General features: G+C 38.0%; 1 protein-coding gene across 1 annotated transcript; it reads right to left on the reverse strand.

Annotated features, from left to right (window-relative positions):
- Positions 1 to 405: 405 nt before the first annotated feature.
- ROBO2 (roundabout guidance receptor 2) lies at positions 406 to 476,100 on the reverse strand (the record flags this gene model as incomplete). Its single annotated transcript, XM_082489007.1, has 30 exons — positions 406 to 695; positions 5,225 to 5,485; positions 12,613 to 12,783; positions 17,379 to 17,561; positions 28,336 to 28,556; positions 31,818 to 32,078; positions 39,654 to 39,810; positions 44,176 to 44,301; positions 44,679 to 44,960; positions 49,259 to 49,386; positions 50,957 to 50,999; positions 59,484 to 59,510; positions 61,635 to 61,817; positions 67,811 to 67,982; positions 70,760 to 70,884; positions 76,623 to 76,854; positions 83,261 to 83,382; positions 87,789 to 87,955; positions 89,690 to 89,855; positions 90,552 to 90,633; positions 94,209 to 94,414; positions 100,795 to 100,966; positions 105,589 to 105,713; positions 120,744 to 120,755; positions 124,068 to 124,195; positions 138,540 to 138,678; positions 148,620 to 148,740; positions 150,368 to 150,525; positions 426,002 to 426,328; positions 476,046 to 476,100. The coding sequence occupies 30 exons, from the start codon at positions 476,098 to 476,100 to the stop codon at positions 406 to 408; spliced, it is 4,842 nt and encodes a 1,613-aa protein (XP_082345133.1).
- Positions 476,101 to 1,153,433: the final 677,333 nt, after the last annotated feature.

Genomic DNA, 1,153,433 nt, shown 5'->3' on the forward strand with positions numbered 1-1,153,433 from the left:
CAGAGTTGAAAAAAGAGGACCCCCAATCTAAGGTCAAAAAGAGCAGAATGCTGCTCATCAAGCAACCGCAAGTTGAGGAGAAGGCATCACAAGCTTGCCACCATACCCCAAAAATTCAGCACCTTTCTCATTCACTCCTCTGAGAAAAACTGTCAATGGCCTTTCCAAGACAACCACACTACACTTTGCCAAGAAAATTCAGAACTATGAGAATTTCTTCCCAATTTTCCTAGTGTTTCGCTAGCATTACACACTGAAAGAAGTACTGTGCAGGTAAAATTGGCATGGCTTACACAGATTTGACCTGGTCCAAACCAAAGAACAGAATTTCATTGGTTTGTCATCACAGGCAAAACACCTCAGAAAGCAAAAAGATCTGGGTAAAATTTAAGCTGATTATCACACTCAACTTCCTCCTCTCTTCACAACAGATTTAGAATTTTTCTCTTTTTTTTCTATTTGAGATTTTGAACTATAGCTAGAGATAAACTTACATAATTCACCAGTAAACTGTCCTTGACTGTTTAATCCCACATAGCCTACATCAAGAAGGTCACTGGCATTGCGTTGGTGACCTCCTCGCAAGACTTCACCTTTTCTAGGTCCGGTTGATCCTTTAGAAGAAGCTGTTCCTGAAGAGCTGTGGCCGCCAGGGGATGGGAAGTTGGGTTTACTATATGGTACGAGTGCCTCTTCTAGAAAAGCAAAACAAAACAAAGCAAAATAAATACCAAATAAATTCCTATAAATAGGAATAAACAACCTATTCTTGCATGGACACCGTATTCATTCCTGCCCTCAGATATCTGTCTTTTGTCTTGCTATATAGCATGGCAATTTTACCTAAGAAAATACACAATTCAGTGTTGTATCCCACAGAAAAAGAAACAAACGCGAATTTAATGTTGCTTTCATGTACACTCATAAGTTAGTTTGTATTAATTCTAAAACGTATAGATTCATTATGAAGTAATAGATCATGAATCATACATACGTTAATAAAAGTAGATGCATATACAATTTCCAAAACAATGCAGCTATGATTAGATTTTTGCTGCAAGCCTACATGAATGTGCTTTTTCCTTTTCTTTAGCTTAAATTATGGCAACGTTACCTCAATCAATTTAGATAAAGAACTACAATATCAGCTAATTTAATTAGCTTCCAGCAGCTCGGTAATTTCTAACAATGCAAAGCACACTGAAGATTTTTTTAACTGGTTGTGAATTACGTTGGAAAATATTGTGTTATACATAATGTTAGTAGTCGTAATATTTGGGGTGAGCAAATCTTCCTGCAGCTTGTTTCGTGTTCCATTATGAGCAAAAGGCTTACTTTTGCTCACTTGGCCTCTTCCTTTGTGAAGACCTGAAATAATGAACTGCTTGCTAGAGCAGGAGTAATCCCCAATAAAGCACAGGACTGCATGTCTTCATACAGCATGCAGTAAAACAAGACATCACATCCGATTAGAGTTTTCAGGAGATATCGTTGTAATAATCCTAGCCTGAGAAGCAAAACAGCAGCACTGATTTAACACTGAAATAGAAGCGCTATTTTTTTTTTTTTTGTGGTGTATGATCCACTTTTGCTGTCTCTGAAGCTGAAGAAAGAGACTTTGCTAAATATAGTTGATTCAAGAAAGAATATGAGTATATATACTTAACCTTAAACACAGGAATTGCCGCTTCTGAAATCAGTGGGATATCTCCCGCTTGAACCTTACATTTCTAAAAGTGAACCTGGGCTGAAAGTTGTTTGCTTTTTGGGTTTTATTTATTTTGCCTTTCCCATTGTTTTCACTTTTAAACAATCTGATGAGGAGAAACAGACTTTCTTTGACAGAGGGCAGGAACACAGAAGGAAAAGTAGGTGGGGATGGTTGGAAAGAAAGAGGAGATAAAAGCGCTTTTATTCACAATCTTGAATCCTTTGCAAAGGCTGCAGCAGAGGCACAATTAACTTCGGGAAATGCTAAATGAGAACCAATTTGTGGAAGAAATCCAGGATTTCATTCTTTGTGCCTACTGCCACAAGTGAGTAGGACACTGGAATTCCCCATGTGATCTGCTATTGAACAGAACCCATTTGTAAGGTAAATCTGTTGAAGAAGGGGGCAGGCAGCTGACTCCTTTCTCTGCCAAAGTATCTCCCTCTGGTCCTGCCCGAGGGACCAGAATATTTGCGCTGCAGGAGGTAAGGGCATTATCAGTGTTTTGTGCTATGACCGTGTGCTGTCCTTGCTGAAATATAAAGAAATGCTTAAAAGACATAGTAAAATGGCATTTAACAGCCACAGCCTCCTAAATTATGTTACCTGTTCTTTATATATCAAGCCCTAACAATAGAATCGGATGCAAACCTGGTTTCCAAAGGCTGGCTAAAATATGGAACAGCTTGCATTAAGGCAGCAATAAAGCAAGCAGCATAAATCAGTTTAGCAGAAAGCTGGATACATTTTTAAAGGATGGAAAGAAGTCACTAGCATTGCAAAAGAGTTTGAAGATGACATATATGGTCAATTGATTTGTTTTTCTAGTTTGCGGACTCAGGATAAGGCCTCCTTCGGGTTCAATGAAATATTGAGAAAAAACGACCATGAATAAATATAAAGTGCATTATCATTATAGAGCATATGGTGTGTTAAATTATCTGTGGTCTCCTCAGAAATAAATGCAATCCATAAAATAAGCAATTGTGACATAAAATAAAGGCTAAGTTTTTCACAACATTCTAGCACACGAAAAGTAGTTGTCTCAAGTCCTTAGAATGGGCTCACATTGATTAAACACTCAAAACAGTGCCCCATGCCCCAGCCCTGCAAAGAATATGGGGAGGCTTTGCTGACGCCTTTCTCTTTGAAATACTGAGCCTTTAAGTTGAAGATATAATTCTAGCCCCTGTGAAATCAGAATACATGTGTGTAACGATGTTTCTATACCCCATAAGATAACCAAAAGGCAGGCTTTTAATGTTATCAAAAGTATTGTAACTTGATCTAGCACTACTTTCTTTAGAGGGGTAGCTGAGAATATCATATTTGATGTGCTGTAACTGCAGTTCTACAACGAAGCCATTGGCAGAGACTCGGTGGTCTTGTTTATACTGAAAGCAACCAGTGGAAACATGGTTCCCAGAATTAGGTATTTTTATTCTATTCAACTTCAAACCAAAGGTCTTTCTTTTAAAATTTCACTCACAGCTTGGTAATGTCTGAATGAAGCCCCTGAAGCTGCAAAATAGCTATTTTCTGGAAGCTGATAGCTACTAATAACTTCTTTTGGAAACATATTGAAACCTGGACAGAATAGATTTCCAGAGAGCTTTGTCATTAGTAAGTGAAAAGGGAAGAAACACAATTAATACTATTAAAACCCCCACATTTAGTAATACAAACAAGCATCACACATAAGAGTAGCCTTTTTTAAATCTACCAGAGAAAAGAATACAGAGCAAGCAAGCTGTCATGCAAGAAGCTTGGATGAGAAGACAGACAGACAGATATGAAGCTCTGGCCCACCTTGTGCACAAACTTTATGAACCCCTCCCACCAGGGTAAAACTTTAATATCTCCTAGAGGAGTCCTTTGTCATGCATAAAGGATACGCCATTGCTCTGACCGTCCTGATTTTGACAAGAACAAGCTACCTGTAATCACTCCAGCCCTAAAGTCAATGCTCATGTAGGGCACCAGAACGGTCAAGATCAAGTTATTTTTATTTAAGGACAGATAAATGCTAGTCCTGCAGGATAGGTATTTTACTACTCTATACCCTCTGTATCACAAAATAACTGACAACTTCTATTTGTACACTTATGGGGCAGAGGAAAAGGAGGGGAGTTCTTGCTAACCAGGTGAGAAAAGCATCCTTAATAATAATTTACAAAGAATGAGATGTATAAAGTATATTTGGGCTGTTTTCTATGTGTTTGTACATCGTGTACATTGTAATTAAAATGGCCATTTCACCAAGTAGCATGAATTTCACACACTATGTTTAAACTGCAACTTCACATCACCATTTCACAACATGAAGCACTACTCACTTGTTTATGCAGCTGAAAGATTAGGGGGTTTTAATAGTACCATTATTGCTATATTTTAAAATATAGATTGTATTTAAAATACTTGCATTTTAAATATGAGTAGCAATATTTCCTGGGAGGACTTCATTCAGTAAATCCTGGCCCCATGACAGGTTTGCCTGCATACTACTAATTTTTTTTTTTAGAATGTCATTGATATTAGTGTGCTAGATTAAGGAGCATTAATAGTAGAATGAAATCAAGAAAAAGATGGATAATACGAGTACCTCTAGTGTTACTGTGGGAGCTATGTATAGACTTGAAGAAACAGTATAGCCCTACAGAAAGCTCCACATACAATGTAAATTTTTTTTAAAAAAATCTTCTTAATTGTCCTCTTATATCACTTTAATCAGCACTGGGATAACACGTGATTAGTGCGTTAAAGAAAATACCCTAGGTATGGGAACCTGAAACAAAGCAGCTTTGATTTGAGGTCACGCTGAGAGAAGGAATCTGCAAATGTTGTAGAACTACAACTCCAGCTCAGCATCACCTCCTGCACACGTTTTTACAGACTTGAAATCCATTTAGGAGATAAAGTCAGCACTCAGCCATGAGCAGGTCCCCTCTAAAGGTGAAAACCTGTGCTGTCATCTTGCTGGGCCTGAGAGATGAATGTTACTTTGTCATATCCTGGAATAAGGAGAAGACAGTGTTTTAAATACAGCTGGAAGGAATGCTAGCAGCTCAGAAGGATCAGCCTCCTTGCAGACATGCAAAAACAACTGCTGCGAATTTAGATGCAGGCTGAAAGAACTAGAGAACATGGCCCTATATGCATAAATACATACATCTAACGGAAAATACTCTACAAATCTGTTTCTCCCTCCCTGCCTGCCAGAAACTGCTCCTGTTTTTTCCACCGCTATGGCTGACAACATTATTAATTGCCAGAACACTGTAAAGAATGCACCGAGTCAGGTGCTAACGAGATTTCATTGTTGCGGGAGGGAAAATACTTGGATGGCAAGCTCTCATTTCACTCTGCCTTTCCTTCTTTTCCAGCCTGACCCTCACCGGTGCTGGCACGGAGGGGCACGAGGCGATCTGAGCCTCCTGCCAGACGCAGAAACCCTCAGCTGAGAAGTGGCAAGAAGCCGTCTGCGTTGCCTCGGCTGGTGCAGCACACACACACCTGATCCGAAGGCTTGTTTGTGTTGGGCTTTCCTGAAATCCTCTTGGCGGTCTGTAGAGCTTATCCACTCCTGGGTTTGTCGCTGCCACTCTAGTGACGTCCTAGCTTGCCGGTCCAGGGAGCTCTTTGTTTCATCTACGTTCGGTGCATGCTGCCTCTCAAGAGAGCTTCCTTTCCTCTCTGCCGAGCCTCCGCGCTGGCCGGGGACTATTTGCTGCCTTAAACCCTGACCAGGGGGTGGGTCGGGTGGTGGTGGAAGATCTAAAAAATGTGAATAAGATTTAGATGAACTAATTTTTTAATTGAAACAGAAGGTCTATTTGATGCTGAAAAGAAAAGTCCCCTGCAAATGGCATGAACCACTTCATTTGCTGATTTGAAAAGGAGGAAATCTCATGTTAATCAGAAACGTGTTTTTCCCTTCCACTAGTTTTTTACTTAGGTTACTGCGTTGTTAGCTCTTTCTAACTTCCATAAAAATCAATAGACTCTGAGCCCTGACTTACGTTTCTAAGCATGGGATTTTTTTTCTGTGGGGTATACTCCATCTGGCTCTTTCAGTAACAACAAGCAATTAAAAAGGCTATGAAAAACTGATCTGTTCCAGTTGACAGAGTAATTTCCCCCCATCATATTGGGGCTTGCTTCATCATCCCTCATTTTTGGGCTTCCCTTGCAGATTGCGGCTTAAACTCAAAATCTGAATACACAACTTTATCAAAATGCATGGAGAAATCTGGGAGAAAAATTATTCACAATACCTATTGTCATTGAAAAAGCACCAACACATCAGTGAAACATGCATGGTTAAATGAAACCACCAAAGAACGGGTGAGCTTTTTATCCAAGCACTATTTGAAAGTCAGCCAAGAGCTAGAGTTTTCACAGACAGGACGATGTCCACTCTTAAGTTTAGCAGTCATGTAAACATAACCAATCAAAATACATTTTCAGCTGAACGCTATAAGACGCTTGCCTGGTCTCTAACAACTCCTGTCCTCTTCAAGTTTTTCACTTGGACTACTAAGATGCTTGTAGGATTGAAGATCAAGCTTCTAATCACATTCGTGGAGGGAAAAGTACATTGTCCCAAGGTCATTATGGAGTCTGGATAATTATAATTCTAAATGTAATATTTTCATGTAAACCATATGATAGACCTATAATAGTCCAGAAAAACCTCAGATTACTTAAAAAAAAAAAAATCAGAAAAAGGAAACATCTTTAGTACTGTAATGACAACTCTCACATATCAGGTGCCCATTTTATATGTAGAATACTTGTTGATATTTCTGGTTTTGGCAATGTATAGTCCAAATAAATCTGTGCAGCCCCACCAACTTCACTAAACCTATGTAAGTTTACACTAGATATTGGTCTGTCCTGCTTTCTAGTCTTTTGTATCTTACAGTGTTGTGAAGATTTATCAGGGAATTGAACTTGGCTCAGTAACAGACATAGAAAATCAAACCTCTGCTCTGCCTGCAGGAAAGTCTGATGTTTATAACTCTAGTGAAACTAAAATTCACTTTATAAATTGATGAGGAAGCCTTTGGAAGGAATTAATTTTGAACTCTAATCTGGCTTTAGATAATGTTACGCATATTTTTTTTCATGTCCTTGCTATTAGAGCTGATACTTATACCTCATATATGGGACAGAAATGCTTCCAAAGTTGCTGAGATGTCATTTCAGTAAGCAATGTCTCTTACAGATAAATGAGGATGTGTGGGTTATTTGTGTCTACAAGGGAACAAAGTTGTATCTGATGTTGCTCCCATACCTTTGTTCATAGCTGAAGTGCTATACCCCAGATTAAGATATCTATCTTCTGGCTGGAACAGCCTTATAATAATCTGTCAGTGAGCTTGGTGTATGCTTTATGTTCGGCACTAATTTATTTGAGACATTTTTAGTTATGAATATAGATGTGACCTTTTATGACAATGACTATACTTGAGTTACTGTAGGTGGAAGTGGGAGGGTATGGGAGCTTGCCAATGTTAAAATTGCTTTATAGTGTTGGCTTCCAAAACGGCATTTCTTATAATTGATTTTATTGCGATCATAACCAGTTAATGTACAGAACCACAACACCGGCATCTGCTTATGCAATCTGAAATAGAGATTACTGAAGTTGTGATTTATAAGCACTTTATGGAGATGCGTTGAATCCAATAAACATAGTCATAACATGACATCTGACAATGCAATTTTCCAAGATAAAATATTTACCGTTGAATATAAACAAATATTTTAAGTAGTATATAAAAAAAAGTTACAATTATTGCAGTATTAAACTTCTTAACTTACAGTATCCTTCTTCAGAAATTGCCATATAATAGTTGTTATTAATTAGATACTGAGATGGAAAGGTTTGTACTTAAACCATACTGCACGTTCTAGAGCTAGCTGCAACTCCTGGAATTACTGTAGACTTATGCTGCTTATCTACTGTTAATCTGATTCTTGCTTTTATTCATATGTAAAATGTGCATAATAATTTCCTGATACATAGAAGTGAAATGAAAAACCATATTTGTAAAGTTCTTTGGGTGTTTCAGACCTGTGGTAAAGTTGACATGAAAAATAAATTTTATCTTCTGATGAAGCTTCATGCAATTCTAGAAGAATTACAAGTACTACGGAATTAATACAAGCTGGCTCCAGCCTGAGTGCAGACTTACTGAACTGTGTTAGATATGTCTGAGAAGATCCATAAGAATGGTTACTAATTCCAGCCAACCATCACTCGACTAAACCGTTTGCTTTTTCACCTTCTCACTCAGGTTGACTGTCACAGTAACATCTACCTTTCCTTTTAAACAAAAGAAGCTGGAAGAAAGCTTCATTTGGAAATGTGGCTTTTTATTTGCTCCGCAACTTAGATTCTATAGTGCAAACCTTCTGCTTTAGGTAAATAACTAAATATGCCCTATTATCTTGCCTGTGCATCTATAAAGATGCCACTTATTTGGAGTCACAAGCTTCCTGCTCCAACGGCACAGAGAACAGCGATGCCTCTCCTCTCCTCTCCCTTCCCAGGCAAACATGTCGATGTGTGACTGTGTACGTGTCTCCACGCACACTTGCGAATAGGCACATACATGATGGATAAAGGTTGGTATTTCAACTGCTAGTAAGGGTGTAACAGAGATCAGAGGAGTTAGTAGTCTCAGTCCCTAGCAGGCAGATTTATTACCAGATAGAGGCAAGCCAACTCACTCCAACATGTCAATCACTATGCGAAGTTTTGAATTGAGAAATTTAGGGACTTCAGCAGGATTTTCAATGAGGATACCCAGAGTGGTGTCACTGATTATCACTGTGCTTCCATCTAAACGACATTTGTCTTCCAGGTGCCAGGTAAAACAACTGAAAATCCACATTGAGCTAGTAACTTACTAGGCCAGTGGGACGTCATCCAGGCTACCACTTGCATCCTCTAATGGCAGGATTATCAAACCTGCAAGGCGATTTATAAGTGCATTGGTGGGGATGTGACAGTCTTATTGATTTAGTAATGGAGGGACTGAGATTGAGAAGCTGTAGGACATTAGAGTGACTCATAAGAGGCAGACAGATGTTCAGCCTGGGATTACTCCAGCCCTCCTTTAGAAGGCAGAGCATTGGCCAAATGATTCAGGCACCAGTCAAGCTTTGGCACAGCCTCTCATTATTAACTGGAAAAAGCAGCGAGTCACAGAACCAACAAGTATAAGGACATCCCTTTCTATCTGTGCCAGTGATCACCTGGGGGTGATAATTACTGAGAAATTTAATAAGCTTCTGAACCGCTTTCTAGTATCAGAAGGTAAGCATCTTCTCTGCAGTGATCTACATCAGCAAAAATTGATTTGTAATACACGATAACAAGTCAGTGGCAAAGCTAATAGAAATCATAAGTTCCAGTTCTCCTTTTTAACCTCCAACCATATTTCCCTTCTGCCTCCTCTTTGGGTTTTTGAAAAATCAACTAAGGAAGAGCTTTTAATGCCAGTCATGCAGTCACCATGCCACCACCTCTATAACAGATTCCACTGTTTTGCAATTTGTGAATACTTTGTTTTCAAGAAAACAAATTATTCCTTGAGCACTAGAGCTAAAAACCTCCTATTTGTTCCTTACGGTGGTTTGTGAGGTCAGAATGAAGGTTTTTCATCATCTGACTTATTCATACGGTATCCTTCCTCTGTGGAGCTGCTGTTGTCTCCACGGCCTTTTAGAATGGGGAATTTAAAAAAAAAGAAAAAGAAAAACTTGTACAGGAAGATAAATTTGAAGATTCAATCTAGAGCCAGTCTTTAGAGGATTCTGACCTGGGAGTGAAGAAAATGAAGCAGCAGGCTTTAGCAGGATTTGTGTGGATTGCTGTCAAAAGTGAGCACGAAGTTGTCTCCTTATATGCTTACAAACTCTGGGATCTGTGTGCTATGTGTTAAATATTACAGTTTCTTAGGTCTTTTGCACCATCCGACAAGCAGGAAGTGCTCAGAAATGTGCTCATATGTACTGGAAAGGGCAGAGAAAGGCTGGAGCTTACTTGGTCAACAAAAATTTAAAATGGCAGATATCTAGTATGTGATGAGACTTAAACACAGGATGCAAGGACTCATCCAGCTTGGGAATTTGAAGACGACTGACAAACCATCTATGGTCTCATATGATGAACCCAAGAGGAAGCAGTTGTAAGGGAATGGATTAGACACATCTCAAAACCAGGAGAAAAATGTATAGTTATTCTTCCCGCTTAAATCAGGAGAGCAAAGGACTGGCCTGAATTAGGGCTCAGAATTGCTGGATCTATCCCTGGTTCTCCTACTTGCTTTTTCTAACTGTAGCTTAAGCATGGTGGAATTGTCTCTCTTTGTAAAGTTCATTGCAATATTCCACACTAAGCATCCAGTTACCATTTTTAATTTTTGAATACCAGAGGTTCCTAAATTCAGTTTCTTTACATACACACAGGTGGCAGTAGCAATCTTTAGCTTCCTTAATTGACAAATGTTCTTTTGCAAATTTAGCTATGACTCAGACTTGCTGTCTTTAATGACTCAGATTCAGCAAGAGTTCAAGTGGAAAAACTGTACAATTTGTGTTTGTTTGTTCCTGTGGTAAGAGAGGATAGGAAAGGATCCTCTGTTACTCCAGGATATTGCAAATTTTTGGAACATGTAGTAAGCACTTTAACTAAGTTTATAACAGACAAATGTTAAGCTAACAGTGTCCAAAAGCTGTTATGGTTACTGCTTGTGTCTGAGAGGTGGACTGTTGAAGGAAATGGTATATCATTGGTATTCTGACTCCAATATATGAAAGAAACTCCAATAAGTTTAGTATTTGATAAAGAATAAATAAAAGACAATAAGAGATTCCTCTTTTTAAAAAAAAAATCTTAAAATCTGATCTCTTTCATTAATTTAAAACTACACCAGATTTTATGAAGAAGTCACTCCCTGAGAAGTCACGCTTCCAGCTGTCTCATGACCTGAACTGGATTCCTATTCATCTGCTGGTACCCACATTATCGTTAAACATTTTTATACCAATAGTACCGAAAAGCTGAAGGATGAAGGTACCACCATACTGAGTGCAGTACAAAATCCCATGTACACAGAATTTGTGGCCCAAAAGGCTCATAGTTTGGGGTGACAGGATATGCCATGCAGAAGGGTTGACTTAACATATGCACAGAAAGAGTATTGCCAGTGCCACAGGCAACACCTGCAATTTCCAGTTACTATTCTCATATTTAATGGATCTAGCAGGGAGGCCTCTGGAATATATCCAGAAGGGGAAGGCATTAATGTTTAAACCAATTCAGATACATATGAGGGGAGTCTAAGCTACTTTAAGCTGTTTCCCCAAATAATATGGTAGTGAGGATGATCCATGGAGCATGAGACGTAGTGAAGATGGCGAAGACTTTCATTTCTGCAATTTGCTCTCCACCTTTGTGATCTGGCAAACAAGGAATTTGTCAGAGATACTACAAAATTGTATCTGTACACCTGACAACATGACTGAGAGGAGAGCTCTGGTGGTTTTAGTGGCCACAGTCCACCTTGCAAGCTGTTAATATATATTATACATGTACCTAGAGTAATAAATAGCACATTATAAATAAACCAAACTAAATATTCTCCCTATCAAATCTATTTATTATGTTACCTGTCCAAAGAAGATAATGAAGGGAGTAGGGCTTGAAGATCCTTAAGAGTCCCTTCCAACTCAAGATATTCTATGATTCTATGATTCTCAGGTAATTTTTACTACAATAAGGAGGATCTGTATACTGAAATCTAAAGTCAATTTTTTTTTTTTTATTATTTTTACACCTTCCCTGGCATATTTTGCTGGAAGATTTGTCAGGGTGTACTTGAGATTAGGATATAGACTCACTGGCATCACACCCACTCCTGTGGTCCAGACAGTGTTCTGAGAGACACTGAGGCAGGTGGGACAGTGTAGCTCTCAGAATTGCCCTGCTTTGAACACTGAAAAGGAGGTCAGCATGAGGAAAGGGATCACGTCTCCATCTGATATCCTTAGTGGTTCCTTTTAATGCTGTTTTTCCATTTGACTGCTTCTCCCCTCTGATCATTTCAACACTTACAGGGGCCAGCCCAGAGATCAGAAGAAATGAGGGGGAGGTAGCCAGGCAGCCAACTTCCTATGCAGTTGTCCTCAAAGAGTAACAGGCAGCAATTGTGTCTTTTCCCAAACTCAAGAGGGGGCAGCCAAAGATAATGGAAGACTGAGCTGATCTTAGTCATTAGAAGAGTAGAACAGACATGCCTGAAATTTCCAGATGTGAAGCTGTGGTCAGAGAGAATTAGAGATGTCAAAGAGGGAAACAAAGTCACTGAGGTCAGGGGATGTCAGGAATGAAACATCATGGACAAGACGTGAGGCAGAATCATGAGAAAAGCGTGGCACATATTGCTACAGCTGTTGGGTGGCTGTCAAAAACAGCATAAACCAAACAGAGCATTGTGGCTCTACACTTCTACTTGGGAATTCGCGGCATACTGTTACTGCTGGTGGTGACTACTTTCATTTAATGTAAAATTAACCACGGTCATTTTTTAATGTGAACCCATGTGAACACAGCCATTTTTGGGTAAGATTTATATCGAGATCTGAGAAAACCTATGAGATGCTAATATGTTCAGACCTGAAGTGAAGAAAGGCTCCTTGAAGAGTCACTTAGCTGAGCTCCACACTGCTAGCGTTGCAATATCGCTCACGTGACAACCTGGGGGCCCCACTTCACCAAACAAATAATTCAGTGTAACATATATTCCTTAAAAGATTGCTTTATGTTCTCCCACTCGGCACACCTGCTTGTTGCAGGTTTTCATCAGGGACTTCACCACAGCACTTACCGTCTGTTATTCCCTCCCTACGATGAGGCAAGGGAGGTTGGTCCAACCGTCCTCCCTTGTGTTTTTTAGTGGGCCTCGGCCTCTGACTCTGATTGACAGCTGCACTGGTGTTGCTGTCAGTAGAAAAAGGACTGCTCGGCCGAGGTCTCTGAGAGGAAGGGTATGCTTTGCCTAAAAAAAAGAGAAACCAGATGAAAAATTGTTATTGCCTTGAAATGGGCTGTTCTATTAATGTCTGTTCCAAAACATTAAATCTGGTCTAATTCTCAGAGGCAAGCAAGTGTCCCCTCGAGGTACCCACTGATGACAACTGCTTTAAGACACACCACAACAAGCGAAGTGAGAAACTTGGCATTCTTTTGTCTTTAACTTTTGTAATTAAAATCATTCCATCTGTTGTGATAAAACTACTGTATGCCATGTAACTCCTACCTGCTCTGTGTGCTGAACAGATGTGTCATAACAACTCCTCAGCCTTGAGCAGGGAAGGAAAACAGTTCTGCAATCATATCAAATTTATCTCCTTCTGCCTTCCACCTTCATGTTTGCCGAGCCAGATTCTCATTTTAGGGGCTCCCATATGCACTGTATATCTGGAGTAACTCCAGTGAGATAAACATAACTGATTTTGCAAGCAATGTAGCAGTGTATGTTTATATACTTAAGGGCTCTCTTTTCTCAAGAAATAAAAACAGGTGTATATTTAAATACTAAATTTTTCTGTTAATTTTCAGTATTTTTATATGTTAAAAAATAATGTATTCTGACTGAATTTATTCCTCCAATGTTTAGTTTCCATATAGACTAATCAAGCTACGTGTTTTCTCTTAAAAAGAAACATCTTTGATGCCGTTCTATGGAGCAGGTCATTAAAAGCATCACTGCAGGAACTGCAGGAGCACAGTGTATTTACTACATTCACTTCCTCTTATTTTGATATTTTTATTCAGGTAACTTAACTAAGCTTAATGTTTAATAATAACTGATGAAAACTAAAGTTCACCATCTTTTACTTTCTTTTGTTCCTCTCCGTATGTCATTCTTGCCAAGTGTCTTGGGGATGTCAACACTTTAATTTGTTTCGAACTGGTACTTAAAATTCTTACTTGTTTTAATTCTATTTGCAGTGGAAGATGTATAAGCCAGTCAGAACTTCTGCTCTTTCAGTACTACTGTAGACACAAATGGTGTAAGAGTTGATGGAAAGTGGCAAAATAGCTGTTTGTTATTTTTTCTGGTCAACTGACCCCAAGCTAGTAAGGAGCTTTTTTATCTTCTGGTTAACTTAGAACAGGGCCTGCCCTGCTGTGAGTTATGGTTCCTAGTAAAACCTTTCAACGGATGCGCTTAGTTCCAACGTGCCGTCACGTACAATCTGATCTAGATAAGCCTAATCAGGAGTAATATGCTGCCTGCTACACTGTTGAAATATTCTTAGTGCAAAGAGGGCAAAGTGAAAAAAAAGGAGCCATAATCTCTCTAACATGGTGTTTCACATTAATACATACATGTTAGAATAACATCTCAGTATTTGGCTTCAGAGATTTCGTGACTGTCTCAGGCCTGATCTTCTACCTTCTGACTGATGTGCACCTTGAGGAGGACACTGCTGTTCGTCAGGCTTGTCTCCCAGCCGCATATCACTGCCAGCTTTTGAAGGTTACCACGTTTGAACCCCTCATGTGGACATTCCCTAACTCTCCTCTACCAAAATAAGCCCAATTAAACTTAAATGGTATGAAAAGTATGCCTTTGCTACCTGGCTCGTTTTAACTGAAATGGGTTACAGAACGCCCACCCAAGCCGCTAATTCTGGAGCTGGGAGAAAGCAGCAATAAGTGTTTGGGAGAAGGCTGGAAACATTAACCTCTATGGCTGGCACAGCTGCAGCCAGACAAAGACAAGTGATCAAGTCCTTGTTTCATAGATAAGGATAAAACAGCAGACGAACACAGACAAAATATTAAAATTTCATCTAAAAAAAATAAAGAAAAGCCCAAACCACTAATGCAAAGAAATTCAGATATGAGCCTGAAATTCCATCCTAGCTCACAGTACATTGCACAGATGTTTTGCAAAAATAAACTCGCAACATGCAAGTGCAACTAGTGAGTGAGGACAAAGATTCTTCACACTTATTCTCTTGACTAAAGAAATGTGATTATTCATTCAGAATGTTGGATTGAAAAAGAAATAGACACCAAACATTCTCTCTTTTACCCCTCCATGAAAATGAGGGAAAATAAATAGCACTGACCTAAATCAGACATGGGGCAAACAAAAATGATGTGCAGGCTCCCAAAACACATTTTTCAATGCACCTAATAACTGATTACAGCATCTTGTATTTGTATGCAGCCCTTCCAGTAAGAACTGCTGAGCAGTGTCAGAGTCTCAGCAGTAGATTTAGTGTGTGTAAGTGGAGACAAGGATGAATCCGCTAACCCTTGATTTAATTTCCCAAGGGTCTTAAAAAGGAAAACCATCTGAACTTCATGGCAAATCACACGATGGCTTCTGGAAACTGGAATCAGAGAGTCTGACAGGAGAGACACCTTGCGCCTGGATTTACCAGTGCCTCTTATGCTTGGCAATCAAACACTCCCACGTGAAGCTACCAAGTTGGCTTTCTCCTTTCCTATCAGTGAGAATATTTCACAGCTGTTCTCATGGGGTGAAAATAACTGTCCAGACTGCAAAGGAGTAAAGAGTCAGGACCTTCAGACTCCCTCCAGAGCAATGAACAGAAATATCACTGTTGCTTCTCTGCTACAAGACACCATTTTGGACGGTGTGGGGTTTGCCGTGGTACAGCAGGTCTGTAATAGACATGTCTGATTGATCCCGCTACCCTGGGAGGTATCATACCGTTACGAAACTGTGGGAAGCACTGGGGAGTTATTTCCATTTGCTGAGGGTTTTGAGAGGAAAAGAGGGGAGGGCTGTTTGTTTACATGTGGGGTTTATTTTGTTTCCATTTTGCCTGCTGGATCATTAAGAGAGTAAGAAGGTAATAATCATAAAGTCTCTACTTGGATACTTTGTTTCATCCTAATCTCTAATAGTCTGGCATGACCTAATTAAGCAAGGAAGATATAACTGACAAAAGGGCTCTCATCCTTTCCTTGTATTTTCAATTTATATAGCTACAATAAGAAATTATATTTATTTTAAAGTGTTTATGTATTTGTGTGTCCATTTATTTTTGTTATGTGTGTGTTTTGTGGTGGAAAGTCTACTTCTCAAGGGCCTGATACAAGCAATATTAACTTTGGGTGAATCTTTGCATTAGCTTTTACTAAGGCCAAGAACAACACAAAAAAAAAGGTTGAGAAGGATTTTCTCCTTTCATACAAGACTGTTGAAGAGACTCTTCAAGCAAAACAGTACATTTTAAATTATAGTTTGGCCAAATGTGCCCATAGTAGATGAGTGAAGGTCTACAGCAGTTTTTCTTTTGTTTCGCTTTGTTTTTTTCAAATGATGAGACAGATTTACTCAGTCAATATTTCACTAGTGTTAGAAGAAAGTGAGGGTTTTAACCACACTTAATGGTGAAATATCTGTCTTTTAAGGATGATTAAGTCTGACCAAAGCCAATGGCAAAAGTCCCAGCGATTTGAGAAAAGCTGCATCTGTTTACCCTGTAGTTTGTTGGTGACAGGGCTTTGTCATCGATTCGTTTCTTCATTCCTAATGTGCCTAAATGGCAATGTTTGCCATGAAGTCATTGCATGCAGAAAGCGTGCAGTTATCAGCCCTAACATGTGGAGATATTTCTCATAAATGCACACTGTTTTACTGAAGGATAGACTTCATACCAGGCTAATAGTAAAAAATTTTAAATGATAGGAACATTATGGGACCTGTGGGCAAGAATCAGCTGAGAAAGCATAACAAAAACACGACCCAAGTTCATACCTTTCTATTAGATTTGTGGTTTAAATAACTAGTTATTTTTGCTATTCTGATAAGACTAAGTAAATGTAAATACACTCTTTTTTCCAGAATATTTAAAAATAATTTTTACTTATCTTTTTTTGCTAGAAATAAAACATATAGAGCTTTAAAAATATGAACTAAATTATGTTTACTTTTCATTAATTCATTTTAGAAGATTGGCTGTTTTCAAAAGCAATAGTCACTTTACCTTGGTTACATTTAACTTGGCAGATTCAGTTGGCATAATTAAAATTAAATTTTATCAAAATATATTAACTTATTAAGTATTTTTAAAATCAGCTATTAATAAGGCTTTTAAACAGTTTATATTGTCAACAATAAAAGCACAACAATTCACCCCATGCTTAGAAAACTCCACAGAAAAATACACTTTTGCAAGAAGAGATGCAACAGAAGAGCAGGGATGGAGATAGCAGCTTAAACATGTTCATCACTGGAAATGTGAATGATTGTGGGGAGATTTTGCAAAACACGAAATCATCAAAGACTGCATGGCAGAATTAGTGATCTCTTCACCGAAATATTAAACAGAGAGTATGTCAGTAAATCTATAGCAGAGTCAGCACAGAGGGAAACTGCAGCAGATTGAAGGTGTAGATTAAAAGCTTGTGCTATTCACTACTTCAAATCACTACAAATGAAACACAATGCAAGCTTTCATTTAAAATATACCGATAAAAATATCTCCATCCACCTTATTCCATGCATGTTAGACAAGTGTGAGACGCAGGTTCACTGAAAAGAAAAGGAGAATAGGCAGAGACACCCTTCATGCAGAAAGCATCAACTTTGAGTCTACAAACCTGTTCTTGTCAGGCTGGTTCCATCCAGCCTAAAACCAGCTTTATCTGCTGCTGCAACCAGTGCTTGTGCAAAACTGCCGCTGGTAAAGATCGAGTCATCTGAGGAGCTACCTACACTAGATCTATGACTAGAAAAGTTACGGTCCTCATCAGACGCAGAACCCCATCCATTTACCATTGAACCTAAAAACAAATGTAGGGGTCTAGTGAGTTGTGCACATTTGATATTTTTTGACCATCTAAAGCTTAAAGACCCACTTAACATGTCCTTTCACAACAGGAAACACAAAGTTTATCTGGCAGAGCTTGGTATAAAAGAGCATGATCAAAGCTAAGTGGGATCTCATTCATAGCTTGCTCCATGTTGTTTTGATCCTGTAAACAAAATGATACATATTGTCTATAAATGTGAAGGCTCCACAATAAATTCTTTCGAAAGTTAATAGATTTTCCCTGGGATTGAAATGAATGTGGTTTGGGGTTTTTTTACTTGACTTCTTATAAATCAATATCTAGTTTGATATTTGCAAAAAGAAGTCTTAATTTAGGACAGCCATATCTCATTAGACATGGCTGAAGTCAGACATGGGCTTCAAGAGCTATCCTGAACGAGACTGACGTTATGTCATTTTCTCAATCAAAACCTTAAAATAGATGAGCAATTTTAATGGCCTGAAGAAAGCCGACCTAAAGTAGTTCATTCTACTGGATTAAATTACTTTTTTAAAAGGTTAGATATAATGAACATTCAAGAGCAGAGCAAATACATACTCAAATTTAATACTGAGTCAGTCACTAAGCCAATGCTGGCCTCATGGTACCTTCTAGCTGTGGATTACCACCACTGCAGGAGAGGAAAGTGATAATAACATCATAAAAATGCAGTCAGAAAACCAGATACGAGGAAAAGCACATGAAAGAAATATAGAAATCTTGACATAACTAAAACATAAAGAGCAAAATAGTGAAAGAAGGATTCATCTTATTTATTCTTTTCATATTTTCTTTTATTTTTTCTGATGCATGAAGCATCAATCAGCTAACCAATGTGGCAGTACAATACATTTTCAAAAGCTATCCCTCAGTTCAGATTTTTTTCATGGTACTGAAATTCGGTTTCTTCTGCGGCACAGATGGAGTTGGTGTTCTGTACTTCTAAAAATCATGGGTAAATATCACAGGGTAATTCTACACTGTGCAGTGGCGCAGGAGGCAAAGGAAACTCGGCTAGCACCAAGTACCTAGCTTTGCTCCAGGAACAGGGCAGCCACGCTAATTAGTTACCAAGTCCAGCTGAGGAGCAGAGCTACCAGCCCGCTTTTGGGACCTGAGCTGCTGCATGGCATCTCATGGTGCTGTGTAGACGTACTGTATTGCTCTGAGATAGCGCAGACACCTATCTTAAAATCCTTGAAACCTGCTTTTTAAAAAGTCTCATGCAAATGTTGGAAAAAAAGCCCAGTGAACACATGAGAATCTGCAGAGAACTGATTTTCACAGATATGAAGACACATGTGGAGAGATACATCATGGCCCTCACTTAACTATTCAATTAGCACAGCTGAATTCATGTAAATGTAAGCAAGATATGGAGCAGTGTAAGTCATGTTCTTCAAAGCCTTTTTAAAATCCATGTCCAAGAAAGTATTATTGTGTTTAAAATTATTAACTAGTAAACCAATAATGACCTACTTATTGGTACCAAATTGATGAGCTAATTAACTAACAGTGCTGTCAAATAAAAATAAGTCATGAGTACAATAAATGAATACTGGAATTTAGTCAGTAGCGTGCTGCACCACAAAGCCCAAGAACAATAGATTATTTTGTGATGCTGCAATGACCAAATCTTTTAAAGTCAGCAAAGTGGCAGGCTATAATAACGAACGTCCATGCACTCCTAAGATACAAGAAAAGAAACCGAAGAGGTCTATGGAGGTCTGACAGGCAGAAAGCGTGTTAAGTGCAACAGAGAGTGACAGAGTTTGATTCTGCTTGCCAAGAGCACACGAAAAATTGTTATTTACCAAACAGACTCGACCTGATGCAGACAGATATAAGGAAGCCTAGATAACAGCAAGGGAAGGCTAAAACTGAATTTCCTCTGAGAAGACAGTTTCTGAACTAACAATCAAAGTGCGATAGGACATCATAGAGATTGGAGAGTAAAAAGGCTCAGCAACAGTTATTGATGATGTTTGAAAAGAGATACTACAGATAAGACACTTCAGGAAGATGTAAGAAAATGAAACGCTATAGCTGAGGATATTTTCAAACAATCACTTATTGACATATTCTGCAAAATATGTATGCACAAGCTGAAACATAAAAATATAACTAGACCTACAGATATCAAAAGGATGACACTCGGGTACTAAAAATTTAACATGTATCTTGTTAGTTTCAGGGCCCGAGGGTTTTGTATGATAAATTCTACTCTCTACACAGAGACATGTAAAAACATGTACTGGTACAGAATACGTACGGTTTTCAGTATCATAGGCACGAGACTATGGATGTTTTAAAGGAACTTGGGTTTGAATTTCCACTTGCTCACATTGCTCTGTCTGTTTGCTAACCAGTCACTCAGCTGTTACACAACATCTAATACACAAGGTAACTCGGATGGGATGATTTCAGGCTATGTCTAGGAACGGTTGCTATTTTTCATCTGCTTTTTGAAGGGTTGGATTGAAGTTCATCCAGTCTAAAAAAATAAACCATGTTCTAAGTATGAAATACACTAAAAATCTGCAAAAGCCCATAATGGTCTCTGCCATGTGTGTGCACACACCTATCATTCTACACACTCATAGACATGACAGGTTTTCCTAAAAATAGCTAAAATGTAATTATCGATAGAGTTGTCAGACTGCCAATTTTTCGGGCTAACCCTATAGGAAAGCCCTGTTCTGTCACTCCTCTGCATTCCCATGGACAGGAAGTATTAGCAAGGCTACGAACCAGCCTCATGCAGTTCAACAAGGCCAAGCGCAAGGTCCTACATCTGGGTCGGGGCAATCCCAAGCACAAATACAGGCTCGTCGGGGAATGGCTGGAGAGCAGCCCTGAGGAGAAGGACCTGGGGGTGCTGGTTGACGAGAAGCTCAACATGAGCCAGCAGTGTGTGACTGCAGCCCAGAAGGCCAACCGTATCCTGGGCTGCACCAGAAGAAGTGTGGCCAGCAGGGCAAAGGAGGTGATTCTGCCCCTCTAACTCCACTCTCATGAGACCCCACCTGGAGTACTGCATCCAGCTCTGGAGTCCCCAACATAAGAAGGGGCTGTTCAGCCTGGAGAAGAGAAGGCTCCGGGGAGATCTTATTGCGGCTTTCCAGTACCTAAAGGGAGCCTACAGGAGAGCTGGGGAAGGACTTTTTACTAGGGCATGTAGCGATAGGACGAGAGGGAATGGCTTTAAACTGGAAGAGGGCAGGTTCAGATTGAACATTAGGAAGAAGTTTTTCACTTTGAGGGTGGTAAGGCACTGGAACAGGTTGCCCAGAGCGGTTGTTGAGGCCCCATCCCTGGAGGTGTTCAAGGCCAGGCTGGACGTGGCCTTGGGCAACCTGGTCTAGTGGGAGGTGTCCCTGCCTATGGCAGGGGGGTTGGAACTCAATGATCTTCAAGGTCCTAAACCATTCTATGATTCTATGATTCTATGATTCTATGAACAATGCACTCTGCCCGTGGATTGCTTCCCTTTCCCCTCTCCTTCAGCAGCTGTGTTAGGATACACATCCTGTCAGGCTGAAGCATAGCTCAATTCTTGTAGGGATGTGAGCTTTACTGGGATGTCAACACAGTTTACAATTAAAGCAAACAATGACCCCACCTGGAGTACTGCATCCAACTCTGGGGCCCCCAACATAAGAAGGATATGGACTTGTTGGAATGAGTCCAGAGGAGGGCCACAAAGATGATCAGAGGGCTGGAGCACCTCTCCTATGAGGACAAGCTGAGAGAGTTGGGGTTGTTCAGCCTAGAGAAGAGAAAGCTGTAGGGAGACCTTACTGTGTCCTTTCAATATGGAAAGAAGGCTTACAAGAAAGATGGTGAAAGACTTTTTACCAAGAACTGTGGTGACAGGACAAGGGGCAACGGTTTTAAATTGAAAGTGGGTAGGTTTAGATTGGATATATGGAAAAAATTTTTTACAATGATGGTGATAAGACACTGGAACAGCTTGCCCAGAGAAGTTGTGCATATTCCTTCATTGAAAGTGTTCAGAGTGAGGTTGGACAGGGCTCTGAGCAACCTGGTCTAGTGAAAGATGTCCCTGCCCAAGGCAGGGGGTGTGGATTAGATGATCTTTAAAGGTCCCTTCCAACTCAAACCATTCTATGATTCAATGACTCCATGATAGTTCTGGTTGCTGGAAGCAGAGGCAAAAGTCTTTGTAACTGCTGAAGTCAGCAAGCCACCATGAGACATATACAACACCCACAGCTGTATGTGGCCAGCTAGCTAAAGATGAAGCCTCTACATTATTTCTACTGGTTCCTGAGCTATTCAGTTTCCCTTCACAAACAATTTTTTCCCCACCAAAACTTGCAGCAGTAAAACTCCAGCTTGCTTTGTCCTCCATAGGTGTGGACATTGCCCAGTAGGCACGGGAGTGCTGGAGCCCACCTGGGCACCTCAGGCCACCACACAGCTGCGTTAACATAGCACACATGGTGACTGCTTGTTTAAAGGCATCCGCCAGCCTCTTGTTTTCCAAATCAGACGTACATCTGTTTCTCTCTGAATAAAGGCAGAATAAGAAATGCTGATGTCCCTTTCAGATCAACTATGCATTTTGAAATGGAATGAAACAGGCTTTTAGTGTCTCCTTTACACGCAGCTCACTATGTGTTTTCCAAGAGCACATTTGAGTTTTTACGCTTTCTGGCAACTGTAAATTTTACTCCTGCTGACAGCAGCAGTAAATGCTTTATGCAGAACGAAATCAACTCTGTGAAAAGTTGAACTCTGTTTTCTTGCTCCATAAAATATCTCTCGGTGCTAATGCAAACAGAAAGCTTTGCTCTCAGGGAGAGGTGAGGGGAATAGAGGTGCTAGCTTCTTGTAGACTTCGTGCTACTGCTTTTAGTGGCATTTTGCAGGCAATAAAAATGCTATTTTTCTTTGTAAAGTGTACTCTTGCTTTACTTTAAAAAAAACCCTAATGCACTTGTGAAGTAAAACCTGCTTACAACAACCCTAACACTTTTGAAAATTCCATTAGACACTTTTCTGTAGGTACCAAACTCAATGTGCATGCTTAAAGTTAACAAATGATGTAACTGAAATTTGTATGTGTATGCTTACGTGCTTTCCTTCACAAGATCATTAAGCACACGCTAATATTAAGCCACTGCTTCTCTGCAAGTTTTTTGGTGGAACAAGGCCTGACTGCTTAGGATGAAGCCACTGGGGACTGATGTAACTTCAGCTGAAACCAGTTACAGAATTCCTTTAGCCTTTGTACAGAAGAAAGACATTATGCTCTTTCGGATATATCTGGCTACTGTCATGATTACAAAGAAATAATGTCCACTGATTTTGGTGGAAATGATGGAATAAAAGGGGCGATAGTCATTGGACTGTTAATATAAGAAAGAATAATAGAAGGAGTGAATGCAGAATATAAATACGATCACATTTAAAAATTAGACCTGGTCTTATACTTTACATTATACTTCACCATAAATGCCCAAATATTTAAATGTATACACCTGAAATAAACCCTTAATTTTTTAAAAAAGGAGGTAAAAATCAAACGTACATATTTGGCACTTCACAGGTCCAACCATAATTAATGCCCTTCATAAACATATAATGAAAAATGAATTTATGTCACTTAGCCAAATTTATTTGTGTTTGCATTTTCAATCTTTCTAGATTTTTTGGTTTCCATATTGCTGAAAGGCACAAAAATTTCTCAAATTTATTCAAGCTGTTAGAAAAGAAATGCACACAGAACATTAAGTAGTTGCTCAAATGTTGCTGAGCAGTAAAATACTATGATAAAGTGGCATCTTGCTGTGTCTCTATTACTTCTTCAGCACTAAAATTAATTTATGATCAGTCATCAATTCATTTACATGTCATTTTATGCTAAATCCATCGTTGCTGATGAATGCATATCCCTAGATCCATTAAGCTAGAGTAAAGTCTGTGCTTTATAATATGACCCTGCTAATTGTTGCATTACCATTTTTATGAGATACAAAAAGTAGCAGTTTCTTATTTTCTGAGCACACATTTAATCCATGAAACACATTCTTCCTATTAAACGCAATCTGTCTAACTGCTTATAAAATATAATATTTTGCAATAGGTAACCCTAAACAAATCCATATAAATATTGAACTCTGCCATGGTAAAATATGGCTCATCAAAACGATTTTGTGTAATTTTCAAGAATTATTCTATTTGTGCCCAGACACAATGAATGAACAACTTTTACCATACCGACAGTGATCAGTGATTCTTTTAATCAAGACTAAAACATGCCAAATAAGGGATTTTCTTCCTTGCTGAGCTATACAACCCATGGAGAGCTTTATAATTTCAGACTGATATAATTTTGTTGAAAACAACAACAACAAAATCTTATCTAATTGCAGTGTCGCTATTTACAAGAATATCTTTCTACTTATATCAGTTTGTATCAGTTAGGTAGAAAAGGGCTTGTTATAATTTCCGTGCTAGTTAATGGGTTTATCTCTCCCCTCAGTTGAAATGCACCAGGACAGAAGCTCTCACTACTGGCTTCACTGGTGGCGCTGGGGGTGAAGAAGACAAGGAAGGGGCAAAACCTACCCCCAAACCATAATACTTTGATCTGACAAAACCTAGTGCTGTCGTTAGTGATTTCAGTGAGAAGCAAATTAATTTCTTATAGTCATCATATCCAATTAATTAAATCTATTAAAGTAAAATAACATAACAGACTCTTTGTGGCTATTCATGCCATAACTTTGTACAGCAATTCATTATAAAGGCAAACATTAAACATAAGCAAAAGAAAAAACATATTTCAATGTGTCTCTGAAAGCAAAAATAACCCTAAATAGTTGTGAATTAAAAGTCAAGTCAGCAGAAGTTTTCCTGCTGCTTTTCCATTTTCTTCTTCTTCTTCTTTTTTTTTTTTTTTTTTTTTAATCAGAATCAGTAACTACATATCCTAACAAACCATGCTGGGAACAAAGCAAAACTTTGGCTTTAATTTCATATTCTGTCCCACAAACGTTCAAACCTAAACCTCCCTCCTTGAGTTTTCTTTGCAATATCTGGAAAATATTAAGATATAGTTACTGTGCACTCCTCCTTTCTTTTACTTTATTATACATGTCAACATTATGTCTCTGCCACCTGCAAAGAGAAAAGCTTAATATCGCAGATTAAATCCTTGTCTGAATCTTCAGTTAGCTGTAACTAAAACTGAAAGGCCTGGAAGACAACCTGACTTTTAAACAGTTTAAAGGAGCAACATTGTGGTTTCAGAGGAACTTAGCAGTTGGAGCTCAGCTCACACAGCACCAGTTTTTCCCCTCAGAGAATCCCACATTTGGCATTGGATGAAAACCTCGGTCTCAGTTCAGCCATGAAGAACAAAGTACCATTTCACTCCGAGAGTGGGCATCTTCAAGTCATCACTGAGGCACACTAACAGTACAGGTGAGGAAACTCGCCCTGCTCACCATACAGCAACTCTATTTGGAGGAAGCCTGAACCGAGGGATCACGGAATCACGGAGTTTTCAGAGTTGGAAGGGGCCTCTAGAGATCATCTAGTCCAACTCCCCTGCCAAAGCAGGATTGCCCAGAGCACATTACTCAGGACTGCATCCAGGTGGGTCTTGAAAATCTCCAGGGAAGGGGACTCCACAACCTCCCTGGGCAGCCTGTGCCAGTGCTCTGTCACCCTCACCGTAAAGAAGTTTTTCCGTGTATTTGAACGGAACTTCCTGTGTTCTAACTTGTGCCCATTGCCCCTCGTCCTGTTACTTGGAACCATTGAAAAGAGCCTGGCTCCATCCTCCTTCAAGCCACCCTTTAGATACTTGTACGCCATAATAAGGTCTCCCCTCAGCCTTCTCTTCTCCAGGCTAAAGAGTCCCAGCTCTCTCAGCCTCTCCTCATAAGGCAGATGCTCCAGTCCCTCAGTCATCTTAGTTGCCCTTCGCTGGACTTGCTCCAGCAGTTCCCTGTCCCTCTTGAACTGGGGAGCCCAAAACTGGACACAGTATTCCAGTTGTGGCCTCACCAGTGCCGAGTAGAGGGGGAGAATGACCTCCCTCGACTTACTGGCCACACTCTTCCCTATGCAGCCCAGGATGTCAATTTAGATTTCTCACAAACACTGAACTCACAGCGTGCGCTTCAAAATGGACAGAAATTTTGTTTCATCTGGGTCAGCTGTTCTCATTTGCTTCCATTTTTAATATAGTGTTTCGAGAAGTAAAAATGTGGTATATTAATTCCTAGGAAAATGCTGGTTTAAGTCACAACAAGCCTGTGGAAAGAAGTAGCTTATATAGTCTCAGTGTAGGAAAGAACAATTTGGCTGTTCTACAGTTTTCTAAAAGCAATCAAATTAAAGAATGGGAAACAGCTTAGAAGCAATGAATGCACTTTGTTACATACCCTCCTTAACACCAGTAAACATAGCCTGGAAGAGTTAACAGAAATAGATACAGAAAAATTAAAATCCTGTTTTGAAACAATTCACCCAGTATAATAAGCAATTTCCTTTCACCCCTAGAAAAAAAACAAGCCCAAAGCAAGCCCTCAGAAAATCGAGATTTTACCCATATAGTAACTGAGGAAAACAGAGTAGTTTTGTTATTCGGAGAGTTTGCCACTTTACAGATCATTTACACTAACACTCTGGCTGTATTTTTGTAAGGCTAAAGATGTAAGAACATCTAAGTGTTGGTTATGTGCTATAGGGGCAGTCTGTCATTTTGCTTCCCTTCCAACTGCACGTTCCCTTCCTGCAGTGCTGGCAAACACCTTGCCATGCGGTGAACCAGATCAAGGAATGGATCCAGATAGTAATTTAACAAGAAAAAGGAAAAGAAAAACCTTCATTTTCAGCTGGATGAGATCACATCAAGATAGTGGTGGAAGTGAGTGAGAGTGCATTTGGATCACCTTAAGTACACTCCCAGTCTAGATTACCAGGTTCTGCCCAATTTCTTCCAAAAAAATACACCAGGAAGTTTTTAACACTCCAATAGTTAAACATTTAACACTCCAATATTTAAACAGCATTTAAAACTATTAGAACAAGCTTGAATGTTATTCATAAAAGGAGAAATTGTAATAAGCACAAAAGTCTATGAATTGGAGCCGAAATGCAGCTATTCCTTACTTTGCGCTAGGTAGGGTGATCCAAAATATTAGGTGAAAATGCAAATGTGAAAAACATCCGTTTTCTGATTTACAGTTATATCAACATTGACATATTAATACATACCAAATGGAAAATATACAGCCACCTGATTTGTTTATTTATTTATTTATTACCAGTGCAAAACCCTTACTGCATTCCTAATGGAAAAGCTTCTGACCCATTAGTGAGATATGCAAAAATATGCAGAATTATAGCCTGAAGGGGATTACACTAGAAATTCAAGCGAAGTGACTTAACGTACGCATGCACTAATAAGTTAACCTTCTCAATTCAGGGATTTAAACTTTAACTCTATGGCCTTCAGTTGGATCCGGATTTCAAATCGCAGCAGCAGAGATATACAATTCTTAAATCTTAATTAGATTGGCAAGCAGTCTGGCCCTAGGGTGAAAGAAAACCTGGAAAGTGGGATTAAGCTACACACTACTTAATTCAACAAGGGAAAAAGAAGAAAATTATAGGTATTGATGCTCCATCACTGTCAAATTCCTGCAGTGTTTTCAGAATAGCAATGTTTAAGTAAGGGTGCAAAATCTTTGGAATTGCAAAGGTCCAGGAAAAAGAGATAAAATTCAGCAGCACTATGGTAGTAAATTGTTCTGAGTGAGTAACCCTTAAAGTACGACTAACAATCAGTGTTCTTCCACTGCGATCAAAGACTGAAGAAACACCCACCAGCTTTTATGAACTATGGACACTATGTACGTTTGGGTCTCCAATAAAGCTGTACATTACAGATAGAGCATGGTATATAGAGGCCCAAGTTTAACCTAAAGGGAAATATGCTGATGCCTTCCAAAAGTTCATTATGTCCATATAAAATCTGTCTTTTTCAAAAAATGTCTTTCACAGCCTACATATCGTCAACAGCAATTGCCTTCATTCGGATTCTGTGCATGCCATTCTAGGTCCCCTTTGATGATCCCTGTTGTAACTTTCCGAGGCATGCAAAGGACAAGAAGCCGTGAAGGAAGGATTGTCAGAATAATTAAATGTTTTCACTGAAAAGGAACAATTACTACATTCAGCAATAAAAAGTAGGCTCAAAAAACACATTTTCCTACATAACTGTTGTATTTATTCTACAAATAAATGTTGTGCTGATCTAACTACACTTATTCTGAAGTCTTTTAACTTCCCTGTGTTCATCTGTGAAAGCATTTACCCAGCAAAATATCTAAAAGTTCTTTAAGATAACATTTTTATGCTGCTCCGATTTATGAAATATATATTCCTAAGCCAAGGTCTTCCCCCTCCTTTTTATGTAACTGGCTTGCTTCTCCAGTAGAGTGAACTTTTCATGAAAGCTAGGATATAATTGAGTTTTCTTTCAAGTCTTTAAAGCTTTTTAAAATTCATGAATTTTCTTATCATTTTGCAGCAAAGCAAAGTATTTTCAAATCCTTCTTTAACTTTAGAGTTTAATATTAACACATTTTAAATTTTACAGAAATAGAGTGGAATAAATTTTCACTTAGAAAGTGTTGGATTGATGATGTACTTTACTGTTAGGAACAAGTTGGTGTCACTGTTAACTGTGTTTGGTTACCTGTCACAGAGCTGTCTAGATTGTCCATACTGGAGCCTGGAGTATGCTCTAGACCTCTTAGCGGCCTACTGATTTCTACGGTTTCTTCTTCAATATCATCTTCATCTTCATCATCATCATCATCTGGAACATCTGTTTCCAAATCTGAAATAAGGTTTCCAGATACATATCCTAGGGGCGGAACTGGAGCCTGAGGAGGTTGTGTATTACTTTGGATGTGCCTACACAAACAAACAGGAAAACGTCATCAGGATGGATGAGACTTTGTACCCCATGGTCAATAGAAGATAAGCCTTTCAATAAGTCCTGAAGTAGATTTACAAAATATGCTTTTTAGGTCAAACTCAAGAAAAGTCAGTTCAATTATTCACCATAGCTTCTAACACCACAGTCCCTGTGCACTTTCCAGTCTTAAACATAGTTCCCCTCCTGAAAGATGGGGAAGGTCAAGATTGTCCTACAGATGCGGAACAATGTACTCAGAGGCTACATAAATCAGGTATGAAGTCCATGGAAAAGCACAGTTCCGAATCCCGACTTTGCATAGAAGTGTCTCACCCAATATTCCACCTTGCAAATCACACAGTGAGACTAAATTAAATTTCACTCCTTCTGCTTAAACAGACTCGGTGCCCTTAAGTAGAACTCACCCTAAAGAGGAGGAAATAGCCAGCAGGACAGAAGAAATTTTCAAGTCCAATGCACCTATTATCAGCAAGGCTTTTTTATTTTGCATTATTCCGAGTAGTTTAATTGATTTAATTGCAGCAGTATTAGGGCATGCATGTGTGAAATTGCTGCATGCAGCAATCACAACTTAAAAAAAGAAAACAAAGATATAGAACACCCACAGGATAGCTAAATGGCCAAAGGCAAGCATGGGACTTGGAGTTTCATTTGCATGATCTCTGAGAGGCTGGAGAGGAAAAGAGCAACCATCAGCTTTCAATGCAGCATTCTCCACAGCACTACAGATACACAGCAAGCTGTGCCAGGGGACCCAGGCATGACTGGCCTTGGCATGAGAGCATGTACCATGCTTGAAATTGCTAACTTAGACACGTGGGAATCCTTGGGAGGCTGTTCGTGAGGTGCCATGACCTGATTCGAAGCGGCAGCGCTCTGGACGGGATCCAAGATTCTACTGGTCTCTTGCTTGGACATCAGCAAAACAGAAAAAATTACAACCTGTTTGGTTTCCTAGCTCTAATATATTTTCGATTAAAACTTTGCACTGTATTATTGCCTACACTTGATAAGTGCAGTAATTCACTTCATTCAGACAGCTTTTTATTTTTCATAATGTAAATCTATCGGATCAGAGAATGTCACGGTAAATGTACCACTGGAATCTCCCTCCACCTTTGTAGGTTTTAAATTATTGCTTATTCTGAAGCTTATTTGCAGAGCGAATGCTTCTCTTCTGATATACAACCCCCTTCTGATTAGTAGTTCTTGAATACTTTTCTGTCTGGACACCGGGTTCTTAGCTATGCAGTGTTCAGAACACTGCACTAAAGGGCACTACAATCTAACTAACCCTCAATAAACAGTGTGATTAGCTCCCAGTCAAGCAAAATATTTAAGTATATGCTTAACGTTAAGCATGTGATAGAACAATTGAAGTCAATTTCTCATGTACTTGTAGTTAAGCATATACTTAAGTGATTTGCTGGATCAAGGCCATAATGACTATGTACTTTTCCAGTAATCTCTAATGTGCTCTTTCTTAAATTTCTAGTTGGCTGGTCTCTGTATTTCTCTTCTGCTACTCCTACAGTAACCTATCAGCTGACAGGTCTCATCTTGTTGTTTTGTTTTGCCCCCCTCTACACAGGGGAGACAGGTTAACCTGGTGAAAACAAAACTAAGACCTCTTCCTTCTCACTTGAGACAATGGAGGACTTTCCACTGACTTCGAACAGCATTTGCCGAACAACATGATGTGTATCCAGCCAAACATTATCAAAGCATTACACAATTTTATATCACAGCTACTGCAAACATAATTTATATTTGCAACCCTTAGTATTTACCCCAATACCTGCTATAAGGTCCTAGTATGAAAATACCATTTATTTCCTCTGTATTTTTTTCAGAGTTTCATGCTCAATTACTGTGACCTTACACAAGAGCAACGTTAAAATCTGTATATTCCTAAGCACTTTGTGAAAGTCTCTAATCAATTTCCATTTCTTCAAAAAGGGAGCAAGACCTTTCCTGTCAGCTGCGAGAGGCTTCGCTACAGAGTCCTACCATGTTATCCGCTCCCAGCCCGGCCCCCGTGGTTTGTAGGGTGTAGAAAGGGTAACAGCTGCAAAATGCAGCAGCGTCTGACTGCACAGACAGGGTATGCATCTGTGTGCTGGCTCAGAAGTCGGCTACCTTCAATAGGCCAGGTCTAGCTGCTGCCTGGGATTTGGGTCTGTCCCACAGGCAGGCTGGGGTTTGTGCTTGGCAGCGTGGCGGCTGCAGCGGGACCAAAGTACCCTGTTGATAGAGTGCAGATTGCAGACAAGCCTCCAGGCTTCGATGGTGTCCAGGGAAAACAGCTGGCTTTGATTTGGCACCGCCTGCCTACCTGCCTGATCTATTTATGGTAGCTCAAGCTGAATAACTTTGTGGCTTTATTTACCGGCGAAGAAAGGCTGCTCCTCCGCTGGCAGCGCGCCACGCGGTAACTAGCTCTGCTCCTCTCCTCCGAGATTCACAGGCTTTGTCTGGATAGAAAAGTTGTAAAAGGACAACTGCCGCTCAGGGAACATCCGGAAAGCAACTGACCTTCACCGTATCCCCAGCCTGGTGCGGTTGACAAGTTCTTTTTCAGTCCCCGAAGAGATTGCTTCTGTTTGTTTTGCAGGGGAAATGTTACTGTGGTATTTGCTTGCTCTTCCTTTAAATAGGCATAAAGCACTCTAAACCGCTAGATCCACTTTGTACATTTTAACAACTTCCTTCCTGCTATTTCTGGGGTTTTCCCTATGAATCAGAAATTTTCATGGGATTTCAAACTACAGTCAGAGATGCAAATACCTCGTTCTCCCGTGTAAAAGCTGCTACATTGCTATTTCAGGTGGCTAGCATTATTTTTAATCAGGAATTCAGAACCTCATTATTTTAAAATCCTAAAAAAATTGGATCTTTTGCTAGCCTGAAAAGAGAGTGCTCTGAACTGTATAAAAGTTGTCAGTAGATGGGTGTTAACTACTTAGATGAATATATGTAAAACTCCAGAGGAATATTATTTTCAAGTGGTTTTAGCCAAGATTTAACATATTACCAAGCATTATGGTTTAAAAAACACCTACGAATTTTTAAAGCTTTCACACTGTGATACCGTTTTGCTATTTCTTCTTCCATTTTACTGTTTTGGAAACATTACTGAAATGCTGTTGAACACGCTTGATATTTATGTCATCAAGGAATAAATTATTATTATGCTTTCATTTCCCAGACCACAGATGCCCCCTTCAAACATTTACCATGTCTGCTTTGCTATATCAAACTGGTAAGCCCTAGTTAATTCATCAAGGTGGGCTTGAAGCATTGGTTGCATCTCCTCTCGTGGAGAAGGTGTGAGGGTTGCAGTAGACTGTTGTCCAAAGGAGATCGCAGGTGATGAAGCTACTCCTCGGACAGGAGGTGTAGGAACACGATCATCATCTTCTTCAAGTTCATCCTCCATGCCCTGATGTAGGTAGGTCTGAACTGGCAAAGGCGGACACCAACCATCACTGTCGTATCTAAAATAAAAACCAAGTAAACAATATACATCAAATTTCATCTCTGCCGTGCAGTAGAGGGTAGACAAGACTTCTGCTACAGTTTGAACCCTTGCCTGCAGCGTGAGCTTTATTGAAATTAGGGTCATAATTGCTTAAATTCTCCTTACTGAGTCTGTTTAATTTTTCCCACAACAGCTAAGCAACTTGAACGAGATGTGCAACAAAAAAATTACTGATCCATTATCACATTTGTTAATGGTGACTAGATAATGTTACACCACAATCAACAACAAAAATGAACTAACTCACTTCCTGGATCATTAACCTAGGAGAATGCGTTGAAGATTGGCCCACACATGAAAATAGTATCATTCTTAAAAGGCAGAGCAAGATTTACATAGTTACACTTACGCACTTCCTTACTCCCATCCTCCCCTTTATTTGTCTATAAATTTACTATTTGTTTTTATTTCATAGCTTAAATAAAAGTCTACACTTTCCACATAAATTCTGGTCTTTTCACGCTGTGTATAGGCATCTACTATGACGTGTAATACATTCATGTTGCGGCAGCAATGACCCTAAGCATATGCTACGTCACAGCACCAGCTGTTAAGATACATTAGCACACATGTTGACAGCTCTGCCAGCACCTCACCTCCTAACCCATCTTTACTGGGTCTTACCTAGACAGTGCTCAATTTCTGAACACTTTCAACACACCTGCCCAAAGTAAATTAAAAGTAACTACTACCAATGTTCTTCAGGACCAAATTCTTCTATCTTCATATATAAGAGATGTTCTGATAGGTTTTTGGGGTTCAATTTTTAGTCGTATACCAAAGATGGAACACCTCTCTTCTGAAGAAAGACTGAGGGAATTGGGTCTCTTTAGTCTGGAAAAAAGACGGTTGAGGGGGGACCTGATCAATGCTTATAAATACTTAAAGGGTGGGTGCCAGGAGGACGGGGCCAGGCTCTTTTCGGTGGTGCCCAGTGACACGACAAGAGGTAACGGGCACAAACTTGAGTATAGGAAGTTCTACCTAAACATGAGGAGGAACTTCTTTACCTTGAGGGTGGCAGAGCACTGGAACAGGCTGCCCAGGGAGGTGGTGGAGTCTCCATCCCTGGAGACATTCAAAACTCGCCTGGACGCGTTCCTGTGCAACCTGCTCTAAGGTGGCCCTGCTCTGGCAGGGGGGTTGGACTACATGATCTCCAGAGGTCCCTTCCAACCCTATGATTCTATGATTGATTCTATGATTCTATGATTCTATGTAAGAGGTGATGCTACATCTGATCATGGTTAGAAACAGAAGCTTTATATTCTATTACCACGTCTTATGCAAGCTTTGCCAGCAATTCAATCCGTTTCTGTTTCTGTTTCTGTTCTCATCACAGCGCCTTTCAATTCAGTGTTGTATTACAGTATCATCCCAGGACCCTGTCCCCTAGAGACACCATCACTCAAGACACACAGGCCCTAGTGACTGTGGTCATTCCCTGTGCATTATCTCCCCAGCATAATTCCTTAATCTGAACACAGCCTCAGTTGTGCACAGCTCTGCTGGTGATCACACTACTCAAATCTCAACACTGTCTACTCTTCCCATCTTCAAAACATCCAGTCAGCCTGCAGTCCCTTGAGCATCTGCACGTATTTCTTCTTAACTCCCAATGTATTCCAAAATACCTCAGGATAGACAGCTCTTTTCAAAAGGCAACCAGACAACCAAAAGCTCTCACAGCTCCTTCACTGTCAAACCACCTGACACTCTAAAGGCCATTCCCCAAGCATTATCTAAGTCACTTTATCTTCTTTCCACCTTCAAGGACTGCTGACAAGGTACACTTCTTTTTTTTTTTCTGCAATGCAGGCAGGCAATGCTTTGCGTTATACAGTTAATTTATCAAACCAGTTTAAAAATACTCCTTTAAGTCTTCTGATTTGGAAGGATGGAATTATCAATTTTCCCAGAGAAAAATGAATCACTGCCAATTTTCTCAAGTGTGAAGCTGAGTTACAAAAAGGCTGGGAACCCTGAGACAGAAAAGATTCAAAACCTGTATTATGAACAGAACATTTACTTTAAGCAAAACCCAAAGATTTCTCAAATTAACTCAACTACTTTTTCCTTATTCAAAAGTCTGTAGCCTGTGTTTGAAAGTACAGATTCAGAATAGCTAAAACAACCTGACTTAATCACCCAAAACTCTGTGGAAGACTTATCTTGTAGTTAAAGCTGGTATCACTTTAAATCTATATCTAGATGTAATCATATATAGATACACAAACATACGTACGTGTACAAAGGTGCAAATAAATGCTGCATCTTAACACTTGTCATTTAGGAGTTTTTGAGTGATTGAACATTACCATTTTCATAACACAGAGATTTAAGAAAATGTTATATGATACCTATTCAATTCCTTAGGAGACAATTAAGATATGACTAGCTCTAACTCATCTTTCCTTGCAATATTCATTCATGACATTGCCACCCAAGGTTGAAGGGACCATCCTAACTCATGCTGCTAAAAATGTACAGTGTAACAGCTCTGTCACTTGCTCTTACTCTCTCAATCTCATGCTTTGGTATAATGGCTTCTTATTTAAAAGGGACAGGGCAGAAAGATACTCTCTAGTGACTTTTCAGTAATGCATAAATGAGCTTTGGATGTGCTCGCCTTTTGACCCTACTTGCTTCAAATCCCCAAATGTTCAGCTGGATAGTAAAAAGATTTCTTAGTAAAAAGAATTCTTAGTTAAAAGGTTCCGCACAAGTACCGTATCTTTACCTAGATTTTGTTTGAAATGGAAAGGAGCCTAAGCCTGAAGTTCAGGATGTTGAGATTCAAGATTTCAGGTACAAGAACTTTTGTCGTCATAATGTAAGATGACCAAAAAGCTAGTTCTAACCTGCATTTTAAAAAAAATTGCAAGAAAAAGCTAGCAGACCTAACAGACTACATAGTAACTACACCTCATATAAACAATACAGTTATTGAAACTTCCAGAACCAGCATAGTGAATACTGGTCACATCCACATTCTTTTTGGTTTTCTGAGTAAATACAACTTGGTGAAAATGCAACCTTTTTCAAGTCATTCTTATTAAAATCTAAGCATCTTCACTTCACTAGGGACCTCTGATTGTAATTTCATGATAATTAAGTCCCTAATAAGTTCTCTTTAACAAACATGACTGTCTATGTTTCTAATAATTTTTATTCTATTCTCAGCACTTTTATTCTATAGTAATCTTTTGATATTAAAAAGCTTGGTTCATTACAGTGATAGATTTTTTTCTTCAAAATAAAAAATAGAGGTGATAGATAAGGGGTACATTCTATAACAATTCTGTTTCATTACATACATTTTTGCAACAAAGAAAGCTTGCCTCTCTAGGCCTTGCCAGAAAGTATATTTTGATGTAAAACCTATTATCTTTTTTACTTTTTCTAAAGACAGAAAATGACTATCAAATATATTGACATCCAGCAGCTGATATGCCATTTTAAGGTGTAATCAATAGTAAGAAACAAAAAGAATCAATGATATCAATACTAAGACTGCCTTTACTGAGGTTGGCTCAAGATCATGCATATTATCTGTGAAAAAATATAAGTAGATGACAATGAATAAATAATAAGCATTTCCTTATTGTCAAATTTATTAGATAAAAACAAAGCAAAAGCACCTTCTCTGAAAAGGGTGGGAAAGGGAACATGCTTGATTGGGAGCTACTACACGAAAAGAGAAACTTCAAAGACTCTGAGGTATATACAAGAGAAAATTAAGGACGACAAAAGGAACAAGCACAGAGTTTGTAGAAGACCACAAAAACTGGGAAAGTTTCACAGAAAAGAGCTTGCTAGGAAAACAACAGACTTTACGCATAGGTCAAATAGGAATTTAAGATATGCCAAAAGCTACCACTATATTATATAAAATGTCTGCTTGGATGCTACGTGACTTTTTTTCCACTTGCTGCTACTGTGGATTTTATTTTACAATTTATAAGCCAATAGGCCACTAGTGTTAATTTCTAGTAAGCAAAATCAGGTGTCAAAATTGTTTAGTTTATTTAGGAAACGCATGCCAATGAAAATCACACTTGAATTCAAGAGTTACAGGAAGACATGCACAGAAAAATAAGTTTCTGTTTAGATGCCAACTTCCTTGTTCTATTGCTCTAAATGTTAACCTTTCATATCACACTATAAAAATTTTATTGAAGTCTTCAATTTTTCTGACTGGAAGTTCATTTTTCAATTATAATTCACAATATAATTACATCTGCATGTAATTAATTCTAAAATTAAAACACATTGAACCTGTCATACGTAGTATACATCAAAGCAAATTAAGAAAAACAAAACCATTTAAAAAAATTTCTTGCTTTTTTTTTTTACCCAATGTGTCAATATTAAAGGCAACATAAGGATTGCAGTCTATGATTCATTCCATTTTAGCATGTTGAAAACCACAGAAACAAGATCAACCCCTGAATAATGAACAACCATTAGTATCGGGTACATCCTCAGGAAGTATGGGCATCACAGATTCATTGGGTTCAGCAAAGTTGGTTGCAAATTACTGTAGCTCAAGACTGATACTCTAATCTTCAGATTTTTTTGTGTTTGGTAAAACGCACATTAGAAGGTCTTGTTACAACCACTACTAATGAGATATCACAAAAACCAGAGAAGAGTAATTCAGAAGATAATCAGAGGAAAAACTAAGTCTGAACTGTTGGGAACCTGGAAGGCTGGTGATTACCTTACCCTTAACTAACCAGTGCGGTCTTTGTGACCAATATAATTCCTTGCAGCTAAATAACAGATACTTTATGCAACTGAGGAGTCAAACCCTGTGTCATAAGGGATTTCTCTAGAAAAAAACTTTTATGCTATTTAATTGTACTGAAAGAAAATCCAAGTTGTTTTGCTTCTATACCATAGTTACTTTAATGAAATGGCTGCACATTATACGGATATAAACTGATAAAGACAAATACTATATGGCAAAACCATCTTGAATTTACAGAATCACAGAATCACAGAATTTCAGAGTTGGAAGGGACCTCTAGAGATCATCTAGTCCAACTCCCCTGCTAAAGCAGGATTGCCCAGAGCACATTACTCAGGACTGCATCCAGGCGGGTCTTGAAAATCTCCAGGGAAGGGGACTCCACAACCTCCCTGGGCAGCCTGTGCCAGTGCTCTGGCACCCTCACCGTAAAGAACTGTTTCCGTGTATTTGAACGGAACTTCCTGTGTTCTAACTTGTGCCCATTGCCCCTCGTCCTGTCACTGGGAACCATTGAAAAGAGCCTGGCTCCATCCTCCTTCAAGCCACCCTTTAGATACTTGTACGCCATAATAAGGTCTCCCCTCAGCCTTCTCTTCTCCAGGCTAAAGAGTCCCAGCTCTCTCAGCCTTTCCTCATAAGGGAGATGCTCCTAGTTGCCCTTCGCTGGACTCGCTCCAGCAGTTCCCTGTCCCTCTTGAACTGGGGAGCCCAAAACTGGACACAGTATTCCAGTTGTGGCCTCACCAGTGCAGAGTAGAGGGGGAGAATGACCTCCCTCGACCTACTGGCCACACTCTTCCCTATGCAGCCCAGGATTCCATTGGCCTTTTCGGCAACAAGGGCACATTGCTGGGCCATGGATAATTTACTGTCTACCACCACCCCCAGATCTTTCTCCTCCAAGCTACTTCCCAGCAGGTCCGCCCCTAACCTATACTGGTGCCTAGCATTCTTCCTCCCCAGGTGCAGGACCTTGTACTTGCTTTTGTTGAACCTCATTAGGTTCTTCTCGGCCCAGCTCTCCAGCCTGTCCAGGTCACGCTGGACAGCAGCACGGCCCTCTGGGGTGTCAGCCACCCCACCCAGTTTGGTATCATCAGCAAACTTGCTGAGGATACACTCTGACCCCTCATCCGGGTCATTAATGAATATATTAAACAAAATTGGATCGAGTATTGACCCCTGGAGGACACCACTGGTTACAGGCCTCCAACTAGACTCTGTGCCGCTGATCACAACCCTCTGAGTTCTGTCCCACAGCCAACTCTCAATCCACCTCGCTGTCACCTCATGTAGCCCATACTTCCTCAGCTTCCTAATGAGGATGTCATGGGAGACAGTGTCAAAAGCCTTGCTAAAGTCAAGGTAGATGACATCCACGACTCTCCCCTCATCCAGCCAACCAGTTATAACATCATAGAAAGCTATCAGATTGGTCAAGCATGATTTACCTTTGGTAAATCCATGTTGACCACTTCCAATAACTTCCTGTTCCTCAACGTGTTTGGAGATGACATCCAGAATGAGTTGCTCCATTACCTTCCCAGGGATAGAGGTGAGACTAATTTTTTATTTTAACTTTTTATAACAGACTACAGAACACAATGATTATATGCACTTTCTGCCTTGAGATTTAAACAACACTTACAATCACTAAGGTTATTCATTTTCCTTATATTTTTTTCGAAATTCTAGCTCTAATACAGAGTGAACGGACCTTCATTTTAAAAGGAACTCCACTAACTTACACAGTTAGTTATTATTCATTTTAAGAGCTGAAGGACTTGGTATAAACTCAAATACTAATATTTAATTCTTCTAATTTTCATTACAAAAGTAGTGATGATTGATTCATGCTTACAGCAGAGATAACACTTGAAATATCTTTATTCAGTAAAGGTATTACAACGATTTTTAAAATATATGTTTTATCCTTAGGAAATATTGATTAATCCTTGTATTTGAACAGACAGAAATTTGTCCCTGACAGAACAATGATTCTCAAAGGCTCCAACAAAGTTTACCACGGTAAACTATTTTTCTATTTTCCTCCAGAGTTTGATAACCTGGTATTTCATGTAATTTCACTTTATAAAAAGCATTCTATAATTGTTGTCTGTGCAGGAAATGTCTCTTCCTCTCATTTAGTGCTTTTTGTGTGATTTTGTGTCCTTGAGAACAAGTTTAAGCTATCCAAAAAAGTGTAAGGTTCCAGAAACTCAAGAGTTATTTAAATAATAAAAAAACAACAGGCCTATAAATAGCATGCCTTCCTCAACTGTGAAATTTCTTCTAAAAGCAGATGAGAAGATTATTATCCACTGGCTGATCTTCTAAAATTTATCCAGTTTAGTGTGGGGGTTTTGTTCTGTTGGCTATAATATTTTTAAACATCAAACTACCGAAAAAATACAAGGAGCCAGATTATGTCATCCTTACTCACTCTGAGTCCCATCATCTGCAAGCAGTTCCAACAGAATTCAATTAAGCTAAACGTGAAGCGAGATATTTCTCAGCATGAGTAAGCAGAGAAGCCCTACATGATGATGAAGCAAGGTCACTTTTATTTCCATCTTCAGTCTCTATCAAGAGAAACTATTCAAACATTCCTCCTCCATAGCCTTGAATAAATCTATAGGAAAAGGCGCTGTCTCTTTTTCCTTTTTTTAACCAAAAGAGAGTAATATTGTCACTTTAGTAAAATTAAAAAAAAAAAAAAGCCTAATTTCTGCAAACCACAGATTTTTCTTCAAAAGAAAAAGAAAAAAAAATTACCCTGCTTCTTGCTGATCCACCCCATAGTGTTCCAGCTCTGTGCCTGGAAGTGGCTGCACGGGAGGGGGTGGGAGGGGAACACTGGCCCAGTTTGAACCATTATTTTTCTGGGGCTTGGCAGTATTTTTGTTTTTCTTCTTCTTCCCTCCTTTGCCACCTGCAAATCCAGAAAGAAAAATAAAATGTTAGAGATATAATGTGGGGAAAAAAGCTAGCTATTTACATTTCTTTGAAAGAATTCTGATTCCAGATGGCATGCCCCCAAACAGAAGACGTATTTATATCTCAGCCGAATCAGCATCAACGTGCTAATGCTGGTACAAGGTTATAAATAATAATAGAATGGAATGGAAAAATATTCTGAAGAATTGCTGAAAATCACTTCTTTTAAAAACTGCATACATTTGCACTACAGTAGTGCACAACCAAGGAAAGACATGTTTTGCTGTATCAGAAATATATTTATTGGTTTATTCATGTCTGCTTTATGACTACTTGAATTCACTGTTAGATAAAAATATAATAGACCGTAGCAAATTATTTCAACTGTCAGAATCCAATGTACTTATAACACCATTTTGCATAATCTCTTTCTGTGGAAAACACAGAGGTTAAGGACACAATCTGAAAAAAAGTGTCATTAGACTCAATATCTTTCCCCCAGAATGACAAATGTAAGTTGTCAAAGCAAAAAGACATAAGGTTTGGCTGATAGGAATTTACTAAGTTCCATTTTTTTAAAACCTCAGGAAGTCATCTGTAATGTTTTAGGACTGTGTGTTTCACAGAATTCAAATATCTCGTGCCACTATGGAGAAGAGTTTCTATTTCTGATGTGCAACTCTAATGGAGGAGACTAGTAGAAACGAGGTGAGCAATGCATTTTGCTTAACCTCTCTTCCCTTTTCTTATCATCCTTGTACCCACTTCTCCAGTTGAAACACTTCCATTTGTGGGAAAGCGATCTAACAGAAAAAGCTCTCTTCCCACTTGTTTAGCTTCTTTTATTTTGCCCTGACTCTTTTTCGTGTCAGGAATTCATTAAGAGGAAGAATGGCACAAGATTTCAAATCCCTTGACTGCTTGGAGACCCATCTATTTATTGCCATTTTGTTGTGCCTTTCAAACTCTCTGGACTGGTTGGTGGAAGAAAGGTTCATCATATGCTTTTTCAGTGGGGTACCCAGATGGCAGTCATCCCTTGCCTGGTGCAGAAAGCACAGTGTAATCCATCTTAACCACTGATGTCTCTTGCTGATTTATAAGGATCAGCCAAAAAAACCCCACATGAAAAGTTCTCGTCAGTAATGAATCAAAAAACCCTCAAATGACTTGCAAAGCAGGGGGGCACGGCATGCACTGGAAGCTAGCACCTTCTTTGCCGTGGCTCTAGCTTTAGGCATAGAGACATCCAGAAGGAGGTCCAATTCTAGCAATAAAGACAAGTACATGTCACGGGACTTTTCATCTGAGAGACAGGGCCTTTCTTCTGTTATGTCCAAATGTCAGCTGGACCAAAATAGGACCAAATAGAGAGGGAAGAAGCAAGGTGATTCTGTGATTCAGAAGTAGCCAAGACTTCTCCTTTCACCTCCTGTTGTGGCTGCTAGAGACAGGCAACAAGTCCGGCAAGGTTCCTAATAAGCCTGGCTGGCAGCAACGCTGGGAACAAGACTTTGCTTTCCACTACTCAATTTCAGACCAGAGCTCTTCCTTCCTTGTCTTGGAGTATTTATAGTAAGTCCAGCCAAGATCCTGTCACTCACTATGTTTGAACTAAGCTGATATTCCACCTATTAGGATGCAAGACAGGCTCTTCCCTCCTTTTGTAGCCTGGCAGAGAGAAGCTTTCTTGAAAAGGGAAAGAGCATTTTGATCAACAAAAAAGAAACCCCAGTGATGGTGGCATGAACCTTCTGGAGCGAAAACGAAGCTTTCAAAGCACAGGTATGGCAGAAAGCAGAGTTAGAAATAGGGCCACAGAACAGTAATGTTAATTTTAATTTGTGAGACATGGGGAAATTTTTGAAAAGTCAGGAGGAGTAGGAGCCAACAAGAGCTAAGGCAGGAGGGGCTGCTTTGGGAGGAAAGCACATGTGTAAGAGAGTGTGTGTGTGTGTGTTGCAGAGGTATTTAAACTAGGAATACTCAGAGAAGAGAAATGCAGAGAAGAACTTCAGCTTAGAGATTAGTTGAGGTGGAAAGGAAGACTTTGGAAGTGTAGCATGCTGGTAATCTTAGGAGACTGGTAAAATGGAGGTTGGATGCGTGGGGTGCTAGTACGGAGGCACTTGGATTTGAGGGGTTTTGGAGAGAAAGGTCAAAGATAATGGAGCTATTAGAAAGAGTGAAGCAGAGAGCTGAGGAACTGTTCAGATAAAGAAATAAAAGAAAGGAACTCCATCGTCATTACTGGTAGGGAAAGCAGCCTACACTGTACAGTTGGGTAGGAGATTTCTCTTCTGTCCCCATGGGCAGAGTTACTCCACTGTCAGACTAGTGGAACAGACACCTAATACATAATGCCTGATGTGTGTTTGAAAACTGTTGCACCGAAGCCTTGTTTCCCCATAGCAATGATGCTTGAAGTGTCAATGTCTCCCTGCACTGAAATTCAATTATATTGTTTAAATCTCTAGATGAATCAGGTCCTGTAAAAAGAATTTGCCAGTCAGGCTGATGATCGTATCACTGACATAAGCTGGGAGCTGTGCAAACAACAGCCACAAAATTTCCCTGTCTCACAAAGCAGTTGAGTTTTTAGCTATTTTCCATTCCACAGTGGGACAGGATTTCTCATGATATTCATTTGAGAGAGACAGAAACTTAGTCAGAATAATAAGTAGTACTTAAAGTACTAGCCAAGCAAGTGAGAGCAGAAGTCCCTGCTCACCCTGATGGGGACTAGGTAATCAAAGCTGGTCTCTGACTCCAGTGATGTTCTAATTACCAGACTATTTGAAGGTCTCCCCCAGTTTCTCATGTATTACAGACATAATTAGCCTGTATTAAAGACATAATTAGTGGGCAAGGGAGAACAAAATACTGACTTTGCAGTCCAATAGTCTGACACTCATCTGAGCATCGGGGCATACAGGTGTGAACTGCTTTGATCACAACAGGAGTGCCCTGGCCATAGAAAGACTATCTAACCTGAAGTTTCCATGTGTCGTCAGAAATTTTACTTCAAACTGAGAAACACTACACCAAATATGTTTGACTTGAAATACTCGTTCAAAGTCCAGCTTTTGATCAACTGACTTTTTCCAATGAAACTTCGTATTTTCTGAGAAAGTTCTTAGGCAGTTGTAGCTGTCAACACATCTAAAGTGTGACACTGCCCTCTGATAACTGGCACATATGTACCTCAGCATATCAATTTCTACATTTTCATGCAGCCAGAGGAACAAGCCGATTTTCTAAGCTACTTGCCAATACATCTCACATACAAGGAACAAGAACCTTTCCTGAAGTAGCGTACGAACTTAGCTCCCAGATACCTCTCTGTCAATGCCATAAGCCTATTTTTTTACCTCACTCAAATCAGCTAATACTCCCATTGAGAACACAAGACTTGCAAACGCATCTGGCAATTTGAGCTATGGGCCAATGATTATAGGCTTCTAATCTCAACATTCAGTTTGAATAGTCATTTAAATTGACATAAAGCCATTTCTAGGGATGATCTGCTACTGTTATGATTGCTCCAACTTATAGCGGAAATTCAGAAAGCTACGGATATAGTATGAAGTTGAAATTGAAGTCCCTTCAGATCTCTCATAGGTCAGTTAAGTGAAATAGCAGACTTTCATTTTAATTGCTGGCTTTTCAGTTTTTGTCTTGAAAAAAATAATGACATAGTTATACATAACATAAGCAACAAGTAAGCAAAATTAAAGAAACCAAGAAAAAGGTGTGCTTAAATATAATACACAACCACACGTACTACAATCATTTTCATCCAATGAAAATGCATCATGTTTCCAATATGACATGCAGCACACACATAAAATTTACATTCTCTTTGTATGCAGACTTGGCACAATTTTTGAAGCCCCAGTCATCTTGCAGGGCCCTACATTTTTTTCTGAGCTGTTTCACTGAAAAACAGCATTTAGAAACAGCTTGTGGGAGTGGGGAATCTGTTAACAACTCAACAAAAATGTTAATCTCCTCGTGAAGTTCAGTGTGGGGAAAGCTATAAACTGAGGATTGATGCGGAAATATATGTGCTCCGTGAACTGCGCTGTCAGGGAAAGCATGTGACCAAGGCAAGGTTGGCAATTGCGCCAGCAGGTGCTGGTTGGGAGGCTTCTCCGGTTATCTCCCAAGAGGTTTCGCAAAAGGCATTTTGGGGTTGTTTTTTTTAGTAGAGGCCGACGTGAGGCTGTTCGCTGACCTTCCAGCGGGCAGGCACCCTCCTGCCTATCCGCAAAGCGCACCGGGGAGGTTCTCCGCCTCCCTGGCGAGCTGCTCACCGACACCCCTCCGTCCCTCACCCACCCACGGCGGTGGAACCAACCTGAGAGGCTGCCACTCCTTTCGGAGCTGTTGTGGGAGCTGGTGGTGCTGAAATCCTGTGACTGGTTGTGTGGCAATCTATTAGCCAATCCCTCAGCCACGCGGTAGTCAGGGATGTAAAGCAAGGCTAAGGGTTAAAGGGCAAAGGTCACAGTGGCATCGTGTGATTAGTTGACAGCACAAGCACATGCAACACATGCAGTTAGCAAGTCAACGGCTGATGTGGTGGGGCAGCAACTGTTAGTGTATTATTTTTTTTAAATGTATACCTGTCCTAGCCTAATGGAAGGCAGATGGCTTGGTGATTAGCACAGGACACCAAGGATTAAAAGCACAGAACAATATATGTTGTGACTGTGCGAGGTTGAGCACGCATGCAAGGTCTGTAGGCATTAGTTACGGTAAATATGAACAGAGGCTCACCTACTAAAAAGATTTTTCTAATTCATGCAGAGATGATACAGTACAAAGCCGAGGGCTCTGGAAAATAAAAGCTGTAATTACCATTGTTGCCTTTGCCTTGGTCTGGGAGAGAGTAACCAAATCCCATCAGGTCATTTTTTTGCTGAATTGAGCTTTTCCACTGAGGATCAGGTAAGTCGACAGCCAACTCATGGATGCTGTTGGAATGCAGTATCTGGGTGGTGGCATATGGCGTGGCTTGCGTTATTTGGCTGGAACTGTTGTAACTAGTCTTCGTGGTGAAGTCAATGCTGCTGTAAATGGCTCCATCAGAAAGCATAGTAGCGGTTTTATCTCCTTGCCCTGGCACTGGTGGCAGCACATCTGCGGTGAACACAGGGGAATGAAACAAGTCATTGATGCACAGGAAGCCTGAAAGTATCAAGGTTTAAGATGAAAAATAAATGTGTCATTTTGCACGTTTGCATTTCAGCTGAGACAGGTCCACGAGCCAACGAAGGGAAGATGATGTACAACCATCGCCAAGCTATCAGCATCTGTGACAGGCCTACCACTTGTCCTTCACGTCTCACTGCTTAAAACCATCTTTTTTTTTTTCCCATACCTTCAACTGTGAAAGTGCAGTTTGGAATATTTCTGTACTGAAGAATGTTTTCAATTGTTCACTCTATGTCAGAACCAATGAAACTGTCTGGGCTTCAGGGAAATGATGAAAGGAGTGAATCTACAAATCACAGAGGAAACTTTCCCAGCAAATATGTAGCAAAATTCTTAAATGGATGCCAAAGCTCACAAAGTAGTTTTTTAAGGGCATCGCCTTGACTTCCTTGAAGTTTTACACATTAGCTTATCTAATTTTTTTTGACATTAACTAGTACATTTCTCCTTTTCAACAACAACAACAACAACAAAAAAAACCCCAAAAACAAAAACCAAACTGATAAAAGCAAGTTGTTCCCGATAGGTGAAAGAGAATCTGTTATGCTGAAGGGATTTAAGTGATCAGTCTCTTAAAATGGCAAAGCAGTGTTGATAATGGAAAACAACTTGTTCCAGTACTCCAGTATATTTACCTGAAAAACAGTACAGCATATTTAACTAAATATCTGTTGACTTTTCTACATCTTTTGAATCCTATCACACACTGCAGTTTGTACCTTTAATCAGTTGGATTGGCAATCTCTCTCCTTACTAAACATTGCAGTGACCTTTGCTGGTGGAATACTAGATTTAAAAGCTGAGACTACTGAAGTGTGAAGAATCTAATGATGACTGGCGTGATGTCCCAATGAGAACCACAGCTCACCAGATAACCCTCTTCCTGGTCTCTCAGAGGTCAATATATTAAATGGTACTATTTTTATAATTTATTTTTACTCTGAAAAATTTAATCCATTCTGGAATTTACTTACTAGAAAAATGCATCATTTGTATACTATTTCTTTATATAGCCGGATGGCAGATATGGATTCCAACTGTTAGATCATACTTGAGATGATGCATACTCCTATAGTGAGGATGTTCAGATCCCATTCTAGGTATCACAGACGTTTTTATATACCTCAAGCCCCAAGGAGAAAAGATGATTCTTGCACCTAGACAAGGGTTTAGGCTCAGTTCCAGTCTCAGACATAGGTTTTGTGCAATCTCAGGGAATACAGTTCTACTCTCACTGCCTCAAGACTTTTCCAGCAATGAGATAAGGTACCATGGCCTCCTCCCACTGTTTGGGTTGTTTGGGGTTTTTTTTGTTTGGTTTGGTTTAGGTTTTTTTTTTCCTGGGATGAGCATTTAGACCACAGAACTATCTTCTACTGCAATTGTGTGCAACAGTGCACATTTTAATAGGGACCCTAATAACATCTGCAGTCTCAGGGCAACAACAAAATATTAACAATAAATATGACAATAACAAGGGCTCGGTAGAGAAACTGCAGAAACAGAGATTAAATCGGGTCTATCAGTATCATCTGGTTTTGCAGACAACAACAACAGCAAAACGGGCACAATCAAGTATTTAAAATGTCTTAATTTCATTAACTAATATCTGCAGATAAATTATAAGTGCAAAAAAAATACAATTAATGCAAACTACAGGTCATATTTCAAAATTACTATCTATCTGCACATATCCAATGTGCTTTCTAGGGGCAGTACACAATCATAAAAGCATCTACGTGCAAATACAGTATGAAATGTGAGAGACAAGCGGAGTCCTATCTTTCTTGCATTTCATCCACAATAACAAGATATTTCCTTTCCACAATTGGTTTCATCAACATATAATGGATTGAAGTTCAGTAAATAAATGCTGTTGTTGATGTATAAAATGAAGTAAGTCCCACTCAATCTATCTGTGTGGGATTTGCAGACTCATGGAAGTAAAAACTAGCAAAACGCTCACCTCTCAAGTACTCAGACATACATATCTTTTAGAACACGTTTCTGGCAAATGAAGAAGTATCATCTCTATACAGCCATTTTAAAATGGAGAACTATACATTGCACACACTTGAAAGGAAAGTTGCATAGCTTCCCACCAGCCAAGAATTTTCCGTCACTCTTACTAATAAGCTAGGGTTCTCCAGACATTCTAGGAATTTTCAGTTCAACCACAGATTACTTTTTTGACCTCAATGAGATGTATACACTGAGCACTCAAAGAGCCATTAAAGTGCCGTTTTAAAAAGTGCCATAATCACCTAGCAAAAATCAATTGTGATTTTCCCACCAAGTTGTCATAGCAAAAAAAACACACTGTACACTTCAGACCAAAGATGAATACACATTTCCCACTGGACACTTTCCCAAAAACTCTCCAAACTCCAACTTGTTTTGTAACTCCTGAGATAAATGAAATAGTGCTGAAGTACTGCCTAAGGGAGACTCTTTCTTGCTTCCTTGTGACATGCAGTACCATTTTGTGGCCTTATGTGATTCCAAACCTAATCTGTGCTTCCCACTCACAGCCTTGCTCTCAAACGCCTATCTAGGACATAACATGGATTTCACTCTTGAAGGCAATGTTAGAACTGCCTGCCTCAGGTTCTGAGTTTCCACAGAGACTGATTGCCACCTTAGTGTTTTCAAAATTCTTACAGACCTTTTATATTATCACAGACCTTTTAACCAGTAAAAGAGGCCTAAGTTCTATCTATACAGTTAATTCATGTTAAAAGACGTCTGACTTCTAATCCATTGCAGAAGCAACCAAACTCAACTGCTGAAACAGAAAAGGATAAGTGGTCCCAAAACAGCCAGAATAAAAGTGTGAGCTCAACTGTAAAGATCATGGGTGGAATTAAGATGCTGAAATTCCAAATATAACTGTTGCATCTCTTGGACAAATTTGGACCTATGCTTCATCCACATTGAAGCCAAAAGCTTTAAAACAGGGTTTCAATTTCAGTCATATAGAGCAAATACTAAAAGAGTAATTTTTCTGTATTATGTGAGCTTATGGAAAGATGGAAAAGTACTGAAGGGTTTTATTTTCAAGATATTCACAACAAAGAAGCTAGTAGATATTCAGTTGCCTTCTAAATATTATCAACATTTTTGTTTACTTTATAATAATTTTGTAAGACAAGAGCTTTACAACATTTTTATATGGAAAATAAATCTAGAGTGTCTTGTTGCAATTTGAAGTCACAGTAGTCAAACCGCAGGCAAGAAGTTTTGCATGGGAACATATAACTGATGTGAGGGATGGTTTTCAGGAGCACGTTCTGATACAGTTCAAAACTGAATTCCTTTCACATTTATCAGTTTGATGGTTTTATAAATTTTTTGCATTTTAATTTATTTTTGATAGATAAAGTTGTCTTGATTTTTATTTACTTATTTATGTCTTAAAAATATTTATATAGTCATTTACGTTAGGAAGTCTTGTTCTGAGCACCACTATGCAGAACTAGCTGTGTTATAACATCACAGAAACCAAAGAAGTAACAGAGGGATGTGAATATTACTACGACTTTTTAAAATCCCAATCGTACATCTGGAAATTCCCATTTGAATAAAACATTTGAAAGAAAATAACCTCTCTAAAGATTCATCACCATAATTATAAATCATTACCTCATGTCCCCAAAGGGCCTCCCTCAATTCAACATGGAAATAAAACCCTAAAAAAAATTAAATATGTCCTTTTTATTTATTCCTTCCTCCAATAAGAGGTAATTTTTCTGAAGACCTTTGAGGACTTCCTCATGGATTAGGGTTGAGATTGAGAGCAGTGCCTCAGCAGGAAGAGGATGGGAACAATGTTTTTCTGTCCTCCTTCTGCTGAAGGAACATCCTTCCTGCATCCTCTGAGTTCTCTGTTCTTACGGACATCCTCTATCCCTGGCTACTTTGCCCTGCACAGCAGATTGCTCATCTCCACACGAAAGGGAATGAGCTTGAGCAATACATTTCCTCTTGAGATGATAAGCAGACCCTGTCTCACCACTATGGGGTAAATTACAAACTGGACCTACATTTTAAAGAAGTAGAAAGAGACAAAGCAAAATGAACATTTGAAAGTCAATTTTAAATCAAATCTTGAGTCAAACATAGAAAGAACTATAATGATAAAACATTACACGGTGTTTATCACAGCTGTTAACTAACAGAAGCCTATTGTATACTATATGGTGACTTAATAAAATGAAACCTACCTCCACGACCGAAATTGCCAAGATCATTGGGTCCACTAGTGCTGTTGTTTACGGGCAGACTTGTGGCAGGCCAAGAGTCTGCAAGCCAAGGATAACTGGGGTCACTTGCATTCAACAGACCTGGTCGACTGAAGCAGAATAAGAAAAAAAAAAGATATGCATACAAATATATATATATGTACACAAAATTAAAATATCTCTGAGACAACTAGTGATTGAAGAGACCATGCCACTGTTCTCTTAACACCGTAGGTAACAAACAGTTTAGGAGACTTTAATTTATTTCAAATTAAAATTGTGTAGCCTTTGATGATTTAAAGACCTTGAGCAGTTAATTAAGGATATATACAAATCAACTTTGTCAGTAGAAGTGGGTCTAGGCATTCATCGTGATTCTGCCAGAATCCAAATGAACTCCGTTGTCTGTGTGAAACAGGGGTTAGGCAGGACCATCATGGGATCCTACACCAGGGCTGCATGATAAATTACCACCTCAAGGGAGCCATCACTCAAACTGATTGCTCCATATCAGCCATTTCCAGGACTTTGGGCTACTATTTCTTCCTTCCCTTGCATCCCAAATGTACGCCTGTCATCTACAGGCTGGTAACTCTTTCTCTGAGCACTCCTGGATGGTTTAGAGGCAAACAGGTTTGAGTAGGATTAATGGAAAGTCCACAGCTATCTTTATCTGCCACTACTGCATGGCTTTTATATCCCTCTAATTCCCAGCTTTGAGAGCAGTATTAAACAGCGAGTATGTTGAAAGAGAAGGTACACTCGGGCCATCAGGCACTGTGTCTCTCTCACCCCAGCATAAACAGCCAGAAATTTAGCAAGGCAGGTGGATTGCGTGCATTTGTATTTACCAGGGAAAACAAATCATTTCCTGCAGACACCCCCTTCCCCCAAACAAAAACAAAAAAACCCCATCCACAGTTCTGTAGCTTTTCTAGGTTATTAATGCACTCATGAAGTTGGAGCAACATCTCCGATCATTGTATGTTATAGACCCCTGCCTGGTACAATCCCTAAGAGAAACATCGGTTTCTATGGAAACGGCAATAAGAAGACCCATCCGCTTTCTTGCCACATCTACTCGCTCTCATTAGGCCTAATCTCTCTTTGCTAAAATATTGATTAAATGGGAGATTGGAAGTTATTACCAGGGCCTAATTACAATCTCCATATTGGCAAAGGGAAAATAGATGAGGATATATGGGTCCGTTATCAGCTTTTATCAATTTCAATTGAGTAGCCAAAGTTGTGGAATCCAGTCCTATCAATCTACAGCCTATTCATCATCCATGAATCATTTATTTCGTGATCGATTAAGTGTAATTGTTCACTCACAGCAATTTAGGGGGAGCCAATAAGGAGTCTTAAACAACAGCAACTTCATTTGCTAATGTCTAATTAATGCAATAAACATCCCGGTAACAAATGAACACATTCTTTGTGATATTTACTACTCATTTCTTCCAGGGCATCTGGGAGATATGAAACATCTGGGCTTGATTCCTCCAAAGTGCACAACAGATAGGTCATTAAACCTTGTGGTAAACTACTTAACTCCTCCTAGCATTGTCAATCTTCCAAATGATCGGTTATTACCCAAGTGCATCACCTATAGCATTTTTCAGATCCCTAATTTTAAAAATAAACAGGACGGAAAGACCTTTATACAAAGAAACATACCTTCCATTGCTCATTAGTCCTCCATCTCCTCTTTGGAAAGTGACTGTGTTTTGGTTGGAAAAACAAAACAAACAAACACACACACACACACGCACACACATATAAGACAGGGAAAAATCAATTAGTAATAATTAATAGTAACAATTCAAAGTGCTCAGTGTCTGAGATCGGAGCCTCTTGGCATCGTCACATAATAAAGTACAGAAAATATGAGAAAAAGATCAAACATGTTAGGGTTACAAGTTGTTTAGGATTTCACTGCACCTTATTGACTAACATCAATTTGCTCTGTAGCTTGCAAGGCAAACCAGCCGCCTGGGTAAAAGGCCTGAATTTACCACAGGCCCCTTCATACGACTTTGCGTTGCAAGGCTGTGCCGGTGATGAAATTGTTTTCTTGGTGTGCTTTTGCTTCAGTACGAAATGACATTGCACCCGTGAGTTAGTAACATCATGTTGTAAGGCAGTAATATAATGTCACCACACAAATATGCCATTTCCCAGGACAAATGCAAAGAGGTGGCAGCTCTATTAGAGCTGAAGGGTTGAAAAAAAAGCTTACAGCTGTACTGTTTCCATTAAACGTACAGTATAAGAACCAGCACCCACACATAAATGCATACACGTCAGCATCGCTGGGAAGAAAAAGCGTTTCCAGTCTTGCCATGGGGGATGCCAAGGATATGTTCAGAGGGAGACAGTTGTTTTTATGGCCCCATTCATGGGTATTTGACAAAAAACAGCCTATCCCTTATCTGTCTTACTATCAGGACTACATCTCAGGGCAATATAGGTAAACCCACATTACTGGTGAGATGCTAATTGACAACATTTGATGCTCCTTTTTGAAGCACTGGCAAACCTTTTGAATCAAGGCCAAGAAACGACTCTGATTCTCAGTGGCAATATCCCATTATTTATTGTCAGGCATAGATAAGGCAGACTGTTAAATTGTATCAACGTCCTGGACACCTGCATCCTTACAGGCCTCTGACAAGATGCGGGTTCGAAATTCAGAGAGGAATGGAAGAATCTGTGACCAGCTTAATTTAAAATAGACCTTGGTTTGGATACTATTTACCTCTGCAAGAGAGACATTCCCATCATTAAATTATAGCTGCCAGAGTATTTGCAAGATTTTCCAAATATTAGTCCGAACTACACTAATTCAAGATTAGGTTTTCTATTATACACCATTCTCATCAGACAAAATTACTACACCCAATAGAAATTCTGCGATCATTAAAAAAATTAGCAATGACATAAATCTACTGGGAAAATACTTCTGATACCGTCTAGAATCCTTGTCACTTTATTAACTCCTGGGATAATTTCACAGTCTACGTTCAGCAAAGGGAACAAAACTGGCCCCTCTGGAAGCCCTATGGAAGAGTGCTTGGGTAGGGTGATTAATTACCCTTCACTGCAGAACAGAGTAATATCAATATTAGAAAATCACTGCAGTCATATGTCACATCAAAATGGTTAATAGCTGAATTTTGAAAGGATGTAATCAAACCAATTAATGAAAAGAAAATCAAAATGCAAGTATGGGAAGTATTAAATAAAAGTGCTTTGAGAAACAAGACGTGTTAAAACATTGCAGCTAATTAATTTTAGAGTTGATGCTACTTTCATTCACATTGTTTCTAACAACTGTCAAATGACTGTATCACTCGTTGCTTAAAAGTGAACAATCTGAAGTGCTGTGGATATCATGTGTGAATATGCAAAGAGGTGGGTACTGTCTGGCTGTGTTTCAAAGTATGTTGGCCAAAAGTACATTAGATGCTATTTCCTTTCTCCTCCTCCCCTTCAAATATAATACTCCATTTTTTCAACTTTCTGCATTTGTCAAAGAGACAAGAAATAAGGAAAATGAGAAACAAAGACACACTCGGTAACAACCCTTATAAATAAAGTTTACAGATTTAAGGGAATTCCACTAAAACATATTTTCTGAAAACTTTTAGGGATTAATGCTCTTGTTTAGACTATCGTCTGCCAGAAATAATTTTAAAGCAATATTGTCACCACTTTTATAGCATATACAGGTGTGGGAGATTTTAACTGTGCATGTCATATGGGAAAAAAAAAAAAATCAATACTTGTGGTCTTCAAAATATTTATATCCCTTGTCTATCTTTATAAAGCAAAGCTAAAACAGGGGAGCTAGTAGGAGATTGCAGGAATGCTTGCCAGACACATTTTATTTTCCGTGTAGTGAGGCATGGAGAAAACTCCAAGGCATGCTGTGAGAAACATATCAAGAAGACACGACATCGAAACCTCTTTGCTAGAGCCATAATTCCTGCAGATTTGCTGTGGCATATGAGCTTGTCGCAAGAGACAGGTATCACAGCATTTACTTCTGTCTGTGTATCCTGGTGGTAGTAACCGTTTCCTGTTTTTTTCCTGCATTAAATAATCTTACACCCTCCCAATAAAAACACTGGTTTTAGAAGAAAGGTGTCCTGGTTTGAGGTAAAACAGAACCTATCTTGTTCAGTAACTTCGCTTCTTAGCTGGGCCTCTTCTAACTACTGAAATTAACTGCATATTGTGCAGCTTAGTTTATTAAAAAAGAACTTGCCTTGCAGTGACATTGTTTTTCTGGGGAAGTCTGTGCCTGGCTTATGTGGTGGGTACAGAACTGGGAAGGAATACAGGTTCTTTCTTTTACCCTCCACCCTGTATACCAATGCACAGATGGTTACAATTTTCGTGAGAAAATAAACAAGCATTTTAGTTACTGTTCTTGGTGGAAAAGGTTCCAGAATATCAACTAGGCTATCCAAAATTCCTCTTGAATTGTGGCCATGTCATCAGGATGTTACAGAAAAAAAAAAAAATTTATATTCCTGATGCCATCCATAAATGGGCTACCTGAAGCTGGGTAGAGAAGGTGCCTTTCTTCTAGCATCAATATTGTGAAAGGAAAGACAGTTAACAACAGAAGATATGGTCAGGCTGCCAACACAAGCACTATGTTTATCATTTCTGCTGTACGTTTTGTCAGCATTTTTGCCTGCAGTTTGATTTCTGCAATTACAAAACAAGCCTAAACGCCTGAATAGGAGCATAGTTAATGCAATGCAGGCTTGTAGATGTCACTGTAAAAATAAAACACACAGACAGCTGGCTTTATTCATCCTGTCTCCACTTCAAAAAGAAGCAGAGCAATTTCAAGGGGCAATGTAAGAGGAGGAAGGGAAGGATGTCCCTATCACTGCCCCACCCATCTCCCTTGCTTTTTATCACCGAGGAAGCAAAAAACCTCTTTCAGCACTCTTTGCATCTGATATATGTTCTTAGAAAGGCTGAAGACCTGCAGGGATGAGATTGGTTTTCAAAGGAAGATGAAAAAAATAACCTCTGCATAGAAAGGTTTTGAAGGAATCCCCACCAGTTTACACTTCAAGGACTGCAAAAATGCAGAAATATAATCCAAAGTGCATTTTAAATGCATAAATATTTAAGGAAATGATATTGTATATATTTGTATGAAGAACAGCATATGTTAAGCAGCTTTTCAAATGCTTTTTATTAAATATATAAGGAGGTACCCAAACCATTTACTAATATTATCTGACAAGGTTAAACTTAATCTTCATGCCTGCTAGAATTGGAAAAATATGAATGTATAGTAAGCTGACATTCTGAGGCAAGAAAGCTTTAAAAAGCTTTAGAAAGCTTTCTGTATGCCTATCTCTAGTAGGCCACATTTTCCTACCGCAAATGAAAACTTTAAAGTTGCTAGCCAAGTCTCATTCCTTTTTCTGATAAGCTGTTCCTCAAATAGGAATGGAGATTAATCCTCTTTTAATAAGCATTAACTCAGAACAGATAATCAGCATATAAAAATTCCATCAAATCTTCTGTCTACCTTTGGATGATTCTGTCAAATAATTTATCCTCATTTAACAGTGTCAGGAGTTGCACATAAAACGTGTGGCATTCCATAATTCTCTACCTATTTTTAATTTGGTTTTGTTTACTCAGTTTCATAAAATCTTTAATCCCAAGGAGCACTAGTGACTAAATAAGCTTACCTACTCATAAGTGAAAATACGTATTTACTTTCTTTGCATGACTGATGGCCTAGACACTTGAAAACATCTGAGTATTCAAGTGAGTGGGTACTGGCACAACAATGAGTTTGAGGGCACAGGAAAGATAAGCAGATAAAAGAAATTTCTCTTATTTGTACAAATGGATCCCATGCTTTTGTTTTATGAGTCCTTATACCAAAATGTGAAGAGAGAATAGCAACTTCCAGTGAAAAATAAATTCTGTTCTGCCACTGTAATACAGGAATGAAACCATTCATCTATTGTATGAGAAGTGGTCAGATATCTCTTTTGTGCCATCTATCTTTTCTTGCATCATGTAGAAACCTATAATGTGTTTTTATATCGAGGCAATCTGAGTAAAGCATAACCATAAAAATCCCCCCTAAAACAGCAGTACTTTAGCTTTTACAGAAACTCACAAAATTAAGACCAATACATCCTTTACATCACAGAACAGATGACTGAAAAGGGGTAACATTTGTATTTAGTGTCTCTGTGCCGGATTTGGGTTTGCTGATAGTATGCATGGTCCCGAAAACATATACTTCTTGTACAGCCGCAGATGATGACACTACTACTTACCAGTAGTAATCTAAGAAATAGAGTCAAAAATCATATGCTTTGTAGTACTGATATTACTGAGAATCAATGCCTGGTGAGTCATGATGGGGGAAAGGGAAGTGGAGGAATAGTGATGTACAGATTTATGGCTCAGTAACTGTTGGAGTCAGTTCAACTGAAAATAAGTAAAAAGATTTAGCTATGATTTTCAATGTCACTTTATTTGTGACCGTCTGAGCAATCGATCAGTGCTTATGAAAATGTTCACAAAGACAGAAAGCTTAATGAATGTAATTCAATCAATTATTCTTCTCTGGCACAAATCTTTACCAATTGCGTGACATTTGCTGTTTGCTCTTCTCCTACACAGAGTGTTACAGTAGTTTAGTCATACAGCAGAAATTATACCTCTTAGGAGACTAATAACAGAATACAAATAACAAATAGTCCCACTGAATGACCCATAATCTGAAAATGACCCAAAAGAACATTTTTAGCAAGTAATTATATAACTGCAGGATCCAGACTTTTAAATAACTATTTTTAGTGTTTTAAGTTCTACGCATAAGCCAACAGAACTGAAGAAAAACAAAACAAAAAACATTTACATCAGAAATAACTGAAAAAAATCGGGTTTTGTTTTACGTCTGAAATACAGTAAGTGTATGAATGTTCCACTAATACATTAAATTCTCTTTATTACACAGACAAATCTGCATGTTCTGCCGCTTTCTGGAGGAAGAACTTAAAGCAGATTGAAAAAAAGTGTGCACTTTCTAAAATCTGAGTATATTAGGATAAATTAATCCTTAGTAAAATTTTATTGACAGCTGTCTCTGATGCAATTCTGAAAGCTACATACCACTGTCTAAATATTTAGGTCTGAAACCAAACTGTTTATGAATCATAACTTTGAAGGGAACAACATAAAGTTGTGAGTGTCATCAAACCTCCATAAGCATAGATATGTTTGTCTAAATTATATTACCAATGGCAAATTCAAATATTAGAGAACTAATGATGTTTCTTGGGGAACTCTGGGTGTAAAGATAAAAAAAAAACAACCATGGAATATGTTCTTTCATAAGAAGAACATTTTTTTTTTAAATTAATTATATTTTTTTTGGACTTGGCTACTGGATGACTGAGGTTAGAGCTGCCTCCAGAAATGATTACAGGCCAGGAAACAGAATTCTGTTGTGCCGTTATAGTTCTATAAAGTCCATCACATGTCAAAACTGTTTTTAAAAAAGCAAATTTTTGGCAGTGCCTCTGATATGAGCCTACAATGTGCCCTCACAGCCCAGAAAGCCAACTGTATCCTGGGCTGCATCAGAAGAAACGCAGTCAGCAGGTCAAGGGAGATGATTCTGCCGCTCTACTCCGCTCTGGTGAGACCCCACCTGGAGTACTGCATCCAGCTCTGGGGCCCTCAGCACAGGAAAGACATGGACCTGTTGGAGCGGGTCCAGAGGAGGGCTACAAAAATGATCAGAGGGCTAGAGCACCTCTCCTATGAGGACAGACTGAGAGAGTAGGGGTTGTTCAGCCTGAGGAAGAGAAGGCTCCAGGGTGACCTCATAGCATCCTTCCAGTACTTAAAGGGGGCCTACAGGAAAGACAGAGACAAACTTTTTAGCAGGGCCTGTTGTGATAGGACAAGGCGTAATAGTTTTAAACTAAAAATAGGAAGATTTAGACTAGATATAAGGAAGAAATTTTTTACAATGAGGGTGGTGAAACACTGGAACAGGTTTCCCAGAGGGGTGGTAGATGACCTATCCCTGGAAACATTCAAGGTCAGGCTGGACGGGGGTCTGAGCAACCTGATCTAGTTGAAGAGGTCTCTGCTTATTGCAGGGGTGCTGGACTACATGACCTTTAAAAGTCCCTTCCAACCCAAACCATTCTGTGATTCTATCATTCTATATCCTAGTTGCCCAGCGCACGTGGTTCGACTGCACTGAATCATGCACAATCACTGTGGCTCCAGCAACAACCCTGTGTCATGCCAATGTATGCTACAAAGACAATGGGAAAAGACTCGCCGCAGTTACAGGCAGCTGACAGTGGCATGATCATAGGAACCAAAAGCAAAGATGCACTATTTCATTTTGGAAAAAAAACTATGTTGTGTCTCAAAGAAAAGCAAGTAAAGCATTTAGGGTAGGATGTGTTGGGCCACAACTTACACTAACTTGAACAAACCTGCCCGGAAACCAGAGGAGCAATTCCGGAGCCCCCAGAGCTTCTCCACAAGGATGCTTCTCTCTCACAATGTCACAGGGCCCTGGGGCAGACACCACCACCTTCGCTCATCTGCCTCGACAGTCATCTGCTCTTTCCTGCTAAGCTAAACACTCTCATGGTTTAACCTCAGCTAGCAACTAAGACAATGCAGCCGTTCACTCATTCCCAAGCCCCCAGTAGGACAGGAAAAAGAGGGAGAAAAAGGAAAAAAAAGAAACCCTCATAGGTTGAGATAAAGACAGCTTAATAGAACAGTAACAGTAGAGAAAATAATAATAATGATGGCAAAAACATATACCAAGAGTGATGCAATACAATTGCTCACCACCCGCTGACCGATTGCCCAGCATGTCCTGAGCAGTGATCACAGATTCCTGCCCCCCAGCCATCCCCCATTTATATACTGAGCATGACATCTATGGTATGGAATATTCCCTTGGTTAGCTTGTCCTGTCTATGCTCCCTCTCAGCTTCTGTGGGAAACTGAAAAAGCCCTTGATTTAATATAAGCATTACTTAGCAATAACTAAACCGATATTTTTTTATCAACATTTTTCTCATACTAAATCCAAAATACAGCAGCTACTAGGATAAAATTAACCCTATCCCAACTGAAACCAGGACAACACTCAAGCTGTGGCTGAAGATAAGCAAGAGCGAGAAAGCAGCCAGCTGAGGATGAGGACCAGTTCAGCAATGCAGTAGGAAGACCGGCCTCTATCACATGGATGGCAGAGGGGACGGAAGAAGAGACAGATTTGGTAAAGTGCAACTGAGGGGCCAAGCTACATGCAAAAAACTGTACAGACTTCTGCTGGAAAATGCTGAGATTTATTAGCCTTTTACACTTTAACATTGAAGTATAATTATTTTTGTGTTTTTCTTGAGCTTCGGTATGAGAGCAGAAGCTAATCATTTGTATTAATTATTAATATTAATTATATATTCTATATTTCCTGGCTATCCGTATGTTGAATAAGCTGTTTGCAACCTGCTGTTTTAGCCACACTTCGTTTATTCTTCACATATCTTTAATCACGCTTACAATAATGGTCTACTGTATGCTATGCTTATTAAAGATATGAAAACTAGGATATCAGTTTTGAATTGAGTAGGCAGAAAAAAAGCAAATGCTTCAGTTTCAAAAACACTATAAAGGCAACACATGCATAGGTTAATCACTAGATTGCTTGAAGGTCTGAACACCTCACGCTAAGGCCAAATGCATATGCAACTAACAGCTAAAGTGGAAGGAAGTTCCATTTTCTCCAGTTCGATCTTCAAAAACGTTCAAGATATTTTTAAGCTTTAAAATAAAAATTCAGTTATATACACCTAATGCTTGTTTATGTTAAGTTAGTTCAAGCATCTTGTCCTGCAAATTACTCTCAAAACTGCATTATTTCGAGGAAGTAAGAAGTATGCAGAATTATAATGACAGAGACATTAATGGTGGTAGATTTTACGTTCCCCTGGAATCATTAGGAGAATGAATGCTACATTTTTATCACAGATAGGCAGCAGAAGTATTTCTCCTTGTATTTGGTTTTCATTCTGCATATCTCAGATGTTCATAAACACTTAGATAGCTAATGTTTGCAATGACGTGTTGGTGAGGTAAGAGACAGACTAATGGACAGTACCTGCAGGGGTGAAGGTGAAGGACTGAACTGCAAAACAAGAAAGCAAACACATTGTGAGTTACACACCCTGGTAACAAGCGTTAATTGCAGGGCACGAGTTCCTTCTGGAATTTACTCGGTTGTGGTTGAATAGCATAAGCAGGACATAACAGTTGAGCTTAAAGCACTAACCAGCCAGCAGCCAAAGAGAAATGATGGTTGGAAAGATGAGCAGTGAATTCTGACGTTTGAAGACTTTCTGTGTGGACATGCTGTTCTCCAAAATGTAAATATTAGGATGAATTTTGAAGCATGATCTGTTATGAACTTTTTTTGCTGAAAGCATACATTATTTTGTAATTCTGTTGATGGGAATTCTGTGCCATAATGCAATGTTCACATCACACTTAGATGCAGCAAACATCATGAAAAGGAATGAGTTGCAGGAGACACACTGTTTATAATTACTATTATAATTATTCACAGCTATGCATTTTAAGGTATAAAAGACTTCACTCTTATTGTCCCCCTCCCCAACATGCCAACTCACATACAGGGCTAATAATTCTGCTTTTAAAAAAAACAGAGTAGTCTTAGTTTGTATCCAAATTTTATGTATAGGACTGTTTCCTAAGAGGCATAATGGTACAGCTGTCTCTTAATATGAAAAATCTTGGGATCTAGACTGATATTTCATATAAACACATGTGTAGGTGTGTGTGTGATATATTAGTTTCTCAATCAACACCATTCCACCCCTCAGAGAGTAAAAGTCAATGCTGTTAAAAGAAAGAAAAAAAGCATCTCGGCAAAGAGCATAACCTATGAATGATACAGGCCATGTGGTGATGCAAAGTGAGGTTCCACAGAAAGCGAGTCAGTCCAAGAGCCACTGAAAGGGTCTTTCCTCCCTCTGCTTCCACTGCTCGTCTGATTTCTTCTTGGGCTGCCTCGTTCCACGAAGCCAGTGGAAAACTAATCCAGCAGGAAGGATTGAAAAACAACACAGAACAGTTTCTTTCTGGTTTAGTCAGCCCAGTCGGGACACTGAGGAGTCTGATAATGGCTAACACCAAGGTGAGGAGGCACAGTAGGAATGTTTGGCTGTGAGTAGGGACTGAATGTTGGTTTTTCAGGAAGTCATTAGAGATGCTCAGCCGCTTAGGGAACCTGTGTCCTCGGGTTCGCATGTGATAACTTGTAAATGGAAGAGCACTGGGGTAACTTTAGTGTGATAAAATGTCAACATTAAATATGCTGTGTCCTCAACTGTGCAAGTCTTGCTGAAAAAGGAAATGTTTTCTTTTTTAAAATGTTAATAAGCACTACTAGAGAACCTACGCCACTATCTGAAGAACGGCTTTTTTGTGTTAAATTAGGCTTCAGAGTGACCCATTATGTGGTAATTCACCCGACTTCCTAAAAACCCATAAGAATCCTGAAGCATGGAATAATACACAAAACAAACAGGTTGGGGGAGGAAGAAAATATTTTCTTTTGGAAAATGTATTTATTTTTCCAAATGTATTTTTCAAAAACTAATTTGTAACTGGAGCAACATATTCGGTGCAAGAGGGATCACACTGTGAGGGTATTCCAAGGCATTCTTCCTCCAAGAAAAAACTTTTTATGGTTTCTGCCATTAATAAATTTTGACCACGCTTCTCTGTCTAATACACCACTCTTTTCCTCCAGCTATAGGTATGGAGTCACTGATTAAGTACCTCTGTTCATTTCCCATGCACATGGCTTCAAAGACGTGGAAATGCATGAGAATGAAGAAGGAAAAGACCAAATACTCTTTCAAACCCTCCTTGTAAGGGTCTAGTCTAATTCACATTTGAGTACATAAGTGGGGCTGGACTGCTAACAGAGTGCCTTCTGAGCAAGGAGCAAGAGGTACAATTAATCCTCTTTATTCTTTTTTTATGCTAGATGTGCTGGAGATGTAAAAATAAAGACTGTCTTATGATAATGATGGAATGCGGTACCGAGCAATGCATTTAAGCTTCTCATACACCAGCATTTTCACAGCATACAATTTAAAACAAGCATACAAAATTCACCCAGGCCACCTTTACTGTAAGTTCAACGTGTTTTTTAAGTAGGTTTAACAGCACCTGTTCTCTTCATGATAGAATCTGATGAGGTGGTAATAAACAGTGTTCTTACCAGCATAATTGCTGAGCCCCTTCCTCTTCTTTCTGCGCCAGTACAGCCAGATGCTGAAACCCATCAGAATTACCCAACATGCACCACCGATGCCAGCTATAAAGGCAGGCTGTTTGACAACATCAGTGATTTGCTCAGTTATGCTGTTGTTATTTTCAGTGATGACAACTTCGTTACGACCTCCTGCACAAAAGAAATTTGACAGAACATTGTTATTATGGATTCTGTAGTATAAACAGGAACCAAATACTGCAAACGAAAATTAAAAAAACACAGTAATGCAACTCAAAAGAATTGTCCACGGTAGGAGAGCTTTAATGAGTACCAATGCATACCTGAAAACCAATGTTTCTAGAAAGTAAATCCATAATCCATTGTGATTTTGCAAACATACATATATTTGAAAAGATAGCTCTATAGCACTCTCCCAAGTAATCTAACAGATGACAGACCAGAGCCTTTTTTTTAACAGTATATGCTTGTTGGTTTGTTTTTACATAATTATAGACAGAATACAATGATGAGAAAATGGATCATAGGAAACCAATAAAAAAAAAAATAAAAATAAAGCAATCAAGAAATAGCTTTTTCCAAATGAGAATCCAAATATAAAATATGCTAAAACATCAAAAGACCGTTCCTTCTCTCATTGTTGTCAGCATGCCAACAATTCTTACTTAACTCAAGCTCATCTCTTTTTGCAGCATGCTAGAGTTTCCAAATTTAAAATAAAAAATAAAACATACATATTTTCAACTGGGGCAAAGATGCATTTTCCAGGAATTATTTAATAGGGAAAACAATCCATACAAAAACCTAAATGCACCAGTTTGACACAAAGTAGAAAATCCAGCAGTTAACTGTAAGCTCTAAACAATCACAGCAACAGATGTTATCTTTTTCACCTAGAATAGGCATGAAAAAGGCTTAACATCAACCTGTACAAAATAGTTATGATGTGGAATACCAATTAAAGTGACATGCATCAAAAATTACTATATAGGATCCTAAATTGTGTATATTACATTAGAAAACTGTAAATTTCATTGGATGTTCCCATTGTTTTTTTTTTCTCCCTCTTTCTCTAAAAGGAAACTTTTCTAAAAGGAAAACCTTCGTGTCTGGCTTGAAAACCAATGCTTATAGAAAATGTGAATGGGAATTCAGTAACTGCTAAAGCATATAGTTCTAGGGCCAGCACTTTTCTACTTCAAACCTTCCCTTGTCAAAAAAGGTTAGTTTTAAAACTAGGAAACACGGAACATATTTTTCTGCAAAGAGTATGTATATCAATTATATGTACATTTGATATAAACTGCCCACATCTGCAGTTTCAAAAATGGTGAAAGAATTATCCATCATTTCTGGTAAAAGCATTTATATAGCTCCATACTTGAAATGTTTATGCAGTATTACCAGACTCCTGTATGTATGCTGCAAGAGTAGCTACTCTACGGAGACACAAAAGATGCAAATACTATGATTCTCAATTATGAGAGTGCACACGCGTAAAGGTACCAGAATATGGCAATAAAACACTGCAATGGTCGTTCAGAGGAAATTATTAAAAGTATTGTAGCATTACGCCTTGCTGTGAACATGTACATATTCCTTTTCTATAATTCAGCAATGGTTAAATTTACCGCTCACTTCTTTCAACAGAAGCGCCCTTGTGTCAGCACACCGGCTTCAGCCTAAAGCAAACAAACACATTGTTGGCAAAAGCAGATGCGAGAAGTCTGACACTTCCAGTTTTATTTCCACGGACACCTCCTTGCTTGAGACCCAGAGTTTACGCCACTCAAGCTGGGGATGAGGATCCCTGCCAGAGGGCCGGTCGGGCTGAGGGTGCCTGCTCTGCCCAGGCTGCCCGCCTGCCGCGGGGACCGGCGCTGCCCCGGCCGAGACGCAGCTTCAGGCCCTAAACGGTGTTCAGAGCCGGACTGAGTCGCTCAGGAAGAAATGCGATGCACTGTATTACATTGCTATCACACTGTTAATGATCTTGGTGACTTTATTAAGCTTTCTCTCTTTCAGCACCATGTCAATATTTAGTAATGATGACCGTCTGCTTTTGCAAACAGACTGCTGAAACCAAGCTTGGCTTGCTTTCAGTAGTTCTGTGCAAGAAACAAAACAGGCTTCCCGCAAACAAAGTAGGTCCCACAGAAGGATGCTGACAGACTACACTGGCTAATGTATAAAAAGGCAATACACCAGCACTGGTATCATGTTCCAGTCTGTACTGGCCATGCTGGTAAGCTTTACTAGCGGCCAGGCCTGCTAGCTGCAGCCGTCCTTTCCTATTTTGTCTTGCCGCTACCAAAGGCCCAATGATTTCCAGTCCTGATGCAGTAAGCGAGAATAAAAGTCAGTGAGCACCTGTGACAAGGAAACGAAGGGAGGCAGCGGTGACTCCTTCGTCGGATTTCCCCCTTTTTCTGCCCATGGGACTAATCCATAGGTGCACCCCAGTGCTGAAAGAGGAAGTGCCAAGAGTAAAACTAATAGAAAGAGGCACTCTACAGCATGTCCGTCCAGGCACACAATTGATTTCCTAGCAGAAACGAGCATGGGAACTGATGTTGCTCTAATTGCCATTAACTTTCAGTTAATTTCTGTGCCCTTTGGAGAAGAGGTAAAAGCAGCAGGACAGTAAGGAAGCAGGTAACGTCAGCGCTGCTTCGAAGGCTGCTGTGGAGAAAAGCGGGCAGGGAAGCGCTTCAGAGACACCGGCTTCGGGAGCAGACGCTCCTGGACTCAAGAAAAGAACAACTGCTTCCCACTAAAGCCTCCAAAAAGTCTGAAGATGCTGTTTTCTTCTCTAAGGTCAGAAACCAGTCTTTTGAGAAAGGAGAATGCAAGAGCAAACTGCAGCGAGCTTGGGGAGAGCTTTCAGTGGACCTTATGCTCTCCTTCTTTTCTAGGGGAAGGTGAAATCTGTCTCCAAATTACCTTCTAAAGTTTGCAGTCTGGCTGTTTGCTCTTACCCTTCAGTGCCTAGGAATTACAACTGCAAAAGTAATAATTCATTCACATTTAAAAATAACACATGCTTTGTGAATTCGATGACTGAAAAATAAATGGGTACAGATGAATGTTACTCACTGATGTTTGATAAAATTAATATAATCATTAGGGTTTGGGGAAACAAATGGCATTAATTTTGTATTTCTTTATATAATATTTAAGCAGAAGTAATAAATACGTCATCCAAGGTACCAGTGTACTATTTCATATACTGCAGGTGTTTCTGTAACAATGCTGTCAGTTCAACTAATTAGAACATAGACAAGGCAAGTGTGCGACCTGTAACGCTCCATTGTTCCTGAAGACAAAAACATAATGAAATATAATGTCTTCCTCCCATTGGAGAGTAATGAAGAACAAAACTAATTTGTCGGACCAAAAATTAATTAGACTCATCAGATTCGATTGTACCTATTACTGTGAAAGTTTGCAGCTGTTCCTCATATTATTATGCCAATGATGGAATGTAAGAGTGAACAGGCTAACTGATGAAGAGAAATAGTAGTTATACCATTAACCAACATTGTCGTTATCTCCAATTTTATTTCTGGTTTTCCAGGTGAAATTTTTTAGCATATCAAAAGTGATCATAAAAATGTTATTCTTGATTCTCTTTGAGTCTTCCATAAATTTTTTCAATGTCCCGCTTGAAGTATAAGGACAGGTTTCCTGTAACAGTGACACGATTTCTAGCTAAAAAAAAAAAATAAATTACTTCCTATCACTCCACTTTCTTATGGTTTTACTTTCTGGATTGTCACAGGTCTGTTATCTAGAATTGGTCTGAGAAGTCAATAGTTGATTATACACCATGAAAATCAGTTCTTTTCAGAAAAAAAAAACTTCTTCTTAGAAGAACATATCCTATACTTAAGAATAACAACTTCTTTCTTTTTGTACACTGGACTCTGTGTCAGAGTGTTTTCATGACAATGAAAGTCATACTGTTTAGCAACATGGCTTAACTCTTCTGCATCACTGACCTGCTCTCTCCATAATTCAGCATTTCTGCTATCGTTCATTCTGTTTGCAAGCTGTTAAATAGTATAGCTAAGCACCAGGCCATATAGGAATCCATTATAACACAATCATTCAATAATGTTTTCCCATTCATGATGATGTTTTGAGTTTTATTCATGAGCTCATTTTTAATCCATGTAACTATTTGTTTTAAATTTACCTAAAAAATTAATTTTCTTATTTTACGTTCTTGATTATCAGTCAAACATTGACTGGTACCAACTCAAATTTTCCAGAAATGACATCATTTAAACATTATTACCTTTATCAAGCAAATTTATAGTCTGAGAAATAACTGCCAGCACTTGATAAACAATACACAAATGGAGCCTAAAGAAAAGGGAGATACAGACCGTACAAGTAATAACCACATCCAGCTCTGGGTTCCCAAAAGGGAAAACAGAAATGAGAACAGAAACACAACCCAAACAGAAAAGACTCTCCTCTACTTTTCATGCAAAGGACTCTTAAATTTGCCAAGATGCCACCAGACAGACTTGTTGAAGCAGACATTCTGGGATTATTTAAGGGAAAAATAAATATCGCTGTAAGTTTAATGATGCAAAATTTAGTCTCTGCATGCCAAATAGCTTTTTTCTTTCTTTTGTACTTTATTTGCATCCTAACATCCCTTTCCTCTTTCCTGCAACAATACAGATCTCTGTATATTTAATTCTTGATTATACTAGTCATTTTTGTAAGGAAAAAGTCAGGATGAAGGACTGTACCCGGATGTGGGCTTGAGCATTCTGGGACTCATCCAGCAAAGCCCTTTGGTGCAAGTTTAACTCACAACACATTAAGTAACACAAGGCTACTCACACGCTTAAAATACAACAAACTTAAATGTTTTGCTGGAACAAACCCAGTGTGTTTAGTGACTAGCTAGACGGACTCCCTAGTGAAATAAGAAAAAGAAGTCCTGCTCAAAGTGAAGGCAATGACAAACTAGTCTCACAACATCACTCATTTACACAGAGGGCCACAATTCAGGCCTGTTAGATGGCAGGTTTCTTACATTTTCAAAAATCAATTTCTCCCTTTCAGTTCTAGAAAACTTTTTTCCACTTTGGTGTTTCTGTGGCTGCCTTCTTCTAAAACCAGTGCTATCTTCACCTCCACTCTTACATTTCCTTCTCCGGTGACAATATATTCAAAGCTGATGTACCCCAATTTCTCTTTTGATGCACAGGGAACCTGAATATCATTCGACATTTAAGCAATGGTTAGGGGATGGATGTTTCTAAAGGTCTACACATAACAGAATAGTCCATGTTTGTTTGGGACATTGTGTTGACAACATTTTCTAGAAAAAAATATTTAATAACAACGAAACACAAAGAAACAAATGCCCGCTTAAGTAATAACTAAATTAGTTCATATAGCTGCAATAGAATTCCTGTATTACTCACTCAAAAGAGGTACTACTCTGAACAGTGTAATTCAGTTTTGCTAAATGCGGTTGCTTCTCCTATTCTTACCTTTTCCATATTGTTCTTGCTTTTATATTTTATACTTGAGAAGAATTTCAGAAGAAACAGAAACTGTGTTTCCCTCAGGTCAGGAAATTAATTCAGCATGGAAACCACTAATAAGAAACAGTCATTTCAAAGGCAGGGATGATAATACTACCTTTGCTCTGCATTTGGACTAGAGGCCACTTATTCTTTGACAGAGGAAACTTGTCTACTTGGGATACCTGAGAAGCACTGACTTCAAATGTTCGGAAAAACAACTGTAAATAGTGCCTTAGGCACCAACGGTATGAGTAAGGCAATATTACAGTCATCCGAACAGGAGGAAAAGGGAGCTCGAGTTAGTTCCATAAATCCATCAACCTGCAGAAGTGGCAAACTCATAACAAAACATATTAAATCAGTTTCACTAGATTATCTGCGTTTTCTCATATGTGTCGGGAACATATTTCCCTCCATTGGCTGCAAGAACTCTACACAAAGAGAAGACACGATGTCAGCAGGCAGCGGGACGTTAAAAGCTAACTAACTAGCTCTAGTCATATCTCCTCTTTTGCTCCATGGATTTTTATGCTTCCAGAAGTGATTTATGAAAGCATTTCTGAAAGCCAAAACAGGCAAAACAAAACAACAAAACAGACAATCACTTACCAATTATTATGGGTTGTGGCTCACTTTTTACTCCCACACCTGCACTGGTGCTTGCAGCAACTTCCACGCGGTACTGAATACCTGGATATAGGCCACCTATTACTACAGACCGAATGGCTGCATCTACTGTTTTGTTGATATGAAATCGAGTCTCATTACCTAGGCACCAGATCTGGGACAAAAGTTGATGTGTTAAAAAATACGAAATTCTTCATACTCACAAACAATTGTGCAAAGATATGACATATCAAGGTATTGCATGACAATAATTTATTTTGGACTTCTTAACAATGTTACTGCCCAGGAGTAGCTGGAATCGGAATGATTTAGCTCAGTAAAATAGCCCAGATTAGCATAGGATCAAGCCAGCTGCAAAGACTGCTTGCAAATACTTCTCTGGACTCTGGCTCTTCATGGAGTGCAAATTCTGTGGGTATGCTTCTTAGAAGCACAGACCAGAATTGTCCAAGTGAAAAAGAGGCATTATACATTAATTGAAATCTTGTTCAGTAATATCATTACCACCAAACCTTTACTAAAAAACCCTCACATTTCTTTCATTGTTAATTTCCCACTGAATAGCAAAAGGACACCGAATAATTCAAGCACAGGTTGAAACACTACTTAAAGTATTAAAGAAGAAACAATTTTGAAAATTCTTTTCGACTTCCTTTCACTGCACAACAGGGATATGTGAAATTTCTGAAATGGAAGAAGTATAAACTCACTTTTTAATGCTGCTTTTGTGATTACTTACATTGTTCAGGAATCCAGATATCAGTTCCTGACTCAATTACTCTCGAATTAAACAGAAAAAACACTCTATAATCTCAATTGGCATTTTGTGATGAGAACAGTCTATGATTTCATTTTTCCATAGTCTTTTCCCAAGAAGTTTCAAAACTAAGACATTTTAGGGATTCTTCTTCAGTTATTGTTATCTGCATATACTGGTTCTGTATTATTAAAGAAAGCATTTACTACCACTCAAGAAAATCACTGCCTAAAGATATCACGTGTACACTACATAATTATAATAGCAGAAGAAAGCACCTTTGGTAGAATCAGTATCAGCAACCAACTGATGTGTCTAAGCAACAGCAATGCTCTCTTTACCCCTATTCTTGACCCTGCTCAGTGTTTCATCCCACCTTATTTTTTTTTCTGTGAAACACTGAGGAAGATTTGCAGGGCAAAAGAAACCCTTGTTCTCCTATGCTCAAATAGAACTTATTTGCAGGCCAGAATGCATCAGGGTGAGAAACTATTGCATTCATTCTTTCACTTCTTGTCTGTCCTGGTCTTAGGTTACAGCAGCTATGAGATGCCTCTAATTAAAGACATTTAATTCACAAATGAATTTACGGGCACTCTGATGCTTGAAGTGGAATCAACCGATCCACATTCAATTTTTTAGAAAATGTACTGTGAAGCCTCAGCAGTCACTTTATACTCAAGGAAGTACAGACTCTGCACTACATTCACTGTAGCCAGCTCACTAACCAGGCAGCCACCTAATCTAACACAGAGGGGATGTAATAGGTAGTGACTCCAGCTGTTTTTATAAACAGCCTAGAGGTCTGAGCACTCACCTGGAACACGGCTTTTATTAACCATCAGCCCACTTTGTTTCATATCTACATATTTTGTGGTTTAGGAGTATGCTTTACTTATTTGTCTATAAGCCCTTGACGGTTAATATTGACTTATACTGGAGTCAGTATCAAGATTAATTAAGCCAAAAGATAATTATTAATTGATATGAAAATGAGATCAATAAAATACTGGGATTAATAAATCTTGATATTGACTAAAAGCAAAACAAAAGAAGCGCTATGCTAAACATAAATATTGTGAGCATTTACTGCATCCCTCTGACCAAGCAATAAGGTGGAAGAGGTTGAACCAACAGTTGATTTAAAAGTCAAGTGCTTTCTCCCTTCTTGATGCTGTGTTCCCTGAAGATACAGCAGGGAAAAAAAAAAAATCATATCTTTTTGTGTGAAACAAGCTGCATCCACCACTTCCACCCTTTGTGGGACTGTCAAGAAAGCTGTTCTGCTCTATTTCAGTTCAAAATTTCACACTAACTATACAAACCAGCCACAAGAAAGTTATTTAACAAACAGTGTGTCCCATTGTCACAAGCCTGTGACAATGCTGAACCTTGCCTGATCATTTTCTCCATAGTACTCCACCCCAATGTCACACTGCACTTTTTCCACGTTTTGAAAATATACTTGTGCAAAAGTGAGCTTAGTGGGGAATTATAGACTACAACAAAATTTAAGATGATATATAAAGAGTGGATACTTTGAGCCATCATAGCAACAAAGAAGGAAAAATACAACCAATGCAGGCAACTCTCATATAACAAACTCTGAATATAGTAGTGGTGTTCAACCTGTTCCTCGGAGCGAACAACCTAGCACTTTAAGTTGTGAATCTTGACAAAGATAGTACTTGGAAGAAGTCTCGTATTCTCCCAGAGCTACGGTCCTTGACTTTGACCTTGAAGTGTTAGGATTAGCATTTTTGCAGGGGAAAGAAGAGGTATTTTTCCTGCCAGCTTTTCTGCGACATTGAAGGCACTGTAAGACAGGGAATTCACTGCCTGTCTTGAGAGTGCAGAAGCCCTTAACAAAAAAAAAACCACCTTCTTCTCATTCCACAGCAGGGAAAAGCAAGAAAGAGAAGCACTGTAAACTAGCTGGCACTTACAGCTCTCTTCCAGATCTAGTTCATGGTATTTTTACTTTTAATATAACAGCAGAACTGCTTAAAAAAAAAAAAAAAAATCTATAAGCACTCGGTCCTCTTTCTCCATATAATTACATGGGCGGCTGTAAATACTGTCAGAATCTAAATCCATAAGCAACACTATTGTACTGTAATTCAAGCAGGCTGTTTCCTTAAACACACAACCCTCCCATTACACATCATTTCTACCTTATACTCCTGGATGACTCCATTTTGGTGATCTGGAGGGGGAGGATCCCAGGAGATGCTGATGCTCGTGCTGTTGTGGTTTCCAACTGTCAGGACAGTAACAGACTGCGGAGGGGCACTTGGAGCTACACCAAGGAGAGAGAACAAACAGAAGCGAGACATTAATCCATTTGCTAGAGCACGAGTTTTGCTGAAACAGTGTAAGAGGAAGCAGACAATATATAAAGTTCACAATCCCTGCAGGCCTAGGTATGCACATTTTGTTAGGCACCGGCAATTTTGAAAAATGCTTTCCTGAAGAGAAGCATAGCACTGAATGACAATGTGGAATTTGTGGCAATGAAGAATCAATACAAATCACTCCTCATTTATTTATATTTAGCATTTCTTAAGTTTGCATTGGAATTATTCTCACGCTTGCATTTGTTTTCCATAATATGCATGGATAGCTATGGATATAGTAACTAAGTTATAATGCGAGGCTGCTTCACCTGGCCCAAAAAGTATTTTGATTCTTCTTTTCCCATGTGGTCTCATAATAATGTGAGCAATGGACGTTTAAGGATCATTTTTGGTTTCCTATTTGTTCTCCAGGAAGATATTAATTAACAGGTTTAAACAGAAAGCCTTGCAATTGCCAGGTAGAGAAGGGTTAAACTGTTCAGGGGTTTACATCTAATGCCAGCGAATAGGGTAGGTGCTAAGTTAGGTCGGAAATACACTTATGTCCTCTTTTGCCTAGGCAAATTGCTTTCTCTGCAGAGTCCTGTTCAGTTCAACCATTCACAGCTGTTTGGCTGGTCACTGCATACCAAGGCCATATCTACAAGACAATTGCTTGCCAGCCCTGCTACGTTGGCTAGAAGTGTGAAAAAAAAATAATAATCATCGCTGCTAGTGATCAGAGCTATGCTGGCAAAGCCCCTCTTGCAGCTACACCAGCAGCAGAGTGTCTTTGTTGGCTCAGGACATGTTGTTTGGGAAGCGGTGTAGCAGCTCCACTACAGAAAAGTCCCCTCTGTGAGCATCTGCTGCATCTCCACGCGGGGGCTCTCCCACCATAGCTATAGCTGCCACGGCAGAGGGCTGTGGCATATGCCCCCCCTCAGCCACTTCAAACTTCTTTTGAGCCCCCCTCTCCTCTCCCTTACTTCTAAGCGAGTGTTGAAACACCACCACAGTGGCAAGTGAAGTCACCAGTCGAGTGTATTATATTAAGGTATAGTCCCTGGGGAAAGAAATTATTGATAACAGCTGCACTGAACTGGTCCTAGGATCCATCCAGTCCATTTATCCCGGTCCATCTATCCTGTCTTCAACAAAACTAATAGAAAGAAAGTGTGAACTAATAAAGCGAGCATATAGTGATACCTCCCCAGGACAATTCTCCAATTCGCTGATGCCTGTTGGTTAGACACTTTCTATTCCAGGGTGATGTCTTTGTGCTTAATAACTCCCGATGGAATTTTTCTTCCATGTATTTGTCATCATCTTTAATATGATCTTAAAACATTTAACATAAAATATGGAAACGTTTTGAAGACTTATAGTAGAACCTAAAATATTTATCACTCTCCCCCTGCCCCAATTTCAAATCTAGATAGTCTTCTGGGTTTGGGCATCTCACGTTGTATGTCATGGCTCCTTGACTGCAGCCCCCTGGTCTAGAGTGTTCCTACCCAGAGAGGACTCCTTCACTGCTGAGCTTTATGGCAACAGCACTCTAGTCTTATCTTTAACTGCATATCCCTGACTGCATGAACATTTTTTGGACCAAGTTTCTCGGAAAAGTGAAGAGCCACTGGCACCTTTGTATTAAAGTCTGGCAGATTTAACACAACTAAACACAGCCACAGATATCAGGAGTATTCACGTTTCCTGAGTCAATTCAGATTTCCTTATTGTTCCCTGTGGGCTCTTTGAGACTGGCTATGTTCCTGCTTCAGATGCTCCTCAGCACTTGACCTGGCACAGGCTCAAGGAGCTGAGCTCAAATCCTTACCCTGATAAACCTGAAGAGTTGGAGTAGCCTGTTGCAGGAATCACACAACTTAAGACTAGGGTATCAGAGGCGGGGACAAAGTATCATACAAGATTACACCAGAATAAAATATTTTAGAGTGAGAATGACACATATATTAGTGTCCTGTGAGGGTGCACTTTTCAACAACTATATTTTCTGATGCTGGTTCAGCTGAAAAGCAAACAGTGCTCGGTGGTGTCCTTGTGACCTTGAATGACGCAGAGAAACCGTGTACTGGAGGGGAGAAATGGAGCTGTATTGTGGACACTGACTCTTAGCCAACTCAAGTGAAGCCCAGAAAGGTGGCCTTGGGCTACTCCTTGCAATTGTGCAAAGCATAAAATTGGTGAGGTGAATAGTTGCATTGTGTATTTTATGGCAAGTGAAATAATTTGCCACCCAGTAAAAAAATTAGCATTTTAAAAGTCTTCAGGTTATTCAGTAACAACAAAACCATGAATAAATGTATGTGTGCAATATTAACTAGAACAACATTTTACATGAAAATAATAATCATAAAAATGGCAAAGCTTAACACTGTATAACTCATTTTTGGTTTTAACTACAATGGAACAACTTGCTGAAATGTAGTTACTTTTACCCTCAAACACAAAGGGCATTCAGAAATATAATTTCTTATATACACATACCTGGAAACACAGAGAGAGAGAGAAAGGAGAGTAAATGATAAAGAAATGTAAAATTAATGCCACACTCTAACATTTAAAGAAAAACATACTATATTCATTTGTCTTTGCATTTAAACTGCATGAATATTCTAGTTAATATTCTACCAGTGTGTCTCTCTCTTCATTTATTTTTTTTTTAGGATATATGGTAAGTTTGAAGCAAAATTAAAATTGCAGCTGATGAATGCAGCTGAAAGTATAATTTTAAGAGCTGAAGTAAGGCAAGAAGGAATTGACAGACAGCAGCTGATAAAAACTAAGGAGACTTCCATTACCGACTGTGATATTTTTGTGGTGACAAACAATAAGCAGAACAAATAGTACTCCACAAAGTTATTCTGAAAGAGATTTAAAACAGTGGATGTAACTGAAAAAAGAATCGTCTATCTTTAAAGCAAGTGTGAAAGAAATAGTGAAAATTATAAAATAAAATATTTTATTTAGCTCGTTTTCGTATGTGTATATACATATATGTATATAACTGGTTTGCTTCCTCTCTCTGATAACATCACTCTGTAAGCTGGCACCATGATATAAATTAAGCCACTCGTCTGACACTGCTGCAGTTATTAAATAGACCACATTGAAAAATAACATTTTTAAAACCGTTTTCTCATTTCCCTTGCTGCTGGCTTGTGGAGAACACCTTGCCTGCTTCTTGACAGGTCAATTATTCCAGTGCTCAGCTTCTTCTTACAGATATGAAAGAACCCAAATCGCTGCTCATCTTTTCCAGACGCAGCCAAACAGAATTCCATTTGTTACCTTCACAAGGCCAAAGAGGCAGGAGATGGATGGATACTGAACTGTGACAAATGTCTGATCTAGAGGAAAAGTCTAACTGCAGCAAAATTGATTTTTGGAGGTAGGCCTCAGAAGTAACATTGCATGTAAAATTCAATCCAGTGGAAAGCTGCCACTGCCTTTTGGTCGTACTTTGCCTTTACCAGGGCTGTTCATTTTGATGTCGCAAAAAACTTCTGACGCACGTATCACTCTTCCAAATTATTTTCTAAAAATAGCATACCTGACATTTTTTAAAAGTCAAGTCTAAAAAAGCTCATTTTCTAAATGGAATCACAGGCGACACAGCAAGTGGGATACCTTTAAATAGACTGCCATCATTCTTCATTGGATGAGAAGCAAACCACTGTCATTAAACATTTAGTTGATGTTATTTTTGAAATATAGGAACACCAATATAATTAGAAAGATAATGTGAGGAACTGAAGGAATTATCTGTAGAACAGCATCTACTGAATATCTTAATTTTCTCACAGAAGTACCTAACTTTCTCACGTGAGCAAGACGAAGAATTATTTACAGGGGCTGACATTTGTCTGGTGATAATACTACGCGTTATATGCTGATGTTTTTTTTTGAGAGAGACACTTGTAAACAGACTCCTTGAAGGTTATATTAATCTACAAAGCAGATCCTAGGCTCTGAGTTATACATATCTGTAGGCAAGAAAAGTTTTTTAAATCTTCACTATGTGGAAAGTTATTTCACATGAACAAAGTGGCCTTTAAAGTAGGAAATTACCTGACAGGCTCTGCTGGGAGATGAGCTTTATAAAAGAAAATGTCATTCCTCAAGTATTTTATAGAAATAGACAGGAGGTACAAAATCTTCTCTCTTTTTCACTAGTTCTTAATTTACCTTTAGCAAGAGCCAGTTAGATGAACTAAATAAACAACAAAAATCAATTGAAATGGGACAAGAAAAAAAAATCTGTTAGTGAGGGGGAAAATCCTACATTTTAACTCTAGAAAAGCAATTTCACCTGTAGAAAGATTTTTCAATTTTCTTTTTTTTAAAAAAAAAGCTTTGTTCAGACTGCTGCAAAGATATTCTTTACAGATTGATTTAGGCTTTATAGTCTGAACAAAGAAAAGGGAACTATAAAGTCCCAAATTCTAAACCAGACTTGAACAATGCCTTCCTACGTGCTCTTCTACGTGTTGTAGGACACTGAATTTCCTCATCTATAAAGTAGGGATGGCAACCAAGTTATCTTCAGGATTACTTACTGGCTGAGCAGTAATCATAACAGATCAAAGAGAAAAGTGAGTAATAAGTAAGTCTATTCTAGAATTAAAAAGTACTTGGCAATCAGCGCTAAATTAAACCTCGAGAGACTACTGTAAAATATTAAGATGCATCTTCAATAGGAAGAAAAGAGTCCACTCAAAACCCATGGAAGCCAGAAGAACGTTTTGAAACTTCACCAGTATTTCTTTCCCCTTCTTTGAAAGAAACCAATGAAACAGAGAGAAGATGAACCTTTGTTGTTATGATCACCCTTCTGCTCTCACAGGAGGGATTCTCCGGGCCAAGGTTGCAATAAATAAGTAGAAAGATAGGTTTCTTGTTCACTTCTAAGAGAAAAAGATAGAAATTACTTATAACTCACCTCACTCCGTTTACTTTTCAATAAAAAAGCGGTCCGGATGGCATATGTTTTAGCAAAACTATGTATCACGCTACATGCTATAGACAGAAACGCTGGAAATTTCAGTAGTGTAAACTGTTTACTACATCTGCATCCTGCATGTTTCACATAGGCTTGAAAGGTACTTAAGGAAACTCTCCAAAGGACTAAATAGGGCAGTTTCCTGAATGGTGTGCTAACAGAAACAATAAAACCGCACGCCCTTGAGCCTGGAGTTCCTTCAGACTAGTTAAATATCTGTCCTTCGCTAGTCTCCATTTCCCAAACAAACTGTTCATCTACATTATCACCCATTCAGACAGACATGCTTAAGATCAAACACTCATCTGCAAAAGGTTTCATTTATTAGCATCATTTTCAAATGCAGAGCAAGGCCTTTTATTGCAGCAAGACTGATTACAAAAGAACGGCTGCTGTGCAGATTTTTTGGAAGACCCAAAGCCATTTGCACCCTGGAAGGACTTATCAGCTCAGAAGAATATAGAACTGGCCCAGTGCTTTCTTCTGGAGTACTTACAGCACAAACCTGAATATTATTTTGAATTCCAATGCCAACCCTATACCTCGCAAACAGAAATCATGTGGAAGAAATAGAGCTGAATATATGTAAACACACAATAATCAAAATAGTCACTCTTGATTTCACCTCCAGTACTAAGTATGGAAGGCTGTTGCTCTACTGACTATTTTACTAACCTTCCTCCGTAGTACGAGCAGACTTTGATTCACTGTCCATTCCTTGGAATTCATTGAAATAAGGGCGAACTTTAATTTCATAAGTGACCCCCTTTTTCAAGCTGACGAGAACAGCACTGCGCTCAGTTGGGACTTTGACCTCCAAATTCTGCCATACGGCTGGAGAAGGTAGGCCAGATGTTTGGCGATACATTACTCGGTAGCCCTGAATAAACTGGGACTGGCGGTCAACCTAGAAATGGCATTAAATAATATGTCAATACATATATTAAAGTAACCAAACCATATAAAAAGAAAATAAAACATTTGCCTAGAATACTTTTGTCCTTATGAAAAAGAGAAAAGTAACAGCTGTTTATGCTACTGAATTTAAAAATTAAACTGCCTTCTCATTAGTCACTGTTGATTAATTGTCTAAGAGCATTTTTCTAACATTACCTGTTAAAGAACATTTCTTTCTATTTTATTTTCTCCAGCTGTTTATATCATGAGTAATACCACCTTGAATCATAAAACAAGCCTCCACCCCTGCAACAAATCATGAAAAGAGAACTTTGGCATAATGCTTACTGCATGTAAACTTTTTAAGCACATCTTGGCTACTGATGTGCTGAAACAGGAGAAGAAAAGAAAAACAAATTCTTTTCAGAAAAGGACAAGTCTTTGAAGATGCCCTACATGCTTTCAGTTAGTCCGTTACTTGGCTCACGGCTTGTCTTTTCATGAGATGCTCAGGCAAGTAAAATAAACATAAGACAGATGCAGAGAAAACAACTTCCAAGGACATGTGCTGTTTCTTGCTTTCACAGTCTAAGCAGTCTCTTTGCATCCTAGGGTTGTGATGCTCCCAGGCCATCAGATGGAGACGGAATGTCGGTTTTGGTTTATATTTTACATGTTGCTAGGCATGCACAATTCAAGATTGGACCATACGTAGAAGTTCAACAATTCTAACTTATCATAGTTATAAATAGGATTTTTATTTGAAGGAAAAAAAATGTGTTTGATCTTGGAGAGGTTGCATGCATTTTTTCTCTTAGGGGGAAGAAAGGCAGGAAACAATGATTCGAGCTATTATCACAGAATCACAGAATTTTCAGAGTTGGAAGGGACCTCTAGAGATCATCTAGTCCAACTCCCATTATGATGTTTGCATGAATTTTGCCTGAAAAAAACAGTCAAAACAATTTGATGGATAAAACCAAACCAAACCCAGCTGCTTCTGTAGCCATGGAATAAAGAGCCAAAGAAAGTGCAGCACAAACAACAAGACTATACAACTAGCTGTTTGGTAAATTTCTGGGTTATAATTAAGATTCAACAAGTAGGATTTCTTTCTTGTTCTTGACAATTTGGTAGCTCAAAGATATTTCAGAATTAGAGATACATTTGTTTGACTTCTCTTAAGAATAAGTGAATTTAAGGCTGAAAACACAAACCAGGGTCGATTACGCTTCTCTTATAATCTTGTTACAGTTTATTGAGGCATTCAGAGGGGACGCAGATTCTTAGACATTAAAAAGCAGGGCAAGCAAGAAGAAAGCTTTATTTATGAGAGCAAAGCAGAAATGTCTTTCATCAAAACTGTCAGTGCTAAAAACCTTGCAACATATGTTACAACAACATTAAGCTTGCATTTTATAAACTTCTCTACATTCACTTTAAGTGAATTTATGCACTGAAAGAGGGATATAACTCACAATAATAGCTTGTTAATACCGAAAGAATCAAGCTGTGTTTTTAAGAAGAACATTAAGCAGCTGTTTCCAGATGAAGGGAGTCTGTAAATCAGGGTAAATTGTTTTTATCCATGTTTGACTTTCATTAATTAAATGTTTTACGGACATAAAGACTTTATGAACCTCATGTTTACTAAAAAAATTCAGCAAGAATAACACTTTCATGCACTTTGTAATACAGATTCTCAACCTAAATTACAATATAAGGCTATGATGTTTAATAGTCAAACACTGAGTTTGATTCCTGCCTAACTTCTGAGTTAGAAGCTGCACTGAAAGATGGTATAACTTTCCTAGAACTTTCCATTGTGTCTTTGCTGCGCTTTTAAGCTCTACTGACTGCTGCCTAGTGGAGAACATCTTAAAATTCAGAATTGATTCGGCTGAACAGTAATGTTGCGTTGCTACAAAATGGTATGGAAACCGTTTTGTACAGCATGGCACAAACACAAACGCACCCACCAACTCACTAAGAAGAACCGGACCCCTGTAGCATACTATTTTTGAGTCACTCACATTTTCGTATCTAGTCACATACAGGTAACACATACAGATTATTCATATACCTCTTTTTCTCCTAGCCTTTAAAGTTCCTAACCTAAAAGACTAAACAATACTAGGAATATGAAAAAAAACACAACACAGTAGTACAAGGCTGTTGGGTATATGGCATAAACTAGCTTGATTTGGGGCTCACGCAAGTTTCATAGAGCTTTCATTTAGAGGTTTGGTCACAACAGAGCTGTGATCTGCCCAAATTTCAGATTATTGACAGTGATTCCTGCTTTCTATAAACACCCAGTTGCATTCGATATCAAGGAGAGAATAAGCAGCTATCTCTCACGCCCACTTAAAGCTAGTCTGAATGAACTTTCATATGGTCAAAATGTTAGGAAACCACTCAGAGGACACTTCACTTATTGAGAAAGGTGATTTTTTGTTTTGTTTGGAGTTTCCTGAATAGTAAAAAATTACTCTTGGATAGTTACATGGATTAACCAGATATATTTGTGAGGTATAGGACAGGTATATTTCCCATGTACATATATACACATATATGCGTGTACCTGTATATATATACACATATACATACATATGTGCATATCTCTAGATATACATGCACGCAGAGTCTTTTATATAATACAAAGCCTGCGACTTCAACATTTACTTTGTTTGTTATGTGGTAACTATGTGTCACTCCAACAGCAGGCCACTAAAAATATTCTTAGCATTAAAGAACTGTATTCAGCTGTGCTAAGCATCAAAAAACTCTATAAGTTTGGTACATATTCACACATAGGCAGAGTCGCAGAAACATGCACTGTGATTTGATGAAAGAATGTAATCATTTCTAGGTATTCTCCTTTCTCTCCTTTTTTTTTTTTTTTTTTTGTAAATGGTTGACACTTCTTCATACAAAGTACTTAGCATTATTACAAAGATTGCAGGAACTCTCTGCACTGAATACTGGGATCAGAGAATATTTCTAGTCTTCCTATGACGCTCTTAACTACTCTTGAATTTGTACAAGCAGCAGTGACATCCACTCAAAAGAGCTGCAACAGTTGCCGATCTAAACACACACTTTCTCCCTCAAAATAAGATGGAAGAAAATGCAGATGCTCCTTTAAAAGAAAGAAGAGAGCAATTACCGGGTAGGTTCTGTTCAGCACTGACCTAATGCTTTAAGGCGACCTACAAGCATAATTGGTCCTGCGTGCTCCTTCTCACCCTCTTTTACGATGAATACATAGGGTGGGAGGTATCTGCAAAACTGACAACAGCTCTCCAGTTCTGCAGAACAGGAAACTCATTTTCCCTGGGTGTTCAAATCTGCACATACCGCAGCTGAACACGAGACAGGTTCAATGGGTGTTAGATCATTTGGTTAGGCTATTAGGTTGTTAAAAAGATGGCAAGAAATTCATAATGCAGCTTATGCTGCAAATATAAGCTCCTTTCAGGCAAACCTGCTAATCCACACCCTAAAACCACTTTGCAATATGCTCTTTAGTATGTAAATTTCAACCCCAAAATATCCCTAAGTAATACTCTGCTCTCATATATACCCACAGCAATTCTCCATCTGGGCAGAACACCTTGCACACTGTGCTGAACTCACTACTACAGACTCACAGTAACCTCTTGAAATTCAAACAGCACTAGCATTTATCTATCCTACGGGAACAAGACAAAAGGTGATGATGATACACTGGAAGACTGTCTAAAGAACTTGACTTTTGAAGCTTCCAATGAAGTACATTCATTTAAAATGAATGTCAAATTAAAAGGCAGAAGTAAATAAATTACCCTTGTGCTTGGTAGCCTCTTAGAAGGCAGTCAGGATTTCAGACCAACAATTATTTTGCCATATTAAAGAACTGATTTTTATTCCTGCTTGTGCCACAGGGCTCCCTTACAATGTTAGGAAACTTTTCACATTTGGCCACTAATGAAACTCTCAGTTTAATGCCCAGTAGAAGTGCTGAACTAGTTGAGGTCAGCTAAAAAAGTGCTTGGAGTACACCATAAGCTGTTGCAATGTAAAATGTTTTGATAAATTAAAAATAAATCAGGCCCGAGGTTTAAAATTAGCCATTTCATAACCGAGGGCATATCTGATTCTGTAAGTCTCATCAGCAGTCTCTGCCGCTCACCTCTCTATGTGTAAAGTTAGGATAATGACACATTTTTATCATTGTGATGTTAAATTCAGTATTATTTGTGAAGCACCCAAATGTTACGGTTGAGAGCATGACAGATAAGTAAGCATGTGAGACAAACTAATAATTTTTTATTCAATGCAAGGTTTCAATGGTATGAATTTAATAAGACCTGGCACCACACAGTGAATAAAGATGAAAAGAAATGTTGAATAGCTCCATGAAGAAGAGATCCTGTATGTGACCAGATAATTACAGCAACACTTCAATACTTATGCACAAGAGGAGTAAATTTAAGTGACAGTGAAAACCTAACTTCTGACATTCCTCTTCTTTTTTTTAACTCTGACTTTGTAAGCCTGAACTTCTTTTAAAACAGACAAAATGTATGTGTGTATTTTAAATGCGTAACACAGTAGCAGAGAACTATTTCTGAAATTTTAAACTCAATTTTGAAACAAAAGAGAAAGTAAAACCAAAACAATCTCACACAGAAGGGAGAAATTGGTGTTAATTTGCTGGGAGTCGGGATGCCAAAAACTCTACTCAAGTAAGTTCCTTGGCAGTCACTCTTTGAATTGCAGAAAGTCAACACAAAGAGTCTTACAACTCTCATGGCACTTCTGTACTTTTGTATGATAGCTACACTACCTAACCATTTTATATTAGTGGTGTGGACTTTATCCTCTGGATAGAGTGGCTTTTTTCCTAGAGACTATGGTTAATTAATTGGTTTTGTTCTGGTTGCTGTAAAGTTTCTAATTAGCTGTTCCAGAGATCTTTTTTTCGTGTCTGTCTTCCCTCGGGCAATTCTAAAAAGTCTCTACAGAGGCCTGTATGCTTGTCAGGCGGCAGAGAGTCACAGCTTTGAGGGATCTTCCCGATAAGCTGATATCCATAGCATCCCTAATAATTTACTTTTACCTTACCATATTTTCTTCACTCATTACTTGTTCAGTAGGAGCACCAAGAGACTCCTTTATATATATGTGTGTGTGTATATGGGGGTGTGTGTATATGTATATGCACACACTCCCCCACATAAATACATATATTTTTCATTATAATATAATGACATTGGCTACATTATATAAAACTGAATTCTGTTTATACTGGGGATTCCTTCTGTAGTATACGCTAAAGCAAGCACAACCCTATGAAACTGTATTTCTGACAGCTGTAACACCCAAGAAAGGACCACGGAAATCTGTCAGAACGAGGATGGTGCATAAGCCCCCGTAAACATGGCTGAGTTGTGCAAAACCAACAGTAATCCTTATAATACACAATCTATCACCACACTTCTTACCTCCTGTTGTATAATCCCCTGTACACATTAACCTCTTAGCAATATTACATGTAGAAGAAATGCCGTGAATACCCCTTTAGCAGAGTTCATCCTATATAATGCAACTGTTTCAGTGACTTGCAGTGCAGTACTGTTTCTCTCACTCTCCCACCCATGGCTCTCCTTCTTCTGGGGCAGATACCCCAAGAGCAAAGCACCCTCTTCTGGTGTGCAGCTCCCTGGGAACTCTCTCCTTCTATGGTTACAAATCCTTTCCTTCAAGCCTCAGGAAGGGAAACGTAGCATTTTGTAAGCCTAACACTATATCAGAAATTCTACCCGGCAGTTTGACCCCTCAAATAGAAATGCTGTTAAGTACTGCCAAGAAGATTTTGGTCTTCTATAATGAAAGGATATCCACTGATTATGGGTAAGGCTTCTGCTAGAAAACCAGATGCTACACAGCGGATCAGGCATCAGCACCGCAGGCTTCTGACTTCACTACAAGTGCCCTATAGGAAAACTATTTTTGCATTTTAGGCTCATCAAATAATAGGGTATTGTCAGAGGTCCCTATGCCTTGAAGTAGAAACTGCTTTTTCATACAGCAATTTCGTGTTGATATTTAACTTTGATTATTTTTTGACATTCACAGTAATGAGTCCACAGAACAATTATCCTTTAGATTATGATGTCAAGCATATTCATTTTTATAATATTTTTCTAGTCAGACAGCTAGCTCACTTTGAGCTGAACACTGAACCTGCCTATCTTGAAAGAGAAAATAAAAAGACCATTTCATTACCACATGTATATGCCTGTATACTGCTAGTTTATCAGAGCACTCGCATTGGGGTCAAGACGGAAGCTTTTCAGGGTAGTAAAAAACTGCAGGGATAAATAGGAAAAATTAAAGTACTGTTAAGGTAATAATAACAGAAGCCTTACCGTCCAGGTGACTTGAACCGTAGTGGGTGTCAGCACAACAGGATTATGCAGTCGTACAATGACATCTCCCAGTTCTTTCTGGACTTGCCTGTGATCCACACCTTGTGCTGGTGGGCTGATATCTGTCAGGACAAGCACACAGATGAAAGTGTTATTTTAATGAGAAGAGCTATATATGGCTTCAATAAGAATTAGCGAATAGCTTAACGATCTGATTTAAACACCCTTTACAGTACTGGTTTTTAACAATAAAAATAATAGAGTACTAAGGTTTGAATATGAACTCCAAAGCATATCAAGTAATGCAAACAAACCATTCACCTTTAGCTTCTTAGGAAATAATCAAATATAAAGATTTTTAAATGAGCATTCAGTCTCGATGGCAAAGTTTTCTCAGATCTGGTAAGTGATGAGAGAGACACAATATTCACTAGTTCCAAAATACTCAGATAATAATAATGTTGCCCAGATGCCTGGAACCAAATTGGTTAGTATAATTGAAGAAAATGAACAGGATTTGGTTTTTTTTTTATTTTCTTAGAGCATACATGACATAAGGTCATTATATGTTTTCAAACTTTCACTAAGCTTCCCCTCCCCACATACCATACACAAGAAACCAAACATTAAAAATAGCATTTTCTTCTGCAAAGCAATTTTTCCCTTTACAGATATAGATAATGAAATCTAGGGCAAACACAAAAAAAGAATTCGTCTATAAAGCCAAACTGTTTCTGTTCCAATAAAAAGCCAGCAAAAACACTCTACCACAAAAATTTTCTCTTCAAGATTATGTCAAAGATTCCTTCAAAGTGTGTGAAGAAATTATTTCTTCTGGTCAAAATCTGAAGGAATTTGATCACTTAATATACATCTATGGAAAACTGCGACTCCATCTCCAGCATCATATGTGGCCCTAGTACCTAGTCCTTAGGGATCCCATTTGGGTTATGCTATTGTGTTAAACTGAATGAAGCTATATTACCTTTGCTAAATAGGAACTGAAAATACAAAATGTTTCAGAAAATGGAGAAGGAGGTGTGCAATGTGTCTTTTTAGTGATAGTTGCTTAAAATCATCATTTTCTGTTACATTGTGCCAAAAGGAGAATGTTGGGCTACAACTATCACCTAGCTGATACATGACGGTAACACATCCCTTCCCTCCAACTTAGACAGAAATGAAGGTACTTTCTAGCAGCCAGTGACATCTGGATCCCTTCAATGAATCCTTCAAGGGTTTTACAACACCGTTCTCGGTCAACAGTTACAGACACCCTTACTATATCAGTTGTCTATGTGGATTGCACAACGCCTGATAGAAATACACATACTGATTATTTCTGCTGGAATTTGCTTGTAATTTTTCCAGAAGAGGGGATTTGGAACAGAAGCACAAATTACATTCAAACAGGCCTCATACATTATGGTCATGCCGGTCTAGGCATCTGTGAATCCTGCTTGGTTTTGCCATGGTATTCTCTAGCCAGACATTTTCCCTTTTTGGATCAACACCATGTCCTTGTGAAGAGAATACATACATGAAAGGTTTTTTTCCCCCCTCTAATTGTCATAGGTATGGGAGTATGCAGCATGTGATTTCTTTCTATCTTCTAAATATTATTAGGAAGAAATAATAGTGCTTTTAAAAATGAAACGTTTCAATATAACAACAGAGTTTGAACCACATGCCTCCAGATTTTGAAAGACAGTAGTTTTCAATCATCAATATCTCAGCTTCATAATTCTGGATTGTTATGGGTTCTGAGGCAGCAATAAACAATCTTGCCACAGGCTTCTACTGATATTCAAATGAAAATGGCTCCATGGACCTCCAAGGGCAATATAATCCACATACAGATGTCAGTGAAGGAGCTTGTCCAGCAAATTATGCCTATTCAAAGTGACCAAAAAACAGAGATATAATAAAATACCTCTGTAAGGCAGCAACTCAGACTGGTTTATGGGAGGATAATTTACACTGCTGTCCACAAAAAGATATGATCCTTGGTACAAAATACCTACAGCTACCCATGGCTACATTTTAGGTTAAGTTATCCTGTGGTATATGACCAACAAAGTACCTATATTCCCTCAGGAGAAAAGACATATCTACATATTATGTTTGTATGAACTGCATTTCATCATTTTAATGGGACACAGGTCCAGAAGGAAGGGAATAATACGGGCTAGTAACAATAAGAAATGAGTATCAAGATGCATATGTAGAATTCTTTTTTCTGTTACGTACACTTGGAAGCGTGCATATGTGATGCTCGCAGTGCAATGTCTTGTAATGTCCTTTTCACATTACTAGGAGACTTGGTGGAAAAGCAGTTGATCTATCTATAAGGGTGTCATCAAGTACTGGAATAATAAAACCATGACTCAAGCAAAACTGGTTCAAGAAGCTATATTCTGATTACAACTAAGAGGTCTCTAAAAAATAAATTGGTTATATATTTTCTCTAACCTCTCTTTAAACAGCTTCCACTGGACTTACTATTAGTTGCTAGTAATTTAAATTCCAATGAGAGGATTATATATAGTTTCTTTGAAGCGTTTTTTAGTATATGGTTTGGTCTATTAATAATCAGAACAAGAAATCAACTCCTTACTTAGAGTAATTACTGATTTCTCTGTCTTTATTTGATGTAAGTCATATAAGGTAAACCTTTTGCAAGTGCCCGATTGTCTACTCCTAGTCCACTGGTGAAAACATGTATAAAATCTTATTACTAGTATTTGCTATACTTAACACCAGGAAATTAAATGCTCAGCCGTTAAAGCTACCACAGACACCTGTTGCAAATTAACATCGTATAGCACTGTTACAGCTGCTTTTTAATTCCTCCATGGCCACTGTGAATAGGCTTTCTACCGTGTGTCAGCTTCTTCTGTGAGCCTGAATTGAATTCAGGCATAATTAGAAATCACATCAAAACATTATGTTAATTTTCAATTGATTTTATGATTTAATTCTATTAAACTGCAGGCTTGCAAAGAAGCTATAAATCCTGTACATGTCTCAGTGTGCTTGACTGCTAAACAGCTTCTGGAAATGGAAGCTGCAACACATGCTGTAGCTAATTAAAAGACATGTTTTTACTGAAATCAAATTGCTTGTCAGTATGTCAGATAAAAAGTCTATACTTGACACTCAAATGCCAAACAAAGTTGTTTTTTTTAACTAGGTGATAAGTTATGCAGACTGGCGCAATGAAAAGCATGAGTCACCCTATAATATTGGGAGAGTAAGAAAGAGAAGAAAACTTGTGATATTCTGTGGCTAATCAAGCCATGAAATTCCTGCCCAACTCACTCCTTCAGCTTTTCAGAAAGCAACTCTGTTTCTCCTTTTACAGCAATGATTACTATTTTGAGGGGATAATTATTAAGGACAGCTTTATTCAGAAATAGACTGGGATGAAAGAGGCTGGATACAATGGTTATGGGATAAAGGAATACCACCCTACTCTTCATTCTCTCTTTCCATCTAGGACCAGCAAAGGACCCAAACCCCTTACGCATGCTGGAGGCTGACACAGCATGCACTCTCCACATTCACTTCTGTAACTTCCATAAACAGAGGCAGAAGATCTCATTTTAAATGAACTGTGAGAGGAGCTCTTACTTTGGACTTTTAATGATAATTAAAAAAATTTAGTAAATCCTGTATTCCAACCTGTTGAACACAGAACTACACTCTTGAATGAAGTATTCAAGCAATACTTTGTCAAAGCCAAAAAAATCTGTGCTGTGAAGAGAAATTTGTTTCTGGCAGTTATATGTGGTTAGAGCTTGATGTACAGTGAATAGAATTCAATGGTCAATTCAATAGCAATGGAGGATCACAGCTATCACTTATATCACCACCACCTTACCCTATGAGGGATTTCGTTTCAGCCTTCCCTCTTGGTTTATGCAATGGGTCAATATAAAAAATTCAGAAATCTAGATATATAAACTGAAGACCCATATTTTCCTCAGAATAACTTTAAAATATTCTTAGCATGCAGATACCTTAATTTACATGAATTCTCTGTCTAGATGTTGGATCAGATTAATCAATACAGGTATTTTGTGCAATTCTTTTGATTAAATCTAATGACAAACACCATGTTTGTCTGTCATAAGAACTTGTTATATACTACTATAATAATAGAGAAGAAGTAAGGACATGGAGAGCAAAGATACTGAGGAGAGCAGGATATTCACAGCACTTTTCTGAAAAGCTTGGGTAGCTCACATTACTTTCAATAGAAACCAGGCATCAAGGAGCACACCAAGACTAAGTGAACGGCAAACCTAAAGGTCTACAATGTACAAAGGATTAAAGAGCTAACCTATCTCTCCTAAGCTCCAGATTGATACAGCGAACATTGGATTGTTTTTTGTCTTTATTGGTTAAGCTCAATTCATGATTCCTTCAGTGCTAAAACCAAATGGCCAAACTGCCCTGTGGGTCAGCTCTCAGTTCTTTCTTTCTAATTTAGTTTAAGCACATAAGCCTTAATAATTACTATTACCTTGTGTTCGGACAGGATCTGACATAGGGCTGGGATCACTCAGACCTTGTGAATTGATAGCTCTCACCATAAACAGGTAGATTGTATTGGGACGCAGTCCTCTCACAGTGTAGAGAGTGGTCTTCACATGGTTAGCCACCGTTTGCCAACTATTGCTCACAGATTGACTGCAATGACAAGAGGGTTGAAGATTATAGACTAATACAAGAGAAAAATAAATAAGTAAAAGGACCTACTTTTGTAACCCTATATCAGGTCTAAGTACAGGAAAAAGTAGTAAAAGCAGAGTAAAAATAAAAATATTTATTTCAGTTACCTCATCAAGATGAGATAAAAAAAACAACCAACCAAAACAAAACAGAGCTGTCAAAAGTATTTCTCTTTGCAACAGAAGCAAAAGCTTTTGTTATCTCTCTGAAATAAATACCTGCAAAAGGAAAGTGTGGAAAGCTATAAAGTAAATTTGAATCATAAGTAGGCCATTCTTGAACATAAAAGAAAAGAAAATCCCGTTCAAAGAATAATTTTCTATACTGCTAAGTAAATTGTGTCAATAAATTGTCATTGGAAGAAAAGTATTCTCTTTGAACTAAATTCATACTCAAAGTTACAAAAAACCTGAAAACATGCTTGTAAATGAAAGAAAGCATATGAATATTTTTTCTGTCACTACATTTTCCATTGGACGTTATTATAATTAGATTACAATCCACTGTATGAAGAGATTTCAAGTGTGATTGTTAAAACAGCTTTTAATGAAAATGCCTGGCTTTTTTAGAAGTTATTGAAGGGATGCCATTAAAGCTTATCTAGGGTGAAATATCACAAAATTTTAAAGAGAAAATTTTGGTTTATTGTGCTTTGTTGTATAGCATTGATAAAAAGAATCTTTTCATATATTAAAAGGAAAAAGAAAATGGAAGACCACGAGTTTCATGTTGTGCCAATTGTTTGATTCATGTAATGCATAAAAGATAAGTTCCAGAACAAAATCAACAATCTGCACCTATGGTAATGTTCTTTGCATATCAGCATAGCAGGATGAAGCATTATCACTATAATTTCTTAAATTGGCATGCATATGATTTTGACAAATTCTTGCATGAATTTTAATTAAAAGATGAACTAAATTATTTGTCATTTGGTGAACATCTTGATTAAGGAAAACATTTAAGAATGTGCACATTTTTAAGCTGAAGCGTGTATTACTGATACAGATGAGAGATGGCCCATGCTTAACCAAACTTGCTGAATTGGAGCCCAGGAGTTCTTTCATACCATTTCGTACCACACGTATTAATTGCTGCTGTGTGGAAGGGAGCAGCTGGATTCTCTTCAGCCTCAGGCTGCAGGATGAAATCCTAAATTATCAACATTAGCCTTTTCAGTTAAAAGTTTTAATTTATCTAAATCAGTAAAAAATAGAAATTTAAAGTGCTTTGACTTTTTCATAGGTGCTGCTTTAACAAAAACAGGAATTAAAGTATGCAGAGAGGCTTCAGGATTACCCATTTATTTTCGTATTATTTGTACTATGATAGTCAAGATAACACCGGCCCAAATGATTTGACCTGCAGCATTCCCACAGGAGACCCTCACTGATCATCAATGCTAAGGGAGAAGCAGCAAACAATGACTGCATTGTCTTGTTATATTCCTGTTAACCTGAAGAAATAGTTAGATGCTCCTCTAATTAATCACTTAAGAAAAAAGTGATAAATTAAAAAAGAATCAATTTAAAAATAAGAATCAATGCCTGCCATAGCAGCTGAGTTTTTTAATGAACTTCTAATGATACGTGTAGAGTCCAAAAGAACACCACAATACCAATAGAACAGCTGGTACCACCATTTAAGCAAAATTATAAGGGAAGGAGATTAAAAGTGGAATAATTCACATACCTAAAAGCCTCAATGATATATGCACTAGCTGGTAGGCTTCCAGGGGTCCCTGGTTGCCAGGACAGTGTGACACTGTTCTTAGTAACATCAGTGACCTGAGGTTTGGATGGTGGCCCAGGGAGGTCATTCACATCGTAATTTTTACTGACTGTTGCTCCACCAGATTCTGTGAGGGGCAAATACAAAACAATTACTTTTTATCCTTGATTGTATAAATTCAATCAAAGTAGAATGTTAAGATGAAAAATGTGCCAAACATCTGCAAAATCAGCATAACCAATGTTCTTAATCCGTAAAGAACTAAGTCAACAATTGTATTGCCGTATTTTTGGATGAAGAGATATCATTCTTTAGGTACATACTGAAAGACAAAACCTGCAAACTCAAAAGGTTACATATAAATATATTAAAAAAAAAGAAAAGAAAGAATAACAAAAAAGACCAGCTTTGCTGAAATTTACATAACATACCAAAACCTTAGTTATTAGAAGGCTGAGAAGGTTCCTATATCCAGATCAACTCCAGTACTCATAGAGAGTACATTGGACTTTGATAGGTTTGCGTAAAAGTTTTCTTGCTCAAGCAATTACTGGATGAAACCACAGTTTATTAATACTCCTGTTTAGAATAGTTATAGCGTATCGCTGTCACTGGGACAAATGCAAATTGTTGCGATGTCAATGGGCATTTAAAGATAATAACAATGAAATGCAAGGCGTGTGAAGGAACCCAGCCTTCCCACCTAAAACTTCTCCATCTCAATCCCAGAATTTCTAGAATGGATTATTTGACTCAGACTGCTCTAATATAGTCTATACTTTCATTTTTGCCAACTGAAAACCAGCCCCTGGATGTCGCTTACCTGTCACCTCCAGCACAGCACTCCAAGATGTCTCCCCACTGGAACTTGTAGCAACACAAGTATAAGTCCCAGTATCGGACAGCTAGACATAAAAAACAGTTAGGGGCAGTTTTAATAACCTTTTAGAATCAGCTGACAGAGTTTACTCTAATTTTCTTTTTCTAAATATTTCTTGGTAAGAAGGACTTAGCCTACATTTTATACCAGACTAGAGGGCACCAGACATTTTCAAACAATCATTTAATGGTGGCTTACTTTTAGAGAATTATAATAAGATTACTTGCTTCTAATACTTTTCTAATTCTAATTTTCATACTGTTAATGGTACCAGTACAGCATGTAAATTCTACAGAAGGGATGTTTTAGACAGTGTCAATCTTTGTGTTGGTTACAACAAATGCAGGTGAAATCAGGTAATAATACAACAACAATTAACTTCTTAGATGATAAAAATCTCACCATTCACTATCCCACTTTACAAAGCGCAAAATATACAGAGGAGCTCTCCTACCACTATGTATAAAGTATGGTAATCTGGAGATGGAAACAGAAGATGGAGAGTGCTGACTCTAGTGATAAAAGAGAAGAATTATATTCCCCATCAGATGACTTGACGGAAATAGGACTGCATCCAAGAAGCTTTATTGGACTTTAAGCAATTGTAATGGGTGTTCTGCTAAATGCAGATTGGCACTATAGCAAAAGTGCTTACACCCGACTTTTCAAGAAGAATGTCAAGGCACATAAGTGAGATGCTCTTTAGATTACTTGTTGACATATAATTTAATAGATTTTTAACTTTGTCATGTTTGAATTTTGTTGGTATTTTCTTCAGATACACTGGGACTGCAGTGTACCGTTCTTAGGGACAGGAAGCAACTGATTAATGCCAGTTCAGTAGTCCGAATGAGCATGACTTGCATTTTAGGAGGTGCTTTTGCTGTGAAATATGAGCAAAAATTAAACCTCCCCTGACAATGCCTCAGAGGCTCAAAAATATAGACGTACTGCTAATGAAATAAGAAAGACTTGAAAGGAGGCATTTTCCAGAGGAGAGCACCTTATTGCATTCTGGAGTAGTGTTCTATTTTACTTCTTCCCAGATTTTATTAAATATATAATTTTCATTATGTCATAATGGAGAATTCTTCTCAAGGCTACGGTTCTCAACTTCATTTGTGTACTACCATGACTGATGGTGTATGGCACACTCAATGAAGTATGTGGTATACACAACAGAGTAACTTGCAGAAGGCAAACTCAACATATAAAGCAAGCTGGAGATATGCTGCCTCTTGCAAGTTATGGTGAATTATCTAACTTCCAGATTGTGGATGGATTAGATACAGACATAGCGTATTGATAATTCAATTATTTATACTTTTTTTTTTGTGCTATAGAAAGAAAACCAGGGGAGGTGAATGGAAAATCATTGTTATTCAGTAAAATAAACAGTTTTCTTCCTTAGTTAATGCAGGTGTCTAAATCCAGCGTGGTACACTTCTACGGAGCAGAAGGGAGATTTCCATCAGTGTTGACCTGTCTGAAAGGGTATGCATGTGAGTTTTTGATTGTCTTCCTCAGAGCAACTGGGAAGATTAGCTCATGAGAAAAATCTCTAGGTTCCTGCGTACAACTGCTGCCCACGGTTCACTCTGACTGCTGCAGACTCCTGAATAATTTGATTTACACACAGAAAGAGAGTTGCATAGCAGAAGAGGATGGTCTCGAAGGTTTAAACAGTAGTGGCTTACCTTTACCCATATCTTGAAATCTTTTATGATTGCAATAGTGATTATTATTTGTGAGGGGAGGAGAAGGTTGAGGACATATGGGTGATAAATATGAATTTGTTTGAACTTGGGTCTGTAACTGTACTTGGATATATCTCATGGCCATTTTTTGCTTAGGAAGTGTTGCTAGTCCTTGCTCAGGTAGACTTGAGAAAAAAGTTAAACATTCCAGATTTAAATCCATATTTAATTCATAAAAATTGCAAGGTGTGGGAGAAATCTGGTTTTTATGGTTCTCTGTGTTTTTTGTTCTTAAATGTGAGTCAAGCAGTGCACATTACTGCAATCGAGGGGTTTATAAAAAATGTCTTTCTGAGCCTTTAAGGAAAATTGGTTACTAGTGAATGAGCCACTTAAGGATCAATAAAAGCTTCATGTCTTTCAAAACCACACTCACTACTAATACTGTTTTCTTCTCCCCTTGCAAGCAATTTTTTTTCCTTTCGTTTACAGACCTTTTGCCTCTAACAGCGAGATTAATGCGCTGGCACGATTCAGAACCAACTTCATTGTTTGCATAGCTGCATGCAGACAGGTATCCCAGGAGCTTCTGCCTCATGGACACTCCACAGAAGCCCTTCGTCAATGCCTGAAAGTTTGTTTGAAATCACTAAGCTTCCACCTTTAATTGCTGCTTTCTAACACTACTGGGGAATCTTGACTATTCAAGCGCACCCTTTAATCCAGCTCTACAGGAAAAATGCATTAACCTTCATGGCCTAAACCTGCCTTCAGCCCAGGGAGGAAGGATAAATTGTTTACTCAAGGAAAGCTAGCATAAATTTTTTAATAAATTCCATTTTGTTCCAAGGAAGTTAACAATTCACCTACGATCAGTGATGAGATGGTATCAGGAAACAAAACTGCACTTTATGTCTTGTCCTTGGTAGCTATGTTTTGGATGGCAAAGCTAAGTGCAGAAATTGCTGCTGATTAATTTAAATGGTTTCTGAAATTGTCTTTAAGTTCTTGACAAATAATTACATTAACCTTACTATTTTTCTGTATACATGCTTGTCCACACACACACAAACAACTGTGCATTTTTATTTCAAACAGGGAAAAAGTTAAAAACCCAAACAAAGATTAGTAACTCAATGTTTATCAACAAAATCTGATATTATTCTATTTGGAATATTATAAGATTTCTTTGTACTCTTAAGATATCGTATTATCTCATATGTCAAACTGTAAATATTACGATAGACATTCCGTTATGAATAGAAATCCATCTGCATATGACCACATGTACGTTACAGTATTAGATGTCTTCTCCCATTCACAGCCTTATGGAACATCTCCAGCAAGCGTAACATTGGAATAAATCAGCCAGCTCAAGACTGCCAAGACTCATTGATGGAGAAGGTGCATGGCCAAACCCTGATGAACTCCAAAATCACTCGCTAGCACAATAGCTCCTTGAAAAATTATGATCAGGTGTTGAAAATGAACTGCGCTAAGTTTTAGCAGAGACAACAGGCCAGTGGCTTCACGGTATGACCGACTTAGAAGATAAGGAAGGCCTGTTCTTTTACATGTCTATCTATACCCAACTCCTGTGTTTTATTGCAACGTATGTAAAATTTTACATATCAAATCTGTTTTTTAGGGAATTCTAATAGAAATATCTCATGCTAGTTTGGCTCTCCTTTTTGTGTCTGTCTTCCCCCCTCCCCCCTTCCCTATACAATGTCAAAGAATGAAATAAGATGTGGACTTGGTGAGAATTTCATAGCAAAAAGGACAATTAAGTTAATATTGAAGACAACAGACAGCAAGACAGTAGAGCTGCTTGAGACACACACCGACAGCTCAACGTTAGCCATGTACCACCTGTAGCACTTGTTTTGTTACCGCTACTCACTCGCAGGGTTTTAATCTGAAGCGTCCCCTGATCCTGTATGGATGTTCGAGGGTCTCTGCCCAGGAAGGTGAATCCTTCTTTTAACCAGCTGATGACAGGAAGGGGGTCACCGGTTGCCTTGCACTTCAGCAAAGCTGTCCCATCCACTGCCAGCGTCTGATTGACCGGCCCCTGGAGGATGATGGGTGGAGGCCTATCTGTCAAGACTAAACAGTGACACACGTGTTGGCATCCACACCTTTAATGATCCTCTGCTGCAGTTAGCCCTTTCTTTGACACAGTACCAATTTTAACAGACAAGTTTAAGTTAGCCTCTAAAAGGCTAAAAACATGGGTTTGGAAGACCCACAGATACTTGTTAACAATTAACTGGTATATTTGTAAAGCATTTTTGTAAGAATTTTATTTCACCACTGCGAGATAACATCTAGATATAAAAAAATTATGTTAGCAAAGATCACCAGACTCATTTGATTAAGACAGGATGAAAATTAAGGCCTTGATACAGAAAAGAACTGAGGTATATCTCTTATTTCTTCCAATTTAGGAAAGTACTTAAAGCACATGTTTAATGTCACATTAAGATGTGCTTAATTGCTTACCTGATTTAGTGCCTAAACCAAAAATCTGTTAAAGTTCAAAGTGAAACCCCATAGCCATTCTAGCATGCGTACCAACCACATCCCCTATTCACGCTCGACTTGCAAGTTTTCAGCGACAAAAATATCAAACAATAATACAAAACATTTTCATAATCTCAGTGATCTAAATGACTGTACCATGCTTCCCAGTGGAGAAAAATTCAAACTCAATCAAGCCATTTAACAGCTTACTTATCAAATCATTTCATCACCTTTTAAAGCCGTGAGCTCTCTTAATTTTTTCCCCCTAATAATTTACATTTGCATGCTTGAAATACTGCTTAAAGGAGTCCATAACCAGTGGGCGAACGCATGGCTGCGTATAAACCTCATTCCGTGACTAGTGGAATATCTTGAAGTTGAGGTAAAATGCTCATGTTCACTCTTCTTGAAAGACCAATTTTTCAGAAATAATTCTGCTGTTGAACCTTTTCTCTGAGCCATCTGTTAAGCAGCAAAATATAACTCTTTGTTTCAAAAGAATGTGTTTATATGAAATGAATGTGAAATATTTGAATATAAACAAGGCTATGACTTCCATATAAAATCAGTATAACAGAACTGAGAATTCATTTTTATATATTTACCTGCTGCACTGCTGCTGTTTTAAATCTTTGAACAACTGAACAATTACCTGATTGGTATCAAATACTGTAACAGGCAGGATTAGCTCCTAAACCAGTGTAAGTTAGCCTGCCTCCACTAATGCCAATTAAGTTTGACTCATTTATTCTAGCTGAGAAGCTGGTTCATTATAGTCCATGCACAACACCTGACCAACAATGTAGTGAAAATAAATTATTGTGAAGCAATGTGGTTTCTGTTGTATATGAGCTATTTGAGATGCAAACCTCTGGAACCTTCAACAGATCCAAAGCACCTTCATTACGTAATTTAATAAATTAAAAATATTAGGGAGATGTTACTGGTACATTTTATACTTAAAATAATTGTTTCTGAAACGGTAATGTTGCAAAAATACTAAGTACCTTCTTTTGTTAACAATATACACAAAGGATAGAATCGTTAGTAGCACCTTGGAGTATGAATTCATCACATTTATTGAAATTGAAACTGAAAATAAAAAGCCAATACAGGTTATTTATTAACAACAGAATGTGAAAATTATTTTGGAAATTCTGAAATTTCACCCACTGAATGCAGAGATAGGACAGAAAACACTATATTACAAGAAAAGAGAAAATGTATTGCATTTTCACCTTGATATGATTTTTTTTTTATCTTAATAAGGTTCGTTTTGACCACACAGTTCAGCTATGTGGTGAAATAAAAATTGATCTCAGCTCGTATGTACTGTCAGCACACCTGCAGCATGAGTATATTGAAATGAAAACAGCTGTGTAAGATTTCGTTTAGATTTAATGTAAAACAACAAATCCCAGTTTTCTAGGTAGCTAAAACTTAAGGAAAAATAGTTACTTAATGTGCTAACTATTCCATTGCAGTTTTTTGTTGCATCTAATTGCCTTTCTTATGTGTGGCAATGTAGGTATTTTCAAAACCTACTGCATTACAGATATTGTTCTTTGGCACGTCATTAGTTTTTTTACAGCCCAAATGAGGAGCTCATAATCCTTTAAATAGCTCTGATCAATAGTGTAATTGAAAGTCTCCTGGCCAGAAGGAATCTTCATTTTCAAGGGTGTTATGGGTGAAAGACCACTACAGGTTTCCATGACACTAAGGCTAAAGGTTAAATGAACACTTAGGGTTTCCACTGATCTGTGAACGACTGTATTGTCTTCACAAGTACGACTTGTAAATCTTCTCTAAAACGTGTATATGTGTTTGTATTCCTACTACACAGGTCTCCAGTACAAGGATTCAAAACTTGGTTAGGGGTTGAAAAAGATGTACCAGAAGAATTCTGAGGAACAGAGAGACAATGAAAAATATCCACAAAAAGGGGGGTTTGTTAGCTTGTTTTACAACATTTTATTTTTTTATTTAAATTTTATGTTGTTTTCTCCTAGCAGGAAATGTTTATATCCGTTCCACAGGAACATTCTGTGTGGCTAAAATATATTTGCATAGTAAAAGAGAAGTTGATTTCAAAATTAATTTAATTTTTAAAAATGGTTTTGAAACTATTCATCAGTAACCTATATTCACGTATTCGGGTAACTGAAAAATTATCAGAGTCCTTTTGTGATAAAATGCAGCCTAAATTTTGAGCAGAGTATCAGAAAAGAACAAATTATATTCATTAATGAACTGTTTATTCACTACAAATGCAACTTGGATCAACAGAAATCATGTTTAAATTTAGGTGGGATTTGGTCAAATTACAACAGGAAATTAAAACAAGAGAACGACAAAATGAAGTCTTTACTTTGGCACTTCCAAAATCAACATTTCAAAAGTTTTCCTTGTAAATTAATGGGGAAATCAGACACAAGTCACGAAATTCTCATGATGAACACTAACGTGATAGGGCAGGGTGCTCTCCTGAGAGGTGGAAAAGCAGAGACCAGCCCTTCCTCTCGCTTTTTTGAGGAAGTGCTTCACAGGAGGCTGTGAAGTTCTGAATTTCTCCTGTTTGAAACTATCACACTCACTATAAAACATGTAATATACATTTCATCAGGGACAGGAATCACTGGCCAGATTTGCAGATGAGTAAACTGTGAGTGACACTAAATTCTTCCAGGAGGATTTGAGAGAGACATATCCCAGAATATTCAATAGACTTATAGTCAAAAAATAGCAGAGGAGTTTGGAAAAATGCCTTAAGTGTCTATTCCAAATCAGTGGAGAGGGAACTATTGAGGTATGCTGCCAACTCCTTCTCTCTCTTTTTCTTTTTCCTTTTTTTTTATTTTTGGACAACTGTTCTGATTTCTCCTTATAGGTCCAGCTTTCATTCAAAAGCCCAGAAACGTGATCTTTTTAATTAATTGAATACCCTAAACCATTTCATTCTTATGTTGGCATCCACCAGGGGAGGTTAAGCTTGCTCCTCCATTCCAATACTCATCCTAAACTCCAGCTGCTGGGTAAATTAGCATTGGTAGGCTGATCCTACAGTTGAGCATGCAGCGGTCAAAATTTTTATTAATAAATATAATGATGACTAGATTAGGAGAAACTGAGATCTTCTCAAAAATACTCTGTGCTTGATGGATAAATTTATGGAATAAATTACTAATTGTAAACTGTTCTTTTTATCTTGAGCACAGACATAGATGGAAGCATTTGGTTTATTTGCATGAGCTGTCATTTTGAGACTGTGAGCCGCATATTCACTTCTTGAGTTTGAAAGGATTGCTAAGATTGTCTCAATTTTTAAAATGATTTTGCTTTTCCAGATGTGCGTTAGACAGTGGATTGTATGATAGCCTTTCAAGAAAATACAAGATTTGAATTTCAAATACACTGAAGGCTCTTAGCACAGTCCATAATCAGCAAAATTATCACTCAACTCAGCACATTTCATCACAGCTAGTAATCTCTTCTCATGTGAACACTTGAGTTAAAAATATTTCCAGTAAAGACTTGTAAGTGCAAAAATGTAACAACTGAAACACTGCTATATATGGTATAATTAAGCACTTGTTTTTCTGCACATGACATATGTTTTCATTCTGTATTGGAACTTCAATTGGATCTAAATTACTCTGGATCAAACAAAAATGTGTTCAAAATGAAAAAGATGGCTCGCCACTATTATTAAATCATTAACCAAACAGAAAAATTCTGGGCTATGAAGTAAAACTGAAATCACCAGCCAAAAATTAGAACACTAATGCTTAAGTATATAGCTAGCATGCACAGTGTTTATCTTTTATTATATTTTTAAAACCATTAAATTAGATTTCCCTGCTGATAAAAATCATTAGCTTCCATAACTCCTGCTCAGCATCAACCAAAACAGATTATTTAGACATTTATGGTTAACTTCCTCACTGAAAGCAATTAAAAAAATATCTGTGGTCTAATGGTACATTTATTTATATAATCTCAGTTCCACAATATTGTTCTGGCACTTTTCTTCTGACCTCACCTGCCCTTTGACTCAAGGATGAAGTGCTATTTCTATAAAGCAACCTTGTATTATTCCATAATGATCGTGCTGACAGTGGGTTCTGGAAAGTGTTTGAAGATCGCAGGCTTTGCATTCCTTGAGCAGCAGAGCCACCAGCTAATGCTTTCTGTAGCAATGTGGAATGCACACTGCCTTTAATCAGAATTAATTGTAGCTGAGTTTGCATTTTTAGCAGGGACGTCTTTGTAAGCTTTCTGTTGGCTTGTTAAATAAACTAACAAAAATTCCAAAGAGGTCATTAGGATTTATTATTTTCCCCCTCCCCCGCCAAGAAATAGACAAAGATGGACCACAGGCCTTGTCTGTCAAAAGGAAGAATTTCTCATCACTAATATCCTTGAACCTGATTTGATCCTTTCGGCCCCTGTTGCAGTAAATCTGTACAGCATCAGCAGGTGCAACCATTAACAGCTCAATGTCCTCTTAGCCAATGTTTGTGTGTTCTATTTATTCCAATCACAGTCATGGCACTGAATCAGGCAGCGCTATGGACAGATATTAAAAAATACTGCCTTTCCATTAATTTTAAATGACCTTTTAATCTACATTTAAATTTGAATTGAATGAAAATGCATCATTTTGTCAGAGACCACGGACTTAAAGAGACTGCAGAGCGAAGGTTAGCCTTTAGTCTCCAGAAACTACTTTACAGAAGAGCAATGTGCTTGTAAAGACGCAGGGATAAGGCAGAAATTATCTCCCCTTGTCATAAAAATATAGACAGCTTTTGGAAAACAAAGAAAAGGCATCAAATTAATGCTCAGACCTCTATAACATGAGCCTGAACCTCTCTACCTGTCACTTGTGATGAATACGTTCTTGTGAAAAGCCAGATTATTCAGAATTAGACATCTTTTCAAACTTTCACGATGCAGGCAGGTCTCTAAGGGAACAGTAAAAGTAGACCTCTGCATATAACAACAGTTTTAATGGCAAAAATTCATCAAAGTCTGTCAGGAGATATTTAATGAGTCAGTTAAGATAAAGAATAATGATGTCAGGGAACGCCAGAATCTCCCAGCATAAGAGGAATTCTGCTGTTTTCTTAACTAACATTAAAGAATGCACACTGCCTTCTACCCACAATGGGATGGAGAGGGATATCAACAGGATTCCTGACGTATGAAAAGGATTCATGTTTGCAGATGGACTGAGGTAAACTTCAAGGCAGGATAACTTTCAAATCCAAAATTTTGAAATGGAAAACATCAAGACAGATCACATAGTGCTTTTCTTTTCCTTTCCTGAAAACCCTACCCACGTATTTACATGTCTCTCTTCACATCTAACCCAACTGAGAAACTCTTAGAACACAGCTCTGAGGTAAGGAAATATCTTGGTGCCTTATTGCCACAGGGACTAAAGGGCTACATGTTGTAGCTGTTCTAAACCAACAGTCCTTCAGGAAGTTCAAGACAACTGTGTTGATTTAATTGAGCTAAGGACACATCCCCAAACTAGCCGCCTAAGATAATAGTGAAGACTGGGACTGAGGTGGGAATTGAGCCTGATTTTTCTGCACCCCAGTTCACTGCTTTAATCACAAACCTATTAATTCTTCACAACATTTTTTGCAGTCCTATCTTAGCTCTAGTGAACCGAGAAGCTTGCTTTTTCATCAGCCCTATTCTAAGCCAGTTTGTACCTTGTTTGGATTACTGAGGAGCCTCCAGAAAGCAAGCAAAAGGCAAACTAGACTTCAATGCCTTATTGATACCACAGTGAATTGCACAGAGACCCCTTTTTCATTGTATTGTCTGTGGAAAATGTATTTTCTGTCTGTTTACTTGTACGAATTATGTGATCTCGTATGCCTTTATTTACACTGCTTTTAAAAAACTTTTGACAGGAAAAAACAATAGGAATTTCCATAGCTCACCATCAGTAACCTCCAGCTGAGCTTTGGCTAAAATGCTTCCAGCAACCGTCAGTGCTTGACAAATGTAGTAGCCGGCATCAGACCGCTGAATGTTGGTAATAGTGAGGTCTCCGGTTGGCGACACTGAATACCTGCTGCTGGGTTGGAGAGGTTGGTTTGGGAAGAGTAGATTCTGCAAAGACAGTTCATCTCGCGTCAGTTCAAAACACAAAAGCACCACTTTTGCTTCAGCTAGAGAGACAATGATTTTTAACTAGAAGTACTATGTATAAACTAGAAGAAAGAGTAAGCATGGTTATGACCTTATGAACACATAGAGCTAGCTTTCCCTGCCTTGGGCAACTTGCAGTTTAAATTAGAAACAGCTCTTTGACAGCACACAGTGGTGTATTCTGGCTGGGGGTCCAGGCGAGGAGAAATTTTCCAACAATCGCACTTGAGTGATTTGTATTTGTGACACATTCATCTTCATTCTGAATGTAATTGAAATAATATACTTAGTTGGCTGTCAAACCAGGAGGATGCAATACTACAGTAAACATTAGAAAACTAGCAGAAAGAATTGAATCCTGGAGACTTGAGGGAGCACAGCACTATTGTTTGACTGTGAATATGTTCTGGGCAAAGGAGAAAGTAAGAGTATGGCACAGAAGGAAAGCTGGGAGGAAGATAGAAATAGGTCATAAAGTAGGAGAAGCTGGCAGAGCACGAGATCTTAAAGGAGAAGTAAGAGGAAATTAAAACTGAGATATACCAAAGGAGAAAAGCAGCATGGAGCTTGAGGGTGAAGCGAAAGGGAATAAATCTGATGCGGAAAACATCAGAGAGAAAAAATAATTTCATGTAGGATAAGACATCAGTTAGCACAAACCAGGAAGATTAGCTTTTGCCTTTGGGCTGGATTGGAGAAAAGAGAGATGCCAATAAGAATAACTGGAATGGATGTAGCAGTCATTGCATATGATGAAGGACTGAACGAATCAATAATACAGAAAAGGACAGAAAAGCTTTTAGTGGTGAGGGCTGTGTTTTCAAGGAAAAAGTTATACCGTCTGGCACAGCTCTTGAAGTGAATAAAAAGAACAGGAAAAGGGAGGCAATGTAAACAGAAAGATCAGCAGCGTTGCCCAATGAGACAGAAAGGGGAACTGATTAAACAATAATTAAACAACAGTAATTCCAGTCTGGCTTTTATGTCAACTCAACAAGCCTCTCTGAAAAATACAATTGTTTGCATCAGGAATATTCCAACACACTGTTACCATGCTGTGATAAACTTTCAGTCATTACGGCAGCTCTGTGTAGCTCTGCTGTGCTTTCTAATGATGACTCCCCACTAACTTCTAAGCTCGTCTGTATGGGCTAAAAAGAAAATCTAAAAGTATAGAGTAGGGTATTAAATGAATTTTCTGTAGGTCTGCTTCTTCTGCAGTAGACCTTAATGGTTCACAGAAAATTATTTGGAACTGACAAGCAACAAACTTGGATTTTAAAAAATTCTGCTTCGAAGTGAAACTCACACCTTTATCTCTCTGGTTTTGGCAATAAAAGGAGAGAGATATGCTTTAAATAAGATCCGACGCTCCCAAGTATTGTTCTAATTGTATTAACCTCCTAGGCTACTTGTCACCCTAGGGTGAGCCTTTCCCCTTATCCCCTTTCAATGTCAATGTTCAAGAAATTTTTCACAGCAAATTTTTCCTCAAAAATCAATATGCACCCAGTAAACATGTCAGATCCAATAAGAAAAAAAGTGTGAAAATTCTGAAACAATTTCAGGCTACAGGGCTAAGTGGGTCTTGAAAAAATGCCCTGTTTTCTGAATCGCCTTGAAACTTTCAAAATAGACTCTGCCTAACACAGATAGCTACTCAATAAGTGTATTACCAAAACTCCAGTAGATTTTATGAGAAAACCGAGAATTTTTATGTGGCTGAGCTTGATTCCATTTATCACTCATTATGCAAAGTGTAAAAAGAAACACAATGTCAAAGACAGTGCAAGGATCAAGAGCCTAATTCTTAAGAGGGAAAAGATCCAGAATGTTCTTCATCACTGCATTAGAAAGGGGAGTCTACCCTTCTTTTTCTCTTCATCATGAGCTTATGTATTCTTCAGAGGTACCAGATCCCAGTGAATATTCCACACTTCAAGAGGAGCTCATCAGGCTCATGACTCCTTCCTTCAAAGACCAGATAACTATGAATTATAACTTGTCCTATATTACAGTACAACCCCTTCTTAAATGTTTTTACAATTTCACTGGTTTTAATTAGCTGTTGGGTGTCTCATCTGGGCACAATGGTGGCATGCTGGGTTGCAAACAGGGGGACCAGACTCATCCCTGATGTAATACCACTGAATCTATGTCAAGGAAGAATTTAATTTCAAGAGTCTAAAGGTTACACATGACCTGCCCTGCTGCATTTCATTGACGGGCGGCTGTTAGGCTCTGGGGAAAAGGCTACCGAGTACAAAGGACCAGCTGTTTATGCACAAGTCGGCACAAAAAATGACTCGGGAGGGAACAGCTCCCCTCCTGTCCAGCTGGTTGTGCTCAGAAATACAGGATCGAGAAATGGTTTCACAATGAAAGATGACCTGCAATTACCAGAGTGGGCTAACATGACTGCATAACATTACTCTGAACGCTAACAGTAGTGCCGCTAACAGTTCCTCAAGTAATAGCAGAAGCAAGCATTGCAAAGCCAAGAAACAACTTATAGCTGGGCACACAAAGGTGAAAAAAGTCATATATGTTCAGTGGACAATGCCTAATTTGACCAAAATACCATCCTTCAGATTTGTACGATGATATACAGTATGTGGAAACTCACCTGTTCTATGGTGTCTCATTGCAAAATCCAGCAACTGGTATATTGAGACGGTACCACTAACCCGTGTTACTTCACTGATGCTCAATTAAGATGAACATGAGGGTGTAGTGAATCACATTGAGCTATGTTTCAAGGTTTGATTATAAACCATGTAAGTATCAATTTTTATGTTGCATTTATTTGCCAAAAAGGACCGTTCTAACCCTCAGGGATCTGGTTCTCAATATGGTAATTAATTTTCCAGGTTTGTAATTAAACAGCTTCAACACGGTACAATCAGTAGGTAATAACTTTCAATTAAAGACGCAAGATGCATTTTCACCTTAAAATGTTTTTACCCTTGAAGTGATACCAATGGAAGAGGATAAAATAGAGTATTAACACTTTTCAATTACGCTAAATGACTTTAATCCTGCAAATGATGTCCTACTTTAATTAGAAGCTCTTCTCTTTATTACAGCATGATGGATGTCCACTTTATTAGATTCAAGTGTGACACTATAAGCTCACTTTACATAAACATTACCATGTTATTAAAATGCTCTACAAGGAAGGGTTTTGAAATGTTTGAAGCACATCAGTACTTCCTACTTTAATTTCAATATGCTATTCTACTTTCCCCTCGGAACAATTTTCACCTTAGTGAGATTTACAATGCTGTGCTTTTCTAGGACGTGATCCATGGAGGCTAGATCTAAAGTTCTCCGAATAATACGCTGAAAGAATCACACTGAAGACTAAGCTTACTGTCGTACAACCTTACACTTATGAAGGAGTAGTATTGTATCTTTGTAAGCCACAAATGCAACGTAGCACAAAATGCTGTGAGTCTTGATCCTGTTATTCTGGACCAGTTATCTGACCTCGTGAGAAGGTGAAGCAGAAGCAGGTGGGGCAGAGCCGGACATCTTTGGTTCAGTTCTTATTAAACTGACCAGGTACACAAAATGCTTCTGGATTAGACAAAAGGCACACCTACACTGCACAGCTCAGTGCAGATACTTCAGTTAACTCACATATAGCTGTATGGGAAAAAGTAGCACAGGGCTCTGAAAAGACTCATTTAGCCAATGGAGAAGGGCACACACTACAGATGCACGGGCAGACGTAGCCATGACAGGCTTCATCAGGGAGCTGCCAAAGGCACTGTCCTTGGGCATCCATTTGCCCCTTTTAATCTCTTCTCAGGCGCAAAAAAGAATATGGCATGCAGTTTACAGTGTTCAAATTTAACATACTAACACGAACTGCATGTTGCAAGTGAGAAGGCCTGACTTCTGCTGTAACGTAGTGCCAATACAGCAACAGCAGTAAAAAAATGTTATGGCATGAGTTTCAAATATTAAGCTATAGAAGTTAGTATTGGCTGATGGCAACATTGACTGCTACATCAGAAATTTTGTTTTCAGGAAATGACAGTAAGGATCAAGGAAATATTTCCAAAATCCAAGAAATTTCCTGAGACAATGTTACTGAAGAAAGCATCTCCATGTTCAAAACCTATGTCTGTATGCACTATGAGAATATGCCAATGCAAATCAGCTTGCTAGATATATATCTGCTTGATCATGTCTAGACAGGTTGTGAACTGTAATTACTGCACTGATTAGTTAAAAATTGAGTCATACCTTTTTATCTACTATGTTTGTCCCACCCACCTGTTTGTTGGGGGCTTCAGCATGAAAAGTCTTTAAGATATATACTGTTGCTTTCTATACGTTTATACAGCGCATAGCACAAGTTTCACCAACTTAAATGGCCTTCGAGTTCTTCACAAGAGTAATATTTTAAAAAAACAGCAATAAAATTGTTGGTAGAGAATAGTGATAGTTTAAAAGACAAATTCCTGTGCAAGATTAAAAGAATCTGTGCAAGGTAATATAAATAATATTCCTAGAAATTGAACATATAACTATTTAGAAAGGCTTGAAAGGTTTATCGGGTACTTATAACTTACCTGGCTTCCTTCTTTTTGCCAGAAAACAGCTGGTTGGGGATTTCCTTTAGTCTCACAAGGAAAAGTCACTGTTCGACCCTGGGCTACAATCTGGTCTCGTGGTCTCACCACAAACTGTGGGGGAGCTACAATGTAAGAAAAAACGTGGTGTAAATATAGGATATTTTGCAAGGAGGAGATGATAAATATTAAAGGAAAGAGACAACATTATGGAGATTTGTTTTATGCCAGAGGACATAACACCAGAAACATTAATTAGTATAGACAGAACTAATATATAAACAAAAACAGTAACAGCAACAAAAAGAGCAGCAGTATCAGTATGATATCCCCAGTTGTAAAAAAAAAAAGAAAAAAAAAAAAAAGAAAAGAAAGAAACATTACAACCATACATGCTGGAGCAAATTCTGATGACAATAAATGCTAAGGAGCAGCAGTCAGGTGTTTATGATGTCGGCTCTGGATGTATTCTACCTTTTGTCTGGGCAAATATCAGCACTCTCATATCCTCTACGCAGAGCTTCTTGTTGTGCTGCAGCTATTGTGTATTGCAAGGTATGAATTAGGATATACAAACTGCCTTTTTCAATCTGCCCATCTAGACTTTTAAAAACAATTGAGGAAGGAGAGGAAGGTCTGGATGACAGCAGGACAGAAGAGCTTCTTCACTTCTCTTAGGGGTAGTGTAGTCAAGAATGGAGTGGAAAGGAGTACTTGCTGTAAAAGAACGGTTGCTACAACGCAAACTTGGGACATCCAGATTTCAGCTTGTGTAAAGATAAGAAAGACGCAAGAGTTGAAGAATTGGTGGGCAGCAGTGAGTGGAGAGTAAGAAGGAATAGGTATTCCAGGAGATCAGGAAGAGATAAGGAAAAGAGAAAAGGAGAAAGTGGAGTTAAAACAAGAACAACCAGGACTGACTACCTTTTCAAGTAGATAGCATTAACATAGGGGACCAGGAAGCACAGTCAGAAGAGAACAATTTCTAGAAGAGAGTTGTAGTTTTACTTGTTTGGGGGTATTGATGGATAAGAGTGAATGTTTAGTAGGAATAAGGAGAGAGAGAAAAGGTGTTAACGTGCAGAAGGAAAGTGGGGAAGAAGCAGTGTTGGAGGATTTGAGGGAAAAATCTTGACATCAGCAACTACGTTGAGCATGATGTGATAAAGTAAATTGACTTTTCTATGCATGACATGCAAACCTTCCAGTCTTAGTTCAACATTGGAATTCACTGGAATTGGATTTATACTGTTTGGCGTATCTTAAAAACGTAAGCAGTGTCTCCAAATATTCTCATCAAAAGACTAGCTAACTTTGGGGCAGGCTGAAGAAGAGGACAAAATAATAATAATAATAAAAAACCCCCACATTAATTTTCTTCTGTTCCACTATTGGTTTGGTCGTTGTGGAAAGGGATGGTTTAGGAACACTAAGCTTTCAGGTAAACAGAATTTAAGTGTTTTAGAAAACCATATTTTCACCATTATAATTACAAACTATTTAATTAGGCACGAAGAGCAATCAAGACCCAGCTTCCGATTACACCTGCTGACAGCAACGACGCAAATCTGCTAACTACATAGAAATATATGCAGATCTGATTTTTTTGAAATACACTTTACAGTTATCTCATGAGGTACTTCCTAAGGCTTTATAGATCAGAAGGAGTCTAAAGAGCACCAGCTGAACAGCACCGGTCTAATGTATTCTTAAAACAAGGACTGCAAAGCACTTCATAAACATGAACCACCATCAATTTAGAAGGCAGAGGGTGGGGACAACACGAGGAGTCTTCCTTCTGCCTCACACTCTCCGCACAGGTTTTGGCCTTTCTAAAGAGAGAGGTGTCCACCTCTTCCCCAGGCCTCAGCAGGTGTTAGTCTTCTGAAAGGGCAGGGACAAAGGGCTAGGTGCGCTGCTGCTGCCCCTTTCTACCCATATGTTTTGAGGTTTCTATAAAAGCATAGGTGTTGCTACACATACTCTAGGATCTGAACTCATCCTGTACTATTCCTAAAGTGCTGGACTGTACAAGTTACTTGTTTTTTCCCTCCCCTTGTTTTACAAAGCGTATCGGTACACAATCCCTACAGGTGTCATAAAGCAGTAATGTGGTAATGAGCGCATGTGTTTGTTCATTCAATCATATGGGGAGGGAAAGAGAGAAAGACCTTTACGTTGTGATTTAGAAACCTCCATTCCTATAGGCACAGCTTACACTAAGGAATCTCTACAGTTCTGACCACTCACTTAATAAAGGTCACTGAATTAGTTCAGTGTTTGCTGCTCAGCCATAGAAGTTCATTGCTCGGGATATTAATATAGAATCAATAGCAACCTCAGCCAGAAGGGAGGGCAGAAAACCTCTAACCTCTTCAGGTGTTATATCTGCATTTGACAGGAACTGTGCATGAGTCCTATGTCTATGTTGCATAATGGGTGGCCTCAAGACCATAATCTTTCTATCACGACGTTAAAAACCTGGTGTCAGGAGACCATCCCATAGATCATACCTAAGCATGATCAATGCCTAAGATCACTTCGTAGGCATGCTTGGTACACTGGGGGTATGTTATGCAGACAGCGCTCTGAGATAACTCAGCAGAAGGAAGAAGGGCATGGCATTTCCATGAGCCTATCTTTCAAATCACATAACCAAAAAAATGCAAGGTAGGTAAGTTTAAGTGTTCATCTGAAACATTCTCACACACACAAGGCTGTACTGTAAGTCAATAATTCAAAGCTCTGAGCAGATGTAATAAAACTGAACTTGTTGCTGTAGCAGACTTACCAAGGACCAAATTAAGGTAAACTGGTAGTCAAAGAACAATGAGAGATAAACATCCTAGTTTCTACCTAGTTTCTAGATTTTGAACTACTCCTAAACTTGAACATCTCTCACTTTCCTAAGAGCAGAAAACTGATCCTTTTTTTTTGTTAAGAAGCAGGAATTAAGACTGTTGCTCAGTCCAGATAATCCAAATGACGTGGATTGATCCTGTTGCTCTGTTCTCGCCGTGACACACACCAAGTCTTCTCCAGCATTTGCCATACTAGGTGAACAGAAGATCCATGGCCTCATAGCTACTAGTTAGACTCTCTACAGACTCCAGTAAACCATGATATATAGTTATGCAAGGATAGTCTTTCTAGCTTTTCTCTGCAGCCATAATTACTAGAAATTCACCATAAAAATAAATAAATTAATCAGAACTTTTTATTTAAATATAATCTCTTGATCTCAGAAGGACCTGACTTTTATCGGTCACTGCATTAAGTACAGCATAAAAACAATTCCTTCAGCCAAACTATTTAATATAATAATTTTAAAGAAGATGATAAACATCATTTTGGAAAAATAAAACCTTTTATGTGTTTTTTTCAATTCATTCAAATACAGGGTTCTAGAATGCAGGAAAACCCCATTTTGTTGCAGTTTGTTGTCATATTCAGCTGTATCTCTGTTTATAGACAGCCTCTGATAAAAATGACCTTGTTTAAAGCATTTAAACAATGTTTTCACCATGTGAGTTTTATCTATCAATTTCCAGTTGAATAATACAAATTGACAACTGAAAGTAACAGTTAATAATTGCAGGAGTAATTCTTGGTCAAGTATAACTACCAAAGCAGTAAGACTGCCATTATCCTCACAAAACGTAAACGACCCTGCTCAGAGACAGCAAGGCTTCTTTGACAGAATAAGCACTTGGGCTCTTCAATTTTCCTAAAATTAGAGCTCATTATCTTCATATATAGATGCTGTTTATAAAGATAGATAAACGTTATTACTCCCATTTTGCAGAAAGGTTAACTGAGATCATGAGTTCCTCAAAGCACAGCTTCACTGGAATACTGGACAAAACCTAATTCAAGCCATTATTGCTTCTCTCGAAGCAGGTCAATTTTTAAAACATTCTGAAAAGGTACTGTCAGAGAAATAACAGCAGGTTTTATATGCTTCAGCTGTTAAAGTTATGTGGTACTTTAATGCTTAATTCAAGCTAAGCATTAAGGTCATTAGAAGAATCTCTTGAAAAAACTGTTATGAAGCAGCAAACTGAGTGTTGTGCCTATCAAACTATTACCCTTTATGGTTTCAGACGTAACATTAACTGGATTGGAATAAAGAGAGTGGAAAAACTCTTGCTTAATTGACATTTGAAAGTCAAAGACAATGGCGTTAAAAGGAAATATATTGCTTGGATTCCAGGGGACTAGACAAAAATATGAAAAAAGAACAATTAAGACCACAGACCTAGTATACTTCTATTGAAACTTTTCTTTTCTTTTCTTTTCTTTTCTTTTCTTTTCTTTTCTTTTCTTTTCTTTTCTTTTCTTTTCTTTTCTTTTCTTTTCTTTTCTTTTCTTTTCTTTTCTTTTCTTTTCTTTTCTTTTCTTTTCTTTTCTTTTCTTTTTTTTTTTTTTTTTTGAGAAATTTAAATAGTACACAGTAAATTAGATTTGATTTCTGGCAAATTATGCTTTGATACTGCATTCAGCAAGCACTGGCTTCAATCAATGTCACACTAAAGCTCTGTTATGCTAATAGCCGCTTGTGAGGCTGAGCGGGATGATATGGAAATCAGATGGTTGAACATGAATAGAAAGCATAGGCCATGTACGAGAGGGCTTTGAGATGAGGGGATGGGGGGACCCTAAGGTTAATCACATCATGTTCAGAACTGTTTTTACAGCACAGAACAGTATTCTACTGCAAGAATTAAAATGAAGATAGAAAAGCTTGAGCAGTAGTGAGCATTAGTAATGTTGTTCAAAATGGGAAGAGTGCATTCTGTTGCACTCTTTCTAGATGTCATTTTATGCATGACTGAATGGATCTTTCATTCTATTAATAAATGTATGTGAAGGTAGCCTCTGCTCAAGCGTTAGAGAGTTTTAGGAAAAAAAAAAAAAGAAGAAACGAATACTACAAATTATTTCAAAGGAATTTCTCAACTCTTCTCCAACCTTAGTAGTCAGCAGAATCTCTAATCTGATATGATGGATTGCATACATTTCTTTCCCAGTAGTGTTACTGAATACTAAAGGTTACGCTGAGTCACCAGGAGCTGATAAAGCTGCTGCTGTAGAGAGGCTTGACTGAGACAGTGAGTTCATCCCTCCTAGGTGAACTCTGGTCACCTGATAAAAAATGTGGCAGAAAACTCAGACAGGAAGGCAAAAATTACCACAGGAAAATGTGAATTTATAGCAAAAAGTACATTGATCCCATATCAAGTACTAGCAACATTTTCTTACAGTGGCAGTTTTCTAAGCTGATCTTGTGATTTGTGGTTCACATTGAATTCAGCAATGCAAAGGGAATTTTATTATCAGGACTTGCTCACAGCACCTCCCTTGGCCCACGTGCTCTGGAGTGCATACATTATATTGCTATGATTTTAATTAAAAGTAGATACTGTAGCAAGTTTTAGTCCAGTATTGCTACCACAAGCAGAAATGGAATTGTAACCACAGCAACTTGTATCAGTGGGATTTTTGTTGTTGTTGTTTGGGTTTTTTCTAAACATCCTCAATTACCTAAGGCTGCCACTATGAGACCAAACTCATTTTACATAATCCAAACAATTTCCAGATAATGAAAACTTTAGTAATCTTTTAATTACATGTACTTAGATAAAATGTCCTCACATACCATGGCATATGAGACTTTATTCAAAGCTCATTGAAGTTGGTAGAAATTCTCCTATTGGCTTATGTAGTCTTTGGATTAGACCCATTGAAAAAATAGTATATTACAGGAAAAGACTGACAGCAACAAATATTAATGGGCTTAAATTACAGATTTGACAACCTTTAATTGCAACTAATTTCAGTTGATAGCCAACTGCAAATGAAATTCATCATGAAGATTACTTAGGCAAGCTAAAGTGATAAAGATGAGTGCTTCATTTTAAACTGGAATTGTTTATTATCCATAAATATATTTCTGGGTCTGGTTCAAAGGGCGCAAGGGGAAAGATGCTGACTTGTAAGTGTTCTAAGCAAAGCTCAGATGATGCTCACTGGTAGGGGAAAAATCTTTGAAGAACAAGCAGAAACACACTGGCTGTTAAAACACCAAGATTCTTTAAGACTCAGCTCTGATTTTTGCAGGGAAAATACAGCAGACTAACCTAATGTTCCCATCTGTAGTCTTTTTCAGTGTTGTACATTTCCAGCAATAAATTAGTTTCACATTAATCCTTTGAACAATCAAAGTTACACCTGGTACAATATTCAGTAGCTCTGCCTGGAAGAAAGTCAGTTAGGGTGATAAGATAATGGTGCCTTTCCCAAATTGTCTTCTGACTTCTGGAACCCCATCAACATCACAATCTTCTTTTGCAAAGCCCTCAAAGACTTGAAACTGGATGTCTCAATGCTCGTCTCAAACCCTTACCACAGTGACAATATTCACGTGGCCACTTCAGCTGGTCTTCGATACTTGTTGACACTTAGGAGACCAAACTCAGTTCTAATCTTAGCAAATACAGATCAATACTTGTCTCTAAGACGTTTACACAGAGGATAGCAGAAACCCCCAGAGCTCCAGCTGAAGTATTACGTATTTTGAAAAGAGAGGTAACCCTTGACATCATCTATGGAATACGTCTACTTATTTGTTGGATTGCTTTGCTTGTTCCAGACACTGGCTTAGGCAACAGTTGAAGGCAGTACAGGGATTCTTGAAAGAAAATAATAAGTCCCCACCTTTGTGTGTCATTACTTAAGTTTGTCTAGAAGGTCTGGTAGATATTGAGCTTTTGGATGCTTTTGTGATACAAATGTAAAAAAAATCTGTAAGACCCTACTTACATACCTTGCTGAAGCAACATTTACCCTTTGCATGGCATGAGCTGCAAAAAAGTGCAGATATGAAAGTCTAGGAATTTTGAAAGATGGTTTGCAAGGATACTATTGCTGATGGAGCAAATAGAGAAAAACAGAAAATATTTCCAGTCTCAAACACCAGAAACCTGGGCTGAGTCGTCAGTTCTCAAAAGTTCAGATCTTAATCAGTACCGAAAGTGATGTGTGGTTCTTATGACACAAGGTTATTAGTGGACTATTAGCTATGACTAATGATAAATCAAGGGTGTAGCCTCTGACACAGGAACCATTACAGAAGCCTGAGAGGATGACAACTTAGGCCTATTACTAATTCAGGTATTTCTTACCAGGGATAAACCAATGGAAGTTTAGGATGGTTATTTTCTTTAAAATAAAAAGACTTCTCAATCTTATGATGTGCTCCAGTGATTAGGTGTATTCACAGACTGGGAAAGAAGTAACTTTTTAGCATGCTGGTTACGATTGACTTCCCTTGGAAATGAGTTTCCTTTTTTTCTCTCCCATGAATATCATGTTAGCATAGGACTCTATAACTATTCCCTAGTCTGTGTGAATGCAGCCGGACTTTGAAATAAGTGCATAGATGCCATTTTGTGGACTTTTTGTTTTTTCTTCAACTACGTTCTCTTCCTCTTTCGTTTAGGGTATTGTCTTTCTTCCATCATTTCTTCTTCAGGTGGATGGTTCTGTCAATAAAAATGAGGAATGGGTACACTGTGGGGATTACAAGTGATTCATGAAGCTGCTCACTTGACCTGTGATACTATTTTAAAATGACACAGGTGGAGGTGGCAAAGCAGGTACCTGGTTTAGATTCTTCTGAAAAGCAGCTTCCCATTACCTAGGGGAGTTTGTATAATCCGTAGCTCAGATTCCATCTTTAACATTGACACTGCGTCAAAATTAATTCTCATATGTCGTGCACCAATAGACCAAATATACAAAATTAGAAGCACAGGGGGCAAGCGGAGAGAACTTTTAGCAGGCTGAATGAAAGGATGCACTGGGTGAGAGGTATCAGGCTACAATGGGGCAGCGGTAGAAAGCAGGGGGAAGTGAGGTCTCAGCAAGATTATTACCAGGACCAGTTCTGGTATAAGTGTCCTTCACACTGCTCCTGTCTCACTGAAAGTGAGAAATTCCTTTTGTTTTCTTTTGGTTTGTTTGCTGTTTTCAGATGAGCCATGTAAAAACACAACAGTGTGAAAAGATCATACTTCAATAATTTGAGAATGCTAAACCTTCCTTCATACCTGGACTAATTGTTCTAATCTTCAATTTAAATTCAGGTTCTGAATTTCACATATAACAACAATTTTATCCTTCAGTTGTTTCTGAAACACTGAAGCAGATAATCTCTGAAAGCGTGGAAGCATAAGTATTTTTTTTCTTTCTTTGCAAGAGGTGAAAGAAGTCTAAAGAATCAATAAATAAAAAACACTAACTGTCCTACATATATTGACACATAAAATCTCTCTTTTATCCCTGGATGACCTAAAAGAAAGAAGTGGGATGAATCTGCATGGTGGAAAAAAGAGATGTGAGATAAACAATAATGAAAAAGCAGGTTTGGTTTATATATAAAGTTTCCCTGCTGATTTCAATTAACATAGCTGACAAATCTACATTTATCATTTTTATAACAAAAGTTGAAGCAAAAAAAAAAAAATTACTACCAAGGATTTGTTCTTCCTTCTTACTTAGGACTAATGACAATAAAACAAAATTATGAGAATAATTATTAAAAAATCCAAATGTCTCCTAAATAGTAGAAAACAAACTACTACTACTACTACTACTACTACTTCATTTTAAACTGGAATTGTTTGTTATACATAATTATATTTCTGGGTCTGGTTCAAAGGGGGCAAGGAGAAAGATGCTGACTTGTAAATGTTCTAAGCAAAGCTCAGATGATGCTCACCGGTAGGGGAAAAATCTTTGAAGAACAAGCAGAAACACACTGGCTGTTAAAACACCAAGATTCTTTAAGACACAGCTCTGTTTCTAGCAGGGAAATACAGCAGACTAACCTAATATTCCCATCTGCAGTCTTTTTCAGTCTACTTTGCCCCCCCGACCTTCATTTCCAGTGTTCTGAGTTCATCAGCAGCATCTTTCCTGACCGCCTTGTCCTCTTTGTTTTACATTTAAACATTAAGCTTAAATATCTGGTCTGAATTCCATCTCAGCATTAGACTGTAGCTTGTTGTTCTTTAATCATACATCTCTATTTTATTATAACTTGTCCAATCATCTAAGTGACCCCTGCACCTTACAGATGCTCCTGGAAAACCGCTTCTAGAAAACCCCTTCTAGAAAGTCCTTCACTTAGTTTTGATACATACAAAGGGAAGTAGCACTGACTCTGTCTGTCCAATCAGTTACATTACTCAGGACTTTCTCGACTCCAGACAATGATGTTCAAAGTTTTTTTCCCAAGTTTCTGAGATTCAGGATACACTTTTTGCTCAGATCAGATAGAAAAGATGTGCTTTCCTAAAATCTTAACACTTTAGCCCACTTAATGTAAACTGTACCATCAGGGGATGGCTGGTGCTACTATACCTTCTGTGAGTTTAGCAAATGAAACAAATTATGCCAACAAAAAGATATGTAATCTGCCATGATTCCTTTTGTCATGGGAAATAGCAGGAGGGTTTGCTGGTAATGTGTTTAAAAAAGAAAAGCATACCCCTCGCTGATATAGTAAGATTTCATCAAAACAACAAGTGTAATCTGGTTATCCCCTTCAAAAAAAAAAAAAAAAAAAGAACTCACATGCTGAAGAGAAGACCTAAGGAGATGATGAGAAGAGTAAAAAGCCTAGATAGGCTAATAGGCTACATCTATAGTGAGAAAGATGATAGGTTCCTGGTTTACCCTTGAGATTAAAAAAGGCTGAGAGGAGATATTCGGCTCAATATAGGCCACTGTAATGTGAAGAGAGAACAAGGAGTGAGGAAGAAAAAAGACTATTTATGCTGACTGACAATGCTAGCGTTCAAGGAATGGGGCATACCATCATTTTGTTGTTAAATAATACTGAGATCATATCCAAACTCTAATATGGCTAGCAGCAATTGAGCAAAGAATGTAAAGGGAAAAGCAAATGGATTAATGTATTGATTTCCACAGTCCTCTTAAAGGAAAAGTAAGTGATTTCTCCTTTTAGAAAAAGGAAGGGAAAAGTTTGGGGGAAACAACACATCAAAAGACTTTTTCATACACTAATCTTCAAAGACTTATGGAGAGACTCAGAAGCCACTGAAGTAAGAAAACAATTCCCACTGATTCGAGTATGCTTCAGGAAAGTTAAAAGATTTACACATTAAACTTCTTAAGACTTTCCCAAGCTAGAGTTCAGTGATATAAATAAAAAAAAAAAAAAAGAAAAAAAGGAGGAACTCGATCACTTCCTGCACTTGCTGTAACTGGGTTTTCCCGAAGAGAAACAGTATGAGTACTGGCACATACTTGGTACTGTAGTGGAATGAGCCAGGACGTCACAGTATGCCTTGCTAAAACTTCAAAACTGCCATCTTTCACACTTATCATTGAAGAAGAATCCTCTATCAGATCTTCTGTGCTTCTGTTCTGGTCAGTATTTGGCATATCCAGGAAGACCTGGAGCAGCTGGAAATGAAGCTGAGTTTCATGGACCAGTGCTTAGATGCTTGGTAGTTAATGTCCACTTGCAGAGCCATTCTGGTCTATATATTGCAAATGTTGTATTTCTATTATATCTGAAGTCATTATAGGATTCAAGTGTAAGTTGTGGAGTTTTGCCGAAGTAGAAATGCTAAGGACTTTAGGATTTTTAGACTGGTCTTTAAAAGGCTGAGAAATGTCAGAACCAATCAGCTCTATATTTTAATTTCTTACTGGTATACAAAGAAATCTGAATTTTTTCTGTGGCAACCTTTTCTCTTTAATCTAAAGAGCTTGCCTATTTTTAAATAAGAACAATGCAGTATTCTTTCTCCTAAGGAAGAAACCTATCCCCAAAGCCTAACGTCCACTGGTGTTCCTACTCTATTCTGAAAATTTCTATAGGTGGTAGCAGCAGGCAGACAGGAAACATACCACACTGATATAGATTTGAGCTTTCTTCCACTGAAAGATGGCATCGTAGTGCCAAGCATGATCTCATCCCTTCCGTCACATACCCATCGCCATTACTGATATTGCATAAATCCTCAGTGTCACAAGTGAAGGTGATATTTTCACAAATATACTAAAAATAAAAGCATTCATGCTATATAGACTTTCCCTCCAAGAGTCAGAATGAAGAATAATAGAGAGAGATCTTTCTCACTTACCAATCTGAACCATTTGAACAATATAATTTCAAGCCACAACACCTAATACAACTTTGTTTAAAATACAGCCCTTTCTATTTTGTTTCATGCTGCACCACTCTTAATAGATCGTTAAGTCATGCCAGGCTGATTTATGACATGAAAACTTCCCAGAGCAGAGTGAAATGCAGCATACAGTTACATTGCACTTAAATGTGAATAGAATGTATGTAATTAATCTGTGATTTGGAAAATTCTTGGAATTTGGAAAAGTCTTATCTGTTTCCCTCTTCTCCAACATGGTAGGGAAGTGAAGTTTTTGAAACTTGGTTGGTTTCCCCCTTATTTAACTCCAAATACTTAATTTCTATCCAGGTGACAAAAGTATCTAGCTATTTGCTGCATGTCACTTCTTTCTGGGAAGTCATAGCATATGACAAAAAATAAGTAAACTCGACTTACTGCAAGACAACTGAAATGCAAAGAACTGTATTTTCTCTTGGGCATAGTTGAAATCAATCTGAAAACTAAGTACTTTGTCATCTGAATGACTTTTTCGACGATTAGTAAAAAGGTAACTGAAACATCAGACAAATCATCCTAGATCTTCTATTTGAACTTTAGGTCCTCTGTCTCAAAGCAGTGTAGCAAATGCTTTCGAAAAGAGGGTCACTGTTGCTTTCAGTGGGACTACATGAAACTTTTGGGCTCCTCCCAACTTTTGTGCTTCTTTTAACAGCTATTCTCCTGCCCAACTGCCATAAGAAATACAGCAGAGTGTCAAAGTGAGAAAATACTAACTTGCTCATCTGGAAAATCCATCTAATGAGTGAAATAAAACCAGAAATGGTCTAAATAGGGATAAATATCTTGTTTCCTAAACCCATCTGTTGTAAATCCTGTCAGAAATCTTTTCAAAAGGTTATAAATAAGAGAACATCTATTTTAGAAATGGGCAACACATGTATTCCTAGCAGCAGATCCAAACATGATGAGCAATCTGGCATAGAGCTGTTAAATTCACCAGCTGCCATCCACCTTGGGCAGAACCATACCTCATTTTTTCTATGTATTATATACCATATGTTAATAAGTGCTTGAACCTAACATGGTTATTGGCAATCCCACTCCTGAATTTTCCACTCAAGCTGAAATTTTAATAAAAATATCACAACTAACAGAATATAAATACTTGAAACGGGCAAAAACTGAATAGAAAATGAAAATGATTCAGTTTGCAACAAGAACTGGAATCTGGAACATTAAAAAACCATTCCTGTATTCTTCAGTGACAAGGCATTGAAAGAAAATGGTTTGGTCTTGTTTAAAACACAATAGAAACAAAGTAAGTCTGCTTTGAATTGGAGGTAGTGATAAAAGGTAGAGGTACGTAGATAATTCTCAGGTGTCATGAAAGCATATAAACTTTTAAACTGCTCACCTGCAGTTTAACATACATATAAATATACTTCTGTTAAAATGTCATCCTCCTAGAGAACTGTGAGCTTAAGAACATTAAGTAGTGTTTCCTTTAGCTTCCTTTCTGTAAAGAGAGGTATTTTTGCTCTGCATTCCAGTTAACTTCCTGGACAAAAAAGTACTACAAGATCTGACTCACTCCGTTCTTGTCAAATGAGAATTTTACCAGAAGATTGTTTGGGCTTCCTGGTGGGGAACTGGTGGTGGAGAGGGAAGTTACTTTGTTTTTCTTTGCTGGGCTTTAAATTTTCAAAAAACAGGAGAGGTAGCCGCCTACTTTGCCTACTCTTGACTGAAACAAGAGATATGAACTGTAGAAATCAGTTTCATTTAAGGTCCTTAAGCAAAAAAAAAAAAAAAAGGCATACACTATCATAAGGACAACATTGACTTTTCTACAGGTACAGGATCAGATGAAAATGATCTGCTTATATACAGCAATCACTACATACACACTTGTACGGGAGTTCTGTATGTTAAATATCTTTGGGGTTGGACTTATTTACTTGAACAATCTTTTCACAATTTACAAAAATAATTACTAAATTAAATAATTTTATAAAGACCATATGACCACATAATAATTACTTTGAAGTCAACCATTCTAATTTATGTTTTCTGAATAAGTGATGTAAAAAGAATTTTCTTTGTACCAGATGTTCACTTGTAATAAAATAGCGTAGGCAGGGAATATGACAAATTGACCACAGCACGGTCACACAAGGGGATCATATACCTGGGCACAAAGTAACTTGAGACCAAGAGCTTCGGTATAAGCTTTGGAAATAGAATCACGGATGACTCAACAACCTGAAAAGTCTTACAAATAATCAGCGGTCTAAAATGAAACACCACCAACACTGCTGAAACCTACCATTTTCTTGTGAATCACCAGTCACTTATTTTATGTGGCTTTCACAGAGCCTGAAACAATCTCTACTTTGTGATTGTTTTCTTGCCTTTCTTAAAGAGTGAGCAAAGTGAGAAAAATATCTAGAAGCAAAATACTTTAAATCTTGTAGCATTTTCTCAGTGAATGAAGAAGATTTCATTATTAGCCATAAACACCCCCCTCAACATGAGAGATTTACATTAGAAGCATACTAAATTCATACTATATTTTCTAAGCAAAGGAAAAATTTCTTATGAGTTTACTCCAGTTTTACAGTTACAACTCCTGGGAATTAATTTCTTGAGAACTAGCATAATGCCAAAGTAATATAGACTGGGGTTTAAAACTTGCTATCAAAATCCCAAATAGAGAACAGTGAATTTCCATTCCGTACAGGGAATTCTCCAGGTATGGATCAGCCACATCATGCCTGCGGAGGTATTTGTCTCGGCTCTACGTATGCCCGTTCAAGCAAGTGAATAAGCATGGGATCACCTCAGTACTGGATACAGAGGCCTAACCTGGATTTTGTCTTTAAATTATTTCAACCTCTCTTCCTCCAACTCGTAACAGTGAAGAGCTAAGACAAGTTCAAACTCACAAACTTTAGTTAAATGCATATCTAACATAAATTTGGACTACATAAAGACAGACCAAACCCCTCAGCAATCTCTGTAAAACCCAGTACATGCTTTTGACACTAATCCAAAAAATCAGAGTAACCGTATTATTATTCTAAAAGATGCACCTGAACATAAGCTACAAAAATCAGAGGAGTAGTGCAACTGATTAAAGTATTTAGAAAATCCATATAGGCACAGAGTAAACATCCGTGAATGAAAATTAAATAATGTTTGGGACATTTCTGAACACCAAAAGTTAATTTCAGCTACCAACAGTTGCAATTTTCCCATTATGCTCAGTTAGATTTTTATAAATTTTCAGAAGTAATTTCAAAGGTATAAGAAGGAATCAAATTTTCGATGTGGAAATTCAAAATCCAGAGGTTGTCTTCCTCTGGACTTGTTATTCAAAACAGTCTGCATCCTATACAGTGCATTCCAAAATGCACTCCAAGATGACCCAAGGGCAGAAATCAGTGAAGGACTTTCTTAACAAGCACGGAAATCTACTCCGTCCCCTCTTCAAGTTCAGGACTACTTAATTTCAAAACTCTTTGAAAGATACAAGAAAGACGGGACATGCAAAGCCTTTGCTTTTACTGCTATGCAATAAAAGCATAATGAGCTGATCGTTTAGGGCCTGATAGAAGCTCACCGAAGTCAATACAATCCTTTCTGTTGATTTCAATGGCTTTTATACCAGGCCCTTAAATAGACTGTTAAAAACGTCTGAATGACTGATTTTGGCTCAGTATCACCACACCCACCCCGTTCCGCTGATTGGTATTTGTTGGTGGTTTGGCAAATGCACTTATACATGACACAGCAGAAAAGACGAAGTTCAGAAATAGCATTTTGTCAGTCAAAATCACTTGCCTGCTGTTAGACAGTTAAAACTATTAAGCACTGGCTGCCAATTTCAGCCAGTCAAATGCTGTTGCAAATGAAAGATGAAGCATTGCATGAAGCCATGCTAAAATGGATAGAAGGATGGTTACTTACCAACGGGGCGAGCTGTTGACATTACAATGGTGTAGTGAGAACATAAAAAAGAAATTAAAAAAAGAAAAGAATATCTGTCAGAATGCATGACGTGTAATGTTACCTTCCACTATGGATACTACCATGATTGCTAACCCCTCAAATGACAGCCTAAATAAAATGTTTACTGTTGTTACTGTTTAGTTACGTGCCACTATTATCACATTAACTTGAGCACAGCATCTGAACAAGCTGACTGGAATCATTCTCTGAGAAACATTTTTATTATCGTCACATGCCATCATCAAGTATCATTGTTAATGCCTGATAAAAGAAAAATTGCATTACATTAGCACAAACTTTTAGATCCTGTTGAACACATCCATTTAAGCCGCAGACTGCCAAACGTCACGCCGGTAGATGCAAGGCGTTTGCTTTCCAAGTCAAATACCAATTGAATTTTAAGCCCGGTCAGTCAGTACAGCAATAAGGGCTTCAGAAAGCCCAGGATGGTTTTCCTCATTCAGCAACGGGCATGAAAGCTTACGGCACACTGCTTTTTCCTCACTGACAGTGCTGATGAAAATATAACAAAGAGGCTGAAATGGCCACAGGGATTTCAACCCCGAACCTCCCAAATTACTGCTTAGATAACTTCTACTTCCTAAAAAAAATGCTGCTGAATGATCGACAGGTTAATACTGTTTCAGGTTGATATCAAGACTGAAAGCTGCTGCTGCAACAAGTGATTTCTTGATTATAGCAACAGCCCTTCATTATACTTGTGCTGGGGAAGAGGTCTGTCAGTCCCTCTGTTAATAAAATATAGACATCCCTTTTCAGAAGAGCTGAAAAGTTGGATGTGAAATTGACTCCAGGTTGCATCTGGGTAGGCCAAATTTCCATTTTTTTGTCAGTAGAAATAGTTACACATTTCTGAGCAACAGCACTTTTTTTTTTTTTTTTTTTTTTTAAAGAAGTTAACCAGCTCTGTAAGCTTATGTGCAGGCTAGGGTCAAATGCAAGATATGCAGATCCAGAGGCAACACAGTATTCAAGGAGCTTCTTAGTTCTCAGCCTTTCTGTGGCTTTATCCTTACTTTGGCATACCCACTTCAGTTAACTATTTCAAGCCTGCTGCCCTTTCTCACCCATCACCTATTTGAAGCCCTTCTGTCTTCTGGTATTATGGACATATTCCTTCTTCTGCAGAGAGAGAAGGAATAAGAGTGACATGCACCCTTCCAAGAGAGGGCATGAAGGCTGAGCCACAGAATTCAAATTCTGTTATTGTTTGTGACAAGGTTACACAAGCTCCCTGACTGCATCCTCATCCCTTGCTTTGGGAATATGGAGCCATGAAGGAGGGAGCTAAGGATAATGCTGCTTTTGCCAGGTTTGCAGCTGTAACTGCACGACACTTGCAAGGACCAAGGCACCCTCAAAGTAAAATTTGAAGTGTTACATGTTTTTGTTCCTCTACATGATGGGTGGTTATGGTCAAAGTAGTTTCAGACAAAACTGGCAAAAGGTTAAGAATTCAGAACTAAGGCTTCCTTTAATTAAAAGGACCATTATTCATGGGCCCTTACAAGTCAACAGGCATTTGCCCAGCCCTTTGTTTTCAGAAAATTCCGAGTAATAACCTTCTCCACTGAATTTCTTGGCTTCTCTCATTTTCTGTCATATCCTGTACATTTAATATGCTTATAATATTGTGGTTTCCTTTGTGTTGGTTAAACACTATGTATTTGACTATAAATGACAAACCCAGGGGGGGGGAAATGCCCAAGATAATGAAAACCTGCTTTTACTGTAGGAAAATCGATTAAATTATATATTTCCTCAGGTTTTTTTCACCTTAATTTTATCAGGTTCAAGCTTCAGTGGGTTCAAAGGATTTTTTGTTTGGTTCTAGCTATTGTTTATATCACAAGTCTGGGTAGCAAATCTAAAAGGCTTGCTCCAGTAATGTATACACAGTTCTAGGAGTGTTTAAAGGCTATCGAATTGGTTGCCAGATTTATTGGATACCGCGATTCTGCCTGTGACAAAGGAAGAGAGCGAGTGTATCTCTGGGAGTTCGCTGTAGTGACTATTTTTCTCACGTTGCAAAATGGAAGAACGGTCTCTTACACAAGCATGTAGCAGGTAAACCTATTTCTTCAGCTTAAAACAGGAAGAGTTGCATTATCACTTATTGTCTAAAGCGAACACTGAGGTAATACTTCAGCAGATGGATTATCACAATACTCTCTTTCCTTTGTTATATACTAACGTCTCCCCCCCTACAAAGCCACTTGGTGCTTTTTTTTTTCCCTTTGAATTCAGCAAATTAAACTGAACTGTGTCCATGCATTAAATGGATGGAAATGGAAGCTGGCCTCTTGGGTCAGTTGACCCCAGTTCTAATAAAGCAATCCATTGAGACTTTGAACATTTGATTTAATGTGTATGAAAAGAGAAGAACAGATAAAGCTAAAAATGTTTTTATTAACCTTTCACAGCTCTACTGAAAACCGTCAGCATGCACCACTAAACTGTGAAATAGTGTCTGCATGATATCCATTGTGCCAAATTGCTCCTTATCTTTCGGAATGAAGTAATAACTATTATATTCTATTTACTCATATGGAAATATTAGCCTAAAAACTTTTTCTCTCCCCATAATCTTTAGCATGTCTATATCTACTGCCATGAAAGACATTTTGGCAACTCATTATTCTACTGGCCTTAAACACATCAAACAGCAGCACATAAACACTGAGTGGATACTAGAGACTAAGAGTATTGTAGGAAAGAACATGTTAGTCTTTACCTTGTAATAATTACAAAATTTAATTAGGATTTTCTTTTTCCTTTGGCTGGGGTTTATCTTTCAGATAAAGAGTAATGGTAGAGAGTTTAATTATGGCAGAGCTAATCGTGTAGTAATACTATCTGCATTATGTTTGGCATTAATAAACACAGTTACTTACTACACTCCTTATACTTATTAGAGAAAGGAATGTGAATAATAGTCTAAACTGACGGCTCGCATATTAAAGTCTACGTCCACAGTTAGGCAGTGCTTCCTTATGCACATATACGCATCTGTTCCTCAATAAAAAAACATTGGAAGAGCTTTTTAACTGCAGGGAGAGCATGTCCGACTGAAGTTAATTAAAATTTTGCCTGACATATCAACAGGGCCAGGAATTCGCCTTTGTTGTAAATCAGTGGCAGCACCCCCAATTGCAAAGGGTATGTGAAATCCAAACAATGCCAGGTAAGGATGTGGCCTGTTTTGTTAGGAAGCAGTTTATCTGCACAGGACACAGTCCCTCCCTCTATGGGAACACTCACCTCGCACAGTGAGGGTAGCAGAGGCTTCCACTTTTCCAACTCGATTCTCAGCAATGCATGTGTAGGTTCCTTCATCTGTGCTCATGGCCTTCTTAATGCGCAAAGTGTAGTCATCTTTGATGTCATACCTGCGTTACAGAAAAAGAATGAAAACTCTTTCTGTAGACACCAGAACTGAACAAAAACTCTCACCTGGAATATGCCAGTCTGAATCTATCTTGGAGCCAACTTTGGAAGATAAATTATTATCTAGCATTAGATAATTCTACCAAGCATTAATCTTCATGACATTTTTATTGCACTCTGCATTAGTTAGAAACTTTACATAAAATTAGTATTGCTATGTTCGCTCAGTATTAGGGCTTTATTAATAATATCATTCACTTTGTCCTTGATCTAGAGCAGTAAGATAAAATTAAGCTATCAGACATCAGTTATCAATACATGACAGCTCAGGTTTATCACGCCTTTAACTATGTGAGCTACACATTTTACCTTTTGCTGATTTGGAAATTTCCCTTTATATAGAGTTTTTTTCAACAGCAGCAGCCCCTTAGGGGAAACATGAGCATGTTGGTAGGATCTGACACTAGACGATTGCAAACAATAAAAAATATATTTAAGCTCAGGAAGGTGACATTTATTGAAGAGGCACATTAAAGAAGATTTATCAATTTCACAGAAATACCGCAAAATGATTCATTAAAGGTGGACAATAAGATTTTCTCTTTCTTAAAAGAAATTAGAAACAATTCAGTTATGCTTGGTCTGTTTCCTTTTTTCTACTGTTGCAATAATTCTAAAGCTATGAGGATGTATAAAACTTGAAATAATGCAAAGTACTTCAGCATTCAGTGAACATTCGTTCTCAAGGCATTTAGAGTGCTTACAGCTAGAAAAGTATTTTCATTTAAATTGTTATTATCCTGCAGAAGTCATGCTTAGCAAACTATTTTAGGCTCTGATCCAAAGCTCATTAAAGTCAACAGGGGACTTTATCTTGTATGAAATGTCTTTGGTTCCCAAACAAGGAAAACCCTGGTTCTCAGTATGGATACTTTACTCTTGAAGTACTCTCTTTTACAATTTTCTAGAGCTAACAAGCCCATGATACCTTAAGTCACCTTGAATCTAGAGTTAGCTTCCAACTCTCATGTATCAGACAGCGAAATAGGAACACAAAACTTAAGAAAGATCAAGACTTCAGGAGACATCAATACTCTTTCTCACTGTATACACACTTATGACATAACTTCAGAAAAACTTGTTTACCTTCTTTTTGTTATACAGTAAAGACCTTGTAAACTTGTTCAGCAAACACACAGAAATCATATGGAAGAGCATCCTTAAATGTTTGATGAATAAGAATGTAATGCAATTAGTTACAGGAATGTTGTGAGACTCTATGAGTATGCCATATGCAGTTGAGGCACATTCTTGACTGCTCACAAATTATGTCATTTTGCATGCTGTGCTGCACTAGTCAATGGCAAACAGAAATCACTGTTTTCATAAGAGCGAAAAGGCAAATTGTCTCCCTTTAAAACTGCAATAATATGACAAAAGTATCCCACAACGATGGAGCGGTTATTTGTCTTTGGTGACCACAGAGATGCAGACAAGAGAAAACGCTTATTTTCTTGACATGAGGCCAGCCCTAGGGAACTAAAAATATAAAGTTGTAGTCAGCTCCTGTAAGATGAGAAAACTAAGATGAGTTGTAATATAAATGTGAGTTCGATAGAAGAATCCTAGTTGCCACCTTTACGCTGGGCAACTATTAACCATTTATTTAATTGTTTGCTTGCTTGCTTGCTTTCTCCCCAGACAAATAACAACCCTGTGGTTGACTTACCGCTGCCGAGATAAAAAACAGACAGGCAGCAGGAGCGTATGTGACAGAGTGGCTGCTTGAACTGGGACGCAGGCAGCCTGGGACGGGGCCCTCCGGCCTGCTCTGGGCTGCAGCTGACTCGCTCTTCTTCATCTCACCGATGCGCTGGTGCCGGCATGCCAGCCAGCTGCCTTGGAGGCTTCGGCAGTCTTTATGCTCGCAGCTGCCAATCATGCAAATTGTGCAAAGGCTGCTGGGGGAACGAGCCAGCTGCACGGCATGCCAGGACGCAGCGCAGGGGTACAGCCACCGTCTCCCACTTGGGTCGTGAAACGGAGGGTGGCGTAAACATATCACTGTCATGGCCCAGTTATCAATTACTTCAAGGAGAGGTCTGGCTCTCCCGGTCTGCTTCTCCAACAGGGCCATACTGGATTTTTGGACCACCCTGACAGAACGGGCCACCTAGCAATTAGATTCATACATAGATGGACCCAAGAGACTTTATAACCATCTGCTGTCCTGTAGTATTGATACACTGCCCCTCAGTCATCTGTTCCAGCCACGTTGTCCCCAGAAGTCACCACGGTTCAGTGAAGAGCTTTGACTGATGAAGCAGGCAGGAAGGAAGAGGGAAGAAAACTGGCTTTTAGCCTGAGCCACAGCAGCACAAGGAGCTTGTGCGAGAAAGGGACCGTGAAGTAACAAGGAGTGAAGCCTCAATATGTTTTCAGTTCCTCAAGCATCCTCCTGCTCAGTCTCAAATGGTGTCTTGTCTCATCTCCGTCCCAGAGCCTCATATTCCCATAGCAAGATTTTTCCACCTGAGTTTCTGGAGAAATCGACTCTCACCTGGATTAGAGCTACGGAACACTTGAGAATCAGGATCAGGGCCTCTCTAACTGCTAATACCAATCACAGAGAGAGGTCTTCATACTCCTGAATTGACGATGCAACGGTGGAAAACCAGTGTGTACTGGTTAAGTTGGTGCACTAGGAAGGCAACGCCTTCAAAATATGTGCAGTGTCAAGAAACACCTTCTGACATATTGCCCAAATATCGCTGACTCCTAGCCAATTAATGCCAACATTCAGCTTAAAACAGGGCGTCAGACATCAGTTTTACATGTTTATGGCCATCTAATTGATTTTAAGTACTTCTCTTTGTGAAACATTTGGAGGTGTTTTCCAAAGGTTAAACCTTTCAGTTCAACTTAGACTTCAGCCATCAGACTGAGCTGGGAGAGGTCTTTAAAACAGCTAGTCAGCCCCTGCCTAGATATAAACCAGCCACTTTTGGGCAACATGTTACATAATTTCTGTTCTACAAGTAATAGAGCAGGTCTGCCTTTAATTAAATGAGAAGGAAGGGGGGGTGCGGGGGCAGGGGACTGGAAAGGAAGAAAGAAACAGAGAAACAACAAGCAGATGAGAAAACACTGCTGGTGAGGAAATTCTAATAGAAATTGGGTGATTTTGAGTGAAATCTGGCAGTCTCTGGCACATATGAATGCATTCATTGTTGCTAGTTTTGATTAATGACAGTTGTACAATAGTGTGCTGACAGTCACTGCCATACAGACACAATTTTTTTTGATATGAAACACTGCTGAAAATGCAACCCAATCAGATTTGGCCCCTGAACAACATGTGCTATCATCACTGTACCGTGAATTGAGATTGATTGGTAACCAGCTGTGACAAAGTGGGAAAAAGAGCCTTGTCTTTTTCAAGAAAAGAAAAGAAGAAAAATAAAAAACTGGATTGTGTCAAACCCATTACCATCTGCTCAACCAAATAACAAATAAAACAAAACACATTAACTGTTTTTAAGTATCACAAATTAATGTGCTGAGGTTGGATTCATGCATTGGCTTAAGCATCTAAGAATAATCTTGAATTCAACTGTTTTTGTCACAGTTATATTTTTTTCTCCCACATTCAAAAGTTAATCTGTCCATACTCAGCCACAAAACTTCCACGGTTATCAAATTAAAAAAAAGGCAAAAAGAATTTACTGAACTTGAAGAGATTTAGCAATATGCTTTTTTTTGCATTTGATATACATTTTATTGAGTGCTTCACAGAGCCCCTAGATTTCCAGATTTTCAAAAATGTGCATGCAGCTGTGCATAAAAATATATGCACCTCTTTGTCTTGCACAGGTAGCAAAACTGTGTCTGCAGCTGGAGTCATTACATTCCTAGATATCCAGGTAGGCCTAACTGGTAATACAAGGATGCACTTGCTTCAGCAATGTAGTTTAAAGTTCTAAGGATGCATTACTAAATTCAACAAATCCAACTCAAAAAGTCGTATTTCTTGGTAAAGGGAGTTTGTAAGAGAACAAGTCACGTAGTAACTGTTGTGAACTGATGCCACTGGCCTCAAAAAATTTACATCCATTTATACCAGGCACCTATTTTCTTCTAAAATATTACCGTAAATAAATATATATGTATATAATAGAATCTTCTAATGTAGGCTTTGCAGGCTTTCCTGTTTTTTTTTAGAGATGGCACAAAAATGACTTTGCTCTATTTTCTTTTGCCTGTTTGCCAGGCTATTTTGCAAAACACGCACAAAGCTTCAAGATTACTCACAACATCAATGATTAGGAAGCCCAAATAGAGAGATGCTACTGGCCAAAACCAGAGTAAACAGGAGGTAGTTAAGGAGGCTTAAGCTTCTGTCTCCACTTCTCTTTTGTGGTGCTGGCACTTCAGCTCCCAGCATAGTGCCACAGCTTTTTACTGGCTCTTCGACTCTCTGTGCCAGATGGAGGGAGCCAGAGAGAAGCTGCAGTGAGATAGGAAGCGTGAGCTCGTTACCTGCTTCAGCCCTGTGTGATCCAGAAGCGGAACAGAAAGCCTCCACTCCCATCAGTGATGCAGCCACCCCTACTGCCAGCTCCCTTACAAGAAATGTTCTTTTTTCACTTCCATCCCGTGCATTGGTAAGTGCAAGAAGAAAGAAGCACAAACCTATGTGAGCGACAGCTTTCTGAGGGAAAGATAAAGGAGTTTCAGGTTTTCTTTCCCTAGCAAAACCTCAATCAGCGACAGCGAGAGCATGAATATGTATATTTGCGTGCACTGGTCTCAAATTACTCTGCTGTACCCCTGAAATCAAGGCTGCTTGTTGCTGGGTGGCTCTAAGAGCCGGTTATGATAAATTGAGCTACCAGGGAGCTATCCCCAAGGTGCTGACAGGATGGCTGCCACTCACGTCTACGTGTCCAGATTCCTATTTATTCTTTGGCTACGCCTTTCATGCCAGAGAAAGGTATAAGGCAATGTGACATTACCTTGAATTTCTTTGTGTGAGACATATACGCAAGCAGTCATATAGAATGGTGCACTGGCCTCATTTCAACAAAGCAGAAAAAGAGCTAAGTGATACAGGTTACTATTCACTATTTTGTTTTTCTTAAAATACACTGACAGCAGGTTCTGCTTCAGTCCAAAATCTTTTACAGGTTGCGATCAGCAGATTAATTGTGATTTCTTATAGTGAACACTCTCATTTGCAAAAAAATAAAACACAAACTCACATTGCACTGTGCCTTAAACCAAGGCATTCAACAAAAAGGCCTAAATCTCATAAAAGATGTATACAACAGTCACAGTCATCGGGCCAACATTGTGAGACCATACCTATGTCCAAGGAAATGGTGTTTTTGAACTTCTCTGGAAGCATCACACTATGCAGTACTACTCTTACATACAAACACACGTGTGTGACTGCACATAACCAGTACCTCAGAAAATCAGTAGCCATGCTCTCAGGAGAGAACCAAGAAAGAAAATGAGACTGCTTTTTTATTCTCTTTCAAATAATTTGGAAACGAACAAAAGATAAAAACAAAACACATGTTTGGGAATCAGTGACCCAGTAAACTCTATCTAAATTGATGCAGGCTCCATCTTTTACCTCTACATCTCTGTTTGCACAGAGAAGTACTCATAGGGAATTACCACATGATAATTACCCAAAATGGGCTGCTGATTTGATTTTAGTTCCAGACAGAGCTCCACATTTCAAAAACTGGAACGTCGGTGGAAGTATGAGCTAAGAGACCATGTAATGACTTGGCATGGAGACCTATCCTCCTCTCACCAGAAGTAGTCCTTTCCCTCACAGATGAGACACATTTGTCAGGCACTTGGGGAGATTTGTATTATTAATGCCTATGTCATAAATTCACCCATCAGAAAAGCACCCTTGATTCCCAGGGTTATCTGCTCAGCACATGCCACTGAAATCAATTTTAAGGAAAAGAAAAATACTGGGTTTGTTCATTTCTGTTTTTAAAAAATTGAAATGATACTTCAAGGACTGGAACACAGTAAGAAGATCTGAGCCCAGACTGGCATCTTGCACTCACTAAATATGGCTTGATGCATTTTTTGTTAACATGAGCACACAGATTATGGGTAGTTTGAAATAAACAGAATCTGTGTTGGCCTGTCTATTATTATTTGCCTTAAGCATGATGAAAGATTATGATAAACTTGTCAGAGAACTAACTGAAATATTTTCTAATCTGTATTTTGAATCAGTAACCAACCTTGAAGTGGTAATTAAAGATGAAGTAATGCTAATGTTTTAATGAAAGTGCCTTCAACATTACAGTTGAGCCAGAAGTCATCTTATTAAAAAGTACATTTTGCTAATGTTAAGAAATTCTCAACATAGGACTTACCTATGGGAGCTGGAAAGTAGTTCTTAGGGTTAAAAATTTAACCTTGCAGTGTTTTCACTCACTGGTTTTGTTTGTTTGTTTGTTTGTTTGTTTGTTTGTTTTTAACTGTGTGAGATGACAACTTTTGTATCCTCTGCAGGGATGGAATGAGTTAAAGCAGAAGAAATCCCTGCAGGACAGCCATTCCAGCAGCATCAAGGATGCTTGTGGTCAGAGCTCTTGAATCTTACTCCCACTTGAACATAACTACCAGCTTCCCTCTCCCTGCTTTCCCGAGGGATTTACAGAAAAAAAATGCATGCATAGTTAACTATCTTTACTTTTTCATTCTATAATTTTAACTGTCAATAAACTAATAATAGTGAGCTTAAACTGTTTGATATCCTTACACTTTTCAAGAAAGCAGGCTACTTCAATATTCTGAAACTTACAAATGCAATGTATAAACTATGTGATTACTAATCTTTTAGTCAGTATACTCTGCTTTTCTGATACTAAAGAAAGATTCAAGCACTAGAATGAGTATTCTGAGTGAAATTCTACATTAATTTTTCTCGGGTCTCCTTCCTGCAAGACCATTTATTTACCGCAGTCTTCTGTGAGTGGAAAACTCAGAGAAATCCATGTTTGAGGCTACTGCTACTGGCTCTAAATTTTGTTTCAGAACTCCGCTAGCGACTTCATTAATTCTCTGAAATTAAACAATTTTAGGATGTTGAATAGGAGAGAATAAAAATAACACATTCTTTTGTCACAATCCTATCTCGAGTGCACTGCCAGTGATCACTTCGTAGATCACCAATGGTTCACATAACATAAAGAGAAAACATGTAGGCAGGACTGCTTGTTGACACAATTCCTTTATGGTTGCTGTCCATGGAGTTGTAAAGCTATTTTCCCAACCTTGACCCTTATGTAAGCAACCGGAGACTGTTTTCATGCATCCCCAAACAGACCGCCTGAAACAATAGCTCTTCTTCAGCTCTGTGGTGAGAACCGACACTTAACATGAAGCCAATTTAAATGTCAATGCTATTAACTGTTTCTCTGCTGATCAGTCTAGCAGAGCCATGCATCTAACACTTTTGCTCACAGCATTTAATATTTCATACAAATTGAATGGCAGATAACTACTGGGTTAGACTATAGACCTCTGGGGTAACTGCGGGACGATGCATTTACAGGACTTTACTCAATGCTATGCCTTGGGGGATTTAAAATGTCAAAAAATACTCTAATTTACACTTTCACTTGGTCATGTGTTCCTCAGAAAACTGTAAGGAAAATTTTTCCACTTACAAAACAGGAAGGGATCACTGACAGGCAAAATATCAATCAGAGAAGAGGGATACTCAGCCAAAAGAACTACAGGAAGGAGTGCCCCACCAGCACTGGGCTATATCACCTTGATGCTATGTACACAAAAATAAACTGATCCCTGTCTCCTTTTTACCCCTTATCACCTCTCTATCTCTAAATGATATCTCTGGCTTTACAGGAGAAGTTGCCTTAAATGATTCAATGTAACAGCTAAAAAGACGCTTACATTGCACTCTGCTGAAATCTGCCTGTGTTCAGTTCGGCTACTTGGACTCTCTGCAAGTTGCCCTGCAGCTTGCCCTGTGCCAGCCACGTGCTGCATTAAACCCAAAATAACAGCATCCTCTGCAAAACGCTTCTTCTCCCTCCAGAAGTAGGTAAGAATACAAATAGCATATTAAACCTCTGTCTTTCACTGTCGCCTTTTGACAAGCTATTAAGAACATCCAATCTTCTCCCCTATGCTCCTCATAAAGGGACTTAATCTATCTTTGATGCTTTAGCTTAGGGAACAAAAGATGGGCATGCAAATCATACTGGATCTAACCAGAGGTGATGAATAGTACATTTGATACAGCTAATATGAAAAACATCCTTTTTCCCTGACCCTTTATTTAAAACCATTAATTGTTATTAATTGCAACAGAAATTTGCTGATGTAACCAAAGATTATATCCATTACACTACTAAAACATACTCTTTACTCTAATTAATTTTCAATACACATTAGACTGCATTTTGTTACAATCTGCACAGAGATTAACTCGACCAAAGCACACAGCGCTGTAGTGTTATTAAGTCATATTTCATTGAAAGGTCATTCTCCCCTTGGTTGTATCTAGAGGAGGCTGTAGTTAAATACCTCACTACCCCATCCCTAGAATATAAATAGAATTATGTAGCACCGTGTTTATTCTTAAAAATTACTGTCTCTCTGACTTACAGGGCTTTATCATGTGATCATGGAGAAATACAAATGCAGAACATCTCTAGCTATCAGGCCCTTACTGGATCGCCTCTTAAAAAAATCTAACTTTTCTGAGTTTATTGGGATAAGGTTTGCTGTCAGTTACATTTAAATCCCTTTCAAAGTTTTGAACCTTGAAGACAGTAAGATATTTTTAAAATTTCATCATTTACCCTTAGTTTTGAGCTCACAAGAAGCCATGGAGGAAAGCACAAAAATTATAGTACTTACTGAAAATGCACAGCTATCAGAAATGTGACAGACAGTATTTCTGCCCAGGCTATGTGCATGCAATTAATTTTCAGGTACACAGAGTCCAGTTTTAAAAACATAGCAAGACTAACATCTACACAGACTTTTGTTGTTGGAGCTAACACATAACTTCTTCTAAGTTAAGGCTATGCATTAAGGATGCATTTTCCCAAATAATTTTTAATGAATATTCCCAATCTTTAGTAAATAAGAAATCTTACTGTGCTGTTTATGATTTTCACTGCTGTGTCACTGATCTGTTTCATTTAATAACCTACAGTCTCTTAACACTTAGCAATATACTCTGTGTCAACTACGCACCATTTTTGTTTCGAAGCATCACTCTTGGTTTTTCTGCCTACACTCCCATTGCGTGGGTGGCACGTAAAACAAATACCTCTTCCTGCTGCTGCGGTTGCCACTTTTCATCTCTAGTACAATATTCATCTAATCAGACAGTGCCTGTAAACGCAACTTACAAGAGCAGGTTGTAATTTCATGAAAGATGTATTTACTGAGCTAAACCAGCTGTTCTGGGCTGGAATGCAAAAAAGAGGCCCATGTGATTGCTACTCAGTCATTTTTAAGGCAACTGAAAAATACATTTGCTGAGCTAACCTCACTCTTCCAAAGAGCTGGCACTGCTAGCCTCTTCTGTGTAAAAGGTTTAAACAGTTATTATAGTGTGTCATAAATTTTAACTTGTAATTGAAAATCTCTTCACTTCCTTAAAAAAAAAAAAAATCTGTATTACTCGCTATGTAATTACAGACTCTGCAGCTGCTCTCTTCGGCTTCGCTAAAAAATTTGAAGACATGAAACACTGCATAAACCTTATTCAAATTTTATTAAATTGCCAGTCATAGATATGCCACTCTCCTATTGGAGGCTCTCAAAAAATATCACTTTCTTCCTGTTACCAGGGGTAAAAAGCAGATGAATCAAAAGTTGATCCAGGCCATATTGAGTTCCTTACAACACAGGAGACCATCAGCTCCGTAGCAGGAAAGTATAATCTCTATTTCTGCCAAGCAGAGATCAAAGGGAAAGCCACCTGAACGTGTGGCTGGAAAAAGACTTCAATGTATAAAGACAATTTTTGTTTAATTTCCATAGGTCCTGGTCATTATGCGTGGCCACAATTGTCTGAGCCACTTTAGTACAATTTTTGTGCCATTTCCTCGTGTCACTTACGATGAAAAGAAATTCTGTTCGTGAAATAGTGAACCTAGTATTTCAGCCAAAGGCATAGGAGTGGTGACCCCACAATATCCTGTTCACGTCCAGTAGTTTGATATGAGTCATACTTGATTAACTATTCCCCAGCCTTTGTGTACTGTGGAAGCTACAGTGTGATGATGAATTTTTAGAGCAGTTAAAATAAAATACACACCATGCGCCTCTACCCTTGATTCACAATGCATTTCAGTCTTGGGTCACTGACTCAAAATGGACAGTTTGTGGAAAACAGCTTTACACCCCAGACTTCACATTGTTCTTTGTTTCTCCCTGTTGGTGCAGTATCAACATTTTTAATAGCAAGTTATCAATTTGGTGGGATTGGCTTAAGCTCTAAAAAGAATGTTTGAGTCTGAAGAATTAAATTAATTCATTATCATAAAAATGAAAAAGAACTATGAAAACAGTTAGCACACATAAGTCACAACACTGTTTTCACCTGGTCCTTCCTGTTGCTTTCCTAATTCCTGCCCAGCCATACACAGAAGAGCTCCATGATTTATACCACAGTCTCTGAAATCTCATGTCAGGTCTAGAGGTTGTGGGACAAGTAACTGCCTTTCACTGCTAGTGAGATCTATTTTTCTATTTTGAAAACTTCCACTATAAGAACCACTTAAAGATTTTAAATTCAAAATATATGCTATCACAGCTGTCTTGGATCACCAATTCAAAATAGCTACAGTTTGGAATGAAGTCTTGCACCCTTAGAATAAACTTATGTGTATCTGCTCTCAGTTTTAAAGCATGGTGGTTCATAAATTTCTGGGTAATTACATAGACAATTCAACAAAATGGCCAAATTAATTTTTTTTAAATAGTCATCTTTTCAAAAATAATAATTTCTTTAGAAGTTGGTTTTTTTTTTCCTTATTCAATCCAATTGCAACTGGAGATGCTTAGAGTTCACCAGGGACCTTTATAATTAAAACTCTAACAGCCTGAAATTATTTTCCAGTTATTACTCAACACACCAATCGGTACAGCAATACTGTTTATATTTGTCACTAGAAATTACTGTGATTACTTTTCTCTTTGCTTTCACATGTGTCACTAAAAAAGCTAAAAGGAAGTAGGATGGAAAAACAGAGAAGGATTTCTGAAAGACCATGGATCCAGTATCACTGATTCTGGCATTCACCAAGAGCATATTCCAGAAACAAAATGAACAAAATGTCAGTTTATCCCACTTTGCTATCACAGAACTAGACACTTTCGAAAGCTGAACTAACAATAGAGACATTTAAAAATTTGCAGTAATTGTTGAAACAGGTACCTATTATAATTGTCTCGTAATCTAGGGATGAAGACAAAAAGAAATTATTGAAAAAACAAAAACAGACAGATGTGCAAAGAACATTGTTAGCTGTAGAAACAGGAAATTGGTATTGAAAGCTGTAAGACAAATAGCTGCAAATATCTGCTCAGAAGAAGGATTTATGTATGTAGGAAGAATAACAAAGGGAATTCCTTGAGGGTTTCATATTTCACTGTAGAAGTTAAAATGCTTAAAATACAGCAGTTCAGATGCTGAAAGCTAATTTTGGTTTACCTCAAAAAAGAAAAAAAAAATCTCCCACCTCATCAAGGAAGAAACACTTAGAAATTCTCTTAGTTTATAAAATTGCTATAGTATTGTTTTCTCATCCATCAATTAATTCAGACCATACCTGGGCAAATTTCTTTGTTTGCATTAAAAAATCAGAAAAAACAATAGCTTTTCTTTCAGATCTTCCAAGTGTATCCTCCTTGATTAAGCATCATGCAGCATAGTTTGGAAATTTACTCTTTTTGGACAGTGAACACTCTGCTCACATATCTTGCCACACAAATGATACATTTTAGAAAAGAAAATATACAGTCCTGATCACCAGAGGTATTTGCTTTTGAAGTGCAGATGCTGGACTCTACTAGATGACCACAACCCATGTGGTTCAGGTGGTGGTAATCTACTACATGAGCAGGGACAGCAGTAGTCCTCTATCACCTGAGGTGGTCTCCTGCGTGATATTCTGCAACCTTGCCCCTTCTTTACCAACTCCTCTGATGTTCTGGGAAGCAGACATAAACGAAGACATACCCCCTCATTCTGTTTTAAGATGCCAAAACACAATTAATGAAATGTTAAATAGCAGTGTAAAACCACTGCAAAACATTGTGAGTAGTTTCTGAGTCTGAAGTTGACTATAACCAGAATGTATCTGATGAACCTTCTCTTCTCTTAGTTAAAAGCCCAGTGAAAACTCTTCCTGTGCTTCCTGTTACATTTCCTATTCCTTTGAAATACATCATGAACAAACAGAAAAAATACCTCAAAGCACGTAGTACTGTTTTTCACAGTAAGATATAACAGAAAAAGAAGGAATATAGTCATTAAAAAAACATAATAGAAGTGCAACCTAAGCAAAGGCTGGTTCATAATCTATTACTCCTGCTTATGAGACTTAGAAGCAGACATGGTTTAAAACAACAGAAGTAGCACAACAGCAAGAATAAATCACAGAAGCACAATGTATTTACTATGGACTACTCTACAATACACAGTTGAATAACAAGGAAAGAGAAAAATTCATCCTGCCATCCAAAAGTCTGCTCTTCAAAATAATATTTTATGTACTACATGCATACACATCAATCAATATAATTAGCAAAAAAGCTATGTCATTTTACTTTTTTTTAAATTGCAAGGAAATTAATGTTAAAATGTTTTTTCTAGATTATGTATCATTATATTAATATATTTAACTGAAGAATTGTAAGACATCTCACAGAGTTGAGGATGTGGAAACTAAAACAGGTGTTCTCTAATTTGACTTTTGGGTTTTTGTTAAAGATTTAGAAATTGAGAAACAAAAGATATTAACCCAAGATGTAAACATGACTAAGTGTTGTATGACTCAGGAATTTTACCATCGCTTTTCATGAAAGTGCATGCAACACTAAATGCCATATTTTTAGCAAGTAGATGAAGACTGCCAAATGTCTTACCACATTTTTCACCTTCTTGGGTTGAAGAGGTAAAGCACGCTGTGATAAAGAAAGCAGACAACAATGTCTAACTTGTTTTAGTTAGGCCCAGTCTAGTAGTGTGCTCATGGCACACTTAATATACACTGACACAAACTAGCCAAAAACACCATTGCAGCTGCTCTTTTTTTAAGATCATGATTAGAGGAGCAGAAATAACACTGGCAGCCAGCCTACGTAAGTCCAGTGTTTAAAGCACCTGCTTGAAGAACAGAAGATTTAGATTTTTTTTTTTTTTTCTCCTTCCTTCAAATTCCAATCAACTGTGGTGGGGAAAAAAAAAAGGCACTATTCATGTCTCCTGTTGAAATTAACAGCACTGTGCAAAAGCGAATCAGGACTCACGGGACCAGAAGGATTGGTTGGGTTGTGGAGACTTGGGTTCTCCTTCCTGTTCCCAGATCTATTTCTGTGTTAAGATTTTTTAATCCAATAACGATTCAGCATCAAAACTAGAAAGAGTTCCAGAAAGCAAACTGTTTGATTAGCTGAAAGGAGCCAAGCTAATTTAATGTCCTTTTGTAGGACAGATTCTCATCCCCTGCTCACTCTGGAACTTTCTCCGCATTTGTTCCAGACTAAACAAATTTTTCTTGAACACAGGGGGCCTATTCCAGATTTCAACTTCTGCTAGTTTGGTTTTTTGTTTCCTCAAGAGGAAGGTTTCTCTCCGAGACTTAACAGACATGAGCCAAGGAACCAGCAAAGCCCACCACAGCGCTCCGCTTCTAATTCATCCTGCTCGTGCAACGGAGAGGATCTGTAACTGTCCAGCCAAGTTTTCTCCCTTTTGATATCAGCATGTTATTATGGATGCTACTATCACTAGTACATTCCTAAAGCATCTTCACTTTCTTTAGCAAATTCGGTGAATACCCATGTGCTCACAATACTTACGCGTCACTTTCCTTCCCTCCACAGGAATCTGTTACCTGGACAATTCAACACAGACTGGGTTTCCTGGCTCAGCTGACTCTGGAACAGGTTTTGTAGTGCCAAAGACCAGCAATATGAGAAATAAATCTCGGCCATAACGTCAAATAACAAACTGTAAGTAATAGGGAGTGATTCCAGCATTACTCAACAATTGAGATTTGAAAGTTTGGGGAACGTGAATGTTGCTCTCACCTTCCTCTCGGCAAGTCTGCATCATCTTTCTTCCACCGGACTGTGGGTGTGGGATCCCCCTGCACCTGGCACCGGAAATCCACAGCCTCCTCCTCCAGCACCACTTGGTTAATCGGTCGCCTGAGAAACGTGGGCCGTTCTTGAAAGAGAGATTAAAATTCCTTAGTGAGTCAGAGGGCTGAAATGAACACTTTTGACTTTTCAGCATCTTTTTGTTTACTGATTCACAGAACGAAGAAAGGAGGCTGAGCTCCACAAATTCAGACAAGTGGAACTGATGATGTGCACAAAGAGCCCAGAAGATGACTGCCGGGCGGGAGAGGCAGGGGCTGTCGCATCCGGCCCTCACGCAAGAGCTGAGTGCCACCAGAAAGAACCTGTGCTAGCACCGACTGCCCACCTGCCCTACCAGTGGAGAGGTCTCCAAGACCGTGCCCTTCCGTGTGAACTTTTTGACTCTGCACCACTGTATGCACAGACCACGGTCTAAAAGCTCCTGCCTGTTCTAGCTATATATGGGCTGCCAATGGAGATAGCCTGCCTTTGGCAATAATCAATATCTTGATGCTTTGGAGGAAAATGTAAACTCCATGTTATGCATCCCAGGCAATTGTGGACTATCGCACAGGGGGTCAGAGCTTCTCTGATCCCCATCGCTAACTTCACCATGGAAAACTAAATTAAGGTCTGAATAATAAGTTCTGTTTATCCTTGTTATGTTAGCCTGCATGGCTACAAATATTATTAATCATCATAATGTTGTACAGGCCTGCTTAAAATCCAGATGCAGAGCCACAATCTGATCTCAGTTATACTGGTACAAACTCAAAGTACCGGTAATTTCATCTGAAAGGATGTCACTGGGGTTAGTTTCCAAGTTGCCTTTGGATTGCATAAATTTTGTTGGGTCCTCTCCTAGCCATAATAACTTTCATTGTTATAGATTATTTATGCTAGAGTCAAACCATTATAAGGCTGGGTTTATATGAAGCAATATTTCCACCCAAGACAGGGATTTATTATAAAGACATTTAAAACTGGTTACACACTGTTTCACCTTTCTTTCTTAGAAAGTTGAAGGGTATGATGTCACTTAAAAAAATTATTCAAAATTCACACAGACATAAGCAATACCAGACTCTGACTCAGGCAGTTTGTGTTGATAACTACAGAGCTGAGTTTATGGGTTGGCTATCCATGTTATATCCAAATAATTAAAAAAAAAAAAAAACAACACAAAAAAACACCACCAAACCAAATAAAACATTAAAAGAACATTAATACGGCTGCAAAATCAAGCACGCAGCACCTCAGTGCCAGAACTAAGACTGTCTGCATGCCCTTTAATCACTTCCTTTCTGTTTATGCCTTACGGGACTGGTTGCAATTATATGATCACATACTATTTTTTCCCAAAACGTCTCCAGATCGTTGGTATTCATTTAACGAGCAGGTGTTTAATATTTTACTTTAGCTGTACTGTTTAGTGGGTGGCCTCCTGTCATACTACTAAAACTTCACTTCAAAGGCAGAATTATTAATTTCCTCATGACCTCCATTACACCTATCTTAATGCTTCATAAACAATTCACTTATATTCATAGCTTCTCTCTGAGGTGCGATGGAGATCTAAGAAAGCAAGGCAAAAAATATCTGCTAAATATTGATGCTCATCCTGAGACACAAAACTGGTGGGTTGGGGTTTTTTTGAGAATTTAGCATTAATTTTGTGTGTTCAAAGCTCAGCTTCCATTGAATTTAGTTGCAGCTTATAAAATGTTCACCACTTTTACAAATCAGAATATTAAGACAGAAATTAAGGAACACCAAACTACCTGTTAACAATTATGCAAATGAGTGACAGCATCACATAGGAATTCCATGATACTAGCAGGGGGACCTATTGGCAGGGAAAACCATATTTTGTCAGCAGAAGAATATACATGCTTAAGAATCTATAGCGCTTTTCCAGATGCTAGAGATAAAAACATGTCTAAAGGGCAGAGATTCTTCTCCCCATTTCTCCCAAGCTATTGCTTTTCTCCCATTCCTAGTCCTGCCAGGGATTTGCAGGTTCCAGCAGCATTTGGGCAAGTAAATTCAGTTCTAGTCTCTCTCTGCAAGTTGAAATCTCAGTCTTTATTCACAGACACAGTTTCAAGTCTGTGTACAAGCCATATATAACCTTCACTACAGCTCGTTGTCCTGAGTGTGCTTCATCAGACATTTTCTTCCCAGTGCATGTAGTCTCCTGACCTTTTCCAATCTCCAGCTAGATTTACTCCCACCCTCACCTATGTGTCTTTGCCAGCCTGTGACAGTGCCTCAAGTCCCTCTCCGTTCCAGCCACTGGCTGTGCCAGCTCTTTCCAGCTGCTGACTGCTTTCTTAGCTGATCTGTCACCTCCTAGCTCAGAATATTGCATTTCACAGCTGGAACCCAGCAAGTTCACAAGTCCAGTCTCCCTTCGAACTATCGATGGCTCTCACTTCTTCATACCTAACAGCAAACTGACTATTCTCCACTGGGTGTTTGAACCACAGTTGAACTGGAGCTTCTTTTCTCTGTGCCACCCAGATACAACCCATCCACAAGATTAACACAAGAAAAATCGGTTGAAGTAACCAAGTATCATCCCAGAAGAGTGACAGCAGCAGGAGTGCAGCTCAGTTGCAGGAAAATGCTGGGCAGACCTGCATTCTACCTGGTGTCTTTGGTGTATGAATTGACGATTTTTTTTTTTTTTTTTTAAAGAGGTGCATAATTTGCTAAATTTAGTGAAAAATTTTTGGATGAGAAAAAGATTACAGCTCTGGCATAGTGTAGCTGTTTCCCACCAAATCTTAGGTCCCTGTTATTCAATACAAGGGACCTGCACTTCTCAGGACAAAAAGCTTCCTCCATTCTTCTCCTTCAAATCCTTCCCCATTTCCCTCCAGTTATGCTTGTCACCTCCAAACTGCAGGAACTTCAACATTCTTAGAGAAGAATGAATTATTTTGACAATTTAAAAAATAAAATAAATCAGTTTTCCAAGCAGACATGGAAAATTTTGGATAAAGCCTTTTATTTTTACAAACTTTTTAAAACTGGACAAAGTAACAGAAGCATTAGTTGTTAAACTTAATGCTAAGCAACGCACTTGGCTTGTCTTGTGGATCTAGGAGAGAATATCTTAATGAAAGTTTCTGTAAATTTGCAACAGTATCTTATTCACAACTTCTCTCCTAAGAAGAGCTCAGACTAACCCCTGCTCTGAGCTCATACACAATACAATCTACATTTTGGTATTTGTTTTTCAAGGAATGATCCTAAATCAGGAAATTTAGATCCAGATCAGCATCCTCATAGGTGATTTAGAGACCCTCATTCATCCACATTGAATTTAAATAACTCTGCATGTGCCTATATGTTGGCTTGGTCTGCATTCAAAACTTATTTTAGACCATGGTTATAAAAGCTGTGTGTAAACAGCTAAGAAACTAACAGATACATATTTATGAAATTGCTACTTCTGGCTGTAAATGCTTCTATACAGGAGATGAGACAATAAATTCCTATCACATTTTGAGGACAACCCAGCTGATAGGACAGTAAATGGCCCAAAGGTCATTAGGTAAATCACTTGATTCCACATCAAGGCAATTTGGGAGTATACATACATGTTTGTTTCAGATCAGCTTCTCAAACTGTGTATTTTCCAAAACAGTTAACAATTTGCTAGAAAATAAACCGCTATGTAAGTACACATCCCAGTTAGCAAGGACATGCAAATACCAATAACGGCTATTTCTGGTTTTCCATCATCTCTGCATTTTCCACAGCGTGAATCAGGAAAGAACAAGTTCTCTCTCATGTTGTTTCCTGCATTTGTATCACTCAGACAACCCCTTGAATATGTCCAATAGCTAATTATACAGCTATAAAGTGATCAGAGTGAATGCCATTGCCAATGCAATTAACATTCTTTATGTGAGATTAACTGGATTTGAGTCACCTGTATAACTTGCTTACAATGTTAATCTCTCAGGAGACAGAGCGCTGCTTGCCCAAGCATGCTAAATAAAGCCAGGTCAAATTGAGTTTTGGAGCTAAACATGAGAAACAACCTTTTTATTTTATCTTTTTTAATATGGATTGCCCATAAATAGAGCCTTCTGGTATAATTAAACATTGTTACTCTGTCAACACCATTCAGAACACAATATATTTGAGAAACAACAAGAAAGGGTAATAAATTAAAATCATAGATATATATAAAATTTTTAATATGGCTATTTTATAAGCTTTCACTGAGTAAATAAAGTACCCACTTCCCAGGCTTTCTCTGATGAATATTAAAAATCTTTGAAGAGAACTATAAAATAGGTCATGGTTATATGTCATATCAACCAGTCGTGCTATTACTAGGGTGACCTTTATAACTTCAGAATAAACTTTGCTTGCAGTTATAAAAGGGGATTGTTAATGCAATCTGGACACACACCTACAATCTGTTGCAGCGCTTGAGATAAGTGCTGCAAGAAAACCTACAGAACTGATCCTAACCAGAAACATCGGAAAATCCTTTCCTTGCTTTGGGTGCTGACACAAGTTAACCCGAGAACTCAATTTTTCCTCTATTTAACAATTGGTCTGTGGAGCACAGTCTGTTAGAGAGACTCAGATGACCTTCAGATGTATTATTGCCCTTTCTCTGTTCCTCAAAAAGTTAGACAGCCATATATGGGACCTCAATCTAATTTAAATGATCCTAACCACCTTAATATGTTTTCTCTGCTGAGGCAACTGCTAGAGTGAAGGATTTGATGGTCCCCATAATGTAGAGGCTCAATCTGATTTAGAACTGTTTTCTCTGTCTTTGCTGGAGAGAAGGCATCAATTTTTTAAAATGTTTTTCTTTCTAGAAAGAAGTATTAAAACAGAAATTAAAAGGCTTTGGGGAGGGATTTAACAGCAAATAGTTTAAAAATAAAAGCTTTTTTCACTTTAGCATTCTGATGTAAATGAAAAAAAGAAACATTAGATGGTTAGGAGTAAGTTTCAATTCAGTATGCTGTCAGTAGCGTACGTATGTCATTAATGGCAATGCGATAAAGTAAAGCTCTCTGCCAAAAGATGAAGATGTGGAAGAAGACAGGATATTAGGATCACACTAAATTTACCTATGTTGGCCAAATAAATGAAAATACAATTACAAAAGCAGATGTTTTAATATTTAACAACATTCTTCTACTGCCTCTTCTTAGGCACCTTTTCATTTTGCATTTGAGAAATAAGCACTTGTGTAGGCATTGCAAACTTCTACACTCTAAATAGTACCCAAGACGCGATGAGCTTGCACAGTAAAGGCACAGAGCACTGTTAAGAGTCACGTGCAAATAAAGTAGAGTGTTAATCAATTGTTAGTGGTTTCCTCCTTTTATATACATCTGCAACCCTGTTAATTTCAGTTTTTACTGAGCATTAGGTATGGACTTTGGAGAACAAATCAGACCTTTTTTTCACAGCAGTATCATTATTCTATTACAACTTGTCAGTATCTGTGGATAATAAATATTGCAAAGCCAAACTGGCTGTTTGCAAACTGCCGCAAGTATGCTGCAAGTGTGAAATACAAGGATTTGAAGAAAAACAGGAGGAGCTTTGCTCTGAAGGACGAAATACACACTGCCAATTTCTCTGTCTTGAACTGTGAATGTATACCTGGTTTTTGTAGATGTTCCATGTGTGTGGGAAAGCTTCTGGGACTAATTTCCAGGATACAATGGGACAAGACCCTCTGCTAAGGCCTTCCACATCGTCAGAGCTCAGGAAAATAAAATGGGGCACAACATCTTCATTAAGGGATTTTTTGATTTTTTTCCTCTAAGATCATGCCATCGTAGTACGCTCTTTCTGGAACTATGGTATTTCTTTCAGCCTGACAAAGTCTAGAGAACATCTAACACAAATACTTCTTCAAGCATCAGACAAAAAAATACCTCTTCATCCCACGGGACCTTATTAGCTGAAAAAAGGTTCAGGTACCAAAGCTAAAATCAAAGATTAACCCCAAACAATCTTTAATATGTCTGAATTGACATATCTTTTAAGATATTTTTGTACTGTTCTTAGTTATGCTTTATAGTCTTTTGAGGCTCTTCTAAATATATCTTTTTCCACTACTTGGTGCCAGCCTCTTGAAGTTGATATATTAAGGCTTTCATTGATTTCACTGAGCTTCAGAATCAATATACAAGATATACCTTTGTACATTCTCTTCAAACGTACCATTTTAAGTCCAAAGGAACAAAAAGGAGTCTGAAATAGTTAAAACAACTTGAAAACTTATCTGAGAACAGTGCAGTAGTATGACAAAATGATAAAAGGTTAACTTAAACAGTAATTCTTACTTTATTTAATTTCTGGCTCCATATTATGTATTTACAAACAAATTGGAATGAAACCGTTTCTGTTTTGCATCTCACTTTCAGTCTGTTCAGCCAAAGGCTATGAGCCCAAACACAAGCAAAATAGCCTGATTTGCATCACTTATGAATTTGCCCTTTAGAATAATGCATCCATAATAACGAAGTACCATGCTGCCTCTTTTTGTGAACGTTAGGATTGATGGATAAGTTATTAACTTCCTTTAAAGGCCAACTTAGAGCCTGTGACAGACCCTGCCTTCTTGCTTTACTCCAAGATTACACCTTGGAGCCTCATAAAGGCAAAAACTAGCAGTAGGGCTTGAAAGAGAAGACGAGCAAAATGTAATGCATCGTTGCCACTATTCAAAACACAGGAAGAATTGGGAGGAGCTCCGCTTATGTAATCACTTCGCTTTATGATATTTTACTGTGAAACTTTGGCAATTCTCTGCTAGTAGAAAAATCATGACTTGGGAAGAAAAGAAACACAATCTGCGCCAACACTAACAGTATGCTGTTGAAAACTAGGTTTCTTATACAGGCAGGGTTGAAAAAAAAGTTCGCTGTTTTGTGAAAGTTCTACATGTATTATCCACAACTATCTCTTAGGAAAGGTTATTGAAAGAGTACCCAGCCAAGTGGATACACTGTGCATATGGGAAACTTCCATTTTCTCCTCCTACTCCTTTCCGAGGTTCTTATTGTCCATTTTATGTTATTTTTTTTTTAAACTCAGGAAAGTTGTAATCTTTTAGGCTAGGTTTCCATGCTGTTCCCCTTGGGCCACCAGTTACCACCACACTGACTCAGTTTTTCCAGAGGCAATGCCTCAGGCTAAATTTACTGTACAGGGAGCCAGAGATCTGTCACATACAGAAATTAACTTCAGGTATTACAGAAAAACTTGCAAAGCCAAAAGTAACAAGTGGCTGATTTCTGGAAAGGTTTGAAAACTAGTATGAAACAGTTCCTTTTCCTACAGAGTAGTGTGTTTAGTAAGGCCCCATTCACACTATGGAAAGGGTTTGGGGGGTTGTTATTTGGAAAAGGAACAGAGACATTAATAATCAGCTAATTAATACACACTCCAGAATCAGCACCAGCTGTAGGATTGCCAGCCACTTTATTAAATTCTTTAAGTCTCTTAGCTAAGATATCTTCGTTTTAGTTATAAAGCCCATTTTCAAATACGGTCAAAACAGTTGAAGTTGGGCACATGAATAATATATAAGTGTTATGATATTTTTAGCATATTTTTCCTCAACATTTGCACTATTCCCATGTTTCCTCAAACCCGTGAGTCCTATTAGAGGACGGCTGTGGACTTAACAGATAACTTGCGGTTCTGCCTGTGTTCAGTAAAGTCAATCTGAACGTGCACAGCCAATCTGATGTTTCCCAGAGTTGCTGGATTTATTGGATTTATTGTGTATGCTTAGACTGATTGGACTGTCCAGTAGACACATTGCTTCCTGGAAATATCATGGATAATGCTCTCCAGTGCACTGTGCACCCACCCACGCACTGGTGCCTGGAGTCCAGGAACAGAATACAACTGTTCTGCTGGTGGAAGGCAAAGTCAAGCCACCTTCTTTCGTATGGGGCGGACCAGGACTAACTTGGACACGTCTATACAGTGAGACCAATACACACATAGAGCTTCAGGGCCAGGTGGCAGCCAGGAAACGGACACAGGATAGTCGAATCGTCTTGACAAACAGCAGATCATAACCTGAGCGCCTCCTTCCTGCATGCTATTCTTGTACAGCAAAAAAGGAAGATTGGAAGGGAATACCTAGACAGAAGGGGAATTTTAGATACGAAGATAGCCCGATAGGAAAGGGAATTTAAATAAAATTTTCTTTAGGTAGTCTAACACAATTATGAAGAATTAAGATGTCTAATTTAATTTATTGATGATCTTTTCCAGTATTCACAAAATAGGCTTAGGTTGTATTCTATGAGTTGATTGCTATGATTAAATCCTGTAAAAAAATCAGAATATTGTAGTTTGCTATGTATTATTTTACATACCAAGACAAACCTAATACTTTTCATAGCTCTGCAGGATATGAAATTACATGCATATTTCTGTTTTTATTCCTAGCTCAATGCTTTTTAACAAATTATTTTCTTAAGGATTTCTTAAGGCTTTGTAGTTTAGGACTGCAATCTGCTTGCTATCCACAGGGAGTATTACCAGAGATTATCAGTACTTAAACCGATGAAGAAGATATGTCATGTCTCTTTTACATCTGTATAAAGGCACAACTTCAACAGATTGACATAATAATTTTATAGAGATCCTTTCTGTGCTTTTTTTCAAAATATACTACTTCTGTCTTTAAGTCATATGTTTCCATGAATTCACAACAAAGTGGAGTAGAAGCCTTTACAGTCTTGTAATGTTGGAAAGCAGCAAGACCTCAGTCACTCCCAGATCTTGTCTAGCAGAAACTTTTCTATGCCTTCTGTGAATTCCATAATATGCTTTTTTTTTAAAAGTGGACAAACAAATATTGAATTGCACATACACGCAAAGACAGATGGCAATACGTGTGACTGGGTTTTACAGTGTACCATATTAAGCAGAAGGTGAAAAAATTAGAAGCATCTGCTTCAGAAAGGACCTTAGGATTTCCATGAAAAGTCTTACTGAAATTACAAGCAGTCTTGGTTGGAATTTTGGTATTGTGTCAAGGATATCAAAGAGGTGTAGCAGGAGGGAATATTAACACTATTTCTCTTTCTTTTTTGTATGCATGTATGTGTTTTTTATTTAGCGATGAGGATTATTTTCCTTATTGATTTTCTTTTGTTTGTTCAAGACCTCTTGACTAATTCCTAGAAAACCATAGCTAATGGTAAATAGAAATGTCACGACTGCAAGATGTACCACAGCAGGATTTTGTGGCTATCTGCCTTACCCAGTTGTTAGCAGGATGGATCCAGCTCTAGGTTCTGTATTCTATTCTTCCTCTAGACCCTAACCAAAGGGCAAATGTTCTTAACTTCTTGCCTTGCCCATCAGGTCTGGGAAGATCTTTCACACAGGGAACCTATTAATTTTTGATTCATTCAGCAGCACCAAAAACCTAAATGATGCCCTGGCTTACAAGATGAAAAGCTGTTTCATGCCCTTTAAAAAACAAATGACAAAAGTATCTCTATATATTCAAAAAGTTGATCTTGGGATTTTCTCCAACGACTTTTTACTGACCAATTGAGCTCTTTTGTGCTCTCCTACAAAGGTTTGATTTCACAACCCCACAGGAATAAGGAATTATTTAAATAGGCAATGCTGGTCCAAACCTCTGTTAAGCAGGCATTGTCAACTGTATTAGAAGTACCTTAATTACATTTGGCAATTTTGTGAGGGAAAGCATTATGTCCTGCATTACCATCTCTGAGCGTATGCATATCACTAAGGACCTCCAATTAGACTGAAACTATGCACTTAGAAGGAAAATGTTGAGCCATCACAGCTCCATAATTATAAATTGCAGCCTTTGAAACCTGGTCTTCTCCAGAAACTGTGAAATGAAGCTTAAGCAGTACTATTGTGTTTTGTTAACCTTGTTTTGTCTTCTATTTTGATGAGTCACCCAGGCCAATTCAGTTTATGACATTTGTAGTGAAAAGGAAACAAAAGCTTGAGTCGCTTTACCAAAGACAGTCAGCTCTGCCGGATCGCTGTCTCGCTCCCCCACTATATTTGTTCCAACACAAGTGTACATGCCGGCATCACTTTTTCTTGTATTGGAGATCATCAGCTTCCCACCACGTATCTGTTTCAAAACAAGGAATATATTTTTAACTTCAGATAAACAAAACATAACAGAAAAAAGCTACCTTCTCAGGCAGTAAGTTCCACAATTAAGGAATTTAAAAGTTTTGTTTGTAAATACATGTATAGCTTTAAAAATATAATCCTATGTACTTAAAAATCTTTAACTGTTCTAGAACATATTTTATCCTACTGACTGATTTTAACTGCATTTCAGCTTTTTTCTTTGGTTTTCATTAGATGCTTTACATTTCAAAGATTACATGTCTTGCTGCCTCCTTGGCAATGCAGAGTGCTTGTATTTCTTGCATGATGATATGTAAAGCACTCTTGACATTTCTCTCAAGAAAAAGGCAATTTTACTTAGTTTTATTTAGTTCATTTTATTTTGTTGCGTCTGAACAGTTTCCTTGTTCACTGATTAAGACAGATTTTCTCTTTTACTTGATGCAAACAGACTGAATCCAGCCCAAACTGAGATTTCACCTGACTCCCACGTGACAACATTTTCTTGGCTACAAAGGGTGCTTATAGAGTGGAAGGGCAGAGTAGTTGCAAGAAGCTTGTGAAGTCACAGACAATGTTAAAAGTTACACTAATGGGATGCTTCAGAATAAGCTAGGAATATAGCCAAAGAAACTTGAGAGTCAGGGAATGATAACCAGTTCCTTGCCACTCTTCCTTCCTCTACCCTTGAGTAGACCCTAGCAGAGACAGCCTGGCCCACAAATAGCAACTATTTAGGTTGTTTAGCTTGAAATACCTCCACAGGCATCCAAAGCAACAAACAAGCTTCTTGATAGTAGTTCCATATTGAATAAGGTCAGCACTGAATGAGTTACTTATTGTCACATACAACATAAAACTTTATTGAAGGAATATTAATAGTGACAAGCTAAACATTTAAAAAGTAGGAATGAAATATGTTGCTGCACCCTTAATTTATCCCATTTGCTTGCACATACCATGGTATAATTTCTAATCACTTGATAAGGTAGGTATTTCTGCTGGATCCTTTTTAATTCAGTACATGGAATGAACTGTCACAGAATTCATCTGATGTTACTCATTTACTCAATATGCAGTCATATTTAGGAACAATCATTCTTTGAAGTCTAACTTCAGCCTTCATTTAGAATACACATCCCAATTACTCCACTAAATACGTTACCAATATCATCCTAAACTGTTGTTTTTTTCCCCACAGAGCATTTGTGTACCTCCTAGATATGACTGATTATATCTTTAAAACACCTCTCTGATATAAAGTCTGATATTCTCATTTCACCGAACCAAGATCTAGAAAAGGTAAGGCCAAACCTGTCAAAGATATCCCCTGAGTCCCCCACCTAACAGAGCACCTTACATGACCAAATCTACAGCTCTAATGGACCTCCGTTACACTGGTTATACAAATCAAGCCTCAAGAAGTTCAAGTTGGAGACCCAAATCAGAAGGAATAAAGAACCTTCCCCTCCTCATTTGGGAAAGCTCAGAGAGGCAAACTGTCAGGAGTAATGACGAGTCTCTACAGGAAAGGCTATAAAGCTCTAAAGTTCTGCTGCACTCAGTTGCAGGGCTTCAGTGCAGGCCCTGTGTCTGTAGACAACCACCTGAGTTATACTCACACTGATCCGCTCTTCCCTGTCATCAATACGGACTTTATCTTTCTTCCAGTAGATGGTAGGCTCAGGGTGTCCACGTGGCGGCTGGCACTCCAATATGGCAGGCTCTCCAGCTGCCACCACAACATCTGTAGGGTTTTGGCGGAAGTCATCCCGTAGCACTAATGCAATAAATGAGGGAAAGAAGAAAAAAATTACAAGAAGTAATTGGTGGTGGGGAAATATATGCAGATACATATAATATTAAACAAACAAACAAACAAGTCTCAACCATTATCAGGTGATGACTTTGTATCTTATATTTACTACAAAAGATCTCATAAAAGTAGTCGGTGAGGTGTGACTTTTTGTCCGATGAAGGCAGATTTCACATATATGGGTTTTTTTTCCTTGTTTTTCTCCAGGTAAGAATTCTGTTCTGCATTTAAATTAGAAAGACCTGTAGCACCATTACTCTTTTTAACCTTGACAGGGTCTCCTCTCATCCTTGCAAAAGTAGCATTGCAGGTTTGGTGTTGAGTTCTTTTCATAACACAAAACAACATGCTAAATATCTCTCTTGCCTGGATGTCCAACTTCAGCATAAGCTACGTAAAGAAGTGACACAACTGATACCGAATTGCAGAGTTACACCCTGATTAAGGGTATTGTTATTACTACTGTTATTACTGTTATCACTAAATACATGCCAAAGCGATCACCAGTTCTGAAAGGTGTCAGAGAAATCAAGTTGACGGTAGTGTGTTTCCAGCATATTTATTTCTTCCTTTTATTTTTTTAGTTTTAATATTTCTGCAACTTTGACCAATGCTGTCCCATGACATTGAAAGTAAAGAGCATTTAGATCTCCAAGTTGTTTGAGAACTAAATTAGGCAACGCAGGCCAGCTTCTTATGTAAATCAAGCTTCTATAAAGAAAGATTAGGTCCAACTAGCTGGCTTCAGTGTGTTAAAACGAAATCCACTTCATCGTTATTCTTCCATGTGTGTCCTAGTCTCTAGGTTAATTGACATTCTTATAAACATAAAACTGAAAATAGCTCTAGATGAGCTACTGACACAGAATTTAGGGCATTTCCTCTCCTTGAATTTCAGCTACGTATGGCTTTCATTACAGTTTTAAAACAGTTCTCACCCTTAATAGAGCCAGGGCCCTCTGAGAAATTAGAAAACACTGTATCCTAGTGAAGGGGCAAGTCAGGAAGAGTTCAGCAGAAATTGCTCAGTCTCATTTCATAAGCAGAGATAATTTACTGCTTTCAATGTTAATAAAATGTGCCCCGTTTTAACATTTGGAACTGAATACTTTTCTGTTCTGTAATAAGCCAGAAGAAAATATGATTAATATATACAAGAATTGGTCTCTGAATGGGCTGAGGTGAGCAGGCTGTACATATGTGGCACTCAAAACGACATATGAGGTAACTTTTATTGTTCCCCATTTTGGGATACCCAGGTAGATCCCAGAGGAAGAAGGGAATTAATTGAAATTTAATTCCTTTTCTAATACAAAAAAGAGTGATTATTTAGGTCTTGCTATTGAAGCATAAAATAAAAGTGACAGGACGCAGTTGGCAAAGAATGCAGCTCTGACAAGAACCCATAGTCTTCTTAGGTGACACACCCAACTGATTTTTTCCAACAGTTAACAAAAGACTCAACCTCAAAATATTTCTGATTAATACAAATTACTCGTATACTTTTGATTCACAATAATAAAATTGACAAAAATGGAATATATAGAGCTTCAAGATCAAATGGAAGAAATAACTTACGCAGTGCATAATACAGAAACAGTATGCTGAAGATCATGTCCTACAGACTATTTGGCATTACAACATTTTGCAAAGCCAAGAAAGCTAATACCGTAGCAATTTCAGGGAAAGAACCAGAAAAAAAGTCTTACAAAATCACCTATTTTGGGAAGCATCTTTCTGTGTGTCTGTGATCACTATCACACACAGGAAGAAAAAATACTTCTAGGCAATGCTATGCCCTCTTTCATATAACTGGCAAATGGATAAATGCCAAGTACTTCCATTATTATTACAAAAAAAATAAATATTAATTTTTATTGGCTTGATTCTTTTTACAATTACAGAACTTCAGTGCAAATCCATTAGTGGAAAATCCCCAGAAAATCAGCAGATCCCACAACATAATGACTTTATACTCCTGACTCTTAACTCCTGGCAACAATATTAAGGAAAGCATTTTCCCTTAACATTTCACACTGCTATATGAAGCTGACAAATACAGTTTCTTGTGGTGATACACAGCAAATTACATTAACTTTGTCTGAATCATCCCAGCAACTGTGTAAGGTTCCAATCAGTCACAGAATATGAGGCTAAGAGGTGATTTGATTTTATCACATTCCTTTACCCAAGCCTTACTGCAAATCTGGCTTGAATGGAAGACAAAATTGATGCTACGGGGCTTACTTAATCTTGCTCTGTACCTCAACACATATGCGAATCTTGAATAGATATATCTCACCATTTCCATCTAAAGCGTTCTGTGTTTTGGAGGAAAACAAAAAACGGTCAGAGAAAAATGAAATAGGGAAAAAATAAAGCAGGGACAGAAAGACAAAGATAAGGGGAAAATGTGTGGAATATAAACTAAAGAGAGAAAACTCGGAGAGGAAAAGGGAGAACGCTGTAAGTTTAGGCAGAGTGAAAACAAAAAGCCAGGTAAAGAAAGGAAAACAGTAAGAACAAAAGCAGAGAGAAAAACAAGGTAAACAGCAGAGGGCACGGGCTGTCATTCCTGTGATTCAGTGCTGTAAATGCAATATAACAACACTACAAAGCACAGCCATCCCACCACATCCAAACATCACCCTGAGAGAAGGAGCAGGGCAGAGGAAGGGCGCGTGCAGAGGAGAGCGGAGCATGAGCTGGTGAGCTCAGCTGCCCCACTCCAGCGGCACAGAAAGCCACAGAAGAAAGGAGCATCAACTGGAAGTCAAGTTCACACTTATTAGCACAGTAAATGGAAAAGTTGCAGCACAGCTTAGTGCATTCACCATATCTAATGGCACAATCATCTGTGAAAACTGAAAAATGTTTGAGAGCTGCAGTTTTCTGCAATATTTGAGCAATATTTCTGCAATATTTGAGCAGAATATTCCTCAGCCAATTATCCACAATTGCTGAGTACTTCCAAATAACTATTAGTGTGCCTGAGCAGATCACCCTCTCCACAAACTGGAAAGAGGCTTTTGCTCACTTGAGAAGCCAGCCCTCCTCAGGGCCCTCTTGGCAGGGCACAAACACTAGCATTTTAAAAATTCAACACAAGCGGTGAAGCATTGCCGTCAGGCAACTTGTCCTGTGTTCTTATTTTGCTTTATTCCAATTTTAACATATGTTATGTAGCTACTTTTCTGCTTGCATGGGCGTTGCCCTACATTTAACATGGGATGCCAAAGAGAAAGGTCGCCGGCATCCTGTCCTGCCTGCCCACGCCGGGAGCGCAGTGCGGCTGGTCTCCTCGGGAGCAGGTTCCCAGTGGTGACAGCGATGCAGGGAGGAGCAGGAGATGCTCCTATCTACCAGCCCCACAGCAGCACAAACATCCTCACGTTTCGAGAGGCAAAGCCTCGGAAAGGCAAAAGCTTCTGGATGGCTACAACTCACTGTCTGGAAAGGCAGCCGGGGAGCAGAGAGCTGGGAAGAACAGCTAAATTGTACACTCAGCCTACAATGGTGCTGAGGACAAAAGTTAATTAAAGTTTGATTGGCGTCCTCGTAGCTTGAACAAGCGGATGCTGCTCAAACAAGATAGATGTCTGCAAGCTGTCATGTCGGTCTTTAAGGCTTGCAAAGTCCTGTACGGCCATTTACAGGTACCTGCGAGCATAATCACGGAAAGCAAGCCCATGTCACAAGGGCAGCGCCGAGGCAAACGCTGGCAGGACATGCACCTGCCAGAGCGAGGGAGAAAGAGGGAAAAAGGAGTCCCCGCTACCAAGGCAACCACTCACCAGCACCTGCCAGCTTAGGCCCAAATCCAGGCCTCGGTCAAACTGACGCTCATAAACTCAGGGAATTACATGGAAACCAAATTAATTTCCTCAACCCAGGCTCCAGCAATTTGTTTAAAGGAAGCGGAGATAAAGCCATGACGTTTATGGGGTAGGAGGGAAGGTGGCAGGGTCAAAATTATTCCAGGCTAGATATCCATGCCTTAATCCTGCTTTCCACTACAAGAGCTTTCAGGCCCTTAGAAAGAAAACATTTTTATAGGATTTACATTTACATGATGATTACAAATAACCATCTGTCTGCTTCCACTTTTTCAATCTGGTCCATGTCCCACGAGCCCCCAGCCTGTGGTCAGAGCAGCTAAGCTGGAAGGAAGAAGTGGATGCCCGTCAGGAGGCTTTGGGATAATTGCATTCTTCTCCCACCAGCGCTCGGCTCGCCACCTCCTCCCCCCGGCACACACGGGGAACATCTGAGATTATCAGGGATGGGAGGGAGGGAAAGAGTATCTTTTTTGCCTTTTTCAATGAATGATAATGTCTTAAAACACAGCTACATCTGTCGTGTTGACTAGAGGGTATAAAGAGATATCGAGTAAATATTAATGTGCTTCTGTAACTGGAGTCCTGGTAGTTTATCTTCCCCCTCCTATTCTGTTTTGTGCTTATCTCAGGATAATATTATTTTCATATAAAGATTTTACATGGCCACATAGGTGGCAGGTTGGTCACCTGCCATATGCAGGTAGGTCTCCTGCCACATGCAGGTAGGTCTCCCCTGATCCAAGGCGCTGCCCCACAGGCGTTTTCCTAAATCCTCCTCTCCACCACTGCTTTCGTGCTTCTCTCCTCTGACACACACTGATATGCACAATCAACATGAATTATTATGTCAAATAACTGCCCAGATGTCATGCAGTGGATAGATTAAAGGATTATTATACTTTAGGTAGTGTATAGTGCAGGGGGATATTTTAGAACTTGGCTAATGCGTATGATCTACTGAAATGGTCCCCGAGCAAGCCAGCACTACCTGCTGAAACGAGGTGACAGAAAAAAAATAAAGGGTCACTGACAAACTTCCCCGTGAAGAATAATAATACACTTTGTTTGAGGATGCTGCTGCCCTACCTCTTTGTTTCAGCAACTGCCTCTGTCACATTTTGTAAGGAAAATTTAAGAAAAAAAAATCATAACCTAGGCAATAGTCCTAAGCAAGACCCCCAGAGAGTTCTGGAGCTCCCTCTCCATGTGCACTGCCTGGGAAAAGCTGCCACCTTTTTTTAAAAAAAAAAAAGATGATAAGGAACGATACATTTTTTTCCTCCTGTTCTTTTTCCCATCCTTCACCTATCTCCTCATACAAATATTGCTTAAGAGACACGAATGCTAGCTAATTTACCATGTCTCAAAATGTTCAGGCTTGACTTTACAATGAGGCGCCAAACCCACGAGATTCATTTTCAGAGGTGTTAGGGTATTTTCAGAGAGTCCAGTAGCTTCAACAACTTTTGATTAGGAGGTTTCCTAGAAATCAAAGTGAGGAAGAGATGAGTAGGGAGATAGCTTCATCAGGAAACAAGGAGAACCTTCTTCCTTGTAGATTCGGCAACTTTCTTAGGCTTCATCCCTTTTCCTCACTCGGTCTGAAGTCAGTAACCTACTCAGTAGTTACAGTTAAAGGTAGCTAGCTCTTTATTGTCAGGCCCAAGCAAAGACCAAAATGTGGAAAAAAAACACTCCATTCTGACACATCCTCTAAAACTTCTAACAGCTCATACATACAGATACAGACCTTTATAGAATTTGGACTTTGTAATGAACGTTAATGTGTAACCGTGAAAGTGGAGACCCTTGCTTCTAAACACGGAACCTATTAAACCAGGTGCACAGAGAATTAGTGTTAGAAATCAGGTGCATGAACAGAGACTGACAAGTAAGTAGACAATTCCAAATGGAGTCAGTGGGAGATAGGTTTTTTTTTTCTTTCTCTAAGTTTCAGTCTGAGGTGTGCACCAACTAGCTGATGGCACAAATGTCAGCAAAGAGGATAGGCTTTTTCCATTTTTATTTATAGCAGCCTTACAGTACTTAAAGGGGCCTACAGGAAAGATGGGGAGGGACTCTTTATCAGGCAGTATAGCAATAGCATGAGGGGTAACAGATTTAAATGGAAAGAGAGTAGATTTAGATTAGATATTAGGAAGAAATTCTTTACTGTGAGGGTGGTGAGACACTGGGATATGTTGATCAGGGAAGTTGTGGATGCCCCATCCCTAGAGGTGATCAAGGCTAGGTTGTATGGGGCTTTGAACAACCTGGTCTAGTGGAAGGTGTCTCTGCCCATGGCAGGGGGGTTGGATCTAGATGACCTTTAAGGTCTCTTCCAAGCCAAACCATTGTATGATTCTATGATTTACAGCACAGACTGCAAGAGTCAGACTTTGAAATCTTTCTTCAACAGTTAACCCAATTAAGGACACTGCCAACCTATTTTGCTTTTTACACAATTGCATAGGTATACAAGTGATAGTTATCGCAGACATTAGCTTATGATTTGTTTCTGAGTTTTTAAAGGCTGTTATTTGTGCTGAATTAAGCATATGCAATACAGCCTGAATACACTTACAGTGATTCATTGTGATCACTTGAATGCAATCTGACATCTCCATAATTTTTTCTGAAAGATTTTACTTGACTACTAGGTAGCATGAAGAGTGGAGATTTTTCTAATTTGGAACATAACATATTTATTTTTAAGGTTCCTGATTGAAAACAAAGTTCTATCACCTGTCTTCATTGCAATGAAGCCCCAATAACCTTCTCTCTTTTTTAAAGTCCTGCCTCCTTCCACGAACAAATTCTGAATGCTGTAGTTAACAGTCAGCAATCTCACTACCCATCTGCTCTAAATCTTCAAAAGCATCACTGTGTTTTGACATTCAAGGAAGGCAAAGGGAAGCAATAAGCATAACCAAGTATTCTTTATGAATGCAAATATCCTGAAGACCACATTTAAGTGATTTTAGAAATCTAAAGCTATACAACATAATATGTTGAAAAATTTTCTCTAGGATACAGAGCAGATTTCTTTTTTCTTATTCTTAAAGCATAATCAGTCTTGATGAATGCACTGCACAGATTGCTAATGCTAACAAGAGATATGTTACCAAGAGTTTTATTTCATTGAAACTAAAAACCCTATTATTTGCTTAAAAGTATAAAGACATTCTAGAAGAACTAGTACCACAATTGCAGACAAAGAACTTTGAAAAATTTGCATGGCCTGTTCTAAGTCTTGAGATTTAACAAGGATCAGACATTTAGCAGTTTACTAGAGTAGTTATTTAATGATCCTTTAAACTCAGGTCTGATGTTAGCTTTTACATGCTTTTCACATTAATGGACTACATATTCAGAAAATCATGGGCAAGTAATTTATTTTTTTCCCAACTAATGTGAATATCAGATGTGGAACCTAGCAAACTTCAAAAAACCACCACATCACAACTGAAATAGTGTACTTTTACTGTCACTTGTATGCCAGCATGTCTTATTTGCAGAAAGAATATGGGACTAGTTTCACCAAAAGCACTAGAGGACTCTTCAAATCACATCAACTATGCTTCTCTCCCAGCAATGCAGTAGGAAAGATCATTTTTGGTAAAAGAGGCAATCCTCCAGAATACCTCATTAGGCTATTGTCAGAAGAAGGATAGACTGGACTAGACAGACCTTTTCTCTCCTGCAGTACAGCCATTCTTAGGTTCTAATAAGCAAAATTTACAAAAAAACCCAAACCCAAACACATCTCAGACTTAAAGGAGGTAGAAATATATAACCAATTTTCAAAAGCAACGGCATCCAAAGAAACTCAAATGTTACTGTTAGACATACAAACAAAATTCAGGTGGGAGCTTTCCATCGAATGCTTCAGAAAAGCACACAAAAACTGCACGGTACATACAGAGTACAGCACAGAGATTCCCCAGAAAGTACAGATTTAATTAGTAAGTTCAGAAACCACAGTATAATAGCATGCAGGTTTGCTGTTGTGAGTACAAAAGCAGTGCTGCCAGGTACCTGCAGCACTACACTCAACCTAATGAATGCTACCCAGAGTTTGACACAGCACTGAGCGATTGTATTTTTTCTGTTACCAGACTGAAGTTAGTTCTCCTGCAACCACTTTAGCTGCTTAGTTCCCCTGGGCTTCCAGTTCAAGCCCAGCCAAAACACCTAAAATGTACATGTGCCCTCAGTAAAACAAAGGAATAAGAACAGATGAGAATCACGAAAACTAATACAAATGAATGAATATTTCTTGTACAAGAAATATAGAATGTTATATGCTTCATTTAACCACTATAATACAGACTGCACTATCCGAGCTCCACTGAAGTGTGAATAGCCTCTAATAAACTTCTTGTGTACACATGCACAACACATACACAACAGCTGGGATGCTTTCCCATCTTGGCAGGGGGTCACTGCCACATTACTGCTATACTTTAGCCACATTAGGCAAAGCATCAAACAAAATAGGCTGTTGCCCAACATAGGAATTCTCTTCCTTCCATCTCCCTGACCTCTGTGCCTAACTCTGGTCTCTATCAAGCTTTATCTGTTAATTATAAGCTAAAACTCAGCTATTCCATTTTTTGTGAGGAGGATTTTTTATTTTTTTTTGTCAGGGCTTTTGTGTTGCTACCTTCAGAAATCAGGATTGAAACCAAGATATTTGAGCAGACATAGCAAGGCGCATATTTCTTGATAAGCTTTCATAACTTTGTTGCAAGGGGACTGTGCAGCCGCACTTCATCTGATATGGAGCGTGAGATGCATCCACAGCTGGTACGCAGAACCAGTGGGAGCCGTCTGCTGCTTCTTGAATACCTCACTTCCCATCCTGCAAACTGTCCTCATGTCAATAGGCCGTTTTGGGGTGCTTGCCAGGTGCCGTTTAAACAGGCCTGCTTGATAGGCCTGGCTGGTCTCATGTCCTCTGTCCCATAAATGGGCATGTCATTGCACACAGGCTCAGCAGTGGCATTTCCTGCTGGACCTGACCCCAGTGCGACTTCTTTTATCGCTAACCTTCTGAAGGGCTCAACTGTTTTCATTTTTTGGGGAATTTGTCCCAGCAAACTGACACTGGAAACGCATAAAATATGTTTGCACGGCTGTCACTGAGACAGGCCCAGTCAGAGAAGTTGTGGATGCCCTGTCACTAGAGGTGTTCAAGGCCAGGCTGGATGGGGCATTGAGCATCCTGGTCTAGTGGAAGGTATCCCTGCCCATGGCATGGAGTTTGGAACTAAATGATCTTTAAGGTCCTTTCCAACCCAAACTATTCTATGATGCTATGATTTGAAGCTAGTGGAAAACAAGAGCCATGTGAAGGAAGAACTGTGTATACAGGGAGTGGGACAGCAGAAGGCTACAAGTCACCAGTATATGTGCTCACCACTCCAGCCATATTTGGCATCCCCTCTACAAGAATTTACAGCAAAACCACACCCCCCAAAACTCCTCTACTGTGGGAAACCTTGGCTGGTCCGAGGGATCAGAACGCGAGTTTAACATTGACCTTCAGCAGATATCCATGTACCCTTGAAGAGACTGGGGAGTCCTGAGAAGAGCTAAGTAAAAGATAAGGGTTGGCAAACATCCTGGCTTTGACCAGAGCATGAACAGCACGTGATCAACAATTGTATTAGCTGGCTGGCATGTGATGTGAGAGCGTATTGGGCAAAAGTAGAATGCTAGAATATATGCATAGATAAGCACCCGGGAAAAAGAATATAAAAAAGCACTGCTTGTTAAAGAAATTGGACTGCTGCAAGTTGATGTTCAGTGTCGTGTCCGTCCCAACAACAACACTCTACCACTTATGATTGCATATTATTTTAATTAAATATTATTTTAATATTATTATTATTTAATATTATTTTAACACTCTACAATAAATTAAAAAAGCATGGATGCATGGTCCAGATGTTCATTAAAACTCTAACTCCATCTTCTCTAAGGACAGTAATTATATTTTTTTCCTCCAGTGTTCAAGGGTTGGATTTTTTTGAAGTTTCATCATTGAATTCTTCCTTCATAAAAGGCACCTTTCAAATTTGACAACTGACCAAAAATGTTAGATGACATTTTTTCTGGATTATCTTAAGCAATGCAAAATAATTTATCTGTCACTTATCATCATATCATTCCGCAAAATGAAATTAAGTTTCCAGAGGTCTAAAGAAATGAAGGAGCAATGTGATAGGTGGCCAAGAAGGCCAACAGCATCCTGGCCTGTATCAGGAATAGTGCGGTGAGCAGGACTAGGGAAGTGATCTTTCCCCTGTACTCAGCACTGGTGAGGCCCCACCTGGAGTATTGTGTTCAGTTTTGGGCACCCTACTACAAGAAACCCATTGAGGTGCTGAAGCATGTCCAGAGAAGGGCAACAAAGCTGGTGAGGGGTCTGGAGAACAAGTCTTATGAGGAGCGGCTGAGGGAACTGGGGTCGTTTAGCCTGGAGAAAAGGAGGCTGAGGGGAGACCTTCTCGCTCTCTACAGCTACCTGAAAGGAGGTTGTAGAGAGGTGGGGGTTGACCTCTTCTTACTAGTAACAAGCAATAGGACAAGAGGAAATGACCTTAAGTAACACCAGGGGAGCTTTAGGAGGGATATTAGGAAATATAAAAAACCCTCTACAGAAAGGGTTGTTAAGCATTGGAACAGGCTGCCCAGGGAAGTGGTGGAGTGACCATCCCTGGAGGTATTTAAAAGACAGGTAAACATGGTGCTGAGGGACATGGTTTCGCAGTGGGTTTTGGCAGTGTTAGCTTATTGGTTCGACTTGATGATTCTAAAGGTCCCTTCCAACCTAGGCAATTCTATCATTCTATGTAAACCCTGTATTAAATGCTCTTAAGAGAGAGTCATTCGAGTTCTGTCAACATGCTAACAACTGGGAAATGATCCACAAACAACTAGATAGCTTTGTACAATCTACATATGGAAAAGAAGCCTCAGATTTGTGATTTTATGCAAAACAAAGAAAAGAACAGTGTAATTTGCAGGAAATCTTTTGCATTTTTGATCTATTCAAATAGTATAATGAACTACTTCTATACAATATGAAATATAACTCTCCCACCCATTTTCAAAAGAGAAAAAGTATATGAGTTCACATTGCCCTCATTATTATTCACTACATCATTCAAGAGGAAAGAAAAAAATTAAAGAAGCAGGAGCAAAGACCAACTGTAACAGCCTGAAGCAACAATTCTGAAAGGGGAGCTTTAGTACCCAGAGGGAGACCAGAACCTGGGTGTCCAGCTCCACCCTCCAGTCACACTATATTGTGCCTGAGACTCAAAATGACCTTCAGCTGAGTGGTTACAGCAGCTCCCAGGCATACTGTTGAAAATGTAGTAGCATAATATTTTGAATTGCAGTAAAGGTGAAACAATCCCTTTTTTTTAACTAATACCACTTTCCCAAAGTGCTATTTCATGTATAACAAATTTTGCAGAATAGAAAAACAAACAGTACAATAAAACTAGAAGAACAAATTAAATCCTCCACATGCCACACATCCTTCTAAACCTTTGGTGCTGAATATTCCTCTTGCAGTTCAGTACAAGAGAAAATCAGGGTAACTAGGCATCTGCTGAAGCCTTTAAAATAAGAGAAAACTGGCAAACACCACAACTCAAATCATTGTTTACCTCAGACTATAGAGAAGAAACAATCTGAGATGTGCCTGTAAAACAGCCTTTAACAGGTGTGCTACTCAACAGCTGGAGCAGCCCTTCAGATGAAGGGCTCGCATTCCTTTTAGGTGTCTGAAAGCCCTCTGTTAATCTCACAAGTAGAACATAAAATCATTTTTACAATCTTTCCTCTTCCTTTGGCTTTTTGTACATAAACTACTAGTGTAACAAAGAATCTATTCCAACAGAGGCACATTTAGTAACTAAATATTGAAATAGGTATTATTTGAAACAGGAACCTCCCAGCACATTTAAGCCATTCATTTCACGCCTTCTTAGTATGGAGTTTAACTGCTCACATAGTACCTGTGTCTGTAACTCCCACAAAAGATTTAATTTGTGTACATTTATATAGTTACTGTCATTCTTCAATTGCATTACAAAACAAGAGGCTATACCGACAAGATAAAGTATTCAAGCACCATATGACAAAGTATAATATTGAAATAGGCAGATTAGATTATTAGACTAGACAGGTTTGGATGAGGGGAATTTTTAGCCTGCCACAGTATTCACCTGGGATAGATTTCAGGCCAAGTAGTATAAACATTTTTTTCCATGCCAATTAGAGACAAAAAAAAAAAAAAAAAAAAAAAAAAAGAGAGAGAGAGAGAGAATCTCCTGTTTGGAGGATTTTTAACCCAGATCACTCAACTGACCCAGTTCACAGCCCGGATCCATAAGCAACTGAGAGAAAGACAAGCTATTACAAGCGGAGGAAATAAGTGGCCAGGAGAGAATAGTACTACTTAAACCAGATTTTCCACCAAGGAAAATGTATTGTTAAACTATGCATTATACTTCCCTATATTTAGAATAAGGAATATATAAAATACAATAGCTCATATAACCACTGCATGCTGTGGGATTTCTCTGAGACCAGGAGAACTGGAAACATTCTCTAGTTTGCTTGTGCAGCTTCAATTAAGGCAAATTGAATTAAAGTCTCCCTTGAGGAGGACCTCTGTAGCTCTGCTTCTCCTTTTCTGAACAATTCCATATGTAGGTGCAGAACATTTTCCATTTCTCTCTGAAGACTTCCACATGCCTGACTGTGCTGCCACATTCATACAAAGAGGTGAGCTTCTGGAGGAGAAAACATGGGCCTCTAAACAATGCTCAGCCAATAGTTGGTACAGGTTTGATTTTTACAATTTAATTCTGTTCATCGGGGCTTCCTTTCTTACTTAGCAACAGATGGATCAGCTGGAAACAACTCAGAAAAGATGGAAACACTTCTGCTGCTGAACAAATGGAAGTTTAGTACAATGTGGCTCGTAATTACACATTCAGTGGCACTTTGCTTTCTTCCTGTCATATCCAGAATGTATTACCTGCTTAATAGCTCTTCTTTGCATTTCCTTTTGAGCACCTTCAATCCAAGGTGCTAATTAGACTTCCTGTTCGAATGCCACCATCACCCTGACTTCTGTTGTAAGGAATCATCCTTCCAGGATAGGTCTGCAGGTTCACCTTAGCATTTTGAAGCTCAGCAATCAGAATTGCCACTCTAAGCGCACACCTTTGGGTCTGGCACATGCAGGGTTGATGGAACTCCAACAGGTCTAAGTGCCGACCGCAGCTCATGACTTTCCTCTCTCAAACAGACATTTGCTAGAATGCTCTTTCCCTCACACCAGTGGGGTACTGGAGATCAACTCCATTTTAGTGAAACTCATGAAAGCTTTAAATCCCCCCGAGGCTTTCCTCACTCCACTAAAAGGCTGTGACATCAACAAAATGCATATTTTTCTTAAAAAAACAGCAGGTCAGAGGGCTATCTATACTAATTCAGTGCAACTAATACTTTGCTTAAGATTTCAAAATTTGTTTCGTGTTCTTTTCTAACCAGACATCTCAGGGCACCGAGCTACAGCCCTCTATACTTTTTCAAATGGTTAAACAGAAATGCCAACATTGGCAGATGCAAAGCAGTAAATCCAATGTGCAACTGAACTTAATGAGCATGAGCAGTTTAACTCCGCATTGTGAAGGGCCTGAACATCTGAATGTACATCTGAACGTACAGTGCAGCCAACATAGAACTGTTGTGTGCACAGAGTATGGGAAGTTACCTGCAATTTCTGGACATTCAGGAGCCTTGACTGCAGACATTCAACAGCTCACTGTTAGAGTGGGCATGTTAACGGTCCTGGCAGTTTGGACTCAATCTTTATCAGTCCTTTTATTATTTTTTTTATATTAAAAATAATAAATCCGAGACATTTATTCATAACCTGCCTTCAGATCCTACTAGCAATGGTAAATCCACTAAACTTTGCTTTCGCTGTCCATGATGTTTATAAAAATTGTAGGTGGAATTACAAACCAGCAATACAAAGCTTGGTATTTTTTCTCTTCAGATGTAATAATGAGCTGGATAAGAACAAAGTTGACCCAGGGATTTCAATACAGAAACTTTCATTGGAAATCCAAGCAGTAGTGTGCAAACCCATGTTTTTATGTCAATATAATAATGGCATTTCTACACCTATTAATAAGTATAGATCTACTGCTGGATTCTTGGTTGATAGGACATCATAAAATGAATTATATTTCTTCTTAAACTATATAATTAACTCTTAATGAACCCTTCCCTTTTCCCAGTAAATTCAATTTTGTCTAATCCTTGGGTTTATGGTAATGTTGAGCTCATTAAAATGTTACTTAAAACTCATTAAAATGCACACTGAGAGGTAACAGCTTCATTACAGTAATATGTTGTAAAAGAAAAAAGAATGCTTTATTATCATTTAATTGTTTCCAAAACTGAATACATTTGCATAATGATGAGGTTCACAGGATATTTTCAGTAGTACTCAATAATTAAGCACTTCAGTAATTAAAAATGCATTTTCTAAAAATAATTTTATGTTATTGCTTACTCCCTGTTGGTTTTTTTTTCAATTGGGAGAAGTGTTCATGTAGATATAGTTTACAGAATTGAGAAACAGTGATACCTGCATTGACATAAAAAGATATAACAGTCTAAGTTAGCCCTTGGCAAATTTCTGTTTCAAAAGAATAAGTTAAAATTGTCACCAATATATTTTACAAGTCAGATTTTCCAACAAAGTCATATAATATTTCTCCAATCATTTTTTCAACACCAGGAACAGCCAGGAATTATGCAGGGGCCTTTCAAGTGCAAAGCCTTACTATAATTTATCATTTATTGTTACTATACACTCGCACATGATAGAACACCTGAGCAGAGGTCACGTGGGACCTAGACGTGGCTTTAGAGGACGTCAGAGTAACTGTGAATCTGCCCTAACTCATGCTCTAAGGCAAAAGGACTTCCCTTGCACAGTCCTGCTAACTGCATGCTATCATCTTGCGTTTCACTGCCGGCACAAGGATGACAGTACCAATAATAAAATTCTGACCAAGTATGTGCATCAGCAGTAGGATTTCTCTGCAGTATCATGGGGGATAGTATTACAGTTAGGTATGTGATTACTAGAGTTATACTTAACATATAAACCTGATCACATTTATTTTAAAGCTTTCTATTGGAATAAATTGCTGTGCTGGTTTAGAGAAATTCAATGTGAAAGTTAAAAGTCCAGTCTTGTTTTCAATATATCGCCTCACAGTAGCAAGTAAAACTATATCAACAAAGCAGTCAAAAACTAGATATAAAAGTTACAACTTCTCAGTAACCTCAGCACTACAAGTGTCTATTGTCCATTATTTGCCATATGACATTAGTGTGGAAGAGATTTTGTTAATTTTCATTTTAACTGCCAAAAAAAGGTTACTAGAAAAACTGACATACCTTCCCAGGGTATGCAGCCTAGACTCTTAGATGGGAAAAATACAGCTTTGAAGCCTTGAGTCATTCAAGGAACTGTCTAATGTGATAGCATTTAAGATTCCTTGGAGTATTAATTTAATACCAATCAATGCTCTTTTCTATGGCTTTCAAATATTATTTCCACTTCTATAAGATAGATACTCTTTTTTTAAAATACATGCATCACAATGCACCCAATATGGATTTTTCCAACTTGTGAAAGCTGACTAGCATGCCAAAGAGATAATTAAACTTAAATATGGACGCAGCAGGTTAGACATGTCAGTGTAAGCGGAACAGCAGAGGAAAGTGGTCCGTGCTCTTTCAACGTCTATACCATTAGTAGGGAATAACGGACTAGAACAAAGATAATCTAAAAAAAAAAAGTACTAACCAGATTTCACATTTGCAGCAGCTGTTGAGTGAATCAACAATTGTTGCCTTCCCAAACAAGCAAAAAAATCCACTTATATGTAATAGCACAGCATTCTTGTGGTAGCTGGATGGTACAAAATGAAATCAAGTTATCAGGTTTACCATAGTTTTCCTGGGTGAGTCTGGACAATTAACTGATCTCAGTTCCCAGGTGTAAATGGACAATCAGACTTCTTTGCTCACTTTTTTGATTATTTAAATAAAACAGTCTTCATAGATTTTTTACAATCTCCTCTATGTGCTTTGAAAAGTGGCACAGTGGTCCAAATCACAATTCTATAATGCACATCCTAACAAAATTTATAAAAATAAATCCAGGACAGTTACTCAGTGAGGCATCAGTATGCAGACTAAAAATTGTTATTTAATACAATAAGTCAGGTCATATTTCTAAATTTGCTTTTGGTATTCCTTTAACAAATCAAGCCCTTCTGATGGAGATGCATATTGCTGTTTCTACACTAATTTACATGTCATGTTCTCAGTTATTTCAAAAGAAAACAAATACTGTGTCTTTTTAGCCAAGTAAACAATCTCTCTTTTTATCTTTATTGCACACACCAGCAGATAAGTTAAGTCATTTCTCTCAAACACTCAGCAAGATGGCTGGAAATAAATTATTCTGAAAATAAATAACTGGCATAATAAGTATTAATGTTGAAAACCCCCTCCATTGTATTTCCTTGTATTGACTAAGTAAAATTAAATGAGATACCATAAATATAAAATAGAAGATAGATGGTACACTGAGAAAAAAAAAGTAATTACCTATTATATTTACTAGTTTTTCCCTACATAAGCACTGTATAAATTGAAGAACCAGCAACAAAGGCCTGTAAAAAAAGTAAAAAAAAAAAAGGTATTAAAGTCTCAGTTTTCAATTGCTATATATGGGAGGGATGACTGGTCTATTAAGTCCAATTTTTAGCAGAAATATGTAAGCACAACTAATATTAGTGCAAAACTTGTGAAATCACAGCTGTGCAGAAACACTTCTATGATGTTAATTTTATGAACACATAAGCAAACAAAATTAGTACCATTTTAATTCAGAGCTGATAGAATGATTTTAAAAAGAGAAACAGAGAAATGGTGATTTCTTGCTGCCTGAGTCATTTTGTTCACTGCATCCCCCTGCTGCTGCGGGGGGAGAGAAGCCGTAGTGAGATGAGATACGCTCACCAGCAGGATAGGATGGGAGCTTTAACACAAGTGATGTGCTGCTGTGAACTGAAAATGCTTGAAGAATTTAAACTAACCATTTCAGATTATTTTTTTAACTTGTAGCCAAATAACTCCCGGATACAAGCGGTGTTCTGTACTCTCTTGTAGTATAATATGATGGTCATTTCAAAATGCCTCAAATCTTTTCCTGTTAAAACACCGTATAATGCATTCTTACATAGTGCCTCCCTGCTGAGGCTATACTACATGTTGCTGTTTCCAAATGGATGATGGCTTTTAGCCTAATGAATTTATTTCTCAAAAGGACACCTGAATACCTTGTGGGTGATATAAGGAAAACGGACGACTTGAAAAGGGATTTGGGGGTTTTGTTTTCATTTTTACACCATGTCAAAACTAAAGACACTTGAGTGATGCAACTTTCATGCCAGGGAAGAACACTTATTCAAAAACAAATGGAAGTCTTTCCATTGCCTGCTTGGAACAAATCTCAATCATAATGATGGTTGCTAGAGCAGAAATACATATCCTGACTCAGTTTAAGACTCGGGCCTTTACTCAAAGCAAAACCTTGGAAGAGGAAAGTGGAACTGTATGCTCCCATATCCCATTGGAAAAATCTGTAAAATACTAATAAAGAAATCACACACAGCAGAAAGAAATGAAAAGCAAACAAACAAAAAAAACCAACCTAAACCCCAAAGCAGCAGAAAGAATCACAAGCTGGATCTCTTGCTATGAAAAACAAAATTATTTTTATGTTTCTCTTTTCCTAATACTTCTGTGCGATAGTTGTAAAATTATATTAATCAGTGAGCAACAAAACTTGCCCTTGGATTTTATTTCAAAACACATGCAAAAATATGAATGGTGTTTTGAAGCTTTTTAGTTATTACAGCTTATATGTACCTTACTCTATACTTTACATTTCTTTTATGAAACACCTATTCTTGCACTTTAGGAATTAACTCCCAGAGGTATTTAGCACTGCCACTGAAAACACATATACTGAAGGCCACACAGCAGCTTCTCTGGTGTACTTCCCAGCAGCATACTGTTTCATAGCCGCTAGAAGCTTATATATAAACACAGGGACAATTACATCACATTCTACTCAAATCTTTAAATACCTTTATATTCCTGAATATTTATAAACTCTCAAGTTTCCCAAGCTGCACAGTATTAAAAATTTCTATAAAAGATAGAGTGTCCTCAACTCAGCCCAAATCATGACAAGAGGGGCTGTTTGTGATCAGAGTATGCTCTGAAAAAACGGGTGCCCAAGACTTCCTTTTACTTATGAAACACTAATCTGATTTCTACTTTCTTTAGCATCTGTCAAGATTTCTTTTGTTGAGATTTGTAGTTATTGCTTCTTTCAGACTTTGTAAAATGGCATATCTGTCAGAGATTTGTTTTAAAAATAGGGAAGGGAAGGAAAGAGAAAGGAATGAACACCAAACAAAGGAGAAAGCTAGTCTGGGTATTTTTACCATTTCTTATTTAAAATACTAAAAATTACCTGTTCAAGCTCCCCATCCTCCACCCCCTAATGAGAGTTGTTAGTAAAAAGAAGCAGTCCAGCCCACCCCCTGACATCTTTAATTGACTTCATAGCGAGTGTTATCAAGAACTACTCAAGCAGTGCTAATGGTGCCTGCAGATTGCTCACACATGGCATGGCTGGCATTCCTTGGACCCTAAAAGGGCTAATAGGAGAGTGTAATCTCCACTCAGCATGGGAGCAAAGACCACGAGTGATCTGGAAAACAACAAGTAATTAGAAAGTATTCTCCCTCAGATGGAAGGGAGGTAGAAAATGAAGATAAAGCTGGTACCCAACCAAGGACTCTCCTAACTCCACTATTATGGGACTTCTAGCATAACATGCTGATATTTCAAAGACTGACATTCAATAATTAAAGGAATAAGTCTGTCACCTAGAAATGTGGACTTCTAATTTTTATCTGTGATTGAATACTTCACAGAGATATACAGTGGGGGTCACAGAGAAAGGTAGCTTTTAAGATTTTTTCTATCAGCATTTCTCTAATAACTTCAGTAAGACACCTGAACATCATCATATTTGTGACTAACTCATTATTACGGCTTATCAGAGAATCACAGAATGGTCAGGGTTGGAAGGGTCCACTGGAGATCATCTAGTCCAACCTCCCTGCTAGAACAGGGTCACCTACAGCAGGTTGCACAGGATGGCGACCAGGCGGGCTTTGAATGTCTCCAGTGTGGGAACCTCCACAACCTCTCTGGGCAGCCTGTGCCAGTGCTCTGCCACCCTTAAAGTAAAGAAGTTCCTCCTCAAATATATGTACCTTATTCCATATTTTACATTTCTTTTATGAAACACCTGTTCTTACACTTTAGGAGTTAACTCCCAGTGGTATTCAAAAAACATTTTAGATTTCCGAAGTTCAGCAACTGTGGTTGGTAAACTGTGTAAAATGTTTTCATACTTAAGACTCTGGAACACTTCACAAACTCTGAACAAGCTTCACTGACTCCTGGGAAGAAAGAAGAAATACATAAGTGTTGCTTCACTCCTTCCTAAAATGAAATGTTTCAAATTGTGTTTAAAGGCATGCAGAAATACTACTTGAGAGTCTTGAATAAGTAATGCGATGATGTTAATACATATTGCAATGGGAAATTTGATGGTTAGCGTAAAAAAAATACTGCACAATTTGAAGCCTTGTAGGGAAATAAAGACCAAGTCGGCAGAGGCCCATGCAGTTACCATGAGGAAGGGAGTGATGCAGCCATGAAGATGCTGCAACACTGTGCGACGCAAAGCTTGCAAAGTAGCCCTGAGGAATGCTACAAAGCAGCCAGGCTACATATCCCCTATCCTTTCCTGCTCTGGTAAAGTCCACCCTTCCTACCATACAGAAATGGTACCTACCTATAGCAACAATGCATAAGCAGTAACAGAATTAGGGGGGCAGGAGGAGTGCTTGTGCTCTCTGCACAATGCAGCAGTGCTGATCAGAGGGAGTATCTTGACTGCAGAGAAGAGAAATGTCTTTACATTAATTTTCACTAGGGAGAGTGACAGGCATATTTTTACCCCATAGGTATTCCTAAAATATATTTAATAACTAAAATATTTTTAAAACAACATTTTAAAAGTATTTTCAAGAAAGATTAGAAAAAACAGAAAATCAGCTGTGATTTCAACTTGATTGCCCCACTGTGATGATAGTGATTCGCGAGCGTTAGAGAGTGCATCTAAATAAAAAGGCGGGAGGGGTGCTGTCACAGATATCTATCTATCTATAAATTTAGAAAAGAAAAAAAAGCAACATAATGTTACCCTTTAAGAAAAAGAAACTAAAGATATTGTGGGCATTTAGCTGTAGAGTAGCTGATAGCATCCAATTAAGATCAGAACAATGAAGTATTTATACAATATACATTGAAAAAGCTGGACCTCCCTGAATAGATAATACTGCCTCTGTCGTATTTGAATTGTTGAACACTGTTAAAGAAACAGGGAGAATGGGGGGAGGTTTGGTAGATATAACTTACTTGGTTTGACAAAAACCTGTGATAAGATCCTTGACAAGAAACTATTAAGGAAAATAAATAACCATAGGGTAAGAGGTAAATCCTTGTTGTGGATTAAAAAATAGCTAAGTGATAGGAAACAAAGAGTGGTAATTAAAGGCTGCTTCTCGAAGTAGAGAGAAGTTAAGAGTTGGCTACCTCAGGGACCTGAAACAGGACAGGTGTTCAATACATATATTAATGGGTTCAAAGCTGAAATACACTGAAAGTAAAGGAAAAGCAGTGAACAACACAAAACTATTTTCCAAAGAATAAGTACGGCTGAGATATACCACAAGGATCCATTCAAATTGGGATACCGATACTGAAACAGCAGATAACATTTAATTTTATACGAGGATGAAGGTATATACATTTGGAGGGGTTATTGAAGGTCATCTCTGTGCTCCAAATAGTTCTGGAATAACAATCTAACTGGAGATAAAGGGGTGAAAAAGTCAGGAAAGATAAAAGCAACGAGGTTGCAGAAATACAGCAATATGACTTGCAGTTAATTTAGATTATTTCTGAACTCCAAAATAGTATTTTACAGTTGACATCCAAACTTTCAATTGTTTTTTCTGTTCAAATACTTGTGCATTGTCTCAGCCGAATCACTATACTAAAATAAGCAGAACTTTTCACAGGATTTTATTTTCAGTAAATACAGTTCAACCAGCTGTGTTCGTCCTTTCCTCTAGCAGTGCCAAAAGTACCATACAATTATCAACATCTGTTAGAAGTGCTTTTCAAATTTGATTCCAAAACCATGTACTTCTGCCTCCTGCCTTGAATTCAAATATGAAAAGAATAAAGCACAGCGCAAACAAAGAATCTATCCTATACCAGCTGCAATTACAGGGCACAGCTACAGAGATGCTTTAAGAACTAAGGGTAATACATCCCCATGCATTCACCCTCGCCTAATCTAGCTGGTCCAGTCAACTGCACAATCATCACGAACGGCGTGAGTTTTAGTACTCAGTAGCAAGTCTGAACTATTTGTCAGGAGTCCTGGGAGAGTTTACATCATGTTGCTACTATGAACTAAAGCCTTTGTGATGCAGACATAACCAAAGTGGACAGCTGGACCGAGACTGATTGTTTAAAAATTAGTGCAGACAGCTAATGAAGTTACAGTACCAAATGTACAGAACACATCCAACTAGCAATGGTAATAACTTGTTTGATTCACATTTCAATTTCATGGCTACTTGGAGTGATGACCAATGCTTAAAATAATGAGATTTTTATCTACCCCTCTCCCAAAATACATTACTGTCTCCATATTAAATAGTAAGTCATGAAAACAACGGTACTACTGTTCTTTAAACCATAACACATGAATAATTTCTCCACTGCACCTTGTTATAGTCATTCAAGTAATCTTGACAGTACACCTACACATCCAGTAATCTTAAACGAAGAGTTTGGAAAGACTGAGAAGAGGGTGGAGTTGAGGTGGGCGCACTGATCAGATATGGTAATGCAAGGGGGAAAGAATACTGCTTGCCTAAAGGACCCAAGGAAGTTACCTAAAAAACCCCAGAGCTCCTCCTAAAGCAAGACTGCCAATGCCTTCCAGGTGCCTCCCTTCACAAGGAACGCTGAAGTAAGATTCAGTTTAAACAATATGCAAAAAGTTTTTGTTTTTTTTTAGTTCTTTCACAAATTCCCCTCCAGAAATTAAACACCCAGTTATATATGTTTCAATGAATTCTGCAATTCTCTGTTTAGGTTACCCTAAATTTCTCTGGTATTCCTCTGGTAGCATAGTGCTCACATACGTTCTACTTTCCCACTGCCCCTTTTGCATGTATGCCTGATGATAGAACTCCGTGCTCCAACCTGAATTGCAGTCTAACCTTACAATCTTCTTCCCTCTATAAAATCTGTGTACCCCAAATTCCAGAAAAGTGGGCCACCCTATCATCAACTTGCATCCTAGGCCAGTACCCGCTTGCCTGCACCAAACTCATCGGGTTTCCCCAGGAGGTCAAACTGGGGCTGCGCTCCTCCAGCCATCTCCACTTGCTGTTGCCTATGGATGAGGGTGGAAGCGCTGCAGAAAAGGCAGCCACAGGGTAGAGATCCAGGTTTGGGCATACCTGATCCTTGTACTGCATCACCAAGGGGTGAGAGTGGATGCTATATTGTTCATGCAGATACCACAAAGCAGAAGGAAAACAGAGAGAGAATGGGGTGAGAAGAGAAGCAAAGGAGACAAAGATAGACTCCTCAACAGGCTATGTTCTTCAACCTTTTTTGAAAAAGATGATTTAATGAGCAAGTTACTATGTGAAAGTAGAGAAACCCAATGCTGTTTTTGTCGAGGTTCACATCTAAACACAGCGTGAATAGTATTTGCAGCACTGGGATGATGTGGTTACACAAGAATGAAGTATCAGCATGTGTGTTTTTACAAAATATTTTTAATTAGCTTAACACATCACCTTCTTAGTATTTTTTTCTAACTATTTTAAATAGTATTGTAATAAAATATTTTAATACCTTTTTTTTCTTGTATGATTTAGCAAATGCTGTTTTCCTGGTTACCAATGGAGCTTGAAATCGGTCTTTTTGCTTCCTACTATTTAACTGTTTCAATTGAATTAATGGCTCTGTGGGTATTATTTGTTAATTTTATATTCTTCCTGGTCACTTTAAAGAAACACATAAATGAGTTGTTTGTTTTCTTTCACTAGAAAAATATAAAAGAGTAACACACTTTATTTTAATTCAGTATTTAGACAGGAATGACCTGTATCCGCCATGGAAAAATGACGAGTGGTCAAGAATAGAGCCCTTGCCATTTTGAGTCTTATTCTTATTTCACATGGGCATTTGACCATAGACTACAGACTGTCTCTTGTACTAAGTGAGAATTATATTATTTCTCCATATTTAGTATAAGCATTCAAATATCATAATATCCACTTTGCCCTTGAAGAAATCTCCAGGGAAAAGAGGAATAACATTAAATGAAAGGATAAAAAGCTGTTGTAGATTTTTGGGGTAAGAAAGAAGTGTTTTGACACTTAACAAAACTTGAAATAAAGAGAAAACCCCCCTCAGATCTGCTTTACATCAACATTTAGATTTTTTAATCTACATGTTATGACCCATTTAATTAAACACTCTGCTGGAATCAAATATTTTTTGTACAATAAGCCGGAATTGTGAAATTCACTGTGAGAGGCATTCAGTCTCTACTTTTGAGAAGTCATAAAAAGTAAAAAGGAGTTTGTTAAAAAAAAATTTAAAACTGCAAACCAATTAATTTTAGCATTTTATTCCAAGCATCTTGCAATTACTTGAAAGATTTTAAGCCTGCCTAAACAGGTTGTCTCAGGTGCTTTGTATTAAGCAGCTGAGTCAGCAATTGCCATGCTCACAAAATATGACAGTACAATTGATTACTGCCCTTTTTTTTTCCGCCTCCCACATAACTGTTTTCCTTTGAAGTCAGAGGCCAAGAGATAAAACATCTGTTATGCTCCAAAGCACTCTTTTTAACTGGGGGGGTTTCCCCATGGCCAAGGAAACAGTGGCTTAATTACTATTTTGTTCCTAATAATTATAAAATTGTTAAATAGATGCTGTAAGTTTAGAAAAAGCTTTTCAGCACATAGAGCTATGAGGAAGTACGTTGGATTTATTCACTTTTGTGCTCATTTTGCAGGAGTGTTGAGCTAAAACCTAGCTGTGTGCAACCAACCAAACATACTGATGTATCTGTTGATGGTTATCACTGGAAAGTGTTGTCCTGTAATGAAGATAATGTGTAGTAGACTAACAACACTTTATTTACTGGGAAAGGCACAATTTTTTCATCTTATTAAAGTGAAATGCAATAGTATTGTACTGAAAGCAGAGGAGCAACCCTTTGTAAAATGGGTACAAGTGCAAAGGAGAATGGGGGCAGGAGCTTTGTGTGTGTGCTTTGTTCTGTTATGTAGTACTACAATACTACTCAGGAACGTTCTGCATATTAAGCCACATGTGATGTGAATTCTGTTGTTAATGGAAAAAATGTGTAATCTGCATAAGAGAACTTGAAAACCTGTCTTCTCTAGTCATCAGTGCACCTGAAAAGTGAACATTAGAGACACAAAACAAATGCAAAGTAAAAAAAAAATAATAATAAATTACTGCTTGACTGAACACATCCAGAGAAAAATTAAAAATTTATTCTTTGCCAACTGGCACCCCACTGAGGGATTTGAGATGCTTGAATTTTCTCCATCTGTACAAAAGATGCTCCCCTGCCCCCGTATCGCAACTCCTGATACACTGAGCCTGTAGGTGTATGGGTATCTTATATTCAGACCTGCCAGCCTCTTGAAAGAAACTTGAGAAAGTTACCTATTAAGTAAATATGGATTTTCCTTCTTTTACTTTCTTTCCTTCTTTCTCCCTTTTTCTCAGTGTTCAGTTCCCCCTACAGATTCTAGGTAGGGTGGAAGCCCTGTGCAAACTGCTACCATGCTCCCTTCATTACATCACCTCACCTTCTAACTTGGAAACAGCTGGCTGGATCTGGAGACACCTAATCGGGTCAAGAAACACTCTGGTAGGGAGTGTTCAACTACCCACTTTGACAGCTGTTATATTCCCTTGCGATTTAGACAAAGAAGAGCAAGAAAATGCAGCAACAGAAAATGATCAAAAGTGGGAGTGAGGAAGGTGAGAGCTGAAAGAAGAGTAGGTAAGTCCAGTAGCTATGCAAGTGCATGGCCCGTAGATGACTGACTCTTTTTAAATAGGAAGGCTGTGTTTGTAGAAGGGGCAAACTACTTGTGAATTATTTGATGTCGGATAAAAGGTATATCAAATGTACATCAGAACCTCTACAACTGCTAGGCCGGAGACCAGCCTTCTTATCCACAAAAATTATAATATCTATAACTAAAGGCATTTTCTTGCTTAAAAGAGAGCTATATCATCATTCCATTTTTCCTCTGAGTAGTACATTTCCTACTACTACAGCAATTTCAGCTTCTTTACGGGATCTTAAGTTTGTGCTTTTTGAGTGTACTCACTAACATACATCAGTACACCTAAATTTACCATGTATAGATCTTTATCTACTATGGAAAACTCATAAGGACTTGAAAATTAAAAAAAAAAAAAAAGAAAAATTTTGGAAACACATATTGTAAGATCCTTTCAACAGTGAAGAACTGCCTTTCATCCAGTTATGTTTTCCTAAAGTTCAACAGTCTTTTTCACCTTTCAAGCACCTAAATCTTTTGCAAGATTATTATTTTTCCCCCACTCCTCTTCTTCCTTCCCAGTTCTTTAATATATATGTTAAACATTGCTGGAACTAGTATGCAACTCAAGGCAATTCATTTTTAATCTCGTCATCGTGATGAAAAATAATTCCTTATTTCTAATCTTAGTTTTGGTTCTTTTTCCTAGTTTATACGCCAGGACAGTATTTTGTCTTTCATCCCAAGACTATATGCATATTTTAAAATCCTACCTCAAAATGGTTTTAAATTTTGCCCTGCCACTCAATAGCAGATTAGAGAGGCAGGGCTCTCCTCAAGAGAAGTCACGACTACCTGTCATTTACCCATGCTTGTTTGGGCATTATGTTCTCTTTCAGTTACTATTTAATTTGCTTTGTTAGTACTGAGTTAAAGACCACTGTTCCCCAAGATTTTTCCAATAATGGTGTTACTGACAGTCACAGTACCTCGCATTTTGTTCTAAACACAGTAACCTTTGTCCCAAAGGGCCTGCCAGAACATACCCCAGATCTCCCAGGGTATGGCAGCATTTCAGAGAGGTTGTCTGCTCTCCAAGTTCTGACACTTAACCCTTTTTCTCCTCAACTCTCACCTTAATATCCCTCTTGTAGGTTGCACCTGAAATCTGTTCCTGGATGTAAACTAGAAGTGCTGGCACATATATATATATATATATATATATATGGTGAATCACTCAGAAACTATAATCACATGATAATTATAAAGCACTTATCTTTTAATAAGTTTAATGAGAGTCATACTAGTCAACCTCCACCTAATATTTAAGTAATATAGGTAGTAAACAGATAAGGGTTTAATCCATAACTGAATCAGTAACATATCCAACGTGGCAGGCATAAGATAACCACTGCGTTTGCTTCATTTTCATTACTATAGGGGAAAAATATTGGCATATAAAATAGCTTCCACTGAAAATAAGCTCTTTAAATTAAAGTACTCCTTTGAGACTTGCTGTTTAAACTATCTATTGCGCATCCACAAGGAGGAGTTGAAAAGGGAAATCTAGAATTGCAGCAAACTGCTAGCTAGACAATAACACTATGGCAGATAAGCCCCTCCAGATTTTGTGTTGCTCTGAGACATGAACAGATTTAGCAGACACTGTAGCAGCTATCATTGCAAAGCAGTCTTTTATAGGATGATGTTAAAGAAGAATAAACCCAAAAGAGCTTAAGAGAGCTTAACAAAAATATTGAAAATATTGAAAGAGGAGTGATTTTCTTCAACTGGAAAATAAAAAAACAAACAACTCTACTAGCAAAAACAACCAAGAAAATTAAATTTGATGGTTTCAAAAAACACTGATCAGAAGCAAAACAAGAAGACAGAGCTGTGACAGTAGTCATTATGTAAGGGGGGGGAGACTCATTTTATGAAAATTACTGCATGCATAAGAAAATAAGTGATGAGAAGCATCTAGATTTTTTTTTGGTTCTGTTATTTTCAATTTCGAGGCAAATTGCGAAGTTTTCTTTGTTAAAACATATTCAGTTTAAATACAAAAAGGAAAGCTCTTTCTGGTCCTCCAACTATTTCATATATGGCTGTTTGACCTTAGGTTATTAGAAATGCTGCCCCTAACTTCAACAGGTACTAAATGCCTTCCTTTTATAGAATTAGAAGTTTATGGTCTAAGTCATCCTCATCTTGACCACTGAAGGCAAAGATTCAGCTACTCTAATAGTTAACACCAACCGTTAGCGGGTGATGATGTGCCTCCTTCATTCTAAAGTGCAAAGAAATTTGTAAAATATAAGCATAGATTAAACAATTAATCAGCATCATGTTCAACAAAACTTTTTTCCTTTCATCTTTACGCTATGAACTTAAATAAACATACACACCTTCAGGGGTGGCAGCCGAAAGAATAACCTGAGTGTGGCCTCACACAGGCAATGTGAAGGCAGAAGTGCTCCCTGGCCCCACCACGTTCCCCGCTGTGTTAGCAAGAGGGTAGCCAGCAGGTCGAAGGAAGTGATCCTTTCCCCTCTCTTTGGCACTGGTGGGGCTGCAGCTTGAGCACTGTCTCAGATTCTGGGCTGCCCAGTACTTGCACAGACAGAGATGTACTGGAATGAGCCCAGCAAAGGTCACTGACCTGGTGAGAGGACAGAGCCCAGGAGACAGGAGACAGGAGTAGAGGCTGAGGGAGCGGGGCTTCTTCACCCTGGAGAAGAGAGGGCTCAGGGGAGATGGAGACCTCGTTGCTGTCTATATCTGTCTAACCAGAGGATACAGAAAAGACAGAGCTGGACTCTTCTTGGAGGTATATGGCAATAGGACAAGAGGCAAGAGATGCAAGAAATTATGCTAAGCTACGATGAAAAAATTCTGCCGATGAGAACGGTCAAACACAAGTTGCCCAGAGAGTCTGTGTGATCTCCATCTTTGGAGGACTTCAAGATTCAGCTAGACATGTGCCTGAGCAACCTGAGCTATTTAGACCTGCTTTGAGCAGGGGGTTGGAATAGAGAGTTCTGAAGGTCCCCTCCAGCCTCAGTTATGCTGTGATTCTCTGTTGGAAGAACTGACTTATACGAGGACAGACAAATCAGAATAACCACTTTTGATGAACTTCTACGAGAATATATGTGATAATAACCCATGGATACTTCAAAGGAATAAGCACCCTGGGTAGACACTGACATCCCATAGAGTGTTTAAAACAAGAAGAGAACAACCATAGGAAAATGTATGCAGAAGAGCAAGGCCAGCCCAAACACTTCCAGTCATTAACACAGCGGTGTCCTCACTGAACACGGAAGGAATTGATCCTTCTGCTCTTTACTTTGGAAGTGTAAGCCAAGCACTATACTTCTCCTGCCTTAGTGCACCCAACAAACACGTCAGGATTTCTTTTGTTTGAATAGTTATGAAGCAGCCAACTCTACAGCAGGTAAAATGAGGAGGAGGAGGAAAGGAAGGACTGATTAAAAAAGAAGTTTCCTGTGTTTAACTGGGAAATCCGCTTAAACGGGATGTCTCCCAGGGAACTAATTTAAACCCGATGATACTTAATAGCTATGATTGGTGCTTAGTAAGTAGGGTAATTATGTTTAATGGGGATGCCTTAAGGCAATTGAGTGGCACTTAAGTCTTTTGTATGTCTCAATCTCATGGTACTTCTCTCCATTTTCTCCTCTAACAGCTTTCTGACCCTCTGTAACAGCTATAAATGTAGAAAATGTATACATCACCACCTGTTTCTATGAGTTTGTCCCTTCTGTGCTAAATACAGGGTCACCATACAAGGCATACATTTCTTGCCTCCTCTGCTCCCGTCACTGCATGAGCCACAGTACCTAGCCAAAATATTGGCTTCTCTTATCATTATAGGCTTATCTAATAACATGAGGCTTGATACTGCCACACTGAAACTAATGGAAGCTTTCCAGAAGGAGAATCAGATTCAAGCTGAGTTTTGCTCAACCCCTTGTAGCAATGCTGTGCTCTGCAGTAGGACTTCCTTTCAGTGAAATGGAACAGGAATATTTTATATTTCTTTTAAAAATTCTTCAAAGATGTAATGAGGATGTGAAGTTTGTGGACAGTTTTCTCCAGGATTTAAATTAACTATAGTTTTTGCTTTATTATATGAGGTGGTCTTCAAGACTCAAGTTGGAATGTTGTGTTTATTATAATACAAAATCTATGACTGTGCCTGTAAAAAAAAGAGATGAAAAAAGCTACTAAAACTAGGACCTGTATTGGGGGGAGGAAGTTATAGGTTGGCCATAAATAAGTTTATGTTGCAGATTAGAAAGCCCCTAACTATTAGAGCTATCAGATCCTGAAATGACTTTCTAACAAGCACAGTGGAGGAATAAAACAGATTTTCAGATGAAGCTCGCTCAATAACTTTGCGAAAGAGATGATATAATGTCATGTCCAGAATAGCTGGAGAATAGATTTATTGATCCAGAATGTGGGTCTCAATTCTATTTTCCTAAAATCATTTTCAATTCAAGAGTGAAGCCATCAGAGAAAGCAAAATAAAGCATCTTTAATTCAGCTTACCGTTGCCACTGCCTCAAGGAACCTGACTGCATCCTTTTAATACTAAAAGAGATAGCTAGATTACGAGCAGTCTCACTTTTCTTGTCTGAGAGTCTAGCTAGTCAGTGGGTTACAAATATTCACCCTTTTTTTCACAGCAATAACTTTATATAAACAAATTGAAAGGTTGAAAGCTAAGGACATGGATGCTGTATTAAACACTTGCAATCACAGGGTATAAGCATTTGAAATTTAATACAACAAAAAGATTGCAAGGCTGTTAGTGTTAAAAGGTACCAGCAAGGTGGTTTTATAAGGCTTCTCACCGAGCTGTGATAGAGATTTAATTAAACCACAATTTTAATAAAAGATACAGACTTAACATTAAGGAGAAATTAAAAAGAATACATACATATTTCATGATTTTCAATGTATCTTTGCCAGATGGCTAAAATACCCATTTTCCCACTTCAAACCTGAATTGTAGAAAGGTCAGTTCCCAACTGGGGGTACAATTACCTTTTATAAATCCATTTGCAGACCATACCCTGAACCTACACAGACAAACTTCCCAGTCAATACATTATTTTTCTTATTATATGTGTTTTAGGAATTATAACATATGCATATTTCTTATCACACTTGTCTCTCTAAAACACATAAGAGCCTACAAACATAATCTGTTACTGTCTTCAGTTCTTATTGATTACAACACTCCTAAGGGCTAGATTTTATAAGGTTCTCTCAGCTTCCCGGTGTCCTGTGCTTTAGAATCAAATGTCCTTTTGGCAAAGTCATTATGCTTTTAAAGTATCATTAAAAAACAAGAATTATATTCTGAAATATTTGAAATTCCACAGTCACCAATTTTTAGAATATTTAATATGAACAGTGCATTAAATAGTTATATTTCATCCTGAAACCGCAAAAGACTACTTTAGCAGTAGTCTGTTCACACAGCTCCTATGGAAATTAGTATAGGTTTGTGCAAAGGAAATCACTCATAAGATGAGACTTCTCATATCGGATTGTTAGATTTACCCTTTAGCAATATTCAAAAGTAAATAGATTAAATCAAAATGCAGTCCCTTTTTGGTTAGGGATTGGTAAAACTGGTTACTATTCCTGTTGGCTAATAAAATTAACAAGTTACATTAACATTGATATCATTATCAGTGTCCTTTTCACAGTGAAGCACAAGTATTTCAACCATTTCACATCTCTGAGTTCACTCTTACTGCTTTTCTATATAAGCAAAGTAGACTCACTGAAAGATTAAATCATTTGTCGATGGTTGCACAACGTGTGAGTGGCAGATCCATCCTCAGAGCCTGAGACCCACCTTCTCATTCTACCAACTCTACTCTTTTCCTCTAGTATGCTTCAAATGTACCAAGCAGTCAGAATCCTCAGCTTTTAGTCATGTTCAGAAACACTTTCCTCGCACGCAGTACCATGATTTCAATGGAAATAAGGAGTGAAAAACTAGTTAATGTGATCGTGGTTCTATAAAGCCCTAAGTTAAAATCAAAGTTCAGAATGTTAAAGAAAAGATATATTTAAGACATTCTCTACTGAGGCACCTGTACGATAATTTTTTCCTTTTACTGTTATACCCTTTGTTTCTGTGCTTGTAACTCTTCTGCGTCACAGGTTAGATTAAAAAATAAATAAAATGTGAATGATGGGAGAAATTTAGCTGAGCAGAAATATAACAAATTTTAAGCATAAGACATTGTTTCTGTGTTTGGGGTTTAGTGTTTTCTTTTTTGTTTTTTAAAGATTTTAAGTTTGGATGCACACATACAGTTCATTAGTAATGACTCTACAGGAGACTATAGTAGCAGTTGCTTGAAGCGGATAATGCAGAGGGAAATGGTATCAGACAGAACTGGATTTGGATGCTGCTTCCTGCACCCTCTGTTGTTAAAAAAAGCATCGGCTCTCCAGAAGAAATGAAAAAGCACATCTAAAGCTTCCCAGAAGTGTCTATGCATTTAAAAAATGGCGTGCTCTCAAAAACGTTCAAAACATGATGAAAACATTGATGACAACTGTAAATAAACATGAAATCACCGATATGAAGACACTTTCCTTAAAACCATAAAGTATTAGATATCATTTTGGGGAAGAGTTATGTGTGTAAATACTGGCTGTTTCCTTCTCTAATGCACTCTAATTTATGTTGTGTTAACCTATGAGAGGGATGAGATTAGAAAAGAAAAACATTCACGAAATTCGGTGCAACTCTTTTCTTCACTTAAGTCAGAGGTAAACCATGTTACACTGATTGACTCTCAGACTCTGCTGTGAGCTAAGGATACTCAACAACGGGTTAGTCACAGGTTCTGCTGAGTGACAGTTTAATCTGTTTTGGAGGCAAACTAGTTTGTATGTGTCACAATATCTGCCCCGTTTCTTGGCCAATGTCCTCCAAAATATAAACTATAATATGGGCAAGAATATGCCGTAAAGAGACAAAATTAGATCTACCATCGACTAAAACTGTGTCCCCCACAATCTCCTTCAAAACAAGAGGAGTGCTACTGCATAAGAAAGAAATCAATTCCCTAAATATAAAGGAACATCCTCAATTACTGCAAAGAGCTAGAGTTTACCAAACAACATTACATGTGTTCTTATTTGGATTTTTTCTGGTACCTTCAGCTACACTGCAATCAAATGGGGATGGATAAAAAGTGATACAAACATATCCAAAGCAAAAAAAAACATGTGATGAGCTCCTGACGTACAGGCAGCGAACTGGTGTGTGCTAACAGGCAGCAACGAATATTTTTAAAGCGTACATAATGAGGCCCCCACTAATAGCCTGGTCACTAGTGACAACAGTAAAGCACCTCACATAGTTGTTTTTGTTAAATGGGTGCCCTGCCTATTACAAATCAAACACAACTGAGAGAACCAGCTCTGAAACAGATGTGACTTAAACAGCCTTGTTCTTTAAGGTGGAAAATCCGTGTTCAGTGCAGTAAATACAGCTTTGTGCACAAAGACTCAATACAGCCAGACCCGAAAAAAATAGCAAAGCGATCCAGGAAAATAAATGACATCTGACTGGCTTGTTTACACATCCTCATTTCCCCAAACCATTTTGCTTCATTTACTACACTTTGTCACTATGCGAGTGTTTGGGGGATTTCAAATGGACTCATTCTGTTCTAACAGATGTCAAAGAAGAGGTACATTGGTTTTAATGTCTATTTGGGGACATATGGGAATAGTTTTTTTCCCTGTATAAAAAGTCTGCAGCAGTCATCCAGCAGGACCTGTCTCCATTCTTTCCCATATTTATATCCTCCTAAATTTCCTCAAAATTATCGAGTCACTGTCGTTTACTAATGCACTACCACCCATGTATTATTTTCTGAAAGCACTTCATTGTTGTAATACCAGTCAGATTACAAGACTGAATCTGCCACAACTTTACAACCACTACAACTCTGGCCAAAAAGTGCCATTTGTCAACAGCAACCAATTCTGTTTCTGAGTTAAAACAAATAAAAACCCAAAACTAATACTCATATGCACATATACACATATATATGACTTTCTGTGTGAAACAACACCAAGAAAAGCTCAGCTACAAATGGAAGTCATTGCTATAGCTCACCAAAAAGTTAAAACTTTTAGAAGTTGAAACTAATATGGCATTTTGGGGAGAAATTCTTAAATGCATTAGTAAATAACATATTCCACAGCTACAGAAACACATTACATTTCATGTACATCACATGTTCTTAAGAAGCTGTCACTTGCATTTTTTTCCAAAGAAATGTGAAAAATGGTTAAATTTCTAGGCCATAAGCTAAAATTTTCCTTAGTGATAAGAATAGAAATCACAATAAATGTTATATGCACATGGAGTGCATGTAAGAGATGAATTTGTCTTCAGTTTAGGCTATTCCTGTGAGCCAGTATATATTAGTCCCTCCCTGGCAACCTTTTACTAGAAAGAGCATAAGCCATCAAAACATGCAGTCTGCCAGTTGTGTGTCACCACATAATGGTTTTTTCTTTTTTGGCTTTAACTCTCGCTTTCTTTTTTCTTCCCAAGAGATTCCTTGGCACTAAATGCTACTGAGAAATAGCTAGCGGCCTACTGCCAGGCACACACAAACACACAAAATCAATATAAGTTTTTCTCACAATTAGCAAATAATTCAGTGATCTCTTTTTGGTCTTCAGAAAGAGAGGCAACGATATCTTTCAGTTCAAGCAAAGATCCTTTAGATCTACTTTAATAAAAAGCTTATCTCACCAACTTGCCAAATCAAGACACACCTCCAAAGAAGACAATACTTTGGGGTAACTGAGTCACAGACCTGATTAGTCTAAGTTATACTCAGTAATTCTATAACCTATGTAGATGTTATGCTCTTCAGATGTCATCCTCATCTGTCCTGATCCTGCAGGTTTTACCTACTTCTTGGCAGTGTAATATCAAGGGAGAATAAAACAATAGTGCCCGGTTACTTCGGATCATGAAGGAAAGGGAGAAGCCCAGCCTGCGGCCTTCAGCAAGCCATTAACTGGAGCAGTATCTTCTGCTGTGTTCCCTGTGTCTTACTTGCATGCACCAAATCTTTCCAATATTTCAGTGGCTGCATGCAGAAATGAAAACGGGCAAGACTGAGTGAAGGCAATCATCTTAGGCTGCTCAGCATGTAAGATTATCCAACAAGCAAGTTCTGTGGGGCTCCTCTGAATATGAGGATGAAAGTACCAATTGCTTACTAGTGACCCTTGGAAAGAAGCAGGCACGATTATTCAGAACATTTAAGGTGAATAGGGATTCAGTATCCTGAAGAAGGGTATAGAACACTGTGTTTCCTTAAAACCTTTTTTAACATAGCTCTTAAGTTCTAAGCATCATTATTGAGCTGCAGTGGGGAGGAGGAGGAAGGTTGAATTCCAGGCCATACTTCTTTCTTCGTAACACTGCCTGAGAATTATGGCAGTGGCATAAAATGCTACATTTCCCTTGAACGCTACCATTTCATCTTCAGAATTTGTTATGCAATTCATATTTGTACTCTACTTCTCTTTTCTTTTATAACAAATTATTCCATGCCTTTTTATGATCTGGTAGGAAGTCAAGGTTGAATCAAAGCCATTGTGACTGCCAAAGTGCATGTATAAAATTATACCACTAAGCGTTAACCTTGCTTTGTAGGTTCACTTATACTTTTCAATTAAAAGCTATCTTCAGTATTGAAGCAAAGTACTTTATAGTTTTTCAGTTAAAAGTCACCTTTAGTATTTAGGCAAAACCACTTTTATGGTAATTCACACTTGCATTCTCAAAAAACTCTTCTGCCTAAAATGGCTCTACAGCGACCTTGTTTCATGCAAAGTTTTAAAAGAACACAGAAGAATTAGTAAGTGACATTTTACTTGTATTTACTTAGTCCATTTAGTAAATGCAGGAAAAGTTAAAAATCAATACATTAAAAAAACCTCCCATCTCCCCAAGGAAATTATATGAATATTGTATGTGTGTGCATGTGTGCCTGTGTGTGAGTATATACCTGGGTGTATCTGTACATTTTTAAAACCAAATTCAGTAATTACATGGCATTACTTTTTGTCTCTCTCAAAATGCCAGCTAAGCCGTCAGGAACTGCCTCTATTTCATTTGAAGGCTAAAATCACACGTTGATTGTTACAGCTACATTTGCAAAATAAATATTCTCTTAACTATTCAAAAAACCTGTTGAAATTGGAAACACAAATCTCTGTGCTCCAACTTTGTCCAGAAGCCTCAAACCGTGAGGATAAATGAGCTTCTCCTGAGCTTCTGCAAAATAAACCTTGAAATGCTCAGTCATAAACAGGAAAAACTCTAAAGACCTGTATGCCCCAAAGATTTATGCACATGTTTAACTATACTCATTGTCAGTAATCCCACTGAAGTCAATAGGAATACTCACAGTGCATAAAGCTACATACACACATAAGACTTCAGCCTCGGGGGCTGATATTTCAATAGTTACTTTGCTTGAGTAATACCCTGAGGATCTGGCTCTGTAAAGGCTGTCCAATTCTTTCACTGGTTCTCAATGACTTCTCTAGAGAATAGTTACCAGTCACAACTCTGTTCTGTGGGAAAACCACTGGCCTACCTCTTTCTTTTTTTCTTTTTTTTTTTTTTTTTTTTTCCTGTAATACTTTCACTGATGTAACACTGGTTTCAGTTAAATTAACATCCTGAATTACTCCTTAAAACAGCTTACCAACAAGCCTTAGTACACAGAAGCAAGCAACGCTAGATGATGGAGAAGAGAAACAGTGAAAATGATTAGGCAGGAAAACAAGATACTGTGTGTCTAATACAATATGGGATTTTCATTTACAGAGTAATAGGGATGGTATTAAGACTAAATCACCACAGTGTCAGAATGTGCATAGTGATGATAAAAGATTATATGCTTTATACGTGACTGATGATGACACATTTAGAAAATATCTGGAAGGGAAAAGACAAAGTAATGTCTCACGCAACTTATGAAACTGCAACATTTACAACATGTCACCCTCAAATTAGTGTACAACAGGAAAAAAATGACCCCTTCAGTATCAATGCCCCCAGCTCTTCTGTTACGATGGCCTTGACAAGAAACCCATTTATTTTCCTCAGAGAAATTGTTCCAAGGTGGTTGTTAGGCGCAGTAGAGGCCTGACTCTTTAGACCTGGGCTGGATTAGACTGCCCCGATAAGATAAAGCAGAGAACAACGTTGCATGTTTGTCTCAATCGCACTTTGGAAAGGTTATGTATCTTCTCTGGGAGAGGCGTTCGTAATTTAATTTGCATTGTAGGGATTTTGAATCCCAAGACTGTGGCAGAAGTTAGAAATTATGCCAAGATTGATAACGTTTTCTTAATACTGTACTGGGAGTCTCTCATAGGAAGGGCAACCTAATTAAAAAGTTATAACAAAACAAACATTTTAATACAAGTCACATCATACACTAATTCTCCATGCAGAAATAAGCTTAGCTGCCACTTGGTTTCCAGAAAAGAGACCTATTTCAACTTTATCCTGGAAACATAATTTGGAAGAGATTCACCTATACCAACTGCTGTTTTTCTTTAAATAACTAAACAAATAGAGACATATAACTCTTTAAACAAAATAATTTTACGTCACACACAGTAATTTTACTCACAACTCAGTAATTAACTTACAATAGTAGCTTTTTTTAAAGACGACTTTCTGCAAAAGGAGGCTTAGTTTTTTGATCCATAAAATTATATAAGCCAGGAGCTTAGAGAACAGGAGTTTAGAAGTAATCAAGTAAATCCATACTCACAACATGTCCAAACAAATGTTTGAATCCTTTGTACTGTTGATTAGCACTTTTTAAACTCACCTCAACTAAAGGAGAAGTAGGAGCTAACTTTTAGGTAACAAGCTGGGAAAATCTTTTGAGTAACACTATTTTGTCTTATGCAAGACATAATACAGTCCAGGTCTGTACGTAAAAATGTCATACTAGATTAGTAGCCCATCTGCTGCAGTTGCTTTTTATATTGGTACAAAATTAAGTATAAAGTATAGCTGTCCTCCCTGTCTGGGAATATGCTGAACTAGACAAATACATTGCATTGATTGTACTACTCCCACTGAAGTTGCACAAATTTATTTGTGCCAACAGACTTGCACTTGAGAGAGAAGGGAACAACAGTACTAGAGGATCTCAGTAGCAGGTGAAAAGGCCAACTTGTGGATCAGTCTCCTTTCCCAAGACACCTGTGACATATCAAAGCCCTTTATCACATATTGCCATCTAACACAGTCAGCAGCTTTGGGAGGAAGATAAAGTTCCTAGGCAGTTACAGTGATAAGAACAGCCCCGTCTGCTGAAATTCTAGAAAGAAAGTTAATTGCTTGTTAATGATTTACAAGATTTGTCTAATTTGTCATTATTAAAGTAAATGGTTGTCAGCCAGTTGTAAATAGTGTAAGGTATTCTTCTTCATTTACACATAATGGATGTATGGGACCAGGTTCCTAAATGTCTTTTTCGACTCAAATCACTTGAGAACATTCTCTGAGGGAAGAGCGGCAATAGCCAGAGTAATGCCATGAGAATATTGGTCTTTTTTTGGTAACATGTATCATATTAGCTGATAAATTTCATCAGGATAAAATGAGGGCTTGGGAATTTGCTCACCAGCATCTTCCCCACAGTTTCAGCAGGACATTGTTTGGGATTAACTGCTCCCACACTCTCTAATTTCCAGCCTTTAAAAGAACAATTAATTCTGCAGATTTCTGTGCATAGACTGGGATCCTTCTCTCCCTCTTTAGGGTAGAGTACATCTTCTCAATCTGAGCATCTAGTCTCAAAAAGTAAACTTAATACTATGAAAATTTTTCTACCTCTTTGTCAAATTTAACTGAAATGATGAGGATCAGAGACCAAAAAGGTCAGTAGGCAGACACGCACATTGACTAACACTGATCACACAAGTCTCATTTCCATAAGAAACCAGTATCAAAACACTCACCTAATATATATATATATATTTAATACAGTGGCCTGCTATGAAAAGATACTGAATATGCCAAAGACACTGACTTCAGTAAGAACATTACCTCATTTTAGGTACAAAGGGACACATTTAGTAATTCTGAAGAGTATCAAGATGAATATATCTGTAATGTTAACAATTATCAATAAGAAAACCCTCCCAGCAAAGACTGAAATTCTTTGGAAAGATGTTCTGTTTCCTGAAGCCAGCAAGAGTTGGCCTTAACCCACTCACATTTTACATATGTAGGTAACTTCTTAGGGAAATTTGGCATTTTAAATTTGGGTCCTCAAAAACTCTCAGACACCTTCACTGTGGCACAGAAGTCCAAGACCTACAGAAACATCAGTGTGGCATAAGGCTCAAAGCTGTATCAGAGCATGTTCACCACTAGTCCACGTTCATCCAACATGTATCTGTTAGCGCCTCCAGTGCATATTCACAGTGAAGTCAAGTGCCTGTTCTTTCTCTTACAGTCTTGGAAATTTGCCGTGAATCTTAAAGGCAAAAACTCCAGAATAATTGTTTTTACCTCACAGGAAGAGATACAAGTATTATTTTAAAGAAATGTCTGTTATTTTATACGTGAGAGATCAGATTCCTTGAGTCCTCCATCAGAAACAATATCCAAAAAATGCACTTTTATTTTTGTGCTATTTAGTCAACTTGATCTTGCTCTCAGTGGATTAAAACCTGAAAGTTAGTAAGGCTTCCTGTGAAATGAGTGAAACCATCAACAACTATGAAAAGCAGTGATTTTTAGGAGGGTCAGCAACTTGCAAAACGGAATTTAGTTAATATTGTCGTTCATGACTGTAACAAAATGAAAGAGGTAATTACAAATGAAAACACAGAAATTTTGACTGTGATGTTTTAAATCAAAATCTTCTTAATGTTGATGAAAACTTCCCAGTAACTTGAAATACTGAACACTTAATGTTCCATAGTTTCATTAATCATTTAACTCAGTATGTGTAAATCCAAACCCCTAGGGAGACAGATTTTGAAATGATCGTTTCAGACAGTGTGTACCTCTAATAAATGCATTATTTGGGATATTTCCAACATGGTTAATAAGGTAATGTTCATAAAAGAGAAAAATGAATGGATATTTCTGGCCTACCTTATATGCTTGGACGAATTGTGCATACAAATGACAAAGGATTAATCATAGCAAAAAATTGAAATTCACTGTTTATTCCAAAGACAAATAGAGAACATCAGTAAAACAAAGAATAGGCACTATGCCTGACTTTGCATAGGCAGTGAACTTCAAAATTGACCAACAGTCAAAGGAGTGATTTCAGCATCTTTACCTCCTTTTTTGAAAAATTCTGCAGGATTTTGAAAGAATAAGAACTGATTTTCCAAATATGACTAGGCTGAAAACCACAAAACAAAACTAACAGCTCTTTGAAGAACTCACGCATTGTTTCCATATCCATTTCTTTAAGGCAGAGGTAGGATACATTCCAGGAACAGGAATTTTTGCCATAAATATGTGCATTGTATTAAGTAATTTTTAATTCAGTTAGATTGTCACTGTTGCTATCTAGTACTGTCCCAGAAAACATTTTCTGTAAAAACTTAAACATTCCCTTTACATTGTCTTGACAGATCGCATCTGACTGTCTTAAAGACCTGAAGTCCCCAAGGTATTCTATTGTGAATAATTCATATTATAGCCAATTTTATTCTTAAAAGCAGTGGTACTAAATGCTGGTGTAGCACATCTTCCATAAAAAGTATCTTGTCCCAGAAGACAAAAAAGGGGGATTGAGATAAAAGGTGCAGATATTGTTTCCCTTGCTGCAAAGCCGCTCTCAACCAAACCAGCTTATACGCTTTCAAGAGATACAGTGACTATGCATCTATAAGTCTAAACTGTGCTAAATCTGATCCCTTAGAGGGGAGGCTAAAGTGGCGGTGTGGTGAATTGTTCCTCTGTGATTATGTTAGAAGAACATGTACCCTCAACCTCTCATCACCCAGTGTTAGACACTTAGCTACAAAATGTGGTAAAACCTAAGGAAATCAGAGCATTGATGTAAAAATGTGGATTAGAAAGCTCTGGAAGCAATTTTTTTTGAATGGCACCTATTCAGCAGGTCTTAAAACAAGGCAGCAGTGCAGATTAAACATTAATTTTGGGGATTAAGCCCTAAATTATAATACTTGTGTGAAACAGACATCCCCCTCATCGTAAAAGTTAAATTTCTAAAGCAGAATGAGGAAGGATTTAGAAGGCATGAAAGCTGTAAAGGATTAATCATATTAGAGTAGTGTTCCTCCTTACTTAAAATATAAAGCCCTTCGTCTCTGAGGACATCAAGGACACGAGAAATACGTGAATGAATAACACACTGTGGTACAAGTACACTCCAGTGCTGCTGTTGAATTAAAAACCAGCCTGTACCTACTTACTTTTTCAATGTGGAAAGCTGAAATGTAACAGAACCAGAATCTCTGTGCACGGTAAAACCAGCAATTATAACCATCAAAATAAGGGGCTGAAGTTTTTAAAGGATTAAGAATTTCTGAATATTTGAATTTTAAAATGTTCTAATATGTTGGACAAAAACTAACATCTCTCAGAAGTGTAGCTTTCACTTTTCACAAACGCATAGAGCTGTAAGCAGTTTATTATTTCGGTCTTGTAAGACTCCTTGCAGTCAGCAAGTTACTGAGTACACATTGAATCCTCCTTAACTCTTAAATGGATAGCAGCTAAAGCTAATTGTAAAATAGAATATATTATGCCTATCTTACAAGATAAAACCTGTTACTGGTGGATTCCTTTACAAATACCAATCAGGTCTACTTTATGATATGTTCATTTCATTGTTTCCAATAATCTGGGACACCCTGTTCTTTTACTGACCTTTGGTGACCCCCTCTCATTCTTCTGGTCTATACTGCACATCTACATTGATCTGTAGACAAAGCACTGTCAGATAGAATCAATACATCATTCCTTCAGCAACAAGACTGGCTTTTGCTCAGTTTACTTTCATTTTTTTAACAGATCAATAGTGCTAAACTGATGTATTGTAAATTGGGGTGTAATTAGTACCTGTCTGCAGGCCCGTTAACAAGCTGCTAAAATATTATGCAGACTTTTTTAGTTAAACAGAAGACTTCAAATGCTCTTCAGTTGTGAGTAGGTTTTAATTTAAAGACATTCAGGGGACAATAGACTCCATAAAAAACATGCCCCCAATGGTTACATAGAAAGTTTTCACTGTGTATTGATAATGAAAACATACAGTGATTAAAATGAAACACACGATAAAATGAAATCATCAAACCTGAATGTCACCAATGAATACAGCTCAAACCCTCCTCTCCTTCAATTTAGGTGAAGATGATAATTTTGAGTAACACCTAATTTTATGCTAAGATTTTGTATATGGTTAAGACCGTATAATAACTAAAATAAGCTTCCGAAGACATCGCCACTTAGCAGTTATCAATCAGATGCGTTTGAAACCATCCACTGCAAAATTTTAACTGCAATACACTAATTCGAACTTGGCCAACATAAAATTAAGATGATCTAACACTACAGTAATTTATAGCAGAGCAGACCTGCTAAAATCTATCAGCACCACTACATTGCAGACATAGAAGCTGATGAGAAGTAGTATTTGTGTGTTTTTAAGAAAGAACAACAGAAAAGCAACAAAACCTACATTTCTTTTTTTCTGGACTATTACTTTTTCAGATCAAGTTCCTCACTGAAAGCAGAGAATCAGCACAACCACAAACCCTTTGCCACTCATCATGCACAACAGCTCTCAGTTATGAGCATTGAGTCCAAAACTTTTATGCCTGTTGTTCATTAATGGACGTTATTGTCACAGAACTCTTATTCAGGCAAAACCTGCTCTGAGTTCAATGAGACAGACTTCTGTTTGGGTATGGGCATTATTCTCTGCTTCTTCCTCTCTCCTACCCTGACTTGTCTCCTTTTCTGTATTTCTCACTCTCACTTGGTCGAAGCTATTCTGCTGACTGCTTCCCTGGTGTCAACATCACCTGAAACCTTTAATTTCCTTAGCTGTGACTATGTTACTGCTCCACGCTGTTCTTTCCCAGGTTCCTTTTCATAAGCCCGTGGACTTGCTCTCCAGAAACTACTGGTTTGAGGATCCTGGCTTGAGATGCTTTATGGAGAGAGGCCAGGCTCAGCAGGTCCACAGGAACAGACCCACTCAAACATATGTTCAGTCCCCAGAAGAAGAAATGCGCCCCACTATTGAAATTCACAAGCAAACTTATATATATTCTATCGTAGTGTGAGTGCACTGCTGACCCAAGAGATGCCTTAAACGGATTGTCTTTGTCCTTTCCTACCACCCGTCATTATGAACTCATCTTTAAGTATCACATTAATTCAGGTCCCAAGCCCACGATGTTTACTCAAGTCCAGGAAAGGCTGCATAAGAGGCATAGGGAATATAGTAAAATGCTAATCCATGAGTCATGTAATTATATCAGACTCTCTGCTCACATTGAAAATAATAACTCTTTAATAACTGTTGAGGAAGGAAGAAAAACATAAGCTTCATGTTATTAAAAAGAAGTGCCCGCTTGAGCCTGAAGACAACCTGAACAGAGAGGATAAAAGTCCTGGAGAAAAAAAAAAAAATCATAAGTAGAACAGTGACTCCACGTTTGGTTTTTTTTTTTCCCTTTTAATAAAACGTTATACAGTGAAGGGAAGAGCCACAAAAAAAAAAAAAAAAAAAAAAAAAAAGGTTGCCTCTTCCACCAGTTAAAGGATGTACATAAGAGAGAGAGTTGTGCACTGATTTTTCATCTAGATTTAATTACACAAACTCAGAGCGAACAACATCTTACTTCATGAGTATTCCTACTAGCTTTCAAAGAAACCAGCCGTGTGGCAAGGCTATACGCGGTGGAACAAGGGTATCCAGTTCCCGGGTAGGAAGTAACAGATGTCTGAAGGTGAGCAGTGAGCAGCGGCGTGGCTGCGGGTCCCGCTGTGCTGCATGCTGCTCTGAATAGCATATGCTGCTCTCACGCAGATGGCGAGGGCCAGCAGCCTCGGGAGTGGCAGAGCTGCAAATCACCGTCCCTCCACGGGGCCTCGGGGCCTGTGACAGGGCCCACACCTGGACATTTGCAGAAGTTAGCTCCCATACCCGAAACAGCTCAACTGCACTGGCCCTGAGAGGCAGGTGATCATCAGGAGTGAGGACAACACTCTTACCACCACAGCTATGCCAGTTTTGCAATTTCAAGCAACTTGTTCAAAATTCACCTATGCCTCTTTAGCAAGAATGGTTCTGGCTCAGACCTCCCGATGCTCTCTCATCAAGGGCCTTGGAGACCTCACCCCTGAGGGTGGAAGAATGCTCAAGCTCCGTTACTCTATAAGGAGCTGCATGATTTTGTTTTGGGGCTGTTCTTTACTGAGAGATTTTTGTGGAGGACAAGAGCATGCAGTCCCACTGTAATTTCAAATAATCTTGTCCGTGCAAGCGCCAGGGGGAGATCGTGAAAGCAAGATGATACTTAGAGAGAGTAAGAAAAAGATCAGCAGAACCAATGCAAGCACGTTTGAGTTAAGAACATTGTTCTAACAAGCAATCTGAAAATTGTAAGTATCCTGCCAAGTCTTTTCCATTCTGGAACCTTATAAATTTGAGGTTACCTTTATATGTTTCAACGCATTCCTATGTCTTAAAAATTAATTAAAAAATCTCCTCTACAGTGTGATTAAAATATATGGGGTTTACAAATTCTTATTTTTCACAGCATTGGCAAAAAATGACACATTTCTCAGTGTTACTCTTCCCTTTTCTTTTGGTTACAGACAGTCCATGCACCACAACAATAGATCAAATACAGACAACCTGCTTTTTATCATTCAGTGTTATGCTTTGAAAGTTCCATGCATCAGTGGAAATGACCCCATTGATTTTATCTCTCATCTTTTAGTTGGGGGAGGGGAAAAAAAAAAAAAAAAAACAAAAGAGATAAGACTCTAAAACTGTATGCATCTGTGCATGAAAAAATGTACCTGGACCTCAAGAGATAAACAGATTTTTTTTTTATTTTGTATCTCTGTCCAGAAGCACTCTTATCTCTTTGCACAATATTCTGAAACACATTTTCCTTTTCTTCTAACTACTTCCTGTCACAAATTGCAAAAGATTATTTTATGTTTTGATTTTTACTTCAATTTATATTTGGAAATAATAGACATGAAATAAGATCCTTAAACATCCCATGTGTGAAATACTCTTGGTTTCATTTAATCCTACTTGGGTACTACTTTTCATGCTGCCAGAAAACTTGAAAGACACCGAACCAGATGCCTTTGGAAGTGGTTCATTTTTAATTCTCCCCTGTGAAAATGACAATGTATGTAGGAGCACGTACCTGCATGTACATGTGAAGTCCTAGATTTAAAGAAAGGCAGGCAGCACAGTACAGCAATTCTTCTGTTTTATTCTAAATCCTAAAAGTATTACCCTCTGAATGTAAGAATGTTTATTCCTTGTACAATCCCATTTTTTCTGCTCCTCTCTCTGTGTCTAATCAACATTCTGCTTCACTTGTCAACATCCAGGACTATAACATAAGCCTCCAAAGCTTCTAGCTACAGAGAAAGAAAATCTGAACTGCATATGCTACTTTATGCATTAAATACATGCACTTCCACAGTGCAGTTCTCCTACGAAGCACTATTAACTCTAATCCAGTCAAACGCATCATGTATTTTTAGCAAAATACAAAGCCAAGGCCCCATCAGTGCTTGCTGTTCTCTGATACTGATCGCATCCTTCCCTGCCTTTATCTCTCACCCTGTTCACTTGGTAGGGACCATGCCATGCCCATGGGGCGGCTCTGCATGGAGCAAGAAGCTCCAGGAGGAATATGGTCTAAGACAAGGGCAGCTACACCAACCCTCTGCCTCACATCGGTGTTTGGCAGCTAACATGCACAGCGGTACCTGTCTGAGCAACTAACACACTCTTTCCAGTCTTCCTCCTCTCTTTGAATTTCCTCTGTGTTTCCCTCCCTGTATTTAATGCCATTTAGTCCAGAATAGTTGGGTGCAGTTGTGGTACAGAGCTGCCTAAATAATCACAAGGTGGTTTTGGCCAACCGCAGGCAATAAAAGACACAACAAATAATCCAATTTGCTTTAGAGAGTATTTGAGGGCAGATTCTGCATCTTCTCTGTCCTCAACAGGGATCAGCATATAGTCCTTGTCCTTGGTTCAATAAAGGACATGGGTTAACTGAGCACATGTACGTATGCAATTTTGTCTTCACTAGTCCTCCTTTTATTACATTTATTCCCATTGGAGTCACCTCTAATATTACCAAACTCTGAAAAGATTCAAGCGTCTGCCCGTTAAAAACAAATGTAAAAAGAAATTAAAAAAAAAAAAACAAACAAAAACCAAACACAAAAGGAAACACCAATAAATGCTTCCTTCTTAAACCTTTCAGATTAGATTTTCCACCTTTATGTTCTAGTCTCTGTTACTAAAGGAGACTGTATGGATCTTCCAATGTGACCACGCATAATAAACATTCTTGAGAAATATAAGGCACAAACAACAAAAAGAATAGTTTAAGCAACTCATATTTTTTTTACTATTTTAAAAACTACCTAAAGGAGTTAAAGGTGCTAAAAAGTTCTGCTGTCTGCCTAAAGGCTGATCACTGGGATTGATATGTTTGGGTTTGTTAAATAGAGAAAGCAAAATAATTTCTTTTGCCTATTGAAGTTATGAATTTGGTGCAGTACAGATGTACTCAGGAACAGGGTTTCATGTTATGTGTTAAAACTGAAAACTTAAACAGATACAAGCTGGCTGGTTGATTCAGGTGAAATGAGTCAACAGAACACCAGATGCAGAGACTGCAAGTGTGACAGTTGGGGAGCAAATGTTTTATGGATCCAAAAACCTGCTGTGCTTTTTTGTCTATTCTTCTTTTTGCCAGTACTCACCATCCAGCTTTTATCTGCAGGAAACGTCCATGGTTTCAGCCTTAGGTAGCTGCTTTCCCTTGCAAGCAGCCAACCGTCAACAAGCAACATTTCCTCCTGCTGTGAAGATGCTACATGCAACATATTTCATGCCTGCCAGCAACGGGGTTTCATTAATCAGCCTGTAGGAGGTGCTGAAATAAGCCCGAACAGACAGAAAAGGAGAAGGCTAGCAGAAGCCTGAACAGGAGATTCAGAGTAATCCAAGGTCCTCTCTCCAGAAAGTAATCTCAGTAATTTGGGGTTAACACATGAGTTAAAGCCCAAATACCTTGGCGTTATTTCCAGGTTTAGACCTCAAATGAAGTTTCTACCAACTCTGCTCAGACCTATGCCTTGCTTCTAAAAACGCCTTCTCCCCTAAAAGCAATTTCTGATGTTCGGTAGAGGCTATTCAGGACCAGAGGTGACCCCGAAGAGATACTCTAGAATTATTATTAAAAAACAAATCATCATGAATTGCTGCCAAAAATGATGAGCTACTTAGTAACTAAAAAGGACGTAACTGCAGGTATTGCAAAAAAAGCAAGCTTTCTGTAATATGGTTGAGACATATTGGTTGAAATATTAACCTGTTTTAGCGCTCGTCTGCGATGACTGTTTCTTCCCAGGATAGGCAGGATCTGAACAGGCTGCATTACCTTCACATACCTACATTAGCAGTACAACTTAATCACTTCACCTCTACTGCATTTTGCTTGGGTTTATGTACTGAAGTCAGGTAGAACTTTGCTCCAGCATCCAAGAACACTCTGGGCTTGTTTCAGCTGCATAATTCCCAAAGCAATCCTTCTCCCACGCAGTGACACTGATAACTTCTGCCTGTGCTACTACATAAACCAGGGCCAAGAAATATTCCCAAGCGCTGGAAACTAACAGTCTGTACTGCTACATTTTTTGAACGGTTCACAAATTTCTGCTGTCTGCTGTCTACAGTAGCTCAACCTAGACTTCTAATTCTTTAAGACATCTATTTGGTTTTTATTTGAATAAAACGGAACGGGCTTGCTCAAATCTAAATCTTTCTCAGAAACCTAACATTAAAAACCCCCTACATTCATGCATTCATTCACTTTTCCTCTCAAATTTGTGATTCTGGTGTATTCAAAGTCTTTCATGCCAATTATTTTTTAAAGCACCACTTTAAGATACATGCACTTCACCAAGTTAACATACCCATCCTCACTGAAGGATTAAAAAGCAGAAATAAATATAATAAACCTACTTCTTATGTCTTCCATTTTTAAGGTTAAGTAGCACATGATTTATTTCATATATTAGCAGAAATTATGAGTGACAGCAAAGTCAAAACCTTAATTAGAGAGAATATAAACCTAAGATTCTGATATCAGCAATAACTCAGCATAGCTTAATTACACTCCTTTTTTATATTTTCATCAGGCATTAATAAAAGCTTTGTCATAGTACAGCTACATATAGGGCCCTAAAAATTAAAGATGTATCTTCACATAATCAAGATTGTAAAAGATATTGAAAAAGAAACAGGAAGATAAGCTGCTTCAGATATTACCATCGTTTCATTTTGTTTAGTAATAGACATGAAGGAAATACTGTAATTGGCTGCATCTGGAAAAATAATTTCACAGTCCACCCAGATTCACATACTGGCACGGGCATTTCACAGGAGCACTGTGAGCCATTTTTTCATTAACAATACCAAACAACTTTGAGATCCTCCAATACCCGGTAAAGTATAAAATATTTTATCTTTTTGTACATTACAAGAGGAAACGGGTAAACTGTGAATGAGAAGCTGTTAGCTTGTTTCTGCCAGCTCACCTGCTGATTGGGCACTGGAAAGATTTATTTACTGGTGCTTCAGGATGCATATTACTAAAATAAAAAAAAAGACACTAACTTCTTGAAAAGTGTTTGGAGAGTCACTGCTTGGAAATGAATATATTCTCATACAGCACCTTCATAATACAAATGGAAGGAATACCTTGTTAAAGAAATAGACAGACTTTGGTCAGAATGTCATCTGCCTACTAACCTGCTGTTACTTTTATTTTGAAAATTTAACTTTCTTGCTTATTTTTTTAAAGACAGGTTAAAATATTCTTAAATGGATTTCCTAATGTACAAGGCAGCTGGCTGGCTTGAAACAGATCACATTTTCTCTGTATAACAATTGCTAATAATGAATAATCCTCTCCTTTGCTTCCCACAGCTCATCTTTCTAGGGGGTTTATTTTGCTGAAGGCTTGTGGTGAGAAAGAGGTGGAGCAGTCACGGCGTGGAATAATAAAGGCAACACGCAGCAAATTTCTGACTAATTGAGTGATATCTCCACAGGAGCATTGGCTATACAAGAGAAATACTTGAACAGAAGAACGAACAAGATACAGATGCATTTTCCTTCAAATTCACAATAATAAAAATACCTCTTTACTACCACTTAGTTGCCAGACGTAATTTCATTTACCCATGTTCTATGTGAAACTGTTATTTCTGACACTAAATAAAGGGCAACCTAAAGTGGCCATAAAAAGCAGAAAGAAAAGCTGGTTTGGCTGCAATAAGGAAGCGTGCTATCTGTTCACAAAAAACCATCCACCGTAATAACATTAACACCCACAAGTCATTCGGGTAATGTGACCCCTCCAAGAATTACACGTAGGCTCTGACTTGGATGACCAATTCTAGAAAAGAGAGCCCACCTCCCTGCCTCTTCTTATTCATACTGTGGCACCTCCTGGGATCATCACAAAAGTGGTGACTACATCAGTGTCTTTAGAAAAAGTTTGCGCACACTTGTGTTCCAGTAACAAGACAGAGACTACTTGTTGAAGGCTTCATTTTGTAACAAACTTGATGCTGAATTGGATTTAAGCAGATTACCTGGAAGTGAAAGACTACTTGAGTAACGTGCTTTCTCCTTAACTTGCTTTTGATATTACAAGTAATTTTTATCACAAATACTACAGCCAAGCTTAGGAGCAACTCTACTTAAGAAAAAGCTGTGATTCACCTGACATGTCCTTCTCTAACACTTGTTCCCATTGCTATTAATTTCTGACTTACTCCATGTGTATTCAATGATAATGACAAAAAAGAAGGTCTTTTATTCTGGAAGCACTGCAAGAACTTCCTATTTGAATATGTATGCGCACAGTGAGGCCAACATAGAATTTCCCACAGAAACAGATGCCTTTTTTTGTGATTAGTTATGTTGCTGTAGTATCCGTTCATACTTTTACACTTTCACTTTTACACAATAAAGCCTTTTTGTACTTGATCTCTCAACATTTAATATTAAGTACTCCACAGTTCCGCACTGGCATCAGAGACCTTAGAGATTATACAAAATAGGAAACAGTATTACAGCTCTGTGCCAGCAAGCTAAGTAGTTGGCACCTTTAAACACACAGTGTAAAGTATATTTGGCCTGGAGTTCAGATCTTTTGGGAATGAATAGCTACAGCAAGCAGACATAGCCTAGGCTGTACTAAAAAAAAAAAAAAAAAAGTACACTGTTCTTTGTGTAGCTACTGAGATATTACTAGCATGACTGCTAGCTTACTAGCATCAAACATACAGACTAAATAAATAACAAAATCACCTGTCCAACAACTACTGTGGCATTACAAGCAAATAAAAATAATGGATATCACCAGTAGACTAAAAAAAAAAAAATAAAATAATGCCATCATGCTAATATGAATGCCTCCCTGAAGAACAAATCTCACTGTAAGGGTAAAGACTCAAAGCCAATATTTTCACACATAGATATCACAAGCAAAGAGGACTCAAAGTATAAACAGAGACACTTCTAGACCTCACATTTTCTTAATATGCGCTTTAAAACTCAGTAATTTTTTTTCATGGGTTATTCCAAAAACCCCAACTACCGTAATGATGTGCATTCCTGCACCAAAGCATTAACCTTAGTTACGGGATGCTTCAGCTGATTAGCTGCCAATAATAACAGAATGCAAAGAATAATGCTGTAAGAACAATTTAAAGAATTAGAATATAATCAATCAGCTTTGAAGATGATGAAGAACGCAAGTTGAAAATGCTTAAATCTAGGAAAGTTTTACCAAGTATAACTTGATCCACTGTTTCATATTTAACCAGGAAAGTACCTCCAGCAACTGCCTGTGGCAGTGAAATACTACAAAATTAATTTCAGGCTACCAGGTGGAACTGCTACATACTGAAGTTGAGTCTGTTCCTTTTTGTGCCTAAACTTCGCCTGACACAATGAATCTGAATTATGATTTATTCTTCTAACACTTTCCCACACCGCACTAATGAAACGCGTCCCAAGCCTCATGTATGTAATATTAACAAAACACTAAAACATTTGGAGCTGTAAAGTGGGAAACAGTCTGGATCAATGCAAGTGCATGAACATTTTCAGATGCCACTTGAAAGTATTAACGATGCGCAGTCATTTGCTGATGATACGTCGATTCCTTCTCCAACGAAAATTACTGGCCATAAATCAGGCAAACATTTACAGGAATCTGCAAATGAAACAGCTAAATCCATGATGACAGGGAGCCTCATAAAAGCAGCCCATTTATTCCCTCTGAGCACTCATCCCCACCAGAGGGATCAATAGCAAACCTCATACAATATACTTCTAAATGTCATGCTGCAAATCCTCTTTGCATTTATGCAGAAGGAAAGGACTCTCCTCCAGTTTTAGAAGCTGAAATCAAGTAAAAAGCGTATTAAATGTTTAAAAAACAATAAATCTGCTCAGAACCTTTTATTCTTAGGCCTGTGACTTTAATACTCCTTCTTCTAAACTGTAAAGACACTCAGAAAGATAAAAATTCCAACTTGAAAAACAAAATGGATGACAAGGAACTGACGAAATTTATCCATCTACTCTCTGGCACTTAAAAAAACCCCACTAGTTAGGGAGGAGATACTGAATTGAAGACTGACAGTCTCAGTTTCCCTGGCTTCTGAAAACCGAGGAAGAAAGTATTAAAGGACCAACCAAACAAGCTGCTAATACAGAGTCAAAGAGGGGCAGCTCTTCGATTTGTTAAAGGCACTATCACACACTTGAAACTGTACGGCAGAGTTGATGCTCTTGGAAAAGCAGGGATGAATGACCAAAGTGCATTCATCAACATCTAAGTCAGTTTTAGAATTAGAGCAGACAAATACATGTCAACTGAAGGCAAAAATACCCTTCCATAAATTTTGAATATTACATTTTGACTACTTCTTCCCATTCTTTTTTATTTTTATTTTTTTCTTTGGGATTTGCATGGAACCAAGCCTACTGAAGACGACTCTAGTACAGCAGCACAGGGACCTACATTCTCCCCCAATATAAGACACAACTCAGAAACACCGTCCCAGTTTACTACACTGGGGAAGTAAAAAAGAAACAAGGGTCATTGCTTGACAGTGTATTCATACTAAATTGCAGCTAATTAGAAAACCTAAGTCATTTTATCTGACACATGACTCAAGATTGTACAGCTAGGCTAAAAATTTAAAAGCTTAATAAAATGCCTTCTGGGATAAATACTTACTTTAGTATCGGTTTAAAATAAATCTGCTGTATTTTTATGTTAAAAGGGTGAGCCTTTCTGTGTAGTTAGACATATCTAATGAGCAGTTAAACCCGTTCTTTCAATAATGAAATTGTCTCTAGCATCAGAAATATTCCTCATGCAAATGGAATACGCATCCTGAAGGACAGAGATCACCATAACTCAGCAAGGCCTCTCTACTGCTTCACAGAGGCCAAACTGCTCCTGAGGAAAAACACCCCTATGTTGTTCTGAAGCAGCTCTTCCGGGTGCTATCATACATTTTCTAATTTAGATCACACTGGCACGTCTGTGCATGAACTCATCTTCTAAGGGTGTGCATCCCTCTCCTGTGTTGACAAAAGTAAAGCAAAAAAAAAAAAAAAAAAAAAAAAAAAAAAAGGAGCTTCACACAAGCGGTTGGAAACAAGTGCAGAGTACAAATTTAATCCCCGTAATCCCTTGTCAATTACAAGGAACGTCCTAGCGTAAAGTTGTATCAATAGTGCAGTTTTCAAACCCACAGGAAAATAAACGAAGCCATCCTTTCTCTCTTTCCACTTGGAGCGTATTCACTGTAGCTCCCTTAAAGGATTAGGAACACTGTCTGTAATAAACACAGGCATCAATTTTTAAAATCTGTTCTGAAAATGGCAACATTTCACAAGCTGTGAAAATGCTTTGGTTTAGGGCATGGCCTGAGAGGCAATAGGCCAGCAGGATAGCGCTGGGATTAGCCCTAATTACCTCATGTTTCACCTTAATTAACTACTGATACAGAAGGTAAACTCTGCAGGATCTGTGGCGAGACCTTAGGCCAGTAGGCAAGATATCTAAGCCGTCATTGTTTACACATGATAATCTCTCTTTTGAATTTGCTTTAATTGCTCAAAAAGATTAGCTGAAGGATATGCATTACATATTGATTAGCAATGCTAACTAGATACTATATAATTTTCATGTGTGCTCCACACATGCAGTCTAACAGATTTAGAGGCACATTCTTTATTAGCCGATTGTCAAAGGATCAACATTTAACTTTGGTTATGACAACATCAATCATGAAGAAGAAGAAAAAAAACCCAGCCTTTGGTAACATGAATGGAGGCAGAAAAATACAGAAAAGGATCTTCGCTCTGTTCTAGTGGACACCATTGTGCTCCTCCATTGTGAGGGGTAATCCTCTCCCGCATAGCATCCCTGCTTAGAGCACGAGCAAATTGGGAGCAGAGGGGGAGCAGCAATAAAGCAGACAGAATATAATATATATTTTAAAAATAGATCACAAGGTTGTCTTGTTTCTTGTCCCATACACTCTTCATTATTCAGACTCTGCTTTCTTTTTCTGTTTTATCAGTTCTCATCTGCTCTTGGCAGGCCTTGAAGATTACTGGATCATCAGATTTTCTACAAATCTAAGCACAGGCTGATTACAGAATCTGTATAAAATATAACAGTCAAACCAAGGCAAAAAGTTCTCTGCCATGTGCTACTTCTCTGTCTACTGGCAGAGAAACCGTTTAAAAATATGCCTTTTCAGTTGTTCAGTGCTTTATTAATAAAAGCAAAACAAAATATGAGCTTTCAAAGCTCCTCTGACCTGAAACACATTTGAAAAATTAGGAATATATTTCCTTAGGAAGGTAACCTTGATTTAATGTAACACATAAACTGATCAAAACAAAACTTGGCAACAAATTATAGTGCAGCATAAAGGATTAGGATCTTTATGTCAAAACCCTGGAATCTTAAATCAAATGCATCCACTGAGGTCTTAACTCAGCTTTAAAGTTCAAGACCTGAGATTTTATCTGTACTGCAAGTGTCAATTAAATTTATGAAATAAAGTTGTTAGTGTAAGAGTTTTACTGTAACCTTCAGGACAGAAGGGCATAAAATAAAATTCGTTTCTGTGGAACTACTTGTGCCATGGCCTTTTTTTCTACACAGCATTTTACAATATTTGCATCCTTAACTAACCTCCAGGGTTGCCCTACCTTCTTAAGAGACACCCCAGAGAGTTTTCCTAATTCCTTAATGTGCTTTTTTTATTTGCAGCTTCATTTAAGGCTTACAATGGCAAGGAAATGTACTCTGCCTGTTTGAAAAAGCTCACAGACCACTTGCTACTCATTGGAGGCGGCTGAAGAGTTGAGAACTTTCCCTGGGATCTCACTTTCTTTGCACGGATGAAAAGCTGCCATTCAGGGCAGGGCAGTGTAATTTCACTCGTGACTGGTGCCTATTCCAGATCACCGCTTCATTTCACTTGTGGTGTCGTCTCATCCTCTGAGCAAAAAATTTGTAACTGCTTACTTGACTGATAAGGTTTTGGAAAACATTTAAATAAAAAATTGAATACATAACAGAAGTTTGTCAAAGGGTGTTTGACAAATCACCTCACTTCGCAGAAGGCTAATATTGAGATAAAGGCTGCAAACAGTAGCTTTTACTTTTTTTGTGTTAAAAATATGCCTAAGCTGTAACTGCTCTGAGTGGCTTTCAGGACTCTGGACACATTTGTGTTTGCTGGTCAGAGACAACGGTGCAAGGAAAAATAAAAAAAAAAGCTGAATCTATTCACATAGGGTTTTCTACTGTAATTGATGTTATAATAAAACCATAAAAAAGTCTGATCCTTAACAAAATTAATATTGCAAGGCATGCAGTGAATGGGAAAAAAAAAGTCCTACTTTTTTATTGTAAATTAACACAGTGGAAGATTTTGCTTTCCCCAAATGACAACCTCAAGATGTTTTCAATCTATATGTTAAAAGTTCCATACATATCTCTATAAAACACCACATTTTTCCTATGTGATTTCGTCTGTTTGTTCATGTGTTAAAAAATGCAAAGCATTCTGTTTATCTGAATCCAGGTATCTTATTTTGTATAAAAGGGCTGAAGGGCTGTAATTTTATCATATATATTTATGCATAGCCTAATGAGGCCTTTATGATGGTCTGCTCTTTGAATATTTATTACTAGACTAATTATTGAGCTTAACTATAATCCTGCGTGCTTTTAACGCATTAAAAACCCATTTGAAAATGTTAAAGCCAAGTTTCATCAGCAAGTAGGGAAAAGTAAACACCTTTTCAACTAAAACAACCTTTTTTTTTTTGGTAAATAGATCTTGACAGTGAACTGATTAGTTACATACCTATAAGGTGAAACCCTGCCTTCATTGGCTTTAGAGAAGTCGGGCTTTCTTCCAGCGACCTATATAGCTGGGTTATTTATCTTCTTAGAGAATATTTGGCCTGCAGTTATCTGATATCAAGCTGTGATCTCATCAGCTCTCACACACTCAGCAGGGAGGGGCTAAGAAAATACTTCAATGTGAAATCTCTCAAAGCACCCTCGGGGCACCACAGCTATGGAAGGCGGTGTTTTAGTGGCTGAATATTTTCCTTTGGCAGTAATAGTGACCCAGTGCCCCACAATGATGCCCATATGCCACTGGAGGGTCATTTATACAAATGAAAGACAAACTAACGATCTCACTATGAGGATTTGGAGAAATTAAGTACATCCTAAATTGAATGTCCTTTCATTTTTTGTGTTCTTGCAGAGATTTGAGGTAACTGCTTTGGAAGAAATCTCTTTGCAGTTCTAATCTTTTCTAAGACAAGCAGACCTGTACATTTTGTGGGTCAACTACTGTTTGCAAAAGGTGATATTTGTAAGAAAATAAAACACTTGATAATTCAGCGTATGCATATACCAAGTCAAAGAGCACATGTTAGAAATGCAATTGTATTTTCTGATAGACCACAGGAGTTTTTTATCATTATTTTTCCTTCTTTTCCCAAAATCACTGCTTTGCTATTTAAATGAAAATATTTTAACAGAGGGGAAGAACCCCCCCCCCCAACTATTTAAAATGCTGTTTTACTAAAATCTGCCTGGCTGACTGTTTTACAAAAAGCTGACTGATAAGCTGCCTGTGTAGGTTTCTTGGTCACCTGGAAACAAGTGGAACATTTGTAAAATATCTACTGGTTCTCAATGGAACATTTTTAATGAATCCAGGATCTTCAAGTAGCACAATGACATTTGGAAAGGATCAGCTCTGAGTTAAAAAACAAAATAAGGAAATTCACAAAGGAAAAAAGTGATTTTCATTAACCAAAGGATAGAAATTCACCTTTAAGTACGAAACTAGGAATGCCTTTGGCAAAATGAATTAGATTCTCTACGCTGTACAGTTAGTGACACAGATGTGTACATTAATAGACCCCAAGAAAATAACACCTGACTCTTACCAGGATACGCGGGAAGAAATGGTCAGAACCAAAATACCAAATTGCACTAGCAAATTAAATCAAGCCATTTAAAATCTGGAGGCTTTTATAAGCCCCTAGTGAATTCAAATTAAGGTTTTATGGTCTCTTTTATTCCTACTGAAGTCAACGGCAGAACTCAACAAGGCACCTTTATTGTGCCTTTCAGCTTTTGGTGTTCTGGTCTCACTTCGAATGATGCCCCTTTGCTAGTCAGCGACAAAATAAGGAGAAAATAAACAAAAGATTGGAAATAGCAGTAACACACAGTTTTCTCTCCAGATGCTGTATTGGAACTTTTTCCTAAAATGTGCTGGTTTTGTACAAATAACATTTTCTGGAGGACCTGCGTGAAAATAACATTGGCAAGACGGGACAAATACTGTGCATTTTGTTACTTTGTGTTCAGTCTTTGCAAATGTTCTTACTTTGCCGGTGTCTCAGCTTGTAAGAAAACCAGAATCTGTATCTCAGTTCAAAACACAAATTACTTCTCCATGCACTATTAGGCTTGTTCCTACATCAGATTAAGTTTACACGATGCACCGTTGCAAATACATTTTCTCTGTGCCAATGAGTGGTCCAAGGCATCTAAGCACAGACTTTTCATCACCTCATTGGCCGCAGGCATGCCCACAGGGCTCTCCTCTCCTACAGCAATAGCTGGAGCAGAAGTGGGAGTTGGTCCAAGGAAATATTCAGATAGTGGGAAAACACTAACTATGGACTCATATAACCAGGCTGAATTATTTTGGCCAGTTCTTCCTTCTTTACATGAAATTAGATTTAGGAAAGTCAGGTCTTGGGTTTCCACTTCTGTGGGTCGGAGATGTAACATTTAAGTAAGTCCTATCTCCACAAACAACTTCATGTTTACTGAAATTATGTTTTCCTGGCTGTTAACTGATGCAAAACGTGCAGTGCTGATATTATCAACAATTTGAATGTGCATGCAGTAATGGAATTTTGGAAATCGGATAGGATTTGCAGCACACAATATCCAGCCAATATTCAAATTTCACTGTTATGTATATCGGATAAGCAAAAAGGAGATGTATGACCTCAAATTGCTTTCTGGAATAAAAATCCCATAATGTTACTGACAGGGTAATATTACTACCACTATACATATTCAAATAGGTGAAACAAGAGAAATCATGGAAATCAAATTCTGTTGATCAATTTTAAACCACAGAACACAAAACTTAAATAACAGCTAAAAACACACCAGGACCTTCTAAAAACCAAAAAAAAAAGTAAACAGAATTTCTTTTATATTGGTAAACAAAAGGGCTTGCTTACTGATCGCATCAATTTGGTGACTGGGTTAAGAACTAATACAACCACTTTGCTCTTACTTCAATTGCTAGAAATACTTTGTAAAACATACTCTTTCTAGTGCCTGTATTATTACACAAGTTATTTTAAATGCTTCTTCATTAAAAACTTTACTTATTCAACAAGAAGATTCTTATATTTAACAGCAAATCCTAAGGGAAACCACAGAAATCACAAACTCTTTCAAAATTTGGCTTGGTCACTTATAATAGAAGAAATAATACAATCAATGAATGACTCCTAGAAAAGCAAAGAAAAAATATTCAGTTTTAATAGTGAACAACATACTGCAGGGGAAATAATCTAAAATAAATAGGCATAAGGGGTTGAAAAACTATCTAAACTGCATTAATACACAAAAAGTGTATTAATACACAACACACTATTAATACACAACACAGTTTTTGTTACACTAGGATGTGCCAAGTGGCAAAGCCAGATGGTTATAAATCCTCTCCATACTGCTGTGCTGGGGCATCACTAACAAACTTACCTTATTTTTAGAACAATTTTTCAGAAAAACAAACAAACAAACAAACAAACAAACAAAAAACCCACCCGTACTGATAAACTTGGTAAGTAAGACAAAGATTATTTGGGCCTGTTAAAGAGTTTTAAAAAGATTTTTAAAACCCGATTTAGAAGCCACAAATACAAATAAAACTCTAAATATATGCTATAAACGTAAAGCTCATCTGCTCATTATAAAACACATTCAAATAGCAATTACCTTTATTATAACATAACTAAGAGCTACAGGGAAACAAAAAGGAAATAAAATAAAAAAAGTCTTAAGAAGAGGAAAGACCACTGATCAAAATTGCTGACAGGAAGATACATTAGAGCAGTCTCTCAAGGGATGTAGTAGAAACCCAGGCCCTGCAACTTTTAAGAGCAGAACGGACAAATCACTAGAAAATATACAAAAGGGAACAATCCTTCACAGGTAATGAGAGCGGAGGAAACCAACAGAGGTTTTTTTTTCCTTCTGCCCTTACTTCCTACCATTGATTCCATACCACTTAGTGTTGTCCCCAGGAATTGATCTGAATCATTGTTTAATTAGGAATGCTGGAGAGGGGGTGGGGGGAGATATCAAAAAGATTACAGTTATGCAGAAGTGCTTATCTGCCCAGGGATTAGCCGGGTTTTTCATCTGTGGTAAGCTTTTACTTGCATATCTCTCCACAGAGACAATATTTTTATCTTTGGTCAATGCTCTCTTTCTCAAGATCAATACAGGTCAGATACCCATGAGTTTATGAGAGCTATCGGTTTCTGACGCAAATACTCATGAGCTATTGCTGACTCACGTGAGAGGGAATGGGCAGATTCAGCTGTGAAATAGCTGCTCGGCCTCTCACAGGGCCTCCTGATACAGCGTCCCAACAGACCTACCAAAGCTCAGCGGAGACAGCTAAGGCTGAGAAGACTTTAGATTAACAACACATTAAACTTTTAGATAACAAGTCTACATTCCTTTTTGGCAGCTCTGATATAGACAGTCCTATAAAGCCATAGTAGGTGGCAAGTCAAAGACTTCACGCTACATAGACATGTAACTCCAGAGTCCAAAATTGCCTCAAGAGGGTATTGGCAGGCTTTGCCAGTAATTAGCTAAGAAACACACGTGAACAGAATAAATCTGAAGCCCAAAAACCAGAGAACAGATGATGTTTGATAACAGCAGCAAGAAACTTAGGCTTGCTGGAGTTTAAAATGCTGTCTTCATCTGCTCTTCACAAAGAAACTTTAGCTTTTCTTCAGTGACAGTCTAATCAAAGCAAATTCAAATTTCTGTCAGCTCAAATACTCTCTGCTGCAGTGCAGTCTTTTCAAAATTGCTCTTAAGGTTCATTCAGAAGCTTCAGATCATGAACAAGGCCGTGGACAAAACCTGCTAAAAAATGGTAAGGACCTACTGCACCTACAGGTGAACTGCATTATCATCTTATTTGCTTCTGGGATGGATGCCAGGATAATTGTAAAATAATTTAAGGCCGGCATCATTTATAGAATGTTTCCATAGATATTTTCATTTGGGAACTAGACAACTTTTTTGTTTGAGGAGTTAAACAAGATATTTCTTCTTCCAAAATGTCTAATAAAATTATCCTGCAGAAAGTATACACAAATACTTTCTTCTTAGCTATCTATGGCTATTATATCAACCCCAAAATGACTGAGTTCTAATTTGTGTATTGCTGAACAGAATATAATCCAAGTATCATTGAACAGAATACAATCTATGTCATTAACATTGATGTTATGTAAAAAGTATAACACAAAAAAACCCATGGAGCTGTTCTTAAACTCTATGCAAATAACAGTTATGATTTTTCCTGATTACAATTTCTAGACTGCGTTTAGGTGAAAATGATTGACACAAACTTGTTTCTTGTTATCATCACTTTAAAGCCTGATGGTTGAGATCTGCCATCTTTATGTTGAACTGAGTACTGCTCATAGAACAGAGAAGAAAATTGTCATCCTTTCGCTCCCACAGCATTACAACATGGCTTTTACCAGAAAAGCGCTTCCATTTTCTTTGGCTGCCTCACAACATAAAATGAAGTTGGCAAGATGAAGACAAATGGTCCAATAGCCTACTGCTGATTGGGTAAAGTATTTTGTATATGTTGGAAAATTCAGGACATCCATCCTAATTGGCGGTGGACAGAACACTTTAGCAACTGTGACTGTGCAAGACAGCAATCTATCCATCGTGGGGTCAAAGGGTGAGGTCAACAGGATAGGATGGTGATGTTATTATCTGACATATGGGTTATCTTCTATAAACTCTGTCTATAAGACATATGACATGTGGTGAACTCTGAGCTAGATATTAAAATCAGGAGCTCAACATGCTGAGCGGGTTGAACTAGCGAGCAAAGAGTTACTTATAGCATAATTAAGTCCATGTGTGGTAAAATAATTGATGTGAACACAGTAATAGAGATGGAATTAGTAACACCAGAATCAAGGTTTGATACCATTATAAATAAAGGGGGCAGACAACAGACAAAAATAAATAAAAAAAATATTACAAATTAACAGAACTTTTCATATATATGTAAACTTCCCCTTTAATAAAAAGTTCATTAAAATCATAGTACAGAAACACAGACCTGAGTAATTTTGGTATCCTTTGGAATTTCTAAATGACATTATCCTAAAACCCCTTTCAGGTGCACTACAATTAAAGAATTGCTGGTATAAATCTGAAAACACTAATTCACACTTCTTGGTTCTAAGCTCCTCAGTTATGTACAGCTCAGAAAAGGTACTGTGGTGTAAAAAAATGTTTAAGAAAGGTTGAATCATTTTAAGAGCCATTCACATGGGAATGTAACTACACAGCAATGAAGAAACACATGTAACTACCTACAAACACAGAGAGGAAAAAAAAACATACGTATAGGAACAGAATATGCTTTGTCACTTTGGGTGAAAGATTCTTTATATTAATCAAATAATTGATTTAAAAATAAAATTTTACTAGTACCATTCTTATGGCCAAGAATGATTTACAGTTACTGCAGTGGAGATTCAGATTTAAGAACTATTACTAAAATAATTCTGAACATTCTGTTTATTTGAGTTACACAAGAAAGCCCCCTTTACTAAGCAGAGCTTCACTGTCAATGTGAGCATTCCAAAATCTTGAAACTTGTGCCAAAATCACAAAATTTGCTTGAAAATTGCAAAATTGGACATTATATATAAAAGTTCCAGACATCATATATAAAAGTTCCGTACATGACCATCCCTGGAAGCGTTCAAGGCCAGGCTGGATGGGGCTTTGAGCAACCGGTCTAGTGGGAGGTGTCCCTGCCCATGGCAAGGGGGGAGGAACTAGATGATCTGTAGGGTGCCTTCCAACCTAAACCATTCTATGATTCTATGACACAGATGGGAATTTATAAAACGCTGTACGCTTCTGAATTCACATTTTCTAGCTTTTCTTCACAGTTATGAGTATTTGGATCTTTGTTTCTTTGTTTTTAAAGACTTAGCATTAAAGAATAAAAGGAGGTCAAGCTGCTTTAAAGGCACTAAATTCATTACACTGGTACCCGCCCTAAAAGACAAACATAAAACTACAGTAGCCAGTAAAGAGATGAAAAAGATATTTACATAAAGGCAAAGGCTATCATAAATACTTTTTCTTCAAAGATTTGGGGGAAATAATCAGAAAAATCATCTATTTCTTCATAATAGCAATAATTTTCAGAGTATTTCTGTAATGTTGTTAATAATTTGATTATAGATATTTGGCTAACTTGCTACCATGCTATTTGTTGCATTCAAAATGAAAGGATGAGTGTGAAATATCTGCAGCTGGAGAAAAATCTCATCTGAAAACTTGGAAAAAACTTTTTTGGAACAAACCTGGAATTGCAGTAACTTTGCTCTCAGTAGATTGCTCCTGCATGTAGAAGCTATCTTAACTTCTCAGTTTCTCCAACTGCTGAAGAGATTCTTCAGTTTTCCCTGATCTTACTGCTAATGTTTCACAGAGCAGACACAGCTTCATACTTGCTTCCTCTGTATAAAGTGAACAGCGCTATCCTTAATTAATGAAACAAAAATATTTAATTTTCCTTCCACCTATATTATAAAAATGCTGCCACTTGGCTTTCAAAGGTATGAAATATATAATTAACAAATTAAAAATCCTAACACTTTGTGCAGCAACACACATTTTCAGTTCAGTCTATGATGGTAAAAACAGTTTTTACCATCTGTACAAAATGCCATTGTAGTTATTTCCCACAAGTCACGTCTCAAATGACAAAAAAGGATAGTTGATGGCAAGAGGTCTATAGCAAATTTTCCCTTACTGGTGACAAAGGCTAAGGGTAGGGCTGTCACGGTCTGATTTCTTATTGTAAGATCTGGAGAAGGATGCCTGTTCCTCCAACCCTCCTGTCTCAACAACTCATCACACACAGCCCGTTCCCCGGGGGCTACGGCAGCATCTGGCACTTCTGCTCTCTGGTGGCAGCTGCAATCATTTTCAGGATAATCTCCTAAAGGCGGCATCTTTATTCAGCTACAGATGTCTTCATCTTACATCCTGTTGGATTCCTCAGGCCTAACATTGCCTCTGCATTCTGGTTTTATCCCTTTGGGTTAGTTTTTCAGTCATACCCTTATTTGAAAGGTACTAACAAGCATTCAAAAGATGCTGGGGAAGAATTTTTCTCATGGACATTCACCTGTTGGTTTCCAGTTTCTTTTCAATGATACAAATAAAGCCTTGAAAAACTATCTAAAGATCCGATGTGTAAGTGGACTTCCAAGTAGAAAGCAATAGCAGAAATTTTCTGTTTTACAGAGTTCTCTCTCTTGTTTGTTTTCTACTTGCCAAAACAATTTAATTGGTTTCTCTGTCTTCTCTCTTGATACAGTTATTACTTTGTTCTGCACAGAGTCAGACAGATTATTTACGAGGAATCCCAGTGGCAGGAAAGGAGACTATTTCATATTTCATATAGTTATACCTAGATTAACATAAATCATTTTTTCAAAAGTTACTTTTTTCTGATCTCTTCCATGTGCACTGCTGTAGATCCAGTCTTGCATATTTAGAGGTGACTGGGGAGGAAATCATACATCAAAACTACCTTTCCAAGGGACACGAATACAATAATCTCATAATCCAGAAAACATTGGTGCCTGCATGAAGGCCTGTTGTAGCATGCAAAAAACTAAAAAGACTTTGTAGATCTTCAACATCTTAAATGAAAACAGATATTACCTGTTTCAAACTAGGTGCCTTACAATGGAGTTAACGTACTGAAAAACACCAAAATTACTATATTTGGCAAAGGAATCCATGTGTCAAGATGGAAGAATAACAGGTATTTTGTTTTGGCTAAGAAATGGCATCATGGCTGGAAGTTGGTGTGGTTTTTTTTCTTTTTTCTTAGATATCATCTTAAAAGGATCTGTTACAGGTACATATTCTGAATTCTTTTGCTGATGGTTTCCCTACCATAAAACTGCTTTTTATACCATCTTGTTCTCAGCCTAAACATACACTCTTCACAAGAAATCCTTCTCCTTTCTTTGTTGGTAACTGGCAGTTCAAAACCAATCAATTTTCTTCCAAACAATGTATGTTTCAATTTCATTAAATTGATTTCATCTTGTTAAAGTAAAATTTGGGCTCAATTTAAAAGTCCACGCTAAGTGATATTCAGGTTTTGTTATTAAAAACAAATATCAGTTCTACAAGTATTATTTCTTAATTTGTTTTAAAAAGGACATCTGATGTTATCATGATGCTTTCTTTGTGATAGAGATACCTTTTGAAGATTCTTGTTTATTATTATTATTATTTTTGGTTAGAACCTTCATCCGTCACCCTTCTTTAACTGACATTTTTACCCCGTTATTATCCCTAATATATTCCACTGAGGGTTTTCTCTCACTGCAAAGAGGGGGAGGAGATCAGCCAAAGGCATACCCCCAACAACTACTGCCTTCTAAGCCTGCTCACTAGTCAGAAGTGGGTCAAATGGTCCTCACATGAAAGCATCTAACAAGGTCCCGAAGGAGGCTTCCCTTTAGTGGCAGCAGTGAAAAACACTATTTCTCTTCAGAGAAGATGGATACCATCTTCCTGTGCACAACTGAGGTACTGATACTTGCCACTTTGAACTTGTTATATTCATGGATGCTTTCTGAAATGCTTAAATCATTTGGGGAATTAAGTCCCTGAGATTAGGGACTTAGTGCAGTCGAAAAGGATCTGTTCAGAGGCTAAAAATTCTGAAAACAATGGAGTAAAGCTCAGAAGTTTGGCACTGATTCCCAGAAAAGCATCAAGGAAAGCTTCAAATTACATATTTTAAGTTAATAAATCGTTGGGTTTTTTAAACACCTTCTACGTGGTTGCTGAAGTTTATCTACCCCCCCCCCCCCCCCAGCTTCCTCTTCTTTTAAAGCTACTTTAGCTTGGATTCAGATCTCATAGAAGAGACTTCTTATGGTAATACAACATGAGGGAGTCTGAGGTGAAGCAAAACTAAACTGATAAAAGATAAAGGAGTAAAACAAATTATTTGACTCCTGTAGGATGGATGGATGCCAATTTTTAGTAATTAGGGTCACATGTAAAGAACAAGGAGGATCAGATCAATTAAAGAAATAAACTGTGACAAAATTGCATCAAACCGCTGATCTGCAGCTGAGCCAGAGGCTTTAGTGAAAAGAGTCCTTCACACAAAAGGGAAAATCTGACACTAATCATAGGATAAACCTCACATACACATCTGCATTAACACAGCACACAAGCACTGCATTATCTTACGGACTTTTATGTTCTAGAACACTCCCAGGTTCACTTATTAGCTATACGACTTCTTAGTCTCAGTAGTAAAGCTTTCTGCACCACAGGCCTACTTTCATCAGTCGCGCAGACAGTCACATAAATTGGGTGGACTTAAATAAGCGATAACCTTGGTTTTGAATAATTTTTTCAAACTGCTCTGTTTTCACTTATTTTTGTCATCACAGAATTATAGCTTTCAAATATATGTTTGCATATAAGAAAATGCAAAAACCTAAAAGAAAAGGTCATAAGAAAAAAAGAGAGATGCCTCACCCCCCACCCCCCTCCTGACCTTAAATCCCATGAAATGAATGTTTAGCTCAAGGATTTGCTGTTCATCTCGGTGCCCCTCAAGCCTGAGGCAGGATTAGGCCAGACTCATGTTTGAACAACTGGAGAAAATCAATGGATTTCACCTTATTAATAATTAAAAGACTAATTCAGACTTTCAAGTGATTAAAACTGTGTGCAAAATGTATGAATTATTGTAACTGGAAAAGCACATGTGCAAAAGGTGCTCTGAAACAAGCAACATACTAAAGGAAAAGAGTAATTTTCAGGGTATACTGTAGTAGCTAGAGGAGAAACAAACCATTTAGCACAGTGCTAATTAGGTATTTACATGTACCTAAACAATACTTTACATGAACTTTAATGGAAACCTTAACTGATTCCTAGGTGATGTTACAACATGCAGGGTAATTGAAAGCTGAATCACATTCTCTCAACAGCCTGTCTGTTGATAGCCTATCCTGTCATTAAATAGACCAAGGAAAGCATAAGAGAGGAAAATTACAATTTGCTGGACTAATGGAAATCTTTTAATAATAGTAGCCATCAGATAAGTGTTGAAGCAACTACTCCTTCTTCTCCCCCTATGCGCAGGAGCAGCAATAGCCAATGCTTCTACCCCGTAAGAATTTTGCCTATTCAGACACTATGAGAACATAGCAGGATGTGTCACGACAACTGAAAGCTATGTCGAAAATTTAAGAAAGCCATTCAATTTCACCGATGAAATATATAGCTGCCCTACTTGCTGTCTCAGTAAGCAAGCTACGGAACTACAACATTGAAAGTTCAAATATCCCGGTCTGATTTACTTTTTATTTCATTTACACCTTGCCTGTATCATCTTTACGTGGCTATCTATGAAAGGGACTTCTGCTATGCCCTTTAGTTTGGCCGCCTTTATATCGCAGGACAAGAAAAAACCTCCTATACTGCATAGACTTACAAATGTTACTTAAAATGTTTCAGCCATTGAAGCATTCAAAGTGTGTGTTACAGAGAGGCAGCAGAAGGCTTGAGTATACGTGGGTATTTCAAAAGCCAGTACACTTATTAGTTGAAACGTACCTTGATGAGCCCATGAAAGCAAGCCAACGTTCACACTGTCAAGAGAACCAGAAAGTTCCCTTTTGTTGAGGAAAAATTCCTTTTAAACACCAAGCATGAGAACAAACACAAACACAGCACTGAGAGGTTTCTTTGTACCCTTTCAGAATACATTTTTATTGTGCATCATGCACACAACTGTAATGCAACATGCGGAAGGAACAGCAGACAAAAAGTGAGAAGTGTGGGCTTCATAGATATATTTGTGTATACTCTATAAATAGAACACGCACATATTTATGTAAGTAAATCAACGACGTACAAAAGCTGGAACTGTTACCACAATTCACCTTACAAATGGTACGCCTGCTCCGCAGGATCAAACTATGCTTTCTCACAAAGTTTCCATGCAGTCGAGCTTTGGGCCGTACATCTAGCCCATATAAATCACCGTCATATATGAAGTCAAACGATCCCCTCAAGCAAGCTGCCAAAAGGAGGACAAACGTTTCATGGAGCAGGAAGCGCTTTTCCAAGTTTTGCACTCGAGCCCTCTCCCTGTGCTAGCCCAACTGGCAGTTTGTCTGCCTGTGTCTCATTAGATCGGGATGTTTGAGCAGCTGCTTGAAAAGTTTTTAGAAACACAATTTTGGCTTGATAAAACCCATATCTACTTCCCTTGTCAGCGTCCCACATTGCTCTGAACAAAATCTGTACTCGCAGCACTGAGGTCAGGTTTAGCACTTCTGCTCTTTTTCACCAGAAAGCGCTTGTCACTCGTCTTTCTGGCAAGAGTTAACGAGCCACTCCTGCCATAATGAATCAGCAGGAATCAGTAAGCATCTCCACAGAGAAGTGTAACACTTGCTAACAAGACAGATCTACAGAAGAAACCTTTGCCCTGCTATACAGTGGATTTTTTATTTATTATTCCAATTTAATTTGGAGTGCACAGATGAAATGGGAAGACTTAAGAGTCTTTATATCCCTCAGGAAAAACTAGGCCTTTTTTCTTCCTCTTGTACACATCACTACTGTATTTTTAGCTGTACTATATCACATTAAAAAAAAAAAAAACAACATATAGGGATTCATGTATTTGAATGAAAGCTAAATTAAAGGCATAGCAACTTCTTGTCACAAGATTCTGCCTTTCTCCTTTTTCCTGCCAGCTCCAATAGCATTTTCCAAATCACTTCTCAGTATGCATCCTACCTACTTCTCCTGCCTCCCCCAAAGTATTACCATCTTGCCCATAATTACCCATCTGGAATTATAAAAACAATTGTGGTATAGGGAAAATTCTATCAAAGCGACAGTCAAGTGAAATTAAAGTTGGCAATTCACACAATACATGTAGAAATTACATCTGAGATGCTATAAAACTGCTCACTTGACAAAAAAAGGAAAATTGGAAAATTAGTATGAAGGAAATGAAACGCATCACTGAGGGATTTGACAGTGAGAAAGCCCAAGTTAATGACAAATGCAGACGAGATCATCGGGTAGTGGACTTTAAACCCTGCAAGGCATAATTCTGCCAATAGCTAACTCTTGTGCAGCTTTCTAAATGTGGCACTATCAACCGACAATGCAATTCCATTGTTTTAATGCTGACCTAAAACTGCTAAATCCTCCTTCCATTTAAGAGTTACTTTTCAGGAATTTTACTCCTTCACGAAGATTTTTACAGTTTCCATTTGGTATACTGAGAGTTTTTTTCTGATTTACTGTCAATTTACTGTAAAAGGCTGGCTGTAAAAGGACATAAACTGAAGAGCTGTGATAACGTCCCAGCTCAAACTGGAATTCGGCATTTACGCTCAACACAGTAAGAAAGATTACCCACTGACAAGCATCTTCCACAAAACTGAAAGAAACCCAGCTTTCCTCCTGCAGTTTCACAAAATAGCCCTATTTCTTCCTTATAATATATAAGACATAGGGAAAACCTGTGCTGGAGAAGTTACGTTGTTGTTTTGAATTGGTTTATCCTATTGCTGTTTTCACCAGCTGGCTATCAGAAAATAATATAATTTAGGAAATAAAATGAACGTTCAGCACATAAAAAGAGCTGCAGAATGATTACGTTTGATCTTTACAAGCATTAAAAATATTTAAGTAGTGGAAGCTAATTCCAGTACTGAAAGGGTGTCCAAACATACAGTAGGCCATTATAAACAGCAGAAACCTCACCCTACTGAATTAAATAACTGAACTTCCACTGACTCCAACAGGGTTGGATTTCATCCACAGTAAGTTAACAGTATTTTTATTCCTTTAACCTTCCACGTTTAAAGGGGCTCTACCTACCCCTGAAGTGTAAGACAAAGATAGCATAAATATTTAACAATGTTTTAACACTATTTAATTATAGTTATCTCTTTTCTGTTCTGTGTCTTTCTTATTGTGCTTTAAGTTTATGGATTTACCTGAACAGCCCTGGCCCTGATTTTGCTTTGGCTTTGCTCTCGTTTGCTTCAGTGTAAATCAGGATTGATTCTACTGAAGAACACAACTTTTGTTCATACTTGGTAGGCTTGTGAATAACAGTTACTGCTTGAACAGTATTTAGTGCAAAAGGACCGTATCATATGATTATTTGTCCTTTTCCAGAGAGCGTTACTTAGCGGCAAAACCCCTCATCTGACAAAATCTGCTACTCAGCAGATTTCCAAAAGTACACCAGCAAACAGTTGCGTGCTCCTCAGAGGTTTCCTGCTGAATGCTGGGTCATATTCAACGCGTTTATGCCTTGTTTTTAACAGCAAGTACAGTGTTATCCCGGTGAAGCGTCAGCAACGAGGCTCACATGAACAAGAAACTAACCTATCTGAGAAACGATGGGAATCAATCCAGGGAATATTGGGACAACTTAACTACATTGTCCCAAAAAATCTTTCAGAAAGGGAGCTGAGCAGGCCAAAACTGCAAAAGCTTCATGTATAGATACAATCAGATTTCAGATCGCTTACATACCATATGGACGCAGCATGCTACAAAGGCGGTAAGAGAAGCATCCAAAACACATCAAGAAGAAGCTGGCAGGGCCCAGGGCAAGGCCAGCCCCCCTCAGTTCCCCCCCGAGCTGGGCCAGGGCTGCAGGTGCCTGTCCCTGCCATGCCACAGCAGCCCTGAGCCTGCTGCCCACACGGGCCCTGGCATGGCAGAAGGAAAGGGGTGAGTGGGTGGAAGCAGAAGATGAAAGAGGTGGAAACCTTCGTTTTTCTCTTTGCAAATTTGGGCTTGCTCGTACAACCAGACCTCACGCCAAAAGGCAGTAAGCCTGCCAATCTGCCGCGCCTGAAGCTTAAAAGGATTTTGGAAATGCTCTGGAATATGCAATTCTGACCACTTAAGGCTATCCTGACACTGAAGTATCAAATATCTACACTTCAGTTCAACAGCTACACAGCTTGTGCAACAACTGCCACCTCCCTCCCGTTCCTGCTCTCATTTTGCTACCGCATTTGTGCCAGAGCAGTAGTTTGTGGGCCCACACCGTGATGCAGCTCAGGCAACCTAATGTACCAAGTCTCCTCTTGTGTCCTTCCTAAAAAATATGCTGAGTGACTGCTCGGTGGAACTGAACCGTGTTTCACAGTGTGAGGCCATGAACACGTCTGCCAGCACACCTGAGGGAGCCACTGTGCCACAGCCTGGCAAGAAACGATGGATGCAGCAATATTTTCTGAGGGTACTGGTGCCAAACATGGAAACTTGCTCATAATTACAGGCTGTCTAGCATAGCCTTTCCATATTTCATGATCAACCGCCTTTGTCATAGCTCTTTCTCTAGTACCACCTCCCCAAACTGTAATTTGCCTGCCTTTCCAGAAGTCAAATCTCCGTTCTCTAGTCCTACAGTTAGAGACTGTAATCATCTCTTTCTTATGCTCCGGTCTCCCGCACTCTTTTATTTGCTATGTTTTATTCTCCTTCTTAGTTTTAAATGAAATAAACAGAACAATTACGTTAGTGCACAGAAGCTATGTCATGCTTTAGCACTGTGTAACAATCAAGCAACTTACTGGTTGCTCAACTTACAGCTCATGAGGGAACGCTTGAAATTCATGTTGCAGAAAAGGATTCTTAAAAGCAAAAACCTTTCAGTAATTACATTCAAAGGTGAGATGTAAAAAAAAAAAAAAGCATCAGCATTACTGTAAAGATTTGAAGTTCACTATATTCTCTTTGGCCAGGAGGTTTATGCTATTGAGCTGTGCCGCTTTGTTACACCACAGAATCGTAGAATCATAGAATTAGTGAGGCTGGAAGGGACCTTTAAGATCATCAAGTCCAGCCATTAACCTTCCCTGACAAAAACACCACCACTTCTAAACCATGTCCCTAAGCACCTCATCTACCCTTTTCTTAAACACCTCCAGGGATGGTGAATCCACCACCTCTCTGGGCAGCCTATTCCAATGTTTAATAACCCTTTCAGTGAAAAAATGCTTCCTAATATCCAATCTAAACCTGCCCTGACATAACTTGAACCCGTTTCCTCTTGTCCTATCACTTGTCACCAGGGAGAAGAGGTCAGCTCCCATCTCTCTAAAACCTCCTTTCAGGTAGTTGTAGAGGGTGATAAGGTCTCCCCTCAGCCTCCTCTTCTCCAGGCTAAACAACCCCAGATCCCTCAGTCGTTCCTCAAAATGGTGTTCCTCTCCACGGAAATCTTTAGTAAAAGGCGAAAGATTTATACGATCTGAAGAGAAACCAAACTAGTCAGTCATGATTTCTGACTTGTCTGCTCCCAGGTTTGAAGCCTGGTTCCACCGAAGAAAATGGAACAAGTCCTGTCTTAAACGTGACCATGTTTTGTCTTCAGGCATGGTAACAGGGCAGAGCTGTCAGGTGCACTAATCAGCGGTCCCGTTAGTCTGAATCCTGCACTGCAACAACTCCAGACAAGTTGAGGAAAAGGTTAAGGCAGGTGGGTTTAAAAGAAGTTATCTAAATGCAAAAATGGGGAAATAGGAGTTTCGGAAAGATGGTCCTTATGTAAAGTGGCTGTGCAGCTGCCTTCCCTCTGATGCTATCTCAGTGCATTAACTACAAGCACATTTTCTTCAGTTTTTTCTTTAAAAAGACTTCCCTTTAAGTAGTCGCAGGTCCAAGCTTGTGATTATCTAGCTGTGGGTGTTGTATATGCTGTAGTACTTGCCTCAAGGGAATGACAAATGTCAGTAAGATGCAAAAAATAGACCCAGTGTGAAATCAAAGGAATACAGGAAGTTTAGAAGGCATCATTTAAGAGCTCCTCACGCAGAGTTGCTCAACTGAAAACAGCTATGCAATATACCTCAGAAGATCTAAGTGAGACACAAGAGACTGAAAATCTGATAATGGCTTTAAGGGCTGGCAGGGCATCCTGAAATACTTTAAAACCTCCTATAGATTCCATGGAAACAGGAAATGTAAGGACACCGTCTTAAGTATTTTAAATGTCTGATTTATGAAGAATTCAGGAGAAAACACCGGTGTCTTGTTAGGGTAAAAAAATTACCCTGTGATCTCAAAGTCTTTGAGTTGAAGGGAAAAAAAGGGCATCAAAAGACCAGGGTTTATCACACTTGCCATTTGGGACTGTGCTAATCAGCAGAGGGAAACAGAAGCACATTCATCTTTGCACAGACTCGCCACTGAAATAATCTCTGCAACACCCACTGCTCTGATAAAAAGGACACTTTAGCCTAACACAGCTTTAAGGCCAAGCAGTACATGAAAACAAAGCATGGTTATTTCTGTTACTTCTTTGGTTTCCCCAAAATCCCCATCTGCTGTTTTCTTTATCATTTTTTTTCTTTCAACTCGTCTCCTTTGTGTTCCTTTATTTTTTCAGTTCCTCAGTTTTATGCATTACTGAAACCATTTTCCCTTACTTTTCCTTACTTTCCTCTTTACTTCTGCAGCTCTGATCACCAAAACGATACCTCTTCCTCCTCTAAAAGAATACAAATCCAAACATCTCAGGACTATGACATATACGATTAGCTTTTTTCCCCAAAATAAAATACTCAAGAAAAATATAACTATGTCTTACAGCCTCAATTTCACGACAGATTCAAGGACACAGACTCAAATCAGGACTTTGGCAGTTCACGCCCACTGAAAATCTAACCTCAGAAATTATTTTAGGAGCCTGAATATTATGATAAAATGGTACAGAATCTGGAGAAGTCCCCGAAAAGGAGGGGGAAAAAAAAGCCAAGCTTGGTAAGAAAACTTCTCACAAGGGGAATGCAAAACAGAGAACATATGTATTTCATCTCATTTAGACAACAAAGCCTACTATCATTTTCTTTGGCATAACCAGAATGCAAACTTTGCCATTCACTTCTGCCCTATCATGACCCACTCAATTTACATCCATGTATGTAATAAAATGGTACGCTTTTTTTTGCTTTATCCGTCTGAAGTTGCTGTCCACAATCCCAGAAGATAAGCACAGATATAATTTTTATTTCAAACAATATCAAGAAATTCAAAATAAAAGTTGATTTTTGCGTATTAGTGACAAAAAAAGTCAACAAAAATTTAAAGTAAATTGGCAAAAAAATCGTTGGGAAGCATTGTGAAAAATGAATTTCCGCAGCTGTTCTACCTAGGGATATGCCTTTTCCAATTTGGAAATACAGAATACTGCCTCTCAATTGCTTCAGAAAGCATTTAACCATTTTGGTTGTTTCATTTTTATAGAGTATTATCTATGAAGAGATTATCTTAGCCTAACTCTTTGGGTATGGAAGAATTAGCAAGAACCTTTTGTGCAAACTCATGACATCCTTATTTGGAAATTGTATACAGAAAGCAAAATGCTGCCCATTTTACCCAAACTGGACACCTGACTCCCATGAGCAGCACAGTATGGCTGATAAAATCTAACCTTCCCACATCAATTCCCCTCCTCCAGTTTCTCACCATAAAATCCTACCTGAAACAGAACATGAAAACTGTGTCAAACTGGTTTTCATTATGTTTCTTGTCCTATTTAGTAGACCTAAAGGTCAGCAACAAACATTTTTGGAACCAAATTCCTGCTAACCAGGAAGGTAAGGTGAACTATAAAATCCTACATTAAATACTGCAAAGTTTTGGTGAAACGCAAAATAAGTGCTGTTATTTGGTCTCAACTGTTCTATTCATTTTAAGTCAAGTCATCTTTGCAATTATCCAGGAGTTTCAAATTATTTAGAATCCTTTATTTTTTTCTTTCTTTTTTTTTTTTTTTAAAAAGAAGGTGCGCTAGACAAGGTAATAGAAATGCTATCACACAGACCTAAGATGACCACATTTTTCACCTTGTTGAACCACTTCAGGTATCTTGGGGATCTTAAAGTAGTAAAAATGAAGGTAGTATAGCTAACAAATGAACTGAAGAGACCGCATATATTACTTTTCAATATGCTTCTGTGGCCCATGGCAGTGTCACTTATCCACAGGTGACCTATCCAGGACCTATTTGTGTACGACATGTACTGGCACCTACAGAGGCAGTGCAGGTAACTGCAGGATTCTCTGATCACACAGAGCTACCAGGGATTCAAGGCAAGGGGCACAGTTATTTCTGCACGCGTACCCCACGAGCGGGGAAATGCCATAGAGCAGACAGGACAGGTCATGTTATTACAGTCCATCCTTTCATCCAGAGATAAGTATGTTCAATTCATGTCAGCTGCCACCCCTGGAAATTAATCGGGAACTGAAAAAATAGTCTCTGTCCTAAAGTTAATTATCCCTATACCCATTTCATTATATGCTGCGTGGCCTTAACAACCACCCTCAGCTAGGATAGCTGAACCCGGAAAAAACGGCTAGCATTCCTGTAGAAAACTTCATCGGGTCCTAAGCAGCTTGTTAACACATTTCAACCAAGAATCGCGAGCAAGCGGAGCTGGCGGGCAGCAGCAGCCAGGTGAATTGTTGACTATCCCGCGGGGAGCTGACGCAGATGGGAGCACAGGCTGCCCTGTTTACGGCTGCAGTCAGAGGTGGCCAGTGGCACACTGACAAAACTGGGTTAAACAGGGTGCTGATCTGATCTGTTCTGACAGGGACTGCGGTCTTAAGATAAAGCGTTAAAGGAACAGCATCAAATCCAAATTGCCCCCCAAATACATAGTCAGTCTTTTTAAAAGCAATAGGAGGAGTAATTATCCAAAAAACCCAACTCTAAGCATATCAAAACTCATCACCACCAAAACCAGTATAAGTGCCTAAAATAAAATTTTTGATTTAAAATTATTATTGCTTTGTAAATATGACTTTTTTAACTCCTATTCAAAATAAACTGTATTTGATAGTGGCAAAATTTTAACAACTCAAGAGTATCACTCTACAATTTTAAAAAGCATATTATGCTGCTGCTGTTTTTGGTCCTGCCTAGTTTGGTTTAGTACCTGACAGCGTGCTCTGCGACCCATCTCACTAAATAAGTGAATAAATACTTAACGCTTGCATTTTTGTTGCCAAATTATGGCAACGTGAGTGGGAAAAGGCTAGTGAGAGAAGCATGACGTGTTAAAAGTGAAATCTCTTTGTTTCTGTTTTGAAGAAGGATATGCAAACATGATTCATACATCTTGCTTCTGCTACAGTAACTCAATATCCTCTGCTTGGTTAAATAACAGACACTTGGCACATACAAAATTGATATTCTTGCCAAGAACTGAAATTTGCAGCAACTCTGAGCTCTGTTGAAACCCCACTGTTGATACTTAAGTTGTACACAGCACTCCACCAGGATCAGCTGCAACATGTTAAATGAGTATTCAGCATCAGAATGACTATTTAAATCTCTCTCCATCTCTGAAACAGTCATACTAAAGCTGAAAAGAAGGCTTTTGAAAAGATCTTCAGGAGAACAGAAGGTTCTTTATGCATTGTACTGCATTACAAAACACCGTAAAGGTATGCAGAAATGCCAGAACCCATGCAAGTTCAGAAAATTTGTCTAATAGTGACATCAACATAAAATCAATCCTTGTGTGTTGCTCCAGAATAAGGTAAAATGTCAGAGGTGCTACAAGTATGTCTTAAAATAAAAATAAACAAAACGGTTGTCTTCTACTTTTCAATCAACCTAACTCAGCGTACGTAAAATATATGAAGAATGTCTAGACATCTAACCCCATTTCTATCAAGTTGTTACAGGCTTCCAAAGAACTGGCAGTAGTTTCTTCCTGAGTGCGACCAGAATCTGATTTCTGAATTTGTATTACCCTTTAAGGAGGGGGAAAACAGGCCTCCACGTAACCAATTCAGTGCTCATATACTTCCTCGTTCTTGTTTAGCTTCAACAGATCTGACAGAAATGACTTTAAGATCCCTTTTTACATATCTATTCACTGTGAATAAATACATCTGTAGCCTCATCCCATTCAAACATACTGTCAGCTTAAAGCTTCATCCTCCCCACAGAGCTAAGTCCCTGCATATATACAGCAATTCACTATTTCTATACTTTGTACTTCTTTATAGTTAGATTTGTACTTCTTTTTAGCTAGAAGTTGTTTAGGACTGCATGTATGCACTGACCAGGTTATGCTGCATGTAATAGTGATGTACTGCCTATTGCCCACTTTGAGGCAGACCCAGCATTGCCTTTACTTTGAATTATGGAACTATCCACATGAAGACAAAAGGAAGCTTAACATACCGTTTGGGACAGCCACTAGTTGGAAAGGGACACCCACTATAATTTTTCCTCTTGTCCTGATTATAACATTTTATGATCTAACCTAGGATGCCATTAGTCTTTTTTTAGGATAAATGATGATTAAGGATGCTGGAGGACAACCTAGGAAGCCAATGCTGCTCTGGTTTCTCAGCTACTTGTTCCCCAACTAGATTAAGAATAGTTGTGTCTTGGAGCACCTCTAGTTAAAAGAATTAACATTTCCTGTGATATCTTTTCTTTATTAAAATGGACTGGTTTAGTTAGAATGCATTAGTATTCCTTTGAATTCATATACCTACAACTTAAGTCATCTGTCTAAGACCTAGTATCTTCAGTGGAAGAACAGTGAAGGACTTGCATTTGTAACTTACAAAAACGGAAATCACAAGTTAGCTTTTACTTTGCTACTACTTCTTCTTTGCAACTACTAGTAAAAGAATAAGGCTGGCATACAATCCACTAAAATATGGGTGTCCAGTACCATTTTAGATGCCTGAGGGTATCTAAGACATCTGCATAGGGCTGGCAGATATGATTTAAGGGAAACCCACTCCTAGGTAGGTGGACGTTGTGGAAGAGGTGAATATGTGATGGCTTCTAAAATAGTACTACTAATAAATAATAGCCTTTGCTGAGGCAACTAAATCCTGCTGCTAAAGTCAGCTGATGGGATTCGGTGCAAAATATAGACAGCTAAAAGTTGAGGTCAGCATGTGAGATCGGTGTCTAAGCTCCCATGATAGTCAACAGAGATCTAGTCAATAGAGTCAAAGGGGTCTAGAAAGATTCAGTAAACCAGCCAGCAGATGTTTCCCTCCTGCAAACTCTGCTGAGGCACGTAGAAAACAAGGAGGTGATTGGTGACAGGCAGCATGGCTTCACCAAGGGTAAGTCATGCCTGACAAATTTGGTGGCCTTCTACGAAGGGTTTACAGTGGCAGTGGACAAGGGAAGAGCAACTGATGTCATCTGCTTGAATTTGTGCAAAGTGTTTGACATTGTCCCACATGATATCCTGGTCTCTAAATTGAAGAGAGATGGATTCAACAAATGGACCACTTGGTGGATAAAGAACTGGCTGGACGGTTGCACTCGAAGAGTTGCAGTTAACGGCTCGATGTCCAAGTGGAGAGCAGTGACGAGTGGTGTTCCTCAGGGGTTGGAACTGGGGCCTGTACTGTTCAACATCTTTGTCGGTGACATGGACAGTGGGATCGAGTGCACCCTCAGCAAGTTTGTCGATGATACCAAGCTGTTTGGCGAGGTAGACATGCTGGAGGGGAGGGATGCCATCCAGAGGGACCTGGACAGGCTGGAGAGGTGGGCCCAAGCCAACCTCATGCAGTTCAACAAGGCCAAGTGCAAGGTCCTACATCTGGGTCGGGGCAATCGCAAGCACAAGTACAGGCTCGGCGGGGAATGGCTGGAGAGCAGCCCTGAGGAGAAGGACCTGGGGGTGCTGATTGACGAGAAGCTCAACATGAGCCAGCAGTGTGCGATTGCAGCCCAGAAGGCCAACTGTATCCTGGGCTGCATCTGAAGTGTGGCCAGCAGGTCAAAGGAGGTGATTCTGTCCCTCTACTCCACTCTTGTGAGACCCCACCTGGAGTACGGCATCCAGCTCTGGAGTCCCCAACATAAGAAGGACATGGACCTGCTAGAGAGTGTCCAGAGGAGAGCCATGAGGATGATCTGAGGGCTGGAGCACCTCTCCTATGAGGAGAGGCTGAAAGAGTTGGGGCTGTTCAGCCTGGAGAAGAGAAGGCTCTGGGGAGATCTTATTGTGGCCTTCCAGTACCTAAAGGGGGCCTACAGGAGAGCTGGGGAAGGACTTTTTACTAGGGCATGTAGTGATAGGACGAGGGGGAATGGCTTTAAACTGGAAGAGGGCAGGTTCAGATTGAACATTAGGAAGAAGTTTTTCACTTTAAGGGTGGTAAGGCACTGGAACAGGTTCCCAGAGGGGTTGTTGAGGCCCCGTCCCTGGAGGTGTTCAAGGCCAGGCTGGACGTGGCCTTGGGCAACCTGGTCTAGTAGGAGGTGTCCCTGCCTATGGCTGGGAGGTTGGAACTTGATGATCTTCAAGGTCCTTTCCAACCTAAACCATTCTATGATTCTCTGTCTGCTTTAAGATGTTTCCTTGGCTCCATTGGCATTATTGACTGTAAAGGGAATTTAGATACATAGCTCATCTTAATCTGAGCCTCCCCCAATGGTATCTCTGCATAGACACCATGCACGTGCATTAGAAAGCCATAAGCAAGCCTTCAACTTGATTAAATATATACTTTCTCTCCTCATTGTGAAATTGATAAGGACATCATCATTATACAGGCAGAAGCTATTGCAAATGGCAGTATTAGCTGTTCTGAAGCTCTGTCTGCTTCCAGCTCTGAGTGCGGAGGCTCTGTCTGGTATGCACTGACCCCTTCTGGAGACGGCGCCTTGCTAATGCCCTGAAGGAGTTCAGCTGGCCAGAGGTGAATCAGGTCACCTTTGCTTCCTCCCTGGCTGTCAATTTTTCCCTGCAGTGACACTGCTCGAAGCTATAATTTCTGCAGCTTACTCCATCAAAACACACATCTCTGAGATGCTCCCTTTCTCCAGATGTGGCTGGACAGTAAGGATGCAATTCATTTGCAAAATATCCTTTACACTTCCCTGCAATTTTGATCTTAAAGCTGTCAACAAATAAAGTAACTGTCGCTGTTTAATACCTATTAAACTATAGCTTTAATCAAGAATTCTGTAACCTAATGATAAGGTTCCATAATGGTGATATCCCAAATGATTATTATTTCTGTTGCAAGAGAAGCAGTTTCTAGAATATAAAAGTGTAAAATGAAGGGTTAAAGAAAAATAGTTTGTGCATGTTTATATGCAAAACCAAAAAAGGAATAAAAATGGTAAAAGAGCATTGGAAAGGTCTAATTAAGAAAGTTTGCTGTGTTCAATTCTTGCCTCTTATAATTAAGACAAATCTGTGGATATTTTTTCCCCTCAGTGAAAAAGTTCTAGGTTTATTACACCATGCTCTTTAATACTGCACTACGCCAATGAAATGCCACATCTGACTCATCATTTAGACACTGTACAATAAATATATACAATTACTGCAAAAAAATCTCCATTGCATTTTAGCATCAAGGAGGTGTGACAAAGTCTCTCTTAATTCAGTCAGTCATGTATGCGGTACATATTCAGTACACTAACGAAAACTTACAGAGCTTTCACCCCCTTTAAAGTAAATTTCTTTGTCAGCTGAACTATAGAAAATCTAGCGAGACACCTTGCCTGACTTCTAATCTTTGAGGAAAAATAAGCCCAGACCTTCTTCCGCACCACCTCTTCCCCTTCCTTTCTCAGAGTATTAACACAAATTAGAAATCCTCTAAGATTTTATTTTTTTTAGAAGGGATCTTTCCTTCATGGGATAAAAAAATATCCACTTAGCTGGCTAAAGGAAAAGAAAATTGTAGCTGAAGAGTCCTTAAAGCAAAGTCTACAATCTGGGAGAGAAGGAAGTAGCAAAATAATAAGCTGCTCTCTTCCATTTGTAAATTTTAAATTAATTTACGAAAAGCACACTTGTGCATTTAGGATTATTGATTAAATGTTGTACCTTGTCTTCATCATCTCTAAGCCCTAAGGCAGGCAGGCTCAGAAACAAAGGCTGGTCACATATACTATCCAGGGTTGAAAAAGAAGTAGTTAAGGAGGGCTTGATTCTTTACCACCATTGTGATGTTAACAAGCATTTTCAACTGTGAAAAACTACTGCAAAATGGTTATAGGGTGCCATTGTCTTTTTCTTATGCATTTCATTAATCTGAAGCAGAAGAGAATCCAAACTCAAGTAAAGAATATAACTATTTTAGAGCAGCACCCCAGCAATGGAACCAAGTACCCTAAAGGAAAACAAATTATGGCTACTGTCCTTACAGCAATGATTAAATCAGACCAGGAACTGGTTAAAGTCTATGTATTTTGCTTTAAAGACTTCATCCCTGCTTTTCTTTCTATCTCCATATGTCTGCTTCAGTTTATATTCTTAACTTATTCATAATCAATTTCAGTAAAAAGCCTTCACTGAAGCAATGACAGAATCAGAAGCACTTAACTGACGAGACCATGATTTTGCAATTCTCACAAGTATGTCCTTAGCTAAGATTGCCTTAAGCAACCGGCCTCAGGGAAACTGACCTACAAGCATACATTTTAGTTGAGTTTAATGAGATTTGGACGAGGCTCCAAAAATAAGGAGCGTCATTCAGACGTATTTGTAATCCTTGAGAGATGGCGATAATACATTTCAGTAATTCCCCAGCCAATACACCTTCTAAAATGTTTACAGAGGAAGGTGCTCCAATTGTAGAATATTGTCCTAGTAACCTCACCTTAAAAATGCACGACACTAAAAACTCATGCCAGTTATTTCTAACCACATTTCAGAAAAGAAAGAAAATTAGAAAGGAAATGGATGGAAGTAAAGGGAAAAGACCGCAAAACACAAAATAGCATGAGTTGAGGATAAATGTATTACATTTGTGTCAAAACTTAACAATTATTTTCACATTTTAGAATTGGAATATGTCCTTTGCAAGACATTTTACGCAATGCGGGCAAAGCCAGGAAGAACATGTGCCTAGTAAATAGACTGCAGCCTTAATGTCCTTTCTATGTTCTTGACGTCACCCCCCAGGATTCCTGCTTTTCTGTCAACGTGGGAGGCAAAAATTTGTGTGTATCTATTGGAAATAGTTTGGGTACACAAAGAAGAAGCACAACTGGAGCATTACTGTCTGACATTCATATGACCCTTTAACACGTGTACATGCAAGTAGTATACTACTACACATTAATGATTTAATAGTCTCATTAACAAAATGTCGGGGAGGAAAAATCATGGTTAACACATACAACAAGGCTTTTCTGTGTTGCAAGCTGTTCACTAGATTATCATTCAGCTTTACAGATAAGAAACATTTCTCCCTCTCCTTCCCCGCTCTCAGAAAAATCCTGCAGAGATACATACATACACAGAAATACACAGATGATATAGCGCAAATAACTGTCAAGCACTGGTGAACCCTGGTACTCCGATGGTTAACTGGAATGGAGCATTCCTTTGAGACGATAAAAGGAATAAAGTTCTGGAAGCCAGAGGTAATATTTCAGCCTCAGATTTTATTAGACACAGTTTCGTTCCTAAGCATAGCGTGTCCCATAGAGCTAGAGAAATTACTATCTCTGGTTCTCAAAGACTGGAATCCTTCATCTCTCTCATAATCCCTCAGTAAGAAACAGAAAATCACTTTCAACATCTCCATAACACCTTTAATTTTTCATGTTGAATGTTCTTTTTATTGCTCGTCTAAGAAAGGTGCCAAAGTCTCAGTTATTACTTATTAGTCCATACCAGTTTATTACTTCTTTTAAAATACGGTGCTTCCATTCTCCAACTGTTTGCTTTACACGCTGCCATATATATCAGCGCACCACTCTTTTTTTTTCAAAAAAGGTTGGGAGAAGGAAAGAGGTTCATGCCACAGGTCCAAGAGCCTATATATGCACCTAATTTGGTGTGATCAAATTGAATGCAAATGTCAAGTCCCCCTTCTAAAAATCAGTGAGACGAAAACATGCATTTTAATGACTGATTACATTCTCAGTAACTTCTACAGATGGCGAAAGATAAGAAATTTTTAATGGGAAAAATATTGAGGTAAAATAGAAGGAAGATATTAATAGAAGCGTTCGATTCTCACAGAATAGAAAAAAATGTAAAAGCTAATAATTTTATTTACAGAAAAATAATAACTAAAAAATATATTATTTTATCAAATAACACATTCCAAAGAAGTCGCCCATAGTGCTAGGGCTACCAGACAGCTGGATCCACATCAGGAAGTTCAGAAGCCCAGTTTTCCCTGCATTTTAAACAGTTCAGGGCAGGGCAAGAAAAATAATTAATTCAGCTGCAAAATGACACATAGCAGACACGACCAAGGCAGAACTACATTGTTCTGCCATGCTACAGCCTCTGTTGCTGAGCGCTATTATGCCTAGAAATGTAACAAAGAACATACCTCAACATGTTATCACCTTTCTCACTATTATTTAAATGCAAAAGAACATCCCAAAGCTGAAACAATGATTTTTTGAGTTTTTTTTTTTGAGGTTTCCAAGTCTAAATCTATTATCTTGGTATGCTTATGAATGCATTAAGTAACCAGTGTAAGTAACCACCTCCATACCAAAGTGACTTTCACCAAAGAAATCAAACGGCTTATTCTTCAGGTGTCTACAAAGGGTCTATAAAAAAAAAAAGTATGGACAGCTTCTTGCATATAGTCATTTGCTAATTACATGCCCATTTTATACACGGAAAAAAATATTTCAGGGAAAAGGTAATCTTCTAAAGAATTTACCACCAATTTACCACCAGTACATGCTGCAATGATCATACTACATGTTTCAAGAGCGCTTCCAATTGTTTGGTTGAAAAATATACATCTTTCATTAGGCGGCAGGCACAAACTCATTTCCTGCTATTTCTGTTTTCTGACTTTCTGAAACAGCCTTTGTCGTTTAAGTCTCTTTATACCCTACTTTGATCACAATATAACCGTTCTCAAAAACGTGACATGCAAATGCATTTCTTTTTCAAGTTCACATTCTGAGTTAGTCAAAACTTTCCAGATTTTTTTTTGTTCCCCATTTATTTTCTTTAAACAAAATCACAGAATCACAGAATTTTCAGAGTTGGAAGGGACCTCTAGAGATCATCTAGTCCCACTCCCCTGCTAAAGCAGGATTGCCCAGAGCACATTACTCAGGACTGCATCCAGGCAGGTCTTGAAAATCTCCAGGGAAGGGGACTCCACAACCCCCCTGGGCAGCCTGTGCCAGTGCTCTGTCACCCTCACCGTAAAGAAGTGTTTCCGTGTATTTGAACGGAACTTCCTGTGTTCTAACTTGTGCCCATTGCCCCTCGTCCTGTTACTGGGAACCATTGAAAAGAGCCTGGCTCCATCCTCCTTCAACCCACCCTTTAGATACTTGTACGCCATAATAAGGTCTCCCCTCAGCCTTCTCTTCTCCAGGCTAAAGAGTCCCAGCTCTCTCAGCCTTTCCTCATAAGGGAGGTGCTCCAATCCCTCAGTCATCTTAGTTGCCCTTCGCTGGACTCGCTCCAGCAGTTCCCTGTCCCTCTTGAACTAGGGAGCCCAAAACTGGACACAGTATTCCAGTTGTGGCCTCACCAGTGCCGAGTAGAGGGGGAGAATGACCTCCCTTGACCTACTGGCCACACTCTTCCCTATGCAGCCCAGGATTCCATTGGCCTTTTCGGCAACAAGGGCACATTGCTGGGTCATGGATAATTTACTGTCTACCACGACCCCCAGATCCTTCTCCTCAGAACTACTTCCCAGCAGGTCCGCCCCTAACCTATACTGGTGCCTAGCATTCTTCCTCCCCAGGTGCAGGACCTTGTACTTGCTTTTGTTGAACCTCATTAGGTTCTTCTCTGCCCAGCTCTCCAGCCTGTCCAGGTCACGCTGGATGGCAGCACGGCCCTCTGGGGTGTCAGCCACCCCACCCAGTTTGGTATCATCAGCAAACTTGCTGAGGATACGCTCTGTCCCCTCATCCAGGTCATTAATGAATATATTAAACAAAATTGGACCGAGTATTGACCGCTGGGGGACACCACTGGTTGCAGGCCTCCAACTAGACTCTGTGCCGCTGATCACAACCCTCTGAGTTCTGTCCCGCAGCCAACTCTCAATCCACCTCACTGTCACCTCATCTAGCCCATACTTCCTCAGCTTCCTAATGAGGATGTCATGGGAGACAGTGTCAAAAGCCTTGCTAAAGTCAAGGTAGATGACATCCATGACTCTCCCCTCATCCAGCCAACCAGTTATAACATCATAGAAAGCTATCAGATTGGTCAAGCACGATCTACCCTTGGTAAATCCATGTTGACCACTTCCAATAACTTCCTGTTCCTCAACATGTTTGGAGATGACATCCAGAATGAGTCGCTCCAATACCTTCCCAGGGACAGAGGTGAGACTAACTGGTCTGTAGTTCCCTGGGTCCTCCTTCTTGCCTTTTTTGAAGATCGGAATGATGTCAGCCTTCCTCCTGTCCTCAGGCACCTCTCCTGTTCTCCATGACCGTTCAAAGACGATGGAGAGTGGTCTAGCAATAACATCCGCCAGCTCTCTCAGCACTCTCGGATGCATGCCATCAGGGCCCATGGACTTATGAATGTCCAGCTTGGCCAAGTGGTCTCTGACCCGGTCCTCCTCAACTGAGGAAAAATCTTCCTCTCTCCAGAAATTCCCCTTTGCCTGCAGAGTATGGGATTCATGAGGGACAGCTTTAGCAGTGAAGACTGAAGAAAAGAAGGCATTCAGTAACTCTGCCTTCTCTTGAAATGGAAGTTTCAAACATAGAACAGACTGAAATTCAGATTCTGTTTATACATTTTGAGACGCCCTAGTGTTGCTTGTCACTTAGTATTGTTTTACTATGTAGATGCTCCAATATTTTCCTAAATTTCATCTCACATAATATCAAGAAAATAATTTCTTTTAAAATAAAGTATTTCAGAAAAGTCACCTTTCCATGTGACAATTTTAACCAGATATTTAAGCCCACTATAACAGCTTATGTTTAATATAGTCTCTGAGCTTTAATTCATTTGCTTTTAAAAACATGCACTGTTCAAAAGAAAGAGAGTGAAAAGCAATACAGAGACGGTACAACAACAGCAACAACATCTGCATCTTCAAGCCTATTTTAGATAAACCTAAGTTAGAAGCTTAGTTTTAATGGCACTGAGCTGCTTTACATTGATGGCCTGCTGTTACTGATCCTGAGAGCATAATGAAGAGCATTAAGTGTTTAAATATAGATGTCAATAAAATACACGACAAAAAATGGCAGATAGTGGGAGTTTGCAGAGATGTACTATGCTGATATAAGTTGTAATAGACCATTAATGAGAAACGGACTAGGTTTTCTAACCCTGATAGGAGAGATTGATCAAAATAGTTCATAAAACCTCCCAATTTCTGATAAAGGACTTTTCTAAGTGAAGACATTATAGCCCAGAGGACTTGGCTGTGAATTTACAACACACTAGTGACTCTACACGGACTCCATGACTGCACAGGCTACACTCAGGCTGGTCAAATCAAGTAAGCTTCCTCATGCCACATGTCATGTGTTCAAAACAGCATGAGGGTGAGACGTAGATATTGCTGTGGGTTACTTGGAACACTACAAATGCCCCTATGGCTTATTGCAAACCAGTATTTCCTTAATTAGAAATTGAAGTCTTTACAGCACTTTTGGTAGCTCTTTCCTGTGATGAACACAAATGTGCACACCAACATTATTGGAGGGAAGTGGTTGGAAAGTGTCTTTATATAGGTGCACACGTGCATCAAAACCTGGAGATCGATCCATTAATCCATATTGCTTCTACTAGTGCTCTAATTTTCCAGGCAAAACTGATGACTAGGAAGCGCTGATTCAGACAAATCCCTCATATTAAACACTGTCTCAGTATCATGACTTCTCACCTGAAGACAGGAAATGTTCTTTACTGTCTTCACAAGGTACAACATTGCCCAGACTTTTTCAAATCTGATGGTTATCATTCAAAAGGATTATTACCTGTTCCTCACTAAATTTTCATGGTGTTAATCATGTGTGGCTCTGGAAAGAAACAGCATTTAAGACTGCTGCAGGAAGCCAATGCGTTTCAATGCGCTTTTTATTATTTTTTTAATATTTTAAATTATTTTAATAATATTTTTTAATTTTTTGTTACCTTATTTATTAAGACTACAGTTACCAAGCAGCAAGCAGCCAGTCTGCTAGGGAGTAAGCTATCTAAATTGCTATTCGGAAGACAAAATAAAATGATGTGTGCAGAAAAGAAAAGAGAGGGAGGACTCAGCTGTAAGGTAAAACCAACAGGTGAGCGCTTGGTATTCAATGCTACATGATTCTTAATGTTTCAGTGTCTCTCTGCAACACATTCCTGACATAAAGTATACTACGCTTTGCAACTAAAGCAAACATACATATGTGCCCACATCTATACGCATATACACACATATAAATAAAAGTAGTGAATCACAGAAATTCCAATGCCTAAGACCATATCCAGTAGAACTTTAAGCCACAGGAAAAAAGAGGAATAACCAGAAAGAAATGGTATCTCAGCTGATGTTTAATGACACAGGAATCAAAAACCAGCACCTGACTACTATTAGCTCACAAGTTCTGCTCCACCTACAAAGTTGTTACGGGATTGAACGGCTGGGCTATGAGGTGAGCTAGAATGCACTATGAGGAGAAAGATGGAAATTCTCAGACTGCTACTCAGACTGTAGTAGTAATAGTAATAATAATAATAGATCCTTTAATTTGTGCTGCATACTGAATGGAAGGAAACAATTAGGAGGAGTATAGAAGTTAAAAATGTTTGCGTGAAAAGATTCATGTCAGTAAACATTTTGAACACTTCCCCAGGTTACTTCAGTAAATTTCAACTGGCTTCACAAATTCTCTCCAGACGTGATCAGTCCTAACTTCATGTCTGACTTGCCTTCTCTGACTGTTCAAACCCATTTTCCAAGACAAAGAGAAACAGTCCTCTTGTGACATTGGAATGATAAAAAAATCTATTCAGACCCTGCCTAATTTATGAATTCTACATTTTTCTCCCCAAGTTTCCTGTTGTCTCCTTTTTATTATTTTCTCAGAATGAGAAATGATCTCCACAATGAACCAATAATAGTTTTTTTTTTCCAAGTATCTGTTCCGTTGCAACTTCCCTTTTGAACAAATTACTTATTTCAACACTGTTTTATGCACACTTCTGAAGCATAAGCCTCATTTTTCTTTGCCCAACCATTCTTCACGATCCTACATTTTCAGCAAAAAGCACCCCAGATCTTAAAAATGATTCCAAGATGTATAAAGATAAAAGTAATTTCCTATTCTTGCTAACAGTTCCTCTAGTTATATGGCTAATTTGTTGTGTTGATAGAAATTGTACACACTTTTGGAAAGTACGTTAGTATACACTCACTGAGCATTTTGAACACTGATGGAAGTCATTGATTTCTCCTGTAATATTCATATCACCATATATCTCTTTTCAATCTTGGCGTAAAAAGCTGTGTCATCTTCTTGCACAAAACCTGCTAAAAGTTGGTCTGACCCCTTTCTACTCTGTAATGTGTAGTCTTTCAGAATTACTAGACCCAAAAGAAAGATCACATCAATTCCCTCTCTCTCTATTAACCCACCTAGTTCAGCAAACCTCATGTTGAGGGTGAAACTGTGTAACTCAAGAGCTGTAATGTGCACTGCATTCTAGAAGATGAGAAAATGCCAAAAAAACCCCCAAACCCAGAGACGCCTCTCTATTAGCTCTTTGGATCAAAGCACATATTTTTCTAATTCAAATTTTTGCTAGTATACATTCAGTATGTAGAAAAAAAGATATTCAGAAGTACATAAAAAAGTTGTTTTCTACAGTTGCCTACTTTCCTTTTTCAATAGCCTCCAGAAGTACAATACCCTAGATGATATTGGTGAACATAACGTAAATGGAAAGTTACTGGAAACTTAATGCAAAAAACCTGAAGGGTGGAAAACAGTCTGGTTTTGTTTGCTAAGTGGCCTCACACTATGCTTTTGATCCAGGTGTTGTGGGAATGGAACTGACACATACTACACTTCCAAAATTTTAATGATGCCCAGAGCTTTCATTTTCTTTTACACTCTGACAATGGGAAACATGGCCTCCTTATGTACGACATAAAATCCAATAAAGAAGCCAGCTGTTCTTTCCCTGGTGAACCCTGCAACTCTAGGCTGAAGTACAGTAGTGTCAGGTTTTTCGAGAAAAAAAATGGTGAGCAATTGTACTGTTCCGGGACAAGTACAATTCACTCAACTCTTCTTTCTTCCTGTATGCATATATCATATACACTGAAAGAAGTTGCACATCTGACTGGAATAAACCAGCAAAATAATCTATCTGCTTAACAGCTATCAGGTTTCATATAGTTTCTTGGCTTTCCTTGTCAAAGTATTCTAAAGTATATCCTTTCCGTCCTAACATCTGTCATAAGCGTCTATTGTAATAATACAAACTGACATATCTGTTCTGCCAAATGCTGGCTACCTAGTGAAAACAGGCAAAGCAAGTATTATGCAATAAGCGTGCTAATTGAGAGACCCTAGCAACATCACAGGCCAAATTTCGCTCTTGGCAACAACAACAAACACTGATATTTTTGAGATCCCAGTCTCAAGACTGGGATTGTTCAACAAGAGGATTGTTTGGTTTTCCCTTCTTTCTCCTTGCTGTAGCCTAAAAAAATTCAAGAGGTCGTTACAATACTTGTATCATACAGCATTATATTGCAGCTGGTTGTGTGCAGCTGCAGAAATGCTGCTCAGAGTCATGTTGCTGTAACGGCCATCATGGGGAGACATCTACGCTCCATGTTTGGAGAACATACAAATGAGGGAACCGCAGAGCTACTGCTCCTTTATTTCAATTGCAGTCCTTCATCTCAGCTACGAAGGGGCAGTAACAGCAAAATAATGTTAAAGAAACACAGTTTTAACCATCAGTTAAACTCAGGTGTAACTAAGCATTCACGTGCTCTTCTTGCTGGTCACCCTTCCAGTGCTACCAGGGTCCTCTCCTGATCCTTCTTGCCTGGACACAGTGAGCTCCTACATGGCAATGCTAGGACACAGCCTGGGCTTGAGGGTGTGGATGTCAGTGCAAATTCAGGTTCAAAGGCCAACTTAAATGTACAGATAGCCCCAGCACTCTTTCCCAGCCTCTACAAGGGCCAAAACACAACTACACAAATACACGGAAAGTCCATATTTGCAAAAAAAGCTTTCCCAGATTGATAGGTGACATAACACTAAATATGATAGCTTAAAATCTTCCATTGGTTCTTGTATGAAGTACAGGTTGTTTTTTGTTTTGGTTTGGTTTTGTTTTGTTTTTTATATATATCGTCATTCTGCTATACATGCAGGAAAGGCTACCTCAAGGGCTGCCTGGATATGGAGGAATCTTAGTAAGTATATATGACCTCAGGAAGACCATTTTGCTATTATCTATATTGTCACATTTAACCTATAAAGTAATAGTCAATAGGACTGTAACTAAGGTATCCAACTGACACTTACCCACTGGATAGAGTGATTTCAGAAAACAGTTTTTCACATTTGTATACTTTGCTTTGATGCCCTTTCTCAATCATGTTCATCATCAAGAGCATCCTAGCTCAATATATATAAACATCACTGATAACAGAAAAATCCTGTAATTTAGTGGCTGAAGAGAGGGTTTCTTTTCTTATCCTCTTCCTTTCCATTCCTTGAGTATGGAATATACCCTCAAAGAATCCCTCTTTCACTGTAACCCTTTCTTCAGGTTTAACCATGAAGATTAAATAAATGCTACACTGCAATTATTTGAGCAGGTGCTAAATTGATCCCGACACCAAGGCCAAAATATGGCAAGGCATATTTTCCCTGGGAAAAGGAAGAATTAGGCTGATTCCACCTTTATCAATCCAGTCTGCTGTTTGCTAGGCTCAATATGAAACAAGTCTTCACTGCTGTTTTGGAAATTCATTTAAATTCTTTTACATTCTAAATTTTAAATAAATATGTTGCAGCAAAAGTACTGTAGTAATTTGGTATTATTCACTTACCTATTGCAGTTATAGCAAAGCCAAGCCGTTTGCACAGCAGTTCAGATATCCATGTGAGGAATCCATCACCACATTGAAAGGACATGAAAGAAAAGGAAGAAAGAAAGAAAAAAATAAGCTATCTTGCTTGTTTCCGGAAACAAAAAAGCATTAAAACAAACCTATAAATAACAATCAATGTTACATTCTGTCATGAACATGGAATATATTAATTTAAGCAGGTAACTTCTACTGTTCCTTTTTTTCTTTCCTGTTACCATTCATTACAGCAAGACAGTTGTAAGAGTAGCTGTTAAAAGAAAATGGTGAATAGTACTTACATTATACATAAATAAAAATTGAACCATCCTGTTATGTTTGATAGCATGCTACACTGAAACAGTTTCACAGCATTTTTGTAAATGACTTGAATGCACTCTTTATCTGAATATCAGCAGGCAGAAGGCCAAGACAGAAATTATGCAATGAGAAGGAAATTGAACAATTCAGATATGTTTATGGAAAGCTCACAAATCAGGGCATCTCATTTGGCACCAAATAAAGCTGTTATTCGTGATGTGCAGCTACAAAAAGGAAAGCTGTTCTCTGGTATAAAGTGTAGCCATAGTAGTACGAGTGAAAAGAAATGGTTTCTCAATAGAAGAAATAAAGGGCAACATTGCCATAAAAAGATGATCATGTATATTCAGCTGAAATCAAATCACCAAGAAACTATACTGGCACACCTTTTCCTTTAACACCACATTTTCGATATAATATAATGATCCCAAGCAACAAACTTCATCTCTAAGTCATCCTTTTCTGTGCCTACATAAATATTGTAGTTCCACATTGAACCTGGAAAGGACACAGATTTGGAAAGAACACCTCTTCAGAAGTGTTTCTACGATCATTAGCTGGGCTGCTAGGAAGCTATAGTGACTACACCAATTTCCATACTTGGATTCTGATCTCTTCCAAGATGTGGACAGCTCTGTAGATTTATCAAATTAGATTTCCTCTCATAGACAAACATGCTAAAAAGCTGTTTTATACAATGGAGCTGCCGTTAGAAAACCCAAATCTTGACTGAGCCTTGGCATTCATCAAAGAGCTGACTTTGCCAGAGTCACGCCGAGCCTATATATGAAAGAGAAAACACTTGTTTTAAGCCATTCTGCCTATAAGCGATTTTAAAAAGATCGCAACACCACCATTAAATAAACCTTTTTGATTTATTCATACAAGTCAAAATTTATTCACAAGATTGGAGGAACATATAAATCTTCAAATAGTGGAAAGCGAGATGAGTTTATTCTGCATGTAAATATGGACCTTAAACCAGCACCTGTGATAAGAAGTTACTTCACTTCTCAAAGATTCCTTTTACATGATAGTGTTTTAGCTCCTTTGCAGCTTATGTATTTCAAACACTCAGCCTACCCAGAAGCCTCTAAGCGTAGATGCATGGTAATCTTTTTTGGTGGGTCACACAGATATAGGCCACTTCAATTCATTTAATTGGGAAAATCAAGGGACAGCCCTTGTATTCATATTGTTGCATTGTTTGTGTTCAGCTCAGTCTTTACTAACATGGGCAATGCAAAGAGAAGTCATTATTAATTGAAATGTGCTTTGCTTTTCCGTGCCTATTAATGTGCCAAATATGAGCATACAACCTTGAAGCTGGGGAGGAGGGTCAACCTTATCCAAAAGGGTCAAGAAAAGAATTTCCTTCACTAATCTCACAATTCAGGGATAGTACTGAAGTAAAAACGTGAAAATGTTATATTCTACCTGTTTTATGGATTGTGGATTTTTCTATCCTATTCTAATCTATGCATGCCACGATTCATCAATGCATATGCTCAGCTGCTTCACAAAAATGAAAAATTGCTATGATAAAGTGCTGATGATCACAAAAAAAAGTTCTAAGAAACTTCCTTTTCTTAAAAAGAAAATAAATGAGACAACAAAAGATGCTTTCATAAGCTCCCATTTCTTTGAAAAACAGAAAGAGAAAAAGACAACTTTACCTATACCCCTTCTATTTACAATGACATAAATAGGAAAACACTGGCATTACATAACAAAAAACAAACAAAACAATTTAATAAGAAAACACTAATCTCCCACAAAAAGTCTTAACACTTACTGTTCCCTATCTCCTATTTTTGATATCACTTAAAAACAATAAAATAAATGAACATTTTCCCTAGAATCCTTTGGCAGTATTTTTTCCTCTCCCCACAATATTCACAAATAGCTCAAAAAGCACCATCTTTTGTGGACTTTTGATTTTCTTGGCAGTCACAGGCCAGTTCCTCAATTTCTGTAAAAAAGACACAGCTCAGCTGCAGTCAGTAGTGAGTCTTCAGCCCCCCTTGAGTCACGTACATGACACTGGAACTGTTTGTTACGAAAATTATTCTGCCTATCACAGCCCAGATATTCAGAAAAATGTGGGTGCTTTCCTGAGGACTGGAAGATATATGAAACTGCCAGCTTACTGGCTATTGTATACACATTTAAAGTACAATCAAGGGCATTCATTTCCAGAGAACACTGTATTTGTACATCCATTTCTCTGATAACCTGAATCATAACTCAGTGAGCATTAAGTAGCAAGGAGAGATGCATAGAGGAACCAGTGGTGCTGTCATTTTTTGCAGGCAGAAATTACATTATCTTCTTTATTTTTGGACAGAAAATTAGTGTCTTAAACATTTTTGGAAGTTTATCTGCTTTAAAGGGGGTCATGCAGAGGTCTCTACTGTTCTCTTTCATATTCTCGTGACAGTTGACTGAACCCTTGATCTCTGACCTGGATAGAAATTAACCCTTCACTGTCCACCATCCAAGCTGAGACATTAATATTCCTAATAATGAGAGGTTATTAAAATCTTAAAAGTTCAGTGGAGCATTTCAAGGGCAGTGGAATTAGACTTCAGCAAATACCTACAGATTTATTGCATAATGCAGACCATTTGATTTGTTGGGATATATGCTCCAAGGCAAGGACTCAGTCAGCCTTTGCTGGCATGGAAACAGCCACTCAACTAATTTAACTTGATTTGCAGTACAAGAGAGGTAAAAATCCTTGTTTTGGTCACATGCAGCTATAAATTACTCCTCTTCCCCCCTTTCCACTCTCCCCCTCAACTTTGCAGTGGAAGGAATATTATTTGTGAAGCAAATTAAAAACGTTTAGGGAGAATGACAGCTTATCAAATGGTGCATCACACTTTGTTGCTGATGTTGTATTTCACACAGGAACTGTGCTGTTGGTGGAGGCAAAACTACTGAGCGTGCCAGTGATACACCTGCACTGGGAACTAACAGCTGTGGTGCTCCGAGTGCTATGCCAGGTACAGGGATACACGGAAGAAAGGAGTAGTCGAGGTTCCTAATTCACTAGATTCTCCTCAAAGTCACTGCGTCACTTTGTGCGCCTTACGCACTTTAGCCTAAAATTTCTGGAACAGTCTTTCCTCCAGCCCATCACTGGCCAGCTTTTCTATTGCACTTAACTGAAATTCCCAGGCAGGTCAACAGTAACATGTCTACTTATATATTTTCCGTGCAGTCCCATGCTGATTCAAGTCATTCCATTGACAGAGCAGCATCAGCACTTGAGATTTCTACCAGGAAAGGTTCCCTGCCTCTGTCTGACCTAATCAGGGTCAATAAGGTTTGGGAATAAAAGGATTATCAGAAACAAGAGGAATTATACACAGAGAACAAATTGGGACCAGGGTGGAAATACAACGAAAATAAACTAAAACTAAAATGAAAATCTTCATGCAGGGAGAAAAGTTAGATAATAGCAAAAATGCAAATGGTGCAGGATTCTCTAGAACATGAAGCTATGAGACCAGAAGGATCAGCAAGTCTGTTTCTGGAGGGAACCAGCAAAATTTTTGCAATTATTATGTTGAGGTCTTATCATCCTGCCAACTTAAACAAAAGTGGAGCAATAAACTATAACAAACCATGCCAAATTGCCACTTTTGGTTAACACTTACTGAAAAGGGGTTTGGTGCAGTACCCTATCTTCCAATGAGAAAACTCGTTATTCTTACAGAGTTTGGAAATCCGGAAATGCAGATGACGCGATACATGAAGTCTACGACTGCTGCTATTTTTATTGGCTGCTTAGTTTGTCTGAAGATGCTGACAAAATTCGTTGGCAGGTTCCCTTTAAAATATGTTAGTATCACATAAATGATACTGCATCCCAGTGCAACGTAAAAAGCAATAAAAATGTTTTCTTTCTTTCTTTCCTTTCTTACACGTTTCTGGCTCTCATAGGCAAATTAAACATGTGCCTGTTTCTTTTAAAGCTATTACTCTACATTCAGTTATGATGTGGAGGCTATGCTAACACTCTTCACAACTATCTCCTCAGTAATGCATTTCTGATGTCACACATTAATTACGTGCTTTTACTTTCTGTATCTAACTGAAACCCCAGCTCCCCATCTCACTGCCATAGGCTGCTGGTCTGCAACAGAGCTGTTTCCAAAATATCAGACTTAATGAAAGATCTCTCTCATCACTCTCACTAGGATGGAAATGCGGCCAGTATATCCACTGACAGTCTCTATAGCCTTGGCAAGATTTTCTGGTTTAACAGCTGCACTAAAGGTAAAGAGGAAAGTAATGCCTCCTCTGCGCTGACTGCTGCCGTTTTTCTTCAAATGGCACCAGGGCACTGTCGAGCAAAGAGCACCTCCTGAATAAGAGCACAAACCCAGTGGCAGCTGCCAGCTACTGATGCCCTGTCACGACACTGAACGTTATCAGGGGGTTGCAGCCACACATGCAGAATAAACAAGACAAACTATTAACTATTAACACTTACTGTAAGGCTGATTGAAGAAAATTTGCAATGCAATACTCAGTTTGTCCTGTCAATTCTAACCAATTCATCACCTATTAAGTTGGAAAAACAAAGGCGGAAGAGTACCAGAATTCGTGAAACCATTAATTCCAGCAGTAAGTTTACTGTGGCTGATTCAGTGAGCCATTGGCTTTGGCTAAGGTAGATTAGAATGTTTCTGAAAGAAAACATCATTACTAGTATGAGTACACTATTCTTCTTTAAATCACTTTATGATTTAATGGAGGATTTTTTTTTTTTTTTTTTTTTTTATGCAGACTGGATATTCGTGGTTTAGACAGCAGAAAATTAACACTTGTCTGATTAATAACAACACATACCTAGTAACCGTGAAGGTTACCAGAGGTGCTTTTTTGATATCTATTTGTAACCTTTATTAACACAAATAGATTTTGACCAAGTACTCAATAGCTTTATTGAATGGTTTCTGCATTAATCTCACTTCTGGTGATCAAGTGTCACTGTCTGTGTCAGACACAGCTGGAAAGTACTCCTCCAGTGGTTGGCTATTGCCACCATCAATTCCATTGATTCAAACAATTTTTGTTTCATCCTCTTCCTTTTCTGGCCATCACAAAGAAAAAGAAATTTCTTTGGAATGGATACTGTTAAACCCACTATAATATAAGCACAGGTGGGAGGCAACTCTGAAGTTGCAGTCAAGTAACACAATACAAGAGTTTTAAAAGATCAGTCTGTCCAAATAGTCTTTAAACTTACCACACAATGTAGCAGGTGTGAGATGAATCAAAAGTGATTTCAGAGTTTATTTACATAGTATCTGTGAGAATATTTGCTGTACTTCTCTTAAAACTGTATCTATATATAATTTAATATTCTCAGACTAGGCTGAGAATGCCCGAGCACCCCTCCAAAGCAGCTGGGATTCTTGTTCCTTAAACAAGCAAACAAGCCAAGTTCAAGATCTTTGTCTCTACTCTCCAGGCATTCACTAACCTGAGGGTTGAGTACATCTAAGATTACTTGGAGCTCCAAGTTGAAGACCAATGTAAAACTGCACACATGACACTGGGCGATTTTCTAACGCACATATATATATAGGTAATTTGGAAAGATTCAGATATCTAAAGATCAGAAAGAAAATAAAATAAGGTCTATCAAAAGGGATAAAAAAATCATAAAACTAAAAAATGAAAATAAATAAAACCAGTAATAAAATAATATTTTATTTCTTAAAATTAACTTCTTGTGTTAGTTTACTACTGGTTTATTGTCACATAGCTAACATTATTCTCCTTAAGAAAAGTGTTTTTCTTCTTACCTTCAGGGAGAATAATATACAGTAGCCCTTTACTTCCGTTTGCTGGAACAGGCTTATAACTTAGAGGGCATATAAACCGCATTCAGGAAAATACCCTAGTTTTATTGTTCTTTGTTCTACGAACTGTGTGTGTCCTCAAAATGTCATCAGCGATAAAGTGTAAAAGGCATCACATCAAGTCATTAAAAGACACTCCCTAAGGCAAGGGACCACAAACTGAAATTGCCTACTACCTTATTGACACACTTGGCCCACCTAGGTACGGTAACTTCACAGCTTCTTTATTAAATATATATTTCCATGTGTATTTAATTACTGGCCAGTTGAGAACAACAGGGGAAAATTATGTTTATTTAATCATTCGGTTAGATTTTCCAGCGCTGAGTGAGCACCCTTGAAATATGATTGGCGGGCTGCTCCCGCCGAAGCCCCCAGGGCCGTTCCCCTGTCACTTCTGCCGGCAAGGACTGGTGTGACGGCCCACGCCGCTCGCTTTTGACAATGAACGACAGTGACCCACTCTCAGGGCGTACCTGACTTGGTCCTTTCTCCTTTCTTTCAAAGAGATTGCATGCTAACTACTGGGTAAAACCAGTAACCTCTACGCTGCGTTAAAGCAGTTAAGAAAACGAATTCATTACCTAACTAAAAAACACTAGGCCAACAAAGGACAGCTTCTAAACAATATCTAAAATCTGCTCCTGCTTCCTCTGGAGTAAACTAGAATAAGATCCATCAGAAACAACAGTGTTACAGAGGGCTGCAAAAACAATGTTGAGTAGGTAAAAAATACAATACTCAAAAGGAAACAATGGCATTAAAAGTAAGTTGTCTTTATAAAAATTCTCATTGTAAAAGTGTCTAATAGTTTCTTTTTTTTTTTTTTTTTTTTTTTTTTTTTAGAATATGTTTATATCTCAAAACCAAACAAACCCAACTGTAAATAGGAACTTCAGGTTACCCAGTGAATTGTCAAGTGATTATGGAGTAGATGGTTTTCAATGTTAAGCAAATTTGCTGCACCAAGGCAACAAGCTACAGTTCTGGGTATGGGAATATCATATTGCACTGCTATTTCCTAACACAACCCCATATATAAAAGCCACTGCGGTCTCAGGGCTCAACATAGCCTCTGATCCGAAGCAAGTAATATCTTTCATTTTGATACTTCAAATGCACACATCAATGTTCCACAGGACGATGTACTTGCTACTGGTAACTCCATCAATCTGCGATTTGATGTTACTTGATGAAGCACTGGTTGTTTTGTAATTGTGTTTATATTACATTGCTATTTTCATTTTTCTGAAGCCTTTGGACACTAATCACCAAGTTATAACACGTGAACTGCAATGCTGAAAAATATTTCTACGCTTCCAAAGATGGCACGTCTTAGTATATTATGCCTTTCTTCATTGCTATTGTTTTTTAACGTATATGCTTAACTAATCCACTTAATGTTTATGTTTAACTTGTCCACTACGACTTGGCCAAAAATCAAAAAAGGTAGATTAAGTACAGATCACAAGACACAAGGATGACATTTGGAAGGTCATCTTTGCAAAGATTTCAGTAGCAAGATCACCGGCCACTGTAAATTCTCTTTCCTGCAGTCAGTGCAAGTAAACCTGGTGATACACATCAGTTGATATCCTAATCCTAGAAATTTACTTTTTGAGTCCAATGAGGAGAGGAAGACTGCCTTTATCTGATTCTTTACAAAAGCAGTATCTCTTTTCTTTCTGTCTAACATATTTTACTAAGAAGTTCCCAAGTACAGGTTTGGGATAATGTTACCGACCAACTAAATCCATCAAAAAGGAGAAATTATCACAGAGTTCTGGTTGTGTTCAAAAATGTTCTTGAAATGAAACAGACAAATGAAACGGGATAGCAATTCAAAACACCAAAAAAACCCAAACCCAAACCCCGACCAAATAAAGAAAACCCAGCACAGCACAAACCAAAATATTCAGAAAGAAGAACATTTCCAATTAATTTAGTCCCATGTCATTTGTGTGAATTATCTAGGAATTAAAATACATACATAGGCATTGTCACCCTAGTGCCGGACAATTTCATAATCCTTATTTATAAAATAGTTGTCTAAACTAAAAAATCTCTAATCTAAAAAATCTGATTATTGCCATTTTACTAGGATAGCAAGATATAAAATGAAACTGCTCATGCTCACAGTTTAACCATGGATCATCCTTCCTCCCTCAACTATCTTTTATTTGAAATTAATGTTTAGATCACCCATATGTGAATGTGCATAAGTTAGACAGACTTTTCAATTTGACTGTTTCTCTGGCAGGTTTTTTTGATCTTTGTAATTCACTGCTTGTAGTGTGTATTTACTTATACAAGTCACACAGTATCTTTTAGGGTCTCTAGTTGAAAGGGTTTCCAAATCCAAAAGTTTTCCTCTATGAATGTTTCCTTTAGGAGCAGCTGTGCAAATATACACACGCATGAATATTTTCAACATTTTTTTCTTGCCCTTGATATTTTGGGACTATTCTTTTTTCATCATTACATCCAAGTTAACAGTAGAAGAGCAAAGCGTCTGTCAAACTTTCACCTCCCGAACCACCCACAGAGCTACCTGTCATCTCATATACCAGCCAGAAACAGCAAGATATTTGCAGCTTCCAGAGAAAATTTAGGTTTAGATATTCTGGAGAGATCTGTCAGGTCCTGTTTTATCGGAGGATGATTCTTAAGTAAAACCATCAGAAATAACCTGGTTTAGGGGATTAAATTCCCCGTTTAACTTAGTCCTGCAAAAGCAAATGATATAACTTTTGTTGACTTCAGCGCAGTCAGGGTTTGAGAATTAAGGGACTTGTGTAAAACCTTCCAAGTGATGTCATCCAAAAGGAGAGAAGGGAGATAACAGCACAAGGCACCCTACGTCAGCCCTTCAATAATACAATAAACAGAGCATGGCACGCCTAGCACGGATAGAGAACAGAGAGGTTTCCTCATGATCAGCATCACAGAAATTGAAATCTAGCACACCAGTGTGACATTGGAGAAAACATTATTTCTGCCTAAAGCAAAAGAAAAATTGTTGAAGAACATTTTATGCAGGTGAAAATATGGTTTACGTAATCCTGCCAAGGTCACTAATGCGCAGGCTGTTTTACTGCTGAACTGCTACCACGAAAGTTTAAGCTGCCCAAGGGCTTCAACTACTTATGCAGTTATTAAAAGATTTCAAAGAAATATGAAGAAAAACAGCAGTACAACATGACAGTCTGTACCGTTCACTACTCCTCTTCTACAGATTTCTCCTTCCCCATTTAGGATATGCACAGCATGTGGTATTGTCCCTGACGTGTTTCCATGAATGTGCCCTAATATCCTGGAGGGAAATGAAAGAGCCCTATCATACTGCTTTTTCATTCAAATTAGAGAAAATTCTGTACACTGACTGATCAGAATAGTGTCCTTAATATGTAGAGCAATGAACTGGCTGCCGGTGAAGGCAGGATTCCTGATTTCATGGACCAATGGTCTAATCTACTAAGGCAAATTCTTCTTCCTACATATGACAACTGTGAGCTTTAGCCATAACATTCAAAACAATGAGATCATGAAAATTCATTTTTGAGAGACAGATGGATGATATCCATTATTAATGGAGCCCCAAACAGAACCTTTCCCTAAACAATGCATGTAGAGCCTTTATCAAGATCTGTCAGACAAGAAACTTGACACAACAAAAATTATAATAAAAAGTTCAGTTTTACAAGGGTAGATATTACAGGTAAATGCATGTAATATTACATTCCACTTATTGGTAAAAATTCAATGAGCAGTTACCTAATGGTATTCAATAGATTCAACTAATTAAACTCCCGCAACTGTAGCTCTCTTTTCATACATCATATTAAAAAAAATTGTGGCGATGGAAGAGAGAAGTTCCTTCCTTTCTATTTCATAAATATGTCTGTCCAAACAAAATGCCAATTAAGAAATCTAAGGAGGTGATATAACCACATCTCAATACAGACACCTAAACAAAATGCTTGTCTTCCAGAAGTTCCCTTATAACCAGTGGAAAAAGAGAGATGCTGGGAGAGGCTGGTTCAGAACAGCAGCCCACCTTCTGTGTTCTACAATATTCTGGAAAAATATGTTGAAGGCCTAAAGTTGGCTTATTTCAACAGATGGTACTTCATCAGAGGGCAACATAAAATTCTTAAAAACAAAAGAAACACAACCACTCTGCCCTCTCTGCCCCCAATCAAATTGATTTTGTTCACGTATCCTATGGGATGAAGAACAGTATTAGATTCCTCCTACAAAGTGAAGGGTTCTCAACTTGGAGATAGGAGTGTAATTTTCCTAGATGCATTATGTGAAAACTAGTGACACTGATCTCTGTCTCATCTTCTTGTAGTCTCAAAATGATAAAACAACCTGATAGGAGATTTATGACTTCAATCCTCAAGCTGAGACAAATGAGAATGATTCTGTCTCTCAAGAAAATAACACAATCAGTATTCCTGACTTTCTTCCTTCCTGGAGTATCTGGACTACATGAAGAGATAAAATATTGGCAAGAAAAAGAAGCTTTTGTAAGGTAACCTTATTTTCCCTTAGACTTTGGAAGTATTCTTGCTGGTTGAAGATGAAGAGTCCATGTGTATGGGATTAATTCCTTGCAGACACTGAAATCAGCATGGCTAGGCCAAGAATAGACAATTTTTAGACAGTCTCATAACTGATTACCAAAAAAAAAGTAAGTACATTAGTATTTTGGTATTAAAACAAGTATGACTTTTCAAAGGCCAAGGGTAAAAATGAAAGTCATACGTGCAGTTACATGTCCAGACAATTACTGCCCTCCTCTTTTGTCTGCCCATTCCCCTCGGTCCTGCCAGTATTTCCTCTCCTGCTCCATGCACCTATTTATCTGACCTGTGATAATCTCGCTGACAAATTCCAATGTGTGTTAACTTAATGTCTCTTTAAAATGGTGACCATCGTCAGTCAAACTTGGAAAGTCCTGGATAGTTCCAACAGACAAATAATCCCATTCTGTAATGGTTCTACAATATACCAAAGATAGGGAACTGGTATTGATTTTTAAGTGAAAAAGAGGGAACTGGTTTAAACCAGCCATTCCCTCATCCCTTCCTCACAACTAGTTCAGCCATGTAATAGGAATTACTATCAGTGTTACGTGATAAGAGCTCCAGCAAAGGTACTTCCCCTTTTCAAAGGATCCTTTTCCTTCTCTTAGTCGATATTCCTGCCTCCCACATATCTTTCAAAACCACGGAATACAGAGATTTTTACTGAGTCAGAGCTGACTTCGAGTTCAGCCAAAATTGTCAGGAATAACAAACATTTCCTATGCCTGAATCTTGAAAAGCCAGGTTTGCCAAAGTGGCTACAACTGCTCTGCTGCTTCTAGCTTCTCATGTCACTGGAAAAAAAAGAAAGTCTGGCCCCAGTTCTGCTTCTCCCCTTTCCTGTTGCAAAATGAGCTTGGTATCAGTTAAGTCTCAACGTCTCTTTCCCTGCTTGGCAAAATTTCACTTTCCATAGGTGACAGAAGATTGGAGCCATGTCTGTTCTTGGGTATGATCTCCAGGAAAACAGGTCCAGTATATCAGCCCCAGATTCAAAATCAAGTGTCACTATTATATTTAGTTATAACTGCAGGTGGTACGAATTGGCAAGTTATGCTTTGGACGAGCAGTACACTTAACACATGACTGGAACCCCTTCAATTAGTATACAAGATTCGTTTTACTCAGGCAGATCAAAGCCTGTTCACTTTCAGTTATGCAACTTTTAAAGCTAATCCCTCGGTTTTCTTTTGTTGGTGATCGACAGCAAAATGTAGCAGAATTTGCCTCATCACTAATGGTAAATGTGTTAGTTTTTCTGTTGTAAAAAGGTTGAGGTAGGTGGCACTTGGCCAAGATGTTTACAGTTTCCCACGTGCCAGTTGTCCCAGACTCAGCAACCACCTCTCTGCTGTAAGGCTGGGGACTGAGCTGAGCTAACACAACATATGAACGCTCACCAACTGGATATGTGCCAAGGATCTCTCCAATTGCTTCGAACTTTAGCTTGTAATTTCTCCCCAATCCAAATTTGGCACAGTAAAGTAGTTCTCGTTAGAGACTATGTAGAGATGAAGTTTCAGATTTCAATCACAAATATTTTTGCCATAACAGAATAATTTAAATATATATAGATATATATTTATCGCAACGGTTGTGTTTTTATTCAGAACTGAAAAACCTGGATGTGTTGAAAAAAGCTAATAGCATCACCTTGTTTCCCCTTTCACAGTTATATGCCACCTTAGTCTATGTCATGTCCCCGCTAGAAAGAACTGCAGTAGAACAGGAATAGATCTGTAGAATAAAAGGCTTGGCACCAAGAACCAAATATCCACACTGTACATTATTTATGGTAGAGCCATTTTAAACCAGACCTAGTCTGCTCCCATACTTTGAATGTCCACAGGCTGCTGGAACACATTAGAGTTTCTCCTGAAACACGTATTTTCATTTAATTCCTTCTGAAAGGAGCGTAGCTCCCATGCCCCAACATGTAACAGGAGCCAAAGGACAGTAACAGGGGATAATCACAAGATTCACTTTTGAAGAACAGCACACTCCTGATCTACAGTAAAATGCTGAAGTAGAGGCACCTTTTCATTCCTCCTAAGGTTTTGCCCCAGATGATAGACTGACTTTCTGCACCCGACTCAGAATAAAAGCAACCAGGTAAGATTTCTGAATACCAGCTTAAGACCTTGTTTCTACCAGTGTTTACAAGGTAAGACCGCATTCAGATGAAAGAAAAAGCAGAGAAATCGGTACACAAAGGACTTAAAAAATGTGGGAAATGAACTCATTAAAATTAAAGAGTAATAGTGATATTATAAGAGATTTTGAGAAGATCAGAAGGAAGCATTCATTGCCTTTTAAGACTGAACTCCACAGACCGCAGATTTTGGTTCACATATATGTAGCAAAGTATGTCATATTCCCAAACATTTTATTTCTGAGCCTGTCCTCCACAGTGAACAGTAGAGGACAGCAATCACATCCCTTTCGACTGTAGCCTCATGGCTAGGACATGACCATTGTCATTGGATCAGTTGCAGAGATGTGGCAAAAAATGCCCTTTCCAATAATTCAAAGGTGAAATGAAAAAAATCACATAGTTTAATATCTACAGGGGTTGGAGAGCTTAAAGTTCCCCTTAAATAATGGTTATAACACATTTGAGGAAAGGAATTTAAAGATAAACAAATAACAACTGCTATAACCTCAACTGAAAATACTTTACTGGAAAAAGCTGTCAACATTACGACATTCTTAATTCCAGCTGCACTTACAAGGCCTCAGATTCAAAATCTTGGCTACCATTCTAACGTTACTTGGAAAAAGTGCAAAGTATTAAACATGAGGCCAGGCAGTGGGGCTTGAAGAGCATGATACTGTCTAACCAAAGCATTATATTGCTGAAAGTGAAGCAATCCTATTTCCCGTGCTTTGCATATTATTACCCTTCCTCCACAGGTCATCACTCAATGCATCACCGCTTCCATTAGAAACATCTTTGCTCTGATTTCTAATGTAGAAATATTCATTTTATCGCACAGTTTGAAGAATTCTAAACTGTTCAATTCCATGCGGTATGACTGCTAAAACGTACTTAAAAATGCAGTTCTTAAACAAAACAATTTCTAATGGGGTCTCATAAACAAAACCAGTAAGCGGTGTGCCTAACGCATCACATGGGAGATGCTGCAGGAATTAGCTTGTGTTGAGTTAGTTCATGTCCCCAAAGAGCTGTGTTTGAGCTTTTTGAAGCTGCTCACTCAGAGGGATTATCTCATTCAATCTGCTTTAATCGCAACTAAACGCTTTCAATTGGTATATACTGGGACAGAATTAGAGAATCAGAAGCTCCCCAAATCCATGTGATGGGCTTAGGGCAGGAGGATAGAAAAGAAAAAAAGGAACACCGTAGAGGTTAAAAAAATCTCTTTTCTGATACTCCACAATTGAAGCTTACAAGTCTGATTCACTGTACGGTAACGGAGTTACACCAGAATAAACCTAAGAAAATGACGTGGGACAGAAGTAAAACAACTGATACAGCTTTTGGGGTTGGAATGTAGTACGCTTCATAAATATTCACAGTGAGCCTACCAGCCCACTATTATCTCCCTACTTCGAAAGCCTCCTCTCGACACAATTTTTTCAAGAAGGCCATTAGTGAAGATAGGTGTAATTGCGATATGTACAATATAAGATGAGAACGTTACTATTACCAAATTTGCCAAATAAAAGTTCAGTGGGAACACAACGGAAACTGCAACGCAGTATTTTCCTAGAAAACCTGCTGGGCAATAACAGCAGCAGTTATACTAGGATATGAAAAGATAGAATCATACACATGGATTTCAGAGCGAAGGCACAAGATGGGCTACAGGTACGTATTCCACCCTTGTACGTGTGTGCACGCACACCATTCAGTTGTCAATTTTCTCCCTATTGAGGGGTTCAGCAATTTGATTTCTAGTTTATTGCTGTCAATAGATTCATACTTTACTCATGATTTAGAGCTATCAAATAATTTTATGCTGACATCAGTTGCCTCCCTGACAGCTCTAAAATATGAAATAACAAGCAGTTGGTGTCAGCACTCTTAAATCAAGCCCAAGGGCCCCCATGGCACCATACCATGGCAGCTTGTTACCGCTGAGCAAATGTCAGTCCAGTCAATGTGTGTAGGAGGTTGTCAACTCTCCGGTTGCATCTGCCCTAATAACTAGTCCCCTATAAGGTGAAATGCAGGAAGGTACCATCGTATTGCCTGAAACCTAAGGTGACAGAGGCTAGAACAGATAACATTGCTTTCCAAGTTCAAAGAACGGTTACCAGTTTGAAAGACTGGGCTCTATAGCTCTGCCTTAGAGACGTTATAATTCTTCTGCTGCTTTTTCCAGGAAGCGCAGAGAATACACAGTCATTAACATGCAGGGATACATTATTTTTTAATCCTCACTTTCTATATTCCAGTGTTAACAGCACGCTACTTTTAACGGTGCAATCTAGCCAGGGGCGTAGCTAGCAATTTGGAAAGTATACACACACATTGGCCTCCCTGTTGGTCCCCTGCCCTCACCATACCCATAATCTCCCAAGGTAGACATACCATTATACATATCCCCATCACTAGCACAGCAGGTGCTATTAGACAGGGGATCTAGCAGCATGTTCATAAAAGGCCTGGCAAAGAACAAAAAAAAAAATTGCCCGCCATGAAATTAAAATTGTATGCTGTGGTGTACAGAGCACATGCCTGCTTCCACTTGAATAACTTTTGAAACATCTTGCAACACAAAACAAATCAGAAAATCTACCAAAGAAAAAAGGAGGCAGATCTGAGTTCAGCCAGCTACAGTAAAATTTCATTTTCCAATCTTTTTAGTACACGAAGCAAGACCTTAAGACCCTAAGAATTATAATGGATGTTTCCTTTTATTTAGTTTGAAAGAAAGGGTTATAGCTGCAGCAGAAGGCAGGATTTTCTCCACAGTTATGTATATGGAAATATATATCGTAATCTTATTTTAAATACAGTCAGTAACACTTTAAGATTAAGTCCCGAGGTTATACAAAGCAAGAAGACGACAAATAGAGATCACCGTATTTTCTGGTAGGCACCTGCAATTAAGTATTTGCAATTCATTCACGTTCTTTCACATAGTTTATTTACATGCAATATTCATTATAATGAATATATTATTATCCACTGTAGTACTCTATACCGATTAAAATAGTTTTGATTTAGGAGATCGCCCCCTAAAAATGAAAGAGAACACAAAAGCAGACTTTATTTCCCAACTAAGGAAAGAGAACACCAAGACAGGTGGAGTGCTGACCCTGAAACTACAGAACTACTCCCATTTTTCCAGGGTCCCCTCCAGGACACACTGCAGCTCGTGATTAGAGTTAATCCAATAATATTCCGTAAGCAACGGAGAACGTGCAAGCTGTACCTTTTCACACAGTGAATTTCACAAATATACAAGCAAATCCAGTTCAGGCTTCCCCTTGTAGGAGTCCAGCGCTGATGGGCAGCTAAGGAGGAGAGGGATCAAAGGGAGAATGCTTTGAAGGCAAAACGCACATAGGTTTGAAGAGGCAATTAATCTTTGCAAAGACACAGAGAAGAGGAGGAAAATGCCTGTCACTTCAGCAAGACTGGAGACAATACAGTACCCTCCATATTACTTTTTTATTTTAAATAAAGAAAAGGAAACCTGGCCTTTAGTACCAGGCAGGCTAGAGAGAAAGAAATGCTTTTAGGTTTAAAATTACAAATGGCACAAGCATTTGTGACATCTTATCCTGTTTCCCCATTACATTCCTGATACGTCCGAGTGTTTCTTCCAGCATATATTTGAATTTACAAGAATATTAGGGGGTGCCATTCTCATGCTTAGTCTTGGGATTTTGTGCTCTTTACAATTTCTTAAGAAAATCTCACACATCATGACTGACTGAAAAAGCTGAAGTTTTACCTTACCAATCGGGAGACAGAAAAAGGACACAAACAATAAAGCTTAATGTCTCTTCTGTTTCTTCCTTGCTTCCCATCAACTTGACAATTTTTTTCCCCTCATTTTCTTCCTTTCTCCCCAGCTGAAAGCTTCTCGGAGTTTTGCTTTTCTTCTTCAAGGCAAAACACTATTTTTCTGCAGCTTAGATGACAGTGACATGCCTTTCCCACTTGTACAGGACAAATATGGAGGATATATTGATCATAAAATTGGGAGAATATTGCTGCAAGTAATCTTGGCTCTTTAGAGGCCGGAATTAAAATACCACTTTTCTCCATCAGAGCATGTCTAATTACAAATAACTCGAGAAAAGCAGCTGAAGAATGCTTTGGCTCAACTGTAACATGCTTTTCTACAAAGACGTGTCGTTAGGCTCCAATATTCTCAATGCATTACCTTTCACAAGAAGGAAAAAGAGAAATCCAATTGTAAAAAAATAGAAACATAATTGATTCCTATTTGACAAAGAGAAGCAGGAGAGTTTATTCTTACAAGTATTCTGTGAAGTGCTGCATAAGTAACTACTGCAATTTGTGTCTCTCCAGGGGCAAATGCATGGGAATCCAACATCACATTGAAATAAGAGGAAAGAAGGCAAGAGAGAGACAGAGACGGAGCGAGAAACAGTGTCCCAGAGCAATTCTGTTCCTCTACCATCTGTCACAATCACTGCCATTCCCAAAAGACTGGTTTAGAAAGGCCACTACAACTAATGAGCACTGGAGAAAGGTGGAATCCTGAATCAAGCTACATATAAACATCAAGAAGCCAAATAAAACGAGCAAAGCTCTTAATAAACCCTCAATACAGCAGGACAAAAGTCCAACAATATTGGTCCCAGTGGTAGCTTGTTGGAGCTCATACTAAACCCTTGAGAAATGCACCTGTAGTTAAGGAGAACTGGGGTTCAATTAGTTTTACTATTTTTTTTTTTATTTTACCCTTTTTTTTTTTATTTTGCTGAGCGAAGTATGCTATACACTGTAACACTGAAAAAATAAACCACAGCATAGCAACAGAAATTAGACACTTCTATGCCTGCAATAATAATTTATCTAGTCAATATTCTAAGATGACCTTTTTTTTAATAGAAACTTCATCATTTATGACTTCAGAACATAAACTCATGGATTTCTTTTTTCCCTGCTTGTGAGAGGAAAAGCAACAAATATCAGGTAGCTGGTTTGCTCTGTTTGAGATTATATTAAGAAAAAATGAAATGCTATTTTAGGACCACTATCAAAAGGTTATGAAAATTAGCACCATAATCAAAACAGAACATGATGCTTCAATCTTAATATGGGGAGACTTGGTTGAGCTGCAAATCGTGCAGAAGAATCTTGCCTGAGACCTCTCTGTTCTCTTTCAGAAAATGAATGACTTTTTGCAATCACTAACATCTGTAACTATGAAAACCTGATCTAAAGCCCACTAAATGTGACAGAAAGACCTGAACTGACTTTGTATTATCCAGGAATGATGGTCTTGTTATCCTGCACTCTCAGGTTGGAAGGAACTTTAAATGATTGTGATATTTTTGATCTCAAGCACTGCAACTCAGGCTTGTTTTTCTAGTGCGCTTGTCCACAGCATTGAGACTAAATTATTCCAACAAACTCCTGAGGAAACTCATTTACCTCATTCAGACCTTCCTATCAAAGAGAGGCTTTCAAAAAACAGCCACAACGCACAGCCAGCAAAGCCCCAAGAAGGAAGCTGCAACTGTCTGAAAACAAACCATCGTCATTCAAGAAAAGCTCAGAATTCCAGTAAGAGCAGGTTTGTGGACACAAGCAGATGCCTTGGGACTTCTCTGCTGGTATCAACTGCACATGAAAAGTCATTAAGATACTATCGTGGTGGACCACAGTTTGAAGTCAACAGATGGTCAGCAGAAAATTAAAGATTCAAAAGAAATGGAAAGGAGAAAGGAAAGTTTGCATTTTAAATACTGACAGAAGGCTCGAGCCAATTTAATTTCAAAGCTGTATCTTTCTCTGCTTATAGTTCCATATGGCTGTATAATGTCTAATGGAAGTGTATGGCAGTTACTCTCCTGTAAAGCGTTCGTTCTCTGAACCCTCCTCCTCCTCAAGTGGCTCCTATCTTATTCCAAGTCAGCAACTCACACTCAGCAATGCCACTCTGACTGGCATTAACTTAAGCTCAGGGTCAAAAAAGAAGCGTGCTTCACGGTGCACAGGGAAACCCTGCAGGAATGCCAGAACTCAGCAAGCTTCTGACAGCCGAAAAAGCGAGAAACTCAACAGGATCAGTGTGTATGAGCCACAGAAATAGGGACAGGAGGAGACAGGAGGCAGGCTGTATGGGACCAGCCACCACCCCTCTCCCCTCCCGTGCTTCCTAGGGTCTGTAAATCCCCAAGAGAATCCCGCTATGAAAGGTTGCCTTGGGAAACTGAGGTTGTAGCTTTGGTAATGCAGTGCTTCCCACAACAATTTTAGTTGGAAACCAGCAGAACAGTAAATACTACACCTAGCAAACAACTAGATTTATAAATACCATACATATCATATATATACGTATGCATATTAACCTGTTTACACTTATGTGTATATGTACACTTAAAAACATCTTTAACAACAGAAATTATTATTAGTATTATTATATTTGGAATAACAATAGATATTGAAGCAATTTTAAGGACCTGGAAAATTTTATCATTTAGAAAATGATCCCACATAAAACATACTGGCATTTAAGAGTTTCTTATTGATTGTTTTTTTAAAAATCATCTTTCACGCTAAGTAACCTGTAATATCTCTTTTGCTTAGATGAAGAGATGTATTTCATAAAATGCATCAATTTAAAGCACCACTCCACTTCTATTCTTTATGTTTTTCAAGTGAATTTTAATTCCTGAAGAAGAAACCAAGATTTTATACTAACAAACACAGGGTATGGCATAAACAGCCACAGAGAAGCTTCTCCCTTCTATCTCTCCCAGTTTTCTATTCCAAAAAGCTTACTGCTTAAATGTCATTACCCTAATGACTATTGTGAGGTGAGATGCTCTGTATCCTGTGTCAGATTCACATTTCTGCAAAGGCCTCAGATAAACACATAGACTTAAAATCAGAATTAAGTTCTGACATAGTTACAAATGTATGCAGGCAGTGGACGATAAACTCATGCCTTAAGTTCTGATAGAAGACATAAATATAAATGTCTATATACCTTCTAATACATTTTCAAACAATGTTGGTTTCCAAACTACAATATATAAAATAAGCATGCAAGTAGATTCAGACCTGTATGTTGTCCAATAAAAGTTCATTAAATTCACTCATAAAATTCCTTGGCAACTAAGTGAATGTACCCCAGGGAATAAACTCAATAAACAGTCTAACCTATCAGATGACCACTTTACTCAAAAAACGTGCAGTTTCTTTACATGAACACTTGTTTTTGTAATTCTGGAATGATTTGGCTCACGATACCTGGCCTCTGCAATTTACTTAGCAAGAGACCAATTGGTATGTCGGTACATTTTGGTACTCAAATAAAATTGGCCATCTCAGACTGCTATCATGACGCCATGTTCCAAAAGTATCTCAGCAGAAGCAACATCTACACTATACTTGCAAATGTCTGAAAATTTAAAATTACTTCTTTGTTAAACACAGTCCTTATAATTTAATGAATAATAGTAATAAAATAATACTATTATTTCAGTAATATCTATTTAATTATATCAATAATAACAAGAATCTGAACACTGATATTGCTTAAAATTAAACTTCTTTGTCCACAAAAGAGACATAATACACGTGGCAATTGTGCTGTCCTTCCCTGACTTAGAAAAGATCACTTTGTTGTTATCTTTAGAATTGTCTTAACATATATAATGGTTGCTTACTTAACACTACCTTCTTCTCTTTTGAACTTCAAGCATTTTGGCCAGCTAACACATATAAAATTCACAGTACTGTTTAAGGAAACCTTATATTCTTCCACTGAAGCTCTATACATAGAAATTGCAGACGGTTATTTAAATTGACAAGTACTTCTCAGCATACTGAAACAAAGATCTACTTTTGTCCAGTAATAAGTAGTTGTGGACTTCAGGTATTATGATCCTACGCTAGTCACTTTTTCAACTTAAAAAGTTTTCCACCTCACCCTTCTGCTTCAGTAAATAGGACTATCATCCAAACAGAAAAAAAATTCTTTCTTTCCTTTTGGTTTCATGGGCAAAGGATGGGATGTGCTTCTTGTGAAGAAATATTACAGACTCTCTCATGTAGTGTCAAACCATCAGTGACAAACGCCTTCTTCAAGGGCAGTATTTGACATGCTCTCTGTTCACAGAAAAGAGTTTCCATACTGGCTGACTTACAATAAGTCTGTTTCAACATAGACTTATGGTTCATGCATAAACTAAGCATGGGCGTTGATCTTTACGATTCTTCCTTACATCAATGGCCCTTTTAGTTCTCAACCCTGTCCACAACAAACTGTGACAGACAGATCAGGGAGTCAATTAATCCTGCCTCTCTGCTCTCCTTTGTCAAAATCTATGAAAAACACACATAAAAACCTGCTTATTCTATATCTAATAAATCTTGCTAACCTAGAATAGCTGATGTTCAAAAAGGGAAACCAGTGCAATGCTTTCTTATCAAGGGGAATCATTATTTTATATACAACTGAGATCTGTGTATCGTTCTTTGATTCCTAGCATGGAATTAAATTCTGCAGGTCTTTCTACTACGGTTGCCTAGCAGTAATTGCTTACTCAAGGAGTAACCATGAGAGAATATATGGTGTCTAAACAAAACATGGTGATTTAGTTACAAAAGAAGCTCCGCTTTCTATTCCTGCTCGAGCTCCATCAGATTCACCACCTAGCACCTTAATGACCAATTGTACTTCTTCCTTTATAACTCATCTGTCAACACAGCCTCAGAGATGTCACATACATCATAACTTCTGAATTTCTGGCTGAGAATGCTTGGATGAGCTCTCCTATCAAACCGGCCTGTGCTGCGGCTTTTTTCTGGCAACCTGCTGAGACATGGGCAAGCACTTCATCATTATAAACAGTGAAGTATTTCACTACTGCTTTCCTGTCCAGCGGGCAGAAAAGCTAGGAGGAGGACACAGAGAGAAGCCTGCAGTGCTGTGCAGACCTACAATCTTGCTGTCTAACTGTTCTCTGTACCCTTCAGCTGACACGATTTAGAACTGGTTAACGAAGTTTCATGAGCTAAAGCTCGGTTGACTATATCTCTTGCCGCATATAGTTTAAAGGCATATTTTGAAAGATCAGCATCCAAAAAGAAGCTTGTAAAATCTAAAAAGGCACCTGTTTTATTTTTGCCCAAAGCTGAATTTTCATCTAAAAGAGTTTATGCAGTACGACTGCTTAATTCTGCCCTTATAATACACAACACCTGCGCGTACAGTGAGAAACCATGCCCATTTTGCAGATATAGTTTAGGTGGTCAAGTATTATGGCTCGGCTTTCTATGAATTTTATCTTCTTTCAGCTAAAGGAAGCCAGAGTTTTTTATAGCTTTCCTTCACCCTGCTGTTTCTCTTTGCCAGTAAGGTCTATTTAAAAACCCCTTGTTGCATATAACAGAAGGAACAGAACCCTGTAACAGAACCCGTCACTCGGCTGTGCCAAAAGCTGGATTTTTTCTTCCACTTTCTTTATCAATTCAAGCACAAGCTGTACTTTACATAAGTGTTTCCTTGGGCCCATTATAGACAAATTTGATATTTTGCTATCTTGTGCTACTTTTGACACGAGAAAAAGAGTTCAAAGAAAGTACTTCATAAGTTTGACATTTTTTTCAAATGTACACATGAATAATTTATAATTAGAGCATCTTTTTATATTTACTGGTTTAGGTAGTGATTTATTAAAATATATTTAAGAGACATATGAATACCATTAGGTTGCATCGTGGGACCTAATTTCTTTAGCTAGAAAACATGAAGTGATAACATCAATGCACTGCCTACAAACAACAAATGAGGTAATTATGAGAGCTTACTGGAACTTTCCAAAAGCAACTCAGCCAAGATCGCCATAAGATTTGAAGCCCCCCGCATGCACTCGCAAAATCTAGGGTAGAAAAAGAGACCCACATGGAGAGCTATGTAAGGCAACTGAAATCTGATGGGCTTAGCGGCTGTGAAACTCAGATTCTACTGTTATTATCTGCTTGGTTCCAGAGATGAGTTTACTGCTATGCCGAAAAAGTTAACTGTTCTTATGATCTTACAGTTTGAGAGGCAAAAAAAACCCAAACCAAATGAACCAAACAGACTGTGTACATTCTGATTGTGATGATTTCTCCTGTTTTGGTGTATTTCACACTCTCTGCCTAGTAATGCAGCACTACCACTCCTGCATTCCTCTGAATTTATTGTCTTTGTAAAGCCCTACATGCTGGACTTAAGCATTTAGGGGGAAATGTTGAGTGCAAGTAACAGCCGAATCACAGCAACTTAAATTATTGTTGATCCGCTGACAGTTTTTAACTGTCTCCTCTATCATTCTGCCATATGCAACGGAAAATATGTTACCTCCTCACTTCTTCGAAACTTCCAAGCTTTTTTGGTGAGCTCTAACTTGATAAAGAAACATAAAAACCAGCATGGAGACAGGTACAGAGGCAGGAAAAGGAAAAAACAACAAATGAGGCGCTGAAGTTTTAGAAGTAGAAGAAAAGATCAGTAAGAAGGGGTATAAAAGCTAAGATATTGTTTTCTAAGTTAGTTTGGCACCCATTTCTCCCCCTTAAAAGGACCTAAGACACCATGGTCAGATGTTCAAGGTCAGGATCTAGGTTAGAGATGCACAACACACAGGTACTGAAAGTAAAAACGGGAAGATCGAAGTGTTTCATATTAGGGGTGACAAAACGTCAGTGAATGTACTGGCAAAGAAGGCTAACATGGTAAAATGGCAGTCATCTTTTCTGACAGCCTGGAAGTGAAAATATGAGCTTTAAGTAGGGGAGGAGACTAGAACACGAGAAGTATATGACTTAACTTGTCCATTTGTTCTCTTTATCCCAGTAGGTGTATTTCCAGTTCCTCCAGGCTAATTACTCTCTCCATTTTGGCATTACACACTGTTAATCAGTTATCAGATCCCTCTTAGTTATCATTTCATCAAACTTTTCATATTTAACATAAACATTCTTAGTAATCTAGACCCTTTAGTCCTTTAATTTGTGCTATTCTTAGCTGAACCCTTTCCAATAGTCATTAACTTTCTGGAATTAAACAAAGTTTTCCATCGATAGTCTCTCTAAAGCCAAAATTTTTTCTCTGGACCATTGTGAAATGTTTCCTGTACATCTATAACCAAACAACCCATCAGGCTTCCACACTAAAGTTAATATGGATACCCTCTAGTCCTTTCTCATGTTTACAGTTCCAAACAAACTTTAAAACCTAAGCTGAACTAAAACCTGCATACAAAAATGCCAACAGAAGTTCCATATTGGTATTTACCTCTCTACCCGATAGTCTCAGTTCAGAAGACAATACATTGACTTCTAATTAATATTTCTTCAAGTTCCATTTGAGAGCTGAAAATCATCCTTGTATTTTTCTTTTTCTTATATCACCATTCATGACAAGAGGTTTCCTAAACCAGTTGAGATTCCTTGGTACAGCTGTGGGATTTCCATTCTGCCCAAAGGGACTGCAATAAAGTAATTAATGCAGTTCAGCTTCCCATTGGGGACACCTAAATATAGGTGTCTAAATGCCAGTGGCAACACATGAGGTAGGTGCCTAAGCTCTAATTACAAGGCAATGAAGGGGTGGTCAAGAAAATCTGTGTCATCAGGAGAATGACGGGACAGACCTAGTAGCTTTCTGAGCCCAGTAACTGCGCTCACCATGTCTTCACTGTTTAAAACGGCCACTTAGACACCTAGCTCACCCATTGCCACCTACAGTTAGACACCTAAAGGTATGGGTCCAAAATCTAGAGCTTCATCCTAAACCAACGATGGGACTTGGTTCCCTGGTTATATGAGGCATTTCGAGAGGACAGGGCTGGCGGAAAAAAGAGAGTCGGCAACAGACACTTGTGCTGCTAAAGCAGCAACTGGAGAACAACATCTCAAATGTCACTAGATGCTTATATTTAGGTAACTGAATCCCAGTCTATGTGTCTTTTCAGAGATGGAGAAATGCACTAAGGTATAATGTAGCCCTATAGTAGGAGGCTGTGGATATATCCACAAAACTCATTACACACTCATCACCTACGTAGATGCCTAATCCCATTTAAATCACAGAGATTATTTAAAGCACCTAAAACTCTCAAAAAATCTAACCTATCCTCATCTGTCTTGCTGCTTATAGGTGTTCTTGAGACACGAGAATTGCTTTTTTTTTTTTTTTTTTGAAGGCAACGTATAAACAAAAGCATTTTAATGAACTGGTTTACTGCACTGACCATTAAACATAGTTCTGTGGTACTACAGAAACCAGGGACCTGAGCTGATGGGGCAAGAAGTCACAGTAACGATCCTCACCACAGAAACTGGCATGGTGGACATTCATGATGAGGAGTAAAATGTTAATCTCATCTGGAGCTGGTGGATGGAATCAGGGTCTGACCACAGTTTGTTTTTTTATTTTTCTTTAAATTTCCATAAAAGAACACGTTATTGATGTAAAAATAAATAAATAAATAAACCCAGTGAGTCAGCAGAGATCAATAACTATAAGCAAGCATGAAAGCAGATTTCAAAAAGAATAGAAACTGATTGCAGTAATTGCTGTCTTACAAGTAACAGTTCAAAGCAGCCCTGCAAGAAAGGACCTTCCCCAGCTATAACTTATCATCTCCCCAATATCTTCCACTGTCCTCCCAGTCTCCTTCCCCCTAGCACAAGGCAATTCCTAATGGCAAACAAACTTGGAGAAACAAAGTTGTAAATGTCTGGAAAGTTGTACACAGAATGTACAGATACCATAATAATGCTGTTCTTTGACTTTATACAAATAAATCTCTACAACCAGAATACACAAACAGTAAAGTTTGGTTTTATTTGCAGAAGCATGTGCTAAGCAAAAATGCCAAGTAATGAATGCTACCAGTCGTCATAGAAAAATCTATCCCTTGAAGCTATTGACCATACAGAGTCCCCTAACTGTACCATTTCTGAAGTCTATTCCAGCTAAAAGGGGTTGACAGATCCAATTAAAAACAAAGGGAAACCTGACAAACAAATTCCTCATTGTTTCTGTTGCAGCAGTACCCAAGGGTTTCAATTGGGATCAGACTCCAGCATCATGCAACAAACTGCTACAATCCAGTTAGATTAGGTGTTCACGTAAAAGGACAAACTACAGAAAACAGAAAACAAACGTTTTTCAAAAAATGTAATAAATTGCCTCTGTCTGTTGCATCTTTGCCTATATCTAAGTACTTGAACCAGAGTGCTCTCTCACTACTGCTCTACTTTGGATTATGACCACCTCACTGAAAAACTGAAAAGGTTCCCTCTTCCCCCCAAACCTAAATACATAGTAGAAAACTATCAGATGGCTGCCAATTCAGTGAAACTATCTAAAATGCAACAAGGTCCATCACACCATATCCTTGTTCTTATTCTTGTTATTTCTCCTTTCAGTGGAATTACACACAAAGGTTACCCCAAGAGGGCTCAGCGAGTCTCTGCACAGAGTCTGCATCACCACCACTGACACAATCCTGCTCTCTCCCTTAGCCTGGGAGAACAATTTGGTCTTTCTCCCAAGTTTATTTGGGAATACGTAGGAAACATAAATTATCAACCCATTTTCTTTTATACTAAGTTTACATAAATGACTTTTTTTTTCTATCAATAAGCAAGTTCTCATTAAACACGGTTCCCCTGTAAAAAAAATGTGAGTTTTCCTCACTTCAAACCATTATGAAGTATTTTTATAAGCCAGGTGGGTTTTGCTGTGTTCCTTTCCCAGAGAAAAATTCGTAAGAGATCTTTTTGCCTTCTGACAATATTTAATTTGTTTATTCAGTGCTTTCCCTTGAAACAACAAGATGCTTAACAATACAGTTTGAGAAATACATTCATTTATAAGTTGGTAAATCTAAACAACACTAAAAGTTCATCCTTCTGAAAAGTATTTCCCCTTATGCTTCGGACATAATGCCTGCCTTGGAGTCACATGGGGGCCCTGTGTTGTTAAAGATAGTTATAACCTGCATAATTCCTAATGGTTCAGCAGAAAGCTGAGGATCAGGACTCCTGGGTTCCTTTTCAAGCTCTGCCACAAAACACAATTGGCGGGGTTTCCCACTTTGTCTTGCTATCCCAGTTTGTAAAGCTGAGATCTTATTCACAAGTTGACAAAGTTCATGTGGTGATGTTTACAACGTGCTTTGAAATACTCAGACAAAAAGTGCTGTACAAGTGCAAAAATATCATTATTATTCGACTAGTTTTGTCCTCTGTGCCCAAGCAAAATGAAGCAGGCAATTTGTATCTTGCAAGCAATCTTTTAAATAAGTTTCCATGTTTATGCCACTTGAATTCAACATCAATGGAGCAGGATAAAATAGAGCACTTAGCTCATTCCTGTGGTCCCAATTTATTTTCATCTTGCTGTTTTTTGTTTTCATATCAAATCTAACACGAATGAAGTACATGGATTTTTCCAGCTGACTGACACTCTGTATAATGTAAAACATTTTGTTCAGAAAGAAAACATACTTGTCTCCAGAGGTCTGAAATAATATTTTAAAAATCTGAAACATATTTTGCACAAGTTTTGTAGAAAAAAATGGTGATGGGAAAGATCAATTTTTACTCTTTCTTAAGCTACTTCTATGGGCAATTTGGAGATCTTTCTTGTTTCTCTCAAGATTGCTTCCTTTCTAACTTAGGCACTTTGCCCACTGCAACATGAAGATTCTCAAACTTCCAGTGACAGATGAAGATAACAGATGTACTGATTTTGGACCAATTCAGCGCTGCTTTTCATGCAGAGATTCAGCGGTAAGCTTTTTCAAATGTTTTAATTTAATCTTGATACATATGTACCTGTGTGAATATAGAGTATTAAATTTAGCGGTTTAGGACTAAGACAAAAGAAAAAAAAATCTGCATTATCTGAACATCAAAGACTAAAACCTACTACCCCAAACTCCAGTGAATGCCATCATTCTTTACAAGCTCCAATGTACTGCTATACTTGGAGTCAGCTAAAGACAAGAAGTTAGCAATATTAGATTTTACAGATTTATACGAATTCCGATTCACTGTAAGAATGGGGGTGATTTGTACATGTGGAAAGCAAGTCTGGAAAAATCTTTACTATTTTAGAGAAGCTTAAATAGGATGCCTCAGAAGGAGAAAGGAGAAAAAGAAAAGACGGTTTCCTTTTAAATATCCAGACCACACAAATCAGCTTTTGCTCCATGTTGCAATGGATTCTAGGTGGGTAAAAAACTGAAGTAAGGATGCACTGTAATTTAGCAATTCTGCTGGAAGCCATAAAGTAAGTAGGTACAAACCAGCCAGTACTTAATAAGTTTCAATTTTAATTCTGATTGGGAAGCAAAATATGATACCAGGGTAGCTAGTACTGAAGCAACTGCTTAAAATTGATACCTGGCTATAAAATACAACTAAACACACACCCCAACAGAGGTCCCTGTTAAGCTAGGAAGAAATACCTAGGGATATAAAATGAAAAAAACATTTTTTTCTCAGTTTGCTTTAAAGATCAGTTACAATAAAACCTTAATATAATTTACTAAACTACAGACAAGTGTATCTAAGTTCCCGAATCTATTTAAAGAGCCCTACTGCTTTACAGTGTATAGGGAAAGCATATATTGCTTTTAAAACATATCACTTTAATTTCACAGTAATTAAGGATATGTGCCCTTTTCAACATACAGCACACAAATACAGTCAGTCCAAAAGACAAGTCTTCAAATTCTCAATACCTGACTTACATGCAATATTTATCACACCGTTATGTGATGAGAGGAGATAAATTTTCTAATAGAAACAAAGTGAAAATGTTTTTTTTCCAATTTGAGTGCCATAAAACACTTATTAAAGATAAAAGCAGGTTATTTGGCTATACTGGACTCCGCAAGATGCAGTATGTGCAAGAGAATGAAATAGAAATTTCAGTGATAGAAAATCATCCTCTTTCTCTCTTGATAGTATAATAACCTTTTAAATCATGTTTGACATTTGTAAGTTGAGTGAGCTGGCAGCCCTGTAAAATCTATGTGGTAATATATGTGGTAAACCCTTTCTGGAGCAGTAATCTCATTGCTTTGTCTAATGGCTCTCACTTCATGTGGACTACTTGTCCCCAAGAGACTTATTTGACTCTGCCTTTCTTGAGCCACTGGTTGCTAATGTTCCTTATTACCAAGAAAGCAGGAAAGTGCCCGAAGGCAACGACTACTCTGCTAGTGGTACAACCACCAGCGACCTTCTGCTGAGGCCTTTTTTCCTCCCCTTCTTCCTAAAAAAAACCCATAAAATATGCACATGCGTTATAAAAGGATTGCTTTGTGTCTCAAGGAAAAAAAAGGGAAGGGAAAAGAAAAAAAACAATATGACAGTGCTCTTTACGCTGCTCCAGTTGCTAATCTGACAAGCTCCATCTGGTAGGCAGACCTTTTATCTTCTCATCACCCTAAATCTCCGAAGGAAAGTGGACACTAGTGGCATATGTGCATTGTTGGTTACTATGCTTAATGAGGTACACAATTTATAGGACTAACTGGAGAAACATTATTTAAACTTGGATAAGGAAGGAGTGCGAGGGCAAAAGGCAGGCACTGCATATTTTTTCCCTCTTTTATCAGTTGTTCACCTGGACAAATACTGTATCATAAGCAAGACCAAACTGTATTATAAATCCTCATTTAATTCATACATCTATACCTGAATTACCTAACGAGATTACAGCAGATTTACCTAAATGTTTTCTTGGCAGTGACCCAACTATCTACCTTATATAGCTATTTCATACATTTATTTATTGTTCTGTGCCGTGAACTATGGAGGCTTTTTTTTGTTTTTAACTTTAAGCTTGCAGCCTAAAGATACAAACCATTTCCTATATTGAATGGCATCACAAGAAAGTTGTAAGATATACTGCTGTAAAATTTGTGATGTACTCAAGGTTAGATGGTTATATTACTATCGACCAAGATAGCATTTCAATTCAATTCAAATAAGGTTTCCTTCATTTGGGGCAAGTCTACCAGGTAGGTGTTAAATACATATGCTCCTGGCTGACTCACGTATTCTGCAGATACTGTGTGATATCTTTCAGTTTTGGTCTTTTGATATCTAAAAGAAATTTCTTTCAAACCATCAATATTTCTTTTTTGTATGTACCAATATGTATCTGACTGAAATAGTAAAGTCAATTTTCTATATAAAATTGTTATCGCAACTGGCTGAACATTTCCTGTGTGCCACAGTCTTATACTTTACAGGTGCTTGAGTTAAAGCATACCTGAATGTTTTTGACCAGGCCCACTTATTCCCCCCAAACCGTATATATTTTAAGAGCCAAATCACAACATTTTTGAAGCTCTTCCTTTTTAACTGGTATAAAACAGGGTATCAAAACACAATTACGCTTTCAAAACACCATGTGTCCTAATCTCCAGCAAATGTACATTGTTTACCTCATAACACAGAAAGGAATTTCCATTTTCAAAAAGTGTTTGCACCTGCCCAACACTGAGATCTTGCTCCAGTCTGCTATGTGAGTTGGATGTGGCAACGAGGTGGTGACCACACCAGGTGTCCAGCAAACCTGGAGAGGAGACTTCCTTTCAGTTCTAATAAGCTAAAGAAGTTTTAACTTCAAGAATATTTCTCACTACAGTAATGCTGATTTTGCATGACTTCTGTCCTTCCATGAACACCCCATATCCCTCCTACGATGTATGTTACATTCATTGTCAATTAAGCCAATGAATATCATAAAATTAACCTTCCTAATTGCAAGGACAGTATTGTTTCTCCACTAGTAAGCAGTAATGTCCTGTGCACATACACTTGGGGGAAGTCCAGCAGGATCCCAAGCCATATACAATCCCTGGATGGATTACACTGGATGGCTCTCTAAAAATGCAAAGTCCATACTGTAAATCAGTTCCTACAGTTCTTGCGGCAGCAAAGTCCGCAGCAGCCTCCCAAGGCGGCTGGTGAGCCCTCTCCTCCCAGAGCTCTCAGACTTTCTGCCTCTGTGTCCTGCTTCATCAAAAGCTGTGGAAACCTCCTCTCTTTGCAGTCATGGACTGAAAGAAAAAAAGAAGCTTTAATGGCTCATTAAAGACAGAAGGAACAGGATTCTTAGTACTATGCTTGTCATTCCCTTCTTAATACAACCTCCCCCTTTCCTTTTTGTTTAATTTTCTTCTCCTTTACATTTCCTCCTACCTTACATTTAGCTCTGCTGCTCTTTCTTTTTGTGTTGCTCTCTTATTTTCCTCTGCTTATCCTTTCCCTAAGCTCCATCTTCTACCTTGCAGTCTCCTTTCTCTCTATGCTTACTCTCTCCTTTCTCTGCTGCCTCTTGTACATAGGTTATTCTTGAAGTCTCTGCACCATTGTAGCTTCTCATTTATTTCATTATTTTAAATCTCTGTTGTCATTTGTGCTGTTTTCCCTCAAATACTCAGTATTTTTCATTTTCTTACATTTCGTTTCCTCTGCAGATAGTTCTATGTAATTCCCAAATTATCTGGTGTTGATAATTTTTCATGCAAAGCACCTAGTATCAGTTTCCCAGAAAAAAGGAGTTGGATGGTGATGCCAATGCCACATCCAGGGTAGGGAAACAACTAATAGATAACAGGCATTGCTCAGATTCTTTTCCCCCAGAAGTTACGGAGAATCTGGAAAGATGATCCAAAAGTGTAAAGGATATTTCCCAAAGTGCTTCAAGGCTCACGAAAAGACCACAAAATCTGGTAATACAGCTAGCATAGTACAAACATATAATGCCAGGCAAAGTCCATCTTCTTTCTCTGAAAGCTTTAATATTTTAAGCTACTGCTGGTGTTAAAAGATTTCATTTTTCCAAGAGAGAGTTGCTGATGTTCCTGCTCCCAGAGACTCTGGGAATGTGCTGCCATTGCCTCCTTCCTCCAAACATCAGCCCACCAAGTTAAGACTCCAGAAACACAGACTGCCCTAAGTTTGAGCCTGGATTCTGAAACGTGTACGAGCTCTCTGCTGCAAACTGTGAGCCTTGACAATGCCTGTCACAAGGCCCTCAAGGCTTCTAGGCTCCTACTCTTGTTCAGCCACAGAAGCTGCTGGCTTGTTAATACACAAGCTAGCAGTGCAGCAGGGATACCTCAGGGCCACGGACACAGTGATTCGTGTTCCTCAGCAGACCCCAGGCAAAATGGCAGGAAACTAGGCCAGAATCTCACGCGTGTTGCAGTGCAAGTTTCTTGAAATCCAAATGCTTATGCATTTCCTGAAGAAAAACTGTTCTGCCAGAATATTGCCAACTAACTCTTCCTTGCAATTCAAGGAGAGAAGTCAGAGAGAAGGTGGCAGAGGAAAGAAAGTGTCATCACTTGCATTTTACATCGTCCCTGCTTCCTCTATTACTTTGTCAGGATAGCAGAGGCATTAAAGAATTCCTTTCCCTCCCTCCCTAATTACATAGGCAATAAACTACTTGGGGTTTCGTATGCCAAAAATATTGCACTCTGAATGATCCACGACCCTTCCCACCGTAGTTGTTTCAAAGGAAAACATCGTCATACTCAGGTTGTTTCTCATACATTATTCATAATACTGGCCTTTGCCAGAGACCTGGCACTTAGCAACTGAACAAAAAGTAAAATAAAGATAGGTAACTTCCACCTTGACATATTTGTCTCTAATGCAAACATGAATAATGAAGAAAGGCAATACGTGCGGCAAATAAGATCCTAATATAATGGGCCTTTTGTTCTCTGTCAGAACCATTCAATATCTTTTGCCTTTGCAGGAACTCAAATGAAAATGTGTTTTCAAGACCTAATGTATTCAATTTGATACTGGTCATAAAACTGCCAAACTATATGTCATGACCAACAGGCAGTGCATTACCCTGCTTGGGAAACGCTTCACACATCCGAGAGCTTCTGCCCCTGGACATCAGCACAATGCGGTAATTATCCCCCACCTGACTGTATCATGACTGAGTGATGCCACCTGTCCTCCCTTGGTTTCCGGCCACAGCCAACACTGCACTGCATTCCACCAAACTCTTGAAGGGAAAAAAAATCCCTCGTAAAATATTTACCAAAACTCACTTCTATTTTATTAACTGTATAAAAACGTAACACTTGCAAATAAATTATTTAAACTTTGTCCTTCTACCTGCCCTGTTCATTCATCTCGTTTTCATCTCCCAAGCATTGTAAGCTGTCTGCTTCTAGACCTTTACAAGATGTAAAAGTGTTATGTCGCCAGGGATTTGTTAGAGAAGAGCCTGTGCACCGTCTGACCATAGGCACAGTGCTTGTGGGGACACTTTACGACTTGCAAGGTCCCCACTCCAAACTGGAAGCAACAAGCCCTGAAACAGGAAAGTCAGTTTCTTTGTGGCTTATTTGAGGCAAAGCATTTAGTTTAACAGCACTTTTCTTCTAGACTGAAGAGGAGATTGGAAGGTCTGTGACTTGGAAAGCTTGCTTAGCACACCTAGCTATAAACAACTCCTCATCTACCCAATCATATACTTGCTTACAGTCTGATCACTACAATTTGTCTTTGTAGACAGAAATGCAGCAAATTATTATGGGCACGAACAAGTTCAAGACTATTCTCTTTTATCCCTCCTATGCATTTACTACTGTTTTTTTCACAGGAACTCCTGTGGAATTTCAGTCTTCCTTATACTGTGTGCAAGAAGATAGGATCACATCTGTGTTTGAATGCATTTTGTACAAATTCTACTGGAGCTAGCAATTCCTCAGCTGATTATTCACAGAGGCCATCAGGCCCGTGGCTGTCACACGGTCAAACAAGGAAAACAGCACAACAGGAATGTTAATTAGTATAGCATAAGCACAGTCATAATGAACTCTAATTGCTTGTCAGTGGCAGTTGCCATAAGGCGTAAGATCTACACCAGTTCTTGCACCTGTGGCTGTGGCTACAGGTACATCCAAAGCTAAACATGGGGCTTGATTAGCGTTTATTAATATTATCAGTTTATCAAGCAAGCATCACATACATTTGTATGTGTTATCTTTATGATTTAGTGTTCTTACGTTTCTGAGCATCACTTTAAAAAATCTTCACAATTCTCCTGGTTTTGCTGCCATTTGAACCATCTCCCACAATACTGAGAAACAATTTCATGCTTGACTAGATTTTTAGTCACATATTTGATCTCAGTATTATAAGAAAAGAATCAGCAAGAAAAACAAACTGAAAGGGGTTTTATGCACTAAAAGACAACTGAATTCAACAGAAGCTTATGGTTTGTCACAAAATGTAGCCACCAAACCCGAAAATATTAACAGTACTTTTAGTCTCATTCTGATAAACTGTTGAAATGACAGTACCTTCCCCCAAAACTTAAGTTCTTGCAAGCAAGCCTTTGAAATAAATGCAAAATAAAAAGATCACACATTACTTAAGCAGATTCCATTACATTTATGAGATCACTCAGACTCTCTTCTAAACAGTGAATATAAATTACGCTGATTAACATCACAGTCTGAGGTGATCTGAGGAGGAAAATGGATTATGATCTGCAAAGGATGAACAGAGACATCAAAGCACTTAGTTACCACATCTGAACTGCACTCATCTTTTAGAATGACACTCCAAAGTGCTGACAGGATCGTGAAATCTGGGCAAGTTGCTATCTGAAAGACTGCAAATCCCTCTTTCTCAAGAGGAAAATAACACACTTTGTGCCTTCCAACCTCTCCAATCACGTCTGCAACACAAAGAGGTTTTGTTGTTGTTTAGAATCTCAGATTTCCTCTAACTGCATAGAGGCATGCTTTAATTTGTATTATCATTTCACATACAAAGAATCAGGGGAAAAGAGAAGTGCTATCCTATTTAGAGATAGTTATTTCACCAAATTCTGTGTATCTCAGGTATTTAAAAGACACGCATCATCTTTACATCTACTTTGTCATATACTGAATAATACTAATGAAACCTAGCCAAATGCAAATGACAAATTTCACCCATTATAAAACCAATCAACTACCCAGTGATTACATCTCAATCACTTTTCATATAAAGGAAGAAGGAAAAGCAGTAATAGTTCACTAAAGCTTACTTTATCTTCTTGGGCTTAGGAGAAGGATGCAAAACAGTAAGGGAGATTGTAGCTTATGGAGAGTTGTAAAGTGTAAAATGGCAAATATCTACCATTAAAGTAGAAACACAATCTTGTAGTACAGTTAGCACACCACCTAGTATCCCAGAAGGTATGAGCAGTTCATGCAAGAAAAAAGGAATCACTTCTGAGGGTACAGTTATGTCACAGGCTGATGTGGCCGGGGTATGCCTAAACACCAGGTACTCTTTGTTGTAACTCTACAGTCCTACAGTCCTGCTAGTGTGTCGGGGACAAGAATGCCTCTGAACAGCGACGTCTTACAAACAGTTCTGTGTTTAATAAACGGAATGGTTTTCAATTTTTCTTTTTAATTTGTAGATGCCTTCATTTCCTTTTCCAGTGAAGGTGCAAACCTGTGCTTAGCAAATGTTAACCTAATGAAAGTAACTAGCTTTTTTTTCCCTGCATTTAAAGATCTCTTTGAGCTATTAAAGTTTTCTTCCTTGTTTCATTTTCCCCTCTCCCCTTCCAACCACAGTGATAAAAGCCAACCAAAAAAAAAAAGAGAACATTTTCTCTGACACTTTCTACACTGTTAAGTATTTGATATATGCTGTCAGGTTTTCGTGCACTATTTCTTCTTCTCTGGTATTCATATCTTTGATATTGCAAAAAAACCAAAAACAAAAACAAAAAAACCAACCCAGAATTGCTCAAATACTCATCACTGAAGACTTCAGTAAATATTTAGTCTATTATGCTTAGAGTTCTGGGTACGAAGGTCAAATGAAACCACTTGGAAGGACACAGTGAAATCATACATTTTAAAATTTGAAGAACTCAAATCTGACACAACACGGCTGTATTTCCATTTTCCTCATCTTCTTTGAATCTTTGTCTTTCATTTTTCTTTCTTCCTAAAGAGAGAAAGTGATTCAGTCTGTAGGCTAAATTGCCCTGCTATCCACAGACACATCAATCCTTTTACATCTGAATCTTCTTTACCAAAGTGGAAATCTAGATGAGCATACCACTACCTGATAGCAAATCAGAAAGACTGATTGATGTTCTTAATGCATCTCACACTAAGTATTAATAAAGATTTAAATGTAAGAGCTGTTCTTTTCATGTCCCTTCTCCACTGTTTTCTCCTCCTTTGATTTCCATTTTCAATGTTCCAAGCACCTGCCCAGAAAATGTTTTAAATCAAAATGACCATAATCAGGGTTTTCTCTAATTTCCTTTTCATTTTTTTGTTCTTTTTACTCTACGTAGATAATTTTCACTATTTTTCACATTCAGATATTTTTCACAATGAAGAAATAAGCTTACTTCTACTTTTAACCTAAGTTCATTAACTCTCCCTCTCCAAGGAAAGGACTTTATGAAGCAATCAAGATCTAATCAAGCTGCAGAATTAGAAATCATTTTTTGAAAGTAAGAATGTGCATCTCTGTTCTTCTCTTAGAAGAACTCACCTAGCAGGCACTGTAACATGGTACCAAAATAGATTTAAAAATTAGCAGGGTTTATAATGATTTTAGGAAACGAAGATGATGGAGCTGGAATTTGCACTGCAAGTCAGTCCAAAAGTAACTTAACAGCAAGTGTCTGATATAATCCATGATTAGCCATGGAAAGAAGTTTTGATGAGTCAATCTACTTTAGAAGAAAAAGAATGTGTAGCAACATCAACACTCAAAAGAGGGGAAACGTTACTATTTTTCCTCTGCTATGTCCTCAATACCTGATATTCAGTTCTGAACAATAACATCTCCTCCACTTCATACAAATAATAATACTTTGGTAGTTGGAATGACTGGACATAGGATGTCAAACACAACCCTGCAGTAAGGTTACTTCAGATCAAGACTTCTGTTTCCTGGGCCCCCTGATAAGTAAGATTGTATTAATCATAAAGCCACTTATTGTGGCACGAATTTCCATCCTTTCTGTTAAAAAGTGAATAAAAAATAAGATTTTTGTAAAGATTAGATGATTAGATTAGATCTGTATCTAATGTAATCTAATGATTAGATACAGATTTTTGTAAAATTGTAAAAAAGTATTATGTTAGCTATGCTGATACAGCATCCTGCCAGTCTAGTCAAGAGAACTAATTCTGCACCTCCACGAGCCCCCAGCCCCACACAGCCAAATTAAAAAAACACTAAGACTCCCTTCCTGCCCTCAGTTATTAGACACACATGAAACATAAGGAGTTATAAATCTTCTTATGACACGATGATTGTTTCAAATCTACTGCAGTCACTCCTTATGAAAATGTCATCTCTGAATCCCACTCCCAAAGACAAGGATATGTTTTTAAAAGTATGTGGAATACAAGAAAAAAAGAGCAGTGACATTTTTGTAAATTGTATGCTTTGATTGTCAATAACTTAGAAAGCAGTTTATTTTTAAAACAAACATTCTCAAAATCTTTGATGGCATATTCATCAATCCATCTGCTTCACTGTAAATTCTTTGAAGTGCAGGTGGCTTGTAACGTCACGTTACAGCAATTAATGAAGTTTTTCAATCGCTCTTGCTCTTTCACGCTCTGTTGAATGGTGAAAAGGGGTTATCATCTTTAATTTCCCATCCAAACAGTATACACAATTAGATATTTTCATATATTTTCATATTTCTTTCGATACATACACGCATTACATGTTTTAATATACAGCTACTGAATGCAATCCAACTACCTTTTAGAGTGATCGGGATGACAGGTCAAAAAAACAGAAGATGAAAATGGAAATGCTGCTGTGCTCCAGAAATAAAAATTGAATAAACGAATAAGAAAAAAAAAACATGACCCTAACTATATAACAGATAAACTACGAAACTCAGTAAGTTCCTGAAATAAGCCTTATGTTTCACGCTGTTCTATAATAAGCTAGCTATTGGATACGTGTTTGACTCTTCTCTCCCAGCTGGAATTAGACCTGCCTAACTCTTTCTTGCAGGCTTTATGGAACTAATAAGTATTCTCCAACAGCTCAAATGACAGATATTTCTCAAAGAGCAGGTTCAGAGCTCTGCCTGATACAGTAATGGTCCTAGAAGGCAGCATCCCAAAAACTGTGAAACATTCATGGCTGTGCCTACATGAGTAATTCTATACATTCATCCAGACAGTATTTGATCGGTGGGTTTGTTTTTTTTTTTTTTTTTAAATACATGCTGGAGCATCTTATTGCAATCAAAAGTATTTTTTATAACGCGAAGGAGAGGCCAAGAATAACAGAACAGTTTTAGAATCTTCTGAATGCCTGCCTTTGTACTCTGAGCAGATTTAAGACAATTCAATGAGTAGTCCACAGTGAAACTATTGTCTTTGATTTGGTGGTGGGGAGAGGAAGGATGAAGGGGATGAAAAGAATAGCATCCCTGCATTCTTCCCACTGTCAATTCCACAGCAACTCCTCTTTAAAAATAACTGGAAATCCCTGGGTGGTCTTGCGGAAAGCAAGCAAATGGGAACACGCTCTTTAGTATGACAGTTGTGCAAACCAAATTCTAGACGGATGGACTTTAAGTCTCTAAATTACAAAGAATAAACCTGCTGTTCATGGTTGTCTCATAACGCCAGCACATTTTAAGTTTTACATTTTTTTTTCCACTGCTTTAGTCTTTTGGTTCTTGTGTTTTCCTAACCTCTACTGTTTTTTCAACTATGACTGGATACAGATGACGACTTCCATGCACAAAAGTACACTGTCTAAACACATCCTCAGTCCAAATTGGTATAACATAAATGACAAATACAGTGCACTGAAATAAGTAAAGGTATTCTCAAATGTGGTACTATTTGTTCTGCGAGAGAGCTTTGAATATTCTGCCATCCTTTGTTACACATTCATGGATGAAAACCTGACACTCCTTTTGCTAAGTAAGTACTATGAAATGACTCTACAAGCTAACTTGAAAGTGGCCATGCTCTTCCTGTCCCAGATTTAACTTCACTACATCAAGAGAGGATGACTGACAGTCATGTCTCAACATCTACATCAATCTACCTTGCATGCAAGAATCCCTCAGCAGAACCTGTTACTCTGTTTACACTTGGCCAGGTATATTGGAACCTTATTTGGTGGTTCTTTTTTGAGCCTGGATTCTTTTTTCTCCCAGATAACTGTGGGAATACAACTGCTATACCTTCAGGCAAATCTGTGGTAAGACACTGAAGGACTACCAGTTCTCCAGCAATGTCTGTTGCTTCAGTGGCTCCATACACTGGATTAAAACAGAATCCAGACAAACTAACAGCTGCATTTACTCACAAAATCCAGGCTTATCGCTACCTTTAAGCCCTTGCCAGGAAACTTCCTTGTCTGGATGGAGATTGGGGCTACTGCACTCCCACTAGCTACAGCGAGCTCCAGGACTCCTGCCCTCGTGGATACCATGCAATCAATCGCACTCCATGCTCTTGACCTTTCCTGGACTCTCAGGGCTCCTTGGTTCATGCAGTCTCTTCTTGTGCTATCTTTAAGTACAATGAAGGCACTAACAAGGACACTTGCTGCCCTCGCCAAATTTACGGTTACATTGTGGAAGACAGCAGTCAAAAACTGAACCATTCCTCTATTAATACAGCTCCTCTGTAACATGCTCATTTGCAGTTAGGAGTCCATAGGAAATAAGAAGGTATTGTATGTTGTGTGCCCAGAAAATGAAAAGCTTAAATATGTTTAGCATGTACCAGTTGGAGGATGTGCTGCTTCCCCGACCCAATGTTGCTGTATATTAAACTCCCTATTTCATTCTTTGGTTTGTTTTACAGTTCAGGAATAAAAACCCGTTCTACTGAAACAGGTTTTTTTCCTTTTAATTTCCTTTTTCCTTCACCTCTCTTTGAGGTTACTCTCAGGGCAAAATCCTTACCCCTCTGATTTCAGGCAGAATTATAGAGCAAGTTTTGAAATCAGGAACAGTGTATTATATATGGAGTGACATTGCTGATTAGTCCTACTGCAAAAAAAATTATGCCATAACATATCTGGCCACAGAAACTACTCCTGTTAAACCATCACACAACTCAATAGACACCACTTCTGGGTATTTCTGTCAGAGCCCAAACCAAAATCAGTGCTTCTCTGAAACCTCTTGGTAGCTTTCCAAGTAGTCCCAAAGGATCTAACTTCATTTTTATAAGCCTAGATAGCTGTGTGGATGGGCTTATGGGTTTCTTTTTTTTTTAATCCAATTTTATCTCCTTTTTTTCAATTGCAGGGCTTTGTTGTGTATTTTAGCTTGTTCCACTATACATGTTTTTCTTTACCAAGCAATTGCAGAAGATATTCTGACAGTATGAGAAGCGAGTATGCATAAAAATGGCTATACCAAATAAATAAACGAATCAAAAAACATCTAGAAAAGCAATGCAATTAATTTTTGCAACATTTTGACCAACATTGCAGGGGTTTATTTATTTGTTTTTTTTTTTTAAAGAATTTAAATTAAAACATTTAATGATTGTGAAATTTCAGAACAATATTTGCTCTGTATGTTAAAACTTAAAACAAGAAGTAAACTTCTATTTCTTCAAAACTACGATGAAAAAATATTTCCAAGCCTTTTTTTTTTTTTTTTTTTTTGTGTGTGTGTGTGTGTTGAAATTCCATACCTCAGAAATTCATCCACATACAAGAAAGATCTGTGGTTTGATCTTTGGGTTTTATACATACTCTCTAAACAATCCAACATGAGGGTGGAATTTACTAGACCTGGGCAGAACTGGCCACTTTGCTACCACCTATCTAGAAGTTAGAGTAACAAAAAAATTTTTACGTCTTTTATCTTAGAGAACAAAATACTTCACAGGATGCCAAAAGTGGATGAAAGCCAATCTTTAACTTTTTTCATTCGATGTTATTTATATTTTGGTATACTCTATGCTCTTTACACTATGCAAGGCCTTAACTCTGAAGGAATATTTTGCAAATAAATTCAATAGCACAATGCACCTGATAAATTACATTAGAAATAGAGAAACACCTCGAGTTTTTATGCATCAAATTATAGACTTCCAAAGGCAGTCACAATCCTTTCCAAACTGAACACATCAACTCTATTTCTTGAGTTTCTCTACCCACTGCTAACACTGATCAACTTCTTAAATGAAAGAAAGCAAGAATCTCAACCATCAATCACTACACATTTCTAATATTTATAGAAAACCACTTGAGGCTTCTCTCTTCTTTGGCTGACCTCTTCACATTTTTTCACCTTCAGTAACAAAAGTCTGCACTGGAAGTCAGAAGATCCAATTCTGCAGCTAACTGCTGCTAGAAGGCTGTATGGGATTTTTTAAAAAAATGATGCAACAAAATGCAGTTCTATATTATAGTTATTTTTCATGCATACTGACTGTTTCCTTTGCACACTGGTATTTTCAGGATTAGAAACTGATCATACATTTGCAGCAGGAATTGTCACACCTTCACAGGCTATAGGTCAACACACCTCTGCAACCATAAAAAGTGCCAAAATTGTCATGGCTTTGCATTAGGTAATCTGCATACACCCCCAAAAAATAATTCCAATAGACTAGAAAAAGGTGTATTTCTTCTTAGAAGTCCGAAAAGAGCATGCTGTTTAACATCGAATCAAATCCAGTGCTGTTTAACATCTTTGTTGGCGACATGGACAATGGGATTGAGTGCACCCTCAGCAAGTTTGCCAACAACACCAAGCTGTCTGACGCGGTCAACACACTGGAAGGAAGGGATGCCATTCAGAGGGACCTGGACAGTCTCGAGAACTGGGCCTGTGTGAACCTCATAGAGTTAAATAAGGCCAGGTGCAAGGTGCTGCACATGGGTCAGGGCAATCCCAAGCACAAATACAGGCTGGGTGGAGAATGGATTAAGGGCAGCTCTGAGGAGAAGGACTTCGGGGTCTTAGTCAATGAGAAGCTCAACATGAGCTGGTAACGTGCACTCGCAGCCCAGAAAGCCAACAATATCCTGGGCTGAATCAAAGGACATGTGGCCAGCAGGTCGAGGGAGGTGATTCTGCCCCTCTGCTTCACTCTTGTGAGACCCCACCTGCAGTACTGCATCCAGCTCTGGAGCTCCCAACATAAGAAGGACGTGGATCTGTTGGAACAAGTCCAGAGGAGGGCTACAAAGATGATCAGAGGGCTGGAGGTCCTCTCCTGTGAAGGCAGGCTGAGACAGTTGGTGTTCTTCAGCCTGGAGGAAAGGCAGCTCCGGGGAGACCTTATTGTGGCCTTCCAGTACCTAAAGGGGGCCTACAGGAAAGATGAGGAGGGACTCTTTACCAGGGAGTGTAGCGATAGAACGAGGCGTAATAGTTTTAAACTGAAAGAGGATAGATTTAGATTAGATATTAGGAAGAAATTCTTTACTGTGAGGGTGGTGAGACACTGGAACAGGTTGCCCAGAGAAACTATGGATGCCCCATCCCTGGACGCGCTCAAGACCAGGCTGGATGGGGGTTTGAGTAACCTGGTCTAGTGGAAAGTGTCCCTGCCTATGGTAGGGGGTTTGGAACTCGATGATCTTTAACGTGCCTTCCAATCTAAACCATTCTATGATTCTATGCTCCATCACAAATGCACAGAAATATTCTCATGAGCAAGAGAAAGTAGGTATTGCACTCTATTTGACTTTCTTTCCCAAATATGTCTATTTAGTTCCAGGACCGGACTTTATTCACTAGGTCCTTCACCCTAACAATTCATCTTCTCAGAGGCCATGAAACACACTGCCTCATTCAGCCTCAACATATCCATGACCTCTTTATTGCCCCGGCTTCCTATCAGGAACCATCACACCAACAGCTAGATTTGTCAAGCTCAAAAAACTTGGTGAAGATCACTTGACAATGATAAAACACGTAACATTCTTTTCAGACTGTTGCATATTCCTATGTGTCTGAAAAGGGAATAAGCAGAGTGTTATTAAACTGGTTTTGACTACTGGCGGTTATTCACAAAAATGAAAGCTTCACTGGTTTGGTCTCCATTGAAATCTTGCACTTTAAGCAGGTAAGAAGCTCTGCCACTTATTCCTTACTACATTTCAAGGAAGTTTAAAATATATTCTTATTCTATAGACTTAACAAGGTCTTTCCAAACACAAAATTCAATCAGCTCTATCAATAAGGTGATCAAAACAATTAAGTAGCCTTAGTAAGTTTACATTATTCATAAAATGGCTGTATACCTCAGTTCAACAGTTTGCATAGTTTGCCTAGCTTAGCATAAAAATGTTTTTATCTCTTCATTATAAACACTTTCTAAGATGCATATGCTAGAGTCTGGGAAAACACAGACAGATGCTTTGAAAGTAATTACTGTCTCCAAAATAAAATATTCTACTGTCAAAAAATAAAATATTTTCAGGGAAAAAAATTAAAATGTAACTTCTCAAAGAATCCTAAGGCATACATTTATTCTATATGAAATTGCACGTTTGCCATCTTCGCCGCAAGAGGTATTATCACACTGGCACTCATGAAACAGAAGAGAATTTATTTGGAAAGAGGGAAAAGATTTTACAGTTATATGCACTATAAAATTGGCTCACATTAAGGAATAATGTGACTACCATTAAAAATTTGCCATTTACCAAGTGTTATGACATAATTGATATTCATGATACCATGCTATTTCTCTTTTCTTAGCATAGCAGATGATATATTTGATGTAATTGGGCAGTGACGTTACTGAAGAGCAACCACTATAACCTGCTTTACTTAGAATAAGGTACCACTTGCAATTTTTGGAGAAGAAATGATAAACTGGGTGCACAGCTTTGGGAACCTGTTATTAAACAGCACATTCAGGGAAAGAATGTTGTAATTTGGAAAGAGAGTCATAAAGGAATATGCAGAACTACAATGCCACAATAGGTATGTAATTTGATTTTAAATTCATACGACTGGTGAAAGATTCAGAATCAATGCTGCTCTTAGACTCAGATGCCCTCCTTCCTTTCCCTAATGCTACTTTTCTCTTTCAGTCCTTTCCAGGAAGCCTGCTTTAATTTAGTTCCTTTGATTCAGGCCTGCAAAGGGATCTTCACGAGCCTCTTGAATGGACCGATGCTGTGATGGTTAGTGAATCAATTGTCGTTTTCTGATTCTGCTTTCTCAGCTGAACCAGCATCTAAAGCGGCTGCTTTTCACCATCTTTTTCCTCTGTCAAGCTGTTTTAGCTTCCTTCTGAGATGCTAAAGTGTTTCTCATTTCCACTAGTTCAGTACAATTTCAGACACAGTCCCATAGTTTTCTTTGTTCACCAAAGATCAATTAGATGGCTGAGTTACAAGAATAATGGACTTCCAGGAATTAACCATTTACATAATTTACACTTTTGGTTAATTATAAAGTCTTAAACGTCAAGTGGCAGTCAGGTGTTTACAACATCAATGGCACGTACACACTTGAGCACAACGTTGAGGGAATACCTCCTAAGCTACAAATGAGACATGAGACTAAGCTGCTTAATTTTGAGGGACAATTTTGCAGGGGTTGATTTCTGAGTACTCTTTGCAAAGTGCTTTTTTTTTTTTTTTTGTGAGGAAGGACAATTTTTTGCTTTTACTAGTAATCCTGTTGGTTAGTACAACCATTTCTATATCAATATAAAAATAATGTACGGTTCCCTTTGGATTATCCTAGATGCAAATAATAATTTTTTTCAGCACCGCAGAAAAAAAAAAACAAAAACAGAATGTCCGTCTTAGAACCCATTTAGAAATAAATATCTTCAGCTAAAATAAAAACTTTACTTTTAGGGCTACACTAACATGGTAATTATAAAATTGTGGCTTAACTTCTCAACAACTCCCACGTAAAATCCAGTTGAGACACGGAAAAAAGAGTGATTCTATGCAGCATGATAGTCAGCTCATTTTAAATGTAAATGAAATCAGAAATACCCACAGAGAAGTTTATTCTTCTGAGATTTCCAACTTAATCTCAGAACTAAATGGTTTTGGATATGTGCTCAGGTAAGCAAACAGACTTGGAAACTGATGAATGAGTATCTTAGAACTTTTTTTCTTTTTGGTAAACTAAGAAGGATTGTTTTAAATGCAGCAAGCAAATTGTCACCAGTGAAACAACTTCTCTGAATCACTTTACTATGCACAAACTGCATGGCTCTTAATTTATGGATTAAGAAAGCTTTAATCTCTCATTAAATGCAGCCTATCTACTGCTTACATAGAGAAGGCGGACAATTGAGTTTCTCTATTCCTAATTCTTTTTTAAGGTGTTTCCCCCCCCCCTTGAAAAACAGGCAGGTGAATTTCTTTGTGCCTCAATTTACCCATATGTAGAAAGGGAGTTTATATAACAAATCTGGAAATACACTCCTTTGTTCATTTCAAAAGAGAGAACACACAGAAACTCAACATCATTTCAGCACCTTAAAGCATAACTTTCATAGCTTCCTCAAGGTCACTTAAAGCATGATATCCAGAACGGCCCCATCTTCTACCAGCCAAGCCATCAGGCAAACAGCACCACTGGTAAAGGAAAGATCTGTTTCATTTTATTGTGAGGTTGTATGTTGCCTCTAGCTATCACTTTCAAACGGTTTTACAGGTCACTCTTTTGAGGTCTTGAAATCACAGCAAAATAAAAATAATTGCAGAACCACAACTGAAACCTTCAAGTCTTTTCCCAAAGCACAGATCTTCTGGATACCAACCCAAAAGAAACATTAAACAGTTTTTCTACTTTTTCTTCCATCATTTCTACACATTAAAAAAAGATTATATAATGTTCTTTGTTATCATGACACTTTATTCCTCTGAAGAAAAATTGGTAATATTCTGAAGGAGGAAAAAAAAAAATTGTCAACAGTTGGCCTTACTTTTCCTCCCCCCAGCAAAAAAAAATTATTTAGAAGTATTTAGACTATAGCGTAACTTGATAATACAGAACAGTTTGCAGAAATGGAACATTTTCTTTTAGTGTAAAATCACAGTCGCCTACTCCTTCTCCTATATCTGTGCTATGATTAACCAAATAAAGGCTTAAAATTAAATATTCCCTTAAGATATCTGCAGGGAAATGTATGAGTTCACTAAATGAGAAAAAAAGAAAGAACTGAAGCCCAGAACTACAGACTAAGAAAGGTCACAGAAAATAATACTGCGGCATTGCATTACGTTACCTAATAAAGGCATTCAGAAGGCAAAAAAAGGTCCCCAAAACCTGGGCAGAAGATTGCATGAATATATTCATTCTATGAAGAAACAATGAGAAACTGTACTGGGAAAGTAATGGGGAAAACAACATTTTTGCTATGACATTATCCTATATTCCTGAGCTTCCACTACTCGATATAGAAACCACCCACATCCATGAAACAGCTTTTGACATATAGATAATGAATTCTCTATTCTGCCATCCTATTGTGTTGGTTTCCACTATTTATTAAATTCATCAGCTTTTCATGGGAACACTAAAATCAGACCAACACAGAAAATGGGAAGATAATGGGTGGATTTCTGTGGCAAACAAACTGTCTAAGAATAGCACATCAAGCAATGATTTAATCACGCAGCGCACCTTTGTTTGCTTTACACAACTCGGCTGTTCCCTTAATTCTTCAGCTGCTTCTTATAAATACTCTTCTGGGTAATGCCTGACATTAATTTCTATCTAGGGATAAGGCTCTGTTTTGAAACTGGCACACAAACAAATACACATAGGACACTTCTTTTATACTTCACCCAAGAAAAATATACTGGGACCTGACTTAATCATGAAGGAAAACAAATTTCTCCTTATTTATACTGCGACAAGCATCACAGTATTGATGAGCATAGCAGTAGCTGGTTTATGTGTTTTCAGTATTTTAAGCAAAAAGCTAGCTGCAGTGCAGGTTAAAGTATATGCAGCACCAAAAAACAACTTGGCAGAACCTTCTCAGTCCCCCTGAGCTTCTCTTATTCCACTGAGATTGCTCTGACTGTTGTAAATAAAACTGCAGATTAAAATCTCTGCACTAATCAGTAAGAAAGGAACTCTGAAATCAGAGAAAGAGATGACGATGAGACTCAGTCATACTCCTCTTGAAATAAATGGCAAGCAGGATCAGGCTGTGTGTACTGATTCTGTGATTCTACTGAATTAAAATAAAGCCTATACACAAAAGGATTAAGAAAAAAAACCCCAACCCATAGTTAGCGCACTAGCAGTGGTCATATTGCTGTCTTCCTGACATCCACCCCCATTAAGTGCACTTAAAAGCTCATGAGTCAGCAACTACAAAGCACAGGTGATGGCACTGGTAATTTGTCTATATACGTGAAGACAATTTCTTTTTCCGAAAGAAATCATGAGGTATCATTACTGGAGTTAGAATAAACCCAAACAACCCTTATCACCTCTTCAGTAAATGAAGTAAACACTTGGTTTTCTTAGCTTTCATTAGCAATACAGAAGTCTTATTTTCATTATGTGTATCTCAAGTGTACTAAATTGTATGACTAAAATTTCATGGAGGCAGAGAAAATACAATACGATAAAGTGCTTCAGGTTATAATGGTAAAAGACTCTGATTTATTTGATATTACTTAGCTATTCTGCCTGTATCATAAACAAAGATTATGGTATAATAAATTAATCTTGAAGGAAGTAGCTGAAATTTACTATGTGTGTCTTTAGAGCCTTTGGTCACAATGGAAATGCATCTGAAATATATTGAGACATAAGCTGTCCTTTTTGTTATTTATGTGTGTCAACTTTCTTTTCAACACCAATTCAATTACTGTTTCTTCAGGATAAAAGCTTGCTGCGAATAAACTATAATGGGAGATGAAAAAGAACAAAAATAAATCATAGTTCTGTAAGACAGATCTTTCTGCTATTCTTGACGTAGCACTTTTAGTAAAAAACCATTTTCATACAAAAAAATTCTACTCTGACTGAACAAGTCCCTAAACAAAAGGGCCTGGTGCAGCCTTTGATTTTATGATGTGATTTCTACAGCTCTAAAATCTGTTCACAAGGTCCCTTTCCCTTAAAACTCCTACAATTTGATGATAGCTACATCAGGTTTTAGTACGATTCCAAGGGTATCAATGAAATTACTCTAAATGTAAAATGGCATAACTGACAATTTGCTTATTTGGCTGGACGATTATTTGTTTTTCAATTGTTCCGCTGATGTGGTTGTAGAAGTGGTTTAAGCTGCAGGACAGAACAGTTTGACCTATTCTCCTTATCTTTTCCAAAGACAAAAAAAACCAAAGAAAACACAGAACTGTCAAGTGAAGTTTTTTATCCCACCAGGTAACAATAAATTTTTACTTGTATCAGACTTACCACGTTTCAAGAAATTCCTAGTAAAAAACTTAATTTCTAGACTTACTATGTTGGAATTATGCAAGGATTTTTTGTTCACTTCTATGTCTGGTGAGGAGATGGGAGCGAGTCAATGGGTTACAACAGATAAGATAATCAACCTATTTCAGATGAAAAACTCAAGCGTGCCAAAGAGCAGCAAATCACTCAGGATTATATAGCATACCGTGGCATAAGTAGGAAGAGAATTCAGAATTCCCAGTGCCCACTTGGTACAAACTTCAAATCTTTTTTTTTTTTTTTTTTTTTAAACTCCCTCAGATGAGTACAAGTGGCACAATTTCAGACTGCCGTCCAAACCATTGGTGTGTATCGATTCAAACGCTGCTGGAAAAGCTGTGCAGTAGCTATTGAAAACTGCACCACCTTGAACTGGAATTCATTTCATCTTTTTCCTTCTCTTAAATTCCATTCACCTGGGAAGAGCATGCAATAAAAATACCTATTTTAAATAAAACTTCCAACACTAAAAAAGTGAGTAAAGCCACACTAATTTTCAACAAGTATTTCTAACGCCTAACTCAAGGCTCGCTCAGAAAACCAAATAGAAGTTAATAGAAACATGATTGGCAGAAAAGATAATCTGTTACTGTCTCTCAAAACCCCCAAACTCATCAAGGACGGTGCATTTCACTACATGTAGTAGAGCAGTGACAATATACAAACTGACACCTGGAACCGAAGACAGTAATGAATTTCATCAGTGTGCCCACTCACTAACACAATTTATTTTGGGAACCTTTCTACAACTTCTTTTATGACCAGCGGGAACAAATGCCTTTCTCTGCCTGCTAATATTACACATTGGCCAGTTCCAAACGTTTTGTTGACACTGACATTTTTCATAAATACTACTGTAAGGTGATAGGTGATCTATCTGCATAATACTGGAACACTTTCCTACAGTTTTGTCCAGTTTGTTTGAGCTGGAAAACACTAAATAAGTTCCTTATATTGTTCTCCTGTTGTTCTCCCCTTATATTATTGTAACCTGTTTGTGTATTTCGGATGGGACTCTCAGGAGCGTGACTGATTTGAGTGGCTAAGGCTAAGGCAACACAGCCTACTCAATCTCAACAAAGGTGGTCACCACAGAAACATTAACTGGGCGCAGCAGGCAATCGCACCTGGGTACCCGAGTGGAAATGCAGATCGAATTCTGACCGAAGCCATATAAAATGAACACTAAATTATGGCCTAGCCCGACTCATTCAGAACATATACTGAAACCCATACACAGATCTTCCGTGGGGACTAATGTATGTAGGAAATTTGAAAAATGTTGTTTTCAACTGCTTCTGGTATTCTAGGCAATAGCAAAGACCTTTGCCCTTGTAAATCCCACTGCCATCGATGTTTTCAATATCATCACTTTAATTGTGAAATAATAACCTCAGGAGGGAATGCTTTTCACTGGCTTCTGGTTACACAGAATACTTCAAGCCTGAAGACTTGTAATAAAATGATGGTGCAGAGCCTAGCATACAGAAAAAGGATCTATGTGAATAAAACCGTCAAACCTAGGGGCCTCAATGCAGATGACGGAAAACAAAAATGTGCATGATAAACGCACGTGCTTTGTGTTGAAATAACCTCACTTCCTGGCTACATCACAAACTGCTAAAGAAGCTGTTTTAAGAGAAGTAGTTATGAATTTATTCATTTACATCAGCTTGCCCTGAGCTGACTTTTTTTCATACCATAATAAGTAGTTCAGATTCACTGAAGAACTCTAAATTGCTCTGATTCTTTTCCCGTTTTCTACCTCCAAAGAATCACGCACAAAAGAAAAGCATCACTTGTACACAGATTTAAACTACAGAATGATGACTACCTAAGTGAATTAAAGTTTTCATACCTTTTCTAAGCATAAAAATATATAAAAAATGAACCGAGCACTGCCACAGAGCTTATTCACACAACACCCCATTATTAATCGGGGCTTTGCCAGTATAAACTTGAGAGAATTAGAACAAGCTTCTTGCATGAAACAACTACACAAGGTTTTACCAGTGTAAAAAAAATAGTGTCCCTTTACTTACAAATGCCTCAGCTCTCTCTGGGTAAAGTCACGACCTTGAAGTCGATGCTAAAACTCCTACTGACTTCCACTCAGCTAAACCGTCACCTTGCATTACTTTGTGGTGAAAAGAGAATAGTCATTATCTACCTGGAAAGGTTTTCTTCCTCTGCTTTCTGAACTTACTGAAAAGTTTCAGCCTGTCTAGTTTCAAGTCAACATTTTAAAGTTGAATCCCTGTGACTACATTAGCTAGGTGTATTGGGGTTACTTCTTAATATTTAAAAAGCTGTATCATTACTAATCTTACAGACTGTACCACTGCGTTTTGTTTTGTGTAGCTTGCTCTGCTGCTTATAGAAAAAAAACCTTAATGGCAACAAGCAACTTTCGCACAGGACTGCTTTGTTATATAGCAGCCTACAGCTCCCTACCGCAGGCACCAATGCAGAACCCCACTTGCCAGCCTAGCTGAGGAGCAACTTGCAGCATCGTACAGTTTAAGGAATAAAAGACAGTATATGGGAGGGGAAAAAAAAACCAAAAAAACCAGCTGTAATTTTACTGCATATGAATACATTCATTGTTCTTAAGAAAGGGATTTGTATGAGAGAAAAATGTTGATAGATAATTTTAATAGATTATGGAAAGATTGTCTACTGGGATAACTGTCTGTCAAATCTCTATGCAACTGATGACATATGCCTAGGTCATGAAGAATTTACTATTAACCCTATTAGAATATAAAAAGAGTAGCAGACAAGACAGCAAATTAGAAACATTGGGTACTCCACTGTGTTTCACTAGTGATACTTTAGAAATGCAACTCAACAGTAATGTACATTTAGGGCATAGCTCTCAATAACACCACATACACATTATGAAAGTTTGAGACTGCTCCAAGTGCATTTGGATTATGCAGACAATGACAAGCCTGCAGGCGTTCGTATTTTATGACATCTTGGTCTTTGATAACTAGCTAGGTCATGCAATATTTATTTCAATGAGTGTGAAATATTCAATGCAAAATTATGTGTTCTTTTGTATGTAAAGGGTTAAGTTATAGCCTTCGTGGGCCATTAGTTGGAGATTTATTGGGGGAGTTTGTAAGCCTATAGTTCAATATGTGGTGATTGAACAAGGACCATAGGTGCAGAGACAGAGAGAGGAAGAGAACTCAGTCAAATGATGCCTCTAGGGCTTTGCAACATATGGCCCATCAGTCAAGGGTCAAGCCCCCTCACAAATTGCATGCACTTTACATAGCCATCTGCATCAATAAATTACTAGTCTTCTGTAGCACAAGCACTAATGCATGAGCTAAAGGGACCACCCCACTTACAAATAAAGTGCTGCTTTATTATTATTATCATTATCACCATTATTATTATTGTTCACTTCTTCCACACACACTGACCTGGTCCTTTCCACAATGGGATTTTGTTTCAGACAGACGTACTAAAAAACACACCTCAACTTGTTCTGTCTGCCTTATTTCCTTCCTATGCAAATACACCTCCTACCTGGTACCACGGATGAGGTGCATCAAGTCGGAAGTTGAAAATATGTGAATTTCAGGAGTGGGCTTATTTTTCAACTGTGCATTTTTACAGATGCTCAGTCCACAATCCTATATTGATGGCTAACAATGTTGGAACTACCGACTGAGAAGGAATGTTTTGCTGAAGAGCAGACCCTGACCATTCTAACTTTCACACTTCCACATACACCACGGGTCAAATCTGTATGTTAGATGACAACAGCAACATCAGTAGACTTTTGGGTGTGACCAGCTGTACAGAACATCTTAGTTTGAATCATCAAAATCTTCCCTTTGTTGCTGTAATGCTATTTTCTCAACTACCTACAGGTCAAAGATAATTAAAAGTACCTATCTAACAGTCTTAAGACAGACTATAGATAAACCTTACAGTACATGATGTCCCTCTTCAGACTTACTAAGTTGTTTCAGCTTTTGTGAGTTATACTGGATCAAAATTTAGTCTGCATTTGCATTTTTATATTTTCAGATAATTTTATTTCATATTAGTACAAAGAGATGGATTGCAGCACTGAACACAGAGGTATTAACTTTTACATCTTTTCATCTAACCACGTTATATAAAGAAAGCTTTTAATAACTCCTGCTTTGTGAACTATGTAAGTCACTATTTTCAGCCAGATTCTCAGTAAGCAGCTTTCTATAGGACAAAATGTTGACCAGGATACCGAGTATTAATCACCACACTATACCAAGAAGAATGCTAAAGGCTGAACCCAGAAAATAACCTCTGTGGGCAGTTTGAGACTATACTAAACCAACACCAAGGATAAGCAAAACACTTAACTTTCCTACAGTAAATTCTAATCAAAAAGAAAATGAAATTACTTCAACCATTAACCAAATGAAGTAGAAAATCAAATACTTTACAATACGTCTACTCAAAGGCTGCACTTCCAAAAGTCCTCCTGCTGCAAGCATTTTTTCTCTTTCCTTTGCTCCAGTTCCTGCCCTGAATGGAGAATACAATGTAAAAGTAGGTGCACTATCCTAACAAAGTGGTTTTCGGCACTCTTTGATTTATTGACGTCTAACTTTTCCCCCTGAAATGGATCTGCAGACCCCTCCTTAGCAAATATGCACCTATCGAGAACAGATTTAACTTTCTTAGTTTCCTTAAAAGTCATGTAATCACTGGTTCAATGCTGCTGTTATGCTGTATACAGTCTTCAAAGAACAAGCAATATAATCTGTATGTTAACTTTAACTGCACAAATGTGACAACGCCCCACATAATAAAATAATGGGAAGGCATTTATTTAACCCTTTCCTAGTTAAAACAGACAATACATGTCTGTGAATTGACAGATGTGTATAAAAAAAAAAAGAGAATCAAGTGTTATCATCAATTCAAATACACTTTTTTTCCTGCAAAATATTTAAGTTTTCTGGGATACACAGCATTTCTAAAATAGAGATAAACCAGTGAGGGGATGATGAGGAGCCAGGAAGTAGACCTTTGAGCTTGCAGTGCTTCCGAGCTCCCAGATGACAGGCTCATTTATCTTTGTGGGAGACTCACCATGTTGAAAGAGTTGATAACGTCTTGCAAGGTCCAACCATAAACCCATACAGAACTGCAAATTACCACCAGTATGGGGAAGACAATATGAGAGAAGTGAAGTGATGAGCAAGATGCAGGATACTATATGACATAGGCCTGGATACGAAAACCAGCATTTTGTTGAAGAACAATGCAGAGAACGAGTCACACACTAACCAGCTGAAGCATCCAGATTTGGACGTCTCTTTTTGTTAGGAATATGGATGTAAATCCTAGTTTCTTAATGCCTCTATCTATATAGATGGAAACATATACATGTGCCTGCACATTCACAAAGAATGCTTTCTGGATGATACTACATTCTCCACGGGATCCTGCCCTTGAGTCCCGAACACAGGTACTATAGAAGGCTGAAGCAGTCATGAATAGGTCATCTATTTGCTGTCATTCTTGCTAGTGCGAGATTTGTTTCCATGACAGAGCTGTCGTATGCATTACAAGTTAATGAATGTAACCATAATAGTTTTTCAAGATACATATTCTTCCAGCTAGAGACAGACTGTACAAAATTGAAGTAGTGAAAATTACCACATATGCAGCCTCAAGGCGTTATATTTCAGTAGGGCTGAGATGAAGCCAGTCAAAGAAATGCTATTTTACTGGATAACAGTAAACTCTTTGCAAATCTTACTCGTAGAGAAGATGAAGTCTGAAGTGTGTTCCTTGGCATCAGAACAACCTAAAGGAGCTGCTACAGTTCATAGGGTTTCCTATAGATGAGGTAATATGTACTTGTACTTACTACTTTTTTTCTTTGTGGTTGCCAAGTTCCAAAAAGAAGTATTTTCATGGTTTCTGCTTAAGCTACACTGCTGTAGAGGTTAAACAAGTCTGATGATCCACTTCCCTTTACTCATTATTTGAGAAAAGAGACAGCTTTGTGACGGTGTACTTCTTTCTTCTGTCAAGGATGTTTTTTCAAAAAGAACACTTTCCAAGTGTTTCAAAGATTTTAAAAAGTCTTTTGAAATCTGAAATGCAAAGATTTCAGGGAAAATCTTTGTCATTAGGACTCGGGTGCCTTTTTATACATCAGACTTTCCATTTCTTGTTACAGGAAATGATAAAGTCATTCCGATGTAGAGAAGAGAGACAGGAAAGGAAGTCTCTTTACAGTAGTCTCCTAACCATGACCCAGACAGACTTTGTCTAAGGACAGGAGGGTACTTCAACTTGCAGCCTTTGCCCTCTCTTGTGAGCGTGAAGATAGTTTCAGATATTTTAATTGTACTTTCCGTCTGTCAGTAGGATCTGAACTGAATTATTGGCTCAGCTCACACTTCAAAAAATACATTCAAAAGTTTTTAACTGAAGTTTTGCCTCATGCTTTACTGGATCTCTTAGAGGATTCCCAGTTTCTTCCTTAATCTAGCCTGTTTTCACATCATCTTAGGAAATGAGCATGCCCTGACTAGACACGAAGATCTTGAATACTACGCTGAAGTACATATGACAACCAACATTGTTCCATTGGAAGGAATATCAGATTGATATAAAGCCAATAAGCAGAGAAATGTTAAAAAAAAAAAAAAAAAAAGTACTAAAAGGTGACGGAGAAAATGAAATAAATAAAACCAATCACCCAGAAGGAAAAAAAGTGTGTTGATGCCCTGCTTTTTAATTTTTTGTTTCCATGTGGAAGGAGAGGGTTGTCTGGGTTGAGCCCCTAGCAGCCACCTGTCCACATCCCAAACCCCACCAATACAGCTGCCACTAATTGGCACCCTCGGCAGTCCCAGCACACAAGTTGCGGATTGAAGGGCTTGCTGAGTTTGCAAAATGAACTGACCTCTTTTTCACCCCCAGGAAGTGTCCTGCAGGTCAGGGTGGAAGCAGGGTGTGGAGAGGCTTGCTCAGCTGCTCCCTCTGTCATTACAAAGCACAGTCGCCTTCGTCCCCATCTCTGCGAAAGGTGGCTTTTGCCTCTTGTCACTGGGATTCAGTGCAGGATCCGAGTATGACCCATGCTGCTACTCACTGCCAGCTTTGGCATCTTTTTTATAGTGCAGCATAAAGTTTACCAGAGGGCCTTGATCTGGATAGCTCACCGATACATAACTTTGTATTACCTTACATTATACAGGCAGTTTTCCAGTGCTTTAAGAGAGCTCTCCTCTGAGAAAAGTTCTCAATCGCTTTTAATACTCAAATTGGTCCAACACTCCCAATTACGTATTTTCTTGACAGAGAACACTTGCACTATAACACTGAATTTTTGGACATTTTACAATTCCATGTCATAGAAGCCTATTTAATTTTGAAGCAATATATCTACATTACAGCCACATTCCCCAGCGCAGTGGAGGAAAATAGAAAGCTACTAAACCCACAGAAAATCCTAATTTACATTTGTTGTTTCTGCGTTTTTTTTGTACAACCTTATTGATGAACAAACTGATGAGTATTTCTTTTTATTATATTAGAAGAATGTTTTTAAACACTACTTTTTATTAACAAGCCGGTATACCTTTATTCTTTTGATCAAACACTTGGTGCTAAGGAAAGAGGGCCACATGCTCTGGGAAAAGCTACAGAGATACTATCAAATCATGAAGAGATAAAATAATACAATTATGTGAAGTGCTTTGAGACAAGAGGATGGTGATTTTATTTCTGACCCATAAATGATCTTCAGAACAAAAAATCTACAGCAGATCATGTTTATGTAATATTTAACACACCCAGTGGCCCTCCTGAATTTCAAGACCAACTGTTCTGTTTCTTTCAAATGATGCATAAATGGAGTTAAATCGCTCTCATTTAAGAGTGATTCAACACAAATGGCATCAAGGATGACAAGGGACTAGCATAAACGGTTTGACCCAGCAAACATCCCATGGGCTGTTCTGCTGTCCAGCAAAGTCAGAAGTGAAGACAGATAAGACACAATAAAAGAAAATGTCCAAATATCCAGATGGCACAGCTGTAAAAATACATTCCCGACACCAGCACCTGGATTTTGCAGCCACCAGCTGCCGCTCCACATGTGTCTGTAAGTGCTGGCTCTGGAACGGTCAGAGGCAGAGGTCAAACAGAAGTCCCTTTGCCACTCAAAAGTTAAGCCAAAGTTAAGCGCGGAGTAACAGATTTCCATGCAGAAAGTGCTGTCCGATTTATTAACCTACTCGCTTGCAAACCCAAGAGCCTATTTTGCAGATTAAGATCATTCCCAAGAGCAAGTACCATTAAAAAAAAAAAAAATAGACTTATAGTTTTTTATGTGCTTTCAAAGCAGGAATTCACATCCTCTAGCTTCTTAAATAAATGACAATATTGTACTGGTTTTGCCTGCTAATACCCAGGCATCTACCAGCAAGTAAGCTAGCGATCCCTTTTCCATCTGAAAAAAAACTACCTTATTCCAAGTCTTGCGACTTTCATCGAAGTGACAAAGGAAAATGTGAGGAAGAGAGGAAAGATCACATATGACACAGCTGAACAGGTGACAGGCTGCACCAGAGCACTGCTTAACAGCAGAACTGTGGTAGAAATAGCCAAAAAGGAGTAAACCAAAGATTTAGTCTTTTTGGAATGAGCAAACTTCCTGTTTTTTTAAATGTAAAAACACACGCACGATTCATATATCTAGGTGTACATTTCTACCTGCTATGCATAAAAGATAGCAGCAAATTTATCAGACAAAATATGTGCAGTTGTAAATCAGGCTCATTCTTTTCAAAGAAAGGAAATACTGGGACAACCTCAACATTGACTGAGTTCAGAATATTTTCAGTTTTACCTCACTACCTCCAGTTTTCCTCACAGTTATATTCCAAAATTTACTGGCATCTTTCCTTATGTATGAAAAATGGACCGAATGAGGTAACAGAAAACAGAAGGAAAATACACAGATGTTTATAATCTGACAGATATTACAGATAACGGTTTCAAAATTCTTTACAGAACAACAGAAAAACGCTGATTCAATCATTAGATCATGTTCCTTATTTGAAATTACACTAGCGCTGCAAGAGGAAATAATTGTAAATTAAATTTAACTTCAATTTGACACTTTGCGTTATTATAGTGTTGCTGCAGAGGAATTTTGCCTAAAAAAATAAAAATAAGTCGCACAACAGAAATTAAAAATTCAGCAGGGACCACAGCTGTTACTAGGAAAGTTCAGACTCCTGGAGATTTCAGTCTACTCTCACTACGTTACTACTTTTTTTGTGTGTGTGTGATTGAAGCTATGTCTACTGAAACTACATCCCGTTTCGAAATCAAACTGAAAAAGAAATTTGAAGACCACGTCAACTGGAGTCAGCAGATAGACTTCAAAAGGTTGGTGTCCTGTTGGCAGACTGAAATATCAGCAGCTTCCAGCAGATCCTCTCATTCTAGTACAATCACTTTTACAACATTCAGGAAATTGGATGAATACTTTAGTGGATCCTATCTTCTCGGTTGACTACATTTACCCCTTCTTGTGATATACACATTATTACTCTCCAGTCCTGGGCAATTATGGGATAAATTTAATTTGTTGAAAATCCAATGTGACCTTTAAGAAAGAGAAGAATCAGAAGCTCCAGGCAGGTTTGGGTTCTGAAACTGGACAACTTAGAGAGGCAAGCAAACCTTCTTATACAGAAGAGGAGAAGACCTCTTACTTTTTAGTATCCCTTTTAGTCTCTTAAACTCTCAGTTTTATAAAAACTCAGTAAAGATTTTTTCCTTTGGGGGACAAGAATCCCTAGTTGACTGATGTATTTATTAGTTGCTTACGAATTTTAGTAACATCAGGATATTACATAAGTGGCCCTATATTAAATATAATAAACTTTTTGAGTTTTTTTTATTGGCATATGTAAATCATTGTCATGTCAGAAAAACAGTTAATAATTGGCTTAAGCCAGAAACAGTTCTTAATTAGGAGTTGCAGAAAATGGTACTTTTAAAAAGGGCAGAATAGTTTTTGAATTCTACCCAGAAACATAAAAATCAATAATCATGTGGCAGAACTTCTTCACAGGACAGTGATTTCATATGGCATATGGTATCAAAGAGACAATTTTACTAAATTGTATACATATTCACCATATCTACGAGTTGTTCATCTTTATGCATTTATAAGGGTATAATGACAAGCTAGCATAACTAAGGTAGTAGCACTATTCTTCCTGACAGCATTAGGAATTTAATGGGAAAGGCAGCAAGACAATAACACTTTAGTTTTTATGAAAACCTCTCTGTGATTTTTTAATCCTAACTTCAGTTCTAGTTTAGAATACACTCCCAGAAGTTGTTAAATCAACACCTATTCATGGGTAAAAAGGCCATGTACGCATTAGAGGTGCTATCCCTTATATCAATTGCATCTCTCAGTCCACAGAGTCTAACCTGGAAAAATTTCCTGTGTAGAGAAGTGAATGTTGAGGCATCAGTGTAACTTTAGCTTCTCTGCTGCAAATGATGAGAAGATGCTACTTTATGTCAACATCTTCTGTGGTCATGCTGTTAGGAGAGGGCTGTAACCTAACAACTTCTTTCATCTTAAAACCCAATCAGTTTATCTTGTCAAATATTTGCCTGTTCAGACCCTTTTCCTTTGTTTCCCACCCCTTCATTGAAAGAGAAAGTTTGTAGTTTGATTTATAAGATCAATAGAGTTACACAACTGGAATTAAGAAACAAAAGCAGTAAATGGAACTGGGGGGGAGGAGAAAAGGAGAAAAGGATGCACGTCACTAGAATTGTTATCCCTAAAAAAAATAAAACTTTCAGCACTTGGGGAAAAGAAAAGCTAGTTGTTGGGCAGCAGTGTCTGATACATGCATCTGGTTATTCAGCCTGCTTCACCTAGAGAGAAACCTCATTTCAATAAGAACATTACAATTTTTTACACGCTTTCTTAGCATCTAAACCAGTCTTTATTTATTCAGTGCACTGAATTTATTCAGTACTACTGAAGATTCACTGAGTAGCTTAGTAATCTCTGCTAATAAACCTCTATCCTTTTGCATCCTACAGGGAAAAAGAAGAGAATCAGAAAGAACTTACGCATCGAAGCAAAACACTGGTGCTTTTTGAGTAACTCAATATACACAAGACAGTTCTTTCCACATTGTCCAAACACAATCTAACATTTATCTAGATGCTTCCAACTCCAAATGCTCTGGATGCTTCATCCCACAAATTGTAGGAGCAACCATGCCGAGCTTTAAAGCCTACATCTTTTCCTTGCCATGCTGACAAAATCTTTCTTGTGTAATTCCTCTACTTCATGCAAGCTGTTTCCACTATGAAGCAGAGAGCTGCATAGGGAATTCTTCTGGAACCTGCTTCTCCACAAGCATTTAAGGGCATTCTTCCCCTTCTCCTGTAATCCCTTTACAATGGTATGCATACCTTTGGAATAAAGCAGGACTTTTTTCTGCTTCTCTTCCTACCTATTTGTACCCTATGATACCATTATAATGGCCTGCCAAGTAAGGGATACAAAACTCGAGCAACAGAGATAATGGTTTGTTGATTTTGTGTTACACAAACACTAGGTTTTAAGCTTCCCACAAGATTTCTTTAGAAGTTCAAGATCATAAGAGAAACACGGTTAGAAGGGGAAGGAAGCATCTTTCACTTCAACAGCTGAAAATGCTGGAAAAACAGACACACACATGATCCTGACCCGATGAAAACCATTAAAAACCCCTTAATTTATTTTATATGCTTATACTATAATGACTGCAACACCATTGCTTCAACTATTAATATCATAAAATCGTTAGTTCTTGCATTAACCTGCTAATGTCCACAGAAGGTTTTCTGCTAACTCAGATCTGCTTTCTTCTGATCAAAGGAAAATGTATTTCCTCTCCCATTTCTCTGGCCCTTTCTTCTGCTCAGAATCCCTGTTCTTTTGAAGATCTGGCCTCAGCCAGCTGCTGGTGCTGTATACTTACAGAGAAAACAAGCAGGGGGAGGAAAAAAGGGGGACTGGGGAGAGCTGAAGATATCTCCTTTACAATTTTTCCCTTCAGTAAAGTAATTTTCTTCTTGCCCCTAATTCCAATTGCAGAACACTAGGGATGCACCTAATCTGCCTTTCTGTTGCTAAAAGTATGAAATGATTACAAAAGTGCAATTTTGTTAAAAAGGCTTAGGGTGTCCAGAACTAACTACTTCTTTCACAAGGAAGGAGGGGAAAAAAAAAAAAAAAAAAAAGGACAGAAATCATTCCATCAGCAGAGGTGGGTTTTTTCTTCACTTTAAATGAAAGAGCCAGGCAAACAAGACATAGTCTGTGTCATGGTTTGTCACTCATGACCAGCAGCTGGTGATTAAAAAACCTTATGGCTTTAAACCTGCTTCCCTGTAAAGAAGAATGACAACAGTCATCCCAATGTGCTGCAAACCTGAAACAATCAGGCAGAGCCTTGGGAGGTGGGTGAGTAAATGAACATGCAATAGCTGAAAAGGAACATTTGGAAAAAAAAAAAAACCAAAACAACCCACAACAAAAAACTGAACAAAAAATTCCCCGACCCATACCTCAGGTTTGCTTAGGCTTTATACTAATATTTAAATTAAGACTCCTGTTGTGATGGTCATCTATTATTTTGCTGGTTTTCACGTTGCTTCTGACAGACTCCCGTTTAAGCCTCACAGCTCTTTCCTTATGTGGGAAAACAAGCGAGAAACAAAAAGCAAGCAACAAAACCACCTCCACGAGTCTCCAGCCATGGGCTAATTTGCTCTTAGACAAGAAAGAGAGTGTCTCTCAGGGCTGAGCAGCACAACCATCTGCTCAGGTTGTGAGTGACGAGCTAACCCAGCTCAGCAGCAGGCAGCCATACGGTTATTTAACTCTGCCTTGACCACCAGCAGGAGGTCCAGCACACCACAAAGGTTCAAAGGTAACAGGAGGACTAACACCTGGACGAGGCAGTCAGCTGGAAACATTTCCACTTGAGAAGGGCAGAAAAAGGAGGGTTTGGAAACTAGATACCTCTGAAGGAGGAAACTGCATTTGAGCAAGCCCCTTCTGCCTTACCCCATCTCCCAGCTGTACAGTGTTTTTCCTTTGGCCCACATTCACTTCAGAGAGCGAGGGAGCCATGCCACAGAGGGAGAAGGGAGATCATATAGCAACCAGGGGCAGATCAAGCGGATGCTTATCAGGGGTCCCCAATTAGAAAAGCTGCTTGAAGACCTGACCCAAATGACCTCTGTCGGATACGTCAGCGAGCAGGTACACATCAAGGTGAAGAACACACATGGTGCTTGGCTGCTATGAAAATGCTCCCAAAACAGACCTTTCTCAAAAGGTCACACACTTACTTCTTCCATGACTCCCATTAAATGAGCATTGTTTTTTCCATCTGTTACTAGTGTATGCCTCCCAAGCCAGGGGTAGGCTATTGTCAAGTTCTACAGCAAATGATTTGCTGAGCCAAATACACTTGTAAGTATTCACATTACTAAACCAGACGATGAAGAAATACTCCTCTGTCACAGAAGGAAGGAGCAACACTACAGAATGTCAAAGAATTAATCCACTTCCCCCCCGAAAGGCCAACAAAGCTGTCTAAAAACTACTTTTAAATTTTCTGTGAAAATGTTAACAATATTTATAGTTTGTTTTAAATAATAAACCTCTCTGACCACAGCAAAAACCCTCACCGTAAAGAAGTTTTTCCGTGTATTTGAACGGAACTTCCTGTGTTCTAACTTGTGCCCATTACCCCTCGTCCTGTCACTGGGAACCACTGAAAAGAGCCTGGCTCCATCCTCCTTCAACCCACCCTTTAGATACTTGTATGCCATAATAAGGTCTCCTCTCAGCCTTCTCTTCTCCAGGCTAAAGAGTCCCAGCTCTCTCAGCCTTTCCTCATAAGGGAGACGCTCCAAGCCCTTAATCATCTTAGTTGCCCTTCGCTGGACTCGCTCCAGCAGTTCCCTGTCCCTCTTGAACTGGGGAGCCCAAAACTGGACACAGTATTCCAGTTGTGGCCTCACCAGTGCAGAGTAGAGGGGGAGAATGACCTCCCTCGACCTACTGGCCACACTCTTCCCTATGCAGCCCAGGATTCCATTGGCCTTTTTGGCAACAAGGGCACATTGCTGGGCCATGGATAATTTACTGTCTACCACAACCCCCAATGAGATGAGTTAAAAAAATTAGTCATACTTTAAACAGAATGTTTGTCATCCAAAATTAACTGACTAGATGAAATGGTTAATGAAATCATGGCCAGAGACAATAATGGGTAACTTACCTGGTTTACATTAAGCTGTTCTTAAGCATTTTGATGATCAACAGCATAATGCTATGCAATCTGCCTGAAGTGTTTTCTCAATCCACAAAAAAGTGCAGTTGTTCCTTCAGCTGCTCTACTTACGTATCATATCCCAGTCATCTGGGGTGATACCGTCATATTCCATGATACATCAAATCTGGCCTTAGTAGGCTTCATGCTGTATCTGCGATGCTCTGTATACAATTCTTTAACTACAGGTTGGAGGAAGCATCATCTCTTCTAGTTAGCTGCATAAACTTGGCACAAACTCCTTATCATGTTGTCATGGTTTAGGCTCTAATAAATTCACTAGAATTTATGCTCAGCCTTGATTCAATCAAATAAGCACTGCAAAATAATCTATCTTAACAGAGATTAATATTAATGAACACTGAACCATAACCCCACTTACCATGTTTTATTAAGCCTTTACTACTCTTTCTACCAAGACTACCAACAGAAGTGCCATCACCTGCCAGGGTGCACTTACAGGGCATTGAAAAGCTATGGCAAGATTACTTCTTCCTTTCAGGTCACCTGAAAGTCATTCTGAACTGGAAAAGGATACATGCAGATCTGACACAGCTAAGAACAGGAAGAGATGCTAGATTAAACGCCAAACTTAATTAAACGATGCTGCTTCCTAAGGAATTTGTGTTAATTTCTTAGACAGGATTTTTTTTTTCCTAATGGTAAACTAATGAGAAATAAAGTTAAACAAGATGAATGAACATTACAAAAAATATTGAAAGAGAAGACTTCTAATTTATATCAATATCAGGCACCCATGAAATCTCCAGGTCAGGCAATACCCTTCCCTTTGGGAAGGTTTTGTGTGGCTTTGTTGATTGTTGGGGTTTTTTTGTTTGTTTGTTAGTTTGTTGTGTTTTTGTTTTTGTTTTTAATGTTTGCTTAAGTTGTAGCATTTCCACTATTACTGTATGTTAGTCACTCTTCCGGTGAACATTTAGGGAATGCCACAGTCAGACTGCACCTCACGAAGGCTGCCAGTCCCGCTGCCATCCAGCCACTGAGGTGCATTTGCTTATTACTTTGAAGAGCTAGTAATCATCACATAGACATAGATCTTTAGAGATTTAAGCTAACTGAGTCAGTGTGTTAATTATATGCTAAGGGAGTACACGCAAGAAATGGAAAGTAGTAGTTTATTGCTTTCCCAAGTTTCTCAGGTAATTAGAGCAGCTTCTGGAGATATGTGGCACTGTACCAGAATCTATCACCACAATAGGCTTCACTGTAAAATGCACAGAATTAATTTTTTAATGAAAATCCTCCACTGAGTGTCAGAGCCAAATTCACCTGATAAATGTCACTGAGCAACGTCATTACTGGCTCATCAACACAGGGTCTTTAAAGCAGATGGTAGAGCAATGCATCTTCAGCGCTACAGCCTGTTAATATCAGCCACCTCCCATAAAAAAAATTAAAATTGGCCCCCTGTCAGTCAAACATGACAGTACTTTGGATTTCTCCCTCATGATATTCTTTAGCCTTGAGGCAGATATGACAGGCGCCTTATTAAATTCCAAAAATAAAATGTAGCACAAGAAGGCAGTGCATTCCAATGAGACAGCAGACTTGTTAAAATGCAACATGCATAAAACTTACTTCATTTCATTTTAGCTATCATCAGTTTCATCTTTTAAAAAACCCAAATAGCAACTTTAGAAATGTGGTGTTTGTTGTATATAAATTAAAACAACATGTCATGCCTTATATTTCAAAGTTGTTAAAAGACTTTATAGACGTTGCAGATATTCTGGTTATTTTTATGAAAATAAAAGCTGGGATTTCTATTCACTGTTTTATGTTCAGTGCTTGTGTTGCATTATTATTGATCCCAATCTGCACAGAAAGCATGGAAGCTAACTATCCTGTTATACAAGAGCATCACTAAGCCAGGAAGGTTTTTGTACAAGCGTGGGGACTGGTCTATACCTATCATGTTCTCCAACTATATAAAACAGGAAAACAAAGTTAATCTCATTTAAAAATCTTCCTAGTTGAATGGAAAGACTGTTGAGAAAGCACAGTTAAAGCACTCACAGGTAAAGACACAATTTAATATTTTACTTTTAAATTTGACTGCACCCCGTAATATATACATTCTGGGATATGGGTTAGGATTATCAAGGCATATTAAGGCAGCTTCCACTGAGCCACACTAAAATTTTGACCTGCAAATCACATAGGTTGCTTTAAAATTTCCTAATACAAGGTGGAATCCTGGGTGCTGTAAAATCAAACAGATTTTGCTTCCAAGGTGAACAAAATCAGAATTTTCCTTCTAGTCTTACATATACACCTCTTAAATAACACATGAGAGTATAAGGATTGCTCCTACCATCAGGCAGGTACAAGGTATACTGCCTGAATGCTCATAAGACACATATGAGCAGTGGGACAATTCCACCAGAAATTTTGCATGTTTTCAAGTTGCTCAAGTCATGCATTTGTTGAAACGTTTGTAGGATTCAGGCTGAAGCTGTATATAGCTGGGCCCTCCTCACTTGGGAGATTTTGTTTCCTTCCCAGGGCTTATTAAAGGTTACTACATTCCTCTGCAAATATCCAGAGAAAGCTCATACATGCCTAACTAAACCTCCTGCACCATTGCTTTCTGTATCCCAATATGCCACGTCTTTCAAACTCAAAACAAGGCATGATATTCATGCCAAAGTCACACCTTGCTTCTTGCTTCAAAACTGTGGACAAACAAATGCCTCTAGTGAACACGGTCTCTGTTCTAGCTTGTGCCATGCTTGATTTTTAAAGTCAAGTGAGGTTTAGTTGGTCATGAACTTACTGAAAAGAGACTCACTATTCATTCCCAGGCTTTTGTATGTATTGTACAAACAGCTTCTTTATGTCTGCAACACGCTACACCCCCTTTTTCAGCTGCTTTGCCTCCTAGACATTAACTTCTATGGCTTTGCAAAATACATGCCAAAAATCTTCTTTCACTTCTGAAATAAAATGGGACTGATTTAAAACAAATGCTTTCATTTTGACAACACATTTGCACAAACAAACTGTGTCAATGTTGATGTGGCAATAACAGAGCAAGACAACCGAGTTCTGCACTTCTCAGGAACTGCCCCCAAAATGTCAGCGATCGCAACTCTTGCCAACAGGCTCTGAAAATGAAACAGCAATGGGTTCATCTTGTTCAGTGCAAATCCTTTATGTCTGCTCTCCATGTACAGTAGTTGGTTTCCAATGCTGACTGTACCCTCATCTGAATCCTATTTTAGAAACTGTAACCGAAGTGTTACATGATGCATAGAATGACATTTTCTATTGCCAAAAGCATGCTCTAGAAGCAAAACAGAGCAGGAGGAGAGGGAAAGGGAATCTATTCCCACAAGGCCTAAATGTTGTTATCTCTAACTGCCAAACACATGACATCTTGCTGCCACTTCAAAGCATTTCTTTAGTTCCTTGTATAATGTTACTTTTATTTTTTCCTGAAGCAAATGCCAGTTCTTCCAAATTCTACTTAACCTGTGTATGTTTAACATCCTGCTATTGGCTGTGCCAATAGCAAACCATAAGGCAATATACTTCATCATATTTATATTTATATATATATATATATATACACACACATCTCATAGAATCACAGAAAATTCCTGTTACAAGGCCTTCTGGAGGTGACCTGGTGAGACCCTCTTCTCAAAGCAGGGATAACTTCAAAGTAGGAGTCATTTTGCTCGTGATCTTTTCCAGATGGGTTTTGACTGCTCCAGGAATGGAGATTCCACCACCCCTCTGGGCATCAGTGCCCATGCCACAAATCACCACTCTTACCGTGAAGGATTTTTTCCCTTATCTAGCTGAAGCGTTCCTTGCCACAACCTGTGGCCGTTGCCTCCAGCCCTTTTGCTGCACACCTCAAAGGAGAGTGGGACTGCTTTCTCTGCAGTCATCTACCAGGCAGTCAAAGACAACAATTAGATTCCCCCTTAGTCTTCTCCTCTTGAGGATGAGCAGCAGTGGGTAATAATTATCTCCCTCAGCCTGCTAACTATACTCTTGCTCTGTAGCCTTAGTCTTCACTGAAACAGGAGCCCAGCATGAGTATATACACACACACTCATAAGGCAAAAGTGTTGAGAGGATCAAAAAAGAACTTAAATGAAAAGGCTCATGTTTAATATATTAAGTAAAAAAACCCTACAAATTACTCCACGGTATACGACAGGGCTTTGTAAAATATCTGTGTTAATCATAAGCTCTCCTGGTAATAAAGGAAGGTAGCTTAGCGGTATGTGAAGCTTTTAGATTAATACATCTTTACTTAAACACATATAGTCAAAAACCTGCATTCATATCAGAGCAAATAGGCCATCGAAATGTATAGTCTCTTCCCAACACTACTTTTGCTTGGCTATTAACATTTGTATTAGAGCCAAAAGAACCCTTAGATGAAAATTAGGTAATACCGTTCATTTTTTTCCATATGCAAACATGAATGATACCACAGTTGTCTGATGAGGCTAAACAGTAGTTTGAAGGACTTACTCAACTGATCAGGCTGAAGGATCATCTGCAATGAATTTGGGAGATCTGACCGATCTAAAATGCTCTGTTTTGTTGGTATCTAGTACTGTAAGCTGAAAAGTCACCTATAGTTGCTTTGCAACTATAGCAAGTCTCCCAATACCAAGGCACAATGACTTGTCATTTGGGATCCATAATAATAGAGTTGTCCTCCAGGAAATCATTCGTATTCCTTTGTACTCCATAAATCTTTTGAGCTGTCCCTTGAACAAGTCCTCTGCAATTCTGTTTTGCCTTCAAAACACTTTGGTTTTCAGTAACTTTAAAGATTTTTGTTTGCCTCTCAGCATTAAAGTACCTGGTTTTAATTAGCTGTCACACCAGCATTGTCTTTGCATGCTTTTATGCACTCACATCATACTACATATAACCTTTCTTTTTTTTTTTTTAAACATAGATAATGATAAGTGGGATGGATTTGTCTAATGGGAAAAAAGAAAGGCACAAGTCTGACACAAATTGTCACAGAAATCATTTGACATTCACCCTTTGCAGACGAAAAGGACAAAAGCTACGTAATCCTGTACGTGTGAGTACAAGCAAAAGAACATTTTAAATGTAAAGATATATCATTACTGAGGGAGTGAAATACTAATGAGATGCTGTAACTTCAGTGTGAAACTAGCACTACCAAAAGCTGTTAAACCTCTGACTGAACTCAAAACTGCAATTATCATCATCTTGGACAGACAGACATGTGAGCTGAGTGATCATGCCAGGAAGAGTTTCTCATTTCCTTTTTCTCCTCAATTGGCTAAAATATTTTAAAATAACACACAAGCTGCATGTAACATTTGCTGACTTGTTATTTCTAAAATATAAGGAAAATCCTGTCATAGAACCTGATGTCTTAGATCTCTGTAGGTGGGACCATATCATTCATACCCACGTTCATGCCCACCAGGTAGAGGATACAGAAATCCCCGTTTCATAAAGAGAGCCACAGAGAATTTATCCCTAATTTATGTCAAAGCTAAGAACTGAAATTAGACCTCTTGAAAATACTCCAGTATCTTAACCTCAAGATCTTTATTCTTCTCCAAATGGATTCTCCAGCTATTAAACATTCCAGCAGCTAACTGGATTACCACATCAGCAATCAATCACATTTATAGGGTATTAAATTTACTTGGAAACTTGATGGCTGACTTCAATCTAGAGGGACAAGATCAAATTAAAATTCCTACTACATTGTGTGGAGCAGTGTATTTTGTTTTTTGTAGGAAGAAATTGGTAAATTGCATTTGATTTCTTGTTTTGACATGTTACTTGGCATATTAATAAACTAGGAACATTATGCTGCTTAAAGTCATGATCTCATTTTCTCAAATTTATCTTGAAGCACTTTTTGAGAAGGAAATAGGAGAGATTCTTGTTCACTTACTAATTTTGATGCTTGGTTTTTTTCTTACTCGAGTGGAATTTACTACAATAATTCACCAGACTGAAACCACTATGAGTGGTTCCCCAAAAATACAACAATTACCATTCCTATTTCTTATTCCAATTTGTAATCTGAAACGCCACCATGAGTTAATGTTGCAGTTCAGTTTCATAACTGACAAGGGTTACATGTAATCAACTACAAACTTGTTTAAGAAGAGGGGGCCAATATTTCAACTGCACATCAAAACCAAATACGAATAAGCAATGAGAAATGAAGCAGGCCATAATGGGGAGCCACCAGCGTTTGGAAAATCAGGCTTCTGAATTGAACAACGTGATATTTGATAGCTGCTCACTGAATTTCAACCACTGGCAAGACTGAGTCCCGTGCCCACAGAGCTTCCAGGAGTAAAGGTGAGTGCTGCCCTGACCTCCAGAAAAACTGCTGTAGTAGATTCAAGGCACCACTGGAGCATCCCTTCCAACCTTCCACTATCATCCACCCAGATTTCTGGGTCCCTGAGAAAATGTTGTGCCCTTATAGAAGACTCTCCAGCCAAGTGATCTTGGACCTTGGACATGTTCCCACTGAATGTATCACTCCCTATCAACTGACCAGTGATAATCACCAGTTACTGAAGACATTATCATTATAAAAGACTATATGAAAACAGCAGCTATACTAAACCTAGTACAAAGACTACCTTTCAAGAGTAGGATTTAGGTACCTAAGCAGCTTCTACTAACAATGCTAAGTTTTAGCACACCATAAAATACTTCCATTTTCACTAGAGGACAAAACGAAGATTTCACCCATGAGGAACTGCTGCAGGTGTTTCTGATGAATCAACTAGCTTTTTCCTGTTGTTGTGAAGGAAGCAGCATGCAAATAGGTAAAATTTTCAACCATGGAAAAAATATATAAGGTCTAAGAGGGTTAAATCTTCAAACAGGCCATTGTACCTTGCCCGAGACAGAAAGGGTAGGACAACATGAGTAAATGGACGATGCACAAGTGAACATCCACAGACCCTTTTTCCTGAAATGGTCAAAACACTGCAGGGATACAAACTGAAGAATCTGTGAGCCTATTAAAAGTTGTAGCCTATGCTTCCACTCACCAGTTTTTGCTGGTGAGCACAGAAATCAGCAGGGCCCTCGGCTGCACTCTCATCAACCCCAGAGGGCACAAGAAGCTCTCAGTCCTTGTGACACCTCTATCATCAGGCAAAGTTTTCCATTGTACTGAAAATACAAGGGGTAGAAAATCTCCTTGCACCTTTCAGCTACCATTCCCAGCCCTGGATAAGGACATGCTATAGCCCTTCCTTATCTGTCCACTATTAAATATTGATATAATTTTACATGTAACATGTGTCCCGGTGTAAACTAGTAAAATATACACATTAAAAAAATGTTTCTAACAATGTTGATGTGTATAATATACTAATTTAAAAATAAAAACAAACAAACAACCTAACAGCTTTAAAATATCCCCACCCTCTTAAATAGCATTCATCACACAGTAAGTCAGGAGCACCCGAACTAATCTGAAACCACAGAAGTGCAGTGTCCACCTGTAATCACACAACATTATCTCCTTGTTTCCCAGGAGTGCTTTATGTCATATAAAATACTTGTAAAATCCTCATTATGAGCTTTGAGAAAATACTAGCATTATATCAGTATGTGTTCCTTTAATGTTACAGACCAAACATTCTATTTGTTTCATGAAATACAGAAGTTGATGCTTTCACCAATCTTAGTTTCACCAAGTTTAATCAATCAATGACATAAGTCTTATAGAACAAAACTGTAAGAAGTGTGTTGCTTTATTGCTGTTTTTTTCTTTAATTCTAAAACAAACATGGATATACTTATTGAATGGATACAATGGCATTTTTCAACTACCAAACCCAGAAAAAAAATTCAGTATTTTATTTAATAATTTACAACAAGGTCTCATAAAATATAAGCTTCTGTCTCCAAAGATATGTAACCTGTGCTGTTAAAATGTCTGAACAAGACTTTAACAAGATGAAACGGCTAAGAACTGGGATGACTGAGTTGCTTATACCAATGCTGGTATCACACATCTAATGATTTGGATAGCCTGTTTAAACCATTCTCTGTTTAAAGCCCTACACTTTACATGGTATGCTCAGTGTTGATATGAATTGAATCTTTACCATATTAGGTGCAAATTGTCCACTGACTCGGCATCTTTTGAAATAAATTCACTACATTTAATCTCAGGAAGGATGTTTCCTGGGCAAAGCACTCAAGTGGGTCACTATAAAAACTGGAGAGAGAGAGATAAAGATAAAAAGATAGCAAATAATATAATTTCAAATATAATATTAAAACCACACATATTCTGTCTGTTTCCATGTCACATAATCTCATATTCTTCTTGGAAGAAACATGTTTTTCACTCTATGTATGTGCATTGTTGATTTCAAGCAATGCTCTTAAGAAAAAAGAAGAAAACGCTTCCTATATATTCAGTCCAACTGACTCACCTACTATACGCCTTTTGGTCACGCACATATTATGTTATTGTGCCGTAACTGTTAAGAGCAAGAAGGATCTCACCGCCAGCAAACTAATATAAGGGGTCCTTTTCTATATTACCACTTAGATATCAGACTGCTTTCTACCAGGGTCCTAATTTCACTTCATTTTATCATAAGCAACCCCAGGGGTTCCTGAGATGGTAACACTAACGGAGCCCCTGAGGGTAGAAAGGGAACAAGAGGGTCAGGTTTGATTTCAGCTGGCAACATTAGCTGTTGCTTCCCAATGAATTCTGACATGGGACCCAAATGAAGGATGAATGCTTTTCAAAGTAAGCACAGAGAAAGCAATATTAAATATTTAATTTCCGGAGGCAAAGGGCGAAGTCCCAGAGCTCTAGGGAAGCTAACGGACCTCAAGCTAGATAAGCTGATTTTAAGTAGTAAATACCCATGCAGAGTCTACAGCAAACTCAAAAGTTTTATTACGGGAGCAAAAAAGATACTTTACTAAGAAATTCTATCCATGTACAGATATTTGAGATTATGTGAAATTAACAAATATGAAAATCAGCCCAAATTCTCCACTGGCAGAGTCCTCCTTTAGTCTCTCAAATCAGGGTGGATTAACAGTTAGCACTAAGCTTACAGGAGTAATTTCAGCACACTCTGGAGCATTATGATATTGCTTTTCTTTCAAATAGGAGTAAAGCTTTTACATCTACTTCACAATTTTAAAAAAACTAGAGACAGCCAATTGGTTGTATTCAAAAGCCTCCACAGAAATAGCGAAAAGAGAACTTCAGTTCTCTGTCAGTGAATTTCCCTCAGGATCGGTGGTGGTTCCCCTGTTTTTCTCCTGTTTAACGTGCACACACACGCACAGATCTTTATTTTCCCCTTTTTGTTATCAAATAAATAGCTTTGCTAGTGTGGTGACAACACCACCACCCATCAGAGGTTCGATTAAACAGAAACTTGTGATGTGTTTTGCAGAGGGCCTAACACCCGCTATTACCTGTGGAATTTTGACTCAGATTTGAACAGTTTTGTCGGGTCACGTCTCTGAATGAAATGGGAGGTTCAGACTATCTGTATGGGTGAGTTGACAGTGAATGGGAGGCAAGCTGTGCAACGCAAGAGGGCTAGTAGAGACTCTCCCATGAGAAGCACAGTAGAAATTCTGAGAAGAATAAAACAAAACTTTGTTTAGATGCACTTTCCACAAACAAAATTGTAAGAGCAAACTGAATACTTCCAGCCAATGATACATTTTCACCTCACCCCTACTTCCCGCTTTTCCTTAAAAAACATCTGGATGAAAACTTGATTCAGAGACAGCACTGCAGAGCTCAAGGGTAAGAAAAGGCTTCAGACTCTTCTTGCCTCCGCTGCCTTCATGGGCCTGAGTGCCTGGCCAGGCTTGCCCAGAGGAGCCAGCACAGCTGAGAAAGTGCCTCACTACCTCCAGATTAATCATGTGTGATATTCAGAAAGCCAAGGCAGATGCTACTTTTATCCAGCTGAGGATTGCTGAGGTAACCGTTATTTATCATGTTTTGATATTTATACTTTATCCAATAATTATTTTCCTGCTATGACAGGAGCTAACTTATCATTTTCCATATGGCCAGAAAGGTATTAGACCTTCGCTAATTATAGATAAAGCTATATTAATGGCTACTGAGCAACAACATCATCTGTGATGCTGAACAGCAGCCTATAAGGCATGAAGCCTTCCCTCCCACAGCAGGTGGATAAAGCGCAGCTTTCAATAAACAAGTTTACGTGCACTACAATACTGAAACTTCTTTATAGAGAATGAGAATGCTCATGTTCCTGGTTCACAGAGCTGATATTATTTGTTTATTTTATGCCTATAAAAGCTTGTATGTTTGTCCCCTGTCACATTAGGCAGGCTACTAAAATTTATTGCCGCTTTACAAAACTTTCTTCTATCCTAGACCACCGCAGCTAGACCAGCACTTCTATGTATTCTTATAACAACAGAGACAATGTTACAGCTCACTCATAACATCAATCCCTGATCATCATTTGCATCAGAAGAAGAAATACTAAAGCACAAATATTAAGACGACTGCAGACCCTTTGGTACGTACACAAAAGAGATATGCAGCTTCTGAGAGAGAATAAGTCTGTCTGCATAAGCCTTAACACGAGACTTTTTCAGTCTTTTTTCACCTCTCTCCATTTCTTCCTTGCAGGCTCTGTCCTATGATCACACTCCTTACTGTCAGAGTTCAGACAGGTATTTCTCCACAGCCCACTCCTTAGCAGGCCTGAAGACACAGTGTTGTGCAAGACGAGACCCTTGTCTCCTCCAGGAACCCCACACACCAACGACCCGTGTGCTTGCCCGGCTACTGGAACTGAGGGGAAGGGCTGCATGATGGGAACGACTGGAATTTACAGGCATTTGTTTTAAAGCATCCTTGGACAACAGCTGCTTGGTAGAGTGGAAATTGATTGCACTGCCAATAAGATGATCCAGCTTCTGAAACTAACTGGTTTGTCAAATAACTGGCAAAATGCAATGCAACTAGCATGCTCCTATACTGATGCCCACTCTGCCAGATACAGTAGCTATCATTAAGGTCTTCAGCCAAATAAAAAGGAGCGTGTCAATAAAGGAAAATAATTTTTATCATTTATTCTTTGTGCTGCAGACTGCTCCCACCAAGCACTGTTCAGAGTTACTCTGTGTGCCACACGGGCTGTGGCACTAGCTAACAACTGATTAAAAACTCTAAACTGTGTTATATTCTGGAAATTGCTCTGGAATTTACTTGATGTTTACCTCGCCAAAAGATTTTAAATATTCTCCACACTGGGATTTGGGAAATTATTATTTCAGGATTTTTACCTACTACCTGCAACACACTTCAAGATTTTCTTGACAGCAACTGTAACTCAGGCAAACAGGACTTACAAGTTCGGTGTCACATGAGTGGTGAATGGCCATGTCTTCTTCCGTGTGCCTGGATCAATGTGCCCGAGAAGGAGAGCTCTGAGTAGTTGGGCTTACTGGGTGGGTGCACATATAGGAGTGGGAGAGAGGAAGAGATACAGCTTTTCTCCAAATTGAGCCTGTCTTACGGGTCACCGGCTGATTGGCAGAGGAGCCAGGTCAGCTCTTCCGACACAGAGAAACCATCAAGGCAAAAATTAGTTCCGCAAAGCCTAATTATTTCCCCAAAGCATAATCCCAACTGCCGCTGCTAGGTCTGGCTTTATCATCTGTAAAGCAGGGGTATCATCTGAACGGCCCGTTTGTCTTCGCTCACCTCTGACTTTCAATCATTAGGCCTAAAGAAGCTTCACCGGCTCCCACGCAGTCACATCAGTGTACGATTTTTTTCTTATTTAGAACAATACAAAATGAGTTTTCTCTTCCAAGGATTGGGAATGAACAGGGGTCCCAGAACTACTAAACATTTTTCATTATTAAATTCTTCTCTAGCTGTTATGTTTGAGCTCAAATATAATACCAAATTTACAGAGAGAATTTTATATGGTATACTGCAGCAATAATCGTTCTTCTCTCCCTCTTTCAAAACATTTTCCACGAGAGTTTCAAACTTACACAGTTTTAATGATATTTTCTATTCAGAATTATTTTAATTAAACTTGAATTTTTTTAAGTGCTCATACATAATGTAACGGGGTATAGATTTCTGGGCACCTTTGTGTAACGGAGACCCCACAGTTCTATGGCACTCAAAGCCCCTGTAGTAAAATGAAGCACCAAATATTCACCAGTAACTGATCACATGCAAGCTGCAACGCAACTGAGCACAAGTTGGATAATTGCACATGAATGAGATGTTCATAAAATAGATACTGATGCGCTCCCTCCTTCCCACCAGTACTCTATCCTAACATCTCCCCAGATGTGTACATTTATTCCACTACAGCAGCAAATATACATCCAGATTGCATCCCATTTAGCTGCAATGAAAGCAGCTTCACTGCTGAAGATGATGGTTTGCATAATTTCAATATATGTACAGTAATACAGAAAAATCCAGCTGTGTCTTTGGGCGTTCCTGGTTGTTCCATGTCAAAAACTGCAGGGCCTGACAGGTCACTTCAGGATTTAAGCTAGAAAGTGAGTTTCTCATTGCACCAAAACTCCTGCTTCTTTTCATTTTGTTCACTGGACACGCATAGTTTGGATAACCACAGCCTTGCTCAAGTATTGACCTAAAACAATCCATAGAAATGTATAAGCCTGCTCTATGATGATCTTTATGCTTTTCTTTTTCCATGATTAGTTCTTCCTCTTCTGCCTACGACTGTATTTTTCTACCCAAGAAATACGTTACCTCAAATTTATATGCGGTAGGGAAAAGAAAGTAGCATTCAAGTATTTAAAAAGTCTGTTAGGATTTGCCTCAAGAAGAGTCATATAAACATAAACTAATATAAAATTCATATACCCCAATATGCACCTTTCAGCTTTGTATAGACCCATGCATCCAATTCTATCTCTAATATCCTTTTAATATAATTTCCCTCTCTGCCTTCGGCAAGGCCTATAGCATTCACCTTTGTCCTCAGAGAAATCTAGGTTAACATTACATTTGTGTAGCAGGTTCTACATTTTTTATTTTATTGGAAAAGCAGTCTAGCATGAAAGAGTGAAGGCACAACCTTAGAATTACCTGAACCAGTGGAGAGAGATACTTCCAATCACCAAGGGAAAATCACTTAATACAGTTCAGTCCTCTTATGAGACAATCTATTTGCCAGACAAAGCAATTATTTCATTTGGATAGCCCCCACATCGCACTGTGAACCTAGAGGCTAAAGTGAGGTTTAATATTTACACAGTATTTTGAGTATCAGGTAGTAACTAACCTACCAAAATCTGTCATAACTTTATTTTTTCTTATAAGGAAAACCAATGTATAAATGTATAACACACAACATTTAAATTATTTTTTAAAATCATGCTGTAAATTTATCATTTTCCATAGAATGAAGCCTTTGGTAGACTGTTATATTCCTCTTTACGTAAATTTCTCCCAATCCTAAGAAAATACAGCAAAACTCTTTTTACCTCTAGATGCACAGCCAGTGTTTATCTATACTTCAAATGGAAGGTCAGCCATAATGGTACTTGTGGAATTGTATTTTTCTTGAAAAGGACAACATCTAAAGTCATATACGTTTCTTTTTGGTTTAGAAACAAACACTACCGCATTTATGCTTCAACTGATCATTTCAGAGTACTGAAGGGCTAAATTTCTTCAGGGATGAGAAATAAATCAGTCTTCACGCTAGCTCAGGCCTATGTCCCTTGTGGGCGTAACAAAAACGCTTAGGTAATTCTCACTGGTTTCTGCAAACATCCTACATGTCAACCTGAATTACACACACACTTTCAGAACAACAAATTTAGGCAAACTCTAAAGGCTGAAAGGGCTGTTCACGCATTTCTGGAAACTCTGCTACGAACACCAGACACCATAAAACCTTATGCAAGATGCTCACTACCTGCTTTCCAAGTCACAAAAGATTATCATCTATTGCTTGTGCACCTTCACCTAATGTTTTATAAACATACAACCGCAGTGCAACCTTGCACTGGGAGCTACCGCAGATCAGTGTTGACAGAAAAAGCGGCACTGTTCTAAACCCATCTGCTTCCAGTACAAACAGCTGCTTGTTATGGATTTATACACTTAAGTGCTTGTGTGTGTACGCGCGTGCAGTGAGGTGTTCATTCAAAGAACCAAGTTAACAGACAAAGGAAGCAACTACAGTTTATAAGGATGACAAAAGGACTAAATACCAGCCTCAGTATTTATAATGTATGAAAGAAAACAGATTAGAACTTCTTTAAAACTCTCCAACTCTGCCGATGCATTGCTCGGCCTGTTTCCTGTAGAACCTCTCATATCATTTTGGTATATTGGAAACACAGAAGTAACTACAAATGTAAGTAAAACTGAAATGAAAGTGGTAGCTTCAGCTCCCTTTGAATTTATTCCATAAAAATTAATTAGCTGAATTTGAAGTAAGCAAATCCCAGTAAAGATAGTATTAGTCCCAGCAGAGGAATGCTCTAGAGGAACAGAACTCCACTGCGTCCCTTGGCAGTCTCAGTGCCAGCAGGGGAGTACCAGGACGCAAGCCTGCTGCACGTGAATTCGGTACATAGGCGCATCCCGGTCACCTAATGCCACAGCAGCTCTGTGCAGGCAGTCCCTGGCGAGAACTGAGACCTTCTGCACTACCCGGGGGAAAGGAAGGAAGAGGCTCTCAGATGCCAGAGTCGGTGCCAAGCTGCAAGCATGGGCGCAGCCTTCATTTCCAGCTCATCAAGAACAGAGAGCCTGTTTGATTGCACCCCACCTCGCCTCCTTCACAAGGAAAAGTGGAGGAAGAGGCTTCAGGGGGAGGGGGGGAGCACTTGAGATGCACCCCAGTATGATCTCAGCATACAGCTGGGAGGCAGGAAGATTTTGAACCTCAGGATAAAGACTGTGGATCTTCTGCCGCAAGGGCTGGCAGGTGTTGTTTTACAGGACCAGCCAATGCACTCAGACTGAAACACTTTCTCTAAGCAGCTTTTTCAAAAATTTAGCAACGAGTATTATATGTTTATATATGTGTGTGTGTGTGTATACATGCACAAGTATACGTACATACAGATGCTAATTTTCAGTTCAAAATGAACTTCACTTTTACAGTGCAGTGGTACTGCTTTCTTCTTGTCATTATGGGCTTATAAATGCAAGTGTTGACCCAATCTTACCTTTAGTATGGTGAACATCGTACTATAATAATGAAATGAGCACAACATAAAGACTTATCTGGATATTACAATCCTAGCTGTATACACTTAGCCTGCAATGAGCGATTGAATTTAAATGTTTATAGCTTTCCAAACACTATTATGCGCTTGCAAATGTTAATTCAGTTTCAATGAAAGAGTCAATTTTTTTTTTAACAATATAGAATGCATTTTAATACACTATTACACACAATAGGCCGACAGTGAATGGACTCATAATTGATTTAGAAGCACGTTCTACCACCCTGCTACCTCTATCTCTTTAGTAAATCATTTTTTAATCGGGCTAGTCTAAGCTGACCCATACAGAGCTTTATTTAATTTATTATGGAATTTATATATAAGGTTGACTGGTAATGCATGGCTACAGCCGCATTAAACAAATTGTACAGTGAATAACAAAGAGGAAAAAGAGAACAAGAATTCAAATAGCCTAAGCATATTGCTGAGGTTAAGACAGGTTCTAAATGAGCAATGTTATTCAAATGCTTCAGAATGGGAAAGAGGAAAAGGGCTCTGACACCATTATGGTTTGTACAAAAAAAATGGCCGGGTTTGAATCAATTATTAAAGGAGAGATAAGGGAGAGAAAAATCTCACCAAATGCATTAGTTGGCTCTTATTCCTCCTAATGTAAAGGAGGATAATAATAATAAACCAAGAAAGATAGGCTGAATAATTACTCCAAAGTTTTTCTGCGTGCCTAAGAAACTTACCGAAAATATTAACAAGGACAAGGGACTGAATCAATGCTACAATGAGAGTTTTCCCGTTACCTAGTAAGTGTAGGATAAAGCCTAGCAAAGATTCAGAATAGGGACTACCAATCTATAGTGAGTATGTCATAAATTATTTGCAGTATATTTTAACTGAAGATGTTTAAATATGCATACATATTTGTAATACACTTGCATGCACACATACATATATGCATACTAACACACATACACTATTTTCCCCAATTTAAAAAAAAAAAAAAAGAAAAAAGAAAAAATCTGCAATTTTTTCCTTGGAGGAGATGAGGAGCATTTGTTTGGGCATCATTCAGCTTGTGCATGACCTCCTACTGAATGGGGGGGGCTGTCACTGCCATTGTTGCCACATCCACAAGGACAGGGGAAAGTGCACGCATGGAAGCTCACTGCTCACATGGTGAGGTTCAGCAAGAAAAAACAGGCTGGTGTATCTCCATAGCTAAATACAGTTCTCTTCCTGAGATATTTGTACACACACACTAAATTTGCAAACTCCTGGTGTAAAAGCAATACCTACAATTTTTATTCTACTTTTTTCCAGATATGTAAAAACATTGCATTGAAGACTATATGAAAATAAACACAGAATATAGACAAAAGACATATAGACTTTTGACATTAAGTGCACCTGCTCTGCAAGCTAGATAGCTCAAAAGATCTGTAATAGGATGGGAGCCTTTCCCCAGTGACCACTGGCTTGAAACCACCTCCAGGTCATTATCGAGTTGCCATCATTCACAACTGGTTTGGTAGTCAACTCAAAATGAGCTGGTACTCTCAAGCCCAAGGTCCACATCATAAATTGGCAGCCTTGATAGAGTCTCGGCAGGGAGGTCAAGGATTGAATGGGCACGGAGACTCATCTCTAAAGATGATCTCTCTAGGTCAGAGTTCAGACATATCTGTAAGAGAAGCATACCCTGCCACTGTCTCCTGCTGTACAACTTCTGCAGAAAAATACAGGAATTCATCTTCAAGTGCTGTCACAATCCAGCACCTTTCACAAGGATTAAGTGCCTATTAAAAAAATACATTTATCAGCAGGAAGACAAGCCTGTACCCTTTAAATCACACCTGTCATTATAGCAATACTTCCCATTGTAAAGTTAAGAATAAACAAAAAACAACAGAAAGAGTATAGTCAATCTTATTTCAGCCTTAGAAAACTAAATTGCAAAGCTTAATCACAATTCTAATTTTACAGATCCTGCAAGGGTTCTCCTTCCAATAATTACAGCAGAGAAATCCATAAACATATCAAGACTAGGCAAAGCCAATTCTGCTAACTCAAAATACTCACAGAGATGGCAAATAAGTGATTTCAGAAGACCTTTCAGAAACCACTTTCCACTTTAGCTTGTCCACAAGAAAAAAAAAAATGGATCAAATCAAAAGACATTATTCATTTTATTTGACACAGGCTGTAATTTCCACTGAAAGGAGTATGTTAACATGGCAGGTAAACTGCCACAGCCCGACTGTAAACCCAGAGCCTTTTTTTGCATGAAATTCAAATTGTGTGCAATGCCATCCCAAGAGGCTTCTGTTCCATGGGAGTCCAGCAGCAATTCAATCACTAAACTGCTTTAGCTGGCTGACCGAGGATTATCTCGGAGCACGGCACAGCTGGCAGTGCTCGCCACTTGCCACACGCTTGCAGACCCTCGTGGCTGAGAAGAAAGTACGTAAGTGAAGTGCTGCTCTGAGTATCGCTGTCAAAATGATCTCCAGGGCCCTCTGAAGGCAGAGTGATGCTAAGTCTGCTTCCTCCAACACCAGAAGGCAAAGTACATCTATAGAGACTTCAGCCTCTTACAGCCCTCCAGACTGAAGGTCAGGAGGGGGTCCAGGTACTTCCTTCATGGTATGCTTTGCACAAGCTGCACAGAAAGGGCTGTAGCTTGCCAAGTTACCTTATTACATTCTCTTATCCCTAAGCCCAAGATTGCATTGTAAAAGATTAACGTCATATCCCGTTTAGGGCCAAATAAATAAGTTGCATGAATAAATGAAGCTACCTACTACAAATGTTACATCCTCTATAATCGTCACACTCCCAAAGATTAGAATATATAAAACATACAACATGGACAATGTAGTTGGGAGTATAAACAGACTTCTCCAGTCCTCTCCAATATGCAAAAGAGAAGGTCAGCGATATATTACACTTGATGCTATTTTGACAGGGTGGATTACTTAAACAACAGTTCATGCATATTTAAATAGAAATAACAGAATTGTCCGGGATCTGCAGCTTTAAGTGCCCAAAACACCAGATGTCTGCAGTGCAATGGACCTTCATTTTCAGAAAAAGAAAATAAATTGGGACTCAACTGACTTATCAATGAGATCAGTGCCAATTCTACAATAGATTACGTTTTGAGCATAGTACGCTTGAGTTCTGCAACACCCGGATAGATAAAGAATGAAAAAAAAAAAAAAAAACCAAACCAAAATTAAACAAGAGCAAAATCAGTGACAACAGCAAAATAATGCTGATGAACTACATTACGGAAATAGATGAACAATCCACATTAGCTTTTGCTTTAATAAACCTTCTCAAAAACACACAAACCAACCCTAAGCCACATACAATTGGTGTGCAGAAAGAGAAAACCCTAAGACCAAGGGTCTCAGCAAAAAGGACAAAATACAGACACCAACTGTATAATCCAAATCACGTGAATCCCTCCACACCTAATCCAATATCCTGTGTAACTCCCTCCTCCCCCTTTGTCACCAAGAATGTTAGAACAGAGAAGCAGATCCCGGCAGCCCCTGATAGCCTTCTCCAGCTCACAGAGAAATTCAATGAATGTTTCTACAGAATCTGCAGGAACAACTTACTACTACTGCGGCAACAGCTTGGAGGCATCCATCAAGGATCAAGATCCCTCATGCAAGAGACTACACACATGCATAAAACATAAAGCTCACTCTGGCTCCAATCTCTTTACATTTACTCAGCTATGACATCTTGAAGATACATGAATATCTCTAAAGAGTGTAACCCTTAACAGTATCCGTGGTAGCAAAATGACGATAGAAGGTGTGCTATTTGGAGGCCAGAGATAGCGAAAAGTCCAGCAGTCCAGAGTGAAGGAACCTTTGACAAACACACCTTTCATTTTGTGTATAGCAGTTCAGCATTTTATAATGGGGTGGCAGTAGATATAAAAGCAGAAAAAAAACCATGGGAAGCAAGTGAAACTCCTCAAAGCGTAACTTAAAAGTATTTGTCCTTGCTCCCTTTCCTGGCAAGCCAGAAGCATAGGTAGGCTGTTGCTCTGAATGTTACTCGAGACATTTATTAACCGAAACATGTTAAGAACTTCCTCATCACTCAAGTTGCAGAGTTATTTATACTTCAACCGGATTATGCCCCTTAGCCATTTAAAATAAAAATGCTGCTGTTTAAACAAGTATTCTCATTATAGATGTAATAAAACTCTGGAGCATTATTGAAAGTTATGCAATAATTTGTCTCTTAGGAAAGATGAATGGCTAAGTTGGGTGCCCAGGACTTAAAATTCATTAATGTCTTAATAGTGAAACAGATATTAATCTCTCTTCATTAGCTCACCAAAATTAGCCAAGGCAAGTTAGAAAATGTTCTGAGACATTATTTGATTTCAAATGAATATGCCTGAAGTATTACTCTTCCAAGAAGCTATTATAAACAACAGGGAAAGGGGAAAATCATTTGAAAAATTACTTTGACATTGTCCTTTAATCATGCATTGTATTCAGGAAAATTATTCTAATACATCTCTTACATTAATAAATGGTTGCAGTATATAAATAGCATACACTCCTGAATACCGTGCAGAAAATCTGATGATACAATGCATTATACAAGAACTAAATTATATTTAAAAGAACATGATGATGGAGTGAGATGCTTTTAAAACATAATGTATTTAAAGAAAAACAAACCCCCCATAGGGTTAGGGGATTCTCTATAGTAAGTTAAAATACTATCCCATGTAAGCGATAATTATGTTAAAAATATCTCTAAACTATCATTTTATTACTGTTTATTAATTCAAATGTTTTTTCTGCTGATTCAACTTTCATTGTGATGTCTGAAGGGAACAGAAATGAAAATTTTAGTCCCTTTTCAAAATTATAAACATATTCTGAAGAAAAACAGTGCAAAATTTGGAAAAGTTTGAAGTTGCACACTATTATCAAACAACCAATTGAACTAATTGTATTTTTGTATGTACTAAAAGAATACAGAATTGTTCTACATTAAACAAAATTTAGGATTTTATGGCCACTAAATAATCCTCATTCTTTCCCTTTATTAGACTGTATGAGATTAAACAAAAGTTTGTCTTCTAGTGCCTGGATTGCAAAGAGATGGGAATTTTAGGCAACGGAGAGTCAGCTTCCATTGGTATTTGGGAACTGAAGAAATTCTAACTTCTCTTCTTCATGTGAAATGTAAAAATAATCATTAGAAGTCAACAGTGTGCACACCAGATACTGCTTACACAATTGTTATCAATTAGGAATTGCTTGCAGGACATTGACCAGAACAACAAAATAGTATAATTTATTTCTTTTCTTGACTTGCTACTGCATGGTTTCTCAGTTCTCCAGTTTTAATTCAAAACTAATTATTTCATTATCTAGCTACTGTATCAGGCACTAATCACAAACTTTCAAGTCTGAAGAGGAAGACTCAAGTGACTGTCCCAAACCGAAAGCTGAAGCTAACTGCTGCAAGATGATATTACTATCTTGAAGCATTACATCTTGACAACTTTGCTACCAATCTTTAGGAGTTTCAGGTTTGGAAAAATTGATTTGCCTTCTGATCCTCCTTTACAAGTATAGCTGAGATTTCCTTTCAATGCTGTTACAAACTTACATACAGTGCTAAAAATATGCACTGGCAAATATGGCAGGTGCTTATTCCTAAATATAACAATAATTCCAGATGACTGAAGATACTGACACAGGGCAGGGCACAAAGCAGTGAGGCCCGCACCATTCACAAGTGAACGTAAGATTGATTGTTCATTTAAACCCAAATTATAAGTAGCTTCAGCCCATTAATATTAATTAGGTCAAGACTAATAGGCTCTCATGAGTGGACTCTTTAGCAGGTCAGAGACAATGAAAAGGTGGTAAACAATCTACCATATCCTGAAGTTTGCAGGCACACGGCACATGTCTCTACCCCTGTAACTGTACGCCTCACTCAAAGTCAGATTACCAAAAACTGGTCAGACTATTTGACTACTCAGATATGAGAAAGACCGAAATCCTATTTTAAATAAAATAGTTTTTAAAATTGCTTGAAATTCCAGACAGAGAGAAGCGTCAGTGCATCTGAGAACGTCAGCCTGGGGGCGTCGCGGCAGGAGGAAGCGGGGAGCATAGGTGTGGCCTTTCCAGCTTCTCCTGCTAAGTGCCCCCTCAAAGGAAAAAAGGGCACTCACCTCACTCTTCACATGGATTTATTTCATTCATTGCTTGGCCTGTCATCCGTTACCACGTTAGATGTTCCCTGGGCAGTACAGCTTGTTTCGTGGACACGCATCCAATTAAGGAGTACACTTATTGCACAAAGATCAAGTTCAATTTTTTTCTAATTGGATAGCAACACATTCTGATCAACAGGAAACAGATTTCTTTCACTGCAAATTTAAAGACCAGTCGTACAAACAAACATGAACTTTATTTGTAAACAAATATCTTGACACAAGTATGCAAAAATATTGCTGTGCATTAAAAATCATTTTATTACCGGTTTATTCTCATGAGCGGAGAGAATGTAAATGTCTCAATTATTTTCATCACATAACAGTATTTGGAAAAGCACTCTGCATTCATATTTTTTTTTTCTTATTTGTATTGCTCACAAAGGACAATACAGGCTCCCTCCATGGACTAAATTTCTATTCTTGTGCTATGTTATGAAACTCTTCCTGTTGCTACTATTAAACTCAAAACTGTGCAGAAGGACTGCCCAAGACATCCCTACCACTTAAGTTCCACTTGAAATTTCAAAATAGCGTTCAAGTGGAACGAAAGTACAACAGAAGCCAAGGGTGGGCTTTTTACAGAGAGATCGATTTCAACCATTGGCAAGAATAACACGATTTCATCTTTAAGAGTATGACTTATATTGGGAATCTTTTTTATTATTAATTTACCAGTGATTTTGATTGTTTTTACTTCAGGACCTGCTATTCTCCTCTTTTTCTCAGGGGGTATAATTTTCCAGAATTACTGATCATCTGCCTTTTGCAAACCAATACTTTAGAGGTACCTCAATTCAGACATGCAAAAATCAAGATTCCTCCAAAAGATCAGACAATTCTGAAAACTTTGGCTGCATGTTTTTACTTCAAGCTGATTTTTATTTTTTCATAATGCATCAATTCAGCCTGGATACTTAAAGTAAGAGTAGCCGCAAAAGAAGGATATTTCCTGTTAAAAAAAAAAAAAAAAATCGTCTGGTCCAAGAAAGAACAGTCATAAGCCTAGTAACACAGAAAAAAGAAAAAAAAAATTAAACTTGTATTTAAAATGCATATATAGCTGGTGAAGGAACCATTTTATTTTATTATTATCTATACACAATTGACTAAATTCCACCTTTTACCCTGCAACGCTACTTGCCTTCCTTCAAGTTACCTATCAATGCTTGGCACAGCTCAAGGCCAGGAAGGATATGAAGGTGCAGGTGTTGGTCCTCAGGCTCATGGGCACAAACTGAATTCCTCCCTGGAATATAGTACGTTTGAGCCAGCTGAATAATACAGAGAGGCATAAAAATTTTGAACATCTAATCTCTAGTTGAAGGGGAGGGAGCAGGGAGAACAACACAAAGACTAAACATGTAGAACTTGCAAGACGCTGAGGCGCTCTGTTTCCTTAGAGCTTCTGAGTAAGCATGGTTGCTACTCAAAACTGCGATATAAGAACAATAGCTCAAAAATGGCAGCATGGAGAAGTCTTTTAACAAGCTGGTGGGAAGCTGTATCGCCCTTCCACCTCAGGGGTCTGTGTGCCAAAGATAGCAGGACTCCTTAGTTCTACACCTGCAAAATGTACTGTTTGTCACACAGCCTGAACGTACCACTGCCACCCATATTTTCTTTCTCAGTGTGACTATCTCAACAAAATTTCCTCTATAACACCGACATTTTGGCTCCAGCAGCCATGCTATACGCATACCAAAAAGCTGTAAGTGTGTATTGACCTTTCATTCTTTACAGCCATGTCAAGACACACATAAACTTTACAAGATGCATGGCCTTGGGCCTACATCCAGATATCCAGTGTTATGGTCATATAAAGACACAGCTGGAAAGAGCAGCTTTAACACAACCAATATCTACCTACTGAACAACTAAAAATATAATTAAAACATCTGTTATGACAGAATGTTTGCTGACACAATGGAAAATTATTATATCCTATCACTCACTGCATTCCATCACCAGCTTTTGCTGTTCTACTGCAAACACGCCAGAATAGATTAAAACACGACAAATTTGCATGACATATTAACATGTTACGCACAAATGGGACTTCTCAAAATCCAAGCATCAGCATGTGGATGATACAGGGGACAAAAGGTAATTTTTTTTTTTTTCCTGTTTCTTCAGTGCCAAGTTGCCTAGGTCCCTGAAAAGCAACTTTCTGAGGAAATCTGTTCCAAATACCATATAATATGATGTATGTGTACAGCCAGGAGGAAATCTGCCATTTCCTCTAGAGTCACTATCTCTAACACAGCCACAGAGCATCTCTCCGTCTACACCCCACAGACAGGAAAAATGCTTCCTCTAATCATGCAGATTATGAAGCTGGTTTAAGACCACATGAGGCAACAACTGCTGGCACGAGGTCCTGGCACATCCCCACCTTCGTGACCACCGCTCTGACTAATTAAGCTACCTAGATGTTACGCTTTCTCCTCTGGAAGATACTTTCAGCTGGACGCTGTGGCTGATGTGTTGTCAATACATCGCAACACTCGCAACTGGGCTAAAGTCTGCTTATGCAAAAGGAATGGGGGGAAAAAAAAAACACCTTACGCAAAGGAATGAAAGTTGTGGTTCCAGCAGGCAAAAAAAAACATCACAAAACCTACACCCTTGCTCTACTATGGGAAAAACAGTTATTTTCTTCACCACAAAATATTGATGTTTTAGAAGAAAAGAATGCAAAAGAACAGCACTTAAAGGATGACTTCAGGGGCTGTTCTCACATCCTTTTCTGCCAATGTCTGTGTGGGCCAAAAGACGCAATTGTGACCAGCCTGCACCCCACTATACAGCTCAAGTTTTCTGATTCTAGCAGTACTAGACGGCATCGCAGTTCTCTAAGATATCGCAGTCAAATTAAGTCAGTCTAGCAAAGATCTAAACTGTTCAAGCTAAGGCAGCTCATTTTCCCTCAGACAGATTAGCACATGGTGGCAGAATCAGTTCCAGCAGGAGATCCAAGCTAACGGAGATCTCTTGAGGAGATACCACAGAGCAGGTGGGGCAATCTGCAGCAGGAAAGAACGCGTGAGCGAAGCCCCCAGAGCCTGCCACAACCTCTAAGTGTCACTGGGGTGCTGCGAAATCACAGCTCGCTCCTCAACAAAAGAATGGTTCACCAACATCACAGAACCAGACACAATCGCTTTATACAAGCATGCAAGAGTATCCTCGGTGTTTGTACAACCTTCGTTAATCCACGCAAAACAAATAACGAGTGGAGAATACTACAGAGGGCCTATGGAGAACCTCGTGTGTGCCCCAGAACTGGAAAGGAGGCACAGAAAGCTAAGACTTGCTTAAAGAGGTTATAATGCATCACATCAAGTCACATTTAACCCAACTTAACTTGCAAATTTAATCTAAACATGCTCCAAAACAACCACAGCGTTAAAAACTAAAGAGCTGTGGCACTGCAGTCATCACTTCTTTACTGTTTCAAGCAGCAACACATACAAAGTGACTCAATACAGGCTCCAGAACAGCAAAATATTTGAGCGCATACTTAACTTCAAGTACATCAGAGTGTAATTTGACCTCGTATTTTCTCTGCCCCCTATGCCAGTTTACAAAGTTCTCATTACACCTTCTCTCAGCAATGTCCTCCTGTCACTCCTGCTGCAGCTTCCTGGGTCTCCCAGCTTTGCCAGTGGAACTGTTTGGGCTCATGACGAAGCTGTGCTCTGAACCGCTGAAATAATCCAGTAAAAAAGTAATCAACCAACCAAGCTCCACACTACGCTATTTTAGCCATCATCAGCAGGGGCTTTTTAAAGCAGCTTTACCACTGAGGAAACAATACAGTCTCTATATACAATGAATGCAGCTGCCAGCCTACAAAATGTCAACATCTTCTTAGGGGAAGTGTCTTGTTTGTTTTGGTTTGGTTGGGGTTTGTTTTGTTTTTTTTTTTTTTTTTTTCTTAGGGGCCATGCTAGACTGGGACCACAGCATAGTATCTCACCCATTTTATTATAAGCATACCACTCACTCTAAAATTAGCCTTGAAGTATTTGTTGTCACAGGGTCACAGATATTTTGATAAAGTTCCCTTTCATCATATACATAGCCAATCACCCTTTGCATATGTAATGCAGGGCAGCCAAAAACTGACACAAGCATGATGACAGACCAGTTTTGAGACTCTCTTATTTATAACTCCCTAAAGCCTGAGTCCTTTAAGAAAAGCTTAGCTCTGCTTATCTGATGGACCAGCGTCTGCAGACTTTGTTAGGTGACTGAGCTCATTCCTTCCCAACCAGCAACTGAAGTTAACTTTTAATACATGCAGTGTGCTCCTGAACACTCAACAAAAGATCATTTCATTACATTATATACTAATGTAAGTGTGAAAGGAATATTACGCATCTGTTATTTTGTAGTGCTTTTTTGTATTAAAACGCTGTGAAGAAAGGTTATCTCCATTTTTAGAAGGGAAATCTTTCCTCAGAGTATTTTTTTTAAGAACATTAAGGGCAAATACACATTAACAAGGATTTTCCCCTCTCCTGCCCCTTATAAACTCTCCTGAAGGTTCACTAGAAAATATGCGACAAACCATCCAGTACACTACTTCTGCTGTAGTAAGATGGATATGTAATCAACAGAAGCAAATTGGCATAAACAACTATAAGGTAGAAGTGCTGTATACTCAGAAAATGCATTTATTCCAGTTCACTATATGCAGTCAAAACTAGAGGGAAAATCCAGATGATCAGTAATTTCGCACTTGGCTGACTTCTCTCCTCTTTGATATTATTTGTAAAATTTTTCCTTGGCTTCTGAATGTGTGAGTAAAGTAATATTTCATTCATTTACTGGTGGGTAGGAGAAATTAAAATAGCTCACTTTATTGAAGATGCTGAATAGACAAGAAATACATATACCATTCTCCGAATTAAATTACCAAGATGTCATAAACTATGTTAAAAGATACTCAACCATCTGCAATGCTAAAACAATATAAACAAGAAGCAAAACCTAAGAGGGTGGTTTAAGAAACCCAGCAGTGTAGAACATGAATATTCTTTGTTCTGGATTAACAGTATCTGGGTTTGACAGAGGAAAATGAAATAAAATGCTAGGAAATCTGTGAAACTCTTTATCAGGATACTTGTTATGCAGACAACAAATATTTCCATGAAAGGTGTGTCTGGGATTCTGAAAAGAAATGTATCGCTGAAATCAACAATCTAACAGCCAAATATTCTAACCTTTTTTATTCAAATGTAGGGTTCCCTGAACGGCCATGACACAAAACGAAATGATCCAAAGAAGTACAGAAAAACTTGCTTTTACTTTTAAAAATGTGAATAGTCCCATAAGTAATTGAATTATGTTGCGTTTTCCTTGGTAAAAACCATAATTGCAGTAAAGCCCTCATGGAGGGCGTTTTCACCCTATACAGCTTCAGATCTGTGAAGACTGTCACAGCAGCAGCACGGGTAAAGGCACCGAAACTTCTGGATTAGCAGAAAAAGTTTGCAGCCTAAATGAGTTCAGTGGGAGCTGGTTTTCTAAGTCCATCTTATCCTTTCAAAAACCTGACCCTTAGGCTGCATCTATATTCACGTTTAGAGCAGTAGTGCATTTGTGAAGCAAATTCCCTGACTGCTCCTCCCCAGCATGCACTGATTCCAGTCACAAAGCAGGTTTGGTGCTCCCCAATTAGCTTGCTTTCAATGAGATTGTGGCTAAGAAAGCCTGCAGCAGGGAATTTCCTCTCACCCCTCAGCTCCAATCGACAGCTGTCCCAGTTTTTGAGGAAACCAGCCTTGGGTTTTGTTTTGCTTTGTGTTGGTGGGGTTTTTTTTTTGGGGGGGGAATGGGACTTTTTGTTGTTTGGAGTTTTTTTAGTAGAGCACTTCATCAATGCATTATGCCTAAATGAATGGCCAAGACTGGCACTCTCAGCAATTCTTCCCAACATAAAGTGGTTACTCCTGTAGCATAAACAGCTTTCTAAGAAAACACGACCTGGAAGCTGAACTTGCTCACAAGGGGACTAAATCAACACTCAAAATGAGCAATAGCTTCACATTCTGAAAAGTTGCCACTATGCATCATTTGCACATCTTGTAATAAAAGCAAAGTAGAACACTGCTCGATGTATTTAGAAACCTTTTACTGTGGTCAAAGCATTTAGCAACAGGAGAGCTATATGAGATCCCAATTAAACATGCTGATTTTCTCCGATACGAACTCTCGGTAGAAGAACCCTAGAAAGCAATCCCAGGAGGGGTGCCCCCCGCCCCCGCCAGCAGTGCACACTCTTGGAGAGCCCCCTGCCAACAATGGATACATTCTTGAAAAAAGGCTCTTTTCCAGCAGTGTTAAATTCCTCCAAGGGGGAACCTCTAGCGATGTGAACTTTTAGAAGAGGGACATGCTCAGTAGAAGTGCAGAAGAAAAACCAGGGGGGGAAATCTCACCGCTTTGTAATAGGGACAAGCTGCTTACAAACATACTAACTCTGTAATTTCTCTAATTTCTGTAAAATCTGCAATTTCACTTGAGGCTACGATTTACACAGATCTTCAGCCTTTACTTCTCAGCTGGACTTATTCCATACAAACAAATTATAACAATTCAAAGACAAACACTGAATAAGGCATCATGCCGGGCGTATGTGTTACTTTCAAACAAAAGAAATGAAGCCTTTGGATAAATAGATAAATAAGTAGCTAAACAGAAAGAAAGACAGGCAGATGATTTCGATAGGCAGACAAAGATCTCTGCAGAGAGAATTCTTTTCTCTCTGTAGCACAATCATTTAGCCTGATGTTGACTTGACAGGACGGGTGTTACATTATGGTTCCAAATTCACCCCTCTTTTTGGCTTTTTTATTGCAAAACAACCAGAAGAAAATGGCAAAAAGAGACAGAAGGATTTCTCATAACAGCGTTTGACTCCGTAATAGCTATAATAACCCGACATGCTGTCAAAGGAAACCCTTGCATTCCTGTACAAAGCCACGCAGTGCCTGAAGGGATCTGCCCACGTGTCTGCCGCTTTCCTATTAGTGCCCTAGAGCAATCCAAGCAAGCTGCCAGCAAAGGCTCTAACTATATTTGATTAGTTTCAGGCCTTCATTTTTAGCGAGTCATCACCCTCTTAACGGCAGATGATGCCCTCTAGTTGGAATCAATGTGAGTGACCAGCTCACAATAGGCCGGATTAATGATGAAAAATGTGTAGTCAGCCTGGAGGGCTTTGGACATTTATCACCCACTGGGTCTGCCGAGCGGTGGGCTGCCCCCTGACTCATCAGGACAACACCCACCCTGCCTTAAAGAGCGGGCGCCAGCACTGCGGTCCTGGCTTAGACGAGCCTCGGGTGAGAGAGGAGGCCAGAGCACAACGCGCTTACGGCATTCGTATCGTGCGGTTAAACACAGTCTGAAACGTCTCTCCTTCTTATCACCTATCTTGCAGACGATGTACAGCAACTACAGGGAATCCTTCCAACCACAAACTGCTCCTATGTAAAGTCTCAGTTGGAAAGTGGAGAGTTTCTTATTCAGATAGAAAACCCAGACAATAAACTGTGTGCAAAACTGTGCTGCAAAATTTCTCTTTGCTAATTCATCCAAGGGAAGCAACTTTTTGACAGGCGAGTGAAATCTCATTACAATTTCATCAACATAATGAAAGGTGGGCAAGTAGATTTTGTGTCTGCTTCATAAATATTCATGTCAATTTTACATACCAGAGGAGTAGCATCTCATTAAAATAACGGAATCTGCATCATACCTTATCAACATCTTTCTCTAAACTTCTGATGTTACCACGGGCTGTTTATGGCACGCAACAGCATAACTCCCATGAAAACAGAGGTGCATGCTGAAGCTCCGGTCACCACGTGAACGCTGCCTCAAAAGTTATCCTTTCAGTTGTCATACAAAGGGCAGTGAGATTTATGAACATAGTAGGCACAAACCGTAGAGGTGCTGGCAAAACATGTGCATTTTCAAAAACACAGCATCACAGGGAAACGAAACACTGCCAAAATATATACATCAGAAGCTTCAGCTAGAGACCCAATTAGGAAGAGTAACCATATGCTGAACTTTAAAAGATTAAATCATAGACCTGAAATTAGGCAGGGGGTGGATGGGAAATGTTATGGTATGTAAAACCAGACTTAACCATGTGGTTAAATGCCTTCCTGTCAAGGCCTGATACCTCTCTATCCATTCTGGATCGATTTATTTTCACAATCTTCAGAGAATGTTCTGTCAAAAAAAAAAAAGGAATTAACAAAATGGACTTGTTAGCACAACTAACAAGCTTTTTCAAGGCTCATCTCATTTTTACAAGGAAATGATGGCTCCATCCTCCATTAAGAAAATGTAAGTGCAACCATATGGGATTTCTTTGAAAATTCATAACTTTAAGGGAACACACAGCCTGGGGAAAACAAAGCATCCTTGTAAGGAACTTAGCATTCATTCAGTTTTCAGTGTTTGACAGGAAAACAAATTACTATCTCAGTCGACTTTTTAATAAAAATAAGGTATATTTAAAAATGATACAAAAGCCTGCACATTAAATATGAAATGTCTGTAATCTTGCTTTCCCTTGCAATCAAATCTGATGAAGTGCTTTCGTTTGGCAAATGTCCTAAAGATCCTAGAAACACAGTCATTATGTTTTGAACATTTCAAGAAGATCTCTTCATATTTAATGAAGTTATTTTCTCTGCTACTACGAGAGATACAGTAAATTCCTAAATCCCAAATTAAGGTTCAAGTTGCTAATCATGCTTATTTTAAAAAAGTGACTTGCGAGATTAGTAACATGATTAAATTACAAAAGAGCTCGTTCAACCTAACAACATAAAAATCTTTAATAGCTACCTTAAACCTCCTCTGCTATTCACAGCAGTGTTTCTCATGACAGCCATTCTAAATGCAAAAATGAGAGAGGCATGCCCATTGTTTTGGTTTAAATTGCAGCCTTACCTCATGCCAAACAAGGAGCAACATCCCCCCGCGCTGCAATGGGATCAGACCTGGGATCAGATCAGGCTCATTTCAACAATCGCTCTCTGTAGGCCTCCCCTTCCAGGACAGCCACACATTGACATGCAAATACAAGAAGGGTCTTGTGTGGTACCTCTGCACCACGGAAAACACAAGCTGTGTTGAAACACTTTGGTAGATTCTATACGATAGAAAATAATGCCTTACAAACTGTTACATCATCTCCAATCCAACAGTCCTGGTAACTTGTCCTTTTTGTTTAGCTCACTGCATGTTTTAAATGAAGAATAATCGTCTTCAAAATTAGTGCAGCCATCAATTCTGCATGGACTATCTAACCTAAAATATTTTAAAATTATTATTTCTTAAAAAGGAAAACAATAAATTTGCTGAAAAATCAAATGGATCATCTGAAATTTTCTCTCCTCTGTCCATTTCTGGTAGTGTTCCATTCATACCATAAAATTCGTTCTCAAAGAAATCTTACACAATGCACTTTGCTAACTTTGCTAAATATTTTGTTCAATTTGTTGCTAAGGTCACTAGCATCACCTCCATTTAAGCAAAGATCTTAGTCATTTCCACAGCTGTGCTTTAAATCGTCACCTTTCAAAAAGGGAAATGTCTTTTATAACTTTTACTGTCTCTGTTTAGCACATTTTACCAGTCACTCTTACCGAAAGAAATTTAAAGATCCACTGTAATACCTATTATCAGGAATAAGAATTCTTAAAAAACATGTTTTCTGTTTGTTTCAAAAGCTCAGTATCAAAGTCTCACGGACAGAATTTTGAAGGTTGCTGAGGTGCTCTCTTTTTGTTGGTTAGCTTTAAAAGGAACTGGTCATTGCTTGGATCTCCCAAGATCCATCCAAGTACACAGAATTGTCAGAAACGCATAAAAGTCATGTGTTTCCACAACCAAGTTTTATAAATTTTTCTTATTCCTTATTTCAGTTTTCTTGGTCCACATTTTCTTTTTTTTTTTTTTTTTTAATGCCATGTGATTACTCTGTATTCACAAATAACTAATATTAAAAAAATCACAAAGCACTGATAATCCTTGATTTTGCTGAGGACAAGATCACAACGGGGAGATGGCAGTAGTGGGGCTGTGTATTAGCCTTTCGTCTCTGGAGGCCAACGTTCATGTCTATCCGAGGTCATGAGTTAAGAGATTTGTGATCTCGCCTTAATCCCTAGTGGACATTTAGCCACATCATGAACCAACTATGTAATTAGCGATTTCCGCCAAAGTTGAGACGCAGGACTGAAACATGGTAGTTTACAAGTCAGGGCTAAGGTGCATGAGCTGAACCATTTTGCAGTAGTTTATATGCTTTTTCATTGAACATGCTTTTTATGCTTATTACACACTTTTGTCTGGAAAGACACAAATAATATGCTTCCTCAACAAAAACATCTTGCATACGTGTGAAATTGTATTACAACTTTATTACTTGTCCAGAAATCAATATGGTAAAGTTGCATTGCAAACGCTCTCATTTTTTGGAACTCATTCTTTTTTTTTTTTTTTCCCCAAGTACTGTTGGTTAAAATTGTGGCACTACCAAAATTAATAAAGGTAGCATCTTCCTTCAGTGTACATTTTGCAGTAAAAGAGAAATAATATGGTTGTTTTTTTTTTTTTTAATAGCAAAACATGAAGTTGCACGCACAATGCTGAAGAAAGGGCATTTGCAGCTGAAAAGCACAATTTTGCTTTGTGGCAAAGTACAATGGTCCCGATCCAAACCTGCTTTTTTATTTTGGCTGTTACAATTTACACTGATTAAGCTTATTCCCCTGTAAACTTGCTTATTTCTTCCTAACAAAAGAATGCTTTTGTCAGCATTCTCATTCCCTGGTCAAATGGTAACAAGTTTGGGTGGGTTTTTTCTCCAGTAAAACTCCAAGTGTATTAGGGGTTAGCAGCACTATGTAAAGGGCAACCTTAATTAACATAACTACACCAGGAAAGTGCTAAGTTAAGTCTGGAATCTAAAATGAAAAGCATCAAGGCTTTGGATTTATCAGCTCTGGTGAAAGAACACTGGGGAAGAGTCCTGGGAAAGCAAGAACACGGTTATGCAGTTTCTCTTCACAAACAGACTTCTGAACACGCTGGCAGAGCCTCAGCCTGTGACATGACCGGACTCAGCCAACTAAGAGATGCACGAAGGCCAGGAGGGGCAGAATCTGAGCACACTAGGCAGTTCTGTCAAGGGACCTGAAAATGAGTTGTGGCCACAGAAATAGATACTAGATGCTGAGAGACCAGAGGAGCAATATGGAAAGGCCTATGCTTTTTCAAGGATGAAAAATATTGTTTTCTCTGATAACAAAAAGGAAAAAAATAAATCTTATCTGGGTTAGCACATGGGAGCGTGAATCCAGATATGTCCCACATTATTGCTTTCGTTCCAATTCCTTCTTTTCCCCAGTTTTTTTCCTTCATACATATTCTAATTATGAAGGTTACAATGTTATGAACGGTGTCAAGTTGACATGCACAAAAAAGAACTCTGCTTCCTAGAAAGGAGTGCTGAAGGTTAACTAATGATTGTAACTCTGGCATAAAAATGAAATTTATTCCTCGTCTCACCCACACCTACCAATGCGGTAAGGGAAAAGGACTGTAGTTATGCATCTCTATAAAGAACACATCCTTAGCTTCCATCTTAAAATGGGTTACTTATTCAGAGTTCTACTTTATTTTTTTTTCCTGCCCTTCAGAAAGGGACTGAAACATTTCTGTAATTACCTTTACCCTGGAGCAGGCAAAGAAAAGCTGTCCTCATTCACAATAAGAGCTAACTTTTCCAGGAGATCAATATATCTGAGGAAGGAAGCACTACCTTTTTTGACAATAAATACCATACTCCTCCGGGCAGGAGCACCTTACAGCTTTTGGATACTTTGCAGGAGGCTGGATATTCCAGAAATGGTGGCAAAATAAAATTATTTGCTTGTTGTGACTCTCTTTTTTTTCCTCCTCAGCTCACCCCTGCAGCACAGTGTCTACATAACTGCCGGAAACCGACATGACCATTTCTGGGGAAAAGCAGGTATCTTCTTCTCTGTACCCCTTTTCCATCATTCCTTCCGATAGGTTTCAGGCACGTCTGGCAATAACGCTCTTTCACTCTATTCAGATTTGTGCCCCTTGTGGATGGCCTTGTGTGCTATTGTAAATGTAGCAGTGTATAACTGCTGCACACTGAGTAGAAATTATGACAGTCTGTCTGAGAAGTAGATAGAATTCTTCCCCCTCAGCCCCCCCAGATGAATTGTGAGATAAAAGCTTAAAGAAAGAAAGAAAAAAAAAAAAAGGCTAGTAGGTCAGGTTTTGTGTACTTTGCTTTTAGAATGATTATCCTTGTCTTAAGAAATTTCTGGTTGAATAAACTACAAATCACAGCTCTTTAAGGGAAGCACTGTATGGCTGGGTAGTCACACTCCTTAACATGTAACTTCACCTGCTGCAAATGAAACATAAAGTAGCTTTCAGAGCTGTACAATGACATACTCCGATTTCTAGGATACTTCATTCCATTTTAAATTTATCATAAAAGTGCATCTGTGTTAAATTACTAAACTGCATTTATACCACTTCTCTAGAAACGTGTCAAGTATTTTCTAGAATGTAAATGAAAGATTACAGTTTAGAGCTCCTTTATGCAAGTTCTGTATTACATGGTCTGACTTTGTTACAAAACTGTTTTGGAGAGATTCATGGAATCACAGAATGGTTTGTGAGGAACTGTCAGCAAAATGGACAAATCAATTATAACTTCAAACCCATATTCTTATATTCATAATACCGGGAGTCACCAGTCCTTGAAAACATGTTGTGCTTACTTGGAATACATTTGAACTATTAATTCTAGCTATTTTATTACAAACAAGTAAGTAAATCAAGAAATGCAGAAGCAAAATCCTTAAAAATTCACACAGAAGAATTTTGCATTTTCTTATGACAGTTACTGGCTTTCTGAAACAATTTGCACATCCAGGAAGAAATAATAGTGACAAGCAGCCCTGAAGCCTTGTAGTAAGAGAAGGAAACAGCCTGTGAGCAACCTCCTTCTGTGTATACGGTCACTTGATCTCATAGCAAAGATCATGGAATTACTTGCAGCAACAGTAATACTGGTACCTCTTTTTGCTGCTGGTCTGTGGGATCTAAAAAAATAACATTTTGTTACAAGAAAGAGAGCAACAAAATAGAGAAAATGCCTACAGCAAAGAAGGATTTCTAAAACCACAAAAAGTACAAAATGCAAAGCCCAAGGCTTGCCATACAGCCACACCTCCCTTTCCACAGCTCCTCAAAGAACTAGTAACATGAATTGTGTGGGCAGGATTATTTTATTATTTTTTTTACTATACTGTTGATAAGACCAATTATGTGAAAAGCCCTCTTGCAACAGGACCCCGTGTCTGCCAGGGCTTTGAATGCACTGTCTGCATTTATTATTTTTTTTCTTACCAGAAAGCTCCACGAAAATGCCAAGAGAGCTGATAAAAATTACCTGCTACCGGAACAGGTAATTTTTAAAAAGCAGCAAAAACTTGATGACTGAGTAAGGAGGCTAGACATAAAAGAAGGTTTCCAACAGTGTCCCCTATCAACTGCGCCTTAAAAAGCAGGTCATTTTCTTTAGGTTTGCCCTGCATCCACGGCTCAATGGCTGCCTCAGTTGCAGTAAAGTCTACACCTAGCAGTAGGGCAAACCCTGCTTAGACAGCCTTTTGCTGTCCATTCCAGAGATCTGGCCTCATGCCAGCTCCCAGCCTGAGCTCCTGCCCTTTCAATCACTGCCTTTGTGCTGCTCATCAGGCACTGGACATCCTTCTCCCCAAGTCCCCTCAGACCTCCTCCTGCAGCTTGTTTTTGGGAAGGAGCAACAGCCCCTTATCTATAAAGCTGCCATGCAGGCAAGAGCAGAGGAGCCAGGACAAAGCAAATGAGGAACCTTCCTCCACACCGCTCACTCACCAACTACTAAAACTGGTCCTGTCTGTCACAGCTTGCTTTGGAAGGCTTTAGATTTTAATGTGGTCATTGGCCAAAGTGCCATTGGATTGATCACCAGCACCAAAAACCTCCCTGGAGGGAGTGCACATGGAGTCTGAGCGCAAGGTCACACTCTGTGAGGGCAGCAGCTCCAGACCACGCGCTCGAGTGCCTGAAAATGTGGCAGTGTTGGCAAGAGACATGTCCTGGCAGCTGAGTGTTGGAGATGCAGTTGCTGCCAGCTACATTATGTTCAGTCAGGTGCCTCCACCTGCACTACTTTAGTAGGGGAAAATAAGGGAATTGGGGAAAATAAAAGTAAGAACACTTATGGCTAAGTTGTCTTTTGAGAAGACTACGTGTCCTGGATTGGAAAGTGTGAAAGATCTTTTTCACCAAAGGAGGAAGATTTAAATCACATCAGGTGCAAGGGACCCAACACAACTAAATGTGAAATCCAAGGTCTGCTGAAGTCACTGGCAACAAATCCTACACACTTCAGTGGGGCCAAAATTTTGCCTAGAGACAAAAATTAATAATATAAAAAGTGATAATAATAACAAATAATAATAATAATAATAACAATAGTAATAATAATAATAAAGTTTAAAGTAAATATTCTTGGCTTTTTATGGTTAAAGCTAAGAAAAACAACCAGCAATATTCAAAGAGCATAGAGCAACAGCTGTTCAGTACTTCCATCTAATCTGATATCTTGAACATTCAGACAGCTAAATGTTTTTTTTCTTCTTCTTCTTTTTCTTTCCCTTTTCAACTGAAGTCTCCAAAGATATGATAGTCAGATAAAGAGTTAAAAAGCTCACCTGGACACACTTAAATCACTTTGAACAAAATTTGTTTGGACTTGACTGAAGTGATTACACGTAAATTAACCTAAATCTACATGAGAACTGTGCCTGCAAAGGGTCCGCATTGAGATGCACAAGTTTAAATCAAAATCACTGAAAAATTTTGTGGGTAGACAAGGTTATACAGCTTGGACACACAAGAATTTATGACAAAGGTATATGTTATACTACTTTAGCAGGTGTTCTTACCATTAAGTACGATTTTAAACTTTTGCAACAGCGAAGTAATTTACATTGATTTAACTTTAGATAGTCTGATATCTTCTTATACTGAAAAGGCTTTAAAATATCTACAATGGGTCTCACATTTTTCGAGGAGCATGTTTTGGGGACTTGGATTACATTCTGTAATTCCAACATGTCCTTTTGCATATAAAAGAAAATTATATCACACATTAAGGATTAGGGAAAGTCAGAAGTGTGTTTCCAATACCAGTGGCTCTACCTGCACATTTTCAGTCCCATAGTCGAGCTCAAGGAGGAAATAAAAATTGGGCACAGTTTTGATGATTAATCTTCAGTTGGCTTTTGGTCTTCCCAGTAGACTATAAAAGAATGCAGTTATAATATACAGTTTCAATTTTAGTCCTTTGTGCAATCATTACAGCTACAAACAATTGCCATGCCAGAGGTTTTGCTATTTGAACTGTGTACTTAATTGTTAATTAAAGAAAAGACTATTAAAATTGTAAATGCAAAGTCACTCCATCTGCAGGCTCACTTCATAACAATAAGTGTCTGCAGTATAGGGACTTCCAGGTGCACTTTTTCCGGGTGAACTAGCTAGTTGACTTTCTCAGTACAAAAAGCACCATTTTGTGCAATTTAAAAGTCTACATTCGTAGATCATATTCTCAAACAGATTTTAAACAGTTAATGTGCTTTGTATTCATCAGAATATATGCAATACTACCTTTGTGCATTGTAAACAAAACAAATCATTATATAAACCTCTTTATTAAAGCAGGGCCCTGGAGGCATTAAGAAAATAGAATTATTTGAAATATTGTACAACCACACATTTCCAGTTTTATGATTTAGTACTGTAACCAACATTATAAGCATCTCCGAGAGCATTTTTATACTCTTTCACATTAAAATTTCCACAATACATTCATACTGGAGATGATGACAACACAGGTAATTTTTCCCACTCTGTATCAAAAGGCTTCACTGGTGAACAAAACGCAACAGTTCAGTATTTGTTGATATTTCAAATCAATACACTATAAAATCTGATGGATATTGAAACAAATATGCCATCTGGTATGAATTAGGCAAACTCATCACCAAAAAAATACTACAGGGTAGATACAGGACAAGAAGAAACTAGTATCTCCAGCAAACATGCTTCTTCTACACTTAAGTAGCTTTAAAGTGCAGATTGATGGCTGCTTTTTGAGGTTTGGGGGATTTTTTGAAGTCCTTTAAGGAAATGAAAATTCTCACAATTTCCAGTCTACAAAACACTGAAAGAAAGCTAAATTGCTTGCTGATTTTAGATTTTGCAAAGTAGGCTGATGTAAGCTGTGCAGAGAGAAAAAAAATCACACTTAACAATTAATGCCATTGTCTCTTGAGATGCAGGTGTGTTGTCCAGTAATATGGATGCCTCTAGAGTAATTATTCTTTACACCCATCTTCAAAAACAGTATCCTAATTACCTACAGGCATTCTAGGCACAGAGTTGTTTAGAAAGATTTAATACAGTTCACTATCACAAGGTTGCAAAAATTAGCCCTGCAGAACAGCAGTTATCTTTCTATCATGAGTAAAGCTATGGGTGTAAAAGATTAAAAGAAAATTGACAGCACCTTGGCTAGAGATTGATACTAGTAGCCACCTTTATGGTAAGTAGATTTCAAAGTTTGTTTTATATGAATTGGAAATTTTAGCAAGGTTTCTTACTCTGCAATTACCCGTAGAAGCTAACTAATCCTACTAATCTTTATTTATGTGACACATCACAAAAAACTCTCTCAACGCTTCAGAGGTACTGACTGACAGGGAAGAGGAGAAAGGGAGGAAAGCGCGAAGGCTGCACTTTCTGGTACCACTGTCAATCCAGTCCAGTCTGCAAGTTTCTAGTTTTGCAGCCCAAGGGGCATGAACGCTGATGTGCATCCTTTCCCTTAACCACAGCACAGCTGCATCCAGCCCGGTGTCACCTGAGTTCTTCCCTCAGCTGTGGTTTTCCTCGTGGCCGTCACCTTGGGAGGACAGACGAGTTTTGCCAAAGGAAATACTGCTGCACAGCCATTGTATTGTGGCTGGTTCTGCTCAGCTCCTGTTGCTAGAGCCGCCCTGCCCTGGGCTTTGATCTCAGATCTCACAGGTTTGAGCAAGACCATGCCTCCCCTGTTTGGATGGGAGTTCTCCAAGGAAAACACAGGTGCACCAGGAAGCGGTTTGATGATTCAAAGCAGACACAATTCCCTCCCAGGGACAGATCCAAAGCCCATTAAAACCAGGTAATTTCTTTCCCTCATGAACTTCAATACAGACTGAATCAGAGACAATGTGGTATTCAGTCTACACCTCAGGGCTGGAGTGAGGCAGCACTAAATTTCTAGGAGCCCTGGTTATTTAATACCTCATGGCATTTATTCTCAGGATCCAAACAAAATTCGAATTTACCTAATTACATTCTTCCCACCTAAATAATCTTCTATAGATTCAATTTATTAAGCACACATGTTTACTTCCTGTACAGGTGCTATTACAGAGTTATCTTTCACCTTGAAGGTAGCTATATGTCTGTGGCAAGTAAATTTTAGTGACTAGTATTTCATAAAATAAATGTTGGTAAAAAAGCATACACTACAATAATAAAACTGTCTACTTATAAATTTCTTACCTGGTATATATCATTATTTACCAACCAGGCCTTCAGATGAACTAGCAGGTTTTACTTAGGGTGCGTATCCCTCGATAAGTATATATTTGTCGAAACACAAGCAGGTGCACAACTTAAATGTGAAAGACAGTTGAAGTTTCTTCCAGAAAAAAGCAGGATGCCAACCAGAGCACGCTATGGCAATGTGGTGAGGGTACTAACTTTTAACCCAAAAGCACAGACAATTTCTTTGAAACTCCCAGGAAAATCATTAAAAACATAAAACAGCAAAACCAGAAAATGCCAGAAGCAGCATAAGGACGCTAAGTTTAAAATGTTTGTGACAAAAACTGAACTGCAATCCACTACGAGAAAAACCAGGAAGCTTTCCTGCAGTACTTCTTTTTCCTATAGGCCCTACCAAGATACAGTTGATCAACTGTGCATGTAATTAATGATTAACCATTCAATTAAGTCTTATTGTAAGCATCACCTGCTGTAAAGTACACAAAAATGACCCATTTGATAAAATTAAAGATCTTATACCAGAAAAGTACAAGCCAGAAGAAATACCTTCATCGAAACTGATGGTTTAGTCTGTGACTTTTGAGCCTCTAGAAAATACAGTGGTCCATCACACATCACTTATGTTGGCAGTGGCATGAAAAGGTTAACAAAGACCAGTCATCCCTGCCCACCCTTTGTGGCACTTTATCAGGCGACAATGCCAATCTTGGATGGTACTACAGCAAATGTTCCCTTACTTTCCTCCAGACCACAGACAGAGGCTTCCGAATACACCTTTATGTATCATTTACTCACGCTGAAACGTGGTGTCACATCTCTTCCCACACACTCTCATATTATCATTCATTACAGCAGTCTAGGCCTGGAAGCCTGCCACTAAATTCAGTACCATATTACATGCACCCAGCAGAGATTTCAGTGAAGTCCACCTCAACTGCTTTCAGGACTTTTGTACGTACATGTTTACAGAGGATGATCAGAGCAGGACGAAGTTTCCCTCATGCAGGACAAAATCCGGGGAGACATACTGTTTTGAATCTTCCCTTAAATCTATTTTGATAAATTATTCAGTGCTCAAGTACTGTTCTGGCTTAATTAATTTAATTAAATCATTATACTGAGCAGCTATAAGAGCCTGAATACATCTGCATGAGTTTAATAGCCCCCACACTAGCTTAGGGATATTCTGTTTTGAGGAAAACATTACCCTCCATCAAAATGGAGAACAGTATCACTGTTAATCTCCCCAGCAGCATGGCAGTGCTATTTTAGTCCATGGCTTCTCTGGTGTATCGCTGTGCATAGGGCCTCTCTTAATTAGAGCTAGCCGTCAAGAGAAATAAGCTCATACAACCCACCCACCAAGCTACCGGCACATTAGCGATGATACCCAAACTTAGATGAGCCTCTACATTAAATGGCAAAATTAAATGCACTTTCTCCCAGAAAACCCATCTCTGGATGGGCTTTGTAAGGACCAGGTTGGAGGTTATACTAGCTCATGCAAATGGACACACAGAGATACAGGTAATTTAAAAACAAACAAACAAACAGTGTTCTTGCCTTCACGTAAGGAAATATTCCCAGAAGCAGACAAAATAAAACACGCGTGTATTTCCTTAAATTAGTTTCCTTTCTTGTTCCCATGTAACTTTCCTTTTCCTACATCGGTGTCTCCAGAATAGTTCAGGATTTTTGTTCTCAGGTTTCCGGACTTTAAAATTTGTCCTTTCCAAGTTCTCCATCTCTGGCGAGCGTTCCTAGGCTTAAAACCTAAACAAGTCTTCTACTTTGAAATCACGTCATATTGTTCTTCATATTCTGCCCTACCCAGAGCTTCTGGGAGCCTCTCCCAGTTTACACATCTCTTCCAAAGTAACTCTGAAAAGCCCATGTTAGTCACAATTCACCCAAAACATGAAAATAAACACCATGCTTCATGAAACATGACTGTTGCTGTGTTTGAATGGTTTCAGCGTATACAAAAACTACAAACCAAAGGCTCTCATGTTACACAAATGTTTTTTCTTTTTTCAACTTTTAGATAACTACAGGAACAATCATTAAGAAGTTATGCCGATGAACTGGACAGAGGATGACTGTTTTCCCATGCTGAAAGGGCTTGTGCATTTTTAAAAGGCAGACAAAGGCTATCAGCAGAGTTATAAGAGGGGTGAGAAAATTGATCTCCTCATGAACATCCCCACTGAGAGGGTAGGGTGATTTAAGCCTGAACAGCACCCCCAGAATGTCTATATAATATTACAAATATTTTCAAGTCCAGATTGCCTTTAGCTAAAGCAGTATCAAACATAAAGGTTTTCCTTAAGCCTGGAGCCCAACTGCGAAACTGGCCCAACCTTCCACCACCTTGCTGCCAGGGTGACAGGAATCTAAGCTAGATAGTAATTATTCTTGTCTTTAAACCCAGTCATGTGTTATTAATATTTGGATTATACAAAATAATTTCTTTTCCTTTTTCTGGAGAGGGCAGCGATAACACATGAGATAGGAGCTCCTAAGGCTCCAAAACTCTGTGGCCAGAATTTGAATCCTGCATTCAAGTGTACCCAAGACTTCGAATAAATTTTATGGGCCCATTTGGATGCAACTAATACAAGATGCAAGCAAGAGCTGTTTTTATTATCAATTGTGTCAGCTCTTTTGACATGCAGTAAGCCTATGGAGAATGCCCAAACTTCAACAACTCCGGACAGAACTCCAACAATCTCTTTTCTAACAGCTTAGTCTGTCTTTCAAAACTTTTTATTGCACCAAATCTTCTTCCTACATATATTGTTTTCCTGAACTTCATCTAACTGATTGCCTCAAGCTGGTTTCACTCTAATACACCAGTTCTGAAGTGAAACACTCTCTAAGCGTGCTAGCTCTGCCACCATTGTCAGCAGTGCTAGATATGCACCCACAAAGCAGCCTGACCAAATCCTGTAGTGCTAATGAACCTGTATGGTTAATCAGAATTCATAGGCTATACACAGATTCCTCAACTCTCCCACGGAACCAGAGCAGAAACTCGATTCATTCTCATGCAACGGGAACTACAATATGGGAAAATGAGCTTCTCACCTGTCTAATCCTAAGGGACGACATCTTTAGAGAGACCGGTCAACGGTAATGAAAGCGGCAAGGTTCCTGAACAATTGCCACTTGATCTCTTCTAAAGCATTTAAACCACAGTTAGGGTTAGTGATGATCTGGGGAACTCCGTTTGCTTTGTCTGTGGCATCATTCTTTTCAACTGTAGTTACTTACAGTTTGGATATTTCATTGCATAGAGGATCCAAATCACCACTGGGTAGCAAAAAAATTTTTCAGTGAATCCAAGAAGTTAGAAAACCTTATATACCCCAACTCCTAAGCTAACCTATTTTTGTACCAAATCTCTTATGTGTATTTAATTCCAGTAGTCATAGAATAAGATGTCTCTTTTACGGACTTGAACAAACCAATTTCCTGGAAACAGAACTACAGTGAAGTCACACAAATGCATTCCTGAAAGATTTTTTTAGAAATCTCTTCAGAGTTACAGTTGTCCCTCCTCTCCTGTGTTTTGTTTTTTTCTTTCACATTTGCTGGCTTACACTTGAAGCTGTATTTCAGCTAAACATTGTTAGCCTGTGGTTCTGATAGAAGGCAAATCACGTATCACCATGTACATGCTCAATAACTTTCTAGACAAAAAAAAGAAATTATTTCTTTAAATTAAATCACTGCATGTATGAATCTAAAAAGCTAACAGCATTGGTAAAGTGCTATCGATAAGACATCTGTCAAAGCAAAGAGGAGGAGGCTGGCAGAAAAGCTCTGGTCCTGCAAACTGCTTGCCATTGGCAGACAACTGTAGCCATGAGGACCTCCAGCAGTGAGACTATACAAGTGAATACGTGTCCCTTTCCATCTAGAGCACTTTGAAGAACTAAGACTTTGCTGTAATTTGGAAAATGAATACTGTGTTTTAGTCGCAAGGTAAACACCATATATAACTTTAAAAAAAAATAAAGTCACCCATCAAAGGTTTAAGAGATTGCCTTGAGCTACAGCTTACAAAATGAACAATTCTTATCAAATTGTAGCTTTGAATTGGGTCACAGCTAAAACAAAGCTTTACTGCTGGAAAGCCATCAGAGAGTTACCCTTTTGTGGTGCTGCATCCTCGTTACAAGTGGTTTGCTAGTAAACATAAGATTAAATGTTCGCTCTAGATCTCATCAACACTAAACACAAGGCTGAAACGTCTGTGGCTCACTTCCAGGCGGCAAATTAGAGTGTAATCGGTAGTGTTACTCCAAACAAGGCCTGATGCTTTTATTGACTGCATCACCATCTCATGCAAAACCTAATGTTCAGTCAATAGCTCTCGTTGGAGGGGAGCCACTAACTCACTGTTCCTGTCAGTATTCCTTATCTAATTACAAATGGACTGCAGTTAGAGCAACTCTGTCTCCTTAGCACAGTCCACCTCAGCTGCAACTTTTTGCACTGGTTGACCCACACATACAGCTGTTCTGCAGCTGTCAGGACCTGCTCCTTCTAAAAACTCCCTTGTCCTACTCTTTTGGCAATCTCTATTTTCATGAAAATATACAGTAATTCAAACCCACCACTTCCGTAACAGCAAGGGAAAATAACAGTTTCAGAACCTCTGGAAACACCCCACATATGGACAGTTCATACAAATTATAAGCAAAGGAGATACCAATCCAGTTTACAGAAGTTGAAATAGGACAAACTACCGAGGTATACATTTTGGTCTACTTTATAACTACTCTATGGTATGAATAAAGCCAGCAGGCAGAATTGCCTTATATAAAATGCTGTATTTTTAGCTGCCTCCCAGACAAGGAAGCATGTCCCAAATTGCATAGCCTAAGTCAGATTTCAAATAAGGCTGAGATTAAAAGGTGGAAAAATGTATCACGGTACCGAGCTTTTCTTTGACTAAAAGTTTGAAAAACTGATTCCCGCTCCCCCCCGCCCCCCCTCCAGGTAGAAGCTATCAGCCTGCTTTATGGGAAAGTCTGCCCTCAGACTAAGTCAGAAGTCAGAATGGATGGGAGAAAGCCTGTATAAGCACAGAGCTATTTAAAACAACCTTTTGTCCACTCTCCACGTAACCTTTTTTTTTTTCTTTTCTTCTTGTTTTACCACGAGCAGGATCCATTTCCCTCCACTCAGAAGATACTGCAACAGAACTTCCTCACAAAGACAGGCACTTCAGTCTTGTCTTTCAACAAATAAACAGGAGTTGCAAATTCCTTTCAAAACACAACCAGCAAGAGAAACAAATGTGTTTACAAAAGTGAGATGAGTAACTCAATCCAGCTTAAGCCCAGAGAGCTGTGTGTTTGTAGTTTTCACATGGGAGACAGGACTCCGCTGTTTGCAGTGCCCCTGAGGAGATATTTCAGACCTGCTGAGCTGCAGTACGGATGTAAGGACTTGCCTCTCTGCCATCAGCAGGGTTGGACCCTCAACTAGAGCACGGGGAAGATCTTTGTTCTTGTGATGGCCTGACCCTGGCTGGATGCCAGGTGCCCACCAATGCTGTTCTATCACTCCCCTCCTCAGCTGGACAAGGGAGACAAAATATAACAAAAGGCTCATGGGTTGAGCTAAGGACAGGGTGAGATCACTCACCAATTACCATCACAGGAAAAACAGACTCCACTTGGAGAAAGCTAGTTGAATTTATTACCAATCAAATCAGAGTAGGGTAATGAGAAATAAAAACCAAATCTTAAAACACCTTCTCCCCACCCCTCCCTTCTTCCCGGGCTCTACTTCACTCCTGATTTTCTCTACCTCCTCCACCTCAGTGGAACAGGGGGACGGGGAATGGGGGTTGAGGTCAGTTCATCACACATTGTCTCTGCCGCTCCTTCCTCCTCAGGGGGAAGACTCCTCACACTCTTTCCTTGCTCGAGCATGGGGTCACTCTCACAGGAGACAGTCCTCCATGAACTTCTCCAACGTGAGTCCTTCCACAGGGTGCAGTCCTTCAGGAACAGAGTGCTCCAGCACAAGTTCCTCACGGGGTCACAAGTCCTGCCAGCAAAGCTGCTCTAGTGTGGGCTCCTCTCTCCATGGGTCTACAGGTCCTGCCAGGAGCCTGCTCCAACACGGGCTCTCCACAGGGTCACAGTCTCTTTTCGTCATCCACCTGCTCTGGTGTGCAGTCCTCCACAGGCTGGAGGTGGCTATCTGCTGCCCCGTTAACCTCTATGGGCTGCAGGGACACAGCCTGCCTCACCATGGCCTTCACCGTGGGCTGCAGGGGGTGCCCTGAGCACCTCCTCCCCCTCCTTCTTCACTGACCTTGGTGTCTGAAGAGTTGTTTATTTCACATATTCTTGCTCTCTCTGGCTAGAGTTGCTGTTGCACAGCAACTTTTTCCCTTTCTTACATGTGTTATCACCGAGGCACTACCACCATCGCTGATGTGCTCGGCCTTGGCCAGCAGAGAGTCTGTCTTGGAGCCAGCTGGCATTGGCTCTATCGGACATGGGGAAAGCTTCTAGCAGCTTCTTACAGAAGCCATCCCTTGTAGCCCCTCTACTACCAAAACCTTGCCATGCAAACCCAATACGTTTCTAGTTCCTTATTATTCCCCTCAACACATGTCACAGTCTTTGCATGACTCAAGAGTCCTTAATGTAAAGGGGAAAGACCAAAAACTAGTGATGAAGCTAAGAACTTTTCTGTACGAAAGTCAAAGGTAGTTAAAAGGCTAAAAATTTCAAAAGTGGCAGCTGGACTGTTTTAACTGCAATATGTAATCAGATGACTTTGAGAATGAAAATGTAATTTTCATTCTAGTAACAAGCTTTTCTGACCTTTTCCTACATGTAATGGTGACAGGTACAAAGGAAAGTTCTCATATTAGAGCACAAGTGAAAAAGCAGATACAACAGGGGTAAAATGAGAAGAAAAGTATGATGAATCTCTTCCAATCAATACATATGTTTTTCACTTATCTTACGGGGGCTTATAAAAACTTACTGCTAGGAAAGTGAAATTGTGGTGAATCATCAGAGAATCTTTCAAATGCTCCTGAATTTGTCATACAGAGCCTTTATGTGTAATTATACCGTGTTACGTCCAATCAGGAAAAAAAAAACAACCACAAAATAAAACAAAAATATATTTAAAGAAGCCATCTCAATTAATGTGGAAAGTTCAATACTATCTTTGTCTGCTTTTTTAAACATTACAAAAACTTACAGATTAGTCGATGAAAAGGCAAAGTAGAAATGACGGCCTAAATATTAGGAGCCAGTGTTTTAACAAACTAAGAAAGCAGTATCAGCTGTGGAGGCTTCCTAATAAAATCAGTGAATCTGGGAAGTGAAGTTCATTTGCTGAATTATTATTTCAACAAATTCAGGCGAAAGATGTGGTGGCCTCTCTTCTAAACCTGAACAGAAATTAAAAAAGGCAGAACAAAGACCTTGATCTACTAATTCAGAAAGCACAGTAACCTCATCTTGTGCCTTTCTCCAATGCTTGCATGCTGTCAAGTTAGCTTTTTAGGTAATGTAATATCTCCCTAAGGTGCATTCTGTGCCACTATACTTGCAACATGAATGAGAAAAAAGGAAGATAACAAACTTAACAGACCTTCAACTCACCAGGACATTTATTTACAAACAAAGGATCAGAGCCAAGAAAAGAGCAAAGGTAAATCACAGATGGCAAGAGCAGGTACAGAGCCCAAGCTTCCAGAACTGCAATGCATCCACAGCTATGTTGAACAGACTTTATGATATGCTCAGTCAGTCTCATACTGAGATCTCTATAGGAAAGAAGATAGTATCAGTTTATCACGTGGTATTAAAAATTCTGTGATATTGGTAGCAAAGTAACTGTGTAATTTACCTGTCTACATTTATACTATTGTTTTCTACTTTAATGGCTAGGACATCACATGAGATTAACATCAGCCCAATTTCCCTGCTACTTGGATAACCAAAACTTAATAAAAGAATATTCTTCATTATCGTAATTCTCTCCTATTTACCAGCTGACAGAAGATGAAAAGAAAGAAATGCTTTCTTCTTTCTCACCTTATTTCAGAGCACCATGCAGACTACTATAGTCCCTTTCCTCTACTCGTTAGATAGGGAAAAATTATAATCTCCGTTTTACCATTATGGAATCAGAATACAAGAGTGACAGAGTCAAAACCTGAGAATTACCAAAAAGTCTGAAACAAATTAAGGAACTGAAATTCAAACTCCCTTGTTACCTGATATATATATAAGCTAGTGATCCTGAGACCCTAATATCAGTGCAAAGTATCTTGAGAGCAAGAAAGACTCACGTATCCTTGAGCAGCTAAGCAAAAATTTCCTCCAACAGACTTTTATTGCAAATACACAAACTAAGGCTAAATCTATTTTGCTGCATAACATACATACTGTCTCTGTCATTCTATTATAATATTCAAAAACTTGCTTTTCCATTTAGTGACAAATTTCTGATCTGCAAAGCATTGAAAGATCTTTTTATAAAGGACAAGACTAAGAGCATTCAGACTTCTCTGACATAAACCTCTATTAAACTTCGCTAATTAACTGAACAATGGAAAAGCTAAAGGCCATTTTCAGAAACCTAACCAAGTCAGTCACAAATACCTGGCATGTTATCTACATATGAATACACTTCACTGTTCTGTTGAGTATAAGGGTCTGTAGAAAGCTAAGCACAAGGCTGCTGCAGTTAATTTAAGAAGGATTTCAAAATTCAACTAAAAAAAGCCTGAAACTTCCTTTCCATTTAGTGTCTAAATCGTTACTAAGTAATTGATTAAATAAATAACAATAACAACAAAAAGCTGCAGGAAGAGGTTATCTCCAAATACTTTTAAAACTGCACATGCAAGACAAGCCCTTTTTTCAGTCTCCTGAGGCCTGCTACTACCAAAATAAAAAGCACCAAAAAAAAACCTGGACCAAAAGAAGAGAATCTCATTTACTTTTTTTTTTAAGCACCAGATTATTTTTCACAAAAACCCTCAAGTAAAATAATTACAAGATTTACTATTTATGAAGCTCCTTTATTTAAAATACGGAATAATAAACAGTGAACAGTCTTCCACAAAAGCCTAAAATACATAAGGGCTAAATAAGTCAAAGAGTTCAGAAGAAAAGCACATCAATTTAAAACAACTGAACTACAAACTACATTGGAATAATCACCTAAAATTAAAGAAGTTTGTAAGATAACTGGAATCTCTGAAAAGAATTTAAATAATGGAAAGGTTTTGATATTCTTACAAACTGGAGATAGCAATCAGAACAAGAGTTGCTGGAACTTGAATTCCCTTTATTGCCATCAAAGCCATTCCTGGTTTTGAGGTGGAAAACCAAAAACTGTTAAAAAGTTTAACTGACATATATTCTCAAGTTGCTGTTTTCAAAGAGATACAGATTCTTAAGAAGTTAGAAGCATTTAAGATCTTAAACATTTTAAAGTCCAAATCTGCCTTCTAGTTAGCTGATTCATACTGTGCAGTCCAGCGTCCTGTTCTTTTTACAGCACACAGACAGGGTAGGGACCAAGGCAACTAGCTGCAGAAAAGCAAAACCATTCTGTAGATGCCTAAAGCCAGACAAGGGGCATCGCAGAGCCTATGGCCTTAGGTCCTGCACCCTCTATATCGGTCCACTCAGGGACGTTCAACCGTGGGAAACCTCTAAGAAACCCTTATGCAATCAACATCGCTTGTATCAAGATCAATATATAATAGAGTGCTACAATAGCTAGCTTTTGATCTCCTTGTGGCAGAACTCAAATCCTTCCCAAAGACAAAATGCCAGAGAGCCCAAAACACCCCAGTCAGGAGTCTTCTGGTCACTCATCTGCAGGTTTATCTTTTCAAGGTCAGTTTTCTGACAGTTATCTGATGAGGACCTTTATATACACATTCCGGGACCTCAGCTCTTTCTGCCCGAATTACAGATTTATTAGTTACAACACACTGTGAAAGAGATATGCTTTATAGCAAAACAGAGGTATGAAAAATACTGGAGGTGCCATTTCACTCCAAAGCAGTGCTTCCATTATTGTATGTACCCATTGCTTTTACTCACTAGTATCCCGTATTTGAAAACGGGTATTAAAGGCTAGCCTCACATTCTGAAGCTCAGTTAAGAACCTGGCTAACCCACAGAAAATTGAAATCTGAAGGGTCACCACTAATTTTGGAATCATACTGCTGACTAAAAATGAACAATATGTTATTATATTATAAATGACTGCTGAGATTTGCTGTGATCACAAGAGATAAAACATCTACGTTTGAGAATAATTCCTCTCACTTTCTCTCTCTGTGGGTATTCTTTTCTTTATACAGGCAGATTGAAAAAGAGAAAGATCTTCTGTGACCTACAAAAACCGACGAGAACTCAAGGCAAGTATATTATTAAACAACAGTTAACTTAAAAAAAAAAAAAAGCGCCTTTCACTAGCTATCCCAGACGATGTGGATGGAAAAACATTTTTATTGAATTTTTGTTCCCTTTTTATTCAAATCACTAAAACCCCCAAATTTACTTTTACGCACAGGTTAGCAACCTTTCTTGCTCAGAGATTTCTTTCTCATAAAGTCTCTATTTCAATTTTCAAGAGAATTGGAATCGTAGGAAGAAAACCTTTCTCCTGCTGAGACATTCACCCACAGCAGAATTTCCAGCAGTAGTAAAGTGATGCTTCCTAATACATAGGACTGGTTACAATATAAGCCTTTTAGAGACAGAGATGATCTTGGGCTGCTAACACAATTGAGGAAGGTACTCAAAAAGCCCCAAACAAGCAAACAGAAAAACAAGAACAAACCCCAACCCTGTAGAAAAGTATCTCGTTATTTTCCGAAGCAAATAAAGAGTAAATCATGTGTATCTTTCTGAAGTCAGCTACATGACTGCCAAGAAAAAAAAAATCCTGTCTCAAAAAGGAATAATGATAACAAGGTATATTTCTTAACCAAAATCTCATCAGGTAATCTGCATGTGCAAAAAACAAGCAACAAACAAATAATCAATAATCTTTTACTTTCTAATCTATTACTTTTGTTAGAAAGCAACTAGTTACATACAATAGCTTACCTTTTTTCTTAGAGTGTTTCCCTGAAGTCCGGCTAATGAACTGAACAAGCATTAATTCAAAATTAATGTTTTAAAGGATTTTAAGAGCCAAGGCAAACATTCGGATGAACAATAACACGGCTGATCTTAGAAACCAAAGATGTTCCTTTGAGAGCCTGGAAGTTCATTTCTAGGAGCTACACTGCGCTGAATGAGAGGAGATGAAAATGAAAGGTCTTGAATGCTCTGATTACTTTAAAAACTTGCAACTGTATTTGTAATCTATTTTAGAAAAAAAGCATTAAAGAAAAAAGGTGCAGATCTGTGTTTCAAACAGACTGTGTTTTGTGACACATGACGCCTACGGGCATGTCCACTGTAGAGATCGTGCTGTGTGACTAAACAATTGATGTACAATTTGTAAGGATAGCAATTTTGCCTGCCAGTTAAGAAGAAAAATATTACAAGCCTTATTTCGGTTTGGGAAATCTTTCAGAATCCCTACATATCTTACTTTTCAAATTATTTATAAGTTCCACTTATACCACATGAAGAAAAACTAATTTGGACTAATCCTCTTGAGACACCAATTGCCTAATTTTCAATAGTTTGACCATGTAAAGTTTCCCTAGACTATTTAGTAATTCTAGAATGATGCTCAAATTAAGCACCCACAAATGGCAATTACAAAACTCTGCCATTATTTTCAGTTCTGTTTACAACTATGGCCATTAAAGCACGCCCAATCTTAAATAAAATTGCCTGGATAATAACAGAGTAGAATTTTCCCACCATTTTCCCAATATGTTTTGAGAAAAACACTTACACTATAAATGCTGTAAAAAAGTCTACTTAAGGTAATAGAAATTAATATTTAAGAAACGCTGTCAATCAGAAATCTGAACTTTCACCTGAAGATGTATCGAGATCATTAAGTCTGAACACAAATATGCCTTGAATAATTTGGTAATAATAGGGTCTTCTGTACCGTTTCTGTAAAATCGTCATTTTTCTGTATCACATAGAGCTGTGCACTGGACTATTGCTGCAGATCTAATTGAGGTGAAAGACTGCATAATACTATCATTTTGAAAACTAGTAGCCGCTGGTTGCCTCATATCTTCGCTCTTTTTTCACTTTAACCTTGAAAGTCTCTTGAAAACGCAGCACAAAAGCTTTCAAAACTGCTAACAGCCATTTCCACATGGCTCAGCCTACAGTGTCAGTTTACTCTGTCTCGTTACCTGACATCTCCACTCTGTTCAGGGTTCATCAAACACAGCCACTCTTCTGATTAATGGCTAATTTATTATTTGCCTTGCAAATGTTTATCTGCTGGGAGATGAGGTAAATATACTTCAGCTCTGACAAGCACCATGACCACTCTCTCCCTGCCTGATGGAATGGTCAGTTGATGGTGTCCCAGAGGAGTCGTGCCCTGCCTTAGGTTTCCCAGACAGCCCTCTGAAAGGCGAAGTATCTATTTTTAATGAGCACAGTGCAAAATCAATTAGCTGGTGGCTTAGAAAAAGAAATTAATAATCACATTTATTTGGCGTTTTCATGAGACCCATCAAAAATAACCTTCCATAGTAATCACATGCATTGGCATTTTTCTGGAGGCTAAAGAACCATTTCTTTAAAATAAAAACACAAAAAATCCCTATATTGCTATACCATAGTCTTTCACATCACCAACCTGAAAAATGCTATAGCATAGCCAAAAAAAGCACTCAAGGAAAATACAATTTCAGAAAGAACAGAAAAAGAGAAGATAAGTGTCTGATGTAATTCTCTAATGCCATTCAGCTGGGAGACAGCCAACTTCATACGTCATATTATTATATCTCTACTGCAGCAGGCAATCCTTCCCAAAGTGCAATTTGTTATGAAATTTTCCTTGTACCTGGAAACTAATAGGTCTCAGCTCATGACCTCCACTTGTGAAGATTCCTCTAAGCTCACCAGTACAACCTTGTCTTGGTGGGGAGGAACACTAGATGTTCAAGACTCAAGAAAACAAAAGGAACTTGACCTTCCACAAAGAGCAGTGTCATTAGATAACCCTAAAATATCGACAGTAGGCAAGAAAAATTCAGGCAGCAAAGAAATTAATTTAATATAGACTCATTGTCTCAGAAAGGCAAAAACTACATCTGCATGAGAGAGGCTATGCTGGAGTGATTATTTGCCCTCACAGACAATGTTGCCACTATACCTGTGTGCTATCAGCGGAGGGCAGCTTTAAAATCTTGCTGTAACAGTCCCAGTGGCTCAACAGTCTCCATCATGAGCTGTCAGAAGCAGAAACAAACTCCTCTGTTAGGAATTGCTCCACTGAGATCCACAACGTACAACAGAGTGTGGTGCTTTGTACCAGCGGCCCTAAACTCCTGCTTGGCCTGCTGCAACCAGGGGCCTCGAATTCAAGGGATGAAACATGCCTGAAAGGATGAGCAAAATCGTTTTGCTAAAGTTTGGGCTCCGTTGTTTGAGACTTCTAATTGCATAAAGGAACCCGAAGCATACATAAAATCTCTACTTTTCACTATACAGCTAAAACTAGAAAAAACGCACACATCTGTAAAATGTGTACGGAAAAAAATGAAAGTGGCAGATGTGGAAGAATAGAAAAGATAAAGGAACTAATATATTAAAGCAAAGTAGTTACCACATGAAAAGAGATTAAAAAGTGAAAAAAGGACAAAAAGGACCTAAATTGAGGAAAATGAACATATGTGTAGCCTTGATACCGTATACTACCTACGACTGTAGAAATATATATTGTATAAAGTACAGGCAATAACCAGCACTCAGAATTTCAGTAGGTGTGGAAGCTATCCAAACGCTACTGCAATAGGTTTCATGCAAGTGTACCACTTAGCCTGAAAAGCATTCAGACTATCAACTCCTCATTGCAAAGCCTCTGTACCATTTTTCCACTGATAGTATGTAGGTCTAAGAGGCAACATTCACATTCCATTAGTGTATTCATACATTTGTCTTCGGAGAGGCACAATTTTGTTGAACTTCTGACCACTACATTTTTTTCTGAATCCATTATAAGCAGGACCAGAGATACAGGCCTGTGGTAAAAGAACATGATCGTTCCGAAAACCGCTGCCTCCATTATCTCTCCTTGTTTCAGAGTAAGCGGCACGCAGGGAGCTGAGTGCTCTGCCCTCTCCTGTGCTGCAGGAGATCTTGAGAAACAGACCAGAGAAAAGTCTTAACAGGACAGATATTTCAGGTAAAAGTTTGAAATAAAAGTAAGTGTACTGCCAAAACAGTAATTGAGGTTTGAAGAAAGTACATCTAAAATACCCTTTGAAAAGGTCCACTCAATCTAGAGCTTCTGGGAGGAGTGGCAAGAAAAGTAGTAAAGAGGAGAATACAGTTGATTGGAGATGAGCCAGATGTGCTTTGTACCGTAAATCTAAGACTTACATCTATGTCTAAGTCATTCCTTGGATCTCTCTTTTCTTTTTCCTATAGCCTTATGCTTATCTCAGCTTCCAGAAGCAAAAGAAGTGACAGCTGTTAATGTAATGCACAACTGGTTTCATTGGTCCTCGGTATGGACCACAGAAATCAAAGAAGTTTTACCAGTGATTTCATAGAAGCAGGTCAAAGTCTTTTGCATAATGACCTGTAGCTATTACAAGATTTTAATTCACAAGAAGTACATATGTGCACCTACTATACATCTATGTAGTGTAAATAAGGCTTTCAAGGTCTGACGTTTAGTTTAGTCTGTGTGTTCTGGACTGGCAGGTTAAATATCTAACACAAACACAAAGTACACACTCAGTTTAGTGTCTGAGTAACTGTTAGGTTAGCAGTCAGAAGAAATTCCAACACAGGAGTCCTAGAAGGAGCTAGGCATACACTTCAACAGACTTTTTAGCTTATAAATTTGGTACGTAGCTCCGCTGTTTTGGAGTTCTGCAGAAAAGCTCCCTTTTTTCAGGGACAACCACATGAAAATACTGTCCCTTAAAGCTTAATTCCCAATTAGATTACCAGTGACTTCTAGCAACAGTCAATAACTTTCCCAGGGCTAATTTCTCTGTGGGCTGCAGAATACACAGTACAGTATATGTCAGTGTCTGAGGCGGGACACTCTGGCCTTGTTATTCAGACATCATATATGTAACTAGTCCTGACAACTGCTGATTATATCTTTTTTAAAGCACTGCTGCCTTTTTTTGTTTGCCAGTTATCCTCTGGTGTATATGCCAATGCAGACAATGTCCCGTCACTGTAATTGTCACTCAGCTGTCTGTCAGTGATGAGAAGAAAAGGGTGACAGCCTTGACATCCCACCAATCATCCCCCTGGAAAATTGATATCGTCCTCCCCAGTAAACAACAGCTAAAGAATCGACCAGCCTTGCTGGCACGTCCCTGAACAATCAGCTTCCATTAAGGGCAGAAGCCACACATTTATCCCACCGTACTCCAATCAATAGTATGCTGACTTGTTCTACGTTCAAGCACACCGCTGCTCAAGGTCTGCATTTAGCACAGGCTACCTTTCAAACACTTTCCAGGTCTTTCAAACTGAAACGTAGGAAGCAGCTTTTGGGGACTTTGTAAAGTCCTCTGTGCTCGTGTAAAATATCTTACGCCCATCCATTTGGCATATTTACTTCTGTTCACAGGAGGTTTAGCAGATTTGTTTTCTTGATTAAATGTTATTTTATTTAACAGTGAAATTAAGTCACAGTATGTAATAGTACTACATTTTTTTTACTACTTATCCATTGTAGACTTGCATTTCTACATAGTCATGCTTTAGAGGAAATTTATGCAAATTGTGTTAAAAATGGCCTTGTTCAAATGAACTACAATGCGTTTACATACTGAAAATGCTGTCTGGCAATCAGAACAGTTTGTTAAACACAAAGTCCACAACCATTTATACATCACCCAGTAACCTAAAACTGTAGACAATTAGCCTGGTAAAACAGTAAAGTGATTGCAAGCTGGCACATAAAATCTTCCAAGATAAGAAAACCGGCTATTCACAACTCATACGACAGGAATATTGTGAGACAAAATTCAACACGGAGGGAAGAAAATAGTGGTCGGGAGGCTCACTTCACAACTTGCAAACCAATTGCAAATCCGCAAATGCAGTTGTAGATTAGTACTTCACTCGTTTACTTGGCATGAGGTGCTAAGTCAGCAGCTGTTACTGTCTCATTCATAAACATCTCTTCTATACACAAGTCACCTAGAAATAAGTTGAGGCTATTACAGTACAAAATCTCCTACATAGACCTCAGGAGGCCAGTCTATGCTGCCCACTGCTTTAAAATTCGTAAAGCCAGAGACCCTCCATTTCTAATTTTCTCGCTTGACTCTCACTTGTAACCTTGTGACTTTTCATCGGCAAACATCCGAGGATACTGTGGCAGTGCTTTTCCTACCATTTCAAGTGCTCTTCTCCTCACAGCCTTGCGCTGGCAAATTCTGACCAATGTCACAGTGGTTTCTTGTGATGGGCACAAATGCCTGAATCACTCTCCACCTCTTGGCTTTTAGCCTGTAAGTCCAGGCGAAGGTGTCTTCCCCGTTCCCCTCGTGTCTTTTTAGCTTAGAGCCTCAGCACACCACAGATAGGATAACAATGAGTCACAAATCCAGAGGACAGGTCCCCATTGTATTTGCACATGCAAAGCTTTGCCACCAACCATCATGCGGGACCTGCACCTGATCGCACATGCTGTCACTGCTGATACCAGTATCACAACCAGTAACACCCACTCAGGAGTTTGAGAGGGTGCCCATATACTTACTGTGAGAAAAGTGCTTGGGGAAACCACTTTGTGCATCACAGAGGACACTTGTCCAAGGACACACTTTACTACTTTTCCTAGGCAGCCACTAGGAAGATGTCTTTCTCTCTCTCTGTCCCTCTTTTTCCCCCCTTGCTTTGTTTTTTGTTTTGGTTTGTGTGTTGTTTTTTTTTTTTTTTCTCCCCTTAAGATAACTTTGAAGTTGATGTATACCATCAGTTACAGACCCCACTAATAAAACTTTGTACACATAAGCATGCCTGAACATTCTTTGTGCACCACCACCGACAGCCCATAAAATGACAACTGTGGGTAACCAGTAAAGAAATACAATTTTCTGAAAGTACAAGGAGCAGACTTTGAATTTCCCAGCTATCATCATGATCGCGTTATGTCTCCAGATAAAATGTTACTATAAAACTACAGCAATCATTTATGTGATGGGAGACCTTCATTATCATTTGTAGTGCTAAGACACCGCCATTATTTGAACTTGGGAATGTTAAATTCTGCACAGATATCAACAAACACATAAGGCTGCTTATTCTGCCTGCAACAGCTTTAAGCCTTCTAAAGAAGCATATTTGCATTAATAGCTACATCCTTAAATTATTTTTTTTTTTAAAGGAAATTTAAGGTTTATTATGATAGGTTCCCTTGGTTTGGGGATCTAGACTCTACTGGTGTAATTTGTAAACCATTAGGGAGTTCACTGTCCCCTTCACTTTGCTAAACGGACACAATCAATACCTTAATGGGAATGTTTGGAAGCATCCATAGGCAGGCCAAATTGGCATATTACAACATTTTCTCCAGCCTTTGCATTAAGTTCATTAACTTTTCTCATTTGAATTACAAATTTTATTCCTCTGATCAAGATGAAGACATGGCTCTCATTTACAAGCTTAGATTTTTGCTGTGTTAATGTTTTACAGGGAACGATAAAGTTAATGCAGCGGAGAGACATCATGTCACCCCTATTGGTAGACAATTATAGATAAGGTTCCAAATTCCAATAATCCTGATGGGAGGCACACAGGAACTTCCATAGAAGAATGACAAAAATATAAGCAAAGAGGCCAAAAGGCTAATCAACCCTCTTAGAAACATATTCACGCTTGTCACAACAAGAGCACACTCTACAAAACCAAAATGTGTTATTTAATTTAATTTCATTTAATGAGCAAACACAGCTCCATTCTCCTTCACATTGATCATTAAATTGCTAATTAAAACCTTTTAGAAAGGTTTAAAGTTTAAACGAAACACTTCTCTAATTTTATGATATTGTACTTAGGAGAGTTAATAAAGCTGTGGAAGAGAATTGCATCTTACCAAAACTTCCTTCTAACTTCATTAGTTCAGATAAAATGTAGGGTTATGGACTAAGGCACAGCACATGTCTTCCAAGAAAGTTTAAAACAGCCTTTCGAGAATGTGTTAACACATTTCAGTTAAGAACCAAAATATCCAAACCTGGGTGGTTTTCACCTTGAATTCACTTATTCAAGAAATAAGCCTGGGCAAACTCCATGCACAGAACCATTTATGAATTCAGGAGTTATTAAAGGAAGAATAGATATTAAAATCTTATTCAGAGTTTGCCAGTGAAATATAAATAATGACAGAAGTGATATCCAGGCGCTTAACTTGGAGGTAACTCTTACATTTTTGGTTTTCCTTCAGAAGCAGCAAATACAAAACGCTGTTAAATTCCAACATTCGTTTCTCATTTCAGCATGCATACACATTCCTCTTCGAGGCCATGCTATAACAAGATGACATTCAGTTATGTTAAACTAATTGCAGCTGCAACAATACCTCTCCAAATACATCAGTGATTCTCTAACTCTTTCAATACTGCAGCTGAGGCTACAATTCTATAATTGCTAAATAGCAGATTCATGTTCCTGCTCACAGTACGCATTTGCTCCAGATCAGCACAGACACACATAGGCAGATTGCTGCTAACTCCGCTGCAGCACACAATAGGAAGTCTGCACTGGCCACGGGCTTTCATGCCAACTGTGGGAAAGCTGACAATATGGCATAATGCCTGCTGCTGTCATATTCACCTATCAAAAATGGTTGGATAAATCTGAATTAGCAGCATAAGTTTATACCTAATCTGCATTCTTCTGTCATGTGGCACCAGAGGTTTTGAACAAGAGGGACCCTCTTACAATCAAACTCGTAGCTCTCTCTTCTTGGTGCCTCGTACATCCAAAGAGCATATGTAAAACCCCTTTCCAAAACATTGATGGAGAAACTGCTAGCATCTTCTCCTAAGGTTGAGCACTATGGCTTTCAGGCAGCCTGCATTGAGGGCTGGTAGGAAATGGGTCCTTTTTGCATATGTCTGCGTGTATCAAAGGCATGTCACAATCTAGTCCAGTGTGAGTAACTACCCAAGTACTGTATATAGCAGTATCAAGGAAGAATAATTTGTTCAGAAAAATCACACTTGACTGCTCTCTCACCCTCTCTTTCATAATCAAGAGTACTAATTTCGAATTTAATTTTAATTTCAAAATAGCTAGACTGGCCCCATTTAAATTCAAAGCAAGAGGTATTTAAGGTCATCTCCTATTGTGACTAATAAACTTTGGCTCCCTTAACACAGACACATGGAGGTGTAGGGGGAGAGACAGAGGGAGAGACAAATGTCAGTGGAAATTAATGTGCATGGGAATGCATACTGTTCAAAATCAGAATTTCAGTAGGAATAAATGACCTTTGTTAATTGATTATAGATTTTTTTTTTTAAATATATGGCATTAGAAAATGCAGACCATAGGGTGTTATACTGCAATATAAGTCACTCTGCTATTACACTTGCTGTCTATTTTAAGTTGGTGAATTAATAAGTGATGAAAATCCTCTGCTCAAGACCTCAGATGGTTTTATTATATTTTCTGACTAGTGGGAATGGTCAGTTCTCACTCATATAATATTCATAGGTGTTTGATTTTTAATAGGGAGTTACATTTGCAGGCTTTTGTGCAGGTTCTTCATTCCTAGAGAGTCAGTTTGAAGACAGAAAAAACAGCTGGATGCCTTTAAAACAATTAAGATGAAGCTAACACAAATAAAGGGAATGGGGAGGCCAAGGATTAAAAGGATATTCACTCTAAGTTTGAGTAGTTACCTACCTATAACATTATCCAGTGTTCTCCTACTCATATATAGCTATGTGTATGCATTTAAGGACAACTGCTTAGGTGAGGTGCATTCTTTTCAAATGGAAGATACAAAATACCACAAGTACACTTGCGTCAAAGTTATAACTAGCAAGATGTAGAAGTAATATTTCCACTCTGCCTTTGCAAATCCTTCTCTCTCTTTCTATTAAAGATACACTAAACGTTACCACCTCTACTAAACAGTCTGAATTAATACAATTACTAATGTAAACATTTACAGGTACACCACCATATGAAGTATTTGTTTGACCAAAAGAAATCACTAAAAATTCTTCATGATAATGAACTTCACGTCAAAGATTTTTTTCAACAGGATTTAGAAAATATTTAAGCCTCAAGAGAAAAACTATAGGAACTGACCAAGGCTGTTTGTTGTTTTTTTCTATCTAGAATGCATTAAAAAAAATCTACAACAAAAATACCATGATCAAAATATCACAGGAAGACACAAGATTATTTTCAGAAATAAGGGAATATTTCATTATTCTCAAGCTATTGTATTTTTTTCTTTTAAACAAAGGAAACTATCATGCACCAGAAACAATACTCCTTTTGAATTGCTTGTGACTTTTTTTAAATCTGCATAGACTTTTTACACTACACTATTACACTATTGCTCCCAGCTCCGCAGGAAAAAGCCTTCAGCAATAAATCTCATTATAAAGGAAAAATTCATGGTAGCGTGTAACCTACTCAACAAGTGGTTCCAACGAAACAAAGTACATGATCCTCATTTCGCTGCGCGGTATACCAGGGTGTGCAGTAGTGATTTATTTGAGTTACAAGGCAAAATGCATAGGTGTTTTTTCTGGCCCACTCGAGCCTTCAAAACAGAGCTCAGGACCAGAACCAGACAAGAACCCAGGTATCTTCTTGCACTGAGCGTGCTTTGGAAAAAAGAGGAAAATACTGACTCTTAAAACATCCCCAAAACATCAGATACTCGTGATGTGTTGACTGAGATCAGGGGGAAGTAAACTATGAATTTTCTATATAAGACTGCATTCATAAGCTTAACATATTTGGTAAATTAATAGCATTCCCTGTCAATTGTGTGTCTATATTCAACTTGTTTTACATTGCTCCATTAGCAAATGAAGCATTATAAAATTATGCTGGCTTTGCACTTTCATGCAGGGAACAATTCTGTGATATAGATACAAAAATCCAATTCAAAACACAATTATTATTATGACCACCATGTGTTTTGTTTGTTTGGGTTTTTTTTTCCCCTCAAATCCTAAACAAACAGCTCAAAGCCGCTGGGACCTACATGCCCTAGACAGTCACGCTTCACTGGCTTTCTGAAGCCAACCCCTTTCAAAGACCACGTGCTATGATGCTATGTGAAGTAGACTTGTAATTATCGGGCTCCCCCAGTCCAGAGTTCTCTTTCTTTTACTTGTGTAAACCAGTTAACCATTCAAACACATAAGATGCTTTAATAATATTTTACAGGGCCATAATTTTTTAAGAAACTGAGAAACCCATACGTTTCACCATCTGCTGAGAAAAGAAAGTACATACTGTAGTGATTTCGGCCCAGAGGAGAGTTATGTCTAACTTTCACTTTTTAGGTAGCCATTGCTAACATGTTACTGCTGTGCAACTACATAATAAATATCTGCAAAGAGTATTCATTTCATATTTCTGTGAAATTTCTTCTCTATACATGCATTTCTTAGAACTTCTGCCCTTGATGCCCCTTGAATGGGAATACTGGAAGACTTACTCTGGGAGAAGGAGTCTCGTGTGGAAATTCTCACGAATTTATGTTGATAGAGTAGTCACCACGTACAACTATCAACAACCCAGAGCTGTAGTTAGGAAGACAAAGGATTCCATGCCGCATTTTCAATATATATCTGCTACTCTCTAACCAGACAGCTATTTTCCCAGTATCCTGTGATCACCTACATAGCAGCCCTAAACTTCCTCTGTATTACTTATTTCTCTCAGTATTGGATAAATTGCTGATGCATTTACTTTGACCCTTTTTCTACCAAAGGCAATGATAAAGATGCCTAAAGTGATCAGCAATGTAAGAGTAAACCCTCTAAGTATACTGCAGTTTGGTTTCTCATGCTCACAGACACATCCATTAATTCTATTCATGAACTGATAAATCATTATCTTAGATGTAGTGACATTTTCTGGCCCACTACTCATATTAGAAGGATGCTCCAGAGCGGAACACTGCCGAAGATTATGATCAAAACATGACAAAATATAACAGAAAACTACCAGCAAGTTTTTCACGAAAGCAGTTACTGATGCCACACTGAGAAGATTGTCACAGTTCCTTGTGTTTCTCCAACTGATGTGTAGGTGAAAAACAATGGAAAAAATCCTGACCACACTTAACCAAACACATGAAAAATTACTTAACCAGCTGCGACAATAAATGACTAATGTATACTCTGTGTGCGTGGGTCTACATGTGTTGGTGCATACAAATGTAACATATACATGTAAATTATGATTACACACATGTATACATGTGTAATTGTTTTTAAAACTAATTAATAATGGTCTTACAGGGTTATACTCATATTATGCTAATTTATACAGCTCTAGAGAGAGAAAGAGTTCTGGCTGGATACTATCATCTTTGCCACAGGAGAGTTCAGCCACTGAGCCCTCCAGACTAACCTGAGCAGATTTTTTTGGTGTTCCTCCTGTGTTTTCGCTGAAGAAAGTAGCAGGACATTGTGGAAAACTGTGTCATCCAACTGATATTTCAGTCAGGTGGGCTGAAAGGTTGGAATATGAAGGAACAAAACAAATAATCACAAAAATATTTACTGCAAACTATGATCATTATGCCAATTAAATTCCTATTAAACTGTACTTTAGAAGCTTGGTATCCCTTAAGACCATGTAAAGACTGTTCCCTGAAGCAACTTCTGTGAGTTTTAGCTACTGTGGACAAAGAGAGATTCAAAAGAAAAGAAATTCTCTTTTTGCCTATCCTTCCAGCAGGTGCTGGAGAACACATTTCACATGAAGAACTTGCCAGAGTCTCTCAAACTCAGAGTATGAAGCAGGATTTTAATGGAAAATTAAATTTCACCCCAAGTAGTGAGCTACAGATTGATATTTTCTCATATTCAAAAACTCTTACACAAAGCTGGGGTGTATAATTTGCATGTAAACTACAATATTACCCTCCTCTCTCAAGGAACACAAGTCTAGGGGAACCTAAGCCTGATTATATAGTCTCTGGGAATTAGCCTATTACTTCAGGCACCCAAAGTCAGATTGTATGAAACCTTCACAATATTTCCCATTAGAAAATCTGCCCAACTCCCAAAACGTTGGTCAACAACTACTTTTCAAGAGAGAAATCTATGATGTGCCAGGCTTTTTCTACTTGGTTTTCTTTACATTTGTATTCCCTCTCTTTCCCATTTTCTAATCATTTCACATTAAATCCTAAATCATCAAAGACACACAATACTTAAAACTAATCCTTCTCAGATATTTTAAAATTTAAAGCCACACATCACTCTCCCAAGATAACAGCTAAAACATATCCAAGATCTGGATTTCCACCCAGGTCATATTATGGCAGCTGAAAATGCACAGAACTTCTTGTTTTGTTAGTGCCAATAACCTTTGGAACCAGAAACACTTATTTTATTACCACTATGTCAAATCATGCATTTGCACATTATAGGTGACAGGAGGTGCTAAGCAAGTAAATTAGATTTGAATCGCTTCTGAATTTTGAGTTATCAAAGAGTTATTAAATTAATTTTTCCCCTCTTAGTATGTCTGTACTTTGTGAAAAACACAAGATTTGAAAGTATAATGAAAGGATGCATCAATGGCGCTTCTGGGGAGTGTAAAACTCCTACAGCAGAAATAATGGGAATAATAGTTCTGCTTTTCTCAGCCATTAACTCATTCCTATTTCATAAGTCCCGCTCCTGCAAAATAGCCATGCAACTTGCAAAATACTGAACACATACTTGGGTGAACCTACCCAAAATCTCTGACACCTTGAGTGGCAGCAGAGTAGGTGTGAGATTAATAAAACACTACACTGTTCAGTGCGTTGCTGCAAGTTATTTATTCCCATTCTGATACTGCATGCATGAACTGCCACTGTTTGATGAATCACTGAGGAAAATGGGATCTGACAAACAGCTCCTCTTTCAGCAGCTGCGTACTATGACAGCATCAATAGAAAAACACATCATTGGTTCTAAAATGCCACATTTTAACCATTTACATTGAATAAGACATGAAACTCTTTAAGAGAAGCGGCACTATGTTATCATTAAGGCCTGTTGACACTATGGAGGGTGTGCTTTGAACTCTATTCTGTCATCACTCTTAATCTGCAACTAATCGCATTCCACTCTAAATAGAGGGAAGGGCCGTCTGCACGTTGACAACAGTGCCAGTGATGAAGTATTGCACCCTTTAAAATCTCATTTACAGATTGGTTTCATTACCACCCACAACTGGCTTGGATCCATGAGGGAACACACCTGCTCTCATTAGGGCCACGTGATGTCTGCTGTTAACAGTATTTCCATGCAAATAGGGTGAAGCGAAGATGAACGCTCTGGAAACTGTCTTTCTCCCGATTGGCTTTTCTACCTTCATTTTGGGAGTTAACACATACGCAATCTGTTGATTGCTCCTAGAGTTTACTGATAGGCTTTACTGACAGTTTCACAGCTATGGTCTTTTACTGTGTTCTTTGGCTTCACTCTTCCATTATGCAGCATTTCCGATCTTTTTCAAATGGACCAATGTTTATTATTTTCTACTGCAGATGAGTCCCTTACTCTAGGAAGTCTTCAAAAAGCACTGACTGAAAAACTGAACTCCAAACTAAGAGTATTTAGATGTATAGAGAATAATTATTTTTCCTGTGGAGTTTTTGAGTATTTAGCATTATGGATCCAGAATATCAAAACAGGGACTGTTGTTTCCATACATCTATAGCAGTCAGAATATATGTTGAAGGCCCATTAATAATAGTAAATAAATTCAGTACACTGTTAACAGGTTTACTGACATTACACGCATCCAAATACGGAGGTCAAACCATGGCTGGCCTTACAGAGTAGCTACCATACCTGCTATTTAAGTAGAAGATGGCTGGAGTATAAGACATCCTCAACTTCCTGCTCCAGGGAAATTAAAATAAGTATTTTATCATAACAAAACACCAGGTCTGGAGTGTTCATTCAAGCATTGGTTAGAGAGAACTTCACTTGATTGCAGCTTGACAAGAGGTAATACTTAGCAATAGGATGAAAAATGTTATCAAAAAATCATTATTTTCCACTGAGAACCACTATTACACAGCAAGTAAATATGAAGCAGTAAGCTTGCTCATAATTTGAGGGGATCATTACAAATTCTTTGAAAAAGTACCATTAATCTAAGAAATCAAGTATCCTTCCACCTCAGGGTAACTCAGATACAGTTTGACTAATCACTCTCCCAGAACCTTGCTTTTTTGACACGTAACACATACCATGTAAAGGGATCTCAAAACTATGACATGCTATATCAAATAATTTTTCATCAGTAAGATATACAGAGGTGCAAATAAAAACATCTAGAAATGCAGGTGCTTACAGCCCAGAGACTCCATAACTAAAGTCTTTCCAGCTGTGAGTCCATAGCATGCTGTTCTAATTCTACATTCAGCTTTTCACTTTCAATTTGTATACAAAACCATGTAGATAATGGCTCAAAAATAAATACTGAATTCCACCCTGTGGAGTCAGCCCGCACATCATCACTTGCAAATTGATTTTTATTTCAGCTTACGTATTTATGTGTTTGCATGTATGTCCTTGTGAGCAAAAAACCCCGAGTTTAAACCTGGTTTTCTGTATTATACTTAATCCTCTTTGGCAAAATCAAGAATAGCACAAATGTTAAGATTTATGTATTTGAAGTGATGTTTCTTTTTTTCCTGAAATAATACTGTGCCCTTTTTGTATTACCTGAATACATGAAAGAATACATTTGTCATTTCCGTTAAAGGGGCTTGTTGTGGTTGTTTCCAGTCTACCAGACATCAAGATAAAGCAAAAAAAAAATGTTCTCAAATCTAAACAGGAGTATCTGTTTAGCTTAAATTACTTTTAAAACTGCTTCAAGTTAAATTAATAAAACTTTGCTATATATGTAATGTCTTTATGAGTCCATATAAACCAACATCAACAACAGGCAAAAGAGGCAAGGGGAAAGACATAATAGAAAAGAATCAACATTGAGAAAGTCAACTTCTTTGGCACTTTGAGTTTAATATTCTACAAGCGTTAGTTAATCCTTAAGGAGGTTTATGCTCATTCTGTAGTTGAATTAACTGAGATTGTTTATAAACAAATGTGCCTTTAATTTTTTTTTATTGAACTGAAATAAAAAGCTGAAAATCATCTTTCCTATTGGAATTCCTGCAGACTTCCTTGGAATTTCACCCAGGTTTCCACCCAGTCAGCTGCACTAAAAACCCATCAAGAAATCTACTTTGTGTGTTAAACCTCTGTAACACTCCCTTTAAATAGACTGAGGTAAGACTGAGCCCAGAAACAAAATTCAAAAATCCACCTCTCGCTCCCTCCACTCCAATCTTTCAGAAGTAAACATGCAGCCATGCCATGAAATGATAAAATTTTAGAAATTCTCAGTGGATATGCAAGTGTCTCCACTTTAACCAGGTCAGCCCTTGGATATCATCATGATGCATTCTACTGGACTCATATAGCCTGGCTTGCAGTGAATTAACAAAAGGATTAAGAGCAAGTCAACTCATTAGTTATGATACAGTGCCGTAGAGAACCACAGCTCAGAAAGAGGTGGTGCTTAACACACACATGGCATCTGTTCCCAACATCTTGTTGTTTTATAGGAATTTGAAGATACCTTAACTATATACATTCTAAGATGATTCTGTTGATTTTGTTCTGTGAGTTTTAAGAGAACCTTAAAAACTTATTGTCCCTGCTAAAATAGATAAAAATGAGTCTATAAACCCATCAGAATATAAGCTGATGAGTAGTTAGATAAAAGTTAGTATTAGTACTAAGTGTGTTTGGTTTGTGTTTGTTTTTTTTTTTTTTTTAAATGATTCTTCAGATACATGGTTTTGTCAGAAACATGCACATATAAGTATGTGACTCAAAAGAAAAAAAGAATCGGTCACGTATGGCTCTTTTCTTCAAGGGGCTGATGCTTGTCACTCAACAGAATCAGAATACAAACACGTAAGCTTTCCAAGTCATCAATCCTAGGAGATTCTCCAAGTCTCCAGATTCTCCAGTCTCCCTCCTCGTCCCCCCAGAGTCACTCACACCTTGGCTGTCATGTAGCAGGAAAGATGAGTTAGTATCCATTCCTTATTGGATGGAACTAAGTAAAAATCAGCTCACCACAAGACTTTTTTAAAACAACATTGAAACACAAAGGCCTAGAAGGAAGAAAATGCTGCATGGAGTTTTTGCCTTGGTCTTCAGGTAGATTTTTGTTACATGAGGAATCCCTTTTAGACATATTAAGTAAGATTACTGCTAAACTATATGCAAAACCTTCCATAGGTTCGGGGATACTTGTTTACGCAGTGATACCCTCTCAGATCTGCTGTCATGTGATTTGTTAGAGCAAATCCTTTGCTTTTTTGACAGAGTACCATGTTGTGCCAGATGTAACTACAAGGTAAACAGCCCCATAGAACATTATAGACAAAAAATAAATCAGAATAGAGACAATGTACCTGCCCAGATTTACGAAAGCCATCAGTCTGACCTTGTGTGGTGGCTTGACCTTAGCTGGATGCCAAGTGCCCACCAAGCTGCTCTTGTCACTTCCCTCCTCAGCAGGATGTGGGTGGGGTGAGGGGTGGTGGAGGGTATGGAACCAAGATGGAAAAATCTCATGGGTCAAGATAAAGGCAGTTTAATAAAAGCAAAAGCCACGTATGGAAGCAAAAGAAAACAAAAGATTTATGCTCTACTTCCCATCAGCAGGTGATATCCAGCCACTCCCTGGGAAGTAGGGCTACTTATGCTTAGCAGTATGTTCCAGAAGACAAACGTAATAATGAATGCCCCCTCTCCTCCTCCAGCTGCCATTGCTGTTATGCAGAAACCTTTTTTCTTTCCCCTTCTTGAATATGTTATCACAGAGGCGCTACCACCATTGCCGGTGGGCTCGGCCTTGGCCAGTGGCAGATCCATCTTGGAGCCAGCTGGCATTGGCTATATCAGAGATGGGGAAGCTTCTAGCAGCTTCTCACAGAAGCCACCCCTGTAGCCGTCCTGCTACCAAAACCTTGCTATGCAAACCCAATATACCCTGTCATTTATTGTTTCTTTAAGTAGCTGAGTTTCTATAGCCACTTGCTATAATGACACAGCAAGCATTTGGTGCCTACAAGAGTATTCTAAACGTAACCTAGTGTGGCTAAGAAAGGGGCCATATACAGTCCTTTTCTGCTGATGAACAATTACAAAATGGCAGTTTTACAGATATAGTCTTGTTTCTTGCCTAGCTCCTTCAATGGGCCTTATGCAGTCCCTATACAGTGGATTACAGAGCACCTTTGCTTTCCACATTCCCCTTCTTTTTGTATGAGGCACACTGGGAAAACAATATGACTCAGCCCTCTGCATTTAAAACTTGATACTTGAAGAGCTCAAAGGCCTTAGCACCCAACTTCCATTTTGAAATTAAGATTCTCCCCATTTCCCCTAAGCTGCTCTAAAAATCCCATCTCTAGAGTAAGTGTGTGTGTGAGTGCGTGTGTGTGTGTTAATTCTAATTAATTTTTTGGCAGCAGATGAAGCAGTTTTAGGCACAGGGTTATAAAATGCAACTCTCTTTCCAAGAGAAGTAAAACAGAAAGACTCATTCATAGTTTTGCCCTTTGCAAGTCACACAATCTTCAATCATTTATACGTCTTGCGCTCGCCGCTTCTGTGAAATATAAACAGATGGATTCTAAATGATTTTTCACAGAAATGGAACTTCCATTTTCAGAGCTGACTACCTGCAATATATCCCTTAGAATGCTGCTCTTGAGAGCTTAAAAGAAAAAGATCTTGATGTATCTTCCACTTCATTTCTGCCAACCACGTGCTTTTTCTTATTCAAATCCTCCCTTAAAATCAACTGCTTTCATTAGTTCCACAGTAGACCCTCTCCAGTGATATCTAAACAATCCCTTTTTTCTGTAATGTGCATTTTTAATTATAAAAATACTGTCAAATAATACCATATATCATATTGTATTTTATGTCATATAATACAATATTTTTATGCAAAATATTGCATGAGCTTTTTTATGTTTTGTTAAGCATTATTTATATTTATGATGCTATCTAAATGTTTAACAGTACCTGTAATACAATCAATGAGTGTGGAGGTATTGAATAATTATTGTAAGATTTAAAAGAAATTAGGGATACAGTAATATTAGAGACTTGGGAGCACATTTTGTGTACTGCTCTTGTGTTGGAACAGTACACGGGACCTTATGATTCTTGTAGGTATTGTAGACCTGTAGGTATTACCATAACATAAGCAAGCTTAAGAATAACATTTAAAGATAGATTTATTTCATATCAACACAAACAACTTTATTGCAGAGTACATTCCTGCAACCGCTACCAACAGTAGTTTTAAGAAAAACTCTGGCATAATTGTTCCATAGGATTTCACTTGACATCAGGACATCTTATTTTGGTATCTAAGCAATTAAATCTAGAAATTCCTGCTTACCAAGACTTGACTTCATCACCAATGGACAGGCTAAGACTTCAATGTTGACAGTTGGCAGAATGCACCTCCATTTGCCAATAGGCTGGGTAATGACAGGACTAACCAGCACTTCGACAATACACTCTTTATGGCAATAGCAACTACTAAGTAATAATTAATAGCAAAAATATCGGGAAGCAGAAGGAAATTCAAAGAGATGAATGAAAACATAAAGATAAGTGAGAAGGAGAGAAGAAAGACCTTTCCTAACCAAAGCCCTACAGTAATACCTACCGCCATTCTCTGGCATTTAGAAGGATTAACAGGGAAGCTGATGAATTCATGACATTTATAGGACCCAACAAAAGGTAAGCTGTGGATAAGCAGCAGGTGGAAAACAGTGATGAACCAGCACTAAACCTTTGATTAAATATATAAATAATTTGTAACGCATTTCAGAAGGTAATTCCTCTCTCCTCCCTAACATACAGTTTATCCATAACATACAAATTATTACTTTATCTTCTTTTATTAACCTATTGAATACATAAGTTATATTTAGCATTAAAGCATCCTTTATATGTCCATCCCTCAGGCCAAGCTAGGCACCTTTTTATGCTAAGAAACTCCTCTCTGAGATCCTCTCTTTGCACATTCCTGCCTAAGGGTAGGGTTTTATCGACACTTGAGTTAAACTTACTGCCTGTAAGTGTAAAAAAATAGTTTGGAAGATAAAAAGTGTTACATACCAATAAGAGTTTCAAAATTAGTGCAATGACACCAATGCAGTTCTTCCCAGAAGCTCCAAGATTTTAATTTCCATTTTCTGCCTAACTTCCACAAATCCCGTCTGTGGGAACTAATCTTGCATGTTATTATAATCTTAATCAATATGTTAAGATTTTTGAGGCAAATTCCAGTAGTGGCTCCATAATAGGAGTACATTTGGTATAAGGGCATAGAATCATGAAACAAGACATAGATAACAGTTACACAACATTAGTGCTGATCCAGTAACAACTCATCAAATCGATACCATCTGCCTCCCTCCAAACAGCATAGAGCTCTCATCTTATACTCTGAATACAGATCCAGTAATAATAAATGCAAAACCATAGCCTTGAGGCATCTCATCTACAAACACTTAGTGTGTATCATCCTTCTAAAAGCACTTCAAAGGCCTGGGAGACTTTTCCCCTGAAGTGGATAACGTTCTCGCTAAACACATTCTGCAGCATGGAACCTCCTAGTATAGTGCGGTGCCAAATTTACAGCAAGAGAAGGGAGAACAGACTGTGGAAGAAAAAAAAAATAAATGCATGGCAGAGAGTTATTCCAAGTGCCTGGATGGGTTCAATGAAAGCAGCTACAAGTTCCACAAATTACAGTGTTACCTTATTAGAGACTCTACCGAGACCCATAAGGGACACGTGCCATGCCAAGCTCATCTAAGCCTTTTAAAACACGGAACTCAGAATCAAGGCATCAGCATTTATTTCTTGATAAAGCAGTAACTGTTGACAAAAGTAGTAAAAATAAGAGCAAATTGCAAATAATGATATTCATAACAGAGTACGTCTTCACCAGTTTGAAAAATCATGTTGTTCTACTAGCTGTATATAGGTAAGTTGCATATAGGCCTGACAGAGAAAGGCTACAAAGCATGAGGGGCACAAGTGTGTAAGAATGAGCAGAAAATCCTGCCTATCAGTGAGGAGTAAAGTGTTTGATACAGCCCTGTGAAAGGAAGAGGTGGGGGAGGAGGTGCTCCTGGCGCCGGAGCAGAGATTCCCCTGCAGCCCATGGTGGGATCATGGTAAAGGAGATGGCTATGCCATGAAGGAACTGCAGCGGGGTGGAGAGCCCATGCACGAGCAGGTTTATCCTGAAGGACTGCAGCCCATGGGAAGGACCCAGACTGGAGCAGAGGAAAAGCACGAGGAGGAAGGAGCAGCAGAGGAGCCCTTACAGACTGACCACAACCCCCTATCCCCCGTATCCACTACACTGCAAAAGGGGGAAGGTAGAGACTTGGGAATGGAATGAGGTTGAACCTGGAAGGGAAGGTAGAGAGAAGGTGTTATTTTAACATTTTGTGCCTTTTTCTCACTACATAAATCTTTTTTAATTGGCATAAATTAAATTAATTTTCCCCAAGTTGATTCTGGTTTGCTCATGATGGTAATTGGTAAATGAACCCCCTGTCTTTGTCTTAACCCATGAGCTTTTCCATCCTATTTGTCTCCCCCTGTCCTGGAGGAGATTGAGGAGATGGACTGAGAGAAGGTCTGGGTGGACACCTGGCCTTTAGCAAATGTTAACCCACTACAGTGTTTTGTAAAGATATCTAAATAACCAATGACAACATATGACATAATTGCTATACACATTCTGGGACATTAAAACACTGATAATGAACTTCTATAGGATGAATTCATTAAGTCACTACTTCTACAGTTATATATTACAAAGAAAGAATTTATTGAAGCTGAGGAATGATCACTGGTGGCTAGCTTGAGATAGTGGATCAATAATTTGCAACCTACGGTAGCAGAGATTTTCTGAACATTACCAAATGACTGCAAAAGGAACACAATCTGTTGGATCAATAATCCACAATTCAAAATTGTTTAATAAGGTTTTCAGTTTATAATTCATATTTTTAAGTGTTCTTGAAGTCACCGTGATATAATCTTCTGTCCAGGGGGATTTTTTTTCTTCCCAGTTTGCTTCAAGATTTACAAAATATTCGACTGTGGTCTTGTGGAAAAATATAAGAGATTTGCTGCAAACATCTATAGGAATAAGATTTAGCTTTTATTTAAGAGTGTTTAAATAAGACAGCATATTGCCTTTCTTTCAGAGTGGTAATAGGTCATCATCATAAGGAGAAAATGAAGAGGAGCATGGGAGAAAATTTACCATTTCATGAAGCCACTGTGGGCTCATCTCTCTGCATACTTCTCAATAACTTCATATTAACACATAAAAAATTAAAGGCAAAAACATATATTGTCATCAATTATGTTTTTATTAAAGCTAACAGAATTAGGAATAAATCTACTTAGACTATTGGAATACTGATATTAAGGACTTAAAATCTGTTCTGGAACAACTGAATAAATACAAGAAACGTATTTAAGCTGTACAAAAGTACAGCTGTACTTCTGCTAATTAGACTCATCCCAGCAGTATATTAATAAGTATACCACACGAATGTGTGTATCTTCCCTGACACCTGGACAGGTCAGTCAAATATTTAACACCGGTACTCCTATGTCATCTAATTGATCTTCCATTTTTCAGCATATGCCAATACTACCAACAATTTGGACAGTTACTACAGGTGCCATTTTCCCCAAAATATCTTTTGATAGTAATATTTTATTTGTTTAACTTCCTAACCACCTAAACAATTGAAGTTTAGTCCCTATAAAGCAGAATAATCTCAAAGGCTATTTCCTTAGAAAGGAAAAATTGCCACCAGACACATTTGTGCCAAGTAAGATTTTAGAAAAGAGTAAAAGCATTGTTTAATGGGTTTTATGGGTAATGGGAGCGTATTAAAACACATACACACGCACACATTATATCAATGTCAAACAACCTTTGAAACAAAATCTTCATTCTTTGCAATTCTTTCATTGTCTTAAAATGAAATTCTCCTTACACTGACAAATAAGCCATCACCTTTAATGTTGCCTGAAAGCAGTATCAATAAACGCATTCAGAACTCAATAACAAAAACCAGAAATTGTCATAGAGCACAAAAATTCTCAGGACTAAACACTAGCACCGCTTTCCCTAATGAATCCCAATATTTCAACATTCAGAACATTCTAATACTTGAAATTTCTTATTTGTATCTTCAATAATCCAATAATCGACTGCAAAGATTAATGTCATCTGCTTAAATGGTTTACTGGTGGGTTGCACCTCAGTTAAGAGGATAATGGTGAAATAATGCCAGAGTCTGAAGAACCTGCTTATCTCCAAAATTGTGAAGCTGAGATTCAATTCAAGATGGCCAATGAGGCTTACGGCATGAACAAGTTTATGGTATGGACAAGCCAGCAAGTGCTCTAAGTTACACGAAGAGCTGAATGTCAGAAACCAAAAGGCATAACAGATATAATTTTTAAAACCATCTGTTCTACCTTTCATGCTGCATCACATTAATATTGCCTCTTTTATTATTTTGTAAGCAGTGGGATGATGATTAAGTCCCTGTACTTCAGTTCCCTAATAAAATTGAGCACAAGTAGAAAGCACCACTGCAAGGTACCCTCAGATGACTGAAAAATTAACAAACATTATAAAATAAGCTTATGCGAATATCCCACTCAACAGGACATGTAAAAAGGAAATCATGTGAGTGAATATAACGTATTCACTCCCATGATTATAATAATATTATTACTCTGTGAATGAACAATGTTTGACAAAATTATAGCTTTATAAGTTATGTCACATGTAACTTCAGAACTTGCTTTTTGTCTTTGTATTTTATTTCCATTTTTAGTGGAGAGGTATACAGCTAGCACTTGAAGGCTCACTACACTTTGCAACTGAAATCTATCACTTTGGTGTCACCCAAAACCAAGACACATAAAACCAAGGTTTACTTTGTAAAATTTCTTTTTACCATATGGAACTAGTGAAAAAATGGAATATGGCAAAAATGTAATAAAAATCTTAAACCTACTGTAATGAAGACTGAATACGTGACAACTCAGTCAATGACTATAAAGCCATCTGTGCATCTGTACTACAATTAAAATATTTTATTTCCCCAAAATAAAAGCTTGAATAAACTTTGCAGGTATTCCATTAATGAGATTACTCACTTAATAAATATTCAATAATACACATAATTTTGTTTGCAGTCTGTCACAAATACCTTCACAAATAACACTTTTGGCAAATGTACCGCCGAAGAAGATAAATGGAAATGTCACTCTATTTTGCCAAAATGACATACAGACTTCCAGTTTCTCACTGTGACATGACAATCATTTCAGCTACCACAACAGAGGTCAGAGGTGCTGTACAACACAATTAGAAAAGTCAAATATATGAGTCTCTTTAAACCATAAGGTTTAGTCCAGCTTTAAAAAAAAAACAACAAACAAACAAAACAAAAACCAAGCAACACCCCCTCAACACCCCCAAAAAAACCCCACAAACAAAACAAAACAAAACAAGAAAGATCACCTAGTTCCAACCCCCCTGCCACGGGCAGGGACACCTCCCACCAGACCAGGTTGCTCAAAGCCCCATCCAACCTGGCCTTGAACGTGTCCAGGGATGGGGCAGCCACAGCTTCCCTGGGTGACCTGTTCCAGTGTCTCACCACACTCACAGCAAAGAATTTCTTCCTATTATCTAATCTAAATCTACCCTCCTTCTGTTTAAAACCATTACCCCTCATCCTATTGCTACACTCCTTGATAAAGAGTCCCTCCCCACCTTTCCGGTAGGCCCCATGGAAGGGGGGTGCTGGAAGGCTGCAATAAGGTTTTTCTGGAGCTTTCCCTTCTCCAGGCTGAACAACCCCAACTCTCTCAGGCTGTTTTCATAGGAGAGGTGCTCCAGCCCTCTGATCATCTTCGTAGCCCTCCTCTGGACCCGCTCCAACAGGTCCATGTCCTTATGTTGGGGGTTCCAGAGCTGGGCACAGTACTCCAGGTGGGGTCTAACATGAGCAGAGTACAGGGGTAGAATCACCTCCCTCGAGCTGTTGACCACTCTTCTTTTGATTCAGCCCAGGGTGCAGTTGGCTTTCTGGGCTGCGAGTGCACATTACCAGCTCATGTTGAGTTTCTCATCAACCAATACCCCCAAGTCCTTCTCCTCAGGGGTGCTCTCAATCCATTCTCCGTCCATGAGGTCTCTCAACACCAGCCTTAATTCACATCTCACACTTTCACATGAAATGGACAAATATCAGTATCTTGGTTAAAAGAGCATGTTATGTCCACAGTAATATAAAATATAACTTAGAAATATCTTATGTTGCAAAACAAAGTTGCTAAGTAATTAAAGATTTGCCTGGTGTCACTGAGATGAAAAGAAAACCTAATTAATTAAGAGTTTCAGTCAGGTCCAAAACAGAGTAAATATATTAGAATTGTGATTGATCTAGAACATCCATCTCTTCCTTAACTTTCTGATTTTTTACAAGATTAACCCAGTCAAAAGGGAGATAATAGCAGCGCGACACTTGTAACAAAGTAATCTATATTACATGAGAAACAAAAAAATTAGAACTAAAAGCATCAGGAATGGAAGGATCTTTAATATTTTGCCTGTTATTATTACCAAGCCAAACAGCAAATTCACTCTCAGGTTAGCGGTTAAAAACTCTGAGAAATACTTCATACCCAAAATGACTCTTTCTGCTAAAGGAACACTGAATTAAAGCCACTTCATAATTTCACTTGAATGTCTTCTACTTATCCTAACTTTAACACATTTCTAGCTGAGACGTGTATGTAGCCCAACATTAGAGAGATAATGTTTCCCAAGGTCTCCAATAAGTTACAATTAGAGTTACTGTGGAGACAAAAGTATATACCTTTCCTAATAAGTTATTGTACAGAAGAGGTTACTTGTACCAGAAAAAAAAATAAATATAAATCAAGACTGGTATGAATAAAATATAAATGTGTGTTAGCACCAGAATAAAAACAGAACAAAGGTTTAAAAGAATAGCTTGTATTGATAGTGAAGGACATAATTCCCAGGACACTGCTCCCAGGAATAAGGATGAGGAATATGATGTTTATGTTAAGACCAAAGATCTGTCCAAAGACCAGTTTGTTGTTGTCAGTCAAGAAGAACTGGCATCCCTTGTCTTGTGTGTCACGCACAAGTGATCATGATCAGACTACACAGACCCAAACATCTTCGTTCACTTGAGTATGTAGCTTTGAAGTGTAAGTGCATATGAACAACTTGCTTAAACATTTGGTAAATAAATATCACCTTCCCCTTCCATAAGATCTTGTACTGAGTTTAACTATACTATTTTTCCTACATTATCTTAATATGTACTTTATAAGTACATTTGAAGCCATGTGTGAAAATAAATGGATCTCCACAACAGCCCAAATCTGATCCCTAAAGGTAAGTCACTACAAGTAGAGAGAAAAATAGATTAAATGCCTATCTTGTTTTAGCTGGTTTAGACTCCAACCAATCACTAAGTGACAATAGAATAGCAAAAAATCCTAATTCAGCATTAACACTGTTTTCATACTAATTACATGAGAAGTTAGCTCATCTTTACATACTTTATATTCTACCAGCCATGAGTTCTTGTCTTTTGCAGTTACGAAGTTGTCTCTGAAAATAGTCACTTTCAGGCAGGCCTGTTGACTTATATGAGTTCAAATGTGCTACAGAGATCTTAGCAGCACTGGCAGTTTTCTTTCTTTTCAGTACCTTAACTTACTACAAATTTGTTAGACCTCTATACAGTGAAGTAATAGAAAGTATATAGTAAGGTAGAGCTTGCCACAAACCCCTAAATTAGGGCTGTGGGAGGGTGAAGTTTTACTTAGACCAAATGAAAGTTTAAACCACTCCCATGAATTTTGCATCTCAGTAATGTTCTTTGTGATTGAGTACTAACATATAAAAGGGGATCTGCCTACAGGGAATAAAACTATATGAATGTTTAAAACCAAATTATTTCCCCCCAACCCCAAGTCATCCCAGCTTAGTTGTTTTTAAATGATCACTTTGTTAGAACCAAGGCCAAGAAAACAGTTAACTCTGTATACTTCTATATAGCAGGTAACTCTATATATTAGCATACCTTCCAAGCCCCAAACTACCGTGAGACCAGACCTCTCATTCGTATAGATGTGATGTATTCGAAGTCTATGGCATGATATTCGTAACACTAAGAGAAAAAGAGAACCTCATCCTAATTCACCATCAAGTAACTGACACTGAGAGAAACCAGAAATAACAGTAAAAACTATGAAAGAAAAGACATTTACACAATAGGCTCCAAACTATTGCTTGCAGTAAAGTTCTTGTTCTCAGTATGACTGCCAACGTTACTGATTTTCACTATTTCTGTATACACAAGTCCATTGTATCAGATAAGGACATCACAGGCTGGTCAGCCTGAACTAGGAGTCCCACAAGAACAAGTGTAAAAGATTCATCATCCAAAGGAAAAGTCACCTGTTCCCAACCAGCAAGTTCACTATATTCCAGTAAAATCCTCAGCCTTCCTGAAGTTGACAGTCATGACAAGCATACTGTATTCCTTTTTAGAATAGTTGTTTTGTCAATCTTTTTATTTATTTTATTATTATTATTATTATTATTATTGTCATTATTTATTTATAGAAGATACCCTGACAGCATCTGTTTCATTTTCTTTTTTTGAGGTAGAATCCACCAAGTAACAAGCTCATGTAACAGTTGAAGCAGCACTGTTGTCTTCAACAGGTATGTATGTGTTAAAGGTCTTAAAATGGTATTTTTACTCTGGATAAAACTAACTCATTTAAAAATGTCATTTGAATTTTAAATATACCAAATAATTATATAAAATAATTTTTAATGTTTGAAATAACCCTATGCTGGGTGTTTGAAATAATCCTATGCTGGGGACAGAGAAATAAAGTAGATATTCCTCAACTAGATAATTTGGAAAGCCAGACAGAGTTATCTCCTCTGTGGGCAACGTCCCTTCTCCTGAAATCTGAATGTATTCCATAGCAAGACAGGCAGACAATATGCTGGCAGGTAACACAACAAGCACAAGAAGGAAGAGTGACTTTAGTTAATGAAGCAATCAAACTCTGAAGTAGAGCTATTTCATACATATAGGGTTTATTCTGGTGTAATTTACACCATGTATTTAATTTTATACTCTTTCTTCACTATTTAGTTTACTGAAGGAGATAGGAACACAAAACTCAGATTCTTGCAGACATCTTTCCTGACTTCCAGACCTCAGTCATCTCCGGATACACAATAGAAAACTCTGAGCTCTCAGGCATAAGCCTATAGAAATTACCTCGGTCTCTTTGGCCAAAAAGGTTGTATACTGTCTATAAAGGTGTACATTAACTGCATTCACATTATAACTTGAAAAAGCAGTTAATATTTAGTGTCCATGCTGAGAAAAGTTAATGTCTTCATCTTTCAGATTGGTTATTGAAGCACGAAAAGGCTACAGAAGCCTTGCTCAAGGACAGGGAGATAACCTGACAGAGCAGGGAACTGAAATGGTGTCCATTTGCAACCCGCTATCTAGCCAAACTGTGACAAGATAGACCTTCATGAAGACCCTGAGAAAACCCGAAAATTTGTAGCTTTAGAAAACAAGCTGATTTACACTCTGATCTTCTCAAGGTACACACCTGCACTGGATATCAGAATAAAAAAAAAAACCAACCGTAAGATGTTTGTCTGATTCTTTTTACTTTAAATAAGTGAAGCAATTGTTCTTCTTTTGACTCAAGTCTTTCTAGAAAATAGCTCATAATAGCTCAGACCAACTTTTTAAAGATGATAAACATTATCTTCAAAGAAACCACGAAGAACAGCTATAAAAAAATCTGTAGAGCAAATGTATACGGACACATTGCTGTAATAAGGTTGTTGTGCTATTAGCTACCCTTGTTAAAATGTTAATGAGTAGCTTGCCATAGGCTTGCTGAATTGCACTTTATTTCTGAACAGGTCAGTGTTTTACAGTCCCTACCCCTCTGACCCTGTTTTAGAGTACTTTGTGCGATAGTTGAAACTCTTTTAATGAATACTGCTTCTTTTAAGTGAAATACTATAATGGAGCATGCTGCACAAGGACATATATAAAAATCTCACAATTGGAAACAAAATAAACCTTTTTTAGACTGGGTATTAAAATTAAGATGTTGAGGATTAATTTATGCACCTTCTCACATAGAAAGATACCAAAAGTAGCCATCCCAATTGCCCAGTTAACCTTTTGGTAGAATTCCCTCTATAACAGCAGTTGGGAGTATGTTTTATTTTGCAACCAAGTGTTATTAGAAAGATATTCTGGTTCCCCTACTCCTATAGCATTTAAGAATAGCAAGTTCCAGATGCAGCCTTGAAGGTACACAGCAAGAGATGCATCCGAATAACAAAATTATGATAATACAATTCAATTATAGTGGGGAAAAATAAGAATAATACTGAAATTCAATTACCTGGGCAGCTCTAACTGGGAGGTATTGTGACTTGGTAGCATATGCTCCTAAATCGTAACTTAAAAAAAAATAAATTAACGTGGTAAACTGACCACAATTTCTTGAAGTATTTTCTTTGCAGGTAATTTCTTTTCATAAAGGTCCATTCTTGTTGTTATTTATTTCTGTTGTAGTGTTTCACAATGGACTCCATCCTTGGATGATCCTTGATTAAATTCCGCTCGCATTAGATCTGGACATCTGCTCAGTCTGAGAACACACTGAAGGAGCCAAAAACATCTTTGAAAAGAGAAAAACTTCTAAAATGCAGTGTGTATACATTAATAATACACACCTCAGCTTTTTTTTTTTGTCAATTATGCACAGAAAAAAAGGAAAAAAACTAGTTTGCATGGATCCCATTTAAACAAGTCTGCAGTTGTTTTTGAATTCTTCTGTGAAAAGAAAACTCAAAAATCTTCATCATAAATTACTTCCCACCACCCACAAGATCTTTTAAGCTACCTCTTTCATACACACACGTGTGTTTCTATATACACATATGTACAGGTTTATATGTAAAAAGAGAATGTTAACATTTTTTTTTTTCTTCTTTTCTATATGGTAATCTTCAAAATTTTCTTTTGTTCTCAATGCAAATGGTCATTGGTTCAGCTTCTCTCACCCAGGACAGTTATGTCACATCACTTGACTAATATGCATGCATTTGCCACTAAAAGACATTTTAACTGAGAGCTGTCACATCCGTCATCTCCACTCGGGCTGGTTAAAATTTTTATCTGCCTTCTTGAATTAATTTCAGCTTGCCTGAGCCCAGCAGGGGACTTTAGAGTGGTTTAGTTAAATTCTTCATTTTGAAAAAGCATTTAGAGTCCTTCTATTTAGATTCTTCTCCTGCATCTAATTTTTGTTTCACATTACTGAAACAATAAGGTAATTATACATCCAGTGAAGGAGGGAGGAAAAAAAAAAGCAGACAGATGAGAGAGAGAAAAGGAATTATCCAATTTCAACATTTTCCTGGGAAAGCATTTTCCCCTTGCTTTCCTGCTTTTAATGTGGTTCCCTGTTATTTCACAAATTATCTCTAACCATAGCTAAATGATTAAGCTAAAAAGAAAATATGCAAAATGTAAAGAAAAAAAAAAGAAACACAGAACACTAATTGACAGTCGAAACAACAAGAGAAGGGAAGAGATAAACTAGAAATGAAAGGTTCTGTCAACAAAATATTTTATAGAGATCATGCCTGTGACAAAGCTGAAAGTAACTAAGCCAATAACCTATGCTTTTTTAAAGCACTCCAACAGTTTGCTTTTTAGGCAGCAAGCACATATATTTGTAGGTGAGGAAGTTCAGCCTGTGAATTGGATGGGACAGATGTTAGGGGCTGAGTAATGGTAGTTGAAAGGTAATTGAAAGAATGGTTGAATGGTAATTGAAAGATGTATAAAACAACAGTGATCTGTGGGAATATATACCCCATACTTCTGATATATATTAAAGCAACCACAAAACAAAACCCACAAAAAAACCCCAAACCTAAAAATGCCAGATCACAGAAGCTAAGGTCCTAACGTACTCTATATACCACTGAAGCATCACACTTGCTCCCCAGAAAGAGTAACAAGGTGTACCTCCTGTGTATGTAAGCAATACTTCTTGATGGCTAGACACATAGCTGAATGTTAAGTACCAGTAAAACTTTAGAAGATAAGGTTATTTACATTTTATTATACGTGTAATGGAAAGAGATTTAAGCTTATATAAATTGGTTCAGTGGGCTTAAAGTATCCTGGCTAAAAAAAAAAAAAAAAATTAAAAAATAATAATAATAAAAAAATCTATCTAAATGAGTGTATTTAATTTTAAAACAGAAGAACAAAACAAAACAAAAAAAAAAAAACAGGTGGAAGAACATCCGTTTTAAAACAAACCCATGCAGTATTACACTATATCTTGATAACCTGAAGTCGAATTTTGTCTTTGAGTCTATAACTGCAATATACTTTGGAATTGTACCCTTAAAGTAGAGGAACAGATAGGACAGGGATACAGTGATTCTTTTCCAATTCTGAAGCTTATTGAACTTAAACTCTCTTCAGACTAGTGGAAACTCATGGATATCTTCATAGATAAACTACCTGCAACAGCTCCCACAGTCTGTGCAGCACCCGTAAGGGTGCCATAGAGGACCAACACATGGCCCTCTCAGGCATATTGTGTAAATTCATAAAGGTTGTAAAGATGGCAAAAGTCAGCTCTTGAAATTTTAAACCTACCAGGATTTAAATGTTGCACGAACTCGCAAAGGGAAGTAACTGGTTTTGTATGTAGTAGTTCCACTGGGAAGGAGTCACAATACAAATAAGTTCCAATTATTACTATTGAATTCAAAGGGAGTTCCATACCCATGCCTTTGAGTTGAGTTATTGTATTGCTACTGCTGAAGTATACTGCCATTCTGATAAAAATAGTCGCTAAAGAAAAAAAAGATTTACTGAAAGACAACTGTATCACAGTAAACGGGTTAGCATGAGAAAAGCAAAAAAAAATGTGGCAAATACTGATTGGAAAAAAAAATAAATGTGTTTGTGCTCAAGGAGGACAGGCAAATAGAAAAATGTAAATATTTTTTAAGCTTAGAGGCCTTAAAACTTACCAGTCTAACCATCTGGCAACTTAACAGCTATTATTATAAATGCTTATTTAAATGGCAGTAAAATCTGTTGCTGACATGAAATTAGTCATGCAAGGGCCTGCAGATGCACTACCTTCTGCCCAAGCACTGCAACTCTGTATGCAAAGTTCGAAAGTGTTCATTTGTTCAGACTGCGTGGGGTACAGAAAGAAAACAGCTCTACGACTTTGTTGGGCAACACAAGAGGTGGAGTCTTCCCAGAATTCATTATACATATTCAATTGCAAATGCTACTCTACTTACTACAGGACTGACAACGTTTTTTCTGCCATAGCTGAATGTGCAAAATAGACCACAGGAATGCATCCTGTTCTTTCTTTTTATTTCCCCTTTTGTCAGATAACAGCTGTATGAGACAAAAGACTAGTGGTGAAACACGCTGGAAGAAGCTTATTAGAAGTACTGGCTCAATTCGCACTAGGAAAAAAGCACAGGAACTTCTCTGATGCAATAATGAATTATATAAAACAAATCCACTTTAATATGCTAAAGTAGTTACTGAAATTACACTTTTAGCATGAAAAATTTACCTCATGAAAAGGTTTTACAGGAATACTTGAAGTAACAATATGAATTTATTAACAGGAGTTCATTTTGGAAATCATGTTTAAGACCCTTCTCCATATAAAAGAAGCAAACATTCCGATTTCATAAGAGCATAAATCTTTCTGTCATCTTAAATTTGCATTGGTTCTCATTAAGATATAAAGAAAGCACTTAAAAAAAAAAAAGAAGAGGGGAGGAGAAAGGACTGATCAGTATAACACTTGCAATTAGATATATATTTGGTAGAAAATTCCATTGACAAGGCAAGTAAGATTTACAGTAGCTCTAAGTTCAAGGAATTTGACAGCTTTCAAGTTCACCTATTCTTCTGTAGTTCTATGTATCCATGGGTCCATTGAGTAAGAGCAACATTGCAAAAGTATCCTTGAATCCCAAAACCCACTTTCAAAGGCAAAAATCACATAGAGCCTATGTTCTCAAAGTTATTTAGATGTCTATCTCCCTCTGAGGGACTACACGTAAAACTTAAGCTTTAGGAATTTAAGTCCAGTTGGCATTAACAAAGCCTATATCTGCATAGGAAATGCATGATCTGGGAACCAAAATTATTCAGGCATTTTCTGAATTATGGCAAAGATTACTTGAAATATCCACTGTACAAGAGTATGCATTAGCTAATATAGCTAATATCTAGTTATTAAAAAGCCTTATTCCACAGCACTTAGTTAACTCTCAAATGGAGATTATGTTCTACCCCTTGCAGAGAATCACCCCCACCTCAATAAAGCTATATCATGAGTAACAGTAGTCAAATTAAACCTTATACAGTGTTTTGAGGCAAAGCATGATTTTTAAAGCACAGCCTGAAGCAAGAAGGAAAGACATGCATGGAAGAAACACCAAAAAGGTTGCACCTGAGAAGGCATTTGATCTCCTGTGCTCGGGGGGACACAGTCTGGGAACACTCTCTGGGCAAGTACGAATGAGAAAGCAAGAACATGGCCCTGCACCCACTTTCACCGAGCTGAATTGGAAAAAGCTTTCCCTGTGCTTTTTTCAAAACGCTGAAAAGACAAGAAATATACAGTAGACCGTGGAATCTGTTTTCTTGTGCTTGTTCTCCCACATGCTCATATAGGAGATTCTGCATAAGAAATATCTAACAACAAGGACAAAAAATAAATCAAAAAGCATTTGGTGAACAAGGTTAAATGCGACTTCTACTCACAGCAGTGAAAAATCAAGAGGACCTTTCTCTGTAACAATTGTAAACATATGCCAGCAAGACCCAGCAGACTGGATAGATCAGATTTGTTAGCAGATAACAGGCTAGATTCTGTCATCCTTACTCATGCCGAATAGCACTTTTATCAACTCTTATAACAAAGTAAGGTTCTGTTCAAGAAAAGTACAGATTCTCACATCATCCACAAATTATGTGATCTTTTCTCATCAGAGATCAAAGCTGAGAATTAAAGTAAGCAGAAAAATCAGATGCCTTTCCTCAGACAGTTTATTTACCGACATGACATGATGAACTGTCCACACCTACTAAAATGCCCAGTTTTACAGTACACCGGTGGGCTCTGCCAATGCTTCCTTTGGCTCCACAGCATCACTGTGCCTTGGCTCCTCCAAGCAGCCTAATGAAAAGCGCCTGACGGTGACTTCCCTCTCTCTCCCTCCCCCTTCGCCTTCCTTCTCCTTCAGCTATTTGGATTCAAACACGCACAGCTCATGCATAAGCAAACAGGTGCAAGGGACAGGGTCTGCCAAACCCCAAGCAAGCACGAAGTACACATGTAGCTTGCTGATTGTGGCATGCTACTGATAGAAGGCGACAAGGCCAGACAATAGGTAGGGTCAGTAGGTGGCTCTTTGATTTTCCTGGCTCTCTACAGAACAGCAGCATGGGAGTTTGCCTATGGGGGAAAAAAACGCTGCCTTTCCACACAGAACATTAAAGCACTGGGGCTAGAAAACCAACTAGCATCTGGAACACGGACTCTGTCCCTTATCAGGAAAATTGCTAATGCAAATCAGGACGTATTCACCCACAAGCTTTGTTGTCTGCTTCTGAAGGGATGATTAACTGTGAAAACTTTGTAATAAAACAAATAGCTCTGTGTGTATTACGAGTTTTCCATATAAAATGAGATCCTCCAGTAACAAAGCGTATAAATGGACTCTTTTCCATCAGAAAGAGATTTCAACTACAGTCTTACCTTGTCTCCACATGCTCTTGCTCCTTTTTAAAAGTTTTTTTTTTTCCCTGTTTTGCTTTTTCTTATCCTACTAGACTTAGAGTTAAGACATTTCGAAACACTTCAACAAACACTCAAGGTTCTGCTCAGAAGTCTTGATTATGTTTAGAAGCCAGCCAGTGAGCCAGTTATCTCCATCTCAAAGCACATGCCCACTTCCAGAGTTGTTATGTAGTAAAATTGCAATTTCATTCAGATTTAAAAAACAAACAAACAAACACCACCCAAAACAAACAAACAAACAAAATAATTGGTATGGTATGACAATAAGGAAAATTAGCTGAAATGTCTGAACTAAAGTCACTATAGAGACTGCACCAAGCTCACCAGCTTCGATGAAACAGCATCAATTCACAACAGCAAGAACCTTTTTTTGCACACTTGCTTGGTTTTAATCTAATCTCTTTTTAAGCCACATATTCAGTAACAGCCACTTTTAACTCATTGCTCTGAATTACTATGAAATAGTTCCCAAACTTTACACAATATCATGCCACATATTGCAGTTATATTTGAAAATACCAGCTTAAGAACAGTAGAGATAGAGTTGAACTTAGTTCGAGAAAGATGTTCCTTGACTACTGCACCCAAATAGTTCAAACTGTCCATTCTCAGAAACTGTAAAAACCAGGACCACTTAATTAAAATATTCAAAACTTTAAAATACAAAATAAACATGTGTACCTCACATGACACACAAACCCCAAACATTCGGGACATATCATGACGCAAAAGCACCCAGACTGCTCCATGTTCAGAACTGGACAGTGAATTTAGCAGCAGCAAAAAAATTCTGAAAATCAAGTAGGTAAGATCTTGATATTTAAGTGCTGAACCTTATTTAACTTTAAGCAACAATATTTGACAACTCTGCCTCTAAAAGGCATAACACTTCTTCACATGTTGAACAATTCTCACCTCACCTGTAACACGAGCCCTAAATTACCTGCCATATGGCCTGAAACAGCATGGAAACACTATTAAAACACGTGCCCAGTGGGGTTGCTGCTGATTCTAGGAACATTTTTAGCCCTGTGTGTCTCACATGCACAGTTTGCCTCTCTCTCTCTCTCTGTTGAATTTTGAAGTGCAAGCAGTCAAATTCTGACTGATTCATGGACATCTGTGCTGGCAAGGTACACAAACAGTGGCAACTCCTCCCCTTTTGAACCTTTCTCTAAAACACTTCTACTAGATTAACCAAAATGTGGCCTTTCACTTTAAAAACTTTTCTGCCAAATTTCAGTTTTCGAGTTATTAAAGCAAAGAATATTTCATTTCTATCTCCCTTTAAGTATCTTCATTAGGCAGACTATTAAGATTTTAATGACAACTATGCACTGTAACCTCTGACAGTTTCTTACCATGACTGATTTTCTAAATGTTTCAAGACAGATTAAGGTAAACCAAAACAAACTATCAGGGAGGTAACAACAGCTCATTTTTATCAGCATGCTCCAATAAACCAAGGTATTAATAAATAATTACATCCCTCTCTCACAAATATCACTAGTACCAAGGGATCTGATTTAAATATGCTTAATCTTATGACAAATATCAAACCACAAAATCAGTTTTTATTTCCCTTATGGTTAAATTTATAAACTTAAATAAAACTAAAAATCCCTGTTTACAATTCCAGTAACATCTATGACACTCAGGTAGTTATCCGGAACCCTATTTACATTCATAACTTCTTTCTTCCTTCACCTCTGTTTTACTTCAAAACCTAAAGCTAATGTGCATTTGAATTCTCCACTATGCAGTTTGGAGGCTGAATAGCGATGGCTTACAAAGCTTTAAAAACAAGTTGTTTATTGTCAGGCTTTATTGCAGTGACAATTTTTTTTCCCTTCAGTTTGGTGGTCTCAGATTTCATACAGCAGAGCAAGCATTTCTCATAAGGTAAAAAGTGACTTCTAACTCTTAATGGTTTTGTCACAGGACAAAGCCTGGTACTAAGAACAATAGTAAAAACAGCCCTTAAGCTGTTTATGTTTAAAACCTGAAAAATCAACACAGAACTTGATATACACGTTTCTGGCTTTCTTCCACTGCCTTATAACGTCAAGTTTTCTCCACAAATATTATGTAAAAATAATAATGCAGATATAAAGACATCTAAAATATGCCCCAAGTTTCATCCAGAAATAAAAGGTGTCTTCCAATACAAGAAGCATCTGGTGACTCTTCTGGATAATTACCAAGTTAAACAAACTATCAGATTTTTATTGGAGTGAACTTTTGATATAAATTTACAATTTTTTTTTTTTTAAAGTTTTCATTTCTAGTGCATTCCTACATTACCTTAGGCCTCTAAGCATGCATGTAGAGCAAGTTCTGTAACTCCACTTCACTTCATAGCTGTCTTATTTTCAAAGAAAAAAAAATAAAAAGGATGCATGAAGAGTCAAGCTGACTAATTTTAGTTTCAATTTGTAAGCTATTTAATCAGACACTGGATGAAGCTGATCACTTTTTTAAAACTAGAGCAGAAAGCCAGCAGAAGCAGGCTTCTACCACGGAGTTGAATGAGGACAACAAATGTATGACTCCCCTAGTAGGGGGACAGTATCATTCAGATGGTTAATGCTCAGCAGACTCTCCTCAGGGTCTTCTGAAACTCTACTAGCTGTATGATTTTTGTAGCATGCATAATCAGTACACACTGAATTTGGAGTACAGGGAAAATATGGCGCCATTGGCACTACTCATGGGATTTTACCCAAGGATGCAGCAGAAATGAGCAATCATTCAGCAAGCCTGCTTGGCCTGTCTCTAATTTATCATGGCTTACATCTCATGCCTGCCAGCAGAGCTGAATTCATATGTTATTGTCCCAAACCTGTCACTTTCTGGACTGCTTTTTAATCTTCCTCCTAGAATTACATTCAGAAAGGTCACTGCTATCCAATTAGAACCTTATCAAAGATGCACACGCAGGCTGGATTCACGCTTATCGAGAATGGGTCATAAATCCAGAAATTGCACATCTCAAAGTACCATTACCATAATGAATAACTCACATGGAAAAAAGTGTCAAAAAATACCTGTGTATCGCCAGGCAAGGGTTCGACTGTATTTATCCATATGCTACAGCAGGTGAATGACTGAAAGGGTTATTTATAATTCCAGGAATGATAGAAATCAAAGACCATCAAATCCAATAACACTTTGTATTTTATACAAAATCTGATACTGTATACATTTCTACAAACAGAGGTTTCCCTACTCCTTTCCTTAAGTCTCCAAATGTGTATTTCAAGATGATTTGTGAGGATTGCTATCATTAATATACTAACATCTACAGCCTTTTCTTCTATTTCAGTGTCTTTGAAACTTATTAAGAATAACACATGTAGTCTTTTATCAATTAATTTAATCAAGCTGAGAACTTGAAAGAGGAATTTGCTTTCAGTCTTCTGATTCAGGTACATCAATCCATAAATACAACCTATACACACATCCATCTATTTCTAACACTGATCTTTGTAAAAGTTTTTCCGTATGTCACTGATAACTTGAGGAATACTGTAGTGTATGATCCAGTTGAAAGGGATTTAGTAAATATAGCCTAGGGACATTAAGACTGAAAGGTATTAAATAAAGACCACATTTTTACGTTGCTTGTGCTTCCGAGATTTCATTCAGCTTCCTATTTTGACAAAGTTCATTTTCAGTATTGTCCATTCCAGATTCAGAAAGCAGCACATCTTTGTTACTAAAGCCTTTGCTTGGCTTGGAAAAAACAAGCATTTTAAGTGCCTCAAGAGTTGTGTACAGGGACTATACTGATTTAGATACAGAATCACAAAGCAATGCTCTCAAGAGGATAAGCAGATGAAAGAAGTGAGTATGTTTAAGAATTCCTGTAAGAACCCTTCGCTCTTTCTCCCACCACGCTGCCAGCTTCCTCAGTCAACATCTGGAAGGGGTCCAAGTAGGGGAAGAAGAATATGGAGCTAAATCTCAAGTCTCAACAAAGCAATGTAAAATCTTACTGCTTTACCCCCTTCCAGAATATCTATATTAGAGCTTCAATATCTAATCTTATGGGAAAACTGAAATTTACAATCACTTAGGCTTTTTCTTTTTCCCACCCACCAGTTTATTCCTTCTCTCCTTCATTTGATTCAGGGCTTTTTTCCTAAATTATCACGCAATTATTCAGGATTCTAGATGCTCATAATCAACATATAAATGAAAGCAAAGTACGTATGTAACCTAGTGACTCTGGAGATAAGCCTCCAAAGCAAAGTCGGAGATACACTGACAGACTTAGTCCAAACAAACTGCTTTTCCAGTAGGACAACATCCATTGTATTCCAAAATTAGTAACAGCCATAATTGACTTTTTACACCTGCCCTAATTAATCCTATTTATTCACTACAGAACATATATTGCCTGCAGTTATTGAACAAGCCCATTCGGTAGACAACATGGATATTTTTGCACAATGGTGCATCACATAACAGAGACCTGAATATATTCTTGCATGTGGATTTATTGCTAGCTCAAGCTGGATCTCAGTACCTCGTAAAGAAAAGCAGACACGGTATTTAACAGCACAACAGCACACTTTTACATGAAACCCTAGCCTCTTCCCTTTTTTAATAATAAATACTGCATGTTTCGAGGTCTGATATTATTATATTCATACAGCAACAACACAATGGTGCTTACTCTTCACTTACAATGAAAACTAAGAAGCAGAAGACTATTTTTAGTGATTTTTCCTATATCTTCCTTTTTTTTTTTTCCTGGTATTTCTTTTTTTTAAAATCAGAACCAGCTTCTGAATTAGTCACATGGTGTAACCCCAGCTGGCAACTAGGACCATGCAGATGCTCTCTCACTTCTTCCCCTCCCCAGTGGGATGGTGAGTAGTATCGGAAAAATAAGAACAACTCATGGGCTGAGACAAAGACAGTTTAATAAGTAAAGCAAAAGCCGCACATGCAAGCAAAACAAAACAAGGAATTAACTTGCTGCTTCCCATCGGTAGGCAGGTGTTCAGCCATGTCTACGAAAGCAGGGCTACATCATGCTTAACTATTATTTGGGAAGACAAAATGCCATAACTCCAAACATCCATCCCCTTCCTTCTTCTTCCCCAGCTTTACATACTGAGCATAATGTCATATGGCATAGAATATTCCTTCAGTCAGCTGGGGTCAGCTGTCCCAGCTTTGTCTCCTCCCAACTTTTTGTGCAATCCCAGCCTACGCACTGGTGGGGCGGTGCAAGGAGCAGAAAAGGCCTTGGCTGCTTACCAACAACCAAAACCATCAGCGTGCTATGGACACTATTCCTGTCCCAAACCCAAAAATAGCACTATACCAGCTGCTAGTAAGAAAGTCAACTCCATCCCAGTCAAAACTGCAAGAATTAGGTATGTACTTTATGTAACAGCATTCAAGCAAAGAGCTCTACAAGGACTTGTTTCAACTGAGGTGTCTGCACTCTTCTAGAATGCAAAATGTACTGAAAGTACATGTTTAATAGCCTGGATATTACTGTTCATTCCTGTTTTCTGTTTGGTTTGGACTTCCATATAGCCATGAGGAAGTAAAGATGTACTCTGGATTTTTATTTTTTTTTTTTAATGTTTACAAGTACTTAAGCTGTAGCTTTATTCACTCACAGTAAGAGGCTATCAGAATCTACCTTGATTGAAAAGTAATTGACCTTTTTTCATAAATGTAAAAAAAAGGCAAAGAAAAGTGGCTTGAAACAGGCTGCTGCTGCTGTCAAACTTTATGATGAAGTAAGGACACTGCAAAGATTTTTAAACCCACCAGGGCAAGAGGAACGCCTAAGAAAGCTTTGCTCTGTAATTGCACATGAAGACTATCAGCTACAGATTTTTGTATTTAATTATATTGGCGACTTGCTGTTCAGCAATAATTTAAACTGAAATATGAGTAAAATCTGCTTTGAAAAGATGAAAAAAATTATAAAAACCACACTAACCATGGCACCCAAGCATTACGAACAAACAATTCAACCCACGACCTGAGCGCCTCATAAGGAAGTCTGACTGACAGTCATCTATAAAAATGCCAGTGTTCACAGCACAGGAGTTCAAATGTAAGTTCTCTTGGGCAGAGATGGTCTCTTTGTTATGCATTTACATTGTTTACAATGTTGGGAAGCCATTTATCTAGGCTTTTAGTATAATATAAATTATAGGTAATACTAATAAAGTCCGACTTTCAGCAAAGAATAACGGATATCCTTATTGGTAATCGTAACAGAAAGGTCATGAATTACAGGGCATGGAGCAAGAATTACCTGATTAGACCCAGAGATGTCTCCTCTAGGTCAAGGTTAGGGTGCACTGGAAGCACCTCAGCATTTATTTTTTTTTTTTTTTTTTCTCCTGTCAGCAATGTCCTGCTCCTGTGATAAATTAAGGACTCAAGGCTCCAGGTCACTTTTGAACCCTTCATCAGTTATAAATTCTCCTTAATCATAAGCAGAACTCTGTTAGCAAACGTAATGATTTACAGTAATGAGGATGCTTGTACCATTTTTTCCAGACTATACTGTCAGTTTATTTTATAATAGCTAGTATTTACAGAGCACTTTACTAATGTAAACTAATTAATTATATCCTCAACTGTTTCTATTCAAAATTCTAATGATGTAGCATCATGATCATCAAATGTCCACTGAGACTTCTACGCTTGACTTACAGTATCAGATGAGCTCATAGAAAGCAGCAAACACAAAGTCCAAAAGCATCTTTGTTGACTTCCACCACCTAGTTATGTTCTTCAACCATTCCTTCAACTCTCTCGCTATTCTGTTAAGCACGACTTGAACCTTGATATACATTAGACTCAAGAGGAAAAAAAAAGTATATGCTAGAGCTACTGCTTTTTGTAATCTCATACTGATTATCATTTTTAGCATTCATATGTGTGAAATTGTTCTCTGACTTAAATACAACTTTCTACAAAAGAATTTTAGCACACATATAAAAATGGAGGCATCCACTACTCCTTAGCATACCCTGGGGCTCTAGGGGATTAGGCTATTCTTTCTCTAAAAGCAAAATCAATGCCTCCTAGCTATGTCTTCTACAATGCTTACAGACACTGTTGTTCTCCTATCGGAAATTCCAAGGGGAGGGGAAAGAATGTTAACTGTTGATAACTCATTCTAGTTGGCTACTGGATTTCTGAACAATAGGGGAAAATTATCAGTGACCTATTAGACTCTACAAGACCTAAAATATAAAACCAGCACTAAGTATTGAGAGCAACTGAAGACCAATTCTACCAAAATGCATTGGAATTGTCACTCTGAGATGAGGCTTACATTTTAGCTAACATTTTCAGAAAAAAAAGTGTTTAAGTACGGTATTGGTAATGCAATCATCTCTATACTATCAAGTGCTCTTAACTATCCATTATTTCAGAAAGTCTAGCAAGTAAACTATATGCTAATTCTCTTTATATCAGAAAACTTTAAGATTTAAGTGATGATGAGAAGAGGAGGAATACACTAAGCATGATGACTATAATATATAAAAAGTAGGTGACAACTGAGGTCATACGCTGTCATTGGCAGATTTCCTAGATGGAAAATAGTTTGGCCCAGGGACATTCTGTATCCTCTATATACGGTTCAGAGAGATACTTAAGGACAGAGCAAGAGCCCCTTCTATATGACTCTAACCTTGGGTTCCCCAGGGCCCTAACTACATTCCAAGATCGACAAATTACATGAGCCAAAACAATGTGAGAGAGCAACTGGAATGTATTGAGCTCTCCCTGGGAGCAGATGAAGAGCAAGTTGAAAGCTTGTGGGTAAGGATCAAGGGGCAGGGTAATATGAGAGACACTGTTGTGGGTGTCTATTACAGGCCACCTGATCAGGATGGGGTAGTTGATGAGGCCTTCTACAGACAGGTGAAAATCGCCTCACAATCACAGGCCTTGATTCTCATGGGGGACTTCAACTACCCTGATATCTGCTGGGAAGGCCACACAGCTGAGCATGTACAGTCCAGGAGGTTCCTCCAGTGCATTGATGACAACTTTTTGACTCAGGTGGTGGAGGAGCCTACAAGGAAAGGTGCTCTACTGGACCTGGTACTGACAAACAAAGAGGGACTGGTGGAGGATGTAAAGGTTGGGGGCAGACTGGGCTGCAGTGATCATGAGAAGATAGAATTCAGGATTAAGTGTAGTATAGACAAAATGACAAATAGAGTTGAAACCTTCAACTTCAGGACGCCTAACTTTGATCGTTTCAAGGAGTTGCTTGGAGAAATCCCATGGGAGAGGGCTCTAGAGGGTAAGGGGGATCAAGAGAGCTGGCTGCTATTTAAGCGTCACTTCCTCCAAGCTCAGGATCAGTGCATCCCAAAGAGAAAGAAATCAGGCAAGGGAAGAAGGAGACCTGCATGGCTGAGCAGGGACCTTCTGAAAAAGCTCAGGTGGAAGAAGGGGCTGACTGCTTGGGAGGAATACAAGAATGCTGTCAGGGTATGCAGGGAGGAAACAAGGAAAGCCAAGGCAGCCTTGGAATTGAACCTGGCAAGGGATGTCAAGGCCAACAGGAAGGGTTTCTTTAAGTATATAGGAGACAAAAGGAAAACTAGGGAAAATGTGGGCCCGCTGTTGAACGAGACAGGTGCTGTGGTGACAGATGATGCAGAGAAGGCGGAGTTGCTAAATGCATTCTTCACTTCTGTCTTCACTGTTCGGGCCAGTCCTCGGGAAACCCAGACTTTGCAGGTAACAGAGAAAGTCTGGAGGGAGCAAGACTTTCCTTTGGTTGATGAGGAGCAAGTTAGAGATCAGTTAGATAAACTGGATATCCACAAATCCATGGGGCCTGAGGGGATGCACCCTCGAGTGCTGAGGGAGCTGGGGGAAGTCATTGCTGGGCCGCTCTCCATCATCTTTGAAAGGTCCTGGAGGACAGGTGAGGTGCCTGAGGACTGGAGGATAGCTAATGTCCCTCCAGTCTTCAAAAAGGGCAAGAAGGATGACCCGGGAAACTACAGGCCGGTCAGCCTCACCTCCATCCCTGGAAAGATGATGGAACAGCTTGTGCTGGGTATCATCTCAAAGCACCTGGATGAAAAGAAGGTTATCAGAAGTAGTCAACATGGATTCACTAAGGGGAAGTCGTGTCTGACTAATCTGATAGCATTCTATGATGAAGTGACTAGATGGGTGGATGAGGGGAAGGCAGTGGATGTTGTCTACCTTGACTTTGGCAAGGCTTTCGACACTGTGTCCCACATCATCCTCACATGCAAGCTTAGGAAGTGCGGACTAGATGAATGGACAGTGGGGTGGATTGAGAACTGGCTGACAGATAGAGCTCAGAGGGTTGTGGTTAGTGGTGCAGAGTCTAGTTGGAGGTCAGTAACAAGTGGTGTCCCTCAAGGGTCAGTACTGGGTCCAGTCCTGTTCAATATATTTATCGATGATCTGGATGAAGGGATAGAGTGTACCATCAGCAAGTTTGCTGATGACACTGGTCCTGGTTTGAGGTAAAACAGAACCAATTTTGTTCAGTAACTTCGCTTCTTAGCTGGGCCTCTTCTAACAACTGAAATTAACTGCATATTATGCAGACAGTGTTCAGTCTCTCAGAGTGATAAGACCAATGTTTACAGCTGATGCCCAGGCATGGTACACAGAGAGGCTCCTGCTTATGCTTATTGCTATAACCCCCAAGGCCAACCAACTTTGTTATTTGCCCCATTGGAGGGTCGGAAGCGGAAAAGCATAGTGGGGTCCCACCTGTGGGGAGGAGCGGACAGGACAGGTGACCCAAAACTGACCAACAGGGTATTCCATCCCATCTGCCTCATGCTCAGTATAAAAGCTGAGGGATCAAAGGGTCACGGGCTCTTCCTTCAATGACCGAACTTCTTTACTTTGAGGGTAGTGGAGCACTGGAACAGGTTGCCCAGAGAGGTTGTGGAGTCTCCCACTCTGGAGACATTCAAAACCCGCCTGGACGCTGTCCTGTGCAACCTGTTGTAGGTGACCCTGCTCTGGCAGGGGGGTTGGACTAGATGATCTCCAGAGGTCCCTTCCAACCCTGACTATTCTTTGATTCTGTAATGCACAGAGGACCTGAACAAGAACGTTTTATAGGTCTTAAAGAGAAAGGAGCTGCCTATAAGAAGGTTTTATTTAAGTAGATAATTTTAGGGTCAAAATCGTTATTTAATCGTTATTTAAATATAATATATATATTTAAATATAAAAATCTTTATTTCCCGCAACCATTGTTACTAAAATAACAAAATAAATGCAATCAGATAAAGCCATAAGAAAGCAAGCTGCTGAAGATTTTCCTTCCGTTTTAAATCAGGAAACATCTTATTCTCATAGTGGATTATTTCACTTTCTAGTCCACAATAACCAGAGTTTTTAAGCCAGCCTCATAATGTAAACAGCACTACTATACTTCAGCAGACTGTCTTGCTTCTTTCACAGCATAAGAAGCACTGCACACTCAAAAGCAACACCAACAGGGAGCCAAAGTTGCACTAGACAGCCAAGACTGCTTTAAAAAAAAAAAAAAAAAAAAAAAGAAATCATATGGTCCAGTAATCCAGAATAAAAGCTTTGAACCTGCTGTTCAGAAGCAGGCTGATGACTATATCACATCTCACTATATTATGATCAACAGATTTTCATAGAAAAGAGGTTATATAAGCAGTGAAGCATCTGACCACATGATATTCGCATTAGAAAATTAGCACTATACAAATTAAACCTGGCATATACTAAGTGGATCTGAAACTGGTAATTGATAAATCCAGAAAAAGACATATCACTAGGGAACCACCGATGAAAAAGCAAGTTCCTAGTGGACTCATGCTGGCATTGGTTCACACCCTCAAAACAATTCAATATCTGTCAGTAATCAAGAAGAAAATATAAGGTCATTACTAATCCAATTTTCAGACAACACACATTACTGGATAATGAAGTGGTAAGCAATCTATACAAATAAGCATTGCTTGGTAAACTGGGTACAGTTCAAGATTTATGGTAAGATCATATTTCAAAACAAACAAAAAAACCCACAATGACAGAATGGAAGATTATATCCTAGAGGAAAAGGGGAATAACCAAGGTGAGACAAGCTCGTGATCTAACAATGCAGCTAAAAATTACTAAAATGATCTCTGGGTGTATGAGAATAACAGCAAAGTTGTTTACCCAGCGTGTGACTGCCAATATTTAGGCTATTCCTGTGATATTTTGCCCAATATTCCTGTCCACACTTTTAAAGTACACTAAAAAACTTGACAGCTTTCACAAAAAGGACATAAGAATAAATTGAAGTTTGAAAATCACAATTTAGAATGTAATATTTAAAAATTCAAGTTGCTAGATCTGTCTATGAGAAGGCATAGGTAGTAAATATTTCCGCAAGTTGCAATTTTTCAAGGCTTTTTCCTTAAGGTGACATTCCCACTAGAGGATTTCAGTATTTCATGGCTGTAAGTTTGGTCTAGGAAAATTCTAATTGCAAATAAAGCTAATGAAGGGAATAAGTTACTGAAATGGAAGTAACTAGACTTTTTTTTTTGGGGGGGGGGGGGGGGGAAGGTGTTAATGAAACAAGTTTCTCAAAATATTCTGGAAACTGAAAATTTTAGTCTCTATCTTGCTTCCCTCAAAACTGTCTGTGGATCTAAAGGGTCTAAATTTCAGGCACTCCAAAACCATCAGACTGCCACCTAATCAGTGATTAAAAGCTGTACTTATACAGTATGAGATAGTACCTGGCAATTTAAATCCCATTTTGCCACCATTCCACATAGCTATGCAGGGAAAGTAAGTGTCAACCGTATGAAACAGCTGCAACATTTAAAAGACACATGACATCTCAGAAATACCACATGGTATGGGCATCAAAACTTTTTCCTCTGCAGAATATTCAGTTTGTATAAATTTAAAAAGAAACATGAACTGAAGACTAACCAGAACAGAACAACTAAAAATTCAAGAAGTAGTAGTTTTATGTTTGAGTCATCTCAATATTAAAACAGCTTAGAGGGGATGTGATTTTCTCACTTGAAATCTTTTTAACTCTACACCGGGATTCAATATTTATACAGGATAACATGGAACAAATTCAGGCCCTAAACCAAGAGCCTCTATCTTCCCAGCCAAAGGTATTGATCTTGCTACAGAAGTTGTGGCTTGGGTTATGCAGGATGTCAAACTACATGATCATATTGATTTTGAAAACTTTGTCTTAATTTACTCAAATTACATAATTCAACACCGAAATCGTCATTTAGTTTCCCTTGCTCAGCAAGAAGGTAATTAAACAGTTTTGAAAGTAAAGCTTCTAAACAGATGCCCAGATATGGGTTAGGCAATACTTCGGGGGGGGGGGGGGGGAAGTCTGCTATGTTTTTACATATTTTTTACTGCAGTTTTAACAGATAAAAATAAACAGGAAAGAGTTAAACCATGTCACTGGCTCACTTCTTCCCAAAGTCCTCCTGCACCTGTTGTGTTGTCTACAGCTTGAGGGTATCCAGAAGAAAAGCTTCCAGGTCTATGCTACTATTACCACGACGGGGAAAGAAAAATTCCCAGACAGATATAATGCCTTTTTTTGCTGTGTGGCTGCGCTCATGATAGCCCAAAGAGTTAAACATGTATAAACAAACATTTATGTGCCTTTATGTGACCATTCCCAAAACTATCTTGAACAGCACTGACATTTACCCAATTCTTCTCTCTACTCCTGCCTGCCTTCCCCAAAGTTAAATTAATTCAAGTCAATCAAATTCTTAGCTGCCAATAAGCTTAGGGAAAACAAACAATAGGTAACCTTGTCAAGAAATGCACTGGTAACCTCTGATTGAAGAGAAGGTCAACCTTGCTTTACTTTTCAAACATGGCAGCATGACACCTCTCCTTTCCCCTTCTCCCACCTGCTTTAATGTTGGCTAACCTCTAAACTATGGCCCATATGCTGCCGGCACTCCACCACTGATTGCAAGTTGCTCTCCTAGTTGCAATTACAAATTACTGTCCCATCATTTCCTGCATTTAAGGCTGTCAGTAGAGTTGTCAGAAGTACGTAATTGCTGTGCGAGAGCCTCACAACTGGCTTCTGCTCTGATCTATGGAACCACTCAATTCCACAGCTGTCAGAGTGCTGACACCAACTGCAGTTAATGACACCGCGTCATCTCCCTGGCTCGTTTACCTGCCGGCCCTGCAAACAAATGGACACTAGGAGGGAAGATAGGGGAGTGAGCAGCAGATACCATATTTGTCATAATCACTATGATCCACAGTAGAAGAAAATCAATTCCTCTTAATCGAATAGAGTGACTTATTAAAGGTTATAAGTCCTGGCTGGAGAGCGGTACTGATTTGATTATGCTGGGAGAGAAATTAACAATGAGCTCTTGAACTATCTTTCCTTTTGTCTTCTGGCTCAGATTTGTGATTAAATGATTATCTTATGAGAATCTTAGTAAGCAAGTCATGCTTTGATCAGGGAGAGCAGCAGGAAAAAGGGTACCGAAAAGCTTCCTGAAGTGTTGACAGACAGGGATGTGAACAAACACGATATGCCCATCGCGGCATTTCTGATTCTTGATTAAAACAGCACAGCAATGGCATGTATCCGAGACAAACACTCAAGACTTTCCAGAACAACCATCTTCAGTTCAGCAGTACCTTGGCCACTTTGTGGATTGACAAGGAATGATTTAGAATGTGACATACTGCAACTACAAATTCAAACTGTCCCAAAATCCAGTTTGCAACACAACTTTCTTCATTTAAGAAATGTTTTCCAGATTTTAGAATCAATATCAGTGAATCAAATGTGAGTCTTTACATTACTTAAGAGTAGGAAGCAAGGAAGTAGTGTAAAGATAGAGATGGAAAATACACACTTAAGATGAGAACTGGCAAAACAGAGTTTCTCTTTCCTGTTAAGATAGCACATGGTTATCCTGCATTTAGAGTATACCGCTGGCTTTTAAGTATGAGATTCAGAATTAGATTTAACCAACCCTGATAGGGACCCAGGACAGGGGGGTTTGTGTGTTTAAACTGGGGAAAAATATGCATAGAAAAGATGCTCAGTTTCACCTTTCAAAGCGAGAATCACTGGAATTAACGGAAGTCGTGTACCAGCACCTTCCAGGATCACCTTGACTGCTACAGATGCAGTGAAGTCGCACCATATCTTTTCATAGCGACAGTAGGCCAAGTCATCCCAGATGCAAAATTTGGGTGATGAAAGTGATACAGGCTCCATGCACATCAGCTAATGATCTTATTCACTAATCTAAAACTATTTCAGCAGCCTTCTTAACATACTAAGACCAAAGAATTTTAAAAAGTCCAGGTATTTATTCCATATTATAATAAATCTCTGCTTCATCACAAATTCCAAAGTGGAGAAGCCTTGGAAAATATCAAATTTCATTATTACAGTTCTTAATACAGTCTATTTGGAATTCTAAATTTTGTGCAAGGGTCATATTCAAGCTGAATAAAAGTTGACTGAAAAGAGATGATAAGCTCTGAGTCTTCTTTTGCTCCCATACCACAATAGTTTGGGGCTAACTTTAGTATTCCTAGATAGTAGAAAATCAGTTCTAATATTTTACACAAAGCTGCACTGATAGCTTTAATCACAATGCTTTTGCTACTTATGATTAAAGAAATATTTAAAAATAAGGACTTGCGGATTAAAAATAGAAGTTGTGCCAGTTTCCAAAATGTGCTTATGCTAGTCTTCTAGAAACCCCAGAGACACAGCAGTAATATCTATGTGATGAATTACATTTATCATGCACCTTTGACCACCTCAACTGCTCTCTGCGTGCTAATCCATCACTTTGGGAATTATTCAACCATTCCAGAGGCCCCTGAGCTTCAAATGAACACCATTAGAAAGAAGTTACATAAGTTACTATTGCTGGGAATATCTTGTTCACCTGGGCTTGAACACAGAGAACTGATGAAATCTTCAGGGTACCTAACTGCTTAGGATCTCAAAATCTGGCAAATCACACCCGTAAACAGTGATTTCTTGAGTGGATTTTGATGCCAAGGTGAAAGGGAAGTTTCTGATGTATAGGACTCTGGTCCTAAGTATCTAGATACCATAACCTGTCCCAAAATCCTTTGAAAGGGCACTGGCAGGAGGTATTCAGAGGGTCTTGGTTCATAAAAAGCTGATATTTAGAAAGGGGCAAAGTTTCTACCATGTTTCTTCCCTTTGCTTTCCCCATCACAGCACGCACAAGAAGTCAAACATGGCCTCTTCAAATGAAGTGATCACAACTTGGTAAAGTGATAGACAACAGAAAGTAGTCTCGTCTTGGAAAAAAAGAGTAGACAATCTTAAAATGACACTAATAATCTGGAATACAATACATATGTACCAACACAAACATACACATAGTTACAAAAACATAGCAATACAGACACATGCTTTACAATTCTTCCTGTTTGGTATTTCCTACTATTTTAATACACTTACTAGTCAATACTAACAGGAAATTAATCAGTATTGCAACTTGCCAAAGAAATCTCCCTACTCTACACAGAATTTAATAATCCATTCACTGATCAGATTTACAGTTCACCCTCTGTTTTCAGATGTTCTGGTAAATTAGTATTTCCTCCTATAGCATTAGAGAAAGAGTTTATTAAATGAATGCCAGCAAGTAAAGCATACTATTCCATAAGGTTATAGCCATAAGAACCATTTAACTCTCAATACAGAAGCAGTTCTGTCAAAATAGTCCCCTTTAACTACTACATCTATTTTGATTATAACTTTGAATATAATATAAATTGACATATTACAGGAAAAGACCTGTATTAATCAGAAAGGCTATGACCAGCACTCACCAATAAGCCTGAACTTGGATCATTTTATTGCTTTATTGTGCCAAAGCATTCAAGTGCACTGAAGTTAGGACTAGGAACTACTTTGCAATACATGACTGCAGCATTATTCAAGAACTTGATACCTTTTATTCCTGCTTATACAAAACTATATCTTTTCACCAATTAATCCTGCTTATGATAAATAGGTCAAAAAAATCAAATACAAAACTGAATTAATTCTCACTTGTAGAATGACGTCAAAGGTGTCACTACAAGGATATATATCTTAAAGAAAATATGAAAACAATGTCCATTTTTTAGGTATTAAATCTCGGAACATGTACCAGACAACAGCTGGCTAGCTTTCTTCTCTTTGTAGCACCCATGAAACTATTATTCGGTTCCAATAAAGCTAAGCTCTTCCAATTAAAATTATACAGCTGTATGTGAATAAAAGCACTGCTTTTACATTTTTCCAAGGGTTTGTCTATATAGGTAGCATATTTCCATAAAGTTTGTTCATCAAATCAAAAAAATAAACTCCTCAATAACATTTATGCTATTAACTGAATTAAGACTATTTTTTCCTGAGATATTAAATATAAAAGGAATGGAAAAATTCATTTTATATTGAAAAGAGTGTTTCCATAGAATGTCTTCTAAATCCATCTGCAAAATTGAGTTACAAATTAAAACTTAGGTAAAGAAACACCTGCCAGACATTTTAGCACTTTCTTTGGGCCAACCTGAGGCAGCTGCAAACTTAAATTTAACGGTCATATATTTTCTTTTAAATCAGCTTCCAAATGCATCTCAGAGAATGGGCTATGACAATGGTTTAAAGCTTTATTCCCCTCTCCAGTTACAAGTCATCACAATGCTGACTCTAATCAAGTTACTCTGCATCTGTCTGTCACAAATAACCTAGTAACAACTAAATGGATTGCCATAAATCTTTCAATTAGAATTTATAACTTTATTAGCACAATATTTTTGAACTGATTGCATTACTTTGAAGAGCAGCTTTCATTTATTTTGTCATTTGGGGGTCAAATGTGTACAATGGCTGGAAGCTGCATACACAATAGGAAGCCTTACTTCAACTTCACAGTGGTATCCAGAATTTCTCTTCTTCAGAGACTATAGTCAAAGTTTTAAAGGAATACTTTGCTTGCTGTGCTGAGGTTGAATGATGGCATGCCATTTGGTTAAATGTGACCAAGTTTCTTCATGACACACAATGATCATACTGCCACTTTTATGGCCCTGATAAGGCTTCATAAAAGAGCAATTTGCCATTGGGTAAGTTTTCAAAGGGGTTTATGTCTTTTTTTGTTTTGCTTTAGAGCTGCTGAAATCCGTGCCAAGGATCAAGTTTCTACACAGGGGATGAGTAGCAAGTGATCTTAACAAATGTGATTTCATACATCAGTATCTTGACTCATCAGGTAGGAAAAAAAGCAAGTTACTTCAGTTTCCTAAAAATTTTTGAATTATTTGTTTCATTATTACGTAAGTATTGCGCACTTTCTTTGCTGAACTATAACAATTCCAAACAGCACGTGTTATGGTTAAAAAAAGAAAATAACCTGAGCAGCTGATTTAGATGAATATAATTCAGCGTTTTAAATTAAATACACTGATATACAAACACAAATCATAGAATCATAGAAAGGTTTGGGTTGGAAGGAACCTTAAAAATCAACTAGTTCCAACCCCCCTGCCATGGGCAGGGACACCTCCCACCAGACCAGGTTGCTCAAAGCCCCATCCAGCCTGGCCTTGAACGCTTCCAGGGATGGGGCATCCACAGCTTCTCTGAGCAACCTGTTCCAGTGTCTCACCACTCTCACAGCAAAGAATTTCTCCCTATTATTTAATCTAAACCTATCCTCTTTCCATTTAAAACCGTTACCCCTTGTCTTATCGCTACATTCTCTGATAAAGAGTCCCTCCCCACCTTTCCGGTAGGCCCCATGGAAGAGGGGTGCTGGAAGGCCACTATAAGGTCTCCCTGAAGCCTTCTCTTTCTCAGGCTGAACAACCCCAACTCTCTCAGGCTGTCTTTATAGGAGAGGTGCTCCAGCCCTCTGATCATCTTCGTGGCCCTCCTCTGGACCCGCTCCAACAGGTCCATGTCCTTCTTATTCTTTATTGTTTAATTTTTTTTAATGCATTTTTTAATGCATTCCTGTTAAATATATAGGTACATATACACTTACACCCCCAGAACCAAGGTACAGTTTAAGTAGCATTTTTGTTTTAAGGAACTAACTTTTAGAAATTTTAGACATAAGAGATAAAAGTGAAATTTGGAAAAAAAATGTTAAAGATAGAATTCAGTAACAACAGCTGTTCTAGGGAAGCTGAAGCCACTTTCCTGCCTGAAGACTGGAAAAGATCAGGAGTTCAAGCAAAAATGGGAACCTTCATATGATGAAGGTTCAGAAATATCCATGCTCAAAAAGAGAAAGGAACCTATGCTAAGTAAATTATTATAGAAGAGAACTAGTTCATTACTACTTGTATTACTTCTTTGTAAAATTGTACTATGAGGCAGTCTCACCAAGTGGTGACCAACTCCCTATTTCCTACAGGACCTTTAGTCTTACAGAATCTGTTGCAAAACCCCTTTCAAATAAGTGAAAGTTTACTGACCTGTCCTCTGGCCCAGACAGCTAGTCTGAGAATTTGACAGAATAAGTCAGGGCTGTGACAGAATTAGTAAACTGTTCAAATTTCAGTGTTCCCCTTGAGTCTTTGCTTGATACATTAAATGATGATAACATCAAGTCACACTTCTTCCATTCCCTGGACGAGCCAGAAGTCATGTGAGAGTCACAGAAGGACAAAAGATAGTCCTGTTGGTCTGAAAGACCCAAGTTCTACATTTGCCATGGCCTATTTGGCCAGTATTGCTTAAGTCACAAGCTAGCCCTGTCATTGTTCCATATCTGCAAAATATATCTAGTGCTACTTCTTGTACTCAAGATAAGGACTAACAACTTTAAAGAGGAAAAAAATACCACCCCACTTAGTTTCAGACTTCAGCAATACACAGCCATTGAAGTGTGAGCAAAACATTGAACAAGCAAGGTACAGAAGACAACCAAGGACGATCCGTTTTGGGCACTGACTCAGACCGTGGTCCATCAGAAAATGATGTACATGGTCAGGTAATTACACACCACTATAATAAAGCAGAATTAATGTTTGACAGGGCACGTTTTATCTACATAAATATACGTATATGAGATTTTTATATATAAAACACACACCTCCTACAGACATAACTGAATACTTCATTTTACATTGTCCAAAACAAGCGGGTTACACAGGCAAATGTACCTCTACCATACCCAAATTAAGAAAAGAACAGATCTACATTGCCAGATAACAAATTAATCTACCCAGCTTTTGCTTCTGCTAACCTAAGCTATTTAAACGGTAGCTTGCAACCTAAGATTTGACACCCAAGCATACTTAAGCACCCCAGCAAACAAGTCAGGACTTGATATTTCTATGAGCAACCTAGATCTGTCATGACAGGAGCCCTGAGTGCCTATCATGCATGCCAACCAAAAGTTAGAAACAGCCAGAAATAGAAAATCAGAAGCACAAATCACCGTCTTTCCTGCTTCCATGCACTTCTAAGTTTTCTTTAACTGAACCTTCACCCAAAAGTAAATTCGTTAAAGCTGGTCCAAGATTCCTAGGCTAGTTCATTTCAAAGATGTTATGGAAAGACATGCCAGTTGTTAGAAATCACACGACATTAGTTTTCAATCATACATGCAATAAGGAGCCAAAAGAACTTCTGGTTTATCTTTACACACCTGCCTCTTACTGAAATAAAGTTCAGGAAAGAGTCTTTAAAAATGTTAAATAGCTTAAAATAAACCACCAGTATCTTATTCTCTAATAAAAATGTGTAGCAGCAAATAATTATCTTCTACAGTAGAACCCTGTTAAAGCTCTAAAGAAAACAGGAAAAAAAATATTAAAACACTATAGTCAATACTCATGTATTGTCTAAAAACTATAATTTCTTCTGTTCAAAAGCTTCTCCACAGGGACGCACAGGGAAATAGAATGGTTAAATTTCTTAAAAACTAGTAGCTTAGACTTTATTCATCAAACTGCTCATAATTTATGTTTAGGAGACAGGGCTTGATTCTCTGTTGCTGATTCCTCTTTTAGATTTAATCATATTTAAAAACCCCCACCATTTCTGAGTACACAATTTCCTGTGGCTCCTGGATGGCGACCACCACAAAAGCGTTCACCTTTGTCCATGTTGCATGTATCGAATGCAAGTAATGCAGGCTTATACCAGCCTACCAGTAAGGTGGAGAAGGAAGGAGTTAGGAAAAAGGAAATACAGGCCACCCATATTCAACTTCAGATCCATCGGTCACAGTCTGCAACATTATTTCACCAGACCGTTGTGCTGTCAGGATGAGAGATTACAAGAATATTTTTTTAATATACTTTAATGGTTGTAATATTAGTAAAACTCACTACACTGAACAGAGCCTTGGGTTAGACTATAATATAAAAAAAAAATTCATGCTCCTAGCATAAATTTGAGAAGGCTTTCCTTTTGCAGCTCTGAATCTAACAATATAAGCACCGCATTTATTTTTTGGAAGATTTCTTATTTTTCCTCTCAGTATTTAGGTGGGAAAATACATTAATACACCTAGATATTAGAGCAATGAGCATCATCTACCCCAATAGCTGCCAGAGATAGTTCTCTTTTGTAACTACAGTTTTCATCCTTAGGCCCACCTAAGGCCGCCAAAAAACTCAGTCAAAGCAGACTCTATAAATTTATAAAGAGTTAAACACTATTTCTCAATACAAAGATAGCATGTTCAGTTTTAATAAAAACAGACAAACCTTATGTACTTAATTTCCTACCTGATTAAATTCCCGATTTATTTAAAACCACAAGTTTTTATCAGTTATAACTATATGTTTTAAAAAGCATATTTTTAACTCAAGACCGTACAGCTGTAAAAGCAAGAAGTACTTAGTGTACCTAAAACCTCATTAGATTGATCTGTATTATACTTAACCACTGAAATGGAAAACTAAGAATATTAATATGGCAGCTTTGACATCACAACAATTGATGCAAATTCTAGGGTCTAACTTGATAATTCCTGCATGCTTCCCCCAGTGAAAGAGCAGAACTATTGTCATATTATAAGCATATGTGTAGTTTAACCTTACTTCATTTTTGTAACGGGGAATTGTGACAAAGAACTGGAATTCATTTTCTAAAATAATACATCTTATGTGTCAATAAAAAGAAACAAGAGAAGTCACAAGAATTAATGAGGTTGATTATAAGTCAGAGATCTCAAAAGGATATTATCAACTCTAAAGCAAGTCAAATGTCAAACTTGGGTTAAAAGTCATTTCAAGTACTGCGTATATTCTTCCACACTTTGGGATAGTGCCCTCTAGACTTATGCCTTATAATTTTTCCCTTCTCAATATATTCAAAACACTTATCAAAAGGAAAATCAAGTAGGAAGTTTGAATTAAGGTACCTTTGCAAACACATAAACAACCAGATGCCATGTGAAGTCTCTCTGGGCTAAAAGAACAACTTACGTACAGAGCTGCACATGCAGTTAAACAATGATCACGTCCAATGGGTAAAGAGTGCTCTTACATGAACAGGAGCAGAATGTCTCACAGCTACCTACCGTACTAGCATTATTTTAGCATTTCACATCAGGAATACACTTAGCTTCACAAACTCTTTTGAGATAAAGAAGTATTGGCTAACAAATTGTAAAATAGGGGTGGTAATACCTACAAGTCTGTAGCAGGAGGAAGAACTGAAACCATAGTACTTTCTCATCCATTCTAACCAAAACCTGGAAGGAATATTAGCTAAAAGGAGGAAATCAAAATCTGTACTAGCAAATACTTTATACAATGGACATTAAGAACTGAATAGAAAGAAAAAAGTTCATCTCTGCAGTCTGTTTCTACAAGGCTTTAACTCAGCTTTATTTTCACAGTGACAGTATTTTGAATACATAAAAGAACTTAAGAGCTTGAACAAGATCCATTCATTGGTTAACCAATAGAAGCACTCACTGTAAGGTTTGGGTCTGACTTATTTTAGTACTAGTAATAAAACCGTAGTTTAATCCTCTGGAAAAAAAGGAAAAAGAAAAATCAATCATTTTACCTCCTCTCAAAGCATCTTTCCCCTTTGGCTGCACATGACATTAAAGGTTTCAAATGTCATATTTGTAAACCATTGAGAATTCTTTAAAAATTAATTAATAAACCATTTGGATGTCTTTATGGAACTGCTATATTAAATGGAACCTGAAGTTGTTTATGATTTAAAGGAAGGATAGGAATTAGGTACTTGAAAGACCTAAAAAAGTGGAAAGGAAAAGAAGTAGGCTCTTAAGCCACACAGAAATGAAACCCACTAGATTAAGAACTGTAAGAGTTAAGGGTTATGACTCCTTTAACCTTAAACATGACTATTAGCCCACTACAGAAATAAACCAAACAATTTTGCTACTATAAAGACATTTGTTAATAGCTAATTAATGCCAACATAGAAGCTTTGTTACAGTTTAAATAATGAAAGTAATACTTCTCTAAAAACTCCCTCTCATCATCTTTTACGAAATCCAGTTGATTATAGGTTAAGTCATATTTGCTAGAAGCCACATAGAATGAAACCCCATTCTGGCTGTATTTACTGGACCACTTTGCAAGATGAAGAATAATGACAATAAATACATTTGAAATTTCTTCACTAATGTTAGGTTTCACTTCACTATTACATACATCATTACAATCAATTGTATCTTTGAGGTCAACATCCCAAAAGGGTATTAGATACATTTGCTTCACAAGTCACTCACAACATAGGAAACACAGGATTGTCATTTAAAAACAAACAAAAAAAAAGAGGCATGTTTGATACTTGTTCTTTGAGCTTGTTTCTTTCCCTGTTAATGTTCATAACTTTCTTGACTATACAGCCATTTGGAACTGAAATTTGTTTGACTTGTTTCTGAAGCAATCATGTCCATTATTCCTTTTATACTCTTTTTATAGTACATCATGTATAAATGATATTTGGCCTAAGAAGCTGGTGCTATTTATTTATAAATAATATTTTTATTTTCTTTAGTGAAGTTCTTACTGAAATTAGATTGAAATCACTTGCACATTTTTTTACTTGCTTTAAACCAAGCATCTGCTGGAAGGACTGGGCTTTTTTATATGTGACTTTCTGACATGAAGATTAGTCCTTGCAGGTACGCACAACTTTGTGAAAACAAAGACCTTAGGACAGGAGCACCAACAACTCATCAATCTGTGATAAACTGACTTAAGGTGCGATATAAACTTTTCAGCCGTTTTAATGATGCTTCTCTGCAAGTCACCTATGGCATGTTGAATATAGTATTTCCCCAAAGAAAATGCTATATTTGCGATGGCAACAGTAGGATAGCACACTCATATTGCACTCCTTTGTGCAGCTGTGAAATATCTACTCTGTCACTGATTTCCACTTCAGCAGCAGTAACTTCAGCCAAAGCTGATGTCCAGTTCCACTATGGAAGATCACTGCACATCACAACACATTCTGAAAAACTACACCTCTTATCCTTTCAGTATTAAGACTACAAAATATGCCTTAAGGAAGAAATAATTATTCAAACCCTATACAGTGACATTTAAGTACCGCTTAATGTTCAAGTTGTATACGTTATCAAGGAAAGCTGGTAAGCTCAAAGTTACGGGAAAACAGCATCCTTAAATTAAGGTAAATAAAAGCAACTACATTGCAAATGTCTCTCCAGTGAACTATGATACATAACAAACAAGAATAAAATAGGAGATGTTCTCTAAATTCTGTCTTCCAATATAGCTCCATACAGTAAATTATTTCAATAACAGGGGAGGTTATCTCCCTTTCATCAGGGCCTCTAATCTTGTTTTCTATTTTGAGTGTTTACTGAAAATATGGATATGCCATCAGGCGAAAAGAACAACTGTAGTTGTTTTTCTCTCTGAAATCATAAAGAAAAAAAAAATCATAAGATGCTACAATAAAGCCAGAAAAAGAAAAATCTTAGCATATGAAGCATATCTTCGCATATCTTAACTGATGAGGAACAAAAAGTATTTTTCTTAACAAATTTTTGCCCTGTTTTTTTCATTCCGGTTATTTAGCATTCTTTCTCTCCTCATCTTCCTCCTCCCTTTTTACTTGTACACAACAGGTTAGCACACCTAGTAGAAAAATCAGCTCCCTTGCTGAAGTGCATAACTCAAATGAGAAACAGAAGAATTATTCAGTAAAATCACAGGCTAAAGTGCAGGTGTTTGTTTGACAAGCCATCCCCACATTGTAGCAAACTTTTTCTGTGGAAGAAAAGAATTAACTGCTAAAAGAACTGTTGGATATCTGGTTATTGAATTCATATGCAATTACAAACTAGCTTTACGTTTAACACCCTATGCTCCACACTTCAAAAGGATTTGCAGAAATATGGTGGTAAGACACTATGGGGATAGATGAGCAAGTAGACAAACCAGCAGAGCAGTAGTCCCTCAAGAGGAAGAGTGGAAATCTCTAAATTTAATTTAATAAGAAATAAATAAAAACTACAGCAACAGAAATCACCGAGGAGATGGATCTCAAATATTAGAGGAATTTTTAGAGGAATAACTTCCCCACCATGACAGCCACCGTTACTTTGCTAAGCTTGACAATGCTCAGGTGTCCAAAATGGTCCTTCCTCTTCATTCACCAGATGTCTTGGGCACCCTTCTGTTTTGTCACAAATTTCAATAGAAGAGGTCTCTGATTTTTTGTAACCTAGGAGTACAGTAGTGCTCCATCTCCAACTGGGCTTCCTCGCAGTAACTTCAGGATTGGACTCTCGAAAAAAACCTAATCTTACATAGGCTGCCGATCACTAATAATAAGATTTACTGTGTAACAGGAATGAAATTAAGAGGTCCCTAAAAACATACTTGTTTCAGTATGAATTTGCTAGTTTTACACTTCAAAAATCATTACATGTTTTCTACTTCATAAGCGTCCATTTACTCTAAAGCCAAAGCTCCTCCAATTCTGAAAAGCGCTTTTATTTCTTGAAACACACCGGGAAAAGATTAATATCGGTGAATTACAGCTTTTTAACTTACTAAGATTGCTACTGACCCTAGCACACTCTTAGTAGTTGGTACTAATGAGTGTTTTTATCACCAAAAAAGATGATGTCCTTCTAATTTCTGTGACATCTGTCCTATCAATCCTGAACACAACATTCCCAGTACCTAGACCCGTGATCACACAGGTAGCTGAGCATGTTATTGCTCAGGCAAATGTGTTATGAATTCTCAGATGATGAACCATGCTAAAGCTGGATGTCAGGGGTGATGAAACTGATAATCCATCAGTAATTTTCTACCCACCACAACAGCTCTGACCCATCGAACTAAATGAACGTATTTAATCACCGACTAGTCAACTGATCAGAAAGTGCCACAGGGTAAAGACAGCGTCTTGACAAAGAGAAGACAGACACTACCTAAACCAGAAAAGTTTATCTTACCCCAGCGTCTTACCCACAGAGACAGATTCAACCTGAAATCATATTATAGCAAAAAAGTTTTGTTTATGACAAAGTACAAAACTCCTCTTGTAAGATTTTTCTTAAGAGAACAATCTTGGTAATACATCTCAGACTATTTTTTCTTGTAAACAGATCAGGTTAAAACCACAAAAAAAAGAAACCCTCCAATTACTTCTGATGAATCATAGCCCAAATAACACATGATACAAGGAAAAGGTGCTGCTTTCATAGCAGGTTTATCAGCACCGTTCTGGATGGTGTATTCTGCCCCAGTCTGACAGCTTCCAGCTTCATGACTAAGAAGAATGGCAGGTCAAATCTTGCACCCTTCACAGAAATCTTAAGCAAACTTTTCCTGGCATGTAAAAAACGGATCACATTGAAAGTGGTACTTTCCCCAGGTGTTCCTATGGCAAAACAACATGCCTCTCCAGCATTGGGTTATTAACGTCTCATTTTCCTGATGTTCTGTGTTGGCAGCCATGACAGAAAGCTTTGAACTTGTTTATTCACACTTGTTTAATCCTGTCTCCACACAGCACATCACAGCCTGTGGGGCTAGGAAGATGGATGAGTGAAACCAAGGCCACGAGGGGGTCAGGGTCATGGTGTCGCTGGATCTCATTAACTCCATCACTCACTGTAGCAGGCACTTCAGAGGTCACCTCAACTGGGGAGTTTGGGATAGGCAATGGAAAAATGTCTGGCACAAGTATATACATATTCCCTGCAGTTAGTGCTACGTATGGAAATGAGTACCGACCTTTACTGACACTGCCCCTTGAGTTCCTAAGGTTGTTTTTAGTCTACTTGGTTAAAAAAAAAAAAAAAAAAAAAAAAAAAAGGTGTTTTTTAAAAAAAAATATCCAATAGGTATCACAGCAGAAGCATGAAGGCTGAGGAGAGGACCACTAAAAATCAGAAAAAATTATCAATCTAGTATTTCTTCTGTAACTATTTGTATATGTACTGGAAAAATGGAAAGGGAGCAAAAAGAGTACGCTATGTCCTAGAGTGGCTCTAGTATACAGGGAGCGGATGGAAATACATACATTTCATACCGCAGTTGTATTACACACATTGTGTGCCTGACAAAGAAGCTTCTTTGAAGCACAGACAGTGACAGATGACACTAAACCCCTAAACTGTCCATTACTTAGGAATTTTAATGTGCATCAATGATAGAGTCCACTTTTAAAAAGATACATGGTTATAGTGCATATGTATTTCATACATATAATTTTTTATATATCTAAAAATATGTGTATATAATATATAAAAATATATATGCTAGTTAAATAGCTGTATACTTTACAAGTCCTAAAATATATTTTCAATACTTCATTATCATTTGAGAGTTCATATTCCCATAACTTTAGCAAATAAATATGTTATTAATGAATATACTGCACATTATATCCTGTTTGTTCACCGGTTCTATATGTCACTAAAAGGAACTTGATGACATGGTGATATAAAAGTGTTCCTTTCTCATAGCTTTTAACTTCCACTTTTTATATCCATTCCTTGTAATGAACGACTCTGTAACACTGAAAATATTTCCAAGAGAGATGAAAATTAGTATTATTAAACTATCTTTAAGCATATTTGCAGCACTGGAATAAAACAACTGTGAAAGGGGTTTGATACGACAGAAACCAAGTTGTCATTTGTTCAGCATGCAGGTGTATAATGAGAAAAGTGACATTTAAACCTATATCTGCACATATGCACAGTGTATTTATGATAACCAGTCAAAATATTTTGATGAATGGCAAAATTAGCAAGTGAATTACATAAAGAATAGTCAAAGACAAGCTTTTATTCTAGCAAGTGAAAACAAGTCCTTACAATCTGACCAAGATACCTGATAAGAAAATCCAGATTAAAAAAAATCCAGGGCTCTGTCCCAAACTCCCCATTTCCAATTTCACAACAAGTGTGAAAGTATAGGCTTCGGTGGAGATATTCAGACTAATGACATTGGTAAGGAAAGAATTAATTCTACAACAATTTGCAGATCAAACTGTACCACTCTTTTTTTTGGGGGGTGGGGCGGCGGTGGGGGGTGGGGTGTTTGCTTTTCTTTGCAGGGGAGGGAGGGTGGGAGAGTGGGGAGGGTGGTGTTTGGAGTTTTTTGGGCTTGTGGGTTTGATTTGGTTTTGTGATTTTTTTTTTTGTAAGATGTCAATTTCTTAGAGACAAAAGAAACCTTTTTGTTCGGATTTCTGCAATTTCTTTCCCTAGGGCCCACTTTCTGAAAAGTTTATTTATATTAAGTGCTCCTGGGGGCTGGGTTGGTGGGGGTGAGGTGGTGTTTCCACATCTTTCAATATGACTAATAGAACAAAAGTTTACATAATATATATAAGATCTATTAAAAAGTTCAAAATTTACAAGAATTAATACATTCAGAATCGGTTGTTGTTCAAATGGGAACACAATCCATACAAAAGCATGAAGAAAGTCACCTGGTTTTTATGGTAGGCAGAGGGAGGCAAATAAAATTAAGAATATCCCTCATATTCCTAAGATGTCATAGTACCAATCAAAATATTTGGCTTCTGCTTGTGGTTCTGCAATCAACATGATAAATAACTTTGAACAGATGGCTCTGAATCTCAAAGAAAACATGACTGATGTTCAGTATTGCCACCACTGACTTTTAGGCTTGCATCTCTAGGAGTGGAATTTACAGGTTTGAATCAGGTAATTAAGTTGCTTCTACAGTAGAATAAGAATTGTATATATGCTAATTGAATGAATAGGGGCTCTAAAATATGTATCTTTAGCATCTAGAGTGGCTTAAATCACGTTCCCAGCTGAATGTTCAAAATGCAGGCTATTTATCTCCCCCTCCAATAATCCAAAGAGTGAACAGAATTTAATCAACCTAAGAATTAGACTACTTGAAGAAGACATGATTTCTAGTTGCTGATTCTAAATTTGAAATATAAGAAGAAATACATAAAAACGAGAAGACAGAGTTAGAAACAACGTGTATATAATACAGAAGCAAATACTTTCCAAAAATCTTTTTTTTTTTGCCATTTACTCTTTAGCAATTGAGATGCTTTGCTAGAAGAAGAAAAAAAGAAAAAGCCATCCTGACATACCTTTAAAAGGTTCATTTAACTTTCCAGTTTGCTTCAGTAACTTATACCCAAACTGTGGTCTCATATTGCCCTTGTTATCAACTTAATTTAAAAACATCCTAAATATTCTATACTTAAGCGAAAAGTGAGGTGCAGAGAAAGAAAGGAAACGCTGAACTCTATGTACACATCTCTTTCATAAAGACAACCTTGCAGTAGATAACAAATACCTCAATGACTAAGGTGACTGGGTTTCACCCGTACCAGGTGCTTTCAACCACTACTACAGGTTTTCCACTAGCTGTGCCTTTTTTTGGATTCTAACCATGCAAAACAATTGTACTTCCCCAAATCCATGAGGGGAACAAGCCACTTAAAGTGTTTAAACTTATGTGTTCTCCGAAACAGTGTTTGTCTTTGGCACTACCTAAGATAAGATCATTAGGCTAGATGGACCAACTGGTGTGACCCAGTAGGGCATTAGGCCACTGCCTATGATGCAAAAGAGGAAAGGTCTCCTGAAAACTGAGATCACAGTCCCAGCTTTCAAAACTAAGAAATAATAAAAATGTATCATTCTCAAAACCACTGTGTGATCATATTGCAACTAAAACGTCTCTTCATTCTAACAGCTGATATTCTATGTATTCCAAAGACTGTATGTACATGTAAAACCTGTGAAGAGTTTGCATCTACCATGGAAATAAATGAAAGGTGTCCTGAGGACACTAATTTCTTTCTTCCATATAAAATAAAAACTAAGAAATTTTATGTAACTACTTCAACAGTGCTCTTCTGGACAAAACACAAGAATTCTTACATTCTAACCACACCTAAAATTCCATTTAATACCTGCCTCTGCTAAAATACAAAGTGATCATCCTATTATCTGTCAGCTTTAGGTGTTTATAATACTGTCAGTCACTAAGTGCACTACATATAGCACTGAATAATTAATTCCAAAAGTTTAAGTCAGAAGGTTGCAATGAATTCTTTTGTTCTTTTTCCACGCCTACATCCTTCTAAATTATACTTGTGTGTCTGCATGTATACAGCAGATAAGGAACTTTTTGCATACATTATGATCTAAAAAATAACTCAAAAGATTAACCAATGTAAATTCTTTTGCAAGATTGCTACTTACCTTATCCGCTTAAACTGGGGAAATTTTTCCCCAGATTCTCACGTATGGATTGGTGTTTTGAAATTGTAAGAGAAGCAGAAAGAGAGCCAGTGAAACAATTCCCTTCCCACAAGGAACATTCACATGGCTTAACCTTGCTGGGTTGGTATTCTGTTCATAGGCTGACAGAAACTTGTTTATTTCCCATTTATTTCATCAAATGATATTGCATAAGGGGTGGACAAGAGGCAGGTTCAAGTCCAATTAGTAGAAGCAAAGTCCTCCAGCTAGATGCAGGTGGATTAAGAAATCGCCAGTTTTGATCAAGGCCACCTTCTACTTGGGCATACAAGATTAGGCAAGAAGCCCAGCAGGACCACATTAAACAGGAAGAACTGCATGACATTGAAGACTAGCGTAGGAGATACTATATGAAGTGGAATAATAGAAAGGGGAAGGTCATATGCTTTTGAACTGGTCACAGGGAAGTTTACAGTAAAGTAGAAGCTCATCTCATACAAGTTATTGAGGAAGAGAAAGATCTGCATAAGATTACCATTGAATGACTATGAGCTACCAAATGCTTAAAAGAAGTGTAAACATGATCACAGGACTGATAGATAAGGGAACAGTGAAAGTAGTTATTTGTTCACAATGCACAGCATGCAAGTCTTGAAATATTATATGCAATCTACCCACCCATGTCTCAGAAAACGTATGCAAACTAAAACAGGTGAAGAATGACTACTAGGATAAGCCAAATATTTTCCAAGAGAACACACGAGCTTTTCTTGTTAAACTTAGCAATAGCAGAGATGAGAAGTGATACCACTGTGATCTATAAATACAAAGGAGAGAAAACAACTAAACCAAAGGAAAATCAGAGCACAAGAACAAGCATAAATCAAGCACGTTTATGTTTATGTTGGAAACATTAGAACTATTTTTCTCACCATTGGAAGATGTAAGTGTATGTCTCCCTCCTCTAAGATGAAGAATCTATTTCCAAAGTATCAGTGTACATTCACATCACTGCCACTTGAAAAATTCAAGCAAGATGAGTGAATAAACCCACCACTTTATTACCCACAGAAATTCCAAATTTTAGAAACTTATTCAAAGTATAACATCTGCGGGAGCATTTGAAGTGGAAATATCACCAAAGCCATGATTAAACTTTAATCGTCTAAGAACAGGAACAGGGGGAAGAATATATCTGAACAAAGACAGAAAAAAACAAAACAAAACAAAACAACTAGGAAGATAAGGTTCTGGTGTCCTCAAACAAACATAATGATTATCAGAATTAAAAACATACATACATACATATATATAAAACATCCACCAATCTCACTCTAATAATTACTGATAATTACCATAGTAATGAACTTTGTTAGAATTGAGATCATGCAACATTGCAAAGGAATGGTCTGAAGTACCGCTTCAAATGAGTACTTTTTTTAAGACTATCTGACATCGTAAAATAGTACAACGTGTCTCAAGCATATGCCAGCAATAGTTAGTATTTCAATTAACATTCAAATAGTGCTTATAGGCTCCTGAGCAAAGGGAACAGAGTTGTAAAAATGCAATGTTATCTTGTTCTCCTTCATTTCCCAGATGAACTAAAAATCAGAGAAATGTCAACCAAAAAAAAAAAAAAAAATCAGTATATGATGATGATGCACACACTAACAGATCAGCCAACAGCTGCTCTCTTTCAAAGTTTCTGTAAAGTCATCAGTAGTTCCTTAGCTGTCATGTTTTATCAGGTAGAGCATTCAAAGGTATGTAAACAGCAGGATTTGCTTTGAAAAAAAAAAAATAAAATCAAAGGCAAGGGCAAGAAGGTAGCCGGTAAAAATCAAATGAGGAAACATGCAAGAAATTATTAGAAGCTGAATAAGATAGAGTGCACTGCAAATAGCTTCTAAGAATGTAACACTGCAAGTTCTCTTTTAGGTGGGGGAAAAGAGTTAGATCCTGGGCAGAAGAATACGGGGAATATGTTAGAGATCCTACAGAAAACTTCTCTAACCATTTCTGGATGTAAGAAACTATTTCTACTACAGGAGTGCTGCAGATGATACTAGACTGTATGACTACACAGTGCAAGAGAGCACACTGTAGACATACTAACCTGAAGGAATTAATTCACATAGTGGAACCAGCTTCCAGCTGTTAAGGAAATTTTTCACTGGGCTGGTGAACTCTTCTCAGCACACACAACCAGCTGAGCTTAAGTGCTCACAACAAACACTCTTCTGGTACCCAAGCCTGTTTTTTTTTGTGTGTGTGAACCTGTGTATCTCTCTTTAGAGCTCATTGTGCTGTGAACACATACGAAAAAAAAAAAATCTATTGTAAGATGACCACAGTATGAAAACACCAAGAAAAAGAAAACGGAGAACAACAACAAGGTCTGGAGAAACCTACAGGCACTGTACAGCTTGATATTATGACTGAAAACATGTTAAATATCTTTGGATCTACCATCAGTGTGACAGCTCTTAAATGTGAAGAGTCATTAGCATTTTTACCCTTGAACTAAATATTTAAATCTGCGTGTCCAGGTGGAGCTCAAAGGGCAAGAAATGAAGACATAACGCAGCCACCTGTCTGAATCCTAGTGGATGATGATGGGAAGCGCTGGTTTTGTCCATGTTGAAGGCATCAATGCTGAAGCACAATCTTAAACAGTTTGCAAGAAGTGTGTTAAATGCCAGGAAATACAGTTTTGCTTATCCTGATGAAGAGCACCTCTATCATAAAAATTTTAGTCCAGTCTGGCTACAGGTACAACAATCACATCCTCTCAAATATCTAGGTTTCTTATCCCTGGTGAACTCTGAAGCAGTAGAAACACATACTCAGCTAAAAGCTAAACTAACAAAGTAAATAATCAGAACTACTTTTTTGTCTCAAAAGGAAACTTTGTGATGAGACAGTAGTCAGGTCTTGATTGATATGGGTTCACTCATTGGTATGTATTAACCTCTTTAATTTCTAAGAGCAACTGTAAGAATTAAATTATGCCCTATACAGAAATGCGGTACTATGTAATAGTTTCTAACGATGGTATTCCCAATGGCTTCATCTTAATCCACAGAAATTGCTTATTGCAAGCTTCAGAGGTACAGGGAAGGTTTAAAGTGTTCCCCTCCACCTTATGAAATCTGCCTTTTCCCCGATTATCTAATCAGATACAATTTTATTTATTGTTTTCTAAGAGGGGAATTTTATTTCCATTAGGCATGCTGTAATAACAGCCATGGTTTGTTATATTTCTTCTCAGAGAAATGTAAAGTAAGAAAAAGCATGATGCCTTTCAATGTCCTGATATGGCTCATCCACAGGACCACAGTCTCCAGCATTTCAATTTCTACAGTAATTACTTCTGTCTTGATGAAAGCAAAAGACTGCCAGCTCTGACAGGACGCTTTTCACACTCTCTTTGGAAAGATGAGGGCAAGAGGGGTATAAGTAAGTGAACGGGATGTACTGTGCACATGTGAAAGTAACCCCAAAGCAAAATCAGACTTTGGAATTACCAGTAAAAGAATTAATAATAACTTTTGTATTTAAGTTATACGTTGAATAGAAACTAGATGAGAAAAATCATCCACCCATTTTACAGCCATATATATTGTGCTTTTTTTTATCCTGTTTTACAGGTCATCTTTACCCTGAATACCTCAAATGAAATTATTAACTCCATTATTATGAACATATTGCAGCTTTTTGCACATGCTCCAGCAAATAGCCATTAGCATTATGATACAGACATGATTGCATAGGATATATTTTATACCTCTCAGCCTTTATTCAGTGAATATTAAAACATATCTGTTTTATTTGTAAAATTACTGTCTCCTGTGTTTAAGATCTGGATTATGCTTGCTTTGGAATACACCTGTGACTCTTCACACTAAATTCAGTGTACTACTATAACCTCTCTTGTTACAGATAAAAACATAATTCAGTTTTGGATCTAACATAAATAGGATCATTATGTTTGGAGAGTGTTCCAAAGCCTGCAATTCAAGCAATCTGTGACATATAAATAATGCAAGACCTCTTCTTTCTCCAAATGACTTCAGTTCAAGCACAGACTCAGAAAGATGGAAGCCCGAATTTATACTGCCATTACAAAATTCAATCTATTTCTGGTTCTCCAATTGAATTATGACTCAGAGTCTTCCACTGTTTTCTATTAAGACCAACCCACACACTCCTACTCTTTGCCAACCCATGCAGAAAAGAATCTCATGTGTGAATATTCCTAAGCCTTTTTCTTATATTAAAATGGCAGCAAATCCCAGCTAATCTGAAAAGCCTCGTGTTTTCTTTTAAAGGAAAGTAAGGTAGAAAATTGGTCTTTTTTCCCCTCCCTTGACCCCTGACCTTTGAACCACAACCTCCTTGCCACTAAAGCGTTCAACACCTCATTTAATCTCTCCTCGCTGCATCGGCACAGCGCTGGAAAAGGAAAAGAGAAAAAAATAATCTGGGGACTTCATCAATTTTTCATGAATTTTCATTTAGGCCAAAGCTCCCTCTTACAGTGGTCGATAGATCAAGCTGCTGTCACATATTTAACACCTGGGGCTACAGCTGCTATCTCTGGGGGCTGCCGCTGACTCAGGCTAGATCAGAGGCAGCCTGAGTCAGTGCAAGGACCCTCATGCTCTTTCTCTTGCTTACATGTGGCGCCCCAGTGCTTGCAACTGAAATCCTAGCTTAAGTCACTACGGCAAATGCGTCTCCTGATATTCCCACTGGAAAACTCCACCGCGTAGGTTCAATCGTGTCAATTCGTCCATTGTGAAAAACTGTGCTTTTATTTTAAAACTTCTGGGTTTCAAATATGAAAGCAGTTTCATGAAAGACCAAACTATTTGAGGCCAACTTCCCTTTCTAAAATCCTCCCAAGAAAAACTGAGCACCAACATATTTCTAATAATGCCAACCCTTGTTCAATATCAATAAAAACATTCTAATACACAAAATGAAAAGAAAGACATTTTACTCTTTTGAATACAATTCTGTGTAGTTGTTTTAGGACTAGAACATTTATTTTTAATGATTTAACCATAAAATATACCAATACTACATCAGAATTTGCCACATACACAGTATGGCTTTGTATACGCACAATGGTTTTGCTGCTGGCATTAGCATTATTTTTAACTTTCGAGAAAGCTCCTACTGAAAAATATGTAACCCGCACAAAGCACACCACGGATTAATGCATTAAAAGAAGAATGAAATAGTATAAGTCATATCAATCCTAAACTGTGCCTTCCTATTCTTCCTAAATTCCTATTTCTTCCTAAATGTCTTCTAGAATGAAGACTTTCTAAACTAAAGGCAAAACAATTCTAAAATTACATTCTGTATGTTGATGATGTTTTTTAAGTAACTTCCCAAATCACAGTTCTTCCAAGTTTCATTGGCACATAGAAATTTTTCTGAGGGCATTCATCAGCACAAAAATAACTGCCCTTGATTGTATGCACATGCTCTGAATAGGCATGGATTTAAAAGCATACTTAAATTCTTTGGATGGGCTGGTACCTCAATTCATGCTTGGGAAAGGTGTTAGGGACTTCAGCAACTTGCAAAAAATCACGCAAAAAAAAGGGGGAGGGCAAAATGATTGCATTCAAGATGGGCTACACTATGCTCCAGGATAACTGTATGCCCCAACTGAATTTCACTTAAGAGTTTTTCTTCTGTCTTTACACATACATACGGATACATCAGAAGATTTTCAATCCTACTGCTTTTGTGACAGGTATCCATGGCAGGGGGGTGGGGGGGATGGGGTGGGGGCACAGAGATAGAAGAGAATGAACCACAATTAACACTGTTGATCATCCGAATGCATAAGCATGAACACACTTAACAGAGGCACAAACCAATAAATATTTTTTCATAAATCATTCAAAAGTTGCAAGTGCACATTATTAACGACTGACAATTTAATAAGCAAAGTAAAACAATTAGTGATTTTTTCACTAAAACAGCAGACTAAAGCATTTTAAACCTGTAAAAAGCAGCAGTTTGTCTCTAATAGCACAATTTGAGGCCACCTACAGTCAGATAATAATCCAAAACTCTGTTGTCAGCAAAGGACAACCGTCCTTTTCCTGGTGATGAAAACAGCTTGGCTTAGTGTGGAAAGAGCAGTTTTCAACACCATTACAGATAACACAAGTAATACCCGATCGCATGCGGCTGTCCCATGGACAGGGCTGCAGTATCCAGGCAACTCAGCAGTTTCCAGCAGCAGTTGAGAACAGGTGAATGAGAACTCCCTGCTGACAACAGGCTATCAGCAACAACTCATTTCCCTAGAGTGCAAATGGGCTGCTACAGACCTGCCCATCATCTTCAGTCCAGAAACGCTGACATTAGAAAAGCAGTTAAAAGCCTCGAAATAACTGTTCTCTGAAAGTCGCTTGAAAACTTGATTTAGAAGCAAAAATCGTATTAAGAAGTGTCTCAAAAACCAAGGGAAACCAGGTAGTTTTGCTATCATACTCCAAAGGATGCCTTTGATACACATCAAGCACTGCCACATGTTTTTAAAACCAGTGAACAGGAAACCAGCAGAATCTCAAAAATTAAGTAAACAAGCAATGTAGATATTATTTACGTTTCTCTTCTTCGATGAAGACTTTCTTGTAATCACAGCCACGGTATGGCTTAAGGAAAGACAAAGCACTGTTGAAGTGGAACAGGAACACCTGCTTTAGACTGCTAAACCATTTAATTGGGGAATTCAGTCAAAACTATGAAAACAGTGAAATAATCTGGTGTCAGGTGCATGTTGCTATTGCAAAAACTTTGGGTAATCAGTCAATTTTAATTTGATGACTCAAGGTATAACTTGAACAATCTTCTGAACTTTGACAGGAGATGTCTGAATCTCAACAGGATTGCAATAAAGATTTCAAAGTGTTTATGCCTCTCATAGGATTTCCTAACAGACAGTTTTAAAACCACAGGTACAAAACCAGAAATAATCCAGTAAATTTATCTAGAGTCATACTCACCCAGGTTTCACCCTTTCTTAAATTGGTCTTCTTAATACCTACCAAAACTGAATAACATTCTGTGATGTCTTTATTGGCATATACACATTTGCTCATGCCTTCAATGTGTGCCAAAACTGTTTTCATTTTGTTGTATCTCAAAAATGGCATTTTCTGCAATTTCTGAGAAGACTGAAGCCTCAAGATCACATCACATTACCTATAGAAGTCTGCAGACTGCATCAGGAGTAAAGATTTCTCTTCTGTGTTTTTTTTTTTTTCTTCTTCAAACCAACATACTTTCTAATGTGTACTTAAATCCACTCTTTATTAACCAAGCAATATGATTTTGTGCTAAAGCCTTACTTCAGTCAAACACATTTTAGTGAAGCTACTGCCAGATGAAGAACTGTAGGTGAAAAACCTGAAGTCCAGCAAGAGGAGAGCATTCATAAATCTACTACAATACACCTCTGTGTGAAGATACACAGCTACCCTTAGTTGATACTCTGAATAAAGAGATTAGTGTTTATTCAACCCATATAACTAAGCAACAAAAAATAACATGCAACACTTATTTTAAGAACGATGAACTTGTTTGCTATGTGAATATAATGAATGCCTCTGCTAACTCTACTGGAAGCAGATCATGCACGCTGGGTGGTCTCGCAGAAGAGTTGCGATGACTTCTCTGTTAAGACAAAGAGAATCGATAAAGAATAAGACTGCTCTGGACAATATGAGAAATGGCCAACAATTTCACTTGCCATTCACATAATGAATGAGGCCTGTATCAAGTTTATGAAAGAGAAGCATATATTGAGGTTTCCAGCAGTACAGAACATGAGTCACCATGAAGCTGTCTGCTTCTGTTGAGATAACAGATGACTAGATAAAAAGAAACAGACAGTACACCTTGTATTAAATGATAGGTATTTTTCCACATTAGTTTCAGTATAACCAACTTTAGTCATAATTTAAAAATTAGATTATTCTTCAGAGGAAGATTAGCCTTTGTCCATGTTTGTGCCAATCATGATTATATGCTGGCTAGAGCCTTGCTTCTGTGTAAATCACATATTCTGTACAGTCACTGCCACTGTATAAATGCATGTAAAAATGCCTTGACTAAGAGCTATAGCTAATGACAAAATGCCATACTTATCTACCTTTGTTATCTCCCAGACTGCTGACTGCGTGGAAGCGCTGGATGACAGCATAAAATCAACTATAAAGTTTTACACAGTGCTAATCATATGAAACTACTCACATGCCACTTCCAGAGATGCATTGCGACTCACAGCTTCTCCAAGATAGTTCCTTGCTACGCAAACATAACTTCCTTCGTCGGGTTTACTCCTGCGTCCATGCACGATACGTAAGAAAAATAAAGATCCGCTGGGCAGCAGCATGCGGTGGGAGCGTGGATCATCCTTGTCCGTTTCCACTCGCTCTCCATCCTTGTACCACTCTATAGTAGGAGTTGGCCGTCCTTCAGCTTTACAGTTTAGAGTTGTTGGCTCTCCTTTAGAGACTATCACATCTGAAGGATGCTCAACAATCCGTGGTGGAAAGTCCTCCTGGCGGAGACGGGATCCTAGAGAAAAAGAAAAGGAGAAAGGGAGGAAAGAACAATTTAAATTTTAGGCTTCGCATAGTGTTCTCACAAGTTACTCTTTAATGCCACAAAAATTGTCAAAAAAAAAAGATATGAAAACCTGTACACATCTGAGATTGTTTTGTCTGATATCAGAGACCGTTAGACACATTCAAAGCTAAAAACCTCAGTTGGACTACAGATATATGCCTCTAAGGCATTATCAAATCCATACCACATGCAGACTGGTCTTAAAGGAGGATCTCTTATACATACATGCATGACAATATTTTCCTTATTCCGATAATCTTTTGATTTACATTTGCTTCTGGGTCCCTATGCGCTTCTGGATTCCACTCCTGGCTACTGCTCTGCCATCCTCTAACCTGCCAGACTCAATAGACGGACATCCAAAACCACTGTGTCTTACCACCCACTGGTTAACAGTTCTTTGTAGTTTTATATGTATGCTTTCTATCCCTTTTCCACAAACAGCCCAGGCATGGAAATAGAAGAACAAAAAATCCCAAAACAGACAAACAAAACCCCATAACTGAAACCTGAAAAGTATTCTTTCCTTTATAAATTTTTAGTACAACAGTTGGCAACTTTAACTGTTCAAAGTGTCTGCAATCATTCATGAGCTTTATTTTAACTGGAAATCTCAAATATCAACTGCACTTTAGAAACGTTCAGTGGGTTGCATGTGTATACACACACATACAAATACAATATACGGATACGTGCACTGAAACAGACCAGTGTCTCAGAAATCATTATGGGTCCATTTCCCTTTTTCTTCTTTCTGCATTCATCCTTTTCCTCCCTTTGCTTTTTGATGTCCATCATCTTTTATCTGGAAATGTAAGGAGGCCTATAGGGAGTGGAAACGGGCGGGTAGCCTGGGAGGAATACCGAGGAATTGTTTCAGCAGCCATGGATTGGGTTAGACAAGCTAAAGCCCAGATAGAACTAAATCTGGCCAGGGACATTAAGACAAACAAAAAATCCTTCTTTAAGTATGTCAGCGAGAAAAGAAAGACTAGGGAAACTGTGGGCCCTCTCCGGAAGGAAACGCAAGAAGTGGTTACCCGGGACAGAGACAGAGCTGAGGTACTTAATGTAACTACTATGTTTCTACATACTGCTTTTGTACCCTCTACAATAGCAACTTTATGCATTGCCCTGTACTCTTCTGTGCAGTCACTTCAACACACAGTTGTTCTGTCTTTCTGTTTTGTCTTTACACTCAGTTGCCTTCCCACTGCCTGGGGCAGGGAAGCAGCAGAGCTTCAACATTGTCCTGCACCTTGTTCAACAAATCTTTACCCTGTCACTCGAGTCCTGGACTAAGGAAGAGAGGTGCTAGCTGGGGAGAGACCCTAAAGAAGTAAATTAGGTGGAAGAGATTTGTGCTGGGTCCACCACCCTGGAGGAAGTCCCAGTGCCAGCCTTCACCATGTAGTGCAATTTCACTAAGGCAAGTCACAGCATCCCAAAACTCCACTGATCTCTTGTCAAAAAAAAAAAAAAAAAAAAAAAAAAAAATCAACAGTATCACACCACTAGCCAAATTTTACAATACCCTTTTTCTGAAAAAGATAATAATTCTTTCACTATTGTTATGCTCCTCATTACAGCTATGAACAGACAAACTGCAGAGATAAATGAATACAAGAACAGTGTCACCCAACAGAAAACCAAAGTCCAGCACTCCTAACTTCATCATCAGTTATTCAGATATAGTTCATTACTGCATATTTAATTAGGCTGTATGAGTCTGACAGTTTTTCTGCAACACACACATCACGGTAGTTTATGCCTCAACATTACTTCTCATAAAAATGAAGTCAGCTCTCCTAATTGTTAGCACAAATCACGTTTTCTAGCATGGATCCTGAAAATCCTTTGAGTGGAGCTGCCATGCTAGTACAATTGAACTGCACTTCTTAAATACAAGGTATATCTGTTTCTGCAGGTTAGTGAAACATTTGTGTCCGTTTTCTGATCAGCAGTTTTGCAGAGTCATAGAAAATCTATTTAACATCAGTATCTTAATTATATTCTACGCACTACATATTTCAAAATATTGTCAATGTCTTATTTACTCCAAAATTTATGAGGAAAGAAATAAGGATCCATTCTACAGAGTGAATCCACTTTTGGACTTCTGTTTTACTAACGTTCAGGTCATTAAACTAGGGCTTGCCACAGCAATAAAGTGTTATACCACTGATGCATAAATAGACTGTTCCAGTGGCTACCAGTTTCTATTACCAGTATAGCAAAGGTATCCATAATTCTGTACTACCAGTACAACAAAAAGAACAATTTATAAGCACATATAAACTTAGGCATATATAGAAAAGAAAGATGTATGTTATTCTCCCTTCTTTTGACAAAAAGACATTTAAAATCTAAGAGGAGAATTTGCAATTAAAAAAGTATCTCTAGACCATGACCCCATACACAACATTGAAAAAGACTGAAATAACTATAAAAGTAAAAGGTTACGAATGTCACAGTACATGGGACCAAAATGCAAACTTCATACATTGGCTAGAGACATATATAACACTCTGCACACAAGTCTACCAACTTACTTTGTTGCTTATTTTCAAAAGAAACAAACAAAACCCCACTAGTTGTTTTAAGAAATTCCTACTAACAGCATCAGGAAGAACACCAAAGCTGAGGTGCTTCTTAGATTTTAGAGGGACTCAAGTCAGAGAAGAGAACAGATACAACTAAATTGATAAATGGTTAGCAGTGTAACAAAATTAGTAGCAAAAAACCACAAAATGAAAATCCAAAATATTAGTTTTCTTATACACAAAGGTTTGTTGATAACGTTCAAAACTCAAAGTAGTACATTCTACAGAGAATTACAGGCCATGTTCAATCCTTTGAAAAGGGCTTTCTCCCACGAAGAGTTAAACTATCCACCTTATACAGCTCAATTCAAAACCCCTCCTCAGGTCATAATAGGACTAATTCTTCCTCTTCCTGTACTGATGTTTATCACAAAACTAATGTTTACCTCACTCAATCCTAATTAAGCAATTTGTGCACAGGAGAGGGTTGAGATGTGGGCAGCAGAGACCATGACAATCAGCAAGAAGAAAGGGTAGGGCGGTGTTCTGAGGGGGGCTCATACCATGCATTCCTGTGACGGCTTGGCGTACCTTCAGCTATCTAGTGCTGCAAGTTATTTCCTTCAATGGGCACTTGGGGGGGGGAGAAAAACACACACAAGAAATCAATCACAGAGCACAGCAGACTCCTTCCTTCAAAACTACACTGAGCACCAACAGCTATTCCAGAAGGATACTCTGATTTAGAAAGAACAAGGAAAACCAAAAATTTGACTCCATTGCTTCTCTTCTGGCAGACACAGACACTTTCTACGTGCCAGAAAGTGACAGCGCCAAATGGTGTTTTCCTACTTGAGTTTTGATTCTTCCACTATGGCTCCCTGCCACTCCACCTCCCAATACTCTTACAAACGCAACCGAATTTAGAAGGAACAGAAAAATTATTAACCCCCTGAGCTAACTGGGCAGAAGATGATACTTTCCCTTGTACTGGAGGGTGAGATGGAACCATGACCTACTCAAGATGATAAGAGGTTGCACCGAAGCAGGCAGCCGGTGCTGTAGCCTGAACTACCCATGCAGCTTCCTCCTCCATTCTTCTCTCAAGGATTCCCAATACAGGACTATCTCATGCATGCACGAACCACATGAATAACCTCTGAGCTTAAGAGTCCTTAAGTAGTCATTACTATGATGGACTGCAATGACTTCAAATTACCTGTTACAAACACGACTTTCGAAAAAATCCTACAATATCATGACTAACTGAAAGCTGCCACGAAGCTACACCTTTGAAAAGCAGAGCATTAACACTTACTTGAATACATGCTCAGAGTACTCTAATACTTACTGTACATTAAGGTTCCCATAGCTATTGCAGATGACTGGTTATTAGACATCTTGAGAAGATTAGTTTCGTATACACCTCCAACTAATTCACAGGGAAAGTTTTAGGGTCATCTTTTTGCTTATTACTTCACAGAATAACTAAAAACACTGTTCAAAAAACAAAAAGCCCCAAACCTACATAAAAAAGACAATGAGCAAGTCTTTTACAGTATCCTACCTTTAATATTAATGTTTCCTTGTTCATACTGCAGCATTAAACAAGTTACTAAGATTACTCCAACAAAAGTCAAGACATAAGCCATCTCTCTTCAACTTGCCTCTCTATACTTTTATCCTGGTGTATCTTTAAAACATTGTCTTATATTTTACAAATATTTCTGCCACAAACTGAGTAATTCACAATTACAATTAATTACTGAACATAATTCAGCAGTAAAAATTATTATCACATACAAATGCCAAAAAGAGCAGTGATTCTATTGCACTTCTAGCATCTGCCACAACATGAGATACTCCTACATTAGTACTAATACAAAAACAAGGCAAGAAAACAACGGGTGAAATTATAAAAGAATTAGATACAATGGTGTTTTGTCTTGATGCTATCAGGCAAAGCACAAAAAGCACAGAAAACTCCAGCATTCAATAACCTCAGCGTCACCTGGAACACTGCTAATCACACACCCCAAAACACGTGTGTGATTGTTGGTTTTGTGTGTGAGAATCTAAGCCAGAAAAAGAGGGATGAGGAAGGTTTTCAGTATGTGGTGAAGGTATAAACAATCTTAGAGTCTTTCACTTTCAACATTAGTTCATTGTAATAGCCTTGGGGAGGTGGGGTGGAAATAAAAAAATAAAAATCATTCTGCCTTAATGCTGTTGAAGCTCCCGATAAAGTTTTGCTAAGACCACTCTATAGCTAAAACCACCACATCTGTTTAAACGACTTTTTTAGATAGCTCGATATTCTCTCCTTCAAACATCTTTTTTTATGGGGATAAGGCAAAGAAGGAAGGAAGCAGCATCTGCAGCAGGGCAGCTTCTGATATCTACTCATTAGAAATCTATTAGTAGAAATAATTTAGGCTTTTTCAGAAAATATGGCTTTGGGACAGATGTGAACTGATGTAAATGTCTTAGTACAGTTGATGCCACCAGAGCTAGAAAAACAAACATGGGCAAACTACTCAGGTAAAATTTAATTAGTAACCTAAGTTACTAAGTTTGATAGTCCTCAGTGTTTAAATCAGAACTACTGCCAAGTAGCAAGAGACAACTGATGGTACAGTATTAATGCACCATTTTATCCCACATGTTAATTTCTCACCTTAACAGATTAAAATGTTTTCACTGATTTTTTTCCCAGGTAAATAGCAAACTAAGGCTATACTGCTAATTGTTTGCTGTTGTTCACCTTCACCCTGTTCTGCTATTGTCCAAATTCACAAGCCAGCACTGAATTAAAAGAAAAACATTATAAAACTATATATTTAAAAAAAAAAAAAAAAATCACATTCAAAGCTACCTAGCCAATAGCAACATTTATTTCAGTGAAAAGCTCCATGAAATTTCCCAAACACAGCTTGGAGTAAATAAAGAGTGAAATATTGAATCAGCTAAGCCTAGCTTTTATATTATTATTTCATTTTTGCTTCTACTGGCAGATACTAGTACTTCTACTTAAATGCAGATTTTTTCCATATTTCATAAAGAATGAATCTGAAATTCCCATGGTAAAATATAAGTTACAGTCAACAGTTAATGAAAACTTAAATATATAACCCTGTATTAAATTGTTCGCTAAGCATTAATACTATTCTGTTGCATTTACTTGTGAATAAAGTCATCTTCATTTTAAAGTGAACATCTAGTTATCCATTTGCATTGTCTAAGATACTGCAAGACAATTTTTTGTTTCTCTAACAAACATAGCTTTCATTCGCAGATACCAAAGCCTGCTAACTACTGATAATTGCTGACCTGATAAATGTTGACTAATGGGAAATGCTGAATTCTCGTAATAAAAATTAGGGACTTTATAGATTTGTGATAAACTGTCATTTCACAGGTAATGAACATCTTGCATTCATGTCTACCTTTATGCGAATAATTTCTGCATCAGTCACTGCTAATGTCTATTGTGGTCAGGACACTGAACATGTGAAGCCCAGCCTCATACCAGAGCCAAGCAAGAGGAAGCTGCTGGAGGAAACACTTTGCCACAGAAAGGCAAGAGGAAGCTCCAGTTACTTAAATGTCCAGATGCAGCACGTGCATTGAAATATATTTGCCACCTGCTCTTATACTACCCCTTCCTGTCTTATGAATTTGTGTACTTACATACTTCCTAATCAAAGTAGTGAAAGAAAGTAAGAAGTGAGCAAAGTTGACAAAAGTAGAAAAAAAAAAATCTAAATTGCATATTGTACTTCAGGTGTCTGAAGACACTCTGCTCTTCCACTTCCCCTGTTGTAATTCAATTCAGGTGTGTTGGATGAGACATTCCCTGAGAATCACCTGCAAGACCACTCTTTTGAAAAGTGTAAGAGACAACGGTCACCCACTCATTTTGAACAGTTCATCACCATCAGTGTTCTAAGTCAGACTGTTCCTCACCACTACCAACAAGCCTCGTGCATTTGCTGTAACATGCTCAGACTTCCTCACAAGTTTCGTCAGGGATCCAAGGTACCATATAGTTACAGTTACACTGATAGCATAGAAACAGAATACCTATTATTTTCAGTTTAGCCTGGTTGATCCTATAGCCAAATAACCCTAAAAAAAAATTAATTGGATGCAAGAGCTTCTATTAATCGGAGAAATAGATTTGCTACAGAGACACAGCAGCAAGAAGAAAAGGAAACTAAAACAAAGAGTCAATATTCTATTCTTTTCCCTTACATTTCCACAAAGCCACTATGCAATCCCTCCCCTAAGGGTAATGTGCTCTGTGCATGTGTACGCGTGTGTGTAATACATGCACATATCTTCACAGAAAAAGGCATGTGGCAATTCACCTTCTAGTCCTCGTAGGTGTCCATCTTTCAAATTTCAAGGAAAAGACTTTTCATTTATTGCACTTTACGCTCCTCCAGTTTTAATTTATTAGCTTCACATCAAGACCAAAAGTTGACTTCATCTATTAAGCCTACCCTTTATATAAGCAGCTGCAAAGCCAATGGTCTGTCATACAAGAAAAGCAACAGTACTGACTAAATTCATAGCAATTTCATTCATTTCTCAAGTTCATGGCTTGTTCAAAACGTTCATGGCTACCGAGCTAGTGGTGGTTAATAGAACAGCTAGTGATTTTATTATAACTACTGAGCAATTTTAAAGAAAAAAAAAATTATACCAGTTTAAGTGTTAATACTGTGATATGGTATTTCATAATACAGATCTCGGAATTTCCTTCAAGAACCTCCTCAATACTCTCTCTTCCTTTCTAACTTTTTCTCCACCTGACACCACTTGCCACCAGTGATTCAGCTGTCTGACATATCATTTATTTGCATCTCTTCACCTCTTTTCCAGCTTTTTCCTACCTGACTTTCTACATACAGAAAAGCTCTTCCTAAGTTGATCTCTAAGGCTACTACTCTTTTTATATCCTTTCTGGAGGCTCACATTTTGATTTCGTTAACATTCCAAAAACATAGCTTTAATATACTCGGATTAAAAAAAGAAAGCTGGGACTAGATTTTCAATAACAGGACTAACAGCCATTTAACACAATGCATACCAGACATCATCTCTACTACAGAGCTGCCACCTACTATTCTATCCCCCCAACTGTTCTCATTTCATTGCTATGCAAAGGGAAGTTTAAAATATGATGTGATGTATTCCATTGCGTTGTACATTTGAAACATTTTCAGTTCAATAGTTCTGAGAGGTCATGCTTAGCAGGTGTATTATATATTTAGTTCAGAAGAAAAGTAACGCCTAAAAGACAACTGAACTTGAAAAGACAATATATAATACATGCTTTACTATAAAACAGTAGTAGAATAAAGAAACATCAACCAAAAAACCCCAACCTTCTGGCATTTCAAAGCTTATACCTGCTACAAGCGAAAGCAATCAATATTGTGTTTGAGAGATTCTTAGCTTGTTCTGTGCTTTTGATAGCATTTTGAATGCATTCCTTATAAGAGTTTTGCCAACAACACGTTCTCAGACAGTGCAAAAGGCCTGTTTATCAGGAAACAAAACAGCAAAACTGTAATAGAAAAAAAAAATAATCTTCTGCAACAGAAAGTAATAAATGCAGGAAGCAAAAGGGGAAAAGGCCTGAATATATAAAATTTTACTTAGAGGACTGCTTACATATGTATTTTAATGCCAAAGAACCTTCTTTTATGCTAGAATCTTGGGTTATTTTCACTGAAAAAAAAATAGGGAAAAAAATCTGAAATTAAGGTATTAAAATCACAATTAAAAGAATAATGTGCTTTAAGGACAGGACACAAAAGTCTCTGCAGAATCTTTTCTGGGTATGTAGGATCTGTTGCATGGCCGGGCTTGGGTTCTCTTTTTCTCCCCTATGCAGACTCTAACACTTGTGAATGAGCTAACAGAACATTAAGCTTGAAAAAAGACACTCCTGCAGCTACTTAGTTAAATTTGCTGAAGGACAGTCACAGTTAGTGTTCTTTTTCCTGCTTCTTCATATGCCTTGTTCCACTTAGGAAGTACTTATCAGAAACACTTATTACACATATCTGTTAGATATAATGAATAAGTATGTTACTTTCACTACCCTTTTAACCACAGAATTGACTGAAAGCAAGCAGAGATCTTAAATAGAGATCCAGTCAGTCACATCCAAGTTTGAACAAAAGATAATGTACAAAAAACTCAAGATAATGAGAAAAACTCAACTGGAGTACAGGCTGATGCACTGGCATCAGGCTGATTATCCTAGGCGCATTCCTCGAGGCAAACTGACACGGTAAAGATTACATTTCAAAAATTTCTGCTTTACAATCTCTCCCCTTCCCCTGAGATTTGGCAAATGGGAACAGACGCCAGTGATATGACTGTTTCCAAGGTAAGGTTTTTGTTCAAAGCTGCGTCAGCTATGACAAGGTCCTCTGAAAGCTTTTCCTTGAGCAAAATTAATCTGTTAAGCAACACATCCTAACTTCCCCAGGACATATATCTGCAGATAAGGCACCTTTCCTATAGTGCATGTCTGCCAAGAAGGGATAGCAGGCAACGCTGACAAGAGAGATCAATAACTGCCATTAAAAACATTTGACCAAATCTTATTGGAAAGCTGATTCTATTAATTTGCTCTTCTACAAAACTGTGACTTTGCTAAGCCAGGTGTAATCAACTTTAATCGTAAAGAAACACGCAAACATAAAATCCCAACTTTTTTTTTTATTATTAATGTGGACAATAATTCAGTGCCACTGTATAAGCACCCTATTCCTTGTATGAAATTATTTCAGGGGAAGTATTCCAAAATTGCCATGAAGACTTAATGGAAATTTGTTCTAATTCACTTTTGTTCAAAATTTTTTCGCCTTACACACCAACATACAAGTGTCACACTTTGGAATAATGAAAACGCAGAATAATGAAAACTCCCTGATGTGTATTACAGGCCAAAAGTCAGAATAGCCAGCACAGAGCAGTGCTGTTTTTCATAGTGCAAATTACATCTTGATTAAGAAGTTTGCTAATGGATCGTTTCTCACATAATATGAAGTATTAAAGTCTACCTCCCTTCTTTTTCATACAGCACTTCTCAGAAATACATTAGGACCACCCATATTGCAAATAGGTTAGCTACATTCTTTCACCTTACATCTCATCTCAACGCTTTGTAACTTCCTTTGCAGAGTCTTACCACTCCTCAAAAATTGTTGCATTCCAACACACTGCTAGTGGTGGAACATACTGTGTTAGTGATGCATCTATGAGAAGAGCGAATATCAGCATCATATCCCTGAAAACTGATATGCAGATTCACAGGCAAATGAATAATTTTTCCCAGGTGAAAAGTGATATTATAAATACAAGTCAATGCTTCAATGAGAAAGTTGCATTGATTTGTTTGTTGCAAAGCAGTATGGTTTAGAATTCAGTTGAGAAGTAAAATATCTACCGTAGCTATGCTCCCCGGAGTACACAAACACATATATGTACCAGATGACCTCCAGAGGTCCCTTCTAATCCAAATTATTCTACGATATAGACACAGCATGTAACAAAAGCATCAGAGAGCAAGAGGGTCTTTTTCTCTCTTTTCATCCAGTAGAGCTCAAGCACAACAGCTCTTCCCTTGGGAGCCTTTCAAAACCAGTCTGGAATTTAGCAAAGTGAAGCATTAAGTATATGCCTGATTCTACCAAACATCTTTTAGCTCTTTTTCAGGTCAAGGATGGAAGGAAAAACAACAGACATTGTTTATAGACAGCACCATAACTTATTATAAAACTAGCATATTATTATCATAGCACTGAGGAACTAACAATGGCTTCTTACCAGCCAGTCAAGAGAAGGCTTTTAATCTTCCCACATACCACTGTAAAAACCAATGGCTAATTAGGAGCAAGTAAATTTTATACTTTTACATAGAAGGGTTGATAAACACAGGCTCTCGAAAGTCTAAAAACTTCTATTGATAGATGATAATAACCATCTAAGACGTGATTAAAAAATAAACTATTTAAAGATAAGTAAACATGAAAATGCATCGATTTTAACAGTATCAAACTGAAACATCAGCTATAAAAAAAGCTTTCAAATGACAATCTTGTCTAGATCCCTTCCAGTATCATGAGTCAAATAGCTATCAGATTAGGATACAATTGCCACAATCTGTGAAATCAGACTGATTTTGTAAATAAGTTGTTATATAAACTCCATAAAAATCAAAGAAGGTGGTTTCCCAATTAAGAACTTTCAACCTGTCTTCAAAAAGCCTCTTCAAATAATCTTAAAGTTGTCTGACCTTTAACTTTCCTATGAATATTTTGATATACAAGTCAAAATTTTCACAATTTTGTTCCATTAGAAACGATTATGAATCTTGTCTGTATTTTAGTTCTGATACCTTTACTCCACAACACTACTGTAATATAAATTTTGACAATATTTTTAGGTAAGCTTGACAGTTCTGACACCCTAACTTTTACAGAAGACTGTACCTAGAGCTACTTCAGCCAAGGAAACTTACTTTCCTATCTCTTCCTTCATCTTCAAACTCATGAAAACCTCTCTGGTGTCACTAACAATCCAATATCCTAAAAGCCTGAAAATAAAAAGGCTGATATCCCACAGCTATACAAAAACCCTGAAGTGGCAAATAGGCAGACATACATCAAGGTAGTTAAGGTAATATGAGTTTTGCAAATCAGAAACAATACTGTTCGGTCCTCTCAGATTCAAAGCAGCTACCCTCACATGGTGCAACCTAGAAAAATCCTACTCAAGGTAGCAGATGTAGACAATTACACATTTTGCATGCCGTGAAAATCAGGTCTATGATTTTAAGAAAAGAAACAAAAAGAACATTAGACAACAGTGGCAGAAATCAATATAATTTCACTCATCTGAAGCAGTCTTGAAATAATATTTTGAGGAAGGTAGGAGATTCCTACTATAAGCACAGCAGGCATTTAACTTTGGTGTTCGAAATTACACCCTACAGCCACTGTGTCTACTGCTGATGTCGGTAAAGACTCCCACCCTATTCCTCTGAACCACACCAGTTGTGAATGGCTAGGAAATTCCAAGTACACCATATCAATGCTTTATTTAAAACTCGACCCAAACATCCTAAAATAAGCTTTTGTAAAGTTCTAAGTAACTATCAGCCAATCGATTCAGCAGCAAAGCTCAAAATAAAATTGGAAGTAATATGATGGATATCAAAAGCTCTTTGTAATCTCTTGTCTCAGAAATTTACAGATTACACTTTGGCCATTTGTCAAATAGTTTCTCTCTGGAAACTTCAATTAGTTATAGAAAAGTCTTTCCAAAACTCCAAGGGTGAAAACACAGATCAAACTCTATGAAGAAAGCTTGTAATCCTTCTTTTTCTAACCCCATATTGAGTAAATACACCTTCATATGCTCAAAAGAGGAAGACTTTTGGAAACAGTATAAACTTCCTCACAACTGTATCTCTGCTACATATGTCAACGTACAAGAATCAGGTGATTAAATACGGGCAATACAAGACTTAAGGGGATGTTTGCAAATGCCCTTTCATTTCACCTTTTGCTAGCTTGCATTTTAAAGACTTATTCAGACACCCAGTGTTTGAAAACAAAGAACTTTTAAAGAAAATCGAGTCATATGCTATTTCTACCTATAAAAGTCATGTTTATAGAACACATTATACCCCGAACACAAAAGATCACCACAATTTTTATACTGGTGCTTTATAGCATGCATTTGTCCCTTTAGATATTTAGAAGTGTGGTGTTTGGGGCTTTTTTCAAGTTTTTAAAAATGAATATTTTACTGCAAATACTGCATCTTTTTGTGTATTGCATGGTTTGATCATCAAAACATCACAAGTTTTTCAACAGTTATCACACTGATGCCCGAGGTCCTGTTATCAACTCCCGTATTAACTATAAGGAAGTTATCACCGCTAATGACTAGAAACTAAACACACATTTAAATTTGTGTGCAAATACCTTATTGTCTTAACTCTAATTTCTCTTGATGCAGTTATAGCACTATTATACATACAATTTTATATATATCAATCACCTGAGAGAGCATCTCTTGTTAAGAGAATGTTTGGAGCTCCCATGCCCTCAACAACCTCTTTCACATGTTCCCACCCCCCCAAAAAAACCCCAAACCAAACCTCCACACTTCTTTCCTTGTGCCCATTCCTTTCTTTTTGCTCTCTGTGCATGTTTCACAAATGCCTTACACACCTCACTGAGTTGTTTTTGTTTGTTTGTTTGTTTTTTTTAATTTGTCACCTTTCTACCTTGCTACCATTATACCTCTAACTAATAAAATGCCACGTATCTTTATCCGAAAGAGTTCATCAACTCTATTTACAAGGTAAATTGCTATTCTTTTCCTTCTCTCATTCAGAAGCCATCCAGTTATCTGCCCCATTAGATTACAAAATATAGTTCTGCAACTTCCACAGCCAAAATTAGACTTAATGTTCTGGGGCCTGGTGACAGAACACAAACACTCCCAGTAACTGTGCCAACTCTTGGATCTTTTTTTAAGCAGCCCTCACTGATTTTTCTCTCACCTTTTCTGTTTCATATATTTACACACAAAGCTGGCACGCAGCAAAAAAGACTCTCTCAGTACTTTAGATTGAAGGCACCAGTCCAGCGAGTGGCTTTCTCGGACCAATTTCTGACCCAGCCATGCACACGTAACCCTGCTGTTGCTAGTGGCAGTCCCAGCTAGGAAGAATCTTGCCTTTTGAGGGATACACATTTCATAGTATTTTTCTGCAGCATTATTTTACCCTTTGTATGTTAAAAAGAGGAGGATTTTCTGAAACAGTAAAGTTGAAGACACCGACTCAGTAATCTATGTGGTCTACCCTATCTTTATAGGAATCTCTGTTGATTCTTCTAATGGAGCATGTATTACTGATAAACAACCACCTCTCAGAGCTGTGGAATGGCAAGGGTACTGCTTGCTCTGACAAAACCTTCTAAAAGCCTCTTTCCAGTGTATAATTTGTTTAACCCATGTTGTTCTAGAGCAAACAGCACTATGCAAAGGCACAGGAATAAGAGGGTCTGGCACCACAGTAGGTGAAACAAACAAACTCACTCCTAGGCTGTTCTCAAATTGTTTACTGTAAGCGAGTAAATTTGTGAAAATAGCAGTAGAGGAAGTAAACAGAAAATATAGAGGAAGTAGATTCCACGTCAGGTTGTAACCTTTGACTTTTAAATCACTGTCTTCAGTAAATATAGTGAAATGCTGTCTAGACAAACTAATGAAATAAAATTCCACCTTTAAACAGCAGTGGTCGACCCCATTCGACAGCCAAACACCCATCCAGCTGCTCACTCAGAACCCTCTCCCATGGCATGGGGAGAAAGTAGAAGGAAGGCAAGAGACTCATGGATTGAGACAATGGCAGCTAAAAGGGAAAGAAAAAGCTGTGTGTACAAGCAAAGCAAAAAAAGAGGAATTCATTCACTGCTTCCCATCAGCAAGCAGATGTCCAGCCACTTCCTGGCAAGCAGGGACTCAGCATGCATAACTGTTGCTTGAGAACACAGATGCCATAACCACGAATGTCCCCCCTTTATCTTCCTTTCCATGAGTTTTTATTGCTGAGCATGATGTCATATGGCACAGAATATCCCTTTGATCAATTTGAGTCAGCTGTGTCAGCTATGTTCCCTCCCAACCTCTTGCCCACCCATGCCTACTACATTCTTTGTGTAGAGCTAAAAATCATAAATTTTTCAGGATTGAGGGTTTTTTAATGGCTTTTTTTTCAACAGATAAAAAAAACCTCAAACATGATAAAAGAAACTTTTCTTCTGCAAAACTATTTTGTGGTGAACCTACTTCCTCCAGAACAGATGGGTATAACGTGAGACATTCTTGTAGATATCTTTGACATTTTAGGTTCCATCAGTAGAGCAGCAACATGCTTTTATACTTCATACTTTTCTGATTAATAACTAAAGGCCTGCAGCTGCAGTTAGCTTTCTATGCGAAGTGGAATCAAAGCTTCCTTGCCATCTAGGAAAACAAATCAAATATTTATGGAAAAATACAAAGAAAAGTTTAAGGTTGACACTACAACAATGCTCGAATGAAGACTGACATTTGTCAATGTTTGCACTCTATGTGAATGTCTCAATGTAACCTTACTGCATCATACCTGTGGGTGTACTTGGGGGAGAAGAAAGAGAGAAAAGTCCTCTCTTTTGTATTTTTACTAATTTTTACTAATTTGTTATCTCACTTTCATTTCCACAAGACTGTGGCTCAAAAAAGAATTAAACTCAGTGCCTTCACAATCCTAGTGTATTTGTTAACTATTTTATAGGGTGTTTTTTTCTTTTGTAATTTTGTCCATCTAATGAAAAAACTCAAGTTATGATTTCATGTCACTTTTCGAGTTTAAAAAAACAAACATTTATCTTCTAGAATACAGCTTAGGTAAGAGAAATACACTTAAAAGCCAACAGTTCTGTCATGAACCCCTTGTGCAGACCTGAGGACAAGCCCCACATCAGGTGTTTCGGGTACAGCACTTCCACGCACCTTTTTCTAGCGGAGACCTTACACATGCATAAACACTTGCAAACCTTCTTGGTTTTCTCCCAAAGAAGATCTGCCTCTCACTAATAACGTCATAGCTATCTCTTGGTCATAAAACAAAATGCTATGCAACTACATAAAATAGAATATATAGTACCTTATTAAAACTGTGAGAAGGAGGCTCATTACTGGTAGCTAGGGATTGGTATGCTGTAGGAATCAAGCGAGAACTTCAAAAACTATGCTACTGGATTTATGAAGAGAAGTTTATTGCAAAACAAAGCCCAATAAATTTCATTTACGCCAAAAGCAGCGGCAAGCTTGAGGAAAATGACATAGGTCTAGCATAACAGTCAACTGTAACTAGCTCAGCTAAAGAGAGATTTCCATTTCTTGGCACAGCAACAAATCCTCAAGCAGAGAGGGGCTAGGGGTGAGATTTTTTCCTCTGTAAGTAACTTAATGAATGAAGTACTAATTAACATTATGGCATTGACAAATGGAGAGAGAGATTAGGGATGTACTCGATATTCAGGCCTTCCCAGATGGACCGTCAAAGCCACATTAATTCCTATCTCATTGGAGCATCTGCTTCTCCCATAATCCATTGCCCCTTGGTACAAACAACACAAACTGTTGTGACTCAATTCGATTTATATCAATCTAATTTCTTTTAATCCAATTTGTATTCCAATCTACTACCTTCTAATCACTTAAATCTTCAGCCTCCATCTGGTAAATTTTCTCTCAAAATTAACCGAGCAGATGCCTCTGCAATTGTCTTCCACAGGCAGGCTAATCATGCCCTCGCAGTGGCCTACAGAGCACGCTGAATAGGTACGTGACTTACAGCATTGCCCTTCTTATTACAAACATGGCGATGCAGGAAGGCCATTTTGTCTGTCATTAATTGGTTAATTTGCATAACACTGCCAGGGAAAGATGCCTAGGAAACAAAAGCCAAGAGTAAAAAGCTTCAAGAAAGCAGCATGACATGCTCATCATTTGTCACATGGCCATTACACTTTGAACCATCTATTGTTGGAGCTAACAAACACGGAACTGGATTACAGCTAAATACATAACAAACATCTACATACAATATTGGATTGCATGATTTTTTGGCGCTGCTGCCACCAAAATTGGAGAGAGCAAGGGGGCTGTCCAAACAAAATTCCGAGAAAAATGCATGATACTAAGAAAATTACAAAACACATTGTTTTGCCAGATCCCAAAACTTCAAGCCCTCTCTCTCTCTCAAATAAATTAACTTTTACACAGCTGCAACCACATATGCAATGAGAGCCAGACTTTACGACTACCAAAAGCTGAAGTCCTTCAGGTTTCCCCAAAACTGTCCCCGAGACAGTAAGTGCCACAGGCTATCCAATACATCATTAGTAGGATATGAAAAAGAATTAGGAATGACACTAGCCTTCTCAGCCAAGGACAGTTAAAAATTCTGAACCTAAAGTAAAAGGCAGAAAAAGTAGTGCCACTTCTTTAAAACCGGTTGCCTCATTAAGAATACAATGTTGATCTTTCCCCTTGATCAATGCTACATCACCTCCAGAAAGCTGAAGGTAAATTCAGCACAAAGCTTGTATCATCATTCAAGTGTTCACATGATCATGGACTGCCAAAGTTATAGACAAAGTTTTTTTCCAAACTGTTGTTCAGAACGTTGTCAGGACAGAAATGGAAGCATTAAATGTGTCACTTATGTTTCCCATGCAATGTTAAGTGGAAAGAAATGCTAAAAACACAACAGGTACTTAGTAAATAGCAAGGAAAGCACAAGAAAGAACAGGCTGGGCCAATGGAGGAGACACAGGAGTAGCGTATCTATCACACATAAGCAGAAAAAAGAAAGAAAATTTCCACTTGGCACTCAGTGCCTTGCATCTAAGCTACGTTCTTGGTGGCCCACAACCACATATTCAGAGGGAGGCTTAGTGCCCTTTGCCATTACTGCTTCTATATAAAATATGTAGCTCCATATTTGTCAGAACAATATAAATCAGAATAACATGGAAGGGTCAGCCTCCAATCTCCATCTTAAAAAAAAATAAATACTAGCGTCATCCAAATTTTCAGTAGCTGGAAGATGAGCTTACCAGGGTGATTTGCCTGGAGTTAGCTACTGCTCCCTCCTCTCAGTCTTTCACATCTACCCCTGATTAAGAGGTTTCGCTTTTCAGCTAATACGTACCTAGTAAATTTTTCATGACCTGAGGATAGCTAATAGTATAAATACAATGGATCCAAGCCAGAGGATGCTGGAGAAGGAAAGGGAGGGTTTGCTTGGTTAAGGAGGGGGTGGAGTGGGCAGTCTTTCTTCCCCTCCCACAAGCTGTCAAGTCCTTCTGTGCACACCCCCTCCCTCATCACTGCTAAAAACCTTCCTCTCTGTGCCTGCCATGACAGGTGGTACAGATTTTCACTTAGAAAATCTGGCCACCCTATGTTTGCAACACCTCCCCGCTTAGTATCATCTGTGAATTTAATTAGCATGCAGTTTACCCACTCATTCAGATTATTAACGAAGATGTTAAACAAGACACAACCCAAATAAAAAGATCCCCGTGGCAAACCAATTGATGCCTTTCTTTAAATCAGTTTATTGCTATCTATTGTAACCCTTCATTTACAGATGTCAACCAATGGTTCATCTACATGATAGCATGGCTATCCAAGCAAATTTGCTTCTTTTTTTTTCTTTTTTAGCTAAAAGGTTGTGATATACTGTATACTGCAGGATTACACTAAATTGTCCCCACCTCCAAAGTCCTAGTTTTCATCTACTGCACGTGTTGTTTCATCACACAAGGATATCCAGCTTCTTGCTTCTCCTGTTTCATCTGCCTCTCCTCAGCAATATACACAGAATCATTACTAAATCATTACTAAATCATTACTAAATGCTGGTCTGGAAAAATCCAAAACATTTGTGATTATTTCTAGTGTCATAAACTAAAACAAATCCATAGATTTCTGGAAATCTGGCAGAGGGAAATGGAATCATTAGAAAAAGCAAGACTGGGATAGATTTAATGTATTAAACAGTTTTATAAATTGGGTTTGAAATGAAGGATTAGCAGCAATGGAACCTATGCAAGGAATATGTGGGGAAAAAATATTTATTTTTTATTCACAGAAAGTAACACAAGAGCACTACTCTGAGTCAGTAGCTTCATTAAGGGCATTACAGTTTTATTCATCAGTTAAGCAAAACTGCAATGCAGTATAGCATTGATATTTAGGTTTTGAAATTAAAATAAATTTAATGGCATTTCATCAATAAAGCATGTCATATTTGGGGAAAAGACAAAGAAGAAAAGCCTCCTACAGAGAAGACTTACAATTTGAGAAAACTTCACAGAACCTACCACTATATTTACACACAGATACAAAAATATATATATTTCTATATATAGTACAGACACACATAGATACACACACACACCCCTTTATCCATAAACCAAATCCAACTTGTAACTCAAAACATTAGGCAGTCTTCTTCCCTTTGCAAAAGTACCATAATATAAGAAACAAGTGAACGTTTGAACATCCAAAGCCAAATGCAAATCCTCTCTAAAACAGGTAGTTGCACATACCACATAAGTAATAAAAGCTTTCTCTGAGCTTATTGATGGGGTATTTATTTTTCTTCTAGACCTTTCTTTAGAAAACTGCTGAGTAGTCACAAAAATTTACCTCAAAGCAGTTCCAGTGAATTTAGTTAACATTTTAGAGCCTCCCTATGCATGTTTCAAATAACAAACAGGACAGCTCTGGATGTTCCATTCCAACTGCCTGTAGTACACAGCATTCTGATCTTCCCAGGTGATACCACAATACAAGTGATGGAAATAATAAAAGAAGCGCAACAGATTTCTCCCCGTAATCAAAGTTATATTCTGACAGAGTGTAAATAGCTGAAGCAGAGACTAAAACAAACTTCAGTCTATAAATCCAGTTTACGCTGAAGTAACATTGAAACTCAGCTTGTAAGCAGGACACAACCTCCTCTTACTGCCCAGCAGCACTCTCTCTCAGTTCTTAGTAGCTCTTCGACATAACACTCCATACCATGCTATCATACTATGTGCATTTACAAACAGATGAATAGGAACATAAATTACTTGAAAGATGTATTTCAAGCAATATAGTAATAAATAGAAACCTAGGAGAGGGGAGAGTACATAGCACTATGAGAACGCTTAAAAAAATAATGGAAACAGTAATTTTTGCATGCTAATATAATTCTCAAGTCAGTTTGTACAGAGATAGATCTACACTAAATGCCACTGCTTGTCTGTATAATTGTAAACTTTCATCCAAATTTTATGAAGCAAGGTTCAATTTCATAGTAAAAGGCATATGTAAGCTTTTGGCTGAACACAAAAATAGTATTTTTTCCTTTATCGATTTTGAAAGCACAAGACCACATATTGACATATTATCAGCAAATAAGTGAGCACAAGAATGAGTTTAATTGTAACATGACTCAAGATTTGGTAGAAATATATTCTTAGATTTGTTTTTTTTCTTCTGCTGAACAGCCTTTTTGTAACAACCCTTTCTTCTGAAAGGAGATCTTAAACAGAGATCTCAGCTCAGCTGTCTAACCTCCACACATAGGCTTGTTTGATAGTAAATGGAGAAAGAATTCAGCTCCAGAGACTCATACCATCCTAACACAGTTTTTAAGGTCAGTAGGAATAGGATCAACCATTAGCACAAGCCTCTCCAATAACTACAGAAGGAAACTAACAGCCTTAGATTAGACAGCTAATTTTACACAGTCTGTCTCAGGGGGATTGAATCCACTCTGCAATCAGTGAGATACAAGCTTATTTTCTGAACTCAGGTGTGTATGATGTATTTGAAAACTGAAACGAGCATGCGTAATTTCCACTGAGTGAAAGTTATCATATTTTTAAACAGTTTGTGTTTTACAATAAACGTGAAAAAAAAGAGACTGGTGACCTATGCCATACCATAAGAAGCTTCCACTCTCCAGAACAGAAGTTGCTCCGCGCTCGCTAACCCGGCTGAACCTGATGATATTGCAGATATTCACAAAAAGAGGGGCAATGTATCTAAGTAATAACAGGAGTCAACCCATGAAGCACCAATGCCACATCTGCTAGGTCCTCTACACCAAAGAAACAGTTGGTGTTAATGCACGATTAAGAGCCGAAAGGAATGCAACAAAAGTGTATGCAGGTGGCAGAGGTCACTGAGGGATAGTATAAAGGAAAGAGAGGGTCAAGTTATTATCTGGAATGCATCCACAGGGCACAGCCATCTTTTAAATCAGTTTTTATAATAGCCATGCCTGTATTGATTTAATAATATCTTTATGCTACAGATTTACTCAGCACACCATGAAGAACTACATTAAAGATTGAGTTGTGAAACCAGGTCTTGTTTCTTCTCCTTACACAAAGTAAGGAGAGACTGAAAGCTTTCAAGATAGAACATATTCTAAGTGTTTTATTAGCCTTGTTTCATATGAAAAGGCAAACATCTGTCACCCAAACATCATCAAGTCTTTCAATTACAAGTCTTTGGGTAAAATAACATGAACACCATAAAAATGAAATTCGACTTTCATTTACAAGTGACTAATATGCCTCTGTGTAGATGACAACTAACATACTGAGTCTTTTACCTTTAAGCCTATATTAGCATACACATAAAGCTGAAATGGAATGGAGAGAGCAAGTATGGTTGCATCACACTGGGCACTACAATACAGTATTAGGCCTCTAAAAACAAGTTTTCAAGAATAAGTATTTACTGTAAATCACAAACAACAAATGAAATACTCATAGCCACTCCCATAAACATACAGAGAAAAACAGCCAAAGTTGACTTATCACCATTAACTTCACTGAAGCTAATCCCTTAAAGGAAGGCGAGATCAGAATCCCACTCCTCATAGGCAACCATTCCAAAGTACAGCCTTTTTGCCACTTGCAAAGCAGTTGACAAAAACCTGTTCCTGGTGTATCAGAAATCGCCACTGACTGCTTGTTCTACCATTTGCCTCCCTCCTCCAGAATGAAAAGAATAAGACCTATAGTTCAAAGGGGCAGGACCAAACAATGAGGGTCATTTTAAGTGCTAAGGTCAGGCTGTATGTTTTGGGGTGGAGAAGCCTGAAGTAAAATGGTTACAAGTTACCAGTGACCCTGGAAAGGAAGTTACTTAATATTCATGTCGACAGAAAAGAAGAAAGGATTAATCATGTGGAATTAGCATTTTCATTGAAGAGCTTGGTTGAGTCTTGTGTTCTACTTTGAGAGGAAGACGGCTGCTTCACATAGCATTTTACATCTCTCATTTATCGAAACATTGCAGCTTGCTCCTAACTGTCATTAACTAATGAATAATGAAAAGACTTTACTTTTACTTCAGATTAATCATGCAGCTCCCTTGGTCTTTCCATGCCTGAATGTGTGTTCTGAACTTTTTTTTTTTTTTTTTTATGTAATTCATGTGGGATAAAGAAATTTGTTTAATTAGATTTCAATTCTATTGGGGAAAAACGGTCTCTATTGAAAGGGCATCACCTAGTATTTTCACCTCAGTTAGAATGTTGCAGTGCCACTGTGCACTATTATCTCTCTTAAATTGTTTCACATTTATGTTAATTTCAAGCTCTCTCTTATGTTACACAAATTAACGGTTAAAAAGAAAATCAGCACTCCAGTTACCTAGCATCGAGAAAAACGGTGTAAAAATTAATTGAAACAATTACAATATGCAGATTTTATAATTACTGTTCTAAAGTAAAAATACAAATCATTGTATACTACTAACATACTAATGTCTTAATGCAGTTCTTTTAGAATCATTTGCAATTTTTTTATAAAAATTGTTAAAGTATTTTCCCCTAACTCTTCCCTTTCCGGGCCCTCCTCCAAACACCTTCCTCCATATGTTCTGAAGTACTAGATTTGACTTTTCAATTACAGATATAAACCAAACTGTATAAAAATGCTGGTTTTCCCCACAGTGAGAGGCACATGAATTAGTACAGCATATAGGGCTACTTAATGGAGTCGGATAATTTCAACATTTTAGCCCTATATAACTACCCTGCCACATCAGACCCTAAATACATCATCTACTTTACGATCATGCTTAAAGAAAGCAGAAACAACAAACCTGCTGCAGTTGTACAAAGCTGCATGTGGGCAAAAAAATTCCCTCACAAACAGCTGCAGGTGATCAGGTTACACCTTGAAGTACGCACTTTGATTAAGCATTCCATATTTGATTTGCGCAGCTACAGATGGCTTTCATGGTTCAAAAATCATCCAGTCTTATTGGGGGGCAGAGAGGGGAGGAAAAAACCCAAGCAAAATAAACCCACTCCCTCCGTTCTTCTCTCTCAAAATAATCAGAACGAATGTAACCAATGCTTTGCAAACCTTTTCCTGTTTCTCATGCCTTGAGCAGCCCTCTCCACAATCTGCATCTTCCTCAGAGTCTATCAGCCTAACAATCATTACAGTATGACACAACATTGTTCTCGGTGTTAAATGCTTCAAACATCGTGCCCAAAACAATGTTTTACAATATAGTGGATTTGTCTACACATAACCAATTGAGGATGATTACAGAAATCAGCATGTTTTCTTTTACTATCTATTAAACATTTTCATTCATCAGCTATGAAGTGATCTCTCGCTTTGTTCAGTCCACTTTAAAATGACTTAAATAGCAGATACTTTCCATTATCTTACCAGAAAGAGGGTTCCATACTGAATACAATAATAAAATGTCATGTTCATAATGCCAGTGCATTATATCCAGTTGACCCACATTCTGTTACACTTCTGAAAGACTTGTAACCGTTACAGCTCTTCATTTTAACAACTAACTATGCTTTTCTATGCCTTACATCCAATTTTAAATTTCAAGGTTGAGATAAATTAGTTGCAACACTACATCATGCTTTTTTGTAAGATACAGACTTACTTCAAATTATAATCCTCACCTTACGTATTTTGTCTCAGAAGATGAAGAAACATGTAAAAGATGAGGAAGAAAACCATACGCAATTCACAACAGTAACAGTCCCCCTGATTCTTTTTATCTCCTCTGGCATACTCCTTTTCAGTTCCTCACAAAACTTCTTCCAAATTCTCACTAATCTGTTGTCATCACCTTTGAGTTTTCTCTAGTTTGCTAACAAGGTTTTAAATCAAGAGACCTAGGACTGCACATGTTAGAAAGCTACATTCCCCCATCTGCAGAAAGCTGGCACAAAGTTTACATTCAATTGAAGTTTCAGGTTCGCTTTGTTCTCTTGCAAAGCTGATGTAATAGCTTGTCATTCCGAAAAATGCAACGCTCTACTAAACCACACCACTGATCTCTCATGTTGATTATCCTCTGTCTTGCAGTGGCTAACTTAACACATGTATCCTATACTTATGTAGGGTACACTGTACTGAAGGCGAGTACAAAAATGCCTTTCAGAGGTCTCTGGCAATCATCCTATTCCTTAACGCATATGATTTGGTTATTGAATTTCTGGATCACAACCCATTTTCTTTCTTAACCATATTACAAACTTCCTGAGGTCCCTTTGTATTCGTAACTGTGTAACTTCATTCACTTCAGATCTGAAAGCCTAAATCATCATTTTCTTGCTTATTTTAGTGTAAAATTTGCCATTTAAGGTTATCTTTGACAAGAACATTTTCATCTGGGCTAAATTCACATATACTTAGCATTAGTCTTTGCTTCTTCCTGCTGCTGCTACCTAAAGGAAGTGATATTATCACAGCCTGCAGAATGTGCTCTTTCAAAGCAAAACTGATAACTGATGATTTTCAAAGGCTACATTAAAATCTAACAGAACAGGTAAAATTGTACACTAAAATTGCACATGTGATTCTTCCCCTAACAAAAAAAAACAGTTACTGAGGAACGTAAACTGGATCTTCATTTTTCTGCTATTATAGGAAGTATAACTTCCTTGAACATCACATATATCATTTTGCTTTCAAGTTCTCCCCAGAATAATTTTCAAACTTAAACTGGCATTATATATTGTTTTCATGAATCTTATTTTTCTTCAAGTAAGCTGGACATTTCTCACAGAAAGAGTGTTAAAATAGAATAGAATCAAATTTTGATGTTTGTTACATAGCACCATATGCACCATACACGCAGATTTGCTATCTTATGGATCAAAGTAACAAGAAATGCTGTCACTTTGAGACAGGATATCATATATAAGGACAGCTAAACACAGCGGGAGCTACAAAATAGCTTTCTCTATTTCTGTCACCCCTTTGTTCTCCCTGTGGATGGCAACACATTTATTTGCTTGGATTCCATGTCGATTGAATTCTTTCCAAGCCAAATTCATTTTGTCAGGGTACATACGTGACTCCAGGACCCATGCAGTCATGTGCACTTCTGAACACATGACGTATGAATTCAACTCCAGACTCTATCATCATTATGCTACATGGCAGATATTTCATTCATCCCTTACCTCAATTTTTCTATGTTTAAAATGCAGATGTTGGCATAACTCCTTTGTGAAACTTTTTGAAATCCACTGATGAAAACCCCATGTAAGAACTAGTATTGTCAGCTTACCAAGGTGTCGTCTTGACCTATACCCTGCATGCACAGATGGCTTAAAATAATGTATGGCCAACATCACTCTCCTCTTGCTATGCCACTGAACAGTCATAGGGAAGACTTACCTGCAAGTTCTTAATCCGCTGTGTTTGAGCTTTATCCTCTCTCTTCTTGGAATGCCTGGAAGCTCGAGGTTTATAGAGCCATTGAGAGGCAATTTCACTTTGCCAGACTTTATGTTTCTAATGTTACTTTAGTCACAAAATGAAATTGTTTCATAATTTCAAACTAATTTTGCATACATCACATGGAAATTTCCAGAGTACTAGTTTTTATTCCTACACCACCTTAACCAATTTATACCTTTGGAGATGTAAAAAGCCTATACAAGAACTATATCTATTAATTATCTTTATTTTTTATATTATATATGCATATATACATACATAAACACACAAATTCCCTCACTGGATTAGCAAGATTTTGTTTCCTAAAACGCCAAAAGAAAAACAGTTTATTTGCTTTAAAAAAAGATAATTATTGTATAAGTCCGGAAGAATATTGATAATATTGATGCAGCAGACAGAGACACATAGGCTGATATCAGAAATTAAGATCCTTGGTGTTTCAGAGCAGAGTTTATACCCCAACTTAGCATTCCATCAGGATTTGTGTGTTATATATCCATATCCCCCACAATCTACAGGGATAATGCACTAATTTTTGTCACATAGAATAACCAAGACACTGACAGCATCAGCAGTTATTTTATTTACTGATACAGTTACTCTGGAAAGACTTGCCCTTTGCTTGTACTTGAATCAATTTATAGATTTTACAACTGATTTCGATAGGACAGGATTACCAAAGAATGTCACTTCACTTTGTATTGTAGCTTGGTAAAAAACTACCAATCTAAGATGTTTTCCACACTTTGTGAGAGAGGGCTTAACTTCAGACAAGGCCTTTACTGTGTGTTGTAAACACAGTTGCAGTGTTTCATAGCACAACATCTCAGAATGTAGGAAGTACTAAAGATCAACAGCACTATCAATAATGAATTATTTACAGAAATTCTGTAATTTATATTTACTTATAGGACTACACGTTGTGTTCCCAACATCTTTTTGGGAGAAGTCAAATGTTGCTTTACTGCCTGCATACTATTTCTCAAAAAAAAAAAAAAAAAAAAAAGTCATCTTATTAGATTTCAAGCATCCTTGACATTAAACAAGTTGATTAAAAAAAGACAAATAGAATCTGCTGCCATCAGGGATGACCCCTTAAAGACAAATAAAGCCCAGCAAATGCTATGCAGTGAAAGACTGCTTTCCTTATCAGTGCCTCTTCCAGCATTCCTTCTCATAACAGAGTGAAAGTCCTAGCACGAAGTCTCCCAGGGACTCAGTAACTGTAACCCTCAGGAGTAACTATTTTTTCCCATCTGTGTACTTTTTGTCTGGTTTTAGCTCTTCTCTTATAACCTCCATATTGTTCCACCATACGCCATAGAAGTTTAAGAAAAGCACTGCTCACTTGATGAATTCCTTCTTACTAGCAGAGTGAAGATAACTGACAGAATGTTACAGCCTACAGAAAGCTGGGATACTCACTCAAACGCATTTTAAGATGCTGGTTTTCCACCAAAAGTCAAGATTGGATTTGTGTCAGAATGAACCATCACCAATTCTTAGACTAGATAATAAAGTTAATGAAGGAGGGCTCACAACCACAGTCATATCAAGATCTGCATTTCACACATTACAAAATAGTCTATCACACAGCACTCTCTCCCTCTCTCTTCCTGCACTGCAGCCCTACAGCTCTTCCATGTTCCTCAGCAGCTCTACAGCTCCCAGCCTATTCCCCCACATCACTATTAACTTTTCTTTGAAACCTGCTCAATAGGCAAGATGTCCTCACTACAAGAGCATAGAGTGATTTTTCTAACTTCCATACAAATGGCCCACTTCCTTAAGAGCTTTTGAGCATCGGAGATGAGATCTTATTAGTAAGTGGAAGAGGTATGTAAAGCCTCTTCTGGAGCCCACTCCATTAGTATTAAACTATTAGTTTCTAATTGGATAAAGGTGGCTTTTCAACTAGAAATTATTTCAACCTCTCTGTCCCACACCCTGTCCCCCAACAAAAAACACCCTACAGCTTTCATTATATTTAAATACCAGGACACCACTGTCTCGCTGCACAAAACTAATTCACGGATTATCTTCACATCCAGAACAACTTAACAAGTAGAACTGAAGATCCTACAGAGAATGGCTTGGTGAATATAGGCTTTTACTTCTTGCCTTGCAAGTGTAAGTGAGAAATATATCTAAGTACAACAAATAAACTGCTTTCAAGAATCAACAAACAAGGACTAGAAAAAAAGCAATTATGTAATGGTCAAATGGGAGCAATTGGTTTGCACTTCAGTGTGAGTTTCAACAAGTTTCACTCACTGATTGCCTCAAGGAACTTCAGCTGCTGCTGCACCTACAAGATCAATGCTGCTAATTGTGGGGAAAATTATTCAGGACAGCACAGAGCCTCCTATTAATGATGCCTGCCAGAAGAAAATCAGTTTATCAGCTATCCTAAAGGTTAACATCAATATCAAATGCAACAAGCTCAAATGATTGTATCACTAACCTCGCAGGCAAAAAAATCACTACAGTGGTGCAAAAGATTTCAGAATTGCCTGCATTTTAAAACTTATTTTGGTGCCCTGCTCAACAGGTGCCAAGCCTATGTTTGTTATGTAATAGTCTTTCATTTGAGCGCAGAAAGAAAAAACACGTCTATAGTGATTCCTTCAGTTCTGTCAGTACTCTTTAAAAACGCCAGGCGAGAGAAGGGATCTATGGATAGACATCAACTATTGGAAACGGTTTGCTGGAATGATTTTGTTACTTCTACTCACAGACACCTCAAAAAGCCAAGAGCAAATAAGTGTTGGGCTAAAAAAAAAAAAAAAAAGCCAAACCCAAACAGCTGGATAAACTCACAAAAGTAGTTAACTGCAAAGACAGTGCCTCAGGAAGACAATAAGCCACAAACACTTAGCTGGGAATGACTCATAAAGTGCTTGCCCCGTTTTTTCCTTTCCAAAATACATTGTTTATCTACGATAAGACTAAAGACAAGGGGATAGCTTGGTGTGACCCAGCCACACCTTAATGATTAAAAACATAATAATTAATCATATATAGTAATGGTTGAGAACTTTAATTTTAAGCAATAGCAATAATCTATAAGATAAATAATCTATAATAATCTATAAAATAAATGTGCATCACTTGTACTTTTTTATATACATAGTATAAGAACAACATTAATAATTTGTGAGACCAAAGTCACAGTATATATCCAGTATATACTGAAAACCTAGAATAAAATTCTTTTTGAATGACATACACTCTTACTAGTCCTTAGCATTTTATACAGTTTTTAAGGTCATACTCTGTCAGAGCAATAACTTCATCATTTCTTATTTGAAAACTACTTAAATGACTGTTCACTTTTATATTGGATCCAATTAAAACAGTATTCTTTGTTACAAAAAACATCTTCCTTTCCCTACAAGTAAAATAGAACAACTTTATTACAACACCTCATTTAATAATTACAATTATATATGTGGGTGTGCATATGTATAAACACATACTAGAACAAGTATCAACAACAGTATATTTTAAAGAGCACAGAAAGTTATCCCATGCTCTATTAGCCAAAACCCAGACTGCTGCACTTGGGTTGGTAAGTCTAAGATACCTTAAAATCTGCTTCAACCCTTTGCAGCAAAGATGCATTTGAAATACAGATCAAGGTGGTCTGTTTCACTACAGAACCTGCAGTTGATATGATAAGAAAGCAAGGGAAGGAATCAGAGACAACACGCATATTTATTAAGTTTTTGATACCTGCTTGATCTCTGCCTACAAAGTTAATGTGTTCTGACAAGATCACAAATCTTTCAGGAAAAAAACATTTTAATAAAGGACGTTACCCAGACACATGCACCTCCTCCTGCCCTTCCCAACTGATAATTACAGAAGTCAGCATTCAGAGACAGACTGACCATGAAGCCAGTAGACGCCTTGTCTTCCTACATTTCAGTGGAGAAATTTCTTTTTCTTATTTGGGCTTTTTTTTTTTTTGTTCACTTTTTAAATCTTGTTGATGCTCACCTGGCCTCCAGCTATGAACCTAACTGGTTGTTTACGGGATAGAAGCAAAGCAGGAGTATTCAATTAAAAAAAAAAAAAATCTTGTGGGTTTGGTTTTTTTTTTGGTTTTTTTTTGTTTTTTTTTTTTTTTTTTTTTTTTTAAGAAAAGTGCCAGTGAAGGTTAGAATTACCTGCATCATCCCTTTGAAAACCAATTATTTACTGGCTCAAGTAGTAGGATCTACCCCTCAGCATATGAAAATGAAGTACCAGAAGAACAAATACTACACAGGTTACCATCACAGCCTACAGTTTGACTGTTGTGTCTATCTGTCCATAGATTGAATCTTATGCTGACTGCCAGATACTGTGAAACTACTATAAAAGCATGAAGATAAAATATGAGAATAGTATCCATTTATACAATATGCTACATTTATAAGTTACACAGGGAAAAAAAAAAAAGGAAAGTATTTAGGACAACTAGATGGAATGTTTTCTTGATCAACAATTCACTTTCCTTTCATTCTGTGTGTTTAAGTGCGATGTCTTCATTAGTAAATCCTCTGTGTAAAGTTAATCCCTTTTAGCTACTTACGGCTTAGAACGGCTCACATCTGCCATTCCTGCCAATAAGTTCTACACATGATACAGCAAAAAACTACATGAGATGCATGTTTTAATGAAACTGCTCATCTGAGAAAATTTATCACAAAATTCTATCCATCTACTATCACTAGAAATCATAGTAACTAGCTAGCATGAATCATACACTAAGACAGTTCATTCCACATTTTTTTGGAGTGTGATGATTGAAGAAAAGGGGTTTTAATTCCCTTTCCTCTCTCCTCCCTTCTCGTCCACCCAGACACCTGTTAATGAAACGAAAGATGCACACTTTCAAACATATAATTAAATTTGACCTAATATGTAGCCCAAACTTCACTCAGATTTAAGACATCTATGTTAACTTGTTATATAAAATCCTGCTATGAACACATGAGGTAGTTTCTCTGATTCCTTTATAAATGCATGTCTGTATACTTCATAAAAGTGAACCAAGTGCAACTATGTAAAGCATTTTATCAAGTTCTTAATATAAAAAGACATCTGATAAATTAGAGCTTTTTTACAAATAATTTTTCAAAACCTATTAATTTTTATACCCAAAACAAGATTTGTGGTTTGCTTTCAACAGGAACGGAAGCAAATCATCATCAAAAAAGTACTGTAATCTTCCCTGAATTTAAGAAAATTGTTCCTTAATTAGCTGAAAGATGTATATAAATATATGCAATTTGACAGCATTCCATTTTGAAGTTGCTTCTCTTCTTGGTACCAGAAGAGAACAAACAGAACTCAATGAATATGACCCATTGTCTTCCCGGACATTTTTCCCCAATTCCTGTCCTACACAAATACTTTTTGTGATCCTTTTCTTACCTAAATCTAAAGATTTTGGGAAAGCATGTTCTACACCTGTGCTAAGACAGTACTTAGCACACTAAACCCTCATCTGGAACACTGCCTTGGATAACACCAAACAGAATACACTGGTCAAAATGCAGACACAGCTTCCTTCATTACCTCCCAACACTGCAGTTCACAGTAGAGGTTAAAACTGAGGCAACTGGTTAAAGTTGCATATTCGATCCTTCACTCCTCCAGATCTTCTGCCAGATAAAAAAAAAGTGAGGCACAGGACTCTAGCTCCGAAGCTTCAGTCCAGCAGACATAAGAGGAAGAGCAGGAAACCAAACAAACAAAAACTCCCCAACCAATAGCAGTATGATACGTATTGCTTTCCCCTTGGAGGAAGAATAGAATCATAGAATCATTTAGGTTGGAAAAGACCTTTAAGATCATTGAGTCCAACTGTAAACCTAACACCGCCAAGTCTACCACTAAAACATGACCCCAAGTACTGCATCCACACATAATAGAATCATAGAATGGTTTGAGTTGGAAGGGACCTTAAAGATCATCCAGTTCTAATCCCCCTGCCATAGGCAGGGACAGCTCCCACCAGACCAGGTTGCTCAAAGCCCCATCCAACCTGGCCTTGAACACTTCCAAGAATGGGGCATCCACAACTTCCCTGGGCAATTTGTTCCAGTGCCTCACCACCCTCACAATAAAAGAAAAGAGAAGGAATTTCATTTCCTAGAGATCCTTCAGGGAAAGTGGAGAAGGGAAGCCACATGCTTTCCTTCATTTAAGTTCAACCTGGTCTTTAGTAAATAACAATGTATTCTACATTAATTTATATTTGTTTCCACATGTCCATCTTTCATAAAGTTCAAAAGTCCATCATTGAAGTGTTAGGCTACCTGTCATGAGCAAGTGATAAGTTGGGCAATTTTAATGTCTCTGAGCATTTGAATTTCTACCAGATGTAAGAAAATAAGGTCCCTGTTTCATGCTGATTTACCTTCTTGACTCTGAAGTTGTTTTTTTGATTTAAAAGTAACAGCTATAGCACTTTAAATATTTTTTGCCAAATCTTTCAGCTACGGATTATTAACAGAGGCAGGAGCAAATTTCCTTCACAGACCCAACAATGACATTTACCCTGACTAGAGGGAACACCTTCCTAAGCAGTAACAATTAGTTCACTTTCAATGCCAATTCAGTCCTAAGAGAATGCCAATTATGCCAAGTTCACAAAAACAGATGTACAGCAATTTTGTAATATGGACTACTTTACACTAGGGACAAAGTGAAAACCATTTATCTCGATTAACTTAGGATCTAGTCATTAATCTAAACTGTTGCCTGGCAGGTGAAAGGTCACCACTTCATCCAACAATCCACCCATACCTCTATTTGCAATAAATATAAACCTCCCTCTTTCATGTTTAAGATAATATCTTTCAGATTACATTTTTAACCCCAAAACTGTATGCCTTCCATGTAATGTATAAAAAAATGTCAGTGCCTTTTTATCAGCGGCTAAGTTTCATCACACCTATTTATGGTTCAAAAAGATGGCCAGTTGCCCTAAAAAAACCCCTAATCAATATGATGTATTATGATAATTGATTGAATATCCTCAAATTAGGATATCACTTCTAGTTTACAAATAACACTAATAAGAGACAGCAGATTTCCACTCGCTCAAGTGCTGCTTGAATTGAAAGGCATTTTGAAACAGACACATTAGAATAAAATAATAAACGAAGGAACGTAGATCAGTGACTGAAAGAATTAAAATAATTCCTCAAAAGAATATTGCAGCAGACAAGAGCTCTCCTTAATTTAAAGGTTCAAAAATCTCCAAAAATTTATGAAACCAGCATTTGTGCTGTGTCAACCCCAGCAATGTATCATTCAGCCTTCAGGCAAAGACTGTGCAAAAGCATCACACCGTTCTGTCAGTTTAGAGCCCACAATATTTATTCCTCATGGTTTTGACCAAGAGCTACTAATTAAGAAGAATGCAAAAGGGGTCAAAGTCTGACATGTCTTGTGTCACGCAGCCGTCATAAACTTACTTCAGTGCAGAAGCGGACCATTGCCGCCTTCTTGTACGGCATCCTATCACAATACAAGAGCTGGTGTGATTCACTGTCTATCAATCTTTGCACAAAGCAAATTAATGTGACAACGTATGTCTAGAACAGTATTAGCCTATTAAAGCTAAAGTATGCCATCAATATATGGACCATAATAAACCAACTTAAGTAGACTTATCAGTATTTTATCATAACTGGGGACCCAACAGTTCATGGAGAATATAGATTAACGTCATCTAATAGTCACCTATACCTTTATCCTTAGGGGCCTTCCAATGAATGGAGTGCAAGCAGAGTCAAGATTTATCTTCTTTTATCTGCTATTTTTAGTGCTGGTTTTGAGATACACCACCAATTCTTTTTTAGCACTTTGTTTTAACATTACTATATGTTAGCGTCCCATAAGCGAACAGGCTACATTCATGTGCCTAGGCACATGAGTCTAGTTTTGACAAAACTTGCATCCTCTAATTCTAAAAAAAAAAAATAAAATAAATCGGGGAATTTTAATTTTTGTATTGTTCAACTGCCTAGTTGTGGCCCAAAAGATTCGTTGTCTTGGCTAAGTAACAGCTCTCAGAATTTCAGTTAAGACTTATTATACATAAACTGCATTCCAGGCATCGTAAGTTTTTAACAAAATCAAAGATCCATTATTTGCAAACATGGAATGTTCACAATGTTTTTAAAGGGGTTTTGAAATCTATTTTCTGTCTGAGTGCGTTTCCTTGTTTTGCTTGTGTTCTTATTTGGATCTGTAAGTAGGAAATCATATCTTAAATTATAAAATCTGGGTCGGAAATAAATAAATAAATAACTTCTTTGCCTCAAAGAAGAAGCTTCATATATCTAGTTATATCTAGGCTGAGATGAAACTTAACTTAGCAGAATGTTTTCTTTATTAATCCTTCCTACTATGTAGTTTGCTGGTATTCTGCAGCTTCTATTGCCAGGCTAGTCCAACTGTTCGGAGTATTTGAAAGATTAAAAATAAACATAAATATAGTTTTTAAGGTACATTATGAATCTGTTTATGTAGTCAAAAGTTAAAACTCTATAGCACAAGAAATCAGCAACTGTTCAACGCCCCCTTACTACTTTTAATAACTGTTAATATAATAAAGGAATCTCACCAGGTCTCAATATTCTGAATTCTGTCATATTTAACTTCTTAACAAGCACTTCTCACTTACCTCCAAAGCATCTCACTGAAGTGAGCAAGAAGTACCAGATGGCAGGAATATTATGTTTTAACAATATCTCCCTAAAAGTTCCAAATATTTGGTTTATCAGAGACAGGCAAGCTGCCAGACAGTTAGCCAGATCTATCATCATTGTCTATCTCATTTTGTCAAGGGAAGTATTCTGAAGCATATGTATTGATTTTCCCCCATGAGGGGGAAGGGGAAAAAGAGCCGGTGACATTTACATTATATTAGGTATATATTCCACGAACACTCAAACACCTAAGTGGACAGATCTCATATCCTATTTTTACCATATTTACTGGCAGTGAGCAAAGCCTCCAGAAATCCTTACAAAGCAAAAGCTCTTCCATTACTGGAAAAGAAAAACAAAGCCAGCAAGACCTACTTTTAAAGAAGATATTACTGAAACCATGGCAATATTTTTCCTGATTTTGACATATTTGTAAAGGAGCAAAATAGGGGAATGATATGTCTGTGAGGTGAGTGTTTTTTTTTCTACTTTGTTTCCTTTACTTCTTTAAGTTGTTTTAGGCCAATCCATACTTACCAAAACTGCTACTCTGATTTTTATTCTTTTTTTGTCCCCCCCCCCCCCCCCCCGCCTTGGATCCAGCTTTTTCCACAAATAGGTAACTCATACTATAAGCGCTTGGAAAAGTATTTATAAACCCTCTAGATAATTTCTTTCTTGAAGACATGAAAGAAAAATTTTCCATCGTTTGTACTGAAGAGTTATCTACTTGTCACAACTCTCAGACACTATTAACAAATCCTTGCCCTCTACTCTGCCCTGGTGAGGCCACATCTGGAGTATTGTGTCCAGTACAGGGCTCCCCAGTTCAAAAAAAAACAAGGAACTACTGAAGAGAGTCCAGAGTGGACAAAGATGATCGAGGGAATGGAGCTCCTCTCTTATGAGGAAAGGCTGAAAGAGCTGGGTCTGTTTAGCCTGGAGAAGACTGAGAGGGAATCTTATCGATGCTTAGAAATATCTGAAGGGTGAGTGTCAAGAGGATGGGGCCAGACTCTTTTCAGTGGTGTCCAGCAACAGGACAAGGGGCAATGGGCACAAACTGGAACTCAGGAAATTCCATCTCAACACGACGAAAAACTTTACTTTGAGGGTGGCAGAGCATTGGAACAGGCTGCCGAGAGATTGTGGACTCTCCTCTGGAGATATTCAAAACCTGTCCAACCTGCTTTCAGTGAATCTGCTTTGGCAAGGGGGTTGGACTAGATGATCTCTGAAGCTTCCTTCCAACCCCTGCCATTATGTGACTCTGATTTGAACAAGGACTTTCTTTCTTTTTCTCAAATGATCTAAGTAAATACTATCCAACTGATTTTAAGGTCTGTTAACAATAGTTTTATTTGCCATTTAAAGCAAAAATAAATGCAAGCAAAAGTAATAAGCAATATCTATTTATAGCTCTCCAAGAGAGTTGTACCAAGAATACATGCAATGGAATCATTGGCTGATTTATTTCTTTGGCTTACAACATCCAGTTAGGTTTTATTTATATCACATGCATATGCAACCAATTCATACCAAGTTATAAAAAAGCTTTAATATATACAGGCAAACTACAATCTGAAAAGCCTTCTAAACATTCAGCATAGAATATTAAAGAATCTATTTCCTCTCCAGGTACCCAGTGTACAGGCTGAACATTATTGTTCCTGCATAGCACTATTCTTTTCTATGTTTCAATTTCTCCACTGAAGCCTGACTTCCAAAGAAACCTGTCCTGAATGCCCCATCTTGGCTAGTCCAACTTGTAACCTATCTTCTTTCTAAAGTAGATGTAAGAATTATGACCCTGTGAGGCTCATAAATGGTATTTGGAGAGGAGACTGCTAGCACTCATAACACTGCAGGATGCGATTAGTGATTCATTAGGTAGCACACCTCCAGCCGAGTCCATATTAAAACTAACCTTCTCTACATTTTCTCTCCCCAGCTTAATATATCACACTTGTTAGATGTGAGAATGCTGCCTGTCTGTTCAAAGTGTTAAACAAAAGTCTGGAGCACTAGGAAATTAATTTCCAAAGGGGGGGGGGTGGGGGGGGAGAGGTGGCGGGAAGCATATTGCATTAATGACTGCATGCATATCTATCTTCAGAAGTTACAAACTCTCAGGAATCCATCTTCCTCTAAAAATAACCTTAGAACTCTTTCCCACAACACCCCAAACTGACATAAGGGTATTCCGGGCATCCAGGACAACACTGTGCTTTATTCTAGTTGTTGCTCAAATCTGCAACATCTGCAGTTTCTGCAGCAGCAAAAGTTTCACAGTGCAAGTAATGCACAAGAAGCATGTTTCCAACTCTGCTCCTGCATGCTCCACCCTTTTGCCTCTATATGCTCAGGCATGATAGCAAAACATATCTGGTGGTCAGAAATCATTCCTTCACTCTAACTAGACAACAAGCCCAGGAGTCACTGCCTCATTCTCATGCAGCTTTCTTGGCGATTTCCCATAGGACAAAAATACCTGCACACTACATTAAGAGGGAAACCATGGGATTAACGTGATGTAGCCTTTAACAAAGTCTGGCCTAAACTTTGATGATAGTATGTAAGCCGAAATACAGATTTGGGCCCTTAAGGTACATGCAGAGACCATCTCAAACATGCCAAAAGTACGTATGCAGATAGCAGAAGAGACCAAGCCTTGCACACAGTTAGTAACCATCCCCTTCAAATGACTGACAACTTCTGTATCATTCTTCATCCAAAGAGTGCCAGAATTTATTTAATCCTCATCACTGCTCTGGAAATACCAAGTGGCTTAGTAAGACACGTGGTCACAAATGCTAAGAGGTATGAAAGAAATTTGTTGCCAAATAATGCATCCGCCTTTCGACTTCGCAAAATTATTACAAATTGGGTTTAAAAAAGATTTGTGACTTCCCTAATAGTGAAATTTGTAGCCCTCAGGGCAGATACAGCTGAAGGTGCTCTCCATAAGTCAACAGCCAGCCTTCAACTGAAGATGAAATAACATAGTTTTCATGGTGTTACAGATTTCCTTCTCAAGCCACCAATTACACTGCTTACTACTGGATGTGTTGCGCATCATTATCTTGGCTTCCCAGTAGTTGTCTAACAGAGCACAGGTGAAGCTTCTTGTATCTATCATCTGCATGATTACAGCTCCATGTTTAGTTTTAAGTCAATCTCTTAAGCTTTGTGTAATTACAAAAAGAAAAGAAAACAAAAACCAAAAAACTTCCTTCTCTGCATTAGCCACCCACATTGCCAAACACTCTGAAAACAAAACTGTAGCCCCATTGATGCTGATGACAAAATTCCCAGCATCTTCTGCTGAGTCAGGATTTCATATACATTACTAGTCCTACCCAGTACAAAAAATAACATTGTTCTTTGATACAGCTAAAAATCAACTGTGAATTAGAAAAAAAAGCCAACAAAATCCACAGCTTAAACTTTCACCCAGAAAGTGTTTCACCCAGCTTACCTAGTAAGTTAGAACAGTTCTCCTACAAGATGTATAGTGTATAATTATTATGTATAATATTGTATACATATATCATGTATAGATTATATACACATAAAAGAAATTAAGTCTTCAAATAATAGCAATGATATCAACAGTAGTATTAGCACAATAATTTCCTTGAATGCTGTTACTATTGAGTTTATGGCTATCTAGTATCTTTTGCCTTTTAATGTTAATTCTGTTTATAGAACATTATAGAGTTTTGTAAAACATTAAAAAAATCAGCTTAGTTGATTGCCCATCTACGTATGGATAAAGTTCAACTATTTGTAACAACAGGAAACCTAACAAATAACTTACAGTTATCTGTAATTCTCTCTAGACTGAAGGAGAGGATTCTCCATGATAGAGTGGAGATTTATGTGCTTCAAAACTAAAAGGTAGACTTGAGAGCTGGTTAAATGTTCAGGATGGTACCTCCTTCCAACTTCACATGAAACCAGGCTTACACCTGTGAACGTTTTTGTTTGTTTGGTTTTTTTTGTTTGTTTTTTTTTTTTTTTTGTTTTTTTTTAAATTTACTCAAGGCACTTGTTAAGGCTGGCAGAAGATTCTGCCTCCACAGAATGTTATCTATGGACACAGAATTCACCAAGCAATCCTGCCAAAGAAAAAAGTTTCTTATAATCGTTCCTCCATCACCAGCATCACCTTCCCCCCAACTTTTCCTGTTATTTCAGTCCTTTCATTCTTCCTATTCAAGCAACATGGTTAGAAAACAGCAACCTAAACCAATCAGTGAAGAATGAGATGAACAGAAAAAAAGCTGAAAAAGAAACTTAAACATTTGACAAGAAAACAAGATAAAAGAAAGTCTTCAACTATGAAATATAAGAAGGCAAGCTATGTGAATGAAACATGGACAGAAGTACCAGACAAGCAGCACAGAGAATGCAAATATGTAAATACAAGAGCATATTTTTCTCCATGTCCTAGAATAAATCTAGATGTTTCAACTCCAGTGATTTCTGCGTAGTAAGCTAAGGCATCTCTCATTATCTGGCCTACGCAGAGGAAAATGTTCTAGAATTACAAATGCAAAGCACTGACAGTGAGATTTCGTATTTGAAACTTGCTGAGCAAGCTATACGTATCTTTCATTATAGCAAAAAAAAAAATAGGAAATAGATTTAACAGGAGAGAAGAAAGACAGAATGAATAAGAAATGTCCATAGATTTATTCCATATCATATGACAGCAAAATATACATAAATCTGCCTTCATTCCTTACTTCTCCACACCAATATATTGTAGCTATAGCTGGTCTTTACTTAAATAGATGTAAACTACTTAATCTGAAAGAATTTTATTCAACAAATTAATCAGGCTCTGAGGGAGAGATGAGTTCTCTGAAGAAATGACACTTCATTTGGCACATTGAGTTGAATGAAGAGGGCAATGCAAGAGGAGGAAGGTCAGACAGCTGAATGTCATCATGCAACAATAGGTTTCCTCCAATTTCAAACAGGTCCAGGTCCAGAGCTTCTGCTTCTTTCTTCACTCCCTCCTTAGCCTATTTCGACTCCCAGAAACATAGCTGAGGACAGAGGATCAGTAAGGACAGGCGTAGCTCAATGTTTCACCGCACCAGTGTCTGCTCCTCCCTAGACCCTGTCTCAAATCAAGCAGTGTTGAATCACCCTCTACATTTTTTCTCTTCCTTAATGCAGTGCAGTGGGACCATCAATTAACAGGAAGGAAAACGTTACTAGAGGACAGATTCATGGTCTGTGATTCTACCATTCTCATCCTCCTGTACATCAAAAGTTGCCTTGCTTTAAATGCCAGGTAAAGAGATGCAGCAGCAACATCAGTTCAAGTTACCCCTTCTTCCTTCACCATTTACACTAGCACACCTCTTCCACCATCAACTATGTTCTTAGAGACCTCCCTTCTGCCATGGAGTTCCTGAGTGTGGTACAGGGCGCGTCCTTTATATTAACAGTTAATCCAAATTTGTTAGCCAACATCCACATGCAGTGACAAAAACGTGTCGGTTTTCCCACGCGGTTCTCAGCAGGAAGAAGGACAACAGCACTTATGGGCTAACACTGAAGAATGACTGAGGCAACATCTGCTGTAATTTATGAGGGAAAATCCTTGGTCTCAGCACTTGCAGCTTTCATGGAAGTAACCGAAAACCTTGGTCATACTGTAGATGGTATTTAAATTACTCCTAAAGTCTGGATCAGGAAGAAAAAGAAAAAGAAAGCAACCACCACACACAAAAGAACACCACATGCACTCTCACCCCCATCAGCAGACTCTAAGGTAGAGACAGCTCCCTGTAATTTAACAACTCCTCCATCTCCATCTTTCCCTGGGGGCAAATTCAGCCCTGACCTAAACACACACAAATTCCATTAAATTATACTGGGACTGAATCCAGTACTTCCAGGTCACCCAATACCCTCAGAAATATGGGTGAAATCTATTTTCTTCAAATGGAAATAACAAATTGGTACAAGTTGCTGCACTATTTTTCCAATTACATCATCATTGAATTTCTCTATTATCTGCATGTCACTAAATTGAAACAACAAGATATTCTAAATTGGTAATGAGGCCTTTAGCCATTCACCACTTATTCCTGTTAAGGAATGATACAGAGACCTGCTCTGTTCTCAGGGAGTCATCTGTTTCTACAGCACAAATCGCAGTTCTCTGCAGTCACATGTTCTATTTCCTCATTGATGAAACTCACACACATGACCTCTTTAGCAATCTTTCTTGAGAGATATAATCATGGTTTCAACACTGCTTTTAAGGGTACGTTTCATTAAGCACTTAAGGAAAGAATATATTGTCTATACATTCATCCTGCAATCAATTTCAAGTGAAATCTGCCATAATTCTCATGATTTCAATAGTTTATTAATAAAGACAATATTGTCTAATCACTTATACCTGTTATAATATATAGCTACATAAAACCATTTTTAACTGCAAAGGTTTAAAAGTAGCCAATGACATTTGGTTAAGCACACTTTTAGACCATTATAGGAGGTGATGGTCAAGTGACTCTTGCCACACTACACAGTTAATTCAAAAAGCATGTTTTAGAAAGTGAATAAAGGGTTTCATAAACTAAAGGAAGAGCAGCATGATTATTAACAATTCTCTCTTTCTACTTTTAACAAATGCATGCAACATTACTTTTTGAATTCTGAAGACATGCTTCAAGAATACTGCATATAACGAAGTTTGAAGATTGTTTGTAAACAACTTCAATATGTTGCATTTAAACTGGCAGGACCACGATGAAGACTTTCTGCGTACTTTCTAGTCCTAGCAAAAAACAGAAGGTATCAATCATCCAGTTTTAACAGCAGCTGACTGAAGCTATTCATTGAGACGTTCCTTGCTACCACTGTGGCCCCATGAATAAGTCTCAATGTCTCCCCCTCCTTTTTTTGTTCCTTTAAGTGGACTCTTAACAGCACAATTTTTTTCACTCTCTGAATAGCTTTGAGACCAGCTGAAAAGAAACACCATTACTAAAAACAAAAGTTTTCAAAGAAAAAGTGGGAACAAAGTGGACATATTAGAGACAACTTGTGATTCATGGCCTATACTGTGCTTTGCCCCTCTTTTTACCTCAATACACTCTTCGGTTTTACTGCTGGATAAGAGCAGGGCAGCCTACTGCACTTCTCCTAGCAACCAAAAATCACTTAGAGAAAAAAGGCATGCTGTCTGCTGAAAGGGAGAGCAGAGAAATTTGGGGTCATACAAAGCCAGATGTATGTTCTTTTGCATTTTATCCTAAACTGAATAGTTGTCAAAAAGGATTCAGTAAACAATAATAAACAGTTCTGTTTTACCCTGATTCATATTTAATTAAATATCTGTTTGTCTACTTGTCACACATTTCATTTTCTTTTAATTCAGTGTTCTAACAGTTCCTACTACTGTTTACAGTTTTGCCTTCAGGGACATAAATTGTATTCCTTATGGTTTCTAAAGTTACTTTCTTTCATTATAAGTGTGCAGAAATATAATTATATCTCTACATGGATAAAAACTTTTTTTTTTAAATCTAGATGTGCACACACAGAGAACTATTGTTAGAGGTTTGAAGACAACAGTACTAAAGGACAATTTTATCATAGGATCCCCATATTCCAAATGCTGGGATTTTACCCCATGAGACTTGATCTTACAGAACAAGCTGTCTGGTCTCATTAGGTAAACATCACATTGCACAGTTTAAGATTAATCAAATTCATGCAAAAGAAAAAAAATTACACAGAATTTTATAATTCAGGCATGCATCTGAATAGATACACCACATTCACTAGCTTAAAACCAAAGTACTATATTTTAAAATCCAGTTTGGTAACAAAACAGATGTAATAGATCAAGGGTAAAATGCAGTATTTCCGATAGTCTATTCCACTGAAAGTCCTTTGTTTAATAACTCTTGCCTTGACGTAAACCAACTCTTTTAGTTAGCCTACTGAATTTCTGTTACATATCATAAAATCATATACACAAAAAATCCAGCCACTCTATCACAGCACTTCTGCAATGCATCAAGTTAAAGCCAGCAAAGGCCTTAGTTCACTGCATCAAATCACAGTTTAGCATCTTCTTGCAGCCGCTCCAAACAAATCTGGACTCAATTTAACAGAGAGGTTTATTCACTTCATGGATAAGTGATATACAAATGACATAGCAATGATAATAGCCTAAACATACTGTGTATAAAACAACCTTGAAGTTATGAGGCATCAGCACTATCACGTTAAGCTTGACAGTAGCTTTTTGCTCTCCTTTTCTCTCCCTATGCTGCTTGACTCAGCTACATGCTCTGTAGCCCAACTCCTCTGCTATTCTCTCTCTCTCCCCTCATTCTCTGTTTCAAAATGGAGTAGTCCTTTAATCCATCAAGCCATGGACCTGGAATCAGGCTACTATGTCACTCCTCCCAGCTTACAGTGTCACTTTTCTCCCCAGCAAACCATCAGAGCAGGGCAGTGTACATGTACAAGCAGGACCAATAAGCATCTCCATGTCTTGAAGGTGACACAATGTGTTGAGCACAGTATTTCGTCTCTGGAAAGTGTGAAGGAGGATGCACCCACAGATTCTTTTTCTGCAGCCTCCACTATGGAATGACAAACCCAAAGAGATCAAGTTGACTGGGGAAAGGAAATCCAGGTGAAGAAAACACAGCTTTTCCAGCTAGCTCCTAGTCCAACAGCATTGCTATGCCATTTGAATTCTTCATAACACTCATACAAAAGAAACTATTGCCTGTCCCTTAGTTACAGAGTTCACTTTAGGATACTACATAAACTGTTAAAATTGACCACTCCTTTTTCCAGGATGAAGTCATCTGGACTATAGGACATACTGGCTTTGAAAACTGCACAGAATGACAGCTTGAGAAACCATTATTATAGGGCTCACATAGCATTAAAATACTTCTCATAACTGTTTCTTTACTCTTGACATTTTCACAGCAATAAAAATGTACCTCTAGTACCCTGGCACTAAGAGTTCCTCCATTCTCTATGAATGAGAAACAAGTTGACTGATGTTAGTTACCTGACATTTTGGTTTTAAAAGGTTAAATTTTTTCCACTGTGTTTCTCTTGTAATCAATAGCAAGTGATTAATAGAAGTGAACTATGCAGTTTACTGTGTTTTACAACTTGCTGCTGGCCGTTTATTCTTTAAGTATTTGTCCAATCTGTATTTATGGCAAGCATATTATAGAGATTCTTCTCACCTTGGCACACTACACTGAAGTTATATAGGCAATGCATAAATACAAACTAAAAGACCACATGCTGCAACAGACATCGTGGCATACTCATCTAGGTAAACTCTAATGAGTTAGATCATATTTCATCTCCTGACATCCCACTCATCCTACCAGTTCATTTCCATATATCAGACCAAATAAACTGTTCTCTTAATCTGAGAAAAAGCAATGAGAGAAAATTAAATTATAACAAAGCATAAAATAGTAAAACAACAGGTCCCTGTCTTTTACTGTAGTCAGACTGAAGAATTCTGCTGGAACTGAAGGAGTACAATGAGGACTCACTGACAAGAAAGGTAATTCTACAAGCAAACATCACATATCATTAAGGTTGCTCCAAATCAAGTTTAGAATGGTGTCTTATGCAATGAGCACCTGAAAATTATGAGGAATGAATTTGAAAATGCTTTGTGTTCTTCCAGTCATTCACATAGCTAGGTAGAGCTGAATGAGTATCTCCACAACCAGGACAGATAAATAGCATAAAAAGTTTGCAATAGAACCTGGATGCACACAATCTCAAGTGGTTCCAAAATATACACTGGAATCACTAGAAGGTGGCCTTCAGTTATCAGCAAGCCAAAGATACATTGTTTCCTGGCAGAAATATCAAGACAAACAAGTAACGTCATCATTAAACAAAATGAAGCTGCATGTTTTTTACTGACATGGTTTTGCAGTACAACTAAATTCAAAGAGAAATTAAGCACAGGGAAGGATATTTGTAGATCTATCCAGAACATAACCAGAAAGTTAACTCAAAACCCAGTTAAAAAGATGTGTAAACTCACAGAGATCTGCACATAATAACAATTATTTAGTGAGTTTACCATTTGCTTAGCCAAAAAAATAGCTGGGGTAGGGTGGTAAAGACTGCAACTTCAATGCATATGCACAAGCTACTTCCTCCAGAACATTGTTTAAATTAATATCTTCATATCATGTTTGCCCATAATACAAAGATGAATCTCAATTAGGTTTGGCCACTAGAGCACACTGGCTCAATATAGGTAACAGCAGGTTATTACATGGGTAATACTGGTTAGTTTGTCTATTGTTGTTCATGTATTTATTGATGAAGGTTATTATTTTAATAAAATTAAGAGCACATCTTGGATCTCTTCCACAGCAGCAAAGCCAAGATAAGCTGCAGAGATGGAATTAAAAAGCCATTTCTTACTTCATGAACTTTTGGCTTGACAATATGTTAAGAATGCATATTATTACATCCACAACCCAGCACAAGAAGCAGCTTTCTGATTACAAAGGGATACGCTGTACTAGTAAAGATTACATTACGTGATTTAAGATGCAAGCCTTTACTTACAGTAAGTCAAGATATCACCACTGGCCTTCAAGATCTTTCACACAAAGGACCCAGTAGCAAAATTGTTATAAATTTCAGTAATGCAGAATCAGGTCCTAAATTATCAAGGCCTTGTTGAATTATCCACTATAACAATAAGAAGAGTTAACCAGAGGTGATTAATAGTTATTTTATTAAGGAAAAGGTTTGAGGTGAGAACAAGACTCGACAATGCAATTTTATTTCTGGACACATAACTTCAAGGGCAGAGAGTCCACGGTTTGCATTGTAGAGTAGAAGCCAGGTGTGAGAGTAAAGATGTTAAGACTAAAACCTACATCCACAAATCTTTATTTCTCTGCAATTATTTTGCAGTCAAAGATGTCATAACTAACAGTTCACATGACTAGTCTTGCATAAAAGGTATCCTCAACAGTCTCTCTGAAGTAGTGATTTAAGATTAGATTCTGTATCCTCCTCTGTACCAAAATCAAAAGGAGTATTTTGGAATATACAAGGCACGTGTACTATAAAAATGCAACTGCAAGAAAGATTAGATAACAATAAATGTTCTGTAATAATTCAGCAGTTACATGTAGGAAATGTCTGTTCAGTCAGAACCAAAAAAACAACACATGTATTTATTTGGCAAGAGCAAACACATACTTTCTTTTGCACACAAAACAAAGAAATTGCTATAGAAATGTAGAAAAGAGCACCAGTATCCCAGCCTCTTGGCAAGAAACAGCATCAATATGATTACTAAGTATCCTCCACAAGGTTGGTATGAGAGGTGGTGAGCCAGATGGCAGCCACAGGAAGAGCAACCTCTGCCACGCCAGCTGAGATAACAGATAAAACCTGACAGCAGCGTTCCTCTTAGGTGGCTGAAACAGAATGTACAGAACCTGTTAGCAATCTATTTAGCTGAGATCAATATATGAATAGCAATTCAAGGGTAGCAAATGGCTAAAAAGCCATTGCATACTCTTTAGTAATTTCCACTAAATGGTTCAGCAGCGGACAGAGCATGTCTTGAATTTAGTGCTATGAGTCTACACAGCATTGCTATAGAAAAGCAGCTCCTGGAAACAGAGCTGACAGGACAGACTAGCCAAAGCCTTCATTTCCTCTCACTGAATTTTTTGGCGCATCTCCTTGATGCTTTTTATGCATCCTTAAAAATCTACTTATAGCCTTTTGTCTACTTTTAAGATTACATATCTTTAGCCTGCAGTGCTAAAACTTATTTTCCTTAAGCAACATCAATCTCATCATTCCAGAAAGTTCCTAATGGGAGGATTATTGTAATAAGTGCAACTCAGGGAAAAGTTTAAAAACCTCTATTCTACCTTTTCTGAAAGAATTGTGGGGTGTCAGATGTTTTGCAGCATACCAAATTAGCAAAGGAACAAAAAAAAAAAAATAATATTTGGATTATCACATTACTTTTCAAACACATCCACCTCTGGAAGTGCAATGACAGAATTTTGTCATTGCCTATCTTTTACACATAAATATATGCTGTTGCAATAACAACTTACCAGACAGAAAGTAAAGAAAGCAAAACATGAAGACTAATTCAGCAAAATGTTTGATCATGGGCATAAATTCATCCCTACTCAGCAAAGTTTTAAAGCATATAATTAACTTGGAACACATGTTTAAATTTTTAATAACTTCAGTGAGATTCTGGATAGGTTATGGAAGCAGATTCTTAAATGCTCTGCAGAATTGGGTCCTTTGGTAGAACAAGCTAAAGGAAAAAAACTCTCCACTTCAGATTTTTACTCTTAATGCATTAAAATGCACACATTCCACAGAAGCAAAGGTTATCCATCAACAGCAAAACTCACATGAGAGATCAAGACCCTGTCAGCTCTAATGCTCACTGGAAGAATATACTCTAGCTTTATATGTAAGCCATGTTCTCTGATAGGCAACCGAGACCTGCACAAGGCCACAGATGTGTAGCTCACTGGTGTGAAGAAATAAAATGAATTAAAAAAAAAAAAAAAAAAAAGAACGCTTGAGGCACCCCACTATTTCAGATGCATATTTTTCATTAAGAAAGTAAGTGCTTTTGAAATATACTAATACAGAGATAAAATGCTGCTTTAACAGAATTATTCTCACATATCTTCAACACCACCACACATTCAAGTGCATGACACTTGCAGTTTTCAAGGGACAATGGCTAAAAGCCAACCCTGACATAAAAGGTTGTCATTTTCACTGAAAGCACTACAAGTCCTACCTACCAGGGCAAAGTTTGGCCCTCTAAAACTAGTGTCTGTGGTAATATCCCCACACAGCAGTTGTGAACTTTTCTGTTAATATTCATTGTTTCAAGCTTTACCAATGATTGGAAGAAAGATAACAAAACCCACATAAAAATGAAAGAAAAATCAATTGAACACTATTAAAAAAGCATGTAAACAACTGTTTTAACTCCAATACCTAGTATTTTATTTTCTGGTACAGACTCTGTCTAGTGGGGTGGTGTTTTGTTTGGTTTTTTGGGTTTTTTTTTTTGTTTTGTTTTGTTTTTTTTTGGGGGGGGTAGGGTGGGGGTGGTGGTGTTTGGTTTTTGTTTGTTTGTTTGTTTTTTAAAGAGCAGTAACCAAGATTGATAGCTAAAGAAAAAGAAAATTACAGTTATTCCCCAAACAGACTGCAAGAATATGGGCAGGGCGAGAGGAAAATCATAAGCACAATAATAAGAATTATTATAATAATATAGAAATATATATGTATGCTTTTTGCCATTTTCATTGAGCTTTGCAATTTTCAGGTGTCATAACAGCATGGACAAAGAAAATAACTTTAGAAGAAAAAATTATCATTTTGATCTACACCACTATGCACTGTGTAATGCCACTTTTGAATCACCAAGCAAAACTAATGTCACAGGGAAAAGGACAGCTAACATGCCTCAAATGCTACAGTGTCTCTGTCTGGACTGGATGCCAAGGGAACAAAAAAGGGAAAAAAAAACCAGCCCCACAAACCCAACAACAAAACACCCTCAAAACCAGAAACACACTAAGAGGTAACTTTCAAACACAGAAAACAAACCAAGGACCTATTAAACAAGCAGCCTGTTGTGTTTTGCCTTTTTTTCTTAAATTAAAGCATTACAAATAGTGCTAATGTTGATACATATCTTTTCAAAGCAACTGGTGGTATATGTCACCCTAAGGTGTAATTGTAATTACTATGCTCCTAAAGAGACAGAAGTACTGCGTGCCAAGCTTGTATGCCAGTATTTCTTCAAAGCTACTTGTTAGTCATTTCAACCATAACAGCTTATCTCTACTTGGTCATGATATGCTATCCATCAGCCTTTTGATTTATTTAAGAGAGTTATTAACATAGGCAAACTTGACAGTCTCTGCAATATCTTCCCACAAAAGGGAAGGATCACATCTATTGTGGGCAGTTTCTTGGCATTTTATTCTAATAGTCCAGCTCTAAATTAGCTACATGCTTCACCTGCACCCCCACCCTTGTCCTATAAGGCTAAACTAGAAACAAAGGTTCTACTTGTGTTCCCCATGACAAAACCAGAATAAATTATGCCTTGCTCCTGTCGTTCCAGCAAGCTGGTTAATTGCATTTGTTTCATATATCTCCAAACAGCCTGGTACATTAATTACATTCTGTAACACCAAGCTCCTCTGATTCACTCTGTCACTTCCACTGAGCTCTTTAATTGTATTCCTTCTAGCTACATATAATTTTAAACACTTACTAATAATTACATTTCTACAGCCTGATATTTTCAGTTTGTATACAAAGATATCTCCAGTACTGGTGGTCTTAAAGTTAAGGATCAAAATACGTTACAGTAGGAAAAATAAAGCAAATAGTAAACAAGAACAGCATAAAACTACGACTGTTCTGATAGACACGAATGTTCCATTAAATCATTTCACAGTTAAAACTTCCTACTGTTTAGCATGTACATACATTACGCAGAAATTTTCTCATCGGTAGACAAAACTGAACATTAAACTGCATAGCATATTATGCAACCAATGTAAAACTGTACTTGAATGTACTCCCTCTTCTCGTCTCTTTTGCCTCCTTTCTTGCTAGGGGTGGGGGAAGATGAGAGGAGGGGGAGAAATACCCAAAGCAGCCTGTGACTGCAAACAATAAAGCTCGAGTCCTTGCTTCAGGACTGATACAGTAAATGCTGTAAGCAGTAGCTTCCTGGAACAGTTTGCTCTGTAACAGACAGGCAAAACCAGCCAGTGTCCCAGACGTTAAATTCACCTGAAGTCTAAAAGACTATTTAGAGATGCAAACGCTCAATACTAGGCGGACTGCCGAGCGTTCGGTCTCGGCACACTCTCAATGTAGAACTGTACGCTGTTACAGATGCGCGCTTCCTACTTGTGTGCTTGAACTACTGTAAAGCATCTAACGTCTATACTGCAGTACAGCGCCCACCCCTACTTTGAAAGACCATTTACCCTTGCACTGAAGTTTCCGCCCTACTAAAGCGTACTTCCCCAAGATGCTAATTTATAGTTCCCCATCCGTTACTTAAACTTGAAAACCGCAAGAAGCGTTGTAGAACAGACCCAAAGGGGAGGGAGTGCGGGGGAAATCCACCCTTTTCCCCCAAACGTTGCTAAGCTTCATGACAACGCTCCCTCCGGAGAGCCCGTAATGAGCGGGTGCGAGGGAAGATGATGGGCAGACCCTCGCGCCCCACCCTCGAGTGGAGCCCCACGGTGGCGTGGCGTGGCGTGGCGGGCCGGGACCGCGCCGCACCTGCCCGGCCCCGCGGGAGTGGGTGGAGGCGATGCAGGGTGGTGGGTGCTGTGGTACCCGCCGCCCCGCGCCCGCCCTGCCTGCCTGCCTGCTCTGCAGCTCGCCAGCGCCTGCTCCAGCCTCCGCCAGCGCCAAAGGAGGCGTTTAAGGACTCTGGAAATTCGCCAATTCGCCTCACCTGGAGCCGAGGCAGAGCTAACCCATTTATTTCATCAGCCGGCTCTCCCGGTGGAAAGTTTAACAATAGAAGGAGGCAAAGTAATATCAGCTACAACAGCTGTCTGCCTTTTCTTTCTCCTTCCCGCTTCTCCTCCCCCCCCCCCCCCCCCCCGAAATAAAAGATTTAGCACAGTAGTTTTGTAGTTTTTACTCTTTCCTCGCTACCTCAAGCTGACATTCTTCCATTCATAAACTGCTTTTCGATTAAGTTAGCAGAGGGGAAGGACCGCATATTAGAAACACATTTCCCCCCCCCCGCCCCGAAATACCATTTTTATACCAGAAACAAACTTAAGCTGTGTAATGTTAAAGCTTATAATGCCGTCCATGTGCTGTCCCAAATCAGATTCAGATGAAGGGGAATTCTGCACAGAAACGGCATAACTAAAATAAGCGAACTTACCATAGACTTGAAAAAATGCAAATCCAAAGAGCAGGAGTGGCGTCAGCAGACCCATTTTGACATATTAAAAGCAATCCCGATGGCTTGCGAGACCAATTCCACAGAGATCCAAAAAAAAAAAAGTATCCAAAACCAACAAGAGGTAGGTCCAAAAGTTTTCAGTTTCCTAGCAGCTACTTAAAGTGGAACGGGAAATCTTGAAATCAAAAGCTGCAGATGGAAAGGTCTTGAATGTGACACTTTTAGATCCATACAGATTACAGCAGCGAGCGAGCTCCGAAGGCTTCTGCTTTGCACACACGCTCCTTCCTAAATTCCCACCAATCCAGCCCAAGCGGAGGAATTATTCAAGTGTGTCTAAGACTCTCTTTAGGATCCATGGCAATCCAAAAGCAAGCTCTTTCTTCGGAAGACAAGGAGAGACTCTGAGAAAGGGCCCGATTCCTAGAAAGTGCTCCGCAAACTTCCCGGCACTTTGCAGGAAAATCATTGGCTTGGTTTGGCTATTTTGCTTTCCTCTCGCCCTCCCCCTACCCCTTTCTCTCTCTTTCTCTACCAAATCAGTTCAAGCTGCAGAGTTTCTCACTTAACTTCCATAATAGGAACGCCTAGGCAACGTGCTACAGGAGGGGAACGGCTTCCTCAGCATCCCCTCTAAAATAACGCCCTGTCCCCTACACCTCCCTCCCTCACTGAAAACCAGAGCGGAAACTGCTGGAGGGCAGTAACTCCAGCGCGGTGCCGCGGCGGGCGGGAGCGGCGGCAGGGCTCTGCCCTGCAATTGTGACGGCGGCGGGGGGTGCGCGCGGCTTGGGGTGCGGGGAGGCGTGTGTGTGTGTGTGGGGGGGTCTCCTGCCGTCGCCGCCGCCGCAGCTCTCCCGGGCGGCCGCGGCAGCCCGGCCGTCCGCCGCACCGCACCGCTGCGCTCCCTTCCTCTCCTCTCCTCTACCCTCCCGCCGCCTCCGCCTCCTGCCGCCGCGGACACACCGGCTGGCGAGGAGAGGGAGGAGAATGAGCGCGGCTCCCGAGGCTGCCTGGGGAAGGGAGGCTGCGGGGTGTGGACTAAACCACTGTGCTCCACACCCACGCGTCCCTCTCCTCCCGGGCTGGGGAGATGGGGACGGCGATAGAAGAAGACAGACACAGGACTGGGAATCGGGCTTGCTGCAGGCAGTGCCCCCCCACACACACACACCACCCCCCCTCTCCTCCACGGTTGAGTATAGGTAGAATTTACATGATTGCTCCTCACCGCTTCCCATTTAATGGGCAGCTAATTTTTCGGTAAGTGATTCCATGGAACCGTTCTCTAATTATTCATGCCCTCTCCCGCACGTACACAGACACTTGGGAGTGAGACCCTTGAAAAGATCTCCCCCAGAGATTTCTCTGCTGACCCGCTCTGTGGAAAAGGAAGCAAAGGTGGCCAATAAAATAAAATAAATACAATAAAATGGATCACGCGTGACCTACAAAGCCTGTAGGACTGGCGGGCTCGCTCAGCCGAAAAGCAGAAACGAGCAAAGCTCCCGCCCGGCGTCTCCCGCGCCCTCCCCCGGGCCCCTCGACTGCAGCGCCATTCCCCTCAGCCGGAAAGTTTCGCGGAACCGACCGCCGTCCCCGGAGAGGGCGGAGAGGAAGGGAGACGAGAGAAGGGGCTGCGTCTGTCCCCCGTCCCCCCTCCCCCGGCAAGGCACAAGGGAGAAGAGCCCCTCTCCCCGACACGCGCGGCAGCGGCTGTCAAACGGCTGAATAAACCCCAAACCACCACAGAAAAAAAAAAAAAAAAAAAAAAAAAAAAACCAAAAAAAAAACCCAAAACCAACAAACAAACGAACACAAAACCAGCCAGGAGCCCGAAGGAAGGAGCAACGTGGACGAAACCAGAATTTAAACGGGGCCGGTGTCGGAACGGGGCAGTGGGGGTTGACCGGACAGAGGCACACCCGAGGGCGAGGCGGGCGGAGCGGCGGCCCCGAGGTGACGGTTAAGCCGGCCGTTGCCGCCGCGGAGCCAGCGGGCGCGCCGCACGGTGAAGCTCGAGCGCCCCCTACTGGCGGGCGGCAGGAAACGGCCGCCGCCTCCGGCCCGGCGCTGCCTTTTGTTGCGGCGGAGGCCGCCGCCGCGCGCGGGACGTGGGGCGGGGCGGCCCCCGCCCTCCCCCGGCGCGCGGGAGCGCCCAACGGCGGCGGGGGCCCCGGGGAGCTTCCTGTGGGGCCGGCCGTGTGGAAAGAGCGGGTACCGTGACAGGAATGAGTGACACTGAGGAGCTACGGAAGGGCCGCGGAGCTGTTTTCAGTAGGCGGTATATCAGTCTTTTCTCCAGGGGAGAACCCGGAACGAGCAGTGTTACACGTAACTTTTCCAAAGAAACCTGTTCGAATACGTTGGTGGCATATTTAGCTAGCTTATATTTTTAGGGTTTTTTGGGAGGGACGTGGAAGTTGAGGATCGTTTTAACACAGTGGTGCTATGTGAAGATTAAAAAGTGAATAAAAACGTGGGAGTCAACGCTTTGATGCACGAGCAGGGCTGTTTAAACAGAAAGGACTTAACCTTCTTACGTGGTAACCAACTAATCCGAATATTTTTCTCTTATCAAGTCTTGCTTTTTTTATTTTGCCTATACTAGATGTTTATTCTTCTAGCAAGGTCTTCACGTGACGGATTTGAACGTATTTCTGCCCACATGTACTCAAATAAATGGTCTGCAAGTTATTTCTTACTTGATTCTTGTGTGTAATTAGGACAAATATTTTACTGTCGCCAAACGTGGCAGTGTAAGGTGTTTGTACGTTTTTTTTAAGTGTCTGAGAAGATTATTGCTATTCCATACAAAGCCAGATGACAACTCCAAAGCCTCCTTATGCAAATCAGGGACTGATGTCCTCCTATATTCACAATATGCCCTGCAGATAAATATATATTAATGCATCTAAAGACTACCTTGTGAAGAAGGCTATAATTAAGGCTAATAAGGGTAAGGTGGTAAAAATGGTGTTCTTTGTCAGTGAATTGTGAATTGGCAAAACCAAAAAACCATAAATCACCTACCTGACGGCAGTATGTGTAACAAGACATGAAATATTAAAGAATATTTCCCTTTGTAGTGGACATTTCAAGGACACAGTGTTAGTGAAAATGCTGACTTGTTTATTACAAAGTTTTAAATTGGAAATAGCTATACACTCTACAGTTCTCTTTCTGCTTCTCAAATAAATTTAAGATAAATTTAATAAGAGCTTATATAGACCAAAACACTTTGTAGGTCTATACAGTCTTCAAAACCCTTAGGTACAGAGGTACCTGTAAAAGGGCATAATGACTCATATAAAAATTCTCAGTGAAATCAATGGATTATTCATTATAGTCACTACTGGTTTATTCATTCAATTTTACAGAATACTGCTTTTCTACTATTAAACACTTTGCAAAACTTTGAGAAGTTTAAGCCAAATTTCATCAAGCATTTTCAAGCATAAAATTCGGTAGTTCGGTGATTTTTTTCTTTCTTTGAGACAAGTTAACAGTCCTCCAAAACGGCTATCAGAGTCTGAGAGCATTGGGAAACTGGCTTTTGTATTGGTGCTGTAAGCCCAAATTCAGAAAACTTAGCTAAGTTTGGCTAGTATACAAACAAACAAACAAACAAACAAAAAATAACAGGTCATCTGGAGATCTGCTGGAGCATTACAGTAGAGGTTCACATGTGTTATGGCTTACAAACACAGGACATGTCACAGATCAGAGTCTGTGAGCAGAGTTTGCTCGGAACAGTGTTTGCTTCCATTACAAGATGCAGTCCAGATACTGGAATAAAGAAACCATATGCTTGTCTCTCCAGTCTTTCAGTAACCTCCTCTGAACGTGGCCAACAAGACAGATGTTCTTTGCTTGAATAGCAAAGTCTACACAGATGAACTGAATGTGCCAACTATTTGTTTGGCTATGAGCAATATGCCACCTGATAAAATACTTGTGTGAGCAGGATGAGGAAAAGACATGTTAGTATTGGTGCACATAAAGCTTCAGTTCAAAGAGTATTGTTGAAGTGGGACTTTAGAACAGGGGAATGGCACAGTAAGACTGACCTGATTCATACTCAGGTCAGTCATCAAATGAGGCAGGACTAATTTCGTAATACAGCAGTAAGATCAGACGTATATCAGTGGTACAAGTAAAGGTTTCATTGCTTCCCCTGTCTGATATTTCATATCTTTAATTCATAGACTTATATACCTGCATTAAAATATATAGTCAGTATATTAAAGACCAGATCCAGTGTTTAAAGTAGAGTGTTCTAAGATTAGCCGCCTTTTCAGGTGAGCTGTACCATTTACAGCATTTTTCTTCTAAACCATTACCATTTCTGGTGTTACAAACGTATATAATGTACACTACTTCTGAGTTCCCATAGAAAACCTCTTGTTATCTTCTCAAAGAGGAGAGGTTGAGCTCAGGTGGATCATGCAGAATTTATTCTGGATACTAAAGCTACTCATCCAGCAAATTGCTGAAAGTCACTAGAGATCTTTAATATCCAAAAAGATACACGTGATATGATGGCCATATAATTTAAATGTAGGTAACTCATTTAAGTATTTAAGTTAGGAGGCTGGTCTTTCTAGACCCTAGAGTAAAGCAAAAGGCAGATCAATAGGATATTTCAGAGCATGTAATGTTAGGTAGCCTCAGAAACACGAAAAGAAAAAGGGAAAAAATGCCACAGTGAGCATGGACTTTCCCAGAGAACATACTCTTGTATTCCTCTGTACTACTCTGTTCCAGGTCATGAGGTTCTGAAGTCATCTGACTGTTGAAAACATGATGAGAGAACAGAATTTATAGGTTTTAATCCTTATAAATGCTGAACAATTACTATTATTCTTGCTGCAGTCAATAGAGTCTTCCACAGGAAGACGGGACACTGAGAAGTAAATCAGGAACTCAGTCCAGGAAAAGAAGACATGTTGCCAGAAACAGTGGAAGCACTGTGGCTAGATCTCTTTCTTGAAGGCCCCTGAAAATTAGTTTTTCTTCTGTCCCTGGCTACCACAATTTTGACTAACTTACTTTCTTACAACCACTCGTGGATTAAAAAAAAAAAGGGTGCTGGAAGCATGTGTTTCTTTCTCTGTATCACAGGTGTCTCTTACTTGCAGCACAGAGGGTCACCTTCTGCTTCAACATTAAACATTCTTGAGTTGTGGAATCTGACTTCAGCATGTTCCTATGAAAATACCAATCGAGCAACACTAAGAACCCTATTTTGAAATGTTATTACATTGCTAGACTGTGTTAGTATGTCTGCACTATTTTTACTTACTAGTACAGCTACAGTGCTTACCACAGTTATAAGAATTATCTATACTGTTGGTAAAATAAATATTTGGTAAATTAAATTATAGCAAGTTTTTTGATATACATCATAAGCTCAATTTATGTTTTGCATCCACAGCTCATTACATTTGCAGAGCCTGGTAACAGAAAGGTGGTACAGTTTCTCGACAATTTTTAAAACAGCCTCACCTAAAATAAATTTTACTTGAATCTTTTATTTTTAACTGAAATTTGGAATAGGCAACAAGCACAAATGTTTATATAATAGATATAATGTTACCATGTAAAAATTTTGTAGATCCTACTTTCCATTTGTTCTATGGATGTACTTTTACCACCCATAATAAAAGATACAATGTCTTTCACACTTTACAGCTTGGTCAAAAATTCAAGAAAGCAGAGAAATAATTCTTAGTTAAAAAAGCGTTTGAAAGTGGCTTATACAAGAACCAGGGTCAGATTTCTCCTTTCTAGGGGCAGAAGGGGGAGGTGAAAGGAAGCTTCTAGTTGTGGCATTCACAAAAGAATTGATAAGTTTACTGCTGTGTGAAACACAGGTCTGTGTTTTCCTGCTGAGTAAAAGATGGCAGCACACCATCCTTTGAGATAGCTGGAGCTGGCATTGTAAAAAGCAACAATATCTTTACACTAAAGGGATAAGAATAGCATATATTAGAAATGCATCTGTGACTTAATGTAGAAGCAGCTGAAACTCAAAACCTGTAGTGTGATGGGTACAGTGCCTGTCACAGTCATGGGCACTAAAGTTGTTTCAAAACTGCTGGGCTTCATATAGACTTGTATAGACTTGCATAGAGTAGGTTGTACTGGACTCTTTTCAGAGGTGCACTGGAACAGGACAAGAGGCAACAAACACTAGTTGCAGTGTGGAAAGGTTTTAGTTAGATGTCAGGAAACAGTTTTTTACCATGAGAGTGGTCAAATAGGTGCACAAGGGGGCTGTGGAATTGCTGTCGCTGTCACTATTCAAAACCTAATTGGACAATGTCTTAGACATTGAAGGCAAACCTGCTTTGAGTTGGACTAGATGATCTCCAGAGGTCTCTTCTGACCGATATTTTTCTAAGGTTCCATGATCCTATGTCCGGCAATACGGGCAAAATTCTGACCATGTAAGTGTACTTTGTTTGACACCAAACGCCAAGGTTTCTTAGTAGACAATTATGAACAAGTAAATGTTCATTAGTATTCACTTCTGTTGTAAACTTACATAAAACTGCACACACAAGCTATAAATTAAAGAATTGCTTGGTTTTCCTCAAATTTAAGCCATTTCTGTTGCAGTACTAGGAGCCTTTGTTGAGTGACTCCTATGTAGGCCGAACAGTGTCTATTAAGGAATAGAAGAGCATTCCTTGTTCTCTTGTGACAGGAAATGCTTCTCTTTGCAACTGCAGTATCTAACATTTATAGCCTTTCGACCAAGTGTGGTAAGTTGCACATCAAGCTTATGGCTCTCTCCACGTAGACTGTAGCATGGGTTCATTATTTGCAACAGGACACGCTGCATCCCTTCCAGTCTTTCCACAGACTACACCTAGCTAGCCTTTTCCATGTCAGGAATTTCTTCTTACACACTAGTATTTTCATCACATCGGTATGTCTGGACTTCTCCCACCTGTAAGTGCTGTGAGTCTTCCTGTCTGCTACATCAGGTACTTCTATTTCCCTCTCTTATATCCAGGACTGTATGTAAGTTCTGTGTTTCTTTGTCTAAAGAAGGAAAAGTCAATTACTTAATAAGATGAAGGCACCAATTATGGAATAAAGTGCTAATCTACATAAATAAGGACATCAAAGACATATTCTATCAACTACAAATAAAATAAGACTCCAAGAGTAATTTAGTTTATTCCTTTGATAACATAGTCCTCTATCCAGACATTCATTTTTATTAAAAATTAACAGAACTGCACTCTGCCCTAATTTACATTAAAAAAAATAAATCATTCCTTAAGTGACAAGCTAAGCTTAATTTCAAAAGACAGTTTAGGTTTCCAGAGGGCATAAGGTAATCATTGAATCATTCAAAAAAAGAACGAGCATTTAAAATGAAGAACTGGAAGAGGATAAAATCTGCCTACATGAGAGATGCAAAGGCGAAATTCTCGCTAGAAAAACGTATTTTGTCATAGTGTGATCAGGCTGATTCATATGAAAATAAGTGTAGCTACTGCACCTTGACTTCCAAGCATCAGAAAATCAAGTTATACAACAACACAACATTTATAACTGTACACAACGATACGCAAATGAATCTTTAAGATGAACACCATATTCCTACATAATAATATTATAAATAACATATTATGCTCTCTTATTAAAGGACATATGTCACATTTTCCATAACAAGTGCATATTGACAGCCAACTACATTAGCCAACAATATTTACACTTTAATTACGGCTTTTAAAATGGAAATATGTAACTATATATGTACATAAGTTGTTAATGGGACAAGAATTCCTACAAGGAGATCCACATGTAAGTGTCTTTTATGTAGATATCCATTTGTAGGTGGGCAAATATTCTTTACAATCGGAAGTGTTTAATTTAACAATGTAGGAAACAAGATTTATTATGTCATTAACAAGTCAATTCACTTGAAAATTCTAATAGACACATACAGTATTGTTTTTCAATCATAAATGGCTTTTGAAATTAGCTGGATTTTATAGTTACTGTTTTGTAGAAGAAGAAGCCAGACTCACTGGGTTCCCTTTGTTATCTCTGGCCTCCAAAGCGTCAATGCACGGATAGGTTATTGCTTAGCATGATTTCTGCTGTACTACAGTCCTCAACTGTAATCATATATTAGTCAAACCAAGGACCTGTTGTGGTACCGCAGAGCTTCTGATTTATGAAGATGTCAGCTCCTGAGAATCTGGTCCATCACTATGGTGGCAACCCTAACAGCATTAGAGGCTGTTGCATGTTTCTGCCAGTGGGTTGTAATGTTCCCATCAGGCTATGATTCTTTTTTGCAATATGGTGCTGTCAACACTGTTCTCATCAGTTATACATATCAGTGGATTATTAACAATATTTGTCAGACTTCGATATTAGTTTTGTCCCAGAGCAGCCTTGCCTCACTTCAGCAATAGAATTACATTTTGCAGTGTCTCAAGAAATGCTTTTAAATTAGAATTGATGTTTCAGTCATATGATTTTTCACTGCTGATGTAATTTAGTTTTCTATCTAAATTTTTATATGAGTATATGACTTATTTTTAAAAGTGTGATCCTATTGAAGGCAGCTGAAGCACAGAGAGTTCCCACAGCAGAATTTGGGCTATTACCTCTCCCATGCATGGCAGACTAAAAGAGTGGTCAAGACTGACATAAAGTTCAAAAGTAAATTGAAAAGAAACGTAAAAGAGGAGAAAATGAAACTTCAAAGCAAAACTTCTTCTTAAAAAGTATGCATTTAATCAAAATGACAAATAAATGAGTACAAATGTAAACACCAACTATCCTGTATAATCACTAAATGAACTAGTGTATCTTGTATATTTTGCAGTGTATCTTGTATATTTTGCAAATCCTATGACAGGATTTAATTGCTTAAATTTTATACAAAATCACCAAACTTTTACCAGGAAAATATGTAGGAATGTTTTTCCTCTATGCTGCATATCCTATTATACTGGGAGCAGCTGTGCCAGTACACGTTCCCTTTAAAACCAATAAAATTGTACATGCAAAGGGGCCAGCTCAGAATACAGAAACAGAAGCCAATGACTCATTTTAACGTCTGTCTCTGAACTGAAACACAAAATAGCAATTACCTCAAAGCTGCTTACTGCCACATCTAGGAAGACTCTCTCACATTTAAAGCACACTACCCACACAACAGAAAATCTCTTTTTTTTTGCATCTCTTTTTTTTTTTTTTTTTTCTTTTCATTGTACAGCTTGCAGTGCTGTGGCTGATGGTAGAATTTAGCATGTTTCAATCTAAGTCATCAGTTCAAATCTTGCCCATGCTGATGGTGACCAAAAGTTATTACTTGATTCCCAGCTTAAATTATTTTAGAGTCAGCTTTTTGTAGACAAGAGAAACACATTGTAAGCTTATCTTACCCAGACAATCAGCAATAGTTCAGCCTTCTAGGACAACCTTAAGAATAGGGTATTTTGCACTGCCATGGCCCAGAAGGTACTTATCTTGAGAATGAAGAAAGAATTGGGTTTCAACAGCATCTACCACAATGAGATCCTGGAACCAGGATTGTGTATCTATGGTCTTCTGTAATATAAACAGTAATTAAATCCCACTGCCACATTACCTGCTGAAAGATTTTTTAAAGGAAATGTGTCTTCCATGATTCTGGCAGAAAGTTATGTAAAAAATTAACTTTCCCAAGAACAAAAGAATAGATACTAGCTCTTTAATCTATAAGTGGCATGTCTATTAAAATGCCAGATTTAAAGTAAATGAGCCGATATATGGAGTAAAGCTACAAGATAATTTTTAAGTAAAAAAGGGTAAATACCCCTGGTTATGAAATTCAAAATACTGTAGTAATGTCTATAGATGTATAGGTGGCATGAAATAGTGAAGACGTGTGCTGAATTTATTATTTTGTTGATATTTAAAAAGAAACAACAGTCCATTCTGAAGAACAGAAGGCAAGAGGTGTTCTCATCTAAATTTGCATGGAATTTACTTGAGAAACTTCCATGACTGCTTACAGGGCTTGAATCCTCACATAACAAAAAGGCACTAGAAGTCTTTTCCCACATCCTTTGGAAGAAATAGTCCAGCTGATTCAAATCATCGAAATACTGCAGCAGGCCACCTGGGAAATTTTTCCTCTGGGAGTCATAGAGATCCTTTTAAGTGATCTGTATTTCAAAGAAAATTGGCTTACATTCTGATGTACTTCATTGTTATCCACCGCTGTTCTTTAGTGGTTCTGCAGGGATAAAGCTGACCATTTAATCATAGTAGTCCTGTCATAGAATTCTGGGTATAAACTTTTTTTTTCCTTCTTTTTTTCCCCTGTAAATCCATCTACTTTTCCTGTCACGTGACCTGGAAGTTGGTTAGTGATTCAACATATGCTTAGTTAGAACAAGTTTGAATCTGTTGATTTTCAAATGGCCATAAATCTACATTGCTCAGATGAAATGCACAACATCTTCTGAGTCAAGAAGGAGCTTGCTTTTTAGTCATCAACAATTCACAGGGTCGACCCTTAAACCACTTAACATAAAAATACCAAGGATTATATTTCTAAAATCTTGTGGATGCCTGAACGTATCAGTGATCAGCATATTTGCAGAAAAGTGCTTTTTTTGTCCCTGCATGCAAGCTTACAGTTGCTTAAGTCATGTCTTTGACAAGCAATATGTAGAAAAACTGATAGAGCCTTCTTTAACATCAACACGACAAAAAGAAGGGAGCAATGACTCTGGAGCTCGATGTCTGATACATGCAGAGATGTCTCTTCTGCCAGAAATAAGATAATAGATGCAAGAATGGCTCAGGAAGGATAGGGCATCTGAACTGCTAAATCCTGAATTTGTAAACAGTGACTTAATGAGAAGACTGCTAAGTCAAATCACAACGGTGGATCAAATGATTGAGGAAAGAGTCTCAAGATGAGCAAAAAAATGAAATGAGGGCTGAGTGACAGCAAGTAAATGTGAAGAACCTCTGGATTCTTATATAGAGATCTTGAAACATCTTAAAACACAGTGGAAATTTTGGATTTTAATTCTTTAGTCCCTAGAAATCAAAGCTATAATAATTAATAACCACATTTCATAACCTAGACAAATAGCAGATGATAGATAGAAGGTTTTTTATGTAGGAAAAGTGTCCCTTATTACATTTTCCAAACTCTTGCTTACCATTAACATTTTAGATCTACATCATATTTAAGATGCTTAAATCAAACTGCTTAATATTCTGGACTGACAGGCTCATTAAGCTGAACAGTAGGACTGCTGTCATATGCACTTCAGGCACTTACAGCAGGAAATTTTCTATTTTTAATTCCAAATGTTTAAAGAGGAATCTTTATCATTAAAACTTTAACTGTCTTTCTTCTCTTTGAGAGACATTACTGTATGTTTGACATCTCAACTCTGATGATATTTTAGTTGTCTCTTACCTTCTAGACTAAGCAAAAGAGTAAAGTGCTGTGTGCAGCAGCTTTGGTGTAGTAGTTCTACACTTTTTAATCAATTAATAATCTCTATTAATTTATGTTTGTCAATATTAAAGAATCACCCACTGTAGCTATAGATGTTTGGACTGGTGACATTGTATAGTAACTCCCATTTGGTCTATGTTATTTTAGCACATGAAAAAATACCTACCAAATTTTATTCAATGTTAAGAGCAAACCAATTCTGCAGAAAAAAGTTTCTCCAAGGCCAGGTTTATCAAAATTATTTAGAGGTGCTTCACAGTGCTGATAGCATCTGTGTGGGAGCCTCACTAGTGTTGCAAGTCATTGCGAGTTAAGTTTCTAGCAATTAGTTTCTTTTGAAGGTTCTTAACAGGTACCTATCTAAATATTTTTACTTTGGCAGTGTACGAAAACTTCCATTGTGCAGTCTTTGATCTAGAGATCTAGAAAATAAAGACTCTTTAAAGGGAGTTTGAAGTGCTAAGTACTCTTCTTTCAGACCAAATAAGAAGTGCAATTCAACTCTTTCAGTAATAAGATACCTGGTAGGAATAGGAATTACCACAGGATTCATCAAGCAGCATGGATAGGCTTGGTCAGAAGCTATGTCATATTTGCTGAAGTAATTACTGATCAAGAAAGCCAAGACAAAGGCCAGAAGACAGTGAATAAAATTGTCATTAATAAGAACTGCCATAAACAGAAGCAGAAGGGCATTTCCAGCGGAAAAGTAGGAACTCAAAGTTAGGTTAGCAGACACCTGAGAAAAGAAACTACTCCTAGTGCTATTTTTGTTATTTTGACAGAAAAGGAATCACATATAATCTCCGAAGAAGCTAGGAAGGATTGAACTTACTTCAGTGTCATGTCTTAAAGAAAAAAGTCACAAAATGTAAGTCACGAAATGCAACTATTTGCCACACATTGTTCTTTCGTATTTGCAATAACGTAAGAAAAGAATAAGGATTTTAGCAAATATTTTATCAGAATATCAGATCTCTACACTAAAATCTAGTCCTAGGTTACAGCCGCAGCTGCTGATAAAACCATTCTGTTTTTTCTGTTGTTTCTTCCGGAAGTGATTCTAAAGTCTGATCGAAGAGCCTATTTGTAGATCACTATCTTCACCTTTTTTTTTCCTAATTATATAGAAGACAAATTTGTAATATAAGTAGTAATTAATTCTCACTGCCACAACAACATGTTGTTGTTCATACAACAACTGAGCTGTTTTGTCTTTCTCTTCCTCCCTTTCTTTCTCTGTTGAGATCCAGCTGAAAAGTAGAGTTCATCTGAATCACTGCTGTTTTGGAGATTGACCATATGGTTAGTTGAGACTACTAAGGGACTTCAAGATAAAACATCCTACTGTTATTCTATTTTTGTCAAAACTTGTTTCCTCGAATATTACATGTAAAAAGGGTTATGTTGCCATTCTTATTTATACAAGTGTGCACAATTATATGTTTGCATTCTTGTGTACAATATAGGAGTTTGGACATGATGCTGCCATTTATCTTATGAACAGGTTTCTGAACTGAGACTCATAGTCATACATGATTTATGTAGGTCCATACAACTTTTTTGCAAGAAAAATAGTCTAGAATTCCTCTAACTGGTGATTTTGATTTGTTTTTATAAGAGGCAGAGACTGTAAAAAAAAAGTTCTGTTAAAAAAAATCCATTGGCAATCTCAGTAATATTGTTCTGTCTACTTATTTTGGCTCTTTTTCCTCAGTGTAAGGTTGCATACTGAAGGCATTTCCTCTGAAAGTTAAAAAGTGAGGTCACTGAAACAATTGTGATAAGATATAATTTCTGTAGCTTCTGAAATTAGATATGTCTATCTTATCACCATGTTTGATTAATTCCACTACAATAGGGTCATCTCTTGTTTTCATATAACCTCCTTTCAGCTTCCATTTAACTCCTTCTTTTTTAGTTTCCCAAAACGAAGATAGATCTTTTGAAAGAATAATCAAAAGAAAGCAAGAATCCAGGGGGGTCATCTATATACTAGGAGATACATTTCCAATTTTGCTCTTGAAGAGGGGCAGCTACCTGATAGATCAGTTTCTAATTTTCCTCCCCAATCTGCCCAAAGTGAACATTGCTGACTTAAGAAAAGGTCTATGTAATTTGATAAGGTGACTAAAAGAAGTAAGCCATTTAGTTTTAACAGATATAAATTCTAGCACCCCCAGGTATGACTCGTCTCATTCCCAACAAGAAACAGCTACCTTGAGAGAATTAGGCAAAATAACTCTTGGCTAGGGTAGTCTATATAAAGCGAAGCACTCACTGTGTGTTAAAAAATACTTTGAAATAGAAAACCTTTAACAGTCCACAGATAGCATTACAGCCACATGACATTACTTGAAAACTTTCCCTGAAGTATATCTCAAAACTGCGGTAACTCCCATTTCATATAAAAGGAAGATATATGGTTGTTAAGCCTTGTGTTATATCACACTGAAAGCAGTGGTAAAAGTCCAAACACTGGCTGTAATACGAATTAAAACATAGACATCATGGCAGCAAGTAAGTTTTTAACACAAATAATTTCACTTTTTCCACCAAAAGTCTAATTGAATTTAAGTGATACCAAGTCATACTTTTGAAGAAAAATTAAAATCTACTTGAAAATTTCTAACCTAGTCGAGTATGTGAGACAAGTTTGTGAATGAATCTACTTAATGAGAAGGAAAAGTTATGAGAAAATTGTGACCTGGGATTCAAAGATTTGAATACTGCCCTCTAACTGAAGTGTGCTTTGTTCTCTGTAATACCTAAACATGAAATATCCAGCTAAAAAAAGGTCTTACATTTCATAAATATGTTATCATCTGACTGTGGGATGGACCTGAAAACCAAAATTTGCATAGTATGGCTTTGATTCGTGGATAGAAGGAAAACTTTAATATTGCACAATCCTATAGTAACCTTTGAGATGTTCCAAGGAGACTGTGAATGAAAATGGAGTGTAATGTTAATATATCACTCACAGACAATGGAGAGATGCAATCTCTAATACATTATAATCTTCTGGATGTGCATCTCATAAATTTGAGACAAACATACAAAAGTCCCTACATTAGAAATCAGTTACACTCTATTACTGGTGGTGTTATCCCTTACTCTTTGTATGGATATATGTACATATGTATTTAAAAACCTCACCTAAAGAGAATTAAACATGGCTAAAGTAAAAAAACACATGGCTGTGGTAAAATAATAGCCACACCTTGTAAATTGATTTTGGATTTCCTGATTTATTTATTTTAAAAGTTAGTTCCTCAGAATCTTCATGGTCAGCTTAACTGGAAGAAAAAAAAATGCTTATGCCTTGGCTAATCTTTTCCGTGGTGTACTGAAGAAACTAATTCATTTTGTTTGTATACTCTTATGACCAATTTTTTTAAAATATAGCCTGCTAAAATTGCAGTAGAATTAAAATACCTAATTCCCATTGAAAGCAAAAGTAATGTTTTACTCGTAGATTTTGTACTACCCCAAAGCTCTTCTCTCTGTCTTTAGCTGCCCCAGAATGTCTGATATCTAGCTCATACAGAGTAAAGAAATTAGCAGTGAAAATGATATTTTAAAGAAAGCTATGGTGATATTGACAGATTTCATTAGAGGTGCACCTAATACTTTTTTCCTACTGCTTGTTCTTTACTCTGTGTTTTCTGACAACCCTGCAAAAAAGTGTTGTACATGATCTAAAAAAGAAGCTCTAATGTATAACAAATATGTAAGAACTCATGGATATTGTTCCAAAGGATTATTGCTGTAACATAATGCAGTAGAATCCTGTCTTTATCCCGGATACTGTTTTTAAATTATTTTATTTTATTTTAGGTCTGTGGGATAATTAGATCCTGTTTCAGGATAGTTCTCAGAACCAAGGGACACTCACCCTGCCCATTCTCTGATTGGAGTTAGGAGACTGTAAAGGAACATTCTCCACATTCTTCACTACGCAAGTAGTTACTCTGTCACCCCAGGAGGACTTTTCCTTTTCTTTATGAAGATTGCTGCTCCAGAGACCAACTTCCAAACTTCTTTTTTTTTTTTTTTTTTTTCTTTTTAAATAGCCATACATAATTTCTTCAGGGCAAAACACTTCCTTAGTATGTAGAGATTGCTCTGTGTCTACTAGGAATCAGTGTGATGCAGTCCCTGCTTGGCGTGATAAATGAATGTAGACAACAACTAAGTCACTTCTTTGCTGAAAGTGAATGCTAATGACATTTATCCTTTGCTTCATGATAAACTCATTTAAAAGACTAAAGTGCTGGGAGAAAAAATCCTGCATTTTAGGAAATATGCATAAACTGTCCTTTACTTGCTCAGTTACAAACTGCTGAGAATAGCATCAATACATATTTAAATTATTTTTAAAATCCTGTGTATATCTGTTGTAATTCTAAAAAGGTTTTTCATGGAAGTGTCCTGGTTTACATTTTGAAACTGAGGAAGTGTTAACTGTTCATGCTATATGAATAACTGGTTTTACAAAAAATATATTAAAGAATATATATATTAAAGAGCAATGCAATGATCACATGCTCAGAGCTGTTCACCTAAGAATCTGTCGTTGTCTCTATTTAGAATTCATTTGTCACTTTGAGGGTGATGTTATACGTTATGATTGAGTTGATCTACCACCTTACTACTACCATTGCAAGTGAAGGATCCCCCTCCTCTTTCCCAGTCCTTTGTCTTCCCTGAACACAATCCTGACCATGCAGTCCCCAGCTTTCCTTACTTAGCTCCAAGGCACATAGTATTAGTCTGGATTATTTTTTTGCCAGTTTAGTAATGTGAACCAATTCTGTACAAGCCAGTGAAAGCCGACAGCAAAACAGGAGAAGGGAGAGGATGGGGTCACGCGAGCAGGGAAAGCTTATCTTTTCTCAGTTTAACTTGGATAAGCCCCTTCTTTAACTGTACATTTTAGGGAAGAACATATTTTTTTCAGAAAGCCTGTTTTCTCCATGAGTTCCATATTTTTCAGTAAGTGCAATGAAAGTGAATAATGTCCACGTTTTCCCTCACATAGAAACATTAAGAGTTTTGTGAATTTCTCTTTTTGCTGTACTATGCTTTTTCAAAACTCTCCCATGTTTGGAAGTATGTAACAAGTTTTTTATATTGTGGTTTAATTTTATAACTGGCCCTTTTTTAAACTTTTCAAGTTTGAGAAAATCACAGTAACAACAAAACATAGAAAGTATTAAAATGAAATAAGCTGGAGGAATTCTAGGATCATTCATTCTGCTGGATTCAGTATACAAGTCAATGAGAGGATGGGGAAAAATTAATTTTAAAAATAAAATGGCAAGCTTATATGTTCATATGATAATCTTACACTTAGATTTTATATTAAAATATAAATTCGTAAAAAAGCATATGTGCATGGTAGAAAATAAACAGCTTTTATTGCCTGTATCAACATGAAGTGAATGGGTAAGAATGGTCCTTAGAAATATGTGCTATGTTTGAGGGAACTTTTAGCACCTTGTAGGTTCCCTCAGGCCCAACTGACCAATCAGTTTCAGATAACACTGGTTTCTTGGAGGATGAAAAAAACATTGAACAGATATTTCACTAATAGTGAAACACAATTTAGCAGGTATGTGGTTTTTAGGTACCTAATAGTATTGAGTTCCAAAGCAGGGTGCTTGAAGTATGAGGAAGCACGTAGCAGCTTCGCCAGTGTTCTTGTAGTTTATCAGAATCACCCGAAACTCTTCTGCTGAGTTTCTAAGAGAAATACTCAACAGCTAATGAACACCTCTTCCCTTGCCATGCCTTGCCTTGCCTTCCCAGCTCCTCTCCTTTTCAGATTCCATTGTGCCGCGTTTTTTCTAGACTCTTGTTGGGTTTGTTACTTTATCTGGCTGAAAGTACTTTTACATTAAACTTTCCTAAAGGACTAATTTCTGAAAGGTAGCATTTGGTTAAGAAACTACTTTAAATATACCAATGGATTAATTAGCATAATGTTGAAACGCTGGTCTTTATTTCAAGGGCAGGCACTGTAAGATACAAAACACCAATCTAAAGGTGTACTTGCTTATAAAGTATGTCTAAGTAAGTTTTCTCTTTCTTTTGAACAAACTGACCCTCTCCCACAAGGCATTTTTCCAGCTCTTGTCTGATAGAACATATTTCCTCACAAGACTTGCAAGCTAAATGAGCAGGCAGTACTTTTCACTGCACAAATCACACACAAAAAAAAAAAGAAACTAAGGAAATCTGAGATCATATGCCTGTATAAAGGCTGGGTTTATACTGTTTGAACAAACGTATCAATCCTTTACTGCCTATGAACTAAAAATAAGACTCTTATGGTATAGGTAACAGGTAGTTCTTTGTTGGCTATGCGTGTACCCTATTACGTAAGATAAGAGATTTGTTGACCGTTTGAAAAATGATGTGGGATACAAACAGCAAATAGTAGTGGTCTGTGTGCTTGCATTTGTTTGGATTACTTTACAGGCAAATTTTCAGACGTTCCATAGAACCTCCTATTCCTGGTTTGAGAGCAGAGAGAGAGCGTGCCCCTGAACACTGGCAGTTTCTGGCTGCAGAACAGGCTCTTGCCCCCATGGAGAATATCTGTGGGTCAGTCATGCTTCTTTAATGAATTCCCAGAACAGGCCTGGCATATGACTAACTATTGATCTAAAAGTGAAAAAGAGAACTTTAAAGAAGGTAGTCCTAGATGTCTGCTGAGAGAATAGAAACTACAATCACATTCTGATTTCACATATATCATCAACTCTTTCTATTGTGGTTTTTTTTTTTTTTTTCAGCTATGTGTATATAGATGAATTTCAATAAAGGCTGACTCTTTAGTATTACTGCTATGAATGACACTAGTGTATAATGTAAAGCTGATAAAGGTAGTATGAAAAGTTAAAACAAACTGTTTATAATAATAAATAATAATAAATAATAAGGTATTTACTTATTTATTTTGAAACCAGTACTAAGGATAGACTGTTCAGATACTCCTGGTTGTACCATGGATGTTATTAAGATGATATTAAAATAACTAAAACACAGAAAGGATATTTTTCCATTTTTTCACAGTATTAAAAAAGGAAAGTCAAAGCAAAGACATAGGATTGCTTTAATTAAGTTGATTTCTGGTTTCTAGAAGAGGCCTGTGTTTTTTCTCAAAACTCAGTACAGCTTTTTGAAATAAAAGAGCTGTAGTTTTTGAGTAATAACACTACATATGGTTAACAACAGACAGTGCCCACGTAAGGTTGGAAGCTGCAAGCTGAGATGTGAAAGTAAGGTGGGAGGAAAACGAATGGGATGTCAGCTACCTGCTCAGTAGCTTTTCAGGCAGTGTGTTTGAATGAACATAACAGTGTTACCATATACTGAGTTTTTATTTGTTATATGATACCCAGGCAAGCACTCATGCAATTGTTTATTATTACAATCTGTCCTGTGTAAAACAATTTCAGAAGAGGAGCTATCACTAATATGTGGCACTATATTTGAAGGATCTGCTAAATACCCTTGATTTAATTTGTTAGGCACTATTACATACTTAGTGTGTAAGACTGCCTATTGTTGACCAGTGCTATCAGCATTGCCGAGACTTACTCTGCACCTGTGTTTTTGAACACCCTCCCTTTTATCAAACTTGCTGGGATCAATGCCAATTATTAAATTTTAATAAGATTTATTTCACCATCAAGATGCTATCAGATATGCTAACAGCTTTGATCATTTCAGGTTTTAGTCAAAGCCATATTCTCAGTACTACTAAACTGTAATCAAGCAGATCTAGACACTATAAACTAAACAGTTAAAAATGTTTTTACGCATCCAATTACGTGCTAGACCATTCTCACTTTAATTATCTAGCCATGTAATACTTAATTATATAACACCTAATAGCATAATACCTCACATATATAAAGCCTTAGTGGTCGATGTGATCAATTCTTACACCTAAACAACCACTTAAACTGGTAAACTAAAGCACTGTAGAGGCAGGTAATTACAGAGGTTTGGGGTTTTTTATACATGGTCTAAGAATCACACCTTAGTTGAATGATCGCTCTTAAAGATCACAAATGCCTGTAATGGTATAGAATCAAGGATGACAGCACTGTTTCATTTGGTGTCAGACAGCAGAGTAGTGCATCAAGTTTTAGTTTCTGCAGTCCTAACTAGGAAGGATTCAAAGACCTACCAGACATTTTGAAGTTAAAATAACAGGTCTTCAGGGAATAATTTAGAAAACTTCTCTATAAAGATGTTAACAAAAATGTAAAGATCAGCATTCGTTTATAAATTTTTGCACACAGGAGCTGAAGAAAAGTTAAAAAGTCACTATCAAACACTCAGATATTACCCAACAATGTAGGTTATTCCCCATTATGTAGAACTGAGGTTGAATGTTCTTCTATTGGATATCTCATCAGATCAGAAAAAAATCAAAGAAATTGGCTGCGGGGATTATTGGAAGATGCGTAATATCTGTTTCATTACAGAAGGTCAGAGCAGGCAATGTTATGTGGGTTTCAGTTCTTTGAGTTTATGGAAGTTTCCAATTAGTTGAAAGGAAATTTGGACTGTGTTATTCCATTTCACACAGGAAGTGTTAATTCAATACATCGGCTGCTATGAATATATTTATCTCATATTTAGTATGCTGCATCCCATGAAAACTCTGAGGACAACATGGAAGATGCACATTTACACATCCAACTCCCACTTTGCTCCAGGCTGAAAAAATTACATTCTTTTTTGGTAGCCTTTTTGGTGATAGTTTTCTTACTTGTATGTCTTAGGTGGACTTTTAAAATTAGAAATAAATAAGTTATTTTGTATAAAGTTACTTACTGAACAGCAGCAAAAATTGTAGTACCTCATATCATATGTAGTCAATGAGGTAGGATTTCTTTCTCTTTGTGACGTGTTCTGTGTTCTACAAATGTAGGTGTTTGTAGTTAATTGTCCACTGAACAATCCAATTTTACACAGAAAAATAATAATCCATTTTATGCCTTGCAGGGGAAAAAAATCTGCTTAGTTTCTGTGACAGTATATGTTCATTACTTACTCGCTGGACAATTGGTTTGATAATGTAGTATCATGTCTGCATATAAAAGGTGTGACTTTTTCTGCCTTTTTAACCTCATCAAGTCAAAGAAAATTTAAACTGGACAGCCAAAATAAATACTTCCAGCTGAGGAAGTAACACAATATTTTCGTATGTAGGAGTCTACTGTGAGCTGCATTTGATGCTATTCTAAAAATTATTGAAGACCTTAACAGCCAGAGTGTTGCAAAAGGGAGTCACACAGTTGAACAAGACAAGTTCACAAGAGGTAGGGAAAAAAGGAGATTCTTTTTTTCTGTGGTCAACAATTTCCATACCGCATTTCTGAATGTGGCTGAAAAAAGAAAGTAAAAGCTCTTATTATGGAATATATTTGCTTCTTGTGTTAATATATTCCACTAGAATTTTTTTTTGAGATATATATATATATATATAAAGACCACAAATACCACAATATTCAGTCCATTAATTAACTCTTTGTCGATATGTACTTATGACAGACTTTTAAAACTTTTGTGTCAAATTCTAATTCCCTTACTCAAAGTAAATACCACTTTTCAACGTGACTAAAATTATAACAATCTGGCAGGAACAGATATACTAGACCCTATTTAATACTAGATAAAATGGTGTTTATATCTTAACATGTTTATATCTTAACTCAATTTTGTACTGAAAAGATCTATAATCATCACATTGGTTTATCAGTACCCTGGGAATGCCCTTTCACTGGTTCCATTTGTGATACACTATAGTAACCAACAGTATGTTTAATCCGCACCTCTAGAATTATGTTTATGATCAGAAATTGCTTTTAGATGCTGAAAAAAAAAAAGTTCTTGAAGGCTTTCAGTGAGTTGCATTCCAAATTGTTTCAGTGAGTTCAATAGGTCATGAATCATGTGAACTTGTCTGACACAATCTGCAATTCTTTTATTTAAGATTGGAATTCCACTGTGGTTTGAAACACATTCATTGTAATGATCACAAAACTATTTTTAATATTTATGGAATGGTACTGCAGATCCCACTGTAAATTCAGAGCATATGTTTACCAGTGACAAGAAACAGAGGAATGTGCTAAATTTTATGAACTGTTAATGAGTCAATAAATTGACTGTTTTGCAGCCAGAACTCTGTTACTACTGGCATTGTCCAACATTCCAATCTGGATTTCTTGTGGAGAAAGAAGTTCTATTCCAAATTTTAACTCTGTTTCTTTCCTTATTTTTCTTCACGCTAGGGTCCTGTATCTTCAGAAGAAATACGCCATTGAATGAGAATCACAAGGTATGTTTCTCACTGTTGTCAAGGTAGAAAGTTATCAGAATATAGGTCCCTTCAGCATCACTAATTTAATATCAAAATCACATTACATAATCCCTTTCATAAACTTTTCAAACTCCATTTTAGATGGAGTTGGACTGCAAGACAGTCCCCAGAATTTCAGTGCTCTAATGTTTAGAGATGTTCCACATTTATTCCCAGCCATATTTTTATCCATGTGTTCTGCCAATGTTTAAAGAGCTTAAACAGCTCTTTACTCTTTTTGACTTCTAGCCCTTAAGTTATTTATAGATAGGGATCATAATTTCTCGCAGCCTTTGCTTTGGGTAGACTGAACAAGCCCCACATGGGTGTAGATGTGCCAGTTCACCCTTCCTGGACATGGGCAGCCAGAACTGTACAACCTATTCCGCTGAGGTCTCATGATAGTACTAATGATTTTGTACTCCTGCTATAAAAAGTTTCCAGATGTATTAATGGATCACTTTTGGTTTATTCATGACTGAGGCCATTGACAAATAGTGGTCTGCTATATCCCAAGATCGGTTATTGGACTCCTTTTCTTTTGATCCCCAGGTATTTCTGGATAACAAGTGTCATATTCCAGACAGAACCTCTTGCCTTTTGCATTAGTGAATTTTGTATCACTTCTGTTACATCCAGATCTTCCTATATGGTTTCTCAATTATCTTCTGTATTAATAATACCATCTAACCATTTCTTATCATCAAATCTTGTTGAAATGGTCCCCCTTTTAACAGTCCCAAGACTAATCATGGTTGGAAACGAATGGTTAAGCTCACATTTGTCTGGTACTTAGTTTCTCAGTACTTTCTCACTGCTATTTGCTGTTTATCCAGCTCCTTATACATCCACTTTTTTTTTTTTTCTACTGACTCTGACCTTTTCCATTTTAAGTAAATAGTTGTCTACATAATGGTACTAGAATGCTTTACTGTGGTCTACCTAAGAGCTGAAACATTTGTCTGGAAATAAAACTATCAATATAGTCTGGCATAGTGTACCTTTGCATTTTATCTAAATTACCTGTACTACCATGTCTAATTGTTCAGAATTTTGTATACTGCTGCGGTCAGATTGCTAAGCTTGTGGTTATATACTACTTCCCTTCTTTTCCTTAAATATAAAAAGTACCCAGGCTATTCTCATGTGACACAGTGAAATCTTGGTTGATATATTTGTTGAGAAAACACTTGCAGTGTGACCTGCAGCTCAGGTTTGTTATAATTCTGAGATGATGACTCTCCTGGTCACTTGATAAAAAACAATCAGTACTTCTAAACTGGCTTCCACTTCAACTATGGAAATTTCTCATGCCCTCATAGTCCGCTCTACCGTTACTGCCATGGTCAAAGTCATCTTCCTGTTTAAAAACTGAGGCAAAGTAGTTATTTAGTTCTGAAGTGTACTGAATTACCAGTGCACTGTGACTTTTTTCACCTTCTTCTTTACTTCTATGACGGAAGTAATTTTTCTGTTTGTTTTCACATCTTTTGCAAGACCTTATTCAGCTTGACTCGGCAATTGTCTCCATCCCTGAACCCTAAATTCTTTGCTGACCTGTCCTTTTCCCCATTCCTTTGTACTGTGTTAGCATTTTTGATGTGACTATATATCCTGAAAGGTATGTTGCCCTGCTGCTCCTTGTTTGATACAAAGATTCATGATAGTTTTAAGCATTTTTAATCTGAAGTTCATGAATCCCATCACAACCAAATTCCTATCTCCTCAGTTAAAGCTATGATTCTTTTAGATATCAGTGGGATGAACACAGCTAGTGGCCCATGAAAGCCTGGAAATAGAGAAATCTACAAATAGAGCAAATGGGATGACAGAACCGTGAGAGGAAATATGAAAAGGCAAAATCAAAGTGCTGATCTACTGTTCTGTTTTGTAATGCTTTCCTATAATTGCTGTAAACTGAATAATATGGACTTTAATTCCATTTCTAAAATTCAGCAAGTTAAAGGCTATCTGAACTAGGCTATCAGAACTATACTATCAGTAGTGCTGCCTATTCCTCTTGCAGCACAAGTCAAACAGAAAAGCTAATACAATGCTTAATTTTTATTTATATTTTCTTGTGCTCCGTTTCCCCCACTTTCCTGCAGCCCAACCACTGTATTTTTAAAATGCATCTAAAGCATTATTCTAGTACTACCAGCCTAAATAAGCATGTCTGTCTGAGTATTTAATAGTGTCCCATTGCAACATTTGTCATTAAGTTAAGAAGCTTGACCAAGGAGCTAATCTTTTCACTGCCATTTAAATCCACCAGTCACAAAGATACTTCCAATATGCTCCTAATTAATTGCATCATATACTTTTATGTTTGCTGCACACTAAAGACATGTTAGCCAGCATATTCCTTATGATCCTGTTGTGTGACTTACAGTTGAGCAAATGCATTCTTTTGTGCCGCTGAATACAAAGACATAGATTAAAGTGTGGCTGGATTATGATTATATCTATAATATGTAGAATATGCATGGTACAAACACACAGGAAAATATGGCCTTCTTCTGCATCTAAAAAGAATATTCTACTCTAAGCGAGAAAACGCAACCAGAAGAATGGGAGATAAACATACAATCATAGGTTTTCTGGAAAAGGTAGGTTTTTTAGTTCATAGTACAAAACATGAAGACTTCCCTGTCTGCACAAACCAACCTATTTACCTCACCTTTACTACGGTAATAGGATATTACTAATATTTTTTTTGCCTACTTTATGGTATGACTCCCAGCTTGTAGACAAATAGAAATTTTCAAACCTGCCTAAAAGTATTGGGCAGAGAGTGTTAGGAAATTATTTTGACTTGCCATTCTAGCAAAGTACAGAGGCCCAAATCAAGTAAAATAAACATTATTTCAGTATGAAGCAGGAAGTTTAAATGTTTTATTGGCTTCGGATCAGAGAGATAAAAGGGAATAATAGAAACCAAAAAATGGTGAAGACACCAAAACTCACAGAAACATGTCAAATGAGGTGGTGAAACAGTATGTGACCTTCTGGAACAGAAGTTAACTGTTGAAACAATCTGCAGCTGATAAACAAGCAGCACCTCACAGAATAATCATGCCAGTAGTTCAGTTTTTTCTACTGGCATTTGCTTTTGTCTAAACTGAACAATTAAATAGCAACAGCTTGGGATGCTACGATTCAATGAGAAATGATTTACATCACTTTCACAATCATATGCCAGGGCCATCTGCATATCCAGGCTGTCCACAAAACTGCCTGAGTTAAAGTTATGACTCATATCACTAAATCTACTGGACAACTGGTTGTCTTTTAGTCAGTAGAAAGAGGAAAGTTTTCTCTTCCCCCCTGCAGGTGCTGGTAAAATTTAGACACTATGTCCAAAGCACAGACTAAACCAAGAGGAATAACCAATACTGCTGATAATATCTTATTTATCTACTATTTTATAGAGCTTTTTCCATTCTTATTCTGGTCAGAGAAGGGCATCTGTACACATACTTTACATGTTACATTCATCAACATCTCCACAGCAAGTGCAAGCCAGCATGAGCAACATGATCTTATGAAAGATATCCCTGCCCAAGGCAGGGGGATTGGACTAGGTGATCTTTGAAGGTGCCTTCCCACCCAAACTGTTCTATGATTCCAGGATTTTAAAAGTTTAGTCCTTAATACATTTGCTGGGCAGACAAGTCTTCCTCCAGGACAGAGAGATGTAATTTCCAAGAGAAGAAAAATTGTAGATGGACAGAACAGATTATGCACACATTTATATTAAGTTTAAGAGTCTTTTCTCTTTTGCTTACACAGTGGCTTGCAGCACCAAGCAGTTAAATAGGTATCTTTTCAAGTCTCTATTCACTAAATGTTGCAGTTGCTCTCTGTGAAAACTCCACTAGGAACCTGATGGCAACAGTTTTTGATGTACCATTGCTAGAGTTTCAATATCTCTCACTCTAGGGAGAAAAGCCTTATTTTAGACTGCAGCAAATGACCATGCACCAGCCACTATTTAAGTCTAGCCACTGTTTAAGTCTTAAACTCCTAAAGTCCACCCTTTTAAGATGTGATATTAAAGCTACATTTTCACTTCAAATCAGCAAATTGTTGGTTATAACTCTTCTCAAATAAAGATGACATCTATTTGGTGGTCATTCCTATTTGTTTTTGTCTGGAATACGTGATAAATTTACTTTCTTAGAATTTCAGTAATTGCGATACCTTATTTTATAAAAACGTTCAGTGTCTAACAAAAACTGGCCACGTAACAAAATTAGTCTTCTGCTAAAGGTACAGGAGAAGACAGAAAGATGACCTAGACTTCCTCACCTAGACTTTGCTTATTTGCAGTTAGAATTGGCAGAAAAAAAGTAGTGCTGTCTTGGAAAGCAGACAGCGTATAATAAATACTGCAAAGCTCTTTTGAGGACACTGGCAAATACATTTCTCCCAAGGGTTAAAATTAGCATCCGTGGTGGCAAACACCAGGATGCAATCCTGTCCCCGCTGACATCAAAGGAAGCTTTTCTCTTAATTTCAGTGGAACCAGAATTTCTTCTGAGGCGTCCTGCAGCCATGGCAAGAGAGTATTTCCTGCTGAGCTAGTAAGAATATAATTTCATCAGTAAAATGGATTTGCACCCATTGTATTTATCTCCTCCTTAGTGCTTTTGATTCATTGAAAAGGATTAAGCCAACACTTTACCATGCTAAACTTGAAAAAAAAAATTGTGAATGATGGTAATGGAAAAGTAATTTGTTTTCAGATTTCTATTGCAATGATAGCTTTGGTAAAAATTCCACAAATACCATTCTATATGCATCCTGTCCATCTCTTCTTAACATACAAATGAAAAGATTATGTAAGAGCTTCTGTTTAATCTCCTCCACTGTCTGTTAAACATTCCAGAAAAAGAAGCCATTTTTCTTGAAACAAGGAGGTTATTGACCCAGATGGCATAAACCTCACATCTACAATGTCAACAGAAAAAATTACTGCTGAAGGCTTGAAAGTACTATTTGCCCATGTAAATTCAAAGGCCTGGCCCCTTTTTATCTGTATGTTTTTCATGTTCACTGTTATGTGAAAGCCCGATTAAAAGCTTTTCAAAATAACCTGAGTGTGTAATTAGGGGGCACACAACTTCCATCCTGAGGTTAATATCCTCACAAACATGCAAGTACAAATCTAGCAGAGAACCAATCTGTTTCATAATTCAGTTCCAGTGTCTCTCCCGCGCACTTAAAGGCTTACAGTGTTTTGCAGAATGATACATTCATTGTTGGTTTATCAACTTAGAGAATGAGTAGTTGTTGAGATATTCATGTTATACATACTAATATGTTAGTGTATTAATATGTTAGTATATTATTCATATTAATAAGTTGCCATGTTCATTTTTATCTGGATTTGAAGATTTCACCCCAAATATTTCACCCCAAAGTCAAGTGATTTTATTTTCTCCCTTACTTTCAACAACTGCATTGAAAAATGTTTTGAAAAAAAACAGTGTAAAGACAATCTTGTGCCATGATGTAAAAATATGTTTTTATACAGAGTGCTTTAGTAAATCATAAAGCAAATGGTAGTTCTAAAGAAATTAACAGACGTTAGTTTGAAATGGTATGTTTGAATTCTGTGGAAGCAGTTTGAAGGAAAAGACTGCTGCTGAAAATATTCACTACTAAAAGAAAGACACAATACCAAATATTGATAGGAATTGAATAGCCTATGCGTTCCGCCATTCTAATGAGAATAGAGCCAATATTCTAGGAAGCAATTCTTTATTACTTTTTTTACTGAAAAAAAAAGATGAAAAGCGCCATCAGAATAAGTCTGCAGTCATGAAATGGCAGCGTTAAATAGATGTAAGTTCTGGTTGAAAGGAATAGATGCATAGCTTTGATAGCTGTATTTGTGTCCATAAGATGTAGGAACTTAAACCTCTCCTCAAGATGTAGTCATGAATACTCATTTTACAAATCCAGACAAAGGGTAGTGTGAAAAATAAAATTCACCCAATGACCTGTACTGAAGCATGAAAGATGGGACTGTAGCTTCAGATCATTTAACTGTCATTTAGCAGCCTCTGCATTTTTCTGTATTTCCTTTTCCATCGGCCTGTTTACTACAATGTATGTGCAGGTATAGAAGGTTTCTTTGGTCTAATTTACCCTCATTATCTTTCACAATACATTCTCTACTTAGGATATCAACGGTTTTGAAAGAGAATTAACTTCTGTACACACTAAAACCAGATTAGAACATACTCTACTGAGGAAGATGTAAAAATAGGCAAAGATCAACCTGTAAAATAATCTTTTTGAAGTCACTTAAGCAAGTTTAGATCTAAATTTAAACTTAAAAAATAGAAAGGCAAAAGGAAAGGAGAAATGCTGAGTTTGCTCCATAGAAGCAAGAAGGAATATTGTCTTGATACATATATTTGCTATACTGTTGTTTCTCCCCAATACCACTCCATGTTAAGTAGTTTATGTTAGGGTTTCTTTTTTGCCTTTTTATTTTCTTTTTGGAGGGGGGGTAGGCTGAGGGGAGTGTTTCTTTATGTGTTTTAACTTTTATAAGTGATTGACATGCATTTACGAGAACGGGAAAGAAATACAGTAGGTAATGTACATCTTGAACTAAAAGGTGGTGAGTTCCGTTAGCAAGAATAACTAACATGCCATTTCAGTAACACAATAAAGCAGAGCAGACAAAGAATTCTGCCAGAGATCAAAACCCCTCCATCATGCATATTTTGCTTTGTCTTCCTGAACAGAGGTACAGGGAATTACATTACGCTGATATAGTAGGAGAGATCCTATTAGAAGTGGGTTTTCTGGGAGTGCGTCCAATACTTGAAAGTGAGCTAGTGGATCAGGGAGTGCTCCCTGGGCTGTGTAGTAGGTGAGCTACTGGCGTTGACAGTATGGTTCCTGCCTTATCAGCCACAGGTTGGAATGGAGCAAGAGCTTAGTGGTAGAGCCAGTACTTTATTAAAAGCTCTGTCTCAAAAATGGGAGAAATCAAGAAAATGTACATTTGATGACAAGATTCAGGACCAGCTTTGGGGTCCCTCCTGCAAGAGAGGGATGGTAAAAGCCGCTCCTCTCTGCCTTCCCTGGTACAACATATTCTTTCCAACTGCTTAAAGCAGTGATAAGATACTGATAGGGAAGTGTCAATGCAGTCACATGAATGAGGACTTTGTTGTGCCACTGAATGATAAGGAGACGAATGACAAGGAGAAAGTGAAGATCTGCCTGAAGGCAAGAAAGGCACATCACAAATAATGAAAGATTTCAATCAAGAGGAAAAGGCATACAAAACCTGGCTCCTTTCCTATCCTTTGTCCTGTTGCTCTCGGTACAGGAGCAATGTTTATCAAAATGAATAGTATAAATAATTCTATGAACACATGTTCTTCATAAGTGGCAAAGATCTCTAGAGGACAGTGCATTAAATTGTGGATATTATCTATCCAAACCAAAAATCAGAAAAGCATGAAATTAGTAATTGACTCAATTTACCTCATTTATTAGCAGCCTAGACCTCTGTTTGAATTAATATTGCCCAATGGAATTTCAAGTGGTAGTGACATGGCGTAGCATGACACAAATTAACGCCTGTTCCCCTTACTGTACTGCAAACCACCCATATCTCCAATTAGGTTAGTTCTAATCTAATATGCATGCTTTCATGACTTCTATTGACAATAAAATATGACTGTTTCCCCCTTCCTTCTCTGATACCAGACTTGTTTTACCAAGTAGCTGATTTTCTTAATAGCATGCTGGCATTTGCATATAGGGTACTGATTGCATTCTCTTTCTGTCTATCTTATATTTTATTGCTGTGTGCTGTACTGTAGATCACTTCCAGTTAAAATTAAATGTATCATTTTGCACACAAGGTACAGTAATGGCCTGAACAGACATTTGACTATAACATATTGCCTATCATTTTACAATATAAATGATACAACGTAACGCTTCTTACTTGGCTACCATTTTCCCAACCAATATTGGAGTTTGCTCTCATCTTGCTTCCTAACTAACTTAAAGCTTTTTGTTCCTTTAGTATGAATTAACCTTGACAAAGTACTAGATACTCTAAAAGCATTTTGTTTGCTGCCGGTAAACAGGCAGGTAGGGCCCGATCCGCATGCTATGAGGAAAAATAGACTCTGTTGATGCTGAAGGGTTTTGTGTTAGATCCCTAAAAATGTCCAAACATCAATGTCACTGAATTCATTTTATATACAGTATCTTAAAATAAATTATTGAAAAGGATGAAATAAAATGAATCAAGGGTTTTTTACTTTGGAAAAAAAAAAAAAAAAAAGGATTGTAATAGCAATCGTGACCTTGGCATTGGGAATTTCCTGGGGATTTAATAACCAGCCAGAGGGTAATGGCCCTTGGCTTTGCCTCAGGCCATCAGCTCTCCCAGCTGGTTATTAATCCCTAGGAAATGCCCTGTACGTCAATTATTAATGTCTAAGTTCTGTGTAGGCAAATTCTTGCCATATTCAACAATTCTTGAGGAAATATAAGTATAGATTCAAAATCTTGTAAAATGCCACTTAAAACAATTAGTGGCAATTTATATTGATAAAAAACTCACAATATTTTATGTTTGAACTGAACTAACTCATGGTAGCTCTATTTACTCCAGTCAGCTTTTGATCAGGCCCAATAAATACTTCTTTGACTATGGATTTTATTATGTCATAATTGAAATTTCTTGCATACAGGTTTCCTACAAAGGCAGAAGAGATTATCAGTTCATGTGTTTCCTTCAGAATGCAGTTCTTTTTCTTTTTTTCCCCAGCACTGAATTTTGATAATATTCTTATCCTAAGAATTAAAAAAAAAAACAGCAACAAGACTATCCTATCTATGGCTACATAAACTTTTTTTTTTTTTTTCTTTAAGAGATTTAGTTTGAATCTCAGTTCTGTGTATGTCAGAAAAAGACTAGAAGGAAATAGAGGTGAATTTAATGTACCTATTCTGAATCAGATTTAAGTTTTCTTATAAGGAGAGAAAAAATCTTTGAGGAAGACCACAGGGTATTGATTGAACTGCTTTAAATTAATATGAAAAGCTTCCAATAACACAGGAAGAAAGCAGTAAAAAGAGAGTAAAGGTGTATTTTTATGTGATATAAAGATCTTTCCATATTGTGTGGCTACAAAATAAGTAGATCTATGATTGCAATTGCTTGTTTGGTTATTTTGTTATAAAATTGAAGATGATACTGTGGCAAAATAAGGAGTCATACTTTATACTTTATTTTGTAATGTAATCCTTGAGGGTTTTTTAGTATTGGTTCCATGAGTTTCCATTTCCTATCTACAGAATATTTACTGTGTACATTTTATAATTAAGCAACGAGATGAGACAAGCAATACACTTCCGTAAGATTATAACATGCCTTTGGCGGTGTTATATGGGACAAGGTCATATCTGGAATTACTTTAATCACCCAAGTATAATAATTGCTTGGAAATATACTCCCTGCAGTGTCTTATTGCTAATAGAATTATAGCTGAGTCACACAATACAAGCTATAGTTAAGCCTGGATAAGTAATTCTAATATAAAGGCCCTTTTTTTTCAGCTGCTTGTAACTTTCAAAGATTGGTCTTTTAGGCTTGCCTATGACTGGTAGAAGCTCTGCATTGTTAAAATGTCAAAAGCTACCTTACAGGACTCATTTTTATTGATAACCACAACCATTAATTTGAAAACAAAGATCAAAATTAATTAAAATGCTGGTCAATGCAGGAATGTTTATGAAGGCTTAATAAGGAAACAAAAGGCGAAACAGTAAATCTAACCCACCAGATCCCAAAGCTAAGGAGAATTCATGGGCATCACAAAATTATATCCAGACTTCCATTTCCTCTAGCTAGAGACTAAGTCACCCTGCTATTGAGATCTAGTCAAATGTGCATTTTTTTGCTACAGGCTGGCCAGCTTTGATCAAGTGTAACTTGGACTCAGCTACTATAAAAGTAAGAGCCAAGGAGAATGCACTGGAGAGCTAAAGGCGCTGGCATTGTGAAAACTTTGCTGATGTTTCTGAAAAAGGTAGCATCAGGTACATCTGCTTAACATTAATGGACACAGCTTCCTACAAGCCAAGAGAAACAGCTTTCCAGATTTGGATAAAACAAGTCTGAAGACTGTTGCTGGGATTTTGAACTACATCTGAAGATGAAGTGAAAACCCGTGCACAGGTATGAGATAATTAATCTGGTTTAGAGCTTTAGACGATAACTACTCAGAAGAGTTGTAGTGACATTTCTAGTCACAAAGAACCAGAGCAGTTTAAGCAAAGTGACCAAGATAGAGGATGACAATTAAAATCCCACATTAAAGAAAGGAAAAATGATAAAATCTAATCTGTCCATTCATGGAAAAAAAACCCAACACCACAAACAAACCACAAAAGTCACTCTTTTTCTGTATGGTAAATAGGTGCTATAATTAAACCAATATTGTCTGATTATGTGAGACACATCAGTTATGACTGCAGCAGAGGAACCACCTTCTGTTTTTCCAGGTGTGCTGTACAACTGGAGGAAAAAACATGATATTTTTATTTTGCCTAAGTCATAGCCTACTCATCTTTATGAATTTTTCCTTAAACTTGTGTTTCACAAAGGATAACAAGATCGCGGATGATGAGTAGGCCAAGAAATGCCTAAGTAACAAATAGTCAGTGACAATTCCAGTGCCAGCAGTGCTGTGTGGCCCAGAGATACGCTTAAGAGAAAGTGTGGAGCACCCTTGAAATCCTTGGGAAGAATAAACATCCTCTAGGGATTATGTGAACAATGAATAAAGGGTTTTTTTTTGGCTTTTTAAACCAAAACCTCTTCACAACAAAAGCTCCTGTTTATAATTTCATTATCTGTGGCTTCCTTTTGAAGAAGCTCCTACAAGGTGAGAAAGAGGCTAGGGTTGTATTTTATTGTCTAGCTAATCTTCCTGTCATAATCTTAATGCTTCAGGTATTCTTGTCAGGTGGAATTATTATTTCTCCTATTTTAACTTCAAAGGGTTTTGGTTTGGTTTGTTTTTTTTTTATATGCCTGTAATGAAGGGAACATAGTCACATACTTTGAAATCTTACGTATCGAAATCTATTAAATTTTGTATTTTCTCAGGAAACAATTAGATTCAAGCCACTGGGCTGCCTGAATACAGATAATGTGCACTCTGTAGCATTATATATTTGCGAACGTTTCCTGAGGTATTTAGATCATTTGAGTTCTTGTGCTTATATTCAATATTCTGTGAGAAAGGAACTATTATTATCCCCATTTTGCAGGTAGGGATATGGGAGAGTTTATGGTTTGATCAACAGGAAGCAATCAAATTTAGGCCTCCTAATTCCCAACAGCTATTCTTTTTCACACTTATTCAGCTTCATTTAACATTGCTTAGAGGTGTGCCAGGGATAGAAAGAAGATGTGAATATGGAGGACAGAAAAGCAATTTCATATTTGCCAGTAGTGGTTAAAATTCATCTGGAAACTTTTTGAAGTAGGGTATTTAGGGACAGATCATGAACTTAGAGGAAAATGATAAGAATGATCATGAATCTGGAAGACATGTCAAGATTGAAAAGGTGTGAGATTGTTTACTGCTGAGAAAAGAGGAATAACAGCTGTCACAGTAATTGTGTACGAAATAATGATGACATACAAAATTTCTCACACGGTAGTATAAGAATAAAATAAATGCTAACAAAATAAAATTAAGAAAATAGAACTTTTTTTCATAAAAACATATTATCTGACTGAAGAACCGACTGCTGCTGACATCAGGAATACAAGATTGAGACACATCTGTACAGAAATTAATATTCGGTTATGCTAAATAATAATCATAATAAAAAAATGGAAATGAATTACACTTCTGGGTTTAAAACAACCTTTAAATACAAGCAGTCAGTGTCAGATTATCCTACACAAGCCATCTGTTAGGTTATTATAATCTTTCTTTAAAGTTTTTTACATGGGGTATTGCCAGAAGAGAAGGAACTTGGGTCTGAGCCAGTATTACTATTCCTATACTCTTGTACAGAACTATCTGAAGAAGTGAAGTCATCGCTTCTTACCATGCACCCTGAAAGAACACAACCACACATTTTTGAGAGAGATGCAATTCCTGGAAAGATATTGTGTTCCTAAAATAATAACAGAATGTAGAAGCCTATTTGCAGAAGTAAATAGAACCATCTATAATGATGGGTGGGTATATGAGGAGCACATTAGGAAATGTCGTTATTTGAGCAATGAAAACTTCTTTTAAAGATAATTGATACAGAGAAGAAATATCACACCTGAAAATAAAAATTCCTCCATTCCAGGTTCTCTCTTCTTATACCTTAGCACAGCACAGAAATACTCTTATTTATGCTAGTCAAAGATCTAGAAATACTGTATCAAACTTCCCAAGAATTAAACAAATTGAATTCTGCTGAAGTCTGTGTAAGTACACCAGTCTTGGGCAGCTAGGATTATTGCTTCTCATACGTTTAAAATTATTTAAATAATTAAATAAAGGGGAGAAAGAGGCAATGGGGTGCAGCCTAAGCATGAGATATTAGCAAACAATTGGGTAGTTAATATTTCCTGTTATGTTTAAATATTTAAATAGTTAATGTTTAAATATTACTGTCACTGTCCTTCAGCATACCTCACTGTATGTTTTCTAACATAGCATCACATAGGTATGACCACATTCAGGTAAGTTTGCAGCATACCTTTATGGGATAACAAAGGGATCATCATAAACCAAAATAATCCCTGGGAGTGGCATAACATAAACAGCAATCCTGAATAAGCTGTAGGATATACAACTATTTTAAGAGCATCCATTATGGGCTTAATTCTCTGTTTTTCTAGGCAGCAGTTTCTTTAATGCCACATTTTCAAGCTGAAAAAAAAAGCTTAGAATCTAGTTCTCTAAAGCCCCTATTCCCACAATAAGAAACTCCTTAGAACTACCTCCCCTTAAACACAGACAAGAAAGTTCAGTGTGCTAATGGGCTTTGCAAGTGGTAATTTAAGATGACTGCTTCAGAAAAAAGTGTTGATGTCTAACAGCCATCACCTTCTCCTTGTTGTGATTACCTGTCTCATTCATTTCATTCCATATGCTTTATTGCGTTCCGTTCATGTGCCGTGAGAAAATAACTAGCAGAAAGATACCAAAGTATGCAGAAGGCACAAAATTATACATCGTGGTCAAAGTTAAAACTATATGTGAAAAACTGAAGAAGAGTACAAAAAGATCAAATGGATTGAGCCAGCGATATCTAACATAGAAATTACAATTCACTATCAATAAATATGAATTAAGGCTAATAAAAAAACCCCAAACATAAAGAATGCTGGATTTGATTTAGCTGTTACCAATAGCAGTCAGAATGGCAAACAAATTGTTGGGAGTTACTGGGGAAGTAGTCTGGGTATAAATAAAGATATATTAAACTGCTTGTAAATCTTTGGTGTGCCCGCACTGTAATTACTGTATGCAGTTCTCGCTATGCTGTCTGAAAAAATTATATGATGCAAGTAATAAAAACGTAGAAATCTGACAAGTGTGAGAGAGGGTACAGAATATGTTCTGCAAAGAAAATAGACTAGATAGTCTCCAATTAATAGAGAGGCAATGGGAAGTGTACTTGAAATTAAGAAAAAGGCAATCATAAATGGTGTGAAACAGAACAATCCAGAACCATTCTTCACAATACAATAATTAAGAGGCCAAGTTAAAAAATGAGATAAGAGTTTTAAAAGCAAATAAAAGGAAACAATTTTATTCTGCACAGCAATGTGAAGCCGATGGCCATATGATGTTCAAAATGCAAGAAGCCCTAACACACAGATAAATTCATGAAAAACAGATATACTGATGGCAGTTAAACATGACTGTCCAGATTATGATCCGGAGTAGGAAGTTCTGATGCTGATGACTGTTGGAAGGGTATGCGGGCAAAAGATCTAAGTATGGCTTGCTTTTAAACTGTTTCTGGAAGTACCTGGGTCAGTTATTACCAGAGACAGGATACTGGGCTAAATGAGTCTGCTGACTCAGAAAGGCAGTTGGATCTAATGCCCCACTCCTGTTTTCTTAATATTCAACATCTGACCAAACACAGTTTTAAGTTAATATTGTCATAATATTTTAATTACTATTTAATTTATTTTCCTAATATATTGTTATAAAAAAGATTCATTTCACCTGTTTGTAATTGGTCAGGATATAACTCAAAATAGCACCCAAAAACTTCTACGTACTGAAAATTGGGGTGGGGTGGCTCGTTCATAGGCTAAAATTATTCTGTCCTCTGAGATTTGTAGGGTCTTTACACCACATTATTTGAGGGATGAAGCATTCTTCTAAGTTTGGGTATCTTTTCTGGCTTCTATCTCAGCTTTTATTCAGCCTTGCTTATATCTAGGGCTGTTCCCAGCTTGTCTTCCTAAAAGCTTTCACAGAATTGTTTCCAGTGAAAATCTTTCCCCTGCCGCAGGACTTGCTATCCCACACTGCAGTTATATATAGCACGCACAAGGTTGTCAGGGTAATGGAGGTTGAACTGACATGCCTAGAGTTGGCAGATATATTTTAGGCAGCCCTACACTGTTCTGCCACTTAATTTAAGCTGTGTTCAAAGCAGGCATAACCCCTGTAGCACAATCAAAGTGTGTTATATTCCGTGGTAATTTAGTTCCCTGTCTAAGCAGAACATTACCAAATCCAGCTAGTGAGTTGTATGTACAACAAATGTTGACCAAACTTCAGAAACTTGTGATGATGTCCTTGGACAGATGTCTTTTCCTTTTTTTAGTCAGTGTTTAATTATAATTAACTTGGATTGGGGAGGGACAGGCACAAGGAGAGAGAGACACGTATCAGGGCTTATTCCTATGGGATTTTTGAAAAGGGAGCAGGCAACAACTTCAAACACAGGGTATTGAAAATGAGCCTGAAAAATTAAGACAATTAAAATATTTTGAGCCAGAGAACAGGAAATATCAATTATTTCTTAAAATTTGTTTGCAACATATTTCTTGGAAGAAAATAGGGCGATTCAAGTGACACTAAAAACGCAAAGCCATTTTATGCTAGAGAAATCAAGCTTATATGACATGAACTTCCAGAAAGCTGCAAATTAACATTATTCTTTGATAACGCTCCATAGAAAGTGGGCAGTTTGGAAGTTAGAGGGAAATTGCAGTGTACTGAGAATACATACAACTGAATAATTATGAACTCCACTGAAAATGATTCCATTGAAAACCAATTAACAACCTTGTCTATACATCTCTTCCAAAAGCCTGGTAGTAGAAATGTCTCTTTTTGTATTGATTTCCATTGACTCTCATATACTTGCCTGCCATGTAAGCTATTCAAGTAAATGATTTTTTTTTTTTTCAGGATCTACTTTTGAACATATTGAAGTGTTAAAAAATAGAAGCATTGTCTGTTAAACCAAAATATCCCATTAATAATAGTGAGTACTACGCCTCTACATAAACCAGCAGAAACGTGTGTGTTTTCATGTGATTCTACACACATCATTTTTCCTGAGTGTAGACGAACAGGTCTCTACCATCCACTGGGGAAATAGTATTATGCACTAATTACAACTAAGAAGAAAATTCTCAGCTATGAACATGCCTATATATTCAAATACAACAAGAAGAAAAAAATAACCCCACCTGTATAATTAAGGCATTTGTAAAAATGAAAAGCAGGGGTGAAGAAATGGACTTTTAAATGAGAAAATTATACAGCAAAAACCCTACGTTCTTTCTAATAATTAAGTTTCTGAAGAAAATTTGCTGAACTTTCACCCTGTAAAGCTTATCTACAAGGTGTCCAGATATCAGCTCCTTTTCCCTCCTGCCTTTAAACAGGCAACATCTCTTTGTAATCCTTCAAATTACCCACTGAAGCTGATTTTCAATCCCATCATCTCATTAATTAAAACCTCAGCACAGTAGTGGCAACTGTTAGCAAACGTAAGAATGGAAAAGATGGTTTCGGGGGTGATGGTTGCTGGTGCAGCACTGTAAGCACTGCTGTTCCCGAAACAAAGGGAAACACTGCCAGGCAAATGGTACACCACCTCCCTGCAATGGCTAACTGCTTTGAGACCTACCACGGGAACTGGACAGTACAATACAAAACCGTAATGATTAGTGACCCATGTAAATAGAATTAGATATCGAACACATGGTCTGTAAAAGGGAGCAGGGAAACATTTATTTTTTCTGAGAGAGAAGGCTTTTCCAAAGAGCTCTTTTATCTTTCATTGTTTTGTTACCAAGAGCAGCTACTAAAGCGAAGGCAAGCTTTGAAGACTATTGCATATATTTTAGAGATTATGATATCACAAAGGGAAAGTTTTAAAGTTAGTGAAAAGAGATGACAGATTTTTTATCCATATTGCCCCAAATCTTTTTTGTTTAAATTTTTTAACTCAAACTCTTGGCGTACACTCAGAAGAGAGATCTGTGGGCTTGTTGCCAGAGCTTTTATATGCAGAATCAAGGTCTCTTGGATTTTCAAAAGAGGACCAAAAAAGCTAGACTGTTCCTGTTAGTTGTAAAATACATACAATGCGCCAAAGCTGACAAGTGCTTTTACTTCAGCTGGGTTTGCAGTGACAACATTTAGCGAAAACAGCAAACCAGTCTCATTCCACATGCATTGAGCTAATCAGGGGCAGCCTTTTGAAAAAGAAGAGCCTAAGACACCTTACAAGAGGAGAAAAAAAAGCTCTCTGAATATCAGTTTGCTGACATAATAAAGAACATAGAGTAGTGAGCTAACCCAAATAAAAAGGGCACAGGCAAAAAACCTGAGAACATTAGAGCTGCCAGGTTTTGGCTAAACTATACATCTCCAATAAAGATACCAGTTCAGCCTGGCAAGAGAACATTACTATGGGAAGCAACCTGTGAATGTTAGCACTGCTGACTAGTTTCTGAGATAGGTGCAGTCATATCCCACCTACTATGAAATGAAACTTTTCGTAAGAAAAGAGAGAAAGGAAGAGAAAGTCAAATCCTTTAGCCAAAAGCATCCCAGCTATTTGGTAATTATTGTGACTGTGCTTGCCCCTCACCGGTGCTTCTCCAAGTGCTTTACACTGATACTTCAGATTTTCCCTAATGACCTCAACCGATTAATCATTTTCTAGCACTGACAAACTTGTCTTCATTCTCAAGGAATGTCTGCTGAGAAAAGTGTTACTTTACCAAGTGGCAAATAAGAGAAAGATGTGAGAGGATGAGATATTCTTTAGCCTAAGCTTGTATTCATCTGAGTGAATATTCAGTCTGTACCTTACAATGTGAGCACTGTTAATGAAATGACTGTAGAAAGCTTGCTCATATACATTGGTTCATTCATTTCCAGTATTTTTCAGACAGTGATTGATTTCAGAAGTGAAAATGCAGATGTTTGTCTAGCCAAATATTTGCGTGCACTTAATATTATATCGCATCACATTACATAGAAACCCTCACCCTAATTAAACTGAGGTATGACCAATGTCTGGATAAACTTGAAGGAAAGGGCATAAGGTTAGTTTACACAAGTGCTGAGTGGAACAAGATATTCCATTCTGCTACAAAAGATCTGACTGGAACTGCTAAGCTATTTTTGAGCACTCATCTTGCATTCTGGTTTTTTTCAATCTCTGTTGTCTTTTCTTTGTTGCTTTTCTTGTAAGCAGTGATGGAGGATGCTATAAAGCCCTGGAGAAATTAACTAAGTAGACACCCACTAAAACACTGTAGGAAAAAAAAAAAAAAGATTTGCTTTACCAAGTGAGAGGAATCCTAGTGGACTCAGTTTGACTGAAATCACAAAAGCTTGCTGATTAGTATACTTCATGGTATTTATAAAACATTATAAGTCTGCTGAATACTTTCAATGTATAGATTACAAATATATTATTTCACGAAGCTACAACAAGAGAATTTCTGAAGTTAGAAAGCTATGCTTTTCTGAATTGCAGAATTTTTCTATTTATTCACAAAGCTTTAATCTTCTATGCTGATAAACAAGTGGCCAAAAATATGCAGAATCACTTACAGCAATTGTGTGCCTTTCAAACGTGGAATACAGGATAAATCCTTCTTAGTGAAATGCAAAAAAAGAAGGAGCTAAAAAATATGTGCAGTTTTCATTTTTATATAGAGAAAATTTAAGAACCATATTTATTGCATTAGCTACGCATCTGCTGCACATGGACCAAATATCAACTTGCTTCCTAGAAGGAAGAGTGACTGCCAGTTTGCATTTCGTTCTCCTAGTTTGATCAAGTGGATTTAAGTGAGCTGAAATGACAAGTGGACATTCAGCTCTCCCACACAGCATAACCGTTGTCATATTTTGAAAAAGAATAGGAAAGAGCTGCTTGTGGCTGCAGTTTTCCTGTTCATATTTGCATCCAGTAAATGTTATCATCTAGCTTTCAGTTCTTTGTAGTGCATCAATAGCTCCGTATCTTTTAATGTGAATTTCCTCCACTTCTTAAGTTTGATGTCAGTTCAGGGAACTCAGGCAAGGCAGCGAGTACTATGATTTCTCCCAGCATCTTATAACACCAATCCAAATCACGTGAGGGGTTTTTTTTGTTTACTCTAGTGCACCTGCTGATAACAGAGAACATGGCAAATTTCCAAGACTGCCAAAACCAAACTTGTACTTCTATAACCTCCTGAAAAATATATTACGTAAATGCTACCTACCGATCCAAAGGGTAGATATGGTCAAATCTAGGACATTTTTCTAAGAAACTGTATCATCACAGAGCAACATAGTGATAAAAAACAAAGGTAGAAAACCGAAATCATCTGAGCTGCCACAGCCTATCATATGAAGAAAAGTTAACATTTAAAAGGCGAAATTTTAGAGCATCTTGAATCACTTTAAACACACATATAGACTAGCATAAGCCTTGTGTAGTCTTCTTCAGCATAAGGAGGAGGCAAACAAAGTTTTAACATAGAATACTTATTCTAAACAATTCTGAAGCATCGGATTTTCTGTTTACATATTATTGGACCCAGCTAGCAATAAACACTGCTAATGGAGAAGTGGAGAGCTACAAAAGAGGAGTTACATAAAGACTGACCTGACTGAGAACACCAGGGAAGAATGAAGAAATGCTCTTGTAGAAGACCTATAGATAAACAGCTAAGAAGATCAGAAAATCCACTCTGAAACACAAACAGTGCTAACACTCCAGCAATCGTCAAATTACTTACACATTTTACTTGTACTAATTTTAAAATGTGGATGAAACACAACAGAGAAAGTGCTGATTTTGCTGTGCATCTCTCTGGGGAATTTTTATGGTTGGATTTTTAAGGTGTACGGGCAATAATGGATTGTGGTTCAAATGGGTATTCAACCTTTAAATGTGGTTGCATTGCAGGCTTAAATTGGTGAACTTGTGTTCTGTTGTCTTTCATAAAAGTGCAATTCGTTATGCTATTTGACCCTCTCCTGTGCCTGAAATTCTAGCTGATCTTGCATCCCATGACAGTGATGTTCTAAGGGAGAAGAGGGGTTGAAGTTTTGCACAAATGCAGAAAGAGATTACTTCAAAAATAAACCAAACAAGTATATGTTTGTACTACGAATTGTTCGAAAAGTGTGGGATGGATTAGATTTTTATTTAAGTGCATACCGGAGTGAAATAGGATTGAGTCTAGACCTAGATTCTAATTTTTCCTAAAGATTGATGGCTGAATTCACAGTTTTCATCAGCTATGTTTGTGAGTTTCCTCAAGTGTAATCTGTGGGAAAAGCACCAATTATAGGCAAATGTATCCAGAACTCAGTGGCTTGCTTTTCTGCCCCCTCTGAGGAGCTGTTGCGTCTGTGGTGGTGAAGACACCTGATGACAGCCCAGAGAAGCACTTTGTGCCCAGGTGCCCAAGGCATGTTTGAACAAGGGGGTCTGAAATCTGGTGCTTCTCAGAAGGTAGTGGAAAGCTTCTGTGCTACCAGGTCTGAAGGCGTGCTCTGCCTCCCAGCTCTGTATTGTTCCAGTGGCAAGCACCTACAATGGTCCCATTTGTGGACCCTTGACCCTTATTTCCACACCAAGGAGGTCAGGATACATGGACTGGGTGAGAGCAGTAGTGTGACCAGGGCACCAGGAGCTGGCAGAGCCCAGTCCTGACACTGTTCATATTAACTGCAATTCTAAAGCTAAATCTAAGGTAAGGATGCAGCTCTCAAAAAACTGCACAGAATATGCAAAACACTAAGCAAAAGTGTTTACTTCATTCGACCAGACTTAATTGAATATACATTTCCATAGAAAAATTCATTTCTTTCTTACACCCAGTTCATAGAATCATAGAATTATAGAACATTTAGGTTGGAAAAGACCTTAAAGATCATCAAGTCAAACCGTTAACCTAACACTACCGAGTCCACCACTAAACCAAAGTGCCACATCTACACGTCTTTTAAATACCCTCAGGGATGGTGACTACCACTTCCCTGGGCAGCCTGTTCTTCACCGTTTCAGTGAAGAAATTTTTCCTAATACCAAATCTAAACCTCCCCTGGCACAATATAAGGCTGTTTCCGCTTGTTGTATCCCTTGCTACTTGGGAGAAGAAACCAACCCCACCTCTCTACAACCTCCTTTCAGGTAGTTGTAGAGAGCTATAGGTCTCCCCTCAGCCTCCTTTTCTCCAGGCTAGACAGGCCCAGTTCCCTCAGCTGCTCATCAAAAGACTTGTGCTCCAGACCCTTCACCACCTTCATTGCCATTCTTTGGACATGCTCCAGAACCTCAGTGTCTTTCTTGTAGTGAGGGGCCCCAAACTGAACATAGTATTTGAGTGCAGCCTCACCAGTGCTGAGTACAAGAGGACAATTACTTTCCTAGTCCTGATGGCCACACTATTTCTGATACGTAAGTATTGCTAGCATATTTCTAGATATGCATAGAATGCTTTTACTTATCCTTCAAGCAATATTTGTCAGACCAGACTAAAGTGTTTATTTTCAAACAGCAAACAACTAACATCAGTAAAATCCCTTAAGAGAAAGTACTGATTAAGTAAATATTTTTGCTTTTCAGTTCTAAAAAAAGAAGCAATAAGGCATTCGAACTCTGGCAACAGTATGTGACTTAGGCTTTAATAGTTTTTTGGGAGAGCAATTGATTTTATTATTGTATTTAATGTAATATTTATCATCTATTTAAGTTTTACTCATACCTTTAGTGATAGCATGGATAGCTTTTCTGTAGATATCATAGCTAATACTTCTGTACTTAGTAACCTACCGTATGTTCTATGTCAGCTCTATATAGTGTAAGACACATCAAACTGTTAGCAGAGGCAAAAATATGAAGATTTGAGATAGTAGGATTGGACTATGACATTAAGATTAAAAGGGAGAAGAACACAAATTGTGAGAAAGAACAAGATGAGACCAGAAATTAAGTTCTTTCCAGATGGTAAGAAAGACTTGTTTTCCGTTTAGCTAACAAGGTGGCAGTTGCCCATCCATATATATATATGCACATAGACCCATATATATATGTGTACACACCTATATAATATATACCCACATATATGTACGTATGTGTATATCTATGTGTGTTTACACGTGTTTATTTTTATCCCGAGGGAAAACTAGGACTCAAACACTGCAGGCCAAAGCAGGTACTGACAGTTTGCCTTCCTTAAAACTAACCGAATTTGAGTGTTGGCAGAGCTCAGTGGAACCTGAGAGGCCCCTGTGAGAGCGCCCTATCTTTCTGATACTCTCCATGGGCATTTTTTCTCTTTTTCTAACGTACTGTGGTGACAACCACTGCTACGTGTACAAATAATACAAAACAATACAGATTAGTTATTCCATTTTTTAACAAGCCCTAGGCAAAAGATTCCTTTGGTGAAAGCCTGGCCTCCCTCAAAGCACAGGTGTAGAAATTGTTTAGGATAGTATTGTGGTTGCAAAGAAAAGCTAGAGATCAGCCCTATAAACTCTGCAAAACTTTTGAACTCTAAAAGACAAACCTGAAATAAATGATTTCTTAGCTGAAAAAATGATTTAAATGAGAATTATTTTGTATTTAACAGGCATTTAAAATCAGCCATGAACTAAATGTTAAAAGCTAAGGAAGACAATATTGCTTAACTTTTTTTCCCCAATAGAAACTGGACAGGTCCATTATAGTGTGAATTTTAAAGGGAAAATAGATTACTGTTTTTAATTATTGTGTTTGAACCTTCTTTTGGTTTGAAATAGCAAGCTGTTAGTTATTTCCTAGAAAAAGGAACAGTATGCTCATGTCTTAGGCTAAACAATGCAATTTCAGAAGTCTGAAAAACTCATAGCATTGAGCCCCTTCCAGATCTTCATAATGTAGTTTTCTCAAGCAGAAATCATCTGTTCCTTGAAGTTTGGCTATGATGACAGGATACATTGCGAGGCATATAAACATTTCAGTCAGCTATGTCTTGAGGCTGCCTTGGTTTTAATTCTGAATTCCTTGTGCATGCCAATGCTCCAAAATGCTAAAAAAAAGGAGGAAAATGTCCAGAAAATGGAAGACTGAGCTGTGAAACTCTGGTCATGCAAGAGGAAGCAAGCAGGCAGATGCTTCTACCTACCCTTTACCTTCTTATGTGGCTTGAGTTCAGGGACCCTTTCATTCCAAGAAACAGGCCTTTATTGTTGCTGGCCGATTAGCGATATCAAATCAGGTACGTTATTTATTTTCACATTGATATGCTCATTTTTTTTTTCCTTTTGAGGAGTCATCAGACTCACCGGTTGATTCAGCTGTCCTTTCAAAACACGCTGGAGATGAGACAGCAAGATTCAAATCGCACTGATTGTCACCATTTACCACGAGAGGCATCTGATATGATATATATTCTCCTAGCTTTATTGTGTATTTCTTTAGTTAAAAAAGAAGACGTTTTATGACCAGGCCTAACTAGCTGAAAATCAGCCTCATAATAATCTCGTATCTGTATCAGATAATCAAGCTGTATTACCTTTCCTATTAAAGCACGTCTTACATTTTGTATTGCTATAATATAAAAATATTGAACTTACATGTAGTTGAACAACCAAGATGTGATGTAGCCAATTTAAGAATTTACAGGAAAATGTATTAAACACCTTACATGAACGCTGTTTGTACATTTACACTTAAGGTTCTGAAAAATCACTTAGTAGCTTCAGTATTACAAATGGAGTTTTATATGCATGCTGATGGCAAAACAAGAGGAGGGATAATCTACATGACAAAGTCAGAGACTGCAGGATATAGAAAACGACCAAGCAGTGCATTTGGAGGGCAGTGAACTGCCAAGCGTCACACCAGGAGTCATGATATGCTCAACAGGGTGCAAAATAATTCGTGATAATCTCTCCAGGAAGGATATTATCCACATTATGTATTATTATTTATTGTCTTCTGGTCAGCAGTGGCTGACTCAAGGCCATCGGAAGAACATTTGGCTGAGAACTAAAGAAAAAATTTAAAATAAAACTGGCACAAAAAAGCTAGCAGTCAGATTAAAATAAAGTACATTCTCCACAAAAGTGATTATTTCAGTTAGCCTGAAATAAAACCTGAGCTTCAGAGGTTTCATCAGATATGTTCTTTGTTTTGTTTCTTCAACTACTGTCAAACTAAATCAAAAGTTGTAAAGCTGACATTTTTCGACCGCAGCACCTCAGGTATGGCCATAAATCCACATTTAGTTATTTAGTGAAAAATAGCTCAATTGTGAACGGTGTTACACTCGTTCAAAACTCCTGTTTGCTTCCACTTCTTCCATTAAAGAAGTTGGCATCCTTATTTTTAATGATCAAATCTTAATATTCAACTATACCACATTTCTTTGAGCCAGATTCACCGATGAGAGATGCAAGAGCAACTCCCTTCATTTACGGAATAAAGCTGGATCTGTTGGTTGTTTTTGTGTTTGTTTGTTTGTTTGTTTGTTTTAATTCCTTCATTCTTCACAACCTCTAGAGATTTGGATTCACAAAATATAAGACCACGAAGTTTTTCAAGGACCCATGGTGTGTGAAAGTGAAGGAAAGAGAATATTCTGGTAAACAAAGAAAAGCTGGGCTAGAAACATATTTCTCGTATGCGTCACGAAATAGCCAGCATTTATGTACAGTTTATAGTCTGTGTGCTTGGTTATGCCAACATCAAAAGGGCCATTTCAGATTCAAAGAACACTGAGGTAAAGTCTAAAGAACAAAGTTTCCAAGCAGTTAGCTCCTGCTGCATAGGCATCAGCAAAAAAAAAAAAAAAGAGAAGAAGAAATACAGATAAAGTATTCTTAATGCATCCAGGGTCAAAAGGAAGTACTTATTCACATAACACATAATTAAATTGTGGAACTCATGGCCACAGGATGTTGCGAAGGCCAAAAGGATAAATGAGTTAAAAAAATAATTAGGCAAATAATTAGAAAAAAAAAGATCCATTAAGGGCCATTAAGCACAAAGATGTGCATGCAGCCTCTGGCTCAGGAAATCTTGATGCCACAGATTGTCTGAAAATGAGAGAATATACTAAGAAAATGCTCTAGTTAGCCTTTTATGAAACTCTTTTCCTAAGCACTTTTAATGACTACTCTCCAAGGAGGATAGTAACTATATAAATTAACTAGTACAGCTGTTCTTATACCATTATGCACTAGCTTGATATGTATCCAGTCTAAATAACTCAAATGGCAAAAAAATTCTCTTACATGCTAACATTTTAGTACCTTAATTATATTAATTTCCTTATTATTTTATAGGGAGAGACTTGTGACTTGTTTTCAAGGATATTACCTTGCGATTTGCGTATAAGAATATGAAAAAAAAAAAGATAGTTCTTATAGACAGGGAAGAAGTTATTTGGACCATGTTACGGCTCTTGCTATAAAATAAGATATTCTATACTCAATTTAAGTTATAATTTCTGTCAGAATGATAGCAAGAAGTCAGTGTAATAGATTTCTGCTATAGTTCTATACTGTCTCTCTCTGTGTGTGTATATATATGAGTGCCTGTGCAGACACAGAAAGAAGAATTTATATGTATATAAATACATAAGTCTTGACAATAGCATACAAAACCAGCCCCTCCTCCTGCTACTACTGTTTGGAATGATAATTTTTTTAGCATCTTATCATCACAGGAGTCATACTGCATATTAATTGAAGTATGGAAATGTCAGTGGCCAGATTGTTGAGGTATATGTATTTAGATCACAGTTAATTCCATATTATCTGTTTCTGCACTAAAAAGCCAAATCCATAGCTTTTTGTCTGCTCTTTTTTGTTTTGAGCCAAGAAGGTAAGCACCAGGAAAAGATTCGGGGTACTTGGCCTATTAAGCTTTCTTCTCAGCATCTTTTATTGGGTTCTTTCAAAGGCAGAATACTGACTGTATAATCTGACTTGATATTACTGTCCTTATGTTATCCATTCAGTAACGATTTACATATCTTATTGCCCACCGCATATCTACATTAATGTAACCATTCCTCCTTGCTCATTGTCCTCATGATTACAGAGGTTCCCATTTGCTCTTCTATTATTAAAATTTTAGTCTCTGGTTCAGTGGGTATTCAGGTTGGAGCCCCATTTTGCAGTGCACTGTAAAATCATGGCTGCTCCCCGAGAGCGCTTACATTTGACAAAACGTGACAGATGGATCAGGCAGGCATATGGGATGCGAAGCTGGTAGTGAGAAAGGCTAATGGAGTGTCTGCAGTTGTTAAATGAACCAAATACTGTGCTTTGAACTTCAATAGCAGTGTATAAGCAAACCTGAATATTTTAAATAGGAGGAATCTAGTCAAGTGCTGCATGATATCAACCTGCTTAACACTATTTGGATTTCTTTATTTCAGTAGTTCTTGGGCTTGACTTAATCTGGGTTGCACATTTTAAGACCTTCATTTTCTACTGGAAGTAAATCTACATAAAATAAAATAGTGCTAAGCCAAAGATGTAACAATGTTTCTACCCTGATCAGCTATAAAAGCTTTGGTGCGATGATGCTTGGATCAAGTCTAAGAAAGGATGAATTCCTTCTGGATGGAAAAGCCACATCACAAATTTAAAATACAAAACTGCTATTTGTAGTGAATGCCATTACCAGTCCTGCGTGGGAATAGCTTGTGCATAGCTAAGCATCTTCAAATGGACTCCAAATGCAGTCACCTTGCATTTCACAGATGATAAATTCATTTATATTAGATGGTAAATCTGTAGTAGTTTGGTTAGCTTTATAAGCAGCTACTGATTTAGAATGAAAAAACAAAACAAAACAAAACAACCAATAATTCAAACCACTCAAAATCACAGGGACTTGTTCTTCTCCTAACTTAGATTTTATGTCTGTAACTTATCTTGCTGATGAATGATGAATCTACTCTGGGTGTAGGAATGGAGATGTCATGTTTTCAATTACTTTCATATAAATTATTATATTCAATTAATCCTGATTTGTGGCACCAAAGATAGATTAAGCCATTCATTGTTGCTTTTTTTTTTTTTTTTTTTACAACTCACTAACACTAGAGATGTAGCTGTAATCACAGCTGATGGCCTGTTTAGTAATCAAACTCAAAGGGACAATGCAGATAACTGCTCACTTTGCTTCTACCTACCCTTTACCTTCTTATGTGGCTTGAGTTCAGGGACCCTTTCATTCCAAGAAACAGGCCTTTATTGTTGCTGGCCGATTAGCGATATCAAATCAGGTACGATATTTATTTTCACATTGATATGCTAATTTTTTTTTTTCCTTTTGAGGAGTCATCAGACTCACTGGTTGATTCAGCTGTCCTTTCACTAACTTTGCTTACTTCTTTTAAGATCACGTTAATCTGGGAATGCTCAGTGCTTCTCAGCAGACTGCTTTTAGTTGTGTTACTCTTGGATAGAAGGTAGGTATGAATTTAGTAGGACAAACATTACTGGAATGCTGTTATTATGTACTCATATAATACAAACTCTGATTTCCAGAAATGTGTTTTCGTCAGCTGTCAGCAGTGTGACAACTCCTGTTACGCACACTATGGAGGACTTCTTTTTTCTTGATCCAGCTGCAGAGAGGATTTTCTTAGACTATTCTGCATAGCTAGTTGATTTGGAAAATATCTTTCTGTGTGGGTAAACTAATAAGAAAGCAGATACTTCATTTAGGAAAGGATCCAGGTTTGGTTACACTTAGCTGTGCTGGTTTTGGTGCAAGTTAGTGTAAGGTGACCTGAGTGTTAGTGGTGTCCAAAGGGGGGATCCCTCCCCAATCCTCTCTGCTGCTCCCCAGCTGCACGCTCACGTATCCCAGGCACAGAAGAAAAGTCCCCAGATCAACTGCCTGTTATTCTCAGTTACAGCTGCCTATAAAACTGTCCTAGCCGTCATGTGGAAGCTGACCCTCAGATGGTGGCTTCCACAGTTTTTGGCATGTCAGGGAGTCGCTACTGAGATGGTCTTACCCGCTGCAATATCTGTAATTGCTACATGTAGAAGGCTGACCGACTGTCTCCTCTGATGCGGGAGCACGGGCAGCCACACAAAATACTGAAATTGCTGGTTTACACTTGGCCTCATTTATGGCAGCCCAAAGTGCCAAGGTACGAAGACCTGGCCACCCCTTGCTCTGATGCCTTGTTGGACCCACTGTAGGAACACAGCTGGGCTGACATCCAGGGAGACTTTGTTATGCGGTGCTTTATTTTTGCTTTGAAAAACTCCCCATATCCAACAGACTCAAGAAGGTAATTACGATCCTCATGCTTCAAAACTACAACTCAGATCCTTGTCTTGTATACAGAGGGAAGGCCCCATTTATTTCATACACTGGTCATATCTAGGGAGCTGAAGTACAGCTATTTCAAAGTATCTGGTTAGCAGAAATTATTCAAGAAAACAGTTTTGAAAAAAACCACAAAAGAATAGGATTCCAGTTGAGCCACGCCATCATAAAATTCTCTTGATGCATTGTCTATGGAGAAAAGATCTGCCTTATTCCTTTTTCATTATCTTACTGAATATGAAGAAATAATGACCAAAGAATTAATTTACATCCTTGAAAGCCTTCAACTGAAATAAAATATTTTGCAAAGATAGTACATATACACAGTATAAAAAATAAGCTGTTAAAAATTTTCAAGAGTACTCAAGGTTCAAAAATCATAAATACCTAAACAAGGAATCTCTTATTTGATGAACAGATATTTTTTAATCAAGGGTTGGCATATGACATAACGAAAATAACATGCAAAATTTCTACTATGCAAACATATAAACCTATAAAACTACCTTAATTTTCATAAGAAGAAAAATAATTTAAACATATTGAAACGTTTTCAGCTGGTATTCAACCCCACAAAGTTGCTAAAAAAATCTTGGAAGAAAACCAATTCCAAAAAGAATCAGAACTAAATAAAAATCTAAAGCTTCATCTTAGTGACACAAGTAATTATCTTTTTATCTCTGTTTCAAAAATTCTATTAATTATACCTCAGTATTGGTATCCAGTATGCTAGCAGTACACCTTTACTTCTGAGTTTTTCAGAACTTGAATTTTCCCATCTTTTTCTTAATTAATGCTCATTAAAATATAGCTTAAATTCTATATGAGAAGTTGTTTCGTTGAAAAATGTATCTTGAGTATAAACCTTTTCATTTTCATTCTAATATTTCTTTTTAGTTGCCCAGTCCTATAATTGAGTGTGCCAAAACATTTTTAAGCATATTTACTCTTCAGTGCAGTTTTAGTCTAATAAAAATGTAGGACAAAATATGGTTGTGCTACCTCTATCAATGTAGATACTAGTGGAAGCGTTCGGTCTAGATCTGAAAGCAGAGAAATTGCAGGCAGACAGAGGATGACCAAATAAAAAAGCAATATAGTTTTTAATTTCATTAATTCCCTTGAGGATAGAGCATTTCAATGACCTAAATAGGCTAAGAAATGGAGGTCTAAAATATTTTACTGATTTACTTATATTTATAGATCAATTGTATACATTGTTCTTTGTTCACTGACTGCTTCACTGAAACAAGTAAATGTTAGACTTAGACTTTGGTACCCATCTTCAGATTAAATTGATTACATATTTAATTCATTCATATCTCTTAAAATACTTTTTTTTTCTTTGTAGATGCAATTGGATTTAAAAAATGGAGCAGACCTAAAGAAAAACTTTACAGAAGTTGCTTATGACATCACTAGTGACTAAGGAAATCTGTTCAAATAGTATAATCCAAATGAAAGAAGTTCGGTACTGCCTTTCTTTTTACAGACTTTTTTAAAAAATAAAAGAATGGGTCCAACTCCTTAGTATTATTTCAGAGTGCAATTCTATCAAAATTAATAGGTATGCTACCTTACTCCAGATATCATTTTCTGGGAGAAAACAATTCTACACCTCTAATAATCTAAGGAAAGAAGAGGACTATCTTCACAGAAATAGGAAGTGACTCTCTGGCATACATAGGTTCTACTTTCTGCAGCAGCATACCACATGAAAATAAATAGAGGACATTAAGTATTGCTAAAGAAGACCAAAGCAAAGGCCAGATGTAAATCTGAAACATTTCAGATACGTTAATGCAGGAACATAAATGACTAAGGAGTGTTTGGTTCAAAGTATATGTTAACCATGTAAGGTTTTAACTCAGATTTTGTAGTGAAATGTATGGATTCATATGCTACATCTTAATTAAGCCAAAGAGGTAAAAGTGAAAAGGCTGTTCTAATGCACTGGCTTCAATCAAGGACTGGGGAGAACAAGTAGCATGCTTCAAATGCGCCACAATGTAACAGAAACTAATTGTTAAATACACAGCAAAGCAGGTAACGCTACAGTCTCATTATTTCTTTTCTAAGATTTGGTTCCCATGATACTTAGGATTTGTACTGTTTTCATACTCTAGCTCTTACTGAGTTTTATAGAAATTTTAAGCATACAGGAATGCGGGGTCAAACATTCCACTTAAAATGAGCCTTTTAATAGAACTCTTAGTAATTTCTAATTTGCATCAATACAAATCAAAAACTTTCGTTGTGGAAATTTGTGTGTGTGTGTGTATCATTGAAATAATGAACATAGTCACAGACCACCAACTATTCATCAAGGCTCCAGCTTTTCTGTACATCAAAAATAAACCACACCATGGAAGTCTCAAAACTCAAGCAAAGCCAAGGACCTGGTTTGTGGTTTTCTCATAAATCAGAAACAGAGTCCAGGTTCATAAACCTTTGGGAAAATTTCAACCAAGTTTTGAGTGAATTTTGGAAAATTATAGTTTTTAATGAAAACTCTGTACAAATAATGGTTTTGACATTCTCATTTTTGGACACTTCTTAAATACTAATCTTGAAATAAAATTCAAGGAGCTTACAATAAAATAAAAGACTTACTGACCATCTTACATTAATTTTCAGATATATATTTATACACACACACACATACTTGGCAGATACTCTGTACGCTGTTTCAACAGTGAAATATTTAGAGGATTGGTTTTTTCTTCCAGCACAGACTGAGAATAATGTTTCAGAAAAAAAAAAAAAAAAAAGCATTTCTAGCATTGATTTTTTTCATAAATAATTAAATTATTGAAGTGGGATGGGAGTAGACTGTTATTAAAAATATTTTGGACATTTTCAATATTTTAAATATGCTTCTATGGACTAAGACTTTTCCTAAAGGGGCTAGGAAATGCCTTCTTGCAGCTGAACCTATATGGGAATCTCTTGTCTCAGAAAAAAAATTAGGTTTCAAAATTTTTATAGGTCTACCTGGGAATGAAATTTAGGAACATGAAACCCAGTGTTCATGTACTTCCATTCAGACAGCAAAAAAATTTGGATGTGGGCCTTTCGTCTCCAGGAAAATGTTGGGTTATTGATTATGTCTTTCTTGGTCAATGTTTTACAGGAATCTTTCCCAATTAAAATTTCTTGCATCTGACAAGTTCCCATTACAACCAAAAGAGTGACAATATAATCACTGGAAAGATTTAATGTAGCTTGATAGAGCTAGGCAATGGATAATGGCAGCACATTGTTATTCACTAAAACATAAATCCCAAGTTCAAGTACTAATTATTTGAAAATCTTTCTGACTTTATCTAATACATTTGCAACTTAAACCTTAAGAATGGTCTCTCTTAAAAAAAATAAGCTCATTTTCTACCTTAAAAAACAAAACAAAACAAAACACCCTAAAAAAAAAAACACCACAAAAGCCCCAAACACTTCAAATTAAGTAACAGTAATGTTTTCCAGTAATAGTGCTGATACACATGTTCTCTCTCAAATAAATGCTTCGCAGTAGATAATAAGAATTATATGTGTACCTTAACAGAGGAATAGTCTTGGATTTCTTTAGGTCATCTTTTGCATAAAAAAGCTATTTCATTTGCCAGCGCATTTATATTTGTCTTGTATTGCCTTATACTAGATGATTATATATGTACGTGGGCCTGAATATCTTGTTTGTTTTCACTTCTACGCAGCTCACACGAGGAGTGGCACTGTTGATACTCAATGAAGCAGCCATTAAATTTGTCCTCCACAATGAGCCTGAGATCGATAACTAATTTTGAAAACTGATTAGTTTGCAGCAGGGAAGTAGACACAGTCCGAATCTTGCCGGAGGATATAATCAGCCAGTAAATAGCAATATTAGTGCTGTAGGTAATAGGCTGGGAACAGCAGAGGAACGGAGTATGGCCCAACTCTCTAAAATAGAGGCCTTGACACAAAGGCCAAGTCAAATTCTCTCTTTTTTCTTTTAAGCCACATAACTTGTAAACCGAACTTTATATTTTATTTTTCTGTGTGTTGGAATAAAGCTGATTTTTATCACATTCCGTGCTTGGTGACTAAGGAGTGTTTGTAAATGCATCCTAATAAAGCTTGCAAGTGCAGCCTTGGGTGATTATTAAAGAGCTACAGACATTTTTACAGATCTTTGCTGGTTGTGAACTCCAGATGTTTCCAACATGAAAAATGTTATGTTCTAACAGTTAATGTTGTATCACCAGCCATTCAGAAGATGTATCTTCTTATTATAGCTGGAACGTTGCTATGGTGATAATTGTAAAACTGTGACCTAGAAGGAAGAAAACAAATGTATTTGGCACAAAAGAGGGTAGGTAGTGTATCAATTAAGTTAATGAATGGGAAGATAACAAAAAGGTAATAGGAAATTAAAAAATTATGCATGAATCTTGAATACCGTACGATATACCGTAATTAGCACTTCCTTTTATTTTCACGTGAAATGAGTCCTCAGTTAGCTTTGAGGACAAATAGCACCCTGTCTATGTGCAGGTCGATGTCAGTACTGTCCAAAATTACAATGCTTTTCCACAAAGCCCATACATAAAAAACATCCCTACCCAAGACTTGCTCACAAATTTGTATTCCCCTTTCAAAGAACCCATGGGTTTCTATGATTAATGTTTTGTATTTTGTGTTTTGGTACTGAAGACTGAAGCTGACCATGAGAACAGGTACAAATAACTACAGGTTTTGAACTATCAAGCCCTGACGAACATAAAGGATCGGAGTAGAAACACAGTTCATGCAAGTCTGGCCGTGGATTATTTGGGGAACAGTCTATTCTTGGGATCACCACGATTCTGATTCTCTGATGAATCTAGCAGCAGTAAATTGGTTCAGGCTCTTCACGCGAGGAATCGCGGGGCCTTTGGGGCTCGAACCATGGAAGGACCCGATTCCTCTGCCGGCTCTGCTGGCAGTCTGCTCGTCACCTTGAGCTAGTTTTTCTCTCTGTCTGCTCATCCATTTCATCATTTGTTTGATGGGAATAACAGCGCTGACCCTTTTTACAAAGAGTTTTTTTCAGATCGATGGATGAAGCATGCTGTTATTTTCTAAGCTCGTAAGCAGCCATATATGTGAAAAAAAAAAACAACCCACCAGTGACTCCCATTGTGAGGGTAATGATCAAATATCCCATCTTAAGACAACTACTATTGCTGCTGCAAACTACAAATGATTTCCAGCTCACAAGCAAAGAAAATTTCTGGTATGTGCTAAAGACATCACCATTATCATTCATCCCAATCAGCTTGATTAGACTAGAAACAAACAACAGGAAATCATCTATCTGTATGCACATCAGCCCTGTTTCAGGAGTCCTTGTCACTGGAAAGGAGTGAAGCCCTGTCACTTGTCCTTAAATGTATATTCTCCATAGTTCTTTCCTACATATCAGGAAAGGAAGGAAACAGAGTAGATTACATTTCTTATTAAATTTATGTGTTACAACAGCGTGCAATATGCTTGGAAATAAATCACACAACAAAGGGAAAAATTACAAAAAGAGCTGGCACACTGTAAATCTCTTGATGTTTTCAGATAGAAACTGAATGTCTTTCTGCAAGTTACGCATTAGTCAAAACACTATTGAGATAAAGGCTTTCAAGTGATATTTTCAAGCCATATTAGTCGTCCTGTAGCTCCGCACTTCACTCAGACTGGAAAGTAGCCAACAAGCATGGCTTGAAATCTGTTAGCTTATGTCTTGAGGGATTTTTTCCAGCTGTATTAAAGAATTAAGATTGAGCTCCCCAACTCTCACTGCACTGCCTGCATGCTGATCTGGGGCAGGAAAGGAAACAGAGGCATGGTGAGGTAAAGGGATTAATCCAAGGTCAGGCTGAAAGTTAAATGTAGGATTTAGGCATAGACGCTGGCTGCTTGATTATGCTGAAGTCAGAGAAAACAGTGAAGCCCTTTTAATTTAACTTCAAAGAAATACAACTGTTTTGCACGTGGAAGTGCAACAGCATGCTATTGTGGAAGGTTTTGCATCAAGGCGAACCACAACTATGATTCAGACCAAAGAAATCTCACATTAAACTTGTCCAAAACTTTGTTTCTCCACACATATATACCTGCTTAAATAGACTTAGACTGAAGAATAAAAAAATCTAGGAAAGAAATAGAAAACACTGGCTGAAAAGGTAAAAATAAACAGAAGGAAAGCAAGCATAGCTGGAACAAACATCTCCAGAGGCTTACATTGCCTAACAATTTGAATCAGATTGTGATTTTTCCTTTTTATCATTTTTTTCTCCTTACTAGCTGAGCCAGTGCTAGTGACAGGCATGAAGAGAAACTGTATGAGGGAGACAAAGGTCAGGATAATAGTATTACTGTGCCAGTGCAAAGAACGCTTGACTAGATGGCAAAAACTAAAGGTCATTTAATAAATGTGTTTTTCATTTTCTCAATGGAAAAGCTAGAGAAATGTAAAGAATCTGCTGGAAATATAAGCCAAGAAGATTAGTTTGATTTTTTTTCATGAAAATGAGGAAAAACTACGCAAGAATATATTCTCGTTTGGCTGAATTAGGCCAAAACATTCTTGTGTTTTAAAACCAAACCAAACCAAACCAAACCAAACCAAAACAAAACAAAATGAAAATACACCCCAGAACACTTATATTTGAGCAGTGTCTGCTAGAATAAAGACAAACCCACTCAATATATATTCAAAACCAGTTGCCTTGCTGCTCTAGATCTCTCATTCTGATCCTTCTCTTCTTCACGCCCCACAGCTGTTAGCGAAGGTACCTCATACAGTCTTTTCGCCTGCACCCAATGATCAGCCCTTTCTTTCTGCACCTGTGTCCTCTGAGAGGATAGGGGCAAGGTATGTGTGACCAAGTGCCAGGTCCTGCACTTGGATCATAACCAGCCCATGCAGCGCTACAGGCTTAGGGAAGAGTGGCTGGAAAGATGCCTGGCGGAAAAGCACCTGGGGTGTTGGTTAACAGGCGGCTGAATATGAGCCAGCAGTGTGCCCAGGTGGCCAAGAAGGCCAATGGCATCCTGGTCTTTGTCAGGAATATTGTGGTGAGCATGACAGTCCACTCAACAGTTGGGTCTCAGGCCCCTTCAAGCTAGTGGCTATGACTCAGAAATAGTTTATTTTTTTTTTGGTAAAGGAAAATTCCTTGGGAGACTCCAGGCCTGACTCATAGGCAAAACCAAGCTGTCATTTTTGTAAGCCTGAGCTTCTCAGGCTGGGTTTGACTCCAGCAGACTATGAAGTTCTCGCATGCAGGAGGCAGAAGTACTTGCAAATAAGAAGCAGGTATCAGTGCATCCTCCAGGGACTCATGCTCCACAGAGTGTGTACACAGCAAGCAGCAAAATGTGCCTCAGTGTATCAAATACTCAGTGAGACTCTAGGATAAAAATTATTTATGTCACAAAAATGGTGAAACAATGCAGGAAAAAAGAGAGAGAAGCAGAATAAAATAGGCAAGAAAGGGAGAACAAAGGCACCGAGAGAGAAAAACATGATAAGAGTAATGGGAGAAAAAAGAACTGTCAGGCACACAAACTAGCTAAGCGTAAGAGGAAGAATGAGAAAATCCTGTTGTGCTGCTTAAAAAAATATAAAAGGGAAATGTGATGCTTAAACATGCAGTAATCTCCTTTTATCCAGTGTGTAGGAAACAGTCAACCAATTAAAGTACGCAAGTAGCCTCTGAAATATTTTACCTATTTTACACTTGAGAAAGCAGAAACAATGGGCTTATATGACTTGTTCAGGTCACATATTAAGTCAGCAGTGAGCCAGACGTGGCTCTCTGACCTACCTCTATGCAATACTTCTTCTCCAGGGGAAGTAAAAGACATGTTTTCACTCCAACTTTTTCACTATATGCAGCACTTGGGTCCCCTAAGGAACCATAAATTTTGGCAGTTCCTCATTTAATGTTTGCATGCAATAGTTTTAAACAGTTTGCAAATAAAGCAGCTGCCCTCCGTTTCATGGTCAGGAAAACCGCACCGCTTCTCACTTTTTCTACGGCTTGACATTCAGTGCACCCCGCTTCAGGTCTTAGGCATTATATAATTAGTGCAAGGGGAAAAACTAATAAATTTCCTAGAGTTACCTTTGAAACAAGCAAAACTTTGATAATTACAAGTAAAGAGGCCAACATAGTATTGAATTCCCAATAAACACACAAATTAGCTTCCTCTTAAGGTTCATCCACTCAATTCCTTGATTTTTATCAGTCAATTAAGTGGATTGTCAGAAGAATGTAACGTAGTCAATCCACATATGTGCTACGTGTTACGTACTGTCAGAACTTACTGATGCACGGTCTTGGCAGGAATGACAGTTATTATTAAACATCAGCTGGCAGAGGCAAATTGCACCAATTTTAGTCAACTAGTAATGATCTGTAAAATTGGTAAAAACTGTAGGAGGAAAACAATCTGCCACCACACAGATTAAAATAGCGAGTGACAACCCAGTGGAATACTGCCTTGCACTTGCTGAAAAACCCAGCAGTGAAACAAAACCTGTGCTTATTGACAGAGAAGGCATTGGTACATAGGAGGTATATGATATATGGTATATTTATCCTTACTACCTGGGAAGTGAGGGCAGACTGCAACTGTGACTTGGAAATGGGCTAAATGTCAGTACAAGTGAGTTCTTTAAGATGTCACATTGCATACTTTACACAGAACAAAATGACCACAACAAAGCAGCAATCCCAGATCTGACCTTCTAGCCCCCAAATGTCAATGCCTTACAGAAAACTTATATCCCATCTGACAGAACTGGGTGACCTTGACCCAGAGGAATAAGAGATATTGGATTAGCTAGGCATATGAGGGCAGACTTTCTGCTTTCTTTGAGAGCTTACAAATGGCTGAAGGAGAAAATAAATAAGTAGTTTCTTGAAGCTGCACAACCAGATTCTTTAGCTTGTTAAGGCTGCTTCCCGCTAATGTCAGTGAGCAGCACACCCTGTGCAAAAGGATTCTGTGGTTTCCTTAAGTTTTCTGTAATGGGTTTTCCTGCCAGTGAAACCAGATCCTGCACTGTTTGACCTTGAGTGAATTATTTGACCATGATTTGTGTGCAACTTAAACATAAACTGAGAACTACACATAACATTGAAAATGTGGATAACCCAGGGATTTAGCCAGGGGGGTAGGCTTACATGATATTTTGGCATGCAGAAGGAATGCAGATAGGCTGTTGATGGGCATCGCAAAGGTATGAATAAATATGACTTTTGTAAAGGTGTACATTATAACTCTATAAGTGTGTCCCAACACCCAATCCAAATTTGAGCCCAAATATTTAAAAATAACCAGCATAGTTTATTACTGTATCCTACCTAAGACTTTCTGAAGTGATAAGGGACTTAAAAACCAAAAAAGTATTAACAGCTTGGAAGATTCTACTGGGGAACTGGGGTTTTTTTGAAATAAAAAACCAACATCCTGCACTCTTATAGACTATTCCTTGCTCCTTTTTTTTCAGAATATACGTTTTTTGGTAAAGCCAGGAAGCTTGCTATTCACTCACAGGCAAGGCAGTAAGTAATAGCAAGAACACAGGACAAAATGATTGATGTTTCTAACTATAAACACAGATTTTTTTCCAACTAGAGAGTGGTGCTTCTTGCTGGAGATGCTGATAAAGCTTCTGCCACAGATAGTGATGAGTGGTGTGCAATGTCAACTTGAGATAAGGTTACAACGTTGTGCAAAAGAATACCCTGAACATGGATCCCATGGCACAAAAGCAGCACTTCACAGTACAGACCTTCCTGACTTCCTGGGGAATTTCTGACTAAATAAATAGGAATCACATTAATAAGTTATTGACAGAATGTTTTTTTTAAAAAAGAAAGAAATTATGCCTAAAGCCAGGCTTATTGTTTACATATTAATTTCTACTTCTGTTGGAGATAGTTTGAGTACAGGATTTGGTCTTTAGTGTAGAGTAGCAGTGGAAAAAGTTACTTATTACTCCGATCTTCTGGTCTTTGAACAGTCAGATTAAAAAAAAAAAAAAAAAACAAAAGTTTCTGCTAAATCTATAGTCCTGGCAGCGCACTAGTACCAACTTTACCTATCTAACTGCTATTTTCCATCCTTTTTGTGCACCAGACAATACATAATTGGGTTACATCTACTAAGTCACTTTTGTGCATGAGTATAGCAGTAGTTATTTTAAAGCTATTATTAACAATGAAAATGTGGTAGCATGGAACTGGGCACAGGCTGCAGAACTCCCCCAAGGAGCAAGACTATGCACCTCTGTAGTAACTCAGCTGCCAAGTGTACCGGGGTGTTGAACTTCATTTAACAAACACTGTAAAGGCTCAGTTCACACATTAGTTTTCAGCCTAATTTATGCTCTCCTTTCATACTGTTTGCAGCTCTTATTTTGGTGGTGCACTGTTGCATTTTCTTCCTACTCCATAACCTGCTATGGCAAAACCAAATCACCTCCTCTTCTTGTAATCGTACGGCACAGTAATGGGGGGGAAGAAGGCTCGACCTCTGAGAGGGCCCTATGCTAAAAGGACCCCTTAGATGAGACCCCTGCTAACACCAGCTCACAACTGTGGCTTCCTTCCCTTGTGTGCTCGAATGAATCAGCCATAAAAGCCTGCACGGATGAAGAGCACCTACACAAAATTAAGCCTTGTGTATCAAGGACCAAGGAAGTTAAGCTGACGGGCCATGGCCACTGCTGTGGAATCTATTTTGCACCCAGAAGAGACACTTTTCTTGAGGGTTTAAGCTGTGCACAGCACAGGCCATACCTTCAGATGCTTCCCCTTAAACTACCTAACTGTTGTTGTGTAACAAACTTGGGAACAAATTATTATTCCCTGGATTAAAAATATTATATGACTGGAGGCAAATAATAACTTCCTGCAGAAAGAAACAGATACATTTTAAGTATGGCATGGGTGAAGACCTTAGTAGCTGGCATAGACTGTGGAAATTTCCTGAAAATCAAACACTCTGTTTGTTAAAATTGAAACCTTATCATGGTTCTTTATCATGTAAATGGCCATTTGGTCTTTTAGTGAAAATTTTCATATTTTTGAGGATTATTTTAGCAATTTACATGTAAAGAAAAGATACAGACTATATGACAGACCTACAATTACACAGGTGGACTGTGGAGTTATATAGAAAAGTTTAAAATTTGTCACTAAGGATCATTCATGGTTTCACCGTGAAGGTTTTCTTTACAGTGGGAAACTTTTAAAGAAAAACAAACCACAACAACCAACCTACCTTCCTCTGAATTCACATCTAAATTATCTATATTATAGAGCTTCTGGTCTTGGATCCATTAATTAATGAACAGCATGTGAGAGTTTGAATAATAACATACCCTGTTATAAGCAGTATTAATATAAGATTTGTCTGAAAGTTTGTGAGACCAGAAAAGACATGATTTCTGTTCCCTTGTTCTTTTGTTTGCTTCACTTTCTGAATTTGAATTGCATCAGTTTCAGCATGAGCACATTTTCGTTGTTATCCTTCTGTTTGGAATACTTATGTGATTCCTTCCTGTGTAGTATTTAATGGCTAGTGTGAAACAATTTTAAAAGCCAGATCTTTAGAGGAATTTCAAGGCCCAATGTCCATCGCAGTCAAACAGCAGTTAGCTGCCTGAATACCTAGGTCAGTTGGTTTTGGAAAACTTAGAATTTAGATGCATATATCCAGAAATTATATGCTCCTTGCCAATTTAACCTCAAAATGCTGTCCTCCTTGCTTCTAGTTTCACTTTTTGCATTCCATATGTGGTCTAATCTAGAGCAGATGCAGCAGCTGACCAAAAAAATCCACATATAAACCTCATTATAACCAAGAATCTTCTACAGTGAAAATTCATAGCATTTTGCTGATATGCATAAACATATCAAGGGTTGGCTTTATAGAAAAAAAAAAACACATTAACTTACTTCTTTCTCTTGAAAAGAATTGTAATTCTCATTTTTAATAAAAGAGCATGTGGGAGTGACTGGTGGTGGAGGGAAGGAGGGTGATTTCCCCCATTCTATGAGAGTCTGACAACGATTTACATCTTATTTTACCAGAGTAGGATGAGGGCTAGGAATTATTTAACTTTCTGAACCCCCTTTGCTTGCATGGACGAGTATTTCTGTGCCTGACCCTATTTAATGTTAAGAATAAAGAGCTGCAGTAGTGGGGAGAAAGCTTGATACTGTGGATCACTTGTGCAGCCTCTCAGCTCTGGTGAAGGTACCCGATGGACTGACGTTAGTGTTCTCCCTTTTAGGTTCAGTGTCTCACCATGTAGCCCCAAGCCAGCTCGCTCTAAGTATGCTGATTTGGGCATAATAGGGCTCCTTCTGGCTGCTCATTCTGAGTTTCATTTTTGAAGTGCTAAGGTACCTAAATATCAGGTAAGCAGAAGGTGCGCCTCTAGATCTAAAGACGAGTCAGACTACATTTCTGTAAGCACCCTTGGTGCATTCTGAGGGCAGGTGCCTGAATTCAAATAGCACAGGGCTTAAACAGTAGGTGGCTAAGTAATTGTTGCATCTGACCCTAAACGTCTTTCATGTATTTATCGTCACAACAGCTCCATGAGGTAGGTCAGTGCCCTAGCAGCTGGACAGCCTTACCACTTCCTCAGCCAGCTAATGGCATTTCTAAAATTTCCTGTGGGCCTCGTGGTATAAACACCAGACCTTAACGATATCACGGAAGCTTAACCACGGAAACTTAACTCAAAACATGGCTTCTTCTGTGCATGAATCTGTGCATAGGATTTGCTCAGACAGTAAGTATGATTTGGGAAAAGGATACGTATTTTTTTAAAAATGTCTGGGGTTATATAGGAAATTACATTTCAACAGAACTCCTTTTATAAAGAAGAAATATTCATTTCCAAACATCACCCTGCTGGAAATGATGACATTATCAACAAATTACTAAATAAAAAAATTATGCCAGTGACCCTTAATTTCCTTGGCCTTTTTGGGGTAAAAAATTACTTCCTGGCCTTTACCATGACAATTTGGGATACCTTCATGTGATTCTCCTTTTTTTACCTTGTGGAGGTAAAAGGCAGAGCCCTTGTGAGTGAAGAACTTGCCACTAATGAAACTGTAAGTAGTGAAGAATATGATAAGTAGGCGTGTCATTCTTTCACAGCATTTGCAACAGGAAAAATGTCACATCTAATCAATTTTGCTTTCCAGTTATTTTTTCAGTGTAAACTTTGGAAGTAGTCCAAGACATGAAAGTTAGCCGTATTCAGCTCAAAGTACACCTGCAAACTTGCCGATATTAGGATTTATTGGTCTGGTTCAAGCTCACTTTTAAACCTAAGTGCAGCCTGAAGTGAGTTTAGATATTACAATATTTTACAGATTCTTATAATAGATGTGACCAAATTACTTATTTTCAAAGTTGGCCTCAAGCAAATGAGCTCCTTTCAGTCCCGCACCTGTCTGAGGGCCAGACTTTGCTCAGATCAACAGCTTCACTCTGACTTCCACTGACTTAAACCAATGCATTCTTCTTGTGTATTGGGAACAAAACGCTCCAAGGCAAAATTTACCACCCTGTATTCCTCTCCTTTTCACTTGGGGATATTTTTATCATGCTGCTTCTTGAGTTTGTTTTTAAGGTGAAGTTAGAAACCTGTGAAAAGAAATATTTTCAGTACAGTAGAAATAATATTGTAATCTCAAATATAGTGGCACAATTGAAACTGCTGTAATACAATAACATTTTTGTGATACAACTAGCTTGTATATCGGCGTAACTCTGACACTTAATGATTTCTGATGTCTGGAAGGTATTAGACCTTGGTTGTAATAATCTCTATAATTGTAACAGTTCATGCTAGCTAGACCACACATCTATTCTTCGTCTGTCCTTAAACTAATTTGTTCTACATATGAATATATCACACTCATCAATTTCAAGTGCCATCCTTTGGCTATGCAGGTCATTAAGGAGCATACATTATGCATGAGTCAAACACGCCAAACTTACACAAATGCTTTTTAGCAATGTGCAAAATAGCTGCTTTCTGTTAGAGTTTTTAGGTTATTATTCTAATCAAAACCCAAGTCACAGCTACAACTAACCAGCAATCAATTACTTCTCTCCATACGTAATGTTTTGGATGATGAGAGTTATACCGTGGCTCTGTGCTGAATTCAAAAAGTATCAATGCATGCTTTAAAAAACCAAAACCCTAGAAAATCAGAGGATAATAAGTTTTCCCACTCATTACTGCCCATAAAGTTTTCATTGCAATTAATGCAATGCTGGGCTCTTAAAATTCTTCTTGTCCTGGAAGGGAAATTCTACTCTATAATGCAGCTATATATGCAGAGAGCATTCATTATGATGAGATCCCACTGTACAATATATGTCCCTCGTCATAGGTCTGTTAAAGAAAAAGAGAAAGTCTAAGGTAATGATTTCTTGCAGGACACGAGTCCTGTCTGAAAACTCAACGCTGTACTTGGCAAAAACTTTCGGTAGAGATTGAGGACTGTGGAGAAGACCAAGTAGCACTTTGCAGAGGGCTCATAGTGTTAATCTGTATCAAGAGGGCGGCTCAGATAGCAACAACGTTTGATCACTATCTGATTGATATCTTGTAGCTGACAGGAAATCAAATGCCTGCCTCAGTTATTTTCCCAGCAGATGGACGGTCAACACCAAAGTAACGTAAACAGCATGGAAATGTCAGTCCTCTGGGGACCCTCAGAGCCTAACGGGAACGTAAAATGAACCCCTTTATTTTCAGAGTCTTTGCTCAGGGGCCCTTGAAAATTGTACGGGCAGTTTTGCCCAAGCTTCCTTCGTTCTGGATCAGATTTGTGTTCGCTTTTAAGATACATTCCTTCTTCCGGGCTGAATATGTAGATGAGCAACCAGACCTATCCACATAATGCTTATCCCATGAAATTGAGAAATGAAACTTTGCTTTCTGCACCGCCTTTCTGAGCTGTGCACGCTGAAAGTTAGCGAAGAGGAGGATGCACGTAGAAGAAGATAAAGTAAACCACTTCCTGCCAGTACAAGAGGAGTGTCTCTTTGGGGACAGCATCTCCAGGAGTGATTAAGTGCCAATCACTTCATTCCCATAGTTAGGTACAAAGAGCGAAACCTAGCCCTCAGTAAATTAAAAAGGTTGACAGCACAGAATTCATTTTGCATGTAGAAGCTGTTAAAAGAAAGAGAGAGAAACAGGAGTTGCGTGCATCCATTTGTGCATTTACATGGGAGAGGGAGGTTGCGCATGGGATGAGACAAGCACACCTCTGACTCCTTCAGGCAGGTAGTATATATTATTTTCTGTGTTTTACAATCACACTAGATGGACTCTTGAGGAAAGCCATTAATAATGCTCTATCGCTGTGACTAAGATTTAAAACAACCCCCAGACATTACTACAAAATCCCTTTAAAAATTGTGTCAAAGGTCAGTTGCCAAAATAGATATACTTTGTATTTTTCTCAGCAAAGATATGTTTTGCCGTTGTATCTACCTCTGGGTAGAATACTAAGGCAACGAGTCATACAGATATCATAAATACTTGCCTTCATATATTGACATGTAGATAGTATTCATTTCTTTGAGTGCTACCTTAATACTGCCACTTTATTAGTTTCAGCGGGGTTTTTTTTTTACCTCAGAAAAGAGAAGAAAAGAATCAAAAATAATTGTATCTAATGAATTATTAACTACTGATCAGACTATTTTCACCTAATTTATCACATCATAATCATGACTGAAAAGATAGTCCTTGAGTCTCTAACTCAATGCCATGATCACTACACTTCCCCATCAAACACATGAGAAGAGATATAGGGAATCAGGGGTCTGGGAAAACAAGTTGTAAACACAATCATTTCACTTTCTGTTGCACAGGTGCCGGGTTATCCCTGGAGAATGAGAAACAGCTAAGAAATTAGTTTCCATCCTCCTAATGATGAAGTTATTTGAAGAGCGAAGGAGACCTTTTTCTCCCTAGAAAAATAGTAAGTTAAAAGTGGAAGACCTTCAAGCTTTACTTAACGGCATTGGTTGATACAAACTTTGATAGTTAATAACAACTACAGAACTTGCTCAATTATTTCTGTTGGATAAAAAGAAGGGGTAAGTTTTGGATGACAAGCTCTGTTGGAAATGGAAAATAAATTTGGGTATTTGCAAGCGCTATGTTCTTTCTGAGCAGATGCTTGATGTTTTTCTTAGAAAAATAATTTGGATTAGGTTCCTTGGCTCAGATTTCTTAGGATCTATTTTGCTTTTGCAAAGGTGGTATCAGTTCTGATTTAATACTGCATAAGAGAACAAATTAAAACTACATTCAGATTATTTTATTCAGCCTTCCCCATACCAGCCAATTTCAAATTCATTTGCTAATTTGCAAAGAGACTGCGTATCAAAGGAAGGCTGGAGGCAATAATGAAGGTTGCAAATATTTGCAGTTTCAGTAGTTACTGTTTTGATTTCTGAAATAGAGGCAAATTGTCACTATTAACAAACGGTGGAAGGAATTACAGGGATAAAGAAAAAGAAAGATACACAGAGCAAGGCTTGTTCTTTGAAAGGTAGATACATGTGCATGGGCTAAGTAGAAAACCTTTCCCGATAGGAAGTGAAGTGTGCTGCAAATCTGACGTCAGAATCAGGTGCTCGACTTTCCTGCTTGAGAAGTGATATTTGCTACTGAGGATTTGTGACATACTCAACATGTAGTTAGTGCAATACTTTTTTCCCCGTACCAGTGGTCTGATTAAGAGACCCATACACACATTTTGAAATACAGGAAAGCCAAACCATCCATTGCTTTCTTAATCTACCTATTCTTCACAACGATATCAAACAGAAACAAATGGTAGCAAATTTACTTCGGAATGGATGTTCTTTTCTTCAATATCTGATTAAATAACACAATGCACTCCACCAAAATGAAAAAGAAAAATAACACAAACACATTTTTAAGGTAAGGGAGTAACACAAAGCTTAAATAAAATCTCAGATATTTCCAAACCTTTAAATGTCATCCCAGGTCTGAGCAAAGACTGATTTGAGCAAATGTTTTAAGATTGAAAATGGCCTATATTAGTCCACTACAGAATAGACTGCTGTGATTTGTTTTCAGTGTTCATGTGGGATGTATTTGGTTTGGAAAAAGGTTCCTCAAGCTGAAAGATATGTTTCCTGATGTCACATTACTGTTAATGTGCCATAAAAATGATTTAGCAGTTGGGATCAATGTATTGCATTCTAACACCACAATAAACTAGCCCCTATGGTATCCCATACTTATTATAGGATCCTATTAAGAAAATGGAAAAAACCTTTTTGTTCATATATGAAGTATTTGGATTCTATATATAAAAAAGATATATTTCAACAGGCTAGTACATTTTAACAGGCTAGAAATCAATATGATGCCACAATCCTTGTGGGTTTGAGTTGGCTAGACACTAGCACAGTGTTCTTACAGTGTACATGAATACTGTATGTGAATGTATCAGGTATGGTTATCTCGGTGCCACAATAGATTTTTAGATTTTTATCTGCAGAAAGGCTAAAAAATAAAGGAAACAGAAAAAGTGTACACACGCAAGAGTAAGTGCTATCTGCTGAGCAAAAGGGACAATTTCAGAATATTTGAGAGCAAAGTTAGTAGTTCTAACAGTATAGATTCATAAGAAATAATTCAAAACATCCAGTGAAGTGTTAGTGTATTATAACAGCATTAATGCCTTTTCTGCAGGATCTTATTAGCAAGATATTTTCAGAGATTATTTTAATAAAGGAAATGCTTAGTCTTTCTGTTCAGTAACAGTCCTCTGCCCACTCATGTCAGTTATTTTCAAGACTTGAGTATCATGCTTTTCAGAAGCTCACTTCTCTCTGAAGAAATAAAGCGCTTATTTCAGATGCTAGATTATGTTAAGATATCAGATATGGTCTCAGGTTTCCAGAAACTTGTTGCTATATGCTCAGGTGAAGCTGGGATATCATGCTTCTGCTTTTCCTTTGCCATTATTCCAGACCCTTATTGACCAGATAAGCTGCAAAATAAAACTCAGGTGTGAATTCAATCACACATAAGTGGGTGCTAATCACTGGCATCCCTGGACAGTCTACTATTTCTTTATTACATACAGGATTGAGATTTGGCTTAGAAGCAAATTCAGCAAAGAAGGTTAAATGAAGCAATTCTGAGTGTGTCTAACTTAGTCTCAAATGTATAGACTTGGCCAGTGTAGAACAATTTACGCTCTCTCATCCCAAATACCTGGGAAAAATTTTCCAGGAACCTCATTTTCACAAAAGAAATACCTGTTAACCTAAACATTTCCTTGGAAACTGGAAATCACAAGTGCAACCAATATCCAATGTGAAAATAGTTATACTCAGAAACTTAAAAGACAGAAACTGAATGGTATAAAAATATGGTAAAAAAAAAAAAAGAAATGTTTAGTGTAATCTTTGGTCTCAGTTTTAATGTATGATAGTTCCATTTTTCTAAGAAAATACTGGTTTTAATAAGGTTTCTAATGGTGCCTACAGGACACTAATCTTTAAATTATCTGTATCTTTAAATGTGTATATGCATAGACTCAGTTTAGGAAACAAGAAATAAGAGACTTTCATTTGATCATTCATCTACTCCATGTATGTGAAAAATTATAGGCTGACAACTGGGAAAAGATCACACTGATTATAAAAACCAACCACCTGCCCAGTCAAAATTCAGTGACTCCTCATGTCATATTTGCTGTAGAAAATTACGCTTGTTTCTGAGAAAACCATAGCTGAAACAAATAAAATACCATTTTCCTTACAGTTCCTAATCAAAGATCAAAGACAAATACATGGACAACTTTCAAGGAATTAAACTATTGCTATTCACGTTTACATATACTTTCTTCACACTTTTCCAAGGGAAAAGCATATGATAATACGTTTTTATCTGTAGGGCAATTTTACCACTGAAGTAGTTTTTCATCCCTTTTTTTCTCTATCTGATAATTTTCAGTCTCTTTGGTGATGCCGGTCAGTCACCACTGCCATCCAGACAAACTGAAACCGAGTTTTACATTTCTGGGAGTTAATGTTTGCTGTTAGGTATACAACTCATTCTCCAGAAATTATATGCCAGACATGTCGGGAGTCCCCACTTGTTCGTTTTGCCCTGGGCAGCTTTCCAACCAGGCTGATGCAGGGTGGAAATGGGTAGGACTGGTAGCAGCAACAGCAGCTCTCCGGGCACTGGAGGCTCCTTGTCAAGTGCAGAAGGGTGATGACCCTCCAGCAGACTCCTCATCAGGACAGGGACGGCAGGCTGCCTGTGCCTCCAAAGTAACGCCACCCGTAGGAGATAACACAGGACCAAAGCCCTGATTGGGGTATTGGGATGTAATTAGCAATACGTGAGGAACATGACCTATGAGCTGAACAAACCAGGTAACCTCTTTGTGCTGCCTGTCCGTGAGAACCTGAAGAGGGGCCCGGGCAATGCACTCATACCTTCTTAGGGTACACGTGAACATGGAGGGGAGTGAAAAAAAAGCAGCTCTGTCAGCACCTATCCAAAATATATTCATTATCAATGATTATAGTCGGTCCAAGTTGTGCAAGGAAATGTATGTGCTACGCACCTCTGTTCTTCCCTGACAACTTAGTTTACTAAAGACTTTTTTCGGCCTCTTTCAACTCAACATACAGTGAATATTTACTGCCTGTCAGGAGTCACTAGCCTCCCCCAGATCCCTTTTTGAAATGAAAATCAAAAACTATTGAAAACGGAATCAAATTTTAAGAAACCTAGATGCCTAGGAAGCTTCCATTAGTTTCTTCAAATTGCTCCCCCATTACCACAGTGCAGAACGAAAACATGGAAAAGTCATTTTCGTTGCACTCTGGAGGGCTCCTATTTCTTTGGCTCCCACAAGATTACTTATAGAAAGAATATACCAGAACTGTAATACAATAAGCCATAATGTGAAACAACTGTAAGAACTTGAAGACTTTTAATACAGACGACAAACTGGTCTTTTAAAGAATTAAACCGTAATTTATAGGAGAAACTGTCAGATACACAGGACATAAATGGCATTGTGCACACAGCTTGCTTGCTTACTAGTAGGGATATCAATCAATTTATTAAGAATTAATCTGCACCCCAGTGTTCTCCTAAAACTGCCTAATGTTTTGGCAAGCTACTTGAAAGGGTTCAGTAAAAATTTATAAGGGCAGCTTGGAAACAGGATTTTTTTTTCTTCTGGCTCAACAAAGGGGATACTGTTTCCCCTCTGAACGTATCTCTGTTATAGTTTAACACAGCAATGGATAGGTTTGCCAAAAATCACAGTTTTTAATGGCCTTCAGCAAAACAGTAGATTTGTCTTTGCCTTCATACTGTGTCCTGCATTTATGCTGTTAGAATTGCTCTTAATCTGCCTGGAAGTATCAAATGCTCTTGGCCTTGAGAACACAAACTTGTGCACACACTAAAAAGTACAGTTTGTAGAATAACCACATTTTTCCATGCATGCAGAAGAGTAAGCAGGACTGAAACTAAAGGATCTAATTTCGAGGGTTTTCCAGCTCTTGACATAAAAATGGCAAGAAGGTCTGGGCAAATTTAAAATGTGGTATTCATATTGCCTCCATAAAATGTGCTAAAATTGCTTGAATGATGTCACTTGAGCAACGCATCCAAGATACAGATATTTTTGAACTCTGAGAGCGCTTAACGCTTGGCACTGACCGCAGGTACGTAGGGCCTGCAAGGCTGCACACAAAAAATCAGCTTATAGCTATCTCAAGCCGTTCGTAAACAAAGCATGTCTTTGACTACAAACAGCAGAAAGTGATAACACACATGTTATACAAAGTTATTGCAACTTTCTGGTTTTCAAACATTTCACTTTGACAAAAGCAATCAATAAAACATCAAAGTGGTGTTTGGAAAACATGAACCCTTACTTGTTTGGCATTAAGTTCAAGGAAAAATTAAACAGATAATGGCTATCAATGGTCTATCTGTTCCAAGGACTTTTTTTTTCTTCCTCGCACACACACACACACATCCATTTTAGAATACTACAGGAATAGACTTTGTAGAAACAGCTCATTTTGGACTCCATTCATGAGAAAGCTGGTTGGTATGGAACGTGAAATTTGTCTCCATTTTGTGAAAAATCTCTGGCGGAAAGGAGCTTGGCCATTTGCTCAGCTAGCTTCATTGTTTTTCACTCCAGTGATGATGTCCTCTAATGCATGAAATGGAAATGGAGGACTTCCATTTCTTAAAAAAAAAAACAGAAAAAACAAAATTTGCAACAGTTGAAAGTTTTTCTTCCTTTCATCTTCTGTTAAATCAGTGTCATTCTGCCACTAATTCGACATTGGGAATTTTAGTTTACTAAAAAAGATGGGGGGTTTTGTTGTTGTTATAATTTATTATTATTATGAAAAATCTTTTCCCATTTCCCTCTCTTCTCTCTTAGAATCCATCACCCAAGTGGCTAGTCCACTGCCTCCAGATGGACTGCTTACAAGGTTAGGGACTTGCACTTTGCAGCAGGATTTTCAGGGTCATGCCAAAACTTCTGAAGAAGACGACTGTTTTATATCCATGATTATCTTAAACAATGGAACATCTTTTACCGTATCCATTTAAATCCTACAGCTGTCATTTTACTTAAGTAACTATTACATTCACCATGTCTTAATGCTAAATGAATAAAATGCACTTCAAAAGTGCTGATATTTATAGGAGAAAACCAATCCACTGTTTAGTTGCATAATGCTAGACAGATAAAATTTACCTACTGTAAAACAAATCTGCCACTGTTTCTGACTGAAGAAATATAAGGCGACAACAACTGTGAAATCCTGCCAACAACAGTTTTATTCTAAAGTCAATAAAATTGCTTTTTTTTTGGACAGTGTGTTTCAACGAACACGTTTTTGTGAAATGGTTCTTATAGATTCTTCTAAATTCAAGAGCAAGCAAAGGATTTTAAAGGTGAAGCTCTGCCCTTGAAGAGATGTGCACGCTCTCTATTCCCTATTTCTTCTACCTTATTAATGCAGAACTTTGCATGAAAAAAGTAGCGGTAATTAGCCTTGACATGGACCAGCGCCAGGCTTTTCTATCAAGTTTCTTTCCTGTTTATGTTTGAATTACTCAGGGGCTGCCCCTGTGCGCCCTTTGGTCTCAACAAACGTGTTTTTTTCCTTCACTCTCATGGAACAAAGAATGTAATCTTACTTGACTGGAGTCTGCTGAACATCATATTATTTCCTTGACTCAGTTGAAAATTCACAAGCTGGAGTGGGGAAATAATGCTTCTGCTGAATATAGGCTGCAACAGCAAGAAGATTTGCACTTGAAACAAGTGTTGCTTTGCCCAAAAGCCTTTTGCTCTGCATTGTTCTAAAATTAAGTCTGAAAGAATCAGTATATAGAGAGATGGATGATGAGGTTTCTAGTTACTGGTTCTTTCCCCCTGCAAATTCAACACATAAGGGATGGCTAATCCTGGGTGAGAACCACAGTTCACCTAGTCTACTGTCTTATTTAAACCTCCTACCAGGTGCTTATGCCCAGACATATAGGAGTTTTATGTATTTTACTATAATCAAAACCTTTGGTGTAAGTCCACATCTAATTACAAAACAACAGGCTGTGCACAGAACGTTTGACTCAGGAAGAATATGGTGTTATTTTAGTAAAGCAAGTTATTAACTTTTGTATCTGCGACTACACAATCCCCATCAGAGTTGTTATTGGGTTTCACTTGATGACCAAAAATTGTGATTATAATATAAAGGAAAGCACAAGGAAACGAATCCCTCTATAAGCACTATTTTAAATTATAGAAACTTCAGGTAAGTTACTTTTCCTACGCAGCTATCACAATGTACTTCAAGGTAAGTGGTGATTCCCAAAGGTTACAAGTCACCCTTCCCTAGAAAAGGAACTCACAACATCCACAGGCATCATGACAGCAATAACTGGAAACACTTTAGAAAACAAGATATCTCATTTTTTAGCTTATTTCCAAACATAAGCCCAAAATAGAATTCTGAAATTCAAGTTCTCCCGTCTTCATTTTTGCACTGGACATTTTATAAATGTAAAGTGATTTGCTTTTCCAAGAACCTGGGCCTACCAAGTTATCGCATTATGCATGTTATGAGTAAAAAATTACTTGTTCAAATATTGGATTTTTCACAAGACAGAATTGTTTCTGAACTGTATAAAGATGGCCAGTTGTCTTGAAATGTTTTCAATGTCACAAAACCCCCTGAATCTCCTTGAAATGTCATTGAGAAGTATTAATTCTTGTTTTTTAGGATTTGGCTTGCCCAGGTCATGACACCTAACTTTGGAGGCTCTTCCCTAAAATATTTTTAAAATTGTGTCCTGGCCTAAAAGTCAACAAAAAGTGAAGCCATGGAGAAAGGAATTATTTGTATAATACAACTTCAATAACCCTTTATACTCATTGAGGCAAAAATACATCTAAATCTCAACAAAGGCTCCTGAAACATAACATCAATATGAGTGCATATTTATACTTAAGTGATGTTTTTAATGCAACCACAAGCCTTTGGTGTCACATCCTTATTTTGTTGCTGATGTAGTTCACTGAGATTTAGTCATGGGATACAGAAAGGGCACGAGTTGAGACATCCTGCAACTCGTCTGGTTAGAAATATTCCTAAATACATTTTGATTGGATGACCTAATTGAGGATTGAACTAAAGTCCCCTGGCTTCTGTCTCAGTGCTATCATAGGTGACTTAATGGGTCAACAACACGGTCAGAATTGTCTGTTCCCTGAGCAGATGCAATTTTTCTCTGTCTAATTCCTCTAGCCTCCAGCTATTTACATAGGATCCTATAGATTTTTCGTGTGTGAACTCTAAAACTATCCCTCAGCTATCATTCCATTTGTAAGGTTCACTGATCTCAAAGCTATTCAATGTGAAGGCTATTCTGGAGAACATTATGTGGTATTTTCTATACATACAAATGCATGTAATGCACAGACATATTCAGCATCAGGAAAAGAATATTTGCATATTTTTTCAGCCATATGGGAAACTATTTTGCATTTCAGAGAACTGGTTATGGCTAACTGAACTTTAAGCATAAATTTCAAATTACAGATTGTGAAGGTTAAAATAATAATAATAATAATAATAATAATAATAATAATAATAATAATAATAATAATAACAATAAATTACCTTTGCAAGCTGAAAGATCCAGACTTTAGGTGTTCCTATTACTAGGATACTATTGTCAGACTTCACAACAACAGATTCAAGACAGAATGAGCTTGATGATTACACATTAGTTATTATTATTGTTCTCTGCTATTATTTTATACATTATATTGTATTGTGGCAATAATGGAAGATAATGTGCCTTGGGAATGGAGCATCCCTGAATTTCATTAGAAATTAAATATATAGAATGAGAATGTGTGAGAGAAAATTGCTTTTCTGCTTGCCAGTATAAATGGAATGGTGTATGACAGGGATGGAATAATGGGATGCTCTCAGCCCAGTAGTCTGTGTATGAACATCTCGACTACCCGCTGAGGAAAAGAAAGTTTAACCTCACACACACGTGCACACACACACGTGCACACCAAGAAAGGAATGCTATACTGAGGAAGAACAGTGGACGGGAATGAAAATTTTTGCTTGGAAAAGATGGAAAATCCTTGTACCGGTTTTTTACCATTGGGATCATGGCATAAATCCAATCAGAGGTTCTAATTAAAATGAGTTTGATGGTCTCAGCTTAGCTCCTAATTGATGGCAGTTCACACTACAAAACACATAAGAATTCATTACAATCCTGCTCAGCTGGCAATTTCTGCTCAGAGGGAGCAAAAGGACGTAACTAATGTGAACTCCAGCAACTGTCTTGCATTTTAGGCAGCCAGGTCCTTTCTGGGCAGTCGAAAAGGGGTCATCAATAAAGCATTAGGGATCAAAAATCAAAGCACTGCTCTAGAATTAACTCAAATGTAGAATAGTAAATGTACTTAGTAGCAATTTCTTTGACTCAAAGCATGGATATGGAAATTATGACATGTTCCAAGGAGAAATCTGCACTGAATTTCTTGGTCTTAAATTGTATGTCCTGTTCTCAAAGTACAATTCACTTAAACCAGAATTTTATGCTTATATTCTTCTAAAAAAATTTTACTCAAACTCACAAGAAATGTAATTTCAAAAAATGCCATTTGGTGCTTTGTGTCAAGATGGTCACAATTTGTGTATAGATAATAAATAGCAAAATATTCATATAATACTAAATATGCTGATGAGAAAAAGTAATTGCAAGTTCTAGTGCCAGTCAGTAGAAAGACCTTGTAACTAGCAGCGTGTAGTGAAATGCACAATTTGCCACTTGGTGAAAAACAAACCAATCTTTATATATGGGGTTGTTTTCCTGACCAAATCAGCTCCTTTCTAAGCTTCTTGATGTAAAGAAGAAAGAGGTTCAAATAATCTGCTATGCATAGAAACTTTGTGCAAAGTGACATGCTCATTCTTCAAAGAATTTTTATCGCTGCTAATAACGTCTATACTCTCTTACTACTAATGATCTTGGATAGAACAAAAGGGAACTGCTACCTATACACGGAGCATTTTGCCTTGTCTTATCCTCACCAAACCTGTAGAATGCCTTTGGTTTTCTTTTGGGGGAGTCTTATCTAAACTTCCTGGAGAAGCGATGAGAATAATCTCATTGGCCTCAACGGCCTCAAAATAACAGACTAGAAATCCAACATTTAAGTTTAGTTTCCAGTTTAGATACAGATTACACACAGGTCTCAGCTGCTGTGCCTCAGTTTCTTTTTTTTTTTTTTTTTTTCTTTTTTATGCTGCAGAAGTAATGAGACTTGTCTAGAAAGGAATACACATACCAGAGAGGGGTACCAGGGAAACAGCCCAACAAATATGACATAATAATCTGAATGTGAGTAATTCTGACAACACAGAGACAGGATACCAAGGATGAAGAGAAGAATCTTGAGCATAACACAAGGTCTACTACCCATGCACAATAATGGCAAATTATGACCAACAACTTTGTCTGAACTAATTATAAACTTGTAGCATGCCTCTGACATTTTATCTTAGTGCTACAGTGATGTGACTTCATGCCTTGTTTTTGTAGACCCAGAAGGCCATGGGATGGGTTTTCTGAAGCATCTGCATGCCTCCCTCTGCTTGATTTCCAACAAACTGCTAGAATTCACGTGCTGAAATACCTACAACAATCCAGCATATTCATTCAGGCGCTTTGTTTGCCCAGAAGAAAGGAAGCCTAAAGTGTTACTTTGTGCCAGGTGCACTTTTTCTGCTTGGCGAGTGGTGTTACCTGCAGGCCATATCATTTTTCCAGGAACAGCGCTCACTAGTCGCTTCTGAGCACAGTTCAAACTGTTGGCAAGGTCTCCGTATAGCTCTGGTCATAAGTCTTGGCAGGAGGGAACTTAAAGGGGAACATTCCTGATGCTAAAATTATTTTCCTTTTGTAGTCGAATGAATTCTATGACTTCAGAGATTCAAAAAGTACTTTCCCAAGACTTTTTCTTACATTTAAAAGAAGGGATATGCAATCACCAACAAAATAGGATTCTGTGGGAAAATACTGCTTTTTGGGTTTTCAGCATTTTTTTCCTCAGTTTCATTTGATAAACATTCCTGTTCCTTGAGGTGACATTCACCTCAGAGTGGTGAAGGTACATGTTATTCTTTACTTAGACAACAAATTCTTTACAATGTTTTGAAGACAGTATTCTCAAATATTAAATGTAAAGCAAACATAAATCCCTTATTGTACAGATCCCGCAGTGTATAAAAAGATAAATGAGCTTCATTTGGTCTTTAAAGAAAACCTTGTTGGCCTCTTGATATGTATATATGAATCAGGTCCATATTTGCAAATTGCATGCATTTCGAGAGATAAATTGTGTCCATACAGTATGTGCCATTTTAAACTGGCTTGGCATTTTCGAAACATTATTTTGTCTAACATTTGTGTTAACAAAAATAATATCTCAGTGCACTTGAATCACAAACTGTCTATCCAGAATGTCATCTAGAGGGAAATAATAATGAAACAAAAAATGAAGCAACATTTCTTGTTGCATTATCCCACTGCCCTGGAGCGATGCAGGGTCTATCTCCCACTATCTCCTGACCTCCAACTGCTCCATTTTATTACAGCATTAGCTTTCCCACTTATATTTCTTTTTCTTGTTCATATTTTTTCAAAACACTTATACTTTTACTTGCTAAACACCATTGAGTACTTTTGCCTCAGCTTTTACCTGCATAGCACTCCTCAACCCACTTTATTCCAAAAACTGCAAGTATTTCTATGCCTTGGATGTAATTTTTGTTTGCCACACAAGTTTAGCTTCATCCCTGAGGCTGTTCAGAGGCCTATACTAAACAAATTAATATTATCCACTGTTTTTTAAAATGATGGTTGAGTACTGTCTATGGTCTGTTAACAGGGAGAAAAACTAGCAGGGCTCATGTTATTCCACATATGCGAAGCTGTCAATTTAGTTTCCCATCATGTGTTTTGTATCTGTTGTGAAAGACTCATAATAAAATTGGACTACTTCACTAACTTCACAGCACAACAGGATTTTTGTTTCTGCAAATGAAGGAGAAAGGCGCATGGTAAGATTAAATGACTTTAGTAGACTTGCACGATAACGTTAAAGTGTGTCCGGATTGGCAGACAGAGACTGTGGGTTCCAGCTCAGTGACTTACTTAAAGACAATTGCTCCTAAATGTAATTTTTTTAAAGGAATTTAAGCAATTCACTCATTCTTAATAATTCAAAACTTAAATTTAATTTGAAAGTTTCTTGTAATGCAGTTTTAGAAAAAAAGGAGCCTTTTATTTTCCTTTGAGTCCAGTGAAATAATTTACTCATAATTCTGAATTAAACATGATTTTTTCTCTTTTCAACTGTTTCCATTTTGAGCAAAGCCAAAAGTAAGGTTGGTTGCTTTTTTTTGCATGTTAGGCAAATGCATCTAGTCAAACTACACCTCCCAATGTAAAAAAAAAAATCTAATACTGAAATTTGAGCCGTAATCCAATCTTCACTAGCCCCATACAAAGCATGAATTGTATATACTTTTATGTACATATCTAAACACCACACACAGTCTCTTAATTTCTCATGCAAAGCTATGACTTTTTATCCCGTGTTCAAAATTAAAACAATCCCTCTTACGCAACCATCAGTCGAATAAAAGCATTAATCTAAGAGGTCTGGGTATCAAAGTTAAAAAAACCTCCTGGCTTTAGTCCCAGTGCTATACTAATACGTCTGCAAGGAGGTGGGGAAAGCTGAGGGGTTTTGGTGTGGGTGGGTTCTGTTTTTCCTTTTGGGGATAGGAAGACCATTTGTAGCATATGTCCTACATCTGGCAGTAGCGCACTGATAAACATGTGTAGCAGCAGGAACCCAATTATCCCTATTGCCCTTTTTAGAATTACTATGAGTTGTGTTCTTCTAGGCAGCGGAAATAACACATGAAGGCAAAAGGCGCTGTCCTAAAGTTTCCACAGTTCCTGGCACGAATCCACAAATTTCATGCAATAACACTCTCCCGAAGAATCGTTTGCTACTTAAAGTGTGGTAGGGCCTGCATCACATTTCAGCTGTATACTTTACAACCACTGCATACAATGGTCAGTGCAGAGAAAAAAGCACTAACATGTAAAGAAACCAATTACAACTACTTCAAATCAAACTTTTAATCAACTGCAAAACCACGATTTATTCTGAAAATAGATAATTCTAACTCTCTTGAGCTCTTTATCTTTCCTACTCTCATGTCCATATTTGTAGGACAGTAGAGACAATAGCCTTATAGTATTACAGAGAAGCCGCTTCTACACTAGATAATTTGAAAAAATGACACCTAAAATACAGAGAAATACAAAATTGTAATATTTTTATTAAATTGTATTCATGAATGAGTTATACTTCTGCACATTTTCATCAAAAAGATTTCTGGTCTCCCATTCAAAATAATTAATTTATTGAGATTAATTTATATTTATTTTATTTATGTTACTAAACATAATTCAAAATAATAAAACTCCATATTCCAGACAGTTACTGTATAATTAACAACTGGCTCTTCGGTTTAACAAGTATTATTTTTATCTGTGTCATTGTCTTTTGTTTTGGATTGAGGCATGATAGATCAGTACTATGTTGCTGTATAGAAAGGAAACATTCCCCCCAATGAATTATGAAAACAGCTAGACTATTTTTATGAAAAATTATGAAAAAATCTATAAAAACCATGACAAAACTATAGGTCTATATTTACTATTTACCTTCCTGCTCAGATGACTGAATTGTGTGAGCAGCGTAAAAACTTTCCTCATATATAAATTGGTGTAAATCAAAAGTTAAGACATGGACTTCATTGTCAGCATTTTGGCAGATTTTCTTCAGCTTAAAAAGAAAAGAAGGAGGTTACCAGTTATAACAGCTTTTTACTGACTGGCCCCATTGCTCAATTCCTGCAGTGCAGCTGCAGGCTTCCAGCGTTTGATCCAGGAGTCTAAAAACATATGGATGGTGGAAATGTTCATCCACCGAAGCTTAAACTGACCGTTGGACTCTGGGGGAATATGACAAAACCTACATGTCCATGGAAACGTGTCATGCTATGTTTTCTCTCGTACCTCCCAAGCTGTGCAGTCCCCGTGCCCGGCAAAACTTGCCACTGGGCACCCTCCCCACTTGTCTGGCGGAATGTGGCAAAAATCCCACATTTCATAATGAAGTTAATTCCTCTCAGCTAGCTGAGACGTAGCCCAAATCTTACGTTTTTTTCCCAAGAAATCTTAAAGAACGGTTCTGTCCTACTGCCACTGTCCACGACGGTGATAGTACTTCCAGGGAGGCTGTATAGGTAGCTGCTCCTCCTTGAAATATCATCGCAGTTCTTATCTCCTTTTTGACTCCTCTTTATTCCTTTATGTAACAGTTTAACTGGATGCAAAGAACTTGCCAAAGGAGACAGAAATTTCTTAATTCCTTTAAATGCACTGTAATTACATATTCTGCATGTTCACAAAAGTTTAGACTACCATCACGAAGCATGAAAGCACCAGTGAAATACAGCAACTGTACTGGATGGGTGCCATTAGGGAAAGAAATAATATTTAAATGAAATTAGACAGAGATCTCAGGTACACAAAACATAAATATTTAACTTGGAATTTCACCAAGACACTAGGGCTAACACCTTTAACTTGGCACATGCAAGCTTTTTAAATGACCACAAATTTTATGAGGACCTCAGATTTCACCTCCCCTTTAAAGGATTGGTTCCCCAGTGGAAAAATACAGTGAGAGGCTGATTCTTTATTAGTTCAGCTGGGAATCTGGCCTTTGGTTTTTATTTCGTTAACTGAACAGAAGCACAACACTCATGCATAGAAGTTGGTGGTAAACAAAATTTGTTCCTAAAGGTTTTACTGGGAATTCATTGCGAGAACCAATTAAGCCAAACACATCTTACTTACGAAGCAAATTCAAAAAGAAATGACAAATCTCACAGAGTTTTATTAAGTTTTGTAGCAAAATTAAAAATAAACTGCTTTTTTAAACTGTCTTCCGGAACTTAAAAAAAAAAAAATCATAAAAACTTCAAAGGTAAGAGAGTGAATAGTTTGAATACAGTAAGCATTCTGTATAAAAACTTTGCTTACTAATTAGAATTTATTTATAGTAAAAGTTTTTTGGCTCTTCTATTTTTTTTTAATGGGAATACTTCTGCAATTAGCAGAAGTCAGAATAAATCCAGTAAGTTACAAAAATTCTCTCAGATACAGAGATCTTTAACATTGTGGCAACTTAACAATTTAAGCACAGTGGGTTTTAGATAGATAATTTGCAAATCTTGGCTAATCTACTTCAGTGCCGCTGCAAAGAAGACTAAGAAACATTGTTTTGAAACCAGTAGTGCAGCCTCTGTCAAAGAAATCTTTGCAGGCACTAATACAAGAATTTTATATATGTTCAGTATCTCATTTGTATAGCGAAAGGAGGCACGAAGTAAAATATACACAATGAATTTTACAGTGTATCGCCTGCAAGTGATATTAGGAGGAAGTTCACACTTTTCTCATTAAAGCTGGTTGGGAACATATCTTCCAATTAATGTTTTTTGAGTACTGTGAGAAGTTTAACATTGGAAAAAATGAGCATGAAGGATTTCAACAATCAGCAATGGCAAGATTTTCAACATGCCACATGTGCATGTGTGAACATCTACACTAGACAATTAACTAATAAATCAGCATCCTCCTCTATTTATGGCACTGATTAAAACTTGGAGCCAAGTTTTTCCCAACAACATGAGATAAAGCCATTTTTCTAGGGGACGCATCCAGATGGTGATTTATAAAGACCATGATGTCATTTGGAAAACCACTGCGTCCTGGCTAATGCAACTGTTCTCATATGGAATGATAACTGCAAGCACAAGTTCTAGTTCAACTTAACACGTAATTTTACTGTATGATTATGCAACTGAGATGACATAGGAAGTAATGATCTGAATCTCGTTTGCATACACTCCTAATTCCCCCAACAGCACCGCTTGTGTACCGTGATGGCAGACCAGCATAGAAGATTGAGATTCTGACCAAGCACATCCAGACTGGCCCAATGCCAGGTTCAGAAGGAGGAGAATTTGCCCATGGCTACACCGGACTTGCACATCACTGAAAAATGACCAGAGGTTTGCTTTGCTTACTTCTATTTCCTGTCTCCTTATTCCACATATCCCCAAACATCTTCTGATCTACATCATTTTTCTCTACACGTGAACTCAGAAGATGGTTTTCAGGAGTTTCGAAAGGTGCTCACCAGAGTTATGGCATTAAAGCAACAAGGAAGAACTTAAGAATCTACGGCATGTGTATTTCAACATGATGTTTCTTTGTTCAATAATAATATGAATAATTAAATATTTCATTGCCTCTCAATATATTGAATAAACAAATTACTGGGAACAGTGTACCAGACCAGACAGAAAAGGGTTCACAGATAGATAATATATTTTCTAATAGCTCAGTAAAGTTGTAAGAAAATTCTGTTGACTTCTTTTTTTCTCTCAAAGTGGTGACTAGAGTCTGGTGAACACAAAAATATACTAGATATCATTTGAGAATGGTAGGAGTAAAAAATATTAGAGCAGCAAACAAATTCAAATAGCCCAATTTGATAAGTGTTGCATATTTAATGGTTACGTGTACATTATCATTAGAGTATAATGACTAGCTTCCCTGGCATAGAAATCGGACTAAATTAGCCTCAGCGAGTGAAACTCAGTTACGAAAGTCAATAACTTAAATGGGACAAGAAATGTATTCTGTATGTGCAGAACAGGTGGCAAAACAGGTTCAGCCTATCTCTATAATCCTCCTTAAAACATGATAAGTAAGCAGATATTTTTCTTATTTCAGTGTAGCATACCTGATTCTTAAAATGAGACTTTAGCTCTTGGGAAAGTTGATGGTGTATAATTTCCTCTCATTTAGACAGATTGCTTGGAGAAGCATGCTAGCAATAAAGATAAGCTTTATTTATCATAATTATAGTGACTTGTTCTTTTAATTAATTTTCCAATTCATGCTAATGTTTATATATTAAACAATTTACAGTACTGCTTAGTGGAAGTAATATTGATATTACTCTTATTTAAGAAAAATCTCCATTTGTGGTATAAACATACACAATTGTGTAGTACCATTTAGGAAATCTGCTTTGTGTACCCTAGCAGAAATTAGCTCATCAAGTGTGTTGTATTTGGTAGAAACTAAAGGCTATTAGAAGCATCGTTTCTCTTTCTCATCGGCTTACCAAATTGTTGCCTGACTGGCATTTCCTGATTACACACTATCTTCTTTATACATTTTCTTACACTTCAGTAACCAGCTCTGTCAGAAAATGACGGCATCTTTAAATTAACATCCATCCATCTTTAAATTACTTCCATTCATAACTCCTTTGAGCCAGAGCCAAATTAAATTCCAAGAAGCCTAGAAGGGGAAGAGCTTATAAAGAAAGTGAGGATTAATGTTGTTTAAATGCACAATTTCTTAATATCTCAAAGTTCTCTTGCCAATCTTGCTTTGATGTTTACTGTTATTCTGCCAAGTTGCTGACAATTGTGACTTTTAAATTGATTTCATTGTTATAACAGTCAGACGAATGAAAATTAAATTTAGTTACTATGTAATCAGCACCACTATTGGAAATAATGGTGTCTCCTTTCCCTCAGTATATACTTTGTACCACGCCTCCATTAATGACATTTGCAGGCAGGATGGAAATTTTATTCAGCCCATTCAGAAAGCAACACAGTGTTTAGTACTGGATGACAGGAAGGGGTCTGAAACGTTTGTGAAAATTCAGTCTTTATGGAGCACTGGGAGCAATGCCTCGCCCACGGAGGGGGACCATCAGGGAAACCACCTCGAAAGTGCTGGGAGCAGCTATGGGGCATGCAGGGTGAGCTGGCCCCACGGCGCCCGCCCTGGCACCACTGGCTAAGACAGGGCCGTGGACAGGGCAGGAGCTTTCCCTTCACAGGTCACCCCAGCCTCTTTTTTATTTGGGTTTTTTTTTGGTGTCTTTTTTTGGTGATCTGGCTATTTCTTCTCCCTCCAAAATGTGGGCTGGCAACGCACTGCTCTCTACCCTAATAATACCCAGAAATAAACGGACTACAAACTTGTGAATGAGCCATGGCTCATATGTGTCTTTTGCTCTCTCTGTAGAGTGAATGCAAACATTTTAAGTTTATTTTTATAAATATTTTTCTACTGTTTACAGATTTCTTCCAAGTAACGTCCTTCTGACTCTGTTAAATTTACTAACCATGCCAAAATTCACTTTGATATTTATCATTTCCTCTGGTTTTAATACTTTATCCTCTCTCAGTTTCTGAGTGATAGCAGTCTCCACAATATGTCCTGCCCTGAAAAACCGCTTAAATAGATTTAAGTAGACTTTACAGCTGTTTTGTTGTTTGCCCAGACTCTTCTACTCCTTGCTCTTGGAAGATGTAACTCAAATGGTTCCTTCTGAAATTTTTTTTAAAGGGTGAAATTCAGTTCTCACAAGTTCAGTGAAGCTAAGATTTCATCAAAAGATGGTTTTTAGCATTAGAATCTGAGTTGTGGTAAGGACACCTGTCTGTGATAAACCCAACTCAACAAAGATGAATCTTCCTACCTTTCAAGCCCTGTCCCTAAGTATCTTGACTCACAGACTATATATATATATATATTTGTATTTAAGGTGTGCCATACTTATAATCACTTACAAAAGAGAAGAAGACAACCTTATAGACTGCGTTCAGTAGTGTTTTGCCTAGAAATTAAAAATAATGTTGGAGGAACCTGACTGAATATAGACAGACAAGACATGTATGTAACCAGAAATAACATTAATTGTATTTTTTACACCATTGTGTTTGACTAACTATGTTTTTATGTTAGTGTAGGATAGGATCACACTCTTTGGAGAAAGACGGGGGTTGACAGAACAGGTTTCTCAGGGAATCCACACTGCATCATCCCCTTTGTGAGGATCCAGCAATCTCAGATTCAAACATTACTCAGAAAATGGGGCTTCAGATCTAGAAGTAAAGACAGCTCTTCCCTCCAGGTCTGCCCTCTCCAATCAACTGCACTGCCAGTTTGGTCTCTGTTTGTTTGTTTTTTTTTTTTTTTTCTCTGAGAAACTGCATTGTGCTCTCAATTGCACACCCAATATTAAATGACTTTCACTGTCTCCTTAATTTCTTCTTCTGTGCAAAATAGAATATTTCACAAATGGATATTATTCCGTTTCTGCTGGCAGATTAACAAACGAGAACTATTGCTCCAAGAGGCTTTTCATATTGTTTAAAGAGAATAACTTTCTTCAGATTTAGATTTTCTCTATTTCAACAGAATATCAAGGGTCACAAAAACAATAACTCAAAAATGCAGAATGCTAATTTTGTCGCAAGATATGTCAAATAGCTAGCAACAACAAGCCACTCTTTTTCTATATCATACCTCCAAAGTGAAAAGAATAAGTAGTCCTTCTCTTAGAAGTGAGGGCAAATTTCATATTGTGAAAAACGTATTTTCATTTCCACCACAAATGAAAACTTTGATATTTTTCATTTTTGATCTGTCAGAGCACTTTAAAAAATGTGATAGCAATCACATGCTGCTTGTAGAGTACAGAAAACACTGGGGATATTTCCAGTAGGTGAAAATAACATGTTTTATTCAACCACTTTGAGGCCCTTGGGGTGGCATGCACAAAAATACGACGTTCTGTATTAGCACCCGAGTGAGAGGAAGAACCAAGTATAATGGAGTATTAAATTAAACATTGTTTAACTAATTTTGCATCAGTATGTCTCTTGTTTAAAAAATAATAACACCAGCATCTCCTGCTATTCAGAATTTAAAGAAAGAATATATATTGGATTGCAATGTGCCAGCTTCGTAATCAATGATACTCTTTATTTAAACAGTGCTTGCTCACTTCTGAAACACCTTAGGCTGTCAAAATCTTATGCTCTAAAATACAAGCAAAGCTTATGGTTTTCAGGAGGGAGGACAGAAGAATAACGAGACACAGTTCCTTTGTTCCTAACCAGCCTTGGTTGCTAATCAATTTTTGTCACCCTCCGAATCTGTAATTATGGTGTCGCTTTCAGACTGCAATAGAATACCAGGTTTACACAGCACAGGGAGAGATAAACAAGTACTCAGTGCAATTTGAAAGGTTTTGACCTTTAAAAGCTGTTAATCTACATGTGAATTATAATTAATCAATTAAAAGAGATTCAGTCTAGTACCAACATAATTAGATACAATTTTAGTGCTGAGTAAGCCATGATAACCCCATACAAATGAAGGCAGAGTCCACTGCTTCCTTATATTTTCAAATGTCCCAGCTCTGCAGTTTTAGCAAAATTAGGTGTGTTTCCCAAGTGGGATTTTTATGGCTTTGGATAGCAGAAGCATTGGATGGCGAAACTGTGTTCCAAGTTCAATTCTGTGGAACAGTGTTTGGAAAACTCTTCTTGTTTAACCTACACGCTGTCTTTAAATATTCTCCCCGAGAAAGAAGGGAAGGAGGAAAATGTGATCCAAGGCACTGCAGTTAATGAAAAGAAGTGATTGCTGATCACTGTTTTCTGGAGTCTTTGAGGCCAAATTCAGGGATAAAACAGTAAACAAAATCCACATAATGTGTGTTGTATTTAACCACCATAGCTAATAGCCCTCAACCTAAACCCAATGGGAATATACAGTGATTAGAGACACCTGCAGGTTAATAATTGGAGGCATCTAAGCACAGAGGCAATTAATATAGGAAAACTCTCCTGAGGTTGGAAAGGCAGCACTGTTTAAATAAATAAATAAATGCATATGTATGCATACATAAAAGGGAGTGCTTCCAATTCCTCTGAATTGCCCAGCTTTTTAGAGGCACCAACGAAGTCATCACTGAAGCAATGTCAACAGGAGTCTTGTCCCAGAAAAATGGCTGGAATAAAGATTTTGATCTGTTTTCAAAACTTTAGTAGCCTGAAAATTTGAAGTGTTTGATTTGGACGCATATTTTGGAATGGTTTGAAATTTGGTTTTGGAATGTACTATTATGGATCCCTGACTTTGAAGCTTCCCCGTGGAAACTTCACATTAATTTCAGAGGAATTTTTGTGCCTTGTTACATAGCGTAACGACTATATCCAAAATTCAGACATGGGAGAGACTGTTGAAGAACAGTTTTACACACCTGAATCCACAGAAATATGAATGATCTGAGATGTCTCACTTACTGGAAGAGTCAAGCTCTGTTGAAGCTTAACCAAATAGAATAACAGGATGGAGCTTCAGGGTTCCTGTTTGGTGGCCACTGTAACACTATGCTGTCCTGCTATATTCTTAAATCTATAATTCCTTTTCTAACAGCTTGAGCACAAACACTCATAAAAAATATAAAGACATACTTGAATCTTAAGATAACACAGTTGGCATTTTAAGGAATGACATGTACACCAGAAGAGACAATTTTTTTCCTGGATATTTACGATCTTTCAGGTGAAATTTCTACCCCAACTATCTATGATGCAGCTAATGTTTCTCTATTCATTTTCTCTTCAAAGCCTGCTGTTAAAGTAGATGTTTCAAGGGTAAGTAGCAAAGGCTAATGTATTCCTCAGCAAAATGGAAAAATGATAGAGTGAAAAAGTACATTAAAAGACATTAAAGGATAACTCTGACCATGTGGCCTGGTCATAAAAAAACATTTTCAGAGAAAAAAAAATCAAAAACATCATAGAAATAGAAGAGCATGAATTATTTATAGGCATAAAAGTCCCTTGGAAACATACAAAATTTGCCCTTAAATGATTCAGTTTAAGAACTACTCTTGTTGCTTTTCCTTGACTTCTAATGAATAAATAACTTGCTTCAATCTTCCTGCATATTCACATCCCTCAGCTGATTTTGACCTGAAGACAGGCATCCGAATTATCTAATACTTGTTCAATTTTCTGGTCAGAAGAAGACTTTGTACAGTGCATACATATTTGGGGGCTGAAGAGAATCTGAATTTATGAGTGAACTCTACTGACAGTAAAAAAAAAAAAAAAAAGAAAGAAAAAGAAGCCTTACAACTAATCCCAATCAAAACAAAACACAATGTAACCATTGATTCCTCCTACCACCTTAGGACACTTTTTCCCCCCTCTCTTTTTAGTGGAAAGGGTTGGGGAGACCTCCTCCTCATCTTTCCCTTTCCACATGCAGCTTAAGGCAGCAAGGCTATAATCTTAGGGGCACCAGCTTCCCTGCCCACATGCTGACCAGTACTTCAGCTCCAAAATAAATCAGAATAAAGGCACAGAGCAGATACCTATGCAAAGAATACACTTTTAAGGTAGCAAAGTAAGAAGCCCTGCCAGGTATGGCTCCCTCAACTGCCAGGCCATACACAGCCATTTACTTTTTTCTTGGTTCTTACAAAACATGCCACAGCAATCTGCATTCTCCCAACTCAATGTATATTTTCTTGATTAACATTAAAATGAATCTAATTAGAAACATATTCTAAAATACTGGAAAGAAGGGAGGAGACACGCTTCCAGCTTTCAATTTAATCCTGTTAGCTGACAGTAAACCTGTTCCAGCTTTCTTGCACTAAATTTCCAGAACATTTTAGCTAACACTTTCTAGCATGATAACATGTTGAAATGCAATCAGGACGTGGCAGAAAGGTCTCTCCGAGAAGAAGGACAAGTCATTTTTTTCACATAAATTGCTCATTTTTGTTCTTTACATTGCCAGATTAAGTGGGCCACACTGAATTCAACAGACAAGATAAGCTGTTATTACATTGTGTTCCAAAATCTTCAGAGAAATACCAGAGATAATTGCCTTTAATGTTAATTTAATAAGCAATGTTCTTGCATGCAATGTATCTGCATTGTGTATTCCGGAGTGGAATTACTTATTCCAGGAGTAATTTTTGTGTTTACAGAAAGCCAAAATATAAGCAGCATAATTTATATATAAATGTCCCCTAGTGTAAGTATTTTCCATGTAAAGCTAACTTATAAATAAAGAGAAAAAGGACACATGAATTCCCCCAGAAACACGCAAGATGTGTAGCAGAAATGGTGGTTAAGGCCTGTCTATATTCTGCCTTAAATGTCCTCTTGACAAAATAATTTTTCTCCACACATTTCTTCACAGTGTTTATTAGTAAACAATATAATTCTTATTTACAGCGATGTACAATCTAAATCAAGGTAGAATCAAAAGAGCTTCAAGACCTTCCAATAGGTGTTTAGCAGAGAGAGAAGCAATAGTGTTTGTTTTTTTTTTTTTAAATGATGCAATTTGTTCATTACCTAGTCTATAATCTTTTAGAGTTTATATGGGTAAATGGAATCCTTGCTGAAACGTAAATATTACTGAGAAAGTAAAACACTACAGATATATACCTACCTAATAAAACTGTATGAATAATATGACACAGAAGGTAGGAATAGTGATCTCCTGAACCCAAAAATCTGACTTGTATTGGGGTCATGAGGTTGGGGCAAGTTAATGGAGGCCAGTGGGCTGCATAAGTGCTTTCATTTGTCCCCCCGCCCCATGCCGAAGGGATTGAAGGATAGGAAACGATGTAGTGACATTTGTGAGGATGGGATTTTTTCTCTTACCTCTCTCGGGGATGATGGATGATTACAGTCTGTAGTAGAGATTTTTCCAGTCTCAGCTGAGCTCTGCCATTTGGCTTTGTTTAAAAACACAAAAGGGCTACATGGTACAAATTGCCCTGTGCAGTGGTAAAACTGAAGTTTTCCAGCAAATGATTTTATATCTTTATTTTCCTGAAAAAAATAGTGCCTAAATTCTTTATTTCCACACCTATTACAATCCTAACCTGATGAGAAGTTGAGTTACAGGTGACAAATGGAGACTAACTGGTTTGTCCAGGACCACACACATGGAGCAAGATTTGAATGAGGTAGCATTGTATTGCTACAACTTTCCTTTAATTTTGGGATAAATGTAACACAGAAACATTAAAAATGTAAGAGGCATTGGGATGCTGTCTCAAAGAAAACCCTAGACGTTGCTCATCTAAGTGATTTGATTGGGAAATGCTGACGCTCCTCAAGCGATCTCTGATTTATTTGTTTTCATGTTACCAGCAGGATATTGTTTCATACAGTATACAGTTAAAGAATTACATGAATGCTGATGGGGTAATTTACAGGACCCGAGAAATCTGAAGAAGGCAGCTTTTTTCAAGAACACTCACTGTCATTGCCACCAGTATTAATTGCATTATACCAACATCTCTGAGACTGCTTTTCTCGGGACCTCTTGCATAGACTGAACTATAAAGATCTCAATGAAAAGAATGGGAAAAGTGAAGAGCCTCTGCCCTGTGAGTGTCAATAAAAGCCTAGGAGGAACCTACCTCTCCCTTACAAGCCTCCCACCAGTCAACAAACAGGGAGAAACTATTTTTTGAGAGCTATACATGACTAGCCATAACTTAATTAAACAGCAGGTATTAGGCAAACACTATCACTGCCTAATTCATGTGCCATTTTACGGTGGCTCTACCCTAAGTATTTTTCACTAATGTACTATAAACATTAACAGAGGAAACATTAAACCAAATCTCTCTTGCTCTGTACAAAGGATATACAGACACCCGCCTTAGTGTTTTAACATGGCTTTGTTTTGCTGTCCTACATCAAGTCCCACTTAAAAGAAAAAACCAACAAATTTTGAAAGTGATCTTAACATTATTAGACATTTAACAATGTAACATTATTGGACATTTAACAATGTAATATGAATCATGGTAGCCTCTTTTGTTCCAAGAATGCAAAATCTGTAAGGAGATTGTAAACCAGATATCTTAAACTTGAAAGAATAGAGTACTTATTACTAAAAACAGTATCTGGGGTTAGAGCTTTAAAAATTAAAGTTTGTAAAGCCCTAGAAACTAATGCTGGCAAGAAAAATAACTTCAGAGTATGCATATCTGTTTGGATAACATATATTTCTCAATAAGCCAGTATCATAAGTCTCTAGAGAATGGATCCAAATTATAAAATAAGCTTTATCACACATTTTCTCTTTAGACTTTGAAAACTACAGGATGGTTTAGGAAAAATACTTAACTATTTCTTGAAGCGCAACTGCATCCTTTTGGTTCAAATCTGAACATTTTATAGCTTGAAGCAAGTTCTTAAGAAAAGTGAAATATTTATAAAGTGTTTTTCCTTCTCCTGGGAGACACAAACTTAGTCTGAGCAGAGGCTTAACATTTATTAGGTGAGCCATCACCAATGGACATTAATTAGTGTAATGCTTAATGTGGACTGCAAGGGATCTTTGTCTAATACTGCACTCCTGTAAGCATTTTCTGGACATTTGGGATGCTTCTATGGCTTATCATACTGAAGGATGGCAATGGAATGGTAATATTAATATAATATGACATGGTGATGTACAGTGCACATTAGTGTTTCTCACTTTAATAAATATTAAAGGGAACGCACTCTGAAGCTGCAAAGATCCCAAACCCACTTATCTATTGTAATTCCTGTAAGGTATGGAGATGTTACCCTTTGGTAAATGGTCAAGAAAGGAAATAAAATAGAGAAAATTAGGAAAGACAAAGTTAATAAGTTGTTTTTTGTTTTTTTTTTTTTTTTTAACAAATCTAGTATTTTCTGTAACTTTTGTGATTGAGAATTTTGAATGTCATTACATTTTTGTAGACAACAATGGTATTTTGCTGAATGCTGGAAACAAAACCAGGTTGTGGTAATAAAATTTATGACGTGAGGTTACTCCGGTGTATTATTTACATGGTGTTGTCGGAGCAGAAAAGTTGGTCATTTATACACTCATGGAACAACCTGGGTGCTATTTTGTAAGCAACCTGTTAATCTGCACCTGCAATCTGCTGAAAAAAAATTAAAAAGCTTCTTTTGCTTTGTGGGATGCTGAAAAGGATGCAATGCTTATGATAAAAATATAAAAGTATTACTGCAATCTTGCTATCTAGAACAAAAATTTGAAACTCAGTTATTAAATAATTAACTTTAAAGCATGTAATATATGTCTGAGTTGTGGATTTATCTTTCCATCATGCTTATCCTCATTTATATATGGTTCTAGGTTGTGATAATATTCAGTTAGCTCTTCTTAGATTAAAAAATTAAGATAACTCACGGCCATCATTTTTGAAAGCCAATGCATATATCTTAAATGCAACAAAACTGCATACTGTAATATTGGAATTCACCCGTCATGCCTCAGTTGTTGCTTCAGAAGTTGAGTTTCATGTCCAGCTTTGTAATAAAACCAAATCTCCTCTGTGTATCCATTTTTCTATAATAAATATGCCCATACTGAGGTTCCTACACATACAGTCATCATACCTGGCTTCACTTTTGTCACACTAACCTCGTAAGATCAGATGTTTCAAAACTCTTTTCTCTCTGTTTCCAAACTCGAGGTTAATGTCAAATTATGTTCTTTGTATATGGACATATGGAACTTCTGTAAAATCAACTTGTATTTTCTTTTTGTGCAGATTATTTGTCAAATGAAAAGAAAATAATGTTGTTGTTCTTTTTAACGTTATATGTATCAGTCCAGAGAGTCACTCTGTGTTTCAGAGGAGTATTTAGCACTCCTATCAAAATACAAATATATCTATTAGACCTTATTGCTAATCAGTTTTGTGGAAAACATACAGTTGAGCTCTACTTTCACATGTTATGATGGAAAGTGGCTGTCAGATATCTTACAACACTACTCACAAACATTTTCACTGGAAGAGATTATCAGCACCGGGATAACAAAAGCAATTCCAAGTAATATACCTGACTAGATGCAATGAAGTAAACCTAGTTAAGAACCAAATGTTTATTGAAAACAGTGTATGATCAATCCATATAGGTAATTATAACAACAATATAATCCTCACATACTGAATGGAATTCAATAAAATCAAAACTAAACATATTTCGTGAGGCAATACTAAGATCAAATTGATCTTAGCAAACACGTGAATCTTTTATCATGATTTGTTCTATAAATTGTTCTATAAAGTGACAGTATCTCTGTCACTGGCTCATACTGCATAGTGTCTTCTTTCAGATTTTCAGCGCTGGTAATATTTGCTGTGAGCTGAAACTTTGACTATGCCATTTCTCTTTTCTAATCCTGTCTCCAGTTACCACATTTCCCAGGTACACGTGGCACATCCAGTCTTCTGTACCCCCATCCCTCTATTGTTGTTTTCTAAGATTTATTTGCTATTCAATTCAAATTTATAATCTCTTAAACATACCCAATGGAACTTCTGTGTGACTAAAGGGGTAGTAGGCTTGAAAAGAGGAGACGACAGGTAGCAAGCTCAAAGTTGAATACATAAAGGAGCCCATATAGAAACGCACCATTTCTCCAGAACACAAGAACCCTTTGCCAGGAGATCAAAATAAAGTAGTCAAATAAAATACCATAAAGACTTAAAAGTTGCTGACTTGTCACTGTCTTGGCTAATTAGTTATGGAAAACAGCTGCAACTGAAAAGATAATTCTTTCAGGTAATCAAATGCATAATGATTATAAAAAAGTCTGTAAAGTTTGATAAAATACTGTATCACATTAGTTTGTGGAACACCCCAGCTGTCACAGACCCTAACTCTAATTACAATATAAATGTTTTGGATATGAGGTAATCTATTATTAGTGTAGGTCAGAATATTTGAATGAGGTGTTGGGATCTATGACTGGGAGGAGCAGCAGACCTGCATAGCCTTACTGGTTGCTGGCTGAGTCCCATAGTGATGGTGAGAGTACTTGCTTAAATTGCTGCACAACTGTGGGGCTGGATAGTTAAATAATTTCACAATTTGTTTGTAATTTGTGGTAAAAAAAATATTTGCTAATTCTCTGGTCCAAAATTTTTCCAAGTCTCTAGACTTAGCCCATTAGAGACAGTCTAATTGAGAAACTATGAACAAAAGCCCACAGAAACCACCAAAGACCCTACTGACCTTAGTGATCTTCAGATTGGACTATGAGAGTACATCTGCTTTCATTTAACATTAGACTGAAGTGTGATAAAGAAAGAGATATTACCTTTCACACTCATTTTCTTGAAATCCAATATTTTATTTATTTTTTTTCCCCCTGTGGTTCTTTTAACCTTTAAAGCTTTTTGCATATGGTTACTTTAGTAAAGGCAGACTGCTGGAACACATATTCAGCTGATGAAAGTATTGGAAAACACAGGTCAAGAAAGGTGTCCTGGATACCATGAGAAAAAAATCAACATTATTTTTGTTTCAGTGTTCATTTTTGGGGTGGGGTACCAGGAATTACTTAGTCTATGCCAAGAAAAAAATCCAGTAGCATTTTAGGTTAAGACAGGCAGTCTGCAAAAAATGAACACTGAAGCTCAACTCATTACCTTCCAGACTTTTAAAACCTTGAAGTAAGTCACTATGAGCATCTAGGAAAAAACCCAAACAACTGGTCTGAAGCTCAGATGAGGGCTTCCATGAACTATTTAACCTGCTTAGAGCGTTAACATCTGGCTTAGGGATTAGAGCTTTAACATCTGCTTACATACCTTATGGGGGCATTTTATTATATATAAATGTCCAGCAATTACATAATACAGAGTTCAAATAAATAAATGGATATGTACTGTCTCAAGAGGAACAGAGCTGAGCATATATGTAACTAGAAAAGCACAGGAGCAGATTTTATCTGAATTCCGTGCTTGGGTTAGAGACTACCTTGTGTCTACGCATTACGTGGTACCATAACTGCACTTCAGGTAGAGTCAGCTAAGATGAAGTGTAAGATAGTGAAGCACAGATTTTTAATTTTTTTAAATAAATAATTTTATTCAAATGTGGGTTTTATGATTGTTCAGCAGCAGCTTTTAATTCCTAGGGAATTCAAAGTGTTGGAGTGATGGATTAAAAGGCAGCAAAGGGAACAGAGTTCACAAAGAAACAAGCTGCTAATGCAAAGTTGCTCTAGCTACATAGTTGAGGTCATTTAAGTCATCCTCTCTTGTAAAACCAGTAGGAAAGGCTGAGTGATTAACTCATTTGCTAAATGACTGAACTAGATCAGACTCTTGAGAAATTCATGGGATGAAGAGTAGTTGTTCAGATGTGCAGGTGCTACTACTCAGTTTCTGGAAATTATCCTCTTCTGGCAGCTATTTAAGTCAATCTAATTACATATGTGAAATTCTGTTACTTTTCTTATACATGACTCATTTTCCAAAGTATATTGTCATAAGGGTTACACTGCATGTGTGCTCCAAATACCTGTTGAACAGAAATAAGTTAAACTTATAAAGGAAGTGTGGTGTACAGCTCAAAACAACTGTCTCAAAGGTGCACTTTTGCAAATACTCAAAGCAAAAAAACCAAAACGTCAGCAGTTATTTCAAACTGATTTGAATAAAGCCTATTGATGTTGACAACTTTTTATTAAAATCTCCTTGAACTCTCGGTTAAAAATCTATTGGATATTTATTTTCCTAAAAGCTATTGTTCAGTTTTGGATATTATGCAGTTTGAACAGCTAAAAAGTAATTCAAAATACAGTAACTGTAAAAGGTCAACTGAATGTACTCAAAGATGAAGAACAGCAGACATAATTGTGCTGGAATTAGAGATGTATTAGATCTTCCAGGTCATCTTTCTGACAAAACAGAACAATATTGTTGGCTGAACTTTTCACTAGATAGTTACAGTTTGACATATAGTTATTGTTTGGAAACCACCATAGCTGCTTACCACTGAAAATTGACCTATTAAATTTAAAAATTTCTTAGAAGGTTGGAGTAAAACAGAGGAAAACCCATTTTTTACATTCTGTTTTCTTACATTCTTCTTTTAGGCACCTTAAGGCTTCTCATTCAAAAAAGTTATACTGAGTTAATGAGGCCTCTTTTCTTTCAGATTCATGTTCAGTATGAGTGTTCCTAGAGTTGCCACGGTTGTTAGAGCTCTCCCAAACCTGATTTCTAAAGGTATGCATAGACTCTAGAGGAAAGAGGATAATTACTACTACTTTCACTGTTACTACAAAGCAGTGTTCCATGATACTGTCCAAAGTGGACTTTTAGTGGGTTGAAAATCACAAATGAGTGTCTCAAATTATCAGCATCAGGAAGAGAGCACATCATGAATACTTCTTCCACTCGCTGAAGTCTGTTTGTTCGCTAGGAAAAAATTGTGCATAAAACCAGGATGCAATTAAAATGAAATCTGTTTGAACCTGTATTTATACAAACCTTGTTAAACATCTACAGAGTGTAATAGTGAACTGCCTGTGACAAATTTATAACTGTGCTACTTTGGAAAAAATCATTCACTACTAAATGGAAGAGAGTGCGGTGACTAATGGGGTTCATACTAAATCTGCAGTGCTTGTTCTGGATGGTTGAAATCAAAAGAACACTTTTCACCACTTGGAGTCTGGATGTGCTTTGAAAACCCTAGACTTCCCTCTCTTTGATCCAATGAAATGAAGTGAAACATGTAGCCTCTAGGCAGTTTTTAGGTACTGAAAGATCAAATAGATGCTATTACAGTGCAATTTGCTTGGTGAGGCTTAACAGAACGGATCTACTCAAAAGTTACTTTGTATTTTGCAGACCACATAGAAAAGAAAAAAGTAGCAAAACTGAGATTATAGTACATTTGTAGTGTAGATTCAAATGTTTCTGAAAAAAATACATTCTTTACTAGCATTGGTAAGGCTCAAGACCCGTACATTTGTCTAAGAAACTTCTCTGGGATCAGACCTAGCCTTGCATTGTGCATAACACTACCTCGGCTTTGACTCAAAATATTAATATTTTTATATTTTTCTTGTTTGTTTCTTTTTCTTGGTTGTTTTTGTTTGTTTGTTTGTTTGTTTGTTTGTTTGTTTGTTTTTTTAAAGGAGTAGATCTGTTTAAATTGTTCCTCAGAATGCAAACATGTGTTCAATCTATACCTTGTTTTGGTTAATAAACAAGTTCTGGCTCCTGCACATGAGTTCCTTATAAAGTATTTTCATGACTTTGCTATTTCTCTTCTAATTTCATTTTTGTCTCATCTCTAATTTCCTAGAGTTTTGCTGCTTTAGATGGATAAACGTCCAATAAGCTTTCAGGATTCGCAAACGTTTTCTTGAATGAAAAGGCAGAATTCTAAATAGCTGCAAAAGAGAAAAACCCTAGAAACTTAGTTATACAATTATTCCCTCATCATCATGCTCTGATTATTTTGTTACAGGAAAATGGAGTTATATGACTGGTAATTATCCAGTCAAGAGGGGCATCCCAAATTTTCATATAGCAATTTGACACAGGACAGAAGAGCCGCAGTTGGAATTCACTGGAATTTGGCACTCCATGAAATTTTGAATTGGAAATTACAGCACTTTTCCCTGCTCTCCCATAGAACTTTTTTTGTTCTACACATGATAATTTGCACAGTTCTAAGAAATCTTGCTTAACTAAATGTAGTTAGTGTTGTCTTCTTGGCTGATACCTCTTTAAATGTGCAGCCCACCCCTACTCTACAGTAGGACAAACTTGTGTGGTTGCTACAAGTCAGTACACTTCCCCAAGATTTGTAGCGATGCACTTAACTCCTGTTCTCTGACTAATCCCTGACTTTCTTTTAGAACTGATTACAAAAAAAACCAACCAATGAGTATGGTGCAGGGAAATGCAATAACATCAAAAGTATTATTTTTGTGTTAAGAAGTGTATTTTATAAAGGACAAAATGGCCTCAAATCAACTTTTACATTGTGATATAGGAAGCACAAATTTGGTCCACTGCTCCTGAAAAATTAATGACTCATCAAATAATCAGTACAGTTCTGCTTTTACAAGGTTAATGTGAGAGACACTGAAATATTCTTTAATTCCACAGAAAATACTAATATATGAGGAGGTATTCTATGAGTCTCAAGAGATAACTTCTAATTGGATCTTCTAGGGAGAACAAAGACATGAAGACAAAGATCTGAGATTTTCATAGGCTACTTGGAAAAACAGAATTAATTGCCAGCACACCTTGACCCAAACCTTTTTCTGAGCAAAACTGGCACTCCTTTTGTTTGTGACTATTTAAAAATAAAATTCCATCTTGCTGATGGTAAAAACCTGATTTAAAAGAAAAATTAAGAGCAGTCTTATTTCACTAAGATAACACAGTCCTCCAATTGCCTTCCAAAGCTGTATGGAAATAAACAAAGATCACATCACTCCTAAAATATCGCTTTCCACCACAATCTATTCACACACCTCAGAAAAATCCCTCTGCAGAGAATAACTTTGTCATCAGCATACAGTGCTCAGCTGGGATCAAATTATATTTATTAGTAAATCTACCTTAGAATGTTGACGTCTGTGTCATTCAGATAAACTATTCCTAAATATCTTGGCTTTTCCTATGATTCTGGGCATTAGTATGTAAGTAGTATCGCTGGATACCTGACTGATCAAAAAAGATTCACCAACTCAGATGCTAGTGTCATTTTCCAGTAACCCTGTATTTCCAGTTCTGTGTAAGCCAAAATTTCCCCATGTTATGTGTAAGCAGAAGTGTGTATTCTGCATTTATTCATAAACCTGTTTCTAGAAAAAAACATTGTTTTCTTCATGATTGAAACCTGAAATAAAACGCATTCACGTACGCATATGTATGTTCACAGTCAGGTTATGTAAAGCTGCTATTAAGCATTAATGCAACATCAGCTGCATCGATTTGCTTCTTTCTGGAGCTGGAAGCTTGGAATCCCATTTGCTATTTTCTTGAATGTAGTTTTGATTTTACAGATCTAATTTTAGATCTAATTTTCAGCTATGCCTAAGTGACCCAGTAACTGTAATCCTGTTTTTAAAACTGACTTAGCCTTCCAAACACCTTATGAATAACGTTAGTTTCATTCACGAGCTGCCAGGTTCCTCAAGTTGATGAGGAACTGCCAGTGATCCATAAAGAAAACCTTTGTTGTTTTTTTTTTTTATTTCAAGCTTATTTAAAGCTAAGTGTTGTTTTATCTTACTCATATTGTGTTAAAGCCAATAAATGATTCATAATCTCTAAATTTCCTGTGACTGGTAAATTCTGAGATTTGTCCAGTGATACTTGAGTATTCAAGTATCATAAGTAATGTCACACCTCTTTAACATGGGCTACCACATCCTGGGAAACAGTTGGAGGTCTTCCTTGAAACGTACAATGGATACTTGGATTGCATCAGCTTCAGAGTCAAAAGTATTTCATGGTTTTGCAATAACAGCTCACAACTGAAAATCTCATTAGACTGCCGGCCATTTCTACTGTGGAAGGTACTGTTACTATTAAAAGACTAATTTGTACCCTTCACTTTCATCAATGATGTAAATCCTACGGGTTGGGCTACGCAAGTTTTCCTCTGTGAGGAATTCAAACCACACTCAAACACGCGTAATTGCTTACAAACTTTGTCTTTCACTCACGTGTAGAAGCATTCATTTTGATCTTATCTCTCCATAGATAATGGCAGCATACATTTTTATGGCTATTTTACATGACTGCTTGAAGAAAAACAGCACTAGGATATTTTTCTTGCCTACCTTTACAGAAACTTCTTTTTTTCTTCCCAATTAAGTGAAAGTATGGAAGCTTAGATTTCCAGACATCTACGAGAAGGTAGGTGTTCAAATATTTATTTCTATGGAATTTATGTATGCAGCTTCCCTAAGATTCTTCCTTGACTCCAGGTCTAAAGTTTGATCAGGAAAAAACTGGTAATGGCATTAGTGTTTAAACTAACCAGAGAGGAAAGGCTGAAAAATTAAGACTCTTGCTTCCTTCTAAATAAGCACAGATTAAAGATTGTTGCTGGGGGAAAAAAAAAAAAAAAAGGAAAAAAAAAAATTATTGTGCACACTTTTGCACACTCTTTTTTTGTCCTACAGGACTGAGCGCATAGAAAGAAGAACGTTAGCTGTAGAAAGCAAAACCAACGTGTTAGGTCAGTGGCACAATAAATGTTAGGGACAAAAGTGCTACTTTCTGAACAGCAGCCAAAATAGTGATTTATAAGGAGCTACTACAATCCCCTCACTTTTCTTGTGATGACAACAAAGCCAGTAGAGAATAAAAAAATCTTGGAATGACAATTGAGGCAAACTAAAGAGAAATATTTGACTGCCTCTCTTCTCCGCCCTTCTGCGTTACAGATAAACAGTCAAATAGTTGGGTAAGTATTGTGACTGAACAGTAGGAGCTTTTGGCTTTAAAAGGCGCTAGATCTTTTCCAAATTTCGAAATAATATGAGAGTAAAAGTTTGTAGCTCCCTTTTAGCATGGAGTCAGGCATTTTATTTTATTTTTAGACCGTCTGTTTCATGTATGCTTATATTCCAAATTAGTAGTTTGATGTCACCAATTACATTAACTTACTCAGCAGTACAATGCTGAGGTATCAATTAGAATACATTAGGAAATAAGAAGCATGTCTAAGTTTGCTCTCCTGCTAGAATCAAATAAAAATGTCAAAGTACTGCAATCAGACAGCTCAGATATGAATATTCATTGGCAACTGTTCGTGACAGATTTATGAATGCTTTCACCTGCTGGTGGAACAACATTAAGTTGCAAAATAAAGCTATTAAAGTAAGCGAAAAGAAAAAAAAAAGATATACACAGATGGATGATGATCTTGAAATTATGCAATCTTGTGAGAAAAGAATGGTTTTATTTTTCATATTATGAAAACATTTGTTTTATATATGCAGATTGTCAAGGTCTTAGCATTTAACTCACTATCATCACACAACATTCTCCAAACAGTATTCCCAGTTTATGTGAAATGATGCGCACAGCTATCTAATCACCACCTTGTGGCAGAAACACATGCAAGGGTAATTCTTTGAGGATTTTGACTGCTATGCTGACTGTTATTTTCCTAAACCGCTTTAACAAAAGAGGAAACCTCCATTAAGAGAAGAGCATTTTGTCGCCCAGGAGAAAGGCTTTGATTATAAATATTCTAATAGTAAAACTGCATAGCACTGCTAGAGTGCTTTCAGCCTGAGGATCTGAAATTGCTTTTAATGTATTAAATCTCAGGATTTTTAAGAGGAAAGCATTAGCCTCACTTTATAGATGGGGAAACTCATGAATACAGGGGATAACTGATTAGTTCAATTTAAAACGAAAACAAAACATGTAGGTTAAAGGCAAATAAACTAATTTAGTATTTTATTGATGGATTAAACAATTTCTGTGAATTAAAGCACTATTTTAATGGTTTATGCTGGAGAAGCATCATGATCTGAAGCTTGTTAAAAGGTATGTACAAAAATATATGTGCTTGCTTTGCTATTTGCATCAGAAGAAACTTTGTTGCGCATTCTTTGCATTATTCTCTTAAAGTTTGCAAATTTAACTCCACAGCCCTCATTTCAATTGTTTATTGCAAACATAAGTGAAATATGCCAAAATTCAGATTATTTTAATAAACTGATGCAGGCAGTTCAGCAAGTATTTATATCGATATCTACAAACATCACGCTCACCTCAGTGGATTTGTGTGATGCTATCTGACACAGCTTCATAAACATAAAATCAGAAGGAAACGAAGTAGAAGAAGAGGTAAGGGATCATAACAACAGTTTTTAATGAAGCAACAAAGGGGAATCTACTAAATGGGGAATAACCCAGCCTTGCCGCGGTGGCAAGCTTTATCTATTCCTGAAATAGAAATAAATTTAATAGTAAAAAAATTAATCCATTTAAGCAAGAAGGAAGTTCGAGGGGGTATCTTAACAAGAATTATATCTGAGACTGGAAAAAAAAAAAAATAGCACCATACAAAGAGGGACCAAATAGCAGAGCAGGGATGAACAAAATGCAAGATTCACAAAGGAAGGTTTCATCTGAATACGTTTTCAGAAAAGTGTTGGGGTTTTTTTTTGCTTCAAATGTTCATCCTTATCTGTGGGTGAGAGGAGAGACTACACTGTCTTGAAGAAGCTTATTTTATTAAGATGTTTTATTAGCTTGCCGGTCTTTTGTTCTCTGGGAGAAAAAAAAAAAAAAAAAAAAAAGAAAAAGCTGTCAAAGAGAGTCAGGCAGACGAGTTAACCTGCCTGGCTAACAGAGAAAGGATGGTGAAGTACCATTCCTCTGCCCCTGAATGATCTGTTTACTCATTGGAAGAGAAATAAGACATTTGCTGGAAAGATGTACTCAGAGGGACTAAAAAGGGACGAAAATGTGCTGCCCAGCTTTTAGACTGTGGAAACTATGTGTGATCTTGCGTAGTGTTCATACAAGCCAAATGTGGTGTGATCTTAAAGTACTCTTTGCATTTTTGGCAATCAGAAATTTGAGCTGCATCCTAAGGCTCTACCTTCCATAAGGGTGTTTTTTTTCTTCTAGGCCCTTTTGGGGCCCATTTATACATTCGGCGTCAACAACATCCTCCAGCAATCATTTGCATAATTTAAGTAATAGAAGTAAGAAAAGAACTTCCTTCTCCTTTAAACATTCTACTTGGTAATTTAGCCAGGTGTCTCTGAGATGTTATGAGCAAGATCACTTCTTATTCTCTACCTTTTCCCTACTGACATTTCAAGCTGCTTTGTAGGAGAGAGCCCTACTCCCAGGTGGCTTCCCACTGAAGTCAGAGGTTTACTATAGTCTCATCAGTCCAGTAACATACAGTAGTCTACAAGAGTTGTAAACTACAGAAAATACAGCCATCCTTGTAAAACTGCGTTTTTAATTCTGAGGAAGCCAAAAATAATGTCTGTAATTATATTTTTCAACTACAGACTTAGAAAATATTGAAGAACTTGAATGACATATAGCTGAACTTTGTCAAATATTGGCAAGAAACTTGAAGTCTGGATGGCAATTCTTATTTCATTTGCCATTCCTTAGTTTTATGTAAATATTTAAATAAATCTTACTGAAATCTTACGAGAAATTCACTGAATTTGCATTTGAAAGGAAAAAAACAAGATGAAACCAAACAATTCATAAAACCTATCCCCTTACACAGATATGAATTAGGAAAGGAAAATTTGTGTGGTGGTTTTTTGTTGTTTCTTTTTTTTTTTTTTTTAATTTCTGTAGGCCTATTAACAAATTGCTGTGGTGGAATTCTAGTTTATCCATATTCTCCATACTTGTTTCCTGCAGGCAACATACACATAGGATTTTAAAAAGGAGTTACAGAAATAAAAGCAGTCACTTCATGTCTAATTAGGAATTAATGTAGGTATTACTTCATACCAAAAAGTTAAGGGAACACCATGGTAACTTGGAAAAGTAATGAGGGTGTGTAAAATGCACCTAAACATTCTTAATAGTGTACTATTATTAGAACTTCTTCACAGACTGCATGAACATTGCTTTTTTTTAAAAAAAAAAATTGTTTTATGAATGATTGCCTTACCATATTCTATGATTTTCAGACTGAGATTGTTCCCTTTCACTAATTTATGCTGTTATGAAACCTGTTTTCCATTTTATTGAATTCAGTTTGACTGTATACTCCAATTCATTATAATTTAAAACATTTAGTCCCAGATGTTGTCATTTTTCCCCCCCTCAACAAAAGGCAGTGGTGGTAAAAGAATTCATGTTCATATTTTTTTTTTCTCCAAATTAACAATGTTAATGTTTTCTTTCTCCTTTCATGTTAATTTGAAGAAGGACAGAGGGATACTATTTAGTCTGGATCATGATCTCAGTTTTTGTCTTCGGAGTTTTAATCAAGAAATCATTGTGGAGGGCTAATATTTTCTTGGTTTCTTACATACAGGAATTTGAAGCAGTGCATATGGAGAAGAGAGACAAATCTTTTATATTACTTGAGAATGGTAAAGGAATATCAGTTCTGAAGAAGGAAGAAAGAAATATCTTTTTTCTTACCTTTCATGACCAAAATTTAAATGCAAGGGCCTGTACTCCATTCACACAGTGATTTTGCAGTAGCCACTGATTTTCTTTTGTTACTATATTTTGACTCTGAATGAGCACTTATTTTCTACAATTTTTAAATTATATTTTGAGGAAAAAAACAGATATTTCCACCATTTCATTCACAGAAAAAAGACTTCGGTAACCTGATCTGATCATTGAATGTCTCAGTCATAACTAGGTACCTATTACTTATTTCCTTAGTAATAACTTGACCCACATTATTTTTACTGCAATGTTTTCATTCTTATGAGTCCCACGTGAGATTGGTAAGCACTATTATACCTTCATTTTGTGAAAGGGAGACAGACCAAATTCTGATCCCATTATAATCACTGGCAATATTTTCATTGACTTTAGGTTCTTGTTCTAATTATCTTTCCCATTATTATTCAAGACAGTTAAAAAGCCAGAAATTAAACCCAGTTCTTGCACATCCCAGCCTATCCCCGATGCTCTCTAATAAATAGAATTAAATAAAAACATCCTATAATGATCTGCATAATAATTCCTCTCTCACTGTATTACATTTATTAAGAGAGCAGAGTTTATTAAAATAGCCAACAGCTTTTAGCATGAACTGTGTTCTGTTTAAGTCATAGTGTAGAAGTTTGTACATGTTTAGGCCTTTTTGTTTAACACAGCTAAATGAACTTACTCAAAAAATTCTCACTATTAAGACTTTTTTTTCTTTAGGCCCTCCTGCCTTCTCCCAAAATACACCAAACATCCACTTGACAGATTTAAAAAAGAAACAGGATACCATTCCTGGAACCTTTTTTCACAGCCAAAACACTATCATGCAGAGACACGTGGATAAAGCATTACTACAGAACAATATGGTGTGTAATTGTATGTATGCTGAATGTGCTCATTTTCTAAACAAGCTACGTGATAACAGATCTGACACATCTCATTAAAGGTCTATTTTCCATACCATTCACAGTCTTGATGATTTTCAGATGTATTATGTTATAGAGGGATATGTAAATCAAAAAAATATGCTTGAAACAGTGCTGATTCAAGATATAATAAATCACTCACCTCCTCCACATAAGTTAGTTGTGTAGTGATGAATTGCATTACAAACAAACAAAATCATATTTATTTCTATTACTTAGAACTGTTCTGGCATGACAGCTATAACAACTCAGGAATTTCAAAGATAATATTTTCATCATTTTCTACAGTGGTTCCCAAAAGGAATTGTTTTGATACTTCAGAGAGCCATGATCTATACCATTGTTTTTCACCTGGTTCCCTCTTCCTTTTCATCGTGATATGTGATAAAAATAATCCCCAGTAACAGTCAGTCTGACTGCTCTGACCTTACACACAAACGTAAGGGCAGAGATGGGAGTATAGAGCCCATAAATTGTGCATGGTCCGCACCGAAGCCCAGCATACGTTACTCAAACATTAAACCCTATTCCTGCACTGGGGCAGCTGAGGGGGAACGGGTGGGCATGCTGCTTTTTTTTTTTTTGTTTCATAAGCGTACAGCCACTTCCTACAAAAAAAAGACTGAAAAGGGATGAAAGGAAATCACACAGCTTTCAATACTTTGCATCGGAGAAGGGATTGCTAAAAAGGGAGAAGGCAATGGGTTCGGATGAAAGCTTGCTAAATAGTTCAGCAAACAAATCAAATAGTGAATTGGCTTTTATAAAGGAAAATTAATATTGGCACAAGCTGTTTAAAGCGCTGTTGAAAACAAGCAAGATGATTTTCATTGAATTAAGTCTGAGGAAAAATAGCAAACAAAACAGAACACAGGGTCTGTAGCAACTTCAGCACATATAACAGAAAAAGTGTTGGATCTGAGTTTAACACGCTGCTGAATCAAGGCCCGCAGAACCCAATGGAGCTGCTGCTGAATCAGGTTCTGCAGCCACCAAAAACTCCTGTTACTCAGTAGCCATGTAATCTGTTTATTTATATATACTGTAAATAACCACCACTCTTATGAAGTTTTTAAAACTGCAGTTTATTTTCCACTTTTCTATTCATTTTTTCTGGATAAATATTTTATCATTGTTTTACTTCAAGCTATTTCACAAACCCACAAAAAGCCACCAGGGGCTCAAAGGAAAGATTAATTCCCAAGCAAATATCCTGCCTATTCCATCACAAAAAGTCTAGACAAACTTGTCCTTATACTTCTGTTGATGGTAATAATTTTGCCTTATGAGTTATCAGTTCGTCTATCACGCATATCCATATGAATAGAGAGATCAAAGGAGAGATTAAAAATCTTTTTTCTTGACTTGACCAAGGGGGATTGGTTCTAAAATGGGAGGTCAAGCTTCAGGCTATTCAGAGAAAGTGGAGAGGTCCTATTTTGAAGGTCGTAGTAGAAATCAAATGATGTAAATGTATTTTCACAGCCCCTTTAAGGAGGCGAGTAGCAATAGCTTTTTGTTACTAAGTTTTGGTTAATGCTCACATGTATAGATTAGAAATTAAAACAAAGCTACCGTGTCAGCTGCTGCTCCATATCTTGAAACTCAGTCTTAGTTGACTGATTTATGTAAGGACAGTCTCAGGCTCACAGAATATTGGGGAAGTTTTGCATTTAAAGTGAGACTTAATGAGGAATCCCCAAGAGAATCTAGAGCTGCCAAAAGGTACTTGAGAGTTAACAGTGAGAACTGAGGTATTCTAGGCAGAAAACAGATGTTATACAGATAGTGGCTTCCTCGTGCCTGTCTGCTAAAATGCTAACTCTGATTTGGAGGAACAGTTACAGACAAAGCAAAGATCAATTATTATAGTCATCTACAGTCCTGACCTAGTTTGCACTTTGTACAATGGCTACTTGGAAACTGAAAGTTTCTGCTCAGGTGAATATGAAAGCACACTGAATATGAGGGCACTTTCTGTCACTGTCCCTCCTCCAGGGTATGACCCAACTCCAGTTCACCTTAACAGGACCTGAGAATGGTCCAGATTGCAGGGCTTTCTTATTCCAGTGGTAAAACTACAGCCAGAATTTCTGCCTGAAGTGTCTGATTTAACAAAAAGAAAATATCGTTTAATGGGCAACTGTCTTCTGCTTCAAAAGACTTGACCTTAAATGTAGCCCTTGACTCCAAGAATATTGTACTTCAGATCAGCTGATGTTTTGTTGCTAATAGGCACAAATAACCTAAGTATACACACCATTGCCCCGCATTTTGGTAACCTTCCCAAATACTGTCATAGAGGTTTTATCCCAAAATTTCCATTCATAACCACTTAAATATATAATATTGGTAAAAGCACAATAGTCAGAAAATTATTTGACATCTTTGAGATTTAGAAGTCGTCTCCTACCCTAAGACTGTCTCAGTGATGCTCATTACAGATAGAGTAAGCATGCTATTTAAATCTGAAACAGCAAATTATTCTGATCACGGTATAAAAATGAGATAAAAAAGCTCTTATTTGAGTGGGCTCACATGTCTCCCTTTTTTCCTCTCCATTCTGGACACTTTTGTGCTGTCTTTCATCCAGACCAAACTAATCTGTTGCACGCTATGCTTGGGAGACATGAGGAAATAACAGTTGGAATTTTCCTACTTAAGGAAAATATTGCTGCTGGGCTTTTTTTTTTTTTTTTTTTCTATCACATCAAATATTTATAGTGGTTCAACATAGCTGGACATCTAGGAAGAATGATGTTGCCTGACTGTTTCATGTTTGCCACTCATATTGCTTTGACATATCTTGACTTTTTGGCCTAATTTCATCCATCTTACTGTTCTTCATTTATTGTATATGTGCATCTAAAAGTAAGTCTGGAGCATCTTGAGGTCATTAAAGACTGTAAATCACAATGACAAATTTACATAATTTGTCAGCATGTATTTGGAATGCCCTTGTGGAAAAAGTCTTGCTAGAAAGCTCCAATACTACCCACACTTTCTACAAGTTTACTTTAAAAAGTCAAAGCGCATCACATTCTTACAAGTTCCTATGGTTGTATAGCTTTCAGAAAGTTTGCATTGCATTTTTTTAGTAATAAAATCGATCCATACATACACAATCAAATTGGTATCAAGTTTGTTTTAGGATTTTAACATTATGAAATGATGTCACACCAATAGATGAAAAATGAATAAGCTTGTATCTTAGCTCAATAAAATATGTGCATTAAAGAACCACTTGCTCACAGACTACATTATGGTTAAAGGAAAATAGAAAAGCAAACCAGTCACTGAATAATGAGAACAGACCGACTACATTCTTTCTATTCAGCTATAGCAGTTGATTTCAATTTGCTTTGTTTCCATGAGAAACGCAGATGGAAATTTGTCTTCATATTTTCTGAAAGCAAAAGCAAACTTATCTTCCCCCCCCTCAATTTTCATTTATTCACAAAAAGAGTGTCTTAGCATCCCATCTTTAAGGGCTTTTCCTTGCTAAAAAAATAGTGGGTTTTTTCCCCCACAAGAAACCTACATTTTAAATTGAATTTATTTAGAAAAGCAGAAATTTCCTTGCAAGTTCAGAGGAACTTGAAGAGAATCAAGGCAAGGAAAAGGAACAGTTATTTGTGCTGAATGATGACCTACTTCATTACAGCAAAGAAGAAAGATTACAGCAAAGGCAAGAATGTATGCAGAGATATGCTTGCCATCAAGGAAAGTATTTGCAGATGGAGGTAAAGTTGGAGAACATAAAGCATAGAACAAAAGGCTCCAGGCAAATTGTTCTAAATGAACATGTTCGGTGTCACTGTTATTTCTATAGCAGCTAATCAGTGGACAATAAATATATAAACAGTGGAAACCATTATTCTCTTCCCAAGCGTGGTGAAAACATCCAAATATGATGCTATATAGTCTTAGAAGTTCCCAAGGTAGTTACAGATAAGAGGAAACCGTTCTCTTGTGTCTCCTCCACAATTGAGCTGAATAAATCTGGTATTAATGTTTTATATTTTTCATTATAAACATATAGTTAGTTCTAGTCTATTTGGGGTGAATATTCAATTCTGTAATGGGGGAGGAATAAAAGGAATATTTGTAATTATTTTTTTTAAATTAATTCTTTTCCCATTTTCTTGTAAGATACTCCACTGCGTATAACTTCAAAGTCAGAGGTAAAAGAATTGTAATCACATAGCCAAATGCAGCCCTTACAGAACATCAGTATAACTTCGTTCTAGACTGTAGTCAGTCCAAATATTTATCTGCTAAGCAAATGACCACATGACTTTCTTAAGGCAGAAATACCACACAGCATGTTTCACTCCTTGTTTCACTGCTTGTTAATAAGCACATGAGACAGGATGTTAAAATGCATATTCAGTCAAGAACAATGTATGATGAGCAACCAAGTAGGAGTGAAGTGGCGACAAGTGATAGGACAAGAGGAAATGGGTTCAAGTTATGTCAGGGCAGGTTTAGATTGGATATTAGGAAGCATTTTTTCACTGAAAGGGTTATTAAACATTGGAATAGGCTGCCCAGAGAGGTGGTGGATTCACCATCCCTGGAGGTGTTTAAGAAAAGGGTAGATGAGGTGCTTAGGGACATGGTTTAGGAGTGGTGGTGTTTTTATCAGGGTAGGTTAATGGTTGGACTTGATGATCTTAAAGGTCCCTTCCAACCTCACTGATTCTATGATTCTATGAATACTCACAGACACAGCAATAACACACATACTGCTATTGAAGCAGGATAGTCTTGTAAATAAAGTACATTGTTGACACTCAAAAGGTCCAGGGTCTACTGCTGCCTTTGATACTATCTTCTTGTGTCTTATGGCTTCTACTCCATGAATTGGAGAACGCTGCAGAAATCCTATATCTAGGAGAGGTCTAGCAGAGCACTGTTTACATCTATTTGGAGTATTAGTCCCATTATTTTTGAAATTCTAATACATTTCACTGAGACACACTTTAAAAACCTCTCTTACTGTTAAATGTATAGGTCAAAACCAACAACAACAACAAAAAGATGATAATGGAGTCATAATGACTTAACTCAACATCAATATAGTTTAAGCCCATCTCTGTTCCATTCCCCTCCAGTTCCTATATAATAAACTAAAATATGTTTTAACAATACCTTCTAAGGAGGATACTAGCCCACTTTTGAGTCAGCAAAGATATTCTAATGTACTACTGTTTACAAAACACACAAAGTTGTTTTAATAGCATATATTCAAAATAACACCCTTGAATGTCAAATCATTATATATCTTAAAATGTATGCATACCTTGCCTCCAACTGTGAAATAATAAAAGAATTTAAATCTTTATAATAATAACAAAAGATTAGAGAACGGTCATTACATTAATAGATATACTGGAGAGCTGCTGCAAAGAGCTATAGGATTAGTTTGCATAGCTAGTCCTAAGAGGTACAGATCCTGCACAGACTCTGTAATGTTTGAAAGGGATGTGGCTAACCATAGCAATGACATATTTGGAAAAGTCAAGGGTCACACAAACAAGCTGTTCGAAGTGATTGCAATCTTGATGCACTATGGTTCTCTCAGCTGTTGCTATAGGATTAATTTGGAGGATTCAAAAGATTATCCACCTACAGGAGCAGAATTGATATCTGTAATCCAAGAATAACAATATATACATAAATACTTGCAGTGTAACAGAGCTTTCTGCCAAAGGGAGCACGTTGCTATAAGGGTGATGGATTTCAACTGCTGCTTTGTTACCTTAACACGCTAAAAACACAGCTTCTCATTTCTCAACAAAAAGTCATTTTGGTTTGTCAAATAGTGTTCTGCCTGTATCAGTCGTTTAAATTTATGGCATGCATCAGCTATGCCTTAGGTAGTACAGGTGACAGCACAGCATATAGGTGATTTTGCCTGACCAACTGGCTGCTGGTATTGATCAGGAAAAGACCTTCAAATTCCTACATATACACATCACGTTTACTTGAGTCTGATCCTGTCTTCAACATTTACTGCAGTAACCCTTGAGCTACTGGCACAGTTTACACGAGCAAAAATTGCAAGACTGTTTCCCCCCTACAAGCTGGATCCTAACTGCTGCTACTAATGAGTGCAGAAACACAGTGGAGACAGCAGGGATAAAAATCTAAGATATAAGGGAGAGAGGAAAGGGCTGTTTTCATTTGTTCAAAGAATTGGCTGGAGGTGCCTGAAGCTGCAGCAGGTAAAATATAGTAACACTGTTGGGTTTTTTTAATTATTATTATTTTTTGCTGACTAGGGCACGTGCCCACAGCCCACTTGAAAACCTAAGGCTGCCTTTTTCTAATGAATAGTTCTTTTCATAGCCATATCCTACCCATATATTTTTGAGGGTTCTATAGAAGAAATGTATTTCTATACCTATAGGGCCTCTTGAGGGGACCAGTAGATGGTGCACAGGACTCCACATAGCTGTACCAGGGTTACTGGGGCCCAGTGAGAACTTCCCGGCACTGCAAATGGCTCCTTCAATTTACATGTAGCTTTTGGCTAATCCTCACTCCCAGGGCGTGAGCCAAGTGGAGCATGGCAGGGCCCCAACACTTCTCCTGCATTGTCACCTCTAGACTAAACACTGCTGCCAGTAATTTGCTTGAGTCATTCAAACCCCTGAGCGTGGTACAGGGCAGCAGGAGGTGTTGGGCAGGCTGATGATGCCCTGGCCACGGCTCAGAAGTGGAAATGAACCTTTGCAACTTCTTCCCACCATCCCTGCAGGAAAGGCCTGGGTGGGGGAGCTGCTGGGGTCTGCTGCGGGGCGTTCAGGAGGGGGCTGCCCCACAGCCGCTCGCCAGCACCAGCCCTGGCCCACCCCAGTGCACACACAGGGCCCGACTGTTAGACGATGGGTGAAATGCTGGTGCTGGGAAGGATGGCTGAGGAGGCCTCCTGGGACGGTCTCTTTGGGTATGTTGCAAGCGGCCTGCGAGCGATACATCTGGACATCCGTTTTCAAAAGTTGTGGTAGCAAATGTTGCTATCATTATCTGCTCCTGGTAGCGGGCAGAGTGAAAAATCAGCCATGGAAATACTGGACATTTCCAGAAGGCTCCCACTAGGGCCAATCTAAATTGTATGAATAAATATCAACACTAATCTCTAAAAACACACTCTTCCCTGGGTGGCAAAGAGCAATATTTAGCATTGCAAAAGGTAAAGGCTGTGGCAAGAAATATCTGAATAGATGCCATTTTCAACTGCAACTATCATATGGAAATATCAGTCTGAAGCTTGCAAAACAAAAACAGCAGCTGTAGACACAGATTTGCATTTAGCGTTTACACCCTACTGTGGATGTGCCAAAATAACAAACTAGAATTGTTTAGGAAGCACAAATAATCCCCTAAGAACCACAGTTTCCTGCAAGAGCTTTGTCCTGTGCCTTCCTCCCCCCAGCTCTACCTTGGTTGCGTGATGGATGGCATCACCTAAGCATGAAGAGGCTGGAAGGGAAAGCCACTGCTGCTGACAATGCTGCTGCAGCTAATTGCAATGTCTAGGGAACATGCAGCAATTAGCTGCTCCTGCTTTCGCTGCGGTATGATGTCGTGCCTCTTTTGATCTTCTTATCCATCCTCAGTCTTTTAAATCAGAAGATGGAGTTGTATATACCTTTGAGCTGTGCAGGATACCATTGGACCAAAAATCCACAATATAATTTTTTTTCTTTTGTCCCTCTTCTGTAATGTCTCCATGAACCAGCCTTGCTGACATCCTTTCTATTTGTGTGAAGATACAGGCACAACAAATAAGTTGATTAGCTTGGAATATGCATAAGAATTTTGTACTGTTACACAGTTAAAGCCTTTTAACACCTAGTAAAAACACAGAAAAGGGGATTATTAGAAATGGATATTTGCTCCAACTCATTGTTATCTGCTGTTTCTAAATGCGTGCATTTTTGAATGAAAAAGCTGCCTAGCAACATTTCAAAATTTTGTCTCAACTTTCACGTATCATCATATGACCAGAGTAGCTCTGCATTATTTTTTGCCTTCAATGACTGAAGTCACTTCACAATAGTGACACTAATGTTAAGGGGCAAGGAGTTAGATGCAATGAAAATTCATGGTATGGTGCTGTCATTGACTTCATGTAGGTTTTCAATAGGGGAGACAAAAATATTGCTAATAACATTTAACAAACCTGTATTATCTCATTCTTCAGGGAGAAACAACTGAATTTAAAACTATACAGGGCGCAGACTTGTCAGTCATACCTTATAGAGAAGTTATATTTGAAAATTGTATTTCTGTTGGTACAATGGCAACAACTTTTTCTTAGCTGAAGGCATTACAAAAATAGATAACATTTGGATGAAAGGAAAAGCTTTGCCTGGGAACAGAAAAGATACTCTTAGGCACTGGAAGTTAAGTGGATAAAACAAAATTGTTATTTCTTATTTTAGATAGAAAATGCAGTCGTTCATCCTTCCTCAAATTTATTTTGCTGTGACTCAAATGTATAAATAGGATAACATGCATAAATTCTGTCTCTATGCTATGAATAGAACTTTCAAGTAATAATTTAAACTTCTATTTACATTTTTGTATTTGCTTCTAGTTTTACGCTAAGACATGAAAACCATCTATGTCATTCTGAAATGCAGTGATTTTCATTTCAGGTGAGTAATCAATTTAGTTAGTTGACTGAAGAATTTGGTGACAGTTACTACGAAATCCAATCTAAACACAACACAGTGCCCTGGAGATCTATATACCACAGATGAAGGACGAGATGTGATGTTCTGAATAGGAACAATATAGACCAAAGCATATGTGTCCTACATATGTAAAGTACATACTTCTCATAAGTACATTTAAATCTTATAACAAAGGCAGAGATTCTAAAACAGAATCATAAAAATAAATAAGAATAATTTTATAAATTAAAAAAAAAATTAGAGCATCTCAAAATATGGTGCCTGTACCACGTATGGGAAAAGCATAATTGTCTTATAGCAGATTCAAGTATTGGCTGTTGCACAAAAGTCTTTCAGAGAGCCTGTTTGACTTTCTGATGGAGGAAAAGTTGAGCAAAAAATGGATTTTTAAGGGAATTTTTGAGCACTGAAATACTTGCACTAATAGATGAGAATTCAGGAAATATTCTTGGGACTTTATAACCTTACACACTTGAAAGATGTCACTTACATTTAAACTATGCTAGCATTTTCAATCTGATCATTATAATCTGCCACTTCCTTTTTCTCCTTTGTGGTCTTGAAACAAGTCTCGGTCTAGAGAAGAAATACTTATTAAGTCGCCAAAGTTTGATGGCGTATAAGCACAAGACCCTTAAAATTATTCTATTATTAAAATAAATGGTACAAATTATTGCAATTTAAATGGTGTTTCCATTTTTCTCTCTAGGATTAAATCCAGATGACTTACATTTTATATATCGTAAAGGAAACCGAAAAGTGTATTTTAAGCTCAGAATAGAACTGATTGTTCTGATAGCACTATCTGGTTTGTTCCTGTTGGACAGTATTTTGCAGCGTGACTAGTAGCTTTATACACTTCCTTAATAAGACAACACTATTTTAAATGTGATCCTTCTGAGGAGAGTAGAGCAAAGTGGTGTTACCAGGTGTTAATCATATACTTTGGTTGTTTTTCTGGTTTAAGTATTATTTTCCTTTAATGATGAAGCGATCAAAAATCTTTTGTCAATGTTTTTTTCCAAGTATTTTTGTAAGTGAAAACTGTCTTAAAATGCTTTTACTATGTATATAGATCTCATATTAGAGGGTCAGAGAAGAAAAATGGCTACCGGTATATGATAATCTTTCTAAAAAATAAAAGCAGGCTAATTCCCAAGGTTTATTATGTAGCAAGTCTTTAATGGACAGAAGCAGAAAATTTATGACAGTCAGGTTAAATGATTACTAGATTATCAATACATGCATTGTACAACCACTGAAAAATTGCTTATTCTGAGATGCTAAAATTCCCTTTCTACTACTAAGCCTAACCCCATTTCTCAATCATTTTTACATAGATACAGATAATCATTTGCAATTATCTGTGAAATAAAAGGGATAGATGTGAAAATCCCTTTCTGTGCATTTTCAGAATTTAAGTCTGTAAATATGCAGAATATATTTTACAATATACCATCATGATACACAATCATGATATGTGCTTTGCATATCACTACCATGATATCCACTATCGCATGACATATACTTTAATGTGTATGTATTTTGATTGCCTGAAGCATGCATCTGACTATAAAAGAACCTAAAAATATTTTAAAGGCCTGGTATATAGATTTTAAAAGTCCTTAAAACTTCTTAAAATGGTGTCTTTTCTCCACAGCATATGTGGCCTGGCCTCCCAGGCTAAAGCCAAGTAAAAAACATGTAAAAGATTTGTGTATTCTGGGGAACGTGATTTCCTCATTCTACATCCCTATGCATGAAACGGAAATCCATCTCAAAAGAAGAAGAAAGCTTTTTGTCTGACTGATGCAGAAGAAATACAATTGCTATCTACCTGGTCCACTTAGCTCTAGCAAACTGGTCAAATACAAATGAATTCAGATTTTTGACTAGACATTTATTAAAGTGTTCACATACTAGAATGAATAGGATTTATTACATTTACATCCTTTTCTGAACTTCTAGGTTCCGTTTCAATCATTGCAAACTTATAAAGGTTTTGTTGCAAATCAACTGAAATATATAAAGCTAGCTTTACTTCACACTACATCTACATGATTAGAGGCTTGTTTTAATGGTATTTTAATCGAACAATAACTATATCCTAAACGGTTTTGCTGTTTGCATTAGCTTTTGAGGCTCAGGGCACCGGTGTTTCTGGGTTCCTTAGTGGCAGATCAAATTCAGCAAGTTACATTTTTCTCCTGAGTTCTTGAAAGGGCTGAAGCAATCGCTATAATATTAAAGAATTTGCCAAGTTCACCAGAAGTCATTTTCACCTGGCTTTAAAGCTTGAATAAGACCTCATTGAGCAAAGCAATCTAGCTCAGGGAAATAAAATTTAAAATGTTCTTTTGTTCACAGGGTCGCGTGCCTATTTGACTCTGCTAGGAAATGATTTACTATATTTACCCAACTGAGAAGCTGAGGCATAGTCTTTGTCGCTGCTTCATCTGACACGGGTTTCACCCAGTTCCATAAGATGACTTCATCTATTTCAGTAAGAATGCATTTCCTTGTGTTGCGTCAAGTGTATTATTCTGGCAAAGAGGTCTTAAGCAGCATTAAAACTTTCTAAAATTCCCTCATTTACTGCCTAGGAAGTGGCTTTGTGTGCTTCTTTATACATTGCAACCTGCACTTTTATTTTCTCTCCCCTTTTGCATCCCATCCCCTTTTTACCACTTGTGGGTACATTCTCAACAAATAAGAGAGTATAAATGAAGCAAGTCTGCCTAACTACCCACCATTATGATAAATTAACTTTAGATTAGAAGAAATTAAAGTATTTAGCTCTCAAATTAGCTAGGTGTATTACTAGCATTGATAAAAACAACAAGTACGTAACGCAAGTACATTTCTAGGTAAAACCCCCTCTCTCTCAATTGAGCTTGTGCTGGCACTCTGATTGCTGCTGTTGGAGCTGTTGTGAAACTACCCACAGGTGGAAAGTACTCACTCTAATAAAATTAGTTAATGCAACAACTCTGCTGTAGAGTATATAGTAGTACAGCTCTTACACCTGGATAATTTTTTTACTTTTTTTTTTTAGGAAACCAGGAATGGAAGCCAAAAGATGCTGATCTTAAAATAACCCCCTTTTTTTTCAGTGTAACAGTTAATTCCCCAAAGATGAACATGAAAATATTTTCAGTTAATATTTATACACTCATACACACGCTACACATGAAGAAAATGCATTACGCAGTAATTTTGAGTTTAATTGCAGTAATATCAGAGATGCAATAGGGATACTGAGTTAAAAATATTTCAGAAATTCTAGAATCTAGTTTCTAGAATTCAAAATCACACACAAAATAAATAATCTGAGACAAGAGGGGGAAAGATAGAGCATACTTGCAATGAGTAATGATAAAGATAATTAAATATCAAACAATAAAGATATTTGATGATTTTTATGCCTCATTATACCAGACAGGCAGAAAGAGAATGAAAAGTAGATGCAATTTAAAATGTTAGTTTCCTTATGCTCACAAATATCCAAATGGAAAAAAAAGAAACCCATCAACACATACGAAGTTCACACTTCAGGCACTGAAAACAGGATGAAACAGTAGTTTACACACTGTCCAAAATGAAAAATAATTTAAGTAGTGTATTTTCTCTTTGGTTATTCTCTTGACTTGCCCATTTTCCTTGCTACCTTACACAAAATACTTAATCTTGATTTCTCATTTACCAAATGGTGATAGTTTCCCAGCCCTCAAGAAGAGATGCGATGCATAAATAATTATGAGCTGAGGTGGTGTCATGAGCTGAGAAAAGATAATTGAACCTATGAACGCCTTGAAAGGACCAAAAACTGGCTGCAAACAGGTCTAAGCCTTCTCGTAGCATCAGCTGCCGTCAGACTGAACCAGCGGCAGAAAGCAGTGAACAGTGAAATGAACCAAGCTCTTTACTTTGTCAAACTTGGATTATGCGATAAGAACTATATAGAATATTTAAGAAGTCTTATTTTCAATCATGTCACTGGCAATGGTGGATTCAAGCCTTTGAGAGTTTTTCTAGACCCTTAACACACGTACCTCACTCGTTAAAAAAACCTTAAATTCTGTAAATCACAGTGGAAAGAAAAAAAAATCAGCAATTATAATTTAGCTTAGCAAACAAACTGGGGATTGCTATTGTTCCCATTATCTGGGAAAGGTCTGATGTTAGGGCACTTGCCAGAAAGAGCGCGTTGTTCCAGAAAGATTGCATCTGAAGTCTGTCAAAAAGCAAACTACGCGCATGGTAGAGTCTTCAGGTCTGAAGCATTCCTCTCATAAAGGATGCCTTTGACCTCTGCATGAGCCAGTATCGCTTGAGGAAGGGAAGTTCTGCAACTAAGTCAAACTAAGCTTAAGAGAAACACTGGATAGCACAGGGATGGGAAGGATATGAAATTGCTAGAATCGATCCACAAACACCTATAAAGAGGGTATACAAGCCCTTTCATTAGCTGGATTTGCTCCCCAGGCTTCAAAGAGGCACCTGTCACAGCTGCCACCGCTCCTGCATGCGGTTGCAATGAGGCTGGAACCTGAACACAGACAAAAATAATAATTATAAGGGGAGAAAGGGAAGAAAGATGTTCCCTTGTGAATGACTGAACAAAGCCTGAAAATTTAAGTTGTATAGCTGGAGAAAGGAGGAGGAAGGGGATTGATGTTATGATAATATTCAGCAACAGAAAACCTGACATTATTAGACAAAGAAACACAGTACTCTATAACAAAATATTTTAGTTTTCAAAGTAAAATTTATATGACACACGTCAGATAAATACAAAGAAAATGGTGTGAAGACATAAGGGACAAGTGAACGTGGCCACAGACTGGCAAAAAACCTAAGGAGGGACAAAAACCTCCCCCACTTACTTCCATAAATAATCCTTGCCATGGAAAACTAAAAAAAGTAAACTGTAAGTAAAAGCCATATTTTTAACAACAGGCTTAGCATTCTTCTGGGCAAAAATTCTTTTAGAAATAAGAAAAAACCTGCCTTTCTTTTTGGCCTGTTTGATTACAAAAAAAATTTACATACTGATAAAATGCCAATATTATAAGCCAATACAAAATGTTATTTCATAAACAGCAGACTACAAAATATCTTTTAAATATTGGAAGACTGATAAAAATTTGTAAAAGCTTTCAAGGCACAATTTTAAGACTAACTACTGGTCTCTCTACATATTCTTGCATACAAATGCCTACATGAACACATGGGAGGAGAACATGAATCTTTGTGTAATTTTTTCCCCTGTAACAACAACAACGAAATATGTAGATCAAAACTACTCTTAGATAGTATTCAGCAGTTTCTCCTTTAAAGAAGGGCCAAAAAGACCTAGTCAGTAACTGCAGCTGAGCTCATTGTAACAAAACTCTTGATAGGAGTGATAAGCGAAAACATCTCAGTGTACAATGTTTTAGCCTACGCTGAGTGAGCGAAAAAACCCAATATATGAGCTTTGGATTGTATTCAGTGTGTTTTGGGTAAGATATCCATATAGTAATTCAAATATGGACTACAACATCATTTATAATGAAAGCACACACAGCCCCCCCAAAAAATCACAAAAAAGGAAGACTATCTCCCAGAGAAGCCACGGGTTTGTGTTTTTCATTCATCCCTTTTCATGGCTTGCAACCTATCAAATTTAGGTGATATTTCCAGAAACCATTAGCAAAGAAAAATGAATCAGCTGCTATGAAAAGTAGGCCAGAGAATCTGCCCAACTCAGCCTAGAATCAAGGATTCTAGAGGAGAAAATAAATAACTAAAGAGGGTCAGATTCCTGGTGGCTTTAAATTAAACAAAGCCTGTGTTTAAAATGATTCCAGGAGATGGCCAATATAAACACCCCCTGCCTGAACCCAGCATACCTAGGATGGAACTCGTAAGTCCAAATGCACAACATCTGGCTCGTCGAGTGAAAAGGGCTCAACTTCAGCGTTAACTATCCTTTTCAAACTGCATACTGATTTTGCCTAAAACTCTGGGAATGCGATTATTTTGTGTAAGTTGTTCCCGCAGCTGGACGTGAAACCATCTTTGAGACAATAACATAAAACATTATTTATATCTAGTCACATAACTTGAGAAAGAAATTGCCTGCACTGGTAAAAAGATGAACTGCAAATTAAGAAAAGAAATTAAGTGAACAACAGCCAACAGGTTTTTGTCAAGAATAAGTGTTGTCAAAGACAATCCTTTTATGACACAATAATATGCTTTTCTAGGGGAAGAAGCAGTAAATGCCATATGTCTTGAGTTTTGTACAGCAGTATCTTACATGCCCATCTCATAAACAAGCTATGGAACGTGTTCTAGATGAAACCACTATGAAATAGTTGCACAACATAACAAACCTACAGAAAATGGGAACTAGACCAGCTTTCTGGTAAAGATCTATGCAAGTGAGTGGATCTCAAGGTTTCACATTAAATTAGAAAGAAACAGTATCAAGCTGGGCTTCATCGGGCTCCACGCCAATCTCACACTCTGATATTTCACGGAAGACTGGAATGATAGAAAGGAAAACTGGCTTTAAATTCACATCAGGCTGCAAGGGGTTAATAAGCTCTTTGAAAAACAGGCTTAAAATTCAAGATGATGTTTATGCTGCTTTTAAGATTTATGGCAGACAATATAAGAAGCAATAGAGTTGAATTGAAGTGTAGTAAATTTAAGGTAGGAAAAACATTTAAGGTAGGAAAACCTTTCTAGTTGAAAGAACAGTTAAGCACCGGAATAAATTTCCCAGAGAAGTTTTCAAGAATGGATTTGACAAACAGTCATGACTGTTTTGGGACAGGGGAAGGACTAGCAACCTCCTTTCTCTTGAGGTCCTATTTTCTATGTATCCTAAACCATGCAAAACTAAATATTTTTTCAAAATAACCTTTGCATTATAGTGATAGAAATGGTGTAAGAACAAGAATTGGCAATGCTTCCTACATCATGATAAATCTGAGTTTGATTCAGAAAAGAGGGAAAGAATTATGCCACTACCTTTTATTCCATTGTTTCTGATCAGAAAACTGAATTCTTTTGAAGATAATCTGCAAAGGTACATGGTTATTAACACAAACGTATGTCATCTGCTCATAATAGTGATTTTTACCAAAGTTCCTTCCCCTATTATGCCAAGAATCATTTGATTTGCAGATTGCATAAACATCAATAAACTTGGACTAAAGTCTCCTGCACATCCTGCATTTGATTGTCAAACAATTCACTTCTCTGACAAGATGTTTATGGAGTTCAGTACAGAGAGAAATTATATTCTGCTTTCAGATATTACATGGCATCTACTATTACCTGGAAATACGATCTTTAAAATTTTGTCAAAAAAGGTTTCTGGGCTAAAAGTTCAATATTTGATTCACATAAAATAATCAATGCATTCCTTTGTTTTTTAATGTGTCCATCATTCAACCCACTTATCAGCACACATTACAGTTGTTTGCGTTATATTACTCCTTTTAGGAAATGTCTATTTACTTTGTCTAGTATTGATATGAATCAACGTAGACATAAAGAAATTCATGGAATTTTTTAAAAGAAATCCCTTTCACCAAAACTGCACAGGCAGAGGAACCAGTGAGCATTCAACTCCATTAGAAGTGACAAAACTGATAAAAAAATTCTTGTGTTTCTCCCCAGCTGGCAAATAGATCATGGAACTCTGTGATGCAGAGTATTTGAGGCAAGACATAAACTTTTAAAAAGCTTAGTGCTTGGATGCCAAGTGTCCGATAGATAGTACAGATAGTACAAATGCAGAGCTTAAATCAAATTACATACTCTGGGTCTTAAGCCAGGATCTTGGAGATACAGAACACGACCAAACACATCTCACACCTGCATGCTGTGAAGATCTCACATATTTCTCTGAACTGTCTATTACTGGCCTCTGTCAAATGCTGGATGCTGGAGGCAGTGGGTGGCAAAGCTGACCTAGAGCAGTGCTCCCAGTGTCGGTAGGTGACTGGCAGTGATGCAGCCACCGCTGGGTCTGCCCTTGGCTGGAGTTCCTGAGCAGAAGCACTGGTCCAAGAGCAGGCAATGACTGTACATGATGAATAAACCCACAACAGTGAAAGAAAAGTTACTTTAGCAAAAAACCTTGGTCTTGGAAGTCTAATCAAACCACCAATATTTAATAATGTAAGTTTAAACCACTAGCCTGTTTATTTGTTTTTAATTTTTCATTTGTTTTCTTAACATTTCTCTGCTTCAATTAAAGGTATGCTATCTGTAAAAGAAAGGTAAACACACCCAATTAGATCACAACAGGTTTATAAAACATGATTATGCTTCAAAAGGCTGACTGAAAACCCAAAGTAAAACTAGGAAAATTATCTTCCTAGTAAACATTTAGTTCCTTATTCTTCCCCCAGCGACAAGAAGAACTGACTTCTGACAGAAACATTTACTTCCAAGCTCTGTTGCTATCTTCATCAATTTATATGATATTCCCAAAGAACCATGGCATTTGGGTTCAAACTGACATTCTATACTTGTGGTCATTTCAACACCCCTTTCATATAGTCTCACAGGAAAATAAGAACATCTAAAGAGAGTGGAACACATTTTAAAAAAAAAACTAATCTTGTTCCTTTTTCAGCATCATGAGTACTGTAACTCAAGAGAATCGTGACAGGAGAAATCAATAATTCATCAACAGCTGAAAGTGGCATAGTGAAAAGGGCATGTGTACATAAAAGTGGAAATTTGTGTGCTTGTAAAGAAAGTCTGAAAGGTAGATGGTTGGACTGCAGATAAAATTACTTTAGAAACAGCAACCGAAACAGTTGCTCTTTGATATCTGCTCTGTTGCAAAGACCTTATATTCTGATTAATTTATTACTTTTTTTCCACTCACGAACAAAACATTCAGCATGTAGATTACTTTGGATATTCAGGTCCTTTACAGAAAAATCTATATGTGATAATTAAGGTTGAACTTGAAAGAATTAAAAATCTACAAAACAGAGTTTGCAAAGCTTTGTGTTGTTAGAAGCTAAGATTTCACAGTGAACAGAAGAGGAATTATTTTTGTATTCAGAGAGACATGACTCTAGACAAATTCACACTCCTAAAAATTCAACAAGATATTTCACAATCATCCATATGGTCTTTGTGCTAATGTCACTTCGCAAGCTGGCTTATAGATCTCTTATGATTATTAAAATGTGTTACTAAGCTCTTGAAATTGTGAAGACAAAAAGATCAGTTGCTGAACTTGGTGCACTATGAAGGCACATCATTTTAATTCCTTTACCCTAACTTTCTGATTCTCGACTTTGTCACGTAACTTAAGCAAGCAAAAGATGTCACCTTACAGTTTTAAAAAATAAGCTTGTGTCATGTAGGAAGAGCTTTGTGTGGCCTCCTTCAAGAAGGAACACAGCCTTTTAAGTGTTCACTGAACTGGGAAGTGACAGGAATAAGAGCGACTGCATCAAAACCAATAGAAAAAGTGTTAAAAATAGGAAAGTAACAGCACTTTCAACTCGGGAATGAAATGGAGGTTATGGTATGGCCATTCCAGTGATTGAAAACATCAGGAGGTAAACCACTAACTGGCCGCAGTCCTAATGGAGTCTGTGAATTTATACACTCCGAAACAACAGCTCCACTGCTCCAATCACAGGAATCCCATCTCACGGACGAGAGGCGAAGCACGTGCGCAAGCACAGCCCTGGGGATTAATGCAGCAACCTGCAAGGTTTAAGATAATGTGATACGTCTCTACTACTTACCTTGCACTAGCTGCTCCAAGTCACAACAAACACCAGTATATAGACTTTCTGTGTTGTTAAGTCCTTACAAGGATCACAAGGTTCTATTAAATTTGCTGTGTACTTCCTAGCTAATTAGTGTACTGAGATAATTTATATGGCAACAGAACAGGTAAAACCAGAAGAAGGGTATAGCTTAAATTATGTTACTTCTGGATTGAACTTAGAAATGCTGCTTTTATATGGTATAAGATTTTGAGTTTTTTAGGGAAATGTATTGGTAACTTACCCCAAAGCAAGACTCAGATGGTTAGTCTGCCATGCGCCACAGTAAAAATACCATTCATTTGCACACTCTGGATTTCTCCCACTTGGGGCTGTGTTCTAAGCACCACCTTCATGAACCGTGTTTAATATGAACTAAGAGGATGCAAGTATTCTATATGTTCTCTAAAATAATTCTTTTGGTACTATACAATGGAACCCTACAATTACGATGTCAATCAATTTGAAAAGATCAAAGCAAGCACAGGTCCACACAATGGCATTCAGTCTCCTAAGAGGATATGTGGAAATATATGGCCATAGGGAGGACAGAAGCAGGAGGAAAGAAAAGGCAGCAAAACAGTATCGACATCAAACATAAGCATCCTGAAGAATATTTCCATCATCTACCCAGCCAGCTTTGTGTTTTCATTGGAGCAGTAACTCAGTGATCACAGTCTGCAGGGGCATAAGAAAACGAGGGGAAAGCACTCTTAGCTAGAGGAAAGCAATACTGCAGCTACACAACACATGCTCTCGTTAGAGTCATTCCTTGTTTTCTGGGATATACGTCCATTCTCCTTGTTAGCATCACTAGCTATAGTCCAATTTCACCACGCTTACGTTCAGAGTGATGAAGGTGGAGGATGAGAGATGTTGTTAAAAATATGGTCACACTCCTATCCACCATTGGATGGTTTCCAAAAACCTTATTTCTATTTGCTCCAAAGAGAAATCAACAACACAACAAAATCAAGGCAATGCAAGTAAGACAGAAAGAATTTGAGAGGGAGGCAAGAAGGTTTCAAAGGACTTTATACACAAGTGTTGTACAGATGTTTAGTAAATGAAACCACAAAGTCTAATCAAACAAACATTTTCAGGCAGTTTACAGTCATGGGAAGAAAGTGGAAGGCGATGGGAATTCTAGCTTTGATCACGAAGCTATTATCAATGAAACAGCTATTTTCAATTTCGCTGGATACTTGGAAAGTGCTGTTTAAGAGATGTACCACCACCCTTCACTGCCTCTACCCTTTGTGTAAAGGTAGGCTGTGGCGCACTCAGACAGAGGGCATCAGGCTTTACATGACTTTGGGTCTCAAGAATAAGTGCTTAGCTGACTTTTGTTTGAATAGTATCCTAAAAGTAGGTCTGAAAGTCTGACAAACCTCCCAAAAAATCAACCTCCCCCCACGTCACAACCAAACAGAAAATTCAAACAGAAAGCAACAAAAAAGCCCTCTTTCACTTTATCCTCTTTTATCTTAGTTAAAATGTATACACAAAACCATCAGCTGCAGCATTGACAGCATCATCCAATCACTCCTCTTTTTAAGTTTTGCTTTTAGCATCACTGAGTATTTATGCTTAATTTCTTTATATAATTTTCATCACTTATGTCTGATTTTCTTTTTCCTGATAAACCAGAATTTTTATTGGAAATAAGTGACAAAGATTACAGAAAAAAGTTTCAAAAGTTCCTATACATAACTTTGATCAGAGGGATTCTACTTTTGCAAAGATTTGTTCACATGCATTTCATGTTAAGTATAAAGGTATTAGTACCAGGTCCTACCATGCCTTTGTGTCTTTTTTTTTTTTTTTTAAAGTAGTGATCAACATGTACTACAGGTCATTAGAAGAACAGATTCATATCCTGTCTGTCCTCTACCTTTACCATTTTGAGCAGCCTAGCCATTCCAGTTCAACTGGAGGCACCATCCTTCATATGGCTCCCAGGAGGTAGGCATCATATTTGTCAGAATGACAGAAAATGAGCCATGGAGGAAACCAGATCGATATCGTGAACGAATACATGACACTTGAGTACTGTCTCTCTGTCAGGATTCAACATCCAAGCTGGAGGTGAAAAAATTAAACAAGCTACTCCAGAACCCTTTCAGACCTTTAACTGCATCACACAGCACAGCACAGCTCTTTCTGGTATTTCAGTCACAGCTAAAAATTCCTGAAGATTCCCCTCTACTCTGTTCTCGTGAGAAACGACCTGGAGTACTGCATCCAGCTCTGGAGCCCTCAGCACAGAAAAGACATGGAACTATTGGAGCAGGTCTAGAGGAGGGCCACAAAGATGATCAGAGGGCTGGAGCACCTCTCCTATGAGGACAGGCTGGGAGAGTTGTGGTTGTTCAGCCTGGAGAAGGGAAAGCTCTGGGGAGACAGGGCAGACTTCCAGTACCTAAAGGCGGACTACAGGGAAGCTGGTGAGGGAATTTTTACAAGGGCATGTAGTGGGCATGAGGCTTCAAACTGGAAGAGGCTCGATTTAGATTAGATATTAGGAAGAAATCTTTCACTGTGAGGGTGGTGAGGCACTGGAACAGGTTGCCCAGAAAAGTTGTGGATACCCCATCCCTGAAGGTGTTCAAGGCCAGGCTGGATGGGGCTTTGAGCAACCTGGTCTAGTGGGAGGTGTCTCTGCCCATGGCAGGGGCTTTGGAACTAGATGATCTTTAAGGGTCCCTCCAACTTTAACCATTCTATGATTCTATGATTACTTTTTTTTTTTTTTTAAATGCATCTATCTATACCCATATGCACATTGTCCCAGACGTGCTTCTTTATGGTACTGGTACCTAAGGTAGGCTGAGGAAAGCTTCAGAGAGGTGAAAAGGAAAGACTACTTTACTGAGATACTCGAAACCTTGGCTGAAGCAGGAACTTGCACTGCTATTATGCGCTGTCCCAGCAGAGTGATGTCTGTCTCTACTCTTTGGGTGTTCAGTCTTTCTGCAGAGCAGTAAATCAATTTCCCAACTCAACTCCCAAGAGCTGTGTTCAAACTGTGGAGGATGCTAGGACAGTTTTCCATGTCTTTCCTGTCCACCTATATATCATGGGAAATTCGCAAAGGTGGTAACACGTCAAGCTTGTAAATGACAGTCTCCATCATTTATCAGAATTACATTCTGTGAAAGTAGAATTTCAGAAACTTTAAAATACCTCCTGAGCATAAGTTAAGGCTAAAGACAGAATTCCAGATTTATGAATGATATTAAACTTGATTTTTCAGAGTTGCTTCTGAACCTTATGCTCTAAAGACAACATAGCTATAGAAAACACATTGTTTTGGATCAAAGTTAAAAGCATACTACATATCAGACTTTTGAGAGTAAGTAAATCTCCAAATAATAGTACTTTTCTAATACAGTAAAACTAATGTTTGGTCATAAAATTCTGGAGGTTTTGGCTTATTTCCCCCCACGTCCAACCCGAATTACCTTCTTTTAATTATCTCCCACAGCAATTGATGCATATTCATGACAGTTACTGACAAGAAGTGTGAAATACAATTCACTATTCAAAATAGATTAAAATCTTATTTGGCACCTCCCTGACTTTCAGTCCTCAGGGAATAAGATAACGTGCAAGTTTAAGAAGGTATAAGACTGTCTCATGGTCTAGTGTCATGTCAGTAGGGCTATTATCCCACCCAATTATTTGCAAGATTGAAGGTCTAAAAAAAGCAGCATGTGTGAGTCCTTAGGTGATGAATGTCAGGGTATCATAGGTAAAGACATTAAACAAAGTGTTCTTTTTCCAGCAAAAGCACCCTAGGGTGACCAGAAGTCCAGCAGTCCCTGTACCCCTGTGGGAAACCGAAGCTCATCACCAGGAGAGGTTTTAAATGGTTACCAAGCCAAGTGCCATCATACATTACGGATTTTTTTCCCTTTCAAAAGCCTTACACAGAGAAACAAATTCATACAGACACACACACAACCCAGTGTTTCAATTCCTTTGAATCAACTTTTTTCAGTTGGTAAGCATTTGTTCAGAAGACTGCTAACCAGCCTTAATCCATCAAAACCAGTATGTATAAGGAAAGTGAAAGGTTAAGTGGAATATTACATTTCATGTATGAGCTTTAAGTGTATATTTACATAGCACTCTTATTAGAAAATAGTTTTAATTTGGCTTTCTAAATCTGAGTTGACTTGCAAGACATTTTTAGTCACTGTTATTAGTTACTCGTTATTCTAAGCAAACCAAAATAACAATGTAGTTGAAGTTCTTGAGCTCAACACCTAAACCATCTCTAAAATACCGTGTTTCATCTCCTATTCCACAAAATTCTTATATTGAAGAGATGTTTTGAGTTTGTAAATGCATGTTTTTGGTATTAAAAGGCTGCTCACATACTTTGTCTAAGAAGGCACATAAATTGATGCTGAGCTGGAGCCCCACAACAGAATTGAAGATACTTGCACTCTACAATAACAAGAATCTCCTGTCCCTTCCTCACAGAGATCCTAAGCAGGTCTGCAATGACAGGTGCATCGTTCACCATCCTAAAAGTGGGGAAAAATATTCCCTTTGTTCACACAATTAGTTGTGGATTATAGGTAGGTAAGCAGTCTATAAATCACCTGTGCATTCAGAAGTAGTCATGTAAAAATGCCTTTTGCTATTTTCGAACAGATAACAGGCATTTTGAAACTGTTTTCTAAAAAGGATGTGTGAATTCTTAGCTTCATAGCTGATGCTATGAAGTGCAAAAACTGAGTTTCCTTTCGTTTGAGATGAAGTGACATTCATTTTTATTTCCTTATTCATGATACTCAGAAAGGTAATCCTATATATGAACAAATGATATTGAAATTACTTTTTTGCTAAAGAATATAGAATGGAAAGTTCTACAGCAAAATTACACTAGCTCATAAAAGACAGCACGAGTAATGGGGATTGATTTAAATATTTATTTTATAAGTTTCTATGATTTTTTTTCAGTTTAGAGTGAAGCCAAATTTAGTGCTGGCTTAGGAAATCTTCTATGCATATGAGTCATAACTATGCAGCTGATCAGTAAGAGAATCCTGAATGGAAAGGTGAGCAAGAGTTCACACATCAGCTTTTTGCACATTATGCAGAAATAATTTCAGAAGAATAATATTTCTGACTGAGGTGTTTTGCATCCCTTCTCTAACACTTTTCTTCTTAATGCACACATGTGCAGACTTGAGATTGGAATCAGCTCCGGGACTCTAAATTGCTACTTCAAATGCTAGAAAATACTGAAAAAAGTCAGTGATTTCTTAAACCTAAAGAGGTATTTTAGTTTTTCCTGTCTAATCAACTTTTCTGGCTTCTTAGTACACATAAGTTGCTTTTTTACTGTGATAGTTTGCAAGAATATTAAGAAGAGGACAGGAATGTATGGCAGAAGCTCTTTGCAAGACTAGAAGAAATAAATTATCTTAACTTACATAGTTTGAGGAACACACGGTTGAAATGCAGCCCATATGCATGGTAATTATTTATAGGCATACAAATTATATTCAAAAAAGAGCCAGATGGCTTTAGCAACACATCTGCTGTCTTCAAGGCAGAACTTCTGAAGCAAACTTGGGACATTAACTCCTATTATAGAGCAGTCAAGAACCAGTAGGACTACATTTGCTTTGTAGTCTGTGAGAGCTGTATCTTCCTACACAGAAGCTGAATTTAATCTGAAGTCAGCATCGAAGACAGGCTGCAATATTTTGCATTTTAACAGGGTTATCATGCCGTTACTAACTAAACACAAGGCTAGAAAGGTAGGTCACCAGTAAAGCAAAAGCCAAACTTCACACATGCTAAGGTAAGAAGTAGTTACATAAATCTTTGTGCCCACTAGAGGTTCTGCATATTTTGCGCTACTTTGTGGCAATTTTCAGCAAAGTCACAATCCCTGAAAATCCCTAAAAATCACAAAGATTCACACTACACGTTATTTATTTGTTTTCTTTAGGAGAAGGTTCTCATTTAGCAGATAATACTGAGTGGCAATTGGAAGCTATCGTAGTCATGGACACGAGAACTGTGTGAGATGTTTTACAAAATATAAATTTATATTACTGAAGTCAGGGTGGGGAAGAAGTCGGACATCTATTAACTAGATGCAAAATATGCATTTGAAAATAAGAAGACAAATTGAGAAAGAGCATTGGGAGAATTTTCTGTGCTGCCGTGGTTTCTAACCTCCACCTGGACAGGCGTAAGCTGTCACAAGTGCTTGACTTTGCTGTCTGGCCATGGCACCTACTGCCTCCTGTATTACTATGTGCTACTACTGAGCAGTACTATCGCTCGTTTTTATCTATATTCAGCTTTTTCAGAAACTTCTGCAGGAACAATACCTCTTTCCTCCCCTCTTTTTCCTCGTTGTTACAAAAATAAGCTTTAAACCAAACAGAACATCTAAATCAAAAAGAGCTGAATTTGCCTTTTCTGCTAGAATGGATTCACTCCTTAACGTGCAGCTCTGCCCACTTTAGGATGGCATTTTTGGATCCCCTCTTTTTTTCTGACAGAGTAGATCAAACTGGAAGCTTGTTCTGCTGCACCATGTGGCAGTCCCAATGCTGGCAGTTTCAAGCCTATGTCTTGCTAGAAGGAGGAGGCCCAACCTCTCCGTGCCCTGCTGATACTTGTATTCCCAGCTGGGAGTTAGAGGGCAGATGAGTGCAGTGGGAGTTGCGCATCGCCTGTCAGCGTATGCTAGGTGAGATTCAACTGCATCTGCATCTGCATCCCGGGATAGACAACTACATCAGCACCCTGTTTTACTGGCATCTCGACCAGCCCACGCTCTCGATACTCCCGCATCGGCAGGGTGGCCAAAGGCCACCAGGGTCCTTGGGCTGGAATATACAGCAGGACCGTGCTGCTCCTTTGTGCAGGGTATGCCAAGCCTCTGGAATGCATAGCAGTTCTTCAGGTAAACTCTTGTAATGCCATTTCCTCCACGTCTTTTTACTACTCTAAAAATAAGGTCGGGAATAGTCACAGTTAAACAAGAATCAAAAGATTGTCTCCCAGACATCTCTAAACGTGGCATATTTGAAACAGAGTAAATTCCATTTTCACAAACTTAACTCTCCAGCAAGAAATAAATGCACTATAAATGAAAATCTGATTTTTATTAGAAGCATAAAAGTTAAAGCATATAAAGATCCATTTCCAGGTTAAAAGTTGCCCTAAAATCTGAAAATTCTAGATATCAATGCATTCATTTACCTCCATTAGGTAAGGTACTACTGTTGATATTTATGAATACTCTGTTTCCCAAATTTTCAAAAGCTTCTGGAATGATTTTTAAGGAAGGCTTTTTGTATTGTATCAAAATAAAACATTACCCTCTCTTTCCTTACATATGTCCCTTAATTTTGTTAGATTATCTAATTTGATCAAGGCTCCCAATCATCCCAAATAAGATAATAAGAACTTGCTATGAGAAGGAGTGAATCTGACCCCTTTGAAATGCTAATTGAATTCCTTATCTGCAAAACCAATATTTGTATAGTACAGCTCAATGATGGAGAAAAAATAAATCTATAAGCCTGATGAAACGATAAAATGCATTTGTTTAACTAAGTCATTAAAATTAAACAGTGCTTATTCTAGGTTCTTATTTCAATTCACATGAGATAAGAAAAAAACCCACAAAACAAATGCTAGAGATCATAGGTCCCTACAAAAATTCCACAGGAATGCCCTTTCAGTCTAACAAAATCAGCCTGAAATTTCAGTGTTCAACTCTTATATGCATATTATTCTCAACAGTGATATTACCAGTATGACTCAGACTATTCCAAGTGAGTTACCCTGGCAGAACTTTGTCCTTTGAATAGTGTTTCCTATTAGCCTTTACCATTAAAATGCTTTATCACACACACACAAAGGAAGTTGTGATTCTTCCTGAGGCTGTTGGAAAGGCGAACGACATTTTCGTATCCCAGATAATAGCACTTTGAAAGTAAATAGAAATTTCAGAACTGCTGAGGTTTCCATATACCGTATGTCAAACTTCTTTCTCTATGGACTGGAGTAAGTGAACTGCTCTGCTGTTATTGGCTGCCTGCTACAGCTTCAGCTGCGCAGTGGTAATTGGGAAAGGGATTAACTTTGGTTAAACATTTGACTGCATTTCCTTTGGGAGACTATGGAAACATGCCAGAAAGAGTGATTCTTCGGAGTAACACTTGCGCTAATCTCTAGACCTGCCTCCATCTACTGCATATGCCAAGCCTCTTCAGTCCTCTGGGAGAGGAGTTTCCATGGGGCTGATGCTTCTCTTTTAACACGCAAGACTGGGTCTTAATGGCATTGGCTTCTTCCACCACCCGTAAAAGCAAAGATGAGAATACTGGGATTAGTTTGTCTTAAATCAATGAAAGCACATGCCAGAATTGCAGCTTTATAAAGCCATTAGCAGGAGTTAGCAGTGCATACTCTATGCTTCTTAATATAGCCCATATTATAAATCATGCATGCTCGGTCCTTCCTTCACTTCTGCACAACTGTATGTGGAAGAAGAAAAATTGACATTAGAGTGGGTTCATCCTCAAAGAACACTGCCCCTTTGAAACTGCCTGCTATAGGCAAACTCACTCTGGTTAGACCAAACCACTGTTCTGTGCAATTTGGGTGACATTATAAAACCAATTTCTGGTTCACATGCCTATGGTAAACTCACAATGAAGTAGTTGAAAAGTAGAAGGAGTATTCTTATTGAGGTGACAACTACAAAAAATGTTGTTTCCTCAGAAAATTACTAAGTGTTGTATTTGGGTGACATAATACATATTTGGGGAAGAAATTAAGATGACTTGGATGCTTGCTAGCTTTCCTGCTCAAGAAATAGCTAATAAATCATGTGAGGGATTATTTTCCTGTGAAAATACTATATTAAATAGAAGTCAGTGGAAAATCTTGCTGTTTAAGCCATCTGTTTCACTCCCTCATGCTCCTCGCAGAAACCGTACATGCACGTGCATGCATGCAAAGAGGAGAATGGATTAGATACAGATAAGTATTCTGAACCAGAGGATTGATTGAGCTTAAATTAATTTTAGATGCAGTGAGATGGTGTCAGCCAGGACCAGATCTTTGCAAGTCTCACAGTGAACAACACCATGTGTGGAAGAATATAACTGCATTTTCCTCTTGACCTTAGGCTGAGGTTAGTAAACTCCCGAACAATGCTTTAAAACCCTTAAAAGATTTTTAATGGATGAAAATTCTAAATACACAGGCAAATATTGTTGTGAAGTGATTAATTATCACTGCCAGGCAATTAAGTATATGGACCAGCAAAATACATACTTCAGGGTCTCTGTATCAATTGCAAGTGTGAATTATAAAAGTAATTGCAGAAGGCCATATTTAAGATTATTTTAAAACTAATAAGGTCTTATAAAGATAGAGGAGAATGATATATAGAGTCACTTGTATCTATGCAAAGCATTCAAATACAGATTAGCAAAGACACATCTGTGGCCATGATTATGAAAAGATTAAATGACGTGATTTTTAACACATAAATGTAAATTTTCATGGCAATAAGTCTAGAAGCACATCATATTATGGGGCTTTTTTTGGACACAAATGTAACTATTCCCTGGTAAAATTAATTATATAATCATTTAACTAATAGGGTGGAAGATTAGAAGTGGGGAAAGAAATATTCTGTTTCTCTTGTTACTGCTGTCCAGTTGTTATGAAAACTGAAAATTTTTAGCACAAAGCTGTCTTGAAGTAAGAAGTAACCCTGATGCTTTACTACTTAAATTATCTTGAAATTCTGTGCTGTAGATAGTCAGTCTGGGAATAGAAAAATTAATAGATGTACATAATTAGTCACATTAAAATTAAAATCTTTGACAAACTCAATATATTTCCATTTTGAATAGAGAGTCTATCCAACAGTCCTTGCTGAGAAGGTCCATGGACAAAGGGAAACTCCTCTTATTTTAGTTACCTGAGAGCTTCTGAGTTTCAGAAATGACTCCAGCTCAGAGGAAGGTTCTCAACCCAATGTGCACAGTTTCACCTTGAGTCAACTCAAGGTGAAATGTAGGTGTTACAAATGTGCTTATTCCCAAAGTACCCAAAGAACTAACATGAACCCCCGCTATGTAAAACCACAGATATGTAACCCCACTTGACTTCAGGTCAAGTCAAACAGGGTCAAGTGCAGCATTTTGGATGTTGGTGTAATTTGAATAAGATGGGTTACAGATGTGAGAGCGCTGGTGGAGAAGCACAGACAGGGAGGCTGAAGCAGAAGCTCACTGGTTTCCTCCAGAGATGACCCTGAATGCCCAAAGGAGTTTTCCTACCTCCCGCTCAACATCTACCAGTCTGCTCCTACCCTGTACGAATTGGAAAAATTATCTTTGTACATGTGGACAAATAAAATTTTCATCTATTAGCTTTATAGTTAGGTTCCAAATAGGCTTAATATGTCACAAACTGTTATTATTATATGTTTCTATTATCTATTGTTGTGAAATTTGTTGTGCTTTTTAAAGTGTTAAAGATCACAAAATGTAGCATATTTTTCCTGCAAAGATTTTGTTGGTAAAAAAACCCACCAGGTTAAAACAGACATCACACCACTGTTACTGTCCTGAAATCTAGCTTCTAGTTTTGTTTAACCTCTACAATACTAATCAAGCTCCATAATCATATAAAATGCAATGAAATCATTCCAGAAGGGATAATATTACATGCAAAGGACTCAAGCTGGAGAACAAGAATAATAACACTGAGCATGGTTCGCTATTTCCAAAGATAAAGAGCAGTAGTAACTGTTCAGTGTTAATAAACTGTAGTTAAATTCATTTATAATATAGATCTCCACTGAATACAAGCTAACATGCATAATAAGTTTAATGTCGCTTCATAAATATGTAAAGCTGATATAACATGACAGTTTTATACTTTTTTTCAGTGCTCTTTAAAATGAATTCATGAATAGCAGGTGTAAAAATATCTATTGATTTTAGTAAGTTTTAGAGAAGGTCCAAGGTGAGAGGAAGAAAAAGTAATGGTGAGGTTCTTGGGGAAGAAATAAGGAAATTAAATAAACGAGCTAAAAAATTGGCCTCAAATAAAATCAAAAGGCAAAATTCAGCTAACACTTGAAACTAATGCTGCAGCTAAACAAAACCCCTGAGTAAGCGTTGCAACATGTTTTCATGCTGGAAGGCCAGTGGAATAAGACAATCGAATGCCTCTACAAACTTATAAACACACACAATTATTTCTGCTATGAGTCCATAACCTGTAGATTTCCACAGAAAGTAGTTTATCCATCCTTTAACATCCGAAATTGTAAGACTTATTTTGCTGTGTCAGTTGTGGAGCCAAGTTTAAGGCCTTGGATCTCACTGCCTACCAGTTTTGAAAGCTAACCATTAATACCACAGCATTGTTATTACTTCCTTCTTTTCTTTGCAATGAATCCAGGATTAACCTCTATAAATGGTTTGATAATCTCCAACAACAAATCTGAAGCTAATAACTCACAGTATTTTACCAAAACATTTCTGTTAACAGCAGACTACAAGATACATTTCTCATGTGCAGTTCTCCTCGAGAAGCTCTTAATTCAACAAAAGTCCTGTGAGAGAAAAGTTATGGAAAAAACAACAGTTTAAGAACTCTTTGAGGCATAGTCACAGTTTGATATATGCCAGTCTCCAGGCACTTCAGGTTGCTGTCTCCTGAAAATGTTTTCAAGGCAGAGTATTGTCTTTTTTCTGTTGTTGCTTAAATGTAGCTGAACAAACCTGGTCAAATATAATACAGTCCAGATGTGTTACTGCTGTTTTCTGAGAAAATGCACTGATGTTATATAGCGTCCTTCGTCCTTTAAGGTTTTGTGGTGTTCTGGTCTCATCTATCTCTTTTTGTGAGAAGGAGGTTACTGGGTAAAAAAACCAAACCCAAACAAAAAACAACAACCCAAACCTCTTTGGAGGTTCTGTACCTGCTCAGAAGGCTTTTGAACTTCTGTAATTACACATACACACAAAACGCACACAGAGAAACAGCAGCTCTCTCAGTACATATTTGCAAAACATACTGCATATCGTTGGGACCCATCTTCTACATTTCCTAAAAGGGGAGAGAGAGGGAGTGTGTAGACAGAATGTGGGATTTGTCAATTAAAAATGCAAAGGCCGGACCCTGAGTTCCTACAGGATGATGACGTGCCATACAACGGGCACAGCAAAGCTCTAGCAAAGCAGAAGTGTTTCCTCCCTGCTTGTGAGATAACAGAGGCAACAGTAGATTGATGAGATGTTACTAAAGAGGGGTTTTTTTGCCCCACACACTCCTTGGATTTGTTCATTTAACTAAATGGCGAGTGAGAACCAGGATCCTGCTTTTCTTTTAGTCTGAGGAAGATTTTGATTCAAAGATTTCAAAGCTGGGATCCACGTACCTTTATCATTGAACATCAGGCATTTGCACACATTACACCATCATGAAAAGAAAAGACAACTGACCGTCTGCAGCACAACTCCATTTTGTAAAGCATAGTCTGTCTCTAGATTTGTAAAGCCCTAGAGCCTGGGCCCAGATAATCTTGCTTCCAAGGAAGCTCTGTGAGGGCAAAGGGAAGGGCTTGGGGCAGGAGAAGAGGAAGAAGAAAAGGGACCAGTTTACAGCAGAACACAGCAAAGATCTAGGGCTTATTTAAAACTGCCTCGGATGGTTAATAGCTCCTAGCTCCTTAATAGCCCTTTACTGCTCTCAAATAATGAGAAATGTACTGAATTGAAAATAGTTTAATCTATTTTAAGTAAACATTCCATATTTTTTTCCTCTGTACGATAGGCTTGACATCACCTAGGCGTTCTGGAGGATCTCAAGAAGGAGGAATTATAACATCACAAAGCATCACTAGAAGGGAACAGAGATCTGTACCGTGATTCCAAAGGGGGTAAAAAAATGTATCTGTACCTCCACTGAGGAAAGGAGACTTAACATCTATCTTCCTTTTAAATCAAAGCTTCTATTTTCAAGGCAGTTATTGTACAAAGAACTACCAAACAAGAAGGGGGAAAAAGTAATCATATTCCTCACTCAAGAAAACAAAAGAAAAAAGGAATTATATTTGTAGTCTCAGTCACTAAGAAAACTCATTAACTTACATAACTTAATTGTACCCAGCTGAAGTGGTAAATATCATGATAGATTTTTTCTTATGGGTCATTATCTGTGTGGTTGAGTGATTACAAAAAGATATATGAAGCCTGTGGTGGTATTTAGCTTTTAAATATTGACTTTCTTAGCACCTCTAATGCAAAGTGGAAAAAGCTGATGCAGACTGTTTTTTTGGCTTGCAATACAAGAGAGTTAAAGTACCACTTTCAGATCTTTCCCAGACAGAGTTCTGCAACATGAGTATCTAATAAATATGTTTTTCTGGAGGATTTATTACCCATTGAGCATCATTTTTTCTCTTTTGGTTTTGCTCAACAGATTGTAAAATTCTTCTGTGAGAGTAGTGGTAGGTTATTTTGACAGCAAAGGACAAAATATAATGTTGGATATGAAGGAGGACAAGATAAAAAGAGATACTGCTGGTATTGGTAGATCTCTTGCTCTCCAGCCACTGATTTAATGGAAGGCTTATAAAAACCAAACTACAATAATACCCAAACAGCCTTTATTCACCTTTTAAGGATAAACATTCCTAAAAAAAGACATGCTTATATAAGAGAGAAAGCATAGAAATTCCAACTACTTAAAAAAAAAAAAAAAATTCATAGCTACTTATTTTTCCCTTCCATCCAGGTCAGTCAGCCTCACCTCCATCCCTGAAAAAGTGATAGAACAGGTCAACCTGGATTCATCTCTAAAGAGCAGTGGAGGTTGTCTACCTTGACTGCAGCAAAGATTTTGACACTGTCTCCCATAACATCCTCATAGGCAAGCTTAGGAAGTGTGGGTTAGATGAGTGGACAGTGAGGTGGATTGAGAACTGGCTGAATGGCAGAGCTCAGAGGGTTGTGACCAGCAGCGCAGAGTTTGTTGAAGGCCTGTAACTAGCAGCGTTCCCCGGGGGTCAGTACTGAGTCCAGTCTTATTCAACATATTCATCAGTGACCACGATGAGGGGACAGAGTGCACCCTCAGCAAGTTTGCTGATGACACAAAGTTGGGAGGAATGGCTGACACCCCAGAAGGCTGTGCTGCCATACAGCAAGACTTGGACAGGCTGGAGAGTTGGGTGGAGAAGAACGTAATGAAGTTCAGCAAGGGCAAGTGTAGGATTCTGCACCTGGGGAGGAATAACCCCGTGCACCAGTACATCAGCCAGCAACGTGCCCTTATGGCCAAGAAGGCCAATAGCATCCTCGGAAGCATCAAAAAGAGTGTGGCCAGCAGGTTGAGGGAGGTTATCCTCCCCTTCTGGTGAGGCCACATCTGGAGTATTGTGTCCAGTTCAGGGCTCCCCTGTTCAAGAAAGACAAGGAACGTCTGCAGAAAGTCCAGCAGAGACCTATGAAGATGATCAAGGGACTGGAGCATCTTTCTTATGAGGAAAGGCTGAAAAGACCTGGATGTGTTTAGCCTGGAGAAGAGAAGACTGGAATGCTTATAAATACTTAAAGGGTGGGTGTTGAGAGGATGGGACCAGACTGTTTTCAGTGGTGCCCATCAACAGGGCAAGGGGCAACAGGCACAAGCTGGAACACAGGATATTCTGTCTGAACATAAATAAAAACTTCCTTATTGGAAGGGTGACAGAGCACTGGAACAGGCTGCCCAGAGTGGTTGTGGAGTCTCCCTCTCTGGAGACATTAAAGACTCACCTGGATGCATTCCTGTGAACCTGCTTTGGCAGGGGAATTGGACTAGATGATCTCCAAAGGTTCCTTCCAACCCTGACCATTCTGTGATTCCATGATCCCTTATTTAACAGGCAAACTGATAGCAGAGCTGAATGAGCCTTCCTGAAAAATCACATGCATCTTTCGGTAAGGAATTTACCTTATCCTCGTGCTATCTTCAATAGCAAAATAACCTCAATAGATGCTTCTACAACAGCTGCTAGAGGTGACTTATCATTCACAACACCAATTTTAGAGGAGTCACTGAGAATATCTGCCTTCTGAGATACAATGCTGCTAAGAAGCATTATGAGGGTGTTCCATGTTCATTGTAGCAGCAGCTACAGCTGAGGGAATGGAGTCCTAAGAATGCTGCAATAAAGGCTCATGCTAAAATGTATTACTCAGCATCCAAAAGGCCCTGGTGATTTTGCAGGAAAATACATTTTCAGATAGAGAAAACTGTCATTCTTCAGAAAAATATGCTTTTTCAGTCTTAAACTAGAACCTTGAAGTGTTAACTCTGAAAAGTTAACAAACCCTGCTACATATGATCTGCCTTTTTTTTTTCTTTTGTAAGCTGTTGTGGGGCATTCATAAGAGTTTCTAAATGCTGTAAATCAGTGGGAACCAAACTTCTATGGGTGAAAGAAAGCAGAAATTAGCTAAACTGTAACTCCCATCATTAGCCAAAAATCTAACTTCAATTTAGGTTTTTTCAAATGTTTTAATATTATTTTCAGTTCTACATGTTCAATTCCTCAAAATACTATGTATAGGAGATGAATCCTTGAGGAATATCAATTTAATTAAAAAAAACAAACTAACAAACAAACAAAAAAAAATCCCAACTTGTCTTTTAAAAGAGAGTCCCTATCAAAAAATTTTTGACCTACTTCTAACACTAGCAAGAACTGTAAAAGTCTACTAACGGTAAACTATACCAATTTGCATGAACTCCTCAGCACAGCAAGAATTATTGCTTACAAAGAACCATAATCCATAATTTTTTCCTTTTCGTTTTGGAAACAGCTAGGAAGGATCAATTTGTGGAACAAAGATGAAACCTTATCTCCCATAAGAAACTACACAACAAGAAGAACATCAAAGATTGCGATGAGTATCATCCACAGTGATTTGTTTGAGCAGGCACTTCCAACTGCTGGACAAAGTCAATGCTAATTCAGTGTTTTCCTCTGACACAAGAGTGTCTGCTAGATTCACAGCACTAACATGGGAGTCCCCTAGAAACAAGTCCTACATGACTCTCTATTTCCAGCCTCTTTTCCCAGTGTGATTTGAAAAAGTCTTATGGATATTTTAAAGTGCCAATAAAGACTTCTTCTCACACTTGCTGCACTCAGTTCAGTGAAAGACTGTGCCTTTCAACCTGGTTTCTTCTTAAATCATATGATCTAAATAGTCTCTCTTTCTTCCTTAATCTGGTATTTTCTTCTGTTCTTCTGTTTCTCAGGCATCCTCTCCTTCATGGAAGTACTGTAGAAATTGATCACAGGTTTATTTTATTTGCTGTCTTGTTTTGGGTTTGGTCTTTTTTTTGTTTGTTTGGTTTGGTTTGGTTTTTTTCCACTACTTGTAGATATTTCATATTCTTTCAATGGCAGCTATTCCCATACATGAATACACATTTTCTTGTTTCAAAATTTTAGAACAGCTTTAATTTATTATGGTTTTTTAACCTCCCTGCGAGTTGTTAATTATATTGTACTCAGTTGAAACAAAAGAATTGAGTTGAAGAAAAGCTATTCTCTTGCTGCTGTATCACATTCCACCATCAAGAGGTTACAAAGTCTTTTATGTCCCTTGATCTTGTCAATGCTCTTGGGTTGAGACAGAAGGTTAAAGGGAGGTGACAAGGTTAAATGATTTGAGTAACATCCAAAACAAGGCTGAGGATCATTATGAGCCTGCCTCAGCTTTCTAATAACATATGTAATGAGGGAGAATTGGAAGCTTCCCACACCAACAGCTCATGCAGAAGTGATTTGTTTCTCTCTATACTCTTGCCACAATAGGCATCCATATATTTCTTTTAAGAATATTGTCATGGCCCACTAAATTACCCCTGGGCAGCGCTATCAGTGGTGTTCCACTTTGCCCCTTTATTTCTTTCTGTGACATTACTCTGCACAAGGGTTACTAGAAAGACAGATGAAGTAGGAGTTGATGGGTCTCTAAGGAGTGATATATAGTAGGTACATAATAGAAAAAAGCAAGGATGTTGTTGTAACAGGAATTTTCATTTCTTTCTCCTCATTTCTAGAAGAAATTTTAGACATTGGAAATTTATTGTGCCATGGTTATCAGGTTTATTTTTCCTTAGACTCCAACTTCTTTTCAGGGAACTTGACTCCTAACAGCCCCATATTTTTTCATCCTCCATTTTATTTTCTCTTTCACAATGTCAAATCAAAGTTTTCAGTGGATTAGAGAACTCCTGATGAATTCGCTTGTCATCCTATCAGACAATATTTGAATTGTAATCAAAGTCAAACAATGAAGAATATGTCAAAAATTGAGCAAGACTATAGTTCGTGAATGTTGCAGTTTGACTAGCAACAAAAGCAACTGTTCAAGTAGCTAGTATATTGGAGGAATGTCTGACAGTTTTTAATATAGGTGTAAAATTTGTCACGTGAAGTTGCTTTTGACCTGATGGACTTAATAGTTCCTCAGAGCCATTATGGTCTATCATCTCTATGAGTATTAAGGGACTCCTAAATCCATGGATAGATAATTTGGCTGCCACACTTGAGCATTAAATCCACATCCTTAAAACCTTCATTAAATTTGCACAGTCCATTTTGTAAGTGCAATTAACCGTGCATTTCTTAAGAATAGTAGTTGACGTGTTTTCATCTTCCATAGACCCCATTATTTCCCATCGTACTTGTGGAAATGAGAATATATCTCCTGAAAATTGTTTAAAAGCACATTCAGTTGTTTGGAATTAGAAATTGTTTATAACTTTTGCAGTCCATATTTGTCACTACTGAACATCAAATAAAGAAAATTTCTGTAGCTGGAAACAGACCCTAGTTTGGCCTACCTGATGCATAGTAAGCTTTATGAAATACCGACTTAGCTGTTGGACACATCAGTTTGTGGACAGACTTGTCACACTGATTTATTAAATCTTGCACTAGATTAATTTGTTTCCACTGTGACAGCATTATCAATCCACTTTATTCACTATTACGGCTGTACAGTCAAATTAAAATTTATGAAAAACTATTAAAAACTATGGAAATCTGTGCATTTCAGTTCATCACAATGTATTATCACCAAAACTAAGCAGACCATTCAAAAATCATTATTTCTAAAAGTCACTGAATAATCACTTGAGAAATACTACTAAATTTCTGCTTTGGCAGTAAAACTTCTGAAGTAAAGCTACTCTGTCAGTTAATACCCAATGATATATCTTTTCAACTTAGTTAAATTAGTATACAACATAAATTCATGATTAAAACAGCAGTAACAAAATTCGTTGCTTTATAAAATAAACCAGTGTTTTCAAGAAAACATTATTTGCACAAATACTGTTCATTAAAGTGTTATAAGCTTGCATAACTTGCAATGCCTAATGAAATGAACTTAGACACTCTAAATTCTCACTGCTTGGGAAACACTGTGCACCTTCCAGAATCAAGTACTTACACAGCATGTACAACTGTTTCATGTTGGTTTTGTGGGAGGAAGTTAATTTGACTGCATGAATAAAATAACTTACTTTCTTAATTAGACATTTTAATCAGCGATCCATTAGCTAATCAGAGCTAATCAGTGTTTCATCAAGATTGTAAATAGGCAACTTGGGATAAGATGGTCAGGACACACAGGCTTGCATGCATAATAGGAAGCTGTGGATATTCTTTTTGAAGGTTTATCATTGGAAAAGGCCCTAAAAGATTCTAATCATTTTGATACACAGAAAAATCAAGAACAAGAGAAGTTATTCCTTATCACCAGCAGCTCATTACAATAATATTTGAAATGAGTATGTGAGAGAGAAAATTAGGATTCTTTTCATAGTAATGCCTGGCCACCTAAAAGTGAGCTTTAGAATTCAAACTAATCTAGTGTTGGGAGGTCAGTCACCAATATTACATTTGCATTTATTTTTAATCTGGGATTTTTAAAGTTTCAGCCCTAACCGCATCTCCACAACTGCCAACAGAACTTTCACAGTATGCTTTTCAAAGTTGGGCATCTTTTACTCAACTGGCTCCTCAGCTTCTTGATATCCAACAAACTACAAATGTACAGTTTTGAGCATGAGACACCACATCCTTAAGAGTACTACTGGAAAGAAAAATGAGTACAATTACTTGTAGTCACACGGTGCTGATATAATTCTGTGCAGAACTACTCCATATAGCAGGTTTTCTATTTTTCACAAGGAAAATTCTATTTTCACCTCAATAACTGTGGCAGTAACTGTGTAGCTGGCTAGCAAACACAGTTGTCTCTTCCTCTGATACTTCAGGCTATTCAGGAACAGGTAAAAAATTAGTTGATCAACCGTATGTATGAAAAGACTCACTGTGACTGTTTCATATTTAACTACCACTTACAAGCTGGCCTAAAATCAGGATTTCTTCATTTCATTTTTTTTCTTATTTAAATTTAAAATATCAATTTAAATTGATGCCTGTCCAAATAAAATATGGGAGAAAAAAAAGTGTATGTACATAAATTTCCAGGAAACTGGAAGTTCTTTTGAAGGGAAAAAGGGAAGGTAAAGCCAGGTGACTCTGCTCCCCATCATGGGACAAACTGAATAAAGCTAAGATTTTCCTTATTTTCGAGCCTATTGGAGATGAAAAGGAAGCCTATCTTGCTGAAGGGGGAATTTTATTTTTTCCCCTCTTCACCAAACTACAGTTGAATTAGAAAAAGTGCTGACATTTAATAATCAAGTTAGTATTTGCAAACTAAAACAAATCTACTTACTTCAACAAAATGCCATATGGTCTGTCCATGGGTACTGTGTCAAGTTAGAAGAGTTGTTTTTTTTTTTATTATTATTATTTCAACGGATGCCAAAAAGCTAGACCGAGTAGCTCAACAACTGTGTTGCTAAAATCCTTCACAGAAGTTGTGATTTACCAAACCAAATTAATGGAAAACAAAGGAACTGATACAGAAGTTAGAAGGAAGGAGAAATGGTCATAGCAGAAAATCCTCATCAGTTAGACCTCTGACACTGAAAGAAAATGGTCCTGTCAGACTGGCTCAAAGATGTCACTGAACGCCACAGAAAGTGGTACAAAGCAACAGGGCTTAGCTTCCTCGGTGCTCATCTCAGGTAAGTTCATTCTTCTACTACAGCATTTTGCTCACCCTTGAATAGATGGGTACAGGCAACCATTGTGACACTGATTCCCAGGCAGACACCGGGCATTTTCTTCCCTGGTTGCAATGGTGGGCATAACACCTATTTCCTACATTACATGGCACAGATATACTATAAGAACCAAAACAATAAAAACCCCAAACCCACACCCCCAAAAAGCCCAGAAACCACGTATTCTTCACTCCCCGATTCCCAGTAATTTAACTGTTAAAATAAGTATGATAATTTCTGATAATCTTAAGGCCTTTCAAGTGCTTTTTCTTTTTTACTAGGTTTTATCTAATGGTCTTGCCTAGGCTTTACTGAAAGGTAAAGCAGTATATTATCACAAAACATTTCAACACCACAGGTTTATTTGGTACTGTTCTGGAAGGCAGAGAAAATACCAGAAAGATGACTCAAACAACAATGGGGAGGATGACAGAGGGAGGGGATGAGAGAGAAAATTGAGGTCCAAGTTTAAAGACTCATTGAATTTTCCTCAGCAAACAACATTAGATGGGTTTTTTTGGTGATATGAGCAGTTTTTCCAGTAGGAACTACATAGGCTACTACTTAATTTAATCTATCACAGCCGAAAAGAGCTTTAAGAGGACAGTATGAATCAAATTTGAACTAATGACCTAGATAAATCTTACTAATCACTGGAGTCACGTAGTTCCAGCAGTCTCATTGAGAAGAAGCTGCTCATCCTCTTGTCCGAGAATCTTCCTGGACAGGTGGAAAGCATCAAGCTTTATCTACAAGTTTCAAAAAACGCACTGTGTATTTGTATTTAAAGGCCATCAGTGTTGTCAGTCAGACTTTGTAGCATTGCTCTGTAAAGAAAACCCTGAAAATGTTCGTAGTCTGCTTTCCTGCCATATGGTGAATGTTTACTTTGCAAAAGATAAGGTGGGAAAAGATAAAATGCAAGGAATGGGAAAAAAAATACCTATTTCTATATATTCAGACAGACTTTGCTAATTCACTTAGAGAGCAACACAGAAGTAATGTAGATTTGATTTATAGGTTTTCACACTCAAAACACATGAAACAAAAGTGTACAGAGGAGAAAAGCCAAATTAACCATAAAATCTCACAGAAAGAAACAAAATTCCTCCTCCAGTACTCCTTTCCAATGGTGATATATCAGTGATTTCGTATATGAAATTGTCTGTTCTCTTCCAGCTCAGATATCAGTAGTACATCTTTAAATATTTCGGCTTTCTTAGCGAATGGGGAAATGCAATACCCACGTGAGAGGAACCCTTTTGCCCTAAAAGGTGATCAAATATAGATCAGGCTAAGAGGGTTTTTAAGAGGGACAACACCAAATACCGCATACCTATTATCCATTGTTCTTCCACCTGCTAATGGCCAAGGGAATATATACTTCTCTAATGACTGTGGACCAAGTCAATGTAATCCATGTATTTATCCTCTCTGTACTTGAGTACTACATTATAACACATGAGAAGATGAAAGGAGACTTAGAAAGAGCTCAAGTTTGTTACAGCTCATTACTTAGAAGCACGCAGCCTTTCTATCACCTGATGACACCGGACCCCATATTGCTTCCCCAATAAGCACTAAATCAATACAAGCTCACTGGAGCAGGCCTATTCTACCTTAAAGATCATCTCTGACTGAGATCCATGCTTCCTGAGATGCAATCCCCAGAAATAAAATATCAATAAATAACCTGAGATGTAGGAACAAGATGCAGAAATTCCTTGGCAGCAGGGATTGCTGTGAGCCGTGCTGGTATTTATGGTTCCAAACCCACAAAAGCCTGGGCATATTCCAGCATCCCTGCTTCAGTAGGACTCCCCCGGGCTCAGGAGGAGTGCAATTATGCAATCAATTTCATGGCTGGAATCTCAATATATATAATTTAAAGAATAAAATTAAATTGATGGGTCACCAGGTCATTTGGAAAGAACGTTTTTCTGACAATCATTCCAACCTGCTCTTTCTTTGCTACTATAATCTCCACCCTATAAAGCAAAGGAGTTAAAGACATTATCTGTGTTTGTATTTTATTATGTATAGTCCCAAGTTAACTGTGAATTCTCTTCATGGGTTATCATAACAAAATATTACAGTGATGTCTGGTTGTGTTGCTACAATAAAGTGTCTTATCATTTTCATTCCCAGTCCCTGATTTCATGGGTTTATAAGCTAAAAATAAAAATGATGTCTAGGTTAGAAGTTAGCAGACCAAACCTAAGCCTAAAAGCAGTAAGTTATTTTAAGCAGAGTTGGTAAAATATGATTTCCCCCTTTACATCTCCTGACAATTTGTGCATGCATATATAGATAAGTAGATGAGATGAGCCTTTTTTCCCCAGACCCTTTTTCTCATATTTTCTTTGGAAGACTGGTTTGCTTTTTGAAAACAAACTGGAAATGAGATTAGTTTAAACTATGATAGATAGTTTCAAAAGAAAAAATAAACTGAGGCAGACAGAGGAGATATCAAGGATGTTTTAACAAAAGTATTCTCAACATATTCTATCCAACATATCCATTTACCTGAATTCATGGCCCTCAGACTCCATATAAAAGCTTAGTGACTAAAGATTTTTATACCCAAGTCTTTCAAAACACGGTTCAAAGATGAGAAAGATTATCTCAAAGAAATTTTGAGAATACACAACACTGCCAAGTCATCTGTATGTTATTATGCAACACTTAATATTCATGTCAGTGTTTTCTAAATAATACAAGGCATCTTCTTGTGTTCCACACTAGATTAATCTCCCATATTCCATGATATTTTAGCAGTAGTTTATTTGAAGCTTGCTTTATTTGAAGCTCTTGACTGAGAGCTTATGGGTCAGGATTAAAGGGAGGGCAGGGACAGATGATGTTATAGTGGGGGTCTGCTCCAGGCCACCCGACCAGGAAGACCGAGCAGATGAGGCCCTCTACAGACAGATAGGAACAGCCTCATGTTCACAAACCCCGTCCTCATGGGGGACTTCAACACCCTGATATCTGTTGGAGGGACAACAAAGCAGGGCATAAGCAACCCAGGAGATTCCTGGAAAGCATCAATGTTAACTTCCTTCTCCAAGTGACAGAGGAATCAACGAGGAGAGGTGCCATGCTGGACCTTTTTCTCACTAACAAGGAGGGGCTGGTGGGGAATGTGAAGCTCAAGGGCAGCCTTGGCCACAGTGACCATGAGATAGTGGAGCTCATGACCTTTAGGGTGGTGAGGAGGGCACACAGTGAGCTCACTACCCTGGACTTCAGGAGAGCAGATTTTGGCCTCTTCAGGGATCTGCTTGGCAGAGTACCATGGGATAAAGCCTTGGAGACAAGAGGGGTCCAAGAAAGCTGGTTAATATTCAAGGATCACCTCCTCCAAGCTTCAGAGAGATGCATCCCAACAAAAAGGAAGTTGAGCAAAAACACCAGGCAGCCTGCATGGATGAACAAGGAGCTCCTGGAGAAACTCAAACTCAAAAAGGAGGCCTACAGAGGGTGGAAGCAAGGACAGGTAGCCTGGGAAGAATACAGAGAAATTGTCTGAGCAGCCAGGGATCAGGCTAGGAAAGTGAAAGCCCAGATAGAGGTCAATCTGGCCAGGGATGTCAAGTGTAACAAGAAAAGCTTCTATAGGTATATCAGTGATAAAAAGAAGACTAGGAAAAGTGTGTCCCCCCCTGTGGAAGAAAACAGGAGACCTGATCTCCTGGGATATGGACAACACTGAGGTACGCAATGACTTTTTTGCCTTGGTCTTCACTGGCAGGTGGTCTAGCCACACTGCCCAAGTAACAGAAGGCAAAGGCAAGGACTGGGAGAATGAGGAACTGCTTACTGTAGGAGACCACCAGGTTCAATACCATCTGAGGAAGATGAATGTGCACAAGGCCATGGAACCTGACAACATTCAGCCACGGGTCCTCAGGGAACTGACAGATGAAGTTGCTAAGCCACTATCCATCATATTTGAGAAGTCATGGCAGGCTGGTGAAGTTCCTGCTGACTGGAAAAGGGGAACATTACCCCCATTTTTAAAAAGGGAAAAAAGGAAGACCTAGGGAACTACAGGCTGGTCAGTCTCACCTCTGTGCCTGGCAAAATCATGGAGCAGATCCTCCTGGAAACTCTGCTAAGGCACATAGAGGTGGTTGGTGACAGCCAACATGGCTTCACTAAAGGCAAGTCAGGCCTGAACAAATTTGGTGGACTTCTACGATGGCGATACAACATTAATGGACAAGGGAAGAGCAACTGACATAACCTACCTGGACTTGTGCAAAGCATTTGACGCTGTCTCACATGACCTCTTTGTCTCTAAGGTGGAGAGACATGCATTTGATGGATGGACTACTTGGTGGATAAGGAACTGGCTGGATAGTCACATGCAAACTGTTGTCGTCAACAGCTCCGTGTTCAAGTGGAGGCCAGTGACAAGTGGTGGTCCTCAGGGGTTGGTATTGGGACCAGTGCTGTTTAACATCTTTGTTGATGACATGGACAGTGGGATTGAGTGCGTTCTCAGCAAGTTTACCGATGACACCAAGCTGCGTGGTGTGGTTGACACACTGGAGGGAAGGAATCCCACCCAGAGGGACCCGCACAGTCTTGAGAAGTGGGCCTGTGCAAACTTCATGAAGTTCAATAAGGACAAGTGCAAGGTCCTGCACATGGGTTGGGGCAATCCCAAGTGCAAACACAGGCCAGGCAGAAAATGGATTGAGAGCAGCCCTGAGGAGAAAAACTTGGGGTGTTGGTGGATGAAAATCTCAACATGAGCCGGCAACGTGCACTCACAGCCCAGAAAGCCAATCAGATCCTGGGCTGCATCAAAAGAAGCATGGCCAGTAGGTTGGGGCAAGTAATTTTGCCACTCTACTCTGCTTTCGTGAGACCCCACCTCAAGTGTTGCGTCCAGCTATGGAGTCCTCAACATAGGAAAGACATGGACCTGCTGGAGCAAGTTCAGGGGAAGGCCATGAAGATGGTCAGAGGGCTGGAGCACCTCTCTTATGAAGACAGGCTGAGACATCTGGAGTTGTTCAGCCTGGAGAAGGGAAGGCTCTGGGGGGACCTTAGAGCAGCCTTCCAGTACCTAAAGGGGTTCTACAGAAAAGGTGGGGAGGGACTCTTTATCAGGGAGTGTAGTGATAAGACAAGGGGTAATGGTTTTAAATGGAAAGAGGGTAGACATAGATTAGGTATTAGGAAGAAATTCTTTACTGTGAGGGTGGTGAGATATTGGAACAAATTGCCCAGAGAAGTTGTGGATGCCCCATTCCTGGAAGTGTTCAAGGCCAGGTTGGATGGGGATTTGAGCAGCCTGGTCTAGTGGGAGGTGTCCCTGCCATGGTAGGAGAGTTGGAACCAGATGATCTTTAAGGTCCTTTCCAACCTAAATCATTCCCTCACCTTTCAAATAAAATACTATGTCAGAGGATGTGTTTCAAGGAATCCATTTTGAGAAAAAACTTGTTGCGATTAAGCCAAACATCTCTCATACATAATGTAATTGAGATTAGAATTTTACATAAAAGAAGCTGAATAATAGGATGTGTATGTAATAGGTACATATTTTTATATATCTAGTAAGTAAAGATCAGGTAATAAAAAAAGGGCTGTTCACTCTTTTTAGTGTGATACTAACGTGTTTCATCTGTTATAGAGCAATCGTTCCAAACGATAATGCCAAAGTGTAATATTAGTTCCAACAACTTTTTAAATTCTTAGTCACCTGTAATCAAAGGAGATAAGAGTAAACTTTCCTATTTGTCTAACTGATAGCAAAAGATCTGAACAGACCGAAATCCAGATTCAACATATGTCTGAGTAAAGAGAATGGCCTTTCAATCCTAGCCTCTTTGGACCCAAGAGCTGCCTGAGTGAATTCAGTTCTTGTCTTCCACAGTAGCAGAGAACAACGAAATGGCAAATATTCTTGGCAATGCAGCCCAGCCATTAATACAAGTTTGAGAAATATATAAACTAAGAAACATTCCAGATAAGCCAATACCATTAACTAGAATCTGAACCCAAATGTCTTACCCAGCTCGGTTTCATTTTTATGAATGATCAAGACTGAAGTGCTATCATCTTTGTGCCCAGGCAGTGGAGAGAAAATATTTGGTCTGAACTGAGAAATAATTCATACAAAGTAATGCTGATTGAGTAGTGAACACTTTCTAGGTTTTCCTGAATTACTGAATCCTGAATTAATTACATCCTCAAAAGACTAAAGAAAACTAACAGCTAGTATGAGACTATGTGCAGAAAGCTAAGTGTTCAGTATTCAAGCAGTGGTCTGTTCAAGCAGACTTGGACCAAGTACTACACATAAAATAATCACTAAAAGCAGCAGTGAAATCAGCATCAGCAGGAACTAAGAGAACAGTTTAAAATACACATTTTTATAACCTTTTTTAATCTCAGTATTTTAATTATTTAATAAGAATGCAAAGTGGGAGGTTAATAAAATTTATCAGTAGGTGTTCTTATCAATGAGCAGAGCTGTGAAGTCTGCACGATGGTCTATCAATAAACCAAGAGGGCTGAAATTTTTCATTAAATTGAAAGAAGAAATGTATGTATTTCAATCCAAAATACTTGTATACAGTAGGCTGATTTCAAGGGCGAACACAGTTGGGGCTGAAAACATTACACGTGAGAACTAATTTTCAGCAGAAGCCTGTGGTGCAAAGGGAACCAAAAGTAGAAATCAATCAGTTTTCATAGCAGATAAAAGGTGCCTTCGCAGTCTTCACTGGAGAAACGAGCTAGATGACTTGAAAAAACCTGGGTTTATTGGCCCAAATGCAAAGCTCCCCCACAAAGGAAATTCATTTTGTAATGTATTTTACTTTCACTTGTATATGCTTACACATGTGTCACTCTGATAAAAGTTCTTGAAATATGATATGAATGTACATGTCAAGCTTGTAGATAAGTGCATTTTAATTCACAGTGTATTCAGTGACCAAACATATTTCAGAATAAATGCAAAATGTTTATTAAATTACCTGTATTGCTCCATGCAAGAGTGAATGCATCTTATTTTTTCATTTGTATCTGGCTGTCTCACTATTTTCTCATGGTCAATAATTGCATGTACCGTTTTACAAGTGTGATTGCTACCTTACATAGAAAATTCATTTAAGATTATGATTTTTAAATATTTTTTTTTTGTAATTTCAAATTAAAAAGAATCTGTTCAAAGGCACAATTCAAATGTTTGGAATTAGGACAGATGAAAACACAGTAAAATACAGATGCACTTGCTTTTAGCCTTCAGACCTTTTACATTACATTAATAATTCTCTATTACTAAAACATGATTTGAAGAGCTGTTAAATGCTTGTGGGAAACTATGAAAGATACTTTACTTTGTTCTCAGGACTCAAATACACTACTAAACAGTGCACTGAGAGTTCTCATTTATTCCTGGAAATCAGAACAGGAGAGAAATTAACTGAAAATACCCAAGAAACAAAGCTGAAATTAGTACTATGAGAAAGAACATAAACATTCTTTATTGTTCTCTCACTCTTCTCACTTTTTTTTTTTAGGGCTGTTCTTGCTTGCACCTGCAACTAAGAGTTAACTTATATGCCACGAGAGAGCTATATCAAAATATTGCATTAGGATGACATTTCAGATTGCTATACAGCTCTTCTAAAATGATTAAAGCTAATTCTAAGAAATCAGAGTAATAGCTGCTATTAAAAACCGAACTCAACTCCTGGGCTTCCTGGAAAGTTTGACATGACAGATATCTGCAAGACATTAATAATACAGAATAGAAATTAAGAGATCTTGGATCTGTTCCTGGCCGTGATAGAAATTATTTATATTCTCTTGGGACCTGGTCTAAACTTCTGTGTATTTGGGGCAGACTTACATGGAAGGATACAGACTTCTATGAAAGCCTGTAGCATGGACAAGGCAAATGTCTAACCTTCTCACCTTTTAAGGCAGACATACATTAGTTCCTCACCTGTAAAGACAAGAAAAAACGCTGCTTCTGTGTAATCCATGAAAGCTTCGAAAAAACATATGCTCATGCATACATTCAAGCTCTTGAGTATACGTATTCCTCTGAATATTGTGGCAAGGTTTTTCTTTAAAGAGCCTACTGTACCAGTCTGGGAAGACAGCCAGATCTGGCGTAAATCTGCACAGTTCAGTGCTGAAATGCAGCTCGTGAGAGAAGTGGAGGAGTGGCTGCCTGCAACCATACTTACAGATCCACAGCTGAAAAACTGTTGATTGACCTTCACAGATATCGCCAAGAATACAGGAATAAAGCAGGGCAATTTCCAAAATAACACATGGATGCACACATTTTTGTCCTCTGTTGAAATGATTATTACTTGCAAATTACATTCATCCTACTTTTTCTTATTCAGGAATATTTATACAGGAGGTAAAGCCCCCAGGTAAAGGGTGCTAATTTTAAGGAAGCCCTTCCCTAATGAAATATAACAAAGTTTTGTCAAAAGTGCTTAATAAAATACCACCCAACAAGACTTTTTACCACCTGCTGAAATAATTTTCTTATTGTTGTCCTAAAATTAATGGCAATTTAACAGATGTAATGGCATTGGATTAGCTCCTCTGAGTGTTTTCTTCCAAGAAGCATGTCCTCCCATCTTCTGATAACCTTATTATTTATTTTTAGTCTGTCATTTTCGCAAACTTCTGAGCCAAGACACTGTTATAATAACAGAGAAGCAACTTTACAGATGGATGTTATTAGAATAATAGCTGCAGCACAACTTTTGTTTCATTGTGAATATAACCTAATTTCAGGGAAATACTTATTTTACAGACTCACAGAATGGTCAGGGTTGGAAGGGACCTCTGGAGATCATCTAGTCCAATCCCCCCGCCAGAGCAGGGTCATCTACAGCAGGTTGCACAGGACAGCGTCCAGGCGGGTTTTGAACATCTCCAGAGTGGGAGACTCCACAGCCTCTCTGGGCAGCCTGTTCCAGTGCTCTGCCACCCTCAAAGTGAAGAAGTTCCTCCTCATGTTTAGATGGAACTTCCTATGTTCAAGTTTGTGCCCATTACCTCTCGTCCTGTCACTGGGCACCACTGAAAAAAGACTGTTTCCATGCCCCCTGGCACCCTCCCTTTAAGTATTTGTAAGCTTTAGTAAGATCCCCCCTCATTCTTCTTTTCTCTAGACTAAAAAGACTCAAGTCCCTCAGCCTTTCCTCATAAGAGAGATGTTCTAATCCCCTAATCATCTTCGTAGCCCTTTGCTGGACCCTCTCCAGCAGATCCCTGTCTTTCTTGACCTGGACGCAGTACTCCAGATGCGGCCTCACCAGGGCAGAGTAGAGGGGGAGGATGACCTCCCTCGACCTGCTGGCCACACTCTTCTTGATGTATCCCAGGATGCCATTGGCCTTCTTGGCCACAAGGGCACTGTGCTGGCTCATGGTCATCCTGTTGTCCACCAGGACTCCCAGGTCCCTTTCCACAGAGCTGCTCTCCAGGAGGTCAGCCCCCAACCTGTACTGATGCGTGGGGTTATTCCTCCCCAGGTGCAGTACCCTACACTTGCCCTTGTTGAATTTCATAAGGTTTCTCTCTGCCCAACTCTCCAGCCTGTCCAGGTCATGCTGTAAGGCGGCACAGCCTTCTGGCAAGTCAGACACTCCTCCCAGTTTAGTGTCATCAGCAAACTTGCTGATGGTACACTCTATCCCTTCATCCATGTCATTTATGAATATACTGAATATATTTTATTATATTTATTATTAAAATATATAATATTTTATAAGCATACCACTAAAAAGATGCATGTCACCCATTCCCTGACAAAGAATCAGATATATACCAAAGGTGCTCAAGTTTACCAAACCACTCATCCTTATTAAGCAGTCCTTCACGATCTCCCATGCTACACACTAGTAGAACAGATTCAGTCCCTAAATCATGACTCGGTCTTTCCCTGTTATCACTGGTGGGTAGAGAGAATATAGTCCTTGTAATATTGCAAAGGTTTTCAATCCGAAATACAAAGTTAACAGAGATCCAACAGCTGCAAGCTGAAAAATTAGATAAGCTCAGTTTCTAAAACAGTTAGAATCACAGTAAACAATTTCCTAGGGGCACAACAGCAACTGAAATCCCCAGCATCGTTATCTTCTTGTGGATATACCTAGACTACACAGGAAGTTATTGGCCTGATGAAAAAATTTCTCTGTGAAATTATATAGCCTCTGCATTGCAGGAAGTTGTCAACATTATCAAATTGCTCACTCTGACATGAATAATAAATCTGTGATTCCACAAAAACAGTTCAGCTAAGTCACTTATATTTTTGAGTTTTACGAGGAACAGATTTTCTCTTACTTTGTGCTGTGGTGTAAAATACTCCATTTAAAAGTTCTGCTGTAACGAAAACAAGAGTTTTCATTACCATGTTGAAAGTTGTATTGTAAGCAAGGAAATCAGCCAAGAAACAGATTGCACGATTTATTTCCTCTGAACACAGGGAACGTTATCCCTGTTATTGCCATCGTTTTGGAATAAGAACTCTACATAAGCAGCATGATGTGTCAGGGGCGGGGCCATCCACAACTCTTCCCTTAATGGGTTTTCAATCTTTCCCATGACAAAGGAATCTGTGGGAACCAGCATTCCACCCATTTAAAGCAAAATTCATACTGAGTCTTGGAAGCTGTATTGAACAGGGAAATTTTATTTTAGTCAACTATTTACATAAGAAACACTTCAATAAATTTTGTCCAGAAAGGAAACAGAGTGCAAACATGAAAATTAAATCTACCAAATTTCTTGAAGAACAGAGAGACAGAGAACTGATTCTATGATCTTGACTACTTTCTTTTTTGAAAATGAGAAGTTAAGCATATGAATTTTTAAAATATTTGTGGTATTAATTATTCTGTATTCCACCAATTGGGAGAAAGAGGGAGAAGAAATGAGGCAGTGGGAATAATTTACTTTGCATGTCTACTTGCAATCTTATTTAAAAAAACAAACTTCTTCAGGGTCTGATTTTGTGTACACATGCCCTTTGAAAATACAGGATTTACATACCATTACATGAGTAAGAAGGTTTTCTGAGATTATAAGAAGATGAACAGCTTTTCAGTTTCTCCTGAAAACAGAAATCAGGTCTAAAAACCATATTGACAATGAATCAGACATTTCCCATGAACCAAGAATCTTCACTCATAAGTATTACAATGAATAACACAGGTGAGGCAGTAGGGAGGCAGTAGCCACATACCAGTATCACTTTTATGGTTGGGGTGGGGGGGGTGGGAGGGCTTAAGAAAACATCTTTACTTATACTGTCTTCTGTGCACTGTAATTCAAGCACTACCTGAACTGAAATTGTTGCTGTTTTTTAATATTATTATATCTACATCCTTTATTTACTTCCTGTAAATCTACTGCCAGGCTCTGACTCTATTCCAAACTCCAAATTATTTCAGAATGTGGCAAACTCATTCAGAAAGTGATGTTTCATTTCAACAGCTCCACATGTGTGCAAGTTCACATAAGCTTAGTGGATCCAGCTTCAAATTCATTTTTCAAAGTGAACACAAATGAAGCACGTATGGTTCATACGGAAAGTTGCTGAAAGGTTTTAGGGCATTAACTTATAAAAATTTTGGTAAAAGAAGTAATATTTTCTAAAGACTCTTGCAAGATGCTCAGAGTTGCAAGGCATGATATTCCCTTATCCCTCCTATTAATCATGACTAGCACCCAATACTGCTTTTACAGAGTTATTCTGAAATACAAGTTGCTTCTGGACCACATTCTCCTCTAGATCATAAATTCTCTCTAAATTCTCATGAATTTGGGATTTTGTTCACAAAAACAGCAAAGGAGCTTTCATAACCGCCTAGTTTTATCAGACTCTTAGTGTACTAATTACAATATCTGTATTACATATGTAAAAAATCCCAGAATTAAACAAGGAAAAGAAAAAAAGGGGAGAAGCATGTTTTTCTGTATGCTACATCCTGTATACAAAGAGGTGTCCTTGTACTCGGCTGTTCAGTTCTGTAGAGAACATATCACCACTAACCCATACGCAAGACGAGCTCCCTAGGCTGGAATTGCCTGCATTGTTTTTGCTAGATATAATGGATTTTTTTGTTAATTAATATCATTTGGTTTTAACTCCTAACAGGCACCAACTTCCTAATAATGGTGAATAGCTTTTATTTATGTTAAATATATAGACTCATAGTTTTAGCTAATCTGGACCTCCTTTCTAACCTCTGAAGGGTAATTTATAGTGTCATTAAGATACTAAATGATGATATTAAATATTTGGCCCTTCTAAAAGATACAGATTCATGATGAAAAAGGGAGATATATTTTGAAAAAATGCTTAACACAATCTGATAATTTCCAAGGAAGATTTCTGAAGTATTTTGTTACTCTTTAAGACAAATTGCCCTCCGGTGCCTTAAAACCCCCTTCAAAAAGAAAAACAAATACTTTGAGCAGAAACATAATTGGCCAAAAACCTCAGAAACACTGTTTTTTGGGGGAGGTGCTCTGCGTGTGCATGTGTGCGTGTGAATACCATTGTAGTTTTCGGTGGTTTATGTTCTTTCCTTAACCTACGGTACAATAATTAACTTGCCCATCTGTAAACAAATATCAAAGGAGAGGTGAGACAAAGAAACTAAGCAACTTGATTTAATCTAAAGAGTCTGATTACTCTTTGAATTAGCAGCCCATTTTATCTGCTAATTCCACTCCTTAATCAAAAAGTTGTCTCGAAGGCAGGCATTATCATATATCATCAGTTTGTGGGTTGGGGAACAAAATAGTAAACCTTATCTAAAAAGTTTCCCTCGTATCACCAAAGTTAACTAAGTGTATAGCTCATAAAAGGTTTTGTAACATTCAGGGATATGAAAGGGGGAAAAAATGGTCCTATGAAACAGTGGAAATAACTGATTTTCAGTAGTCACACAAGAAGAAGTTATATTCTGTTCAAAGCAATGCTTTTATTGTTCATTTTAAAAAATAATAGAAAGTTTTGAAAGAGGGAGTTATTTTGAGGTTTGAAATATATCAGAATATTCAATCTGAAAAATACCTTAATTAGCTCTGCTTTTTTTAATACTCATGATGAGCAACTTGGTGGAACTCATCTTTATTCACCCAACTACTCCACTTTCAACAAAAAGAGGCACCAAATTCTACTACTGCCCTATTTTTTGTTAATTAAAAAAGAACAACAACTAGTAATATCTGTGTTCATCACAGTTTCAAGTTAGATTCAGGAACTGCGAGATGGCCTCTTCAGCTCCTCTGCATTATATAATTTGAAGCCAAGAACAAATCACTCATCTAGCCAAGTGCAGATAATAGAAAGCAATAACGTGTTACTAGAAATCCATCATGCTTTAGCACTGCTTTTAGTACCTTAGACACTGACACTTGTTGGCCCATCTTCAATATTTTAATCTCAATGTGAACATGCTGGAAAATGAAGCAAACCAAAATGGGCTCTTTTATTATTATACTGTCACTGCCAACGTTTGATTAACAGCTGGCCATCTTTAGGTGATGGGCTACTCTGACATGGTCCTGTAAAGCCAGCTGTAGGTTTCTTTCAGGAGTACAACCAACTGGTGTCCTCACACCACCTTCTATATAAGGTTTGTGTTCTGAAGGAATAAGATGACAAAACCCCCAACTTAACACAGAAGTCGCTATTGATAAAAGATAGTTTCTTTTTTCAAACATATCATACAACTCCAGTTAATCCTCAAAACCCGAAACACGTTTTCTTTACATTTCTCAAGTAAGCCAGTTCTCTATCTCAACATCAGCTTCCAGAAAGGGAAATTGACTGAAGCGTTTCTGCCTCCATGTTGTTCTTTAAAGGCTGGAGCAACTACAGAGAGATGTTTGCAAGATGTAACTGTAATAAACAGGAAAAATGAGAGGCTCTTCCCATTATATAAAATTCAGACTAGCTTCCTTGAATGGAAAACTACTGGGGATACCTACCGGAAAGCTAATGGTCAGAGTTCAATTTTGAGTTTCTTTACAGCACCTACTTTTGACAGTAAGATGTTATACACAGTACATTCCCCCACACTCAAATATATGTTTGAAATTAAGATAATAGCTTTGTTCAAGGTGTACTAAAAAATTTGTGAATGTTGAGGCTTATTTTCATCATCAAAACCTGAAATGTTGTTTCTGATAACTTCATCAAAAAATACCTATATGCAGACCAGTATTTTAAAATTAATCCAGTTTAAACAGGCATTATGGGTTAGAGTTATTACTTATCTCAGAAATATTTCTCACAGCCCTGGTTAAGCAACTATTGCTCTCTGTAGGAGTCCCTACGAAGTCAGGAGTCTTTTGATAGCAGATGGTAAGTTGCATAATGAATCTGAAGAGAGTTTTCAGTTCCTTTGTACAGTAACTACTACATCCTTTATAAAGTGTTATTTCATACTCATTGAAACTAACAGCCAGCAGTTAAACACACATTAGAATTCTGTTCACATTGTTCAGTCAATATAGCTTTGTTATTTTATGCTAAAACTGCCATAAATTTCTATTAGAAGCCCCGATGCCACACTACTTATCTTGCATTTACTTAAAAAAAGAATACAATTAGAATACATCTTTCCAGTTAAAGCTTTTTTTGTAAGGCTAAAGATGCTTAATTACAACAGAAAAGATGAGGGACTGGTACACCTTGAATAAGGGAAGGAACTTTTCAAATTAAAGAGTTCTGTAAACTTTAGCATCTCATAGTTGATTATCAGTTGTGAACACACTATCTATCTAAACTCATTTACAGTTTTAAGGAAGCATTTGTTTTGGTTAGGTAAAGGGGAGAAATTTCTAATTGTACCAGATTACAAGCCTAACATTTTGAGGTTGAAATACACAGATGCATACTTAATATATTTTTCCCTTCTCTTTACTGCATGTATTTATTTGTGTTTATGCAGGCACCCTCACAAGAGTTTTAACTTCAAATTAAAAAAAAAAAAAAAGAAGAAATAGCATTTCTCAATGACTTCAAAGACTAGTACTAAGAAGCTGTACTTATACTGTACAGCCACTCTTCTCAAATACTTTTTAGTTTTTGTACAGAGTAACTTTAAATAAAAGGCTTAACCTGTAAATACTCCTTTATTTGCAGTGCTTCCTAAAGTTGCCACATCTGAAACAGGAAAGCTGTGCATAATATAAAAACCAAGTTTAATGTATTATATTTTAAAGTTAAACTTTCATCCTTCTAGTACATCACAAATAACTTTCCATGTAATAAAAATAAAAGAACTTGAAGAAATCATACTTGCCTCCAAACAATGAAAGTTTATTCCATTTCTTTCTGGCCTACCCTCCGATAAGAAATTAAAAAATTAATACCCTCATTGAGTAGTAGGTGCTGCTATATCATGACAATATATACTCTATTTGACTTAAGAATCAACAGTAACTGAGTTTCTGGAGTACTGAGACCTTCAGCAAGGCTCATGGATTTTTAAATATCCCTGTTGCAAAACAGGATGAGGAATCTTATATTAATATTTTTTGCTCTGTTTTGCAATAGGAATATTCAAGCTACATGGCTCTTAATCTGTAACCTTAAAAAAAATCACTATATTCTCTTAACAGAAGTATTAAGTATATGCAGCTATATGTATCCTTCAGATATTTGTCCAAAGTCAGAAAACACAAAACAAATTTTTAGTGGGCAGTAAGTGTGCCTTAAGGCACAAATAACATGCAAATTTGCTGCAGCATGGACATTGCAATTTCTCTGTTAGCCACCTAACGATATTACTGTGTCTCTCCGGGGCACTGTGCAGTGTTGTACACCTCTAGAAGTAGAATTTTACTTTGTGTTTGTATGTTTATGTGAAATTATATATTCAGGAAACATGTAAAAAAAAATACGCGTACTTGCAAATGCAACTGTCCCAGTGCCAGCACACGGACAGCAAGGAGGACAGAAAGAGAACCGTTTTATCAGGTAGGAATAGGAAGGGCCAGTCTTTGCAATCCAAAGGGAACTACTGAAGGCTGGGAAAGAGGTCGGCTGTGGGATCTCCTTCCTTCGGGTCTGGCACCCATAGCCTGGGCAGCAGGTGGGGAGGCAGCCAGGGAAGGGTGCTCCTCTTCTCCAGACCCCTCAGGCAGGGTAGCTGCAGAGAGGGGAAGCAGGGGCACGTTGCTCACCTCTCCCTCCCGCTGAAGCACTCTGCCATTGCTGCTCCTCTTTCCTGACACTGCAGTGGTGGAAATTGATTTAGGCTGGAAGGAACAGAAAGAGGAGGGGGAGAAGAGCCATGCTTCCTCTGCTGCCGTTTCCAAATCCCCAGGAAGAGAGAAGGGTTTGTACAAAGGTAAAAAACCTTAGCTGCCAAAATAGCTACCAATGTGGAGCCTGGCTAACGTTATCTTTTTGTGCCCTCCACAACAAAATCAGCATCGAAAAGAGGTACAATGCCTGAGGAGGTCAGCCGCCTGCTTAATGAAGCCCAGTGATTCAAAATTAATTCTTGGATCTGGGTTTCATTTCCCAATGTCTCAATCAATGATTACTTGGGTTTGGCTGTGCTGAGCCTATAGACTATATCAAACAATTGTTGTGGCTAATGTAGGATCAAATATTTGTAAGCCTTCAGCACAACTAATACAATGGCATCTACGAGAGAGATCAATAACTTTCATCAATATTATTTCTGCAAAATGTTAATGATATGAATGACATTAAGCCAAACTGATCCAAACAAAAATAAACACTTGATATTAATATATGGACTATATTCAGTCCATGCTGTTGCTATAGTAAAGGAAAAAGATCAATTCAAGCATTCCCAAATAATAAGCTACTAACAATCAAACGAACAAAAGGTAGCTAAATATGTGTAAGATGTGTAAGATGTCCTTTATCAGCTGTTTTGCTTTGGTGAAATACCACGCAGAAAGATTTTTTTTTTTTTTTCCTCCAAACTTTAAGAAAAAGGTAGGTGACAGTCATAGAACAAGCATAGGAAGATAAATTGAAAAAAAAAAAAAAAACAACCCACAAACACAACAAAACCCCAACATAGTAACAGAGGGATAAGGTTTTCCCTGTCCCACTTTAGAAGTTTTGTGTATTATTTCTCCCAGTCTGGTTTAAGCATAAATGTGACCATAAAGGTCCCTGAAAGATTTTGTCTCTTTTTTTTTTTTTCCTTCTCTAAAATCAGCTTCTAAGATGTTTGAGAGGCACGATAAATTTCAAGTATTAAGGAACAATTTTTGCTGTTAGGCTCATTCACTCCACTGTGCTTCCTGGTTGGCTGCTTTTGCACATCATCATCAAGACCTTTGGAAAGCTGACAAATAGTTGAAAAGGAACGCGATATGCATATTTGTGTCTCCTGAACACTCCAAAATCTGAGCTGGGAGGTCCAGAAGGGTCTACAATAAGATGGTCTTTAAACCAAAAGTAGGAGTCAAGAGAACTTGGTGTTGGTTTTACCAAAAACAAACTTTGAGTTATAGTGATGTATATTGATGACTTTCTCCATGAAATTATGAAGGTAAACTGACAGACTATCTCCTTAATGTTCAGCATTTTCAGATAAAACAGTCCATAAGGATGATAAAGCATTATCTTCAGAAGGCATTATAAAATCACTTTTACTGCTGTAACACAAGATCTCAACGATGAAAAATAAAGTTCTCATTTTATTATTCTAAAGTAAACATTGCAACAAAGTAAATGACAACTAGCATGCAATAGTACATTATTTATCCACAGCTATTTACACTGGGGTCATTATTACATTACCCAAGAGTCTGAACAAGCACTCCTTACACACACATGACATCTACTGTAATGCGGTCCCAATTCTATATTTAAAAGTATTGGGGGGGGGAAGGGGGGGGGGGAACGACAAGTGAGGGGAAAAGGCAAATTATATTTTGAATGCATAAATATTCTTAGAAAATGCTGTGCTTTCATGTACTACGTCTGTTTTCCTAGGTTTATGTCCAGAATTGTGACATTACACATTCAATATTTTAGCTGCAGAAGAAACATTGCAACAACATTACATTAGCATAACCTATCTAGAGTTCACCAAAAAAAAAAAAAAAAAAACCAACCCCAAAACTATTTAAAAAAATGAAAATGGAAGGAAAGCATATCACAGGGAAAGAATAAAAAGGAGAAGACATATTACTATGGTCTGAGTAATGTCACATTCCATTATTGATTAAAATGATTTTATCATGACATTTCATTCATCAGATTCCATTTCTCATTACACACAAACCCTGAATATTTATCAAGCTTACATGAGTCTTTTCTTCTCATCAAGCAATGCATTTCCTCTCTCTCTTTTAAAGCTAGGTTATATTATGTTGAAGGGTCTACACCGTCTTTGAACTCTCTCCTTCTCACACTTGACCTTACAACCATCACTTTTTATCTCATTATAGTGGATGCTATTAAGTATTTATATCTAACAAGGTGATCTCAATGGTTCATCCTTTTTAAACAATTCTGTGATCATTTTCAGTTGGCAGGAAATAAAGACATTTTATTAAAATCAAGATCTACCTGCTTCCACTCAGTATTAATACTCTTTCTAGTCAGGACATTTAAGACCTTCCCCATATATGATTACAATATTTTTTTGATGGCTAGGGATTGAATTCTCTAGTCCTCGAACATCCAGTATTCACATCAATTTCAAAGAATGATTTTAGATTTTTACAGAATGTAGGCTCAACACCTTTGTTAAAGAAACAGGTTAAACCTGGAATGCATTATACTGTTATTATAGATGTCTAGGGAAAGCCAGAGGAAACTGCAGGTATGTAAGAAGTCTGCTCCGGATTAAATAAGTCTTTGTAACCATGCTTTGAAAGTGTATTACATTGAGATATACTGCATATTAACGCTTACTATTTCTGAAAAAAACATGTAAAACTAATCAAAAAAAAAAGAAAGAGATTAACATGGGAAAAAAGAAAAAGTAGCAGCTTGTAAAAGGTGTTTCTGAATTCTGTACCAGCAAACCTTTCCCAAAAACTCATACAGTAAATGCATGCACAATACAAGTAAAAGCATGTAAGACTTCATCACTGATATATTGCAGCTCAGGAAAATGCTTCGATTTATTTCATTAGCTTTTTGACCAAATTCCATAGGATTAGCAAAAAACCAATTTCACCTTAGAGAGGTTACCTAGAAGACAAAGTACTACCTACTCTTAATACTAAACACAATGCTGCTTTATCTCCACATTATTATACACATCACCGGACTTTATAACTGCAAACCGGTTGTGTTTGCAGAACTTCATCAAAACCCCTTCACTTTTTCTTTTCCTAAATAGACTGACATGTTTATGATCCTCTCAATTTTAATCTTTAAAACAATTCACAGCCCAGAAATATTCCATTCAACCACAGTGTACTGAATGCAATAAAGTCTCTTGACCAAAAGAAACCCAACACCCAAATCACAGAACACCCAAATTTTAATCTGTATTAATTCAATGATTAACCATTTGAACTTCTAGGAACACCTTTTTCTTTTATAAACAATGTCTTCTGTTTCAGAATTTAAAAATACCAAATAACAAAGGATTTTTTTTTTCTAATATTTGTCCAGCTTTGGTAAAGAATAAAACCTTTTTTTTTTAAAAATTGCATTTTAAAAATTTGTGAACCTTTATATTTTGCTGTGTCTGAACTTAAGAAATAAATTAACATTTGACTAACATCAGAAACTCTCATTAGAACAACAAATTCTAGATTTCCACCTCAGAAAGACAAGACAGTTAATATGTCTTGATCATTTCCCACACAGACTTAACCTTAAACTTCCGAACTCCAGTGCAGCTGGCCAGTTTCTACAGTTTCCCAAGAAAAAAAATCATAGCTGGAGCACGATGAAGTATAATACAACATACAGAAAGCACATGGCATGTAAGCACATGTAAAAGATATTGCACAAGAATTTGACACTAACAGCTACATTACTTCCACTCCCAAGAACTAAAACAATCAGTTGTAGGAAACTGGCCACAGTAAAGCAGCGGTCGATAAAAGCAATCATGCCAGCTAAATTGTAGCTGGAGTCAGTGGCAAAATTATTTTTATTTTTAAAGCAGTGACATACCAGTGAAAACATTCCACTGAAGATGAAGAGTCAGGGAAGTATCTATAAAGCAGATCCATCTGGAAGAGCAGCTGAAATAGTGAACAGAATGAATTTCCCACTTTTAGGTGTCTTGCATAATTTCTTAACCCTTGCCCTTAGATTTCAACAGATCTCTTCAGTCTAAGGCTTTCACTATTTAACTAGCAGCCCTCGACAAATACCTTAAAAAGGGGGCCCCAGTTTGAGCCTCCTTAGCATTAGACCTTTCTTATATAAATAAAAACGAGCCATTTTCCCCACTTACAGTACTTCTGTTCTGCTTAATCTTTACCTTTCTCTTTGGCTGTCTTTTGGATTTCATCTGTTGATATTGCACTTTCTGTCTTCAAAATAGAAATTATTTGTGTGTTGGTGCATATTTATGAGAAACAGCAATGTGTAAGGACTCAAGCTGTGAGGAAGTCTTTACCCTGAGATCCCTGTGGTCCCTCAAAACTCTCCTCAGCTGTTGCAAACCCACAGGAGACCTATTTGTTTATGGAAGTATGCCAGGTGTTTCTCTTTCATAAATATTTAATTAATCAATCTTGTGAGAAAAAAATGCAGCCTGCACAACACTCACAGTAACGAATGTGTGTTAGCTGTCTTGATTTTTTCCCCTCAGAATCTGATTAGTTATGTCATTTGTAAAAGAAAGCGGATCTATTGTATTTCTAACGGGGAAACAGAGCACAGTGGTTTTGGGGGAGAAGTCTGCATCAAATAAGAAACAGAAAAAAGGGACTAATCAAAACAGTAGCTGTTCTATTAGCAGAAGGGGGATGCCACAGACCAGTAGATTTTAAAATAAATAGTTGGGTTTTTTTTAATTTATCATGAAGAAGGGTTACATTTGCACAAAATCTGCTTGCCTGGGTATCAGGTCACCTCACGGAGTGCTGCTATTATGGCCAGCCAGCTCCTTCTGAGATCTGAAACCTGAAACCATTTTCCCGCCTTTCACCCACAAGAACCTACAGATTGCATCTCAGTAGGTGTAAGCAGCAATAAGCATGAACTCATTGGTAAAGAAAAATAAAAAGGCATATCAAAGGGAATACTGGACACATTGATCTTGCAATTAGATCTAAGTAAGTATAGATTGTCAATGATTTTAAATTGCTTTAAGTTTGCCAGAAGTGGAATTCCAAGCGTGTGGTTAGGAATATAATACCTTGGTGTAGCGAGTGGGAAGACAAAACTACCATCCAAACACGACTCCAAGAACCTAAGTTTTATGCCTAACTCTACATGGTAAAAATCTACTTTAATACCAACAAAGAGTTTGCTCTTTCACAGATCTAACATGCCCAGAGTTTGCCTGGAGTTGTGGAGAATTAAATTGTAGCGCTGAGTAAATGTACTCAAGCTTTAATGTTCAAGCAGGATTTAAAATTTTGAAAAAAGTCAAAGGGAACTTTAAAGTCTGGCCAATGTTAAACCGTACATTAAAAATCATCCAACCTAAAAACTCACAGTGACTATCACAAAGCAAAAGATATCTAAAATGGTCTGTTGTGTTTTACACTCATCTTTGGGCCCACTTTCCTTCTGAGCAACATGCAATGGCTTTTGTCTTTAGGTATGGTTACCATACGCCAAAAAAAAAAAAAAAAAGGTAGATAATTCTTCTTTAAGGCAAAGTGTGTAGCAGAGCTGTACCAATATTACATTTTGCGTACATGCAAGGTTATTTCAAGACTATTCTCTACAAAATTTCTTCCTGATCGAAGTCACCTAAACAGGCATCTAATTCCTGTGGAAAATTCAGTCATAACCTAGTCAAAAGAATTATTGTGCAGAAATACTGTCACGTTTAAGCAATTGTAAACCTTCCAGTACGTGTTGGTACAATATCCACAGCACAGAACACAGCAGGTGAAATTTTGCACACTGTCTATACTACCAGATAAAAGAGGGCTGAGGCATGAGGTCCAAGGTCTGAGCCCCTGATTATCTACACCGGTTAAGTTACTCACTGGCTCTGTTTGGGTCACTTAAGTTTTTTCTTCCTAAATCAAATATTTTGGGGGAGGGAAGGCGCTTTAACAGGGTCTTGGTCTTCAGCAGTGTGAATACAAGCCAGCCAGTATGCACAACACTGGGATCGGGGATTCATTCTTTGTCTTCTTATTTAGCAATATACACATAGCCATAGTGCCTTGCATCAGGTTTAAAACACAAAAATGACAGCTAAAAGCGTAGTCCCAGTTGGTGGTGTTTTTTTTTTTTTTAAAAAAAGGCAAACAACAACTTCACTGGTGCCAGGCTTTCACTTCTATAAATTGTTACTTAGGAATTAATTAAAAAAAACCCAAACCCAATGTATTTTGAATATAGCAAAATCTTTTAGCTCAGTTGAGAGAAGGTGGAAAAATCAGCTTAAATGATAGAATAAGCATGAAATTTATCCCTCCTGTGCAAATCAACTTAAACCTTAAATCTCTTAACAAATATCTCTCCTTTATCAGTTTCAGTTTCTCGCTGTGATTTCAGTGTAAAAGTGCAACATTCCAACACATGATATGTTTATGTATTAGTAATTAAATGAATATACCACATATGCATCCATCATGCTCACTTTGTATACAATATGTCATACCAGGTTTCCTTACTTCCCCCTGCTCTTTTGTTCTTTGAATATCAAAACCCTGTTTTTCTTTTATGTAGAGCTATAAATCCTTGGTCATTACAGGTGTGTTAAACATATCTTCTTTAGTTGTTTACTGTGATCTATGAAACCTCAGAGAAGTATATCTCCATAGATGAATTAAAACACACATAGCTGTGTAACTGTACAACTATAAAGCATGTGTGGAATGTGATACAGCGGTGCAGGGATCGAAGAGGTTCCTGGGGACCATCAGAGCATGTCTTCTACTCCTGCAGGTCACTTTAGTACCCACTTCCCTTCCTACCCTTCCACCTATTTAATTTCTGTACCCGTTTCTGTTTTCTGTTCACTGTCAAACAGTTCCATCTAAGAAGATTTAATATTTTATTCAATTATTGTAATGTCTTTCTAGTTTTTATGTCTTATTATTAAAAAACTAGAATAGTTAATACTGCAAAACACATTATAATAGGAATATTATTTCTGTCTAAAAAAAGTAAACCTTCACCATTTGAAAGAATATTTTCTCACAATCTTTGTTGACCTTGATAGATCATGGCATAGAAATTGGGAAGGGCATGCAAAATTGTATTTACTATCACCTAGTAAGGCAATATTTTTATACCAATTCTCACAGCTATGTAAAGATAATAATAACAACATAGCTCTAAGCTAAGGAATTTTTAATTACTATATTTAGATAGACATTTAGTAATAAGCAGAAGGTTCATACAAATGATCACAGAATCATAGAACGGCTTGGGTTGGAAGGGACCTTAAAGATCATCTCGTTTAGACCCCCCTGCGACAGGAAGGGACACCTTCCGCTAGACCAGGCTGCTTAAAGCCCCATCCAACCTGGCCTTGAACCCTCCAGGGATTGGGCATTCACAACTTCTCTGGGCAACCTGGTCCAGTGCCTCACCACTCTCACAGTAAAGAATTTCTTCCTAATATCTAAATCTACCCTCTTTCTGTTTAAAACCATTACCCCTCATTCTATCACTACACTGCCTGATAAAGATTCCCTCCCCACCTTTTCTGTAGGACCCCTTTAGGTACTGGAAGCCTGCTCTAAGGTCTCCCCAGAGCCTTCTCTTCTCCAGGCTGAACAACTCCAACTCTCTCAGCCTGTCCTCATAGGAGAGGTGCTCCAGCCCTCTGACCATCTTCATGGACCTCCTCTGGACTCACTCCAACAGGATGATGTCTTTCCTGTGCTGAGGGCTCTAGAACTGGGCGCAGCACTTGAGGTGGGGTCTCAGGAGAGCCAAGTAGAGGGGCAGAATCACCTCCCTTGACCTGTTGGCCATGCTTCTTTTGATGCAGCCCAGGATACGATTAGCTTTCTGGGCTGCGATTACACATTGCTGGCTCATGTTGAACTTCTCATCAACCAACACCCCCAAGTCCTCCTCAGGGCTGCTCTCAGTCAATTCTCTGCCCAGCCTGTATTTGTGTTTGGGATTGCGCCGATCCATGCGCAGGACCACAAACTTGGCCTTATGATGGTATACATTAGTTAATTATAGTTAATATTATTTTGAGAGCCACGTTGGGGATTGAACTACTGCTGTTTGACAATAATATATTTCAGCTTTACTGCACATTTTGCAGAGATGGTTCAACACAGTATTAATCTGGCTTGTGCTTAGGCTATTCAGATTGTAAAAACTTGAATCTGAGAACTTCTTTGTTTTGCTTACTTGCACAGAATTTACATCAATTCAGTCTGAGATTTCTCCTTACAAGATTTCAGTTAGATGAGAAAGGAGGAGTAAAGTTTTCTATTTTAATTTAAACATAACGAGTTGTTCTATGTCATTTATGTGTTCAACACATCCTTACAACAGCAGAAATTTCAAAAATCAAGATTTGCCTATCTGTGATAATCTGAGATTTATGAATATACTTCTCTTGCAATTTTTACTTAAATGCCATTCCTCTTTTTCTGGATTCTTTGTTTTTATACACATCACTTTTCTCTTTCTTTGTTCTCTTGGCATATAACTCTTTATAAAAATGTAAATGAAGGAATATATGATTCTTCTCATTTTCTCTCCATTCATAGTCCGAGTCCGTAAAAAGTAAACATGCCGTCATCTAAAATCCACCTAATTTTTAAAAAAATAAGTACAGCAATAAATCCACTATTCCATAATTCCTTACTGTTTTATAAAAAGTCTGAGTTGGTGTACGGTACAAAACTCTGCATTATATAACACAGATACCTATTAAAAAGACATCCTTGGCACTTTAAAGCACATTGTTCATTAGCTGATTTCACTATTTCCTCAAGTGATTTTTTAAAGGACCATCAAATACAAAATGATCATGGCAAAATAATATGATGTAGGATGAAATGCTTACATTACTTCAACTGGTGACATCTTTAACTTGAAACACCTGACTGGATAAAATATCTTACTTTTCACATAAATGTTCATTTGTATCTAGATAACACAAATATAAATGTAAAATGAAAACCAAAAATATCTTAGGAAATACCTTTACAAGCCCTTTTTCATTTAGGATTATATGCTTGACATTTATACCGATATGCTTTGTGCAAAATATAAACAAATTAAATTAATGGAGACAAACTCTATTGTGAAAATTAAAGGAGAAATCACAACTGAGACGTTATCTTAGAAGAAAAAAAGAAGACCAAAAATGACAATATGTAGAGCTTTATGGCATTGATATTATGTAAACTGAAGTGTTCCCTTTAGGTTATCATGTTTCCAAGGTTTTGTGAGAGATATTGGTTGAGGCATTTGTCAAGAACTGTCTCAGAAACCCGAAACATCCTTATTGTGTATGTATCCATGCTGCAAACCACCATCCTTCACTCCATTCTTCCCCCTGCATCTCATCCAGAATATATATGGAATAGAGTTTAGGCTAAACCAAAAGGCTGACAGGGTTTTTCAATGGCAGACAAAGCAATATTTAGTACTGACTGAGTTCACAGACAAAAAGGGTACCTGTAGTGTTACAAACCTTATAATAAGTTGTCGGTCTTGCTAGAAAAGCATGGGCATGTTTATGTTCACATCTGACCATGTTAATTTAAAAGAGTCGCACAAGAATAGGAAAGGTTATTTGGTGACATACGGGATCAGTTTCCTCAATTGTTATTCCCTCTTTGACTTTATGCTTCTTGACCTTTTTCAGCTATCCCAAGAGGAAACCAATGTGATCTCAAAGGAACATTCAGGCATCGGTATATCGTTGTTCTGTAGCTTAACTACACAAGGATTCAGTTACCATATTTACATGACTGGGATTTCTTAAGGGAACTTTTGCTGCTGAATATAACTTCTGCAGAAATTTGCGTAAAGTTAATATTGTTAACTGAAATATAGCCTGGGAATACTATATTAAAATATCAATTCCTTCTGGGAAAGGCCAATAATATCAAGCTACTTGACATAAATGTTCAGAGATAAATATCTGTCCAACATTACTTCAGCAATAATTACCATCTCAAAGGGTGCGGTTTTATTATCTAGCTCCCCAGTGGATAAATTACAAGGTCAGTCTAAGTGAGAAAATGTATCTGTTATTGAAAAGTAACACAGCACTAGTTTTGATACAGTGTAACCTAACATTCTATGCAATTGAGATTTTCTTCTCATTTTTATCACTTTAGATAAAATTAAGACTTGACAAGGAAAAACACCATCACTACCAACAATGACACACAAGAACAAAATAGAAAAATGACACACAAGAAGAAAAGAAAAACAACAGGACAGGTTGGGAGGGAGGAAGATTATGAATAATAGTGACATATACAGCACTAGATCCTGAATGCTGCTTAGGCATGTGCATTCTACACAAACAAAACAAAGAAAGGATTTGCTTTTTTATAGACATATAGGTACATAATGGAGTATAATGCACGTCTCTCTTATATTGCTTAGTAGCTCACAAAGGCAGTAGTACCCCAGCTCCAGAAAGTCACGTAGCACCTTTCACAAAAGCATCAGCATACCTGCTTTTTGTCAGCAGCAACAAAACTGCGATCCTGGTGATTCATTGAGTCAGTCCTGGTGGTTCGCCCACTTTGGCCAAGACCCTGAGGCGGTCACTTCACCTCCCTGCTTGTCCTGCCATCCTTCGCCCCTACATCCTGGTGGAGTTCACCAGGACCTCTCAGCTCCTTCTTGCCTCTAGCTGTTACTTTCATAGAAAGGTAGAGACAATTTCATGATCAGTGAAAATGCCGGAGGAACCTAAAGTTAGACAACTGGAGAAGACTGGTTCTCTGGCAATCATGTCTTGTGATGACATTCACCAATGTGCGACAGAACAAGTATTCCAAGGAAGGGGTCACCCCTCAGGGAGGGCACTCTTGATCCCTTTTTTCCCCAGGCGACCAATGAACAAACGCTCCCCCTATCATCCCTCTTCACTGGGATCTGTCCTCTGCTCAGATGTTTTCTTTCAGTACTGTATTTTTTTAAAGATAAATTTCTGACCACTCTTATGTATGAGCACACTGCGTTCCAAAATATGTATTTCTTAAAGATTTTTCTTTCTCTGTCAAATTTGACTGAAATTCCAAGTTCATAGGGGCTGGACAGGGATAGAGAGGAGGGACTGAAGTCTGACAGACAGGTCGAATAAAACTCTTTCCTTGGGAATCAAGCTTAACAGTATTAAGAGAAAAGACAGGGAGGATGACGCACAGAGTTTGGGACAGATGAGCATCCAGAAGCGGCAAGCTTTCTTGGTGGAAAGCTAATGCCAGCCAGCACCGAGTGGAGGAAATAGGCAAAGCCTTGTCTGCTAAAATCACAACAGAGTGAAACTGTTCCATTGATTCCTATATATCTCTATATATTTATATATCAGTTATCATTATACAGTTAGCTCAGACATGTGTAAGCAGACTAGTGTTAGCAATATGTCACTAAGGCAGGCTGCTTCTTAGGGCTAATTTTGCAACCTGTGTCGTGCATAATGCTACAATACAATGGATCTCACTTTGAATCTGTTTCCATGATTGTCAATAGTGCATTTCCTGCAATATAGTATAAGACTGACATTCGTTGATTGTAAGGAAACACAAACTTTTAGTGATCCGGATATCTACACTAACAGATCGTATGTGCGTTGTTCTGATTCATAACAACCCATTGCTTTATAGTCACCCTAGGCTCAGTCTAACAAAGAATAAATTTCTCCACAGTGGGGGATCCCAGAAAGAAGTAAAAATTCACAAAAACAAAGGTATGAACTTGGCTGTAAGAGTTGGGGAACTCATACACGTCCTCTAAATACCACACAACCTCTTGCTCCTCAAGGTAGGGGTTTACTCCTAAACACAGTTTTCGTTCACAGAAGACTAGCTCCACTCAATGTTGAAACAATCAAGGATGGAGAAATATGATTTGAAGATCTGAGAGTCTTGTCTTCTTCAAACTATTGCCTACATTCTGTATCTGCAGTGGTAAACATTAATGAAAAGGACACTTCCTATTTTGTTTCTAGTCTTATATGTGACATATTATTCAGTGGAAAAAATATCCAAACTTGATCAGTTGTGCTCATGAATTTGTTTCTGGATGTAAGCAGCAAAATTTTAGAATATATTCCATTGGAGAACATGGTTTTTAGAGACATAATGTAATCATACTATAACCATATAAATCACTCTAGAGAACATCTATACTTCTTATACAAAATTAAAGTACTCAAGAAGTATTCTTCTCTTGGGCAATTCTTAAGAAGTATTAACTGTATCAGTTACCCTAGTTCTTATTTAGCTTCTATAATATAATTATTTGTTCCTTTGTGACAAAGGGTAATGTAGTAAAAGTAGTACAAACTATCTCAGAGTATGTCTTTTTTGGAGTTACTGCTGACCAGGGTCAGACTAAGGATAGAACTCAAGCTACATTATTCTTCCTCTGAGTATAACAAACACTACCAAAAAAGCGCTATCATATACAAAAAATTTTGTATAAAAGAACATTAAGAAACTAAGTACTGTAGTCTATATTGTCATTACTCTTCATAACTATCAAGAAAGCAACACTATATTTTCAAAAGATTGATTTCAGAGTCAATTTTACTTATTCTCAACTGAGATTGAGCCGGCAATGTGCGCTTGCAGTCCAAAAAGCCAACTGCATCCTGGGCTGCATCAAAAGAAGCGTGGCCAACAGGTCAAGGGAGGTGATTCTATCTCTCTGCTCTGCTCTCATGAGACCCCACCTGGAGTACTGAGTCCAGCTCTAGAGCCTCAGCACAGGAAAGACATCATCCTGTTGGAGTGAGTCCAGAGGAGGGCCATCAGCGGGCTGGAGCACCTCTCCAGGCTGACAGAGAAGACAGGCTGAGAGAGTTGGAGTTGTTCAGCCTGGAGAAGAGATGGCTCTGGGGAGACCTTAGAGCAGCCTTCCAGTACCTAAAGGGGGCCTACAGAAAAGGTGGGGAGGGAATCTTTATCAGGCAGTGTAGTGATAGAATGAGGGGTAATAGTTTTACCCTGAAAGAGGGTAGACATAGATTAGATATTAGGAAGAAATTCTTTACTGTGAGAGTGGTGAGGCACTGGACCAGGTTGCCCAGAGAAGTTGTGAATGCCCAGTCCCTGGAGGGTTCAAGGCCAGGTTGGATGGGCCTTTGAGCAACCTGGTCTAGTGGGAAGTGTCCCTGCCCGTGGCAGGGGGGTTGGAACTAAATGATCTTTAAGGTCCTTTTCAACTCTAACCATTCTATGATTCTATGGTTTTGTTTGTAATTAGAATATTAAAAACTTTTGTAAAAGTTTTTTTTTTTATTAGGAAAAGTTGATTTTTGTTTTTTTTGCAGGAGTTGATCAAATCATCAATGGTTCACTTTCCTGGCACAGTATGAACATTAAAACAAGCTATAGTAAGAAAACTAAAAAAAAAAAAAGTAGCTATAGAGTGGATATTTTTCAAATCTTTGTGAAAGATTAATGATAGTTATAAAAAGCAAAGCTTACTGATCTGTTACATGACAGACAGCAGCAAATAAAAAAGCAGATTCAGAACTATTAACATGTATAATTATATTCATTCATTCCTTTTAAAATTGCTTAAAGCTCAGCTGGATTTAATATTTCCTTCAATCAACAACATGCAGGATGTGCTGAAGAATAAATTATGATTAAAATACAGACAATATGAAGCAAAGAGATGTAGACCATTAATTTAATTCATGACATTTTCAACACTACTTTTATGAAAGTCATGGATTTTATTCAAATGTACTTTATAGAGCTTTTGAAGTAAGCAGTCTTTGAAGTTCCTTCTTTATTTGTTGTTACACTTATCATGAAATGTCAAAGAAAAATGGCTTATTATTATCAGAGGTGCTTTATTACTCATTTTAGAGGGATTATCAAAATGAGAATCTCCATCCAAGGACAGATTTATCAGGTCATAAATTTTGCACATTATTTTGATAATAAAAATTGGCATTGTAATTATCCATTTTCCCCAGATACTTCCTCTGGAGGAATAAAAGCTGACAAAAACTCCACCTTCTTATGGAAGTTCGACTCAGCCTACACTCATTTTTCCTGCATGATGAGGCATATAAATTGTTAAAAAAAAAAAGGCTTAAGATTCCCATGTTCATTACCTATGAGCTGGTCTCTGTTATTACAGAAGCTTGAATAAATTTACAGAAACATTTTGCATTTGAAAGAATGCTTACTATAACTATTAAGAGGGTTTTGAATTGTTTCCATAGTATAATAGTTAAAAGAGTCAATGAGGGTTGATCATAAGCAATAAAAAAAGCAAAATCTAGTAATTATCTATTTAGGAAAAAACAATCCATTTCTAGAATAGTTTAGCAGAGGAAATATTGGAAAGAAGAAAATACCACTACACTCATAAAGATACTTTATATCTCACTTTTGCTTCAGCATCAAATGATAGAGATGTAGGATTCTATAATTTTCTGTCCAAGGTTGATATATCAGTATTAGGACAGAAAAATAAGGAAGATGTGCATTAATTTGCATGGCATGCTCATTTGGGATTAAAAATTGAATTCTGAATTACATTTTCCTAGCTCCCTTATAGCAAGGATATAATAACAATATAAACCACCAAATTTTGTGTTTCGTTTTTGACCCATACGTGTGGTTTATATGCATGCTCAAGCACAGAAGACAGTACATGTGTACTCTAGATGTATTCATATAAAATTATACAGCTAATACTGACAGTCCAATAGAGTGTAGAGTATCACAGCACTTAAAGGGGGTGAGGGAGGGCTGAGAAAGGGGGGAAACACTTAATAACCTACAAATATCTACCTTTTAAATGTAATGCTGCTTCTGTAAAAAAAAAAAAAGGTACTTAAGAATTCTGAACTTTACTCAACCTCAGCACAGCTATATTCTGCTGAAAAGTTGTATCATTAAATAAAGCATTTTATAACATTGATAGTACCAATGTCATAGCCATGTTATTGTTTGCTGGTTAACAGAATACTTACCCCTCTTTTCCAAAAGGAATAGTTTTGTGTTTGCTTTCTTTAGGAAAAGGATTGTATGGGTATGCAGTGTTCACTTTATACATATGTTTCTATGCTCTCTATTTATTGAAACTTCTGAGATCCAAGCAGAAAAATGAGATTAAGTCCCTGTTCATATTTTTCCAAGAACTGATGCACATCATGATCAGAAGGCAATGCCTGAAGGCACATACTAAAAAGGATATCATACATTTAAATGTTTAAGAATAATAAGAGGCTTGGATGTTTCCATTAAATGAAAGAGCTATTGAGTGTAGGAGTACTTTTTATCTGTCAGGGCCGCAGACTTATAATGGATCACCTCTCACATCACAACAGAAAATGACGCTATAAGTTGTTGTGCAAAATGTTTCAAGGTTTCCTTAAAAAAAAAAAAAAAAAACAAACAAAAACAAAGCAAAAGTAAAAAAAAAAAAAACTAACAACAAAACAACAACAACAACCAAACAAACAAAATGAAACCAAAACCTGCTTTCCAGGTGTAACCCTGCTTTCCAGTTTCTTTTCAAAACCAAGTATGCTGGGAATGACCCACTCTGCAGACTTTTGCCATTTTGGGGTATGAACTTGAGTAGGAAAGTTCCAAAAGGGAGAAGTGAGTGCAGAGCTTAAAATTTATTGAAGAAGTAAAGTTTTTAGACATGGAAACTCAAAACATTCAGAAAGCCAGGACTCTTAAACCCTGGCAAAACCTTGAGTCTTAATCATTAAAAAAATTTGTGGGCAACAAGAAAAAATATTGTGGTCTCCCCAGTCTTTAGCAATTCAAGATTTTTGAATAATAGAATAGAACGTAAAGGTAGGCTCCCAAATTACACATGGAATATTTATGGCTGTTACAGAGCACCTTTCATAAAGGATTGTTTGGTGCCTCACGCTGAGATCAGAACGAAACTGTGATCATGATGAGCAGAGAAATGCTTAATTTCAGAATACTTCTCTGTGAAAATGGCTGTATAGAACACTGAGCTCGGGGGTGCCTGAACAAGTGCTTGCCAGCTACAGCTCTCATCTGAGGACAGAGCCCCTCTAATATCCTCTTTCGAAAAGCTTAGCAAAAATCAGTATGTTCTTAGAAAGTGGTGATTGTTGAATTTCTTTTATCTTTTTTAATTTTAATTTTTAATTATAAAAAAAGGAGATGGTCTGGGCAGTCTTGATTCTCATTAGAAGACTACACAATATCTAAGCCTTCGTTTTGGATCCTATGGGCTCAGGGGGTGAATGACAGCATCTGCAGGGCAGCAGGAATACACGGCTCTCTTTTCAGTCAAAGGGGGCTTAGTCCCAGCTCTCATTGAAAATCTACAGGATTTTAGTGCTCATATCAGTCAGATACTTTATAAATATTTACCATTGATTTCAGTTATTAAAATAAATACTACAGTGCATAAACCAGATTCAGAAAGTAGCTTTTTCTTTCTCCTGTGCCAAATGGATGTCAGTCATTACGAACAATAGATCAACGGCCTCTTTTGGCTCTAAATAAAAGAAACATTCTGGAGTTGTTTCTAATTAGGACTCCGTAAGTAAAATGCACTGCTGACAGTCAGTCTTGCAGATTTACAGGGCCTTCCATACTGCGAGTGATGATGAAGGTGCAGAAAAGTATGTGTTACAGTAAACACAGCCAATACTGCTTTTTAAATGGCAAGAAATAAAACCCTTTTGTAGGAAAATATTATGTCTAGGCTTACCATGGACTTGCAAAAGTACCAGTGAAATTTCTGCACACACACAAAAAAACAGTTTGCCTTAATTAGATGTATGAAAAACAAGCACATAGATGTGGTGAGTGGCCGTATATGTATTTTGTGTTGTAAAATCTTGATTCACAAGGTTTTGATCGCTGAAGTTTCAGATAGCTCATTATAAAGTCATAGCAAAATCTTAACAGTGATTCTCCAAACAAGATAAGGTATGCCATTTGGGTCCAAATCCACACCTCCCATTATACTTAGCACTGATCTTCAGACAAACAATTCTTTATCTTCCCACCAGTGCCTGAAATTTCACTGGAAAAGGGGAACAGGAAGGCAGGCAAACATCCCAAATGTAAAGTCACAAAGCACTCAAGAGACTTCCAGTTGAAACTTTAGCAAACATGTTGTTTGCAAACATTTACTTTTAACAATATGCTAAAATATTAGGTTTTGGTACATGAAGTCTGAAACTAAAAATTGACTTGAAATGTGAGTAAATGGAATTTTAGATCATGTTTGTTATCCACTAAATAATTCATTGTTCCATTTTATACATGCAGTCTTTAATTAACTTACTGACTCAGAGGCATGATACTACTAATCCATTCATTTCCCCAAGCTGACAGAAAAGTATAAAACATGTGTGGGCACAAGCAGAAGACTGGGAGATTATTAAGAAGGAATTTTTAATCAGAAAACCTCAGACAGCTGGATCCTTTTCTCCCAGCTATGAAGACCAGATTGAGGAGTGATTGATAACACCTGTTAACTACTGGCTTTTTCCTGAAGCTGTTGAGTCATAAGCCTGTACATCTACTTTTTCTGAAATACTAGTCACAACAGCACAAAATAGATGATAATAATAATAATTCTGAGTAACAAGTATTTTTTTAGTTAGCTGTATGTATCAAAGACTTAATTTCTTCTTGACTGGAAAAATATATTTAGTAAAATAGCCTTTAACATGAGAAGTACAACTTGGATGACTTGTTCTAGAATACATATATGTGTGTATATGTACACATATACATCTGAAGAGGATGTATGCTTGTTACAAACCTATTGTGTCTTGCATATCTGCAAAAATATCCGACCTCTTTTCTTAAACCAACCTCAGCTACTTACTTATGTGTTGTTTTGCTTTACAGATGTCTCTATGCCTTCCTGTTCAGAGAAGGACAGCTTTTTTTCACCAGTGAAATACAGGACAAAGGGAAAATTAGCTCATTGGCTTCCAATAGCATCCAACTATATGATAACAGCACATAAAAATGATACACTAAGTGAAACAATGGGAATAAAAAAGGAACTATTATAATGCCATTCCAGTAGCTAATAATTTTCCTTTTCTCTGTTTCAGATAGGGTAGTTCATTTTGCTTGAAGATCTCTTTTCACCCTTTAATATAGACCTAAATTTCACTCATGCCTATATCGCCTTCTACATCAAAGCAAGACTTTTATTAAAAATTTATCAATAACTGTTTTCTGTGGACATACACTACAGGAACAAGAGACAGATGTAAATCCTCCATTTTCTCCCCTGATCCTGGTCTACATAATTAAGTATCAGACTAGATAATCCCTTAGGTCCGCTCATTATTCCAGTCTATTTAATACCATCGTATCATTCTGGGATAGGTTACCGTGGTCTTACAGGCCTTAAAACATATAGGTTAAAAGATTTGCAAGGTAACTGAAGTTGTGACCTCCTTCTTGGGGGAAAGGAAGGGACATGAAAGAAGGGATAATTCAGAGAAATGTGGCTTAAGTGCAGCACTGGAGCTATAACCCCTGAAGTTATTTAAGCTTTTGTCTTTTACCAGATTCCACATAGTCCCTGCTGGGTGAAATCTCCAGTTGGCCTAAAAGACTTAATCACCTCTGGTTGGATGAGTATTAGCAGTTCATTTGCATAAGTACTTGTCATTATCATTAAGTGTGTTTGCTTTCAGATATATTTAAGTCCACATTAACTCCTTCTTGCCTGACATTAGGATCTTTTAAATTGGCAGTCGCTGCATTGTATTTCCTCTGAACAAGTCTCCTACTTAAGACATATCTAGGACAGCTGTATTTTTTAATTACTCATCTAGGGGAAACGATTCCATCTACCGCATGAAAAATTTAAGACACATAATTTCTGTACCAAGTCAAGATGTGGTCACACAGAAATGAAAATACAGACTTTAAAGCATAATACAATAATAGTAACTAGGGTAGAGTAACCTACTTGCCAGAAGACCTCCCTAGGTCTCAGAAGACTGTAGTTGTAATCATAGCTCTACATAGTGTTGATGGCTGCTCTTCAATTAGTCAAGATTTAGGTAGCTGCAACAAGCAAAAATTTAAGTGCCTGCAACTCAACGTAAAGCCAAATCCTAGGGTTAGGCACGCGGACACTGTATATGAGGTGCAGATTTACCAGGAAAACTCAGGAAGCTGTGATATCCCTGTTTGATTCACTGCACGGGTTTACATTCCCCTGTCATACAGTATAGCTGAACTGCTGAGTGCGCCCACTTCTCTCCATTGTGCTTGGCTTCATGCACCCTGTCATGGACATTGTGGGGGAGCGACACCTCAGGAAGAAGAATCAAAGAGCTACCAGCAGGAGCGCAGCGCTACTGTCTAGGGCTGGCAATCCCACCCATCCCCAAAATTTGAGCACCTCCATCCTCTATGATAATCCTGAGCATGGACCTTATCAAGCATCTCCCTCCTTTTGTCCCAGAACATGAACATTTTGGACTTTCTGAAACAGAGGCAACTGCCCTTGTGAGGCTAGGGCACTGAAGCCTAAGGAATGGAAAGCTTCACAAGACAAGGAGAGACATTATTTACCTCCTGGTTATGGTAAATAAAAGATTTACAAAGTCTCTCCTCCTGGTTATGATAAATAACCAGGTTATGATAAATAACCAGGAGGAGAGACCTGCCTCTTAGGCTTAGTGAAAACAGAAGTAATCTGGAGACCTAGAACTGAAATCCAGAACCTCTCATGAACATTAAATATCTGTTTAGCTAAGGAATCACTTCCCTTTCACTTGGTCTCCTTCAGGGCATTTGACTCTATGAGCCCTTTTTTCTACCTCATTTTGGAGAGCATCCATCTTGAAAAACATATTAGTCTGGATAGCATACATTTTCAGAAGCTGGAGACAGAGGTTTTAACTGAAAGAAAAATTAAACCTTGGTTTTCCACTTCCTAGTAAACCAGCCTAACAATTAAGCTACTGATATAGAACTTAAGGACTACTAACAGTGGTTTTACTTTAAAAACACGTAAACGTAATTTTAAACCAAAAATACCTAATATTTATTTAAAATAAATATTTCATAAGTATTTTCTAAGAAAATGTTTTCATCTGATATGTTCCAGAAATGTTGAGAGTTTACATATCAGACAGGTATTTAGGTATGAATCTGTGTAGTTTCTGACTTAGTTTTACAAAAACAGAGACTGGGTCACTTCTAAGCATGCCACATAATGTTTAACTTGTTAACTAAAAATGACTCAGAAGAAACTTAAAAGAGAGCTTCTTAGTAAGATTAGACATCTCTACGTATTTCATCTCAAGACATGAGCAGGTTTTTTGGATCTATTTTTTTATTTTATTTATTTTTATTTATTTATTTATTTATTTATTTATTTATTTATTTTATTTTTTTTTATTTTATTTATTTATTTATTTTTTATTTTATTTTTTATTTTATTTATTTATTTATTTATTTATTTATTTTATTATTTATTTATTTATTTATTTATTTTATATCTATAAAATATTAGGTATTTTTGGTTTAAAATTACGTTTACGTGTTTTTAAAGTAAAACCACTGTTAGTAGTCCTTAAGTTCTATATCAGTAGCTTAATTGTTAGGCTGGTTTACTAGGAAGTGGAAAAAAAAAAGAACAACTTTTACTTCAGGTGTCATATCCCCAGTTCATGTTTCCAGTATAACTGTTTACGTTTCCTTGCTCTCCTCTCACAATGAACAGAGTAGTGCAGAGTCTGTTCCTGTAATGTACACAAAGTAATATTTTGGAATTTTTCCTCATATCTGTTTAAGTCAATGGTGAAATCATTCCTTACCGATTCCTTAAAACCTGGGTTACAAAAACCTGCTTTGATTGTTAACTCAGGGAGTTTTCCTTTCTGTAGCAGCGACAGACCATTTGGTAACGACAGCCTCCGGCTTCCCCGCATAAAAGTTGGGCAACAAACATCTTGAAAACCTTTCTTGCATTTTCATAGCATGAGACTTTAGGCAAAAAGACTAATATCATCTGTCGTTATATCAAACTAACATATTATATATTCAGGTCACATTAATAATTAATATCTCACATATGGTATAAAATACACATTTTTGCATCTATTATTTTTCTTGAGAATAACATATGTGAACTGTATTTTGCACACAGCTTTATTTATATTTTTGGTAAACTACATATCAACACATGTTTATGCACTGGGAATGGATGTTTTTAATAAAAATTAGTCCCACTCAGGATTCTTAACTCATTGTTTTCTACAGTCTCTCTCACTCTTAGAACTCTTTTAGAACAAGAGGAATCACACCCCTTAATAATGTATCTTTTTTTTTTTTTAATATCCCTTCCTCCCTGCTGCAACATTCATCACAGAAACTTACGTTGGAAGGCAAAAGAAAACAGACTTGTTTAGGAATCTTAAATGGGTAAAGTAAACAAAGTGAATATCATTTGGTAGAAAGCTATGAAGTAGAATTGTAATCTCTGGAGGAGTTTTATCAATGTCTGTGTTGGGTGTAATATTGATTGGCAAGTTTTTGCATACTTATTTCCAAAATGGAAGAGTAAAGTCCTCACCTCTTACAATATTTTCCTACAAGCAGAAAGTCTGAATATATCTTCCCACTTACGGTAATGTGCACTAGGTCATGCACGCTTTCAACAATTCATATTAAATCCAAGTTATCTCTGCATGTACTTGTGATAAGCTTGTAAACCTGTAAACAACATTCATCAGCATATTCACAGCTGAAATTCATTTTGCACCTTTTCCACTAACCCTCTGTTTCAAGGGTCTGGTAGAAATAATTTCCTGATAACGTAGAAATGTCAGTCATATTTCCCAAATTTTAATGTCAGGCATAGTCACCTCACTTTCTGAAAATATCACAAAATACATTTTTAAGGCAAACAGGTTTTAACATTTATAAATTTGAACTGAATGTAGTGAAAAATAACACTGAGCCAGATAAATTGCCAGCACTAACCACCTTTGGTAACAGACATACATGAATATTTCTACTCCCATCGTGTTCACAACACAAACAGACCCCTGAACTGAACCTTTGTTTCTTAAGTTCAATCTGAGGATGAACAAGGTATGATAGCGTTTCTTGTCTGCCATTCTTGATATAATCTAAACTAGTCAAAAGTATCAAATATAACTGTGAATGTGAGATTTATAAAAGATTTCATATTAAAAGAGGATATTTTTTATTTTAAAGTATAAAAGGAAATATTCACATTCTTCTACTGTAGATAGGAAGAGCATAATTGCTGAATACAAGTGTATCTGAAGGACAGCAGTGTATTTGAAGCCATGATATTCAGAATAGAAGGCAGGTAATTTTTTATTCTGTTTTGTTTTATTTTATTTTATTTTACAGGTAAGAGACTTGGCCTACAGCTCACTATACACAGGTAAACAGTCTAAAACACAAAACAGAGCACGGTAGAAAGTTACTGTACATTTTTTGCCTCGTCCCTATAGTCATTAGGCTAAGTGTCTTGGAAAGGAAAATTCTAAGCTATGAAGTGTATTAATTACCAATACGTTTCTCCCCAGAATGCTTATGTACTTCAGTCTCTACGCACGTTAAGCACTTCAGGATAATAATTATAAAAGCTATTTTCCAGACAACAATACTAAAATAAAAATAAAAACAAAGCACCATTAAGTAAATGGGATTTTACCTAATGGTAGTTAACTGCAGTCATTAGGTAAACTATATTAATGCACATTACTCCTTATGTCAATAATTTAATATTCCCCAAAATAATTTACACAAACACAGATAAGGATTTAAGAAAATAGAAAGAGGAATTATTCTAATTCTCCCTGAGTCAATAAAGGAGTCTGGTGAAGGCAGTTCCAGTAGCTACTTACAAACACGAGAGAGATGGGCTAGGGTAGTCATGCATGGATTTCCAGAGGGAGAAGGGAGCTTTAGGTCTCCATAATTGTCATCATCAAGTGCCACAAATCATAGTGACAACTGACAAGTATATGAACTAGGAGCTGGAATTAAGTCCCCCAAATTTGGACCTTGCTTCCATTAAATATCAAATTTAGACTCCTAAGTACTGGTGATATGTGCCATTATATATCAAGTTTAGATTCATAAATGATAATGACATACGTGGAATAATTAATACCAGTGAAAGACCAGGTCTATAGACATTTCCATGCTGTCTACATAAATTCTCAGAATAAATGAAAATTAATACTATGTTCTCCATTTTCTGACGTACAGTGTGGAATGATAATGGCTTTTATTTTATCTTAAAAAAACTGCGTGGCAACTGAGAATGGAGTGGTCCTATACCTGTACATTACTACACTCACTGTCTTTCTAGGTTAAAGTGATCACTGTGTTACAATTTATTTTAAAAACTATTATATATTTATCAACAGAATAATTAAGAGAGATGCCACAATTGTAGCTAGTACAACTAGATAATCTCCAAGGGAAGAGATAAATCTCACACTTCCTGTAAATACCTCTTCTATCTGTTATCATTCAGATTGCTTGAGCTTAAAATAGATTCAACAAGGCCAAGTGCTGGGTCCTGCACTTGGGTGACAACAAGCCCATGCAGTGCTACAGGCTTGGGGAGGAGTGGCTGGAAAGCTGCCTGGAGAGAAGGACCTGGGGCTGTTGGTCAGCAGCCGGCTGAATATGAGCCAGCAGTGTGCCCAGGTGGCCAAGAAGTCCAGTAGCATCCTGGCCTGCATCAGAAATAGCATGGCCAGCAGGATTAGGAAAGTGATAGACCCCTGTACTCAGCCCTGGTTAGGCCCCACGTCAAATACCATATTCTGTTTTGGGTACCTCACTGCAAGAAAGGTATAGAGGTGTTGGAGCGGGTTCAGAGAACAGGAATGAAGCTGGTGAAGGATCTGGAGAACAAGTTGTATGAGGAGCAGCTGAGGCAACTGGGAGGAAAGAAGGCTAAGGGGAGACCTTATGATTCTCTACAACTACCTGAAAGGAGGTTGTAGCGAGGTGGGAGTCGATCTCTTCCTTCAAGTAACAAGCGATAGGACAAGAGGAAATGGCCTCAAGTTATGTCAGTTTTAGATTGGATATTAGGAAAAATTTCTTCATCAAAAGTGTTATTAAACATTGGAACAGGCTGCCCAGGGAGGTGGTTGAGTTGTCATCCCTGAAGGTATTTAAAAGATGGGTAGATGTGGTGCTTAAGGACGTGGTTTAGTGGTGGTTTTGGCAGTAAGTTGATGGTTGGACTTGATGATCTTAAAGGTCCTTTCCAACCTAGACTATGATTCTGTGATTCTAAACTGAAACTTTGGGAGTTTTAATTAAGGGCCCCATCAGGAAAAGGTATGTACTGATCAATAATGTCAGTTTGCAAATTCTGACCTCATTCAGATTTCATGTCAAAATGCTGCAAGTGACCACGCCAGGAAAACACTACTGCAAACCCGTACTTTTTCTCTCTACTTTTACAAAGGTGTGCAATTCCTTCAGTTACTTTAATTAAAAGGCTCTATAAATCATACTAATGCTATAAACCTCACTTTGCCGGCCTCCTGAGTTTTAGCAATTAGGTTTAATTGTTTTTCAACAATGTGCCCTTTAGTATGTATTAGGTACAAACAAATTCTCTTATGCAGCAGGTACTTTTCCTTTGCAATAGCATTGGTTCTTTTAAATTATTCTTTTAAGGTCATTTAATAGTCAGTGCAAATAGAAGGCCACTTTTCCTCCATTTATTTGATGTCTCTGCATTATTAATAAGTATACAAGAGAGAATTACTGTATCGTGGCCCAAGCATGATCTAAATGTCTGTTTATTCTTACTTTTTCTTTAAAACAACAACTTTCATTGCTTTGCCTTCCACTCTTAAACAAGTCCCAAATAATGCATGTCTTGCTAACCTCTCAAGTTCTCCATCCAGTAATTAAAGTTTTGGTTTTTAATGTAACTGATCATGCTGTGCAGAGCTGACACAGAGTGCAACTAACAGCTTTTAGCACAAAAGGGAATGGCACTATATTGATCATAAAAGGTGATTCTCTCACTCCTTTTTACTGGGGAAAAAAAGAACACAACATTATGTTTTCTCCTAACCTACTTTTGACTTTTCCTGTGGAACTTGTAAAAGAAAGAAAACTTATTTTCTCTGATGCAAAACAGATACTGTGATGTTTGAATCAGAGGGACGGGAAGAATAAATACAGGTGTGTATTAAAATTCAGAAAAACGTCCTTGTCTGGAAGTCTACATCTTCCACTTTCTTAGTGCTACATCTTGCATTCAGGGCTGAATGTCAGATTTTCCACAGCACAATGACACTTCAAAGCAGCACTTGTCTCTGCTCAAGTAATGTGATGGCAGAATTAAAGGGATGCTCCACAATCTGGTGTAAACTAGAGCTCATTAAAAATAAGAACATTCTCCACAAATTTAAGGTGAAAAGATATCTTTTATCAGGCTTTAACATTTGCATTAGTTTTAGAGGAAGGCAGCATCTGAGCTGTTAAATAAGATGGTAGCTGTTTGGACATGTATGATAACATTCTCTGACCCTGCTTCTGCTAACACACGCGGGACCGCATGTATGACTGTGCCTCAATCTCATGGCAATATTGAGAATATAGCCCCACAGAAAATGATAATTGTCACAAGACGTGATGACATAGAACCTAAAACTTTATCCAAGGTGATTGCCTCTACGACTAACTGGTCAAAGATACCACAAGGTGAAAAGCAAGTCTTCATGTAGATCTGAGCAAAGCAAAGTGACTCTTGTTCAAGATGAAGTTGTTGAAGAAATACTCTGAAATACTCCAGCTACTGTTATCTTTGAAGAAGCACATAAGCAAAAAATTCACAATAGTGTATTAAAATTCAAAGAAAGGAAGAACATAAGAATAAAGAATCTTGTTAAAAGTAGACTGAAAAGATCCGATTAGATGAGAGCCTCATAAAAGGCATGAAGGCTATCTGAAAATATCACGTTGTAGGTTCAGGATATACCATGTATTAACAGCAATAATCAGTCTTTAAAAAAAACATCACAAGAAGTCAAAACCCAAAAGCCAACCAAAGAAAAACCTAGAATAACTGAACACAGTGCCTAGTAAAATTAAAAAGACTTCCTTCTGAATTAAGAGTATGGAAATCAAAAGAAAGAAAAACAGAGAATGCATAGTATGTGCCAAGCTAGATTTGAAATCATGGGCAGACCAAAAAGGTTTTGAGAAATAATTTGCTAAGCTCATAAAAAATGCCTATAAAACCCTATTCTAATGCATTAGAAGCAGGAACCAGGCAAGGGCCTGTAAGGTTGCAACATCACAGAAAAAAAGTTAAATAACCTCTTTGTGCTCATCACCACAAAAAAAAAAAAACATATACAGTTTCCCAATTGCAACTTTATATAGGAAATTTTGAATACATGGTCTCAAATGGAAGTGCCAAAAGAAGTGGGTTTAGATAAAATGAAAAAAACTTGTAACTGGTTGTATGGATTCAATGGTAATCATTAACCATTTCTAAGGGAACTTTAAAATATGATTTTAAAACTACTGTGTGCTGTATTTCATCTCTTTTTAAGTCACAGACTCACACAGAATGGCTAAGGCAGGAAAGCACTGCTGGAGATCATCTAGGCCAACCCCCTGCTCAGAGCATAGAATCATAGTATAGTTTGGGTTGGGAAGGACCTTTAAAGGTCATCTAGTCCAACGTCCCTTATAATGAGCAGGGACATCTTCAACTAGATCAGGTTGCTCAGAGCCCCATCCAACCTGACCTTGAATATTTTCAGGGATGGGGCAACTACCACTTCTCTGGGCAACCTGTTCCAGTGTTTCATTACCGTCATCATAAAAAATTTCTTCCTAATATCTGGTCTAAATCTTCCCTCTTTTAGATTAAAGCCATTACACCCTGTCCTATTGCAACAGGCCCTGCTGAAAGTTTGTCCCCATCTTTCCTGTAGGCCCCTTTTAAGTACTGAAAGGCTGCAATAAAGTCTTCCCAGAGCCTTCTCTTCTCCAGGCTGAACACCACCAACTGTTTCAGTCTGTCTTCATAGGAGAGGTGCCCCAGCACTCTGACCATTTTTGCAGCCCTCCTTTGGAATTCCTCTAACAGGTCCATGTCTTTCCTGTGCTGAGAGCTCCAGAGCTGGGTGCAGTATTTCAACCTCTCTTCACATGGCAGATGCTCAGGTCAGTCCCTTTATCATCTCTGTGACCTTTCCCTGGACTTGCTCTAGTATGTCCTATCTCTCTTGTACTGGGAAACCCAGCACTCCAGATGTGTACCACCAGTACTGAGCAGAGGGGAAGGGTCAGCTCCTTCAACCTGCTGACAATGCCCTGCCTAATGCAACCCAGGAGGCTGTTGGCCTTCTTTGCTGCTAGGGAGTATTGCTGGCTCATGTTCAACTTGGTGTCCATGAGGAAACCTCCCTCCCCTCCAGGGCCTTCTCTGCAGAGCTGATTTCCAGATGGTAGGACCTCAGCCTGCATGGGTGTCTGGTGTTATTTTTCCCAGGTGCTGGACTTTGCACTTCCCCTTGTTGAACTTCATGAAGTCCCTGCTAGCCCATTTCTCCAGCATGTCAAGGTTCCTCTGAAGCAAAGCTCAACCTTCTGGTCTATCAACAGGTCCTCCCAGTTGTATCAACTGTGAACTTGTTGAGGGTGGACTCTGTTCCAACACCCAGATCATTAACAAAGATGTTAAACAGTATTAGCCCTAGATTGACCCCCTGGTGTGCAACACTAGGTACGAGTGTCCACAAGGACTTTGTGCCACTGATCACAATCCTTTGAGCATGACAGTTCAACCAGTTTCAGTCCACCTCACTGGCCACTTACCTAGTCGATATTTCATCAGTTTGTGTATGAGGATGTTACAGTGTTACAGGAGACCGTGCCAAAAACCTTAGTAAAGTCAAGATAAACAACATCCACTTCTCTGCTCTGGTCCACTAAGTCAGTTACCTTAATCTAGAAAGCTATCACGTTGGTGAGGCATGATTTCCTTTCATAAATTTATGGTAGTGACTCCCAGTCCTTGGGCTTTAAAGAGGGTCCTAAGGTCACTAAAGCCAAATCCCTGCTGTCGAGATCAGCTGTCTGTTAGGTGTTGACCTGCAGGGTCCATTCATTCCTCCTCAAGTCTTCCCCCTCACTGGCATTATTGAGGAGACAATGCCTCCCTTGCCCTAGGCTCTCTCCTTCAAATCCATGCAGTCATGGTTGATATGCCTTGCGTCTTCCCTGGCCGCATTGCTGGTGCCCACATGGAAGAGCAGCAGGGGAACCATCCAAGGGGTGGATGAGCCTTGGTCTTCTCAGCACGATGTCAAGGGTCTGAGCTCCCAGCAAGCAACAAAACTCCCCAGGCAGCAGGTCAGGTTAGCAGGAGGGGACCTTCATCCTCATCCTCTGGCTTAGGAAGTCTCCCACCATGATGCTCCATCACTTCTCCTGATGCAGCTGTGTGGCTCAGGCCCAGTGGCTCAGGCCTCTGGCTTGACACAGATCCTGGCACCTCCTCTGCAACTCATGTGCTGACCAGAGCCATCCTTCCAGGGCCAGAGCCCTCCAGCCTTCACTGTCAGGGGATCCCTACTCATGACCCCATAAGCACAAATCCTGCCTGCTCCCCCTTGGGTACACCTGGGGACTGAGGCTCTCCTTCTATCTGGCGTCTCAGAGAAGACCCAGTCTATCTCCTTCATGTCACCTGCGGTGCTGTGCCCTTCTTCCACAGTCCTCTCTGCTTAGCCTACGTATCAAAGTCAAGAAGAATGGGAAAGTGCAGCAGATCTTGAGGAGAGCTTCAACAATGGCTGTGGAAGAACATGTCTTACTTCCATACCAGGGAAATCAATAAAAAGCATTATAAAACATTAAACTTACTGGATGAAAAGATAAATTTAATATATTAGTGAAGCAATAACCACCAGCTTTTATAGAAGGAAATAAATCTTAAAAAAACCTACTAGAATTCTTTGGGGACAGTAACTGTGGCTAGATGAGTGTGATGAGGGCAATATAAAATGCATGGATTTCCACGTCACTTTTGACAAAGTCCCTCACTAAAAATTCCTGTAGAAAATAAGCTACAAAAGAGACAAGAGGTATGACCAGGTCATGAATTAATAGAGGTTTAAACACAAGAAACAAAATAGCCAGTATTTACTGTGAGGAGACGTTTACTACTGGAAAAGTCCTGCAGGGCTCTTATGTAATGGTATCTTAATGTTCAGAATGTCCATAAATAATCTGCAAACGAGAGGGGATAGGGAGATGAACAAACTAGAACTTATTAACGGTGGGTCAAAACTAAAATGGACTATCAAAAGTCACAAAATGTTCTCATGATACTGGATGTCTAGGTAATAAAATGGTAAATGTAATAGAAATGTGCCGGAAAACCACCTCAGTTTCTACCTCCCAGAAAAGAAGTTTTGAAGATCTTGTGAATATTTGTTCATGCTTATCAGTTTAATGTTCAGCTGTAGTCTGAAGGAGCATATAATATTTGGAAAAGAACAGAGAACAAATAAAAAACAAACAAAAAGTTCGTACCAATGGATAAATCTCTTCAATATTCAAATTTTCAATGCTACATATTGCTCTGGTAGCCCAATTCACAAAAAAGACATAGAAGTAATACAAGAAATAGATAGAAGGGATAAATAAAAGGATTAAGATAAGTAAGTCTTTTCAACTTTTTGGGAAAGCGATAACTTTTGGGAAAACAGCAAGAGATGTCTGGCTGTACTGGCATAATATCAAAGAAGCTGATAAAATTTATAAGGTGAGTAAATACGAAAGATTTTCTCTTGCTCAGAATACAACAACTAGGGGCATCAAATTAATTTATCACAGAGCTGTTTGAAAAGTAGAAAGGACAGTACTTTTTTGACAGGATAAATAATTAAGCGGTGGAACCTTTTACCACAGGATGTATGGGATGTCAGAAACTTGATGTCTTCAAAAGTAGTTAAAGGAATTCACAGAAAGGTTTGTGTATAGCATAAAACACAAATATGGATACCTCCACTTCAAACATGAACCTCCGCTGCAGGAAAGACTGTAACAACCAAAGTCAGAAGGTTATAGCACAGGAAATATCATTCTGTTTTTATACTCTTTCCCTAACCATCTGATAATGGCCACATGCAAAACAGGAGGCCAGTCTAACTGGACCTTCAGCTGGAGCCAGTACAGCTGTTCATATACTCTTTAAAATTAGAAATGAACCATTTCCCTGAAGTTCAAAATCCTGTAACATCCCAAAGTTCTCATTAAGATAGTTCATTATGAATTAGCTTGAAGACTGCAGAGAATAAAGAATAATAACAATTCTGCAGTAACAACCATACTTTATGTATCTCTAAAGAAGAAAACAAACCCTTCAATTAGTAGCAGCAGGGGATGTTAGATGTAAATTGCAGTCCTCTTGTTTCTGAAGGACAAGTGGGAATTTAAAAAGCCAAACAATTGATTAATTCTGATCTATACCTCTATTTGAAAACTATGAAACTCTTCTGGCAGCTTTCCATCCATCATTGCATTCATAATTATCAAGGTGAACATATAAAATTTGCTTTATCTACTCTTTACCTTTAAAACAGCATTTTCTCACTGGATTTCAGCTAAACACAGCTGGAAACTCTAGATAAAGGCAGACATTTCTGATGGAGACCAAAGTGTCTCTCAGATGTTCCCTCAAATGTGCTAAAAAAGCTACAAACTGACTCACTTCCACAGTAATGGGATTAGAAATAGCCTGCAGGGAAGCATGTGCCAAATGGTGCCAACTAGCAAGGATTATAACAAAAAACTGTGACATTATAAAAATGCCTCAGAGTGAGGCTCTGGGTGGTGGAATTGCAACTTGCCAGCTCAAAAGAATGTGCCTCATTAAAATGACGGGAGTACGCTGAAGCAGTGATTTGTGCAGAAACATGATCCTCCTGATAGCTGAGTAGCTAATCTTTTTCAAAAACCTTGTCAGTTGACCATCAAATTCATAAATGTCAATTAGGGCTGAAAGGAAAAAAAATACGAAAATGGCGAGAGGGCATGATGGTGAAGAGAAAGAAGGCAGGGAAAGTTGGGGAGCAATCAAGATTTAAAGTTTGGGGGTTTTTAAAACTTCAGGCATAAGGAAAAAATTGCATTGCAATATACGGCAAACATTAAGAATAAGCAACCTTTTTAACCCTGTAGTCTCTTACAGAAAACAATTAGAGACAATATATACAAATTAGCTTTTAGGCTTCCAGGAAATTTCAAAGGATCTGAAAGCCCCTGTCTGATTCTGATGGGGACTGTAATAAGCGTTATGGGTGCTCAGCATTTCTCAATTATTTGTTCTGCACATAAAGCCAGAGAATGTTGCTTAGTGCACTGGTGCCCTAAACTGCCTTACCTATAAATTAAAGCTATGTATGAGTTTGACTCCCTCTTCAGACAGGTTTGTATCCTGTAAAATGCCATCGCTCCTACAACTTAAACAAAACATGCCGTCAAGATTTTGAAATCGGAAAACTGTGTTCAGGCATCAATTACTGTCTGGAAAAGTAATCAACACAATCCTTACCTGTAAAAAGGGAAAATTAATCAGCAGCTATAGTAGCACAACCTTTGGATGAGCAGCTACTCTATTTCCACATGGAAGAAGGCAGACTGGGTGCTAATAGGAAGAGGCTGTCCCATACCAGACACACGTCTACATGGAGGCATTTAGCCCTGAAATACCTGGGTCCTCTCCTCAGCATCTTTAGATAGGAGAAAGGGTGAAGGAGAGGAATGTTTTGGCTTCAGTGAACTCTTTCCCTGCCTAGAAAGAAAGTGGCTGTATCCTGTTTCCGTTACAAGTATCATGTAAGAAAAAGAGGAGGAAAGAAAAGAGGTAAATTGAAGAAAACCAAGCAAGAACTCTAGCTTGTGCCAATGTGTTTTATGATATTCCTGTTACTTGTGTGAGAAAATTTCTGGTTTAGGACAACTAGGGTGTTTTTCATGCATCACCGTATTGTATTTCCTGAGTTTAAAAAGGAATGCCACTGTCTCAATTTTGTCTCTTCAATTATACAAAGAATTTGAAACAGAATCTTCACAGAATCACATAATAATAGAATGGTTCGACCTCTGAAGGTCAGCTAGTCGAACCCCTCTGCTTGAGCAAAGTCACCCAGAGCCAGTTGTCCAGAAGCTTGTTGAGATAGCTTTTGAATATCTCCAAAGACAGAGATTACACAACCTCTCTGAGCAACCTGTGCCAGTGTTCTGTCACCCTCACAGTAAAGGAGAGTTTCCTGATGTTCAGAGGGAACCTCCTGTGTTTCAGCTTGTGCTCATTGCCTTAGTGGTCCTGGGCACCACTGAAAAGACTGAAAAGAGCCTGGGCCTGTCCACTTTGCACCCTCCCTTCAGGTACTTATAAACATTAATAAGGTCCCCCTGAGCCTTCTCTGCTCCAGGCTGAACAGTCCCAGCTTTCTCAGCCTTTCCTCATATGACAGATGCTCAAGTATCTTAATAATTTTTGTGGCCCTTCCCTGGACTCACTCCAGTATGTCCCTGTCTCTCTTGTACTGCAGAGCACTAATATTATTACTGATGCTAATTGCAAAAAAAAGGTTAGGAACAGACAATGTTAAAAAAAAACAAAACCAACCAAACAAAAAAAATCACACAGTGGACACAGCACTCCAGATGTGTCTCACCAGTGCTGGGCGGAGGGGAAAGATCACTTCCCTTGACTTGCTGGCAGTACTCTGCCTAATGCAGCCCAGCATACCTTAGCCTTCTTTGTGGCAAGGGCACATTGCTGGCTTACATTCAACTTGGTGTCCACCAGGACCCCAAGGGCCTTTTCTGAAGAGCTGCTTTCCAGTCGGTGGGTTCCCAGCATGTACTGGCGCACGGGGTTGTTCCTCCTCAGGTGCAGGAGTTGACACTTCCCTTTGTTAAGCTTCATGAGGTTCCTGTCAACCCCTTTCTCCAGCCTTTCAAGGTCCCTCTGGAAGGCAGCACAGCCCTCTGGCATATCAGCTGCTCCTCCCAGTTTTGTGTCATCAGCAAACTTGCTGAGGGTACACTATGCCCCTACATCCAGATCATTAATGGAGATGTTAAACAGGACTGCACCCAGTATTGAACCCTGGGGTACACCACTAATTACTGCCCTCCAACTAGACTGTGCCACTGACCACCGTTCTCTGGGCCTGGCCTTTCAGCCAGTTTTTAATCCACCTCACTGTCCGGTCATCCAGCCCATACATCAGCAGTTTGTCTATGAAGATCTTATGGGAGGCAACGTCAAAGGCCTTTCTGGAGTACAGGTAGACAATATCCACTGCTCTTCCCTAATCTACCAATCATTTCATCATAGGAGTTTATCAAGTTGGTCAAGCATGAAATTTTAATGTAAAGCAAAATACGTACATGAAGAAACAAGTAGTTTTTTTTTCATTACGGGTTTGTGAAAAATCTTAATTTAATGCATTTAAAGAATATATTTATGTATTTTCATTAAAACTTCTTTTCTATCCCAAGGAAGCACACTGACATAACATTATTCGAACCGTGGGTGAATAGGAGCCTTTGATTCCTCCATAGTAGTTGGAATTATAAATGAGTATAATCTAAGGTTTGAAAATATTTCAAGATGACTTATTCGGACTCATATTCCTAGAATTTTGCATTTTCTCTGTTGAACAGCTCAGAAACAACTGGTAATTCTTTGTTGTTTATATACTATTTTTATCTGAGTACCAGAAATCCCTTTAGTAAATTATTTAAGACTTGCTGTTCGAGTAACAAAATATCAGAATTAATAAGGATAAATCAAATCAAAACCTATGTTTAGAAGAAATTCAATGCAAGCTGATTTGAGCTAGAAATACTGAGGTCCTCTGAGTACTGAAACCACTAAAAAAGCCCAAACCAACCCAATAAAAAAATCTCCAAAGTAAAAAACCAAGAAGTCAAATTTGAACAAAAAAGGAAAAAAACTAAAAAAACCCACATAATGAAACCAGCATGTGGGTGATATGTTCCAAATCTGCGTCAGAAAATAAAAATAGACAGTTTACCATGGATAGGACTTCAGTCTTGCACCTGAAACAATAAACAGAACTGGATTCTGTTTGTTAATCATAGAGTATCACTGAGAGTATATGTATATACGTATAGATTAGATTGTTCCCCAAAAAAGGACAGGATAGCTTTGTTTCATCTTTAATTCAGTATTAGATTTTTATAGTTTTAAAATACATGCGGAACTTGACCCTAATTTCACATCTTCACTTGGGTCATGCCACTGTTTTTTCTTCCATTTTTCTTCTAATCAATGTCTGGCTGAATATTCAAAAAGCTGGTGTTTTGGCTTAGACTAATTTAATTTATCAAATATTTTGATATTTTCTGGTTTTATCTTTTCACCTCGGTAAACATGTTTATTGGCATTCTCTATATCCGTGCTGGCATTCCCCACATCTATGGCTGTGGTTTATTTATTTTTTTTTAACATTGTCTGTTCCTAACCTATTTTGCAATTAGCATCGGTAACAATATTAGGCAGTTCTGTTTATTGCAATCCTTTTTGTCATGTGTTCAAACCAAACTTAAAATGTAAGTGAATAAATCAAGAGAACCAAAAGGTAAACTAAGCCTATGTGTATAATCTTAATAAGCAACCCCAGCTGAGGTTAACAGGCAGCTAAGTATAAAATCATATAATTCATTTAGCATTCCTAGGATATATTTAGTACCTGGTTTTGTTTTTAAATCTTTAAATTCTGGGTTTGTTTTTAAATCTTTAAATTTTGGTTAACCTTTTTTGCAGCATTAGCTCTTTGTGATTTCTCTAAGCTTCTGGGTTTTCTTCTCCTTTAGTTAATCTTACCAGAAGAGTCAAGATCAATTAGTAGACTCTGGGAATTAAAGTGAAATACTGAGGTGCATTTATTTGTCAAAATACTATACATGTTGACATACAGGCCATTCAAAACCCCCCCCCCTTTTTTTTTAAAGCTAAACAACACTCCCTTTCTATAAAAGCTGTTCAGCATTTTTCTGCTTATTTACTTGAACGTTTCAACTCTGTATATATAATATGGAATACTGTATATTCCATTTGGCAAGTAACACTAAAATTAGATCCTGTTACATTATCTGCAGAAACATATGTGATACTCTGTATGCAACTGAACTCCATTGCACTGGTTTCTTCTTAGAATATACTCAGTGAACATACTGTGTTAAAGGCAGTCAACTGCGTTAGTGCACTGGTCCCATTCATTTGAAAGTCATCTGTTCCTTAATGTACTTTGTCTAAATATTTTATGAAATAGATGTCAGGCATCTTAACCGGCTTTTGTTCTCCCTGTTGTTCTATGATTAAATACTTCCTCAGTAAACTCCAAGGGGAAATAAGCCTTTAAATTTATGTTTGAGATAAAGATATAAACTTTGAGTGTGAGTCACTTGCCACTCTTCTATTCAGGTGCTTCAAGGCATATCCTGTGCATTGTGAGGCAGAGAATTCAGGGCACTGACTGACTTCAGCAGAGCTATGGCAGTTTATCCCAGCCTCCCAGGAAGGATGGCAACTAGCAATTTCACAAGCATCTTTATTCTGAAATATTCGTGATCTTTTGTTAAGGACATCTAGACTTTTTCATTCTCAAGTTGTAAAGCATCTAAAATAGACTGAGAATTTCTGTATCTTATTTTTACATTGTCCTGGTTTGAGGTAAAACAGGAAAAATTTTGTTCAGTAACTTTACTTTCCAGCCAGGCCTCTTCTAACTACTGAAATTAACAGCATATTGTGCAGACACTGTTCGTTCTCTCAGAGTTATGAGAGACCTATGTCTATAGCTGATGCCCAGGCATGGTATGCAGAGAGGCTCTTGCTTATACTTAGTGCTATAACACCCAGGGGCAGATAATTTTGTTATTTGCCCTGTTGGAGGGTTGCAAGTGGAAAAGTGTAGAGGGGTCCCACCTGCGGGGAGGAGCGGACAGGACAGGTGACCCAAACCTGACCAACAGGATATTCCATCCCATCTGCATCATGCTCAGTATAAAAGTTGAGGGACCAAAGAGGTCAGCCCTCTTTCTTCAGTGGCCGATGTCTGAGGAGGACTCTCTCTGTTCATCTGCCTTTGATCCTGATCCTGAATCCACATCCAGAATCCAGTTCCTATCCATCACTGAGTCCAGTCTGGGACCTCTCCAGTGCCAGCCAGTGACGTGATTGTCATCCTGGGAGCTTGGTGCAGTTTTACATATATTTCATTATTTTCTTTTTATTTTATTATTAATATTTCATTAAAGTAAGTCTCTTTTTCCCTTCTCTGCCTCTCTCGTTGAAGAGGGGTAGGGGGAGCATCTGTCACTCTCCCGGTGGCCAGTTTGGCCTAAACCACGACATATATAAACAACCTATAGAAGTGGTTTCATACTAAAAATGGAACATTTTTTAATTTTGCGGGCATAAAAGAGGTAAGAACCCATTAAAAAGCTGTGACTGGCTCTGTAGATTCAGCATGCACAAGATGGGGAATGGATGATTGGAAGCACCCTATGCTGATGCCCAGATAAGATTTTCCCTTATTTGCTAATTTTTTAGGTCAGCTATTTTTCCATATCAGAATATTAATACCTCGAAATTATTCCTTAGTTCCAGCTAAGCCCTAGTCTTTCTGAGTTTTGAGTCACCAAATCAGTTACACTGTAGTGGATCCTTTCCAATTTCAGGAGTAAACAAGAAGAAAAGCATTTAGCGGCCAGATGTGTCCTGTAACCATACATTTAATGTCCCCAGTTCAAGGTCCTAAGTCTTTCTTATGTGGCCATTTCTGCTTAAGTGTTTGCACAGCACCAAACACAGATCATCATAACTCTTGACTAGCCTCTTGGTCATTCCAATACAGCCAGCATACTAATTACTAAACTTTGCCATGGGAGCAACGTTTTGAAAATAATTCACACTGACCTTTTGAAGAACATATCTAAAACCCCTGATATGGCAGACAGCACCAAAAAAATTGCAATATAGAGCTCCTCTGAAGGCACACGTTTTTTTAAGATTTGTGCATCTTAAAAGCAAGACTGTTTCAACTAAGTGTACAAACAGGTATTTCTGTGCTGCAAAACAACAGGGCAACTTTTTCTGTGTTTTGGGTCAAGCCCCAGTGAAAACCAATAGTAGGGTTTAAGTTTTACCATTTCCAATTCTTGTTAAGTCCATGAGAATGGATTAATACTGTGCCATACCCTGTATTTGTTATGGCTATAAGGGTAATGAAACTCACAATCATTAATTCCAGAAGTACCAGAGCAGTACGCTATATGATGTTATATACGCTGTAGTTTTTGAACACGCTATGGTTTGAGGGTCTGGCCCCATTCTCTGCTATCAAGCAGGTTGCTGCACTCCTGAAAAAAGATGAGTGCTCAGGAAATTATATTTCCAGAGTGCTATAAAGGTCAAGGTAATACTATATTCCATTTTTCTCTTCTCCATGCCGAATGATGGATTAAGAACTTCATTTTCTTTATAAGTTACAGGAAAAGAAAGAATGTGCGCTGGGCCAGATACTCCCTGATTTAAAAATGGCACTGCTTCAGTTGCCTGCCGTGAAGCTAGAGAACTATATTTAAGTTGATGAGACAGTCCTACATATCTGTCATTATGAAATAAGAAAATAATTGTGCAACGACTCAAATGCTGCTCCTCCGACATGGAAAATTATTTTCTTTGATGCATAATCCCAATTCAGTTTATAAAATCTGGTTACACACATTCCATATATAAAATGTGAATAGTAGTTTTAATTAGGACTGTATGAAATCTTGATATATGGCTATTTGTTAGATACATTGTTGAACTATTATTCCTCAGCAACATTCAGAATCCCACTCATATCCAGCAAGTTGGTACGTACAGGTCTAGAAAGGCACATAAAGCAAGGATGTAGTGGGCTGTAACTGTGAAATATTACTGCTTGTTTCTGCCTCACAGATTTTAGATTAGCCTTTACTGTCTAGAAGTTCTGTTGAATAATATGCTACTATGAGGTACTAAGGATTGAATTCTTATTCTACAAATTTGTCCTATATGGTAAATAATACATCATCTCATCTCTCTACTCTCCTTTTCTCTTTAATCTTTCGGATATTATTTTATCTCTGGTTGCATATATATAAAAAACATATCCAGATTCATAAATTAATTGAGGATGTAACCACTATAACATGGAATAAATAAAAATTTCTCTATGACTTTCAGGATCTATGAATATAATAGTTTCTCTGGCATAGCTAATTTCTACAGCTACAGATGAAAATAAAAGATTGAAAACTCTGTTTTTATGATTGATTGGCCAGAAACATTCCTAGACACAGCCCAAGCTCTGAGGTTTGGGAAAGCTGGAACCTCAGCTAGGTTTTGCAAATTAACCTTCTACGAATATAGGACACACATCTAGCTCCTGTAAAACAACATTGGCTTCTTAAACACCCTTCTCACCGCACTTCTCGACTTCAATTTGAAGAAGACCCCCTCCTGCTCTCCCCGGCTAGCCCTGTGGTGGTGACAATGCAGTCAGAGTTAGGCATTAGCATCATTTCTGGTACAACCTCTGCCCAAAGCCCGAGTGCCCTTTCTCCGCTATAAACACCTTTTAGACAGAGAGTCAGACCAGAGATCGGAGAATATCCTTGGGGAAAACAAGCATGTATCATCTTGTCCCCAGTAAAGTGAGAAGGTTATTCAGCTGTTATTGTAGTCCTGCATCTGCTAAACAGCTCTTGGCGTATGGAAGCACATTACATTCATTCCGTCTGAAAGATTTCACAGATAACGGAGAGATCAACACAATTTTAAAAAGCGGAAATTCTAACCATATTTGAAACTGAGAAATGAACATATCTAAATAGCAACCATTGGATACAAACATACTGTTTTTTCTCCCTTACAGACCAGGGACTTTGTACTTTAAAAACATGCATAAATTTAAAACAATCTCGACGTAAAAATATTTTCATGTCTAGCTTAAACTCCTTATCAGAACTGTCAAAGGCTCCTGTCACGAGTACGCAGGTCCAAGTATAAAGCTGGTGAATCTTGCACTCTTTTTCTTTTTTTCTTGTGTATAGAGTACTAAGGGGAAAATATAGAATAAATTATTCTAGATTTCAAGATTTCATTTTAAATTTTCTGTGGCCTATTAGGAAGCAGAATTCCAGTACCATGAGAGAATCATAATTGTAAATGAATGCAATCATAAACGTATAACAAAAAAATGTGGGTGCTCATGCCTCTTTGGTACAGTCTGTATTTCATAACCTATTGTATTGTTTGGCAGTGTCTCTTCGTGCCCCCCCACCCAAATGCCTTGCCTTCTCTCCAGATAAGAGGAGGAGGAGGAGAATTTGAAAGCTGACCTATATCCTGCCATTCCTCCCTGTCTGTGCCTGTGTGAGCATGACTATGGGAGCTTAGGAGTCCTAAGGAAGTAAGGGAGTGTCCTGGTTTGAGCAACTCAGGATTAATTTCTCGTTTAGTAATTTTACTTTTTAGTAAGGTCTCTTCTAATGCTTGAGAAAACTGCACTTTTAGAAGATTAGTGTCTGAATGTGTGAAAATATTTACTTTATAGCCAGCTATGGTATGTGGGTTTCAAGGTCTCCATGTTTTTGAGCTCGCCAGGTGCAGGGACAAGGAAGATTGAAACCCCGGCACTTGACCCGAGCTGGCCAACAGGATTATTTCATACCATGAATGTCACATTCAGTATAAATTAGAAAGTTTGCTGAGGATTTTTCTCTTTTATGATGGCTGCCATCCTGAGAACTTCTTGCCCCGGTGCTGGACCCCTGAGCCCTTCCCTTCCTCCTGAAGCCATAGCGCTCGCAGTGTCCCACATTTGCTGTCCCCTGCTGGGAGTGCACAGCTGCCTACTGATAGCATTGGCTGAGCATAATCCTTGTGTATTTTATATTGGTATTGGCATCAATATTGGTTCTTTAGTATTACTAATGTTAATTATTTAGTATTATTCTATTAAAACTGTTTATATTTCAACCGTTGGGTTTCCTTGTTTCTTCCTGATTCCCCTTCCCGGGTGGGGAGGGCTCATTGGGTGACGGAATAATAATCTAAATGACAATAAATTGTTGTGGGTTCTCCATAACATGGAGACAGAAGCGGGTACCCCAATTCTTATCTACTTTGTACAGCAGCTCCTGTCCTGAGGGCAAAGTTTCACACCGTTGATGAGAGGAGCATGAGAGAGATGTGAGGTCTTAGACACACTGTCATTCACAGCCTCTCCACTGACCCTTGACAAACTTGTACACCAAGTTTAGAATTAAAATACTTTTTCCTATTATGTTTGGAAGGCTTCAACTATTTTTGCCTATTGCCTTCATGGTCCTGACCTTCTAAGGAAACTTGATAGGAGAATGCTTGTGCATGTACACTGATGGCCCTGATGGAGCTACTGTTTTTGCATATTATGTCTATACAAATTGAAGATTTACGTAATAATTACTGTAATCTATAATTGGAACATATTCCTTTGTCTTTGTGAACTCATACTTTTTTATTTTCAGGATGAAGTTACACAAAATTCTCTCAAATATCAAGTTCATTTTTCTTACCAATAATTGAAAAAACCCTTAGGATTTCAAAAATCTGTGGAGTGGGATTTTAAAATGGTGCAAGGACAATCTCATGTTGTGCAGAAAACAAACCAGTAAAGCATATATTCTTGCAAGTCAGAGGAAAACATATTCTTTATCTAGTCATTGATATTGATTAATACCGTAATAGTCATAAAACATCTCGGGAAACCATGTAAAAAAGAAATATCATTCATATACCTCGTGAGACATTTATTCCATTCGCTCCACAAGAAAAAATACTATGTACATACTTAATGTAAAACAATCCATATCAAGACTGAAAAAAAATTCCAACAACAAATTTTCTTGTGTGAAACTTTGTTTGCATAGTCCTGTCAATGCCTGGGTACTGTATAATGAAATCTGTGCTGAGGGACTGGAGATTCTCCTTTTCTGTCACACATTTATAGCATATAACCTGGTTTAACATTACATGCTAAATTTCAGCCAGGTTAAATGTGGGTTATGCAAAAATACCACAATGGATTCCTCTAAGTGAAAAGGTCACTAGACTACAAAGGTGTGGTTATTTTCCTTAAAATTAGTGTCATAGTCTTTTCTAATAAAAGCACTTTTTAAAGGAAAAACTAAAACAAACCAAAAGTATGATGTATGACTTTTTTAGAGAAGACAAGACAAAACTTTGTCATGTTTAAAAAAAAAACTAACATAGCAAATAGCAAACGCGCTGTTTTTTTTCCTGTTTTCATCAAGCTGTTTTACACAAGCAAGGCAAAACTACATACCTCCAGTGATTCCTGGGAATTTTACTTATCCTTTTACTATCCTTACTTGTTTTCTCTGTGGGTACTTGCCAATGCAGGCACTCATGTGAGATTTTCTGTTTCAATAAACTAAACTCATAACTTATAGCATGCTAAGTCTGTGCTATGAAACTTTTGGCATTATATACAGCAATGCTGTTGCTGAATTGCAATAAAAGTCTTGTCAAAAAGTCCTTAAAAGCACTGCTTATGCACTACAAATAATGGTGAAGAACAACTGGTTTGGTTTCAGCACAAACATGTACTTCCAGCCTCTTAAAATGTCACTTGACAACTAATCATATTCTGACCTGAGGACTGTATTTAATTAGAGGACAGCTACACAAGAGCATTTACAATATATGCGTCTAGGCATTGTGTCAGTAGCCATTTTTCCTATCTTACAATGTTCACAAGCCTGACATCACTTCCTAATGTGCTAATTAGAGCAGGGTGACTAAGAAAAAAAATATTTTTCTAGTCTTGTGTACAAAATAATTTATGAAACTCATCAAATAGCCAATATATTTTTAAAAAATAAACTACTACAATGAAGCTATGTGTATAGCAGAAAATAATGGTAAAACATCAAACAATTTATTTACAAATATAAATGGAGTGAAAATTATTCAGCTAGATAGTCTGATTACATGGCTTCCTCTTTCTGCACATTTCTTCATTTTGAAAAAACAGAAATAATTGTAAAGTATTCAGAGAGCTAGAAAACGGAATGTTTCTGCTCTTTCTGGGTTTTACATTATTTGGGTCAATACTTTGTGGAACTAAAAGATCTATTTACATCAGCTGAGAATGCATTTGAAAAATTTGCATCTGGGAGTGTGTCTGGCATGATGAATTATCTGACAACATCTGTTCAACATTTGTACCTTTCTAAATTGAACTGTATACATATATATATGAATATATATGTAGTATAAAGTCAGTAGAGCAGCTCAGAGTTCCTGAAATATTATGGAATGACATATTTTTCTTCATATCTATCATCCTGATTCAATGACTATTTAATTCTAATATGGTTCAATGTATCTCCATATTAAGTGCCAGCCCTGCTAGAGATACTCAGAAGTCATCGGGAATCTGCAATAATGAATACCCATCTTCAGGTATTCTTCTGCAAAGAGTCCCAATGCTTCATAGTTTAAATTCTGCTGTGATAAGCAGCAATGGGTACCCTGCTTAGCTAAATGGTTTTACTGAAATACTTTACCATAATTGAAATACTGTGCCAAATGTAAGACAGCTCACTGATTCAAACAGGAAAAGCTAAAGCCTAACTTGGTACTATGGCATGGAAACCTAATAGCAGCTTTTATTTTTTAGGGAACTGGTTTTTAGGATACGAATATGAGTGAGGGAAGGAGAAAATGATTTCTGGCAAAAAGGGCAGCGTGATCACTGCTCTGGCTAAAAAGCAAGTTATGGTTGTTTTTATGGTCCCAAGACATCTACTGAAGTTATGAGATCATTGCCCTGGCTTTCATTCATCTTTGCTAGGAGCTCATATTTTCTTTTCTTGATCGCAGGCAGGCTCCTCTGGGGAGTGTTGCTATTTGGAGTGTGAGGCCGGGGCGTATCTCCTCCAGCGTGGCTGGTCACTGGGCAGCAGCGGCAGGGCTGATGGTGCAGCAGCTGCTGCCTGCCTTGCCGCTGCTGCACTGGCCGTCCGTACCAGGGGTGGGCTCCTAAACCAGAGCCCTTTCTTAAAACCTCGCTTGAAATGGGCGCCTGAAATAAGCCTTTTGCTCACCAGAGAGAGGCTTTGCTTAGCTTACTTCATAATCCCTTGATTTTATTTCTGATTGCATCTTAATTGTTGGGAGGTATTAATACGCTCGATTTACCTTCAGTGCAAAAAGCCATGGCTTCCTTGAATGGTAATTTGCAGCATTTTACTTCAACTGGTAGAAGTCCCAGAAAGAAATCTGTCTTCTTTTTATTGGATGCATAAATATGGATTTCAAAGGAGACGGCTTTGGCGTTTGAATTAAATTCCTGCACAAACTAAAAATTGCTGTTTCTAGGGACTGCCTGTTAAAGAAATAACTCTTCCACTTGCCTTTTTTTAAAAGGCAAAACAGTACTGCACATTTTTTAGCATAAGCACCTTCAAAAGTATACTCAGAAAATGCTTGTTCCAAATAAATCCCCTTAGAAAGATTTTGGGTTGCTGCAAGACAGAAATTATTATCAGCACCCATTTTTCTACTCTTCCTATCATGTTCTCAAGCAAAGGCAGAGAATAAAGGAAAACCCAAACCAACCAAAAAAAACCCAAAATAAAGTTTCTGAAAACCAGATTTCCTATTTGAATTAAGTCTCATAACATACACTATGATAGTTAAAGTAACCTCAGAGATTTGTTCAAAAAATAAAAGACAGATGACAACAAAACAGCAAGTACTATGCTAATCAAATGAAGAGGATATTTAACAGTAAATAATGGAAAAGGGATTTAATCAGATGCAGGAAGGTTGAGCATTTAAAAGATTAATAGACAGCAAAGACAGTTCAATGCACATGAATGTATTATTATGATGACTCCGCTGAGCTGGTATCACACAGCTCTGTGTATCATAAAATATAAGAAATATAAAAGACCGAGGAAATCAAGATTTACCTGCATGCACCACTTATGATTAATGATGAGCACTAAGATGAAAAACAGATTGAAATACATTTGATGAGTTTTTCCTTCTGCACCTATGTACTTTATGGAATATTAGGAACAAGAAAGTGTTGCCAAAGGGTCCAAAGATTAAATGATGAGGAAGCGTCTTATAGAGTCTAGGGAAAACTGCCTTTTAGCAAAACACCTTAATCATTAGGGGACTGCCAGGACAAAGAAATGAAAAAATGAACCAGGATCCTATACTGAGAAAACATCCAATGATTTCTGAAAATTAAACTTGACGCTGTGGTTCAAACGTGTCTGCTCCTTGTTCTGGGTCTCAGAAACAAAATTCAAAAGTGGAAACTAAGCCACACTTTGAAAATAGAAAATAAGCCCCCAGTTTTACAAACCACAAAGTTTGCAGAGTTGTGTGGTCACAAAAAATCCTAATGCAATCAAAAAACTTTATGCAGGTGCAAGAAACCTGCATAACCACACTCCAGAGCTGGTGGTCTCAACCTCAGAGTTTTATATTTGTCTTCATATAAAGTGTCTTCATGTCTACATTCATACACACGTTAAAGCAAAGACAGTTTCTGTGAAGTTAGGAAATGTTTCAATTATAAACCACCTTCTCTATATACACGACTTTTATTTTACAATCAAGTACTGTATTTCCTTGTTACTGGATAGGATGGATGCCCTGTGCATAAATTTCGAGTATCTAGCTGTAGCACTCCTCAGTTGATCTCACCGAGTAATTCTTGGAAAAGATGAGAAATGACTTAACACATGAAGACAAAATCTGTGTTAGAAACAAAAACATGATTTTTCTGTACAGAATAGGAAAACCCCTGTGATATTCCCCATCTAGAATTATCAAAATAAATGACTCAATCTGAGTGGCACAGGTAATGTGGTTTTTTGTTTGTTTGTTTTCCTCAAAACATAGAAAATAGCTAAGAATTACGCAATCTTGTACTTTGAAAAAACAAAAAAAACCAACCCAGAATTACAGAAAATTAGACAGACCTGAAATTTCAGAAGGAAACTGGGGTCACAGTGATGCTTTTTATTTGTGCAATGCCCAGAGCAACCCGGCATGGAGAACCAAGATGGAACATCACAATTTTAAGGAGAAGAAAGCCACTCCTGGTAAGGGAGATTTGCCTCAGTACTCTGTCTCTGCCCAAGTGAATGGATGAAGAAGGAAGAGAATGGGTGAATGAAGGAATTTTGAGCAGCCAGCTTGAGCATTTTTTAGATCAGAAATTTTGTCCAGGAAAGAGATCCATTTCCTGAGTCCTCTGAATATTACACTCCTTTGTATACCCACACAAGAGTGGCCAAGAGCCACAGAAGCACACTCAGGTATTTGCCGTGTTTTGATATGAATTGGGGGTTCTAGCACAAGGTTTCTATTGAAAAATAAAGGGACACAGAATATTTGTTGTATGTGGGGGAAAAACCTTTAACTTTGCTTGAGCAGGTTTGAGCATCGGTTTTGATAAAAGAAAGTGATCAGACAGGGGCTCCTGCTGTGGTTTCACCGCCTCAGGAAAAGAAAAAAGAAAAGTTACAATTTTCAAAATGACCTAGAAAAACCTGTACCAAAGAAATTAGAACAACCGAAAGTTTTTCAGGCGGCATTTCAAATAAAAAATGGATTGACAAAACTGAGATGATAATTATAGGAACTAGGGCTGAAGACACGACGTGGAGAGTTGTTTACCTCAAGGAGGACTTTCCTTATTGTGACATAATGACAAATTACACAGAAACAAGGAAAATTACAGCAACTGTCATCTTAGGGAGAAGGAACAAGGTCATCTCTCAGGCTACTGCTTCCTTCTCCTCCAGGTTTTCTCAATGAATGTATGGAAAGAACAGCAGAAATATTCTCCTTAATAAGTTTATTTGCACATAGAATCATAGATTGGTTCAGGTTGCAAGGGACCTTGAAGATCATAGAATTCCAACCCCCCTGACATGGGCAGGGACACTTCCCACTAGACCAGGTTGCTCAAAGCCCCATCAAACCTGGCCTTAAACAACTCCATGGATGGAGCTTCTACAACTTCTCTGGGCAACCTGTTCCAGTGCCTTATCACCCTCAGAGTGAAAAATTTCTTCTTAATATCTAATGCAAAGCTACCTTCTTCTAGTTTGAAGTCATTCCCCCTCGTCTTATCACTACATGCCCTTGTAAAAAGACTTTCCCCACCTCTCCTATAGGCCCCCTTTAGGTACTGGAGGGCCACCATAAGGTCTCCACGGAGCTTTCTCTTCTCCAGGCTGAACAACCCCAACTCTCCCAGCCTGTCCTCATAGGATAGATGCTCCAGCCCTATGATCATCTTTGTGGCCCTCCTCTGGACTTACTCCAGCAGGTCTATGTCTTGGTGAAATGTGTCACCTCAGTCTGTAGCACCAGTTTCAAAGAGTGCTCTGGATAACCTGTCCCAGCCTTTAGTCCAGAGCATGCTCAACAGAAAAGACACCTGTATTAAATACGTGTAACTTTATATGACACATCTGCTAAACTTTAGTTCTCAATGAGCTTCTGCTGATCATATCCAAACAAACATTGTTCAAGCTTTAACTTGTCAAAGGCAATTGTTATTTTCCCTATGGCACAAACCAGGATAACACAACAATGATATATCTGCAATTAGAGCCAACCCTTAAGGAGACTTCAGCCACTTGTTTCACAGCGTGTATCACAGTTGCATCATTGCATAACATTTGCAAAATTTTACTTTTCTAATTATTTGAGTACACTTGCTTGAATTCCACCAAACAGATTGCCTGGGGTAGATACTTTAGGAAATAGCCTGGGCATTTAAGCCTTAAATATGTAAATCCAATGAGGAAAGAATGTTTCCATTAGTGGCATTCCACTGGATGAACATAAGTGAGAAAATTTGATCCCCTTACCCCATCTGATAATCACTGTCAGATTACAGCAACTGGCAAATTTGTTTGTACTGTAACAGACTGATTTTAAAATCACAGACTCACACAGAATGGCTGAGGCAGAAGGCACCTCTGGAGATCAGCTACAGCAGGTTGCTCAGGGCCACCTCCAGTTGGGTTTCGAATGTCCCTAAGGGTGGAGACTCCACAGCCTCTGTGGGCCACGTATTCCAATATTAAATCACACTCACAGTGAAAAAGTATTTTCTTAAGTTTTAATGGAATTTCCTCTGTTTCACGTTGCACACATTGCCTTTTTTCCTGTCACTGGACACCGCTGAGAGGACTCTGGCTCTGTCTTCTCTACTCCCAGCCATCACGTGGAGCCACTGTGCACAACGACAGGAATAAGAGGCAGGGGACTAAAGCTGAATCAAAGGATGTTCCAGTTAGATATTACAGAAAAGAAATATTCATAATGAGGGTAGAAGACAGTGGGATCAGTGTCCAGAGCAGCTGCAGAGTATCCATTCACTCATGAAATCAGTTGACAAGGCCTTGAGCAACCTGGCCTTGGTCTGCTTTGAGCAGGGTTTGGACCAGATGACCTCCAGAGGTCCTGTCCATTCTCATTTATTCTGTGATTCTCAATCTATTTTAAGCGTAGAAAGTATGAGTTTAGAACATATGCCTGAAATATTCCAAGTGGACAAGAACAAAATGACATTTATTTTCTAACCTTTCATTTAAGTACTTGAGTTAGTATATTCTGTTGTTTCTCGATTATCATGTTAAGATTTGGGTTACCCTGTTTTGTCAAAATGTTCTAGCTGCCTAGACTTTTTTCCCTTCTAGATTTGGGGACTTAAAGCCACCTAAACTACTAGTTTAGCTAGTGTTGTCTTCCTTCTTTTTTTTTTTTTTTCCTCTTTCTCTCTCTTTGTGTTTTGTTTTGTTTGTTTTGTTTTTTTTTAACAAGTGATGGCAATGCTTTTGGTGATATATTCCTACATTGATTCCCCAGGTGGTCATTTCAGGCATGCAAAGAATTCTAACTAGACTAATTTATCACAAGATAACATAATCTCTCATCCTCATTGTGTGTGACTGGGCTCCTCTTCTAAAGTTGTTTATCAGGCACAAAGTAGATAATTGTTCCAGTGAATCAGAACTGTCTGTATTTTGATGTTTTGACAAGCTATTTTAATGTTAGTGTCAGACCTGTCTTGTATAATTACAAGATCTTTTCAAAGCAAGGGTATTTATTTATTGATTATTTCACTCTTGTGTGCCACTGTCAATATCTGTAATTTATTGTGGCATGTATGTTTCTGTTACTCACTTATACGGACTTCAAAATATCTGGAGGCGGGCAAAACAAACATGGAATTTTTTTTGTGTAAATAATATTCTAGTTTTATTCCAACTCATTAGTCCTATTTCATACAACTTCACAATGGTACAATACTTTCTTTTAGAGTTAAGGAGAATTGCCAAGAAAGGCTCATTGACTAAAACGTGGCAGCAAAAAACTCTAGTCATCAGATCTGAATATAAAGTATTTACTTCTGTGTCCCAAAGGAAAAAATTATGAAAAATAATCCTGAAAAGCATAACTCTGTACTACGTACAGACACGAACCAACACAGATCATTACTGTATCTGAATTCTCATAATCATTTTACCCACTTGTGGCATTTAATCTACCGAGTCCTAGTTAGGAGGAAAAGCATGGAGCATTGCAACTCCATGAAGAACAGGGAAGAAATGGCAGCTGTGTGAGGAATCCTTGTTCCTGTCTTACAAGTCTGCAGATGTTTTTATATTGTACCAGCCATTAACTAGGACAAGGCTTCACTTTACATGAGCCCAGTAGCCTGACTCTGCATGTGATGCAGAAATGGGGCAGAACCTTCCCTGTGGTTACTTGTAGCTCTCCAAGCTGCCAACAGAAACAGACCATGAGAGGGACAGCTAGCATGGCTAGTTACTCAAAAAATGACAGTAAAGAAGGAGTTAGTGATGCACTGCACACCTTTGTATTTGCTTGGCTAAGTAATGTATACCAGCACTAACCTTTTATATTTTACTAAGCATCTTTGCCTGGTTTCCTATAAGCAAACAAGATATGCCTGTCTCTACTACATCTCAAAATCACCTGTCCATCTGACTTTGTTAGCCAAATTTGAGAGAGGAATAGGAATTTCAGGAGACAGCCATTAAAATTAGCAGTGGTTAGAGGCACTGTCAAAGAAAGGCAAGGAGACCTCAGTCCTCATGTGTTCCCTTTGTTTTTAAAAAAGACATTTCACATTATTGAAAAAATAACCGTGGCAGCACCCATAGACAGTAGGGCAGTATTCGTAATTAATAATGAGGTGAGAGTGCTGAATAATATTAGGAATCTCTAATACACACCACTCATGATGAGGAGCCTACGGCTAAAAATTTTATCTGAAATCAATCCAAGTCAATTCTATGTCCATTTGGAAAAAATTTCTTTGGTGTATCTGATTTTGACAAATGCGAATAAGGGATAGAGAACAAGTTTAATATCTAAGAAGTAGTCTGTGTTTAGAATGGAACATTCTCAACTTTATTTTCCTATTCAAATTCCCCACGATTTGCATATGAATAGGAGAGAACAAATGATTTTGGTGATAGTTTGCATGGTAAGTAATAACATACATTTTATAACACAACCATCTCTGAGGATCCTAAAGCAATTTAAAAGCATCTTGAGACTCGACCTCTTGCTATGCAAAAAGAACTAGAAATTATGTTGACCCACTGACATCTGGCTGCTCTCTCTTAGTTTCTTAATCCTGTTTTTCCTCATAGAAGCATTATACTGTATTATCCAGTGTACTTCAGTGTTTTATTCCTCAAACTTATATAAGTCCTACTCAGCTTGTTAATACTGAATCTGAGCTATATAAATTAGGAAATAAGTCATTCTGATCTGACTGAAGATCAATAGGCTTCTGTGGGACTTGGTAAACTGGGAATTTGTACTGGGAGAAATTGATCAGAGATGGATGTGGGGGAGCCTCCAGGTAGATATTGAACATGGGGGCAGGAAAACCTGGTAGAATCAATTCAGAAACAGTCAGACTATTTTGAAACAAACAGGATGAAGAGCGTTCAGACTACATGTGTATCGGGCAGAGATGGAGGGGGAGTGGTGGTGAATGAAATCGGCACACGTGAAAAAAATTATTTTCTGAAAAAAGCCAAGAAGGCTTTCTCAGCTCCGTGTATGTGTGTATAAGAGTCAAACTGGTTTCAGCTAATTCTGAAGACCTGTACTGCAAAACAAGAAAATGAATGCAAATGTCTGACAACTGTTCTGTCTGTAAGCCTGTGCTTTTGAACTGCATGTTGAAGTAACAGTATGAATTTGTAACTTAATTATGAATAGAAGATAGAAGAAAAAAATTGGATTACCCTTCTAAAATATATTGAAGTACAAGGAATTACATCTCATACATTCTGAGAGACACTCTTCGGTTACCTCATTTATTCATTCTTGCTAGTTCACAACGTCCCCCTTCCTGCTTGGCTATCTGGGGACCTGTTCAGATTTCACATTGAAGGATCAATTCACACAGCAATGAAATACCACTGCCTCTCGGGGAGAGGATGACATCTGTTAAATAGCACCCAGCAACACTACACAACAGTTTAGAGCATCAAATGCAGAACAATTATGAATTTAATTAGAATCAGAGTGGGATTTTAATGAGAAAGAATGCAATTATGCATGATGAAAATTTAGGGCTAGATTCCTTTATACTCACCCTGAGTTCTCTTACTACATAAGCATTTCTAATAATTTTACTACCAGCAAGGGGGTATAACCCGGCCCTGAACAGTTAAGGACCCAGCCTCTCATTTACCAGAATAGAACTGTGCCCTCAGTTTCTTTGTGCGACCAGCGTGTTACAGAGATAGTTCATTAACAAGCTGCAAACTCAAAGCACCATCAGTTGAACTGATCTTTTGCATTTATTTTCGTCTAATCCTGAAAATACCTATTCTTTATATGTTTAGTCGAATAGGCTACATCTCATCAGCTAAATGACACATGGGCTCGGATATAAAATGATATATGATTTTGGCCTTGAACCTAACCAATAATCTGAAATGACGTAGATAGGCAAGACCTCTAAGCACCTGTGTCACAGGTCTACAGAAGAGAGAGGTTTAATGCCTGTACATAGAGTAATAATAACTGGCTTGACAAGAGGAGAACAAATTGTTATTTTCTTCTATGGGGCTGTAGGTGATAGCTTGCTTAGCTACTTGTGAATAGCTATCAACTGCTGTAATATTCTGACAATTGATTTTAAAGCTGATAATAGCGAAAATATAGAATTGTCATATTGATAATTTTTATTTTTTTATTGCAAGGTGGCTGTAAAATCCAATTCAATACTGTTTGAACCAAACTATAGGATGGATTTTTGCATGTGACTGAGACACTTTTGTATCAGGCACTGTACAAACATATAAAAGAGAAAAAGCCTATCATATTTTAATGGCATTTTGTCACGGAGAGAAGGGGGTCTCTGTCCTACCAGATGTTAACTCTTGGGGAACCTGAGTTACTTTCCTCCTTCAGAAATGCACCTTCAACATGTAAGATCTACTTGTTAGACTAAACCTCCCATTATGAGGAGTAGTAGGAGGAAAATATAACATATTGACCTTGGATAAAGTCTGTAAAGTTAATTATTTTTTAAAAAAATTAAGGCCAAAGCTAAGTAACAAGGCTAGCAAAAATCTATTGCACTACAGCAGCTGTTTTTCCTCCTTCATGTTTTTTGAGGCACAAGATTAGAATAACCAATAAGTTTCCATGTAGTAAAAAAGTAAGGCTGTAAGGCTCTGAAACAGTGTATTGGCATACATTTCCCAGAAGCTGAGAAGTAACTGCCTGACCGTTCCCTCTAGCTGGAGGAACATTTGCTAATTACAAAAGATAAATGATGATTACTAGTCTTCCTCCTCCTCGGAAAAAAGATAGAACAGCCAAAGGGGAACAACAGGAATGTTTTTAAGTGCTATGCAACACTTTCTCCTCACACCCCTGATTTAATCTGTAGTACTCAAAAACTCCAATGTAAACCTAAAATATCGTTTTATGGCAGTAGAAATTTCTAAATGCGCTTCAATGCACGTTTGTTTAGAGTTGTCATGGATTCTATGTTAAAATTCATACTGGATATTTGGAAAAAATCATAAAGTTATGAACACAGACAACTGTTAATCACTAATATTTGCGTGTCACTGAACAAAAGTGAAATTTGCATAATGACATCTACAGTTTTCTCTACGACATTAAGCTTTTCAGTTTTTCTTTTTCAGGCTATAGGAAGCTTTGCCTGGTATGAGATTTTACTTGTTTTTTTCTTAAATTCATTCTGGCTGTGGTCAAGGGGCAAATTCAAGATTATTACTGTCTCATACACACTTATTGTGATAGTTTATGTAAAAAATATTAAAAAATAAAGAAGACAATAAAGAGTGCCGACCTTTACAACTACTGGTTGTTTTGATCCTTATTGTGATAATGAAAATACATAAACAAATTTAGATTTCACATTTCAACAAATGGTTGCAGTTATTTAATCATGTTCCAGGAATCTGATCATGCTTGGCTGAGTCCTCTGGAGTTAAGTCAAATTTTCTATTTAGTATCATATAAAAATAAATATATGACCAAGCAATCCGATCATAGGATATATGTGTTTGATAAAAAAGTGAATAAAATGTGCAAGGCAGTCTCTTTTAGTTCTTTGGTAAAGGTGGACTTTACAGTGTGATTTTTGTCGCTTTGCTGGTATACCTGCCAACTTAAATTTTGTTTCTGTCTGATGTTTCCCAAAATAGTATCCCTTACAGCACATTGACCTAACTTCTTCTCCTCTACCTAAGAGATATAGAGTGCTCATATTAACTTACAGAAAACCTAGTAATGTCGTGACACAATCCAGCATAAGCAGCAATAAAATATATCCATTTTTGATGTTGAGCCATATAGACTTACCTAGTTGCTGTGTTTTTAGTTTTTTAACACAACACTGATAAAGATACAAATACTTTCTTACTGAGTTATTAACACCTTTTGTAGATCCTTGAGTGTAACACAGCAAAAAGAAGGCCACAAACCTACATCTTTTTTTCTGAAAGGAAAAAAACAACCCACATTCTGAAGAATTTAACACTGAGTAGCTTCTGGCAAAAGATGAATTAATGTTAGACCAGTCTGGCAGACTGCAGACATTAATTGTCTATTGTTAACTTATCCACATAGCTTCAATTTTTGTCCTGTCTATATGTAAGCCGGAATGGATAAAATAAGATCATTCACCTCATTCAAATCACTCCTCGCTTTATATATGTAAGAAAGCAAAAGATTATAGCTTTGTTGAGATGTGGTCTAAATTCTCCTAGTCCTACATTGTTCCTTCGAATTTTAGGGTAGTTATCAGGGTCTGGAAGATATAATGCAGGATGTCCTCTTCTTCTTTCCCAAGAGGGGCTAGGAGAAGCACCTCCAGAATGCTCATACCTAAATGTCACCTCCTAAGATTTCCAGGACGATTTTACTGAATCAGTAAATTCAGAAGATAGTGCTGACTGACGACCTCAGGTGTATACAAGCTTTCAGGCTTTCAAGGTTCATTTATCACTGGTCTCAAAGGATCTTTGCCTGGAGACAGCACAGACAGGGCAGTCAACCTTAAAAACTAAAGGTGAGCGAGGGAGAACTACAGAATCACAGAATAGTCAGGGTTGGAAGGGACCTCTGGAGATCATCTAGTCCAACCCCCCTGCCAGAGCAGGGTCACCTACAGCAGGTTGCACAGGACAGTGTCCAGGCGGGGTTTGAATGTCTCCAGAGTGGGAGACTCCACAACCTCTCTGGGCAGCCTGTTCCAGTGCTCTACTACCCTCAAAGTGAAGAAGTTCCTCCTCATGTTAAGATGGAACTTCCTATGTTCAAGCTTGTGCCCATTACCCCTCGTCCTATCAATGGGCACCACTGAAAAAAGACTCCTCCCATCCCTCCGGCATCCTCCCTTTAAGTATTTGAAAGCATTAATAAGATCCCCCCTCATTCTTCTTTTCTCTAGACTAAAGAGACCCAAGTTCCTCAACTTTTCCTCATATGAAAGATGTTCTAATCCCCTAATCATCTTCGTAGCCCTTTGCTGGACCCTCTCCAGCAGATCCGTCTTTCTTGAACTGGGGAGCCCAGAACTGGACGCAGTACTCCAGATGCGGCCTCACCAGGGCAGAGTAGAGGGGGAGAATGACCTCCCTCGACCTGCTGGCCACACTCTTCTTGATGCACCCCAGGATGCCATTGGCCCTCTTGGCCACCAGGGCACATTGCTGGCTCATGGTCATCCTGTTGTCCACCAGGACTCCCAGGTCCCTTTCCACAGAGCTGCTCTCCAGGAGGTCAGCCCCCAACCTGTACTGATGCGTGGGGTTATTCCTCCCCAGGTGCAGTACCCTACATTTACCCTTGTTGAATTTCATTAGGTTCCTCCCTGCCCAACTCTCCAGCCTGTCCAGGTCACGCTGTAAAGCAGCACAGCCTTCTGGCGTGTCAGCCACTCCTCCCAGTTTAGTGTCATCAGCAAACTTGCTGATGGTACACTCTATCCCTTCATCCAGATCATCAATGAATATATTGAACAGGACTGGACCCAGTACTGACCCTTGAGGGACACCACTTGTTACTGACCTCCAACTAGACTCTGCACCACTAACCACAACCCTCTGAGCTCTATCTGTCAGCCTGTTCTCAATCCACCCCACTGTCCATTCATCTAGCCCGCACTTCCTAAGCTTGCATGTGAGGATGATGTGGGACACAATGTCGAAAGCCTTGCCAAAGTCAAGGTAGACAACATCCACTGCCCTCCCCTCATCCACCCATCTAGTCACTTCATCATAGAATGCTATCAGATTAGTCAGACACGACTTCCCCTTAGTGAATCCATGATGACTACTTCTGATAACCTTCTTTTCATCCAGGTGCTTTGAGATGATACCCAGCACAAGCTGTTCCATCATCTTTCCAGGGATGGAGGTGAGGCTGACCGGCCTGTAGTTTCCCGGGTCATCCTTCTTGCCCTTTTTGAAGACTGGAGGGACATTAGCTATCCTCCAGTCCTCAGGCACCTCACCTGTCCTCCAGGACCTTTCAAAGATGATGGAGAGCGGCCCAGCAATAACTTCCCCCAGCTCCCTCAGCACTCGAGGGTGCATCCCCTCAGGCCCCATGGATTTGTGGATATCCAGTTTACCTAACTGATCTCTAACTTGCTCCTCATCAACCAAAGGAAAGTCTTGCTCCCTCCAGACTTTCTCTGTTACCTGCAATTATTTGCAATACTGAAGAAATACTCTTTGGGATATGCTAGGAAAGCAACCAATAGATTATGACAGTGAGCTGAGGGTGATGAAAAGGAGGGATAAAGTGTCTCTAGAGTAGAAAATAACTGCAGTAATTCCAAACATGTAAAATACTTCTTTTGGTGGTAAGGAAAAAATAATAATAGAAACTGCATACTGTATGTTGGCAAGCTCCCTAAAGTCACTAGGTTCTGAACGTTTAATCACTATGCTTATTCGTAATATCAGATAGCACTCATCTAAAAATAAAGACTAAAGAAAAACAAAAGGAAAGAATTTTGGCACTAAGACACTCTCTAAGTGTGAGAATTGCAGTTAATAAAACGGAGCACCTGGATTTTTTCATTAAGGCCTCTGTCGTTTCTTTTGAATGTGAAGTGAAATCGAAGCTAGAAGATTTGTTATGGGTCAGCAAGAAGGAAGGAAAGGAAGTGGAAGTAGGGCTAAGTGCCAAGAACCTCTTGAAATGCATGATCCTCTTTCTAAGAACACGGGTTATTAACAAAAGAGAAAGAAAGGCATGGCTTAAACAACATAATGTTCTTAGAGGAAGTCCTACAAACACAGATAATTATATATTTGGTTTAGTTCTCCAAGCTGCAATTTTAGTACTTTTCATATTCTAAAGCACAATACATCATCAGATACTTTCCACATTATAGTCATTTAATGTCTCCAAATTATAGTCTACAAGCCAGAATTGGAAATTTGGTCTAAGGAACAGAGTGGTAACTGCAGGAAATGTTGTGATGGATGTCAAGTGTTACAAGGTTCACTTTGCTGAACTCGACAGCACAAAGAGAGATGTTACAGTTCTAAAACTTTAATCTGTCCACCTCCTACTGTTTGGATGTGAACAACCCTTTGAATTTTATGATGATAGTAGGATCGACTTTTTTTTTTTCCTTTGCTTTCCTCCCTTCCTCTCCCTCTCTCTTTTTTTCGTTTAATGGTAACAAAGGCTGGGTACTAGCTGGCTGGCAGGTTACTTTCTTAGAAATTAAGAGGAGTTGGCCAAAGATTCAATAAAGACCTGGTGGTATGCTTTAATAAGCCGAGCTTGGGTCTCCAGTTACCTTTTAGACTCCTTAGACTCAAAGATGACTAGATGTGTAAGATAAGGAAGTGCTTTTGGTGTTGCCAGTGAAGCCATGGCAAGTACCTAGGTCTTTGCCAGTGAACAAGGATGGTCTAAAAGAAAGGGTCAAATCCTCACTGGCTTTGGCCTGCAGGTCAATGGAATGATTTCAGAGAAAATTTAGCTCCAAATGTTTTTCTTTACAAAGAGAAAAGTCTGCAGCTTCACTAGAAATTCAAGCAAATATAATGCTCAGATGTTACGGGATGCCAAGTAAAACTGAAGAAAAACAAAATCCTTTTTAACAGAGGAGGTAATATTTCTAGTTATTATTATAGCTCAATGTCCTTTCTTAGGAATTTCTTACTGTGTCACACTAGTCTTAAAACTAGTATGTGGTTGCAGGCTGAATCAAGCCTACATCTCAGAGTCTCCCTAAATAATGCACAAACCATGTATTGTCAACCCTGAAAGGTAAACCTGTCTATAAGAGGAGAGCAGAAGACACAGAATTACTTGCAGAGAACAAGTTGCCTTTGATAAGGGCCAAGGACAGAGACATGAGCTACTGTATGCTAACACAGGATGCAACAAGACCTTCAGAGAAAAGGTAATGAATTAGCGTGATTTCTCTCACACAAGCAAAATCTCTTACACAGAATAAATAAATGAGCGCAAAAACATAAGAAGAAAGATGTTCTCCAAAAACATATCATGGCTTCTCATGTCATAAACATCCTGGCCAGAATCAGGAAGCTGTAATTGCTGACGAGAAGATTTTTACTAACCCACAGGGATTTAGATGTTGTGCTTCCCTTTCCCCTCTTTCATAAAAAATGGGCAGAAATATAAAAGGTTTCTAACTCAAATGAAGAAACAGAATTCTTCCATATTCCCCCCCTCCCCCCTCAAACTGTTGAATTCAGCAAAGTGGCAGTTAAACAAAGAAGATACTGAAAAAAACCCTGAAACCTGGGAAAGGGAAGATGAAGAAAACTACCCTGGAAATAGAAAGAATCCCAGTTCTTACATACTGAGTAGAGACAAACAGCTTGAGTCCCTTCTGCTCACTGCAGTAGGAATATCACACCAGGCACTAATGACTGCTTTGCAGTACAAGAGAACGTCTCTAGGATCTGGCATTTCAAGTGTCAACTACAGCACTACAGACATCCGGGCTTTGCCCTCAAAATATAAAATTGCTAGTACAAGTACTATGTTTGAAATATTCCCTGTGAAGTAAAACGAAAGGCAAACATTTATATCTATGACTTTTTCACCAGTTAATATCCCATCATATAATTTGCTTTCTCAACATTGGCCTGTAAAGGTACGGACTGACTTCCATATGTGACCAGTGGAAGGTTGAGAATAAGATCAGAGATGGGTCCAGAGCCTCATGGGCACATCAGACTAGGAAGGATGAGGAATATAAAATTCTGTAGCAGCTTCTCACAAGGGAAATACATTGCATGTACCCATCAAGGTTTTGGCAGCTGGGAAGCTGCAGGGGTGACCTCTGTGGGAAGAGTTGAGGGGCTGCCCCATGCCAGACACAGCTGGTTCCAGTCGGCTCTGCAACAGACCCACAGGATGCAGGTGAGACCATCAGTGATGCTGGTGGCACTTCCAGGAAAACATATTTAAGAAAGGGCAGTGAAAGTGGAGGAGGGAACAGAGCTGCTGACAGAGGGAATGAAGGAATAGCAAGGCAGAGGATCAGGAGGTGCGCCAGACCCCTGAAGGGGCTGCAGCCCATAAAGAAGCCATGCTGAATCAGGTACTTCCCTGTAGGGACTATGGCCCCATGGAGGAGGCCATGATGGAGCAGGCCTACCCCACAGGGACTGCAGCCTGTGGAGGACCCATAGCAGATCACAAGAAAAGAGTAAGGAATGAGGAGCAGTAGACAGAAATCACTGCACACTGACCTAGACCTCCTGGACTGCTTGTAGCATCACTGAAGGGACTGAGAGTAATCTGTGGCATTAACAAGGTGACATGAGAGGTGCTTGGAGTGAAGTAGTGGAGACTAGAAAGGAAGAAGCAAAGGAGTCTGGAGTGAAGCTGAGCCTGTGAAAGTGGGAGGAAAAGTGTTTCAATGTTTGTCTTCTTTTTTCCCAATAACCGAATCAGTAATTAAATATTTATGCTAATCGGCAAAAAAATGTTTAATTCCCCAAGTCAAGTCTGTTTTGCTTGCTGTAGTACTTCATTGGTGATTTCCTAGTCTCTATTTTGACCCACAAGTTTTCTTGCTCTCATTCCTCCTATTTTCTCCCATATCCCACCGGGAGGGGGGAGTGAGCAACCGGTCTTGTGGGTGCTTAGCTACTAGCTGGGGCAAACCCACCACAGGAAGAATCAGCAATGTAGCTGTGCCACAGCCCAAAATATCAGCTGGCTGTCTCATCCTTTAGTTGAGTAAAACTGACTTCACTGGTCTTGTCACAAGGCACCTTAACTGCTCTAGCAACTTACCCTTACAGGAGGAGAAAGCAGCAACGTATTTAATAGCAAGGGAGTTTTTCACAAAGGTGCAGTAAGCCTTTGCTGTAACCTATTAATTCAGTGTCATTAACTTCAACAATCCTCTTATACTACTCCAAATGGAAATCCCAGATAGCTTGCTTTATCCTTTTGCTGTCATTGCGAGAGATTGTGTTTGAATAATATGGCTTTTTCATTACAGTCAAGCGTTTCGTTTGGTTTCATCCTGCCGAAAAGCTAAACTCCCATGTTTCTGACATCTATCTGGCCATTAAAATGACTGCTGCAGATTCAGCACTTCAGGACTGCAAAGTGGAATTCAAGAAGAGATAAACAGGAAGATGAGCAGCAAGCACTGTTTAAACCATAGCTGCCTTCCAAAGCCAGTAAATATGGGGGAAAAGACACGTCAGTAACTTCAAAACTAGTTTGAAAGTCTGTCATTTTTAGAAAGGAGTATGTAAGAAAGAGAGAGTTTGAATAATTGTAAGCTGAACAAAGCAATCAAAGTAACCACAACTGATTTTAGTCTTGGGGGTGAGTATCATTGATGGGCCTTTCAGTTTCTTTACCAGAGTCTACAAACTCCCAAGGTAAGCAGTCTCCTGGCAAAAAGCATCTTCAAATCTTTCTTTTGTATTGTTGAGTGGGAAATCTGGGCAAACACACTTCATTTTTTAAAAGCAGTACTGTGTTCAATGAAAACAAGGAAAATGACAACAGAGAATATCTGCCATGTTCTGACAGATCAAGTTATGCCAAAAAATATTATGATCTACTTAAATGTTCTCTGGAATTTCTGACCTCGTTACAGACAACAAACTGGTGAATTACCAATCACACTGTTTTTTTTTCTGTGTTGAATTTACAGTCTTTTGATTTTAGTATAGATTCAAACTGCATAGGCTCTAGCAATAATATTTTTTTACATTCTTCTTATTTGGTGTTGTATCACAAGTCCTGCTCTTAGGACAAAAAAATAATCTTATTATGCACAGTTTCTTGGCAAAATGGAGTCATTTTCACTGTATTCATAGACAGCTGTAATTCAATGAAAATACCTGACCCAACACAACCCCAGAGTGCTTGGAACAAAGAAGGTAAATAATGATGATCCAAACAGTTTATGACTGTCAATTTAAAATCTGTTATCCACAAATAGAAGAGATTAGCAGACAATCTGTCCATATAGGGGGGAAATACAAGAATGCCAGGTAGACAGCAAAAGGGTGTAGACGCCCCTGTCCTGTGTTGTCCTCAAGGTTTCTGGACACTTCTGCATGTAGCTGATTGTGGGCAGCCTCACTGCTGGGGGTGAGGGTTGTTATTTCTTTAAGAGAATAAGAAATCAGGGTACCTTTGACCAAATTAGTCTTGAACGACTATAAAAATGGCTGCAAGCAGGGAAACTGCAAAAAAAGAGGGAAAAGTCGACAGGAGTCTATAATGTGATGAAATATCCTCTCTGAAATTGACATTTTGTAGTCTCATGTCCCAACAGAACTACATCCTGCAAATTAATATTTTTATTTGCCATGTTGTCCTATTTGAGAAAGTAGAGATACAAATACCTATTCCTCAATATTCAGCTTGCTATGCTCCATGTAGAAGAATCAAATGAAATTCTCAAGAATGAAAGAGGAAAAAGGCAGGGCTGGCTCAGTCCAGTTATGCCAAACAGCTGGAGGGGAATTCCTAAACTTTTGGAGAACTGCGTGGGAAGCTGCTTTTAAAACCAGTTCAAGACTGTCCAAGTTCACAAGAAGTAAACTAACTTCTTTTGCAGCTTTAGCTCTGTTAAGTGTTTGTCATTATGTATTTGGGTGAGGTCTGAATTGTCCAACCTAAAAGTGAAAAGATCTATATCCCAACACTAATCTCATGGGCTACGCGGACTAAGAGCTCGATCTGTTTGACACAGCAGTGAAAATAAACATCAAACCAGTTCAGATTACAGTCTGTCAAGTTTCCTAAACCAAGAGACTGCATTTGTCCTGCATTACTAGTCACATCTACTTTTATTAAACCTGAAATCCTGCAGGCACTGGAGGCAGTGGTATATGAACCTTTAAAATCTGCTCAGAGATTCGGAGTCGTATCAGGGGAAGCAATATTCAAAAAGCCAAGGCATTTTAACTTAATAATTTTACAACAGATTAACTGAACATAGCGGAGATATCAATCCTTTATTTTATATGCAAAAATCATGTTATTAAGTTCCATATTTTTCATTTTCAAGGATAAATATTATAAAAATATATGAACTTAGAACCAAAATCATATTTTGAGAAGATTTCTCATTATTTTATTGGAAAACTGAAAGGAAATTCAAATGAGATTCCACAGCTTTCTGTCCTGGATGCAGCTTTATTCTATATTTTCCTTTACAATTGAGAGATTTGTGGATATCCCTAGGTCACAAGCACTCTGGACAACTGAAATCAATAAGGTGGAATTCAATAATAGCAAATGCATCAAGTACTACTCTTAGGAAAGACAAAATTAAATGCACAAATACAAAAGGAGCAAAATGGGAGCAGGGAGCATTGTTGCAGAAAATAATCTGGACAAGTGGCAGATCCATTAGGAGCTCACAATGTAATGTTTTGGAAAAAAAAAAAGGCATATCTTATGTTAGGACATATTGATAGGAGTGGTTTTGGGAAGATGCATAGGTAGTGATTCCATTGGTGAGACCTCAGCAAGAGAACTGTGTTTAGTTTCCAGCATTACCCTAGGCCAACTGGACATAGTCCAGAGAACAGCAATAAAAACGATAAAATGTTTAGAAAACGTGGCACACAAAAAGGCTGAAAGATTGGGTTTGTTTAGTCTAGGAAACAGTACATTTAGAGGGAAAACATAACAGCCCTGAAACAGCTAAAATTATTTTCCATATTCACAAGGAGGCAGTCAGGAAGCGATTGGCTTCATCTACAGCGCAAGTAAGAAAACTCCTTAGCTGTAAAAGACAACCGTGTCCAGGACAGGGGTGTCAAGGAAGGGTATCAAGAATCTTTGAAGAGTTTAAGAACGAATGTCGGTGTCAATATCAACATAGGAGATATCAGCAGTGCCGCTGACGGGCCTTGCTGATCATTGAATCGTTAAGTGCTGAATATCTAACACTGCTTTCCTTTGATTCTCTAATGGATAGCTGTATATTTTTTTTGCACTGGTCTCACTCAATTTTTTGCTGAGGGGATGAAAAGGATGACCTGATTCCCAGGAATAGGTATACCTGAATGCCGCCTTCTCAGCCTGCATTGTGTTCGCAGCGGATGGAGCTGCTGCTTCAGCATCCTGAGCTTTGTTACGCAGCACAAACGCAAAGCTATTCCACTCTACTGCTTGCAGCTGCAAGCAAGATCACCATTCAGCCCTCATAATGCTGAGTAACTGGCTGTGAACTCAGAGGAGGAAGTGGCTTGTTCACCAGGGTCCGATTCTGGCAAAACCACCTTCCTGCCTCTCCAGAATTTTCTTTTATTTTTTTTTTTCCTTTTTTTTTTTTCCACCCCTGGGGGATATTCATTAAAAACTCTGAAGTATTTAAAGGCCTCCTGGAAATGTTTAACCATCATAATCATAAAACCAGAAAATAGTGAAGAAAAAAAAAAAAAAGAAAAAACCCAATAAAATGTGAAGCATGTGCTGGGATTCAGGTGTGATTTTCTTTCTTTAGAAACATAAAAATGTTGTCAGCATGTGCATGCACAAATCATAGGTAAATTTCTGTTAATACCAAAATGCTCTGCTAAAGTACAATGGTTCCAGTAAATGTCAGAACACATCTGTTCTATTTAAAAATTAACCATACCATTAAAGTTATATTACTAGTTAATTTCTGAAAATGCTTAATTATTAGAGTTATCCTCCCAGCTTCCAGGGAAGCATTAGAAATATTGCTCTTCTGTGTTTAAATCTCCCTCTGCCAAGCGCTTTAAATTTTAAGAGGCATATATTTTAAGTTATTTGGGAGATATAAATATAATAGCTTTGATTATTACACTATAAAGTCAATGAACTTCGTGTCATGGCAGATTTTACCCAATCTTGTGAAGTGTCTTGAAACATACTCTTCCCCCCCCCCCCCCCCCTTTCTGAGGGAGCTGAGACTAAGGGAAAGCTGCCACTTGTGACAGCAGCAAATCTGGCCCAGAGTGTTTCTAGAGAAGAGAATTGCACTCGGTTTCGTCCTCCTCCACATCGTGTGTCTCCCCAGCTCTGGCACAGGCTGCGTGTAACAAGCAACTTTTAAGTTAGAAATGATTAATGCAGCCAGACTAACCCGACTTTAGCCTTATTACCTGTTCTTAAATGCTTGGAGATTTAAGTTACCCGATGTTTCAGTTTGTTGTAGCTGCCTGTAGCTTAATTTGAGCTGTTCTCAAATCTGTAATGACCGAAGCCAGATGCATTAGAGGCAAACACTTAGGGGGGTTTCTATGAGCTTTGCTTTATGTTTTCCCATAAACATTCCTCTAATAGCTCTACAATCCACAAAACTTTTTTTTTTTTTTTTTTTTTTTCCCCAAGGGGCTGTGTATCAGCAGATGCAGAATGATGGTTGTACAGAGTCAGAGCAACCTTAATCCAAGTAAATCAAGCCCTTTTAGAGCCAGCCAGGTATTATAATAAAATTTTACTTGGCTATCTGTACAAATACATTCAAACAGTTAATTGCCTAATTTAATGCACATAGTAAACAGACATTACTCGCAACTGACAGCACCAGGTGGACCGAACATTTCTCATTCTAACCAGACATACATCATGAAACTGAAATGCAGAAATAAATGTAAGAGAAGAGATAGCGTGGAGAAAAAAAATGTTTCTTAATTATGCGGTGTCCACTTTCTGTAACAGATTGTCCCCCTAATTCACCCTAGCTCAATCAACCCGCCAGCTTGCTTTGGAAACAAACCAGCAGCTGCACACCCAGAGCTCTGCTTATCTGGCGTACAGGTGTCCTTGTTTGCATATTTTAGTTGTCCAGTGGTTCACTCTGGTGTCAGAGGGTGTGCGCTGGAGGAATATAAAAAATCCCCATTGCACAGAAAGAAAATATTCTGTCTGGTGTCAAGAACGACTGCAGCTTCAGGTCAAAGGAACAGAGGTTGTTTTAAACTATTCACTGTAAGCTTTGTGAATTAATGAAATGACCTTAGTGACGAGTTCCTGAAAGCATCCGAGCCAGTTATGCAGCTGGCACTACACCGACTGGGATGTTGCATTTTGAGGTACAATGAAAGAAGACAATTGGGCTCTATGGCTGTGTTTGGAGGAGAAGGTAACAGCCCCGTCCAAGCATCACCAAAATGTATAGGGAGACCAAGACGCACACGTTAGTATGGATGATCAGTAAAGTAGAACGTACAAGAAAACCATGGGCAAGATAACAGGGATAATTCCCAGCTAAGCAGAAGAGCAGTAACTATTTACCATAAATGCTATAGAAACAAATCCTACTTGGAAACGGAGCTAAATTTTCATGAGATGAAAGATTTTTAATTACTTAGAACCTCAGTTGACCACAATGGGGTATTAGTCTAACCCACAGAAACAGCTCAGCAAATGTTTAATTTCAAGCATGGCAGTTGTGCTACAGATGTAAATCTCATATATCCATTAGAGAAGAAAACGGTGTTGATTAATTTGAGATAATAATCCTAGGTTTACATGACCTCACCTACAAACTAGGATCCTTACCTCAAGATTAGTGACTTAAAGAGGTCATCCTTTATGAAACAGCTAGAAAACAAACTTTCATTTTGTTTTGTTAAAAGTGAGTAGCATGTTTTGTTAGAGTTCCTGTGAAGATGTCTTGGTCTAGCATACATCAAAGGTGGTTTAATGAAATCTACTCTCCTTCATTTGTCCTAGTTATGTTTTGAAAGACATGGTTATCTTTCTTTTCAGTCCAATAAAATTACAAATACTTGAAGAACAAAAAATTAATTCATATTCAAAATTAATTATCATAAAATAAAAAGTTCTTATTAAAAAATCAATGAGCAAATATTCCTTGAAGTATTATATTCAGTTAAATTCATAGATTTCTAAAGCATAAAATTAAAGGTTCGTAATCTGATAATCATTCATGTTTGACAGAAGTTTCTAATTTAATTCAGATAAACAAGTTTAGAAGAAAGTCTCTTCCATTTTCAAGTTCATAATAAATAAAACTTCTAACAGGAGGTACTCTGATACTTAGGTCTACCTTTTCAGAACTTAACTGAGCGCTCTGCTGGAGCAAACACTATTCGTGTTGGCCAAACTGGCTGTTCAAACCACAGCCCACTGAACTGGTTGTTAATGTGCCACCAGCCTCCTGTACTCCTGGCCACGCTTCCAGCCCTCTCCGGGAGTTTCTCAGCACTGGCAGGGGTTGGGGCTGCTCTGCTCTTTCCCAGCCATGCTCTTGTCATGAGCAGCAGCTGCCCACACTAGGAGGGTTATTGAGATGCATGAACACCTTCTGGACAAACTTAAGTAGGAGCCACAGGTGACACTGGGAGGAAAATGTGTTTAGTCCAAAAGTTTTCTATACTTTCTTGCAGCAGGACATTGCTATTAGAAACAGGGCAGAATTTGAATTTAAGGATTTTGAATGGTAAGGATTATTCTGTGTTCATGTGTTTGCTTGAATGAGCCCTTCCAAGTAGGAGTGGGACTCTCACCATGACCTCTCTACACTACTACAATACAGATAAAATAATAACATGGACATTTTGAAAAGAATGAAAATCAATAATTCAACTTCTTGAACTTTTCAGGTGGCTCAGTTGGTTGCCCTTGCTCCTAGAGTCAGGCAGCCAATGTTTTGCATAGAAATTCTCTACATGCCTGTTGCCTGTCTGTGTCCCGTGGTCCCCAGATTGGGAGCCATCTCCTATTGTAGCACACTGCTTAAATAAGCACAGTGTTACTGCCCTACATCAGCTTCCCTTACTTCTGAAGGAGGTCCCGGGGGACTGAATTAAAAAGCTTTACTAAAGATCTACTTGGACGACACAGGTTAGCCATGTGACATAAATTGATGCTGTAGAAATAGGTATAGCAAAGAAGAATACAGCTGGGCGAACAATGTCCCTTCAAGAAGTAACATGTTTCTAAAACTATGAAAAAGGAGAAGAAATGAATTGCGGTAGGAAATTGAAGGGAAAGCAAAGAAAAAGAAGGCCAGGACAATAATTTTTAATGGATTTTTCCACTATTTTGAAGACTAATAGAGAAAAATAACAGAACAACTTGAATCATACAAAACTGATATGCTGGAAAGATTTAATCCTTCATCTAGATGAGGACTTCTGCTATAAAATCAGAATATTTAAGTTTGAACAGCATAGCAGAGAATGAGGTCCGTTTAGCATGTTTAGTAACAATCTGTCTCGTAGGCAGAGGCTGCATTTTGGAAAAAGCTACTCTGAAGCTACTTTAGTTTAACACTCAATTTTAACCCACTTGTTTCTAAGACAAGACACAAATTGCCTTATTTCATTTCGCATCCAAACCACAGAGATGTTCAACCAGTATAAAGAGAGCTAGTAACAAGTCTAATTTATATTCAGGTTTTCCTGCATACCTGCCAATGTTGTTATAAAATATTCACATGCGCATACACACATGTACAGATATCTACTGTTTATACACAGGCATATGGTCTCTGTGTCTGTGCAGCTGTGCACACATATACACATCTCTTAGGAATACTGTATGTGTCTAACAATGGCTCGGCAGTTTGGCTTTTTAGTTTCTTAGTTACATTGAAAGCTATTTCTTACTTATTTAAAATTATTCTTGGGATGTAGGTCCGCTATAAAAAGTGAAGTGTTATTAAGTGATCATTGGAGACCATTTTCTTTGTGTTTTCATCACATTTTTCCTTGTACTATTTGATTAACTTGCAATTTTGTTTAACCCGAAACTAAGTATTTGCCTAAATCTGAGAAAAAAAAAAAGTCATATTTTATAATTGAAATTCATCAAATATACACATCCTATAAATTTTTTTCACAAGTGCAGGTGATTTGCTGGAAACCCCTAGCTTAAAAGGAATCCCATATCAGGCCAGAACCAAAGTGTAGGTTGATATCCAAGACTTGGGTTCTGGAGGTTAAGTATTGTTTGGCAGTCCCTTGCTGGGAAGGAAGGAGGACCAAAACCATTCCCTTCGATTTGTTCAGTTTATACAGTATTGAATTTTCAGACTGGAAACTACAGAGAAAGAGAGTGTTTTTACTGCATATATGATTTAACTGTAGGCAATATAAAGGGAATGCAGCAAAGTACTTTGATTTTTCTTTCTTTTTTTGGGTGATAGGCCAAAATGCTATTTAAACAGAACCAACATGCAAAAGATGGTTTCCGCCCTTTCAGAGGGCATAACCAAGACTACAGATCTTACCCTCTCATATGCTGGGATAAACTTAAGAGAAAATGTAAGTACCTTTCTAGCTAAAACCAATCTCCCCTCTGTAAATATAGATTTGTTTTAACAAAGGCTTCTTTCAATAATATAAATAATGATAAAAATAATGGAGCCGCCAATGTTGATTTGGTTCAATATCTGGGACAAGTATCCCCTCAGGTAAAGCCAGTAAGCCTTCTGAAGTCAGCTATTAGGTTACTAATCTCATCATTCATAAAATGCTTAATTCCATTTATTACCTATGTCAGCACGCAGCCCACCTTTGCTTTTCAAACTGGTGATCTAGCATCGAGTGTTCTCAAATAGTGTTTAAGTGCAAGGGATTTAGTTTGCTTTACTTAGACTGTAGGAGTCTTCTACATGATTTCCCATCCTCAGCTGCGTACATGGATTGAAAACCCTTCCATATGGCTTGGAGAATAAACTGTTATCTTTGTACTTCCCAATATGCCACTTGAGAATGTCTTGTTTTAAAGTTGTAGTTCCTAAAGAAGTTGTTGTTTTTTTTTTTAAAGAAAACTGAATTATATAAACACTCTCATTTTCTGGGGCTACCTCCCTTCTTGCCGTGCTGGGGATATAGCTGATCAAACTGATCCTGAATATGGCCTGAGAAAGAATGATTTGTTTCTAAAGTTTCCATCTAGTTAGCTTTTTCTGATACAGACCTAGAGACGTTTCTTCTCTAAACCTTAAGGAAGATACGTGTTTTGCATTGAGCATGAGTTCGACTAGGGCTCTGAATCTTTCTAGTTAGTAACTAACAAAACCAAATCCATTCCTTTAAGGGAAGATTTAGTAGGTGAGCCACCCTACAAAACATCTGCTCCCAGTCTCACGGCAGAAGAAATGTTGCTTGATTCCCTTCCATGCAGCTCTGTTCCTGGGAGACAGAGTAAGGGCATCAGGCCAGGAAGATTATGGTTAATCTCCTTCCTTCTGATAACAAGGAAGAATTACCATCCAACAGTTTTGGTGGGGTTTATAAAGGAGTTTTTATTACAGGGAACCACTGGCAGCAGAAGCAGCCACAACTGCCTCCGCTCTCTGGTTTTGCTCTGCTTGACTCCAGGCTCGCCACATGACATATTTTAGAAAGAGTACTTCAATGGGAAACACAAATGGGCGGCAACTGACAGTAATTATTTTGTGGTACTCATTAAATTCCTCGCTATAAAAGAAGTGGTGGTACACTGAGTTGTTTTCAAAGAAAGTATGTGGACGCACAGCCCTGCAAAACATGCGGAAAGAAATGTTTGGCCAAAAAAAGAGTGAGTTTGAGTTTGGTCTGGGGAACTCATAGACGATTTGCAGGCAAAGCTTTTGCTCCCTAAATCTGCAAGAATAGGATTTCTACAGACACTATCTTGCTTCAACAAATGAAAGGTTTAAGAAAATGCCAGCAGGGAATGTACTTCTCTTGGTCTTCTTTTACAGAAAGTTAGTATCCCTAATATGCATCCTGTACAGGTTTGAAGCAGAGAATAAATTTGTTTAAAATGAGAATTTCTCAACTCTGTGATAGTGGCAAAGACAATGAAATTAAAATGAGTTTGCAAGTATTTCATTCAGCACTCAAAGCAGAATATTTTATGACAATTTCGATTAAGTTTCAAGGTTTAAAAGACTGTTAAAATATGCTAATTGAGACATTCAGAATGACAAAAGTTTCAATTGTGAAATCTCCTCTTTCTCTGAAAACTACTTAGAGTAAAGCAATATTTGATTTCTTCTGATGCGGGCTTAGATAGTTAATATCAAATGCTAAATTAAACGTCAATAATCCTTAAGGAGCCTATCTTAGTCACATTTTTTTAATCAAGGTTTTCAATGTGATCTTAAGGTCCATTTGTTCCCAGAATATAATGAGAATTGCACAAATCCCATGCATTTCCAGGCAGAGTTCATTATAGGGGTTTCATTTGTGCTTATTTTAGCCATATTTTAAATGTTTCATATGAAGTTTTTCTTTCTAGGAAAGTGTATAGAAGAAATAATGGACTGTGCAAGCTAAAGGATTTTCAGTTATAATTTTCAGAAAAACAGACAAAACCCATTCAACCTCACCCCCACAAGCTAAAAAACAATCAACAGTGTATATTTTAAACTATTTTCTAGAAAAAAGGCAGAAAGGCAAATGCAGTTTTTACTGTCTAAAACGTGAATCAGTTAATGATCAATGTTTTAAGCGAAATATCCCTATTGGATGATGATTCATTAGTGTTATCTCAGGGAAGGAGGTTATTGATAATTTGATACTGCGCATCCACTATCCTAATCATTATTGTCAGAAAGTCTATTAAAGATCATAGGTCATGGATCTGAAATTCAGTATGCCATAAAAAAAAAATGAGCATAGGACAAGGACAGACAATTTTATAGATTAAGAATTGCACTAAAATACATTGTATCAATTAATTTTGCTAAGATATTATTTGATAAAATAAAGCTACAATCTTCAGTGCAACTTTTCTCATATAAAATGAACTGGAGGCGGAAGTCTGAATATTAAAACCTCCGCAACTCTGACTGTTTTCTGTCCTGCTGTACATGAACCTGCCTTCAAAATGTATTTCTCCTACAGATTGTGCTGGAGTACTCAACAAGGTAATAAGATTCACTTTTTTTTTTTTTTCTCTTTTGGTCTTGAAGCACTCTAGTTTTTGGACTCCACTCACTTTTCTCAATATTTCGCTGAAGGAGAAGTTGAGAACTGCATGGCTAAATGGCATTTCAGAGCCATCACCGTGAAAAGAGATGCTGTAGTCAGTGTGAGGGAAGAGACTGTACGCCACGTTCCAGGCTGCGTGAAGGAGAGTTTCACCCGAAGGACCGGCTCGCTGTACCAGATTTTAGCTTGGCTGCTGCAAGTACACTGTCACTTTATGCAGTAACCTTAGCCTGGGTCAGTAGACTGTCAGAAGGAACGTAACGCTCAAAGAAACATCTTGGCAGGAACTAATTCAAAAAACCTACCGGTACTGGGCATGTGTAACATATACGTGCCTTTCGTGTAACTTTCAAAACTGGACGATACAAATGAATAGAAGTATGCCATTTGTTTTTGAATATTCTGAAGAAAGGTATTGGGATGCTGGCCACCGCTCAAATGCTCCCCTAAATTCCTTTGTAAGAGTCACCGTGTCTGTATACCTTGCTTAATCTAAAATAGTTACGCTTGACATAAACTAAGTTGAAGGCAAAACCAGAAATAAGGTATTATTATTTTCTTTTGAACAAAATAAAACACAGAACAATACAATTACGATGTCTTTTGGTGTCTATTAAGACAGAGATGACAAAGTAAAGAAAACCATGTTTCAGTCCCGCCTCAAACCCAGAAGGTCACCCTCTTCATCTTTATATTCCAGCCATTAATGTATATCACTTATTTAACTCAGTGTGGGACTCAAACTCATAGCATACACTTTTCCACAAGCTGAACTCACGGAATCACGGTCTTCTTCCCCGTCTGCTCATTTTTCAAGACATGGGGATGGCCTTCTCCTGTGCTTCTAAGAGCACCTGCTTGAAGTATGCCCAGCCTTCCTGGGCACTTTTGCTCTTCAAAACTGCCTCCCAAGGGACGCTCCTGACCATGCTCCTAAACAGACTAAAGTCTGCCCTTTGGAAATCCAAGGTGGCAGTTCTGTTGGCTCCCCACCTTGTTTCATCAAGAATTGAAAATTCTATCATTTCATGATCACTCTGCCCAAGACGACCTCCAACCTTTACATCCCCCACAAGACCTTCTCTGTTAACAAACAGTAGGTCCAGTAGGGCACTTCCCCTAGTTGGTTCCTTCACCAGCTGTGTTAGGAAGTTGTCTTCCACACACTCCAGGAACCGCCGGGACTGTTCCCTCTCCGCTGCGTAGTATTTCCAGCAGACATCTGGGAAGTTGAAGTCCCCCACAAGAACAAGGGCAGATGATCGTGAGACCTCTGCCAGCTGCTTATAGAATACTTCATCGGTTTCTACATCCTGATTAGGGGGTCTATAACAAACTCCCATTATGATGTCTGCCTTATTGGCCTTCCCCTTAATTCTTATCCATGCACACTCAACACTGTCATTCACACTGTTAAGTTCCAGACATTAAAACTGCCCCTAACATAGAGGGCCACGCCACCACCTCTCCTTCCTTGCCTATCCCTTCTGAAAAGTTGGTAGCCATCGATTACAGCACTCCACTTGTGTGTGTCCTCCCACCACGTTTCTGTGATGGCAACTATATCATAGTTTCCTTGCTGTACAATGGTCTCCAGCTCCTCCTGCTTATTCCCCGTGCTGCATGCATTAGTATAGATGCACTTCAGCTGGGCTAATTGTCCTGCCACTTTCTTGGGGGGACAAGCCCTAATTCACACTTGATCATGCTCGGACACTACTGTAGTTACCAAAATATCACTACCCCTCATGTCTTTGCTGCCACACAATTCACCATCCCCCACCATCACTGAGACAGGCTGCAAGACTTTGCTAACACTTTTACCCAGAAGCACTGGTACGCTTCTCCCAGGCACCACTTTTGTAATCCTGGTTTCATCCCCATCCCCCTTCAAACCTAGTTTAAAACCCTATGAACGAGGCCTGCTAATTCTTGTCCCAGGATCTTTCTTCCCCTTTGGGTTAGGCTTCCCCCACCTGTTGCCAGCATGCCTGGTTCCCTGTAGATCAGCCCATGATCAAAAGCCAAAGTCCTGCCAGATGCACCAGTCTCGGAGCCAGGAGTTAATTTGTTGGCTCCTACTATTTATCCCCTCGTCAACTCCTGCAAATGGTGGGATAGAGGAGAACACTGTTTGTGCTCCCGATCCCTTAACCAGCCGTCCCAGGGCCCTAAAATCATTCTTCATTGCCCTTAGACTTCTGGTACCTACCTCATCACCACCTACCTGAAATATCAGTAGTGGGTAGTAATCTGATGTCTTAACCAGGGAAGGGAGTTTTCTCCTTATGTCCTTAATTCTGGCCCCAGAGAGGCAGCTGACTTCCCTGTGGGATGGGTCCGGTCTACAGATAGGGCCCACTGTTCCGCTCAGAAGGGAGTCACCTACCACAATTACCTTTCTTTCTTGGTTGAGGAAGTCCTGAGGCGTGGGAGTGAGTGCCCAGCACTGGGCATCTCACTGGATGGATCATCCTCTCCATCCTCAACCGCCTGGTCCTCAATTTCCAAAGCCCCATACCTATTCTGCAAGGGCAATTGGGATGGTGAGGGGGGCTGTGAGGGGTTTCGCTTGCCTCTCTGAGGAGGGATCTGACTCCACTCCCCCTTATCCCTTGAGTCCTCTCCTGCCTGGTGACAAGAGGGAAGGGGATCATCCACTTCTGATAGAGCCTCTTCCTGCTGCCTTTGCCTCAGGGTATGGCTCCACCAATCTATTTCATTTTCACAGTCTCTAATACTTCTTAACCTTTCTACCTCTTCCTTCAGTTCAACCACCTGCCTGAGCAGATCATTTACTTGATCACACCGTAAGCAGGCAGTGTCACTGTCTCCTTGTGAGAGCAGTGCCAAGCTCAGGCGTTCATTGCAGCCTGAGACCTGCACAGCCACATGCTTGCATGTGAGCTCAGTCTGAGTTCCCACATTCTTTCTTGCAGAGGCTTTTGACCGTTTTGCAGCCATGTTCTTCTCTTGTGCCGGGAGGTGCTGAATCTCTGCTGTCAGCTTCCCTCAAGCCCTGAGCCTGTGCCCCTGCACGCCAATGTTCCTTTGCTTATGCTTGCCCAGTTTGTGCTTTCAGTGACCTACCGTGTGAAATGCTGCGCCCTGTTTGGCCTGTTTGGCCCTGTTCAGCTGCTCCCGCTGTGGTGCCGCAGTGACAGCCTGGGTGACGCCCACTGGCTGCCCGAGTGCTGGGTGCGCAGCAGACGGCCACTGAGCTCCAGCACCGCCCGTTTAGAACTGCCGCGTCACAGAGGACAAGATTTTCTACCAACACTCCTAAGACATCTATTAGGTGCCCTTCCTTCTTAGGATTCTCCATGATTTCCTCTCAGGTTCAAATCCCCTCACATCCTTCATCTCCAGTATTCCCCTATTTCCTGATCTCCTTTAACATTCAGGAAAAGGTCTGAGCTCTCCTCTCAACTCACCAGTGGCTGCTTCCTTTGGAAAAGCATGGATGACCACTTGCCCAGAGAGAAGGAGGAACAGGACGCTAAGCTGGGCTCAGCCAGGCTGTGACCAGTTTACCTGGTCTGAGGCTCCGGGACCGGCTGAAGAGGTGACACAGCGCTGACACTTCCAAACTAGGCATTTTCACATCATGGCCCTGAGCTTCTACATAAGCATATACAAATTACAAACGTTACACAGTTGCATGGCTGGCATTAATGATGGCAGCTGTTGTCTGGGTGCAGAGGAGGTGGTAAGCAAGTTGCTTTGGGTATTAATGTGCTTCAGCATGAACTAATTCAGTCTTTGAAGGGAACTGTGACAAGTTTCAACCAGAGAAGAGGCTTAACCACAAAAATTCAAGCAAGGTCTAGTGTATTTCATCATACAGTGCTGTCAGTGTGTTACAGCGCCCTGCCTTTCTTCTGTTTGGTGCGATAAAGTAGCTCAAGTGACTGCCAGCAGCAAACATAACGGGAGTTGTGGGTGCAGGGGCAGAAAAAACACAGGGAGATTCAAGCACATGATGAGGGAAGAGCTGGAGAGGTAGAAGTAATGGGGAAACTGGTGCTTTTCCTTTTAGTAGCTGCAAGCTATGAAATCAAGCCTAAGTGACTGCAATCACATCTTAGGGGATGACGGGACATTACTAGCTTGTGCAATTGTTTGTAATGGAGTCATCAGGTGTTACTGTTTGGGCAACTGTTATTTTGGCTAAGGAGCTACATGATATGTCATTATTAGGAAATTTCCATTTGAGCCCTACACAGTCAGTTTTGCAGAGGTCTGTTGTGCTACGAGGTGATGGTGACAGGAGCCAAGCTGATAGACACTATGAATCTGGGGGGTGTTACAAGCCCATAGAGCATCATGTTCAGCTGAGGCTGGACCTAGATATGTAAATCATGCAACATTAAAAAGGGTTTTTTTTCTTCTACTAATGTGTTCTAGAAGCACTTTGGAAACTAGGCTATGGTCTCTGCTGCTGTTTTCTCCAATTCGGTGTCACAAAGGTTATTGTTCTTCAACAGGATGGCTGCCTCCAGCACTGAGTCGGGAATGCCGACTGTAATTAAAGACTTGGAAAAAACAATGCATTTAATGGCTTATTCAAGGTGACAAGTGTTGTCTTACCTTGGGAATGTCCATGAGCCTAATAGGTGTAGTTTCCATTTGGCTTTCCCTTGCTGCATCATTTGATATTAGCTTTCTTTCGCAGGTTTTTGAGACCAACATTTAAGATATGCACTTGCTGATCTTGTGTTGAAATAATAATAAAATGTCACACTAATTTATTCACTGGGAATGTTTGTCTAGCTTCTCGTATTAATTCCCCTCAAAGCTAATTTAGATGCTTGTTGTCTGTGTATTCCGCATCTGTCTGTATTAATAATTGTGCAAGCATCTGAACAGATTAAGACATTTTACAGCATTTAAACATCCCAAAGATCTTACATTTTCCGTGAAAGTGGAGAGGTTGTACTATAATTTATGGATGTTTTCCCATTAATCTCTGAATTGTTTTGGCAGCTAATGCCTAAAAGCAGCAGCTACCTGGCAAGGACAGAATATCTGTCAGACCATGAAGGGTGCCTGAATTCAGTGGAGAGATAAATGGGAACACTGAAATAGAGCCCAGAGAAGGAAGCTCATCCTCAGACAGACTTGCCAAGCTTGTTTCATTATAGCTTATAGCTTTCATTGTAGCTTAGTGAATGCTGTTAATTATTCTGTCAAAATAAACTTACTTTTCCAGACAAGTAGCACTGCAAAACCCTACGGTGCCACCGCTAATACCTGAACTTGTTTACTGTTCTTTTGCTTAAAAAATACAGATACTATAACAACTAGGACCTTTTATAATATGTACCTCTTCTGTCCAGTCATAATGAAAAGGCAGGTTATTTCTTAAGGTGTGTCATTTATAAAACAGATTTTTTTTTTTTTTCCTGTATTTCAAAGGCAGAAAAGTATAGGTCTTTCAAGTTCCTATGGTTCTGATAATGTTACTCTGTAGAATCATAACTCATACTCTTCACTGGGGACAGTCCTGGAAGGTCTTTCTGCAACTTAAGCAACAGCTTTTTTGATTTCTAAAACAAATTATAGTGTTTGATTTCCTTTGAGAAGAAAAACTGAAAATAAAAATCAGAAACCTGTCTTAAAAATATTCTTTTAGTTTCTTATTTATTTACTTAAAGTACATTCTATTAGTTAATTAACCCTTGTTCAAGATGAAAGACCAAATCAAGCCTACAGAATAATTAGAAAAAAAGTCATCGGTTGAAATAAAGAAGGTTAAAACTTAAAGGAATATTTAACAAATATTTTCAAACAGACAAAGGACAGAAATGAAAACAGAAACTGAGACATTTAAATCGTGTATTTCTTTTTGCGTTTTTAACAAACAAATTATTAAAATTTGACATTAAAAAAAAAGGAAAACTTCCATGTCTGGCTATTAGATTTGTGATAAGAACTGACTCAAAGACCTTCAGTTCTAATTCTACAGAAGACAGCATAACACCTCCAAAGCTTCAAGATGTCTGCATGCAGGATTTTGTATCATGCTGGATAGATTTATTTTGGGTGAACTTTATTCAGGCCTAATTAGAAGTAAGGAAGCATGTTTTGGGCTTGCACTGTTATTTTTCTCTGATCATATCATAATGATTTATACTTGAGGGAAAGTAAGACCACAGGTTCTACTCAAATGAATCTTTGTGTATGCCACTGTGCACATTTACAATCATATTTATCCAAACGTAGTTAACTGGGCTTTAGACGTAACACAGTGCACTGAGGACAGCTGCCTTAAGAGATTCCCTTCCCGTATTCATGTACTTACAATCCATATGCTTAAATGGATTTCACTTAACAACTGTATTAATGGACTTAGTTGCTAAACATTTGTGGATCATGTAACTCTTATTTCATTATATGCTAGATGAAGCTTAGTTGCAAAACTCAGGTCTTTAACCCAAGATCAACTCTTCCTGCTCCAGAGAGGTGTTATTTGCATTATTTTCTGTCAGGATCAACCTGAGATCTGACTACAGACCTAACAGTACTTTGTTTTTAATTATTCTCCTTCCTCACTTCCAAGGAACTTCAGCTGCTTTTTTTGTTCACGACAAGTCAGTGAAAGTTTTCTTGCTCACCAGGCATTCACCAGCAAAATCTACTAATAGGCAAGCCCCATATTGACTTTTCCCTAATACAGATTTGCAACAGTAATGTGGCCTTTCGAACTGATGAATAGGCATAATAAAATCACTAGCACAGAATGAACTAGTTGACCTAAGAGATCTTTCTCATCTCTAATTTCTATGGAAAAAAAAAAAAGTACAAAAAGTACATTAACCTCATCTACAATGTTCTCTGTCAAATAATGATCCTGTTATAAGGTCATTACGGAAAATATTGAGATACATTGCACTACTGCTTACAAAATTATGCAATAAGCTCTTTGCATTTGCAAGTTACATTGAACAGTACACTGTATGGAAATATTTGTGTTTAAACAGTTCACTCAAGAAGGCTCTATGAACATACTAAGTGCTTTGAAAGCTATTACGAAAATCGCTCTCATTATATACCATGTAGTAACCTCAGACCTATCAAAATCAAGTATAGGCTTTTTCCCAAAGCAATTGCAAACAGAAGTATAGAATACCACTGAAGGTTATTTTAGTCAATATTTTGGGATAAAAATAAGAACCCTATATGGACCAAACAATGGGTCTTAAAAGAAAAATAAAAAACCAATCATTGAATTGCATCCTGTGAGAGGAAATTGGGCCAAAATTGATCCAGATAGCCAAATTTATTATTACATGCAGTGAATGTACAATGAAATGTGATTAGAGCGAGTGTGCCATCAGTCCCTTTTGCAAGATCAAGCACGGAACAGCGCAGCCTTGATGAAAGGAATCGATAGCATTGAAAGCAAAATTGGAGGGCTCTCAAATCATCTTAATTCTTATTTTCTGAATGAGTGGAGTGAGATCGCTTGGTGCACATGCTAATAACCAAATTAGTGTGCTTCTGACTCAGTACAGAGTCAAGCTTCTATAAAACTTAAAAAATATTGCTAAAAAGAAGAAAAAAATCCCAACCCACACGAAGCAGAGATACCACAAAACACATATGTTTGAATTCTTAATTAACAGAGCTGCATTTCTCTTAATTTTGTAGACATTAGGATATGTAAGCTACAACTTCACATCTCTTAATAGACATGTTGAATAGCAGTCTTTGTTCTCCCATGACTGGAAAGATAATCTACTCAACAGGCAAACATACACATATGCACAATGCACATAGCAAGAATTGACCTATGAGTCTCTGAGATCCACCACTCAGAATTGAATAGTAAAGATTTCCTTTAATATATTTCTCACAAAATTTCCTCATCAAGGGTTGAGGGTGGTTTCAGGGTCAGTTTAAGCCAACCTAAAACTGAATTGCCCTCAAGTTCTGCATCCCCGCCTCCCCCTCATGTTTCCTCTCAACCTCTCTCATGCACAGCATGGCAGCTGCCAACGTGGCCAAAAACTGTGGAGACAACATGACAAGCAGGTAAATGTTATGTGGCTATGTGTCACCCACCACACCTAGAGAAAAATTCAAGACACACACATAAATCTACAGATTTTTCAGAAGCAATCTGAGTTCTGTTTTGATCATATTTGTATCACTTTTAGCAGCTTTTCAGTGCCTCCCCAGCAGATGTTCAGCTTCATACCATGTGTATGCAAGACTCTCTTGAAGATCAGCATGGGGAAGCTCAGAGGAACAGAGTGTCTCAGCAGCTACAGGTTAATGAAGTTCAAACTTCCCTCTGACATTTTTAAAGTCACGTTTGAAATAACATAGATCCCTTTCCAGCTTTGACTAGTGCGATATTTTCACAAGTGCGAGATTTGAAAAATGTATTCTTTAAGTACAAAAAATCAGCTGTGGTTGCAGCACAGAAAAGTGTCAGGGTAAAACCAAATAAAGAGCATCTTAGCAGGGGGGGTTTCTGCGTCTCAATTTTCCTCCGAACATGAGCACTGGAACTGTCACCCAGCATCAACACTGCATTATCCCCCACCCTTAAACAAACAAACAAGCAAGTAAATAAATCAATCATGCTGTTACGAGGGCACAGCAGTAAAGGGTGCTTTGTAGTTGCTCTATTTGTATAATTAGTAAAAAGGCAGCAAGCAAACTGATGGTTCAGGACAGTTAAATAATACTGAAGCCTAATCCAACCCTTTTGCAACAGCTGTATCCAGGAATATAACAGAATCACAGAATGGTCAGGGTTGGAAGGGACTTCTGGAAATATCTAGTCCAACCCCATTGCCAGAGCAGGTTCATCTACAGCAGGTTGCACAGGACGGCATCCAGGTGGATTTTGAATGTCTCCAGAGTGGGAGACTCCACCACCTCTCTGGGCAGCCTGTTCCAGTGCTCTGCCACCCTCAAAGAAGTTCCTCCTCATGTTTAGATGGAACTTCCTATGTTCAAGTTTGTGCCCGTTACCTCTTGTCCTATCACTGGGCACCACTGAAAAAAGACTGTTCCCATCTACCTGGCACTCTCCCTTTAAGTATTTGTAATCATTGATAAGATCCCCCCTCAGTCTTCTTTTCTCTAGACTAAAAAGACCCAAGTCCCGCAGCCTTTCCTCATGTGAAAAGTGCTCCAGTCCCCTAATCATCTTTGTAGCCCTTTGCTGGACCCTCTCCAGCAGTTCCCTGTCCTTGAACCAGGGAGCCAGGAACTGGCTGGATCCAGCAATGTCATCCTCTATTCTCAAGCCACATGTTGAAGAATGTAAGGCCAAAAGTAATTACTCTATCATAGCTAATTAATCTAGAAGGAAGTTCATACTGCCCTTGGTAAGTAGGTCCAAAACCGGACGCATTTTGTAATATTCCATAAGATATCAAAAGGACCTTATACATACAGTTGCAGAAGACAGTATGGACTCTTGATTCTCCTTTTTCAAACATTATAGGTTTTGTTTTCTCCTTACAGGTAAGACACACTCAGATCTAAGATCTTTGTTAACTGTATGTGTTTTATATTTTTGCTATTTCTTTTAATGTTTGTTGTGTAAGCTTGTGGGTAACATACTGATGAACTTACACACACAAAATTTCTCTTCATCAAGAAATGGACTTTTGTAGAATTAAAAAAAAAATCCTAAATGCTCTTTGTAGCCATATGATAGAGGAAGTAAAGTATCAGAGCCCTCAGCATAATAATAGTCCTGCACAGGTGGACTAGGCTGTCAATGCCAAACTTTTCTCATGCAGAATCAGGTAAGTGGACAGACTGTATTGCAATTTATGAAAGAGTGTTACTAGACTGCAAACCTGGAAAGTTATAAAAAACATATAGAACACCTTCAGCTTTACCGTTCAGTCTGCGCCACCAGCATGATGTCCTTGATGCTTACTGTGAGTCAGGCGCTTGGTTTTAATTTGTGGTTCCTGTGTAATAATAGATCGCTGAGTATGGTTAATAGTATATGGCATTAGCCTAAAAGTCTGTTAGCTGACTGAACACGGTGTTTGGATTTTCAGGCCATCAGGAAGCAAAGGAATTTATTTATTTATTTATTTTTAAATAAGATATAGGAGGGAGCGGTCTCACATTTGTTGCATTTAAATTACAGCAGTGCACTTGTGACCTGTTCAGCTGCCTCCACGTGGGCGTCTAATGAGAATACCACTTGTGAACTATCATGCTTTCAGGGGGCACTTTGTACTCATTTTCATACATAAAAGAAAATTATCCTGTATAGCATTAAGCATTTGCATCCCCACTCATCCAAGTCCTTTCACAATAATGTTATCTAATGGCGGTGATATGTATATAAACCTGCACCAAAAAGTTCTCCGTTCCACTTGCAGTTTGTACAGAAGCAAGTATTTCTATTTTCTCATAGTTTCAGTAGGTGTGCTTGATGCCAATACACTGCAAATTGCTTCTCCAAAGACTTGGGGTGATAGGACTCCAAGCCTGAGCTATTAATAACCACCATCGTCAACACAGGTTCCACGAGTATATGGGAAAGCTCTAACCAGCTTCCAAGCTACCAACATTTGGTGTTTCACAGTCTCCTCATGGATGAAGTAATTCAATCTAGAGGTTACACGGATAATGCTTAGCTAGGAAAACACTTTCTGCACCATGATGAGATAAAAATCATGACAAATTTTAACAATTTCTTGGGTAAAGATTTTTGATAATAGAATTGACCCAGTGGATCAGATCTTAAACCTGCTAGAAAGCTCATGTGGTGAGAAAATAGCATCTTTCCTGCTTTCTGCTAGCCATATCATGTATACCTGGTGAGCTATCTAAAACACAGCATCACTATTTGATTAACCTCTGGTTACTGAAGAACTGTGGACACTGCTCTTCCAAAACAACAAGTGGATGTGACTCCCTACTGCACAACTTCAAGTGTAAGAGCTTATCATAATAATTAACTGACTGTTAGGCTTCTGTGTCCCTTATTAATATCACTTTTAATTTAATGTGTCTATTATCAGCAGAGAAAACTTTTTTACGTTCAAGTTCTACAAATATTTAGACATGAGCAGGCAGCTTTTAACTGCCGTGATGTTCTTTTGCTCCCTTAAGTCAGTTAAAAATTACTTTTGTCCGTACTGTCATTACTTGCATTAGACTCATGAAGTCATTCAGTGTCTTCGCTAATTTAATTATGATGTATTTCTCTAAACACAAGTTCTAAAGCATTTCACAATGGAAGCGATGTGTGGAGTAACTAATCTTGTGGTCAAGCATCTCTTGCAATAGCTGAAATGAAAGGTTGTCTTTTAGTAACTACTGATGGTATGGAAGTAGTGCACCCTCTAAGTATATACATGTTTATTGCAGCAGACCGATGCTGACGCCTACAGAAACAGCGATATTTACAATACCGATCTCAACACATATGCAAGGTAATCATATTCATATTTGCTTATAGGCAATAACAAATACAAATGTTTCCTCTAACTAGATCACTAGATGTAGTTTGGGCTCAGTAAAAGGAAAATCTCCAAAAGACTGAAAATCCACAGATACAGATAACATAGAGGCTGTAGAACCCCTGTCCAATTTAATGGTATTTTGCTGTTCTGCTGGTGTAGCAGATATAGAAATAGTATAATTTTTGCAAGCTCACTGTGCTCTCATCCGCAGGCAAAATGAGCTGCTCTGGGAAAGTGACTTCAGGTTCCATTTGTTTACACAGAGCATTGCTAGAGCCCTGGGGAAAAGGTTCATTTTTGTCAGCTAGCTTGCAAAAGAATCTCGGGGAAGTTCGCAGTAATTTGCATCATGCCATGTTCTCTGATGGCAGAGTTTCAGCCTGACCTCATGGCCTTGCGTTTGCAATATTATAGCTTTTCTGTGGTTGTAGTCCAAACCATGTTTGTGCTTACATGGCTTCAGCAATGCCCACAGTGCTCTGGTTTATCTTTGTGTTTTTTCTTCATTGCTGACTCAGTCCAGCTCGACTAGATGTGGTGATAACCTTCTGTAAAACTATGCCTGACTGAAGCAGTAAACCCTCTCCGAAGGTGGAGGAAATTGTTTCAACAGAGTTCTGGTATCTAATAATTTCTTCTGCTGTATTTTCAAACTTTCATGTGACAACTAATTCTTTTAAAGCAGCTACCTATTATTTTTTTAATTCACAGGTTTGTAGTCAGTTCACCCGTTTTGCCGTACAGGTGAAACTGGAGGCACTCAGTTACCGCATTTATCTTAGGCCCCCAAAAGTTGTGTGGTGGGAACAAATCGTCATATTGCATATCAGCATGGGGAATGATATCAAACTCATGCTAGTGTTCAGTTGCAGAGAGTCTTTCCTCCCCTCATAAAACTCAATAATTATGAGCATAACCTTTTGAAAAATATTTATTCGCAAAGTTAAATAAGAGATCTTTGGCACACTGAAGGTTTGGAAAATGATGCAGATGAGTCCAGCCTTAGAATAAACACTCTCATTGCCAGTCAAATGCACAGGTCGGAAACGAGCACTCGAAGCTCCTAAGGACAGAGGAGCAGGAAGGGCAGAGCATGGCAACAGCTGCAGGCACAGCAAACACAACTCCTAGATCAGGATTTCTGATTCCCTCTTTCTTTCAGAGCATTCGACTATCCAGTGTCAATAATAGACCATAATGCATGTTGTGTTAAGAAAAAAAACAAAACCAAAAACAAAACCCCCCACATCAGGCCTTTTAAACATCTCCACAGACTTGAACAGATTTTGCACAAGCTATTATGATATTACCTTGCCTTGGTTCTTATGTATGGCTGATAAACACAGTTTATTAAAGTATCATTACCCTGTTTGGCATATAAGGAAAGTAATGCACGGCTGAGAATGCTCTTTATTCATGTCTTCATCCTCTTAGTTCCCAATTCAGTACTTTGCTCACCACAATTTCATTAACTGAAAACACTGTCTTTTATCATGATTTTTGCTCTGAGAGGCCACAAACAGGCTGCTTTGTCCCACCTGTATTACTGCTAAACCTAGTAAGAATTCAGAAATTGATGCAAGTTTACCACACTAACACTTTTGCTAAAACATGAGCACATTGAAAGCTGTTGCAGAGACCATAAGCCAGAATATTGGTATGAAACAAGTCACAGTGGCTGCATTTAAGGTTTTAACATTTCAAAAGGAAGATCTGATAATCAAAACCACACAAATTCGAGTATTTACGAAAACAAACAAACAAACAAACAAACAAAAAAAAACAGAAAAGCAGAACTTTGAAAGATTTATGGGTCAGAATCTTTTGCTCTTTCATTTTCTATCATTTAGCTATGCCTCAAATCACTTCTTCCCCCCCTCCGCCTTCCCCTCCAAAAAAGCTTTAGGAAGCTCCAGTTGCCTGTTCTCACCAAACCTGTCCACCTACCCATCTATCTGTGCACTGAAATAAGCATGTATTAACAAAACCCTGGTAAAATTTTTAATCCAATTGACCCATGGAATTCCTAGCAAGAAGAGAAAAACATCTCAAGTGTGTACATGTTTTACATTCTTTCAGTCAATATTCTGAATTGCTTTAATTACTGCACCTGTCTGGTGCCCCACCAAGCTTTGATCCATCGTTGCGGTTTATTGTTACACAGATTTTATGTAGGCATTACAGTGACAAAACCCAAAGTTAAAATGACCACTTATGTTGTCATTCTAAGAGACAACTAATAATATAGTGTTCTCATAAAAATGGCTGTGTGTAGTTACAAAGCCTATACCTCAAACATGAAGAAACTATCTTGATTTTCTTTTATACTCATTCTTCAGTAGCATGCTCTTGAAAGTCCATAACTCTTTAACTGAGACCATTAGTAACGCATACCTCTGTGAATATCATTATTCTCTGAGTTTCTTTGCTTCATCGACAGGACAAAGATCCAGGATCAGCCTGACTGCTCTTCCTTGGTAATGTTATGAAAGATTTGAATTACACAAAGTATAGTGGCGGAAGAAAACTAATTTGAAGCAACTGAAGAAATGGACCTGGCTTTCATAGTCATGTAAAGATCTAAATTCATGAAATGAAAGCACTAAAAATATCATGTCGTGGTTTTCATTCTTGCAGTGGTTTGAGGCAAATATTATGGAAATCTTGAAAGACATTGTAATTTCATTGTCTACAGTCTCATTTGTGTGAGCCACCCGCCTTGCTACTGAGGTTAAGCTCACGTAACTGAGAAAGCAGCTATTCACATATAATAATATTTATTTTCACTGTTCTTTTTCCTTGTATTTATCATCATAATATCATTTGTCTTTCCTTCCTCTTAGCCTCACTGGTTGCACTTAGGATTAGAAAGTAGGGGATGCCTTAGGACAGAGATTGTGTTTATATCTGGGGAGTTTGGGCAATAAGTCCTACAGCTTAATAATGCTGTGATGCAGTTTCGGTAGATCTTTTCTTTGGTTTTCTTGTATTAGCCAAGTCAAGCTAAGATTAGATGTTCTTCACCAAAAAAAAAGGGCTCTTTGTCTCTGCTAGCACCCTCAGCTAAATTAGTTGATAACTTAATGCTACTGTTAATTGATGAACATTCTAAAATATGTCAGGACAAGTTTAAATAGGAGGCATTAATTGGGATTTGTCCCATATGGGATTCGTCTCGGGCCCGCACGAACAGAGAGACAAATGAAAAAGCTTCTCTCCCGTTCGAAACGTGACCTCTCTGGGCTTATTTGGGCTCTTGATATAACAGGCACTGAACTAGCTAATTAGCTTGGCACTGTTTCAGACAGCTGGATTAGAGTCAGTGATAAAGTGCAGCAGAAGGCACCTCTTGGCACAGGTCCCTGTAACTCATCCCACCAGCCTGGAAATCCAGCGGAGCAGAGGGGTCCGCCCGGCTGGGGCTGGAGGCTCCTTCCGAGTCCAGAGAAGCCGTGCCATTTGTCATAGATGCATTTAACTATACATGCTTATTCTGCAAGCGCAGAGCGATATATCTAATAGAAATAAGTCACAGGAGTGGGCCAAGCTACTGTAAGTTACTCCCCCATGGACAAACACTCTGTCGCTTTTTGCAGAAAAGAGAAGCTTTCACAAACCAAAAGCTGCTTTACAATCCACGGACATAGTTGCAGCTCATACCCTTTTAACTAGGACTCTCACCAGCTACGCTTACTTTACACCACAGAGCATGAATTTCCTATGGATGTCCTTTAAACTACTCGGGAAACACGCTTACAAGTTTATGCTCCTCAAATAATACAGGTAGCCAGACTTACAGGGAAATGTTTCAAAGCAAGCAGGATACAGGAGTCGCGTAACGCACCAGCATGAGATGCCTCTATTTCAGATAAGGGTAAACAATAGCAATGTTCAGTATATGGTTTTGGTGATTAAAAGAAATAAAAGTTTCAGCCATAATCTCTTTACTGACTTCACTGTTGTGTGTTACCTCACAGGGAAAAAAAATTGAGAGATTATTTTTTAAACAATGGTTTAAATCTAACTACAGCAAGCTCTTCAGCTAAGCAGTGGTTACGTGAAGTATCCTTGTGTGTTTTACAAGATTTTTGTTCATTTAAAATCACCATATCAACAGAATAGGAAGGAGCTTATTTAGTTATTTCATACGATGGAGTCTACTTTGAGATTTAGGTTCATATATTCGTTCTAATAAACCCTGAACAGTTTTCTATTCCCTTTTTCTCTTTCACACCCCTCCCACTCTATACCCTCCTTTGCAAAATTATGTTAGTATGAAAGGGTGCATTTGCAGATTTTGTGGACATAGTAGCAAGAACATCGAAGACTGTATTCCTACATGGGGGAACATGTTTTTTAACTTCACTTTATTATTGTATGGTCCCTGAAATATACCGAGAGATTTAAAACGTTCGTCTTGGAATACAACTGTGGCAGGCTCGTATCATTTCCCATCCACATTACACTCTGTATGATGCGAAGGGATTCAAGGAGCTCTCTTTTCTTCTCTCATTACAATCTTTGTCACTAAGAATGAGGTATCCAAATCTTAATGCCTCATATATTTTGTCAGCTGTAGTGGTGTGCTATACCACTTTGACCTTTTTGATTGGCCTGCCATTTCAGTCCTTCCTATTTACAGCTTCATTAACCTGTGGGGGAGAGGTGGACTGGATAACCAATCAACTGATGGTGTATTGAAAAGGTCAATGTAGTCCAGCGTATTTACAATCCCTTCACAAACCACATGCAAGTGGAAGATGTAGAGTTAGGATGGCAAAGTTACAGTAATAGGAAAAATTAAGTGACATGAATTCACTCCAAATCCCAGACATTAAGAAAATGGAAGGAAGCAGTAAAAAGCCTCCAACTCCATTTCAGAAAGATACCACATTTGTCAACTTGAAGTTCTTAGCGGAAAACATTTGATCTCGACCAAATGACACTACCCAGATAAGTGAAATCTACAATTATTACTACTTTGAATTAGTCTTGAAGTCAACTCTAAAAAGCATTTCATTGCCTGTTTAATATAATCATGGGAAGAAAGAATGAAAACTGAATGAGATCTTTTGCACAGAGAGCTGTTTAAACAGGAAATATCTGAATTTTGCCAACATTCTTTTCTGTAGACTTCATTAAACTTCATCTTCCATATGAGAAAACATTAGTAATAGTTATGTAATTAGTGCCATTGTAAGATAAATTATTCTAAACTGGTTCGTAAAACAAACTTCTATTTAGACCGCAAAGAGATAGGACAAAATTTAGACTAAACATCGAGTTTGATAGCAGAGGGCACTGTGCTATAGGAGGCTCTGTCTTTCAGATAAGAAGAAAAACTAAACTTAATGTCCCCTTATGATCACTGAGGTTGTTTAGGCATGTTAAGCTTAGTGACCTGGCCAGATTCCAGCTTCTGTAATTACATGTCTCTCGGCGTACCTAATTTTCCCTAAACCTAATTGTTTAGGGGTGGCAAGGGGGTGGGGGGAAAGATAGCCTCCCTTGCTGAGTTCCTGAGTAATTCTGTTCTATACGAAGTAGAACAGCATTTCTGTGGTGAAAAGACAAAGAAATCATTTTACATGCAGAAATTGGAATACTGGTTATGGAACTACTTGGGAAATTAACATACAGCAGAGAAATTTTAAAAAGCGAGGTTTCCCCTACGTTCATATCAATGAATAGATAATGCCAGCTTGAACTAGTGTTTTTCCTGTCTTTCTTGCAAGAGACTACTTCTCTGTCCAGAACCAGAAAAAAAATTCATTTCATTAAAGAAACAGATGAAATAAGAAATAATTCATTGAGCTGTTTAGGTTTATAAGTTTGCCATTGTGTATGGTTTTATTTTGCCTCTCCATTTTAGCCCTTTTGACAAACCTTCAGTCTTCTCAGCTCCCAGAGTCACTACTGGTACATGTCCAGTAGCTGTTGTCACTTATTTATTTAACTTTTATTCTCTATTTAAATTAAACTAACATTTAGGAAACAACTAATTCCATAGCCACATTATATATACATCTAATGAAAGACTGTAAGGTCTAAGGAGCAGAGATATAAAGACAGACATTTTTATCACCAAAGCAAATTGACTAAAAGATCTCCTTAGAGTTACACAGGATGCTTGTGGTAAAGGCAGAAAATAGTGCGGACCTCCTGAATGCCCATGCAGAATGTTTAAAACAGCAGCATCAGCCATGACAGCCCTGCTAATGCTACAATTTCTAAGCAAGAAAAAATCGCAAGCTCAAAAATAAAAGTATAAATAAAATTGAAATGGCTAAAAAATGGTAGAGGAGTAAGTACAAATAAAGCAGGACTTAAGTCAAACATTTACAGCGACATGAAAGGTCATACACCTGCTCCACTGCATTTAGTAGCTACACTTGGAGCATACATATGTGATCTCATGCACCTGTAGAACTCAGTGAGAGAATTCAAACACTTATGTTTCTCTTCCTGTTAAACATATTGAGAATATCCATTTTGATACTCTTTAATATACTTCTAAGATGGTGATTATCTCCTCCTCTTTGCAGAGAAGCCAACCCACCCCTTCATTAGTTTCACATTTGTTGGTTGTGAAAGACCATGTATGATGCGAAGAAGCAGAGCACAATAAAAATTGACTAATCTTAGGAGAGTGAGACTATCAATGCAAATTATAAATAAACAAAATCTTAGATTGTGTTGGCATATCCTTTATATATATACACACACACCAGGATTTGAAGAAAAATCTTGTCATTGCTTGACTTCTCTTCAATGTGTTAGTCACATAAAATGGTTTGAGAAGTGTTATACTAAGTGGTCATTTTCACTTTATTTACCACAAAATGAAACTGCAAAATTAATTAGATCCTATTGCTAATCAGAGGGATCTGCTCCAAAGAAATACTCTGACATATTGGTAACTTGGTAATGTGTTAAATTTCTGTAGGCCAGTGATTTTTCTTGGCTTCCTCTAAATAAACATCTAATAGTAAAAAAAGTAAATCAACACAGTTTTATTGAAGTCTGTGTTGATTTAAACCATCTGAAGTTCTGGCTCAGTACTAAGAAGAGATTATTTGTTATTGCAAGCAAAGCATACGTAAAATGTAGGATATTTTATCTTTCGAGGCTTGGCTGGAAATGTTGTTCTTTGGTGCATGAAAAAAACTGAAGACAACCATTTTGGACATGAAAAAAATTTCCTCAGATTTTATGACCTCTGAAGAAAGAAGCTGACTGATTTATATAAATTTATATAAATCAATTTATATACAGATATTTATGATTCTATAGTCATGGTTTTATTTGTCTTGTTGCTTATCAAACATGCTCTCTTCCATTATAAAATAAGCCAAATCCTTACTCAATTAATTTCTATAATATATTAGCTGATGCCATCATAAGATCTCTTTACTTCCCTTGATCATTATCTTCATTGAGTCCTAGAAATGTCTTGGATAGGTCAGAAACTCCTGAACCTACACAGCTGTCTCTGCTCCAAATAGTAGGCGGTAACAGTGGACTCACAAGAAAAAACAAGAAAAAAATTAATCAAAACAAATCAAACCAACAGGAATTCTAGTTGTTAATAAAGACAAAGTTTTGCTTAGCTCAGCAAAAAGGAGGTAGCCAATTGCAGTGATCTTTGGTTCTTTATTCTTACTACCGCAATCCTGAATGCTTTGACTAGCTGTACATACACGTGTTCAATATTTTTTGCAGAATAAAGATCAAGTTAAAAAGAAAAAAACAAAACTTTTCCAGGAAAATAAATTGAATGAGTGCTGCAAACAAGCATTTAGGAATGCACTTCCATCTTAGTACCTTTTACCCATTTGGTACAAGAACAGCTTTTACAAAGATGAAAATTGAATTTTCTTCTTTGTTACGTAGCATATATATAAGAAAAGGGACACAAATGTTTTTCACCAAGATTATTATTTTTATAAGAATAAAGATAGTCAAAGTGGCTCTTGATTTAAATTAATATTCCAGTAGCTACTGTTGGCAAAACCTCTGTTCTGACTATGTCAACAAAGACATTGGTACCTGATGGCAGCACTAGCTTAACTTTATGCCTACAGTAACTTGTGGAGTCTGAGGAACCATGTGCCCCAAAGCAGAATTCTGCAGAGATTTTTTGGTCACAGTTTGAGTTGAAAGGTGGACCCATTCCCATTCACTTACTTCCATCCCTCCATTGGTGAAAAGTAAGTGCTACGGTTTTATGGCACACAGTGATTTCTTAGAGCTCACTTGTTGACACTCATACCAGAAAGATGGGCTGGAAATTATATTTCCAGACAGATACATGTATAGTTAACATATTTTTATATGTGCATATAGTTAGTTATATATTTTATATTTCTATATAGTTGATTATATATACGTGTATAAATAAATGTATGTGTGTATATACAAGTACACATTTCATGTGAAGTTCCTCTGAAAGAATTAGAGACTCCTAAGTGAAACACTCAGAATTATTTCACTTAATTTGATATAATATAGTTTTTTCAGAAATTTCCAGTTTACTAGGTAGTATTTTCAGGTCTAAGATATAAATCTATAATGGATAGATAAACTCTAGAATAAAAAAAAAAGAATAAAAATACTGCCATTGCTTTTCCTCCTTTCCTTCAGCTCCCCATTTCCAGGACTGTCCAATAAGGCCTGGGATCTATAATGTGAGTCAAATGATTTAAAATATTTTCTTGATAAACCACAGAAGTAGGAAACCAAAGTTTAGGCTCCCCACCTCCATTTTTCTTTATGGTTTGTCTCTTCACCACAGAGCTAGAGTCAGTAAGTTTATTCCAGTTTGCCACCTACCAAAAAAGGCACAGTACAGCCTATAGCCTACTGGCAGTAGATTCCACCAATGTGAAATACAGAAGGAGAGGTTTAAGTTCATACTTCACATTAGGTAAGTGTAAGGACCTGAACGTGAGTCACCCAACCTGGGTACCTGACGACTCTTTCCTTCTTCGTCGTCTTCTTCCCTACACCGTCCCTTAGAGATGCCAAGACATAAATAAATGCTAAATACCACTGTGTATCTAAAAGCTTTAGAGAGGTCAAAATTTTTATAAAATGAATTGCAATGTCTGCAAATCACAGATTCTGAGGGGAGGGATGTTTACCACAACTTGCAGTGCTTCTGAGGATGTCAGGAAGTGTATGAGAGCAGGAGGTACTCAGGTACCCTGGAAAGACAATTTTTGGTGTTACTCGTTCATTCTGATGAAGCACCGCTTCTACCTGAAGACAATTTCTGATATTTCTGAAGAAATGAAAATAGTCTACAAACAGCCAATTACTTAATAGGGATTGAAAAAATTTCTTCCTGGCCTGTGCAAGTGACTGTGAAGCATGGCTTCCATTAAACCGTTATACCGGTTTAAAGTGAAGCTTCCTTCATGTTTTATGAGCATCCCAAAAGCAAGGCTGGGAGCAGTGTTGACTCAATGGCCCATGAATAATGCCAATGAACATGGGCATTCAGATTACAAAGTTGGGGAGAGCACTATACAGAAACCACTACTGCATAAATAGATTTTTTTTCCTATACATACATGGACATGAGAGATTAATTAAAAAATACACTATTAAAGCTGACTTTGCAAGAAGCAGTCTTTTTACCATTCAAATCAGGCCAGATCTTACAAGCAATTTCACTCACTTAATTGTAAAGTTCTCCACTCTTGATATATTAAAAAAAAAAAAAAAATAGAAGCTATACAAGTACTTTTCCAAAATGACAGGCTTCATTCTGTTTGCAAATGCCTATAGATAGTTTAAAAACTCCTGTGACATCAACATGAATTTTTTCCAGCTGAGATGAATAAAGTAAGGTTTACTAAAGCAATCAACTGCAAACCAGACAAAAATCCACTTAAGTTTAGGCAAAACCCCTTCCTTGATTATTAAAAGAGCAAAGGTTTCCTTTAAGTATGCCTACGTATTGCCAGGGCAATGTTAGTAGTTTTGGACATTTTGTTAAAATAACACTTTATTTCATAGAGAAACTAATTGTATTTACTATTTTAGTGTCTCCCATTGCCAACTGTACTGCCTCTTTTATTCTGCACTGTATGTTTTGGCAGAGGTAAAAGTTTTCTATGTAAGAGCTAAAATGAGAAACATAAACACAAACAGGATCATAAAACGGTGAGCGATTTATTCTTTGATACAGACAGGTAAGAACTGTCAGGGAGCAACCATTTCCCTAGAAATGAATAAATGGAGAGATATCTGCTGCCCTTCCCTTGCTGTCCCCTAAGGAATCACAGATATGAATTGAGATTTTGCATAACGCCGGTGGAAAGAGGACATTGCATCCATGAACTGCGAAAGGCAATGTCTGTGTATGATTGCCCACTAATAAGACTGTCCACATGTCCATGGGCTTATGTATGTATGTATGCACACACAGACACATTACAAAGTAGCTGCAGAATAATGTAACAAAAAGAAGGTAAATCCAAACCCCGTAAATTAGTTATAAAAGGTATACAGAGCAACTGGGGAGATGAAGGGTGCGATAGATCTCAGATGGCATAAGGCGTGCTTGCAATAACTAGCAGGGTGATCAGCAGGAAAGGATTTGTGCAGCAAAGCGGTTGTTGCTAAGGCCCCGAAGCGCACACCATGAGCATTTCAGGGCATTTTACTAAGATGATCTCTACTCTGGTCCTGTGGATCTTCTGGAAGAGGCCCAGTTCATGTGCTCCAAGAACGCTTTGCAAAGCAAGCTAAATCACAGTAAGTGAGACAACAGGGAGATATTTTTTTTCCAAGAGGAATGCTCTGCTGGGAACTAAAATGCTACTGTAGGCACACATCTCTATTCTGGATTGTACACATATGAGAAATACCGGATTCTCATCTCTCTTCCACAGTGGTGATGGAGTTAGTTTCCACGTTTCTCAAACAGCCACTGCCACATTCTTTCAATTTCAATGACATATATTCAGATGAGATAATGCTTACAAAATTTAAATTTAAACATACTTCACTGTAGAATACTAAACTATTGCTTTTTCCTTTGGTGAAGAGTTGAGTGCAACCTGAGTACAGGGGTTCAGTAGGTGAGCTTTCAGAGAGGCAACAGAAGCAGAATGCATTAGTAGCATTTAGAAAAACATTAGACGTTTTGGGGCCATTTTCATACAATCCACAGGAAAATAAAACGCTATGGGAGTTTTTTCTTCAGTGAAACACTTCACCAGTTCATTTCTTGGAAAAGGATTTTATTTGAAAGAATGAAACATAACCACCGCTTAAATGGTTTGTCACTAGGCCAAGGAATGATCCCTGCACTGAGTGGGCACAGCACTTTACATAGCTGATGATTACATGATAATGGTAGCGTTTCAACAAAAGCAATGTTAACTGCTTACAGCGAAAGCATAAGCCATGTGAGAGAAGTGGAGACCATGCTGGATCATGCTAGGGATTCCCTAAAGATGAAAAACGTTTTGCTCATACTTCCTCTCCATCACAGAGATGAAGTGAGAGATCACTTAGCCTCTGTCTTCCCACTCTTATGTTAAATTTTGTCTGCATCTCTTACTGATTTTGCTGTTTCTTGCTCTCTCCTTTTTATACGCATCTCCTGGAAAGGGCAGATGTTATTTGGGATTTGTTAAAAGGTAGATGTTCCCAGCATTAATAACAGCATGCCCGAAGAAGCAGCAATTCTTGTTAGAGAGAATTTTTACATCAAAATATTATAAAAAGTGCACCTCTGTAGGGTTTCACTGGGAGATCACGTGATAGTTGTAGTTTCTATTGTATTTCACTTTACATTTGCATGTCCATTTAAAGCTGAAAATCAAATCAAGTTTTAGAGACAGAGGGGAATAAATATCTGCATGAAACTGCACAAATGCTGCACATGAAAGACAGCATAAATTTGCATTACTTGCATTTATAAGTAAACTCATGTGAGTTCTTTGCCACACAGAGGACAAGATGGTGGTCATAGCACCCACAATATAAGAAAAAATAATTTCATAAGTTTCATATAAAAAGTACATTTTGTTTCTTTTTAGAATTTTTGGGGCCTAAAATCAGAGTATTAGTCTGGATAATGCTCCACAGATAACTTTTCAAGCTGAGACTATCCATGAAATAATAGACATTTACAAAAATAAATTGGGAAGAAAGCAGCAAAGAGTGTGGAAAAATCTCTCCACAGTTATATCACTCTCCAAGGAAAGAAAGTCTAATTGCAAGACATTTGCCACCATTTCCTTCACAGTCAGCAAAACTTGTCTCTCAAGCAAAGAAGCAAACCCAGGAGTCAGCAGCGGAACTCACTTTCATATTCATATTAATAGTCTTGGAATAGATTCAATTGCAACATCAAATTTCTCTCCTTTACTCTTTGGTAGCTGAATAAAAACATGCTGAGATCTAGGCTTCATACAAAACTTTATGAAAGGCAAAGAAATAAAGATAATCATCTGAAAATTAATACATGTCCCCAGTGATGCCTTACAAAGGGAAATAATGACTAAACCGCTTATTTATGTGGAGTTTGTGATTTTACAATGCAAACAAATGTGAACTTAGAGAAAAAAAGATTATGATGGAGGAGTAAACTGACAAGGAGGTTTTTTTCAGTGTAATCATGCTGTACACAACAGGGAGATATTATATGCCCAGATTACATAGTTATTTCTAGTGCCTCCTGCCCCACCAAGTGGACTAATAGTGTTATTTTTTATCATAAATTTGTATATTCTTTTTCTTTCAGAACTAAATGAAGTATATGTTCCCATAGCAACAAAAGCTAATTCTTTCCAAATTTAGGTCTGAGCCTTTAGCACTGAATTCCATGGAAGCTTACTTTCATACGAATCTTTGAAATGTGCTGTTATACAGGCAGTTTTAATCTGCAAAGCTCAAAGATGGAGAGGGAAAAAAATCAGTAATCTACACATGGCACAATATGCACATCCATAAATGTACCATAAACTTCAATTTCTTAATCCTTTACATCTCCTGAAAAATTTGTTTAACATGTCTGCTGCTGCTTTTTGCAAAATTTTTGTTCGAGAACACAACAATGGTTGTTAGACAGTTTGCAGTTCTAACAAAGAGCCTTGCAAAATGTGATATACAGTGAGTCCCAGCCTTCTAACAACACGAACGGATATTAGGAATATTTAATTTAGACAACCACTTAAATACTGTTTCATTGCATGAAATTAATAGGACTAGAGAAGACTTCGAAGGACAAGAGCAGAAGGACTGAAACGAATGCCAACTCAGGCTCCAGAAACTTAAGGAAAAACTTAGTATATTATGCTTAGGATGGGGAGGGTTCCAGGTATAGAAAAACTGTCATCAATTAAATCAATCAAGAACTTTACCCATTAATTCATGTCCCCTTTTTAAAAAGGTACAGTCCACATCACCTCCACGCACGCTCCCCCTGGCCAAGTTAGTCAGATTTCTTTTGCTTGTAGGTGAAGGTGTTCATTCACTCTTCTCATAAGAAAGCCACCTCATAGTTTCTCCTTTCCCACTCATATTTTCATTCCAAGTTTTCAAAGACTAAGTCACCTCTTTAATATAAATTATGGAATGCATGGCTGCATTTATAGTGTTCTATTATAAAATTTTAAAATAGCTCAGAAAAAGACTAAAGTGTGTGCTCAAAAGTAACTTTAGAACTACACAAGTCAGGGAACAATTTATCTTTGTAGAAGCTGAAAGGAAGGTTAAACCACACTAAGTTCCAATTCTTTGGCTACAGGGGGTCTTATTAATTTTCCATGACCAAGGAATCTTCACTGCATTCGTAACAGATAATGTCCTCCCATATCCCTCTTGTATTAGAGTGAGTTTTATACTACATCAGTATAACACAGCATTTGTATTAAAGTTTCATGATTTCTCAAAAAAAAAGCATCTCCTATGTACAGTTTAGATTGTAAAGCCTATACTTTCCAGGGACACTCAAAATCACTACACTTCTATCTAATGACCTCTGTCCATTGATATTTGCAATATTATTGACATTAAAAAGCATCATAATATTCTGAAAATTATACATTTAAATATGTATTCAAATAGAAGATGAAAGCACCTGCTAAACATTCTGGTGTCAGTGCAGTTGTGCCTCAAAGGAATTGGACATCAACACATTTATCACCAGTAACTTGGAAATTGCTTTGTTTCACTTTTATTGAGACTTTACTCTGGTTTTGCTTATTTTGGCTCAATCCAGGAAGCAACAGATCCAGTAACAACACAAAAACTGCAGAACAGCAGTAGATACAGTGACAGATGTAGCTTCATGCAACCAGGAAAAGACAAAATAGCACAGTCCACAGGAGAAAAACACTAACAGCAGCTTCTTGTAATTCTCCAAAATCACAAAAATACTTTTTTTCCTTATTAAGAGGAAGAGTAGGAGAGCAGCCTATGCAGCATAAAATATGGAGCAGGATTCCCATTATGTTGCATTCTGTCTACAGAGACAGTATTTTTCTAGCAAACCATAATATCTAAGCAAATTTCCTGTACTGCAACCCAAAAAGCCACTGTCCTTTATGAGGTCCTGAGAGTTTCCACAGCCACAGGAAGCGAGTGTAACACATATTGTGTTTATTGCAGTTCTGTAGAAGCAAAAAATAACCCATTAAGATGTTTGTATATTACATATCTCATACCCTAAATAAGAACATACTGATTGAAGGCTCACCCTATTAAAAATGATTACTGAGATGTTTAGAAAAGCATCTTTGGTTTACAAATATACTAATTAATTTTTTTATTCCTTCCTTCCTCCTCTTTCTCAAGATATGAGAGTTTTCATCGTCCTCATTATAAGTACTCCATTCAAGTGACAGCTGCTAAGAATGTACATCATTCATGCCCTCACAGTCTGAAACATTAGGAATGATGGGCCCAGTTCTGGTCTCCAACATCTAGATAAATCCCACCATTAATCCCATAGCAAGGCTCCAATGGGGTTTTGCAAAATATTCCTCAATAAATGCCTGCATTTCAGAGACCTATATAAATATATATGCAACGTAAGCCTGGAAGACATCCAGGATGTCTTCCAGGGTTATTTGATTTTTAAAAGTCATCACCAAGTCAGGCTCATAGAATTATGCGATAACACCAGGAATGGCCATTGCAAAGCATCAGCTGCTTTAGCTTATGCTACTATAATCTTTCTTGCACATCACAAGGTAGCAAATCCTGAAATAGGGGGTGTTATATACTGGAAGCATTTTTGAAGAGTTGACAGTTTTTTAAGACCTTAAATTCAGTATAATCCAAACTATTTCCTTGGTTACATTTCAGCTTCTCTGCGCTGATTAAACCTTCCAGACAAACCATATAGAATTGCAGAGATATATTGCTGAAGCCTTTTGCATTTTTTACTCCCTTTTCAAGATTCAGTCCTGAATTATGCATTTAATGCGAACTCAGAAACTCTTTAAATATCTCATCATCTTTTATTTAGAGATAGCTTAACTTGAAAAACCCTGTTAGGAGGATTTGTTTTACATTTTTAAAGAGCAATATTTCCTTTACAACCAAGCGTTAAGTGGTCTTACTTAAAAGCAGTCTTAGCTTCTTTCAAGAGACTTTTATTGGATTGGCACTAGTGGTAGTAAAAGCTATTTCTAAATGTCTAAATCAGTAGCAACGCATTTTGTTCATCCATCTTTACCCCAATATTACTAACTTTTCAAGCTAAAAAAAAAACAGAAAATAAACCACCCAAAACCCCAACAATACACATAAACATTTACTTCTATGGATTTCTCATCCTTTCTACATACAATGTTTCCAAAGATGATCAATATGACTGTTTCCTGCCAACCCAGAAGGCTAATTACCACTCATTTTCAGAGACTGTCAAGGCAGAAGTATTAAAGTGTTCCAAAAATAAGTCAAAGAGACTAGTTAAAGAGCTCTGGTATATGTTTCGTTGCCTTTTCCTTGGGAAAACAGGCATATCATTATGGTTTATATGAAGAAGTGTGGTAGCACCAGTGAAACTCAAGTAGCTGTGGTGCAAAGGCAGTGACTCTAAGTATTTGGCTGAAAGGGGAGACCATCATCATATCATCACAAATATATTTAGTTTTGCGTATTTTGTAACTAATTTCTCTTCAATTGAAATGAGTAGTTCTGCAGTGGATTTCTGTGGCAGGGCAGATATCCTTCCGATGCGTGTATTCAGGATAGCCCTTCCCACGCTTCTTGTTAAGAGTTAAAGATTTTAAGAGTTTACCTATGGGACTATTTTTTAGTGCCTCATAAGCATGAATAAAAATAAAATCGTTCATCCCTTCTGCAATAAAATCATATTGAATGCACATGTTCATCACATCATCCTCTCAAATCAGATGGTTGGTGCTAATCTGTGGATTTTTAAAAGAAATCTCTGCCACCTGTGCAGTCCTACATGTGCTAGAAACACTCTTCACAGCTGGGGTAGCATCCAACAGCAGGTTTTTCTGGCCTTTGTTGTTGCAATATCCTTAAGAGAAAGGGTTGTCCTCTGACAGCAAACGCTTAACATTTAGTTAAATGTGTTGGTTATCCCATCCTTCAAAGAAAATGTGGATGGTCTTCTGATGGACAGAAGAAGGTGTGTAACAGGAGGGATTTGGCAAGGAACAGGCGAGGAGGAGGTTGATAAGGCAAAGGAAAGAAAAAAAACATGAAACCATGTGTGGGGAGGAAAGAAGTAATCCATGATTTTTTTTGGCATTGCCTTGTAAATTTCCAAGGAAGTAGTTTTTTAGGTTTTCCTTCAGGATCACAAATGAGAAATAGAAGATGATTTAGCAGAGATGTTCACTACTGGCAGCTGAGCACTTTAATGCATCTTAGATTCTTGTAGAGATTCTTCTGGCACACGTTTTCTTTGTGTCATGTATTTATGCAGGCATATAATCTGCTGGATTAAGTGTATCAAAGGCTCTTATAGTACACCCACAGATGCGGATAGCACTGTTATAGGGGATATTTGCTGCAGTGGTATTGGAGAGATGTTGGCAGGTTTAGACAGTGCTCAGGCACAGTCTAAATCCACTGAATATATTTTAGGAAGAAAACTAGAAAATACATTTCCAAAAAAACCCATAATTTCCAGTGTCAGATATTTTACATAGCTTTCCTACAGAACTCCTTTATATTGTTCAGATGTGCATCCCATTACAAAGCCGCAAAATGAAAGGCATAGTTTGCCAAAATTAGCAAGGTGGGAGATCTCTGGTTTGAGACTAGCACACTTTGGGTCTTTCAGGGAAAAAGGGAAAATATTTAATGAATTGGCAGGAGAAAGGTTTGAAGGAAAGCTCATGGGGGCTCATGGGGAAGAACAATGTTATGGATTTTCTCACTAGAGGTTTAAAATGAATTTTCCATTTCCATCTTGGTTGAATCCAGCATAGATTCTTGTTCTGGCTGACATTTCAGAGGCTCCTCAATGAAGTGGGAACAGCCCACATAAATAAGATGGAAGTTTCATGTAACATTAACTATTTAAGACGGTATTATTGCTGTCAAAACATGTATTTATTAGAAGTGGATAAGTGGAAATGAAATCCTTCTATTCTTCTCATTTTATCCATCTCATAATTTATAATTAAATGGAGTCTATATCTCAATTGCTCTGGCTTTTGGAATTAAAGAACTGCAACTCCTATGATAAGCTCTTCCCTCATCTCAAAATCCAAACCATTTAATTTGCTTAATATACTTAAATTTATAATACTTAAAATTGTAATTTAAAAATAGTAACACAGCCCTTTCTTTTATAATGTGATCTGAAAATAAGCATACAACACATTAGCGAACATTTTGTCTAAACTGCTTGAGACATTCAGTATCAGTCTTGTATATAACTTCAAGAGTCCATGAGGACGTATCTAAAAAATGACTAGATCTGTTGTGTGGTATAACCACTTTTTAAATCATAGGGTAGATTTTACTAAGAAATAAGGCCTTTTCTTTGAATAACTCTGCATTTTGAATACATAGAGATAGCTGAGGGGAACGGTGAAAGATCAGCAGGTATTATGGAGAAATTCTTCTGCCCTAATATCAAAGCAATGCCACACTCTACGTCTTCATGTCAAGCAGGTTAAAAAGCAAATATCTGAAAACAGTTCCAGCCTCACCAAGTGACCCCAAATCACCTTCAAACAGATTTTTTTTTTACCTCAAGGTGCTCTTCCTGGAGAGCTTTTAAAAATACGCTTTCAGCAACTTCAACACCTTCCTTTGAAAGACCAGCCTATGTACAACCCTTGACTTCAAAGGATTTGCAGTTACATTTACATTTAGGGGAGTTCAATAGAATATGCCTTGCCCAACATATAACAGGATTTTACTTCATTGTTTTTACTGAAAAACCTTCATTTTAAAAAAAGTAAATAGAGATTTTAAGATTTTAAGAAAACAAAACAAGAAAGTTTTCTATAGTCAGATTTTTTAAATCACCACTTAAATGGGAATTAATCGTATAATAATGGAACAAGGTGAAATACTGAATATTATGAGTGACAGTGTTATTATTAATTAAAGAACAAGTATAACACCTCCATTAAATACTGAAGTAACAAACTGAGTATCCAGTACTTAAAGGAAATTTGATGGTCTCTGAAGTATACACCAGATGACAGCTTGCCTGAAGAAAAAAGAAAATATATGTAACCTTAGGTTATAATTGTTCACATGTTGAAAAAGAGTATGCCCACTTCTGAGCAACTATTGTTGCTCTTTCTAGAAAAGGCTTGAAGTTAGAATTTTCAATTCTTATTAAAAAAAAAAACAATAATCACTGTATGAGGGTCCCGGCACAAAGAAAATCTTGATTTTATAATTGTAATTGGAGGTTAACCATTTTGCCTTTTCCAGTGAGGTAAGCTAAACCTGCTTACAGCAAAGGGCCTCCTAAAGAGCTCTAGCAAGAGAAGCTCCAGTTCACGCATACCTCTGTGTAACTAGTGCTTCACTCTCCCTTACAGCTGTAGGGTCACAGTTTACTGAGTATTTGGGAGCAATGTACTTGTATGTGCTGAAATAAATTTAAAATTACAAAAAGTTCCAGCAATGCCAATCACCCCCACAAAGATGAATATAAGACAACAAGCTAAATAGATGATCTTTGAGTCAAACCACCTCGCACATCCATTTGCAGCCAGATAAAGAGTACAGAGCAGAGGAAGATTTACTGTGATACACTGTGCCTGTAATATTGCACAGGTGTGAACAGTCTGATGACACGTCAGACCTTCAATCCCAACACAGCAGCATACGATTTAAGGTAGTAGGACCTTCTGAATTCTAACAGTAGTAATCCTTTGGGGGACAGGAGATATTCCTTTATGTAATGATATACACAAGGGGGACTTGGGGTTATTTTTGTTGGGGTTTTTTTGTGGGTGAAATTTGGTTCAGTACACACTATTGACCCAGGTAGTCTAGTAGTCTACCTGAGTTTGGATACGGTGAACTACTTCTCAGTGGTACCAAACACACTGAGACCATTTCAAAATACCCTTCCAAAGCCACCACTCTTCAGGTGAGAGGGAAATGGGGAACATGGCTTGAAATGACATCTACTGAACCCTAGTGAACTTGTTACGTTGTACTTGCTGTAAAACGAGTTGCTCCAGTGATAAAACCATGTTCTTTTGATTTGAGAATTTTTTTTTTTAAAACGATGGAAAAAATATTCTTAAAAGAAAGAGTAATCAATGGCATAGTTTTCCAGTAATTTGAAATATACATATATTTCATACACATATATTCCTATATGTACATAAAAGAGTATAAAGTATAAAAATATAAGCCAGTGATATCTATGGAAAGGTAAAGCTTAGCACCAGTACTAACTGTCACAGCAATTCTTCAGATTATGAATTATTGTTCGGAACAAGTCATCTAGCCTAATCCAAGCCCCATGTGGTCAGGTTTTATGTCAAAGTTATTCGCAGTTGGCACCCGATCATCTCCTGTGGACAATGTAACCCTATGGGTGGCTGCTGGAGAGAGTCCACACATCGCTGCTCCTCAGCTCACCAGCTAAAGATGTGACTGCTGGTCACACAGACCCCGTGTTGCCTGACCATCATAGTGACCCCAGGTGAGCAGCAAGGCTCTTCCCATGCTCAGTTAATGAGGTTTATGTAAGCCTGAAATGTGAAACCGCTGTGGACGAATCGATTCTCAAACTAAATTTGATAGCTTGAAACCCTTTTCTACACTCTCCTAGTCTTCTGCCCCAACTGGGAGTCGGGGGGGAGCAGAGAGAGAAAAAGAAAGTGTTAGAGAAACATTCTGCCACTTTATCCATTTTTTGTGTGTAAGAAGGTTCCCAAAGGCAAAGCTATGAAATATGAAATATTTCATTGTCGCTTTCTCCATGTTGAAAAATATTGGTTTTGGATCGAAAATACAACAGTTAAATTTGAAGAAAATTGATTTTTGTGCTGTGCAGTGAAATTAGCCATTTGTCATAAATTATAATACAGATTGTTTTTCCTAAGACTACAGTAGAAATAAAAACGAATCAGTAAAGTATTTTGTCAGTAAAAGTCTAGTAACAAATTAGTGCTATCAGTTTATTCTTGTTAATATAGCTCAACAAAAAAAATATCACTTTAGTAGCAATCCTTTTTCCTAGTAAAAAAAGGCATTATTTTAAACCATACATTTAAAATGTGTAACACACTTCTGGCAAGCATATGGGCTCTGATTGTCAAACATATGCCATAAATTCATAGACAGAGTCAGGGCAAATCATTTGACCTTCTTGTGGCTCAGACAATCCAGCTGTAAAATTAGATGAAAGCAGAACTGATAAACAGATGCTGCTGCATCCAATTTGAGCTTTCTTGAACAAACAACATCTTAAGAGAGCAGAATTAATGTCTTTTATGAACTGCAATATTTTATTTGATGCTTATTGGCACAATCTGTAAATTAAAATTAAAAACTGGAAAATTTTGCAAGCCTGCTGCAGGTATTATATTAAATTTCCTAATTTACAAATTCCTTACATGTTTCCAAAGACAGACAGTAGCTACCTGGAGAACTGAGCCTACCGGCCATTGGCAAGGAAGGTTTGCCCGGAGTGAGTTGGGTACTGCAGTCTCAACCATCTGTCACATCCACTCTGGACCCACGAGAGCTTAGAGGGGCATCCAGAGAGAAGGCCAGGCGAAAGCACATGACATATGCACTGATTTAGTTCATTTTCTAGGCAGTCAGCCACCCCAGAAGCTCTAGCTGGAATTTGAAATTCCTTTTTCCTCTCATCAAGGCATAGTGAAATCTACTTTCTGCTCATATCTGGGTTGCCAGCTTCTGCTGGGCTCCAGCGTGTTGGCAGCTGATAATAGTTAGTGTACTGCAATGTCCTATCCGGCAGGCTCTGCCTTCCCTGCTAGGAGGAATCAGTCACACCTATGCTACCGCAAGCGTGTGTTGCTCATACTGCACCTGTGCCATCGCAGGTGGTAAAGCCCTTAAAAACCTTAAAACCAGAGTTTGCTCTCAGGCAGGCAGGTGGAACGTGAGCAGAGGCAGTTGCAGACACCCGTGTGGGAATATGAGTTTCCACTCCGCTGTTTTTGGATTTACTCAGAAGTTTATATTGGGAAAGCATTTAAAAAACTTGAAGGAAATTTAAAAAAGGAAAAACAACAAAAAAAAAGCCCAAACAGAATGCACACCCACAGCTAAAGTCTGCTTACTTCTACTTGAACTTGGGAATACACGCTACTCCTATCAGTACAGCACTTAAGATTTCAAAGCCAAGTAAGGCAAACATATCCAAATTTGTACCTTTTCTGTTGATCTCACTTTTTGCAGATATAGAAATTGTATTTTGGTTATTTGAGACCAAAATTTGGAACAAGCAGATAAACAAAAAAACTCTGAGAGATTTCATTGGAGGAAGAGTGAAATTGTGTTGCATGTTTTTTTCTATCCTATTTCATCTATTGATTTCATAAAGTACTCAATGAATTCAGTCAGAACTGAAAGCCACGTTTGCCTCACTCACTTTTCCAAACCAGAAGCTATTCCCTTTTTAGCAAATAATCGCTTTCCCCTGCCCCAGAGGTGGAGGGTATTTGCTAAAGCCAAGCAACCATAAAACAGGTTCTGGTGTTGCTGTAGTTATTTCAGAGCACTAAGTATGGCGGTATGGGGTCCTCAGTGATGACTCTGGGTCTAGGCCATATTATAATTAAACACAACTGAGCCAGAATGCTGAAACAAATTTCAATTTATTTTTTTTTTTAATAATGCTGTGCAACTGTGCCGACAGGTGTAGTTCCCCTTAGAAATAATAAGGAAATGCTAGTAATTAGTGTACCATATTTTTGGTGGCAGCCAAGGAAATAAATTCTTCCTAAATATATTACCCCTGGTTTTGCCCTACAGGACTAAAGCTGATGGAAATACATTTCTCCTAGAAACACCTCCTCATACCTTTGGAGCTGTTTATGAGGAAGGAGTTATTATATTAATTATCCTGTCATTCTGAAATTTAATTCATGTAACAATATCATGTCCTAAGGGCACATTATATTTTCAGATAAAGATTTTTTATTATTATTTCAAAAAAGCCCCTTTATTTTTAACAAATTTGCATGAGTTCTTGTCATTTTATCTGATTTGGTTCTTTCATGAAACTAATCCATCACTTGGTTACTAAGATAGCTTTTGCAACTGAACACTGCTTTGCCAGGGAATGTATGCATATTTTATATCTTCCTGAAAACAGAGTTTAAAGAATAGTGTGAATTCCCTAGAAAGCAAGCTGTAGAGAGATGAAGCCAAAATCTTTGTTAATAAATGTCACAGTTTGATCAAAAAATAAAATAAAGGGAGGAAATTTGCGAGCTAGATAACAGTAACCAATTCCACTAGAAGGGCAAAGAACACATTATGTTCCACTGATGAGACAAAAGACTATGCATTTGTTCATGCCTGTTTGGATCATATAAACTCTCACAACCCAACTTTATCTACATAAGAGTACGATGTTACAAAATCAGTTTTGATAAAATATATTCTATCACTAGATGTACAAAGATACTTTTTAGAGAATGAACAAACAAAAAGACAGCATTACTTATTTTTCAGAGAAAGAAGACTGCAGGAGGTTCAAATAGGATTAAACTCAGCCTTAATTCTCTAACACTTTGAGCACTGTGGATAGTTAATATTTGCATGTTTCTAGCTATCTATGAATTTTAATTAAACGTGAATGTTTCTGTTAAATGGAGTGGAACTTCATTTGATATTCCAACACAATCCTCAAGTCTTAAACATCAGGTTAAATGTTTCAAGTAGTTCAAGAGTTCTCTAAGTAGAGAACAATAGAATTTCATTTCTTTGTAGCAATATTTTAGTAGTGGGCACAGCTCATTCAGATGAGACACAGACTAGAGCAACAAAATGCTACTTCACATGATGCAGAGCTGCCTCTTTTGGGGGGGATTCTTGGATTCCCAGTTCCAGCTCAGCCATTTCAGCCTTGGTATCTTAGTTCAAATATTTATCTGGACACTGCTTGTTTGTGTAAGAGTCATTTCTGAGACACTATTTAAAGCTCTTCCCCAAAAAGCTTTACCATTCCCATCAAAACAGTTTAAGGTACAAAAGAGGTCACACAGTTAGGTCATCTTTTTGGAGGGCCAAGAAACAGCTTGTAGTGGAGAAGCTGGCCTAAAAAGAAGTCTGCCATGGCAAAACATGGACGAGCGTCACAGAGTATGTGGCCATAAGGAGCCAAGCGGGGAGTTTGCCTACACATTTCTCCCCATGAGACATTATAAAATAGCTTATGTGCAAGGCAGGCAATGCTCCTTGCTCTTATATCTTCTGGGGTAGGGTAGAAGACAGGCTGAAAACAGATGAAATGAATAAAGAGCAACATCCTTCTAAAAGTTTTAGCCTTTTCCTTTCTTCTGCTTTGACTAAGATTGTATTTGAGGCCTTACACCTAGTTGAATGACTATGCCTGAGAAGCTAACGCAGAGCAGTTTAGGATCATCAGCTTCAGCTGCATCTTGGCTGTTGGTGTATCCACAAGAACAGCAAAATCCATACAGAAAAAAAAAAACCAAACCCTATTTGAGGAAAGAAGTTAAGACACTAAGGTTACCGTACTGAATGGAGTACTGGATAATGCTTATTAGGAAGTGGTGTTCATCTGTATAGAGTATGTCCAGGTACTCCTCTCTGACATAGAAGTCAGAAAGGGGCTACATACCACTTCAATTCTGGCAAAGCTGTGGGTGTGCAGCAAGATGGGTGTGCGTAACCTGTGTTGGATGGAAGAGAACCAAGAACCAAGAAAAATCTTTTCTGTCAGCACTATTTCAGTGTAAAACATGAAACAATTGTGGTTAATGGATTTCTTATTCCTGAAAATTTAGCCAATAAGCACAAAATAAAAAGTCTCCAAAATCAGGAATATGTCCAAGAATGTAAATGGCTTAAGAGTGCAAGTTACTGATTTCATAGTCTAAGGCAGGGACCTTCAGCAAGCCTTGGATGTCCATATGGGAGAGAAGAACAGACAGGAAAAGGTGGAGAGTAAGGAAAACTTCAGAAGAAAAATTTTTGATATTATGTGCAAGATTCCTTTTGGAGCCTCTGGAAAACTTCCAGCTGAGGGGCAGAGAAAATTCAAACTCATTGCTTTCATACAATGAAACTGGTTTTTGCACACTGCTAACTCTTTAGTCTGCCCACTAAATTTTTGAGGAACTTGTAAATTATTATTAATTAAGGAAGTGATTCTCAGAAAGTATAACTGTACAACATTATTATAATTTTTCAGCCACGAAATAAATAAAAAAAGCAGCAGCAGACTGACTTTAATGGTTAACAGTTCATATTGTTTTGGTTCACCTTTTACACAGAAATGAAGATGTGGCAAAAAATACAAAGTTCAAAAATCTCTAATTCAAACTTATGGTTCATTTCCAATTATATGAATAATTAATAAAATAATTTTAAAAAATTGGTATCCATTCATAAAGTAAATGCAGATCAAAGCCATCCTACATTAATAAAATATTGAGTTACATAATACCCTTGAACTGTGAATTTTTTTGTCAGGAAGATAAGTTAATTGGTATTCTGACCTTTCACTTTTACTGCTGACCTGAGACTAACAGGAAGGATAGTCGTTCTGGAAGTAAGTGTGCTACAAGATCTTAAAATTGTTATTGTCTCAAACAGTCATTTACACTCTTAGTCAAATAGCCTGCAACAGAATTAAGCCTGTCTGTGGCTACCTAGTGCACTGGGGCAATGTCAAGGGCTTCTTTTATTATTTATATTTTTTTGTTCAATTTGGGTGATATTTGTGTTGCTGACACCTGACTGATCTCACTGGAAACTGTTCCATTTATCCAGATACGACGAAGTTCAAAGACCGTACACACACGAGAGGTGGCAATCAGTCAGCGGAAGAGAGTTTTCTGCCCAGTCGATACCCCTGGCCCCGTCCAGTACGCACCGACAAGCAGGATAAGCGTCATCTCCCCTTCCCCCACTCCCCGTTAAATGTACTTGCAAAATGTCACATACGGTGCACTCCAGAGATGGAAATGTTATCACAGCACAGGTCAGTAAACTATTGATGGGACTAAGCTATGTCTACTGATGTTCAGGGAAAGACGTGTGGCAGTTTGATCTAGCAAGGGGTCTATTTTGTATGCCAAACACCACTCTCTTCTCTGTGTTGTCTTTTTGGTTCACTTTACAATACTTCAATGTCAAAGCTTCAGCAAACATGGGATCATACTGTAGGCATGTCTGCAGCAGATGTTTAAAAAAAAAAAAAAGAAGAGAGAAAGTTTTTTTTTATCTTGTAATGTCCTAAAAAATTAAATTGTAGTTTGTCACTCCTTAAAGTGTCAGAGCCTTCATACTGCTACAACTTCATCACATACGCAAATGATGACTTGCAATGACTAGATAGCCAAGTTTACTAATGTTCTAATTATGTCACTGCGAATTAAATGTACAGTAGTTTAAATTGCTTTGATAATGCCTGTAGGGTGACTACTAGTAATGGGAGCAATATCAGACCAGACATTTGGGTCACAGTGTGTCAACCTTTCCTAACAAAGTTGGACTTCTTTCATCTGATTTTAGCTTTGTCATAACATAAGTTTTAGATCATAAGTCCCATTTGTTTGGTGTAGAAAAAAAAATATCAAAACCATTGAGAACAATACTGCATAATTTTGTAGTTTTTTCCCTCTCTACATATGTCTGATTTTGTTTGCCTATGTTCAGTGTACTGCTCAACTATGGACAGAAACCACTTGAAACTGCAGACGGAGTCCACTCCACCACTGCAACATAGGACAGCCTTGCAAAAAGATCCCCTCGTCTCCTTATGGATAGTTAAAATGGGCCTGTTAAAATGGAAGCTCATATTCTTGCTCATGTTGTTTTGACAGAGAAAGTAAAAATCGTTCTGACGTATTTCTGAGAAATGGGCCAACACTGAATGTCTCCTGCACACAAATGAATAATGCAATATGGGTAATCATGGGACAATCTATATTTTCCTTGTAGATATCACAAAGCCCACCCACCATATGCCGAAAGGAATTCTGTTCCTTCCAAAACCCTCTCTCCAGGGCAAAGTGATTTCACCACCCTCCTCATCAAATAACTTTTCTGCAAATGGTAGAGTCTGGACTTTTAAAATATACACTATCTACAGTATACATATCTTACATTTATACGCACATGTGTTTGTAGGCAGTGTGCATGCATATGCATGTACATGTTGTCACGTTGCATGCAAGCATTTTTTACTTTATGCTTGTGATGATAAAAGCTAGAGAAAAAAAAAAACACTTTACTACTTTATGACGTATTTCCACTCATTAGTGAAAGTCAGCCTCCAGGGCCCATTCACCTGTGCTGGCATCAACTTGATCACTCCAAAAAGAGGGTTTAGGGGTGAGGATTTTTCTCTGTGTAAAACTACACTTGGCTATTGTACCTAGATCTGCTAATGAAGAGATAGCAGCAGATGGTATTCTCCACGCAGATGCAAGAGAGCTATGCCTCCTCAGCTAATAGAACATAAGCCAAGTTGAAACCAGAAATCCTGTGAAAATATAAGTGCAATCCTGAGCTTGAAATAATAAGCCTTCTGGATATTCAGAACATATCCATTTTGGCTGCACTGGGACTCTCACACAGCTTTTGCAGTGTCCTGCCACTTCATCTGTGGCTAGAGCTGATGTGTGTACTTGCAGTCTCCCATATGGATATAGACCGCAAAACTGTTCAGCTATACCTATGACAGCAAACCAAACAGGCCAGCACTAGGATGTGATGATACACATCTCTTGACACGTTTGGCCTGTACCAACTAGGTTCATCTAGAAAATACTCGGGTTTAATTTGGGGGACTATCACGGATCAAGAACCACTCTCAGCAGGCAGAAAAGACCAAACCACGCTGTTTTGGGAGGAAGGGGGCAAGAGAAGAAAGGAGGGAAATTAACCATATGGGAGAAACTGTGCTATGCCTTTTATCTGCAGGGCCAGATGACAGGATTTTCTCCATCTATTTGCTATCATAGACATAGCCTCTGAGGTCTACCTTCCAGACTCTGACAAAGCACTTACAGTGAAAGTATGAAGAATATGAAGATTCAACAGTACGACAATCTGCTTCCTTAAAAATACAATATTTGAAACAGTTAATCAAGTGAGTTAATCAAGGAAACAGTTAATCAAGGAAATAAATAAGAAGCAGATATGTGTGAAAGTTACAGGGTCGAGCCATTATTTTACTCCTGGATCCCAAATGTGTCTTATTTTGATGCTCTGGTTCTGAACCTCACGTGTCTCAGCTACCATCCTGTATAAGGCGAGGCTTACAAAATGACCCATCCAGAAAGAAACAATCGAGTTGGTTTATTGACTTTGAACAGATGGTTAAAAGGGACATCATGAAAACATTTAAATGCTCAAAAGGATATTGATTAAACGTAAACCAGATACTTTTGAAGTGTTCGGATAGTCCAGACTCATTTTTTAGGGAACATAGAGAAAATAAATTCAATCAGAATATATATTTCATGAAAAGAGTGGGACACATTAAACTCAGTTCAAGTAGAAATAGGCAGAAATAACTTACATGATACGGGAAATTTGCTGAGTCAGTGGAATTTAATAATAGTAAATTTGCCTTCTGCCAGACACCATCCTCTGAAATCTAGTGCTCTGTTCCAGAACATAAATTTTTCTGCATGTGCAGTCAAATGGTAACAGTAAGAAGCCTAGACAGTGTGAAGAAAATTGTACAGATGTACTTTTGCAAAGCAAAGCTGAGGATTATGTTGCAAAGCAGACAAGTGGCCTTTTCTGTGGTTCAAAAGGTTTTGCTACAATTATGTCTTTCCTGTTCTCAACCTTTTTTCCCCCCATCTACTTCACTTCACTGTCTAAATCTCTTCTATGTGAATGCCTCATGTATCTGGCTAACTTGCATTTTGGAATAGGTGTGTGCCTTTCCCTCAGAGTAAGTGCAAATTCTTCCTTGAATTGACTATTTCTTTGTTTACTATTTATTTCCATATAAAAAAAAAAAAAAAAGAGCTTGTTATCAAAATATTTATAAGAAGCTCAAAGAGAGTTTTGTTCAGGTACACTAAATAATACAGGGTACACATCACCTTTTGATGGAGAAGAGGAAATTAAATGTGGTTTACAAAGAAAGAAAACCAAACCTACCCCAAAAAACAAAACACACTGGAAAATCCCCTTGGGGGCCGGGGAGGGGAAGATGGAAAGTTACAGGTTGTGCATTCAATCCTGGAACACAAATAATCTGAAGACTGTTTAGAAATGAATTATGCTGGGTTTGCATCTTTAAACCATCTACTATGTAATGACTGTAGGCTGTTATATACATAGGGGAACCCCTGTGATAAACAAGGTAATTTATCATGCTCTGTCTTCAGGCTACTGGTTTGATATGCTTCCTTAAAAAACTAGAAAGTAGACCTGGGTAACGACGTTACTTGCACCAGTAAATTCCTTGCAAGCTTGCAGGAAAGGGCCTTGGAGACAGAGAGGGAAAGAATCACAACAATAAACAGTTATGGCTATGTAATCAGTATGCTAAAAGGAATTCTGAACTTGCTGTAATTATCCATCACTTGGTACAATGTAATTATGATTGCTAAGAAGATTCCACCAGCATTCTTTTGGTCCAAGTGGTGCAAATTTGCATCCTGCATAGGGATCACCTCAAGATAATTTCAGTGAATATTTGGTATCCCACAGCTCTGTGCTTCTTATTTCATATCAGAGTCCTGCACAGGGCTGCAAAAACCAGGATACAATTTATACACTTGCCATCTGTGCAGGGTATGGCTATCATAAAAAATGCACAAGCACCTTCTGGGGTGAGATTTCTTGGTGGTTATTACAGAAGAGATACACATTTAAATGCACACTTTAATCTATATAGGTCTAACCCAGAACTGCTGGAAGTCAGTTACGGAGAAATCACATATTTTGCCAGGCCCTTATGTTTAGCTAAACTTTTGCCCAGTCCAGTGATTTTGAGACTCTATTCCCAGCCATTCTGCCTTTTCATCAGTAATTATCAGGGCAAAGTGTTTAAAAAAAAAAAAAAAAGAAAACAAAACAGAAAAAAAACCTTCAAAATGCCACCAACCACCACCATCACCAGAACCTCCCCCCATCTTAAGAATAAACTACAGAGTATAAATACATGTCAGCATTGATTAGGTGAATGTTGACTATATTGCACTTCATGGGGGAAGGGAGAAGTCTTGTGCTGAGTACCCGGTTTTCTCCTGTTCACTGCTTAGTATAATATGGACCTAACTAGAGAATTAAAAAAAAAAATAAAAATAAAACAAGGACACTAAAGACACTAAAATCCTGAGAATTTCAATACATCACAGGCTCAAGTTTCACGTTTATTTGGAGTGAATGTGAAGGGATGTGGTGAGGCAGTGTACCTTGTACAGCTTCCCCAAAAATGACCCTGCACCAAGATATTTACTGTCCAGCCAGAGCGTTGCTATATGACTGTGGCAGGACGGCTCCAGTGACAGAAAGAAGAGTGTCTTCTATAATTAAGAGGTAACTTTCCTTTGATAACAAGCCAAGAAAATAACAACTTTGCTACAGCAAAATGTAAAACTCTGACAAAGGGAGACATCTATCTGTTTCCACAAGTCCCATGGTGATTAGTTTGGCCCTAATTAACAGCAGCTTTCAAAAGTGAGAGATAATTGCTGGCACACATAATGTAGATTTCAAGAGCTAAAATGAGCAATAACGAATATTCACTTTGAAGCTTGCCTGACAGAGTGCTTAGACTACAAAAAGTTAAAGAAGTACCTTGAATATAGCTGATAAATGACATTCCTTTACTGTCCTCCACTTTCCATCAGTATTTAAGCACTATCACTTTTAATGCTTCAGGTCTGGAGCTTTGTCTCTTAAAGTCAGAGATTTATGGCAAGTGAGAAATGTCCATATTAAAAAGGTAAAAGGAGATTCAGATTATATCCTTTTCTGACCATTATAATTAATAGCTGGATCTTCAGTTGTAACTAATTGAATGGAGGTCAGTGGGTTGCCATGGTAATGTCCTAGCCAAGCAGTTTTACCCATTTTCCAGTCTACTGCCCCTTTGCATAACTGCAAGTTATAAAATGTTTTAATTGCAAGATTTGCAAATGATGCAACATCTGGGCTACAGATTTACATATAAAGGCAGAAGATTAATGGGATTATTAACATATCTGTGCAAACCCTTGAAGTGCTGAATATAATTACTGAACACCAGTGTTTCCACTGATCATCTGTGTGACGTGTTGGAAACTCACATGATTCAGGAAGAAAATTGCAGATGTGTATTTTCCTTCCTCTGTGCCACTAGTAATTAGAAGAGGTGTCATACTACAACTGCCTCGGAATAATAGAGAAATATCATTAGTCACTTAACCAAACCAACAATTTAACTTTTTACTTGTAATATTGTTTCGTTTGATTAGGTTAGAAAACAAGTCATGTTAGTGAAGTCTTAAAATTCTGGTTAACTAGTTTGACCTCATTATTCCGAAAACAGACACCACAAGTAGCAAGCAACCAACCCTCCACTCTGTGCATATATAAACATATTTTAAAAAATATAATTTGCTTCTTACTAATCAAAATAAAATGATTCCCTGAAAAAGTCACTGACATATACAAGTGAGACACTAACATCACTGAAGAATCCTGCAGTAGTTGCATGAGAATAATAAAATTATTTATAAAAAAGGAAATAAATGTTTACACAATGAGGGAAAAAAAAAGATATATATGTACAGTTAGAAATACCTGCTATGAAGTTAATGGGTTTATATCCCGATAGACTGAAGAAAGTATAGGCTTGCACTCTGGTTGTCCTTCAGTATGGCAAAAGAGCCAAGAGCTCACTTGTCATGAAAACTACAGATTCAGTTCCTCTCCAAAAGCAGCATGAACCTGGTTCTCCTTTACTCAGAATGCAACTGAGTGGTCATGTAAAAGGTACAGATTGCTACCAAAAACATCTCAAAGGAAGTGGCAATAAGATGTCTTGCCGTCCAACTTTCCTCACATCCCTTCAGCTATTGAAGGACTCTGGGCAAAATTTTTAACAGAAACCACATGATTTAGGAATCCAATTTCCATTATTAAAAAGGGCTTAGATAATTAAGTCATTCCAATTTAGTTTTCTAAATAACTTTAAAGGTTTTTTTTTTATTCAGTAGTCAATTTAAAAAGTGTAAAATTCAAGGCTCAGTTCTGCAACAGCTTCAATTTCTGGGTCCTACAAACACAGGCCTATTTAAAGTATAGCTAGAGAACTTGTGCTGGTATGCAAAATTCATTGTCTGTAATAGATTTGTAATGGGACTTACCATATACATTGGAAAGATTTTTTTCCATGCTTACTGACACTAAAACTATAGGGTTAAGAGCAATACTTCTGCCCAATTTACAGATTAGGGTTTTAAAATATTTTCCACCCATATGACTTTGCATAAATGCCTTCTAATACCACCTCATCATAATGCAAGAGCTAGTCATTTATACTGAGGCAAATTTAGAAACACTTCTGAAAAGTTTGAGGTGGCCTCAGATTTAATAAGTTATCATCAACTACGCTTGTCTTGGTACAATGTCTTTGTGAGGGTTATATAATCACCCTGTTCCCCACATCTGCAAAACAGCCCCCTTTCACCCTCCTGACTAGAGAAGTCTTCTTCCTTTCACATATTTCTTTGACAAAAATACCAGGATATAGTAAATAACATGTTTTTTCCTAGATTTTCAAAAGGAGTAACTTAATAACTTCTGGACCCTATAGAATAATGGAACAACGTTAAGTTTTCTGAAATACCCACTCAAAATTATCCCACAGATGTAGTAGTCATGATTTTTTGAGATTTCCCTGATTCAATATGTGGTGGGCTGACCCTGACTGGATGGCAGGTGCCCACCTATCACCTCCTCAGCTGGACAAAGGAGAGAAAATATAACGAAAGGCTTGTGGGTTGAGATAAGGACAGGGAGATCACTAAGCAATTACCATCACAGGTAAAACAGACTTGACTTGAGGAAATTAGTTTAATTCATTATCAATTAAATCAGAGTAGGGCAATGAGAAATAAAAACAAATCTTAGAACACCTTCCCCCCACCCCTCCCTTCTTCCCAGGCTCAACTTCACTCGTGAATTCTCTACCTCCTCCCCCTCAGCGGTGCAGGGGGATGAAGAATAGGGGTTGCGGGTCACGTCATCACATGTTGTGTCTGCTGCTCCTTCCTCTTCAGGGGGAGGACTTCTCACACTCTTCCCCTGCTCCACTATGGGGTCCCTCCCACAGGAGACAGTCCTCCACGAATTTCTCCAACGTGAGTCCTTCCATGGGGTACAGTCCTTTGGGAACAGACAGCTCCAGCATGGGTCTCTCACAGGGTCACAAGTCCTGCCAGAAAACCTGCTCCAGTGTGGGCTCCTCTATCTGCATGTGTCCACAGCTCCTGCCAGGAGCCTGCTCCAGCACAGGCTTTCCATGGAGTCCCAGTCTCCTTCAGGTTCATCCACCTGCTCCAGCTTGGGGTCCTACATGGGCTGCAGGTAGATATCGGCTCCACCATTAACCTCAATGGGCTGCAGGGGACAGCCTGCCTCGACAGTCTCCACCCCAGGGTAGCAGGGGAATCTCTGTTCTGGCACCTGTAACATCTCCTCCCTGTCCTTCTTCACTGACCTTGGTGTCTGCAGAGTTGTTTCTCTCATGTATTCTCACTCCTCCCTCTGCTGCTGTTGTTCCCCACTGTATTTCCTTCCCCCCTTCTTAAATATGTTATCACAGAGGTGCTACCACCGTCACTGATGTGCTCGGCCTTGGCCAGCAGCAGGTCTATACTGGAGCCAGCTGACATTGGCTCTACCAGATATGGGTGAAGCTTCTAGCAGCTTCTCACGGAAGCCACCTCTGCAGCCCTCCTACTACCAAAACCTCGCCACTCAATACAATACACTCAATACAACACACAATACACAATATATTGCTACCATAATTGCTTTAAACCCATACAGTGCAGTTTTCTCCTGCAGAGTCCTTGGCAACACAGCCAAACTATAATCTTCAAAATGAGTTGATGTTTATATGAACAGATACAAAGTTCAGGAAGAGAAATTAGACAAAAATAAGGTAAAAAAAATAATGTGATACCAATTAAGCTAGTAAAGATGAATGAAAATGATGAGCAACTGTAAAAATAATGATAAAAATAATTGCCAAAAGAGCTAGGAGCTAGCTAATGTGATGTAAGGAATCCTGTATGCATGTAGCTGTACTTACATAATGATGGACTGTGCAGTCATGAAAAGACCCATGATGGGGATTAGAGTATTGGTGGATAATGGAAGAGCAACTGACATCATCTACCACACAACAACCTTGTCTCTAAATTGGAGAGACATGGATTTGATAGACGGACCACTCAGCAGATAAGGAATTATCCGGATGGTTGCACTCAAAGAGTTGTGGTCAACGGCTCGATGTCCAAGGGATGATCAGTGACAACTGGTGTTTCTCAGGGGTCCGTACTGGGTCCGGTGCTGTTTAAAATCTTTGTTGATGACATGGACAGCGAGACTGAATGCACCTTCAGCAAGTTTGCTAGTGACACCAAGCTGTGTGGTGCAGTTGACATGCTGGAGGGAAGGGATGCCATCCAGAGAGATCTGCACAGGCTTGAGAAGTGGGCCCTGAAAACCTCATGAAGTTAGCAAGACCACGTGCAAGGTCCTGCACATGGGTTGCAGCAATCCCAAGCACAAACACAGGCTGGGCAGAAAATGGATTGAGAGCAGCCCTGAGGAGAAGGACTTGGGGGTGTTGGTTGATGAGAAGCTCAACATGAGCCAGCAATGCATGCTTGCAGCCCAGAAAGCCAGCCATATCCTGGGCCGCATTAAAAAAAGTGTAGCCAGCAGGTCAAGGGAGAGGATTCTGCCCCTCGACTCTGCTCTTATGAGACCCCAGATGGGGTAATGCATTCAGCTCTGGAGCCCCCAACATAAGAGGACATGGACCTGTTGGAGCATGTCCAAGAGGCAGGCCACAAAGATGATCAGAGTGCTGGTGCATCTCTGCTATGAAAACAGGCTGAGAGAGTTGGGGTTGTTCAGGCTGGAGAAGAGAAGGTTCCGGGGAGACCTCAGAGCAGCCTTCCAGTACTTAAAGAGGACCTACAGAGAAGATGGGGAGTGAGTCTTTATCAGGCAGTGTAGTGATAGAGTGAGGGTTAATGGTTTTAAACAGGAAGAGGATAGATTTAGATATTAGGAAGAAATTCTTTACTGTGAGGGTGGTGAGGCACTGGAACAGGCTGTCCAGAGAAGCTGTGGCTGCCCCATTCCTGGAAGTGTTCAAGGCCAGGCTGGATGGGGCTTTGCGCAGCCTGGTCTAGTGGGAGGTGTCCCTGCCCCTGGCAGGGGCGTTGGAACTAGATGATCTTCAAGGTCCCTTCCAACCCAAACCATTCTATGATTCTATGGAAGAAACATATGCCTGTGAGTACCCTCCACATAATCTGCACTTTTTCTTTTTTTTGGAGATAAATTCTTTTATCTCCCCAACTAGTTGTGCAATTCAACACAAAGTCTAAATGCTTCAGCTGCAAGTAGATATGAGTCTTATTTATAATGTATATCTAGAGACATAAGCGTTCTTAATTCTCTATAAAAAAAAATAAAAATGTGGTATCTGTCCCAAAACCCACAAACCCCATTTTGAATAGGACCAGACAAGACACATCCTCTTTCACCTTAAAGATCCAGCCAGCATATATTCCAGCAATTGGGACAAATGTGGCAGATGAAAAAAAACTACTAAAACAAACAAAACAAAACAAACAAAAAAGAAAACCAACCAAGGCATGCTTTTTTGCGCTGTACATCTCTGAGGGTGGTACAGGAACGTATTGCTTCTTACACAGAACCCAAAGCAAAATACAGACCGTAATTGTCTCGATGATTTACTATTTTGCTAGACTTTTAAATCAGAAAACAGAAGCCTACTGAGAAGGCAAGAGTCCAGATCCCATACTGATGTGTCCATATTAAAAATAGAATCTTCTCACTGAGAAAGCAATGCACTGGGTGCCTTCTACCTACCTCCATCTCAATGTGAGGATTTTGACGGGTTCTCTATCCTGCTAATGATCACGTCAGAAATCATTATGGGATCTAATAAATTCTTTATAACCAAAAGAGTTCCAAAATTAAACTAAAAAAATATAAGAAAGGGAGGGAAACCAGAGAAATAGTACAAAAATCTGCAGTATACAGAATGTACTCCTACACTCCTATATTTTAAGTTTCTAATGCTTGTTGAGACATCTGGAAATCATGCTTGTGGTGTCTGAAGCTTGGTGTCGAATAATTGAAGCAGCAAAACAAAGAGAAGCTCTGGAAGACATGTGACATAAGTACCTTTATCCAACAATTTCCCCATACAAATCTTTCTCTTCTTACCAAAAAAGAAGTTTGCTTGTTATCTTTACTTGAATGCAGTGTAGGTTGTTTTACCGTTTTCAGTTGAATGAAAGAACTAACACGGGAACATGGGAGGGAGGGTGGGTGTTAGTGTGGCAATTATGTGTGCATGACACTGATGCTATTTAAATGGTATTCAAGTAGTCAAGCTTTTGGGTTTCTCACATTACTTTTTGTAACTGCTTTAAAGTTACATATCATAAATGAAGCCTAATCTTACGCACCCAAGATTTTCTTGGTATGATTATCTTCCATAGGTGATTTTTTCATGTTCTCTTACAGTGTTTTATTACAGGAATAATTACAAAAAAGGATGGTTAATAAAATATCACTATTTTCCCACTGGCATTTCTAGCCTCATCAAAAGTGTCATATTTTTGCATAATAGATTGACTCACACTTCAAGTGTGAAGCAACACTTGAAATTACCCATGCACATACTGATACATGTCCATATGTTTTTCCATCATTTCTCAACAATAAGCCAAGGGCAAAAAAAACATAGTCTAGGAAATCTTCTAGAGTAATTCTTACATGTGTATATTCCAACAATTATTTGTTCCACATCATTCAATATCACTAGATAATAAGCAGCATACAAAGAATATCTCCAAACCCATACTTAACAGCATACTGTAACATTTAAAAAAAAAGTATGACGTGTAGAAAAAGATCCAAGAAAGTTAATTAGTTTGCTCCCTGTGCAATTTAGATTTTGGATTCTTCCTGATGTATGAAGAATTGGTGGTTACGTACTTCATGCTACTTTGTGTCAATTGAAAGTGACAGGATAAATAAATCCAACAGAAAAAAAAAAAAAAAATCTACCCTATCCCCTAGTATAGGAACTCCAGTGGAACAATAGATGCAGACTGGCTTTAGACTCTAATGAGATTGGAAAATAGTCTTGTCTATTTACGTTTAGCTAACACCATGCTTGCCAGGTATCTAATAGGTGAGGTGTGATATTTAATGATTTAGCAGTAAACGTATCAAAAAGTCAATTCTAACATTCCTTCACCAAAGGAACAGCTGACAGTACAGTATCATGGAAAATATATGCAAAACACATCGCATTTTTAAGCAGGCTGTTTCAAGACAACAGAAACAAAACAAGATTAAAATTAAATAGTAAATCAAAAGTTGAGAACATGGTCCATACACCTGTGTCCTGAGTATTAATTGGGAAAATTCACTTAAAGAGGCCCCACAACAGATTATAATGCTTCTTTAACCCCATTTCTCATCCTGGCTTTCTGGAAGAGCATTTGCTAATTACAGTTCACAATTCAACAGCTTGATTTGCCATGAGGCCGTGAGTGCTGGTTTTCACAGGCATTGCGAGGAAACCCGTCAGCAAGCAGCTAGAGGCACACGTTTCCTTCCGCTCAAGGTGGGCTGAAGGAATTCCATGCTCTGGTTACACAGAGGTTTGGAGGCAGCAGGGCTGCCCCATCCCCATGCCCTCAGCCTCCCCCTTTTCTCTTCCTTTCCCTGCAGCAGCCCCAGCACCACTCTCCTTAGAGCTGCAGCACCAAGACGAGGGGGAGGTGACCCTTCAGTATGTCTTTAAACTCTTCCTGCGGCCTTTCCCATACTGCCTTAATTAAGCTTCTGATTGTGCTGTACCTCCTCTGATGACCTTATTCTCCAGGGTACCGATCCCAGAAAATTCAAATTTCACCTGCACTGGCATATGAATCTCATAAAGCAGCATGCACTTCACATTTTACATAATTGTATGTTGTGTAGGAGACAAGTTGTTGCAGGTGCTAGCAATCCTTTCATAAACATGGGAATCACTGCAAAATCAGAAGAAATATACAGCAGTGTTTTGAAGGTAGTACAGACTTGGTCAGAAGTTAGAGGGACTTAGGGTGTGAAGGAATATCAACGTTTGAAGACTAGAAATGGAAAAAGCTGGGAAAAAAATCTTTATCTGAAAAGATTGTTTAAATCAAGAATGACGAATCAGGAGAAATTTTTATTTCTTCCAGTGGTTTGCCATTCCTATTCAGCTATTTCCCAAGGAAAGAACCAACTACCACCAAAGATAGAGGTGAAAAGGTTCATATCTAGCAGGTGAAAAAATTCATTATGGTTCTCACATATGGGAATCTGCTCTAGTGTGCAGTTGTGAATGTCAACTGATTAAAAAAATTAAAAAAAAAAAAGAGAGAATAAAATACACATAAGACTTTTGTAGCCACACCAGCATGAGCAGCAGCAATATCCTCTGAATAGCCGACTGAAAAGAAAGACAACTATGAAATCTTTCTGAAAAATGTTACCTCTTTATATTTAAGGCTGACTATATCTCATCTGAATAGTCACTTACTGGAAAACTGTCAGCCTTGATTCAAGATTTTCCAGAAGCTTACTGAGCTTGGGTCATGTAGAATACAAGCATTCAAGCATTAAAAAAAAAAAAAAAAAAAAAGGAATGTGAAGGAAACTGGAAAACAGATGTGCTGAGGCATACGTAAGAGCAAAGTACAGATTTATAATATCAGAATATTTAGGGGTTTTAGATTCTGTTTCTTTGCATCACAAGATTACAATGAGTGTTATCCTTATATTCTGAGACTTGCCTATATATAATAGTCACTTTCTTATAGACAACAACAAAACACACTCAGCAAAACAGATAAAGAGATAAGATGATGCAGATTCTCATTGTTACAGCTAAGAAAAACCTTGTGAACTCTAACTTTGGCCACAAAATACTGGCCTTTCCATGACCGAAGCCACAGACGTTCAAAATATACACCCCTACAAAAGCACATGATTTCTATTCTGGGGACAATAGCTATTTTTATAAGCCTTTTGGGACAATCATGCAAATCATGAAAAATCTGTCCTGGATTTTCAGAGAAAAAAAAAAAAACAACAACATTTACACAGCTGAGTAATCCCTTATATTTTAAGTTTCGGGACTTAAATTTGTCTTTTATCAAACTGTTAGATTTTTCACCGAAGGGGTGAAGACAGACTATATCCATGCCTAAAGTTCCATGGCTGCTTCAGTCTCTTATTGTAAAAGTGGTTTTATTTTGGCTAAGATGGCAGAACTACAATGAAACCATAAAGTATGTGTCTAGGACAATGCTGTTATGACCTCATTTGTCATTGGGTGTGTCAGTACATGCATGCTCGTATGCTTATACTTGCATCTATGTCAAGTAAAGGAACTTCTCTATATAACTGGTTTGTTAAGTATGTAAAGGAACTATCCGTGCACGTTGCACCGTCCGGCATTTAACAAGCAATGTACAGACACATCTATAACATCAGCGTAACAATTGCCTCACTGGGTCAGCGCGGTATACTCTCGCCCACAACAGATGATATGGATGATATAGAGGAAACTGTTATCCATTATTACAAAATGCTTTTGTGTACATAGTAGTCTAGACTCCTTTTGAAATCGGTGGAGGCATTTAAAAGGGGACAAGTTAATTGATCTTGTGCCACTGGAAGCGCCTATTTATCCCTGCTGACTAGAAGTGAACTTTAGGTAACTAGCTCAGTCATAGACACCCGGGTTGTGGACTTGTAAAACTGGGTTAGAGGAATCCCACCCAAGACACCTAGACACAGTCAGCTTTACCACATACGTTTTCTAATCCACAGTGTATATTAAAGTTTGGTCATGCTCCTTTCCCTAAAGGTAGAGCACAAATTTAGTTTGTTTTAAATCCCTAGTGAGAATCCAGTTACAAGTAATTAAAGTTCACGTTACAATCTCATAAATGATAATGAACTTTGAAGGCAGAAGAAAATGAAGCAATATTGGGAATGCAATAATCAGACTGCTTGTGAAATTTATGAGATGAAAAAGAAAAACACAGGCCATAGTGTGGAATCAAGGGTTCAAAAAATTGAAACATCCCAAACTATTTCTTGGGGAGGAGGAGAAAAGAAAGCCATGTTTTTAATTCTCACATCATGTAGCACTGAACAAGCAGTGCACAGAAACATGACCTCCTGGAATAGAAACATGACTATACCTGGACAGTGCAGTACAGTACTCCTCCACAACAGATAATTTCTTTATCATTACAAATTATCTAGGGTAGGATTTTTCATTAAAAAAATATCCAGAGTGGGGTTTCTTTTTTTCTGGTTTGGGTGTTCTTTTGTTTGGGGTGGTTTTTTTTTTGAATGATTACTCAGAAGCATTACTGGAGAGCCAGCAATATTGCCAGATGGGAGATCACTAGGGTTACCTTTCGTTGAAGACAATTCTGCACTCAAGTGCAGTAACGTATTATACTTTATATCTGCAAAGAACATATTCTCAAAACATTCTTTTCAGTTATAGCTTCTTTAGTCCTTTTTTGAATTAAAACTCGTTCTTGAAAGGGGTCTTAGTGGCTTCCTTTGGCAACTATATTTGATATCTGATCAAGTTACTCTTTCTCAAACACAATTTCTAGTCACTGTTACTTGACAGTTTATCTACACACTTCTCTTCCAGTGTGGATTAATACATTTTAATTTTAATATATTTTCAATTCCATTAAGAAATCCATTTGAGATGGTGGTGAACATTGGTTTTTTTCCTCTTCCCTTTGTATTATTCAAATACTGTACCGGGGAAAAAATATTTCTCTCAAGTTCTTTTCTTGCTCCCTACTTATGCGTTGAGAATTTAGTCATACCCAGACTTCAGTAAATATTTCTCTCCAAAATAAGAACTTGGATATGACTCTAACCTCTCTATTACAGCTCAGCAAACTTGCTCATTTCACACTTGGAGACAACTGATGGGATATCTGTCTCCATGGCAAAAAAAACTCTATTAACTGTTACAACTAAAGTTTACCAAGATCACCACGAAGAATTAGCTTCCAAACTGAAAATAAGTAAACTTACAAGCCTCTTGGCTTTGCTTGCCATCTATTTTCTAACCTTAGAAAACAGATACTGCAACTTCTATGATAAGGTTGAAGAACAGCCACTGTTGATCTTAATGGAAGAGAACAGAGGAAATGTGTTGTTAGCCAAAGGAAAAGTGAATTGTGTCATATGTAGGTTTTAATATTTAATGAATCTGTATGGCTGCAATCCGTTATGTGACAATTTAATTATATGACAAAAAAGTTTGATAAATAATATTGTGGTAGGACATCTAATTCATTATTTAACAAAAAAATCAATGCTTTCATAAATCATATTTCTACACACGCACACACATTCACACACACACAAGCTTTTTCAAGTAGGCAAAAATCCAGACTCCATAGGCCATTTATTTTCTGGTCAGGACAAGTTCAAATTGAAGTTTAATCAGGCCTAGATGGGAATGAATTTTATTTACTTTTTTTAAACTGGTAGATCAGAAATGGTTGCTGATAGATATTTTTTCCTCTGATAGCTTCCTGAAAGTGTTGTACAACTAGATGGAATATCTTTTGTATTTAACAGACAAAGATGAAATGCCAAATTCCACTATTCTTAACCACACAAAACTGCTGTTTGAGTCAATGGGATCACTGAGGCGAGTAGCCAGGCAGGCAAATAAGTTTTTTCAGGTTTAGTGCTCAAATTTAGACACAACATTACAGTCAATAACAGGCAATAAAGGAAGTCCTCCTGAAGGAAGAACTATGGTAATGATTTACAGTAAAGGACTGCTTTTTATCTCTACAAACTATTCAGACAAAAGCAGTGTCAGGGGAGTCACTCTTGTGGCACATCAAAATTTTCACATGAGAAAACAAAGAGATCGAGCAAGTCAGCCAGGCGGAGCAGAAGCGGGACATCAGGCACATGCCAAGAGAGAAGCAGATGCACCACAGAGTGCAATGAAGTCCAAAGTCCTGCATTCAGGAACGAAGACTGGGTGGAAATGCATGAAGCAAGCACGTGAAAGGAAATGGGGGATGAGGCACGTGAAGAAGGATCAGCAATTAGCAGCCTTCTGAGATCACTTTCTGTGGTTCACATACTTAATTTGCTAAGACTGCGTAGAACAAATACCTCTTCCCCAACCACTCAAACTCTCCCCATGCTTTCGTATGTCTTTTGTTGGTATCTATTGGTTTGTCATACCATTCCTGACATTTTGCAACTCCAGCACATGAAGCTTGACTCAAGGCCACAATGTTTTCAAGTTGTGCAAAATAGTTCTAATTCAATTTGGCAAAATGATAGCCTTAATATTTAGGCCCTATTCCACTAGGTAGCTCTGCTTGCAGGACATCTTTGAACTTGGATACTGACAATTCACACTCCGATGTTTTCAGGAAATTTGTTTCTTAAACAAATGTTTTTTAAAAAATGACCACTTTATTATAGCTGTCCAATCTACTATTTATGTCAAGTATACTTATACACTTTAGGGCTGCCTGGTTTGATCTTAATGTACTGAAATTTTCGTTCCATTCTGACAGCATTATTTCTTTAACGGCTGCTTGTCACAGCCTTTTTTTTTTTTTTAAATGTACTTGTTATCTAGCACTTGATCTAGGGAATTAATTCTCCTCTCATGAACTTATGCAATGAAGTTTTCATTATGTTGCATCTTTACTTTGACTGACTGGGATTGCAAAATACCATTCAGTGTTAAGATTTTTTGCAGGGAGTTCAAGGAATTAATGTGGACCCATGTAAAATAATCGATGAACAAATCACTCCTCTCCTGAAGTTTTCTGAAGAAGCTATTCATGCTACAAATATAAATATATATATATGCATCTATACATACATACTTCTAAACAAGTCAAGTTCAAGGATAAGCTTTCATTATTCCTTGGTGCATGAATTCCAAATTTGATGCTTACCAGCAATACTCTTCTGAAAATTGGAAACTCTTGAAAGATAATTTTGTTGTTGAAATCAAAATTCTTCTCACTCACCAATGTATAGCCTGGTTTAGTCTTTTCCCCCTATCGTGAGCCATACACAAAGACATCTGCATTTTGAAATATTAAGTTCTTTTTGTAGAAGCACATCACATTAGCCTTGAAGTGGTCCAACTGGAATGCTACCTTAGTACTGTGAGAGTTTTGAACTATTGCAGAGGGGGTTACTGCTGCTTTGATAAGGATATTAATTTGGCTGGGTGGCTGCAGGTTACTACAAGCCTATTTGGTTGAAATATACACAGAAATGCTACAGAAATGCCTGCTTCCCATCAGGATCACTGCTTTATCCCATTGTAACCATACCTCGTGTGCTGGGAATGACAAAGGAGGTGTGCGATACCATGGAATGGAGTAACTCTCCTCTAGATTGTGGTGGTCACTTCAAAAGCAAGTTATGCTGTTGTTACGGTGTATAAAACGTCAAATGAAAGAATTTGATGAAATTTTTCTTTCCTTTTTTAGTTGATTACAAATAGAAGAGGAAAATACTTTCTTACATATACTTAAGTTGCTGGGGTTTTGTGGTTTTAATTAAAACATTTATATTTGGAAATACCAAAACACTTCAGGTCTTATCCTTTTATTTCCTGAATATTTTTAAAAAATATATTTTCAGGATATTTAGGCCTAAGTTTTTTGTTTTAACCTTTTTACTTATTTTACGTTTTTTTCAGTTTTCTCTTGAATTCTCTTCTACAGCTTAGAATGTTTAAATAACAGAATAAAGAAGTAATTGGAAGTTTATTACAGTAATACATTTACTTCACTAAGTATAGTTTTGACTATTCGTAATCACTGTTTTTCTTCTGTTTGTAAACTGTTTGCTTTGATTATTTCTTTGTTTGTTCTTTACCTAATCTTGATCAGCTAAATTGTATTGTTCCTAGTACCTGGCTGCATGTCTACGGTTTAATTAGAAAAACAAAAATTATCCAGAGACAAAGGCGGTATGAGAGTTTGCCATTGAAGCTATATCTGACATCCATAATTGAAAAGTTTTAATCTCTTAAAATGTAGGAACATCTTAAGATGTAGGAAAGTTGCTTTTACTTGTAAAGAAATAGACCTATGTGCATAGTATGCCAAGGTGAGTATAGTTTTGCTTCTGCAGTCTCATGGACAACATAAGACGTTGTGCATATTAGTGGAAAGTTAAAGTTCAATGAAGTCTGAAACTTAAAAAATAAAGTATGGGTTTGCTGTATTTCTGTAGCTTTGGAAAGGGTTATTTTGAACCTCATATCGGGGAGCATATTGCATGAAGTCACACATCACATTCGTAACATCCTTACAGGTGTATTATAGTGTATTATATCATGTATGTAAATGGGTATGCTTCGATAACATCTTTCACACTGGTAGAAACCATTTCCTTTTGCACCTTATCTTGCTCGAAGTAATTATCGACAAACACCCTAACACTCTTCTGCATATGGACTATGACATTAAAAATTAAATTAATTAGCACCTGGAAAACTAACGATGAATTCCCACCCTAATACAAAGGCACAGCTGCACTGCATTCTTTAAAAGGGACAGCAGTGGTTTTCCTGTGATCCAAGTGTTAGTGGCTGATGAAGCAAGAGGAAGGATAATGATTGTCATCAAACTACTTGACTGAATATTGAATGGCGTTCCTAAAGGCACCAGACTTTTTTGGTAGGCTAGGAGTGAAAGCATTTTGAACCATACGTTGCCTGAAAGGAAAAGACAGGGCCAATAGGCATGTTTTTCCATGCGCCTGCAATACTAGTCACTTAAGTTATATATCAGAGAGAATAAGTTGGTAAGTGACCCCCCTGGCAGTGTAGATTTTGTGAGAAAAAGAACAAAAAAGAACAAAAAAGAAAAAGGGCAAAACGTTAAACGCACTGTCAGATCTTTCAGGAACTAAAAAGGCAAATTCAAATTCTGAAGTCTTTTTCCCAGGGAAGAAATTTATCTGACTATACAAGTTTCACCAGTCAATCAATATTCTCAGTTCCAAAACATATTTACCAAATTGAGCACACTGAGCTAGTAGAGCTTTGTAGTTACTTACTTCTGGAGGTGAGATGAGCCTGGCACAAGTTCTGATCCCACTGACATACAAAAAGACCCAAGGCACAAAGGCTTAAATATGATTCCTGTGAAGATCCCAGGTGGTGTTAACCAACAGAGAGTGCTCACAGCTCCCTGAAGAGAAGGCTCTCCCTGGAGTAGTATACAACCCATCCTAACAGTATGGATGATCTGTGAAGAAAAGTGCTACTTTGGGAAATATTACATACAGATTATCTGTTGCTCCTAATCAGGAATGTATATTTTGCTGGGTTAGGCTGGCTGTTGGACTTGCTGATCTTCTGAGTACGTGTCAGTTGGTTTAGCTGGGTGTAAGTAAGCAAGTTTTGCCTTCCCTCTCTCTATAGGGGATAGGATTGGGGCCCTACCCTTACCTCAGATTTGAATAATCGGAGGTAATTTGGCATTATACTAAATACAGACAGATCCAGAAGTCATTAGTGTCTGATGAAGACTGGTATTAAAAGCACATTAGCCAAAATGGCAACTAGAAATAAAATACCAGAGCCCCTCTGGTATATCTGAATAGCGCTCCACTAATCATCTAGAACAGCTTCAGAAATGATCTACTGACTTCAGACACCCTAAGTACGTGTGTGTCTGTGGGGTATCCCTTAAAATACAGATGTCTTCCAAAAAAGACTTAATTATCTGAGAGAGTGAATCTGGGTATATAGCATGAAAGAAATCAATGTGTCCTTACACTGGAAGGCAACCCAGTCCAGAATCTCAAAGCTTATTCCAATAAAGTGTTGAGCATGCCTTTCTCCACCTGTGATACCATAGGTGACTGTAATGTACGACAATTTATTTTTTTTTTATCTACTGTTTCTGGATGTTAAATTTCTAGATGTTACATTTCTAGATGACTTAATCCCATTACCACATTTTTGACTCATTTCCATAGAAATATAAATTTTCATTCTTAACAGAAAACTGTCTTATTTTTGCATTTTATTTTTTTGCTTCTTATTTAAATTGTTTTAAAATCTTTCCCTTGCTAGTTAAAAGATACTTACTAACAACCTCAGCTGTCTGCTTCTGCACAGAGAGACAATGCAGGACTTTAACATGAAGTAGCTGATCAATTGGAGACCAACTATTCCAGGTACTCTACCAGATCTATAACTGGTTAAGGAAACTGTTTTCTGGAAAACATTCAATTTGTATGCTTAGCATGTGAAAATTCATTTATATTCTGAATGGACAGTCTGGGTGCATTTCATTATTTCCTAGGCTAAATATTTATTGTGCTTAATTTGGCTAAGAAGCATATTTGGAAAATTCTGTTTCTATTTATCAGCTTTTGAAAACAATCTGTGATCATAAATACCCCAAAAATTTAGCGAAACAAAAATTGTTGTTATTACTCTGTTCTGTGTCTGTGAGATGGCACTAAGGTGCACTATCCCTCACAAAAAAAAAAAAAAAAAAAAAAAAAAAAAAGAAGAAAAGAAGAGACAGAGGGAGATAGTATGCTTCAAAGACAAGTATTGGAGCTGTATTTAAATGTACTGGTGTCTCCATCTTCAGTAGTGAGGAACATATCAGCACCCAACACAAAACCAAAACCAACAGATACATGTTAATGCTGTTCAAAGACAGTAACTTGAAACCGTAGCTCATGTTTGATAACTTATTTCAGATTGGTCCTCAGCAATTCCATATCATAAGTCTACTTTCCAACAGTTAACGCTTTATTATCTCATCTCTTACTTGTCCCTTAGTGCCTTGCTCTCAATTCTTCAACTTGCTTCATGATAAGGAATAGATGGGAAATAGCATATGGAAACATTATTTGTGTCACAAAAATTTAGTAGCAATGAAATAAAATATGAAACTAATTAAAATTTTGCTTATGATGATAAGACGTTTTACTTCAGTAATTTCTTTTAGACTGTTACAGCAGGATTCGAAATGGTGAAAGCAACAGTGTTTCAATTAACTTCACTGAAATTGCAAAGGACACTACATATTTAATTTGGGATTTAAGTCTTCTATGTGCAACTGACAAGCTGACCAATATGAAGGCCTTTCATGAAAATTACTGTACGTATCAAAGTTTTAAATTATTCATATGAAGAAATGAAATGATCAACAAAACCACTGGATAATTAATGAAGTTGTCATCTTGACAAGACTAATAATAAGCTTCTCCTTGATAAATCATCAGTGATCCCTCTGCTATAATCACAAAAGCAATTTTACTGTATGTTTACAAGCCAGTGGAATAGAAATATCAAAACTTAAAAGCAGTTGGTTGAGGTTTTCCGATAGTTCAATGATTTTACATGATTTCACATAATTTGTTACTAAGTCAGTAGGCAGCTGCTATGGATGTGAATTTGCCAAACAAAAACTGTCATGGTGCAACATACACGGAAAATAATTTTTTTCCCGATAATATTTTTAGGAAAAATAATAGGAAGAAGAAGAAACAGCAGCAGCAGGTGCTTATATCTACTAAATCTAGTACCACTGTAATGGGTGAAGTGATCTGTGGATTTCTTATTCTTTAATTAAAGTTTCTATTGGTTTAATCATACAGCATCACAGTAATAACACTGTACTGGATAGATGAAGACAAAGGACATTTGCATAAGGCTATGGGAAGTCATATGCTGCAACCCAGCCCCGTCAAACCTCATCTGTCTCGCACTATCTGAATTTCCTGCATCTCCCACCTCTACTTCTGATGGGAATGTCTTAAAGTTCCTTCAAATCTTTTGCAGAATACGTCATGAAAAGGAGTTTGCACCTGTAGGAGGATTCTTGACAGATGTGGGGCGCTGAGACTTTGTGTAAAAACACCATCTTCTTATCAGCACCTGGAATGAGCAGAAGCAGCTGAAAAACAACAAAATATTGTTGGATCTATTTCCAACGTATGGACACTGGTGATGGAAAAGACATGTGGGGTTTTTTTCCTATCTTAGTGTAAGAACTGCCAGTCAAATGAAGGAAGGTGACTTCTCTGTAATATTAAATACATTCATTTTAAAAGTTATTATAAAAAACAGGACTTCACAGGGACAGAGCAGATCAATAGAAGACAGAAACCTGCTGGAAAATTAGCTAAGAAATCCTCAATAGGACTTGACTGTTCTCTGTGTGTTAACAAAAGCTGTATACATTTATTTTGCAAAAGTCTCGTATCTATGTTTCCTCAGAATTCCTGCAATAAACATCTGTTGAAGATCCAGACTTCTCCCAAAACTAAGATGTACAATGCCCTATCATTCTCCCTGGTGACAAGTGATAGGACAAGAGGAAACGGGTTCAAGTTATGTCAGGGCAGATTTAGATTGGATATTAGGAAGCATTTTTTCACTGAAAGGGTTATTAAACATTGGAATAGGCTGCCCAGAGAGGTGGTGGATTCACCATCCCTGGAGGTGTTTAAGAAAAGGGTAGATGAGGTGCTTAGGGACAGGGTTTAGAAGTGGTGGTGTTTTTATCAGGGTAGGTTAACGGTTGGACTTGATGATCTTAAAGGTCCCTTCCAACCTCACTAATTCTATGATTCTATGATTCTATGATTCAAACTTTGCCTTCTCAAGGTTTTTTTTCTCACTCATATTCATAGAGTAATATCATGGTATCATTTGTGCTTCTGCTTTTCTAATAGTTTATGCAGCATGTATAGCTGGATAATTTTAACCCTTTACCTTACAGTGAGAACCATCGCTCTGAAAAAGTTAGGCTATCACTTCACCTTGTCAAAATACCGAAACAATAGACCTCCAAACTATTTTCTACATCATTCCAACATGTAAATTGTAAGTAGGACTGGGCAATATCGGTAGGATATGTGGAATATCCTGGTCTGTTCTTCTTCCCCATTCCTTGGTAAACTGCTCTTTGTTCACACTCAACCAATGCTGGGAGTTTCCCACAAGTACAGGGGGCAATATATATTTCTTAATCATGTACTTTGTTACTGGTTCTGCAAGGTAATTAACCACGCTGGCGTAACTGCCTGCCCTTCTGTGACTCCGGACCACCTGGCTGAGGCTGATGGGGCACCTCATCCCCGCAAGAGCAGGAGTCAGCCTGAGACCCTTCCCAAGACAAAGTGGCCGCACAGTGTTGCTGGAAGGAAACCTCTCCCTGAAGACCTGCGCTCTGCGGTCAGCAGCCCGCCTGGCTCTGCACGCCCTTCTGCTCATGCCTGTTGGCGTAGCAGAGCTCAGCCATGGCACTACTTTCTTAAGAGGTTGATATAGCGGGCAGCAGACAGCACGCACCGGCTGCCTCCTTCCCTGGCTGGTTTCACTTATTCGTAGTTGCACTGTGCCTCCCCGTGCCTTGGCATCACCGGGGAATGAAATACAGCTGCCGCTCAGAGCAGTTCTGACACTGAAGGGCAAAGCGATGTCCACTTCTGTGCACGGGGCTGAGGACAACTTGCCGAAACCTACAGTCGCCCTTTTGATTTCAGGGGAGCATCAATACAGAGAATCGAACGCAGTGGTGGATCAAGCTCTGTGTCTTTAAACAACAAAAGAAAAGAAATAAGAAATGGTCCCAATAATCTATTAGTTGACTGTGGGCACATATTTTCCGACAAAATCTGAAAACCGTAAATCCTCTGAGCATCAGTATTTCCATTTTGGTAATGGAGGCATTTGTTGTTATAGATAGGAGGGTTTGGAGAGGAAAAGCAGCTTATTCCAAACATTTACCAGGACAAAAACCTAAAACTTTGCAAGCTTTTGTTTAAAGATAGCTTGTTGAAGATGCAGCTTTAAGTTTTTCTCATTGATGAAAGTCGTGCCAAGATTTTAACTCCTTACACTAAACCACCTAAGATGAAGTCAGAACTGCAGAACCTATACTACTATCACTACAGGCACTCCAGACGCTCTCTGCTGTCCCAGAAACATCTGCTGCTTTCTTCTGGGTAAAAATATGTTGTTTGTAACTTGTCTTCTGTCTACCCAGAGGCAGTGATGGTTTTCCGTTCCTTTTTAACTCTTACATGGGAAGTTTCATGGCCTTTCCTAGTCCACACTAATAGCTGCACCATAGTGCGCTCACTAATTGTGTGAGCAGTTGCAGACCTCCACTGGTCTAAATGTGGGGCGTTAATGCGTTGCACAGCAGAATACTAGGCAGATTTTTTTCAAGATTCACACAAAATATTCATCATAGCTTGTTACAGCAAGGGAAATCCCAAACCCTCTCCAGGTGCTCTTGGAGGCTGAAGGAAAATCAGCTTCCAACCAAGAGCGGCTCTAACCGGGGGGAGAAGCGACAGGAAGGCTGCTGCTGCACACACATACCGGAATCTCTGCGCCAAGTCCCTATCAGTGCTTTGGGAACAGGGGTGGGAGCACAGATGCATTTAGCTTCCTACCTGGGAAGCTGCCATGTATAGATTAACAACTATGATCCCATCATACGGGCGGATGGGATCCCGTACCATGGGATGTTGCTGCTGTATGGAGAGGATTCTGCTCCTCAGGTTGTCGGCTCAGTTTCTATTCTTGCTACTGGATCTGAGTTTTGGGCTTTGAAATGAGCCTGTTATCAGATTCTAAAGCAACATAGATTTGGGATTTTGTAAGTATACTGTAAAAATACTGTTGGGTACATGCATTTATAACTCTCATTCTTCTGAAAGTTAAAATATGCAAATACACTATAACACATTTAGAGGGAGGTAGAAGAGTCTTAGCAACATCATTGTGTTGGTCCTTCTTTGTGGTATCGGGCCATCTAGTTGCATCTGAGAAACAGTTAAAGCACCTTTTTCCAGGGTATTTCTTTAAGTTTATTTATGAAAACATATTCTAAGCATGTACGTTAAATGTGATAACTTGGCATTGCATTGGCAAATCTGGTTCCATATCATTTGGATCGCAGATTTCACAACATCTTACGCTCCGCTCTTACAAAAAGCCAAAGGCAGTATTTTTGTCAAGTGAGAAGGAATGATATGCTGCGAGACAGACGGTGGAGAATGCATAGCTGGCTGATTTTTTTGGAGGTAGACTGCAGGGATTAGGGTGTGTGTTTGGGGTTTTTTTTTACAAAGTGCAGAGGGCTAACAAAACCCGCCATTTCAAGTTTTCTTTGTTTCTTATACAAAATAATAGTTTCCTGATTGCCATGAGACACCACACTAAAGTGTGAAAATACTGTAGCAGCTGTGGTGGCAACACATGTCATTTCTGTGCATACACTGAGATTTTTCTCATGAGACTCTTAAACATATGCAATGAAGCATTCAATACACACAGTTAATATCTAACAGTAATTCCTGCATGTGTTTGTGTATTATACTGGCAACGTCTGGAATGACTGCCAGCTTTTACAAATAAAAGATAGGTATGACAACATCCTGCTAGGACTGCTATATCCTAATCAAAATAGAGGGACTGATTTTGTTTTTATAGTCATTGTTCTGCATTCCTCATGGAGGAAGTAATTAATACAACCAGGCAGGAGGAGGACTGTCTCATGGGATACACAATCCTTTTGTAACTTGATTCAATTATTTTTTTCGAGGTATAATTCTTCAGTACGTTCTCTACCTTCTCTTTCTTGTGTTTTTATCAACTAAAAAAAGATAAGAGACAAAAGAATGAAGGAAAATGACAATGACATTGTCAGTGTGACTATAAACTTTAGGTTGAAAAATTGTCCTTCTGTGTGTTAAGTCAATTCCTGCTGGAAAAGGGCAGCTGATCCTAGACATTATTCAGCAAAGCTCCATTTGTATGTTCTTTCACTGGAACACATGCTACTGAGATGGATGATTAAAATCTTACAAACTCTAGTGCTCTCCCTAGACTCAGATTCTGCTCTTGTTCTTCAGCTTTCAGAGCATTTCAGAACAAAACCAAAACAGTTGTGGCAGAAAGAAATAAAAGCAAAACCACGTGCTGAGTGCCACCCTCTCTTAAAGAGGTGAAAGAGAGGTTGCGGGGTAACTACATGGGTCTCAGCTCAACGTGGGACACCCCTAAACTCTCAGGGAGCAACGATGTCACTAAACTGGCTTTAGCATCACAGGTTTCTAATCGTTTCTTAGAAAACTAATGGTAACCTCTGTTCTATGACAAACCAATTTCTGATAAAAAATATTAGATCTAGCATTTAAGATGAAAAATAATTCAAACCTCTATCCCTTATGTTTATTTTTCTGTCTCTGCTCAAAGATTTTGCTGTTTACAGCCATATTCTCATGCTTGTGACTTCGTGGGTCCCACCACATCCACAGTTAAACCTGAGCCTGTAATCTATTTAACTTCAGCAGATTTTAAGACAGATAGAAAATTGTTGCTGGCTCAAGTTTATATATGTAACCGTATATTTCAATCTATTTTACAGCTTTTTAAATCCTTTTCATTGTCTTAAATAATTCAATAGTATTCTTCCCTTGTTTGTTTTTTTTTAAGAGAAAAAAAGAACATTTATTCAACCTCAACAATTATAAAAAAACCTCTTAAAATACATCTTATCTACCACAAATCAGGCAAGCAAACGCTAAATCTAAAAATACTGTAATGGGCCTGAACTTTCATTTTTCTGATTTAAATTTATGAAAATCCACATGTAATATACTTATGTTGAATTGGTGCCAGTCCATTCACACCACAAAGCATAGAGACACCTTGATCACACTTCTAGTACCCTCTAAAGGTATGTGTACTTCATGTGAATGAAAAATCAGATTTTGATATGAAATAAACAGCCACGTGTGGATGATCAGGGTTCAGGAAACAGTTGTTATGTGTTTTACTAAAGTGCTTTGATCTTGCAACTGGGCCCACACAACAGAATCTCATGTGTCTGTTTTGAGAACCACCAAAATCACGAAGGCTCTGAGCAAAGTGACGTGCCAGGGTGTCCGTTGCTGGCTGGCTCAGGCTGTAAGACTTAAGCATTCAGTGGCAAAGTCACAGTGAATACCATTATTATAGCCACACTTACTTAATAAAAAATACACTTCTTTTATTACCTAGCATATCTGCCAACCATCTGTGAATTGATGGGGGCTATTGAAAAAAAGAGAGGGAAAACTGAGCAGTCTATGAAAGCCCATTTTAAAAAGCCATAAAAATAATAGGCCAAATTTTGGTTCTGTCTGATTTTTGGAGCTTGAAAAGCCCCCTTGGTTTCAGTGGAGCTACACTGATTTTCATCTGCTATATATCCATTCCTTAGTATATACAAAACTTCTGTTACTCATCTGCATTTCTGTCTTTTAAAGCTGAAACAGTTTAAAAAAAAACACAACAAAATCCAAACCAAAGACATTCTGCTGAAGCCATTGAAAGTGTAATTGCTACTTTACCTTAAATCTGTTTATCTTTAAATATATAAATGTTATTATTAAATTTTACAATAAGTTTGGATTTATATAACAATACATGTTCTTTTATAATACATTTTCTGTTATAGTACATCTGCCTAGAAAGAACTTTTAATCTTCTTTTATTATGTGTAGATGAGTCATAGTTAGAAAAGGTATTCACTAAAGCCTGGAATTTTACCCATGCGTTTTGGGGCGTTTAGTGGGCAGCTACAGAATAAAATAATATTCTTCCTTAGCACTTCAGTCTTGGAAGAAAATAAAACATTTCAACTTAAGGCTGCAAAAACTAACATCACAACCCAAAGTGATAGTGGTTTGTAATCATTCTATGTATTTTATTGGCAGGCTACATTTCTGAGGGGTTTGTGAGGAATGCAACTCGATGACAAACTGAGCCCAGCCTATGAAAAATCAATTATTTTGATTGGATTTTTAAAAGGCATTTCCATATGGTACCATTGCACATCACTTATGAGGCTTGAAATGCACCGGAGCACAGCATTTCCTATTTAGCAAGCCAAGAATATATCTTACTGACTGTAGAAAAGTATTTCACTGCATGTGCAACTACAGTTTTCAGCTGGGAGAAAGAGGATCATTGATTTGCTTCACAGCTCTCTCCTTGGAAGGATTCCATCTTTCGTGAAAGGTTCTTCCCCAATCTTGCATATCACCTGGAGCTCACACGAGCTCCCAAATCAGGGTCATAATTCTGCAGACACATGCATAAGTGCTGATTTTCCTGTCAACAGCCCTATTGAAATAATCGATTATTCATAGATTTTCCACTGGCAGACACTAGACACGACCCATGTAAGTTTTTGCAGGAAAGGGATCAAGGTGTAAATAGTTTGCAGAGGGACACATTTCCTTTTTGACAGGGATTTAAGATTAAGGATAAGCTGAGTCCACATAAAAATTAGGAGAGGGCTAATGAAGGTCAAGCTCTGAAATATCCAGCCTGAAGTATATATAGGAATTGAAATAAGAAGATGTCATAGACAGTATTTGATAGTCAATAAAGAATTAGTATTCAAATTCTGCGATTCACTGTCTCCAGTTCCTAGATATTAGTGCAACAAATCTTGCAAGTATTAAAATATATGTAAATGTGGCCTTATTTGCTTCACAGGTATTGCACCCTTGGAGTTCACGTTTTCAAGTTCACTGTAATCATTACAAGTAGGTAGTCACTGAAAGAATAGATCTGCACATTGCTACAAGCCCCTGGAGATTTCAGGAAAATACCAGGTTCTGCACGACTCGTGCCAGAATTGCTGGAACTGACTTGTGAAGGAAACTTGCAGAACAAAGTCCAATCCCCTGCTATTTCAGGTGGCCATATGATAGAATCTGTTAAAAAATAGGATTAATCTCCATCTTAAAACTAATTAACTTCTTGCCCCTGTGACTCCCAGTGGGAGACTCTATTTTCCAATATCTCGTAACTCTGCCAGTTAAACACTTCTTAATTTTTAACGTACCATCTTATACCTAACTACTTCTCTGGTGATATTTTCCCTTAGCTCTTTTCCCGTTTTGTTTTTCCTGCTGTGGCAGTTACAGACAGCAATACTGAAGCCTCATTTCTTTTCCATTTTGTCTCAGACAAAATCCTTCATTTTCCTCGCTCATAATATTTGCTATCCCTATTCACTCCAGTAGCTTTATTCTGCATCTCTCCTAGTCTGAGTTTCCTTTTTTTGAAACTGGGTAAGGAGGACTACACGCTGTGTTCCGGTGAGAGCCAACCAGTGCCCTGTACAATGGCAGAAATACCTGTCTCTGCTAGTATGATACTTTGTCGCATCCTAGGGTCGCATTTCCCATTCTCAGGGCTACATCCTATTGATAACTCAAATATCCTAGTATTACTCAGAGCAACCAGACAGTTCTCCTACTCAGATATCTCCTTCTTATCACAGATCATGCAGGTCTTTCCCTGTAATAACTTTGTCAACAAGAAACTATTAGCTTTACATTCAGGTTTTTAATACTGAAAATATTAAAATATTCAATAATGCTGATCCCGATTCCTGAAGAACTCCACTAATGATTGTATGCTTCTTCTAATTTACCCATTAATATTTGCTTTTCATGCAGTTTCTTCTGCTTTAAGATTGCTCTGCCATATCCCTGTCTTCTCATGCTTCACTAATTACGTTATATCAAATGCTTTGGTGAATCCAAGTAAAGGATGCAAGCGTGCAATAGAACTTCTCCATTTATAAAATCATTATGTACAATACATCCACATAACTTTTATCATGTTTTCCCCTTAATGTTTTGTATTTCATATATTTTAATCTATATTTGTTTCAGAACCTTACCTGTATTGTACTATTTCTAATAGTAGCAATATACAATATATTTCAGAAAAGCCAAGGTATTTCTCTGACATATTGGAATGAAACAGTTCCCAATATTTATCTTACTAATAACACTACAGATGATTCATGTCTGTATTCAGATTTGTCCTGTGAGAAACAGTAAATCTTGCCGCCCACCATGCTTCCCCAAACTTGATGTTAAAGAGATTGCTTTATTCATCCTTCCCACTACTCCACAATCAGTAATTTTTACTCCAACAAATTTCTTTATTTCTGTCTTTCTTAACAGCACATGATATATCATACCTTTATTTTCCCTAAAGATATCCCTACCACACAGCACGACTGGGGCAAATGTGACTTTTTCTGCCCTTCAGAGCTGAAATTGTAACTTGGGTCACTTAAAAACACAACTCAGCTAGACAAGTACCTTTGGCCGTTTTTTAAAAAAAAAACCACACACACACACAAAAAAAAAGTTGCCCGCTGGGCAGCAGAATTAATGATGCCCCATTACACACTGGAGGGAAGGGATGCCATCCAGAGAGACCTGCACAGGCTTGAGAGATGAGCTTGTGTGAATCTCATGAAGTTCAAAAAGACCAAGTTCGAGGTCCTGCACATGGGTTGCAGCAATCCCAAGCACAAATTCAGGCTGGGAAGAAAATGGACAGAGAGCAGCCCTGAGGAGAAGGGCTTAGGGGTGTCGGTTGATGAGAAGCTCAATGTAGGCCAGCAATGTGCGCTTGCAGCACAGAAAGCCAACCATATCCTGGGCTGCATCAAAAGAAGCGTGGCCAGCAGGTCGAGGGAAGGGATTCTGCCCCCCTACTGAGCTCTCGTGAGAACCCATCTGGAGTACTGCATCCAGCCCTGGGGCCCTCAACATATGAAGGGCATGGGCCTGTTTGAGCAGGTCCAGAGGAGGACCACAAAAGTAATCAGAGGGCTGGAGCACCTCTCCTATGAGGACAGGCTGAGAGAGTTGGGGTTGTTCAGCCTGGAGAAGAGAAGGCTCTGGGGAGACCTCAGAGCAGCCTTCCAGTACTTGAAGGGGGCCTACAGGGAAGATGGGGAGTGAGTCTTTATCAGGCAGTGTAGTGATAGGGTGGGGGTTAATGATTTTAAACCGAAAGAGGGTAGATTTAGATTAGATATTAGGAAGAAATTATTTGCTGTCAAGGTGGTGAGACACTGGAACAGGTTGTCCAGAGAAGCTATGGATGCCCCATCCCTGGAAGTGTTCAAGGCTAGGTTGGATGGGGCTTTGAGCAACCTGGTCTAGTGGGAGGTGTCCCTGCCTTTGGCAGGGGCGTTGGAACTAGATAATCTTTTACGTCCTTTCCAACCTAAACCATTCTATGATTCTATGGTTACTCAAAGTTTTTTGTCTTTTACTTTGCTCCCCTCCCCTTACTACCTACCTCCTGAGGACCAGACACCAACTACAAAAAGTACTGGACCAAGTAGAGCACAGACAAACTAGCAAAAAAGCCTCCTGTAACCAGCATATCCCATTCACTACTTCACTCAGAGTATGGACATAAAGGTCCTTCAACACAAAGTCAACCTCACCCTTCTGATCCCATCTGAAATCCTGCATCCTAAGTTCAAATTTTGGTCTTTTGTTTTTCAGGTTTTGATCAGAACATATTTCTGGTGAGTTTTTCTGACTTGGTTTTCTAGAGGAAATAGGCAGAACACTTCAACTCTCTGTTTTATTTATCCAGCTACCGATCTAGTAAATTTAGCACTTTCTTTTTATTTTATCTATCTTACACTCATTTTCTCTTCTTGCATCCTGAATCAGACACAGAGATTATGCAGTCACTGCTGAATTTCTCCTCTCATTCCTTAAATTAAAGCTCTTCTTATCAACATCACAGAATTTGGCAGTAATGTTAAATCTTTAGACATCCATCAGAAATTATCAGTTTAATCAGAGATTAAGAGAACTATCTTGTAAGAGAATACAGTACCATTGGGATTTACCAGCGAGAATTAATTATATTACAAATTGCGTTAAATGACATTGGGAGTCCTAAACTTTATATTGCTATGTTGAAAAAAAATAGTAACACCAAAAGACTGTGTTCTTAAAAACTCTCAAGTGAGTAAGAGGAAATAGCAAGCTCAGAAATATATTAGAAGTATATCTTCAGAGAAAACATATTAAGAGTGACTGTATCTGAAAGTTACTTTCTGAATGACCTCTGGAGCATGTTTGCTACTCAAAATAGCATTAAGTAAATGTCATCTAGAAAATGGAACCAGAAAGACATAACACATACAATGAGACAGATGCATATCAGTTGCTAATACTACACCCCTATTTACAGCTTCAGAGGTGAGAAGATCTCCCATGTGGAGTAAACGTGCCTCATCTTTGCTGAGTGCAGAAAGGACTTCTCATTTGCCATATGGATGTGGGAATGGCTTCCGTAAAGACAGACTCATTGCTTGCACCAGCTTTTCACTGACCTTCTCAGGGGTTCCTTAGCGTTAATCTGGGTGGCAGAAAGGTATTCTGCTAGGTGTCTTCTGAGGAAGGCAAAGCGATCTGTTTAAGGAATGTCTCATTTAAAGACGCTTATATTTCCAGGCCCTAGGATTTGTGCAGAGTGACACGCTATGCTGTGCAGCTAATATGACTTCATTTTAATCTGCTGTGGAAGAGGAATACGTACCAACTCTTGAAGTATGCTACAGTCTTGGATGCCATAGAGAAATACAAGTACTAAGTAGTCCTTATAATTATGCAAAATGTGAAAAGCAGGCTGGAAAAAATTGAAAGGAAATCTGGAATTTGTCCCTGAAACCTGTTTGTTTGATATATTTTGCAAATGAATAGTGGCTCCATAGACCGCAGTGCTCCCAAGAGGTAAAACCGTAGTCAGGAATAAATAACCATATATGTGAAGAGATTTGTCCCTCAGTAGGTTTGCCATCACACGTTCTCTGGTCACTGTGGTATTTGGGGTTGGTATGAAGATAACGTAGCTTGTACGTTTTCAGAGACCCTCATATTGCAATATATGTTGCAGCATACCTACCACATCCTGATTTTGAATTGTTTCTCAATTTTGACATTCAAAAGGGAAGGGAAAATGTCACATTAGATGTAAAGCTGAGACATTTATATTATAATCTGCACGGCAATTGTTACCAAGTGACTCTTGTTCAATAAGGAAGGCATTTATTTGGTCCCATTCACTATTCATATACACCGCAAAGTTGCTGAAGTAATAGTATTACAAAAGTTATGCTTGAGTATTCAGGCCATATGATAAGTCAAAACCATTTTAAGCCATTGGGTGCAAACAGAATAAAAGGAGAACAGAAAATATCTCAACTGATGTTTTATTATTAAAAAAATAAGATGGAATGATTAAAAAGGAATGGCCTGATCATCTTCTGGATAGATTTTGCTCCGTTTTCCTGAAATTTAATTCTAAAAGAATATATTTATTACAGAATAGTTCTAGTCACATACTTAATTAGAAATCTAATTAAACTGTGAGGTGGAAAACACTGTGGAAAATGCACCCTCTACTGGCTCTTGAAAACATGTTGTGGAACAGAAATTTGGGACCTTTCTAAATTTTGTTCTCTGAAAATATGTACATTTCATTCTTAAAGTATTTTAATTCCTTATCCAGAAATGAGGCAAAAAATGTGTGACTTCACTTATAAAAATATGTTTCCTTGTAAAAGAGTAGTTAAAGATATTTTACATATTAGAATTTCTGAAAGTACACAAACCAGAACGTATTTTAAGAGTATAAAAGACATTGTTTCAATGAAGAACAGCATATTGGTGCAAAACAATACCTAACATATCTTATTATAAGTATAACATGATGACAACACACATGAATATAGATTGAGAAGAGAAATGCTTCCTGTATCTATGATAGGCAACAAATTTATCTCTGATTCAGTATACCCAAAGAGAGAAGGACAGGATTATATAGTCAAAGGAGAAAACTAAGTGCGTTTGAGGCGTCTAAATGTGATTCCTGAAGTGTAGGTGCGACCTTTCTACACTTTCCTATTTTAGCGCGACTACACAATTTGTACAGGTAGTATGGGTGCAGTTTTCTCCCCAGCCTTTCGTAAGTTTGGATAACTGAGCTACTTTCATTACCTGATAGCATAAATAAGACAGCCGAGTGTATCTGTTGCACCGAGTAACAGATTTGCTTTGTAGCTGTAGGTTCCTGTGTTCATTGCCTACCTGGTTTCCATCACAGTGCACGCTCCTTGTGAAATCCACATGCAATCTGCAGGCACCTAAGGTATTTCCCTTCCCGGCTTGGCACAGAGGTGACAGGCATGAACCCTTTGCAGCCAAGCAGTGATTATGCTGAAGGGAGTACTCAACTCCAGTGGGAATTTTCTTTTTCAAAGAGCCCTGGGGCTTATCCTAGAGCAACTCCTTCTATTTAACAACTGGTAGCTAAGAAAGGATGCCAAGAGGAATCACTGGGACATAAGTAACCCCTGCTGAAATAAATGGCCAGACTGACTTACGTCACTCTAGAGAGCTGTCATGTTATGACCGTACCCTCGTCAATGGGCTGTGCAGATAAAGATACTGTCTAATGATGTGTTACCACATAATGATAATGGTCTTCATGGAGCTTCTCTTTAATGATGTGTGTTACTTTATAATGATAATGGTCTTCTTGGAGATAGAATATAACTTTAATAACACAACCCCACTGAGGAGGCTGTACTCAAAACATTACAACTCTTGTCCATGACCTCTGTTAGCAGCCCGTTAGTCAGCGGGTAGTCATCATCAGGAGACAGAAAGAGCCTTCACATGGAAAAATAAAATTAAAGTGAAATGGCATAAGCCTTCCAAGATGAATAATATTCTACAGGAAGAAAGGTGCATACGTATGTATATATATAACATAACCTATTTTTCCTCCATTATGCTTGCTTGTTCTTCCTCAAAAAGTGTTTAAGAAATCTTAACTTTTTTATTTTTTCGCAACAGCAACATATTAAAGTTTGCAGCTGAGAGATGAGAGCAAGTTGATATGAACCTCACAGGAAACTTGACCTTTTGTTTGTTGGAAAATCATAAAGGGACACAAGAAATCTTCTGTGCTGATTTCTCTCCTCCCTCGCCCAGTGAACATTTTGGACATATGTAGAGCAAGGCTCAATAGTTTTTGAAGTAGTACTTTTTGTAGATTCCTAGCCTCAAAATGCACGCAATAATTGTAATTATCAGAACCCTTAGCCAGTATGATAATATGATAGATAGTGTAGTCCACAAAGACTCCCAAGTGTGTTTAATTTGACATGATGCGTGTCCTATCATTATCTTACAAATAAATAAAAAAATAAAATCAAGCTCAAAGACCAAAAAAAACAACAACCTTCAAACAAAACCCCCTATTCGAGTCAGAACACTTAACTAGAAAAAAGAAGTCTTGCAGTTGAGCTTTTCCTAAAATCCAGCTTCAACTTTGAGACTGAAATCTACCCAAGTTACCTCTATATCCAAATTTTTGTCTTCTAATGTTTGTAGAGGCCTTCCCTCTGATAACAAACAACAATTATTATAGTGCCTGAAAGATTGTTTCATGACATTTCTGTCCCTACCACATAGAGGAAAAAAATGCACAATGTGCTTACAATAAATAATCTGAAGAAAATAAAAAGTGACCTTAATTCTTGGCTTTGCCACTATTCAGAAATAGCATAGTCATCTAATCACACGTTCTTTCAGTTCCACAATAATATTTGTCTTACAAGGATGTACTAATGACTTCTTCAATATGCATAAATGTTAATGGAAATTATACAGTAATCTAATAGATTCAATCAAGACAATAGTACAATGTGGACATGTTCTTCATATTTTCATTTTTATCTGCTTATACAAAGTAAACAGCATATCTCTTATCAGAAAATGTATACTTTTGCCTTTTACTGTATAAAAAATGCACCACATTATTTTCATATGAGAAAAGAAAATACCCATCTCTCTTAAAACAGATATTGTACCATGCTTTCATTAGAAACTAAAAAGACAGGCACTCAAAACCAATGAAATGGGCAAAGACAGAATCAGTAATCTAGCTACTTTAAAATTTTTTCAGGCAAAACCAAATAAGTTGGCCATCAGTGAACATCTGTTCCATATTCAGTGTAAGTCCTTCTCTATAAATGTGGATTACTTGGATAGAATTAATTTCTCTTAAATTTGGACATATTCACCATAGATATCTACACCTGAACTAGGCATCCTCAGTTCCCTGATGGAGAGAAATAGTCACAGTTTGATATATCCGAGATGTCTATGTTGGGACTACAGAAATCCTCAAATGATAAACACAATGCAACCGCATGCTTCATCACATAGCCAAGCAGAACAAAAGGGAAACCATATCACAAGTACTCAGTAATTTTCCTTTTCTAAGTGATTTACAAGTACCTACTTAACACAACAGGAGACAAAACAGGAGTTTCCCCAGGAACAAAGAGTTTGTGTAAAACCCTTCTGAAGAGATCATAAAGCTTTACCTATTTTCCCTAGAACTTGACATCTTGTCCATAATACGATTAAAGTTGATGTTAAAAACTATGAAGGAGGAATTCCAGATTGACATTTTTCCCCTCAAATATCATCCATATCCTCCAGCTTTCCTGAAATGTCTTACACTTATATTTATCCTTTTTCACTTGAAACTTGCCTTTCTTTGGATAACTCCTTAAAATCCTTCATGATTCATCAATGTCAATTCCATCCTTACTTTTATTTATCCTTCTTTTTTTTTATCTGTTTAATCTTTCTGTAGTTAAAAGACAGTCCATAACATAGACAAACTAGTCAAATATAGCAAACATCAGGGAAAAAAAAGCACAACAAACTCCATGCAGGAAAAAATGGAGATTTTCACTCTTTTAAAGTTACTCTGTTTTATCCACAATAAATTCACTTGAAATTTCACTTTCTTTGCCGTTAATACAGAAAATCAAGTGAGAAGCTGAGAAGTTTTGTGTACTGCAGTTCTCTTCATGCAACTTCCCATAAAATTTTCAAATAGACTTAAGAATGAAGCCCCAGTTAGATACAACCTTAAGACTGCCTCAAGACTGTAGATTTGACAGTTAGAAAAACACTAGTATTACTTGTAAATCGAGCAAATGCAATCAGGAATTACTGATGAATAATAGCTGCATATCATTTAATTTTTATATATTCACCTTCAGAATTTAATAACATGATTCTAGTTATGATGCCAAGAATGAAACTATGCCATTTTGCACAGCTGATGGCAACTGTGCTGATGCGCAACTGTCATCTGAGTGTAACTAATCCAGCATTATTTATTCCAAAAGTTCAGTATTGCTGTAATGTAGACACTTTAACTTAGACACCCACAGAAGCAAATAAAATCTATCTTAACTATTTTTTTCTCCTGCTTTTGGTTTCTCTGTTGTATTGTATAATCGTATTCCTCTGTTGGAGATATTGTGCAATATTCACTGTAAACTATTCAGGAATTCTTCTAAGGAGGATTTCATTATCTAGATATCTTATTTTCTAAAATTTTAACAAAATGCCCTAATCAGTGGATGAGATAGAAGGTTTCTCAACTGCATGCTAATTTTGAGGAACTATCACTGCTGTGATTGAATGCCAACTAATTTTGACAGATTTTGCAGATTTCAAGAGACATTATAAGCAGTTCCGCATAAAATACATCAAAACTTGCACTTCAAAATGAACATGTGTTGCTGTAAGTAAATAGCTTCTAAAATAGAGATTGGTTGAGTAAGAATTTTGTGTTTTATCCTGTTGCCTCCTAGTACCTATTTTAATGCACATCACCAGAGGGAGCTACCTTTTGCAAAATTCCAGCTTTGCTTTGATGCTGTCTGAAACATAACCAGTGTCTCAAAATACTTTTAGTGTTTCTTGAGTAGAGCAGAGGTTCAGACTTTTTCTCCATCAGGTCAGAGACAATATGTGCTCAAGGATATGAAGGGCACAATTGCTTTTCACTCAGCTTTAAGATTAGATATACATCCTTACAGCAGTGATAACACTTATTAACATCAGTGAAAAAAATACTGCTTAAAGGATGCCTTCTCCAGGGTGGTGGCACTTTGCTTTTCCAGCAAGCAAACTGAGTTACTGAAATGTGCATATTTTTAATGGTCATGGGAGTGAGAGAGAAACCACGGGCCACCAGCACTCCTTGCTTGCCCACTTCTACAAAAAGAGCAGCTGGCCGGAGTTGCTGCAGGAAGTCCAAGAAGCTCTTTTCCCTCCCACTTGCACAGGACTGCCTCTCCTGTAGGACTCTGCAGGCACATGAAGGTCATTAGCTGATGCTCCCCACCCCTGGAGAAGGGCAGTCAACCACATAAGGTAGCAGGCAGCACTTCCATAACTACGTTCCACAGATGGAACGTAATCACAACAAGGGAAGGCAGGGCAGAAAGAGCCTTTTTGTTTCAGGACGGATCTACTTCATCTTCCTACCCTGTGAATAATTCAGCTTTCACATTTTGTCCTGCTAGTCAGAAGGACTCCAAGAGGATTTTCCAGTAAAGTAAAAATGCTTCTTCTTCCTGATACTTGAGGACAAACACCCTTCTGCAGCAAGACAAGTGAGGCAGAGGAACGGCACTGAGATGGGAAAGCTAAGGCACGTTAGACACAGTGGGACTGAAAAAGTAGGGCAAAATTAGTTGTTTGGCAGCACGTAAGCCTAGATGATGGTTCTGATATGCTTTTATTTTTGCAGCCCACCAGGGCTGCTGGAAATACATGTCTGATTGTGTTAGCACACTTACAATGGTTATACATACCCTATTCATGCTAAAACTAAACTAAATTTTGAATACATTTATGTGAGGACATTTCTGTCATGTATATTAATTCATTTCTATCCATTCAGCCAGGTATAATGTTTTATCATTTTTTTAGTAAGGAATGTCATTACTCCTCTCCCCCCCCCCCCCCCTTGTTTTTATGTATTGGTTTATGTTTTGGTGTAATAAATACAATGTATGCCAAAATACCTCCACACGGTAGAGTGATTACAGCATCACTGTCTAGATCCTGAAGCCAACAGACATCTGCATAATCCAGATGAAGGCTTTGGTCCACAGATGTTTCCAACCTAGATAGTTTCTTCTCAGGTGTCAGGTAGCACTCCTCTTTTTTACCTCCACATATTCCTTCTTGGGTTAGGTATTGCAAAAGTGGCTCCTTAAGCCCCCTTCCACTATTATCCTCTGCCTTAGGGTGCCTACACTCCTCAGAGTGACTAAGAATTATTTACTTCTAGACAGGCTTGTGCTTTGTTGGTTTACCCTCAAGTTTGTTTAGAGCCCATTAAAAGTTGAGAGGAAACAATAAATTCTCTCACATGACTGTCTATTGAGATTAAGTGTCACTATACAAACATGGAGAGAAGCTACTTACTCCCAAATGCAAGAACTGACCCTTGCCTCACAGTGGCTAAAAACTGCTTTTCCTCTTTTTACTGCTATATATGCTATAATTTTATTCTTGATATTTTTGTTTCACGCCGTGTAAATGACAGAGAGGAATAAAACATATGCAACTTGCCAGAAATCAACACAAATACACTCACATAAAATTGGCATAGAGCACTAGAAAATCAAATCCCATGAACAGGCATGAGTTGCCATACGATAGACTAGAAGCAGGGTTCCAGACTAAATCAACAGCTTCAACTATGTCCAAATATTGCAGCCTTTCAGTGTTAAGGAAGGGTAAAGTTAGAATTCATCTTGTTACAGCCCCTTTACATTACATGTAGTGCAGCTGATTGCATCCTTTACAAAAGACTAACAGGCATCTTAAAACTCTGGCCACCAGAACAGTTCTGAAAGGTGATCTAAATCAACTTTCTCTCTTCCAGTTTCCCCCTCAATAAAAAACAAGGAAGACAGGACTACAAAGAAGACACTGCATTTGGGTATGTTCCCTGTAATTAAAAAAAAATAATGATTACTGGAAACACTATATTTTATGGCAAATAAACTTTTACCATTTCAGAGGGATGAACTCTACAACGGATACTATATAGGCATCATATTCAGTATCTTCAGGTTAGACTTGGGCACAGGGTAGGAGTAATGTTTGAAACCCTATGTTTATGATCACACAGTGTTACCAGCACTGCTGCTGTGTTCTGAGGTCTTCAGTGAGCCATGAGCTATTTTGGACAGACAAATACATGCTAAAAAAAAGCAGGACAGAAACTTATTACTGAGAAAATTAGCAATAATTTTCTTAAAAGCCCCCCGAGAAAAATTTAAAAGTTTAATCTAAAATTTGCAGTTCCACAAATACGAAGACTTTTTCCCTCACAGATGGAAAGAATTAAACCAAGGAAATCAAACTAAGCCAACAATTATAATAGCATTAGCAGTAAATTAACAGTTTGTTCAGTAATGAAAACCATCAATTGCCAACTGCAATAAAATGCATTATTAAAAACATAACGAGGGTGTAAATACAAAATGCTACATAAAGATGTAAGCTGAAGGAGTTACCCAGAGTGGGAAATAATTAGCCTGGAGTAACAGCAGCAAAACAAAACAAGTGAGACTTACCGTGGGGTTGTAGACCAGAGGAAAAGGGAACGTGTGTTGACCTTTTTTCTAGATGCTGTCCCTGTGAATGCAGGAACGTGTATTTTTGGGGTAGCTTGCAGGGAAGTGGGCAGTCAAGCTACTACAGGCAGTTGGTGAATGATAATGACTAAACTTTTGCACCCATAGTTCAAATTATGGAACTGAGGCTGAGAAACAAACTTTTTCCAGCTGTTCAGTGTGCTGTAGACCATGATGTCTTCAACTCTAGCAGAGTCCCGAAAATCAGAAATTCCTTTTTGGGTCAAGGGACTAACATTTTCTCCACTGAGAAGGTATCAGTTAGAGGCTAGAAGTGCCCTGCTTCTATTCATCAGAGCTCTTTAAAATACACATTCCTCTTCCTTTCCCATCCTCTACAGATTCCAACGAAAAACTATCAACGTGGATCATTGAGCGGTGCTTTATGAAGTGTCAGTGCAGCCATGTTGCTATAATCCCAATTATGCTAAGGCCTGTGTCCTTTGCAGAGGAGTGGATGTTGAAAGCAGATGCGGGGAAGGAAGTGGTGTAGGAGGTAGCACGATACTCTCATTTGGATAGAATACCTGAACCAGTTAGCAGTGTTAATAGGCCAGCTTGAAGTTAAAAGGAAGATTAGAAGAAAGAAGGACAGAAATGTGAGACAAACTGTCTGAAGTAGATGAGGAACAGTATGTTGGAGAAATGAAAGAAGAAGATAAGGGAAATGAAAGAATCTGAAAGAGGGAAATGCTGAAATTAACATAGTAAAGGTGGTAAACCCAAAAGATGAAGACTTTAAAAACCTTTTGCTGGATTCTGAACAAATGTAAATTGAGATCATTAGATATAGGGCAACAAAGACATCATTAAGAACATGGTCCTGTTAAGAAGCACATGTTTTCATTAGTGAGGATAAGTCACATCATGGTTATACTGGTCTGTTGTCCTAAGGATGGTCTAGTAAGCCTAGATTCGAAAGACAACACTGGAAAATGAAACGGTGAAGCATCACATTGAACCTAGGTAAGAGATTTCCCACTAAACACCAAAGGGTAATTGCAGACCCTAGAGCTAAGTTCAGCCTGAAGACAGCTGAGAAATAAAAGAGATGGGGGAAGAGTGGGGAGCAAAAAAAAAGAACTTTAAAAGATATGCTACCTGAAATAGGGATAGGTGGACAGTTTTATGAACAGACTGTGTCACCCAAATATTAACAGCTTTTGAGAGGCGGGAAAAAATCAGTCTACACGTGGCTCATGTACCAGTACCCCAGGCATACAATCTTTCTTAAACACATATTATTAAAGGCATGCTTTGCCTAAATAAATAGTGCAGTGCCCAAGTAACCTTCGGTGAAGCAAGTTATTAACTGCTGGTCACAGAGGGAAAAGTAAGACAGGTGTTAACTATAAATTAAGCCTGCTGATGCAATCCTCATTAGAAACTGCGGGGAAGAACAGATCATGTGATGCCATGCTGGGTGCTCTGCAGTGTGAGGGAGGCAGTCCAGAGACACAAGCAAGTTCAAAGTCATTGCCACCTGGATAACCCTGAGAGCAAGCGTACCGTCTACATAAATTCAGATTCACGTCTTTGCAATCGTGCTGCCCTGCTAATTCCGTTACCACACAGAACCACCTCAGGCTCAGTAATTTTCATCCCAAGAGACAAGGCAAAGGTTCAGTGTATGAAGTGTATGAACACGTTCTAACACGTGTTTAAGCTCCGCTGGCAACTTGCCCACCACTGAGGGGACATTAATAATCTATGACGATGAAGGGGTAATATTGTGTAGTTTCAAAGGCGCATATTTCAAAAATGCGTCGTATTATTTATGCAGATATAAACAATCCGCTAGTTAGTATAGTTAATAAACCATGACAAGCTTGCTTTAAATGAGTGGGATATCTAAATCCAACATTATTTATTAAACAATATGATTATTTCTAGGCATTTATCCATCAAATATGGCACTCTTATTGCACATGCATTATGCAAAGTGTCAAATTAAACTATTGCTTATAAAAATAAACATTAGTTACTGAAATGATCCAAATGCCTGCTTTGAATGTTATTTAGGGTAGCTAGTAAATATCTGTAACAAACCTTTTGCATAGAGAAAGTGGAAAAGCATGTAAGAAAAAATTATTGAGGTCTTGTCTCCTCGCTAATCCTTTCTTTAAGTAAACAATAAGATAGAGAATTAAAGTGTAAAGAAAAAAAAGTCTCATGGGAGCTAATAAACTAAAGACCACATCAGCTATTATGGCACCTGTCTTACAATGGGAAAAAGAACATAGTAACAAGCGAAATGACCTCTACAGCAATTAGAGTGTAAAAAGTCATGAATGGAGAATGCAGTGTCTCTTTGGTTTTCTTCCACACCATTATTTGACTTGAATTTTGCAAATGTTTTCAGGCGGAGCAGGCTCAGTCTCCTTAAATGCCCACTCATTAAGAACCAAGACCTGCAAAATGCTAAGAATGATGCATTCCCACAGGATTCAGCCAGAAATGAAAACAGTTGGGGACTCCATGACTTTTCAGGGAGAGATCAGGATCAAGCCTTTGAAACTGGGATTGGGGGAGAGGTAAATTACCGTATAGTCATAACCATAAATTTATCTTCCTAGGAGTTAAGCACCACGGTACATGTGTTATTTTGGCTTTTGTGGCCAGAGAAGACTCTACAAATACAAAATTAGGTATGGAAATTCTTTATACAATAAAAGTTGACTTAATCTCCTTGGACAAGGTGATCAAACACTGCTCACGTTCGGGGGGCGAGGGGGTGGAAGGAGGCTGAAACAAGGAGCACTGAATGTAAAGGAAGCCCTCCCGCTTCCTTGATGTTGTGGTGCTCCCCAGTAGTGTCTGGCAGCCCTGGGCTTGCCACATCTGCTCAGGTAATGTTAGTTTTCAGTCAGTTTGCTTTCATCATTCTGAAGAGATTAAATTTCACACCTACTGCCTTTGACCCTAATCTGCAAGCCTACATAATGTTCTAGGTCTGGATACCCATCATGTTTCATGTTGAAGATGGACAACTGAGGACAACTGTGTGGAAAACAGGATACAAAACTTCTGGTTCAGCTGGGGCCAGACAGGAAAGTCAAGCCTGATTTGGTGGTATTATTAGGGCTGAAAATATTTTGGCTTAAACTTTTAGAAGTATTTGCACAACTGCACTTTAAATTTCTGCTTTTAGTTGGTTTATGTGCATCCATATTAACTGAAAAAGCAAATAAACTAACGCTTCTTCACATGCATATAGCTGTAAGCCTTTAAAATGACTTAAAGGATATAGTAAACATGCTTTGATACAAGCTAAGTAAGAGGTATAATAAGTATTTCCGGTCCAGTATCTCAAATTCCAGAACAACATCTGTTCGACATAAGATTACCTGGTAGACTGACTATTTTGCTGATCTTTAAATGAAGAAATCGGTTCTTAGACTGAAAATAGAAATAAACTTTGATTTCTTGGCATTTGTCCTGCTTTAAACATAATGAAGGAGTAGTTAATGAAGATACACATTTCATATTGATAGAAAGCCATATCAAAAAAATTCAGAACACATTGGAAGACTCAATGGATATGCATATTTGAAATAGAGCACATTGATTAAGCCACAGTTCTCATTAAAATTAGCTGCAGGCAGGCTCCTAAAAATCACTGCATACTATAAGAGAATCACTGTAAATCACTCGGGCAGAGTGAAGTCCTACAGTCAAATAGGTATTCCCAAGATCACTAAATAAAACTAAATACTATTTTGAAAATTTGAAAATAGGTAGCTCCATTGACAGTGTAAATCTACTGATTTTAGTGAAGTTACGTGGACTTATACCATTTGAACATCTTTGCCACAATGATGAGCTTCCTTTCCAGGAAGACATGTGAGCAAGTGTGTGAGGTTATGAATATATTATTAATATGCAAGTCAAATGAAATTTGATGAAGGTTACTGAAAGGAATATTCTTTACACAAACCAAAATGACAGAAAGCCCTGCCTTATTATCACTATTCCTCAAGTGAGAACCGGATTTCTGTGTTAAGTATTTCACAGGGATTATCTCAAATCCCTGTTTTCTTGCATATAGCTGCCATGAAATCTCTGCTCCACCATTATACCCTTATTTATTAAATCTCATGCAATGCAGAACACTGCTATAGAGACAGGCTTCATATTTTAGAAATCTATGGGCAGTTCAGCAGACAATGTACACGCTATGAGAATGCAAATACCACAGAAATCAGACAGAAAAGGGCAGAAATTACTTCCATCCCACCTCACAGGTTTATTACTTTAAAAAATTATTACTTTAAAAAAATATTCTGTAGAGAAAATATTCCACGTTTTCATACCACCTTTGTATGGGTCTTTTAAAAAAAAAAATCTGTAAAAGTTGTAGAGAAGATTAAAAAGGAATATAGTTGTGCTTCACAGAGTTTGAAAAAGATAAGGGAGGTTCTAGTACCATAATATAGCAGGAATACAGTTAATAATTCAGAAGTTTTGTTTGATTGTTTTAGTGGTAGTTATCTCTATCTAACAGTTTTATCTGAAGATAGATTTTCTATGCACAATACCACAGAATCTGTATTTGTTTCTTATAGTTAAAAAAGTAATAGCAGTAAATAGCCTATAGCTCAAAAAAAAAGCAAAACAAGAGTGAACAGTATGTACTAATAGTCAATACTTTGCAAATAATAGCAAATCATTAGTAGCAGCAAACATCTACTAATTGAAAATTGATAAAAAACAAAAAATATTCTTATGTCCTGGTAGTAGACATACATAACCTCTCTCTCATCTCCTGTCATTTCCTTGCAAACTGCTTCTTTTCTCATTCCAGAGTCCTTTTCAGAGAGTATACATAAACTTTTTCAGAACTAATTAAAATACAAACATAGTATTTTCCCTCTCTATGTACATAGCAGCTGCAACTAAAGATTGTCCTTTAAGCCACTGACCCAAGATGACATTGGCCGTTTAGAGTGACCATGGCACAGAGCTGTCTGGCAGAACATTAATAAATTGCACACGGCTTCATTTCAAACATGATTTTAAATGCTTCCTCTACAGAAAGAAAATTGGGTCTTGATAGTTTCATATACTGAAATAACATGGATAGGCGTGAAAACCCCTGGCGTGCTCAAAAACTGCATTCCGTGTGGGAGAAAAATCTTAGCTCTACTACTCTGGTGGTCAGCTTGAGGGTTCTATGAGAAGTTCAGCGCACATGAGTCTAACAAGACTGTGGCTGCTATGAGCTTACTTTCCTCATAGAAAAAAACCTAATTCCTCCCTCACTTGTCAGTCCATTGACCTAAGTGGCATTTGTTCGGTCTTCCACAAGGCAATACCTGAGGTGAATCTGATACTTTAGACCTGATCCTTCTTGGCATTGAGATGGTTTATGAAACTCTGGCAGCACACGTTTGCTCTAAATCTGTTTTGACTTGCCATGGGAACTTCCTCTTCAGAAAAATCCTCAGATGACTTTAAGCTACTCTCCCAGTCACACACAACATGCCAACACCAAGGTCATACTATGATTACTAAATCATACTAATATCTAAATTTCTAAATCATATGAATACCAACCTATAAAATACTAGTGGATGCTGATGCTAGCATTGTGTCCCACATGGGTGACACGGGTATCGTTCACTACTGTGCCTGGCCCAGCTGCAGACCAAACCATCTTTCTCTGCTACTTCTCTTTCCCTGGCAAATATGCCCTCCCCACATTTTAGGCAGTGTTACCTCCAGGAGAGAAGGTGTGCTCTTCTCCTTTCCTGGCCCCTTCTCACTCCCAGCATGCTGTCAGGAGCAAAAGCTTGCATATATATGAATCTCCTGAGGGCTCCTGGAAGATTTTTCTAGTCTAGATTAGGCTTAGCAGGTGAATATGTTGAGAGAAAGGGGTGTTGGAGAAGGGTGAAAATTAGTGAAGCTTTAATGCTAAAGATCATTTCAGTGGTCCCAGAATGGCACTTTTTTTTACCTTTGTTTTTTAAATTCTCCAGTTAAGTCTTACAGAATTTGAATTTCACCCAGCAAACAAGGCAAATAGCTCTTATTTTTATCACATGAGAAGTCTGCTTTGTATTTTATTCTAGGTATGTAAGCAGGACTTGGAAGTATTACAAGTTCTCTTCCAGTCTTGCTATAATCGTTTATTTTTCTTTATCATATTTATATTTCACTGAGGCCAACCAATTCAAGATTCTATCTAGTTTCTTTTGTTCAGATGACTTTATTCACATTCATGACTATATCCATGGTTTAAGAATGAAAATGTGGATTTATTTTTTGGGCAGGTGATTTAAACTCAGAACAACCTTTTTTTTCTGCCTTTAAAGCTGAAATACCAAAATCTATCTTTCTTTGGATTTTTCAGAATAAGACTTTCCAGTGCATAATACATTACAGAAATGTAGGGAAGCCTGGCAGGCCTACCTGTCCTACTATGCACCGTTATTTATACATTTAAAATGTAGGAGTTCAAATTTCAGGGTTTCATAGAGTTTTTTTGCTTCAATGTCATATGCTAACCTCTAAATGTCTTACTAATCCATTTTTACTTTTACCATCTGGATTTGCTTATTGTAACATAGTATTGGATTTTTTAAGATCTAAAATTGCAGATAGGCATTAACTAAAAAAAAAAAAAATATGGGGTAGCAGCTAGGGAAAATATAAATCGAGTTTTGGTTGGTTTTTTTTTTTTAACACCTTAATGTGCCTAAAGATTATAAGCTTAAAACTATGTCAGCTTTCTAGCACTACTAAATTTGTGTGTTATTTTTGTATTATTATTAATCCTTCTGATCATAAACCCGGCAAGACTTCACCGTGCTGATACAAGGTATTCAAACTGTATACTTAAGTGCTGGCTATGACCTAAAACACCGTTACAAAGATAACTCTGAAAAGACCTACTAAGGTATAAGTAAAGCTGCCTTCTATCTCACCTTCAACCTTTAGAGGGCAGTGCTCCCTTTGGTTACTTAGAGATATTCTAGAAGGGTATGATGCTTCCATTACCTTCGAGACATAGAAGTAACAAAAGAAATTTCAAAGAACAATAAAACGTCTTGCTTTGCTGATATGGGGAAGGGAACCCATGCATCATGTGCCACGGACTGGGTGAAGCCTTTACCCTTTGAAGGACAACAGAGACTAGAGGTCTTGTCAGCATGGCTTTGACATTGACACTCTAGTGGCTGCTGAGAGGTGGATACCTACAACTGAACAGGCAGAGGAAAGTAGTCATAAAAATGAAACGTATTATACTCTTACTCCAGTTCAGTCTCATTTTTATGCAGACATTGAAACACTATCAAGGCAAGCATAGCTTCTATTGGAGGTACCGGTGTGCCTTGGAGAATTAATACTGTCTATAGAGTTACAGCTGTTTTTCCACAAGGATTTACAGGTTTCCCAAAGCCTGCCTCAGAGTGCTGTGGAGGGCAAGAGTGTGGGATAAGTGGAAGAAAGGCCAAAAATTCATCTAGTGTTCTCTTTTTTTATGTATTTTACTCTCCAATACTAACAGTAAACATTATGAATAACTTTTCAGCCTTGATCAGATTTATTATTTTTAAAAAACCCAAACACAAACAAGTGCCATAAAACTGAGCAGAAAACTGTACTGACCCACTTAGATACTCTGAGGTCCTGAGAAGAAAAAACGCTCTAAAAAATATTAGAAATACAACCTAAAAATCTGATCTCTCAGATTTTTACAGAACTACACCTGCATGTTCTGCGTGTTTCCTGTCGTATATTCCCTTGCTTAAAAGAGCTGACACTCAGGCAGTCTCATGTATGCCAGAGACTTTCTAATAGTAGAGCTACTGTCTCCAAAACAGGCTCGTATGGAGAAAATTTCCATTTATCCCTCCATGCAGCTTCCTTTCTCAGGTGAAATCTTTGAATGGAGACTTGACTATGTGTGACTTACACTATAATGCTGAGACTATACCCAGACCGCTGAGCTCCCCAGAACAAGAGAGAAGGGGACATACTTGAGAGAGTCCAGGGAAGGGCCAGAAAGATGATTAAAGGACTGGAGCATCTGTCCTATGAGTTGAGGCTGAGAGAGCTGCGATGGTCCAGGCTGGAGCAGAGAAGGCTCAGGAGATCTGATCTATGTGTACAAACACCTGATGGGTGGAGTAAAGAAAAGGGAGCCAGGCTCTTGTCAGTGGTGCCCAGTGACAGGACAAGAGGTGATGGGCACAAACTGGAACACAGTAAGCTCCATGCCCGGCACCCTGCCCAGGACTGGGTCCCAATAAGACAGACACCACCCCACCTTGACCCCAACTTCAGACCCATCTCATCCCAGGCACTGCCTTCCCAGCAAGGCCCAGGACCTGCAGAGGTGCCTGGGGATGGCCAGGCTGTGGCCAGCCCTGGTCATCATTCACGTCCCATCCCAGCTCGCCTCACTGAGGGATGTGGGACACTGCTGGCTGAGGAGGGAGGGCACTGCACCACACCTGGATGCCATCTTTCTTGAAGTGCTATCTGACCAAGAGTCATCCTCATTTTCACATGTCTGAACAAGGTTTTATGCCCTGTTCACATTAGTCTTAAAAGTGTTTTATGTGTGTCTTTAGATACAACAGATAAATGTCACAAAGTTGATGCTTTGTCCTTATGCTTTTTCCTGCTGACACCAGGCACACACTAAATCCTCTTTTTGTAATGGGTTCATCTGAAGGGTCATCACATGTAGAATCTGGCTGGCATCTTTGGCTTTGACAGCAACTGCATCACATGGCCTATGTTGCAGAGTTTTACTTATAAATTACGTATCTGGGGACTGTAGTAACTTTAAATATGACTTTCAACAGGATTCAGATAATAATGGCCTTTCTCTCACTAGTGGATAATTAGCACAGAAATCTGTCCTTTTTCCTGTCGCTCACACAAACTATATGAAATACGTCAGAGACAAGAGGCCACAAACTTTGCTGCTAAAATGTTTTTTTGACATCACTGGTTTATTTTCCCAGAGACATTATGGTTGCGTGCGTGGTATTTTGTGCCAGGCTGAGGAGGGTCCACAGGGTTCATATTATGGGCTTCAACATCTGAGATAGTCATCTAAACCTACTTCATACTCAGTGGAGAGAAACAGACCCATCTGGAGTATCTGTTCCAGGAGAGGAGGAACTGTGCGGCACGTGTCCAGATACTTCATGCAATTAAAGTGACTATATATAAAGTGACAATAAACCCAGCAGAGGATGGTTAGTTCAGGTATAGACAACTACATTTTTGAGTTCTTAAGTCAGACGGGATGAAAGTCAACAGAAAACATACACGGTACTCTACCAGGAATTTATAATTAGGGGGTATGGCAAAGTTTACTCAGGACTATGCATAAAGATACAAGTTATACTCTTTAATTTCTTTCTAATTTTATATCTGTGGGGTTTTTTTCAGTACTGGCTGAGCACGATATCATCATCTCTAGAAGTTTAAGCATTAATTAAGCACAATCCCCTTTCTTTTTATTTTTTACATTTGATACGGCACAGTAAATTAAATTTTATCAGTAAGAACAGCGGGACTTAAGAATCTAGGCCTAGTAAGCTTCTGAAAAACCTTCATAATATGCTACTCATTAGCTATTGTCACTTATAACCTATGAACTGCATTTATACTTTTCAAGGTTAGTATCACAGGATAACTCCGAGTGGAAGGGACTTCAGGAAGTCTTGTAGTCCAAACTCCTGTTCAAAGCAAGATGCTGGCACTGACATGAAATGCGATGCTTTATCTGGATTACTTAGTAGGTAAGCATGATCCTCACCATGCTTACTGGATGTGCCATCACAATCTTGATCCTAAATGCATTTGTACCATGACTGCTTTCACATATGGACTAATGTCTTTACTTTTTAGACATCCTTTGAATGGCCTTCCTCAGGTTAATAGCCATTCTGAGTGATCTCTCAATGACTTAAATCAACAGACATCAAAGGAAAGCTATTTTGCTGGCATAACTTATGGACAAAGAGCTCTTTTAAACTAATGAAAAACTTCTACTAATGTTTAACTTGGTAAGTAGCCGCTACCTAGCATTCATTCATAGAATTTCACATATAAGGTAAAACCCCATTTTTACCGAAATTCTGTTTAACTAAGTACAATTAGATCCTTGGTTTCTATGAGAAGCATAAATATTAGCATCTATGGGAATATGAACACCAAATCTATTTTTTTTTAATTTTTTAGAAGATTTGTGGTTGTTATTTGTTCTAATAGACTTGGTTCAAAACAAGTGAAAGTGAGGCAGTATGTTTCAACTCACACTGTATTTTAACTCATTGTACCCATTGACAGAACATTGAAAACAATCCATTTATTCATTAGAGATTGCCAAAAATAACTCAGCAGTTTCTCTTTTGCTTCTATTCATAAATTACCTCATTTCATGTTAATCACTTCTTTCAACACTTGGCACCTTGCAAAAGAAATTTAGAACATCTTAAATTATTAGTTGTTTACTGCATTCTCAAAATAAAAATGAAAACATAATACCAATATCACTGTGTAGCAAGCCCTGTGTAATGAGATTGGGGCATTTGAATAATCTGTAATGTACCCTGCCATTTTGATTAATATCATGAAAGTTAAAGTATTTTCAAGCTATGGCAATACATGCACATAGATGCATATTCAGATGTGTGAAGACAAAGGTTATTTTAAGCATTTCTTGTTTAAACGTATAGTTGGAAAGGCTTAATTATTATTCTAAATTAGCATGATAGTAGTTGAATTTTGTTTGCTTGGTGTATCTCTTAACTAAGCCTCAAAGGTTATCCATTGGTAAATTTTTAGGATTCTATTTCATTATTAAATGACTGACATTTCAATAAGAGGCTGAAATTAAGCCATACCAAAAAATGAAATAAAAATGGTAACACTGACTTCCGGAATAAATCCTGTCCCCAGGGTCTTTTTGAAGAGTACTGTGGTTGTTGTCTCCTAAATTGTTTATTGAAGAGGTTTTATAGTAATGCAACAAATGAAGTCCTATAGACAGCATCCTATTTCACGCAAACACTGAAAAAATACTATGAAAATTTCTAATGTCCTACTTTATGGTGATCTTGTCCTGAATAAACTCATAAACACTTTATTCTGTCATTCAGTTTATATGTTGCTGTCTCACATTTGGATTGATGGTTGACAGCAACGATGTATAAATTATGCATGCCAATTTACTGAACACCATTAAACCAAAAGAGTATGAGTAATTTCAATAATTATACATATAAATAGTATTATTAGCTCTGTCAAACTCAGTACCTGGATAGCATGTCAGTATATAACATCCACTAGGGATTCAAAAGGTTCATGATTTTGCATGAGGTTGAGTGGCTGGAGAGGTTCCAGCTACCATTTCTACACAGCTAGTATCTATAATCTGCAACCAGACATTATGCTTAACATTCAAAAAAGCTTTGATGTTGGCTAATCTGTCCAGATCCGTGCTATATTTTTAGAGGGAAGAAGTCAGCAACTGAACTAATAATTACTTCTAGTAAACACTGCACTAGCGGCATTTATACTACAGTCACCAAAGAACTGGAGAACCATTTTCTCTGTTTTATTTCAACTTTCTTTCAGGTACTTCTTATCTTACAAAGCTCCTCTCAACCACGACAGTGATATATCTGGAAATGGATGCTTTCCACCTATGAAGGAAAACCTCCATTGTATTACTGTTTACCAGCTTTACTTCAGTGCTATCTAAAGGCCCCGGTGTGGTAGATGTTGTACAAACACATAATAAGTGACGATCACGGAAAACTAGTTCAAATTGACAAGGCAGACAAAGGATTGGACAAACATTTGCCAACAGGTTCATTTTCATCAATTAGTTCAGTGTCTGGTGTGCTTTAGATGCACTGCACAGGTAAAGCAGAGTCAGCCTATGCACGTGCAACTCAACATTTGTCAGGAATTTCCAAATGAATGTCTGACAGATACCGCTGCTAAACAACTGCACATCTACTTTCAAAACCAGTAGGCTGCAACAAAAGTGGTAGAAGCAGTAGGTATGCAAAATTATTGTTTTAATTTCAAAACTTAACAACTCGGACACAGAGAGATTAAGTGATTAACCTTTCACTCTGAGCGAATCAGCCTGACCACTGGAAATAATGATTAAAAACAGATTTAATATAAGCAATATTGTGGTTATTAACCTCCAAGTTAAAAAATACATATCCTCTGCAGTCATAATGCTTGAGCAGCATTCTACATATCCTAATGGCATATTTACATAAAATGCTCATAACCGGACAACATTCTGATTTTGCCTTACAATAACCTTCAGAATTCCATTAATTTTTTTTTTTTATATTATCCACTACAAAACCAACACTCTTTTGCTCTTTATTTTTGCCATTGCTATCAATGACTTAGTTTCCTCTTCATTCATTTTAAGACAACTTGTAGGTAACAAGAGTAATTCAAATTAAGGAGTATAAATTATTACGCATGGTAAAAGAAGGAAAATATATAGTATGAAAAGCAATGTAAAGAGTAGCCTGTAAAGAGAAAGTAAAGTTTTAAAATATAATGGCCACATATGCTGTGTTACAAAACAGCAACCAAGTGGGAAGTTGTTCTTCATAACTTCCAGACTATCGGCAACACTTGCTTTGGTAGGAAAATACCAGGGAAACACAGGAAGCTTTCTTTTTGATCCCTTCAGTTTAAAAAAAAAACCTTTTAGAAAAACAGAGAGGACTGCTTACTTTTTGTCACCCTGAGGGGAAAGCAGGGTTCACTTCCTTTTCCTGCTTGACAACAGCTCTCTGAAGTGCTTTTGCATAGCTGTCTAAATTGTTCTTTAGATATTGCATGCGTTGGGAAGCTCTTGGAAAGCACACAACTTCTCAAATTACCTGTTTGTGATCCCTCTCTACTGCTGCTTAAGCAGACAATAGAATATCTCACCCACACTGCTTTATCTTCCTTTTTTTATGTCATTATCTTACTAATTCCTTGACTAGGTTACACTGTCAGACAGGGTATGTTAATGAATTAAAACAAACCAAATACCTCATATTGTCATCCGATAGCAATCACTCATAATTACTGCCCCAAACGCCTTCATGCACTTGTACCACACACGTACCATACACAGCTGAACTAAGTCAGCTAAGCCCTGCAGTCACAAGAGCTATACTGAACTACACTACTTCCAGATCTGACCCTGGTTTTTGTATTTTGGTGTCCATGTGTCACGTCACATATTCTGACCAAGATGGCTTACACTGGCAGAGCCGTCTGCAAGATCTCTTTTAGAAGGACAGTAGTAATTTAAGGTAAAGTTCCTGTACCTGAAGGATCTCTTTGCAACTTTTACCAGTGCCAGGTTAGCAGCAGTCCCTCAGAGCCATTCCCACGAAGCTGTGCCCTCCCTATCCTGCCTGAGGATACCTTCACACACTGCATTAACCAATAACAAGCTTTAAAAGGTAGCGTTGTAACCGAGAAGCACTCCTGTTTCTAGTTTTATTGTACAGAGGTTATTATTTAGAACAGCCAAACTTGAAAACAGACCTGCTGGAAACACCACCTAAAAGGGGGCTGGGTCATGCTCCTCAACCGCAAAGACAGTAACCGCTGTGTAACATGCAAGGAAGTGAAGAATCATGCCCAGGCTTTCTCTAAATCACACAAAAGATTCAAGCAACTAGTCAGACTGTAGCTTGTCCAACCACTTTTGAAGGCCACGGAACAGAGACTGTTCTTATTTGCCTACTGTTTTCTAGCTGTATAAAATTAAGTTTTACTTGAGTGCTCCTATAATCACTGGTAGTACAGCCAGATCACAATTAACAGTCTTCCTTCTCACTGATTGTATGACAGGAGTATATTTTCAGTCAGTCTTCACAGCTTTCCTGGAGACTTCTCTTCTGGACAGGAATAATAATCATACTACTTACCTGCACACCTAATTTACTTCACTGGAACCTCACCACCAGGAGGAGTCAGAAATAAAAGCCGAATACATATAGCGGACAGACAGCTCCCCACCTCCCTACTATACGATTACTAGCACGCTTGCGGGTCACTGCCACTCTGCCCCTTCACAGCAGGAAGATTTCCAAATGTTATTTTTTATTGAAAAGATAGTACAATAATTCCACATGTAAGTGTCTGCCTGCAAACTCCCCTGCTTATAAACATAACCACTTCTATATTAAACCAGAGCCAGTAAAGGCCGGGACCAATAAAACAGGGAAGATTCATCACAGAGTTGCAAAATATTTACTGCATTATACAATCAGCTTGGCAAGTGAACAGGAGATCAAGCAGAAAGGGCAGTGTAGAATTTTCTTCCATGTTTGTTCTTCACTGGTCAATTTTGGATTATTATTTTCTATTTTTTGTAACTATTGTTCTTTAGAAAAGTCCTTTTTGAAGCTGAAAACTTAGAAGTTAAAAGAAAAAAATCAAACATGCATACACAGATTATTCAGAGTGCCCATTTTTCTAGGAATAGTCACGCAAAAATAACCCACCAACGTGTTCGTGACCATTTGGAACCAGTAAAGATGAAAAATTCCTGGACTCTTTTCCTGAAATGCTCCATCTTCAGTGAGTCCCACTTTTGCTCGTGATTCCTCTTGGGTGATGGGCACTTTGGAATGAACCCCGATTGACTATTGAAGTCTACTGGACTATTTCAGCTCTTTGAGATAAAAGCCACAAGAGACACAACCCTAAAAGAACAGTTTGGGGGGTCAGGGAATAAGGCTAGCTCTGAGTTCCTAGGTTTTCAGGGAGCTGGAGTTCTACTCCAATTTATAACTTAATGGCTATCTATGGGTTTTCAGCATTGCCAGGAGTTGGGATATGTGGCCCCTGTACCTTGTGGGCCCCAAGTAGTACTATTGGGATGCAAAGGCGGGCAGCAGAAAGCCACACATCACGTTCCCAGGCTGGTGCTGCAGTAGGGAGTGGAGCCTTCTCCCACGCCACCAGCCACAGAGATTCAATCCAGACCCTGCAACCTGTGCACATCACGTGTCTGTCAAGAGCTTCATATGCTTACAGAACACTTTGACTAAATCTTTGTGTATACATTAATATGTGCATATATGTGTATATGTACATAAGTAAGGCAAATATCTTTGGCTAAGTAAATGAAATTTCTTTAGATAAACAAAAACCAGTATGTGCAGATACAACAGCTAAACTCAAACTCTACCCAGTGGACAAAATTAATACTTAAATGAATTAATTATTAACTCCTGATTACCTTATAATTCTTGTATGTAACATGTAGAATTTGCTATAGAAAGAGCACAAACCTGAATATTATTCCCAGTTATCAGTTGCAGAGGTTTGTTGACAAAAAGAAAAGGAAAAGGCAGCAAAAATCCTGTTGAGAAAGATAGGGGAAACTGTAAAAAAGTCAATGATGCTAAATAGAAGGGGAAAAATTGATAGGGAAAGAAGTATCTGCAAACTTTTAAGAGAGTAAAAAACAAATTTAAAGGTATAAAAAATTGCTTGCTATTGTGACGTTAACAAACATTCCGAAATATTGCAGGACGTCATTCCAGGCAGGCACAAAACATACTTTTCATAGGAAGCAAAAAGACACAATCAGGTTCTAATCCAAAAGAGCCAGGCAGCAGTTACCCTGTGTAAGCAATGAATAGAGATTAGGTCCTTTTATTAAAAAATTATGCATACTTCACTTGACTTGAAGGGGTTTCCCTTGTCTAGTATCTCTCAAGAATGTGAAGTCCTAAAGAAAACTTAGTATTGGAGTTCCACTTCATTTGTGAAAGCAAATTGGAATTTACATTATTGATGAGAATCACTTCCTCATTTATGTCCTAAATTAAAATCCGGTAGAGTAAAAATGGTATTTTCCTTCCTGTGGCAATTTTTCACTATTCCTTACAAATCAAGGGTCAGAGTCTACTCTGAACTAAGTCAGCTGAGCCCCACTGGCACAAGCGGCACTCTGAATTAAATCAGTTCTAGATTTGGCCATGTTTCTTGAATTTTGTCTTCCAATGAGCAATTGGGCAGGAGAAGAATATTCTAATTTGTTTCTTGTCTTACTAGCAATTAATAGACGATCTTCATGTAGATCCACAGACAATGAAAGGAGAGAGAGAAACTAGGCCTGAGGGAAACAGAAATACAATGTATTGCCTAAGCAATCTGTCTAATGAAATTATAATTGGTCCAGAAGGGAATAAAAGGAGTTTCCCCCACTGAAACTCCAAGATGCTTTTCTAGCAAAACATGAACTAATTCAAAATATCTGGGTGATGAAAGAATCCCTAAAAGTTTTGAGGCTGACTCTGGATCTAGATCTATACCAGACATAGTCTTCAGACATCTGTTTGGACTTGGACCTGAACTTCAATAAATTGGAAAGTTTTTCAGACTGAGCACTGTCTTTTTGTCTGGATAAGAGTTATTCTGACTTTGAGAGCTGTATGAGACCTGGAGTTCTTCTAGCATAGAAAGCACTCTAATCCAAGAAATTTATTCAGGATCCATTTGAGTTATGCCTGATCTAAAATCAGAGGAGTGATCAAAACTGAAGCAGCAAACACATGGGAAACTTTCTCACAAATTAATTGTGTGAAGAGCCATAAACAAGCAGTGTCACAAATGACCTGTGAATGACTGAATGAGCTGACCCGGTTAAAAAACTAAGAACAAATACCCGAGTTACGCCTAACCTATTAAACAGAAAGTTATCCAATGCTCACGTATAGTCATTGCTGCAGGACATCAACTCTACAACCTTCTCATCTTCTACTCTTTGATAACACACAACCACTCCATCACTTCTGTTCTATTTGCCTCCTGGTCCTATTCAACTTCTACCCCATACCAAATCCTAAGCAAGTGCAGGATTAACCCTGGGTTAACACAGAGCACAGATAATTGGTAACTTTCTGCAGCAGACAGCCTAACAGCCATGCCACTCCTTCCATGTAAGGTTGCCTGACAACTGTTCGCTCTATTCCATTATACTTGTTTTCTGTTACCCCCTCCAGGGTCTATCAACCCATTTAGCTGCTTGCACAACCTTGCTATACCTTCTTTTATGATACTACCTTCAAACATACTGCCATCTGCCTGAGTTCATTTCCCATTCATCTACAGGACATTTCTAAAAATATTTGATTTCTTGTAGTCCTAAATTTAGTCTTCCTTTGTCCTTGGAGAAACAGGTTGTATCTATATCTTCCTGAACATCTGGATGTACCTAGGACTGCATGAGCATGTCATAAACAGGTGAGTGAATCATCACAACAGCCATCATGGTGTCAATGTGCTCTTCATCCTGTTCCACAGTTTACTTACGGTTTTGACACAACAGATTATAACCAGATTGACGTAAATTCTTGTCTGACTATACATCAATGTTTGTCTTTACTTTGTCCCCTGTTCATAAGCCCTGCAGGCTGTAGGCTTCTGTTTAGCTGTACATTAACAATTATGCCCCTGTTTTGACCTTTTTGTTCCCAGATATGAAAAAAAAAAACCCAAACAAAACCCAGTTAAATCTGACTGCACAACCATTTTGAGATAAAAACAGTGACAGCAGTGGAAGAGGAAGTTAGACAGGGCTGGAACCCTAGTGGTATATGAAAAGACAAAAACTGTTTAACTACACACCAAAACCAAATTCATGTCCAATTACCTCATGGAATAAAACCTAACCCACATCTTTGAAGAAAGCTGAATAGCACTTTACATGGGCTTATGCTTCCTGCACCAAGGAAAGTGAGCTAATGGGAAAAACAAGAAGCCAATTCAATAGTCTTAAACAAAGTGGATGAGCCCTGTGCAGCTGCAGGTAAGTCAGGGGTTAAAGCTGTCTCCAATAGCTAGAGGTCTCACAGCTGTTGAGAGTATCTAATTATCAGGATCTTCTCTCACATCCAGATTTACCAAGGAGAACAGGGAGAATGCACCTTTTTCCTCTGGGGAAAAAGCACGTACATCTTCTTGTGCTTATATATATACACATATATACATACACACATGCATGTAGGAGGTATCCTTGAGTGTGAAGCAGAAAAACAGTTTTACCCTCTTAATGGATCAGTGTCTGATGTGTTTTTGCATTGTTTTCTTTCATTTTTACAACCAGGATAATATTTACCAGCCAGCACATCTCAAAAGACTGTTATGTTGACAGTTACTTACTCTCTGAACAGAAATGGGAAAGACTAACTACGCTTGTCAATAAATGGACAGGACTAGATTTACCATTTTTTTGTTGTTTATTTTACTGAATATGGATCACAAAAGTATTTTTAAACACTTCTGACTGGGATATTTGCATACTCAATTTACTTTATACAAGTGCAATATGTATGCCGGTACACACTCATGAGAAAGCAGCTAAACAAAATACATTAGAAGCCATATAACAGCACCGATGACCTCAGCTATCCTCCAGCCTTGGGAAAAGCAATAAAAGGAACTCCCTTTGCAGCTGCAAAGTATATTTAAGAAAGTGGCAAGGCCATGGAAAGGTCCTACTACAGATTCCTCAGGTGCCCTCTGCAGATTTACACCTAGGAAATATTTTTTACTGGGTCCTCTGTTATTCTTTGCATGGAGCTAGTGAAAGGGAGGTAAGAAAATGCACCCCCTTTTTTTTTTTTAACAGAATTCATAGTTCCATTTTCTCCCTATGATTTTAGCTGTAAATCACTACTCAAATAGTGTTTGCACTTCAAGCTCAGCAGAGGGGTAAAGAAAAAAGCTCACAATAGGATAGACTAAGAAGAGAAAATATATTCAGCAAGACTAATAGAAACACTTGTTAGAATTTTGCAATCAGCACCACAATTGACCTGAGAGAATACTTTTAGACTAACTCTGAACTGTTGTAGAACATTTCACTTGATTTAGAAAAGAAATTGAATCCCGGATGACACAAAACCTACTATAAATGTTTATATCCTGGAAAAGGGAAAACTTTTTCTTGCAGGGCTTGAATCAGACTTGCCAGTTCCCTTCCTCCCATACATCCAGCTGCCACAGCAAACAGCATGGAGCTGCTTTCTCTTCTCAGAAAAAAACCCTCCCAAGACAAACTGCAGTTGAACTTTACAGTGGGCAAGAAAGTTTCATGACTGAGTACAGATGTAATCTCACAGTAAATTTACAGTAGATTAGGAACTCTGTTATGAATCTCGTGGCTTACCTCTAGCTTAAAAAAAAAAAATATTAATTGCTTTTCTCGCTCTGATTATTTGTAAAGCATATTGTTACGAGGTTTAAATTAATCCACATATTTCTTCCACTTAAATGGAATGGACTTAATTCATTTTGTAGATCAGATACCACAACTGAGTTACATGAGGGGAGAATCTGCGCAACATCTATCTCAATCAGAAAACCAAACACAAACTAGAAACATCTGATCACTTTGCTGTTAATGATAACTCCTCCTCTTTCCTTCTAATCTTCAGTAAAAACATGAACAACTGAAAAATTGCTTCAGGGTTTTATAAGACTCCTGGCAGAGCATCACATCGCACCACAGTAAAACTGACTCATCTTGACCTCTCCTTTCATGACTACATATGAAAATACATTCTAATAAAACTCCAGCACAGACCCGTATTTATACTGCATGCTTTCTGAAGCAATATGCAGAGATGCTTCAGATAGCTGCTAAAATGAGATTAAAAATGATATTTCAATTACATTTCAAGAGTATATCTGATCACATTCTTGAATCTTTTGGCTTTTATCTTGCATTAACAGATTTGTAGCATTGATAAATTATTCTTTCACTCAAATACCATTTTGTGGGCATTAAATGAGAAACACGATCACTGTACTTTTTGCATAGCCTTGTAGGAGAAGAGCAAGTATCATGCGATGTCAGTATCAGTGCAAAGTGACTAATGAACCTGTATCTCCCTTCCCTTCCTATACAAGTATGATACATCTGTATTCCTCCTGATATTAGAGGTTTTATTTGGTTCTTATTTTGGGTCCATTCTCAAGGTGCAATGACAGGCAGCAATTCTGTTGCCTGGTATATCCATGGTCTTTATCTTGGCCTCAGGGCTCCAGCTCCTTCATGCTGTATGCCCTGCTTCTCTGTGCCAGTTAAAAACAAGGACTGGAAATAGCAAATCATTCATACAGAACTAAATAAACTGTTAGTGCGGACATTTACCGTCTCCCCAGCAAAAGCCCAGAACATTCAGCATGACCCCATGCTTCTTTCTCACCCTCTTGCAGCTAGTGAGCTGTTTGGCTGCCACATAGGCAGCCTGAAGGCATTGAGCAAACAGATTTTCAACAGATCTAGGGGCTTCATGCCTCCTCTTGCAGCAGCTCTAAGGGAATACTACGGACTCTCCCTTGCTCAAGAAAGACGGACACGAAGAACATCAGTAGAGAAGTGGGGGCAGGAGGGGCTACAAGCATCAACCGCTCACTCCACAGAATAGGAAGTGCACGAATAGTAAAGGAAACAAAAGTGGAATATAATAACCCACTGTCAAAATGTCAAAGGAGTAAGTAGGACTCGGATGATTTTATATCAGATCGTGCAAGCAACTTGGCAACTTAGAAATACCCAGGAAGAACAAAGGGAATGGGAGTGCTATAAACTCTACAAATTGGCACATAGTCTCAAGATATACTCACAGATCCTTTTACACAGAGAGAAGCTCTCTAAGATAATTGCAGGCACCACGTTGCCTGCTTGCTTCTTGCTTTATATTAGAAAGCCAGGGTTTCAGAACAGTGCAAGTGTTCATATCTCACATAACATCTTTCTTTGCTCCTGCACTTGAAGCCAAAGAGAACTGAGCTTTTATCCACTGAATCATGTTTTCCACAGTGATTGACTCAGAGTTAATCCATCTTTTCAACGTATCTCTGCATACATTAGGAAAAATATCACATACACTAATTCCCTACCATCAGGACCATAGCTAGGTTGCTATCATCCAATAATCCCCCTTTACAGGCTTTTCATGGATTCAGGAAAGCCTATAAATCAAAAATTTTTAGCATACAACAGGCTCCATATTAGTTTTGCCTATGCATCATTAGCTTTTCCACCCTTGTGGTCACAGCGGTGACCTAGGAAAGATCAAGTGAGAAAATCACAGGAGAAACAAAAACAGGTGAGGTGGGAGAAAGAAAAAAAAGTTTACAATCTTTAATAAAAGGAAGGTCTTGAAAGCACGTGTGGCCTCTTTCCTTTGGAAGTTCAAGAAAGAAGGCCAACATCAAAAAAAATCCCTAACCAAATTTGTTTAACAACAGCAAGAAGAGACAATATGGATGTTTCCAAGTCAGATTTAACTTCTAATTTCTCCTCACTGTTTTTATCCTAGTAAAACCTACACATTCACTTAACTTCATACCGTGAACACTGATTCTAGAAATATTTGTAGAACCAGGCCTTTACTGTGTCCTGCTTTTAAGTGACTTCCAAGCATTTTCTAACTTATAACATGCAATTATTACAAACCAGAATTGCTCCAGTTTGAAAAATACAAGATGAAGACCATAAAGTTGGTAAGTATTCTGTGCAATAGCATGAATAGCTTTTCCATCATAACTGAAAAATGTTCTGCCACAAAAACAGAGCAAGGGGACCAAGCAGCAGTCCTTCTGCCAAAGTTGGGCCTAGCTGAGAGGGCTTCCTTGAAAAGGGAGACAAGAAAGATTTTTACCATGTTTAAAGAAGTAGGTTCTTCCTCATTTCATGAACAGCACATGCTAGCAGATGTTTTCTAAAGACTTTCATAACATCTACATAAAGGGAAAAAAGGAACAGGCCTGTTTTCTAGCTCCTCAGAACCAAAATCACGGGTCCTCCCCAGCATTACTTTCATGTCCCTCAGTATGGCTGACTGGAGTCCCACCAAGCTGGACCTGAGAGACCAGTTTAATTTTTTTGTCCTTCTCTGTAGCAGATCATTAACGGGTGACAGCTTTGGGGGAGCAGATTCCTGTTTTGACACATTAAGAATGACATCGAGTAGGATGCTGCAATTCTTCCACCACAATACATTTCATAAATTCCACCTTCTAATTATCTAAAACCATTGAATTATGGAGCAACTACATTAGTGACACAAACTGTTCGTTATGTAGTTGAGCTTTGCAAGCTTAAGGGACTATAAAGATGTATAAATGTTATTAGAAAAATAGATTATACATGGAACTATGACACCACTTTATAAGCTATGCTATTTGGACCTGAAGTGATAAAATACATCAATGTCATGTACTGCATTTCCATTGTGTAGCAAGCTTTTTTGTCTCTCTCCCCCTTATTCCCTCACTCTCTAATCTGTACAAATCCTACTGAATTCTATCGATGTCATTTGGATTGTTTGATCTTAAATTCCTTTTATAACACAAGCAAATTTATATTCTGCTCTTCATCCCATCTTATGAGTAATTTATAAGAAATGATAGTGGCCCTAAAAATAATCCCTGAGGTTCTGCCATTAATGTTTTTTCTTTCTTTTTTGAGAATGTTTCATTAATCGTAACACTCTGCCATCTTTTTGACAAAGACTTTTTTTGATTTCCTTTTTCACTTCAATCCTAAGGTGGCTTCCCAGCATCTTTACTTCCTTAAGTATCACTGAGAATTCCTTGGGAAGACACAAATAATGTCATCTGCAAACACTGAAACACCATGGAATTTAAAAATAGGGTTTTTTTCAGGTGGGAAGACTGATAGTCTCCCCTTTTACATCTTTTCCATTACAAATAATTTTAATTTCTTTTTTTTCAACACTGAACACAAGTAAAACAGCCAACAGATTCTTTTTCAGTCACACTGATTCTCAAAAAGACCAGAGATTATCCTCATTTAATTGTTACATGCATCCTCAATCTCTTAGAGAATTCCTTTCTTGAAAAATGTTAAAGGGTATTTGTAGTAATAAGAAAAAAATGGCTTATTTATTTATGTATTTATTTTCCTGGTAGCACTTAGCTCTAATTCCACAATCTTTATGTGTGCATGGAAATCTTCTGAAGTCAGTAGGACTGCATGTGGCTACAAGTATTCTGTCATATGGAGGCAATTTACATTAGCTTCTTTTAGAAGAACAGCAGCTGTGTGCAAGAACAATTCTTTAGAAATTAATAGCAATCTGCAACTTTGCCCATTATCCATGGGTGTTGACCTTCCCATAGGACAGTTTAAAGTTACTCTTTCACCATTTTGCCATGAGATAACTTCCAGAGGTGCATCAAAAATATTATGGCCACTTGATGAAAAGCCCACAGCCAATACAAAATTACTTACCAAGTAAAAAAAAAAACAAACATCAGCCATCTTTAAAAAATATTTAATTTTGGCATAATTTATCTTGGCACAGAATGGGTTTCAAACAGTTTTGTCATTGCACCTGCCTTAGGTAGTCTTGAGGCTTTATCATCATCTCCCTCTTTCTGCACTTAGGGCAAATGGACATTTCTAAGGTTAGTATTTTAGGACCAAGATAATATAGACCTCTCACTTAAATTTTACATTGACATTTAGTGAACCTTTCTTTGCTGGCCAAAAAACTCCCTCAAATTGAGCCATTTCAGTGTACTGGACTGATAGCAATGAAAGCAGTATTTGAACACTCTTGAAGGCAAGAGGACATCAGAAAGCTGGACTAGATCCCATGTTGGGTTTTAGGACAGAGGGAAAGTTATCAGAGATGGAAAAGGTAGAGTATTTGTAACTATCCACAGGTGAACTTGACACTGGATGATGTGAAACTGACTGGTGGTTCCACATTTAAAAGCACCACAACAAAAAACCCCAAACTCTCTTCCCTGGACACCAAGGGATGCTCACCTAAACATACTTTGCTCTTGTGGCTTGACTCCATCGTGTCACCCCACAGGGTCCAATTAATGTTAAAAATGGCCTTCTTAATGAAGTTTCCATCCAGACTTATTTCTCTCAGTTTCCCAAGGTTTCCATGTTAGTTTTCTTCTTCCCCAAACAGGGCTAAATGTGCTACCACTGCTCTGCATCAATGTCACAACTTCTATCCCAGATGCTTGCTCTTCACCAGTGATACTAGCATCCTCTGCCAGTTGTCTTCCTGTGCAACAGGAATGTGTACCTCCATGGCTGTGTGGTACATGTACACGCATATTGTCCATGTTACACCTTTAATGTTACGTTAACCTGTGACAACTGATGACATTTTAGCAAGAATTTCTTTAATGAAGTTAGTAAATCAGTAAATATCTATTTCTAGGCACAACAGAGATATCTGAATTAACTGGAAATGGATAAAATGAGTATGTATACAGGGAAAAAATATTGGCGAAATATATATTTAATCTTTCTATATCCTGTTTAGTGCATTAAAAGAAGATCTCTGCTCAGAGACGTATATTCACACACATTTTCAACATTTTAAAGAACATCCTGTTAGTAGTTGTGTGCATCTGCCACTTGCTTACTTTCTTATCTCTCAAAGAGAAAGATTTTCCAGAAAGAAGAAACTGATGGGCTGCTGTGTGTGTACACCAGTACCCTCTGCTGAATGGACACTGACCTGCCAGACCATTTGGGAATGCTCTAGCAGATAGTTCAGAGGCTCAAACTGGCAGTAGAGCAAGGCAAATCCCTTTCTGAAAATGGTTGGGATATGACCCAAAGAGAGACAACATCACCCTCAGAGTCCTGGCGGACAGTTATTCCAATATAGCTGTATTTTCCCTGTCTTACAGCTCCACGGAAATTAATAGTGTTATACTGCACCAAAGTTAGGGTGATGTTTGGTACGGGGTTTTTAAATTATCTTGAACTTATGTAATCTATCTTGGTGGGCTGCCTTTTTAGAGTCTTTTAATGCACACAAAGTATTTTTGTAACATAATGCTAATAATGAGATGAGATTGTCATAGCTGAATGAACATCAGCATGTAGTTACAAAGGTGCACCTATTTTGGCAAAGATGTTGTGTTGCACATGGTGCTCTTTATGATGAACTGCCTTCAATCTTAGGTTTTATTTTTTCTCCTTCTGTTTTTCTTTCCTGCTGTGGAGTGTTTTTTATTCATTACTGGTGGCAGGCTTGTCTTCATTTTATTTTTTTCCTCCTGCTGAGGTGCAGTAAAATAAATTAGTTTAATACATTTTATAAAGGTAGTTGATTTAATTTTCCCTTTGGTATGTCTGGAGATACAACTGCTCTAATAAATTGGTATTAAGATAGTTGGGTTTAAATGTTTCATGATTTTCTACCTGCTGTGGAAGACGCCAAGTACTTTAGTCAAATATTTTTAGAAGTGCTGGAATCAATTTTTTTTGACTCATATTGCTTCCCTGAAGATACACATTTGACACACTAAGGATTTATTTCTTGAAAATATGAGGAAACAGTGTAGCCTGGTTGGTTTGATTGCTTTGATTCTAAGCTGTTCAGAGCTTAGAAATAAATTTCAACTGGGAAATACAGTCATTCTCTTAGAAATACAACTTTTCACATCAGAATATCTATAGTTATGATTTTTGGAAGTGGGTTTGCTGTTTTTACCTATATGAATGTTATGTATATCTAGATCAATAAAATCCTAACACAAAGCAATATATAGAAATCTAAGTTCTATTTCAATGAGGTTTTACATACTTAGAGTAGAAAGCAAGCAATTCAGGTGTGAAAGCATTTTAGTGATCCAGACAAAATCTCTTTGTCAACCAGCTTCATGTAGCAGATGCTCAGTCACCACTCAGAAATACCCACAGCAATGTTTTCAATGATGACAGTGCTATGGACAAAATAGGTACAAGAAGTCAGGTACCTATTGCAGATGAATAATCATAGCTTCTTGACTTTAATGTGTCTATGAACAATGAGCTTCCATGAGTATTTGTCCTGCAGATAAAAGAAAGGGTGCTACAAGTATTCTACACAAAAATTCATGACTTCTGTAAGGTGGTACAGGAGAAGTGGTTTTAAAATATTATAAGAAAAGCAGAGAAAAAGAAAAAGCTGTAGTGTCCTTGAATATTTTTATCTCAAGTTTTCAGGTTTGTGTAAAATACACAAAGGTAGCACAGAGAGCTGTATGCTTCCTCTTGACTAAACTGAAGCACATTCCGTATTACTTAATGGCCTCATTACAGTTCTTTCTGTGGTGAAAATTAAGCCATTCACGTGGAAAAACAGACAGTATGGGAGCTTAGGTATATAATATTTATGCTCAAGCTGATCTACAAACAACATACTATAGTGATGAGTTAACTGCATCCATGCTCTGCCAGCATGTAAAAATTGAAATCTGTAACACAAGAGTCCATGAAAAACTATAACCAAGAAGAGGAAAAAAAGAAAAAGGAAAAAAAAAAAAAAAAGAAAGAAATCCATTTCGGTACTGTCACTATTTTTTTTTTCAATATTCTAAGATACTGTAAAATATCAGAAGAGACAATAAACCAAAAACCTAATAGAAAAATCCTAGAATGGAAATTTTACTGAGAAAATAGAGACGGGTTAAATCATACAAGGCTTAGCATGCAAAATCATCAAGTTATTGTTTATTTGGATCTTCTTCCAACAATCAAATCTGAGACACTTGAGTCTATTTACAGCTGGATGATGGCTACCTAGAAATCCAAGCCATAAATTAATTGGGATACAGTCTGAGGTACAAGGCCTAACAGCAATTAACTGCATCACCAGAGTTCAGTTGTGATGTTTCTGTCAAGGCCACTTTTTTTGGTAAATAATGGATACCATTATATAAAAAATGCAAAATCATGATGAAATACTCAAGACCAGACGGTGATAAATATTATTCATGTATAGCCATGCAAACATTCTGGGATGATTCTAAGGCTAGTTTAAACTCTCTGTATTTAATGATTTTATGACATCCATGTTTGTTTATATCAAACAAATAATTCTAGATGTGTGTGTGCAAACACACAAAAGTTATATTCTTATGTATTTGTTTTAGATTCTATAAGAAAAATATATCCTTTGCCAAACGATTTAGCAGGGCATAATGACTTAGCAGTTATTTCAGTTTCTTTCAGAGAAATAGAAGATATTTCTTTCCTGAAGATGATTTCTTCTTCTCCACTAACAATCTCCTGAGACATTTCTCTGCTGCCAGTACCAAAAAGTCATAAAGTTGAAAAGTACACTCCAGATTTTTCTGTACCATCTGTCACACAGACCCTTTTCTTGACCTTCCCTCTGTGTCATGACAAATATATTGCACTGATGTTTTGTGAGAAACTGAACATCCATGCTGTACTGGCAATGTTTTTAGCCTCCTTAGCTTTTCAAGGGCAAGTATTTGGCCCATCATTGCTACCATCTTCACTCAGAACATCCCTGAACGCTCCCACAATGGGATCCGCTGTGATGGGCAGGCCCTGTCTTCGCCAGCAGGAGGAGGTCCACTCTCTTGTGGGATGATCTGGCATGGACTGCTGTGGCTTTAAAACACTATCGTATTTGTATACAGGGAAGAGGTTTGAAAACTGTTAACATAAGCGGAGAATAAATGCCACTATACTCAATTAAAAGCAGATAAATATCATTTGCCATCATTAAGTTTAACCCTAACTGTCTAACAAAAATATGCCAGCAGAGCAGATGAGAATTTTTACCAGCAATGCATGCCGTCTCCGGCTCCAAATGCATCTCTGATGTTTCAACTCTTCACCTCTTCCCTGTTTCGTTCTCCCCTCTACCATTTGTCATACAATAAGGGAAAAGAAATTGCTTTCTGGCTTCTGGAGGTGACCAAAAGAAGCCTCTGAGGCATGTAATTAACGCGATCTATTAATGGCACAAAAAGTGCACTGCAGATGAGGTCTAGCTTCCCCCAAAGCCGTCAGATTGCAACTACTTCCTAACAAGGCAATGCAAAGATATAAATTCCATGCGGCAAACTCCATCCAGCCTCCCCATGTATTCAGCCTCTTCCATCAATGAAATAGACCCCAGTCAGAAATTTAGCATTTGAGATAATACTTGCATTGGAAGAATAGCTATGATAATGTCCAGAAGGTAACGTAAAAAAAAAAAATAATTAAAATCTCGGTCTATAATATAATTTCTTTTATCATAATATTATTTTTCAAAGAACTGTATTTTTCAGCTGTTTTTTTCATAACAGTTATTCTGTTACTCTGAATTAGCAGTTGCTTATCATTGGGCTTTAGCTATGACTTGATGGCTGGACCGAAGTTTAGTTTTAAAATGTATAAGCAGCATAAGTAGTAAGAAAAAATGGTCATCTGGGAAACTGACATCCAACTTTACCGAAGATCAGATAGTTCAGTTTTCCTTTTGTGAATGCAAGAAAAAGGGCTGATTATGTTTTTCTAATCTGTTCTTTTCTCTGAAGACAATAAAGGTCCTTTTAGATAAGTGTTTTAATACAGAACAAAATTACCTTAGGTGAACAACAAAAAATATGCAAATTAGTTTGGTACTGGCAAAGCTTTTGACACCAAAGTAATTAAATGCTTTTTTTTTTAATTTGCAAGTGCAAAGCAAAATCTAAAGTAACCTTCTTTTATCTGCCCCAGATTTTAAAAATAAGGTACTCTAAGTGGTACATATGACAATTTGCTCTGTAATTCACTGGTCACTTTTCATTCTCTATTCTGCCATTCCTGCTAGCATCATGGAGGAAAGAGTGTAAGTTTGAAATAAATTATATTTTTGGATAATTCAAAATGCAATTTAGCTCCGTTTTTATCTTTAGTAATGGTTGAAACAGAAAAGTAGAAAAGAATCTAAACTGCAAAGTTTATCACTGGTTCTTTTTGCTTAAGAAAGACACAGAGCTCACTATTAGTTTATGACAATCAGAGAAACAGAAGCAAATTTTAAAGTTCAAAGCCAGGTTAAGTTTTAAATATATGTCATCTTGTGTCATCAGTTTGTGTAAATATTTATAACAAAACATTTGTTTATGAAACAAAACAATTACCTTTGCCATCTACCTTCTTAATCCACTGGAAATAATTACATAAAGTACTTTGATATCTGTAGGACAACACTAGGAATTCTTTCTACTGGCTTTTGTGAACACTTTAGGAGTATTGTGAGCACAGATCAGTGACCATTTACTTAAATGCCATTTGTGGGGGATGATCAAAGGTGGCGTCTAAACCAGCAACTGTATGAACGTTCATAAAGTTGACAGATAAACAAATAATGAAATATAATGCATAAGACAAGGTAACTTGTTATTTTTTATTAGTATCTACCTTCATTATTCATTATACCAACGTATTTGTCTTTTGGGTTTTTTGCCCTCTTTTCCTCGTAAGATTACCGTTCAGCAACAAGAACATCGAGAGTCGCATGGGACGGCTGACAGACAATAGAAGAGATTACCAATCTTGTTATATCATAATCATCTTCCCTATTTCTCACTGTTCTGGTACAGAAAATATTTACTTATGTAAGGATTGATACTGCGTAGGCAGTAAAAGAGCCCACCAAATTTTACTATTTTTTTTCAGCACAGTAACTCTACAATGGAAATGCTCGCCTTTTATTCATTAGTTTTTAAAACCACCTCATCCATAACCCCATAATTTCTCTACCTGGGTGTTTCCTACCTACCTGTGCACTTGCGTTTTTCTCTGGATTATAACCGAAGCAAGACCCTTGACTTTGGCAGGGTTGCACAGGTTATAAATCAGAGGCCGGTGTGATTTGTGGATTTGCTTCCTTCCAGCACGGCTAAGGCTGCTTAACCCAGGCAGGCACATACCTACATTTCCCTTCCTTTGGTCTCTCACTGCCCCAGGCAGAAACAAACCGAAGATGAATTCCCTGTTTAACATACAGAGATAGGGAAATTTGCTGCTAATTACAGTGGTTAGAATTCCTAATGGGTAGGAAGGGGGTCTCCAGAGCCCACCCCATTCTACAGGCAATTCTCTTAGGTTGTCAAGTTTCCCTGCTCTTTTTCAGAAAATTTCTTAACAAAATTACTAGCAGCCTTTATCAAGCTGATATTGTAATTACTTTTGGGAAACAAATGGTATCTGAGGAAAAAGAAAACCACACTTCCATGCTTAATTTAGTAATGAGAAATTTAGAGAGAGCAAGCTCTTAATAAATTCTCATCTCTTTCACAAGTGGGATGAAATAGGCCACTAAAAGCTTCATTTGGGAGGTTAATATTAACAAGCAGAACTGTGACCTTAAATCCTAGTGCCTTTACTCTAAAGAGTTCCCCAAAAGTTTGACCACTGACAGAAATCTGGGGTAGAGGAGTGCATGTGCTCAACCGTCCTCTTCCGTCATTTCACTGCATCACCATCCTCTCCCTCTCTTTGTAGAAGTAAATTCTCCTTTCACGTAGAAGCTCCCATTATGGCTGAAAAACTGTTACAGATAATGAATAAAAAGAACAGTCTGAACTCCTGTGCTAACCTTGACCTCTCTTCTCATGCTAAATGTAGGGAGCGTGAGGAATTAATTTTTTTTTTTTCTCACAAGCTTAGACAACACTTAATGAGGAAAACTGTGTAGTTAGTCTTCGAGAATCAAGCCCATGAGCAAGAAAGGCAGGATACCACTACAAAGTATAACAGAAGAATTCTGCCTGACCACGCATCCTTGGAGCAGAAAACCTATAAATCTTTCCTTCCCTTCCTTCAGCTTTGGAAACCTGTGATATGGGAAATTTGTAATCATTTCCATAACCTCCACCCCACAATACTTCTTAACCCAGAAGCAATTAGAGGCTTGTACCATTACAATTGCTTTCTTATTCCAGCTTGAGCTCCAAACTCCCAAGTAACTGATGCACATTGCCATAATAGATGAAGTATAAGAAAATGCAGACTTGCTACAAGGAGGTGTTGGACTTCATAGATTGTAAGCTTACTGACTGGCAATTGTACGTTCAGAGTAGGTCTGAGTAGAGTCCTCCCACTGACATGAACACTCTGGTTCCCACTTCTTTAATGTGAACACAGTCCAACACTGAGGGTTTTTACAAAACCCATTCACAAATTAATTCTGGATGCTTGAGCTTAATAATTTTGTGAAATTGTATTCTATCTGGGCACAATCACATCATTCACACAAACTTAGCTACACTAAAATCAACTGAATCTGTAAGCCCTCTCATTTGAGAAAGATGATGCTAAGTAAGTGTCAAATACCAGTTCCTAGTCATTCCTGGCATATATTTAAAATTCTGACCTCATCAGAGCTATGCTGATTCACAACAGCTGGGGAACTGGCATTTTCTGGTTTTAGGAGTTACACAGGGAGATCTCTGGTAACGACAACTGCATCTCACTGGTCGTGCTAAAATTAAAGTGGGACCACATGTGAGCTCTGGGAAAGTATTGACCTTACATTTGCGAGTTCACAATCCTATAAAAATGCTTTAAAATATGCCAGAATATGACATTTCTGTATTACAATGTTTTCCAAAGATTCTTCTTAATGGAACTAGGATACAATTACACAATTAAAAAGAACAACAGAAATTACCAGTAATCAACTGCCCAATTTTAAGGGACTGTCTTATTCAGTGCAAAATGTTCCTTTTTGTTATACACCAACCATTAATCTTTAAACATGTTGCTTTTGTTAACAGAGGATAAGTAGTCTTAGTTTGGTAGGTTGTTACATAATTATAACAAAAAAAAAAAATAGTCAAAGTATTTGCATAAAAAGTCCAGGGGAAAAATCGTATACTTCCGTATTACAAACAGTACTTTTCTGTAGACAAAAAATGTCTGTAGGGCAGCAATGTGGAGCATAGGAAACTGAACTGCAGGAGAGAGAGAATGATTTAAAGGGTTACTGTTGTCAACACAGACTGCAGCTCTAAGTACTGACAGGTGAATCTCTGGAAACTCGATTAGAATATACAGTAAATCTAAAAGTTTAGTCAAAGATCATAACACATTTCCCAAAGTCTTTTGTCTGCACAAGGGGTTGGCTTTCTTATACAATTTCCTCTTCTGCTTAATCTGGAGAGTGTGAAATGATTCAGGAACAGTCTTCTTAACTATTAATTTTTTTATAACATATATAATCTCTGTGTGTAGCTGGAAGTATAGAAACAATCAAAGTAGAAAAGAAAATGTTCTTAAGTTCAAAAAGTTGGGCTCATGTTTTTATTCACTAAACATTTCAATGACAAAACTGTTAATGCCTTTGAATACTGAATAACATCTCTGAGTCTCTTCAAATTTCTTCTTTAGAAATTTTCTGAAATGCTTTTGGTATAAATGGAAATTAGCATCGTTAGTATCTATCCTTGCCTAAAGATATGAGAGTATCTTTTTTAAAATAATTCCTAATCTTTAATCAGAAATACTTTGGGTGTGGTCTATCATTTTAGTAACAATAGTTTTACAGTACTATATCATCATAGCTGTTAAAAATGATCAGTGATATCACAGCAAACCATTCTGAAAGTATTTTTCATTAAAAATTAATGACCATTGTTAAAAGTGCGTAAAAATCCTGCCTTGTATTCTCTGTTATTAGAAGATTATTGTCAGCATGAACAACTTTGAAACAATGAGCTGAACAGAAGCCTCTATTACTTCTGCAATATTTAGTTCTAGTGTAGTGGTATTAATGCACTAATACCTACCACCACATAAGGAATACAACACTGAAGAGTCCTATACATCAAGTGCTTATCAAACTTTTGAGGAGAAATAGGGAGGTGGAGTTGATTTACGTCTCCACTGTAGCATTCAGCAAAATAAAACAGTTTGCATGTGCTACCATTTCTTAATTGTTGCCAGCTACTTCAGATACTACAGCAATGTTTACTAATGGAGAAGAGCTTAGATGCACATCCTTACCACTTGTCAGTGCAGGAATAGGATTGTGTGTGGATATGTGGGTAAAGAGGCCCAAAGTCATTCCTCTGTTTTGCCCGCAGAGTACAAGTTGTTTCAGATTTCAGTCAGGAACAATTGTTTTTCTTTACTACAGTTATAGCCACAACTTCTCCAACTCTTAAGAAGACCACTGTATAGTGTATTCATTTACACTTAAAAAAAAATAGTAATATCAATATGAGTGAAGAATTAAATATTAAGTCTCCTTGCACAGGTGTGAGGGAATAGAAATGGCCAGAACTGTGAAGAAAACCATCAACATGTCTATCTTTCTTTTTATAGTGTACTTACTCTCTGTATAGCCAAATATTGTATGGCTTGTTCAACAGGGGACTGAACTGCTCAGCGTATACAACACTTCTGCAGTGATAGGAGCTTTTAAATCCAGTGCTTCCAACTGAAATATTTTATTCTATTTGAGTGCCGAGGGTGGTTCTGAGTACTGAGCTGCTCGTGTTTCTGCCCTCCTGGTGATAACAAAACTGAATCCTTGACCCTCCCAGGTGACTCTTCTTCGAAAACTAAAGATCAGAATATCTCTTGTGAACAGAGGACAGTAATACCACAGAATTTCAGCTAACATGACAAACAAACCCATTTCCATGAACCAGTGTTATTGTTAGCTTGGGCTCAAAGAACCGCTAATGTCACGATTACATATTGCCCATCATCAAAGTATAATATCAATCTCTAATTACTTTCTGACACTCTCTGAGGGATGAAAGGTGCTATCTAAACCACAAATTTATTCCACCTTTAAAGCAGAAGTGAGAGTTCTATAAATCAGCGTTCAAGCTAATGAAGTATGAGCTTAACGTATTCTTTGTTATTCTCAGTATGTTCAAAGATCCTCTTTACTTGTTCATTTTTCTTATTAATTTTCAGTGTAACATTATACTGTATAGAATAACATTAGCATGCTTAAAACCAAATCACATAACAAAGACATAAAATTATCTAGAAAGTAAAGCCAGTATTCAGAGTAGTTTCCCAATTAACTGCTTCTACATTATTGGAAATAAGAAAATTGTAGATATAAAATCCAAACATTAGTCATAGCAATAATCACTAGAGAGGAAAGTGGATGAAAGGTTAATAAGCTGCATCTGAAGTTACTTTAAACAGTCTTCTAGATGTACTTTAGAAGACCAAATTTAGGAGCTTTCATTGCCTATGCAGTCACTGGTGAGAGAAAAGTGTCTCTGAGGGCACCCAGTAGACTCTAAAGTATCCTCCTGTAGATGACAAAGCCAACCCGTTTCACCAAAGTGACATTGCTAAAGAATACGAATCATAGACTTTTGTCCACAGTTATGAAAATAAGATGTTATTAAGAATTGGATTAAAATTAATATTTTAAATATGCCACATTTCTGTATGTAATTATTGTCCTTATTGAGTCCCTAGGAAACATTTTTCTCTTTCTCTCTACTGCACTACTATATACTAAATATATATTTAAGTATATATGTATAAAATTATTTTTATTCAGTCACTCCTGTGACTGAGTTGAGAGAGGAGAACTCAAAGGTGCCTGCTGAGACAGGTAAGGTGTTTCTCAGTGACTTTAATGGCATTGAGATCATCCAGCAGTACATGACTTTGCATGCATTCAGCATAGGGATTTATTATAAAATGTGACCTAATTGCATTAATGCTAAGATTTTATTTCAGTTTATTAAAAACTACTTGTAATTATGGTTAAATATAATTAATTGGTTTTTTCAGTTTTCAAATAAGTGTATATTTTAGTCACTAGTGGTAGATTTTACCAGTCAGTCAGATGCAAGTAGCAGTGAACTAAAGACATTTGTTTTATGTCCTCTTCAGGCACTTTTAACACTGAGAAGCGGAGAAAAGGTGATTGATTTCCAGAATATGAAATGCTATTAAGGAGATTCTGATCTTCGTCATGTGACTTATTTCGCATGACATTAAAACAAATAATCCAATCATACTGGAGCTGTAACAGCAATCATGTGATGTCCATCATAGTAGATGTGAGGTTCCTATCCCCATAGCAACATCTGTAGCGCTTATGCTAATCACTTTAAATTAACCTTGATATGAAAAAACGCCCTAGGGATAATGCTGTTGTTGTGGCAGTTCAGATGAGTAGCATGATTTTCTAATAAAACTCCACAGCAAAAATAAGGGTGATAATGAGATGTCCTGTTAGGACATTTTTTTTAATATGCTTTGGTTAAACCAATACATTAGTACTAGCATCGCGATAATTATAAGTATCATAGATAATGAGCTCTCTTATTGATTACTGCCCTTTCATAACCCACTGTGGTTAATTTAGAGTCTGTACACAAATTGGATGATTTAAAAGGTAGGAAGCTGACGTGGTATCTAAAAAACATACTTTATATTTTAATAGTTCATCTCTTCTTACATGATAGTAAAATAAGACCAAAAGTGTCTACTAGTTTCCTTTGGTAAGTTCCATGCATACAAGTGCTAAGGTACAACCCTGCGGGACTTCAGTCTAGCACAAGAAGTCTTCAGATTTTGAGCTGAACTTCTATGGCGAGAAGAAGTCAGCTTAGAAGAGCAGAGTATGAATTGTTTGTTGCATAAGGTGCTTGTTGCTCCTGAGTGAAAGACTTTTGAGCTCTACTGAAGATTTTATAATGTGAAGTCTTTGCATAAATGAATATATCTTTACATAAGAAGTAAGTATCTGAAGAGTCTGCTGGAAGATGCAGACTCACACATACAGCAAGGAAATCGATAATAGAAATATGAGAGACACTTGGAGCCCAAATTCAGAATGGATTCAAATGCTGAAATCCAAGGTACACAGATAGGTGCAAGGTGATAAAAAATTATCTAGAATTAAAGCTAATTTTTTTTCATGTGTCCTTTAACCACCTTAAATTGATCTAGCTTTTCTTTTTTTTTTTTTTATGTCAGGTCCCACAGCGTGCTGGCCACTTTCTGGTAAGGGTGATGGTGAGGAGAAGACCATCAGAGGCACCTCAGCCAGCCCTGGAGCTCCTGAAGAAAGAGCAGGAAGGAGCCTGTGTGGAGGCATCCCTGCTACAAAACCACAGCTGGGGTGGACCCCGGCCCTGGGGGGCTGTCAGGACCTGGCCCAAACCCTGCCATGGCTGAGCCGGGACCCGTCCCCCACCCCAGCCCAGCCTCTGGACTACCTTCCCTGTTTTTTCTTTCCTGCCTTATAGTTATATCTTAGTGTTTATTTTACGTGCATTTATTGTTAGTACATAAAGTTTACAGGCCTATATTTCACAGTAGCTTTTACAAGATGGTGCTGTGGTACCCTGCTTGCTTCCTTTATGGCAAGTAGTTTTAATTAGAGAAGGAAAGTAGCAGCATCATTTGTCTACCAGAGTAATAGTTACATTTTTTTTCCATGAGAAAATATAGATACTTACAAATACCAGCTGGCTATTAGGTTAACAAGGGAGTCCAATATAAAGTAGGCAAGTGTAACAATTACAGCAATCCAAAGTTAAAATTTTTCTTTTCGGTTCTTTTTCCATATCACTAGCCTTGGAGCGAGCAAGGCTATTTAATGACTTCTGTTTCTACCCCAATAATTCCATCCTGTGGAATTAAAATTGATTTTCTGTTAGCTCATGAAGATCCAGTGTTGGACCTCTTTTCTGTGATGTAAAGCCAAGTAAATGCTGTGAAGCCTCTCCATAAACTTTAGTGGACATTAAGTCAACACCTAAATATGCACCAGTGACAATGACAGAAAACAGGGACAGCGGCATTTTGACTGTCAGTAGGGAATCTCAGGATAGGAAAGCAGTGCCAAAGTCTTTTTCTGTTCTGGCTATTGAGAAAGCAAAAGGCACACTGTGAGCTGGGGTTATTTGTTGTTAACGAACCATCTCTGTAGCTTAAAACACAGACTTCTGTAGTGAAATTACACAATCGGCAGCAACACCCTGGAACTGTCGCCTGACTAAACCTGAACTGCCAGCCAAAGCCCCTGTTGTGCTTTCCTCCTGCTGTGCCAACAGACTATTGAAACGATTGAAGCCCATGCTGCCCTGCCCCAGAGACATGTTACGGTCAAAATTTCATGTTTTCTCTGTGTCCGGTCTTTCTGAATCATGCAAGGAGTTTCAACAAACCGAGTTCTCCACCCATCAAATGACCAATATCGGAGGGTAAGGGAGTTTTCATTCATACGTGTCTCAGCTAGGATTCTATTGTGCATCAAAGTAGTCGCATGGTGAGATTTTGCACCATCATAAAGAAATTAACCACAGTCTCCCACATTTTCTTCACAACTGCATGGAATGCCCCTCGTGCCTTGCCAGTGATCTCATACAGAAGTGATAACTGCTGACGTCCGAAGTAGATTTTTCAATTAAAAGGTCAATACCTTTTTTATTTCCTAAAAATGTCTAAAATTTCGGGCCTGAAATTTAGATAAAGTTTCACTGTTTTCATGTACTGAAAAGAAAAATCACAGGTTTTAACTTCAATTCCATTCCCTGGTTATGAAAAAAAAAAAAAAACTTTTGGCTTTGTCTAGCTTATCTTCAGTTTCCTAAGGAGAAAAAAAAAAAAAAAAGCCCAAGTACTTATTTATATCTACTAAAGTAATTATTCATCTTAAAAGGAAAATTTCAAAAGTTCAGTTTTCATTCTTAATACATACAAATAAAAGATCATATATTTGATATATAAAGCCAAGCTCTGAGATTTAAACTGTAAGCTCCTTGGATCCAAGAATTGATCACATTTATCTGTAAAGCACCAGACCTACTTCCCATGTTCCATAAACACCAAAGTAGTACTGGGATCTTTTGGAGGACTTGACTGGTTTTGTTTTATTAGCTTTTTTCCCTATCAGCTTGAGACAAATGAAAGCTAGAATAACTGAATTGCTTCCAGATAACAAAGTGCATGTTCTCACAGCAAAACGCACACCTTTGAATAAAATGCTTTTTAAAACAAAAAAGCTTTTTTTTATTTATTAGTTTTTTTAATAAAGTGCTTCCAATGATTGGAACTCCTCCTTCCTGCATGTGGGGATCAATTCCAGCCCCACAGAAGACTGCGGCAAAACCTCTTGTAACTCTGAATGGGGCCTGGATCTAAATAAGATAAAGAATAACTGTCTTATTTGGCAAGAGTAAAATCGTGTGGATGTTGATAAGGTTTGTGAAATGCAAATAAATCAAATTCTTGTTCTTAAGGTATATCAGTTTTTTGTAGCATCTTTATTTCTCTGAGCATACAAAGCAGTTTTCTTCCCCTCCTTGTTCATTGCCTACAACACGTATTCTCTGATAGATGACCTTTTAAAAATATTGATAATGCCACCATGGCTATTGTGACCTGCCAGAGGGACTGTCTAATTTGACAGGAATGAGAGATTTGCAATGACTGACACAGTAAATAAATTTTGTGAGAAGAACGCAAATGTATGTTTATTTTGGCTTCAGGCAGACTCTTGTATTTCAAGTGAATGCTGTATGAAACACTGCTCAGTACTTTCAGTGGAGTTTTTATTGTCAAACTTTTCCTGAGACTATTGTGGCCTGGAAAACATGCCTGTGCCCCAAACAAATTCTAGTGACAAGGCACAGGTTATTAAACAAAAAGACATTTTGGAAAAGCCATCTCTAATTGGTGTGTATATTCTGAGTGAGACTGATACTGGGACGGGTTTTTACTGGGTGGTCAGTGGACTGCTGGCAGGTCAATCCTTAAGGAGCATTAGTGTTTGCAAAAGATGGCCTGTAGGAAAAAACATCACTGTATGCATTGTTGGCAGTAGAGTAAGAGAAAAGTAAATGTAGGTGAAAAAGTAGGACAGGAGTAAATATAGGTGAAAAAATAGGACAGGAATCCATAGACAGCAATTTTACACTGGTATAACTGATGATGAAAATTAACCAGTCAGGTTTCCTTTCATGTTGTTCTTCAGTTTTTCTTACCGCTGCGAAAGTAGCAAGGGCTGGTAAATTGTTGATCCTGATACAGATGAAATGGGTGGTAAAAAGTCTGTCAAGAGTATCCAGCGACCAAAGTAGATAATTGGTCAAGACAGCTAGTACAATTTTCAATAAATATACACAACAGATGATAAAATCTCAGAAGCTTCTACATACAGGGAATCATTTCTATTTAAGTGCACCTTACAAACCCTTTCCTGAAATGGGACTAATTCATACTGAGAGAGGAGAAGTTTCAGATCATTACAGTAAGAGAGATGAAATATAAAGGAATAGACTCAGTCTCCCTTTAAGTCCGACCTTACAAATACTGGCCAAATCACTCCTGCATGCTGCTGCTTCCTGCAGTAAGTTTTCCTGCACTAGCTGTGCACCACCCAAGGCTAATCTTTTGGACAGATGAGGCTTTTTTAGTTAATATGTACTAATAAAACTGTTCAAAGTCACACTCGCGCACTAGAAAATCTGGTGATGATTTTATTCCTAGATCAAACACATTGATATTGCATGGCAATTAGTTATGCTTTGTTCTGAACCCTACATGGTGCATAATAATCACATATGCTCTTGCTCAGTATCTCGTCACTTGAGTTAGTCAGCAAAAGGATGGGTCAGAAATAGTACAGCCAGACGTGGAAATATATTTGTCTGTGTCATCTTCACACCACATGTATAATTTTATTATTGTTTATTCCACTTTTCTAGTTCTTGCTAAACTCCTTTCTGCAGATGTTGGAATTGCTGTCAGAAGAAGAGCACGGCACAAGATCCTTATGTTCTCCAGCCTCTCCCACCATTAACAAATGACAGCAATTACTAAGTACATGCCAGAACGTTAATTTTATCCCTAATGGGAGCCCCAGCACATGTGTTTCCTTAGCTTCACTTTTCTACAGAAGCAATGATCAAAAGAGAATCTCAATTTCTAAGACAAACTTCCTTTCTTAAAGAAAATCAACCAGGAGGGCAGATGATGAGATTATCAAAGGAACAAATAACTAGGCCTCCAAAATGCTTGAATTATTTTCCTTTGATATGCCAGTGAGGGCAAAATAGAGGCCATATGAGGTGGTTCAGCAATTTACAGGCCATTAGTAGGAAAAGAATAAAATTTTACTTTTAAACTAAAGAGATGTTTATTTTATGTGGCAAATCCTTTTTTATCATTCTTGATAACCAAACCCCCCCAAATTTTTCCATGTTTTTCATTAAAAACTAAAAATTACCTCAAGAAGACAATAAATCTTCAAACCCCCTGTCATATATCTCTACTTGTTTTTGGATACTTAATGACAATGTATTTACCCAAAGTATTTAGAATCTGTGTATTTTTATAAACACACATTCTCTCTGACTCTCTGTGGATTTTTTTAAGGAGTTGCCCAATTTTGAATTCTTTATGAACTCTTTTCTACATTTTTTTGAGATTATTGTCAGAAAAGACACAGTACAGCAAAAGAACCTTATGGATTCCACTCACCCGTAAACCAAACCTCCTAAATGTATACATATATATTTATGGATTTGAACACGAACAAGAAAGGGCCAACATGTTTTCCTACATCTTTAGGATCTTTGAATTAAAGAAAAAAATTCAGCCTTTGAGTTAGAGCAACCGGATTTTTAATTGTCCAGCAATATTAACATTCAGCCATTGTAAGAGTATTTGAGATAATGGAAAACACAGCTCTCATTAGAAGTCTATTTCATACAGTAATAGAAAAATGAAAAATAACAAACATATTCTTTGGACAGCATTTTTGAAAGGATTCAGCAGTAGCCTAACTGACTGGGTGACTTCAGGAAAGAATAGTTAGGTCAAACCTTTGACAAATACACTGCTTACGCCACCTTCTTTTACCTTCTCACAGCAACGCGCAACGAATCGAAACCTGGCCCTACGTAACGTGCAATGGGAATTTTGCCACTGACTTCTGCAGAAACAAAATGGGTTCTACAGTGTGCCGTTTACGTCAAAAGAAATAATGAGACAAATATAAATAAACTCCAGTTACTTTACTTCTTTCATTGCTTTCTTCAAGATTTTCTGAGCAAATCAGGGCAAAAAGTATTGGAGGCTGGAGATGTTACTGAATCAAAAGACTTAAGAAAGCAGAAGTGTTATTTTTTTCCTACTTATATGTGTTTCTTGGTTTGTTGGGGTTTTTTTGGTTTTTTTTGTTTGTTTGTTTGTTTTTTCATATAGGGAAAAACAGAGAAATATTTGAATGGCTGATTTATAGTCTGTTTTACTTCTGGTCTTTCAACAGACAGGGACTGCAGGCAGGGTCAGGGAGTCTGAATACAACAGTCACAGGGAGGGATGTGATGAGAAGAGTAACGAAGACCACTTCAGGAATATTTCACTATTGGCTGTTTGACTGCAAAAAACTCTTACCACACTCTGCCAGAAAAGGACTAATAAAAATGCTAAGCAGCAGAGGAGAAAGCACTGCCGAAAAGGACGATTATACCTGGAACTATCTGGAAGACACGTTTTGGGGAAAAAGAAATCAAAACCTGGGGAAAAAATATCCTAACTCATATTTTAAAATTCAAAGATGCTCCTCAAGGAAAAGAAAGAAATTGGTCTGCCCCACTGATATCCATCCTCTGATTTTGCCTGTCACACAGGTTGAGCTATGACAGAGCCACTTATCCAAGGGCAACTGGGAAAGAAGGAATTCCTGTAGGCCAGAGCTCATGGACAACCCCACTAACACAGGCTGGTGACCTCTAGGAAACCCAGAAATATGGCCCTGTGAAGGTCATCAGGCAGGAACAGGGGGGGTGAGGTGGCATTGTCACTTTTACCACAGAGCTCGTTAACACTATGATAATGTGTCACTGATCGAAAAGGAATTGCTTGCATAAAGTAGGTTTCCTACCAGCATACTACGAGATAGGCAAAATCAGTTTTATAAGGGCTTGAGGGACATCTAAAAACTCTGAAAGCTTTTAGAAATTGCCAGTTCCCAAAGGAAGAAGGGACTCATACTGCAGCAAAGCCAGACCTGCTCACCACTCACTCCTTTGCTGACAGGGCTGAGTAGTGACCAGGTAGGTCCTTTACTGCTCCACATCTGCAACAGAGATATAAGGAGAAGGAGACTGAATGAGGAAAAGCCTGTACATGAAATCCTTTAATTCTTCATAATATGCAGTAAACTAATTGTCTGCTAATTTACCGACAAGAAATGTGAACATATTTTTTTAAGAAGTACAAAGTAACCAATAGACACGAGCAGCTCCCAGTATCTTAACCTCATTTCAGATCAGGTGGAGCCCAACACTCTTTCCCAAACAAAATAGGTTGAGTTGAACTAAATTTTTACATGCTATATATCTACAAGATGACTCATCATGAATTTAAGAAAACTCGAAATGCTCAGTTTGCTTGCGTAGATCCTTACTGCAACATTGTGTGAACTTTTTGTGCAGTACTGAGGTATCATCTCTCTATTTGTCTTTTTAAAAAACCTAAAAGTTCAGAAATACTTTGTTTGAATTCAGAAATACTGTCACAATACTTTGTTCTGGATCGGTTTAGTACCACTTATTGAACACCAAGAGTTTGGTACTCATATGTTGCTTCATATGCTAAGGCTCTTTGATCATATAACATCTCCTATGCTGCATCATCTTATGGCAGATTAATTTCCTTCAGCCAGAGGACAGATGTAACGTAGCCAGAAACCTTATGCAGAATCATGTGTACGTGAGGTTCCTAAATCACAGCTCACTGGAGACACTCTGGCATCTCCAACAAGTAGAAATTGCAAGTGAAACTGACTCAGAAAGAACTTTTAACTTCAGTTCACACAAAAGAAAACAAAACAATCGTGTTGAAACTGACATTTTTCCATTGAAAGTATCAACTTTAAAAGGAAACCACATATCCAGGGCAGAAAAACACAAGTTCTGATTAGTTTTACTAATGATATCATAAATAAAACTGCAAAATGTTATGTCTCATTTTTGCTTCACCACAGACGTATATCTGCATCCTACCAGATATGTGTGCTACTGACCTTTTTATACAGTCCTAGTTTCTACTGGGACTAGAGAACAAAGTTTATTGATTAATTTTTTTTCCTAGTGATGGACTATAAATACAGTAATAGGTATTCCTATTTCTCATCTTCTTCAAGGAAGGACAGCTTCATGTGGCTGTGATTATAAATGATCAATTAGCTTTTTTGTTTACTGGTTGGTAACTTAAGTTTGGGAAATCATTAGGAAATACCCAAAGCAGAACCATCAACAGTAAATGACTACCTACACCAGTACTGTGGCTACTTTCAGATTTGTAACCAATAAATTACAAATCTCTTTAAGACTGCAAAAATATTAAAGTATCAAACCAATCATAGCAATTTGCTTAGTTAATTTAGGACCTGAACTCTGTAAACGCCAAAGGAAAATGACTCCTGATCTGTTTATCAAAATACATTAGCGTTGGGAACATACCTTGCTGGACTAACTCTAGTTGAAAATTGCAGAGTATATTTTAGCAGACTGACTCACTCAAAGTCTGGGAACAAATTAAGTGTTTCCTTATTTTTCTATTTTCTTTCTTTTTTTTTCCCCCTGTGGTTCTACATGCCTATTACCTATCCTTTTAATAGGATTATACCATTTTCTCATTCATATTATACTGTGTTTTTCATCTTCCCTAACTTCAGAGTACCAACTCTACATTTGCCTTCTGGTATGGCCCTAAATGTCTATTTCAGATCCTGGGAATATCTGTAATGCAATAACGCTCTGGCTCTGTCTCCTTTTGTCCTTTCACCCAAGGATTAAGGAATCATCATCAAGTGAGTTAAACCAATCTTTAGGCTACCTTAAGGGTAGGGACAAGAGTTGGGGAATATGTTTTGTAGATAAATACATATAAAACTGATAGAGGGAATTTTCATATGTTTAGTAGGTACCATGGTTTAAAAAAAAATCACGGGAGGAAATCATACTTTTCCCTCCCTCTTTCCAATGGCAGCATGACAGAAGGACAAGCATATGATTTTTCTCAACTCTGAGCATCCCTTGGACCAAGCAAGGATTTTCAGTAAAATGAAAACCAAACTGTCCTTGCTCCCCCCATGCACGATAGAGGGAAACCGCCAGTAAAGTCAGCAGAGGGCTCTCCATTGCCTCATTCGACGGCAGATGCAAGATGGTCACACAAACACTTTTTTTTTTTAATTTGTTACTGTAGTAATAGTTTATTTTAGATGTCTGTGTATACATAGGTAGGGGAGGAAGAAGAAAGATATTCAAAATTATGAAGTAAAGCCAATGATTTTTAATGCTGTTGATATCTGACTTTATTTTGCTTTAAGATAAGTTTAAACTTAGCCTTAGAAATGCATTAAACGGAAAAAAAAAGGGGGGGCTTTGATCTTAAAACATGCAAGATGCCTCGAAGCTTTTACTGATTTTTAATGATTTTTTTTTCCCCATATTTTAGACTTCCTTTAAGTTACATGAATTTAACTTAGGGGTGTAATACTAGACTTCTCATTTTGAAAAACCTTTGCATCAAAATAATATTTGGACTTCTAAAGTTTGTTGTCCTGATTTTCAAAGGTACTAAACACATATTTATTCACCTTGGAGCCAAAGGGCAAAGTCAGAATCAGCTGTGAATAGCAGCATTTATGAAGAACAGACGACTTATTTACATGCCTAGAAATAGATGGCAATTTAAATTAAATGTAGCTACCAGCATTTGAAACTGTTGGCCCAGGATCACAAATATGAAAAAGACTCGAGGGATGCCATTAACTGAATTGACCTCTTGTGTGCATAATTGGCACTAAGGCCAAAAAAGCCAACAACTGTACTTTTGGAAATTTAATTTAGTAGGGACAATATATGATGGTTTTGTTATGAACCTCAGATTATTATGAAAACACTGATTGCATGGCCTGTTTCCTTAGAAACTAACCAAAAGGTGACATGTTCTGTTGACTTTCTATTATACATTCATAACATCATCTTTCAATTCTATGTCATAAAGAATTTATGTAGGACATTAATCATGCAAGACCATTAAATTGTTATCTCATTTCAGTGATAATTGTTTACTGCTATAAACGGTTCATGTTTTGTTCCAACAGTTGGACTGTGACTAAAATGTATCCTCAGAGCAGCGTTGGCAAAGAAGATTAACTTCTTCAGAGACAAGGAGCTATGAGAGTAGGGGAGCGTCTTATGATTGTGTATGAGAAAACATGTCTTATAAAAACTGTGTAATTCAATCACCAAGTGGACCAAATGAAGCAGTGGCAACGAGAAACATAACCTGCTCACAGCTATGTGCAACTGATTGAGAGCACTAGGGAAAGAATTTTGCAAGATCCTTATATATAATAATGCACCTGGTCCTTTTCCCAAAATATAATGAAAAGGGTATAAAAGGTCTTTCTTTCTATAATTGCTTAAAACAATATAGCATGTATGCTGAAATGTAATAAAACTGTACCATGAAATATACATGCAATTATGAGGAAAATACAGACTGCAAGAAAAACGTCAAGCATTTACAGAAAGGAATGTTCATAAAAACCAGCAAACCTGCCCCCCAGCATAACTCAGCTAATCAGAGTTGTGCTGTGCAATGCCATGATTTGTCACCTGCTTTTAGATTTCCCTATTGACTCCGGTGTGGAATAAGAATGGGATCAATTTAAAGCAGTCCTTTAATCCCAAGGGTGCCATCACTAATGCTGCTGTCTGTTACTGCTTTCTAAATGGAACCCAACAATATATTTTTCTGTAGCAAAGTGTCTACTTTATGAGCATAATAAATAGCAATGGCCCTTTAATGACAACTTTAGCTTTGGCCATTATGGTACATTTTAAGTGCTTAAAAACACTAATGGGAGCTATACAGTGTTAATTATACTTAAGATATGAGTGCTGTACACAAGAACTACTGCAACATTAAGTAAAACACTTCTGCTAATCCTAATTATAGCCTGTACAGAAGAGATAAGAGAAATCAAGTGCTCCTTCTACAGCAAGTTCTTAAAATAGCAGAGACAGGAAGGACAAATTAGCTGGAAAAACACTGGAAGCACCTTCTAGCATGGGACTTGATCCTTATTTACACCATTTATATAGGCAGCTACTTGCATGAGTTCTGCTGTGCAGAAGCAGATATATATATATCTCTCCTGGCCCTGTAATCAGCTCTGTACCGGGCTAATCTGTGCCCTGTCAAAGCCAGCTGGGCTCTGTATCAACATGGATCAACACAAAGACATTAATCTGAAAGCACGGGCTGGAGAGTTTAAGAATACAGGGATGAAGGGCAGACTGAACAGGAAAGTCTCGATTCACCTTGACCAACTCTATGCGTTTAACTCCGGTGCCTGAGTTAAGAGGGAAATTGCTGGGCCGTTTTTATACTCAATTAGACTTCCAAGGGTGATGGAGATTTTCTGGATAGCAGCTATTCATGTCTGTCTATCACGGAATCACGGAGTTTCAGAGTTGGAAGGGACCTCTAGAGATCATCTAGTCCCACTCCCCTGCTAAAGCAGGATTGCCCAGAGCACATTACTCGGGACTGCATCCAGGCGGGTCTTGAAAATCTCCAGGGAAGGGGACTCCACAACCTCCCTGGGCAGCCTGTGCCAGTGCTCTGTCACCCTCACCGTAAAGAACTGTTTCCGTGTATTTGAACGGAACTTCCTGTGTTCTAACTTGTGCCCATTGCCCCTCGTCCTGTCACTTGGAACCATTGAAAAGAGCCTGGCTCCATCTTCCTTCAACCCACCCTTTAGATACTTGTATGCCATAATAAGGTCTCCCCTCAGCCTTCTCTTCTCCAGGCTAAAGAGTCCCAGCTCTCTCAGCCTTTCCTCATAAGGCAGATGCTCCAAGCCCTCAGTCATCTTAGTTGCCCTTCGCTGGACTCGCTCCAGCAGTTCCCTGTCCCTCTAGAACTGGGGAGCCCAGAACTGGACACAGTATTCCGGTTGTGGCCTCACCAGTGCAGAGTAGAGGGGGAGAATGACCTCCCTCGAGCTACTGGCCTCACTCTTCCCTATGCAGCCCAGGATTACATTGGCCTTTTTGGCAACAAGGGAACATTGCTGGGTCATGGATAATTTACTGTCTACTAGGACCCCCAGATCCTTCTCCTCAGAACTACTTCCCAGCAGGTCCGCCCCTAACCTATACTGGTGCCTAGCATTCTTCCTCCCCAGGTGCAGGACCTTGCACTTGCTTTTGTTGAACCTCATTAGGTTCTTCTCTGCCCAGCTCTCCAGCCTGTCCAGGTCACGCTGGATGGCAGCACGGCCCTCTGGGGTGTCAGCCACCCCACCCAGTTTGGTATCATCAGCAAACTTGCTGAGGATACACTCTGTCCCCTCATCCAGGTCATTAATGAATATATTAAACAAAATTGGACCAAGTATTGACCCCTGGGGGACACCACTGGTTACAGGCCTCCAACTAGACTCTGTGCCGCTGATCACAACCCTCTGAGTTCTGTCACACGGGATCACAACCCTTCGCAGAAGAAATCTAAGGTGCCTATGCTCCACTTTAGGCAACTCAATAAAATGCATAAAACCAAGTAAAGGATTAATTTGGCCTAACTGCTTGCAACAAATAATGCTCATGTCTTAGCTGAGTGTTTAAGCATAAAGAACTTCTCACTGGCTTATACACATCAGGGACTGCATATTTTGACTTTTCCTAAGCATTTCAGCAGGGGCCGAGAGGGAGAAGAAATAAGAAAATCTCTTGAATAATACAAGTAAAACTAATTCAGATAAAGTCCACAAATACTTCAGACTTAGGCTCTGGTCTGAACGTTTTTCAAGTTAAAACGTCTGTAGGATAGCACCAGCCTTTGCTTGTCTGTGTTTATGGATTTCCCCTCCTTGATTCTCAAAGACATCTAACAGGAAAGATCGATCGAAGGAAGACCCCTGTGTTTAGATACCTGCTCCGCCCTTCTCTGCAGACCTCCCCAGCAGTTTACACCACAGCATAGCCAACAGCTTTTCTCCAGGCTGGCATACAACCAGTCCTAAAAGTCTGTATTCACCAGAAACAATAGAGCCACCTTTAACTACATAGGGCAGATACGAGAAGGCAAAATTCTCAGGTGTGTGATCTTTGCTTGCTGTCACAATTGCAGTGGAAGAGGAACGTGACCGTGTAACCGTCGCCGGGCATCATTACAAGTCGGTAGCATTTCTTGAAGTGTGGCAGCTTACCTAAGTTTGTAGGAGGTGTTCGTCCCTGGCCTAAAATTTATGACAACAGCTCACAAACCAGTTCAAGTCCTGCGGTAAGTTATCACAGCAAATGTAAAACAATAGATTAAGGCCAACTTAATTATTAGATAAGGCCAACTTAATTATCATTACATACTATGCCAACAATTCTAAGTGCGTACAAAGTGATTTACATCCTCTACAAGAATTAAATACAATTATTGATGGAACCAGGTAAAAAACCCATATTCACTGAGCCAGTGGCCATCCAGGGCTATGTAAACAAACGGTATATCTGTATAGAGAAAAGTATAAAGCAACCCTCTTTCAGAAGGTCATGAGCTTTTAAAAGAAATAATGTAAAAGCGCAGAAAAGGAACACGTTCAATGAAAGCACAGTTTAAAATATATTGGGTTTTTTTCTTCCACATGATACAGTCTGATGTCTTACCATTTCAACGCAGTTATTTTCAGCCAGTTGAGGACAGAGTTAACATCAGAAAGAATGCAAACCTAGAAACTACCTATTCTCAGAGCCTTCAGCTACTTTCTCAGTTTGCAAATCAATCAGGAGAGGAAGTGACAAGGGACCTCAGCATAGTGCTGAAGTACTGGCTGAATCAGTAGCAAAACCCAACCTGTCCCTCTCTTTGTCATTCAAATATATATTTTGTAAGCTCCGTTTCTGTTCAGTCTTTTGGTAACAACCGTATCTTATCTACTATAACCATAGTCAGGACTTAAATTGTTCTTTTAAGGATAACAGTCCCTGCTAGTCTTCTCCTTTTAGAAAAGGTTCCCTGAAGTTATCAGCAGCTCAGTCACCAGGATGAAGTGGGACTTTGGTTCCAAAATGAAAAGAGAGAAAAACTTAATCTTCTGAAAACAACTCTATTGCTTGAAGCTAGGTCAGTCAGGTTTTCATGGATACAGCTAACTGTTTTATCTAAAAGTTTGCCAGCACTTGCTTGAAGGTAAATCAGTGAAGAATTCTTAAATTCAACCATTGCAATGAACAGGGAAGGGAAGGGAAGGGAAGGGAAGGGAAGGGAAGGGAAGGGAAGGGAAGGGAAGGGAAGGGAAGGGAAGGGAAGGGAAGGGAAGGGAAGGGAAGGGAAGGGAAGGGAAGGGAAGGGAAGGGAAGGGAAGGGAAGGGAAGGGAAGGGAAGGGAAGGGAAGGGAAGGGAAGGGAAGGGAAGGGAAGGGAAGGGAAGGGAAGGGAAGGGAAGGGAAGGGAAGGGAAGGGAAGGGAAGGGAAGGGAAGGGAAGGGAAGGGAAGGGAAGGGAAGGGAAGGGAAGGGAAGGGAAGGGAAGGGAAGGGAAGGGAAGGGAAGGGAAGGGAAGGGAAGGGAAGGGAAGGGAAGGGAAGGGAAGGGAAGGGAAGGGAAGGGAAGGGAAGGGAAGGGAAGGGAAGGGAAGGGAAGGGAAGGGAAGGGAAGGGAAGGGAAGGGAAGGGAAGGGAAGGGAAGGGAAGGGAAGGGAAGGGAAGGGAAGGGAAGGGAAGGGAAGGGAAGGGAAGGGAAGGGAAGGGAAGGGAAGGGAAGGGAAGGGAAGGGAAGGGAAGGGAAGGGAAGGGAAGGGAAGGGAAGGGTGGTCATACGCTGAGGTAACACCTGACAGGTTCAAGGCTGCCAAACACAAAGGCAGTCTCCATATCCACAGAGTCATGACCTAACAGCATAACAACATGCAACGGGGGAAGAATCAGAAAATTAGTGGTTCTTAGGAGGACAAAGAGACAATAAAGATAGATACATATTTTTGCTCTTAGTCTTGGCAGTCATGATAGCAACCTCTTGGGTAAAGCATGGAAAGTCTTACAGAGGATGTGTTACAAGTATTAATTAAAGCTTTTAGAACACTTTGAATACAAAGCCTTTTGAAGACAGAAAGCTCTAAAACTTTATTATTCTAAATAATAATAAAAAGTGTTTCAATATCTTGCAGAGGTTGTATTGCATCAGCCTTGATTTAACACTGACAAACAATGTATCTGGTTAGCATCTTAGAGATTTTTTTCACATGGAGTACTCAAAAGAAATGTTCTTTGAAGACTCCTTATCAACTCAAAATAAATCTTTTGTAAACTGCAAAACTGTAAAAGATGTTCTTCCTTTGCCATATTTATAGATCTATTTTTCAAATACATTTCCTTCCTCTTCAGATAGTAACAGATTTTCTTTTTGTGCTTGAGCTACAGCACAGAAAAAGGTGCAAATGTTTTGACCACTGCAATTTGATATTCCACACTGCCTTGATAAGATGTCAGAAATCATCCACATAATTTGTAATCCATCTAGGACTATTTTTGTAAAACCTTTTTGATACGTATTTTGTTACTGGTCTAGTACCTTCTTTGGTTTCTACAAGACTGTCAATATTTATTTCGCCATGGTTAGGTAACTCTTCTTATAAATACGGAGAACATATGCCCATTCCCTAAATCGACACTGACAATCCATAATATTTAAATAGAATTAGCATCACCCATTTTCAGTGTAGAGTATATTCAGTGGGCCTGCTGCAGAATGCACAGGATTCAGAATAATTAGCATATAAAGCTACTCTTGCCATTTTGCTCCTCTATTTATATTAGAACTCATTACTGTGCCATCATATTTCAAAAGTAGTGATGCAGAATTTGGATTTGACAATAATTCAGGAATGAGCCAGCCAGCAAATTGTCTGCAGGGACTCACAGGCCTTTCTACAATATCTGCCCACCTGGGCATCACTCCAAGTAACTGCATTTTCATGTCACTCAAGAGTGCTGCCCACAAGTTGGAATGCCAGCTGATCTGTATTGCAAATGATACAAATTGTTTCATTCATAAGAGACAGAATTCATCCTGATAAAGTCAAAGGCACCAAGGGAGCAAGGCCAGTCCCAGCCTCCACCCACAGCCTTGGCCTGGCTCGGTGGGACTGTGGGGGAAGATGGGGGCTGCACTCGCTGGACCCTGCCTGCAGGGTCCTGAGACTTATCCCCTTCTATACAGGCACTGATAGATGCAAACCATGCTGATGAATCAAGGTAACAGACCAAATCGTGGAGCTTCATCAGAAACTTTAGATATAGGGAAAAAATTCTTTATGATGAGGGCGATGAGACATTAGAACAGGCTGTCCAGAGAAGCTGTGGATGCCCCATCCCTGGAAGTGTTCAAGGCTAGGTTGGATGGGGCTTTGAGCAACCTGGTCTAGTGGGAGGTGTCCCTGCCCATGGCAGGGGGGTGGTACTAGATGAGCTTTAAAGGTCCCATCCAACCCAAACCATTCTATGATTCTGTGATGCCAAGTCAATACCTGCTGAACTGCAGGGTCAGCAGGTTACTGGGCACATTGTGGATGTCTGAGAGTACAGGTAGGCCATTTCCTTCTGGGGGTAACCCTAATTTAAGAGGCTACTGCTATCCATGGTCTTTTCAGCCTTCTTATTTCATTCTCACACTAGGGTTGTAATTCATTGTCTTTGCAGTTGTGTCTAACCATTTGCAATGCTGAACAGTAAACTGAACAATGAACACCTATCCTTTATCTTCTCTATATAGACACACACATATAAGTATTCTGGTGGATTATTCCTATACCGATCATTTCAGATTGTGAATTGGCACAACTAAAGGAGTGGCGAACTGCCTAGTCTGGAGATGCATCCAGAGAGAGACAGGATGCTGGCCTATGCTGGCTTTCCACCCCTAGATAAAACATCTATACAATCTGTACCTTCACAGCAGAATACCAAGAAAGTAAGAAAGGCAGAAAATAGGAGTTGCTTATGGGAAGAAGAGGAGATAAAGCTTCTTGTAACACCAGAATTACTGGAGAAAATAGACTTGAAGTTTCTGAAAAAGGAGACTTACGTCTACTGCTGCTTAGACTAAGATCACAGAAACAGGTCTCATTTGTGCACATTTCTTGTAAATAAAGAGGTGCCTCAAATATTCTTAACTTCTGTTTTCAATTTGTTTTTTTGATAGCACAGCTAAGAACCAGTAATGCGTGGGAGCTTGCTTAACCATAACTCATTGAACCGGGTAGGAAAATAATAATTATCTCCACCTGATCTACACCACTGCAATGTTCTTTGGTGTCACTATCCTGGGAAAAATTAAAAATTCTCTCTCTTTTCTTTGTCCTAACTCATATACTTCTTATTACACCATAACATGGCAGGCTCAGTAACACTTAGTCCCGTGCACAGTAGCCCAAGAAGTAAAGTCGTACTGCTAACATCTTTTAAACATACACTTCCTGGAGAAGCCATTTCCCTTGGAATATATAAGACGTGGTCTCAAATTGGATACAAGCAGTTCAATTACTCTGGCCAATTTCAGGCAGATCATAGACATTCATCTCTCTCTTTTCTACTATAATTCCTCTGTGTCGAAATGCTGGCACGTTTATAGCTTTGGATTGAAGTGTTGATATGATGTACCTATACTACAGATAAATAGAGAACTTCACTTTTCAGTGCTATCATTTTCACAAGGACTGTATTTACTTTACAAGTTTCATGAAAATAAAAATAATGGACTGAGACCTCTTTTCTCTGGTAAAACTTCTGTGAGAAAGGCATATAATAAGTCTATAAGGTATTAAGTGCTCTCAGTGTCTTCACCTGCCCAAGTCAATTGGAGTTTCTGTCATCCAGCACTGCACGAGAATTTCATGGTATCTTAAGGCATTCATTCTACACAAACAAACATCAGGCTAGAGTTTTCCCCAAACAGACAGAGCATGACTTATAGCCCTCATCTTGTCCTGATCAGTGACAATCCTGTGCTCAGTATGTGCTTTTTGAAATGTCATAGAAGACAGTGAGAATTTGCAAATGACGTTTGAATGAGACTCCTACAAGGAATTGTAATGCAGCAAGCAAATAGCCATTAGACTGACCATCTCACTCTCTCTCTCTCTCCATTTTAGACCTGGATTTTATCTTGAACTGTTCATGTTTTTCTCTCAAGGATGGGTATAATTCTGGTGGAATGCAATCAGTGGAAATGTTAATACAGTTTTCTGTTAAAGTATATTACCGCAGAGTTAGTAATGTCACCATTTTTTCACCAGCCATGAAAAAAGAAAAAGGTAGGTTATCTCCCCAAACTATCATTTGGCTACTGTCAAAACCAACAGCGAATAAAAAAAAAAAGAAGTATGAAAAAATATTACTTTATTAATATGAAACAACCCTCCTCTAAAAGAGTAATCTTAAAGCACATTAAAAAAAAATCTAAATTTTATTCTAGAATACTGTTGATCACTATAAACCTTATCTGGCAGCCATCACAGAAGTGTCTCAGAGAGCCTCTTGTTCTGGAACATGGTGCCAAGACAAAAGTGTGAAGTTTTCTTCTGTTTATACTCTACCAGTCACTAGGCTTCCCTACAAGATTGGTCTTTTGTGTTTACAAGTAATTGGTGTGGCAGTTTTGGCATTTCTGGGTATCAATGGCACTATTTTCTTGCTTTTGTGGCCTAACTTTGAACATCTTTGAGGTACTGTATATGGAGATACTGCTTTGTCAACACCAAATTTGGCTCCTTAAGAATGGTAGCTGAAAATGGAGTTTCTTTACTTTCTTCTGGACCCAAGACACAAAATTTGATAACACTTAATGCTCACATTTAAAAAGTATTTATAAAGCATAAAAGGAACACTCATACATGTAACAAGAATGTTACAGACGTGAGTAGCAAGTGTTCGACTGGTACAATATATTACTGCTAATGTATGATTAGCTAGAACTCTTTATAACATGAATATTTGAGTAATGGTTTATAAAATCATACATTGAGATTTTTACTAAACCTTTAAAAAGATTTATTAATATACCTTTGAAATATACTGTGTTCAAAATTTCAAATCTGTTAAGTGTAGAATTAGGACCACAAATTAAATTCACAAAAAAAAAAAAATCAATGTTCTCATGGATCTGAAATCAATCAAAATGTCTACCTTTTCAATGTTGTAATGGGGGGAAAAGGAGGATTGATTTATCACTGTAACTTTCCTAACTGTAAATCAGGATCACAGAATGGCTGATGTTGGAAGGGACCTCTGGAGGTCACCTGCTCCAACCCCCCTCTCACAAAGGTCCACCTATTGCCGACTGGCCAGGACCATGTCCAGAAGACTTTTCAGTGTCTCCAAGGACGGACACTCCACAAGCTCTCTGGGGAATCTGTGTCAGCGCTCTGTCACCCTTGCAGTGAAAAAGTGTTTCCTGATGCTCAGAGGGACCCTCCAGTGTTTCAGTTTGTACCCGCTAGTACACCACTTGTACATCACTAGTTACTGCCCTCCAACTAGACTGTACCACTGATCATCATCCTCTGGGCCTGGCTTTTCAGCCGGTTTTCAATCCACTTCATTGCTTATCCAGTCCATACATCAAAATCTTGTCTACGAGGATCTTATGGGAGACAGTGTCACAGGCCTTTCTGAAGTCCAAGAAGACAATATCTACTGCTCAATCAAGATATTTCTGTTAGCAAATATACTGCTGAAGTTGATCATAGCTGCCCAGGGAAAACATGACATTCTTGCCTACTGAAATTTCAATCTGGATTACACGGAAACTGGCTGATTGACAAAATCTGTTTACTAGGATGAAGCTATAATGAAGTAATTCTTTGCAAACTACTTGGACCTGCTCCTTCTCACTCAAAAAGGTAATTACAAGGCCTGGTAATTAATTGTTATTTCTATTCATACAAATGGAAATTGCTAGGGTTTTTTTTCCCCTCTTTTTTACAGTTTTACAAGTGGAATGCAACTTTGTGTCTGAGAGAGATCAGAGGCATATACTTGCCAGAGCTCTCATCTTGTATAATATATTATCTGTGTTCCAGCTAAGCTGATTCCATTTTTCTCTGTTGGCATTAGTTTACATTTCATGTTCCCCATGATGGTAGGATACACCACTGTCTCCAACGAGCAACACCAGCTTCCAATGATTTGTTCAGTTACCCTTTTAGCTCTCTTAAATGTCTGATACCAGTATCATAATAAAGATCATAGACAATAAGCTTTTACTGGTATCTTGTTTACTCATTTATAGCTACATAGCCAATGAATTTTTCCCTTTGGCTAGCCCCATAATGCGTCCCACAAGGGAACTGTTTCTTCCATAGAGGGTAATTATCTACTGCTTGCTAGTGTCTGTTGTGTTTGTTCTTTTTTCTGTTCTATTGCATAGTACATCCTTGTGTCTTGTTGGATTGCTCTATTCCAGTTGCAGAACTAGCCTCGCAGCAGAAAATATGTATATGGTGCTCTCATCTTGGATAATACCTGGTTCATTTCTGGAAAAAAATCCTGATGATACCCTGTGCTGAAAGTGAAGGAGTCATTGAGAGCCCCAAAGTTACAGCTGACAAATTAATATACCACAAGAACAGGCTGTTCTGAATCTTGGTTATGGGGAGCAATGGAGAGAGAAATGATACAGGTCATAATCAAATGTTCATAAATATCATTAAATACAGATAGCCTTTTCAGGAAAGCTAAAATAAGCATAGGGTTTTGATGTCTGCTTCCTTACTGAAACATACCTGTATCTTTGCTTTTTTATATTTTAACATCCCTTTTCCTCCCATTTTTGTCTATTCTAACTATGAAACCCACTTATAACATGTTTCAAACATATCTGAATATATGTTGCCATGAAAAACACTGCTTTAAAGTGTTTTTTTTCTAAGGCTATGTTGAAGCAGCCACGCTAGTAAATTAAAGAGATTCGGGGCATTTCTGTAATAGGAAGGATATTTAATACGGTAAGGATTTTGTTTGTTTTAGTTTTAACAGCCTTCTGCTCACCAAAGCAGAGCCTTCTCCTCCAAAGTGGAGGCTGTATTGCCACCAGGCAGTGTGTGGGAGCCCTGAAGACACGAGGAGGGTACATCTCCCCCAAGCAGTCCGCAGTCTGGGACATCGCTTCCAAACCTCCAAAGGTAGGCCACATCATCCAAAACATTGTTGATATGCTTAAGGTCCTGAGTGCTCTCTCACTTTAAAAATTTAACTGGATTTTTGGTCCTAACTGATTATGAGACATTTGAAAAGGGAATGGAAACCCTGCAGATTTTTTTATAATTTGAACGTTGGTACCTTGCATTTCATACAGTGGATGCATTCTTCCCTTTATTGTTAACTGTATGCACGTGCTGGAGGAAAAACATTTTTTTTTATTTTCCTATTCTAAGTCATCTCTGGGAAGTATGGCTATCAGATAATTTGGCCCACTACTGAATTAAGTTAGATTTCTAGATATACTTTATATACATCAGACACAACTAGAAAAGTAATGGCATAGGTTCATATAGTAAAACCACCTTTAGTCTATGCAGGGAATGAAGCTTTGCCAAAGGCATTTTTTTAAAATAACCATTGTAAAGCTTATCTATATGGGCACAGAACCAAGACAGAAATGCACTCTGTATCTGCCAGACCATGCAAAACCCACTATCATAATTCTTACATTTCAACAGTTTTGTTTACTCTATGAACTCTGCTAAATAATTACAAATGGTTATGGTGGAGGGTAGATGGATGGATGGGTGAATGGATGGATGATGAGTCTATAGATGGACAGCTAGTGGATAATGGATAATACTCATCCGTAATGGAGCTTAGACAGCATTTTAATAAACCTGTAGTATGCAGAACCTGCACATTTCTGAAGAAAGAGAAGAAAACAATCAGCTGGCATATTGTCACAAGTTTGTTGAGGTGGAACTGAATGGAATGGTATAACCGTCATGCACTGGGCATACTGTGACAGGTTATAGACAGCTGATAAAATGAAATTTTAAATAAAGGAGCAACCTTGTTCTATTGTATCCTGCAATTAAAGCCATTAGGCCAAGGAAAAACCACTTTGATTTCCACCTTTATGATTCTGGAATGTATCTCTTCATTGTGCTGATAAAATCTAATGTGTTATATATTTCACCGTGACAAAATATAATTGATGTCATGAACGGTTTTAAATTATTGCTTGTATAATGCATGCTTTTAGCGGAACTATATTTATTATTGTAAAATTTTTGAAACTTGTTCTAAATTACTACGAAATGCATCAGAGTGTAAGAAAAAGATTTGTCAATGACAGGACCAGTTATTTGAAAGATTTTAACTTTCAAGTCAATTTCACAATACTTTCAACTCTGATCTTTTTTTTCAGGGGGAAGGGGCATAAAAGGAATAAAGGAAGAGAAATACCAACTACATTTATAAAACTAGATAAAAGGAGCAATAAGCAGAATGTTTTATGTAATAGCAATAAAAATTTAGATGCATGTAATTTCATGAATACCGCGCTTTTAAAAAAGTGTAAGAGGTAGAAAAGATTTTCATCGCCAGTATCAACATTAAGAAAAAAATCAAGCCACTGCAAAACTAATTAGACAATGCTATCTTCTATATTCACAGACATGCCTAGCAATGATGTATTAACACTCAAGCTTAAGCACTGGATCGTTAACCATGCAGAAATGTTACATGCATTTATGTATACAAGATTAAATGCTATACATTCTTGCAATGCTCCATATTCTATTATATCATTTTAGTCGCTCTTTTATCGCTCTGTCACTTTCAATGAACTGTAAATTTGATAGCATGTTTACAGATATTTTTCTTCTACTGACTAAACTATCAGAAGTTTGTATGATTATTTCCTTAGCCCCTTAGGATTAGAATGCACAATCTGCAATGCCCTAAAATGCATTTGTATGGAATACTCACTATCTATTTTGAGCAGTTCTTTGGTCTCTCTTAAAAAGGCATCCCCATACCTCTCAGACTGATTGTTCTTGACAATAATAAACAAAATAAGAGAGGGATTCATCAAAGATCGTTCCCACATGGAACAGTATTTCAGAGCAGGCTGGACTGCAAAAGCAAGTAAGGGGAAAGAGGAAAAAAAAGAGATAATGACAAAATTCTTTCCCAAATCCCCTAAATGCATTAAGAAGTAAAGTGGGCATTTTAGAGATGAATGCCTGCATATTATATCCAGAGCATGATGTCTAGTGACTTGATAGCTGCAATAGTACTACACAATATTGGTTTCCAGTTCAACAGAAGAAGAGAGTCATAGGCTATGTCCTGATCCACATAACCAAATACAAAATATTTACAAAGCACTTGAAGTATGTTTTACCACCAGTACTAATGTTTTGCTGGCTCCTGAGCAACTCAGAAATGCAAAGCAACACAGAACAGCTACACAGAGAGTAACTTGCCCACTGAATGTTGCCCACAAGATTGCGATTGTTCCATTACCGACACACCTTTCCTGGGCTTTTTCACTTTGCCCCAGGATATTCTGCGGAGACAATCCCAAACGGATCTAGGTTCACACTTTAGTGCCTCTGCAAAAATGGACAGTAATACCAAATGAAGAGCAAGATTATTATCCCAGGTTTCAGGAAATCAACTGCCTAGCCCAGCCAAAACAATTAGACTCGTGAGAGTGCGAACCACCATTTTAAGACCTGTTGTGTGAAACAAAGTACTTTTCCGCACAGATCACCTCTCTTCTCATTAGTGACTGATTACATGACCAACCACAGCAATTTATTATCTGGAAAACAGATAACAGAAGGCATTTAAACTACTTTAAGCTTCTTTTTAATCAAATTGAAGCTGGGAATTAGAGAATCAGAATTATACCACCAGGCAGATTCACAGACCACCAGAGAATTCTCCAAAGATCACACAGACCGCCCTTATTCTGGAAAAAAAAAAAAAAAAAAAAAAAGAAAAAAGAAAGAAGAGAGTTAAGAGAGTTTAGTGACCACTGGAAAGATTTAAGGGCTGAATTTAGCCTACCATGTGCACAGCAGAATAATGAGAAAACTGTGAAACAGTAGGGAGAACAGCAGGAAATCATATCTGTGCAGTACAGGTTCAGCAAGTTAATAATAGGACAGGTACTATTTACTGGCAAGATATTTGCATTTTAGTATTTTCATACGTACCAAAATATAAAGCTGTTTAATGCCACTTAGATTGGCTACAGAAAAGAAGCTCGTTGCTGCCTGCACATACTGCATACTTACACCTTATCTTCAGTTTCCCCTTCAATGCATAAAATGCAGTATAATGGCATGTCTCTACACATTTAAAATGGCTTTTTAATTTACTCTTTTTGTTTCAAAACTCCTGTTCATTCCCTTTGAAACATTCTGTAAGAATTTTTAAATTTTGAAAGATAACTGTGACCATCATTGAATCACTGACTGTTTATTATAATCAGTACGCTTTACGGGTTAACATAAGACAAGCTCCATGGCCCAAGGAAGTTATAGTTAAGGTTACACATCTTTGCTAAATATCAGAGAGACTTATGTTCCATGTGACACTAGAGAAATGCTAAGGAAAAAAACTCACTGATCACACTAAAACTCGCTAAGCTGAATGTTTTGACTTATAACTTAACATAGTCACACAGGAAAAGAATAACAGAAGGTAACAAAATAGAAGTTCACAAAGTTTAGCCTACCTAATAGTGGTTTCACATATATAACCAGATCTTACTTTCACTGGATGACCTGACTCAGATGTTGTTTTTTCAAAACTAAAAGGTGTTAAAAGGAATCCTAGAGTCCGAGGTACGCGTAATAAAAATAATTAAAGTATTGCCATTAAAAGATGTAGTGTAAAAGTACATTGTAATTTCAAAACTTGTGTTTTGAAAATGTGTATGTTTAAATTTATTGTTCTGCGCATATTTGAAAAGGGACCCGGATCCTTGCATCTTCCATTAAATTTGCATTGCATTGAGCAAAGGGCCTTAATATTTGGCTCACTTGATAGTGAAGTTAGAGTTCCAGCTGGGATGTACCTTGACACATTTATCTTCAGGAAGTCTTTTCCCGATTGCCCATGATTTGACGCTATGACCATTCCTTCCATTTAAAATGTTGACCTAAATTCCTTGTCATTGTGATCAACTCCTCACTATTAAACAGTTCTGCATGTTCTTGGTAATACAGTCAATCCATCCTATTTGGCAAGAATACTTTCTCCCTAGCAAAATCTGCGTCTCTGGTATCATGCTGGTCTATTTACGTGGTTACATACAGAACTGTTTGGAAAAGGTGAAAGAAGTAGTACCAGTGTGTCACAAAGAAGGAGATCAGGAAAAAGAAAAAAGCTGGGGGAGGTAAAATTATCTTGCCCATAACAAAAACCTGAAGCAAACAAGAAGTGCACTCACTTGTAGGTTGTCTTGCCTCTCATATAAACAGAATACTTCAATGAGTATGAGGGTGAAAATACTTCCATGGAGATTCTTCGGCAGAACATACTAAATTTTGGTCAGAAATTTAAAGTAGAAAGGAGCACACTGCCTTTTAACTTCCAAAATAGTTTTTATTTTCTAAGTAAAAAATAAAACATTTGGGGGAGGAACACCATAGAAAGGGAAAGAAAGCAAATACTTTTTCTGAAATACATCCTCTCTTTCCAAGCCAGATCTTTGGCCCTTGAACAGTCTGGTGCTGCTGAGCAGCTCCAGCGGTGTTCCCAGGCTACGGCCATGGTAGGAGACTGGCAGTAGTGCTGTGCAATTCTGGAGAAGTGAGAAAATCCGGCTGCTGAAAAGACTACCCATTTGGGCAGGGAGAGGCAGAAAGCCCCGTGGGCTGACGTCAAGGCCATTTCTTTGGGCCGCCCATAAAGTCCTCTCACTCTATCTGGGGGCTCACAGTCAAGTGAAGATTTTGGCATGTACCTTGCTGCTTCAGGTGGCCATTTAGATGAGGTTACTATCCATAGAAAAAGAATGCAATAGAAAAACACACCTGTATTGCATTTGTTCTGATGTAGATCAGATTTTCTAAATGTTAAACAATGTAACAGGACTATTTTTGGCATTTGCAAACAGTCTCAAGACCATAAACTGCAAACTGAAGAAAAACAGCTGTTCTTTTTTTTTTTTTTTTAATATCCCAGTGGACCAGGTAAGTCGTAAGGTTTTGAGTATTAAGTTATGGAAAGATTTATAAACAATTCAGGGAGCTCTAAAATCCCATTAACAATTCTTTGCTGATGAGGAAATTTCGTTTTCATGCCCTTAGACTCCTGATGCAGTATCAAAGAGAAAAACGTACTTGTGAATGTAATGGATGTATCTTCTGTCTCACATTAAGCACTTCAAAATATGAGTTATCGGTGAAAGACAAGGTAAGTTTATTTTGTACGACTGCACTTCTTTATAGTTATAGGATACGTTCTCTCTCCCCATCATGGAGAAATTATGAAGGGAAACGAATGAACTTAAAGTCAACTCTGATGAAAAAGCAGCATAAGGAGGCTTTGATAAAAGCAGCTGCATTTCCACCAGTAGAAGAACCAAGGGATTTCAGTGGGGCAGATGGTTACAGATCTCCTGACAGAAAAACTGGGCTGTGAGTGGGAAATATCTACAATTTCTATGTGTACCATCATGCAGTGCACAGGGGGTGTGGGTGCCCAGGCCAGGCCATCATGGAGGGCTGCCCTGAGCCAGACACAGCCGGTTCCCGCCGGCTCCAACCGACCCACCGCAGGGCACAGCTGAACCCTGCAGCCACCATGGCGGCGCCGCGGGGAAAGCCTCTGTCAGAAAGGGCAAAACACTGAGTGGAGAGAGAAACAACAGAGAGAACAGTGAGGTCAGAGGAAGACCATTTCCTTCCATTGCCTCCAAAGTGGAAGTGCAGACACTCGTAGGAGAAATATAGTGTTTCTGATTGTTTTATGTTTTTAAAGAGTGTCGAATAAGGGCTAAACCTAGAAGCCTTTCACCAGTTCCGCAGATGACACTGTTGAGGAGGACACAACCTGGTCTGTGACACAGCTGTGCTGACGGCTAACATCAAGCTTCCATAGAGAGCCCTTACCCTCCCGGTGCCCCATAGGCAAGGCTTCAGGCAGCAGCTCCTCTGATGGAAGCAGATCTCTGCCACAGGGGGTGGTGGTACCTGTACCCTGCATGTACAAAGGAAGACTGTGTTTCTGCACCTGCTTTTTTCCAACAGTATTCCCCTGAACGAGAAACCCAGGATGAAAGACATCCTGGCTGAAGCACTGCGGAGCCTGAAGGTGCCTCAGCCTATTGGTCTTTGTGCCAGACACTGATTGATGGCGGATCCGCCTTAGGCAGCTCTGGCATCTGCCACCGGGGAGTCGATGGCACAAGGGCAGAGAGACCTGGCGCTGAGGCTGCAGCAGGCAGGCAGGGGAGAGTGAAGCGGGGTCAGGAGGGGGTGTCTCACACAGGTACCGGTTTGAGCAAAAACCGTTCAAATCCTTAACAAATCCTGAGTCGGGTTCTTCAGCGATAGACATGTCCCTGCTGCCGAAGTTTTGCTGTGCTGGATGTGAACAGATAGCATATATGAGGGAAATATATCAGACACACTAATCCTGTGCATCGATCCATTTTTTTTTCACACTGCTACGTGGAGAGTCTTGGAAATGTTTCTCACAATGTAATACATTATATCTTTTGAAAAGCATAGCTGATATTCCATTGCCTTGTATTTCTTATGATCAGGTATGTTTAAAATAGTCCCGAATCAAGCATTTTATAGACAGAAAAGTCTTAAAAGCTTAAAAGACTATAAAGCCTGGGAAATGATAGAAAAATCAATTCAAATGATGGGGAATTCATGGCTTGAAAAAGTAAACTTCAAAGACATCAACTTACAAGTTCTGCTTATGCATCCAAGGCAAAAGGCCAGGCAGTTGTGTGAACTTCAAGCCTTTTTCTGTGCTCCAAAGGGAACTTGGACCAAAGTAAAGTTTGAAATGTGTCAATTTTCAGCATAAATACTAAAGAAATGGGGGCTTAAAAATAAGCGTTCTGTCTAGATTTATCCAAGTAAATAGGTTTATGGATTTCTCACTACATTCATAATTCATTGAAATTTTAACATTTTCAGCAGCTCATTTTAAATGCTGTTGCCATCTTTGAAAGACCAGCCAAACAAAATCCTCTTAAATAAGAAGACAGCTGCTGTTTAATACAGTTTCTAAAACTGCTAAGTGAAACTATCTTTTTTTCCCCTGTATTAGCTATAACATCTTCTAACAACTTTCCTCAATTTACTCCTAGGGGTCTGGGGTTGTGAAGTTTGCTATTTTTTAAAGCAGATCTTAAGTATAAGAAAGATTTTCCAAGTTCACAGATTTGACATACTGCTGTGCTTTGCAGAAGAAATTATATTTGACACGTACACATAACAAGGCTGCACATTTCATAAACCTTGTAGCCCTTTTTAGCCCTAAATGTTTCACACTAGCCTTAAACCTAGATGGGGACGCAGTACCCCCAGTTTCTGCTCTCATGAAGCGCTGAGTAATCTTTATCTCACTATGTATTTTCTGATGTATATATTCACAATAGTGCATGTAAACGTACTTTGATTAAAAGCATGAATGTAATACAGTATGCCAGGCTGTTCTGACTTCTACCAGACACAGATCTCTTCCTTCACAGGCAGTAATACATAATACAGTATAATACACTGCAGTAATAAGAATATAATCCTGAATAGCAATGAACTGGTAAAAAGCAAGAAGAGCAGCTTGCAGACACCAGGGCTTTATGGCTTTATTTCTATGCGGCAATGAAATTACTCATTTCCCAAACAGGAAAAAAGGCACGGAATGACAGGAACTAACGGTCCATCTAGTGCAACTTCTTTTCTAAAGCAGTAGCCACTCGAGGCGTTAAAGAAAAGCGTACATGATATGGGGCAATTACAAGTAGGTATCTTCCCGAATAAAGGCAGTTAGTGTTTAAAGGACGTGCTCACTAGAAATTGCAGATACTTATTACCTTTAAGAGCCAACCCAAGGCCTAAGCAAGCGGAGGGTTCCTTAGCCCAGTGAGGAGTACCTAGGGCTTTGCCTTTCTCATGCATAAGCTTTGACCTTGACTTACGTCTCTTTCTATCTGGCCTTCAGGAGCCAGGCTGGGGAGCATACGAGAGATGCCCTCAGTGAACTAAGTTATACTCAAAGCCAAGTTCTGGTTGCATTGACCTATAAAACAATCCACATAACTTCTGTGCTGCTAGGAGATAAAATAAGAAATTACGCTAAATTCCTTCTGGCTAGCAAGTATTTAAAACTGGTAAAGGAAGAAGGTGCTTCAGCCTTTATTTAACTGGAATGCAGCAACTCTTTTTGCGTGGAGGCACTAAGGAGGAAGCTGAGCCTTTTGTCTTTTATCCAATATACATATTTTTAGTGCTACTATCACCACGGTATCCATGCAGATTTTAGAACACATCATAGTGTACATTCCCCCACTGCAAGTATTAGCATTCAAGGACATTGCATGGCTTTCAAACCATGCCAGAATGATTTACTTCTAGGTATCAACTTACTCCCAATACTTCCTTCTCCTTAGAAGCAGCTGTAACCATTTACTTAGATTTTCACAAAGGATTTTCAAAAGAAGACTCCTAGTTAATTAGAATGAAACTGAAATATTTGGGCCTGATTCTCAATTTCACTTCAGGTGGAGGACTGTAGCACTGTTTTGCACTGCTGAAGCAGTCTAAGTGGGCCTTTGTGTAAATGAGAATCAGCCTCATACTTTGTCTAATGATGTATTTATTACACATTATATTCTGACATTTTAGACTTCTATACCAAACAAAGAGGCTGTCCTGCTCTTTGCTTTTAATCCAGTACGTGAAACAGTATGTGAAAACATGGAAACTGTTTATGAAAAATTAAACAACTGCAGCTTTTTATGACAAATAACAGGTTACGGTTGAAAAGCAGGTACGTGGTATGACTTTTACTTTACTGACATGCATTTCCAGTGCCATATGCTACAGACTGTTGCAAAACATACTGCTTTCTTTCAGGACATTACCTTGTTTTGACAGCAAACATGACTTGACAGATGCCTCAGCAGAGGAATTGCATGATATCTGACCTTTTTGTGATATGTCATTTCTAGAAGCCTTGGTGCAGGTGCTCCATCATGGGACACATAACAGAGATACACACCAGAGAATGACATGATTCAAAACCTTTTATCTGGTTTTTGACTTTCCTGCACTATATTTGTTTTAGAGCATGTCATCTATTGGCCTTTGTAAAATGAGATGCCAAATCTCGGGATATAAGGTTTAGGACTGCATTATCCTAAAGATTTGTATCTATCCTACTCCAGGGAACAATCTCCTAGGTTTGTTTTTAGTTACTTAAATGATTTAATTCAGGCAAAACTGGGCTTGAGTCTCAATTACTATGCTGCAGACAGAGATGGATAACTTTCAACACCTTCAAAGGTCACTTCATCTTGGAGCTGTTCAAGGCCCTGTCTGCCTGCTGTAAACAAATGCAGCACAAAAGCATTTCACATCTCCAAAAGCCGCAGTAGGTGGGGAATAGCAGTCCTGTAGTGCACTATGTCCATGCACCTCCACACACCTTAACCCGATCCTAACTTAAGCCGCAGTGATCAGGGCAATTAAAGACACGCTTCAGACTACACCTTCACTATTCACATCGCCAAAGTAGATTGCCTCTTCCCTGGGGGGCAGCTCTGACTCTCGTGAAATCAAATTATATTGCTATGAAGAAGTTCAGGGCTAAAAGAATAAGCCCATTTTTGCTGTGAGCCCGGTACACTTTGGCCTAAATTCTGTTCATGCTATGGATGAACAACATTCAAGGCGTTGAAGAGAGCATAATTACATGGTTTTGTTTTACCATGGAAAATAGATAATTATGGGTAATTCATGGCTCAATTAAGTTGCAGGATAATTAGTACTCAAAGTAAGAAACACTGCCTGGAGATTATGGGGTAATCTGAAAGGACGTCACACAATTTATTCTAGTGAGTTCGAGTTACTGGCTGTTTGTTATACACATGCCTTGATCAAAGATTAAAATATTCATAAAATTGTGACACACCTTTATTACTATTTCAAAACAGAGATAGCGCAAAATAGTCCAAGAGATAATAGTTCTTCCAGAATTCTCAGATCCCAATCTTTTTCTTCTGTCTATAATAGTGTTAGATTAAGTATGCCACCTCTATTGTAAAAATGCTCCTGATAACATATATAAAAAATTGCTGACTCACAGCTGGCCTTCTAAAACTTCCAAGTTCAGGAAGCACACCCTACCACTATCCCCAGAGTGTGGATGCGTGTGCTTTGTAACATGGTCCACCCTCTTGACTCACGTGGGAAAACAAAAACGTACTGCAGAAATCAAGCTGCAGGTTAGTAGTTAGCATGTACCTGGAAGGTTCACCAAGGCTCCCAGAGCAGGCATTACAGATAGCTAGACATTTCAGGTCAGGAGCAGAAAGATCACAGAATAACCACTAGAAGGCTGTTGCACTCACATTTAGCCTACAAAAAATATCTACATGGACACTCAAGTATGAGTCATAAAAAAAAAGAATGTCTGTCAAACCCACCTTGAAGGTGTAGTCTATGTTATTTAGAAACATCTCTTATGTTAACAAAACAGATTATATGAAAAGTGATTATTTCCAGCCTTTGAAAATACCAGATAAAGACCTGAAAAAAAAAAAGCAGAAACTCCAATGGCTTTGCTGGAAACAATACGCTAATTCTAAGCAGTCAGTGCAGTATACAGAAAATGTCTATGCAAATAAAAAAAAAAAATATGGTTTTATCTGACCCCAATCTCATTTGTGCAAATCAAATCTTATAAGTTAATGTAGCCTCTATTTACTTCATCTGATGATATACTTGAATTCTTATACAACAAAGTTGTAGGAAAGGCTATCAAGCTTCTTGCTAAAGAATTATTATAGAGCATTTTAAAGTGAGGAGCCTTATTGTTACTTAGCAATAAAAATATTTAAAATGCAAATCCATCATATTGGAGTAACTATTGCTATTCTTTTGTTTTTTAAAGAAAGGTTAGATTTGTCTACACTTCACGCTGCGTAGTCAAGTTGAACATACATTCGTCTGTCTATAGAGGATGGGAGTTACTATGTGGGGCAGGCTCCCACTGCTCACCCTTGGACAACAGCTGCTAAGAAAGGTACGAGAGTGTAAGCAGCATAAGTCAACTGAATACCCAGAGCTGCCTAAAAGGGCATCTTCAGATATTGCTAAAGAGAAAGCCAACAATCAGCTGGAATAAGCAGTAACTGGGGAACTACAAAGAGACTCTTAAACAGAGAAAACAAGTACAACAGCTTGAAAACAAGTACAAAGGATGCACAAAAATTTGTTGGGGAAAGGCCTGGAAGTGGAGACAGCAGAGCCAAGCCTGGGTTGGATACTGCCAGAAGTCATCCCCTGACCTGCTCCGCGACCTTGTGGACCTCTGCCTTGGCTAGACTTGACAGGCTCTTCATCAGGCTCTTCAGACTTGACAGGCTCTGCACTTCAGCTGGAGGACTGACCCTCCAGGGGAGACAGGCAGGACCCATACCTTGGGTGTGCGTACGCAGACCCCGGGGGTGCTTTCTCACCGTCCTGTGCATGACTGCATTGCAGGAAGCAGCACAAGCGTGCACAAAGCTGGAGCACTCACAGTTCCTACAAGCACGTGCAGCAAGCGGAGGTCCTAACTCAGTGTGCGTGTGATGAGAGCTTTTGGGGACTAACTATAGAAGGGGCACCTAGAAATTTCTAGGAGTAAAATAGATATAAATCTTTAGGATAGTGCAGTCCTAAACCTTATACCCTGAGATTCGGCATCTCATTTTGCAAAGGCCAATAGGTGACATGCTTGAAAACAAATACAATGCAGGAAAGTAATCGACGTTGTGTAATGTCTAATACTGTGGTTCATTGGTTGTATTGGTGATATTGTTACTTATAGTTTCCTGACTGCTGGCTAATTATGTGTCATTATTAAGTCAATACACCGTTTGGTAATGATCTGATTAAAAGTATGTTAACTGAGCATTTTTCCCTGTGACAGCACTCAGGTTACCAGGAAATTAAAGAGTACCTTGGGAAGCTCTCAGGATCTGGGACGTGACTGTTTATAACCCTTCATTATTAGAGCATCTCTGGTGTGATTTTGGCCCAGACCAGCTAGTACTTTTCCAACTGCTCCTGTGTACAAGTCAGAAGTTAACATGGGACAGGTACAGCTCAGTAGACGGTTTGCATGCAGCCAGCCTCTTGTGGAAGCTAAAGACAGTTAAACCAGGAGGGATACGGGGTCTTTTTCATCAGTTGGCCTCAGGAACTAGGTCATAATGTTTGCAGCCATGTTTAACTTACGAATATAAACAAAGATAGAAAAACTTTCACAGCATGAAGACAGACTTTTAGATCAAAAGTTTTTGCCCCTAAATCTTGGAGGCAATCAAGACCTAAATGTAATTTTCACCTGTCTGACAGGGAATTACAAATCTCTCTGAGTGCAGAAAACTGTGTCACATGGGGCTGCTCTTGGTCTCCCACACAGATGGGAAACCCCAAAGGAACTAGAGAAAGAACAGCCTGCAGACTGCGGAGCCAATCCCAGAAGCGAACTTGTTATATTTAATTAGCCTCATGGTCGTATTGAGACAGTTAACAGTATTTTAATAAATTGCCATTGTACTCATGCTGGTTTAATATGATAGCGTATAGCACCCTAAGTTATATCTGAGAAGAGACCCTCGATAGAGTCAACTCATTAGCAGCACTGTTGTGGAGCGAAGAACAGCGGCCTTTAATTATATAACCCCATGTAGTCTTCTGACAGTTTGTTATATACATGATGAACCAGGACTTACATTTTTCTTTTTTAACCCAAATTTCAAGGCAATTTTAAATGGCCCACTGTAAGTACACTGTGTATTCAGAAACTGTTAATGTGTCTCCATTAAAATGACAATATACATCATATGCGATGTCTTGGTCCCTAGGGCACCCGGTAGGCTCATTTCAATTCCCTCGATGTATGAAAATTAAAAGTTGATAAAAGAAGGTTTGCACATTTCCACAAAGATGAAAGCAACCTATGCAGAGACCACTGGGGTTAATAATAAAAGACCCTCATGCTATAACTCTGGAACTCACAAAAATAAATGGTTATTGCTCCAGTGTAGCAAATGGCACTGTTATGGAGTATTTATGCAGTTTCCTGCAACACACAGAATTTCTTGAAAGAAATTAACTTCACAAACTGATCTATGTTGCTCATACATTATTACAGGATCATAAAGGAAGCAATATTTTATGAGTCTGTATGATATTAATAAACTGTTGCTTCTATCCCTTCTCACTGCTTTTTTCCTACACAAAACAAGAAGAAATAGAATTGCCTGAAAGAGCCCAAAAGCGTCATCCAGGAGATAGAACATACAGTTGTGTGACAGCTGTGTGATGGAGCAGTTTGTACATCACGGGCCCAGAAGTGTGCTGCTGACAGTGCCAGCACCTCCGCAACTGTACTTGTGGCAATAATGCTTGCAGATCTCCCATTTGTGGCCTATGTGAGGAATAAAAAGGTGGTGTTTGAGGACAGCACATTTTTAATGAGCTGTGGCAAAAACTGCCCCCCAAGCCAGCTGTATCATCCACTCACGTATGGCCGTGCTGTTTTAGTGACAGCAAAATGTTCTGCGTGATTGTGCTCATGGGTGACAAGCAAAGAGAGGCGTTTGTGTTTCTGTTTGTCAATACGCTTTTTTCTCATCCCTGACACCGCTCAGGAAGGTATGCACTGCCAGTACAAATTCAGCCATGACTGCTTATACTTTTAAAAAGCGTGGCTGGCTTGGCCTGGGCTAAATACAGAAGAGAAAAGGGGGCACCTTTCAGTAAGGTTCAACAGTTTCATGTACGTTTGACACAACTGGGCTGCATTTGCCTGTCCTAATCTAACTGCAACTGAACACGATGAAATCTCCTTCCCACTAGCCCCAAAACAGAGGTGGTGACCCTTCACAGCAGCAGGAAACCAACTCGTGTCGTTTCCTTCTAACCCAGGTCAGTTAAAGTGATCCAGGCTGGCCGGCCTATTATAAATAGTTAAACTTCTGAATACGAATAATTCTGTTCACTTTGAATAAACCAAACTAAAGAGTCAGCACCTAAACGCCTGAGCCAGGAGAGCCGGATGAGTTTGGTAGTGGGGAGAGGAACCGTCTTAGCAGCTGTCACGGGTACCACTCAGAGCGGCATGCACCCACAGCCTCCTCTCGAGGAACGCAGCCTTCCTGCGCATCACACCGGCTCAGGGGGTTTATTTGCCAGGTTTGCGACACCTCCCAAAGCAGCTCCTGAGTCTGAATATGTGCACCGTTAAGGCCTGATGCTGAAAATCAGTATCAGCCTTGCAAAATTATAGCTTTGATAGCATTTCTTTCAAATCGGCAGAATCAATCAAATTCAGCAAACCCCATCAATCCTATCAGTTTACTTTGCTCGTTTAATTTTCTCATTGAAAAATCTGAGTTGAACTTGGAGCTTTCTACTCACTCGCTTCCTTCAAATCGTTATCAATTATTGTTTACCAGGACCTTGTCATTATGAACCGAACCAAAGACCTGAGAGAGAATTTATGAAAAAATATCTTTTGGCATATATATTTTACATCTAACAACCTCATTACACTTTGAGAAAGATGGTTGCCTCCAGGCTTTTACAGAGAGACTCCAAGCACCATCTGAGTGTGCTAGGGCCAGGGCATAGGACACTCTACTTAAAAAAAAAAAAATCAGAGACAGGTAAACAAACGGGGAATTGGTGTCATTCGAAGAACAATTTCTTTTTCTCTGGGTGAGCTTGTCAGCAAAAAACTTATATGCGTGGCACTTTCCTTCCATCTATGAGACAGGTAACAGCAGTAATCTGGTATCTCTGACAGAGTAACTATTGAAAAAATCTCAAATGACCTGCTGATGACAGTTCATGCTGGCTTTCGGGTATCTCCTAAGGTAGGCATGAAAGCTTTTTGTTGTTTTCCTCTGCTAACTTTCCCCATAAAGCCATTGCTCTTGCAGCCTTATGATATTTAACAGCTTACAAATGAACTTAATGCTTGAGGATTTGTATATCATGTTGCACATGTGCTTTTTCAGCACTTCTAAGGGCAATGGCCTATCTCATACATCACATCGGGGAAATCAGGAAAGAGCTCATGCTTGGCCCAGGAGGAAAATGGCTGTCCTTCACTCGTATAGTCCTTCGCTGAGTCCCTTACACCTCACCATGGCCAACAGTTTTGATCTCTGGTACTCCGTTAATGCCTGGGCACTGGGGAGGGGAGGCAGTGGGGTGGAGGGGCCTGGTGAGCCCAGAGCTTGTTGTGGCCAGATGGGGGACATCGCCTCCCAACAGCGAGCTTCGCAGGAAAATCACAATAACGGTCTCTTCGACCCTGGTTTTCAAAGTTCCAGAAAGCACGTGTAATTAAACACCTTTATCTTTACGAAAAAAGCCCTGGAAAAAATGCAGCACTCAGCTTTCAGTGGCTCACAAGAGCAGACACATTGACTGGTAAGATGTTCTTTTCAATAGAGACTTAATTTTTTCATCAGTTTTAAGTGTCTTCAAATTGAGGAAACAAAAAGGCCTAAGCCTTCGACAGCAATCACTAGATTGTCCTGCTGGTGTCACTCAGAAAAAAATGAGTGGCAGATTTTTCTTCTACACGTTTTGTAATATGCAAAACCCAGAAATTCCTAAAAGTAAATACAGTATAGTGCTTTTTGCCATAAAAAGGTGTTCAATTTTAACATAATTTCTATCATGATGACTTTTGATGGGTTATTTTTGTTTTCATCACACCATTAGTAAAAAGTGATACCTCTTTAGCTCTAATTAGACCACTATCATAGAGCCCATTAATAATTCAATAACGCCTTTATCTATTTTCTTCCCCTTCAGAGCTCTTCAATCAGGGCTCATGCAGCAGGTTGCATTCGCTTTGAAAATCCATTAGCCTTCCGCCTCACTTGTGGGCTTTCCAAGGGACACAAATGGATAGGCACGTAATTTTATTTATTTATTTGTTGTGCTTTTGCTTTTAGCCTACATGTAAAACAATGGTGGCAGTGGTGGGGGGTGGAGGGAAAGGGGCACATAATAATCTCTGGTGTCACAGCCTTACAGCTTAATTTGTCATCTTATTTTTCACATGCAAGATTCTGACAGCATTGATCACCTGAATCTGTTAAACAATTTTTTCATGAGGCTGACACACTGCCCCGGTGCTTGCATCTATCAACATCTGCCTGATTTATTGGCTTAATAACGGGAAATCATTTGGTAGCCCAGCTCTATTTTGCCTGAACACTGACCTGTGACCTTAATTCGCTGCCTTTTGACGTTCTTTGTTCTCTCATAACCAGTAGCTCACTAATCAGCAGAAGCAGCTTATAAACTCAGATAAATATTTAACTGAGATCTAGGAATATGAATGCTTAAATTAATTCTCCTTGGAAAAGTATAAGTAACCCAGACTAGACAGAACTACTGAAATCAAAGGCATGCTTGCAGAACGGATGGGATTTCACACTTTTAATATTTCGTGTCTTTCTCTGTTCCGATTTCAAAAAATTGACAAACAGCTGTTATGAATTCTTGAAATAAAAGAAAGTCTTCCCTTGCTGCTAGTCTTTAAAACAAAATCCAGAAAGCTAAACCAGTCATTTTCTCTCCTAGGTACCAAAACCGAGACTAACTGGAATAAAGTAGTGTCATTAGCTCAGAGGCAGTGATCTAAGATTATGGTAAAAGTGTGGTACTTCAGCACAACAGAAACCTAATTTAGAGCATATCCTTACGTTTTATTTAAACAATGAAAATAATTAAAAATGCTTTTCTGTAAGAACATTTTCAGCCTTCTTAGCACTCCACCCACTGACCAGCAGCGCACATAAAATTGCAAACATTTTAAAGGAAAGCAATTGCTGTAGGACTTGCTGTGAAACTTTATATAAGCAGAAAACACTTTCAGGTATTTTTCTTGCCAAACAACACACTGGCATTCAGTATCACTTAGACATCCCAAGGAAATTGCTTATCTAATATGTGATGTGACTTTCCAGTTAGAAATTATACTCACTTTGTGAAAAGAAAACCAGCAGTTTTCTTCAACCATTTGGAGAATAAATAGTGGTGTTTGGTAGTCCTTGAAAAAGCACTCTGTTGAGAATGGCTTGAGAAAGTGATTTATGGGGTGGGGGTAAATGGGTAGAATAAACACTCTGGACCTGCTCCTGGTGAGGCTGCTTCATTTCAGATCTGGTTTCTTCCCACCTCCTGTTTCCCTGTCCCCTAAGTTACATTCAAAGTGGGGCACAGCGCAAAACAACAACCTGGGTTAAAGCAGGGGGCCAACACTCTCCACGGGCCATAAGAAAGGGGCAGAAAAAAAGAAGTTTTTCCCCACAGTAATTTGGAAGAGTAGAAGAGCCTTTCCCATTGTGAGCGCAGACCTCAGAGAACTTGAGGAAGTCCGTGGGAGACAGGTATTTGCTGGAAGGCCATTTTTTGGAGGAGTGGAAAGACAGGAAAGGAGTTTTAAAAGAGAGGAACCGTGTTCACAATATCAGTGCAGGAGAATAAGGAGTAAGTCTCCTAAGGAATCATGAAGACTATGGCAGATTTCACCCTCTAAGATGTAGGTAACCTGCGAAATAACCAGAAAACTAAGAGAAAAAGTAATCCTTCACTTCAAGATGAGATTAAATTCTTGTAAATCACACAGGAAGAAATTATTTTGTTCTTACAGATGTTTAGTTTCAACAACGCAAAATTTCTTCTCTAACAACTTCAGATATCTTAATTCATGCAAAACAACAATTTACTCAATTCTTTCACTACAGTCGGATTCATATGGCTTCTCTCTTAAGACAAAGGATACCTACATACACCTTAAAGGTTTGAGGAGCTTGATAACAATAGCTACTATTTTCAATATATTGACTATATTTCCAGTGCTGAATATATATTTAGTATTTCAAATTTTTATTTAATTTAGATTATAAAAGTATGAGAGGGAAATAACAAAGCCTATCCCGTAGTTTATCAAGGCAAACAATGATCTTGGATGTGGATTAGTACTACTGCCAGCAAACCTGAACATACTTTTCCTCCCCATGGAAGGTTGGCTGGCATACAGGTGAGTGCTCAAGTCCAGACATTTGTTTGTTATGGTACTTAAAGGGAAAACACCCACACTTCTAACAATGACATCTTCAAAATTCTTCTTACAGTTTATTTCTGTAATACATGAGTATCACGTTCATGATCTGTTGTCAGTCAAATTAAGAGCACATTATTTAACGTGCATTCTCTAGACAGCAAAAATAAGTGAAAACATCTTGATTTGCTTCTTTTAGTGTATGTCAATTGTGTGCATCATATTTGAAGGTTAATAGTGTGACAGTGATGTACCAAACCATGCAAACTATATCTTTCTAACAATGGACAATTTCCCTGTGAAATGGATCGGAAAGAATGTGATAGCATACAGAAGACTATATTAAAATGATGGCCCTTCAATCTGATGAACAGTGGAAACGTTACTTGCTCAAAGGCACTATTAAAATTAGAAACATCTATCTATACATTGTCTAACTGCTATACACCTCTGCACACACACTCACCTGTATATTATTCGGTTTGCGAACTTGACTATAGCTTAGTTATAGGATCTCCTTAGATAAGAACCCATAATAAGAAAAATTTGAATTCTTGCACCAGGAATGCTGCAGTTGTTCAAGCATAGCTTGTAAACAAAAAAGCCTATATCAAATAAGTTGCTCTGCAAGATTATCACTCTTAATAAAAATGCTATTAGCAAATGAAACATCTGACAGTTAAATGACAAAATATTACTGCAAGATAGTCTTAATTGAGATCCCAACCTCTGCACAGTTTTTCTGTACTTAATGGAATCAGAAATATTTTAAGATCAATTAGCAATTATACGAAGTGCGTTTTGCTCCCCTAAGGATAACTTTTTCTACTATCAAAAAAGCCCAAGCATTTTTGAGGAACTTCAGGGAGCCTTAATGTTGCACGGTTGAGAAAAAACTTGAGATTTTTGTTTATTCCAATGCATCTGCACTTTCATTAGAGCTCTCCATGTATGTAACTGATAAATGACATAGAAGTTACTTTGTCCTCCCCTCCCGAATATGTAATTGCATCTTCCTAACTATATCAAAATGAAATTATACTCTCTAAAAACTGAGGCTCACTCAGGATAGCATTTTATCTAATTCCTTCACTAAAACACTATTCCACCAGTTAAATGACAAATTCTTATATTAAATCTCTAAATATTGTGCTTCTCATGGAAATTGAGGTGAAGGTCCAAGCCTGAATGTATAAATCAAACGGGAGTTAAAAATCTTTTACTAAAAAATAAAGATTTTGGCTACCAACTAAATACCAAAACAAAATAACATTGTTATTTACAAGGAAGTGCATTAGCTGGTGGTCTTGGGAGAAAAGAAACCTATGTTATTCAAAATAACTCTATAAAATATGCCACTGCACAAGTAAACATTTTCAAGCATGGATGTTTGTGGGCAGCTGCAAAGGGAAACGCTGCTGCTGCTGGATACAAGAGCAGGAGTAAGTTCCAAACAGACATGCGGGGTGCTACAATTCTAGCTTAACGCTGCCTAGGAAGGACAGTTCAGTACTAATGTTGACTAAGAAATCAACTGAGGAAAAGTTCAGGTGAATTTTAGATTTTAAAATTAAATGCAATCAAACAAAATACCAACACACCTTCAAAGCTGTAAAACAAACCTAAGAACTTTACATGGTGTTTCCTGAAAAAAGATAACCCATATGTTGTAAAAGCAGTACTAGCAGATAGGTAGAGGTAGCTTTTTGGTTTTTTTTCCCTTTTTGGGGCTTTTTTTTTGTGTGTGTGTGTGGTTTTTTTTCCTGGGCCATCAGCTGAAATTGAGGCAGACTATGACATTAAAAGTTCAAAGGAATACAAAGACAGGGCTCAGAGCTCACAGTCCCATCAGCTCCCTTCCCCTGAAGGCACTTACCATGGAGAGATGACAGAAGTGCTTTTGTTATCAGGTGCTGAAGGGAACCAGAGTAAAACCTCCATCTTACACTGTAAATGGTTTCTCCAAGGGGTGCCTATACTTACAGGCTTTGCCAAACGTATAGATTATTAAAAGTGCTTCCAAAGATGAGGATGGATGAGCTTAGCAAGGTCAACAGAGACCAACATATTCCAAGCACTAGGGGGGAAAGGAGGAGGGGAGAGAAGGGAGCAGCATGGAGAGGATTAACCAGAGAGTAGTTTAGAATAAATATATAAAGCATAAGAAGAAACTTGAACTGTATGTGAAAGAGGAAAATCTGCTCAATAATGTAGGAAGGAGGGAACTGTGATCAGAGCAATGCAGCTGATAACTGTGTCAACATTTTGGATGTGTAGGAAGGGAGGACGTTTGAAGTAGTGAAGATGAAATGAAAATCTACTGTAAAAAATGCTGAGATTTCAGCAGCAAAGATGTAAAAGAAAAAGAGTACTTGTGGACAAGAGAGAGAAAAAATGACAGGAGTTTGTGATAAAGCAAGCAGAAAACCCTTCAGTTTTTAGCTGAAGCTACTAGTCAACAATAGTCATAAGACTGTATAGCTTTAGTTCAGTACTGATTTTGTCTCAGAAAGGACCGATTTTTACTTAAATGAAAATTGTGTATCTTTCAGTATAAAAAAGAGCCACGACATATCCATAGCTAATTTTCAAAGACCAGAAGGAAGAGAAAGTGAAAGGGAATTGATCTTTTGAGTGTTAAGAGGTGGATCATTCACAGATTACAGTGATCCTGGGCCCATGCATATCATGTTTTGTTTCCTTTGCTTCCCCCAAGCAAATTGTAACTGTTATTGTGGTTTAGCCCCCATTTGATGCTGATAACGCGAAGCCTTTCTAAAGCACTCCATTAAGTAAGCTTAAAGGACACTGCATGAAATTGATGTTCCCAAACTACTGAATGTGCTTGGGGTGTTTACAAATAACAAGATTTTATACTGCAAAACACAGCACAACACGAGTGATACAGAAGAAGCGTGTGCTGTGCCTCAGCTCTGAACAAGTTCAGATGACCCTTTCCCTTCTTCTCTCACCACCACTGGGAGAAAATTGAGAAGCAATAAAACCAAAGCCATGAAGCCTACTTTTTTTTTTCTTTTACATTTCTTTTTTTTAATGTATGAAATTAAATATGTTTAATAAATTCTTTTTTCCCCCCGCAACTACGATATCTTGCATAACTTACCAATGTGTATATCCCCATTTCATTGCATATACATTGTCCTACTGAGAGACAGACAACTGACCATCTTTTTTTTTTTTTCCTGCTCTAGCATATTGGACCATGTAATTGCCTTTACATGCTGACTAGGAAAATTCCTCTTTCTGGGGAGTTACTGGCCACATATATCCAGGGGAATGGAAAAGCAGACATAAAGACGTGTTGCAGAGACAATGAAAAGGAAGACTTTTTTGAGGGATTCAGAAAAGACTTGGATTTTTGCAACACAAAGAGCTACTGTAAGTTACAGGACTGAAAGTAAAGCTGAAGGAAAGGATTCTCGCTGAAATGAAACAGCAAGCAGGAAGAGATTTGTTTGCTAAATTCTTTGATTTTAATTTATTCTGTTTGACCCAGATCTGGATTTCTCTGTTTGAAAAATTCACAGGTTTATTTTGTGTTTAAGTAAAATCTTAACATAGAGTTTAAAAGCCCTTTTCATGTTTTTGGAGCGCTGCTGTTAGGAAAAATGTACAGGTGGATCCACCTTACAGCCTTGTCAGTGTAGCACAGGCTATGCTATGTGAACATTAGCAAGTGATGCAATGCAATGGAAGCACATTTGCAGAGCTGTGCTGAGAGTTGGGCATGGTAAGACTAGCTCTAGCCTGGTCACACAAACTGAGTGCCCCCTAGTCACTGGAGCACAATCAGATATGCTCCAGAAGTGCATCATCCAGTTCATTTTCATCGAAAAATAATCTAGTTTACCTGCCCTGAAGACAACAGCACAATGCAAATCCAAAAAACCGGCAAGTCAGACACCAGAAAAAACCCTAACTCAAAAGCAAACTCCTGATCCAAGCTGAGATGCTAATGGGGCTGCACCCATAAATGCAGTCTAGAGCTCTTCTAGCAGGAATTTCTGCTGTGTTGCAGCAGGAGCTGATGCCTAAGAAACAAATTCAGGTTAGCTATGCCTCAATACAAGGCTACGTGAATCTGTCAATGCAATAAGAAAAAGACAATTTAATCTGCAAACATATGAATTCCATAAAAATGCTTTAGATCTGTAATTAGTCAGATACGAAAGGAAATTCCTATGCATTTTTATCATTGCACATCTTGGAAATAAGGATGTAACATTTCTCTCACCAATAACTATTAGTGGAGGAAACCCTTAAATTCTATTTTTATCAAGAGAAAGAACAATGTGAAATCTTAATAAGAAACATTAGCTTCTGCATTAGTGCTGATTAATGCACCATTCACATATGATGGAAAAACAAGGCAAACATCCAGAATGGGCGTTAATCAGCACTGATGCAAAGTCTGTCCTATCTCATTGCTTAAATAATTCATTTTCAGCTCTCAAAATGAGGTGAAGTGACAAACTAAACCAATTTCTTGCCATTCTTCATTTAGTGCTTCACAAAGTTTCTACAGTTGTACTCGCTTACAAGTCTGCCACAAAAAAAAAAAAAAACAAAACAAAAAACTTTAAAAAAAAACCTTGAAATATTCCCATAGAAGCCTCACATTGACTGCAAACAGGTTACAGAGTAAATGAAAACCTTAGGAGACCCAAACTTGTTTGTGCAATGCTTGTAAAGAGGCAAAGTCATTTATGGGGTCCAGCAGTTGAGATTACCAATGAGATGGGATCCAGCAGTTGAGATTACCAATGAGATGCTAGATAAATTTGGATTGGTAAATGAGATAAATGACTGATCTCTGAGTATTCCTTATCTGGTGTAAACAGCCAAACTTTGAAGCACATTAGCTTTCCTCTGATCTGAGGAAACAGATCAGAGAAACAAAATAACATCGTTATGCCTTTCAACATCTAGCGAACCACACACTTAAAGACCACAACTAGCAGCAGTCCTAATACAGATTAGACAAGGAAACTAAAGTCAATTTGTAAGAGGGGCTAATATTACAGTAACGCCAAGTATTAGAGGCTTCTTAGAAGACAGATATATTCTTGACTAACTTATATTCCCATATATAGAAATTTGCCATTAAAAGAAAGCCCAAATCATAACGCACTACACCTATTTCTGTGATCATTGAATGCTCTCCTTTGTGAGTATTGCATTTTCCCTGGGTAATTGAAGTTTATGCCATCATTATGAGATCATTAAACTGGGACTTGGATTTTTCTGCACTGCTTGAAAGGAATCAGCACTAGTTCTCTTTGCCTTCACTTATCTGTTCACGTGATTTCACATGCCCTTGTATTAGCTGGAACAGTGAACAAAACACTGAATGTGAGTAATAGCACAACATCAGAAATCCTTCAGTTTTGATTCAGTTCTGACTTCTCTACTCTCTCTTTGGTTCAGTTAGTACTACTTGAAGAGCTTACAATTTAAATATTTTCATTGGAAAAGTAGTTGTTGAGTTGCATCAATAGAAGCAATTGCTTCTGTTTTGAAACCTGGTTTTATATAAATGTGTTTAAAACAATCTACGCAATAGATTGCATACCTGTATTGGAGAGAAGTTAACCTATTTTGAGTTGCCAGAAATTAACATTTAACTTCATTTTGTGCTGCTGAATTTTAATACAACATACACCGGGTAAAAAAGCAGTTTGAAGAGGAAAAATGTGGGGTCTGTACAGGCTACGCACCAATGACCAAAGATGCTCTCTGCATGGCTGTACAACTCACTTTTTATTTGCTTGACAATGACTTTCCTCATTTCTTTTTCTTAAACCTCATGGTTCTTCCACCAAACCTGCTTTTATGTAACACAACACAACACAACACCAAGCTATCTCTCAGCTCTTACACCATTTAGCACACCTCCTCAACGCCATGTTCTCCACTCAGTTGGGCGCTTTCGGATGAGCTACAGAGAGGGGCCAAGAGCTTTGAACTGCTGCCTCGTGGATCAGCAGATTGCTGTTCATCAACGATACAGTGATCACGGAGAAGCAGCAGCTATCATGCATGCTCAGTTTATTTCTGACTATTGCTGCCCAAGATGCACTCCTACACATCATCACCATAGTGAAATAAAAAAAAAAAAATAGTCAAAAGAAAATTCAGGCAGTCGCTGAGGATACATTTGAACTGACAAGAAGCCACATTTGTGGTTTAGCGTGCCTTTTTTAAGCCCACTAAGGGATCTGCAGCTCCCCACTGGCACTGTCACACTCAAGGTCAAGTAACTCATTCAGATCTAATTTTGCTCTTACTCTGACACTGTAGTGATAGTAATATTGTACTTGAGAACCTGCAAAAACAAGATGTTTCAGAGCTCTGAAGTACATACCCTATTTCAAATCTCCAGATTATCTAATGCTATATACTTCATCGATTAAAATATTAAGTCATAAGTCATTATTCATAGTTTTATGGAAATTTTCTGTTACCTCTTTTTATTTCAATTAATTATCTTTGACCTGATCTCTGATAAACCAAAAAATGCGGTTAATTGTGCGTCCTCTGCTACAGTAGTATATATTTTTTTTTTGCAAACTGATTAATTCATTAGAATGAACTGTACTTCTGACAAGAAACATTCAGCTTTCCTAGTTTGACCAGGAATGAATAGTTACTTTACATTTACTTTTGAGAAATGTTTACCTCAGAAAGTTTATGCGTTTGTTGCCAAGTAATTTACAATCGGCATGAGATACATAGTGAGAGGAATTTTTCCTCTTCAGTATGTGGGAAAAAAAACGTCAAGAACATGGTTTTGTTCAGGGAAAATCATTCTGCTCAGTAAAGGTTTCTAGTCTATGAAAGTATACTTTAATATGTGGGTACTTAAGATCTCTTCATTAGAAAGATGGCTCACAATCCAACCTGTAATTGCAAAATTCAAATGCTGTCTTCAACATTTGAGAGTCAAATGAAATGTTGTTCTCTGTTGTTATTTTCCCATTTGAGTTTCATGGATGCACACTTCACTGCTGATGTAAAAGATTAGATGCAGTCAAAATCTTCCGCAAAAATGCCCCCGATCCCCCAAAAATCCAAAACTGGGGATCTCTGAGTGAAATAAGAATGCTGTGGGTCCACATATACCCTAATCCTGACTGCTGCAAAACTTCAAGCCCATGAACCTATATCTCCTCCCTGCTCCCCTTTCCGTTGTGTGTGCTCTCCCCAGGGGCAACACCCTGCTGCACGGAGGAGCTAACTGACCTTCCAGGCTTGTGTGAGACACTTATGCGAGGGTCTGATTTTGCTTGAAGCTAAGTAAATAATAATACACCATAACACTAAACAGCTGACCAGAGCCTGCTGTAACTCTTCCTGTCAGCCACTTTCTTTCAGAAATCCACAGGGGTACAACATCTGCCCGTAAAGCCTATATACACTGTAGGGACGGGGCTGTTCAATACATCTGGTGAACGCCACCTTTACCACCAACCTAGAAAAACCTAATAGACGTGTGTGAGGGCAAACTCTCTGCAACTGTGGAATTCAGTTAAGACAATACTGAATCACACCTTCACAAAAACCTGTGAAATCTAATGGGGAAATGTCAGAAACCAGTAATTAGTTATTTTTGTAGCTGTAGCTATCTATGGCTACAAGCCTAGTGATCATTCTATGAAAGGCTTTATAAAATTCCTTGTATCAATAAAGTCTCTCTCGCAATCTCATCCCTAATGTGCATAACGAATAATAATGTCAGTCATCCATCAGCCCACATAACTGTTGGCATAGCGCACAATGTACTTCACATATCTGCTATATTACGTGCACAGAAACACAAATACATCTCAATGAATTTACGACCAAAGGCACACAGCTGAACTTTGAAATTGTCTCCCTTTTCTTCCTCCTCCTCTACAACAACCGTGGCGTTTTTAACACATTTATTTAATAAATTACATGGACCGAAGTTGTTCCTTGTGTATCCATAAGGAATGCCACAGAAGCACTCTGTGCCCCAGCACTGGAGTTGGAGAGCAGAAAGTGGGGCATCCTGTCCTCCTCCCGGCCAGCAATCTGGCACTGCCTGATTTCAGATGTCAGCCTTGCAGCACCATCCACACTCCCCTTCAGAGGGAGCTCCACAAGTAACTAAATCTTATTATCTGAAGGTATTTATTAAGATTCAGGCAGTAGTTACAGCTTCCGAACCTCATGTCGTTATTACTATTAACTAGTCGTTATAACATGAAATTTCCTCTTTTTTTTCTGGTATTAACAGTCTTCAGGCGGGTGTAAGCTCTTACCAAGCCTTGTCATGTCTTGGTCAAAATATGTCTTTGGGCTCTTTGAACCTTTGTCTTTAAAAGGAATCCCATTAGCTCTGTCATCAGTCACAGTGCTGTGATCTTTCAGTTTGTCAATATCTTTTTGATAACAAGCTTTAGTGATAAGACATTTGAACTTGGATGCTGCACAAAACCTTTCGATACAGGAAAAAAGCCTGCAGGATGCAGCAAGATTGCTTCCTGCAGTCCAAAAAGCTAACATCGTTCATTATCGGGGAAGGCTGTTGTGATATTTATTTAAGCAATGGATTAATGAGAATGAGACACTTCAGGGATTAGGAAGTCTTTGAGCAAGAAAGAGCCAATATTTCAGAGCCACTTGGAACTTTTTTCCAAAACAGGGACCTAGTCTAAGGCTTCTTTTTCAAGTCAAACTGCAGCAACCTAACAGCATATGCTAATATAACATTGCACATACTTGTATTTTTACCTCCAAAAAAAGCATTGCTGGAATCTTCCTACGTTTGAAAAAAAAATTAGTATTTTAATAAAGTAAACTTAACAACACCGCTACATAATGAAACAATGTAATATCACCCGAAACCCCTCAAGCTTATTGGTATATACCAGTCATATACAAAACACCATTTTTGTATTAGTTACTACTTGTTTTTTGTAATTTTTTCACTTTTATTTGTAATTATTATTTCAGTTTTGCAACAGAAACAGCTTTTCACTTTGACTTATTTCTTCCACAGAGGTAATAAATCTTTAAGAAAAATAATGAAGACCGGGACTCTGGAGGAAAGCCAAGACCAGGCTTGGGAATTCTAAGGTAGAGAAACTGTTTTCCAGTCAGGTGTAAGGGTTAGCTTGGAACCCAGCAGCTCAGACTATCAGCATACAGAAGGGTTGCCTAAACTTGTGCTAATCAGAAAGCAGACAGTGGTGGGCCTGCCCAAATGGCACGTCCCAGTGCATTGGAGCGATCGGTTTCTGTGATAGAGCAGCTTCTCGCTCCCACAGCAAATGGTTCTGAATTGCTGTTGGTCTGTAGCAACCTGTTCACTTTATTTGGAAACAGTTTGTTTCTCCAGCGCTTATCTTAAATGCAGCTGTTTAGAAAAGACAATGTGATAACAGAAATATAGATGTTTCTGACATGCTTTTTGACATTTGTCTCCTTCTTCCCCCTCAGCCTCCCAAGAACCTCATCTCCCATTTGAGCAGTGAACAGAGCAGGTTCTCTGAGAGGCCATCTAGGATGGGACACAAGCTGACCGGGGCTTTGAGAGGTGTCTGTGTTTCAACTGAACACACTCAAAGTCTTTAAGACCACACATAAAGATTTACTTGAACATAAACTGCAACAGGGAACTTTCTAAAATAGAGAAAATTCAGAATAAGAACAGAAATAACAGGTTCTGTAAATACATGTGTTCCCTACCCATCACAGTCATGCAGGACAGATTATTTCAGATGGGCTTCATCTTAGTGCAGCAAGTCAACAAATGCCTACTCTGCAACTGCTCATCGGGATTTCTTTCCCCTATTGCCTCTGAGGAGCACAGGTGTGGGTACCACTTGGTGAGTTCCCATACCCTCAGCCCCCGCTGCCTTGTGCTCTGGAGCACTCTCTCTTGTGCCTTGGGGCTCCCAGGACACGGGAAAACTCCCTGTCCCTGCTTATGATTCACCTGAGGTAGCACAGACCAGCCAGGACCCGCTTTCCTCCTGGCTCTGCGACCAGTCACCCTTAAGGAAATGCAACCACCATACCCTGCACACAAACTAAGAAAACAAATGCTGTCTGCTACACACATCAAAAATCTTCCTTGGCTTGCTAGCACCACTTAAGACAATTAATTAGAAACCAGTCAGGACAATTATTTAAAAATCAATGATTTCTAAATCATTATTTAAAAATCACATTAATAAATTCCCACTTAAAAAAGCCATAATATTTTGGGATTTGTGAATACACTCATATATTTTTATTCTAACCAGTTAGCTTTCTGTTGTTTTTTTTATTATTATTATTATTATTACTTAAAAGATGTTTCAACTTAAGAAATTATTTGTTAATTATTAGCAACTTCTCTTCTGTCCATAAGTGGGAGCTGATAATTTTTAATTCATCAGAATAATTTATTTTATTTAAAAGAGGGTACAACTTAAATAACCTGCCAGAGACGTAGCTCTACTCTATACATGCAGTAAAATAGAAAGCCTGTGCATTACTTCAGAAACTTGACGCAAGCCCTTTCACAATTCCTTGCTCTCCCCCAAACACAAAGTATTAATGATGCACTAAGGAGTCCACTTGGTTAATTGATACAGATATATTCAAGTTTCCTTTACAAAGGATGATGTGTGAGCTGCAGAAGTCATCTAGCATAAAGCACAGTACACCTCAAATAATACTTCCCAGCACATTGCTGGAAAAGAAGCTTTGGACTTCAGTCTCTTGAATACCTGATGATGATGACGAAATTAATAAAAGAATATGCAAAACAGTGATGAGTACTGTGGGTTTATTTCCAAATGGAATGGCTATTACTACTGATACAATCCCTACCTCCTCCCCATCTTCTCTATAGCAGTCATCCATTAACCCAAGTCAAAGACATGATCTCACAATCTTATGTTTCCAATTGTGTCTGCATTTTCTTGCAACATTCCATGTGAACCCATTGCTACACCAGAGAAATCCCCATTACTTGTTGGTTTTCTGAGAGCATATTAGTAAGCACACTAAGTTAAACATATCCCATTCATTAAGAAACATTACATTTCTCGTCTTTGTTGCAACTTTTCAAATGTTACATGGAATAATATCCTTTCAAGATAGTTAGTGTAGCTGGTATACAAACCAGTTCTATGTTCATTAAATATTCTTACTTTTTCCTGAACATTTTTTGAAACACAAAACCTACTTTATATATCCTAGTACCATGGCCTTTACCTAAATGTATGTGGACATATCATCTTGGGTAATGCATACTCCTAGTAAGTGTTCACACAATAACATTTTCAATTGTTATTACTGAACAATAGCATAGATATTAGAAATATGACTTCTCAAAGTTGTGATTATAGTATTTATCTTCTCTATTAAAAATGGTCCAGAAGACTAACATTTTTGATGAGAGAAATATCTTTCATAAGCTCAAAACACAACCTTCTTACATGTAGCATCTGACTTAAAGCTCTCCAGTTTTCTTTGGTGGAATTGGCTGCATTTAAGAGGGTGCCTTAAAAGAATACATTGCACATAGCACTAAATAGGTAAAATCACGTGAAGAGGCCTGTGGTCTCATTTCAGGCTTGCTAGCTTGTTCTGTTATGTCTCATTGGAGATACTGCCACAGTAAACATCCTTTAAACACCCAAAACTTTTTGAGGGGAGATGTTGTTTGATGTTTTATTTTGCACATCATTGCAGTGGTCTACATACACAATTACATTAAATTAATAATTGCATTTTGTAACTTTGAAACTTCTTTAAATGCTATACTGAAAACAACTGCTATAAAATAAAGAACATCACTGATTTAAAGTGAAATTTGTCCTTCCTTGTCAAATATTGGAAGTTTGTTCTTAGAATTTACTCATTAAAAAGTTATGCATCGTTTACAGTTGCTTGCTTTTTATGACTCACAAGGCAGATCAGCACCATGCTTCTACCGTGAGCTTTTGCTGTCCATTAAAAAAACCTTTCACCCCATGAGTAAGTGGACCCATGCTGTGCCTCAAAGGTTTTTATAAGATAACAAACCTATGTTTTGCTCCAGGAAGATATGAAAAGAAAGGAAACTGGACTTGCCCAAAAGGGAGAGGGCACAGCTGCAGCCTGAGGCCTTGCCAATTAATTTATTTCATATGAGTGCCAACAGAACTCGATAATATTCAATAATAACGGTATGTGTCATGGGAGATTGCATACAATCATTTACATGTTGACTCCAAAATGTACAAGGTCTAAATAAAAGAGCATATGTGTGCTACTCTTCAGGATTAGTCAAACCCTGTACCTGTCCAGAAGGTTTTGACTGAGGCATATTTCAATTTTTATTAAATATCAACTTTAAAATATTTGATCTGAAATATTTGTTTTTTAAAAACTTTTGTTCTAGAGCAAATAGATCTCAAATGTACACATTTTAATATGAACACAGAGACTGAAACACTGCATGTGTAATTTGGAACTACCACCTAAGCTGCTAAATAAATAGAAGTGATGGTTTTTTGAAGCTGAAGAAGTAATATCCATGTGGATATGAGTGGATATTGGTCAAAGTACCTCTGTAAAAGTATATATAGTGTATGCTATTTGTTATGTGTATAGCAAGTTCCTGAAGGTTATGTTCCTACAGATATCAAAATGCAATTAAACTTGCACATGCACACCCAAACCCATGCGCAAACTGCACGAAACACATGGTCGCTACAGAACATTTTTAAAATGTGCCTTGAAAAAGGTGTTTCTAAGAAAAGCTCAAGTAGATATCCTTCTTTTGGCTTTTTCAAAGATGGGATTTTACTCTGGTGCACCACAAGCTTGGGATATATACTCAGGCTATATAAAACAGCGAGATAGAAAACAGCGACCAGGAAAGCTAAGTAGTGCCCTTTTGAAAAATAAAAGCAGAAATAAGATCCACAACAAAGACAAAGCCTCATGTACAAGGAATTCAGATATTATGTATTCTAAAAAATGTTGTTCCCCAAGACATTTTTGTGCTGATCAAATCTCTAAGGAGTTCACTGGCAATGCACTGGTCTCTCAGTCCTCAGGAAGGAAACCTGCCAGTTTGAAAAAGGATTAATGCACATATCCAAAGCTCTGCTAGTTATCTCATATAACACCCCTGACCTCTGAAGGAAGGTGATTAAAAAACCCAACAAATTAGTAATAGGTAGGTGGCTTAATGGGACTTTCCTCTGTGTTTTGGATTCCTTGGGGTCTTTAGGTTTAGGGCTCTGCAGAAATAATTCAGAAAAACATGCCTATTGCCATGAGAACAAATGAGCTACCAAGGAACCACCATTTAAAAATCCGAAGGCTGAAAAATTATTTGAAAACTTCACTCTAGGTAAAATGACTTTCTTAAGAAAAATCGTTTAAGTACATTTTAGAGTTGTTTACATTCTACTATATCATGGTTTAATTTACAGTTTGTTCAGAAAGTAGTTGATAAGGTTTGAGTTGAGCCAGATTATGTGTTTCCACAGCAAGCATTGGCCTAAAATAAACATATTCAATAGCTTGAGAGAACCCAGATTTAACAGGTTATATATGGAAAAACTCAGTATTTACAGATAAAAGAAATATCTGATGGCAGTTAAAGTAATTTTACTTGGCATACTACATTCATGTGTGGAAATGTTAACTTCTAATTTATCAAACAGCAGGAATGACATGGTACTTTATTGGATTTCTGCTCCTGTTTCCAATCCATCTGATGGTTTAATTTCTCTGACTCATAACTGTAAATTCTTATTTATGGTACAGCATGAACCAGTGTTAATATTCAGAAAGCTTCTTTTAATTTTGTGCATCTTCTACACTATCTGGAAACCCAATCTTAATCATATTAGAAATTGAGCACTCCTTTGGTTTATGTTATGTCATTAAAATATCAGTGATAAAATTAACAATGTGTTGAAATGGTCACTCCTTAGAAATGCTTCCCAAGAACTGTGACTACCAGTAGTCTTTGTCCACTGATGATCTGCAGAAGAAAAATGTTCTCTGTGTCTTCCAGTGAGGGCCCCACAAGGCCAGAAGCAAGCTGCCACAGTGACTTGGTAAGGATCTGTGGTCTCTCAAATTCATCTCAGTAGGATTGTAAGGAATGACCATAACACTGGAAGTCTATGTATAACTATAACTATATATATATATATACACATTTCAGTTTAGTTGCTTCTGCTTTAAGACATTAAAATTGTTTACACATCCAAGATTCACATCAATGAAACAATGTCTGGCCTTTGAAGCATGGAATAACAGCTACAGGAAGTTCACTCCCAGACATATGCCAATGTTGCTTTAAACCGTAGAAGCTTCATTCATTTTTTTGGTGTGTTTCTTTTTATTTATATATATATATATGAAAAAAAGGTGACATTTAGGTATTTTATAACCAGTTTTGGGTTGTTTTTTTTTTTTTTTTACCCTTCAATCATGCTGGACTTTTGACGTTAACTGGGGAATGCAGAAAGCAGGTCAGAATGACGGTGTTCTTCCAACCAGCCACTCTCCCTGAACTTGGTGGAACTACTGGCCTTAGCAAGCAGTCAGCAAACAGTAGCTGTGTCAAGAGCAGCTCTTGCAGTGAAGATCAAGGCAGCTCAACATATTTAGAAACCCGTCTAAATGACAGTGAGTCACGGTTAACTTTGCCTGTGGTAACCTGTCTTTATATGGAGACTGTGTGGTCTCTTTAAGCACATGCAATGAATGATATCACCCTCAGAAGAAAGTTTGACTTTGTCGGCACTCTGAGATTTGTAAATGAGGAGATAGTGAAGAAGGGGCCACTTCTGGAGAGGACTATTTGGAAAGTGGAAGGAGGAGAACATAAACAGAAACTAATTTCATCACTGAATAGGAGATGAGAATAGAAGAGTAAGCAGCAGGCAAAGGTGGTTGGGGTGGCACGACGGAAGGGAAACTCAGACAAGGAAACGACAAAAGAAAAGAGCCGGAAATCAAAGCAGAAAAGGGAATTTCAAAATGGCAGAAATATGTGACACTAGATGCTAAAAGCCTGAGGCACCCACTTGTTATAATGGACTAGGGGGTTTATTCAGTCCATGACAGGTGAAAATATAATTCATATACATTTTCCAGGATTTTACTCTAGCTTGTGGGAAAACATGCCTGATCAGTGGATTTGAAGAACAGAAACAGCTTTATCAGTGCTCCTAAGGTGTTCTGCAGCTCTCCAAATGAATTATTTGCTCCTTCATAAAAAACATCCAAGACCTTCTCTTGTCTGGAAGGTCTTTTTAAACAAGATTTTAAAATTTTCAGTTTGCTTAGTCTATTGTAATATAATTGATATCTTAGCAGTCAACAGTGCGTAAGTTTGAAAGCTTACTTTGTATTAAATTCAAATGCAAAGTTTTATTAAACTTATCATATATTACAGTTTATGCTCTAAGTCCTTTCTGCAAAATTCTGTGATGGAAAGAAACAGCTAAATGAAATACCTGCGGAATTAATCATTCAGATAGGTCTGTCTGCTCTAAGACTGTCATATTTAATTGCATTTACAAAGTAATGTTAAAGTGGAATCTGTGATTTGAAAGCATTAGCAAATTTGTACCTGTTTCTCCCTAAGATTAGTTATCAGTTCATTTTAGAGTTTACATAAGCTCAAGAGAGTTTGGCAGCTTCATTAGAAACAAAATAGGTTACCTACACTTTATGTTTACCTATAAGTCTTGAATGTTCTTTAGTTTGATGACAAGATTTTAGAATACGTTTGTAAAACAGTACTAATAAACCACTTTACAGCACCTAAAGCACTATGCAAGTAGAACAGTTTTATTCTAATCGTGAATGCAATACCATAAATAACAATACACAATAGGCGAGTCATTAAAAATACAAAGTATAACTAAGATGGTGTCCAAAGGAAAATTAGTGTTCTTGGGTATACTTCCATTTGTGTGTGCTACATAAATCAGTACTTATGACTCATTTGCCTGAAATATCCCAGAAATGTCTCAGAAATCACAGGGAATTTTGAATAGATGTGTTTATGCTCCTTATTATAGTACCTAAAAACCTTGTGAGGGCAATTAAAGCAACACTTGTAACCGCCTGGTTTTAACAGTTATAATTTTTTTACCTTCTCCACATAGAAGAAAATATTTTAGTTTGTTTTCATAGTTTGCATTGCTGTCAGACATGGGCAGCTTGCATGTTTTCAGTTTATCTGCCACACCAAAGAATACAGACTCTGTGCCCACGCTATTGCATTCTTATCACGGACAGTGTCTGGCACCACAGAAATGTGGGTTGGTGTTTACCCTGGAGCTTCAGAAGACGTTTAACGTGGACCCAGCGCATTGAGTACCCTGTTCTGATTTGATACTCAGTGTGAAGTCTACATAGGAGAATCTGGGTCTGAAGTTCTCGTGGTACTGAAATAATATGCTGCAATATTCTGTACTCATTTGAAGCGTACAATTTTCCCAAGTTTTAATGATAAGTTTTCTATGCAGCTGGACGTTGCTACGGTTCAGCTGATCTCTGTAATGAAAGTGTGCACATGGATATAAGTCATTATCTTTCAGGACAGGGCAGTCTCTTAACTAAATCATGGTGGGTGTTTTGGGGGGAAACAAAAAAAGCAATGTGTCGTTACAGCACCTGGACTATTAAGTCTCAATAGCATCACTAAGCATTACAGACACATCTACAACCAAAGTATATTTAGCAGCTAGTTTATTTCAAGTTTATCTTTTGTAGGTGTTTGTAGGACAGTGCCTACATTTGTACTTTATAATGAATATTGAAATTACTTAAAATATTGCCTTGACTGAGAGCTTTGAGTGTCAGATCTAGGGTATGAATTCTGCAGTGTTTGGATCCAACCTGGCTGTCACGATCCATGTTCTACAGAGCTCCAGCCTTTGTTTGCAGTGTGCTGACTTCTACCAGCCATTCCCTTTATACCGCTTTCAGTCTGTCTTTTTATTCTACAAAGAACATTGCTCCTCATCAAAGTACTCCTCCTTTCCTTTACAAGGGTACTGATTTATTTATAGCTATATATAATGGCATTAAACCTCAAAATTTCCACCGGAACAGAACAAACATGTCATGTGATTAGGGACGTAAAGAAGATGGGGAAAAAACCCTACAGTGACTCTCTCGGTACATATAAATAATTAAAATATTCAAGCTATGGTACACAATGAGTGCTAAAGTCTAACACATATGAACTTCTTAAGATCACAGTTATTCAGTGTCAGAGTTATCTTAAGTAAATTCTCAGCGTGCTATTATTGAGAGATTAATTACAGATTATTAGCGTGACTGATTTTTAATTATATAAATTCTTAATATAATTAAATTTACACTCATATCAATTTAATCAATGCAGATTTACTGGAAAAAACGGTGATTTCAGAATTCCGACTGAAATAAATGGCAATACAATTCAGTTTATACCCAACTTTTTTCTGGGTCACCCAGTTCAGGTATGTGAAAGCCTGAACAGAGGAATTTGTTTTTCTAGTTAATTACCAGTGGGTATACTGACATCTGGCATCTTGAAATACTACCTTTCAGATAAGATTGAAAACAAAATGAAAAATGAACAATAAATATTGTGCAGTACTCCTAAAAATAAAGCCACCAAATATCAAATGAAAGGATAACCCTGTCCCCCTCCCCTAAGCCCCAGGGAACACTTACGCTCATGTCTTAAAGCATTTCAAGGCACGTAAACTATTGCTATGTAGATACTGTCAATTTAACATATACATTGCCTTACAAAATGATAAAGAAAACCCTGCAGTAAAAATGTAAACAAAAGCTATTTTATAATGTTACAAGGGCTTAGTCATTTTCTAGCAATTACTATACAACAGCGTGAGAGTTTTATTCTATTACATTGGTGATAAAAAAGTACATTAAAGTCAAAACGCTTGCACTCTTCATCTATACTTTTACTCATAGATTTACTCCCATGCAATTGTGTTGAACAAGGCTTGAGTGAAAACCGCAAAAATGTTCACAATGTTAGATATGCCATATACGGTTTGAAAAATATTCTATATGAAGCTTCTTATGTAATAATGTGCTGTTAATATTGCCCAGGAAAAAAAAATGCATTGGAATTCTGTATGGATACAGTAACCTTTAAAATGTTCAGATACTTATCTAAACCTTGACAGAATCTTTAATGCCTGCTGACATCCAGGCTTGAGCCCATGAAATCCTGAGAGCAAAAGATTTGCAACGTTCGAGGTCAAAGTTAAACCTCTTTATGTTACTTGGTGACTCTAAAACCTGGAACGGTAGAACTTCGAAAATATTTCCTGTTTATGCAAGAGAAATAAATTGCTGCTGCTGAAAGCAAGCCAATCTTCTTTTGGTTTGTTTTATTCTTATGGTCTTACTCCTCCAACTAAAAAGATTTAGCAGCATTTTATAGATAAATCCTCTGAGGTTAAACCTGGTTTACCAAAATAGGGTGGTACAACTTTAAAAAGTTTATTCTACGTATATATTAGCTTAGAACATACAGATTCAGATTTTGTTTTGAAGTACTACTCAAGCACCCTTGAGTACAGCGAGGACACTGTCAATACCAACTCTGAAAATACCTGTGTTTACAGACACATTGATCATGCATAAACTAATATATTTGGAAACATAATCAGTGTGTATTGTCTAAACAAAATCTTGATTTAAGGAGGACCACGAGCTACTTAGAAGAAACCGAGAAGGTGATACACCCTTCCCATCGCATCTTTCCACGCAGTCCTGGAAGAGAAGGCAGCTCTCCCTTCAACGGGCAATGCTGCTAATGAAAAGGATGTCCAACCACATCTGCTGGCCACAGTGGCAAAGAGCTTCTCATTGGCCCTGGGTTTTCTTGGAATCCGCCTGAAGACCCTTTACACCAGCTTAAGTGATATCCCTCTCTACATAAAAATCAGCCGAATTCTTACAGGATGCATACTTCCTAACATATTTAGGGTACATGAAATGAGATTGATTATTTTTTTATCGCTGCAGTAGGGATTGCAATATTTTTAGCTGTAATGAGATTCCATACCATATAACCAATTAAGTTTCTAGCAATAGATAACAACCCTTCTTTGGACATGTCTTGGGATTTTCTTTCCAAATAATTCTTTAGCCAATGTATTTTTCTGTTAATTGTCTTCTGTGACATATTTCAACATTCTGGACTTCATGAAATCACTACTGTTAGGTTAATGAAAGAAGGAATGACTCTGTGCTGGAGTATACACTGTATTTGAGAAGAATGATCTAATTTAGATATTTTAATGAGCACATTGGGCAGTGTGCTTGAGTATTTTTGTGCTTGCTCTCTAAAGCCTATTAGGTACCAGTGTACAACGCACACCAGTAACACACTGTTGTTTATTATTCCTTTGGACATTATAAAGACCACGTATTCAAATGAGGTAAAATCACTATATATGTATTTACTTCAAAAGGACCATGCTGAAAGATATTCATTAAAGATCCGTCTTGGTTTTGCAAAACCACGTTTAGCAATAACAGTGATACAAGTTCCCTTCTAACAGAAATCCTATGTAAATATATGTCATAATCCACTGATTTTCCTATCTCCATATCCTACCCACAGATTGAAAATAAATCATTGCAATCTGACAAAAGATTTCTTAGAGAAAGCCATGTACTTTAACATGATTTCAAGTTATTTTTTTAAATTGCGTCAGAAAAACTACTCTAAGAAGTTACTTAATAATAGCATGCCAAATATAGCTAGGTACAGTTTTCTCCTGTTTATCAGAGTTATATTAATACAATAGCACCATTGCAACTGAAAGCAGAATGTGGAGGGCTGTGTAGTTTAAAGCATAGGAAAATTTAATGTGAAATAATTGTCTAACAGCTTACATGGTAGAATAATAATTATCTATAGCAATTGTTAAATTGTTGTTTTGCATATGCCAGGAAGAGCCAACGTTCCTAAGACGCATGTATTATTGCTACTATTAATTTATTTTCTATCTTGCATAGTTGTATGGAAGCTTCTTGCAGCAGAAACAAAAACATAGCTCTTAACTGGCACATAGGTTAGTAACTTTCACTGTTGCAAAGACAGCAAAATGGATAAATATATTCACACTCACTTGGATGAAGACAACTTTCTATTTGCTCTGTTCCTCAAAGTAATAGAAACTTATCTGAAAAAATTCTATATTGTGACCATCTCTGAATCATTGAAATAAACTGTACTGAGAGTTATTGTCATCCAAACTGAAAACTATTTTCCAGCTCTACAACAGTCCATTTAGGAAATTCCTTTCTTTCACACAACTAATATTTGAAGTACTTATTTGCCTGCATCTATAGCTTTCTACCTGCTTCTTAAATCTCATCCTTCTACTTCATTAGCTACACTAAGGGTAGACTTATAGCCTGATTCACAGTGCATTTCACGTTTCTCCTGTATCTAGCTGTTCCATCTCAAGTTGTCAGTTTTCAATTCATGGTCTTGTCAGTCCATGAACTTTATCACTTTATTACCATTATTGTTACTTGCATAACAGTCACTAGTGTGACATTTTATTGAAATGTAAAGACTTTGTTTTAAATACTGACAATATTTTAAAATTAAGTACCTCCCTTCAGTCCCTGTTGTTTGACAGTGTTCTTGGTAACGTTTACCTGGGAATGGATATGAGAACTAAGACCCTGCAACTTCCAGCATAACCAGGATTTTGCCCTAATGTGATCCCTCTCATAGTCCCTTTGTGCAATGCAGATGGTATAAAGGGAGGAATTCCACTGATACAAGGAGAGTTGCAGCTCCTCACTCAGCTTCCAAAGCATTTTGCCTCTAATTAAAAATACCTGTCAGTGATTTCAAGGAAACCTCCGTAAGTCATCAGGCAAATTATGCCACCAAGACTTAAATTCACGACAAAAGCTGCTCTTGGGCTGACTGACATTTCCCTGTGAGCCTATTCCTGCTTGGGCCTCTCAGCTCCCCTTGCACTCACAGATCACTCAGGCACTGGTGAAACCTCTGCTTTACTGCCCACATTTGGCATGCGCTCCACATGTCATGCAATTATTCCTCTGTATGCTACTTTTCTACAGGGGGCATTACTGCCCCTCTCAGCGTTTCTTTATTGAAGTTCAGCACTGTGATGAAGAGACCTCATGAGAGCCATATGCAAGCTACCTGGTTAGCCGTCGCCTTTTTTAATTTAATGTGAGAGCTTTGGAAATTATTTCACATGAAATCATGCAATTTACTACCAAATGTGGAGCCAGTGACTTGGAGAGTGCAGGAACGTGTTTTGAGTAGAGAACAAAACAGGTCATTCAGCTTTCACAGGCGTTACAACATCAGGAATTAGAATTAGGAGGTTAAGACCAATGCTCAGGGCTCAGCAAAATAGCATGAATATTCATCATTCTCATTCCCAAGATTAAGAAATCTGTCTGGGAGCTTCTACAAGAGAAAGTTCACACACTGTTTTGTCTCAGGCACATTAATGGGCGCATTAGCATGGACAGGTTGTCAGCTGACTTTCAGGGAGCACAGGGACAGTGGTTGCATCTCATCCTTTTGTGGCCTGGTAAAAGATAAAACAAGCTTTATGTTTAAACTCTGAAAACACTGGCTGAATGGCCAGCAGCATCAAACCTGTGGAATTCTTGGTCATCCAGAGGCAGCTGAAAACAGGACGTTCAGAAAAGATTTTGGCCAATGGGAAAAAGCCTAAGACTGAAATACATATTATGCTTCCAACGGAAGCATACAGTGATAGTGATTGAAAAGAGAAAATGTGTGGGAAGAAAACAACAGAAAGAATAGCTGTATTTTTTCAGGATTTCTCTAGAAAGCAAGTCGATATTTGTACACAGAAGAAAATGAAACAATATTTCCTAAGTGGGCAAAATGCCACTTTAACAGATGGCAGAAGTGCAGGCATGCAAGAGAACAAGCTTATGAATTGATGCATGGGTACGTTTTCTGTCCAGGAATGTTGAAACAGCAGCTTTTGGAGAATTATTTCAACTCCCACATTTACAGAACTATGTCATTACCACGCTAGCTTCAAGCTCACTTAAATGGGTATGGATTGTAATTCTTAAAAGACATTTCTATTTTTAGTTATTTTGATAGCCACTTAAAGATTTCACATACTAATATTTATTTGAATGAAAGGGAAGTTGTACTTTGTTATTTTATTATTATATTTGTTATTTATTACTTATGGTATTTATGTTTAAACACTGTTCATTAGGTTTCTACCTGTATACAGGGCTGCTTTACATGTGAATCAATTAATTGGCACTGATTTCTCTGGCATTCCAGAGCTGAGCATTATTTAAAAACCATCATAGTTGTCTGTTTGTGCCAGGCCATAACATGTTGTATACTCCTGAAACACAGAAGGGGACAAATCAAGAGATGACTTTACTGTCTCCCACCCAGCACACCTGAGTTCAGATAGCCACTCCCTCAGTTCACTCTTTATCACAGTATGAAGAAAATTAACATTTGCTTTAATATTTAAGGTATGAATTGGCTTGGCAATCTTCTTCAGCTTTGCTGTTCTGCAGCCTTAAAATCCCGCTAGACAGATGTTTCATTGCTCTGATATGAAAGCATCTTTGCTCAAAGAGGGGGGAAAAACACCCAAGTTTTTCTGAAATGAACTGAGAGCATGTTTTTTGACCATATCAAGACTGGTTTAATCACTCACTATCTAGTTGTTAAAAGGAGTAATACTTGCTGCAACATAAGTAAGATCCGAGAGCTGAAAAATCAGAAGTAAATTCAGAGAAGAAAGAGTTATAAAGATACCTGTGCACATTCCTCTGAAGAACCCTTACAGTATCTCAACTCTGGGGCATGTTTGAGTTGAGCTGAACAGGCACCGTTTCCTACAGATGTTGCTTAACTTGCTGAAGATCTACATCCACTGTACATGAAGACTGACATTGCTGCTTTAACTTAAATAACATTCTACATTCTTAAGCTATGCAAATTACAAAAGCTGAAGATGGGTCATAGCATTAGGATGAACAGTACACATGAAGCCAATGTGATCCTACAACAACACAGGGCGGAAATACGAAGGTTGGAGCTCAGTGCTGAGAAAATGGAGTCCAGTTGTCTTGAAAATTGTAGGTGACCAATAAGTCCTGACTGATTAGTATTTTAGGGAGAACACAAGAGAAAGAATAGTGCAGAAAGTATTCTGACCGAAAAATGAAATAAAGTAACATTTTCTCTCTGATGAATTATGTGGTAAAAAGCCACCACATGCCAGTTTCAAACCCAGTTCTAATTTCATCATAGTCCACCTGCTTGAAGAGTAAATACAGATACAGGGAAAAAAAAGGAACTTATGCAAAAAAAAAAAACAAACACAAAATTTCAGTGCAATCCCTAGTGGGTATGGTTTCAGTGAAATAGGAAAATAAGAGTCAGATGCTCAGCTTCTAGCTAGCTCAAACCAGTCAAAGATGCGGCACAGAAATTTTTAAGTAACGTTCCAACAACTCACCACAACGACTAACAAAGGCAAAAGTAACTCTACGCTTAAAAGGACTGCTAAGGAAATTACATCCAAAAAAATGGAACTTCGCCCATTGCTACTTTTAACAAGGTCTGGTTGTTCCCAATAGCATAAACAACCAAATAATAATCTGAAAAGACAGAAAAAGTGGAGGTGAGCTATCGCCCATTGCTACTTTTAACAAGGTCTGGTTGTTCCCAATAGCATAAACAACCAAATAATAATCTGAAAAGACAGAAAAAGTGGAGGTGAGCTATTGATGAGAAAATGACAGGTTTTGGTTAGTTAACTGACACCATGGATACTGTTGTTCAAAGCCTTTTCAGAGCTCTTGGTACATCAGAGAAAAACACGTGGGGTAAAACCGTGAGCTATTGGCCACTCACCTGAATAACCACGTCTGCCTTTCTGCCCCCAGCAAAGCAAGGGCAATCACACAACTAGGAAGCACAAGGGGAGATGCCTAGAAAAGAGAGTCTTGACTTACGGCATCCTGCAACTCTTTTGGAAGCACTTTAAGTTAAATAGTTACTCTAGGATGTAGCATGGTCGAGTATTTCTTCATGCATACTTAAGGTGATACAGAAAGGTAAGAATAATTACAAAGCTAAGTAGAGTGAAGATACCTGAAAAACAGGTTGGATTAGTAATCGCGATACACGAAAATAATCTGGAACATGAAAGGTAGAGCTTTCAATTAGCAATGGCCCTTTGGGTTAAAAGGACAGTTACTTTGCATTACAGTAGGTAAAAACTGCACGTGCAGAACTGTTCCAAGGATGACTTTCTGTCCCCAAAGGCCCTTTTATATCTTCTAGTCTAGCTGCCTCCAGCTGGCTGGTTTTCATGTAACCAAAGCTGGTGTGTGATCTTCAAACCAGTAATGATGACGAGTAGCAATCTGTGTCAATTTATGATGATAATATTTGAGCCCGGAGAATTTAGGTTCCTGATACAGGAACCTATCTTCTCCTAGCAATTTATTTTCTTTTTTTCTCTTTGAGCTTAATGAGCAGTCAACCACTGATATCCTTTAACTACCTCTCTAGCAATACTCCCAGCACGGCAGGTAAGTCTATTGATCTCAAGCTACCTCAAGATTTCTTCTGCAAAAGTAATCTTCCTGCTCACGTTGCAACAGGTCTTTCAACACTGTGCTATAGCCACATTAATAATGAATGAATCCATTATGATCAATGGCTCGACAATGAATATCAAATGACTTTTCCATTATTAAGATCATTACAGGACACCAGACGTAACTATTCAGTGTCAGTTACAGGGGTTTAGCTGTACGATGCCTTTCTCTCTTAATAGGACTTTTATGACTAAAACACCCCGAATCACACTGAATATTTAACCTGAGGTTCAGTGATTTTGCAGTTTATACTATAAAATATCTCATGAATCACTCGGGAGAAAATATGTATCACTATCTCTTTGATCAATTTAATATAATTTTGCTGTGTACGCAGTGCCTATCAGCACCACCAAAAAGTGTGCTCTGAAGGTCTGTGAGGTAGATATTAATTGTCCTAACTCTAACAAACAGAAGCAGCAAATGAACAGAATCACTTCACCGTTGCCTTAAAAAAATGTTCCTTTTAACTTTGTTTTTATTTATTTGTACCCACTTTCACAGTAAATAACGCAACTGATTAAGCAATGAACAGAGAACATTAATCACATTGCTTAACTAGGTATTTCCTAAAGGTCACCCCACTTTGAAACCCAGAGCTTTCCCATGCGCTGCCCGCCCGCCCGCCCTTGATTAACGGTGTGTTTCCCTGCTCTCCCCATGTACCCTTGGGTCCCTGTTCTGCACTTCTCCCTTGCTTCTGGCTCTCGTGCGAGTGGCAAGCCTGTCAAAGTGACATGAGAAACGACTGCGTAACCTTTGCTGACGTTCAGCAGTTTCCAGTCTTTCAGTTTTCACTCGGCACCGCTCTCCAAGAAGTCTGCTTCAGGTTTACAGTTTCCCAGGCAGAATTTGCAGTGACAGCAGAGAAATGATTGCTCTAGATTACATTGCCAACAGAGCTTTGACAAATGTTACAGAGCTAACTGATCTTGCCCAAGATAAATAGGTATCAGTGGATAGTGTGGCTAGTTCTCACTCATGCAATCTCAATTTTAAATCCGCGCTCGAGAATCAGCTCTAGTAATAGTGTAGCAATGGAATATATTGAGGGAAGAGGGATTTGATGGCGAAGCGTGATAGAAGGATTAATGATAGCAAGGTTGAGAATGACCCAGTGTCTGTATTTGAGTCCTCAGTGCTGCGGGTTAAATGCCGTTTCTCAACAGATTCTCCTGTGTGGAATGGGCAGGCTACTGAAGCCCGGACACCTGGGTCTCCGTCTATCTATGCATCCACTATTTGTTTGTGAAATGGGTACGTCAAAAAACAGAAATAGTTTTCTTTCATCACAAATAGATCTGAGGGATGGATAGACACAAAAATCCCACATCTCAAAGTTGTACTGTTTTATGTCTCATTATGCACTAAAAACATTTCGCAACTCAGAACGCCCACCGAGAGAGATCCCAACAGGCTGAGTCAGGGGAGGTATCAATTCTCCCCCTCAGACCCTGGCTCACAGGAAACAATAGTTAAAAAAATGGATGCATCTTTGTTTCTCCAGGAAACAACTCACTCTTGCTCATGGGAAATCTGATTATTTTTTTTTCCCCAGACCTTGGTGATCATTCTTGTAAAGAAGAAAACAGAAACATGGAATGTTATTGTGATTCTTTCCAACCATGCAGGAAGCATATGGCCAACCCAGTAATACAACACGTAATGATCCTGTGCTCAGGCACACAATGATGGTTAGTTACATGCAATAGAACTCTTTCGATGCAAATTACTTAATTTAATAAAGTAGAAATGATGCCATTGGCAATAATTTCTCCATCAGCCTTTGATGCTGAATAGCGGTCATGCAGGATAGGTGCCCCACAGGTCATCCTATTCTCAGAGAAAGACACGTTTTTCTCAAACCCATATCACCTATCTCTACATGTGTATGCTGAAAAAAATCAGCATCGTTCCTAGAATTCAAATAGATTTTTCTGCAGTTGCTCTAAACAATTTTATGAAACTCAGAGGGGAAAAAAAAAAAAACTGACAAAACAAACCAAAAAACTCTGGACAACTATAGTGATGTTTGTCTGGGAACAACACAACTTCTGTTTGACAAAACATCCCCGTGGTACACAGCGAATACCTCGATGAGGTCAAGAGCAGAGATTATGAAGGAGAAGGAAACATGGAGAATTATCTGAATTTCATTTATGCTGAGAAGTACTTTGCTTCAAGGCCTTCGTTGCTTTCACCTGAGTTTTAAAACATATTGTATGGGAGTGCAAGCTCTATGTCCATGGCTAATGTGAAAGACTTTAACTGAACTTTCTACAGGTGTAAAGGTCTCACAATGGAGAATAAATACGCTCTAGAAATAAGGCAGTGACAGAGTACTACACCTGTAAACTCAGCTACATAATTTATCTAGGAAGGGTGGAAAAGGAGAAATAAGGCCCCTAATTCGTACAAGGCATGAATAGAGAATCGCTTAGAAAAATTAGCCACCGCTGCTACTGGACATGGATGCCTAATCTTGAGTCACTTAAAATGATGCTGGACACAGTACAGATTGAAGCTTGCAATCGGTTTACATTTTAACCCCCCGCCAAGGTTAAAGGGTATTTCACACAGCAGGCAATCATGGTTCCTGTTCTTAAAAAATACACCCCAGGGAGCTGCCCATGGATGATATAAAGATGATTTAGACAACCTCACAAGTGTTTTCCACCTCTCATTTCTGCAGGGCAAATCCTGAGAAATACTGAATGCCTTGGAGCGCATTACGTGTGCTTGGCATTATTAGTGCCCTTACCTGAGTTCATCTGTGAAGAATGAAAATAAATGATGTCCAAAAGCACAATGCAGAGGACTGCTACTACTTCACGGTGGGATGCTCTAAAATTATACAGTTCTTACTGAGATTGATACCTGGACTAGTATAAATTTGTTTTTCTATATAATTGGTCATATTTAGAAGAGCTGTGAAAAATCTTTAATCCTAACTGAAGTTATGTGTTAAAAAGAACTCACCAAACAACCGTCCTAAACAAAAAATATCCATTTTGGACTTATTTTTAAGGATTTACAATTTCTGAATTTTTGAAATTCAACTCAACTAAAACACTCCAAGGTTTAAGTGCAAGGATTATGACTTGGAATCACAGTCCAGGAAAGATTCAAGGAGTGTAACATCAATATTTATAAATGGAATGTTCATAAATTTTCTTAAGCTTTTCAAAAGACAATATAACTTCCTATTACAGCATTACAAGTGCCTTCCAGAAATTATGACATTAACTATGGAACAAAAGTTTTATTTCATAGCATTGAAGATGTAAAAATATGGGAAAATTGTAAATACACAATGATTAATTTAAAGTGTGTACTGTTGCTGTAATAGACAGGATGCTTATGCTAGATGTATATGGCAAATTTCATTTCAGACTTCATTTTTGCCACCAAAAGTAAGTATTTTTAGAAAAAAAAAAAAGTAATGTCCAAGCATATTAAAAAAAAAAACTTATAATTTTGTGTTCTCAAGAAAGATTTCATGGATCAACTCTTGCATGCTGTTTATATGCAAGTTTCCAACATTTTGCATTGCTGAATAATTGAGAACATTAGCTCCCAAACCATGAAAAATTCATTTTAACATGATGTATTATTAATCAATTTAATTTAAAGGGATCTGAAAAGTCCCACTTTCAGTTATGGTGCTTGAAGATACGTTTAGACAGTGGTTTAGCCTGTATTATAGCACTTTATATAACTCTTTCTCATCTGATACTCTTATCAAAGTGGGTCATCCTGCATACACATGGTAATGTATAAAATGGACAAAAGAAATGCAGTTGGCAAAACTTGTTTGGACTTCCAAATCCTTTTGACAAATCTTACATAGAAAATCACTGAAAATTTAAGTTGTTGGAGAAGAGACAAATTATTTAAAAGGATCAAAAGCTGCTTAGCAGAAAGAAAAGAAAACACTGTATTTAAAAAAAAAAAATTTATTATCTAAATATATTTTACTTTTACTATTTAAATTAAATACTCTTTTACTCTTACTATTTAAATATATTTTAATATTTACTATATAAAGGTATATTTTTATTATATAAACGCATGTTTCACAAAGTTTCAGCTACTCTTTTAGTTAATATTTACTAGTATTGTACTATAAAATAATCACCAAAAAAAAATCAGTTTGGAAAATAGCAAATACTATTCTAATTTAGGATTTCTTTATCTAGAATTGAAAGAAAATCTTCAGTCACTATGTCTCCGTGGACATTTCTCTTTAATGCAAAAAGGAGATTTAATATGGAAACTTTCATGGCTCAGAGTTCTTAGATATTTTGTGAAAAGTTGCTGTTTGCTGAAGTCTCTGGTTACTGTCAGATGTGGTAATTATGTCACCTGGCCATAAATAGAAATAATTAAAATATAAGCTAATAATCAAGAACTGCTGATGAATGGTGGAAAGATTTGTGGGGACTATAAAGCTGTGCATCTTTATCAGGATGAAAGATTACTACAAACATCACGTAAACCTCAAAAATAAAACAGGTCATACAGGGGTCATAGTCTATGTTTGGAAGTAGAAGTCCGCAACCCCTGTTCACCTTGAAAGAGTTTATCTGAGCTGGGAAGGAAAGTGAGATATCTCCATATTGGTGAATGTAAGGATGACATCTGATAAATATGAAGTTGGAAAAACTTGCATAAAAATACATGTGGCGGATACCAGCGATAATACTGCAAGATGCTATCAGCCGGTGAAGTCTCATTGGAGCAAAGCATGACCCCTACTACACCTGACTCAGATGGAGAAGAGCTGAGAGAAGGCAACACAAACACTCCAGGGTGTGCATGAGGAACAAATGACAAAGCTGGGACGGTTTTGCTTAGAAAGGAGTTACATTTAAAGTGCAGATGCACAATGAAAAGGCGTTAAATAATAAATGATGAGGAAAGAACATGGATTGCTAGTCTCCTGAATTTGCAGCACTTAGACGATGTTTTTTTCTTTTTATAGGAAATTTTAACGTTGTATATTCAAGGCAACAAAGAATCTAAACTAATCCATGTAATTTGTCGACAAGTGGTACAACACACCCCTCCGCCCCTGGAAATAACTCAGGCAAGATTAAAAAATGCACAGTGTTAAAATATTTATACGAGTAGGCTGGGAAAAATTTCATCCCAAAGCTGAGAGTCAACCAAAATAACTGTATGTATGAAATTAGTAAAGAATTTCAAAAAGAAGTGTCTGCGAGGCTACTGAGAAACGCCGGCAGGCTGGGGAGAGAGAAGCTGTGCCGCCGGAGCTGGCACGGCAGCCAGACAGCTGGTGAGGCTTCAGCCTGAGCTAAAAGCACTGGGAAGTGACCAGGGAGGGGAAAAGTACTTTGAGGAAGTTCTGTTTCAAAACCAAGAGGGCTATGAGTCAGAAAGCTGCCCCTCAAAAGGCAGTCCCTCCTCCATTCAGAGATGGATTCCTCACGAATTTGTGCCTTCTGAAAAATAAACATGCTAGCATCAAACACACCCAACTTGTCACATCTTCCCTCCTAACAGAAATAATTGCGCAGACCCCATGCTTTCCCTAGCTGCTTGTATTAAAAAGAAGAACAACATACGGATATAAAATATGGGTTATTGATGAGAAAATGGGAGTAGGCTAAGTGCCTTGTCAAAGAAAATATCAGCACACCCTGGTTATTCCCGGGGATGTTCCCAAGGTTTGTCCCCCTTGTCAGGAACGGTGGGACCTCAGCCTCTACAAGGGATAGTCATCATTCTCACGTGCTCACACAGAGACAAAAGACACCAGCCTAGTGCTTTAATGGAAATAACAGGCATTAGTCTTATAGCAAAGTGTCAAAGGCTCTCGGTTATAAAACAAAATATGAAGCAAATACGCTTTCCATGATGCCTATATTCATAGTTCTGTGTACCCCCACAAAAGAAAACTGGTTGAAGGGCAGCTCTATGCGAGGCAGATTAAGCTAGTCTCGTTGCCTGTTTTAATCTTTGTGTATGTGTTTGTTCACCTTTGGTAGCAACAAGCTACTTAAACCTAAGTTTAAAATAAAATCCTGCATAGTGTAAAAATACAGTGAGCTCAGTGTCAAACTATTTCCACAAGCCCCTTAGGTATACCAGCCCATCTCTGAAAAGGCATCGCATGACATACACTGGGGTTCTTTGCAAAGATACACCACTTCCCTGGATTAGATATAATTGACGCTTGTTTTGCTCCAAGCCACAGTATACGTATCTATTGGTAGGATCTGCTTCTTGTCTCTTCTTGTGTTGTCGTTATTTGGTAACAATGCAACCACACAACACTATATATATATATACACTAAAAATATGATTAGAAAGTTTCTCATAACAGTAAGCAAAAGTTACCTATTGTTAAAATACTACAAAATCCCCACTGATAGAACTTCTTCACGTTCTACCAAGAAAAATAATGATGTATAATGATGCACATTAAGCCTCTGCTGCTCAGGGTTGCAGTAACTTATACATTGCCAAATTATGCAAAAAACCACTGGAGCATTTAAATTATAATGATGTAATTCCTACCACAATACCCACTAACAGCACAAACACAGATATACACTTTTTCAGAGAAATTAAGCATCCCTTTCTCCAAAAAAAATCCCTGAATTTAATGGTGAGAAGACAAATTATCCCTGATAATTGCCAAGAAACAGTTAGATTATATACTTGTATCCATTTTATATCCTTACTTCATTATATTATGAAATAAGCATAATTTCTAATTTTTTTCTGTATTTCATTTGCTAGCAAACATGACACTGAAGAAGGCTTGCTGTCCATGTCTACTCATAGGTGACCTTGCAAGCTCCTATGTCCAAAGAATCCCCACAACAGCCTGGGGTTTATAATCAGCAGTCCATAGCATAGCCTCAATTTAGTGGGGATTCTGGGATTACAAGACAAAAATACTGCCAGAGTTGCACTACTGAAACAGACATTTTTGCAGTCCTGTTAAATATTTCCCTTTTGAAGACAAAACTGGCCAGCCTTTGGTGGAATCCTCCAGGCTGAAAAAACCCTCTGTGGAAGTTACACTGCTCAGCAAGGATGCTTTACCTTGTCTAAACCACCGCAGTACAGCGGCTCTGAAAGCAGGAAAACAATGAAGCATTGCTCTGAGAAGCAAATTCTTACGCAGACCTCGATCCCTTCTACTGTCTCACCTCTTCTTCCTTTGGTATAGGAATGTCTAAGGTAGAGTGTTCAATCTTCAAGGCATGCAGCCCTCCTCTTAGGGTACCCTGGTCATGACCCAGAGACTTGAGAGGCAGGACAGGTCCTTCCAGGGTTCAGGCAGCTTTGTAAGTCCTAAGGTTATTTAGCTAACATGAATGCCAGAATTGAGCCAGAGCTTGTAATTCTTGCTCCTTACCCAGGAATCACAAGCAGTAAGTGCTGTGATGTGTTAATCCTGTGTCTAAAATCACAGAAATGCTTACGTTTCCAAAGTTATGCTGTCTCAGTAGAGGATTCAGCCCTTCTTGCTTCCCCCACATAGAGAATTGCTCCTAAACTCTACCATAAAAATAGAATATAATAGAATAGAACATAAAAATAGAATGTAGTAGTGGCTCCAAACAAAGACCTATGTAGCCTAGCACCCCCTTTTGGTAAAGCAGCCTGTAATAAATGCCCACAAGAAAAGACCGAAGCTGTAATGATACATCCCAGAATATGTGCTCCTACTTCTGGTAATGTGTGGCTGTGCCAAGGCAGCATAGGGATGCCTGACACAGCAGCTAATACTCTCAGGAGGGAAGGAAGGGACACTTGCAGTGCTTCACCTCCACCATCATAACCATTACCTTATAGCCCTCAAATTGTTTCTCAACGCACATTCCCATCTTCAGCCAGAAAAAAAAAAAAAAATGCAAACCGTAGAAAAATTTATCTGAATAGCTAGGAGGGATGGAGAGAATGAAAAGAAGTATATCAGCTTATAAGGGCCTCATGTTAAATATATTTCAGAGCAGATACCACACAGGATTTCCCTACTGCTATCTCATCGCTCCAACTTTTGCATCAGGTTTCCCAAATAAGAGTTGTTTTGTTTCTCTACAAAGAAACTTTGCGCCAGATATAGAAGTTCATTTTTCTCCTAAATTTCTGAGCACTGGTATTAGTTGCACTACTGTTTTCTACATGTTTTACTTTTAGCAGGCAAATGTGAAAGCAAGGAACTTATTTTTTAAAAAGATCACCCTTCCTTGCCACCACCCAGAAGGGAAATTTACCCATATCAGTGTGATTCATAAAAGCTCCCAATAAGAAATTCTTCCTATGTGCCACACTACCATCTATCATTATCAAATGTGCATAGCACATAGAGCTATATTTTTAATTCTTTGACTTTCTTTAAAAAAAAAAAGCACGGTGAATCCCAGGCTTTCAGTGGTACAGGATTCTCAGAAAGTGATGAACTGTCTTAAAAAATATTCTCACTAGCACATTTCAAAATTCAAAAAAAAAAAAAGCAATTACACAGTGTTAATCACAGGCAGGTATCAACCATCCTCTAACTTTCAAAGTCAATTGACTCAAATTACACATCCTAAGACCTTCTCACAGTTATAAACAAATCTTTTTCAAATTCTGAGAAACTCGCCATTCTGACTAATAAAACTTTTTAAGAATGCACAAGAATTAATATATTAATTCTTGCTGGTTTTATGTGCCAAAAGCAAAGTGATTTAGGACACAATCTGAGCTCAGCAGGTATTTCTATCTGAAATTAAATTATGAGAAGAGATGCTATTACTTCATATACAAATTTGTATTATGACATTTCCTTCCATCTTCCCATCACTGTGTTTTGGGCTTTTTTCCTGTACAGAGGAAAACAAACTACATATATTATCTTAAAACACAATAGGAGTGTGATGTAGATCTCCCCAAAAATGGAGAAAAAGGAAAACAAAGTATCTTCTGTGCAGTCATCCCTTGATAGGGCGTGAACTGCTAAAATAATTGTCTGGGAAGGCTGAATATTTTTTTACATCAAACTAAACGTCTTTCTCAAGCATACAAAAGCTTTTGCATAAAGGATTTAAGGAGAGAAAGATATCCTCTGCAATAGCACTGGCTTAAAAATATCTGCAGTAGAGAAGACAAATAAAAAACTTGTGCATTTCAGAAGATAATCACTAGGGAGAAGGAAGGGCAGATTCCCTTCAAGTGTCTCCCATATAACGGCTCTGCAGTTGAATGCAGAGGAAAATGTTTACATTGGGCACACCTGTGCATACATTGGGCACCCTGTGAAGCACAGCATTGATGAGGGATTCAGCAGATGAAGACAATCATCTGAGATGCGCTAAGCCAAGTAAGGGGTTGGGTTTGGTTTGGTTTTCTCCAAGGCACTTGCATCACTTGCTTTCTCATCTCCCCTGCTCTACAGCATTCAGAACGGAGTCCAAAAGTCTCAAAGCTGGAAGCCCTCTATCACAATAGCTCTACGATTTCTGTCAGCTTCCTCACTCCTTCCCTGTAGCAAAGATAAAATGAAGTACAATTGCTTTTTCAATCTTAGAACACAGTTGTTTACTGTAAGATGAAAGAAAAATAAATGGCAAGCCAGACTGGCCAAATTTAGCTTTGCAAGAGGCAGGTTGAAAACTGGTTGAAATCACTGGGCTATCCATATTTTAAGTCCGTGGAGAAGAAAACGTAATAAATTAACCACAGCGTTCTTAATTTATTAAAGAGAGCTCACCACTTCCAACTGCGGGCTATATATAGAAATTTTATTGGCCACAGTACATTTTACTTGCAGAAAACATTTTAATTGTTTTGATGTTGAAGGTTTAGCCTGATGCAATAAGCTCATTTTTGAGGATATTTTGGAAAGAGTCTTCACAGTTTTTAGTTGGAATACAATTTATGGCTGCAACTGTAATATTTTTCAGGGTAAGTCCATTTTTAATGCATTTTTATCTGCTAACTTTCACACACACTGACAAAGCTGTATATATAAATGATGTGATCCTTCAACACTACCGGTGGAGTGAATGGACTGATGGAGTTTTAGCGGGGCAGAGATTATGAAAGATTTGATGTGCAGGTATCGTTTCATATTCCTTCTTGTCTCTAACCCCAAACTGCTGGCCAAATTACTCTTCTGGTTTAGCAGAGATTAGCCCACAAATGAGAAGTAGCTCTAGAGGAACTATCACAGACTATTTCATCTATCTGTACCTAAGCAAAAGAACAAGGTCTGATGCGGATCTGTGTTGCAAGGGTAGCTATTGAGGTAGGGAGCTATCAGTCTGTGTAACATGAAAACTTTATAGCTGGCATGGCCATCTGGCAGGCACTAAAAAAATTCAGACACTGGCTCTTCCCAGTTCTTCCAAATTGCAAATGTAGGTACATACGACTACCAGAGGCATAATGCAAGGAGGGAAGCTCTGTGCATACTGCTATTGAGCAATTAATTTATCTATACCTCCTCAGGCTATCAGGATGCCCAATGGGACGTTATATATTTTCACTTATTATGGAAAAGGTAACCGTTGTTCCAGGACTTTGACCTCAAAGTGATTTCTGTAGGTAATTCTCTGCCTTCAGGTCTTCTCCAGAGAGGGAGATTCATCTATATAAAAGTTGAATTACAGTGTTTGGATGAAATCTATTTTCCTAAAAGAAGAAGAAAAAAAAAGTAGAAAATTGCCATTTTCTTCTAAATGATGTAAAGGCACCAATTTAAAACCAAAGTCCTCCCTCAAGAGAATCTCAGCTGAAAACGCACTGTGTCAAACTGCAAATGGCAGTTCTGAGCTGCTGAGGCCCTGACACATCTGTTACAGAAATCTCTCCGCAAAGCAAAAAATCTCCATAGAATTTGTTTAAGCACATTTTCGAATCTAGCTCAGCACCGCAGGTTGTTGAGCTTATTTGGGTACCATGTTTGGGAGAGGCTGGCTGTTCACTCCACAGTTCCTGGAGGGGAAGAAAAGGAGAGTCTGCTCATTTGCAGAGGGGAACCAAAGCAGGGGGCTGAGATAAACAGGTTTGCTACGCAGCCGGCACCCTCTGTAGAGCCAGCTTCAGGGCTCTGCTCAAACAGACATGGAAGGAATTTTGTCAAAGTACTTAACATTTCTGTAAAGCCACATTTCATTTGATAGTCAACATTTTCCAAAGCCATCTAATAGAGCTGGATGCAAATTTCCATAATTAGGCATTGAACGATGAAATCTCATCTCTTTATTCACAATACACCAAAATATACTAATATATCAAAAATTGAAGGTTTAAGATATTTTCATACTCTAAAACTATTGGATCTCCCCAGTTGAGTAGTGACTTCCCGTTTACCATCACATCTTTTAAATTAATCCCATTTGTTCATTTTCTAAAGTAGAAAATTTAAAAATCTTTACATTGGAATGATACATGTTTGATCCCCCCTCCCATTTCTAATCAGCTATTTAAAGAATTACGTAATTACGCATATTTGTCATCATTTATTTATTAACGTATTAATTGCTGGCCTTTGTAAGTTAACACGCTTCCCATATGTAAGCCAAAGGAAATTTCTGAGAACTGATGTTGATCTCACTAAAACTCAGGAAAACTCAGCCGAGGACACTGAAACAGAACATGCTTGTATAAGCCCAAATTCAACACTTCAAAAGCTGTATCTTTCCACATTGTCTGCAGAGAAGTTGGGGCATAATTTTATTTAGAACAGTTTCGTCATCCAGTCACATAATTTCTCTCGCTATTAGTTCCCTGACTATAACAGCGTTAAACAGCTTTTTATCACATAATTTTGTTTTATTGCCTTGATAAAAATAAAGTCCGTCATAATATACTCCTGTGCTCTAAAAATCTATAGCATTAAAAGAAAAAAAAAAAAAAAAAGCGCTATAAACACAGCACACTGAAGCAGAAGCCTAAGGTCACAAATAGTGAGTGACATTAGTAGGTCTACCTTAAAAAAAATTGGTATTTTTACTGCTGAGCAATACTTTCCACTCTTCTAAACTCATCACTTTTAAGTTTTAAAATATTACAAAGGAATTAAACTGAATTAGGTTAAATCAATATCCTTCTAATAAGAATTCTTTGTAGTTTTAAATTTCTAAGCTTTACATATTTCAGTAGTTCATGTTAAATGGAGATTTGACATTTTGCCAGCAAAAGTTTCATTAAATCACTAGTAGAAAAGTCATGATTATCTCATATTACCTCAGTGCAATGATATAATATGTCTGGCGCTTTTAAAGATGAGACAGACAAACATGAGAAAAGCTTCCACCACATCAAAACCAAACTGCAGATATTTATGGCTTCTTTAAAATGGAATTTCTCAAACACAGATTATTTGTTTCTGCTTTCTTTCCTTTATTAGTACATCATTACCATATTTTTTACATTTGCATGGAATTTTTTGACCCAGCTCAGTATTGTACTAATTATGTTGTCAGTGAAGTGAACTTTGAAGGCCAGCAGAGAGACCGAGACCTTTTTTAAAAAGCCTCGTTTAAATGAGCAAAAGCTCGTTCTGCCACCCAAAGCTCACCACCTATCCCTTGGTTTTGCTATTAGAGATACAGGGCAGTGACCAGGAAACCATCTTGTCTTTGAGTTCCAACATTTCCATGCACAGGAGAGCGTTGCTACCAAGACTCTTGCTTTCCTCCAAGCAAGTTCCTGCTGCATTAACCCCAAGAGCAATTGCAGTGGTGGGGACGGCAGCTGAGGAGATGGAAGACTGAAGTGGGTGTCCTTCCCATATGACCCCAGGCCAATCGTTCTGCCTCCCTATCCCAGTGCATTACAACATTACAACCACTGACCACTTGGAAGAATTTTTGCGAGGATAAATACAGCGAGAACATGCCGGGCACAATAAATTTAGATAAAGCTAGCTGCACTTCCCCTGTGCATATATAAAGAAGATAAATAAGACAAATAGATTCTCGAACACCACACTGCAAGCCCCTTCTAAAAGTGTAGCAAATTACTACATTACTCTATATTCTCATAATGAACAGATAACATCTGTGTATTCCTTTGGAAGTAGTTGTGAAACAAATACTGAGCAACGATTATCAGAAAGTGTATTTGGTGACAGTATTCACATGAAAATTAACATTACATGGATTTGGAGATATTAAAAGAAAATAAACTCTAAACTTCAAAAAAACTATTTCCATGGCAAAACCAACATTCTTAGAATTATTTACATATAATCAGGACATAATGAATACCCTACATTCTATCAGAAATTAAAGATAATCTAAAATGTAAATCTCAAAATCTTGAATAATTGGACTGCAGAAATATACAATAAAATTTTTATTTACAATTATTCTTTTCATGACATTTTCAATCACAAAGGAGATAAATGTTAAGATTGTTGTGGGTGGTGGGGTTTTTTTGCAAACATACAATTATAGAATTGTTGAGTTTGGAATGGACCTTTAAGATCATCAAGTCCAACCATTAACCTACCCTGACAAAACCACCTCTGGTTGCCCAGAAAAGATCAGAGTGAACATGAACTGAGGATCATGAACTATGTAATCAACTGCTCAAGACTAAGTCTGTGGAGCTGGTAGAAACGTGCTCTGTGCGTTCTGCAGGAAATTTAGGTTTGCTTTCATTACAGTCTTTGGAGATGCTATGGGGTATTTTCCTGACAAAAAGCATTTTTCAAAGGTAATCAGAAATTTTTCAACAAGCTGACATACATTCAACAACCCAAGGAGGTCCATTTCCAGTCTGCAGCGTAATATTCCCAACTGCATACTCATACCGTCATTAAATGTCACTTTGCCAACAAAGAACTGGGTGAAATTCTTCTAATGGGCATCGAGTGTAATGATATTCCAAATGGAAATAATATTGCTGTTAGTATCAAACATCTAATATGACTTCATAGTGTAAGATTGTTTTGGAATAATGAAAGTTGGAGCCTTTAAAAATAAAGATTGAAGGTTGGCAGGCCCAGTGACTCAAACACATGTATAAGCTTTATTTTCAAGATTTATCCTTACACTTTCACTATGAAGTATTCTTAGACTAATAACAGAAGCTCCAAGATACTACGGTTAGACATCTTTACAATAGGCATGAATAATGTCAGAATATAGTTTATTTCTAATATTTCTCACAGATTTTTATACTTTTGACTTGAGAATACCATACAAAAATTCAGAGTAAAAAATTCTAAAAATACCAGCAAGGTTTTAATGGTCTTTATGCTCAGTTAATTTATATACAGACAAATTTCTTATATATTTAATGAGAAAAGGAGAGGGATACTGAAATGTTCATCAATATATAATAGTTAAGAAATGTATTTCCAGCCTTATTAATACACATAAGCCCAATCACTCTTTCAAACAATAAGATTTGTACAGGTGTCTAAACAGGATTACTAATAAGCCAGTCAAGATTATTATTCACCCTTGCTGTGCAAAAAAATGAGTTTGTAAGCCACATAGCTGCAAAAAGAATGACACAACACAAAACCTGAGATCCTCAGGAGGCTGTTATCCAAATAATCTTACTCTGGAGAAAGCCTGTGCAATAATGTAGCTTGGAGGGGTAACATTAATTTTCTATCAAGTAATTAAGATTTGCATTATTAATGCAATGGATATTCTTGCAAATTATGACTAAATATATGCAGATTTAAAAAAAAACCCAACAACATTTAATGACAATGCTGTCATTTGCAAGTCTTTCTAATAAAACTACAGATAAGAGCAATGCTGAGCTGACTGTCTCAGACAGCAAATTTTAATCACTAGTACTTACAATCTGACCAGATTTCTGAACGCAGCTGCATACTGTTATGTAGAAATAGGGAGCTTAATTTCCACCCTGTGCTCAATACAATGTGTCTTTCCAATGAGGTAGAATATAGCCCATTAAAAAATAGAGAGTGTTGAAATTTCTTCTGGAACATAATCTGCTTCACCATGTTATTGGTCTAAGCAAATTAGGAATGGTTCATCTCATTCTCAGCTGAGGCTGAATGCAAGCAAATAGAGTTTACCCACCTTCAACTCAGTCTAGCATTTACTCACTTTGATTTACTTAAGCTAAACACCAAATTGCTGAGTTTGAAAACAAGCTTTTAAATCTACCTGTGCATCACAGTTTCAGTGGTATTGAAAGGATGTGAAACACAAGAAACTCTAATCTTGTTTTTGGTAAAAGCTTTTCCATGCTTGGAAATTGTAGATATTTCCCCACCAGCCCCTCCCCCCTCTATTTACCGTGCCTCTAACTTTTTCAAAGGATGTGCAGGGACACACACAGAGGAAGCAGGCCATTTGCTGTCCAATGAAAGGTTAAATGAATGTATCCTAAATGAGCCGAATTTTAACAAAGCATCTCATATGCTCCATCCCCCAAAACTGAGTAAGAGAAAAGCAAGCAAAGAAGGGCAAGCTTGTGGGTGACTATCTTGTCATACAGGGGATTTAAAGTTCGTGCAATGTTTTGTCTTCACTTGAGAGAATAAAACCCCTGTATAACCTACTTAAAGAACATAGGCTGTTCTTTGCCTGTCTAAAGATCAGGCCTACTTTAACCGGTTACTGAGCTTGAGAGAAGAGTCACAAGACAATGTGGTCGTGCATACATAGATAGACTATTATCCATGTATGCACAGATGCGTATGGGTAATTTATTTGTTTCTTTGGTAATCAAACAGAATATGGTGGCCCATTTTAGCCACTTCCTAGGCTGAAGCACAAAGCAATTGAAGTAGGTATCCAGAAAGTCACAATACTTAGTCTTTCATTACCTTCATGCTCATCATTAGAGGCTAGAGCGGAAGACAAGAGACAGTGGTTCATATTTTCCTCCCTTCTCAGCAGGCTCAAAGCCACGTCTCCAGCCTGGCAAGACACTACCCAGGTTCTGGGCAGCACTGAAAAATCACTGCCGGCCCTTCCTAACATTGTGCCACAATACCGAATAATATCCAAGAGCCAGGGTACAACTCTTTTGTAGAGTGGTCCAGCACACTACAGCCAGGGCTACTGAGAAGTCCTTCCTTCAGAGAGGCGAACTTTCCCCTGCAGTGGAAGGATCCAAAGTAAGCAGGTGGCATTTCCAGGCAACAGCCACTTGTGCAGCGAAACATTTTCTATAAACTAAGAGAAGCTCTGCAAAAACTCAAGCCTCTGCAGGAGTCCTTAAAAGACAAAGAATGTTTTGACGCATAGGGGACATTTTCCTTTAACCTTAAACCCATGCAAAATTAAAGTAGATCTTGCGTGCAGTTTCGTATTCTCCTGATACAGTCTAAGTACATCTATTTTAATACAAATGTATAGTGACAGAGATGAAAGGAAAAAGAGATTAATGACCAGGCTTCTCTCTGAAAAAATGCTCTAACATTTCTATTTGTACATGTCTTCAGAGCTTTCAAAACAGAAAGTACCCCTAGACTTAAAATATAATTTATTACTTTGGTAAATAAGATGAATACAAAGAAAAGGAAATATGTTATCTACAGTAAAATAAAATGAAGATTCAAAAGCCACTACACTGGATGTATGGCACAGATAGTAAGAAACATCACAGTAAAAAAAATAATCTTAATAAATGAGTAAGTATTGCCCGTGATACAATCTTTCTGCAGTTATATTAATATCCACTTCTAAGCACAAAAAAAGTATCCTGTTTTATCACTGTTGGAAGAAAATGTCATTGGAAAGCTACACCATTTGATACGTGACTTGTTAATCATTGTGTTTGCTAGCTGAAAAAAAACTTGGAAAAAGACTTTGGAAATACCATGCTTGAAAAAACAATATTTTGCTCCCCACGAGAACAAACATCTTTATCTCAATACCAGTAAGCATTTACATACTTTATTATAGAGCCTATATCAGGTCTCACTTGCCACTACTTTCTACCAAAACCAGCAAAACTTCCTCCTTGCCAACACGACTAATCCAAGTCCCAAAAGTCCCAGGCTGCCCAGGGAGGTTGTGGAGTCCCCTTCTCTGGAGATTTTCAAGACCCGCCTGGATGCAGTCCTGAGTAATGTGCTCTGGGCAATCCTGCTTTAGCAGGGGAGTGGGACTAGATGATCTCTAGAGGTCCCTTCCAACTCTGAAAATTCTGTGATTATCCCTAGTTTGGAAATTCCAGCCTCAGCTATTGCCCATTATATGGAGGTTGAACTAGATGATCTCCAGAGGTCCCTTCCAACCCTGACCGTTCTGTGTGATTCTGTATTGCCCTGCAAGAGCAATGAACAAAGTCTTTGTGGCCACACGTGTACTTACTATCCACAGTAATACTCAAGTTGAATTAACTGACTTCACCCTGCCCACTTTGGTGTTTTTGCAGAAGTAAAGACCTTTTTGGTTTGATGATTAAAAATAAAAGTTAAGCAGTTTATAGAAAGAAACAATACACTTTAGTATATAAAATATCATACTATATGTGATGGAATAATATGTTTCTTGTTACAATGGGAAAAAAAAGGGAAGCTTTCATGTTTACCTAGACCTTCTTCCAACAAGAAATGAACATAGCAAACTTGAAGCTAAATACTGATTGGGAATAATTGCTTTGGTAACCAGTTTAAGACAGAAGCATGTTTAGCACTTCAATTAAACGGTGTTTTTCCATATTATGGGCACGGATGTAGGTATCAAGTTAGTCCTGCAATATGCCAGCAATATTGTGAGGTAAATTAGAGAAGAAATAGTAAGAAACTCCACCCAATCCCACACGGCGCTGAGATCGCACACTTTCTTTCCAGGTTCAGAACTTGGAATTCCTCGCTGTTTTCTCCCCAAGCTTAATAACCACGCTCCTTCACTAAATTGTCTTTGGAAAGGCACTGCATTAATATCAGTTCACTCAATCCCCATGTTCATTGCAAAAGTTGCACATTAGTGAGTACCATTGCGCAACACATCTACCTCTGGCAACATACTCCAAATACATGAGGAGTTTGTATTATGAAACAGCCTCAGATACTACTACTTTTACTTTTAGAAGGAGCGTTAAGCACTTTCCTCACCAGAAAGTGAAATCTGAAGACTTTCATCTAGGGGAGGACACGCACTGAAGAAATAGTTTCATCTTCAGCAGAATGACCTCAATGTCATGAACAAACACAGCACAATATAAAAAAGAGGTTTTTGCAGGCCATATGCCACTGGCGTGACACATCACACCCGTAATGAAACCTACGCGGAAGGTCACTGTCTCTCTGGAAAGATCACGCTTTACAAGAAACATTCCAGTCTTCCAACAACCTCCCAAACTGCGGCAGACCGTACCAAGGTAAGAAACACAAAACATGACTGTTCTCTTTTCCAGCTCTCGTAATGGTTCCCTTCTCCTCCCCTCCCCACCAAGCCGAGCCACAGAAGCCCAGGGATCCTGCAGAGGTGCACTGCTGGGCTGTAAGAGCACCATTGAGCAACATAACATCAAAGGCTGTTATGCTTAGGTGAAATTAAAACCCCCTCCCGCCTCTCTATACTAGAATGAGCTAAAAATCTGAGGTGGGATTTAGTTGGCTAAACGTAGGCACCTAGAGACATTTGGAGATGTTGCACATTGCAGCCTTTGTTCAATCTCAGACCCATTTACAGCAGCACATTCCCCGCAAAAACGCCTTCTCTTTGACCTTTCAGCTCTGGTCCCACAGTAAAGTTTGCAAATCCATAACTCTTCTGGATACTAGGATTTATGGATTGAAGAGGGATGATGGTACATTGCAATTTTCGTCACAACCTACTCTCAACAAATTCCAGAATACCTCAGGCGAAAACAATTATCCATTTCTGTGTTGCAAAGGTTTACAAGTTTTGCACATGCTCTGCAGCTAACATAATTCTCTGTTCTGCATCTTGCAACCTTCTTTTCTTTTAAGATTTTAAGTAATTGATCTAGTCTATTTAAAATTGGAACAATTATTCCTAATCTTTTAGAAGCTTGCTTCTGTTACAAAGGTAAAGAAAGATAACCGAGCTAGAAAAGTGGTCTGCTCTTTTTCTTAAAAAAAACCCCACATTTGTGAAATTTAAATCATTTTCTTGATTTTAGGCAAAAATACAAATTTATGCTTACTGCCTTAGACTGAAGAATAAATATTGGCCTGCTGAATGGAGTGCATGCATCTTTAATTCCAATTCCTGCACACCCTCGACTACTTTATTATGACTGAACGAAACTGTTACATTTAGAGATTTCTTCTTCATTAATTATATATCATACACTTCATATTTGCTTGCCTTTTCAGTCCTTTCAGTCTGGAAGTATGTTCTGCCACCATGATGCTCCCTGAGGATTTGCACACGCGGTTTCCTTGGGCTGAGCAGAGTCTAACGTGCTCTGTGTAAACCGGTGAGCAGATACGATTTTCCTGAGTAGCAAACAAAGCACTGTGCACAGATCAGGTACCTTTCCAGAAAGCAAAATAAAGAGGTATCTGCTGAGCTGGGGTGGGGTGTATTTTGCCTTTTTTTCTTTTTTTTTTTTTCCCTAACCCTGTAGTGTATTTCACCAGATTTTTAACAGTCTTAATCAGGAAAATTGAAAGCATTTTTGTCTTTGAATGTATCCCTCTTGAATGCAGCTGAATGTAAGGCAGCATGCCCTAAATAGAGCAAACAGATAACAGGGATTAGATTCATGAAGGATCTATTTCTAACCACTTTACAGACAAATCAGTATTGTGCTCTATCTTAAAATTGATGCTCACCTGCCGCTCAGCCTGGCCTGGCTCATCAAAAGTGTTTGGGTCTGTGAGGTCTGCCATGGTCAATACCAACATGAAGCCTAAGTTTAAATCCCTATCTCTTCTGGAAATAGCCCAAATAAAAAATTCCGTCATGCTCCGAAACCCCATATTCTCCAATAAAAATGCATACAGAGACTACACAAAGCATAGTTTGGGGGTAAACTATTCTCATGTATGGCACAAGTGTCTCTCTTATTTTAGTAATATTTCTATAAGCCGAGTAACTTGTTTTCTTGGTGGTGTCTCTCCTGAATCATGCTTTCAGTAAACATAGCAAATTCAGGTTATAACAAATGTACTCAGTTAAGTCCCGCCCTTCATTTCCTCCAACAATAACCCAGATTTGAATAACTATGCTTTTCCAGAGTGAACGTACTGGCAAATAACCTAAAGATCATTCACTTAGCAAATGCCTGGGCTCACAGACAAACACAAAACTAAAAACAAAACTACAAAATTAATTTTGTGATGTCATAGTTCAATTTATATCCCATTGTGAGTATGCAAAAGTAATTTACACGTAGTGATCTGTATTTTAAATGATAATACATACTTTAGATGTTCTGAGACGTAAAAAAATCAGAAAAGCGATATGCTACCAGTGTTTTCATATATTGTCTCCATAGAAGTGATGTCTTAACCATGATAAGTTGCAGAGCAGGAGGGGGTGTGAACCACAGCACAGAGGAAGGAAGGTTTAGAGAGCAACTTTTCTATTGCTAAAAAAAGATTTTCTTTGTCAAAACTGAAGAAAGGAATGGTTCCTAGCTACTAAACTGGATATCAGAATGTTAAGTAATTATTCGCAAAACATAAACAATTAACAAAACATTAGTGATATATAATCACTTAGTGTGTCTAAAATTAAATGAAAATGACCGAGATAAAAAGGCCTTGGAGAAAACTGGTCCTCAAAATTCTCTTTTTAATATCTTTTACATTAGGCTTTGGAGTCTAATTCACTTCAAAAGCAAAACGCTTACCATTTCAGTGTTTTTACAAAGGAAAAGCTTTTTTTTTTTTTTAAATGAGGATGGCTTATGACTTTGGAATAACACCATCATATGTAGAAAACCACACAGATTTCTGCCCGATTTAACAAACTGCTGCATTCAACGTGGACTGTATTTCTCTCCCAAAGAGAAAAGGTGCGGCAGCAATAGTTCCCATTGCATGGCTCCAACAACAGGTCCACAAAAGCCTGTGAACTTGCCCTTAGCCATCAGGTTACTGAAGTACGCTTCATCCGCTGGCCACCTCTTGCTATCTTGGGTTCAATAAAGATGCTGGGAACAGCCCTTTAGTACGTGCATCAACTGCTTCCACAGTACAGAAGGTGGCTGAGGCTACATAAACCGTCTCTGCTCAGGTCAATAAAAATTACTTAGTTACTAAAAGGAATGGACTTTAAAGTTGTGAAACATTTTATGCTGTGGATGTACACGCAGAAGGAGGGATGAACCCACAGGAATTATTTGTAGTGGTTAGTTAATCAGAGTTGAACCCATGCTTTCAGGGGTTGGTGAGTGAGGAAGAGGGGGCAGTTCTGATTTATCTATTACAGTACTGAGAGAAAGAAAATGGGCCCAGCATGGATTTGGGAGACTGCACAGAGAATTCCCATGTAGCTTTGCCCAAATCACTTTGGGGCAAATTATCAAAATTAGTTACATTTTTGCTTGCTAGGGGAACAGAGACCTGTCAAAATTGGAACTTCAGCCCCACATTCCTCAAATCTTCATCTGTGAAATAGTACTTAGGCTACATCTGTATCAGTAAACTGTGGACTTTAGTAGGAGTTGACCTGCAGATCAACATCATTCATGTTAAGGCTCCCATGTCCACATTATACCCATTTGGGGCAGTTTTACCCAAAGTAGTTCTAGTCTATTAGAAGACTAGAGAAGAGTATCACCCGTGCTCCTATAATGCATGTTCTCGCTTAGTTTCATCAAAAAAAAAGAATCCAGTTCACATGAATTTACACTATTGGCCTGGGGTTCAATTTTACTGCATGGTGCTCTGGTGCTGGGACATTATGGCCACATTGTGTCTCAACCAGTGGTGAAGTGTGCACCGACGGCTGAGCTGAGGTGTGCTGCACGTGTTGACCGCTAGCCACCAAAGGACCTGCATGTGAGGATGCAGGAACTTACTCCCAGTTCCAAGTAAAACACTAGCGCAAAGCCATCCCAAGATCTTTGTCCTGATGAGGAAGTACACATACTTCCAGCTTTGGAGTCCTCAGCACAAGAAGGATGTGGACCTGTTGGGGCAGGTCCAGAGGAGGGTCACAAAAATGACCAGAGGGCTGGAGCACCTCTCCTATGAAGACAGGCTGAGAAAGTTGGGGTTGTTCAGCCTGGCGAAGACAAGGCTCCAGGGAGACCTTATTGCGGCCTTCTAGTACGTAAAGGGGGCCTAAAAGAAAGCTGGAGAGGGACTTTTTAGAAGGGTATGTAGTGATAGGGTGAGGGGTAATGGCTTCAAACTGGAATAGAGTAGATTTAGTAGAAATTTTTCACTATGAGGTAGTAAGGCACATGAACAAGTTGCCCAGGGAAGTTGTGGAGGTCCCATCCCTCGAAGTGTTCAAGGCCAGGTTGGATGGGGCTTTGAGTTACCTCGTTTAGTGGAAGGTGTCCCTGCCCATGGCAGGGATGTTGAAACTAGATGATCTTTAAGGTCCCTTCCAACCTAAACCATTCTATGATTCTATAGTATGCTTTAAAATATATGTATGTGCATGTATATATATACACATGCACATCCACCCCTATATAGACCTCAATATGAAAAGCTGTTGAACCCAGGTACTTCAACATGGGGAATCCTGATGCTAAACACTTCATATTATCACTATTACTCACTGCTAGGCTTGTATCTGGTGCTGTACAAATTTCTCGGAACAAATGACCAAAACGCTGCCTTCAGAGGTTGGTGATGTCATGGTCTGCTTCTGCAGTCAGTGGGGAAGATTATCTTCTTGAATTCTGAAGGTGTAGGACCAGATCTTGAGAACTCAGGTTGATTCAACAAGGAACAATATGCACAGCTTTTATCACAAGGATAAATGACCATTGTCATTTATGTGCATAAAGTATATAAAAATTACAGAAGTTTCAGGGCTTTACGTACATCTTAAGATTAATCTCAGTCAAAAATCTGTATGTGCAAACTCAGCTACCTCAAGTTAGGTAGTTATATATATTTTTAGCCATCAAAATACAAGTGAGCTGGTTTTCAGGCTGAAAAATCACTTTCAGCCATAGTCAACAGCAGCTGTAATTGCTCAGGTGCTCAGAAATATAATCCACTCATATATGCCTGAACAAGGATTTAAGTGCTTAACTTCAAACACCCCAAAATTTAAAATGTTCACTTAAAACTTGAAAGGAAATACAATAAAAATAGCACAGGTAAAGATGAAGACATACATATATAGAAAGCACTCATGTTTCACCTAGAAGAGTTATTTACTGATCAAAGCAGAGCTCCAAACAGAAATATTGGTTGAGCACAGGTATTTTAAGGTCTCGCCCTATGAACTGTTCTGCACAGATGCTTTCCTTTAACTTTTCTGGGTACGGAGCAACTGAATAATTGATAGGAGGCACTCAGCAAGCCGATAACTTTATAAAATTAAAATCAGTAGCAGATTTTTCTACTGGGTACACTAGGTCAAACGGAGGTAAAAGATAATATCTTATAGTTTAAAAGCTAAAAAGAAAATACATTGAGATTTGAAGTGATATGATGCTGTACTATACTGATAAGCCTTCAAGAATTAGCACAAATCAAATACGGGCAGAAACGGTATTCAACTCCCCATGGGCTAATAATGTAGGATTATTGAAGATATACAAGAACGCTTCTTATTCATCTTTAATGGAAAATGTCAAAATAAAATAAACATGAGTAAACTTCTTATATAAACAGAGCTTTTGCACATGATTCTTCAGAGTCACTAATGACCAAGCCTCCTCAAGAACTGTTCCCAGCATGAAACAATTAGCCTTTTAAGGAGCAGTAACCAATAATCTGTGCTATTGTAAAAACCATGAAGGTGGACTAAGGTAGAATAATTTAGCTTGGGAACTTTTAGCATGGTTCATACACTACAGATTTGTAAATAGTCATATTTGTGTCCCCTAAAATCTTCCACAATCATGATTAAGAAAGAAAAGATGTGTCTGCCACTGACATATAGCACTGTTTTTCAAAAATAACGATGAGAATTGTTCGGTGAAAAATCCTGATTTCATTAAATCATAAATTTTGGGGAACATATTCATATCCACTACATTTTCCATTAAAAGTTTTAAGTATCTTCAATAAAACTGTAACTTTATGAGTTGTTAAAGTAGTTATCAACATTGGAGAAACAAAAACTTCATATAATGACTTTTTTCATAAAGATCTTTTTTCTAAAAACATTTTACGTTATTCTTTATATGAGTGATTTCAGTGCAGGTTTCATAGGACATAACTCTCACTTAGCATTACATATTCTCTTGACTTCTAGGGGGATCTATGTTTCTGAGTTATTGTCATGACTGAAAAAAACCTTAAAATCTGAAGTTAAATATTAAACCAAAATTTTCCCATTTTTTAAAATCCTTAAGCATTAAACAATCTCTAGAAAATAAAATATAGTAATAACAAGATAGTTACATTTATGGGCTCATTTTTCTGCTGCAGATGCAAATATCAGTTCAATGTGTTTTCTTTTGTTTGGAAGACTTGTGAATTACATACGTTCAAAGTGTACTCTTACATTTAACATTTCACCCATTTGCTTTTACAACCAAATAAATGCTTTTGGTTTGGAATTTTCACAAGATTGCATCAGAAAGCCATTTGACAGTCCATCAATTTTTAATATGCAATTTGTTTGTAAAATGTAACACTGAAAGACAGAAGAGAAGGATACACATCCTAGACTATACTGCAGACCATACTCTAGAAACCGCATTGAAACTGAGTGCTAACAAAGCGCCACACAATGATGGCTGTGTGGCTCCTACATATATCAGCTATATACTATTCCTAAGCATGGGGGCTCGTCTATCTTTAAATTAAGCTTACACATAAGTTTGTGTGAAAAATGAAGGAAAATTTCTCAACACGGTAACACAATACAGTTTTTTTTTATACTTGGGACCCTGAATTCATTTAAATAAGAAAAAAAGTAGACCTATTAAGCTATCTATATGGGGAATTTATTTTATATATATATCTCCACTGCATGTTCCTTTTATCTTCCGTGAATGATTTTGGTTCCTCTCCCATTTCTCGGGTGTCATTTGTGCCGGGCTTATTGTTCCAACTCTGCCTTTTTTCCAGCTGTAAACATAAATAAAATCAAAAGCATCTTTGAATTAACATCTACTCAATTCAGATGTGGAGGCTTGCAGAAACCCATCAGCTGGCAGATCCTAGACTGTGTGCAGCTAACAGTCACCAGCGGTGTATCAGTACACTTTAATATCTTCAGAAATGAGTGCACATGCACAACCAGGCTCAAAGTTGATATGTTAGTAAATTACAGACACACTGAGCTTCGTCATTTAAGGTTTGACATATGTTTGTGCATCCTAGTGGGATTCTTTAATAGCAATAAACATAGAACCTGGCCCAAATCCTACTAAAATCAACAGAAATATTTGACATAGCTCATCTGTTCCCTGCTATAGTTCAGGAGAACAAGCTTTATTGTAAAAATAAAATAAAAAGAACTTTAAAAAAAAATGATAGGGAGGCAACAGGATGAGGAGAGAGGGAATTACGAACAAAAATAACTAATGTTAACATCCCTTCAGTTCATTATCCCTCTTAGATTGTGCTAAATTTCCCAAGATAGCTTTCAATAGTCATTCGATACATCTGATGCTTTACTCTCTCCTTATGTCTGCAGCACTTCAGCTCTGAAAGTGATACTCAACTGAAAAGAACCCAATTGCCATAGCACCAATATTAAGAGAAAAAGGAAAAAAATGCTTCAAGCAAGGAAACTTATGCACTTGAAGCCACTCATGCGGCTGTTTGATTAACAACAGGAAGTTACTGAGCATCACCGTGAACAGATTCTCTTGTGTACATTTCTCACCCGTTTCAAGAAGCATTTGCTGAAATAAAGAAATGCATAGCAACACGCCTTAAAGATTTTTCTCTTCTACAGAGGAGCTTTTGAACAGTGATAAGGACTGCCTGCTGTCTTGCAAGAAATGGAAAGACTGCAACTTGGTACTCACAACTGCACAGTATACCGAATGTCCAAAACCACATTAGAAATTGCTATGCCCCTGACTTGAGCTGTCCGTTTTATGCCATGCCATGCCATGCTTGTTACAGAAAACACGTGTCATCTCTGGAAACAGTTCCAGAGAGCTCACAAAGAGTTTCCACAGTAATTTCCAATTTGAAAACATGTACACGCATGTAAACACTCCAAATATCCCTATAATACTTTTTATTCAAGAGTGGATTCCTTTATCTGCAGTGCTAAACCCACAAATATTCATAAGAGATACTGTATTTTAGGAAATACAACAGTTCTGAGGGCAGACGTACAGATGAATTTAAATTAAATTTAAATAACTTCAAAAACAACTGTTACATATTCCCTTCTTTTTTTTGCCAGGCAGTACATTATCTCTAATCACCAAAATACGAACACATTCTTCTTGAGATTATTTAAATTTTATCACCTGCATTTCCCTTCTTCTTTTGCAGCCTTGCCAGCATTTGGGATTCATATATTCACAGAGATAACCAATCACCTCTCTTATTGTTGCACACATTGTAGATGGTCGACTGAAATATTGCAAAGAAAAGTAAAGAAAAGGATGAAAACAGAATGAACAAATATACTTATTACTTTCAAGTCCGATAGGATTTGGAATGGTTTACATTAAAAAAATTTTCACAGCAATCATCAGACGATACATTTCCAAGCTGTAACAAACGCTTCCAGAGTTAGGACAAGCCTTTGCCTAGAGTCATACACAGTCTTTTCCATACTGCTGAGTTCCTGTAGGGTCTGCAGCACAAATTAATTAATAAAATTCACGACTGGAAATGAGATCTCCCTACTGCACACTCCCCAGGTGAGGGTTAGTCCATAACCAAGTATGGGCGAACTTGGGCAGCAGAGCTCCAGCTCGGGCAGCCTGCACCCTCCTCTGCTGCTGCCTTGCCGGCGCTATCCGTAACACCCTCCTGCAGCACTTCTATAAGTTGTCTTGGACACTGAAGCTCTCTCTGAACCAGCCTGCACCAGCCCCGGCAGCTTTCAGGTAAACTGAACCACATAAAAGTAAGCAGGTCACAAACCCGCTTTGGCATTAGTTTTTAGCAATAGAGAATGCTTGAGATGGTTTCATCTGCCGTCGCCTTGAAATAATACCTGCATTGTATGTCAGCAACTTCATCTAAGGAGAAGAAAGGAAAATAAATGGTGCCCACAAACTGTGAAATGAACAATGATGAACAAACCTGTCAGACCACAGCTACAACATACCCATCATACCCAACATGTTAAAGCATAATCAAGTGCACAGTTTCTCTGATAGGAGAGAAAGAGAAATAAAAATATATAGAATCTTTTCATATCCAAGCGTATAAACTTCCTTCTTTTTTTCAAAGTACTCCTTTATCATGACTTATTTTCCAAGTCCTCTTTTTTAAAAACTTCCTTTATTTTCTTCACTTATTTTGCAATTCCATATTGCTTTTTTTTATGTTACTCTATGCCTTTGCTTAGTTCCCCCCACAAATTTCATTCCAAACCTTGAAGTCAAAATATAAAGTTAGTAGTTGGTTGTTTCAATTTTTCCCCTTCCAGAAATTAAGGAACAGCTTCTGACAGCCTCCAAAGATACAATACCAACTCACGTTTTTAAAATTATAAATTTTATGAGATTTGTGTCTCCCCCCACCATATTCTGTAGATGTATACAGACATCTCTATTTCTACAATTTATATGTTTACCTGTAATGTTGCAGTTTATATAAATACATCTCAGCAATCTAACACGCGGTGTTCTTATGGCACACACTTAGCTCAACGACGTTGCAGATACAAGGGAAGGTTTTAAAATTCAGGAAGCAAAACTCATGATGTTTCTAAGCAATAGAAAGACCTGCAATTTACCAGCTATTACTTCCTACATAAATGCAGTTCTGAAATATGTAACGTTTGAGGTAGTATTTTGACACCCATATAATACTCCAGGAAGATTAGACACACATGAATTCCAAAAGGTCAAGAACTAATCAAAACGTGAACATCATCAGAAACTTGGGTACTCCTCTTTTGTATTTGACAACTTTTGCAACAGATGAAAGAAATCATCTATGAGCAGTTAAGGCAGATGTGGTAGGCATTTTGCATTTTCCCACAGAAAACTGAAATGATTTCATTTTGTTTCTTCCATATTTTGCATATTTCTCATTTTCGTAAACAAAACACTGCAAACATCCATTTGTTTGTGTTATTTGGAAAAGGAGTGGAAGGCATTTTCAATGTTGGAGTGAATTATTTTTGATTTTAAATACTGATACACAAATTGTTTTCTTGCAGAAGAAAATAATTCTGGTCTATTACTGCTGAACAGTATGTGAACGTTTTCAGTGTCATGGAGTTGTTACAGTGTGTGAAAGTCAGAAATGTAAGCAGTAAAGTATCTAAGGAAAAGGATTACGGTCATGAAAAGGATATTTATATGTAAAATATTAGGGAATAGATGTCAGCCTTTCTTTCAAATTTTAACCAATTGTTTCAGTGACAAATTTGAAAATTTGAGATTCAAATATTAGACTTTGCTAGTGTATATATACTATAATTGTTTTGTTCATATAAACAATGCAATTATATCACGCATGGAGATTCTGTATAAATATTTAATTTAGCTATTATGCCTAGAACTACTGGCTCCATTCAGAAAAAGATGTGAAGTTATTACCAACACTTTTCACTTCAGTCTCTTAAAGATTGGATTGTATCATTCAATATGACAAAATAAAGATTAAAAACATACTCTGTAGCAACACCACTGGGGACTGCTTAGAGGGCTGAAGTGTGTGGTACTGGGCTTGAGAGGCTCGTGCCTCCACCTGCCTCTTCCTCAGCCTCTCCCCAGTTGCCGCCACAGCACAAGGAACACATTTTACAAAAGCATTTTTTTCCCTGGAGGGCTACAAACTCCTCCTCTTCTCAGTAAGCCACATTTTCCCATATTTTTCTTCTACCTTCTTGTAGAGTTGCGTTCCTACTACATGGCATGGTATCTTACACAGGCATGAGATGTCCTTGTGAATTCCTACTTGATTGATACACCTAGCAACAGAAAGACGTCAGGGATTCCAGAGGAACCAAGGAGATGATATAATTAGTGTGGCCTGTAGAGATTTCATTTGCTCATGTTAGGATTACCTCACCCATCACACACCTGCAGTAGGAATGTCCACCTTCTTGGCTAATCCAATGCACAAAATATTCTTTACCCTTCCCGCAATCTATCATTCATTCACTGAACCATTCGCTGAACATGGTGGCCTCTGATTAAGAGTATAGTCATGGGTCAGCTGCAAGATGTATCATGGCACATTTACAAGAGGGAGTGCCAGATTCTCTGGCAAACTCCTTTAGGTGCTTGGTGAGCATGCACACTTGAAGCCCTGGCACTCTTTTATATTTTGCTTTTACGTATGAAGTGCCAGAAAGCTTTGACTGGAGTGATCATAGAAACAGTAACGTGTTTTCTTACCACATCTATAATATTATTTCTTTGGGGAAGAGAGAAGAGAATAAGAAAGGATGATCCCTGCCTTGGATTTCTGAGAAGGTCTTGCGTTGAAAATGCAATCAAACCAATGCACAGTGTAGGAAAATACAGTTTTTAATGATGATATATGTATAAGCACTGAATTTCAACTCAGCTCCTGAGTGTTTGGTTTTGAAACGTAAATATACTCCAGAGGCTAATGTTCTTTTTGTTTGTACTTACATAATTCGCCACAACACTCCAATTAATGTCTGTGTGTATTTATGTTCATTCATACCTAGTTTAGCTGTACATCTAGAAATGAAGACAGGAAGAGGACAATCATATTGTAGTATTGTACATCAGAATAATATATAGGGTAGGAAGTTATAAAAGTAGATCCCACAGATCAAACAAGAAGAGAATTTGGGAGGTATAAACAGGGTACTTTATGCAACCAGAGTCTGGGCTGATGGCTACATGTAAATGAAGGTAGTTTGTCATTGAGGATATTCCAGGAGATTCCCCTGGAGTAGGGAGATACCCTACGGTTGGTAGTTGAACCTGAGCTAGAGGATGAAGGCATCCAAGATGACTATGGCTGAAGAAGACCAATAATGGTCTCCTGTAGAACCCACAATGAAAGCTTGATGGAAGACAAAGAAAGTCTTCTGCAGGTAACATCAAAAGAGCAAGTAGAGAACTAGAAGGCAAAGCAGGACAAAGAGCAAATTTTGGTTGGAAACCTAAAGTAATGCTTCAAACTTTATCAAAAACTAGAGATCAATTTTGCAATTTGTTATTATGTGTGTTATTTTTCTTAAGCTATTTTAAAAATGAAGCCTCGGTGACAAGAAAACTTTTCAAATTGTAAAAACATTCTTTCTTTTGTAGCTTCATACAAGCAAAGTGTTGCTAGAGGTTGAACAGCAAACAGATCAGGAGAACAGCAAAAATATGACTCAGGAGCTACATCTGACATGACTAGCAAATATGGCAGACAAATACTTTTGGAAGAATGGAATTGGGAGAAGACAACATTTTATCTATTGTCAAGAATAATGATAGCAGTCTCCATGCCTCCATAAAATCATTTATTAGTGTCAACTGGCTGTATCTCATTTCATTCCTCATTTCCAAAGCAGACTAGTATCTCTGTGCAGAGAGGAGAGGAAGAAGAGGATGAATACAAGTCATAGTTTCTTTGTTTTTTAGAGAAAACTGAAAGAAAGAAACAAGTTCTAAGAGACTTGATCTTGTTGTCAGCAAGTCTATAATTAACACTTGCCCAAATGTGAGATCAGTGTACATTTTCATCTCTTTGCCAAGCATGTAAACCACTTTATATGAAGTGATCTGGGCGATTCCATTATTTTCTGATCATGTCCTTAAAATAACACCTTTTCCCTTCATTGCATTTCCTCTCTCTTCATCTTACAGCAGCTGTGTACAGCCAAATAATGCCTGACACAGTTGAAAAGCTGGGGGTGGATTGTTGAGTTTTTTTGAACATCTAAATTCTTGTTTTTCTGACAAGACTGCTAATCCCAAGTGCTGTTTTTAGATACCAAAATTATATGTTAAAGAACAGATTCAGGATTTCCTTTTCAAACCCCCATAAAGAGAAGATTGCATACCAAAAGCGAAAGGAGGGGGGGAGGGGGAGAGAAAAAAGATAATTTTCATACTGCTTAGTGGTACTTTGTACAGTACATGCATTTCAAAGATGAGAGCAATTGCAAGGCCCTCTGGTAATAACACCGTCTGCCGCATAGGCCAAATGGTGTACAGGTACTGCACCAATACTCTTTTTCAGACCTGTGTATAGCTTTGTTAATGCCTATGCTAATGCCTGTGCTTGAGATAGATGGGTGGGCATTTCCTTATGGGGAGGGTCCCTGCCTATTCCCCAGAGCACCAGGAGGACCTAAACCACATTCCCTTGTGCTGCCTTGTTTTGATTTTTTCCTGTCACCTGCACCTCGTGGAAAGTGGCAAACAGCATTAGCCAGCAGCCACGGAAGGCCGTCAATCTGGTTAGTGCAAAACACAACCAGGCTCAGTAAAGTTCACTTATTCTGGGATCCGATGAAATGTCACTCAGATGAAGGGAGGCCTGTACTACGGACATCATCACACAGATTCTGAGCACTGAAAAGTGGGCCCAGACCCAAGACACGAAGGAAGAAGGAACAAACTGACAGCCACAAAATACTGGGGAAACAAAACTTGAAGAGAGAGTTATTCTGTCTTCCACCTTATGAAAATGCCATCATGTTGCTCCTGATGTCCAACATCCAAACCTGCAAATTCTCATCCCGATTCTCATGCTCAACCTGAGTACTTGGGTAGATTGCAAATAATTGAAATGTCTGCCCATAATCATGAGTGTATTGAGGTGTTGTGGTTTGGCCTCAGCTGGTAACAAAGAACCACCTGGCTACTTGCTCAACCCCCACAGCCCTGGGGGAAAATCGGAAGAAAAAGGCAAAACTCATGGGTTGAGATAAAGGCAGTTTAACAGAATAGGAAAGGAAAGAGTAAAAACAATAACACCGATACAGGAATATACAAATACGATTACGGTACCACCGCTCACCGACCAGACCTGGACCACACCAGCCCACTCCTCCAGCCCAGTGACCTCCTGCCCCCTCCCCCGGCCAGCTCCCCCCTATAGCCCGGGCATGGCTCATATGGGATGGAATACCTGTGTCCCCTGCCGCATCCCTGGGGAAATCAACCCCATCCCTGCTGGAACCAGGACATAAGGATTTTAAAAATTATAGTAGAGATTGATCTCACCCAGCTTCAGACTATAGTCATCAGAGTGGAACAGACATTCCTAGGGTGCAACACATCCATCTATTTTGTCAAGTGAGTAAAAAATGCTTAGTACTTCCCCCTGATTCAAAAGGGAATCCAGCGATATAAGTTCAGATGTAGGCATCTCTGCTGTAGATACTAAAGGCAGAAAAGATAAATCCTATCCCACGCATCTAAAGTTAGGTGTTTAATGGGGAGCAGAAGGAACCCCCCATAATCCAAGAGGAAATGGTTAGTGAGATACTACACCACTTAGATGCACACAAATCTATGGGGCTGGGTGGGATCCTCCCAAGGGTACTGAGGGAGTTGGCAGAAGTGCTCATCAAGCCGCTTGCCATCATTTATCAGCAGCCTTGGCTAACTGGGGAGGTCCCAGTTGAATGGAGGTGAGCAAGTGTGATGCACATCCACAAGGGCCAGAAAGAGGATCCAGGGAAAAGGAGGCTGAGAGGAGACCTTATTGTTCTCTCCAACTACCTGAAAGGAGGTTGTAGTGAGGTGGGGGTCAGTCTCTTCTCCCATGAAACAGAACAAGAGGAAATGGCCTCAAGTTGCACCAGGGGAGGTTTAGATTGGATATTAGGAAAAATTTTGTCACTGAAAGGGTTATCAAGCATTGGAAAAGACCGCCCAGGGAAGTGGTTGAGTCACCATCCCTGGAGGTATTTAAAAGATGCATAGATGCAGTGCTGAGGGATGTGGTTTAGTGGTAACTTGGCAGTGCTAGGTTAACAGTTAAACTTGATCTTAAAGGTCTCTTCCAACCAAAACTATGCTATGATTCTATACATTTGTATTTACAAAGAGAGTAAAGAGGATGGATTGCAGTATGAAATAGGTTGTGATGTGCGATTTAGTAACAGCTGTAGCATTTTTCTCTATTAGAGCAGAAAGAATGAAGAGATGATCTCTTTTATTAACATTTCTAGATTGCATTCAGCAATTATAAACTTCTGAATAAATATGAACTCAAACTCACTCTTTTATTTCACCAATGTTTGCACCTAAGATATTTGATGCTACATATACCAGAAAACAATGCAGCTGAAAAATCCATGCAGATGGAAATAACTGATAAATTTGGGCACAGAATGAAGATATTTCTCAATTAATTAATACGGCACACTATACAATTATTAAACCTGGCAGGAAACAATTCTCAAAGCTTTTTGAAACCTTTCAGGCTATGCAGCATCTTAAATTGGCTAGCCCAGTCAAGTATTAGACAGGCTTATGTAATAGCATTGTAAAAACTGTTTAGACAAATATTAAAATTTTGAGGAATTTTATACAATCATTGTCTACACTTGGTTTAGAATAAAAACAGTAAAAGTTCTTAAATTAGAAAGTAATAAGAGAAATATAGGAGATAATAATAGACCAATACTGGAAAGTGTAACATTTGCCAAATTTTGAAGCTAGCAAAACCCCCTTATCTAGAGATTCATCTTGCAATGTCTTTTGAAATGTCCTTGTTTGGACCTTTATGTGTTTTTTTGCAGAAGCCCATTGTAGAAATATGAATCATAAAGTTATTGTCTTAAGTTTATCCTTATTAAGGATAAGTTATTGTCTTAAGTTTATCCTTATTATTAACCTGTCTCCTCATTGTAATTAGGCAGTTAATTTGACCCATAAACTTGAAAGTTCCTGTCTCTGGAGTTGCTCTTACAGACAACACCCATAAAAGCAAACATCCATAAAAGCCTGCAAACTAGATGCCTTTATACCTCAAAAACAAAGCCTGCTGCTCAGAACAAACTGATTTGTCAGCTACAACCTAAACCTATAGGTTCTTGCACTGCACAGTATGGAAAGCTGGAAAAGAATTAGACCAGCAGCCTACCTGGTCACTTTTTGAAATCCCCCGTAAATGCATTTCCTATAAATAAGAAAATTCTTCAAAATTTGCAAGTATATGGTTTATGAGATTTGTACTAACTTCAATTTCTCCCAGGCAACTTTTTTTTTTTTTTTTTAAATGGAGTTTTTCTTTGGGGAAGGGTAGGGTAGGTGTGGGGTAGTAAAGAAGAGTCAGAATTCCACATTCTGAACCACTCTCATGAAATCTATGAGCAAGCATAGAAATTCATAAACAGCTATGCAAGTGAAAATATTCTCCAAGTATTGGTGTGTCATTTCTTTCTCAATGACACTGATTTTTTTTCAGCTTGTTTTCTCAGTCTCTGCTGTACCATCTCTACTAAGACTTTTTAACAATCTGTACTAGAACTAAAAACAATTCTAAACAATAATGTGGAGGTTTAAACTGAAGACAAATGGTCACCATAAATTATGTTTATAAATACATTCCTAAAATCAATAAAGGGGAAAAAAGTGTGGTGAGAGAAAATATAAGAAGATACAATAGAAAAAGTAAAGCCAACAAAAAGTGCTGAAAGGGACACAGATAACAAAATAGTACAGCTTTTAGCAAAGAATAAACTCTAAAGAACCTTAGAAGACAGAAAAGGTTTTAAAAAGCAGGAAAGGAGAGAAATACAAGTCAGTAAGAGGAGAGATGAAGTCACAAATTATTAAAATATGCATTCAATTTCATGTTCTATTTTTCATGTGAGAATATCTGGCAAAACCTTCCACAGATTCTGAATTGCACGATCATAAGGGGTTTTTACAGTGAAATGTACTTCTCAAGTTGCTTCATGCTTTTTCCCAGATGGAAACCTTCCTCCTGGCCAGTCTTGATCAAAAGTAAATAGTACTGATTACCAAAATTGTACTACAGAGCTTCGTAAATTAGACAGTAGAGACTGCAGAGCACACCTCAGGGCAATGTTAAAAGAAAATGTTGTTGCAATATCAAGTTGGAACATCTCAACTCCTGAAGGATGAGATTCCATTACCTCCTTTTAGCTGAGTAGCACCTTAATGAAGGAAATACTCCTTTCAACTCCAGTGGGATTCAGAGCTGTGCTTAACGTGAAGAAGGGAGTCAGAATCTGATCCAGTGAGTAACACAGTATTAAAGAGACCTGGACCCTAAAGACAGCATAGAAATATCTGAACGTTCAAATCATGCGTGTCCATCTAAGGTATAATAATAAAAACACATTCTTTATAAAAAGAAGAAAAATGCACCTAATTCGTATTACCAGAACTTAGTAACTGTAATTTTATCTTATATCTTGCCTCTACATTTCCTACAGACCTTATTAATGTTAACAAGGTACCACTGATTTTTGTTCAGCTGAAGTATTTCTCATTGAAAGATAAATCAGTGCAAGATGGCAAGTGTTGAGACCTAAACATTTCCTTGAGTCTAGATCAAACTCTGCTATGGCTGTCTTTTAAGGTAGATAGAATTGAGCTGCTGATTTCAAAACTGAGTATGGTCCACGGGACACGGCTCTGCAGCATGACCTGCAGGGCTGACCATCACTCTGGTTGCAAATGGCCAAAGGCCCACACCTGCCCCAACGCTCAAATCCCTTCTCTCACTTCAGTGGATTTTTGCACAGGCTGAACACCATCAGAGAACTGCTCTCATTCTGCCAGTAGAAAACCTTGGAATTTTACACAGATAACTACATCGGTTAATACCTCCTTTCGATTTTCTGTGCTGTCATAGCTTCATCTATGCACCATTTTTGCAGTTTACTCTGCAGCAACATGCAATTGGGCTCTAGATGAGCCAGCTGGGGTAAAAAAGCAGCAGACATGCAGGAATGCATTGCTCACCCACCTGAAAAAACAGGCTAGCTCTACAGAAACCACCGAGAAGTATCATTCACAGCCTGCCAAATGAAGAACACATGAATAATTTTCTGAAATCTGAAGAAAGATACTGTAAGGTTAACTTTTTCAGCTTTTTTAACTTCTTTTTACCTGTACAAACACTAGCACAAGAAACTTGAAACACTGTTGTTTAGGTAACGAGTTACAATTATTTTTTCAAAAAATGCATGTGTATTTGCCACCAGTATTGGTCATTATCTCACTATCAATCTACCTAAAATGTGAATCTTTCTACAGGAAATTTAAGGTGTGCATGCATATAAATCTATTCAGTCTTGTACATACAATAATTTTCTAAAAATAAATCAACATAAACCAAAATGTAAACTCCCTTTATACAGTAAATAATTTCTATCTATGTCTCTAGAAGACTTTATTTCCATTTAAACTATGATTTATAAAAAGTAATAAATGTGGATCTTCTAAAAAGGTGTATTTTTAAAAGATTTAAACTGCGTGCACCTGAATTTTTCAAGATGCGGACAGAAAAAATCCACCCTCATTCTTGTTATTGATACCGTATGTTGAAGGAGTTAATCTTATTTTACACAAGCCACAAACTTAATAGTGAAACTAGAAATTTAAAACACATCATCATTAATCATGCAGCACTAGATCTACTAAATCATTTCTGTATACATGAGTGAGACTAAACAGGCAACAGTTTCATTATTTCATGTTATTCAGAAGAAATTGGTTTCCATATTATATGGACCTCTTCATACAACCGAAAGAATGCAAAACATGACCTGACCATCCCGTGGTGAATTTACCAATGTTTCATTTTTTCTGCTCTGTCAAGGTGACAGAGTCTCTATCATTCTCCTTGGGAGTTTAACCCACAGAACAGAGACCCTTACTCTCAACAATACATATCTACCTTCTAACTGTGAAAATATAAAAGCCAATCCATTCTTTTTAGGAAACTGAAGCACTTTGATGAATGGGAAACATAGAATAAGAGAAGGTGCTCAAGAAAAAGTCCTGGGGCGATGCCACACCGAAATCGGGAATGAAAGACCTGAGAGCTGTCCCCAGAAATCTCTTTAGGAAGTATATTTGCTTTTGCTGTCATTCAGCATTTTGGAGGTAGTATTGCTAAGGACTTCTTTATTATTAAGTTACAAGTAGCAGGCACAGATCGCAAAGGCTGTAATGATGGTGATATTTTAACCTTTCACTTGAGGAGCTTCCATCTCAAACAGAACGTATTTTTGATATACATTATTTAAAACTCATTACAATGTGCAGAAAGGAAAAAAAAAGAAAAAAATCTCTTTCCAAGCTGCACAACTGCTGTCTTCCAGAAGGAAGTGTTGCCTCTGCCCCATACAAACGCATATGGAAAGGCAGACAGAATCACAAGTACCAGCATCTACCCTATTTACCCACTCTTATGAGCAAAGGAAGGTTGCATCCTACATGCACACAGAGTTGGCAGCTCTAATTCCAGCCTATTCCTGGAGCTTCAGAGGAGGCAATGTTTATACACAATACCACTGAGATTTTACAGTTTTGCCATCTAATGCTCTTACCTCAGAAATATATACTTGAAAGAGATGGTAACTGAGAGATCTGTAACCTTTTCTCCCTCTATTTTTTCTCAGATTAATATTTCCTTTTATTCCCATCAAGTTTTATATTATTTTTAGCCCCACCGTTTTTCTTCCACTTCCCATTACTACTGTGCTTTTCAAAACTGAATCTAAAACCAATAAATAAAGCTTTCACTTCATCCTCTTTGATGCCAGCCTTCTAATCTTGCAACAGCAAGACAGAACACCGTAAGCAACATCCATTTGCAGAGCTGTACAATAACTGCATTGATTTACTAGTAAAAAACTCTGCTACTATGGACTAAGTCAATCCCCCGGCAGGAAAAACTTGCACAGAGAGACCCAGAGATATCATAAATTCAAAACATAGTTTAAAATGATGGAATTTATAATAAACTTGCCATTTATTTAGAGAGAGGACTTTTAAGAAAAATACTCAGATGGACTGCTTTTCCATTACTGAAACACAAACATCAACTGTGGAAACAAATACACCATATATTAACTACAATAATATATAGATTGAAAACAATGAGGCAGATTGTAAATTGTACACCAGGATATTAATATGAAAAGATATCTCAAATTTCCGTACTTACTTAGACCAATAAGTGCTCTTTTAAAGCTCAGAAAGATGTAGAAATCTGGAAAGTTTCCTGTTGAATACTTCTCAATTTTAGGAAGCAAGATTATATATGAATCAGACTGACAAAATCTCATTATTTAAGGGATGAAAATCCTCTGGGGCTTGTCCCAGATCTGGATGACATCCTTGACTGTAGTGTGCGTGGTGGAGCCAAGTAAGGTATAAAAGATATACATAAGACATTTAATGAAGAATATATTATCCCATAGGAAAACAATGTAAAAGCAAGCTATGCTACTTAGAGAAAACAAACTGTACTCCAGTTTTACAGACTGATTAACTAAAGGTTGGTTTCTTGCTCTGAAACCTCATGCTTAAGTTGACATAACTTCTCCAGTTCAGCGACATATAGGTAGCACAGTAAAAAACAGTCAGGATGCCACCTCTTTTTAGAGGACTAAATAGAGGGCAATGAAGATTTTTATTATGGTTTAAAGTATAACACATGTACACGATGTTATTTTATTTACATTGAGCATCCTTACATTTTTCGAACTTCAGTTTAAAATAGGCATCATTACTAGACTCACTAACCTCTGTGTTTAACTAGCCTGAGAAAAGTTTCAAAATAGGAGGATATTAGAATCAAATTCTTTAATATATATGGTGTCTATGCAAAAAATATAACATATGCTTTGCAGAAACTGCAACATGGCTAGCTAATTTGGATCGATAAACCAATAAACCTTAGCATGAGAAGTTAGGTAAGTTGGACCAATTCCAAATAATATATTGAATATATTGAATTTTTTACTCTCCTATTAACTTGAGGAGTATAGTTGCACTTTTGAAAGTTAAGAAATGACACAAACTTTCACTAAACTATAGGAAATATCCACAGAGAAATGAATCTAGTAGAATAAGCATATAAAGTTATTTAACAATTTGATTACCAAATTCATAGAATGGTTTGGGTTGGAAGGGGCCTTAAAGATCATCCAGTTCCAACCCCCCTGCCATAGGCAGGGACACCTCCCACTAGACCAGGCTCCTCAAAGCCCCATCCAGCCTGGCCTTGAACACTTCTAGGGATGGGGCATCTACAGCTTTTCTGGACAACCTGTTCCAGTGTCTCACCACCCTCACAGTAAAGAATTTCTTCCTAATATCTAATATAAGTCTACCCTCTTTAAGTTTAAAACCATTACCCCTTGTCCTGTTGCTTCACTCCCTGATAAAGAGTCCCTCCCCATCTTTCCTGTAGGCCCCCTTTAGGTACTGGAAGGCCACAATAAGATCTCCCCAAAGCCTTCTCTTCTTCCCCAGAGCCTTCTCTGGGCTGAACAACCCCAACTCTTTCAGCCTGTCCTCAGAGGACAGCTGCTCCAGCCCTATGATCATTTTTGTGGCCCTCCTCTGGACTTGTTCCGACAGGTCCATGTCCTTCTTATGTTGGGGGCTCTAGAGCTGGATGCAGTAGTCCAGGTGTGGTCTCACGAGAGCCAAGTAGAGGGGCAGAATCACCTCCCTCAACCTGCTGGCCATGCTTCTTTTGATGCAACCCAGGATGAGGTTGGCTTTCTGGGCTGCGAGCACACATTGCCAGGTCATGCAGAGCTTCTCATGAATTCTATCATATCTGTAAACATAGACTGAAGTACCTGGCATTTCACAAAATAATTACACATAATTTGTAAGCAGTAGTAAATATTTACAAAAATCGATGCAGAAATGTTATGGGTTTATACCATTTAATGTTTTGCCTAAAGTAACGAAGAAATATAGAGCTGATATTATAGCTGGCTTTCAGGCAGGAAATCTTTTCCTTAAGTAAAGTGAACACAGAAGTGTTGTACTTCAGGATAAGGTCATCCACTCTACAATAAAAGGACAATCCTATTCTTCTTTCATTAGAAATGCATTCAGTTTATCCTACAAGCTTGAATTTCCAATAATTATGTTTCCTCATTTGCTGTAAGAGGTAACTGTTATGTATAAACATTCCTTTATAGTGTAAAAGTATATTAAGAACTATTATCTCTTCAGGAATCATGCCAAAATATGAGTCTCTGGACTCTTGCAGTTTTGATGCTACGCCAAAAATAGTTGAAAACATTGTACAATAATTACAAGTGGAAAAAAAAAAAAGGCTGTGGGTTAGGACACGTAGGTCAAGGGAAGATGTGGAGAGGGATTTAAAACTCACAGTGGGTCTAGTTTGTCCAGTTGGCAGACATTCAATTGGACCCACTTACAGGCTAACAGCCTCCCAGTTCACAACGACTATTTCAAAATAAATAGTATCTGGCCTAACTGCAGGGCTCATTTCTGAATATGACTGATACTCCCGGCCATGGGAAAAAAGGTCACAAAGCATCTCAACCTGCAAGGACCTTGGGTCTCCATCCTCCTCCACCTCCTCACTGGAGGAGAGCCTGCTCTCCATAGCTCATTTCTAGTCTTTTTTCTCTCTCTCATATGGGCAAGACTTCAAGAAAGACAGAAAACCCTCTGAATCCAGGGCTATGTTAGAGGCAGATTGGACCAGCTCCACAGAACTGGCAATTAGCAATCACAGCTCTTCTCTAATTTGTCCAACAAAACCTGCCAAGAGCAGCTCTGCTCTTTTAGCTGTCTCCCACTCTCCCTCAGCCCCCTGCTCCTTCCCTCTTCCAAAATCCAGTCAGCCTGAAACCCCAGTCTGTACCACTTTCCTGCCCTCACAAACACTTTGGTAAAATTCTCCTATTTTTGACTATCAAAGATGACCTAACAGCAAATCCACCGGCCCAGCTGGCAGCACATGTTTCCTGTCTTGGAAGGCAGGAGCAGAACATGGAGCAAGTCAGTGCCTGGAGGCCACGCCTGCTTTCTCCAACCTCCAGAGCCTGTAACTCAATTTGCTGTTTCTCTTGTGGCCAAAACACACTGGGAAATTTATAATTCCAAGCCAAATGGGATGATGAAAAAAGGGCATTTTTTCCCCTCTCCCACAGAAGAAAAACATGTCTCTCAAATAAGCATTTAACTTAGTAACTAATTCTACCCTCTTATATGCTTATATATTTAATAGATCACAAGTTTCGATTTTTCTCTTTTTTTAACTAAGACTGAAGAGCCTTGTTACAAATGACAGACTGGGGAAAATCCTCAGTCCACTCATTCTTCTTGAATTCTTTTGAAAGGCTATGAATTATATTTTTCTTCTTCTTTAATTGCATGAATTAAGACTTCAGTAATGTACATTGTCACTGAAAACCTTTTGAGGGTCTGGCATTTTTTATCTTTGTTATTCAATGAATGTGTCTGTTAAAAAATAAAGAAAGCACAGCCACTAAAGCAGCAGTCTATGGCCCTTTTTATTTCTTTGAGAAGCGAATACTTTCTGACTATCCAAAGTACTTTTCCCCCCCCCCCATTGTTTGATATCAATCCCTATCACAATTGATACTCAAGGCAGAGATTTTCAAAATGCTTGCCTAAAGGATTTAAATGAGGATTATTTTTCTAAGTCTTCATTTTCTTCTTTCAATGAGCACCCTCAGCCTCTACCCCATCTATTTTCTATTCCACATTAGATTTCAAATTCCCTTTGGGTTCAAGACAAAAGATACTACATCTCAATTCACAATGTCAAAGTTTTAAAACTGTAGAAGTTAGGAAGAAGCAATGCAACCGCTAGCTAGCAATGATGAGTACTCCTGCCACGTGCTTTGAATCAGGAGGACCCTCACCTGTTTGAGTTACATTTATTAAGAAAAGCACACAAGTAGATGCTTAATTTTAAGCATGTATTCACAGTTAAGCAGGAATTTAAATAAACAAAGATGATTTTTTGATTTGGTGCCCAAAGGACATATTTGCAATATGGAGATACCTAAAGATGCAGATGAGTGCAAAGTGGGATTTTGTAGGTGAACTTGGTCATTTCTCTGGGATTCAGATCAATGAGAATTATTCATCTACATACTTTTGAAAATGGCACCCATTTGCCACTTTGGGCACTTAAATAACTTAAGGGAAATGGACACTTTCCAGTAATTTCAGTCATTGAGAGTACTCAGCATTAAAAGGAGTTCTTTGGCTGTTATAATTCTTTCAAATGTTCTGCTAATGGTTTTGGTTGTGAATTTGGTCCTTGTCCAGAGAAGAACTGGAGAGGCTGCAGCTCAGTTACCTTAAGAAGGTAACTTTCCAACCCATTTTTACTTGTATATTTAAAACGGCCACCAAAAAATTCATTATTTTTATTTATTTAATAGCTTTAATGTAGCAACTTATTTTCTACCAGTCCTAAATTATTTAGGCGCTTCTCAGTGTGTCAGCTGCACGACACTGCAACTTCTTTTTAGGCAGAGACTGCCTTTGTGGCTGGTGACTGTGAAGCACTGTGTAAGATCACGGAGAGAACTCTGTATCTCGCTGAGAACCTGCGGCGTCCCCCAAAATACCCAAAATGCTGACATTTCCCCAAGATTAGGAAAAAATCCCGTAGTGGGAATGAGAAGCTTCCTAACAGAAAAACAAGCTGTAACTGCTAGAAGTTGCCATTTTCAGTGACATCTCAGGGATGATATTGCCTTTCTTTCAGATATGGTTTGAGAGGAAATCTCTTTGTTAATGACCTCAGGTTTATATTCGTAATATTCACTGATGCCAGCCACTTTTTGTTGCTTTTGTCATTGCTTACTCTAATGTAATATGATTTACATATAGTCTACTATACCCTTAACTCTACAACATGTCTAGCTTTATTACCAAAATTTGCAGAGAAAACATGATGAATCTTGTGCTGTTATGGGTAAACCATATTTTCTAAAGGGAATTATGTAAAATGTAAACAATGTGATTTCAAAGTAAGCGGATTTATTTTATTTTTTCATGACTGATTCATAGATCGCATATTACAGAAGATGGTAGATTAATTATAGAAGCTATTAATTTGGTCAATTAAGTGAAAAGAAACAAAAAAGTACTAAGAAAAGGGGGCAGAAATTTGACAAAGAGCTTTCTTCTATGGTCGCAGTACCTTGGAAGAAAAGAGGAAAATATTTGACCCATCAGAGAGTAAAATCACAGCCGGTTGTAATGTATACTGTTATTAACATGACATTTGCTGGTATTTCACTCATATTTGAATTTTTCACCATTTGCCCTTGCCCTCTTGCATAAGAATGACTGCCAGTCCTACTATTACAATTTTCTAGCTCTGGAATGTGCAATTATATTTTGACACACTTCCATGATCCTTTTAATTATTGTTATTTTTTCTAATTGGATGAATTTCTAATATAACCTAAAACTAATGGTTTATTACTGTGCATAGTTTGTAGCTGATTGGATAGCGTAGGTGATCAATAATTTTAATAATCTTGGATACATTTGCATGCCACTATTTTATACAATTAAATATAAAATGAAAGAAATGAAACCCACAAATCTCAGTCAATTACTGAAGCCAATTATCTGTTTTCAAAGAGAATGGGCCAGATGCTCAGCTAATTTAAATCAGCCCAGCTCACTGATATTTACATCAAGTCGAGAGCCTGCCTCAGTATTTTAAATCCCTTTATCTCTAGTATATAAAATACATAAAAAGGGCTTTGTGGCACAAAAACTGTCCTTACATGATCACTAATTACACCAAAGGTTGTAATATCTAGCAAGGTATAAAACACTATAGCAGGAAAGAAAACCTGCCTCCTTATTTTTATCATTTACATACTGAAATAAACATTATTATATATACATTATCAACACTCATTTTAAGACCATTTATCATCAAGGTACAAAGTACAAGTTTGCTATAAATTACTTGTCTTTCAAACATGATTTCTGAAACGTGCATTTCTGTAAGACAAAATGTTAAAGAAAATACTAAAACCTTCATGGGAATGTTTAAGTGTTCTCCATAAAAGCCTAATTGCTCCCTTTGGAGACATTAAAATCTATTGAGTAAATACTTATTTATAGACTTTTTAATTGGCGGATTACATTAACAGATATTAGGATATATTTTGAAGGCAAATATATTGACCTTGTGGAGTTCAATGCCTCCTTATATTTAGCATATTTACTGGCAGAAAATTCTATAATTCTAATTACTAGTGGAATTGATTTTTACAACTTCTGCAAGATTGAGTTCACATATATTTAAAGAAAATATTGGCAAACTGTGTCTTTTCCCTAATAAACCATTAGGGACAGTAGCATTTCAGTCCTATTTTCAGCAGTCCTTAAGCATTCAGAAGCTCAGCTCTTTATTTTATCCTTAATCTCTGAATTAAACACAATAATAATAAAAATCTATATTATGCAAGCAAATTAAGCTCTTTGGAGTATGCTGAGGACGGAGACCTGTCATTTTAAAAGAGGGCAGCGGGAGCGTGGAGCTAACACTGCAGACCCACACAGCATAACGTGCAGACAATTCCTTCACCATTTTTAATCTGCTCATAAATGAAGAAGAGATAATGACAGGAGTCAAAGTATCGAGGAAGATGGAGACAAGTTAAGAAAGGGGGGAGGGGGAGGGAGGGGACAGGGACACCAACAACCCAAACACCAAAAACCTCAGAATGCAAATGAGAGGAACAAAGGGCATAGCCTCAGGTGAGAAATACATTTTTTTTCCCTCTTGTAATGTGTTTCCATGGGTTTATGCTCTACTGCTTTTTTTCAGATGCTCCCTCCGTCAACAATTTTCTGTATGGGAAGCCCCTTTAGTAATTAATTGTACTTTGGTGAAGAACAACTAGGGAATTGGCAATGAAGAGCCATTACAAGAGAGATCTTTCTATTATTGTACTGTAAGAGATGAAGGCAGTACAATTTGGCAGATCATCTAATATCTGTATTTCTCAGATCTCTATGTGGTTACTAGACAAAACTCTCCCCTGGCAAAAGGGCTGCGAGGTTAAATTTACTTTTGTAGAGGAGAGGAAAAAAAAGGATTATATTGATAGCTGCTGGGAAGGACAGACCCCCCTGTAAGCAGGACAAGTGAAAAATATCAGAGATGAGTCTGGACAGAAGGTTCCACCAAAGCTGGTAGAAAAGTGAGCAGACTGGTGGTTTTTGCTGCTTTTCAACAAAGCTAAATTTATAAAAGGCGTGGTTGAACGGATTCCATCAGCAAGTGGGAGTTAAAAATTAAAGCCATGACCCCGGTCTTAGTCTTTCCTCTGTAGTAGTAACACAGCCAGGAGAAGTTATTGAACTGGATAAAAAGACAAACATGTCGCTTCCTCCCAGATATGGTGAGTATTATGCATCATTGTCAAAAAGCCTGAACAAAAGACCTTGTGTCGGTAGTATAAATTCCCTGCGCCTGTACCGCTCTCACAAAATCCTTGAGTGCAAAACTCGTGTGGAAAGTTACTACGTAAAAGAAAGATGGCTGGTTGCGGAACAACACCAGCTATTGCCAACAATCTTGAAAATCAACCAGGCTTGCCAATGGGGGTAGCAGCTGTACTTCGCAACACTTTCTGTAACTGAGAAATAGTGGAAATAGTAGGTAAAGGAACAGCAAGATGACAAGGTGCAATAACTAAGGCACTGCTTACTCGTGCAGCCCCCAGTGCGAGGCAGGAGTCTTGAGACCACCATGCTTGCTCCTGACACACAGCCAAATCATGTCGATTCCCAAAGCCTCCTTTTTCCTTCTTTTTCTTTCTCTCTTCTCATTCTAAGCACAAGGTAGACAGCAAAACCACAAATCATCAGGACAACTTGGGGTCTGCATCTTGCCTTCCTCTTAGACCTTTACTACTTTCTGAAAGCAAGAAAACAGAAATGGAAGCCTCTCACCACCAAATTTCACAGCTGCTGGCATCTGGAGCCAGGAACAGTAGCTAACGTTGCTAAAGTCCGAGCAATGATTTGATCAGATGATGCAAATGCCTCCCCCCATTTATTTTTTTTCCCCCCGAGGTGAGCATGTGTCATTTTTTGAGTTACAGGACATACATATAAAAACATTTAGAACCTCAGATCTTGTATATATATCATACGTATGACATATATATAGGCCATATACATATTGTACATAAGCATGTATTATATTTCCACATACCAAAACAAGAAAAAAGTAGGCGCTCTTTAAAAGCCATGTTTTGCCCATGGATGGGTACAGGTTCTATGAACTGACGGGATAATCATTTTTATAAAGAAACATACCCAAGAAGACCACGTCTTCCACAAAGCCTATATAAGAGACTTTACAGAATTTAACAACTAGTTGATTATGAGGTGGTAAAGAAAAAGATATCCACAGAGGAGAAAGAAACGTGAATATGCAGAGGCAAAGATTTGCAATTAAAAAGGCAGGAGGGCGGTTAGAGGTGGGTAAGACATCTTAAGCAAAGTGAAGATTTAATTTCCATCTATTGCCACATAATATTTGTTCATTAACTTAAGGAAGCAGTGACTGTTGAACTAATTCGACTTATGAGTTGCTGATGCTACAAATTTCTCTATTTTTTTCCTGTATTTGATCTTGGTTTTTTCCTCAGGGGCTAGTTATAAAACTTTTCAGGTTGTGATAAACACTCTTGAACGTGTTGCTTACAAGACGCTATTAAAATGCTAACAACTTCTGGAAAAAGAGCATTAACAGAAACAAAGAAATAGTATCAACCCTCAGCTAAAAAGGCTATATATTAAAAAAAATATGATGAGCTTAACACAGGCATGGGCAAGCACCACTGGGGGAATCAAGAGACTACCTTATGCCATGTAGTTGCCTTCCACTGTTTGATGTTGCTCTGCAGCTGTACAGCCTCAACCCATCATAACAGCAACTTTAACTCTGTAACACTCCGCTTTTTTCTTTCTTTCTGAAATTTATGAAAAAAACACCCACATGCTTCTTTCCAAATGCCAGCATATAATTTACATGTTTACCGCTGTATTGCACACAAAATTTAAAAAAAAAAAAAAAGTAATTAACAATAAGGAGTTAAAGATATTTTCCTTCCATCAAAACTGGACTGCTTGGGCGAGTCATTTTACTCTGGTTTCCCTTTCCATTCTTTGTCAAACTTGCTTCTCTATTTTACAAACTGTTTGGTATCAAAGTTTGCTTCTTTTAATGTTACAAGGGACCAAGGACACTGGAGAAATGACCTCATCTCGAGATTTGCACATTTGTTGCGATTCAAATGTAATTGCTGATAGCCAAAGTAATCAAAAAAGTCATATTTCATTTTCTTGATCTGCATTCTAGTGTACACTGGTATTTTACATGAATCCTTACATGAAGCCTTCAAAGAATAGTCAAAATCCAACAGCATGCAAATTTTAAATTAATAGGTACTCCAAGTACCCAAATTTTTGTTAAGAATTCAAGAATACTTTAAACACTTCTGTGTCACTTTGGTTACATCTTCTTTATTACTTACTTCCTAGTGGCTATTGAAAGAGAAATAAGCTCTCTTCCTTTCAGATACCACATAGAAATGAAGAACATTGTTTATACAATAAAAAGTAGTATTTCTACACTGAAATGTTGGTCCTTAGGTTTTCTCCTCTTTCACTTGAATTTTGGAGGAAGGACACAGACAAGACCTATGGGGAAAAAGCATCCCATCTTCTACCAATCGAGAGGAAACAAAGCATGCTGTTTGCTTAAGGACAGTGCATTCTGCACTTTCAAGAAAGCGAAAATCCCCTGTGCGTAGTGCATACATTTTTTATAGTTTTCTGATGAACTAGTGATACACTGGTATAAAACATCAGCAAAAATCCCACCGATATGCCTCCTCTGACGCCTTGCAGTTGTCGCACGAAGGTTGCCTCCTTGCCCTTCGGTGCTTATTTTTGATATTTTCTGATATTCTGTTTGCAAGAAAACAAAAAAAAAAAAAAAAGAAGAAAAAAGAAAAACAAACAGGCTTTCTAGACTAGAAAAGACAACTTACTTTTTAAAGTAGTATTTAACATAACACTGCTTGCTACCTAACTTTCTGTACTGTTTCCAGTAGGCACCGCTGAAAGGGTCTGACCACTTAGGCATGCAGTTGCCCCATCTGAGGTGATAGAGCTCCTTCAACATGATAAATTCTTTCAAAGGCAAGTATAAACAACCTTTGATTCATATACACTGAAACTTGTTATAAGTAACGAATGATTTAGATGGAACACATTTAGCACTGTCTCGGAACCAACATTTATTACAAACATACCACAACAGCTGAAGCGGTGGCAGATAGCACACCATCAATCAGAGCAGACCACCAAAACAAATTGTGCCTCATAAACTACTTTAATATGTCATGGAGCTTCCAAATATACATCGCTGATCCATTTGTTACAGAGCCTAGGCTACTTTTTCACTGACAAGTCAATGACATTTGGTATTTTCATTTACGTGCTATATCACAATGAATCTAAGGATTCTATTCACCCAAAATTAGGTGCCTGGGAGCGCTGGCCTTCGGTGCTCCTCAGGCTTACACAACTCGGCACACATGGATCTCGGTAATGATGCCTGTGTAAAAAGAACCATTTGCCAATGTACTTTGTCTGTATACTTTAGCAGCATCTTGCTAACTATTTCAAGTACTCAAGCTGCACTTCCCTCTATACCCATGCAAAATTTATGGCCCGTACTGATAAGAGAAGGCAGCAGCACAGTAGCAGTTTTAAAGGGCATATGTTACATGCTGGAGAACAGATTTTTCAAGTCATTTTGAAGAAGTGATTGAGGAAGGTGCTTCTACTTCTTCTCCTTCAATATCAGCAGAAATGCTTATAAAATACTTCTGCAACAGAACAGTAAAAAATTAACTCATTACATATTTGTTCTGACAGCCTGCACAGGCTTAAACCTTCTGCATTTCTCTTTAAAGCTCGGTACTAAAGTATATCTGATATCCAAAAAAAGTTTCTTTTCCAGTCTGAGGGTTAATCAAACACAGTGCAAGCCACCAAAAGTCACAAACTGGGCTTAAGAAGAGAAAAATGTCTGAAAGCTGCAAATACAGTCAAGTTCAGAACATACATGCATTTCAACCAATTGTCAAGAAACCTGCCTCAGAACAAAATTGGGCTAAGTGGGGGATTAAGAAATTAGAGTCTCATCATTTAATAGACTTGCAAAGGTCCATAATACATTTCCTAGTCCAACATCTCTCCTTGTACCTCAGACAGGACTGGAAAGTGTACAGTTCACGTAAAATTTAATGTAAACAGTCTTAAGGGATTTCCAACTGCATTCCATAAATTCAGGATGCCAGGATAATGACCTATATGGTGTGATTTCTCCCCGGTATACACTAAATACTCTTTTGCCGCCCTGCAAACTGCTACTGTACCAGGAAAGCAGACAACCACAGAACACATAAAAGCCAACACACCTGTAAGACGCGTGTCGGCAGGTAGCTGTGCTGGAGATAAGGTACCAGCCCAGCCTGCGGTAAGCTATGAGTCAACATGCAAAGGTTTGCTAAGTCGGTACCAGTGCTGTTGTGCAACAGAAATATATTACAAACAACTTTCAACTCAAATGTTTTCCTACAAGTTCTCATTTTGCTTTTTAAAAACAATTCTTCACACATTCCTTACCAACTGTTTCTCCTGAACTGTTATAACTGTCTGAAATTTTAAAGAAGTTTGGATTTTTATCAGATTTTTTCAGTCCTGCTTGAAACTCAGTGATAATCCTGGCCAGTTCAGTTTTAAATATCAAATGTTACCATTTAAGCACTATAATGTGTCATTGATCTGCACGTTAAGCGTCCATTGAAATCGATGACCTGTTCAGCATGAAAATCAATGGTAGGGTATAATCCTAAATAAGTATTCTACACACAAAACTCTGCAATGCCACCTTGATTTCAGTCTTTCATATGTGGCTACTCAAGACAGAATATTTATTAATATAATACTAGTACAAAGAAGACAAGCAAACTGATAAAATTAATGGCAAGTGCAGTGGCATTGGGAGTGTGAATAGTGTAATTAATTCATCAAAACACTTCTAACACTTTTAGAGGATATTATAGGAATAAATAAAAAAGACAAGCCATTATGATTTTCCTAAGCGTGCAGTAATAGTTCTGTACATCCCAGATCTATGCCAAAGCCACCACAAAAGTAATAACTAGCTGACATCTATTATGAAGACTGAATAATTCTGTATCATATTGAGATCCAAGAAAACACTCATCTACAATATGACAAGCCATCGTGAAAATTTTGGGTTGTAAAACCTGAAAGAGCCATAGGTGGACAAACAGACAAAGAATCTGTCTGTCCAGACTGCATTTCAAAGTCATTGCCAGCTATGTGGACATTTACTGAAAGCATCCCCGGTGGGTAGCCCTAGCAATTCTGCTTTAACAATGGGCTTCATGATCAACTCGGAGCTGCACTGCAAAGCTCTCAGCAGACTGAGGGAGTGCATGCAGCCCTGGTTCAAAAGGAACATAATATGTCATGACTTAATAGTGTTTGATTTCTCCCCAGTGTTTTTAAAGGCTAAAAAGTTGACCTCCTTCCTCCCTTGGTGCTTGACTGTTGACATCTCAATGTTCTTTCTTGATTAACCAAACCTCATCCTCCACTTTATTCCTTAAATTAGGTTTTTCAAAGAGTGCTATTGTTGCTTAGGAGAAAAAAAAAAAAAGAAAGAAAAAAAAAGAAGAAAAAGAAGAAGAAAGAATTGGACAAGACAGCTACATAGAACATTTAGTGAGATAGTGGGCTAAAATCCCACACCAGGCTTGGCAGCTGTGATAATGATGTATAATTTAATTGAATCTATACTGTGATCCTCAAAAGGACTTCAGACCTTTTCCCATGTTTATGTATTATTCAGGCTAATGGCAACCCTGAAATAGAAAAAGCTTCTTATGTCTTAAAACTTTTATTGCAGTGAGTTCAAAATGCACAAAGCTGAGTGCTGGTCTGTGTGCATTAATGCAAAGTGAAAGGATGCCGTTTTCAGCTCGTTTTAGCGTTGCTGTCTTGGCAAAAAGACAAACGTGATTGGATACCTCAGAAACCAGGGATGCAATGGCATGCATGAGAAATTTAAAGTTTTGAGCTATTTTTGAACTTAGAATGTCTTAGCTCTGTTTGGCCATTATTTGCTTTCACTTTTTTCAATACAAGTTCATAGAAAAAACATAAATCTCATTAGACAAGACAAAAATCTATAGCAGTCAATACAAATGGCATCTCCTTTGCATTTTGAGCAAGTTAACTGACAGTTCTTGCTACACCTTTAACACTGTTATAAAAGCCTGTGTCCACAGGGTTTTTGAAAACTAACAGGATAATTTACTAAAGGATAACAAGCTGCTTATTAGCAGTTGTGTGGATTGGTGCAAATTCATCCTGCAGACCAAGCAGCAAAAAGGACCATTCTTCAAGTTGGTCTTCAATCTGTGCGCAACTTACACATGCAGGGGAACAGAAGAATAAATCAGAAATGTTCATAGGAAGGTTTTTGTTCCCAGCCATTGTCTATATCATAATGCAAAACTGGAACCCAACATAGCATTATGCACTTACACGTGCCTACATGAAAATTAAAGAAAAGATAATAAAATAACATAACCCCAAATCACAATGTCTGTGGAAGATGGTGGCCACAGAATGTCAGTAAAGGATTCTTCAAATTATTTTTCTTTCTAAACGCATCCCAAAATTTCACCCTGTGGTGACTGTCTACAGCTTTTCCGGTGATCGATGAATCATACAGATCATCTTGTGATCTTTCCCAATACACAAAGACAATAAGTGGCATGAAACTTGTCAATCACTGCTGTATTTCTGCTGAAGAGAATCTGAACTGATACATTTAAAGCTAGCAACTGCCCTTGCCATGAATCAAAAATATATACTGCTAAACTGATTTAGGTCCTCAAACTACATTATCTGTAAAATGATATTATCATGTTCATTGTTTGGGAAGGGAATTGAAAAGACCAATACAGATCAAGTAAATTTGCATGCATAATACATTATATTAGCCTGCGTTCTCAACACATCTCACTTTCTCTACACGAGCTGTACCTTTTTAGAGCACATGCAAGCTTTTGTAACATAGCATTTGTTTAATCTAGGCTTTAAGCAAGTTTATGAAGTAGATATAAACACCAGAGAATACATAAAAAACAATACATCTTTTGTAATTTGAAGGGTGCAAAAACTCTTACCAATTACTGTGTTCTTTTCAGATTAAAGAGGAATTATACACCATCAAAGGGCACCAGAAAGGAAATTAGTCAACATGCTGAGCCATGTTTTCCAAAGAATACAAGTTAAGCAAAGAATGTTACCAGGAACTAAAATGTGTCCACAAGTTCCTCATGGTCTGCAATATTGCGTCTATCTATCTCTATAGGAATAATTCGATGTAACATTTCTTAATAGTAATATTTTTCTATTTAAATACAGTGAAAAAGTTATTAAAGCTGATTGAAATAAATTAAGAACTCTCTCATAAATAACCTCTGTAGATAACCATTTATAGAAGATCTTTTAAAAATGAGAAGACAATTGAGAAACATAAGAAACTGCGCACTGAACATGAAGATCAAAGGAGAAGATGAGAGGCAGCATAACCAACATGCAGTTATAAAAATGGCAATCACTGTGCCCAGGAGCTGTAATGAAGAACAGGCTCTTAAGACAGCTCAAGGAGTGAAATTCCATTAATCTGGATTTTGAAATAGAACCCATGTCGGGCTTCTGTAGAAAGAGTAAGGCAAGACCATGTTAAACAGAGAATTTCTGCTCCTCGATATGCATTAACAAATTAATTTAAAAAACAAAATGGAAGTAGACACGGTAGATGTTCCTTATAAAACACAAAGAGGTTGAAATTAAGTTCTATGTAAATATTATCCAAGTAGCTAAGTAGCTTTTTTTTTTTTTTCTCAGAGTACAAAAAACTATGTCTTTGCAGTGATACGTTGTGGAGTGTCTCTGTCATCACACAGTGTGCCAAGAGGCTCCACCAGCAACTTTAGTGAAGTTACCTTCATAACTCAACTGCAACTCCACTCTTCAACTCCCACAACCCTCCTTTTTAAAAGATATTTCTCCTTCAAAACACACAAATCAACAGAATGAAGGAATTAAGCAAGGTTGATTTCTCTATTTCTCCTATTTCCTTTATACTGCTCCTCAACATTGAAAAGTTGAAGAAAATTACATCTTAAAAAAAAAGGGGGGGGGGGGGACTCTGCAAAGTGCAGAGTCATTCTTCATTTTTTTCCACAGTGACTACCAACAGCAAGAACATTACTCAAATTTTAAGACTGTCACTTTTTTAAAGCAAAAACCAGAGTCTAGCAGTGGAGAAAATAAAAATTCAGAATGTGAAAACTGACTGTTTTCCAGATTTTTTATGAACTCTTTACCCTTCACCATGCTTTGTAACCTTAAACTATTTAAAGCATGCATTCTTCTTTTTTTATTAAAAGTATATTACAAATCTAAGTATTTGAAATTACTTTACATGTAAATTGAAAACTATTTAAGTAAGTTATTCTTGAGACCAGAGCATACAGCAATTCATTACAACATGTTCTCTCCTAGTGTATGAACCCATATCAAGTCCATGGATAATCAAATGGACGGTTAACAATAGCTCCTTTAGACCCATCCCAGAACAATGGATAACAAATACGGACCTTGGAAAAATTCTCAAGCTTTACCAGAATCACTAGCAGTATGAAACCACCTTAACTAGTGGGAAATACTCTACAGCCGTGGAAACTGCATCAGCATCACAATTCTTCCTCCATTTTCATCAGTGGCAGGACTGTTCCATGCTCTCACCTTCAGAACAGTCTTTCCCTAGCTGCCTAGATCTGTTATTAAACAAGCATAAACCAGTGAGAAATGTCATGACTGATTATCAAATAGATATTACAGCTGAGACTCAAAAGTAGATTCTCCTGTCGTGTAAAGTGGCATAATTCCATAAATTTCAGTGGAATTACTCCTGCCTATAACAAGTATATGAAAGATGTTGAGTACGTTCCAGTTACTGCTATCAGGCACACCCCAACATATAGCACAATGCAGCAGTTCTTCTCAAGCAAGTATAAGAAATAAGACACAATCTTATATTTGCAAAAGACACATAATCGTGGCATTCCCCAAAGGCTATATCCTGTGTAGCATGCTAATCTGTAAACCAGAAGCTGCAGATTTGGTATCCCAACTTCCTTCCAGAAAGAACGCTGAACATGATGAGTGAAGAAAGGGCTCTCCCTGCATCTTTTCAGGATATGAAAGAAATTCAGAACAGTATCTGTGGTTTCTCAGCATAAGCGCTAATTACACTAAGTATGACAATGGAATGCAAATTTCCAAAATGTCAGTAAAATTTAAAAATATACTTGAAGAATGCTTTTTGAAATACTCAACCTAAAACTTGTTTATTGTCTTTATTTGGATGTGTCTGACAGGCTTTCACATAGCTATTCCTTTCTGTAACATTTTTAAGGATCCTTTACCTTCACAGGAGAAAAAATTTAGTAACACACTTAAATTGCACGAAGGCCGTCTCTCAAATTTTCCATTCTTGAACAAATTATATTCCTTCAAACCCTCTCAAAAACATTTTCTCTAGTTTTCAGAATACTTTTCTGTCTTTTTCTCATTTTCTCCCATTTTTCCATATCAAATATTACACACACTTCCATTTCCTCTCTCAATAAGGCAGCATGCAGGGAGTAAACCATTTGCTCCTTTACTCCCATTTACAGAGCTAAAGATCCCTTTTGTCTGTTTTCCCACTGTCAGTACAATAGAGCTATAGCTAGGTTAAATCACTGAGCCAGATGCAGCAATCTCAGGCAGTGTGGTAAACCTGCGATTTTGCCTCTCTAAACTTTCAAGAATGACCAAAATTACTTTTAAAGAACACACAAAATCCAGCTGGTGGGAAATTAATCGTCAACTAAAGCGACATGCGGTGTTAATGTGAGCACTGTCCTTATCCTGCATCCTCCATGGGAAAGGCAGTGAAGAATAAGAGTTTGCTGCTCCTTTGCACCACCGTAACCATGCTTGTGCTTGGAACCAAAGCAGAAGCTGTACAGGGGGAGTCTCATCACAAATTACGCGAGCACAGAGACTGCACGCATGCCCACGCCTGAAGGGAAATGGGGAGGCTGCGAAGACAGTTGGTATTCAGAGGCCATAGGAGCCCAGAGGAAAGAGAAGCTATACGCTTAGTCATATCAAAACCTTGATTATTGCGAAGGCTGAGAATCCTTATCTCTGGCAGCTTCTGCTGAGTGATCAGCATCTCTGGAAACACAACTGAATTTTGCCTCTCTTATTTTTTCCATTACTTCATTTAAGTTTCCTTATGCAAGGAAACAAAGTAAAGAAAAAGACCGGTTTTGAGGAGAAACCTTAGAAAAGAGAAAAACTTTTTGATGTTTCTGAATTACTGCGGTTCACTGTGCAAGACGTATGCAACTGTGAATTTGTTTTACTATTCAGTTAGCATAAGATGATGAAGCTTCAAAACTAGTTGGATGAAATCAGTACTAGGATAAGAGCTAACATGACACAATTTAGCCGAGAACAAGATTTTATGATTCAGATATAAATGATTGAGAAAGTAATTTCTATTGCAGGTGCTGTCATTATTGAATAGCAGCTCTAAAACATCAAAAGCTTTCCATTGTTGGCAATTTGAGTATCAGTTACCAAAACTAAATAATCTGTCAAAACATCATATATCCCCTCCCTGCCCAATTTTGTATGTACTAAACAAAGAAGTTTTCATGGAGATATTTAGTAATGGCTCTTAAAAGAAGTAATGGCTCTTAAAAGAAGTAATGTACTCTAAGCACTCTTTAGATCATGCTTTGAAGTAAAAAATCGATAGTGTTTAACCGATGAACATCATTGTCTTTCAAAATGGCTAGGAAGGGAAAGCCAAAACAACTTTCTCTCAGACACTCTGATATGTGTTTAAGCCTGTTCATCATTTTGAAAGAGCACATCTGACCTGTGCTGTTTCAAGACCTAACAGGCAATTTATACCAGTTCATTTTATTTGTGGAGCAAAGTAAGAGGGTTTACTTGTACTTTCTAGTTTTCTAATGTCAATGATGCTTTATGATGGTTCCAAAATCTGTTTTACGAAAAAAAATGCAAATAACCGAAGGAAAGGGATGTGTATGTGTGGGGGTGGGGTGGGGTGGGTGAAGAGTATTTAAATATTCTTTCTGTTTTATAACTATTTGATCAACATACTTTTTAATATGATAGCAAACATTTCAAGCAAGGCTCCAAGAACAGTATGTGGACATAGGATTCAAAGGATGGCACCATCTTATTAAACCTTTTTCTTTTCTTTTTTTTTTTTTCTTTTTCTTCTAGATAACCCAGAGCTGCAGGCTGAAGTTATGTAGCAGCTGAACTAGCTTAAACCAAGCCTTGATCACAATCTCTTCTCTCCCCTTGTGCCCATAGCCCTCTTGCACACTAGTCTCCCCCGTGACCTGAGAATGTGCAAATGAAGGGATCACATCAGCTAGATGTATTCTATCCTCTTTTTCCCATGGCTAATTGCTAGCTGGATCAGCTCCCTGAGTAGGGTGCCAGCAGATGTGCAGAAGCACTAGCACCGGTGGAGGAGGTGGAGGGAGACCCCGCAGCCAGGACCGGTGGAGGTTGAAGGAGACTCTGGAAACCTGGCTCAGGCTGACTTCAGTCTGCCAAAAGATGGCAGCCCCTTCTCAATGATCGTTGGAAACACTCTTCTAGCTTCCAGCATACATCTATTCGTTACCGTTTGGTTTTGTGCTAAGACCGGTCTGTTCTTAAGTAGATGTTACATCTTCCCCACATTTGTTCCCTCCTGACTGGAATAACCCCATCATTTTCCCTCCCTTCCAACTGGGAAGAAAACTCTCACAAACTTGGTTTTCCATTGCCCACGTCTTTGTCGTCTCCGCCTCTATGAGTTTGAATACAGGTTACCAGACTGCTATACAGTATTTCAAATGTCTTCAAAGAGATGAAAGATAGACAAGCAAAATTCATATGCTCCAACAAAATATGTATGGGAAGCTTCATACATCAGCAGAGTCCTTTTGAATTCAGATTTCATTCTGAAGAAGGTGGTGTAAAAGAAGGTGCAAAAATTTGCTTGTTATCATGGGATAGGGGCTAAAGCTAGACTTTAAAGACAACAGAAGACTAAAGAAAACCCAGTAAATTTCACAGTCACTTGGTATCCCAAATAAATACTCTTTTAAGTATATTCAAAGCAAAACTATTAGAACATCTTCAGTACATAAAGTCACATACTGTGTATAGTCACGCACTTTATATACTTGCAGTCAAACTAAAACTGCAGATCCGCACTTACAATCCTGTTTCTAAAATTAGGGTTTTAGATCCTTATCTATGCACAAGCCACCTCCTCAAATATATTGAGCTTCCTCTGAAGTTCCAAAAAATTGTGAATTTTTTACTACTCAAAATTAGGTTGCTCCTATGAAACGAAGAGAAATAATTTTAGGACCCTGAGTTTGAAACTTTTGGTCAGCATTTCATAAGCTTTTCCAATGTACAAGTGTATAGCAGCATATTCAATGTCTCATGATTTAAAAAATACTTTTAATCATACAACACGATAATGTATTCAAAAAGAATTCATGCAGGTTATCCTTGCAATTCCATAAAATAAATTACTTAAATTAGATATGTGGCAAACTATATAAAACCTTACCCCCCAAACCCCATAAACTACACGGTGAATTATACCAGCACAACTGACTGTGCTTTCCAAGTGTTGCAACTCCACCACCACATCAAAAGCTCCACCTCATCGCATCTGACCAGACCCCTCATGGTTTATGATTACTCGCACAGAAGCCCAGGCTACCTGGGTCCATGTAAATGCCTCCTCTCTACTTTCCCTTCCCCAAAAGTGCCAGCCTCCATCCCTTTGATCCTCACCACCCAGTAGCCATGAGGCAAATGAAAACAAGTTTCTCCTGGTGAAAAAGGAAAAAAAAAAAAAAAGCTTTGTGAGTTTCCCCACAGGGGAAGTGAATAGTATTGTTTAGTGGCTGCCAAGAAGACATCTAAATGTCTATAACAATTCACAATGCTCTTAACGTGTGGGACTTTGTGACCGTGCAGAAACTCTTCATTACAAATGCAGAAAATCCCAGGGTCCTATTTTCACCAAACTCAGTGTGTGTGCACTGCAAAGCTGTTCTGCATGCAAATGCCCATGTACCCGAGACATCTGGGTATCCAGAGCTACCAGGCACCTAGCAGCAGTCCAGCAACATACTTCTAACTCTAATACTCTAGCCATTACTCTAATAATCTCACACTTAACCTGCAAATTCGGAAGGTCTGAGGGGTGGCTGCTTTCTGTATGGAAGGAAGCTTATAGAAAATTTATCTTCTGAGCTAATATTTGAATTATTCTTTTAAAAACATTTCAGCTAATCGTGATAGATTACATGCATCCTAAATAATTCATGTGCTGATCAACCTGTAGGGAGACTGAATCTTATATGCACAGCTTTGTATCACACTTACCCGTAATATCTAGCCAGTGACACTTAAGATTTCTCACACTGATACCTTTTGCCATAAAAATAATTAAACTGCCATAGAGCTGAAATTGGAACTGAAATATAAGGCTGGATCACTTGCATAATAAACTTTGATTTAGTCATTAAAGAGATTATTGCTTCACTTTCATGTAGACAGAAAGGACAGGCACCACCCTCATCTAGTTCTGTGAGGTGTTGCACTGGGTTGCATTTTATTTTTATTTCTCCATTTTGATCATAAGTAAATCCAATCACACTTTTAGTTCTGAAAACAGAAATTCTTCAGGTGAATCACAAGGGGCACATGAGCAGAAAAACCTTTGAGGAAAAAGCATACTTAATTTGTATTTCCCAACCACCCCAGGTCTGATCACTTCCCTCTGAAGTCTTTTCATCTCCATCTCCTCTCCCCAACCCTGGAGGCCTTTTCTTCCCTTGGTAGATGCTGCTGGCGCTGTCAACATATTGCTCTTATGCCGGGACACCCTGGGGCATGTGCAGAATCCCTCTGCTCCCTCACTGAGGTTCACCTCGCCCCCGAGGACCATCCCACAGCAGCTCAGCCTGTAGCCTTCTGGCTCTAGTGGGTGCTGGCCTGTCAGATGGACCAGGTCCTGTTAACAGAGACCACCACATAAAGGGTCAGGTTCTTCAAAGGTGCCTGATGGCCCGAGAGGGCAGTTATCCCCCAGACCAAATGCATGAGTTGTTTCCAAGATGACCAAAGGGTTAATGTCAGCCAAGAGTGTCAATTGTCCTAATGGCCTCACTCCTCTGAATTCTTTCTGTCACACGGCCTTCACTCAGAGTTTTAAAACACAGTGACGTCTAACCAGAAGACAAGCATTGTGCATGATTTTCTTCTCCCCACGCATTTTGCTGTTTGCCATCCGAGGTAACGCCCAGCCACTAAACACAGCAGTTTCTGCATATGGGCGCTGGCTTGCCCTTACCAGCTCCTCAACAAGGCCGAGGTCCCAGCAGCAATGGGCCCTTTGGCAACACCCCAGACAACTGTGTCCTCTGATCCCAATCACATTGACCGGTGGTGCTTATCCAATGTGACAAACTACACACACATGCAGGGGACATTTGATATTGCCAGGAGATCTGTGAATGGGAATCACTGCCCCAGTTTTCCTTGGTCAGGAATTATTTTTACTATGCTATTAGTATGAGTGAAGTGTTGGGAAAGTTCCCAAGCACAACACAAATGGACAGCTTACTTCCCAGTCTCCAAATTCTCTGGACAGACACAAAGCACATCCATGTGCATATGGAAGGATACAGTCAAAACTTAAGTCTTTAAAACTTTTTCCCCCCTATGATATATGATAGAGTGAAAACTCTGTGGAAATAAATTCAGGAGGGGATAGGCATTAGCAATGCTTGAAATGTGCTTTCTGGTTTAAGGTAAACTCAAAAGAGTACCTAATCTTTTCCCAGTTTTTTGTTCTCCATCTTATAAATCCTTCTTAAAAACTTGAACTATGGTGTGTTATTTTGGCTCAAAGGGAAAAGAAAATCAAGTTGATTTGTACTTCCAGGTTCTGCTTTTAGATTCCTGTTTATCTTGATCATTAGTTTATAAATCCCTGTTTAAGGCACATTTAGAGACTACATTCCAATGAATTATTCTGAAACATTTTCTGGAGCGCAGACTTAAAAACAGCTAGAAAAGAAAATAGTATCTTTACATTTCTCCAGGCCCACACATGGGACTCATTTCACTTCCTGACACCTGACATTGCAACTGAATCAGGAGATGATTTCTACCCATAATTCCATTTATTTTAGTTGTATGTGTGGCCACTTTTTTTAGAGTAAATTCCAAGGAGAAAAATAGAGGTGAATAGCATTGTTTTTCTCATAAATAATATAGAGAACTACACAGCAAGACCACAGAAAATGTATTGTCAGAGCTTGTAACTTCAGCGATTATTTTTTTTTAATTATACCAAAAGAATTTCCAGATTCTTGGAACTGGACTGATCACGATCAGAGCCTACGAAGACACAGAAGACTAGCATTTTCCAAAGATGCCTATACTCTGGAGTACTCTTGAAACAAAATGTGGTACAGAAAAACTTTAGAGGAAGGTCTAAATCAGCTGTTGCTGTCCTCCACGGAAACTGACTTCAGTATATCTATACTATTATTCCTACAATGCATTTCCGGATGTATGCATCCAGCATCATCTTTTCCCTCTGAACAATATAGCTGGAAGCTAATAGGCAGGTGTCTGGCTCTCCTGATCCTCTTAAAATAAAAATCTCTGTTTCCATTTTGGGATGGGCTTTCCAGTGTGCTCCAGCAGAGCGGTCTGCATGCCGAAATTTTACTAAGCAACACCGTGAATTCCACATGCACACCAACAAAAAGAATTCACATCATTGGTATATAAGCAAAAGCTGATCCTTAATGTTTAATGGAAAGGGAGGTGCATACAATATGTTTTGGAGGTCAGAAAGGCTCAGACTACACAACACTACAACACATAGATTCTGATAGATCCTGAAATTAAAACTTTCACTGGAAAGCATGCATCAAGTCCCACAACTCTCACTATAATATCTATGTATGAAAAAACTACTGTCCAGCAGGTATGCCTAGTTTTTGGCTGATTCAAGAGCTGTGAGTAAATAAGACAAATCGCTTCTTAGTCTCCTTGATATAGGTACCTTCCTTACGTTTTTTTTCAGCTGCAAAGAACACTTCTAAAAGCAAAACCCCATATTAAGGTATTATTTTCTGCAGTCAGATTCAGAGATTATTTTCTACCCATGATAAAAATTCTTCAGTAGAGCTCTTTGCCTGTCAGAAAGTAGGTAAAAGACTAAAGCAATACACCCCTCATTTACCAGATTTAATTGAAAATGGGAGAAAGGGAAAAAAGTTAACAGCATTTTTTTAAATCCTAGGAACTTGACAGTGACATATATTCCTAACTCACATGCCTCTGAGAAGAGGTCACACTGCCCAGAGTAAATAACAGCTTTTAATTTGCAACGAGGATACCCATCAGCAGCACTGTGAGATACATGTGATAATGTGATTTACAGGATCAGGAAATAATTTTCAGATACACTGTGCTGCATTAACAGTCCAGGTTAAGTGTGTGCTGCAACTTTTCCCTTGAAGGTACAGTAGGTGGAAGATTTGTGATGTCTTTAAACGCAACAAAAGGAAGCATAGAGGGGGAGGGAGGAGTCTCCTGCTGAGATGTTGTGATAAATTATTAAAACTTCTTTTTAATGTTGATGCTACTCTTTAACCTCAGATCACAATACTGACAGCAGAGAAAAACTGAATGTGCTATTAAAGCTGTGATAAACACACCATGCTGTGGCAACACTTGTAAGGAACAAAAAAAAAAAAAAAAAGGAAAAAAAAAAAATCCTGGGGTGCCTCCAATCAGTAACATCAAGAAACAACCAGGGAGAAAATATCAAGCTATCTACAAACCACAGTCCCTCAGTCCAAATATTTATGAGATACCATTTATGCTCACTGAGCTATTTGATTATGAGACCTCGATAACCCATGTTTTCCATAAACAAATGTCATGCAAGGAAGCAAAACAAAGTGAACTTTATGAAAAGGCACAGTTAGTGAACTGTTCACAGCACATATAGGGTAAATCTTCTCAGCAGTTTTTAACAGAAGAGGAAAATGGATTGCTGCCTTCAAAAATCATAAGTGTTTTCTCAGCACAGCATTTTTTTTTCGATAAAGTTAATGCAATTTATCTTTATTAACACATCAACACTGACATAGCAAGTCAGCCAATTAGTGCTGCTGGCAGTGCATTTCACAACATTCATGTACTCTAAAAAAATGTCTGTCTAGTCATTTTTACCACATGCACTAACAATTCTGCACTCAAAATAAGCTGCTTGCGCTTTCTTTCTCTCATCTTTCTTCCTCTTCTTTTCCAACACTATAACCCCCTATGATGGGGGTAACAGCTCTGGCAATAAAGCCACAAACATCCGTCCCAGAGTGTCCGCAATGAAAAGAACAATCTGAATTCTCACTATCCAAAAAACCACTGGTTTCTAAGTGGCATACATTTATTTGTATAAAGGCCTTAAATGTTATTCTGCTAATGATACAATGAAACGTAAAATTCCTGCAAGGAATATATGCCTTACGGAGTCAGTCAAGCAAACTAACAAGAAAACAAATTAAACTCTATGCCCTCTTTTCAGCATCCTATTACAAGCCCACATGGCAACCCGAAATCTGAGTCATTCAAAACAGCATAGGTATTCTCCTTAGATCACCTTTAATACAGCTTTTTAGAATCTTAGCCAAACATCCATTACAAAACTTTCTCTTTCCACTTACCCCCCTTCCAGTGTTTGCCTTTGGTCCTGCTAAGCTTGCTCAGGGTTGGTCCAGAAAGGAGCAACATCAAAATGAAAAGAAGTTCAAGCATAGTGATTTTCCCCCGTTTCACTGATGATAACATTTCCACAAGTTATTTAAAAAAAAAAAAAAAAAAAAATCTTACATCTTCTCCCCCACTTTCTGTTTGCTTAAGGAGGAGTGATTAATCATTGAAAAATCAGAGCAAGGAGTAGCTTTGCTCTCCTTAGATGTTGAAGTAATATCTCAGTGATGTAGCCCTGAGGAAAGCCACATTTCTCACTGATCCGGTTTCTCCCACACAACATGCAGCCAGCACCGCTGCTACTACAGTAGCTATAAAATAATTTCTGCTCCTCACTTTGGTTTCTGTGGGAATATATTCCTCAGCTTCCAGCGTGAGCTTGATTGAAAATGATAAAAACAGTAATGCTTGTGTCCAGCAGAAAAGAGAAAAGATGTCAGGATTGTGAAAAAAGATGAGAAGCAGTTGTACTGACAGCTTTAAGCCTCACTGTCTGATCCTAATAGCCGTGCAACCAACCAAATTGCTCTTTTAAGAGTAATAAGGCTTCAGTGAAAGCTGGTGTCACTGCCACTTGGGTAGGTAGTGCAGGGCTCGAAAATCACCAAGGAACCCGCTACAGATAACGACTGCCACGGTCCCAGCTCCGAACGCAGAGGGCTGAGCAGAATACAGTATGCACAGGGAGCATTTAATCTCTATTGTGTGGAGGAGATTTCCTGCTTTACAGTGTGCAACTGCTCAGGACTTTTGACTGCATTTTATTAAGGCTTTAGTTCATACTTTAAACTGAAATGCAAGCTGCGACACACTAATTACTTCGAGCATTTCTGAACTAATTATTGTATTGGAAAAAATCCTGCATGCTTTTGTCTTTTTTTTTTTTTTAAAGTAGCAAACAGGAAGAACAAATCCTTAGCAGTAGCAGTAATCTTTTCACTGCACAGAGCAGCTATGCATTTTATATTTTCACACAGTCTGTCCTTAGGATCTCTTAAATCTGGGGGGCGGGGGAAGGGGGTGGAAAGAAAGGGAAAGAGAAAGGGAATGTTCGGAAATACAGATATTTTCAAAATAATAGACTGCAGTCCCACTTTTTCATTTAGTAGTTGTTGCTATTAATAATATACCTACCTACATCTCTGGCTGTCCGTATTTAAGAATGCTGAAGATGGATCAGTAAACACATGACTTTTTGCACAAAATTTTGGGTTTTCACAAAGGGTGCTCAGAGAAAGATTCACAACATTCAGACTACTCTCAAACCATCTTGAGATGCCCGGTGCTTACTTCAGTATGCCCAGTAGCTTAAATTCATCTACAGTTTGGCATTTAGCTGTTTTCATATAAGCATTCGGTAAGCAAATCAATGAGCCACAAACCTTCTGCTGTAGATTTATATAAATAAAAAAATCAATGTCCTTAGAATGACAAAGCAATGATGGTCACAAACTCCCTGAAGTTATCACGTTTTCAACCAGGGACATGGTGCCCTTTTTCAGTGCAACATTAAGAAGATGACATTAATAAATCTGAAGCTTTGCTTATTCGTCTGAATAAAGAATGATATTTTGACTGGTGGAGACAATCACGAACATCTAATATACGTACAGGGATTTTTTTAAACAAACAGCACGTAACATCATAAACAAGGAAATATTGGGACTCCACCACCACCACATCAACTATGAAACATATTTTATTTTCTTTTTAAGTTCTAAAATATATTTATGGGCTGGTTAGAGGATGTAACATTTGCATTTAGACGGAAAACAAATGCATGCTGATGTACAGTAGGTTTTCATCCCTCTGTGCATTAATTTTTAAAGTTATAAGACATCTTACCAGATGCTGGGTCTGATGCATCAAGGCTGATGTTTATGGCTCTTAGTTGCCAAAAATTAGGTCAGTATCTATCATGTAGAGTCACTAAGCAGTGGCTTCTTATGTTAAATTTCTCCATCAAGCCACTCTTAATCACTAGTCTCATTGCTAATAATCAAAACACCATTTCTTCTGTTCCTCTCCCAACTGTTACTGAAATGAGACAGACACTTGTGTTCTTTTTGATTGCCTCTGTTACACCCCTTTGAAACGGGCACCATGCTGCCATGTTGAAACATCAAAAAAAATCATGAGTTCACATTGCGAGATTTCAAACTTTTTATGTGCAGATAATAAGATGACCTTAAAGTAAAACAACCACCACCAACACAACCCTCATGTACCACCATGCAAATTCACTACCTTAAGAGTTTTGAATCAGAAAGCAATCCCTTCCGGTGTCCAAAACATGTATGGCCACATCAGTCGTGCTTCAGAAATCCTCACAGGATAATTCCCTTGGCCATCTCTGAAGCCTTATGTCACTTCTGCCTCCCGCATCCTTTCTTTAGTCTCTGTCTTACTTTCAAATTCTATAATTCCCTGAAAGTTTGCCACCCTGTTTCTACCCCTACCCATGTGGAAGCCAGCTCCTGTGGGGAAACCTGTTTGCAATGGTGGCAGGCATCCTTAAACTTTCTTGGTTCTTATCCTAGAGAAGAATTCAACTTCTCCAGCCCAGACACCTTGTGTTTTCAGCATTAATGAAAGCAGAGGCTATTGGAAGGTATTATGACTTTCTGTCAGCTTTCTGCCAGCTCTGACATGTGCCTCCAGCAGCCTCAGCAGGATCAGGTACCACCCGAGCAGCAGCTCAAACGGTTGTGGCAGAAGGGAAGGACCACCCGATATGAGAGCAAAAGGGAAACCGTCACAGCTGCTGGTTATGGACATGTTTGGTTCAAACACCTAAAGAGCCCAGACTTCCACTGTGCTGATGGTTTTCTGGGTTATTTTGCAAAAGGTGAGTTGTTAGATCCACTTTGTATATATTAAGAGTGAGCAGGCAGACCTCCAGGGAAACACAGAAAAAGTGTTGTCACTTCTTATGAAATTTAGTGGTGTTTTTAATGTCCTCATTTCTAGGTTCATAAGAATTTCAATTTTCCAGAGTTGAAATGCCTCCAGAGAAAAGACATAGTTTCAAGAAAGATTATACAAACGTTATAGGCTGAAACATCAGAAAGACAAATAAAAGAAACCCAACATTTATTTTTCCTTCAAGTATCATGATTTTTAAGTCAACATCATGTTTTAGAGATGTAAAAGAACTGATTTGTAATTCTATTTCATGCTTTGAATGTGCAACACTGGAAACAGAAAAGTAAGCAGCCTCTTCTACCTTTATGTCTGTTACTATTACAAGAAAAACTCCTATGAGAGCTCCAAGAGGCAAACTGATTCCATTACAGCTAAATGTCCCTGACATCCAACCAGTCCTTGCCAGGATCTCTTACACCCTCCAAGGTTCTTCCTGACAGCTCACACCAGTCATGAGTATGAGACTATTTAATACTTTCTAAGAACAGATAAACTCATATAGTAAGACAAACCAAATGGCTATCTTGTGTAGCATCACGTGTTCAGTAGTGGTCAACCTTGGATGCTTATGGAAAAAGTTCAAGAATAAGAAGAGAGCTTTAGTGGAGCTTATCATTTGCCCAGCCTGCCAGCCTCTGCTTGCGAAAGGCTTGAAGACTTCTTTACTAGAGACTCTATCACAGCTATCAAGGTTGATTAGAGAGTGCTGGAACTATACTTCTTGACTTTGTGTAGTTCCTTTTTGATTCACTTATGGTCTTCTCCACCCCCATAGTCCCTGGCAATGAGTTCCACAGATTTCATTACTTGCAGCCTGAAAACTGTACTTACTTTTGTTTCTTTGAGAAATATATGGAATAATTTTATTGAAATAATTTTGGTTTTCCATCATGGAAAAAAGATATTCCTGTTCAACTTTCCTCATACCGTGGTTTTCCAACATACCCTCCCTCCATTCACACAATCTATTCCAGTAAGAAAAGTCCTACCCTAGTCTTTTCTCAGACCAAAGACGTTCCATACTCAAAAATGTCTTTGCTGCCTTCATCTTAATTATATCCAGTTCTAATTTAGTGCTTATGAGATGAAGTCAAAAGAAAAGCCTGCAGTATTCAAGATCAATTATCAGTTGCATATCCTCTCCCTCATTCTGCTCATGAAGCCAAAGGGTAACAGCTACCATTAAGCTGGAGTTATGTTTGCAAATGCCTACAACATTAATGGATACAAAGGTTCTTTTTAATTAACAGAATTTTAAGATGTTTACTCAGTTGAAGCATACATCAACAACCTAAATAATAAACCACCAGTGAGATACTCAGGAAAAAATACGTTCAAGTTAGCTTAATCTGCAGTTGTTGTATCCAGTTATTTGGTCACCCTTCCTTTCTGTATTTTCCTTCTTTTTACTAATCGCTCTCTGGCACAAAGGACTACTGGTATAAGTACTTGGTTAAAACCCTCAAGCTTGAATAAATATCAACAATAACTTCACGGAAGCTTAAATATCAGAACCCCACGGCAACATGCTCTTTTAAGGGCGATATCTTGGAGTGGTCTGCTGCTCACAAACTACAGGAGGGATAAACAGAAGCCTCGACAGCTTACTTGCTGACATCTTCTCTGGCCCTTTGTATTTGCCATCCAGATCCCATTTCAATATGGTGAAGGTTACAGACTTTCACAAGTTCTTTCAGTAATTGGAAGAAGCAACACTTGGATCAAACCCAGCACTCAGTAAGCACAGGCATTTTTCATGCTTGTGTTGCCCGGCACTTTTTAATTGTAGCATTGTTTTAACATTTGGAGAAGTTCAGGAAGAATCACAGTGTTCACTCTTCCTGTTTCAGAACATTGGACAATCAAAATAAAAAAGATAGAGATTCAAGATTGCAGAAAAAGATAGAAATGACTGTTTAGAGGGTCATGACTAAGATGAGAAGGAATGGAAACAGAAGCTGAAATGCTCACCCCCTCCCCCGAGAAACATTTTTTGTCCTACCGCTCTCCATTTCTGTTCTCCCAAAGATGCCATACAGCCAGCATTTGGCAGCATGAAAATGCCCATGACTAAATAAAGTTTGCAAAAGGAATACAATAAAGACGAAACACTACAAGATAGACATATCGCACCCTGCATTGTAGGCATGAAGAATATTTTTCTACTGCCTACCTCACCATATACAGAGGCCCAAATTGCCGTAAGCCATAATTAATTCAGCTCTTTTTAGGCATGAAAATTATTTTGATTTTAAATACTTTCAGCTTAGGGGATTCTAAATATCTGTGAAAACCTCCTGGGGATTCCTGTTAGCCGCAGACACCAATGGGAACAATATTTTTGGATACTAGTAATACAATGCATTGCCAATTAAATACATAGCCCGCTTAAATCAAAAATATATTTTAAATTCATTCCAGTTCATGTGATTTCCAAGGATTAAGAAACCAGTTCTTGCCCAGGGTGCAATCTGCACTTTCACTGAAGGTATTCTGAGAATACAATTTATATTTCCCCTTCATGAATATAACCAAAGAAAATTAAGTTCTGACAATCATTGCATGCCAGCCCCCAAATGTTATGTTCATTTTGGGTTACACTGGTAATGGACACCCACAAAAGGGTCTCTCTTTTCATCATAACTAATTAGTAGCTATGTTTTTTGTGAAAGGCAACATGAAAGCTTGATGTATAGCAATACACCAGTTTTAGTGCAGTAGAATAAATACAGCAACAAAACAAGGACAATAAGTCCAAGACTAAACTTTTTACATTGAGGTTTTTTTCTTGTTCGTGCTTAGAGCTCTAAGGCCTTTCTGATACTCTACAGATTATGTTACGTAAATGAAGAAGTACACAAAAGTTATTTCATATTACTTTGTATTCATCAGTCAGGATTTATCTGAGGATTACATTTAAGTATAATAGGAATGATAACAATTCACTTTGAATCTGCCAATTATTCCAGTCTTTAATCATACAATGTTTCAGTTCAAAAAGTATACATTTGCTTGATGGAGTTTGTAGGCAACCATGAACTGCTTAAATATTTGGTAAACAATGTGAGAAAACCAACTTTTCATTTTTTCAGTATTTTGGACAAAATAATTAAATAATCTTATTCACTACATCACACACAAAGATTCTAAATTCTTTCAGCACAGATAATATGCTTTACTGTTACTTTGAAGTGTAATTTCTAAAAAAATCTAATTATTGTATTGCTGTCTATGTAACAAACTATGTATACAGTTAAGCAGTAATATATTAAAATATATAGTTATATGTAACAATATATAATAATATTGTGTATTTAACAATAATTCCGATTGCTAAACAACATACATGTGTTGTTTCCCAAGAAGCAGCTTTAATAAGAAAAATACTATATGAAGTCATAAATCACATGGGGAGATAAAAACACTAATGACACATTTCACTGTGTTTTCAACTACCCAGTGAAAATACATTTCTGACAAGAAAAAAATAAAACAAAACACCACAAACAATTCTGGCCTTATTTACTTCTTTTCTAGTATGGAAAAATCCTCTCTTACTGTATCCTATTGTTTTTCTATTTCCTATCCAGAAATAGAACCTTTAACCAAAACACAACTATGAATTTATCTGGAAAAATTGGCACACACTACCTATCTAACAGGAGGGGAAAAAAAAGAAAATAGAATAATTGAGGCCAAAGCAACTTGCAGGTAGAGAAGATACCAGGATATATTTTAACAAAGTGTAAATAGACTAATAGTTATACTTTGAAAATACTTAAGCTATCATACTAAAACAACTTTTTTTTTCACCTGTAGGCCTATTTCTAAGAGTTATGAAGAGGCGATGGCAAAGATAGCAAGGCTGAAGACTACCAGTTCATTCATATGGGAGTCATAACCTGCTTACCATGACTTAAAGGCTTTGATTTCTCAATACACAAATTTTGGTTATTGCTCACAGGAAAAAATAAGTCAGGATCACATTTCATTTTAAAATCACGGAATCACAGAATGGTAAGGGTTGGAAGGGACTTCTGGAGATCACCTAGTCCAACCCCCCTGCCCGAGCAGGGTCACTGACAGCAGGTTGCACAGGACAGCGTCCAGGCGGGTTTTGAATGCCTCCAGAGTAGAGACTCCACAACCTCTCTCGGCAGCCTGTTCCAGTGCTCTGCCACCCTCAAAGTGAAGAAGTTCCTCCTCAGGTTAAGATGGAACTTCCTATGTTCAAGTTTGTGCCTGTTACCTCTTGTCCTATCACTGGGCACCACTGAAAAAAAGACTGTTCCCATCCCCCTGGCATCCTCCCTTTAAGTATTTATAAGCATTAATAAGATCCCCCCTCAATCTTCTTTTCTCTAGACTAAAAAGACTCAAGTCCCTCAGCCTTTCCTCATAAGAGAGATGTTCTAATCCCCTAATCATCTTTGTAGCCCTTTGCTGGACCCTCTCCAGCAGATCCCTGGCTTTCTTGAACTGGGGAGCCCAGAACTGGACACAGTACTCCAGATGCGGCCTCACCAGGGCAGAGTAGATGACCTCCCTCGACCTGCTGGTCACACTCTTCTTGATGCACCCCAGGATGCCACTGGCCTTCTTGGCCGCCAGGGCACATTGCTGGCTCATGGTCATCCTGTTGTCCACCAGGACTCCCAGGTCCCTTTCCACAGAGATGGTCTCCAGGAAGTCAGCCCCCAACCTGTACTGATGCGTGGGGTTATTCCTCCCCAGATGCAGTACCCTACACTTGCCCTTGTTGAATTTCATAAGGTTTCTCTCTGCCCAACTCTCCAGCCTGTCCAGGTCATGCTGTAAGGTGGCACAACCTTCTGGCGTGTCAGCCACTCCTCCCAGTTTTGTGTCATCAGCAAACTTGCTGATGGTACACTCTATTCCCTCATCCAAGTCGTTGATGAATATATTGAACAGGACTGGACCCAGTACTGACCCTTGAGGGACACCACTTGTTACTGGTCTCCAACTAGACTAACCATAACCCTCTGAGCTCTATCTGTCAGCCAGTTCTCAATCCACCCCACTGTCCATTCATCTAACCCACACTTCCTAAGCTTGCATGTGAGGATGATATGGGAGACAGTGTCAAAAGCCTTGCCAAAGTCAAGGTAGACAACATCCACTGCCCTCCCCTCATCCACCCATCCAGTCACCCCATCATAGAAGGCTATCAGATTTGTCAGACATGACTTCCCCTTGGTGAATCCATGTTGACTACTTCTGATAACCTTCTTTTCTTTCAGGTGCTTTAAGATGACACCCAGAACAAGCTGTTCCATCGTCTTTCCAGGGATGGAGGTCAGGCTGACTGGCCTGTAGTTTCCCAGGTCATCCTTCTTGCCCTTTTTGGGGCATTGGCTTTCCTCCAGTCCTCAGGCACCTCACCTGTCCTCCAGGACCTTTCAAAGATGATGGAGAGCGGCCCAGCAATGAATTCCCCTAGCTCCCTCAGCACTCGAGGGTGCATCCCATCAGGCCCCGTGGACTTGTAGATATGCAGTTTACCTAACTGATCTCTAACTTGTTCCTCATCAACAAAGGGAAAGTCTTGCTTCCTCCAGACTTCCTCTGTTACCCACAAACTCTGGATCTTTAAATCTCAAAATGGATCTTAAAATCCAAGAGCCTCAAAATATTCTGTGTGTTTTCTTTGGGATTATTTTAGACCTTAAAATTCACTTAAAATTTTACTATGCATGACTTTGAAGCTACAAAGTACTGAGCTGTTCCTCTCCTCCTGCTTCCAATTAATTTTTGAAGTGCTTACTGCAAATGCCTAGTAGCCCCTTTGGGAAGAATTGACTTACATCAGTCAATCAAGTATCTCCAGACGTAATCTACAGAAATTAAACACAGAAAAGACAAGCTAAATCATACACTATTTGGTATTTCCATATAATAAAGACACTGGGAGAAGACAAGTTCTTTTGGAAAATGGAGTTAGATAGGATCTGAAATTTCAGATCAGAAAGAAAGGAGGACCAAGATGTAGCAGAGATCATTCAGGAAATAGTGCTCGTGACAAGAGATACGACTGCTTTCTCTGAACAAATATTGATCCAGTAGGCTTTACGTTTAGGATGCCTCCAGTGTTGTTGAAGGTATCACATTTCAGGTGACTTGCAACAATGAAACCCTGACTAATTGCAGTTATTAAAGCTATTAGCTTGTTTTTCCTTTTATGCGGTATTGAAGTTTCCCTGAGGACATATTCAAGACAAAAGACATAGCAGGGACTCTACACTTGTCCCTTTGACCAGTAGGTCGAGGGAGGTCATTCTCCCCCTCTACTCTGCACTGGTGAGGCCACAACCGGAATACTGTGTCCAGTTTTGGGCTCCCCAGTTCAAGAGGGACAGGGAACTGCTGGAGCGAGTCCAGCGAAGGGCAACTAAGATGATTAAGGGCTTGGAGCATCTGCCTTATGAGGAAAGGCTGAGAGAGCTGGGACTCTTTAGCCTGGAGAAGAGAAGGATGAGGGGAGACCTTATTATGGCATACAAGTATCTAAAGGGTGGGTTGAAGGAGGATGGAGCCAGGCTCTTTTCAATGGTTCCCAGTGACAGGACGAGGGGCAATGGGCACAAGTTAGAACACAGGAAGTTCCGTTCAAATACACGGAAACACTTCTTTACGGTGAGGGTGACAGAGCACTGGCACAGGCTGCCCAGGGAGGGTGTGGAGTCCCCTTCCCTGGAGATTTTCAAGACCCGCCTGGATGCAGTCCTGAGTAATGTGCTCTGGGCAATCCTGCTTTAGCAGGGGAGTGGGACTAGATGATCTCTAGAGGTCCCTTCCAACTCTGAAAACTCCGTGATTCCATGACTTCTGTGCTCAAGTGAAGACTCACATTTGTCAGCTGGCATTCCAGATACAAATCGTAATTATCAACAATTACAAGACAAGGGTGTAATGTGTCAGTACAAAAGCCATGTCAAAACGCCACACTGCTCATACACCTGCAGTTTGAAATACTGGAGTAATTTTTCTGCAGAGCCCAGATTTGCAATTCATTTGCAAAAGAATGAAGGAGGTTTGCCTGGCTTGGTTGGGTTGTTTGCTCCATCGCATTCAAGTTCAGAAGAAATGTCTACATGACAGAAAAGAAAATGGCAACTGTGACACAACTGCTTCCACCCTTTGTTAAATTTTCTAAACAAAAGGACAAAACAGAGGATTTCTCTAACTCTAAGGATCTATGAATGTCTTTCAGAGACAGCAAGCATTGTATAATCAGCATTTGCCTGAAATACTGAGACAAACACTACACAGACTCCTGCTAAGCAAATATCTGTTGTTGCACTTAAAATGCGTTTGGGTTTAATTGCATTTTCTGTTTTCAAACTAGTTTTGTTTACAACAGCACAAAACCAATCAATGGTTAGGGATATGTTCAAGTTCTTCATTCATTCTTTCTTCTTCCGTTTTTATTACAGATACAGATATCGAGACATATATCTACCTATAGTCTGTAAAATAAGGCCAAACCCCCTTTTTTACAGTGTTCTAGTGTAAAATATTTACACTTCAGTATTCATAGGCTATACCCGCCCAGCTGTGTTACAGTAGGAGACAAACCCAAACTGTTTGACTATGCACGGTACCTACATATGTTGAGTCCAGTCTTGCTTTTGTTGGGAGACAGTTTGTCAGGCAGGGAGCTTCTGTGCCAGGCAGTAGTGGATGGGTCAAATGTTCATAAATGAAAAGTAGACACGGCTATCACAGGACACCTCACCTGCCACAGCAATCACTGGCAATCCTGAATTCATTCATTCAATGGTTTATTTTATTGTTTCATTTCAATTAACACCGCAGAGCCCACACTAGCAAAACAAACCAGACTGCATTTGAATGTTTGATAATTACATTCTAATGCCAGGGCCAAAGTCATTTTAATCCAGAGCAACCCCACTGGACTATAACCAAGGTCAGAGGGTACACCCAATGATATTTTCATAGGTATAAGGGCATCGTTTGACCTGCAGACATCTTTATTAATGGTGCGGATTCACAAGGCAAAAGAATTTAGCAAAGCTATAATCCTCGCCTCAGTCCATTCTCTCTGATGTTAGAAAATATAACTTATTATTCATGAATTGAGAAAAAATGTATATGTAAAACCTTCCAAGATAAGCTTATCCCCAACCCACCCTTGAACACCATTGTGAGAGTACCCCACTTTGGATTGAGGCCACACTTCAAGCATGGTTTTGTAACAAAAGCACAGTCTCTTCTTATGATGGCTTTTGTCATAGTTAACTGCCTTCCGCTCTTATTCAGCACATAAGGATGATTTTCCCTTTAAACAATTAACATTACTAAACAACTACATAAACATTTGACTGAAAGTTGTTTTCAGTTGCATTGTAAAAAACGAGCGCATGTTAAACAAAAAAATCAAGCAAGGAGGCAAAACACTGTTGTTGCTGTTACAGGGTCGAATATTTGGAGCAAAATTAAAGTTGGGTTATTCATCTCTACCTGGCCATCCTGTGCTGCAGGCTCAGTAGAGGTGGCATTATAAGCACGGCTGAATAAAACAATTTATAATAAGGTTTTTGCCTACAGCATTGTAAGGTTGCGTTATAGCAACACGGTAGGAAGAAATGTGATCTTTCATTGGTTTCACTCCGGTGACCAGGGGCCTGATGGCAGCGGATAATCAGCGAGGGCTATAATTCATCATGGCACTGTAATGCGTAACAGCTTCATAAGACGAGCTGGCACAGCAGCAGACCACCACCCAAGGAAGCAGAACAAGTTGGTCTCCAAGGCCCAGGTGCTCAAACAAGTGTACGTGCATTTGCGCACATATGACAGCGTGTGTCAAATCTACGCTGAACACGCATTGCTCAGAGGTTGAGCAAAACAACTGGGAATTTGCATACATGTAAATGTTTTGTTAAGGCACTTACATTATGTGAATAAATGCAAGTGCACTTCAGTACCTTTTCCTGGTACACAGATTTTAATAAGGTCATTGCCTATATGTTTAACAGCTAATAATTCTGCTCTTTCCCTCAGCATGGAAAATTCTGCCCTATGCAGACACAGTTGCTCTGGCTTCTAACAACACACTACAGATATACCTAAAGGGAAGAAACTACCTTAAACGTGAGAGATGCAGTGCCCTAATACATACAGTGCAAATGACTAGCAGTATTCTTCTATCTAAGAAGTGAGCTTTCACTACAGACCTATCCCTGAGTACCAAAGCCCTCTGAAAGTTACGGTACCCAGGTTACCACCCAAAGCCCAGGCCTTCTGCAGTACGTGCCAGTCCCAACTGTCACCAACCAAAAACCACACAAACACACGGATGCTGACACAACCAGACCTTTCATCACACACACATCGAGGTGAATCGGAGCAATTTTACCCTGCGAGCTGAATCCTGACATCCATACGAGCTCTTCTTTGTGCAACAGGATGCTCCAATTTGGCACCAGACCTTACAATACCATGCCAGAATGCCTCTCCCTTTTATATTGTATTATGAACAGGGGCAGAAAGTCAGAAATGCTGAGCTGAAATGCTTCTAAATTTTCCAGTCAGTCAAAATCATCAGGTCATATCTGCATGAGGATTTTATGTGAACAGCTGTACAGGTGATCTGACCTCAGATTTAGGCAGAAGCAGGCCCTGCTCTTCCTCTGAGAGGCTGGACAAATTGCACCTCTATTCTGTTTCTTCAGCCTCTCATTCCCCCTCTGCCAGCAGCCCCAAATCATTGTCCTGGCTGACAGCCTTGAAAACCACAAGAAATCTATGAAAGCAAGTGGCATACACTCCCTGACTTCCATGAAATTTAGATCAATCCCACAACCTTCAGCTTAAAACTCAGTGTCATTTTCACTACTAATTGAACAATTCAAAGTCCATCCATCTGAGTTCATATTGAAAACACTCTACTTGTCCAGGTAGAGTTAGCCTTATCAGATATGGTCCCCATAAAGCTTCCCTATATCCCTGAAATCAATCGTCATACGCTTGCTCCCAGCTTTGCCCACATCTGCCTTTAGCAATTTAAGTCTCATTTCCTCTGTGAAACAGGCAATAAATCACATCCACAGTATTGAGTGAAAAATAAATCATAAACTTTGAAAAACAACCAGAAGTTTGTAAAAGACTTTTAAGAGGTATTGTCTCTGATTTGTAAAGTAAGGGAAAATCAAGTGTTGGGAAGAGGCTGGTGTCTGCGTATGCCATCAAAGGGTTCCTTAAATAGGTCCCAGTAACGTTATCACGCTTAAATGTACATACAGATGTGTCCTGAGAAAGCAAAGTCTGTCCTTACTTATCTTTGATATTTAAATATGACTTCAACTTTCATTTTTCTGACTTTTCTGATTCTTCTCTACAAATGAAGATTAAAAGGATTCCTTACTCCATAATACACACACACTGTGGAAATAGTTTTCAAATTATTTTAACTCTGAGTTCTTTCAGTTTTGAAGCTCTAAGTAAACTCCAATACACATAGTTAATCCCCAAAATTGAATCTACAGGTGCCTGTAGAGCAGTAATCTCTTTTAAACTTAATTATAATTGGCCAGTGCTCCTCTGCATCAAAACCCTGAAGCTGTGACTCCAAGTTCTTGTTCCCTTAGGAGACCTTCAGAAACCCATATGTAAACATGCAGAGAGAGAATGTTTTTCCATTGTCCTGTCAATTCTTTAATATTCATAAATAAAAGTACAGTCAGACTATCGGTGTTTCATACCATTGCTGTCTTGCTACAGTAGATTTTTAAAGTTTGAAAGAAGACATCATATTCTTAAGTTTCATGAAGTGCACAGACTGTTGCTATAGATTTATTCCAATTAAGTTATTTTCTCAAGTATCTTCCTGCATCTTTTAAGATATTTGAACATTAAAACAAAATTCTGAAATTAATCTTTCCCTAAAATACAAAAAGACATAATTTTTATTAAAGGACCCCATATTTTACCAAAACAGGTATATCAGGAAGATAGGTTGAAGTCAGGAGCTAAACAGCAGAACACATTCTCCAAAGCAAATTTCTGCTTTCTAAGATCATCTTTGTGTTTCACAAAAAAAGCCCAAACATTAGGAAAGAAAAACCCAAACTTGTCTTTGCCTAAAAACACTTATGAAAAAATGAAAGTGGATTAATTTAATACAATTAAATGGGGACTAAACCAGGCTGATATCGAGAAACATGTTACATCTACAGTATAGGTTATTTTATTTATATAATATGTATTTGTTGTGAATCTATTTTTCATTTTATACCTTTAGAAATACTGGAAGGAAAATAAAATATCTGATTTTACAATAATTTTGAGTTTAAGCATAGACTTTCAAAAGGAATTTGCAACTGTTATTCTGTCTTAGCCACCCTTTTAGAATCCATCTGTAAGTCTAAAGATAGAAGTGACAATTTTTCTAAGATTATTAAAAAATTAAAAAGCCAGTAGAGTACTATGTTTAAAAATTCTATTTGCATTTTATCTGTCACTGAATTTGCCCTAATTGTCCACTATTGTGATAATGTCTGAGTTGAATACTGTATGTCTGTATGTATGTTAGCACCCAGCAATTAACTCAGCAATAATTATACACTATTTCTGACCTCTTTGTGCAGCTGGCAGAGGGTGGGGGTTTTTTAACACATCTTCTGCAACTTTAAGTAATTTTAAAAAGTAGACAAATAGAGTTTAAGAACTATAGGAAACAATTATTAGCTTTGCTAATAATTCCTTATATACTTATAGGTTTAAAGAATTCACATAGACATTGTGATTATATGCAGTAAGTCTGAATTATAATAGCGTTCCTTGATAACCTCTGTTCCTTTTACATCTCATTGAGTGATTGTATGTTTTCATAACTGATCCTGTGATATCCATGAGTGACACTGATTTTTATTTTTTTTAAAAGCAACTATTTATTAAATGCACTTCTATAAGGAGGCAGAGTACATAGACATTCTTAAACTTGCATTGGGTTTCTTCACTGAAACACTTTTCTTCACTATAACAACATTAAATGACAGACACACAACGCGGTCTACCTCAAGCAGTTGGCACAGGACTAAGAAAATACAGGTAACATTTCTCAGCCCTGCACTGGTTCAGTTGCTTGCTTATTCCTCTGTTATTTTACCAATTTCTCAAATAAGTGAAGTTCCACGATTAGAGATATTTGTAAATGAAGAGATCTAATTTCCCCCAAGGTATATGCGTGTAAGATTTGTCAAAGCTAAATGTCAAAAAAATATTAAAGATAAAATCCTGATTCTAGCAAAATTCTAAAAACTTCTGTATTTGCATCTCTCTATATGCAAGCCACATGTAGTTCATTAACATTATATGTCAGTAAGGTTGCAGGTCAATTTAGAAATCCGATTGCAAATCAAGGGAAAACTACTTTCAAATGACATCTGGCTTGACCTTCAAACCCTAATAATCTAGAGCAAATCAGATCGTTAAATTATAAACTGAAATTAAGTTTATGATTAATAGAGTTCAGAAAATGAATTGCAATGGATAACTGGGCTTTATCCGGTCTATGGACTATTCACGAGCAGATCACAGCTCCATGGATTTCTTGATGCAATGTTTTTAACAGCAACTTAAGCTTCTTCATCGATGGGTCCTCTCAGAATCTGAAGTCTAGGTGTGGTGAGAGAGCTCCTACTGCCACACTACCTGTTTGCTGAGCAGAGGAGCAGGGAAGGACTTCTAACTCAGGTGCGTTCGTGGAAGGCAATTCAGATGTCAGACTAAGAAGAAGAAAGAAACATGTTCCCTTGCGCCAGCAATCAGACCCATGGCTTGGCACAGTTTCAGACATGTTCATGAGCGGGACCTGTGAAGTATCTACTGGAACTGTGAGACCTACATACTGTAGATGAGATTTTTCATCTCTGTTGCAGTGCTCCTCATAACACATAAAAACCCCTTAAAACTTCTGCTTTCTGTGAAGAAGAGGATTTCGCTGACCAAGTATGAGGCAACAAGTAGGCAATTCTAGGTAAGTCCCTAGGCTTCTCGTTTTCAAAGTAAGCACAAGTGAAATTAGCAGAAACCTTGATCAATACCCCTGCCAACCAGAATTTATAGTTACAACGTGGCATTCTGTTAACTTGTCAGCATTAGAATTAATCCTTTACAAGAGATTATTACTATACATCAAAGTATGGACAGCACTGTAAAATGACTTGACCAAATTTTTTAAAATTATGATTCCACTTTCCATGGGAAAAAGAAACAACCAACAAACCCCACACATCATATTATAGAGCAGACTGCATACCAGCCTGGGATAACAATGAACAAACTCTTATGCTGTACCTATAAGACTTCCAGACACAAAGTCTGGATAACATGTATGTAAATAAAATAACACTACCATGTGGCTGCTTCAGAAAACAAAAAAATATGTAGACTGAATAAAATGTAAATGGTAAGCAGATGTTTCATGTAGGCTTGTATTAAGATAATTGTAGAAATACTTTAATAAGTACAAAAACCTTGTCAGATTTTGGCTCTTAACTCGTATCACTGTCATAGCAATGTCATTTTACTCCATATGTTAATCTATCTACATACTCATATGGCTTTTATCACTCAAGTACCTGCACAATTTCTAATCCCTTAAGGCTTCATTCTCACAACATGTGAAAGAAGAATGGGCAGTTTATAAACAAGCAGCAGAGACACAAATCGAGTTTGGAGAACTGGGCAGTTTGTAGCTGAACCCATGATTTAGAGGAGGATTTTTAGAAATCAATCACCCTCATTATCTGCAATGCATTTCACTCAAAGCCATACACGGCTTTCATTTAAGGACACAGATTAAGAAGTACATGATAAACACAAATCAGACTGCCAGGTCTATAATAAACAATTTAAGAGTTAGTTTATATTCACTGTCGGAGTTGACCTGTTTTAGAATATATGCTGTAGTTGAGCCCGGAGCCTGAGATATAATGATGTTGCCACCTTATCCTACACAAGAGAGTGCCCTAGTTTCAGAAATACTTAGAAAAGCTTTCAGCGTTCAAACAATGCAGAACCTTTTAAAATGGTTAATCCAAGTCTTTGGTATCTTTATACTACAGTACATATTATCGACATTTTTTAATTGCAAATTGCTGAATCAACCCTACAGGCTTATAAGGGCCCATACGCTGATTATTCCAACGAATAAATTTTAAGGCAAGAAAAGATCTTTAGAATCATCCCTCGTAGCAGTTGTGATTATTTGTGAGTAGATGCTCGTTTGAAATACCAGCCACACAAGAAAGGATACAACCGGTGCTTTGTTCAACTGTTCCAAAGAAAACAATATACAAATACTGGGGTTTCATGGTAGTTGATAGATTTTTCCATTTTAGGGTTTGTTTTTGTGTAAATTCAAAAATTTAAAATAACAATATGGAAGGAGTTACCTTTACCAGAAAAAAAATCTCTCATGGTTACAGATAAACCAGGAGACCACAGCTAGTAAAGCCTTATTTTCTGCCTCTGTATCTTCTCACACCAGCACTCACAAGGCAGCTATTGCACTCAGCTGTGCAGCATTGGGGTTTCTCTCCAGAAACCCTCAAGACCTGCCAAGAAGGGGCAGCAGGAGGCAGCGAGGGGGTGCCAGCACTGCATCCCCCCGCACTGCAGCCGGGCCACCGCAGGGAGAGGGACGCTCCTCTTCCCAGGGGTGCCAGAGCTGTGCTTGCCCTGCCCTGCTCAGATGGTCACCTTTTACATTTAATACCTGAAGGTTCCTCACAACCCAGAAGGCAGAAAGGCCCTGCTTTTTAGAAACTTCAGCAAAAATACATAAATAGCAGGTTAAGATTTAGCTGGGGAAGATTGCGAAGGTATGTGGCAGCGCACTGATCCTTTCATGCTGGACCAAAACTCCCATCCCTCCAACTATGAATTAAACTTTCTTGTGGAAAACAAAGTAACCTAAGCTGTTTCTCAGATCCGCATTTGTAAAATAGTGCTATCTTACTTCCTATTATGTTTCGTAACAATTATTATAGCAAAGAGCATGAGACAATATCTAAGCAAGGAAATACTCCAGTGTAAATTAAAAAGTAAATGTTTGAAATGTCACAGGCATTCTTGACTACGACCTAGTATCACTTAAATGCTTTATCGCATTTATCAGTTTCAGAATTGTTCTGCTTTTACAGCTGCCATTGGACAAAGACCCAAGTTCCTCTTGGTCAAAATCCATCTTCCTCATCAAAGAGCACTGTAAAAATTTTCTTTAGATTAAAAAGCATTCAACTGGGCTGGCAAAGCTGGGGTCTTGGAGTAAAGCCCCTAGAAAGGCAAAATTGCAATGTGTAATTTTACTAAGGCTGGTTCTCTGTTGGGTTTTTTTTGGCTTTGGATATGACAGGACACACACAGCCAATGAGAATATGCACACAGGAGAGTGCCTACTACAACTAATACAGCCGTGTCTACTGGTGAGTAGCAGAGTGCGACTGTAGAAAACCAGGTACCGCTTCTGTGTTTTATCCCTCAGCTTAACTTTGGCATTAGCTGATCGTGTATACAATACCATTTTATTGTCTAAAATTGGATATGACAGCAGTTTACAGTCACAAGGAAATTATAAGGATGGCACATTAATCCTACCACTGAGTCAGCTGTGGCATATGCATACCTGCGTGTTTACTTACATATCCCCTCCCAAATAAATCAGTTTTCCATCAACTTCTCCAAAACAGCAGGGTGGAGGAGAACATGATTGTTGATGAGCCTCTAAAAAAACAGAGAAAGAAATCACAACAGAGTGCATGGACACCTTCACCTCCCTGGAGATTTTTAAATAGTTGTCCAAGATTATAATACCATAAGGTGTAGAATCATAAGAGTAGACAGATATGCTAGATCGGATAAATTGTTGTCATGTGTCAACTTTTCTATCTAGTCAAGAGTTTTTTATTCATATTTACAGTAGAGGAAAGAGATTTCAAAAGAGATTTCTATATTTTAATTATAGCTGATCGAGTATTACCTCATACATTTATTGTCCATAAAATCATGTTTTCTTGTTGGGTAATTAGAGATTTTTTGAGGTATTAAACATTTTCTCACCTATCAAAGATTAAATTTACCTTTTTATAAATAATAGCAAAGTCGTACACACAGAGTTATCCTACGTAACCTCATTTAGACTTTTTATCTTTATTTTCTTTCCCTTTTTTCCCTTTTCTGAGGGAAGGATAAGAATTAATTGCTTTTAGAGTAAAAGTTCAAATATTCTAAATGCAAGTATTCTGACAACTGACAAACATAACGCACATACATCTAGCGATACACACTAATATTTGACTTGACTATATGTCTGAAAATGAATGTGTACTTTTGTGAATATTCCTTAAATGCTCACAAGAACTCCAGGCCTTCACTGCCTGATTTAATGCTAATCTGGGTTAAAAGGTAATAGAAGAAAGTGGGTTTTACCAGCTTTGGTAGTTCAGGGGAATACTATGATGTCAGGAAGCTAACAGCTGTCCCGCTCCATCCCTTCCCTTCCAGCCGAGCAATACTGAGGGCAATGAGCCGTACCAGGCTTGGATGTGCTCCCAGTTGACCCTACCAGGGCTGTGCTCATAAGCAGCAGCAGCAGCGGCAAAAAACCAAATGTGACAGCATGGGGGGCCACGGGAAAAGGTGCTGAGGGTGAGATCTGGCTGCTGATCTCAGCATTTGCTCATGACAAGAATTTCCCAGGCAAAAGTACGAGCAGGGAATCCAAGCAAGCCGAAGCGAAGTGAAGGCTTTCACCAGGTTAGGTTTGGAAATCCTTACTTCCTCTAGAGTCAGCGCTAGCTGATATCAACCCGTCCGTCCCAGGAGGTAACCCACTCACAATCAAATCTGAAAAGAACAGTAGCAATAAATGCAGCTAACAATGAGTATAACCAAGACCTAATAGCACTGTATTTATTTAGCACCCATTATTATACTGAAAATTTGTAATAAAGGAAAATTAAAAATTTCCCACAAGTGTCCAGATATCTTGCTTCTGCAGTTAGTGAAAACTTGCTGGGGTAGAGCATAGTTTATTTAAAACAGATGAATTTATTTTAAAAAAATATGTTTAATTTTCTATTCCTGTGCAGGGGTTTACTGTAATGTGCACATTTGCCTGTGAAGAAGAATATGGAAACCTTAGTTTGTTTGCAATGTATTTTAAACTACAGCAGCAATCATCCTTATTATTTATACTTACAACAGTCATCACAATTTATCAACTCAGACTGGTACTATATTGTACAAAGCAGCAGCAAAACCATTAAGAGCAAGACTCCACCCCAAAACCTTGGCAGTTTTCAATATTTGCATGAGAGGTCTAAATTAGGACCCTGGTAGCCCAAACTTCCTTTTGTAATCAACGGTGAGAGGAGTACCCTGCTGGGGCACTACTCAGATCTCCAGCAGGCTGAACTGCTCTGTGCAAGTCTCCGTGATCAGGAGGCAGCAGCTCCCAAGCTGTTTTTTTAGCAGGACAGCGTGCTTTTCGCCTTTTCTACCCTCATACCATTTCCCACCCATGTCCCCAAACTCCCACTACCCTTCAGCCCTATTTTCTGACACGCTCCTTCCTCGGCACTGTCTTTCCAATGCCAGACCAAGACCCATACCAGTGTGGTCTCGCCCACCGATAAAAGATTTAAGTTCATAGAATCATAGAATGATTTAGGTTGGATGGGACATTAAAGGTCACTGAGTTCCAACCCCCCTGCCATAGGCAGGGACACCTCCCACTAGACCAGATTGCTTAAAGCCCCATCCAGCCCGGCCTTGAACACCTCCAGGGATGGGGCCTCAATAACCTCTCTGGGCAACCTGTTCCAGTACCTCACCACCCTCACAGTAAAGAGTTTCTTCCTAATATCTAATCTAAATCTACCCTCTTTCTAAGTTGTTAAATTCTCCTTCTTCTACCTTCCTACCTCTTCTTTTCTTTTCTTACCTACAGGGGGTTAAAATTGCATTTTTCATTGCAATTATTTACCCTGGACTAATTTACCCCTGGCAGAAAGTTGCACCTCTCCTGCAGGTGTCCCCCACCACGTCGCCCTGCAGATCCACAGCCTTTCAGAGGGGTGGCATCACCTTCCACAGGAGACCAACACGGTTTCTCCAGACACAATACAATGCTGCTAAACCCTACAAAAAACTACAGGCGTTGTTCTGAGGGCTGAACGAACAATTCGAGCATATGGCTCCTAATGCTAATTAATTATCCTATGGGTTAAGGGGGACACTGAAATAATAATGCTAAATGAGATTGGAAAGATACTTCCTGTGAGTTTAATTAGGGCAGTATCTCTCTGATTTCAAACAGCACAACATAACTCCAGAGGACCCTTTCCTACCCTCACAAAGGTCAAATGCCATAATTTAATCTGCCATAGTAAAATAATTATTAGAAACATTAATGACAAATTTCTCAACAATGGGCAAAAACAAATTCAACTTTATAAATAGCAGCAACAAATCAATTCACAGAGCTGAATCCTTCTCTTGCAAAATATTGTCTACACTGATTTTACACACACTCTCATTAGTTTTGCTTCCAGGTAAGTTGGATTATCAAGTGCTCTCTCTTTTCTTTGAAATGGTGAGTAGTTTTATTCAGCAGAATAAAAAGATTCAGTTATGCATTATTTATCCCAAGTTTCAGACACATCTCTTACTACAATTAAACTACAACTGGATTTTTTTACATTCAAATTAACAAACTCCAAAGAGAGAAAGAGTTCTAACTGTGTCCCATGACTTGCTATTTATGAACTTTTCCATTTTCTTGCGTATTTTCTGAACAGATTGCCTTTCATTCCCCACCAGTGTGATTATTTGAGGATAACCACACCTTCTGGGATGGCATTAACGTTTGGATTTTGTGAAAAAGAAGAGCAGTTCACATTTAAACACTTACAGCTCTTGTAGGGAAGCTGTTCCCATTTATTAAATGGTCACTGTCAGCCAGAAAATCACATTAAGTTCAAGAACAATCGTAATTAGCATTGTCAATCAAAATGGTACAATAATAGGCACATTAGCACAATAACATGTTGATGTATGAAGAAGCGAAGTTCTTGCTGCCTAAGGTAATGCTTTAGTCTGAAAAGAATAATTGCCAACTTCTTCAAAGTGCTATAGTGAATTAAGTTTGTTTATAGCGTAATTAGAGAGTAAAAATGAAGATACGTGCGTGCCAGATTTCAAATTGGCTATTTTCTACCTGCAGTGCTCAGAATTTTCAAATGCCTTCTGCAATGCATTGTACCTTATTATTTTCAGGCACTATGTCAAGTTGCATCACGTCACATCCTATTATATTAAACAATGTAACAATTCTATTGAGTTCACCCTGAGGTACGACGATGGTAGAAACATAACGGAAAGAAAAATATACTCAGAGGAAGAGTTAATGAAATAAAACTTAAAAAAAAAAAAGTTAGTTAACCAGCTTTCAAAGTGTAGGTTACATAATTATTTTAGTTTCTTGGTGTTTATTCTTTCATCTCATTCTCTTATTCTTTCCAAGGTATGAGAATGGTGCAGAGGCCTAAGAGGAGATATGCACCACAAAGAGATGCCACTGAGAACTGAAGGACTAAGTGCAAGATACTTTTTGAAAATCAAAAACTTCCCTGCTAATTACTGTTTTCAAGAGTCCTTTTTAAAAAATAAGATTTCTGTGACAAATGAGACTCCTGGGTTATCATAGGAAGAATTCTTGCTGAAATCTGTTCCCCAGTCTCAGGGTATCTTTCAAAAGTTTCTTTCTCTTTTCCTTTTATAGAAGCTTTGAAGCAACTTTCTGGGCAGAAAAGACTGATATCTATCACCTTCACAATGTCCAAAGAGAGTTAATTACTTAAAGCCAGTACTTTGCATCAAGCACAAATGCAAGATTTCCACTAGCTTTAACTGTGAGGAGACATTAAAGAACCTGCATCTTTCCACAAGTGAGAACATTTCAAAAACAACTAAAAAAAAGTCTGACAGATGGCAAAAACTCTTAAAACGCTTATTTAAAAGTAAATGTTAGGTCAATATAATTAAGAGATTCAGTAGCAAATGCATCCTTAGCATTTTTTTCAAAATCAAATATCACCATTATCGGAAGAACATGCTGCATAGCTCATACATAAATAAGGAGTGTGAATCACTGCTTTTAATGCAATGGACAACGTAATCTTTGCCATAACAATATAACTGTCATATACTAATACGTAATAATATAGAGGTCAAGTCTGGTTTTGTTGTGCGTTTGTCTGTTTATTAAAAAAAGGCTTGTTTGTAACCCTATTATTTCAAGGGTCTTGCACTTAACAGAGACAAAGATCACCTGGATTCCCACCCCTAACCACAAAGATGACGTAGAATCTATTTTTATCAAAAGAAAAAAAAAAAAAACCACATATATAGAAATATAGAGGGGCTGGGAGATTCAGGACTGAAAGTGAGGCAAGTCAGCATGAAAATGAGTACCTGATTACTGAAACACGGTGATAGTCAGCAGCAGGCAGAAAGGAAGCTGTAGTGAAGGTTCAGCAGTTCTCCAGAGCGCACCCACAGCCACATTAATTTTGAAATCTTTTGAAATGCTATTCCACAATCCCATGCAATCTAGCAGCAGTTGTGAAAACATCTTTCAATCATTTATAATAGCTTTAAAATTATATAGTACCTTTCATCTAAATGGATCCAAAGATGGGTTTCTAGCTTTATTCACTAATTTTAGAATTTATAGTGCTTAAAACAAAGAACTCCGTTAGCTAACTTATAAATAGGCTAATTATCATAATGTGACCTAACTACTGTAAGTTGCCTAGACAGCAAAACATACAACTTTAAAACTGCAAACCACCTGATTCTTTCCTTTATAAGAATCTGAGTTCAGATACTTGCAGAAACATAAAGAAGCGACACATAGTGAATTTCCAAATGAGGCCTCATTATAGCCAATTCAAAATTCTCTATTAATTTTTTTTTTCCTGATTCATCAGAACTGCAGGTTGTGAGAAGACGTCCCCTATCTAGCAGCAGCAGAAAACCAGAAGAGACTTGAATCCTTCCTGCTTTCACAACCTGCCACACCACCTTCCTACCACCTTCAGGAAGTGGAAGCTCCATCAAAGCATTCAGTTTTGCCTAATTAATGACTTTATGAGCAGCACCTCCAATCTGTCCTCACATGACATCCCCTGGGAGGGTTAAAGGTTTTGGTTTATCAAGGCACGAGAGAAGAGGCTTGTCCCAAGGGTCTACGGCTGGAGGGGAGAAGGGAGGGAGGCGAAGGGCTCCCGCACTCTCCAGCCTCAGAGCTGATGGTTCAAGCTGCTTCCCCCAGCAGGGAAACATCCCTTGCCAGGCAGCTTGGCACCCTTGCCAGTGGACTTTCCAGGGGCTAAGCTTTGCTGTACTTTAAATTACTATGAAGGTAACATTTCAAAAGTGTCAGAGTATTAAAAAGGTTTATAAATATTAGGAACTTAGTCTTTTGTGTCCCTTTCATGGTTTTGAAAATCATTACTCTTCACTTTTACTGTACCTTTACCAAAGCCAATCTCATTCCTCCTGTCATGTTTGTCATCTCAACAAGAAACAAAACTAAAATAGAAACTGTTGTTTTTATTGCCTGTGTCCACAAAGCCCAGGACACGTGAGATTGTCATTGCTAATAAGCTACATATCTAAATAAAATCTCTTCAACAACTCTCCTTCATTCTTTGAAAGCATCCTTAGGATCAGCGAAACTTGATAAACTTGATAAAATATAAAATAACTAGACATGTCTGAGCAGGTCTTAACACCAGCGTGGCTCGTGCGCTTTTTCTTTTCTTTTCACAACACATACATTGTTTTGAAATACAAAATGTAAAATTAAGTCAATAACAGCAGTCCTTTAGTAGAATACTCATTCTGTTAGAGATAGTGGGACCCAGGGTAGGTATGCAGCTGAGCACAAAAACTATTATAATAACTGCTAGCAGAGACTGTACAAGCTTAAATGAGTCTATCACTATAAATGCAGAATGTGCAAATTAACGTGTGTCTGAGACAAATCAAAATACAGCCTTGATTTTCTGCAAGATGAAATGTTTGGCTTAATACAAAATGTTTTAAATAGTTGTGTTAGTAAATAAAATTGGCTATGGAAGTAAGAAAAGTGCACTGACCAAAGCAAGACCTCTAAAAGATTTTAAAAAAATAAAAAAAATTCAAGGTATGTGAAGGGTTGAAAAGTAATAAGGTTTGAATGACTTAGTGATGGCTGTCATAAAAATCTGGCAGAGTATTCTATTTACAATATGTAATAAAACTGTCACACACAGAATTTATAAAAGCATTTGCCCTAGAAAACTAAATCTTTTTGCCAAGGGCAAGTTAATAACCTCTACAGTTCATTTGAATATATGGGCAAAGAGATGTTTTGACTAATAGAGCATCACAAGGTGAGCACTAGGCAATCTAATAGATACTGTGAGAATGGGATGGTCCAAAGATGACAACAACCTGTTAGAATACTGCTGAAAAATCTTGTGAACTTTATATCCATTGTGATCTGTCACTAATGAAAATATGCTGCGCATGTATGTGTAGATGTGTGGGTTTTACTGACTGGGGATTACACATACAGCAATCCCATGTTAGCTGACATTAAAATAATTCCTCCTCAACTACTCAGAGAAGATGCTGACTTGTAAAGTAGCAAACTGAACGCAGAGCTATTGCTCTTAAGATTATGTGGGGTTTAGTGGTTTGAGAGATTTAAGTCACCAACAGATAAATCGAGATGGAGGATTTTTCGCTCATAAAAATCCACGCTTTTAAATTAACGTATTTTTAAATTGGAGCCTCAAAATTACATCTAAATTTAACTTGGAACAGTGTCCCACATTATAAATTATGAATCATCTAGGAAAATGGTTGATATTTGGCCAGAGTACAAAGCTGCGTGCAAGTTCATGGGGAATAAACAAGTTAACTCCTATCTTTGTTAGGGGGAAAAAAACATATTCTGCATGATAATAATCACCAGTTTAGAAAAACACATTTGTTTCTGCCCAAGAAGAGGGAGATTGTTTTGCCCTGAGCTCTGTTGACACAGACTACTATTTATACCTGAGCTAGCTAATTTAAAGCTAGTTTTGGTATCTCTAAAGTATGCTGCCGTCGCTGCCATGACTGCAACTTAGACTCTGTAGCAAGCTCTATTAGTTCCCCCAAAATATTAGCAGTGGACCTTTGCTGAAAAAAAAACCCAACCAGGATAGATTCCATTAGACCTATGTGAATTAAACCCTGGTGCCAGATATTTCTGTGCAAGGCACTTGGTGCTTCTCCACAAGGGAAAGGCTCTAAGTGAATGAGATGACCTTCAGATTAGGCTTTAGTCACCATCCTAATAGACATATTGAGGCAGCAGCTAGGAAGGGCTTGTGCCTCCGGCTGGTGGCTTATCCCCACAATGCACAGGGAATTTTCCTGTCCTGCTAATGAAGTGTTGTGCCTGTGTACATGGCTGTGCAGATTTCGCTGACTGTGATTTGTACCAGAGCAATGTTATTTTACCTTTAAATTTAAAGCCTTTGCATAAGAAACCAATTAAAAAGTTCAGCTATCATATGGCTTTTATAAATGTCATTAACATATCATAAAAAAGTCACAAAACCAGAATAAGATAGCTCTCCATTCCTGCAGTTGAAATTACCTGAATTACACTTTACTTATACTCTTATGTGAGTGACTGTTATCCAAGTGCCTGATGAGCATTTGCAGTTGAAATGATACTAATAATCTCCCTGTCTCTTTCGCTGCCATCCACAGAAGAAACAATTATGACTAATTTTATTTTATTCCTTTACTTTCTTACTGGTATGACCCTGTGTGAAGGACTCCCAGAAAGGACTATGTCAAATTTACTTAAAATTTACTCTGGAAAAGTGACAATACATGTGGCCATTCAAATCTCCTGCACATCCAGCTTCAGCCTCTCACCTAGGCGAATCTATAGCTGTTTTTCTGGGAATGTAATCGTCCAGGACAGTTAATGGTAACCGAGGAAGAGGCAATGCCTCAGAGTGATAAGGCAGTCCTAAAGAAGCCATGATTTGGCACAGAAAGATTAAGCAGTACACTCATTTGTGAAGTGATGCTGAGTGATGATTCTGTTATTATCAGGTTGTAACATATGTTCAGGTCAGCAGCATACATATTGCACCCTCAATTTCAAAATTAATTTTTTGGAAAAAGATCAACTCTCAATTTCTGAAAGCCAAAACTTCAGCTGTTTGAGTTAGAGAAGCTGGACCAGGTTAGAAGAGATTAGAAGTAACGTCTGTTATGGCTTGCCTGCTGCCGCTTCTTAGCTGCCTGGTAATACACCCTGTCACGCAAGTTTAGGAGGGAGCGCAGCTGATGCTAGAGGCACCCTGTGGTCCCTGCCCTTGCTACGACCTTGTAAGTCCACACACACCCATGTAACACGTACTTCTCCTAAGCAAGCTATGTCGTTTTGCTACCACTTGGTATTAGTCAAGGCAGAGTGCCCATTCACCCAGCAGAGTCTGCTCTGCCCCTGACAGGTAATGGTGTCGACCACACATCATTGCTTTACACGTGCTTCATATTACAGCTACTGTTGTTGTAGCAGCATCAGTGATGAGGTGCGCGTGACCACCTTTTGGCGGCTTGCTCCTAATCAATCATCCCTCTGTAGCCTGCTTTCAACCTGCTGCTTTTGGCCTACTGCCTTGTTATCTCACGGCTTCTTTCCTCCACCAAGCATGGTAGCTACAGTCTCAGAAAATTACCCTTATTTTTCTCTACTCAGGGACCATGGAACTCTCTACTGGCTGGCTGCTGCTGGCCACATGCTCTCCTCACTGGTTAGATGTTCCTTCCCTCACACAGATTACAGATCTGGCCCCAGAGAAGTCGAGGCCTGCCTGCCTGCCAGCATACAAAAAACAGCAGTTTTGCTGTTCACTCAGTAATGCACTGAATGAATCCATCTAAGTGACTCAAAGTGCTCTAGAATGGAAAAAGAATAAGAATCGCCGACTTGTTTTGGATTTATAGCAATACAACAGAGCTGTTCAACACGGGCATACCCTTTATGTTACAAATAACAGCACTGAACTAAATGTTATTTATTGATGAAGGTGAATGAATGAGGTTAAAAATTTGTTGTCATATCACGTAACCTCCCCAAATTGACCCAGAAATACGCCTATAATGCAATGGATATTGGGGGATCGTTAGAGTTGGTAGACTAGTTGCCATAGTACCCAGTAATCGCATAAAGCAATAAAAATGCCTCACAGCTTTTCCCTGTGGAAATGCGACATTCTGGGGACATACTGCCAAAGAACAAGGGAACCTCCTGCTGCATCGGTCTCATCCTATTCTTGTACTAAAGGTTCAAACTGCAGTAAATTAACAAACTGTCTCACTATTAAAAACAATAAAATAAAAACCCCACAACACAAAAACTTTAAATGTTAGCCTTAGGCCAAATCTAAGATTGAAGTAAGGTGGCATCATTACCCAAAAGTCAACAGAACCAACAGCTGCACTAGATGCACCACCAGTTACTGCATCAGGGAAGGTAAAGTACTTTAAAAGATAGTAGGAGAGGAAACTATTACACCCAGTTGCAGCAGTTTTTAGTAGTGAGAGCTGTTCGCTTTTGCTGTTACTACTGAAAGTCATAGTAGCTGTAAGAGAAAGAGGACATCCACCTGACACTCACCTGGACGAGAAGCATAATTCAAAGTGAAGAAAAGGACTACATTTATGATGAACACTCAAACACCAGTCTCCTTGACCAAAAGATTTTAATTGAATGATATGGGTAAGAGAGGGAAGGAAAGTCATGACTGCCCTACAAGCCATCATTCAGGTGGCAGAAGGGTAGCTGTGATTTCTGCTTTCAGTGGGGTTTCAGGTCCAAAAAAAAATGAACAAAACCCATTCTCTGTAGTAAGCAAGGGAGCAGGTAAAGTCCCAGCTCCATACTGTCCCCCACTCAATTACCAGAGTGGGAGATTAGGGTTCAGCAAAAAGGTATCTGCCCCATGAAAAGATCTGTTAAAAGCTTTTCCTTTCAGGGGAAAGAAGAGCAGGAAGTGAAGCCATTTATCTCAGGGAAGATGAATGAGAAGAATGAGGTGAGCGCTCCTTTTGTAGGCTTTTAAACCAGTAAAACATACATTTTATATTTTTTTTGGTTTGAGTTCAAGAAAAGGAAACCTGGAACCATCTTTGGTTCAACTTCTGGTTTGCTACCAAGCTTTACTTGCTTTTGCCATTTATTACATGTGTGTCTGAAAGGATGGACAGGAGTGCCTTTTGTCCTAATTACTGATACACAAATGCACAGGCTATATTTTCAAATAGCAAAAAGAACCTAAATGATATAAACTAGAACATTGTAACCTAAATTGCCAGATTACGATCTTATAAAAGAGAAATAGTAGCTTTCTATTGCTCTGGATTTCACTAAGTGAGCATGACAAACTAGACACACTGAGGATGCTTGAACAGGGTCAGGTAAGATTCCCGTGGCAACAAGACTGACTGCGTGCGTGTGAATGTTCATGGAGGTGACCTCACATACAGTCGTCATGTAAAATAATGAACTCTCCATCATTTGGGGCAATGGGAGGGGAAGAGGAATCTGGGATAATGTAACTGAGCCCAGACCTACAGGAACACGAACATCCAGTAAGAAAAACTCCCTCCTAACTGGTGCACAAGCACTTATTTCTTCCCACAGGCTAATTCAAATGCAGGTGTCTGCATTGTAGACATCCATAGCTTAATGAGATGAATACTACTGCCAGGACCTCTGCAACCCTGTAAAACTAGGTAAACTACCTGCCTCAGGATGGCAAGCTTCATCACTGATTGAATTCATTAATACTTACACCACCTTATCTGCTGATACAGCACATAAGAGGATAAGACCCAACGTTAGACTAGACTAGACTGTGTTTCTGGACATTGCAACACTACAAATCAACAGTGAGCATGTTTTCAGAAGTTGTACGTGAAAAATGAAGGGCAAAAGGTAAGCGTGAGTTGTACAGTTGTCTTCCTTACGCCATAGGCAGTCAGTCTATAGCTGAGGTGGAAATCAAACTCAAATTTTATGACTCTCCTTGCATTTTAATGTCGTTTAAAAACATTTGTAGCCATCTATTCTAAATTATCATCTAACTCTACATTAATGAGTTTTTTCCTCAAAGTTTTGTATTTATTTGTAGGAACCCTGGATCAAAACCATTTCTAAACAATATATTTAAATAGACCTGTAAATTATCACTAATATTATAAAGCTCTACAGCTTTTCCCTTTTCAGGAACTACTTAAGCGTCATTTCTAGGCAATATGTGAAAACTTAACAAGCTTTTATTTGATTTCTAGGACACAGGCAAGAAAGAAACTTGAAAAAATATCTTAAATCCAAAACCTGAAACTTTAATTTCCATGTTTCTTCCTCTTCCATATTTTGGTTCTGCTTCTGGTACTACGGTTTCTGAGTCAGAACTGCCTTTTGCTGTTTTCATAGCATAAATGCCAGAAGGTGGGGCGGGGAAGAAGAAGTAGCTAGTCAAGCAGGATGTCTCTGTTCTTTGAGGTAAGGACACAGTAAAAGGTATTTCTCTCACTCTCTCTTTTTTATTTTTTTTTTTTGTTTCTACTCTGCTTTTCAAGAAGTGAAACAGAGGCAAATACTCTGTTTCATGCAAAATGCAAAACCTGCCTTCAAGCAGGGCTGGGTACATGGATGAGTGACTCCCTCTCTTATTCATGCTTCTCTGATTCAGATAGTTTTCAAAGTCCTGTTTCCATTCCCTTAAAGTTGCACAGCAAAATTCCCACTGGTTTTGGTGGGAGCTGAATGGTACGACAAGGTTCTTCTTTTTACTTGAATTTGTGACCAAAGAAATGAAATTCCAAAGCATCACCCTGAACTCACGTTTTTTACATATTGGAGAAATACCTGGGTCAAAACCAACTGGCAAGTTGTTTTGGATTCTTTTTAATAACTTTTGTAACTTGATAGATGTCTCTGAAATTAAGTTTAACCCATCCTACAAAGGCAAAATGTAATAAAAGTCTCATAAATCATTTAACGCTGGACGTATGTATCGGTTTCAGCTACACACAAAAAAACCTACGCTGTGAGACCCAAAAGTCTTATGGCGCAATATGTGCTTGTTCATGAGTTTTGGAAAACTACATTAACCTTTTATATTCTCATTATATTGTGATTTGTCTTATTTCCTAAGATTACAAGGAATGACACAATTGGATTTTGCCACATGTCTTGTCCAACATTTCAAAAGTATTCAAGATCATTACAAATTAAATGACAAAATAACACGGTCAATATTTCATTTGCTGCTTCACAGCTGTTAGAAGGTGTGCCTCTGATCTCAAACATGAGAGAGACAGCCAAATCTCACTAGTGCAGTTTGGAAAGAGCCTATCTGCCTATTATGATGGCTGCAGATTATTCTAACATACATAGTTTATTACTAAAATATATTTTGATGCTCTGCCTTCTTATCACTTGGATCCAATACAATCTTTCACAAAAAAGAAAACAGTTGGTAACGACTTTCAAGGATCAATTTTTTTGGGCACTGATTCTCTTAGACGGCAATTTGGGTTATTCCCACATACATTCCTGAAAATACTGCGTAGGATCTAACTCTGAATTCCCTTTCTACAGAACTCCTATTAGATCATATTGAAGGGTTGACACACTTTAGCTGAATCTCAATACATTTTTCACCAAAAATAAACTATAAAGAAATTTTCAATAGGTTCATACCAATGTTTCATCCTTAAATATCAGCTTGTCTCTGCGGGGGAAATAAAAACTGTATGTGCTAGAAAAACAGCTGCCATAATACGGGCCTACCTTTGCTCCTGTGAGCTGAACCACTGCCAGGCAGTCCTAGGCTGGAGCTAACAGGAATGACTCTGCGCTTCTGGAGTTTCACAGACTCCTGCGCCTCATCACTGAATTGGCAAGTATTGCCCCAAACTAACACGTCAGAACTTGCTAAAATGTAAACCTTCCTAAAGTATAATAATATTTCATAAACACCCATTACACAAAAGTATCAATAAGCTTAGAGAAAAGAAAGGTAATGCAAAAGTCTCTTAGTATCCTATATGAATAAACAGATAATTAAAACACGACTTCTGAAAGCACCTTCTGGATCCATTTTCCTTATCCATTTTAAGATAAAAAATGGATTCCACAATATCTTTACAAGTATTCACAGGCATAGACACCTACCCATCCACGGAATCTTCCTTGTAGTTATTGCTGTAATAACGTGACATGTTGCACTAAATCAGTACTTTTGTGCTCTCTATCTTGCAGACTTTACTGATATGGTGTGACAGATCCAGCACCTCTTAAATAGCCTTCTAATCTTTTTGCACTTTGAATCACACATGAAAATTTAATTACGTGCAATTCTTCTACCGAAGTTGTCCTAATCTACTACAGCCAATAATATAATATTGTAAAAGGAAAAACCATTAAATTTTACAAGATGGGTATTCAGGCAATCATATTTTTTTTCCTCTGAGATATTGAATCATTATTTTTAACTCATATAGCTATCTGACATTGAACGGAAAGCAGCCACATCATGTAGAATCATACAGTTAAAAATGTGGAGGTTAAAAACGTAGCTCATCATGTAAACATCCAACCTTATGAGAATTTGCTGTCACAGAAAACACATTAGCAGGTAATTTAGAATCTGGTCTGTTCAGAGAGCTGCATTCTATGATAGAATCCACTAGGTTCCTCTTTGATGAGCAACCCACAATATTTATCTTAATTGCAAAACATACAGAAAGCAATGGCTACCAAAGTCTCTATTTTTATTTCAAATGTAACCTCCTCTCCTCAAAAGTGATATTTTGACCAATGCAGCCACGTTAAGGAAAATACACCAATAAACTGGATTACAAGGTTTAGATGATGACTTTCATATCCTGATCAAAGACAATGTGAAGCATTACGTGAAGATAATTGATAAGAAATAGGAAAAAAGTTACATAAACAAAGATAACTGTGCATGCGCATATTCATACTTGCATATGCATTCTTTCACAATAATATTTGCCAATGTTACAACACCAATAACAGTGGCAGGGTTTGTCACATTCCACTTTCCTGCAGCTAAGGAGAAAACGCCTTTTCTCCTTATGTTAGGCAAATATAAGAAAGGGTAGAGAAAAAAAGGGATTTTAATTCTATGCAGTAACTAGCAGCTGATATGCATCACTTTTCTAACACAATTTGTCCATCAGAAAAAAAAAAATAATAAAATAATGGTATTCTTAAAATAAATCTCACAAAGCTGTTAACTACATTTCCCCACCTGACACATACTGTCAAGCTGCAATGGCCAAGCTCTGGCACTCCAGCCGTACAGCCAGCAATCAGCAGAGAGGAGTGAAGCTCTCCTTCCTCATGCCGCCTTCTGAGAGTCAAACGCCTACAGCAACAAGGACCAGGAGCAACCGCAAGGGTGCCGGCTGCATGCAGTAGTGACCGGCCAAGGCATGGCGATACTCCACATAATAAGGAAAATTTTTAACCTGATTGTCATAAAACTACACTGCTTGCCTCTATGTACGATTCTCTCTAATGCAGAAAAATAAGGCAGAGCATGCAAATGATCGCACTGAGGTATCGCTAATGAATCTCTTTTTTTATACCATACTGTAAGAATTTTGGTGCAATGAGAACACAGATTAAAATCTGCTCTACTGATTATTAAGATTAATATGCAGCCTGTGGGACATTCCCTTGCCTCTCTCTATGATAACAGGTAGAGTAGATAGATAGAGTAGATATAGTAGTAGACAGATAGAGTAAGACATTGGGTAGAGAATTCCTCTGTAGAGTCACCTTGCACTACATTTTTAGAAGTCTGGACAAAGGTACTTTATACCGAGTTATACGAAGAGAAACAGAGCAACTTTATGACAAAAAAGGATCTGAGACAGCAGAGAAATAAAATCCTGTCCAGCAGAGGGGAAAAAAAAAAAATCAAGTTACTCCTTTGTACGGTTAAAAACACTGGCTCATATATAGTGCTAATACTCTGATGTTTTCTTCTTCATAGGAAAATAATCTTGTTAACCTGATTCAGTGAATGTTAAATGAGAATATGATTTTCTCAAGCCTTTTCTTTATAAGTTGTCCACTATCATTTCATTTGGAAAACTCATCTAACACTGTTATAAGATTCTAGTATCAGAGACGATGATTCAAATTAAAATGCTTTAAAAAAAACCTAGTCAGTCACCAGGCTCTTTCTATAACATTTTATACTGTCAAGAACATTTTTAAACATGTAATTCCATAATATCATTGATAGATTAGGGTATAGTATCCATCTCAAGTGCCAGACTTTTTACACTTCCTATATCCTTCAATAACAAATTAAGTTTTTTCTTAATGACTAAAAGTTTAATTAATTTACTGAAAACAGGCACAATTAACTATTCTTTTAATTAAGAAAATTCATTAAAATCCACCATTATCTTTGAAACTGTTTTAAGTTTAAAATGTTATAAAGTTATTTTATAAATGTCACTTTAATAAAGTTTAAGAAAAAATGACACAATATTAAGTTTAAAATAACAGAGAAGTAATTTCAGGATTTCTTGTATGTGATGAACACAGTGTTTTAGCTGTCTTCTTATATTTCCCAAGAGATATCTGGACTCAATACATCCAAGATTAATACTATTAATTAAAAGCAGGCACTCTTACCAGTCACAAGTTTGGGCAGATTCTGTTTATTTTTTCTTCCAAAGGTTCTTTTACATATACAGGAAGGAAGGGGGGGGGGGGGGGATAAGACTCACTTGCATACATATACCAAATAAAAATTAAGCATGTTCACTTGGATGAACTCCACTTCACTTTTAATGAACACATTAAAATTGCTCATGAACACAGGAATCCATTTCACATCCTTCAATTTTCATTAGTAACTCAGATTTCATGCTCCATAATTTGCCTCCTCCCTTTCTCAGACACCTTCCTTTTCTTCCAACATGACAAAGGGACTAAAAAAACAACAAATGTAGGCATATTAAGAACCTGAGGTTAACTTTGTATCACTTACCATGAGGCCACCATTTGCCAATTTACTGACATCTCAGAGTAGTATGTAGCATTGGTTCTACTGAAGTTGTAGTGTAAATGTAAGCACTTTAGTTATGACAGAAGCTTAAGGCTTTAAACGGTAAGCCTTTTCCAGGCCTATAAACGCAGTAAGTTTTTCCGCCTAACTACTATGAAAAATCCAGGTATCTTTCGGTTACACTTAAGCTGCACAGCTACTGCTCTGTTAATGTGAAAAAAAAAAATGAAATGCCTTTGTCCTAAAGCTTGAAAACGGTGGAGGAATCACGAAAACTGGAGAAGCTGTAGCAGTCTACTAGACTAGTAGCTCTAGTAGTCTACTCTTTAGCACAGTGAGAGCCCTAACACTTCAAGAACGTGAGTCAACAAATGTCATTTTCAGACACTCTTGAATCCTGGTCTGACATAAAGAGCTTGGGGGTGGTGTGAAAAATATCCTAGTTTAATGGTCTCGACAATATTATTTTAGAAGGCAAAGAGATATTTTTTTTTTTTTTCAACTTTCAAGCGTTCATAGAGACATCCCCAAAAGAAATATGTTCAGAAGTTTGTCAGAAATGCTACTGGTTAAAAGCACCATGATGGAGAAATTTATTATTGAGAAATAGACCTGATATAACACTAAGTGCCTATCACTTACAGTATGTGAGATGTTTCATCTATTAAAATATAGCGTGAAAAGACAAAAAAAATCTCCTTTTGTATGAAACTACTGTTCAATAGCATTCCCTGAATTGTACTTATGAGCCTACTGACGTGCTGTTAAAAATATTCGAAAATCACCTGGAAAAGGGGGAAAAAGTGAGATTACAAAGTTACAAATGGCTACCTAACTATATTTAGTGTTAATAAAATGACACTAAATAAAATGGGGGTTCTAATTGACAAGCAGCTGAATATGAGCTGGCAGTGTGCCCAGGTGGCCAAGAAAACCAACGGCATCCTGGCCTGTATTAGAAATAGCGTGGCCAGCAGAAGTAGGGAGGTGATTGTGCCCCTGTACTCAGCACTGGTGAGGCCACACCTCGAGTATTGTGTCCAGTTTTGGGCACCTCAATACAAGAGAGATATCGAGGTGCTGGAGTGAGTGCAGAGGAGGGCAACGAAGCTGGTGAAGGGCCTAGCGAAGAAATCATATGAAGAGCGGTTGAAGGAGCTGGGACTGTTTAGTTTGAGGAGGAGGAGGAGGCTGAGGGGAGACCTCATCACTCTCTACAACTATTTGAAAGGACACTAGAGAGGTTGGTGCTGGTCTCTTCTCCCAGGTAATTAATGACAGAACAAGAGGGAATGGCTTCAAGCTCCAACAGGGTAGATTTAGACTGAACATTAGGAAAGAATTTTTCACAGAAAGGGTGGTCGGGCATTGGAATAGACTGCCCAGGGAGGTGGTTGAGTCCCCATCCCTGGATGTGATTAAGAGACGTTTAGATGTGGTGTTGGTGGATATGGTGTAGGGGAGAACTTTGTAGAGTAGGGTAGATGGTTAGACTCGATGATCCCAAGGGTCTCTTCCAACCTAGACAATTCTATGATTCTATGATTCTAATACAGTCAAGGGTCATCTGCAACTCATAACAGAGAGTTCCCAAGTTTCCGGATGACTCAGCATTAATGTAACAGATGATAGCCACTGGAGAGTAATGTCCGACTTCATTTAGGCATTTGGGAAAAATATTCAGCAGTGGAAGAGCTTGATTTTGTTCATTCATTTAATCTGTCTTTGATGAAAGAAAGCATTTACGGTGTTGGGATTTGTTAGGAAAGCACAGAGGACAAAAGAGGATCAGCTGTTGGGCCAGTGCACAGGAGTCAGAACGCAGCCATGTCTCGGATGTGGGGCATATTTCTTTTCTCTGCATCTTAAGAGGACGCATGTACAGAAAATACATGAAAAAGACAATCCTTATGGATTGAACAACTACATTGTGAAGAATGACAATAAACTCAGGGAGTCTGTAGCCTGGAAAATATGAGATACAGAGTTAATAGTCAACTTAAGTCACAAATGGCAAGGAGGAGAGCAACTGTTCACTGAGTCCTTCCTTCAACAAGGGAAAAATCAGGGGCATTAGATGAAACCACCAAAAACCAAGTTCAAACCCAAAGGTATGATACTTCTTACATCGGAGAGGCTCAGCTATGCCCTGGCTAGCTAACCAGTATTGCTATATTTTACATAATTTTGAAAAGTAACCAAAGACATTCTCGGAAGAAGAATACATCAAAAGATCGGTATTTAAATTTCTGAGCTGTAAATTGATAGAGACAGTGAGAAAATTCTGGAAAGGTATTTTTATACCTGCTCTTACCAGAGAATACTAGAAACAAGACAAAGTGCCAGGTGAATCTGGGGCCTGACCTGGCATTCTCTGTGTTTTTATAATAATTTTAACAATACTCATAAATCAAATGTACTTAGTAATAACTATGGGTTAGTTTATTCATGAGATTTGTTGTTGCATCAATATTCAGTGAGCTGAAATTGTGAAATGCCTAAGCACGCAGGGACACATTGCAAAACTCATAAGCTTAAGATTAGCCAAATTCTTTGACACAGTGAGGCTGCAATAAACAGATTGTTTTTTACGGGGAAACTTTATAATCCAGTGCAATCTGAAGTGTTAGCTTGGAGAGCAACAAAAGCATCAATTACTTTTTTTTATATATCTATTTCAATAAAAGACAAACTTTTAGAAAGTATAAAGCAAAAACCAACTGTATGGGTGTGAAAAATTAACCGTATAAACTCAGGAATGGAGTCAGCCTATTTTTTCTCCTTGTAAAGCATAATGCAATGTTATAAATGTAAATCCATTTGGAGTTCTGTTTTTTACCAAAAGATCTGTATCTGCATAAGTTCCATAGGTTGCCATGCTATTTTGTTGGATTAATGACAAAAAACCCATGCATGTATAATCAGAGTAACAGGGTAGTACATTTCAGCTTCTTCAGATCATTTATAATTTATGCAATTTGTTCCCTCTTTTTTAATGGCAACATTTTTCATTCAAAGTTGTGCTTCCCTCAGCTGCAAAATGGAGAGTCATTCATTTAATGTATGCAGATGGAAAAGAGAAAGAAGGTCAGACAAATTGCAGTCTTGTATTTTGCAAGAAAGGTATCATTCTACACCCTTCCTGAAGAAAATACTCAGAAATATACTTCAAAATATTGTTTAGAACAACAGCAAAAGAAGGACTGTGAAAATATTTATCCTATCATTATGTTGAAATAGCTTGAAAAATAGTGCCATATCTTAAAAGGATATGATCGTCCAATGTCCATTCTGCTTATTTAACACTAATTTTGGTCTGAAATAGAGAAATAAAATACAACAGCTACATTTAAGGTAAACAACAACAACAAGAAACAAAAGTCCCAAATCTCAGAAGTATGTGTATTTTACCATTATGAAAGATATTTTGAGGAAAAGTATTACATTTTAAAGACCCTCTAACTAAAGATTTATAAAATTAAAACAGGCCCAGTTACTTTAAGGACAACCAAATCTTTCCTGCTTTAATTTTTAAGGCTAGTTCAATATTATTGAAAACAAACGAAACATTGAATTACTTAGTTTGATTTTTGTATTTCCGTCTATATAAAATATGTAGACTGATTTTATGCTTAATCTATATGTCCTTGAAGAGGATCAATAACAGGGGTTTTGTTAACTAATTTGTAATAGTTTTATCAGAACTGTCAACTGGTAAATAAAATGAGATAGATACCTGTTACATTACTATGTGAACAATGTGAAGGAAGAGATATTTATTTCCCTAAAGCATTTTTAAAAAGGTTTAGTTTAAAATTTTAAATGGAATCCAGACATGTCAATTTCACCAAAAAATAACAAATTCCAATTGTAGATTTATCCATTACTATAAGCAAAAGACAGACAATTTATACTTTTTTTCTAAATAGAGAATAGCTTTTCAATGTTGAAAAGCCAATTGTGTAAGTCTTTCTGTTTGACTTGCTATTCAATGGAACACACTGAAAGTACTACAGGGCAAATCTCTGCCATCATTTAGAGCCAAGTTCCTTAGTCAACTTGCAGAGAGCATTGTTACTAACATAGTTTCATCATCTATTTGCACTGGATTAGATTTCAGAAACCCAGTGGTTTGATGATGTTTAGTGACCTTCTGAAAGAAAGACATCTACGTGCCTTCAGTGGAAAAGTCCCTCAATTTTTTTGGTATATCTCATTCAAATCTAGGCAGATAAAGAAACAAAGGCAAAAAAAATTACTATGAAAGAAATGTCTTCATTAGACAAATGAAGTTTCTGCACCTTACTTTTAGAACAGAATGCATTCTTAAATGTAAAAAGTCTAAAAAACAGGGATCTCTACTAAATCTATACTGTAAAAAATGTGAAGCTGTAAAGGGAGGTAAAAATACAATAGAATTTACATGTTTATTAGCATAGCACTATTGAGCACTTGTCAGCAAAACTCCTGTAAAAATCTTGACTATCACCCTTTTAAATTTATTGGGTTTTTTTAATATTCATGACTTGCAACATTTTTGGATGATAGCACTTGAGTGGTGGTGCATCCAATGGTAAAGTAACTTCATTTAAAGGTCAAAGTTAAATTTCTGGGTTTAACAAGACGCTGCTAAGCTGGACATCAACACCATTTTCATAATGAGGAAAGACCTTTCACCAATTCCTCACCATACCTTTAATACTATTTGATTTCCTGAAAAACTGCAATTCAACTCAATTTGCTAAGTGATTCAGATGAACAGAAACAGAAGAAAAATATCAGCAACATTCAAGAATATCTAGGATGAATTATATCAACAGGCACAAGGGCTCTGGAAGGCTATTCACAAAAAGGCCACCAAGGCCATGTAACACTGTGGTTTGATACTCACTGAAAATATACGAGAACTGTTATTTCTGCCTACTTCAGAGCAACAGCTTAAAACAAAATTGCCTGTATCTCAGGTGAGTATAGTGGTACAAACCCCCATCATATACGGTGTTCTGTCATATAACACTGTGGTACAATAACAAATCCCCAAGTACTCCTCCTGTTGCATTTTGTGAAAAATCTTCATATCAGACCTCGTATTCAGTGAGTTTAACCACTAGGCTAAACACGTCTTTCTCTCCCTCTTTCCAATGACTAAGTCATAATCACTGGGAGTTGAAGAATACACCTCAACAAGGACATATCTTTTCAATATTTTAAAGACGTTTCCAAGGAATATTGTCACATACAGAATTTTGTTTTCTGTTGTTCTGTTAAAAATTTCACGACATCATGTTACTTTTCAGAATAGGGCAAGGCTATCTCATTCAAATAGAAAGTCTAGCTTTCTATGAGCTTTTAGTCATGAATGGGGTGAGATACTGTTTTTCTCTACTACCTTACTACCACATCTTTGGAGGGAGAAACTGGTATGAAACAGGGTTTTTTTTCCCTTTGAAATAAGTATAATTGTGGGACATAAGACAGGTCCTTGAGAGAACAGAATAGCTGTGTTAAAATGCCTGGACCTGAAGGGATCCTGGGTTTCCAGTTTTCCAAATTCAAAGAATCAGCAGAGTCATTAACATTGCTATCAGGCAGCAGCAGATAACATATTCTGTGAAAAGCTCATCTCTTGCAGAGTATAATGTATGTGTTCTGGACTGGAAGGTAAAAAAAATGTGTAGTAGACTGATGGAGCGAATGTCAGAATTCATTTGCTTTGCCATAGGCAGAACTGTTGAACTATCAAAAGGAGTGATTCTGAAGTGGAGCCTCTAATGGACTCTGTACTACAGGGGCAGCTGGATGAGTAACATCGTACTAGAGGAATCTGGAAATCTATAAAACTGAGCTGCCAGCTTCTTCTTCAGAGGCGAAAAGTAGATTGAAAGGAACTAAAACAAGAACAGGCAGATGTGGATGTCAGTGGTGTCGAAGATGGGAGCTGGAAGCTCTTCCTCCTACAGAAGAGGAGTCTCTGTGATTTCTTGAAATTGCAAAACATCTTTGATTCAATAAGGAACTGATAGCATGCAAAGAAACTATGAAGATTAATCTGATATGACTGACTGATGTTTGTGCTGACTGAGATCAATGGTTGATTAAATATTCACAATGTTATTTGTAGGAAACATTGAGCATCTTAACAGTAAGATCAATTCATTAACTATATTAATGAGGCTACACAATTGTTAACAGGATAAACAGAGTTCATTTGAGAAGATATTAAAGCAGCAAAATATTTGAGTTAACCCCTTATGGCAGCAGTTAAGGGACTGGAAATTTGTGGGTTTGTTTTTTTTTTTTTAGTATTCACTTTTATTACATGCTAGTTCCTGTGATTTAGTTTTACATATAAAAGTATGTTATTTTGAAAGTAGATCACGACTAGCCCTTTAAATTACAAAATAACATCCAGTTGTCCATGTACAATATGTTGTAAATGTTTGTCAATCTCTTTTTTCGAAGCATGTTTTCTTACCGTATTTCATTAGGCCTCTTGACTACATTTTCACTTCCAAAATATACTGATATTTTGTTCATTTTTAGGAAGGTTAGCATGATTTTCTCTTTCCTACTCTTTGTGTAGCTTAAGAGGATGCATGTGGGCATTACACACATTTGACTTCATTTTGCATCAAACTATATGCCCAATGGATATTGGAAACTTAGGTCACCTCACTGCCAACAGTCCGAAGGGGCCTTTGGGACAGCTGTAAAACACCGTAAAACACTATTTCTGGCACAAGGAAAGAGTCTGGCATAAGGGCTGCAAGAAAGGCTGCAGGCTGCAAGGGATATTGCTGCACAAAGGTTATCCTAGTAAGTGCCAATATTTTTTACTGTCTCTTACAGAAAAAAGAAATACAAAGTGGCCATGTTGGAAAGATAAAGACATTTCTCTCTCTCTTGATGCATCCTGAGAGATTTTTTCCCAGTCAACCAATATTTTTAACAATTATTCCAGTCATCTTCAAAGTCAAACTCCCCAGCTTTCCTGTTTTTTTTTTATTATTGCTACGCTCAAAAACACAGACACATACCATATTTGATTTAGTCTTAAGAATAATTCCTAACTGAGTATTCCAAATGTACGATTCAAAGAAAGAGAGAATTGGTTAGCTAATTCAGTGATGAGTCCTCACATTCATCTACAAGGACTAGTTTTAGCTAGTTTCCGTTGTTATCAGTGGCGTGGTTTCAAAACAAAATCCCATGCAATTTTATCATGTTTTATCATGTTTTTTAGAACTTGCCCCATTTTTAATTTCCAGTTAACCCACCTCACGTAACAGTATTATATTTATAAAGTCAATCACTGATTATATTCATATTTATGAAACAATATACTTAAATAAATTTGTTGTGTGAGTTTGTACATAATGTAGAGAAATTAAATTATTCGATTACTAGCATTTCTCATCTAAGTGATAAGCTCATTTAATGGAGGGTAATTCATTGCTATATCCATACAAATTTTACTCTGATTCTCTGCCTTTCTCTGTGTGTGTGTGTATTAACAAAATGACCAAAACCTTTTTGTTTGGTTTTGGGGATTTTTAGGTAAAAATTTATAATGTTCCTGACATTCATAGTCTGGGCTAATTAAAGTGGAAATTTGAATGTAGATTGTTAAACTGTAGATTTAAACATGATATAATAGAGCAAACAGTTACTTTTTTCTAATCAATGTAGTGTAAAAGTTTCATGAAGCCAGGGCACTGAATCAGTGTTAGAAAAGCATAGATAAAGCACAAAACAAACAAAAAAAAGAATTCTGCTTTATTTTTTTTAATATGGAACTCCATTGAAAGTTCATCTGTAAGCATCGTAATATGAAACTGTAGGCTTTTCCCCTGCATTAGAAAAATGTTTCAGGGGATTATTTTTTTTAAAGACTTATAAATTGGTGAGGACTTTGATTGCATATTCATTACTTGTTGTAGACCTCTTTTTTTTTATCCAGCATTATCTTCAGAAAATGTGTGTTACGTTTTTAATATACACCCTTAGGGATCAATTTCTAAGAGTAAAAGTCTATCTCACTGGAAAGGGCACCCACATTATCCAGTGATTAAAGTTACATGACATACTGGTGTTACACAGGTGATCAAAATAAACTTAATTAAGAGTGCTTTCACAGGTACATTGTGTCTCAAAATGAAAGATTTCAATGCAAGTTTGTCTTATATACACTATCATGTCAAAAGAATGAAAAATATACATGCATCATCATCTTTTCTTGCATTTGTTGCCAGTTTGCTAAAGAGGAAATATGATGGATAGGCACTAGTTATTGTGTTCCCATGTTTATGTCACTTATTTTATTAAGTATTATCATTTAGATAGGGAATATCTTTGTTTGGTTTTGTTTTATCATTTACTATCACAGAGGACTAAGCCAGTCATTGCGTTCTCTCAGGAAATTAGCAAGAAGTGTGACTGACTTTTTCTTTTGTTTAGTCAGGTGTCTATTCCATTTGGGTTTTGCTGTTTTATTAACCAGTTATGACTAAATCAAGGGACCATTTGTTTAAATAACACAAAGAGTTGGGGGGGGGAGAGGAGGGGGAAGTTGGGTGCTTTTTAAACAAATCGTAACTTAAATTTCTTTAAATATTTACCACTTATACTACAAGCTCCCAGTCATTTACTAGTGGTATAGTTTTACTATTTTTCTTGCTTTGTAGCTAGTTCTTTTCCTTCTTCTCTCTTCCCCCCAGCAAAATGTCACGATTTCAAATCAATACCTTTTGGAGTCAGCCTGCCATAGCATCTCAGCAAACGACAGTTTAGCATGTCACATAAGCTTTACTGACAGGTTTCCTGAGCTACAGCATCGATTTAACATGAGACAATGCTAATTCAGCTCTGCAATGCCACTAACAAATGCCTTGGGCCTCAGCCAAAAATGGGGGTCTACAACTTGTGAAGTTCTTCTCAAATAGCAGTTTCACTGTCAGAGAAACTAATTTTTTTAGATGTAAAATTGATATGGTGAAAATTTTAATTATACAATTGACTTGTATTTCTAACAGTGTGAATGTCTTTTTTGATCTAACATAGTTGGTCAGCGCTTTTTAACAGATCATGGAATTTGACATAACTCACCTTTTCCAACTTCACTGCCGATAGCTATACTTTCAGAAAAAGTCTCAGATATTGCTCTAGCAGTTATGTCATCGTAACACTTGCCTTTCTTCCATGTCATGAATTACCAAACACAATTTTACTTTTATTGATAGATCTATATACATACAGTGCTTGCAAAATAAAAATATCTGTCTACTGCCTGATTTGATGCATCATTCTTTCATTTTGCAGTATTTTCCACTAAAGAATAAATTAAGACATGATTGGGCATCCTGCATCACATCTTGATAGACTTTTTAGACAAAATTCGACACCTACTTTTTTATGTTTAAAAAAATATATGAATGTATTCATTTCACACAGAATTAAAGCAATTATTTAAAGAGAACACAAGTGTCAAAAACTGATGAATCCTACACTTACATTTGGAGATTATTTACGGTATTAGTTACCTTGCCATGTTAGGTCTCTTAATATCTATATACTTACACCATTGTTTACATTTAAGCATAGAATAGTCTCAGTGGTTTTCTGGAGACTCGTCACAATGTCTGAACCATGAACCTGTTCATGTCTTTGCAAAAGCTTATCTTACCCCATCCCAGCTTCTGAGAATATTGGGGTTGCTAACAAGCAACTTGGGACTTCCTATATGTATATGATGATATAGACCTTCCTGGAGGATCCAGGATTTGCTAATCCATTACTAGTAAAAATTGGAGGGGTACCTCTTCATTTAACCTTTTAAGAATACTCATCTTTAGTATTTATAAGGGTTATCTTCAAACAGCTTTTCTAAAAATATGATTCTCTTGTGAAGCACTACATTTCAGAATCACTTCCAGATTCAAATACCGAGATGGTAAAATTTACCTACACGTTTAGATTTGGATCATCTTTGAATTTCCTAGCTTTCTAAACTGTACTGTGAAAGCTTAGAAATATACATGCATTTTAAATCACCAATCTTTACATGCTATATAACAAGCTATAGACAAAAATTGCTAGTCAAAATGTAAAATTATATTTAAAACCCTTTCTTGAAATTGACAACTCTTATCCTCACAAATCTTCCAATATACACTGAAGATGCTATACCTGCGAGAGCAAGACTTCTATAATTTTCCTATTACCCTTAGTCTTTCACTCATTATATGAACCTTGGGTATCATTTCCATTTCCTTCTCTTTACCATAATCTAGAGAGACACTAAAACTTGAAATGACACAAAAAAAAACCCAATACATATTTCTGACTATTTTATTATGCCATTATCACAGAATGTTGTATCAAGTTAATTAAATATAAGGAAGTGGGAATGCAAACCATTATTTACTTTCCTAAAGAGAGAGAAAAAAAAACTGAACTGGCTTGTTACGCTAACTGGAAGCAGAACATATGAAATAAAAATTACACTCTTTTCTTCCTAAAGTCTAAGAATGAATCATAAGTCCAGTAGGGGAAAAAATCTCATATTAATTGACCTATATTACATTTTTATAGTTGGAGCCCCAACCCACTACTTCCCCTAGCATGAAGGCAATTTATTTGAGGCAATTCATTATCTTTACCATCTAAACTAAATCCCTGTTTTATTTTATTAAAAAAGAAAAAGCAAAACATTAGTCAAAGACTTATAAGACCACTTCACCATAGAAACAATAGAATATATACGGCATTATTCCAACAAAGTTTAGTCCTGATGTTAAAAATATTAAAAAGCCTATGAATTTCATTTATTTCAGGGAAACTACTCACAACAATTAAGAGGAACATTTTTGTATTTACACTGTGGTGATTCCACATTCCTATATGCAGTTTTATCTGGTTTAGCCACCTAATTTTAATCTTTGTTTCTGAGGAAAAGAGGAAAGATAAGGGGTCCCCCTCGCCCCCAATGCCTGAACCAATTTTGGATTGATGGTACAAAGGATTTACACCAATACATGACAAACGTGAAAACATCTAATGTAAATGCATCTTCTCTTCTGTCAATTTAGCATGTATCCTAAGTGGAACAAAATGAAAATTAAACATCACAAAAATAAAAATCATCAATATATATAAAGACAGGCATACTGTGAAGCTGTCAAACAAATTATGTTAATTACAGACCATCTCTAATTTTTAGGGCAGAGATTTCTCAAACATACTTCTTATATATACACTTTGCTCAGTAACATCAAAGGGTAATCACAGAGCTAAACTGTAAAATATATTTCAGATGAGAGTAAAATTGGGATATGGTGTGAAATTTAACTATATTTCTATTAGCGTGACTGAATCATGGGGGTTGTTTAGGGCACTGAACGGACTCTAAGGTTGCTCTCTATTTCTTCTCTTCTCTAACTTCCTCTCCTCACTTTCCTGTCACTGTACTGCAGAACTAGGGCCTTGAGTCATCTGAAATGCACTTCAGTTTGCATGCAGAGTGACAACATTATGCCAAGGACTGGATTTAGCCTCATTCCTTCAAATTTTTAGTTGGGCTTAGCTTCAGGACTATCCCTACTAAATCCCCCAAATACCTAAGAAGCAAATCAATACTTATTTCTGGCTCATTTGTCATGCAATTATCAGCAAGTGCTGAAGTAATACACAGACGATATTAAAAAAAAAAAAAAAGGAATGCAAATAAATACTTAAATTCCTGAAAAAGAGAAAAAGCAAGCACAGAGTGGCAAGGCCAGCAGCCGCAGAGGTCGTGCTGCACACGCCTGCTGTGCCAAAGAAGACTGGGACCCCGCTGCCTGCCAGGGCAGCCCGCTCAGCCACTCCTGTGTCCCACTTGGCCCATTTCTCCTCTCCTCAGATCCACCACGGGCAGGCAGCAAGCATGGCAGGTGGCAAACATCACTAATACTCATCTGTTTTAGGTAGTTCTGTGGCCAGCATTACATGTAATGGCAGCTGTTGTAAGCATGATGCTTGTGGGGCAGCATAGGAGCTAAATAAAATCGTATAAATTGTATATTATAATTTTATACTCAAGAAACAATCAACCCCGAAACATGTTAGTAGCTTCCTAACACTCACCCTGTCATGCTTATTAGTGCAACAATAAAAAATACCGTATGTTAAACGATCTGCATAAACATGTTTGGCTCTATCATTAAAAATTACAGAGGAAAAAAAAAAAACACATCTTCTTTTGCATCCTTCAGCACCCTGGCAGCTTAAAAGCATGTCTGAAATTCATTGGAAGCTACATTAACACAGCAGATGCCCAACAGCAGAAGGGAGGAGGGCCTTTCCAGCACTGTAGGCCACATCCTCAAGCACTGAAGGTCAGTAGGGAAGCGCTATGTCAGTAGAGATGCCCTGATTTATACCAACTGGAGATTTGACTCAGCATGTACAGAATTAGCCATCCTGCTCCCTGTCAGTAGTCGACTAAGACAATAATTCTTGGTTCATATCAATGAACGCTTTTCTTAGTATGACTCCGTAAGTCCTTTTAAAATAGATTTTGCTTTGCTTCTGCAACGGGAAATTTCCTTTGACCTGTAAAAAAGAGCATTGGCCTCTTAGACTAAGTCTTCTTGTTCTTAATAGGAAACATCAACTACATCACTCAACAATTGAAAGGCATTTGCTCCTGTGTACATAATCCTATTGTTCAGTTGACTAGAAGGGTAATAGAGTTTTTATGTTTCCTTCCCCTAGTATCTAACTGTTATGGTAGCTCACAAGAAAGCAACTCATTTGGAAAATAAGTAGAGCATAATAATTCCAAAAACCTCTGTTTTCCTTTAGCTCTATCTTTTCACTATATAGCAATATCTACAATATTAAATTGATTTTTTTACCTCACTTTTTAAAGCAGAAGAAACAAGCAAGCAAATCCCCAAAAACTGTATCTACTGTAATGAAATCCATATGCAAACTGTGGAATCCATACAATTACATACAGAATTTTCTAAGGACCTCCTTGGCAGTCTTTTCCAGTTCCTAGGCTATAATACATTTCTGTATAGCCTCATCAAGAGATTAAAGTTTTTTGAGTAGGAAGAAGCTTTTTGGCTTTAACATAACATTAACATGCCATGTAATATTTCTTTCCTACACACACTTTTGGAACCCTCCCCTCAGAACTGAGCCAAGTCCACAAAGTGAGTATGTCAGCATGTCTACGGGACATCTATGTTTCGGTATAAAGGGGGAAGGAGAGAGCTTCAGTTTCCTCCAGTGCATCCCAGTTCCAATACCACAGGCCCACTTCTTGTCTTTACTGGAAATTAAGCCTGGGCCGGCTGCAAACTGCCCTTGGTATCCATGAGCGTACACAGAGAGCTAGCTGCCGGAGGGCCCTGAATCCATGTAGCTTCATCATTTTTCCACCTGAAGGGAACACACCTCAAGTGCACTCAGAGTGTGCTCAGCTGAGGGCTGCAAGGCTCCAAGGTCAGATACAAAGCAAACCTGTACCCTTCAGCAAACCAAACTGCTAATGTAGACACACTCATCATGCACCAGTAAATGGAATAACGTCTAACATTTTGTGATGCTAAAAAGCCTAGAAGAAAAGAGCTAATATTAGGTCAATCCTACAAATGTTCAACAGTTTATTGTGTAACAATAAGATAACACAATATTTCTTTACACTTAGCTATGCACGTTCAAACAAGGTACAAACGATTTTGTATGTGAAGTACATTGTAAATAACTTTTCACTGTTTCATATTTACTAGTAGCTAACCAGCTGCTATTCTTCACACAGCAGGTTGACAGATGTGAGCACATTCAGGCTTCCATCAGCTAGCATTGCAACTCCAATCACAGTTGAGACACATTTCCCAAAACTCAACAGCATCCCATCCTTACAGACCGGAAACTTAGATCAGAAAGAAGCAATCCTTAGTACCTCAATGTATGGCTCTGCCTCATGTATTTATGGATAAATAATGTCTTTGTCAATAATTCTGCTTCAATTTCTTGAGGGAAAATACTCTATAGATGGTCCTGAAAGGTAGAGAGCAACACCACCCTGTACTCTGGAAGTGTTTCCAAAGGCAAAGTCAAGGTTTTGTTCAATTACTCCCTCCTGTCAACCATTCAGAGCACATCAACATGAAAAGAAAGAGAGGAGGATGAGATTTTGTAACCTACTGATCCTTATCCCTTGCTGATTGCCACAAGGTGAAAGAGCCCGCAACAGAAAGTAAATCAAGGTGCTATTACACCTTATATCTTGGAACTTGCATATAAATACATATATCTGCTAATTAGCAAATGAACAAACAAGCAAAGATTTTGCCTTATAAGAATACATGTTGTTCATTTGATCGGTGTAAGTTAATTTAAATTATTTACCTGTTCACTGAATACTAGTATATATGCTGCAATATACATCATAAAAAATAATAGGGTCTTCACAGTGAGATCTCGCTACAGCAGGGACTTCTTGAATCTTTGATGAGAAATGTAGAGAGAAAACTCTTACTCTTACATGTAAGAACAGCCCAATCCTGCTGCATTATTTACCAATACTTTATTATATTATTGTCAATGCAAAACTGGCTGAACAATGAAGTTATAACAGAAGCTATGCTGAAAAACAGGGCAGGCCTTCAGTGTCAAAGGTAACGCTATGCCATTTTATAGTCAAATTATATATCATCCACCTTATTTTAGCAAACTTTTTTTTTTTTTTAGAATTAGAGAATTTTTACAATTGCTTACTAAAGCAAAAAATTACAAAATCTGAACGAGACTTCATTTCATCCAGAGGAAGTCTAGTCCTGCATGTTTGCATTCTAACGAGGTAGCAACATTCTGAGCCACCCAAAAAATCCAGAAGAATCACTGAACAGTAAAAGTTTCCCTACATACTTTCTCTTACTGCAATGCATTTAGGTCATGTTTTCGTGGTGTATATTCTCGACAAAAGATACAGGACAGAGATTCAAAAGAAACTGTGGTCCTTTAAATCTTTCTGCTGTCATCTTTCCTCGCATTCTATAACGGCAAAGGTCCATAGGTAAGTGTGTGTAGGTGTATTTTCACAGTGAATTACTTGACCCTCCTCCCCCCGAATTATTCTCTACTCGCTCATCTTTCAAAACACTAATTCCCTTTGTACCAAAGCAAACTTCAAGTTCTACCTGTTCAGCATTTAAACTTTAAAAAGTGCAATGTGAACACCTGTTTAAATCGATAGCCATCTGTTTTCTCAAGAAATCAAAACCTTAGTAACATGGAACTAACAGATGGAAAGCACGGCCTAGACTCTGAGCAGGTTACTGCATGCTTTGAGTTAACGTAAAAGGTGGTATTTTTAATGAATCATTCAAATCGTCTATTGTTCTGTTCCCATCTATCTGGACTGATAACCCATCAACGTTCATTTGCTCCTTATGGGACCTGCCATTCAAAGGAAAGTGAAGATCTTTTAGGATTTGGCCCATACGAAATGGATACTTAACTACGGATAATGCTGCCTGAAGTAGGCAATTCCAGATACTTCCCTGGGGCCAAATTCCCAAAGATTTTAGTAGGAACTCAAAATTGGGAGGGAGGGTGAAGGGGTGGTCAAAGAAAAAACTGTTAAATAGCCTAATATGTCAATGTGTTGCAACTCTATTTCCAAAAGAAATTGTCTTCAAATCTGTCAGCATCGTAAGAAAAACTACAGGAAGAAATCTCTATTTTAATAAAAACTGAGATCTTACAAAAGTCTCCGGTGTTTCCTTCTACATTTATCACTGCTTCCATGGCACAAAATCCTCAACACCAGATGAAGAGTTTTAATTATGAGCACTGGAGCTATGTGTGCTTGACGCACAAGAAACCCAAGACTGATACGACAGGAGTAGCCTATACACGGTATAGGTCAGTGTCAAGGGAGCCACCGCCAGTCCCACCAGACTCACGTGGGATATATTCCTCAGTGCAAAAGCTGAGAGACTGCGACCGTGTCCGCACATACACACAGCTGAAGTCCAACCAACCGGTTCAATTTTTCCTGTTCCTACAAGAGTGAATTAGAGTTCCTTCAGAAAAATTGCTTTCAGAAAGGAATTTGAAGCAAATATTAATTTTCCTTTTCTGGATGCCTACACAAATGCTAAGTAAATTGGAGCAGCTGACAGAATAGGTAGAAAACATGGCAAGCTTGAATATGATCCTAAAATTGTGCTCACAGTGGTCGTTAGAGCAATGAAACAGATTCTACAGAGAAAATTTCAAATTTTGAGATATATTTTGAGTTCTTTTCTATCAGGAGAATAAAAATACAACTTGCTCTATTAAGCTAGCTCAACTTAAATAAACACATTTCTAGTTTGTTGGACTGAACCAAAGTATAGTCTTTCCAAAATACTGTGAACCTCAAATTGCTTCTACTCCAGGACTAAATCATCATTTGGGTGCATGACTACCTACTGTCTTCACCTAGGTTCCTTTGTCCAGCTAAGCCTCTAAGTTCTTTGTAACACATCAAAATAGCAGTTATCAATCCAGAAAACTGGGACATCAAAAAGAATAGGAATGTGATGCATCTAAACCCCACTCTCAAATGCACTTTAATAAATTTGATTTTTTTCAATTTTAAAAAACTCCAGCAAAATGACCCTACCAGTGTTTTCACTTACAAAAAAAAAAAATAAATAGGTAGTTAGTGCATTCTAAAATAATTTGCAGCTTTTCAATGGCAAATATTTCTAAATTGTCCATTTCATTTCTGTTAATTTATATGCTTGCTGAATTTCACTGCATCCTAATCTGTTGGGCTTGTGGTCTACACTTAGCCATTAACACCATTTAACAGTTGTTAAATAGTATAATCGCCTGTTGTTATCTTGATGGAGATTCAATTCCAGTGTTAATTGCTCTCAATGTGCTGCTCATAAAACCATCCCATGCTATATTCTGTATGCTCTACTTGGAAGAAAGCTAAAGTGAAATGGACTGTATTTTACCTCAGTAGGAAAAAAAATCAATTTAGTGAAAAAAACTATATACTTAGGAGAGTTCTGAAATTAATATTGATGTGGTCCTATTTTGAAACTTGAGAATAATTACAAGGCAGATTTGGGGTGACTGTTCAGAGCAGGAGCCAGGAATAAAATTGCTCATCTTCATTTCAATGATCTGCTTAAGAGGTGAGTACACCCTTCATTCCTACATTTCAGGAAGTGATCAGTTTGAACTAGAAATCCGTTTAATCTTTTGGGTTTCATTTTTCTTTATTTGAAAGTCTGTAAACACCAGCACGTTTTGTTCTTACTGTCGGGTAGAATGGTGGTGGGGTCTCCAGATGGGTCAGAGACCACTGCTGGAGTCCAACACCAGCCCTCTACCACAATGAGGAATACCTGCACTAGTGCTTCAACAGCAAAACTACCGAAAGGAAGAGCAGACCTACCATGCGGACAGAAAATATTTCTTTTTTTCATACTGGACATTTCATAGCTGGGCATTTTCTTCTGTTCTCTGAGCTTTGACCAGCATGTAGGAATTAAGATTAAAGCTCTGTTTCTGTTTCCCCCGCGTTTTTTTTTTTTTTTTTTTTGGGGGGGGGGGGGAACAAACTTTCTCCTCATCCTCTGCAGTCTTTAGGGAAAATTACTGCTGCCACCGCACTTCCCACTTCTGCCATCAAGCAGTTTTGATGCAGGAGGCTAGAAAAGACATAGTATATGCCTGTTAGATTGAAAGAAGTGCTGATGGTCTCTTGAGACACATATCTTCCAACCCAGTTACCCTCGACCCCGGCCTTCTCCTCCGCACATTGTGTCGTTCCCTCTAGAAGCTAATAGTGGCTTCTAAAGTTAATGTGCTTCTGTAGAATCGCACCCTTAAATGACCGGACTATAAGTGGGGATTTAAAGTGAATGGTCACAGCACCAATTTTTAAGGTAAATGCTTTCTTAAAATTTCAGAGAGAGATTAATAACTTCAGGTATGTGTACATAGCTTTAATTACGCTTACAGTAATGCAATATTTAGAAGTTTAAACATGTAGTGTTCACATTTGTGCAACTGTTGTCAATTTTCTGGTCCTTATATAGAAATCAGATGGAATCACAGCAGAATTAACTATTAAAAACACATCCTTTGATGAAATACAGAGTTTGGGAAATTTTCCTTTTTTAAACAGAAAAAAAACCATAGGAATGTTGATGATATGCACATAAAATTCCTATACCAAGAAACAGACCAACATACTTAACCTTCCAAAATTGCCTTCATTAAAAAAGAGCCACCACTACATCCCTAGCATACCTTTTCCAACTTAAGAACAAATGCACAATGTAGAATGAAAACCAGAAAAAGAAACATGTATGTATAAATATTCCATATTAAAAATAGTCAAGTAATTTCTCAATTACTATTAAAAAAAAAAAAAAAAAGAGAAAGAGTTCTTCTTTCCCCACCCATTTATCCCTGGCCATGTATTTGTTTTCTACAATAAATAGAGCATTCAAGCTTTAAGGATAAGGTCCTGAACTCACTGTACAATAAAATGCTGAAGGATGCATTTAAGATGTAAAGATTCCTGCAAAAATAAGAACTAACCAGCAAGAAATTTCTCAAATTTATTGGATAAACACTTAAGGAAAACTATTCTTATTGCTTATTTATTAATTATTCCCTGCTCTGTATGGCTCCATCACTTCAAATAAACAAATAAATTACTAGACTAGGACAAGAAAGATCAGACCACATAGAGGAAGGCAATATGATAAGAAGTTTCACTTATTTGAAATTTATTATACTTGAGGAAGAATAAAAATAGATTTGAGAAGCCTCACTAAAAGCAAAAGTGGCCATATGAAGAAATAATGAGAAGGCGTTCTCTGTCAGCAGCAGAGCACACTACTGTCAGACTTGTAGGAGAGCACTCTCCTCCGCTCTGATGCAATTCAAAGAATAGATGCAAAATCAGAAATTATGAAACTGCTGTAAAGAAAAATATTTGTCATATGCATATTAAGTGGTATTAATAGACCTAAATTCTAATACTGTCAACTGCATCCTTCTGTTACTAAGAAACAATGTAGAAAATTATCAATTTATTATCCAGTATTTCCTCTCCTTAAAAAGCGAAAGCACAGCCCCTATAACTATCAACTCAAATGTAAGTCCAATCTCTAATTGCAGTCACATGCTATAAAAAGCTGTAGCAGGGAACAGAAAGAAAGAGATTTGCCTGGAATTTCTCATTGGTTCTATTTTTTCAGTACAAACCCAAGTTTTCAATTCAACTAAAAACCTGTTTAAAACATCTGGACACTTGTATTTCAGATGATACACTTAAAATTGTCAAAAATACAATCTTTTAATAAGAAAATTAATTTCAAAAATGTTTTGAGAACAATAATCCTACCTTTGTAAATAAATGCATTTATATATGTGCCACGCCATTCTTATATCCAATTTCTAAAAAAAAAAAAAACCCAAACCACTTTTGCATACTAAACAGAGCCTACAAATGATTCTACAGCACAATACGTTCAAGTCTTTTACAGCATATACATGTGTAGAAGATTTAAGAAATATATGGAATGCTGGGCTGCTGCCATCTACAATTTTCAGTAACATACATATGCTATTAAAATTGTGATCATCTGTAAATATCTTCTAAATAGCTACATTTACCAGACCAATAAATTGGTGGTATCTTCATAAATAAATGTCTAGCCCCATATTAAACACTTATCACTCAAAGTATCGACATATTGATTTTAAATAATTTACAGCTCTAGATAATTGCAAACCTAGATTCCCAGTTGCGAATAATAGCAGAGTAATGCATTTTAAAATTCATGTATAATCACAGAATCATAGGGTTGGAAAGGACCTCTGGAGATCATCTAGTCCAACCCCCCTGCCAGAGCAGGGACACCTTAGAGCAGGTTGTACAGGAACGTGTCCAGGCGGGTTTTGAATGTCTCCAGAGATGGAGACTCCACCACCTCCCTGGGCAGCCTGTTCCAGTGCACTACCACCCTCAAGGTAAAGAAGTTCCTCCTCATGTTTAGGTGGAACTTCCTATACTCAAGTTTGTGCCCATTACCTCTTGTCCTGTCACTGGGCACCACTGAAAAGAGCCTAGCCCCATCCTCCTGGCACCCACCCTTTAAGTATTTATAAGCATGGATTTTAGCTTCAATTCTAGCCACTAATGTAACAAAAAAACACCCCAAACATCTCTTTTACTGCTCCATATTGCAGGAAGAAAAGAGACTTCATTACTTTTGAAACTGGTATGTCAATATTTATTTAAAAAGAAGTTTACAGTTGTCAAGAGAGTCCTTGAAGAGGTGTCCAGAATGAAAAAACTGGAAACCTTCTTGATCAGTGAATCTCTTGTTAGTCATATCTTGGATTACTGCAAGAATTACAGTTTCATTAAGAAAGCCCAGCAATGAGATGGGATGCTGAGGTGAGATAATGGTCTCTTACTCACAGAAATACTGAAGGGAAGCATAAACAGCGTTTGAAGGAGAAAATGGTTTGTAATTATCCCATGACAGTCTTTTTCAGTAATGATTTGCTCTCTGTTATCCAAAAGCAAATACAAAAAAAAAAACACAAACAAAACAAAACCCACCTAACAATATGACAATAGTATCTTCTCAAGTTTCATTTATCATTAAAAATGGAGGAAAGCATAGAGAATACATTTTTTTTTGTCATACGGATTTCCTAGTAACATCAGTGTATTTAGCAAAGGAGCAACTAGGCTGTTGGTACACGCAGGGTTCGCAGGGTTTACAAAGAACATTACATAGCTTTAAACAACTGACTTTTAACTGATGAGGTGAAATTCTCTTTCCCACTAACAGTAAAAATCACCCAATATTCTTTGTGTGCATAAAGATCTTCCTTTGAGGTCACATCTGCAGACCTGTTCACTCAACCCGGTAAGAGAATATAACTTTTGGCTGGACACTGCCACAATCCCATGTGGAATAATGACCTGCAAAGTTTCCATATCCTTTGTAAACCCTGACTCTGACTTAGGAGTTACTAATGTACCTCATAATAGCTTCAAGATACCCACCTTCTAACTTTGCCTACCATGTGTCTACCATGTCAGCTAGAACAAATTAGGTGGAAAAATCTCACAGCAACTATTATTCATAATTTACAGCCAACGAGTACTCATGTAGCCACATGAAACATGTTTTTCAGACCCATACAGAATGACAGGCAGGAGATCACCTGGTCCAGCCCCCTGTTCAGAACACGGCCAGCCACAGCAGGTTGCTCAGGGCTGTATCCAGTTGGGTTTTAACTGTCTCCAAGGATGGAAGCTCCACAGCCTCTCTGTGCAACCTCTACCAGTGTCTGACCACCTTCACAGTAGAAAAGTGCTTTCTTACATTCAGGTGGAATTTCCTGTATTTCAGATTGTGCCTGTCACCTCTCATTGCACCACAGACAAGAGCCTGGCTCCCTCTTCTTTACTCCCCCCATCAGGTATTTGTACATGTGAATCAGATCTACTGAGCTTTCTCTGCTCCAGGATGAACGGTCCCAGCTCTCTCAGCCTCTCATCATATGGCAGATGCTCCAAGTCCCTTAATTATCTTTGTGGCCCTTCCCTGGACTCTCCACAGTATGCCCCTGTCTCTCTCATACTGGCAACCCCAGCACTGGACCCATCACTCCAGGTGTGTCTCACCAGGGCTGAGAAGAGGAGAATGATCACCTCCCTTGACCTGCTGTTAACACTCCTCCAAACGCTGCTCAGGAGGTTGTTGGCCTTCTTTGCCAAAAGGCCACGTTTGCTGGCTTTCGGTCAGCTTGAAGTCCACCTTCCAGTCCTTAGAAACCTCTCCCGATCATCAAAACCTTTCAGAAACAATCAAAAGTAGTCTCACAGTAAGACCCTGCCCTCTTCCCCCATTCCACCCCAGTGCTGCTCACGCTGCTGGCCTCCCCCTGGGGATACAGACCCCTACTCGCGCCCACCTCCTGCAGGAAAGGACACATCTCCCCTGCCCCAGCCATCCCGACCCTGCAGAGCTCCGCTCCTTCAGGAGCTGGGCTGGCTGAGCCGTGGCCCTCTGACAGGCTGGGTAGCTGGGGTACAGGCCACTGGGGACTGTACCCTGTGGGGCCTCACCCACAAGGGACGACACCCTAGGCAGACCCTCCGGCTCCCGCAGGGGCCCCCTGTGTGCTCTGGGCTGGGCAGGGACGCAGGCCTGCCCTTGCCCCAGCTGTGGGGCCTGAAAATCCTGCCCTGGGGTGGGAGCTCCCTGGGAGGCCTGGTCCTCCCTGCAAGCGGGGGTCCTATGGCACGGGCCTTCTCCCATGCACCATAGGTATTTGTGAGCCCTGCTATCAGATTCCTCCTGTCCTGGCAGCGGTTTTATTTAAACATACAACATAGGCAGAAGATGAGAGACGGAAGTGGAATTTGTGTACGGCCCTCTGAAATGTATCCCTGTTTAGACGCTGAATGAGCAAGGGCAAAACACCCAAGCCCCACAGTACAGCAGACACCAGGGAATACCAGAGCAGCCGCGCGTGTCACTGGGTGGAAATACCCTCCTCCGCTCTCCCTCAGCTCAGTGCCCTGCCTGGCAAACACTTACTGTTCTCTGCAGCCACACAGCCACCGGCTACTGGCACGTAGCTGGTGAAAGGATACACACCTACAGTCACTTCCAGACACTACCTTCTGAGCCCACAGCACTGCACTCAGAGAGACGGTAAATCGGAACGGAAAATTCCTATCTATGGACAAACTACTGCAACTCCCAACAGGCTCCTGTGCCCCAATCACCTTAACGAAATAAACCTGGATTAAGGGTATTTAACTTTTCCATCCTTGACTGCTTGTCTGAGACACAGCCGTGACATCAGGTCATCACAACTCTCTATAACCAAACAACAACAACAAAAGTTTCTAAAAGTAATATTGGGGTGACACTTAGATCCCCTTTCTGATTCCTCCAACTTTTCCCCTTTACGGAAGAGCTCCTTATTTTAAGATGTGCTGTTTTCCATCTCCTATCACATACGATTTTGTCACAGCCTAAGCTACTGTTCTTGGAATGAACAGTTTACATTAAACAAGTTATTTTCCTGATGTAATGCCATTTTTGGGTGCATTTCCAACACACACACGTGTGCATTTACTACCTATTTTTACTTGAATAAAATGATACTTTATTCATTTTCTGAAAATAAAGCAGATTTAGTTTTTCTAGGGTTTTCTACAACTATTTCTACTAGACTTGTTCTGTCGGAGGACTTTTAGCGCCCTGGCTGCTTACTTAGCATCAAATGGCGCAACTAATTCCTAGTTGAACAGCTAAAGTATTTTTCTAGTTTCTTACACAAATAATTTTTTGTTTCTAACACAACATCCTTTACAGGGGCTGGGGGGAAGCAGGGGGTAGATGGATAAAGGAGAAAAAAAATAACACCCCCTTTCATTCAAAGTCTATAGATATCTCAGCAAAGAAATATTCCCAACCACCTCAATGTACTGTAAAATATGCAGTCATGTTAACTCAGTTTACTTTATATGGGTAATCAATAAATTATCTATTAATTAAAAATACAGTTTTAATGTATTCATACCAAAATATTCCTCAGTTACATACCACTACATTTTTTTAAAATGTTGCAGAAACAAAAATCATAACTGTACATATTTACCATCCAACAGACAACAAATAGTAAATCACAGAATCATAGAATGGTTTAGGTTGGAAAGGACCTTGAAGATCATCAAGTTCCAAGCCCCCTGCCATAGGCAGGGACACCTCCCACTAGACCAGGTTGCCCAAGGCCACGTCCAGCCTGGCCTTGAACACCTCCAGGGATGGGGCCTCAGCAACCTCTCTGGGCAACCTGTTCCAGTGTCTTACCACCCTCAAAGTGAAAAACTTCTTCCTAATGTTCAATCTGAACCTGCCCTCTTCCAGTTTAAAGCCATTCCCCTTCAACCTATCACTACATGCCCTAGTAAAAAGTCCTTCCCCAGCTCTCCTTAGGTACTGGAAGGCCACAATTAGATCTCCTCAGGGCCTTCTCTTCTCCAGGCTGAACAGCCCCAGCTCTTTCAGCCTCTCCTCATAGGTGAGGTGCTCCAGCCCTCGGATCGTCCTCGTGGCTCTCCTCTGGACATGCTCCAATAGGTCCATGTCCTTCTTATGTTGGGGACTCCAGAGCTGGATGCAGTACTCCAGGTGGGGTTTCATGAGAGTGGAGTAGAGGGGCAGAATCACCTCCTTTGACCTGCTGGCCACACTTTTTTTTTTGATGCAGCCCAGGATATGGTTGGCCTTCTGGGCTGCGATCGCACACTGCTGGCTCATGTTGAGCTTCTCATCAATCAGCACCCCCACGTCCTTCTCCTCAGTGCTGCTCTCCAGCAATTCCCCGCTGAGCCTGTATTTGTGCTTGGGATTGCCCTGACCCGGATGCAAGACCTTGCACTTGGCCTTGTTGAACTGCATGAGGTTGGCTTGGGCCCACCTCTCCAGGTCCCTCTAGATGGTATCCCTCCCCTCCAGCATGTCTACATCTCCAAACAGCTTGGTATCGTCAGCAAACTTGCTGAGGGTGCACTCGACCCCACTGTCCATGTCGCCAACAAAGATGTTGAACGGTACAGGCCCCAGTATCGACCCCTGAGGAACGCCACTCGTCACTGCTCTCCACTTGGACATCGAGCCGTTGACTGCAATAACTAACCAATAGTTAATTAAATAAATAAATAATAGTTAATTACTCTAAGAATGCCATACTGAAAATTCTGCCCAGACTTTACATTAATAAATTCAAATACCATAAGAACAGATTTGTTTCACTTTTCAAAGAACAACAAATGCTCTAACTTCAAAATCTTCAGCCACAATAACCCATTCTGCTAGAAATTCTCTTACAGGACCCTGTGTAAGCAGCAGCATCAATCTTTTTTTCTGAGTGGTCCACGCTGAACTTGGACATTGCCAGTACAAAAGGAAAGAAATAGGAAACTATCACACAAGTGTGAACATATACATACATAAAAAAAAAAAAAAGCTAAGGTTTTCTCTTTCCTTTTTCCCCTCTAAATTGCCCACCATGTCATTAATTTCTATTTTCCTTTCCTCAAACACCAAAAAATACTATTGCCCTTCTCCTTAAATAGAGCTGCAGTTCTGGTGTAAGGAGAATGATTGACCAGCACTGTTAAACAATCTTTGTATTGCACAGATGTGGTTCACATTTTATAACACCTTGTTTATGAGACTGTTGATTGAAAATTGTATGACTCTTCCGAGTTGTATTCTGAGAACTTATTGTTGATTTATTTTTATATTTTGTGCTGAACTATATTTTGGGTGTATTAGATTCATCTTTTTTATTCCTTTTCAACTATGGTTTTCAGATTAGACTACATAGATGCACCATGATGTATGAACTGTTGGATCCCAGCCCCCCAAACACCACACACCTCTTTTTTAAAGGTTTTCCATCAAGCTGAGAATGAAAGACAAACACAGGCAAAATGAAGCAGAACTACTGTCAGACACTGACAGTGTAGAGAAACATAGACAGATAGATAACAGATAGTGGGGTACTAAGTACCCTACAATTTATTGAAGCAAATAGAGGAGAGTTGAGTGGCAAATTACCTACACTGTTCACAAACCAGCGGGCTACCCTGTTTGCCAGCCGTCCAAATTGTTTCTGGGTAATTTGGCACATTTCTACTTTGTTGTGCTATTTCTTATGGAGTGACTTTGAGTTTTGATCATTCCCTGTTGTGCAAGATCTTTCCAAACACTAATAAAACTCCTGAGAATGATGGTAGGAACAACTGAATACATGGAAATTATTAGCTGATCAAGCAGTCATTTTAAGTAATATGAACTCAGACAGACACATAACTGTTTTTAGAGTAATTAAAAATGTATTAAATACCAAATGAAAGCAAAACAAACAAAAACCCCAACAAAAAAAAAATCTCTAGCAAAGCTGAGAAGAGATTCCTATCTTAAAGGACAGAGCATAGGAAAATTGTCAGGAAAATGATATGAGAAACAAATACTTCTTTTGCATACTGAATAAGATAAATGTGAAGCAAAACATCAAAGATCCAAGGAATATAAATACAGTTTCTTTTTGAGGTCTTGTCTTCTTTCTTCTTGAAAGCATAAAAGGTCACTTCTTTAAAATTATGGCAAGGGCACTGCTGTTCACAAAGTGAGGAATCCAGGGAAAGGAATTTGATAGCAACAGTAATTTTAGACATGCTGATAATTCTCAGCACTAACCTGATATGCAGTTTTCTCTGAGAAATGAAAAGAGAATGTAGTGTATGACCCAAACTCTAGTATAATTCTGTGGTTGATTAATTTCTGTGCCTGATATCATGTGTATATACATCTATGTATATATGCACACAGTACATACGTACACATGTTCAGTACGTGTATGTATTCTAGTTAGTTAAGTCCTTCCATAGCAGAGAAAGCATCAGCCTTACCAACAGCCCAGACAGAAAAGTGGCAGCGATTGTAAGATGCTGGGAGAGATCAAGAGGTCAAAGCCAGGAAAACACAAGAGCAATGGGAAATCTCTGTTACCCCTCACCTGAGCTGTGCAATTATCACATTCAGTTGTGATGCTGAGACTGAATTTCTAGCTTCCATTGATGAGAGCTACACGAAGGAAGCAGTCTGGGGCACCATGAGAGGAGACGCATCACTAGGCACTGGTCTGCAGCAGCATGCAGGACCTGGCTCAAAGCACACCTGAAGAGCCACTCGGTAGCTGTGACAATAACGTACCTGCGGTCTGCACCTTGCAAGTGCAGCAAGCCAGAAAATAAACTGTAGTGGTGCTTAATTAAAAAAAAAAAAGAAAAAAGTTACACAAAAGTAACAGCTCTCTTCAAAAAATAAAAAGCCATCTAAAAGATGAAAATATTCAGACAAAAAACAGAGTCTATTTGTGGACACTGTACTGTATGTACTTTTCCCAATGGAAATGCATTTCACCTGTCCAAAAGGGTTTACAAAGACAATAAAAGATACTCTCTTTAAAAAGCCAGGTAAGAAAGCTTTAAGGAGTAAGGAGGCTATTTTGCAGAAGAGGAAATTATGCCTAAAATCAAGAAATAGGGAGGATTATAAATGTTGACATCTTAAATGCAAACACTAGGCTGGCTCAAAGGGATTGAAAAGCAACTTGAAGATGACAGGAAAACTAGTAAACAATCTTTTTTTCTCAGGAACACAACATCACTAGAGAGGACAAACAGATGATGAAATTAAAAAGAAACAAACGAGAATGGTCAGAGAAGATAAAACACAGCAAAAAAGTTACGGATTTTCTCATATCTGGATTTATCAAGCAGACTTCACATTTGCACAATTTAAAAAAAAACAAAAAAAAAAACAAAACCCAAAGCATTTGCTGGGAGGAACTGTTCGAAATTAAAACATCAGTACAAATACTTGTAGAACAAACTGACAGGTTGGACAGTGACTAATCACCATTATTTACCTAAGTTCTAAATGAACTCAGGGATAAAATACCCAAACTATCAATTCTATCAGTAACCTATCATTTAAATTGCCTTGATGCCAAATATGTAGGAATTTTTACTAGCTCCAGGGAAGATGCAGGCATGAGAAATGCCCTAAATAAACTAATGTAGATTGATATGATAATTAAGGATGAGCCTAAGTATCTTCTGTAAAGGGAAGTCATGCTTTCCAAGTCTATTTCTCTGAAGGAATGAATGAGCAAATGGACAAAGGAAAGTAAATTATATATTCTACTTCTCTTTCCAAAGGACACACAATAAGGTCTCTTGCTGACACTCATCAAGGAACTAAATAGTTATACAATCATGAAGCAAGCCATATCTGGTCAGCCTAAAGGTCCATCTGTCATACAACCTCGTGTTTGTCAGGAGCTGATTCTGTGCCACAAAGCTGATATTCTTTTGTCATTAATTTTAATGCTTATTTGGCAATTTTTCTTCTGATTATAGTGACTGGACATTTGTAATACAAAAGAGATAGAATTTATATAGATTTTTGTATTATGTTTCTTTTTAATGAAACGTATGCCTTTCCTTAGCACTTCTCCAGCTTGACTGGCATACCCAGTTATGCACCAATGTTCCAAAATCCAAACTCAGATGTACGCATGGGTGTACACTGTAACCACCCATGGGTTTGCGAAAGAGGAATAATATCCATGATGAATGGTAACAGAGAACAGAAAATTAGAAACCAATCAACTGAATAAAAGCAACTGGGTGAATGACAAGAACCAAAAGACTATCACAGGCAACACATGCCAACGACATGAAAAAAAACCTAGCACTGATTAAATTAATCTGCCTAGATAAAAGTATGGTGTTGGACCTGAGGAATACAGGAATTGCTTGCCCAGATGAAAGCAGCCAGATAAATTAGACAATTATTTTGCCATACACCTAAAGTCTTCAGGAGCAGACCTGCTGGTTAAACAAGTATATTAATAGCCAGGTAAAGACTCAGCTGCTATTTCATTTGCAAATAGCACTGAGGTATTTCCAGCATAACCCTGTCAAAGTGTGGGCAAAAAGTATGCACAAACCATTCATTTTAATTAGGAGTCACATGAGGCGATTGGTTATTCAAGCAGTGTCATCTCTGGCAGAACCTAGCCAAAGTAGCCAACACCCCCCCAAAAAATTGTGATAGTGTCAGTTAAACATACTTCTGTGGGCAACAGAAAATTTGGATCATAGTTGAACTAGCTACTCTTCAAAATCACTGGCTTTGAATGTGAAGTTCAATCTTTTCTATCAAAAGCCAAAGCAAGCATACATGGACTTTTCCTTTCCATTTAGCATTCTTAAAACACCTTCTTTTAGCACTGTCAAATCACATATTTCAACACTCTCAAATTAAAACTTCCTCTTGAGCAGTTCATGGTTAGACTGCTTCATTTCTTGAAGGATTTATTTTTTCCCCCAAAAAAACTTAGCTTTAAAATTTTTATAAATCTAGTTCAAGGTTTTTAATGTGACATTAGGTAAGCACATCACTTTCTCCTACATTAGTGAATACAGGTGGGGGAATTATAGTTCAACACCTTGTACACTACTTCTTGTGGTCCTTCACAATGGAAATATATATATTCACACATACAAAATATACATATGTTTCCAATGGAAAATCTCATTGATGATAATGGAGACTGAATAGTGATAATATATGCTTTAACTACATTGTATAAAGGTCTACAACCAAGCTACTCTATAATTTAAAACAGAATATCAGCCTGTAAAAAAAGGGGAAAAAAAATAATGGGAAAAAAAACTTGCTGAATTATCTGGTTGATCTCTCTGCTTTAAGAAATGAGCAACTCTGCCTAACCTATTCCTGAAAGATGCTACCATAGCTTTTTCTAAAATTCTCCTATACTGGAGACCCTTCAACCTCCTCAAACTTTTCACTGCCCTTGTGGTAAAAAGCTATTTCCGAGTGTTTAATAAGAATATTTTTGGCTTCAGTGTAAACCCATTACTTCTTACCCTTTGGCTCAGTACAAAAAAGAACAATTATTTCCTTCTGCTTTTGTAAACACTGGGAGGGGAAACGTTTCAAGTGTTACTAACTTCACATCAGTCACCACTCCAGGTCAAGTAAGCCCTTTTGTTACAGTATTTCCTATGGTCAATTTTCTAAACTGATATTTCTTAGTAGACTTCTCCATTCTGCACAGGTGTAGAATCTAAAACTGGCACGAGACTGTTTCAACTTAGTAGTACTGAACAGAAGAGAGAAATTATTTCTTGTGAGATGCAAGCGATGTTCCTCTCTATACAGTGATCTGACATTTTTGCACATGTGGCATTGTTTGTAGGGATGCTCCTGCAGCCCACCCTTAGCAAAATGTCCTGGGTAATAACAGCCATTAAGATTGCAAAGTGAGTGAACATACTAAAAATGAATCAAATACCCCAAACCAATACTGGCAAGGAGGAAACTGACCATCAACCAGGTTAAGCAGTGACCAGGGAGCTGCCAGGAGACTCTTGAAACAAAGCAGTTGGGTTGACAGGAACCATAAAGGAAGCATGAGTACAGCACACCACGTGCATAGAATCACAGAATCATCTAGGATGGAAGGGACCTTTAAGATATCAAATCCAACTATCAATCTAACACCACCAAAACCACTACTAAACCATGTCCCTAAGCACCACTCTCATTAGCTTAATCTTACTTTATTCATTTAGATATTTTTTTAAATCATTCTTATCAAGACTATTTTAAATCCCAGTCTTCTCTTTTATAGTACTTGCAGCCACTCTTTACCTATTCCATTTTTTCACTTAATAATCATATATCCCATTCTACTACCCAAGCTGTTAGCAAAGCTACTCAATAATACCAGATCCAAGAAAGAACTAACCTGAATCCCACTTGTAATTCTTTAAATTTAAAAGTGAAGAATTGATAACTATTCTCTGGAAACAGTTTTATATTAATCTGTTAAAACAGTTTTATATTAATCTATATGTCTGGGAACAGACTTTGGTAAGACAATGCTTGTCAAGAGTTTTCTACCATTTTAAATATTTCAGCAAGCACCACAATCACATAATTAAATTGATAACAAGATAGATTGCTATTATTTTCATACTCCCGCTGGGCCTGAGGTTCCCAGTTAGAGATTAAGACCCTAATATTTTAGGTGTTATACAAGTATAGAACAAAGAAGAAAGAACCAAAATAAAAGATAACACACAGATACAGAAAGATGCGTGGGGAAAAAACAGGCAGTTGTCTCACTGTATGAATGACCTAACACGGTTGTGAACTCTGTTGAAATAAAGGAGAATGTTGGATTTACCAGTCACAAAATACAGATATTGGAATTATTTTCACAGTTACCATGTAAGGATGACATGTCTAAACTACTCTGAAGAATTGTATTTAAATACCTGTCATAGCTGACTTTTTGGAAAATTTATGGGTTTTGTTAATTACCTTCAGACACTCTCCATCTTCAGATAACATAGGTTTCAATAAATTCTTTCAGAAATACTTCAAATCAGACAGATGCATTTAGAAAAGGTTAAAGAAGGATATTTTAATCTTTTATTAGGACTCCCTCTCATTCTGGTCTGCTTTTAACTTTTGTGACATTCTGACTCTGCAACAGAAAAAAACCCTTGCCCTTAGCATAAAAGTTTTGACCCCTCTTTCTCTTAAATATGAGATTATGGAAAGCGGATGATATCATTTACACCACAGAATCTGGCAACTCTACAAAAGTCAGAATATTTTGACATTTTCCACAGAAAACAGGGTAAACCATTGTAACTGCCTGTTTCTGTGTTAAGTAAATATTCACATGTTGTATTATTTTGTGTCTTTCAGAAAGAGGGAATACAAAGCACTTCTCAGGTTTCGTCTCCTGAACTGACCATGTAAGTTCTGGAAGAAGGAAAATGTTACCTAGTTAAGCAACTGATTTTCCTACCAATTTCTCTCTGTGGTTGGTGGCGAGTCATTTATTCTCAGTTTGTAGGATGAACTGCTCAAGTTTCACATATGTAACATAAGAGGTGATATAATCCTCCATTATCTATGAATGGGTTTGCTTACAGTCAATCAAAACATCAAACCTCTAACCTGGGGCAAAGGCCATCCTAATGCAGCAGCAACTGAACTGTCTCACATAGTTCAAATCTCAGGCAGAAATAAGGTGATATTTTTATGAGAACTGGAATGAGGCTGGAAGTTTACAAGAAACCCTTAAAGCACACATTGACAGAAACCTCAGACAGAGCAGATCTTTGCCCTAGATCAGCACTTCTCCCTTTAAACACAAAAGCACAGAGGCTGTTCAAAGGACAAGCTCTCAGAAGCACCCAAACTGTTCATGGTGTGAGCCGATGGCTCACAGGAGCCATGCTGACGCCAGAGAAGAGCACAAACCTATTTACAGGGCAGGCTACAGTTCAAGCCCTTGCCCTGCCCACCCAAGCTCACTGCTTCCTTGACTGTGGAAGTTTGATGGCCCATGCAGCTGCTGATCCTCAGTTCACTGCAGAGTCCAAATGAAAGTGCTTCTCTCCTTTCCCACACTATCTCCATCAAAAACCCAGTTTTTCTTTTCATACTGATAATTTCAGGACATAATACTTGTGGAAAACTGAAAGCACAAGAATCCATGGTGAATAGTTGGCAGCATCTTCTGAAATCGCCTCATTGCAAAGCCAATACATTAAGTATCTATGCCCTGAAGAGCGTTCATAACAAGTTTTATTGTTTTGTTTCTTCACACTCATCTTCAAAACAGGGGCAGATGTCTGAAGGTTTGGCCTTGGGTAAATTTGGTTTATCTAAGTTTATTGTTTGCTAGAGTTACAAGTGACCAGGTAGAAAATGACCAGGTAGAAAACCACAGATATTGCCTTCCTCATGGACAGGCACATTCATCCGGATTTCTTGGTTTAAATTTCTACTTACAAAGATCCCTTCCACAAAAGGCAGCAGCCAGTTTGGAGGCCATTAACACAAGCTTCCCATTGGTAACAAAAGTGCTTCTTGCTGGATGACAAATAGAGCCAACTATCTGCCTCTTTATGCAAGGGAGAGGCAGGGAGAGAACAGCATGGAGAGGTCCAGAAACTGAACTGACAGTTAAAACACAACTAAAATGGATGTTTGGGCAGGCCACTAACCCACTCAAAGTACATTGGAAGTTTGTTTGGACAAGTAATTTAAGATAGAGCTTTGTTTTAAACTAAACAGTTCTGGATCTTTAATGCCATTTTTATGTCATCATCTGAAAGATTTCCATGTACCATGAAAACCTAACTATAAACCCAGAGGACAAAAGTGGTCAATAGCACTCAATGCAAAGAAAGGAAAAACCTGTACCCACTACATTTCAAACCTATCATTTCACCTTCAGATTCTTACCTCATGCTTACAAACTGCTGGGAAGCTGTCTGTGGCAATCTGAATTATATAGCCTTTCTACTTTCATTAGGGCAATTAGTCTGTATTATTGCAAAATTAAGGGCAGGGGGAGGCAAGAAGGTGGGAGAATTGAGGAAGGAAATAGTTACAATTAGTCTAGCAATCTGAAAATTATCCCCATGCAGCTCTGGTATGGACTTAGAGCATTTCTTCAGGTATTTTATTCTGTGCATTCTTACTACATCTAAGCCCTGCCAAAGAACTTTTCAATTTATAACTCCTTTTCTTTCTAAGGCTTCTATAGTTACTGTACTGTTGTTTGGATTCTGAAGCATCATAAACACCCTGCCAAATTCTAATGGTAATTAGTCTCTTTTAATTTATTCATTAGGACTCTTCTCTGAGAGTCTTCACTGTCTGCTTTTTCAAAATCATGCGAGACCGTTGCTATGTATCAGACCTGAACTTTCATCATTTCAAATCAATGTTTTAGTGAAATGAGGTTTCTGATGTATCCACAAGATCGAACGTGGCTGTCATGTAACGTCACCAAAAGAAAGTTTCAACCGTTTGTATGCTTAAATTGTTGTCTCCTTCAACGCGTATTCAAGAATTTGTGTACAACTATGCAGATTTTTCAGTGAATTATCTTGGGGGATAAAAAGCTAAGGAACACCTTAGCTTTTGCCTAGGTGTTGGCTGAAAACACACTGACAGCAATTTTAGATCGAACAATATCCTATTAACGTCTTACCTCTGCCTTTTCTACCCACAAAAGCTAATTTGCCACCTGTTTATACAGATCTGGTTCAGATGCCCCCTCTTTTCTTGCTCCGCACCAGGGGCCTTCTTTGTATCAAGAACAGACAATTTCTCAGCAAGTGTAAAATCAATGTAACCTACAAAAGATAGAACGCTGCAGACTTCTAGCTATGCCTAATCAATAGAAACTTCAAAAGACAGTTTGGGGTTATCTGGTGTAACCAAGGTAGCTGTTACTTCTCAAGATAATCAAGAATAACCCCCTCAAAACCGTTTGCCTCTTTTTTGGCATCTCTTAGCATTGATGCACTTGACAGAGACATAGTCCTATCCTTGCCTTCCAGCACACACATACTGCATGTATGATTGGGTTTGTACCACAATTTCTTCATGCAGGGGACACCGTAGTTAAAATCATAGCACTGGGATCAAGACATACATGTATACATCCAAATAAATTTTATAGAAAGGTATTATTTCTTGAATTTTCTACAAGGATATGTTGGATTTCTAAACTACCAAATTTAAATAAATTGCTAATAATGAATAAATTATTTCAGATTACTTGTAATTTATGGTATAGCAGTTTATGGCAGGTCTGTATATGTCATTATTCCAAACACGGTGTTAATTTCAAATAAAGAAATCTAATAAATAGTATCTATTCTTAGAGACGTGGAGGCCAGATAGGAAGCCAACAAGCACTTGGTAGCTCCGGCCAGTCGCAGCGTTTGACAGAAGAGTAGAAAGCATCCAAAATAAAAGTAAGGTGGTTTCAGCCACAGGCCTGTTACCTACAAAACGTCATCAGCTCTGGGAAGAAGTTTTATCCACCTCTTTGCTGTGCTGTGATGGTTCCTACTAAGGTGACTGCACAACTAAAGGGAGTAGGCTAATCAAAAATGAAAACAAAACCCCCACCCACAGTGGCAAAGAACGGAGCGCTCACAGATAAGCAGTTTGAAAACAGCTTGAAGTAACACCAAGAGTACATTGCTATGTTCTACCCTACTATTTGATATAAAATGCTGACCTGTGAAGATATAACAAGACTGCCAACTGGTCTTCACCAAGAAAAAAATTCAGCTTTATTTGTAACCCTCAGACCCCCAGGAGCACCTGCTTTGAATTCTGGTTCCTCAGACTACTTGAAAAAGACAAGAAAGAAGATCTCAGAGGTTTTCTAGTTTTGTGACGAGCTCAGGAATAATGGCCAAGAATTTGGAATCGAGTCATTTAATCCTCACATGGTTGAGGTTTTTTTCTTTAGTAAATTATTCTCATCATTTGATTTACTAAAAGCAGTATTCTTAAAAATGTACACTCAGTTTAACTATTCAGTGGCATACATAAGGGATACATAGGATCTATTACTGCCATTCTTGAGGAGACTGATTACAGTTTCCTTCAGTTCTGGTGCTTATCTGGAACAGCAGTTCAACTACGAGACAAGACAAAATCATCCGAAGTATTTTTATTAAGGTCTATTTTTATTAAAGACTAGTATTAAACTGTCTCTTCTGCTGCTAGGGTAGTACACTCTTTAGATAAATGACATTTTATACTCCTTGCTTCATATAATTTTAAATTCCACAAAATTGCTGACTGACTACCACATTTCACAGTCCTATTACAGTGTCTTACAGTTTTCACTTTATAGAGCTCCTGAATGCTATTACCTACATTTAGATGTTTCTATTGCATAGACTTGGCTACCCCTTTGCTCCAAACGAGTAGATCTTCACTTCTGGGAATATTTGATATGGTTCTATTAAGTTCACCTTGGGAAAAAGTAATCCTGAAGGACTTATTTGTCTCGAACAAATTGCAGAATACGGCCAGAAAAGATTGTCAGATAGGAAATTTAGAGTCTCAAAGTACTAACAAGCTAGTGGAGGTAAAAGAGTCTAGTCCACCTTTACTAGTAAAATCAATATGCCCTTTATCTTTTGCTTAAATACAGCTCTACATCACAGCGTATTAAAATAACGTTTTAGAAAATCACATTTTCCAAGTGGATTTTTAGACAGGAAGAACAAATAATGGCAATATTTTCTAAGTGAAAAAAACCTGTTTCTATGTAGATTTCTCTTCTTTTGTGGTCTGGTGAACTTGCAACTGAGGTTGCTGTTAGTTAATTAATTTTTTTTTTACACACACACACAAATTCACACACACAAAGATTTTTAATAATTTACATTTGTTCATCATGTAGATCAATTTAAAGCAGGGAGGGGTGGGATGATATCCATGTCACTCAACCATTCTCTGTCATTTCATAGCTATTTTAACACTTTATTTGATCTTCTCTTTGAATCATGAATCTGAAGTTACTTCAAAACATCAGCTTCTCGAAAAATAATGCACCAGCTCATAAAGACCAAAGGAAAAATCTGTCATCACTGAACATACATTTCAACCATTCATACAATTTTAATCTGTGTAGTTTATCTGGAAAATCATAAGGAGAATAATCATCTAATGTAAGTTAGGCTCCTAAATTACAGCCAGATAGATTTATACTTGCTATACATTTAGCTGAAGAAGTTCAAAAATCTCTTGCAGAGAAAAACATATACTATAAAAAAATACAATGTGCCTGATGCAGCTCATTAATTTTGTTTGAGCTATTACATACTTCAATTACAATAAAAGACTAAGTCATTAGGACAGACAGTTGATGCACCCACTAAGGGGTCTGAAGAGCTCTTCTTTTTACAAGGTTTCCTAAGAAATGCTCCCAGAGTCCTGTCCACACAAGTGTTACACCATCCTTTTTAAAAAAAATTACCTTTACCCAACTACACATCCACTTCAAAAAGAATATACCTTACAAACTTAAAATTTCATTTAATGTCTTAAGGCCTTGCCATCTTTTGCCTTTGCACACACATACAATGCACATACATGTCCACGTACACGCTTATGCTATAACACCTTTGCGCTTTAAACCTTCTTACCAATAGCTTGAAGACAAGGTTACATAAACTTAATTTCACCCCCTAGAAGTATGAAAAGCAGCAAAATGCAGATGATACGAACACACACAAATGAACATGACTTTTGTATTGTAAGGGACAAAAATTTCAAAACAAAAAGCAAATAGCATGTGTGTCTATATGTAGTAGGGATCAGGGATTTCATTTGATTTCACTATATTCACCCCACTACCCCAGTATATGAACACCTAATATCCTAAATAAAGAATATGAACATATTATTTTAACTTAGATGTAAGGTTTGTCAATAAAAGGGAAAAACAAAACCAAATGCAACCACAGTAAACCAAATAAAGAGAAATCGATTTAGGTCCATCTTGATAAGGCCTCCACCCCAACAGATGGGTAAAGTAGATCCCATGTTGTAACAATAACCTAGAAGAAGTTATTGCATTAGTGTATAGCAGTATATCTCAAATAAGGTAATCTGCCCTATACACCTAAGAAATTAATTTTTATCAAGCTTTTTAATTTTTTCTCTTTGGGATGTGGAATAGTTGCAACTCATTACCTTTAATTAGGTGTCTAACACACACATTGATCTATCTTGATCACCCAGCAAGCATCTCTCCTCTCTACCATAACATATTTAGAAATAACTGAAAATCTTGATGAAAACTTGATTACAGTTAAAATAAATTAAAAAAAAAAAAACCAACAGCCAAGAGTAATTTATATTACTCCTCTACTAACCTGCTGTATATAATGAATGGCATCAGAAAACCTAAGGAAGGAAGTGAACAGACAATCCCCGACATGGGAATCACAAGCTGTGAATGCAGGTTATGAAGCTCCTAACAAAATCACTCAGTAACTCAAGGTCAATAAATCATACATATCAAGATTGTGCAAAGTTTCACATATCTCAAAAATGAAGCATTTCTACACAAGTACTACTACAATCACGGGTTCCAACTGCAATTCTCAAGTCTTCCATGTGCAATAGACACTACAGTGAGGCTGGAAGAAGTATATCCAGCTAAAATGAAGACGTAACCATTACTTTCTTAACATCTATTCATTCCTGCAATTCCAGGCCCTGTGCATTGTACAGCTGCCTGTTAAGACTGGATCCTTAGCAGGCCAAGGCTTTAACCTCCAGAATGTCTCCTAGACTGAACTAACCAAAATAGATCTGAAAGCTTTTAAAATAAAACAACAAAAAAAGGTTTGGTGGACTGGTAATTAGAATAATTACCATTTTAATGAGTGAGAACTCAGAGAACCAGAGCAGACCCTTGTTTCTAAACACTTTTCTGAGTTTTAGCAAACCCTGCCTAGGCCCCTCTGGTCCATACAAATCTCTTGCCATCTCCTCCGCAGCCTGAGGGGCTGCTCCTCACTCCTTCCTGCGCTTTATCTGCCCCTTCACATTAGGCTCCTGCTCCCCTGGCCTCGTACACCCCACGGTGCTTCTTTTTCTGGAGCCAGCTCAGTTTCTGTCCAAGGCAAGAAGCAGTCTTCTCCCTTCAGCGGAATCACTCCTCTCCAGTGATTCAGCCAAATAATTTCTTAAACATGTAACAGAAACTCAGAGAGGTAAAATAGATGCCATCCATCATACAACTTTGAAACCTTTCAGTCTGTGAATCTGAATTTTTCCACGAAATCTTCAATGCCAAAATTCGTAGCACCCTCCTGCTGAGGAGCCTATCAAGGGCTGTCCATCTAGTTCACAGCCTGCTCCAGGCAGTCATCATCTCCACGGGATGTGAGAACAAGCTGAAGACTGCAAATGTGTGTTGCACAACCAAGTCAGCCTCTCCCACCACTAAGTAAAGCCATACAGTGGGAAGGGACTGCTATCTTCAGCCCTCTATTGCTGCTGCAAAGAGTAAGGTATAAATAACTTGCCCTGCTGCTGCTGCAGAGCATGCAGAATTTTTTCTCCTGTAGTTCTTGCCCTGGTCCTTCATCTCAGGACAGTGTTCTTACATAGTTGTCTGTTTCTAAAATATTATTTTATTAAATCTCTGAGAGCACTGTCATGAACCCAACAGAACTAGCACTTAGTCATGCTGCTCATTTTCCTCTCTGCTTTACCTTAGAGATAGAGACTTTCACCTTTCAAAACTACTGTTGAATTTGCTACTAGCACTGTGAGGGGTCTTTTTTTATTATTATTCTGTAAAGGCTGACTGCCTGTAGGCTGCCTAAGGGCTAGACTATTGGGTTGCTTGGGTTACCCTTTCTTTCAGAACACAGCTAATTCAGAAGCACGTTATAAAAGAAAGGCTAAATATTTTTAGTAGTCAGAATTAGAAGTGAATACACACGGCTATAAGAAAACATTTTGCCTTGAGATGCGTGCAAGTACCAATGTTGCTGCTAAACACCCTTTACTCCTCAAATTGGAGAAAATGGCCTTTTATGAGTTGCAAACAGACGAAACCCTCGCAGGCACCCTTCTGTTCTACCTACTCTTTCTTTCACGAGCAAGAAAAGCAGGTGTCCAAGGGTTGGACACAGCTCTCCTGACACTGCTGATGACCTGCATTCATGGCAGAATGGTATTGTATCATGGAAATGCTTTCTAACAAATTAGCAAGCTACACGCCAAGGCTCACTACGTGCGCATGCATTTGTGTCCACACACTTAACACTGCAGGACCAGGTCAATATTATTGTGTCCTGACAGAAAAGGCTTTAAGAGTCAGTCACCCATTAGGAACCCCACAACCACCAAGCGGTTCATTATTCATTTTGTATCCAGCTTCAGTCAATAGCCAAAAACATCCTATATGCATTAATCCATTTAAATGGTAGTCTCAATGCTCTTGTCAATATGTAGGTTGATGTGTAAGGTTCAATGGATAGAGACATTTCACCTTGACCTGCACACACCAACTCCATGCAGGGAGAAGGAGGTGAAAAAAGATGGGAATTTAGCTCTTGGCTGAGCTTTTATTTTATTTAACCTGTAAATAGACAAAACTACTTGATAAAACATATACACTAAATTAACAGACACTCTGTGGCTATTTTCATACCTACTATTAGTAAGGCACTTTGATTGTGGGACAAAAGTTTCTGTCAGCTGTCACATATGTAAAAGAGGGGTTTTTTTGCAGCTTCGTGTCTTGACTATGATTGTGATGCTAAGCCTTTAATTATACAATTACAGATTTATTTTTTTTTAACTGCTAACTCATTTTCCAATAGGAATAAAATTGTCTTGGAATAAATCAGAGTTGTGTAGCAATAAAGACATATACCAACAACCTTCTTTCCTATTAAGAATGATGGCTATTCCTGCTGAGAACAATGGTTACAAGCAAAGAGAAATTATAAAATTGAAGAGAAGGAAGAAAAAGATATTATGGTTAAAACAGGTGAAGGAGGATTTTGAGAACTGGATTCTATTCTGTCTTAATTAGAGACCTCTGTGTAAAGTTAGGAAAGTCACTGAAATAAACTGGAAAAGTGGTCACTATTTCTTCATTTGCTTTGTGGCCAAAACCTTGATTTCCAGCTGCTGAATGTTCTCACTAGAAAGTTGTGTTAATGTTAGCTGATTTCTGATTGATGTACTGGGTGTTTCAAAATGCAAAGTACACTGAGATGTGGTCACATTTTCAGTGATTCAAAACAGGTGCCCACAAAATTATACGCATTTGCTTTCAGTCTTATTGCCTCACATAACTGACACCAAAACACAAATAATTATACTACTTTGACTTATAGAGTTTGGGTGAAAAAAAAAAATATTCTTTAAGTGATCATATATTAGAAACACTAGATACAGTATCAAAGAATAAATCCTGAAGAAATTTGGATTCCCACCTTCAGAGCAGGTTTAGAAAAGAAGACTAGAAATAAAAATGAACATATGTAACTAGAAAAAAAAACCAAGAATGCCAAATAGCTGCTTCTTTAAGCTATTTTGTACCTTAAATGAGGTAAAAGAGGAAAAAATATACACATATTTTAAAATGTACCAGAATGCAAACACTTAAGGAAGCCTTAAGTCTTGTTTTCCCTTTTGAGTACTCAAATTTGCATTCTCGGTACAATATTAATATTCTGTTCCTTTATTTTGTCATTGAATAAAAGCATTCCAATTCCCAGTGGAAAAGGCATGGAATCTGACTGCATGAATTTCTTTTTCTTTGAGTACTAATTACGTGCCACCACTTTACATGGACAGTACAAAGACAGCATTTTCTTCTGCTGTACATTCAGTGAAACATGCAATTGCCTATGCTGTGGGTGTCCAAGTACAGGACTACCTTTTTCCTTTATCTCACTAGTCATTTGTGCTCCTTAATCAGTGCCATTTTGATGTGGTGGTAGAGGGTGGTAGTTGAGCTGCCCTTGAAACAGGAAGATGTTTCTTGTAAATTCATCCAAGAGTCAAAGTTTTAATAGATTAATTAAACTTGTCAAACTCTTTAAAAGCATTTTTCCCCAAAGTAATTTATCACCTATGAAGTAATGAACTAAAGTGCAATAGCTAATTACCTGCAGAACATAAGAAGCACAGAGCATTTCACTGTAGGGTTACCCTGTTGCATTAGCCTATGAATCTGAAAAATAACCCATCATAATGTAGGAGATGCATTAAGGAGAGACCTTAAACTAAGGCATAGTCTTCTGAAAATAATCATCCTACAAGTTTTAGAAGAAACCCAAATGATTTGTAACAGTATAACTATTTCCAATTTAATTTTATCTAAATTTTGTTGCTTATGAGCAGCACTCTGTTGATAGCCTTGAAACTTCAGGTTTGTCTCTATACGGTAGATGTATAGAATGCCAAGTTATATGCCTACATCTCTTGCACTTTGATCCAGCTTTAGATCCTTTCGAGGAACCGTAAGCCATTTGATTTCTGAACACATTCATTGTTACTTCTCTTTTTAGCCTATTCCTGGAAAGAAAACTTGACCATTGGAAATCAAAGCAGAGCCAGACTAGTGCTGGGTGTATTTGAGCTATGAAACCTTGTTCCATGGAAAATAACAGAAAAGCCACCAGAAAGATTGCCAAAAAAAATTAAAGACGGAACAAAACCTTCCTTCCAATGCTCTTACCGTCTGAATAACCCCATTTAAACCACCCACACTATTTCAGTGACTGGTGTCCACACCATTAAGATGTCCGCATGGAGTACACAGCTAAGGCTTTCCTGCCCCTTGAATATTTAGGATTTGCATATGGTTTAAGGCATCGATAAGCTCAAAGGTAAAAAGAAATATAAAGTGCAGTTCATTAGGGATTTGGTTAAAGAGTAAAAAAATCAAGAATCATCAGTCAAGATCACCTGCTTCTCTCTCATTAAATGTAATGTTAAATGATGTGTATGTCACATAGGGCTGGCACTATAAAATAAGAACATCTGTCACTTTTCATATTTTTGCTTTGACATGAACTAGCAATCAAATGAAAATTAAATCTATTGGAGATTTTATTTTTTAAATTCTTTTTTAGTAGCTATGTCAAAAGTGCAATTTTTTTTTTTTCCCGAAAGAGCTATTTTAGTGAATCTCAACCTATTCATGTAACTGAAACACATTTTACATGGTCCAATAAAAAAATTGCTCCTAAAGTAGCTGCTTCATTTTTCATATCTCCCTACATTTCTGATTTCACTAGTTCCAAGCTATTGCCAAGACAAATATTAAAATTTGATACAAACTTCTGCTCTGTGTTATAGAATATACTTGTGGGAAATACTTTTTATTAAAATGTATATTTTACCGAGTATCCTGTTCACAAGAAAGAAATGTTTGAACAACACACATTTTCTTACCTTTGTGCCATATTCCATCTCATATCTACTGATGTTTGAGTGCTGTTATTAGTATCAGTTGTATTTTTCTATCCTATAAGTTTGTTCATGCTTTGCTATGTGGTGGCAAGTCTTCCACGTTGTTTAAGCCCCAAACTATTTTTTTCTGGAAAAACTCAACTTGAAAATTGCTTCCTTATGAGGATTGATTATGAATGTTGTCAATGCCAGGAATAAAAAAAGCACAGTGTAGGTCGTACTGCTGAGTAAGCTTTAAGTGTAACGGTTTTAAAGAAGCTCTCTCTAATATCAAGACTGAGTAACTGTGTGCTTTAGTTAAAGTTGAAATTTCATGTAATGTTATGTACAGTAAACGTTGAGTTTTACTACAGGATACCCAGCAATATTTACAACTTTTATTATAAAGCAGCTTAACATGATTAGCGAAATAGTAGATGAAAAGTTTTGAGGTCTAGTCCTTTACCAAGAAGGAAACAATAGTACCTGAAGCAAGAAGGGAACCCTAGCATTTCACAAGAAAAGGATAACTCCTGCACACGATAACTACTCCACCAACTAGAACTGATTTTTCTTTTTTTAAACAGCTTATCCAAAAGTCCCAGGAGACACAGGAATTTCATGCAGCCAGTCAGAAGAACAGCCCAAAGATAGGCTGTAATCCAAATGGGAATTAATTATTAAAATGGGAAAGCAAGGGAAATAGAACTGAAATGGTTAAAATCAAAGATATATAATCTTAAACAAAATACCAAAGGAACAATGGAAGGATGATATTGGAGGGGTCTCAACAGTTAAGATTAGTAACTGACACAGTTGCAAATGGGTGAGGTTGCATCGTACCTTCCATGTATGCAATTTAATGAAGTCAGTGTGTTGCTATGAATAAATTGGGGCTTGAATTACAACCCTTTCCAAGTCAACCATTAGCATGCCATTTCTCCACTTGGCGAGTGGAAAGCTCTTCCCTGCAAGAGCTACAAAATGGTTTTGTATTGCATTCATCAGAAGTATGTGTTTAGCACAGGATATCTTCTTTCTATGTAGGTTTGTGTTCTGAGCAGGTATCAGCCTGGCCGTTTAGCAGGAGCAGATATAAATTGCTGATCCACAAATGATTCCATGCATTCTCCAGTATCTTCTGCTACTGCCTGTCACGTATCTCTTCCTTTTCCAATAAAAGATATATGAACATATGAGTTTAGAGGAGATTTAGCCACCAGGCCAGGTATTTCTATCATTATAACGCTATAACCGGCATTACAGGTGCCAAGGACAGATAGGGAAGGTGAAGGAGGAGGGGGATAGGGAGGAGAGCAAAACGTAAATTAGTCAGCTTTCTAGGCCCTTTCCTTATAATTGAGAACAGGCAATAAACCCACAAAAAGCTGAAATAAACATAGGCTGAAATGGTACCACACATTAGCAGTGCCATTCCACAATGTACGAGAGACAAGCCCAATGCACTGTAATTGTATAGAAGACCTGGAAGTGATTTTATTTTATACAACTTAAGGTTGTTGCTGACATATCAGAAATGTTACTTATAAGGAAAAGTAAAAAAAAAAAAAAAAAACCAAACACACAAAAAAAGCAGGAAAAGGCTCTTCACAAGACACAAAATTCATCACAAACTGCTCTTATAGACAAAACGTTAGAAATTAAATTATATGTTAAAGAATTAAGATCAGAGTTTACAGTTTCTTTTGGACTGCCTAGGAAATTAAGGAAAGTTTTTTTACAGACTATTCTCTTGCTTTTTAAGAGTTTTTTTTTTTCTTTTTTCTGCTATTGAAGCAAAACAGGATACAAAAATAATTAAATGGGGAACATATAATATCTTCACTGTATTTGCTTTCACTAAATGGATTCCCTAGGTTTGTTTCTTTTTTAATCTCTTCTCACAAAGAATGAACAAAAGTAAATTAACTTTTTCCAGCCATACCTGAAAAGTACTCGGTCATTTTTGCTCTTATAAAATGCAGTCCAAAATCTGTTCTGCTTTTACAAGGCATGAGCCTAATGGGAGAGAGAAGGAGGTCATGAAATAGCTGTGCTTTTCCATGCAAGTCTGCAGGGACTTGATCTGTCCTCAGCCTTCAGATCTCCAAGTGCACAGAGATTTACCCTTATCAGCATTTCTTGCAGACAATCAAATTCAAATCACCTTTTGTAATTACGTTATTAAACACTGTAACCTATTTTCTTTCTATCTCCCCTCCCACCACCATACAGACGGGGTTGCCAACGTGAGCACTTCCTTTATGGGGACTTTTCCTTATTCTTAGCTATCACATTCTCAGCACTTGCCTATCCTCAAGGACATGAACTGCCTGAAGTAGTTTAATTTGGAATAGTGTTAGGAAGAAGTTGGCCAGACAGGATGGTGCGTAGGCAGGCAAAACGTGGCAGTATGCACGGTGGCTCATTCCCCGCGCTTCTGGGTTTGCATCCGCAGACCAGGGGGACAACAGGACGTGAGTTTGCCCAACATAACACTGTCCCTCATTACTGTGCTTTGACTCGTAGGGTACAATCACACCAGCAAATGTGGCAGAGATAGAGATACTTAAATAATTTGCCAAACGCGTTTTTTTGCAACTGGGGAAAGATAAGTGTGTGCTCAGCTATGGCAGTTCTGTCATTAGTCACCATCATTTGTATTTACTTTGTATACGCAGGCTAGGCACACCTTCATGGGGAGTTTGCAGAACCCTAATTCTCCATTTTTGATAAAACCTCAAAGTTAATCTACTTCTACTGCACAACATCTGACACGTCTCTTCCTCCTAAACAGCTAATGAATCACATTAATGTGATGAAAATTACAGGGATGACGCGTGCACACAGAGCTACTTGACATGAACAAGGACAACCGATAGTATCCAGAGAATACGCAGCAGCTGGGATGTGCATAGCTTTGTAATTCTGTATTTTATGAACCTTCACCAAAAGAATATGCAGACACATCCACTAATATAAATGTGTGTATTTTACAGTTACAGCTTATCATTAAGAGTAAACACACACAGCCAATGTGTGAAACCTTTAACCAAAGCACTCAAACGCGAGCACCAAAACAAATTTTATATTATTATTTCAGTACCAAATTTCGGTATGTCTGATATTCAGAGTTATATGAAGTTAATTTTATTTCAGGCCCCTACACCTGTATTTGAGTATACTTAGTCTCTAGTCCTGAAAGAGAGACACATCTCCTGTATATCTTGAAGAAGTCTCTCTTCGTGTCAAGGAAAGCACTTTACATTTGCTGCATTTCCATGCTGAAATATAGGGAAATGGTGTAGATGAGCAACTTTAGGAAAGCATCTAGAAAGCTACCAGTGGTGCAGACCTGGGTCAGACTGCAACCTGCATAACCATGACCTTTTCTTTGCACCAGGTTCCAACAACCAGACAGAGCGAGTGAGCGCGAAAAACTGAGTACCATTACAGGGGTGGATAACTTTTGTGGTTCTGCACTGGCACATCGCACAAAGCTCCAACACCTGGAAGAGAGGTCAGCTGGGGGAACAACAGGTGTGCCAGCTGCAGGGCTGGAGTATGTGTGACACAGTGACCCTCCATCCTATAAGAAAGCCTGAAAAAAATCAGCCATTAGATGACAGATGTCATATTGGTCCTGCAGAAAGGGTTTGCATAGTTCATTTTAAGCTATTGTTACAGGTTTTAAAGAGAAAATTACACTGCTTTTTACACAGATTAATACCTATTAAAAGAACGAGCTGGGATTCCTGAATCACTGCAGAACTCTTTTTTTAAGCCTTGTCCATCACCCCTTTCACTGAAGTTTGTGACCACATATGTTTTACTTTGTAAAACACTTAAAAAAAAAAAAAAAAAAAACACACAACAAAATGCAACAAACTACCCCTAAAAACAATAAAAGGGATGCAAATTCTTCCTATAATGGGTGTGGATATTTCGAAACCTTTATTCATGATATTACTTCTGAGCTCTATGCATAGTTTATGAATATTGTTGTAATACACATTATAATACGTAATATAACTATTGCACTGCATGTTTTACATTACATGCATTTTATATGACAATACACATTTTCTATATTATATAGTATAATCATGTAATATATATTTCTACTTCATAAAAAATTATATTTAAAAATATACTAATAAATAAGTGCAAACATTTAAAAGCAAACAATTAAAAGTATGTATCAAAACACACTGGACAACAACAAAAAGACAGAGTACATAGCTCCAAAGTGGAAAGGAATCCCTTCTAAGAGCAGCAGCTGAGTGGAGAAAAGACTGTTTTCTATTAGGTCTAACAGCAGGATTTGTTATCGTTTAAATGCACGCTCTAATACACTTAGTGTTTTGTGCTACATTTAACAAGATTAAGTGATCATACAATGTTTCATCTCAAATCTTTATTGGAAATCAGACGACAAGCCTCATTTCTTGCCAAAACATTGTCCCATGGTTCATGCGTGATGCTAATTCCAGTGGAATGAGTAAATCTGTTTACCCAGGCATAACAAGAAAAGTGCTATTTATCAATTAAAGGATTCCCTTAGGAACACCTTCAATTTTTTCTGGACTCCTATAATTTTTCTAAACAGGTGTAACTTTGCACCAAAGACCTAGATTATGAAGTTCTAAGGCACTATTGAGTTCTTTGATGTGGATAAAATTGAAAATATTGTTATCTTTACAGTCAAGGACTTAAAATCAAAGCACTTTACAGAAAGCACCAAGTTTCATAAGTATTAATTACAAGGAACTTTTCTTTTTTTAAAAATTTCTAAATGAAGGTTAGCCAGTGGAAAGACTAGCAATGTAAATGGAATGAACACAGAGAGCTTCAGAGTACAACTGAATGATGTATGTACTAAACTTGAAAATAATACAAGCCTCCCGATACATGGATGCGTGCCAACTCCTAAATTATACCAAGAGGTGGTATAGGTGGGAATGGGACTCCATTTTTCAGATTCTCATGCCTGCTGAAAAGAAATTCTACAGCTATGACACCAGGAAGTAATTCATTACTTTTAGTGTATCTTTAGCTAATACATCTTATAAACCAGTTTCTACCCAACAGACAAAGTGTTATAGACCTGGCTTGGCTGCACCTGTACTTATAATGACAGAGGGATCTTCAGTTTCTAGTCTAGATACAAGAATTTTTCAAGCCTAGTCTCTTGCTGTATGTTACTTTCTGTTTATTTATTGATTTTACGCCAATACGTTTAAAGATTCAGTTGCACCCCTAAGTTACACAGGCATGTATGGGAGCTGGCAACATTGAGATCTTTGCAAAAAGCAACATCCACAACCAGCATTAGCCAGAGAATTTTTGCCAGCGTACTTTAATGAGGACGTTAGTTGCAGATAAACAACAGTTAAATGTCTTTCATACTCCCAATGCAAGTCATATTAGGAGCTGAGCTAAGCAATTATTTTCTTCTGTGAAGGAGGAGTGGGGTAAATAATATGCTATGCTCTCTGAAAGTAAAATCCAGGTTAGTGTAATTCAGCTGGTGTCATTATGGGCTTAGACTCTAACACATAGAAGATCCGAATATGAAATTTCCTTTTTTTATGGATGAGCCTATACCAACCTGTTCAAAAATGTCCCATGTCAGCGTGATGTTCCCAGTGCTTTAAAAGTCGATTCACAGTCCTGCTTTTAATGAAGGCAAAGTGCATTTGAACTTAGGTATTATACATTCAAGAACTTCCTAATCTCTAATATTTAGTTTATGCAGCATGCATTTTCAGGATCGTCCCCCGAAAAATGCATTCCAGCCACTGCTGGAACATTCACTTACTATGCGAAGGGATACTACAAGCAGTCAGAATAACAGAGAGTCTGATGATTTTAGTGTCATCTTTAGGCAAGAGAAGGACGCAGGGTTCCAGCAGCAGAGAAGGTCATGGAATTTGCTTTCTCCCAGTCTTGGTAAGCATGCTCATTTCCAGACTACTGCATAAAAGGGCAATGACACAGCAGGCTTGCGCACTTAGTCTGCTCTTCTTCTTGTGCATCAGGCTGAAACAGCTACTGTGCCAAGAAGAATCCATTTAATTCAAACCCCAAACGTTTTATATTTGCTACAGTTTGAACCCCACTTTTTCCTATTCAGACTTGCTTAACTAAAAATATAAATTTAAACAAAACAAAACACAAGACAGTTTGGGGCTTTTTTTCGGGTTGGTTTTTTTTTTGGTGGTGATTTTTGGTGGTGGTGGTGACGGTTTTGTTTGGGTTTGTGTTTGGGGTTTTGTTTGGTTTTCCCCTGATATGAATTGGATGCCAGATCTCGAATCCACCCTCACACACCCACTAGCCAGAACAAACCAAAGCTCCAACAGCGATGAAGGAAGCCTTTAGAAGCAGCTATCTCAGAAACAGCTGTGGATGATGTTCTGGCCTCACTTTGGATGAGTTTTTCTCTTTTCCTGAAAAGCAGGCACAGTACTAGGTTACTTCCTGTTATTTTCAGCTTTTTCTGCAGTCTGAACAGACCTCCTGGTAACACTCGTTTGTCAGGCTATAAACCTCTGGGTTCTTTAACATGTATCCTGCTAACATATTTGAGAACTCTTCAGAGCCAGTTTATTTTTCAACGTATTTTTCTGTAGCCTTTACTGTTATACTTTTTTAATTAAACGAATTATATTAATCAGAGCTATAAAGTGCTTTTTGAGGAGTTTTATGACCTCTTCAATCATCAAATTATGTTCTCCATTTAACAGCAAGGCTTCTCCCAGTAGTCTTACATTTTTATATTATTCTTACTGTTAAAGTGTTTGTTAAACAATGTTTTCAGCCTACGTCCCCAAAATTTGCCTCAACAAACTAGCGTCTAGGTTGAATCAATTGTGTTGTGCTTTTCTAGAAAAGCTTTTTCCTTTTTTAGCTTGAGGACCTAGGATGGAGAAGTGCTCGGGGTTAAATGCATGACCTTCCCTGCATCAAACCATTCATAACCCCAATCCATAATCTGCAGAAGTACAGGACGCAAAACTCTCTCGTACAAGAAACAATTGCTCTGAACGCTTTCCAACAGATGAATTTCAGGAGGTAAATCAAAATTGTTCTCCATGTTCCTAAAAGTCACTGTGAGCAGACCTCAAGCTGCATGTCAGCATTCCCCTCTTTATTACTCACTACTGCTCTTCTCCCTATCGCCTCCCCCACAATGGTCTTTCTCTTCATCCCCTGCATCCACCTACCTCTGCCAATACTCCACTGGGATATCTACAATGTCATTTTTCTTCCCTTTGCCTACACTCACATCTTGATTTTTTCTTCATTTTAAGTCTGAGACAGTCACTTGCTTAATTTTGTAAGGCACTTCCATATACATTTAATATGGAAGACAGAAGTAATAAAGGAGGTTTTTTTGTTGTTATTGTTTTGTTTGTTGTTTTGGGTTTTTTTTTTGATTTTTTTTTTTTTTTCCTGGTGGTGGTGGTGTTTTTTATCAGGCCATGTTACAAAACAAAATATGGTATTTCACCTGAGGCCTCACCAAGTCCAGAAGATCACAACAGTCGCTTGTCATACATGTGGTCCACCTGCCTAAACAGCCACCAAAAAAGAGCGGTGTTTCTATTGTTTCCTAATGCACAGTTTTTAGAACCATACTAAAGACCCATTTCTGAGGCACAGTTACCTAAAGAGTTATTCCCCATTTGATTTTCAAATCAAAACCATGTTAAGTAGCAAACAACAAAACCAAGTAAGGTATCTTCACCTGGCTCCATTTTAACTTTTGAGTCTACATGGAATTAAGAACGAAAATTAGAAGTGAAAATACTTTCACTAGAAAACAAAAGGGGTTGTGAATTCCTGAAGACAAAACAACTGTTGAATATGTTATTTAAAAGAATTATTCATTTTATAAGACTACATTTAGAAGTACAATTTAAGATGTAGGTAGGGAAAGCACTAAACAGAAATAGTCAAAATCAAGCTAAAACATTTAGAAATATCAGGAATAATATTTTGATTTACTTGGACCATTCCAAAAGCTAAATGGGTTGCAAACATAATGCAATTTAAATTTCCTCAAGTTTAAAATTGAGTTTATCTTCCCCCAATGAAATTCCTAAAATTCCCCAAAGTTAAAAACAAAATAAATTTCTATCTTTCACGATCAGCTTTTCAACAGGTAGGAATCTTGCACCACACTGCCCTGGGGCTGAGTAAGGGGGGAGTCACCTTACACTTCAAATGGCAACTGATTTTTCCTTCACTGAGGCTGAAACAACACTCTGGGATGGAGCAGCATGCACCACTCTGCCTCAGTCTGTCACGTTTGAAAGGATTACCTTCAAAGTTATTGTTATATTTTGAAACACTGAAATACAAAAATGTTTTTGGTAAATGAGAAGATTTCAATTTTGTTAATTTCAACTCAGATTTGAGTAAGGCCCATAATATAATTTCAGAGTACACAGTTTATTATGTTTTTTTGTAAGGACCTAATAAATATTATTGATTTTCCAAAATAAAAAATTACTCTTAAAATTTCCCCAGAATATCACCTTTTTGGATGCCTGTGTCTCTCAACACCCTCAGCCACAAAGCACTTATATGTGAAGAAGCAATTGTTCTTCCTGAAACAAGGCAATCTAAAAGCCATCAAAATCAGATTTCATCTTCTGCACAATTTACTTTTTTCCTCTTGTAATGTGAAAACTATAGCAAAAATAAGCAACGTATTCTTCAACTCAAGTTAGAATTGATTTCCTAGTACTGAGAAATACAGTGTGGATAACATTTCACAGAGCAGCAAACAAGGCTATTTCTTCCTATTCGAAGTATGAAATTATGAGTGCAAATATCTCCCAAGACCATATTCGCTGTTTGACTGCATATGTGGAGCCTGTTGTTCGTACAAAAAGGGATCTGCTGTTTCACAGCAGAGTGATGAAATGCATGGTGTACTTTGGCAATGAGGGTGCTGAACGACGACACCTTGCAAATTTAGCTGTGCTAGCGAAAGACATTATCACCTTCAGCTGCCTATTTTCTTTTTTTTTTTTTTTTTCTTCCCCACCCATCTGTAAGCAGTTGCTGCCCCCCCAGCATAAGCTGGTGGTACAGAGCACTTTACACACCTTTGCTACACAAGTGCAAAACCTGGAGTTAGCTCCAACTCCCTTTCATGAGCAACTTAAAACTCAGAAATCTGCACTGCAGCAGGAGAGGAGCGGACACACAGCCAGCTCTGCTAACAGGATGGGGAGGTACAACTGGAGCCGGCGTCCTGAGCTTTGCCCGTCAGTGTAGCTAGTATAGCTGTCTCCATCCTATGGACCAGCTTCCCACCCAAAATTTACAAGGGCAAAGTAAGACAAGTCTTAAGATGCCTTCCACCTGCAGACCTTTTATATGAAACAGTAATTAAGAAATTTCTTTCTCTGTGAACATTCCTCAAATAAACATTTATTTTCGCAACAGGTCATGTTGACAAAAAGGCAAGACAGGAATTTTAAAGCTAATGACTTTTTAATATACATTAGCATATATATGAGTATTTCCTTAGTATCAGATTAAGCCTAATGAAGTCAAAGCTAATCAGTTCTGTTTCATTTCTGTTATTCTCAAAAATCGAGTATTCTTCCTCTGTTATATTATACTATAACTGTGACATAGTATAATCTAGTATGACTTTCTGTACCTGATAAGAAGAAACTTGTCTGTAAATGTATTTGAACCTTCTTGGTGAGGTTCTAATGCAAAGTCCTATCAGTACCAACCGGGATAAGTGAGAACTACCTAAATTAAAGACCTCTGTCGCTTTTCCTACACAGATATATTTTGCTAAACCTGGAGCAAAGTCTACTGCTGAATGTAATATACGGTTGAACTTCTAAGACTGTATTTATCACAAAAAATAAACTTCCACAAACACTTGTAAGATAACTTGTCAGATATGTATGTGATATTAAAGAAACACTGTAGTATATACTTGATTAGTGGCTGTTAATCAACAGATGGATTAAGTCACTCAATAAATTTCACAAGTGGGTTTTTCAATAACTTTTTCTCCTAGAGGACCTGTGGTACCCACCCCCACCCCCCCCCACACAAATGGTATCAACAGAAGAGAAACAGCTATGCCCCTGAGCTAGATGGCTGATTATTTACAGTGCTTAACTAGTCAGAAATGCAATGATGGCATAGACATATTAAAAGGGAATAAACCAGACCTTTCATAAATATTTGGTTTTCATATCTTTATAAATGTTCTCCTTCTCTTCTTGGAAGAAGTTTGCAAATCAGCTTTTCATAAGACATCGTATCTAGTTGATTGGATCCTTCAAGCAGCTAAGAGACTGTATCTGGAAGAGATTCCCTTGAAGTTCATTTTGAAATTGAAAATATGTTTACTATAGAACTGAAATAATGTCATGGGGCTGAGAGCAAAGATTTATCTATTATCTCCAATGGATGCAATCCTAAGTAGGGCTTTGTTTCACATCATTCATGTTGTTTATATATCACTTACTGTCTGAGAGAGATGCAGAAGAACCTTATTTAAAAAGACCTCAGTCTCTCATCCACAGATGATGCTTTCAAGAAAGCACGGTCTAGTAAGTACATATATACCTATATATCAACTAAATATGTATTGTTCTTCCCTGGCAAGTTTGAGACCGACTGACAAATGCTCTGCAAGATCAGGAACCGGGTCACTGAAATTCTCATTTTTATGCAGTGGAGGGTGGGGGGAGATATTTCCAGTGTACATACACAGAAGATGAGAATGAGAAATGTGCCACAAATAACTAAAAAAAAAAAAATTCTAACATGCAGTGTGAACATCCAGATTTGCTAACAGACAGGGAGAGGAAGGCATCACTGTTTTTTTCCAGGCTGTGATTTCCCGGCAGCCGCAGGCAGGCTCAATAGCTGCTGCTGCAGTCTTGCCTTTTTGTCCCTTCTTGGCATTTGTCATCTTCTGTGACGAGCTCTTTCAATTTGCTAAGTCAAACAGCTAACACAAAAACATTAGTTTAGGTTAACTTTCTTCCTGTTTGGTGAACTGAAATGGTTTATTCTAGGTCAAAAGACAGGATAGAGTGAAAGAAGCACAAGTAGCATTAAAGGTCAGCATTTATTCTTCCTTCTGCCATTTGTAAGGTGATGGGTCACATCCTCAGCTAGCACAGACAGCTGCAGGTGAAATGGGATGGGAGGAGCCCATCGCACAACAGATGTGACATAATGCACGCCAACATAGCTGTTCCTTAGCTGTGCTTTTGCTTCAGGTTTCCTGTTGTTGTTTTGGTTTTTTTGGTTTTTTTTTTGTTTGTTTGTTTGGGGTTTTTTTTTTAGAAAAAAAGGAAGAATTTTCAGGTGCAAAACCTTCAGCTGCTTTGGAAATACTATATTTATCAAATTTAGCCCAACTAACTTTAAGGAGCACTTTTAGGATTAATGGAATTTGAGATTAATAACCTGTTGGAACCGGGGAATTGCAAACACCTCTTGTGTGGTGCTGTAACAAGGCAGCTAACCTTAATCAGGATATGACCTCCTAATCTGATGCTAGTGACACAGCTCAATAGATTTTCAGGTAGTGTGTAGGTAAGTGTAAGTAGTAGGTTACTATTAACGTATTTTTTATTTTTTCCCATCCCAAGTTCCTCTCACTGAAAATGTCCTTTGCTTTCAGTACTGGTTGAAATTTTGCTGGGAATGGAGGAACAAACAGCTACAAAAAAAAATATTTAAAAACATAGAGGTCATCACCCCACAGACACTGTGGGCATTGCCTGCAACACAAAAATCTCCCTACAGAGAAAAGCTACAAATTAATTCACATACGACACATTTATTATGTGTCCAAACACAGCAAGCTTTCTCCACCACCAGTACTAAAAGGACTACTACTCTGCATGAAAAATCATTTTGAAAACCTAAAAAAAGTGAGCCGCTTCTGACTTCCTCCATGACTTCAGCTGAAGGTCTACAGACACTGTACAGGGTTACTGCAGAGCATCCCAAAGGGCAACACTTCACTAAAGGATCAAAACTAAACGCATTTGGGTTACACCCATGCCAAGATATACAAGAGGTTTGGCTCTGTTCTCCAGCCCCGAGGTTAACTGGCAGCATCGCTCACATCCACTGTGTTAAGGTCCCTGACCCTCTCCTCTCCCCACAATCCCCAGGCACATGACCATCAGCCATGCAGACCCCAGGAGTAGCCCCAGGCTGTGCTATCCCCCCACACGTGTTCAGGCAGTGTCTGGAAAAGGATAACTAGTCTTGGACCAAAATCATGCCATAGATCATCCTAACAACAAACAACAAAATGAGCAAATAACATGCCAGCACCAGACTATACCAGCACCAGACTATACTAATCCTGTTTAGATTGCTAATGAAGACAGAGCCTTGGTGCTTGCTTGCTAACATCAAACTCCATTTTGGAAACTTTAAAAAAAAAAAAAAAAAAACACACACTTATTTTTCCTTCCTGCTCCTCCTCTTTTTTTTTTTTTTTTTTTTTAAAAAAAAAGCTAAGGTGTTTTTTTTTTTTTTCCCCTCCATATTTTAGCTGTCTTCAAGGCCTGACGTTAAAAGCTGCAGATGTCCCAGCTAAATACAACTAAATAGTACCCAGTTAAGTTCCACTCCATATTTTACCCAATTCGTTCAGGGAGTGTTGGCACAAAACCAAGGGAAAACAATGGGACTGAATCTGGTGGTTTTATATGCAACATGATCAAGACTTTTATGTTATGCAGGAGTGGAAAACACTGACGTCTCACCAAAACACTGTCAGTTCCTCCAGCACTTGGCAATAATTTCAGGAACCAAGATCCACTGAGTGAATGCTATTACCAACATTTGGAAGCATACCAATAGCTACTTTCAAGTACATGCTTTGAAGCAACACGCTTCATTGTTGGCTTTGATTTCCTACTGGACACACCCATACTCTCATGTGAGTAACAGATCCGATCTATGGAAATTTTAGAGCCTACTTTGCTGAAAACAAAGACCACTATGAAGCTAGCACTTGAGAAGCTGGTCACACTACAGATAACCGTAGAGCAGAAACCAAGGGTTCTTTGTAATTGCAAGGGAATTAAAAAATGAGAATTATACTACATTCAGTACAAAAGAAAAGCATCAGTAGACTACATGCATGTGGACAAATATTTGGAATTTTTAATCCTAAGTATTTACTGTCCCATTATATTAAGACTCTCCTTCATGGTCTTCGGGAAACTCCTTGTCCCTAACACAAGCTTGATGTTTCTCTTTTGATACCATCTTATCGACACACTCCAATAGAATTAATAGGCCGTTCAGAAAAATAATTGAAAATACTACGGGAAAAACTAGGACAGGATTAAGACTGTCAATTCTAGTACCAGGTGTCCTATAAAAAGGTATCATTTTTTACTGGAGATGACCAGGGTCAGCTCAGTGGTAACGAAACTCAGCCCCCGCCCATCTCCATCTATCATTGCTCAGCCCAACATCTTTACCCTCATCAGGCTTATCCTTACCACCATCAATAATAATTTTCTGCACAGCAGAAGTATCACTAGGCTTGTAATCACTGCCAGGCTCCTCTGGCAGAAAAATCACTCTCTGACTCACTCTAACAGCTTTAGAGAGGCTGTGACAAGCATGGCAGTAATATGCTGACAAACCATTTTGAAATATAAAGAGCTGGTTATGGACATACACTAAAAGAAAAAGCCATTTACTTTCCTGTTTTAAAAATAAATATTTATTTTTAAAGAAATATTATTCCTAGCTAGGTTAGTGGGAAAAAAAAAAAAGTTTTCACCTTTAGGAAAGAAGATAAAAGTGATGGAATAGGTTTGTAGGGCCTCATAGAAAAATGCGTCTAGAACCAAATGTTTTTTCTTAAAGAGTAATACTGATTTTGTGGTGGGGAGGCACAGAAGTGCAAAACATCATTTTAAAGGAAAAAGTATTTGTTTGAGCATTACAGGTTGAGTTGAGTAGGGGATGGTTTGCTAACTCTAAAATGAAAAACATTCCTTTGATCAGAATTTCAGCTACCAGGCTTCAACGTCCAGGCACTGGCTGGGTATAGAAACCAATGTGGGTTCAGAGCAAGGAACTGAAGAGCATTATGGGTTACAACAGTCACTGCCTTCACTGCATATTTCATACAGAGAGGCAAAATAAAGATGATTTCTATCCCAGAGTTCAGGTGAGTGCCACCAGGAAATTTCAGAGTTTGGGAAGAAACATACATCAGCGTATGTATCCCTTTATGTCCTTCTACATTTTGGCTAAAACTGAAAACCCCATCTTATTTCTTCCAAAACAAATAAGAGAAAATATAAAAACTACACTGAGGCAGAACATCTATTTCTGTCCTATATGTTGAACCTCTGTAAAGAACAACCAGCTGTGAGCACACACAATCATAGCCCTTCATTAACAATGCTGGGTAATTATTTCCAACTTAACGACAGTATACAGGTCTTTGTAGAGCACGGAAGTTTTGGAGACTAATCACTGGGATAGTTATGGACTTAGAAAGCTGGAGCAAGATTATATTTTCTTAAAAGTATTTACAAAGTATTCTCAAATTGTTTTCTTTCATTTCAATGGTACAACTAACTCCAAGTTAAAGAAGTTTTTTGTATCCCTTTTCTTTCTCTCATTCTCACTTTTTAAATTTTTGTCATCCCAATGGAAATAGTATAGACCATCCAGAAACTCATTATACCACAATTAAAAAACAGTTTTATTACCTATTTCTTGCCATATGTTCAAGTAATTACAATCAGTGTTAAAATCTTGTAATTATAGTTTGCACAAAATTAACTGTATGACAGACTTTTTAATGCCTTATATTTTAGTAATGTTAGTTATTAACTATTTGCACTTCTGCAATGTCTAAAAGCCATTTCAGTAGGAAAATACATGTAGCAAAAAGATCACGAGGGATACTTTTTAAAAACTGGTTTGTATTTTTCTTAAATGAAAAACCTAAGATCAAAGAAAAACCTAATGAACCTAACCTAAGATCAGAGACACCAAGCTGTACGAGTACCATACAGCATTAGTAAAGGGTAAAGTTAAATTTCTGTATTCCACGTTTTGTCACATGTAGTTTGGATTAATTCCCGATTCTCTGACTTTAATATAGGAGACATTAGAAGGACTTAGACCTTTGAGGTTACTTTCTTAAACTGCTACCTTTCTCTCTTGTCCTCAACTCTGTTGGCACCTACTTCCTCAGATTAAATAAAGACGTCCCTCTCCAGCATGGATTTCATTTTATTTTTCATTTTGCTTCTTTAAATCCATATTTATTTTTTCTAAGAGACGTAATCATAAATAGAAAAAAGTTATTTCTCCCAATATGCACCACTTAAAATCTCAATTAGATTCTCAAGAAACTAAGCATATTCATATATATGGTACTGCACTGTGCCATATCAACAAAACAAGAGCTCAGCTCCAACAATGTTCTAAAATATATCTGCTGGTTTTATTTTTCCATAAATAAATAGAATTAGCCTTCCTGGATTCCGCAGAAGAATTAAGAATTCACTCATCTTTCCATACTCAACTAGTGGGGTTGGTTTTTTGGTTGTTGTTTTTTTTTTTTATTATTTTTTTACAAAAGCTTTAACAAAGAGAAAGCATAAGTGACCATCATGAAGTAGGTGCTTGTTTCTATTTGATCAGACTTTTTGCAGAGAAATTCTTATGACATTTGGGTTTAGGCTTCAGTATCTTTGTTTCATTCAAATGTTTTAACTGGTAAGCTGTCATTGTGGATGACATGCTTTTAACAGCAACGGCAACACAGCCAGCATCCTTGTAAAATTAAGTCCCTCAGAATTTCTAGTTTTTAACATAACAGAAATTGCTCTGGAGAATGAAAACTCATTCCTTCCATTATCTTTATTGACACTAATTCAAACATCTAATATTAATCTACAGTATCTGAATTGTTTCCCCATAAGTGTTTTTTTGTTTTGGGGGGGATTTTCTTTTTTTTTTGGGAGGGGGGGAGGGAGCATTCAAGAGACCACTCTAAATAAAGCAACGGGCAATACTAAAATAAATAGGAGCAATGTTCCAATCAGGAAGACAACAGTGGTAGGAATACATTATGAAATGGCACAGTGTAACTACATTGTTTTACTCGGAGATGACCACATGTCACTATGGTCAGGTCCACCGCAGCTCTTGCACTGAAACAGAATTTTCTGTGGCATTCATTTCCCACAGAGAATTTTTCAAGAATTTCAGTTTCCAGGTTTTGACAGATGATATTTAGGTTCCCAAAGTCAAAGACATATCTGAAAATTTGAATCTCGCATAAACCTAGCACTACATCTCCTAGCACTGGAGATGAAATATAAATAGTGAGCTGCTTAAAACCCCAGTCAGATTCCACTGCCGTAGAGCTTGTCACCTTTCAAGAAGAAAATCTGTGATCTGGACTACTGACATTTTGGGCTTTTCTGTCTTCTTGCCTAAGTGGAACTTGCCCTTCGGACATTTGGTTCTCCCTTCCAGTCAACTTCTCTACTGCATGGAGCTAGGTTGGGAGGGAGCCAAAGCTCAAGCCTGAATTGCACCCAGGAAGCTAGGAGTAGAGAGGAAGGCGTGGAAAACAGCAAAATGCAGGCATCGCTGCTGCAGAGGACACTGGCTTCAGCTGCAGGATTTGGTCCCATTGCACACGCAGGACTTTGACCACATAAACTGAATGCTATGGCCTCTCTTAAACTCTAACATACATATAAATTTTACATGTAATAATCAATCACACCCTCACCTACTAAGTATTCCCCAAACCAAATTAAAAACTTAGAAGAAATAAAAACTAAGTTGATCCTTCACAATGTTATTCAAAGCAAAGATATTACGCAGTAGGTATTGTCACGCAGGCCAAGACATCATGCTAGGGCTGTGTGCCGATGACTAGGGTTGCTGATCAGACCCTGCCTAACAGAGAGGGGCCAAAAAATTGCTGGACATGGCATAAGAAAATTCACAGATGTGACAGCTCACAACGCGAGAAGTTGACAACAAGCTACAGACAGCAACAGGAGGGGTTGCTGGCCTTCGCAGATTGTTATGGGGTTCTTACATGAGAAACAGTCAAACTGCACAGACAATCAAAGAGGAGAGCATCAGGAGATTGTCCTGCATGGTCAGCAGTACCCAGGTCACCATTTCAGTGATACCATAAGGTCAAGATAACCTTAGGTAATTGTGTCAGAAGTACCAAATTTGGGTATGGATTTAGTAAAACTGGCACTAATGGGGGAAAGTAATTATGTATATGTTACCCGAGAGAAGACTGGGGTAAAGACAGGGAAATACAAAGGTGATAAAAAAGAGAGCAAAGAAATATGAAGAAACATAATAAGGTGTGCAAATGTCCTTGTAATCAGGGCTTTCTCGGGATACACGTGGCAGCCCTGTGCTCCATCGCTGCAGACTAAATGATGACAATAAACCAAACCTGACAATATCATGGGGGCTGAACACATTTCTGCAGTCAGGAGGACCATGGGCATGGCAAGAAGGGGATGCTTTCCCCTGCGAGCACATCAGAGCACCCTAGGGGGACTGATCCAGCATTCATTTGTCACCTTTTTTGATGACAGGTAGTGTCCTTACAGCACCAACATCTTCATAGTCATTTCACAATAAAACATGGATAGGATACAGAAGTATATGTTAAACACCTGTCAAAAGTTACATTTTCAGAAGGAGAGTGAGGTTACTGCAGTTAGTTTAGAAATCGCTACTCTGTCATTAAAAGAAAAATAATTATTAATTTTTCCATACTAGGTTGATTTGACATGTGGAGTATTTTTCTTGTTTTAGTTTATCATGGGATCACACTCTAAAGCATTGTCATTCAATGCAAAACAGATTAATTTACTGATTTAGTTTCAAGATCATTTACTAAGTTATACAGTACTAGGAATACAACATTAATTATATGCTATATGTTAATCAAGTATCTGCTCTATTAAAAAGCGATTTTGAACTAGGATTTCCAATGTTTTAGAAATGCATTCTTTTTAAGACTACATACTTTAATTTACTTCCAATTTACTTTTTAATTTACTGTGCAACCATGGCTACTTCTATCTTAAATAAGTTATTCCTATATTTAATGGGCAATACATATGGATCTGGATCCTACAGTTTACACATTTTTCCTAATTAAGCAACCGTAGATATGAAGAACCTTCTGACTCGTTTTGTCAAAGATGCAAGGAATTACTTTGTTTTCTGTTGCAGACACTCTCAGGTTGACCCTTTCATTCTGGAGTTAACCTATCTGAATTACACACCCATTAAATTAAATGAATTGTCAAAGCTGAATCTGACAATTCTGTACAAAAAGCTATTCATCAGGAGATTTGTAATGTAACTGTTAGGCGAACAATGAGAACTTAAAGTAGCAATATTAAGGTCTGTAAAAGCAGTGCCAATTAGCACTGTAATTTTTCTAATGTCATACTCTTGCAGCTCCTAATAGTGCCATTCATTTAACGCATTCGGTAGGACATGGGCTTAACCTGAAAGCTTTATGGCAAACATCATGAGCTTTGAAATACTTCAGAGTATAATTTTTCCAGTTTGTATTTTTAAAGATTAGCTAATCCTTCTATAAATTGCATGTTCAAATATAGCATCTTGCTTAAGTATATGGACAGAAATCTCCAACAGCTGAATTATCCTTCAATATCCAGCCATGATACAGGCAATTCCTGCATAGTTCTGTAACGATTCTAGCAACACTCGTTTCCTCTCTTTCCTCCTATTGCCTCCCCCCAGAATGGTTTCAGTTAGTCCAAAGATGTCTTCAACACCACTTTTTGGTTTATTTGAAACCTGGAAGCTACAAGCAGATGGAAGAGGGAACTCACAGCTATATTGTTGCTCTTCACGTTTCTGGTATCAGAAATATCTTATCTGCTTATTCCTGATTTTTTTGCCAGCTTCATCTGAAGACTGTTCCTCAGTCCTCCAACTGTACAGCCTGCTGGCAGTCAGCACGAGTATCTTTATGGTTTGGTCACTCCAATATTCCCAAGGCCATGGGCAAGGTGATGTTTTCTCATCACACAGACATACATGGTACCTGGGAATTGCCACTCTAAACACCTGTATTCTCAGCTTCAGTACTGCTTCCATTCCTTTTTGTCCTTCAGGAGATTCAAATCAATAGATACCAAATATTAAAACATGGTTCTAGCTTACAAAATATAAGGCCACATTATTGAGTGTGAAATCTCATTCCTGTTGAAGACTCACTCCTATGACAACATGGGGTTCTTCAAAAAGTTATTTAAGAGGAACTTATGAAAGCATGATCTTGAGTCCTGACCATATAACTGTGCATGTAAATGATGCTCGTGATACAAATTCCTCAGGAATTGCTCCCTTTGGGCTGCAGTAGCAAGACAGTCTCAAATTTCCTGGAGAACAATCAGCACAAGCATCAATGCCCCTGTTTTAATGCACTTCAAGGATGCTACACTGTGTGACTGAGCACGCAGTGAGGAAGGACAGGAAAATCTTTCTTAAGATTTAAGCAGGCCACCTTTTTCTTCCTAATGTTCATTAATCTCTGCATCTCTTCAAAGCTGTCACAACAGGATTTGTCTTCTCAACCGTTTATATGTTTAAAGAATAGAGATGTATAAACCATGATTACTCCCATTTTGTCTGGAATATACATAGGTTTTGCTGGACCAGGCATCAAGGTGTCCTATAATCACTGAACACATGTAAAATAAAGTCATTCAACTGAACTTGAGCCTCTACATGGTTGTAAGTTGCTTTGGTAAGCTCAACTCAAACCCGACAAAAGTAAAATGCATCAGTCCACTGATTAAATAATGAAAAATTTTGTTTCATGAAATAACAATCTGAGCATTTCATTAATATTTTTCAGATTTTTTTTTCATTCTGAGAATCAGAAAATATTTAGTTTCATGTATGAGTAAAAGAGAAGACAGTATATCTTGCTTGTTTCATACAGAAGTCATGAGAACACCCAAAACAAATTCCAAAAGGCTCTTGGTTCTCTGTTGGGTTTACAACAGACTTTAACATAAGCTAATGGAATGATTTTGTAAAAATATTAATAGAATATTTTTTTTAAAAGTCAGCAGTAAAAGCAAACTTCCTTCTTCTTCTATTCATATTACAGGAAAAATCTGTACCTATATTATTTAGAAATCCTATTTTTTTTTGCCATTAAAATTCCATTTGATTTATAAAATACCATTTGATTTCTTTTAATTCTTTATTTGTTTGGTGAACAAAAAAGAGAAACACAGAAATTATTTTTTATTTCAATAAATCAGTTAAAAGCTTGCTGACTTTCTGCATAATTTAATATAGAATATTTATAGCTTCAAATGAATTAATCACACAGGAAAATTACAGACATCATTAGTCAATTATGCATACCACCACAGGGCGTGCAAACGCAAGACTCCAATCACATAAGATGTCTTCAAGTGTTACTGAAAAAAGCATTAAAAACCATGGGTTAAAGTCATACTTGTCACAAATATATGAAATTCCTTTAAGTTCATAGGCTTCTTCTCCAGTTGAATGAAACCAAAATTTACCGATTTACCTCTAAGCTTTTTAATAATTTTTTTTTCTTGCAGATCTGTTTTGTTTGTAGAATGTAAGCACAATTAGCTCCTCAACTACAGATTGTTTGGGGGATTTGGGCAACAGGAGCCTTAGCTGTACATTTGATTAAATAATTATTCCTTCATCTGCTGAACATTTCAGTGCAATAGCAGTTCTTTGGAAATTTTTTTTTTTTTCCTCAGAAAACAGATTCTTTAAGATACCCAGTAGAGCCAAGAACTCATGTTTAGGTGCGTGTAATTAAAATCTTTAGCTAAAGGAAAGAATTAAAAGGACTTTTGTTACTACAACATTAAATTTGAAAGTTGTTACGTACGCAAGTAAAGATACTTTTCATTGCTGCAGCAGAGCTGCACTAACTAGAAGAGCTATATTCCGCTATATACATGATTGGTCAGTTGGGGTCAGTAAATTCATTTTATCAACACCATAAGGCAAGGAGGAGACTTTGGGGTGCGTTGATAAGATCCAAAGGATTGCAGTGCAGAGATGGCTCATCCAATTTGGAGCAGACTTGTATGGCTACGTGGGACAATAGCAGCATGGCATAGCGTTACTACATCAGGGCCCAAAACTGAGGCTCTGGCACAGCCTCACACTGCTACAGATATACTGCTTCTGAAGCTAATTTTGTCATAGCCAAATTATTTATTTCTGCATCCCGTTCCATATGTGCTGGCCTGGGCAGGATGCCCCATTGCAGGTGTCCTGTCATAGCACCTCTTCTCAGAGGGCAACAGCTGTACTTTGCACGCCACCTATACGAGGACAGTCCAGCAGACATACTCTCCTAAAAGCATGTGAATGGCAAGGATGAAGAGAGCTTCATGGCGCACGTTGTACGCAAGAATAAGAACTACTTCACAAGTAAGGAAATGCAATAAACCTCTGTGGAAAAAAATAACCAAAGCTGTGTTTGGCAGTACAGCAGTGATACAAAAAGAGATGATGGATGAGAGTGAACTACGATTAGAAACTAAATAAGACTACAGAACTTAGACTAAATTAAAATTTTAATACTTTTTAAAATATATATATATTTGGCCTCAATGCCATCATCTTCATCCTCACAAAAACGCAGTGAAATCTTTCGTGTCTTTAAGTGATCAAAACATCAGCTCCATGGGAAAGATGCTGCATCCATACGCAACAAACCCACATGACTAAGCTGAGATAGTCAAGGTTGATACTGGCTCAAAAAGTCTAAACTCTAATTAAATGAGACAATACTAATTCTTCATATTTTTCATTTAGCTGTTTACAGCAATACTTTCATAATAGAAGCCATTATACATCTATTAAGCAACATACTAGGGTGTCTTGACTTGTCTGGAATACAGCTGTTTGTGAAAAACTCTTATTATATAACCACCCCTCAGTTATTCCTCAAATCCTCTCCTGGCCTCATGGAAATCATCCATAGTTGTTCCGTGAGGTCAGGACAAAACACCAGGAGGCCACTCTGTCCTAACTCATTCTCGTAGATTTCACTCTTTACTCCCTCCCCCCCCCCCGCCCCTGCAATGTTCTCCTTAAAACCTGAAATGAAGTTGTACATCGTTATCCTCAACAAATGCAACCACAGGCAAAGGGCTGTTTTCCAGACGGGATCCTCTTCATGCAGGAGCGTGTACTAGGGCAGCCCGATGGGCGTTCCTTGCATCTCCCCAACTACTTCAGGAAGCATGACTGCAAATTGTCACCCCCCCATCAGTACCTCTTTTGACTTCAGAGCTTCACAATCAACTTTTCTTAAATCAGTCTTCCCACGTTATTTTCAAAGACTATCTATCCACCTTTATTTCTTGTTTAAGGAGTACTTTCAGGACCGTGCTTCATGAGCTTTAATAAATAAACAAATGCTAATGTTCAATAAAGATTTATGTTGGGTCTGACGAGTTATTTAGTTACAAACTTTTTTTCTTCTGGTTCACCCAAGGAACTGGTTTGCCAGCACGTCCCCTCCAAAGGGTAGGCTTGCAGGCTGTCAAAATCAACAATTAAAGCCATACTTAAATATAATTGATAACAGCAAGCAAGAATAGTGCTGCAAATAGTTTGTTTCTGGTCAATGGTTAGCCAGCGTGCCCTGCATTCCCTCAACCTGAAACTGAACTTTTTCAACAAATTTCAAGTGAACACCAGAGTTTGGCAGTATCAAAAATGTCACAGCTGGCACTGCACAATCTCACTGAAAGAAAATAATCTTTGCTACTAGGAGCTCAAGACATAAATGGATTCATTCTTTTGGAAACCAATAGCAAGAGTCCTGTTGATAGCAGCTTATTGTGTCCACCCAAACCATTCCAGGTGACTGCTAAACAAGAAATCTGTCTTGTTCCGAGAGTCAGATAGAGACTATTTACACACATACGCTGTTGGGTTTTTTTGCCTGAAGAGGTACATAGATATTCTCTCAATCTGTAGTGAGGCAATCCTGACTCTGAAGGGCTGCTCAGAGTGGGACTGAATACTTGCCATTCTGCACACCTCCTGTATTAGCAAGTTATTCTCAGGAGAGGAAATCTGGGGGAATTTTTTTTTTTTCATATGCCTGGCATCACGAAAAAGGCAAAAATGGAGAGCTTGAACAAAATCTCCACAGCATCTCCAGAATCTTGTAACTGGAAAATAAAGCTGTATTTCCCATCTACATTTATGTAATTGCCTTTTAATCTTTTATGTTGCTCCTACTACTCAAAATTGGATGTTTTAAAATGATGATGTGGCTTTTGGTCTGGGGCAACAATGTTGTTATAATGAAGCTAAAGTATGGAAGGCACCAATAAGATTACATTCAGTTCTGCATTTAATCAAATTCACAACAACTAATAGATATTTTTTTTTACCATCTTGCTCTTTCCTTTTTCTCCTTCCTTCTTCAGATAAGTTTATTCTTTTTTTCCCTGTTATTTATAATATCAGCTATTTTTTCCAGTCATATCACTGAACTTAAAGAGGTAAAATAATGAAGCTAGAAGCTGCCTGACCAGTTTAGCTTTTGTATGAGATATGGTCATAAAAATTGGTTAAATTGCATGCCTTTGCTCTAGCACCTAGAAAAGTAATTAAGCATTACAAGGGAGTTTGCATTTCCTTTGGTAACTCTTCCCTGTGCGTGGAGTCTCTTTTAGGCATTTCAGCGTGACCAGACAGAATTCAATGTTGTACATAAACTTGCCACCAAAACGTAGCACAGTGACTCCACTGAATTTAAAAGCAATACTACAAAGGTAAAATTTCAAAGTTTTTCCTCTCATTTCATGCATGACTCAGTAAACCACTTAACATTAAAAGTTACTCAGCCTAACTACATTGCAAAGGAAGACAAGTACCACTGCAACAAGAAGTGTTAAGAATGAACTTGTTAAAGTTCACAGGAACAAGAAATTAAAGATTGATAGCAGTGCTAGTTCTGAGACCCTGCACATATCCACCAGCTAAGAGCACAGCTTAAAATAGGCTTTGTGTAAATGAAAGAGCTGTGACAATTATTTTATGAGGTGCTTTCACATTCTAGCTTCAAAATGAGGTAAACCTACTAAAAAGACAATGGGGGGGATGTCTTAGTTTTGCACGATGTTGTACTACACTATAGGCTTTGAGGGAAACAACACAAACATACCTGTTTCATACAAGTTTTCTGAGTTTTAACATGTTTTAGGCACACTTGAAAACACACAGCTAAGAAATAGCTTTTTGTGACATTCAGAGTGGTAGAATTCACTATGAAGCCAAAAGTCACTTTATTACAGACAATGAACATGAACAGATTAATAAGGAAGCTCAACCACTTCATATTCAAACTATATCTCAGTGACTAAATAGATCTTACCCTGCTGACTTTTCTTAAGCACAAATGTTGGTAGAAAGAAATAAAGGAAATAAGCCCATTGGTTTTCAAAGAAGGAAAAAGAAGAGAAATCATTACAGATCATAAACTCGCTTGGGAAAGTTCCCATCAGGCACCAGATGGCCTTCCTTTTCACAGCTGCAAAGGACAATAAGAAATCTAATTTCAAAATATAAAACTACACCTATTTACAGGTAATGTCCTTTCATATTTCTACTGAAGTTTGTCATATGAAAAAAAAAATTAAACAGTGCCAGTCTTTCATGTTAAATTCAAGTGAATCTGACCACAAATGCCAATCTGTCCAAGATCTAGGATCCTATACCAAAAGCGGAAGCATTTGGGAATTTAAGTTCAGCTTTAGCAATAAAGACCTTGAAAATGTCACTAAAACATCAGATTTTGTGATCTGTGTTTAATTTATATATTGACCAGGAGATGGCAGCAGTACCCACTGAATTTATTTACATGACTATGAAATTACAGCATATTACATTCAAAACAAATATGGAACATATGCAAATTATAAATATGAAATCATAAATCCTACCGATGCTCTTAAAATATAATTCTTCATCAGAGACTGTATTATATGCATATTTCTACTTTACTTGCATTGTGATCATTTGCTTCTGGGTCACCTTCACAAATGAATTAAAAATTGATATATTTTCATATGCCATGGCATATTCTTTGCAAGTCAGAAACCGATGATTTATTCCCTTATTTATATATTCAGTAATAATACACTGCAGAACACAGAGTGATCTGTGGGTAGTGGTGGATAAAACTTCTAAGGTGTGATTTACGGCTGTAAGGAAATGTCCACAAGTCAAGGATACGGATAGGATACGAGTCCCAGGTATGAGGGTGTTACTAGTCCAAAGGAACAGGGATGGGAGGGGAAGGGGGCTTCACTATTGGAAATAAGGAGGAGAGATCTGGAGTGAGAAATAGCGAGGAGAACGAAGAAAAGAACAAAGGAGGACCTCTGTAAGCTCTCCAAAAGACAAAAGCTCACGTAAATCCCCAAAAGCTGTTTCAAATCATGACCAGTATGAAAACATGCACGAAAAAGAAATAAAATTAAGAAATAAGAAGAGCACAATGGATTTTAAGGTGAAGTTCATTAATGGTGCTGTAGGGGACAAGGGTATCAGAATCGAGGGATGCTTAAGTGTTTTTATACACATGAACAGTGTTACAGTTTCACCTGCTTTCACAGGCTTCTTCATTAAACCAGTGCAATCCTGTCAGCTACTGTATATTCAATAATGCAGGAGTTCTCTTACAGTAACAGCATTCATGTTAATAATAAATTTGAATCGGTTCCAACTGACATTTTATAAGTGGAATAAATATTAGCATCATTTAACAGTCAAAGAAACTTCATCACAGAGTGCCTCAAAGTTACTCAGTGTTCCAGAGCAGAACCAGAATGAGTCCCTAAGTAGTTCCTACATCTTTTCTACCAAAGCACATTGATATCTAGTGGAAAACAGGTTAAACCACTGTTGTAATGAAATTACTTTTCCAATGTCCGCTCAGAGCAGCTAGACAGGTCTCTGAACTTGAAGGTACCCACAAATACAACGCGTGGCCCCAATAGAGGCCATACAGGCTTAAGAATAAAGACAACCATTTTTCCAGAGGAAAATTAAATAAATGCTAAATTCACCTTCTTCACAATAGGCAAAGCACGCCTTAGTCGTCATCGCTGTAAGCAATACAAGGCAAACTTATCGGTACTGCTAAAGTTAAACCACAGCATTGCCTACAGCAGAGAGCAAAATAGCTCTGCTGGCAGAGGAGCTCACAGAGTACTGGAAAGAGAACTCCAGTTCTTCAACAACCAAATGAAAGACAGGAGATACAGCTGACAGCAGGCCCTGGCATAAGCCAGGCATTTTCCTGACCAGGCATTCTTTTCCCTATCCTCAGCAGTCTGCTGCCACAGACAGCTGCCAAATTTACCCATCTATAAGGTGGAATATATATATATATGGAACATACTGCAACAAACCAAGGCTGATAGCACAGACACATAAATACAAGGCGTCACAGTGATGCTGGAAATTTCTGCTCCTCGGATCTATGCAAATACTGACTAGAAGTATCTTAAGCCACTGATGACTAATAATTCCAGAAAGCATGCCATGAGTGTAGGGCTCTTACTACTCTGCCTTCTGTCCAGCTTGAGGGGGCTGCCTGTCCAGGGCACGCAGAACAGGAATACATACGAGGACACCCCACGCACAGAAGCGGAGGGACATGCAAAATTCTTCTGCACGCTATATCTTCATTCATCTACATCTAATTATTCCACAAACGTTGGCCAGCAGACTCAAATGTGATTTTATTTTCCACCTATGTAGAAAGTTAAGCAGTGCAGTCCAGTTGGACCAGAAATACAACTGCAGCTTCTTCACGGTATGAATATGAACCAAATGCTGGCGGTGTTTAATGCACCTGTTTACTTGTGCTGGAAAGCATGTTTAGAGGAGCAGTAACAGTATCATAACTGACCAAAGGCCTTTTCCCTCTCCTAGCCCTAGACACTGGCTTCCCTCTACCACAGGCTGTTAGGCAGTTGAGAGTTTTGCAGAACAAAAGTAAAGTTGTCCAGCAAGAAATACGTATCTTCCAACAATACTGCAGATCTTCAAAACCCAAAGGCTGCACCCAGCTCACAGAACAAGGATGGTTTCCCAGGGGATGACATTGCTTCTGTGTACCTTAGCATCTGGACTCTGGTCATTTTGCATATGATTGCTCAAAACATGCTTTTGATATCAGCCTCTCACCTCTCCTTCCACAATTTTTACAACTACTCTTTCCTCAATTAGAGTAGCTTGTGATAATTACTTTGCTGTTTTGATACACACAACTTACAGGTTCTAGAAAAAAAAAAAAAAAAGAACAACTTTGTTACACGTTGGATTCTGGAGAACACTGGACTGGAGGGTTTCTGCGTGTTACTTGCAGAAACAAAAAAGTAAAATTACCGGAAAATTCAGTGTGTAATATTTCAGCTCCTTCTTTTCTGGCTTAAGAATATTTTTGGCTCTTTAATTTAAGAAACTACTAATGACATGAACATAATCAAGAACATGGAAAGCAACCTTTAACTGAGTGATCTCACGTTCTTCAAAATGTAGTTCACAAGAGTTAGATGTGTCTGACAGTCATTGAAAGTTTTAACTATACTTGCAGATAGCACCCAATGAATAATTATGTCTTCAGGATGACAAATCAGCGGTCATCTGCATTTGGTAAGAGTGCTAGACCTCCAGCTACTGCAGAATAAAAAGCAAATCCACATCTTGCTGTCAAGGTTTTTAAATCTATTTATTTATTTTTAAATGTGAGGTGCCTAACCTGTCATGTCTCATAAAGCTGAAAGCTTGTCACATCACTACTTTACTAGTAGAATGAAGCAAACCAGTGAAGAGCACATTACAACATAGGCTAGAAAACCATCAATATTCTGACAAGAATGAGTTTTTAAGACCTCTTTTTGTCTGGCCTCAAAAGGAGCTGCTTCATTATTCTGGCAGAAAGAGAGGCCAGAAGAGGAGACAGCTGGCTGACGCGCAGCCCAGCCCAGCTAACAGGAGGATCATGCTGTTTTGGCAGGTGGAAGCGTTCTGAAGAAGGGGCAGAATTTACAAACACCAATTCACCTGAAAGCCTCTGCCAGTCCATTGGTAAAGACTGTACATCTCTGTGCCTGTCCGGTCCATCTCGGTTTGGCTGGTCCTGTAGCACTTTTACAAGGTAAATATTTCACACATTGTTTCAAGGCTAATCAGCTGTGGTGTATCTGGGACAATCCATAAAACCTGCTCAGAACTCCAGGTAGTGGAAGGAGAAGCAACCTCACAGGCAGTTGCAGCTGTGCAACAGCTATCAACCCAGCTGCAAGGGAAGTTCAAGGTCCCAATTACATATAGCAAGTCAAAAAGGGATTTCTCAATACCTGCTTTTTCATGTGAGTTAGCAGTGGGCTAGTTCTCCCAGAATGCTAAAGTTGAACAATGCTGTTTTTTCCTTTTCAACTCAGCTTCCCGCTCCCACATAACTTTGCAAAATACTGTAATTTAGAATTATCTTATACACCAATGCTGTAAAGAAACAAGAATTCTGAGAATTTTTGCACTGTCGGTTTCTCTACAAAAATAGAACTCAAAGTAAAGCTAATCTTCCATAACGTATTTCACAATGTTCTCATCGGAGAATTATAATTACATGATTTCTGACACTTGCTGTTATTTGACTTCTCAGATTTAGGTCAATATTTTCCATTTATATCTCTTGATTGAAATAATCAAACAAAAAATTATCTTCTACTGAAATAATTTGACAGTTTATCATTATACTACTCAAAAATTGACTACTCCGGCAGACCTAAAATAAGCCTTTAGTAAGTATCACTGCTGTCAAAGAGAGGTTAAAAAAAAACCCAAACAATCAGTTCACTGTTGTTCCTGGTGGACAGTTGTCATATTGGAGCAGTTCAACCTCACCCTTAATTGAAGTTCTACATTCCTAGCAACCGATGGGAAAATAACATCGGGTTTTATAAATCAAACACGTTTTCCATTTTTAAACTTACATTTTCTGTTCACATGCCTCCTATTAACAAAATTCATAGCAGAACTTCAAGAGATCAGCCTCCCATTAAGTTATCTGTAGGAGGATCTTCCAACCAACATAGGAACAAAAGTTTTACAAACTGACTGCCTCTAATTTTAAGTGTACAAAAGCAATTTTAAACATCTTTAAATTTAAACTTACTCTATTACTGAAAATTATTTTTACCACCTCAAAGAACTAATATCTTCTATGCTTGAAGAGATGCTTCCTCTACTTGTTCTTCTGAGGTAAAATATCATATATTAATATGTTCTGAATCTTGACCACTTGATAATAAGAACAATCTACTACATTCCCAATAAGTGTTAGTAACTGGGGCTGAGGCACAGGAAATACTGAGGGTTTTTTGGGGGTTGCTTTTTTTTTGTTTGGTTGTTTTTTTTGTTTGGTTGGTTTTTTTTTTTTTTTTTTTTTTTTTTTTACTTAGTTTGTATTTTTGAAATGCAAAACTCTTGTGGTGGGCTGACCCTGACTGGATGCCAGGTGCCCACCAAAGCCACTCTACCACTCCCCTTTCTCAGCTGGACAATGGTGAGAGAAAAACAAAAGGCTCACGGGTCAAGATAAAGACAGGAAGAGATCACTCGCCAATTAGTGTCACAGGCAAAACAGACTCAGCTTGGGGAAATTAGTTACTTTATTACTAATCAAATCAGAGTTGAGTAACACAAAATAAAACCCAAATCTTAAAACACCTTCCCCCCACCTCTCCCGTCTTCCCAGGCTCAGTTTCACTACCAAATTCTCTACCTCCTCCCCCTGAGTGGTGCAGGGGGATGGGGAATGGGGGTTGCGGTCAGTTCATCAACACATTGTCTCTGCTGCTCCTTCCTCCTAAGGAGAAGGACTCCTCATACTCTTCCTCTGCTCCAGCGTGGGGTCCCTCCCACAAGAGACAGTATGACTATGAACTTCTCCAATGTGACTCCTTCCCATGGGCTGCAGTTCTTCACAAACTGCTCCAGTGTGAGTCCTTTCCATAGGGTGCAGTCCTTCAGGAACAAACTGTTCCAGCACGGGTCCCCCATGGAGTCACAAGCCCTGCCAGCAAAGCTGCTCCAGTGTGGGCTCCTCTCACTGCAGGTCCTGCCAAGAGCTTGCTCCAGCACAGGCTTCCCACAGGGTCACAGCCTCCTTTGGGCATCCACCTGCTCTAGTTCAAGGTCCTCCACAGACTGCAGGTGGATATCTGCTCTACCTTAACCTCCATGGGCTGCAGGGGAACAGGCTGCCTCACCGTGATCTTCACCATGGGCTGCAGGGGAATCTCTGCATAGCACCCAGAGCACCTCCTCCCCCTCCTTTCTTCACTGACCTTGGTGTCTGCAGAGTTCTTTCTCTCACATATTCTCACTCCTCTCTCTGGCCGTTGTTCCGCAGGTTCCAGGTGTTACCTTTTCCTTCCCTTCTTAAATATATTATCACCAAGGCACTACCACCATCCCAGACAGGCTCAGCCTTGGCCAGCGGCTAGTCCGTCTTGTAGTGGCTGGCATTGGGTCTATTGGACATAGGGGAAGCTTTAAGCAGCTTCTTATAGAAGCCACCCTTGTAAGCCCCCCCACTACCAAAACTTTACCATGCAAGCCCAATACAACTCTCTTTCAAAATAGTTTTCATCTTTAACGTCCTGTGCCTGGTAAGTTGTTTCAAAACACCTCACGTGAGAACATTCTACCAGATGAAGTATGGATTTGGGTTTTTTTTTTCATTTGTGTCTCCGTAAACCTTTGGAGCAATATTCAAACTAACAGTAAACTAAAGTTAGTTTCTTTTAATTAAAAAGTGCAGCACTTGATAATGCGAGTACCAATCATATTTTTTTTTTCTGTGGAACAGCAGAAATTATTACAGTCAAGTTCTAATAAGGTTTTCCTTTCTAATACATAAACTATTTCCTATATTAATATGCAAATATTCAAACTTCTATGTCTGGTCACTTAAAAACTTTAGAATCACACAAACAGATGCTTTAGTTTCTGTCTTAAAAGTACATTTTGCTTTCCTTCCATCATTCTCTTCTCAATAATGATCAAGACCTGTGTGGGTCTTAAACAAGGGTGACAGAAGCAAAAGCTGTTGAAGAAGCCAAAGATCAGACAGAGCAACTGAAATGGAAAAAATAATTCCACCAAAACCTCAAATCAATAGCTAGTTGTTTTCTTTCCTGAAGTAACATGGCAAGTATCTGATTTGTTCAAATACAACAGGTAAGTGATAAGGGAAGAGGTGTGTGTGTAGTGAAACACATCAAGATCTTTCTTTGCTGGGAGGCAACCGCAGTAATAACCAAGCGAGCCTGCCTCCTGCTAAAAATGCTATTTCCATCCCTGCTTTTCAAAAGGATCCTTTTGCAGAAAATCCACACATCATTCAGCTTTACTGAATGCTGAAATGAAAAATAGATGCCCACTGTCATACAGCTATATTGATTATGAGTGAAAATGTGATCATTTTGCATTAACTTGCCCCACAGCACTGGAGTTCCATCAAAGCATCAGAAGGAAATTAATGCTTTCATATAGTGCCTAAGAAAAATATGAGATGTTGTTCACTTTGCCCTCTAGACAAAGAGGTATATGCCAGTAGCTGAGAGGTAATAGCTTTCCGAAGAGAACATGAACCCTAGACTTTTATTAAAATCATTATTTAATGTGCAAAAAATAATGAAGCCACAGCCTTGGCATTTAAAACAGCAATTTGTAGTCATTACATCTTAGATCATGAGGCTTATTTTGTAAAAAGCCAGTCTTTCTCAAATTAAAAATTCATCATCAACTCCCACAGACTATGTAGTCCTTTAAATGATGCCATTTCATACAGATTTATTCCAGCTAAACAAAGAGCCAGTAAATTGGCACACATAAAATAGATATTTCATTGCTTTCTCGCTAGAAAGGCCTTTCTACTTCTTAGACTGTTTGAAATCTCACACAAGGGTTGACTAATTCATTGATATTTTAGCAATTTCACCTTCTGGGGACATTTTAGATCTTAATTTGCCACACTCCTCACCCCCACTCTAGCATAAACTGTAAAAAATAACCTTCAACAGAAGGATTCTTTCTTCTCTTTTCATATTTAGAATGGCATATCACAAAGCAAATGACAGTAAGAAGATATCAACAGGCCTAAGTAGATCCCTCTAATTGACTAGCATTTAATCCATTGTGAATATTAGATTTATTTTTGATGAAAAAATAGGCAATGAAAACCTGTTCCTCTCCAGCAAGAATCCTGTTAAGAACTTGTGTGGCAAAGGGATGCAGCCCTACACAACTGACATTTGTTACTCTGCTTTATATCAAGAACTGTTATGCTTGATCCTCTTTAAGCACAAAGTGATTTTTACTAAATGAAGCCACACAACATTATAAAACATTAAAATCTAGGTGTGCTATCCAATAAATCTTTTGGAAGATCACAATGGCCTGACAAGAAGTTGCAAGAGAGCACATTCTTCCTTTGTCTTACTACTGAGAGATTTTACTCAGTAACTTGGATAAACGTAAATGAGATTTACGTGTGTATCAGCAAGAGAACAAAAATGCACTTCATGCTTTATCTCTTCCCTGCTTCAAGAGTTCTTTTAATTACCATTTGAGCTATAAGCAGTGTCAAGAACTTGGGATCCCTTTTGAAAAGAACATTGAAAGAGAGTCAGTTCCTCCCCCAAAGTATTGTAACATATGGACCTGAATCGGCACGTAACATCACCTGTAATTTAATTTTTGTATGTTGAATAGGCATGCTGATTTCAATCCCACTCCTCTTTTCAGCAGCAACAGTACATTTAAATTAACATGTTTCAGAGTACGTCCTCTACTGTCTTCCAAATGTCTATACCCAGAACACCTCTCCCACAGAGCGTGCCTTTTACAATGGGAGTACAGCTTTTTCTACGCCCTTCTGCGATCTCTACACGTACCAGATAAGATTTTATTTAAGGGCTAGCAAGGGACTAACAATGTTTTATCAAGGGACTAAAACATAACATTTGTTACTATGTTTTGCATCTAACTAGACGGGTTGCTCTTTAGCTGCCAACAACTCTCTCCAAGACTTATCTCCAAAAGCTTTTGGTACATAAACTTTCCACCAACCCCACAAAAGATGTTTACTCACAAGTTTTGCAGAATCCTATGATGTTTCATGAAGCTCCACTGGGAGCCCAGATCTATATGCAAAGCAAGCAGACCTCACACTCACTAAACTGCCATTTGCCAGAGATTTATGCAAAACTGGAATTCAGATAGGAAAATAATTTTTGAATAAAGAAAAAGTTTTGGGAATCTTCAACAGGATCGCAAAATATGTAGCCTACGTGATATAAAAAAAATCATGCAGAATAAGCTTCAAAACAAAAGCAGGCTGTTGTACTTTTTATAACAACAACCACTTAAGGAAGTTGAAAATAAAGGATGGCCATCATGACAGGTAGTTGGCTGGAAAGATAAAGTGAGGTGCTTCGGTTTGGTTGCTGATAAGTTCCTATAACTAAATTATACCAATACCCACCCCAAAACTACAATCTAAAAATCAATTTGGTATGCAGAATAAAATATACCACTTAAAGGAAAAATGAAAGTTAAGAAATTTAATTAGTTTTGCCAATTGGAAAGATATACTCTCATAGCTACTGCAATCTGAACAGTTTCACAACGAAATCCACAGAATCACGCACAAGCTCAGAACTGCTACTGTACAGGTATCATATTTTATTAGTCTCTATTTTATTAGTTTGTTACTCATGAATCTTGGCATCTTTGAAGCAAGTAGGAATATCATAATTTCTATCCAAGAAACAGATTATAGAAAGATTATTAGAATTGCCAGTACCTCAATGCTTCTGGAAATAGTGTCACTAGTTAAAGGCTGCTTAAAACCTTAGTCTAGTTTCCCTCGCAAAATTGTTCTCAATTATTCTGACGCTAGTGGAAGCTTTATCTTCAAATTTCCAAATTTATCTGCAGAGTTGAAAAAATATAATGAATGTTGACACAATCTGTAGGATAAAAAATAAACCATCTCAACTGGAAGAGCATGCTGTCTTGCAGGGGGACCAGGCAACCTCGTACCACTATCAGAACAGTTTTGCACGCTAGCTACCACTCCACCACCACAATGTTGTTAAGGAACTATTCAAAAGCACCCTTTCTCAATACCTCTCTCTAAGAGTGCTAAATCCTCCAGGATAATAGTTTATTTAAAGATTTTGCATCCTCTTTACCATATGCACCTGCTTCCCTTACCTCGTTATATGCCCCAAAATGAAGCATGCAGGCAGTTGTACAAGAAGGTCATTGCTCATTGTTTAAAAGAAACATTTTTATATGTAATCCAAACAGCACACAGATGAAGTTCTACTTGCATGCTGCATGCAGCTTCTTGGGTATTAGGCTTATGGGCTTTCTTTAATGCTTAAATTCAAACAAAATATTAAAAATAGGGTCTCGACTATATAGAGATCTGTTGTGGGATTTCTAAGTGCATAAGCATGAAAAGCATTAAAGGAGTTGAGAGGTCTCAAAGGAAAAATAAAATTATTTTTGAAATCAGAAAAAAATTGTTATTCACTAAAAGTAAACACATTGAACTGGGCAGGCAGGGTTTTTTGTTTGTTTGTTTGTTTTAGTATATTCTTTCTTCTACATTGTGCCCACCTTTTCTCCCAAAGCCCAGCAAACATTTGAAATGATTATGTATTCAAGAATGGTGTATTTGCTGAAAGAAAGACAAATACTTCTTTAGCTTGAAACTCAATTTGTGGTTGAATGATTAATGTCATCTAGGTCTTGCAATTACATAAGTTTGGATGTCACCCAGGGGGTTCAGGTTGTCATGCCAGTAGGAGTACACATATTTCTTCTCAATTCAGTGCACAACAGGGCATGTTTCCCTAGATGGAGTACAGGCTCCCTCTATAGTTACAGTCTAGCAACCAACGCTGCCTGGTCTGACCATGACAACGATAATTTAAATTCTTGTTTCTTTATGGTAAAAGAGAATAAACGGGAGCAGCCATTCCTGCATGTCTCTTATGTCGCTGCCTTCCAGTTGCTATTACTACTTCCTGATGCCCAATCATAATTACTTTTTCAGAGGTAGTAAAGTTGCTAAAAATAATCCCAAAATATGAAAAAATAAAAAGTGATTAATCAAATACCAAATTTATATTTAGTAGCATTGATCAAGTCTTGCTTCACATTAAAATTTCAAATGAACTCTTCTTTCATCCTATTATCATTAATATTCTGTTAATATCATCAGTCTTAATTAACAAGCAGTACATACCTTTTGTTCTCTTCCCCCCAGTTTTTCACTTTTGTGTTTTGACAACGTAGATAACACGCTATTGGCATCTCCCATAACCATTTTATCTTCTCTGTGCAGACACCTTTCACCTCACCAGTCTCTAAGTCTGTCCCAGGCCAAGATCCCCAGAAAGAACATCTGGCTACTCTGAACCAGGTGTTAGCTCCACTGCCAAGTTATCTGACTGCTAACAGTGGCTGTGTTTCCAAGAAGCTCAGCCTGAAATTTAACAAACTGCAGGCTAACCTGCCTCAGACTAGCTGTTCTGGAGAGATGAGTTTCCCATCCACGTTTAAGTTCCTGACCTCTGCACTTCAAAGTTCATCTTGCTTGCATCCCAGGCACGTAAGTAAAGGTGATAGATTCACACGTGCCTATGCCAGCTATGCTCGCAGCGTTGCAAATGCACAGAGGGAGAGAAAACCGTACGAAACAGTGAAGAAAGTTTCCTCATCTGCATCTCAGGTACCCTCACAGCATGAGTGCTTCTAGTCCACTCTGATGCAAAGTCACACAGGCCAGGTTAAACTCCTTCTGACAGGCTTAAGCTCAGTTGCTGGCCTTTGCTCCAAGATGGACTGAAAGCGTGTACTTAGTTAGGGACAGCTAAGAAGGTTTTTAAGAAACAGCTCCCAATTACTGTGAACAATAGCATTCAGCCTGATGAGAATGCTTTTAGTTCCTCCCAGGGCAAAGACAGTAAGATTAGGCCTTTAAAATAACTTCCTTAGCTTTGACTTGGAGGGGCTTAAAAATACTCACACGCCAAATAACTCGATCTCAGTGAGAAGCCAAAAAATAAACTAGAGCTGCACGAAAAAGGTGAAACAAATTGCCCTTAGTTTCTCTCTCCATCCCAGTTGGTGGCCAGAGTGGTGCATTGGAGACTTACACAGACTCCCTGCCAATATAATCTCAGCCCCATTCCAAGTACCAAGTGCCTTTTGTTAAGGCATCTGCTGGGTGTTGAGGCTGTTAAACCCCAACTCATGGCCCACCCAGCTGGTAACGTGCCTCTGAGGCCACATACAGAAATAACCCGTCCCTCTGCAACACCTTAGCGCCTTGCAAGCCCCACTCGCCACCGTTCAAAAACCTTACTCTACCAACCGCAGCCGCTACTCTCTTTTGTTACCTGCCATCTCAGCCAGTAAATCACCTTCCCATTCTGTCTCATAATAGGTATCTGAACAGATGCCTTCCCACTTGATAGACCTTTCACAGCTGAAGCATCTTCAGCATCATATCTGTAAGTGACAAGAAGCTGACTTAGGGCTCTGCTTGAGACTATGGTCCTGCCTGAGGTACCTGTTCACAAGAAAGACATTTTACATGCCTTGATCAACCCTCGCAAGTGATCTTTCCATACTCCAGGGACACCACTGACACAAGCATGTCACGTGCAGGGAGAAGAGCATGTAGTAAAAAAGTCTCAGCTCCTCAGCAGCATTGTTAAACAGAAAACCAAACATAGAAATAGATAAAAATAGTTTACAACTGCCATTTCATTTGCTCACTTGCAATAAGGTAAAAAGAACAGCGCTTAAAACTTTAATACTAATAGCTATCTTGTATTTACTAGGGATACATAGTTCCCTGAAGCCTGAGTTTATGGGGTGGTACAAAAATTACAAAAGCCATAAGTTTGTCTATGTTCCAATCCCCACTCCCACCTGAGAAAAAAACAAGCTCCTTGAAGGGTGTTCATCAATTCTTTAACAAACGTAGGATTTCAAATACTGCAGTATCGATTTCTTGCAGAAGTTGGTACTATATCCCACTTCTTATGCATATATGTTGTAATTAGCTTAAAAAGTGATTTTGAAGTAAAAACCTATACATAATGACACTAATAATAAAATAATAAATATGAAAGTGAAAAAATCTGATTTAGAAGAATTAACATGGGCAATGGATCATCATCTATGCCAAACAGCTGAGCTAATAAAATCAATTTAATTTTATTACCATCATCCATAGGACATCAACAAATAATCACCAAAGAAAGCCAGAGTATATGATGACAAAACGTTAGCCATTTTTATGGCAAAATGTCTAGTGAAAAAAAGGCAAAAAAAAAGATTTATAAACTGGCATTCAGCCATTGTAAAAAACAAGAGCTGATCATCACTCAGCAGTCTCAGCCTCAAGGTCATCTGTATTCACTGTTTCTACAAAAGAGACAGAAGTTTAATCTTTACACACTAAGCATGACATTTTTGCAGACAATGCAAAACTGGGGCGAGTGGCTGATACACCAGACAGTTGTGCTGCTATTCAGAAGGACCTCAACAGGGTGGGGAAAAGGGGTGACGTGAACTGTATGAATTTCAGCAATGGGAAATGCAAACCCCCCACACCCGTACAGGCTGGGGGCTGACCAGCTGAAGAGCAGATATGTGGGAAAAGGCCCTGGGGGTCCTAGCAGACACCAAGTTGGAAACTACCTCAAGCAATGCACACTTGGAGCAAAGAATGACAAACAGGCTCCTGAGCAGCATTAGGCAGAGGGTAGCCAGCAGGTTGAGAGGGGTGATCCTTCCCCTCTGCTCAGCACTGGTGAGAGATACCCAGGAGTGCTGGGTCCAGTGCTGGGCTCCCCACTACAAGACAGGGAAATACTGGAGCAAGTCCCAAGAAAGGCCAGAAAGATGATTAAGGGACTGGAGCATCTGTCATGATGAGAGGCTGAGAGAGCTGGGACCGTTCACAGCCTGGAGCAGAGAAGGTTCAGGAGATCTGATCCATGTGTAAAAATACCTGATGGGGGAAGCAAAGAAGGGAGCCAGGCTCTTGTCAGGGGTATCCAGTGAGAGGACAACAAGGGGCAATGAGCACTAACTGAAATACAGGAAATTCCACCAAAACATAAGACGACCCTTTTCTACTGTGAAGGTGGTCAGACACTGGAACAGGTTGCCCAGAGAAGCTGTGGAGTCTCCATCCATGGAGATACTCAAAACCCAACTGGACACAGCCCTCAGCAATCTGCTCCGAGATGGAGGTTGGACTAGGTCTGCAGAGGTGTCCGTCCTGCCTCAAAAATCAAACTCACACTGAACGGTTAGCTATCTCAGTTCACTCTCTACCAACCTGACAACAGTCATCAACTAAAGTAAAACAAATGCACATGTACACACACCGGCACACAAAGGAACCCCAAACCCCTGGCTAAAATGAAAGTCAATTCCACTGAGATTCAAGAAATCTTGTCTGAAAGAAATTCTTAGAACAAAAAAGTTCATGTAACTACTAGACCAAGATGATTAGCCTAGCAGTCATTTACACAGAATAGTCTTCTGTGGTTCATATTTTTGAAAAGCTATAGAAGCGCACAGTATTTTCACTACTTCTGAACAGAAACAGCACATTTTTTTTTTTTCAGTTTTCACAGTATTTGATTCCAGTATTTTGATCCAAAAAGAAAATACATTTACAGAAGCTCTATCTCTTCCCACTTAAAGAAAAAACGAACACTATTAGCAGCTAAGCATAAGAAACTATAAAGCCTCTCAAACCATCTAATAAAATAAGGAGAAGACTATTCTTGTTGTACATCACTATCCTTGGGAACTTCATCTATTGAGAACATGTCTATAACAGACCCATTACGTAAAATTAGCCAACGGAGATTTTTTCTTTCTCCAAAGGAAGTAAGTGGTCTCTTCACTCAAAACCAAAGAAAGATTTGTTCACGGTTTAAACTTCTATTCTTAACATTTTCAGGTTTGCTTGGTGTTTTTTTTTCGTTTGATTGTTTTGGTTTTTTTTTCTGGGTTTGGTTTCTTGTTTTTTTTTTTTTTTTGTTTTGGTTTGGTTTTTTTTTTTTGTTTTTTTTTTTTTTAGTTTGGGATTTTTTTTTTTTTTTTAAGGTTTTTTGGGGGTGGGGGGGATCAGATCCATCAACATGTTAATAAGAATCACAAGCTGATCCAAAATAGTATTTCTCCACAATGACAAGGAACGAACAAGCCTTAGGAAATTTTTTGTTAAGCAACATTCCATACCCAACCTGACCTCTTTACAAGAACTTGCATGATAACAAAAAAACTTAAGTACCTCCTATCAAAAACATTTTAACAATCTGATTTCTCTGAGATAAAAGGAAATGTAGTCTTAACCCTATTAGCCTGTGCTTGTACACTGCCTACTAATACACAGCCTTGATTAAGGTACTATACAAAATCCATGAACATTACCTCACTTGTTACATATAAAGAATTCCCCCACTAGTTACAGTTTAATGTTGCTAAAAATATTGTTTGCTGCTAAAAACAAACACTTATATGACAATATTTATATCTGCTGTACTTCAGAAACTATCTTATTATAGCAATACCAGTATTATTCACATATTCACTCTTCTGCAACATGATCATCTTAAGTCACTTTGATAACTTCAACTGCAAGACGCACGTTGTTATCGACACACAGCATAAATACCAGAAACTCCTAAACACACATCGTGTTGTAGCAAACAGGTGGAAGCTGGATTTGACAGAAGAAATATTGGCTGTTCCTATGTCTGGAAATGCATTCAATGATCTTCCTTGATGATTAATATATCCCACGCGTAAAAGCCTGCATAAGAGACCAAGTAACAGCCGTAATTTACTGAAGGAGGTAGGACAGCTCAGCAGCAGAAGCCATCCAAGTTGTAAAATGACAGTGTATTAGTAGTTCCCATCCATTTAATTACAGTTTAAACTTTCCAATCTGACACAGTAATAAATTGAAAAACGCTGCATTACTGGCTATTTTTTTTTCTTTAAGACAGATGTTGTACATGGTATATTGTGGACCTTTTCCATCTCTTCCTTTCTTTCTGGTGATTGCCTGGCTAACAGGATGTTTCATTTTAATGAAAAATACATTAGTGCATTAAGATAAGGTCATCAGTTCTTAAGTTAAATGCAATTTCTGTAATAAAATTAATTGTATAGCCCACATAAAATTTTTTATGTGGGTTAAACACTTTTAATTACTACCTAAATTTTGTTCAGCTGAATGTTTAAATGGAGTATTCCCCTATAAAAAGAATGCATATACTGTGAAATGCCTTTACAGTTCTTTATGGCATGCCTTCTATATGTTATACTGTAATACAGTAAGTAGTCATCAGTGTTAAAGTCTACATAAGTCTCTAGAGCAAGGCTGAGGGGAAAGAGGTGGAGGAAACAAAACCGCCATGCTATGCAGTCTGTGAAAACTGGGTTTGAGAGCGGACCTGGTTGCTCAGCACCGTGTCCAGTTGGATTTGGAGTCTTTTTAAGGACGGAGACTGCACAATCTGTCTGAGCACCCTAGTATATAATGTTGTCAAGTATCAAATATTTTGGCACTTAAGAAATCCTATTCTGCTTCATATAAATAGCAAATATTATTTGATATAAATATCAAATCGTCACTGTTGCAGAAGCAGGAGCTCAGATCACCCTCCAGGGTGGTGCAGCAATCTTTGGCTATTAAAAAATCCTCATATTTTCTCCGTAATATTTGTATACTTTACACGAAGTGAAACAGCTTGTACATGCAATACAACATTAGGATGGCTATGCCACTAATTACAAAGTTCTTCTGAAACGTGAGATAAAACTAATAAGTTCTCCACGCTCTTGAAAAGCAAAGATATAATCCTGGGTCCACTATGGTTGTTAAAAGCACTTAAAACAATTAAGTTTCATAAATGGTGCATAGTTTGCTTTTAGAGTCCCTACAATACTGGTTTATATAGGCTGAAAGATATTTTTTCCTGAGAGAGAAAAAGGTTCTCCCCTTAGGAAAATTTTATTTCAATCAGAATTAAAATGATTTAAAAATTTTTATTCTTTTTTAATTTAACTCTTGAGCCTCCAAAATAATAACCAAGTACGAATTCACCTCTAAGTCAGACGCCATTGAACTGCATAATGATAGGCCCTGGGACTTGAACCATGCATTTATGAGTTAATTGAACGTGCACACCTTTTCTAGGATATTTTTAGTTTGGTGCCTAGAACTCAATATATATTATTCAATCAATTGATTTATGAAAACAATATTCCTATACTAACTTAAATGTGGGTCCATATTTCAGAATTAGATTAAATTTGACATTTTACCTTCTCTTCATTTTAGATTCTGTCAACAAAAAAATAAAATATTTCTATACAGAGAAAATAATTGTTTTCATTAAAAAACAACTTTGGAAATACTTGCCTTTTATGGCCTCACACTTAATAAATTGTTAGATTAACTAAGTGAATGTATAATATTCTACCACAGAAAAAACTGATACATGCATCTTCTATAGAATTCCTCATTGCACTTTCCAAATGTACTTTAACCGTTTAAAAAAGAAAAAAAAAAAAAAAAACAAACAGCTTATTTTTCTTTTACAGCATCCAGGAGGTGTGATTTTGTTGCAGCTGAATGAGCAGTATAACGTCTTTGCATTATTGCCAGTAATGCCATTCCTTGTTTTCAAGTCAAACACAGTCAAGTCACTTTAAAAGTTGCTAGCTCTGGCACAACTTACATAAGGGAAATCATTGTCACTCTACAGGGAGAGTGACATAATAGCAGAAGGAAAAAGCACAGCAACCTTAAACAGCTGAAAGCTAGTTAGAGAAGAGGCCTGTCGAGTTCAAAGATAGCTGGGCATCTGATCTCCAAATCCTAGTCAGTCTGTAGTGCAGATGTGAGAGGAGGAGGAAGAACAGAAACAGTCCATATACATGTGTTCATACATATCCTGTGTTTGGGTATCTGGGCAGGTGTGCAGAAAAGCAATGAAATAATTAGCACTTTAGCTCTGTATCCACAAGAGACCAGTAGGGCAGAATACAGTGGTAAGAGTCCTTTAAGACCTACCCATATGGATGGAAGTTATCTGAAAAATCCAATTCTAGAAAATATACCAGAAAAATATCCCAAATAAGCAGCAAACGAGCAAAAGTCTTTATTAGGTTCTTTCCCTTCCTATATTTTTTTTAAATCAATTAACCCCATGTTTTCTTTTCCTCTGACTTTAAGTAATTTTTAACTATTCATACTACTCTTAGAACTAGAAAATAATTATTTAATTGCCATGTAAAAGTTGTAAATTTGCCTCACAGTCTCTTAAATTCTTTAACAACTCTAACATATGTCATGCAAATTTGTGCCCTATTCTATTATGAAGAGGTACTTTGTTTCAGATTTTTTTTATACATCAGATGCATTTTTTGGAGCTTTTCTTCCTTTGTTTAGCGTCTCTCAATCATTTAAGCTAAATCAAAATCAAATATACAAGTTTGTGGAAATGGTTTTGAAATGCTAACTAAATTACTAAGTTAAAGCTAACGAAATAAAACTTTGTAGCAGCAGCCAGCACAGATAATATTAGCTATTTGAAAAATACCAGTCCTAGATGATTTCATTAAGCTGTTTATACTCAACAGGTGTTTCAAAAATTGCTTATAAATATCATATTTAAAAAGAGAAGTCTAATGAGATTATTACTCATTCAAAGGATTTAAAAAACTGCACCCACATCCTTTTGGCTACAATACGTTCTCATTCCCTTATCAAATTGCTGTCACTTGGCTACTTCCTCTTGGTTCCTTGCCCAGAATAATTTATCTATCAAATGAAATTTCACAGATGCAAGATTTACAGTGAAAAATGTATTTCGGACATTTTTATTCATCACAGGCTTCTCTCCATAAAGTTTTTTAAAATTAAATGTAGTTTGCATCCCCATACATTTTTGCTAAGGCTGTTCAATTAGACTTAGATATGAAAACTTTGAGTTTTCACCAAGTATACCAATTTCTTTCTTGCTTATTGTAAAATTATACTTGCCCCTTCCTCCTGTTTAAGGAAAAAAAATATTTACCTTTAGGCCCAAAAGAATTCCATAATATCATCTCCTTTTTCAAATGCATTTCTTTTTGCTAGTGACTAAAACAGCTAATATCATGAAACCATTACAATAAACACTGAATAAACAGCAACACTTGAAACTATTTCTGAACTATGCAAGTAAAGATACAGGTTCACAAACAACCTCTACATTAACAGATTAATTACACTCACTCTTCTGCTAATGATATTCACATATGAGCACGCAGACATCTGTGAGCAGAATGCACAAGGCCTTGGCCCAAACGAAAGTTCCAACACCACCTCACATCGCCTTTTTTTTTTTTTAAGCCATTGCCACCCCTTTTTTAGCAAAAAACATTTCAAGGCTTTGCAAGTCAGCTTCACAGTGGATACCACAATAAATATGAATATAATTACATTTAAAGTGCAACTTTACTTGGTTTCACATATATTCCTGTGGAAATTATACCGTCTGGAGATATGCAAGATTTCCAAGAACCTTTGCCCAGTGCTTACTCTTCAAGAAGCATCTCTGCCTTGAGGGTCCATTTTAAACAGAGACCAGCTCCATGCTCTGAAGGAAACTGCCCTGCATTTCACAAAATGCCTCCTAGTTTTTATTACACCAAAAAGAACACAATACCTGAAGATAACACCATTATAGCAAGCCTCCCCAAGAACCAGAAATGACAGACTAAAAACGTAACGGCTGTGTACACCAGCACCACCTGGTGATAGCTACGGTGGAGCACAAAATTATTTGGTTGGATCAGGTTAGTAGTGAAGATCCACGCTGCGCCAGCGGTCAATTTTTCTCTTGATGCTCTGCATGGCACACTGGGTCAGAGTCAGGGGGTCAGGACCAGGATGCTCTGGCTCCTAGGCACGGTCATCATCTCTGCCCCTGAGAAAGCGGGGATTTATTACTGTGCAGCTCTTCTCCACTAGCGTATACTTCTCCCTGCCTTTCAGCTGTGAGCATACAGCACAGCAAGGTGCGATACTGTAACACCTGAGCTAGCACTGGATTCTCCAAAACCAGCACAGGTCAAACTCCTGTGTTTAGTAAGCTCCCTACGCAAACCCACACACAACAGGATTTTCAGGTATCAACATCACGGCATCAGCAATCACAAATATTGTGGCAAGTCTCGATGTAAGCTCTCCCACGTGACCTAACTGCTTTTAGCACTTCTCCACATAGGCTTTCATGTCTGTACAACAGGTAGCACAGAAAACCATAAAGTACTTTAGGCAACGTAACCCTAAATGCCCACAATTGTCACTGCTAGTAACAGGCCGCAGGGCTTCCGGCTGAGGCTGGCCAGGCTTGCTTTGTTTAAATTTGCCTTCACTTGCATGGAGCTTTGTTTCTACTAGATTTAAATCTAAACAGCAATTCCTCTACTGATCAGCTACCTACAGCTAATTTGTTTTATTTTTGCTGGGCAGAACTGGTTTTCCAGGGTATGAAAGAAAACCAAGCCCACGTAGCTAACGTGCATAAAAATGTACTATAAATAGTAAATTTGGATGCAAAAGAGTCACAGACCAAATGGAAGAAAAAGCAAAGTATAAGACACTTATTAGCAAACATAACAATGGCCAATTGGCTCCTCAGGTGAGAATCCCACCCAATAACAGACTGACCTGTTTCACATTTCACCAAAGAAATTTGCTTCAGGCGTCAGATCAACTACCACTAAAGAAAATTGGGGAAACTGGAAATCCCATGAAAAGATCTGCTTTCATCACTACTGAGCATTACAAAAGTATAAGTTTCCTCGGGTAGACACTACACATCTAGGAGGGATATTTGCAATTGTACTGCCCAAAGTTGGAGGGCCCAAAAGCTACAAGGTGGGCTTTGAGCCACAGAAGCGCGGGGCACTCTCTGTCTGTACACTGTGTCTTCAGTTCAAGCAAAACAACCCCCAATGAGACATTCCAGCCGGTGCTATCCTAGAGCTGATCTCACCAAGCTGACAGACCTTTTGTAAACTGATATATTAGTTCTTAAAGAAGGTAATAGTTTTCTCTCGAGGTATGACAAATTGTTCTCTTCTTCAACTTCCCATATATTTATGAACATATTTGTTCAGGACAGGACTACAAATCTAAGTTTACGAGGAACTGTTTTAATTTCCTAGTCTCAAAAGAGCAGCAAAGCTGGCAAACCTGATCACTCTGTCTTTGATCTTCCTTACTTGTAGACAAGCAGTAAGAGATTAAGCTCTTTTCCCATTACTTAATCACTTAAAATGATACTCTAGGATTCCCAAGGGTAAATGCATTAGGCTACTGATCAGTCTGGGTGCTTTTTTTTATTTTTTAAAGAGATTGAAAGATTTATAAAATACTGTTATCTTATGCAGTTTGGATTAGATTTTCAGAAACCCTTTGATAAGTTAGGGGTGTAACTCTTGTTTAAACCAATGTGTAGAGCGAATTCAAGTGGCTACTTTTTAATATCATGTAAACTGCTCGTTTTTATGATTAATTTTTCTTCCCATGTTTTATATTACGTATATGTTTACTTTCTTTAAGGATAAAAAATATTCTAACAATCTGGAAAGGGAAAAGTCAGTGTCTTAAATTAAAATCCTTGATCATTGCTGTGCTATACAGCAACAATCTAAGATAAAGGTTTGCAAGAGTTGCATCTCTGCCCTACATACTCTATGTCCACCATATCCCAGCTCCAGCTGCATGAAGCCACAGGGTTTCCCCATCTGGGAAACAACTGAATCCTTAAGGAAAATGCCCAAACAGTTCCAAACTTGAGTGTATATATATATTTTTTTTTTAACCTAACTGCATTTATTTCCTTCCAGAACCATTAAATTCTACCCAGGGAAGCAACAGGAATGCAATAGAAGTCTTTCAAAGGAAGGTTTTTTTCCCAATCCTAGACACAGTGACAATTGTATAATAATAATAATGATGGCAAATATATGGGATTACTGCCAGACTTATCCAAGACACTCTGATGTCTTCATCTAGTCAAATATGTTCTCCAAATAAAATTATATTATGTGGAGCAAAATGAATGTTATGTTATGGATTTTGGCATGAAACCATCGTGATTTTTAACTCAGTTGCCTGCCATGATTCAGGCTATTAATTGGAGTATAAATTGTACAGATGCACATTCTGCATTAAGCCACCTTTAAAGAAAAAGGTCTTACAGAATCATTTGTCTTTTAAATGACCACTTCATGAAAAACAAAAACCCTCATCACACAGAAAAATCAGCACTGCTTAGATAATGTAAATATTTGTAAAACTTACTGTTCTTAAAAATCGAAGTATTCAAGCATTACCAATGGCTTTTCAAGTAGATCTTAGTTTAATGCAAGACTTCCTTATTACAATTCTTGATAACACCACTAAAAGGTCCTCTTTAAAAGGTATAAGCAGATAAGTACTAAAACATGCACATACAGATTCCAGGCTTAGTGATTGCAATAGTATGATATCGAAGCTGACACACCTATTCCCCTTGCTGCCTCCCCAGGGAGGCCAGACCCATTCGGGATCCACTGCCTTCATTCTTTGCAAGTTTAACACTCAAATTGAAATATCTAAAAATCCTTAGTGAACTCTTATTTTATCTGAACATGAAATGTAGTCATACTGGAAAAACATGATTCAGAAAAACCCAAGACACTTTGAACCACACCATTATTCATTCAAATATCCTTATTTACAGTGGAACTGAGATATTTCCTCAAAATATAAAACCATACATACAACATGTCTATCTTATGCAGCACTGGAACATCTGTCTGAATGTAGACCCTGGAAGGGGGTGTGCAAGGGAAGAGAAAAAGAAAGAATACTGTTGATGGTATACCTTAGAACTGAGAGTTCCTATACCTCTAATTAAATTAGTGCTACCACATCTTATTCATCCTCATTAATAAAATGGGAAAATGGAAATCACAGTTGCCACCTGCATTAGAAGGAAGTCACCAAGTCACCATCCATTTGCTCTTCAAAATAGAGCAAAAGGAAATCAAAACTATGCCAAATTAAGGTAAATAAACCACATTATTCCTAACTGTAAAGCAACCCTTAAGATCGGATGTATAACAGCTTAAGAAAGAAAAAGCAGCAGCAACAACAAAAAAAGGCACTGAACTTACTAACCTTCTCTGCCCAGATAAAAGAAACGAGGTATGTCCTAAAGAAGAAAATGTATCCATAGTTTGGAGAAGCCTGACACAGTCTTACAGTAATAGCTACGTACTGTAAACATCCAATGTCCAAGCAAACTTTTAGCTCTGCTGCTATTTCTAAAATATTATTTTGCCAGATATGCCTATGAAAGCACTGCAAATATTGTCTTTCTCCCATATCATTGATTTTCAAAAAAAAAAAAAAAAAAAAAACCAAAACCAAACAAAACCCAACCCAAAACAATTTCAAAACACAACAATAAACTGTTAAGGAAAGATCAACTGTCAACTAAGTTGAAGGGTTATTTTCTCTGCTGATTCTCTGTCACATCCATTTAAAGAAGCCCTCTGTATTCAAGTCATGCCAGCTCTTCCTCCCTGCTTCCCAAGCATCTGTGTGGGAAAGACCGAGAACGATGGCGGGGGAAAACTTAGGTCAAGAGGTGTGCCTCTGGGTCAGTGCCCAGCCGCACCAGCCCAGGGAAAGCAGCAGCTGAAAGTGGGTATGTGAATTCACACACCCAAAGTCCTACTACACATTCAGAATCAGGCTTAAAATACAACATGTGGCTATCCCCTCTTCATCACTTCATTTTCTTTTGTCCTTAGAAATGCTTGAACTTTTTTTTTTATTTTAAATCTGGACAATTAAAATAAAAGCAGAATATCCATCTTGGGAAACAAATTTCTCAACCGATGACTGACATTTCCTCAAGTTGTTACAATATAAAACAGTATTTAAAAAATAATAATGAAATAAGGTAAGGGACTATGACAAGTTCTACAGTAAGAATATTTAACTTCCTGACTACTGTACCGCTGGGCAGAGAAGAACCTAATGAGGTTCAACAAAACCAAGTGCAAGGTCCTGCACCTGGGGAGGAAGAATGCTGGGCACCAGTATAGGTTAGGGGCGGACCTGCTGGGAAGCAGCTCGGAGGAGAAGGATCTGGGGGTTGTGGTAGACAGTAAATTATCCACGGCCCAGCAATGTGCCCTTATCACCAAAAAGGCCAATGGAATCCTGGGCTGCATAGGGAAGAGTGTGGCCAGTCGGTCGAGGGAGGTCATTCTCCCCCTCTACTCTGCACTGGTGAGGCCACAACTGGAATACTGTGTCCAGTTTTGGGCTCCCCAGTTCAAGAGGGACAGGGAACTGCTGGACCGAGTCCAGCGAAGGGCAACTAAGATGATTAAGGGCTTGGAGCACCTCCCTTATGAGGAGAGGCTGAGAGAGCTGGGACTCTTTAGCCTGGAGAAGAGAAGGCTGAGGGGAGGCCTTATTATGGCGTACAAGTATCTAAAGGGTGGGTTGAAGGAGGATGGAGCCAGGCTCTTTTCAATGGTTCCAAGTGACAGGACGAGGGGCAATGGGCACAAGTTAGAACACAGGAAGTTCCGTTCAAATACACGGAAACAGTTCTTTACGGTGAGGGTGACAGAGCACTGGAACAGGCTGCCCAGGGAGGTTGTGGAGTCCCCTTCCCTGGAGATTTTCAAGACCCGCCTGGATGCAGTCCTGAGTAATGTGCTCTGGGCAATCCTGCTTTAGCAGGGGAGTGGGACTAGATGATCTCTAGAGGTCCCTTCCAACTCTGAAAATTCTGTGATTCTGTAAGAGTATGAATTTAGTAAGGCCATTTCCAAAACAATAGTAAATAGCTAAATCAAGACATCACTTCATTTTTGAGGCAAGATAAGTCTATAAAGACTGACACGTGATACAACTATGCTGAAAGGAGGAGAGCTGTTGTCTGAAATCATTTGGGGGGTTTTGTGAGCAATCCTCTTCTCTTTATATGACAAGATCAAGTAAGAAAGCCTTTCTGTCCCAGAAATCAGACATGATTAAAATGCTTCTTCGCTCCACAGCGGGAGGAAACTCTTCTGAGCTTGCCCCAGAGAGACCAGCTCAATCTTAACCGTACCACGATGTGGGGTACCAAACTTCATGGTCATTCCATCCAGATTCAGATGAGGGACTACAACTTCCCATTGTTCAGATAATCATTCCAGTAAAATCCATTGGCATATTTTGATTAAAAGCTCTCTTATTTGACCTAGCACTGTCAATCTGCTACCTGCTTCCCACCAAACTTTCACGGAAAATGTTAAGTATCTACCAAGATGACAGAGTAATGACAGAGTAAGAAAAAAAAAGCAAAGTTCCTACCTTAGGAAAGGGACAAATAAGATACTTCATTCAAAATGGAGAAAACTAAACTGAAACATCTCATTAGCATTCCAAATGAGAAGTCATGTAATTTTTCTGGAAAATCCTTATTGCTTTGATTCCACTAGCTTTTAGAAAAAGACAGTTACACCTCCCATCTCTGTTCTGCCTAGATTATACTCCCAGGTTTAGCTGTATTTCCCATGATGTCCATCAAGCTACATAAAGCAGCACTTTATGGAAGTCACATATCTGCACATACTGATGCCACACATGCAAGAACAGAAGAGCGAAGGAAAAAAGCAGCACCCTTATACCAGACGTAGAGATATTAAAGCAGAACTGAACCACAACATGCTTTCCCTTCAGTGCCATACACAAAAGATGAATTTTTTCATTTTGACAATGCAAATAGTTTGACTCAACTGAAAATGTTGAAGATTTACATAATAGGAAGATATCTTTTTCTTCATAATTCAATATGATATTTTGATTTTTAAAGCCAGGCTGCCACAGAAACACCATTTATTGCTTTGGCCTCTTACATTTCTCACCTTTTTAAAGCAAGACTCCAATTTTGGTCTATCTCTCTATATTTTTTTGTGTTAGAAAACAAACACAATACTATGTATCATGCTTAGATGACATACTGTATACACTCACAAAATCAATTTTAATATAATTCTTCTGATCCTTAAAAATCTACTTTTGTATCTGGAAGAAGCCCATCAGCAATCTTATCAAATTAAGGTTAAGTCAAATAGTTATTAATGTTTAATTATTTCTTTGTACTTCCTCATCTGTCTTGATCCTTCCCTATTCTCACCATATGCTTAGACAGCAGACAACGTAGGTCAGGGATCTGCATCAGTGGTGTCTGGAGCATTTCTGTATATACTTATATAATTCTCATCACACTGGTGTCCTGCTCCCTGTTTTGGATTCTTTGGATTACAGGAGTTCATGCAAGTAATAACTGCAATTTTAAAAATAATCATAGCACCAATCTACAATGAATCATGATGTTTGGGGATGTGGAAGGCTGGACATATACAGAGCATACTTTAAGTAAAAAATTTAATAACCTGGAGGATTAAGTAATAACACATGACTTTTTTTTTTTTTTTTCTTCATTCATTTAAGCTTTTTATTTGACTCTCCTTTACTACATATGGCGTTAACTCTCTTACTACTTAACAGCTACTGGTGTATAGTTACGAGTACCCAGGAGTATCTGTATTCCATGTAGCCCAGCTATCCTCAGGGCTTCACAGATACCTTGAATCAGCAACTCAAATTCCTTCAAAAGGTTGTTAAGAGAAAAAGAAGGGGTTGCTACAGATTACTCTGCTCTCTGTTCATGTACTCTTCTTCCTGCTCTTTCAGTTCTAGTGATGGTGTCACTACTATTCAACCAAATTAAAAGCCAAGTCAGCATTGGACATGAACCATTTCAGCTGAAGGCCTCAAGTGATCGTTTATTCTCTCCTCCTGCATTCAGTCTACGTATCTATTCCAGAAGATAATACTCATTGCCAAAGTATGCTATTCTAAGTGAAGTTGTCAACCAGCAGACAATAGCTTAAGGCATTTTTGATCAAGACCCAAGCTAACCAGTTTACAATGAAAGATTTCAAGTTCATAAAACTTCCCTTTTATTTTCAGAGGAGCCCTCATTATGCTTGAACCTGGAATTTTAGACGATGCAATTTTAACACTTTTTGAAATGTGATTGATTTATTGTTCTGTCATGTTATTTATTGGATAATATGATAAATTCAATACAATTCATCATCGTATTCTATAAATATTGCAAAAAATTATTAAAGCAATAAAATCTCATGGCAGAAATTTAATGAGATCATGTCACATTTGTGTTAAAGCGAAGTGATAAATTGTGACATCTGCACTGGCTGTCACCACCTTTAAAAGGAAAAGTCTGCTCATTCTCTTAGCACAAAGCAAAAGTCTAAATCTTGACTTGGAGTTACTATACAGAAAAAGCACAACAGAAAATATTAAACGTATATGTCTGCCTGCACACTAGTCTTTCCTCCAGTAACGCATGCCAGTCCTGCCTGGATGACATTTAGTGTGAAATTCTACTATATGAAAACTCAGCAGTATAGGGTAGACCTATATTTATAGATTTATCGGGTGCATTTCCTCCTTAGTTTAACAGGCCTCAAATCATTGATTGAATTTAACCATTTTTTGAGGAAAATACATTTGCAGTACTATTGTTCCTTAATTTTTTCTGCCAGATAGAGCTAATCACTTTTATCTTATTGTCATAGAAGTAAAAAAAAAAAAAAAAAATTGACTGCAAAAAAAAAAAAAAAACAACATGAAAAGCATACAGAAAAAGGGTGCCACACCATTTACTTACAAATCTGGAAAGGATTTTATACTCATGTGTTACATGACTGTCGTAGGAACTGCGTATGGGGCTAGCTACTCTTTTTATAGATGTATGCACATGCAAACACACAATTACTTGCTGCAGATGTACTTAACAATAAGTTGATATCAAGTCTGACGTGCAGCTAGTAATTTTTTCCCCCCCTCTTGGTTTTGTATGAGCAACTAAGCTAGACTGCATCTCACAGATTTACTGGAATAATTTTATAAATGGAGGAGAAGATGATTTAGTAGGTCGTGCCATTATTCAGCCTGAGTACTAAATCTTTTATTATTAAACATTCTCCTAATTGTGTCCTGGAGGATTTCAAAGTTCCAGTGATTCATTCAGAATCTCTTACCCTTATTAGAAATCAAATCATCCAATAAGGAAGCAGAAAGCAAACCATGTGAATTAGACCAAATCCCCCCAAACTCCTTTGAAAAACAGACTACAATCCATTCATAGATTAATCAACAAGGCTTAAATTCACCTCATCACACTTCTTCATTAGACTGTAACAATAGAAAACTATTATACCTTTTTTGAACCAATTTTAGAACGAAGTGTAGTATGTAGATTTGTAAGCACGTTGCAATACTCAAACAGGTGTTAACTGTATATATCAAGATATAAGCTCTTTGAAATCTCAAGGACTTCATTATTTTAAAAATAAGCATCCAGAAAAAACATAAGCCAGTTGTGAAATGGCAGTGAGACAAATTATGATTTTTAAAAAAAGTATTTTAAAGAAGTTTATCATACTAGAAAGAGAAAACAAAATATATTCATTTTAATATGCAACTGAGAATTCTAAAAATCAATTTATTTGTTGCACGCATTAATTTTACTACATCTAAAATTTCAGATTAATATTAGCAACAGGTTGGCTTTTTGTCCTATTTTATCACAGTAAAACTGCAGCATATTTTTGCGCATCATAGCAACTGCCTGTCAGCCCTGCCCTCAATGCTTTCAACAGATCTGTAACTCTTCACTTCTGGTTATCTGAATAAAACATTACCTTCTGCCACATAAAATTTTTTGGACCAGAGTAAAGACTGAAATTGTTCTGTTCTGAAACAGCGTAACAAACTGGCTGGATGGCTGGGCCCAAAGAGCGGTGGTGAATGGAGGTAAATCCAGTTCGCAGCTGGTTACAAGTGGTGTTCCCCAGGGCTCAGTATTGGGGCAAGTTCTGTTTAATATCTTTATCAATGACCTGGATGAGGGGATCGCGTACACCCTCAGTAAGTTGGCAGATGACACCAAGTTGGGTGGGAGTGTTGATCTGCTTGAGAGTAGGATGGCTCTACAGAGGGATCTGGACAGGCTGGATCAGTGGGCTGAGGTCAATGGTATGATATTCAACAAGGCCAAGTGCCAGGTCCTACACTTGGGTCACAACAACCCCATACAGCGCTACAGGCTTGGGGAAGTGGGGCTGGAAAGATGCCTGGTGGAAAAGGACCTGAGGCGTTGGTCTACAGCCGGCTGAATATGAGCCAACAATATGCCCAGGTGGACAAGAAGGCCAACAGCATCCTGGCCTGTATTAGGCATAGCGTGCCCAGCAGGACTAGGGAAGTGATTACCCCCTGTACTCAGCACTGGTGAGGCCCCACCTTGAGTACTGTGTTCAGTGTTGGGCCCCTCATTACAAGAAAGACATTGAGAACCTGGAGCATGTCCAGAGAAGAGCAATGAAGCTCGTGAAGGGTCTAGTCTTATGAGGAGCAGCTGAGGGAACTGGGGTTGTTTAGCCTGGAGAAAAGGAGACTGAGGGGAGACCTTCTTGCTCTCTACAACTACCTGAAAGGAGGTTATAGTGAGGTGGGGGCTGGTCTCTTCTCCCAAGTAACAGGCAATAGGACAAGAAGAAATGGCCTCAAGTTGCACCACGGGAGGTTTAGACTGGATATTAGGAAAAATGTCTTCACTGAAAGGGTTATCAAACATTGGAACAGGCTGCCCAGGGAAGTGGTTGAGTTACCATCATACATAGATACAGTGGTGAGGGACATGGTTTAGTGGTAACTTGGCATCGCTAAGTTAATGGTTGGACTTGATGATCTTAAAGGTCCCTTCCAACCTAGATGATTCTATGATTCTTAGTTTCTCTTCCTACATCTCTAAGCACAGCTAGTGGTTGTAACCATGAAGTCTTAAGGTACTGAACTTGATACACAAACCTAATGCTGGGCCACATCCTCACGCACCCACTTGTAGTTACCCTCTTGTGGCACAACCTAAAATCTACGCAAGACTCAACCCCCGTCTTACCTGTAGATCTGTTTAACAAGGCCTCATGCTCTGAAATTTCATTTTTTAATGTTGCCACCCTGTGGTCATTGATGGCAAAGACAAAACTGTTCTCCACAAAACGTATTTGGAAAAATATGTTGGGAATTCAAAGAACAACCCTTTATAGTTTAAATATCTACAAGACAAAGCTTTAAGATAAAGTTATGTGGGCAATCCCACAATTTTAGATCAGGCATTTAATTTTCTATATTTCTGTAGGAATCTTATGCATTGACTTCAATCAAGCTAGTCTTGTGTTTCTTAGTCTTCATTGCAGCAGCTTCCTGAACCTACAGCACAAGTTATTCATAGAACACTACTACCTCCAGTTCATTGTCTTACTTGTGTCACTTTCACCATCAACTGTCCTTACAGGTATAAATTAATTAATAATTTTGTTTTTTTTAATTGACTTGCCACCTCCCAAGAAAAATAAATCTATCTTGACTCTATAATTTCTTCCACTCTTTCAAACTGTAAAATTCCTTACTGCATACATTTGGGCATGAATTCTGTGTTCGTGCTTCTTTCCCTTTCCTCATAGTCGTGGTTTGGCCTCAGCCAGCAACAAAGAACCAGGCAGCCGCTCGCTCGACTCCCACAGCCATGGGAAAAATCAGCAGAAAAGGGCAAAACTCGCGGGTTGAAATATTATAATTTAGCAGAACAGACAAAGGGAAGAAGAAAGAAAAACAATAACACCGGTAAAGGAATATAAGAACGCGATTACAGTACCGCCGCGAAGCGCACCGACTGGAGCCGCAACACCTCAGCCCGCTCCCGAGTGGCGACTGACTCCCTCTCCCCGGCTAGCTCCTCTTATAGCGGGGCATGGGTCACGTGGTATGGAATACGTGCCTCCCCTGCCGGCTCCTTGGGGAAATTAACCCCATCCTTGCCGGAACCAGGACACTCATGCAAGGGGAATTGACACGATCAGTCTTGTTTTCATTAATTCAAAAAATAAATCAAAGAAACACAACTCTCAACTTTTAACTCAGTCTTATTATATATATATATATATTTTTTTTTTAAAGCTAGTGAGGAAGAAATATTCGTTTAAGACCTCTAGCTAGTCATTATTTTGTTAGGCACAAAAAAACCCTACTCAATCAACATTTAACTTTATGGGACCTAGTATAAAGATATTTATAACAGTAAAACTTGCAAAAGCAAGATAATCTGTAAAGATACTAATTACCAACTGTTGAGATAATTGATTACAACAGGAAGGGGGTGGGGGCAAACACACAGACGGGGACACCAAAACCCATAAAAACTGAAATCTAAATTTCACTCCAGTAGCTGTGTAGGTACCAGGAATAAATAAAACCAGCAACATCTTATCTACCCCCTACATGTCCATAAAAGGTCCAATGCAGAAAGCAGATCTCAATTTTATTTTGCTCTTTTGTAGTTTTGGAGCATTCTTAAAGTATAGTCATTTAGAAAATGAGTGCCCTGATAGCCAGTACACTCCTCCTAAGCATGGGAAGACTGTTTCTCCACGAAAAGCAGACACAACCCTAATATACCTTTCAGACCAAGGATTATGGAATTCACCTGTAGGGTGGGGTGGGAGGAGACTTAGACAAGTAGACCACTGAGCCTGCAGTTGCACATTGCTCCATGAGTGCTCTAAACACTTTATTGCCTTGCCAAGAAAAATTAGAATAAAGTAATTTTCATCCATACCTTAACTTCCTTTATTTTTCTCTGAAATTTTTCATTAATAGCATACCACCATTTTAGGACTATGCTTTTTGGGGGTGCAGAAAGGATAGCTGATAGTCACATACTGTACATAAAAACATTTATTTCAGCCTGGTTTGACCTGATAATTTTTAAAGTTTCCTGTCAACCTGCTGGACTGAGGAATGAATTACTCTTACAGCCTGAATGAAGCTCTCCATGAATGTTCTCTGCTAGTTTTATCTGAACAAGTTCTACAGAGTTAAGCGAAGGAGAGTCTTCTGTATTTCATTTGTAAATCTCTTTATGAGGATGTAGATCACTAAATGAAATCATGAAGAAAGGTATGTATCTGGCATTAACACAAAAATATCTAATTCCATTGGCTAGCTAGACCAGTTGAGCAGCATCCAACATTTTGCAACAACAAGAGTTCACATAAATTTAGGAAATTTGCCCTGCAAGAATACAGCGAGCTTTCCACAAATCAGAAGGGCTCTTAACATCATGAAAGCAAGAGCAAATTTCTTTTTAGCTGAAATCAGGTTAATGACTGGCTGTCTTCTCATGCATTTTTATAAATTCTAAGTTTTTTTAATATCTTCCTAATCCCCCAGTCATCGTGAAGGTGCACTGACCCTCAGCTTTACCAAGCTGTAACTTCAATTACACTAGTCTGTGAAAAAATTAATTAGAATATACTTTCATAGCAGTATAATATAGCAGCAATATAAATGAGGACATAGAAAAAAGAGATGATTTGACAGTAGACTAGTAAAAAGGACTTCAACTATGAATTAATTAACCTAAAAAACACGCAAAACAATCCCTCTTTCATTGTTATAATATCACATCTTTAAAATTCCCATTGCCTATTTCTGCACTGTCATCAGTAAACAGCACTCTGATATTCAAACTCAGCTGTGGCCTCAGAGTTCATTTAATGCATTGTATTCATATAAGGCATTAATTATTTCTACATACTTCATTAGCCTTTTCTGTTGATACATAATAGAAACGCTCATTCAAAACACTAATGAAGAGTACCTATCATATAAGGCCAACTATGCCCGTTGCTGAATCCAAAAGAACAGCCAGCCAAACCTCTACTCCATATAACTGGATGAATCAGATACACAGGGAAAAAGAGGATGCATGCATAAAAGCTTCAGGGTTTTGGGCCTCTCAACCCAGATGATCCAAATTCAGTTATGTTGCCAGTAGATCAAGAAGCATAACAGAGAGCCTAGAGAGAAGTGCTTAGTAGTCATATATTTATCAAAAAAAATTAGATACTCTTGAAGCACTATGGTTCTACATCTCTAGGAAATATTTTTATCTATGTTACAGAAAATGCCATGTAAGTTACAGAACTCCAGAAATGTACTACAATACTCATTTCACAAAATTTGACACCAGGTCAAATGCCACCTCACCTCCCCTTTTCTTTTTTTAAAATTATTTCCCAGTCTCTGAACAGTACTTTTTTCTCAGGGTAACATTGTACTCTGCATAGTAACACTACATTTAGAAAGTAATTTTTGATTTATTTTATCATTGTGATTGCATATATACAGTATGCAAGAATATGGTGCATGTCCTATCCAGAACCCAGCTATATTATTATACGTACAATGTGTTGATCTGTCCAACTTTGGAGTAAACAGGCAGCTAAAAGCAAAATGGAAGAAACAGCTAAAGGAAAAGTGGCTGGTGGATCGAGCAAGTGATTAGATAAAAGATAAAAGTTTAGTGTTCCCAGCAAAAATATTTTAAAAGAACACTATCAAATTGAATTGTTACTTCAACAAGGAGAGGAGAAACGCAAAGGACACTTGGTGAATATTAGCAAAAAGCTAGCCTTATTGGTAGACAGCAGTGATCTACAGTTCTGCATAATAGGCTCCTCGCTCTATAAATCTGCTCTACTCCACAGCACTTTCCTGAGAAGGTAATATATTTCTAAAAAGTTCCATCTAAATGTCACCCTGAAAGCTTGCCGTGCTGAGGACCATTCTAAATGTCAGAACAGTCTCATGCGACCTATGACTGAATTTAGGATTAGTCTGCACCACATTTTCCTAAAATTAATTTCTAATACTATGTTATGCACTAGGAATTTGAATTTTGATTTGTGCCATTATCCAGTCTCCTTGCCTTCAAAAGTGCAGACTCTTTTCAGTTTACCACAAGTTTTCAAGGCTTGATGTGCTTGGAAAGAGCAATGAGAAATGTTACAGTGGAACACATTCCTCCTTCATCCTTTGAAAGAATTAACCCGAATCATGGTTGCATTTTGGATTTTTATCTTTGCACAGGTATCAATTCCTTTACATAATGCAGAGAAAAGTACACTTCATTAGCTCCACTCTCCATAGAACTGAACGCAAAGATACTCAAAAAAGCTGGATCCCCACAGCTAGTTATTTTACTAAATATTTTTCACAAACTCTGTAGTTATGTTTTGAGTAGTCTATCACTATCCAAACTGACTAAAATTAACCATACAGTTTAAAAGAAAAAAGTTTCATTAACTGAAAGATTAAAAAAAATACATTCTGTGCCGTATTCTACAAAATATTATTTAGACTCCAAGAATGTTTTATTACAGAACATATGACCATCTAATTCAAGAATAAATCTTGATACACATATCTGAAGGAACACAGCTGAGGACTATGCAATGGGCAGCTTCAGCTGCAGCAGCATCTGGCTTGTGACCACTAAACTAAAACGTAGTTCTTTGAACAATTTCTAAGGACAGAACAGCACCTAAGAAAACAAACAGGTCAAAACTATAATAAAATATTCTAGTCTAAGCTTGATTGTTATACAAGATATACTAAATAAAACATCAAAGTAAGACTTAAGGGAATTGGCCATATACTGGCCCTCTGAATCAAAATTAATTTCATCTTAAAGACCATATAGGTCATTGCCATAACAGTTTTGATAAGAAAACTGAATTAGGGGGGCACTGTTCATCTCATAATGCTAATAGTAGTCCATATCACTTATTACTGTAATAAAAGGTAGCCCACAAACTAAAGAGGGTATATGGAAGAGGTTAATAGCGCAGTCATCTAAATGCAGAGTTAGTACTCTGCCAAATTCACTGCATTAGATTTTATTTAGTGTTACTCTACTGCATCCTGCATTACCAAGTGTAAAATAGATTGCACTTTTATAGCACACTGTAACTGTTTTATGACTTCTATTTATTAGAAATACTTTTACTGTTTTCAGACAAAATATATAGAAATATTCAAAAATACATGTCTCACCTTTGTTATGAAGTACTTAAAACCTACTTTAAAAAAACTGAAAGTTTGCTTTGCTTTCCTAGTGCACACATGCACTGGGCTAATACATGTCAGGTAATTCCACAAGTTTTACCTTGTGCATTCATTGTGTTACTATAGAAATCCTACCTGTAATTTTTAAATAAGTTTTAAGATTTAATTTCTGTACTAAACCATTATGTAGCTATGCTTTGTACACTGTCACACGGTCAATGTATTTTTGTCACGTGGTCAGAGTATTAGATGCATTAATCAATGCCATCATCAGAACTCACCTTCAGATAAAGGTAGGAACAAATTAAGCTTCGAAAGCAGCATTTGTGTTCATGTTTTGGGCCTTCTACTTACTGCTTCAGTTTCTGGCAATCTTGGGCATCACGCTCCAGTGATCCTTTTCTGTAGGAAGCGGACCCATGAAGAAACACAAAGGCAGAGCAAGTTGCAACAGAATAAGCCAGCATCACCACACTAGTGATTACCCAGCAAACTCGCCAAGATCAAAGTGTAAGACACATGTTTATATTCCAGAATTTTAACCAACTTCTTTCATAATCTTAGGAAACTGAGGCAAGCTATTCCAGAATTGCTTGCTGTAACATTTTATGCTGTATGCCTCCTTAACACAAATACACTGGTAGAAATCCCACCAATTCTCAAAAAATTGAAATAAAGCTTGTACAGACTTTCATTGGGATTAGTTCATCTTCAGCTATTGCTTGACCCTCCTGCATCCTCTCTGGGTGTTATGTGACAGTAAACGCACAGAATGACTCTAACTTGTCAGTTTAACTTTGGAAGATGTTACTGAAATGTCCTTGTTCATCAATCCATGGCAGTTATTTACCTGGGGACCTTAAGTCTGAGAATTACAGGTCATGTTACTACACATGGGCACTAAGATCCATGCAACATAAAGCAGGCAGCTAAAGCTACCAATGGGCATGCTGAAAAATAACCTCTCTCCCCTGTCTCCAAGAGAAAAACTATGAACAAGTGACAGATGACTGACAGGCTGGATCATGTTCTGTATATCTTAGGTGCTTTTTTTGTTGGATCAGTATGCAGTTTCAAGTATCTATGGGTAAAGTCCTAAAGATTTTTGAAAGAGAACAGCTTAAAAAAAAAAAAAAAAAAAAAAAAGAGAAAAGTTCATACAAAGTAGATTCTTGATATGATACTTTGAGGTATAACAAGCTGTATAACTGATACAGGTTCACCCAAAACTTTGGGTTTGTTTTTGTTTGTTTTGTTCTTTTTTTGTTTGTTTGTTTTTTTAAAAAAGCATCATGAAAGCAGAACACTCACACACCAAACAACTGCACGCTTCAGTTCAGAGCAGGGACTTCACCCTCACTGCCCCAACACATGCCACAGTGGTCAAGCTACTGGCTATTGTAAGGTACTTCCCTCCCCCTCAATGTTTTCCATGAAAAACCTAACTCATTGTGATGAGGAAGCAGTCTTTTAAAAGATTATTCGATTATACAAAAAGTTTTCCTTACTGAAAATCTATATTTTTTATCAAGTTTTAAATAGCCAGCTGGTTGGGGGGTGGTGTGGTAGTGTACATGCATTTAAACTAGGTCCTTCAATTTGCAGGAAATTATTTGAATGTTAAAGGAAGGACAGGCTCAGGAGGAGCTGTGAGGGTCTGGTTTCATTGGATTTTTAGCCCACAGGAGCTGTGGAGACTTGAGGAGAGGCAAAAGACTCAGTTGGGGTCTGTACTTTATCATCTGTTTTCCAACTCAGGGAACTCCTGTACTTAAAAATCAGGAGGACGATTTGCAGTGGAGAAGAAAGGAGAAAGAATGTGCTGTTTTCTACTGCAGAAGGAGAATATTCTCTTTAAGCAGCAGCCAACATTTGAAGAGTAGTGACTGCATTTTCCTGGGAGGTTAAATACTGCCTGCCTGGCAATGCTTCTGATGAAGTAGTGGCTCCATCTCACTGAAGAAAAAAGACCAAACCATGCCGGGATACTCCTAAATGCAAGGTGGGGACAGATAACTGGTGTGAGGGGGAACATTTTCCCAGTACCAGTGGTGAGAAGAGCAGAGAGGTGAAGCTGGGCCTTGGAGAGGGGACCTGCTGCTTCTACCCTGCCAAACATGGCCGCTTCTGCCACTGGCTCCACAGCCAGGCCCTGGCGGGCAGGGACGGCCTCACAGGGCACCCCAGCCCTGCTTCGGCCTGGCTGTGGCCTTGCATTTGGGCACTCCACACTTCAGCCTGGCAACGGGGTTGGGGCTGCCCAGCTCAGCCCCACTGCCTGGCCAGGTGGCGGGGTGGACCTGGCACCCTCCCAGCATCATCACCTACTGCTTCATTTTTAAGCATTTTTTAAAATTGATTTGAAGCAGATCTGCTACCATCTCTTCCTTACCCTCTCCCAGTACTTCAGGGTTTCTCAGGTGAGACGAGCGCCTTTTCTACCTGGATTTAAAAAGTAATTTTATCTTAATCCTTTCTTTTAAAAATAAGGGCAATCTTTTTTTTAATACACCTCTGCTTTTCTCATCAATTTTTATACTCCCTCAGCCACTTTATAAATTTCTCCCAGCCTTTCCTTGGGTCTCTAAATTATTTTTTTTCCCCTCTTATCTGTGATTGCATTTTGTACCTACTTGTTCATCCACCTTGGAGTTTTTCCTTTTTCCTACGCTTCTATTCATACTGTATTTGTTGCTCTAGGACACACATCACCTATGCGCAGCCATTAACTCATCTTTCAACATTTTCCATTTCTCTTCTGTGTTCTTCCTTTATAGTGCTTTATCCCGATTTCACCCAGCGCTGCACACATGCAGCCAACCTTTCTCTCTTGAACTTCAGTTCTGTCTAATTCTTTGTATCCTAGCAGAAGATCAAGATTCTTAGCCTAGCAGAAGATCGAAACAGATCATGGCTACCATTCAGGTGCCAGCATCCCCATCCTACAAGGCATTGGTGCAACATTTCCACTGCACTCGCTAAGTGCCCGGCCACACTGTGCCAACTACATGGGCAGGCAACTGCAGGAGCAGACTTCTCCCCGCCATCACTTGCGATGCAAGAGAGATACTATGTTGGCAAGTAAAAGAGCACATGAAAGCAAAGAGAAGAAAAATACATAACTGCAAATACAAAGGACAAAACAGAAAGAAGAAATACAGAGAAATTACAGGCTCAGCAATATTATCTTACAAGTTAACACCTTAAAGCAAACACAAACACACATACCCACAAAACCGAAACAACCCACATGACCTCAATTTCACATGAAAAAGCAAAGTGTGGAATTTTTTTTTGTGGAAATTAATAGTTCTAAAACATTTTGGATGATACATTTTAAAATTTGGTCGTAACACCACCCAACTTCCATGTACCCAAGCTATTATGCTACCTCACACTAATGACAACTCTGGGTCTTTAGATATTATTTTATTTTATAAGTTTCGCCCTCTTACTGTACACTGTTGACTGTCCCCAAGAGACCTGCCTCTGACCAGCAAGGTGCTCTGGTCTCTCCAGCCACCAGCCTGGGACGTCACCACAGATGTCACACATCATCCAAGCAGCACTGTGCTGCTATCCTGACCCAACCACAACATGCAACTCCCCAGCAGACAGAAGTTCAAAACCAATGAGCTCTGGCTTCCCTTTTAAATGTTGTGTAAACTCATACTATACTCTCTTAAAACAATCTTTTACACTAATTCATACATTGCCTATTTGGTTACAGAGCTTGATCATATACTCAGATACTAATCAAGTTAACATATGAGCTGCTACACACATTGCAATTCTTCCTATTTTTGTGGTGGGGGGAGCAATGCAAAACTGAATAGCCTGTTAAATCAATTGGACTATAAATACTCTGGGTTTGCTTCTATCTACTTTTAATTATTCTAGTCTGCCAATATTGTCAGAGTCAGCAGTTTCACATACCAGATCATGACAATTAGTAACAAAAACTTCTGATCTCTGATGTAGAAATTTTCACCAATTAACAAGTTAACAGTTAATTAGGCTTAAACCAAAAAATCTTATCATCATCTGATGCTTGTGCAGCCTGAAATTCACAATTACATTGTGGTAGTCTAGGTGCAAGGAGCAAGGCAGGTAAGGATCTACGAAGCAGGACAGATTGGAATCTTTAGCATCTGGGAGGGTTCTGGGAGATAACAGGCAGATGCCAACATTACAACTGATAATGAGACAACAGAATTCATTTTTGCTTTCCTTACAAGAAAGTTCTACCCAGGACTAGGCCCCCAGCTCTATTCTGTGTTTTGTTATATTTATTAAATAAACAGCCTTCTAAAAAGCAAGCCATCTAAGCCAACAGCCATGTAAGAAAATTCTCACAACCAGAAGTAGGTGGAGTTACCCAGCTGGAAGCATCACAAAATGACAAGTATCTGTAGTGACATATTTAAGGTGGTACACGTTTTTGCAGTGGAAGTCCAAGTAAGGTTAAACAAATGCAAGTGACAAACATTATGAAGAGATTAATCAGACAAATAAGATATTTTTGGTTTTACTTATGACTTGAATAGTCATCTTGTTCAAATATTCAAAAAAAATTATTTTTGGTTTGTGAAATCTAGTCTCTTTTAAAAATGAATTTAAAGATAACTATTAAGGTGAGTGGAGAAAAAGAGCTCTGCCACCACTGCACACAATTCTTAGCAAAGGAGATGAAGCAGCAGGCTTAGTTAATCTAGCTTGGGAAACACAGCTGTTCTCTGTTGGATTTTAACAATCTGAAAAGTAAGGCTGAAAAAAACTACCCAAGCAAATAGTTTGCTCTAACTAATCATTCCTTTGCTTCATGCTGCAATTCAAATGTGTCTTCTTTCCTGCCCCCCTATAAGGGCTGGATTTCCTACAAATTCGTAAGAAATAAAGCCTGCCTTTAAGGTACTCTTTTCTTCTCTTACAAAAGAAATAATGGGTCTAAATATTCAGCCTAACATTGGCATCGTTTTAGAAATTTGGTAACTTTGTTATACAAGCAGAGTTTCAGTAGTTTACATGCAAATCCTTAGAGCTACTGTACTAACAAACCCCAGCACCATCTGCAAAGGATTCTCAGATTAAATAGGACTATGCTCCTCTATCTTCTGTTTGTGCTCCTTAAATCCTCTTACTGCATTGGTAGAAAGGATATGGGCACTCTTATGTTTTCAGAGTCAGTTTTGCCAGTGTTGTTTAGCCTTATTAAACACCTATAACCCAGTCAGGAAAAAAAAAAAAGTAAAACATTCATGTCATACATGAATATTTATATATTTATATTTAATGTGTCTGTTTCTCTCCTTAAATAGCTGAATAGAATATGATTTACAAGATGCTACGGACATTCAGAGGGTATGTTCCTTTTTTTCCAATCACACCACTACAATATAGGACAGAAAAGGAGGACAAAAAAGTCTCAGCAATGTTGTTAACCTGCCCCATGCCAGTTGTTAACAACCCATGAATGCAGTATCCCTCCATAACCCCTCCTGATATGCGTGCAAGGCAAATGAATGTTTCAGGACTCTAGTGTGGGTATATAGAGCTTGGGTCACAATGAGTTGCCCGCTGTCCACTACCTAGGGGATGATACCATAATGAGTTCCTATTACTGAATCTTCATCTTCAAGAAGGGCAAGAAAGGGTCTATTTTACCACCACTATACACAGAAGTTTGTTTATTTGTATTTAATCAAAATGTCTTGTTAGCACATCATAGACTCATAGAATTGTCTAGGTTGGAAGAGACCCTTGGGATCATCGAGTCCAACCATCTACCCTACTCTACAAAGTTCTCCCCTACACCATATCCACCAACACCACATCTAAACGTCTCTTAATCACATCCAGGCATGGTGACTAAACCACCTCCCTGGGCAGTCTATTCCAATGCCTGACCACCCTTTCTGTGAAAATTTCTTTCCTAATGTTCAGTCTAAACCTACCCTGTTGGAGCTTGAAGCCATTCCCTCTTGTTCTGTCATTAATTACCTGTGAGAAGAGACCAGCACCAACCTCTCTACAGTGTCCTTTCAAATAGTTGTAGAGAGTGATGAGGTCTCCCCTCAGCCTCCTCCTCCTCAAACTAAACAGTCCCAGCTCTTTCAACTGCTCTTCATATGATTTATCTACTTTTCTACAGTAGAAAGCAGACTTCTACTGTAATCCTTTCCTACTATGATATTCATCATCACGCAAAGAATATCTTGGCATGGATCTGAAATGATATAAACCTGTTAAAGTTTCCAAATATAGGAGCTAGTTATTTAAGTTCAAACTGCTGATCAACTCAAATGTTTATCTTTAGAGGTCCCACATGTAGCACACAGCATTATTACAGCAACCATCATGTTCATCTACTCAAAGTGAAAGGCAAGAGAATAAACCCCCTAATCTTAACTCTAAACTAACTTCGAAGTTCATAAAAAAAAAAAGGGACAACTACTTCCTTAATTACAGACTTACTTTCTTTTTAATTAACCAGAATAATTGAAGCATGACTTCTTAAAAGCCTCTTGCCTAACTTCTTTCACAGAGGAAGCTTTTTGCTGTCTGCCAAACAGCATTAAGACTTGAAAAACTTCTGGCAGCATAATCTGCTGGCTAATACTACTGTATAGTGTACTCAGTAGCTTTCCTATAAGCCCTCATGACTTCAAAAAGTGTAATTTAAGTTCTGCTTGTTTTTCCAATTCTGTTATTCCAAATAACTGCAGATCGCAAAAGAGAAAGTATTCCTGCTTGATCATTCCAAATTTATAGAAGCACTACTTAAAATCTGCTTTATGTTTTTTTTATACTTTTTTTTTTAATCAAACATTAATGGTAATATCATATAATAGAAGCTTTTTTCTTAGGAATATGTATTTCAGTCACATACAGCAGGGTTTTACATCACCATATTAAGTAAAATGTAATGGTTCCATCTAGTGGTCATCTCCAGCATCGCAGGCCTAAGATCAGAAAGTAAAATGTAAAGAAATCTTTGCACTGAACTAATTGTAAGAATGACCTAACAGCATGGGAAAGAGCAAGCGACTTTCTGAATTCACATGGTAAGTGCTTAATAATGAATTAGCATGATCAAATCACAATTATGAAGTATCTTCCTATTTGTCCAATACATATAATTGAAAACACATTTACCTGTTACTAGCATTTTGAAGTCATAACATAAAATCAAATTTTTAATTTCTTAATTACCTAGTACAAAAATGAATGCTTCCATAGTGTGAGATTATAAATAACTCTCAATTTCAAAAACCTGACTTTTCTTTCCTACTTTTTGTCACGTGCAGTATCCAGAGGATCCAACACAGAGCTCTCTACTAAAAAATACAAAAGCATAGACAAAGAGACTCTCCCCTAGGAGCTTTCAGCATTGTTTACGCCCCTCAAATGTTTCAGCTGAAAGTGTCAACTCCAGATGTATTGGTCACAGATGACTAACAGCAACTTCTGTAGCACTGATACAACTGGGGGAAAAAAAAAAACCCAACCATTTTTTATGATCACTGTGACCTTCAGCATTAGAAAAAAAGCAAACACACACGTCAATGGAGTTTATCTGGCATCTTAAATGAAACAGTAAATATTTCTCATATGCATGCACATACACAGATAACGGTCACAGAAAGAGCTAATGTGTTGTGCCGAATTGCCCACAAATTAGAAATGCAGAGCAGGAGAGGCTGATGAGGCACGGCAGCCGTGCCACCTTCTACAGGCTCAGGTAGCATGCTGCACATTTTTATGTCGTGTCAGCAACTTTCATGGCTGCATTCATAACTATTAGATGCTGTTAACTCTTTCTGGTGTTCTGGATAACCTTCCTCTGACAGCAACAGTTTCTGCTTACAATGTTTCAGGTCATTAGGATCAGTCAAATTCACAAGACACACAGATCGTGACCTTGTCAAATCCAGTCATTTAAAAGACAGCTTCAGTTAGGGGAAAAGCAGAATGTGAACTGCTATTTTCATGTTCCCTATGTACTGGCACAGACACAGTGTCTTTGTTATTAAATAGGCATAATGCTCCCCACCCACGACTGGTCTTCTCTATTCCAGCAACCCATATGGTGCCATTCATCTTTTCTCCCTCTCCTCCCATTTTCTTGTGCCATTTTGAGTTGAAATCCCTAAGATCCAAGCACAGAATGAATTCTGAATAAAGCTTTCTTCACACTCATTTCTCACTATAAACCCTACCGCTAACATTAAAGGCTGTTTCCCTATTCAAAGATCAGCAAGCAAAGTTTCCCAACAAGTGTAATGATGTTAGCACTGATGCTTTTATACCAGCAGCACAACTTACTGAGCAGTGACAGCTTCTGTTTGGCTTATAAGAAGTCTGCAAGTATTTCTTTCAGCAGATAACCATTAAATGAACAGCACAGTCTGCCACCAGCTGCAAACTATGTCCCAGAGGCTGGCCCACCTTTCTATATTTTACACTAGGAGGCACAACAGACCAAGTAGGGCAAAGTTCAAGGTTGCTTAACAAAATTCAATGCAACTTTTTGATTTGAGAAAGATTTTCCAGGTTCAGCCACTGGGAGGAGTGTATCAGTGCAGGCTTGCACAGCAGGGAGATAAGGAGAGCAGACTGAACAATTGAATAAACATAATTGTACCACAAAAGCCATTTAAAAAAAAAATCATTAGTTATTGTCATCTTCTTTAGGGTGAGCAGCCTGACCGGGATTTGAAGAAACCCAAACTATCCCTATCCCAACAAATCCCTATCAACAAGGTTGTGGGGAAAAGGCGGATGGGGGGGCATCCTTGAATTTCAGAAATGAAGGAGGATCACCTCAGAAGCTAGATTACCCTGCCAGTAGCACACCCCTGTAGGAGAAGCTGCTGTGACACAAACCTCAGTTTCTCAGTGCACTCCAAGCTCCCCCCCGGGGCTCCCATAGCTCTGGGATATGAGGTCTGGTCTCTCTGCAAATGGCAGGCACCACGAAGGCTCCCCAAGCACTCTTTGTATTTCTTCTCTCTCCGCACTGTGTCCCCAGCCTCGTGTCTGCACATCTTGCCATCTCACAGCTACATGTGACAGAGAAATCTCTCTACCAAGCGGAGTATTAGGCACAGAGATGTTGAAGCTACATCCACAAAGGGCACATTGTTTAAAATGCTCAGTGTTGACAAGTCTTAATATTTGGGCACCTTGTAGCCTAGACACAGCCCTGAAATGAGACAGTCCAAAAGCAATTAGAGATAAAAACCTCAGCAACCACTACCCTGAGCAGGATGCTACCAGATATAGCTAACAGAAACCTATAATAAGCAGGTTTTGACCTCTCCAGATGTTGACTCCCACACCTGTTTCTGCAACTCTGACCTACAGGAGTGAACCTTTACCTACAACCATGGACCTTACTCTGAAATTAGGCACATAAACACTTACTTCAAAAGCTTGAAAAAAAAAAAAAAAAAAGCGTGAATCCTTTAAATACATAAGCGGAGGGGGGAGGAGGGCAAGGGGACGTTAAATAATAATGCCAGCACTGGATGAAATACAGAAAAAGTGAACAGAACTGTTCTTGAAACAGGGACTGCAACTCAAGATTTCCTAACAAGAGAGAGAGCAGGAAGCCACACAGCTTATTTCCTTTACTCAATCTGACAGCCTAATGACTATTTTTAAATTCCTTCATATAAAGTAGAATAGCTCTCAGAGGCCTACGCATGGGGTAATTAAAGAGCCTTCCTGGAGCAACATCCTGCGAGAGGTATCATTTTTGGTGCACACAAGTGGGGGAAGTGAACTCTCAGCTCCCGTTGACTGGAGACAATCAATAAGCCTTCTGTCAACCAAGCTTGGAATTCACACACTTATGTTTTATATAAAACACTGACATTTTCATTTAAAATGTAACTTTCTATGTTTTGATAGAATCAAGAAGGGATTATTTCTCAAAGGCCTCCAAATATGACTTTTATTGATGGGTTAGTAATGAATTGGCACTGTAAGGCAAGATAGCTCAGATTTATCAAGCAATGAGCTTCACACAGTACAGGATGGTACCATCCTATCAAGAACAGAGCAGGTATTCCAAGATGCTCTTGGAATACAGCGATTTGAGAGTAGTTAACCTTTCAGTAACAAGCATCAGAATTACATTTCTCTATTTCCTCAGATTAAAAACAAAATCCTCCTGTCAACACCAGGAGAAGCATTTTTGTAACAAATGCTTCCTCTTTAATCTGGGCCTCTTCTGGACAGGTGCTCTATTCGTGACACTGAATGTTAAACACTGTCCATACTGATCATTTAATTGTTTAATTTAACTGCTTTGGAGAGAAATTACAAGTTCCACTGATTTGTTTTTCTTTCATATCAAAACTTGAGTGAACAGCCTACAAATTATTAGAAACTGACAATATACTGTATTAAAATTCATTGTAATATAAACAATATCTACAAATTCATAATCTATTTAAGGGATTGGGGAGCACTCATTTCTATTCCCTTATAACTGCACATTCTCTAGGTTGTCATCTTTATTTAAAGAAAATATATTACAAAAAACTCCGGAATACAAGAGAGAGCATTAAAGCTTCAAAGAGTAGTGATAATAAACCCAAACAATAGCGGAGCAAAGGCTGTAACGTTAACCTGAGTTTAGCCCACCCCCCACTTTATAAACAAGCTGATAAATGGTGAAGATATTTATGTTGCCTTCCCTAGAAGATGCTTCCTTTGGTGCATGGATCCAGCGCACTTCAGAGAGAAAGACTGACTGAAGATAAACACTCATTTGTAGAACTCCTATCCAATTTCTCGCACACATTTAATGGTACAGGAGAAAGGAAAAAACAGCAAGTTGTGTCGGTGTATCTGCTACTTAAGGCACAGATTCTGATCCTGCCATAGGATGCTAAGTGAATCACACAAGCCAAATGTTGAGAGGCAAAGAAAATCTGGTTTTCTCTTTTTTAGGTTCCTCAATTTAACATCCCATGATATGAACCGAAGAGCACTAAAATTTGGAAATAAAGGTCTGAAGTTTAATGTTTTCTGCCTAAAAAGAAACTGACAAAAAGTGCCCATCCTGGTAGTGTCTTGGGTATTTAAGATTCAGCAGTCTGAAAACAGAGGAAATATTTGATCTTGATCTCATTCTGCCTTTATTGCTTGCTTGTAAAAGATAAAATTTGCACACCTCAAGGGTGTTGTGAAGGTAAATTAATTATTTTGGGAGAAGCTATTCAGATATTACAGTGATGAGCATCATGAAAAGCCCCTGAGAAGAATAATTTTGATTTCAGAGTGAGGGTCTGAATAAAATACAGGAAATAAGGCCTGAGGTCACGCGTTGTACAAAATAGTGAACATCTGTTCATTAAACAAACCCTGTCCATCTCACAAACCGAATAAGGCAAGAATACTTTGGAAAAAATAGTATGAGATAATATAACTAAGGACTACTGTATAGTATACAACTGAAGGCAGACTTCTGTTGCAAGTCATTAACCATACTTGACTATAAACTCTTAATTTTTCTTTTAATATTTTTTTAATTGCACGCAAAGTCCTTGTTTGCTTCTTCAGAATTAAAACCATATCCCATATCTCTTGTGACTTCTTTGTCTATTAACAATATTTGAAACTCAGGTACAACAAACAGACCTCTACCACTTGGGCTGGAGGAGTAAATGGTAGCAGTTGTTATACTATTGGGTTTTGGGGATAGAATTGGCCAGAAAATTTTCACATGTTTGCTGACAACAAGAGTTAAGAACATGAAGTGTTATTGTATGGTCTGGAAGGAGACATGCTTTTTTGGCAATAGACTTTTCAAACCATTTAACTCCTCCCAATAAACTTTGTCTTATACCCCATAATTCAAATCTATATTTGTCATATGCTGGTTTTCTCCCCCTTCCCAAATAAAAATTTCCCAATTCTCTGCTTGTTGTTAAAAATTGAGGATGTCCCTCTAGACTATCCAACTTCATCCCACTCATTTGTCCCATGTGATCTGGTTTTTCTATTAGGTTTTAGTTCCTTATCCTGCATTCCTCATTCTAGCCACCTTACGTCCATCATTTTAATTTCCAGCAGTACCTATGCTTTTTTTACTAGACACCAGCTAACTTCAGCACTTACTCTGAGAATCGATACACCTAGCCTCAATCTCCCAAGTGTTTCCATTTATCCAGACCTACCTTGAAATTTCATGAGACCTATTTTCCCTTTTCTCCAAGTCGTTTGCCACTGCATTACCTTCTTATCCCAGCTATCTTTCACAGAGTGACATCTGGCTGCTATTCTTTATGCATGAGTAGGGTCCAATTCAGAATCAGTTTCAAACTCATTTCTACCCCGGCTTTTCTTCTCCTAGATCTATATTTCCTCTAATCAGCATTCAGCTCAGGATATATCACACACTGCTAGGTATTCACAGCAACAGACAATAAAGAAAAACATCTTCCAGCTCAGTAATTAAGACAACTGTTAACTAATTTTTATCTTCAATATTTAATAAAATATTTAGCTTCATCTTTGAACTGAAATAAAACAGAGAAGTTCCTCCCAAAAAACATATTTAAGAACACAAATTTAAGAAGATAAGCTTTCAAAATGGAAATATATTCATATTCACAGGACTATATTACCAATACATGTAAAACCTGAATTTCATTGATACCTTTCAATAATCAAACACTGAGACTCAGGAAGTGACCTGCTATACAGGAACGATGAGCACCCATTTGCATGGTAGTAACCATGAAGTGATGTTATTATTCAACCGAAATGCAGTTGGAAATATTTCAAAGCAACAGTATTAACAGTAATTCATCACTTCATGATGCTAAACCAGGCCTCAGAAGGAAGAAAAAAAAACATGCAGCATCTCATCAGGCGTGCATCATTTTCACTGAACACTCAACCTGCCGAAAGATGTTTCAAGGCAGTTAATGTGAGTGTCCAGCCCCAGGTGAAATCACACATGTACCGCCTGAATGCAGGAAACAGCCTGAAAGCATAGGCGCAGGACACTGCACCAGGACCTTTCTTTAAAGGATAGAAAGCACAGTGCTAAAGGGTGGTGGGGCCAGGGAAAAAACAGGAGTAGCCTTTGAACTCAGAAGGCAGTGAGCAGGGGAAAGTTGCCTCTCCTGAAAGGAGATTTTTCTTCCCTGCGTTGGTAGGCAAAGCAAAGCAGGGCAGGGCAGCTGCCTCCTGCCCTCCCTAGGACCACTCTTCTTCCTCAATTTGTAAAGCCATTTTCTGATGGAAGCACCACATTCCCCTGAGTGGAAGGGCATCCAAGCACCCACTCCAGGAGACAGTGGTGTGTGGTCCCCATGCCCCCACCTGGGGCAGAGGGGAAATCCTGCTGTTCATCACTGTCACGCAGCTGTGACAGCCAGTGGCTCCTGAACTGAGCCCTGGGAAAAAAATCAAAGCTCCTAAAGGAGTTTCAAACCGTGCAGCGGAGGCATGTTGATATGGCATATCAACGCCAGCTGCCATACTGTGGCCACAGCAGAGACAATAGCTAGCATTACCTTCAGGAAACTCCATCTTTTCTGGTGGAGCTCTGAATTTCAGAGGACTTAATCCATAGTCACAGCAGGCATGGCCAAAAGAGCTTAATATTATGTCTCAGAGCATCTAAGCATCTTGCAAACTTACCTTACACCTTTCAAAACAAGACCCAGAATAATTTAGAAGCCATTTAAAGCATGACTTGGTATAGAAAACAAAGTCAAAGAAAGTATATTTTACTCTCTGCAACTCACACGATGGAATCAGCTATTTTTCTCTTCTGCTTTCATCAACAGTTTAGTTTTCCAACTCAGATACATTAATCCCATATTTCTTTTCAGGATTTCAAAACAAAGAGTTTGTGAAGTATCGTTTTGTACCTATGCAAACCTACAGCTTCAAGTCACCAGGCATTTTTGGTCAGGCATTATACAGGACAGTCTGAAATCCAGGCAGATAAGGAGAGAAAAGTCCAGGAAGAGAAATTAAGAGAAAATATTGGATTCTCACCCAGATTATACTTGAAGTTCACAGAGACTGATTTATCACAAAATTAGTCCATCCCAAGTTTTTACAATAATAAGCTTAATTTTCAAAACTCCAGACTTTGGGTAGGTTTGGTGGGTTTTTTTTTACCCCCTCCTCAAGAAGTATTCAGTTTAAAAAAAATTGGCTGAGAAAGCTATTCTAATTAATATTCAGTTCAGTGATTAAGCGCTCTCCCAAGTGACCTATATGTGTAATAGCATCAAGTACCACCTGCTCAAACTGTTGTTTTGCAGCAAAATATTAATCCCTTGTACCTTCTGTTACCAAGCTTGGATGCCATCTGAAATTCAAAAGGGAATGATTCATTGTAGATGCTTTGTAAACTCACTGAAATTTATACCAAAAAGTAGCAATTATGTACAAATAATTTGAAAGAATGGAGTACAAAAAGCAGGTTACAGAATTTTAGATCATTTCTCCCATTTGAAGCTCATTTCATAATATGAAATGTATAAATAACAAATATTTCTTAATGGAAATTAAATTATTAGATTTTTCTTTTAAATAAACACTTGATATTTTCTATAAATAAGTGTAAGGAATATAGCTATCTCAAATTGTTTGTGTCTGCTCCTTAAAGAAGATGTGTTAAGATAATATTTCATAAAAATCTATTTCTTCAAAAGTGCTGGCATAAAAAGCTGCACTTCTTCCCTTTACAAAAGTTTGAATTAATCCCTAGCACAAAATACATAAATAAATATAGCTTTTTTTATATGCACTGTGGGTGGGAAAATCTTTATATTTCTGCCAACATTATACCTAGCATGCAAGCAAAACTGCATACTTAAGACATGTTTGTGCTATTGATGGCACGCAAGCGGAAAAAGAAACAGAATCAGATAACTGGCAGCATAACAAATCCAAAGGTCAACATCTGACTTCACTGACTTCAATTGAGTCTATTTCGCTCAAGTCTTTTAATTTAAAAAAACAAAATTAAAAAAAAAAAATCCTTACACGCTTTCCGTCTTGGGACTACATATGTAAAAGACCTTTAGACCGCAGCTTCAGCCCATGTTGGTCAGCAATGGATCTTACAGAAGATCCGAAGGCAGGAAATAAACCAATGAAGTTACACCTAGACAAGAAATTTTGCAAGCAATTTAAGCAGCTCCTTTTGTAGGGAAAAAATACTATAATTTCTTTGAACATATTTCTCAGTATATTCCTAAACATTTGTGCGATAACACAGCTTTCCCTTGTCCTGTGTAATTTGGGGTCAAAAACTGATGCAAATATACTGTACATAAATTATGTGTAAACAGAATTTTCAAAGACCAAGGGTTCTGTACTTAAAGACTGAACATTTTAGTAGTATTAAGCAACAGATTCTACAACAGGAGTATTGCAAATAAATAATAAATTTAAAAGAAAAATCAATCTTTGGAATAGTCCCAACATTTCTAAGAGTACTTTCTTAACCTAATGACAGAGGGGCTTTGGGGCTCAAGAAGAAAAACAGACTATATCTAAAAGAGCTTGCAAGTGGGCTCAGTTTTGGGTTTAGCAGTGCCAACAGTATCGATGTACAACAGCATTTGGAAATCCCCAAACACACTGCCTAATGGAAAATCTCTAATAAAATTCTCAAGACATCTCAAAGACAAAACAAGTTAAGTCCTACATTGTTTTCATCATGGGTTTCAACAACTTGCCTTAGAGTCTGAGCCAAATTGAGCATGTCTAAAAGAAGGCAACATGCTTCTAAAAGATAACTTCAGTTTCTCAGTCCCTCTCTTTAAAATGAGTTGCCCTGCACTTCATCTCATTGGGGGCTTCTGAAACAAACACCTTAAAGATCCATAACAGATTTAGCTAATACAGTAATATGTGCCTTATCCTAAATGCAATATATCAGAGACATATTTTGTCTTCACTCTGTTGCAATTAATCTTTGGGAATTAGCAATTGTCATGGTTTCAGCTGGGATAGAATTGACTCGCTTACTGGCAGCTGGTATAGTGCTGTGGTTTGGATTTGGGATGAAAATAGCGTTGGTAAAACACTGATGGTTTTGGTTGTTGGTAAGCAAAGCCTTTTCTGCCCCTCATACCTCCCCACCAGCAAGTAGGCGGGGGTGGATAAAATGTTGGGAGGAAACACACCTGGGACAGCTGACCTCAACTTACCAAAGGAATATTCCATGCCACATAACATCAGTAGGTAAAGCTGGGGAATAAGCAGGAAGACGCTTGGAACACCTGCCTGCTGATGGGATGTGGTGAATGAATTCCTTGTTTTGCTTTGCTTGTGTGTATGCCTTTTACTTATTAAACTGTCTTTATCTCAACCCACAAGTTTTCTCACTTTTACTCTTCCAATTCTCTCTCCCATCCCAGCTGGGGGAGTGAGTGAGCAGCTCTGTGGTCCTAGTTACCAGCTGGAGTTAAACCATGACAAGACACAAAAAACAGACAAACACAAAAATCAAAGCAAAGACACTATGGGCACTTAACTAACATGATTACCATCCTCCCATCATCCAACCAGAGCATATTCACTTGTGTGTTCATAAGCCTCTCGATTTATGTGCCTTTTATAGCAGAAGATTGTAGGCTGGTTGTAAAACGCATGCAAAATAGAACCATCTAACAGATTTCTTAGCCCAGAGAAATGAAAATATACATTCAATATTTATTCAACAGGTTAAAATTAGTTTTCTTCCCAATACAGCATACAAAGTATGTACTTCGAACATTCAAAGCTACTTTAATAAAAACTAGAAGTGTTCAATGGAATAAGACAAAGAGAGACATGGAAGAGAGATTAAATCAATTTTTATGTATTAGCTTATGCTACTGCATTCTTGTTCTCAGTTTTGTCTGAAAAGCTTGTTATAACTCATACTTACTAGCCATTTGCTAGGTTTTATGGATACTAACTCAAGCAAAAGTCTTTGCTTCCAATGAAATTTTCCATTCTCTGTGCATTTCAAAGAACCAAAATATAAATAGCTACATTTTCAAATAAAATTGGACTCCAAAATGGGAATTTCTGGAGTATTTTGTTAATTCTGATAACAAGACAGTTCTATTCAAATATTTCTAGTAGCTCACCATTTTTCACCCATGTGTATGAAAATCATTGCAGCTGTTCAAAAGGGTATTACCTTACTTCTGTACAATGCAATTATTTATCTATTTGAATTACCTACCTGAAAGGCACAGATCTATCTTAGGAATAATACTAAATATATCAGACAACATAATCAACGCTATCATTCAGAAGTACAATTTTGCTATGTTTATATTTCAGTTGTAGTAAGGACTGTGATAGAAGAATTTTCCATGATTGCATCTGTCTCAACCTTGCCCAGCCAGCAGAGAAAAGCAGAGCAAGACACTCACTAATGAAGCCAGAAAAAAGCCTTCCTTCACCCTTTAGTTTTCATGAAATGTTGCAAGCATTTTACGAAACTAAGTAGTAGCATGAGAATACTACCCAAATGCAACCTGACACTACAGAACTGTATCAAGCCCAACTGTAACTTATTTGAATAAAAGCTGAAATTTCTTTAGAAGCACTCTGCATTAGGAAGGGAAAGGAAAAAAAAATAAAATCTGACAGTCAGTAGCTGCTGTGAAGACATCAAAACCATGTAAGAGACAAGCTTAGAAACACTGAAGAATAGCATTTTCTCTACAGCTAGTGAATGACAGCTTTCTTTCTGCCTTAAACCAGAGTATGTACTGCAATAGGGCTCCACATCTCCAAAGACAGATGCACTGTAATATCCCTCTTATTCCTAAAGTAGTGTCTCACGTCAAAAAGTATGAAGGTCAAATATAAATACTTCACTACACAGTATTTTTCCTGTGTGAAAAATATAGCCAAAGTGGTTTTTAATTCCATAAAATACATAAAATAATTCCCCTGTAAAAAGATACGACACCTAAGGAATGCTGACACTACCACGGGGCACGCACTTCAGTACCATTGACTTGAGTTGATCAAAAAGCTATACTTGCTGTATTTTATTTATAAACCTGTAACTTGAATTCATTTTATGCTGATCAATCTTAAGCCTTAATATATTAAATTACATACATTAAGTGTAAGGGAAGCCATTGTGACAATCTGTCAAAAGCCTTTCAAACAAAGGCCACAAAGGTAACCCCATTTTTACTTTCAGTATAATAATATTAACTTAGAGTCACAGTAAAATTAACTGAGACGTTCCCAGTGAAGTCAACAGAAAGACTTCATGGGCTTTTTCTTAATTCCCCCTCAATTTTATGGGCTGTTTCCATGCCTGCCAGAAAAACACTAGGATCTTACTGTTGAAGTGGTTCTCTCCTATTTTTCCCCTTAGCAAACAGGTCTTTAAAATGAAGATGATCCGGTCAGTCACTTTCAGTTACTTTTATGACTATATACTAAATAAAAAATTGATCGAGTTAAAATTAAAATAAAACTCACAGATAAAGATTTCTGTGTGAAAACATGGTTTTGTGAAGTTTACCTTCAGTTCTTTTCCACTTTGTTATAGACAATTTTCATAGCATTTTTTGTACTTCCCAAGCACGTGCACACATATAATTCTTATAACAAAAATATAAGGTGAAAACAAGACATGTTTAGTATTGCCTTTTCCAGCCACCAGTTACAGGACACTTGAAGAGCTAACTTCAATAGAAGCATATTTAACTAGTAATCCACAATATTACATGCCTCTTGCCAGTTAGTGGAATCTTCCCCCACCCCACCCCGCTTCGTTACAACTCCGTTTTCACTTATTGTTTGACGTTCATATCTAATTCAATATCCAAACACACCAAATAATAATGCATCACCTTTTCTTGCTTGCCATCACTTTTCATTTTCCAAATTATCTGGACCATTCAACACCAATCTTTGCTGCTTTCCCTCTTCCTGCAATGGAAGCAAGAAACTCCACCTTCGCTCATCTTTAGGAGCAACCAGTGCATCATAACATTGAGCTCTCTTCTGCTACAGGTAATTTTCATCCCTCAATTCCCAAGTGTCAGGAGGAAAGAAGTGTTTGTTTGAAGCAGGAGGACTAATTCAAACTAGCAGAAGCCATTTTACAAAGAAGTAGTCTTCACAGTCAGATTTATGTAACTATTCCTCTTAAGACTTTTAAATGGTTGCCTATTACTTCTGTGTCTGAGCACCTGCCACATATAAATCAACAACTGAGCACTGCAGGGATCACACAGACATATTCACTGCACAACTGATATGAACCAGCCTTCTCTTCAAAGGTACTGAGCTGTGGTCTTCATAATTACTAGTAGCAAAACAATTTGCTTTGTCTCCAGAGCAGGTCAAAGTATATGGTATATAAACTTTCCAGCACTGAAGGTGATCTTTGTAGGATGTGTTTTTAAATTGGAAAGTATTTCCATCACAACACACGCTAAATGGAATGAATTTATCATTCCTAAAGTAACCCTTGAACACCGCTTACAATGGTCACAAGGACTCATTTTCTACTTTAATCTAAAATTCCGGGTAATGCACATATTAGAAGTGCATTAAAATGCTCTTAACCTGATTGGATTTTTAAAGGGGATGAAAGGTGAATAAATGGGTAAACGTGTTATAGAGAAGTCTGAAAATTGAAATTCCAATTTCTGAATTATTTATGAAAAAGTAGCAGGGCAAATAAATTGAGTAGAATTTCTTTTTAACTTGCCAACAACATTCATTTTGCATTTTTCACAATTCAAGTTCAAGCCCGCCTTCCCATCAATGCAAGTTCTCACCCACAGAGTTCCCACAGCTCTAATGCCAAACAAAATACCATACATCACACAAAACAATATCCTTTTATTTGCCATTAGAGTTGAGTCCAGTTCATCGACAAGGATGGAGGTCCCCCACGTTACAAGCAAGGCAAGAAGATGCCTCGCTGCACAGCCATGCAAGGAGCCAGTCCCCAGGGGCATCAGGCTGCTGGGGCAGATGGATGCCCGGGATATCCTTGGGGGTTTATATCAGGTGCAGTAGCTTCTAGCAGAGCTTTCAGGGGCTCCAATTACACTGCTGGTAGAAATTATGGATCAGTAATACTAGAAATTATTTAAACCTGTTTCAAAAAATGGATCTTGAGAATTTCTAGTTTCTGAAAACACATTTCCTTCCAACAGGGACTAGATACACGTGACAAGGTAGTAATAATTCTTACGCATTGCCTTTATCAGAAAACATTTTCAAGCAACACACTACCTAAAGTACCATTACCAGTTTGAAGAAAACACAGGCTTTGCTTAAATTGAAGTGTCCCGTGTAACACTGTGCTTAGTATTTATTAAAGAAAAAAAATTTGATTTAATACTTCGGTTTCTATTTACTGGTTTAGTATTCATTTTGTTTACTCAGTTTAACAATGTTTCAGCTCCAGTTTCTAAGCCTTGACATACTTCTGAAATACCTGGCAGCCTTTTACAGCTCTTCAAAATAAAAGATCATTCAGTACCAGCAAAACAGTCAACCATCTTCATGTATATTCTACTTCCCCAGCAGCAATACATCCATAGTCATGACAATAAAGGGTCTGTACCCACTCTTCCAGGCTGACCAAATATCCAGTTTCCTATTGTGGTAGTAAAACCAAAGAAAGAAAAAAAAATAAAAAATAAAGAATATCTTAATAGTTTAAACTGATATGATTTATTTAATTTTGTTTTAAACACTGTTTCATTTTGAGTTTGATTGTTTAGCACAGGGAAACAAAACATCTAGATTTAGTCACAATTCATAAAAGGGAAAATGGCATGCTGGCTTTGGCAGGTCAGGTACTTAGGTTACTTGTCAAAGATTAAGACAATCTAAAATATCACTTCCTTGATGAGATAGATGCAGAAATAAAGTAGTCAATCTCCCTGTAAAAATACTCCACTGAATGGGAAAGGACAGTAGACAGAGATAGAAAATAAGCATTCTATAGTAACTAAAATAATGTTCTTATGAGGGCAGAAAAAGAGAGAGCCTAAATTAATTAGGAAATAAGTCACGAACTATCAGAAGTGGAATTCACTAAACTTTGTTTATATTTAGGTGATAAAATTGTGAAAGCTGAAATACCATTGCAGACTGCAAAATGCTATAGGAATGACAGAAACATAAGATAGATGCTTATCATACATACAGTACTAAAAATAATATATATGCACACACTATCCTGTACAGAGGGCACAGAAATAAAATGTTAGTGAGAAAAAAGTGTAGATAAATTACCAGACAGACTAAAGAAGGGAGAGAACAGTTAAAAGAGGATGTGCTTGGGTCAATAGAGTAATATTGACCCAAACACAAATAGATTACCAAAAAAATCCCCTTTGATTCTGTCAAAAGTCAACTGTAGATTTTTAAGGCAAGATTTTGTCACAGAAAATATAGTAGTAGTTTGGTTGAATAATAATGGTGAATACCGAAACAAACACTTTAAAAATTAATATTTTTTTTAAACTTGGCAAACATTGTATGAGGTAATTGAATAACCACTGTAAAAGTTGTTTGCTTTTTTTTTTTAAAAAATGGGAACACCTATTCTCCAAAGAGTATGGTTGGTGATGCTGATAAAATTAGAACTGCATGTAGAAAATGCAAGTAATTTTTAATTAAACATCCAGAAAATAACATTTAATCACTATTCTAATAACATAAACGATCAGAAAAACAGTTGCAGGTACTACCGTGTAAATAAAACCCTTTATAAAGACCTCATGAAAGAGAATTTTGAGTAAGACTCAATCTGGGAATGAAGGTTAGCACACAAGCTATGTTCTCCATTTTGCTCCCAACACTACATAAAGCCTTATTTTGCAGGAGGAATACAGGGGGGAAAAAGTGGTCATGTTAATCATGTCATCAAGAAGTATAATAAAATCTCTATAAGATTTGCTCAAACGCAAGTAGAATTGGGTCCTTAGCTATTTAAGATTTTTCATTAAGTTCACTCCAACCAAATTCTGAATTGGTTATAAACGAGCCAAGTTTCCTTTCCCATTAGGTTCTGCTATCAGCTGTAGTCATGCAAGACCGTGCTATGGCTACTAGAACAAGCTTCATGTTGTCTCTGCACACATTAGGTCCTGATATACCGAGATACAACTGGAAAAATAACAAAAGATTTATGATATACAGATTCTGTTCTCTTCAAAAACATTTTTTGTTCTAGTCAAAGATAAAAACCCCACTGGATTCTGGCTTGCTTTATTGCAGACTTGGATGTATAGAAGACTATTTTTTATTGCATTTCAAATAGAAAGGAAGTATCTGTGGACACTCATCCACAGCAAGAAAGGGAGGAGGAGAAGAGGACACCCCAGGGAAATGCTTTAGAATTGAATGCGTATTATCAACTAGTGGGACAAACTAAGTAAAAGCTGAGTTAAATAAATGGATTTTCAATATTTGCGGCTAGAGGCTTCTGAATTAGAATACCTCAGTAATTAGCTTAGATGAAATTTAATTACTCATAGAATTACCAATGTCTTCATTAGTAACTGGCCCTTTAGTATGGATTATCACATAAATCTTTTTCCATACTGTATCTAATTGAAAGTAAACAAGCCAAAGCTTGGTGTAAACCCATTCAACATACATAAATTAAGCCAGTATTTATGCTAGATCTTATTTTCTCTGAACTCCAATATCCATTTACAGTGCCTAATAAAGAATCAAATGCGACAGTAATGCTTAGCTGGTCCCCTGCCAAAACACTTGATGGTGAGTCCCTGCCTAACTTAAGTATATAAATTGATATAGCAGATCCTCCAGCTCCAAATCCGAGGCAGCTCCTAATCGCAAGCTTCATGTTATGAATTAAACATCAAGACACATTTTCAAGACGTGCATGTGAGCGAGCAAGAGGTTATGGGAAACTCCAGGGTGGTGAGGGGGTGGTAGCAGTGCCAGAAGCACAGCGTCACATCAACTCCACGGTGCTGGAAGACCCACGCTATCCCAGGGGAAAACCCACACACACACGGATGTCCTGTTGGGAAGGCAGACACACTGGCAGCTGCAGCAGGAGCTAAGCAACTACCATGCAGCTTTGGTATCCTCAGGGAGAGGTGGCTTTGGACTGCTGCCACAGGGATGCTGCTGTTAAGTTCAGGAAAAAAAAAAAAAATCTTCAATGCCTTTATACCTCTCTTTTCCTCCAAAATGAAGCAAGAAGCCCACACGTAATGGCTGGAGACACTAGCTACAGGGAGCAACGGTTACATCCTGGTCTCGGGTACCACAGAAGGCCAACAAGCAAGATGCTTCTGCTTAAGAAGAAGGTCCTAAGCACCTAAGGCCAGCAAACACGAGCAATATCATTGCTAGTACTCTAATATTCTTATTGCCCTAACTTTACTGAACAAAAGTAACATGTATTCGCATATTATTTCAGTAAAGGGTAAGTTCTCCCCACTGTATTCCTACACATCGCACATTGACAGAGGAAGACTGATACATAAACGAAGAATTTACATAAAGATTATTTGAATAATTAAATTCTTCCCATTGCCTGGAGCTATCAATACCATTTATAGCACATGTGCAAAGCAATAAAATGAAGTGTTTATTATATGTGGGATTTCTCAGCATGATACAAAGAAAAGTTTCTCTAAAGAAGCGGCCTGCAGCCAGTCTCCAAACAACATATGCTACTACTTATTTTGGTTTGTAATGCAAACATTACGCTCAAGGCAAAAAAAGAGCGTTAAACTTTGCTTTACCGTAGCTACAGAACTCCTTTTACCCCCCCTAAGGGAGGAAAAACCCCAAGCAGTTCCTCGTTCAGCATATAGGAATGATGATGGTTGTTTGCAGAACTCACTGGTTGTGTCCATCCGCTCACACCTACACACAAATAGGTATCATAGTAGATTTAATAGTCAATATAGGCATCCAGAGAAATGAAGCCCAGGATACGTTGGCATCAAGCCAGTGAGGAAGGCCAGAGTTATATCTTATTGATGGGGGAGTTATAAATCCATATCACGCCCCACTCCCCCCCAAAGGCCTCTTCAAGGCCTTCTCACTGCTACCTTGAAAGAAGAAAATACTAGACATTAATTAATGCATCATCAGCTCTGGAAATCATAAAGATGCTGTGAGATGATCTAGGTCAGTGCTTTTCAACTCCAGGTGTGAAGACCCACCGGAGAGTAGAATGAAATTTAGATTAATTCCAAGGGATTAGTGGAAAGGGTCTAAATTTTAATATATTTCGTATGATCTATATGAGCTGTATAACCTAAGATATACAGGAATTTATGGATGTGAGACTTGTGTACTTCCACAAGAAAGCTTCTAGGGGTTGATAAATTGAAAAAGTTTTTTTTTTAAAAAAATCACCATCCTTAATATACATAGTTCTACTACAAACTTGACTAACTTCTGTCTTTGTTTACTTACAAAGTACTTGCAGCTTCCTTTGATATTAATATGATTTTTTTTTTTGCCTCCTCATCCTTGGAGGAAAGTCATTATTACCTCTCAATAAGCTAAGCTAACCTAATACAAGTGCTCTAATGGTAATATCTATTTTAACCTATGACAGTTATTACTGTGAAAACAAGAAGAATTAGAACCATTTGTTTTCATGCTTTTACCCTGAGAGGAGACTGCTGCCTTCAGCAAGCTTGTAAAGCATCCTCACACAAACGCTTTCTGAATTTTTCTGTGGAATTTAATTAGAATGCATCGCTTCCCAGCACCACCTCAGCAAGAACCACCTCTTCTAACAACTACCTAGTAACATTTTCATCATATTAATGTATTTAGATGATTAGTATCCAGGTTAGCCAGAAAACCCACACCCCAATACATTTTACATACATTTTAGACATTTAGACTTATCGACATTCCTGAAGAAATGTGCTAAACATTACCATTCTTATGTTGATTCTGGAATTTTCCTGTGTATCAGATCTAGAAAATACTGAGGAATATGCAGAGTTTCTTCTTTTTTGGATGGAAAAAAAATACTTCAAACATACATAATCTGTCATGAGAAAGTCACAAGCCTTCTCAGTGGCTGGCCTTGTAAAGGACCAAAGAATCTATTAGACAGGATTCAAGAATGGCAAGATTTATGAGCCAGCTGTGGTAGAGAGCATAAATCACAACGCTACTTTCACTCAGAGCTGACGTGAAGAAAAACCATACACGTAACGGGGAACAAAAGTGGTCAAAAGTTTCTCCATTGGATTATATCCTTATCAGACATACAGCCAATTTTGAACATTTAGCACTAATTTATTTGCTTGCTTTGTCAATAAAAGTGAAGCTGGCTGTCTTATTTGAGAGTGCACATAAAGCTAACACTTACAGGTGTTCGGTTACACATGGCCTGTGTGCGTGATGCCCCTCGTCACATTTACCCTCTATGTCATTCATTTTGACCTTGAAAACACAGAATCATGACATTAGCTCTTGAAAAGGGTTTGGATGAAGGCAAGCAGTTTCTCATGTAAAAAGATAATGTGACAAATCAAGTAGCCAAAGTAAGGTTATTCTCTGTAGAAGAAATAAGTGCATCAACTGCATAAGAACGTTGATGACTACTGAAGCTGGATTTAATACTTATGCCATGACAAATAGTAACCCTTAACACAAAGCCACATGCAGTAGAGAACTTTTGCATACAATTTAAATTTTTCGTCTTATGATTGTAGAGCTTTTGTTGACCAAGCTAAACCTCCATCAGATAAGGTTCAGCAAAATATTCTTATACTTCATCAGAAAGGTCTTAGCCTTCATGTATTTGGATAGAGCTGGAGCCCATAACTCCCCTGCTGTGCTGAGCAGGGGAAGGCTCTATGTGCTATGAATTCAGCATGTTTAAGTACACTGGAAGCTAAAACAAAAGATTCCTCACAACGAGCATCTTACTCCAACATGCAGGGTCTATAAGAGAGAAACATTTGGAGGAGTGAGGGGATAACAATGCTGCCTCTGTGTTTCAAGTTGGAGATAATGACAATATAACCTGCCAGATGATGTTAGCAGTTTTGCATGAAAACCTGCCATTCTTGTGTTTATTTTTCTTAACTGACATGTATAAGCTCATGCTGTGTACAGTGACACTTCAAGCACAGCATCTGCTTTCTGATTTGTACAAGAGCGATCATATTTGTTAAACTCATTCTTCAGTTGACGGACAGCCCGGTGAAACAATCAACATAGAATGACTTTGCCTGTCATACACATGCATAAATTAATATGCAAAATCACATCCAGAATTGCAAATGCCCTCCCCCTCATCTTTTTAAGACAGCCTAGAGAGCAATAATAATTCAACATCCCCAAAATTTGTATAGCACAATTGTCTGCGCATGGTCCTGGGCAGCCTGTGATAGCTCAGCCTGCCTTGCGCAGGGAGGTTGGCACAGGTGACCTTCAGAGGTCCCTTCCGACCTCAGCCATTCTGACAACACCTGCCCGCTTTCTATATACAACTAAATATCTTATACATTTTGCTGCTTCAACTGAGATTTTAAGGAAAAAACGTGAAATATCTTTCACACAATATTCTTGACCCTCAAAATACAGGTGGACAGTGCAAAGTATAAACATTGTAAAACTTGAAGCCTCATGTTTCTTGTAAAGTTCTCTGGGGAACTTTATGCTGCTCTAAAGCAAAAAAAACCTAAAAGCTTTATACCAGGTGATTTACAAGTCTGTTCCTATCGAAGAGAAGTTTCCAACAAACATTTCAGGAGCAGACATCTCATGAAAATGGGATTATTCATTCATTTCAAATTAATAAATAATAAAGTGTTGCAGCAAGTCAAACCAGCAGGCAGTAGGGAGAAAGTGCTTGTCATGCACACATGTATCCGCAGTATTACAATATACATGATAAAAATTCCCCTAGGCTACTTTTCTATAGTAATAAAAAAAAAAATCATAGATTTATTGCTGGTAATGATTGATGACAGTTTTTGAAAGAAACATAGATTGCAGATAGAACATAAAGAGGATAGCATGCTTTAGACTTTAACAATACAATACAGTATTTCTTAGCAGCAAAATAAAACTTCAATTCTTCTCAATAAGCTTTTCTTTGTAACATGTATAGTCGAAAGACATGTCTTTCGACTATTTGTCTGAACTTCAGCAATAAAAAAAATAAATCTAGTAGATGCTCTTTATTCCCTACCTTTAATGAAGACTGAGAAAATTGAAAACATTTACTGTTACAGTAATAGATTTAAACAGACAAGAAATAATCTGCATTTTCTACTATATATTGGTATAATGGAAACAACATTCTTACCCATGTATTTTTAATGGTATGACCCTACAACTATGAAGCATAGTCACAAAGCACTGAAACATCATTTAACAAGATGAGAAAGCTGTGACTTATTTCATCTGATCCAGAAATGAGCTGTCAAAGTTAAATTGTTATGTAATTAATTGTGCATTTGCTGGCAATTTTTAAACTGTGAATGAAAGACTGTAGTGAAATTGCAAATCATTGAACACTTTCATCTAATACTTTTGAGATAATCTTTTGAAGACCACTTTTCCAGAACAAAGTGTTAATGAGAAGCTCCTCACTTTAATAAAATGTCACCTAATAAGTATAACCAAAAAATATAATTTTCTTTTTTTTTTTTTTAAATAAATCTTAGATGGCCATCACTGGATGGATTCCATAACTGGTGTTGAGATACAGAAAGATTCAAGACATTCAAGAAATAATTTACCTCCCGAATGAGCACTGAAATGGCCTAAGTGGGACTCGGCACAAATTTCAATTAACTAATTTACATGCAAGATACTGCATAGGACTCTGTACCTTTATATTACTACACGCCTGTAGCTAAATAGTCTTTGGTTCCTCTCAATTTTATTCAAAGTGGAGCTAGAAGGGCTACTGATGACCTTTTAACCTTGTTTCACTCTTCATGCCAAGGATGTCACTTCCCAGTTCTCCTCCCTCTCCCTGCCCCTTCTGTAACTTCACACAATTCATTAGTTATTGACCATTATTTTTGCAGATAAGTTTTGCCAGTTTTCCCCAGATTTTATTCTTTTGGAAGTTGAGATTTGGTGTTCTGGTTACCAATGGTCAAGACAACTCTCGAGGTACTTTTGTTGGCTTTCTTAGTCAAGGTTTGCCAGTCCAAAACCTTTGCTGGGCTGCGTTCCTCACGCAGAAGTGAGGATCTAAACAGAGAACAGCAAATGGCAGAAGAAAAAAAATGAGTATCTGTTTCCCAGGGTCATCCAGTCAGCATAGGAGCTGCAAGTGCTAAGATGGGCAAATCCTGAACTTGTAGCAAAGTAGCTACTCATGGTGGAATGTAGGCTTGGTGTTTTCACTATAATCAAGCTTTCACAGCACTTGCTTTTGGGGAGTTCTGTTCTAAAGAGGCTGAAGTTACTTTACTGTTGGGTTTGTTTGTTTGTTTTTTTTATTTTTTTTTAATGTTGAAAGAAACAAACCCTAAACAGCAGCAGAAAAGTAAGAGAAACCTCACTTAAAAACAAATCTATTTCAGCTGCCCAGTATATTAAACAAGCTTGTTTGAGCTATAAGCTTCTTGCCAGAATATTCTCGTAGACATTTATTTCAACTCAGCAATACTGGAGAGTTTATAGGTAACTTTTTAAAATAACGTATATAAAAAGGACAAAGAGACAACTGAATCCCAAAATACTTTAATTTAAAATGCAACATAAATAAAACTCTCAATAAATATATGTTAGGACATTTAGTACTTGTACAGGTTCCAGGATTAAATGTCTTATACTACATGCATTGTATCATTCTCTTTACTGCCAACTTTTATTATTTTTTATGAAGCTTACTACCACCGTGACTGCCAAGAACATTTTTTGAAACCTCATACATTCTGTTAAAACATCAAGAACACCATATTTTCAAAAATGAAAGATTTACTTGAAATTATAAAATGAAACTATTTTTTTAAATTGTATCAAATGGTGGTTTTGTTCATATCCTGTTTTCTAATAAGTAAATTTGCCTTTTGTAAAGGAACATGTAAACTTTTTTTTTTTTAAATTTGGTGCAAGGCTCATAGGATTATTTTTAATTTCTGCATGACAGGGTGTGAGTTCGGGCCACCTGCAGCAGGTGCCACAGCAGCACCAACAATTATCTGCATTATCAGAGCTTGTTTCCAGGAGATGATATCCGAGGTTCTCAATTACACATAGATTCATTAGAATGTTCTGATTATTCAAAGTTATAGCTTACTGGAAATCAGTTCTTGGGGATTTAACCTGTTGCAGATTGCAAACACTAAACCTTCTACATAAAAAAAAAAGCCACAACAAAAAAAAAAAAAAAAAACAAAAACAAACAACCATCGGACCACCCCACACACCTGCTATCAGAAGCATTCTTCCTATATAGCTACCTGCAGCCCATAACTAACCTTTTAGTATCCTTCATGTTAAAAAGTCTCCTAGATCTTGAATGGTAGTAGACTATTAATTCAAGAGTTTAAGTGTTATTGTCTCAGCTTCTCAATTTTTCATATAATAAAAATATAACGTCTACTTTTGCAACACAAGATCTAAGAAGATAAAACTACACCCTGTACCTGCTCTCCTTCACCTCTCTTTTCTCTCTCATCGACCTTTGGTTTGCTAAGCTCAGAGAACTGAAGACCAACAGAATACCTACACTCTTCGTGTATGGAACATGAACACAATACCTGAAGAGTAAAAAGTCTCATCTCTTACATCAGATCTAATTTCCTATATATTTCTGCCCAATATGGAAAAATTCATTTCTTGCTATCCTTAAAGCCCTTCCAGGGAAAGCAGGTTTTACACCCCTCAACAATGCAAAACAGCAATCCTGGGGAAAACAGATACACAAAACACAGTCCACAGAACAGGCAGGTATTTTTCATGTCATAAAACAGTCATGCAAATAACCTTAGGCAAATTCATGCAAATTGCTCATAAGGAAAACCTTAATTTATGTTTAGATAGTTCACAGTTTTCATTACAGTTTTCAAGCCCTTTTATTACCTCATACCAAAAAAGTCATGGTTTTGTTGATTCTGTAATAAGAACCATTCTTCCTCAGCTACTTACTTAGCACCTGTTAGTTTCATGAACTATTACCAAGATTTTCCACTTGCTCATTAATAATAGGTAGTCTGCTCAAGTTATCTCCTCCTGTACTTAATGCTAGAAGTATTACATTCTGTTGTATGATTTCCGAAAATTACATTGTAGTGGAATCTTTAATGATGATGTGTTATGTTTAATTGTATTATTTAACTTATCTTGAATCTCTCTGAAATAGGCATGACATTTTCTGATTATTGACCATGAAGTGGAGTGTCTGCACGCTTAATATCTTATACTTTTTGTGGAAGTCAATGAAGATTAATTCTAAAGAAAAATACAGTATTTATAGATTGCATTAACTTTGCACAGTGTCTTTGGCTGCAAGGAGGATTTATGACAAATGGAAATATAATTGATTGAAAGCAAAGCATGCTTTCTGATCAAATTTAAATTCCACAGCTCACGTAGGAGTTCAGCTGCGTTCCAAAACGTTATGTGCAGATTTTATCTTTTTTTTTTTTTTTTTAATGCTGTGGCTAAATTGAACAAGGCAGCAAACATTTCACTTAGACAATACCTGTGGCAGGAACACACACAATACCTTAAAGAATACCTTAAAGAAACAAACTGTTGGTTTCTTTTTCCATTAAGGGTTTCTGCAAAGGGTGTTGCTTAGACAAATGAAGACAAGACTGTTTTTCAAAAATGTAACATATTATTGGTGATTTTTTTTTTTTTTAAAAGAGGCTGCTTGCCAATTTTAAAGTGGCTAAGATTAACCATTCCACTAAAAACAAACAAAACAAATCCTCCCATCAAAATATAGTGGTGTTATCCATTAGCAAAGCTGCATAATATACAAGAGAGAAAATTTAAGTACTAAATCATGTTCAATTGCTTTAAAAAAAACTACTGGTACTTTGATAGGGTAAAAGGTGCCTGCTGATAGTGTGTTTTCAAATGTATTTTGAAAACTTTATTATGAGACACTCAGCAGTCAGTTTGTATTAAGGCTGAAACTTGTGTCGTTAAAGCTAAGTTCCTCCCACCAATACATTAAGTTACCTCCAATACAAACTGCTGAACCAGTAATAGTATTTCTCTTTTCAGTTCAAGATTTTTTTCTTTTATACAGATATATACAAACCACCTTTCCCTTCCACCTATAAAAAGCAACATCAAATTTGCATAGGCAGAAGCAAGAACATGAGTTTTAGGTGTATGATTCACACCCATGCCTCCTATTCTTTCCAGCACAGTACATCTTGGTCTCAAGAACAAAGGCTCTGGGCTTGCTGTTTCTACAGAAATCCCTCAAATGTCTCTAAATGCCTTTACACACCCACGATGAGGATACAGAAGACAGGTCTAGCACCATCATCGCTTAGTTCCTTCATTGAAACTTAACTCAAACATCTACTAGAACTCCACAGTGAGGAAGCAGTAAGAAAGAATAAACAACTGCAATGTAACACAACATGCCTGGAGAGTTTTGTCATTCTACCCCCAATTATTCTTACTACACCACCTGAATATAACAGGTGGTAGTGCACAAGTAAAGATTGCTAAAGCACGTCATCTGGGTTTAATCTAAATTTGGATCAAAGACCAGGTCTATCACAGACTCAACACAGAATCCCAAGTGAGTGCTCACCAGCTCTCTGCAATAGGATGCTTCACAGGAGAGCAGTACAGATCAGTTTTATTTTGCTGGAATGGGCTTCATTTTCATTTAAAGGATATGAACCGATTACCTTAAAACAATTTAATATGTTCTACAACACATTCTGATAATCTTTGGAGAGACATTAAAAGTAAAAAGTATATATATGTTTCATTAGTGCTTACTGATCTAAAAGAAGATATGAGTTGTAGTGATCATTTCTTTTAAATGAAAGTTTTACAGTATATTTAAGTAGAGTTTGGAGTGCAAGCTGGGACTACAGAGTGATTCAGAAACGGGTACAGGAGCTCCTGCAGGCAATACCTCACTCCCCAGTTCTCCAATCCCAAATATTTGCTTTCCAGAAAAGAACTTTTTCAAGCATAAGTAACATAAAAGTGTTAGGACTCCCACTTTGTGTGGCTTTTGTGAGAACTGACTTGCCCCACAAATTTTCTCTTGTAATGATAGTCCCATCAATACCAGTTTAATCACATGAAACCTACCCTAGTACATGTATTCTCTAGAATGCAATACATTTCTAAAATATATATTACATATGCATAGAAGACATATTCTAATACATCTGCAAGTGCGTGTGTAATTTTTAAGGATCAGTTGCAACTTTTCCCATTTACACTGCCAGCCAAAAGGAGAAGGTTTGCATGTCAGAGTGCCAGCACAGAGAGAGACTCAAACTAGGAACAGCAATCCAACTTGACCCAGTCCAGAAAGCCTGCAAGCCTATTCAGTATTTTTTTTTTTTTTTGCCTCCAATGTCTAAAGGTGTTTATGTCGTATTTGCTGCTTCCAATGACAGTAAGTGAAGCTATCCAGAAATTCAAGGGGAAATCGCAACGGAGCTTTTTTTCCCCCCTCCTGTCTTGCCCAACCACAGTAGAGCACTGCCCTCTTACTGCACTAGCAGGGGGGGAGCAGCAGACCAGCTCCAAGGATAGCTGCTGCTCTTGTGCGTGCCAGGCACAGTCTACTGCTACTCCAGTCCTGCTGGTATCAGAAACTGCAACAAAGTTTTCATCTCGGCAGATTCTGAATCTGAAATCCCATGATTTCACATGGGACACACGCATACTGGTGTAGTCTGAGGAAGTGTGGAATATCAAAGGTCTGCTAGAAACAAATGAGGTGTGGCAATCCTTTCAAGGGAAGATGCTGAGCAACATTAAGTGAAAACTTGCCGAGCAGCAGATGCTCCAATTCACTAATCTGATGACCTTCCCGTAAATTGCAAAAAAACACCACTATTTGATACATTGCTTCTTAAACAGAAAAGAAAAAGTAACTTCTTCCAGACAGTTACTGGGCTAAGATTTCACTGAAATCAGTAACATTATAGTTGCTGGGAGTTGCATTATGCTGCTGTTTTCTTGGAAGTATATAATTTATGCTATTTTTAAACAAGCAGTTATTCTGTAGATTAACATCTTCACATAATCATGGAAAGAGATCGGGTTGGAAGGAACCTCTGAAGGCATACAGATCCAACTTCCTGCTCAAAGCTGGGGCACCTTCCGATTTGGCTCAGGTTGCCCAGGGCCTTGTCCTGTCAAGTCCTGAATGTCTCCAAGGATGGCAATTCCTAAACCTCTCTGGGTAACCTGGGTCAGCGTTTGACCACACACAGAGTGAATAATCCTCTCCTTGTGCACCAAGGAATATCAAAATCAGAGACCTCACAGCTGTTATTCTTGTGCATTTTTGAGGAAAGTCTCAATCCATATTTCTGTATGTCTGTTTTCTAGCCCGCAATGATCTTGGCAGTCCTCAGCTGAACTCGCCACATTTTGCCAACATGTGTTTTATACTGAGGGGCCCAAAACTCAGTGCAGCATCCCTGGTACAGCCCCACGAGTGCCAAATATAGAAGCACAGCCATTACCCTCAACCTGCCTGCTAATGCCACACAGTATTGTCGTTCATTTTCATCACCTTCGGGGCATGCTGCTCATTCATATTTGATGCTCTGCCCACCATACATCCATGAACTTTTGTGGAAAGCTGCATTATATTTACATTATACACTTAAAAAAGCATTTATAGATTACCTGTGGCTTTGCATATATACGTATTTTTAAAAAGGCTAGTTTGACAGATTGACCTAAGAGGACCGATTTTCAGATAGTAGAAGTTAACATTAAAACAAAAGTCTGCAGGTCATCTCACATCAGGCACCTGGAACAGATCACAAGTATCTTCCTCTGAGCGTGCAAAGCCATCACACCCTAGTAGGTTATGCCACAGGCTTTGGAGGGGCTGGGCGAGCAGTTAGCTAGCTGAGCTCCCTGTGCACAAGGCTCATCTGGGCAGCATCCCTACCCACAGCCCTGGGGCAGCAATGCCACCTGGGTCCTTCTCCACATCACCACAGAGCTGATATCAGGAGTCACGAGCCAGGTTACAAACATGAACTTGGCAGATTCAGCCATGGCTGGAGGCAATCCATGGCACCGCAGCATCATGCACGGCATCACAATTAGCTGAGGTGTGAAATTGGAACCAGTTCTGAGACTCTTGTTTTCTATGTAGAGATTTGTCTTCTCTGACATTTTATTTTTTTTTGGTAAACCAAAATCATTAGTCATTTATAAATTTATTGTTATACAACTGTATGTGTATAGACATACACACTCCATATATGTAAAATATTTTTTCCTTACCTTGTCAGACAATCAAACAGCCAAGCGAAAGGAAGCTACTTACACACAGCTGCTTTAGCCCACAGCAATGTGCAGTGGATAGAAACAGATACCAAAGCTTAGTCTTTCAATTTCTAACTAGTCCGAATTGTCACAATATTTCAGCATCCTATCCATAGTCAAAACAAGTTACTAAGATTAGGCTTCTGAAGAAATCCCAGGTATTCTCAATCCGTCTTCCTTCCCTCCAATAACAAGCCACAGTAATCTCAGGATTTTAGGACTGAGAAAATACATTATTATTCATTGGGTTTTGGAGCACATTTGTTTTTCCTCAGCAACACAGACAAAAAAAGAGATGGAAGTGAGGTAATTTGAATGATTGTTTTCAGCTGTAAGCATCAACCTTATCACTCTCTAAAGTCCGGCAAAGACCCCCTTTTCACTGTTTCTGAAGCTATATTGGTATACACTCCTGTATATTCCAGGTAAGCTGTAATGCTGGCTGAGCATAACGTGCTTTATCATTGGTTAAAGTTAGTAAATGCAAAGGAAAAATATCCCCTATACCATTGTTTCAATTCAAAAACTAAGATGATTTTTCTCCAAATAGGCCTGTGTTTGGGGAGAAGTTCCTGCAGGTGGGGGGGTCAGACCGCAGTCAGTGTCACCCACTGCTTTCTAGCATATTCATTTTGAGCTCTGAAGCCTCATGGCTGTAGCACATTGCACAGCCTTTATTCTTGATCATTAAAGAAAGCAACCTGTCAACACTGTACACTGACAGCTCTGAAAAAAAAAAAAATAGATTTGAAAGGATCTTCTTTGGCAGGAAGTATGCACCCAAGAACACCAGCATTACTGCTGCACTCCTCAGCGAGCACACACTATTTTATCTAGCATCTCCAGAGCTTCAAAGGCAGCACCTCCTTAGCCTATACAGCAATGAAATTCCACATATGACAAAACATCTATTTCTTTTGCAAGTTCTGAAAATGATTAGATTCCAGGACTCCTTATTCATCTTCTGTCTTAAAATTTGTCAATATTAACACTGTTTGAGAATATCACAGAACAGTAATTGTCTGCTCACTGATCAAGTAATCAAAGACTTCCAACTATATGATTTCTCCAAGTTCACCAAGAAAAGGAAACAAGTGTAACTGTTTCAAAATACTCTTCAGGTTACTCATAGTTCAATGTTAAAGAGATTTAAAATATTTTTCTAAAGTTATTTATGAGTATAAAATATAGTCCATGGTTGTTTTGGAGATAGAGTGAACAGGTAATATTCAGGTAAGTGGGAAAAGCAGAATGGGTGCAAAACTCAAAAAAAAAAATAATACACATTTGACTAATGTGCAAGAGCTCAGAATAAGATGAGATAGTTTCTTCCATACTGCAGACTCCACTTACACTGGGCAAATCGAAGTAACTAACGATAAGCAACACGTAAACAGAACAAGATGCAGCTCCACTGACCTCAAAAGGCAGAGAATGGCTTGGGTTAATGTGCAAAAAGAGACAGATAGGAATAGCTGTTGAAAAACAAAGGGTTTTTAATTTGAGTTTACTATTTAGATTGGAAATGGAAGCGGAACAAATGTTGGTTTCTTTCTAACTTCCATAGCAACCCACTCACACTGAAGTTATGTGACTCAGAAGCTGTTTTCTTTAAATGCAGCCATATGGCTTTTAAACCCTTTTGGTTCAATGCCCAGACACAGAATAATTATTTCCTCCTTTTGTTGTCCTGATACACTCTGAATACTCAAATGCCATAATTTTACTCAAGTTTTCCTTTACGTTTCTCAGGTTCCTGCAAGTCAAACGCAAAAGGCATTTCTTCCTACTTTAAAAGAAAACATTAATAGAAATCCACAGCAAAATTAGGGATACATCTGGCAACTTGAAGAGATTTCATGTTTTCCAAATACCCTGTGTATGTAATTATACCAAGAAAATATTTGTTCCTTGCTTTTAGTTTACTACTTCAGTGCTAGAGGATTAAAAATTCACATTTCTCAAATGAAGGTTTAAGCAGTCACCAGCAGTTGCAATAAAAATGTACACTCAAAAGTCTACACTAAACTTTCATCACAGCAAAGTACAAAGTCTACCAAGACTGAAACGCAGTCCACTTTATTGCACTGGGCCTGCTTAAATGTATTTTTTAATGTTCACAAGCTGCATCCCAACCTAGCAAAGTTATTTAAAATTGAAGCAAAATATCATGATAGAAGTTCACATCCCTTTTCCAGCAAGAGTTATTGCCAATCTTGGGAAGACATTTCACATTCAAAGAGAACATAATATTTTGTCACCACTATTAAAGTTTCATTTTTCTAAGTTGTATTTTGGTAATTATTAGAAAACAGAAACAGAACTACATGACTGAAAGATCAGCTCAGATGAAGCCTGCAATCCTCAATACCTTTCATGAGCCAGAAAATCAAAGTAGGTTTAGAACCATGAAAAGCATATTTCACAGCACAAGTACCCTCATGTTGTCCACTTCGAAAACAAACTCTTTCAAGCTACTGTTTCTGCGTTACTTTCCAATATCCCATTCTTTCTAATACCATTCACATTTAAGCACAATACCACAAAAAGTCAGTCATCAAATATATCTGGTTTTCCAAGTCAAATAATATAAAGTAAAAAAGGAAGCTTTTCTTTAAAAACAAAAATATCTTTAGAAAACCAACTCACCATTTTGTACAAAGAAAGTTTGTAATCACAGAAAAGCTCATCTGCATGTCTTGTGATTAGCTGCAAAACGTTCCTGATCCTTACCCTACAAAAGCGCTCTATGGGCAGTGAAGTTGGCTTTTAGTATCTGCAGAGGCAATGTTAAGTTCTGCAGAAGTTTCCTACAGAATTGTATCCACTTTCTACACCTCCAACTGCACCAAGCAAGAGTAAACACCATTATCATTCCAACATGCAAGAACTACCGCTTCTGCCCAAACTGTGTGGTGAAACAGACCTAGCACAGGCTATATATACTAGCCAGCACCGTGCTTGTAGTCATTCACTAGAGTAATATAGAGCAGATAGCCTGTAGTTGGAAGAAGTACAGCATTTTGCCCACTTGAGATGGTAAATTAAGGACACAGAAAGCTCACCTGTAACATGTATTTCCTAAAGTTGGCCTGACATACCTCAAAATGGATTGCCTATCCACTTCACTTTGATTTCAATGCCTCAAAGTTATCACTTATAGATTGCCCTCTCCCCCAATATGACATGTTTTATACTAAACATATATTTAAAAAAATATATAGCCTGTTGTTACCTCTCTGTCACCAGCCCTTAGAGTCTTCAGATCAGAAACAGGAAATAATGCTTCATTTTTCAAAATTAAAAACCCAAGCAGCTAGAATTATTTTTTTGCCTGTCTACATTCTTGCAGCTGTTATTATGCACCACCATCAGCGAGACAGGAACACAGCACGGAAAATATTTATAGCACTGCAACAAAAGCCTTTCTGAATGTAGCTGTGATATCTGCAATGAACATGCAAAGTAACACACAGTGTCCATGTCTATACACTCCAAAACAACTATTTCTCTACACCTTGAAATCCAACAACAGATAAAAATAGGAGACTTATTTCAAGACACATTCCAATCACAGAGCACAAGAAAACAGATCCAAGCATCTGGAAAAATCCCACAAGGCATTGAGACATCGTTTTCCAAGCAACATTTGACTTTTCAACAGAAGTACTTCAGATTTTGATATTCTTATTTCTTGTCAGCAGTTCACCCAAGTTCAGCGCATCATCACACACCTTCATTTTTCCAATCAATGCTATGCAATACTGAGCAAATGGAAAATGGTAGTAAAAAAAAATAATATTCACTTACCTTGTCCTTGTCCACTGATCTGGTGACCCCACAGCATCAGAATTATTGCTAATATCCAGCGTGCCCATCCAGTTACTCTGCCACTTCCTTGTCTTTCAGCCATTGCATTATTCGATGCTATACAAAGACATATTGTTTAATGTTTTAGTTATAACTCTTGGGAAATATACCTTTGGATGGAGAAAAACAAAACAAAATCCCCACAATTTTCTTCAGTATGTATCTATTGCTCTACTTTTATAAATACTCGCCAATAAAAATGCTTTTGCATTCAGAACCTCCCTGTTTGCTCAAGACTGCTACCTCACAGAAGTAAGTTTCTTTGAAAATGATTGAATTCACCTTTCACACAGAGGTCCTGAACTTCACAAAAAAACAGGTTCCAGTCCCACCAGGTTTAGGAGTTCTGAACAAGCAGCACTTCACTGAGTCACTTAAAAAGTTTTGCTGTGTAGTACTGAACCTCTTCTGGGGTGAAGTCCCTCAGCTGATGTTTAATATGATTTTTTTTTAAAAAAAAAAAAAAAAAAAAGGTTTGTTTGTTTGTGGTTGGGTTTGTTTTTTTTTTTTTTTAAACACCATTCAGTTGCATTTCATTGTGGGTTTTCCTGGGCCAACTATGTCTTCCCGTGGTCACAGTTTCCACATCACTGTCATAGGCAACAATTATCTATTATTCCGTCTCAGGCCCTTTTTTAGCACCCTGACTCAGGTCTGCTTCTTCAGAAGATCTGCTTAATCAAATACCGATTTGTCAGAACTGTACTAATTGCACAGGCCTGGCTGCACAAAAAATTGGGACGCAATTTCTAGCCTAAAGCACAGGCAAATATCACAGAAATTGGTATATGAAGAGTTAAGTAGTTTATCCAGCATGTGGAAGGTCTTGCAACAATTCCTTAAGTAGTTTTTAAAAAGATGGTGTTGTAAAAACATCTGTGTTTTTCCATTATAAACTGCTATATAATTCTCATGAACAGTGTTGTAGGAATTTTTAAAAATTAACTTTAACAACAAAAACAAACATGAAAAATAATAACAGAAGGGAATGTTTACATATTGGCTGATTAAGCACACATTTAATATTGCCATTATAGTAAGCTTCATTTTTAAAAAAAATCCAAAAGTATTTTATAAACCCATGGATGCAGAAGCTATCCATAACAAAAGGTTCAACTGAACCTCAATAAACCTTAGTCCTCAATTCTTCTCTATAATCTCTGATAAAAAAATCTCTGCTGTACGCAATTAAAAAAGCCACAGTATTATTTATGCAATAAAGAAAACCAAAGTAAAACTACACAGGCTGTCACGTAGAACAGCACTACACTTGAGTTACTCCCCTTCCTACCCACCCCCATGTATGGGGGGAAGGAACACAATGAAAACTACAAGAGCTTTCTTCCTTGCATAATTTGAAGGAGCAGGGGTGTTTTAATTTTCTGTTTGCTGGAAAGCTCAAACTTTCACTTTTTTATTTAGTCACTGATCCAACTACTGACCCGGATCACTAGATTCTTTCTCATGCGTTTCATGTAGCTGTTCTGACTTAAAATTGTCTTTTGCTTCAAAACCGGTTATGGAAGATAATTGTTTTGCACAGAAAAACTCCCCGTGGTTGCAAACACCTTGATTTTCTCCTTCGAAGTGTGTTTCAGGCACCAGTATAGAATAGCTGTTGTTTCAGTGACACAGTGCCCTCCCCAGCCAGCACTCGCAGTTCCTCACCGTCCTCTCTCACGCAGGCATATAGAGGGAAGGGAGGAAAGGATGTTACAACGCTTTGTTTGTTTGTTTTGCCTTGCCTTTTTCAGGCTGTTTAACCCAGAGAGGAAAGGGGAAGCAAATGACTGAAAATCGTAGTCCCAAAGCAATATTATAGAACAATGAACGAATGCCCTAAATATATATATGTATCACCACTGCAAGGTCAAAGAAATAGTCTTGTAAAAAGAGTATCTTGGAAAAGAAATATCCTGTTTCAGGAATATTCTTCCCTCAAACTAACAGACACATTTTTGATTCTCAGTGTAAGCAAACAGATGGTATTCAATTAGTTATTTACCTACTTTACTACTATTAATTAAAATCTCTAAGATAATTTTTGTTTTCACTGTCTCTACAGAAAGCTAGAGTTCCATAAAAATTTGGCATTTGTATCTACAGCTCTGCTAGTTGTAATATAAATATCACAACTAAGAAAGCATTAAGATGCCTTATCTGAACCCCACAAAGAAACATCTAACTTTTAAGAGATCTTATTGCAGCCATCCAGTACCTAAAGGGGGCCTACAGGAGAGCTGGGGAAGGACTTTTTACTAGGGCATGTAGTGATAGGACGAGGGGGAATGGCTTTAAACTGGAAGAGGGCAGGTTTAGATTAAACATTAGGAAGAAGTTTTTCACTTTAAGGGTGGTAAGGTACTGGAACAGGTTGCCCAGAGAAGTTGTTGAGGCCCCACCCCTGGAGGTGTTCAAGGCCAGGCTGGACGTGGCCTTGGGCAACCTGGTCTAGTGGGAGGTGTCCCTGCCTATGGCAGGGGAATTGGAGCTCCATGATCTTCAAGGTCCTTTGCAACCTAAACCATTCTATGATTTTAAGAAGGCATTTTTGCTTGAACATTCATAACTAGTGAACAGAGGTTGATGACAGCCATCTTACTAGGAGCAAGCATAGAGGTGAACACCCATAGCATTTGAAATAAGAAGAGAAGAAGCAAATATTGTGACTTTTTCTTCACACTGGAACAACCATCTAGGGAAGAAAGACAGATCTATGCAGAGGATAGGATGGTGCTGAACGCTTCACCATGACAGAGGACTGCAAAGAGGGGATGGGAATCTAAGCCTGATTAGATATCATTTCTGGCATATTTCTTGTCTTCTATGAGACAACTTCTAAAGGAAAAGAAGAAAGCCACTGACACATACATAACTGAATGTTCAAACTAGAGCTTCCATTTGTCAAGAAAAATTCAACAGGAGGCCATCATTATAGACGCAGAAAACTGTCTCAGAACCCAAAAGATAAGTCTCCTTTGAATCCTGAACCTCACTTTCCACACAATAGGTGCAGGGAAACAGGTTTATCTTGAGCAAACACGTTTCTTAATTAAAGAACAATTGTTCTAAGAGGGGCTACGCTACTGTAAAAAATCTTACCTGCCAAGTGTATGACAACCTTAATAACATTTGGGTTTACACCAGTGTTGCTTCAACCCTTCTAATACAGAAATAAAATGACCAAGGGCAGAATCAAGTCATAAGTATGCTGAATTAATAGGAACAGCAGGTGCAACTGGTCAGGAGAGGTAGATGGGAAGAGAAAGCTTTCTGTTTTCCCCCCTCTTTTTCCCTTAGTTGTCTTGCAAAAGATAAGGGACAAAAAAACCTCATCAATCACTCTATCCACCTCTCCATGGAAAAATTTATTCCCCCTTGAAAACTGCTACAAGAAGAAAAGTATCAGAGGGGAAAAAACACCACAGTAAAATAGATATAAAATCTTACCTATAGAGCTTCCTTCTCTCTACACCATCTCCTAAATCAGCCATTCTCCTTTCACTGGTGGAGAAAAAACAGGGCAACCCCCACACCCTTTATAGTCTCTCCATCCAGGGCTCAGCTGAATTAACAAGCACCTCAACACAAGTTAATACAGCTGTGCTCACACATTTCCTGCACCAGAAAGTATAGAGAAAAGAGCAGTCATCACCACTATTTACTCTGTTTTTTTCTCTCTAAACTTATGCATATAACAATACCCTACCTGAAATATAGTTACAAGAACTACATTTGCCAGCTTCACAGCCAAGAGAAAATGGCAAGGGGAGCTTCTTCCCATTTGTTGACAATTAGCTGTAACTAATTTGGAGTGAACCAGGTGCAGTCAGTTGGCAGCAAATCAGCTAACACGGATAAATCTGTCATATGAAGGACTGTAACAAAGTTTGAAGCTTGTTTTATACAAAACTTTTGCTAAAGTAGACTTGGCATAAAAAGATAGGGGGCTTTCATTGCACTACCAGAGATTTGTTGCTATCTCAGTGGCACGATCCATTAAAATACATAGGCTTTGCAGAATTTTATTTGGATGTGGCAGTAACTTACATCTATTTTGCTTTCCCTCTGATACTGCTCGGATTATCTTATGTGCTTTTGCCTTGTCTGAATCACTGAGTATATCAACTATGTAGACTTAAGTACCCTTTGTAGTGTAATTAATTAATACATTTCTTTTAAAAGTTACATATTTTTTTTTTAAATAAACATAGTCTATGCAAACATTAGCAAATCACAAGCAAAAAGGTATTGGCTTTCTGGTAAACCATGAGAAGGTCACTATTGCCTTATAAAAGTGAAAGTTACTGTTGCAGTTGGAGTAGAATTTAGTCCCTTAACTCTGTATTTAAGGTACAGTTTTCCTCTCCATACAGGACTAATGAAATATCTGGTATAGGTAGTGGAAAGGGATAAATAGCTTCTCAGACCACCTCCCTGTATATACTTTTCACTCATGCATTAAAAATAGAGCCATTTATTTAGAAAAAAAAAAAAATGAAATAATCATTGCATCTTGTAACTACTGCTCTAACACTACAGTTTACAGATTCTGTGTCTGTAAATACATTCTTTGAACAGTCATCTTCAGAAAAACGTTATATCAGATAAAGTGAGGCAAATCACTACACCATGTAGAATACTAATTCCTAACTCAGCTCAGTCCGAAAATTGAAGCCTTGCATATATGCTTGATGTCAAAACCTCTATTTTGCCCTACCAGAATTTCTTGTGCTTTCATTTAGAAAATAATCCCGCCCTTCCCTCTCCTTCAAGAGTTCTTGTACATTTGAAATTTGTAACTGTGCATAATAAAAGGAAGACAGTAATAAAAGATATATACCTAAAAAAAAGCTTATGCGGCACTCAGCATATTGTATCACAATGTACATATAATGTATCACATTCAAGTGCTTTCATAAAATAGATTTGAGATAGATGGAAGAACAACAAAAAAAATCCCCGCCATTAACTATTTTCTCAGTGGTGGTCATTAAAGAGTTGATAGGTCATGTGTTCTATCAGCTGGATTTCTCTGAAATGGAAATCCAATACAAGAGTTTTATTAGGTATGTGAAATGCTGTTACATAGTCAGGCACAAATAAGAGGCGGGGGAGGGGGGGGATGACACACAGGACAACCACAAAACCAAAACACCAACCAAAACACCAAAAGCACAAAACATCTTTTAAAGTATTTTGAACATTATCATCATTGGGAATCACTGATGTCTAAGGAAATGCCAAGGACAGACTAAAACTTTTGTGAATACAGATTGTCAAGTCTAATCTGGATGCATTTTACTGAAGAATGAGAATCTATGTGCCTGAAGCCAGATTCTGATCTTCCTTACATGCACAGAAACCTATGACAGCAGCAGGCCTGTTTATATCCACGTAACTGAAATCAGAACCTGGTCTGATGCATTTAAAATAATTGAATTTATCACTGATGTCTTACTTTGCCTGTTACAAAGACTCTATTTTTTAACCTCATTTCTGTTAGTGCATTACCAAAGACATTATAAATACAAGATCCCTCAGAGGGCCATCTGTGGAACCAGATACTATCCGATGTGGACCTCTCTGCAGTATCAGGATTATTTACACAGTGTAATGAACAGTAATGATAACGTTTTTCCTATTTAAACTCAGAGCAGCGTAACAATATCCATACCACATCAGAGGTTTTCAGTGCTGCTATAGGTGGGCCAGAGCACTCCTGATCCTCACTTCTAGCTGGTAGCCACTGCCTTTGTGTGTAGAAGGTGAGAAGTCAGGAACTCCCACTTGAGTGAGATCTCCAAGAGCCCGGGTAGAGGAAAACAGAACAGATAACCCAATATACCTGTCAGTTTGGAGACAGCTGTGGCTCAAGTTAGATATCAAAAAGGGTTCACAAGCCACCGACCTTGCAGGTGTACCTTCCGCATTTTGCTATGGCACGACAAAGAAAGTCACCTTTCACCCTTTCTGCAAAAGTGGGTTTGGAGTATGTGAGACAGCAGGGCACACAAAAGCTTTCTCCACCTTCCTAATACTATGAGACACAAGAAGAGGAGGGAATACATAGCCAGTGAAGAGAAAGAGAACCACCTGGGAGGGCACTGCAGAGCACCAAAATTGGACTCCAACTGGGATTCGCTGCAAAGTAGACCCTGTGTCCTCCACTGGCTACTGGAGGATGTCAGAGCACGTGCCTCCAAGTGAAGTATAAAATAGGCTAAGGTGCACAGTCATGCTCATATAGGGTATCTTGATTGCAGGACGTTCTCATCCATTGCTAGAATGCAGCTTCTCGTGATATCAGGACATGTGCTTCTGTATGTCATGGCGATTTCTTCAGTTAAGCACGCTCACCAGAAACTTACGTGGCATAATTACAAACTTTCCAAAACATATCTAGTAAGAGGGATTTAGAGCATCAGTTAGCCATTATTGATTACTCAGTAACATACTAAATGATTAATTCTCATTAAATCACTAACTTATAATCAGGTTTTCCTTTAGAATCTTTCAAAATTTAAGTAACTATTGATCCTTCCATATTGTCTGATTAAAATTTAAAGTGAAAAATGTAAGAGTTTTAGTATTTTTAAAATTGATTTTTTTTAACATCCAATTAATACTATAAAGAAAACAACACGTGTAGTGCTAGGAGAAATAAAAATTACCTACAGGCATACTGTAACTGTGAATTAATGGTACCTGAATTAAGGCAAATATGTTTTAACCTACCTATTTAGCCTTTGGAATGATAGTTTCTTCCATTCCTTTGTGTATTGAAAGTTATCAATTTCACTTTTACGAAACACTATGGACCTTCATGGCAATTTCCTTAGGACTGAAAAGGTTGTGGTTTTTTTTCCAAAATGTAAAAATTTCCTTGCAATAGAAAGTTTAATTATTGGATGACTTCAGCTTTTAAGACTGTTCTTGCAGTTGTTCAGGTGATAGTATCTTATACAGGGATTGGCTGTATCACTACAGTGAGAAGAAAATAATTGTGGAAACTATACAAGTGGTTGGAAGCAGTTCTGTTGCCACCCACCACTCAAAAATATTGGTTTACTTCACAAATGACCAAATAAAAATATTTTTTTTGTTTGTATTCTAGTGTTGCTACCTTCAGGATTCACAGTTTCAATCCTTTCACAAAACAGCAGCAAAATTCGATCTCAGAAGCCAAGGTTCCTAGGCAAGGCACTTATCCTTAAACCAGAAAAAAAAAAAAAAATCACAGATCTCAAAGAAACAAAAAGAAAACTTTTAAACCGCATGTTTTTTTCTTGCAAGAAAATGTAGTGCAGCATGGTGAACTGTGAATATCCTCCTTTGTTCCCTTTATTTTTTTCCCAAACCAAAAAAGCCCTTTCAAATATATGTATATAACACGTTACACAGTATCAATAGGCTTTGAATAAGTTTGAAATAGCCAGCTACACCAAACTTGCAGAAGTCTTGCTTGAAATGCTATTTATTTATAATCCTCAATTTCCACGTTCAAAGCATATCTGTATACATAGTCTCCTGAAGGTTACTATTAGAAGACATCACGTGAATGTGGGAAAATCTGCAGTCTGCAGAGACCTGTGTCACTAGATTTGGATACCAGGGATGGATAGTTGCTTCTCGTGCACACTGGGTTGCACAAACGGGAAGGAGCTGGGGTATCACAGTGGTAGCAGTGAAACACTGCATCTTTCTAAGGCTCCAAGCACAGGCAATGGGCAGCTCATAGGTCTTCCAGCAAGACTCTGGTGTCTGGCTTTCCAAAGGGGAAGAAAAGAAGTGTCACTGTGCTGCCAGTGCACAAGGTAAGCCTCCTTCTTACTACACCTTCCACACATATACCACTTCATGCAACTTACCGTGGGGCTAAATCTACCAGACCATTTACAGAAAGAGCAGGTCCTCCTACCACCATCAGCAGGCATCTGATACCATTTGTATTACCTGGCATATGAGAGAAGGACTCAAAAGCCACACAATGCTCCCCATTCTGCATTGGGGCTGCATCCAGACCTGCTCCCCTCCCTACTGAAACAGGAATATAGCTATCATTACCTACTACCAGACAATAGCATCCATAATCAGGTAACACCATTTACCCCTAGGTACTTGAAATGCTGTAAGTTTACACCTAAGCATATCTAGTTTGTGCAGCTATATGAACATTTCACATCAGTTCTAAGATGCCACCCATCACACGAAATTGGATCCACTTTATTCCAAGCATTGTAAGCTCTGCTGGACCTGGACAGTGCATCACTTTTGTAACAATCCTAAAAGAAGAAGAATGTTATCCACATTCGGTTGATAGAATGATATTTTAGTCTTTAAGTCTTTCTGGTTCATGAAAGAGAACAAAACCAAGGAGTGAATAAAACTGTGACCAATAAACGTAAGTTACCTAATTACAATCATTCATACAATCTGCTTTTGCGTTAACAGATCAAAATCAATATAATTGACTTTTGTTCCATAAAACCATTTGTTTTGGTTTTCTTCGCTACCTCATACACTAAGAAGTAAACTTACAATGCATTAAGAAATTTCAGATACCTGGCTCTGTCAGTGCAGCATGAAGGATGAGGAAAAAGTGAGTAGAAGAGTAATATGTTTTTCACAAAGCATTGGATCCCATGAACAAGTTAATGATGTTTGCAAGGGAGAAAATATGAGGACCAAAAGTTTTCAAGTTGCTGAGTGATAATAATGGTGCCATCTATTGTGCATCCATCACACTGAAGTGCTTGACACGTATTTTGGACTGTTTTCATGCATTTTCTTTATGATGATTAATAGTGGCATTGTACCCTCTGAAATAGCAGCCCATCACACAGAGAAAGGTATAGTAAATTAAATTCAGATGATAACAACTTTGATCTCAAACACACACGGAGAAACTACTGAAAGGTTAGAACAAAAAGAAAACCTATGAGAAATACTCATTTCTAAGGTGAGGGTCCACAGCAAACAAAGAGCAGAGAAAAAGGAGTAGGGACAAAATGCACTGCTTAAACACAAGCGCCTTTCTGAAGCATCCATTATTCTGATTTCTTTTCCGCACTCTACATTTAGATTAGAAAGTGGTGAGGTTTAGGATGTGTTTTCTTTTGTTACGCTTTGAAGGAGAAAGAGGGGTACTAGACTAGATAAGATAATTAAATCTCTGCAAAGGGGAGGAATAAAAGGTGCTGTGTACCACCTGCCTGCCTCTCACATCCTGGACATGCTACTGCGGTCTGTTTCGTCTCTAATACAAATCAGAAATGCACAGAAGTTGATGTAACTTAGGTTTGTTTCCCCCTGGATCATTAAACATTTTGGCTAAAGGACATCTTCACTTTGTTTAGTGGAGAGAGGAAGAAAAGTTAGCTTACAGACACTCCACCCGTGCCCTTTGGTCTGCTGAGAGCGGAAGCTGGGCTTTCAGGCCCCCTAAGGTGACCAAAGCAATGGAAGGACATTTCAGTGCGAGTGTGCTTACGCTGACACATTTTAGCCTGCTGCCTAACACAGTGAAGGAAGTCACTGTGGCTCAGCTAACAATCTCTAACCCTAACTTCATCTCTTCAGAGGAGGAACTTAGCAGGGGAAGTCAAGAATTTTCAGGGTGCACCCTTTGCTCTGATTCAACAGGAAAAAATAAGGAAAAGAAACCCCTACTCCCATCAGAAAAGCGAGCGTAATAACTATCTGCACGAGTGTCATAATGTATATTTAATGACTGGAAACCACTCTGAAATATCTGGATGTGTCATACACAAACAGGAATGGTAAATCACCACTAGAGCTTGCTCGGGAACCCAAGCAGCCCTGCGTGCTCCCGGGAACGCAGAAGCAGGACCATGCTACAGCTTCCCCAACATGGGAGCACGGCTGCAAAAATCAATTATTCAGTGTCTTGCAGCAGTGAACAGACTTGCAAGTGTTAATGGAGAGCAGCCAAGGGACGGGAGATGGCAATCTGATTTGTGGAGCAGCTCAGGCACGTGCAAGCAGCATGGGAAAGTCTGAGTAGGTTCATCAAAAGCTGCCACCTTTCCTAACCACCAATGTATGAATAAATACGTCCCAGCTGTGCTTTTTGATATGCATAGGATTTTCAAATGTGGCCAAGAGCAAGTTTAGTCCCTACTAGCTTTTGCTTTTCTTTTTTTGTACAGTTACAAATGTACATAATAATAATCTAGTACAGGACTATTTAGAAAACCTGAATTAGCTGGAAGATGATTTATTGAATGCATTCTAGTGAGGCATCACAAAGTATTGTTAAGAGATCTGATTATGACTTAATAACTTACTAAATTACAGTGATGTTTATATACTACTTTTTTTTTTTTTTACATTATTACCACTATCAAGGAATATTAGCATAATTATTCTTGTAAATTCCCCCTGCCTAACCTAAAATAACCTTGATGGACTTGAAAAAAAATCCCAGGGCAGAAAAACTCTGAAGAATGGAAAAGGTCAAAAATTGACCTAGTTGTTTTTTTTTTTTTTTTGAGTGGGAGTACCAACAGAGATAGGCACAGTTGTTTAGTATTTTTTCTGTTACGTTGAGTACGTAAAATCCAAGTAGCCACAAATCCCAAAAGAAGGAGATAGTTAATGTTCCACCCCTACCAGTAATCACAACTTCATATATTCAGAGAGCGCATAATTTACCAGAAAGTGCTCTGAGAGTAGTTTAGCAGGTTTTCATATTTATTGGAATGACACTTATATCTCTTTTAAAGAATCTCTCCAGAGTTTAGCTGCCTGGGCTTCTAAAGGATAAAAAGCATAATAACTAGTACATTTTAAAATCGTCACGAAATAATTTGAATAACTTTGAATAACAATATTGTAATCCAGTGATTTAAAAGACCTGATCGACCAGTGCTAGACACACCTAACTTTGAGGGCAAATGCTTGCTGTCTGTGAGCGGAAAAGGTCTTTATTCTGACCAAGCTTCTTGAGAACTTGTCACCTTAAATCCATCATTCATCCAATATTTTATAGCGTTCATTCTAGGCTCTAGCTAGTGTCTTTCTGTGACAGAAATTTCTTGTTTATGGGGTGAACAGGGAAGGAAAAGCTTCTGTAGCCATTGGTTTGGATTTATTAGTGGGACATTTGTCTTATGTTTTAAAGAAAAACATTAACATTCTTGGAGGCCTGGCATTTTAGAAGTTGTCCTAATGAAGAAAGCAAAGCTACTTTCTACGTCATGTTTTAAAACAGGTGAGAAAAGGAGAAACCATTACACTGAAAATCAGCATAGTCTACTGTGAAGGTAATACTATGTTTTCCCTATAGCCAGGAGCATGCTACCTTCCAGAGGCCCAGCCACAACTCCCAGTCAAACCCCATGCAGTTGTGAGGTGCCAAGCAGTGCTGATGAAGAAATTCTGCTGATTGAGAAGCAGGCCAGCAGATAAAAGAAAAATCAATGCCTCAGCATCAGTACAGTGTAATAAAAGTAATATCTCATTTTGACACCTTGACCGAGTTTATTTTGGACAAGGACTACCATTATTTTTCTGCTTTCACCTAAGTTTAACCCCTGATGTCAAGTTATGTTTTTTCATGTTGTCTAGTATGGGGGACTTCTGCCTCGGCTTCAACTGTAGCCACATTGCTTGTTTCTCTCTATCATAAAGGCTACTATAACTCTGTTTTCTGCAAATATTTTTCTCTCATTCAAAGTAGCTAAATATGCATTAGAAGGATATCAGAGACTAATTAAATATTGCGACTGTGATACTCAAACAGGTATTCAAGCTGCAGATCTCTTTCCCCCCAAAGATGCAGACTGCTTTCTCCTTCTCACAAAATATTTCATCAGTAGAGGCTTCATAAGTGGTCCTTTGTTGTTCCTTATAATTTCTAGATAACCCTGTAACAAGTTCTCTGCCTTCAACGTTTAAAGGCAAAGCCCTTGAGATGAAGGCACTCTTAAGTTTTTTCAGTGAGCTGAACCATGAATAGATATTTAACCTGATGTCAATTTCCCACGTTCATTAAGATCAGTTATTCCACAGAAAAACCCACATATTCCAAGGGAATTGATGTTAGATAAACCGTTTCTCCACTGCTCAGATAATTGACAAAGAAAAACACCAGTTCAAAACATTCTTTATACAGATGACTCGGCTTCCAGTTTTGTAGGCAGGTCAGGCAATCTCAATTGCTACTTGTGAAAAAGCCTGATGACCTCTCGCAGTTGGGAAACTTCATTTTAGCACAAACATGAAGCAGTCAATGAGGGACGAAGGAAGGTAGTAGCACCTACATAGTACTTGAACCTGCACAAAAATTTACGTCAGAAATATTAATCCTACTGAATTTTAGTAAAAAAATATTAAGAAATGGCTGTCATCCATAAAAGTTTTTTTTTCTTATTATTTCTATATGACTGGATATAGGGCTGGTGGACTTTTTTCATATTTATTCTGATGTTTGTCTACAACCAGCTTAATTTAGGAATTTTGAAATACAGGAATCCTCAGTATAAACATTTTTCTCTGTTGATTTCAAGAGCACTACTGACATCAGCACAGATATTTTTTCACTCATTCTGAAATCAGAGAAAAACACACAACTGAAATTCATAACTACTCAGGGAAACAGCACACCATAAGTAATCTATCAGAAGCTTGAGCAACACGTAGATCAGGTGGCAGTCCTCTGCATACCGGCAAAGGTAATTTAAGAGAGGAAAACCACACATTTACACCCAATTTCTACATGTTAACTAAAAAGAAACTTATCCATCTGTTGTTTTGAGTTTTCTTCAATTGTACACGTGTTATTAATATTACCAGGAAAGACTGACATCTGAGTGTAAATTGTAACTGTTATAACAATATCCTTATGAAAGTATTGTGTCTATGTTAATTATTCTTACTTCTCTGACTCACATTGTTGATGGAGTCTTGGATAGGTAAATGCAGGTAAACACCTTCTACTTGCATCAGATCTGAACTGCAGTAGAGTATACCTACTTCTCAGCACCCAACATGAGACAGGAGACAAGCGAATTAATCCTTTTAAAAAATTTGTCTCTGTACTTCTGGCTTACATTTTGTGAAATGACCACATGCAACCACCTATGCATTTGCTATCTCCAGCTGTATAAAAATGCCAGAGAAGTAGTGAAACATATACCAGCTGCAAAGAGGTACCTGAAATGTAATATGTAACATGTAACTCCACAATTAATTTCCGTTATTAATTTCCACAACATTAGGAATAAAATGGAGTTGAATTTCCATAAGTATTTTCATTCATGAAGTATATATATTGTAGGCTAAAACTGAAACAAGTGACCCCATATCAACAACTTTAAAAACCAAGCCATATCCTTGGCTAGCAGCATAGTTATTTCCCCTGATTTACAGATAGTACCCTGGCTATTCTTAACCCTAGCTTTTTAACAATAAAATTAAAGACTATTTCTGCAATCCTAAAGGCATATGTAAGGACCCATCTTGAGTATTAATGTTCCTTCTTCACAATAAGTTATTTATCTATACACATACGCGTCCAATGGATAACTGTTCTCTTATCCAAAGTTATGAAAACTGCAAAAGAAAGGCCTCCTGCTGCATTGATTGCAGAGAGCTTAAATTTATAAGGTTGGGTTTTCTTTGGTGAAACATGCCTATGCGGAAGTGTCATTGAACTCATTTGCATTTGTATTACATCTCCCAAAGCTAATTACAACTATTTTTATTGCCTAACTTTTTCTTACTATTAACATCAACAAAATTGAATATATTACACTGCTTCCAGATTAATAAAGTAAGTCTGCAATTTCCAATTTACATACTACACTCTAATACCTTTTATGAGCTAAAGTGCTCTGTGTATTGCAATCCATAATTTGAAATAAAAGACATTTTTATGCATTAAACTGTAGGTAAAAGAGGATAAACGAGCAAAACTCCTGTGCCTTTTCTTCACAGCAGCATTTTACTGATTCCTCCCTTAGCTTTACCATTAAGATTTTGAGGGATGCGCAGAACAAGACTAACTGGAAGCAAAGCGCAGTTTTACGACAGGCATTACCCCCACTACCCCGGGATGTGTTTTGCCCCTGGGTTCCGTTCCGCACCCCACCCCCGCCTCCCCAGAACTTCCCCAGCTCCAGCCGCCCCATGGCCCCTGCTCCAACCCCAGCAAAACTTCGGAAAGTTACCTGATGGGAGTCTCCTGCCGAGGGACCACCCGGTGCCGGAGGGACTGGGAAGACACGGTGAGGAGGCGGCCGCTTCGCCGCGCATCCCGGGAGGCGGGAGGGCGAGACGGGGGCTGGGCGGGGCCCAGCCCCCGTCTCGCCCACTCGCCTTGAGGGGAGGGTAAGCCGCAGGGTTTCACTTTTTTTTTTTTTTTTCTTTTTTTATCTTACCTGAATGGCGGAAGGGGGCCACCGGGAGCCCCGAAACGCGGTCCCAGGAGATGCGGGAGGCGTGGCCGAAGTTTGCCGGGAAGGGCGGCGGGCAGATCCCGCTGGCATTAAATCCCCCGGGATGCACGGCCGGTAGTTTGCACGGTCCAGGCGGAGCAAGCTTACTTGCTCTGCTAAAGGGAAGAAAAAAAAGCGGGTGGGGGTAGAGAGCGAGCGAAAGGCACCCGTTCCTACCGGCTTCTGGCGGTGCAATTATTGCAGCTGAAGGGAGGAGTTAGTTTAATTACAGGCCGCGCTCCCGGGAAGTGAGCCCGAGCGGACGCACGCACGGGCGGAGTCGGAAAGTTGCCGTTCTTCGGCGGGCAGCAGCAGCCGCGCTTCAGCACCGCGGACAGCATCCACCACGCGTCAGCACCGCGGACAGCGCCCGCAGGCGGGGGCAGGGGGGCCCGGCCCGACCCGGCCCGACCCAGCCCTCGCTGGGGGGATTCGGCCAGCATATATATTCGGCAAAAAACACGCCTTCTGGACGTAAATACTTTGAATGGTGGAAAACCTACCATTCTCCCAGGCAAAGTGTTCCAATCGTAAATTGTTCCCGCCCTTTGAAGGTTGCATGTTGTCCCTCCTGGGAATTTGCCAAGTGGCTCCCGCCAGCCATCACCAGCTGAAAATAGGCATCAGGTCATGATTGCCTCCAGAATCACTGATATTCTACCAACACACATAAATTATATTTTATTGCACATATCCTGACTGATTAGTGATCCACTACCTCTGGCAGATAAATATTATTAAACTTATTCTTTCGCTGAGGACATTGGAACAAACAGATCAAGAAATAATTGTGATGACATACATAAAACCAGTTCCTACATGACTTCAGATCTGAGTGTACCTAACTTGTCGGGTTGTCTTCCTCTGCAGATGGTTTCTTTCTCTCCTCCTTGCTCCTTGGGTGTAAGTCTAGTGTCTCAATGGTACTACAAGCAATAGCTTGGCCATCAACTCTGGAAGCTTTTAAAGACCTCACCCGAGCACTGAAATATGATTTGAGGTCCTCCAAATTCATAAAGTTGCTATTGTGAATGTAATACCCCAAAACAAAGCAGCATGGTTTTGTGAGGGACAATCAATAAGGAGTATGAGCATAGAACGAGAGCTTTTATCTACACAGATATGAGCATTAAGCAAGTGGGATAAGAATTCAAATTTTAGGGCTTCCTAAGCAGAAGGGAGAGAATTCACTTTTTTAAAGTCTCAGCAAGCAAAATTTTCCAGAAATTATATAATTTCTCCAGAGTGCATGAAATATTAAATAAGCATTCCAGGACAAAAAACAAGCTTTGTTTCAGCATTGTAGATTAAGCATTGCTACAGGAGTGGAACTAAGTTATTTTGAAAAAAAAAAAAGTTGATATATTACTGTAAGAAAGGAAATTTTCATTACTAATAATTCATATAAAGAGTAAACAAACAGAACCCACTTCTTGTTGGCTGTTGGAAATAGCTTAGAGATTGGAAAAAAATAAAGAAAGGCCTGGGGAAAGTTCATCAATGATCAAGGCAGACAAGATGTAGGTAAGGTGAGTCTTAAAAACAATACTGCATGACTCCAGTTCTTCAACATTTATATGATCTATTTATGTGCATGCCTTTTCTAAATGCATGTGTGACATGAGAATACAAATTACAGCTGGGGAAAATGGAAGAGAGTATGGACAGCTGAACAGATGGAAATCCTATTAAAAAAACCTCAAATTTCTAAATAACTACTAAACTGTGATAGCTCATGCACTTTCTGCCTAATCTTAAAGTAAAGGAACTGTGAGAACTGAAAGTCTGAGCTGATGTTTATTATATATGCAATTATATATGTTATATATTTGTAATTATTCTTATTATATATGCAATTCTTACAGCCTTCCCAAGATTTTTACTGTTTAAAGTATATTCTGAAATGTCATCTTTTCCTTCTGAGCTTCTTTTTGTTAGCTAAGAAATTTTATATAGAGATATATATACACATACACATATGACAAAAACTAATGCCAGACATTTACAACATTTTGCGAAATGGAGAAAAAACAGAGGAAAAAAAAGACTTTGAAATCTCAGGTTTTGAGATGTAGACAGTAACATAAGCTTAGAAAAAGGTTTTCAGAGTAGTAACACACTTAAAATCGCGTCATGCAAGTTTTCCCAACAACAGCCTGAAAGCAGGTGTGCCAATTAGGCTCATCACAGATTGTGAAGTGAAGACACAGGCCTCTTTAGTGAAAGTGTCTTGGAGCATATCCAGTCCTGGTACATGACTATGGATAGGATTGTGTCAAAATCCAGGCTGCTATGACTTCAGACTTGTAAGTCACCTTGCTATACAGATGGTCTGAGAGATGAAGCATGGAAGAAGAAAGCTAAAATGCTAGTGGCAGAAGTCGTGAACTGAATGGGACCAACCGCATGAAGCAATGTATGACACATCCTGCTGTGGCAGAGAAGAGTTCCTTTGCTTCCTTGTGCTAATCACTAATTCCCAGTCAGGAGGCTCATTTATGGTAGTGACCAGTTTAGTATGCTCATTTTACAGGACAATCAAAAACATCCTTATAGTTAACATTTGGCAGTGCAGGTAAGGTTGCTCTAATAAACCATGAGTTCTTGGCATCTGTGGTGTCAGCGCAGTTTCCACAGGAGAAAATTCTTGCTCAGGTAGTAAAAAACATCAGTTAAACAATGGTCAAGCAGTTATACTCAGAAATTTTTATGGACTGAATAACAACCAGCTTAGATCAAATTAAAATTACTAGATGAACTGCATATTATTTTTAAGACAAGGGATCTTACTTGGTTTCCTCTGCTTTTGCTATAGAGCAGACAGGGTCCTCTTACGTTAAACAGCAGGCAAGTATGGAACAGCAACAACAAAAATCTTCATTGCAGAGCTTATAGTCTATTAAGGTAAAAGTCTTGATAAGAATAATGTACTTACTGTGTGGGCAGGCTAAGTTTTATGTGTTCTTAATTATTCATTTCTTTGCTTCTAAGTGCTTTGATTTAAAAATGATGTGATGTGTACATGTAGTGTTGATACTCGGATAACTTAATTGTTTTGGTAATATAACAAGGCATATGATGTAATGTCAGTAGACTGCACCTTGTGTGCATTACAGAGCTTTTCCACGTGGACGCTTATCCTCTAGTGACAAATCTAATGATTCTTAATATGTGTACAGGGTAAGAAAGACACTGGTTTAACAGATTGGTGGGAGAGCCAAGAATAAAACTCAAATCTTGGCTTTGAACAGGTTTCAGAATGATATAAGCAGATGCAAAAGATTTGAATGTGAATAAAACAAGAAAAGAAAAAGCCCAAGAGAGAAAGATACCAAACTAATGCAGCTATTTGTTCACACAGACAAACTTATCAGCTCCCTCCTAAAAATACACTCCAAGCAATACCAGCTTTATGGTATGTTCCTACTAGTAATCCAGGCTCAAAAATATTACTTACTATAGGGCACAATGAATTTCCCTTTCTAGGTGTATCAGTAAAGGGGTACGAAGTACCTAATTTAAGTGTAAACATCCAAGTGGGTATTCATGTGTTTTAACTGCTGTCATCTGAATTACTGCCTAGGAAAAACTCTCCATTGACTCTACAGAAAATCTACATTTCTAATCCTATCACCTAAACAGTGTTAAGTAGATGGCTTGCATCCTATTTTTTTTTTTTTTTCTTTTTTACTATCATTGTGGCCCAGCCACTCAGGATCAGTGGCATTTATTACTCAGGTCTTCTCAGAGGATAAGGGTCTAAATGTGATAGGTATCAAAAGCTGACTGTTCAGAGCAAAGAGGGAATGCTCGCCTTTATGTACCAATTGTGTTCTATGTAGTCTTTTTAAACACATATAGTCTATTCAATAACATTCTTGTAAGAGTCATCCTAGTTCTGCTGTAAAGTGTATCTTTCTGGACAGGATGTGGGGGTCTTTTGGTTGGTTTTTTCATTGTTGGTTTTGTGGTTTTTTTTTTTGTGTGTGTTGTTTTATGGGTGTTTTTTTTTATTTTTTTTTTTTTTTCTTTTAAAGATATTAATATTACTGATAGGTAGACAAAAAAGCAGGAAATTGCCTCCTTTAGTCAAAATAGGAAGATCAGCTAGAGCAACTGTCTTTCTTCTCAATAAGCTAATGCATATCTATCTGTATAAATTTCATAAAGCCTGAACTTCATGTATGAACATTTGACACATTAAAATTAATTGGTATTTTGGCAGTGATTTCATCAGGATTAGAATTTTATTAATCAGTTTTTAGTAGGCATGAGGTAGGAATGTTTCAACAGAATGAGAGGAGGATGGAGAATAGTCCGTATATGTAACAGCATCTCTAATTAAACCTATAAAGAAATACATGCAAATTGCTACCATCATTGCTGTGACTGACATTTTCTTTTTAGAAGCACCTTTGCTAACCCCTTTCTTTTCCCCCAGTTAGACTCAACTTAAGAGCTAGATTTACATTCTACTTGCCCAAAGTCAGCGCCCATTTTGAAGGGCATCTGACACACCCAACAGAAAACTGATGGGACAAATAAGAGCAAAACCATCATTGTGATATCAGTGACACCAGTACAAAATAGAGTATTGGATTACCAGGATGAACTAAGAGGTCATTTAACTTTTTCCAATTACTCAGCTTAACAATTAAGACTTTGAATGTTAATTTGATTTGTGTCAAAAGCAGTTATACTACTAACAACAGTAGTGCCTAATTACAAATATAATCATGCTTTTGAGTGAAAATTAACCCCTAAACCCCTTGTAGTGTAGAAGGTTAAGCACTTTGATTACTTTGTACCCAGAATCTGATTCAGAATCTCAGTTTCATAATGCCAGACCAATTTCTAATTGATTTTATATCACCATTGATTATTACAACAATGTAAGACTTTATTCAATTGAGTTGGGGGGGAGGCAAATCTATCACAAAGATACAGAAGCATCCATCAAAGATGCATTTAGAGCAAATGGACAATGCACTTCTTTTTTAAAGTTGTAATTGTATTCAAGAGAATGACATTTAGCAGCCATCAACTGTAGGTTATTGAAATATTCTGTGACCTTGGCTCCACTTTCAAATGGAAAGCAAAACCACAAATAAAACTGCAGGGAATAAAGAAATCAAATTTTGGTCTCAATTACATTGTTTTGAAAATGTTCAGTAGTAAGATAATGATCTTAATTACTCTTACAGTTACCAATTTTGGAATTGGTGCTTAACCAAAACCCACATGTTGAACAATCCCATAATCTGTAAATGGACAGAGTTCAAACACATATGTGAATCTGTACATACTTACTCAAGCAGCCCAACTGTTTTGGTGAGAGCATGGTTTTCTTGCCAAAACAATTCTACCAGTATACTGCCTGTCTTGTATAAGCCTAATGAATACACATGCAACACATTATAGGTTATTTCATTACTATGTAAGATTAAACTATGGTGATAGAGCTGCATTCACATCAGATGGGCATTTTCCACCCTCCTGTACCCTGGCATTCAGAGCAGTAACCTTATATCTAGCAGTAATGCCTCTTTTATTCATTTAGCTACTTCTTGTAATGCGAAATCAGAATCTAAGAAAACTTTTTTTCTTTTATTTCAGAAGGGACAGGAAAGGGTAGAAGTTGAAAGCCAGGCCTCAAAGTTCCAGTTTATTTAAGAGTTGTTTATTTACAGCTTGAGACTATTCACTGAACTTAGCTGTTAAGTAAAGGAGTAGGAAGAGAGGGGAGAGAGAGAGAGGGAGGGAGAACAGAAGCTCTTTGCCTGACAGCAGTTGTTAGAGCAGCACTCCTGATTATCGTAATGGGTTCACTTGTCAAATGCCTTTCATACCAAAAGCAAGGCTGTTAAACGTGAAGTTGAGAATGTGGATTCCACCCCCCCCCCCCATGAAAAAGCACTCTCCGCATCACCCCCCCCGCCAATAAGCATTAAAAGCAGCTGACTGCATTTCCAGGGGGATATCACAGCATCTACCTGTCATTTGTTGCTTCTGAACACTTTGTTCATAACTTCAAACAATGAGTCAGTACATAAGATTTCTTTTAGAATTTACGAATAACAAAGGTTTAGTTTTATCTCTTTTGACCAGCAACATTCATAAATCAGCTCTATTTTTCACTTTATGTTCCCCGAAAACAATAAGCATTCTGCCAACTGAATTGAAAGCCTTTGCTCATCTTTTCAGGTCTTCAGTAGCAAAAATTCTTTAAAAAAATAATCAAAAGTCAGTGATGTTTTTGTATTAGTCAGTAACCTGACCCTCAATCTGACAGTGACTGAATGAATATTTGGATACTTTTCCTTTAAAATGAACAAACAAAGAAAAAAAAAAAAAAACAAACACTTCTGCTGCTGCCTCAGAGGCAAAAAAACCTTTGAGCAGCAAAGAAGACAGCAAGCCTCTGGTTCCTTTTGGAAGAACACCTCTCCCATGCCTTCTTCAGGGCACAACTGTCATCAGTATGGCCGTTGCAGGTTGAGTGACAGAGCACAGTGCTGGAGCAAATGCTGCGCTGCGAGGGAGACAACCTCAGGGCTTCCCCCAGTCGTGGAGGCCACGTTGTGCTGGGAACACACATTGCAGGGAACAGATGAGCAGGTGGAGAAAACCGTAACAACTGAAAAGACTGATGATTGCTCCTAATAAAAGGGTTGTTTAGGCAAATATTACAATGTAATGTGTAAAATATGAAGACGCATGAGGAAGAGAAAGTAAGGAAGCCATGCTATTTCTGATATTGTCCAGTAAGCAGTGCACAGTTGAAGGTAACTGTTTACTGGGTATCTGGTAGCCTAGTTGGAAATCAATTAGGAGAGAGAAAAAAAAAATCACCCCCAAAATAGCAATGGAGATTCTGGCACTTCAACAACAACAACAACAAGAAGCCACCCTGGGTTTTATCTCTTTAATTTCAAAGGGGTGTTTTGAAACCTTGCTTGGACCAGACTCACGCACACATGAATCTAATGACAGGTAGAAGACCGAATAGAGAGAGTTAAAATAGATTTGGTTTTGTTTTTTGGGTTGTTTTTTTTTTAAGTTGTTGATGGTGTTTTTTCTTTTTTTAAAAATATTTCAGGCTATTACTAGATGTCCTACTTAAAATTCCAGATATGTTAAACCACATTTTTTGGAGATGGAAAGTTGCTCGGTTCAGGTGTTAGACTACGGAAGTTGACTTTCTTCCTTCAGTGCAGTGCAAGTTATTTCATGCACCTATATGCTAGCTACCTCATTTCAAGGACAGGAGAGAATAAAAAGAATAATATTTGTATGCCTCAGATTGCACCCCCCCCAAAAAAAACCACCATCTTTTTCTTTGCTGTGAGTGAAGAGAGCAAATTTTCAGTTGCATTTTAGAACAGAGATGAGTATAGCAATCTGTACCCCAGCATTGCTTGAATTTTATTGGAAAATAAAAATTCTAACTGTTATTCCCAGCTTACCTAGCTTAATAAATAACCAATTTATGAGATATTTCTGAGGTATTTCTGTTGGCTTCCAAACCATCAAAACACGTGCAACTCACTTGAACCCTTACAGACCTGCAATTGTCTTTGTTGGCACATTATGCACAGATTTTAAGTGTGGTATTTCACTACAGATACTGCAGGACACTAGCCTGCGTGCAGAATTAAAAATGAATAAAAATAGGCATTTTACAGGATGATGAAGAGGAGGAATGGAGTACAACTGGGGAGTGAGAATCCCTCCAAAAGTGAAACTAGATTTTCAATTATTTTTATAAACCATTTTTAGGTCAAGGCAACAAAGAGAATGAGGTAGTATATTCAAAGAAACTTCAATTACTATTGCTACTGTTCAGTAATACATCTACTCAAAAATCATTAATATCTTTCTGAAAGATGGAGAGTTGGAAATATAGCACCACAGTTATTGGTTATGTCCTTTATTAGAAAGACAAGTGATTGCTCCAGGTTTTCTTATTATATATACTGAAAAAAGAAAAGCTGCAAAAAGAATTAATTCTGGAAAATAGCACACAGAAGTAAAAAAAATTAAATAAAAATCACTAGCAACAGGAATATAGGGAATAGATTAAAAAAAATCACAAGGGCTGGAAGAGTTACTTGTAAATGACAGATGAAAAGCATAGATCAATAGAAAGCTTTGAAGAAGGTACCATAGGAATAGATGAATATAGACTCCAGAAAGATTAATGTTTTGTGCATGGCAGGCAAAACCAATGGAACTAGTCATCATGAAATGGAAAACAACATCACATCTCATAACACTTTGTAATGACCTTGATAAGAAGAAGCTGACTGCAGAGAATTTACATCTCAATTAGGTAGGATTTTGTGCAGTAGCAATAGCATTTACATTATCATGTACATTAAATATAGCTTATTACCTACAAACTATTCACGACTTAAAAGCGTGCCTCCTTCTGAATCAAAAGGAGACACTGGTAAATACTATAACTTTCGTATTTGTTAACTATATTTTAACCAATAAAAATGCGTCACTGAAAACACATTGAGACAGAATTAGTCAGAAAGCTATCAAAACACACTTTCTGATTTGAAAATGATGGTTCAAAATCCTTCCTTTTATGCAATTTCCCAGACAGTTTTATGAATATATCTTCTTTAAATTCCAAAGGAAATTTCTACTACGAAGTATGAATATAATGATTAGGGGGCTTAGAATAAGGTGGAGATCTGTTCATTTGCTTTCCTTAGATTTAACTAAGTAATGTACCTTCCATTCCATAACTCAGGAGAAAGAGCCCTAAGATCATGTGATCATTATTTAATCGAGTTTTCCATCATTTTGTTCCAGTTCCTGATCACATTTTTGTTCTATAGGGCTGTAATTTCTCAAACTATACAGCTAGCATGGAAGAGGAGATTCCACTTGTTGATAATAAAGTTTTAAATAGATATAAGTTCCAGGGAATATATTCATCTAATGGGATTCAATGAGATAGGGTGGGTTCTTTGTTTGAGGTTTCCATTGGGTTTTTTTTGGTTTGTGGTTTTGTTTGTTTTGTTTTGTTTTGTTTTTTAAAGACAGCTGGGTAGAATGCAATTTAGACCCTCTTTTGTATATTCTTGCGAGTTCGTGTTAAAAGTAGACAAGCACAAATATAGCAACACTTCTTCTGAAAGTTTCCTTCTGCTATATATCAGAGGACTGCAAAATGTATGTAAAAATCACTTCAATTACTTTGGTTTCTGTGCTATAGTGCCTCGACCCTTTCCTTGATGCTAACAAACTAAAGCAGTGTGCTATTCTTGCTTTGAACTAGCCTACTGTCAGGAGAGGAGTGACTAGACTACCGGACAGGCTACCCGAACAAGAGTGTCCTGAAATGGCTTTTTCAAGAATTCCAGTGTGGAGGATGCATGCTTTATATGCATGATAATTATATCTTCCTCTTCCTGAATTTTCCCTTGCTTTTCTGACTTTTTTCTTGCATCTGTTCATTTCATCCTGGAAGAACAAAGAATTGAAAGTTCAGATTTTCCTCTGGGAAAGCACAGAACACAACTGCTTGTGAAAAATCCTGAGAACGAACCAGAGAACAAATGTTAATCCTCTGCTCTTTATGGTGCTTATATCCTCAGCCTTACCCAGCGGCCACTTAGGTTTGAACCACTTGGTACCTCACAATCCACTCAACGTATTTTTGAGATGTTTGAGTTAATTCGATTCACTTTTCATGAAGAAAAGGTTCTGGATAAGCAAAGAGAAGAACCGTAGGGTCTTTGGACTTTACCCTCCCTTCTTTGTGAGTATATACCTACAAAAGGTTAAAGCTGGAGGAATCCTCATGGAAGCCTTGTGAAAATAGCTGCAGTTTTCCAGACTGAGCCAGGAAAATACAAATACTGTTTCCCCAGTTCTTTAGTCCACTATGTAAGTGGCTCTCACAGCTTCTTTTCATCTTCTAATATTGGTCTATACCTATACTAATAGTACTGTCTAATATTACCTTCCCTTTCACATCACAGCATTTGAGAAGGTATTTTGCTTTACTTTTCTCAAGAACTTTTCAGCTGTACCCTTGAAATATTTTAATCAGGGTTTCTCTCTGACCAAAGGATGGACACCTCTCTCTTCCAATTAGTTAATGGTTGCCTACTTTCTGCTGCTGCTGTTGTTGTTTCCATTTCACTCATCATCATCATCATCTTTGACCTCAGAGTAGCTGTAACTCTGAAATTATATTAGACAGGCTCATGCGACTCTCTTAGCTGCACAAAAGCTGCTACAGTAATTTTGCTATTTGTGTCCAAAAACATGCCCAAATTCTTATTTTGTTGTATTAATTGCAGTAATGGTAGGTGCATATGGATGGACATGACTATTTCCAATACAAATGAAAGTATGAAAATAATACAAAGCAGAAGTAGGAGACAGGTGCACTTGTTTTTGTAGCACAAACACACATAAGACACATAAGCCTTCCCAAAGGCTGTATTCAAAATACTGTTAATTCAACAGTATGTTGGGAACAGCCATACAAAAGGAGAAGTACTAATGACAGAAAGGTAATACATTCCAGTGATTAGGAATGGTTTATTATTAAAGATGCTGTACTGAGATTATAAATGGTAAGGAACTAATCTTTCAATTTCAAGTACGCTATTATTTTAATGCAATGCTGGCAGTAATACTAGAATGCTAGTGTGGGGAAAAAAAGGATTTTACAGAGAGACAAACTTCTATTTTACTAGCTTCTGCCTCTTGTGAAGTAATACTAACTCAGGTTGACTCAAGTATGCTCTCTAACCCTCACTGCTTATATTTTACAAAAATTTTGAAGGGCTATGGGCTTTAGCAGCAAGTTCTCACAGAGGGTCCTTTTCTGCATCTCATTAGCCCAGTTTTGAAAAAGTAGAGTGAAGGCCATGCAAGGAAAACGTCCTGAAAACTACAGCTAGTAAGAGAAACAGAGTGTAAAAGCATTGGTTGAAAATGCAACAGAATGAGTGGTACAAACTAATTGCAGTTGAGCAAGTACCCGTCACTTACTACAGTGAGTATGGCAGTGTCCGTACTGCTTATGCACATTAATCTATTAATGAAAAAAAAAATAAAAAATCAAGCCAGCAGTGGTGGAGGAAGTAACTGGTATTTCTATTATTTGCATCTATCTTCTTACTACATGCTGGCAAAAGGAAACTTGTTACTATTCTTTACAGAAGACAGATGATGGTATGGATGTTAAAACTTTTGTTCCTTTTCTTAAGGAGCTGTGCAGTTTAAGTTTTACACTCCTAGCAACAGTTCCTTTTTCACCTTGATGTGTCTCTGCTATTAAAGTAGGGCAGGGTCAAAGAGAGATGCTAGTTAAGCAGCTTCTCTAGCACTTCCATATTCAGGTTCAGTTCCTTTGACTGTGACATTTCAGTTTCATATACGAGGGTCGAATATAGACTGCCTGACCTACTTTGCAAACACTCAGGAACCATTCCACCATCCACGTGTCCTTTTAATTCTCTTACATTTTGCCAAACAATGAGGAATCCACACCTTAAATGAGGAAACAGCTCTGAAGAGTTGATATGGTCGAATATAAGAAAAGTATTTAGGTCAGATTTTTCAACTCAAAAAGCCTAACTCATATCTCAGTGTGAGCCTGAATCCCAATGAATAATGAGGCTTCTATTTCTATGATGCCATTACTTTCATTGTTATACTAACGTAAACTGATTTACATGATTTTACCGATGTAACACAAAGCTTTATGAACATGAAGGATTTCAACCTTACAGCAGTCCTGACAGATGTGTGTTATTAAGCAAGAAAGTGAAATACAGAGCTGCTGAGTTACAGTGAAAGTTAAGGGGAAAAAAAACCAAACAACAAAACAGCCAAACAAAAAAAGAAAAACAAAACAAAACAAAACAAAACAAAACAACCAATAATAGCAGAAACTGACATGGAACATCGAATTTCTGATAGTTAATCTGCCACTTAACAAACATCAATTGATCTGAATAAAAATGGAGAAAACAAAGGAGGACATTCTCCAGTTGTCAGTCATAGTAGGAATGATATTCACCCAAAAGGCAGAAGTCCATAAGTTTATATCTACGTAAGCAAAGAGGTAGACAGAATTGATCCTGCTAATTGTTTTCATCCTTCACTGCAATTAAACTAAGAGAAATCTATTCACTCAGTGGACTGCAGGACCAAACCGTTACTGTCAGGTCATGGCTACCATGCATATCAAATGTAACTTGATAGAATCCTTAAACTCCAATGTTATTTCATCACAAAAATAAATTAAAAAAATCAACCTCAACCCTACACCAAGATTCAACTTCATTAAAAATAAGTGCAAGTGCTTAACATTTGGAGTACATTTAGACACCCCTCCCTTATTCAGAACTGTCTATGGTTAGAAAAGATAGTCTTATTTGGATTTCTATCAATCAGTCTCCTGAAGTGCATGATTATGTCTCCACCAGAAAATCGGTATTGTATTGGCTACAAATGTATTACTGCTGTTTTAGGAAACGCTCCGTCCACTGTCATCTTATTGGTAATATGAGGTATTTCAATGCATTTCTCTGAGTTCAGTGCATTTTGACGCTTCCATTTAGTGTTTTGCACTTTCTTTTTGATTCTCCCTCTGCAGTGTATGAAACTTTGTTCATTATATTTCAAGTAGTGGGGCAGATAAATAGTGTCTGCCAAGGTATACTTTCAATTGAGCATTGAAAGTGCCTGCTTAAAATTCCCTTTGAGTATTTTTTTGTTTAAAAAAAGAGAAAAGCTTTTTGGCAAGCCATTAATTATCACACAATTATTTGTGCTAGTCTGTCATAAGTAGTGGATTTAACATGATAAACACATTTTATAATTAAACAGCAAAAGAGACACTGACCACCTTTCACATTGAAGAATTTGTTGCACGATCCTAAATAGATAACCTACATGTCCTATGTAAAAAGGATTTTAGGCATGTTTTTCTGGACTTGCACACTGTTATAAATCTGGCTTTTTCCTTTAAAACAAAAAATCTCTACCCTCACAGGCAGGATAAGCCATACTTCTTAAAAGCCTGTATCTGTAGCTACTGGTTTACTTTATGTGGAACACGAAGAATGATCTCTGCAGATAAAACCTAAAAATATTCAGAAAAGTATCAAAACTCTTTCCAAAAGCATCTTGCAGGTGCTTTTCAATGTCTTCTTCACTTGATCATTTGACAATTAAAATACTGGCTGCTTCATAATTTTGAGTTAGAAAACATCAAGAACTGAGCATTGAACTTATTTATACAGTACTCAATTAGGGACAAATATCGCTCAGTTTCCCCTACTTTAGGTACATAAAAAACTCAGCATAGGTACTCATGTTTTCTTTTTACCCTGACCATGCTTTCTTTCTGTACTGGGTCTGGCTGGGACGGTGTTAACTTTCTTCACAGCAGCCTGTATGGTGCTGCATTTTGGATTTGTGACTAAAACAGTGTTGATAACACACCGATATTTTGGCTACTGCTGAGCAGGGCTTCCACAGAGTCAAGCCTTTCTCTTTTTCCCTACTCTGTCCCCATAGTCAGTAAGCTGGGGGTGGGCAAGAAGTTGGGAGGGGGGACACAGCTGGGACAGCTGACCCGAATTGGCCAAAGGGATATTCCATGCCCCATAATGTCATGGGGTACAGGAAGAAGGGGCTGGGGAAAGTTGTCTTTCAAGGTAGGCATTGCTCAGAGATTGTCTGGGCATCAGTCTGCTAGCAGGAGGTGGTTCATGACTGCTTTTTCATCACTCTTTGTGTGTGTGTCCCGTCCTGTGTTGTGTCCTGCCCCCCCGCCCGTTTCCTTCACTTGTTAAACTGCCTTTCTGTTGACTCATGGGTTTTCTCACTTTTTCCTCTTCCCATTCTCTCTCCTGCACCATCACGGGGGAGGAGAGAGTGAGCGAGCAGCAGTGTGGGTGCTTAGCTGCTGGCTAGGGTCAACCCACAACACCTGCTAAGTTATTGTACGCATTTTCTCTTTTCCTGTATCCTTTCTTGCCTGCCCAGTAATCCCGGTCAAGGTCCTTGCTTAGGGACGGAATTGAAGGACATCATATGGAGCACAATCCCCCTCTCTCTTAAGTTGTCTCATAGTACACCATCCAAATAAGTCAAATGTGCTACACAGGACACTGAGCTTTTAATGAAGCTTAACGTTTTGCAGCTGGCAGCTTATGATGTAAGCTGATCCTAGTGTCACCTTTTTAGTAAACAGTTTTGAAACTAATAGAATTGTTTCCCTGAGAAAGGTAGTTACCCACTGCTAAATTCATACAATCAGTTCCACTTACAAAAACTGATATTTCTAGTACAGACACCCATAGCCAAATTCTTCTTTCAGTGTCCACCTGTAATTGCAAATTACTGTCCAAACAGTAATTGCACCACATGTAACTAAACTAATTAATTTGGGTATTTGTAACAATCTAACCATAACAGAGCAGACAAGCTTTAGCTGTAGCCAGACAAACGCATCGTAAGGTGGCTGAGGTATGGGAAATTTCACTTTAAAAATCTCAGTGCAGCCACAACCTATATTAGATGTCATGACTCTGTATATGGTCTCTCATAACAGAAAATTATACAATTTTGTCTACACATTTGCTCTGTTTGCAACTTTCTTTCCAGATAGCACAACCACAAGGCAAGAGATGCTATTTACCTATCTACTAGCCTGTGAAGTTTTCATTAAATTCCTGATGGAATTATTCAGATATTTGGAGAAAGAATAGGATCACTGCAGATATTTCAGGCAAGATAGTCTGTAACCACTTATTGGCACAATAGCTTCTAAAAGGTCATTGATTATTACCAACTGTGTCTATTAAAATTCAATTTTATATGACATTTTAAGAAGTGCATCAGGCAATAAATAGCTAGATTGAAAGTGTTTTTCAAAGAAGAGAATGTAGCCAGAGGGGCAGATATACATTGCAGACCAGTAAGATTGCAATAAACTAAAGTACACTATCAATCTGCTAAATTAATGCAGGGGGGTTTGATCCATTGTATTTGCTATAACACAGTTAGCACTTGTCAAAGAAAAAGTATAGCATCACCAGGCTTGATAGCTATTACATTGATAAATACTTATGGACAAGGCCATTCTTGAGATGCCCATGTCAAAGTTAATATCTAACTTATTTCAGGTGGGCCTGAAATTTTTTTGCATTGCCCTTTTCTTCCAATGGACTCTGTCATTAATGGCCACTGCCATAAACATGGGCCTGAAAAAGACGTGAAGGCTAAAGTTTCTCAGGATTTTTCCCCCCACTACCCCATCCTGCAACAGACTCCCAAATCCAGTGCTGCTGGCAGCTAGGAAATCTACTCTTTGTGCATATTACTGAAATAGGGAGAATAATTTTACAAGAATTGATTACCCAAACAGTCCTTTTGCAATTTGCAGTGATCCACTGCCTCTCTGATATGTTTTTGTTTTACCCCAGCTACACAAAGAAGATAATATTAACTCAGAGAAGCTATTATTTACCAATGTGCTGATTTACAGGAACAATGAAGCTCATGAAACCAAGTGTTGTATGATGTTGTTTCATATTTGAGCTCTCTGATGTGTAATAACTACATCTGAATTTTGGAAGAAATCTTCCTGCAAGCGGGGCATCAGTAACATCTTTCTCCCTTGTGGCGTCTCTGGTACTTAGTAAGGATCAAGTTCACCCCACAGCCTTTCTTTCCCTTGGATTGAGCTAATAGTAACTGTCTCTTCTGTGGCACCTACTGTCACAAAATGCAGAAACTACTGTTACTAAGTTCATAACACGTTCATTAAAAGAAGAGTTAGATTTCAAAGGAATGGTTGGACAGAGAAGCAGCCTGACACCATGAACTACATCCTCCTAGGAAACCCAAGTTTCCTGCTACCTACAGGAAGGAAGCAGTTAACTCTTTAAGCCTGATTTGGGCAAGTTTTATCTCTTCGCAGCTCAACTGTTAGAATGCTGCTAAGGCCCAATAACAACTATAACACATTTTACTGGTATAGGAACTGCAGCAATGAGGGAGTGAAAAAGCAAACATTTCCAGCAAATCACTTCGCACTAATGGCAACATAAATCTGCAGTTACCCAGTTGACTTCAATGAATCTACTTTACATTTACGCTGCTGTAGCCAAGCACGAAATTCATCGTAGTGATTTATTCCGTAGATGAGATAGACCTAGGTTGGACTCAGTTCTGCACTTAGAAGATGGTCTGTTCTTGAAAAATTCCTAGTAATTGGAGACAGAATTCATGGTTGAAGAGTGTTTCCAGAGCAATTTTTTTTAAAATGTTTCAGGGATTGCATTACTATGAAGAGCCATGTGTATGCAGCCACCTATGACTTAAAGTGTGCACGTTTCAGATATCAAATAGTTCTTAGGACTTAACTGCAGGGAATAGTTCTGTAAAGCTGATTGCTCCTCACATTTTAACAAAGGCTTCAACTTCATGTTGCATAATTCCTGTATCTGTAATACAACTTCATACACTGAAAAAAAAGCCATAACCTAAGAGACAAAGTTGAAGAAGGAAACAGAATAAATCCAGGACAAAATCAGTTGGTCACCTTACCTCCTAATCTGGAGATACAAATACTTAAAACTCTGATTTTCATCATAATTACATCGGCATTACAGGCATAAAGAAAACAGAGTCAGACTCTTCTCAGGGTTATCCAGTGACATGACAAGAGGCAATAGGCAGTGCAAATTGAAATACAGGATATTCCACTTAAACATAAGTGGAATCCCCTAACAGTAGATAGTTAAAGATTACTATTAGGTTGTTGCAAATTACTCAGCTAGTCTTGATGTAAAGCAGTAGTTCAAATTACACAGAAGTCAGACCTTGTAACAAAATCTTTTGTACATCATAGTTTAACAGTTCAGGGTTTCATTGTTGTTGTTAAAATAGACCTGTCCTCAGGAATTTAAGTCTTTCTCTACAGCTCTTATTCCACTTCTACAGAGAAAGTAGAAGAACACTTGCTGTCTGCTGTTGGTGGCAACTGATATCACAGGACAAGGTCATTTATATGGAACCCTCCACCTCTCCCCCAAGAAATGCCTCTTAATTTATTGAATGTAGTTTATTATCTAAAGAAAACCAAATTGGTAAGAGTGTCAGACATTGTCTACTCTGACTGAACTCAAAAGGAGACTTTCTGCCTCCTCCTCTTTCCTGATCTGAAACTTATTTAAAAAAAAAAAAACCGATGCATTTCCACTGATTTCAGTCACAGCATTGGACAAAGCTCCCGCGTCAGAATCCATGAAACAACTAGAAAAAAAGAACCACAACAAGGTAAATTAGATGTTTTTCCCCTCTACTGACTACAGTCTCCACCCTTTTCAGTAGTTGCACAATAGACGCTCTGCAACAAAGTTCAGAAGAAATTTACATACCCATCTGGATAAAATATAAAATTCATTAACACCTTATCTTGTAGATGAAAATTGCAAATTTAAAACCTTTCTTCTTGTGACAAACTGGAGCCTTTTTTTTGTCAGTAGTGTGAATTGATATTTCCCATCTTTTACTTCAAGTGTTTGGTGGGAAATGTACAATTTGCACTTCAAAGACTCACTCCAGATTAGTCATGTGCTTTGCGGCTGTAGGAAAGTCTTGCAATTGTATCATTAAAGTCAAGAGATTTACATACATTTAAAGTGACAGGCTTACATTTGTTTAATTCCATAGGAAGTATTAGGCTGCACATTGTTTGGAGCAGGATTTCAGCATATTTGGATCTCTGATCTATTTATTTAATCAGACAAATTATGCACTTCATTGTCTCATGTCTGTGAAATAGTTTACCAAACGATCTTAAAATATGAGACAAAAATAAGCCAGGCTCCATGGCCCAAAACAATCCTCTCAAAACATTTCCTCCAGCCTTAAGCCATTATTAGATTGTACAATTTAGCTTTT

The sequence above is a fragment of the Vanellus vanellus genome (genome assembly GCF_965231255.1).
Source record: "Vanellus vanellus genome assembly, chromosome: 1".
NCBI lineage: Eukaryota > Metazoa > Chordata > Aves > Charadriiformes > Charadriidae > Vanellus > Vanellus vanellus.